This window comes from Gorilla gorilla, chromosome 6 (assembly GCF_029281585.2).
Source record: "Gorilla gorilla gorilla isolate KB3781 chromosome 6, NHGRI_mGorGor1-v2.1_pri, whole genome shotgun sequence".
NCBI classification, from domain to species: domain Eukaryota; kingdom Metazoa; phylum Chordata; class Mammalia; order Primates; family Hominidae; genus Gorilla; species Gorilla gorilla.
In genome coordinates this window covers 81,203,015-82,338,644 of record NC_073230.2, presented here as the reverse complement: position 1 = coordinate 82,338,644, position 1,135,630 = coordinate 81,203,015, and the positions used below count along the sequence as shown (strand labels likewise).

The 1,135,630-nt window shown below is 43.3% G+C and overlaps 3 protein-coding genes and 3 pseudogenes across 5 annotated transcripts; 3 read left to right on the top strand and 3 right to left on the bottom strand.

Annotated features, from left to right (window-relative positions):
* Positions 1–16,063: 16,063 nt before the first annotated feature.
* LOC115935261 (speedy protein E18-like) lies at positions 16,064–25,190 on the top strand. The gene is made up of 8 exons (XM_031012719.3): positions 16,064–16,612; positions 17,550–17,768; positions 19,073–19,303; positions 20,339–20,397; positions 21,625–21,710; positions 23,750–23,993; positions 24,116–24,220; positions 25,074–25,190. The coding sequence occupies exons 1-7, from the start codon at positions 16,453–16,455 to the stop codon at positions 24,173–24,175; spliced, it is 1,059 nt and encodes a 352-aa protein (XP_030868579.1). The 5' UTR covers positions 16,064–16,452; the 3' UTR covers positions 24,176–24,220; positions 25,074–25,190.
* Positions 25,191–50,682: 25,492 nt separating this feature from the next.
* Positions 50,683–58,693, bottom strand: LOC101132313 (ribosome maturation protein SBDS-like; annotated as a pseudogene).
* Positions 58,694–59,827: 1,134 nt separating this feature from the next.
* On the top strand, positions 59,828–329,475 carry LOC129534728 (S-adenosyl-L-methionine-dependent tRNA 4-demethylwyosine synthase TYW1B). The gene is given in 16 exon segments (XM_055392702.2): positions 59,828–59,971; positions 61,047–61,177; positions 63,051–63,188; positions 73,792–73,893; positions 78,609–78,803; positions 81,845–82,135; positions 92,270–92,392; positions 117,342–117,459; positions 151,733–151,782; positions 151,784–151,851; positions 167,388–167,497; positions 182,523–182,700; positions 201,430–201,565; positions 273,318–273,428; positions 285,298–285,465; positions 328,264–329,475. Coding segments are annotated over 16 exon segments (2,145 nt in total). The 5' UTR covers positions 59,828–59,967; the 3' UTR covers positions 328,486–329,475.
* On the bottom strand, positions 125,652–126,044 carry LOC129534729 (DGAT1/2-independent enzyme synthesizing storage lipids-like; annotated as a pseudogene).
* Positions 329,476–495,018: 165,543 nt separating the features above from the next.
* Positions 495,019–1,129,864, top strand: CALN1 (calneuron 1). Of its 3 annotated transcripts, XM_063708594.1 has the most exons (8): positions 495,024–495,308; positions 503,929–504,119; positions 626,956–627,080; positions 800,277–800,420; positions 883,137–883,249; positions 1,064,472–1,064,540; positions 1,098,838–1,098,994; positions 1,121,442–1,129,864. In XM_063708594.1, exons 2-8 carry the CDS (start codon positions 504,001–504,003, stop codon positions 1,121,567–1,121,569), a joined length of 855 nt encoding a protein of 284 aa, XP_063564664.1. In that variant the 5' UTR covers positions 495,024–495,308; positions 503,929–504,000; the 3' UTR covers positions 1,121,570–1,129,864. The 3 variants fall into 3 exon arrangements, with proteins under 3 accessions (XP_055248675.1, XP_063564664.1, XP_018887249.1); XM_055392700.2 differs by lacking the exon at positions 1,064,472–1,064,540 and having other exon boundaries at positions 495,019–495,308; XM_019031704.4 differs by lacking the exons at positions 495,024–495,308; positions 503,929–504,119; positions 1,064,472–1,064,540 and adding an exon at positions 570,435–570,768.
* LOC109027840 (small ribosomal subunit protein eS28-like) lies at positions 964,145–964,356 on the bottom strand (annotated as a pseudogene).
* Positions 1,129,865–1,135,630: the final 5,766 nt, after the last annotated feature.

The window sequence follows — 1,135,630 nt, the reverse complement described above, 5'->3', positions numbered from 1 at the left end:
CATAGTAAGAACTTCATCTCTGCTAAAAATAAAATTTTTTTAAAAAATTGGCTGGGCATCATGGCACATGCCTGTAGTTCCAGCTACTTGGGAGGCTAAGGCAGGAGGATGGCTTGAGCCTGGGAGGTCAAGGCTACAGTGAGCTGTGAATGCAACACTGCACTCCAGCCTAGGCAACAGAGCAAGACCTTGTCTCAAAAAAAAAAAAAGAAAAATGCAAAGCTCCTGGGCTCCAGCAATCCACCTGCCTTGGCCTCCCAAAGTGTTGGGATTACAGGCTTGAGCCAGCATGCCCCGCCCAAACTTGTAGTTTAGAAAAAGGAAGTGCCCAGTAAGCACGTTGCATTATCCTGTTATTTATAAAGAACATATCAACAAGGGGTTCAAACCCAGTGATACAGCTAGGACCATGTAGATCCCAAGAGATAGCAGAGGCAGAGCCGCTAGGCTGGTGGGCTGAGAAACTAAAGCAGAACATCCAAGCTTATCCACAGGCAGGCCAGAGGAGCTGATAAAATCACCGAGAGAGAGTAATAACTTTCTGGGTTAAGTTAGTCCAGAAGGCAAGGAGGTGGTAGGGGTTAGAACACTGATCAGCCAATAAATAACATAAAATTACATGTCAATACCACTTACATCAATACAAATACCCAAAATGAAACATAACCAAACAAAATCCAGTACCAGATTAAAAACATAATATACAACAGACAAATAGGACTTATTCCAATAATATAGACTAGTTTAATATTTGGAAATCTATTAATATGATAAGCCACTATAACACAGCAAAAAAGAAAAATCTTGTATCCATGAAGATACTTGAAAAAGCTTGACAGAAAAAGCTGATTTAAAAAAACAAACTAAAGAAAATAGAAACTGATGGATACTTCATTAACATCAATATTATTATATACACAAATATAAATATTACACCCTAATATGCAATAGTACGTATAACATGTGACGTATGTATTTCAATTACACACAAGCACATATATACAGTTTGCGTGTATACACACACACACACACACACACACACACACACACACACTCTTATGCCTCAGTCTTCTCAGTCCGAAAGTCAGGATTTTACTTAACAGGGAAAAACTACGTATCTTCCCACTAAGATCAAGAACAAGGTATTAATAAAATGCTCATTATCTACAATTAGAGAAGAGAAAACAATTAGAGGAATATAACTAAGAAAAAATAAAAGTGCTTGGGCACAGTGGCTCACGCCTGTAATCCCAACACTTTGGAAGGCCGAGACGGGCAGATCACCTGAGGTCAGGAGTTCAAGACCAGCCTGGTCAACATGGTGAAACCCCATCTCTACTAAAAATCCAAAAACAACAACAACAACAACAACAACAACATTAGTTGTATTATTAAGGTCAACTTAATAATACAGAGATATCAGTTTCCCTAAATTACTTTATAAATATGCAATCCCAATAAAAATACCAAAAAGCTTTTTCCTGGAACTAGATAAGCTGACACTACAGTTCATATGAGGTGGAAGAAAACCAAAAACAGCTCAGGGAAAAAAAACATTTGGACATGGATAAAACTGGATCCAGGCCAGGTGTGGTGGCTCATGCCTATAATCCCAGCACTCTGGAAAGCTGAGGCAGAAGGACTGCTTGAGGCCAGGAGCTTGAGACCAGCCTTGGCAACATAGCAAGACCCTATCTCTACAAAGAAAAAAATATATATATTAGAAAAAACATATAGAGAGAGAGACATGAGGACTTCTGCCCTCAGGTGTGACAAATTAACAGGTACTGGATATACCCTCCAACCTGAAACAGCACACACCAAACAACAACAAAATCAAAAACAGAAAGAAAAATAAAACGGAGAACATATATGAAGCAATGATTTTTTTGTTTGTTTTTTGTTTTTTGAGATGAAGTCTTGCTCTTGTCTTCCAGGCTGGAGTGCAATGGCACAATCTCGGCTCACTGCAACCTCTGTCTCCCGGGTTCTAGCAATTCTTCTGTCTCAGCCTCCCGAATAGCTGGGATTACAGGCGTGCACCAGCACGCCCGGCTAATTTTTATATTTTTAGTAGAGATGGGGTCTCACCATGTTGGCCAGGCTGGTCTTGAACTCCTGACCTCGTGATCCGCCCACTTTAGCCTTGTTGTTGTTGTTGCTGTGATTACAGGTATGAGCCACCACGCCTGGGCTGAAGCAATGGTTTTCAAGGCACTGATTATCAGGCAGTAGAGTTATCTATGAGTGATGGGAAATACACAAGGTGAACCAATCAACTTCTGCCTTGAGCGTTTCCAGGCCACGGCGCATGGAAGAAGAACAGAGGCAGATGTGAGGAGAAAGAGTTGTGAGATGGGAAAATGGGCAGGAAATTACAACCCATAAGGAAGAAAAGAATCAGTCCATCAAAACTGGCCCAGAATTGACACAGAGTTCACAACCGGCACAGAGCACTGAGAGAGTTCATCGTTCTATTCCAAATGTTCAAAAACATCAAGACAGGCAAGATGTAAAAAAGACCCACGCTAACCTTCTACAGATAGTACAATATCTGAGATGAAAATTATACTGGAAAAGATGAACAGCATCGTGGAAAAAAGAGATTAGAGAATACAAAGACAGCAACAGAAGTTACATAAAATGAAACAGAGAAAAAAGAATTAAAAGCAAATAAAGAGCAACAGTGTGTTGTGGGAAAATTTCAAGTGGCCTAATATACAGGCAACAAGAATCAATGGAGGGGAGGTGGTGGGTACTTGAAGAGATAATGATAAAAATGTTCCCCAAGTGATGACACCATAAACCCAAGATCCAAGAAGTTCAATGATCCCCAAAACAGAAACATGAAAAAAATGATACCATGACATACTGCAATCAAATTGTCCAAAACTAGTGACAAAAAGTTTAAAACAGTAAGGGGGGAAGAAAAAAAGATATGTTATATATAGGGGAACAAACATGAGTACGAGATCAGATTTCTCTTAGAAAAAAATGTAAGCAGGAAGACAACAGAGAAACATATTTAAAGCACTGTGGAGAAAAATCCAGCAAAAACACCTTTAAAAGCAAAGACACAATGAAGACATTTGCAGACATATAATAATTCATCATCAACTAGAAGAAATGTTAAAGAAAGTCCTTCAGGCATAAGTAAAATGACAGCAAATAAAAATTTAGATTTACACAAAGGAATGAAGAGTACCAGAAATGGTAACTGTGTATTTTCTCTCATTACTTAAATCTCTTTAAAAGATACCTGGGCCAGGTGTGATGGCTCACACTTGTAATCCCAGCACTTTGGGAGGCTGAGGCAGATGGGTGACCTGAGGTCAGGAGTTCGAGACCAGCCTGACCAACATGGCGAAACCTCGTCTCTACTAAAAATACAAATATTAGCCAGGCGTGATGGTAGGTGTCTGTAATCCCAGCTACCCAGGAGGCTGAGGCAGGAGAATCACTTGAACCCAGGAGGCAGAGGTTGCAGTGGGCCAAGATAGCACCCCTGCACTCCAGCCTGGGGGACAGAGTGAGACTCTGTCTCAAAATAAATAAACAAATAAATAAATAAATAAATGATAACTGTTTAATTAACAACAACGGATAGTGTGTGGCACTGATACCATCTGTAAAAATAAAATGAACAACGGTGTAAAGACCAAGAGGAGAGAAATGGAAGTATCCTATTGTAAGCTTCTCTTACTCTAAGAAAAATGGATATTACTTAAGAATAAACTATGATAATTAAAGTTGCATACTATAAATTCTAACTCACTAAAATAACAAAACAGTGTGATAGCTAAAAACCCAACAAAAGATATAAAGTAGAATCATAAAAAATTCTCAACTAATCAAAAGGAAGGAAGACAAACAGAGACATTTTAAAAAGAAACAAAGAAGATGAGACTAAAAGAAAGCAAAGACAATGAACTATAACCTAACTTGTTTCATCAATAATCACATTACATGTAAACGGTCTATACATCCCCAATTATGAGACAGAAATAGACTGATGAAAACAAGCAAGATCCAAATTTTGCTGCCTATAAGAAATAATACATTAGATATAAAGATGCAAATAGGTTAAAAGTAAAAGGATGGAATAAGATATACCATGCATGCATTACTCAAAAGAATGCTACATAAATAACAAAGTACATTTCACAGCCTGGAATATTAGCAGGGATAAGGAAGGCCATTTTACAAAGTGGTTAATTAATCAACAGGACGTAATAACCTTGAACATTTATGTATCTAATATAACACATAAAGTAAAAAGTGGTAAAATTGCAAAGAGAAACAGAACCACAACTGCAGCAGATTTCAATCCCCTCTCCCCCACAACTGATACAAGTGGGCACACAATCAACAAGGATATAGTACACCTGAACAACACAACCAACCCACTTGATCTCATTAACATTTATCAAACACTCCACTCAACCAAAGCAGAACAAGCCATCTTCTCAAGCATGCGCAGAATTTTCCCAAGACAGATCCTATTCTGAGCCATAAATTTAAGAGGTTCCATGTAGCATTCCACACAAAAATTCACAATCTAAATCTAATCATGAAGAAAGATCAGGAAACCTAAATTTAAAGACTTCTATAAAATCACTGGCCTGTATTCTTCAAATATTTTAATGGCACTGAGGAACAAATCCATATTAAACAGACTTAAAAAGCATGAAAACTAAAGGCAATTAACAGTCCTAGACTGAATCGTCTACCAAAAATTAAAAATTGCTATAAAGGAAATTATTGGGAAATTGGCAAAACTGGAAAATGAACTATAGTTTAGATAAAAGTATTAAATCAATGATAAATTTCCTGAATTCAATTACTGTGCTATGGATATTTAATAGAATGTTCTTGATTTTATGAGCTATAATCTAAAACTTTATAGGGTAAAGAGGCATGACATATTATACCCACTCTCAAATAGTTCAGAAAATATATATATATAAATATATATATACACATATGTATATAGGCATATAAATGATTAATGTGGGAAAATGTTAAGAATGAAGTATCTGAACAAAAGGAAGTATCTGGGATTTCTTTGTAAAATCCTTGCAATTTTTCTGAAAATCTGAAATGATTTCAAAATAAAATGCTAAATAGAAAATAATGCTATCAAATACATGCATATATTTGCTATCAAATATATGCATATATTTGCTATCAAATATATGCATATATTTGCTATCAAATATATGCATATATTTGCTATCAAATATATATGTACATATTTGCTATCATATATATCAAATATATTTCAAAAGGACTCAGAAACCAACTTAAAGGGATTCCGTCTGGCCAAAGATGGAACCACTTAATTTTCAAAAAGAATCACAACTTCTATGTACTGAAATATTTACTATCTGTTTAAACCCATGAGCTCATGATGGTAACAAAACAAAATACCCTCCTGCTTAAAAGCCTACTCAATATTTCAGAAACTGTCTTTCCTGCATGAATTACATAAACAAATAGAGAATAGAAATTTATCTTTAGAAAAGTATTCTAGGCCAGCCGTGGTGGCTCATGCCTATAATCCCAACACTGGGAGGTCAAAGAAGAGGATCACTTGAGCCCAGTTCAAGACCAGCCTGGGCAACATAGAGAAACCTGTCTCTACTAAAAATTAAAAAATCCGCTGGGCATTGTGGCATATGACTATACTCCCAGCTACTTGGGAGGCTGAAGTGGGAGGATCACTTGAGCACAGGAGTTTGAGGCTGCAGTGAGCCATAAACGTGCCAGCCTGGGCGACAGAGTGAGACTCTGTCTCCAAAAAAAAGAAAGGTATTTTGGCTAGTAAATAAAGAAGAAATGGTAGAATTAGCAGATCACCATTTTGCCTCCCCTAATGAAGGCAAATCACAGCAATAGTAAATCACAGCAATCATCAACAGTCAATAGTTCTTAACTTCACAAAAACAAAGAAGGTAACACGTGCCTCCAGAAGTAGACAAATGCCACGTATAGTATACTTGTGTGAAAAGAACTGAACATAAACCTGATTAGACTTCCAGATCAAACTACCAATTTTACCAAGGCATACAAGATATTTTTTAAAAATGTGCTAAAGGTGAAACAAGGGTAACACAATCCAAACTGAGGATAACCAACACAGTTTCTTCAAAACAATGAGCACGCAGGAGACATACTATGGGAACTATTAAAAGATTTAACCCAACTGCCACGTGTATTAAGGAAGAGAGTATTATGGGTTATTCCTAGCCCCTTTTAAAAAGATTCCTTATTGGCCAGGTGTGGTGGCTTACACCTGTAATCCTACCACTTTGGGAGGCTAAAGTGGAAGGACTGCTTGAGGCCAGGAGTTTGAGACCAGCCTGAGCAATACAGTGAGAATACATCCCTAGGCCGGGAGCAGTGGCTCACGCCTGTAATCCTAGCACTTTGGGAGGCTGAGGCGGGCAGACTGCCTGAGCTCAGGAGTTCAACATGCATGACACGGTGAAAACCAGTCTCTACTAAAATACGAAAAAAATTAGCGAGGTGTGGCAGCGTGCACCTGTAGTCCCAGCTACGCGGGAGGCTGAGGCAAGAGGATCATGTGAGCCCAGGAGATTGAGGTTGCAGTGAGTTGTGTTCACGTCTCTACACTCCAGCCTGGGTGACAGAGCAAGACCCTATCTCAAAAAAAGAAAAAAAGAAACAAAACAAAACAGACTTCACCATTTAAAGACAAACAAATACTTACAGATGAATCTTTTTAAAAGCCAAGAAAAGAGAGACTCCATGGAGCAACTATCAGTTTGAAAGTAACGGATGTCAAAGGCAGACAAAGGGTCCTGTGAGGAAGGGGCTAGGAAATGCCCGCTGGATTTGACTGCAATTAAATCACTGGTCATCTTTACTGACTGACTTAGCAAAGTGAAAAGGACAAAACGAAAACACTGAGAACTGAAATGAGAAACAGAAATGAGGAAATCTTCACAAGAGAGTAACTGTTTGTATTGTTTGCTGTGCAACCCGAACAAAAAGACCAACAAATATTTGACGGATGATCACGTCATTCATTCCCCCCATGATCTAGGACTCAACAGTAAAAACAGAATTGTTTACTTGGATCACGGTATTTCGTCCCTGGAAAAATTATATGCACCAAGTTCTCCTTGGGCAGCAGGCCCTCTGCTTACATAAGCACCAAGAATAAGCCATAAGTTACAGTAATTTAATGGTTGTTATTAGGAAAGCTATCCACAATTATATCAACTTGAATGAAGAAATTTTTCCAAGTCCTAGAAAATCTTTTAAATCCACAAGTAACAAAACTGGTTTCTCCTTATAATCAATGCAAACGATGTCATGGATGGTGATATGGTTTCGGTGTGTGTTGCCGCCCAAATCTCACGTTCAACTGTAATCCCCAATGTTCCCTCTTCCTCCTGCTCTGGTGATGGAAGATGCACCCGCTTTCCCTTCACCTTCCACCTGACTGTAAGTTTCCTGAGGCCTCCTCAGCCATGCTTCCTATGATAGAGCCTGCAGACGTGAGCCAATTAAACCTCTTTTCTTTATAAATTACCCAGTCTTGGTTATTTCTCTATAGCAGTGTGAGAATGGACTAATACAGATGGCATTTTCCTTTTGTGATGACTGCCAAGAATATCAGTCCTGGGTGCAGCTCAATTTCAACAGCCTTAAAATATACTACCCATACATACAAGCTTCACAAATCATTTTTGGTGCTGATCTGCCACACTAACTATATTTTACAGGATAATATCTATTTCCACATTCCCATTTTAAAGTATGAATCCTGGCTGGGCTCGGCGGCTCATGCCTGTAATCCCAGCACTTTGGGAGGCTGAGGCGGGAGGATCACCTGAGGTCAGGAGTTTGAGAACAGCCTGGCCAACATAGTGAAACCCCATCTCTTCTAAAAATACAAAAAATTAGCTGGGCATGGTGGCACACGCCTGTAATCCCAGCTACTCGGGAGGCTGAGGCAGGAGAATCACTTGAACCCAGGAGGTGGAGGTTGCAGTGAAGCGAGATCATGCCACTGCACTGCAGCCTGGGCAACAGAGCAAGACTCCATCTCAAAAAAAAAAAAAAAAAAAAGTATGAATCCTTACAAACCTCTTAAAATGCATCATAAAATAAAGTTGAGGAACATATACACAAGCAGGAAAACTCACCTGCAATGTGTTCATTTTCTGCTGCTCTTGAAAACTTGCAGAGACTGTGGCTGATAGACCTAGGGGGGCAGAAGCAGGTCACTGAAGTCATGAGGGCTCCGGCCTGCAAAGGCAGAAATCACCTGCATAAGAACCACAAAAGAAAGCTCAATAGGCTAACACCCTGTGAACACTCAACCTGCAAACACTCAGAAGGGTCTAAAAGAGTGATACAGGGTTTCGCCATGTTGGCCAGGCTGGTCTTAAATTCTGGCCTCAAGTGATCCACCTGCCTGGGCCAACATGGCAAAACCCCGTCTCTACTTAAAAATAACAAAAAAATTAGCCAGGCATAGTGTCACATGCCTGTAGTCCCAGCTACTCAGGAGGCTGAGGCACGAGAACCCTTTGAACCTGGGAGGTGGAAGTTGCAGTGAGCCGAGACCACGCTGTTGCACTCCAGACTGGGTGAGAGACACTGTCTCAAAAAAAAAAAAAAAAAAAAAAAGAGTGATAGGGGAAGCATGGGTCTGTAACTCTAAGATAATCAGGTAGTAATTAGATGAGTTAGACTCTCATGGATAACACGACTCCTTTTACAAATAGTCTGCCATCATCATCAAATACAACGTGCAAAAAGAAAAAAAATTCCCATTATACGGCTCATGTTTTTTGTGGTTTGTTGGTTGAGACAGGGTCTCAATCTGCCACCCAGGCTGGAGTGCAGTGGTGCATTCACGGCTCTCTGCAGCCTCGACCTCCTGGGCTCCATCCATCCTCCCACTTCAGCCTCCTGAGTAGCTGGGACCACAGATGCATCCCAGCATGCCTGGCGACTTTTGTATTTTTTGTAGTCAGGGTCTCCCTATGTTGTCTAGGCTGGTCTCTAACTCCTGGTCTCAAGGGATACTCTTGCCCTAGCCCCGCAAAGTGCTGGGATTACAGGTGTGAGCCACTGCATCCCGCCCGCATTTTCTTATTGTCTCTTTAAACTGCTTAAAATAAAATAAGCCATAGGAATTGAGTATGTGAGCTCTCAGAAATGAAATGAATGTGTATAAAATATGGTTTTGTTTCTAAATTATCTAACTGAACTTGGTTATTGCTGCACCTAATAATCTTCTATTAAGAAAACTAGGATACGGGAGAAAGAACACTGCCCTGGGAGATAAGACTCCTGAGTTCTACTATGAGCAGCTCTACCCACAAAGCCGGTGACCTGGTCAAGTCACCCACCTGCTAAGGCCCAGTCTCTTCCCCTAGCAACTGAGGCAGCAGGAGAGAATCCCTGCAGACTGTTCCTGCATTACTACGATTCTCCCAGGGCAGATCTAAGGGGGGAATCAGCAGACACTTAAATGAGAGAATGGAAGTGCTGACGGACGTTTAGAGGCGGTCGAAATCTGGAGCACGGAGAGGAGGAGGAAGGGCTGTTAGGGGTTAGGGGGAGTGGAGACGACGTCCGCAGCTGAGGCTGGTGACACCCTCCACGCCTCCGTAAGCGTAGTCCTCCCAGATCTTCCCATGCAGCGCCTGTTCGGTGCAGCCCGACCCTGCCCTCAAACCCAACACACGTCTCTCCGGCAAGCAATCGGGACCCTCCCTCTGCCCCACACTCTAAGGTCCCCAACACACGGTGACTTCACCCAGGCCCTTCTCGCTCCGGCCCGAAAACCCAAGACTTACCCTCCTGGGGTTCCGCAGCCTCTGCCCCACGGCTCCCGAGAGGCCGGGGCGGGCTGCTGTCGCTGGCGCGCGCGTCTGCTCGCGAGGTCCCCTCCTGTCCACCTCACCAAGGCTGTTCTGCTCCCGAGGGGCCCGGGCCGGGCCTACGGGGCAAATCCAGGCGGGTGTCCTTCTCGGGGCCCAGATCCGCCTCCCTGGGGCTCACGGTACAGCGACGGCCGGGGCCAGGCCGCCGAGGACACACATGCGGGCCAGGCCCAGGTCCCGCCGCCACCTCCGCCACCTCCCGCCCGGCCCCTCTGGCCCGAGCGCCGCCGGCTCCGGGGTTCACGCTCGGGGGTCCCAGCTCGAGCCTCTACCCGGCCCGCGCGAACCCTGGGCCGCACAGCTCCCGCCCGCCTAGGTGCTGGCTCGGGCCGTCAGCGTCCAGCCCTGCAGACTCGGTGATTCTCGTCCACTAGAGGCCAAAGCCTGGGAACGAGAGCAAGGGATGACCTAAAGACGCGCAGGAAGTGAGGGCAGTGCGGAGGTGGCGCGCATGTACGAGCACGCACGCGCGAACACTCACGCAGGGAGAGGTGCTCACGCGCAGGAGTGCACCGGAAGTCCGCCTCCCAGGACACCCACCGCTGGTCCCGGGACAAGTAACGGACTCTATTTCCCATGAGGCTACGCGCCCTCCCATGTTTAGGGGCCGTCTTAAATGTCTCTACCCTGCCTAAAGGTTAAGAAGCTCCAGCCTACGAGCTTTACGCGCCCTCCAAGTTTAGGGGCCGTTTTAAATGTCTCTACCCCGCTTAAAGGTTAAGAAGCTCCAGGCTATGAGCTTTGGCAGCCCTGAACACCGGACTGAACTTCACCTTTGTCTTTACTCCCTTTTAGGGTCAAGTCCAGGGCTCCGTTACTGGGTCCTGGAGCCCAAGTCCTTTGGGTTAGAACCGAGTTTCCCATAAGGAGAAGGAAAGGAAAGGGTGTATCATGGTCACTGCTCTGAAATGCTGAGAAGTTTCACTCAACTACTAGGACAGGATAAATGCCCAGCGATGCTTTCCAAGGAACAAAAAGAAAATAGAATTTGTAGCCGGGCGTGGTGGATCACGCCTGTAATCCCAGCACTTTGGGAGGCCGAGGCGGGCAGATCGCGAGGTCAAGAGATAGAGATCATCCTGGCCAACATGATGAAACCCTGTCTCTACTAAAAATACAAAAATTAGCTGGGTGTGGTAGCACGTGCCTGTAATCCCAGCTACTCCGGAGGCTAAGGCAGGGGAATCACTTGAACCTGGGAGGTGGAGATTGCAGTGAGCCGAGATCAGGTCACTGCACTCCAGCCTGGGAAACAGAGCAAGACTCCATCTCAAAATAAATAAATAAATAGATTATTTATAAATAGATTATTCTGTTAACCCAGAATATTCTCTCCACAAATTCAGAAAATAAAGAAAACAATTTTATTATTGAATAAGCATTAAACCAGACTGTGATGCCCATCACAGGTGATCCATTAATGAGAAGCAAAGAGAAATAAACCCTCCTTTTTTTTTTTTTTTTTTTTTTTTTGAGACAAAATCTTGCTCTGTCGCCCAGGCTGGAGTGCAGTGGTGCGATCTCGGCTCACTGCAACCTCTGCCTCCCCGGTTTAAGCGAGTCTCCTGCCTCAGCCTCCCAAGTAACTGGGACTACAGGCACGTGCCACCACACCTGGCTAATTTTTTGTACTTTTAGTAGAGATGGGGTTTCGTCATGTTAGCTAGGATGGTCTCGAAATCCTGACCTCGTAATTCGCCCGCCTAGGCCTCCCAAAGTGCTGGGATTATAGGTGTGAGCTATGGCGCCCGGCCAAAGCGTCCTTTTTATATAGCCTGGCAGATACAATCCATTGCATACACGCTCTCAAGATAAATAGTAACTCATCCTCATGCAAAAGGACTTGCTATGCAGTTTTTTTTGTTTTTGTTTTGTTTTTTTTTGAGACAGGATCTCATTCTGTCATCCAGGCTGGAGTGTAGTGGTGTGATCTTCTTGGCTCACTGTAACCTCCACCTCCTGGGTTCAAGTTATTTTCATGCCTAAGCCTCCCGAGTAGCTGGAATTACAGACATGTGCCATCATGCCCAGCTAATATTTGTATTTTAGTAGAGACAGAGTTTCGTCATACTGGCCAGGCTGGACTCAAACTCCTTCTTTCAATTTCTGTGTGGCTTCAAGTGATCCGCCCGTCTCGGCGTCCCCCAGAGTGCTGGGATTACAGGTGTGAGCCACCGCCCCTGGCCTGCTATGCATTCTTAAACACTCATCCTAAATTCACCTGGAGATCAACGTGGCCATCCATGCTAGTTAATTACCTGTATCCAATGAAAAAATAAAACTTCTCACATCTCCTTGACAAGCAGGTAGTAACAGCTCAAGGTGCCTGGGATAAACTCCCTAGGCAACAGGAAGATAGGGACACTACCTTCCTCGAGGTTTACATTTCAAAGACAAGAGTCTTAGGCTCTTAAGAAAAAAATTCCTGGTTTGTGACCAGGCACAGTGGCTCACGCCCATAATCTCAGCACTTTGGGAGGCCGAGGGTGGTGGATCACTTGAGGTCAGGAGTTCAAGACCAGCCAGACCAACAAGGTGAAACCCTGTCTCTACTAAAAATACAAAAATTAGCCAGGTGTGGTGGCAGGCGCCTGTAGTCTCAGCTACTCAGGAGGTTGAGACAGGCGAATTGCTTGAATCCGGGAAGTGGAGGTTGCAGTGAGCCGAGATTGTACCCCTGCACTCCAGCCTGGGTGACAGAGCGAGATTCTGTCTCCAAAAAAAAAAAAAAATTCCTGGGTTGTAATGTTGGCAAGAAGTTCATTTACCTTTTTAAAAGATTTAGATACATATCAAAGGCACAAAAGAAGTTATTTATATTACAAGGTTTATCAAGGAAATACTCTTTAAAAAGGAGAGGAGATAAGGTTAATTTCCCTTTTGGCAAGTAAGACAAATGTAATCTTGTTTTTTTTTTTGAGAAAATCCATACAGTGAGGGCTGGGCATGGTGGCTCACATCTGTAGTCCCAGCACTTTGGGAGGCCAAGGCAGGTGGATTGCTTGAGGCCAGGAGTTCGAGACCAGCCTGGGCAACATGGTGAAACCCCATCTCTACCACAAATACAAAAATTAGCTGGGTGTGGTGGTGTGTGCCTATTGTCCCAGCTACTCTGGAGGCTGAGGCACGAGAAGTGCTTGAACATGGGAGGCAGAGGTTGCAGTGAGCTGAGATTGAGCCATTACAATCCAGTCTGGGCAACAAGAGTGAAGCTCTGTCTCAAAAAATAAAAAAATAAAAATAAAAAACAAAAACAAAGAGCCTCTTTTCCCTCTCCCTGCCAGAGAGTTGTCTTCGGTAATTTCATTCCCTTTTTTCCTGAGGGTTCACTGGGTTTCTGGGTCCCAGAAGGGGAAGTTCTCTTCAAGGTACAGAAACCACGACTCCACAGAGAACCGCAGAGATGGCAGCATGACCAGACCTTGGACAGGTGTGGGGAGGCTGCTGGGCTGAGACTTGGACTGAACTTCCGCTGCAGGTCGACTGATTCCCATCAGCACCAAAGCCACTGGAGGGGGTCATCCACTAAAAAATGAAGAGGGGGCGTGGCTTCGAGGCTGTTTCAGAAGGTCCCACTGAGCCAAGCACTCAAGGCCTGGCCACAGCCCTCCCAAGTGAGGCCCAGATTATATTTCACCATGCTCAGAAAACCTTGTCGGCTCATTTCAGTCCATAGTGATTTTGCTTTCTTTAGGATCTCTCTTGCACTGTCCAACCCAGAGAGTTTCAAATCTGAATGGATTCCAATGACGGAGCTAAATCAGGCCCCACCTCAGTTTTTGAATTACAATCAATAGGGCTGGGTCCCAGCATCTGTATCTTAACGTTCCTCCATGTGATCCTCATGCTGAAAGGCTGGTATTTGCAAATCCCTTTTTTTGGGGAGTGAAGGGTTTTTTTTTTTTTAGAGAGAGGCCTCACTCTGATGCCCAGCCTGGAATGCAGTGGTGGATCACAGCTCACTGCAGCCTTGAACCCCTGGCTGCAAGAAATCCTCCCACCTTAGCCAACCAAAGTGTTGAGATTGCAGGAGTGACCACTGTGTCTGGCCAGGAAAGCCCTTCTGTTTCACTTGAATGATATTTCTGCCGCATACCTACAGTCATTGTTGTATTCAACTGCATCACTGCAGGAAAAGAAAAGGTGAGAGGTGACTGTTTTGCTTTTTTCTGAACATATCAGACCAAATCTGGGCTGTTTAGCCTTTTTTTTTTTTTGCGATGGTGTCTCACTCTGTCACCCAGGCTGGAGTGCAGTGGTGCAATCTCGGCTCACTGCAACCTGTGCCTTCCAGGTTCAAGCAATTCTCCTGCCTCAGCCTCCCAAGTAGCTGGGATTACAGATGTGCACCCCCACGCCCAGCTCATTTTTTCTGTATTTTTAGTAGAGACGGATTTAAACATGTTGGCCAGGCGGGTCTCGAACTTCTGACCTCTGGTGATCTGTCTGCCTCTGCTTCTTAAAGTGGTAGGATTACAGGCATGAGCCACCGCGCCTGGTTTGCCAATTTTTTGACAACGTATCAACATCATTTACGATGGGCACGGCCTCAGTGTAGTGTGTCTAGACAAGGTGGCCAGAAGAGAGAGGAATATGCAAACCAGGCTTGAAGATGGGTTAAATGAGAGCTTTCCATTCCACAAAAGAGAAATTTTAATGGGGTCAGAACATTGATCTTCTAGTATCTGAAAGCCTGTTAACTAGGAGAGAGAGAGCAAACTATTTTGTTGTAGGAGGACCCACCCAGCTCTGACGGTTTAAAGCGTCATGAATGCGAATTTGAACTCCAGAAAAGCAGAGCTTCCTAACAATGGGACTTCCACAGCAATGGGATCGGCTTCCTCTTTCAGTTTGTGCCTTTTCTATGAGCGAGAGACTCCTAGGAAAGCCTCAGCCCATTAGGAAAACTTGTGGGAACTCACTCACAGGTTCTTTATTTTTTTTGAGACGGAGTTTTGCTCTTGTTGCCCAGGCTGGAGCACAATGGTGCGATCTTGGCTCGCTGCAACCTGCGCACCATGAGTTCAAGTGATTCTCCAGCACCCTCTCCTGAGTAGCTGGGATTACAGGCATCCACCACCATGCCTGGCTAATTTTTTGTATTTTTAGTAGAGATGGGGTTTCACCATGTTGTCCAGGCTGGTCTCAAACTCCTGACCTCAAGTGATCCACCCCCTTTGGCCTCCCAAAGTGCTGGGATTACAGGCATGAGCCACTCAGCCAAGCCGGGAACCCACAGGTTTTTTGGATGGTCTCTGAATGTCATGCAACTCTTTTATTTTTTATCAAAAAAATTTTTTTTGACATAATATCTTGCTGTGTTGCCCAGACTGGAGTGCAGTGGCAAGATCATAGCTCACTGCAGCTTCTAACTCCTGGGCTCAAGTGATCTTCCTGTCACATGAGTCTCCCAAGTAGTTGGAACACAGGTGCCAGCCACCACACCTGGCTAATTTGGTTTGGTTTTGTTTTTTTAGAGATGGGCTCTTGCTATGTTGCCTATACTGGTCTTGAACTGCTGGCCTCAGGCAATCTTCCTCCCTTGGCCACCCAAGGTGCTGGGATTACAAGCATGAGCCACTGTGCACAGCTGAAATTTTTCGACTTAGTCTTTTTGTACATGCGATATTTTATTCATAGAATCCATAAATGGAAGGGAAATTTCTGAGTTCAGAGCAATACATATGATACAAAACTTGATATATAGACTAGAGTTTCTTAGCCGAACTGGAGGGGCTGGCTTAGGTAATCCATGGATTCCCTGAAATTGGGAACACCATTGGAAATATGTGTGAGCTCAGGGGCAGTTTCCTGTGATTTTCAGGCCTCAAAATGTCTCTTGGACTCAAAGTTGCCTTAGGGCAGAGGAAGCGTGTACCCCCAGTATAGAATCTCGGACAGTGAATCTTAGTAAACATTTGGCAGAAAAGCTCTGCCAAATTGAGTGCTCTGATGTGACTTTTTCATCAAGTCAATATTCCTGGGATCTCTTGTACATGATAATCTCACTCTTGTACATGATAACCTCACTCTTGTGAGGTTTCATCGTTTCTGCTTACCCTAGTTTTCTTTCCCACCCTGTTCCCTCTCCCACCAGACTGGACTCTGAAATGGGCATGTACAGAGATGAAGAGACCCCAACATGCTTCAGGCTTTGAGTGGAGAGGACACAGCCTCTGCTGGGACAGGGAACAGAGGGATGTGGAGTCCCTGAAGATGCTTTTGGACAATGGTCTGAGGTTGGGACAGTGGCAGGAGATACCATTCACCCAGGATCTCTAGGACAAGAGATCAGCCTGGCAGTTACATGTGTTTTTCTTCAAACTGGTTGCCAGGTTGGCATGAACGATGACATCAGAGATTCCGACCTTCCTGATTGGAGGGACCGGACGGACTCCGTGGGTGCCTGGAGATCAGTTGGACAACAGTATCTTCTCAGAGCTGTTCTCCACTCCTGACTTCTCCTAGGCTTGAGAATTGATAACATACTCTTCTGGATTCTAGCAGTGTCCAGAAGAAGGCCATGGACAGAACAGAGACTAGGTTCCGTAAGAGGGGACAGATTACGGGAAAGATCACGACCAGCCATCAACCGCACCCCCAGGATGAGCAGAGCCCCCAGCGGACCACTTTGGGGTACCCCCTCCAGGAGGTGGTAGATGATGAAGTGTTGGGACCATCAGGTGAGGGGACTGGAGGAAGAAGAGGTGGGATAGGATTGACAAAGACGAAGGAAGGGGGCCGGGTGCCGTGGCTCACGCCTGTTACCCCAGCACTTTGGGAGGCCGAGGCGGGCGGATCACCTGAGGTCAGGAGTTCAAGGGCAGCCTGACCAACATGGTGAAACCTCATCTCTACTAAAAGTATAAAAATTAGCAAAGTGGTAGTGGTGCACACCTGTAATCCCAGCTACTCAGGAGGCTGAGATAGGAGAATCACTTGAGCCTGGGAGGAAGAGGTTGCAGTGAGCTGAGATCACACTACTGCACTCCAAAAAAAAAAGAAGGGTCAGCGGTCAGGAAGGAGAACCTGAGGAGGGTGTGTGGGAAGAATGGAGAAATTCAGGCTGGGTGCAGTGGCTCACACCTGTAATCCCAGAAGTTTGGGAGGTCAAGGCAGGCGGATCACTTGAGGCCAGGAGTTTGAGACCAGCCTGGCCAACATGGTGAAACCCTGTCTCTACTGAAAGTACAAAATTGAGCTGGGCATTATGGCAGGCACCTGTAATCCCAGCTACCTGAGAGGCTGAGGCAGAAGAATAAACGGAATCCGGGAGATGGATGTTGCAGTGAGCTGAGATTGCACCACTACACTCCAGCCTGGGTGACAAAGCAAGATTCTGTGTCAAAACAAAACAAAACAAAGCAAAAAAGGAGGGACTCAGAGAGCCAGGGACCAGGGAAGGACATGAAGCAGTGTTTGGAGGACAGAGAGAGAGAAGAATGGGCAGGGGAAGGGGCGGCACATGGGGTTGAGCAGAGGAGAAAATCAGAAAGATGGCTTAGAGAAGCCAGCAGTCTGCGAGTCTGGGGAGGATGGAGAGTGGTTTGGGGTTTTGGGTCGGGGTCTAAGGTGATCAGATGCAGAAGCATTACACGGTGGCCTGGTTTCTTTACTCAGCCCCTGGGGTAGATCCCAGCCCCCCATGTGGGTCCCTTGGCTGGAAAAGGAAGAAGGAGTGGTCAGATGAATCTGAGGAGGAGCCGGAGAAGGAGCTCGCCCCTGAGCCTGAGGAGACCTGGGTAGTGGAGACGCTGTGTGGGCTCAAGATGAAGCTGAAGAAACAGCGAGTGTCACCCATCCTCCCTGAGCACCACAAGGACTTCAACAGTCAGCTTGGTAGGAGGACACCCCAGAGAGCACCTCCAATCCTGTTCTTTCTAAAAAGAGGAAACTTCCAATAACCACACTTTTCCAAAGGGAAAGATATGCCCCCAGTGGGTGAGCTCTCCACGCAGGAGGACTCAGAAGTGATCATTCATGAGGGACACTTAGGAGACGATAGAGGACTAGGCTAGACTTGATAAAGGTCGGGGCTTGGGATGAGAAAGCTTGGTTTTGGGCCAGGTGCAGTGGCTCACGCCTGAGATCCTAGCACTTTGGGAGGCTGAGGCAAGAGGATTGCTTGAACTCAGGACTTTGAGGCTGCAGTGAGCTATGACTGCACCACTGCACTCCAGCCTGGGTGTCAGAGCAAAACCCTGTGTCAAAAGAAAAACGAAGGCCGGGTGTGGTAGCTCATGCCTGTAATCCCATTACTTTGGGAGGCTGAGATGGGTGGATCACTTGAGGTCAGTTGTTCGAGACCAACCAGACCAATATAGCGAAACCTCATTTATACTAACAATACAAAAATTAGCCAGGCATGCCTGCTATCCCAGCTACTTGGGAGGCTGAGACAGGATAATCGCTTGAACCCAGGAGGCAGAGGTTGCTTTGAGGCAAGATAGTGCCACTGCATTCCATTCTGGGTGAGAGAGTGAGACGCTGTCTCAAAAAAAAAAAAAAAAAAAAAGAAGGAAGGAAGGGCCCAGAAGTCAGGAAGGAGCACGTGAAGAGGGTGTGTGGGAAGAATGGAGGTACTGAGGCAGGGTGCACTGGCTCACACCTGTAATCCCAGCACTTTGGGAGGCCAGGCAGGCAGATCACTGGAGGCCAGGAGTTGGAGACCAGCCTGGCCAACATGGTGAAACCCTGTCTCTTCTCGAAGTACAAAAATGAGCTGGGTGTTCTGGCGGGCACCTGTAATCCCAGCTACTTGGGAGGCTTAGGCAGGAGAATCACTGGAACCCAGGAGGCAGAGGTTGCAGTGAGCCGAGATCGCACCACTACACTCCAGCCTAGGCCACAAAGCAAGACTGTTTCTCAACAACAACAACAACAACAACAAAAAAGGGACTCAGAGAGCCAGGGATGAGGGAAGGATATGAGGAAGTGTTCTGAGGACAGAGAAACGGGAGAATGGGGAGGAGAAGGAGCGGCACATGGAGCTCAGCAGAGGAGACAGACAGAAGGAAAGACGGCTTGGAGAAGCCAGCAGTCTGCGAGGCTGGGGAGGATGGAGAGTGGTTTGGGGTTTTGGGTCGGGCTCTAGTGTGATCAACTGCAGAAGCATTACACCGTGGCCTGGTTTCTTTACTCAGCCCCTGGGGTAGATCCCAGCCCCCCGCGTAGCTCCTTTTGCTGGAAAAGGAAGATGGAGTGGTGGGATGAATCTGAGGAGTCATTGGAGGAGGAGCCACGGAAGGTGCTCGCCCCTGAGCCTGAGGAGATCTGGGTGGCGGAGATGCTGTGTGGCCTCAAGATGAAGCTGAAGCGACGGCGAGTGTCGCTCGTGCTCCCTGAGCACCACGAGGCCTTCAACAGGCTGCTTGGTAGGAGGACACCCCAGAGAGCACCTTCAATCCTGTTCTTTCCAAAAACAGGAAACTTCCAATAACCATACTTTTCCAATGGGAAAAATATGCCCCAGTGGGTGAGCTCTCCATGTGGGAGGAATGTGAAGTGATCACTCATGAGGGACACTTAGGAGATGATAAAGGATTAGGTCAACTTGATAAAGGTCAGCACTTGGGATAAGAAAGCTTGGTTTTGGGCCAGGTGCAGTGGCTCCCGCCTGAGATCCCAGCATGTTGGGAGGCTGAGGCAAGAGGATTGCTTGAACTCAGGACTTTGAGGCTGCAGTGAGCTATGACTACACCACTGCACTCCAGCCTGGGTGACAGAGCAAAACCCTATCTCAAAAGAAAAACCAAGGTTGGGCACAGTAGCTCATGCATGTAATCCCAGCTACTCGGGAGGCTGAGACAGGAGAATTGCTTAAACCCGGGAGGCAGAGGTTGCAGTGAGCCAAGATCAGGCCAATGCATTCCAGCCTGGCCCACAGAGCAAGCCTCTGTCTCAAAATAAATTAATAAATAAATAAAAATAAAAATCAAATAAAGAAAAACAAAACCAATAAACATAGAAAGTGGTTTCAGCTGTGCCCTCTGGAACTTAATGTCTCTTACTGACTTTTCTAAACCTAAGTGTCTCCATCCATAGTGAGGGATACCAAGGCCATGGTCACACCCTGATGTGTGACTGTCTCATGAGGAAATGATGGGAATTCCTTTATGACTCTGCAGTGGTCCCTCCGTGTCTGCTGGAGGGGGTCCTGGCTGATTCCCAGCTCTACATCCTGTAGATTCTCACACCCAGGGCCTCCTTCGGCCTCTTCTCAGGGGAGTCTCAGAGCAGGAGCCTCTCTCCCTTGCCCAGTGAAAGTCATTCTCCCCTCTCCCATCCACCTCACCCGCGGCCACAATCCTGAGACCTCCCCCCGGGAGGCACACTTCTCCTCGCTGCCCTGCTGCTCCCACGGAAACCCTGTCCTGCTTCTCACACTGACATCTGCTCTCTAATCACAGAGGATCCTGTCATTAAAAGATTCCTGGCCTGGGACAAAGATCTGAGGGTGTCAGACAAGGTAAGGTTGTTCTCCATGTAACTGTTCCTGTTCCAACGCATGGCTGGGGGGAGGGTGCAGCTTCCAAACCCACAGTTCTCCCTCCACCACCTCCCACCAGATGCTCCTACAGTCTTTTTTTTTTTTTTTTTTTTTTTTTTTGTGAGACAGAGTCTTGCTCTGTTGTCCAGGCTGGAGGGCAGTGTCTCGATCTTGACTCACTGCAGCCGATGCCTCCCGGGTTCAAGTGATTCTCCTGCCTCAGCCTCCAAGCAGCTGGGATTACAGACATGAACAACCACGCCTGGCTAATTTTTGTGTTTTTAGTAGAAACGGGGTTTTGCCATGTTGGCCAGGTTGGTCCTGAACACCTGACCTCAGGCGATCCACCCACCTTGGCCTCCCAAAGTGCTGAGACTATAGACGTCAGCCACTGTGCCCGACCAGCTCCCATGGTCTTGAGTCTTGGCACCCACAAATTTTTTTTTGTGAGACAGAGTCTAGCTCTGTTCCCCAGGATGGACTGCAGTGGCATGATCATAGCTCATTGCAGCCTCTAATTCCTGGGCTCAAGCAATCTTCTTTCCTCAGCCTCCTGAGGAGCTGGGACTAGGCACATGCCACCATGCTCAACTAATTTTTGAAATGTTTGTAGAAACAGGGTCTCACTAGTTGCCCAGGTTGTTCTCAAACTGTTGGGCTCACGTGATCCTCCTGTCTCCACCTCTCAAAGTAATGGGATCACAGGCTTGAGCCGCCACTCCGAGCTATTCTTGGTCTTTTTATGATTTGCCAGCATCTCCCTCAGGATTCTGCTGGTCTCTTGCAGAGTGAATGAGTGGCCCCTGCCTCTCCTATGGGTCCTTTGGGATCTGAGCTCTGGGCCACAGTCTGGCCGCAGCCCTGAAGCTCCTGGCCCCTCTACTCTCAGCTCTTCGGGACAGTTCTCTGCCTGGCACACAAAAGACCCTCCTGACACCAGCCGACCTAGACACACCCCCTCCAAAGATCCCATCGGAGCCCACCATCCTGGGAGCATCACCCAAAACCCTTCCTCTGGCTTCTCGGATTTGCATCCGACCTTCGAATACCCCTCCATCCAGCAATTTCCAAATGAGTACAGTCACCCCAACACTGAGGTCCCTTCTCTGATGGGCAGCCCCTCCCCAGACCCTCATTCCCCCTCTCCACAATCTTCCTCTTCCAAGATGTGACCTCTCCCTCTCTGTGTTCCTTTCTCTCCATCAGTATCTCCTGGCTATGGTCATAGCGTATTTCAGCCGGGCCGGCCTCCCCTCCTGGCAATACCAACGCATTCATTTCTTCCTGGCTCTGTGAGTGGTTTGCTGCCTCCTATCCATCAATATCCAATGCCCTGGGACAGCGGGGGAAGTGGGACTCCAGCCTTTCATTTATTCTTTCACCTATTTGTCCTCTTTACTCTGTGTACAAAAAAGAGGATTATACTATCATAGACTGTTGTTTCTAAACAGAAACTCAGGCTGGGCACAGTGGGATATGACTGTAATCCCAGCACTTTGGGAGGCCGAGGCAGGTGGATCACCTGAGGTCAGCAGTTCGAGACCAGCCTGGCCAACATGGCCAAACCCCGTCTCTACTAAAACTAGAAAAATTAGCTGGGCATGGTGGTGTGCACCTGTAATCCCAGCTACTCAGGAGGCTGAGGCAAGAGAACCCTTTGAACCCAGGAGGTGGAGGTTGCAGTAAGCTAAGGTCGAGCCACTGCACTCCAGCCTGGGTGACAGAGTGAGACTTTTTCTCAAAAAAAAAAAAAAAAAAGCCAAAAAAACAAACTCCAATGCCAGTGTACAAATAAAAGAATAAAACAAAAGGAACCATAAACCACTCCTAAGGGGAAAAGAAAAGGAGTGGAGGAGCGGACATGCCGCTTCCTCCAGCAAGCAGATGTTTCTGGTTCTTTTCTCTCTCTCCTTCCCACATCAACCACAAACGCCATCGACCTCCTCTGGGTTCCCATGACAGAGGCCACAGTTCAGGTTCCCCTCGCATCACTCGAATCCACTGTCAAATGCTCCCTGCTGGGGTCTCCTGGAGTCTCTCCCCAAGCCAGGGGGCTTCCTAGTGCAGCCTGAACATCTTTCCAAAGCACGACAACCTCACTGCCCACCTGAACAACTTCCTTAGCTGATGCCTTTCTCTATCGAGGCCAGGGTCCACAGTGTCAATTCTACCCTCTCTACAATCTCTACAAGCACACTGGCTCGCCATCTTGGTATTTCCTGGCTCGGCTTCACTGCTCCTTCCAAATGCCCTCCACTCGACTTTGTGTTTGTGTTTTCTGTCTGGGTGTCCCGCACACATGTGGCTCTGAAGGGAAGGACCCATTCCTTGAAGTCAGTTCACCCCACAGCCTCTGTGATGCCTTCCCTCATCTTCCAACTTCTGCATGCCCATAGCTCTCTAGTTACATCCTGGACACTGGGATTAGGTCATCTGCCTTGATTACTCCCAGCCCCATTAGACTAGATGCCTGTAGAAGGCAGGGTCCTGGCAAAATATCAATGTATTCAATTTCTTTCATTTTTTTGAGACAGACTTGCCCTGTCCCCCATGCTGGAGTGCAGTGGTGAGATCATAGCTCACCGCAGCCTCCATATCCTGGGCTCAAGCGATCCTCCCACCTCAGCTTCTTTATTAGCTCCGACTACAGGGCTGTGCCACCACACCTGGACAGTTTGTTTGTTTGTTTGTTTATTGAGACAGAGTCTTGCTCTGCCTCTCAGGCTGGAATGGAGTGGCCCAATCTCAACTCACTGCAACCTCCGCCTCCTGGGTTCACACAATTCTTATGCTTCAGCCTCCTGAGTAGCTAGGCCTAACGGGTGTGCCACCGCACCAGGCTGATTTTTGTATTTTTAGTAGAGATGGGGTTTCTCCGTGTTGACCAGGCTGGTCTCCAACTCCTGGTCTCTAGCGATCCACCTGCTTCAGCCTTCTAAAGTGCTGGGATTACAGGCATGAGCCACCGCGTCTGGCATATTTCTTATATTTTTAATAGAGACGAGGGTCTTGCTATGTTGCCCAGGCCCGTCTCAAACTCCTGGCCTCAAGTGATCCTCCTGCTTTGGCCTCCCAATGTGCTGGGATTCCAGGCGTAAGCCACCACTCTCAGCCACCAGTTGGGTTTTTGTCTCCATCCTGAAGGAGTGGGAGACGCCCTTGATCAGGTCTCTGTCCAGCAGAGCCCTTCTGAGGAAGGCGTGGCTCTCTGCAGGGTGGGTGCCAGTCCTGAGCTAGGGACGGTCCCTTACCTTCCTCTCTGGGAAGCTGACCTCAGCCGGAGGTCTCTCCTGGTGGTGCCCCTGAGCAGCAACCTGATTTCTGTCCTCAGCTACCTGGCCAATGACATGGAGGAGGATGACCAGGACTCCAAACAAAACATCTTCTACTTCCTGTATGGGAAGACCCGCTCCCGCATACCCTTGTTCCATAAGAGTCGGTTCCAGTTATGCCGTCGCATGAACCCGAGGGCCAGGAATAACCGCTCTCAGATAGCCCTGTTCCAGAAACTTCGGTTCCAGTTCTTCTGTTCCATGAGCGGCAGGGCTTGGGTTTCCCCGGAGGAGTTGGAGGAGGTGAGTGGGGCCTGGGGAGGTGGAGGAGGTGGGGAGGAATTGGGTGGGCTGGAGGCTGGATGAGGGGAGAGAGGGGTATCCTGGCGAGTCCCCGTCTTCTCAAAGGGCGTTTGTTTTTCCAGATCCAGGCTTATGACCCAGAGCACTGGGTGTGGGCGCGAGATCGCGCTCACCTTTCCTAGAGCTCCAGGGACCGTGGAGGCCTGAGGTCATCGGCCTGAGAGAAGGTACATCTGCATCCTCCGGGGTAAAGGCAGAATATTGGGGTCTATTTTGGAAATCCGAGGAACCCAATTGCTTGATCCGGCTTCAAGCCTGGGCAACGTGGCGAGATCCCCTCTCCACAAAAATACAAAAATTAGCCAGGCGATGTGGGACGCATCTCTACTCCCAACTACTCAGGAGGCTGAGGCGGGAGGATCGCTGGAGCTTGGAAGGTCAGGGCTGCATGGAGCCCTGATCCTGCCACTGCACTCCAGTCTGGGCGACAGAGTGAGACTCTGCCTCAAAAATAATCATAAATACTGAGTTTGGGGAGGTTCATTATGATTGACGCACTTGAGTTACCGATTTGGGTCGAGGGTTCAGTGAAGCTTTGGTTTACATCTTGTGCAGCTAACCACGTTGAGCACAGAGCATGAGACTTCATCATGAGGAGGTAGGATTAAGGATTAGGCTTCTGGACTCGTGGTTTGTGATGTTGTCACATTAGAAACACATCTAGCATGGTTACAAGTTTAGATCTTAAGTGACACAAAAGGCCCCAGCTGTGATGAAGTCCAAAGCCACATTGTCTGAGGGTGCCCTACTCCCTGGGCAGACCCACCCAAAGTCCTTGCTATGAAGCAGATCACTGGGGCTGACCTTGGGTGTATTCAGTGAGTTTTGGAGTCAGGGTCACCAAAGTGTGAGTATCACAGTTGAACACGATGGTTCAGAAGCAGGGTATAGAATGAAACGCAGGAGATAAAATTGCATTTCTCAATTGCTCTGAACTCTAGACTTGACATGGGATGTGAATAACCTTCCTGTCTAGAGAGCTGCCTCCTTGAAGTGTGACATCGTCTCTCTCACTTCCAGAACACCGGACCCAGGGGAGATGTGGATTTTCAGCAGGAACTTTATTCCAATGCTAATGGCAGACACCAGGAAGAAGGAGAGGAACCATTTTTGCAGATCATCTAGAAGAACCTGGACCATTCTTGATGGAGCTGAATACAGTGATCATGTTGTCCTCCTAGGAGCAGGGGGAGGGGGGTGGGGTCCTTCTAGGAGTCCTTGGAGAAAAGCAAGAAACCAGGAGTATTTCCAGTTCCACCCTTTCCTGCGGCACCACCACCCTTTTTATATTGCTGAATGCCCACCTCCTTGGGGCAGAACCTGGAGGTCCTCTTTCTTACGGACTTGGTTGCCACAGTCCAGGAGCATTTGAAGGCACAATGCAGGGGCTCAGATTGGCACAGAATTCTTTGTGAAATATCAGTGCCACAGATTGTAACAGATAGCTTCATGCACACTCTGCATTTTATTGGTTTGTTTGGAAAATGTTGGCCATTGAATTATTCGTAGATTTATTTCAAATAGTTTGGAAATTGTTGTACTTTTGAAAACATGCTGTTCCTGTAGTTTTTTGGTGAGAGTTATAGCTGTTATATATACATAATTTTCTTTTCATTTTTAAGAGACGATTCTTTTTATCCTAAATATTTTATTATCTTTAAATTTGTTTCTGTATTATTATATGTGCTCCTGAAGCGAGCACTCTTTTTATCTATGATACTTCCATAATAATCTCTTCTATTTATAGCTATTGGTAGTTCCCATAAATTCTGCTGATAGAAATTTTTATTTGCTGTTTAGGTTTGTGACTGAATTGTGAGAATTCAGTTGTGATTTTTAACATGTCTCAGATATATATACTAACATGTCTAATATATACTATCTATTTTATTGGTTTATTTTGAAAAACATGGGCATAGAATTATTTAAATATTATTTTATTTATTTAAATATTTATTAAATATATTTATTTATTTAAATATTATTACTTTAAATATTATTTTAAATATTTTGGAAATACTGGTATTTTTGAATAGATGCTGTTTCTATAAAGCTGTGTGATGGGTGTTATAACTGCTATATACACATACATATAATTTTGTTTTCCTTTTTAAGAGAGGATTCTTTTCATCCTAAATCTTTTACCTTTCAATCTTTGTATCTATTATTACACGTGCTGCTGAAGGGAGCATGGTTTTTATCTATGATACTTAGTTAACATATATATTACATTTATAGCTATGTAGTAGTTCCCCTAAATTCTTGTAAAAATAAATTTTTGATATTTCATGTATGTTTGAAATGTGAGAATTCAGATGTAATTTTTTACCTTGTTTTGGCATGTTTGTATGTTACTTTAAAGAGGATGTGTGTTCTAAAGGAGGACATGAGCTGTGTGTTTTCAAGAGAACAACAGAGTGCGTCTCTTGGGGAAACATAATAAAAATGAACTTTTCTCACCTTCACAGCAATTGTGATCATATTGGTCTGGATTGATTATTTGCTGCCCAGTGATATTTTTCCTTAATCGGGTTGTGGTTATTTGAACGTATTTATTAGCTCTGGAAGATAATCCTGTGCTGTTTTTTATGTAGAAAAAAACATAAGGCTGGGTGCAGTGCTCACACCTACAATCCCTGCAGTTTTGGAGGTCATGGCGGGAGGATCACCTGAGGCCAGGAGTTTGAGGCCAGCCTCAGCAACACAGCATCTACATCTATTTTTAATTTTTATTTTTTAAAGAAAAACAATAGAAGAGAAGGCTGATCCCAAGCTACAGGGCTTTTTTGTTTGTTTGTTTGTTTGTTTGTTTGTTTGTTTGTTTTGGAGACAGAGTCTTGCTCTGTCTCCCAGGCTGGAGTGCAGTGGCACAACCTCGGCTCCCTGCAACTTTCACCTCTGGGTTCAAACAAATTCTCCTGCCTCAGCCTCCCAAGCAGCTGGGACTACAGGCACCAGTCTGTATGTCCGACTAACTTGTAAAAATAGTAGAGACAAGGTTTCACCATGTTGGCCAGGCTGGTCTCGAACTCCTGACTTCAGGTGATCCACCCACCTCGGCCTCCCAAAGTGCTGGGATTACAGGCATGAGCTACCGCGCCCAGATGCCAAGCTAGAGTTTTAAGCCAGGAAATGAGAGAAAGATATTGAGAGAGGAAAACCAGGTGGTAAGAAAACTCTAAAGGTGGCCAGGTGTGGTAGCTCACGCCTATGATCCCAGCAGGAGTTTGAGACCAGCCTGGCCAACATGGTGAAACCCTGTCTCTACTAAAAATACAAAAATTAGGCAGGCGTGGTGGTGCACGCCTATAATCCCAGCTATTTGGGAGGCTGAGGCAGGAGAATCACTAGCAGAGATTGTGTCTCCTCACCCCCTCTCAAAAAAAAAAAAAAAAAGAAAGAAAGTTCCTGCAGCAGTTAAAGCTGTGAAAGACAGGCACTCTGCCATGCAATTCTTTGTGATTTTTCTTTTTTCTTTTTGGAGTTGGGGTCTTGCGCTGTCACCCAGACTGGGGTGCAGTGGTGTGGTCATAGCTCACTGTGGCCTCAGACTCAAGCTCAAGCGATCCTCTTACCTTGCCTTTCAAATTGCTGGGATTATAAGCATGAGCCACTGCATCTGGCCTGTGTGACACAATTCTGTTTTTTTGTCTTTTTTTTTTTTTTTTGGGATGGAGTCTCGCTCCATCACCCAGGCTGGAGTGTGGTGGCGCGATCTTGGCTCACTGCAAGCTCCGCCTCCTGGGTTCACGCCATTCTCCTGCCTCAGACTCCCGAGTAGCTGGGACTACAGGCCCCCGTCACCATGCCCAGCTAATTTTTTGTATTTTTAGTAGAGACGGGGTTTCACTGTGTTAGCCAGGATGGTCTCGATCTCCTGACCTCGTGATCTGCCCGCCTCGGCCTCCCAAAGTGCTAGGATTACAGGCGTGAGCCACCATGCCCAGCCTGTGTGATGCAATTCTGACGTCAACTCCCTGATGTTACCTCAAATGCCACAGGTTAAGGCCACCAGCCCCCACTAGGCTGCCCTCGCTTTAGACACAGCTGCAGGCTTGGGTGTCCTCAGACCACATGTACTTCTCACCAACTGGCTGCAAATTTGGAGGTTCCCACCGTGCCCTCAAGTTTGATAATTCACTAAAACAACTCACAGAACTCAGAAAAGCATGATACTTTCTTTCTTTCTTTCTTTTTTTTTTTCTGAGACGGAGTCTTGCTCTGTTGCCCAGGCTGGAGTACAGTGGCCACCATGCTTGGCTAATTTTTGTATTTGTGTAAGAGACGGGTTTTCGCCATGTTGGCCAGGCTGGTCTAGAACTCCTGACGTCAGGTTATCTGCCTGCCTTGGCATCCCAAAGTGCTGGGATTATAGGCATAGCCACCATGCCCAGTCGACTTCTAGAGTTTCAATAACAGAGATGTGATTCAAGAAGAAAAGGGAGACATGTTTTGTAGATGGCAGGAACTTCATGAAAAGATGCCAATGAAGGGCAAGGATGTGTAGCTGTCTACCTATGGGAAACCAGCCAGGAGCCTCCCTGCAGGGACTTCAGCACAGAAGGCCGGGAAAATCTGCATTAACCTGAGCTCTGGACCTAAGACAGGACAAGGACTTGACCGTTTCTACAGACTCCCAAGATGCAATCTCTGTGGTCCATGCCCGTGGTGTGATCTGGGAAACAGGGGGCCTTCTAAAATGCCAACAACAAGGAAATCAAATGTGCAACAGACAGAAATACTGGCATTGACGTGGGCCATGGAAAGGCCTAAACAGATGACTGCTGTTCACTGCCAAGGTCATCAAAGAGGTGACTCTGAAATAATAAATTTCAGATGCCATGGCCCAAATAGCTGCACAAGGTGGGGAAGTCCTCTACATGCCTCTGCTTCCTTCAGTACCTCTTCACGAAATAAGCCAAGGTACTTCCCTGGGGAATTTACTTTCTCTTTCTTTCTTTCGAGACGGAGTCTTGCTCTGTCACCCAGGCTAGAGTGCAGTGGCGTGATCTCACCTCACTGCAACCTCTCCCTCCTGGATTTTAGCAGTTCTCCTGCATCAGACTTCTGAGTAGCTGAGATTACAGGTGCGTGCCACCATGCCCAGCTAATATTTGTATTTTTAGTAGAGACAGGGTTTCACCATCTAGGCCAGGCTGGTCTTGAACTCCTGACCTCGTGATCCACCCGTCTTGGCCTCCCAAAGTGCTGGGATTACAGGTGTGAGCCATCACGCCCGGACTTCTTTATTTTTCGAGATGATGTTTCGCTCTTGTTGCCCACGCTGGAGTGCAATGGCACGATCTCAGCTCACTGCCACCTCCTCCTCCCAGGTTCAAGCGATTATCGTGCCTCAGCCTCTCGAGTAGCTGAGATTATAGGTGCATACCACTATGCCCGGCTAATTTTTTGTATTTTTAGTAGAGACAGGGTTTCACCATGTTGGCCAGGATGGTCTCGATCTCCCGACCTCTTGATCCGCCTGCCTTGGCCTCCCAAAGTGCTGGGATTATAGGTGTTACAGGCATGAGCCACCATGCCTGGCCTTTTTTTTTTTTTTTTAATAGAGAAAGGGTGTCACTCTGTCACCCAGGCTGGAGTGCAGTGGCGCAATCATAGCTCACTGAAGCCTCCAATTCCTGGGCTCAAGCAATCCTCCCACCTCAGCCTCCTGAGTAACTGGGACTGCAGGTGAACACCACCACACCCAGCTAACTTTTGTAGGCTTTTGTAGAGATGGGGGCCTTGTTATGTTGCCCAGGCTGGTCTTGGCCTCCCAAAAGAGCTGAGATTCCAGGCATGAGCCACTGCACCTGGCCCATATTTCTAGTATTACCATAGCACATGGTATTGCGGTTTACTGCTGTAAACATTTGCTTCACATCCCCAACCCAGATGTGAGTCCCTGAGTCAGGGACGGTGTCATCACCACTTTTTTTTTCTTTCAGTGCCAGATTTGTCACTCAGGCCCTCTGCAAAGCCATCATAACTATCTGCCCAAGAACAAATGTAGGAATTACTTCCTTTGGCAAACTCCCAAAATAACAGATTTCTAACTGCCCTAATTATCCTCCATTCCCTCCTATTCAGCCAGTTCTCAGAGCTCTAATATCTCATGAATACTTTGTAATGGGCTCATTTATAAAATCATTTGCTTTTTTAATAATTCAGAGGTAACTTGCCATGTCTCTCACTAATGGTCTCTTTCAAAATGCCTTGGCACCTCCTTTGGTTTTGAAAGGCCCTAAATGGTTTTCTGAGTTCGAGCAGGATTGATTTATCCTTTTAAGGTATACTAATCTGCCACGAGAACATTTTGGAATGAGTCATAATATCTATATCACAGCTTTCTTCCAGCAGATTCAAATTATTTTTGTATCTTTGATATTTTTGTCTGTGATGTGATGTCAGCAGACAAGGGCCCCCCTTTCAGATGTCTAAGGCTCCCCGGGATCTGCAGTAGTGTAGCTTATTTTTATTTTTATTTTTATTTTTTTGAGACAGGGTCTCACTCTGTCACCCAGGCCGGAGTGCAGTGGTGTGATCTCACCTCATTGCAACCTCCGCCTCCTGATTCAAGTGATTTTCTTGCCTCAGCCTCCTGAGTAGCTGGGATTACAGGGGTGCACCACCATACCTGGCTATTTATTTATTTATTTTTTGAGATGGAGTCTCGCTCTGTTGCCCAAGCTGGAGTGGAGTGGTGCAATCTTGGCTGATTGCAGCCTTTCCCTCCCAGGTTGCAGCAATTCTCCTGCCTCAGCCTCCCGGGTAGCTGGGTTTATAGGCACTCACCACCACACCCAGCTAATTTTTGTATTTGTAGTAGAGACGAGGTTTTGCCATGTTGGCCAGGCTGATCTTGAACTCCTGACCTCAGGTGAGCCTCCTGCCTCGGCCTCCCAAAGGGCTGGGATTACAGGTGTGAGCCACTGTGCCCGGCCTGCAGTAGTGTAGTTTAGATAATTTGTCCCAAACATTCACTGCCCCTCTCTGGACTAATCACTTGTGCCATCCCTGCTGCCTCCCCTAGAATGTGGTGTACTTTCTTCTCATCCCATTGGTGTAAGGGATGGCTTTTTGACTTGCCAATGGCCAATGGCACGTGAGGCGACATGACAGACATCATAACCCAGCACAAATTATCTTTAAAAATTTTTTTTTTTTGAGTTGGAGTCTCACTCTGTCACCCGGGCTGGAGTGCGGTGGCGCAATCTCGGATCACTGCAAGCTCTGGCCTCCCGGGTTCACACTATTCTCCTGCCTCAGCCTCCTGAGTAGCTGGGACTACAGGCACCTACCACGACGCCCGGCTAATTTTTTGTATTTTTAGTAGAGATGGGGTTTCACTGTGTTAGCCAGGATGGTCTCGATCTCCTGAGCTGGTGATCCACCCGCCTTGGCCTCCCAAAGTGCTGGCACTACAGGCGTGAGCCACTGTGCCCGTCTATTTTTTAAAGACAAGGTCTCACTCTATCACCCAGGCTGGAGTGCCGTGGCACAATCATGGTTAACTGCAACCTCCAACTCCTGAGCTCAAGCAATCCTCCTGCCTCCAGCCTTCCAAGAAGCTGGGACAACAGGTGCACGCCACTACCTCTGGCTAATTTATGTTTTATTTTATATTTTTTTTGTAGACATAGGGTCTTGTTTTGTTAACCCAGGCTGGCCTTGAACTCCTGGCCTCAAATGATCCTCCCACCTGGGCCTCCCAAAGTGTTGGGATTACAGGTATCAGCCACGGCACCTGGCCAGCCCCCAGCATTCTGATAAATCACGTGTGCTCTGAGGTTGTTAAATTAAAACCAGTGCAAACAGTCCACGTCTCTGCCAGGGGCTGGCATCTCTCATTCTTCCCTTCTTACATGGAAGACTTGGTTTTGGTTATTGCTTTTGTTTCACTAAAGAGATATACCTGGATATTTTAAAAGAGAAGATTCAGGCCAGGTGTGATGGCTCGCGTCTGTAATCCCAGCGCTTTGGGAATCCGAGGCAGGTGGATCACCTGAGGTCGGGAGTTTGAGACCAGCCTGGCCAACATGGTGAAACCCCGTCTCTACTAAAAATACAAAAATTAGCTGGGCGTGGTGGTGGGCACCTGTAATCCCAGCTACTCAGGAGGCTGAGGCAGGAGAGTCGCTTGAACCCAGGAGGTGCAGGTTGCTGTGAGCCGAGATCGTGTCACTGCACTTCAGCCTGGGCAACAGAGTGAGACTTCCTCTCAAAAACAAATAAATAAGAAAGAAGTTTCAATCCTGGGCTGTGGAAATCAACGGCCTTATAACTTTCCATGCTTGCACCTGATTCTGATGGTTGAAGTGACTTGTGCCTGTGCCATTGCACACGTACCCTATTCTTGCAAGCTTGGCTTTGAGGCACCACAGGAGGGACTCCGTGACATGGGCCTGCAGCTGGGGAGAGAAGCCAGAAGCAGACCCGAGGCTGGCCCCCAGGAGTCTGCAGGCATGGCAGTGCCAGAGCTGGGCCACTCCCTAGCATTGGAGCAGGCCCCACGAGGCAGGGGCACACACAGCTGAGGACGGAAGCCTCAGAGGACAGAGGCCTGGATGTTGTGCACTGAGGGTCATGCATTTTCAGCCAGACTCTCACCAGCAGCTGGAGCAGGAGGAGAGGGTTGGAAAACAAACCCCAAAGAAAGTGGGTGCCTGGGCCAGGCGCGGTGGCTTACGCCTGTAATCCCAGCACTTTGGGAGGCTGAGGCAGGCAGATCATCTGAGGTCAGGAGTTTGAGACCAGCTTGGCCAACATGGTGAAACCCCATCTCTACTAAGAATACAAAAATTAGCTGGGGGTGATGGCAGGTGCCTGTAATCCCAACTACTTGGGAGGCTGAGGCAGGAATAATTGCTTGAACCTGGGAGGCGGAGGTTGCAGTGAGCCAAGATCACACAACTGCACTCCAGCCTGGGAAACAGAGGGAGACTCTGCCTCAAAAAAAAAAAAAGAAAGAAAAAAAAGGGGAAATGGGCGCCAGGAGGTAGGCAGGGGAGGTCCCATTGTAGCAGACAGGGCTGAACTTCCATCACACCTGCCTGGAGTACTCTTCTGCAAGGCAGAATTCTCAGCCTGGTGCAGTGGCTCACATCTGTAATCTCAGTGGAAGGCCAAAGAGGAAGGATTACTTGAGCTCAGGAATTTGAGACCATACTGGGCAACATAGTGAGACCCCATCTCCTAAAAGAAAGAAATAATAAGCCAGGCATGGTGGCACTTTCTTGTGGTCCAAGCTACTAGGGAGGATGCAGTGGGAGGGTCACTTGTGTTTGGGAGGTTGAGGCTTCAGTGAGCCATGATCGTGCTGCTGCACTCCAGCCTGGGTGACAGAGCAAGATTCCATCTCAAAAAGAAACAAAAAACAAACAAACAAAAAACCTTCAAAACACATACAAGTCAAACTTGCATGGCAGATTTGCACTGAACTGTCATGCTAGGCAATGCTGAGGGGAGAGTCCTTTGACTGAGCTTTAGGGGGCACCCAAGAAGTCCACGCACAGAGCTGTTGGTACAACATGCCTATTCCAGCCTCGCCGGTGGCCAGCCAGCTCGCTGCCCCAGCTGTCATGAGGTCCTTGTGGACGGTGGGAGGAGAAGCCCCCAGCCTAGGAGGGCCCTTCCAAGGCCACCCTTAGATTTGGGCAGCCACTCACTTCTCTCTCTGATTCTGGAAACTTCCTCTGATGGTTTCACTCTCTCAGGCTGATAAAATGTTCCGTGTTTGTTCAGGTACAAATGGAAATTAGATGGAATAACATGCCCTAGAATTAGTTCATGTTTTTCTGATTTGAGTCCCGACAGCCTCTCAATCTCATCGTCTCATCATTGCCACAGAACAAAATGTGAAAACATTAATGAGGGATTTGGTCTCTTTCCTTTCTGCACAGAAACCGAAGCACATCCTTGAGAGAGAGCCTCCTCTATTTTGTCATAAATAGATGGATTCTATAAATTAATTGAAAGGCATTGAGTTATTTCTAAAGGAAAACCAAGAGAATTGTGTTCCTTTTTATGATCAACTTTTCTTTTCTTTTTTTTTTTGGAGACAGTCTCACTCTGTCATCCAAGCTGGAGTGCAGTGACTCCATCTGGGCTCACTGCAACCTCCACCTCCTGGGTTCAATTGGTTCTCCTGCCTCAGCCTCCTCAGTAGCTGGGATTATAGGCACGCGCCACCACGCCAGGCTAATTTTTGTATTTTTAGTAGAGATGGGGTTTTGCAATGTTGGCCAGGGTGATCTTGAACTCCTGACCTCAAGTGATCCTCCTCCTGCCTCTGCCTCCCAAAGTGCTGGGATTACAGGCGTGAGCCACCATGCCCGGCCTATCATCAATTTCAATCCATTTCCTCTTGTCTGTTTCTCCAGGGGAAGGTGTCATTCAAGAGTCATAGCAATCGTGGAGGTTTGACCATCCTGAGATGTGCAGGATGCTTTTCTTATCAATCTGAGTGAATATTCCTATCTGTCTTCTATGTAGAACACGGGCCTGGGTTGGGTATCGGATGGTGGTTTGCTTAGTTTCTCATGATAAACTTGGAAAGAGTGTCCTGCTGTACTTTCACCTGGGGTAGGGGTAGCAACTTCTGTCTTAGGCTCAGCAGGCGCCTGGGCCTGGTTGAGGGGCAGGTACATCTTTTCCAAAACAACTTCCCATGTTTCTAATGGAAGGCAGTGCAATGAGGGTTGATAATACCTGAATTTTCTGAAATGGTTTGGAGTGAGGTATTCAGCACATTGAGTAGGGTCATGCATCACTTAACAACGGGATTATGTTCTGAGAAATGGGTCGTTAGGTGATTTCATCATTGTGCAAACATCACAGGGTGCACTTACACAAACCTAGATCATATATATGGCACACTACACACCCAGGCTGCTTAGTACAGCCTCCTGCTCCTAGGCTACAAACCTGTACAGCATGTTACTGTACTGAATACTGGAGGCAATTGTACACGATGGTAAATATTTGTGTATTTAAACATATCTAAACATAGAAAATGTTGTCCAGGCATGGTGGCTCACGCCTGTAATCCCAGCACTTTGGGAGGCAAGGTGGGTGGATCACTTGAGGTCAGGAATTTGAGACCAGCCTGACCAACATGGTGAAACCCCGTCTCTACTAAAAATACAAAATTAGCCAGGTGTGGTGGTGCACGCCTCTAGTCTCAGCTACTCAGGAGGCTGAGGCAGGAGAATCACTTGGACTGGAGAGGCGGAGGTTGCAGTGAGCTGAGATCACACCATTGCACACCAGCCTGGGCAATAAGAGCAAAACTGTCTCAAAAAACAAAAACCAAACCAAACCAAAACAAAAGAAACAAAACAAAAAACAAAACGTAGAAAATGTCCAGTAAAAATTTGGTATAAAAGATTAAAATGGGCCAGGCATGGTGGCTCATGCTTGTAATCCCAGCACTTTGAGATACCCAGGAGTTTGAGACCAGCCTAGGCAACACAGTGAGACCTTGTTTCTACAAAAAAATTTAAAAAAATTAGCTGGGCGTGTTTGTGCATACCTGTAGTCCCAGCTACTGAGGAGGCCGAGGTGGGAGGATCACTTGAACCTGGGAGGCTGAGGCTGCAGTGAGCCATGATTATGCCACTGTACTCAGCCTGGGTGACAGAGTGAGACCTGCTCTCAAAAAAGAAAGAAAGAAAAAAAGATTAAAATGATACACCTGTCTAGGGCACTTGTCATGAATGGAGCTTGTAGGACTGGAAGTTTCTCTGCTGAATCAGTGATTGTCTCCCAAAGGCCCACTATCATATTAGGGAATAGGTTTACAAGATACATTCCTTCCGTCCCAGCTATTTAGGAGGCTGAGGCAGGAGAATCGCTTGAATCTGAGAAGTGGAGGCTGCAGGGAGCTGAGATCGTGCCACTGCACTCCAGCCTGGGAGACAGAGCAAGAGTCTGTCTCAGAAACAACAACAACAACAACAACAACAACAACAACAACAACAATAAAAAGAATATAATTATAATAAATATTTTAATGTCCCCATCTGCTAATTTGAATATATTTGTCAGTTCTGGGTCATTTTCAATTGACTGGCTTTTCTTCTCATGATGGGTTCTGTTTTCCTGCTTCTTTGCAAGCTTTCTATTCTTTGATTGGCTGCAAGACATTGTACATTTTATCTTATTGAATGCCGGGTTTGTTTTTTTCGAGACGGTGTCTTGCTCTGTTGCCCAGGCTGGAGTGCAGTGGCACGATCTCAGCTCACTGTAAGCTCCGCCTCCCAGGTTCACGCCATTCTCCTGCCTCAGCCTCCCGAGTAGCTGGGACTACAGGCGCCCACCACCACGCCCGGCTAACTTCTTGTATTTTTAGTAGAGACGGGGTTTCACTGTGTTAGCCAGGATGGTCTCGATCTCCTGACCTCGTGATCCACCCGCCTGGGCCTCCCAAAGTGCTGGGATTACAAGCGTGAGCCACCGCGCCCAGCCTAAATACCGGATTTTTTGTAATCCTATATTCATGACATTTCTTGTGGAATACAGCTAAGTAACTTGGAAACATTTTGATCCTTGCTTTTATGATTTGTTAGGTGGGGCTGGACACAGTGGCTCACACCTGTAATCCTAGTACTTTGGGAGGCCAAGGTGGGTGGATTGCTTGAGGTCAGGAGTTTGAGACCAGCCTGGGAAACATGGCAAAACCCCATCTCTACTAAAAATACTAAAATTAGGCTGGACGCAGTGGCTCACGCCTGTAATCCCAGCACTTTGGATGGCTAAGGCAGGCGGGTCATCTGAAGTCAGGAGTTTGAGACCAACCAGGCCAACATGGTGAAACCCTGTCTCTACTAAAAATACAAAAATTAGCCAGGCGTGGTGACGGGCCCCTGTAGTCCCAGCTACTCAGGAAGCTGAGGCAGGAGAATTGCTTGAACCGGGTAGGTGGAGACTGCAGTGAGCCGAGATCACGCCATTGCACCCCAGCCTGGGCGACAGAGCAAGACTCTGTCTCAAAATAAATTAAAATAATAATAACAAATAAGAAAAAGAATACAGGTGGGCAGCCAAAGTTAGTTGTAGGCTCTCAGGATATCTCGCTGAATCCAGGGGCTGATTTGCTGCGAGACAGAGGAAGGTGCTGAACCCGGCTCAGGAGCGAGCTGGAAACTCAGGTAACAGACCCCAGAGTCCTCTTTTTCTCCACGTGCAGAATGGGTTCTTTTGGCATCTGTATCCTTGTAGAGAAGCATGGCTGCCCCACAACTCCTGGAGTCACAGAAGACAGGTTCAGCCATCTGCGAAAATCCATGATTATTGTTCTGTCCATATTCTAAACTCCTTAGACAATTGTATCTTCTTAGCAAAGGTTATTCGTTTTATGTGGTTGCATTAAGTGTCTGTCTGTCTCTCTCTCTCTCTCTTTCTTCTCCCTTGTGTTGAGAGACAGAGATTCTAGAGAAGAAATGGAAGAATCGTGGGCTGGGCAAATACCCTAAAATGTGCCTGCTGCATACCAACTTTACACAACTAGTAAGGTTTAAATTCCTGTCTTTCCAACTCTGTTTCAAATACACTCTGGACTGGTCAGCCGCAGTGGCTCACACCTGCAATTGTAGCACTTTGGGAGGCTGAGGCGGGCAGATCACTTGAGGTCAGGAGTTCGAGACCAGCCTGTGCAACAGGGCAAAACACGGTCTCTACTAAACACACAAAAATTAGCTGGGCGTGGTGGCAGGCGCCTGTAATCCCAGCTACTCAGGAGGCTAAGGCGGGAGAATCACTTGAACCCGGGAGGCAGAGGTTGCAGTGAGCAGAGGTCACATCACTGCATTCCAGCCTGGGTGACAGAGCGAGACTACCCCAGCCTGGGCAATAGGGCAAGACTCCGTCTCAAAAAAAAAAAAAAACAACAACAACACTATAACAGGCCAAGCGAGGTGGCTCCCGCCTGTAATCTCAGCACTTTGGGAGGGTGAAGGGGGCGGATCACCTGAGGTCAGGAGTTTGAGACTAGCCTGACTAAAATGGAGAAACCCCGTCTCTACTGAAAACAGAAAATTAGCCAGGCATTGTGGTGCATGCCTGTAATCCCAGCTACTCGGGAGGCTGAGGCAGGAGAATCATTTGAACCTGGGAGGCGGAGGTTGTATTGAGCTGAGATCGCCCCATTGCACTCTAGCCTGGGCACCAAGAGTGAAACTCTGTCTCAAAAACAAAGAAAGAAACAAATGAACGAACAAACACCTCTGGCTGGGCTATTCCCACTTCCATAATATTTTAAAACAAATCTGATACTTTTTTTTCTTCCCGAGATGGAATCTCGCTCTGTCACCCAGGCTGGAGGGCAGTGGGGCAATCTCGGCTCACTGCAAGCTCTTCCTCCCAGGTTCACGCCATTCTCCTGCCTCAGCCTCCTGAGTAGCTGGGACTACAGGCGCCCGCTACCACGCCCGGCTAATTTTTGTATTTTTGGTAGAGACGTGGTTTTACCATGTTAGCCAGGATGGTCTTGATCTCCTGACCTCGTGATCCACCTGCCTCGGCCTCCCAAAGTGCTGGGATTACAGGCGTGAGCCATCGCGCCTGGCCTGATACTTTAAGTCTCTGTCAGCCTCTCAAGAGGGCCATCACATCTATAGCCATATCCCTCTGAAACATCCCATCTCACCAAAAGGACCACCAAGGTTTGAGAAAATCTGCGGCAGATCTTGCTGGGCTGAAGTCTTACGTACGTTTGATCTCTCGGCATTTCTGTTGTGTTCCTCCCTACGCCCCCAGCTCTGAACTGTCTAAATGCCTGTTCTTACCTTAAAATATTGATCTACAAACTAGAATAGTGGTTCTGAAACTTTAGCATGCATCAGAGTCACTTGGAGAGTTTACTGACTTATAGATTTACAGTTTATTGAGTTTAAAAATTGCTGGGCCCCGTCTGTGATTGATTAGGTTTAGAATGAGGTTTAAGATTTTTCTTTTTTTTTTTTTTTTTTGAGACGGAGTCCTGCTCTGTCACCCAGGCTGGAGTGCAATGGTGCGATCTCGGCTCACTGCAACCCCCGCCTCCCAGGTTCAACCAATTCTCCTGCCTCAGCCTCATGAGTAGCTGTGATTGCTGGCGTGAGCCACCACACCCAGCTAATTTTTGTATTTATAGTAGAGATGGGGTTTCGCCATTTTGGCCAGGCTGGTCTCGAACTCCTGACTTCAGGTTATCTGCCTGCCTCGGCCTCCCAAAGTGCTGGGATTACAGGCGTGAGCCAGCATGCCTGGCCAAGACTTTGCCATTTGTAACAAGTTCTTGTTACCTATGCAGTGGATGAGTTCAGTCGCTTGGTGGATTACAGACAGCTCCCAAAACATTGCCACTTGGAGAGTGGGGGCTGGGTTGGCTTTTATAAGCCTAGGCTAATGAGTCATGATATGATTGGATCTTGTAGTCAGGTGATGGCCAGGAGGTGTGATCTGACTGGATGCTGCAATGGGGTGATGCCAGGGCTCAATCTGATTGGATCCTGGATCCTGGTGGGCTGTGTCTGCTTCTTAATTTAGTCCCCATGCCCCGATCCTAGCACTTAGGTTCCCCCTGTGGGTGCAGGCTTGGTTCGTCTGGGCATGCTCAGGTTACATAATCTGAGGGTTCCAGGCAACTGATAAACTAACAACTTTGTTACATAAAAGTTGAACCAGGCAGGGCACGGTGGCTCATGCCTGTAATCCCAGCACTTTGGGAGGCCGAGACGGGCGGATCACGAGGTCAGGAGATCGAGACCATCCTGGCTAACACGGTGAAACCCCGTCTCTACTAAAAATACAAAAAATTAGCCGGCCTGGTGGCGGGCGCCTGTAGTCCCAGCTACTCAGAAGGCTGAGGCAGGAGAATGGCGTGAACCCAGGAGGCGAAGCTTGCAGTGAGTGGAGATTGAGCCACTGCACTCCAGCCTGGGCAACAGAGCGAGATTCTGTCTCAAAAAAAAAAAAAGAAAAAAAAAAGTTGAACCAGATTGGTCTAGTGCAGCTACAGGCGCGGTGGCTCACGCCTGTAATCCCAGCACTTTGGGAGGTGGAGGCAGGCGATCCTAATGGTGTATCCCCACTTTGAGAACTACTTAACTAGAAGAAGCCAAAGTCACGAATACATCCCCTAACGCAAAGCCTCACAACTAGCAGGTGATCAATACATGCTTATTGTATAAACTTCCTAAAGCAGAGAGTCCAATTTTTCTCTATTTCTTCACGTTGATTTAATTACTTAGATTGGAGTCTTTGTCAGCCGGGCGCGGTGGCTCACGCCTGTAATCCCAGCACATCGGGGGGCTGAGGCGGGGGGATCACCTGAGGTCAGGAGTTCGAGACCAGCCTGACCAACATGGAGAAACCCCCATCTCTATTAAAAATACAAAATTTGCCGGGCGTGGTGGTACATGCCTGTAATCCCAGCTCCTCTGGAGGCCGAGGCAGGAGAATCGCTTGAACCTGGGAGGCGGAGGTTGCGGTGAGCTGAGATCACACCATTGCACTCCAGCCTGGGCAACAAGAGCGAAACTCCGTCTCAAAAAAAAAAAAAAAAAGATTGGGGTCTTTGTCCAAAACATTTTAGAATTGGGGCGGCGGGGGGGAATAATTGTAACAAAAAGTTCTGTTTGCCTTTATTATTTATGTATTTATTTATTTTCAGGACAGAATCTCTCTCTGTCACCCAGGCTGGAGTGCAGTGGCCTGATCCTGGCTCACTGCAACCTTCGCCTCAGGGGTTCAAGCGATTCTTCTGCCTCAGCCTCCTGAGTAGCTGGGATTACGTGTATGTTCCACCATGCCTAGCTAATTTTTGTATTTTTAGTAGAGACAGGGTTTCACTGTAACAGGACGAGCCACAGACAAAACCTCTCAGACACCGAGTTGTAGAAGGAAGGGCTTTATTCAGCTGGGAGCATTGGCAAGCTACTGCCTTAAAATCCGAGCTCCCCGAATGCACAATTTCTGTCCCTTTTAAGGGCTCACATCACTAAAGATTTCAATGAAAGGGTCGTGATTGATTTGAGCAAGCAGGCGGTACGTGATGGGGCTGCATGCACCGGTGGTCAGAGAGAAACAGAACAGGGCAGGGAGTGTCACAATGTTCTTCTATACAATGTCTGGAATCTATGAATAACATCGGTTTCTAAGTTATGATTTGATTTTTAACTACTGGGTTTAGACCAGGCAGGCCCAGGCATGGTTTTGGGCATGGTGCTGGGCTGCCTGTCTTTGGTTTTACTTCCTTGTTGTTTTTTCTTAAAACAGGTACTGAGTATAAAACAATATGAGAGGATCTCTCTCTTCCCTCATCACCGTGTTAGCCAGGCTGGTCTCGAACTCCTGACCTCAGGTGATCCATCCACCTTGGCCTCCCAAAGTGCTGGAATTACAGGCGTGAGCCACTGCACCTGGCCCCACGTTTGCCTTTATAAATAAGATTTATTTTAGTTCTTCTTTCTTTCTAATGCAAAGTAACACTTAATTAAAAAAAATTAAGTGTTTCAGTCGGGTGGGTGTGGTCCTCACGCCTGTAATCCCAGCACTTTGGGAGGCTGAGTCAGGAGGATCGCTCGAGCCCAGGAGGTTGAGACTAACCTGAGAAACATTGCGAGACCCCATCTTTATTTTTAAAAATGATTTCAATGCAGAAAATGCCTGTTATTGGCATAAAGAGCTATCTTGATAGCTGGGCCATTGCACTTCAGGAGTAGCTGTTGTATGGCAGCCGTGGAAGTTGTGCAGTGCTCAGCCTGTGCAACCACATGTGGCAGCCTGGTGGAGAGCTTCTCTGCAATAAATAGTAATGAAATATTTCTCTCCCTCCCCGCTTTTCAAAGCTTTTTTTTTCCTTTTGAGACGGAGTTTCACTCTTGTGGCCCAGGCTGGAGTGCAATGGCATGATCTCAGCTCACCGCAACCTCCGTCTCCCGGGTTCAAGCAATTCTCCTGCCTCAGCCTCCCGAGTAGCTGGAATTACAGGCATGCGCCACCATGCCCAGCTAATTTTGTATTTTTGGTAGAGACAGGGTTTCTCCATGTTGGTCAGGCTGGTCTCGAACTCCTGACCTCAGGTGATCCGCCCGCCTTGGCCTCCCAACTTGCTGGGATTACAGGCCTGAGCCACTGCCTGGCCTCAAAGCTTCTTTTGTTAAAAGGTTTGGGCTAATTTTTAGTAACTTTTACGATCTCATTTAATTTTTTCCCTGCTTCTTTTCTTTTTTTAAAAAAAATTATTTTTAAATTTTTTTTTTAAATTGAGACCGAGTCTTTCTTTGTTACCGAGGCTGGAGTGCAGTGATAAAATCTTGGCTCACTCCAACCTCCACCTCTCAGGTTCAAGCGATTCTCTTGCCTCAGCCTCCCAAGTAGCTGGGATTACAGGCGCCTGCCAGCACGCCTGGCTAATTTTTGTATTTTTAGTAGAGACGACATTTCACCATGTTGGCAAGGCTGGTCTCGAACTCCTGACCTCAAGTGATATGCCTGCCTCAGCCTCCCAAGTGCTGAGATTACAGGCATGAGCCACCGCACCCAGTGCTTTCCTTTTCTCTTTATGTGACTTGCTAAACCACTTGACAAAGAAGCTGAGGTTATTAGGTTTTTCTTTTCACAAATAAGGTGAATGAATCATAAGCCCATGTCTGCTGCTTTATTTACTGAATTAGTGTTCTAAAAATAAAACAGCACTCTTTAAGTCCAACATTTATACCTAAATTCTGGGCCCTGAAATGTAATTGTGCACCTGGGCCTGTATTTAACTTCAAATTCTCCATCTGTGTAAGATGCATAATACCAGGTCTACTTTGCAGACAGTTACGGTAAGTCAGATGATGTCTGAAAAACACTTGAGACACACAGTTGCCATGTTCTGTGTACTGACGGAAAGTATGAAATTAGCAAAACATGCAGGGAATATTCAGCTGTATTCATTACTGTGTTTGGGCAAAATACGGTAAAGAAATTGCTCAGCATAGTTTCTCTGAAGATGTTTGGGTATACTTAGCATGCTTTGCAAACCTTGGAATTGAATTTAATTTTTACTTAGAGAATTAAGCATCTAATTATTGCCACAAAAAATAGTAGATTAAGGCCGTGCACAGTGGCTCACGCCTGTAATCCTAGCACTTTGGGAGGCTGAGGGGGGTGGATCACCTGGGTTCAAGGGTTCGAGACCAGCGTGGCCACTGTGGTGAAACCCCGTCTCTACTAAAAAAAAAAAAAAAAATTAGCCGGGCATGGCAGGGGGCGCCTGTAATCTCAGCTACTTGGGAGGCTGAGGCAGGAGAATCGCTTGAACCCAGGAGGCGGAGATTGCAGTGAGGAGAGATCGCCCCACTGCACTCCAGCCTGGGCAACAGAGTGAGACTCTGTCTCAAACAAACAAACAAACAAAATAGTAGATTAAGTTTGGGCAACATAGCAAGACCCTGTCCCTACAAAAAATTAAAATAATTAGCTAGGCGTGGTGGCACAAGCCTGTAGTTCCAGCAACTCTGGAGGCTGAGGCAGGACGATTGATTGAACCTAAGAGTTCTAGGCTGCAGAGAGCTATGATTGCGCCACTGCACTCTGTTACAGATGTATACATGTACTGAGTCATGATGGAAAATGGATTGATTTAGAAATGTTTGGGGATGATGGCTTGCTCATTTGCCCTTCTATGGTTCACTGTAGCCTAGGCTATTTGGAGAAAAGCAAAACATTTGAAAGCTGAAACATTCAAAACATTCAAAGATTCAAAGCTGAAATCTGCGATCCATGCCATGAAACTCAAGGACAAAAAAAAAAATGCGGCAGTTATTTTAGTGGCACGAAGTCCTGGGGCTGCTGGATCCCAGCCTAGGAGGAGAGGGACATGAAGAAAAGTAAGGGCCAACACATTTTGACTGTTCTGGGGAAAAGGAACTGCAGCAAGAAGTAACTGCTCTGCTCAAAACATTCCTATTCTCTCTCTCTCTCTCTCGTCTCACTCTGTCGCTCAGGCTGGAGTGCAGTGGTGCGATCTTGGCTCACTGCAACCTGTGCCTCCTGGGTTCATGTGATTCTCCTGCCTCAGTCTCCCTAGTAGCTGGGATTACAGGTACCTACCACCACTCCCAGCTAATTTTTTGTATTTTTAGTAGAGAAGGGATTTCACCGTTTTGGCCAGGCTGGCCTCGAACTCCTGACCTTGGGTGATCCGCCTGCCTCAGCCTTCGAAAATGCTGGGATTATAGGCATGAGCCACCATGCCCGGCCAGCCTCTCTTTATCGGGAGCTTTCCATCCACTCTCCATCTCTTCTGCCTTTTCTTTTTAAATCTCCTCATCACTTCCTTGCAAACTCTCCGTGCCTCCTAGTGCCTGAGGTAGGTATAAGACAGGTTGAAACCAGTAATCTGCAATTCTTTCCTGGGCTTTCTGTTCTCACAACAGAGTCTGTGTCACCTGCTAAGGTACTGAAACTGACTCAGTTCTTTCATAGAGCAGATGTTTATGGTTTCTTTTGAATAAACATAGAAATTGATCCTTCTAGCCTGGTGTGGTGGAGTGTGCCTGTATTCCCAGCTACTTGGGAGGCTGAGGTGGGAGGATCCCTTGAGCCCAGGAGTTCTGGGCTGTCGTGCGCTATGCCAATCAGGTGTCTGCACTAAGTTTAGCATCCACTTCCTGGGAGTGGGGGACCACCAGGTTGCTTAAGGAGGGGTTAACCAGTTCAGGTCAGAGACTGAGCAGGTCAAAACTCCCATGCTGATGAGTAGTGGCATCACGCCTGTGAACAGCCACTGCACTTCAGCCTGGGCAACATAGTGAGACCCTGTCTCAAAACAAAACAAAAGCAAAAGCAAAAAGAGAAACAAATTGACCTTTCCAGTCTTGAAATTTGAGAAAGTGACATTTGCCTTATCTGAGTTCCTTTCTCAGGAAATCAACCATCAGGCCTCCCAGATGGTATCAAGGAACTGAAACTTACCAGATCACTGCATTCGGACAAGGAGATGCGGGACCCCTCATCTGTCATAATGGCCTAACAGACCACCTGCTGCCTGTTGATCAACTCCTCTTCCTTACCCCTCCCTAATTCCTGTTTTACTGCATGTAGTTACATTTCTTCCTTCCTGTATAAACCTCTAATTTTAGTTGGTCAGGGAGACGAATTTGAAACTGATCTCCCATCTCCTTGGCTGGAGCACCCAATTAAAGCCTTCTTCCCTGGCACTACTGATTGGCTTTCTGTGCAGCAAGCGGCAGGACCTACACCAAACCCCCGGCATTTTGGCAACAGCACTGGTCATGCTAGGGAAAAAGTTCAAGATCTCAACTTCCAAGACCCAGGGAAGCCTCTTACAATTTCTAAAGGGCAGGGCAGAAGAGATCTTTGAAAGTGAATCTGAATGAGTATAAAAATGCAGTTTCACTTTAAATTTTCCAAAAAGCTTATTAAATTAGTATTTTCATATGCTTTTGAAAACTTTATTTATTTATTTATTTATTTAGAGACAGAGTCTCACTCTGTCACCCAGGTTGGAGTGCAGTGGCATGCTCTCGACTCACTGCAACCTCTGCCTTTCAGGCTCAAGCGACTCTCCTGCCTCAGCCTCCTGAGTAGCTGGGATTACAGGTGGCACCACCACCATGCCCAGCTAATTTTTGTATTTTTTTTTTTTTTTTGAGACAGATTTCGCTAGTTTCGCTCTTGTTGCCCAGGCTGGAGTGCGATGGCGCAATCTTGGCTCACTGCAACCTCCACCTCCCTGGTTCAAGTGATTCTCCTGCCTCAGCCTCCCAAGTACCTGGGATTACAGGTGCCCGCCACCACATCCAGCTGATTTTTTGTGTTTTAGTGGATATGGGGTTTCACCATGTTGGCCAGGCTGGTCTTGAACTCCTGTCCTCAAGTGATCCACCAGCCTTGGCATCCCAGAAGGATGGGATTATAGGCATGAGGCACTGCGCCTGGCCTAATTTTTATATTTTCAGTAGAGATGGGGTTTCACCACGTTGGCCAGGCTGGTCTCGAACTCCTGACCTCAGGTGATCTGCCTACCTCTGCCTCCCAAAGTGCTGGGATTGCAGGTGTGAGCCACTGTGACTGGCTGAAAACTTTATTTCAAAACTAATCATGCTGGTTGTAATATGCTTGTGTAGGTTACATGTGTATTTTTCCACAGATTTTTCTATGCTCTTTCAACCGTATATACACCTGTACACACATATTTAGGGTTTTTCCTCCAAAAAAGTGACAAAAATGGGATCACACCATAATACATTCCTCCGTAGTTTTATTCCCTCTTCCATCTCTACCCCTCCTCCACTTATTACCTTGGACATCGCTATAGGACATAAGGGAAGATGTCTCATTTGTTAAAATATACTTAATATTCCACAATAGGCTGGGTGCAGTTGCCCACACCTGTACTCCCAGCACTTTTGGGAGGCTGAGACAGGCGGATCACCTGAGGTCAGGAGTTCAAAACTAGCCTGGCCCAAATAGGGAAACCTTGTCTTTACTAAAAATACAAAAATTAGCCAGGCATGGTGGTGCGCACCTGTAGTCCCTACTATTCAGGAGGCTGAGGCACGAAAATCTCTTGAATTCGGGAGTTGGAGGTTGCAGTGAGCTAAGATTGCACCACTGCACTCCAACCTGGGCAACAGGGCGAGACTCCATCTCAAAAAAAAGAAAAATCCACAATAAGGAGATGTTACAATTCATTTAACTACAGGTTGAGTATCCTTAATCCGAAAAACCCCCAAATTAGAAACATAATGCTCAAAGGAAATGGTCCCTGAGCATTTTGATTTTTGAATTTTTTTTTTTTTTTTTTTTTTGAGGCGGAGTCTCGCTCTGTCGCCCAGGCTGGAGTGCGGTGGCGCAATCTCTGCTCACTGCAAGCTCCACCTCCCGGGCTCACGCCATTCTCCTGCCTCAGCCTCCGGAGTAGCTGGGACTACAGGCACCCGCCACCAGGCCGGCTAATTTTTTGTATTTTTAGTGGAGACGGGGTTTCACCGTGTTAGCCAGGATGGTCTCGATCTCCTGACCTCGTGATCCACCCGCCTCGGCCTCTCAAAGTGCTGGGATTACAGGTGTGAGCCACCGCGCCCGGCCGATTTTTGAGTTTTTGAATTAGGCATGAAAATATGCCAAAATCTGAAAAAATATCTGAAATTTTAAATACTTCTTTCCCAAGCATTTGGAATGAAGTGATACTCAGCCTGTATTTGCTGTTGATGGCCATTTTCAGTTTTTACTAATACAAGCAGAAAATAACATTGTACACATATCCTTAGAATTTAGGTAATTTTATTTCTGGCAGACAGATGCCTAAAGAGCAATCAATTGCTGTATCAAATAGTGCACATGGCCAGGTACAGTGGTTCATGCCTGTAATCTCAGTGCTTTGGGAGGTCGGTGTGGTAGGATTGTTTGAGGCTAGGAGTTCCAGACCAGCCTGAGCAACATAGCAAGGCTCTGCATGTACGAAAAAAAAAAATTAGCCGGGCATGGTGGTGACTGCCTGTAGTCCCAGGTACTCAGGAGGCTGAGGTGGGAGGATCACTTGAGCCCAGGAGGTTGAGGCTTGTAGTGAGCAGTGATCTTGCTACTGCACTCCAGCCTGGGCGGCAGAGCAAGACCCTCCTCCTCAAAAAAAAAGAAAAAAAAAAGTGCACATATTTAAAAATTTTAAGATACCACCAGGCCAGGTGCAGTGGCTCATGCCTTAATCCCAGCACTTTGGGAGGCTGAGGCAGGCGGATCAGGAGGTCAGGAGTTTGAGACCAGCCTGGTCAACACAGTGAAACCCCGTCTCTACTAAAAATACAAAAATTAGCTGGGCATGGAGGCGAGTGCCTGTAATCCCAGCTACTGGGGAGGCTGAGGCATGAGAATTGCTTGAACCTGGGAGGTGGAGGTTGCAATGAGCCGATATCACACCATTGCACTCCAGCCTGGGTGACAGAGCTAGACTCCATTTCAAAAAAAAAAAAAAAAAAACAACAACAAAAAAAACAGAGTTTGAGACCAGCCTGGCCAATATGGTGAAACCTTGTCTCTACTAAAAATACAAAAAAAAAAAAAAAAAAAAAAAAAAAAAAAATCTGGGTGTGGTGGCACACCCCCGTAATCCCAGCTACTTGGGGAGGCTGAGGCAGGAGAATCGCTTGAACCCAGGAGGCAGAGTTTGCAGTGAGCCAAGAACGTGCCACTGTACTCCAGCTTAGGCAACAAAGGGAAACTCCATCACAAAAAAATAAAAAAAAAAAAGATACCACCAAATTACTTTCCTGAAAGGTTAGAGCCAGTTATACTTCTATCAGTAAATGCATGAAAGTGCCTGTTCCTTCACTTACTTGCCAATATCACAATTAATCTTTTGCCTTTTCTTCAATATGATGGGTAGAAAATGATTTCTCATTGTTTAGCATTTCTAAGGGAAGTTGAATATCCTATTTTGCATTTAATTTTAAATTAATGTACCAATTTTCCCCATGCTCAGGGGTGAATATTAGACCTTTTTCTTGGTTGGTCATAAGTTATTGGCATTTTACCTGTCTTACCTGTTGCACATATTTTCTCCTAGCCATTTTTTTTTTTTTTTTTTTGAGACAGTCTTATTCTCTGTCGCATAGGCTGGAGTGCAATGGCACAATCTCAGCTCACTGCATCCTCTGCTTCCCGGGCTCAAGAGATTCTCCTGCCTCAGCTTCCCGAGTAGCTGGGATTACAGGCGCGTGCCACCATGCTCAGATAATTTTTTTTTTTTTTTTGTATTTTTAGTAAAGACAGGGTTTTACCATGTTGCCCAGGCTGGTATTGAACTCCTGACTTAAAGTGATCCACCAGCTTTGGCCTCCCAAAGTGCTGGGATTACAGGCATGAGCCACTGTGCCTGGCCCACATGTTTATTATTTCAGACATTTACTCCACATCTACTAGGTCCAAAGCGTAGTGGGATATACACACACATTGCTAACTCCCTTTCCCTTAAGGAGCTCACAGTCTAGCCTGAAGGCAGATAATTAAGCAGCTCTAATACAAGTTTGAATAAATCTAGACCCATGAAGGAATTTAAGTAGAGTACTGGGTTCCAGCAACTGGAGCAAATACTTCTGTATGGGGTACAAGGGAAGCTTCAGAGAAAAGAACTGTGGTAAAAAAAGAGGCCTAAGTCTGAAATGTCATTGTGACCAAATGCACACACCATCAGCTTGCACTGAAAAAGTCAAATCAATCAATCGTTAAAATAATCCATTATGGCTGTGGTACTGGGAAGATGATCATGAACCAAAAATGTTAAGTTCTTTGATAATGAAATTAGTATAAAATTAAAAAAATAAGTTTAGATGATGACTCAGATGTGATCTACATTTGACATTTCTTGAAGTTCCAGCTTTTTAGAAAAAAATGAATATTCAGAATCAGAAAATCTTTGTTTTGAGATGGGGTCTGGCTCTGTTGCCCAGGTTGGAGTGCAGTGGGGTGATTTTAGCTCACTGCAACCTCCGCCTCCCGGGCTCAAGTGGTCCTCCTGCCTCAGCCTCCCAAGTAGTTGGGACCATAGGTGCACACCACCGTGCCTAATTTTTTGTATTTTTGGTAGAGATGGGGTTTCACCGTGTTGCCCAGGCTGGTCTTGAACTCCTGAGCTCAAGTGATTCACCCGCCTTGGCCTCCCAAAGTGCTGGGATTACCGGTGTGAACCACTGTGCCTGCCCCCAGAAAATCTTAAGGAAATGTTTCATTAAATGTTTATATTTTCTTACTAAGATAGAGCTATTGATATATTGAACAAATAGCTGTATCAAAACAGCAGCCTAGCTTTAGCATTAACAGAAAGAGTTCATTCCCATGTTATCGAACAAGAATATATTTTGTTAACACCGTAAGAAAAAATTTTGACTTTATAATCTCAATTATTTTAAACTAAGGGGACATTTCTGAGAGCTTGTATTAGCAGGGAGTTCTGTGTGCTTATAAACCAATCAGTACCTTTTCAAGTCAAGAAGCCTGTTTTCAGTTAAAATAAAAACTGCTGTCCAGAAATACATCTGTATATTTATTTTGAGTGAATTTGATTTATATTCTAGAATGTATCTCTTTTGAAATAGATTTTTTTTTTTTTTTTTTGGAGCCAAATTTCACTCTGTCACCCAGGCTGGAGTGCAGCGGCACGTTCTCAGCTCATTGCAACCTCTGTCTCCTGGGTTCAAGCGATTCTCCTGCTTCAGCCTCCCGAGTAGCTGGGACTACAGGCATGCACCACTATGCCTGGCTAATTTTTGTATTTTTAGTAGAGACGGGGTTTCACTGTGTTGCCTAGGCTGGTCTCGAACTCCTGACCTCAGGTGATCCGCCTGCCTCAGCCTCCCAAAGTGCTGGGATTACAGGTGTGAGTCACCTCCCTGGCCTTGAAGTAGATTTTTAAAAGCTTGCACACCTTGTCCATTTACGTGTTTAAATACTAAAATAATACTTCAGTTACATCCCAAGTGTTAGCAAAAATTTTTCAGGCGTTTACAAGTACAGGCCCTGTTCTAAGCACTCTTCATATGGACTTATTTAGTTCTCCTAACAACTCCCTAACCCTACCACAGACACAGACAGAGAAAAGAAAGGGAGTTAGGAAGTTGTCTAGAAACACAAGCCATAGTTTAATAAACATAAGAGTGGTTTTATTGATTACATACAATTTTAGCTATATTAATATATATTATAAACTTTAAGAATTAGAAATAAGTGACTTTTATTTTTTAACCAAGAATAATCTAAGTTATGGCAGCATATTCAACGAAAATTATTTAAGTCCTGCACAATTTTTCTATATCTGTTTCTCAGATAATCAGGAACATCATCCAAGCTTTATATTACGATACCATAATGACCCTCAGAACACAAGTTCCATTAAGTAGAAATGAAGCATCATGTTTTCTTTTTTAGGAAAGACCCCCCTTTTGTCATATAGACATACCCCTAATAATCTTACTCTACTGTACAAATAACTTTTCACCCACAAGAGCTGCCTCAAGTAACTTTCATTTTGGAAAGCTATCAAGGCATGAGACAGAGTAGCAAAATGCCACTCTGGACTTTGCATCCTGGAGTTTCAATTTTGCTTTAGGATTTAGACCCCAGTTTATAATTAAAACCAAATCATTCCCACATTATTATACTTATGTAGGAAAGCCTTGCTGTGTCCACTGTTAACACAAAGATAGAAAATGTCAAATAGTTTGAGCAAGTATTTGGCAGACCACAGACATGAAACAGTGCCGTCGGAAACGAAAACACTTTAGTGTTTTAGAGGTGAAGAGACTGATGGGTATCATTCAAATTTCTCATCTCCTTCTTCCAAATCTTTCAGATTGAGTACTTCCAAAGAACCTTTGCCTTTGGTTTCCTTTTTTATTAGCTCATCAATTTCTCGGAAGCAGCCCGGGTCAATCAGACATACCTGAAACATTTAACGTAGCAGTTTACCACATGAGGATGAGCAAGACACAGAATAAACTCAGCCTTAACTTCCTTTGAGGCAAGCACAATGCTGTCCAGATCTCTAATAATACCACAGTTCTATGGTGCAATAGATAAGACAATGGGTAGGGCGGCACACTGGGTTCCAGTTCAGCCTCTGCCCCCAAGTATCCATGTAGCCCCCTGTGACAAGGCATTAATCCCTATGTTTAAACACTTATTCTGATTCTTCAGCTGTAAATGGAAGGGACAAACTAGAAAACTCTGATTCTTCTCATACTAAAATTTAGCATTACATTTTATAGCTCAGTAAAGTCACCTCCACGTATGAAGGAGACAAAGCAATGTGAAGACTTATGTAGACACCATGTGTATGTTTTTTTTTTTATTTTTTTTTGAGATAGAGTGCAGTGGTGTGATCTCGGCTCACTGCAGCCTCCGCCTCCCAGGTTCAAGTGATTCTCCTGCCTCGGCCTCCCAAGACACTGGGATTACAGATGCCCACCACCACACCTGGCTTATTTTTTGTATTTTTAGTAGAGACAGGGTTTCACCGTGTTATCTGCTCGCCTCGGCCTCCCAAAGTGCTGGGATTACAGGTATGAGCCACTGTGCCTGGCCCACGTGTAGTTTTGCAAAGATTTTAGAACTTCAAGTAGTGTCAGATGGGTTAGTTCACATCTACAGTGGATACTCACATACTCAACACTTCTCTACAGCTCATTTACTTTTAAAAAGAAGCTGCAGACAGGGCGCGGTGGCTCATGCCTGTAATCCCAGCACTTTGGGAGGCCGAGGCTGGTGGATCACCTGAGGTCAGGAGTTCGAGACCAGCCTGACCAACATGGAGAAACCCTGTCTCTACCAAAAATACAAAATTAGCTGGGCAAGGTGGCACATGCCTGTAATCCCAGCTACTCGGGAGGCTGAGGCAGGAGAATCGCTTGAACCCGGGAGGCAGAGGTTGCAGTGAGCTGAGATCACACCATTGCACTCTAGCCTGGGCAACGAGAGTGAAACTCTGTCTCAAAAATAAATAAATAAGCTGCAAAGCCTTGAAAACATGAATTTGTAGACAGCTGAATTTACACTGTGTTTGAAGCTGTGGGGTGAGGTCATAAGGACATAATGGTTTTGCTGCTTCTTTAAAATGTTCTGTGTTTAGTGTCACCAGGTTCACACACTAATATCCTCTGGAAACACCCTCACAGACATACCCCAAATAATGCTTTATCAGGCTTCTAGGGATTCCTTTCAAGTTGACACCTAAAATTACATCCACAATTCCACCCCTTATCAACTTGGCACCCAGACTCATCTCTAAACCATTTTTAATTTTCAAATGAAGACAATAACAAGGTCCTAGCTTTTCCTCACATGATGCAATTAACCAGACGCGACTATCCTGCATACAACTCAAAGAGTGCTAATCCTTTTGCCAGAATTCAGCTTTCAGAATTTCATCATTCAGGATTCAATCTTTTTTTTTTTTTTTGAGATGGAGTTTCGCTCTTGTTGCCCAGGCTGGAGTGCAATGGTGCAATCTTGGCTCACCGCAACCTCTGCCTCCCATGTTCAAGTGATTCTTCTGACTCAGCCTCCCAAGTAGCTGGGATTACAGGGATGTGCCACCACGCCTGACTATTTTGTATTTTTAGTAGAGACAGGGTTTCTCCATGTTGGTCAGGCTGGTCTCGAATTCCCGACCTCAGGTGATCCGCCTGCCTCAGCCTCCCAAAGTGCTGGGATTACAGGCGTGAGCCACTGCGCCGAGCCAGGATTCAATCTTTTGGAACTGTGATTTTCAAGATATTAGAAGTTCAGGCTTTGGACTTTAGAGATTTTGATTTTTTTATGATTTCAACATTGGGATTGTGGTATTTGGGATTGCCTTTTAGGATTATGATCAGCACTGGAGTAAAGCACGCAATTGAGCTATCTCTGAAAACTCAATATAAATTCCCATAGTGTGCTTTGTACTAATTTTTGCAAAATTTTTCAGGTAACTGGAATTATCAATCTTCCACTAAAATAGCAATTTTAAGTGGCTTATTTTAAATAGTTGCTAAAGTTGCAAAAATAATGTATCTAAAAGACTATGCATAATATATGACAAAAATAAATGCTGGGAAAAAATAAAAGGATTTGTGGTAAACAAGGCTGACCAACCTTTAGTCTTAAGAGAATATCTGGCTGGGCACAGTGGCTCACGCCCGTAATCCCTACACTTTGGGAGGCCAAGGCAGGTGGATCATGAGGTCAGGAGATCAAAACCATCCTTGCTAACAACGGTGAAACCCCATCTCTACTAAAAAGTACGAAAAATTAGCCAGGCGTGGTGGCGGGCGCCTGTAGTCCCAGCTACACGGGAGGCTGAGTCAGGAGAATGGCATGAACCCGGGAAGCGAAGCTTGCAGTGAGCCGAGATTGCGCCACTGCACTCCAGCCTGGGCAACAGAGCGAGACTCCATCTCAAAAAAAAAAAAAAAGAAAAGAAAAAAAAAAGAAAAGAAAATATCTGACTGTTTACAACGTCTGAATGTTTGCTACAAATTTATTACTAGAGAATACAATATTTAGGTAACATGAAGCAAAGAAAATATTTGACTCTTACGATTTCTAACTGTTGGCCATAATCTTTACTTTCTATGACCTTGATCAGTGGCTTGAGCTTTTCTTTCAGCTTCTTGCCTTCATTCACTGGAAGGATGAACCGAAGCCTCATGTGAGCACGTTCTATCTTCATTTTCTCTTTTAACTGCTTTATCACTTCCAAAGCCTACCAAGACAAAATCGAAAATGCAATTTCTTCTACTATATTATTTCATGAGGTTTTCAAAAACAAAGTGGTTTCCATGTAGTTGGATTAGGTAATTGTTTCTTAGGTATAACATTAAGAACATAAGTGACCATTAAAAAAAAATTAGAAAAATTGGACTTATCAAGAAGAAGAGCTTTTGTGTTTCAAAAAATTATGAAGAAAGCGAAGGCCAGGTGTGGTGGCTCACGCCTGTAATCCCAGCACTTTGGGAGGCCGAGGCGGGTGCATCACAAGGTCAGGAATTCGAGACCAGCCTGGCCAACATGGTGAAACCCCGTCTCTACTAAAAATACAAAAAAAGAAAAATTAGCCGGGTGTGGTAGCACACGCCTGTAGTACCAGCTACTCAAGAGGCTGAGGCAGGAGAATTGCTTGAATCCAGGAGGCAGAGTTTGCAATGAGCCGAGATCGCGCCACTGCACTCTAGTCTGGGTAACAGAGCGAGAAAAAAAAGGGGACAAAGAACCTGAACAGAGATTTCTCAAAAGCAGACAGACGAGGCACCAATAAGCACATGGAAATATGCTCAAATCATTATTAAGGAAATGCAAATCAAAACGACGACAAGATACCACCAGGATGGCCATCATCAAAAAGGCAGACAATGACAAGTATTACTGAGGATGTGGAGAAACTGAACTCTTAAACACTGATGGTGGTAATGTAAAATGGTGCAGCTGTTTTAGAAATAGGTTTGGTAGTCCCCAGGTATACAGAAATGAAAACATATGTCTACACAAAAACATACAAGAAATTTTATAGCAGCATTGCTCATCATAGCTCAAAAGTGAAAGCAACCCAATGTCTATCAACTGATAAATGAATCAACAAAATATGTTTTTTTCCGTACAGTGGGCTATTATTCCGGCATAAAAAAGAAATGACATGCTGATGCAGGTTACAACATGTATGAACCCTGAAAAGGCCACATATTGTATGATTCCATTTATATGAAATGTCCAGAATTGACAAGTCCATAACGACAGGAGATCAGTGGTTGGGAGGGGCCTGTGGGGGGAAAATGGGGGATGGCTACTAATGGATACTGACTTTCTTTTTGTGGTGATGAAAATGTTCTCAAACCAGGTAGCAGGGAAGGTTCCCAAACTTTGTTAATATACCACTTAAAGTGTACACACTTTATGAGTGTGAAATTTATTGTATGTGAATTATATGTAAATTAAAAAATTCAAAAAGAGGTGTTAAAATGACCCTTTAAAAACTCAAGTTTTGTCTTTAAAAGTTTGATTTGGATAGGAAGAAGAAAGTCCTATATACATATTTGTGTTTACTTGAAAAAAAAACTACCTATCTTTACAACTCCGTCCTTTTCCTCCATCCTCTTCCACAAAACTTCTACCCACTTGCTTCCATGCAAACCCATTTTTTTAAATTTAATTTTTTGTATTAAAAAAATTAGAGGTAGGGTACGGTAGCTGATGCCTGTAATCCTAGCACTTTGGGAGGCCAAGGTGGACGGATCACCTGAGGTCAGGAGTTCAAGACCACCCTGGCCAACATGGTGAAACCTCAACTCTACTAAAAATAACAAAATTAGCTGGGTGTGGTGGCGCGTGCCTATAATCCCAGCTACTTGGGAGGCTGAGGCAGGAGACTTGCTTGAACGCGGGAGGCGGAGATTGTAGTGAGCCGAGATCGTGCCACTGCACTCCAGCCTGGGCAACACAGTGCGACTCTGTCTCAAAAAAAAAAAACAATAAATAAATAAAAAAATTTAGAGATGGGGCGTCCCTATGTTTCCCAGGCTGTTTCCAGGCCTCAAGCAATCCTCCCATCTTGGCTCCCAAAGTGCTAGGATTACAGGTATGAACCATTGTGCCTGGCCCCAGACCCACTATTTTAATGATTTCTTCAGAGAAAACTGATTTCCATGGCTATATTTTGATGACATGAGAGACCACTCACCTGCTGTTTTGTACTCCTGTTGGTTTTCACCGAATAGTGGATGTCCTTCATGGCTCTCTCAATAAGGATCACGGTGTATGGTCTCTTTGTTTCAGGAGTCACACATTTGTCTGCCACAATAGTTGCAATGTCCCTAAACATCTGCTCCAGTTGTGTGTGTCTTTATCTGATACTTGAACTTCTCCTTTAGTCAAAATCTAAAAAAATGCCAACACAGTTAAGAAATCACTATCTTTCTCTATCACACACTATTTATTAACTAACGACAAAAAATGAGTAACTGGGGAGAAAATTAAATTTCATCCTCTCCAGCTATTAATATGTAAGTAATGGTTTGAGCTTTGCCCAAAAGATGCAAGAATCTTTTGGCTGGGCGCAGTGGCTCACATCTGTAATCCCAGCACTTTGGGTGGCTAAGGTGGGCATATCACCCAAGGTCAGGAGTTTGAGACCAACCTGGCCAACATGGTGAAACCCCATCTCTACTAAAAATCCAAAAATTAGCCGGGCAGGGTGGTGGGCACCTGTAATCCCAGCTACCCTGGAAGCTGAGGCAAGAGAATCGCTTGAACCCAGGAGGCAGAGGTTGCAGTGAGCTGAGTGCAGTGAAGTGCACTGCACTCCAGCCAAGGGCAACAGAGCAAGACTCTGTCCCCCGCCAAAAAAATAAAAGGGTCTGAAAGATGAAATACTTGAAAACAAATTCAGTTTTCAGGTATACCACATTCTATAAATGAGGTAATTTATAGAAAAATGAGGTAATTTAGTAGAAAATCTGATTTCAGGAGGTTTTGGCCAAAAAAAAAAAAAACACAAAAAAACAAAACCACCAAGTTCTTTATTATTAGAAGTGATATTGTGCAGTTCACATGATTGCTTGGTTAGTCTTTCCTCCAGAAAAACAGCCTTTAATGTTTAATGTATCTACAAATACGTTATAAATGGTTATTAGGGTTAGCTATGCTGCAGCTGTTACCCTCCTGCTTACAGATTTCAGTTTGGTCATCTGTTCCAAACGCACTGATGAGATCTTCCTTCTTGGCAACCTGACCTTAGGAAACATTTACAAACACTGAGTGGGTCTGCAGAACTTCATCAAGGTCTTTTTCCCTTGTGAGGGCAGGAGAGAAAGTCCTATGTGAATATACTTGAAACTTGGACATGCATTTACATTTAAATACGAGATGGCAACAACATGAACGGCAAGACACAACAAATCCCCCTGATGACCTTTAGTGTAGAGGGCAGTTTTCTTTTTCTTCCCCCGCCACCCCCGCCCCTAGATGGAATTTCACTGTTTTTGCCCAGGCTGGAGTGCAATGGCGCCATCTCGGCTCACTGCAACGTCCGCCTCCCGGGTTCAAGTGATTCTCCTGCCTCAGCCTCCTGAGTAGCTGGGATTACAGGCATGCGCCACCACATCCGGCTAATTTTGTATTTTTAGTAGAGATGGTGTTTCATGTTGGCCAGGCTGGCCTCGAACTCCTGGCCTCAAGTGATCTGCCCGCATCGGCCTGAGGGAACATTTTCAAAACTCAGAACTGTATTTGCCCTACCATTTGCTCACTGGAGAAAAATGTCATGGGAGGACGTAAGAAACACAAGGGTGGGGTGCAGACAGCTGCTGCCACGGAATGCCAGTCCCTAGATGGCAGCAGTGAAGACACTACGCACTTTAAACTGCTAGGGCTACTGAGATCTATGACAGTATTCGGAACACTAGGTTCTCAGCCATCATTATTCTAGGAAAAGGACCACAATTATGAGATTTCTTGGCTGCAGCTTTTATGACACCAACAAAACAAAACCCCAAACCAACAACCCAATCGGAACCAACCAAATAAAGAAACTCTTGGCTTAGGCGCCAAGCTCGGACAGCGACGTCTCATGCTCACAGCAGGAATGTTCCATTTCCTCCCCGGCCAACAAACACCCCAGCCTGGCCCATTCACTCGACTTGGGCAGAGACAGGCCGCCTCGGAGGTGACGGCTCAGGCCCAGGCCCAGGCCCGAGGGAGGGGGCTACTCACACGCCGCTCCGCCAGCCGACGACCTTGTTTTTGTAGCAGGCGATTTCGAAGCGCTTCCCGGCGCGCTTCATCCGTACCACGGCCACATTGGTTAGGCGGATCTGGTTGGTGGGGGTGAAGATCGACATCGCGGCTGCTCAAAGACCCAGAAGCCGGCGAACCAGGGCTGACCCGCGCCGCCCAGCCTGAAGGCCACCAGCGCCTCGCGGTAACGACCGAGCGGCGCGCGGCACTGACCCAACCACAAGTGCGCGGCGCCGCGACTCACTAGCTTCAGGCAGTCGCCACAGCGTGTCTAGCAGGCTCACTTACTGCGCAGGTGTCAGGTGGAGCAGAAGCCGGGAGGGGAAAAGTGAGCGATGACGCCTGCGCATTGTGGCTTTTTATGCCATCTTTCCACGCCCAAAAAGGGAGGTGCTTTTCCTTGGCGTTTTACTTTCGCCAATGAGCTGAGAGCTCTGACAGGATGCTCGCGGATGTTTAGTGACCGGGTTGAAACACAGCGTTGGCACCACCTCGTTCCGCGGAATTCAAGGGCCAGACCCACTTTATAATAGAAATTTTTTTATAATAGAATTATTTTATGATAAATATTTTTATTTACTCACCCTTTTATAATAGAAATATTTTAACATAAAATGTAGACAAAAAAGTGTAATGAACCTTCCATGTACCCATCACCGCGCTATCAACATTTTGCCATCCTTGTTTTATTCTTTTTTCATTTTTTTGTTGCTTTTTTATTTACATTTTTTTTTTAAAGTCAGTCTCACTCTGTCACCCAGGCTGGAGTGCAGTGGCAGGGTCATGGCCCCACTGCAGCTTCGACCTCCTGGGTTCGAGCGATCTTCCAGCGTTAGCTTCCCAAGTAGCTGGGACTACAGGTGTGAGCGGCCACGCCAAGCTAATTTAATTAAATAAATAATTTAAAAAATTTTTTGTACAGACGAGGTCTCACTATGTTGCTCAGGCTGGTCTCGAACTCCTGGGCTCAAGCGATCCTCCCGCTTCGGCTTCCCAAAGTGCTGGGATTACAGGTTTGAGTCACAGCGCCCAGCCGGTTGGGGGTATTTTAAAGAAAGCATCATATGGTTTCAGCATTAAATACTTCAGCCTATAGCCCTTAACAGATACACGCGACGAGATTAACTACAATTCCTTAATATCATCTAATAGCAAGTCCATCCTCGGGTTTCCCAAAAATAATGCCTTTCTACAGTCGGTTTATTTCAATTAAGATCCAAACAGGCCCACATAGCATTTCCCCCGCTCCCCACTCCTTTCCTCTTTTAATTTTCCCATGCCAATCATTTCTCTCTGGACCCGCCTTTTCCCAGTCTGAGCCAATCCAAACGGAGGCGGAAGCGCTCCGCCTTCATCGACGGGAACTCCGGGCGGTGCTTATTTCTGGACACGCCTCCTTTCCCCTCTGAGCCAATCGGAGCAGGGCCGAGAGCGCACCGGGCACTGGCTTCCTTTCCCGGAACTCCGGGCTTTCCTCTGGGCCCACCTCTTCTTCCTCTGAACCAATCAGGACCGGCCTGGCAGCGTCATAGCTGCCCACAGCTCTGCAGGCACTCGGTACGCCGCTAACTCGGCGAGGTAGCTCGGTGCGTCTCGCAGTACCAATGCGAACCTTCGGGCTCTCCAGGTCCGAGATCCTAGTCTCCTGTCCGCTCTGAGGAGGATGGGTAAGGGCACTCGGCGGGCAAGGACCCTGGGGCGGCAGGGGAGGTAAACGTTTTACTGAGACCCTCTCCGGGCGGTGTGGCGTCCTCGGTCCCCTTCCTTCGGAGACTGTTGCACTTGACAGCACCGGCTAGTCGCCGCTGAGAGCAAGGAGGACTGATCCCTACTTTTGACCTGGCTTTTGCCTTTTGAGGCTAGGGGGTTAGACAGAAAACTACCCCTCCCACTTTACCCACGTGTATTAGGACTTTTGCACCTGTAAAGCCTAAATTTCAGGCTTCGACTTTTGAAATTGCTCCCAGGTTGAACGTTTGAAGCCAGGTCTTTCCATATCTCTCTTAAAAAAAAATGAGGCGTCAGGTCAGTTACTTGAGAATCTTTTACAAGTTTAACCGTGAGCCTTTGAAAGTACAGTTAGTAAAAAGAGTACTTTTACTACTTAAGCTTTTTTTATGGAGCAAGCACAACAAAACAATTAATTTCACATGAAGTATTTTTACTTTATGTTCCTTCTCTTGCTTCTAAATGCTCATTTCGAAGTGAAGATACAATTTTATATTCTGTTTTTTCTTTGAGTTAGTGTTAACAGTATGATAATTTTATTACGTTACTACATAGTGTGTTATTTTTATTACAGTTGATTCTTCCCCCCCCCGAGATGGAGCCTTGCTCTGTCGCCCAGGCTGGAGTGCGGTGGCGCAATCTTGGCTCACTGCAACCTCTGCCTCCCAGGTGCAAGCAGTTCTCCTGCCTCAGCCTCCCGAGTAGCTGGGATTACAGGCGCGCGCCACCATGCCCGGCTAATTTTTGTATTTTTAGTAGAGGCGGGGTTTCACCATGTTGGCCAGGCTGGTCTCGAACTCCTGACCTCAGGTGATCTGCCCGCCTCAGCCACCCAAAGTGCTGGGATTACAGGCATGAGCCACTGTGCCCGGCCAACAGTTGATTTTTAAATTAGATTTCTTAGCTGGGTTGTTGAATGTAAGGTTGGTTTTATATTCTTCTTAAAATCGGGAAGGATATCTTTGTATATGTAGCTTTAAATGAAATTATCTGTGTGTGTCATTTTAAATTTAGATCCTTCTGCAGATACATGGGACCTCTCCTCACCTTTAATATCATTATGGATAAACAGGTTTTACATTTATTTGGGCTTTGCTGTTAGCATTAGCCTTTGGATTTGTGTCCAGATTGTCATCAAGATGCAGGTAAGTGGAGTTATTTTTTTTAATAGAGTATTTAGGCATCAGATTTTATAGAGGATTTAAACACTAAAAGGAACCTTTAATTACTTTTGTGTTTGGTCTTTAGACATTTTAATGAAATGCCTAAAATAAATTTCTTCTCTAAGTTTTTGGAGACTAAGTTATCTTGGATTAAGTTATTTACTTTTTCTTTGATAGGTGTGTCTCATTTTTAAGATACAGGAAGATTTTTGTAATGAAAAGTGAAGCTTTTTTTTTTTTTTTTTTTTTTTTTTTTGCGTTGTTTTTTTTTTTTTTTTTTTTTTTTTTTTATTGATCATTCTTGGGTGTTTCTCGCAGAGGGGGATTTGGTAGGGTTACAGGACAATAGCGGAGGGAAGGTCAGCAGATAAGCAAGTGAACAAAGTTCTCTGGTTTCCCTAGGCAGAGGACCCTGCGGCCTTCCGCAGTGTTTGTGTCCCTGGGTACTTGAGATTAGGGAGTGGTGATGGCTCTTAACGAGCATGCTGCCTTCAAGCAACTGTTTAACAAAGCACATCTTGCACCGCCCTTAATCCATTCAACCCTGAGTGGATACAGCACATGTTTCAGAGAGCACAGGGTTGGGGGTAGGGTCACAGATCAACAGGATCCCAAGGCAGAAGAATTTTTTCTTAGTACAGAACAAAATGAAAAGTCTCCCATGTCTACCTCTTTCTACACAGACACGGCAACCATCCGATTTCTCAATCTTTTCCCCACCTTTCCCCCCTTTCCATTCCACAAAACCGCCATTGTCATCATGACCCGTTCTCAATGAGCTGTTGGGTACACCTCCAAGCCGGGGTGGTGGCCGGGCAGAGGGGCTCCTCACTTCCCAGTAGGGGCGGCCGGGCAGAGGTGCCCCTCACCTCCCGGACGGGATGGCTGGCCGGGCAGGGGGCTGACCCCCCCTACCTCCCTCCTGGTCGGGGCGGCTGGCCGGGCAGAGGGGCTCCTCACTTCCCAGTAGGGGCGGCCGGGCAGAGGCGCCCCTCACCTCCCGGATGGGGCGGCTGGCCAGGCGGGGGGCCGAACCCCCACCTCCCTCCCGGACAGGGCGGCAGGCTGGGCAGTGGGCTGACCCCCCCACCTCCCTCCCGGACGGGGCGGCTGGCCAGGCGGGGGGCTGACCCCCCACCTCCCTCCTGGACAGGGTGGCAGGCTGGGCGGTGGGCTGACCCCCCCACCTCCCTCCCGGACGGGGCGGCTGGCCGGGCTGAGGGGCTCCTCACTTCCCAGTAGGGGCGGCCGGGCAGAGGCGCCCCTCACCTCCCGGACGGGGCGGCTTGCTTGGCGGGGGGCTGACCCCCCCACCTCCCTCCCGGACGGGGCGGCTGGCCGGGCGGGGGGGGCTCCTCACTTCCCAGTAGGGGCGGCCGGGCAGAGGTGCCCCTCACCTCCCGGACGGGGCGGCTGGCCAGGCGGGGGGTTGACCCCCCCACCTCCCTTCCGGACGGGGTGGCTGGAAAAGTGAAGCTTTTATATGAAAAACAAATTTGTTTTATACCTTAAAGGGTCAGTAGTCCTCTCTCCTTTCCATTAATTAAGGATCAGAAAATAAGTTCCTACTATTATTCTACTAAAATACCTTATAGGATAAAAGTATGTAAAGTTTTTTCTTGGAGGGAAAGGAAATCATGAGCCTTAAAAATCTGGGTCCTGCTTTTTAAAGGACCTTATTATACCAAGGGGCTAATATTTGAGGAATACAACCAGAAAGATTTAAGAGAAAAATACAGGTGTGTCAGATTAAGAGAAAAATAAAGTGTGTCAGTATCTGTGCTAACTTTCATCCCTGCTGAAGTTGGGAAACGATTTAGACTTGATGGATTTTGTGTAATTATTTGTCTTCAAGGGCAGGAACTTACAGGAAAAATCTGTTCCAAAAGCAGCTCAGGATTTGATGACAAATGGTTATGTCTCCCTTCAATTGAAAGACATCTTTGTGTCTGGAGTGAAGATTTTTTATGGTTCTCAGACTGGAACAGCAAAGGTAAGAACTTTATATGATGCTTTTCCTTTGGTTTCCTGACATTTTAAGAAAATCCCTTTAGCAGTGAACTTTAGCAGTGAACTGTCCTTTAGCAGTGAACTGAATTGGTCGTCTAACCTTCTTTATTCTTTCTCCCAGCCTTTTCCCCTCAAATATTTTTCCTTTCTGCGATGGTAGGCGGGTTTCATCTCCTGTGCCCAGTTAGAGCTGACTGGTGGTGTCTGGTGGTCACTGTCTTGAGGGGGCCTTTGTTCTGAAGCTTGCTTCTGCCTCAGCAGGCTAGAGAAAGTTGTGAGTCCATTATCGATGCCCATGGGTATGGAAGTAGGGAATAGGGAAAAAAGGATGGCACTAATAGTTCCAATATGGGCCTGACTTTCACATCACACATCTATGTTTATTTTTTATTTTGTTTTTTGAGACAGAGTCTCACTCTGTCACCCAGGCTGGAGTGCAGTGGCACGATCTTGGCTCACTGCAACCTCCACCTCCACCTCAAGCGATTCTCCTGCCTCAGCCTCCCGAGTAGCTGGGATTATAGGTGCCTGCTACCATGCCTGGCTAATTTTTGTATTTTTAGTAGAGATGGGGTTTTGCCATGTTGGCTAGGCTGCTCTCAAACTCCTGGGCTCAGGTGATCCGCCTGCCTCGGCCTCCCAAAGTGCTGGGATTACAGGCGTGAGCCACTGCACCTGGCCTCACGTCACACATCTATGTAATGAAACTTGTTTTGATTTCTAATAGTGCTAAAAGTGTTAAAGGTAGACACTAAAGTAAATACAGCTGATATCTAGTTGAAAGATGCTTCCCATTCTCTCTCTTTTTTGGGGGGGAACAGTGGCTGTAGTGCCATCTAAGCTTCAGTTGCTTATCTGTGAAATGGTAAATTGCAGATGGTAATAGTATGGTTATCTCAGGGTCACTGTGAGGATTTAGTGAGATTATCTGGTATGTACTTTGATTTCTCGTTTTTGCTTTTTTTTTTTTTTTTTTTTGGAGACAGGGTCTCTCTCTGTTGCCCAGGCTGGAGTGCAGTTGTGCCATCTTCACTCACTACAACCTCTGCCTCTCGGGCTCAAGGCATCCTCCCACCTCAGCCTCCTGAGTATCTGGGACTATAGGTGCATGCCACCATACCCAGCTAATTTTTGTATTTTTTGTAGAGATGGGGTTTTGCCATGTTGCCCAGGCTGGTCTTAAACTCTTGGGCTCAAGCAATCTGCCCACCTGGCCTCCTAAAGTGTTGGGATTATAGTCGTGAGCCACCGTGCCCAGTCCCATTCTCTAATTATATCTAGATGCTACCTGTTTCTGTGTTACAAGGTCACAGCTATTTAAAAAAAATTTATTTTATTTTTGAGATGGTATCTCACTCTGTCCCCCAGCCTGGAGTGCAGTGGTGTGATCTCGGCTCACCACAACTTCCGCCTCCTGGGTTCGAGCAATTCTCCTGCCTCAGCCTCCCTAGTAGCTGGGATTACAGGTGCCTGCCATCACATCTGGTTAATTTTTGTATTTTTAGTAGAGACGAGGTTTCACCATATTGGCCAGGCTGCTCTCGAACTCCTGACCTCAGATGAGTCACCCGCCTCAGCCTCCTAAAGTGCTGGGATTACAGGTGTGAGGCACCGCTCCCAGCCAAAAAATTTATTTTATTTTTTTGTAGAGACAAGATCTTGCAATCTTGTCCAGGCTGGTCTTGAATTCCTGGCTTCAAGATATTCACCCACCTTGGCCCTCAAAGTGCTGAGATGATAGGCGTGAGCCACCAGGCCTAGCCAGGTCACAGGTAGTTAGTGCTTTCTAGAAAAAGATTTTAAGGAAGGCTAGCATGAAAATAAATTAGAGGAAAAATCAAGGTCTGTTATTTTTGTGGACTACTTCAGAGGGTTCTACTGCCCTCTTGTGGAAATTGCGCAGAATAGTACTTCTTAGGTTTTCACTACTTGAGTGCAGATACTTTGCTTCATTTTACAGTCGAAGGTCACTTGTTAAGTTAAACCTTAAGCAATGGAGGTGGGAAACCTGAAAAAAAGCAAAAAGGTGTCTGAGCAGCCAAAGCAAAGTCCTTTTAATGTTACTCATAAAAAACCTTTTTCAGAGCCTCTTTATGTATGTTTTTACGTTTTTTAAAAAAATGATCAAAAAGATCAAACGAATACTTGCAGATGGTAACAAATCCAGGTGTACAGAAAGTTAATAATGAAATGTACTCTCCAGAAACCTTTTAACTATTTCTATTTTTAGTTCCTCTGATGCTTATGCTGTGTTTCTAGATTTATCAACATTACACAAAAGTTATTGACTATATTAATTAGTTTATACAAACAGCCCTCAAGTCTCAGTGGCTTAATGTTGCTGTCCATATCATAGTTGATTTTGGGGTAGATAGCCATCTTCCATCTTAAAGCTGCGCCATCTGAATTTATTTTTATTTCTTTTATTTTATTTCATTTATTTTTTATTTATTTATTTTTTTGAGATGGAGTCTCGCTGTGTCGCCAGGCTGGAGTGCAGTGGCGCGATCTCGGCTCACTGCAACCTCTGCTTCCTGGGTTCAAGCGATTCTTCTGCCTCAGCCTCCTGAGTAGCTGGGACTACAGGCGCCCACCACTACGCCCAGCTAGTTTTTGTATTTTTAGTAGAGATGGGGTTTCACCATGGTGGTCTGACTGGTCTCGAACTCCTGACCTCGTGATCTGCCCGCCTTGGCCTCCCAAAGTGTTGGGATTACAGGCGTGAGCCACCGTGCCCGGCCTTTATTTTTATTTTTTAAGAGACAAGGTCTTGGCCCGGCGTGGTGGCTCACGCCTGTAATCTCAGCACTTTGGGAGGCCGAGGTGGGCAGACCACTTGAGGCCAGGAGTTCAAGATCAGCCTCGGCAACAAAGCAAAACCCCATTTCTACTAAAAATACAAAAAATTAGCTGGGCGTGGTGGTGCACGCCTGTCATTCCAGCTACTTGGGAGGCTGAGGCAGGAGAATTGCTTGAATCTGGGAGGTGGAGGTTGCATTGAGCCTAGATTGCACCACTGCACTCCAGCCTGGGCAGCAGAGTGAGAACCTGTCTCAAACAAAAAAAAAAGGAAAGAAGAAAAAAAGAGATAGGGTCTTGCTCTGTCACCCAAGCTGGAGTGCAGTGGCATGATTTTAGTTCACTGCAGCCTCGACCTCTTGGGCTTCAGCGATTCTCCTGCCTCACCCTCCTGGGTAGATGAGAATATGGGCTTGTGCCACCATGCTGGGCTAATTAAAAAAATTTTTTTGTAGAGATGGGGTCTCCTTATGTTGCCCAGGCTGGTCTTGACTCCTGGCCTCAAGCGATCCTTCTGTCTAGGGTTAGAGGCATGAATCACCATGCCCAGCCCATCTCAATATTGGGCTAGGATTACAGGATAGGATTACAGGTGTGAGCCACTGTGCCCAGTCCATCTCAATATTTCTTCATTCTGCTGTTGGATTTGATTGATTCGGATTTGGTCGTGTATAGAAGACTATTAAAAACTTTTGCCTCAGAAGGCGTAACTTCATTGTCTTCCAGCATGTTAGTATTGCTAATGAGAAGGCAAATTTGTAGATGACTTGATTATTTTGTTTCTGGAAGATTTTCGGATCATTTCTTTGTCCTTGATTTCTGGAAATTTTATGGGAAGGTGACTATTTGGATCTTTTTCAGCTATTGTTCTGTATACTTGAATTTTTTTGTTTTGACGATTTGTATGCATTTTGACGATTTGTGTGCATTAGTTCTGTTAATATTTCTTGGATGAATTTTTTTTCCCTTTTCATTTCTTTTTTTCTGGGATTCCTGTGGGGCGTTCTACCTTTTGGATCGTCTTCTGTGTCTCAGATCTTTTCTCTTATATTTTTGTAACTTTTTCTTTTTCTTCTTCTTTTTTCTTCTTCTTCTTTTTTTTTTTTTTTTTTTTTTGAGACAGGGTCTTACTTTGTCACCCAGGCTGGAGTGCAGTGGCGTTGGCCTCCCAAAGTGCTGGGATTTTTGTATTTTTAGTGGAGACGGGGTTTCTGCATGTTGGCCAGGCTGGTCTCAAACTCCTAGCCTCAAGTGATTCACCCGCCTTGGCCACTGAAAGTGTTAGGATTACAGGCTTCAGCCACGCGCCTGGCCCTAAATTTCTGTTTCTAATCTTAACTGTTTCTCTCAACTCCAGACTTTCATATCGAGTTACTATCTTAGAGCATCATATGAATGTCTAGTAAGCATCTTAACATCAGTGTGCTCAAAACTGAACTCCCAATTTTCTGCCCAAGCCTGCTCTACTTGTAATCCTTACAATTTCAGTAAATGACAACTTTATCCTTCCAATTGCTTGGTCCAAAACACCTTTTGACTTCTTTTTATACAACCCATGTCCAGTCTGTCAGCAGATTCTGTTTGTTCTACTTTAAGAATAGATTCAGTTTCCAATCACTTCTTACCACCTTCACTGCTACTCCCCTGGTCCATGCCATTGTCAACCTAAATACCATAGAGAGGCTCTCCAAAAGAAAAGATGTTTGTTTGGGAATAGCATGTACATTGCAATGGGGATACAATTGCCATAGTAAACTGCATGTATTCAGGGAAGTAAAGGAAGGCAAAGATTTTTAAGGGAAAAAATGAGGATTACAGAATTGTTTTGAAATAATTATTCTTGCCTACAAAGGTTAATAACAAAGGTGACACAATCCAAGGTTGGACATGAAGTTGCTGGGCAGATGTCCTTGCAGTAGTATTTTTTGTGTAAGGTTGCACTGGTCTTTGTGCAAGGTTGTATTTTTTGTAGAATCTTTCTCATTATCAGGAATTTGAGTGTGAGGCCAGGTGTGGTGGCTCATGCCTGTAATCCCAGCAGTTTAGGAGGCTGAGGCAGGTGGGTCACTTGAGGTCAGGAGTTTGAGATTAGCCTGGCCAACATGGCAAAACCCCATTTGTACTAAAAAATACAAAAATTAGCCTGGCGTAGTGGCACATGCCTGTAATCCCAGCTACACGGGAGGCTAAGGCACGAGAATCACTTGAACCCGGGAGGCAGAGGTTGCAGTGAGCCAAGATGGCGCCACTGAACTCCAGCCTGGGGGACAGAGTGAAACCTTGTCTCGAAAAAAAAAAAAAAAAAATCTAAGTGTGCGAATTCTTTGTCTTCCGTAGCTCTTACTGTCAGGGATATTTTCGCATAAGTAACTCCATGTTGTTGATTCTGACAGCTTTGACACTGCCATGATATTTTGTCTGGATTCGGACAGTCATCTCACCATTGACTTCTGCTATAATTTGTTGTTTGTTCCCCCAAAACTGATGTTGAAATTTGATCCCTCGCATTGGTGATGGGCCTAATGGGAGGTGTTTGGGTCCTGGGGGCAGATCCCTCCTGAATAGATGAATCCCTGGGGGAGGGGTGAGTCAGTTCTTGCTGTCTTAGTTCCCAAGAGAGCTTGTTGGTAAGAAGAGCCTGGAACCTCTCCTGCACTCTTGTTTCCTCTCTTGCTATGTGATCTTTGTGCTCGCCAGCTCCCTTTCACTTCTACTCTGCCAGGAGTAGAAGCAGCCTGGAGCCCTCACCAGATGTAGATGTCCAATCTTGGACTTTTTCAGATATCAGAATTGTGAACCAAATAAACCTTTTTATGGTGGCCCATAACAGTTTTTCCTTTGCATAGTTAGCACTTCCTTAAGGACCTCTTGTAAGGCAGGTCTGGTTGTAATAAATTCCCTTAGCATTTGTTTGCCTGAAAGGATCTTGTTTCTCCTTCGCTTATGAAGCTTAATTTGGCTGGATGTGAAATTCTTGGTTGAAATTTCTTGTTTTCTTTTTTGAGACAGCGTCTTTCTCTGTCACCCAGGCTGGAGTGCAGTGGTGCGATCTCAGCTCACTGCAACCTTCGCCTCCCGGGTTCAAGTGATTCTCCTGCCTCAGCCTCCCGAGTAGCTGGGACTACAGGTGTGCGCCACCACATCTGGCTAATTTTTGCATTTTTAGTAGAGATGGGGTTTCACCATGTTGGTCAGGCTGGTCTCTAACTCCTGACCTCAGGTAATCCACCCATCTTGGCCTCCCGAAGTGCTGGGATTACAGATGTGAGCCACCATGCCCTGCTTGAAATTTCTTTTCTTTAAGAATGCTCAATATAGGCCCCAATCTCTTCTGGATTGTAGGGTTTCTGCTGAAAGGTCCACTGTTACCCTGATGGGATTCCCTATGTAGCTGACCTGCCCCTTCTCTCTAGCTGCCTTTAACATTTTTTCTTTCATTTCGACTTTGGAGAATCTGATGATTTTGTGTCTTGGGGATGGCCATCTTATGTAATATCTCACTGGGGTTCTCTGCATTAAACAAACCTTTTTAAAACATAGATTGGGCTAGGCACAGTGGCTCACGCCTATAATCCCAGCACTTTGGGAGGCCAAGGCAGGTGGATCACTTGAGCCCAGGAGTTCGAGACCAACCTGTGCAACATGGCAAAACTCTATCTCTACAAAAAATTCAAAAATTAGTCAGGCATGGTGGCGTGTGCCTGTAGTCTTAGCTACTCGGGCGGCTGAGGTGGGAGGATTGCTTGAGCCCAGGAGGTCAAGGCTGCAGTAAGCTGTGACTGTGCCACTGCACTTCAGCCTGGGCGACAGAGTGAGACCTTCTCTCAAAAAAATAAAAGACATAGATTACCCAGTCTCAGGTACTCCTTTATAGCAAAATGGACTAAGACAGTGTTTCTGATTCAGTACCACTCGGCCCTCTTCTGACTCCAGTATACTCTCAACTCAGCAACCTCAGTGACTGTTGGAAAACTTAGGTGAAATCATGTCATCCCTCTGCTTAAAACCCTGCGCTGACCCCTTCATTCAAGAGTCAATGCTTGAGTCCTCACAGTGGCCCAGAGATCCTACACGTGTGGCTCTTTGTTAACTCTCTTACCCCATCTCCTTGGTTCCCTTTTTTTCAGTCTTAATAACCTCCTCTGGGCCTTTGCAGTTCACTGTTCCTGCCGCCTGGGATAACCTCATGGTTCTCCCAGTTCCTTCAGCTTTGGCTCAAATCTCACTTTATCCTTGTGTTAGTCTGTTTTGCATTGCCATAAAGGAATACCTGCAGCTGGGTAATTGATATGGTTTGGATCTGTGTCCCCACCAAATCTTACGTCGAATCGTAGTCCCCAGTGTTGGAGGTGGGGCTTGGCGGGAGGTGCTTAGATCTTGAGGGCAGATTTCTCATGAGAGGTTTAGCACCATCTCCCTTGTACCGTCCTCGTGACAGTGAGTGAGTTCTCATGAGATCTGGCTGTTTAAAAGTGTGTGGCACCTCCTCCTTCTCTCTCTTGTTCCTGCCATGTCATATGCCTGCCCCTCCTTTGCCTTCCACCAATATTGGAAGCTCCCTGAGGCCTCCTCAGAAGCAGATGCCGTTACACTTCCTGTACAGTCTGCAGAACTGTGAGCCAATTAAACATCTTTTTTTAATAAATTGCCCAGTCTCAAGTATTTCTTTTTTCCTTTTTTTTTTTTTTTTTTGAGATGGAGTCTCGCTCAGTTGCCCAGGCTGGAGTGCAGTGGTGTGGTCTCGGCTCACTGCAGCCTCTGCCTCCCAGGCTTAAGCGATCCTTCCACCTCAGCCTCCCAAGTAGCTGGACCACAGGTATATGCCACCACGCCCAGCTAATTTTTTGTATTTTTGGTAGAGATGGGGTTTCACCATGTTGCCCAGGCTGGTCTCGAACTCCTGACCTCAAGTGATCCACCTGCCTCAGCCTCCCAAAGTGCTGGGATTACAGGCATGAGCCACCATGCCCGGCCGGGTATTTTTTTATAGCAATGCAAGAATGGACTAATACTGTGATTTATAAAGAAAAGAGGTTTATTTGGTTCATGGTTCTGCAGACTGTACAAGCATGGTGCCAACATCCACTTGGCTTCTGGCGAAGCTTCAGGAAGCTTCCACCCATGGGAGGAATAGGTACCACATGGTGAGAGAGGGAGCAAAGGAGTAGGGAGAGATGTGAGGCTTTTTTTTTTTTTTTTAACGGCCAGCTATGAACTAATAGGGCAAGAACTCAACACCAAGGGGAGGGCGGCAAGCTGAGGTAGGAAAGTAGAGTCTGGAGACAGCCTAAGGCCAACCTGTGGCTGACTTACTTGAATTAAACTGAAAGGAAAGCTTTAGCCTCTGATTGGCTGTGGGCTAATTCTTTATTTGCAGAGGGTGTAACTCCACTGCAGCCTCTGATTGGCCATGAGCCAATTCTTTATTTGCATAGGGTGTAACCAGTTGGAAGCCTCCAAAGGGTACCTGGGGGTGTTACCAAATTCTTCTAGCTTAATAAAAACCCAAGGAACATTACAACTGGAGCTCTTGAGCCACTTGCTCAAGCCTGCCTCCTCTCTGTAGAGTGTACCTTCCCATCAATAAATCTGTGTTTTTGTTGCTTCACTTGTGCATTTTTTTCAATTCTTTGTTCAACATGTGAAGAACCTGGACAACTCCTAGTCAAGACCCTCCACTGGTAACAAAGCCACTCATGAGGGACCCACCCCCATGACCCAAACACCTCCTATTCGAGCTCACTTCCAACATTGGAGATTACGTGTTAATGATATTTGGAGGGGACGAATATCCAAACCATATCAGTCCTTGAGGCCTGCTGCAGTACTGTTTTCTGACCCCCAAATACCTTTTTTCTTTTTTTTTGAAATGGAGTCTCGCTCTGTTGTCTAGGCTGGAGTGCAGTGGCATGATCTCGGCTCACTGCAACCTCCGCCTCCTGGGTTCGAGCAGTTCTCCTCCCTCAGCCTCCCAGGTAGCTGGGATTACAGGTGCCCACCACCACTCCCGGCTAATTTTTGTATTTTTAGTAGAGATGGGGTTTCACCATGTTGGTCAGGCCGGTCTCGAACTCCTGACCTCAGGTGATCTGTCTGCCTTGGCTTCCCAAAGTGTTGGGATTACAGGTGTGAGCCACCACGCCCGGCCAACCTGTCCTTTTTCCATACCAGTTCTCATGCTTACTATTGGGAGTTATCATTAGCCCACAAGACTGCCCCCACTTCAGACACCAGTCACAAGTCCCAGCTTTAAATTTAGGGTTCCACACCACTGCCTCCTCAGGTTCTATAGGATGACTCACAGACCTCAGGAAGTTGCTTGACTTATGTTTACTGGTTTATTATAAAGGACGCAACTCAGGAACGGCCGAATGGAAGAGCTGCACAGGGCCAGCTATGGAGGGGTGGGGGTTGAGCAGGGCTTCCAGGCCGTTTCTGGCCGTGTCTTCTCCCCAGCACATTGGTATGTTCACCAACTCAACAGTCTCCATTGTTCAGGGGTTTTTCTTGGAGGCTCCATTACATAGGCATGGTTGATTAAATCATTGGCCTTGGTGATTAAGCTCAATCTCCAGCCCCTCTTCTTTCCTTAGTGTTCCCTGTTGGGGCTGGGGTAGGAGGTGCTGAGTTTAACCTCTCATCAGTTTCTCTGGCAATGAGCCTCTGTCCTGAAGCTACCTGAGGCCTCACCCCAGTAAGTCATCTCATTAGCGTACAAAAGATATTCATTCCATCTTTTGTTGTAGTGGCTGCTCCCAACCCAGAGCTTCTGTGGGGTTCTGACAGCCCTGTGAACTCTTCCCTAGGGCTTTTTCCTGTCTGTCAACCGGCTTCTTTTCATGTTTCCCATTCTTTTCACTCTTCACTTTCTTTTATTTTATTTATTTATTTATTTTGGAGATGGAGTTTTGTTGCCCAGGCTGGAGTGCAATGGTGCCCTCTTGGCTCACTGCAACCTCTGCCTCCTGGATTCAAGTGATTCTCCTGCCTCAGCCTCCCGAGTAGCTGGGATTATAGGTGTGTGCCACCACGCTTGGCTAATTTTGTATTTTTAGTAGAGACGGGGTTTTACCGTGTTGGTCAGGCTGGTCTCGAATTCCTGACCTCAAGTGATCCAACTGCATCGGCCTCCCAAGGTACTGGGATTACAGGTGTGAGCCACTGTGCCCAGCCCATTCTTCACTATTTCTTTTTGCACTTCTCTGTGTTTATTGTTTTTTAATATGTTATTTTCTTTATGAGACAGGATCTCAGTCTGTGGCCCAGGCTAGAGAGCATTGGTGTGATCATAGCTCACTGTATCCTCTAACCCCTGGGCTCAGGGGATCCTTCCGTCTCAGCCTCTTGAGTAGCTGGGACTACAGGTGTGTACCATCACACCTGGCTAATTTTTAAATTTTTTTATAAAGATGAGGTCTCACTTTGTTGCCCAGGCTTGGCCTCAAGTGATCCTCCCACTTCAGCCTCCCAAAGTGCTGGGATTACAGGCATGAGCCTTCTTGCCTGGCTGATATGTTTATTCTAGTAGGACAAGGCAGATTGATCATCCAAAGCCAAATTAGATTCAGTCCTACGTAAACCCTGATTGGGTGAGAACAACACAATTGAATGATCTCGGTAATGGTGCCCAAGAAAATGGTAAGAGTGCGGATAGAATTTGGGTTCATATCAGTCACTGAAAACATTTTTCATGAGGAATGCCACATTCTTGTGCCAACAGGGGTAAATGAGGGCTATATTTGGCTCATTGAAGACTTTATTTGATGTTTTTTTTTTTGTCCTATTAGGGATTTGCAACAGTTCTTGCTGAAGCAGTTACGTCCCTGGATCTGCCTGTGGCCATTATTAATCTAAAAGAATATGATCCAGATGATCATCTGATAGAAGAGGTTGGTAATTGTCTTTTTCTTCAATCAAAACTCTCAAATTTAACTGATCTGCAATCTTCACAGTAAATTTAATTAGATAACTAGAATCTTCAGAATTAATTTAATTTTCGTGTTAAGGGATTTCAGTTAGTTGAATTCCAGTGTGAATCAGAGAACTGAATGTGGGGTGAGGTTCACTGATTCTCACGTGGTGTGGGGCTTGTTCTTCAGGTGTGTTAAATTCTCCTGGGGCAGGGCTAGAGGTGAGAAAGCTTGGGTGGTTGGAAGTTCACTCCTTCCCACAATTTTCTTTTCTTTTTTTTTTTTTTTGAGATGGAGTCTCACTATGTCACCCAGGCTGGAGTGTAGTCATGCAATCTCAGTTCAGTACAGTGTGCGTCTCCAGGTTCAAGTGATTCTCCTGCCTCAGCCTCCCAAGTAGCTGGGATTTACAGGCATGCGCCACCATGCCCAGCTAATTTTTTTTTTTTTTTTTTTTGCTAGAGTTGAGATTTCACCATGTTGGCCAGGCTGATCTCAAATTCCTGGCCTCAAGTGATCCACCTGCCTTGGCCTCCCAAAGTGCTGGGATTATAGGCGTGAGCGACTGTGCCTGACCCCTACTATTTTTATTTTTTTTAAATTTATTTTATTGAGACAGGCTCTCATTCTCTCACCCAGGCTCTGGAGTGCAGTGGTGCAATTTCAACCTCCCGGGCTCAAGTGATCCTCTTTCCTCAGCCTCCTAAAGTAGCTGAGACTATAGGCATGTGCTGCCATGCCCTGCTAATTTTAAAAGATTTTTTTTTTTTTTTTTTTTGAGACGGAGTCTCGCTCTGTCACCCAGGCTGGAGTGCAGTGGCACGATCTCGGCTCACTGCAAGCTCCGCCTCCCGGGTTCACACCATTCTCCTGCCTCAGTCTCCCGAGTAGCTGGGACTACAGGCACACGCCACCACGCCCGGGCTAATTTTTTGTAGTTTTAGTAGAGATGGGGTTTCACCGTGTTAGCCAGGATGGTCTCGATCTCCTGACCTCGTGATCTGCCCGCCTCGGCCTCCCAAAGTGCTAGGATTATAGGCATGAGCCACCGCGCCCGGCCAAAAGATACGGTCTCACTGTGTTGCCCAGGCAGGTCTGGAACTCCTGGCCTCAGTCTCCCAAAGTACTGGGATTACAGATATGCCCAGCCTTCCCCCGTATTTCGAATCTCTTAATCAAGGAAGGGTTGTTATTGATGGCAGTGTGCTATGCTGGTAGACCATGGGCGATCCAACCAAAAGGTCAAGAGCAGAGAGTATGGGTTTCGGAATCAGAGAAATCTCTTATTAGCTGTGTGACCTCAATGCATTGGTTAATATCTTTTTTTTTTTTTTTAATGGAGTTTTGCTCTTGTTGCCCAGGCTGGAGTGCAATGGTGTGATCTTGGCTCACTGCAACCTCCAGCTCCAGGGTTTAAGTGATTCTCCTGCCTCAGCTTCCTGAGTAGCTGGGATTACAGGTGCCCACCACCACACCTGGCTAATTTTTGTATTTTTAATAGACATGGGGTTTCATTATGTTGGCCAGGCTTGTGTCGAACTCCTGACATCAGGTGATTTATTTGCCTCGGCCTCCCATAGTGCTGGGATTACAGGCATGAGCCACTGTGCCTGGGCGCATTACTTAATAGCTATGAAGATTTAATTTCTTCATCTGAAAAATATTCCTCCCCTTTTTTCTCCAGTCATGCCGAGTTAGGGGATTTCACCCTACAGCAGTGGTTCTCAAAGTGTGGCGGCCCCTGAGCCAGCAGCATCAGCATCTCCTGTGAACTTGCTAGAAATGCAGAATCTCAGGTCTTAGCCTAGCTGCACTGTAGAGCTTAAACAATGCTCCTGGTGATGCTGACACAGGTAGAGTTAGAGAAGCAGTTAGAGGCTGGGCGTGGTGGCTCACGCCTGTAATCCCAGCACTTTGGGGGTCCGAGGTAGGTGGATCACCTGTGGTCAGGAGTTCGAGACCAGCCTGGCCAACATGGTGAAACCATGTCTTTACTAAAAATACAAAAATTAGCTGGGCTTGGTGGTGGGCGCCTGTAATCCCAACTACTTGGGAGGCTGAGGCAGGAGAATTGCTTGAACCTGGGAGGTGGAGGTCGCAGTGAGCCGAGATTGCGCCATTGCCCTCTAGCCTGGGCGACAAAAGCAAATCTCTGTCTCAAAAAAAAAAAAAAAAAAAAAAAAAGAAGAAGAAGTATGTAGAGCTGGGGTTGACAAACTTTCACGTAAAGGGCCAGGTAGTATCTTCACCTTTGTGGGCTGGGCAGCTACTCAGTTTTGCCACTGAGGCACAAAACAGCCATAGATAATATGTAAATGAATGAATATGGCTGTGTTCCACTAAAACTTTCTTTAAAAAAACAGAGGCCAGGCGGGGTGGCTCTTGCCTATATAATCCCAGCAAGTTGAGAGGTCAAGGCTGGTGGATCACTTGAGCTCAGGCATATGAGAGCAGCCTGGGCAATGTGGTGAAACCCTGTCTATATTAAAAATAGAAAAATTAGCCATGGTGGTGCACGCCTGTAGTCCCAGCTACTTGGGAGGCTGAGGCATGAGAATTGCTTAAACTCAGGAGGTGGAGGTTGCAGTGAGCTGAGATCATGCCACTGCACTCCAGCCTGGGTGACAGAGTGAGACTCTGTCTCAAAAAAAAAAAAAACCCAAAAAGACAGCAAGCAAGATGTGGCTCGTGGATTGTAGTTTACCGGCCCCGTCTTAGTGGTTAAATATCTAGCTTTAACTCTGTCCATTTGTTTGTCCCCCAAGAAAACGTATTGGTGTGCACATGAGTGAGCTTGAATGTGCTCTAAATTATTTGTGAAAAATTATTAGCAAACTTTGATACTTGTAACTAAGAGATTACTTGTAACTTACCTCATGACTTGGAACTCTTAAGATGAATTCAAACACCAGGCTATCAAGACTAAGGATACACAGGTTGAGAATCCCTGAACCGCAAATTGGAAATGCTTTAAAATCCAAACTTCTGGAGTGCTGACAGGAGGCCACAAGTGGAAAATTTCGCACCTGACCTCCTGTGATGGGTCAAGGTCAAAATGCAGTCGAAACTTTGTTTCATATATGAAGTTGTCAAAAATATTGTATACAGTTATCTACAGGCTATGTGTGTAAGGTGTATATGAAACAAAGGAATTTTGTGTTTAGACTTGATACATCCCCAAGGTACATCATTATGTATATGCAGATTTTAAAAAAAAAACCAAAACAGAAAAAAACCTCTAAAATCCAAAACACTTCCCATCCCAAACATTCTGGATAACGGATACCCAGCCTGTATTTTGTATCCCTGGGATTTGCAACAGTTCTGTTTAGATAATGGTGCCAAGTGTTAAATTACTTTATGTTTAAAAATTTTTATTGCTTTAATTTATTAGGTAATTTTTTAGAGATCTCTCTGTATTTTTTCTTTTCTTTTCGTTTTTTTTTTTTTGAGATAGAGTCTTCGCTTCGTTGCCCAGGCTGGAGTGCAGTGTGCAGTGGTGTGATGGTGGCCCACTGCTGCCTCTGCCTCCTGGGCTAAAGCAGTTTTCCTGCCTCAGCCTCCTGAGTAGCTGGAACTACAGGCACCCACTACCACGCCTGCCTAGTTTTTGTATTTTTAGTAGAGATGGGGTTTCACTCTGTTGCTTAGGCTGGTCTTGAACTCCTGACCTCAAGCGATCCACCCACCTCAGCCTCCCAAAGTCCTGGGATTACAGGTATGAGCCACTGGGCCCAGCCAACATCCACTGCCTTGATATGGATATTCACAGCTTCCTGCCTGAGGAGATGGTAATGAACCGAGAACATGGTTCCCCTATTCTTTGGAGATTTCAGAGATTTAAAACAATCTCAAACACCAAATACAACTCTTATTGGATAAGCAAGGTCACCACATTCCTCGTCTTTCTGACACCACAGAGCAGCTTCCACTCTAAGGAAGCAGGAACATGAGCTGTTGTTTTCTCTTCAGGTTTGAAACTCAGGTGCCTTATTTTCCCCAGGTGTGTTCTTCCATTAGTAGCCACCGTGCCTGGCCATCTCTCTGCATTTTTTCTTTTCTTTTTTCTTTCTTTTTTTTTTTTTTTTTGAGATGGAGTCTTGCTCTGTCGCCCAGGCTGGAGTGCAGTGGCGCGATCTCGGCTCACTACAAGCGCTGCCTCCTGGGTTCATGCCATTCTCTTGCCTCAGCCTCCTGAGTAGCTGGGACTACAGGCGCCCACCACCACGCCTGTCTAATTTTTTGTATTTTTAGTAAAGACGGGGTTTCACCGTGTTAGCCAGGATGGTCTCGATCTCCTGACCTTGTGATCCGCCCGCCTCGGCCTCCCAAAGTGCTGGGATTACAGGCTTGAGCCACCGCACCAGGCCTGTATTTTTTCTTGATTGATTTGGATTTTGTTTCCACTGAGGCAAATCAGCAATGATGAGAATGTATAGTCTGGATAATGGAATGGCGTATATGATGAAATATACCAGGAGGTATATTGGCAGGAGCAAGGGACTGGGTTTTCTCCCCTGTGCAAGCTGTTCTTGCTGTGTTTCTTAGTCATGCCCTTCACTTTCGAAAATGAGCCATGTTTATGAAGGTGCCCTTTGTTCTTTGAGATGAGTATGCTTTTTTTCAAAGGATTTTCTTCATTGAGATAATTTATGCCTTGAATGTTCCACTGAAACAATTACTTTCTTGGTTAGGTGACTAGTAAAAATGTCTGTGTCTTCTTGGTTGTGACATACACTGACGGCCTACCAACCGAAAGTGCAGAGTGGTTCTGCAAATGGTTAGAGGAAGCATCCATTGATTTTCGATTTGGCAAAACTTACCTGAAGGGTGTGAGAGATGCGGTATTTGGCTTGGGAAATTCTGCCTATGCTAGCCACTTCAACAAGGTAGGTCTATATTGAATTATAGGAATAAATTCTCCCCATAAACACACACACACGCACACACACGCACACACAAACACACACACGCACACACACGTACAAACACACAAACACACACGTATGTGAAATAATGCACAAACTTTGGTAGCTTGTAATAAATACATTTCTTCTATTATTTTATTGATTGATTGATTGAGATAGAGTTTTGCTCTGTCGCCCAGGCTGGAGTGCAGTGGCACCATCTCAGCTCACTGCAACTTCTAACTCCCAGGTTCAAGTGATTCTCCTGCCTCAACCTCCAGAGTAGCTGGGATTACAGGCATGTGCCACCACACTTGGCCAATTTTTGTATTTTTACTAGAGACGGGGTTTCACCATGCCGGCCAGGCTAGTTGTGAACTCCTGGCCTCATGTGATCTGCCCAAAGTGAGCCACTGTGCCCGGCCTCTTCTGTGTTTTTTTTTGGAAACAGAGTCTTGCTCTATCCCCCAGCTGGAGTGCAGTGGCGTGATCTCAGCTGACTGCAACCTCCGCCTCCCGCGTTCAAGTGATTCTCATTTATCAGCCTCCTGAGCAGCTGGGATTACAGGCACCCACCACCATGCCTGGCTAATTTTTTTGTATTTTTAGTAGAGACAGGGTTTCACCATGTTGGCCAAGCTGTTTGAACTCATGCCCAGCCTGCCCAAGCTCTTTATGCAGGTGAACTCTTAAAAAAAATTTTTTTTTAAATTATGTTTATTTTTTTCAGGACAGGGTCTTGCTTTGTCATCCAGGCTGGAATGCAGTGACCTGATCAGCATTCTCTGAACCTTGAAGTCCTAGGCTCAAGGGATCCTCCCAAGTCAGCCTCCCTAGTAGCTGGAACTATAGGCGTGCACCACTACCCCTGGCTAATCTTTGAATTTTTTTAGAGATGAGGGTCTCACTGTGTTGCCCAGGCTTGGTTCAAACTCCTGGCCTCAAGCAGTCCTACCCACCTCAGCCTCCCAAATTTCTGGGATTACAGGCATGAATGTGTCCAGCCTGAGCTCAGTTTTAAAAAATGAATTTTTCGGCTGGGCCTGGTGGCTCACGCCTGTAATCCCAGCACTTTGGGAGGCCAAGGCAGGCGGATCACGAGGTCAGGAGATCGAGACCATCGTGGCTAACATGGTGAAACCCCGTCTCTACTAAAAATACAAAAAAATTAGCCAGGTGTGGTGACGGGCGCTGTAGTCCCAGCTACTCGGGAGGCTGAGGCAGGAGAATGGCGTGAACCTGGGAGGCAGAGATTGCAGTGAGCCGAGATCTCACCACTGCACTTTAGCCTGGGCGACAGAGTGAGACTCCATCTCAAAAAAAAAAAAAAAATCATGAATTTTTCAAGGGAAATGGAGGAAAAAATTAACTTGGCTCCTTTTGCATCCTGTTCGCTACACTTGAAAAAATGAAACGATGGAGCCTCTCAGTTTCTTGGTCATTTGCATTGTGTACCTCTTCCTAGGGATGAGCCCTGCCTAGCTGTCTGTCTCTGGTGGAGTGTGAGTGACGGTGGAGGTGGGGAGTTTTCTTTAAAAGCTGTTTATGGCCGGGCGCAGTGGCACACGCCTGTAATGCCAGCACTTTGGGAGGCAGAGGTGGGTGGATCACCTGAGGTCGGGAGTTTGACCCCAGCCTGACCAACATGGAGAAACCCTGTCTGTACTAAAAATACAAAATTAGCCGGGCATGGTGGCGCATGCCTGTAGTCACAACTACTTGGGAGGCTGAGGCAGGAGAATCACTTGAACCCGGGAGGTAGAGGTTGCAGTGAGCCGAGGTCGTGCCTTTGCACTGCAGCCTGGGTAACAAGAGTGAAACTCTGTCTCAAAAAAAAAAAAAAAAAAAAGTAAAATAAATAAAAGCTGTTTCATTCTATTGTTGTGTAGATTTTGCTCCATATTTTCATTAAAAACAGTTTTGATTATGTGTTTTTTGAGACAGGGTCTCACCATGTTGCCTAGGTTGGAGTTCAGTGGCTTGCTGCAGCCTCGACCTCCCTGGGCTCAGGTGATCCTCCCACCTTAGCCTACTGAGTAGCTGGGACCACAGGCGCCCACCACACATCCAGCTAGTTTTTGTATTTTTTGTAGAGATGGGGTTTTACTTTGGTGCCCAGGCTGGTGTTGAACTTGGGCTTGAGCATTCTTCTCACTCTGGTCTCCCAAGGTGCTGGAATTATAGGCGTGAGCCACTGCATCTGGCCTCTCCCCATATTTTCAAATAAATTAGACTATGAATGGGAAAATTCAGATATGTAAATTTTTTTTTTTTTTTTTTTTGAGACAGAGTCACTCTCTTGCCCAGGCTGGAGTGCAATGGCACAATCTCGGCTCATTGCAACTTCTGCCTCCAGGGTTCAAGGAATTCTCTTGAACTCCTGGCCTCAAACAATCTGCCTGCCTCAGCCTCCCAAAGTGCTGGGATTACAGACGTGAGACACTTCGCCTGGCATAGATATGTAAATATTTTGTTTAATGCCTTGCCACTCAGGAAGCTTATTAAGTTTTTGAACTCTTAACTATGCCTCTGATAACCCCTGTTCCTCAGCTTAATTGCTTCATATCACAGTGAAATAAATTACTGAGTTTAGGAAATTATGAATCTTGCCAAATTGATTACATTTTCATTTTATAACAGAATAGGCTTAGGCCCCATAGGCTTTGTTACATTTTTGGAACTCATTTATTTTGTTAACTCCTGTTTTGTTCTTATCATGATATAGAATGGTAAGTTTCAAATTTTTTTTTAGTCATTAACCCTTCATTTGATAAAGGGGGTTTGTTTGTCCTTTTGTTTAAAAAAATAAATCTAAGGCAGAAAAGTAGAATACATTAAATGCAGCTCTTCTGGGTCAAGGCTGGAGCTTGAAGGCTTGAAGGTCATTTTGCCAAGCAATTTCCTCTTTCTTAGCGGCAGCCCATGACCAGGGGCCCCAGAAGGACTTTGGGCTTTTGCAGAGCAGTCTGGAAAACTCTGATTTAGAGAACCGTGCTTTTAGCCTATCTATCTTTTCCTCACAGGTTGGCAAAAATGTTGACAAGTGGCTCTGGATGCTTGGCGCGCATCGTGTGATGAGTCGAGGGGAGGGCGACTGCGACGTGGTTAAAAGCAAGCACGGCAGCATTGAGGCCGACTTCAGAGCATGGAAGACCAAGTTCATCTCCCAGCTGCAGGCACTTCAGAAAGGGGAGAGAAAGAAGTCCTGTGGCGGCCACTGCAAGAAAGGCAAATGTGAATCTCACCAACATGGCTCAGAGGAGAGGGAGGAAGGATCTCAAGAGCAGGACGAATTGCATCACAGAGACACCAAGGTATACCGCCTGTGTGTTCATCTCTTGAGGCTTTCCCCCTCTGCTTGGAGATCTCGAGCTTCAGCTCTTCCTCAATAAACCATCTCGTTGGCTTCTGGTTAGAAGGAAGATCTGGCTGAGTGCAGTGGCTCACACTTGTAATCCCCACACTTTGGGAGGCCAAGGTGGGGGTATTGCTTGAGTCCAGGAGTTCAAGACCAGCCTGGGCAACATAGCAATACCCTATCTTTACCACAATAATTTTAAATTTAGCAAGGCATGGTGGTGCATGCCTGTTGTCTCAGCTACGTAGGAGGTGGAGTTGGGAGGATTGCTTGAGCCCAGGAATTTGAGACTGCAGTGAGCTGTGATCATGCCACTGCCCTCCAGCCTGGGCAACAGAGTGAGACCCTGCCCCAAAAACAAAGACAGAAAAAATAACAAAAAAAGGAAGATGTGAAACTCATGTGGTGGTGTTTCAGAGAGAGAGAGAGGCCTTAGGAATTAAGCCATATCGTGCTAGATGCTTTCCAGAATCTCTTCTTTAGGCCGGGCACGGTGGCTCACGCTTGTAATCCCAGCACTTTTGGGAGGCCAAGGTGGGTGGATCACTTGAAGTCAAGAGTTCGAGACCATTCTGGCCGTCATGGCGAAACCCCACCTCTACTAAAAATACAAAAATTAGCCAGGTGTGGTGGCGGGCACCTGTAATCCCAGCTACTCGGGAGGCTGAGGCATGAGAATCGCTTGAACCCGGGAGGTGGAGGTTACAGTGATCTGAGATCACGTGACTGCACTCCAGCCCAGGTGACAGACTGAGACTCAGTCTCAAAAAAAAAAAAAAAAAACCACACACACACAACCAAAATCTCTTCTTTAATCCTTGCATTGTTAGAGTCAAGTAGATTTTTACCACATTTTGCAAGTTGCGAAACGGAGCCACAGAGAAGTTAAATTTGTCCCAGCCTGAGCTCACGTCTCATTATCCTGAGATCACACATACCTCCTGACTTCAATGACTCCATTAGTCACTCAAACTGAAGGCTGCAAGTCATCCTAGATTCTGCTTTTTCCCTCACATTCTGAGCATTTCTCTTGCTTCGTTCTTTAAATACCCCAATTCCTTTGAAGCTCCTGTCTTCAGGCTGTAACACTCCTGTCATCTTCACAGCTGTTATCTTTTGGCCACCTGGTCAGTTGCATAATTCAGCAGCAACTTTACATTCTGACTCTTTGTTTCTCTCTCCATCCCTGTTCCTATCATTATTCTTTGAGGCTGTGGCATCCTTGCGGATGATCTGTCTAGCACCCTGGCCTGCAGCTTCTTGGCCTTCACACCTCCAGCAACCATTTCTCCACTGACCTTGGTCTCTCCCTTACATAGGCACATCTGAAATTCAAGTTCCTCTCATGCTTACTATGACCTCATTCTGTGGCCTCTACTTTAACAACATTCCTTTTTTTTTTTTGAGACAGGGTCTCATTCTGTCACCCCCAGTCGGAGTACAACGGTATGATCATGGCTCACTGCAGCCTCAACCTCCCCAGGCAGTGGTGATCCTCCCAGTTCAGCCTCCCAAGTAGCTGGGATTATAGGCATGTGCCACCATGCCTAGCTAATTTGTCTATTTTTTGCAGAGATGGAGTTTCACCATGTTGCCCAGGCTGGTTTTGAACACTTGGGCTCAAGCGATCCACCTGGCCCGGCCTCCCAAAATGCTGGGATCATAGGCATGAGCAACTGTGCCTGGCCTTTAAAATTCTTTTGATCTGGCCGGGCGTGGTGGCTCACGCCTGTAATCCCAGCACTTTGGGAGGCTGAGGCAGGTAGATCACCAGGTCAGGAATTCTAGACCAGCCTGGCCAACAATGGTAAACCCCGTCTCTACTGAAAATACAAAAATTAGCTGGGCGTGGTGGCGGGCACCTGTAATCCTAGCTACTCGGGAGGCTGAGGCAGGAGAATCTCTTGAACCCAAGAGGTGGAGTTTGCAGTAAGCCCAGATTGCGCCACTGCACTCTAGCCTGGGCGACAGAGCAAGACTCCATCTCAAAAAAAAAAAAAGCTTTTGATCCCATCTGAACCTATACCTTTTTTATTGAGTAGTAGAAACTACTTACTTTATTTCCCTCCTTAAACTCCATTTTGAGTTTTATCCTCACTCTGTTATAAATCTCTTCAATTTTTTTTTTCTTTTGTTTGAGATGGAGTCTTGCTTTGTTGCCCAGGCTGGAGTCAAGTGGCGCAATCTTGGCTTATTGCAACCTCTGCTTTCTGGGTTCAAGGATTCTCCTGCTTCAGCCTCCTGAGTAACTGGGATTACAGGTGTGTGCCACCATGCCCGGCTAATTTTTGTATTTTTAGTAGAGATGGGGTTTTGCCATGTTGGCCAGGCTGGTCTCAAACTCCTGACCTCAGGTGATCCACCTACCTCGGCCTCCCAAAGTACTGGGATTACAGGCGTGAGCCACCGTGCCCAGCCTTAACCTTTTCAGTTGCTTTACCTCTCACTCACTCTTGTAACCCGATTGGCCAAACCCCAAGCCAGGCTGAAACCATCCCCTTCACATCAGCCTTCCCTGTGTCTGCTGCTGATTGTTTGACTATAGATTCATGACCACAGGCAGAAGTGCTCTACAGGCTCACAGCTTCCCTTGCAGATTCCCCTTCTTACTCTCCAAGTTGACTGTTTCATACTCATTTCCTCCCCACCCCTTCCCCCAGCTCCCATCTGAAGCCATCAGAGGGGAGCTCTCTCAGTGTCTCCCCAGCCCATCTCCAGATCTTTACTACCTCTCCTGGCTCAGAAGACCAAGTATTTGGTTCCTGTCCCAGACTACATCTGTCTATGCTGTGGAATCAAGGACTGGGTTCCTTCATTGATTGCTTCTCTTCTCCTGTATCATTCATTTCTTCTCTCTACTAGATTGTTCCCATAAATTTATAAACACGCCCTGGAATTATATGTGTTTAAACAAACTTAAAAAAAAAACCCAAAAACAAGTTGGGTGCAGTCGCTCACAGCTGTAATCCCGGCACTTTGGGAGGCTGAAGTGAGAGGATTGCTTGAGCCCAGGTGGTCAAGGTTGCTGTGAGCAATGATCTCACCACTGCACTGCAAGCCTGGGTGACAGTGAGATTCTGTATCAAAAAAAAAAAAAAAAAATCAGACTGGGTGCAGTGGCTCACGCCTGTAATCCCAGCACTTTGGGAGGCCGAGGTGGGTGGATCGCTTGAGGTCAGGAGTTCGACACTAACCTGGCCAATATGGTGAAACCCTGTCTCTACTAAAAGTACAAAAATTACCCAGGTGTGGTGGCACGCGCCTGTAGTCCCAGCTACTCCAGAGGCTGAGACAGGAGAATCCTTGAACCGGGGAGGCAGAGGTTGCAGTGAGCCAAGATTGCATCACTGCACTCCAGCCTGGGCAACAGAGCGAGACTCTGTCTCAAAAAACAAAACAAAACAAAACAAAACCCTTATTTAGTTTGTGTTGTTTTCTGCAGGAGAGTTGTTGAAAGTGTGCAGTCTGTTATATGGCTGGGAACAGAAGTCTCTGTCAACTCTCAGCTACTCCAGTTTGGCTTTCTCTCCCCCTGAACTGCTCTTTTCTACACCCAGGGGACTTCATGTCATCAAGCCTGAGGGGGATTTACAAAGGAAAATAGATTTTATTTAAGAGATGAAAGCTTTTTATTTGTATTTTATTATGTTATTTTATACAGGGTCTTACTTTGTTGCCCAGGCCAGAGTGTCATGGAGTGATCATAGCTCACTGCAGCTTTGAACTCCTGAGCTCAAGTGATCCTCCTGCCTCGGCCTCCTGAGTAGCAGGGATTTACAGGCCTGAGCCACCATCCTGTCTACTTTTAATTTTTGTTTTTGTAGAGACAGGGTCTCACTATTTTGCCCAGGCTGATCTTGAACTCCTAGCCTCCAGCGATCCTCCCACCCACCTTGGCCTCCCAAAGTGTTGGGATTAGAGGCATGAGCCTCCACACTGGCTGCAAGCTCTTTAAGTTATGGGACCCATAACCTGAATTGAAATTGATGTTTCATTCCAATTTCATTGCAGTCATAGCTTGGACTGAAATGAAATTGGAATGAAACATCTGTCATATCACTTCCCGTTGAGCTAAATAATTATCTCTTGAAGCCATCTGCTCTGTGGGCTTGACTCAGACTGACTGACTCCAGGTAGCCATAAAATGCTATTTGCATTGCACACCATACCTCATATCCTGTCATTCAACAGTGCATAGCTAATCACTAATCAATATTATCGCTATAAAGCAATGAGAATTTCTGTCCAACAACTTGGTATCGACCTCTCCTTGTTCCCTTTGCTTTTAAAAACCTGCTTGTAAGAAAAGCTAATGGAGCAGTCCCTTCAGCTGCAAAGTGTGTCTGAGGCAGCTGCCCTCATTTTGGCTCAAATAAACCCTTTAAATTATATTTTCGCTAGGTGCAGTGGCTCACCCCTGTGATCCCAATCCCAGTGCTGTCCGAGGCCAAGATGGGAGGATTGCTCGAGGACAGAAGTTAGAGACTAGCCTGGGCAACATAGTGAGACACTGTCTCTAATTTAAAAAAGGGTTTGGGCATGGTGGCTCATGCCTGTAATCCCAGCACTTTGGGAGGCCGAGGCGGGCAGGTCACCTGAGGTCAGGAGTTCGAGACCAGCCTGGCCAACATGGTGAAACCCTGTCTCTACTGAAAATACAAAAAAAATTAGCTGGGTGTGGTGGTGGGTGCCTGTAATCCCAGCTACTGGGGAGGCTGAGGCAGGATAATTGCTTGAACCTGGAAGGTGGAGATTGCAGTGAGCCGAGATTGTGGCACTGCACTATAGCCTGGGTAACAAGAGCAAAAACCGCATCTCAAAAAAAAAAAAAATTAAAAAGAAAATAATGTTTTGTGTCTCACCTTCTTCCTTTTAGATCTACAAGTCTCATGAATATTTCTGTTTTTATTTTACTTCTCAACAGCATTTGTCATAGTTGATTCCTTCTTTGAATCTATCCTCCTGACTTTCATGACGTCATTGTCATGGAGTTTCTCCGTTTTTACTTGGGGTCTTTTCCTTTTCTTTGTTTAGACTCTGCATGTTGGAGTGATTCAGGTTTGGTGCTGGATTATGCATTGACACTTTCTTCCTGGGTGATCTCATCCAGTTTCATGACTTTAAACATTGTCCATGTGCCAGTTATTCCCACATTTGTATTTCCAGATGCAGGGTCAACCCTGAATTCTGTTCTCATATATGCAGCTGCCTTTTTATAATTTATTCTTGTATATCTGATGCTTCACAAATCCAAAATGGAGCTCTTTATCTCCACCCTTCTGTTCTGTTCCGCTGTCGTGTTTCCCATCTCAAGAAACACTCCCACCATCTCAGTGGCTTAAAAAGAAACCTAAGACCTGTACTTGATTCTTTCCTTTTCCTCATTCCTGCATTGAATTCCTAAGTAAGTCTGGTTCCTTCTTTGTCTAAAACAGAGGTAAGCAAACTTTCTATGAAGGGCCAGTTAGTCAATATTTTCAGCATTGTGGGCCACATGGTTTTTGTTGAAACTGTCAAGTCTGCCATTGTGTCAAGACAACAGCCATAGGCGACATGTAAATGAATTGTCATGTTGAGATCTGGCCTGAGGCTGCTTGGATTTGGCCATAGTTTGCAGACCTCTGGCTTAAAATATTTCACATCTGTCCAATTCCCTCCATCTCTACTGCTAACCTGCAAGTTCAAGCCATATTGCTTGACCAGACTACTGCAGCAGCCACCTATCTTGTCCTTCTATCTCTTCTCCATCTATCATTCAGAGTAGTCTTTTTGGGGGGCGAGGGGTGGGGAACAGAGTCTTTCCCAGGCTAGAGTATAGTGGCACACTGTTGGCTCACTGCAGCAGCCTCCTGGGCTCAAGCAATCCTCCCGCATCAGCCTCCTGAGTAGCTGGGACTACAGGTGTGCACCACTGTGCCTGGCTAATTTTTGTATATTTTGTAGAGACAGGGTTTCACTCTGTTGCCCAGGCTGATCTCAAACTCCTGGGCTTAAGCAATCTACCTGCCTTGGCTTTCCAAAGTGCTGGGATTACAGTGGTGACCCGCCACACCCGGCCTCAGAGCAATCTTTTTTTTTTTTTTTTTTTTTTTGAGACAGTCTCGCTCTGTCTCCCAGGCTGGAGTGCAGTTGCGCGATCTCGGCTCACTGCAAGGTCCGCCTTCCAGGTTCACACCATTCTCCTGCCTCAGCCTCCCGAGTAGCTGAGACTACAGATGCCCACTACCATGCCCAGCTAATTTTTTATATTTTTAGTAGATACCGGTTTTCACCACATTAGCCAGGATGGTCTCGATCTCCTGACCTCGTGATCCACCCGCCTCGGCCTCCCAAAGTGCTGGGATTACAGACGTGAGCCATTGTGTCCGGCCAAGTAATCTTAAAAGTACAAATCAGACCATGTTACCCTCCTGTTTAAAAGTGATTTTTCATTGCTGCTTTCATAAAAACTTCATTGCTTAGTGTGACCTTAGCACCTAATCTGACTCTTGAATTTCTCCATCGTCATCCTATTATTCTCTCTCTGCCTCTCCAGCCTCTAGCCATGTGGTCTCCTTGGTTCTAAAAATATTTGTCAAGGCCGGGTGCGGTGGGTCATGCCTGTAATCCCAGCACTTTGGGAGTCCAAGGCGGGCGGATCACGAGGTCAGGAGTTCGAGACCAGCCTGACCAACATGGTGAAACCCTGTCTCTATTAAAAATACAAAAATTAGCTGGGCATGGTGGCAGGCACCTGTAATCCCAGCTACTCGGGAGGCTGAAGCAGGAGAATCGCTTGAACCTGGGAGGTGGAGGTTGCAGTGAGCCGAGATTGCGCCACTGCACTCCAGCCTGGGTGACAGAGCGAGACGCTGTCTCCAAAAAAAATAAAAAACAAATTTGTCAAATGAGTTTGAATATCCAACCTTCTGCTCACCTGTTACTCTTTAGTTCAGGCCAAATCTTTTCTTCCCTAGGGGATTGTCGTACGTTGTTCAGATTTATCCTTGTCTATAGTCTTGTTTCCCTTAAATTACCTTCTGTCTTCCCAGTTGAGTGAGCTATTGAAATGCAGGTCTGTGTTATTTCTCTGTTCAGACCATGTTAGACACTTCTCCTTCTCTCTTTCCAGGACAGGCAAGATCCTTTGCAGTCCAGCCCACATCTTTCTCTGCTACATTTTCTTCCCATGTCGTGTGCTTTATTCTCCATCTGCTGGAACTTTCTGAGTGACTGATAGTAGCTGCATGCCTCCTGGTGCTTGCCTAAGTGACTTCGCCCATCCCCTTCCAACAGCGTTCCCACATGTCTTTCCCTGGCCAGGCCTGTTTACTTGCCCTTCACATTTGACTCAGGTATCGTCTCATTCAGGCAGCCACCTGTGGATTTGGAGCCCACTGCATGGCTCCTTTTCGTATTCCTAAACCCTTTGATTAAAGCATTGCCCCTTTTGATGTAGTATCTGTGTGTCTCTTACTGGATTGGAATCTTTGTGAGGAACCAGGGGAATGTGTCGAATTAATTTTCAAGCACTACTGGCTACCATGAGTATATGCAGTGTTCAAGATAACTTTTGAAGTTTCCCAAGGTCGCAGAACCAAGTTAGTAGTTTTGATTTGATTTGATGTGAAGACGAAATAGGTTCCTTTTGGAAAAAGTAAATTCTCGACATGAGTCTTTCTATTAGGAACTTGAGTCTAAGGAGAAGTTATCAAGGAGAGTCTAGGACAGGGATCAGCAAACAGGCTCACTGGCCAGATCCGGCTTATTGCCTGTTTTTTTTGAGACGGGCTAGTCTGTCCCCCAGGCTGGAGTGCAGTAGTGCATAGCTTACTGCAGCCTCTAATTCCTGGGCTCAAGTGATCCTCCTATCTCAGCTTCCTGAGTAGCTGGGCCTACAGGCATGCACCATCATGCCCAGCTAAGTTTTTTAAATTTTTTGTAGAGATGAGGTCCCACTGTGTTGCCCAGGCTGGTCTCAAACTCCTGAGCTCAAGCGATCTTCCTGCGTTGGCCTCCCAAAGTGTTGGGATTATAAGTGTGACCCACTGCACCCAGCTTGTTTTTTAATTTTTTAAAATAAAAGTTTTGGGAGCATAGCCATGCTCATTCATTTATGTATTGTCATAGCTGTCCGTGATAATCCTATCATCTGGCGCAGGACAGGCGTGACCTTGCCCTAAGAGGGGCTGTTTTATTTTGTATTGAACACTTGATCAGCAGCATCTGATTATATGACATCTCTCTGCTATACTGTGGGGCATATTGGCCAGCATATGGTTATTGACACTTTGTTTGTTTTAATTTAATTTTTTTCTTTTTTTTTTTTGAGATGGAGTCTTGCTCTATTGCCAAGGCTGGAGTGCAGGGTCACGATCTCAGCTCACTGCAACCTCCACCTCCTGGGTTCAAGCAATTCTCCTGTCTCAGCCTTTGGAGTAGCTGGGACTACAGGCGCACGCCACCACACCCGGTTAATTTTTGTATTTTTAGTAGAGACAGAGTTTCACCATGTTGGTCAGGCTGGTCTTGAACTCTTGACCTCAGGTGATCCATCTGCCTCGGCCTCCCAAAGTGCTGGGATTACAGGAGTGAGCCACTGTGTCCAGCCTGTTTCTTTTAAAGTGACCCTTGAGTTACTGAGAAAGTACCTGCTGTTAAAAACAAACAACTACTTCACCTCTTAAAAATCTCTTTATCAGCTGGGCACGGTGGCTCACATTTGTAACCCCAGCAATTTGGGAGGCTGAGGCGGGCGGATCACCTGAGGTCAGGAGTCTGAGACCAGCCTGGCTGACATGGTGAAACCCTGTCTCTACTAAAAATACAAAAATTAGCCGGGTGTGATGGTGCATGCCTGTAGTCCCAGCTACTCTGGAGGCTGAGGCATGAGAATTGCTTGAACCAAGGAGGTAGAGGTTGCAGTGAGCCAAGGTAGAGGTTGCAGTGAGCCAAGATCACGCCACTGCACTCCAGCCTGGGTGACAGAGCGAGACTCAACAACAACAAAGAACAAACAAAAAAATCTCTCTAACGTTTGATTCTGCCTTATCCTCCATTGGAGAAAGGGATGAAGGCTGCCACGTATTAGCCATGATTTCTCAACTTCTCTACCTTTAATTTCCTCATCTATGAGATGATGTTGAACCTGTCTACATCATAAGTAGTTAAGGATGAAATGAATGGGTATATGAACATTGTGTTGGGGTACATAGTAGATACTCAGCAAATGTGTCTTCCCAGTGATGTCACATTTCCTCTACTTCTGCTTCCATGTGTCTCGTTCCCCTGAGCCCAGCTCATGTCACTGTGACGTGAGAGGGCAGGTGAAGTGTTAGTTGTTCCCACTCCGTCATGCCCTTTCACAGTTGTTAGTCTGATGCTAAAGACTTAAGATTTATTTCTTCATTATTGTTGTTGTTTTTGTAGAGATGAGGGTTTCACTATGTTGCCCAGGCTGGTCTTGAACTCCTGGCTTCAAGTGACACTCCTGCGTCAGCCTCCTAAGTAGTTGGGATTATAGGCATGTGCTACCACATCTGGCTAATTGTATACATTTTTTGTAGCAATGTGGTCTTGCTATGTTCCCCAGGCTGGTTTCAAACTCCTGAGGTTTCAAAGTCCTCCCATCTTGGCTTCACAAAGTGCTGGGATTATGGGTGTGAGCCACCATGCCCAGCCTAGATTTTATTTTTAAAGTAAGAATTTATAGACAGCCGAGCGCTGTTGCTCACACCTGTAATCTCAGCACTTTGGGAGGCTGAGGTGGGTGGATTACCTGAGGTCACTGGTTTGAGACCAGCCTGGCCAACATGGTGAAACCCTGTCTCTACTAAAACTACAAAAATTAGCCAGGCGTGGTGGTAGGCGCCTGTGATCCTAGCTACTTGGGAGGCTGAGGCAGGAGAATCACTTGAACCTGAGAGGTGGAAGTTGCAGTGAGCCGAGATGACGCCACTGTGCTCCAGCCTGGGCGACAGAGCGAGACCCTGTCTCAAAGAAAAAAAAAAAGAATTTAGAGACATAGTGAATTCTCAGTGTAGGAGGGAGGGTAAGAGAACTTTGCCTTTGCCCCTTTGAACAATGTATTTCTGAAGCATTTCTCTTCCAGGAGGAAGAACCCTTCGAGAGCTCCAGTGAAGAAGAGTTTGGTGGTGAGGACCATCAGAGCCTAAATTCCATTGTTGATGTTGAAGATTTGGGCAAAATTATGGATCATGTGAAGAAAGAAAAGGTACTGTTACTTTGGGAAATGTTGCACTTGGCTCCCACAGTTGGTTACCATTTAGTATTTCTTTATTGCTGTGTAGTCCATCTGAGTTCACAAGAGGAGTTTCATTTCTCTAGCTTCTGTCTTGAGAGTTTTATAATTTTTTTGCCATTTTTCATGAGTGTGGTGAGCATCTCCCCTCTCAGGCCTGTGAAAGCTCATCAGAGGATAAGCAGGAGATTTGAGAACAAGGACTGAGGACATTGTAGATCGGGGGTGTCCAATCTTTTGGCTTTCCTGGGCCACATTGGTAGAAAAAATGTCTTGGGCCACGCATAAAATACACTAATGATAGCTGATGAGCTAAAAAAAAAAAAATCGCAAAATAAATCTCATAATGTTTTAAGAAAGCTTACAAATTTGTGTTGGGCCAGTGGGCTGTGGGTTGGACAAGCTTGTTTTAGATGGTTAGAAAGATTTTATTCAGGGCTATTTGAAGATGAACAGCATGATAGGATTTATTATGGTTGAGATTCCAAGTGAAACTCCAGTGTAAATTTGCTTCTCTGCTGTATAGACTAAGTGGTGTTGGGGCTTAAGGATGGCAGCCTGGTCTGTGGGTGTGGAGATCAGCATGAGTGGGGCCCCTAGGAATCCAGGAAATACCAATCTGGGATGTGACTGTTTCAGTGACTAGATGAATGTGAGAATGTACGATGCAGTAGGATTTCATGCAGATTCCAGTGATCTAAAATTGAAGTAGTATTGTACATACTATACTATAAAAATAACAGCCTCAATTTAACTGTGAGATTTGGAAAATGAGAATCCCCTAAATTAAAATTGTATGTAATCCATAAGCCTTAAAAAAAAAAGAGCTACTAGAAAATCCAAGAAAATCAATGCTAAAACCTATACAAATTCAAATGAACTCAGTAAGGTTAGCAGGATATCACAATGTAGAAAGTCAATAGACTTTATATTTCCAAACAATAACCAGTTAGAAGCTATAGTAAAAGAGAACACCTCATTTAGACTAGCTACATAAAGGATCAATAATTACCTACCGATTAATTTATTTTTTATTTTTTTGAAATGGAGTCTCATTCTGTCACCCAGGCTGGAGCACAGTGGTGGGATCTCGGCTCACTGCAACCTCTGCCTCCTGGGTTCAAGTGATTCTCCTGCCTCAGCCTCCCGAGTAGCCGGGACTACAGGTGCACACCACCACGCTGAGCTAATTTTTGTATTTTTAGTAGAGACGGGATTTCACCATGTTGGCCAGGCTGGTCTCGAACTCCTGACCTCAGGTGATCTGCCCGCATTGGCCTCCTGTGGTGCTGGGATTACACACATGAGTTACCACACCTGGCCTACCTACAGATTAATTTAAAAAGAAATATCTTAAACCTACATTGGAAAACTTTAAAACATTCCTGAATGATATCAAAGTGGACTCGAACAAATGGAAAGACATTCCTTGTTTTAGGTAGAGTGACTCAATGGTAAACATGTCAGTTCTCTTAATATATAAGTTTGATGGAATCCCAATAAAAATTCTAGTAGATCCTTTGGCCTCCTAGATCTAGATTGATCTAGTCATGTGGAAAAAATAAACATGGAATAATAGTTATGAAAACCCTGGTGAAAGTAGTGATGAGAAGGATGAGCCACCACACCCAGCCAGGTCTGCCTTTTTTTTTTTTTTTTTTTTGAGACTTTTCGAGTCTTGCTCTGTCAAGACTCCCACATATTGAAACATACCACAAGGTATCTCTAATTAAAACTGTAGTACTGGCTCATGATGAGACAAAGACCCTTGCAACAGAATAAAATTCTAAGAATATGTAGGAATTTCATATATATTAAAGGTGGACTCTGAAGACCTGGAGTTTAAAAGGGACTCTAAAAATAAATTATGTTGGCTGAGTGCAGTGGCTCACCCTGTAATCCCAGCACTTTGGGAGGCTGACGTGATGGGAGGATTTCTTGAGGCCAGAAGTTTGGGACCAGGCTCAGCAACATAGTGAAACCCCATCTCTACAAGAAATAAAAAAAATTAGCTAGATGTAGTGGCATGTGCCCGTAGTCACAACTGCTTGGGAGGCTGAGGTGGAAGGATTGCTTGGACCTGGGAGTTTGAGGCTGCAGTGAGCTGTGATCATGTCACTGCACCCCGGCCTGCATGACATTGGGAGACCTTGTTTCAAAAAAAAAAAAAAAAAAGATGTGAAACATCTGTTAGCTTGTATATATGTCAGAATAATTTCCAAATGGATGAGCGAGCTAAATGCTGAATGTTGAAAAAATTATATAGATAGTAGAATCAGATGGATTATTGTATAACCTGGAGAAAGCTTTTCTATATGATTCAAAATCTAGAAGCAATAAAAAATATTAAATTTATGAATGATTTTAAAGTGTTTTACATGGCCATAGTAGAATCAGATGGATTATTGTATAACCTGGAGAAAGCTTTTCTGTATGATTCAAAATCTAGAAGCAATAAAAAAATATTAAATTTATGAATGACTTTAAAGTGTTTTACATGGCCATAAGGAAAATCAAAAGGCAAAACAGGAGGAACTATTTGCCCCTTATATCTCAGACAAGGTGTTAATCTTTTTACTATACAATGAACTCTTTTAAAAAAAGGCAGACCTGCAGGTGCGGTGGCTCATGCCTGTAATCCCAGCACTTTGGGAGGTCGAGGCAGGCAGATCATGAGGTCAGGTGATCGAGATCATCCTGGCTAATACGGTGAAACCCCGTCTCTACTAAAAATACAAAAAATTAGCCAGGTGTGGTGGTGGGCGTCTGTAGTCCCAGCTACTTGGGAGGCTGAGGCAAGAGAATGACGTGAACCTGGGAGGCAGAGCTTGTAGTGAGCCGAGATCGCGCCACTGCACTCCAGCCTTGGTGACAGAGCGAGACTCCGTCTCAAAAAAAAAAGGCAGACCTGACTGGGTGTGGTGGCTCATGCTTGTAATCCCAGCACTTTGGGAGGCCGAGGTGGGTGGATTGCTTGAGGTCAGGAGCTCGAGACCAGCCTGGCCAACATGGTGAAACCCCATCTCTACTAAAAAATACAAAAAAAATTAGCCGGGCATAGTGGCGCAAACCTGTAGTAGTCCTAGCTACTTGGGAGGCTGAGGCACGAGAATCTTTTGAACCCTGGCGGCAGAGGTTGCAGTCAGCCAAGATCATGCCGCTGCATTCAAGCCTGGGCAACAGAGCAAGACTCTGTCTCAAAAAAAAAAAAAAAAAAAAAAAAGGCAGACCCGGCCAGGTGCCGTGGCTCATGCCTGTAATCCCAACCCTTTGAGAGGCCAAGGCAGGTGGATCACTTGAGGTCAGGAGTTCGAGACCAGCCTGACCAACATGGTGAAGCCCCGTCTTTTCTGAAAATGCAAAATTAGCTGGGTGTGGTGGTGCATGCCTGTAATTCCAGCTGACCAAAAACCTAGTAGAAAAAGTTGGCAAAACACATGAATAAGAATTTCTCAGAAATGGCTCTACAGAGAGATTTAAACATGAAAAGATGCTTAACTTTACTCATAATAAGAGAAATACAAATGAAAACTACACTGATAAACATTTCTCACCTTTCAGAATATAATAACAAAACTCCAAAGCTGGATGACATACTCAGTTAGGCGAGGCTCTGAGTAAACAGGCACTCATACCTTGCAGGTGGGAGTCCAGGATGGTCTAGCCTGTATGGAAGGGCTTTTGACAGTTTTTACCAAAATCACATATGCATTTATCCATGATCCAGCAGGCCCAGTTGTATGAATTTGCCTTAAAGATACAGCTTCATTAATGCAAAACAGCATTTCCACAGGCTTATGCATTGCAGCATACATAGCAAACAACTCTGTCGAATACTGGTTGAGAAAAGCATGGTATATCCACACAATGGAATATTGTTGTGTGGCTCTGAATAATACTATGGTGGATTGATATGCATTAATGTGATTTCCAAGTGGTGTTGGATTTTATTTGGAGGCTGATATTGACTTTTTTTTTTTTTTTTGAGACGGAGTCTTGCTCTGTCGCCCAGGCTGGAGTGCAGTGGCGCGATCTCCGCTCACTGCAAGCTCTGCCTCCTGGGTTCACGCCGTTCTCCTGCCTCAGCCTCCCGAGTAGCTGGGACTACAGGCGCCTGCCACTGCGCCCAGCTAATTTTTTGTATTTTTGGTAGAGACGGGGTTTCACCGTGGTCTCGATCTCCTGACCTCGTGATCTGCCTGCCTCGGCCTCCCAAAGTACTGGGATTACAGGCATGAGCCACTGCACCCGGCCGGCTGAGACGGACTTAAGATTTAAAAAAATGTGCATTTATATTTGCAAACTTAGTTTAAATATGCATGTATATATGTGTGTGTGCGTGTGTGTGTGTGTATATATATATAGATAGTATTTTCTAGCTGGGTTCACTGAAAGACTTTGCATGTTCTGACATCGATCTGTGGCACCAAATGGGTATCCTGTAGTTCAATTCAATTCTGATATGTCCTACCCAGAGTTAGTGTCTGACTGGACAGGTTTAGGGCAGAGTCCTATAGAAGACTGCCCTGACTTCAGATACCTGCTGGAAGTCTCACGGCTACCTACTTTTCTGCCGGAATGACTCACAGAACTCCCTAAAAGCACTATAGTTAAGATTGCAGGTTTGTTTTTTGTTTTTTGATGTTTTTGAGACAGGGTCTCACTCCTTCATCCAGACTGAAGTGCAGTGGTGTGATCACAGCTCACTGCAACCTTGAACTCCTGGGCTCAAGGGATCCTCCCATCTTGGCCTCCTGAGTAGCTGGGACTATGGACATACACCACCATGCAAAGGTCATTTTAAATTTCTTTCTAGAGACAAGGTCTCACCATGTTGCCCAGGCTGATCTAGGTTGCAGTTTTATTATAAAGGCCACAGATCAGAAACGGTCAAATGGAAGAGATACTCTCGGGCAAGGAAGAGATACTCTGGGGAGTGGGCATGAGGAAGAGACACAGAGCTTCTGTGTCCTGTCCTCTTGGAATCCAGGCACATCAGTGTGTTCCTCAACCAGGAAGCCCCACTGAGCTTCAGTGTCCAGGGTTTTTATTGGTATCCCAACATGCAAGCACGATTGGTTAAATCATTGGGCAGTTGATTAAGCTCAATCTCCAGTATACTTCTTTTCCTCAAAGGTCAGGCTGGCCCTAAATTCTAATCCTCTAATTACATGGTTTCTTTCTGGTGATCAGCTTTCATCCTGAATCTATTACTTAGGAAATGCCAAGGTTTTTTGAAGCTGTGTACCAAGAACCAGGATCAAAGACCAGATATATATGGCTGGGTGTGGTGGCTCATGCCTGTAATCCCAGCACTTTGGGAGGCTGAGGCAGGCGGATCACCTGGAGGCAGGCGGATCACCTGAAGTCAGGAGTTCGACACCAGCCTAACCAACATGATGAAACCCCATCTCTATTAAAAAAATACAAAAATTAGCTGGGCGTAGTGGTACGTGCCTGTAATCCCAGCTACTCAGGAGGCTGAGGCAGGAGAATCGCTTGACCCCCGGGAGGTGGAGGTTGCAGTGAGCGGAGATTGCACCATTGTACCATGACTGGCCCAGATATATTCTTTATTGTGCCACAGACCCAGAAATAATCAATGTACTAAGCACTCAGATCTTGTTTTTTTGAATAGCATTCCTTATGATAAATGGCTGGTTTCAGGACTGGTGAAAGAAGGGTAACACATGAGCCCTGGGACATCTTATTGAACAAGTGAGGCCTCAGAGACTTATGGAGACCTGCCAAAAAGACATAGGAACCAACTCGAAGGGTTTCTTACAGGCCAAACTTGGAAATTTGAGCTTCAAAAAGATTAATGAACGTAATAGATTATACTACATCAAATTAAAAAAAAAATTAGTTGGCCGGGCGCAGTGGCTCATGCCTGTAATCCCAGCACTTTGGGAGACTGAGGTGGGTGGATCACCTGAGGTCAGGAGTTCAAGACCAACCTGGCCAACATGGTGAAACCCTGTCTCGACTAAAAATTAGCTGGGCGTGGTGGTGCATACCTGTAATCCCAGCTACTTGGGAGGCTGAGGCAGGAGAATCACTTGAACCCGGGAGGCGGAGCTTGCAGTGAGCTGAGATTGCACCATTGCACTCCAGCCTAGGCGACAGAGCGAGACTCCGTCTCAAAAAAAAAAAAAAAATTAGTCTGTGTGCTGCTCAAACAGGAGGCGTGTTGTGTAGGAGAAGGCTTCTAGATATTAACTATGTAAGGCATGAGAGAATTAGAAAATCAGCTGTTTGCAATTCCTAGTGTAATAATTGATTTAAGCAAGGGTTCAGCCGGGTATGGTGGCTCACGCCTGTAATCCCAGTACCTTGGGAGGCTGAGGTGGGTGGATCACCTGTGGTCAGTAGTTCGAGACCAGTCTGGCCAACATAGTGAAACCCCGTCTCTACTAAAAATACAAAAATTAGCCAGGCGTGTTGGCACACACCTGTAGTCCCAGCTACTGGGGAGGCTGAGGCAGGAGAGTTACTTGAACCTGGAAGGCGGAGGGTGCAGTGAGCTGAGATTGCACCATTGCACTCCACCGTAGGCAACAGAGCAAGATTCCTTCTCAAAAACAAAACAAAACAGAACAAATTGATTTAAGCAAGGATTGTGTGAAATGTCTTTGGGGAATAGATATTCAGTGTCTCAAAATATCATCCCACAAACGAAACCAACGAGAAATGAGGAATGAGTGGGGAAAACCCCCCACATACTAGTTTCTAATTACAGAGGGAACAATGTGCCTTTACAAATGGAGAGATCAGGTGATTCCCACCTATACCAAGCAACTAAATTTAGCATCATCATTTCTAGTAAAATTTGACCCATGTTCCTCCCGATATGATGTGTAGCAAGACACACACACATGATCATCTCTGTAGTTTCGCGTCAAAAAATGTTTAGCTTGAATCTCATCATGGGGAAACAATGAGACAAATCCAGTATTTGCCACAAGCCTTTTAGACTTTGTAAATGTCAATATCATAAACAATAACAACAAAAAAACATGGCGAGGCGATAACCATTCTAGGATTAAAAGAGACAATGAAAAAAACCCCAAAAGCATTTTGTAAATTTTAGTCTTGGATCAAAGAGAAAAGACCATTGTCTGGACATTTTGGGAAATTTGCAGTGGATTTTTTTGTTTTATTTTTATTTTATTTTTTTTGGAGACAGGGTCTCACTCTGTCACCCAGCCTATTTGTTAGCTGCTGTTTTGGATCTCCGTAGGGTTTGGGAGCAGCTGGGGGGAGGCAGGACAGATAAACAGAAGTAGGAGGCCGGGCGTGCTGAATTGCACATGTAATCCCAGCACTTTGGGAGGCCGAGACGGGTGGATCACTTAAACCCAGGGGTTTGAGACCAGCCTGGGCAACATGGCAAAACCCTGTCTCTACCAAAAATACAAAAACAAAAATTAGGCAGGTGTGATGGCGCCTGTAATCCCAGCTACTCGGGAGGCTGAGGTAGGAGAATCGCTTGAGCTTGGGATTCAGAGGTTGCAGTGAGCCGAGATCGTGTCACTGCACTCTAGTCTGGGCGACGGGAGTTAGACCCTGTCTCAAAAAAAAAAAAAAAAAAGAAGAAAAAGAAAAGTGGGGAAGTTCTTACTTGATCACTGCTGTCATAGAGGTCTTTGTGCTCACTCTCCTAGTCATGTGTTTTGAGTTGACTCTCTTTCCAGGGAATGTTTTCATGGCTTCTTTGGAGATATCTTCCATGACCATCTCCCTGGCAAGTCCCTTGCGCTGAGCAAAATGTACTCTTGAGAAGCTGAGAAGTGTACTTTGTCTTTCTTTTTCCTTCTTTTTTGAGCCCATTTTCCGGCAGCAGAGAAGTATACCTTTTTTTTTTTTTGAGACAGAATCTCGCTGTCTCATCCAGGCTGGGGTGCAGTGGCACAATCTCAGCTCACTGCAACCTCTGCCTCCCAGGTTCAAGCGATTCTCCTGTGTAAGCCTCCTGAGTAGCTGCGATTACAGGTGCGTACCACCACGCCCGGCTAATTTTTGTAATTTTAGTAGAGATGGGGTTTCACCATGTTGGCCAGGCTGGTCTTGAACTCCTTACCTCAGGCGATCCTCCTGCCTGAGCCTCCCAAAGTGTTGGGATTCCAGGCGTGAGCCACTGCACCTGGCCAAGAAGTATACTGATGGCTGCTTAGTTCCTCCTCTGTGCCCTGTCCCTCTGGTTTCTCTTTTGAAGTCTGTCACCTGCTCTCTGCTCTACTTGACCAATGGGTCAGGATCTGAGATCTCCCTTGCCCCCATCCTGCTGTCAGGGGAACACTCCTGAGTTCTTTATTTGGAGGGGACAGGCCAATTCCTACCCAGCAGCAGTGCTCACTTGCTAATGCAAGTAGCTGATCCGTTTGCTTCTGAATTTCCTAGGCGGCAGCCGTACCTCAATCTGTAATCCTCTGAGGGCGGGGGATACAGCGCAACTTCTTTGAGAGGCTGGACTGGCAGTTTTCTTGTGGGGCTAGAGGTAAGAGGCTGACAGCTCCCTCTAGCCTCTCTCTTTTTGAGGGAGTGGAGAGAACTTAAAGTACCTTACCAACATTCTCTAGAGAAATCTTCAAAAACCCTCTCTCATTACCTCCATGCTCTCTACTCTTTCATCTCTGTGATCCGCGGGAGCATTTTTTTTTTTTTTTTTTTTTGAGACGGAGTCTCGTTCTGTCGCCAAGGCTGGAGTGCAGTGGTGTGATCTTGGCTCAATACGACCTCCGTCTCTGGGATTCAAGCAATTCTCTGCCTCAGCCTCCTGAGTAGCTGGGATTACAGGCGCCTGCAACCATGCCTGGCTAATTTTTGTATGTTTAGTAGAGATTTAGTAGAGACGGGGTTTCACCATCTTGGCCAGGCTGGTCTGGAACTCCTGACCTTGTGATCTGCCCACCTCGGCCTCCCAAAGTGCTGGGATTACAGGTGTGAGCCACCGTTCCCGGCCAGGGGAGCCATTTTTAATGTTGTAAAACTGTTTCTCAGATATTTCTTCGAAAATTTTTAACTTGATCTGATCTTCTCTTTGTAGTTTCATTTAATTAATTAATTTATTTTTATTTTTTATTTTTTTTTGAGATGGAGTCTTGCTCTGTTGCCCAGGCCGGAGTGCAGTGATGCGATCTCAGCTCGCTGCAACCTCCTCCTTCTTGGTTCAAGCAATTCTCCTGCCTCAGCCTCCCGAGTAGCTGGGATTACAGACGTGTGCCACCACACCTGGCTATTTTTTGTATTTTTTTAGTATAGACGGGGTTTTGCCATGTTGGCTGGGCTGATGTCAAATTCCTGGCCTCAAGATATCCACCTGCCTTGGCCTCCCAAAGTGCTGGGATTACAATTGAGAGCCACCGTGCCCGGCCTCCTTCAATTTAAAACCCTGTTGACATGTGTTTTAAAATTTCACAGACAGCAGTCATCTGTTCCTGTTTTTCCTGGATCCGCTTTTCATAGTAACCACAGTTTTCAGTTTCACAATATTCTTGCAGGTATTTTATTGCCTTTTATAAACACATTTGTTTTGGTATAATTTTGTTTTTTGGCTACACAAATGGGATCATTTTGTACTCCTGGTCTACAGACTGCTTTTCTTTCGCTTTAACATGACAGCTTTCTGGTCCTGTCATATTAGATGAATTCAATGTAAGATTCATTTTAAGGTAGTTCGTAATGATGTCCCACAATTTATTTGGCTCTTGTTCATTAACATTCAGGTGTTTTCTCATTTTTGTAATGGATACTCTTGCTCATATTTTTTGTGGCTGATATAAACTTATCTGAAGAATAAATTCCTAAAATTGAAATTCCGGCATCAAAGGGAGTTTGTAGTTTTGATATTTCCAAATCGCCTTGTAAAAGTTGCAAAAAGTTTCCTTCTGTTTCCATTGTAGAAGAGAAATGAGAGTACCTGTTCTCTACATCTGAGATGTTATCAATCTTTCAAATCTTGTCAATCTGAAAAATAGTAGCTTTGTGTTAATTTGCATTTTTAAAATTTTGAGTGAGATTGGATGCATTTTGTGTTTATTGTTCATTTGCATTTTTTCTTTTCCTGTGAAACATTTCTTTCTTTTTTTTTTTTTTGAGATGGAGTCTTGCTCTGTTGCCCAGGCTGGAGTGTAGTAGTGTGATCTCGGCTCACTGCAACTTCCGCCTCCCAGTTTCAAGTGATTCTCCTGCCTCATCCTCCCGAGTAGCTGGGATTACAGGTGCATGCCACCATGCGCAACTAATTTGTATTTTTTGTAGAGATGGGGTTTCACCATGTTGGCCAGGTTGATCTCAAACTCCTGGCCTCAAATGATCACCCGCCTTGGTCTCCCAAAGTGTTGGGATTACAAGCGTGAGCCACTGCACCTGGCCTGAATCATTTCTTTCTGTCTGCCTGAAATTAGACAAACTGCAAGGTCTGAGACCACAGTCTCCAAGACTGCTCCCATTTTTGACACCAGCTACAGATTTGTTGCGGTCCTTAGACCATCCTCAGGTTGATAATTTGCTAGAAAAACGCACAGAGCTCCCTGGAAGCTTTTATACTCAAGGGTATAGTTCATTGTGAGGAAAGGATACAGAAAATCAGCTAAGGGAAGACATGCACAAGGCAATGCCTGGGAAGTTCCATTGTTCTTTTTGTTTGTTTGTTTGAGACGGAGTCTTTCTCTGTTGCCCAGGCCAGAGTGCAGTGGCGCCATCTCGCTCACTGCAACCTCCACCTTCCAGGTTCAAGCGATTCTCCTGCTTTAGCCTCCCGAGTAGCTGGGACTACAGGTGCATGCCACCATGCCCAGCTAATTTTTTGTGTTTTTAGTAGAGACGAGGTTTCACCGTGTTAGCCAGGATGGTCCCGATTTCCTGATCTTATGATCCGCCCACCTTGGCCTCCCAAAGTGCTGGGATTACAGGCGTGAGCCACTGTGCCCGTCCTGTTCTATTGTTCTTAAGTCCAAGTCTCCCATTGTCCTCAGGTCAGAATAGTTTTGATATTTCGTTTTTTTTTTTTTTGAGGTTTAGCATCAGTCTTTAATGCTGTCGCGCTGCATTGACAACTCACACACTTTGGTGTCATGTTGGCAGTGGCAACTTATAATGAGTCTAAAGGTCTGAGCACCAGACTGGGCTCCAGGGAATAGACATTTGTTCCAACTCCCCCTCCCTCCCCAAGGTTTCTTCGGAATCCTATTATGGTCCTATACAGAGAAGAGCGGCTGCTGGGGACTGGTATTATGTGAGTGCATACCAATTATACATGGGATTATAAAAACATGTTTACAGACGTTCCATAGCGCTCCTCTAATCACAAGCAAAGACCCTTTTATCAAAAGAGATTATATCTAGGGCTGTGCAAAATTCAAAAGGATCAGATCCCTTTGAAACAGTCCATAGTCCATGAAACAAAAATTACCTGGGCCACTGGTAAGCCCCAGGTGTGCCAAGATTCTTTACAGAAATGGAAACAGTGTGACCCATAAAGTGAGGACATTCAGCTTCACTAGAGCCAGAGGTCAGGAGGGCCCCTTGCTGGGGCCGGGCTCCCAGACCCTCAAGGGAGAGGTGACCGCACTTGCTGGAGTCACTCACTGGAGGCTGGCTCCCTTGGTCGTGCTGGAACAAGAGGTATTGCTTGTGGGTGCCAGCCAGGCAGTTCTGCAGGAATAGTTTAGGATTTCAATTTGAGATGGCCAAAGAGAAGACAGGATTCTTCAGGGGAAAAGGAAGACATGAGAGACAAATAGAGAATAAACCATGAACTGGTCACACAACAGAAGTTGAGTTGTGTACAGGGTCTGGCAGCCAAGGCAACAGGTTGACATCATTTACCAGCCAGAAGCAAAGAGACTACAGAGGGATCAAGTGCAGCTGCTGGGCAGGGACTGGAGGAGGAGGGTGTGGGCCCATCCTGGGAGGGCTGCCAGACCCAGTGGGGCAGACCAGCAGCTGGTGACAGACGTCAGCCACTGTGCCTGGCCCAGTTTTCATTGAGCTATCATTAGCTAGGCATGATTGATTAATTGATTGCCTCTGTGGTAGGGCTCAGTCTTGAGCACCCCCTCTTCCTCCTGAATTTTGGGCTGATACCACATTGCCCTAGGGGTCTGCCATGAGACACCTAATTAGCATAAAATATCAGATGTAGTCTGAAGGGCTCACCATGAGTAACAAAGATACTCCTGGCCGGGCACAGTGGCTCACACCTGTCATCCCAGCATTTTGGGAGGCCTAGGCAGGTGGATCACCTGAGGTCAGGAGACCAGCCTGACCACCATGGTGAAACCCCGTTTCTACTAAATAAAAAAAAAAAAAAAAATTAGCCAGGGGTGGTGGTGCATGCCTGTAATCCCAGCTACTTGGGAGACTAAGGCAGGAGAATCCCTTGAACCCAGAAGGTGGAGGTTGCAGTGAGCCAAGATTGCACCATTGCACTCCAGCCTGGGCAACAAGAGTGAAACTCCGTCTCAAAAAAAAAAAAAAAAAAAGATAATCCTATCACTTGAGAATGTTCAAGGATTTAGAGGTTAATTTTCCAGGAGCTGGGGACAAAGGCTAGACATCTTATTCTTTACTGTACACTGTGTTTCATCTATTTTTATATTGGATTATTTGGTTTCTTTTGTAAAGCTTATCATAAAAAAATATTCCAGGCTGGGTGTGGTGACTCTGCCTGTAATCCCAGCACTTTGGGAGCCTGAGGTGGGAGGACTGCTTGAGCCCGGGAATTTGAGACCAGCCTCGGCAACATAGCAACACTCCGTCTCTATTAATAAAAAAAATTTAAAAAATACTGTGATGAATATAATACTCTAACTATAACATTATAGTTATTTTCTGAATTTAAAATTAGCATCTTTCTCTTGTTTTAGCATTTTGTTACTTACTTCCTAATACATGTCATGTGTCCTTAATCCAAAAGTCTGAAATCCAAAATGCTTCAAAATATGAAACTTTTTGAGTCCTGATATGACATTCAAAGGAAATACTCGGGCCGGGCTTGGTGGCTCATGCCTATCATCCCAGTACTTTGGGAGGCCGAGGCGGGCAGATCACCTGAGGTCAGGAGTTCGAGACCAGCCTGGCTAACATGGTGAAACCCTGTCTCTACTAAAAAAATATAAAAATTAGCCTGGCATGGTGGCACATGCATGTAGTCCCAACTACTCAGGAGGCTGAGACAGGAGAATCGCTTGAACTCGGGAGGCGGAGGTTGCAGTGAGCCTAGATTACGCCACTACACTCTAGCCTGGGTGACAGAGTGAGACTGTCTCAAAATAAATTCACGTCCACACCAGGCCGGGCTTGGTGGCTCATTCCTGTAATCGCAGCACTTTGGGAGGCTGAGGTGGGTGGATCTCTTGACCCCTGGAGTTTGAGACCAGCCTGGGCAACATAGTGAGACCCTTGTCTCTACAAAACATAAAAAGTTAGCGGGGTGTGGTGGCTGGTACCTGTGGTCCCAGCTACTTGGGAGGCTGAGGTGGGAGGATTGTTTGAGCCTGGGAGGTCAAGGCTGCAGTGAGCTATGATCACACCACTGCACTCCAGCCTGGACAACAGAGTAAAACCTTGTCTCAAAAATACAAACATGTGGCCGGGCATGATGGCTCACGCCTGTAATCCCAGCACTTTGAGAGGCTGAGGCAGGCAGATCACCTGAGGTCAGGAGTTCGAAACTAAACTGGCCAACATGGCGAAACCCCTTCTCTACTAAAAATACAAAAATTAGCCGGGTATGGTGGCGCATGCCTGTAGTCCCAGCCACTTGGGAGGTTGAGACAGGAGAATCGCTTGAACCCCAGAAGCGGAGGTTGCAGTGAGCCAAGATTGTGCCACTGCACTCCAGCCTGGGCAACACAGCAAGACTCCATCTCAAAAACAAAACAAAACAAACAAAACAAAGGAAATACTCATTGGAGCAGTTCAGATTTTAGCTTCGAAGATTTGGGATGCTCAACTGGTAAGCATAATGCAAGTATTTGAAAATCTAAAAAAAATTCTGAAATCTGAAAAACTTCTGATCCCCTAAGCATTTCAGCTAAAGCTACTCAACTTGTACTTCCATGTGGCCATGTGGTCTTTGTCATTTTTAGTAGTTTTTGTATTTTGAAGCCCGGGAAGAGGAGCTATTAAGAATGACAAGGAGGCCGGGTGCAGTGGCTCACTCCTGTAATCCCAGTCCTTTGGGAGGCTGAGATGGGCAGATCATGAGGTCAGGAGATCGAGACCATCCTGGCTAACACAATGAAACCCCATCTCTACTAAAAAATACAAAAATATTGGCCAGGTGTGGTGGCAGGCGCCTATAGTCCCAGCTACTCGGGAGGCTGAGGCAGAAGAATGGCGTGAACCCAGGAGGTGGAGCTTGCAGTGAGCCGAGATCGTGCCACTGCACTCCAGCCTGGGCGACAGTGTGAGACTCCATCTCAAAAAAAAAAAAAAGAATGACAAGTAGATGGAATATGGGTACAAGGTCTGGTCCAGCGAGATTATAACTTGGTTATCTAAAGGTACAGTTTAACCTTCCCTAGCTTTAATCTCCTTTCCTGAGGAACATAGAGTTGTTGTATATGAAAGTGCTTTATAATCTTGAAAAGCCCGACAGACATTGAAATGAGCATTTTATTATTTTTTAATTACTTTTTTTTTTTTTTGAGATGGAGTCTCACTCTGTCATCAGGCTGGGGTGCAGTGGCACGATCTTGGCTCACTGCAGCCTCTACCTCCCTCTTTCAAGTGATTGTTCTGCCTCAGCCTCCCGAGTAGCTGGGACTGCAGGTACGCGCCACCACGCCCAGCTAATTTTTGTATTTTTAGTATAGACAGGGTTTCACCGTGTTGGCCAGGATGGTCTTGATCTATTGACCTTGTGATCCACCGGCCTTGTGATCCACCTGCCTTGGCCTCCCAAAGTCCTGGGATTACAAACGTGAGCCACCATGCCTGGCCTATTTTTTTTTTGAGATGGAGTCTCACTGTGTCGCCCAGGCTGGAGTGCAGTGGTGCAATCTTGGCTCACTGCAACCTCTGCCTCCTGGGTTCAAGCAGTTCTCCCATCCCAGCCTCCCGAGTAGCTAGGATTACAGGCATGTGCTACCATGCCTGCCTAATTTTTTTATTTTTTGTAGAGATGGGGTTTTTACCGTGTTGGCCAGGGTGATTTTGAACTCCTGATCTCAAGTGATCCACCCACCTTGGCCTCCCAAAGTGCTAGGATAGCCACCGGGCCTGGTCTTGCTTAGACATTTTAAATTTGCTTATACATTTTCTTAAGAGTTGGTCATTTGATGTGCTTTCAAGTTTTCTGCTCTTATAATTAACACTGGTCTGAGACCTTTCTTACTTTCGAAAAATGTATGAATGTTTTCCTACATTTACACATTCCCCATATTGATATATTGGGTCAACGTGAATGGGTAATGTTATGACTCTTAATTAAAAATCTGAGTAATTTTCATTTGTGAAATTGTCTGAAAATGATGCATGTGATAGCTGATTGAGAGATTTTTGTATTTTCTACCAGGTTAAGCTTTATTTAAAAGCTTTGTTTGGCAGGGCGCAGTGGCTCATGCCTATAATCCTAGCACTTTGGGAAGCCTAGGCAGGTGGATCGCTTGAGCTCAGGAGTTCGAGACCAGCCTGGGCAACATGACGAAACCCTGTCTCTACAAAAAATACAAAAATTAGCTGGGCGTGATGGTGCATGCCTATAATCCCAGCTACTAGGAGGCTGAGGTGGGAGGATTGCTTGACCCCGGGAGACGGAGGTTGTAGTGAGCCGAGATCACGCCACTGCACTCCAGCCTGGGTGACAGAGCGAGACCCTATCTCAAAAAAAAAAAAAAAAAAAGAAAAAAAGAAAAAAGAATTTAAAAACTTTGTTTATAGTGGGTGAAGAGTTTGGGATAATTTGTGGGTATGTATTTTTCTTTGCTTTTTCATCTTATGGCCATTAGAGGGCACTGGAGAAAACACTAATGAAGATTTCAGACATCCATGTACATTATTTTTTTGAAATGAAATGATTTTGGGCTTTATGAGCTTTAAGCAGCTGGTTTATGATATTTCAGCTTTCTCATAAAAATCTCTCATAAAATCATCAGATCTTTGGGAAAGATACCTATTTTTTCCCAATTTTAGTATGACACAAAAATAAGCTACCAGTTTTCGTTTTTCATGATTGTTAGGTTACAGCAGAGTGTTCAAATAGATCTTGTTTTCAATTTCTAGGGGATATGGGATACTAAACTTGGCAATGAAGGTTTTTACTGCTTGGCTTTTCTTTTTCTTTTTCTGGCATTTTGTTTTTTCTTTTCTTTTTTTTTAGACAGTCTTGCTGTGTCGCCCAGGCTGGAGTGCAGTGGCACAATATCATCTCATGGCAGCCCCCGCCTCCCGGGTTCATGCAATTCTGCCTCAGCCTCCCGAGTAGGTGGGATTATAGCGCCCACCACCATGCCCGGCTAATTTTTGTATTTTTAGTAGAGACAGCACCTCGCCATGTTGGCCAGGCTGGTCTTAAACTCCTGACCTCAGGTGATCCACCTGCCTCAGCCTCCTGAAGTGCTGGGATTACAGGTGCGAGCCACTAAGCCTGGCTTTTTCTGGCATTTTCTTTGGGGCTGGCTCACACATTCCCTGAGTGCTTTCCGCGTGATCATCCATGACACACCACATGAAATTGCCTTAGTTGTTACTGTTGAGGGAAGTAGTATGTGCCAGTGCTTAAGAGTTGGGCCGAAGCACTGTCATTGTAAGACTGGTTTTTGAGTAATATTCACTAACTTTCATGGAGTCATACGTCTCAGCTTGTGTATCTGGACAAATTATTTTACCCCTCTGTGCTTCTGTTTTCTCATTTGGAATGTGAGAGATAACAGTATCTGCCTTATAAAGTTCTTATGTAGATTAAAGAAGTTAATCCAGCCACACTGTATTTTCTTGTATAGTAGTTAATATATTTTTATATAATAATAGTATATTCTAATTCTAATTATATTAGAATTAATATATAATTATATTAGAATTAATTATATAATTATTATATTAGAATTATATAATTAGACTTAGAATATAACTTTAATTAATATAATTATATATTAATATAATATATAATTAGAATTAGAATATATAATATTAACTATTCTAATATAATTAGAATTAAAATATATTAACTATAATAATTAATAATTAACTTATATAAGAATATGTCTTCAAATAGGATAGATTTGGTCCTACCAAAACACCACCTTGGTATTCTACCTCCCTCCCTCTGTAGTACTATCTAAGACTTCTTCTAGGACTGAAGATAATTTGAAGTATGAGAGTGGTTTCTAAGAACTAGAGCACTAAAGTTTGAAACACTGGAATGTTAGGGAGACAGATGGAGATATGGGGGGAATGGGGTGTTAGGGGTGGCATGTTTGTGGAACCCTAAACAGTTTGGTGTGCCTAGAGTTGACTGGGGGGGTAGGGATATTTGGAGCTGTGACAGAGAAGGAAGATGGGGTAGGATCCTAGAGGCTTCTCAAGTCCTGCAGTGGAGGGCTGAGCTTTCTCCTGAAGGCAGTGGGAGGCAATGTGATTTGATTGAATTGGAGAATGGGTTAGGGGGTGTGGGGAGAGAGGAGAGTTCCAGTGTAGGTTTAAAATATTAGGAGGCCGGGCGCAGTGGCTTATGCCTGTAATCCCAGTGCTTTGGGAGGCTGAGGCTGGTGGATCACCTGAGGTCTGGAGTTCAAGATCAGCCTGGCAAACATGGTGAAACCTTATTTCTACTAAAAATACAAAAGTTAGCGGGATGTGGTGGCACATGCCTGTAATCCCAGCTACTCAGGAGACTGAGGCAGGAGAATCGCTTGAGCCTGAGAGATGGAGGTTTCAGTGAGCCGAGATTTCGCCTCTGTACTCCAGCCTAGGCAACAGCCTGAGACAACCCTGTCTCAAAGAATAAAGGAAAAAAGGAGAAATCAAAATACATAACTAGATTATCTCACTCAATCCTCACAGTGACCTTGAGATGATCAAACTATTATCATCTGCAGTTTACCATTTAACAGATAGCAACTGAGGCTTAGTTTAAGCGATTTGTCCATCATCAGATGGCTGGTAAGTTGACAGCCTCAAGCCTGGACTCCCATCTGTCTGTGTCACTCCTCTTGGCTGCTTCCCCAGGGAGGAGTGGTTCTCAGAAGAGAAGCTGTAGTGTTTAGAGAACCATGAGTCAGGAGGAGCCTGATAATTTTTATATTGTTTATTTTCTCTTTCTCTTATGTTGTGATTTGTAAATGTAAAGCCTATTGCTACTTTTTTTTTTTTTTTCCTGCAGTAAATAAATGTTGCTAAATACTCCCCACAGCAATGTTCTGGCTAAGCAGACAAACACTAACATCAGCATCATTAATTTTGGAAATAAATGGCAAATGCTTGACAGTTACTCACTGGAGAAACATTTCCATTTGCCAGCTATTTAAATTGCAGAAGGATCTCAGTATGTCCAGTTCTGATTATAAAGTTCTGTTGGTATTGCAGTGGAATAACAGGAAGCTAGTTTCAGAATTATTTTTAAGGCTTTGGAGTGTTTACTTCACCTAGAAACAAGAGGTGATATACTTTCAACCCCAATACGCTGCCCTTAAACCATCTTGACTCACCATGGTCTCTGTAGCTAGGAGCACTTAACAATGAGTCCCCATGTTATCTTGTTAAGGTAGGTTATCCAAAATAGAATTACTGTGTCAGAGTAAAGCTCTTGACATGCTTGGGCACGCTGCTTTTCCACAAGTTCAAAAGGCATTTTTAGAACTCAGTATATACAAAAGCTTTGAGTAATGGTGAAAATTGGTCATTTTAAAACTGAACCATGACCAGTGAGTGATATCTTGGAGATTCATTTATTAAAGAAATAGGAATCTAAATGTGGGGTTAAATTGCAGCAAAAGTTATTAAATATTAATAATTTACTTAATTTTTTTACCGTGACTCCTTTTCAGTGATATAATTTTTATTAGTTTAGATTAATATTAAAACTCTACTTCATGTATAATTAAACATGAATAAAAGTTGTTTTTTTTTTTTTTTTTTGAGATGAAGTCTTGCTTTGTTGCCCAGGTGTGATCTTGGCTCATTGCAACCTCCGCCTGCTAGGTTCAAGTGATTCTTCTGCCTCAGCCTCCTGAATAGCTGGGACCACAAGCGCATGCCACCACGCCCAGCTAATTTTTGTATTTTCAGAAGAGATGGGTTTCATCATGTTGGCCAGGCTGTTCTCGAACTCCTGACCTCAAGTGATCTGCCCGCCTCAGCCTCCCAAAGTGCTGGGATTACAGGCGTGAGCCACCACGTCCGACCTGAGTTTTTAATATTGAAAGTTACCAGGTTTAGAATTAGTTACTGAAAGAAATGTGGTCTAAATGTCTGGGTCTAGAAATAGCTGTCTGATAGTTTTGAGGCATTTCTTCATTTATTCAGCCAACATTTACTGAATGCCCATCCTGTGCTGGCATGGCTCCAGGCCTAGCCAGGTTAATTGTCTAGAAAAATGACCTCTAGAGAATTTGGGCATTCTATAGCCAATCTTTTTCTTTTCTTTGAGACAGAGTCTGTTGCCCAGGCTGGAGTGCAGTGGCACCATGTCGGCTCACTGCAACCTCTGCCTCCTGGATTCAAGTGATTCTCGTGCCTCAGCCTCCCCAGTAGCTGAAATTATAGGCCTTTGCCACCATGCCTGGCTAATTTTTGTATTTTTAGTAGAAATGGGGTTTCGCCATGTTGGCCAGACTGGTCTCAAACTCCTGACCTCAGGTGATCCACCCACCTCCACCTCCCAAAGTGCTAGGATTACAGACGTGAGCCACCACACCTGGCCTAGTCAACCTTTTCTATAGGAATTGATAAGAAAAGGAATCACCTGATGGTAAAAAAGGATCAATCAGAAAGACTCTTTCCCAGGAGAAATGTATGTTTTGGTAAGAAAAAGCTTGTTTGTTGTAAAACTCCTGTTTATCAGTTTCCGACTGTATAGCATTTTACCTTAAAGTCTTCAGCAAATCAGTTTTCGGCCTTGTTTTTATCCTAGGCAAAATTGGATGGTACTGTGGTTTCTGGGATGATGGTATCAAAATGAATTAAGTGGTATTGTATGATTTTTTTAAATTTTTTTATTTTTAGAGACAGGGTCTTGCTTTGTAACCCAGGCTAGAGTGCAGTGGTGTGATCATAGCTCACCACAGCCTTGAATTCCTGGGCTCAAGTGATTCTGCCACCTCAGCCTCCCAAGTGGCTCGGATGACAGGCACGTGCCACCACACGTGGCAAATTAAAAAAATTTTTTTTTTTGTAGAGCTGGGATCTCACTATGTTGCCCAGGCTGGTTTCCAACTCCTCGGCTCAACCAGTCTTCCTGCCTTGGCCTCCCAAAGTCCTGGGTTTACAGGCGTGAGCCACTGCACCCAACCAGTATTATATGATATTTAAAACAAAAACAAATAAAAAACATTAGTAACACTGCTTTATACCTGTTATTCTATAAGATTCATGTAGTCCTGTCAGTTTATAAAGAATGTTTTGTGTATTCATTGCCATTTTCATAAGTGCTTAGGAAGTTAGCTCATAATTGACTTTCCTGTTTGCATGTCAGACCACTGTAGCTTGGCGAGGATATGAGTTTTCTTTCAAGGCAAGTGTGATGGGTATGGGAGATGGGAGGAGTGGAAGTAGAGGTTGGAGACAGGGAGGCCATTTAGTTTGGCTTTTGCCGTCGTCCCTTAGGAGAAAGCAAGACCGTGGACAAGAACGGTGGCATTGTAGGTGGAGAGAACAGTTATGTTGGGAAATGAAACCCTAGAACTGTTTTACTGGGCAATGGGCTCACTTCTGGATGTATATAGAAGCCAATACTGTGGCACTGGCTTTTGAAAAAAGAAAGGCTTTATTGGGAGTCGACTGGCAAGCAGATAGGAAGAAACACTCAAGTCTGTCTCCCTGAGCTGGAGGCTGGGGCAGGTTTTATAGGCAGAGGGATTACCATGAGGCAATATAATTAGTGAAGTGTGATCTGATTGGATCTTGCAACGAAGTGACGCCAGGAGGTGTGATTTGATTGGAGCATGCCGTGGGGTGATGGCAAGACATGATCTGATTGGCTCATGCCCTGAGGTGATGCCGAGGCTTGCTTCTTAATTCTTTCTTTTCCCTGATCCGAGCCCTTTGGTTCTGCTTGTGGTTGACTTTTTAGTTCTGATTGCCTCTGGTATCACGTGTTGGGCACACTGGGTTCATCTGTGCTCGAGTTACCTGACCTACAACCTGGGGGTTCATGGCAACTGAAATACAACTTACTAGTTTACTGCACATAATTGAACCAGATTGGGCTAGTTATGTGGTTACAGAACTTGGCCACTCATCTTTAAATGGGATGGTACAGGAGAGGAAGAAATCAAGGTTGGCTGATTCTGGGATCTTATTTATTTCTGTTTAGGCCATGTAACAGCTATAAATGAATAAATACACAAAAATATATGGATCTTACATGGTTGTTATATTGTTACATTCTGGGCAGAGAGTAAACAATGTCTGCACCTAGCAGATTAGAGTTAGAATTTGAATGGTGCATTAAACTCCCTTGCGGAGTGTTATAAACCATTACATTTCTTTTCAGAAACGAAATTACTACTGCATATGGAGGTTAGGAGTGAGCTGCCTTAGAGGGAAGGAGTGATGAATTTTGTTTGTCCTGAGTGCTCAAGACCTTTAATCATAGCCCTTATGACTGACTCTGGGGTTGCAACACTCACATTTTATGATAGATACTTTCTCTAGTGAAGGGACAGAGACAGTATTCCATGGCCATCCTTTGGAGTCTGTTCATTTTGTAGGGGCCAGAAGTCTCTGTTTAAAACCCCAAGAGGGTGTCTGTGGAGCTTTGGGCATAGTGGTCAGAGGCCAGTGTCATGGACCTCAGTCCAGTTTTGGATTTATCTGGCCTTTGGGTTAAGCAAATAAGCTGGTGATGTTTTGTGGTGACAAGGCTTTTGAGGGCAAATACTGCCACGTCTTATCAATTTTTCACATGATTTGTAGAGGAATTATAGAGACTCGCTATAGAATTGCTTCAGAGAATTCAAATGCTTTCAAGGTTGAGATTTGTTCATTTTGCTTCACCACAAGCCTTCTTTATCAAGCTCACACCTTTGCTTTTAGATTAAAAAAAACAAAGCAAACTACTTGGGTAGCTGAGGCGGGAGGATCGCTTGAGCCCAGGAGTTTGAGACCAGCCTGGGCGACATAGCGAGACCTCATCTCAGAAAACAAAAGGCAAAGGATTCCTTCTATTTTAAACTATCTTAATAAAATAATAACTGGAGCCTTTTTATTTGTATAAAAGGCCTAGCATTAAGCTAATTACATTTAGTATAAGAACAAATGATTGATGTTTGTTTATGAATTTTTTCAGCTCCATCCAGTAATGTGTAATTAAGAACCCTATTACTGGAAGCAAAAATGTCAATTTGCCTTGCATTTTGATTATATTTAGTAATTTGGAATGCTGACTTTTAGGACAGATAGGACTTAATGCGGCTTTTTTTTTTTTTCCTCATTTGGTACATTTGATTCTCTAAAGTACTTTTTTCACTGATCTCCTATTTCAGAGCAAGTCCCTGAAATAACAGAGAATGTAGAGATATTGACTCCAAATTTCACTTACTTTCTGTGAGTGTTAATTTTTTTTTTTTTTTTTTTTTTTGAGGCAGAGTCTCTGTCACCCAGGCTGGAGTGCAGTGGCACAATCTTGGCTCACCGTAACCTCCGCCTCCTGGGTTCAAGCGATTTTCCTGCCTCAGCCTCCCTGGTAGCTGGGATTATAGGTGCCCGCCACCATGCCTGGCTAATTTTTGTATTTTTAGTAGAGACAGGGTTTCACCATGTTGGCCAGGCTGGTCTCGAACTCCTGACCTCAGGTGATCCACCTGCCTCGGCCTCCCATAGCGCTTGGATTATAGGCGTGAGCCAACGTGCCCGGCCACATGTTAAAATTTTTAATCTGTTTTATATATGGGGGACATCGAATGTTCTCAAAAGTACACAGAGTGATATAGTGAATTCTTATTACCTATTGCCTGGCCTCATCAACCAGCAACTTATGGGCCATCCTCCCCTAGGTACCCTTTGTATACCCCTTTCTGTTTTAGTTTGAAGCAAATCTCGGACCTCATCTGTGAGATATTCTCATGTTAAAGTAGAAATGGTGTTACGGTGAGTCCATTCACTTATTCACCTGGGGGCTGGATGGCTGGACATTTAAAATAGACGGGGACCAAGGGTGCGCTGGGGCTTAGTGGTAGGGCCACTGCCTGGATGAGTTATTGTGAATTTCTGCAGCTGTCAGTAAGATTTGATGAGTATCTCCCCTAAAGTGTAACACAGATCTTGTGTATTGTCTCTGAAATTATTACTCAGCACTCTGCCATTCTCAAAAAGATAGGGAGATATCCTTAAAAATATACACAAACAAACTTTTAAAAAGAGAAGAAGAAATCAGTGGAAAGAGTGAATGAGGGTCATCTTGTCATATCAAGCCAGTTACAATGAATAGAAGACCAGCATGCTGCAAGGTTTTGTAACAGTAATTAAAGGTGTGCTGGTGAAATTTCCTGGTGGCCAAAGTCAACAGGAAACACAATTATTTTTATATTATCCTTTGGATTTCTTAAGTGTTTCTTTTTCTATCACTGAAGAAAAATATCCTGCGTAGGATCTTCTAGAAGTAGACATTGGCCAGGAGTTTCAGACCAGCCTGGCCAACATGGAGAAACCCTGTCTCTACTAAAAATACAAAAAAATTAGCCGGGCATGGTGGTGCACACCTGTAGTCCCAGCTACTTGGGAGGCTGAGGCATGAGAATTGCTTGAACCCGGGAGGTGGTGTTTGCAGTGAGCCAAGATCGTGCCACTGCACTCTGACCTGGGCGACAAAGCGAGACTCTGTTTCAAAAAATAAAATAAGGGAGAGGGAACCATTGGAATGGTTGTTTGTGGTAGTGGGGTAACTTGGTCTCTGAGCTGATGGCTCTCAGGGTGGCTTAGATTACTTTTTTTATTTGTTTTTGGGGTTTAGAGATGTAATACCAGCAGCAGCTATAATTTGTTGAACGCCTATTGTACATCAGGGGTTGTGCTGTGATTTTATTTCATTTAACCTTCAACACATTTCTTCTCTATTGCTATTATTATTTTTCCCCCTTTTCAGGTGAGGAAATTGAAATTCAGAGAAAATAAACAACTTGCTAAAGTTAGGCAGCTATCTGTACTCAGATTGCTGAAAATGTTTGACACTTAGTTAAGTGAATTGTAGATTTACGGTTTTTGGATGTGTATGTTTGAGTATATAGTTACTTAACAAAAGAGCATCCTGGCATGTCTTTAGATTGTTGTCTCATTGGGATTGTGTTCACTTTGCAGAGGATGGGTTTTGTGGGCCATGGTTCATAACAGCCGTTTTTTAAAACAATTTTTTAAAATTATTTAAAATTATTTATTTTTTGAGACAGAGTCTTTCTCTGTTGCCCAGGCTGGAGTATGGTGGTGTGATCTTGGCTCACTGCAACTTTCGCCTTCCGGGTTCAAGTGATTCTCCTGCCTCAGCCTCCTGAGTAGCTGGGATTACAGGTGTGAGCCACCATCCCCGGCTAATTTTTGTATTTTTAGTAGAGATGAGGTTTCGCCATGTTGGCCGGGCTGGTCTCGATCTCCTGACCTCAGGTGATCCGCCTACCCTGGCCTTCTAAAATGCTGGGATTACAGGCGTGAGCCACCATGCCCAACCTCATAATGGACCTTTTTATTGATGCTGGGTGTTCATGATTGTGCTGTTATTTACATTGCACATTGCCAATTCTGGATTTCATTCTTTATTTTAATGCAGAGAGAAAAGGAACAGCAGGAAGAGAAGTCTGGTTTGTTCAGGAACATGGGGAGGAATGAAGATGGTGAAAGAAGAGCTATGATAACTCCTGCTCTCCAAGAAGCCCTTACTAAACAAGGTGAAAATCTTCAAGAATTGTTGCTATATGACTATAGTCTTAGGCATTCTCATTTGATACCTAGAATGAAGTCTCTCTCTAATTAGCTCAGCAGCTGTTCATAGTGGCAGATATAACAGTCTAAAGATTTACCTTCTTACTTCTGTGGATCGCTTCTGTTGGCTGCCTGCACCAGTGAGTTACCTTTTTTCTTGGTTTATTGGGATATTACTATCAGTGTGGGTCAAGTTCACAGATCAAAAGTGCTGTCATTGGGAAAGCTATTTAAAATGCATAGAAAAGCTTATATGATATGAGACTGGGTTAATTAGAAGTGTTTATGTAGAGGTATCATATCTGGATTTTTGTGGTCTTACCTTATTAAGGAGGTTATAGTTGCATGAATGAATAATATTAGTTTCCTGTGGAGGAAAGAGTAGTAAAATGGGAATCAGTAGACCGACCTCCTTTCCTTCTTCCCCCTCCCCACTTCCCCTCTATATTTATGAGAGGCCTTTTACGTGACAGTTCTGGCAATGCAGAGAAACATAGGAAACTATATCTGCTTCAAGAAACTGTCGGTCTGGTACGCTAGACAAATATATATATATTTGTATTTTAATATCTATGTCTATATTTTAATTAGGGTAGATTATATTAATGTGATTTCATTATAGATTTAAATTTATCTTGCTATTTTCTATTTCATCTGCTTTTTGATTTCCCTTTTCCTGTTTTTCTGTGTTCTTTCAAATTAATTCATTTTTAAAAAATGACTCTTTTATATTTTGTTTGCTTACTAGCAATAACATTTTTGTTAATAGTTGCCCAAGGTTTTACACTATACCTCTTTTTTTTTTTTTTTTTTTTTTTTGGAGACAGTCTCTCTCTCACCCAGTCTGGAGTGCAGTGGCATAATCTTGGCTCACTGTAACCTCTGCCTCCTGGGTTCAAGTGATTCTCCTGCCTCAGCCTCCTGAGCAGCTGGGACTAGAGACATATGTCACCATGCTCAGCTAATTTTTTCACCATGTTGGCCATGCTGGTCTTGAACTCCTGGCCTCAAGTGATCTGCCACCTCAGCCTCCCGAAGTGCTGGGATTACAGGTGTAAGCCACTGCACCTGGCCTACACCATACTACTTTATCATTTCATAGTATATCTTTGAGTGATGTTATCTCACTTAATGTGTAGAAGAACTGTACAGTACTATACTTCCATTATTTCTTTCTTAACCTGTATGTAATTTTTATCACACATTTTACTTTTACTTTTGTTTTTTGGTTGAGTCGGGTCTTGCTCTTTTGCCTAGGCTGGAGTGCAGTGGTATGATCATGGCTCACTGTAGCCTTGAACTCCTGGGCTCAAGGAATCCTCCTGCCTCAGCCCCCTGAATAGCTGAGACTACAGGTGTAAGCCACCACACTGAGTGTTTTACGTATGCTCTAAAGCCTACACTTTATTATTATTTTTTCTTCAACAAAAATATCTATTTTTATATCTAACTCAATCAAAACATCTATTTAATTATGTACTAAAGATTTATATACTTAGAATCTTAGAATCTCACATATTTACTTATGTAGTTACCATTTTCAGTACTCATGTAGTTACCATGTTCTATTCATGTAGGTCTGTGTTCCGTCTGGTATCCTTTTCCATCTGCCTGAAGGACTACTTGTTTTTTGTTTTATTTTTTTCTAATTTAAACTTACCTGTGGCGACTCCAAGGACTTTTTGAAGATCTCTCATAGTGCAGGTTTGTTGGTGATGAATTCTTTCAGCTTTCGTATATCTGAAAATGGCTTTACTTTGCCTTCATTTTCTATCACTGTGTCTTCAAGTTCAGTAATTTTTTGCTGGATATAGAATTGTAGGTTGACAGCTGTTTTTTCTTTCAGTACTTTACAGATGTTACTGCACTGTCCTCTTGCTCACATCGCTTCTGATTAGAGTTCAGCAATCAGTCATCCTTTTGTTTGTTCCTTTAAATAGGATCCTCCTTCTCCCAACCTCCTGCTACTTGGAAGATTTTCTCTTAATGCTGATTTTGAGCAATTTAATTATAATGTGCCTTAGTTTAGTTTTCTTCATGTTTCTTTTATTTGGGTTTTGTTGAGTGTCTTGGTTTTGTGGATTTATGGTCTTCATGAAATTCGGACAAATTTTGGCCATTATTTCTTCAAATATTCTCCCCCCCAACCCACTTGCTTCCTAGAAGACTACAGTTATACCTGTAATAGTCTGCTTGAATTTGACCCACAACTCACTCATGTTCTATTCATTTAAAAAAAGTTCTTTCTTCTGTCTCACTTTTCATTTTGGATAGTTTCTATTGCTATGTTTTCAAGTTCAGTTATCTTTTCTTCTGTAATATCTCATCTTCCATTAATCCTATATAATATGTTTTTCAGCTTAGACATTGTAGTTTTCATTTCTAGAAGTTCAGTTTGGGTCTTTTTATATTTTCCACATCTATTACCTTTTTGAGCCTGTAGAATACAGTTATAACTGTTTTAATGTCCTAATCTGCTAATGTCTTTGTCATTTTTGGATCAGTTTGGATCGATGGATTTTTTTCCCTCATTCATCATGTTTTCCTGTCTGTTTGCAGGCTTCATATCTTTGATTGGATGTCAGACCTAATTTTACCTTATTAGGTACTGGGTATTTTTATTTTTATTATTTATTTATTTATTTTGAGACGGAGTCTCACTCTGTTGCCCAGGCCGGAGCGCAGTGGCGTGATCTTGGCTCACTGCAACCTCTGCCTCCCGGGTTCAAGCGATTCTCCTGCCTCAAGTGATTCACCTGCCTCAGCCTCCTGAGTAGCTGGGTGCCACTACCACGCCTGGCTAATTTTTTGTATTTTTAGTAGAGACAGGGTTTTACCGTGTTAGCCAGAATGGTCTCGATCTCCTGACCTCCTGATCTGCCCACCTTGGCCTCCCAAAGTGCTGGGATTACAGGCTTGAGCCACGGTGCCTGGCCTGGATATTTTTATATAAACACTCTTATAAACAGTTTTAAGCTTTTTTTTTTTTTTTTTTTCCCTGGGACAAGGTTAAGTTACTTTGAAATAATATGAGCTTTATATCTCACTTTTATGGCTTCTTAGGTGAGACAAGAGCCGGCTCAGTATAGGGCTAATTATTCTTCACTGTTGAGGCAAAACACTTCTATGTAGTCTACCTGATGCCTTGTGCATCTTTAGATTTCTAGTCTGACTGGCAGAAACAGGTACAATTCTCAGCCTGCTGTAAGCATCAGGCATTACCCCCAGTCCTTCCCTTCCTCTCTCCCTCTTTTCATTTGGGATAGTTTCTTTGTTTCTTTTTTTTTTTTTTTTTTTTTTGAGATGGAGTTTCACTCTTGTTGCCCAGTCTGGGGTGCAGTGGTGTGGTCTTGGCTCACCACCTCCTCCTCCTGAGTTCAAGCGATTCTCCTGCCTCAGCCTCCCGAGTAGCTGGGATTACACGCATGCACCACCATGCCTGGCTAATTTTTGTATTTTTAGTAGAGACAGGGTTTCACCATATTGGTCAGACTGTTCTCGAACTCCTGACCTCAGGTGATCCACCCGCCTTGGCCTCCCAAAGTGCTGGGATTTACAGGTGTGAGCCACCATGCCCGTCCCATTTGGGATAGTTTCTATCACTGTGTCTTCAAGTTCAGTAATTGTTTCTTCTCTAAATGTCTAGTCTTCCAAAAATGGTTCTTTCCCATCCTTGGGTAGTGTTTCTCTTGAGAATGTGCTGAACAGTACTTGGGCAAATACTTGAGAGAAATCCCCTGTAGACTCTTGGAGTCTCTTTGTAGGTTTCATCTCTCTAGCTTTCAATCCTGCAAACTGTAGCCACCTTTGTCTCCCCAGGCTCTGTTGCATTTTCCAAACTCAAGAGTCCACTGGGCTTCGCTTGGGTAGTCTCTCTTTGCTACATGGCCTGGAAGGTTTCAAGACAGTAAGCCGAGGTAATGGGAGGGCTCACCTTAAGTGTTTCCTATCTCTATGGGATCACCATCTTTTGTTGCCTGATGTCTCATGTTCCGAAATCTGTTGTTTCATATATTTTGTCCATTTTTTGGTATTTCAAGTAGGATTGTAAATCCTCTCTGTTACTCCATCTTGGCTAGAAGCAGAATTCCACACTATGATTTTCAGCAACTGTACACTGTTGGCTTATATTTGTGCTGTGGTCAACTACAGATCTCTCCATTCTGTAATGTACAGTTTTTTTCTTTACCTAAATGCAAAATTTATAGAAACCTATGTATCTTGGGAGAGAAAAATATAAAGAGTTAATAGAGGATGATTTCTATGATAGTATGAACAGTATAATATGGAATTCCAAGAGAGGAACTAGAATTTCCTCTGGGGATCTTTTAAATGCATATTTGGTATCAGAGATGAGTTATTCAGTTGGACTCAGTTCCACCTTCGAATACATAAGCAGTCCTTTGTTTATTTATATGCAAGACGTTTACATAAATACAGAAGAGGATACAAGACAAAGCCCTGTAAATGTTACCTCTGGAGACTTGTAATCCAAATTGACATTGCTCCAATAATCATCACAGTGTGAATATGGATGTTTAACCAGCCACTGATCCACTTATGCTGTCATCCAGACTGTATTTCTCCATTTGCCTTATTTGCCTGCAAGAGTCTTTTTGTGAGAGCGACTCATGATAATTGTGGCTTATTACCTGAAGCCTCATGAGAAACGGAATTGAATGCTTTCTGAAATCAGAATGTACTACTTGTTTGTACTACTAGTTTGTTTAAAAAGGAAATGAGATTACTTTGGCCTGGCTTTTTCCATGCTTTTCATGTCCTATGTAGCTCAAAAATTTGAAATGACAGGTTATAGTGCTACTGAGAATTCATGTTTAAGATGTAGTTCCTAGAATTTGATTTTTCTCTCTTTGGGTCAACATTACTTTGTTTTAATCTCCCACTGACATCTGGTTCTTCATCTTCTTTCAAAGATTACTGATGATAGCTCCCCATTCATTCATTTGAAATATATCATTACTTTTGTTTTATGGCCCAGCATACCGTTCGTTTTTATAAATGTTTCACTGGTCCATGAAAAGAATGTAAATTCTGTAGTTGATGAGTGCAGGGCTCTGTGTGTTTTTGGTCAAGTTTATGTGTTGTGTTGCTTACATCTTTTAGAGCTTTACCGAGTTTTTAGCTATGAGATCTGTTAGAGACAGAGAGGTTAAAATCTCCTCGTATAATTTTTGGATTAATTTATTGTTTCATGATTGGGTGTGGTGGCTCACGCTTGTAATCCCAGCACTTTGGGAGGCGGAGGTAGATGGATCACTTGAGGACAGGAGTTCGAGACCAGCCTGGCCAACATGGTGAAACCCCATTCCTACTGAAAATACAAAAAAATCAGCCTGGCAGGGTGAAGCACAACTGTAGTCCCAATTACGCGGGAGTCTGAGGCATGAGAATTGATTAAACCCGGGAGGCAGAGGTTGCAGTGAGCTGAGATCAAGACACTGCACTCCAGCCTGGGTGACAGAGCGGGACTGTCTTTAAAAAGAAAAAAAAAAAAAATCATTTCTTTATGTATTTTGAGTCTATATTATTAGATACATGTAGATTTTAAATTGTTTTCTCATCTTGCTGAATTAAATCTTTAATGTTTCCAGCCATGGGTTGGTTGACTGCAATAATTTAGCAAAAAAAAAAAATTTTGCTAAATTTTAATGTCACTTTTTGATATGACGCTTTGGATCAGTCCAACTTTGTGTTCCCTGCTTTTCCACTCAGGTTATCAGTTGATTGGGAGCCACTCAGGGGTGAAGCTTTGCAGGTTTTTTTTTTTTTTGTTTTTATTCAGTATGTCTATTACATGCAACTTTTAAATAGCTATTATTATACACTGTCAATAAATTTACTATTTAGAGGTATAATTTACATTTAATATGCACAGATTTTTAAATGATTCTTTAAAATGAGTTCAGCAAATTTTGATAGATGTAGAACCTATATTCACCAACTCCAATTAAGATATAAGTTATTATCCCCACCCCAATGAATTTATTGTGCCCATCTCTAGTCAATAACTCCTTTTCCCTAGGGAATTCTTGTTCTAATTGCTATTACTGTTACTTAGTTTTGCCTTTTTAGAATTTTATATGAGTGGCCAGATGCAGTGGCTCACGCTTGTAATCCTAGCACTTTGGGAGGCCAGGTGGGCGGATCATTTGAGGTCAGGAGTTCGAGACCAGCCTGGCCAAAATGGTGAAACCTCGTTTCTACTAAAAATATCAAAATTAGCCAGGTGTGGTGGTGGGCGTCTGTAATCCCAACTATTCGAGAGGCTGAGGCAGGAGAATCACTTGAACCCAGGAGGGAGAGGTTTCAGTGAGCCCAGATCGTGCCACTGCACTCCAGCCTGGGTGATAAGAGTGAGACTCCATCTCAAAAAAAAAAAAAAAAAAAAAAAAAAAGAATTTCATATGAGTGGAATCATGTAATGTGCAGTCTTTTGCAACTGGCTTCTTAGACTCAACATATTTTTGAGATGCATCCGTGTCGTATTATGTAACATGCATCAGTAGTTCATTCACTTTTATTGCTCAGTAGTATGCCATTGTATGAATATACCAGTTTTTAAAGAGCTGTAAATAGACATTTGGTCTGCTTTTAATTTTTGGCTATTATGAAAAAAAGTACTATGTGCATTCTTCACAAGACTTTGTGAATGTACATTTCAGTTTTCCTTGGGTAAATGCCTAGAAGTGCAATTGTTAAGTCATAGGGTAGGTATATATTTAACTTTAGAAGAAACTCCCAAACTGTTGTCAGTGTGGTTGTACTACTTTATACTTGCTCAGCAATTTATGAAAGTTTCATTTGTTACACATTCTCACCATCATGTGGTATTGTCTTTTAGGCATTTTTTATGGTTGTGAAATGGTTGTGAAGTGGTACCTCATTGTGTTTTTTCTTTTTTCTTTTTTTTTGAGACGGAGTCTCACTCTGTTGCCAGCCTGGAGTACAGTGGCATGATCTTGGCTCACTGCAACCTCTGCCTCCTGGGTTCAAGTGATTCTCCTGCCTCAGCCTCCCGAGTAGCTGGGACTACAGGTGCGCACCACCACGCCCAGCTAATTTTTCTATTTTTAGTAGAGATGGGGTTTCACCATGTTAGCCAGGATGGTCTTGATCTCTTGACCTCATGATCTGCCCACCTCGGCCTCCCAAAGTGCTGGGATTACAGGTTTGAGCCACCATGCCTGGCCCTCATTGTGGTTTTAATTTACATTTTGCTGGTGATGGTTGATGATTGGGAACTTTTTTTTTTTTTTTTTTTGTGACAGAGTCTTGCTCTGTCACCCAGGCTGGAGTGCAGTGGTGCAGTCTTGGATCACTGCACCTCCTGGGTTCAAGTGATTATCATGTCTCAGTCTCCTGAGTAAGTGGGATTACAAGCATGTGCCAACACGCCCAGCTAAGTTTTGAATTAATGTATTTTTAGTAGAGACAGGGTTTCACTATGTTGGCCAGGCTGGTCTCAAACTCCTGACCTCAAGTGATCCACGCGCCTCAGCCTCCCAAAGTGCTGGGATTATAGGCGTGAGCGACCATGCCCAGCCAAGTACATCTTGTGTTGTGCGTATTGGCTGTTTATACTTGTGAAATGTCTGTTCACATCTTTGTTCAGACTCAGTTGTTTGACTCTATATTATTGATTTCTAGAAGTTCTTTATATGTTGTGGATGTGAATCTTTTGTTGAATGTGCATTGTGAATATTTCTCTAGACTGTGGCTTTTCTATTTCCATAAAGGTATGTTTTGAAAATTTTAATTTGGATACAGTTCACTATATCATATTTTTCTTTTATGGTTAGTGTTTTTTGTATTTCTGTGGTGCAGGACAGGAATTCTGCCAACCACAAGGTCACAAAGATATTCTAGATTTTCTTCTAGAAGCTTTGTATGTAGTTTTAATTTTTTAAAGCAGTTTTCTATAGTTTTAATTAATCAGTCTCTTACTCTTTTAGATGTGTTAAATATACATTTTCACATGTCAGCTTATAGTCTACAGTGCTGCGTGGTTCTCTGTTTAATGGAAACTAATCTCTGTGGGAAAACTCATTTTAAGGAAGACACATACACATGCACGATGCATGCAAACAGATAACAGGGAATAGTAAATATCACTTCTGTTATATTTTTCAGTATCTTCTCAGTTAATAAAATGGCATGGTAACACAGTTCCAATGCAGCACACATGAACGGCAACACAGAGATGAAAGCATCCTTGCTTACCATGCCAAACTGCTGCATGCCCATCCCACAGACTTGCCTCCGTGTTCCTCGCACCATCCCATAAATTATGAGAGCAGGCTTCTTTTAATACGTTCTTTCTCTTATAAATGTGTAGGAAAATAATAGTAAGGTAGAGAAGAAAGATAGTAAAGTAAGGAAGTATTAGAAGTGTTAATGGTGTAAAAACCCACAAGAGATAGTTTGCAAAATTCAAATAGTCTTCCAACTGCTCCACAGTAAACCATTCTTAGAGTTTGTGAATCAGAGAAATCATATAGGGCACAGGATCCTGTCCTGCACCACAGGTTTGATTTTTTTTTTTTTTTTTTTTGAGATGGAGTCTCACTCTGTTGCCCAGGCTGGAATGCAGTGGCGCAATCTCGGCTCACTGCAATCTCCGCCTCCCGGGTTCACGCCATTCTTCTGCCTCAGCCTCCCAAGTAGCTGGGACTACAGGTGCACGGCACCATGCCTGGCTAATTTTTTGTATTTTTAGTAGAGACGGGGTTTCACCATGTTAGCCAGGATGGTCTCGATCTCCTGACCTCGTGATCCGCCCACCTCGGCCTCCCAAAGTGCTGGGATTACAGGCGTGAGCCACCGCGCCTGGCCTACAGGTTTGATTTTTGTCTGTCGTTTTTCTTTAGGTGAAAATGACAAATTCAGTTTCTTTTTTCACTGCCATAGCAGGTCTTTAGTTTTGATACAGAAATTAGATAAACATATTGTCCCCAAACTTCAATGTCTGTATTCCTAGAGCGGTGGCAGGAGCTCTTCGGGGGGTCAGTGGCCGAGGGGGTGGACAGAGTTGCTTGGGCAGATTCCTCCTAAGCAACCTGTGTGGAAGAAGCCATTTTTTAAAATTGTTTATTTTTTTGAGGTAGGGTCTTGCCCTGTCATCCAGGCTATAGTGTAGTGGTGCAATTTCGGCTCACTGCAGCCTCCCACCTCCTGGGCTGAAGCGATCGTCTCTCCTCAGCCTCCCAAGTAGTGTGCCACCATGCCTGGCAAAAGTTTTTTTTGTATTTTTTGTAGAGACAGGGTTTCATCATGTTGCCCATGCTTGTTTTGAACTCTTGGACTCAAGTGATCTGCCTGCCTTGGCCTCTGAAACTGCTGGGATTATAGGCATGAGCCACTGTGCCTGGCCCCATATGTAGTTTTAACTTTCATGTTTGGGCCTGTGATTCGTCTTGAATTAATTTTTATGAATGGTGTGAGGTAAAGGTTAAGATTTATCCCACCTCTGGCAATATGGATATCCAGTTGTTTTGGCACCATTTGTTGAAGACTTTTGTCAACCTGAATAACAAACAGAGAGGGGCTCTCTAGAAGAAAATGATGGTTATTTTGGAATAGAGCACTGCAATGTGAATATGCAAGCCATAGTAAACTGTGTTTTTGGGGAGGTACAGGAAGACAAAGTTTACTTTTTAATTTTTTATGAGTTACTATAAGTCAATGAAGACAAAGATTTTTTTTATTTTTTTATTTTTTTTTGAGATGGGGTCTTGCTCTGTCACCCAGGCTGGAGTGCAGTGGTGTGATCTCAGCTTACTGCAGGCTCCGCCTCCCAGGTTCGCACCATTCTCCTGCCTCAGCCTCCTGAGTAGCTGGGACTACAGGCGCCCGCCACCACACCCGGCTAATTTTTTTTTTTGTATTTTTAGTAGAGATGGGTTTCACCATGTTAGCCAGGATGGTCTTGATCTCCTGACCTCGTGATCCACCTACCTTGGTCTCCCAAAGTGCTGGGATTACAGATGTGAGCCACCGTGCCTGGCCAAAGACAAAGATTTTTAAAGGAAAAATTGAGGAGGATTATGTAATTGTTTTGAAATAATTATCCTTGGCTGCAAAGATCAATAACGGGTGACGGCAGTCCGAGGGTAGGCTGGCAGTTGCTGGGCAGATGACGTTGGCAGAGAAGCATTTTTTTGTGTAAGGTTGTGGTAGCCTTTGTGCAAGGTTGTGGTTTTTGTAGAGTCTTTTTCATTTCGTAGAGTCTTCAGGCACACAAGATAACTCTCCTCATGGTCTTCCCTGCTTCTGTTTTTCTTAACATTAGTGACTCCATTTTGATTTTGACAACTTTTACATTTCTTCCTTTTGATCAAGATCTTTTTCAGAAAGCATGACTGATCATTCATCCTGTAGTTATTTTTATTTATTTATTTTTTTGAGACAAAGTCTTGTTCTGTCACCCAGGCTGGAGTGCAGTGGTGTGATCTCAGCTCTCTGCAACCTCCGCCTCCTGGGTTCAAGGAATTCTCCTGCCTCAGCCTCCTGAGTAGCTGGGATTACAGGTATGCACCACCACGCCTGGGTAATTTTTGTATTTTTAGTAGAGACAGGGTTTCACCTTGTTGGCCAGGCTGGTCTTGAACTCTTGATCTCAAGTGATCCACCTGCCTTGACCTCCCAAAGTTCTGGGATTACAGGTGTGAGCCACTGCGCCCGGCCCTGTAGTTATTTTATTTTATTTTATTTTTTGAGACTGAATCTCACTCTGTTGCCCAGGCTGGTGTACAGTGGCGTGATCTTGGCTCACGGCAACCTCTGCCTTCTGGGTTCAAGTGATTCTCCTGCCTCAGCCTCCGGAGTAGCTGGGATTACAGGCAAGTGCCACCACTCCCAACTAATTTTTATATTTTCAGTAGAGACAGGGTTTTGCCACGTTGGCCAGGCTGGTCTTGAACTCCTGACCTCAAGTGATCCGCCCGCCTTGGCCTCCCAAAGGTGGGATTATAGGCGTGAGCCACCGCGCCTGGCCCAGATTCAAAGTTTAAAAAGGGAAAATAAAAGGTAAACTTAATATGACAATGTCAGTTTGCATAATGGCTTTGAGTCGTGAATCTAGGCTTAAAGAAAACCAATTGAATAAGTTAAATCACCACAGGGAATTAGGTGAGACCTGCTGTAATGTTATGAGCTGTTTTGTTTTGTGTATATGGGTTTCACCTTTCCCAGAGGAATTTATCCAGGTACAGCTTGTAATATTAGAAATAGCGTAGACATTTTCTTATTTAATGAATCGATACAAAAGTATTTCTTAAGTTAGGTTTTGTTAAGTTACCAGCAGAGGCTATTGATTGTAAAATTTCAATTACAAGTCTGCCAAGTGAGAAAAGTAGCATTAAGAGGAGTAAAAGTCTCATTATGATATGAAGTCTTATTCCAACCTCTTGGAGAAAGTTGTTTACAGTGTGAAAATAGCAACTTTTTCTTCCGGTTTGTAGTTTGAATATCTTTGGTCATGACATTGGGCAGTTGGGTGAACCTTTTTTGTGGTTCATAAATCAGACATGAGGCTTGTTTCTTAAAATTTATCCAGTTTCAGCCAGGTACCAGTTGGTCACACCTGAAATCCCAGCACTTTCAGAGGCCAAGGCTGGCAGATCACTTGAGGTCAGGAGTTCAAGACTAGCCTGGCCAACATTGTGAAACCCCGTCTCTACTAAAAATACAAAAGTTAGATGGGTGTGGTGGTGTGTGCCTGTAGTCTCAGCTACTCGAGAGGCTGAGGCACGAGAATCATTTGAACCTAGGAGGTAGAGGTTGCAGTGAATCATGATCGCACCACTGCACTCCAGCCTAGTCGACAGAGTGAGACTCCATCTCAAAAAAAATTATCTAGTTTCAGCTAATAAAGCTTTTTAAGCCAGCTGGAGAACTGTGACCAAGTATTGGAGGAAATTAGAAGAATTCAGAATCTAGTCCAGTCTACACGTAGATAACAAGAACTTTAAAACAGTGCATGGGGCTACAATCTATAATAAGAATAGGTATATTATAGTTTTTCTATAGAGACATAACTTTTTCTTCCCTCATTGATCACACAGGAATCTCAGATTTAAAAACCTCCTGAGCTAGGAAGCCAAACCAGGGCAGATTTTAGATCTCACGTACAATCTTAAGGTTCGTGAGCCTTCCAGGAAGTGACCATTTTTACTGACTCACTGGAAATCTGGGAACTCTGGAAGCCAGGCATTCAATGCACATTTTCAAATAAGACATTTCAGCCAAAGCCTTGGTGGTATATAACCGATGTTTATATTTCCAATTGTATCCTACTTGAGAGCAGATTTTTATTGAATTTATATAAATAAAAATAAGAATAGTAACGTTTGTGAATTTTGGGAGGAATCCAATAGGAAGGAAAAGCAAATGGTTCCATCTTTGTTCACAAAAGTATACTTTACCAAATTGTTGTATACTATAGATAGCTTATGTGAGAAAAATGTCTTAAATCTGTAAGACAAAATATTTAAGTAAAGAACCAAAAATGAAAAGTCACAAACACATCATCGTCATCAATTACTTAATTTGAAGTCATTAAATTTTAGTTTTGCTTGATCTTGATTAGCAATTTTATGGAGTCAGACGCAGTACCGTTGTACTGTGAGGTTGGCCATTAACAGTTTTATGCACCAATCACTTTTTTTAACATATTAGAGTTCTGGAAGTTGTCATTTAGTCCATTGATCTTAAAATTATCAGAAATGTGTTCAAGAGTACTTGTTGGGCCGGGTGTGGTGGCTCACTCCTGTAATTCCAGCACTTTGGGAGGCCGAGGTGGGCGGATGACGAGGTTAGGAGTTTGAGACCAGCCCGGCCAATATGGTGAAACCCTGTCTGTACTAAAAATACAAAAATTAGCTGGGCGTGGTGGCGGGCGCCTGTAGTCCCAGCTACTCAGGAGGCTGAGGCAGAAGAATCGCTCAAACCCGGGAGGCGGAGGTTGCAGTGAGCCGAGATCGCCCCACTGCACTCCAGTCTGGGCGACAGAGACTCTGTCTTAAAAGAAAAAAAAGTACTTGTTGAAGTCATTTCCATAAAAAGCAGTTTTGGAATGTAGCTGATTGCAGTTGTTTTCAGAGAATAATTCAGAACAGTAACAGTGGTTCACAACAACAACTTAGGAAAGCCATGGTTAAGATCCGATGAAATTTCCCAGTTGACAAGGAATTTAGTTATTTCTTACTTGCAGTATTTTAAGATAACAACCAGGATCATAGGGCCATCAGACTTCTATAAATTTCATATAATCTTTTGAATATTCACATTAATAACATATCCCCATACAAATATAACTTTAAAAAAGAATCAATTATGACTGATAACATATTTTAATGAATTTATATACTTTTTAGAATATTTATATCAATAACATACCCACAAAAATAACTGAAAGAAGATCTAATATCACTTACCATTTGTCAATGCATTCCATATAATTTTCCAAGTAAGACAAATAATTTAATATCTCTATAAGATGTGACATACATTCTTTGAAGCTTTTCAGGGGCCTAACTGGACAGTGCCAAAGTTAATTTTAGGTCAGAAACAATTTTGGATTTTGATTCTGTGGAAACCTGCCAGAGATGCCAAAAGGTTCAAAACACTTGATCAAAACAGAATCATAGGTCACTCATAAATAGTAGTTACTCATTTAATCAGAGTGATAATTAAAAGACTTCAAAAGCAATATGGAAATTTACATACATAGAAAAACCTTAATCTGGCAGGGTGTGGTGGCTTACGCCTGTAATCCCAGCGCTTTGGGAGGCCGAGGCGGGTGGGTCACAAGGTCAGGAGTTTGAGACCAGCCTGGCCAACACGGTGAAACCTCATCTCTACTAAAAATACAAAAAATTAGCCGAGTGTGGTGGTGGGCGCCTGTAATCCCAGCTACTCAGGAGGCTGAGGCAGGAGAATCGCTTGAACCCAGGAGGCGGAGGTTGCAGTGAGCCGAGACCACACCACTGCACTCCAGCCTAGGCGACAAGAGCAAGACTCCATCTCAAAAAAAAAAAAAAAAAAAAAAAAAAGAAAAAAACCTTAACCCTCTAAAGCTCAGTTTTCCCAAGTAATCGAAAATCTAATAAAGATAGCATAGGAAATTATCTTGATAAAACATAAAGTCTTTTGGTTTTTTTTTTAAAGGCCAGTTACCAAAAATGCAAAGAAAACTTTTTGTGGTGTGATTGCCTCTCTTTATGGGAAACCCATTTAGGTAATCTGGAAGACAAACCTGATTAAAAGTGTACTTGAATTTAATCAGAAACAGAAAGAGCATATCGAGGGTCATGAGTGTATACTATATTATAGAGAAATGTAAAAGAAAACTAGTACCTTGTGGCTGGGTGTGGTGGCTCACGCCTGTAATCTCAGCACTTTGGGAGGCCATGGCAGATGGATCACTTGAGGTCAAGAGTTCAAGACCAGCCTGGCCAACATGGTGAAATGCCATCTCTACTAAAAATACAAAAATTAGCCGGGCATGGTGGGGTGCGCCTGTAGTCCCAGCTACTCAGGAGGCTGAGGCAGGAGAATTGCTTGAACCAGGGAGGCGGAGGTTGCAGTGAGCCAAGATCATGCCACTGCACTCCAGCCTGGGTGACAGAGTGAGACACTGTCTAAAAAGAAAAACAAAACAAAAAACACCCTAGTACCTTGAGTAGAGGAATACATGACTCTTAGTAACAACATGGGAAGTTTCCTCATTACAGGGAATAATTCAGACATATCAAGAAAAGCCAAGAGTACAGAATCAAATTATACTGAAGGAAAACATTGCTTTCTAGGCTTTTAAGATAAACATGTTAGTTTCAGGCCCTAACAGCAGAGTTAGAACTAGGAAAAACAAAAGTTACAGGAGTCGACAAAAAGGTTGAAGGAGAGAGTTATCACCTCAGCCAAGCAAAAAGGTATATACCTTTTTAAGAGGAGAAAGAACAGAAGGCAATGATGTGTGACCTGCAAATCATTTGCAGTGAGGTACAGCAAAGGTTGAACTTCTGATATAAATTTGAGAAATTTCAAAAAGAAAGAACTTTTCCTCACAAAGTGAAATGAAAAACACTACATCTCCAACCTGAGAGTAGGAAAATTAATTACATCTCAGGAAGAAATAGAAATAGTTTAGAAGATGAGTGTTAAAGAAACAGATTTCAGAATTAAAAATCAAAACCTCTTGCAATTTTATTAAAAGCAAATACTTTAGGTAAACCATGTTGTTTTAGTATAGGTAACCAAATTTTAAAATTTTTGTATTAGTGTATTTTTAGCATAATAGATCAGTTTTTAGAAAGACTAAATATAAACAATCTCTTTTAATTATAGCCAACTTAATCACGTGCAAAATTCCTTTTATGAATTGTGTTTTCATGAACCTTATCATGACTTTTCTCAGATCATTGTTGATGTGCTGGGACTTTGCTTTATCCTACACTTCCTTAACTTAAATAAGCAGTCATTCTAGTTTAGAACAAAAATGTATCATACGAGATTCTTTCTCATACAAAGTTATTCTTTTCTTTGTAACCTTTCTTAAAAAATATATCTTCATATCCATAACTTTTTTCACATCTCCCTCTCTCCCTTTCAGTATTCTATTTCTTTCCATATCCATATTTTGAAATAGCTTTTAAATAACCTCTACGTTAGACAAAATTATTCTTTAAAAAATTTTTAAATTAAAAAAAACTTTAATTTTTTTTTTTTTGAGACAGGGTCTCACTCTGTCAGCCAGACTGGAGTGCAGTGGCACAATCATAGCTCACTGCAGCCTCAAACTCCTGGCCTCAAGTGATCCTTCTACCTCAGCCTCCCTCGTATGAGCCACTGTGTCTGACTCAAAATCATTCTTTTCTCAATAAGGAACACATTTTTATGCCCATCTTATACTTTTTTCCTATTAAAAACATACCTTATATATTTTAGGCACATTTTATATATAGAATTATACATATTCATTAGAATTTTTAACTGTTCGTAACCTTTACTTTTAGTGAAAACCTAGAAAGCAAGATCTTGAATTGTTTTTCACTTATAACTGTTTTATAGATGAAAACCATTTTATAATTTTTAGAAGTTTCTTTCCCTGTAACATAATTTTAAAAATCTTAGTTGGAAATAACCCAGACATTTAATGAGTATTTATTATTTAATTGAACATAACTTTAAGATTTCAAATTACTTGAAAAATTCATTTATAAGCATTTATCCCATTTACATTGGTGTAATTTATTTATTAACAATTTACCTAGATTTCTTATGAGAATTGAGATATTAGACAAAGCTAGTTGTCATTTCAAGTTATTTCTCTATTAATCATTTTTATAGCCTGTGAATATCCGGTGTCCAATAACTCAGGATATGTACCTGTTTTTTTTTTTTCAACCAACAGTGATAAATTAGTCCTATGTATCAAAACATTACACAAACGAAGATCATTCTGTTGTAGGCTGGGTTTATAGTTTTATAACCTTGTTGTGAAACCCTGATGTCTTAAAATGTCTAGTAGAGACAAATATAAACTGTCTGAGCAGTAAACCTAGGCAAAGATGCCTGCTGACAAATTTGAAGATATTTTAATTTTTATTTTACCAATAACTTTAAAACCAGCTTATTGATTAAAGATTTACATAAGTCATGTGAACTGAAAGGCATTTGGGTTAATTAGTATATATTTTATGTGAGCACTCCTTTCTCTTTAAGGGACTTCTTGCCAACTAACTATGCCAAGTTATACAGTGTAGACACAACATACAATACATGTGCATATGTATAAACACATAAATATGCACACAAATAAAGATCTTATAGTTTTCATTTTTGAATTTTCATCATGAGATTATAATACAAACTCACTGGTTTATAAGACGGTTGGATCCAAATTATATTTCTGGCAAAACTGGAACCTGTTCATATGGCTAAACTTTATTTGCCTCAATAGCTAATCTAATGAAAGCCATGGGCCAAAATTTTGGGTACAGCAGTTTTCATGCACTTTGATTTTTAAAACATCTTTTATACCATCCCCCAACCCCTGCCACTTTTTTGTAGTTTCAGATGAATTTAGGCTTAAATTTTCAACGTTTACATAATAGCTAGGACTGGTTGAATTGTATAAGTAAAATAAAATCTCCAGGTAGCCTTGGATTAGTAACAGATCTATCTTTTGTTTGCCTGTCTGGTTTGCTTAATTAGCAAATATAGGCAGGGAAGAACTTTAGCAGGGTTTTTTTGTTTTGGCTTTTTCTTTTTGCCTCTGTGTGCCAGAAAAAGCAAGATTTTTTTTGTGTGTATATGCTGGACAGACATACCTTTTATTATTGCTCTGAGCTCAAGATTTTGACCTGTTTGACTTGAGTGTCTAGCATTATAAACATCTATCTAGTTCTTTTTCTTTTAGAGATGAATTTTTCAATTAAGTGTTTCATCACCATACACAGTTGCTAGTTAGGCAAACCTAAATTTATATTTCTAAAAGGTGTCAAAGTTGTTGGTTACCATGGAGCTGTTGTAATTCGTAAAGGCATTAATTTGAAAGCCCTTTAAAAGACTTCTCTCTCTCTTTTTAAAAATATCTTGGCTGGAATGCCATAAGCAGTGAGTTTCATCTCAACACCAGTAGAAAAGTCAGCAGATTTAAAGTAGGCAGAAAAACAAACAGAGAGATAGTGAGTTAGAAGACTCAACATGTTAACTCCGTAGTTGCAGGTCTTTTTGAATAACGATCCTTAGTGCTCTGAATTTTCCTTGTAATTTGCCCATCAATTGAAAAATGTGCAGAAGAATGGGCCATAATATATAGCCTTCTATAGTCCCGGGAAACCTGGCATGCCTAAATGTTTGAGAATCTTATTCCATTTCTTATTAATCTCTCGAGAGCAAAGAAAATTCTGTAAATTCCATGAGGAATTCAGACTGTTGTTTTAGATGGTGGCAACCACCCTAGTAGCTTTTTTAAAATTTTGAGATGGAGTCTCATTCTGTCACCCAGGCTGGATTACGGTGGTGCAATCTCACCTCACTGCAGCCTCCACCTCCTGGGCTCAAGCGATCTTCCCACCTGAGCCTCCCGAGTAGTTGGGACTACAGGTGTGCGTGCCACCACGCCTGGCTAATTGTTTGTATTTTTTGGTAGATACGAGGTTTTGCCATGTTGCTCAGGCTGGTCTCGAACTCCTGAGCTCAAGTCATCTGCCTGCCTCGGCCTTGCACGGTGCTGGGATTACAGGCATGAGCTACCGCACCTGGCCGCCTAGTGGCTTTTAATTAGCCATTCTGTGCCCATTATCCAGAACATTTATTTTGGTCTCAGAAAGTTTTCCGAAAGAAGCATGGGAAAAGAGTCAAACCAAATGAAAATAACCCAAGATAAGAGTGTTCAAAAACATTTTAACCTAGGCGTGCAGATCAAATGAGATATTAAATGAGGCACACAAACCAGAGAAGTCATGCCTCCCAGACAGAATGTCGATTTTGTAGAAACCAAGAGTACTTAATCCAGACAGACACTTTTCTTTATACTAGAAAATACTTTCCAGAAAAGGTAAAAAGTCTATCATCCCAAGAAGGATGTGTGATTCATTATTAAGGTGGCCTTATCCAAACCACATTCCAAATAAAGTAAAAAAGCCTCTAGTAAAAGGAAGGAGGCTCAGACTGAGAGAAGACATACCAGGGCAGAAAAGGCGAATCATGGTGGTGGAGAGCTCAAGGGCTCAAGTGAGTACTGCAGTGGTGCCAAGAATCACCAATTCTTAGTGCTCTCTTTCAGGTCCCATTTCTGACACCAATTATGTGAACCAGATAACAAACAGAGAAAAATTTTTTTCTAAGAGAAAAAAATGTTTATTTGGGAATAGAACATAGCAATGGGAACATAATAAATTAGGTCCACTTTCAGGAAGACAATGGGTTTTGTTTGTTTGTTTTTTAAGAGACAGGTTTTGTTACGCTGCACTTGAACTCCTGAGTTCAAGTGATCCTCCTGCCTTGTCCCCTCAAATAGCTGGAACTATTGTACCTACTACACCCAGCTTTTTTGTTGTTATTGTTAGAGAGTCTTCCTCTGTCACCCAGGCTGGAGTACCGTGGCGCAATCTCGGCTCACTGCAACCTCTGCCTCCCGGGTTTAAGGGATTCTCCTGCCTTGGCCTCCCTAGTAGCTGGGATTACAGGTGCACGCCACCACAACTGGCTAATTTTTTTGTATTTTTAGTAGAGATGTGGTTTCGCCATGTTGGCCAGGCTGGTCTTGAACTCCTGACCTCAACTGATCTGCCCACCTCGGCTGCCCAAAGTGCTGGCATGAGCCACCACGCCTGGCCTACACCCAGCTATAAAGGAAAAAATGAGGAGTGTTACAGAATTGTTTTGAAGTCATTATTCTTAGCTACAAAGATCAATAACAAGGGTGATGCTGTTGAAGGTTGGACAGGCAGTTGCTGGGCTGATGTCCTTACAGAAGTATTTCTGTGTAAGGTTGTGATGGCCTTTGTTCAAGGTTGTGGCTTTTGTAGAATCTTTTTTTGTTATCAGGCATACAAGCATGATAGCCCTCTCTTCATGCCCTTCCCCAGCTCTGTTTGTCAGGGCTTTCTTAACATCAGTAACTCCATATTGATTCTGATAACTTCATACTTTCCTTTCTCCATCGAATTGCTTTCTAGGCCATTGTAGACAGTCAGTCCATCATATGGGCAGGCCTTTTTCTGGTCTCTCCAAATTCTGTGCCACTGATGTATTTGTCTATCCTGTGCCAATACCACATTGTCTTGATTATGTGGGCTTTTGTAGTCAGTCTGAAATTATGTAGTATAAGTTCTCCATTGTTTTTTTTATAGCCAAGATTACTTCCACTCTTCTTAATTCTTTGCATTTCTGTTTTTTTTTTTTTTTTTTCGTAGACGGAGTCTCGCTCTGTCACCCAGGCTGTAGTGCAGTGGTGCGATCTCGGCTCACTGCAACCTCCGCCTCCCAGGTTCAAGTGATTCTCCTGCCTCAGCCTCCTGAGTACCTGGGATTACAGGCGCGCGCTACCACGCCTGGCTAATTTTTGTGTTTTTAGTAGAGACAGGGTTTCACCATGTTGGTCAGGCTGGTCTCGAACTCCTGACCTCAGGTGATCTGCCCACCTGAACCTCCCAAAGTGCTAGGATTACAGTCATGAGCCACCATGCCTGGCCGACATTGTTATATGTACATATTTTTGCATGGAGATACGTTTTCATTCATTTCCTACCTGTGTGTATGAGGGTTCCGATTTCTTCTCCACCTTGTCAGCATTTGTTATTGTTCATTTTTTTGATTATTGCCATCCTAGGGCGTGTCAGGTGGTATCTCTTAGAGGTTTGCATCTTCCTAACAACCAGTGATGTTGAGCATCTTTTCACTTGCAAATTGGATGTTTGTAATCTTCCTTAGAGAAACGTCTTTTCAAATCCTTGGCCCATTTTTACATTGGATTATGTGTCTGTTGTTGGATTGTAAAAGTTCTTTATATATTCTGGCTAAGGGCTCTTTATCAGGTACCTGATTTGCATCTCTTGTCACTGTTTGTGGCTGTATCTCCAGGAGCTGAGTGACCGCAGGCTACCAGTAACTCAGTTCCTGGTGACGAAGCACCTCCAGTCCTGTCTGCCAGACCTTTTCTCAGCCTGTTCTGTCCTAGCAAGATTCCCCATACAAAACTCAGTCTCTTTACTGTTATTGGTTAGCTCAAATCTGACGGTACTAGGCCGGGTGTCGTGGCTCACACCTGTAATTCCAGCACTTTGGGAGGCCGAGGCAGGCAGATCACCTGAGGTCAGGAGTTCGAGACCAGCCTGACCAATGTGGTGAAATCCCGTCTCTACTAAAAAAAAAAAAATTAACTGGGCATGGTGGCGCATGCCTGTAATCCCAGCTACTTGGGAGGCTGAGGCGGGAGAATCGCTTGAACCCGGGAGGCGGAGGTTGCAGTGAGCTGAGATTGTGCCACCGCATTCCAGACTGGGCGACAGAGCCAGGATCCTTCTCAAAAAATAAAATAAAATAAAATAAAAAAATAATAAACTGGCAGTTCTAATTAAACCAACTTTTCTTCTCCAACCATGCTTGACTTTTTACATTCTTTATTACTGTTCTTAAACATTTCTATCCTGGGTTGATACTTCTGTTCCCTTCTGCTGACTATGTTTCGCTCTCCATTTCTACATGCTCCTTCCAGTGTGAGCCCTGTCTCTCCCTGTGCCAGCCTTTTCCATTGTGCCCTCTTGGGCTTTGCAGGAAACATCCCTTTGTCTTTATTTTTCTCCTGGACTGCCCCTGCCCATTTTCACAATCCACACCTGATCTTTGCTTGATACTTCATTTACCTTGGTGGTCCTTCCTAATAAAGAACCCGATTCTTAGCCTCTGCCATTGTCAAAATAACATTCTCCAGATTTCTCTGTTGAATCTTTTTAGTACAATCTGCTCCACAGGCCTGTTGCTATTATTTGTGGATATTTGAGAAACTCTTCTTCCTGTTTTTCACTCCTTTTCCTCTGGCTTTATCCTATGGGGCAGGAATATTCTGACAGATGACACTTCCCTTCTTTTTCAGTTTGAGACAGGCTCACTCTGTCGCCCAGGCCGGAGTGCAGTGGCACGATCTCGGCTCATTGCAGCCTCAGCCTCCCAGGCTTAAGTGATCCACCTGGAGTAGCTGCGATTATAGGCATGCACCACCACGCCTGGCTAACATTTGTATTTTTTATAGAGATGGGGGTTTCACCATGTCTCCCAGGCTGGTCTTGAACTCCTGGACTCTCATGATCTGCCCACCTTTGCCTCCCAAAGTGCTGGGATTACAGGCATGAGCCATCACGCCCGGCCAGGCTGGAGTGCAGTAATGCAGTCATGGCTCACTGCAGCCTTGACTTCCCTGGCTCAAGTGATCCTCCCAACTCAGCCTCCTGAGTAGCTGGGACTATAGGTGCACACCACGATGCTTGGCTAATTTTTAAATTTTTCTGTAGACAGGGTCTCCTTATGTTGCCCAGGCTGGTCTTGAACTCCTGCACTCAAGTGATCCACCTGCCTTGGCCTCTCTAAATGCTGAGATTACAGGTGTGAGCCACTGTGCCCCGCCAGATGACACTTCTGTTACTCCATCTACTCTTGATAGCAATGTGCTAAACCCTGTCACTTTATTTTATTTATTTTTAATACTTCGCATATCCCAAGTTTCTTCTTTCCAATATAGTGATTTTCAGTAATATCAGACTCAGTGCCTTTTGTTTATACCATACTCTATACTATTGTTAAAGTAAATTTATGGATAATATAATATCACATACATAATTTTACAAAATTTGTGTTTTGCCCAAACTATAAGATAATGAGAGAAAAAGGGAAGTCCTTTATATTAAATATTATGTATTTCTGTACAAACATAGTCTGGCATTACTACATTAGAAGGTGTCAGGAAGCAGTTAGCTATTTGCACCATCTTATAATGGGTAAGTTTAGCTTTAACAGAGGTAAAGTGGCTGGCTGCAGTGGCTCACACCTGTAGTCCCAGTACTTGGGGAGGCCAAGGCAAGTGGATACATGAGGTCAGGAGTTGGAGACCAGCCTGGCAAACATGATGAAACCCCATCTCTTCAAAAAATATAAAAATTAGCCAGACATGGTGGCATGTGCTTGTAGTCTCGGCTACTTGTTGGGGCTGAGGCATGAGAATTGCTTGAACCTGGGAGACGGAGGTAGCAGTGAGCTAAGATTGCATCACTGCATTCCAGCCTGGGCGACAGAGCAAGATTCTGTCTCAAACAAAAAAAACACGCCTGGTGCAGTGGCTCATGCCTGTAATCCCAGCACTGTGGGAGGCCGAGGTGGGCAGATCCCGAAGTCAGGAGTTCGAGACCAGCCTGGCCAATATGGTAAAACCCTATCTCTATTAAAAATAGAAGAATTAGCCAGACGTGGTGGCGGGGGGCACCTGTAGTCCCAGCCACTCAGGAGGCTGAGGCAGAAGAATTGCTTGAACCCAGGAGGCGGAGGTTGCAGTGAGCCGAGATCGCGCCACCACACTCCAGCCTGGGCAACAGAGTGAGACTCCATCTCAAAACCAAAACAAACAACAAACAAAAAACCAAACAACAGAAGTAGAGGGACTAGCAGTTATTGTTATTATTTTTTTACAAGAATATCAAGACAGGCTTGTTTATATGTGATAAGAGAGGGAAATAACCCTTATTGAAGTAGGGCTAGCATGCCAACAAATGACAGGCGTACCTTGGAGATATTTCAGGTTTTGTTCCAGACCACTGCAATGAAGCAAATATCACAGTAAAGTGAGCCACACAAATGTTTTGGTTTCCCATTGCCTATAAAAGTCAGGTTTACACTATACCATAGTCTGTTAAGTATGCAATAGCATTATGTCTAAAAAAAAATGTAATTTAAAAAATCATAATTAATTAAAATATACTTTATTTCTAAAATTGCTAATGATTGGGCCGGACGCAGTGGCTCACACCTGTAATCTCAGCACTTTGGGAGGCTGAGATGGGTGGATCACGAGGTCAGGAGTTCAAGACCAGCCTGGCCAAGGTGCTGAAACCCCGTCTCTACTAAAAATACAAAAATTAGCCAGGCGTGGTGGCACACACCTGTAATCCCAGCTACTCTGGAGGCTGAGGCAGGAGAATCGCTTGAACGCAGGCGGCAGAGGTTGCAGTGAGCTAAGATTGTGCCACTGCACTCCAGGCTGGGCAACAGAGCAAGACTCTGTCTCAAAAAAAAAAAAAAAATTGCTAATGATCATCTGAGCCTTCAGCGAGTCATAGTCTTTTTGCTGGTCAGCCCACCATTTGCGATGCTAATATTGACAGTTGAAACACGGTAATGATACTCTACTGCTTCCTTTGTTCAGTTATGCTTTCTTCTATGTCTTTAGAACTTTATTATGGAATTATTATAACATCTAGTTTTCTGTCAACCATTAAGCGAATGTTTGTCTTAAAAAAAATCCCACCAGTTGATAATACTAATACTTCCCTGAAATAATATCTAATTAGAGTTTGTAAAATCATATTTTTAATTCTGTCGTTTATTCTGCATTTACTAGCTAGCATTATTCTGTAAAGGCGAGCTCTTCTTTCTTTTTTTTTTAATCAACCAAGAATATTTAGTTACTCTGAAATACAGTTCCTATTGATATGGCATGATAAATGCCTGATTTATTTTCTCTTAAATTACCAATTTTGAAAGTAGGAGTTGTTTTACTTGAAGCTTCAAATGGTGACTTTTTCCCTCATTTTTGAATGTAATGATGCATTTTCATCAACTCCATCCATTACAGTTATTTTCTGTTTTGATCATCAAATTTTCACACTTTGGCTGTGGGACATTTTTCAGCGGATTCCTGTGTCTTATTTTTAAATTTTAAAATGTTTTCAGTTTTATTGCTGTATAATTGACATATGAGAAACTGTACATATTTAAAGTGTACAAGTTGATGAGTTTTTTTTTTTTTTTCTTTTGAGACGGAGTCTCATTCTGTTGCCCAGGCTGGAGTGTGGTGGTGCAATCTTGGCTCACTGCTACCTTTGTCTCCTAGGTTCAAGAGATTCTTCTGCCTCAGCCTCCCGAGTAGTTGGGATTACACGCTTCTGCCACCATGCCCGGCTAATTTTTTAATTTTTATTAGAGACAGGGTTTCACCATGTTGGCCAGAGTGGTCTCGAACTCTTCACCTCAAGTGATCCACCTGCCTCGGGCTCCCAAAGTGTTGGGATTACAGGCTTGAGCCACCCTGCTCTGCCTGATAAGTTTTTATACATGTATATGCCTGTGAAACTATCACCATAGTTAAGATAATATTTCCTTAATACAGAATGTTTTGTATTTCCAAAATACAAAAATTTCCTTGTTCTTACTTTATAATCCAGATTTCTCTTTACTTCCTGGAAACCACTGATTTGCTTTCTGTCACTGTATATTAATTAGAGAGACATGATCCTTCTCCCCAGCCTGCAGCCCCCTCAAGTGGCCTGGCCTGTGAAATGCTGTCGATCCCTGCTGGGCCTGAGACTCTCTTCCCCACCAAGAGATACGATGTTGGCTGGGTGGCACTAGCAAGAGGGACCCCACCACCACAAGTGGCCCAGCTGGGGGACCCTCTTTGTCCTTGTGGGTCTGAGACTTCCCTCTCTACCCAGAGATACTGGGGCTGCCAGAGGGCATAGGCCAGACAAGCTGCCACAAAAGCAGTCTGGCCTTGGAAGTCTCGGCTGGCCTGACATTCTCCTTCTCCACTGAGAGACTCCCAGTGGGCCAGTCTGGAGGAGCCCCTCCCTCCCCCTCAGATAGTTCCAGCAGGGAGCAATGGGACTCTAAGAAAAATTACACTGCAAAGGCTCTGAAAATTAAACTGCCATTGGAGCCATAGCACACAGAAGTAGGCCAGGACTTGCATGCTAAATTGAAATAATGTACTAAAATAAAAGAATGAATGAACCAGGGTCTAGAATTTCCAACATAATAGACAGAATGTCTAGGACACAACAAAACATCTCTTGCCATACCAAGGAACACGAAAATCATACCTTGAATAAGAATAATCAACTGACAGCAACACCAGATAAGTCAAATGATGGAATTAACTGACAAAGATTTTGAAGTAGCTGTCATGAAAATGCTTCAGCCATCAGTTACAAATTGTCTTGAAACAAATGAAAAAGAAATCTCAGCAAAGACATAGAAGTTATAAAAGAAACAAGAGGGAATTTTAAAATTGAGACGTACAGTAAGAGAAATAAAGATATCTCTGATTGATGGGCTCAGTAGTCAAGTGGAGATGACAAGATAGAATCAGTGACCTTAACAGATCAATAGCACGATTGGTGAACAGGACAGAACAAGAGAATTTACCCAATCTGTGCCGAGTGTGATGGCTCATGCATGTAGTCCTAGCACTTTAGGAGGCCGAGGCGGGTGGATCACCTGAGGTCAGGAGTTCAAGACGAGCCTGGCCAACATGGTGAAACCCCATCTCCACTAAAAATACAAAAATTAGCTGGGCGTGCTGACGCACGCCTGTGATCCCAGCTACTTGGGAGGCTGAGGTAGGAGAATTGCTTGAACCCAGGAGGTGGAGGTTTCAGTGAACCAAGATCATACCACTGCATTTCAGCCTGGGTGACAGAGCTAGACTCTGTTTCAAAAAAAAAAAAAAAAAAAAAAAGGAATTTACCCAATCTGAACAACATAGACAAAAGTAGACTGGAAAAGAACATTAAGTACAGCCTTAGAGATTGCATGGCATTTTAGGCTGAGTATCCCTAATTTACACATCTGAAGTCAGAAATGCTTCAGAATTCAAAATGTTTTGAGCACTGACATGATGATCAAAGGAAATACTCATTGGAACGTTTTGGATGTCGGATTTTTGGATTAAAGATGCACAACCAGTAAGTATATTGCAAATATTCAAATATCTGAAAATATTTGAAATCTGAAACACTACTGGTCCCAAGCATTTTGGATAAGGGATGCTTAATTTGTGGTAAGAGATCCAATATTTATGTCATCAGAGTTGCAGAAGGAGAGTGAAATTTCATGAGTGGTGCTGAAAGAGTATTTGAAGAAATAATTGGTTGAAAGTGGCCCAAATTTGATGAAAGACATCAACCTACTGCTTCATGAATTTGAGGGAACCCCAAACAGGATAAAACCAAAAGAATCCATACCAATAGTTTATATAACTAATGATCTAAAAACTGAAAAAGGAAAAAATATGTAAAGCAGCTTGAGTGAAACAATCTATTACCTATAAGGTAGCACCAATTTGAATGACAGCACGTTTCTCATCTGAAACCATGGAAGCAAGAAGGGAGTAGCACAATAGGATTTCAAGTGTTGAAAGAAAAGAACGATGAACTTTGAGTTTCATATGCAGCAAAATATTGTTTAAGGATGAAGGATGAATAATGGCATTATCAGATGAAGGAAAATGGAAAGAATTTTTTGCTAGCAGACATGCCCTTAAATATTGGCTAAAGAAAGTTCTTCGTGCTGAATTCAGGGCTGGGTGCAGTGGCTCACGCCTGTAATCCCAGCACTTTGGGAGGCTGAGGTGGGCCAATTACTTGAGGTCAGGAGTTCGAGACCAGCCAGGCCAACATGGTGAAACCCTGTCTCTACTAAAAATACAAAAATTAACCAGGTGTGGTGGTGCATGCCTGTTATCCCAGCTACTCAGGTGGCTGAGGCAGGAGAATCACTTGAACCCAAGAGGCAGAGGTTGCTGTGAGCCGAGATTGCACCACTGCACTCTAGCCTGGGTGATAGAGCAAGACTCTGCTTCAAAAAACAAAACAGAAACCTGAATTCAATGATAAAAGAAAGAATCTTGGAGCATCCAAAGGGAAAAAGAACAATGGAAAGAGCAGAAATGTGAGGTCATATTATAGATGATCATTTTCCTCAGGAGTTTTATAAATCATATTTGATGATTGAAGCAAAAATTGCAACACTATTTAGTAAGACGATGATATTTAAAAAGAGGAAAATTAAAGGAGCCTAAGTGGAAGTGATATTTCAACACTTCACTTGAAGTGGTGAAATGTTGATCGCAGCAGCCTGATAAGTCATGTATGTATATTGTAATTAATACCCAGAATAAGCACTACAATAACTGTAGAAAGAGATGAATTCAGAAATGCAAGATAAGACGGAATCCTAAAGTTGTTTAAATAACCTGCAGGAAGTCAAGAAAAGGGTAATGAATGAGACACAGAGGAAAGAAACAAAACAACAACAAAAAATTAGACTTATTAAGTGCTAATACATTGGTAAGTACTTTAAATGTAAATATTCCAAATTCTCTAATCAAACGTTAGAGATTGGCAGAGTGGATGAAAAAAATGACCCAAATATATGATGTTTACAAGAACATTCACTTCAAATTCAATGACGTAAGTAGGTTGAGTAAATTGATAGAGAAAATATAACATGCAAACTGTAATCCCGAAAACAGGAGTGCCTGTATTAATATCAGACCAAGTACACTTCAGAGCAAAGATAATTACTAGAAACAAAGAGGGACATTTCATAATGATGAAATGAGTGCACACCAAACATTAAAGCCTCAAAATACCTCAAAGAAAAATGAATAGAGTTGAATAGAGAAATTTAAAACAGAGCCATAGTTATGGTTGTGGGCTTCAAAAGCTCCTCTCAGTAAATGCTAGAACTAGTAGACTGAAAATCATCAAGAATATAGAAAATCTGAACAATAGTTAACAGTATTTATATGACATATTTAGAACATACTTCTCAACAGCAGCAGAATACATGTTTTTTAAGGTGCCTGTAGTGCATTCACTAAGCTAGACTGTGCCTAGGCCAGAGAACAAACCAACCTAAGACATTTAAAATACTCTATATCACATAGTGTGTTCTCTGATTGTAATGGATTCAAGCTAGAAATCAATAACAGAAAGAAAAAAGGAAGGTCTTTAAGCTTGCGTATGTTAAGCACTACATTCCTAAATAAGCCATGGGTCACAGAGAAAGTCTTAAAGGAAACCTTAAAAAATACATAGGGACTGTCCATGGTGGCTCATGCCTGTAATTCCAGCACATTGGGAGCCAGGGCAGGAGGATGACTTGAAGCCAGGAGTTTGAGACCAGCCTGGGCAATATAGCAAGACCCCATCTCAAAAAAAAATTATACACACACCCACCCCCCCACCAGGTGTTCAGGCACGTGTCTTGTAGTCCCAGCTACTTGGGAGGCTGTGGTGGGAGGATCATTTGAGTCCAGGAGTTTGAGGCTACAGTGAGCTATGATGGGTGACAAACTGAGACCTTGTCTCAAAAAAAAAAAAAAAACCAACATAGAATTAATGGAAATGAAAATTAAACGTATGTGTAGGATGCAGCTCAAGCAGTTCTCAGAAGAAAATTTACAACATTAAATTCTTACATTAGAAATGAGGAAAGGTCTCAAATCAGCAATCTAAGTTCCTTCCTACCTCAAGAAACAGAAAAGAAGAGCCAAGTAAAAAAAAAAAAGAAAATGGAAGGAAGTGAAGTAAGAATAGAAATCAATGAAACTGAAAATAGTGTAATAAAAAATCACTATAAAACAGAAAGCTAGTTCTTTGAAAATATCAATAAAATTGATAAATCTTTAGTTAAGACTTGAAAGAGGCTGGGTGCGGTGGCTCACGCCTGTAATCCCAGCACTTTGGGAGGCCAGGTTGGGCGGATCATGAGGTCAGGAGATCGAGACCATCCTGACTAATACAATGAAACCCCATCTCTACTAAAAATACAAAAAATTAGCCGGGCTTGGTGGTGGGTGCCTGTAGTCCCAGCTACTCAGGAGGCTGAGGCAGGAGAATGGCGTGAACCCAAGAGGCAGAGCTTGCAGTGAGCCGAGATCGTGCCACTGCACTCCAGCCTGGGTGACAGAGCGAGACACCATCTCAAAAAAAAGAAAACTCAAGTCATCAATATCAGGAATGAAACAATATTATTACAGGTCCTGCAGCCATTGAAAAGATGATAAGGGAGTGCTGCAAACAATTTTATGTTGATAAATTTGGCAACTTAGGTGAAATACATCTGTTCCTCAAAAACTGTAACTTATCAAAACTCAACCAAAATATATAATCAGAATAATCCTGTAATCATTGAAGAAACTGATTTTGTAATTAAAAGCCCCCCCAAAGTGAAATCTTAGTTTTCAATGGTTTTCCTGAATAATTCTACCAAATATTTAATGAAGAATTAATGCCAGTTTTACTTAATATCTTTCCCAAAATACAAGAGGTGGGGAACATTTCTGAACTCATTTTATGAGGCCAATATTAACCTGATAAAACCTGACAAAGACAATGCACTAAAAGAGGACTAAAGACTAATCTCTCAGGAATTTAGATGTAGAAATCCTCAACAAGATATGAGCAAATAGAATTCAGCCAAGTATAGAAAGAATTATATGCCATAACCAAGTGGAATTTTTCCCAGGTATGCAAGGCAGGTTCAACATTTAAAAACCAAAGCAATCCACCATATCAAACATGCTAAGAAGAAAAATATCAGTCAGTCATATCAATTGATTCTGAAAAAGCATTTGGCAGAGTCTAACCCTTCATCATTAAAAACTCTTAGCAAGTTAGAAATAGGGGAATATTAATAAAGAGTATCTACAAAATTCCTACAGCTAACATCATACCTAATATGAAAGAGTAAATGCTTTTCCCATTAGATTGGGAACAAGACAAGTATGTCTGTGTTCACCACTCCTGTTTTACATAGTATTGTAAATTCTAGCCACTGAAATAAGTCAAGAAAAAGAAAATGCATACAGGTTGCAAAGGCAGAAATAAAGCTGTCTTGTTTTGCAGGTGATGTGATTGTTATGTAGAAAATCTCAAGGAAATGACAAAAAAATAAATTTCCTAGAACTTGAGTTCAGCAAAGTCACAGGATACAATTGCAAAGCACAAAAATCACTTGTATTCTGTATTTTTTTTTTTTTTTGAGGCGGAGTCTCGCTCTGTCGCCCAGGCTGGAGTGCAGTGGTGCAATCTTGGCTCACTGCAAGCTCTGCCTTCCAGGTTCCCACCATTCTCCTGCCTCAGCCTCCCGAGCAGCTGGGACTACAGGCGCCCGCCACCAAGCCCGGCTAATTTTTGTATTTTTAGTAGAGACGGGGGTTTCACCATGTTAGCCAGGATGGTCTCGATCTCCTGACCTTGTGATCCACCTGCCTCGGCCTCCCAAAGTGCTGGGATTACAGGCGTGAGCCACTGCACCCAGCTGTATTCTATATATTAACAATGAACATGTGAAAACCAAAATTAAAAATTTCATTTACAGTCACTCCAATGAAAGTAATATGCTTTGATTTACATTTAACAAAACATACACAGGACTGGATGCTGAAAATTTTAAAAATGCTGATAAAAAAATAAATGAAAATCTAAACAAATAGACATACCATGTTCGTAGATTAGAAAACTCAGTATAATAAACTGTCAATTCTCCTCAAATTGATTCTGTAGGTTGAATGCAGTTCTTACAAAAATACCAATAAGATTTTTGTAGAAATAGGCAAACTTATTCAAGACTTGAAAGACACAGGCCCTAGAATAGCTTAAACAATGTCGACAAAGAAGAAAGAACTGGGAGGAATAGCTCACTCTGATCTTGTAGCTTACTATGCTGTCACAGTTTTCAAGACAGTGTGGTACTACTGGTAGAGAGATAGACATAAATCAAGGGAGAGACTAGAGATCCCAGAAATAGACTCACAAAATATGTTTAACTGTTTTTTTACAAAAATGCAAAAGCAATTCTGTATTAGTCCGTTTTCATGCTGCTGATAAAGACATACCCAAGACTGGGAAGAAAAAGAGATTCAATTGGACTTACAGTTTCACATGACTGGGGAGGCCTCAGAATCATGGCAAGAGGCAAAAGGTACTTTTTACATGGTGGTGGCAAGAGAAAATGAGGAAGCAAAAGTGGAATCCCCTGATAAACCCATTGGATCTTGTGAGACTCATTCACTATCACAAGAATAGTACAGGAAAGACCGGCCCCTGTGATTCAGTTCCTCCCCAGGTCTCTCCCACAACACGTGGGAATTCTGGGAGATAAATTCAAGTTGAGATTTGAGTGGGGACACAGCCAAACCAGATCAAGTTCCATGTTGAAATTTTCAACAAATGCTGCTGGAGCAATTAGATATCCATAGGCCAAAACCAACAGAAAAAAATAAAAGACCCAAATACTGCTCCTCCCAACAAATTACAAAAAAGAGTGTCTTAAACCTCACACCTTATATAAAAATTAATTCAAAATGGATCACAGACTTAAACATTTGGAAAAATCATTTTTTAAAACGAAAAACATTCCGTCCTCTTCTCACATGCTTCTATGCCTGTGTCTTACAGAGTCCTTTTGAAAAATCCTTTTAGTCCTTCAGTATTGGATTTGGACCGCACACCTCTGGGAAGCTCTCACTGGTCCTTTCGCGAAGCTACCTTGGTTGCTCTTCCATCTTATGGGCTCTAGTTCTTACATGATCTGTCCTCTGTGCATGTGCAGAGAGATCTCTGGTCTCTCTTCCTGTTCTTATGAGGACAGTAGTTCTGTCAGATTCTGGTCCCACTCACGTGACCTCACTTAACCTTAAATACCTCATTAAAGAGCCTGTATCCACATGCCGTTGCATTGCATTGAGGTTTAGGACTTCAACCTGAGTGAGACAGGGGAGCATAGGGCAGTTCAGAACAAAGCGTATTAACTTCTTAATCAATAGTGATTGAAGTGTACATTTCTTCAACTTTGTTTCTCTAGTGGCATGAGATTTTGTGGAAATTACTCTGTGACTAGCATTTGTTGGACATTTCAGTTTTCAGTGCTATTTACAAGATTTGAATGTTTTGTTTGCTGCCTTGTACATTTTATTAGGAACTTGGAAGAGGTTTGTAGGCACAGGTTTTCCCTTCACTCCTTTTTTTCAAATGCAGTACTAAGATGGACAGGGAAACTTTTTTTTTTAAAATTAGAACAAAGTAGTTAAAACGCATCATGGTCAACTGACAGTAAATAAGCTAGTAGACTTTTATGTAATGTTCTTTCACTGTGGACAGGCTTATATTAATAACAGTACCTTGGGAAGTCGAGGCGGGCGGAGCACTTGAGGTCAGGAGTTCAAGACCAGCCTGACCAATATGGCAAAACCCTGTATCTACAAAAAATACAAATACTAGCTGGGCGTGGTGCCACATGCCTATAATCCCAGCTACTTGGGAGGCTGAGGCAGGAGAATCACTTGAACTGGCAGGCAGAGGGTGCAGTGAGTTAAGATCACACTACTGCACTCCAGCCTAGGTGACAGAGTGAGACTCTGTCTCAAAAAAAAAAAAAAAAAAAGTAGTACACACATACACCCCCCCCCCCCCCCCCGCCCATACATGTGTAAAGGCTACTCATTCGTGTCTCCACTTTCCTTCTGCTTGTTCATTGTTGATATTGTTAATTCCATATTATTTCAGTCACTTGGCCTCGAAATCAGTTATTTTGGATGACTTCCTCTGTTTTGCCCCTCAGTGGGGAATGACATTGATTTCACTTCTTTAGTACCCTACCCGTTCCACTGATCTTAGGAGAAATCATTACCTGTCTGACATAACCTCCTCCCAGGCTTGACTGCTTTCACTTGTACTGAAATCAAGCTCATCTTACCCAGAGCTCTGGACAGATCTGATTTTACCTTTTAAAGCTTGATATTATCTTGATTCCAACCCTGGTTGATCTAGACATTTTTTTAGATTACCTTCTTACTACATGTACCAACTTATATGACTCGTGATATTTGTTTTTATCCCTTGCATCATCAAATAGTGATCTTTTTGGAAATGGGAATAATGTATTTCTTGTATACCTGCTGCTTGCTTCCACAATGTCTCAAATATGTATGCTCCAGGGCTGGGCACAGTGGCTTGCTCACAACTGTAATCTTAGCATTTGGAGAGGCTGAGGTGGGAGGATTGCCTGAGACCAGGAGTTCAAGACCAGCCTGGGCAACATAGTGAGACCTCATCTCTACAAAAAATTAAAAAATAACCAGGCATGGTGGCTCACACCCATAGTCCCAGCTACTTGAGAGTCTGAGGCAGGAGGATTGCTTGAACCCAGGAGTTGGAGGTTGCAGTGAGCTATGATTGCACCACTGCACTGCAGCCTGAGGAACAGAGCAAGACCCTGTCTCTAAACAAAACAAAGGAACAACACTCCAGGATGCATTCCCTTACCCATCCTTCTTTATTCAGAGCAGGGATACGCTTGCATAGGCAGACAGCCCCCATTTTTTAGGAGTCTGTTTTATCTGTTTCCTAGCATTATATATTATTGTACTAATATTATTTGAAGGAGTCTGATGGATTTGAAAATGAAAGCATTAGTGGTTCTCCCTGTAGAGTTTTCAGAGTTAATGAATCATAGGTTTATTTCACTGGGCTTTAGTAAAAACCCAAAGCACTGCCAAAACACTAAAATGCTCTGATGCAAATTTCCTGTGTCATGCAGATACCAGTAGGAGTATTCACGGTTACGAAACACATGGTTTCTCTTAAAAATGATGCCTTGGTGGTTTGTTTCTGTGCTTTGACGATTTTATTCAAATTGTGATTTGTTTACTTGTCATAGTTGATGCTCCGAGGGAGAGGAGGTTGTTACAAACACACATTCTATGGAATTGAGAGCCATCGCTGCATGGAAACCACCCCGAGCTTGGCGTGTGCTAATAAATGTGTCTTCTGTTGGCGGTAAGTAAAAATGAAAGGTCATGGTGATCGAATATGTAATGAGCTGTGGTAATCAATCTGCCCAGCTCACACTCAGACTTACCCAAGAGCTCAGCTGTCTTGGTGATTAATCTTTTCAACTGTGAATGTTAGTGTATAAAAATTTTGTAGACAAATATTTTTTTTTCTCTTGGACAAACACTGTGAGGAATTGCTGGATTTGTAAACATCCATTTGGACAGTTTGTCTTTTTTAACTGGTGAGTTTAGTTTATCTTATTTATAGTGATTATCGATAAATAGTGATACATTAGTGATAAAAATTTATTTTTATTCTATCCTTTTGTGCTTTCTGTTTATCTTGCTCTCCTACATTGTTTTCTTTTTTTTCTATCTACGACTAGTTTTATGCTAAGGTATCAGCTTGGGTGTCTTGTTATTGGAGGCTTTTCAGTTTATCTTGCTGGAAATACAAGCAGTGAATGTTGTGTTTCAGCTGGTTACAGCCCATTGTATGCAGAATTGAGTCTTTTACAACAATTGGGAATAGTTTAAGTGAAAGAAAATGGCTAAATTGCACAATTCTGTCTCTCTCTTTTTGGGGGCGGTGGTGCTTGCTACTAACCCATTTCTTTTTTTTTCTTTTCTTTTTTTTTTTTTTTGAGATGGAGTTTCGCTCTTGTTGCCCAGGGTGGAGGGCAGTGGCGTCATCTCGGCTCACTGCAACCTCTGCCTCCCGGGTTCAAGTGATTCTCCTGCCTCAGCCTCCCAAGTAGCTAGGACTACAGGTGCACACCACCATGCCCAGCTAATTTTTGTATTTTTAGTAGAGATGGGGTTTCACCATGTTGGCCAGGCTGGTTTTGAACTCCTGACCTCAGGTGATCGCCTGCCTCGGCCTCCCAAAGTTCTGGGATTACAGGCGTGAGCCACTGCACCCAGCCTACTAACCCATTTCTTTGCTTCACTTACAACTGCTTACTCTTCAACTCCTAGTTCTCTATGCCAACTCATGTCTTCATAGCAGCTCATTTTGTTGTGGTCACTAATGACTTCCTTACTATCAGATCTAATAGAAGCTACTTAATTCTTATCTTAGTTGAACTCCAGTGAGGCATGCTAGGAAAGAAGGGGGAGGCCACTCCTTCTGTTGGATTCAGAGATACCAGTCTCTTCTAGTACCCCACCCACCCTTGTCAGTTTCTTTTCAGTTTCCCCTGTTAGCTCTTCTTTCTGCTTCTGTCCTTCAGCCGTCTTTTATGACTCTGTGTTATGATGGTAGGAGAAGTAAACCATTTCCGTGGCTTCATTTACCTGTAGTTTGACATCTTTAAATACTTTATCTCCAGTCTCAGTCTCTTTTCTGAGTTTTCCTTCTCCATTTCCAATTTCCTGTTGCATATCTTCTCTTGGATCATCCGCAGTCATTTCAAGCTTAATGTATTTATCATGGAATTTATTAGGCTTGTGTTAACTTGTTCTGTTTTGGGTAATGGCACTATTAGCCATCTAATGGCCCAGACTGGACATTTCTTCTCTTTTTCTCAAACCCACTCTATCCATTTGCTTATCTAATTCTATTGATTATGTTTCAGATTCTCATTATTTCTCCCTTTAGCAACCAAAATGATTTAATACTTTCTAGTCAATGTCATCTCTTAATTTATCTCCGTATTGGCAGAAGAGTTATAATTCTTTTTTTTCCAGTTATTAAAAATATTGTTTTGATTATTATAAATGCTTATAATAACTTGATTTGGGGGTTATTTTGTTATGATTATTTGGAGATTACGAATAAATTTTAGCAAGTAGACAATGTTACAAATATGAAATCAGTTATTAATGGGATTGACTATTTTGAATTAGTAACACTATTTTGAATTGATATTATTTGACTCAATAATAGTCAAAAACTTTGCCCATAAACAGCTCTGTCCCGCCTCCTTTATGTCATTGTCACAAATTACAACTTTATATACTGTATGCCCATTAACATAGATTTATAATTGCTGTTTTATACATTTGTCTTTTACATCATCAAGAGAAAAAATAGAGGAGTTACAATCCAAAAATACTGGCCGGGTGCAGTGGCTTATGCCTGTAATACTAGCACCTTGGGACTCCAAGGTGGGTGGAGCACTTGAGCCCAGGGGTTCAAGATCTGTCTGGGTAACATGATGAAACCTTGTCTTTACGAAACATGCAAAAATTAGCTGGGCATGGTGGTGCATGTCTGAGGTCCCAGCTACTCCAGAAGGCTGAGGTGGGGGTGATCATAAGCCTGGGAGGTGGAGGTTGCAATGAGCCTTGATTGTGCCACTGCACTCCAGCCTGGGTGGCAGAGCAAGACCCTGTCTCGAAACAAACAGATGAAAAACAAACACAAACAAAAATCCAAAAATACAACAGTGATGACTTTTGTATTTACCTATGTATTTTACCTTTATGTTGTTCTTTGTATATTTGTATGATATGGGTCTATTTAGTGTCCTTTCATTTTTGTCTGAAGGACTCCCTTTAGCATTTATCGTAGGGCAGGTCTGTTAGCAGTGAACTCCCTCAGCCTTTATTTGTCAGTGTCTTAATGTCTCCTTCAGTTTTGAAGAATTGTTTTGCTAGATATAGAAATCTAGACTGACAGTTTTTTTCTTGTAACATTTTAAATATACTCTCCCACTGCCTTCTGGCCTCCATGGTTTCTGCTGAGAAATTGGCTTTTAATTTTACTAAGGATCCCTTATACGTGATGAGTGCCTTCTCTCTCGCTTCTTTCAAGTTACTTTCTTTGTCTTATTCTTCCAGCAGTTTGATTATAACATATCTTGGTATGGATCTCTTTGTGTTTGTACTACTTAGAGTATGTTGAGCTTCTTAGTTCTGTGAATTCAAGTCTTCTACCAAATTTGGGAATTTTTAAATAATTATTTCTTCACATGTTCTTTCTGTTCCTTCTTATCTCCTTCTGGAACTTTTATTATGCATATGTTGGTATGCTTGATGGTGCCCCCAGCTCTTTTCAATTTGATGGTGTGCTAAGGCTCTGTTCAATTTTCTTCACACTTTTTTTTTCTACTTAGGCAAGATAATTCCAAATTGATTTGTCTTCCACTTCACTGAGGTTTTTCTTTTGCCTGTTCAAATCTTCTGTTGAAACCCTCTAGTGAAGTCTTCATTTCAGTTATTATTCTTTCACATCTTCTGTTTGGTTCCTTCTTATCATTTGTATCTCTTCATTGATATTCTGGATTTGTTTAGACATTGTTTTCTTGGTTTCCTTCATCTCTTTGTACATGGTTTCCATTAGCTCTTTGAGCATGTTTAAGATAGTTGGCTTAAAGTATTTTTTTAGTTGGTCTAATGTCTGTGCTTCCTCAGGGAGAGTTTTTGCTAATACATGCTGGGAATGGGCCACACTTGTTTCTTTGCATGGTTTGTATGCAAAGAAATGTTTTGTTGAAAACTGCATATTTTGGCCTGGCATGGTGGTTCATGCCTGTAATTCCAGCACTTTGGGAGGCCGAGGTGGGCAGCTCACGAGATCAGGAGATTGAGACCATCCTGGCTAACACAGTGAAACCCTGTCTCTACTAAAAATACAAAAAATTAGCCGGGTGTGGTGGTGGGCACCTGTAGTCCCAGCTACTCGGGAGGCTGAGGCAGGAGAATGGCGTGAGCTCGGGAGGTGGAGCTTGCAGTGAGCCAAGATCGCGCCACTGCACTCCAGCCTGGGCAACACAGCAAGACTCCGTCTCAAAAAAAAAAAAAAAAGAAAACTGCATATTTTGATTATTAGAATGTGTTAACTCTGGAAGTCAGATTTTTCTCACTCTTCAGGGTTTGTTTTTTATTGCTTGCTCTGGGTTTTGTTTGTTTAGTGAGTTTTCTAAACTATACTTGTAAAGATTTTATTCTTTGTTTTATATTATCTCTGAAGTCTGTATCTTAAGCTTAGGGGTCAGCTAATGATTTGACAGAGATTTCCTTGAGCTCATGGAGCCAAAGAAAAAAATTGGAAAAAAAAAAAAAAAAAAAGCTTCTCCCAGTCTTTGCAGATTGACTCTGTCTTGGAACATTTCTTTCGCTTTTTTTTTTTTCCTTTTGAGACAGGGTCTTGCTCTGTCACCCAGGCTGTAGTACAGTGGTGGAATCTTGGCCCACTGCAACCTCCGCTTCCTGGGTTCAAGCAATTCTCATGCCTCAGCGTCCTGAGTAGCTAGGATTACAGGTGTGTGCTACTACACCTGGCTAATTTTTTTTTCTTTTTTTTGAGACAGAGTCTCGCTCTGTCGCCCAGGCTGGAGTGCAGTGGCGCAATCTCGGCTCACTGCAAGCTCCACCTCCCAGGTTCATGCCATTCTCCTACCTCAGCCTCCTGAGTAGCTGGGATTGCAGGCACCCGCCACCACACCTGGCTAATGTTTTGTATTTTTAGTAGAGACGGGGTTTCACGGTGTTAGCCAGACTGGTCTCAAACTCCTGGCCTCAAGTGATCCACCCTCCTTGGCCTTCCAAAGTGCCTGGATTACAGACTTGAGCCACCACACCCGGCCTGGAACACTCTTTTAATGTTTAGCCAGGCCATTTACGACTCTGCCTTAGCCTTTGCTTCCTGCTTGTGCTGAGCCTAAAGATCAGGCAGAGGTGAAAGTTTAGACTCTTCCTAGGCCGCTTCTTAGCATGTCTCCTGTCCAGTGTGCCTTTCTAAATCCCAGGAGCATGCATGTGCTTTTCAGTGCTCCAGTTCACCACATTAGCCTTGGTGCCTAGCTCTTCTTCCCAGGCATTCAGCTGTGTATTGTTTACCTCAACTATAATTTTTTTCTTAACAGCAAGTTGTTCATGTACCTACTGAGACCTTTGTTAACCCCTCTACCCCCCCTTCTTTTTTTTTTTTTTTTTTGAGATGGAGTCTCACTCTGTCACCCAGGCTGGAGTGCAATGGCACGATCTTGGCTCACTGCAACCTCCGCCTCCCGGGTGCACGCCATTCTCCTTCCTCAGCCTCCTGAATAGCTGGGATTACAGGTGTGTGCCACCATGCCCTGCTAATTTTTTGTATCTTTTACCAGAGACAGGGTTTCACCATTTTGGCCAGGCTGGTCTTGAACTCCTCACCTCGTGATCTGCCCTCTTTGGCCTCCCAAAGTGCTGAGATTACAGGAGTGAGCCACCGCGCCTGACCCCTCTCTACCCACTTTAAAAAAATTCTTATTATAGAGTTTTTTTAACGTAAGCAGAGAGAGAATAGTATATTAAACCTCGGTGAACATTTATCATCATATGGATAATCATATTCCATTTACCTATTTTAATACAAATCCTCGCCATCATATTGTTTTATCTGTACATACTTCAATTGACAGATCATGTAAAATGTAAATAATAAGATCTGTTAAAAAATAATATAGCCACAATACTATCATCCCATATTAAGCCCTGTCACCTAGGCTAGAGTACAGTGGTGCAATCATAGCTCACTGGTACCTTGAACCCATGGGCTCACGTGATCCTCCTGCCTCAGCCACTTGAGTAACTCCAGCTACAGGCTTGTGCCACAATGCCTATCCAGTTTATTATTATTATTATTATTTTTTGATAGAGACAGGGTCTCACTATGTTTCTCAAGCTGGTCTCGAACTCTTGGCCTGAAGCAATCCTCCCCTCTTAGCCTCCCAAAGTGCTGAGATTATAGGCGTGGGCTACTATACCATATTCTTTTACATGTATTTCCTCTTTTAGTTATCTAGAGATGTGGTAAAAACAAACAAAAAACAAAACACTAAAAGTATCTCTTAGGTCATCCTGTTAAATCGGTGGTTCTCAACTGGGGGCAAAATTGCTATTTCTTGTCCCACACAGAGATTTGGAACATTTGACAATGTCTCAAGATATTTTTTATTGTTAGAACCAAGGAGAGTGCTGCTGGTATCTGGTGGGTAGAGGCTGGGGATGTTGCTAAGCATTCCCTAATGCATAGGACAGCGCTCCGCAACAAAGGATTATCTAGTCCAAAATGGCAATTGTGCTGAGGTTGAAATAACCTGTGTGCCATGGTCTACAGTTACTATTTCAGTGAAGGGTATTGCTGGAACATGGCAGCATTGAAATAGAATGTGATCAGGCCGGGCGCAGTGGCTCATGCCTGTAATCCCAGGACTTTGGGAGGCTGAGGCAGGCGGATCACGAGGTCAGGAGTTCAAGACCAGCCTGGCCAACAGAGGGAAACCCCGTCTCTACTTAAAAAAATACAAAAAATTAGCTGGGCATGGTGGCAGGCGCCTGTAATCCCAGCTACTTGGGAGGCTGAGGCAGGAGAACTGCTTGAACCCAGGAGGTGGAGGTTGCAGTGAGCTGAGATCACGCCACTGCACTCCAGGCTGGGTGACTGTGCGAGACTCCTCAAAAAAAAAAAAAAAGAAAGAAATATGGCCAGGCGCGGTGGCTCACGCCTGTAATCCCAGCACTTTGGGAGGCTGAGGCGGGCAGATCACAAGGTCAGGAGATCGAGACCATCCTGGCTAACACGGTGAAACTCCGTCTCCACTAAAAATAGAAAAAATTAGCCGGGCGTGGTGGCGGGTGCCTGTAGTCCCAGCTACTCAGGAGGCTGAGGCAGAATGGTGTGAACCCAGGAGGTGGAGCTTGCAGTGAGCCGAGATCACGCCACTGCACTCCAACCTGGGCTACTCCGTCTCAAAAAAAAAAAAAAAAAAAGAAGTAAAATGTGACCAAACAACCACTTTTTAGGAATAGAGTATGTGCTTACAGAGTTTGAGATATTATAAGGTGAGCGCTTGCAAGACAAAAGTATGTTAGCCATATGATTATGTAGACTGAAGTATTGGGATCACATCATACTGAGGTTGTAGGACAAATAATCAAGTATTTTGTGTTCTAGTTTTTCTTGTTTCACAGTTTACACTAAGTATAAATCCTAATCTCTTCTTAAGATTGTTGGCATAAGTAGTTGGTTTTTTTACAGGTGAAAATTCAAAAGAAATAACAGGATCTAATGGGTAGTGCTCCTCAATCTTAATTTCCTGTTCATAGCCAACAATGCAGTCTTTCAGTTTCTTGAGCAGTACATTTACCCAGAGTTTTGGAAAGCAAACAGTATGATTAACACATTCCTTAATGAGATTTTTAGAAAGGTCTAATTAAATGGAGATATTTCATTTACCATGGCTTCTGGTAAAGAAGGACTAATATATGAGCTTTTAAAATTAGAATTTGCCATCTGTTTCCATGAAATATATAACAAGAATGTCAGAAAAGGTTCATTGAAAATTGATTTAAATGTTACATAAATGCTTTTATTATTGTCCTTTTCTTGCAGTGGATTCTTAAAATAGCCTCTGAGCCTCAGTTTCTCAACTGTAGAATAAAACAACATACCTTCCTTACAGGGTTGCTGTAAGGCTTAATTGCTTGAGTGAGGTTCTGTATATGACAGTGGGTTTTTTTTTATTCTTTTCAGATGGAGTCTCGCTCTGTCACCCAGGCTGGATCGCAGTGGTGTGATCTTGGCTCACTGTAACCTCTGTCTCCTGGGTTCAAGCGATTCTTGTGCCTCAAAAAGATATTCATAATATCCAAAAAGTAGATACACTCCAGATGTCCATTAACTGATGAACAGAGAAACGACATGTGGTGTATCCATTCCAAGGAATGTCATCTGTCAATAAAAAGAAATTAAGTACTGATACATGCTACAGCATGGATTAATGTTGAAAATATTATACTAAGTGAAAGAAGCCGATCACAACAGGCTGCATCTATAGTAAGATTGCATTTCTGTGCATTGCCTAGAATAGACAAATCTGTAGAGACAGAAAGTCGATTAGTGGTTGCCTAGGGCCGGAGGGAATATGGGGGTTGAGGAGCAATACCTGAGGGGATAGGGTTTCTTTTTGGGAATGACAAAACGTTTAAAATGGATTTTGGTCATGGATGCATGTAAAAAGTGAAGTAGAGGCTCCTCTTCAAAGAGACTTTCCTCCCCATCTAATTAAGAATAAATAGTAACTTCTCTTAGAAGCAAAATTTATTTAAAGACCTGTGCTAACATTCTTAGATATCTGCTAGCCGTAATAAAGAAATCAATGTACTTTGTATTCTTAGCTCCCACAATTTAGCCTAAATATTTGCCCTGGCATGCTTATACTGGTCCAAGCAAGCATTAGGTCGTAGCCTATTTCTCTTCCTTTTTTGGAGGTGTTTTTACCTTTCTGAGCATTCCACAAGTTACTTCCTCCTTCCTTTGTTCTCTGCCTTTGCCTCTTTTGAAAAGTTCTAAGTTGCTAGCCAATTGGGACAAATACAGAATGTGAGGTCCCGTTCCAGCCAATGGAAACTGGTAACAGCAGTAGGGTGAATGTGTCAGGTTATAAATGTCCCTGTCTCCTTTGTTCAGTGTATTCTCGTGGCAGAAGTGCTGGCGAGTGTACCCTTTCTGCAGAAAGTAAAAAAATGGCCTTGCTGAGAAAATTAAATTTATGTTCAGTTGCTATTTCTTTGTAGCACTGGGGAGCAAGCATTTCTAACAATGCACAACTCTGTGAATATAGCAAAAGCCAATGATTTATAAACCTTAAATAGGATAATGTTATGGTATGTGAATTTTTTTTTTTTTTTAGACAGAGTCTCGCTCTTTTGCCCAGGCTGGAGTGCAGTGGCCTGATCTCAGCTCACTGCAATCTCTGCCTCCCAGGTTCAAGCGATTCTTGTCCCTCAGCCTCCCAAGTAGCTGGGATTACAGGCACACGCCACCAAGCCCAGATAATTTTTGTATTTTTAGTAGAGGTGGAGTTTTGCCAAGTTGGCCAGACTGATCTTGAACTCCTGACCTCAGGTGATCTGCCTCCCTTGGCCTTCCAAAGTCCTGGGATTACAGGCTTGAGCCACTGCACTCAGCCTTTTTTTTTTTTTTTTAAGGCAGAGTCTTGCTGTTGCCCAGGCTGGAGTGCAGTGACACAATCTTGGCCCACTGCAACCTCCACCTCCCGGGTTCAAGTGATTCTCTTGCCTCAGCCTCCTGAATAAGTGGGATTACAGGCTCGTGCCACCACGCCTGGCTTAATTTTTTATATTTTTAGTAGAGACGGGATTTCACCAAGTTGGCCAGGCTGGCTTCAAACTCCTGACCTCAAGTGATCCACTGGCCTCAGCCTCCCAAAGTGCTGGGATTACAGGCATGACCCACTATGCCCAGCCTCATTCTTTTTTATAGGGCTAAATAATATTCCATTGTGAATATATATCACATTTCCTTTATCCATTTATCTGCTGACGGACACTTAGGTTGGTTCTGTATCTTGGCGATTGTGAATAGTGCTGCAATAAGCATGAGAATGCAGCTGTCTCTTCAACATACTGATTTCCTTTCCTTTGGATGTATATTCAGTAGTGGGGTTGCTGGATCATATGGTAGTTCTAGCTTTAGTTTTTTGAGGAATCTCCATATTGTTTTCCATAATGACTGTGGTAGTTTACATTGCCAACAACAGTGTATAAGAGTTCCCTTTCTCCACATCCTTGTCAGCATTTGTTATTATTTGATAATAGTCATTTTAACTTGGGTGAGATGGAATCTCATTGCGGTTTTGATTTGCATTTCTCTGATGATTAGTGATGTTGAGCATTTAAAAATGTATTTGTTTGCTACTTGTATATGTTCTTTTGAGAAATGTCTATTTACATCATTCGACCTTTTAAAAATCAGATTATTTGTGGGTTTTTTTGCTGTTGGGTTGTTTGAATTTTTTGTATATTCTGGATATTAATCCCTTGTTTGATGAACGGTTTGGAAATATTTTCTGTCATTCTGCAGGTTGTCTCTTCACCCTGTTGATTGTTTCCTTTGCAGTGCAGCAGCTTTTTAGTTTGATATCATCCTATTTATTTGTTTTTACTTTTGTTGCCTGTAATTTTGAAGTTTTATTCATAAAATCATTGCCCAGACCAATGTCCTAAAGTGTTTCCTCTGTGTTTTCACAGTATGTAATTTCACAGTTTCAGGTTTTACGTGTATGTCGTTAATCTGTTTTGAGTTGATTTTTGTATATTGTCTTTCCCCACTGCATGACCTTGGCACCTTTGTCGAAAATTGGTTTCCTGTAAATATTTGGATTTATTTCTGGGTTCTCTATTTTGTTCTGTGAGTCTATGTGTCTGTTCTTATATCAATACCATGCTGCTTTGGTTGAAATAGGTTTATAGTTTTTTTTTTGTTTTTTTTTTTTTTTTTGAGATGGAGTTTTAAACTGTTTCCTGGGCTGGAGCGCAATGATGTGATCTCAGCTCACTGCAACCTCCACCTGCCTGGTTCAAGGGATTCTCCTGCCTCAGCCTCCCGAGTAGCAGGGATTACAGGTGCCTGCCACCACTCCTGGCCAATTTTTTGTATTTTTATTAGAGATGGGGTTTCACTATGTTGGCCAGGCTGGTCTTGAACTCCTGACTTTGTGATCTGCCTGCCTCGGCCTCCCAAAGTGCTGGGATTACAGGTGTGAGCCACCGCCTCTGGCTATAGTATATTTTGAAGTCATGTACTGTGATGCCTTGAGCTGTGTTCATTCTGCATAGGATTTCTTTGGCTATTTGGGGATTTTAGTGGTTCCATGTGATTTTTAGAATTGTTTTCTATTTCTGTGAAAAATGTCTTTGGTGGTTTGATAGGGATTGCATCAAATCTGTAAATTGCTTTGGGTGGTATGATAACTTTAACTATATTTATTCTTCCAACCCATGGACATGGGATGTCTTTCCATTTTTGTGTGTGTGCTCTCTTCAATTTCTTTCCTCAGTGATATGCAGTTTTCTTTTTTTTCTTTCTTATTTCTTTGAGACGGAGTCTCGCTCTGTCCCCCAGGCTGGAGTGCAATGGCACAATCTCGGTTCACTGCAACCTCCACCTCCTGGGTTCAAGCGATTCCCCTGCCTCAGCCTCCTGAGTAGCTGGGATTACAGGTGCCTGCCACCACGCCCGGCTAATTTTTTGTATTTTTTTAGTAGAGACAGGGTTTCACCGTATTAGCCAGGATGGTCTTGATCTCCTGAATTCATGATCCGCCCGCCTTGGCCTCCCAAAGTGCTGGGATTACAGGCGTGAGCCACCGCGCCCGGCCGAGGACTTTTATACCTTTGTTCATCGGGGATATTGGCATGCTATTTTCCTTTTATTTTTTGTTGTGTTTTTGTCCTGTTTTGTTTTCAGGGTAATACTGGCCTCGTATAATACTGAGTTTCTAAGAATTTCTTACCCCTTAATTTTTTGAAATAGTTTGAAAAGTATTAGTGTGAGAGGTGTGTGTGTGTGTGTGTGTGTGTGTGTGTGTGTGTGTGTTTTGGGTTTGGTGGAATTTACCAGGGAAGCCATCTGGCCATGTACTTTTCTTTGTTGGAAGACTTTATAATTGATTTAATCTTGCTAATGATCTGTTCAGGTTTTCTCTTTCTTCCTGGTTTATTCTTGGTAGGTTGTGTGTGTACAGGAATTTCTACGTTTCCTCTAGGTTTTCCAATTTGTTGGTGTACAGTTGGTTATAACAGTCTTTAATGATTCTTTGTATTTCTATGGTATCAGTAGTAATGTCTCTTTTTGTTTCTGATTATATTTATTTGGATCTTTTTTTTCTTGGTTAGTTTAATGGTTTGTCGATGTTTATCTTTTTAACAAATGAACTTTCTGTTTTGTTGATTTTTGTGTTCTTTTAGTCTCAACTTCATTTATTTTTGCTCTGATTATTATTTTTTTCTGTTCTAGTAATTTTGGGTTTGGTTTGTTTTTGCTTTTCTAGTTCCCTGAAGTGCGTTGTTAGATTGATATTTGAAATCATTCTACATTTTTGATATAGTTGTTTATTATTATAAACTTCCCTGTTAGTACTGCTTTTGCTCTGTCCCTTAAGTTTTGACATTTGCTTCTACTTTCATTTGTTTCAGTACATATTTAAATTTTCTTCTTGCTTTCTTCATTGACTCATTGGCTGTTCAAGAGTGTGCTATTTGGTTTCCATTACTTTGTATAGGTTCCAATGTTCCTTTTATGACTGATTTCTTGTTTTATTCCATTGTCCAAAAACATACTTGATAGGATTTTGATTTTTTAACATTTTTTGAGACTAAAATATGGTCTGCCCTGGAGAATATTTTATGTATGGATAAGAAGATTGTGTATTCTGCAGGTGTAGTATGAAATATTTTGTCAGTGTCTGTTAGGTCAGTTTGGCCTATGGTTTAAATCTGGTGTTTCTTTACTGATTTTCTGTCTAGGTGATCTGTCCAATTCTGAGAGTGTGTGATGTTGATGCCCCCGACTATTATGGTAGTAGAGTCTGTCTTTCCCATTAGATCTCATAATGTTTGCTTTATATCTCAGTGCTCCAGTGTTAGGTACATAAATATTTACAGTTGTTAGATCCTCTTGCTGCAGTGATTCCTTTATCGTTACACAATGACCTTTTCCTTGGTGTCATTTTACAGTTTCTGACTTAAAGTCTATTTTATCTTATACAAGGATAGCTACTCTTGCTTGCTTTTTTAAATTTTTTAATTTTTTTATTTGAGGTGGAGTCCTGCTCTGTTGCCCAGGATGGAGTGCAGTGGCACAATCTCGGTTCACTGCAACTTCCGCCTCTCAGGTTCAAGCAATTCTCCTGCCTCAGCCTCCTAAGTAGCTGGGATTACAGGTGCCCACCACCACGCCTGGCTAATTTTTGTATTTTTAGTAGAGACGCGGTTTCGCCATGTTGGCCAGGCTGGTCTCGAACTCCTGACCTCGTGATCCCCCCGCCTCAGCCTCCCAAAGTGGTGGGATTACAGGCGTGAGCCACCACACCCAGCTGCTTTTGGTTTTGGTTTGTGTGGTATGTATTTTTCCATCCCATTCACTTTCAGTCTGTGTATATCTTTACAGGTGAAGTGAGTTTCTTGTAGGCAACAAATAGTTGGGTGTTTTTTTTTAAATTCATTCAGCCAGTTTATATCTTTTAACAAGGGACTTTAATCCATTTACATTCAAGGTTATTCATGGTAGATGATAACTTACTCATGTTGTTTTGTATATTGTTTTTGCTTTCTTACTCTCTTGCTTTTTTTTTTTTTTTTTTGCAGTTTGGTGGTCTTCCATAGTGGTAACATTTGAATACTTTTTTTAATCTCATTTGTATATCAGCCCTACCAGTGAGTTTATACTTTTGCGTATTTTCATGATGGTAATAATCACTTCCTGATGTAGGATTCCCTAAGCTTTTCTTGTAAGGCCAGTCTAGTGTGATGAATTCCCTCAATTTTTACTTGTCTGGGACAGGCTTTATTTCTCCTTCATTTCCAGAGGATAGTTTTGCTTGGTGGTCTTTTTTTTTTTTTTTTTCCAGCCCTTAGAATATATCATCCCATTCTCTCCTGGCCTGTGAGGTTTCTGCTGAGAAATCTGCTGTTATTCTTATGGAGGTTTCCTTACATGTGACGTGATGCTTTTCAATTGCTGTTTTTAGAATTCGCTTTGTCATTGTCTTTTGACAGTTTGACTATAATATGTCTCAAGGAGGCTTTTTTTTTTTTTTGGCATTTAATCCATTTGAGGAATTTTTAGCTTGCTTGATCTGAATGTCCATATCTCTCCCAAAATGTGGGAAGTTTTCAGCTTTTATTTCATTAAAACCTGTTTACTTTTCCATGTCTTTTCCCACCTGTTCTCCTTCTGGAATTCCTAAATGCAAACATTTGTTCATGTAATGGTGTCCCATCATTCCTGTAGGCTTTTTTTCCTACGCCTCCTGCTGCTGCTCCTCCTCCTGCTCTTCTTCCTCCTCTCTCCTCTATCCTTTCTTCCTTCTCCCTTCTCCCTTCTTCTTTTCTTCTTTCTTTTTCTTCTCTTCTTCTCCTCTTCCTCCTCCTTCTTCTTTTCCTTTTCTTTTTCTTTTCTCCTTTTCTTCTTTCTTCTTCCTTCCTTTTTTTTTGGTCTGACTGGGTCATTTCAAAAGTCCTATCTTCAAATTCAGACATTGTTTGTTCTCCTTGATCTAGTATGTTGTTGAAACTCTCAGTTGTATTTATTTCATTCATCGAATTCTTCACCTTCAAGTTTTCTGTTTGGCTCTTTTTTGTGATATCTATCTCTGTTGAATTTCTCATTTAGATCATGAATTCTTTTCCTGATTTCATTGAATTGTCTATGTGTATTCTCTTGTATCTCTCTTGAGTTTCCTTAAGATCATTATTTTAAATTCTGTTACAGGCCTTGATTTTCCTTTCTTTCAGGTCTGTTACTGGAGAATTATCATGTTTCTTTGGGAGTGTCATGTTTTCTTGCTAGTTCATGTTTTTGTTTTTTACTACATTGGTATCTGCACATCTGGTATAACAGTCACCCTTTCCATTTTTATGGAGTAGTTTTCATAGGGAAAGACTTTCCTGGAGAAGTATTTTATAGTGTTGGTTGAATGGGGTGCTTTGACTTGTCCTCTAGACGGGTACAGTAGTGTAGTAGTATAGTAGTGTACATGTGATTTCTTTGGCCATAATCGGTGCCTGTGGTTCCTGTGAGTGCCTCACTGGCCTGGACTGTGGGTGTTTGTGGAGGCAGTGGCATGGCTTTGCTAGGGGCAATATTGCTGGGCTTGCTGGTTCTTAGACCCTAGGGGAGCTTGTGCTATTTCTGGCAGCTCTGCTGCTTATGGGGGTAGTGTCTTCAGTGGTGCTGGTTTCTGGGCAGAATGGTCCTTGGGCCTTGAGGGGCCTGTAGGGCACACGGTAGTTCTGCCTGTTGGGAGGGTGAGATGGTTGACAGTGGTGGATACTGGGGAGCTGGTCCTTGGGCTCTGGCATTGTGTCTGTCTTGGGGGTGGTCTCCTTGCTGTACTGCGCTGCCTGTTTTTTTGGATTACAAGGTTCTGCATGGGCTCAGGTGCTTGGATATGGTTGTACTGCTAGGTATAGCTTGGGTTATGGCATTGTAATCTTTTATATGGCCATGGAGTGATGGCAGTGGAACCTCAGGAATATGGAGATACAGGGGCTTTGGCTCCCAGGGCAGGATACACTCTAGCAGTGGTTTTGGTCTCAAAATGACATTGTGTTGTAGCTGCTTGGGTCCCAGGTGGAGGTTCTTGTCCTTTCCCCAGGCCTGCATCTGGAGAAACTCATTCTCAGGCCCTGTCAGTGTGATTTCCAAGCAAGTGTTCCAGCTGTCCTCACTCACTTTATGAAGTGTCGACGTAGATGACAGTAACATGGTGGTGACAGTTTGCCTTGTTTGTGTACATTCACAGTTAACATGGTTAAAGCAGCAGAGAGCGTTCTGTCAACCTGTAACTGGAATTGAGTGAGTTAGGTGCCCAGCATCTCTGGGAAGAATTGAATGATTTCTCTGTTCACCCCTCTCTGTTGGGTGTCATAATTTAAAATAAGTTGGAAAATACCACTATACGTGGTTGAACTCTTAGGAGGAAACCAGTCCTGATTTTGTGATTTTTAAAAATGGACGACTTCATCATAAATGACTAGCCCAGATCTTATTACAGAAGGGTCTTTTAGAACTTTGCATCTTGTTCCTAGGCACCACACCAACCCCGTGGGCACTGAATGGCGGTGGAAGATGGACCAGCCTGAAATGATCTTGAAGGAAGCCATTGAAAACCATCAGAACATGATTAAGCAGTTTAAAGGTATTTATCTTCCCTCTACAGAGGAATGCTAATACCTGTTAATAGTCTGAATCAGATTGGTAGGATTTTGTCCCCACTGGCAAATTTTCCTCTAAGGAAGTGAAAACTTTGTAGGAATATTATATATTTTTTGCCTTTTTAGCTTTTACTTCCCATATGATGGAAGAACTAAAAATTTAAAATGTAGCAACTTGGCCAGGTGTGCTGGCTCACGCCTGTAATCCCAGCACTTTGGGAGGCCGAGGCGGGTGGATCACCTGAGGTCAGGAGTTCGAGATGAGCCTGGCTAACATGGTGAAACCCCGTCTCTACTAAATATGCAAAAATTAACTGGGCATGATGGTGGTTGCCTGTAATCCCAGCTACTTGGGAGGCTGAGGCAGGATAATTGCTTGAACCTGGGAGGCAGAGGTTGCAGTGAGCCAAGATCTCTCCACTCCACTCCAACCTGGGCAAAAAGAGCGAAACTCCATCTCAGAAATAAATAAATAAATAAAAAGTTTAGCAACTTATAATATGCTGCATTCAACTTGAAAGCTTTACCTGGGAATGTACCATCAATCTTCCTAGAAACCTTTGCTATTGTTCTGTCTCGTTGAGCTGAGCAGCCTTTTGAATGGATTGGAAATTTTAGGTTAGTGGAAAGTCTTAAATAATGTTAGTTAGTAATGGGAAAACAGTTTTGAATGAATTCCTTATTTAAAAAAAAGGAGGGATAATATAAATAACAGTTTCTCCATCTAATGCACAGTAATGTGGTAAAAATTCAGCCACTCCATTTTTTTGAATTTCCTGATTTAATTCTGTCTCATATTAACAAATATTGACTTCACTGGAGGTTACTGGTTCTCAAACTTTATCATGCATAGGAATCATCTGGAGAGCTTGTTAAAACAGAGATTGTTGGTTTCCTTTCCCAGAGATTGGGTCAGTAAGCCCAAGAGTATGCTTTTTTGTCTTTCTTCTTTTTTTTTGGACCGGATCTCGCTCTGTCACCCAGGCTGGAGTATGTGGTGCTATCTTGGCTCACTGCAACCTTCACTTCCCAGGCTCAGGTGATCCTCCCACCTCAGCCTTACCTCCTGAGTAGCTGGGGCTACAGGCGCCGGCCACCACGCCTGGCTAATTTTTTGTGAAGATGGGGTCTAGCCATGTTGCCCAGGCTGGTCTCAAACTCTTGGACTCAAGCCATCTGCCCGCTTTGGCCTCCCAAAGTGCTGGGATTACAGGTGTGAGCCACCTGAGAATGTGCATTTCTAACAGGTTTCTGGTTGGTGTTGATGTTGTTCAACTGGGGACCATGCTTTGAGAACCACTAATGTACATGTGATGGCTTCATAAAGCAACAGCTGTAGGTGATGAATTGGAATTTGTTAGGTTCCCTGTTGAATCTCTATGCTCTGGTCTCTACCTACCACTGGTGACTCCTTCTCTCCTGTATTCTTCTTTTCCGTCATATGCAACCATTAAAAAATAGTCCCAGCCAAGACTGTTTTAATATAGACACTCTTAAGGTATTAATAGCGCATATGGGAGTCTTTAGAAACCTCAGTAATTAGCATTCTGAAGATCAGGTGATTCTTTCATGTAAGGAAATTTGTTCTGTTCTGGCCACTCATTCGTAATATTATAATACTCCTTACCACTTGATATGGTTAGGCTTTGTCCCCCTCACCCAAATCTCATCTTGAATTGTAATCTCCATAATCCCCATAATCCCTATGCGTCAAGAGAGACCAGTGGAGGTAATTGAAACGTGGGGGCCGTTTCCCCCATGGTGTTCTCGTGATAGTGAGTGAGTTCTCACGAGATCTGATGGTTTTATGAGGGGCTCTTCCCCCTTTGCTCTGCACTTCTCCTTCCTGCTGCCTTGTGAAGGAGGTGCCTTGCTTCCCCTTTGCCTTCCGCTGTGATTGTAAATTTCCTGTGGCCTCCCCAGCCATGCTGAACTGCGAGTCAATTAAACCTCTTTTCCTTTATAAATTACCCCGTCTCTGGCAGTTCTTTATAGCAGTATGAAAATGGGCTCATACTTATTTCTCATTCTTATGAGAAATGGAGAAAAGTCATGCAAATAATGGTTCAAGATCAGTAGTAATTTATAAAAGATAATTATTCAGTAGGCTCGGCACGGTGCCTCACGCTTGTAATCCCAGGACTTTGAGAGGCTGAGGTAGGCAGATCACCTGAGGTCAGGAGTTTGAGACCAGCCTGGCCAACATGGTGAAACCCCATCTCTACTAAAAATACAAAAATTAGCCAGGCATGGTGGTGTGTGCCTTTTAATCCCAGCTACTCAGGGGGCTGAGGCAGGATAATCGCTTGAACCAGGGAGGCAGAGGTTGCAGTGAGCTGAGTTCACACGCCACTGGACTCCAGCCTGGGTGACAAAGTGAGACTCCCTCTCAAAAAAAAAAAAAAATTAGTCAATAATTATACTTTTATTCTTTATGAATTTTCTAGGGAAAGTTGACCTGTACATATTTGTGTATATCTGTAGGTAGGCTGACTTTTTTTTGTACATTTACAAAGATGCTAATGATAATTTTAATTTCTCATCTTGATTTTTAGTTTCAAGCATTTTTTGATGGTGGGAGGTAGGGGTACAAATTACATTCTTATACTTGGATAAAGCAGTGTCTCTTACCAGTGTTTTGGAAAATTAAATGAAACTCTTGGTAAAGAACTAGTAAGCCCCACATCTGGAATTTGACTGGCTTTTCCTAGACTCATTGTTGGTTTAGTTAATAATTGATTGTTGATCTTCAAGTAAGCTATGTGTCTTTTTAATTTCAAGGCAAAGTCTTCTTTTCCTTTGGAGAGTGTGTTAGGGTTCTCCAGAAAAACAGAACCAATAGGTGTGTGTGTATGTATGTGTATGTGTATGTGTATGTGTATGTGTGTGCGTGTGTGAGGGGAGAGAGAGAGAGAGAGAGACAGAGAGAGAGACTGAGATTGAGATTCATTTGTTCATTTTTAGGAGTTGGCTCATGTATTTGTGGAGGCTTGGTGAGTTCAACATCTCTTGGGTTGACTGGCAGGTTGGAGACTCAGGGAAGAGTGGGAGTTCAAGTTCAAAGGTATTCTCCTGGCAGAATTCCTTCTTGCTTGGAACAGGTCAATCTTTTTATATTAAAGCCTTCAAATGATTGGATGAGGTCCATCCACATTATGACGGGCAATCTACTTTACTGAAAGCCCAGCAATTTAAATGTTAATCTCATCCAAAACACCTCCACAGAAACATCCAGAATAATGGCTGAACAAATATCTGGACGCCATGACCCAGACAGGTTGACACATAAAATTAACCATCACAGATAGTAATATCAGAAGCAGGAAATGCCAGTACTTTTATTTTTATGTGAAGTTGATTTTTGAGTTAGTGCTTAAGGAGCTAATGGGACGATGACTGAGGATGTGTGTTTCCTGGACATCCTGGAGTCTCCCTGAATGAACTGTGTCTCGGGCAGTTTGTGTGAGGAGGAATCAGCTCTGCCCTGAAGAATAGACACCTTAATTTCTTTATGCTGAAATGTCCTTCCTACAGAATTCCAATCTGAGTTTGGATAGTAATTTTTCTGACAGGAGCGTTTTTGCAAATGCACTTTAAATGGAAATATGTAATGAATAAACCATGAGGTAGACTTTGTTGATTTTAATAAAATGTGTTAGGTGAGTTCCGTGAGCACGTGTTTTTCATTGTCTGCTGGGCCTGTTGAGGGTCCTGTCCTGTGCAGAAAGGGGTGTCCAGTAGTGACCTTAGGCTTAACGTTAATCAGCAGGCATCTCAAATGGTTTGTCTGTGGGTTCTTACGATTTGAGGAAAACAAAAGAGTTTTAAAATTTAGATTCTCTTGAGGGATGATAGGATGCAGGATAGCAGAGAGAAAGAATAGAGCACGTCTATGGATGCATGAATCCTGAGTAGGCATTAGAATGCATAAGACGGAAGGAATGATCCACAGAAATTCAACAACTGCCACCAATTTCATTCTTAAAAATGGTATTTATACAATATCTATTTTACCCTGGTAATTCCTACAGTGGATTTTTTTTTCATATCTAGATGGATTGACTTGATAACATGTTACCATGTCAGGAAAACATCAGTGTATTTAATCAGCAACAAATTTGCTGGAGGGGTTTTCAGAGTGGAACTGGTTGATATTTATGCATTGATGCTCTTCAGGTTAGCAAAGCAGTTTTTCTTGAAGCTAGTAGAAAACAGGTGCATGTTTGAAGGTGTGGAGGGTGTAGACGGGTCAGCACGTAGGCATAAGGGAGCCTCATTTGTTTTATTTTTATTTTATTTTATTTTACTTTATTTATTTACTTGGAGACAGGGTCTCACTCTGTTGCCCAGGCTGGAGTGCAGTGGCACGATCTTGGCTCACTGCAACCTCTGCCTCCTGGGCTCAAGTGATCCTCCCACCTCAGCCTTCCAAGTAGCCGGAACTACAGATGCATGCTACCGCACTTCAGCTAATTTAAAAATTTTTAATAGAGATGGGTTCTCCCTATATTGCCCAGGCTGGTCTTGAACTCCTGGGCTCAAATGATCCTTCTGCCTGGGCCTCTCAAAGTACTGGGATTACAGGCATGAGCCACCGTGCCTGGCTCTCATTTGTTTTACATTTTCACAATGAATGAGAGATCCCTTAATTTGTAATTTTGGAGCCCTGGTGACTATTTGTTTAATGCTTTTTTCTGTGTTCTAAGTTAGGTTAAACAATCCATTATTTTTGAAAATCCATCTTATTGCTGTAATAGTCATAGTAAATCTTGCTGTAAAATTATGATAATAGAAAAGAAAAAAAAACCCTAATTAGTAAAGGGTAAAGTGCATAATTTGTAAGAATCCAGAGCCCTTCTGGAAAACTGGTGGTAGTCTGTAACACTTCAAAGAAAAAAATGTTATGTGATTTCTTTTAAAATGATAACTTTGACAGCATTATAGAATTTTAGTACTTCAGAATATTGATTATATTTTCTGTTCTCTTGGCAGCAAGTAATTTCAACTGAAAAAGACCGTAAAGGGATAGGGTCTTATTCTGTTGCCCAGGCTGGAATGCAATGGCATGATCATAGCTCACTGCAGCCTCAGCCTCCTGGGCTCAAGCAGTCCTCCTGTCTCAGCCTTTCAAATATCTGGGATTACAGGCACATGCTACCAAACTCAGCTAATATTTTAAAAAACATTTTTGTATATATGGGGGGTCTCACTACGTTGCCCAGTCTGATCTCGAACTCCTGGGCTCAAGCAATCCTTCTGCCTCAGTCTCCCAAAGTGCTGGGATTATAGGTGTGAACCACTGCACCTGGCCTTAATTTTCATTTTAATAATATTGTATCTATGGGAATACAAATTTCAGGCTTAAACAGAAATGCTTACGAACAGATTTCTTGTATAAATGGCAATTATAGTCCATTTCAAAGGCTTGAAGGCATTTCCTTCGTAGTTTGTGATATTCCTGGTATCTCCACTTTGGCCTCTTTTTGGAGGTCCACTCTTAGCTCATTAATTATTATTATTTTTAAAATCCTTTTATTACTCTTTTTTAACAAATAGCCCCAGGGACAGGGGACCAGAGGAAAGGGAAGGAGGGGAAGTGAGGCCCCAGCCCCACAACCCCTCCCTCGCCACCCCTTTCCCCCTTATATATTTATAATCTATATACAAGCCCTGGGGGTAGGGGGCAAGAGGAACTCCCTCAGTGGGGTGGGGGCAAACCAGGCTCCTTGTCCCCTCAGGACCCAGGCTCCTCTGCCTTTTGGGAGGGCCCTTCTCAAGGTGGTGGCCCTGTCCATTCCCAAGGCTTAGGTATCCAGTGCAGGGCATCTGGTGGGGAGGCCTGCTGGTAAAGGTCGAAGCGCTGGGTGCGGAAGACTCCACTGCAGGTGGAAGGCGTGGCCTTGAGACAGGAATGCTCATTAATTATTTACCTCACTCTGGCTTGGAGAGTCCTTTGCTTTCTAGTGTGAGTTCCCACCCCATGGCAAAGAACGCCTGCCGTCTGTCCTGGGTCTGGTTCAGTTGTGTGAAAGGTGGAACTGGCTGTGGGGATTGTTGCTTATTGTCTGAGTTCCCCAACTGGAGCTAAGTGGCCAGTCCTGAGCAGCTTTGGAAGATAATTCCTGATGTTTTCAATGCTTGTCTTTTGTGTTCTTAATTCTGAGGGCAATCATTGTCTTTTCAGTTATTTCACTGAGTTATAAAAATATCTTTCTTTTCCTGACCTTTATTAGCTTTCCTTTTATGTACATACAAAATTAACTTTGCATTGATTAAAAGTGGGTCAGAATTTCAGTGCCACTCAGCATCTATTCAAAATGCGGCCTGCCCCCTTCTAAGTACTACCATGGCAGGGAGAAATAGTTCCCAGAAAATGGGGCTGAGGTTTCTTTAGCTCAGTTTTCCACTTGTTCAGCAAACATCAAGTGATTGCACCGTCTTTGTCAGGAACGTCCTCAGTACTAAAGCTGCAAAGATGAAAAAGACATCATTTATTGCTAGGTGTTTTTATCTATACTTTAGGCTAGAAGCAAAGTACTGCAAGAAATAAAAGATCTCCAACAGATGGTTTTCACAAGCTAGGTATGCTAACATACACATCATAAAGAAAATGTGAAGGTGGGGAAGAGAACACCACCTGTTAATTGTTTTCAGAAACTAATTTATGAAAAACCTCAAGTGGAGTATCTATATCAAACAGGTATTATTTATGACTTTTAGTCAGGACAGGTTGTTGGGAAGATTTTTGGCCCGGAACTGCATTGTTATGAGAAGAAAGAAGAGAATGTTTTATTTCTGATCGGCCCAAACTTTAGAAATAGGAATATACTGAGCATTACATCATGTTTATTTGTGTGTTATTTGGTTTATCGCTATGACATTAGAATGAAAATTTTCGGATCTTAAGTTCTGGCTTTGTCATCTTTCAATGAGATGAAGTCCGCTTGTTAGTACTCTGCTGACTGTAATTGTGATTATCCAAGATCAGGAAGGTGTTCAGAATAAGAAAAATGTCAGAAAACTTGCTTAATGAAAAAACCCAAAGAATTAGAATAACAAAGCAGAGTTTAGTTGTGGAAGGGTTAAGATTTGGGCACCATGAAGAGAACAGATTGTGTGTGTGCATGTGCGTGTATGTGTGCCTGTGTGTGTGCGCGTGTGTGTGTGTGCATGTGTGTGTGTGTGTGAGTGTGAGATAATGGGAAACAGCACTATCGATTTGCTGTTGAAATGTCCTCTGTCTCATGTGGACTCTTTCTTTCTTCTCCAGGAATCCTTTCCATTAGAAATTTAGAGGCTATTACCAGAGAAATGCAAATGAAAACCACAATAAGATACCATCTCACACCAGTTGGAATGGTGATCATTAAAAAGTCAGGAAACAACAGGTGCTGGAGAGGATGTGGAGAAATAGGAACACTTTTACACTGTTGATGGGACTGTAAACTAGTTCAACCATTGTGGAAGACGGTATGGCAATTCCTCAAGGATCTAGAACTAGAAATACCATTTGACCCAGCCATCCCATTACTGGGTGTATACCCAAAGGATTATAAATCATGCTGTTATAAAGACACATGTACACGTATGTTTATTGCAGCACTATTCACAATAGCAAAGACTTGGAACCAACCCAAATGTCCGTCAATGATAGACTGGATTAAGAAAATGTGGCACATATACACCATGGAATACTATGCAGCCATAAAAAGGATGAATTCATGTTTTTTTAAGGGACATGGATGAAGCTGGAAACCATCATTCTGAGCAAACTATCGCAAGGACAGAAAACCAAACGCCGCATATTCTCACTCATAGGTGGGAATTGAACAATGAGAACACTTAGACATAAGAAGGGGAACATCACACATCGGGGCCTGTCATGGGTTGGGGGGAGGGGGGAGGGATAGCATTAGGAGATACACCTAATGTAAATGACGAGTTAACGGGTGCAGCACGCCAACATGGCACATGTTTACATATGTAACAAACCTGCACGTTGCTCACATGTACCCTAGAACTTAAAGTATAATAATAATAAAAAAGAAATTTAGAGGCTGTTTCAATTTCTGTCATATTTCCTTGAGGCCAGTGCAAGAAGACATGAAGTGGAGTCCTTGAGGCTTTGTTTTTGGGAGGACCAGTGTAACAGCCTCTGGCAGAGAGCAAGAAATAGAAACATGCTCTTATGAAGGATAGAACCAAGGTTTTACGTAAGCTTCTCAATATCTTACTTGTGAGAGAATCAGGATAACTTTAAAATCTAAGAATCCATTACTTTAAAAAGTTGATCATCAAGAATTTTTTTTGTCTTGTATTTTGTTTGTTTTTGTGATTGTCTAAATGGGGGAATATGATTATGATATTTTTATTTGTAGCTTTCTGGAAAGGATGGCTTTGGTATCTTTGCTTCTAGGTTTCCTCCTGTCCTCCCTGGCTGCTCTGTGGTAGTGCCGTTTGTTGATCCCTCTTCCTCTCCCCAGAACTGTGAGTGTTGTAGGACTCAGTCCGTGGTCCTCCTCCCTGTCCTGTTAGCCCCAATGCTTGCTTTGTCTGAGTTGATGGCAGCCGTGTTGCTGGAGCCAAACACTTTGTAGAAATCATTGAGCCCTCTCACTCTCTCATACCCTACATCCAATCCATTTGAAAATCCCTCTTGATGATACCTTGAAAGTAGAGCCAGCTGATTGCCTTTGCCACCTCCACTACCGTGCCACCTCCAGTGTCACCACCTTGGTCCAAGCCACCATTTCCTTTTTGCATTATATTGTAGTCTGTCGGCAGATTATCCTCTCTCCTTGCCCCTCTGTTCTCAACGGAGAACCCGATGTGATCTACTTAAAACAAAAATTAATTTATGCCACCCTCTTCTCAAAATCCTGCATTGGCTACCCATGTGACTCAGGTTCCCTAGACATAATCAGGCAGGCTCCCACCTTGGGGTCTTTCCTCCGACTGGAATGCTCTTCCGTCTTTGCCCTCTTGGCCTACTCCCTCACCTCCTCCAGCTACACTCCCCTTTTCAGCAAGACTTATCCTGACCAGCCTGATTGACAGGTCAGCCTGCCTCTTTTTCCTCTTGGCACCCCACATCTTCATTATTGCCCTGCTCTTTCTTTTCTTTTCCACGTACCTATCACCTTCTTTTTTTTTTTTTTTTTTTTTTTTTTTGAGACGGAATCTCACCCTGCTGCCAAGGCTGGAGTGCAGTGGTGAGATCTCGGCTCACTGCAACCTCCGCCTCCTGGGTTCAAGCAGTTCTCCTGGCTCAGCCTCCCGAATAGCTGGGATTACAGGCACCTGCCACCATGCCCGGCTAATGTTTTTATATTTTTGGTAGAGATGGGGTTTCACCATGTTGGTCAGGCTGGTCTCGAACCCCTAACCTCATGATCCACCCGCCTCAGCCTCCCAAAGTGCTGAGATTATAGGCGTGAGCCACCACACCCGGCCCAAAACTTCGTCTTTACCAAAAATTTAAAAAAAATTAGCCAAGTGTGGTGGCATATGCCTGTGGTCCTAGCACCTGAGGAGGCAGAGGCGGGAGGGTCACCTGAGCCCGGGAGATTGAGGCTGCAGTCAGCTTGATCACATCACTGCACTCCAGCCTGGGTGACAGAGGCAGACCTTGTCTAAAAAAAAATAAATAATAATAATTGAATTTATTTTTCAGTTCACAAAATAAAAACATTTGCGGCTAGCACGTTTTGAATGTGTATGTGCTGGGCCTGGCACCCCATTAAGTATTTCATATAGCTTATTTCATTTAATTGTTATAATAGCTGTATGTGTGTGTGTAAAATCTCCGTTTTAAAGATCAGGGAATGGGCTTGGAGAGGGTGAGAGAGGCTTGACCAAGGATATAAAACTACCTTCGCGGTGGAGCTAGAGTGTGAACCTGGTGCATCTGAATCCCAGTGGCCAGGGCCTAGCCGATGCTCCTTCCACTTTCTGAGTTTTAGGTTGGTTTTGGAGTTCAGGTTCAACCTGCCTTTCTACTCAGCTGCTCATGGTGGGGATTATAGTTAATGATATGCTTTTTGAAAAGCAAATGTTATGCTTAATGCTGAGTTGTCTTGGCAACATAGAATGAGCTTAAGGATCAAATTTTATTTAAAAACCTTGTTTTACTTGAGTTAAGATCTTAGAGTTCAATAACCTAAAAAATTATTCATCCATCCAAAAATACTGACACGAAATACATTCTTACAATTGCAGTTACATAGTCATAAAAGAAGACATCACCTGTCATGCTTAGATTGTTCTCATTTTGGTCTGTACTCTGTTGCTTTGATCTCTTGGGGATTTACTTGCACTTTGTGTTTTATTTTATTTATTATTTTGTATTAGGGGTACATGTGCATGTTATTTACATTGGTGTATTGTGTACCGCGGGAATTAGGCTTCTTGCATACCCATTACTCAAATAGTGAACATTGTACCTGATAGGCAATTTTTCACCTCTCACCCTGTCCCATCCTCTTTTGGAGTGTCTAGTCTCTATTATTTCCATCTTTAGGTCCGTGTGTACCCATTGGTTAGTTCCCACTTAAAAGTGAGAACGTGTGATATTTGATGTTCTGTTTTTTAGTTCACCTAGGATGATGGCCTCCAGCTTCATCCATGTTCCTGTAAAGGACATGATTTTGTTCGTTTTTATGGCTGCATAGTATTCCATGGTGTATATGTACCATATTTTCTTTATCCAGTCAACTGTTGATGGACACTTAGGTCATGGTTTCATGACTTTTAGCTATTGTGAATAGTGCTGCGATGAACATACGAGTGGGTACAGGTTTTTTTTAATATAATGATTTCTTTTCCTTTGGTTAGATACCCGGTAATGGGATTGCTAGGTTGGATGGTAGTTCTATTTTTAGTTCTTTGAGAAATCTCTCTGTAGAGGTTGAACTAATTTACATCCCCACCAATAGTGTGTAATCCATGCCAATTCTGTTGTTTTGCTCTAATAATAGCCATTCTGACTAGCATAAGATGATATCCCATTGTAATTTTAATTTGCATTTCTCTGCAAATGATTATTAGTAATGCTGAGTGTTTTTTTCACGTAACTTACACTTTCGTATTTCTAAGGTGTGGGAGGAAGAGAGAGAGAGAATTAGAGTGTGTGTGTGTGTGTGTGTGTGTGTGTGTGTGTCAAGCACAGCTGACACCAATACCTTAACTTAAACATACCCGGAGAATGACTGTATGTTCTAAGAAGAATGTGTGTTCTGAGCTCTGAACTAGGAGATCCAGGAGTGGCCAACCCGGGGATTCATTCTCTTTGTTTTTTTATTTTGGACAGATCATTCTCTATCTATGAGGAACATCTGAATCCCTAGCGCTTCCTGTGGAATGCAGGTTGTACAGGGGATCAAGGCCCTTTGTTTTGGGTTAAATAAAGTGGTGCCTGGTGGAGATTGCTGGTGGGGGGGTACTAAGTGAAAATGCTGTATAAACTGCATTATTATTTTTTTTTTTTCCAGACAGGGTCTTGCCCTGTTGCCCAGGCTAGAGTGCAGTGGCGCAGTCTCAGCTCACTGCAACCTCCACCTCCTGGGTTCAAGTGATTATTCTGCCTCAGCCTCCCGAGTAGCTGGGCCTACAAGCATGCACCACCACGCCTGGCTAATTTTTGTATTTTTAGTAGAGATGAGGTTTTGCCATGTTGGCCGAGCTGGTCTTGAACTCCTGACTTCAATTGATGGACCCATCTCGGCCTCACTAAGTGCTGGGATTACAGGCATGAGCTGCCGTGCCCAGCCGAACTGCATGCTTTTTACAAGCAACTGTGGTTCTCCTGCCCAGCCCACTGCCACTGGACTGCCCTGTTTGTGAGTTTGTGAGTCCCTTCAATAAACCCTATGTCTTGGCTGGGCATGGGGGCTCACGCCTGTAATCCCAGCACTTTGGGAGGCTGAGGCAGGCCAACATAGTGAAACCCCATCTCTACTAAAAATACAAAAAAAAAAAAAAAATTAGCCAGACGTGGTGGTGTGCGCCTGTAGTCCCAGATACTGAGGAGGCTGAGGCAGGAGAATTGCTTGAACCCGGGAGGCGGAGGTTGCAGTGAGCTGAGATCATGCCATTGCACTCCTGCCTGGGCAACAGGGCAAGACTCTGTCTCAAAAACAACAACAACAACAACAACAACAACAACAACAGCCACAGCCCCTATGTCTCATTCACTGGCTGTGAATCTCTTTGCCAGCCCCTCACACATGGTGCTATCCCTACTGAAGTCAATCAGGGTCTGGCGGAACAGTGTGTCTAAAATAAAATCGCTTTCTGAAAACTGAGGCACAACTGAGCAGTGAAATTTAACTTTATTTCACCCACGTTCTTTGTTACTGTTGTTAAGGTGACAGTGACTGGGATCGAATCAGTTTCATAAACTAGGATAAAGGTGGTAATAGCAAATTGTTAATGAACGTTTCTTGTGTGCCAGACACTCCGCTAAGGCCTTTACATGCATGCATTATCTCATTTAATCCCAACAAAAATTCTTCAAGGTACTTACCATTCACAGCTAAGAAAGTTATGTTTCAAAGATGGCCAATAATGGCTGGGCATGGTGGCTCACGCCTGTAATCCCAGCACCTTGGGAGGCCGAGGCGGGCAGATCACGAGGTCAGGAGATCGAGACCATCCTGGCCAACATGGTGAAACCCCATCTCTACTAAAAATACAAAAAATTAGCCGGGCATGGTGGTGGGCACCAGCCCGGTGTAGTCCCAGCTACTCGGGAGGCTGAGGCAGGAGAATGGCTTGAACCGAGGAGGTGGAGCTTGCAGTGAGCTGAGATTGTGCCACTGCAATCCAGCCTGGGTGATGGAGCGCAACTCCATCTCAAAAACAAACAAACAAACAAGCAAACAAAACAAAGATGTCCAATAGGAGTCGGTAGAAGACACATGAACACGCTTCTCCCCTAGGCCCAAGCTCCATGAGGAATCCCTATCCTGCAGAGAGAATATATTCTTCAAAAGGAACCTAGAAATCATTGATTTAGAACTATCAGGAGTCAAGGTGATATATATTTTTTCTTTGTTTTTTTTTTTTAACTCCTAAGTTCAGGGGTACAAGTGCAGGTTTGTTACATAGGTGAACTTGTGTCATGGGGGTTTGTTGTACAGATTATTTCATCACCCAGGTATTAAGCCCAGTACCCATTAGTTGTTTTTCCTGATCCTCTCCCTTCTCCCACCCTCCACCCTCTGATAGGCCCCAGTGTGTGTCATTCCCCTCTATGTGTTCATGTGTTCTTAGGATACATATTTTTGCCTATTTACACTCTTTCTGAGTCTTTCGCATTCTCTGTTAGACTGAAGGACTTTTAGGACAGCATATCTCTTAATGCCTTCTACATTGAGTCAAGAGCAGTACCTGACAAACCAAGCTGCATGCTGGAATCACACGGAGAGCCCTTAGAAATCCTGATGCACGAGGCCCCTCCCCAGAGACCGTGATTTAATATGTTTGGGATATGGCCTGGACATTGGGATTCTTAAATGTTTTTTGGGTAATTCCAGTGTCCAGCTAGGATTCAGAACGAGTGGTGTGTGCTAGTGGCTACCAAACTTGTCTACACATTGGAATCACCTGGGGGGCTTCAGAAACTGCGAATTGCCTGCACCCCTCCGCCAGAGATTGGCGTTTAGTTGATCTGAGCTGTGGCCTGGATTGTGGGAATTTTAAGATTCCAAGGTGATTCCAATGTGCAGACAGGTTGGGCCCCTCTGGTTTCATGCAGTGGCTTTTAGCCTTGGCTATACATAACAACCATCTGAGAAGCTTTAACAAAACTTATTGCCCAGCCTTGCACCCACTCTGATGAAACAGACTCTTTAGAGGTGGACCTAGGTGGCAGTATTTTTGTTTTTTTTGGAGACGGAGTCTCACTCTGTTGCCCAGGCTGGAGTGCGGTGGCACCGTCTCCTCTCACTGCAATCTGTGCCTCCTGGGTTCAAGCGATTCTCCTGCCTCAGCCTCCCGAGTAGCTGGGATTACTGGCATCCGCCACCACGCCCAGCTAATTTTTGCATTTTTAGTAGAGACAGGGTTTCACCATGTTGCCAGGCTGGTGTTGAACTCCTGACCTCAAGTGATCTGCCCACCTTGGCCTCCCAAAGTGCTGGGATTACAGGTGTGAGCCACTGCGCCCAGCCTATTTTTGTTTTTTGAGACAGGCCTTGCTCTGTCATCCAGGCTGGAGTGCAGTGGCATGATACTGGTTCACTGCAGCCTCAATCTCCCAGACTCAAGTGATCTTCCCACCTCAGCCTCCCAAGTAGTTGGGACCACAGACATGTGCCACCATGCCCAGCTATTTTTTTTTTTTTTAATTTTTAGTAGAGGCAAGGTCTCACTATATTGCCCAGGCTAGTTTTGAACTCCTTGGCTGAAGCAATCCTCCTGCCTTGGCCTCCCAAAGTGCTGGGAATACAGGTGTGAGCTACTGCACCTGGCCTGTAGAAGTATTTTTTGAAGCTCCTCAGGTGATTCCAGTATGAAGTATGAATTATGAAGTATTCCAGTATGAAGCCAAAGATAAGAACGATTAGGTCTCTTCTTTTTCTCTCCTATACAGCTTTGGACCAACTACATTTACTTTCCCAGTTCAGGATACTTGAGGAATGATTGGTCTAGAAGAAGCTTGTTCTTATGCAGATATACTGAGTTCATTTTCTTAGATCAACATGAAAGAATGCAAAGCTAAGCAAATTATGCAAAGGGACTTATTCTACATTCCAAGTAATTAGCTAACAAAGCTAGTTTTGCCTGCTTGTATTGATGTAGTTTAACTGGTACCAAAACTAAGAATGAGGTTACTGACTGATTTTTCTGATTTAATAATTCTAGTCCTGCCCTGCCCTTTAGCCTTTGTTTTGTATTCTTTGGTATCAAAAATGAGTTTGCTCTATAAAATCAAAGCATCATTAAGAAAAACGTGACATCCTCTATCTGTGCCTTATGTAGCTGGGTCCTTCTCACTGTGTTCTCCAGGAGTACCGGGCGTCAAAGCAGAATGCTTTGAAGAAGGAATGACGGTAAAGCACTGTGCATTGTCCCTCGTGGGAGAACCAGTAATGTACCCAGAGATCAACAGGTTTTTGAAGCTACTCCACCAGTGTAAAATCTCCAGCTTCCTGGTCACAAATGCACAATTTCCTGCGGAAATCAGGTGAGTTCTCCAGCCTATGGAGAGATGCTGCTTGAATCTATGTTTCACTGCAAAGTAAAACTAATAGGCATTAATGCAATCAAATAGGATTTATTGATTACTTACTACATACAAATGTTGGGCTTTGGGAGGTGAAGATGGTCCTGCTCTTCAAAATCTGTTCTATTAGGCACAACAACATTAGTAAAAAGACTAGAGGCACAGATACGTCGCTAGGGGAATTCAAAAGAGAATGAATTTTTTTTTTTCCAAATGGGAGAGGCAGGGTAAAACTTATCAGAGAAGCTGTCATTTGATTTTTTTTTTTGAGTTGGAGTCTCACTCTGTCTCCCCGGCTTGAGTGCAGTGGCGTGATCATGGCTCACTGCTACCTCCGCCTCCCAGGTTCAAGTGATTCTCCTGTCTCAGCCTCCTGAGTAGCTGGGTCTACAGGTGCCTGGCACCATGACCAGCTAATTTTTTTTTTTTTTTAAATAGAGATGGGCTTTCACCATGTTGGCCAAACTGGTCTTGAACTCCTGACCTCAAGTGATCCTCCCGCCTCAGCCTCTGAAAGTGCTAGCATTACAGGTGTGAGCCACTGCGCCTGGCCTAATTTTTATCTTTATGTCTGGGATTGGTACTTGAGAAGGTTGGAAACTATATTGTTGTTAATAAGGAACTTCCTGAGAAAGACGTGGAGTTGGGGTATTTGTGATAACCATTATGTAAGTGTAGTTTATTTAGACCACAGAATGTGTGAGAGTGGCAGGTGGAAGTCAAGTTAGAAAGGTTGGGATTAGATGGTCTAGGACTTCAAATGCGGTCCTTTGGAAAGATCTTGTTTCCTGCAGAGCAGTCTGCTGGCATGGTATGCAACTGGGGAGACAAGAAGCAGCAGGAGCCTAGATAGGAGATTATGATGTTTGCTTAGGTTAGAGTTATAAGGGTGGAAGCAAGTCAATGTGAATGAGGGAGTCTTAAAAAAGATGCTGTTAAGCCAGGCGTGGTGGCTCATGCCTGTCATCCCAGCACTTTTGGAGACTGAGGCCGGTGGATCACCTGAGGTTGAGAGTTCAAGACCAGCCTGACCAACATGGGGAAACTGCATCTCTACTAAAAATACAAAATTAGCTGGGCATGATGGTGCATGCCTGTAATCCCAGCTACTCGGGAGGCTGAGGCAGGAGAATCGCTTGAACCCGGGAGGCGGAGGTTTCAGTGAGCCGAGATCGCACCATTGCACTCCAGCCTGGGCAATAAGAGTGAAACTCTGACTCAAAAAAAAAGATGCTATTGGAGGATTGCTAGGTATGATTGGCAAACTGCTCGTATGGCTCTGAGAGGCTAGCGGAGAAGAGGACTAGGTAATTACACTGAGGGTTCCAGCCATGTTGATTGCTAGGATTATGGGGCCCCATAACAGCAGAGGGCTCTTGTAAGGAAGGGTCAGGTTTAGGTGGTAGGATGATGAGGTTGAGTTGGATGACTTAAGGGAGGGCTCTCCTTATAGGGATGATCAAAGGCATCTCCTGGGGCCTCTGGGGAAATGATCTGTTTTTGTGTCATACTGGGACTAGGCACACGCTGTAACACCAAAAGTATTATTACATTTACTCATCTGTTATGTATTAGTGTTTTCCCCGATTAGACTGCAAGTTCCTTGAGGTCAAGACCTCTGCTTATTTATCTCGGTGCATTTTTTGCCTGGCGCACTAAAGGTGCTCAGTACATGGGTAGTGAAATATTGGGGAAATAGGAAAAAAAAAAAGATCTTTTTGAATTCAAGTTTGTTTCGTAAACACTGGCCAATAAAGTATAAGATTGTAAGAATTAAAGGGGCAGGGTGCGGTGACTCACGCCTGTAAATCCCAGCACTTTGGGAGGCCGAGACGGGTGGATCACGAGGTCAGGAGATTGAGACCATCCTGGCTAACATGGTGAAACCCCGTCTCTACTAAAAATACAAATACAAATAATAATAATAATAATAATAAGCCAGGCATGGTGGCAGTTGTCTGTAGTCCCAGGTAGTCGGGAGGCTGAGGCAGGAGAATGGCGAGAACCTGGGAGGCGGAGCTTGCAGTGAGCCAAGATCATGCCACTGCACTCCAGCCTGGGCTACAGAGCAAAAAAAAAAAAAAAAAAAAAAAAAGAATTAAAGAAAGAGGAGAGAAACACGAAGGGCTGCTTAACAGTTAACAGGTTTATTCTGAACATGGGAGGGACTTCTGACTGAGTTAGGTCAGAAGCCACACTCTGTTACAGACTAAGAGTTTTCAAGGATTCAGGGCGGGAGAGTTTATCAGAAGCCTGGACTGCTTCTGTGTCTCTTTGTGGTGCTTATGCTTATCTGGGAGGGAGAGGTGTGTGTCTGTTCCCATACATCTTTCTGCGCTGCAGGCATAGCCCCGAGTCTGCTTTTAGCCTCCCTATCTTAGTGCACCTGAACGGAAAGGAATGTGCTTATTAAGGCCCACTGTTTTACTGGGGCCCAGTGTATGAGGGTGAAGTTTGGCAGTTACCCAAAAGACTTTTCCCTCACCTGCCTCTGTGCCCCAGGGGTCTTATCTGTGTTTTACTGTCTGCTGTTTCTGGCTGCTTGTAGTTGGAAGTGATTTCCTTGAAATGCATGAAGCTAGAAAGGGAGGTGGAACTTAAAGTGGTGGGGTTTGTCCGAGATGACAGTGCTCCTGCTCTGTCAAAGATGTGAAAAAGGGTGAAAATATTTGCAGAAAATTAAGACCACGGTTATTTCTAGAAAGATTGATCACATACATTCACACACACACAGTCAGCTTGAAATATTTATTTATTTATTTTTGAGACAAAGTCTAGCTTTGTCTCCCAGGCTGGAGTGCAGTGGCATACTCTTGGCTCACTGCAACCTCTGCCTCCCAGGTTCAAACGATTCTCCTGCCTCAGTCTCCCCAGTAGCTGGGACTACGGGCGCATGCCACCACACCAGCTAAAAGACAGGGTTTCACCATGTTGGTTAGGCTGGTTTCAAACTCCTGACCTCAAGTGATACACCCGCCTCGGCCTCCCAAAGTGCTGGGATTACAGGCGTGAACCACCGAGCCCAGGCTGAAATTTAATGTCATAGGAAATGGAAGAGTTGATTAAAATTATTAGCTACCAGGCAATAATATGAAAATCAGTGTATTGTCATAAAGATAACTAAGCTATTACTTTTTGAAGTTGTGTAAAAAGGTGAAGTTAAAATGTTCTTTAAAAGTCAATGTGTCTATTTTACATAGGGTTGCCATTTCTGTTTTTAAACTTTAGTTGGGTTTTAAATTCCTGAATTTTCACATGGCTCATGTGGGGGACATTGGGATAGAGTGGTGTTTGGGGTATATGCATAAAAAAAGGGAGTCTGTCTTAAATTAAAGGCATATATCCCCCAAAAGAATGGAATCTGTTAGTAGTAGGATATAGTAATTTTTTGCAAAATGATAACCAGAGAAGATGATTCATTGTTTGATCATGAATGGAATTGTCTGGGAATGCCATCATGGATTGAGGAAAATTATAGAGTATGATATAAGATATTTACCCAAAAACGTCCAGCAAAATGCCGGGCACATTTGTTAGATGTTAACGAGTCTCTCTTTCCCTCTCTTGCTGGTGAGTCTTCTCAGGCCTGCAAAGGGATCGTGGAATACGACAAGATGTTCGTACTAGCCTTGATTGCCATCTTCAACAAACAAATGAGATAGGATGGCATATGATTCCAAAGAAATAATTCTTCATTTACTAAACCTGACTGGGAAATGAGGAGGGAGACAAAAAGGAAGAAGTAAGGTGGCAGGATTGGGCTAATAGGAAGATTAGCAAATTTCTCCGATCCTGAAAATGAGAGTTTAAAAAGTGGATGGGTTTACTCTATCAGGAATCATCAAGAAAGAAGGAATGCTTAGGAAATAGAGGTTACGCTTTTGGAATTTTTTTTTTTTTTTTTGAGATGGAGTCTCGCTCCATCACCCAGGCTAGAGTGCAGTGGCGCCATCTCTGCTCACTACAAGCTCTGCCTCCAGGGTTCAAGTGATTCTCCTGCCTCAGCCTCCCGAGTAGCTGGGACTACAGGCACCCACCACCACCCCCAGCTAATTTTTTGTATTTTTAGTAGAGACAGGGGTTTCACCGTGTTAGCCAGGATGGTCTCGATCTCCTGACCTCGTGATCCACCCGCCTTGGCCTCCCAAAGTGCTGGGATTACAGGCGTGAGCCACCACGCTCGGCCACGCTTTTGGATTTTTAAAGCATCCTTGAAGCTCCTAATATGAAGGGTGCTGTGCTTCAGGGAATAAGCAGGCAAATTGTGTTGCAGTTTTTAGGGTGTGTCCTTCCCTGGAACAAGACAGAATATGTAGAAAGTAGCCATTCTAGATTTAGATCTCAAAAAGTGGGCATGTCTTTGTTATCCATTGAAATACCTATCTAGAAAGAGAAGAACAAAAGCAAGTCTGAGATCTGCAGATTACTGCTAGGATATGGGAAGAATTTCTGATAATGGAAGTCTGGTAGACATGGGTTGAGGACATAGTCTTTCCGTTTACCTTTTTCTGAAACAGAGCAGTCCTCCTGGCTTGGGAATAATGTGTGTCCAAATGTTAGGAAGTCCTAAGTATAAGACAACCTTCCTAGCCCCACATTTTCCCAATGAAAAATGTGAATTATCTAGAAAAAATTTCAAAAACAAAATGATTAGGATTGCCATGCTAGATATTATGACGTGTCATAAAACCACAAGTTTCAAACACTCTGGGCTATAGAGTAGTGAAACAAGATAGTCTTCAGACAGCCTTTACTTTTAAACTAATTCTTTCAGGACTTGAGGCCTCTCTGAATTAAACTAAGGACGCTCCCTGCCAACCCCAATATCCCAAGAGAAAACAGAAAGAAAAAGTTTTCTAAGAGGAGATAATCTTACTTATTTCTGTGGATAGGAGGAATCAAAATACCAGCTGTCTCTGGTGTCTCAGTTTCTTTCAGAAAAATAAGGCTGTAGATTAACTAATAGAACACAGAGGCCATGTATTTTGGAAGTTTCCTTTAATGTTGATAATGCTAATTCTATACAGCAAGTCAGCTCATACAGCAAGTCAGCAAGTTCAGCTATTTGCTGAGCCTCTTGCAGCCATTTCATCTTTGAGCACACTGTAAGAATTAAAGAAAGAAGAGAGAAACAAGAACGGCAGCTTGACAGTCAATAGGTTTATTTTAAACCTGGGAGGGGCTTTTGACCTTACACACACACTAGGAAGTAATAATGTTCTCTTGTGGTTGGGTGGCTTATTTATTTTTTAGTTTTTTAATTAGAATTTTTTTTTCTAAGTAACTGCAATACCACCTGTACTCTGGTATCTTTTCAGGGGAATCTAGACTTTGTCAATAGTCTGTATTATATTCAGTCTACTGGCTTTTTCAGGGTACTAAACCTTTCCCTAAAAGGGTTTCAGTCTTCCCTCCAGCTCCAAAGCATGTAACTGTGTATTATTAGTCTGTTCTCGCATTGCCATAAGGAACTAACTGAGACTGGGTAATTTGTGAAGAAAAGAGGTTTAATTGGCTCACAGTTCTGCAGGTTGTAGAGGAAGCACAGCAGGGGAGGCCTCAGGAAACTTAAAATCATGGCGGAAGGCAAAGGGGAAAGCAGGCACATCTGCACACAGCAGGAGGAAGAGAATGAAGGGAGAAGGGAAATGTTGCACACTTTTAAACAACCAGATCTCGTGAGAACTTACTCATTATCACGAGAACAGCAAGGGGGAAGTCCCCATCACCCAGCCATCTCCCACCAGGCCCCTCCTCCAACATTGAGGATTATGAATTCAACATGAGATTTGGGTGGGGACAGAGCCAAATTATATCAGACTCTTTACTGACGGTTCTGCCCCTTAGAGGAGTTTTCACAGTGAGTGGTCCACCAGGACTTTTGGGAGAGCCAGATATTGGTTGTGGATGCTGTGTAGAAGCAAACACCTTAGGCAAATGAGAAAGCTTTTGCTCTCTGAGTAGCTTTATGCTTTTGTTTGTCAAAACAGAGGTTAATAAAAGTGACAAGAATGTGTAACACACTTCATGTTAATAGGCCTGGTGGTGATTAGACAAGAAAAAAGCCATTTCTTGATAGGAAGGTACTGATATATTTTAATATGTGTCAGTTCTCTTTTGCTGCAACCACCCACCTCAAACTAACTAACAATCATTTATTTAGCTCATAATTCTTCAGATCAGCCTGGAAGTCTCTTGGTCTTGGGCGACTTTGCTGGTTGATGATGGGCTGGGCTGGGGCCCAGGGGCCTCTATTCACATGACCTCTCATCCCCCAGCAGCTATGCTGCACTTTATCACAGGGTGGCAGGGTTTCAAAGAGCAGCGAGGGGGGCAAGCCCCAATGCACGAGCATCTTTCAAGCCTTTGCTTGTATCACCTTTGCTCACTTCCCATGGACCAAAGCAAGTCACACAGCGGAGCTTCAAGTCAATGAGAAGGCACTCAGATCTACAGGGCAGGGGCACTTGGGTACGGGGACAGGAGGAGTCGATGACCACATTTGCAGTCTACATACAGTACAACAGACCACACTTGTCAAGGAGTATAACCTTGAACCTACTGGAGCTCAGTATTCTTCAGAAACTCAGTTGATGATTGTAATTATGTGAATAGCTCAGATGATATGCAATCCATTTTCTCCTTAAGCCCAGAGGTCTCAAACCCTCAGTTGGTAAGAAGTAGGTTTTGCTTTTTCTACAGCCTGTTTATCACTTTCTTTTGGAGCCAACATTGAAAAACCAAGAGGTTTTACATAAAATCTGGACTTTTGACTTTGAAAAGATGATCTGGCAAAAGTTGTCAAGAGCCAAGGAGTAGTTATTTTTTCCAGGAAGCCCTGTGGTTTTCAGTTTCCCACACTCCTCCCATCTTGCTGTTTCTTCAGCCCTGAGGCTGAGTGTCATCTGCCACTTGTCAGAGGAATTGCACGGTTGATTTTCTTATAGCAGAGAAATTCCTGTCACCATTTCTAAAAAAGTGAAATAATGAAAGGTAGACTGAGAAGCCACATAGTCCCAGAAAAATGGAAGAAAGCATATCACTTTGAGTAAGGAGAGAATATTCTTGTGTGTTTCATATGCAGTCTCCATTTTGGTGCACAAAGAACTTTTTTTTTTTTTTTTTTTTTTTTTTTTTTGAGACGGAGTCTCGCTCTGTCGCCCAGGCTGGAGTGCAGTGGCGCGATCTCGGCTCACCACAACCTCCACTTCCTGGGTTCAAGTGATTCTCCTGCCTCAGCCTCCCAGGTAGCTGGGATTACAGGCATTTGCCACCATGCCCGGCTAATTTTGTATTTTTAGTAGAGATGGGGTTTCTCCATGTTGGTCAGACTGGTATCAAACTCCTGACCTCAGGTGATCTCCCCACCTCGGCCTCCCAAAGTGCTGGGATTACAGGTGTGAGCCACTGTGCCTGGCCGGAGAGAATATTCATGTGTGTTTCATATGCAATCCGCATTTTGATACACAAAGAATTCTTTTCCCTCTTAAAAGTGGCTTACTTGACTCACATTATTTCCTGGTCCCTGTAGACATGTGAGTTTAGAACTTTGTTCCAGAACACTGTACCATCTGTGCATTCAGCTTTGCAGTCCTAGAGAGGTGCATCATAGCTGATGTTATTGCTGCGATGGAAGACTCCATGGAGTCATTTCTTATACATAGCTCAACGCTGTAATGCTGACGGCACCTTGTAAAAGCAGATCTCTGTATGGCATCGTGTTGTAAGGCAAGAAAGTTGTTGAGGAGGATGTTTCCCAACACTGAACAGCTTCTTCCCTCTGAGGAACCTCAGAGAACTGGTTTGTTCTTATCTTGTGGACATTTGAATCCTGTAACAGCATCTCCCACTTCATGAGTGTGCCAGAGTTCAGAGTCAAATTTGTAGTCATTTGTAGACTCACAAACTCTTATCTTCATATTTAGTCCACGTTAACTGTTATGCATCATAATCATCTATTTTACATTATTTTAAAATTTACATTTAGAATCTCATAGCTCTTTTTTGGTGAGTACTGTAAATCTAAAGCTTTTTGGCTGCTAGCAGGTTTATCATAAGAAGACAGAGCTGTGTTCAGCATTTAACTATGACATGATTAACTTCTCAGACTCACCTCCTGCTCCCAAATTTCATCCCTGTGTGTACATTTACTTTCGAACACCTTTTCATTGAAACTATGTAGGAACTTTATTCTCTTTCCTCTGCTGCTTGTGTATTTCTGTTTTGTTTGCTTTGTGTTTTTTCTCTAGTTTTTGCTGAGACATTCACCCCATCTTTTAGAGAACCTCTATAAACTGGATGTCTCTTTACGTATTAGGTGCATAGTATATGTTTGAAGAGATGAGTGAAGTTTAATAAACATGCAGTTTTCTTGTATGTGTTAGCTCAAAATGGTTCCAGAAAACAGCTACAATGAAACGAAGATTGAATACTGCCTGATTCTTTCAATAGAAGTTTCTTTCAATAGAAGTAAATACTGCCTGAGTCTTTCAATAGAAGTTTCTTTCAATAGAAGTAAATACAGCCTGATTCTTTCAATAGAAGTTCCCCGTCCCCCGGCCTATCTTGTTTGCACTAAGCATATGAAGTTTAAAATCTAATTTTCTCTCCTGTCTTTGAATTCATGGAATATTTTTCTGAAACATGCATGTCTGGATGGGCTAAAGAGAGAGAGAGAAAGTGCAGAGAGGTGGCAAAAAGCTTGGGCTCTGGGCTAGAAAAGATCTAGGTTTGAATCTTGACTGGATCTCCTGGTGTCTTTCTGATGTTGGAGGATAACTTTTCAGTGCCCACTTTCCTCATTTGTAAAATGATAATAATAATAATGACTACCTTATGGTGGCATTGCGAGTATGTGAGGTAAGACATGAAACATGGAAGTTTCACCTTTGGCAAGGCAGGCTAAGTAATGTTGGTCAAAATATACTTTAAGGCAAAACCTGTTACTTGAGATAAGATTGACTTTTTTTTTTTTTTTCTTCAGAGACAGGGTCCCATTATGTTGGCCGGGCTGGTCTTGAACTCCTGTGCTCAAGTGATCCTCCCACCCTGGCCTCCCAAAGTGCTGGGATTACAGGTGGGAGCCACCATGCCTGGCCAAGATGGACTTTTTTTTTTTTTTTTTTTTTTTTAAGATAGAGTCTCATTCTGTCTCCTATGCTGGAGTGCAGTGGTGCGATCTGGGCTCACTACAACCTCCACCTCCCAGGTTCAAGCAGTTCTCGTGCCTCAGCCTCCCGAGTATCTGGGATTACAGGCATGCACCGCCATGCCCAGCTAATTTTTGTATTTATAGTAGAGACAGGGTTTCACCATGTTGGCCAGGCTGGTCTTAAATGCCTGACTTCAAGTGATTTGCCTGCCTTGGCCTCCCAGAGTGCTGGGATTACAGGAATGAGCTACTGCGCCCAGACAAGATGGACATTTCTTAATAATAAAACGTTAAGCCCACCAGAAACATAAAATCATATAACAACTCAAAATTTTTAACACTGAATAATATAGTCTCAAGAATGACAGACTACGAAGGGGGAGGAACAGTAGTAGATTTTTAACTGATTTCTCTCAAACTGATAAAATTAGTAGGAGTATTGAAGATTTGAACAATGGAATTAACAAATTTAACCTATATCACAGAAATAGAGCATTCCAACCAGAAACTTTGGAATACAGATTTTTTCTTTTTTCTTTTTCTTTTCTTTTTTTTTTTTTTTTGAGACAGGGTCTCACCCTGTCACCCAGCCTGGAGTGCAGTGGTGAGATCTTGGCTCACTGCAGCCTCTGCCTTTCGAATTCAAGTGATTCTCCTACCTCACCATCCCCAGTAGCTGGGAATACCGGCGCGCGCCACCACACCAGCTAATTTTTTTATTTTCTGAGAGAAACATGGTTTCACCATGTTGGCCAGGCTGGTCTCAAACTCCTGACCTCAGCTGATATGCCCGCCTTGGCCTCCCAAAGTGCTGGGATTACAGGCATGAGCCACCGCGTCTGGTCTGAATACAAATTCTTTTCAAGAGCACAGAACTTGTTCACAGAAAAATTACCAAATGGCCATTTGCTGAACATTATAGACATTTCAAAACAGGGTCGAAATTGTATAGAGCATGGTATCTGAACACAATGGAATTAAACTAGAAACCAATACCAAGAGATAATTAGAATATTCCGGAATTTAAGCAACACACTTCTTGTTTACTTGTGGGTCAAAAAGAAGTTGCAATGGAAATAGAAAATATACTGATAAGCCGGGTGCGGTGGCTCACGCCTGTAATCCCAGCACTTTGGGAGGCCGAGGCGGGTGGATCACGAGGTCAGGAGATCAAGACCATCCTGGCTAACACGGTGAAACCCTGTCTCTACTAAAAATACAAAAAAATTAGCCGGGCGCAGTGGCGGGCACCTGTAGTCCCAGCTACTTGGGAGGCTGAGGCAGGAGAATGGTGTGAACCCGGGAGGCAGAGCTTGCAGTGAGCCGAGATAGTGCCACTGCACTCCGGCCTCGGCAAAAGAGCGAGACTCCGTCTCAAAAAAAAAAAAAAAAAAAAAAAGAAAGAAAATATATTGATGAATGATGATAGATAAGAAAACAAAATATGTGGGTTGGATGTCAGCAGAAATAGCAGAGCACAGACCTTAAAAATCTTGTTTCTCTGTGAAAACAATGAGAATACTGGCAAAAATGATCACAAGCGACTTTTTTTTACCTGTGGAAATTAACCAAAGGCATGCAACAATGTGAGGAGCGTATATTCACGAAAAAATGGTTGCATCTCAGTAAGAAAAAAGAGCTTTGTGATGTTAACTTGTTCTATTCCATTCTCACTTTCCCTAGCCTTGAAAACCAGTGTCTCGGCTGGGAGCAGTGGCTCATGCCTGTAATCCCAGCACTTTGGGAGGCTGAGGTGGGCGGATCATTTGAGGTCAGGAGTTCAAGACCAGCTTGACCTACATAGTGAAACCCCATCTCAACTGAAATATAAAAATTAGCCGGGTGTGGTGGCGGGCACCTGTAATCCCAGCTACTCAGGAGGCTGAGGCAAGAGAATCGCTTGAACCCAGGAGGCAGAGGTTGCAGTGAGCTGAAATCACACCATTCCACCCCAGCCTGGGGGATAGAGCAAGACTCCCTTTCAAAAGAAAATAAAAAAGAAAACCAGTAGCTCACAACCACGGTAAAAACCAGCAGCCCGGCAGCTGTGGGAGGGGGCAAAACAGAGTGGGAACTCCTTCAAAGTCTCATTCCTGGGAAATTGTCATTATGTATGACTTGTATGGCAAACCTGGAAACTTTCTCTCACAGGGGTTGTCTTTATTTGAAGTGACTCAAGTTTGTCTGGTGCAAAAAGCCTTTGGATGTTTCTCCTAAACAATTATAGACGATTGTTTAGCTTCACAAAGCTGCCTCAAGTGGCATTAACAGCTAGGGCAGACAAGAAGCTCACCAATAAATGGAAAAGGAAAAGCTGGGCCATGAGATGTCATAGGGGACTTTGAAAAGCTCCGTTGTATTCCTGGGAATCTCCAACCCCATTCACACGATCAGGGCTGTGGGCATGCCAGAGAAGACTTGAGAAGGCCCTGTGCTCTTGGTTCTTACTGAGTAAGCAGGCAGCGAAAACCAAGGCAGAGTTGCAAACTGCCTGCCTGGGTGATGAAAGCATCCCCTAACAAAAACACAGAGCCCCTTGACAAAGGCTGGGAGGCTTACCAGTTGGAAGCATTTAAGGATATCTCTGTCCATTAATGAGCTGACCACTAAGCTAACCAAACAGAGACTTCAGTGGCCAAACACAACAATGAATATCGAATTTACCAAATTATTTCAGCAAAAATAAACACAACAAACAGCAAAAAAGAAAACCAAGAAATGAATGAAACAATATGCCCAAAACCAAAGTAACCAACCAAACCAAACAAACCTGGGTTGAGAGGTATCTGATTTCCGGAGTTGCCACTAATGATATTTAAAACAATAGCCAGGCGTGGTGGCTCATGTCTGTCATCCCAGCACTTCGGGAGGCTGGGACGGGAGGGTTGTTTGAGGCCAGGAGTTTGAGACTGGCCTGGGCAACATAGTGAGACCCTGTCTCTTCAAAAAATTAAAACATTAGCCAAGTGTTTTGGTGCATGCCTGTAGTCCCAGCTACTGAGGATGCTGAGTCGGGAGGGTTGCTTGAGCTCAGGAGTTCAAGATTGCAGTGAGCCATGATCATGCCACTGCACTCCAGCCTGGGGGACAGAGTGAGACCTTGTCGCAAAAAATAAATAAAAAGAAAATGTCTAGTGTTTAAAGAAACCGACAAGATATACAAAGAAACAAGAATGTGGCCTATACAGTTGAAAGGAAACAGAATAGAATCCATCTACAAGGAAGCCTAGATGTTGGACTTACTAGACAAAGATTTGACATTGGCTATTTTAAATGTGTTCAGAGAACTACAGGAAAGCATTTTCTTTTCTTTTTTTTTTTTTCCGAGACGGAATCTTGCTCTGTCACCCAGGCTAGAGTGCAGTGGCACAATCTCAGCTCACTGCAACCTCCGCCTCCCCGGTTCAAGCAATTCTCCTGCCTCAGCCTCCTGAGCAGCTGGGATTAGAGGCATGTGGCACACCTGGCTAATTTTTGTATTTTTAGAAAAGACAGGATTTCATCTTGTTGGCCAGGATGGTCTTGAACTCCTGACCTCAAGTGATCTGCCCCCTTCGCCCTCCCAAAGTGGTGGGATTACAGGCATGAGCCACCACACCTGGCCAGAAAAACATTTTCAAAGAAACAAAAGTATGAAAATGATGACTGATCAAATAGACTATCACTGAAGTCTCTCAGAGACCCATGGGGCACCTTCAGGCATGCCAACATATTTATAAAGGGAATTCCAGAAGGACAGGAGAGAGAGAAATGAGAAGAAAGAATATTTGAACAAATACTGACCAAGAACTTCATAAACTAGAATTTGGGAAATTCACAAATATGTGGAAATTAAACAACACACTGTTAAATAACCAGGATATCAAAGAGAAATCACAAAGTGCATTCTTTGTAGTTGTTAGAATATCAAAGAAAGGTCCAGGCGTGGTGGCTTACACCCATAATCCCAGCACTTTGGGAGGCTGAGGCAGGTGGATCACCTGCAGTCAATTCAAGAACAGCCTGGCCAACGTGGCGAAACACTGTCTTTACTAAAAATACAAAAAATTAGCTGGGTGTGGTGGTGGGTGCCTATAATCCCACCTACTCCGGAGGCTGAGGCAGGAGAATCGGTTGAACCTGGGAGGCAGAGGTTGCAGTGGGCCAAGATTGTGCCATTGCACTCCAGCCTGGGTGACAGAGCGAGACTCTGTCTCACAAAAAAAAAAAAAAAAAAAAAAAAGTGTAAAAGCTCTTTATGTATTGATATGGGATGATTTCTACAAGTTCACAATCTCTTATCCCATGTGCCCAAAAGTGTTTCAGAATTTTAGAAAGACAATACAGTTTATCCACTGTATTTTATGGAATATCTCCACCACCCTAGAGCCACACACATGTAATTAGTTCTGCGATAAAGTATGCTTAGTCACAGAAATGGAAAAATTTGGCCAGGCACAGTGGCTCACGCCTGTAATCCCAGTACTTTGGGAGGCCGAGGCAGGCAGATCACCTGAGGCCAAGAGTTTAAGACCAGCCTGGCCAACATGGCGAAACCCCATCTCCACTAAAAATACAAAAATTAGGCAGGTGTGGTGGTGCGTGCCTGTAGAATCAGCTACTTGGGAGGCTGAGGTAGGAGAATTGCTTGAACCCGGGAGGTGGAGGTTGTGGTGAGCCGAGATCACGCCCCTGCACTCCAGCCTGGGTGACAGAGCAAGACTCTGTCTTTAAAAAAAAAAAAAAGAAAAGAAAAATTAAGAATACAAACAGCTTTGTAAGTCAGATTCTACTTCGAGGTAAGTATGTCTCCCAACTTAGAAAAGCAACCTTTCGGTTATTAGAGCTTTTTGGATTTTTAAATTGTGGTTAAGAGGTTGTTGGATTGGTGATAAGTGGGAGGCACAGGGGAGCCAGATGCAGAACGGTGCACTGTGCTGGCTTTTTAATCCGTCCATCACACTGGAGCCACGTGACTTTCATCAGCACTGATCTGACTGTGTCACTGGCGACATAAAACTTCAGTAAGCCGAACCTAACCCTGGCAGGACATGAGACCTGGCTGCAGACATCCCCCAATTCCATTTGCCATGTTAGAACCATGGGGGATAGTTTGTGATTCCTTTATCCTGCTGCATCTCACAGCTGCGGGCCTTTGCATTTCTTCTTTGGACATCCCTGGAAATGATCTCATTCTCTTCCTGATGAACTCTGTGTCCTTCAGAGATCAGCTTTGACTTTGACCTTGTTACGTCTTTTGTATGATTTTGCCAAGCAAAATCAACTCACTCCTCCATTTATACCCATTACATTTTCCCCACCTTAGTCATGGCGCTGCGTGGTGGGACTCTCATCCATCTTCTGTTCCCTCCAGAATGTAAATATTAAGGGCTGAGCCTCTTGGCCTCAGTGTCCAGTTCGTAGCAATCCCTGAATAAATGTTGAATGAAGTGCATAAGCCCCTGAAGAGAATTAAGTTCAGAATTTCTTCCTGAGGACTTGTTGTTTTGGCTTCTCTTAGGACTTTGCAGTCAGAATCTGCATTTCACAGATCATCCGTATTCTCTTGGATTTTTCATTTATGGAATACTGTTTGTTACATGTAACCGCTGTGACTTGAACACTGAGCCACACTGTGGATTTTGCCATCATGGTGCAGGGTTAGGAGAAAGGCTCTGGGTTCATCTCTGGACTTGAATCTCCTTGACACTTACTGTTTTTCTTTTCTTTCTTTCTTTTTTTTTTTTGAGATGGAGTCTTGCTCTGTTGCCCAGGCTGGAGTACAGTGGCGTGATCTAGGCTCACTGCAGCCTCCGCCTCCTGGGTTTAAGTGATTTTTGTGCCTCAGCCTCCTGAGTAGCTGGGATTACAGGCGTGCGCCACCATGCCTGGCTAATTTTTGTATTTTTTAGTAGAGATGGGGTTTCACCATGTTGGCCAGGCTGGTCTCAAACTCCTGACTTCAGGTGATCCTCCTGCCTCAGCCTCCCAAAGTGTTGGGATTACAGGCATGAGCCACTGTGCCCGGCCTGATGCTTATTCTTTATAGATCCTTGCACATGTTACTTAACCTTTTGAACCTCAGCTTCATCGTCTCTAAAATGGGCATAAGTAGCAACTACATGGTCATTTTATTGTGAGGATTCAGTGAACTGATCAAGAAGGGTAAAGCACACGGCAGAGTGTGCCAGCTCGGTGAGTGGTAAATAATTCTCTCCTTCTCTTTCACCCTCCTCCTCTCTTCCTCCTGAGCTATTTGGCTTGTTCTGACAGCCCCAGATTGTCTTAGAGATTTAGGTTTTAATATCATTGCTTGTTTGGGTCACTCTGCTTATTTTTTTTATCCCAAGGAGGAGCTTCAAAGTCACTGTTTACTTGAATTTCTTACAAACATAAATCTCTCTCCTTTTTTTTCCTGCAGATATGTCAGGCCTCGTTCTACCTTCTGAGCCTTGGAAGGTAGAAAGAGGCCTGATAATCTCTACAGAAAGGCAACATGGGAGAGGGATTTTTATGTTCATCAGCACATTTTTATGTATGATAATTCTTCACTCAGAGATTTAAAATTAAGATGAAGGGTCCTTACAGTACTCACATCAAGAATCCTGGGGCATTTGTACAGAGGATTGGGCTTAAGGTTGTCTATCTTAAATATGGTCTGTTTTTGGGAGAGCAGAGGATATCCTTTTTAATTACTCCCAGCAGTGCTGTGAGATTCTCAGATACAGGAATTATTATGGTGATTTTGATGATGTAAGACTTTTTTGCTTTTTGGGAACATTTGTTATCCTGTATAGAATAGAGACAGATAAGTGACTCTACTGGAAGCCTCATTATCTCTTCTGGGTGAATAGAGACCAGTGTGAGGCAGAAATAAGATCCCTAAAGCTCAGAAAATATCTCCAAAAGTCTCTTTGCTAATTTTGAGCCCCTTAGAAATGAGCTCTGTAATTCCTGGGGACCTTTTCCTCTTCTCCATTCTTCCTCTGCTCCTTGACGAGAGATCTGTAGACTTCCTTGAGTGCAGCATCTCAGACATCTGGTATTGACTAGAATTCCTTATTGGACTTCCTTGGGTGTAGCATCTCAGACATCTAGTATTGGCTAGAATTCCTTAGTAGTAGTGTCAGTGTCCAGGGCTTCCTATTTTGTAAATGATAGAGGTTTGTAAAAGGAGTATGGCCTTTGGAATGTACTGTTCATAATCTTAAGTAGTTATGGAAGCATAGTGAAAAGGTCAGGGCAGTTCTCATTTTGCATCAGGAAGCTTTTGACAAAGTCCTGTTAGTTATCAGATGATGATAGCCAGCAGTAACCATTAAGACAGTCCTTTTTTTTTTTTTTTTTAAATAGAAATCCAGTTAAGGAAGCATAGCTTGTCTTTTATTAAAGAGGCACTCAGCAAAAGGGTGATGAGACAGAATGCTGTTATTACTGATGCTTTTGTTTTACATTTTCAGTAATTAACGTGCTTTGCTCAGTAGTGACACATTACCTGAACTTTGAAGGATCCCCTTAGTACATCGGTATTGCAGAGGCATTAAAGCAATGAGAGCCTGCCAGGATCTTAATCACCTCTGTCCTACGTTTGGTCAGAGCCTCTCCACTTTTAACAGAAGTGAACAGAAGTCTAGACACTTGTGATTTTTCTGTATATCACTAAGCCACATCATTGCAAGCATCTGTTTGGCCTATATTCCCTTAAAAATTCTGTCTGCTGAAATCAACAATATCTCCTAAAAAGTAGCTTTAATATCTGCCTGTGTGGCTGGATAAAAAGAAAAACAGGATTCTTGCTCTTCAAGATCTTACACTCAAAGATTGATAAGGCTGCTACTGATACGTATATAAAGTACATAAACCATTTTAAAGTGGTGAATTGTATGGAATGTGAATGATATTTTCATTTTTTAAAAATGCATGGACTTTGAAACAAAAAATGCATAAAACTTCTAGGTGGAAATGTGGAATAAATTGTGGAATCCTTATAGAAAAAGAATATTGGGAAAATTTGATCAGAAGATGATTAAGGGGGAATTTGTTTTTTCTAGTTCTAAATTTACTGAAGAGATTGAATTATGAGACCTATTTGAAGAGAGAAGGGGAGAGGCTTTAGAAAAAGTACAGTCTAGGCCAGGCACAGTGGCTCACGCCTGTAATCCCAGCACTTTGGGAGGACAAGGTGCGTGGATCACCTGAGGTCAGGAGTTCAAGACCAGCCTGACCAACATAGTGAAACCCCTTCTCTACTAAAAATACAAAAATTAGCCGGATGTGGCAGGGTACACCTGTAATCCCAGCTACTTAGGAGACTGAGGCAGGAGAATCACTTGAACCCGGAGGCAGAGGTTGCAGTGAGCTGAGATTGCACCACTGTACTCTAGCCTGGGTGGCAGAGGGAGACTCCATCTCAAAAAAAAAGAAAAGAAAAGAAAAGAAAAACAGTATAGTCTAGGTTTAATGTATAACTTGCAAGAAATCTAGTAGGGTCGGGTGCAGTGGCTCACGCCTCTAATTCTAACAGTTTGGGAGGCTGAGGTGGGTGGATCACTTGAGCCCAGGAGTTCCAGACCAGCCTAGGTAATGTAGTGGGACCCCTGTCTCTACAAAAAAATTTTAAAAATTAGCCGGGCGTGGTGGCACATGCATGTGGTCCCAGCTACTTGAGACAGTGAGATAAGAGGGTCCCTTGAACCTGGGAGGTTGAGACTGCGGTGAGCTGTGATTGCGCCACTGCACTCCAGCCTGGATGAGAATGAGATCCTGTCTGGGGACTGGGCCGGGGGAAAAGACCTACTAGGAGAAGGACCTACTAGAAATCTAGTAGGTAGGAATGAAATTATGAAATGAGGCAGTGAATTTGAGAGAAGCGGAGAATGAGTGGTATTCATGGAAACTGATTGTAAAGGCAAGGAAAATAAGAATGCATTTTTTTCTTCTGGGCTGTGCTCCTGTGTAAGTATGAGGTTTCTACTGTTTTTGGTCTGCACTACTTAAAGTTCCCCAAATGGAACATTGTTTGCCCACCCAAGGCTTGACATGAAACCCAGTCCCGCTTATGGAAGCATAGGTGTGACTCTGCGTCCTTTGAATAAGGCCTGAGCTTTTGGGATTGTTTCTTGTTCCTTAGAAGACTTCCGTCAGTGATTGATGGAGGGAGGTGGCCCAGCAGCACAGACCCCATGTGGTTGGCAGAGTGTGTGGGTGGGGAAGTTAGATCAGAGAGCCCCTCTAATTGTGCTGGGCTGATGCTGTCATACCTGAAGTTAGATCACATTTTGTTTAATTTCCATTCAAACTTAGTATTTGAAGAATGGCCAATTTTAAGTAATTCAATATTTTCAATGTATTAGGGATGGTTTCCAGTCATTTAAAAAATAACCAGAGGCCATCCCATTTTGTCACATGATTAAAATCATTAGTTCAGTCTTTTGGGGGAAGTGGAAGTCTCTAGACCCAGTGAAGTGTTTAATCCCCATGTCTGTTACAGGTTTTATATCATGGAAAGCCTGATAGAGGAATAATTTTTCTTTCTTCCTTTAAAAAAAAAAATTACTAAGGAACCTCGAGCCAGTTACTCAGCTGTATGTCAGTGTGGATGCCAGTACCAAAGACAGCCTGAAGAAAATCGACCGCCCACTGTTCAAGGATTTCTGGCAGCGATTCCTTGACAGTTTAAAAGCCTTGGCAGTCAAGGTAAGAATTATGACATCTTAAAAATAAATAAACAACCCTCAGGTGTGTACTGAAGTTAAGAAGAAAGAAAGATGGAAGAAAAGAACAGAGGTACTTTTTCCTCTTTTCTCTTTAAAATAAAAAAAGATGAAATATAGCATTCAACTTTTTAGAGACTTCCTTCTTCAAGGAATTTTGAACATTTACTATTTGTTAAATAATTATTGAGTTCCTCTTAAGTTTGTAGCACAATGCTTTGTATGTATCATTTGCCTTTCATTCATTTAAGGAGAGAGGTATATATACTCCCAAAGTTAATTAATAACAATTGGTCCTGGAACCAATTCCCCATAGATACCCAACCCGGAATCTATGGAAGATTGGTTGTAGGACTCCCCATGGGTACCAAAATCCACAGATGCTCAAGTTTATATAAAATGGCATAGGCCAAGCATGGTGGTTCACGCCTGCCTGCAAACCCAGGACTTTGGGAGGGCGAGGCAGGCGGATCACTTGAGGTCAGGAGTTCAAGACCAGCCTGGCCAACATGGTCAGACCCCATCTCTACTAGAAATACCAAAAAATTAGCCAGTTGTGATGGCATGCACCTGTTATCCCAGCTATTTGGGAGGCTGAGGCAGGAGAATCACTTGAACCTGGGAGGTGGAGGCCGCAGTGAGCCAAGATCATGCCACTGCACTGCAGCCTGGGTGACAGTGAGACTCTGTCTCAAAAAAAAAAAAAATAATAAAAATAAAATGGCATAGTATTTGCACATAATCTACACTTATCTTCCTGTATACTTTAAATCATCTCTACATTACTTATAATATGTAGTACAATGTAAATGCCATGTAAGTGGTTGTTATACTGCATTTTAAATATTTGTGTGATTTTTAATTGTTTTATTTTTTCCAAATATTTTTCATCCATGGTTGGTTGAATGTGTGGAAATGGAGCCCACAGATATGGAAGATCGGCTGTACGTAACCACCTTAAAAGAGGCGTCTGCAGGCCAGGTGTGGTAGCTCACACCTGTAATTCCAGCACTTTGAGAGGCCAACGTGGGCAGATCGCTTGAGGTCAGGAGTTCAAGACCAGCCTGGGCAACATGGCAAAACCCCGTCTCTACCAAAAAACAAAATACAAAAATTACCTGTGGTCCTAGCTACTCAGGAGGCTAAGGTGGGAGAATCACTTGAGCCTGGGAGGCAGAGGTTGTAGTGAGCCGAGATTGCGCCACTGCACTCCAGCGTGGGTGACAGTGAGATCCCTATCTAAAAAAAAAAAAAAAAAAAGATGTCTGCAAATAGTATACGTTTAAATATAAAGTTAATTTTCCTGAATTTCTAGAACCACATTTCCTAAGCCATCAATAGCCTCAGAATGTTCACATTGAATGTCATTTTCTGCAAACATTTGGCCTTTCTTGTGTGTTTTCATATGGCATACTTACCTTCCTTTTCTTTTTCACCTAAAGTAATCATCTGGTTCTGCTTTTCCATTAATCCTCCTTCCTTCCTTCCTTCCTTGCTTCCTTTCTGTCACTTTTCTAAGCGTTCTTTGTGCCTTCTTGACATCTGACTGATAATGAGAATCACCCCAGGAGCTTAAAAAAATGACAGTTTCCTGGTCCTCATGGCATCTGAGATCTGCTTGTTAGACATCCCAGGCGTCATTTGGTATGCAGCCAGATATGGGAGTCACTGTCCCAGAAAACTTGCCTTTCTCTCCTGTGCCCAGCGCTTACTTTGACATTCCTAACCCATCACTGTCTGGCCTCGATGTACATTTCCTGGCTCATTTTTCACCGTATTCCCCAGGAGGGCCATGCTTCCCTGCTTACGTTGCCATTTCTGCACATGTGCCCACCACCTTCTCCCTTCTGAGTCTTCGGTTACTGTCTCCCCAGATTTTGGAAGGAATGTTCTTTGTTTCCATTCTTTGACTTGTAGAAATTCTGTGCACCTCCTAGACCCAGTTTTGTGATTACCATCACTGCAAAGTCTTTTCTGATTACAATTAGCTGCCCCTTTTTCCCTTCCTAAGTTTTATATCTATTAAAAAACACTGTTTTTCTTCTGTTTTGTCTTAGCTGCTCTCTCCTGAGCTGGATTCCTTCCATATGTCTGAATTCTGCACAATGTCTAGCATAGTACACTTTAAGGTATTTGATAAATGCTTCCATTTTTTTCTTGGAGACTGGGTCTTGCTCTGTCACCAAAGCTAGAACACAGTGGCACCATCATAGCTCACTGGAGCCTCCAACTCCTGGGCCCAAATGATCCTCCTGCCTCAGCCTCCCAAGTACTGGGACCACAGGCACATACTGCCATGCCTAGTTAATTTTTTGATTTTTTTTTTTTTGTAGAGACAGTCTCAAACTCCTGGGCTCAGGCAATCTTCCTGCCTTGGAAGTGTTGGGATTATAGGCATGAGCCACTGCTCCAGTCCTGATAAATGTTTCTTTTTTTATTTCTTTCTTCTTCTTCTTTTTTTTTTTTTTTTGAGATGGAGTCTCTTTCTGTTGCCTAGGCTGGTGTGTGGTGGCGTGATCTTGGCTCACTGCAACGTCTGCCTCCCGGGTTCAAGTGATTCTCATGCCTCAGACTCCCCAGTAGCTAGGATTATAGGTGCGTACCACCATGCCCGGCTAGTTTTTGTATTTTTAGTAGAGATGGGGTTTCACCATGTTGGCCAGGCTGGTCTCAAACTCCTGACCTCAAGTGATCCGCCTGCCTCAACCTCCCAAAGTGCTGGGATTACAGGTGTGAGCCACTGCACCCAGCCTGTTTCTTAAAAGAATGAATGGGTGGAAACTCAACAGAGATTTGTAAAGTACTATATGTGTTTTACCAGTTGTCCAGCTGATTAAATCTTTGTGGGTTTCTTTTGCTGTTTTATGCCCGGGAAGTTAAATCCATGCCTTCTTTGGTTATTAATACTGATGTTATTTAAGAAATGCAAAAAGGCCTCTTTACTTTAGTTTCTAAGCGGTCTTGGATTTACATAGCATAAAAATTAGAGTGGATTTAAATGGGAGTAAACAGCAGGAGCTGGCAAAGTCAGGCCCATCTGACATTGTTATCTAGGCTGTGTTCTTTGAGTATGGAAGATGACAAGGAAACATTAACACAATAGCTTAATAGTTTACTTCCTGTCTTTGGTCAAAATGTTCCAAAAACTGAATTCTTACCTCGAAGTCACTAGCCTTTGGGTGATGAATTCAATTGTAATTACTTTGGGTTTGCTCGTGACAGTAATGCAGTAACTTAAAGTTAGAAAATAATTTCAACCCAGGAGCATCTTAAATAGAAGTCATTATTGTCTCTATGTAATTCTTGTTGGAATGTTTCTTTGGGCAATTTAAACTGCCCACACATTAGGGCAGTGACTTTCTGAGCATTTTGTAGCAATTAAGAGTTGTTGTTTCTTGTTCTTGGCATTGTTTTTGTTGCCTTGTAAGAGAAGATCTGTGGCAGGATGCTGCTCTTAAAAATTTTCCTTTAAATTGACTCAAGCTGTTATTTCCTTCTGAATGTCTGATCTTATAAGACATAGTAGATGCTATTAAGAAAGATTTGTTTTACTGTTGTTTAGCACTTAAAACATATATTTTGTAGTTATATGTGTTAGCTAGGGTCAAACATATAAAAACTCAAATGCTGGCTGGGCGCAGTGGCTCACGCCGGTATTCCCAGCACTTTGGGAGGCTGAGGTGGGCAGATCACTTGAGGTCAGGAGTTGAAGACCAGCCCGGCCAATATGGTGAAACCCCGTCTCTACTACAGATACAGAAAAACAATTAGCCAGGAGTGGTGGCAGGTACCTGTAATCCCAGCTACTTGGGAGGCTGAGGCAGGAGAATTGCTTCAACCCGGGAGGCGGAGGTTGTAGTGAGCCGAGATCACACCATTGAACTCCAGTCTGGTCAACAAGAGCAAGAGGGTCTCAAAATAAATATATTACAATAAAAAATAAAAACTCAAATGATACCAGATTACTATAAATAAGAGCGTTATTTCAGATATTTTAATTAGAACATCCATACTGTTATCTTCTGTTATTTGATTAGACTTTTACTATGCCTGAGCAAGGAAAGGCATTTGAAGAGAATTTCTTAAACTTTATAAACAAAAAATTTTGATTTGTCCCAAGATTTTCAGCCTATTTCTGATCTAGTACTACCCAAAGAAGAAGGTAGCATATTTTGTTTTTAACTCTTGGCAAGTACAATGTTTACATTTTCAGATCTTTATCCTTTGTCAAAATATTCCTTTTCAATATGAGGAGAGAAATATATTGGTACTTGAGTATGTGGGTTGAAAACCAATTCCATCAAGATACCAGAGTAAAAAATGTGTTAGCTTCAATTTCCGTCCACGATAGCTACTTGTCAAACAGTCCTTTTTTTAAAAAAAGAGAAATATATCTTATACAAGAAAACACTGCCAGCTTTTAGCAGTAAACTTTTATCAGCAATGTGACCAGATGTGTTTCTGCTGAACTATGATTATGCCAAGGTCAAGATCCAGTAGTAAACTGAACTATTTAATTCTTTTCTCTGTTTAAGTAATAGCATTAACATTCTTGAAACCTCATATTTAAAAAAGAAAAATGACCAACATAATTTCTTGCATTGCACGTTAACAATGACCATTGGCCCTCTCTCTACAGATGTTAGGATACTCTGACCTGACATCATTATTTGAATAATGGTTGTTCCATTGTTACGAAGGGCTTATTGTACATTAATGAGATAGCCCTCTATCTAATATTTAAATAAACCAATTTATGTGTGTGGCCCACAATTTGCAAATTAAAAAACAAACATTTCACATTTGACCTTATATCAGATTATAAAAATATTATGTGCTGCTTATGGAAATTTGGGGGAAGTAAAGAGAAATACAAAGAAGCAAGGAAAGAAATTACCTATAATTCCAGGACCTTAACACAGTAATTAACATTTGAAGTACTTCTACTTAATCCACTGGGGGAGGGCATGCTTTTTTCCAAATTTAATTCCATCTTACATGTTACTTTTGTTTTTGTTTAACATCGTGTCATAAGTATTTTTCCTTGTCATTACACTTCTCTGTGATTGTCATGTTAAAGACAGTGTAGTCATTCATCCTGCTCAGTTTCCTGCTTGTTGGCCAGTAGTAGGGAGCAGCAGGAGTGTGTGATGTCCCGGCATCCTTCTTCCCATCCTAGAGGCCTGACAGTCACATTTTCTGTCCTTAGCACACTGAGGACAAAGTCTCAGCTACTCCCGAGTTGCAGCATGCACATTTTGTCACTTTTGAACATTTTGAAAATTGAATGCAGCCAGAAATGACATGTTACATTTAATTGGTGGCATTGAGACTTTCACAAAGGAGAAGAATAAGATAATGGTACATTAAATCATGGCATGGCCTTTATCCTAGAGTTTCTTGTAGTCGATGAAATATATCTTCTTCTTTCCTTTCCTTTAGGATGAGCTCGTCTCCGTTTCATGGTTCTGACAAGTTTCCCTTCTTATTGACCTATTTGGTTTATTTCCACCTCTCATCATCGGTGCCAAAGTCTATTCTTGAGCCTTAACCCATCTGGCTAATCTGGATATCTGTTTCCTACCACTTTTTTGAAGGCTTTAACTTTCATGTAAACCATGGGACCCCTATCCACAGGCATAGATCCCCCAGGGCTGATTCCATTCAGCTTGGATTTAATGCCATTTTACCCTGCTCTGCTTAGCTAAAATGTTATCCTGCTTTCAGCCACTTCTGAAATCAGACAAGACTGCTGTGCTTGATTTGTGCAAATGTGTTGTCTAAAGCCAGTGTCTGCAAGCTGGCTAACTCCTTAGTAAACTGGTTCCCTCCAGACCTTTTACCTAATATCGTTTTAGAGAAATGTAAGTGTATTGCATCTTAGATTCGTGTTGAGGCATCAGGTAATGTCTAGTGGATAATAGCTTCTATGGGTTTGGAGACTCAGGAGAACATTGGGGAAGGAATACCGGGTGTAGATCTGAAAGTCATCTCTTTAGCAACAGATTGTAGTTAAAGGCAAGTAAGCAGATGGGATGACCCAAGAAGTGCCTAAAGAAGGCAAAGAGGGAGCCTGCGGGAACAAAAGTGTTGAAGCTTTCAACGTGAAGCACATAGAGAGTGAGTCTGGGAAGAATTTGATAAAGATATTGGTTCAATTCCATGCAACTCAAGGAAACAGTGAGTTTCCAGAAAGATTACCAAGTAAAGGTACGACAAAAAAGAAAACAGCTTTACCAGTTGGTCTTTAATTACTATGTCAAAAAGAAAGTATGGTGCAGTGTTTTGTTTGGAAGCCATTGTATGGAGGGATGAATGGGAAAGATGGAAATGGGGAGAGTAAATTATAGATCTGAATGTAATGAATACTGACCTTTTGAACCAAGAGTACCAATAATAAAGAAGTCAAAGGCATTTCCTTTCATCAGCTTAAAGAATTGCATAGCATATCTGCTAAAAACTTTACATTTAGAAAATAAATATTGAAGAAAATGACTCATACTTTACCAGAATTCAAAGGTAAACAGTTACTATATTGTATTACATCTTCTACAGTTTTTATGCATGTTCATACATATGTGTTTATATTTCACTTATAAAATTGAATCATGTACATATTTTTGCAACTATATATATGTTATTAATTATTATTATTTTTGTGGAGATGGTGGTTTCCTTTTGTTGCCCAAGCTGGTCTTGAACTCCTGGACTCAAGCAATCCTCCTGCCTCAGCCTCCCTAGTAATTGGGATAGAGATGTGCTCCACCACACCTGGCTAAAAATTTTTTTTTGAGAGATGGGGTCTTGTTTGTTGCCCAGGCTGGTCTTGAATTCCTGGTTTCAAGTGATCCTCCTACCTTGGCCTCCCAAAATGCTGGGATTACAGGCATGAGCCACTGTGCCTGGCCTTCAACTATATTTTTATATAGTTTATATATTATGAACAATTATGCCAACTTTTATCGTCGTAGATTAATTTTGCCTATTATTGAACTTTTGAATTTATTTTTGTTTTGCTTGTTTTTGAACTTTATATAAATGAAATGATTGTTTATGCCTTTGTGTCTGATTTCTCAACATTATAATATAATAACTCAATTATAATATTGTAATAACATTCAACATTGTGTTCAGAGATTCCTCCATGATTTTGCAAGTAATAGTGGTTCTGAATACAAGTCCAGATACAGGTACTGAATATATCTTCTCCCAGTCTGTCTTTACCAGTTTATTTATTTATTTTATTTTATTTTATTTTTTTGAGGTGGAGTTTCACTCTTGTTGCCCAGGCTGGAGGGCAATGGCGTGATCTTTGCTCACTGCACCCTCCGCCTCCTGGCTTCAAGCGATTCTCCTGCCTCAGCTCCCAAGTAGCTGGAATTACAGGCATGCACCACCATGCCCAGCTAATTTTGTATTTTTAGTAGACATGGGGTTTCACCAGTTTGGTCAGGCTGATCTTGAACTCCTGATTTCAAGTGATCCACCCACCTTACCCTCCCAAAGTTCTGGGATTACAGGCGTGAGCCACTGTGCCTGGCCTGTTTTTGCCAGTTTAAACTCTTAATATTGCTTGATAAACAGAGCTCTTCATTTTAACAAAGTCTAGTTTATCACTTTTAAAAAAGTATATGTTTAGTGCTTTTCCTGTCCTATTTGTGAAATCTTCGCCCACCCCAAAGTCATGAAGATAGTTTCTTATGTTTTCCTCTTTCAGAAATGTTGTTATTATTATTTTTCAATTTGGTCTGTGAATCATCTGTGATTAATTTGGGGGTATTGCATAAGGTAGGGGGTCTGGATTTTTTTTTAATGGACTTTATATTTTAGAGCAGTTTTAGACTCAAAACAAAATTGAGCAGAGGGTCCAGAGATTTTCCATATCCCGCCTATTCCATGCATGCATACATTACCTCCTTATCAACATCACCCACAAGAGTGGCACATTTATTATGACTGATGAACCTACACAGATCCATCATTATCAGCCATAGTCTGTATTTTACATTAGGGTTCATTGTTGTGGTTGTACATTCTGTGGGTGTGGACAAATGTATAGTGACATGTATCCAACATTAGTGTCATATGGGGTAGTTTCACTGCTGTAAGAATCTCCTGTACTCTGCCTGTTTATCTCTCCCTCCCTCATCCCTGGCAACCATGGATGGATCTTTTACTGTCTGCGTAGCTTTGCCTTTTCCAGAATGTCATATAGTTGGAATCATACCGTATGTAGCCTTTTCAGATTTGCTTCTTTCACTTAGCAATATGCATTTAAGGTTCCTTGCATGTGTTTTCACATGGATAGCTCATCTCTTTTTAGAGCTAAACAATATTCCATTGTCTGGATGTACCACAGTTTATTCACCTACTGAAGGACATCCTGGTTTCTTCCAAGTTTTGGCAATTTTGAACACAGCTGCTATAAACATCTGTGTGCAAGTTTGTGTTTGAATATAAATTTTCAACTCCTTGGAGTAAATACCAAAGAGTGTAGTTGCTGGGTAGTTTCATAAGAGTATTGTTTAGTTTTTTAAGAAACTGCCAAACTGTCTTCCAAAGTGGCTGTACCATTCTGTATTCCCATGAGCAATGGATGAGAGTTTCTGTCACTGTTGTTTCATTTTGCATTCCCCTGATGACAGGTGATGTGGAACATTTTTTCATATGCATATATGCCATTCATATATCCTTGATGAGATGTCTGTTATGGTCTTTGGCCCATTTTTAATTGGGTTGTTGATATTCTTATTGTTGAGATTTAAGAGTTCTTTGTATATTTTGGAGTCCTTTATCAGATATGTCTTTTGCAAATATTTTCTCCCAGTCTGTAGCTTGTCTTTTCATCTCTTGGCAGTGTCTTCTGCAGAGCAAAAATGTTTAATACTTACTAATTTTTTCTCTCATGGGTCATGCCTTTGGTTTGCTAAGAAGTTATTACCAAATCCAGGGTCATCTAGACTTTCTCCTGTGTTATCTTCTAGAACTCTTACAGTTTTGCCTTTTACATTTAATTTTGTCATCCAGTTAGAGTTAATTTTTGGGAGAGGTATAAGGTGTTCGTCTAGATTCTTTTTTTTTTTTTTTTTGCATGTGGATTTCTAGTTTCAGCACTATTTGTTGAAAAAAATTATCTTCTCCCCATTGTATTACTTTTTTCTCTTTTGCTAAAGATCAGTTGACTATATTTGTGTGACTCTTTTCCTGGGCTGTGTTCTGTTCCTTTGGTCTAGTTGTCAGTTCTTGCAACAATATCACATACATTTCAGGGGATCTGATATAGTTGGATTAACATCTACTGTATTTGTTAATGTTTTCTATTTGTTGGTCTTGTTCTTTGTTTCTATTTTTGTATTCCACATTTTTTCTTTTGTGGTTTTGAGTATGTTAAATATGATTCCATTTTCTCTCCTTTCTTAGCATATTAATCATACTTCACTTGTTATTTTTTTAGTGTTTTTCCTAGAGTTTGTAATATAGGTCTACCAGTAATTGAAGTCCATTTTCAAAGAACACTATATTTCTTCCTGAGTAGGACAAGTACTTTATGATAACAAAATAATCTTTTTTCTTTTTTTTCAAGATTGAGTCTCACTCTGTCATCCAGGCTGGAGTTCAGTGGCCTGATCTTGGCGCACTGCAACCTCCACCTCCCAGGTTCGAGCAATTTGCCTACCTCAGCCTCCCAAGTAGCAGGGATTACAGGCGCTCGCCATTACACTTGGCTAATGTTTTTAATTTTTAGTAGAGACAGGGTTTTACCATATTGGCCAGGCTGGTCTTGAACTCCTGACCTCAAGTGATCCGCCTTCCTCGGCCTCTCAAAGTGCTGGGATTATAGGCTTGACCCACTGTGCCCGGCCTCCTTACAATAACAAAATAATCCTGATTTTTCTCTCCTGTCCTTGTATCATTGCCATCACTCATTTTACTTATACATAGGCATGCATAATCAATATATTGTTGCTATCTTATTATTTTGGCCAAATTGCTATCTGTTGGATGAATTAAGAATAAGAAAAATAAACATTTTTATTTTACTCCTTCTCTGATGTTCTTCCTTTCTTTTCTTAGATCTGAGTTTCTGACCTATATCATTTTCCTTTTCTCTGAAGAACTTCTTTTAACATTTCTTTCAAGGAAGATCTCCTGGCAACAAATTCCCCCAGTTTCCGGTTGTCTGAAAAAGTATTTCTCCCTCAGTGTTGAAGGACATTTTCATAGGGTGCAGATTCTAGGTGGTGATTTTTTCTTTCAGTGCTTAAATATTTCACCCTGCCGCCTCCTTGCTTGCATGGTTTCTGGATAGAAGTTGAAATCATTCTTTCCTTTTCTATAGATAAGGCTTTTTTCCCTCTGTCTTCTTTCTGGATTTTGTTAAATATGTGATTTTCTATGGTTTGAAACTTACATGCTTATCTATAGTTTTTCTGGCATTTATCCTTCTTGGTGTTCTGGGAGCCTCCTGACTATGGTTTGGGCCTGACATTAACATGGGGAAATCCTGAGTCATTATTCGTTCAAATACTACTTTTGTTCTTTTCTCTCTTTGTTTTCCTCTTGTTATTCCTGTTACACATACATTACACCCTTTGTAGTTATCCCACAGCTCCTGAATATTCCAATCTGGTTTATTTCAGTCTTTTTTCATTTTGCTTTTCAGTTTTAGAGGTTTCTGTTGAGAATCCTTAAACTCAGAGATTCCGTCCTCAGCCATGTCCAGTCTCAAGGCCATTCTTCATTTCCAAAGTTAGAGTGTTTTAGAGCTCCAGCATTTCGGTTTTGTTCTTTCTTAGGATTTCGATCTCTGTTTACATTGTCCATCTGTTCTTGTGTGCTGTGTACTTTATCCACTGGAGCCCTTTGCATCTGGTCGGGTATCCCAACATCCCTGCCGTGTCGGAGCCTGGTTTGGATGCTTGTGCTATCTCTTTAAACTTTGCTTTTTGCCTTTTAGTGTGCCTTGTAACTTCTTGTTACTGAACGTGATATCCTGGGTAAAAGGAACTGCTCTCACTAGACCTTTAATAATGTGATGGTATGGTATATGGGGAAAGGAAGCATTCTGTAGTCTTAGATTAGGTCTCAGTGTTTTGTTTTTTTTTTTTTTTTTTTGAGTCGGAGTCTTGCTCTGTCACTCAGGCTGGAGTGCAGTGGCACGATCTCGGCTCACTGCAACTTCTGCCTCCGAGGTTCAAGCAATTCTCCTGCCTCAGCCTTCCAAGTAGCTAGGATTATAGGCACCTGCCACCATGCTCCACTAATTTTTGTATTTTTACTAGAGACGGGGTTTTACCATGTTGGGCAGGCTAGTCTTGAACTCCTAACCTCAAATGATCCACCTGCCTCGGCCTCCCAAAGTGCTGGGATTACAGGTGTGAGCCACCGCGTCCAGTGTAGGTCTCAGTCTTTTAGTGAGGCTGTACCCCTGGACTGTGAACTTCACAAATACTTCTCAGTTTTTTCTTCCCCCTTGGGACAGGTTGGCTAGAGTGTGCTGCAGTTGGCTATTTCCCTTTTCTTACATGGAAGGCCGGTGCTGGCTGGAGTTGGATATTTCTCTTCCACTTGGTTAGTTAGGCTCTGATAAAACTAATAAGCAAGTTAGGTTCTGGTTAGATCGGTTCTCCTGAGAGCAGACCTTGTTATCAACAGAATGCTCTGACACGTGTCAAATGGTTCCTGTTTCCCTCCCCTTACCAGAAGCACAAGGGATTTCCCCCTGTATATTCACTGTGAGAATCTGGCAGAGCTCCAGTAGGTAAAACTCACAAAAGTGTAGGGCCCCTAATGACTGGGTCTGTCTGGAATTTTTATGTGTCAGACTTGTCCACACTGAGCCTCCAGCACTTTGTCAATTACAGTTCAGTTTCCCTGTGTTAGCACTGGTCTCTGTGGAGGTTTCTGCTCCTGTTAAGTTGTGATTCTCTGTGCCTACCTGTTTTTCCCTCCAATTATGGGGACAGCAGGTTTGCCCTGTGACCTCACTTCTCTGATGGATCTAAGAACAGTTGTTGATTTTTCAATTTGTTCAGCTTTTTACTTGTTAAGACACAGTGATGACGTCCAAGCAACTTTGTTGCTGCATTAGAAACTAGAAGGCTCGTAGGGGTTAATTTTAAGTTTTAAAATCTGATAGTATAAGGCTCACAGCTTTTTTCTTTAAGACCTAGTAATTTTTGTCTTTGTGAATTCTCCTTTTAGTGTCATGCTTAGACCCTTAGGATATAAAAATACTTATGTATATTTTCTGGTTCTTTCCTAGCCCAGTTGTTTAAATCTCAACTCTTTAATCCAGTTGGGATATAACTTAGCATTCATTTTTATGTCGTTCCCAAGTACCATTTATTGATGAACCATCTTTAAAGTACAGATATGATAAGCTATCATTACTACGTATTGAAGCTTGATATATGTGCTGTTCCATTCCCAGAAGATGCTCTGTGTGTTGATTTCTACCTTTTTTTTTTTGTTAACAGAGTGTCATATCTTTCTATAGAAGTAATTATAGGCCATGCGTGGTGGCTCATGCCTCTAATCCCAGCACTTTGGGAGGCTGAGGCGGGTGGATCACCTGAGGTCAGGAGTTTGAGACCAGCCTGGCCAACACAGTGAAACCCCATCTCTACTACAAATACAAAAATCAGGTGGGTGTGGTGGCAGGTACCTGTAATCGCAGCTACTCGGGAGGCTGAGGCAGGAGAATCACCTGAACCCGGGAGGCGGAGGTTGCAGTGAGCCGAGATTGCGTCACTGCACTTCAGCTTGGGAGACAGAGAGAGGCTCCATCTCAAAAAACAGATGGCCGGGTGCGGTGGCTCACTTCTGGAATCCCAGCACTTTGGGAGACTGAGGTGGGTGGATCACGAGTTCAGGAGGTCGAGACCATCCTGGCTAACACGGTGAAACCCCGTCTCTACTAAAAATACAAAAAATTAGCTGATCATGGTGGTGGGTCCCAGCTACTTGGGAGGCTGAGGCAGGAGAATGATGTGAACCTGGGAGGTGGAGCTTGCAGTGAGTGGGGATCGTGCCCCTGCACTCCAGCCTGGGCGACAGAGCGAGACTCTAACTCAAAAAAAAAAAAAAAAATACAAAAAAGAAGTAAATATAACACTCCAACACTCTTCTTACTGTCTGGATAATATTTTTTAATATGGATTTAACAAATAGCCTCAGAAGTCTTGTCTTTGGCAGCCTTCCCTAACTCCTTCCCTCCTCCCAGAGTCTGCATTTGGCACTTCTGGGTGAAGGGTACTTGTGCTTTCTTTTATCACCCAGGACAGCAGGGGTTGGTGTGACTGCTTATTTAATTGTCCTTGCTCTGAATTGAAAGGTCCCCTAGGGAAGGCAAGATGTGTGTTATGCCTTTTTGTTCACTGTGGTATTCAAAGCCCTTAACACGGTGACTGACACATGATTGCCACATAAGTATTTGGTCAATGAGCAAATTGCATTTATCCAGTCTCCTCTTGGTGTATATTCTGTTATTTCCCAACAACCTGCTTGGTTTAGTAATTGAAAGCTTGGGTCTCTGAAACAAGGCTACCAAGGTTTGGATACTGGCTCTGCCACCTATTGTGTGTGTAATTTTGGGCAAGGGACTCACTTTTCTCACCTGTGAAATGGGGTAGATAACAGTGCCTACCTTATAGGGTCTAGACAAAAACACCTAGAAACATTACAGGAGGTAATTTTGTTTGAATTTTACAAAATGATGCCCTCTATTGTCATTTTTGTGTATATGATTAAATATTTTATACATATGAAAAGATACAATGAATAAGATAGTAAGTACCACTATAACTATAGTCTAGCTTAAGAAATAAATATTACAACTTCATTTGCAGTCTCTGTGGACCTCATTTCTATCCTATCATACTTCTTTTCCTTCTCATTCTTTCAGAGGGAATCAGTATCCTGTAATTGGTGTTTATCGTTCCATATTGTCTTCAGTATTTCATGTTTGGTGTTTATCATTCCATATTGTATTAATGAGGGTTCTCTAGAGGGAGAGAACTAATAGGATAGATGTACATATGAAGGGGAGTTTATTGGAGAATTGACTCGCACTATCACAAGGTGAAGTCCCACAATAGGTCGTCTGCAAGCTGAGGCGCCAGGAAGCCGTTCCAAGTCCCAAAACCTCAGAAGTAGGGAAGCTGACAGTGCAGCCTTCAGTCTGTGGCCAAAAGGCCTGAGAGCCCCTGGCAAACCACTGGTGTAAGTCCAAGAGTCCAAAAGCTGAAGAATTTGGAGTTTGATGTTTGAGGGCAGGAAGCATCCAGCACGGGAGAAAGATGAAGGCCAGAAGACTCAGCCAGTCTGGTTTTTCCACGTTCTTCTGCCTGCTTTTATTCCGGCTGCACTGGCAGCTGATTAGATGGTGCCCACGCAGATTGAGGGGTGGATCTGCCTTTCCCAGTCCACTGACTCAAATGTTAACCTCCTTTGGCAACACCCTCACAGACACACCCAGGAGCAATACTTTGCATCCTTTAATACAATCAAGTTGACACTCAGTGTTAACCATCACACAGGGTCTTGCTCTGTTGCCCAGGCTGGAGTGCCACAGTATGATCATGGCTCACCACAGCCTTGAACTCCTGGACTCAAGCAGTCCTTCCACTTCAGCCTCCCAAGTAGCTAGAGACAATAGGTGTCCGCCACTGCGCCCGGCTAATTTTTGCATTTTGTAGAGATATGGTCTCACTGTGTTGCTCAGGTTGGTCTCGAACTCCTGGCGTCAAGTGATCCTCTCGCTTTGGCCTCCCAAAGTGCTGGGATTACAGACGTGATCTACTGCTCCTGGCCTGTCATTCCATATTTATACTTCACTGTTATGTATAACTCCATAAGTAACAGAGCATAGTGTTTTCCATATTTTAAAACTTTATATAATAATGTAACCCTATATGTATCCTTATGCAACTTGATTTAATTTTTGACCATTTTTTTAAAAATAAAAAATTACATTTTTACCATTTTAAAGTATTCAGTTCAGTGGTATCATGTACATTCATATTATATGCAACTATTACCACCATCCATCTCCAGAGCTGTTTCATCTCCCCATTCTTTCCCCCAAACTATGAAACTTCATACCCATTAAATAGTAGCCTCCCTCATTTCTTCCTCCCTGCAACCTGTTTTTCTTTTGTTTGATATTATGCTTGTGACGTATTCATATTGTTATATTTAGCCTTTGAGACTTTGTAACTGCTATGTAGCCTTCTATCCTGTAAATATTCCCTGATGTAGGAGAAATTCATCCTCCTACAGATGGGCATTTGGATTGTTTCACAGTTTCTAACTCTGCAGTGAACATTATTGAGAGTGTCTCTTTGTGCACATGTGCAATAATTTCTTTCGGAACTAACCTGTGGTTGGAAGTTGCTGGATCATAGGATATGTACATCTTAAACTTGAACTTGATTAGATTTTTGTCGCCGTACCCTGTCCTACGTGATTATACTTAGGAGACTACTGCATTAAATTTCTATTTTCTATCCTCACGAATACTTGGTCTTGTTAGTTGTTGATTCTATTTTATTTATTTTTTGAGACAGGATCTTGCTCTATTGGCAGACTGGATGCAGTGGTGCCATCATGGCTCACTGCAGTCTCAACCTCCTGGGCTCAAGTGATCTTCCCACCTCAGTCCCCCAAGAAGCTCAGACTACAGCCATGCACCACCATGCCTGGCTAATTTTTTTGATTCTTTAACTTGTACAGATGGAGTCTCACTATGTTGCCCAGCTTGTCTTAAACTCCTGGACTCAAGTGATCCTCCTACCTTGGCTTTCAAGAGTGCTGGGATTGTCCGGGCACGTTGGCTTATACCTGTAATCCCCAGCACTTTGGGAGGCTGAGGCAGGCAGATCATGAAGTCAAGAGATCGAGACCATCCTGACCAACATGGTGAAACCCCGTGTCTACTAAAAATACAAAAATTAGCTGGGCGTGATGATGCGCGCCTGTTGTCGTCGCAGCTACTTGGCGGCTGAGCGAGTTTCCGTCTCAAAAAAAAAAAAAGGAAAAAAAAAGTGCTGGAATTACAGGTGTGAGCCACCGTGCCTGGCCATTGTCAGGGTTTTAGGTTTTGCCAGTCTGATTTGAGGTTTTATTTTATAATCCTCCCAGGAGTGGGTGAGCATTTTGTTGTGTTTGGCCATGTCTTATAGCCTTTCCATACCTTGCCCATTTCTCCATTGGCTGTTTGCCTTTGTCTAGACTCTTAGAATTCATTCTTTCTGCCTGTAATGGGCTTCTCTATGTTGATATGGTTTGTTTTCTCATTTCCTTCAGGACTCCACTCAAATATCACCTTATCAGAGAGTTAGCCCCTCCTCATCCTGTGGAAAATAATATCCCTCCTCAGCAGCACTGCCCATCCCTCTTCTCTGCTTGTTTTTTTCCATAGCAGCATCAGCACCAGACTTGCATGTTATTGATTTTTATTCCTTTCAACTGTGAAAGCAGAGACATTTTCTCATTCCCTGCAGTATCCTCAGTGCCGTGGATAGTGCTTTGCCTGTAGTATGCATTTAATAAAAATAGAATTAATATAATAATTCATGCATCCTAGTATTCAGGTTCCCAGAAATGATTACCTTCACCTTGGGCTAGGTGGAATAAACAAGTGCTAATAGATAAATAAAAGGGGCTGGGCGCGGTGGCTCACGCCTGTAATCTCAGCACTTTTGGAGACTGAGGTGGGTGGATCACTCGAGGTCAGGAGTTCGAGACCAGCCTGGACAACATGGTGAAACCCTGTCAGTACTAAAAATACAAAAATTAGCCGGGCATGGTGGCAGGCGCCTGTAATTCCAGCTACTCAGAAGCTGAGGCAGGAGAATCGCTTGAACCCGGGAGATGGAGGTTGCAGTGAGCCAAGATCACGCTACTGCACTCCAGCCTGGGTGATAGAGCAAGACTTCATCTCAAAAAAAAAAAAAGATAAATAAAAGGATACCATCTATCCAAACAACTCTGTGAACCTTAGCAGGGTGCATGTCGGAGAACCCAGGGAAAAGCAGAAAAAGTTTCTGCTAGGCCAGGAAGCGGAAGCTGTCAAAGATACAGGTAGCCATTCTTCATTCCGCCAAGGGCTCCCAACCTCCCTCAACTGTATAAAAACTCAGAATCCTGGAAATCAGGAGACAAATGTTCCATGCCCATGTGTTTTTTTTATAATTGAGGTATAATTTACATATCATAAAGTTCAGGATGTGGTGGCTCACGCCTGTAACCCCAGCACTTTGGGAGGCCAAAGTGGGAGGATTGCTTCAGCCCAGGAGTTTGAGACCAGCCTGAGCAACATAGCAAGACCCTTTCTCTACCAAAAAAAAAAAAACCAACCAGGTGTGCTAAGGCATTCTTGTAGTCCCACCTACTTAGGAGGCTGAGGTGGAGGATCAGTTGAGCTCAAGAGGCCGAGGCTGCAGTGAGCTATGATTGTGTCATTGCCCTCCAGTCTAGGTGACAGAGTGACACCCTGTCTCGAATGAATGAATGAATCAATGAATACATGCATACATACATAGAGAGAGAAAGAGGAAGTTCACCCTTCTAAAGTATGATTTTTAGTATATTCACAAGCTTGTGAAATCATCACTACCTAACTCGAGAACATTGTCATCACCCTAACCAAGTTTCTTTTTGAATATGATGTTAAAAGAGTTTTTTGGTTTGTTTGTTTTTTTTTGAGACAGTCTCTCACTCTGTCACCCAGGCTGGAGTACAGTGGCATGATCTTAGCACACTGCAACCTCTGCCTCCTGGGTTCAAGCGATCCTCCCACCTCAGCTTCCCAAGTATCTGAGATTACAGGCACATGCCACCACACTGGCTATGTTTTTGTATTTTAGTAGAGATGGGGTTTCCCCATATTGGCCAGGCTGGTCTTGAACTCCTGGCCTCAAGCAATCCACCGCCTCGGCCTCCCAAAGTGCTGAGATTATAGGCGTGAGCCACCACGTCCAGCCAAAAGTTTTTTTTTTTAAAGCCTTTATGGTTTATGCTGAAGCATCCAACTAACTGGGTTTCTCTGTAAATAAAGGATGTGCTCACTCCCAGGGCTGCTGCTCTTCCAGCACCTGGCCAGCAAATCCACCCTGCCCAGGTATGGCAGCCCCACCACTTCCTGGTGTCTGCCCTGGGAAGCCAGTCACTGTACCACTCAGGGTTTGCTGTTGAAACTCTGTTGTGTTTCATTATTGAACTAAATATAGTGTACAGCAGACATTGGGTCCTGCAGAGAACATTCTTATCATAAGTTCTTTTATTTAATAATCATAGCTCTAATAGCTAACATCTGTTAAACAACCTCTTACTAAATTCTGGTACTGCTAATCCTGAGTATGTATCATCTTATCTTCATACCTTTTATATGAGTCGTAGATATTGTTCACCTTATTTTACAGATGAGGAAATTGAAGGTCACAGAGCTGTTTGGCTTCATGGTATACTTTTATTATCTTTTAGCACTTGTTTATTTGACATAGCCCAAAGTGGAGGTGATCGTGTCTGGGAACTTGAATACCAGCCACTAAAATCAAACTGGTATTTGAACCCCTGTTTAGCCCCAAAGAGCTTCAGTTTGTTAACCATAACCGTTTCCAGAACACAGAAGTTAGTCCTGCTACCTAAAGTTATCATTTTTCCTTCTCTTATTTATTCTTTGAACCAGAACAGCATAGTATGTTTCCATGTTATGTACTGTGATGTTAAGATTTTCATGGGTTAGCGTATGAAACTATTACAGTTATGTAATTCTGTAATGATCTGTTGCCAAGGTATTATTAGTACTAGAGGAAGATTTCATCTGATCTGAATAATCTCTTCTATTGTAAATTGGCTTTTTTTTCACATGAGAAGAAAATTGTTTTGTATTTAATCATTGTAATTAATAATGTGACATTTAAACTGTTAGCTGATGAACTATGATGACTGTGGAGTAGTGTTTGTAATTTGATGAAGTGTAGATCCACATACCATATATTAGTATGTGTGTGTGTTTATACAGTGCGTGTGTGTGTGTGTGTGTGTGTGTGTGTATATATATATGCTGACATCACTATATTAGGGCAACATAAAAATACTAAAATTATTGACTGTCAAAACTAATAATGTGTAGTTGTCCTTTTCCAGTTGACTTAGTGATTGGAAAAAATTGCAAGTTTTCCTGTTTTCTTTTTTTAATTTATTTTATTTTATTTTATTTTATTTATTTATTTATTTATTTTTATTACACTTTAAGTTTTAGGGTACATGTGCACATTGTGCAGGTTAGTTACATATGTATACATGTGCCATGCTGGTGTGCTGCACCCACTAACTCGTCATCTAGCATTAGGTATATCTCCCAATGCTATCCCTCCCCCCACCCCACAACAGTCCCCAGAGTGTGATATTCCCCTTCCTGTGTCCATGTGATCTCATTGTTCAATTCCCACCTATGAGTGAGAATATGCGGTGTTTGGTTTTTTGTTCTTGCGATAGTTTACTGAGAATGATGGTTTCCAATTTCATCCATGTCCCTACAAAGGACATGAACTCATCATTTTTTATGGCTGCATAGTATTCCATGGTGTATATGTGCCACATTTTCTTAATCCAGTCTATCATTGTTGGACATTTGGGTTGGTTCCAAGTCTTTGCTATTGTGAATAATGCCACAATAAACATACGTGTGCATGTGTCTTTATAGCAGCATGATTTATAGTCCTTTGGGTATATACCCAGTAATGGGATGGCTGGGTCAAATGGTATTTCTAGTTCTAGATCCCTGAGGAATCGCCACACTGACTTCCACAATGGTTGAACTAGTTTACAGTCCCACCAACAGTGTAAAAGTGTTCCTATTTCTCCACATCCTCTCCAGCACCTGTTGTTTCCTGACTTTTTAATGATTGCCATTCTAACTGGTGTGAGATGATATCTCATAGTGGTTTTGATTTGCATTTCTCTGATGGCCAGTGATGATGAGCATTTTTTCATGTGTTTTTTGGCTGCATAAATGTCTTCTTTTGAGAAGTGTCTGTTCATGTCCTTCGCCCACTTTTTGATGGGGTTGTTTGTTTTTTTCTTGTAAATTTGTTTGAGTTCATTGTAGATTGTGGATATTAGCCCTTTGTCAGATGAGTAGGTTGTGAAAATTTTCTCCCGTGTTGTAGGTTGCCTGTTCACTCTGATGGTAGTTTCTTTTGCTGTGCAGAAGCTCTTTAGTTTAATTAGATCCCATTTGTCAATTTTGTCTTTTGTTGCCATTGCTTTTGGTGTTTTGGACATGAAGTCCTTGCCCACGCCTATGTCCTGAATGGTAATGCCTAGGTTTTCTTCTAGGGTTTTTATGGTTTTAGGTCTAACGTTTAAATCTTTAATCCATCTTGAATTGATTTTTGTATAAGGTGTAAGGAAGGGATCCAGTTTCAGCTTTCTACATATGGCTAGCCAGTTTTCCCAGCACCATTTATTAAATAGGGAATCCTTTCCCCATTGCTTGTTTTTCTCAGGTTTGTCAAAGATCAGATAGTTGTAGGTATGCGGCGTTATTTCTGAGGGCTCTGTTCTGTTCCATTGATCTATATCTCTGTTTTGGTACCAGTACCATGCTGTTTTGGTTACTGTAGCCTTGTAGTATAGTTTGAAGTCAGGTAGTGTGATGCCTCCAGCTTTGTTATTTTGGCTTAGGATTGACTTGGCGATGCGGGCTCTTTTTTGGTTCCATATGAACTTTAAAGTAGTTTTTTCCATTTCTGTGAAGAAAGTCATTGGTAGCTTGATGGGGATGGCATTGAATCTGTAAATGACCTTGGGCAGTATGGCCATTTTCACGATATTGATTCTTCCTACCCATGAGCATGGAATGTTCTTCCATTTGTTTGTATCCTCTTTTATTTCCTTGAGCAGTGGTTTGTAGTTCTCCTTGAAGAGGTCCTTCACATCCCTTGTAAGTTGGATTCCTAGGTATTTTATTCTCTTTGAAGCAATTGTGAATGGGAGTTCACTCATGATTTGGCTCTCTGTTTGTCTGTTGTTGGTGTATAAGAATGCTTGTGATTTTTGTACATTGATTTTGTATCCTGAGACTTTGCTGAAGTTGCTTATCAGCTTAAGGAGATTTTGGGCTGAGACAATGGGGTTTTCTAGATATACAATCATGTCGTCTGCAAACAGGGACAATTTGACTTCCTCTTTTCCTAATTGAATACCCTTTATTTCCTTCTCCTGCCTGATTGCCCTGGCCAGAACTTCCAACACTATGTTGAATAGGAGCGGTGAGAGAGGGCATCCGTGTCTTGTGCCAGTTTTCAAAGGGAATGCTTCCAGTTTTTGCCCATTCAGTATGATATTGGCTGTGGGTTTGTCATAGATAGCTCTTATTATTTTGAAATACGTCCCATCAATACCTAATTTATTGAGAGTTTTTAGCATGAAGGGTTGTTGAATTTTGTCAAAGGCTTTTTCTGCATCTATTGAGATAATCATGTGGTTTTTGTCTTTGGCTCTGTTTATATGCTGGATTACATTTATTGATTTGCGTATATTGAACCAGCCTTGCATCCCAGGGATGAAGCCCACTTGATCATGGTGGATAAGCTTTTTGATGTGCTGCTGGATTCGGTTTGCCAGTATTTTATTGAGGATTTTTGCATCAATGTTCATCAAGGATATTGGTCTAAAATTCTCTTTTTTGGTTGTGTCTCTGCCCGGCTTTGGTATCAGAATGATGCTGGCCTCATAAAATGAGTTAGGGAGGATTCCCTCTTTTTCTATTGATTGGAATAGTTTCAGAAGGAATGGTACCAGTTCCTCCTTGTACCTCTGGTAGAATTCGGCTGTGAATCCATCTGGTCCTGGACTCTTTTTGGTTGGTAAACTATTGATTATTGCCACAATTTCAGCTCCTGTTATTGGTCTATTCAGAGATTCAACTTCTTCCTGGTTTAGTCTTGGGAGAGTGTATGTGTCGAGGAACGTATCCATTTCTTCTAGATTTTCTAGTTTATTTGCGTAGAGGTGTTTGTAGTATTCTGTGATGGTAGTTTGTATTTCTGTGGGATCGGTGGTGATATCCCCTTTATCATTTTTTATTGTGTCTATTTGATTCTTCTCTCTTTTTTTCTTTATTAGTCTTGCTAGCGGTCTATCAATTTTGTTGATCCTTTCAAAAAACCAGCTCCTGGATTCACTGATTTTTTGAAGGGTTTTTTGTGTCTCTATTTCTTTCAGTTCTGCTCTGATTTTAGTTATTTCTTGCCTTCTGCTAGCTTTTGAATGTGTTTGCTCTTGCTTTTCTAGTTCTTTTAATTGTGATGTTAGGGTGTCAATTTTGGATCTTTCCTGCTTTCTCTTGTGGGCATTTAGTGCTATAAATTTCCCTCTACACACTGCTTTGAATGCATCCCAGAGATTCTGGTATGTTGTGTCTTTGTTCTCGTTGGTTTCAAAGAACATCTTTATTTCTGCCGTCATTTCGTTATGTACCCAGTAGTCATTCAGGAGCAGGTTGTTCAGTTTCCATGTAGTTGAGCGGCTTTGAGTGAGATTTTTAATCCTGAGTTCTAGTTTGATTGCACTGTGGTCTGAGAGATAGTTTGTTATAATTTCTGTTCTTTTACATTTGCTGAGGAGAGCTTTACTTCCAACTATGTGGTCAGTTTTGGAATAGGTGTGGTGTGGTGCTGAAAAAAATGTATATTCTGTTGATTTGGGGTGGAGAGTTCTGTAGATGTCTATTAGGTCCGCTTGGTGCAGAGCTGAGTTCAATTCCTGGGTATCCTTGTTGACTTTCTGTCTCGTTGATCTGTCTAATGTTGACAGTGGGGTGTTAAAGTCTCCCATTATTAATGTGTGGGAGTCTAAGTCTCTTTGTAGGTCACTCAGGACTTGCTTTATGAATCTGGGTGCTCCTGTATTGGGTGCATATATATTTAGGATAGTTAGCTCCTGTTGTTGAATTGATCCCTTTATCATTATGTAATGGCCTTCTTTGTCTCTTTTGATCTTTGTTGGTTTAAAGTCTGTTTTATCAGAGACTAGGATTGCAACCCCTGCCTTTTTTTGTTTTCCATTTGCTTGGTAGATCTTCCTCCATCCTTTTATTTTGAGCCTATGTGTGTCTCTGCACGTGAGATGGGTTTCCTGAATACAGCACACTGATGGGTCTTGACTCTTTATCCAACTTGCCAGTCTGTGTCTTTTAATTGGAGAATTTAGTCCATTTACATTTAAAGTTAATATTGTTATGTGTGAATTTGATCCTGTCATTATGATGTTAGCTGGTTATTTTGCTTATTAGTTGATGCAGTTTCTTCCTAGTCTCGATGGTCTTTACATTTTGGCATGATTTTGCAGCGGCTGGTACCCGTTGTTCCTTTCCATGTTTAGCACTTCCTTCAGGAGCTCTTTTAGGGCAGGCCTGGTGGTGACAAAATCTCTCAGCATTTGCTTGTCTGTAAAGTATTTTATTCCTCCTTCACTTATGAAGCTTAGTTTGGCTGGATATGAAATTCTGGGTTGAAAATTCTTTTCTTTAAGAATGTTGAATATTGGCCCCCACTCTCTTCTGGCTTGTAGGGTTTCTGCCGAGAGATCAGCTGTTAGTCTGATGGGCTTCCCTTTGAGGGTAACCCGACCTTTCTCTCTGGCTGCCCTTAACATTTTTTCCTTCATTTCAACTTTGGTGAATCTGACAATTATGTGTCTTGGAGTTGCTCTTCTCGAGGAGTATCTTTGTGGCGTTCTCTGTATTTCCTGAATCTGAATGTTGGCCTGCCTTGCTAGATTGGGGAAGTTCTCCTGGATAATATCCTGCAGAGTGTTTTCCAACTTGGTTCCATTCTCCGCATCACTTTCAGGTACACCAATCAGTCGTAGATTTGGTCTTTTCACATAGTCCCATATTTCTTGGAGGCTTTGCTCATTTCTTTTTATTCTTTTTTCTCTAGACTTCCCTTCTCGCTTCATTTCATTCATTTCATCTTCCATTGCTGATACCCTTTCTTCCAGTTGATCGCATCGGCTCCTGAGGCTTCTGCATTCTTCACGCAGTTCTCGAGCCTTGGTTTTCAGCTCCATCAGCTCCTTTAAGCACTTCTCTGTATTGGTTATTCTAGTTATACATTCTTCTAAATTTTTTTCAAAGTTTTCAACTTCTTTGCCTTTGGTTTGAATGTCCTCCGGTAGCTCAGAGTAATTTGATCGTCTGAGGCCTTCTTCTCTCAGCTCGTCAAAATCATTCTCCATCCAGCTTTGTTCCGTTGCTGGTGAGGAACTGCGTTCCTTTGGGGGAGGAGAGGTGCTCTGCGTTTTAGAGTTTCCAGTTTTTCTGTTCTGTTTTTTCCCCATCTTTGTGGTTTTATCTACTTTTGGTCTTTGATGATGGTGATGTACAGATGGGTTTTCGGTGTGGATGTCCTTTCTGTTTGTTAGTTTTCCTTCTAACAGACAGGAGCCTCAGCTGCAGGTCTGTTGGAATACCCTGCTGTGTGAGGTGTCAGTGTGCCCCTGCTGGGGGGTGCCTCCCAGTTAGGCTGCTCGGGGGTCAGGGGTCAGGGACCCACTTGAGGAGGCAGTCTGCCCGTTCTCAGATCCCCAGCTGCGTGCTGGGAGAACCACTGCTCTCTTCAAAGCTGTCAGACAGGGACATTTAAGTCTGCAGAGGTTACTGCTGTCTTTTTGTTTGTCTGTGCCCTGCCCCCAGAGGTGGAGCCTACAGAGGCAGGCAGGCCTCCTTGAGCTGTGGTGGGCTCCACCCAGTTCGAGCTTCCTGGCTGCTTTGTTTACCTAAGCAAGCCTGGGCAATGGCAGGCGCCCCTCCCCCAGCCTCGCTGCCGCCTTGTAGTTTGATCTCAGACTGCTGTGCTAGCAATCAGCGAGATTCCGTGGGCGTAGGACCCTCCGAGCCTGGTGTGGGATATAGTCTCGTGGTGCGCCGTTTTTTAAGCTGGTCTGAAAAGCGCAATATTCGGGTGGGAGTGACCCGATTTTCCAGGTGCGTCCGTCACCCCTTTCTTTGACTCGGAAAGGGAACTCCCTGACCCGTTGCGCTTCCCAGGTGAGGCAATGCCTCGCCCTGCTTCGGCTCGCGCACGGTGCGCGCACCCACTGGCCTGCGCCCACTGTCTGGCACTCCCTAGTGAGATGAACCCGGTACCTCAGATGGAAATGCAGAAATCACCCGTCTTCTGCGTCGCTCACGCTGGGAGCTGTAGACCGGAGCTGTTCCTATTCGGCCATCTTGGCTCCTCCCCCTTTTTAATTTTTTTGAGACAGAATTTCACTCTGTCGCCCAGGCTGGAGTGCAGTGGCACAGTCTTGGCTCACTGCAACCTCCACCTCCTGGGTTCAAGCAATTCTCCTGCCTCAGCCTCCTGAGTAGCTGGGATTACAGGTGCCTGCCACCACACCTGGCTAATTTTTGTGTTTTTAGTAGAGACGGGGTTTCACCATGTTGGCCAGGCTGGTCTCAAACTCCTGATCTCAGGTGATCCACCCACCCCGGCCTCCCGAAGTTCTGGGATTACAGGTTTGAGCCACCGCACCTGGCCTTTGTTTTGTCATTTTCCTACAGGTATTTCACTGGGAATCGGTTGTTTCAAGCAAACTCCTTCCTCCAGCACTTCCTAGAAAGAAAGATGCTAGAACTAAAAGTTATTCTAAGCAGGTCCTTGGAATTCCCACTTACTTGCAAGTCATCCCTTATTTTTTGGTACTCTTTTTATTCTAAGGCTAGAAATCCCTTTCTAAGGACAAGTATAGAAAATTTTAAGCCAGCCATGGTGGCTCACACCTGTAATCTCAGCACTTTGGGAGGCCGAGGTGGGAGGAACTCTTGAGCCCAGGAGTTTGAGACTAGCCTGGGCAACATGGCAAGACCCCATCTCTTTAAAAAAAAAAAGAGAGAGAAAAGGAAAATTTGAAACCGTGCTTTTTAAAAGATTATATTTGATAGCCTACCTAACAGGAAACAATTCCATGGGGCAAAATGCTTTTAAGCACAGGAATCAACCTTAGTTGGTGTGGAATGATTCAACACTATGTGGCCAGTTTAAACAAGACTCTGGGAGGTGTGGTTGGGTGACTTGGTCTGCGTGGCTGAGCATTACAGCTTCTCTATGTGGAAAGATTGGTGTGTATGGAGGTGTGGATTAAGACCTAATTAAAAAAAAAATCTTTGAGGTGGAATGGAACCTATAGGAGGAATCTATGAAGACACCCTGCATCAGACATCCTGTCCAAAGGGCCTGGTTTTCTCATCTCTGTGGTGCTTAGTAAGTGTTTCTCTAAGGAGACATCACAGCCACTGCCGAAAACAACCTCATCTTAGCAGCAGAGAGAGGCCCACACTCTCACACCATGCACCTCTTCCTCTTGATCCCAGAGTACCGAAAAAGACTTTTGGACTAAGAAACCTGGGAGGTTGCTGCCGATCTGGACTAGGCCTTGTGCTCTTGTTAATGCTTAAAGTGACTTTCTGAGAATGGGCTGGCCAGCTACCTCCTTGTGTCTAAGGGCTTGCTTTGCTGACACCCCACACTTCACAGAGAGGAGCGAGGGGTTCCATCCCCTGTGAAGCCTAGGCAGTGTCCTAGCAAGCCATCTGTATGATGCCCACAGGGAATAATGCGTATTGAACTGGTAGTCCTCCTGGTTTCTCTGCTTCGGGTGTTTATTCTCTAGACCAGAAATTACCTTTTTAAAAAAATAATAATAACTCTATGAAGGAGGAGGGTTCTAAAAAGAGTTTTGTTTTTAAATTTAAGTTTTGTGGGTACATAGTAGGTGTATATATTTATAAGGTACCTGAGAGACTTTGATACAGGCATATAATATGTAATCATTACGTGATAGAAAATGTGGTATCTATCCCCTCCAGCATTTATCCTTTGTGTTACAAACAATCCAATTATACTCCTTTAGTCACTTTTAAATGTACAATTAAATTAAGTTTGACTATATAGTCAACCCGTTGTGCTATCAAAGACTAGGTCTTATTCATTTTTTCTATTTTTTGTACCCATTAACCATCCCACCTTCCTCCCAACACTCCCACTACCCTTCCCAGCCTCTGGTAACCATCCTTCTACTGTCTATCTCCATGAGTTGAATTGTTTTGATTTTTTGATCCCACAATTAAGTGAGAACATGCGATGTTTGCCTTTCTGTGCCTGGCTAATATCACTTAGCATAATGACCTCCAGTTCCATCCATGTTGCAGATGACAGGACCTCATTCTTTTTTTATGGGTGAATAGTACTCCATTGTATATAAATACCACATTTTCTTTATCCATTCATCTGCCATTGGATACTTAGGTTGCTTCCAAATCTTGGCCATTGTGACTAGTGTTGCAATAAACATGGGAGTGCAGATGTCTCTTCCATGTTCGATATACTGATCTGAAAAGAGTTTTGATACAAATATATGTAGTATATAAACTTCTCTAATGCCTTACTTCAAAACCTGTAGTTATTTGTGGATCATTTTATTTTATTGAGACGGAGTCTTGCTCTGTCGCCCAGGCTGGAGTGCAGTGGCCGATCTCGGCTCACTGCAGCCTCCACCTCCTGGGTTCAAGCAATTCTCCTGCCTCAGCCTTCAAGTAACTGGGACTACAGGTGCACGCCGCCACACCCGGCTAATTTTTGTATTTTTAGTAGAGATGGGGTTTCACTATGTTGGCCAGGCTGGTCTCCAACTCCTGACCTCAAGTGATCCAGTCGCCTTGGCCTCCCAAAGTGCTGGGATTACAGGCATGAGCCACCATGCCTGGCCTATTTGTGGATCTTTTGAAATCTTGAGTTTCTAAAATAGAGCAAGTATTTGTAATCTTTGAAACAAAATGTACACACGTGAATGCACACATACATATGCATGCACACATATGTGTATATATGTACATATATACTGTTGTATCTCAGTATCTGCAGAGGATTGGTTCCAGGACCCCCGTGGATACCAAAATCTACAGTTACCGTCCTGCAGTTCACCCCGCAGAACCCACAGATATGAAAAGTTGGCCTTCTCTATTTGAGGTTCCCACATCCCTTGAGTACTGCCCTTTCTATTTGCAGTTGGTTGAATCTGCAGATGCTGAAGGAACCCAGAAATACAGAGGGCTAACTGCGTATTACATACCTGTGTATACAGGGGTGTGTGTGTGTGTGTGTGTGTGTGTGTATGCCCAAATAAATTCAGGTCCTCAAACTGTAATGATCACCATATTTAAAAAAGATTTCCCTCTTAAAATTATCTTTTTTTGTGAATCATCATTTTGCTTCATGCTCTGTTAATGTAAGAGGAACAGAATCCCTTGGGCATTAGTCCATTTTCATGCTGCTGATAAAGACACACCCGAGACTGAGCAATTCACAAAACAAAGAGGCTTAATGGGACTTACAGTTCCACACAGCTGGAGAAGCCTCGCAATCATGATGGAAGGCAAGGAGGAGCAAGTCACGTCTTATTACGTGGATGGTGGCAGGCAAAAAAATGAGAGAACTTGTGCAGGGGAACCCCACTTTTTCAAACCATCAGCTCTTGTGAGACTTATTCACTATCATGAGAACAGCATGGGAAACACTTGCCCCATGATTCAGTTACCTCCTACCAGGTCCCCCCACAACATGTGGGAATTCAAGATGAGATTTGGGTGGGGACCCAGCCAAACCATATCACCTTGTTCTTTGCCTTTAGACTTTATAAAATATTTATCCAGCCTCCTATTCTTTCCTTGAATTTTTCTCACTTACATAATGGTGTGTTTTGAGATTGAATAGTTCTGAAAAAAAAAAAGACTTTTTAAATACAATTTTAAAATAAAGTTAATAAAGTGAATAAAGTTGGTACACTTTTAAAAAAAGTTTAAAGTTGGTACTAAAATGTCCTAAACATACTGAAAATACTGCTGCCAATCATTAAATAAAGACCTATAAGCCAATAGAAAATAAGAAAATAGAAAAATAAGGAAATCCTTTAATGAAATCCACACAGCCCTTAAATATAGATAAAAATATTAGTGAAGAAGTAAGTACTCTCATACACTTGGTGAGACTATAAATTGCTTCAGCTTCATCTTTGAAGGTCACTTTTTTGGTAGCTGTTAAAATAAAAAATGTGCACTTTGAGTCAACAGTTCATATCTAGTAATTTCCCCTGAGACATACATTCATGTGAAGAAAAATATATACAAGATTATTCATTGTGACATTATTTATAATAGAAGATTAGAAGCAAACTATCCATCAGTCAGGAGCCAGTTAAAATAAGTTATGGTTCAACCACACATTGAATTGGTTTTGACCCAAGTGTCTGGGGGTGGAGGGAGACCTTTGGCTGTATTCTTCCTTGTACCTTTTCTGAGTGTGACTTACTTTTAAAAAGGACAACTGTCAGAAGCCACCCCTAAGAAGATCATTTTTCTAAGGAATAATAACCTAGAAAGCTAGTATTTTCTATTTTGTAGGTTATTTTTCTGGGGAAAAATAGCCTATAAGTGTTTATCTTTATTCATTTATTTTCTGTCTCTCTGACCAGAGAACAGGGCCCTTGTCGGCCTTAGTCACTGGTCCCCAGAAACTAGAAGAATTTTTACCAGATATTAAACGTTCAATAAATATTTGCTGAGTGAATCAGTACAGTTTGTGCAGTTTAGTTCTTTTTAACATTTATTTACAGACTGGAATATTAAGCTTTATGCAAACGTAAGAGGCCATCATAAAAATAAAAATACATCGGCCGGGCGCGGTGGCTCACGCCTGTAATCCCAGCACTTTGGGAGGCCGAGGCGGGCGGATCACGAGGTCAGGAGATCGAGACCATCCTGGCTAACACAGTGAAACCCCGTCTCTACTAAAAAATACAAAAAAATTAGCCGGGCGTGGTGGCGGGCGCCTGTAGTCCCAGCTACGCGGGAGGCTGAGGCAGGAGAATGGCGTGAACCCGGGAGGCGGAGCTTGCAGTGAGCCGAGATCGCGCCACTGCACTCCAGCCTGGGCGACAGAGCGAGACTCCGTCTCAAAAAAAAAAAAAATAAATAAAAATAAAAATACATCATGTATATTTATTTTCCCTAAATATTCTAACCAACACGCAAAATAATTTTCCAAGTCTTAGACTAGTAATTGCTCAACTTGAATATGTTGTTTGAGCACCATTTGGTACAGTGGCTACTGAAAAGCACTGAGTGTTTCCTTTCATACTCCATTTATTCCCCCGCCTTTTGGAAGTGTTCAGACATTTTTAGAGTTCGTGTTTGTCTAGCCAAAATATTTCACTGGAAGCCCATGGGGGTCTTTCTACTCCTCAGAAAGCAAGCAGAGTGCGAGTGTTTGACTCCCAGGGCACCATACTGTAATAGCTATGCAACCTTGGCCAAACCACTGAACCTCTGTGAAGTCTTTGCTTCCTCACTGTAAAGTGGGGTTAAGAGTACTTCCTAATTGGAATTAAATGATAACACATGAGGCCAGACGTGGTGGCTCACACCTGTAATCCCGGCACTTTGGGAGGCCAAGGCGGGTGGATCACTTGAGTTCAAGAGTTCGAGACCAGCCTGACCAACATGGGGAAACCCCCCTCTCTACTAAAAATACAGAATTAGCTGGGCGTGGTGGTAGGCGCCTGTAATCCCAGCTACTCGGGAGGCTGAGGCAGGAGAATCGCTTGAGCCCGGGAGGCGGAGGTTGCAGTGAGCCAAGATCATGCCATTGCATTCCAGCCTGGGCAACAAGAGTGAAACTCAGTCTCAAAAAAAGATAACACATGAAAACTCTGAATACATTGCTTGGCACCTGGGCTCAATAATGTTAGTGCAATTACTATTTAGAGACAGGGATTCGTTCTGTCACCCAGGCTGGAGTGCAGTGGCACAATCATGGTTCGCAGCAGCCTTGAACCCCTGGGCTCAAACAATCCTCCCACCTCAGCTGCCGGAGCAGCTGAGACTACAGGCATGTGCCACCACAGCCAGTTAATCTTTATTTATTTATTTATGTTGTAGAAATGGGGTCTCACTGTGTTGCATACGCTGGTCTTCAGCTCCTGGCCTCAAGTGGTTTTCCTACCTTGGCCTCCCGAGGCACTGGGATTATAGATGTGAATCACCACATCCAGCCAGTGCTATTATTATTGTTATTTATTTATTATTTTTTTTCCGAGACAGAGCCTCGCTCTATCACCCAGTCTGGAGTGCAGTGGCGTGATCTCAGCTCACTGAAGTCTCTGCCTCCTGGGTTCAAGAAATTCTCCTGCCTCAGCTTCCCAAGTAGCTGGGACTACAGGCACAAGCCACCATGCCACCATGCCTGGCTGATTTTTTTTTTTAAGAGGCAGGGTTTCGCCATGTTGGCCAGGCTAGGCTTGAACAACTGGCCTCAAGTGATCTGCCCACCTAGGCCTCCCAAAGTGCTGGGATTATAGGCATGAGCCACTGGGCCTGGCCAGCCAGTGCTATTATTAATAAAATTAGTTCAGAATTAGGCCAGGTGCAGTGGCTTATGCCTGTAATCCCAACATTTTTAGGAGGCTGAGGTGGGTGGATCACCTGAGGTTAGGAATTCAAGAGCAGCCTGGCCAACATGGTGAAACCCCATCTCTACTAAAAACACAAAAAATTAGCTGGGCGTGGTGGCAGGCGCCTGTAATCTGAGCTACTTGGGAGGCTGAGGCAAGAGAATCTCTTGAACCCGGGAGGCGGAAGTTGGAATGAGCCGAGATAGCGCCATTGCACTCCAGCCTGGAACAACAGGAGCAAAACTCCATCTCAAAAAAAAAAAAAAAGTTTAAAATTAAATAGTGGTTTGCTTCTTAGAATAATTTTTGTGTATAAATGACTGTCAATAGTTTGGAGACTTTGTTTATACTATAATCATTTCCACCAACTCTTGCTTTGTGCGTAGTATATTTCAAGTTCTGTGCTAGGCCAGGGCATATAGTTACAACTGGGATGTGGTCTTTGCTTTAGAGGAATTGTTTGTGTGGGAGACAGATAGTTTCAGGACTTGGTGAGAAGTGCTGGGCTACAAGGAGCGTGAGGAGAGATGCTGACATTGACATCAGAAAAGGCATTCTGCAAGAAGTGATAGCGGAACTGAGACTTAAAACCTAGTGTTATTTAATGCATACTTTATTCATCTGGCATAAACTTAAAATGTCACAGACTGATAGGGAGTTAGAAGTAAGCTTTCCCTCCACTCTGACCTGCAGCTGCTCTCTGTTCCTTAAGAGCCACCACTGATTACTAAAGAGCCTTCCCGTTTGTGGAAGCAGGCAGAGTTTGGCGATTTGGGAAAGCACGTGTGGCTTGTGGAGCAGTTCAGTTCCACCAGAGTCCAAGAGCATGGGGTCGGATGGGGAGTGGAATGACAGTGGATAAGCTGGGGTGTTGAGAAGGAGTTTTCTCAGCCTTCATGTTAGAAAACAAATCTACACTACTCCAAAAATGGGAAATGGTCTTAACGATCTAGCTGTCCACAAGCTGATAGTGCCTAGCACGCTGAGAGAGCTTTTAAAAGGCTGTTTAAATAATTCTGTGATTCTAAAAACATTCAAGTAATCATTTGACAGAAGCTGAGAAAGCGTTTTTTGATATATATGCTAATTAGCTAATTTTTTGACTTAAAAACGGTTGAACAAAAACATTTATAATAGTGTATAAGTATTGAGTCATGGATGACATTTTCTCCTGTTTTCCAGTTTCCACTGAAAACAAACAAAATCTATGATAACATTACAGAAAAACAATTTGTATTTTATCTTTAAAAGTTTAATGAAATTTTATATAGGTCATTAATGTAGCAGTGGATCATTAATTCAGTAGACATTTCTAGGACTCCGAGGCCTAGATGACCAAATACACAGGTAGTGTGTGTCATGGGAGGGTGATGTAAAGACTTTTTTCATTTGAGAAAGTATCTTTTATGTGACGCTAGCTGTGTATTAAGGTCAACCTTGAGTAAATTATGGCTTGAATAGTAGTGACACACAACTACCCTAAAAAATAAGAAAAATGGTTTTAAAGATCTGGCAAGCCACAAGGGAATAGAATTTTCTCTACCCTTTGACTTTTGATTCATATATCATCAGATTGTCTGAAGAGTATAGGAACAGACATCTCTTCCAAATACAGGCATACCCTACAGGTCACCTCTTTGTGTTGCTGGTTTTCCACTACAACATCTCTTTGTTTTGTTTTGTTTTTTTGAGCTGGAGTCTTGCTCTGTCACCCAGGCTGGAGTGCAGTGGCATGATCTCAGCTCACTGCCGCCTCCACCTCCCGGCTCAAGCGATCCTCCTGCCTCAGCCTTCTGAGCAGCTGGGACTACAGGCCTGTGTCACCACACCTGGCTAATTTTTGTATTTTTTATAGAGACAGGGTTTCGCCGTGTTGCCCAGCCTCCTCTAGAACTCTGAGCTGAAGCTATCTGCCCGGGTTGACCTCCCAAAGTGCTGAGATTGCAGGCGTGAGCCACCGCGCCTGGCCTCCTCTTTGTTTTTAATATCCAAACTTCCTACAGCACAGCAGTCTTTCAATACAACGTTTTTAATTGATACTTACAAAGGCAACATTTATATTTATTTCCAAAAACTAATACAGCATTTTAAACAAAACCGTATGCAGGAAAAATCCAGAATGCCAGCTCCAAATATAATCAGTCAATGATGAGAGTCAGATGTGGGTGATTTGAAAGGCCTACTAATTTGCTTCTTGCTGGTGCTGGCACTGAGAGAGGCCACTTTCCCATCCTGAGCAGTTGATGTGAATCTTGTTTTTTTGTTTTCAGTTGTTAGCAGTCTTCTACATATTTTACAGACCAATACAATGGTTATTGTACATATGGGCATTTTACCCTGTTTTAGTTTCTTTTTTTTTTTTTTTTTTTTTTTGAGACGGAGTCTCGCTCTCTCTCCCAGTCTGGAGTGCAGTGGCGCGATCTCGGCTCACTGCAAGCTCCGCCTCCCAGGTTCATGCCATTCTCCTGCCTCAGCCTCCCGAGTAGCTGGGACTACAGGTGCCTGCCACCACGCCTGGCTAATTTTTTTGTATTTTTAGTAGAGACGGGGTTTCACTGTGTTAGCCAGGATGGTCTTGATCTCCTGACCTCGTGATCCACCCGCCTCGGTCTCCCAAAGTGCTGGGGTTACAAGTGTGAGCCACCGCGCCCGACTGGTTTCATTTTTAAAAACTGGAGATTTTGAGTTGATGTGTAACACATTTTAATTTTTCCCAATTAAAATAGTGTGAAATGTGCTTCATTTAGCATTTTCAGGAACAGGTTGGTGCTCTCAGCTAGGAGATTCCTGTGTTACTATTGTTTCATCATCTTAGATCAGCCAGTGATATGGTGGTTCTTTAAATGCATTGGGTATATATTTCCTATGGTCATTTTTTTCTGAATGCCTTCCTACTGCCCACTGTATTTCAAGTAGCAGTTTTCAAATTTATAGTATTTAGCTTATCATTTTTATGTTTTGTTTCTTTGGGTTTTTTTTGGATACAGGGTTTTGCTCTGTTGCCCAGGCTGGAGCACAGTTGCACAATCACAGCTCACTGCAGCCTCCGCCTCCTGGGCTTAAGCAATCTTCCCACCTCAGCCTCCCAAATAGCTGGGACTACAGGTGCGTGCCACCATGCTCAGCTAAATTTTTATTTTATTTATTTATTTTTTTTAGAGACAGAGTTTTGCCACGTTGCCCAGGCTGGTCGTGAACTCCTGGGCTCAAGCAATCTGCCCACCTGGACCTCCCAAAGTACTGGGATTATAGGCATGAGCCACCATGCCTGGCCTTTGTTCTTTTTTATTATGTTTATGGTACTTATTTAGATGTAAGTTTAAGTTTGGGGTTCATAGTTATAATCATACTATGTGCATAACTTTATCTCCTTTGTAACATAAGTAGTTTTCCATCCTGTGATAGAATCTTGCTCCATTTCTTTATAGTGATAGATTGCCTTCCTCCAGTACTTACCCATTTTCCCTTGTATTTTTATTTTTATGATGCCTTCTTATGTTTGCATAACATTTAATATACTAGACCATAAACAAATGTTAAAAAGATCTGAACTGTCCAAACTGTATTCATTCACTCAACAAATATTTATTGAGTGCTTAATATCTGGTAAAGATTCTTCTAGCTTCTGAGGACAAGCAAATAGGCAGATAAGGCCCCTGTTTTCTGATAGGAGAGACAAAAAATAAAAATATAACATAGGCTACTGCCACTGAACACAATGGAGCAAGACCAACAAAAGTGTAAACAAAGCCCAACCACTTGGTAATTCAGAAGAGTCACTTTTAATTTTCATTAAGTGAAAGGGAATTCAAAACTACAATTACAGGTACTTGTAAGATAGTGAAAATAAGAATATTATATAACAATATTCAGAATTGGACCAAACATGAATTATATCACTTGGGATTCAGATCAGCTGCATATAACATCCCCAGATAGTGAGTAGGTTAATCAAGTTAGAAATATCTTTTCTTCTAATGTCACAGAAGCCTGATTGTAGGTGAACCAGAGGCTGATACAGTGGCTTCACAGTGTCATCAGAGACTCAGATTCTTGTCTTCTTTGACATTGAACAGATGACTTTCATTCTGCAGTTTACTTCATGGTTCATAATGGTTGCTAGAGCTCCAGCCATCATGTTGGCATTCCAGCCTTCATTTTGAGTAGACAGTACAAAGATGTGTACAAGAAGGGCACATCTTCTTTCTTTTAAAATTATTTGCATAACTCTTCCATTTACATCTTGTTAGCCAGAACTAGGTGTCTTAGCCACCCCTTGCTAGAGGGAGACTGGGAAATAGGTTCTTTTAGCAGAGCAGAGTCGGCCCTCTGTATCCACAGGCTGTGTCCTTGCAGATTCAACCAACCACACATTGAAAATATTCAGAAAAAAATAACAATACAACAATAAAAAAATACAGTGTAAAGACTACCTAGCGTTTACATTGTATTAGCCATTGTAAGTAATCTAGAGATTATTTAAAGTATATTGGAGAATGTGCATAGATTAAATGCAAATATGACATCATTTTATATAAGAAACTGGAGCATCCATGGATTTTGCCGTCCATGAGGTTCCTGGAACCAATCCCCCATAGATTGTATATTGCTGTGACCAAGTAGCTCAAGCATGCTCTGTATTTTTTTTTTTAAACTCTTAAGTTCAAAGGTATATGTGCACATTGGTTACATAGATAAACTTGTGTCATGGGAGTTCGTTGTACAGATTATCTCATCATCCAGGTATTAAGCCTGCTACCCATTTGTTTTTTTCCTGATCCTCTCCTTCCTCCCATTCTCCACTCTGTGATAGGCCCCAGTGTGTGTTGTTCCTCTCTATGTGTCCATGTGTTCTCATCATTTAGCTCCCACTTATAAGTGAGAGCATGTGGTATTTGGTTTTCCATTCTTGTGTTAGTTTGCTAAGGATAATGGCCCTGCAGAGGACATGATCTTGTTCTTTTTTATGTCTGCAAGGTACTCTGCTTATAAGGACAAAGGGGAGAATAGGGATTGGTGGGCAACTAGTCATCTACTAGTTACCTCAGTAAGCTAAGCATTAAATCTAAGCAACAGCAAAATAAGCCTATGGAAATTAGGAAGAAGGAAAGAATCAAGGTAAAGGAAAAAATAATTTGGAAAAAAAAAAGAAACCCAAATATTTGACAAATCGGATATTATTGATGCCTGTTACCAAAGTAATTTCAATGGTTTGGTGGAGATGGACGGCAGACTGTCATAATGTTTGGCAAGAAAGAGAACAGATGGTCATCTTGGGAGGAAGGGTCACAGAAGGCTTTGGGGTTTGTGGGGGTGCTTTGAGGGGAGGGTTGTTGGTCTGTTGGTTTGAAGTGGGGAGACTTGAACATGGACACGTAGGTAGAGAAGAAGATGTAAGAGAGTTGATGTTTATATATCAGTAGAGATATGTTTTATTTCTAATATCTAGAATAATGGTTTCACCTGTTTCTCAGGATTCTTGAGTTATTGTGATATATGTGTAAATGGTTTGTACTTGTTCAACAGTGTCGTAAGATTAAAAAAAAAATTAACATGAGTCCGAGACTCCAAGTTGGAACTAAGGTCACTTAACAAGGTTTACTTGAAAGTGATTTTTTTTTTTTTTTTGAGATGGAGTCTTGCTGTCTCCCAGGCTGGAGTGCAGTGGCGTGATCTCGGCTCACTGCAAGCTCCGCCCCCCGGGTTCACGCCATTCTCCTGCCTCAGCCTCCCGAGTAGCTGGGACTACAGGCGCCTGCCACCACGCCCGGCTAATTTTTTATATATATATTTTTAGTAGAGATGGGGTTTCACTGTGTTAGCCAGGATGGTCTCGATCTCCTGACCTCGTGATCTGCCCGCTTCGGCCTCCCAAAGTGCTGGGATTACAGGCGGGAGCCACCGTGCCCGGCTTTTGAAAGTGATTTTTATTTGTTCCAGGTCACATAAATCATGGATTTTCACCTAGCAGAGAACTGGGGGAGGGGGCACTCCAAGAGCACCCGGGTGGTTAGAACTGACATTTTAAAAAATAACCGTTGCTTTCAATTTGTTTTTAATGATATTTACTTTGAAATTTCAAATAGCATTGAAGGAACATTTTCATGTTTATCAAAAGTGGTTTGGGATTTAAAATGATTGTGACCCATTGCCACAAACAGATAACAAAGAAGTCATCGTGCTGCCCCCCACCACAACCCCCCGCCTTGACTAAGAGACCAGTGGCATTTTACCCCATGACCAAGTAGATTTCATCCTCCTTAATTTCTTCTAAATGGAATCATTCACGGCCATTCATCTCACCACTTGTTTAAAACTTTTTAGCCTGGCTGTTGCCATTTTGGAGATTAGAGTTGAACCTTTTTATGAGAATCATCAGGTTTGATTTATGAAAAAAAGAATTTACAGGAAAGGGAAATAAAATAGAATGATCAGAAGCTAATTTCTTTTGCTCATTGAAACTAGAAAGAAGGAAGCACTTTCTCAAGTTGACATTTGAAAACCTTTATTAGTGCATCTGGGAAATGAAGATAATAGAAACTATATGGGTTCTATTTGATTTATGGCAGTGTGAAGATGGCTTGCTCTTCTGATGTGGGTCCATAAGAAACTCATATACATGGCAAAAACTCACTTGCCACTTTCCTAGGAATAAAAAAAATTATGCCATTAGTTCCTTCATAGTCTGAGATATTGGATTGAAATAAATACCATTTATATTCAGCCATTTGCACCTTCCCTTCCACACACTGGGGGAAAAAAATGTGTTTTGCCTATTAGAAATGTTAAAAATCATGTAAATAAAATTTGAGCAGCTCTTAGAGTTTGTTAGCTTTTTCTCTACCAGTTTTAGAATCTTTCTGATGTGATATTTTTCTAGCTTTGGAGCTTGTGAAAAAAGGAAAAAAATTATCTATCTATCTATCTATCTATCTATCTATCTATCTATCTATCTATCTATCTATCTGTCTATGTTAAAAACCTGAAGGGATATATCATCATTCATTTCTCCTCCTAATACATGAACCACATCACGAGATGTGGGGAGACCCCGACCTGGTCCAGTGGCTGAAGGAACACTTCATTTTATTTTTGTTCACTGTTATCTGTTGACTCCATTGACTTTCAAAGCTAACTATTTAAAGATTTATATCACCAGAAAGCATATTTCCCTTCTTTTCTTCTCCTGGCTTATGAAAGCAAATTACCATCTTTTGCCTTTATGTTCTTTGAAAATATCTGGTAGACCCTGAAAAACACTGGAGAATTCCCAGGTTGTAGGTCCATTTGTCTGTTTATAACCCATTGTGACATGACCATGTCTTCACCATTCCTCCTAGCGTAAAGGCAGTGATTCTTTTTGGACTCCTGGTTGCCATTTTCTGGGTGTGGTAGGACTGAGGACAGGGATTAGAGGAAAGCTAGAGACTGCCTAGTTTTCTAGCACTTCCTCATAATCTCTGAAAGGGAAATAGGGAAGTAGAGAAGCAGAGTCCACAACAAACACAAACCTACCACCTTTGGTGTCATTCTCAGATCAGGAAAACAAAACAAAACCCAAAACAAAAAAACTGCCACCTGCCCATCTCTTAGTGGAGGTGCAGTTTGAATACAGTCATTTCATTATCAAACACAAAGATTATATCCTACAACATCTGTGTGATAGGAGAAGTCAAGTTTGAAGAATTAAGCTCTTTAAAGCAAAATTTAAATCAAAGTTGGGAATTGTAGCAATCAGCGAAAACCCTTCTAAATATGTTCATTTAGTAAAAGGACCAAGGAAATAATGTTGAATAGAGAATATTAGTAACATTTTATACACCTTTAATTAGTAATGAGTACTATTCAATGAATTTCTACTTTTCTGTTTCTTTCTTGCAACTAAAATTTCAGATTCTCCTACAGCATCCACGTGATAATTATAAATTTGTTTTGTCCTGTATTTGTGCATAGTAAATACAGGCCTTGTCTTTTTTTCCCCCCTGTCTGACCCATGACTGAGCTGTTGACTTTCAGGGTCCACTGGGCTCAAGAAACCCAGAGAATTTCGTGCTTGAAATTAAAAACCTGTGGGTAAATTTTATTTAATCCATTTAACGTATCCTATTTCAAACTTACTTTCTAACACATTAGTTACCTATAGTGCCCCCCCACCGCCCATGGTAACTTTACACAAGACCTCCCTAGAATTCAGCAGAGCTGCTCCAATTATTCAGCTGATTCTTTTCCTCCCGTTATATTCTTATTCTTCTTCTTTTTTTTTTTTTTGGAGACAGAGTCTTACTCTGATGTCCAGACTGAAGTATAGTGGCGAGATCTTGGCTCACTGCAACCTCCGCCTCCTGGGTTCAAGCCATTCTCCTGCCTCAGCCTCCCGAATAGCTGGAATTAAAGGTGTGTGCCACCACGCCTGGCTAATCTTTTGTATTTTTAGTACATATGAGGTTTCATGTTGGCCAGGCTGGTCTTGAACTCCTGATCTCAGGTGATCCACCCGCCTCAGCCTCCCAAAGTGTTGGGATTACAGGCATGAGCCACTGTGCCTAGCTCACCATTAGAACCTAATTCTAAAGTGCATTTTTAAGGCCTGGGTTTGTTTTGTCTTTTAATTCTTACTTGTGACTGTAATCCAGAACCTTCCACTGCTCTGCCTTTTATTTTATATCCCTTTCTCTCTTACCAATACCTAGGTCTTTCTTTTTCCTAATGTCTCCTTTAGGAGTGATTCAGAATTCTTATATATTGTCATTTAAATCTTCACAGTTAAGGAAAATACATAGAGGAATATATCTATAAGCAGTAGCAGGATTTTGCAAACAGGAAACTGGTGTTCAAACAAGAATCATTGTGTCGGATGGCAGAATCTGAAAGTTGTTCTTTCTCAACAGAAATGGTAGAGACTGGTGTGAGGGGTCGGGAAACTGCAGCTCAGGGCCCAAATCTGGCGTGACTTGTTTTTATAAATAAAGTTTTATTGGAACAGCCATGCTGCTGCTGCTTTTTTTTGTTTGTTTGTTTGGAGACAGGGACTTGCTCTTTTGACCAGGCTGGAGTGCAATGGCCCAATCACAGCTTACTGCAGCCTCGATCTCCTGGGCTCAAGCGATCCTCCCACCTCAGCCTCCCCAGTAGCTGGGACCACAGGCATGCACCATCACACCTGGCTAATTTTTAAAATTTAATTTTAGTAGAGATGAGGTCTTGCTATGTTGTGCAGGTAGGTCTCGAACTCCTGGCTCAAGTGATCTTCTCACCTTGGCCTCTTAAAGTGCTGGGATTGTAGGCGTGGGCTGCCACACCTGGTCGCCATGATTCTTGTTTACATATTGTCTGTGGTGCTTTCCTGCCACACTGGCAGAGTGGGGTAGCTGCCACAGAGACCATTTGGTTCTCAAAGCCTAAAATATTTACTATGTTCACATGTTATTTATAGAAAAAGTTAACTGACCCCTGGATTAGACTCACCATTAGGATACTCAGAAACTGCTCTGCTAAGACTTTACTCATGAATTGCCATATCTGTAACGGCTTCCTCGTTCATCCTCCTGAATGCAGTGCTATTTCACCTTGCTCACCATCAGTTTCCTCTTGAAACTCTCTCCTTTGGGGGTTTTAGAAGATTTTGCTCTCATTGTTTTTTCTTCTTTGCTGGCATCTTCCCCTCGTCTTTTGACAATCTTGCTTGAGCATATCATTGTATCCTCCCTCACCCCGCCACCCTGTTTGCACACCTAGGTTCTGTTTCCGTATTTTGAACTCAACGTGCCGCTTACACATATTCACAGTTTTTTGTTTTTTTCCTTTCTTTTCTTTGAGACAGAGTCTCCTTCGGTCACTCTAGAGTGCAGTGGCATGATCTCGGCTCACTGTACCCTCAGCCTCCTGGGTTCAAGTGATTCTCCTGCCTCAGCCTCCCGAGTAGCTGGGACTACAGGTGTGGGCCACCATGCCTGGCTCATTTTTGTATTTTTAGTAGAGACAGGTTTCACCATGTTAGCCAGTTTGGTCTTGAACTCCTGACCTCTGGTGATCCACCTGCCTGGGCCTCCCAAAGTGTTGGGATTGCAGGCATGAGCCACCACGCCCTGCCATATTCCCCCGTTTTTTGCTGGCACCTTGGAATCTAAAGGAACACAACTGAGCTTATTGTCTCTGTTCTCAAGCCTGCCTTCCTCCTTGCTAGCTCCAGCTGTGTAGTTCTCCAGTCACACCACACCAGGGGGAGGTCATTTTTCTATTCTTGTCACATTTAGCCCCAGCCTTCACAGTTGCTAGATGATGTTTATATTAGGTTTCTTGGGCTTTCTTCCTAATGATTAAGGTAATACATGCTGAATGCATGCTTTTTAAATCTTATGTTTATGGGTGGGTGTGGTGGCTCATGCCTGTAATCCCGGCACTTTGGGAGGCCAAGGTGGGCAGATCACTTGAGGTCAGGAGTTCAAGACCAGCCTGGCCAACATGGCGAAGCCCCATCTCTACTAAAAATACAAAAATTAGCTGGGTGTTGTGGTGCACGTCTATAATCCCAGCTGCTTGGGAGGCTGAGACAGGAGAATCGCTTGAACACGGGAGGTGGAGGTTGCAGTGAGCCGAGATTGTGCCACTGCACTCCAGCCTGGGTGACAAAGCAAGACACAGTCTCAAAAAACAAAACAATACAAAATAGTCTTATGTTTATATATGTAGATGTATATTTGTACATACATATCCATATTGTTTTAATGTATCATGCTATATGTATAATGTAGTTTCTTTTTAAGGAAAATAATTACTTTATCAAATTTGCTCTCATAAAATATACAGAAATATAAAAATGAAAACCACCCTGGTTGGACCCCCATTTCCTTCCCGCTTAAGTTTCATTTCCTAGAAGGAGTATCTATTTATAATTTAGAAACCATCTTTATTGACGTGTTTAGTTTATACTAACTATACTTGAATTTTTAAAGTACAAATTGGATCATGCTTTGCATACTGCCTACAAGTTGCTTTTTTTGTTTGTTTAACAATATATTTAATGTGTTTTACCTCTTTGTATACAAGCAGTTTTACCTCAGTGTTTAATTAGTTGCATTTTATTCCATGGATATGTCATTCATTTTAACGACTTTCTCTTTTTTTTTTTTTTATTGAGACGGAGTCTCGCTCTGTCACCCAGGCTGGAGCGCAGTGGCGCGATCTCAGCTTACTGCAAGTTCCACCTCATGGGTTCACACCATTCTCAGCCTCCCAAGTAGCTGGGACTACAGGCGCCCGCCACCACACCTGGCTAATTTTTTTGTATTTTTTTAGTAGACATGGGGTTTCACCATGTTAGCCAGGATGGTCTTGATCTCCTGACCTCATGATCCACCTGCCTTGGCCTCCCAAAGTGCTGGGATTACAGGTGTGAGCCACCGCGCCTGGCCCATTTAACGACTTTCTGATGGTTACTTCCATTTGTCTGTGATTATAAACAGTTGAGCATACTTTTATTTTTCAATAAACTTGTATTTTGGAACAGTTTTATGATGGTAGATATTCTTTCATTTCCAGATATAGGACTCCCTTAAACATTTCTTGTACAGTCAGTCTAGTGGTGAAGAATTATCTGTTTTTACTAGTCTGGGAAAGACTTTATTTCTCCTTCATTTCTGAAGGATAGTTTTGCTGGATATAGTATTTTTGATAAGCAGTTTTTTTCTTTCAGTACTTTGATTGTATCATCCCATTCTCTCCTGTTCTATAAGGGTTCTGCTAAGAAATTTGCTCTTAGTCTAATGGAGATTCCCTTATATATGACTTGACACTTGCTGTTTTTAGAATTCTCTTTCACTTTTGACAGCTTGACTATAGTGTGCCTTAGAGAAGACCTTTTTGGATTGAATATATGTGGGGATCTTTGAGCCTACTGTATCTGGTTATCTATATCTCTCTCTCAAGACTTGGAGAAATTTTAAACTATTATTTTATTAAATAGGTTTTTTATACCTTTGTCCATTTCTTCTCTTTCTGGAACTCCTGAAATTCAAATATATGTTTGCTTTATGGTGTCCTGCATGTCACATAGGCTTTCTATATACTTTAAAATTATCTTTTTTAAAAAAAATCTGAGTTGTTTCAAAAGCCTTGTCTTCAAGTTCAGAAGTTCTTTCTTCCACTCTAATCTCTTGTTGAAGCTCTTGATTTTATTTTTTATTTCATTCATTGAATTCTTCTGTTCCAAGATTTCTGATTTGGTTCTATTTTAGGATATCTGTATCTTTGTATTGTTGATCTGTGTTATAATCCACTGAGTTTCCCCAAGATCATTATTTTGAATTCTTTTCAGGCATTTCATAAATTTCCTTTTCTTTGAGATCTTTTACTGGAGAATTACGATTTTCCTTTGGAGGAGATATTGTTTGGTTGCTTGTCCCCTCCAAATCTCATGTTGAAATGTGATCCCCAATGTTGGAGGTAGGGCCTGGTGGAAGGTATTTAGGTCATGGAGACAGATCCCTCAGGAATGAGTTGGTGCTGTCCTTGTGATAGTGAGTGAGTTCTTGCAAGACCTGGTTGTGTAAAAGTGTGTGGCACCTTTCTCCTCTGTCGCTCTTGCTCCCACTCTCACCATGTGATGCACCTGCTCCCCCTTCACCTTCCACCATGAGTGTATGCCTCCTGAGGCCTCACCAGAAGCAGGTCGCAGCACCATGCTTCCTGTACACCCTGCAAAACTGTGAGCTAGTTAAACCTCTTTTCTTCATAAATTACCCAGCTTTAGGTATTCTCTTTTTTTTTTTTTTTTTTGAGACAGAGTTGCTCTGTCACCCAGGTTGGAGTGCAGTGGCGCGATCTCGATATCAGCTCACTGCAGACTCCGCCTCCCAGGTTCAAGCGATTCTCATGCCTCAGCTTCCCAAAGTGCTGGGATTATAGGCGTGAGCCACTGAGCCCGGCTAAGTATTCATTTATAGTGGTGCAAATGGACTAACACAAGAGGTATCATGTTTTCTTGCTTCCTCATCGTTTTTGTGTCCTTATCATTGATATCTTACACCTAGTTTAATGGTCCCTTCTTCCAATTTTATGGATTAGCTTTCAGAGGCAAAGAATTTTTCCTGTAGATGTATTTATACTGTTGATTGGGTAGTAGTTCTGGGTGGGTGCAGCAGTGTAGTCTTTTTATGACTTTTTTGATTGTAATCAATGTCAGTGGTGTGTGAGAGTTCCTCTCAGTGGCATAGGCTGTGGTTGTTAGTGGAGGCTGTGGTAGGGCTTTGCTGGGAAGGGGATATCAGCCTGATCATTTGTAAGGCGCCAGTCAGTGGTGGTGGCAGCATGGCCCTGGATGGCAGACAAAGATGCCAGTGGTGGCTGTGGGGTCCTGGTCGGGCCAGTCTTTGGGCCTCCAGGTGGCATGCTCATGCAATAGTGGTGGCAGTCATGGGCTGGGCCTGTGGGTTCTTAGGCCCCAGGCAGTGTGCCATGGCGCTGGCTCTAGCAGTAGTGGCAGTGGACCAATCCTCAGGCCCCTGGGAGACATGCAGGTGGTGACAGTGGGCGTTGACAGGTGGAGTGGGTTGATCCCCAGGCTCCTGGACAGTGTGTGCAGATGGGCAGACACATCTTCGTGCCCAGAGAAACCACGTTTTCAGGGCACCTGAAGGTGTGTGCAGGTACATTGGCAGCCCTGCCAGGGGTTGCTACTGGTGACTATGGCCCTAGGCAGGTAGCTCCAAGGCTTTGGAGAACACATGTTTTGGCTCTTTTTGTCCTGGGAGTAGTCATCTTGGTGTGTTGGCCATCTGTTTCCCAAGGTATAGGACATGGGGTGGACTAGAGTGCTGGGGACCTGGCCACATCACTGGGTCTGGCTGGCGTTGTGCTGCTACAGCCTTCTGGAAGAACATGGGGGATGCCAGCAGGGCTCCAGGGATGTGGAGATGCAGGGGCTATTGGGCTCCAGGGCAGGATGCAGTCTGGTGGGGGTTGAGCTCAATACGGTGCTGTGATGTAGTTGCTTGGGGCTCCTGGTGTGAGTGGGACCTAGTGTGAATTCTCTCTCTGGAACGGTTAGTCATGTGGATTCCAGAAAGCCTCCTGTACCAGGCTTAGGGCTTGTGAGAGCTGAGGGACTCTTCTGGGGGTAGGGTTGCAGGTGTCAGTGGTGGGGATGTGGGCCACTGGGGACCTCTCACTTACCTTTCCCCTCTCCTTCTGTGTCTTAGACATTCTCAGTCACTTCCCTGCCAAAAATCCCATATTGTCTCTTAGATGCTCTTTTCGAGGTGTGGTTATCTACTTGCTATTCTGGTCCTTCTTTGTGGAGGAGGTGAGTACCAAGCGCCTCTAGTCAACCATCTTGATGACATCTCCTATGACAGTTTTAGATTTACAGAAAAATTACAAAGATAGTACAGAATTCCCATGCACACCCCCTTTCCCAGCACACACCGTTTCTGTTATTGTTAACATCTTACATTACTACGGTTCATTTGTTACAATTTATGAACCAATATTTTTTGTTGTTTATTTTTTGAGATGAAGTCTCTCTCTGTCACCCAGGCTGGAGTGCAATGGCACAATCTCGGCTCACTGCAACCTCTGCCTCCTGGGTTCAAGCAGTTCTCCTGCCTCAGCCTCCCAAGTAGCTGGGATTGCAGGTGTCAACCACCACGCCTGGCTAATGTTTGTATTTTCAGCAGAGACGGGGTTCCACTGTATTGGCCAGGCTGGTCTTGAACTCCTGACCTCAGGTGATCCACTCGCCTCAACCTCCCAAAGTACTGGGATTACAGGCGTGAGCCACCATGCCCGGCCTATAACCAGTATTAATACATAAAATTCATACTTTTATTTAGATTTCTTTAGGTTTGGCTGAAGGGATGTCCCTTTTATATTCCAGGATCCCATTCAGGATAGCACCTTACATTTAATGGACTTACTTCCTTAGGCTTCTCTAGGCTGGACAGTTTCTCAGACTTCCCTTGTCTTTGATACCTTGACAGTTTTGAGCAGGACTGGTCAGGTATTTTGTAGAATGTCCCTTGATTAGGATTTTTCTGATACTTTTCTTATGATTAAATTGTGCTTATGTGTTTTGGGGAGAAGACCAGAGAGCTGTAATAGAATTTGTATATATTAAGGCTCATTCTTTGTGCTATAAAGTTCTGTGATTTTGATTAGTAAAGACTTATGTTTTGGGGGAAAGTATGCAGTTTCTTACTGTTAAGTTTGCTATTAGCTGTAGGTTTTCTGTAGATATTCTTTATTATGTTGGGGAAGTTCCCCTTAATTCCTTGTTTGCTGAGGATTTTTTTTTTTTTTTTTTTGTGATGGAGCCTTGCTCTGTCGCCCAGGCTGGAGTGCAGTGGCATGCTCTTAGCTCACTGCAGCCTCCGCCTCCTGGGTTCATGTGATTCTCCTGCCTCCGCCTCCTGAGTAGCTGAGATTGCAGGTGTGCGCCACCACATGTGGCTAATTTTTGTATTTTTAATAGAGACAGGGTTCAGCTATGTTGATCGGGCTGGTCTCAAACTCCTGACCTTGTGATCCACCCGCTTCGGCCTCCCAAAGTGCTGGGATCACAGGCGTGAGCCACCACGCCTGGCCTGCTAAGGATTTTATCATGAATAGACGTTGGCTTTTGTCAAATGCTTTTCATCGTCAATTGATATGATCATAAATTATTTTTCTGTACTAGCCTGCCAATGTGTGATGTTGAATGAATTTTGAATGTTGAACCAGCCTTGCATACCTCAAATAAATCCCAGCTGGTTAGCAGGTATATTATTATTATTATTATTATTTTTTGAGACGGAGTCTCGCTCTGTCGCCCAGGCCGGAGTGCAGTTGCATGATCTTGGCTCACTGCAAGCTCCGCCTCCCGGGTTCACGCCATTCTCCTGCCTCAGCCTCCCATGTAGCTGGGACTACAGGTGCTCGCCACCACGCCTGGCTAATTTTTTATATTTTTAGAAGAGACGGGGGTTTCACTGTGTTAGCCAGGATGGTCTCGATCTCCTGACCTCGTGATCCACCCACCTCGGCCGCCCAAAGTGCTGGGATTACAGGCGTGAGCCACTGCGCCCACACTCTTTTCATTTTTGATATTGGTAATTTGTGTCTTCTCTCCATTTTTCTTGATTAGCCCGGCTAGAAGTTTGTTAATGTAATTTTATTTTTCCAGAGCCAAATTTTTGTTTTGTTGATTATTCTCTTTTGGTTTTCTCTTACCTATTTTATTGATTTCTGCTCTGACTTTTATAATTTCTTTTCCTCTGCTCGCTTTGGCTTAAATTGCTCTTGTTTTTCTATTTTCCTAAAATGAAGGCTTTGATTACTGATTTTTTTCACTTAGTAATATATCATGATCCTTTGTCTAAGTATTATATTACCTCAAGTTTAAATTGCTGCATATTCATTAGTTGGGTTTGTCATGATTTTCTTAACCCATCTACTATTAAATAGCACTGCAAAAATTTACGTACACCTTTGCACATATTTCTGATCATTTACTTAAATTCTGGAAGGCAAATTCCAGGGATAGGAGGCTACAGTTGTAAAGTTTAACAGATATTTCCGAATTTGCCCTTTAGTAAGGTTATATCTCATGGTCTTGTCATTTTTGCACATTCTTACATGATGAAGTACAACTCCACATGTTAATATTTCATCATTATCAGCTTTATAAACAATAACATATATAAGTCTGATTTTTAATGTTAATGTTTTACAGTATACTATATCACTAAGGTGTATAAAAAGTGTACAGCTGACTTTCTGTAAGTTCAATTCACCAGTATAACTAGCACTCCAAAAGCATTTTTCCTGTTTCTTCCCTGTCATCCCCCACCTCCAAAGGTAGCCACTATTCCCAATCATTCGATATAGTCTTTTATTTTGACTAGCTTCTTTAGTAGCATTATGTCTATCATTTAGCCATGTTGTATGTAGTAATAGTTAATTTTTTTCATTGCTTTGAAGAATTCCATTGTAACAATGTCACAAAAAATTTTTTTTTTTTTTTGAGACAGAGTCTCGCTCTGTCGCCCAGGCTGGAGTGCAGTGGTGCAATCTCGGCTCACTGCAAGCTCTGCCTGCCGGGTTCACGCCATTCTCCTGCCTCAGCCTCCCAAGTAGCTGGGACTACAGGTGCCCACCACCACGCCCAGCTAATGTTTTGTATTTTTTTAGTAGAGACGGGGTTTCACTGTGTTAGCCAGATGGTCTCGATCTCCTGACCTCGTGATCCGCCCGCCTCAGCCTCCCAAAGTGCTGGGATTACAGGCATGAGCCACCATGCCCAGCCCCAAACATTTTTAAGTTGAGCCAGAGGTGGTGGCTGGTGCCTGTAGTCTTACTGGGAGGCTGAGGTGGGCGAATCTCTTGAGCCCAGGAGGTTGAGGCTGCAGTGAGCTGTGATTGCACCACTGCACTCCAGCCTGAGCCACAGAGCAAGACCCTATCTCTTAATTAATTAATTAAAATTGTTTCCAATTTGTGTCTATTATGAACATTGCAACTCTGAATATTTTTATTACATGTGTCTGTTGTAATATGTGTTTAATTATTTGTGATATTGAAATAATTTATATTTTTGTTAACAATTTCTATTCTTTTTGAAGTATCTGTTTTGGTTCCTTGCCAGTTTTTTCTTTTGAGATGTTTGTGATTTTTTATGACTTGCAAACGTGTTTTATTAAGGACTTAAGGTATGTATATACATATACATATACATATACATGTACACACATTTATCTATATATTTTTAAATTTTTTAACTTTTTGGAGTTGGAGTCTCACTCTGTTGGCCAGGCTGGAGTGCAGTGATGCGATTTCGGCTCACTGCCACCCCTGCCTCCCGGGTTCAAGCAATTCTCCTGCCTCAGTCTCCTGTGTAGCTGGGATTATAGGTGCCCGCCACCACGCCCAGCTAATTTTTGTACTTTTAGTAGAGATGGGGTTTCACCATGTTGGCCAGGCTGATTTCGAACTCCTGACCTCAAGTGATCTGCCTACCTCGGCCTCCCAGAGTGCTGGGATTAGAGGCGTGATCCACTGTGCCCGGCCTCTCTATTTCTTTTTTAAGGTATGATAAGACACAGGGATATTTCACCCTCCCCAAGTGGATAAATGATTGAACCAGCATCATTTGTTGGATAATTCATTCTGTACTTCCATGATTTGTAATGGTTGCCTCTCATAATTAAGTTTCCATATATGCATGAATCTATTTCTAAACTTTCTACTGTGTTATATCGGTTAGTTTTTCTCTCTTGTCACATTACCTCACTAAGTTAGCATAGCTTTATAGTAAGCCTTGTTTTCTAGCATAAAATACATGCTATGTTCTTCAAAATTGTTTTTTTCCAGAATGGTGTTGCCTGTGCTTATCCTTTAATTACATTTTCATATTTATTTTAGAATCAGGTTTTGTTTTCACACACATACAACTTTGAGATATTGATTAGAATGCATTGAATTTGTAGGTTAATTTGGAAAAGTTGCCATCTTTATGAAGCCATGTCTTCCATTTATTTTAAAATTGCCTGTCCTGTCACTTTAATTTTCTTTCACTAAAGCTTATGTTCTAATTGTAGATTAGGTTGGCTCTCTTTCTGAAATGTTAGATTACCACGTATCTTTTGGAATTTTGGTTTGCAGGCTCATCTTGAGTAGGTGTTATTTTTGCATGCATGTGTGCTCTAACAGGCAGCTAGGTCCAATTCCTGGCCAGGAGGTTGTTTCATTGTATGTTTTAACCAGCTTTATTTGATTTTCATTTTATCTGTGTTGCAGTGGGGATGTCTCAGGAGATGAATTTATAGCACTTATTTGACCATGTGTCCATTATATACATATTATTTAGTAAATAATGCACATTAGATAAAGAAGGATTTTGCATGGAAGGCTTAATTTTTGGCATCCTAATGTTAGTGTAAGTGTGGTCTACTCTTCTTTCTGGGCTCATCTTCCTATCATTCCAGATTCACTTTCTTGTGTGTCAGACATAAAGTAGAGTGCTGTACCCCCAGGCACATCTTGTCACTAATAAGCTTTCCAGGGAGGAAACTTTATAGGCTTACTTCACGGACTGAGTCACCTTCTAATGAGTCTGGTTTTTGTTTTTGTTGTTTTGCAAGACGAAGCTTCGGCACAGGGAGGTTAATTGATGGGTTAAAAACATTCTGGACCGGGCGCGGTGGCTCACGCCTGTAATCCCAGCACTTTGGGAGGCCAAGGTGGGTGGATCACGAGTTCAGGAGACCGAGACCATCCTGGCTAACACGGTGAAACCCCGTCTCTATTAAAAATACAAAAAAAAAAAAAAAAAACCAACAAAAAAAATTGGCCAGGCATGGTGGCGGGTGCCTGTAGTCCCAGCTACTCATGAGGCTGAGGCAGGAGAATGGCATGAACCCGGCAGGCAGAGCTTGCACTGAGCCAAGATTGCACCGCTGCACTCCAGCCTGGGCGACAGAGCAAGACTCTGTCTCAAAAAAAAAAAAAATTCTGAACATCCCTGGACTGTAGAGTTTTTGCATTTGAATGATTAATTTTCCAGGGAGGGAGTATTTGCTGTAATATTTGGGACTTTGGGAACTTGTAGATTGGTACAAGTAATATTTCTGGAGAAACAGACCTGCTCTAAGGCATATTGATTTTAGAGATGTATAGTTTGGGGCTGCCCTATATTCCTTTAAAATTTACTTTGTCTCAGTCGTTTTGTGAAGCATAATTTGGCTGTCTTAAATATCCTTCTCATACCCTGTCTTCTGCACACATGGAGTCCAATTATTTCTATTCATTTGTATTTGATGCAGGAGTGATGGATAGATTTTGTGTGCAGGAACATTGCCAGAGATTTTACTTTTGTCAGTATCCTCGGACATCCAAGTCAGTATGTTGCTTGAAGTCATGGGAGTCTGAGATGACATCCTGGTTTAGGCAATAACATGATCTTCTGCTGATTGATTTTTATGACATTGTTTCTCTTATTTCTGTTTAGTATTCTGTAGATAGGGCACCTCTCTTGTTCATCTTGTGGTGGTGGTTTTAGATTTTTCAGAAAGCTCTTCTCTCAGATGGAAAGTATATATAGTAGCCCTTAGGATTTTATAGTTGCATCTTTCTTTCTCTAGAAACCTTACCACTTATTTATTCTCTTTCAGCTATTTTGTCTTCAGCTGTTTACATTTTGTATTCCTTACTAGTCATTCGTTCTTTGAGTATTCTCATTTCTTTGTCCTTTTCCATACAATTCCCATGTTGTAAATTTCTGCGTTCTGCTTCTCAGGGCACATGTCATTTTCATACTATGGACTGTCTTGTTCAAAATGTCAGTAAGCACCCTCACCTAATTTCTCCCAACCTCCAAAGGATGAGGAAACATTGCTCCATACTACTCATTTGATTTTCCCAAAGTGTAAATACCACAGCAGTATTTACACTAAAATTCCAGTGGGAATTTTATTTCTGCCATTACATAGTTACTTTGCTTACAGTACCTCTTTTTCACATTCTGCTGCCAGTGCTCTGAGCCTCTTCTGTGTGCATCTTGCGCCTCTCAGCTTTCTTGCACTCATCTCTTCTTGTGGTTTCACCCTCCGCTTACTCCTTCACACAGGTGATATCTTCCTGCACACTAACCAAGTTGCCGGGTGGATGTCAAGCTCTGTTTTTCTCTTTCCTGTTGTAAGTAACCTGTAGAGTACATGACTCTTCAGGCTCTGGCCACACTGTCCTACGATTCAGTTGATGTGCATGATCTTCTTAGGTTCTACTGAACTCAAGGCATGTCTTTTCTACTCTCTACCAAATTTCTGATCTTTAAGCAGGAGAATTTTTTTTTTTTTTTTTTTTTTCTGAGACAGAGTCTTGCTCTGTCGCTCAGGCTGGAGTACAGTGGTGTGATCTCAGCTCTCTGCAACCTCCGCCTCCTGGGTTCAAGTGATTCTCATGCCTCAGCCTTCCGAGTAGCTGAGTTTACAGGCATGAGCTACCAAGTCCAGCTAATTTTTGTATTTTTAGTAGACATGGGGTTTCACCATGTTGGCCAGGCTGGTCTCAAACTCCTGACCTCAGATGATCTGCCCACCTTGGTCCCCCAAAGTGCTGGGATTACAAGCGTAAACCACCACGCCTGGCAGAGCAGGAGAGTTTTAAGTATCTACTGTAATGGATAGCAGAGATCAGGCATATCAAGAGACTGTTAAACCCAATCAATCTCATCTTAAGTATCAATACTATTAAAAAGTGTGTATGTATACATGTTTTCTGATCCCAAAACTTTTGTTGTATTTCTTTCTAAACCTTAATTTTTTTGGTGTAGATATATTTATATTGTTAATGCCATGCTGCATGTATAAGTTTGTTTTCAGCTTTTAAAAAATTCATCATTGTAACATAAAAATTACCCCTTGCAGCCAGGTGTTGTAGCTAAGGCCTGTAATCCCAGCATTTTGGGAGGCCGAGGTGGGTGGATCACTTGAGGTCAGGAGTTCGAGACAAGCCTGGGCAACATAGCGAAACATCTCTACTAAAAAATACAAAAAAAATTGGCTGGATGTGATAGCATGTGCCTGTAGTTCCAGCTACTCAGGAGGCTGAGGTGGTAGGATGGTTTGAGCTTGGGAAGTCAAGGCTGCAGTGAGTTATGATGGCACCATTGCATTCCAGCCTGGGCAACAGAGCAAAACTGTCTCAAAAAAAAAAAAAAAGTTACCCCTTGTCAACAAATACTCCTCTAAAACAGTTATTCTCAATGGGAACGTGGTACAAAAAAATAAGTCTCCCTCTCTTTCTGAGAGTCACATCTAGATTGACCCTGCTATTGTTAGGAGGATGTTCCTCAGATATGTTGGGGTTCGTGACCATTGTTCTGAAATAACATCTTTGGTGTTAGCTAAAGGGTGATATCATAAATCATCTAGCCATTCCTTGGGATTGAACATCTTGTCATCATCTTGAGTTTGTAATGTCTCATTATTATAAAGCTAGAATAAACATGCTTATTCATCAGTCTTTGTTCATAATTTTCATCATGTCCATAGGCTACATTTTTAGAAATGCACTTACTAGGTCAACAGATTTGAATATTTTTCAGATTCTTTAATCATCTTGCCATGTTACTTTTCTAAACGTTGGTACTGAATTACACTCCCACCGTCAATGAACAAATATGCCTGTCGTGCTAAACTCTAGGCAGCACTGAATATTGCTGTTTAAAAAAAAATCTTTGCCAATTTGATAAGCCCAAATAGTACCTCATTACTGCTTCAATTTGCATTTCTTTGATTACCAGTAAGTCAGTACCATATTTTAGGAGACCATTTTATCTTGTTTTGACACAGCCTCAACTACAGTATGTCTTGAATTGCAACTGTCAAGATAAATCATTGAAATTAAAAGCTGTAGTCCTGGGTTATAATAACCTCATCCAGTCTATGTAGCTCTGAAAGCTGCCTAATTAGAAGCAACAGAACTCTAACTCATGACTATATATTTTTAAACTTTTTATTGTGGATTTTTATAATACTCAAGAGGAGAGAGAATAATATAACCAATTCCTTGTAGCCATCATCTTAGCTTTGACAACCATCAGCATTCTACAGTTCTGATTTTGTCTGTCTTCCCAGTTTTGGCAGTAGGGAAGGCATTGGAATATTTAAAATCTAATAACAGACATAATATCATTTGATCCGTGAATACTTCCATATACAACATATAAAGACTTTTTAGGGCCAGGCGTGGTGGCTCACACCTGTAATCCCAGCACTCTGGGAGGCCGAGGCAGGCAGATCGCTTGAGCTCAGGTATTTGAGACCAGCCTGGGCAACATAGCAAAACCTCGTCTCTACAGAAAAATTACAAAAATTAGCCAGGTGCGGTGGCACACACCTGTAGTCCCAGCTGCTTGGGGGGCTGAGGCAGGAGGATCACTTGAGCCAGGGAGGTGAAGGCTGCAGTGAGCCAAGATCGTGCCACTGCACTCCAGCCTGCACAACAGAATGAGACCCTGTCTCAAAAATAAAATAAAATAAAGACTTTTTAGGCCAGGCACAGTGGCTTATGCCTGTAATCCCAACACTTTGGGAGGCCAAGGTGTGCGGATCACTTGAGGCCAGGAGTTTGAGACCAGCCTGGGAATATAGCGACACCCCATCTCTACAAAAAAATTAAAAATAAAAAAATAAGCTGGACATGGTGGTGTGCACCTGTAGTCCCAGCTACTCAGGAGGCTGAGGTAGGAGAATCTTTTGAGGAGCCCAGGAGTTTGAATTCCAGGTACAGTGAGCTATGATTGTGCCACTGCTCTCCAGCCTGTGTGACAGAGTGTGAACCTCTCAACAAAAAACAAACGAAAAGACTTTTAAAATTTGGATGCCTCCTCCCAGTACTTTATATATATAATATATATAATATATAACATATGTAATATTTATAATATATAATTATATATAATACATATATACATGATTTTTAATAAGTTTTTTAATTGGAGTATACCATACACACAGAAAAGGGCACAGATCTTACATGAACTGCTGGATGAATTATTACAAAATGAACACAGCCAGCAAATAGCTCAAGAAATAGAATGTTAATAGCATCTTCAGAGTTCTTTCCTGGTCATCAGCCCCTCCCCTCTCTAAAAATAATTGCTATTTCGATTGCTAACACCGTAAGGTAGATTTGCCTGGTTTCGAACGTTGTGGAATCCTAACAATTTAAATTCTTTTGTGAATATATGTGTTTTTTCTTTATGTATGTTAGATTCATCCATGATGTGTGTAGCTGTAATTCACCCATTTTCATTGCTATATGTCAATATATGAGTATACCACGATTTATTCCTTCCACTATTGAGGGATATTCACATTGCATCCTGGTTGGGGTATGATGAATAATTGCACTAATAACCTTTCTGTACATGTTTTTTGATATACACATGGACTAACTGATGTTCGCTGTGTATTTGGAAGTGCAGTTGCCGCCTCATTGGGTGTTCTGCATTCAGTCATCATTAGTAGATAGTGCCAGACAGTCGCAAGGCCATATAAGAACATTCAAGGCTTTGGTCAATGTTTCTTTTGCATTGTCTTTTTCTTATTGGTTTATAGGATTTTTAAATGTATTCTAGATAGGAGTAAATGTCCCTTTCTGCTCTATATCTTCTCTCTCCATTGCCTCATGACTTTTGATAAGAAGTAGCCAATTTCAATGTAGTCAGTTTGTCAGGTGTCTTTATCTGGTGAGTGCATTTTATCCTGTTTAAGAAAGTCATGGCCGGGCGCGGCGGCTCACGCCTGTAATCCCAGCTCTTTGGGAGGCCGAGGTGGGTGGATCATGAGGTCAGGAGATCAAGACCATCCTGGCTAACACGGTGAAACCGCATCTCTACTAAAAATACAAAAAATTAGCCGGGCCTGGTGGCACACGCCTGTAATCCCAGCTACTTGGGAGGCTGAGGCAGGAGAATCGCTTGAACCCGGGAGGCAGAGGTTGCAGTGAGCCGAGATCGCGGCACTGCACTCCAGCCTGGGTAGCAGAGAGAGACTCTGTCTCAAAAAAAAAAAAAAAAAAAAGGAAAGTCATGAAGAGAGTTTCTTATGTAATTTTCTAGACATTGTGTTGTTTTTCCTTCCTTTCGCATTTTGAAGTCTATAATTTTTTTAAAGTCATTAAAGTGGGGATTTTTTTTCCCACTGCAATGGGTATCCATTTGATTCAATGCTGTTTATTTTTTTAAAAAACAATCCTTTCCTGCCCTGTTCTGCAGTGTCAGTTTTGTCATAAATTAAGTATCCTTACATGTTTGGGTCTGTTTTTATTTGTTTTTATTTATTTATATTTATTGATTGATTGAGACGGAGTCTCACTCTGTCGCCCGGGCTGGAGTGCAGTAGCGCGATCTCAGTTCACTGCAACCTCTGCCTCCTGAGTTCAAGCGATTCTCCTGCCTCAGCCTACCAAGTAGCTGGGATTATAGGTGCCCACCACCACGCCCAGCTCATTTTTGTATTTTCAGTAGAGACAGGGCTTCACCATCTTGGCCAGGCTGGTCTCGAACTCCTGACCTCGTGATCCGCCTACCTCGACCTCCCAAAGTGTTGGGATTATAGGTGTGAGCCCCAGCCCCCTACCTACTGTTGATTTTTTATAAATACTCCACCATACTGAAGAAATTTCCTTTTATTCCTAGCTTTATGTGACTATTATCAATGGCTATTGGGTTTTTATCATATCTTTTTTTGTGTCTATTGAGATTATATGATTTCCTTTATTCTGCTAATATGGTGAATTGCATTGATTTTCAAATAACAAACCAAATTCTATTCATGCAATAAACTCATCTTGGTTACTATGTATTATCTTTTTTGTGTATCTTGGGATTCTTTTGTATACTATTATTTAAAAGATGTTTCCATTTCTGTTCATGAGAGATGCTGAACTGTCATTTTCTTTCTTTTAATGACTTTAAGTTTTAATATCAGTATTATGGTGACCTCATAAAATGAGTAAGGAGAATAGGCCCTCTTTTTCTGTTCTCTGGAAGAGTTTAGTATTTCAAATCAAACACCATAAATAATTATAGGACCATTTAGATTTTCTGTTTATCAATGTTATTAAGTTGTGTTTTCTTTAGGACTTTGTACATTTCATTTAAATTTTCAAAATGACTTTGTGTAACTGCCCGTAATATTCAAATGCCAAATATCAAATATCAAATGCCAATTTGATAAGCCCAAATAGTACCTCATTCCTAATAATAGTATGCATATTTTTATTTCTTATTCTTTTTTTTTTTCTTTTTTTCTTTTAAGATGGAGTCTGGCTCTGTTGCCCAGGCTGGAGTGCAGTGTTGCGATCTTGGCTGACTGCCACCTCCGCCTCCCAGGTTCAAGTGGTTCTCCTGCCTCAGCTTCCCGAGTAGCTGGGACTACAGGCATGCAACACCATGCCTGGCTAATTTTTGAATTTTTAGTAAAGACGAGGTTTCACAGTGTTGATCAGGCTGGTCTCGAACTCCTGACCTTAGGTGATCCGCCCACATCGGCCTCCCAAACTGCTGGGATTACAGGCGTGAGCACTGTGGCCGGCCTGTTTCTTATTCTTTCCATTAATTTGTAACTCTTGTTAAATTATTTTACAAGTAATTTTTGGAATACTTGCCATCCTTATTTTATGGCATTTCTTCTATTAATTTCTGTTCTTTTATTTCCTTTTTTCTTATATTTATATTATTGTCTACTTTTTAACATCTTGTACATAGTAAATTATAGATGCTCATCCTTCCATTTTAAAATTAAGAAATAATTTACTTTGCATAAAAATGACTTTTTAAAGTATATACTTTAGTGGCTTTTAGTTTATTTACAAAACAGTATGACCATGTGGATTATTTAATTTCAGAACTTCCAATAGTGTCTGTCTTCTTACAGTTAGTATAATGTTTTCCAAGTTAGCGCGTGTTATAGCATGAATCAGAACCTCATCTTTTTTTTTTGAGACGGAGTCTCACTCTGTTCCCCAGGCTGGAGTGCAGTGGTGTGGTCTTGGCTCACTGCAACTTCTGTCTCCCGGGTTCACATGATTCTCCTGCCTCAGCCTCTTGAGTAGCTGGGACTACAGGCACCCTCCACCACACCGAGCTAATTTTTGTATTTTTAGTAGAGATGGAGTTTCACCATATTGGCCAGGCTGGTCTCGAACTCCTGACCTTGTGATCCACCTGCCTTGGCCTCCCAAAGTGCTGGGATTACAGGCGTGAGCCACTGCGCCCAGCCTAGAGCTTCATCTTTTTTGCTGAATACTATTCTCTTGGATGGATATGTACTATATTTTCTTTGTCCGTTCTTCAGCTGATGGACGTTGGCATTGTTTCCAGCTTTTGGCTGTTATGAGTAATACTGCTGGGAATATTCATGCACAGGTTTTAGTGTGAATATATGTTTCAGTTCACACTTATGAGTAAAATTGCTGGGTCATATAGTAATTCTATATTTAACTTTTTCAGGAGCTGCCAACTTGAAGCACAAAAAGTTTTAACTTTGAAAAGTCCATTGTATCTTTTTTTTCCTCCTTCTGTTGCTTATGTTTTTGGTGTCATATCTAATTGCCTAATGCAAGGTGACGAGATTTACCTTATGTTTTCTTCCAAGAGTTTTATTGTTTTAGCTCTTTGAGGAGTTTTGAGTTAATTTTGGTGGACAATGTGAGAGGTTCATTTGCCTGTGAATAACTAGTTGTCTCAGTACCATGTGTTGAAAAGACTATTTTTTCCCCATTGAATTGTCTTTGTACCCTTGTCAAAATCAATTGGCCGCTAAGTGTGTGGGTTTTATTTGTGGACTGTCCAGTTCTGTTCCTTTGATCTTCACTTTTATCCTTATGGTGGTACCACATAATCTTGATTAACATAGCTTTGAGTACGTTTTGAAATCACAGTGTTTGAATCTTCTTTCTTCTTTTTCAAATTATTTTGGGTCTTTGGGTTCCTATGCATTTCCATATGCATTTTGGGATCAGCTTTTAAAGCCTGCAAAACAGGCAGCTGGAACTTTAACAGGGATTTAAAATTTTTTATTGAGGTAGCATTCACGTAACATAAAATGAACTGTTTTAACATGAACAACGAAGTGGCATTTCATACATTTACAGTCTTGTGTAATTGTCACCTTTATCTAGTTCCTAAACATTTTTATTACTCCAACATGAAATCCTGTACCCATTAAGCAGTTACTCCCCATACCTCGTAAACCAGTCCCTTATAACCACCAATCTGTTTTCTGTTACTATGGATATAGCTGTTCTGGAAATTTCATATAAATGGATTTGTGTATTATGTGACTTGTTTTCATTCCTGGAATAAATCCCACTTGGTAATAATGTAAAATATTTTAATATGATGTATTTGGTTTGGTAGTATTCTGCTGAGAATTTCTACATCATAAGGGATTGGATTATAGTTTTCTTTTCTGGTGATGTCTTTTTCTGGTTTGTTATGAAGATAATGCTGGCCTCGGAGAAGGAGGTGTGAAGTGTTTCCTCTGCTATTTTTTTTGGAAGAGTTTGAGAATATTCTTCTTGAAATGTTTGGCAATGAAGCCATCTGCTCTTAAGCTTTTATCTGTTGGGAGTTTTTTGATTGTTCAATCTCTTGACTTGTAGGTCTGTTCCGATTGTCCATTTCTCCTTGAATCATTTTTGGTAATTTACATATTTCTAAGAATTTGTCCATTTAATTTAGGTTATCCACTTTTTTTGGTATATAGTTGTTCATAGTATTTTCTTATAATTCCTTTTATTTGTGCGAGGTTAGTAGTATTATATCCACTTTCATTTCTGATTTTAGTTATCTGTGTCTTCTTTTTCTTAGTCTAGCTAAAGGTCCATTTAGTTGATCTTTTCATAGAACATACTTTTGGTTTCTTTGTTCTCCCGAGTTGTTTTTCTGTTCTCTATTTCTTTTACCTCTGTTCTAGGCTTTGTTTCTCTCTCCTAACCCTGTTGGTTTAATTTACTCTTCTTTTGCTAGGTCTTGGAGGAGAGTTAAGTTAATCATGTCGTTCATGTGTTCTGTGCTTTTACTCCTGTCTTTAATTGTTAGTTCCTGAGAAAGTTCTTTTGTCTTATATTATTGGTTACTGAGAGACATGTGTACAAATGTTCCATTGTGACTATGGCTATGTTCATTTTAGTTATGTCAATTGTTACTTCATATTGATGCTATATTGTTAGGTACTAGTATATTGTTTATACTAGTTAAAAATTGTTACATATTTTTGGTGAATCGGCCTTTTTATAATGCCCTTCTCACCTTCTCATCTTAAAGTCTGTCTAATACTAGTAAAGCAACACTAGTTTTTTTTATGGTCAGTGTTTGCATAGTACAACTTTTTTCTTTTTGTTTTTATTTTCAGCCTTTTTTGTATCTTTATATTTAAGTTATATTTCCACAAGACATTACCATTTTTGTGTCATGCAGTCAGTATTCATGATTTACCCAAAAATTTTCTCTCTAGTCTTTCGTGTGTCTCTGCTTCCATCTGAAGGACTTTTTAATAACATGTAATTGGGTTTGTTTTCTTAAACATTTGGAAAATCTTCATCTTTTTGAGTGTTTATCTGTTTGCATGAAATATGACGATTGATATATTTGAATTTAAATTTAGCATCTAATTATTTGCATTATTTTCCTCCCCTTTTCAGCTGTCTTTTTCTCTATTTTTTTGCTTTCTTTTGTTTTTAACTAAGGAATTTTATTATAAGTTTTCCATTCTGTTGGTTTTTAATATTTATTTTTTTATTATTGTTCTTTTAGTTGTTGCCCTCGTGATTGACGCAGGCATGCTTGAGTTATTAAAGTCAATGTAAATTAACGTTTATATCATTTTATAAGCAATAGTCCTTAGAATACTTAACTCCATTAACTTTTATGCTGTTTTTGTTGTACATTTTACTTTTGCATATTTTTTGAACCCCACATGACCTTACCATTCTTTTTTTTTTTTTGAGATGGAGTCTCATTCTGTTGCCCAGGCTGGAGTGCAGCGGCCCAATCTCAGCTCGCTGCAGCCTCTGCCTCCTGAGTTCAAGTGATTCTCCTGCCTGAGCCTCCCGAGTAGCTGGGATTACAGGTGCGTGCCACCACGCCTGGCTATTTTTTTTGTATTTTTAGTAGAAACTGCATTTCACCATGTTGGCCAGGCTGGTCTTGAACTCCTGACCTCAGGGGATCTGCTCACCTCGGCCTCCCAGAGTGCTGGGGTTATAGGCATGAGCCACTGTGCCCAGTTAAGACCGTACCATTCTTGTTTCATACAGTCAGTATTCATGATTTAACCACAGATTTTCTCTTCAGTCTTTCCTATGTCTCTTCTTCCAGCTGAAGGACTTTTTAAAAAACAAACAAGCTGTATGTGGTGGCTCACACCTGTAATCCCAGCACTTTGGGAGTTCAAGGTAGGAGGATCACTTGAGTCCAGGGGTTCCAGACCAGCCTGGGCAACATAATGAGACCCTGTCTCTACAAAAAGTAAAAAAAATTAACTGGGTATGGTGATGCACCAGGGCACTCCAGCCTGAGTGACAGAGTGAAACCCTGTCTCAAAAAACAAAAAATTAAAAAAAATTAAAAAAATATAAACACAATACCATTATCACTCCTAATACAATTAACAATGCATTTTCATGCATTTCCTGAAAATTCAAATGTATCTCATTTTCTCTGATAGTTTCCAAAAGAATGTGTTTTTATAACTTTTTTTCTCAGAGTAATATCTAAACAAGATTCTCACATTGTACTTTGTTTATACTTCTTGTAATGTGATTGCTCCAATCCGGTTTCCCTTTCTTGTGTGCTACTTATTTGTGGAAGAAGGTGGGTCATTTGTCATTAGAATTTGCAACATCCCAAATTTGGCTGATTGAGTCCTTTTGGTATCTTTTAATATAGTCTGTGTTTCTTTGTAATTCCTGTAAAATGGTGGTTACAACTAAAGGCTCGATTGACAATATATTCAGTTTTTGGCAAGAATACTTAATAATTGTTGCTGTACTGTTTCCTAGTGCGTCAATCAAGTGGCACACAACATCTGGTTGTTAAGATTGATTAGTGGATTTTCTACATAGATAATCATGCTATCTCTAAACAAAGACCGTTTTATTTCTTTCTTCCAAATCTGTTTTCTTTGTATTCCCCTGTCTTGTCTTACTGCATTGATTAGGACTTCCAGTACCATATTGAAAAGCAGTGGTGAGAGAAGACATCCTTGCTTTGTTCCTGATATTAATGGGAAAGCTTCCAGGTTCTTGCCATTAAGTATGATGTTAGCTGTAGGTTTTTTGTAGATATCCTTATTAAGTTGAGAAAATTTTCCTAGTTTGCTGAGAGTTTTTATTATGAATGGGTGGTGAATGGTGTGATATGCTTTTTGGCATCTATTGATATAATCATGTGATTTTCCTTCTTTATCTTGTTGATGTGATGGATTACATTAACTGATTTTCAAATGTTGAATCAGCCTTACCTACAGATGGGTTGCAGACAAACAACCCATGTTGTTTGCTTACATACAAATGGCAAATGGTTTTTCTGGGAGTATTTTAGTGGAGAACTGTGAGAAGCTCTATTGCATAGTGCTGGTCTTTTGTTTGAGAACCAAGATGTCTGTAGTTACACTGTTTGGGACATTTGTCACATTACGACCCCCTTCCCCTATGCTCTTGGGATATTCTGAATTTACCATTATGCTGCTTATCAGATTAACATTTCTGCATGTGTTTTTTCCCCCATTACAAAAGTTTTACTCATTTACTGTAGAAATTTGGGGCAATACAGGAAAACATAAACCCAAACGGGATAAATAAAAACATTTTATGAAATTTTTAAAAGCAGGCAGAGATAAAGAGAGATTACTTTCAAAAGAGCAACAATAGGCCAGTACTTGATTGCACAACAGAAATGAGAGCACAAACCATGGAGCCTCAAAGGGCTGAAATTTGCCAAGAGCTGCCAATCTAGAAGTCTGTTCCCAATGAAAATATTTTTCAAGAGTGAAGGAGAAAAAAAAAGTTATGAAGAAGACAAAATGCCTACTTAGTAAAGGAAATAGGTTAAAAATCAATAAGCTAAATGCATATATTAAGAAGTTAATTGGTACTCAACAATGTTTTTTTTTTTTAAAAAAGAAAAGAGCAGTAAATTAAACATAGAGTAAGTACTTGGAAGGAAATAAAAAGAGCAGAAATTAAGGAAATAAAAAACATCCATAAAATAGGATTATAAAAAAGCGAAAGTTGGTTATTCAAAAAATCTTACAAAACTGATTACCTGGCAAGTTTAATCAATAAAATGAGAGATGGTACAAATAAGTAATGTTAGAAATGAAAATGAAACATCACTATAGATCCTATAGACATTAAAAAGATAGGAGGATATTTTGAATTACTTTATGCCAATTAATTTGGGAATTTAGATGAAATACACAAATTCCTAGAAAATGAAGCTTAAGAAAATTAATACTAGATGAAATGATCTACATGGACTTATAATTGTTAAATAAATTGCTTTTTTAAATTTAAAACCTCGTCCAAAGGAAACTCCTGGCCCAGATGATTTCATTGTTGAATTATACCAATTCTTGATGATACCAGTCATCAGGAGAACTAACACCAACCCTACACAACTATTCCAGAGAGGAATAGTAGCACTTTCCTCTCTGAGAAAATGAGATGGAAATCTCATTTTATTAGTTCAGAATATTTTTTTTTTTTTTTTGAGATGGAGTTTTGCTCTTATTGCCCAGGCTGGAGTGCGATGGCATGATCTCAGCTCACCACAACCTCCACCTCCTGGGCTCAAGTGATTCTCGTGCCTCAGCCTCACGAGTAGCTGGGACTACAGGCATGTGCCATCACGCCCAGCTAATTTTGTATTTTTAGTAGAGATGGGGTTTCTCCATGTTGGTGAGGCTGGTCTCGAACTCCCAACCTCAGGTGATCCACCTGCCTCAGCCTCCCAAAGTGCTGGGATTACAGGCATAAGCCACTGCATCCAGCCAATTCAGAATATTTATACCAAATTCTAAGAAGAATAAGACAAAAGCGATTTTTACTCATAAGCATAGAAGCAACTATTTTAAAGAAAAGATCAACAAACTAAATACAGCAGTCTATAAAACCATGAAAAATTGGCTTTATTCTAAGAGAGAGTTTTGTTTAATGTGTAAAAATCAACCTATTTATGATGTCATAATAAAAAGAAAGCTGGTAGGATAAGGTTAATAGATGCATAAAAAGAATTTGACAGAAATCAATATTTATTTATGATTAAAATCTTGTAGCCAATTAGGATTAGAAGGAAACTTCCTAATCTGATATATTTACCCATAAAAGTCATACTTCTTGAGTAAATGTTTAAAATCTTACTGTGCAGAATAAGACAAGCATACCCACTATATTTATCACCGCTTCCATTTAACATGGAATCAAAGTTCTGGCTAGTGCTAAAAGACAAGAAAAAGGGGAAAAAGTTATGATTGGAAAGGAAGATGTCATTTTTAGTAAATAAATGTGTACATAAACAATCCTTTCCAAAATTTGTAATTATTCGCTTTAATAAATGTATTTTACAAGACTGCTATATAGATACACAGTCAGCTTACAAAAATCAGTTATATTTCTGTATACCAGCTATTAAAATATCAGTTAAATATTAGTTAAAAGAGGAAAAATAGAAAAGATACTACCATAACAAAGCATCAAAAGTATATTACCTAGGAATAAATCTATGGAAAGATGTTTTTGACCTTTATATTGAAAACTATAAAATATTATTGAGAGAAATTTTAAAGGATCTAAATAAAGGTAATTATTTTGGCAGATTCAGGGTTGTAAAAGTATCATTTCTCCATACACTGATTATATTTAATTATGGTAGCCACTAGCTACATGTGACCATTGAGTACTTGAAACGTGGCTACCCTGAATTGAGCCGTGCTGTGCATTGGAATTCAAAGACTACACTTGATGTTAGCCAAAAGGCCAAGAAGCGATGGAATTCAAAGACTTAGTCTGGTAAAAAAGAATGTCAGGTATCCCAATATTTAAATATTGATTTCTTCTTGAGTTGATAATTTTGAGGATATGTTAAGTTAAAATACATTTAAAAAAATTTCACCTGTGAACTTATATTTCTATTGAGCAGCACTGGCTTATAGATTCAATGCCATATCAGGCAGAATCATGAAGGGTTGTATATGTTTGTGGAAATTAATAAGCTGATTCTAAAATGTACATGGATATGCAAAGGGCCAAGAATAGCCACCATACTCTTTCAGAAGGATGATATAAGAGGACTTGCTCCACTGTAGGATTTTTCATGTTGGCACCATCGACATTTTAGACTGGATAGTTCTTTTTAGGAAAAGGGTTGGGGAGACTGTCCCGTGCATTGTAGGATATTCAGCAGCAGCCCTGGCCTTTACCCACTAGATGTCAGTAGCAGCCCCCATTTGTGAAAACCAAAAAATTTTCTCAAGATGTTGCTAATTGTCCCCTGCGGTGCAGAATCACTCCTGGTTGAGAACCGTCTCTATTGGATATCAAGTCTTAGTGTAAAGCAACAGTAATTAAAAGTGTGATATTGAGACAATGAGAAACAATTAGATCAGGGGAACAGAATAGAAAAAACCAGAAGCAGACCCTCACATGCATAGACAATGATTCTATCATATTTATTACAGTGGACTATCCATATGTTAAATAAGTTTAATTTCTCAACACCACATGCAAAAGTCAGTTTTGGTGGATTTTTGACACAAATGTGAGTGGCAATATGATAAAACTTTAGAAAAAAATGTAAGAGCTCATCTTCATGCTCTTGATAGCATGGAATGATCCTTTAAAGAGACACAAGAAACACTAATATGAAAGAAACGCTAATAAGGAAAGAAAGTGGAAATGTATGAAAGTTAGGAATTCTTATTGATCAGAAGACATTGTGAAAAAAAGGAAGCCATGAAGTGGATGAAATTATTTCTAATACGTTTATAACAGAGCTTTTCTTTCCAGCAAATGCAAAGAATTTATTGAAAATCAGTTGGAAAAAAGACAAATATTCCAGCAGAGACATATTCAAGACATTTGAACCAGTACTTCACAAAAACAGAGATACAGATAGCCAGAAAACATATGAACTCAGCTTGCTTACATCCGCAGGCAGATGCAAAGCCAAAACAATGCAAAAGTGGTGAAAACTAGCAACACTAAGTGTTGTTGAAGATAACAACCAACCAAAACTCTGATACAACGCGGGTGAAAGTGTGGCAAAATGACTTTGGCAATCAGATTGCCAATATCTGCTAAGGTCGAATGTATACATATCCCCCATGACCCAGCATGTCCATATTTAGGTAGATCCTAGAAAATGTGTGTTCTTGTGCATCAAGAGACAAGTACAGCTGCGCACGTTGGCTCATGCCTGTAATCCTAGCACTTTGGGAGGCCAAGGCAAGAGGATTGCTTGAGCCCAAGAGTTCGAGACCAGCCTGGGCAACAAAGTGAGAGCCTGTCTCTACAGAAAAAAAAGAAAAAAAAAAAAGCTAGGAGTGGCAGCATGTGCCGGTAGTCCCAGCTACTCAGGAGGCTGAGACAGGAGGATCCCTTGAGACTGGGAGGTTGAGGCTGTAGTGGGCCGTGCTTATGCCACTGCACTCCAGCCTGAGTGATGGAGTGAGACCCTATCTCAAGCCAGAAAAAAAAAAGGAGGTGGGGAGAGGGAGAGAGGGATGAGTACAGTAGCACTCATGGCAGCAGTATTTTCTAAGAAACCCAAAGTAGGGGGTTAAAATCATTCACTAGTAGTGTGTTCATACAATGTGGCCATAAAGATGTATCTATGGTGACACATAAGTACCATGCACTCTACTGGGCCACTGGAGCTCCAGTTACATCAACAGCATGAATGAATCTTGCAAACATCGAATTCAGTGGAAGAAGCCAGACACAAAAGAATGTATGTCGCAGTAGCATTTTATAAAATTTCCTTAAACAGGTAAAACTAAACTCTGGTGTTCAAAGAGATAACCACATTGTTTTATAATAGCTAAAACCTGGACATAATCCAAATGTTTAGGGAATGGTTGAATAACTTGTTGTATATTCATGCAACCCAATACTAGATAATGAAAATGAACAAACCTAAACATGGAGCAACATGGGTGAATTTTATAAACACAGTGTTGAGTGATAGACACCAAACACAAAATAATGTATGATTCCACTGACATAAATTCCAAACACAGGCAAAAACTAGACTATTATGTTAAAGTCAGGATATTAGATATTAGGTGAAGGGAGTGGATATTCACTGGGAGGAGCAGAAGGGTGTCTGGGTGATGGGCATTTTGCGATAATCCCTGGAGTTATACATTCGTGTTTTGTATACATTTCTCTTTGTGTTTCATCTCACAGCTTTAGAAGATTTAGCAAAGTGAGAGAGAGCCTATTCTGGTTCCTACTGTTGCATGACAGGTGAGCCCCAAAACCGGGGCTTAGCTTGGGAGGGTTTTTGGCTTTGTCCAGTAAAGAATTCAAGGGCAAGCCGGTGGTGTTAGACGGGAATCTTTTATTGAAGGGTACAGCTCCTTGCAGAGCAGGGCTAACTCATAGGCAGCACACCCAGAATGGGAATTGTATGGGCTCCTGGTAACTGTATTTATGCACATATTTACATGCAAATTAAGGGGCAGGCCAATGCAAATAAAGGGGTGTGTTATTTAGAACTTTCTAGGAAAGGGGCAGTAACTTCTGGGTTGTTGCATGGCATTTGTAAACTGTCATGGCCCTGGTGGGAGTGTCTTATGCTAATGAACAAGAAGGCTATCTTGGGATCACCTTAGTGGCCATCTGCTGGTTCCTGCTGGTTTCTTCACTTCATCCTGTCTGGACCTGTTTTGGTCAGCAGGGTTGTGACCAGAAAACAAGTCCTGCCCATCTCCCACCTCACTACTGCTTGGGTTCACACCCCAGCTTTGCTGCTCTCCAGCTGTGTAACTTCAGGCAATTTACTTAACAGCTGTCAGCCTCACCTTCATATCTGTAAAGTGAAGATAATAATCCAATCTATTTTGTGAGATTTATTGTAAAGATTAGACAAATATTGGAATCTTTGCCAAGCTACAAAGCACTTTATAACAACAGCTGGCACATAGTAAGGGCTGAGTAATTGCAAACTCCTGCTATTATTTTTATGGTTACTGTTGCCAGTTTATTTGATCAGATGAATTGTAAACTCTTATTGGAATTACATTATATTTATAAATCCATCATGGCTGTCCATGTAGATGGGTTTTTGTTTAGGTCTCTTAGAAAAGTTTATTTTACTCACTGTCCTGCATGCTATTTCATAATTTAATCATTAGGAATATATATATATATGTGTGTGTGTGTGTGTGTGTATTTTTTTGGGGGGGGGGACAGGGTCTTGCTCTGTCACCCAGGGTGGAGTGTGTTGGTGTGATCATGGCTCACTGCAGCCTCCACCTCCCAAGCTTAAGCAATCCTCCTGCTTCAGCCATGCCCGGCTATTGTATTTTTTGTAGTGATGGGGTCTCCTTATATTGCCCAGGCTGGTCTCAAATTCCTGGCCTCAAGTAATCCTCCCATCTTGGCCTTCCAATGTGCTGAGATTACAGGCATGAGCCAGTGCACCCAGCTGAAACACTAGGCATTTCATAATTATAAGTAGAATATGCTTTCTCTTGAATTTTGTAATTACTGATTGCTGGCATATAATAGCTGATACTTGGTATGATACGCTGCTGCCAGGCTTGGTTCTAGATTCCACGTGCTTAATGCTACATTCAGGTAGAAACTAAGAACAGAGAGGTAATGATACCTAGTACATGGATTGGGATTCATTCTGGCCCCAGTGTCCACATTTAACTCACTACTGTATCCTTGGAAAGCTGTTGGTTTTTATATATTTTTTTTTTTTTTTGGTAACTGGCCTAATCTCATTTTTAGTTGATTCTCTTAGGTTTCCAAGAAGCCAGTCATATTATTTACAATTAATTATTTTTCGTATATTCTCCAGTAATTCTTATCCTGGCCTTGTTGCTTTGATTATAACTTGTAGAAAAGTGTTTTTTAAGAAAGAGTAGAAATTCTTCTGTTAGTCCAACTAAATAGAAATGCATTTATTTATTTATTTATTTATTTGAGACACAGTCTCACTCTGTTGCCCAGGCTGGAGTGCAGTGGCGCAATCTTGGCTCGTTGCAACCTCTGCCTCCCAGGTTGAAGCAATTCTCTTGCCTCAGCTTCCCAAGTAGCTGGGATTACAGATGCCTGCCACCATGCCCGGCTAATTTTTGTATTTTTTAGTGGAGACGGGGTTTCACCACGTTGACCAGGCTGGCCTCGAACTCTTGACCTCAAGTGAGCCACCCACTTCGGCCTCCCAAAGTGCTGGGATTACAGGCGTGAGCCACCGCATCCGGCCCCTCTATTTTTTTAGCCAGTAAGAATAGTGTTGACTATTGACTGGAGAATGTTGTGGATTTTTTTTTTTTAATGTTAAGGATGTGTTTAATTAACTGAATTTACCAAATGGCGTTTGATTTGCTCATTCTGTTTTGTTTTAAAAGCAGGGATGGCTTTTAAACTATATCAGATAACTTTGGGTATCTATGAAGATGATCATGTGGTTTTTCTGTGTTGAACTACTAGTATAATGAATTGTGTTACTGTATAGCCTAATATTGAATTGTTTTTGCATTCCCGGAATTTTTAACAAAATGCTGAATTTTACTTGCTAAAATTTCTATAAGATTTTTACATATATAAGTATGAGTGAGATAGGTCTGCAGTTTTCTACTGTTTTTGTTAGCTTTTGGCATTGGAAGAATTATAAGTATGTAAAGGGAATCTGGAAGATTTCTGAATTATAAGTATGTAAAGGGAATCTGGAAGATTTCTGTCTTTCCTTGCATGATATACTGCATTTTAGAAGGAACTTTTGAGTACACATGAGTAAATATGCTTGGAAAACATTAATTTCTGGTGTGGCTGCCTAATATTCCTTATTAACGACCTCTTAGTTTTCTTCAATGAAGATTTCAAGTGTTTCTTCTTTTTTATTAATGTTGGAAGTTTTCAAACATAGACTAAAGTAATAAGATTGGTATCATTTTGTGCATCCCTTTCACTTTACTGTTTTTTTTTCTTGAGTATTTTGAGCATTGCTACTTAAGGTGTGGTTAGAGGATTGGCAGCCTGAGTGTTACCTGGGCATTTGCTACAGATGCATGTAATCATGTACATAGAACCACATGCATCCCATCACCTTTGCCATAGTCTGTTGATTATAGGCAAGTCACAGGTCCTGCACCTACTCAAGGGGTGGGTCTCACTTTAGATTTTAAGCCATTCTTCTTCTTATTTTTATTTATTTATTTATTTTGAGACAGTCTTGCTCTGTCTCAGTGCAGTGGTGTGATCTCAGCTCACTGCAACCTTCACCTCCCAGGTTCAAATGATTCTCCTACCTCAGCCTCCCAAGTAGCTGGGATTACGGGTGCACGCCGCCACATCTGGCTCATTTTTGTATTTTTAGTAGAGGTGGGGTTTCACCATGTTGGCCAGGCTGGTCTCAAACTCCTTACCTCAGGTGATCCCCCCGCCTCGGCCTCCCAAAGTGCTGGGATTACAGGCATGAGCCACCATACCTGGCCTTAAGCCATTATTAATAATGTTGTCCTGAGATTTTTTAGTGTTTTTGAATTTTTAATCGTTTGTTTTGGGTTCTAAAAGGGAGCTACAAAGTCAGAGTGTAAGCTTTTTAAAGGCTTTAATGCCTATTGTCTAATTACATTTTCAGAAATCTAGCTTGGCTCAGTGGTGTGCGCCTATAATCCCAGCCCTTCGGAAGCCTCAGGCATGAGGGTCACTTAAGGCCGAGAGTTCGAGACCAGCCTGAATAACATAGCAAGGACCCCATCTCTAAAAAAATTTTTAAACTTAGCTGGGCATGATGATATGTGCCTGTAGTCCCAGCTACTTGGGAAGCTGAGGCAGGAGGATCACTTGAGTCCAGGAGATAGAGGCTGTGGTGAGTTATGATTGCACCACTGCACTCCAGCCTGGACAACAGAGCGAGACTCTGTCTCTAAAAAAATAAAGAAGAAAAGAAAGAAAGCCAGTCCCTCTTGTGGTTATATGGCACACAAATGGCAACATTGATAATCCATCCATGTACCTTTTCTGCCAGCAAGAAATGCCAAGAGATCATTAAATAATGAGGGAGTAGGAAAGAAGACAGGACTTACTAACAATTCTTGTCACTAACAACTTGGGTGATTATTACCTGAAAGCCTAGAGGGCATTTCAATTAATTTTTTATAGCCTAACACTGTTTGGTCAGTTTATCATTCCTTACTAAATGTAATTCAGTGTGTCTGTGTCAGGAAACCTCTGGGTGCCTGGCATAGTGTTAAATGCTGTGGGGCAGAGAAAAGAAATATGTCAGTATCTCATGTGCCTTCCATAAGGCATGTTAGAATCATAGTGTTTATTTTTGTTTCATCTTCCCTCAAAATATAGCTTCAGTTTACAAAAGTTCATGATGAGTTCTGCCTGCCCTGGGTTCTCTGGGTTGAAAAAGCTTGAGAAACCCTCTAGGTTAAGAGGTGACGTCCACCAAGATAACAACGAACTTGGCTTTTCCTTTGTTTTAGCAACAACGAACTGTCTACAGACTGACGCTCGTGAAAGCATGGAACGTGGACGAGCTCCAGGCCTACGCGCAGCTCGTGTCCCTGGGGAATCCTGACTTCATCGAAGTGAAGGTAAGCCCCTGCTGACTCTGGTGGCCGTGGTGGAGTGACAAAGAATCGTGGTGCTTCGTTGGCCATCGTGGAGTTAAAACCAGGAATTTTATTGATGTATTCATTTCATGATCAATATTCATCAAGAACCTGGAATTGTTCTAGGCCTTGGGGATAATAGCAGTCAAGAAGACCAAGCTCTTGCTCTTATAAAGCTAGTATTTTAGTGGGAGGATGGACAGTCCACACAAAGTAAGTCATTAAAAGCCACGTAGTGACATGAATATGCTGAGAAATAAAATAGTATGGTGGTGAGTAATTGGTTGGCTTTTACATAAACCTTTATTTCAGACATATACGGAAGTAGAGAGATTGGTCTAATGAACTCCCATCCACCCATCACTCACCTTCAAAAATGATCAACTCATGACCCAGAGTTGTTTCAATTATACCTTTACCCATTTTCTCTGCTCTTAGCCCAGATTATTTTAAAGCAAACCACCAAAACTAAATCATTTACCCAGAATTATTTCAGCATATATTCCTAAAAGATATCTACTCTTATTTTATTTACTTTATTTCATATTTTATTTTATTTTATTTTATTTTGAGACAAGGACTCGCTGTGTCACCCAGGTTGGAGTGCAGTGCTGTGATCGTAGCTTACTGCAGCCTCCAACTCTTGGGCTCCAGCAGTCCTCCTGCCTCAGCCTCCTGAGTAGCTGGGACTAGAGGTGCACGCCACTATGCCTGGCTATTTTTTGTAGAGAGAAGGTCTCACTGTTTTGCCCAGGCTGGTCTCAAACTCCTGGCCTCAAGCGACCCTCCTGCCTCGGCCTCTCAAAGTGCTGGGATTATAGGTGTGAGCCACTGTGCCCGGCTGATGTGTATTCTTTTGAAACAGTTATTCAGAGTGCTGGGCTCATACCTAAAAATTTTCAACTAAAAATTTTAATTTCCTCTTCTATGTGTTTTGTTTTTCCTCTTAGAAATCACTTTGCTGTAGAAAATGGATCATGCATCTTGGCTGATGCCCTGTGTTTATATTTTGGATTTTGTTGATTGCATGTGCCTGTGCATCCTGTGGATTGGTGCCTATAGTTAGATCAAGAGAAGATTGATTAAATTCAGGGGTGCATGTGTGTGTGGGTTTGTTTTTATTTTAGGAATATTTCACTGGTGGTCTTGTGTACTCCAATCGGGAGTCACATAATGTCTGCTTGCCTCTCATATTTTTGCAAGTGATTCTTTGGGATAGATTCCGATGAGTGTATTGCTGGGTCAAAGGGTAAATGCATATATTATTTTACTAGATATGGTGGTTGACTATTTTAGGGAAGCTTTTCTGAGATGACATTTTATTTTATTTTATTTATGTTATGTTATGTTATGTTACGTTATGTTATGTTATGTTATTGTTTTTTGAGATGAAGTCTCGCTGTGTCACCCAGGCTGGAGTACAGTGGCGTGATCTCGGCTCACTGAAACCTCCGCCTCCCGGGTTCAAGCGATTCTCCTCCCTCAGCCTCCCAAGTAGCTGGTGCTACAGCTGCCCACTACCACACCTGGCTAATTTTTCTATTTTTAGTAGAGACGGGGTTTCACCATGTTGGCCAGGCTGGTCTCGAACTCCTGACCTTGAGTGATCCACCCACCTCAGCCTCCCAAAGTGCTGAGATTACAGGGTTAGAACTACCGCGCCGGGCCTGAGATGACATTTTAAAAACTGATACGTAAATGGTAAGCAGAAGCCTGGGGTAAGGGCGTTCCAGGCAGGTGGTGCTAGTGCATGGAGGTCCTGTGCTATCCTAGTGGAGTGGCTGAGGTTGGCAGTGGCGTAGGATGAATCAGAGCAGTGGGCTGGGGCAGCTTTTATGAGGCCTTTCAAGCAAAGATAAGGGGATTGGATTTTAAACTAAGTTTGATGGTAAGCTTTGTAAATATAGGTGCACTAGGGAAGGGCGTGAAGCTGGGGAGAGATGCAGTCTGATTTGTGATTTTAAAAGATCACCCCACTGCTGCAGCATGGCTTGGTTATAGAGGGCAGTAGAGTAGGCGCAACAGTCACAAAGTGAGTGGTTAGTCCAAGCAAGAGATGGTTTGGGGAAGGTCAGTGGGACTAGGGCTGGAGAGCAGTGGGTACATTTAGGATTCCTTTTGGAAGTAGAACCAATAAAACGTTTTGCTTGATTATAGGTACGGGCTGAACGAAAAAAGAATCAAGAATAGCACCTGGGTTTTTGGCTTAAGCCATTGCGTGGATGGCGAAACTGTTTGCTGAGATACAGGAAACCAGGAGGGAAAAGGGGACATATTTGGGGAGAAATGTTGAGCTCCCTGTTGGCAACATTAAATTTGAGATATCTTTTAAATATCCAAGTAGAAGTTTAAATAGATCATAGGTTTTATAAGCTCAAAGTTTCAGGGATAAGATAGGGCTAGAAATAATGATTGGAAGTAATGGTTTTTTTGGGCAACTAAGAGTCCACAAGACAAGAGAAGTGATGAGAAAATGTACCCTGTCTGGGAAAGCCAACTCTGCTCATTTCCGTTTATGGCTTTGAAACTGAACCCTCTCTGTGTCATATCAGAGGTTTTACAGCTGTCTTTTGGTGAGTTTAGCTTTTGGTGTTACTCTAGAGGGGTGGGGAGGTGGGAACAGATGAAATACTGCTGTCTGAGTACGTAATATTTTATCTCTGGTCAGGCTGAAGACACTCTTGAAATTGCACTTAATTTCAAAAGGCTACTCTTGGCAGGAGCTCTAATGATGCAAAGATACAAACTGCAGCTGAAAATGTATGTATCAGCTTAAGCAAACCTTGCCAACATCAGAGATTAGTGGTGTTTTAATTTATGATTTAGCTATTAAAGAATGCTGCCTCAAATTATGTTGCAGTAAAACCTCTATTATAATAAAGCAGCTTGGCTGGATCTCCCCTTTTTTCATTTCCTTCCTTTCTTCCCCCCCACCCCACCTCTCCCCCCTCCTTTCTTACTTTCGCAGTCATGTTTTTCTGTGAAGAACGGGTATTTTAAATCTGAAAAAAATCAGTCAACATTATTTTTTAAAGAAAGACAGCTACTTGGTAAACAGTATAATTCTCTGATGTGTATTATTTGGTTCACCAAACTATGAACATCACTAGGAAATAGATAAAGCCTTCTGTCTATAGCTGAGATGTTTTGTTTTGTTTTGTTTTTCTGAGACAGTCTTGCTCGGTTGCCCAGACTGGAGTGCAGTGGTGCAATCATGGCTCACAGCAGCCTCCAGCTCCTGGGCTCAAGTGATCCTCCCACCTCAGCCTCCCAAGTAGCTGGACGACAGATGCACACCACCACACCTGGCTAATTTAAAACATTTTTGTATTTATAGAAATGGGGTCTCACTATGTTGCCCAGGCTGGTCTTGAACTCCTGGCCTCAAGCAGTCCTCCTACGTTAGCCTCCCAAAGTGCTGGGATTACAGACATGAGCCACTGCACCCGGCCTAGCTAAGATGCTATTAACAACAAAATTTTCTTTCAAAATTTCCATTTTACTATTTTGTCCTTGCATTCAACAATATTTGTGAGCTCTCTCCATGTGATAGGCCTTGTTAAAGCTCTGGAGATGAAAAATTTTATATGAATGTGCTATTGGGAAATGAATGTTTTATTGAAAATAGGCAAAAATCTATAAAAGTAAAATGACCTACTCTGAGAGATTTTATAATTGAAAACTCTTGGAGAAATGTATAACCACAATTAAATTTTTTTTTTTTTTTTTTTTGAGACAGGGTCTTACTCTGTCTCCCACGCTGGAGTGCAGTGGCACAATCTCGGTTCACTGCAACCTCTGCCTCCTGGGTTCAAGCAGTTCTCATGCCTCCGCCACCCAGATAGCTGGGATTACAGGTGTACACCACCACGCTTGGCCAATTTTTGTACTTTTTGTAGAGACAGGGTCTTGCCATGTTGCCCAGGCTGGTCTTGAACTCCTGAGCTCAGGTGATCCACCCACCTTGGCCTCCCAAAGTGTTGGGATTACAGGCGTGAGCCACCACGCCTGGCTTAAAATAAATATTTTGTTGATAAAATATAATGTAATAAATAACAGTTCATGTTACTTCAGAGGGAGACACATTCAGTCATGTCATATCTTTCATAAAAGACCCCAGGGAGAAATGTCCTGCAATGAATGTCAAATGCCTGGTCACTGGAGGTCAGTCTCATGCTTTGTTAACTTACCTGTCATTTGTCCAGCAAGTTAATGAGATTCTTCCTTTGATGCTGTAGTTGCAAAAGGGATATTTACAGAATATAGCATACTGCTACTAAGAGGCAAAACAAATTCTAGAATAATATTTATTATGCAATTCCATTTTTAAAATTTTAATTTGCATTTTACATCCTTGATTACATTTTCAATGTTGTATGTTCAGATGTATTTATGTAAGAAAAGTATGGAAGGATATCTGTCAGATTGTTTACAGTGACCTATTTGGGAGAAGGGGAGGGAAATGTTTATTAATTTTACTTTTTGTAATTATGTATTGTGTGGATTATTACAATGAGCATGCATTGGTTTGTAATTCAAAAGACAAATGAAATCAGTAAATGGAGAAGGCATGCTTTTCCTGTTCAATAGGATTAAACTACAGAATGTCTGAAAATACATCTTTTTGTCATTGTTGTCTTATTAATTAAAGTTAAAAATTTCTAAAATAGAGGAGTTTTTAAAATCATTGGCTGGGCCTGGTGGCTCATGCCTGTAATCCCAGCACTTTGGGAGGCCGAGTCACGCAGATCACTTGAGGTCAGGAGTTCGAGACCAGCCTGGCCACATGGTGAAACCCTGTCTCTACTAAAAATACAAAAATTAGCTGGGCGTGGTGGCAGGTGCCTATAATCCCAGCTACTCGGGAGGCTGAGGCATGAGAATCACTTGAATCCAGGAGGCAGAGGCTGCAGTGAGCTGAGATCATGCCACTGTACTCCAGCCTGGTCAAAAGAGCGAGACTCTATCTCAAAAAAAAATTAATAAATAACAACAACAATAATAATAAAAAGACCTCTCCATAAAACATTTGATAAGAACTAGCAATATGGTAGGCTATAACCTCAAACCTCTCTAAGGATTAACACTTAGAAGTGAATCTGTTATGAAAACCATACGTTTGGGAAGGTGCATATCTGTCAGGGCTGTAAGGGAGACACTCTTGGAGCTGGAAGAAAAGAGACCATTCTGGAAGTACTCCATGGTCCTAGTAGACAGGACTCGGGTTTAAAGGACAGAAGACTAGGCCCTTTCACCTTCAATGAAAGGATGGATTAGGGAAAAACTTACCCATGGACACAGTAACACTTGGAAGGCTTGTTCCGTACCCGTGCGCTTGGTAAAAAGGAAAAGTCTCTCCAGGGCCTTATCCTCAAATGGCCTTGGAATTCAAATTTAGTATTATGGTACCTCAAGCTCATATAAATGCCCCCAAGATGTGAAATCAATAATACAAATTGGCCCTAGATTCACAGATATGCCTGGAGCTCCCTGCAGATGCAGACACAATGCTGTTCATACCCTTTGTATTTCAATTGAGTTGCTTATCTTTTTGTTATTAAGTTCTTTGATTTTAAAATGCAAACACACACATATGTGTATGTGTGTGCATTCAGAGTACTGTACTGAATTGTTGACAAATTTCTAAATCCAGTGTGAGGAAGGTTTCTAACATGTATGTATCACCCCATTCAACTTCTTTTTCTCATTTTGCTTGCAGCACTAACCTAATTGGATTTAGGAAACTCTACCTTCGTTTTTCTATCTACCCTGTGTGCAGTTTCTCTTTTGTGAGTCAAAGGAAAAATCTTCTTAACTTTGGTCATAGAAGTGGTAGCGTGAACAACCCTTGGGTCAGGAAGGGCGACTGTAAATGCGGGAGTGGCGTCATGGCCAGGCATGCCCTTGGCATCTTTTCTCCCTGACATGTGTGAGTGTGTGGTGTGTTTATGTGTGTGGTGTGTGTGCATGTGTGTTGTGTGTGTTGTGCATGTGTTTTGTGTGTGTGCATGTGTGTGGTGTGTGCACTTGTGTGTGTTGTATGTGTGCATGTATGTGTGTTGTGTGTGTTCGTGTGTGTTGTGTGCATGTGTGTGTGGTATGTGTATGTATATGTGTGTGTTTGTGTGTGTGTGTGTGTTTGTGTGTGTCCGTGTGTGCGTGTCAGATCTGGGGTCTCCCATAGTCTGCACTTACTAGAGTCTTGTGTGGGGTGAGAGGCAGTGCCCAGTTTTGATACCTACCTAAAATGTGCCAGTGTAGCCTAGGACAGGTTATTCATCCTCCTTGAGCCTAAATTCTGTCAATGTTAAAATTAGCATAAGAATATCTCTTTAATAAGTTTGTTTTGAGAATTCAATGGGGTAATGTATGCCCAGATTCAGTAAGTTTTTTGATCACTTTCCATTAAGCATATTTATTTAAACGAAATCAATAGAGGCTATTGCTTTATCATATCGATTTCGTCTTTTCTTTCTTTACCAGTCTTGTAAAATATTTTTCTGCTATATTCCTTGTAAATTAGCATGTATCTTAGCTTCATTAGGCTTAAAGAGGCCTTTATTTGCTAGCCTGAGAATCTTCCTTGTCATTATTTGCTTGCTTGCTTGTGAAAAGGTTTCATGTTACAACCATCTGTCTTGCTGAAAACTTTTGTAACACAATCCATTTGTAAATGAAATACTGTCTGTGTGTTCTCTGCCTAGCATTACACCTTGAGAATAGGACGTGCTCAGTAATTATTTGTTGTCAAATGATTTAAAACTACTTACTGTTGGCACCCTAGCTGTGTGTAGTGCTCAATCCTTGCAGAATGCACCCTGCAAAATGATTGTCTTAGCATAGCCTCACTCTCTCCCACAAAGGTGAGGAATACTGTCAGTTTTTCTTGTACGTAGCAGTCCCTAACCAGCGTTTATCAGCTGGTTCATAACTGTTACAGAGTAGAAAACTCCTGAGTCATGTGAATGAAATTTTGTATTAGATTAGAAAAGAGTTGTGGAGTTTAATGTCATCGGAGAATGTCTGACTTGATTTTTCGTTCATTTAGCATAGATTGATTTGGGGTGCCAAGAAGAGCAAGGCACAGCCCCTGCCCTCAAGGGGCTCAGAGTTTTGATGCTTCTTTATACCAGTTACCTGGTAACAGATAACTACACAGGATGTGATAAGATCAGGGTCAGATAGCGTAGAGGTTCCTGAATGGAGGTTAAAGAAATGATGGGTCGGTTTAGCCAGGTGCAGACAGGATGCTGAGTGGGCAGTCCAGCTCTAGAGTTACCTGTGCATATGGCCAAAGACGGGGGCTTGAATGGCTGATGGTCCATTGTTAGCGCAAGCTACGGAGGCAGGTGAGGAAGGCCTCGTGCCGTGGTGAGAAGCTCGGGCTGGTTTAAAGAGGAGTTATTGAAGCATTTTTAGGATAAAGGAATGAAGTATTTGGGGTATATTATGGGGAAAAAAAGTCATAACGTCATTATTTCTTTTCTCAACAAACTATAGGGGACAAAAACAGTATTAGGAGTCTTTTGACACCCAGTTGGTTTAATTAGAATATCAAATAGTCAAACCAGCAAAATACTGCTTTTCCCACAGACCATGAATCCCAAGGCAAACTCTCCAAACAGCCAGTGAGGAAGACTTTATGGCCCCTTCTTAGTCTGTTTGCATCACTATAAAGGAATACCTGAGGCTGTGTAATTTATAAAGAAAGGAGGTTTGTTTGGCTCATTGTTCTGCAGGCTCTACAAGAAGCATGGTGCCAACAGCTGCTTGTGGTGAGGGCCACAGGCTGCTTTCAGTCATGGCAGAAGGCAGAGAAAGAGAGACAGACGGATGGACAGAGAGACAGACAGATGGACACTGCCCTTGTGACCCAAACACCTCCGACTGGGCTCCACCCCCAACGCTGGGGATCACATTTCAGCATGAGGTTTGAACGCTCAGATAGCCACAGTATAGCAGCCCCCATCTTCTAGGGCAGTGGGGTGGGTCCAAAAGCTACCAGGTTATAAAAGTGTGGGTTATGCTTTTCACTGCAAACTCAAGCATGCATAAATGATCCTGTTCTTCACGAACATTCTTGGGGTCTGCTTGTTACTCCTCAGCCTGCAGATTCTGGTGTGAGTGACTTGGCTTTTCCATCACCACGCTGTACCCATGTATTTTCTTCAGACTGTTCTTTATTCAGAGTTTTGGGTGAAGAACTTGCTGCTTCTGATAAATGGAGTTGGGGGTGAGGGTGAGGGTGAGGGTGAGAGTGGGTGAGAAGGTGGCAGACAGCTGTGATATGAAGGGAAAGTTTTTTAGATAATTCTGTGCTCAGGAATAAAGTCAGGGCAAGCCATCAGTAGACTAGAGGGTAGGATGAAGTGGGGCAGTCGCAGCAGAGAGAAAACCAGACAGAGCCATTGGGCTCTGAGTGAGAGCTCGGGGTCCCTGAGGTGACCCCCCGTCTAAGTCACCAAGAACATTTTCTGCCCAGAGCATTTCTGTCACAGTGCAGCCTCTGGCTTTGCGGTTGACTCAGGAAGTTACCCAGGACTGCTTCCCTCAGAGGGTTGTGTTGTTGTTGTTTGGTTTTTGTTTTGTTTTGTTTTGAGACAGAGTCTTGCTCTGTTGCCCAGGCTGGAGTGGAGAGGCACTATCTCAGCTCGCTGCAATCTCCGCCTACCGGGTTCGAGCGATTCTCCTGCCTCAGCCTCCCAAGTAGCTGGGATTACAGGCGGGCACCACCATGCCCAGCCAATTTTTGTATTTTTAATAGAGACAGGGTTTCACCATGTCGGCAAGGCTGGTCTCGAATTCCTGACCTCAAGTGATCTGCCCGCCTCAGCCTCCCAAAGAGCTGGGATTACAGGCATGAGTCACCGTGCCTAGCCTCCTCAAAGGATTTTGTCTGGCAAAAATGAGAACTTTTATGTGAAAATACCATAAAGCATCATAGAGTCATAAGGAATGGGTGGAGTCATGATAATGAACCGCAGCAGGCATTCTCTCATTCCATTCCCAAACTAAATCTCCCCTCAGTGTTTCATGGCTATTTTTGCTGAGTAATAAAATATTAAAATATTTTCAAAAGCTGTTCTCATGAAGACAAGATCTTATCTAACAACTCTGTGATTCAGTGAACTAACTTTTTAAATATTAAAAAGAAAGTCCTTTGAAGTAGCTACTGCATACATGGTTGTTTGTGTAATCCACACATAAGCAGTATTTAAACTGAGGTAGAGTACACTTTTATGACTAATGCTTATCAATAAATAATTTTCATGTTTTTTATGCACTTGGTAAGGCTAGCAGTTTTTCAGCCATGCTTTCGTAATGATGTCTTGAACCATATCATTATTTGCCTTTTTTATTCACCTTAAGCTCTGTTACTGAGCAAAAGGGGCTCACTGCCTGATGCTCTGGAAGCCAATACTAATTGACACAGGGTTTTTGAGGGGGGAAAAGAAAGCTTTTTTATTGCAAGTTGACTAATAAAGAGACACTAAGTCCAGCTCAAATTTGTCTTCCTGTGCAGGCTTTAAGGCAGTGATTTTATTAGGGGATGGATTCTCAGATTAGTAAGTGATTGGTGGAAGGAAAGGGGAGATCTGGAAAGTCCTTGGACACGTGCAGTTGTCTGTTTGATCATGCTTGCTCTTGGTTTGCATATGCAAATTTAGGGGGAGTTAGTATGAAATGTGGTGGAAATTCGGGCTGTGATGTCAGCAAGCTCTTTCTACTCAGACTCCATTGGCCATGTAGGTTCCAACCAATTTCAGCCAGTTTTTTTAAATCTCACAAGCAGAGGGAGTTTCAGCAGTTTTAGCAAGTTGTTTATTTTCTTACACTGCCATCCTGCAAACACAAGGATTTCTGTTAGTCGTTGGTTTCTTTAACTCTGTGGGGCACAGTTTCAGCTCCAACTCCGTTTAATGAATTCTCTAAATCACTGGGCAAACTGAGAAGATTCTCTTGTTTATCGTAATTAAGCTGGGTGGCTGTGGTTTATATTCCACAAAGGCCATCACAGTTTAGTGCACCAGTCATCTGTTTGAACAGCTGTCTTGAGTCGAGCGTTTGGCAAAGCTCATGTGAGTCTTCATCCAAGTCCCAGCTCTGTCATCAGGGTCAGGGTCACTCTGCTTATTTGTTGGTTTTTAAAAATTAAGTGTTGGCCAGGCGTGTTGGCTCACACCTGTAATCCCAGCACATGGGAGGCCGAGATGGGCAGATCATTTGAGGTCAGGAGTTCAAGACCAGCCTGGCCAACATGGCGAAACTCCATCTCTACTAAAAATACAAAAATTAGCTGGGCATGGTGGCACATGCCTGTATTCCCAGCTACTTGGGAGGCTAAGGCAGGAGAATCGCTTCAACCCAGGAGGCGGAGGCTGCAGTGAGCCGAGATCAGGCCACTGCACTCCAGCCTGGGCAACAAAAAAAAAAAAAAAAAAAAAAAAAAAAAAAAAAAAGATCAGCGTCATTCTGCATTCTCCAATTTGTCCGTGGTGCGTGTGTGTCCTGTCTTTATATGTATTTGTGTGTGTTTGTGTGTGTGTGTGTGAGTGAATGTGTATGAGGGGTGCACATGCCTTTCTCCCCACTCCCTCCCAGTTATTCCCCACTTAGCGGAATCATTTCTGGGATTTTCTCAACAAGTTGTTGAGAAGAGTTTGATTTGTGGGTATTTGAAGAGCCCACAGAGTTAAGATTTATTTCAAGAAATAAGATAAATCTTTTAGTATTAGAAAATTAATCATTTTACCATTATGTAATTTACCAAATAAAGAACTTAGTTATGAAATTCTGGGGTCTTGTGTGCCTTGGCTATTAGGTAGAGTCCAAAAGAGTTAGATAATTTAACTTTCTGCAGTTGTACTTAAGAATTTCTGTGTTGGTGAAATACATGTGTTATGTAGTTGTGTGTAAAGGTATATAGGTACATGCACAAATATATTTCCCTTTTGGCATGATTGTTTATGTAACCACATTCAAAGTGCATTACAAAATGAACTCCTTAAAGAATAATTTTAGGCCAGGTGTAGTGGCTCACACCTGTGATCCCAGCACTTTGGGAGGCCGGGGCAGGTAGATTGCTTGAGGCCAGGAATTCAAGACCAGCCTGGTCAACATGGCGAAACCCCATCTCTACTAAAAATACAAAAATTAGCCAGGCGTGGAGGCAGGCGCCTGTAATCCCAGCTACTCAGAAGGCTGAGGCACGAGACTCTCTTGAACCAGGAAGTGGAGGTTGTGGTGAGCCGCGATTGTGCCACTGCACTCCAGCCTGGGCGACAGAGCAAGACTCTGTCTCAAAAATAATGATAATAATAATAATTTTAAAGGGATCCTTATCTGTCACTTTAAGGAAAAAGTTTGCCAGTTTCAATCTCAATTATACTAGAAAATGGAAGCTCAGCTTATTTTCCCAGTGAATCAATTACTTGGTCAGTGAATTTTTATGACTGTCCACTATGCCCCCATTATTGTCCTAAGGGGTGATAACCCCTTCATAATTCCTCAATTATAGTGCACAGATGAATCTGAATCAAAAGACATGCTATTGATTCAAATACATTATTGTTACCAGACAGCATAGATTGTGACAACGGTAGAAAGCGCAGGTACTTAAGCCCCAGCAATGTCATAGAGTAGCAAGAGCATCAGCCTGCTGTCTTTGTCAGTAGCTACTTGTATGGTCTCCTAGGCAGATTTTATCGTCTCTATATTCACTTCCTTCACTGTAAAATATGGACTGGATTGCATTGGTTGACCTCAAGAAGGCTTTCTGGCTCTGAAAGTCTTCTTCTATGACATGCAGGTAGGTCTGTAGTCATCTCTGATGGTTATACTGTTTCCACAGGGTGTTACCTACTGCGGAGAAAGTACAGCAAGCAGTCTTACCATGGCCCACGTGCCCTGGCATGAGGAAGTGGTACAGTTTGTCCGCGAGTTGGTGGATCTGATCCCCGACTATGAAATTGCATGTGAACACGAACACTCTAATTGCCTCCTGGTAGCACACAGAAAGGTAAGAATAACTCAAACATGTATTCTTCTGTTCCCCGACCCTGCCGTTCTTTCCTTCTCTTCTCTCTTTATTTTCCTCTTACATTGTTATAGGGATTATCTGCTTGCTTGCTACCTTTCCCAAAACAAAAATAAGAAAGCACTGAATTCTGTCTGCTGGGCTCATAAACTCTTTTCCATGTGAAATTTCTTCTTGTTTAGCCCTCCTCTGGACAACTTGAAGTACTTTCTGGTTTGCAATTTTTAGAAGGTGCATGCTAACAAAACAAAAGCAAAATGCCCTTGTAATAACCTCTAGTCCTTTCCTGGAATGACAGGGAAAAGCTAAAATTAGTAAATAGTCCCCATATGAGTTTCTAGCTGTCAGAAGCAATATTGAGGTATCTATCAAATTTTAGATTGCTTGAATCTTGGCATCTGGAGAATTTTGTTTGGGATTTTAGTTTATAACACTATTTCCATTTTCCCCCTTTAGTCCTTTTATTAGATAGAACAAGTATATGAATCTAGTATCTTTCTTAAGTAAATAACTCCTAGCAAAGGAAAAATCCGGTTCTTGATAGAGGTGGGCCACTAAAATAATTTGCTAATTTTCTGGAGAAGTTCTGGAAAATTTCTTAGTCTTTATTTCTTTAAATACTTATTCTTTCTCATTATATGTTCTCCTCTAGGACTCCAATTAAACATATGTTAGACGTCATTATATTTATTTTTTTATATCTCTTGCCTTCTCATTTGTATTTTTTTGTGCTTTTGTCTCTCCATCTCTCCATATTTCATTTTGGGTAGTTTCTATTGATTCATCTTCCAGTTCACTAAGTCTTGCTTCAGCTGTGTCTCCTGTGCTATTAAATTCAACCATTAATTTCTTAATTTTGTGTTTTATGTTTTTTTAATTGTATAATTTCTGCTTGGTTTATTTCAAAAATGCTATTTTGTATAATTTCTATTTCCCTGCCAAAGTTTTCAAGCTTGGGTTTTATCTTCTTGAGTACTGGAAGTGAGTTGTTTTATGGTTTGTATCTGATAATTCCAATGACTAAAGTTCCTGTGGGCGTGTGTCTGTTGTCTGTCATTTCTGCAGGTTCTCATTCATGTTGCCTTGTCTTCTCCAGTGCCTTGTTACCTGTGATTGCATTCTGTACATTGTATTTAGAAGATTATTTCTAGAAATCAAGTCAAGCCTAGGATCAGAAGATCTCTTCTGAGGTGTTTTAGATATGTGATTTAACCCTCTCACTTTTTCCGTATGGAATCTGAGGTCTGAACGGTGAAGAAACTGGCTTAAATGGCTGTGTCAAACTGGAATCACAGCCTTCTCTCCCTCTAGTCCATTGATCTTTTTTATACTACAAGGCATCTTTCAAAACCATTGGCAGTATTCAAAGGAACATTTAAAACAGGACAATTTAATTTTAGTCTAATCCTTTACTTCAGTCTGTAAGATTTCTTCTCTTTTCCCATGAGGATAGAGGAAATAGATAGCAAACCATCTCATTCAAGCGAATTCAGTTCTTCAAGTGTTTATTGAATGCCTGCTGAGTTCTGGACACCAGGGTGTGCAGCAAGGGGCATAGTGCTCAGACGTGAAGAATGGAAAGCCACAGGGTTAATTGAAAAGTAGACTTGGCACAAATCTTACACTGCCACTTGTTGACTAGGTGACTTTGTGCAAGTTCTTTCATCTTTCTGTAGTGTAATGAATGAGAAGAGATTATGCGTGGAGTCAGATTGATTAGAGGGCTTTAATCTTGGCCCCTGTCTCTTTAGCTTTTCATCTGGAAAATGGGTATATTGCTAGCCGAGGCCATTGTTATGAAACACTTAATACAGCACCCGGCTCATAGCATGATTCAGTTATTGCTGCTTCAGTTATTTTTATTTTTATAAAAGCACCTAATTTGGTGAATGCTTAATATGTGACAGACACTGCCAAGTGTATTTTTAAATCCTCACAGCATCCCTACAAGGTAGGTACTATCAAGACCTCTGTGTTTTTTTTTTTGTTTTTTTTTTTTAAGATGGAGTCTTGCTCTGTTGCACAGGCTGGAGTGCGGTGACGCAACCTCGGCTCACTGCAACCTCTGCCTCCTCCCTTCAAGCGATTCTCCTGCCTTAGCCTCCCGAGTAGCTGGGACTACAGGCGTGAGCCACCACACCCAGCTAATTTTTGTGTTTTTAGTAGAGACGGGGTTTCACCCTGTTAGCCAGGCTGGTTTCGACCTCCTGACCTCAAGTGATACACCTGTCTCAGTCTCCCAAAGTGCTGGGATTACAGGCATGGGCCACCATGCCCAGTCTGAGCTCTGTCTTATGGAAGAGAAATTGACACATCAAGGGGTTCAGTAACTTGCCCAAGATGAAACAGCCAGTAAGGAGTAGAAATGGGATTTAAGCCCTGGCATCTGACTCCAGAGCCTGTATTCCCTTCTTTCCTTGCTTCTTTCTTTTTCTTTTGTTTTAAATTTGGAAATTATTTCAAGTTTACAAAAAAGTGCAATGATAAAAATAGAACAAAGGACACAGATTTGCAAAATCACCTGTTACCATTTTTCTGCCATTTGCTTGTTCTCTTGCTGTCTCTCTTTTGCTCCCGTTCTCTCTCGTTCTCTCTCCCTCCCTTCCCCACCCCCGCCCTCCGCCCCCCAGCATACATGTGCACACATCGTCTTTTCTGAACCATTTGAGGAAATGTTGCATTGGTCATGGTCCTTTGCCCTAAATGTTTCAGTGTGAATTTCTTAAGACTAGGAATATTTTCTCTTACAACCACAATACAGTTATCAACTTCAAAATTGTAAACTGATACATGACTTTAATCTACCATCCATATTCAAATTTTGTCAGATCAGCTTGTAATGTCCTTTATAGCATTTCCCCCTCCAGTTCAGGATCTACTCTATAGGAGTCAGCCAACTTTGTTTATAAAGAAAATATGGGCCCGGCGCGGTGGCTCATGCCTGTAATCCCAGCACTTTGGGAGGAAGGCTGAGGTGGGCAGATCACTTGAGGTCAGGAGTTCGAGACCAACCTGGCCAACATAGTGAAACTCCATCTCTAATAAAAATACTAAAATTAGCTGGGTGTGGTGGCGGGGGCCTGTAATCTCAGGTACTCAGGAAGCTGAGGCAGGAGAATCTCTTGAACCCGGGAGGTGGAGGTTGCAGTGAGTCGAGCCTGGGCGACTGCACTCCAGCCTGGGCGAAAGGGTGAGACTCCATCTCAAAAAAAAAAAAAAAAAAAAGAAGATATAAAGTAAATATTTTAATTTTTATATAAAGTAAATATTTGAGGTTTGCAAGGCACATACAGCCTCTGTCAGATATTCTTCTTTGCTTGTTTACTCATTTTACAACCTTTTAAAAATGCAAAGACTGTCCTTAAAACAGGTTTGTGAGCTAAATGTAGCCAGATTGGGCCTACCAGCCACAGTTACCCAACCCCTAATCTAGGCAGATACTATATGTTCTTCTCAAGTCTCTGTAGTCACCTTCAATTTGGAACATTTCCACAGTCTTCCTTTGTCTTTTATGATGTTGCTATTTTAAAAGAATACAGTTCCCCCCCTTCCCTTTCTTTTAGTAGAAATGTTTCTTGGTGAGGTGCAGTGGCTTACACCTGTAATCCTAGAACTTTGGGAGACCGAGGCAGGTGGATCCCTTGACCCCAGGAGTTCAAGACCACTCTGAGCAACATAGTGAGACTCCATCACTATTTAAAAATAGAAAAATTTCCTAGGCGTGATGGCACGAACCTGTAGTCCCAGCTACTTAGGGGGCTAAGGTGGAAGGATCATCTGAGCCCTGGAGGTCAAGGCTGCAGTGACCCGTGATTATGCCATTGCACTTTATTCTGGGCAACAGAGTGACACCATCTCAAAAAAAAAAAAAATAAATAAATAAAAGAAATGGTTTTTGTTTTATATTTGCCTGATTTTTCCTTGTGGCTAGATTGAGGTTGTACGTCCTCAGATGGAATACTGTGTTGGCGACGTGTCCTTTTCAGAGTGTCACACTTGGTACCTGGTGTCCACATCTCCCTCGTTAGTGGTGATGCTTTTGTTCAGCCAACTACTTTGACCCAGTTCTTCTGTTTCTCTCTTTTGCACCTGATAAGCTATCTATGAAAAGGTACCTTAAGACAATGCAGTATCTCGCTTCTTACCAAAATTTCCCCATTGACTTAGCACTTATTGATGGTTCCTGCCTGATAAAATGTTTTATTGATTGTAAAATAGTGATTTTTGTAAGTGTACCACTCCTTCCACATTTGCCTTCAGCATTCTATTGTAAACAAAAGCCCTCCCTTTCCTCCCATTTATATATTTATTTATCAGTATGGACTCAGGAATTCTACTCTTTGTCCCAGTGGGTCATTATTCATTACTGTACCGATTTTAAACCACTCTTCTAGACTCACTGTTCCTCTCTGTCTCTCCGTTCTCTCTAATTAAATCCCTCATATCCTTATTCAAAATTGATACTAATAGTATTGCTTTCAAGGCCATTATCAAGATTAAAAGTAACATATTTAAAGTACCTAGAAGGATTCCAGCCTGGGCGACAGAGCGAGAACCCATCAAGAAAGAAAGAGAGAGAGAAAGAGAAGAAGAGAGGGAGGGAGGATGGAAGGAAAGAAGGAAGGAAAAAGAAGAAAGAAAGAACTTAGAAGGGAACCTGAAGTGAAGTAGGCAGTTAATAAATAGTTGTTACTGCTGCTTTTATTGGTCTTCCCCCACCCACAAGGAGCTCGCGGTTTAGTGGGGAAAACAACTGAAAATCAGTGTGATCAGTGCAAAACCAGACATGGCACCAAGTGTGCGCCAGGACAGAGGAGAGAATCTGAGATAGACCCTCATTATTCTCTATAATGTTTGTTGAATACCCATGTGTGTCAGGCACATGGGTATTCTGAGAATACAGAGGGCTGGGTACTCTGAGAATACAAAGATGAGTAAACAATGGTCCCTGTATTTGTCCGTTTTCACGCTGCTGATAAAGACATACCCGAGACTGGGTAATTTATAAAGGAAAAGAGGTTTAATGGACTCACAGTTCCACATGGCTGGGGAGGCCTCACAATAATGGTAGAAGGCACGTCTTACATGGTGGCAGACGAGAGAAAAGAGGGCCAAGCGAAAGAGGAAACTCCTTATAAAACCATCGGATCTCATGAGCCTTATTCACTACCACAAGAACAGTATGGGGGAAACCACCCCATGATTCGGTTATCTCCCACCAGGTCCTTCCCACAATACGTGGGAATTATGGGAACTGCCATTCAAGGTGAGATTTGGGTGGGGACACAGTCAAACCATATCAGTTCCTGCCTTCAAGAATGGGCTAACAGAAAAAGACAAATATCTCAACAAAAAAAGTGCTGAGAAGTGTAATCAGAGCTATGATGGAAGAATGGAATGGAGCTCAATGGGTGCATTCTGAGGACTACTTGGTCCCATCAGGAGAGGCTTCACAGAGGAGGTGCCATTTAACTGGATCTTAAATGATGGCTGAAGTAGGAAAAACATTTAAGCAGAAACAGTACAAGCAGAGGTCCAAGGAGAAGCACGGAGACATGGCACATTGAGAACCACAAGTAGTTTGGGATGGCTGAAGGTCAAGAGAAGGGTTGCAGGGAAAGGAGATTATTAGGCAGGGTTAAGATCACAGATAGCATTGAATGGCATCCTAAATGTCATTTTCCCTATTTCCCTAAAGGGCATGGGGAGGCACTGAAGAGCTTTAGGTAGGGGAGTGCCACAGTGAAGATTTGTGTTTCAGAAAAAATTGTCTGGCAGCATTACAGGGGATGGATTGAAAAGCTGCAAGACAGAGAAACCAGTTAAAACACTGTTGCGATAGCCAGCTGTGGTGTTGTGTGCCTGTAGTCTTGGCTACTCGGGAGGCTGAGGCAGGAGACTCACTTGAGTCCAGGAATTCTAGCTCAGCCTGGTCGACAGAGTGAGACCCTCCTCCATTTCTAAAACAACAACAACAACAACAACAACAAACCTGTTATAACCCTCAGGTCCAGCAACTGTTTCACCCTCAGGTCTAGCAATCTGAGGGTGAAATGGGGGTCTGAGACAAAAGCTGTGATGAATGAGAGTGGTGAGTGGTAGACCTGGCAAAGTATTAAATGAGGACCATTAACGAGTGTGCAGGTTCAGGCATGACTCCCTGGCCTCTAAGCTGGGAAATAGGTGATTGTGATGGTGTCGTCCATGGAGATGATGTTACTTGCATATTTATTTTTCATGTAGGTAGAGAGTGAATGGGTTGACTCAGTGATGTCAGGAAGAAATTCCAGCAAAGATATAGATATCAAATTATGGAGTCCAGATTATAAGTTGTCCTTAGAATGCCCAGAGTGAGACAGATGGTCAAGCATCCAAAATGCTTGAAATTAATTACTTAAACACCAGATATACCCTAACGTGGAGGTTTCCAACTTGCACATTCATAGTGCTCTAGTGCCTCAATAGCTTTTTCACAAGATGTGTAGGTCAAAAGAGATACCTAGCAGTTCTATTTGTTATGACATCATTGACAGAAGTGTGACACAGCCTTACATTGAAACTGGGAACTATCTCAAGCTAGTAGTTGGTGAAATGCCCAACAGATGTCCAGTGTCACTGCGTTCCTCTTTAAAATTCAAGATACCCTGCAGTGTCCCAGTGAGTACTCTGTTCCCACTGCTTGGGAACCATGGCCATGAGGAAATAATACAGAAACCCATCCAAAAAGTAAAACAAGGCTCATTTAGATTCCTTCCAGTTATGTGTTTTCTGGCGCTTCTTTTCCTTTTCGTTGTTGATCTCAGAGTATGCAGATCTTGTCATTTTCCAGTCATGGCCTCTCTATTCTTATACTAGTGTCTAGTGAAAGAAATGAAAATATGGTACCATTTCTTAGGAAGTAGTCACTTCTCAGGCCTGGTCCATTGGCCCTTTCTTCAAGCTCCTGAGCTGGGTCAGGTGACCTGAAACCAGAGAGGTCCAAATCATCAAATACCTGTTTATCATTCTCAGCTTTCTCAGGAGATCGCTCAATTTATTTTTTTTTTTATTTTGGAGACAGGGTCTCATCTCACTCTGTCACCCAGGCTGGAGTGCAGTGGCGTGAACATGGCTCATTGCAACCTCAACCTCCCAGGCTCAAGCAGTCCTCCTGCTTAAGCCTCTTGAGTAGCTGGGACTATAGGCATGAGCCACCATGCCCAGCTATTTTTTAAATTTGTTATTGAGATGGGGTCCCACTGTGTTGGCCAGGCTGCGTTCAAACTCCTGGGCTCAAGCAGCCCTCCCACCTCGGCCTCCCAAAGTGCTGGGATTACAGACATGAGCCACCGTGCCCAGCATCAATTTCTACTAATAATCCCGGGACTTCTGAAAGAGAGTGCAAGCTGCTGCAGTCATGTTGAATGAAGGACTGCTTTCCTATTGTTATACCAAGACAGCCACAAAAGAAAACTGAATACCAAGTCTTTACTTTAAAACAATTATAGATTCACAGGAAGCTGCAAAATGGTACAGAAAGGTCTCAGGTACCCTTCATGTAGTTTCCCCCAGTGATAACGTCTTATGTGATCATAGTACGTTATCAAAATCAGGAAATAGACGTTGGTACAACCCATAGACCTTATTCAGATTTCACCAATTTTAAATGCATTCACATGTGTGTGTTTAGTTCTGTGCCGTTTTGTGTGTAGATGTATGTAGCCATCACCACGACCCAGATAGAAAACTGTTCTATTACCACAAAGATCTTTCTCATGCTATTCCTTTGTAGTCCGATACCAACTATCCCTAGCCTCTGGCGACCGCTAATCTCCTCTATCTCTGTAATTTTCTCATTGCAAGAAGGATATATAAACAGAAGTTTACTCTATCTGACAATAATAGAGCCACTTCGGCTTTCTTTTGATCAGTGTTTGCATGGTATATGTTTTTCTGTCCTTTGCTCTTCAACCTGCGTGTATCATTGTATTCGAAGTGAGTTTCTTATAGGCAACATACAGTTGTCATACTTTTTTAGTCTACTCTGCCAATCTATTTTAGAATTCCATTTATATTTCTCTGCACTGTTGTTGAGTGCGTCTCTTCGTATAGACTTTTTAGTGGTTGATTTACATATTACATTATGCATATATAATATATCACAGTCTACTGGTGTCAGCATGTTAGCAGTTTGAGTGAAATGTGGAAACTTTACCTCTCTTAAATCTCTTTTCCCTCCCTTACTTAGAATGTCTTAGGTGTTTCCTGCACCCACAGTGAAAATCACATGGCATCATATTACAATTTTTGCTTCAACTATCAAAGGTAACTATCAAAGAAAACTCAAGAGAAGAAGAGTTTATTGTATTTACTCATATTCTTACTCCTTCTGTTGTTCTTTCTTTCTTCCAGATGGTCCAAGTTTCCTTTGGAATCTTCCCCATCTGTTTGAAGAACTTCCTTTAGCAATTCTCTTAGAGCCAGTGTGATAGCAACCAGTCCTCTTAGTTTTCCTTCATCTGCCACTGTCTTGGTTTCCTCTCCATTCCTGAAGGATATTTTTGGTAGGTAAAGTATTCTGGATTGACAGCTCTTTTCTTTCTTTCTGACTTCTCTGGTATCTGCTGAAAAATCCTTTGTCATTTGATTGTTTTTCTCCTTTAGGTAAGACATTTCTCTCTCCCTGCTTTCAAGATTTTTAAAAATATTCAGGTCTTGAGTTTTCAGAAGTTTGATTACAGGTTGCCTTGGCCTGGATTTCTTTGGGTCTGTTGTTTTGGAGGCATGCTCAGCTTCCTGAATCTGCAGGTATATGCCCTTTACAAATTGGGGAAATTTCTAGTTGTTCTCCAGATACTTTTTTCAGCCTCATCTTATTTCTCTTCTCTTTTTAGATCTCTGATGACACAAATGTTAGATTTTTTTTTTATTATGGTCCCACAGGTATCTGAGGCTTTGTTTGTTTCTCTTTTAGTCTCTCTGTTTTTTAGACTCTTGTCCTAACTTTAGATTGATTCATTCTGTCTTTTTACTCTTCCATTCTGTTGAACCATTTATTATTTTAGTTATTGTATTTTTCAGTTCTAAAATTTCCATTTGATTATTTTCCTATTTCTATTTAACTATTTCTCCTTCCTTCCTTCCTTCCTCCCTCTCTCCCTCTCTTCCTTCTTCTCTTTCTTCTTGTTCTTGTTCTTGTTCTTCCTCTTCCTCTTCCTCTTCTTCTTCCTCTTTCTTCTTTCTTCTTCTTTTCTTTTTTTTTTTTTTTTGAGAGACAGAATCTCACTCTGTCATCCAGGCTGGAATCCAGTGGCACAATCTCGGCTCACTGCAACCTCCATCTCTGAGTTCAAGTGATTCTCCTGCCTCAGCCTCCTGAGTAGCTGGGATTACAGGTGTGTACCACCACACCCAGCTAATTTTTTCATTTTTATTAGAGATGGGGTTTCACCATGTTGGCCAGGCTGGTCTTGAACTCTTGGCTTCCAGTGATCCACCCATCTCCACCTCCTTAGGATTACAGGCATGAGCCACCACACCCAGCCAACTTTCTATTTATTGTGTCCATTTTTAATAGCCCATTGAAGCACATTTGTGATGGCTACTTTAAAATCTTAATCAGATAATTCCAACACACATACCACGTTGGCATCTTTTGATTGTCTTTTCTAATTCAAGTTGAGATTTTCCTGTTTCTAGGGGTGATAAGTGATTTTCAGTTGTTTCCCAGACATTTTAGGTGTTATGTTAGGAGACTCTGGATCTTATTTATTAATAAATCTTCTGTCTTAGCCGGCCTCCTTTGACACTGCACTGTGGGGATGGCATGAGAGGGTGTTACCTCCTTACTTCCAGGGAGAGGTAAAAGTCCAGTTCCCCTCTCAGCTTCTATTGACCTATTGTAGGAAGGGTGCCTTGTTACTGCCAAGTAGGGGCAGAAATTCTGGCTCCCGTCAGCCTCCTGTTATACCATTCTGATGAAGAAGGGAGAGCCATCTTGTGACTGTTCCCCCCTTAGACTCCACTGACATTATAGGATGGAGGCGGTGGGGGGGGCCTTATTGCTGCTGGGTGGTGGCAGAAGTCCTGGTTCTCCACTAAGCTTCTTCTGACACCACTAGAGTGTATGGGGGAGAGGTGCCTTGTTACTGCTAGGTGCAGTGAAAGTCCAGGCTTTCTGTGTAGTCTGTATGACATTACAGCTGGAGGGGAGGAGGAGGGCAGGATTCCCCACTCACCTTCTCTGATACCTCCCTGGTAGTAGGAGTCAAGAGGGGTGCCTCGTTATAACCAGGTGAAGGTGGGAATCTAGGTTCCCCACTCAGTATTTGCTGACCGGATGGGAATGAGGCCCGTTTTTCTCATGGCCTAGGCTGGTTATTGTCTAAAAGTTTTCTGTCTTGCTAGGCTGCCCTGTTTCTGCTGTCCTAAGAGAACAGCCTTTACTTGGGACTCTTTTTTTTTCTTAATCCAATAATTGTTTGCAGCCATTGGTGTTTCTGGCTTGCAGCTGAGTCCAGGATATCTGAGCCAAAAATAAAACTCAAGAAACTCACCACCATGTTGTTCCTCAGATCCCAAGGCCCCTAGCCAGTGTGCTTTCTTATCTTTACCTTTGAGAATCTTTTTGCTTGCCTTATATGTAATATCCTCTATTTTTAGCTATACTTAGCAGGCAGAATAGGGAGAGGTACGTCTACTCCATCTTGTCCAGAACCAGACATTATACCACTGTAGAGTTGGGGTTCACATCTCCTAGTGAACAGTAATGCCAATCCAGATGGGACTATTTGATATTGGTAGATTATTTCCAGGTGAACTCATTTTCTTTATTTAATTGAAAGGTGTCATCCAGTCAAGGTTGTATGGCTGCTGTTGCAGTGTTACTGGAAAGAATTTCCTGACACTTACATGAAAACATCTTTTCCTAATCCTAATCAGATCTCATCAGATCCCATTTCATAAATGGCTAGCAATTTACTCTAAGGGTACTAGTGTTGAAAAGCAGAGATGTGGCCAGGCACGGTGGCTCACACCTGTAATCTCAGCACTTTGGGAGGCCAAGGCAGGTGGATCACCTAAGGTCAGGAGTTCGAGACCAGCCTGGCCAACATGGTGAAACCCCATCTTTACTAAAAATACAAAACTTAGCTGAGTGTGGTGCCTGGCGCCTGTAATCACAACTACTTGGGAGGCGGAGGCAGAAGAATTGCTTGAACCTGGGAGGCGGAGGTTGCAGTGAGCCAAGATCGTGCCACTAGGCGACAAAGTGAGACTCTGTCTCAAAAATAAATAAAATAAATAAATAAATAAATAAATAAATAAAATGAAGCAGAGATGTAACTAAAAGACAAAGGAAAGAAGCAGAAAAGGAGCAAAACAAACCCTAAAGACTAGAAGAATCCACTAAAATGATCATACAATCCATACATAACCAAGAGCAGATATCAACTATTCAACATCTTCCTTGTTTATGCCGCTAATTCCAAGCTTATTGTTTCTCTACATTTTGGAACATGTGACATATCACATAACATGCAAGAGAAACACCTAATCATTTTATTGGATTTGTAATGGCCTTCACAATTGGGTCCTTTTTCACTTCATTTCATGCTCCCTCCCTGGGCTTTTAAACGGTACTGCCATATTCCTTCTTTCTTCTGTGCATTTATTTGCTCAAGGTATTTCTTCGGCCAGAAACGCCCTCCTTTCCCTACCCACCCCAATTCACCTTGTGTAGTTCCACTCTTTAAGATTGTAAAACAAACTTCTCTTCCTTTGAGACTACTTCTGTCAGATCTATATGCACATATAACAAGGATGCCTCCTCTAGGAAGCTGTGAGTTACTACAACACCAGGACTGTTACTCCCAGTACTTTCTAGTACCTGGTACATATCAGATTCTCATTGTGCTTAGTGGATCAATAGCCTCCTTTCCTTCATCTGCTTTCCTTTCTCGTTGTCTTCCCTTCTGGAATCAGAAACTTTGTTCCATCTTCTTTGCTAGTTTTGGTACCTGCCGACCTTCTTCCTTATCATTCATTCACTCCATTTATTCAGTAAATATTTACTGGGCTGAGTTTGCTATTTTATATGTCATCAGTGACCTGCTAATTGTTAAATCCAGTGACCTTTTCTCATTCACCATACCTTCCTTTTTCTGCAGCAGGAAGCTGATGCCATCCATGCTTGGTGAAAGTCATCCCTATCTACTGTACTGTACTTTTTTGATTATAGTAAAATTGGCTAGCAGAAATAAGAATACTGTTACAAAGTAGAACATTGAAAATTCCCCAGTTGTGACATTTCTTTATCCACTTCACAAATTTTGTTTGCCTTTTTTTTTGTTTTTGGAGATGGAGTCTTGTTCTGTCTCCCAGGCTGGAGTACAATGGCACAATCTTGGCTCACTGCAACCTCTGCCTCCCAGGTTCAAATGATTCTCCTGCCTCAGCCTCCCCCCAGCACTTTGGGAGGTGGAGGTGGGAGGATCACTTGAGGCCAGGAGTTTGAGACTAGCTTGGGCAACGTAATGAAACCCCATCTCTACAAAAATTAGCCAGACGTGGTGGCGTGTGCCCATATAGTCCCAACTACTTGGGACGCTGAGGCAAGAGGATCGCTTGAGCTTGGGAGGCAGAGGTTGCAGTGAGCAGAGATTGTGCCACCGCACCCCAGCCTGGGGAACAGAGCCAGACCTTGTCTAAATAAAATAAAATAACAAAACATACCATCTGATTCATGATACCATATAATCCAAAATGTAAAGTGATTCTTTAAAAAAAACCCACAGCCACCGGGCGTGGTGGCTCACGCCTGTAATCCCAGCACTTTGGGAGGCTGAGGTGGGCGGATCATGAGGGCAGAAGTTCGAGACCCGCCTGGCCAATATGGTGAAACCCCATCTCTACTATAAATACAAAAATTAGCCAGGCATGGTGGCACGTGCCTGTAGTCCCAGCTATTCAGGAGGCTGAGGCAGGAGAATTGCTTCAACCCGGGAGGCGGAGGTTGCAGTGAGCCGAGATTGCGCCACTGCACTCTAGCCGGGGCAACAGAGTGAGACGCTGTCTCAAAAAAAAAAAAAAAAAAAAGAAAAGAAACAAACAAACAAAAAAAAAACCTCACAACATTACAGAGGGATTCCAGACATCAGTTGAATATTTACATTTACATGACCTTTAAAGATCCCGCATTAAATTTGTAAGATTTTCACAACATGATAAAGCCTCAGGAGAGTGTCTTATGATCTGTATCACCCTATTCATACCTGGAATACTTTCTGGTCGTTTGCAGTGCAGTGATATTGTCATTGTCATATTCTATGCCACATGCAAATCATTTCTTAATTGTAGTGAAATATTTTTGAAAATGGATGATTTATTTAAATATCCTTCTGAGTTTTGTCATGTAGATATAATGTCAGAGTCTAGAGAGTGGAGCTTCTGCATTTGATAAGAGGCAGGCTACTTAGTGGCTAGGACAGTAAGTATGACTTTCAGTGGCAAAGACCACAATTACTTTTGCACCAACGTAATAGAAGGGTGCAGAAAGCTCAATGACCTTGGCTTTGAGCAGCGGAAAGACAAATCCCACTCACATTCAGGTAAATGAGCCTGCATGTTTTAGTTTCAGGGTTAAGCTAGAGGGACAAGGAGATGACCACAGTTGCCTACAGGGGAGGGTGGGCCTCTGTGCTTTGGAGGGGGTGGCTGGGACAAGGTGGTACAGTCAGCTGTTTCCGGGCTTTCAGCCTAGCAGCTTAAATGTAACCTTGGTCCTATCAGTCTAGAAATTAATTAGACCATGAGAATCCAACAAGCTTTAATAATTTTAGTGCAGAAACATTGAAATTCCCTCCACATATTGGCAGCATCCTAGTACAGCGGGTCACAGCCAGTGGAAGCTGAGTGATAAGTGATATATATGGCTTGCGGAATCCACATAGCAGTGTTTCAAAACTTCATTCTTCCTGTAAAATTTTTTTAAATTTTTTTATTTTTTGAGAAGAGTCTCACTCTGTCACCCAGATTGGAGTGCAGTGGTGTGATCTCAGCTCGCTGCAACCTCCATCTCCTGGGTTCAAGCAATTCTCCTGCCTCAGTCTCCTGAGTAGCTGGGATTACAAGCGCACGCCACCATGCCCGGCTACTTTTGTATTTTTAATAGAGACAGGGTTTCACCATGTTGGCTAGTCTGGTCTTGAACTCCTGACCTCAAGTGATCCACCCACCTTGGCCTCTCAAATTGCTGGGATCACAGGCATGAGCACTGCACCTGGCCAATTATTATTATTTTTTCAATAGACTTTATGTTTTACAGAAGTTTTTGACTTATATAAAAATTGAGACTGTATTATAGAGAGTTCCCATATACCCTAGATTTGTCCTATTAGCATCTTACGTTGGTGTGGTACATGTGTTACAATTCGTGAGCCGATATTGATTTGTGATTGTTAACTGAAGTCCACAGTTTATTTAGATTTCCTTAGGTTTTACCTAATGTCCTTTTTCTGTTCTAGGATCCCATTACATTTAGTTGTCAATTCTCTTTAGGCTCCTCTTGGCGTGGCAGTTCTCAGACTTTCCTTATTTTTGATGACCTTGATAGCTTTGAGGGGTACTCGAGGGATTTTGTGGAATGCCCTATTATTGAAATTTGTCTGATGTTTTTCTCATGAGACTTGGGTTATGAATTTTTAGGAGGAAGATCACTGAGGTGAAGTGCGGTTTTCATCACATCATGTCAAGGGCACGCACCTACTGCCAGCATGGCTTATGACTAACAATGCTGACCTCGATCCACCAACTGAGGCAGTATTTGTCAGGTTTCTCCACTGTCAAATTACTGCCTCTGCTCCTGCTTTTCATACTGTGCTCTTTGGGAGGAAATCACCGTGTGTGTTCCATATCCAAGGGGCGCAGTGTTAGGCTCCCCGTCCTTGAGGGCAGAGTATCTATGTAAGTTATTTGGAATTCTTCCATACCAAAGGTTTGTCCCTTCTCACTCATTTATTAATGTATTCAGTCATATATCTGTATCACCATCTCTGTCTTTCCATCGTTCTGTGCATCCATCCATCTGTCATCTGTCTATCCATCCATTCGTCCATCCATCCATCCATCCATCATCTATCTGTCCATCCATCAGTCATCTGTCATCTGTTTGTCGTCTGTCCGTCCGTCCGTCCATCCATCCATCCATCCATCCATCCATCCATCCATCCATCCATCATCTGTCTGTGTCTATCTGTCCAGCTAATCTCTTGTCTATTCATCCATCTATCAATCCATCCATCCACCTTCTGTCATCTATCTATCCATCTGTCCATCCATCTATCCAACCATCCATCCATCCATCCATCCATCCATCCATCCATCCATCCATCATCTGTCTGTCTGTCTTTCTGTGTCTGCCTGCCTGCCTGTCTGTCTATGTGTCTATATCAGTGTGAATGCATGAATATTTATTTTTTACCTAGGGTTATAATCCAGTACTACCTTATTTCTTTTGTTGCTCAAATTGTCCCAGCTTTGGCCATTCGGATCTCTTTCAGTTGGCTCCTGTGTTACTTTGCCATACCCCCATCAACATTGTGTGTTTTTGTGTGTGTGTGTGTGTGTGTGTGTGTGTGTGTGTGTGTGTTTTGAGCACCTTCTTTCTGGCACTACAAGATTCTCCAGGATTATCTCACACACAGATGGTCCCAACTTACAGTGGTTCAACTTACAGTCTTTTGACTTTATGATAGTGTGAAAGTGATACAAATTCAGTGGAAACTGTACGTATGCTGCCATGCTGGGCACCAGCAGTAAGCCGCGGCTGTCAGTCAGCCATGTGTTTTTGACTTATTATGGGTTTATCAGGACATAACCCCATTGTAAGTTGAGGAGCATCTGTATTTCCTGCCTCAGCCATGGTTTATTGGAGAATGGTGTTAGAAATCAAGCTCTGGGGAAGGTATGCTCATTGTTGGGCTGTCCTTTTAGGTCCTCTCAGCTGACAGAGCAGAGAAATACATGTGTGTATCCACATTTCTATATTTCTGTCTATACCTATATTCAAGTGAACACACTGATGTCTCTAATCCATCTCCCCATGGATCATTCTAGCCTCCTCCCCTTGCTCATCTGTAAATTCCCAACCCAACAGTGAGAGACCTGGCTCCCACCCTCAGCCATCCGTTTACTTCACTATTCGACTGCAGTGTATATAGCGGCGTTGGAGTTGTTAACCCTGGAGCACAGCGCTATGTGCAGTTCCTTTTGCCTCTAGTCTTGCAGACTCCACCCATTTCCAAAATGACTTAGGTCAGTGTCTTTCCCCCTCTATGCCCTTCAGCGAGATTATTTCATACATTTGTAATAGAATTCCATTCTCTTATCACAGTCTTCACTCCTTCCTGGGATCTCCTAACTTCTGCATTTAAAAAAATTTGCATACATTAAGATTCAGCATTTCAGCTATAAAATGCTATAGATTTTGACAAGTGCATAATGTCATACATTTACCATGACAGTATCACTTAGAATAATTTTATGCCCTAAAAATGCCCCTGCACTTCCTCTTTTCGTCCCTCCCACCAAACTTGGAATTGCTGGCAGCCACTGATTATTGTTCTATATTTATAGTTGTGCCTTTTCCAAAGGTCATATAATGGGAAGTATATACTATGTAGTTTTATCAAACTGGCTTATTTCTTTTTTTTTTAACCTTTTTTTTTAACTTAGCAATATGCATTTAAGATTCTTTCGTGCATTTTCTTGGCTTGATGGCTCATTTTTTTTTATTGGCAAATAAAACTCCCATTGTGTGGATGTACCACAGTTGGTTTATTCATTCACCTATTGAAGGACATCTTGGTTGCTTCCAGTTTGGGACAATTATGAACAAAGCTGCTATAAACATTAATGCACAGGTTTTTGTGTGAATATGTTTTCAAATTAGTTGGGTAAATATCTAAGTGCAATTGCTGGATCATATGGTAGGATTATGTTAAGTGTTGTAAAAAACTGTCTTCCAAAGTAGCTGTGCCATTTTGCATTCCCACCATTGATGAATGGCTGTTCCTGTTGCTATACATCCTTGCCAAAATTTGGTGTATATCAGGTTTTTTTTTTTTTGAGGTTTAGCTATTCTAATAGATTTGTAGTGGTATATTGCCGTTGCTTTAATTTGAAATTTCCTGATGACAAATAATGATGAGCTTCTTTTCATATGCTTATTTGCCATCTGTGTATTTTGTGTTATGATGTGTCTGCTCAGATCTTGTGCCCATTTTTTAATTAGGTTGGTTTATTTTTTATTTTATTTTTTATGTTTTGAGACAGAGTTTCGCTCTTGTTGCCCAAGCTGGAGTGCAATGGCGAGATCTCAGCTCACTGCAACCTCTGCCCCCAGGGTTCAAACGATTCTTCTGCCTCAGCCTCCCAAGTAGCTGGGATTACAGGTGCCTGCCACCACACCCAGCTAATTTTTTGTATTTTTAGTAGAAACAGGGCTTCACCATGTTAGCCAGGCTGGTCTCGAACTCCTGACCTCAGGTGATTCGCCCTCCTCAGCCTCCAAAGTGCTGGGATTACAGGTGTGAGCCACCATGCCCGGCCCCCTTTTTTTTTAAGAGACAAGGTCTCACTCTGTCACCCAGGCTGGAGTGCCATGACACAGTCACGGCTCACTGCAGCCTCTAATTCCTGGGCTCAGGGGATCCTCCCACCTCAGTCTCTTAAGTAGCTGGGACTACAGGTTCATGCCACTGTTCCTGGCTTATTTTTAGTTGAGACGGGGTTTCATTTTGTTGCCTAGGCTGGTAGTTGGTTATTTTCTTATGGCCGAGTTTAAGAGTTCTTTATATATTTTGGATGCAAATTGTTTAGCAGATATGTATTTTGAAAATATTTTCTCTTAGTCTGTGGTTTGACTCTTCATTCTCTTAATTATGCCCTTCTCAGAGCAAATGTTTTCAATTTTAATAAAGTCCAACTGACTAATTTTTTGCCATGGATCCCACTTTTGATGGTGTATCTAAAAATTCATTGCCACATTCAAGGTCACCTAGATTTCCTCCCATGCTATTTTCTAGAAGTTTTATGTTTTATGGTTAAGTCTGTGATCCATTTTGAAAGACATAAGTTAGATCTGTATCTAGATTTATCTTTCTTGCATGTGGACATCCAATTGTTAAAGTACCATTTGTTGAAAAGGTTATCATTTCTTCATTAAATTACCTTTGCTCCTTTGTCAAAGATGAGTTGACTGTATTTGTGTGAATCTATTTCTGGCCTTTCTATTCCACTGCATTGATCTATATGTCTGTTCTTTCCCCAATACCATGCAGTCTTGATTTCTGTAACTTTATAGTAAGTTTTGAAGCTGAGTAGTGTCACTCTTCTAACTTCTTCTTCTTCACTATTATGTTGGCTATTCTAGATCCTTTCTCTTTCCATATAAACCTCAGAATCAGTTTGTCAATGTCTACAAAATCACTCTCTAGGATATTGATTGGGATTGCCCTGAATCTACAAACCCAGCTGGGAAAAACTGACAGCTGTATTGAGTCTTCTAATCCGTGAACATGGAATATCCTCCCATTTACTGAAATATGCCTGATTTTTTTAATCAGACTTTGTTTTCTACATATATATATCCTGTATATGTTTTGTTAGATTTATATTTCAATTTTTGATGCTAATGTAAACATGATTGTTTTGAATTTCAAATTCCAGTTGTTCCTTGCTAGTATATAGGAAAGCAATTAATTTTATATATATATTAACTTTGTGTCTTACAACCTTGCTATAATCACTTGTTAGTTCCTAGAGGGCTTTGTTTTTCATTGATTCTTTGGGATCTTCTACATGATTCTACATGATTCTACATGATTATACACATCACCTGTACACAGAGAGTTTTATTTCTTCCTTCCTAATCTGTGTATCTTTTATTTCCTTTTCTTGTCTTATTGTATTAGCTAGGACTTCCAGTATAATCTTGAATAGGAATGGTGAGAGGGGACATCCTTGCCTTATTAAGATCTTAATGGGGGAATATCTAGCTTCTCACCATTAAGTATGATGTTAGCGGAAGGCTTTTTGGTATATATTGTTTATTAGGTTGAGAAAGTTCCCTTCTGTTTCTAGTTTGCTGAGGGTTTTTAATCATAAATCAGTTACAATTTTGTCAAATTGATTTTCTTCAACTATTGATAAGATCATGTGATTTTTTTTTTCTTTAGCCTATTGATATGACAGATTACATTAATTGATTTTTGAATGTTGAACTAGTCTTCCATACCTGGAATAAGTCCCACTTGGTCATGGCATATAATTCTTTTGATACATTGTTGGATTTGATTTGCTAACATTTTATTGATTTTACATCTGTGTTTATGGCAATTATTGTTCTGTGGTTTTCCTTTCTTGTAGTATCTTTATCTCATTTTGGTATCAGGGTAATGCCAGTCTCATAGAATGGGTTAGGAAGTGTTTTCTCTGCTTCTGTTTTCATGAAGATACTGCAGAGAATGGATGTTATTCCTTTCTTAAATGTTTGGTAGGATTCACCAGTGAACCCACCTAGGACAAGGAACTAGGAAACTATCAGGCCACTCCTCACCTCCACCTGTCTGTCTGTCTTCCTCCACCTGTTTATCCCTTCCTCCTTCCTCTCTGGGCTCTTTTTGCATTTTATTTTTTCAAATCACCTGCTGTAGCCCCAGATTAGCTCAAGCACCCACCCCCACTTGACTCAGTCACAAGTCCCAAATTCTCAAGATAAAATTAACCTAGTTTAACTCTTAACAGCCCCTTCCCTTTGATCCAGTTGAGTAGCCCACTCTTACTTGTAATAACTCCTCAGGCTATTAAACTTACTAAAGCCATTACTGGACAAAATGAATTTTTCTTCATGTTTCTTCCAGTTCATTTACTTTTTAAAAGTTCTTCTGCATAAACCTGCTTTTCAGCCTCATTGAGAGCTCTGGCCTCAAGACACCTCCACTCTTCCTGTCATCTCTGCCTTTTCTGTACAACTTTTCCTGCATATTTTGGATTTTGTTGTGTAATATTTTACTTGGTATGTGTATTAGTCAGGGTTCTGTTAGAGGGATAGAACTAATAGGGGAGTTTATTAAGTACTAACTTACACGATCACAAGGTCCCCCAATAAGCTGTCTGCAAGCTGATTAGCAAGGAGAGCCAGTATGAGTCCCAAACCTGAAGAACTTGGAGTCCGATGTTCGAGGGCAGGAAGCATCCAGCATGGGAGAGAGATGTAGGCTGGGAGGCTAGGCCCGTCTCTCCTTTTCATGTTTTTCTGCCTGCTTTATATTCACTGGAAACTGATTAAATTGTGCCCACCACATTAAGGGTGGGTCTGCCTTCCCCAGCCCACTGACTCAAATGTTAATCTCTTTTGGCAACACCCATACAGACACACCCAGGATTAATACTTCGTGTCCTTCAATACAATCAAAGTTGACACTCAATATTAACCATCATGTTCGAATCTGTCCTCATGAGATTAATCTGTTCTTTTTCCTTTCTGTATTGTCCTTATCTACCTTGGACTTAAGGTAATATTCAGCTCATAATAGGGGATAGGGAGTGTTTTCTTTCTTTTCCCTGAAGTTGCTTGTTCTTTGAAGTCATCTAGGGCTGCTGCCTTCTATAGATAATTTTTTTCTTTAATGGATATAATATGATGCAAGTTTTTCTCCTTGAATCATTTTTTGTAATGTGTATTTTTCTAGAATATTGTGCATTTCATCTAAGTTCTCAAAATTTTGGCAAAAGTTACTTATGATTTTCTCTGTGATAAAAAATTTCAAATCTGTAATCCTATCATTGTCACTATTGGTCTCATCTCATCTTTTCTTAATTGTCTTGCCCAGAGGTGTGTCTAGTTCAGCCGAGATCGGGTGCGTTCAGGGTGGTACCGCCATAGACGAGGTGTGTCTATTTCAGTGTGTTTATAAAGAACCAGCATTTGGAATTTTTGCTTATTTCTCTTGTTTGCTATTTCACTAGAATGCTGTTTATTTTTATTGTTTCTTTCCTTCCTACTTTCTTTGAAATGACTCTGTTATTTTTCTATCTTGAGTTGATTACGTTGCTCATAATATTTTACTCTACCTCTTTTTCTAAGCTAACATGGGCCTTTGGGGCCATAACTTTCCCTTTAGGTACTACTTTAGCTGCATCCCACAAATTTTGCCCTATAGAACTTTTCTTGTCATTGAGATCTAAGTTTGTTACAGTTTCCGTCATGATTTCTTATTGAATCCATGAATTATTTATTAGTATTTTTTAATCTGTCATATGAATATTTTTCATTATTTTGATTTGAATTTTATTGCATTTTATTCATATATAGTGGTCTGCTTTATATTTATCTGGAGTATTTTTTGAGACTGGTTATGTGGCTTGGTGTGTGGATAATTTTATCAATACTCTGAGTTCTTATTGTAGTTTTGACTTATATTTGCCTAATAAGTGATGCTGAGCACTTTCTTTCTGTGCTTATTGTCCATTTCTATATCTTCTTTGGAAAAGAATTGGGATTTTGTTGTTGTTGTTGTTGTTGTTGAGTTTTAGGCATTCTCTATATATTTTGGGTAGTATCCCTTACCAGATACATCATTTGCAATTTTTTTCCCCATTTTCTGAGTTGCCTTTTTACTCTGTTGATACTGCCTTTTGATGCATGCCTTTTAAAATTTTTCATAAGGTCCAGTTTGTCTATTCTTTCTTTTCTTGCCTATTCTCCATACCCACGAAATCACTGCTATGTTCAATGTCATGAAGCTTTGCCATATGTTTCCTTCTAAGAGTCTTATAGTTTTAAGTCTTATGTTTAGGTCTTTGATCCATTTTGAGTTAATTTTTGCATGTGGTGTTAGATAAGGGTCCAGCTTCATTGCCTTGCATGTAGTGTTTTTCCAACACCATTTGTTAAGGACGCTGTCCTTTCCCCATTGAGTAGTCTTGGCACCCTTGTCAAAGATAATTTGACTGTATTTGTTAGGGTTTATTTCTGGGCTCTCTATTCCCTTGTTCTACATATCTGTCTTTATGCCAGTATCACACTGTTTTGATTATTATAGCTTTGTTGTAAGTTTTGAAATCAGGGAGTGTGAGTCCTCCAGTTTTGTGTTCTTTCTCAAGATTGTTTTGGCTGTTAAGGGTCCCATGAGAATCCATATGAATTTTAGGATAGTTTTCTATTTCTACAAAAAAAGTTTTTGTTATTTTGATAGATACTGTATTGAATATGTAGGTAACTTTGGGTAGTGTTGACGTCTTTTTTTTTTTTTTTTTTTTTTTTTTTTTGAGACAGAGTTTTTCACTCTTGTCGCCCAGGCTGGAGTGCAATGACGTGATCTTGGCTCACTGCAACCTCTGCCTCCCGGGTTCAAGTGATTCTCCTTCCTCAGCCTCCCAAGTAGCTGGGATTACAGGCACCTGCCACCATGCCCGTCTAATTTTTGTGTTTTTAGTAGAGATGGGATTTCACCATGTTGGCCAGGCTGGTCTCGAACTCCTGACCTTAGGTGATCTCCCTGCCTTGGCCTCCCAAAATGCTGGGATTACAGGTGTGAGACACTGTGCCTGGCCAGTGTTGACATCTTAATATTAAATCTTTCAATCCATGAACATGGGATGTATTTCTATTTATTTATGTGTTCTTTACTTTCAGTAATGTTTTATACTTTTCATTGTACAAGTCTTTCTTTGGTTAAATTTAATTTGAAGTATTTTATTATTTTTGATGCTATTGTATTTTTAATTTTGTTTTATTTATATTTATTTATTTATTTTTTGAGATGGAGTCTCGCCCTGTTGCTCAGGCTCTAGTGCAGTGGCACAGTCTCAACTTGGTGCTACTTCCACCTCTGAGACTCAAGAGATCCTCCCACCTCAGCCTCCTGAGTAGCTGGGACTACAAGTGCATGCCATCACACCTGGCTAATTTTTGTATTTTTTTAGAGACAGGGTTTTACCATGTTGACCAGACTTGCCTCAAACTCCTGAGCTCAAGCAATCTGCCCACCTCGGCCTTCCAAAGTGTTGGGATTACAGGCATGAGCCACCACTCACTATGTTTATGAACCTGTTTTTGTTTTTGTTTTTTCTTTTCAGATTGTTCATTATTTGTATGTGGAAATGCAGCTGATTTTTGCATGTTAACTTTGTATCCTGCCACTTTGCTGAATTCCTCTATTAGTTTAAACAGTTTTTTGGTTGAATCTTTATAATTTTCTACATATAACATCATATCATTTAAAAACAAAAATTATTTTACTTTTTCCTCTCCAATTTGGATACCTTGTATTTCTTCTTCTTACCTAATTGCTGTGATGAGAACTTCCATTATTATTTTGAACAAAAGTAGTGAAGATGGTCATCCTTGCCTTGCTCTATTTTAGAGGAAAAGCTTTCAATGTTTTACTATTGAGTATGATATTCACTGTAGGTTTTTTCATATGTGGCTTTTATTATGTTAAGATAGTTTCCAGCTATTCCTTCTTTGTTGAGTGTTTTCATCATGAAAAACGCGAAAGGGTGTTGTTTTGTCAGATGCCTTTCCTGCGTTAATTGAGATGATCATGTGGTTTTTGTCCTTCATTTTATTAATGTGGTATATTACATGGATCCATCCTTGCATTCCAGGGATAAATCCCACTTGTCCAGGGCATATAATTCTTTTAATATGCTGCTGAATTTGGCTTGCTGGTGTTTTGAGGATTTTTGTGTCAGTATTTAAAAGTGATATTCATATACAGTTTTCTTCCAGTACGATCTTTGTCTGGCTTTGATATCAGGATAATGCTGACCTCACTGAATGAGTTGAAAGTATTCCCTCCTCTTCAGTGTTTTGGAAAAGTTTGAGAAAGATTGGTGTTAGTTCTCTTTTAAATGTTTTGTAGAATTCACAAGTGAAGCCATCAGGTCCAGGGCTGTTCTTCGTAGGGAGATCTTAAATTACTGATTTAATCTCCGTAATAGTTATGAGTCTAATCAGATTTTCTATTTCTTTGTGACTTAGTCTTGGTAGATTTCATGTTTCTAGGAATTTGTCTATTTCATCTAGGTTATCCATTTGTTGGCGTACCATTGTTTATAGTGCACTCTTACAGTTTTTTTTTTAAATGCAGAATTGGTAGCAAAATCATTTTTGATTTTGGTAATTCCAGTCTTATTTCTCTCTTTTTAAAAATTCATCCAGCTAAAGGTTTGTCAATTTTATTGATCTTTTAAAAGAACCAGCTTTGGGTTTTGTGGGTTGTTTTTTTTTTTCTATTCTCTGTTTTGTTAATCTCTGCTCTAATCTTTACTATTTCCTTCTGCTAGCTTTTGGTTCAGTTTGTCCTGTTTTTAGTTCCTGAAGTTTTGAAGTTAGGTTGTTGATTTGAGGTCTTCTTTTTTAAAAATCAGTGTTTATAGCTATAAGTTTTTACCTTGGCATTGCTTTCACTGTGTCCCATACGTTTTGATATGTGGTGGTTTCATTTTCATTAGTCTGTAAGCATTTTCTAATTTCCCTTGTGATTTCTTCTGTGATCCATTGGTAATATTTAGGGGTGTGTTGCTTAATCTCTACAAATTTGTGAATTTTTTAGTTTCATTCATTCATTTTTTTTGTTTTGTTTTTTGTTTTTTGTTTTTTTTTGAGACGGAGTCTGGCTCTGTCACCCAGGCTGGAGTGCAGTGGCGCGATCTCAGCTCACTGCAAGCTCTGCCTCCCGGGTTCACGCCATTCTCCTGCCTCAGCCTCCCGAGTAGCTGGGACTACAGTTACCCACCACCATGCCCGGCTAATTTTTTGTATTTTTAGTAAAGATGGGGTTTCACCGTGTTAGCCAGGATGGTCTCGATCTCCTGACCTCGTGATCCGCCCGCCTTGGCTTCCCAAAGTGCTGGTATTACAGGCCTGAGCCACCACACCTGGCCTCATTTATTGATTTTTAACTTCATCCCATTGTTCTTGGAGAATATGCTTTGTATGATATCTGTGTTTTTGAATCTAGGCCTAATTGGTAGCCTAACTTACCGCCTTTCCTGGAAAATGTCCCATGTGTACTTGGGAAGGATGTGTATTCTGTTGTTGTTAGGTACAGTGTTCTGTGTGCCTGTTAAATCAAGTTGGCTTATCGTGCCCTTCAAGTGCTTTATTTTCTTTCTTTCTTTTTCTTTTCTTTCTTTTCTTTTCTTTTTTTTTTTGAGATGGAGTTTTGCTCTTGTTGCCCAGGCTGGAGTGCAATGGCACGATCTCGGCTTGCCACAACCTCCACCTCCCAGGTTCAAGTGATTCTCCTGCCTCAGCCCCCCAAGTAGCTGGGATTACAGGCATGTGCCACCATGCCCAGCTAATTTTGTATTTTTAGTAGAGATGGGGTTGGTCAGGCTGGTCATGTTGGTCAGGCTGGTCTTGAACTCGGGACCTCAGGTGATCCACCTGCCTTGGCCTCCCAAAGGGCTGGGATTACAGGTGTGAGCCACCGCGCCCGTCCAAGTGCTTTATTTTCTTGCTTATCTTTCTCTGGTTGTTGTATCTGTGAATGAGAATGCGGTATTGAAGTCTCTGAGTATTGTTGTAGAATTGTCATTTCTCCTTTCAATTATAGCAATATCTGCTTTGCATATGTTGATTATCTGTTATGAGGTGCCTAAATGTTTATAATAGTTATATGTTCTTGCTCTGTTGAACCTTTTATCAATATGTAATATTTTTCTTTGTTTCATAACCTTTTTAATTCAAAGTCTTATTTTCTTTGATATTAGTAGAGCTGCTCCTGCTGTCTTTGGGTTACTGTTTCCATGGAATACCTTTTTCCATCCTTTCCCTTTCAATCCACTTGTATCTTTGGGTTCAAAGCGAATCTATTGTAGATAGCATAGAATGGGATCATATCTTTTTGTTTATTCTACCAATCTCTGTCTTTGGATGGGAGGGTTTAATTAATATGCATCAAAAGTAATGACTGATATGGAGGGATTTGCTTCTGTCATTTTGTTGTTTCTCATATGCCTTACAGCTTTTTTGTCTCATTTTCTGAATATTGTCTTCTTTTGTGTTGAGTTGATTCTTTGCACTGAAACATTTAAATTACCTTTTCATTTCCTTTTGTGTAGATGCTGTAGCTATTCTCCTTGTGCTTACAAGGGACATTGCATTTAACATTCTAAAGTTTTAATACTCTAATTTTAATTTATACCAGCTTAACTTCAACAGCATACAAAACTATGTTCCTTTACAGCTCTGTCCCCACCCATTTCAGTTGTTGATGTCACAGAATAACACCTTTTTGATACACTGTGTGCCCCAAAACATAAACTAATACTTGTCTTTTTTTTTATTATTAACATATTAGTGTGTTAACATAGAAAACAAAACATAGAGGCTGGGTGTGGTGGCTGACGCCTGTAATCCCAGCACTTTGGGAGGCCGAGGTGGGCAGATCATCTGAGGTCAGGAGTTTGAGACCAGCCTGGCTAAATGGCAAACCCCCATCTGTACTAAAAATACAAAAATTTTCCAGGCATCGTGGCGGGCGCCTGTAATCCCAGCTACCCGGGAGGCTGAGGCACAAGAATTGCTTGAACCTGGGAGGTGGAAGTTGCAGTGAGCTGAGATCGCACCACTACACTCCAGTCTGGGCAACAGAGCGAGACTCCATCTCAAAAAAATAAAAAGAAAAGAAAAAAAATATAGAGTTACAAAACAAAGCTATAACAATCAATTTTATATTTGCCCATATATTTACCTTTACTATGATCTTTACTTCTTCATGCAGCTTCAAATTACTGTCTAGTGCCCTTTCATTTCAACCTGCAGGACTCCATTTAGCATTTCTTACAGGGAAGATCTAGTAGAGTGATGAACTCCCTCAGCTTTTGTTTATTTGGAAATGTCTTATTTCCTTCCTCGTGTTTTGCCAGTATAGGATTCCTGGTTGACATTTTTTTTCTTTTAGCACTTTAAACATTATTAGCCTTCTGAGCTCCAAAATGTCTGATTAGAAATCTTCTATGACCATATTAAGTATCCCTTGTGTGTGTGACAAGTCACTACTCTCTTGCTGCTTTCAAGATTCTCTGTCTTTGACTCTTGACAGTTTGATTATAATGTGTCTTGGTGTGTGTCTTTTTTAGTTCATTATCCTTGGAGTTCCTTGAACTTCTTCAATGTTTATATTTATGTCTTTCATTAAATTTAGGGAAAATTTTGACCATTATTTCTTCAAGCATTCTCTCTGTCGTCTCCTGTCTCTCTCCTTCTGAGATTGCCACGTGCAAATGTCAGTTCACTTGATGGTGTTCATGGTCCCTTAATCTCTGTTCACTTTTTTTCTTTTTTTTTTTTTTTTTGCTATTCGGACGTGATCATTTCCATTGTCCTGTTTTCAGGTTCACTAATCCTTCTGCCTGTAGAAATATGCCTTTGAATTCTTCTAATGAATTTTTCATTTCAGTTATTATACTTTTTAGTTCCAGAATTTCTTTTTGGTTTCTTTTTAGGTTTTCTATGCCTATTGATATTTCTATTTTGTTCATATATCCTTTTCTTGACTTTTCCCACATATTCCTGTAGTTTTTAGAGCATCTTTAAGATCGCTGTTTTAAAGTCTGTTTCTAGTGGATCTGCCATCTACCCTTTCTCAGGGTCAGTTTCTGTTGGATTTGTAGTTTTCTTTTGGATGGGCCATACTTCACTGTTTCTTTGTGTGCCTTGTGATTTTCTTGTTGAAAACTGGACATTTGTATCTTATCATGTGGCCACCGTGGGAATCAGATTCTTTGCCTCTCAGTGTTTTCTGGAGTTTTGTTTTGCTTTGTTTTGTTTTGTTTGATTATTGAAGGCTGTCTCTGTGCCAAGGATCAGCCCGAGGTATGAACTTAGTCTTTTCAGTTCTCTTTGAAGACTGTACCTTTCCCTGGGCATCCATGGTAACTATAATTTCCCTATAAATATGTTTATTTTTTAATGTCTTAGTCTTTAATGTACACCTCCCAAAGGTGGGAAAGAGAAAAGTGAAAGAGTAGGGATGGGGAAAGCACTGGCCCTTGAAGTCCCCAGGGAGTCACTTAAGCTAGATGGGGAGGGGCTTGGCACCCTGACTGGCTGCCTCTATTCTGCCCTTCCATGACAAGAACACAGATCCTTAATATTTTGAAGACAGTGTTCTTATTGCCTGTCCTGGCTCTTAGAAGCTGCATGCAAGCTGCTCCCATATCATGTACACAGCTGCCTGCCATGGGGCTGAGTCGTCGGGGACTGGTAGCGGCTTTGGAGCTAAGAGCGGAGATTGACTGAAAATAACTGCAATTTACTGTCAAGCCTTCCCCTGAATGTTACAAGCCTTCAATAGACTCCAGAGTTCCAAAATAGTTACATCAGACAAATTCTGCCAGTGTAATTTTTGTCTGGGTGGGGTAAAGTATTCCTAGTGCTTTCTACTCCAGCATCTTCCCAGAATCCTCTACCTGGATATTTTTAAAATTTATACTTAGTTGAATTCTGAAGTAAATTAACTTTGCTATTCTCCTTCAGCACAACACAAGGACTTTCCTGTGCTTTTTCCTACAAGTTTCCTTTTAAACAAGTTGATACTTGTTTGTTTATTTATTTTTGAGACAGAGTTTCGCTCTGGTTGCCCAGGCTGGAGTGCAATGGCACGATCTCAGCTCACTGCAACCTCCGCCTCTCGGGTTCAAGTGATTCTCCTGCCTCAGCCTCCCAAGTAGCCGAGATTACAGGTGTACACCACCACACGTGGCTAATTTTGTATTTTTAGTAGAGATGGGGTTTCACCATGTTGCTCAGGCCGGTCTTGAACTCCTGATCTCAAGTGATCCGCCTGCCTTGGCCTCCCAACATGCTGGGATTACAGGCATGAGCCACCATGCCCGGCCGATACTTGTTTAGATGTGTCCTCCTACATACCACTTTCTCAGTTCACCTTCGTTTCTGGCGCTCCCAGCTGTTCCTGCTGGCACAGTTTCCTTCTTACTGAACTCAGTGGTAAACTTAGCCTTCTTTTTTCTCCCCAAAACATCTTTATTTCACTTTCTTGAATAATAGATCATCAGAGTAGAAACTCTAAATCAAGGTATTTCCTATTAGCACTTTGAAGATATTCCTCTATTGCCTTCCCACAAAATTATTTCATTATCTTCTAGTGTCTTTCATCACCACGAAGAAAATGTCTGGTGTCATTCCTTAGTTTCGGAGTCTGCTGATAAATTCAGCAACCAGTAACATTTATTAAGGTTACCGTGGTGAGCACTACACATGCCATAACTCATTTAATCCTTACAAAAGTCTATTGGATCATAGATACTATTTTTTCTCATATTCCAAAGGAGGAAACTGAGGCTTAAATGAGTACAAGTCTAGCCGGGTGCAGTGGCTCATGCCTGTAATCCCAGCACTTTGGGAGGCTGAGGCGGGTGGATCACCTGAGGTCAGGGGTTCAAGACCAGCCTGGCCAACGTGGCAAAACCCCGTCTTTACTGAAAATATAAAAATTAGGTGGGCATGGTGGCACTTGCCTGTAATCCTAGCTACTTGGGAGGCTGAGGCAGGAAAATCACTTGAACCCAGGAGGCAGAGGTTGCAGTGAGCCAAGATTGCACCACTGTACTCCAGCCTGGATAACAGAGCAGGACTCCGTCTCAAAAAAAAAAAAAAAAAGTACAAGTCTTGTCCGAGGGCAAATAGGACACAACTAGAATTCAATCCCAAGTGTTTCCAAATACAAAGTCTACTTTGAAGAAGTACATTGTACAGACAAGGTAGGGAAAGTGAAATGTCCTTTGGAAACAGGAGACAGAGTCCCTGTCCCAGCACAGCCAACAGCAGTCTCCTTGATCTCCATGATCATTAGCTCTGAGAGTCTGGCCATAAGTAAGACCCTGTAGATAATTAGGCACTGATCACAGGGACCTCCTTCTTGGAGATAATAAAACTTGTAGTCTGTGAAGGGAGGGGAAGAAGAGCTATCACCACCCCCACACCCTCCCATCTTGGAATAAGGAGGGACTTGTGTATCTCCATTTAGGTTTTGCACAGTATTCTCTTAGCAAAACCTAGTGACTGTGGTACATGTGGAACTCACCCTCATCAGAGGCCTGATTGCTCCCAGCAGCAGTTGCTTTTAGAGAAATATCAGAGGAAATTGGCATTTTGGTAACACTGCTCAGAGGATTTAGCTCCACTCCAACAAAATTGGAGATTAAAGTTGAAACTTCAGAAAATGAGTTTCCAGGTAAACTTTTAGAATTGCACTTGGCTATGTCAAGAATGTAATCTTATGGTTATAGTTTTGTCTGTGAAAATGGTTCCATGGGCAACTGTTACCATGTGAATCCTACTTATTGCCAGTAAACTCAGAAGAAGGTGGCAACAGCTCTCAGCATTCCACTATTGCAGGCAATCACAAGTCTGCCCTTGTGATCTCTGCCTCTTCTTACCCAAAGAAGAAGCTATACAGTTGTAGCTACAACCGGCAAGAACAAATTTTGGTAAATCTGGGAAGTTCAAAAGATACCACTGTAATGAAACCACCATTGCAAAATTATGACTGAGACAATGAAAGAGATCTCACCTAACCGACTGCATCTTGCTTCTAACCTCCAAGCTGTCCTTCTTCATTCTTGGGTGTAGACTGAACTAACTTTGGGAGGAATTTAGTTTATAGTTTATAATTTAAAACAAAGATGATAATAGCCCTTCCCTAAAACAAACCTCCTTCTTGCTAGGGACCCGATGGCCTTTGTAGGACTAAGAAATTAGCCAAACGATTAGAAATTAGTGTTTAGGAGTCATGCAGCTGGAGGCTACAAGATTCTGACCCTCCCTAAACTGCCCCTAGGATGAGTGCTTGAGAAATTTTGCAGACCTTGCACTTGATGGATCAGCTGGCACCACCCAGCTTGATAAACTGGCTCTTCTGATCTTGTGGCCCCCACCCAGGAACTGACTCAGCTCAAGAGGACATCTTCAGTTCCCAGTGATGTCATCTCTGACCAATCAGCACTCCTGGCTCACTGGCTTCCCCCCACCCACCAAGTTGTCCTTAAAAACTCTGCTCCCTGAATGCTCAGGGACACCGATTTGCGTAATCATAAAACTCCGGTCTCCCGCACAGCTGGCTCTGTGTGAATTACTCTTTCTCCATTGCAGTTCCCCTGTCTTGATTAATTGGCTCTGTCTAGGCAGTGGGCAAGGTGAACCCACTGGGTGGTTTCAGTAACACTCTTTTTTGTAGTCTAAAAATCACCCCTCAGTATTCCAAAATCACTTCTCCCTCAGACGACCCCTGGACTTCCTCTACTCCCACACAGTTAACATTAATTCTGAGTTGTGAGAAGGTCCGGTAGCCTCTCTTCTTTCATCAGTACTCCCCCTGCTGTGTGGCTTGTAAGTATGATTGTATGTTTGGAAGACCCATTTAGAAAATAATAATTGACACTAAGATCACATAAAAGCCCTTGAGTGTAGAAATGAAAATAATATGAATGATTCATTTTGCATTAGTGTTCTTTTTTATTTTTGTTTTATTCCGTTTTGTCTATTATATATGGCCTTTGAAATGCTGATTGTGCAGATAGATGAATTTTACCCAAACAAAGGGCTGACCTTTGCCCTCAGCTTCTAGGAGGTGACCTCTAAGCCCTTGGAATGTCCTGCCTGATAGAGTACCTTTCTTTATTTGTAGGCCTTAGGCCACACCAGATATTCTATTATTATTATTATTATTTTTTGAGATGGGCATCTCACTCTGTCACCCATGCTGGAATGCAGTGGCACGATCTCTGCTCACAGCAACCTCCGCCTCCCAGGTTCAAGTGATTCTCCTGCCTCAGCCTCCTACGTAGCTGGGATTACAGGCATGCACCACCACACCTGGCTAATTTTTGTATTTTTAGTAGAGACGGGGTTTCACCATGTTGGCCAGGCTGGTCTCAAACTCCTGACCTCAGGTGATCCTCCCACCTCAGCTGCCCAAAGTGCTGGGATTACAGGCGTGAGCCACCAAACCCGGCCCCCACACCAGATATTCTCTGCCAACCAAATGATTTCATATGGTTGGGGCTTTGGGCCATGCAGTTATTGGCTCAACCTCTGGAGAGGCTGGAAATTAAGGTCAGACATGTAGCAGTCAACTGTGTCTAGGTGACTGAGCTGCAGTAAAATCTTTGGACACCAAGACTCAGGTGCATTTCCAAGGTTGGCAGCACTCTGTGCATATCATCACACATCCCTGCTGGGAGAAGTTAGCTCTGTCTATAACCCCTCTGCGATAGGACAACTGGAAGCTCCAAGCATGGAATTCTCCTAGACTCGGTCCCATGTGCCTGTTCCCTCAGTTAGCGTTAATGTGTGTCCTTATGCTATAATAAAACATACATGAATATAACAGCTTTCAGAGAGTTCTGTGGGTCCTTCTAGTGAACTGTTAAATCTGGAGGTGGTCTTGGGGGCCCCTGAACTTTGCACTGGTGAATGTGTTTTCCAATCCTCGTTTCACAATTTCTCATTCTTAACTGCAATATGGGAGTAGCTCTGTTTTCTGGGGTGATTGTAATGGCTAAATGAAGTGAAGTATAAAAAGCATCTAGAATTGTGCCTTGCCTATAGCAGTGTATTAGTCTTTTCTCACGCTGCTGATAAAGACATACCCGAGATTGGGTAATTTATAAGAAAAAAGAGGTTTAATGGACTCACAGTTCACGTGGCTGGGGTGACATCACAATCATGGCGGAAGGTGAAAGGCGCGTCTCACATGGAGGCAGACAAGAGAAGAGAACTTGTGCAGGGAAACCCCCCTTCGTAAAACCATCAGATCTTGTGAGATTTGTTCACTATCTCGAGAATAGCACAGGAAAGGCCCTCCTCCATGATTCAATTGCCTCCCACCTGGTCCCTCCCACAACACATGGGAATTGTGGGAACTATAATTCAAGATGAGATTTGGGTGGAGACACAGCCAAACTGTATCAAGCAGTTTCTTAATAAAGGCTTTTTCCTAAAGGTTCTGACCGTTTGCTTTTTAAATAAAGAATGGTAAAGTGTTACGTGGAGGAATAGTCATACAAACCACCTCCAATGTTGATGCTAATAAATGGCTTGTGGGGTACTCTTTTTTCAGCTCATATATAAGATTTCCTTCTCATTTCAACTCTTGAATGTGTAGAACTATGAGACCTTTGTATGATTAGAACTTTTTTCAGTGACTCTGCAGTATTTGTAACAAAAGCTGGAACAACTTTCAGCAGAACCTGGTTTGAGACAGTGGCTGGGGGCCAGCCGAATGATACAAGTTTTTTCTTTGTGACATTTTGAGTTTGAGGTGACTGGATCTCCCGTATAGATGAGTCTCTGGAGAAGTTACAAGGGAAACCGATGGCAAGTCAGTTCTTCATCTGCAACCTCTTGCCTGTAACTGTTAGGAACTAGTTCATGTAATGGGAGGAGAATATACTTCACTGTGGCAGTTTTATTTTTTTGGTTATTATTTTCTGAGAAGGGATGGAAGCTTGTAAATAAAATCAAAGAAATCAAAGGCAGAGCACACTGACTTTAGAGGTCTGCATAAAAAGCTTTCGGCTCCCCTCGTTTGCCTAAGGCCTCTTGTGCTGTACTTGAGTAGAGAAATAATTAACAGATAGTAGGCTTTTCAGTGCACTCATTGTTTAGACTGAATGCCAAGAGAAGTTGAAGTACCTTAAGAATTTGGAATATAGGCCGGGTGCGGTGGCTCATGCCTGTAATCCTAGCACTTCAGGAGGCTGAGGCAGGCAGATCACCTGAGGTCAGGAGTTCGAGACCAGCCAGGCCAACGTGGCGAAACCCCATCTCTACTAAAAATGCAAGAATTAGCTGGGCATGGTTGGGCATGCCTGTAATCCCAGCTACTCGGGAGGCTGAGACAGGAGAATCGCTTGAACCTGGGAGGCAGAGGTTTCAGTGAGCCGAGATTGTGCCACTGCACTCTAGCCTGGGCAACAGAGTGAGACTCCATCTCAAAAAAAAAAAAATTGGAATATACACTGTTTTCTGTAAGTTTTAGATAAGTTAAACAAAGGGAGTTAACTTAGGGATATTGCACACAAATAAGGGGTAAAACAAACAAACAAACAAACAAACAAACAAAAAACAATGCTCTGGCCAGGTGAGGTGGCTCACACCCATATTCCCAGCATTTTAAGAGGCTGAAATGGGAGAATTGCTTGAGCCCTGGAATTCAAGACCATCCTGGGCTGCATAGCAAGACTGTCTCTCTACAAAACATTAAAACATTAGCTGGATATGGTGGCATGCACTGTAGTCCCAGCTCTTCCAGAGACTGAGGAGGGAGGATCCTTGAGCCGAAGAAGTTGAGGCTGCAGTGAGCTATGATTGCACAACTGCACTCCAGTCTGGGTGACAGAGGAAGACCCTGTCTCTAAAACAAAACAAAACAAAACAAAAAGCCTCTCTTTGCAGTTTCCTTGAGAAATATTTGAAAGACATGACTATTAGTTCTGTCATTTTCCGGTTTGAAAGCTACCAGTAGCATGGGATCATGTAATGGCCACGGTCTCTTTAACACCCTCCAATTTGAATCTTGGCCCTTCTACTTCCTGAGGATATGGCCTAAGCACATCTATCACTTAGCTTTTTTTGGACTTTTGCTCTCATTCGAAAGATAGGAATGTGACTACAACATGTTTATTATGTGGATTACACAAGATAGAGAACCAAACATAGCACCTAGTACCCAGTAGGACACTTCACAAGGATTTGTCACTCCTGTTTGCCTGCCAGTCCTCTCCTTTCCTCTGCCCTACATTTTTTGGCTGAGGTTGTTGATGTGCTTTTTCCTTTCTTGGATGGATACAGTCACCACTATTTTAAACCTTATTTTTAGTTTTGTCAAAATTCTACATGGACAGTTAAAAAGTCCAAGTTTATTAAAAAACAAAACAAAAACAAAAAACAGCAGTTCCTTGTACCCTCCTCAAACACAAACACACCTCCATTTCCCCCTCTCAAACAACAACCACTTTCAGATTTTCTAGGTGATTCATTTGGTATTTATCTCCGTATCTCTAAATAGCATACTTATATTGCTGCTCGCCCCTGCACCCCCAACCCGCCATTTTGCTAATTATCGTTCTTTTTTTGAGGCGGAGTCTTGCTCTGTCCCCCAGGCTGGAGTGCAGTGGCACGATCTCGGCTCACTGCAACCTCCACCTCCCGGGTTCAACCAGTTCTCCTGCTTCAGCCTCCCGAGTAGCTGGGACTGCAGGAGGCTGCCAGTTTTTGTATTTTTAGTAGAGATGGGGTTTCACCTTGTTGGCCAGGCTGGTCTTGAACTCCTGACCTCAAATGATCCACCCACCTTGGCCTCCCAAAGTGCTGGGATTACAGGTGTGAGCCACCATGCCTGGCCGCTTATTATCTCTTTATTGTGTACCATGGAAGATGAGGCTCGAGCTTGCTTCTACCTTCTCCTGGAACATCCTTTCCCATTCCCCCACCCTCCTAACATACACATACCAGATTTTTGTTTAGATGATTTTTTTTGCATTATTATAACCACGTGAACACTGTTCACAGTCAAGCCATGCCATCTCCTGCAATTGCTATTTGTTTCCAGTGCCACCTTTGGTTAACTTTTATTATTTTCTTCATCTAGATTTCTGTGTTCTTTTGTTAACAACTCTCAAACTCTCTGCCATCTCAAATATATTGCCTCTCAGACTTTGAGATGCGTTGGATTTGCTATCAGGTTCATCTTTTTGAAGAAGTCTCTGCAGGACACTTACTTACCCACCTACCTTGGACAGTTCACTCTCTACCACCTAGTTCACAGCTGTTATCCTGAGATCACCAGCTCTGTCTTGAGTGAAATGTCTCTGGGATCCCGTGTTTCCTAAAATTACTCCTTCATTCACAGGAAACGCAACTTCTAGGAGATTCCTAAGAAACTGGCATGTAAAAAGTACAACTTTTTGAGACCTTTAATGTCAAAACGTGTTTTCATTCTCCCTACGCATTTGATTTGGATATAGAATTCTTGGCTGGAAACGATTCCCCCTTTGAGGTTGGACCTACTGTCTTTCAGCTTTCCTTGCAGTAATTGAGAACTCAAAAGGCATTCAGATTCTTAATCCTCTGTGTATGACCATGTTTTTCTCATTAGATCTTCTCTTTGTCTCCATTGTTTTGAAATTTCACTATAATGTGCCTCAGACGGTGTGTCTGGTTTTATCCATTGTAGACACCTTTAATGTGGAAACTCATGTCCTTCACTTCTTAACATTTCCAGAATTATTTCAATGAATATATCCTCTCTTCTATTTTTTTTTCTCCTTTCTGTCTAGAACTACTAAAAAGAAAAGTTTTAAATTGGGTCTTATGGACTAGTTCTTTAATATTAAAAAAAAAAAAATCTTTTTTGCCAGGTGCAGTGGCTCACACCTGTTATCCCAGCACTTTGGGAGGCCAAGGCGGGTGAATCATCTGAGGTCAGGAGTTCAAGACCAGCCTGGCTAACATGGTGAAACCCCATCTGTACTAAAAATACAAAACATTAGCCGGGCGTGGTGGCGTGTGCCTGTAGTCCCAGCTACCCTGGAGGCTGAGGCAGGAGAATCTCTTGTACCTGGGATGTAGAGGTTGCAGTGAGCTGAGATCATGCCATTGCACTCCAGCCTGGGTGACAGAGTGTCTGCGCCTGGCCACTGCCCCCAGCCTCTTTTTATTTTTATCCCTCTATCATGTTAGAAGTTTTTCTGAGGTGGCTGATGGTCATTGGTTATATGCTTGTATTTGAGAGTGGGAGACTAAAGACCAGCCTGGCCAACATGGTGCAACCCCATCTCTTCAAAAAATACAAAAATTAGCTGGGTATGGTGGTGCACGCCTGTAATCCCAGCTACTCAGGAGGCTGAGGCAGGAGAATCACTTGAACCCGAGAGCTGGAGGTTGCAGTGAAGCCGAGATTGCGCCACTGCACTCCAGCCTGGGCAACAGAGCACGACTCCGTCTCAAAAATAAATAAATAAAAATGATAATAAAAAATAAAGAGCACCCTTATGGTATGGGGTTGACTCTATCTTGGAGTGATCTGCTGGATCATTTCCTTAGGGAATCCCAACCTCGGTATCTTGTCATCTATCTTCTTGGGCTGGTCAGTAGGGTCTTCTCATTTTCTGCAGCTTGCAATGGTCCCTGGTGGTCCAGAAACAGGAAAGGAAATAGTTTTATTATGGCAGCCCTGCTCTCAGCTATACCTGCTGTCCCACAGACCATAGATCCTTTCTGAATTGTCTTCTGAGAAGAAACCTCTAAGCATCTCTCAGGGCATGGAGTGGGCAGGTGCTCAGCTGTGAATATATGCAGGGGGCTCAGGAACTTGAGATTCTAATCATGTCTTAAACAGAATATAAACCTGCCTTTGGGTTTTTGGTGGGGAGTGGGTTTGGTACCTCCTCAATCCATGCTTCCTGTCGGGGGAACTAGTGCAGCCAATTTCTGAGCCTTTGAGGAATTCTAAAGCATAATTTGGGCTGAATCTTGGATTTCTCTATTTGCTAGCTTAGGATTCAGCTCTCTTGGGTCTGCTAAAGCAGTTTGCTCACCCATCATCTTTTCAGCTTCTAAAAGTCCAATACTGTTTTCTCCTCTCCTGGCAGCTTTATTTTTATGTTATATATCTTTTTTAAATGTTCTTACTGTCATTTTAGTGGGGTTTCAAGAGGAAGTAATAGTAAATGCATGCATTTAACCTACCATCTTTAATTGAATCTTTTTAAACATTTACACTAACAGAGAACCTATGCCATTATTATTGTTTAGCGAAATTCTCCCTGTGTGAAAGATGAGAACATAAGGAGAACAAGGCCCCTTTGTACAGCAGTTTGATTCTTGCAGAGAGTGGGAGCCTGCATTGCCTCATCTAGCCAGCAAGGCCACAGACCCTTAGCAGCCTGGCTTTATTAAGTCAGGCTGTACCTTATTGCGCTTGTGTGTTTTTAAGATCATTTATGACCTTTTGAGTTTATTTGTAATTCTGCATAGATTCCATTCTTCCCTTACTGTTGGATTCGAGGGATTCTTTTAGCAGGGTGACGTCGTGTCTCAGGATACTTAACCTCAGATTTTATGATTTGGGGTTTCATGCCTCTGTTTATGCAGCTGTCTCTCAGCGCTGTTTGTGTGTCAGTCATACCAAATTTTGCTCTTTCAGCTTCTGCCTTTTACATGGAACACTTTGATTTTTTCTGAGCTGTGATTATTCAGTATGATTCGTCTCAGATTGCGCTGAGAGGCGGCACATGTGGTTCAGTTTTGTCTTTTGGGTCTAGTGGTTCTGTTCATTTCAGAATAACTTACTCTTAAGGACTGAATGTTTGTGGCCCCCCTCCCCTCCCAAGTTCATAGGTTGAGGTCCTAATTCCCAGTGTGGCTATATTTGGAGATGGGGTTTCAAAGGAAGCAACTGGGATTAAATGAGGCTATAAGGGTAAGCCCTGATCTAATAGGATCAGTGTCTTTATAAGAAGAGACATCAGGGCTGGGTGCGGTGGCTCATGCCTATGATCCTAGCATTTTGGGAGATCAAGGTGGGAGGATCACTTGAGGCCAGGAGTTCAAGAGCAGCCTGGGCAAAATAGCTAGACCCTTTCTCTACAGAAAATTTAAAAATTAGTTGGGCATGGTGACATGTACCTGTAGTCTCAGCTACGCAGGAGGCTGAGGTGGGAGGATGGCTTGAGCCCACAAGATTGAGGCTGCAATGTGCAATAGTTGCACCACTGCACTCCAGCCTGGGTGACAGAGTGAGAACCTATCTCTTAAGAAAAAGGAAGAAGAAGAGACATGAGAGGGCCCAAGTCACTTGCTCACTCACTTTCCGTGTACTTGTACCAAGAAAAGGCCATGTGGGACAAAGCAAGAAGGCAGCTGCCTGCAAGACAAGAAGAGAGCCCTCACCAGAAACTGAGCCAGAACCTTGGAATTCCAGCCTCCAGAACTGTGAGAAAAGAATTTTCTGTTGTTTCAGTCCCCCACACTATGGCATTTTGTTACGGCAGCCTGAGCTAATACTCCTACTTTGTCCTGCATTTACTTGGTCTTCCAGTTAGTTTTTTTAGACTTTGGGAATCAGAGCAGTCAGTTATCAGATTTTAGCTTACAGTTGTCCTACCTGTGCAACGGAAATTTCTTCCATTTTAAACCAGAGCAGAGTTTTAGAGTCAAAAGAAACCAGATCTTTTAGTGCAGAAGTTTTCAAACTGCATTAGAAGTGAGGAAGTTGGTTTTGTGAGTTGCAGCCAGCAGTTCTCTTATGAAGTGCATTGCCTGCAGTTTTGTGAAAGTTGTATTCCCAGCTTGTGTGTGTATATTTGCGTGTACTAGATTGAGATATAAAGTATATTTTTGACTGTAGGTATGGTAAAAAAAAAAAAAAAATTAAGTCCATTGTATTGCTCAAAGTAATCCTTTACTCTCTCTTAGAACACCCATGGCAAATGATCATGTTAGAGTTTGAGGGTGAAGGAGCATCAGGATTATGAACCAGAGGGGTCAGACTTCAGACCTAGAAATCGAAACACCAAAGGGACACAAATAGGGAAGAAGAGAGTATGGTCCTCTCTGTCTTTCAGCAAGCAACACTGGGATCCCGAAAAAGACTCCTCTACGGGGCCAAGCTTGTGTGATTTATCACACCTGTCCCTGTACTCCCCAAGTGCCTCGTACATAACCTCACCCGCTATACACGCTATGTTGTATTATAATTATTTTCTAAATGTATATAACTGGGCCAAGTCTATAGTTGGCCCAGTTGGCCCATGTTGATGGATGGATCATGATTTTTGGCCTCTTTTGACTGTCATGCATGTTAAATTACATGTTAATGTCATGTCAGTCACCCCAGGCTCAGTCAAGGGTGAGTGTCATGCCTCTGTCATGAATACACAGTGAAGCAGTCCCTTGTATTCTATGGAGCCAGTAGCAGCAAAATCCCATCATGTCTCAAGATGTCAGTAGAACAGGTGGAATTTTGATTCTTTGTATGGTCTTCTAGCTTTGTTAAGAGGTGAGGAAGGGCTGGGTGCAGTGGCTCATGCCTGTTATCCCAGCACTTTGGGAGGCCGAGACATGCGGATCACGAGGTCAGGAGATCGAGACCATCCTGGCTAACACGGTGAAACCCCGTCTCTATTAAAAATACAAAAAAAATTAGCCAGGCGTGGTGGCGGATGCCAGTAGTCCCAGCTACTTGGGAGGCTGAGGCAGGAGAATGGCAAGAACCTGGGAGGCAGAGCTTGTAGTGAGCCGAGATTGCGCCACTGCACTCCAGCCTGGGTGACAGAGCGAGACTCCGTCTCAAAAAAAAAAAAAAAAAATGGTGAGGAAGAAAGGCTGGGCCCTCGCATGTCCTGGGTGATGGCATATGTTGTTAAGTGCATATGTTCACAGAGCCAGCAGGCTTGGTGGGGTGGAATGCAGGAGGAAACTGCAGGGGCCATTATAGTGTCTGTGGAAGTTCAGGACAGTGAGGTCCTGTGGCCAGAAAACTGACAGAAACTGTCTAACACGGGAACTCTCTCACTGCAACCGAACTAACAGGATTTAGGAAGACTTCCCAGAGCAAAGGATGAAGGACATGTGAGTTAGACAGAGGGAACAGCTTGGGCGTCACGTGAGAGGACCACAGCTCACCAAGAGATGCAGATTTGATACTCAGACTTTACATTCAGGATCATAGGAATCAATTCTGCTGTCGGCACAGTCTCAGGCCGTCTGTGGGAAGTTGAGAGAAGCCACAGCTGGAATCAGAAGGTCAATTGGCTGGAAGACAGCGGCTGCGGCCCACAGGAAGGGCCTGCGTGACCAAGTCACGCCACCGGCGGCAGAAGTGCTGCCCAGGGAGAATCGATGGAGGTGTGAGGGGCCAGGGAAAAGGAGGTCACCTTTGACTCTGCAGTTTCGAGGCTCAGTGCCTGGGAATGACAGTGATTGCTTCCACAACAGTAGACAACACTTCAGGGACAGTCTGTCTTGGGAGAGAGAATGATGGTGAGATATAAATTTTACATCTTGGGTTGTAGAGTTCACAGGGCCCTTGAGGCACCATTTCCAAGAATGGTCTTATTACAAGAAAATTTCTTCTAATTCATAGAGTAATTAAACTTTTCCACATATTCAGCATTTTCCCCCTAGAAAGCTCTTAGCTAGTGGGTAAAAAATCAGATGTCATTTAAATTCAACATATTTTAATATTCTAAATTCAGGAACCTATGTATTTTCTTTTCTTTTTTTTTTTGTGGCTAGAACAGGAAATTTTTCCTTAGTTCATCTAGTTAGTCAGAGTTTTCTTATTTTTATTTTTGAGACGGAGTTTCACTCTCATCACTGAGGCTAGAGTGCGGTGGCATGGTCTTGGCTCACTGCAACCTCCACCTCCCAGGTTCAAGTGATTCTCCTGCCTCAGCCTCCCAAGTAGCTGGGATTACATGCACACACCACCACGCCTGGCTAATTTTTGTATTTTTAGTAGCGATGGGGTTTTACCATGTTGGCCAGGCTAGTCTTGAACTCCCGACCTCAGGTGATCCACCTGCCTCGGCCTTTGAAAGTGCTGGGATGACAGGCGTGAGCCACGATGCCCGGCCATTAGTCGAAGTTTTTTAAAAGACAGTGGCATGGGCCGGGCGTGGTGGCTCACGCCTGTAATCCCAGCACTTTGGGAGGCTGAGGCCGGCGGATCACGAGGTTAGGAGATCGAGACCATCCTGGCTAACACGGTGAAACCCCGTCTCTACTAAAAATACAAAAAATTAGCCAGGTGTGCTGGCGGGAGCCAGTAGTCCCAGCTACTCAGGAGGCTGAGGCAGGAGAATGGCGTGAACGCAGGAGGCGGAGCTTGCAGTGAGCCGAGATCAGGCCACTACACTCCAGCCTGGGCTACAGAGCGAGACTCCGTCTCAAAAAAAAAAAAAAAAAAAAAAGACAGTGGCATGACAAGTACTTGTCTGTTTATGAGTCAGGTATCAGCGCATTAGTTAATACATTTACACAAATGAATGCCAAACAAATGCTTTGAATTAAAAGCCTTCACAGTTCAATTAGTATTTCCTTCCAAGCCTCTTCAACTTTCTTTCTGTTTTCTTCATTCCAGGTCATTATTCCACCGTGACTTTTGAGAAGCAATTTTCTTAAGAGAATACAAATTGGATTATCCCCTCTTACTGAACTTAAATTGTTCAGGCTTTCCACTAATGAGATATTGTATCCATGTTAGGCCAGAAAAGCTAGTTTGAGTCATTTAGTTAGCATGTTTGAATTAGAAGTTATTGATGAAACCTTCACTAATAACTCAAGCCAAGTTGAGTCTAAAAAGGATTCCACGAGGTGCTGTTAACACAGCCTTGAAAATTTGTAACCGATCAAAAGCAGCAACAGCAGGAATTAGAATGAGTTTGAATTAGTCACATGGTAACACGGAAACATTTAACCCTGTGTCAGCGGGACTGCTTGAGATAAACTTGACTTGTCTTCCGGGCCCAGCAAAACTGCAGGCCCAAGGGAAAGGAAGCTCTCCTGTGATTGTAGCGCATCTTGCTTTGATAGGAAGTCATGTCTGGAACGTGGAAGAGGTTTTTTTGTGTTTGTTTTTGTTTTTGTTTTCTTGACGTGATAGGGAGAAAAGATCAGACTTGTTCATGATTTTTAAAAACATTCATTTTTTTTTCTAGGGATGTTTTTACTTCTGACTTGACACATTTTTTTCTTTCCAGTTTAAAATTGGTGGTGAATGGTGGACATGGATCGATTATAACTGCTTCCAGGAGCTCATCCAGGAATATGAAGATAGTGTTGGATCAAAAACATTCAGCGCAAAGGATTATATGGCCAGAACTCCTCACTGGGCATTATTTGGTGCCAGTGAAAGAAGCTTTGATCCCAAGGACACAAGACATCAGAGAAAGAACAAATCAAAGGCTATTTCTGGATGTTGAGATTATCTGATTTCAAGGTACTGAAGGACAAAAACTTGGATGGCCTCAAAAGGTTCTTGAACACCACTGTGATTCTCCAAGGACGAATTACGTAAATTATACTTTCATACAAAGGAGACGATAAGGCAGTAAACATGGAGACACGGGGGACAGCGTCCACACTCAGAGGGCCTGGGCCACAGCCCCGATGTTTCTTTTCAGAACTCAGCCCCTTTCCTGATTTTACTTCTAAGAGGAAAATTATTTTGGGGAGGAACTACACAGTCGTGATTAGAATTTAACTGATGGTTTTGTATTATAACTTCTAAGACCTGCCAGAATGCTAGGCCTGAGAGTGTCAGACAAGGAAGAAATCCCTGGGCCTCTTCCCCTTACCAGGCCCTTGGATTTCATGGAGCAGCCACTTAGCATTGAATTGCACTACCCTGAGCTAAACGTGTCTGTGCTTTCTAAGATAAGAGCTTGATCCCTTTCTTCTATCTTAAGACAGCACCTCCTGAAAAGAATCGAAGTTGTCACAACTCTCAATTATTTTTTAAATACTGCATAGATTGAGTTTTGGTTTATTACTAACCCTTCCCAAAATTGCATCGAATCTAAAACTGTACTAGATCTCATCCCATTCCCATGTAAATTACCACAGACCGCAGTACCGGGGCTGGAGCGGAGTGAGGCTGTCTGCTGTAAGAGGAGTGGCCATGTGAGGGCATGGAGTCATTAGTCTCACAAACACACTTTGGACTGAAGAGGATAATTTCTTTTTGTTCGTGAGGTCACTGTCCGGGCCTCTCATATCGTGACCAGACGGCGGGTCTCCATCTTCTTTCATTCCTGTGGCCCTCGCTGCTTTACACCATCTGTTCTATAAGGTTCAGGTGTTTTCAAGTTGGAAAGATCATAAATACTCAAAATTGTTTTCAAGTTAGCAAATTCTTTTAACAGTCTTTTATGCAAAAATTGAATTAATAAAATAATATTTTGTAAAGACTTGCAGCATGAGTTTTTTTAAATTTTTATTCTAATTATTGTGGGTACATATTAGGTATATATATGGGGTACATGGGATGTTTTCATACAAGCATGCAATGCGTAATAATCACATCATGGAGAATGGGGTCTCCATCCCCACGAGCATTTATCCTTTGTGCTAAAACCAATCCAATTATACTCTTTTAGTTATTTTTTATTTTTATTTATATATTTATTTTGAGACAGAGTCTCACTGTCACCCAGGCTGGAGTGCAGTGGTGTAATCTTGGCTCACTGTCACCTCTGCCTCCCGGGTTCAACTGATTCTCCTGCCTCAGCCTCCTGAATAGCTGGGATTACAGGCATGCACCACCACACCTGGCTAATTTTTGCATTTTTAGTAGAGATGGGATTTCACCATGTCGGCCAGGCTGGTCTCGAACTCCTGACCTCAGGTGATCCTCCTGCCTCAACTTCCCAAAGTGCTAGGATTACAGGCATGAGCCACCACTCCCGGCCAGTCCTGCAGTTCTAAACCCTGTTAGACCCACCTTTTGTAACTCTATCCTCTATTCTATGCTGAATTAAAATTCATAGATATATAATCTACCTACCCAGTTGAAAACTGGACACCTTTTTTTTTTCTGTTTTTTTTTTGGCAACAGGGTCTCGCTGTGTTGCTGAAGCCGGAGTGCAGTAGCACAATCACGGCTCACTGCAGCCTCAATCTCCTGGGCCCAAGCAGTCCTCCCACCTCAGCCTCCTGCATAGCTGGGACTGCAGGCGTACACCACTAAGCTCAGCTAAATTTATTTGATGTTTTTTGTAGACACAGGGTCTCACTATGTTGCCCAGGCTGGTCTTGAGCTCCTGAACTTGGGAGATCCTCCCGCCTCAACCTCCCATAGTGGCTAGGATTACAGGCATGAGCCACTACACCTGGCCACCGTACTTATTTCTCTTTGTTTTTTTTTTTTTTTTGAGATGGAGTCTTGCTCTGTCGCCCAGGCTGGAGTGCAGTGGTGTGATCGCGGCTCACTGCAACCTCCACCTCCTAGGTTCAAGCGATTCTCCTGCCTCAGCCTCCCGAGTAGCTGGGACTCCAGGCTCCCGCCACCACGCCTGGCTAATTTTTGTATTTTTAGTAGAGGCGGGGTTTCACCATATTGGCCAGGCTGGTCTCAAACTCCTGACCTTGTGATTCACCCGCCTCAGCCTCCCAAAGTGCTGGGATTACAGCCGGGAGCCACTGCACCCACCCCACCATACTTATTTCTAAATGGTAGAATCAAAATACTTTTCTGTATTGTTACATGGATCAGTGAATACAGGAAAGACCAATCGTTTTTCTCTCTGTACTCACACCACTCAATCCTTCACTTCTGACACCAAATTTGTGGGGCTTTTTGCTATACCAATCAATTCTCTGACACCAGCCGGGCATCCTACTGTTCAGTTCAATTCTGATGCTAATGAATTAACAAAGACTCCCTGAGTTAAGAGCTCAGTCCCAACGCCAGGCACCCTGGCTCACACCTGTAATCCCAGCACTTTGGGAGGCTGAGGCAGGCGGATTACCTGAGGTCAGGAGTTCAAGACCAGCCTGACCAACATGGTGAAACCCCGTCTCTACTAAAATTACCAAAATTAGCCGGACGTGGTGGTGTGCGCCTGTAATCCCAGCTACTCAGGAGGCTGAGGCAGGAGAATGGCTTGAACCCAAGAGGCGGAGGTTGCAGTGAACTGAGATCGCACCGCTGCACTCCAGCCTGGGTGACAAAGCAAGGCTCCGTCTCAAAAAAAAAAAAAAAAAAAAAGCTCAGTCCCACAAGACTGCGCCTCACTTCAGACACTAGTTGCAGGTAGGAGGTCCCCAGGTTAACCACAGCTTGTTTGACATGGCCATAAATCAGAGGTTCTTCGTCTGTAAATCAGAGGAACCCCATTCTTAGGTTCAATAATTTGCTAGAGTAGCCCACAGAACCCAAGAAAACAATTCACTTACTATTGCTGATTTATTAGGATTTTTTTTTTTTTTTGAAACAGTCTTGCTCCATTGCCCATGCAGGAGTGCAGTGGTACAATCTCAGGTCAGTACAACCTCTGCCTCCTGGGTTCAAGGGATTCTTATGCCTCAGCCTCCCAAGTAGCTGGGATTACAGGCAGGAACCACCACGCCTGGCTAATTTTTGTATTTTTAGTACAGACGGGAGTTCACCATGTTGGTCAGGCTGGTCTTGAACTCCTGACCTCAAGTGATCCACCTGCCTCAGCCTTCCAAAGTGCTGGGATTACAGGCTTGAGCCACCGCGCCCAACTTATTAGGATATTTCAAAGGATGCAAATGAACAGGCAGATGAAAAGATACAGAGGGCAAGGTCTGGGAAGATCCTGGGCAGAGAAGCTTCTGTCCCTGGGGAGTTGAGCTGTGCCACCCTCCCAGCATGTTGATGTATTTAGCAGTCTGGAAGCTCCCTATGTGCCATAGTTAGTGGTTGTTACGGAAGCTTCATCATGTAGGCACCCCAGCAGATCGGGGGTGGGGCTGAAAGTTCCAATCTTCTAATCATGTCGGTCCTTCTGGTGGCCAGCCTCCATCCAGGAGCCCACCAAAAAACAAGCCCACTTCATTAGAACAAAAGATGCTCCTGTAACCCAGGACATTCCAAGAGATTTGGAGCTCAATGGCAGGAGCTGGGTCAAAAAGCAAATATGAGGATAAAAGCTGCACCCGTGCTGGGTGCACTCAGGAGATTACAAGGGTTTCAAGAGCTCTGTTCCAGGTACCGAGGACAGAGACTAAATACCAAATGTATATATAAAATTATGTCACAGATGGGATAGTGACAAAGTAGCACAGAAGTGTTATCTTTCTTGAAGTCACTGGGTCTTTTTTTTGAGATGGAGTTTCACTCTGTTGCCCAGGCTGGAGTGTAGTGGTGAGATCTTGGCTCACTGCAACCTCTGCCTTCAGGTTCAAGTGATTCTCCTGCCTCAGCCTCCTGAGTAGCTGGGACTATAGGCATGTGCCACAAACGCCTGGCTAATTTTTGTATTTTTAGTAGAGATCGGGTTTCACCATGTTGGCCAGGCTGGCCTCGAACTCCTGACCTCAAGTGATCCACCCGCCTCGACCTCCCAGAGTGCTGGGATTACAGGTGTGAGCCACTGCGATTGGCCCAAGTCACCAGGTCTTTAAGAACATTTTTTGTTTTTAAATTTAATTTAAATTTAACAGATGGGGTCTCACTCTGTCACCCAGGCTGGAGTGCAGCAGTGCAATCACTGCTCACCGCAGCCTCAAACTCCTGGGCTCAAGCAGTCCTCCCACCTCAGTCTCTTGAGTAGCTGGGACCACCAGCACATGCCACCACGCCTGTCTAATTTTTCAATTTTTTGTAGGGATGGGGTCTTGCTGTGTTACCCAATCTGGTCTTGAACGCCTGGCCTCAAACAATTCTACCATCTTAGACTCCCAAAGCACTGGGACTATAGGTGTGAACCACCATGCCTGGTCCCCGCCACATCTTTCAGCTTCTGTTCAGTCCCCTGTTCTGCTGATTTAATGCAACAGACAGGGCCAGGTGGTCCAAGTCAGTGAAGCAGGGTCTCACTGAGACAGATGTATTAGTGGTCATTGAAGAGAGATGGAAAAAGTCTTTCAAGTAGGATGAAATGTTAGAAAGTAAGAGCTTATGTTAAGGAGCCCACAGATGGGCTCTTATACAGGAGAGTTAACAAAGCATCCAGTTGTTGGAAAGCACCTCGGAGGCTGCCCTAAGGAGCGAGGAAGGAGGCAGAGCATGCAGGACTTTGTGCTACTCCTCAACCTCTTTTCAACCACACAGGTCTGCTTTTCTTTTTTATGAATTGGTGTGCTGCTTAAGATTTTTTTTTGAGACAGTCTCGCTCTGCCACCCAGGCTGGAGTGCAGTGGTGTGATCTCAGCTCACTGCAACCTCTGCATCCCGGGTTCAAGTGATTCTCTGCCTCAGCCTCCTGATTAGCTGGGATTTCAGGCACAAGTCACCATGCCTGGTGAATTTTTGTATTTTTAGTAGAGATGGGGGGGTGGGTGTCTCACCATGTTGGCCAGGCTAGTCTCGAACTCCTGACCTCAAGTGATCCGCCCAACTCAGCCTCCCAAAGTGCTATGATTACAAGTGTGAGCCACCATGCGTGGCCTCAAGATTTAAATTGAACAAAGATATTTTATTGTTTCAAAGAAAAAAAAAAGCAAACCTCTTACCTACAGAATGAACCCTCCTGATTCCATTAATTTTTTTTTTTTTTTTTTTTGAGACAGAGTCTCGCTCTGTCGCCCAGGCTGGAGTGCAGTGGCACGATCTCATCTCACTGCAGGCTCTGCCTCCCAGGTTCACGCCATTGTCCTGCCTCAGCCTCCCCAGTAGCTGGGACCACAGGCGCCCACCACCACGCCTGGCTAATTTTTTGTATTTTTAGTAGAGACGGGGTTTCACCATGTTAGCCAGGATGGTCTTAATCTCCTGACCTCGTGATCTCAATCTCCTGACACTCATCAATAGATGAGTGTTTTTCTTTCATCCCAGAAAATATTGATGTATTGATTCATATTTAAAATAACAGCACTTTAAGCCCAGTTCACAGTCACAACAGAACATTTGAAATGTCTAAGGAAAATACAATGCAATCTACATGAAAACATTCAGTAAGTTTGCTGAACAGTATAAAAGTGGGAGAGAATGGGAAACCTGAATGTTCTAAGAAGGTGATCTGTTTGCAAAATAACATCCCAAGTTCTATCAGAATTTCTTTTTGGAGCTTAAGAAAATGATTCTAACTGAAAAATTAGCCAAACAGACAATAGTTAAGAAATTTTAGAAAAAATAACTATTAAGTGAAAGTTGGTTTATAAGATGTTAAAATATGCTACCTAAATAATTAAAATGAAATGAGATCAGTTCCAAAATGGCAGAGTGGGGGCCTCAGTGAACTCTGTCTCCCTCTAAAACAATGAAAATATGCGCAATACAACTAAAATAAACCAATTTTAGAATTCTGATAATAAACCGGAATTTCACCACAAACTGAAAATCATCTATCGAATGAACTTCAGTAAAATTAGCAGTTGACTTCTCAGCAGAAAACATGGAGGCCAGAAGATAGGATGAAATAGATGGTTAGCCAAAAATGTTCTATCTAGTTAAACCCTTTTTCAGAATTAATGGAGAAATGAAGACATTGCCAGATAAACAAAGAAAGAATTTGTCATTAGCAGACCTTCCCAAACAAGTACTAAAGGGAGTTTTTTCAGGCTTTAATGAAAGGACACCAGATTTTTTTTTTTTTTTTTTTTTGAGACAGAGTCTCACTCTGTCACCCAGGCTGGAGTGCAGTGGTGCGACCTCGGCTCACTGCAACCTCTGCCTACCGGGTTCAAGCGATTCTCCTGCCTCAACCTCCCGAGTAGCTGGGATTACAGGCACGCACCACCACGCCTGGCTAATTTTTGTATTTTTAGTACAGACAGAGTTTCAGCATGTTGGCCAGGCTGGTCTCAAACTGCTGACCTCAGGTGACCCACCTGACTCGGCTTCCCCAAGTGCTGGGATTACAGGCATAAGCCACTGCGCCCGACCAGAACACCAGACATTAACTTGCATCCAGATGAAGAAATAAAGAGCAGAGGTAAGGGTAACTATGTAGGTATGGTGAAAGACAATATAAACAGTTTTGTTTGTAACTTTTCTGTTTTAAAAGACAGCTGCCTAAAGCAATAATTATAAAACTGTGTTGATGGGCTTATAATATATGGAGATGTAATTTGTATGATAATAATAGCACAAGGGAGTGAGGAGAGAATAAAGGTATATTGGAGTGACTCTTGACTGCCACTATTGAAATTAAGTGGATATGAATCCAAAAGAGATTGTTTTAAGATGTTAATTGTAATCCCCAGGCTAACCACTAAGAGAATACATTTAAAATACGTATGGTAAAGGAAATAACAAAGGAATTTTAAAAGATACAATGGAAAATATCTTTTGAATACAAAAGATGACAGTAATGGAGGAATAGAACAGCATAATCATAAGACATTAAAAAAAGAAGTAGCAAAGTTTACAGACATTACTTCTACCTTATAGGTAACTGTACTATGTGGATGGATTAAACACCCCAATCAAAAGACAGAGATGGAAGAATGGATTAACTATGTTCATTGCAGCACTATTTGCCATAGCAAACCACATGGAATTAGCCTAGATGCCCATCAACAGTGGATTGGATAAAGAAAATGTGGTGGCCACGCATGGTAGCTCATGTCTGTAATCCCAGCACTTTGGGAGGCTGAGGCAGGTGGATCACCTGAGGTCAGGAGTTCAAGACCACCTGGCCAACATGGTAAAACCGCATCTCTACTAAAAATACAAAAATTCACCAGGCGTGGTGGTAGGCACCTGTAATCCCAGCTACTCAGGAAGCTAAGGTGGAAAATCGCTTGAACCCGGGAGTGGGAGATTGCAGTGGGCTGAGATCATGCCACTGCACTGCAGCCTGGCTGGCAAGAGCAAAAGTCAGTCTCAAAAAAAAAAAAAAAAAAAGAAAATGTGGCACATATATACCATGGAATATCCCATAGCCATAAAAAAAGAATGGAATCATGTCCTTTGCAGCAACATGAATGAAGCTGGAGGCCATTACTCAGTGAAATGATGCAGAGAGAGAAAACCAATAACTGCATTGTTTTCACTGGTACAAATGGACATAAATATGGGGACAATAGACCCTGGGGACTACAAAATTGGGGAGGGAGGAAGGGAAGCAAGGGTTGAGAAAAACCTGTTGAGTGCTATGCTCACTACTTGGGTGATGGGTTTAATCATACCTCAAACCTGAGCATCATGCTGTATACCCCTGTAACAAACCTGCACATGTACCCACTGAATCTAAAGTTTTAAAAAGACAATAAAATTGTTTAAAAATCCAACCATATGCTGTCTATAAGAGACATACTTTAGATTCAAAGGCAAATAGGTGGAAAGTTAAAGGAAGGAAAAAGATATCCCATGAAAGCAGTAACCAAAAGAGAGCTGGAGTGGCTACAGCAATATTAAAAATATGTAGAGACTTTTTTTTTTTTTGAGATGGAGTCTCATTCTGTCACCCAGGCTAGAGTGCAGTGGCACGATCTTGGCTTACTGCAAACACCACCTCCCGGGTCAAGCAATTCTCCTGCCTTAGCCTCCCAAGTAGCTGGGATTACAGGTGCATGCCACCACACCCAGCCAATTTTTGTATTTTTAGTAGAGACAGGGTTTCACCATCTTGGTCAGATGGTGACCACCATCTTGGTCACCGTTACTCCTGACCTCGTGATCTACCTGCCTTGGGCTCCCAAAGTGCTGAGATTACAGGCGTGAAAAAAATATGTAGAGACTTTAAGATAAAATTGCTACTAAAAACAAAGAACATTTTATAATGATAAGAGGACCAATTTACTAGAAAGATATAATGATTATAAACATACATGCACCTAACAATAGAGCCCCAAAATATATAAAGCGAAACCTGACAGAATGTATATGAGAAAGACCACAATAATACTTACATACCCCAGTTCCAATAATAGATAGAAGGATTAGTCAGAAGACCAGCAAGAAATGGAAGATTGGGGTGACACTATAAACTAACTCCACCTAATAGACATGACAGACCACTCCATTTAGCAATACATTATTCTCAAGGGCACATGGAACATTCCAGGATAGACTATATGTTAGACCATAAAATAAGTCTCAGTAAATTAAAAAAGACTGAAAATATACAAGTTATGTTCTGCAACCAATGGGAGGAAATTAGAAACCAACCACAGAAAAAAATTTAAGAAGTTCACAAATATGTAAACATTTTTAAAAATCCTAAAGAATCGACAGGTCAAAAAAAGAGATCATCCAGGGAAAGTAGGAAATACTTTGAGATGGATGAAAATAAAAACACCAAAATTTATGGAATACTACTAAATCAATGCTTAGAGGGACATTTATAGTTAATGCTTACATTGAAAAGAAGATATATCTCAAATCAATAATCTAACATTCTACCTTAAGAAACTAGAAAAAGAAGAGCAAATGAAACTCAAAGCAAACAGAATGAAGAAAATAATAAACATTAGAGTGGAAATAAATGAAATACAGAAAAGGAAACAGTGGAGAAAAATCTGTGAAATAGTAAGTTCTTTGAAAAGATCAACAAAATTGGCAACCCTTTAGTTAGACTCACCAGGAACAAAAGAGAAGATGCAAATGACTAAAATCAGAATGTGGGAACACTGTGATGTTGGCACGAGTCTGAATACACTGAAAGTCCCCAAATTGTTGTGTACACTTTTTTTTTTTTTTTTTTTTTTTTTGAGATGGAGTCTGGCTCTGTCACCCAGGCTGGAGTGCAGTGGTGAGATCTGGCTCACTACAACCTCCACCTCCCAGGTTCAAACGATTCTCATGACTCAGCCTCCTGAGTAGCTGGGACTATAGGCGTGCGCCACCACACCTGGCTAGTTTTTGTATTTTTGGTAGAGGCAGGGTTTCACCATGTTGGCCAGACTGGTCTTGAACTCCTGAACTCAAGTGATCCACCCTCAGCCTCCCAAAGTGCTGGGATTCACAGGCATGAGCCACCATGCCTGGCTCCCCTTACTGTTGTATACTTTAAATGGGTGAATCTTATGGTATGCGAATTTTATCTCATAAAGCTGTTAAAAAAGAATGAAAGCACAGAGGCAAATCTGAATGTTTGTAAAACTTAAGATAAAGGAAGCATCCTAAATCGGTGGGGGTTTGGGAGAAAAACATTTAGTGCTATTATATACCAAAAGGAATCAGGAGAAACAAAATGCTCAGAAGAAAGCTTATGTAAGGAAGCTGTTTCTTGACTAGTGGCTTCCACAACTTTCCTTTGCATAAGAAATCTCCTGGAGAATTTGTTAATATAGATTACTGGGGTCAGCCCCAGAGTATCTGATATCCTGATATCATAGGTCTTCAGTGAGTAGAATTTGCATTTCTAAAAGGCTCCTAGTGTAACCGCCTAAGGGGTTCACCTTGCCCACTGCCTAGACAGAGCCAATTCATCAAGATGGGGGAATTGCAACAGAGAAAGAGTAATTCACACAGAGCCGGCTGTGCGGGGGACTGGAGTTTTATTATTAAATCAGTCTCCCAGAGCATTTGGGGAGCAGAGTTTTTAAGGACAACTTGATGGGTGGGGGGAAGCTAGTGAGCCAGGAATCCTGATTGGTCAGAGATGAAATCACAGGGAGTCGGAGCTGTCTTCTTGTGCTCAGTCAGTTCCTGGGTGGGAACCACAAGATCAGATGAGCCAGTTTATCAATCTGGGTGGCACCAGCTGATCCATCAAGTGCAGCGTCTGCAAAATATCTCAAGCACTGATCTTAGGAGCAACTTAGGGAGGGTCAGAATCTCGTAGCCTCCAGCAGCATGACTCCTAAACCATAATATCTAATGTTGTGGTTAATGTTAGTCCTACAAAGGCATTCTAGTCCCCAGGCAAGAAGGGTTTTGCTTTGGGAAAGGGCTGTTACCGTCTTTGTTTAAGCTATAAACCAAGTTTCTCCCAAAGTTAGTTCAGCCTATGCCCAGGAATGAACAAGGACAGCAAGCAAGATGGAGTCAGTGAAGTTATATCTCTTTCACTGTCTCAGTCATAATTTTGCAAAGGTGGTTTCATTAGATGCTGCTAATGCTGCTAGCCCAGAGACCACACTTTCAGAACCATTGTTGGTCTAAAGCCAGTGTAAGAACTCATAAAGGAAAGGTCGAAAAATCCTTGACTGTAGAATATGTTTAAGCATTTGATATATCAAACATCACATAAACTCAAAAGGCAAAGATTGGGAGAAATAATTTGTATGAAGTGTGATAGACGAATCCTCAAAAACCTCATATAGTTGAATTTTAAAAATGTTAAGACTTGACTGGCTGAATGAACAAAGGACATGGGACATAAAGTGTTATCAGTGAGGACATACAGATGGCTACAAAATATGAACTGTTCACTTTCTCCAAGGAAATGCAAATTAAAAGAATATTTTATTCATCAAATTGAAACCACCTTTGCAAAAATTATATCAGCAAGAAAATTATGGCAGCAGGGGAGATCTGATCTAGCCATCCCCCCTCTTGACTTTAGCCTTCAAGCTGCCTTAATTATTCTTGGGATTAGACTGGGCTGACTTTGGGAGACATTTAGTTTATAGTTTAAATGGTAATAGCTCTTCCCCAAACTCAACTGCCTTCATAAAGCTAATGAGAGACCATCAGGCGAGGAGGACAGAGAAGGCTGATTTCTACTATCTGTAAATATAAACAATTGCCAGCCATTATTCTGGAGTTCACAAGATATGCAATTTCTCCAATTACTCCTGCAGGTAACATCATTATTGTAGAACCTAAGATTGACCTTTTGAGATATCTTTTCCATACCTGGCTCTGCCTGGACCTGCCAGCTGCTCCTGTGGCCACACCCAGAATTGACTCAGCGCAAGAAGATGGCTTCAGCTCCCTAGGATTTTTTTTTTTTTTTCTTCGAGACAGAGTTTTGCTCTGTCACCCAGGCTACAGTGCAGTGGCACGATCTCCACTCACTGCAAGCTCTGCCTCCCGGGTTCACGCCATTCTCCTGCCTCAGCCTCCTGAGTAGCTAGGACTACAGGTGCCCACCACCATGCCCAGCTAATTTTTGTAGTTTTAGCAGAGGCAGGGTTTCACCATGTTAGCCAGGATGGTCTCGATCTCCTGACCTCATGATCCACCTGCCTCAGCCTCCCACAGTGCTGGGATTACAGACATGAGCCACCATGTCTGGCCGAGCTCCCTAGGATTTTCTCTCTCACCCACCAATCGGCAGCAAGCACCCACTGCCTAGCCACCCTTATCCCTAGCTCACCAAACCATTTTTTTTTTTTTTGAGTTGCAGTCTCTGTCGCCCAGGCTGGAGTGCAGTGGCATGATCTTGGCTCACTGCAACCTCCACCTCCTGGGTTTAAGCAATTCTCCTGCCTCAGCCTCCCAAGTAGCTGGGATTACAGGCTTGCACCACCACGCCCAGCTAATCTTTGTGTTTTTAGTAGAGACAGAGTTTCACCATGTTGGCCAGGCTAGTCTCAAACTCCTGGCCTCAAGTGATCAGCTTGCCTTGACTCCCAAAGTGCTGGGATTACAGGCGTGAGGCACTGCGCCCAGCCTCCACCAAACCATCCTTGAAAAACCCCTAACCTCTAAGCCTTCACGGAGATAGGTTTGAGTAGTAAATTTGTCTCCTACGTGATGTGGCTGGTGTGTCAGTTAAAGTTTTTCTTTATTGCAATTCCATGGTTTATTTTGTTTGTGCAGTGGACAGAAAGAACCTATCAGGCAGTTACAAAATTAGCAAAAGTTTTAAAAATTATTATATTACAATAAAATATAGACTTCTTTTTTGAGACATGGTCTCACTCTGTTGCCCAGGCTCCAGTACAGTGGCATGAGCATGGCTCACTGCAACGCTGACTTCCCAGGCTCAAGCTATGCTCCCACCTCAGCCTCTCAAGTAGCTGGGATTACAGGTGCACACCACCACACCTGGCTAATTTTTGTATTTTTTTTGTAAAGACAGGGTTTCACTTTGTTGCTCAGGCTGGTCTCAAACTCCTGGGCTCAAGCAATTCAACCACTTTGGCCTTCCAAAGTGTTGGGATTATAGGTATGAGCCACCGCACTTGCCCAGATACAGATATTTCAAAAGCAGTTTGGCAATACATACCAAGAACTTTTATCGTTACCTTTGGGTTAAATGATTTAAAGAAAAAAATTACATATATATATGTATACACACACACACACACACACACACATATATATATATATATATTTTTTTTTTTTTTTGAGATGGAGTCTTGCTGTGTTGCCAGGCTGGAGTGCAGTGGCGTGATCTTAGCTCACTGCAACCTCCACCTCCCAGGTTCAAGCCGTTCTCCTGCCTCAGCCTCCTGAGTAGCTGGAACTACAGGTGCACGCTACCACATCCAGCTAATTTTTGTATTTTTAGTAGAGACGAGGTTTCACCATGTAGGCCAGAATGGTCTTGATCTCTTGACCTCATGATCCGCCTGCCTCGGCCTTCCAAAGTGCTGGGATTACAGGTGTGAGCCACCATGCCTGGCCAAAAAATATATATATATATATTTAAATATATTTATGTTAGAAGGAAATGCTTGGTGCCACAAAGTGAAACCAGTACTCTCACTCAGGCAAAAGTTTTCTCAGCAAGGCAATTTACTTCTGCAGAAGGGTGCTGCCTGCGTCAATCATGATTGCAGGAGCACAGGGAACAAAGGAAAACGGGGGTTTTTGTTCTTAACGCAATCCCTACCTCTGTGTTACTTCCCCATGGGCTGGGGTTTGACCACACAATCTAAAGTGACCCAACTGGCTATTTTTGAATAGTTTTCCCAAATAAGGAAGGGGGAAGGAGGATGTGAGTTAGAATGGTGGGATGTGTGGGAGGTGTGGTTTCAAAGGGTGGAATGGGTGCAGAGGGAGTAACCAAGGGAACAGATGTGAGTTATTGATTAGAGCTGACAGAAAAGTTGTTTACAGTAACTAGCGGCAAGGAGGCATGGAGAATAAGAAAGTTAGGTTTGAGAACAAAGAACAAGGAAGTTAACAGGCTGAACTTTTGAAGAGAAATTCATTGTATCTTACAATTATTAAAGCATTTAATAATAGCAAAACCCAGGAAACCTTAATGTAAAATGCAGTAGGCCACTGGGCATGGTGGCCCATGCCTGTAATCCCAGCACTTTGGGAAGTCAAGGCAGGTGGATCACCTGAGGTCAGTAGTTCAAGATCAGCTTGGCCAACATGGTGAAACCCTGTCTCTACTAAAAATATGAAATTAACCAGATATGGTGGCACATGTCTCTAATCCCAGCTACTTGGGAGGCCAAGGCAGGAGAATCACTTTATCCTGGGACATGGAGGTTGCAGTGAGCCGAGATCACACCACTGCACTCCAGCCTGGGCAACAAGAGCGAAACTCCGTCTCAAATAAATAAATAATGAAATAAAATACAGGAGGCATTTAATATTTCTGGAAAGCATGGCAAAATCATTACAGTACACCCTATTGTCTAGATAATTCAAGTCATTCAACAGATGTTTACTGAATACCAATTTTGTTCTAGTTACAGGGGATTTATTGATAAGTAAAAGAAAGGAGGATAGGAAAAAGAAAGGATATTTCTTATCATTATGATGTGCCAGACATTCATCAAAGACAAAGATCCACAGAAATAAATATTTTACATCAAACACAAGTGATGGTAAGAGCCACAAAAGAGAGGGACAGTCTCTGGGTGATTGTGTCATTGGAGAGATGGAGTCAGAGATGTGGGAGGAGGTGTGCACTGATTGTGCTGGTGCCTAAGAGAAGAATTCTTCCAATTCCTGGGGTAGGGGTTGGGGCTGATATGGTTTGGCTGTGTCCCCACCCAAATCTCATCTTGAATGATAGCTCCCATAATTCCCACATGTTTAGGGAGGGACCTGGTGGGAGGTAATTGAATCATGGGGGCTCTTTCTCCCATACTGTCTTCATGGTAGTGAATAAGTCTCATGAGATCGGATGGTTTTAAAAGGGATTTCCCCTTTTGCTTGGCTCTCACTCTCTCTCTTGTCTGCCGCCATGTAAGACATGGCTTTTGCCTTCCACCACGATTGTGAGGCCTCTCCAGCCACGTGGAACTATGAGTCCATTAAACCTCTTTTTCTTTATAAATTACCCAGTCTCGGGTATGTCTTTATCAGCAGCGTGAAAATGGACAAATACTGGAGTGTGACACACCTGGGCAGCTGCAGGAAGGCCACAATGGCTGGAGCTGAAGGATGATGTGGAAAGTGAAGGAAAGAGACAGACCACACGGGGACACCAGGGACACATAATGGGTGATGACTCAGGGAGACAGAGGCCAGACCTCTCCCTCAGAGCAATTATGCAAAGGAACAACATGATTAGATTTGCATTTTAATGAAATCATTTTAGCTGTGGATTGGAATATGGCTTGGAGAGGCCAAAAGGGAAGGAGATGAGTTGGTATTTTCACGGAACAGGTGAGAGGTAATGGCTTGGGTGGTGACCTTTCTGCAGTATGCAACCATCTGTGCCAGCCCTGGTGACACTCTCCTGGATGGAGAACAGTAGATGGATTTGAGAGACCTAGAAGATAACACTTCATGCATTTGGCACCAAATTGATTATGTTACAGGAAAGGGGTTCCGATCCAGACCCCAAGAGAGGGTTCTTGGATCTTGCATAAGAAAGAATTCAGGGCGAGTCCATAGAGTAAAGTGAAAGCAAGTTTATTAAGAGAGTAAAGGAACAAAAGAATGGCTACTCCATAGACAGAGCATCCCTGAGGGCTGCTGGTTGCCTATTTTTATGGTTATTTCTTGATGATATGCTAAAGAAGGGGTGGATTATTCATGCCTCCCCTTTTTAGACCCTATAGGGTAACTTTCTGACATTGCCATGGCATTTGTAAACTGTCATGGTGCTGGTGGGAGGGTAGCAGTGAGGACGACCAGAGGTCACTCTCGTTGCCATCTTGGTTTTAGTGGGTTTTGGCTGGCTTCTTTACTGCAAACTGTTTTATCAGCAAGGTCTTTATGACCTGTGTCTTGTACCGACCTCCTATCTTATCCTGTGGCTAATGCCTTGGCTGTCTGGGAATGCAGCCCAGCAGGTCTCAGCCTCATTTTACCCATCCCCTACTCAAGATGGAGTTGTTGTGGTTCAGATGCGTCTGACAATTAGATGGGGCTAAGATTGACTCCTGGGTGACAGGCCTGAGAACAGGGTGGATGACAGTGCCATATTCCAGGCTGGCTGATCCTGGAAGAGGACCAGGCTTTGGGGAGAGCTTGAGTTCATTTCTGGTCAGTAAGCTTGTAGCTGCCTCAAGACTCCCAAGGGAAAAGTCAACACAGCAGGCAGATGGACATGTCTGGAGGGGCCTGTGGTGGAAACTGAAATGTGTGAATCACAATCCTGTAAGTTATAATCGAAGCCTGGAGGAGGGCTGAGATCACCTAAGGAGAGAGAACAAAATGAGAACAGGAGAGACCCAGCCTTGACGAGCTCCAACAGAGGAGGCGAGTCTACAGCGGGTAGAGATGAGAGTGTAACCGTGTGCAATGAGTTCATTTTGCTGGCTGTCCAGAGAGAGCTGACTTACCAAGACAGGGCAATTGCAATAGAGAAAGAGCTTACTTCACATACAGCTAGCTGAATGAGAGACTGGAGTTTTATTATTACTCAACTTGATCTCCCTGAAAATTCAGAGGTAATGATAATTTGGTGGGCAGGGGGCTAGGGTAGGGGTGCTGCTAATTGGTTGGGGATGCAATCATAGGGGTGTGAAAAATGGTCCTTGTCTGCTGAGTTCACTTCTGGGTGGGGCCAGAGGGAGTTTGGCGGGTCCAAGTGGAGCCGTTAGTTGTCAGAAATGCACAAACCTGAAACTTTATCTCAAAAGGCCAATCTTAGTTTCTGTAATAGTGACGTTATCTGTAGGAGTTATTGGGGGGTTGCAAATCTTGTGACCTCTGGAATAATGGCTGGTAATCATTTATGTCTACATCTCAGCAGAATTCAGGCTCTTCTCATCCTCCTCGCCTGGTGGTCTCTCATTAGCTTTACAAAGGCAGTTGAGTTTTGGAGAAGGGATATTATCATTTAAACTATAAACTAAATGTCTCCCAAAGTTTGCTTGGCCCAAGCCCAGATATGATTAAAGGCAGTTTGGATGTTGAAGGCAAGATGGGGATTGGTGAGATCTAATCTTTCACTGTTGTAATTTCCTTACTGTTATAATTTTTTGCAAAGACAGTTTTAGGAGAGACACCAGGCCGTGGAGTCACAGAAATCCAGTGGGAAGAGTGGATCAAGAAAAGACTAATCAGCCAGGCACGGTGGCTCATATCTGTTATCCCAGCACTTTGAGAGGCCGAGGCAGGCAGATCACTTGAGGCCAGGAGTTTGAGCCTGGCCTAGCTAACATGGTGAAACCTTGTCTCTGCTAAGAATACAAAAAATTAGCTGGAGGTGGTGGCACACACCTGTAGTCCCAGCTACTTGGGAGGCTGAGGAAGGAGAATCGCTTAAGCCTGGGAGGCGGAGGTTGCAGTGAGGTGAGATCGCACCACTGCACTCCAAGCCTGGGCGACAGAGCAAGACTCTATCTCAAAAAAAAAAAAAAAAAAAGAAGAAGAATTGACAGGACCAGATGCCAATGAGAAGTGAATTCTGGGAGGATGACAGAAAAATATCCTTTGATGGGGTCATTGATGACACTTTTAGTGGAGCGCCAGCAGCCAGTGAAAGTTTTTGGAGAAGTTTTAGTCACAGAAGATGTTTATGAAGTATAATTCTAAGTTCGAAACAGAATACAGAGCACAGAATAGCATCATCTTCATGATGTAAAAATCATTTGTAATATGAAGGAGCATATAGGAATGAATATGTATTATTTTAATCAAAAGAACATAATAAAAGTTATGAGGACATGTGTTTCTTAATTCTTTGTGGAGTACACTTCTAAGCTTTTCCTTAAATAATATCCTGAAATTGGAATTAAGCTTATCATTGAAGTTAAAATATACTCAAAATATTCAAAACAACATATTTTTCCCAGCTAAAAGATTATTTCATCTTTTTCGTTGTTCTTCCAGTATGCTGGATTCTTCTCTCATGTTTTGTTTCAGTGCAAACTGATGAACTCCTCTTGGTTACTATTGATTTCATGCAAGTTAGCAGTGACTAATCATGTTGGCCATTAGCCTCCTTAGTGCATTTGTCCTCTACTGATTTAATTTCATTTAATGTAATAAAGCATGTTACTTTCATGACTAGGTTTTGAAGATGTTTGGTACAATGTTTTAAATTCATTGCATTTTCTGGAGAACAAAAAGCCCACCTGTTTGGAAGGCATCCTGGTATGTTTAGAATTTCTCATTGATTTCAGGAACTCTGGCCTTGATATTAAAGAAAGTGATCACAGACCTTTGTTTAAGGCAGGCAGGGATGCATCTGACTGTCAGGAAAACAACACATTTCTGGGGGAACAAAGACAGCGCATCTTTGTAAAAAAAAAAAAAATCGCAGGCCAGGCGCGGTGGCTCATGCCTGTAATCCCAGCACTTTAGGTGGCCGAGGTGGGCGGATCACGAGGTCAGGAGATTGAGACCATCCTGGCTAACACAGTGAAACCCCGTTTCTACTAAAAATACAAAAAATTAGCCGGGCGTGGTGGCAGGCCCTGTAGTCCCAGCTACTTGGGAGGCTGAGGCAGGAGAATGGCGTGAACTTGGGAGGCGGAGCTTGCAACTAGCTGAGATTGCGCCACTGCACTCCAGCCTGGGCGACAGCGCGAGACTCTGTCTGAAAAAAAAAAAAAAAGAAAAAAAAATCGCAGCAGGCAAACGTTCTGCAATTCTCTGGGCTTCTTCTACTTGCAAACACTTATCAAAGACACTGAAGCCTCCGTTAATGTCTTTGCCTCCCCCCTTATTGAGGAAGCTAATTAACTGGGTAGCTAATTAATTGTCTCTTATTGAGGACTACTAGAAATTTATACTCTGATTATTGGCTTAGGAGAAGTTGGATGAAATAACTTGGACTGTTGAAAAATCAAAATAGTTTTTCCAATCAACTGGGGCCTCCCTTCCCCTGCAAGATTTGTGTGCATGCTGATGGGAGAGAGAGGGTCCCTCTACGCACCTGCAGGGAGGAGCCTGCAGTTCCTTTGTGCCTGTGACTCAGTAAATCAGAGGGCTTGCGCTGTCTGCCAACACATTAACCCTTGCTCAGGTAGTGTATTAGTCTGTTCTCACATTGCTATAAAGAAATACCTGAGACTGGGTAATTTTTAAAGGGAAGAGGTTTAATTGGCTCCTGGTTCTGCAGACTGTATAGGAAGCACGGCTGAGGAGGCCTCGGGAAACTTACAATCGTGGCAGAAGGCGAAGAGAAAGGAGAGGCACGTCTTACATGGCAGGAGCAGGAGGAAGAGAGACAGGGGAGGTGCCTCACACTTTTAAACAACCATGTCTTATGAGAACTAACTTACTGTATAGTACCAAGGGGGGATGGTACTAAACCAGGAGAAACTACCCCCATGGTCCAATCACCTCCCACCAGGACCCACCTCCAGCATCAGGGATTACATTTCAACATGAGATTTGGGTGGAGACACATATTCAAACCATATCAGGTGGGGATTAGGAAATGCCATTCTCACCACTACGAAGCATCTTCCTCCCTTAAGGAGGGGATAGAGAGGAGGGCCCAGGAGTGTCAGCATAATCTAATTCACTCCAGAGCAGTGGAGCGGGAAAACATGAGCATAGGGGATAAGAGCCCTGCTTTTGGTTTGAAAGTATCCCCTAGGCCGGGCACGGCAGTTCATGCCTGGAATCCAAGCACTGTGGGAGGCCGAGGCAGGCGGATCACCTGAACTCAGGAGTTCGAGACAGCCTGGCCAACATGGTGAAACCCTGTCTCTATTAAAAATACAAAAACTAGCTGGGCTTGGTGGTGCATGTCTGTAGTCCCAGCTACTCAGGAGGCTGAGGCAGGAGAATCACTCGAAAACGGGAGGCAGAGTTTGCAGTGATCCGAGGTTGTGCCATTGCACTCCAGCCTGGATGTCACAGCAAGACTCCGTCTCAAAAAAAAAAAAAAAGTATCCCCCAAAGAGCATGTGATGGGAACTTAATCCCCAATACAACAGTATTGGTAGGTGGGCCTAATGAGACGTGATTATGAGATAGGAGTTCACCAGGACTGGTTTCACAAGACACAGATCACAAAGACTGCTGATAAAACAGGGTGCAGTAAAGAAGCTTGCCAAGACCAGGTACGGTGGCTCATGCCTGTAATCCCAGCACTTTGGGAGGCCAAACTTGGAGGATTGCTTGAGCTCAGAAGTTCAAGCCCAGCCTGGGCAACATAGCAAGACCTCACCTCTACTAAAAATTCAAAAAATTAGCTGGGTGTGGTGGCATGTGCCTGTAGTCCCAGCTACTTGGGAGGCCAAGGCAGGAGGATTGCTTGAGCCCAGGTGGTCTAGGCTGCAGTGATCTATAGTTACATCACTACACTCCAGCCTGGGCGACAGAGCAAGCAAGAGCTCATCTCAGAAAAAAAAAAAAAAAAAAAGCCAACCAAAACCAAGATGGCGATGGTAGCAACTTCTGGTCATCCTTGCTGCTCTTTACACCCTAATTATAATACATTAGCATACCAAAGGAAAGCCCCACCAGCGCCATGACAATTTACAAATGCCATGGGAGCATCCAAAAGTTATCTTATATGGTCTGAAAGTGAGAGGAACTCTCAGTTCTGGGAATTCCCTGCCTCTTTTCCTGGAAAACTCATGAATAATCCACCCCTTGTTTAGCATATGATCAAGAAATAACCATAAAAATAGCCAGCCAGAAGCCCTCAGGGCTGCTCTGCCTATGGAGTAGCCACCCTTTTCTTCCTTTACTTTCTTAATAAACTTGCTTTCACTTCACTCTGTCGGCTTGCTCTTGAATTCCTTCCTGCACAAAGCCAAAAATCTGTGTGGCCTTCCAAGATGAACCCCAATTTTGGAGTCTGTCCTGTGACAATTAGGCCATGAGGGTGCAGTGAATGATTAATGTTGTTATCACTAGAGTGGGTTTGTTATAAAAGGGCGAGTTCAGCTCTCTTTTACTTTCTCTCTCGCCCTCTCTCCTTCTCTCTTTTTTTTTTTTTTTTTTGAGGTGGGGTCACACTCTGTTGCCCAGGCTGGAGTGCAGTGGTGCAGTGTTGACTCACTGCAGCCTCCTCCTCCTGGGCTCAAGTAATCCTCCCACCTCAGCCTCCTGAGTAGCTGGGACTACAGTTGCATGCCACTATGCCTGGCTAATTTTTTTTTGTATTTTTGGTGGAGACAGGGTTTCACCATATTGTCCAGGCTGGTCTTGAACTCCTGAGCTCAAGTAATCCACCCACCTTGGCCTCCCAAAGTGCTGGGATTACAGGCATGAACCAAAGTGCTGGGATTACAGGCATGAACCACCATGCCCAGCTTCTCACCCTCTCTTGACCCTTCTACCTTCAGCCATGGATGTGGCGACACAGCAAGAAGGCCCTGGCAAAATGCCAGCACCTTGATCTTGGACTTCTCAGCCTGTAGAATGAGAAAATAAATTTCTGTTCATTATAAATCACTCAGTCTCAAGTATCCTGTTACGGCAGCATAAACAGACTAAGGCCCCTAGTGAAGCATGTGCTCGCTTAGACCTGTTACTAATGATTGCCTGGGCACCATGTTGAGGAGGACATTCAGGCACATCTGGTTTAGCAGGAAAGAGTGCAGTGATCGATTTGTGATGTCTGCAGGGGCACAGGATGGTCTGGGAACTCTCACCATTTGTTTGCCACACACAGAATGGTAATTCCTGGTGAAAGGCTCCCATGGCCCCTGAAACATTTCTTCCTAGGGACTTGGGATCCTGTGACTTATCTCTGACCTAGACCCTACCCAAGGGACAAGAAGACAGCACTTTCTCTATAACACAGCCAGCTTCTGACTGCCAGTGTTAGGATGGGGAGAGCTGGGGTTCAGTATGAAAAGTGAGGCCCTAGTGAATCAGGTAGAATGTGGAGTGGTGAAAGACAGGGGCCTACATGGAGCATGAAGGTGCAGTTGAAAGGCTGCCATAGCAGGTCATCAGCAAGTGTGTGTGGCATGTCATTGGGGTTGGTGGTGTTAGGTGTTGCTGATAGAAACAGTATCAGCCAGCGGCACAGTGGCTCACGCCTGTAATCCCAGTACTTTGGGAGGCTGAGGTGGGTGGATTACTTGTCAGGAGTTCGAGACCAACTTGGCCAACATGGTGAAACCCTGTCTCTACAGAAATACAAAAAATTAACTGGGCATCGTGACAGGTGCCTGTAATCCCAGCTACTCAGGAGGCTGAGGCAGGAGAATCACTTGAACCCAGGAGGTGGAGGTTGCCATATCAGCTGAGTTACTCCTCTAGCTGATATGTTTTATTTAGCCATCATTCTGCAGATGGTGGTGGTGGACACATAATCATAGAAATAATAACGGTGGCTATTTATTGAGCCCTTCCTCCTTCCTATATGTCGGGCACTGTGCATGACCCACATGCTTTAGATTCAGGGTTTAAATGGCAGACACTGGTGAGAACTATAACTTAGCCAGGTGCAGTGGCTCATGCCTGTAATCCAAGCACTTTGGGAGGCCAAGGCAGGAGGATTGCTAGAGGCCAGGAGTTTGAGACCAGCCTGGGCAACATGGCAAAACCCTGTCTCTACAAAAAGTTAAAAAGTTAGCAAGGCATGGTGGCACATGCCTGTAGTCGTAGACACTCAGGAGGCGGAGGTGGGAGGATCACTTGAGCCCAGGAGTTTGAGGCTACAGTGAGCTGTGATTGTGTCACTGCACTCCAGCCTGGGTGACAGAGCAAGATCCTGTTTCAAAAAACAAACACACAACAACAAAAAATCCCAAAACAAGCTATAACTCTATGACTAAACCCAAATTCCTCTCCCTCTTTTCTGTCCAGCCACCAGATAGCTTCCAGAGTGATGATCCTAGCATGCATAAATGTGTATGTTGTTTTTGTTTTGTTTTGTTTTGTTTTTTAAGAAACTGGGTCTGCCACCCAGTCTGGAGTTCAGAAGCATGATCATAGCTCACTGTAGCCTCAAACTCGTGAGCTCAAGTGATCCTCCCACCTCAGCCTCCAGAATAACAAGGACTACAGGCACATGCCACCACGCTTGACTAATATTTTGTTTGTTTGTTTTGAGATGGAGTCTTGCTCTGTTGCCCAGGCTGGAGTGCAGTGGGGCAATCTCAGCTCACTGCAACCTCCACCTCCCAGGTTCAAGTGATTCTCCTGCCTCAGCCTCCCGAGTAGCTGGAATTACAGGCATGTGCCACCACACCTGGCTAATTTTTGTATTTTTAGTAGAAACAGGGTTCACCATGTTGGTCAGGCAGGTCTCGAACTCCTGACCTCATGATCCGCCCACCTTGGCCTCCCAGAGTGCTGGGATTACAGACATGAGCCAAATTTTTTTGTAGAAATTGGGTCTCTCTGTGTTGTCCAGGCTGGTCTTGAAGTCCTGCCTCAAGCGGTCCTCCTGCCTTGGCCTCCCACAGTGCTAGTATTAAAGGTGTGCGCCACTGCACCTGGCTTTTAAAATGTGTACTTGACCATGTCTCTTCCACCTAAACCCTCCAATGTCTCCTTCAAGCCCACGGGCAAGTGCAAACTCCTCAGCATGTCGGCTGGCTCCACGTGCTCTGACCTCTTGCTCTGACACATTTCACTCCTGAGTTCTGTGGAATAGCTTATCAGCCTGAGGACAGTTGGCTGTTCCCCACCGCTCACTGTTTCAGTCTATAATACCCATCCCTACCTCCATCCACCTGACCAGCTCCTGCTTAGCTTCTGAACTCAAACTTTTGAGTTGTGATTTGCAAGTAACATTCAGATTATTGCATTGGCTTGATGGTTAAAGTACACATTTGCCTGATTTTCTTTTTTTTCACCTAAGGCAACTCAGCACATAGCTTTTCAGCATATTTGCATAATTCATAGCCTTTGAGTAAATTACTGAGTGAAATATTACCTTTGTGGCACAGCATCCTTATTCATGGTGCCATCTTCAGGGTCAGAGGGTTGGGGAGGGACATGATGCTTCACAAACATGAGGGGAGGTTGTGTGGCTCACGCCTGTAATCCCAGCACTTTGGGAGGCCGAGGCGGGCGGATCGCTTGAGCTCAGGAGTTCGAGACCAGCCTGGCCAACATGGCGAAACCCCATCTCTACTAAAAATACAAAAATTAGCTAGGCATGGTGGCAGGCACCTGTAATCCCAGCTACTCGGGAGGCTGAGGCAGGAGAATCACTTGAACCTGGGAGGTGGAGGTTGCAGTGAGCTAAGATCATGCCACTGCACTCCAGCCTGGGCAACAGAGCGAGACCCCATCTCAAAAAAACAAAACAAAACAAAGCAAAACAAAAACATGAGGGGAAAGACTGAATAGATAGGTGACTTAGACATGTACTCAGGTGACCAACCAGGAGGTCCGATCTTTGAGTTTATGCTCAAGCCACAGAACATTATTATCCACTTAGTGTTTAACTTCAAATAAATTGATAGTTGGAAACAAAACAAGGACAATACCTTCATAATTTTAATTTTTTAAATTATTAAATATTTTTCGTAGAGATAGGGTCTTATGTTGCCCAGGCTGGTCTCAAACTCCTAGCCTCAAGCAATCTTCCTGCCTCAACCTCCAAAAGCATTGGGATTACAGGTATGAGCCATAATACATGACCCATAATTTTAATATATATATATACGTTTTTTGAGACATGATCATAGCTCACTTTGTTGCCCAGGCTGGAGTGCAGTGGTGTGATCTCAACTCACTGCAATCTCCATCTCCTGGGTTCAAGCAATTCTTCTACCTCAACCTCCTGAGTAGCTGGGATTACAGACGTACACCACTGTGCCCGGTTAATTTTTGTATTTTTAGTAAAGACAAGGTTTCACCATGTTGGCCAGGCTGGTCTTGAACTCCTGATCAGAAGTTATCCACCTGACTCGGCCTCCCAAAGTACTGGGATTACAGGCATGAGCCAGTGCTCCTGGCCATAATTTTAATTTTTGAGGTGGTTTTTGGCCCTCCTTTTTCTAAACTGGTGCTAGATGGGAAAAGATGTTTGTACTGTGGAGTCCCTAACTGCTGCCATGGGTGAGAAAGCATATGTCAGTGAGCATGCTCTCTGGTTCCAGTAATGGAATCGCTAACTAAAAATGCCTTTAAACAATAGAGGTTTCTATTTTCTCTTTGAAGCGTTACGGAAGTATGTTACCCACCTTGAATCTAAGGATGAATAATCAAAGACATACTTCCAACCTTTCTACTGCATCATTTTGAACATGTTGGCTTTTGTCTCCAGGCTGTTGCCTCATGGTCTCAAGATGGCCACCACAGCTGTTGCCTCATGGTCTCAAGATGGCCACCACAGCTGTTGCCTCATCATCTCAAGATCACTGCTGCAGCTCCAGGCATCACATCCTCTCACAGTTGTGTTCAGAGACAGGAAGGAAGAGGACAGGCAAGAGAGTTTCTCTCTTTTGAGGTGCTCTTTATATCAAGGAGGGGGAAAAGCCCCTTGGAGACTTCTTAAGTCTTATTCGCCATAAATGAGTCCCTTGTCAACCTCCATTTGCAAGGGAGGCTGGGAGCAGAAGTTGGTGGAATTTACAGCCTCTATTATGGGAGGTGGGTTCTATTAGGAGAAAACCATGTGGTAAATAATACCATCTCTCACAGGAAATATACATCTTGCTGTGTAGTTTAACCACCCACCAAACCGGTCAGGAACACCTGCTGAGGGTTAGGTTTATGCTTGGGATGCTGGAAGAAAAACTTCACATAGTGAAGTACCCAGGAGAGAGGCAGTACCCATGAGCCAGAGATTAAAAACCAGTGAAGAGGCCAGGCGTGGCGGCTCTACCTGTAATCCCAGCACTGTGGGAGGCTGAGATGGGCAGATCACTTGAAGTCAGGTGTTCGAGACCAGCCTGGCCAACATGGCAAAACTCCATCTCTACCAAAAATACAAAAATTAGTCGGGTGTGGTGGTGTGTGCCTGTAACCCCAACTACTTAGGAGGCTGAGGCATGAGGATTGCTTGAATCCAGGAGGTGGAGGTTGCAGTGAGCTGAGATGGTGCCACTGCACTACAGCCTCACTCACAGAGTGAGACCCTGTCTCAAACAAACAAACAAACAAAAAATAAACACCCGTGAAGTAAATGCAAACTACTCTTGGAATCTGGAGCAGCAATGAGACACCAACTTTGCCCTGGAGAACCAAGGCAGGCTTCACGGAGGAGGCGATGGTTGAGCAATGTCTTTTTTTTTTTTTTTTTGAGATGGAGTCTTGCTCTATCACCCACGCTGGAGTGCAGTGGTGCGATCTTGGCTCACTGCAACCTTGACATTCCAGGCTCAAGTGATTCTCCTGCCTCAGTCTCCCGAGTAGCTGGGATTACAGGTGCCCACCACCACACCCATCTAATTTTTGTATATTTTAGTAGAGGTGGGGTTTCACCATGTTGGCCAGGCTGGTCTTGAACTCCTGACCTCAGGTGATCTGCCCACCTTGGCCTCCCAGAGTGCTGGGATTACAGGTGTGAGCCACTGCACCAGGCCTTGAGCAGTGTCTTAACAGATGCATAGGAGATTCCCAGATGAAGAAGACAGGAAAGGCCATTTAAGGCCTAGGGGTAGAAAGAGCATATCCAGAGTTTTTAAAATGCCTTTTGTTTTTGACAATAACCACCACCCCCTTTTGAGTTTTCTCCCGTCTCCATCAGCACACCCACTCTGAATGAAAGCAACGCTTCCTGAAAGCTGAGCTTCACTGCCTATTTTGGCTGTTCTTAGAGTAGTGGAGATGTGCTCATTCCACTTGCGGATTCTTCATTTGGAGGGCAGTCATGTCCTTCAGAATTACAGTGGGACGGATGGGGTGCTGTGCGGGGCATTTGTTTTGTTCAGCCTACAATGGCATCCCCTTTTGTGGGGTACACTCACTCACTGAAGCTGGGGGGCTCAGCCTCCCTAACCTGTCATGGCCCTGAGACTGGCCACATCACTGTGACTTGGGTCAGCTGCTATAGCTGCCCCCTGGAGATGGCGATGGTCTGGATGTGTGCAGGACCCACGCTGCACCAACTGGAGGACCTACCTGGATTTCTGCAAATCACGCTGAAAAAAGGGGCTTTATTTCCTCTTTGGACACACAACGTAAGGATGAAAGGTCAGAACTGCCCATTCCCTTATCCCTGGTATAAACCAAAAATAAAATTCTAAGCCCCCCAACTGACTGATGGACCACCCTCCCCCACCAGCCCTTGGCAAAAGGCTTTCCAAAGTAAACCTGAAAATCTATTTCAGATCTTGATGGAAGTGGGCATACCTCATTATACTCTCAGCCCTTTGAAATTCCGACACAGCTGACCTGCATTAACCATTAAAACAGATCTTCAGACTGACAAAACAGACTTTTTGGAGCAGTAAGATATCACATTCCAACATGACTCTAGTATAGCGTCACATGACAGATAGCAGGCCCCAAAAGAAATTGAAGTATTTTACCATAAAATATATTTCTTTGACATATTTTGAAACGGCCCTGCAAAGCTGTCTCTTGTGGGGAAAATCTACATTCTGTACAGAATCCCCTCCCTTTCCAGGTCTTTTCCCTGATCCAGGAGAGAATTAACTAAGAGTCTGGCACCATTTTTTTTTTTTTTTTTTTGAGATGGAGTCTGGCTCTGTCGCCAGGCTGGAGTGCAGTGGTGCGATCTTGGCTCACTGCAACCTCCACCTCCTGGGTTCAAGCGATTCTCCTGCCTCAGCCTCCTGAGTAGCTGGGACTACAGGTGCGTGCCATCATGCCCAGCTCAGTTTTGTATTCTTAGTAGAGATGGGTTTTCACCATGTTGGCCAGGATGGCCTCGATCTCTTGACCTCGTGATCCGCCCGCCTCGTCCTCCCAAAGTGCTGGGATTACAGGCACAAGCCACTGCACCTGGCCTCTGGCACCTTATTAAGTCTGATAAGAAACAGTTACAATCCATTCTCTCTGAGGCCTGCTACCGGGAGGCTTCATGTACAAATAAGATCCTTGGTCTCTACAGCCCCTTGTCTGGGTTCAATATTGGGAAAAATCAAAGATCTTCCTTCTATTGATTCCAGGTCTTTACATACGGAGTCTCGCTCTGTCGCCCAGGCTGGAGTGCAGTGGCACTATCTCGGCTCACTGCAAGCTCTGCCTCCCGGGTTCACGCCATTCTCCTGCCTCAGCCTCCCGAGTAGCTGGGACTACAGGCGCCCACCACGGCGCCCAGCTAATTTTTTGTATTTTTAGTAGAGACGGGGTTTCACCGTGTTAGCCAGGATGGTCTCGATCTCCTGACCTTGTGATCCGCCCGCCTCGGCCTCCCAAAGTGCTGGGATTACAGGCGTGAGCCACCGTGCCCGGCCTGATAATAACTTAACTCTTTCAACCAATTGCCCGTCAGAAAATCTTTGAATCCACCTATGACCTCAAATCCCCCCACCCCCTTCTCTGGCTTCCCCTGCTTCAGGCTGTCCCACGTTTCCAGGTTGAACCAATGTACACCTTGCATGTATTGACTGATGTCTTGTGTCTCCCTAACTTGTATAAAACCAAGCTGTTGCCTAACACCTTGGGCACTTGTCTGAGAATCTCCTGAGGCTGTATCATGGGCCATGGTCACTCATATTTGGCTCATAATAAATCTCTTCAAATATTTTACAGTGTGACTCTTTTTGTCCACACTGACTGTGTGCAGAGGCTGATCTGGAGATGGAGCCCATATCCCGTCAGGTCTCAATCATTCCAGAGCACAGCTTTGCCCCTATACACCCCAGTCATGGGAAACACAAATCACTTTCTTTTTCACTTGGGTGTATTGGAAGTGGGTTTTATCACCTGCAATAAAGTCTTGACTAATGTAATAGCCCATCATCAGCAAAAGCTGTCTGCTGCCTGGCTGCCACATCATCTGACTGTGTCCCTGTCTGCAGTGAGACTTTCCCTCCATCCTGCTGAGTCCGGAAGGAGGAAGAAAATAATTCCTTGCAAATTCTGCTTTAGTGTGTCTCTTCTCATCTCTCCAAAGACATCCCTCTGGCTCTCTTTCACTTCAAGCCATCACATGGCTCTTCTCGTCCCAGCAGCCTGGCTGTGAGTTTCCTGCCCACAGCTAAGTGGGGGTGTGAATGCCGCCCAGGCCATTACCCCTGGGAGCAGCTGGAGCCTGCAGCAGGTGACAAAACTCCCTCCACCTTTTCACTCTTTTGGGAGGGAGTGTTCACACCTTCCTGCTGTGCTCAGGGTCAGCTCCAGGGAGCTCATTAAGTAGCTGACTCAGAGCCAGAGCACCGAGGCCGGGCAAAATCAGCGCCTCTCCCACCTCTGTGGGATTGATGAGTTTCCTTCCCCAGGCAGCCAACCCCAGATGGGGCTTTTCAGAGCTTTTAACAGTGAAGGAAATGAACATATTTTACCCCAAAATATATATTTTTCACATATTTTGAAATGGCTGCTGTTTGGCTAGTAAACAGAAGTAGCCTTGGGCTGGGCACAGTGGCTGTCACTTGTAATCCCAGCACTTTGGGAAGCCAAGGTGGGAGGATCATTTTAGGCCAGGAGTTCAACATCAGCCTGGACAAAAAGTGAGATCCCATCGCTATTAAAAAAGAAAATTAAAAAATTAGCTGGGTGTGGTATCACATGCCTGTGGTCCCAGCTACTTGGAAGGCTGAGGTGGGAGGATCGCTTGAGCCCAGGAGTTTGAGGCTGCAGTGAATACTGATCGTGCCACAGCACTGCAGCCTGGGCAATGCAGCAAGACCCTGTCTCTAAAAAAAGGTTGTCAGGGGGAGATGTGGGGACCTTGCAAAGTTGTTTTTTGGGGGAAATTTGCATGTGTATTTTTTTTTTTTTTTGAGATAGAATCTTGCTCTGTTGCCGAGGCTGGAGTGCAATGGTGCTATCTTGGCTCACTGCAACCTCTGCCTCCCGGGTTCAAGCAATTCTCCTGCCTCAGCCTCCTGAGTAGCTGGGATTACCGGCGCCCGCTGGGATTACCATGCCCAGTTAATTTTTGTATTTTTAGTAGAGATGGGGTTTCACCATGTTGGCCAGGCTGGTCTTGAACTCCGGACCTCAGGTGATCCACCTGCCTTGGCCTCCCAAAGTGCTGGGATTCCAGACATGAGCCACCGAGCCTGGCTGAGTCTGCATTTTCTACTGTGGCATCAGGATGGTATTTAAGTTTCTGTAACTCCTTGGGAGATTGGGTCTTCCTTTTGAAGGGTCCCCTGTATATACGTTAAATAAATTTGTGTGTCTTTTCTCCTGTTAATCAAACTGCCTCAAGTCAGTGATTTTTAGTGAAACTTTAGGAAGCCAAGAATCTATGCCCCCCATAATAAGATTATCCTATTATCACTCACGCCTGTAATCCCAGCACTTTGGGAGGCCGAGGCAGGTAGATCATGAGCTCAGGAGATCGAGACATCCTGTCCAACATGGTGAAACCTCATCTCTACTAAAATACAAAAAATTAGCCAGGTGTGGTGGCGTGCACCTATAGTCCCAGCTACTTGGGAGGCTGAGGCAGGGGAATCCCTTGAATCCAGGAGGCAGAGGTTGCAGTGAGCCGATATCATGCCACTGTACTCCAGCCTGGCAACAGAGCAAGACTCCATCTCAAATAAATAAATAAATAAATAAATAAATAAATAAATAAATAAATAAATAAATAAAAGATTATCCTAGTATTAGATAAATGATCATTCTACTCCACATTTCTTTCTCCCCTTCCTTCCTTCCTTCCTTCCTTCCTTCCCTCCCTCCCTCCTTCCTCCCTCCCTCTCTTCCTTTTCTTTCTTTCTTCCTTCCTTCCCTCCTTCCTCCCTCCCTCCCTTCCTTTTCTTCCTTCCTTCCTATCTTCTTCTTCTTCTTCTTTTTTTTAATCGAGACAGGGTCTTGTTCCATTAGCCAGGCTGGAGTGCAGTGGCGCAATCATAGCTCACTGAAGCTTTGACCTCCTGGGCTCAAGCAATCCTCCTGCCTCAGCCCCCCAAGTATCTGGGACCACAGGCACAGGTCATCATGCCCAGCTAATTTTAATTGTTAAATTTTTTTCTACAGATGAGAAATCACTGTGTTGCCAAGGCTTGTCTTAAACTCCTGGTCTCAAGTGATCCTCCCACCTCAGCCTTTCAAAGTGTTGGGATTACAGGTGTGTTTCTATCCTGGGGATTGGTAAATTATCATCTATGATTCAGATTCATCCTGCAACCTATTTCCTCGTGACTGTGAGCTAAGAATTGCTTTTACATGTTTAAATGGTTGGAAAAAAATTAGAAACATAGTATTTCCTGACATGTGATAATCACATGAAATTGATTTCAGTGTCTGTAACTGAAGACTTATTGTAACACTGCCACACTCATTTATTTGTGAATTGTCTGTGGTTGTTTTCATGCTGGGATGGCAGAGAGTGAATAGTGGGCCAGAGACCACACAACCCTTTCCAGAAAAGGTTTGGGGACCTTGCCCTATCTTTTCCCTTCAGCTTTCTGGTGACTTCTCTTCCACGCAAATCTTCTAAGGAAACGGAACGCTCATTATGCTGTTCCTTTGTGGGGACTTAGAGTTTAAAGGGGACACAGAAAGAGACCATTGTCTAAAATCAAATAATTTGTTAGTGCTGGAATTTCAGGTTAGGGACTCCCCCCCATTTTTTTTCCTTCTCCCTTCCCTCCCCTTCCCCATCCCCTCCCCTCCCCTCCCCGGGTTTTGGTCTGTCTCCTAGGCTGGAGAGCAGTGGTATGCGTGATCTTAAGTTATTGCAGCCTCAAACTCCTGGGCTCAAGCAATTCTCCCACCCTGGCCTCCTGAGTAGCTGAGACTACACGTGTGTGCTACCATGCCAGGCTAATTTTAAAAATTTTTCATAAAGATGAAGTCTTGCTATGCTGTCCAGGCTGGTCTTGATCTCCTGACCTCCAGCGATCCTCTTGCCTCAGCCTCCCAAACTGTTGGGACTACAGGCATGAGCCACTGCACTGTCCTATGTGGGGCACTTCTTAGGGGTGGAGTGGGCTCCTGAGACCCTTCAAGTCACAACATGCATCACTGTGTGCCTCAGATACAGAGGCTGACCCCATGCCAGCCACGGGGCGGCTGCCACTTCCACAACATTTTTATCACCTGTGCACCTGCTGAGGGCTGCCTTGGGGGCTGTCCCATTGGTCCCTGGCTAGCTCCATAGAAAAGAGCCTGAGTCGGCCGGAAGTGGTGGCTCACGCCTGTAATCCCAGCACTTTGGGAGGCCAAGGCGGGCAGATCATGAGGTCAGGAGATTGACACCATCCTGGTTATGGTGAAACCCCATCTCTACTAAAAATACAAAAAATTAGCCAGGCACGACGGCACGCGCCTGTAGTCCCAGCTACTCGGGAGGCTGAGGCAGGAGAATTGCTTGAACCTGGGAGGCGGAGGTTGCAGTGAGCCAAGATCACGCCATTGCACTCCAGCCTGGGTGACAGAGCGAGACTCTATCTCAAAAGCAAAAAAAAAAAAAAGAAAAGGGCCTGAGTCTCCCCACTTCCCCGGGTTAGCCGATGTTTCTACCTTGCTATGGGGATTCAGGAAATGAATTGAGACTTCGAGCCAGGATGTCTTTGGGCCACCGTGGCAACCTCTCACTAATGTTCTATTTGGAACCCGAAGTCCTAGGGTGCTGTCCCTGCCAGCAGACTCAGCTAGCCTTGCCACGATGTCCGGTTCCTCCCAGTGCCATTCCAGAGTCTGAGTCCTGTTGCAACCGAGCCTGTGTTATAAAAATCATAAGGTGGCCGGACGCATTGGCTCATGCCTGTAATCCCAGCACTTTGGGAGGCTGAGGCGGGCTGATCACCTGAGGCCAGGAGTTTGAGACCAGCCTGGCCAACATGGTGAAACCCGGTCTCTACTAAAAATACAAAAATTAGCTGGGCCTGGTGGTGGATGCCTGTAATCCCAGCTACTCAGGAGGCTGAGACAGGAGAATTGCTTGAACCCAGGAGGCGGAGGTTGCAGTGATGCAAGATCATGCCATTGCATTCTAGCCTGGGCGACAAGAGAGAAACTCCGTGTCAAGAAAACAAAAACAAAAACATTGTTCAGTTCCCACTTGGACACAGGGTGGGGAACATCACACACCAGGGACTGTCAGGGGGTGGGGGAGGGGGGAGGGATAGCATTAGGAGATATACCTAATGTAAATGACGAGTTAACGGGTGCAGCACACCAACATGGCTCATGTACATATATGTAACAAACCTGCATGTTGTGCACATGTACCCTAGAACTTAAAACCAACAAACAAAAAAAATAAGGTGTTTGTTTCACTTATTTTCCTTTTTCTTTGTCCTTTTGTTTCTTTGTGCATGATTCATTTCATAGTCATTTCAGTAGGGGGGAGTCACTAATCATTGATAAATTTTATATCCTGACCCCCAGGGGCTGCATGCATGATTAATGAACTTGTCTTTCTTCTAAAGAACAACGATCTTTAGGTCATGCAGACCTCCCTGATGGCATCCAGAAGTTTGACCGAGGGGTGCAGACAGTGTTGATCATTGGGGATGTCACCTCCCGGATACCCACCTCACTCATGAAAGCCCCCAGTTATGTGAGAGTTCAGATCAGTCGGTTGTGAGAGTTCAGGTCTCCCACCTTCTTGCTTTGGCCAAATTGAATGTATCTTTCTCTGCTCCTGAGCGCTGATGTGTCAATGTTTGCCTTACCGTGAATCGGGTACACAGACCTAAATATTGGGGTTCTACAACGCTGAGACCTGCCGCCACCTGCTTCTTAAAGCAGGTTGATCCAGCACTGTATTAGGGGTTATGGCAACATTATTGAATTTTTTATGTACATAAAGCCATATGTTTAGGGTGGTTTCTGTCTTGTTTTTGACTTATATAACACTGTGAACTTCTAAAGAGAGAGAATAAAAGAAGCATGAATGAAAAGAATGGCACTTCAAAAAAGATGGTTCAGTGAAAAACTATAGCTAAAATATGTAAACCTTTCTAGGTAAACCGCTTGCCTTCATCTTGAGGTGGAATATATTTAAATAAATTGTGTTATCTCTTGGCAAAAAAAAAAAAAGGAGGCTGATCCAGGAGGCATAGGTGGAACCGTCAGGCTGGGGACTCAGTGAGTGCACCCCATCACTGACAAGTCGACACCGATGGAGACCACAAAGGTCTTGGCGTGTGCATTTGGCTACAAGTAACAACCCCATGTCAACAGTGGCTTAAGCACAAAAGACACTGAACCCTCTCACACGGTAACCAGTCTGAGGTGGTTGTTCTGCATTTGTTTTGCTGTTTAGAAATGTCAGCAATGGGCCGGGCGTGGTGGCTCATGCCTGTAATCCCAGCATTTTGGGAGGCTGAGGCGGGCAGATCATGAGGTCAGGAGTTCGAGACCAGCCTGGCCAACATGGAGAAACCCCGTCTCTACTAAAAGTACAAAAATTAGTGGTGGGTGCCTGTGATCGCAGCTACTTAGGAGGCTGAGGCAGGAGAATCACTTGAACCTGGAAGGCAGAGGTTACAGTGAGCCAAGATCATGCCACTGCACTCCAGCCTGGGCAAAAGAGTGAAACTCCATCTCAAAAAAAAAAAAAAAAAAAATGTCAGCAACACTGCAAGCTCCGTTTTTGTTTTGTTTTGTTTTGTTTTGCTTTCAGACAGGATCTTACTCTGTTGCCCAGGCTGGAGTGCAATGGCGTGATCCTAGCTCACTTACTGCAGCCTTGACTTCCTAGGCTCAAATGATCCTCCCACTTCAGCCTCTCAAGTAGCTGGGACCACAGGTGTGTGCTGCCATGCCTGGCTCAGTTTTTATTTTTTGTAGAGATGGGGTCTCACTATGGTGCCCAGGCTGATCTTGAATTCCTGAGCTCAAAAAATCCTCCACCTGGGAGTTGTTTGGAACTCCACCTGGTGCCTGAACAGAATCAGGAGGAAGGGGAGACTCAGCTTCAGTGGCTAACACCCTAGGCCAAGGACTACTGGGCAAGGACTTTTTAGACCAATGAGAAGACAAGAAGACAGCCCCTTCTATTCTTTCTTCTTCCAAAGGTTCATTCTAGAAGTGACAGGTATGGAAAGTTGGCGGGAAGGCAGGGATGCAGCTCAGAGGTGGAGCTCACTTGCACTTTTTTTTTTTTTTTTTTGAGATGGAGTTTCACTCTTGTTGCCCAGGCTGGAGTGCAATGGTGTGATCTCGGCCCACTGCAACCTCCACCTCCCAGGTTCAAGCAATTCTCCTGCGTCAGCCTCCCAAGTAGCTACAGGCATGCGCTGCCACATCTGGCTAATTTTGTATTTTTAGCAGAGACGGGGTTTCACCATGCTGGCCAGGCTGGTCTCGAACTCCTGACCTCAAGTGATCCACCTGCCTCGGCCTCCCAAAGAGCTAGGATTACAGGCATGAGCCACTGCACCCGGCCTCACTTGCACTTTTTAATGCCCTGGGGGGAAGTCCCCTGGGTGGCCAAGAGGAGATGGGTCACCCAGCGTGACTCCTTAGAAAACCGGGTTGGCAAGATCAACCACAGGGCCTATCAAAGGACTTGGATTGTTTAGTGGGGATTTGCATGTGGGCCTAAGAGGCAGGAAGGTTTGACATTACCCCCACCCCCACCCTCCAGCCTGCCTTCTTTTTCTTCCTCTTCTTGGGATATCCAAATATGAAATGCTGATCTTGTGATAAGCTGAGCCAGGGTAGGCTCTTGCAGATGAGGAATGCTGAGTGTGGCTGACCCCACAGGGATCTCCCGATGTCATGGAGAAGTCTGATTTGCAGAGTAGGAAATTTCCCTCACCTCAGCCGTTTCTTTCCTTCCTGAGCCTTCCCACCTCCCGCCAAGGCCTTGTCTTTGCCAGGCCCTGCTGTCACAGATGGATGGTTAGGATTGGGTACTTTGTAATTGCCCTTGAGTAATTGACTTTTTTTCTTTTGGTGGAGCTGGGGTCTTGCTGTGTTGCCCAGGCTGGTCTCGACTCCTAGCTTTAGTCGATCCTCTAACCTTGGCCTCTCAAAGCACTGGGATTACAGGCCTGAGCCAATGCGTTGACCAAGCAATTTACTTTTACTTTGTAGATTCCCTGGGACTCTTTTATTTTTATTTTTATTTTTTTTGGGATGGAGTCTTGCTTCGTCTTCCAGGCTAGATTGCAGTGGCATGATCTTGACTCACTGCAGACTCTGCCTCCCAGGTTCAAGCGATCCTCCCACCTCAGCCTCCTGAGTAGCTGGGATTACAGGCTCACGCCAACACACCAGGCTAATTTTTGTATTTTTGGTAGAGACAGAGTTTCGCCATGTTGGCCAGGCTGATCTCGAACTCCTGACCTCACGTGATCTGCCCGCCTCGGCCTCCCAAAGAGCTGGGATTACAGGTGTGGGCCACCGCGCCCGGCCAAGTGATTTACTTTGTCATTGCAAAGCTGTACTTCTTTAATAGGTCACCCTAATTCCGTAACCCTTGCAGGCAGATTCCCGGGGACTCTTTCCTAGCCTGTTCTAGTGAATAATGAGGGTTCCCTATTTGCTTCTTTGCCCTGGTTGAGGGGTGGGGACCAGTACCAGAGCTGACATTTGAATCTGACCACCGGTCTGTCTGGGTCTGTCTGCAGCGAATGCTCCGTGTGCAGGCCATTAAGTAAAGCCCTGCGTGGTGCTTCTTTTAAAAGCCTATTATTTTAATTCCCAAAGCGTTTTACAGAGAACAGGCAGCAAATACAGCAACAGCCACACACTCTGTCTGCCTTCTAATTATGACAATTTATGACTCAGAATCTCAAATTGGCCATTTCTTTGGCCATTGCATCCTGTCCCACTCTTCCCAGTGTCCCCTCCAAGACAGTCAGCCTATTGTTCCAGGAAGAAGGGGTGCTGATGTCATTCACCGTATTACAGAGATGACCGTGGGAGGTAGAAGCTCAGTGCTGGTTGCAGTGGGCAGAGGGGGGATGAAAGGAAGGATGAAAACCTTTTTCATTAAAACAGCCTCTCATCCCTGCACACTAATTTATCTGTGCTCTGTTTACTAAAGCTAATAAGTCTTCATTTAATTTTACTGGAAAATAAGAAAATGCTATACAGACACACAGAGAGACAGAAACATGCCTACAAATAAAATAAAGGGTGTGTTTATAATGGATGTAGCATTTATCTTCCCCCCCTTTTTTTTTTGAGAGGGAGACTTGCACTGTCACCCAGGCTGGACTGCAGTGGCGCAAGCTCAGCTCACTGCAGCCTCCACCTCCTGGGTTTGAGCGATTCTCCGGCCTCAGCCTCCCAAGTAGCTGGGATTACAGGCGCACACCACCACACCCAGCTAATTTTTGTATTTTAGTATAAACAGGGTTTCACCGTGTTGGCCAGGGTGGCCACTCCTGACCTCAAGTGATCTGCCCTCCTCGGCCTCCCAAAGTGTTGGGATTACTGGTGTGAGCCACTGCACCCGGCCCTGATCACTCTCAAATGGATATTCCCAGCCCGTTTCCCATCTGAACCACAAACCTGTTTATTCAACTGCTGTAGACGCCCACGGGCTCCTCATGCTCAGCAGATCTGATCGGGTAAACTTGTCTGTGACCGCTGCCGCCGCCCCTTCAGGTCAAGCCCTTAGCTCCTCTGTCTGGGTCTTCTCAGGCCTTGCTATTGCTCTTCCTGCCTCTAGGCCGGGGCCTCTGCATGTTTATTGATCATGCCCCCCATCACAAAACAAACAAAAAAATTCTAGGAGGCATTCCCAAGGACATATATGTGTATTTATACATCATATGCATCAACTTTTTACTAGTGTACGCTAAAACATTCACCAAAATAGACATGTAAAATGATGCAAAACGAGGTGGATAAAAATCCATGTTTTTGGCTGGGCGCGATGGCTCATGCCTATAATTCCAGCAATTTGGGAGGCTGACGCGGGCAGATCGCCTGAGGCCAGGAGTCGGAGGCCAGCCTGGGCAACGTGGTGAAACTCCATCTCTACTAAAAATACAAAAATTAGCTGGGTATTGTGGTGGGTACCTGTAGTCCCAGCTACTTGGGAGGCTGAGGCAGGAGAATCGCTTGAACCCGGGAGGCGGAGGTTGCAGTGATACGAGATCTCGCCATTGCACTCTAGCCTGGGCGACAAGAGTGAAACTCTGTCTCAAACAAAAGACAAAAATCAAACAAAAACAAAACAAAAATTTGGCTGGGTGCAGTGTCTCATGCCTGTAATCCCAGCACTTTGGGAGGCCGAGGCTGGTGGATCACCTGAAGTCAGGAGTTTGAGACCAACCTGGCCAACATGGTGAAACCCCATCTCTACTAAAAATACAAAAATTAGCCAGACGTGGTGGTGGGCGCCTGTAATCCCAACTACTTGAGAGGCTGAGGCAGGAGAATTGCTTGAATCTGGGAGGCGGAGGTTGTAGTGAGCCGAGATCGCGCCACTTCACTCCAGCCTGAGTGATAGAGTGAGACTGTCTCAAACAAAACAAAACAAAACAAAACAAAACAAAACAAAAGACAAAAAATTTATCCTCCTACCCTTCTGAAGGTCAGAAGTTGCAAGTGGTTTCCTGGGGCTCAAACCAAGGTATTTCAGGGCCATGCTCCTAGCGGGTCCAGAGGAGAATCCATTTCTTTGCCTTTCTGGTTTCTAGAGCTGCACTCCTTAACTCTGGGCCCTGTCCTCTGTCCTCACAGCCAGCAGCAAAGCATCCTCAAATCTCTCTGCATGCACTGTCATGTCAGCTCCTTCCTCTTCTGTCATGGAATCTCTCTCTACCCCCGTCTCGTAAGAACATGTGTGATTACTTTGGGCCCAGCCAGATAATCTGGGATGATTGCTCCATCTCAAGATCCCTAATGTACTCACATGTGCAAAACCCCTTTGGCAATGTAAGGTGGCATTCACAGGTTTCCAGGATTAGGACCTGGGTGTTTGGGGGGATCATATTCAGCCTCCCACACCCTCCCTGCAGCCAGAGTGACCTGCTTTTTTTTTTTTTTTTTTTTTTTTGAGATGGAGTCTCGCTCTGTTTTCCAGGCTGGAGTGCAGTGGGGTGATCTCAGTTTGCTGCAACCTCCACCTCCTGGGTTCAAGCGATTCTCCTGCCTCAGCCTCCCAAGTAGCTGAGATTATAGGTGCACACCACTATGCCCGGCTAATTTTTTGTATTTTTAGTAGAGACAGGGTTTCACCATGTTGGCCGGGATGGTCTCGATCTCCTGACCTCTTGATCCGACTGCCTTGGCCTCCCAAAGTGCTGGGATTACAGGTGTTACAGGCATGAGCCACCACGCCTGGCCTTTTTTTTTTTTTTTTTTTTTAATAGAGAAATGGTGTCACTCTGTCACCCAGGCTGGAGTGCAGTGGCGCAATTATGGCTAACTGCAGCCTCCAAGTCCTGGGCTCAAGCAATGCTCCCACTTCAGCCTCCCGAGTAACTGGGACTGCAGGTGAACACCACCATGCCCAGCTAACTTTTGTAGGCTTTTGTAGAGATGGGGGCCTTGCTATGTTGCCCAGGCTGGTCTTGGCCTCCCAAAAGAGCTGAGATTCCAGGCATGAGCCACTGCACCTGGCCCATATTTCTAGTATTACCATAGCACATGGTATTGCGGTTTACTGCTGTAAATATTTGCTTCCCCTCCCCAACCCAGATGTGAGTCCCTGAGCCAGGGACGGTGTCATCACCACCTTTTTTTTTTTTTTTTTTTCCAGATTTGTCACTCAGGCCCTCTGCAAAGCCATCGTAACTATCTGCCCAAGAACAAATGTAGGAATTACTTCCTTTGGCAAACTCCCAAAATAACAGATTTCTAACTGCCCTAATTATCCTCCATTCCCTCCTATTCAGCCAGTTCTCAGAGCTCTAATATCTCATGAATACTTTGTAATGGGCTCATTTATAAAATCATTTGCTTTTTTAATAAGTCAGAGGTAACTTGCCATGTCTCTCACTAATGGCCTCTTTCAAAATGCCTTGGCACCTCCTTTGGTTTTGAAAGGCCCTAAATGGTTTTCTGAATTTGAGCAGGATTGATTTATCCTTTTAAGGTATACTAATCTGCCACGAGAACATTTTGGAATGAGTCATAATATCTATATCACAGCTTTCTTCCAGCGGATTCAAAATATTTTTGTATCTTTGATATTTTTGTCTGTGATTTGATGTCAGCAGACCAGGGCCCCCCTTTCAGATGTCTAAGGCTCCCTGGGATCTGCAGTAGTGTAGCTTATTTTTATTTTTATTTTTATTTTTTTGAGACAGGGTCTCACTCTGTCACCCAGGCCGGAGTGCAGTGGTGTGATCTCACCTCATTGCAACCTCCGCCTCCTGATTCAAGTGATTCTCTTGCCTCAGCCTCCTGAGTAGCTGGGATTACAGGGGTGCACCACCATACCTGGCTATTTATTTATTTATCTTTTGAGATGGAGTCTCGCTCTGTTGCCCAAGCTGGAGTGGAGTGGTGCAATCTTGGCTCATTGCAGCCTTTGCCTCCCAGGTTGCAGCAATTCTCCTGCCTCAGCCTCCCGGGTAGCTGGGTTTATAGGCACTCACCACCATGCCTGGTTAATTTTTGTATTTGTAGTAGAGACGAGGTTTTGCCATGTTGGCCAGGCTGATCTCGAACTCCTGACCTCAGGTGAGCCTCCTGCCTCGGCCTTCCAAAGGGCTGGGATTACAGGTGTGACCCACCGTGCCCGGCCTGCAGTAGTGTGGTTTAGATAATTTGTCCCAAATATTCACTGCCCCTCTCTGGACTAATCACTTGTGCCATCCCTGCTGCCTCCCCTAGAACGTGGTGTACTTTCTTCTCATCCCATTGGTATAAGGGATGGCTTTTTGACTTACTGTGGCCAATGACACATGAGGCGACATGACAGACATCATAACCCAGCAAAAGTTATTTTTTAAATTTTTTTTTTTTGAGTTGGAGTCTCGCTCTGTCACCCAGGCTGGAGTGCGGTGGCGCAATCTCGGATCACTGCAAGCTCTGGCCTCCCGGGTTCACACTATTCTCCTGCCTTAGCCTCCTGAGTAGCTGGGACTACAGGCACCTACCACGACGCCCGGCTAATTTTTTGTATTTTTAGTAGAGATGGGGTTTCACTGTGTTAGCCAGGATGGTCTCGATCTCCTGAGCTGGTGATCCACCCGCCTTGGCCTCCCAAAGTGCTGGGACTACAGGCGTGAGCCACTGTGCCCGTCTATTTTTAAAATTTTTTAAAGACAAGGTCTCGCTCTATCACCCAGGCTGGAGTGCCATGGCACAATCATGGTTAACTGCAACCTCCAACTCCTGGGCTCAAGCAATCCTCCTGCCTCCAGCCTTCTAAGTACCTGGGACTACAGGTGCACGCCACTACCCCTGGCTAATTTATGTTTTATTTTATATATTTTTTGTAGACATGGGGTCTTGTTTTGTTAACCCAGGCTGGCCTTGAACTCCTGGCCTCAAATGATCCTCCCACCTCGGCCTCCCAAAGTGTTGGGATTACAGGTATCAGCCACGGCACCTGGCCAGCCCCCAGCATTCTGATGAATCACATGTGCTCTGAGGTTGTTAAATTGAAACCAGTGCAAACAGTCCACGTCTCTGCCAGGGGCTGGCATCTCTCATTCTTTCCTTCTTACATGGAAGTCTTGGTTTTGGTTATTGCTTTTGTTTCACTAAAGAGATACACCTGGATATTTTAAAAGAGAAGATTCAGGCCTGGTGTGGTGGCTCACGTCTGTAATCCCAGCGCTTTGGGAGTCCAAGGCAGGTGGATCACCTGAGGTCGGGAGTTTGAGACCAGCCTGGCCAACATGGTGAAACCCCATCTCTACTAAAAATACAAAAATTAGCTGGGCATGGTGGTGGGCACCTGTAATCCCAGCTACTCAGGAGGCTGAGGCAGGAGAGTCGCTTGAACCTGGGAGGTGCAGGTTGCTGTGAGCCGAGATCGTGTCACTGCACTTCAGCCTGGGCAACAGAGTGAGACTTCCTCTCAAAAACAAATAAATAAGAAAGAAGTTTCAATCCTGGGCTGTGGAAATCAACGGCCTTATAACTTTCCATGCTTGCACCTGATTCTGATGGTTGAAGTGACTTGTGCCTGTGCCATTGCACACGTACCCTATTCTTGCAAGCTTGGCTTTGAGGCACCACAGGAGGGACTCCGTGACATGGGCCTGCAGCTGGGGAGAGAAACCAGAAGCAGACCCGAGGCTGGCCCCCAGGAGTCTGCAGGCATGGCAGTGCCAGAGCTTGGCCACTCCCCAGCATCTGAGCAGGCCCCATGAGGCAGGGGGCACACACAGCTGAGGACGGAAGCCTCAGAGGACAAAGGCCTGGATGTTGTGCACTGAGGGTCGTGCATTTTCAGCCAGACTCTCACCAGCAGCTGGAGCAGGAGGAGAGGGTTGGAAAACAAACCCCAAAGAAAGTGGGGGCCAGGGCCAGGCGTGGTGGCTTACGCCTGTAATCCCAGCACTTTGGGAGGCTGAGGCAGGCAGATCATCTGAGGTCAGGAGTTTGAGACCAGCTTGGCCAACACGGTGAAACCCCATCTCTACTAAGAATACAAAAATTAGCTGGGAGTGGTGGCAGGTGCCTGTAATCCCAACTACTTGGGAGGCCGAGGCAGGAATAATTGCTTGAACCTGGGAGGCGGAGGTTGCAGTGAGCCAAGATCACACAACTGCACTCCAGCCTGGGCAACAGAGCGAGACTCTGCCTCAAAAAAAAAAAAAAAAAAAAAAAAAAGGGGAAATGGGTGCCGGGAGGTGGGCAGGGGAGGTCCCATTCTAGCAGGCAGGGCTGAACTTCCATCGCACCTGCCTGGAGTACTCTTCTGCAAGGCAGAATTCTCAGCCTGGTGCAGTGGCTCACATCTGTAATCCCAGTGGAAGGCCAAGGAGGAAGGATTACTTGAGCTCAGGAATTTGAGACCATACTGGTCAACATAGTGAGACCCCATCTCCTAAAAAAAAAAAAGAAATAATAAGCCAGGCATGGTGGCACTTTCTTGTGGTCCAAGCTACTCGGGAGGATGCAGTGGGAGGGTCACTTGTGTTTGGGAGGCTGAGGCTTCAGTGAGCCATGATCGTGCTGCTGCACTCCAGCCTGGGTGACAGAGCAAGATTCCATCTCAAAAAGAAACAAAAAACAAACAAACAAAAAACCTTCAAAACACATACAAGTCAAACTTGCATGGCAGATTTGCACTGAACTGTCATGCTAGACAATGCTGAGGGGAGAGTCCTTTGACTGTGAGCTTTAGGGGGCACCCAAGAAGTCCACGCACAGAGCTGTTGGTACAACATGCCTATTCCAGCCTCGCCGGTGGCCAGCCAGCTCGCTGCCCCAGCTGTCATGAGGTCCTTGTGGACCATGGGAGGAGAAGCCCCCAGCCTAGGAGGGCCCTTCCACGGCCACCCTTAGATTTGGGCAGCCACTCACTTCTCTCTCTGATTCTGGAAACTTCCTCTGATGGTTTAGCTCTCTCAGGCTGATAAAATGTTCCATGTTCGTTCAGGTACAAATGGAAATTAGATGGAATAACATGCCCTAGAATTAGTTCATGTTTTTCTGATTTGAGTCCCGACAGCCTCTGAATCTCATCGTCTCATCATTGCCACAGAACAAAATGTGAAAACATTAATGAGGGATTTGGTCTCTCCTTTCTGCACAGAAACCGAAGCACATCCTTGAGAGAGAGCCTCCTCTATTTTGTCATAAATAGATGGATTCTATAAATTAATTGAAAGGCATTAAGTTATTTCTAAAGGAAAACCAAGAGAATTGTGTTCCTTTTTATGATCAACTTTTCTTTTCTTTTTTTTTTTTGGAGACAGTCTCACTCTGTCATCCAAGCTGGAGTGCAGTGACTCCATCTGGGCTCACTGCAACCTCCACCTCCTGGGTTCAATCGGTTCTCCTGCCTCAGCCTCCTGAGTAGCTGGGATTATAGGCACGCGCCACCACGCCCGGCTAATTTTTGTATTTTTAGTAGAGATGGGGTTTTGCAATGTTGGCCAGGGTGATCTTGAACTCCTGACCTCAAGTGATCCTCCTCCTGCCCCTGCCTCCCAAAGTGCTGGGATTACAGGCATGAGCCACCATGCTCGGCCTATCATCAATTTCAATCCATTTCCTCTTGTCTGTTTCTCCAGGGGAAGGTGTCATTCAAGAGTCATAGCAATCGTGGAGGTTTGACCATCCTGAGATGTGCAGGATGCTTTTCTCATCAATCTGAGTGAATATTCCTATCTGTCTTCTATGTAGAACAGGGGCCTGGGTTGGGTATCGGATGGTGGTTTGCTTAGTTTCTCATGATAAACTTGGAAAGAGTGTCCTGCTGTACTTTCACCTGGGGTAGGGGTAGCAACTTCTGTCGTAGGCTCAGCAGGCGCCTGGGCCTGGTTGAGGGGCAGGTACATCTTTTCCAAAACAACTTCCCATGTTTCTAATGGAAGGCAGTGCAATGAGGGTTGATAATATCTGAATTTTCTGAAATGGTTTGGAGTGAGGTATTCAGCACATTGAGTAGGGTCATGCATCACTTAACAACCGGATTATGTTCTGAGAAATGGGTCGTTAGGTGATTTCATCATTGTGCAAACATCATAGGGTGCACTTACACAAACCTAGATCATATGTATGGCACACTACACACCCAGGCTGCTTGGTACAGCCTCCTGCTCCTAGGCTACAAACCTGTACAGCATGTTACTGTACTGAATACTGGAGGCAATTGTACACAATGGTAAGTATTTGTGTATTTAAACATATCTAAACATAGAAAATGTTGTCCAGGCATGGTGGCTCACGCCTGTAATCCCAGCACTTTGGGAGGCAAGGTGGGTGGATCACTTGAGGTCAGGAATTTGAGACCAGCCTGACCAACATGGTGAAACCCCATCTCTACTAAAAATACAAAATTAGCCGGGTGTGGTGGTGCACACCTGTAGTCTCAGCTACTCAGGAGGCTGAGGCAGGAGAATCACTTGGACTGGGGAGGCGGAGGTTGCAGTGAGCTGAGATCACACCATTGCACACCAGCCTGGGCAACAAGAGCAAAACTCTGTCTCAAAAAACAGAAACCAAACCAAACCAAACCAAACCAAAACAAAACAAAACAAAAAAACAAAATGTAGAAAATGTCCAGTAAAAATTTGGTATAAAAGATTAAAATGGGCCAGGCATGGTGGCTCACGCTTGTAATCCCAGCACTTTGAGATACCCAGGAGTTTGAGACCAGCCTAGGCAACACAGTGAGACCTTGTTTCTACAAAAAAAATTAAAAAAAAAAAAGCTGGGCGTGTTTGTGCATACCTGTAGTCCCAGCTACTGAGGAGGCCGAGGTGGGAGGATCACTTGAACCTGGGAGGCTGAGGCTGCAGTGAGCCATGATTATGCCACTGTACTCAGCCTGGGTGACAGAGTGAGACCTGCTCTCAAAAAAGAAAGAAAGAAAAAAAGATTAAAATGGTACACCTGTCTAGGGCACTTGCCATGAATGGAGCTTACAGGACTGGAAGTTTCTCTGGTGAATCAGTTTCTCCCAAAGGCCCACTATCATATTAGGGAATAGGTTTACAAGATATATTCCTTCCGTCCTAATAGCCCCAAAAGTCTTATAGGTTGATGCAAAAATAATTGCGGATTTTGCTATTATTTTCAATGGCAAAAACCTCAATTACTTTTGCACCAACCTAATAACTCATTCTAGCATCAACTCAAATGTCTGAAGTCTAAAATCTCATCTCTCCTCTAAATCAGATATGGGGCCGGGTGCGGTGGCTCATGCCTGTAATCCCAGCACTCTGGGAGGCCGAGGCAAGTGGATCACCTAAGGTTAGGGGATCGAGACCAGCCTGGCCAACATGGTAAAACCCCGTCTCTACTAAAAATGCAAAAATTAGCCAGGTGTGGTGGTGCACACCTGTAATCCCAGCTACTCAGGAGGCTGAGGCAGGAGAATCACTTGAACCCAGAAGGCAGAGGTTGCAGTGAGCTGAGATCATACCACTGTACTCCAGCCTGGGTGACAGAGCAAGACTCCATCTCAAAAAAAAAAAAAATCTGATATGGATGAGGCTCAAGGGAGGATTAATTCAGAGGCAAATTCTCCTTCCTCCATGTGAGTAGCCACACGCACACAAACGTGTAGAGGTTTTAAGTAGAAAAGTAAAGACTTCAATGGGTTGAAAAGATTTTCAAAATCCCAGAAATACCCAACCAGTGTTTCAATTATTTCTAAAGAATCCTAACCGGATGGTTGTCCAGTTCATAACTGAATACTTCTAGTGATGAGGACCTTACCACACTCAGGGGAGCACACCTTTACAGAGATGAAATCACTGAAGATTTGAAATAAATCTTTTCCAGTAGTTTCCATCGTTGCTAGGCAATGAATGGGCTTGTTTCCCGATGTGCAGAGTGGCCAATGCCACGGGACAAGCTTTTGAGGAAAGGAAAGCAAGTCGACTGGTAAGGACATAGGAAGAAATGTTCAGATCTGTCTCCCTGAGCTGAGAGCTGGGATAGGTTTTATAAGCCTAGGGTAATGAGGTGTGATCAGATTGGATCTTGAAATGAGGTGATAAGGTGATACCGGGAGGCGTGATCTGACTGGATCCTGCCATGGGGTGATGCCAGGGATTCATCTGATTGGATCCTGACATGTGATGTCCATTTCTTAATTCAGTCCTCATTCCTTGGGCCAGGCACTTAGGTTCTGCTCATGGTTGCACAGTTGGTTCGTCTGAGCATGCTCAGATTATGTGAACTTTAACCCGGAGGTACATGGCAACTGAAAACTCTCCATTTTATTACACAAAGTTGAATTGAATTGGGCTGTTTTGGTGGTTACGGCATGTCCTGGTCCTGGTATGGGGAGCATAGAGTCAGTTAAAACTGCTTACTGAGCTTCTGTTCCCTCTTCTCCAAACCCATATACCAGTTGTTTCCATCATTATCTGTGTGACAAAGGCTCAAATCCCTCGGATTTCTGGCACATTCTGCTTATCAGGTCTAAGGCAAAACCAGGAGCCTAGGTTTTCTGAGCAGGTCTGTCACTCCCTCCACTTTGAGAACATGATGGACAACCTATTTGGAAGCCACAGAACTCTGCACCAATCAAGCAACAACTTCTCTCATGTCTCAATGCAGAAAGAAGCCACTTGCTAATAGCCAAGTGGCTTGCTGAGTACTTCAGACTCCAGGAGAGGACCCCAGACTTTGGACTGAGAACTTTGTTGTTGTTACTAATGAATTTATTGAGATATAACTGGCCTATAATAAATTGCACATATTTAAAATACAAAGTGATACATCTGACATATGCATACACTGATGAAACTATCACCCTAATCAAGATAGTGGACAGGTGCATCACCCCCACCAGTGAAATTTCTTTGTGTTCCTTTATAATTCCTCCTTTCATTCCCCCTCCCCTGCCCTATCCAGTGATCTGCTTTCTTTCACTAAAGATTAATTTGCATTTTCTGGAGTTTTACATAAATGGAATCAATCATACAGTATGTACTCTTGTTTTTTTTGTTTGTTTGTTTTGCCAGGGGGTAGGGGGCCTGGCTTCTTCAACAAATGATGCTGGAACAATTGGATATTTATATGCAGAGGTGATGAGGGAAAGAGAGAAAGAGAAAGGAAAGTGGAGTTTGATCCATACCTAGCCCTATATGTAAAAATTAATTAAAAATGGATCAGAGACCTAAATATAAAACCCAAAACTATAAAACCTCTAAGAGAAAACAAGGAGAAAAACCTCTGTGACCTTGAGTTAGACAAAGATTTCTTAAATACAATACTAGAGGCAAAATACTACAGGTATTTTGTAGATACTCTTGGTCAGGCTGAGGAAGTTTCCTTCTAGGCCTAATTTGCTGTGACTTTTTATCAAGAATAGACGTTAGAATTGTTCACATGCTTTTCTGCATCTGTTGGGATGATGGTATGTTTTTTCTTTTTTAGTCTGTAAATATGGTAATTTCCACTGATTGGCTTTCAAATGTTAAACCAACCCTGCATTCCTGGGCTAAACTTCACTTGGTCATGATATATCCTTTTTATATCACACAATTTTCTAAACTTTGTTAAAAATTTTTGCATCTATATTCATGAGAAATACTGAGCTGTGTTTTATTTTCTTTTAGTGTCTTCATCTAATTTTGGTATTAAAGTAATGCTGAATTCATAGAATGAGTTGACAATTATTCCCTCTTGTTAAATTTTCTGGTTGAGATTGAGTAGAATTGGTTTTATTTCTTCATTAAATTTCTGTAGAATTCAACAGAAAAGCCACCTGGGCCTAGCAGTTTCTTTGTGTAAAGTTTTTGGACTACAAATGTAATTTTTTTGATATAAACAGTTCAGGTTCTCAATTTTTCCTGAGTGAGCTTTGTGATTTTCAAGGAATTTGTCCATTTGATCTAGGTGATTGCATTTATAAGCATGAAGTTGTTAATATTTCTTTATTACCTTTGTAATATCTGTTGAATATGTAGTAGTATAACCTCACTTATTTCTGATACCTTCTCCTCATGACTTCAGTCCCTCTAATTTATTGTGATGTGTTTTTATGGCCCATAATATGGTCTATCTCGATAAATGTTCTCTGTGCCCCTGAAAATAATATGCAGTCTGCTATTGTTGGATGATGTGGTCTACAAATGCCAATCAGATTAAATTAATATTGTTCAACTCTACTATGTCTTTGTTGATTTTCTGTCTACTTCTTCTATCAGTTACTAAGAGAAAGGGCATGGAATTTTCTGACTGTAATTGTGGATTTGCTGATTTCTTTTTGTGATCTCTCAGTTTTTGCTCATGTATTTTAAAGCTCTATGATTAGGTATATTCTCATTTAAGAATTGCTATGTTGACCGGGCGCAGTGGCTCACACCTGTAATCGTAGCATTTTGGGAGGCTGAGGCAGGTGGATCACAAGGTCAGGAGTTTGAGACCAGCCTGGCCAATGTGGTGAAACCCCGTCTCTACTAAAAATACAAAAATAAGCTGGGCATGGTAACATGCGCCTGTAGTCTCAGCTACTTGGGAGGCTGAGGCAGAAGAATTGCTTGAACCCAGGAGGTGGAGGTTGCAGTGAGCCGAGATTGCGCCACTGCACTCCAGAGTGAGACTCTGTCTCAAAAAAAAAAAAAAAAAAAAAAAAAAAGAATTGCTATGTCCTCTTGCTTAATTGATCTTTTTATCATAATGAGACCTTCTTGGTAATCTTTACTCTGAAATCTACTTTGCCAATATTAATAGAGCCATTTTAGATTTTTTTTGCTACTGTTATATGATACATTTTCAAATTGCTTATTAAAAAAAGTATATCTCTTCATTTATTCATATTTAAGTACAATTTAATAGCAGCATATCATTAGGTCTTGTTTTTTGTTTTGTTTTTTTTTTTAGGTTTTGATTTCTTTTTAACCAGTCTAACTACTTCTGCCTTTTGAGATATTTAGAGCAATTTACTTTTTTTTTTTTTTTTTTTTTTTTGAGATGTAGTCTTGCTCTGTGGCTCAGGCTAGAGTACAGTGGTGCAATCTTGGCTCACTGCAAACTTTGCCTTCCTGGTTCAAGCTATTCTCCCACCTCAGCCACCTGAGTAGCTGGGATTACAGGCGTGCACAACCGCACCCAGCTAATTTTTGTATTTTTAGTAAAGACAGGGTTTCACCCTGTTTCCCAGGCTGGTCCTGGACTCCTGACCTCAAGTGATCTGCCCGCCTTGGCCTCCCAAAATGCTGGAATTACAGGCCTGAGCCACCAAACCCGGCTTAGAGCAATTTACATTTAATGTGATAATTCAGTTAGGTTTATATCTATGCTATTGCTATGTGTTGTCTATCTGTCTTATCCACTGTTCATTCCTTTCTTTTTTTTTCATTTTTTTCTGCCTTCTTTTGGCCTAATGAGTATTTTTGAATAATCCTATTTCAGCCTCCTTCATTGACTCATTAGCTCTAAAACTTTAAAAAAGTTCTGGTGGTTGCTTCAGGGTTTATGGAATACATCAAGCGACATTATACAACTTCACATAGAGGATAAGAAGCTTTCAATAGTGTACTTTCATTTCTCCTCCCTCAACTTTGATGTGATTGCTGCCCTATATTTTACTTTTACATATGCTGTAAACTTCACAATACATTGTTTTCAGGTGTTTTTTTGTTTCTGGTTTTGTTTTTTTGAGACAGAGTTTCCCTCTGTCACCCAGGCTGGAGTGCAGTGATAAGATCTTGGTTCATTGCAAGCTCTGCCTCCTGGGTTCAAGCAATTCTCCTGCCTCAGCCTCCCAAGTAGCTGGGACTACAGGCGCCTGCCACCACGCCCGGCTAATTTTTTTGTATTTTTAGTAGAGATGGGGTTTCACCGTGTTAGCCAGGATGGTCTCAATCTCCTGACCTCGTGATCTGCCCACCTTGGCCTCCCAAAGTGCTGGGATTACAGGCGTGAGCCACCGCGCCTGGCCTCGTGTTTGTTTTTTTGAGATGGATTTTCATTCTGTCACCCAGGCTGGAGTGCAGTGGCGCAATCTCGGCTCACTGCAACCTCTGCCTGCCGGGTTTGAGCAATTATCCTGCCTCAGCCTCCCAGGTAGCTGGGATTACACGCACACACCACCACACCTGGCTAATTTTGTACTTTTAGTAGAGATGGGGTTTCACCATGTTGGCCAGGCTGGTCTCAATCTCCTGACCTCAGGTGATCCACCTGCCTCGGCCACCCAAAGTACTGGGATTACAAGCGTGAGCCACCATGCCTGGCCTCTTAGCTTTTTAAAATTCTTTTTTTTTTAATCTGTGTGTTTTATTTTGGATAATTTCTCTTGCTAAATCTTCAAGTGTATGTATTGCTCTTTTCTTCTGCCATGTTTAATCTGCCATTAATCTCATCCATTGTATTTTTCATCTTAAACATTGTAGTTTTCATCTCTAGAGTCTTAAAAAAATATCTCCCATGACTCTACTTCACATTTTGAACTTAAAGAATATAAGTTGGGCATGGTGGCTCATGCCTGTAATCCCAGCACTTTGGGGGGCTCAGGCAGGTGGATCACTTGAGGCCAGGAGTTCAAGACCAGCCTGGGTAACAGGGCAAGACCGCATGTCTACAAAATAATACAAAAAATAACCAGGCATGGTGGCGTGTACCTGTAGTCCCACTGTAGTCCCAGCTACTTGTGGGGCTGAGGTGGGAGGATTGCTTGAGCCCAGGGAGGTGGAGGTTGCAGTGAGCCATAATCATGCCACTGCACTCCAGCCTGGGTAACAGAGTGAGACCCTGTCTCAAAAAAAGGAAAAAAGGAAAAAATGCCAGGTGTGGTGGCTCTTGCCTGAAATCTCAGCACTTTGGGAGACCGAAGCCGGTGGATCACTTGGGACCAGGAGTTTGCAACCAGCCTGGCCAACATGGCAAAACCCCTTCTCTACTGAAAGTAGAAAAAATTAACTGGGTGTGGTGAGGCGCCTGTAGTCCCAGCTATTTAGGAGGCTGAGGCAGGAGAATTGCTTGAACCTGAGAAGTGGAGGCTGTGGGGAGCTGAGATTGTGCCACTGCATTCCAGCCTGGGAGACAGAGCAGGACTCTGTCTCAGAAGCAACGACAACAACAACAACAAAAACAACAACAAACAAAAAAAGAATATAATCATAATAAATATTTTAATGTCCCCATCTGCTAATTTGAATATATTTGTCAGTTCTGGGTCATTTTCAATTGACTGGCTTTTCTTCTCATGATGGGTTCTGTTTTCCTGCTACTTTGCAAGCTTTCTATTCTTTGATTGGCTGCAAGACATTGTACATTTTATCTTATCGAATGCCGGGGTTTTTTTTTTTTTTTTTGAGACGGTGTCTTGCTCTGTCGCCCAGGCTGGAGTGCAGTGGCGCAATCTCAGCTCACTGCAAGCTCCACCTCTCTGGTTCACGCCATTCTCCTGCCTCAGCCTCCCGAGTAGCTGGGACTACAGGTGCCCACCACCACGCCTGGCTAATTTTTTGTACTTTTAGTAGAGATGGGGTTTCACCGTGTTAGCCAGGATGGTCTCGATATCCTGACCTCGTGATCTGCCTGCCTGGGCCTCCCAAAGTGCTGGGATTACAGACGTGAGCCACCGCGCCCGGCCTGAATGCTGGATTTTTTGTAATCCTATATTCATGACATTTCTTGTGGAATACAGCTAAGTAACTTGGAAACATTTTGATCCTTGCTTTTAAGATTTGTTAGGTGGGGCTGGACACAGTGGCTCACACCTGTAATCCCAGTACTTTGGGAGGCCAAGGTGGGTGGATTGCTTGAGGTCAGGAATTTGAGACCAGCCTGGGAAACATGGCAAAACCCCATCTCTACCAAAAATACTAAAATTAGGCCAGACGCAGTGGCTCACGCCTGTAATTCCAGCACTTTGGGAGGCCAAGGCAGGCGGATCACAAGGTCAAGAGATCGAGACCATCCTTGCCAACATGTCTCTACTAAAAATACAAAAATTAGCTGAGCGTGGTGGTGGGCACCTGTAGTCCCAGCTACTCAGGAGGCTGAGGCAGGGGAATTGCTTGAACTCAGGAGGCAGAGGTTGCGGTGAGCAACCTCCTGCACTTCAGCCTGGCGACAGAGTAAGACTCTGTCTCAAACAAAACAAAACAAAAAACAAAAAACAAAAAACAAAAAACAAAAAAACCCATCAAAAACCAAAAAACCAAAAATTAGCCAGGTGTGGTGGCAGGCGTCTGTAATCCCAGCTACTTGGGAGGCTGAGGCAGGGGAATCGCTTGAACCTGGGAGGCTGAGGTTGTAGTCATCCAAGGTTATGCGACAGAGTGAGACTCTGTTTCTGAAAAAACACAGCGATTTCTTAGGTGGAACCAGAGTGGTGTAAGATAAGACCTGTCCAAATACTCTACCCAGTGCCTCATGCATTATGAATTTTTTCCAGCCTGATTAATGGGAACGGACATCCTTCTAGGCCCTATGTTAGTGCTGGGCACTGTTCAATCTATTTCTTTCAGACAGCTTTTCTCCCCTGGCCTTAGGCACTTTTCATCAGGCTGATGTGCTAATCAATATTTGGGTGAATTCTCTAGGGAAATTTTCTTTGGCTCTGTATTAGTCTGTTCTCACGCTGCTAATAAAGACATACACAAGGTTGGGTAATTTATAAAGGAAAGAGATTTAATTGACTCACAGTTCCACAATCATGGCAGAAGGTGAAGGAGGAACAAAACCATGTGTTATGGGGTGACAGGCAAGAGAGCTTGTGTAGGGGAACAACACCATCAGATCTCGTGAGACTTATTCACTATCACGAGAACAGCGGGGAAAGGCTCGCCCCCATGATTCAATTACCTCCCACGGGGTCCCTCCCACAAACATGGGAATTATGGGAGCTACAGTTCAAGATGAGATTTGGGTGGGGACACAACCAAACCATATCAGGCTCTCTGGGGTTCTCTCTCTGTGTAGCTCTCTCCTTTCCTGTATGCTGGTTTGCCTTCATCTCCCCACACTGTCAAGCTGAGGGACTTTCAAGCTGCATGATAAGAAAAACATTAGGGGCTGTGGTTGGTGGCTTATGCCTGTAATCCCAGCACTTTGGGAGGCTGAGGCATGTGGAACACCTGAGGTCAGGAGTTCGAGACCAGCCTGGCCAACATAGTGAAACCCTGTCTCTACTAAAAATACAAAAATCAGCCTGGTGTGGTGGTGCCGCCTGTAGTCCCAGCTACTTGGGAGGCTGAGGCAGGAGAATTGCTTGAACCTGGGAGGCGGGGGTTGCAGTGAGCTGAGATCATGCCACTACACTCCAGCCTGGGGAACAGAATGAGACTCTGTCTCAAAAAACAAAACAAAACAAAACAAAACAAAACAAACAAACAAAAACATTAGGTCCCAACAGGCACTTTATGTCGTCAGAAGGTAAAATAACCATATGACATGACAGAATCTTGGGTTCAGCCCCATCCTACCAGCTTGAGATGTGTGTTTGGGGGGAATGGGAATCAGCACCTGCCCTGGCGTAATCAGTAGGTTGGGATTATTATCTACAGGATTTGCCGCGTAAGAGTTCATAGCGGAAGAAGCACTTCCTCCTTTGTGGCATAATTAGGGGCTTAAGAACCAGGCCTTGTGGCTGAACAGGATGGATTTGTACTGGATTGTAGTTTGTGCACCTTTGCAGGAGAGTGATTCCCTTTCTGCAAAGCTACCATGCAAGGGAAATTGTTACCTCTCAAAAACAACACAGCAAAATAAAGCAAAATCTGTGCAAAATACACGTCAGTGGGAAGTGGCTTAGCAGCAGCAACATGTTAAAAAAAACTAAGAGTACTAGTTGACTCCAAATGAGTTGGAGTTGATGTGGCTGCCAAAAAAGAAAAAAGTGCCAATGTGACTTGAGGCTGAATTAAAAGAAATACTATGTCTAGGACAAAGGAGGTGACATCTTCTCCACTCTGGCAGCTTGCTGAGGATGGCAAGCAGGGTGGTAGTAAGAGGCTAGAGGCTTGCTGTTGGTCTGCTCACCAAATCCAGAACTCTATCCAGCTGTACTTTTTAATTTAATAGACAATTAAATATCTGTAATTTAAAGCTGCCTTTTGGTTGGATATTCTATAACTTGCAGCTGAATACATCTTCACCAATACAACCTCCCCAAGCAAAGCTAATGGCTCCAAACTATGAGCAGATATGCAATTTTCTCCTATAGGAGACCTAATTTTCTCCTATAGTATGACCTAACAGGACTAGACTCATTGCCTGATATATAGTAGTGACTATACATTTGTACTGAGTGATGCATGAAAAAATAAAATTCTCTACATATCTGATTAGCTTTGCCTATTTTCCTCCATTGATGAATAATAGCAGAATATGGAGAAATGATTCTTGGTGTCTAATGCATGTTAGATTTCTTGGTGTGTATTAAAATTCAGATTCCCAGGCTCCGCCACCTGGAGATGCACCTTTGGTAGATCTGAGATGAGGTTCTGGAGTTTGGCATTTTGAACTAACAACACCGGAAGATTCTTTTCTTCTTTTTTTTGAGACAGAGTTTCATTCTTTTTGCCCAGGCTGGAGTGCAGTGGCGCGATCTCGGCTCACTGCAACCTCCGCCTTCCGGGTTCAAGCGATTCTCCTGCCTCAGCATCTCCAGTAGCTGGGATTACAGGCACCTGCCACCACGCCTGGTTAATTTTTTGTGTTTTTAGTAGAGATGGGGTTTCACCATGTTGGGCAGGCTGGTCTCAAACTCCTGACCCTGTGATCTGCCTGCCTTGGCCCCCCAAAGTGATGGAATTATAAGTGTGAGCCACCGCGCCCAGCCCTTTTTTAAAAAAATTATTATTATTTTTTGGACTGAGTCTCTCTCTTACCCAGGCTGGAGCGCAGTGGCATGATCCACGATCGGCTCACTGCAACCTCCATCTCCTGGGTTCAAGCGATTCTCCTGCTTCAGTCTCCTGAATAGCTGGGACTACAGGCATGCACCATCATACCTGGCTAATTTTTGTATTTTTAGTAGAAATGGGTTTTTGCCATGTTGGCCAGGCTGGCCTCAAACTTCTGACCTCAAGTGATCTGCCCGCCTGGGCCTCCCAAAGTGCTGGGATTACAGGCGTGAGCCACCATGCCTGTCCCCCACCCAGAAGATTCTAATGGTTTCTCATACTGGTCGGCAGGCCACTTTGAGCAACACTGATATAAAGAACCAGCAACTATTACTACATATACACAGAAGCTTCCTTGAATATGGAGTGTAGGTTTTGCAGTCACTACCTGAATTGGCCTGTAAAGGCTCCTTATGTGTCTTTAAGGCTCTTTATGTCTCTTTAAGTGGTATATGGCAAAATCTCTTTTCCAGGTTTTCATAAAGACTGAGTCCAGCCCAGCCCCATTCCTGGGACAGCAGTTGTCCTCAGATGGCCCGCTGAGGTCTTGCTCCTGCTTCCTCTTGTTCATTGCTCCGAAAAATTCCTCCCTGCCATTCCCTGGGTGTCCTTGACACTGCTTATTCTTTTCCCCACCAAACAAGTCAACTGGTTACTCTGCCAGGCTTGGCTTTGAGCTTTGTTCCAAGACTGAGACATGGGAGAAAGAAAGGGAGACAGAGCCCACTGAACACAGATGGTCCCCGAAGGCTCTTCTTTGGAGAATTAGTTTAGTTCTTCGGGATTGATCTCCTAAGAACTTTCAAAAACATTTTCTTTTTGGTTCAAAATAAAATCTATGTACTTAATCATTTGCACAGCAGGCAGGCTCCCGAAAGACAGGAACATTGGGACCAAAAGCGTGATACTGAACCAGAAAAACATGTTTCCAGTCCCATAAGCCACATGGAAGTTATGCAGAAATTAGAACTTGTTAAAAGGAAATATTCAGTGTTTTTAAAGTTGTATTTTTGTAGAATATTTAGGTGATATGGAAAAACACAAAAACGTCAGTAAATTCAATTACCTTCAGATAACTATGCTTAGAGTTTCTATGCCTACACAAACATATACTTTTTAACTCTTAAAAAATTGGAATGATAATTTTTAGTCTCTATTTTCCACTTAAATTTATTATGAAATTTTTTATGCCAGCAGACATTCTTTCAAAACCTATTTTTGATGACTGCATGAGATATATATATATAATATATCTAACATCTGCCTGTTGGTGAATATCTAGATTATTTCTGACTTTTTTCTTTTAAATGTAAATTTCCCATTTTCTCTTTTATTCTCATGTTCTCTTTCCTTCCTGTGTTCTCTTTTAATTTGGGGAAGCCAAACAAGGGGAGATGGAGGCACTAGTGGGGTGTCCCCAGTGGCTGTAGCAACAGGCAAGAAAGTTGGGTTGTCACATGGATGATTGGTGGCCGTGTGCTCAGCCACTTTTGCCCAACATTCTGATTAATTCCTGAATATGGCCAAACTCCAGAGCCTCATCTCAGATCTACCAAAGGTGAATCTCTGGGTGGGGGAGCCTGGGGATCTGAATTTTAATACACGCCAAGGGCCAGGCACGGTGGCTCATGCCTGTAATCCCAGCACTTTGGGAGGCCGAGGCAGGCAGATCACCTGAGGTCAGGAGTTCAAGACCAGCCTGGCTAACATGGTTAGCCACTACTAACCATTAGTAGACCAGCTACTAACGGGGTTTAGTAGAAACCCCGTCTCTACTAAAAATACAAAAATTAGCCGGGTGTGGTGGTGTGCACCTATAATCCCAGCTACTCAGGAGGTTGAGGCAGGAGAATCTCTTGAACACGGGAGGCGGGTGTTGCAGTGAGCCGAGATGGCACCACTGCACTCCAGCCTGGGCAACAGAGCGAGACTCTGTCTTGAAAACAACAACAACAACAACAACAACAACAACAACAACAACAACAACAACAAACAGGCCAAGAAATCTGACATGCATTAGACATGGATTAGGGATGCAAGGGGCTGCATTTTTAAGGCTTTTCAGAACAGTTGTGTAACATACTCTCCCCATCAGCGTATGAGGGGACCTGTCTAATGACATCTGACTAGTATTATTTTTAAAATCGTTACCAGTGTGATAGGTTAAATAAATCTTTGAGGACTAGTAAAGGCCCAAAGTTCTTTATGTTCATTAGCCCATTAATAAAGTTTCTTATGTTTTGAGTTATCTATTTATGTCCTTTGCCTATTTTTCTATGGGTGGGTTAACATTTTACGTATTGGCTTTTAAGAACTAATTGATTTAGGCTGTTGATCTTTACGTTCCCTAGATTTATTATTATTTTTTGTCAGTTTGTTAGTTTCTTATTTTTATTTATTTTTTTGAGACAGAGTCTCGCTCTGTCGCCCAGGCTGGAGTGCAGTGGGGCAATCTCGGCTCACTGTAACCTCCACCTCCCAGGTTCAAGCGATTCTTCTGTCTCAGCCTCCCAAGTAGCTGGGATTACAGGCATGTGCCACCACACCCAGCTAATTTTTGTATTTTTAGTAGAGACGGGGTTTTGCCATGTTTGCCAGGCTGGTCTCAAACTCCTGACCTCAGTTGATCCACCTGCCTCGGTCTCCCAAAGTGCTGGGATTACACGTGTGAGCCACTGCACCCGGCCCCTATTTTGTTTTTGCATTTTCAAATAAGTAATTAAATAATTTTTATACAGTCGAAATATAACTCTTCTAAATGCAATATGTCTTGGGTTGGATACGTTAAATCTTGAACAGAAAAGGGGCATTAGCAACAAATCTGGGGAAATTGGGATAAAGTGTGGAATTAGGTTAATAGTAACACACTAATGTTGATTTCTCAGTTTTGATGAAGTTACCATGGTAATGTAAAATGATAACATTGAGGGGAATGGGTGAGGGGTATATGGGAACTCTCTGTACTATCTCTGCAACTTCTATGAAAATCTAAAATTATTCCAAAATAGGAACTTTATTAAAAACAAATTAGTCTTCTAATGTTTTATTTCTACTTCCTTTCATTATTTATACTTAGAAAGTTTTGCCCATATAGGCCAGGTGTGGTGCTCACGCCTGTAATCCCAGCACTTTGGGAGGCCAAGGTGGGCAGATCACTTGAGGTCAGGAGTTCGAGACCTGCCTAGCCAACATGGTGAAACCCCATCTCTACTAAAAATACAAAAAAATTAGCTGGATGTGGTGGTGCAAGCCTGTAATCTCAGCTACTCAGGAGACTGAGGCAGGAGAATTGCTTTAACTTGGGAGGCGGAGGTTGGAGTGAGCCAAGATCGCGCCATTGCACTCCAGCCTGGGTGACAGAGTGAGACTATGCCTCAAAAAAAAAAAAAAAAAAAAGTAAAAAGAAGAAAAGAAATATACCATGCCAATTCTAACTTTAAAGAAAAAGCTGTAGTAGCTATATTTATATCAAACAAAGTAGATTCAGAGCAAAGAATATTATCAGAGAGGATAAAGGTCATTATCATAATGATAAAGAGTTCAATTATTTAGGAGGACACAACAATCCTAAATATTTATGCATCTAGAAAGAGAGCTTCTAGGCCGGGTGCGATGGCTCATGCCTGTAATTCCAGCAGTTTAGGAGGCTGAGGTGGGCGAACAGCTTGAGGTCAGGAGTTCAAGACCAGCCTGGCCAACATGGTGAAACTCTGTCTGCACTAAAAATACAAAAATTAGCCAGACACGGTGGTGCATGTAATCCCAGCTACTTGTGAGGCTGAAGCAGGAGAATTGCTTGAACCTGGGAGGCAGAGGTTGCAGTGAGCCGAGATTGTGCCACTGCACTCCAGCCTGGGCAACAGAGAGAGACTCTGTCTCAAAAAAAAAAAAAAAAAAAAAATATATATATATATATATATATAAAAGAAAGAGAGCTTCCAGATATACGAAGCAAACACTAACAGCAACACAAGCAGAAATGACTATAGCCACAGTTATAGTTGAATATTTCAATAATCTGACTGAAAAAACAAGTAGACAGAAAATCAGTTAAGAATGTAGAAGAGTTTAACATTATCAATCGACTTGATTTAATTGATATTTATTGAGCATTCCATCTCACAACAGAAAAATCATATCCTTTTCAGGATAGACCATATTCTGGGCCAGAAGATTCAATACATTCAAAAAAGATGCAAGTTATTAAAAGAATAGCATCTGATTAAATTGGAATTAAATGAGAAATTTCAGAAAGATGTCTGGAAAACTCCAAATATCTGGAAACTCACATGTTTCTAAATCATCCACAGGTCAAATAAGAAAATTGGAAAGAGAAATTGGAAAATATCTTGAACTGAATTAATAATGAAAATACAATAGATTAGCATTTGTGAATATACATGCAGAGTGTAGAAGGAAATTCATAGCAAGAAATGTTACACCAGGAAAGGTGAAAGATTTCAAACCAATCATCTAAACTTTCACATCAAGAGGGGAAAAACTCCATGATATTGGTCTGGGCAATGAGTTTTTAGATTTGACCTCAAAAGTTCAGGCAACAAAACCAAAAGTAGACAAATGGGATTATAAACTAAAAAGCTTACAAACTAAAAAGTTCAGTTTACAAACGAAAAAGCTTCTGCACAGCAAAAGAAACAACAGAGCGAAAAGGCAACCTACTAAATGGGAGAACATATTTGCAAGTCATATATCTGATAAGAGGTTATTATCTAAAATATATAAAGAACTCAACTCATAAGAAAACAAGTAACCTCTTTAAAAAATGAGCAAAGGACATTTCTCAAAAGAAGACATGTGAATAGCCAACAGATATGAAAAAATGCTCAACATCACTAATCACTAGGCAAATGCACATTAAAACCACAATGAGGTATCACCTCACACTTATTAGAATGGCTATTACATTAAAAGATGAAATTTGGCTGGGCATGGTGGCTCACACCTGTAATCCTAGCACTTTGGGAGGCCGAGACGGGCAGATCACCTGAGGTTGGGAGTCTGAGGCCAGCCTGGCCAACATGGCAAAACCCCAACTCTGCTAAAAAATACAAAAAATTAGCCAGTTGTGGTGGCACACACCTGTAATCCCAGCTACTCAGGAGGCTGAGGCAGGAGAATCACTTGTATCCAGAAGGCAGAGGTTGCAGGGAGCTGAGATCGCACCATTGCACTCCAGCTTAGGCGACAAGAGTGAAACTCTATCTCAAAAAAGAAAAAAAACAACAAAAAAAAGCAAAAACAAAAGATGAAATTTAACAGGTGCTGATGAGGATGTGGAGAAAAGGGAACGCTAGTACACTGTTGGTGAGAATGTAAATGAATGTAACCATTATGGAAAACAGTATAGGGGTTTCTCAAAAAATTAAAAATAGAATTACCATACGATCCAGCAATCCTACTTCTGGGAATATAGCCAAAGGAATTGAAATGAGTATGTTCAAGAGATATCTGCACCTCCATGTTCATTGCCGCACTATTCACAGTCGCGACGATACGGAATCAACCTAAGTGTCTATCAACCGATGAATGAATAAAGAAAATGTGATCTATATTCACAATGGAGTACCATTCAGCCTTGAAAAGGAAGGAGATCTTGTTATTTGTGACAACACGGATGAACCCGGAGGACATTATGCCAAGTGAGATAAGTCAGGCACAGAAAGACAAATACCATATGTTCTCCCTTATACATGGAATCTAAAACAATTGAACAGAATGGTGGTTACCAGAGATAGGAGTGGGGAGAATAGGGTGAGGATGGTCAAAGGGTTCAAAGTCTCAGACGAGAGGAATAAATGATAAGTATTTCAGGTGATGGATACATTGATTAGCTTGATTTAATTATTCCATATCATATTCGACTCTCACAGTATCATTTTGTACTCCATAAATATATCCAATTTGTATTAGTCCATTTTCAGGATGCTGATAAAGACATACCAGAACCTGGGTAATTTATAAAGAAAAAGAGGTTGAATGGACTCACAGTTCCACGTGGCTGAGGAGGCCTCACAATCATGGTGAGAGGTGAAAGGTATGTCTCACATGGTGGCAGACAAGAGAGAATGAGAGCCAAGTGGAAGGGGAAACCCCTTATAAAACCATCAGATCTTGTGAGACTTACTCACTACCATGAGAACTGTATGGGGGGAACCTCCCACCCCCCACATAATTCAATTATCTCCCACTGGGTTTCTCCTACAACACGTGGGAATTATGGGAGCTACAATTCAAGGTGAGATTTGGGTGGGGACACAGCCAAACCATATCGCAATTATAATTTGTCAATATCCACTACTTACTTTAGCAAATTCCATATGAAGTCTAAAATTATGTCAAAATTACAATTAAAACAAATTATAAAGTCAGTGAACACTCAGTTCCTGACTCCCACTCTGCACATCTCACAACTTCCTTCCTCCACCCTGCAGAAGACTAGAGGTGCATTACCTGAAAAGTGGATGTAAGTTGTGGAGGGTGGAGGACACTAGCCCATCTGAAGGCAGGTGAGCTGTATAGAAATAAAACAAGCAGGCCGGGTGCGGTGGCTCACGCCTGTAATCCCAGCACCTTGGGAGGCCGAGGCAGGCGGATCACGAGGTCAGGAGTTCGAGACCAGCCTGGCCAACATGGTGAAACCCCGTCTCTACTAAAAATACAAAAATTAGCTGGGCATGTTGGTGCGCACCTGTAATCTCAGCTACTTGGCAGGAGGATCACTTGAAACCAGAAGGTGGAGGTTGCAGTGAGCTGAGATGGCGCCACTACACTCCAGGCTGAGGTAAAGAGCTTTGTTCTAAAAAAAAAAGAAAGAAAGAAAGAAAGGAAACAAGCATTTAAGTTCTTTTATTTTTAATTAATTAATTTATTTTGAGATAGAGTCTTGCTCTGTCACCCAGGCTGGAGTGCGGTGGTGCAATCTCGGCTCATTGCAACCTCCACCTCCCAGGTTTAAGCAGATCTCCTGCTTCAGCCCCCCAAGTAGCTGGGATTACAGGCGCCCACCACCATGCCCAGCTAATTTTTTGTATTTTTAGTAGAGATGGGGTTTCGCTATGTTGACTAGGCTGGTCTCAAACTCCTGACCTCAGGTGATCCGCCTGCCTCAGCCTCCCAAAGTGCTGGGATTACAGGCACGAGCCACCATGCCTGGCCTCGCATTTATGTTCTGAGAGCAGTGATCCACCCCAGCCCTCTTCTGTTTCTAAACTATTGCAGACGACCTTCTGCCAATGATCCTGACCAGCCCAGAAAAAAGACTTAAGGGTCTTTCCACAAGGGTATTTCCAGTGAAATGACCCAGTCAGACCACCTTCCATTCAAGGCCATAGTCTAAGGGTTTATGTGTGTATATATATATATATATATATATATACACACACACACACACACACACACACACACACACACACATATACACACACACATACACACACACATATATATATATCTATATATATATATATATTTTTTTTTTTTTGAGACAAGAGTCTCACTTTCTCACCCAGGCTGAAGTGCAGTGGCACGATCTTGGCTCACTGCAACCTCCTTCCCCTGGGTTCAAGCGATTCTCCTGCCTCAGCCTCCCGAGTAGCTGGGATTATAGGCACTTGCCATGGCACCTGGCTAATTTTTGTATTTTTGGTAGAGACGGGGTTTTACCATCTTGGCCAGGCTGGTCTTGAACTCCTGACCTTGTGATCCACCTGCCTCGGCCTCCCAAAGTGCTAGGATTACAGGGGTGAGCCACTGTGCCAGGCCGGGTTAATAGATTTCAGATGGCTTCTTAGCCCCTAACTTCTAAACATGACTAGAAAATCAAGGAAAGTTAGATGGGTAAGAAAATGCTGTAGGAAAAATTATGATGCAAATAAACAGCAACCCACCTGGGAGGAAACAGAGATAACTCAGGGAAAATACAACTTTTTGAAATGAACGATCATGAATAACCTCAGAGAAAGAAGAGAGAATAATACGTTCATAAAAAAGAACAAAACAGGATGCTCTTAAATAAAAATGGGCGCTCTCATAGAATAGAAAGGACCTCCTGGAAAATCAAAAGCATGATAGAAGAAATAAATTAAAAGCCTCATAGAAGAAATATAGAACTGAATAGAATGTATGGAAGATAAAATTGAAGACATTTCCCATAACGTCGAGCAAAAAGAGATGATAAGTAAGAGAGAAAAGATAAGAAAATTCAAGAATGACTTGAAGAGGGCCAGCATCCAAACAATGGAAGTTAGGGCCTGGTGCGGTGGCTCCTGCTTGAATCCCAGCACTTTGGGAGGCTGAGGGGGGGTGGATCACCTGAGGTTGGGAGTTTGAGACCAGCCTGGCTGTCACGGTGAAACCCCGTCTCTACTAAAAATACAAAAATTAGCCGGGTGTGGGGGCGCATGCCTGTAGTCCCAGCTACTCGGGAGGCTGAGGCAGGAGAATCACTTGAACCTGGGAGGTGGAGATCACAGTGAGCTGAGATTGTGCCACTGCACTCCAGCCTGGGTGAGACTCAGTCTCCAAACAAACAAACAAACAAATAAACAGTGGAAGTTCTAGAGATAAAGCACAGAGAAAAATAAGGGGGTATATCATAAAAGAAACAATTCCAGAACATTTTCCATAACTGAAGATACGTGGAAATCGACCCACGCCATCACCCTTCATCTATTTCTCTAACTACAGGTGCTCACTGAGTCCTGGCTCTGTAGCAGGCATTGGTTCAGCTGCGAAATACAGCAGCTAAAAAGCAGACCAAAGTTCTCACCCTCATGGAAGACACAGACTAGCCAAGGAGAAAAAACTCAACAAGATAAAATTAGGCTGGGCACGGTGGCTCACGCCTCTAATCCCAGCACTTTGGAAGGCCAAGGCAGGCAAATCACTTGAGGTCAGGAGTTCGAGACCAGCCTGGCCAACATGGCGAAACCCCATCTCTACTAAAAATACAAAAATTAGCCGGGTGTGTTGGTGGGTGCCTGTAATCCCAGCTATTCAGGAGGTTGAGGCAGGAGAATCACTTGAACTCGAGAGAGGGAGGTTGCAGTGAGTTGAGATCGTGCCACTGCACTCCAGCCTGGGCCACAGAGCAAGACTCCATTTCAAAACAAGAAACAACAACAATGACAACAACAAAAAAACAAGTAAAATTAAGCAGGAAAATGAGCTAAAAAAATGGCAAGAAGCGAGTGGCCATTTTAGATGGATGGGTAGGGAAGGCCACCCTTTCACTGTGAAATTTTGGAATGTGGGAAGGTAAAAATAAGATCCTAGAGGTTTTCAGAGAGAGAGAGAAAAAAAACTGACTGTGGATTTTTCTATAGTAAAAGTGGTTACTGGAAGAAAATAGAACAATGCCTTTGAAAAGTGAAAATGTTTCCTGTATTAGTTTGCTTGGGCTGCCATAATAACATACCACAGACCCGATGGCTTAAACAATAGACATCTGTTTTCTCAAAGTTCTGAGGGCTGGAAATCCAAGATCAAGGGGGACCACAAGATTAGTTTCTCCCAAGTCTTCTTTCCTTGACTTGCAAAGGTGACTTTCTCACTGTGTCTCCATATGGCCCTTCCTCTGTGAGTGGAGAGAGAGAGAGAGAGAGAGAGAGAGAGAGAGAGAGAGAGAGAGAGATCTGGTGTCTCTTCCTTTTTTTTTTTTTTTTTTGAGACAGCGTCTTGCCCTGTTGCCCAGGCTGGAGTGCAGTGACATGATCATAGCTCACTGCAGCCTCCAACTCCTGAGCTCAAGTGATGCTCCTGCCTCAGCCTCCTGAGCAGCTGGGACCACAGGGGTGTGCCACCATACCCAGCTAATTTTTTTTATTTTTTGTAGAGTCGGGGTCTTGCTATGTTGCCCAGGCTAGTCTGGAACTTCTGGGCTCCAGCGATCTTCCCATCTCAGCCTCCCAAAGTGCTGGGATTACAGGCATGAGCCACCACGCCTGGCCTCTTCCTCTTTTTTATTTTTTTCGAGATGGAGTCTCACTTTGTTGCCCAGGCTGGAGTACAGTGGCATGATCTCGGCTTGCTGCAACCTCTGCCTGCTGGGTTCAAGCAACTCTCCTGCCTCAGCCTCCCGAGTAGCTGAGACTACAGGCACGCACCACCATGCCTGGCTAATTTTTTGTATTTTTAGTAGAGATGGGTTTCACCATGCTGGCCAGGCTGGTCTTGATCTCCTGACCTCGTGATCTGCCCGCCTCAGCCTCCCAAAGTGCTGGGATTACAGGCGTGAGCCACCGCACCTGGCCCTCTTCCTCTTTTTATAAGGGCACCAGCCCTATGAGATTAGGCTTCATTCTTATATAACCTCATTTAATCTTAATTACCTCCTTAAAGGCTCTATCTCTAAGTAAAGTCACATTGGGAGTTAGAGCTTCAACATATGGATTTTGGGGGAACACAGTTCAGTCCCTAACTCCCAACAGAATTTTGTAGCAAGATTTATTTTGACATACTTGGACTTTAAACAAAATTTTAAAACTTGATACATAACTGCATGTATTTATGGGGCACTGGGTGATGTTTCAATATATGCATACAATGTATAATGCTCAAATTGGGGTAATTAGCATGTCCATCACCTCAAAGAGTTACCATTTCTTGGTGTTGGGAACATTCAAAATCCACTCTTCAAGCTATTTGAAAATATACAATAAATAGTTTTAATTATAGTCACCTGGCTAGGCAATGTGACTTATGCCTGTAATCCCAGCACTTTGGGAGGCTGAGGTGGGCAGATTGCCTGAGCTCAGGAGTTTGAGGCCAGCCTGGGCAACATGGTGAAACTCCATCTCTACAAAAAAATACAAACAGCCGGGCGTGGAGGTGTGCTCTTGTGGTCCCAGCTACTTGGGAGTCTGAGGTGGGAGGATCGCTTGAGCCTGGGAGGTCGAGGCTGCAGTGAGCTGAGATTGTGCCACTGTACTCCAGCCTGGGTGACAGAGCCAGACCCTGTCTCAAAAATAAAATAAAATAAAATAAAATAAAATAATGATAGTCACCCATAGGGCTGTAGAACACTTATTCCTTCTATTTTGCTGTACTTTCATATCCATTAACCAACCTCTGGTCATCCCTCCTTCCTCCCACCCTTTCTAGCCTCTAGTAACCCCTATTATACTCTTTACTTTATGAGATCAACTATTTTAGCTTCCACATAGGAGTGAGACCATGCAGGATTTGTCTTTCTGTGCCTGGCTTATTTCACTTAACACAATGTCCTCCGAGCTCATCCATGGTGCCACAAATGACAGAATTTTGTTATTTTTAATTTCTAAAGAGTGTTTCATTGGAATTTAATCCATTCCCCATTTAGAAAAAAAAAAGTGCAGTTCACTTCCATGTAGTATTCTTGGGGCAGACGGGAAATGGGTTAAAGATATATAATATGTGCAACTATTTATTATTTTATCTACTCCTGTTATATATTTTGAATCTGTGTCAAGCCTTATTTATTTATTTATTTATTTATTTATTTATTTATTTATTTATCTTTAGATGGAGTCTTGCTCTGTCACCCAGGCTGGAGTGCAGTGGTGTGATCTTGGCTCACCGCAGTCTCCACCTCCTGGGCTCAAGCAATTCTCTCGCCTCAGACTCCCGAGTAGCTGAGATTACAGGTGACTGCCACCATACCCAATTCATTTTTTGTGTTTTCAGCAGAGACAGGGTTTCACCATGTTGGCCAGGCTGGTCTTGAACTCCTAGCCTCAAGTGATCTGCCTGCCTCGGCCTCCCAAAGTGCTGGGATTACAGGCGTGAGCCACCGCGCCTGTGTCAAGCCTTTTTGCATGAGTCACAACTTCCACAACACTGTAAAATAGTGATCATGCTTTTCATAAGCAGCCAATTAAAGTGAGAGGATAATAAAAATATTTTCAGACATGCAACTTTTCTTTTCTTCTTTTTCTTTTTCTTTTTTTTTTTTTTTTTGAGATGGAGTCTCCCTCCGTCACCAGGCTGGAGTACAGTGGCAGGATCTCGGGTGACTGCAACCTCCACCTCCTGGGTTCAAGCAATTCCCCTGCCTCAGTCTCCCGAGTAGCTGGGACTACAAGCGTGTGCCACCATGCCCAGCTAATTTTTTTTTGTATTTTAGTAGAGACGGGTTTCACCATGTTGGTCAGGATCGTCTTGATATCCTGACCTCATGACCCTCCTGCCTTGGCCTCCCAAAGTGCTGGGATTACAGGCATAAGCCACTGCACCTGGCTGCAACATTTTTAAAGTACAGGCTCATTCACCCTCTTTTAAGGTGCTACCAGAGAATGCACTTCAACAAAATAGGGGAGAAAATCAAGAAGCAGGAAGCTATGGGACCCAGGAAACAGAGGATCCCACAGGAGAGAGAAAAGACTCTGCAGAAGATGGTTCTGGGAGGTCCGACATTGACAACTGTGCATCAGGTGGGGAGGGAAACCAGTCCAGAGCAGAGCAGTTCACAAAACACTTGGAAAGGGTTTTTCAAGAATCTGAAATTATCCAGCAATCCCCTTACTGGGTATTCACAATAGCAAAGACATGGAGTCAACACAAATGACCATCAATGATAGACTGGATAAGGCCAGGCGCAGTGGTTCACGTATGTAATTGCAGCACTTTGGGAGGCTGATGCGGGCGGATCACCTGAGGTCAGGAGTTTGAGACCAGCCTGGCCAACATGGTGAAACCCCACCACCAGGTGTGGTGGTGTGTGCCTGTAATCCCAGCTACCTGGGAGGTTGAGGCAGGTGAATTGCTTGAACCCAGGAGGCAGAGGTTGCAGTTGAGCCAAGATCGCGCCACTGCACTCCAGCCTGGGTGACACAGCAGGAGTCCGTCTCAAAACAGCAAAACAAAACATGAAAAGAACATGTATGTCAGATTGCTACCTGCTTTTCATTTTTCATCTTTGCCCTATAAATAGACTTTTCTGCAGAGCAGTCCCAGTGAACTTTTTAGGAAGTAAGTGGAACCATATCACTTCCTTGCTCAAGGCCTTCTTTTTACTTATAGATTGTTGCAACCCATGCCTGGAAAAGTGAGATCAGCTTCCTTGATCAAGCAACCCAGTCCTTTCTTTATAAATGTTAATGACTATTAAGAATCTCTACATATTTGAAGAAAATCAATAGCGTAAAAGACAAGGATCAAAATGAATAAATAGAACATGAAAATCCAGAAGAAATAAATAATTGAGTGCAAGGAGAAATTATATAATTCTAATTAATATCATCAGAGAAACTAGAGGAGATGTAATAAGCACATAGAACTAAAACAGTCTGCCAAGAAAAGCGAGGAATGAGAGAATTAAAAACATGAGATGCATTTTACACCTAACGAGGCCATCTAGGAAGTTCAATATCCTTCTATTAGAAATTCTAGAAAGAGAAAGATGCATTTAGGTAACACATTTGTCATTTGTTTGTTTTTCCCTTCACTTTTCTAATTAATCTTATGAAGCGAGTGTAACATTGACACCAAAACATGCTAAAGACAGTACAAATAAGAAAATTGTATACCTGTGTCACTTATGAATATTTATTTAAATACTCTGTAAAATACTTGCAGATGGAATTCAATACTACATTAAGAAAATGATACATCATGACCAAGCATGATTTATTTCAGGAATACAAATTTGAATACAGATTCCAGAAATTTGTAGTCAAAAACTGAATACAAATTCAGTATTTAAAATCCACACGATACTACAAGGCTACAGTAACCAAAACAGCATGGTACTGGTACCAAAACAGAGATATAGATCAATGGAACAGAACAGAGCCCTCAGAAATAACGCCGCATGCCTACAACTATCTGATCTTTGACAAACCTGAGAAAAACAAGCAATGGGGAAAGGATTCCCTATTTAATAAATGGTGCTGGGAAAACTGGCTAGCCATATGTAGAAAGCTGAAACTGGATCCCTTCCTTACACCTTATACAAAAATCAATTCAAGATGGATTAAAGATTTAAACGTTAGACCTAAAACCATAAAAACCCTAGAAGAAAACCTAGGCATTACCATTCAGGACATAGGCGTGGGCAAGGACTTCATGTCCAAAACACCAAAAGCAATGGCAACAAAAGACAAAATTGACAAATGGGATCTAATTAAACTAAAGAGCTTCTGCACAGCAAAAGAAACTACCATCAGAGTGAACAGGCAACCTACAACATGGGAGAAAATTTTCACAACCTACTCATCTGACAAAGGGCTAATATCCACAATCTACAATGAACTCAAACAAATTTACAAGAAAAAAACAAACAACCCCATCAAAAAGTGGGCGAAGGACATGAACAGACACTTCTCAAAAGAAGACATTTATGCAGCCAAAAAACACATGAAAAAATGCTCATCATCACTGGCCATCAGAGAAATGCAAATCAAAACCACTATGAGATATCATCTCACACCAGTTAGAATGGCAATCATTAAAAAGTCAGGAAACAACAGGTGCTGGAGAGGATGTGGAGAAATAGGAACACTTTTACACTGTTGGTGGGACTGTAAACTAGTTCAACCATTGTGGAAGTCAGTGTGGCGATTCCTCAGGGATCTAGAACTAGAAATACCATTTGACCCAGCCATCCCATTACTGGGTATATACCCAAAGGACTATAAATCATGCTTCTATAAAGACACATGCACACGTATGTTTATTGCGGCATTATTCACAATAGCAAAGACTTGGAACCAACCCAAATGTCCAACAATGATAGACTGGATTAAGAAAATGTGGCACATATACACCATGGAATACTATGCAGCCATAAAAAATGATGAGTTCATGTCCTTTGTAGGGACATGGATGAAATTGGAAACCATCATTCTCAGTAAACTATCGCAAGAACAAAAAACCAAACACCGCATATTCTCACTCATAGGTGGGAATTGAACAATGAGATCACATGGACACAGGAAGGGGAACATCACACTCTGGGGACTGTGGTGGGGTGGGGGGAGGGGGGAGGGATAGCATTGGGAGATATACCTAATGCTAGATGACGAGTTAGTGGGTGCAGTGCACCAGCATGGCACATGTATACATATGTAACTAACCTGCACAATGTGCACATGTACCCTAAAACTTAAAGTATAATAAAAAAAATAAATAAATAAAAAAAATAAATAAAAAATAAAATCCACACGAAATATTCCACAAGAAATAGAAGAGGATATATCATATGACTGTCTCCATCCATAGGGGCTGGAAATACTTTCAATAACATTTAACAGCCTTTCCTAATAAATACACTCAAGAAAATAGAAACTGATGGATGCTTTTTTTTTTTTTTTTTCGAGACAGGGTCTTGCTCTGTTGCTCAGGCTGGAGTGCAGTAATACAATTATGGCTCATTGCAGCCTCAACCTCCTGGGCTCAAGTGATCCTCCCACCTCAGCCCTTCAAGTAGCTGGGACAACAGGTGTATGCCACCATGCCCAGCTAATTATAAAAAGTTTTTTGCAGAGACTGAGTCTCACTATGTTGTCCAAGTTGGTCTCAAACTCCTGGGCTCAAGTGATCCTCCTGCCTCGACCTGAAGTGCTAGGATTATAGGTGTGAGCCACTGTAGCTGAACTGAACACTTTCTTAACATGCATATATATGTATACACCCTCACAAATTTAAAAATTCAATACAATCCCAATGAAAAATACCAACAAGCTTTTTAAATGGAGCTAGACAGGTTAAAACTAAATCCCAGATCCATTGGGAATTTATTTTTGTAAATGGTGTGAAGTATGGATCTAATGTTATTTTTCTAAAAGTAGCTAACCAGTTGTTCTAGCACAATTAATTTTAAAAGTTCATTTTTGTCCCAGTGATTTGAGATGTCACCTTTATCATACACTAAAATTACTGGCCGGATGCGGTGGCTCAATCCTGCAATCCTAGCACTTTGGGAGGCTGAGGCTGGTGGATCACTTGAGGCCAGGAATTTGAGACAAGCCTGGCCGACATGGTGAAACCCTGTCTCTACTAAAAATACAAAAAAATTAGCCAGACGTGATGGCATGCAGCTAATTGGGAGATTGAGGCATGAGCCTCTCATTTGAACCCAGGAGGCAGAGGTTGCAGTGAGCCGAGATCATGCCAGTGCACTCCAGCCTAGGTGACAAAGTCCTATTGAAAAAAAAAAAGAGTAAATAAAATACAATTTCATATGTACTTGAATCTGTTTCTGGATGTTCTATTCTATTCCATTGACCTACCTGTCTATTCATGTACCAATACCACACTATTTTAATTATCAAAGCTTTGTAGTATTATCTAATAGGGCTGGTTGTCTCTCATGGGTTTTTGTTGGGAGACAGTCTTGCTCTATTGCCCAGTTTGGAGTGCAGTGCTGCAAGTAGAATCATAGCTCACTCCAGCCTCAACTTCCTGTGCTCAAGGGATCCTCCTGCCCCAGCTTTTTGAGTAGCTGAGACTACAGGCACATGCCATCACACCTGGCAATTTTTTTTTATTGTAGAGATGAGGTCTTTTTATGTTGCCCAGGCTGGACTCAAACTCCTGGCCTCAAGTGATCTTCCTGCCTCGGCCTCCCAAAGTGCTGGGATTACAGGTGTGAACCCCCATGCTGTGTCCCCTTCGTAGTTTTCATTTTGTGCTGGGTTCCTGGCTATTTTGGGATGCTTATTTTTCCACATGAAATTTACTGTCATTTACGGATATTTTCCTTGTGACCTAAAATATGATCAATTCCTGTGAATTTCCCATGTGTGCTTGAGAAGACCAGTTTGCTGTCATTAGGCATGAAGTTCAATGCATATTCATGAGGCCTGTGTCCTTTAAATTATTATGCTGCTCATTTCTTCTATTCTGTACTTATATTTTTGTCCACTTATTCAATGCCATTAAACAGGTGAGACGTGTCCAGGGCACACCTCAATCCTGATGACTTTGAGGTTTAGTCTTTAGCTCCATCAGTGAGAGATTGCCATTGGCACATGCTGTGTTTTGGAGAACTGCACCTGGATACATTGTTCATGCAGCTGGCTATCTGCTATAGTTGCTTTTTTTTTTTTTTTTTTTTGAGATGGAGTCTCACACTGTCTCCCAGGCTGGAATGCAGTGGTGTAATCTTGGCTCACTGCAGCCTCTGCCTCGAGACTCTGTCTCCCAGGCTGGAATGCAGTGGCGTGATCTTGGCTCACTGCAACCTCTGCCTCCTGGGTTCAAGTGATTCTCCTGCCTCAGCCTCCCAAGTAGCTGGGATTACAGGTGTGCACCACCACGCCTGGCTAATTGTTTTGTATTTTTAGTAGAGATGGGGTTTTGTGACGTTGGCTAGGCTGGTCTTAAACTTCTAACCTCAAATAGTCCTTCTGCCTCAGCCTCCCAAATTGCTGGGATTACAGGAGTGAGCCACCACACCCTGCTATATTTGCAGTTTTTCTTAGATTAGCAGTACGAAGCTTGTCTTCTCTTTCCTTTTGCACTCCTATCAATTAGTTGTAAGCTGATTTTTAAACAACAACAACAACAAAAAATCGTGATTCTGAGCAATGGTTTAATGCAATTTTTTTGTTTTATCCTTTTATTTTTATTTTTGGTAGAGACAGGGTCTTGCTGTGCTTCCAATGCTGTCTGGAACTCCTAGGCTCAAGCAATCTTCCTGCCTCAGCCTCTCAAATTGCTGGCATTACAGATGTAAGCCACCAAGTCCATCCAGTTTAATGCAATTTTAAATCATTTCCTGGTGGACACATGGGAAAGACGGAATCTTTTGGAATGTGGTATTGAGACACTGTCTTTTGCTAAGAATCCTGGATGTGGTTTTGGGAAGAAGGAAGGGGTGTATCTCAGAGGCTCTTGGTACACAGTTAGCTTGGTACAGGTTGAACACAGTTCTTTGGGAGCTTGACAAAACTGAGGTTAACTTCATGCCAGCCTCTTTCTGTTTCTCCAGGTTTGCCTTGTGGTACCTCTGGCTCCCAGGGAGACCTCTAGAAGGCAGCCTGGGAAGGGAGGGAGCCCCAGAGTGGCTGATTGAGGGGAGGCCCACCCCCATGCCTCTAGGATCCTTACACAGCCATCAGCAGAGACTGGTAACTGGTGAGACGGGGTCTCACTCTGTTGCCCAGGTTGAAGTGCAGTAGCATGATCATAGCTCACTGCAGCCTGCAGCTGTCAGGCTTAAGCCATCCTCCTGGTTCAGCCTTCCGAGCAGCTGGGACTACAGGTGCAAGCCACCACACCCAGCTAATTAAAAATTTTTTTTAAAATAGAGACCGGGTCTTGGTATGTTATCCAGGCTGGCCTTGAACTTCTGACCTCAAATAGTCCTTCTACCTCAGCCTCCCAAAGTGCTAGAATTATAGGCGTGAGCCACCGCACCCAGCCAGAATACTGACTTTTTTGTTTTTTTGAGATGGAGTTTTGCTCTTATTGCCCAGGCTGGAGTGCAATGGAGCAATCTCAACTCACTGCAACCTCCCAGGTTCAAGCGATTCTCCTGCCTCAGCCTTCCCGGTAGCTGGGATTACAGGCATGCACCACCACGCCCGGCTAATTTTGTATTTTTAGTAGAGACAGAGTTTTGCCATGTTGGTCAGGCTGGTCTCAAACTCCTGACGTCAGGTGATCCACCCGTCTTGGCCTCCCAAAGTGCCGGGATTACAGGCATGAACCACCGCACCCAGCCCAGAATACTGACTTCTAATGCCCCAGAAGACCACAGATGTGGAAGGCATTGGCCTTCATCCCCATTCTCAGCTCCCAACTACTACCTCTTTATTATTATTTTCCTTTTTCAAAAGCTTTGTGAGCCTTTTCCCTGTATTTCCAGGTTGGGATGGCCTAGGGTGAGTGGCCTAGCCACTCCCTCTCTTTCCATGACTTCAGGGCTATGGGGCCAGCCTCTCCCCTCACCCCTGTGTGTGTGGGAAGAGGTAGAGGAAATGAGAGAGCTGTGAGTTACCCTGGAGGGAGCCTGTAATTCATGTTCAGGCCGAGGTAAAGCCATTTGCAGTACCAAGTAGAGACCTACACTTAAGAAAGAAAATTATGCTGCCAACCTTGAAACAGGGAGCCTGGATGACATCCATTTTTACAAAGCCCGTGTTTCAATCCACTTCAAAGGGCTCACCGGAGCTAGTCTTGTATGTTTCATAATCCATCAGCCAGCTGGGCTGTGGAATGGTATTTCATCATGGAAATAGACTCACCGGGGAGAGGGTGGGAAGGATGAAAGACACATGGGATTTATTGCCTATGAAGCCGGGCACAGCAATCCGTTTGCCTTTGTCATCTTAACCTTTATGCGGCGGGATTCTCAGCCTGAGCCTCCACTGTGGTCACTGTGATGTGAGTCTCCCAACTTCGGGACAGGGGCATGTGCATGACAGTCGGGATAGAGCAGTTTGTCTTGTTCCCTTTTCTCTTCGTTATTTTCCTCTCTCTCCCTTCCTCCCACTCACACTCCTCTATGGGGTGATTTGTTGCTACAGCTCTTGAAAATAGGGGCAGTCATACAAAAGATGAATAAACTATGTTTCTGTGAAATTCCCTGGGAGCCATTAAAAAACCAAGGCATTCTCGCCTTGACTGACGGTGTAGGGTAAGCATTAGCATTTCCTGCAGATCCTCCTCTCTGGCCAGAGTGCCCTCAGAGATCTCGGTAGCAAACAGAGGCTGCAAGGATGTATATAAACCAAGGATGCTTTGGGATTTGAGTCCAGGTGCTGGAGAGGAGATCATGGCTGTTTCGTCTAATAGATTAGGAAAACAGACTCAGAGAAGGTTACTGGTACTGGCTTCCTGGGTTTTCAGGAAAAGTTAGGCTAGAAACCAAAATTTGGGAAGCTGGAAATAAGAAGAAAATAGACATGGGATGAATAGCAAATTGGAGAAAAGAGAAACTCAAGCTTGCAGAAGGGAAAAGTGAAAGGCAAGCTGAGCTGCATGTCCGAACCCCGGAAGGCTGCAGGTATTTCTGAAAGTGCAAGATAGCTTGAGTGCCAAATGGGATTGGTGGAAATCCTATGAGAAGCAACTGGACCCCCAAATACCCCCGAGAGCACCACCACCTCAGTGACTGCCCCTGATGGCACAGCATTGAAGGAGTCCTCTCTGAAGGGCTTAATCTACATGGAGTTTGGCTTAGGAACATTGGATGAAGGTGAGGGTCAGGGCACTGCAATGGAAATAGGAGAGTTAAGTAAAAATGATCATCCTGAATAGTGCTAGCGTCCCAGCCCCTGCCCCCATTTGACACGTAGAACAACTCATAGCCAAAGGTTTACAATTATATACATTTTTTTTCCTTTTTTTGAGATGCTGTCTCACTCTGTCGCCCAGGCTGGAGTGCAGTGGCACGATCTCAGCTCACTACAACCACCGCTTCCCAGGTTGAAGCGATTCTCCTGCCTCAGCCTCCTGAATAACTGGGATTATAGCCACCATGTCTGGCTAATTTTTATATTTTTAGTAGAGCTGGGGTTTTGCCATGTTGGCCAGGCTGGTCTCGAACTCCTGACCTCAAGCAATCTGCCTCCTTTGGCTTCCCAAAGTGCCGGGATTACAGGTGTGAGCCACTGCACCCGGCCTACAATTTCTTTTTACAGTTATAGAAAACAAGCAAAGGAAAAAAATGAGACAATTATAAACTCTAAGGAAAATAAAATGCCATATAAGAGAGAAATTGTTTTCCTAGTGTGCCACTCAGTCAGGAATATTTACATAGGCACTGAATATGGATTTAACCAAAAATTATAACTATATTGGGAAGATGAGGGAAGGGGTATAAGAAAGTTGAATCTTCATCTTCCATATTAGGAAGTCAATAGTTACTACCTAAAACTGAAAAATCAAGAAATAGTAGTTTAAATAGAAAATTCTATAATGCGAAGGTAAATACTTGTACCTGCAAAGCTAAAATATGGTGAAAGTGATTACTTTGTGAGAATGGCAGATGGGGAAGTCTATTTAAAATGTTTAAATGCCTGTAACGGTAGTTAATAGAGACATGGTAAGGTTTCTGAATTATATTTATATATAATATATATTGTATATATATGTAATATATTTTAGTAAAGTTGGAGAAGATGTCACAGTTTGAAAGACAGGTCAAAGTGCTCAGATGTTTAAGAAATTATATTTTCAGAATTCAGTTAAAAAATCTGAAGATTTTAAAGCCAATCCCTTCTATTGTCACTGTATTTAAATGAAATAATTCCTCCCCGCCCCACAAGCAATTCAGCAAAATGTAATATTCTGACCTCGTCCCTCCTAAGGTTTTAAGGTTTCTTCTAATATGGCAGCAGGAAAAAAAATTTCAGTTACTTCATAAATGTTCAGTTATGAACATGTAACTCAAATAAATCTTGAGGCCCTTAGCACTGGCAAAGAAACAATAATAATTAAAAAGTCATTCTAATGTTTACTTAGATCATTTAAAGAATATATATATGTGTGTATATATTTACATATATATATTTACACATATATTTACATATATATATTTACATATATATTTACATATATATTTACATATATATATTTACATATATATTTACATATATTTACATATATATATTTACATATATATATTTACATATATATATTTACATATATATATTTACATATATATATTTACATATATATATATATTTTTTTTTTTTTTTTTTTGAGACGAAATCTCGCTCTGTTGCCCAGGCTGGAGTGCAGTGGCGTGATCTCAGCTCACTGCAACTTCCACCTCCTGGTTTCAAGCGATTCTCCTGCTGCAGCCTCCCAAGTAGCTGGGACTACAGGCGCCCACCACCACGCCCAGCTAATTTTTATATTGTTAGTACAGATATGGTTTCACCATATTGGTCACACTGGTCTCGAACTCCTGACTTCATGATCCGCCCGCCTCAGCCTCCCAAAGTGCTGGGATTACAGTAGTGAGCCACTGCGCCCAGCCAAGAATATTATAATCCATTCAATTCATAACTCCTAGCCATGGTTCTTAGAATGTTCTTTCTTCTCCTCCCTCCCTCCCTCTCTCCTTCCTTTCCTTTCCTTCTTTCCTTCTTTACTTCCTTCCTTCCCTCCTTCCTTCTTCCTCCTCCTCCTCCTTCTTCTCCTTTTTCCTCTTCCTCTTTTTTCTTCTTCTTCTTCCTCTTTGTTCTTCTCTTTTTCTTTGTCTTTGTTTTTTTTTTTTTTTTTTTGTTTTTTTAATAGAGACGTGGCCTCACTATGTTGCCCAGGCTAGTTTTGAACTCCTGGTCTCAAGTGATCCTTCCACCTTGGCCTCCCAAAGTGCTAGGATTACAAGCTTGCACCACCACACCTGGACTCCTCTGTGGTTTTCTTACATGTCTAGCTACTCTGAAGCCACTCATCCTTGAAACTATTATTCACTTGTTACCCCAACTTGTCTCTGAGTATTTTGTCTCCAATCCTGGTGTCTTTCTACCCATTCTCCTGATTTTGTATCACTAAAGCTCTTCTTGGAAGATATGGGAAGAGAGGAAAGACAGAATTGTCTTTAGGAGGCAGCAAAAGAGAAGAATCCTGGAAAAGTTTATTAATTAATGAGTTTTATTCTCATTAAAAATGCAAAATTTTATTATTAACTAATTCCTTATTATGATAAATCAATAATTCAACAATTTAGGTACTGTTCTTTTGAATGATTTTATGTAAACATTCTTATACATTATTCATATAATTATTTTGCAAAAAATCAATTTAAGATAAATTGATTAATACACAGTGAATCTGGAATGGAAGTAACTGGACATTGTAAACAAAAAAATTAAAAATAGAAATGCACAAAGAATAAGATAATAACATTAGTGCCTCATCACTCAGAATTTTGAGTGTATGTTTTCATGTCAGTTTTAGGTTTTTTTTTAGATTTTAAGAAACAAAATGTTACTTATTAAATAAATGAATATCAGTAATCACAGGAATTGGACAGGTTATATAAACAGCGGAGAGGGGATGATAAAGAAGAAAAGAGCAAGCTGGGCACGGTGGCTCACGCCTGTAATCCCAGCACTTTGGGAAGCTGAGGCAGGTGGATCACTTGAGGTTAGGAGTTTGAGACCAGCCTGGCCAACAGGTGAAACCCTGTCTCTACTAAAAATACAAAAATTAGCCCAGCGTGGTGGTGCATGCCTACAGTCCCAGCTACTCGGGAGGCTGAGGCAGGAGAATTGCTTGAACCTGGGAGGCGGAAGTTGTAGTGAACCGAGATCGCAACACTGCACTCCAGCCTGGGTGACGGAGTGAGACTGTCTCAAAAAAAAAAAAAAAAGAACGAAAGAACAGAAGTTCATGAGGCCCACAGAAGAGACACAGAAAGTTTCAGCTGAGGCCAGGCGCGGTGGCTCACATCTGTAATCCCAGCACTTTGGGAGGCTGGGGTGGGTGGATAGCCTGAGGTCAGGAGTTTGAGATCAGTCTGGCCAACATGGTGAAACCCTCTCTCTACTAAAAATACAAAAATTAGCCCAACTTGGTGGTGCATGCCTGTAATCCCAACTACTAGGGAGGCGGAGGCAGGAGAATCGCTTGAGCCTGGGAGGCGGAGGTTGTAGTGAGCCAAGATCGTGCCACTGTACTTCAGCCTGGGCAACAGAGCGAGACACTGTCTCAAAAAAAAAGAAAGAAAGAAAGAAAGAAAGAAGGAAAGAAAGAAAGAAAGAAAGGAAGGAACGCAGGAAGGAAGGAAGGAAGGAAAAATTTTAGCTGGAAGTATGCAGCAAAAATTATAATTAATGGCAAATTCTTAAAAAATAATTTTTTATAGATTCTTTTATATTTGCCCAAATATTAACCATCTCCAATACTACTCATTCCTTTTTGTAATAGTATTTTTCCTTTTTCCAAGGAACAATTATTTGCATATGAGTCTGCATGTGAGTCAGTTTATCTTAAACTGATTTTTTGCAAAATAATATGAATAATTTATAGAATGTTTATTTTAAAACATTCAGAAGAATAGTGCCTAAATTATTGCTTTATTTATGTATCATAATGAGGAATTAGTTCATAATAACATTTTGCATTTGTGATGAAAACAAAACTCATGAATCAATTATTAATTAATAATTTGTAGTGTTCCTTTTCCAAATAATATTATTCCTCTTTAGCCTAAAAGATTTCTTTCAGCTGGCCGGGCATAGTGGCTCATGCCTGTAATTCCAGCACTTTGGGAGGCCGAGGCGGGTGGATCGCTTGAAGTCAGGAGTTTGAGACCAGCTTGGCCAACATGGTGAAACCTCGTCTCTACTAAAAATACAAAAATTAGCTAGGTGTGGTGGCAGATTCCTGTAATCCCAGCTACTAGGGAGGCTGAGGTAGGAGAATCACTTGAACCCAGGAGGTGGAGGTTGCAGTGAGCTGAGATTGCGCCACTGCGCTCCAGCCTGGGTTACAGAGTGAGATTCTGTCTCAAAAAAAAATTATTCCTTATAGACAATTATTCTTTTATATTTGCCCAAATATTAACTAATTCCTTTTTATAATAGTATTGTTCCTTTTTCCAAGGAACAATTATTTGCGTATGAGTCTGTGTATGAGTCAATTTATCTTAAATTGATATTTTGCAAAATAAGTATATGAATAATTCATAAGAACGTTTATTTTAAAACATTAAAAAAGTACCTAAATTAGTGCTTTATTTATCATAATGAGGAATGAGTTCATAATGATATTTTGCATTTGTGATAAAAAGAAAACTCATGAATCAATTAACTATTAATTAATAACTTGTAGTATTCCTTTTCCAAATAATATTATTTCCCTTCAGCCTAAAAAATTTCTTTTAGCACTTCTCATGGTAAAGATCTGCTGGCAAAAAATGATCTTAACTGAATTTATCTAAAAATGTCTTGTTTTCTTTGCATTCATTTTTGAAGAATAGTTTTACTGGACATAAACTTCTAAGTTGACAGTTTTTTCTTTTTATACTTTAAAGATGTAATTTCCTTGTCTTCCAGGCTCCATTTATTGAGTACAAAGTTGGCTGTTATTTTTATTATTGCTTCCTTGTATGTAATGTGTCTTTTTTTCCTGACTGCTTTTGAGATTTTCTATTTCTTTTTGGTTTTTATCCATGATGTGGCTAGGTATAAGTTTTTTTTAAAACTAATTTTTTGGAGGCCTGTTAAGCTTCTTATAAATAGGATTTGATGTTTATAACCAAAGTTGGAGAAATTTTGGCCAATATTTCTTGAAATTTTAAAAATTCTCGATTCTATTCCCTCCTCCTGAGATGGCAAATACACATCAGGGAGGTTTGGTATTATGGATCTATTTGGTATTACTTGATATTGAGGCTTTCACCTTTTTTATACATTGGATTACTTTTGGATAATTTATCTATTTATCTGTCTTTAAATCAATAACCTTTCTTCCCCCATGCCCCATATTCAATTTTCTACAAATCTTGTGTAATGGTTTTTAAAAATTTCTCATATTGTATTTTTCAGTTCTAAGATTTCTTCCTGGTACTTTTTAAGGGTTTCCACATCTTTTCTGAGATTCTCTGTCTCTTTATCCATTACATCCAATTTCTCTTCTGTAAAACTTTAATGTATAGTTATGAATTATCTTAAAGTCCTTTTCTCAATACCAGCACATGGGTTGCCTGTGGGGATACTATTTATTAACTGCTTTTTCCCCTCTATTTATTAGTCGTCACATTTTGTTATTTATTCACGTGTCTGGTAATTTTTTTATTGTATAACAACCTTGTGGATGATACATTGTAGAGACTCTGCATTCTGTTATCTTCCTCTGAAGAGTGTTAAATTCTGTTCTAGCAGATCTAGTAGACCCACTGGCAGATCACCTAGAAGTTTAGTTGAAAACTTTGTTTCATGGGTCTGTTTTGATTTTGCTCATTTCTAGGATGTAGCTCTTAACCCTAGCATGTGCTTCCTAATCTCAGGGCATGGCCCTTTGAGGAGTCATTAAAAATCTTGAAGTATTTATCAAACCCCTTTAAGTTGGTGAGATTTTAACTCTAAAGTTTGTCATTGTCATTCCTTTGTTTTTTTTGAGATGGGGTCTTGCTCTGTCACCCAGGCTGGAGTGCAGTGGCATGATCTCAGCTCACTGCAACCTCCGCCTCCCAGGTTCAAGCGATTCTCCTGCCTCAGACTCGTGAGTAGCTGGGATTACAGATGCGTGCCACCACGCCTGGCTAGTTTTGGTATTTTTAGTAGAGACGAGGTTTCACCATATTGTCCAGGCTGGTCTTGAACTCCTGACCTCAGGTGATCCACCTGCTTTGGCCTCCCAAAGTGCTAGGATTACAGGCATGAGCCACTGTGCCCGGCCAAGTCTGTCATTCTATTAATAGCACTGAGCAGCTGCTAAAATCTCTGCTCAGCTTTTTTTCCCTTTCAGCTATTCCTTTCCTCTGGGCTCATTGGAATCTTTCCTCCATGCACGGACGTTAAAATTCAGCCAAGGATTTGAGAGTGTACTTATATAAGGATTTTGTGGCTCCTTCCTTTTCCACATTCCTTGTCTCTCAGTTCCAGTTCTCTGGCAGCTCCAAATTCTCACCTATGATTCTTTGGCCTCATAAGACTATAAGCCCTAATAAAACTTTAGCTTAATAAGTCTTGCTCTGTTGCCCAGGCTGAAATACAGCGGTGCGATCACAGCTCACTGCAGCCTCAACTTCCTGGGCTTAAGGAATCCTCCCACCTCAGTCTCTCTAGTTGCTGACTACAGGGACTACAGGTGCACACCACCACACCTGGCTAATTTTAAAAATTTTTTGTGGAGGTGAGGTCTTGCTTTGTTGCCCAGGTCTTAAACAATCCTCTCATTTCGGTGTCCCAAAGTGCTGGGATTACAGGCGTGAGCCACCACACCCAACCCAACTGTTTGCTTTTTGATTGAATTCTAGTCCCTAGGCCCCAAACAAATTGAAGAGTGCTTTCAGAAGAAAAGCTGGTTAAACTTGAATCTCACATTGTGTACTTCCATTTTTCCAAGGCTGATAGTTCCCTAATTTCTGCCTGGCTTTGGCTACTCTCCAAGGACATGATATAGTTGTTTTAATATTTTGTCCATTGTTTACAGTTGTTATCAACAGATGGTTTTTTCTGATACAAACTATCCCCCATTATCAGAGCTAGAAGAAAAAAGTATTTAAAAATAAAGTAGTGATGTGTACTATCATTACTTTCATTCTCCATTATACTGGAGGTCTTAACAAGTGTAAAAATAAGCAAAAAGGAAAAGGTATAAGAATTGGAATGAGGCCGGGCACGGTGGCTCACACCTGTAATCCCAGCACTTTGGGAGGCCGAGGCAGGTGGATCACCTAAAGTCAGGAGTTCGAGATCAGCCTGGCCAACATGGCAAAAACCCGTTTCTAATAAAAATACAAAAAATTAGCTGGGCATGGTGATGCATGCCTGTAGTCCCAGCTACTTGGGAGACTGAGGCAGGAGAATCTCTTGAACCTGGGAGGTACAGGTTGCAGTGAGCCAATATTGTGCCACTGCACCTTAGCTTTGGCAACAGAGCATCAAAACAAAACAAAAAAAACTGAAAACAATAACAAATTGGAATAGAAGAAACAGAAATAGAATTATCTGCCCATGATATACAAATCTGAAAGAATCTATAGAAGCAATTTTAATTAAAATAAAAGTTCAGGAAGGATGCTAGATATCAGAGCAATATTAAAAATTCTGTGGCTTTCTATCCATCAGCTTCACATCTTTTCAATTGTGTTTCGGAAGCAATAAGGATTTGCCTCAGATTCCAAGCAACTTTACAGCCCACCGTTTGTCCACACTTCTCTGTTTTCTTGAGGCCATTTGAGTTTTGTTCTCTGTTATTTGCTACCAGAAGAGCCTTGACTAACAGAGAGGGGTTTTCTTTGAGGTCAGGCTTAGGGGTCTTTTGCTCATGGGGTGTGGCATGGACCTGCTTGAATGGAGCAAGGGATGCCAAACCAAAATGAGTTCTTGGGACAAAGACTGTGCCTTGTTCCCTGCAATGTCCCTAGCAGCTAGCACAGTGGGTTGAGTGCAGAGTAGGTCTCAATCAATATTTACTGAAGGACTGTGGTTGCTATTTTTAACTAACTGAAGGATTCACACGAGGAGGAACTGACCCAGCCTGCGTAGGAGATCTCCAAGAGTCAGTGCCATCTGAGGACAGACCAGTCAGAGCTGGAGGACCTTGGACTCCTGCCCAAGGAGGATTTGGGTAGAGATTGGATGAACACCTGGCAGAAATTTAAAGGGTGGACTCAAACAACAGTTAGGAATCTGGATTTTGACCTTCAAATGGGAATGGAAAATGGAAGAAAAATGGAATCATCACGCAATGGTCAGACTCCAAGATGGCCCTCGATGATTCTTGCCTCCTAGAATTCATGCACTTGTGTGGGTCCCTCCCTCATTGGATTGAGCTGGCTGTGTGGCTCACAGAAGAAAGTGGAAGTAATGGGGGGTGATTTCCAAGACCAGGTCATGCAGGCATTGCAGCTTACAGGTGTTATTTTGGGGAAGCCAGCCGTCATGCCATAAGGGCACTCACACAGCCCTTGGGGAGGACCATATGGAGAGGAACAATCTTATTATTATTATTATTATTATTATTATTATTATTATTATTTTTGAGACAGGGTCTTTCTCTGTCCCCCAGGCTGGAGTGCAGTGGCACAATCATAGCTCACTGCAGCCTCGAACTCTTGAGCTCCAGCGATCTTTCCTCCTCAGCCTCCTGAGTAGCTGGGACTGCAGGTGTGCCCAACTATACCTGGGTAATTAAAATAATTTTTTTTTTTTGTAGAGATGGGGTCTCGCTATATTGCCCAGACTGGCATCAAGCAATCAGTGTTGGTCTCCCACGGTGCTGGGGCTACAGGCATGGGCCAACGCACCCGGCCTGTGTTGCCTTTGATGTGGTACCCGAGACATGTGTTCTGGGCAAAGTTCGGGTCCAGGGAATTTCCGCAGGTGGGGAGGTGTCCCAGCTTGCGTCAAAAAGAACTTCTCTAACAAGGAGCACTTGGAGGGCAATAGTCACCGCCTATCTTTGCGTTACTACCAGGACAGTGCCTGGCACGGCTTGGGTGCCCTTTAAATGTTCTTTGATTAGTGAACAAATAAAGGTAAGCTTGCTAGCAGGTCCTCTGGACCTTTGGTGCCATTTCTGACCGGTGTATTCTGACTTTTTTAGTCTTCCTGGAACACTGTCCAGCAGAGGGCAGTGTTGTGCATCCCCGAATGCACGAACATCCATCAGGTGAAAGAGAGTTGTTCCAAGTTCCACGGGGCTCTGATTTTTAGAGACAAGGTCTTGCTCTGTTGCCCAGGCTGGAGTTCAGTGGCGCAATCATGGCTCACTGCAGCCTTGAACCCCTGGGCTTAGCGATTCTCCTGCATCAGCCTCCTGAGTAGCTGAGCCTACAGGCATGCACCATCATGCCCAGCTAATTTTTTCATTTTTCTGGGGAGACGAGGTCTCTCTATGTTGCCCAGGCTGGTCTGGAACTCCTAGCCTGAAGCGATTCTCCTGTGTCAGTCTTCCAAAGTGTGTTATTTTGGGAATAATTGCTTCTTGCCACAAGCCCTAGACTTATACATGATGAGAAAACTACACCCACAAAGCACACTAAATATTTTTTAAGCCAAGTATTTAGTGGCTGTTGATACAGATAAATAAATTGATTGACCTTATCTCAGCAATAACACAATGCCACCTGCACTAGCACACTAAAAGCTTGGGTAAATAGAATTTGTTTTCCTTCCAATAGTAACCAAAATGTTTGAGGACATTTCAGAAGGGCTCCAAGATCTAGAAAAGATGCTGTAAGAGTTATGATAAGAATAATTAATCGGGCCAGGTGTAGTGGCTCATGCCTGTAATCCCAGCAATTTGGGAAGCTGAGGCGGGTGGATCACCTGAGGTCAGGAGTTCGAGACCAGCTTGGCCAACATGGTGAAGCCCCGTCTCTACTAAATATACAAAAATTAGTTGGGAGTGGTGGTGCATGCTTGTAGTCCTAGGTACTCGGGAGGCTGAGTCAGGAGAATCACTTGAACTTGGGAGATGGAGGCTGCAGTGAGCCAAGATTGCACCACCGCACTCCAGCCCGGGTGACAGAGTCAGTCTTTGTCTCAAAGGAAAAAAAAAAAGAATAATTGATCACATGGACAAACCTTGAAAACATTATGCTAAATGAAAGAGGCCATTTAGTCATCATAAAAGACTACATATTGTATGATACCATTTCTGTGAAATGTCTGGAATAAGCAAATCTATACAGACAGAGATTAGTGGCTGCCTAGAGATGGTGGGAGACCCGGGGAGATGGCGGGAGACTGGGGAATATCAGCTAAAGGGTGTGGAGTTTCTTTCGGGGGTGATGAAAATGTTTTAAAATTAGGTTGTGGTGATAGTTGCCAAATTCTGTGAGTATTCTAAAAACCACTGGACTGCATACTTTCAATGGGTGAATTCTCTCTCAAAGCTGTAAAAAAGAATACTCGTGTTCAGCTACATTTTTACATTTATCTTGTTGTCCTTGTGATTTAGTCTCTGCAAATGTGTTAGTCATCTGTGATGGAGATGATGATTTTCTGAGGATCGAACATACCATTGTCCATACGTCCTGGATAGCATGTGCCAGCAGGGATGCATTGCAGGAGCACGACTGTTCCGGTGCTCCGCAGCCAGTGTATTTTCTGATCGTTGCCATGGTGCTGTGAGGGGCTCATCTGTTGTCCCCATTCACAGATAATGACCAGGTCCAGATAAGAGTGGGTACTTTCATTCTAATCACTAGTCCAACTATTAGAGCCATGAGGGCTGACCCAGCGGTTGGCATGGTGCCCCCACAGCCCTGCTGGCATTAGCTGGAGGTCTGTGACAGCTTGTGACTGTGAGAAACAGCAGCCGCAGGACTACACAGGTGGCAAGGCCTTGCTTCCAATTCTCACCCAGCTTGCATCCAAGATCTGCGTTTCTCCATCTTGCACAACAGCCCCTGTAGTAAGCACCTCCCAAAGGGTGGAACCAATCAACCCAGCAATGTGGGACAAAGAAAAATCCATCTTTAGAGGAAGCATCTTTGGCTGGCAGTTAGGAGGCTTGGCTTCTAGACCTGGCTTTGCTATTTGAATTGACCAAGATCACGCCACTAACTCTCTGACCTTGGGTATGTCAATAGATTGAGTCTTATATGGGAAACCAAGGCTTAGACATTTAAGTTCATTCTCAGTTTTAAATTCCATGAGCTATTGGCTTAAACACTCTTGAGAACAATGTAGTTCACACTGAAGGCGAAGGTGGCACATTTCTGTTTGTGTCTTACCTGTCGGCCACCTCTGTTGTTTGCAGTAGTTGTAATTTGAAAAGCTGTGGCCTAGCCTAGGTGCCTGATCCTTTGAGCCCGAGGGTAGAGATGAGATTGGGAGCATGATGAGGGCACTGGAGAAACTGCCTTTGAGAGTTGGAGTCCCTTGTTTGGCCTCCATAGTTTGCCCCATATCTTAGTTAAAGGGAAAATTCTATCTGTTATGTAATATTTGCAACAAGAGGACATAACTTATGGCATCCTGAATTACCTTGCTGTTTGGAACAGTGTCTCAGTGTTTGCTACTTGTGCAAAAAATGACCGTTGGTGTGTTCTTTCAGGGCTTCTGGTCACTTAATGAGAGGATAAAAGTGCAGTTGTGAGCAGTGGTCTTCCTCTCTACTCTATGAGTTTTCATTTCCCCACTACCTCACCATTGCAGCTAAGTGCACAGGGCAGAGGCTTGTCCTGAAGAAATGGGCTTTATTTGCACACAGCAGTCCTGAAGGCCCCAGTGAAGTGCCTCACGGAATGAACGTGAAAGAAAAGAACCCTTGTCAGGCTGCAGAACACCATTTTTTTTTCTTTTTGAGACAGAGTCTTACCATGTTGCTCAGGCTGGGCTGCAGTAGTGCAATCATAGCTCACTGCAACCTCAACCTTCTGGGCTCAAGCGATTCTCCTGCCTCAGCTTCTTGAGTAGCTGGGACTACAGGTGCACACCACCATACTTGGCTAATTTTTTAACTTTTTGCAGAAACAGGATCTTGCTCTGTTGCCCAGGCTGCTCTTGAAGGCCTGGCCTCAACTGATCTTCCCACCTCAGTCTCCCGAAGTGCTAGAATTACAGACATGAGCCACTCTGCACCTGGGCAACCACCAATTTTTGAGCATCTTTTTTTTTTTTTTTTTTTCTGAGATGGAGTCTCGCTCTGTCGCCCAGGCTGGTCGGCTCACTGCAAACTCTGCCTTCCGGGTTCACGCCATTCTCCTGCCTCAGCCTCCCGAGTAGCTGGGACTCCAGGCGCCTGCCACCACGCCTGGCTATTTTTTTGTATTTTTAGTAGAGACGGGGTTTCACCGTGTTATCCAGGATGGTCTTGATCTCCTGACCTCGTGATCCGCCCGCCTCGGCCTCCCAAAGTGCTGGGATTACAGGCGTGAGCCACCGCGCCCGGCCTTGAGCATCATTTTAAGCACTAGGCATTACATACATTATATAATGCAATTTTCACAACAACACTGTATTAGTCCATTTTCACACTGCCTAAAGAACTACCTGAGACTGAGTAATTTATGAAGAAAAGAGCTTTAATTGACTCATAGTTCTGCAAGCTGTACAGGAAGCATGGCTGGGAGGCCTCAGGAAGCTTACAATCATGGTGGAAGGGTGAAGGGGAAGCAAGCACTTCTTCACATGGTGACAGGAGAGAAAGTGCAAAGAGGAAGTACTACACACTTTAAAACAACCAGATCTCGTGAGAACTCACTCACTATCAGGAGAACAGCAAGGGGGAAATCTGCCCCCCGTGATCCAGTCACCTCCCACCAGGCCCCTCCTCCAACGCTGAAGATCACAATTCAACATGAGATTTGGGTGGGGACACAGAGCTAAACCATATCAAACACTTTGAGGTAGGTGCTATTATTCCTACTGTAGAGGAGGAAATTGAGGTCAGAGAAGTTAGACAACATGGCCACGGCAGCACAGTGGGTAAATGGCAGAGGAGATGAAAATCCGCGTCTGCCTGACTCCAGAGTCATTGCTCTATATAACCCTCTCCGTCAACATTTTATAGTATTTTCTGCCAGTCTTTTTGTCCACACAGTGTTTTTGTTTATTTTGTTTTATTTTATAATTGCATAATTGAGATCATACTGTATAAGCATTTTCTAAAGGTCTTCTACTTGCTGGAATCCCTAAACCCTTGGGGGTTAGATTGATGTGGAAAGTCACACTATAGACGACCATTTCTGGAGGACTCTTTTGAACTCTACTAATGTGGAAGGTCTTCCTCTATTTGCCAAGGAGAAGCCATGGTCTCTATTTCTTCCCACTTATTTCTTTAGCCTTAATCTCTTCAAGCTTTACTTGCAATTCCTTTGCCTAAGACAGCAAAGACACCAAAGAAAGTAATCTTTATCTGGAATGGTCTCCACTAGGCTGTCTAGAGAGCCCTGGCTAGGAGCCAGGAGACTTGGCTTCATATGAGGATCCAGCCATATGTGGACTTCCTGGTACCTGAAATGTATGAGAAAGACATTGGGGTACATGTCCCAGCAGCCCTGGAATTGGGGAGTGATAAGGAAGTCTTTGAGTGCAGCTAGACTCTGCTATGAGGAAGACGGTGCAACAACTGTCTCTTGCCTGGTCACAGGGTGCTGAAGGTGGGGGCTACCATGGGACCCACCCCTCCACCATAGTGTCTTTCCTTCTTATCTTCATGCAAAGGGTTGGCTTTAGAGGGTGCAATTGCCAACCTTCATACCCACTCCTTTCTTTTTGCTGCTTCCAGTTTTTAAGAACATGAAATAAAGCCTCTTTCAAGAGGTTCCTCTTGAGGCAAACAGTCAAGAAACAACATTGAGTTCTGCGGTTCCAGCTGATGAACAAGCTCAGAGGGATTCAGTCACTTTAATAGAGTGACACTCTTTCTCGAGATTAGACTGTCCTGGGCTTGATCCCTCACACTTCATAGGACATCAGACTTAAGCTACCAGAAAAATTGTACTAAGAAAGTGTAAGTAAAAGATAAGAAAAGCTCCAATTCTGCTTTCTTACTTCTGCTAAGAATATTTACAGATAAGACTGTGCCAGGAGGGCTGGGATCACAGGTACTCAGCAAGGATATGTTGAATTGAAATCAGAAAAGCTATCGTGATTCTTTTTGGTCAAGGGAGAATGATTTTCCCTTGTTCTGCCTGTTTCCAAAGAGGAGATGGCCTTCTGAATCTGTGGCCTGGAGGAGGAGTATTGGAGGGAAAAGCTTCACTTCTGTTCCCATGGTTTCAATACTTCTTCACATGGGTGGAGGGTTGGCGGATGGACTCACAGGGCCCAATAATCCTTGAACCACATAACTGGGGATTGAGTTTAGAGGAAAAAAAATATTTTACCGTATCCATCTTGACTGTCTCATGGTCGATAAGGAGTCTGTAGGCTCTCCTATGCTTCCAGCTTCCATGAGTAAGCTCACCTGGGTCAGAATAAGGATCAGTTTTTAAGAAGTAACTGGAAGCCTGGGCAACATAGTGAGACCCTATCTCTACAAAAAATAAAAAGATTACCTGGGCATGGTGCTATGTGCCTACAGTCCTAGCTTCTTGGGAGGCTGAAGAGGGAGGATGGGTTGATCCCAGGAGATTAAAGCTGTAGTGAGTTATGATTGCACCACTGTACCCAAGCCTGGGCAACAGAGTGAGATCCTATATCTAAAAAAAAAGTGAATGGGTACGTGAGGCAGGCCTGTGATTCTTCCTGAAGCTGGCAGGGTAACAGGAGACACATCGGATATCTGGTCCAAGGCACGTGCTCCAATATAGTTTAGCAGAGAGCCCTATTCTTTGGGGTTAGTAGGTACTCTGTGGCCCATTAATAACAATGATTCTCTGGTATCCATTTGGCCACTCACTGAGTGCTCTCTTATTAGCCGGAATTCTGAAAGAAAGGGAGAGTGAACTTTAGGCCCCCTAACCTCTATCAATTCCCAAAGTATTAGTCCTTTTTAAAACTTATTCTTATTTTTATTTATTTTTTATTCTTTTGAGACAGTATCTTGCTCTATTGCCTAGGCTGGAGTGCAGTGGTGCAGTCATGGCTCACTGCAGCCTCAACTTCCTGGGCTCAAGCAATCCTCCTGGCTCAGCCTCCGAAGTAGCTGAAACTACAGGCACGTGCTACCACGCCTGGCTAATTAAAAAAATTTTTTTTTGTAGAGATAGGGTCTTGTTATGTTGTCCAGGCTGGTCTTAAACACTTGGGCTCAAGTGATCCTCCCAGGCTGCTCTTTAACACCTGGGCTCAAGTGATTCACCTTGGCCTCCCAAAGTGTTGGGATCATAGGTGTGAGCCACCATGCCCAGCATGGTATTTGTCCTTGAGCTCAGGTTAAAACTGCTCATGAAGCACCTCTCTATTTTCTTCTTTCCTTCCTTCCTTCCTTCTTTCCTTCCTCTTTCTTTCTTTCTTTTTCTTTCTCTCTTTCTTTCTTTTTCTCTTTCTCTCTCTCTTTCTCTTTCTCCTTTCTTTCTTTCTCTTTCTCTCTTTCTCCTTCCTTCCTTCATTCCTTCCTTCCTTCTTTCTTTCTCCTTCCTTCCTTCCTTCCTTCCTTCCTTCCTTCCTTCCTTCCTTTCTCTCTCTCTCTCTCTCTCTCTCTCTTTCTTTCTTTCTTTCTTTCTTTCTTTCTTTCTTTCTTTCTTTCTTTCTTTCTTTCTTTCTTTCCTTCTTCTTTCTTTCTTTTGCTCTGTTGCCCAGGCTGGAGTGCACTGGGGCAATCTTGGCTCACTGCAACGTCTGCCTCCTGGGTTCAACCGATTCTTCTGCTTCAGCCTCCCAAGTAGCTAGGATTACAGGTACCTGCCACCACACCCGGCTAATTTTTGTATTTTCAGTAGAGATGGGGTTTCACCATGTTGGCTAGTCTGGTCTCAAACTCCTGACCTCAGGTGATCCACCCATCTCAGTCTCCCAAAGTGCTGGGATTACAGGCATGAGCCACCGCACCTGGCCACCTCTCTATTTTCTCATTCCCCAGCTGGGGAGTTTTCTTTCCTGGTCTCAACACCCACAAGCAGCTTCCCATCCCAGTCTTTTTCACATGTGTTAAACTTTTACAACCCCCTATTTTGGTGCTCTTCTGAGGTCTACTCACCTTGTCTGTTTTCACACCATTCTCGCCAACTGTTTAGCCCCATTGATCCTTGTTCATCCCTCACCCACATCAAAGATGAAGTAGACAGGAGGCTGAGGCAGGAGATCACTTGAGCCCAAAGAGTTTGAGGCTGCAGTGAGCTATGATCACACCACTGTACTCCAGCCAGGGCAACAGAACAAGACCCTATCTCCAGAAAGAAAGAAGAGGAAGGAGAGATACATCCACATCGACGATGATTATAAAGCATGATACACACATGATACATAATAAGAATACTCCCGTGAATGTGGCTGGATTCTGAATCCATTAAAATTTTGTATGGAAGCAAAATAAATGTTGCCCCAGTTGCATTCTATAACTTTATAACTAAAGTACCTGATGAAAATAAATTTGATGTTTTATAAGAAATCTACTAGCTACCATATAGTAGGTAATCAGTGAGTATTTATTGAATGAATGAAGAAAGAAATTGGAGAAAATATAAATGACTTTAATAAAAAATCTTAAAGCTTTAAATTTTTCAAAAACACTTTTTTAGACCTACATACAAGTGAAGAGGTAGTACAACTAAATCTTATTGTATTGTGGCTGGGCTCGGTGGCTCACTCCCGTAATCCCAGCACTTTGGGAGGCCAAGGCAGGCGGATCACTTGAGGTCAGGAGTTTGAGACAAGCCTGGCCAACATGGTGAAACTCAGTCTCTACCAAAAATATAAAAAATTAGCCAGGTGTGGTGGCATGCACCTGTAATCCCAGCTACTCAGGAGGCTGAGGCAGGATAATCGCTTGAACCCAGAAGACAGAGGTTACAGTGAGCTGATATTATGCCACTGTACTCCAGCCTGGGCGACAGAACAAGGCTCCATCTCAAAAAAAAAGTTATTGTATTGTAAAAAAGGGTATGATATAGATGATTTACAGGTTTATATGTATTATTACTACAGCCTTTTTATTGAGAAGTTCATTAAGTCACACGTTGCATAATGACTTTTCTGTCAATGACGGACTACATATACAACGGTGGTCCCATAAGATTATAATATTGGATCTTTACTATACCTTTTCTATGCTTAGATATGTTTAGATACATAAATACTTATTGTTTTACTGTTGCCAGCAGTATTCAGTACAGTCACTTGCTGTACAGGTTTGCAGCTTGGAGCAATAGGCTGTATCATCTAGCCTAGGTGTGTAGCAGGCTATATCATCTAGGTTTCTGTAAGTACGTTCTGTGATACTCATATAATGATGAAATAGCCTAACAATGGCAACAGAGTGAGACTCCGCCTCCAAAAATAAAAATAAAAAAGAACATATGCTCACTGTTAAGCAACATATGACTGTATATCTACATTTAGTCCAGTAACAGTTAACTTTTTTTTTTTGAGACGTAGTTTCGCTCTTGTTGCAAACTGGCTGGAGTGCAGTGGTGCGATCTCGCCTCACTGCAACCTCCACCTCCCAGGTTCAAGTGATTCTCCTGCCTCAGCCTCCCAAGTAGCTGGGATTACAGGTGCATGCCACCATGCCTGGCTAATTTTTGTATTTTTAATAGAGATGGGGTTTCACCATGTTGGCCAGGCTGGTCTCGAACTCCTGATCTCAGGTGATCTGCCGCCTGGGCCTCCCAAAGTGCTGGGATTACAGGTGTGAGCCACCATGCCCAGCCACATTTAACTTTCTGTTAAGCGAAATGTCCACAGATCAATCTAGCTTATGCACAAATGTGTATGTAGACAGCACTACTTAAACTTTCTTCATCCAATTCCTTACTTTAAAATGAAATTTATGCATGGATTTAAAAAATGATTAAGTTAAAATAGCAAAAACTTTCTAGATTCTGTGATTAAAAAAATTTCTTTTGTAGAGACAGGGTCTTGCTATGTTGCTCAGGCTGATCTTAAACACTTGGGCTCAAGTGATCCTCCCACTTTGGCCTCCCAAAGTGTTGGGATTGTAGGTGTGAGCCACCATCCCCAGCACAGTATTAGTTGTTGACTTAATACTTAAGAGTCTTGCTCTGTTGCCCAGGCTGGGGTACAGTGGCGCAATCATAGCTCACTGCAACCTTAATCTCCCGGGCTCAACCCATCTTCTCTCTTCAGCCTCCCAAGAAGCTATGACTGCAGGCACGTACTACCATGCCTAGGTAATTAAAAAAAATTTTTTTTTGTATTTTTAGTAGAGACTGTGCATTATTTAGAGAGGCTGTGCATTATTTGTCTGTCTGCCAAGACAAGTATAAGGCCACCTATTTCTCTCCCATTCAAGAAAGTATAGAGCTTTCACTTTTAGTCAAGGTAAAAGAACAGAGATCAGATTTCCCAAATAGGCTTGGACACACAAAAAAGACAAAATATATAAAAAACAATAAAAAACAGTTGCAAAACGCTGGATATCAGAGAAGAAGGGACCATTATCCCTAAGAGATGAAATGAGACGATAAAGAAATGAGGCAAGCCCTACAATTGCTCAGCTTTCTTCTCTGAGAGTACCCAGGCAGTGTTGTGGGAATGGGAAACCCAGGCAGAGCCAGGAAGCCTTCTTGAGTTGAGAAGAGATAGTTGACATTCTGGGGAGATGAAGGTGGCTAGAATTCAAAGGACTAAGCACCAGACAGAAGCAAGCTGCACAGAGGAATCCTGAGTTACCAGAGGGCGACCCTCAACTATTCAGCTGGATATTGATTAGTGCATGGAAGTCAGGAAACTACGCGGGGGCGGGCGGTGGGGACGGGGGGAAGAACTACCTGAAAGGATTAGCGGTGATGATGCTTGACACACAGGACTGGGAATAGTGCCTGTTCCCACCAGCCAGAATAGAAAACCCCACAATTCATGGGACAGAAGTTAGAGTTCACAGGTCTTTCCTCAACAGGAGAATAATTAACTCTAGATTAATCACAGCTCTTGTCCCACCTAACAAATCTTAAAATCAAGACCCAAATGGATAAACTAGTTCTAAATAGTTGTGTCCCAGAAAAAAAAAATCAAGAATACTTACAAAAATTTAAAAATAGCCAGCATCCAACAAGGTAAAATTCACAACATGAACTCATATCCAATCTAAAATTACCAGGCATGCAAAGATGCAGAAAAATATGACCCATAATGAGAAGAAAAATCAATTGTGAAAACCACCCCAGAACTGACAATGGTGTCAGAATGAGCAGACAGGACATTAAAACAAGTATTGTAATTGTATTACATATGTTCAAAAGTGAAGAAAAGACATGGGGACTGTAATAAAAAATTTGCAGTGAGCCAAGATTGTGTCATTGCACTCCAGCCTGGGCAACAGGGCGAGACTCTGTCTCAAAACAAATTTTAAACCAAATTTTCAGAAATGAAACCCACAATGTCTGAGGCAATAGACAGGAAAATGTTAATAACAAATCAAACATTTCAGAATAAAAGATTAGTGAACTTGAAGATAATTATCCAAAATGAACCACCGAGAGAAAAGAGAGAAAACAAGGAACAGAGCATCAGTGAATTGTTTAGACAACTTCAAGCAACCGAATAAATGTGTAATTGGAGTCTGCAAAGGAGAGAAGGGATTGCAGAAAAAATATTTGAAAACATAATGGCTGAAAATTTAGAAATTTGACGAAAACTATAAACTCACAGATCTAAGAATCTCAATAAACTCAAGGCACAAGAAACATCAGGGGAGGGCCTGGTGTGGTGGCTCACGCCTGTAATCCCAGCACTTGGGGAGGCCAAGGCAGGTGGATCACCTGAGGTCAGGAGTTCAAGACCAGCCTGGCCAACATGGTGAAACTCCGTCTCTACTAAAAATACAAAAATTAGCTGGGCATGGTGGTGGGTGCCTGTAGTCCTAGCTACTCCGGAGGCTGAGACAGGAGAATCACTTGAACCTGGGAGATGGAGGTTGCAGTGAGCTGAGATCGTGCCACTGCACTCTAGCTTCGGCAACAGAGCAAGCCTTTGTCTCAAAAAAAAAAAAAAAAAAAAAAAAAAAAAGAAAAAGAAAAAAACCAAACCAAACCAAACCAAACAAACAAACAAAACCACATCAGGGGAAAATAAGAACAACACCAAAGCATATCATAATCAAACTACTCAAAACCAGTGATTAAAAAAAATCTTAAAAGCAGCCAGAGGAAAAGCAGACATGTTATATATAAATAAACAAGATAAGAATGACAGTGGCTTTCTTGCAAGGAACAAAGTAAGTGAGAGGACAATGGAACATCTCTAAAATATTAAACAAGTAAACAAACAAACAAAATAACCCTTTGCACTAGAAGTCAATGTTCAGCAAGCATATCTTTCAAAAATGAAAGTGAAAGAAAGAGTTCTTTGGACACAGAAAATTGAAAGAATTAATCAAAAAGCATATCTGCAATAAATGAAGTGTTTAAGAAATTTTTTCAGGAGGAAAGAAAATGAGACCAGAAGGAAATATAGATTTACACAAAGGAGTGAAGAGTACTGGGAATGGTAACTACATAAGTATATATATGTATTTTTTCTTATTATTTAAATCTCTTTAAAGGATATTGACTTTTTATACAAAAATATGAATAATGGAATATTGGATTTATAACATATGGAAAAGTGAAGTATATGACAACAATAGTCAAAGGTTAGGAGTGGAGAAATTGAAGAATACTATTATAATGTTCTTATATGTCAAGTGGTATAATATCATTTGAAGGTAGACTGTCATAAAGAAATATTCTGTAACCCTGATCAGCCACTAAAATAGCAAAACAAAGCCAACAAAGGGGGATTAAATGGAATAAAAGAAAAAATTCATTTCATTCAAAAGAAGCTAGAAACAGAGGAAAAAGTGACCAAAGAACAGATGGAACAAATAGAAAACAAATATTATCACGATAGGCTTAGACCTCATTATATCGTAACTACACTAAACAGAAATGGTCTAAACACTCTAATAAAAAGGCACAGCATTTCAGTTTGGATAAAAAAGCAAGAACCCTTTATATATTACCTATAAGAATCAGACTTTAAATATAAAAATCCAAATGGGTCAGAAGCAAATGATGTTAACACTAATGAAAATGAAGTTGAATGGCTCTATTAATATCAGACTAAGTAGATTTCAGAATCAAGAATATTTCCAGATATTAAAAAAGTTGATTTCACAATAACAAAGATATTGATTAATCAATAATTCTAAATGTTTATGTTCCTAATAATAGAGCTTCGAAATACCTGAAGGCAGAAACTGATATAATTGCAAAGAAAAATAGACAAATTCACAATTATAATTGAATATTTTAATACCTCTATGTCAATATTTGAGAAAACAAGTAGACAGAAAATCAATAAAGATCATAAAGATGTGAAAAACACTATCAACCAAGTTATCTAAATGATATTTATAGAACATACAAGTCTCAAATGTCAAAGTATACAAATAATAAAAAGTGTCCTATGACCAAAATGAAGTTAAATTAGACATCAAGTTAAATTCTAAATCAATAACAGAAAAGTTTCCTGAAAATTCCCAAATACGTGGAAATCAAATAACACACTTTTAAAAAACCCACGGGTTAAAGAAGAAATCAAAAGTGAAATTAGAAAGCACTTAGAATTGAATGAAAATCAAAATACAACACATCAAAATGTGTTGCATGCCATGAAAGCGGTATTTAGACATTTATTTACAGCACTAACAAGTATATTAGAGAAGAAAGTTCTTAAATAACCCAAGCTTCCACCTTGAGACACTAGAAAATGAAGAGCAAAATAAACCCAAAATGAGTTTTTAAAAACAGGAATAATAAGATCAGAATGAAAAATCAACGAAATAGAAAACATAAAAGCAACAGAGAATATCAATAAAATCAAAAGTTTGTTCTTTAATAAGATTGGTGAAATCAGCTGGGCGTGGTGGCTCATGCTTATAATCCCAGCACTTTGGGAAGCCTAGGCTGGCAGATTGCTTTGAGTTCAGGAGTTCCAGGCCAGCCTGGCCAACATGAAGAAACCCTGTCTCTACTAAAAATACAAAAATTAGGCCGGGCGCAGTGGCTCCAGCCTGTAATCCCAGCACTTTGGGAGGCCGACGCGGGCGGATCACTTGAGGTCAGGAGTTTGAGACCAGCCTGGACAACATGGCAAAACCCGTCTCTACCAGAAAAACAAAAATTAGCCGTGCCTGGTGGCCTGTGCCTGTAATTCCAGCTACTCAGGAGGCTGAGGCAGGAGAATCGCTTGAACCCGGGAAGCGGAGGTCACAGGGAGCCGAGATCGCACCATTGTACTCCAGCCTGGGCAACAGAGCGAGACTCTCAAAAAACAACAACAAAAAAAGGTAAGTAAAATTGATAGACATCTAGCCAGATTTATCAGGATACACATTACCAATATCAGGAATGAGAGAGGTGACATCGTTAGAGATTCCATATACAGTAAGTGAATTATAAAAAATATGATGAACAATTTCTTTTTTTTGGCCAATGAATTTGACAATGTAAATGAAACAGACAAATTCTTTGGAAGATGTAAGCTATCAAAGTTCACTTAAAGAGAAATCAATAATCTGAAAAACCCTATGTCTAGTGAAGAAATTGAATTTGTAGTTTAAAACATTCACAGAAAGAAAATTCCAAGCCTAAACGGCTTCACTGATGAATTCTGAATTCTACTGATTCAGATGATGAATTCTGAACTTTACGGAATTCTGAATTAATGAAGAAAAAATACCAATACCACACAAACGCTCCTAGAAAATGGAAAGGGAGAGAATATTTCCCAGGTCATTACTCTAATACCAAAACAAGGCAAAGACATGATAAGAAAAAAGGGACAGTCCAATATCCCGCATGTATATAAATGCAAAAATTCTAAACAAATTTTCAGGAAATCAAATCTAACAACATATAAATATAAAGAAGATGAAAGATTAAAAACGTTTATCCCAAGAATGAAGGGTTGGTTTAATATTTGAAAATCAACCAACGTAATCCACTCTCAATAGACACAGTAAAACATATCTGAAAACCCTTCATTGATTCCTGACAAGTACTCTCGGAAAACTAGGAATAGAAGGTAATGTTCTCAATCTGATAAAGAACATCTGTGTTTCCCCTTAAGGAGCCCTCTCACCATTCTAGTTAATATTGCGCTGGAGATTCTCGGCCAGTGCCAGAAAATAAGAATAAGAAATGAAAGGCATCCATACTGGAAGGAAAAACATAAAATTGGAAAATTAATGCTACCTGATTTCAAGAATTATTATAAAGCTACAGCAATTAAGCTAAGGTATTATTGGCATAAAAGTAGACAAAAGTGTCAATGGAATGGAATAGAAAGTTCAGAAATACACCCACACTTATATGGGCAATTAATTTTCAACAAAGATACAGAGTCAATTGAGTGGAGAGAGGCTAGTCTAGTCAATAAATTGTGCTGCAAGCCGGGCTCAGTGGCTCATGCCTGTTATCGCAGCACTTTGGGAAGCCAAGGTGGGTGAATCTTCCGAGGTCAGGAGTTCCAGACCAGCCTGGCCAACATGACGAAACCCCATCTCTACAAAAATACAAAAATTAACTGGGCATGGTGGCATGTGCCTGTAGTCCTAGCTACTCAGGAGGCTGAGGTAGGAGAATCACTTGAACCAGGAGATGGAGGTTGCAGTGAGCCAAGATCACGCCATTGCAATCCAGTCTGGGTGACAGAGCGGGACTCCATCTCAAAAAAAAAAAAAAAAAATTGTGCTATAACAGCTGAATATCCATATGTAAAACCTAAAACTATAACATTTCTAGAAGAAAACATAAGAGAAAACCTTTGTGACCTTATGTTAAGCAAAATTTCTTAAAAACAAAAAGCATGATAAAAAACTACAAATAGACAAATTAGAGTTCATCAAAATAAAAAATCATCTGTCTATAGGATACTGTTAAGGGAATGAAAAGACAAGGCATATAAATATATTTGTGGGAAATAACTTGTAAATCTTGTTATAGAAGTCTTGAATCCAGAATATATAAAGAACTTTCCAAACTTGATAAGAAGAAAACAAACAACCCATTAGAACAGATGAAATATACGTACACACACTTCAACCAAGAAGTGGTTCATGGTCCCGGCGCAGTGGCTCACGCCTGTAATCTCAGCACTTTGGGAGGTTGAGGTGGGCGGATCACGAGGTCAGGAGATCGAGACCAGCCTGGCTAACACGGTGAAACCCCATCTCTACTAAAAATACAAAAATTAGCCAAGTGTGGTGGCACGCGCCTGTAGTCCCAGCTACTCAGGAGGCTGAGGCAGGCAAATCACTTGAACCCAGGAGGTGGAGGTTGCAATTAGCCAAGATCTCGCCAATGCATTCCAGCCTTGGTGACAGAACAAGACTTCATCTCAAAAAAAAAAAAAAAAAAGAAGTGGTTCGTATGCATGGCAAATAAACCTGTGAAGAAACAATCAATACTTTAGTTTTTAGGGACATGCAAATTAAAACTACAGTATACGCCCTATAATGTATTATTTTAATCACATTGTTTGCAAATGTTGACTTTATTTTGGGTACCCAGTTATTTATGATACACTCACAGTTCATTTCTGCGTAACAGTGTCAGGACATGGAGGCAGCAGGGGAAGCAATCATGTACAGACTGATACACCTTACTAGGCCCTGAGATCTCAGGGGCCTTCTCTGGGCTTCATATCCTCATTGGGATGAATATTTTAGGAAGACTGGGATGTTTGTGGCATGTCCTGGTTACCCAGGCTGGAGTGCAGTGGTGTGATCATAGCTTACTGCAGCCTTGACCTCCTGGAGTCAAAAAATCCTTCTGTTTCAGCCTCCTGAGTAGCTGGGACTACAGGAACATGCCACCACACCCATCTAATTAAGAAAAAATATATATATTTCTATATAATATTTATGTATTTATTTATATATTACATTTTATTTATATATTGTATAAATATATAATATAAATATATTTGCATAAAATATAACTATATAAAATATATATAAATATTGCAGTGGCAATATATATAATATATAACATATATATTTATAAAAATACATATGTATATTTTGTAGAGACAAGGTCTTGCTACGTTGCCCACTGGTCCTGAACTTCTAGCCTCAAGCAATCCTCCCTACTCAGCCTCCCAAAGTATTGGAATTACAGGCATGAGCCAATGGCCCTGGCGTCATCATCCATTTTCATTCATTCATTTATTACATGCTTATTCTGATCCAGGCAACGTGCTAGGCTCTGAAGACATGAAGATGAATACCACATGGTTCCTGTCTTAATGCAGCTTAGTCAATAACGGGTAAGGGAGGGATGTCAGAAAAGCATGATACGAATGTAACTGGAACAAAGGAGATTAGATAGAGGAGGTTTTGGAGAATAAAGGCGAGTATTCCTGGGAGAACCCAATGGACACAAAGGTGACTCTTGGCAAGGCAATGAAAAGACAAGGAGAGTCTGAGGCAGGAGGATCCCTTGAGGCTAGGAGTTCGAGACCAGCCTAGGGAACATAGTGAGACCTCGTCTCTACAAAATGAAATGAAAAAATTATCCAGGCATGGTGGCATGTGCCTGTAGACTTAGCACTTTGGGAAGCCAAAGTGGGAGTATTGCTTGAAGCCAGGAGTTTAAGACCAGCCTGGGCAACAAAGCAAGACCCCGTTTCTACAAAACAACAACAAAAAGTTAGCTGAATGTGGTGTTGCTCTTCTGTAGTCCCAGCTACTCAGGAGGCTGAGGTAGGAGGATTGCTTGAGCCCAGGAGTTCAAGGCTGTAGTGAGCTATGATCATGCCACTGAACCTCAGCCTGGGTGACAGAGTCTCAAAAACAAAAAAACAAAAATTAAAAAAGGGGTAAGGAGAAGGTGGCGGCCCTGAGCAATATCAGTTAGATCTCCTTTAACTCTTTTGTGTACTGGGGCCTCACATGCCTTCTCTCTGTCCCTCACCTTCAACTTGTTCTTTGCTCCCCTAATACAATTCTACTCATCAGATCTCAGCTCAATAGTTCCTTTCTCTTTCATGTTCTCAGGACATGCACCTTTTCTTTCCTTTTTTTTTTTTTTTTTGTTGAGACAGTCTTGCTCTGTCACCCAGGCTGGAGTTCAGTGGCACGATCTCAGCTCACTGCAACCTCTGCCACCTGGGTTCATGCAGTTCTCCTGTCTCAACTTCCCAAGTAGCTGGAATTACAGGTACGCGCCACCACGCCCAGCTAGTTTTTATATTTTTAGTAGAGACGGTGTTTCACCATGTGGGCCAGGCTGGTCTTGAACTCCTAACCTCAAATGATCCACCTGCCTTGGCCTCCCAAAGTGCTGGGATTACAGGCGTGAGCCACCGCGCCTGGCAATGCACCTTTTCTTCATAGCACTTTCTCTAACACTGTGGTTTCACATTTATATATTCGTTCTCTCAGTAGCTTTTTCCCTGCAATAGAACATAATCTCCAGCAGGGGACTCTGCCCCTGTCTGATTTGCTAACCTCTGCCTCCTCCAGCACCTTGTACAGTGCCTGGCACGTGGTAGGTGTTCAGTATCATTGTGTGGAATGCATGAATGAATGCATAGTTCGAAGAGAAGCTGGAAAAGCACCCCTGAATGCTATAGGCTGATAGCATTTGAAGGCTGAGGGGGTTGGTTGTACAAAGGCCCCAGGAAGCTAGCAGGCTTGGGTTGAGATATGATGTGGGTATGTCCAGTAGAATTCCACTATTTTGGAGGTCCTGAGAGGTCTCAGTCAGGAAATGACTCATATCACTGCACTATGCTCATAGGCTAGGCTTTGCCAATGGAGGTCACCCCAGAATTCCCAGGGGTTATCAACCATTTACACACTAAATGCTTGTATTAGTCTGTTCTTACGCTGCTAATAAAGACATACCCAAGACTGGGTAATTTATAAAGAAAAGAGGTTTAATGGACTCACAGTTTAGCATGGCTGGGGAGGCCTCACAATCATGGCAGAAAGCAAAGGGAGGCAAAGGAGAAGCAAAGCCACATCTTACTTGGCAGCATGTAAGAGAGCATCTGCTGTCAGGCATGGTGGCTCACGCCTGTAATCCCAGCACTTTGGGAGGCTAAGGCAGGCAGATCACGAGGTCAGGAGTTTGAGACCAGCCTGGCCAACATGGTGAGTCCTCGTCTCTACTAAAAATACAAAAATTAGCTGGGTGTGGTGGTGCATGCCTGTAATCCCAGCTACTTGGGAGGCTGAGGCAGGAGAATCTCTTGAACCCGGGAGGCAGAGGTTGCAGTGAGGTGAGATCACACCACTGCACTCCAGCCTGGGTGACAGGGTAAGACTTTGTGTCAAAAAAAAAAAAAAAAAAAAAAAAAAAAAAAGAGAGAGAGGGAGAGAGAGAGCATGTGCAGGGGAACTCTCCCTTTATAAAACCATCAGATCTCGTGAGACTTATTCATTAGCACGAGAACAGCACAAGAAAGACCGGCCCCTACGATTCAATTACCTCCCACCCGGTTCCTCCCATGACACATGGGAATTATGGGAGCTACAATTAAGATGAGATTTGGGCAATGCTCTTCTACAACATCCCTAATATTCCTTCTTTGCAGCCAAGCTTGTCTAAATTTTCAGATAATCTTGAGCAATCTGTGCAAAAGGCATATGCCATGAAATTCATTTCCTCAGGGGGCTCATGAAAATCTTCACAGAGCAGTGTGAAAAGTAAATCTCTCTAGGGTAGAGGAACAAATAAAATTATGCATCAGAAAGATCTGTGTTCCAGTCCTGCCTTGGCCACTTTCTGGCTGTGTGATTTTTGGAAAGCAACTTCATTTCTCTGAACTTCACTTTCTTTTTTTTGAGACACAGTCTCACTCTGTCGCCCAGGCTGGAGTGCAGTGGCGCGATCTCGGCTCACTGCAACCTCCGTCTGCCTCCTGGGTTCAAGTGATTCTCCTGCCTCAGCCTCCTGAATAGCTGGGACTACGGGCGTGTGCCACCATGCCTGGCTAATTTTTTGTATTTTTAGTAGAGACAGGGTTTCACCATGTTTGCCAGGATGGTCCTGACCTCGTGATCCACCCTCCTCGACCTCCCAAAGTGCTGGGATCACAGGCTTGAGCCACCGCACCCTGCCACTTCACTTTCTTTATAAGGAAAATGGGATAACGTTATCTTTGTTCAATCTTTGCTGAAAGGTTTCCATTGGATAAGACCCATACATGATTCAGGACAAAGCCCGGTGCATGTTAAGAACCCAGTCATTGGGAAGAATGCCATAATTGCTATGTTTGGATACTGTCTTGGGAGGGTTTGATTCCCCAGGCTTGGGGGGGACAAAGTACTGCCTGGGACATGTCACGAAGTAAGCACGGAAGTAATCCAGATGAACGATTGTGGGGAGGGTGTTTCAGGTTCAGGGGGATAATGAAGCCTGGGCAAAGTCAATGATGGAAGAGGCCAGTGTGTTTAGGGACTGCACAGCCCCAAGTGCTGGGCACATGTGCAGAAGTGGCAAGATGCAGGAGGGAGACGGTCTCAACTCATACAGGGCTTTATATGTCCTGCCCAAGAGTTGGGTTTTATCGTTTTAGGGAGCAATGAAGGGTCTCTGCTGGATTTTTTTTTTTTTTTTTTTTGAGACAAGATCTCACTCTTGTCGCCCAGGCTAGAGTACAGTGGTGCAGTCACAGATCACTGCATCCTCAACCTTCCCAGCTCAAGCGATCCTCTGGCCTCAGCCTCCTGAGTAGCTGGGACCACAGGGATTGCCATCACACCTGGTTAATTTTTGTGTTTCATGTAGAGACAGGGCTTGACTATGTTGCCCAGGCTGGTCTTGGACTCTTGGGTTCAAGCGATCCTCCCACCTCAGCCTCCCAAAGTGCTGGGATTACAGGTGTGAGCCTCTGCACCTGGTCCCTGCAGGATTTTAAACACTGCATGCAGGTCCATCTCTTAGTGACATTTCCTTGAGAGCTTGGTTTCGCTATCTGTCCAAGGAGTTAATAAAAAGTAAGAAATAATACAGAGAAAGAACAATGTCTTCTTTCAATGCCACACAGGAGCATTGTTTAACAAGCCCCCTTGGAGTATTTAAATATAGAGGAGTGTACCTTTGTTTAATTCAGTATTGATTAAAAGCCTAGCCATTGCGGAGTTACATGTTAACTTGATGAATGTTTTCCCGGTGGAAATGCAATTGATTTCTGTCTGGTAGAAGTGATATTTCCAAATGTTATGATCTTATTGCCCTGTAAGGACACTAACTAGTTTTGTATCCAACCTAGCAACTTTATTCTAACAATCTTTTCTTTCAAAAACCTGTAAATACTCAGTTCCTCAAATGCTTTTAGAATTGGCTTTACTTATTCACTTTCTTTCTTTCTTTTTTTTTTTTAAACAGAGTCTCGCTTTGTTGCCCAGGCTGGAGGGCAGTGGTGTGATCTCGGCTCACTGCAACCTCCGCCTTCTGGGTTCAGGTGATTCTCCCAGCCTCCCGAGTAGCTGGGATTACAGGTGCCTGCCACCATGCCTGGCTAATTTTTTGTATTTTTGGTAGAGATGGGGTTTCGCCACGTTGGCCAGGCTGGTCTTGAACTCCTGACCTCAGGTGATCCGCCTGCCTTGGCCTCCCAAAGTGCTGGGATTACAGGCATGAGCCACTGCGCCTGGCCCCCAAATGCTTTTTGAACCAGCTTTACTTATTCACTTTTGAAACTGCTTTACCCAACTCTCTTAATGATTTCATTAATAAGTTAAATAAATCTTTGGCATGTGTTCCTTTTACATTTACATGAGAACCATGTTATTAACTTTCTGAAAATTATACTTCGATGGTGATATCAGCCAAAAATCGCGTTGAAGAGGGAGTTATGGAACTGGAAAGACTGGAGCGATTTTTTCATTTTAGTCTCGGGCTTGGGAAGCAAAGCTGGGAGGGGATGAGGGGAACCTGAGATGGAAAGGTTGTCATGAGGATTAAAGGGAGTATCACAGCTCAGATGGGCACCCTGAGACCTCGGTACCTGAGACCTGAGACTTTGTTTGAGGGTGAAGAGTAGCAAGAACAGGCTGGGCCGGGCGCGGTGGCTCATGTTTATAATCCCAGCACTTTGGGAGGCGGAAGTGGGTGGATCGCTTGAATCCAGGAGTTCAAGACCAGCCTAGGCAACATAGTGAGACCCCTGTCTCTTAAAAAAAAAAAACAAAAAGAACAGGTCGCACAGCCTCAAAAACAGGGGAGCTGACCCAGCTAAGCACAGGCACTTGGAGTTTGGTTGGGGCCAGTGTGGACCCTGGCCCAGTAGATGGTACAGGAAGGAGGGCTTCTCTGTAGCAGGTCATTTCAAGGTTAGACTAGCAGCAGCAGCATATCTGCCTCCCACCCCTTGCCCTATATTTCTAGATGTAAATCTGTTGAGGGAAGAATTTAAGCCAAATCCTGGCCAATGTCCAAGGGATAAAGTGAGCAGGCTCTGTCCCTTGTGGGAGGGATAGCAAGGTGTTTGGGCTGAGTGACACACCTTTCTTTTTTCTTTTTTGATGGAGTCTCTCTCCCTCTGTTGCTCAGGCTGGAGTGTAGTGGTGTGATCTAGGCTCACTGCAACCTCTGCCTCCCGGATTCAAGCAGTTCTCCTGCCTCAGCCTCTTGAGTAGCTGAGACTACAGGCGCCTGCCACCACGGCCAGCTAATTTTGTATTTTTAGTAGAGACGGGTTCGCCATGTTGGTCACGCTGGTCTCGAACTCCTGACCTCAGGTGATCCTCCCACCTTGGCCTCTCAAAGTGCTGGGACTACAGGTGTGAGCCACTGTACCAGGCCTCGAGACACACCTTTCATTGCAGAACTGGAAACACAGCAAAAGCTCCACCTTTCAGATCTGGCCAATGGGTGGGGGCAGGTGAGAATGAGAAGTGTTGGGACATGTTGGGAATGTGTTGGGGTCATGGGGTTCGATCCCAGGCATGGCAGATATTGTGCTGGGGGCAACTAAGGTGTGTCTACATTGTCTCCATTGACCGTGCATTCATCCACTTGCTCAACAAGGATGTATGGCCTTGCAAATGCCAGGCTCAGGAATGGAGATGCTGCGGGTGGGAAGGTTTTGGTGACTATGGCTGAGAAAGTGGCACTCTCGCTTTTCAATATCCATGTTCCTGCCTTCACTGTGGTGGATTTGGAAGCGGAGGAGCAGCATTCTGTTTACCAGGCCTTCACAGGACCTCCTTGGCTGGGCGCAGTGGCTCACATCTATAATCCCAGCACTTTGGGAGGTCGAGGTGGGAGGATTTCTTGAGGCCAGGGGTTTGAGACCAGCCTGGGCAACGTAGCAAGACCCCATCTCTACAAAACATAAAAATATTATGAGTCATGTTGGTTGCCTGTAGTTCCAGATACTTGGGAGATTAAGGCAGGAGGATTGCTTGACCCAGGAGTTTAAGGCTGCAGTGAACTATAATCATGCCACTACACTCCAGCCTGGGCCACAGAGCAAGACTCTGCCTCAAAAACAAACAAACAAAAAAGGACCCCATTGTGACGCCCCACGTGGTGGAAAACTGTCTTGCTTGTTAACACTTAGCTCCTTTGAACACCTAACCGATGTTGGGAGAATTTCCCGCTTGATGGGCCAGCTCCTCCCCAAAATAAAGCTCAGGAATAAGCTCTCCCCATCACCCTTGCGGCTGAAGGCAGGCATGTGATTGAGGCTCTGCCCAGTCCCATGGACCTGCATACATTTCAGTTTGGAAGCAAGTGACCCACAGAAGCAAGAACCCCATGGACACCACTTTGGTGAGGGTGGTGCAGAGACACCCTGCCTCCAGCACCAGCACAGAGCAGCATGTGCCCAGTGACAGAGAGAGTGTGTTCCCCCAGGGGAGGTGCATGGCTGAGGACCCATTGACACTGGATAGCCTCTCTTTAGCACCTGGTTCAAGCCATTCACCAGGCAGCACCAATGGGTTTTAGGCCCTTCACGTGCCTTCTCCCCAAAGGAGATCCCAATGAAATACACCTGTCTCAACCTAGGGGTATCCTTGAGCATCTAGAAATGCCTCATGAAAAGGAATTCTGGGGGCTAGTTAGGAAACCCTATAAGCTCCAACTTGCCTGTTCCTTTAATAGAAATGCTGGATGATTGATTATATTGAGACCAGCCTGGGCAAGATAGCAAGACCCCATCTCTGCAAAAAATAAAAAATATTAGCCAGTGTGGTGGTGCTTGCTTGTAGTTCTAGCTACTTGGGAGGCTGAGGTGGGAGGATTGCTTGACCCAGGAGTTCAAGGCTGCAGTGAGCCAAGATTGCGCCACTGCACTCCAGCCTGGGCCACAGAGCAAGACTCTGCCTCAAAAATAAAACAAACAAACAAAGGATCTCATTATGATGCCCCACGTGGGGGTCAACTGTCTTGCTTGTTAACATTTAGCTTCTCTGACCACCCAACCTATGTCGGGGAATTTCTCCCTTCCATCAGGAAGAAGACATTGACTGGCTGTCACTGAAATATACTAATTCTGGATATGGGTTTGCTTCCCCTGCTCACGTGTTCTGCCAACAACACTATTTGTGGACTTAGAGAAAGTCTTATTGGTCTTTATGGTATCCCACACAACATATGACATATTTTATTATTTTATTTTATTGTTTAATTTTAATTTTATATTTTACCAAGGAACTCGTTTTACTGCAAAGAAAGTGAGGACATAGAAAAGAAAAATTGTCTCTTCTACTGCCTGGCTTAGGTCTGCATGTGCCTGTGACTGATGAAAAACAAGAAATCTATCCCCATTTCACACATTTCCAGTGAAGGTATATTTCTGCTCTTGGAGTAGTCAGGATAATCACACACTTCCATGATCATCTCAAAGTGCCATTTGATGCTATTTGTTGGCCAGACGTACACTACTGGGGGTACATCCAGGCTTTAAATTTTTTTTTAGAGTCGGGGGTCTTGCTATCTTGCCCAGGCTGGTCTTGAACTCCTGGACTCACATGATCCTCCTGCCTCAGCATCCTGAGTAGCTGGGATTACAGGTATGAGCCACCACACCTGACTTCATCTGGGCTCTATGCACATTATTGCACATATGTAATTCTCACAATAACCCATTTTCCACATGACAAAGCTGAGGGGTCAGAGAGGATAAGCTGCCCAAGACGATATAGTTGGTAGGCTTCAGAGTGGCCTACCACATTCAGAGCATTGTACATGGCTGGTGGGAATGTAAAATGGTTCAGTCACATGTCTAGTGTCTCATACGTGCCTATGTTCTTTTCACTGCGTTATGCCCCCTCATTTTATGGGAAACTGAAGGGAGTAATTCTACACTGGCTCTGCAGGCTCTATACTGCCCCATCTCCCCTTCTATGCTGACTTCAGAATCAGGACGTGAAGCCACAATTTCAAGGGACAGCTGAAATTTAGGAGGCTGCTTATGAGGCCTCCAGTTAGGAAAAGAACTGATTCGAGTCACCTACCCTTGACTGGGTTCAGGCAAGAGTGAAAAAAATGATTTCACAATTTACTAGAAAGCTATACTAATCAAAACAGTGTGGTACTGGCACAGGATAGATAGTTTTATCAATGGGATAGAATTGAAAGTTCAGAAATAAACCGGCTGGGTGCGGTGGCTCATGCCTGCAATCCCAGCAATTTGGGAGGCCTACGTGGGTGGATCATTTGAGGTCAGGAGTTCGAGACCAGCCTGGCCAACATGGTGAAACCCTGTCTCTACTATAAATACAAAACAATGAGCTGGACGTGGTGGCGTGTGCCTGTAATCCCAGGTACTCAGGAGGCTGAGGTACAAAAATTGCTTGAACCCAGGAGGTGGAGGTTGCAGTGAGCCGAGATGGCAACACTGCTCTCCAGCCTGGGTGACAGAGTGAGACCTTGCTTCAAAAATAAAATAATAAAATAAAATAAATCCATACATCTATGGCCAACTGATTTTTGGCAAGGGTGCCAAGACCATGAAATAGGGAAAGGATAGCCTTTTTAACAACGGTACTGGGACAGCTGGATATTCACATGAAAAAGAATGAAGTTGTATACCTACCCCATATTACATTAAACAAACAAACAAGAAAACTCCAAATGGATTTAAGACCTAAGCTAAGAACTAAAACCCATTAAACCCTTAGAAGAAAATATAGGGGTAAATATTCATGACCAGGTTTTCGTGAACCAGTGGGTTCTTAGATATGACACCAAAAGCACATGTAATAGAAGAAAAATAGAAACATTCAACTTTATCAAAGTTAAAAACTTTTGGGCATTGAAGGTCATTGTCAAGGAAGTGAAAAGGCAACCCACAAAATGGGAAAAGAATTGCAAATCATATATCTGATAAGAGTCTAGTATACAGAATATATTTAAAAAACTCTTACAACTCAACAACAAAAAGACAACTGAATTTAAAAATGGGCAAAGGATTTGAACAGGCATTTCCCCAAAGAAGATATAAAAATTATCAACAAGCACATGAACAGATGCTCAATGCCATTAGTCACTAAAGAAATGCAAATGAAAACCCCAAAGAGATATGACTTCATAGCCGCTATGATGGCTCTTAAAAAAAAATTTAAGTGTTGGCAAGAATGTAGAGAAATTGGAACCCATTGTACATTGCAGGTGGGAGTGGAAAATGGTTCAACCACTGTGGAAAACAGTTGGTTGTGCCTCACGAAGTTGAACACAGGCCAGGCAGGGTGGTTCATGCCTTTAATCCCAGCACTTTGGGAGGCTGAGTCTGGCAGATCACTTCAGCTCAGGAGTTCGAGACTAGCCTGGGCAACACAGCAAAACTCCATCTCTACAAAAAAATACAAAAATTAACCGGGAGTGTTGGCACATGCCTGTAGTCCCGCCTACTCAGTAGGCTGATGTGAGAGGATTGCTTGAGCCCAGGAGGTGGAGGTTGCAGTGAGCCAAGATCACACCTCTGCACTCCAGCCTGTGTGACAGAGTGAGACTCTGTCTGAAAAAAAAAAAAAAAAAAAAAAAAAAGTTGAACACAGAATTACCATATGATCTAGCAATACCCCTCTTAGGAATACGCCCCAAAGAACTGAAAACAAGTACTCAAATAAATACATGTACAGAAGCATTTGTAGCAGTACTATTCACAATGGCTAAAAGGTAGACATAACCCAAATGTCCAACAATGGAAGACTGGATAAACAAATTGTGGTGTTTACATGCAATGGACTATTATGGGATCATAAAAAGGAATGAAGTACTTATACATGCAACAACATGGATGGACCTTGAAAACATGCTAGGTGAAAGAAGCTATGCACAAAACATACTATATGATTCCATTTACAAGAACTACCCAGAATATAGGTAAATCCAAAGAGATATCCAGAATATAGGTAAATCCAGAGAGATATAATACAAATTGGTGGTGGTTGGAGCTAGGGGTAGAGGGGAACGGGAAGTAACTGCCTGATGGGTCAAGGGTTTCCTTTTGTGGCGATGCAATGTTTTGCAACCAGGTAGAGGTGGATGTACTAAATGCACTAAGTTATTCACTTTAAAGATGGTCAATTTCATCATGTGAATTTTAGCTTCATAAAAATATATTTTTTAAAAAGATCCAAGCAAGACAATAGTTGTGTAGCAGAGGACTCTACTTAGGGTGTGTTGCTGGGGCGGGGGTTGGGTCGGGGCTATGGACTCTGATTGAAGTAGCAAGTCAAAGTTAACCAGAGCATTCCAGAGGGCTAGAGTGAGGGAGGTGGACCCCCACCAACCTGGGTGGGGCTCTGCCATGGACCTAGAGACCGCCACCAGCCAGCTGTCTTGGAGGTTTTATCAGGCTCTCTCCGGCTCCTCCTCCACCTGGCTGGCTGGCCCAGGAGTCCTGGCCGAGCTCCAGGGAGCTCGCAACACTCATTCCTCTTACAGCCCGAGCTGACAGCCTAGCTGGGGTCTGGCAGGCCTTCAGTGGGCTCCAAGGACGGGCCAGGGCTGCTCTGGCGTGGGACCCACCTGCCGTGTGGACATTGCAAACTGCCTTCTCAGCCCCACCAGCAGGATTGGGGACCTCTTTGGCAGCTCCAGGGAAAGGGCTTGGAACTGCCCAGGAACGCGGGTAAATGAGAGGGCCTGAGAGCTCTCGGGACTCATATTGGTCATAGGCTGTCTCAGACACATCTGAGGTGTGTGTGACCCAGCACTGGTCTCCTTGTATCTTAGACCTGCTGCAGGGCCTGCCGCTGTTCTCTGGAGGTAATGGAGGGTGTTAGTCCAGGAACAGGCTTCTGATTAACTTCTCTTTGATCCTCAGAGCCCAACACTGACATCACCTCCTCCAGGAAGCCTTCCTATGCCCTAAGTGACCTTCCTCTGCCCTCAAAACATCCTTCACTTCCTACATATCATTTTCTTTCTTTCTTTCTTTTCTTTCTTTCTTTCTCTTTCTTTTCTTTCTCTCTCTTTCTTTCTTTTCTTTCTCTTTCTTTATTTTTCTTTCTTCCTTTCTTCCTTTCCTTCTTTCCCTTCCTTCCCTTCTTTCCTTCCTTTTCTCTTTCTCTCTTTCTTTCTTTCCCGAGTCTCACTCTGTTGCCTAGGCTGGTGTGCAGCGGTGCGATCTTGGCTCACTGCAACCTCCGCCTCCTGGATTCAAGCAATTCTCCTGCCTCAGCCTCCCGAGTAGCTGGGATTACAGGTGCCCACCACCACTTCGGCTACTTTTTGTATTTTTAATAGAGACGGGGTTTCGCCATGTTGGCCAGGATGGTCTCAAACTCCTGACCATAGGTGATTAGCCCTCCTCAGCCTCCCAAAGTGCTGGGATTACAGGTGTGAGCCACTGTGCCTGGCGACCCTACATAGCATTTTCTACTCTATGTTGTAAATACCTTATGATCTCTTGGTTCCCCTGACACACTAGACTGTGGCTGGGGGTCTTTCTCCAGGGGTCTACTTACCGCCACAGTTGTCTTGGGTGCCTGCTAGTGACCCGGGAAGGCAGAACCAGTTCCTTCTCTTTGCCAGGTAATTTTCTGTTCACACCTGTGTGTGTGTACACACACACACACCACACATCTCAAGAAAAGTCTGTTGGGTCTGTTCTCCTGTTCAGGTCCCTGTGATAGAATCTAAACTATACAGAGCTGGAATGGGCAATGGAGGTGGAGTGGTCACTGTGACCTCCACCTAAACAGCTCAAACCCTTGCATCCTTCCAAGCATGGGCTTCTCTGTGCAGAGCTTTAGGGTATCCACCAGCAGAAGCATATATTCTCTTGGCTGGCCAGATCTCCCCCTTGGATCCTGTTTCTCATCTTTGTTCTACTCCGATTTGCTTTTCTCCTTTCCCAAGTCCAGGATTGTCTCGTGGTGGGGGTGTCCCACACCCTCTTCCATATCGGTGTCCCCATTCATTTTACTGTCACACAGAGTCAGGGGAGACCTGGAGCCTGGAAGGCTGAGGAGAGAAGGGTGGGGATTCCGCGCTCTGAGTGGCAGCTTCATTTTCCTTTCTGTTTCTCTTTGATCATTCCGAACTGTTTTAAACAACAAACCAGGCATTTTATACTGCAAGTGTTAATCTCCTACCCGCAGACCTCAATGATCCATGTATATGATTCATGTCTTCCTGCTAGCATAATGTTAGGACTTTATTACGATGGAAGAGTGTCTTGTCTCTTTCCCAATTTTGACTGTGACATTATAAAACCCTCTCCTATTGGTCTGGCCTTGGAGAGCTCCATGGTCAATTTCCACTGCTCATTTCCCCTGGCTGCAGCAGTCAGGGGTGAGTTTGAGTGGAAAAGATGTTAGCCCTGATACAAACACACACAGGCCACGTCTTAAAGCCCCAGTTTGGAGTTGAGGGTATCCAGGATATTGGCAGATGCAGGTCACTGCTAGAGCCTACTATAGGGGCAAGGAAGACAGAGCCCAGAAGCTGAAAAGCACACAACATAGCATGCATTTGGGAGCAGACAGAGCACTGGAAATTTACCATCTGAAGTGATAAATATGTATGGGAGGTGCATGATGCTTTGAGATCACAGGGAGCTAACCTTGGGCATGAAGGAAGACTTCTCGGATGAGGTGATGTCTGCCCAGAGCCATGAAGAGCAAGTAAAATTATCCACGAGCGTGTCCACCTGTACCCTGACCTCTGAATTCTTTCCTCTTTCTCAAGTTCTGGAGAGAGCAGAGAGAGGCATCTGAGATATCGTCCTGTGCTGTGTCCAGGACATTTGGGCTTGGTGGCCTGGGCTCTGAAGTCTGAGCTGGACTGAGCATACCAGTGGGTGTTCCTCTGGGACCCTGAGGCTGGGCCTGAGTACAGTTGGAGACATCAAGAGGACATGGAGGTTCTTGGAATGCCATGAGGGTTGACATAGGTGGCACTGCCTCTGATTTCTGTCTGGGAGATTCTTAGGTTGGGTCAGGTCCCATTCTGGGACAAAGGGCACTGGTGGTTTCTGGTTTCGACATCTTTGCTATGGATGGCATCTGTCCCCAGGACTAAAAAGGAAGGATGTAAGTGAGAACCATTAGCCAACTTATCAGTGCCAGTTCCTCCTGTGGTTGGGAATATTGCTCTAACCTTACTAACTTCCCAAAGCTGGAGCTGCTCCAGTCACTGTTACTTGGGGCAACTGTTAATTTTAGAGTCTGCAGTGGGCTTTGCTCTTGCAGGTTCAATGTATGATCTTAGGTGGGCTTAGCAACTCTAAGAAAGGGTTAACTGCAGGGATTGGTGGGACCTTGACCACACGGAACAGGGAGAAGAGGAATGTGTGGGATTGGCATGAAGGGAAGAGCTAGCAGTGGGTTCCCTTGGGATGCAGGTGGCTAATATGGACATTTGGTCACCATTGGAATATGAATTTCTATTATCCAGAGGCATCGAAGAAAAGATTAACACAGGTTTTGAAGTCAGGTCAGTATTGATACTCAGAGATAGCGCGGTCTAGTTCCACATGAAGGGAGAAACCCTTTTCTCTTCTTTTTAAGAGGCAGGGTTTTGCTTTGTTACCCAGGCTGGAGTGCAGTGGCACTGTCATAGCTCACTGCAGCCTTGAACTCCTGTGCGTGAGCCATCCTCCTGCCTCAGCCTCCTGAGTAGCTGGGGCTACAGGTGCATGCCACCATACTCAGTTAATTAAAATGTCTCTCTCTTTCTTTCTTTCTCTCTCTCTCCCTCCCTCCTTTCTTTCTTCTCTTTCTCTCTCTTTCTTTCTTTCTTTCTTTCTTTCTTTCTTTCTTCTTTCTTTCTTTTCTTTCTTTCTCTTTGTTCTTTCTTTCTTTTCCTTCTTTCTCTGTCTCTCTCTTCCCCTCCCTCCCTCCTTCCATCCCTCCTTCCCTACCTCCTTCCCTCCCTCCCTCCCTCCCTTCCTTCCTTCCTTCCTTCTTTCCTTCCTTCCTTCCTCCCTTCCTTCCTTCCTTCCTTCTCTCGCTTTGTTGTTTAGGCTGATCTTGAACTCCTGGCTTCAAGTGATCCTCCTGCTTCTAAGAAACCCATTCCTTTAAGTAGCCAGGCCAGGCCAGGAAAGGTGGCTCATGCCTGTAATCTTCACACTTTGGGAGGCTGAGGTGGGAGGATTGCTTGAGACCAGGATTTTGAGACCAGACTGGGCAACAGAGCAAGACCCCATCTATACAAAAAAATTTAAAAATTTGCCAGCGGTAGCGATGCTTGCCTGTGGTCTCAGCCACATGGGAGGCTAAGGTGGGAGGGTTGCTTGAGCTCAGGAGTTTGAAGTTGCAGTGGGCTGTGATTGCACTGCTGCACTCCAATCTGGGAGACAGAGTGAGACACTGACTCAAAAAAATAAAATAAAATAAAGTAGGCAGATCTCCACATTGCAAAACTCCAATGCTGGGGGGAGTACCACTGTATTCTGTGTGGATGGTGCTTCCTGAACTCCCAGAAAAATGCAGATATTCAAAATGCAAACCAGGCCATGTGCGGTGGTTGATCCTTATAATCCCAACACTTTGGGAGGCCGAGGCGGGCAGATCACTTGAGGTCAGGAGTTTGAGACCAGCCTGGTGAAACCCCATCTGTACTAAAAGTACCTGGTGAAACCTCATCACTACTAAAAATACAAAAATTAGCTGGGCATGGTGGCAGGTGCCTGTAATCCCAGCTACTGGGGAGGATGAGGCAGGAGAATCACTTGAACCCGGGAGGCGGAGGTTGCAGTGAGCCAAGATCGTGCCAATGCACCCCAGCCTGGGCAACAGAGCAAGACTCTGTCTCAATAAATAAATAAATAAATAAAAATGCAAAGCATTCTGGCTCTGTGAGCCTCAGTTTCCACACCTGAAAAATGGAGATTATAGTAGCTAACCCCACAGCATGGAGGTGAGAATTAAATGCACTTCACCTAGTGCATGTACCAGGTGCTGAACAGTACACATGATTGTTGCAATAGTAATGTTCATTGATGGAAGACATGGGACTTGAGCAGAACTATGTGGATGGTAGAATCTGGGCAGTTGAGAGAGGAGAAGAAGACTTTCTGGTGGAGGCGGTGTGGTCTGGCTAGAGGAAAGTATGTGCCCGGCAAGTTCGGGCAGGCAGTGGCACAATCACGGTTGAACCCAGGGGTGTAACCCATGTGTAAATCTCTCCTCTTCCACAGACACTGTTCTCTAGAATTCTGGGGAAAAAGGGAGTGCGTCTCACATCTGCCCCTGAATCTCCCACTTGGCAGGTGAACCTGCGTGGGGCAAGCTCCTCCCTGCGGTCCAGTCCCGCTGTGAGCCGCACTCCTTTGTCATTGTCCCCCCAGCCCATTTGGACTGCGACCTCCTCGACAGTATTGTGGGATTTTCTCCTTACTGCTGGACCTCATCAGTCATTCCCAGCAGGCACCGCACACCAGCCTTGACTAAAGATACAGGGACAAGCTGGTTGCGGTGGCTCATGCCTGTGATTCTAGCAGTTTGGGAGGCTGAGGTGGGAAGACTGTGGGAGCCCAGGAATTTGAGACCAGCCTGGGCAACACGGTGAGATGCTGGCTTTACCAAAAGATAGAAAAATAAGCTGGGCATGGTGTGCCCACCTGTAGTCCCAGCTACTCAGGAGGCCAAAGCAGGAGGTATTGCTTGAGCAGCCTAGGAGTTTGAGGCTCCAGTGAGCTACAGTTGCATTATTGCACTCCAGCCTAGGTGACAGAGTGAGACTCTGTCTCAAATAAATACATACATACATACATAAATTAAATAAAGGGACCACAGTGAAGGTGTGATGTAGTGAAACATATAGTTGGTCTTTGACCTGTTTCCTGGCATACAACTCCTAAAGTCCTAAGAAACTCCAAAGTGCAAAGTGATGTCCTTTTTTTTTTCTTTCTTTCTTTTTGAGACGAAGTCTGTCTCTGTCACCCAGGCTGGAGTGCGGTGGCGCAATCTTGGCTCAGTGCAACCTCCACCTCCCGGGCTCAAGCAATTCTCCTGCCTCCGCCTCCCTAGTAGCTGGGATTACAGGCGTGCGCCACCATGTTGGGCTAATTTTTGTATTTTTAGTAGAAATGGGGTTTTGCCATGTTGGCCAGGCTGGTCTCGAACTCCTGGCTTCAGGTGATCCACCCACCTCGGCCTCCCAAAGTGCTGGGATTACAGGCCTGAGCTACCACACCCAACCCATATGAATTTTAACTTTCGATCCAGGGATACAAGTACAGGTTTGTTGTTAGAGTAGCAAACTGCTCCCCTCTTTAGTCCTCAGGGTCCATTATTCCCATCTTTGTGTCCACGTGTACCCACTGTTTAACTTCTACTTATAAGTGAGAACATGCAGTTTTTGGTTGTTTGTTTCTGCGTTAATTTGCTTGGGATAATGGCCTCCAGCTGCATCCATGTGGCTGCAAAGGACATGATTTCATTCTTTTTTATGGCTGTGTAGTATTCCATGGTGTATTTATACCACATTTTCTTTATCCAATTCACCACTGATGGGCAACTGGGTTGATTCCATGTCTTTGCTATGGTGCATAGTGTTGCAATGAACATATAAGTGCAGGTGTCTTTTTAGTAGAACAATTTATTTTCCAGGGTAGACAGCCAGCAATGGGATTGGGTTTGGTGGTAGTTCTGTTTCAGTTCTTTGAGAAATCTCCATGCTGTTTTCCACAGGGTCTGAACTAATTTGCACTTCCACCAACAGTGTATAATTGTTCCCTTTTCCCCACAGTCTCACCGATGTGTTACTTTTTGACTTTCGTACCCTTCGTGGGTCCAGTTCATGCTTCGAATCTGTCATGCCCCCTCATGAGGCATTCTATGGCATAGGTGTGCCACCTCACAGCCTAGGGAATGGGATGGAGAGAAGGAAGGAGGAAGGAGAGGGGAAGCTAGAGAGAGAGAAGTGAATCAGGGATGGTTGGAACGTGCTGTTTCTGCTATTAGCAAATCCTTCGAAACCTTGAACTTCAGAGCCATGGAGCTGAACCCAGACTCAGGGTGATTCAAGAAGGAAAAGCTGTCTGTCCTGCCATGGGGAGAAGCAAAACCTCTATGGGGGCACCTCCCAAAGCCACATCCACTGAGTACATGTGGCCACAGAGCTGACCACAGTAGGTCAGAGAATGGGACACAAGGGCTGAGCAACAGGAAATTAGACCTGGTGCTCAAGGGGAGACTTCACTCGAGATGTATACAATGTATCCCATGCGTTCACAGAAATCTCATGTAGCAATAAGGACTTCATTTTCTTTCCTTTTCATTTTCTTTTTTTTGAGACTGAGTCTCAATCTGCTGCCCAGGCTGGAGTGCAGTCATGTGATCTTGGCTCACTGCAACCTCCACCTCCAGGGTTCAAGTGATTCTTGTGCCTCAGTCTCCTGAGTAGCTGGGACTACAGGCACCTGCCACCACGCCCGGCTAATTTTTGTATTTTCAGTAGAGATGGGGTTTCATCAGGTAGGCCAGGCTGGTCTCGAACTCCTGACCTCAGGTTATCCACCCACCTCAGCCTCCCAAAGTGCTGGGATTACAGGCATGAGCCACCACGCCCGGCCAAGGACTTCATTTTCATCTCCATTTACCACCTGTAGAATAAAGTGGATGTCTTTCCACCTTCATAAGTGACATCGTTTGGATGTTTTCCCCCTCTGAATCTCATGCTGAAATGTGATCTCCAGTGTTGGAGGTGGGGCCTGGTGGGAGGTATGTGGGTCATGGGGGCGGATCCCTCATGGATGGCTTGGTGCCATCCCCGTGGTAATGAGTGAGATTTCACTCTATTAGTTCATGTAAGATGTGGTTGTTTAAAGGGTCTGGTTTAAAGGGCCTCCCTCTCTTGCCATGTGATGCTGGCTCCCCTTTTCCTTCCACCACGATTGGAAGCTTTCTGAGGCCTTCCCAGATGCAGACGTTGGCTCCATGCTTCTTATACAGCCTGCAGAACCGTGAACCAAATAAACCCTCTTTCTTTATAAATTACCCAGCCCCAAGTATGCCTTTATATTAACAGCAATGCAAAATGGACTCATACAATGAGAGAAGGCTGTAGGTTGGAGACTGGACTTTGGTGCTATTGGAAGCTGGTGGCTTGGTATCTTGCACGCCTGTATTCCATACACATGGAAGCTGTGTCGTGTTGGGTTGCCTTTTCTTTACATTGGAAAATATACATTTCCTTTGATGCAGCAACTCCTGAGCAAGACTGGAGGGCTAGTTGCATCTGAGGCATTTTATTTCCACATTTAGGTTGGTCTAGCCTTTTTTTTTTTTTTTTTTTTTGAGACAGGGTTTCACCCTGTTGCCCAGGCTGGAGTGCAGTGGCACCATCATAGCTCACTGCAGCCTCGACTTCCTGGGCTGAAGGGATCCTCCTGCCTCAGCCTCCTGAGTAGCTAGGACTATAAGGCCTGCACCACCATGCCCAGCTTAGCTTGCTTCTGCAGGCAGAGATGCAGTGAAACAACTCTAGAAAATTTTGGCAATGTCAGGAAAATGAGAAAAATTAATAAATCATAACTTGTGTATTACTGTAACAAATAAGACAACTATTTACTTATTGGACAGACTGTCCCTTGATTACAGGCCATTAGTGGCTACAGGTTGTTGACATTTTGTTAGAATTTCACAGGTGTGAGGTTGAAAAATCGCGCATTTTACAGAAGGGAGCTAAGATCACTTCGCATGTTAATATAGAAATATACGACCAGGCGCGGTGGCTCACGCCTGTAATCCCAGCACTTTGGGAGGCTGAGGCAGGCGGATCACCTGAGGTTGAGAGTTTGAGACCAGCCTGGCCAACATGGTGAAACCCCGTCTCTACTAAAAATACAAAATTTAGCCAGGAGTGGTGGCACATGCCTGTGATTCCAGCTACTTGGGAGGCTGAGGAAGGAGAATCACTTGAACCCAGGAAATGGAGGTTGCAGTGAGCTGAGATTGTGCCACTGCACTCCACGCTGGGCGACGGAGTAAGACTCTGTCTCAAAACAAAAACAAACAAACAAAAAACCCCAAAAAAACCAAAACAAACAAATATATATATGAATATATAAAAATATATTATATATAATATATTAAATATTATATATTAAATACAATATATTGTGTATTATATAATATGTTATATAAAATATATATTATATATTATATAATATATATTATATAAAATATAATATAATATAATAAATAATATATTATACAATATTAAATAATATATATTATTTAATATATTATATAATATATAAAATAAAATATATTATATATAAATATATAATATATATAATATATAAATATATTAAATATATATATATATATTTATAAAACCAATTTTCATTTTAACCAGAATTTGTTGTGAGGCCACTCTGTACCAGGTACTAAGAATAGGAAGGTGGCTGGGTGCAGTGGCTCATGCCTGTAACCCCAGGATTTTGGGAAGCCAAGGTGGGGAAGATTGCTTGAGCCCAGGAATTTGAGACCAGCCCGGGCAACATGACAAAACCCTATCTCTACAAAAAATACAAAAATTATCGAGACGTGGTGGTGCATGCCTGTAGTCTCAGCTACTCAGGAGGCTGAGGTGGGAGGATCACTTGAGCCTGAGAGGTCGAGGCTGCAGTGAGCTGTGATTGCACCTCTGCACTGCAGCCTGGGTGACAGAGTGAGACCCTGTCTCAAAAAAAAAAAAAAAAAGAATAAGAAGGTAAGGGCCACTTGCCACTTATGGAGGGACACCACCTTTAAAGAGTGGGGGACAGTCCTGTGGAGGGATGAATGGCTATGCAGTGTGGTGACTGTTTCAGGGCAATAGGTACCTCTCTCTCTCTGGGAGAAGGAGGAGGAAGAGGGAAAGGTGATCCTCGGGATAAGGTTTCCCAGTGAATGTGACATCTGAGTAGGGCCTTGATGGATATGTAGGAGTTCACTAGGGCAGCAAGGAAGGGCATTCCAGGCTGGAGGAACAGCACTCACTAAGGCCCCAAGGTGTGTACAGCTGACCTCTTCTGGGAGTTGCAAGTGGTTTCATGTAGCTGGAGACCATGTACTTTCAGCGGGAGCTGGAAGGAGATGAAGGTGGTGAATGGTCATTTGGTGCCAGCAGCTTATGAAAGGGCATTTAAGGCAGATTGTGGAGTTTGATTTTTATTCCAAACACTATGAGAAACAAATGTTTTGCATGTTAAAAAGACTAAGCTGCGGATCACCTGAGGTCAGGAGTTCGAGACCAGACTGGCTAATATGGTGAAACCACATCTCTACTAAAAATGCAAAAAATCAGCTGGGCATAGTGGCACATGCCTGTAATCCCAGCTACTCAGGAGGCTGAGACAGGAGAATCGCTTGAACCCGGGAGGTGGAGGTTGCAGTGAGTCATGATTGTTCCACTGTACTCCAGCCTGGGCAACAAGAAGGAAACTCTGTCTCAAAAAAAAAAAAAAAAAAAGAAAGAAAAAGAAAAAGAAAAAAAAAGACTGAACCAATTATGCATCAATTGTATACCCTTGTTCAAGTTTCCCTCATTACCTACTTGGGCTCTAAGACAGATCCCTTAGATATGCCATATGGTTGAGGGATCTTTTATATTTTTATTTATTTTTATTTTTCTTAGACAGGGTCTCACTCCAGTCTCCTAGGCTGGAGTACAGTGGAACAATCATGACTCACTGCAATCTCAATTTCCTGGCCTCAGGTGCTCCTCCTGCCTCAGCCTCCCAAGTAGCTGGGACTACAAGTGCACGCCACCACTCCTGGCTATTTTTCTGTAGAGATGGGGTTTTACCATATGTTGCCCAGGCTTGTCTTGAGTTCTTGGGCTCAAGCAGTCTGCCAGCCTCGGCCTTCCAAAGTGCTGGGACTACAGGCATGAGCCACCATGCCTGGCTGAGGGATCTTTTATATATTTATTATTATTTTGGAGACAGGGTCTCATTCTGTCTCATGGGCTCGAGTGCAGTGGTGCAGTCATAGTTCACTGCAGTCTTGAACTTCTGGGCTCTAGCAAGCCTCTTGCCTCAGCCTTCTGAGTAGCTGGGATGACAGGCGTGTACCACCATTCTTGGCTTATTTATTTATTTATCTATTTATTTATTTTTGTAGAGACAGGGTCTTACTATGTTGTCCAGGCTGGTCTAGAACTCCTGGCCTCGAGTGATCCTCCCACCTCGACTCCCCAAAGTGCTGGGATTATAGGTGTGACCCACCAAGCCCAGCCATGAAGGATCTCTCTTACGATGGTACATCTCTCTCTCTTTTTTTTTTTTTTTGAGACTGAGTGTCGCTCTGTTGCCAGGCTGGAGTGCAGTGGCACGATCTCGGCTCACTGCAACCTCTGCCTCCCAGGTTCAAGTGATTCTCTTGCCTCATCCTCCCGAGTAGCTGGGACTACATGCGCGTGCCACCACGCCCAGCTAATTTTTGTATTTTTAGTAGAGATGGGGTTTCGCCTTGTTGGCCAGGATGGTCTCGATCTCTTGACCTCGTAATCTGCCCGCCTTGGCCTCCCAAAGTGCTGGGATTACAGGCATGACCTCACCATGTTAAGACACAGCTTAGCCCTATAGTGGCTTCCCCTCTCCCTCACTGTCAAGTTCACAGCCTCATGAATATCTCTTGCTTATTTCTCCTGCCTGACCTTGACTGGTCTCTCCCCTTGATTGATGTTGGCTTTTCCCCCTTGCTTGGAGCCTGGGAACCTTGGAGCTCATTCTGTTGGTCAGGAGCAATCTCTCCTCCATCACCTCATCAACACCTATGATCTTCCAGGTTCCAATGTCACCAACACCCATCTCAGGAGCCTCCTCCATGTCCCCGGAGTAACTCAGTCCTCACGATGAGAACCAGGGGCTGTACTGTACATTTCTTCCTTTAGACACTTGTCCTCCTTTGCAATTGTTTGAAATTTGTCTTTCCTGCGAGCTCCTGAGCTCCAAGAGGGCTTTATCTCCCTCGTTTGTCACTGAGTCATAGGATATGGGGTATGATTTGTGAATGAGTGGAGATAGGGGATTCATTGAGAGAAAAAAATATATATAATATATGTGCATAAATATATATGTGTATTATATATACACACCTATGTACACACACACACACACACACACACACACACACACATATATAGTTTCTAGAAACATGGCCTTCCTCTGTTGCCAGGCTGGAGCACAGTGGTGTGATCATAGCTCACTGCAGCTTCAAACTCCTGGGCTCAAGTGATCTTCCTGCCTCGGCCTCCAGAGTAGCTGAGACTACAGGTGCGCTCCGCCATGCCCAGCCAGAAATTTCTTGTAAGAGAGCAGAGGCCGGGCACGGTGGCTCACACCTATAATCCCAGCACTTTGGGAGGCCAAGGTGGGCAGATAAACTGAGGTCGGGAATTTGAGATCAGCCTGACCAACACGGAGAAACCCTGTCTCTACCAAAAATACAAAATTAGCTGGGCGTGGTGGGGTATGCCTGTAATCCCAGCTATTCAGGAGGCTAAGGCAGGAGAATCACTTGAACCCGGGAGGTGGGGTTTGCAGTGAGTGGATATGGTGCCATTGCACTCCAGCCTGGGCAATAAGAGCGAAACTCCATCTCAAAAAGAAAAAAAAAAAAAAAGAGACCAGAGAAGAGATCAATAGGGCTTAACTGAAGCCAGCAGCAGTGGGAACGGAGAGGAGGAGACAGCTGAGGACCGGATTTCTAAGATAGCACAAATAAATCACATTTGATGTGGTGTGCTGGAAGAGTGGAGAGAGGTGGGACGATGATCTGAAGTGTTGCAAAGACATTTTTCTTCCTCTCCCCACATTTTTGCTCCTTCCTGTAGTGAAGGAATACTTCTGTTTTGTTCTCTGGGCTTTTGCCTTTCTGCCAATCGCTTTCTATAAGGAGGAGAACTTGTGAATCCCTGACCTGAGCTGGGACCTGGATTAGTGGCAGGGTCTGGTGTCTGTGGTCAGAAAGTTCATTGCCATTCACAGCTGGTCACTTTATTGATCTTCCTGTTTTTTGGCAGACAGCCCAGTGGGACAGGGCGTTCATTACTTGAAGCTGGCCTCTTTCAGCTGCCCCTCTCTCTGTGTCTGGTGGGTGTCTGATCAAGCCTGCTCTCCAGGTCTCATCACCCCTAATGGTCTCCCTCCTCCCAGTGGAGACACCACAGTCATCTCTTAGACCTCCTAGCCTAGGGCAGCTTCTCCAGGCACTGCCTGGGGCTCCTCTATTCTTTGCATGGTTCTCAGAGCAGAGATCCCACAGATGACGAATTGAGAGCTGAATTAAGGCCTTCCAATTCCCTAACAACCTACACTAACCAAGTTCTAAAAATATTAGTAAAACGTACGGACATTTACCTAACACACCTAACACAATTAGATAACAAGCTGTGCTGGTATTCCGTTTAATTCTCCCAAAGCAAAGTTTTTTAGTTGTCCATGAATATATATATATATATTTTGGTTGTGAATTCACTACATCTAAAATTAGACTTGGAATATTGTTTCTTCTTGATATACTAATGTGGTTTAATAAATGACAAATACATAATACAAGGATGTGCCAACGGGCTCCAACTTAAGGAATGATCTTAAAACTTCACTCTCTCTTATAATTCCTTTCATGTTTCCATGTTGACATTTATACTCCAAAGTGCATTATATGTGCCCAGCTGTTCAGATTAGGGCTGCACCATGGCTATGAGAACACTCCAATTTGGAATCTCCAAGGAAAATTCTTGTCCGGTCAGGAAAACAAAATCCACATGAGATGTTTCAAACAGATGGCATTTCATACAGATGATTAGTTGCACAGGAACTGGAGAGCTGAAAAAACCCAGAGATTTGTAATTGCAAGAGTAGCTAATGAGATAGGAGGTGGGACTTGACTGTGGACCAGATTGAAGACTGGCTGAAACAGGGAAGAGGCACCTAAAGCATTTTTCCATAAGACATGCCCACCAGCATCATGACTGTTTACCATTGCCATGGCAACATCCAGAAGTTACCACCCCTTTCCAGGGCAATGACCCAGAAGTTACTATCCCTTTTCTAGAAACTTCTGAATAGCCTGCCCCTTAATTTGCATGTAATTAAAAGTGCATATAAATATGACTGCAGCACTGCCCCTGAGCTGCTACTCTCCACACACTGTGGGGTAGCCCTGCTATGCAGGAGCAGTCATGGAGCTATAACACTGCCCCTTCAATAAAGCTGTTTTCTTCTGCCATCAGCTTGCTCTTGAATTCTTTCCTGAGTGAAGCCAAGAAACTTCCCAGCCTAAGCCCCAATTTTGGGGTTCACCTGCCCTGCATTACTACTACCACTAGGGCTGGGGGAAAGAAAAGGAAGATGTGATTTGCCTGGCTTAGGAAGGGCTGGACCTCTGAGGGGTGCAGTGAGGCTGGCATCAGCAGAACCAAGCTTGCTGGAGGCTTGAGCCAACTCTCTGCTGCTTTCCTTTCTCCTTGCCTTCCCATCTCCTGAGTCCTCCTTTGACTGAATCTAACAGGAAGCCGGCAGGTAGGAGCACTAGTAACTGTGGTCTGGAGAGCCTGGCCCCCACATTGCAGAGTCTCTGTGGGTATCCTGGAGCTGAGGGGCAATGGGAAGTAACCAGCACAAAACCAGATTTACATACAGGCCAATTTTGAAGCTCCACAAAAATCACTCCCACCTCAAACAGACATTAGGCCTCCTGGATTCTATTCTGATAAGCTTATCTCTTAGAGGTTCAATAAAGCTAAGCTCCTTGAATTAGTCTGTTTTGCACTGCTGTAAAGGAATACCTGAGGCTGGGTCATTTATAAAGAAAAGGTTTATTTGGCTCACAGTTCCACAGACTGTACAAGAAACATGACACAAACATCTGTTTCTGGTGAGGTGTCAGGAAGCTTCTACTCATGGTGGAAGGTGAAGGGGGAGCAGGCATCACGTGGTGAGAGGGAGGAAGGGAGAGAGAAGGAGGAGGAAGGTGCCAGGCTCTTTTTTTAACAATCAAATCTCTTGTTAACTAATAGAGTGAGAATCCACTCATTATCGCAAGGAGGGTGCCAAGCCATCCATAAGGGATCCACCCCCGTGACCCAAACACCTTACTCCAGGCCCCACCTCTAACATTGGGGGTCACATTTCAACATGAGATTTGGAGGGGACAGATATCCAAACTGTACCACTGCTGCAGATGGGAATGAGATCAGAGCAGAGACCCCACAAGGAGTGAGTTGAGAGCTGAATTAAAGCCCTCCAGTTCTCTAATAATGTCCCCCATCCAAGTTCCAAAATATTCATAAAATATATTAACATTTACCTAACACACCTAACATAACCAGACAACAAGCAGAATATTAATATGTAAATTATCCATAGTCTTTTGCTGTGCTGGCATATTCCATTCAATTCTCCCAAAGTGAAGTTTCTTTTTCTTTAAAAAATTGATTGTAAATAGAGATGGGGGTATCACTTGTTGCCCAGGCTGGTCTTGAACTCCTGGGGCTCAAGTGATCTTCCCATCTCAGCCTCCCGAAGTGCTGGGATTACAGGCATGAACCACTGCACCCAGCCCCAAAATAGAGTTTCTTAGTTGCTCCTGATTTTTTTTTTTTGAATTCACCACATCTAAAATTAGATTTGGAATATTTTTTCTTCTTGATAGGTTAATTTGGTGTAATAAATGACAAATACATAATACAAGGATGTGCCAGGAATAAACAAGGTGGAGCTTCTCATTTGTCCTTGACTTGTCAATCACCAGGGATGGGGTAGATCATCTTGTGGGCCAAAGGGGTGCCAATGGTGAACCTTACGCAGGAGCTGAGGGACCGTCTCTTTCTCTCTGGGTTTTAGTTTCTCCTGTTTGGAGGTTGATAGGTGAAGGTAGACATGAGGGTCCTCCCTGGTGGTGGATGCTGTGGACATCTTACCAGCCCACAGGACCCTAGGGGCCCCAGGAGAGTTGAGTTCTTGTCTTTGGGCAGGTTACCAGCTTCTCTTCTTCTCCTTCTCCTCCTCCCCCTTCCCCAAATCCCCCTCCTACTCCCCCTTCCCCCACTCCTCCTCCTCCTTCTTCTTTCTTATTTTTTCTTCTTTTTCTCTTCTTCCTCCTCCTCCTCTTTCTTTCTCCTGCTCCTCCTCCTTCTTCTTCCTCTTCTCTTCTCTTCCCTTCGCCCCTTCTTCCTCCTCCTCCTCTTCCTCCTCCTCCTCTTCCTCCTCCTCCTCTTCCTCCTCCTCCTCTTCCTCCTCTTCCTCCTTCTCCTCCTCCTTCTCCTCCTCTTCCTCCTCCTTCTCCTCCTCCTCCTTCCTCTTCTCCTCCTTCTCCTTCTCCTCCTCCTCCTCCTCCTCCTCCTCCTTCTTCTTCTTCTTCTTCTTCTTCTTCTTCTTCTTCTTCTTCTTCTTCTTCTTCTTCTTCTTCTTCTCCTCCTCCTCCTCCTCCTCCTCCTTCTCCTTCTTCTCCTTCTCCTTCTTCTTCTCTATCTTCTTCTTCTCCTTCTCCTTTCTTCTCCTCCCCCTCCTCCTTCTTCTGCCTGGTCTAAGTTCTGTTCTGAGGAACTGTGGAGAAAGCTGGGGGAAGATATGAACTGTAGCATCCTGGGGCACAGAGCTTCCACAAGGCCGTCATGGTGGCAACTATGGGGACATGATTGAGAGAACTCTAAGGGACTGGAGAAAGGGCAGAGTTGAGGCCATTGCTCCTGCCCCACATGAGGATCCTCTAATCTCAAAAAAAATTAGGGCTTTATTTTATTTTTATTTTGAAACAGAGTCTCACTCTGTAGCCCAGGCTGCAGTGCAGTGGTATGATTTCTGCCTCAGCCTCCCGAGTAGCTGGGATTACAGGCATGCACCACCATGCCCAGCTAATTTTTGTACTTTTACTAGAGATGGAGTTTTGCCATGTTGCCCAGGCTGGTCTCAAACTCTTGGACTCAAGTGATCTGCCTGCCTCAGCCTCCCAAAGTGCTGGGATTACAGGTGTGATCCACCACGCCTGGCTGGGGCTTGATTTTGTTAATGAAAAAGCAGAAAGAGACCCAAAGATTTGAGGAGGATGTAGTAGGAATAGTGTTTGGAACTCCCCTCCAGACAATTCCTCGTCATGCGGTCCTTGTTGGTCATCTGTGCTGTGCCATCCTCTGTTGACCTGAGTCCACTTTACTTGGAGATGGCCCACTGGGCGCTGGGGGTCGGAGAGCTCTGGGATTGTGAGTCTGTGGACACTGTTTATGCCAGGTGTACATCCTCCACTTACAACCTCATTATTTCCCACACCTTTCTTTAAGGGGAAGAGAAGATGCAATATGCAAATCTCCTCGGAAAATGGAGGACAAGAAATTGCATGTAACTGATGTCTGACTGGGTGATGGCAGATTTTTATTTTTATTTTTAAAGACAAGAGCTTACTCTGTTGCCCAGGCTGGAGTACAGTAGCACCATCATGGCTCACGGTAACCTTGAACTCCTGGGATCAAGTGATCCTCCTGCCTTAGCCTCCCAAGTAGCTGAGGCTATAGGTATGCACAAACATGTTCAGCTAGCTTTTAAATTTTTTGTAAAGATGGGATCTTGCTATGTTGCCTAGTCTGGCCTCAAACGCCTGGCCCCAAGGGATCCTCCCTCATCAGCTGCCCAAAACGTTGGGATTACAGGTATGAGCCACAGTGTCCAGCCTAAATAGCTGACCGAATATTCTTTTTTTTTTTTTTTTGAGACAGAGTCTTGCTCTGTTGCCCAGGCTGGAGTGCAGTGGTGCAATCTTGGCTCACTGCAAGCTCCATCTCCCAGGTTCACGCCATTCTCCTGCCTCAGCTTCCTGAGTAGCTGGGACTACAGGCGCCCGCCACCATGCCCGGCTAATTTTTTTGTGTTTTTTAAGTAGAGACGGGGTTTCACCATGTTAGCCAGGATGGTCTCGATCTCCTGACCTCGTGATCCTCCCACCTTGGCCTCTTAAAATGCTGGGATTACAGGCATGAGCCACCGCGCCCAGCCTGATGGCAGATTCTTTGCTGACAAAGATTTTGCGGCCAGTAGGGGTGAGGGCTGTGGGTATCTGAGGGTGTGAACCAGGCAGGGGTAAAGTGGGCACAGAGGGAGGTTTGCTGGGAAAGCTCAGGGATTTTGCTGAAAGCCTACTCTTTCTGACATTGCCAGTCTGAGCTGGCCCAGTGCAGGATCCATTTCTTAGAGAAGTGGCTAGGATCTGGGAGACTGTGGCCATCCCGCTCCATCCCTCACGGACTCTGAGGTCCTTAGAGATGATCCTGCTCAGATTTTCTCAAGATTTTTAGGGCATGCCCTCTGCAGTGCGCCGTCTGCATCTGCCAAGAAGATTTGGTCAACCTTGGTGCTGAGATAATTGACAAGCTTTCTAAAAGTCCATATATCCCCTTCCTTCCTTTCCCTTTCTGTTAAGAGCATTACTGGCTTAGTTCAACCCTGTCTAATTTTTAAATTATAAACCCAGGCTCAAAAGGGGAAGGGGGTCAAATGCATGCTCTTAGTAGAGCTGAGATGGGATCTGGAGTTCACTCTGACACTACAGCCCACCTCCCTCCTGGACACCCCTGACACTCACTCCAAGGCACGTACCCTGGAGATCTCTGGCTTCTGAGCACCAATTGGCTGGATTTATTTCATGTGCTTATGAGGGGAAAATGGCATTGAAAAGATCATGCGGCCGGGTGCGGTGGCTCACGCCTGTAATCCCAGCACTTTGGGAGGCCGAGGGGGGCAGATCATGAGGTCAGGAGTTTGAGACCCGCCTGGCCAACATGGTGAAACCCTGTCTCTACTAAAAATACAAAAAATTAGCCGGGCATGGTGGTGCACATCTGTAGTCCCAGCTACTCGGGAGGCCGAGGCAGGAGAACTGCTTGAACTCAGGAGATGGAGGTTGCAGTGAGCCGAGACCACGCCACAGCACTCCAGCCTGGGCAACAGAATGAGACTCCGTCAAAAAAAAAAAAAAGATCATGCAAGGTGCCACCATATTGACTAAAGAAATATCTCCAAAAAACCAACTCCATAGTGTGGGATGCCAAGTACAATGAGCTATTGTGAGGATGAGGCGTGGTGGTCTTAGCCAAGACAGGCTCACAAAGGGACCAGCAGCTGCTCAAGCAGGGGCAAGCAAAAAGAGGCAGTGTGGGAAGGGGGTCTCTGAGGCTGACCCTCTATCCCTGACACAGGAACTGTCCTTGACACAGATTCGTGCTCTATCAAAGGCAGCCAGAGATGCCAGGAACTCCCAACACAGGTTTGCTCTTCCCCTCATCCCTGTGGCTACCTTTCTCTGTTCCACTCCTGGCCATGCTGTGTGTCACAACTACTTCTCTTGGTGATCTGCCTGTAATATGCAGGCAGTGTGTCTAGCTGGCTGCAGGCACATGTCTGGAAAAGTGGGCAAGTAGGTGTGTGTGCATGGGAAGATGTGTGTGCATGAACAGGCATCTATGGGTGTACGGGCAGACATGTGTGTACCTGGGCAGGTGTGTGTGTGTGGTATGGGTGGGCATGTGTGTGAGTGTGCATGAGCAGGCATGTGTGAACCTGAGCGGGCATGTGTGTACCTGGGCAGGCATGTGTGTGTGTGTGTGTGTGTGCATGGGCAGGCATGTGTATTCCTAGGCAGGTGTGTGTGTGTGTGTGTGTGTGCATGGGCAGGCATGTGTATTCCTAGGCAGGTGTGTGTGTGTGTGCATGGGCAGGCGTGTGTATACCTGGGCAGGCATGTGTGTGTGCATGGGCAAGCGTGTGTGTATGTGTGTACATGGGCAGGCACGTGTGTGTGGTATGGGCAGGCATGTGTGTGTGCATGGGCAGGAATGTGTGTGTACACGGGTGGGTATGTGTGTACATAGTCAGGAATGTGTATGCATATACACGAGCAGGCATGTGTGTGTACATGGGCAGGTGTGTGTACATGTATGGGTAGGCATGTTTGTGCATGGGCAGGTGTGTGTGCGTGCATGGGCAGGCACGTATGTATAATAGGCAGGCATGGGTGTGTGCATGGCAGGTGTGTGTGTACATGGGTAGGCGTGTGTGCATGCAGCTTACATAAGTGGCAGTGCTCTCAGGAGGGGAGCACACAGTACAGACCAGGTTTCCCACTTTCCCCAGGCAGTGTCCCATGCAGCCCCGTGTCTGAAGAGGGTGTCACCGATGCCCCCTGCCTCCACGGAGCCCAGCTCTTTCCCTCGGTCTGGAAGACAGCGAGCAGGACCTTAGTACTTCCTAGGGTAGGCAGTGCGTGGGTCCACAGCCCTGCGGTTCCGATTCAAACCATGCAGCCCGAGAGACTCCGGTGTTTCTGGCTGCACTTTTCCACCTTCCCAGTCCCGTTTTCTTGCTGGAGTGAGAGGGCTGCAGGAAGCTTTCCCAGCAGCAGGAGCAGCAGCCAGAGCAGACACGGCAGCAGCCACGGCAGCAGCACTGGCACCCGTCAAATTGGGACTCTAGCCCTTTAAATCTGCTCAGTTACCAAAAAAGAAGAGGCATCAGACCCTGTTAATTAAAGCTCGCCCCGGTCCATCATTCTGAGGAGCTGCAGTGCCCTGCTCCTTCCTGATGGCTTAGAGATTCTCCTTAACTCCCAGCCATGGATCTTGGAGAATTTCCCCCGAGATCAGCAGGAGGTATGACCCTTGCCGATGACACTCTGAAGCTTGTGTGTCTCTCAATCAATGATATAACTGACTGCATGGATGCTGCCTGCCTTCCCCCTTCTGCTTTTCCTCTTCCCCTCTTCCTCCTCTCCAATTTCCCAGCTTGTGTTTAGTTAAGACAGAATCAAGTTTTAATGGGTTTCCGAGGAAGGGGAGGGGTAGGGAGATCTGGAGGTGGTGGTGGCTCTTGGCACGTTTGTTTTGGCCCTAGCTTCACCCAGCTGTCAAAGTGGTTTGGAGGAGTGGGGAGACACACTTCTTTCAGCTCTGGCTCACGCAAAACCATTTCCTCCCGGCCGGGTCCCTTCCCCTTGGAGATAATGAAAAGGGCATAACCCTGACTTGACTTGCCTGTCAAATCGGTGCCCTGCCACTCGGTTAGAACATGGCTGTGTGGCTGCCCTCCTACGTTATTGGAAAACTCATTCCATACAACTTTCCCTGTAAGTCGTCCCGGAGGAACATCTTGCCGACACCTGTCCCCCCTCCCCGCCCCTGCCCTCATTCTCCCCTCGTCTTTACTCTCTGAACGCTGCTCCTTTCAAATGCTTGCTGTATGATTTCAGGAATTCCTAACCCTGTCCCTTGTGCCTTTTGAGGAAACTCACTTCTAGCCGAGTCTCAGGTTCTGTGGCAAAGAGTTGTTTTGATTCAGGAATCTGCTCTGGCCTGGCAGAGAGAAGGAGTAGATTTATCTTCTTTGTACATTGCATTGTGTAAATTGTACTTGGGCTCAGAGAACATCTATCTGCAAATCCTTCATTGATTTGTTTTTGACCCTCATGGGGTGACTTCTGGGTGAAATGCTCTTTCCGAGTCACACCCAAAGGAAAGATTTCCTTTCCGTCAGCTTGACATGACTCCACAGACATCCCTGAAAGTCAGACTTGGGCAGAGGGAGGCATTTTCATTGGCCTGAGTGACAGTCATCTCTGGGGGTCCCGGGGGCATGGGTTCTTGTGGCTTAGGGGCAGGGTTCTAAGGACTTCCAATTCCCCACCTGGGAGAGGAGCTTGGGAGGGGAAGTGCTTTTACTGAATTTTCCAGGGGCTTTAAAACACGCTGAATGGTTAACATCCCCGTTCAAGTCTTGAGGGGGATCTGAGCCAAAACACAGCTCACGTGAGTAGAGATTTTCCCCCAAAGTGATTGCCTGCAGAGTTCTGAACCATTTCCATGAACGATTGTTACCGCGTTTGCAGCTAAATCCCTTTGCAATCCCCAAGCCAAGGATGGGCACTTTCTCTGGATGAATGTCCCGGAAGTCAGCCTGTCTGCTTCCCAGACACTGGGGTTGCAATGCATTTTGTATGATCAGAATCATCAAACTCTCCGCTGTGGCAGAAACTCTCTGGTTTAGGAGAGACCATTCAGAACTTATGAGTGAAGCTCTTGATGGAATGAATTCTTATCCCCATGCCCATCGGTGAATCTGTGTGGTTGATTCGAAAGAAGTAACCCCGGGAGAGATGTTTCCTGCAAACAGAAACTCAGCATGGAGGCCTTGGTCATGCTGGTTAAAGGGAGGAGGCTTTGGGGAGGGTGGCGTTGGAGGTTTGAGGTCATTTTTAAAGGTCGTGCTCTCAGCTGGTCTGTGAGGGTCAGATTCTCTCCTGGAGCTGAGGGTAGAAGCGGACTGAGGCCGTGGTTAGCCGGGTGAGTTCCTTGAGCTCACAGACCGTTCAGTGGAGAAGGTTCGTCCACACAGCTATAGTCACCTCTTCCTCTGTTGCCTGGTGGCCCAAAGGTCAACAGCCTTCTTTCACTTTCTAGGGGAAGCCAAGAGAGGCTTGAAATAGATGTCACTAACTGTGTTTTTGTACCAGCTGGGGCCCATTAACAATAAGTAATTAAGTAGACTGTTACTTTGTGTCAAATTTTCTTTTCAACTTAATGTTGTGTGTGTGTGTGTGTGTGTGTGTGTGTGTGTGTGTGTGTTTAATTCACTGATGGCTGCTGGCTTTCAAGAAGCTGTAAGCAGGTCCCAGTGGAGTTTGTTTAGATCTGGCAACTTTGTGTAGTTCTGTGTTTCGTTGACATTTCTTTAATGGCTGTGGTGGGCTCTTAGCTTACAAGGTGATGGGAAAGGCATGGCCTTTGGGGACCAACAGACCTTCACTGGAGTCTCAGCTTTACCACACAAGAGCACGTAGCCTGGGCTGCTGATTAATCTCATTGGGCGGGCATCAGTTTCTCTGTCTGTAACATGGTAGCATTGTCAGGATTAAATGGAGTCATTTAGCTGAAGTCTGTGTATGCAGCTGGTACAAAGGAGTATCTCTTCTTTCAATTGCAGCTGCCTTGAGTTAAGTCAACATTAACACAAAGGATTGGACTGTTTAAATAGTTATAGTGACTCCCGTACTGACTGCTGGACTGTGCCTTTTCTGAGGGCAGGGATGGCCTCCTCCCTGTCACTCTATCTCTCCAAAAAGCTAGCAAAGGGCCTGGCATGGCGTGGAAACAACATAAAAGTTTATTGAATGAATACACACCAGTCTGTGGACACATAACCTTCAACATAGGTGGTTTTTAATGACTAAGCAAAACCAATTCTCACTCAGTTTACTTAAGAAATACAGCTAAGCCAGTTAGATCAAAGAGCCTCGTGACTGTAATAAATTGGGATTAAGATAGATCCATTTGTGGGGAAATTTGAACTGTAATTTGAAAAATGTCTCCTGCGCTGGAACCTGTACCAGGTGCCTGCGGACTCCAGGAGTGCCCTGGGAGCCGTTCTGATTGCTAGCAGCCTTCCCTCTTCCTGTGCTACTTCCTCTTTTTCATGCTTTGAAGAAGAGAAGAGGCTCTGAAAGGGGAGAACCGCTCTGAATGGAAAGAGGAGCTTCAACTGCTACTCTGGTGCGTAGTACGAGTCTATCAATATATCAATCCATTAAAAAAGAGTAAGTTGATTTGTGTGGAGACACTTAGTACCTACTGGGGAGAGTCATTGATTTAATAATTTTTTAATTAATTAATTTAGTTTTTGAGACAGAGTCTCACTCTGTCACCCAGGCTGGAGTGCAGTGGCGTGATCTCTGCTCACTGCATCCTCCACCTCCCGGAGGTTGCAGTGAGCCGAGATCACGCCACTGCACTCCAGCCTGGGCAACAAGAGAGAAACTCTGTCTCAAAAAAATAAAAAAGTTGATCAAAGATAATCATCATCATAAAAGTGAATACCACCACCTAACATTTGCAGAGGGTCTCTCTAGCTAGGGGTTGGAGGAACCCACGTGAGATTGGCTGCCCCCTGTTCTCAAGTAAAGGGATGGGGGCTAAATAGTGTGTGTCATAGGATACATGAGGCATGAGTCTAGTGGATCATGGGAGGATGATGATCTTGGCCTTGGGAAAGGCTTCTTTCAAGTAGATGATCCCCAAACTGAGTCCCGACAGAGGTGGCTATGAAGTATCATCCTAGGCTGAAGAAATTACACATGCAAAGCACAGAGGTGAAAGAAACACTCGAGGGAGTGGCAGCAAATCTGTCTGACCATTATGGGAGGCAATGTGATAAAAGAAGAAGCCGGAGAGGAGACAGGGGTTAGATCCTAAAGGACCCGGGGTGCGTGAAAGGAGGGCACTTCATTTTGAAGGAGATGGAGTCACTGAAGGATTTTAAGCAACGGAATCACTTGGGAAAACTGAATTGAACAAATACGCACTGAGCATTGATCCTTTACCAAACTGTGTCCTACGCACCTGGATGCAGCGGTGAACACAACACCCAAAATCTCCTGTTCTTGCAGAACTTGCAGGCAGAGAAGAAGACAAAAAAAATAAGTCACGAAAGGTAAATTGTACATAGCACGTCAGACAGTGACACACGCTCTGGAGAGAAATACAGCTGAGGAGGAGGACGAGGTCCTGAGACAATGATGAGGCATGGGTGTGTCTGTGCAACCCTTAATAATGCTCAATCCTAAGTGCAATCCTTAACAAAGTGCAATCCTAAATAACTGCAACCCTACATAAAGTGCAATCCTAAATAAGCACAACCCTTAATAAAGTGCAATCCTAAATAAGTGCAACCCTTAATAAAGTGCAATCCTAAATAAGTGCAACCCTTAACAAAGTGCAATCCTAAATAAGCACAACCCTTAATAAAGTGCAATCCTAAATAAGTGCAACCCTACATAAAGTTCAATCCTAAATAATTGCAACCCTGAATAAAGTGCAATCCTAAATAATTGCAACCGTTAATAAAGTGCAATCCTAAATAAGTGCAACCCTACATAAAGTGCAATCCTAAATAATTGCAACCCTTAATAAAATGCAATCCTAAATAAGTGCAACCCTACATAAAGTGCAATCCTAAATAATTGCAACCCTTAATAAAATGCAATCCTAAATAAGTGCAACCCTACATAAAGTGCAATCCTAAATAATTGCAACCCTTAATAAAATGCAATCCTAAATAAGTGCAACCCTACATAAAGTGCAATCCTAAATAAGTGCAACCCTTAATAAAGTCCAATCCTAAACAATTGCAACCTTGAATAAAGTGCAATCTTAAATAAGCGCAACCCTTAATAAAGTCTAATCCTAAATAAGCGCAACCCTTAATAAAGTCCAATCCTAAATAAGTGCAACCCTTAATAAAGTCCAATCCTAAATAAGTGCAACCCTATATAAAGTGCAATCCTAAATAAAATTCAATCCTAAATAAGTGCAACCCTCCTAAATAAGTGCAACCCTAAATAAAATGCAATCCTAAATAAGTACAATCCTAATAAGTGCAACCCTAAAGTGCAATCCTAAATAAGTGCAATCTTTAATAAAGTGCAATCCTAAATAAGTGCAACCCTACATAAAGTACAATCCTAAATAAGTGCAGCCCTTAATAAAGTGCAATCCTAAATAGAATGCAATCCTGAATAAATAAAGGTGGCAGCAGAATGAAAACTCTTGGAGGCGTTGTAAGAACTTTGCCTTTTGCTTTGAGTGAGGCGGGAGCCAGCGCTGGGCTCTGAGCAGAGGAGAAACATTTTTAAATGATCCTCCTCACTGCTGTGTTAAGGAAAGGTTGTGGGTGGGCAAGGTGGGAACAGGAAGGTCAGCTAGGAGGTGAACATTTAATCAAGGTGAGAGGTGATGTTGGCTGGCCAGTGGGGTACCAATGGAGGTCTGCCAAGTGCTAGGATTCTGAACTTCTTGTTTTTTTCAGGATGGAGGCAATGGGATGTGTTGATGGGTTGGTGAGTTGTGTGAGATGAGTCGAGGATGACTCAAGCTTCCTTGGCCTGAGACGGGGACAGCTGTGGGTGGAGCAGGTTTGGGAGGAGAGCAGGAGTCGGGTGTTTCTCATGTTAAATTGGAGACGTCTGTTGAGGCTCCCGGTGGAGATGTTGAGTGGGCAGTCCTGGGTTCACGAGAGAGATTTGGGCTGGAGACAGCCTTGGGAATCATCAGAGTACAGATGGTATTTAAAGCCATCTCAGATGAGATCATCAGGAGATGGAAGAGACGACGAACTAAGTTCTGAGGCATCACAGCTATTTACAGGTTAAAAAGATGACCAGAAACCCAAACCAGGAGATTGAGAGGGAGGTGCTTCCTTCTTCCTTGTTCAAGACGATTCACCCTGTTTGTACATTCTACGTCCTCGTCTCTCCTGGGACCAAGACTTATAGCTCATTCTCCCAACTTTTTTTTTTTTGTTTTTTGTTTTTTGAGATGGAGTGTCACTCTGTTGCTCAGGCTGGAGTGCAATGGTGCAATCTTGGCCCACTGCAAACTCTGCCTCCTGGGTTCAAGAGATTCTCCTGCCTCAGCCTCCCAAGTATCTGGGATTATAGGCGCATGTCACCATGCCCGACTAATTTTTATATTTTTAGTAGAGACGGGGTTTCATCCTGTTGGTCAGGCTGGTCTCGAACTCCTGACCCCAGGTGATCCTCCTATCTCGGCTTCCCAAAGTGCCGGGATTACAGGCATGAGTCACTGTGCCTGGCCCTCATTCTCCCAATTTTTAACTTATTCCTTTCTCCTGGCTTCTTCCCACCTCCCTGTAGGTCTGCTCAGATCTTTCTCATCTTAAAAAGAATCTTCCCTTAGCTCCTACTGACTCCTTTAGCTTTTGCTTTCTTGTTCTCTTTTTCTTCATAGATAAACTTTTATTTCTTTCGGCATTCATCAAACAACTGCTGCATACCAGGGGTAAAGAACATGGAAACAAAAGACAGATTTTACCCTACTTGAAAGAATATTTATTTACACCTTGTCTACTTCCATAAAGCATTTTGGATAGCATTTTTTGACATGTATATATAATGAAATATAAAATATATGATCATAAACTAAACATAAAAAATTTTGTACCAAAAAATTTGTATTTGTATTCTAAAATACAATTTAGAACAGAGGAGCAAGATCAGTACAAAAAACAGAATGCAGAAATAAAGGTCATAAGATTCTATGGCATTATTATTATTGTTTGTTTTTGAGACAGAGTCTCGCTCTGTTGCTGAGGCTGGAGTGCAGTGGTGCGATCTCAGCTCACTGCAACCTCTGCCTCCTGGGTTCAAGCAATTCTCCTGTTTCAGCCTCTGGAGTAGCTGGGATTACAGGCATAAGCCACCACACACAGCTAAGTTTTGTATTTTTAGTAGAGATGGGGTTTCCTCATATTGGCCAGGCTGATCTTGAACTCCTGGCCTCAAGTGATTTGCCTGCCTCAGCCTTCCAAAGTGCTGGGATTACAGGCTTGAGCCACTGTGTCTGGCCAGGTTCTATTTTATTTTAATTTTGAGAGACAAAGTCTCACTATGTTGTCCAGGCTGGTCTTAAACTCCTGGCCTCGAGTGATCCTCCCACTTTGGCCTCCCAAAGTATTGAGATTACAGACATGAGCCCCTGCGCCTGGCTGGTCATAAAACTGTATAAGAATATAATTGAGCCTCTAATCTGATCAGAACTTTCTGGTCAGAAAACAGAAAATGGGGATTTCTTAAAAAAATTTACCAGTGCTCTGAGATCATCATTGTATGGGTGAATACATCTTTGGGTTTTGGGTATTCTGGGTGCTACTTAACCAGGACCCAGACCAAGAAATAGGACATGGTCTGCACCCCAGTGCCACCCCGTGATCATTTCCAGTTGGTTCTCTCTCCGGGGACTGACATTAACCATTTGTCTGTTTTAAACTATTTTGGGAATTGCTTTCTGAGTTTTGTTGTCCGTGAGATGATATGCTAGTTCCTTAAGGAAAACCAAAGCTTTCTGGCATTTAATTCTAAAAGAATACAGTTGATCCTTGAACAATTTGGGTTTGAACCATAAGGGGCTACTTATACATGGATCTCTTTCTGCCGCCACCACCCCTGAGACAGCAAGACCAACCCCTCTTTTTCTTCCTCCTCCTCAGCCTCCTCAATGTGAAAAAGACAAGGAGAGGCCCGGCACAGTGGCTCATGCCTGTAATCCCAGCACTTTGGGAGGCCGAGGTGGGTGGATCATGAGGTCAGGAGTTCAAGACCAGCCTGGCCAAGATGATGAAACCCCATCTCTACTACAAATACAAAAAAATTAACCAGGCATGGTGGCGGGCGCTTGTAATCCCAGCTACTCAGGAGGCTGAGGCAGAGAATTGCTTGAACCCAGGAGGCGGAGGTTGCAGTGAGCCGAGATTGTGCCATTGCACTCCAGCCCGGGCGACAAAGTGAGACTCCATCTCAAAAAAAAAAAAAAAAAAAGAATAAACGACAAGGATAAAGACCTTTATGATGATCCACTTCCATTTAATGAATAGTCAATATATTTTTTCTTCTTCATGATATTTTAATAACATTTCCTCTTCTTTAGCTTACTTTATTGTAAGAATACAGAATATATTACATGTAACACACAACATATGTGTTATCAACTGTTTACGTTATCAGTAAGGCTTCCAGTCAACAGTAGGCTATTAGCGGTCAAGTTTTTGGAGATTCAAAAGTCATATGTGACTGGGCATAGTGGCTCATGCCTGTAATCCCAAGACTTTGGGAGGCTGAGGTAGGAGGATTACATGAGCTCAGGGGTTTGATACCAGCCTGGGCAACATGGTGAAACCCCATTTCTAGAAATAATTTTAAAAATTAACTAGTTATGATGGTGTGTGCCTGTAGTTACAGCTACTCGGGAGGCTAAGGAGGGAGGATCACTTGAGCCCAGGAGGCTGCAGTGAGCTATGATGGCGTCACTGCACTCCAGCCTTAGCAACAGAGTGATGCGCTGTCTCCAGAAAAAAAGAAAAAGTCGTATGCAGATTTTCAACTGCATGGGGTAGGGGGAGCAGCACCCCTAACCCCCACAGGGTTTGAGGGTCAACTGTATTTTCTTCTGAGGTTTCCTTTAAGGAATGTTGAAAAGTTAGGTGGCTTGTACCTTGTCTATTTCCATTACATACTTTGGATAGCATGCAAATTTATATGTGTGTAATGAAACATAAAATATAAACTTATAAGCTAAGGCGAAGAGTGGCAGCTATTTGGCATCGCTTGAAGCCCAACCAGGGGCAGTCAGAAGGTAGAATCTGGAGAGGATGGAGTGTTAAATGCCAACGAGATGAAGTAACATAAGGCCTGGAAGTGTCCCTCGGAGTTAGAAAGTAGGAGGCAGCCAGCCAGGTTCCTGGAGTGATGGAGGTAGAAGCCAGATTGAGGGAGGAGGTCAAGGAAGGAATAAGAGATTTGCTGTGATGTCTCTACGTGGCAGCTACTATTTTAAGATGGTCTATTCTCATGGGAAGGAGAGAAAAGATGGCAGGTAGAAGACCTTGCAAAACATAAGGAAGGATTTTGTTTATTTCTCGATAGAATGAGGGAGACTTAATCGTGTTTTTGGAGAAATAGGGAGTCAAGAAATACAGGCAAGGCTGGGTGCCGTGGCTCACTTCTGTAATCTCAACACTCTGGGAGGCTGAGGTGGGAGGATGGCTTGAGCCTAGGAGTTCAAGGCCAGCCTGGGCAACATAGTGAGACTCCATCTCTACAAAAAATAAAAATAATGAGCCAGGGATAGTGGTGCATGCCTGGAGAACCAGCTACTCAGGAGGCTGAGGCAGGAGGATTGCTTGAGGCCAGGGGTTTAGAACAGCCTGGCACCATAGCGAGACCTCATCTCTACAAAAAATAAAAAGAAAAACGAATTAGCTGGGTGTGGTGGTGCATGCCTATAGAACCAGCTGCTTGGGAGGCTGAGGTGGGAGGATCATTGGAGCTTAGGAGTCAAGGCTGCAGTGAGCCATGATTGAACCACTGCACTCCAACCTGGGCAACAGAGTGAGACTCTATCTCAAAAAGAAAGAAAGAGAAGGGAAGGGAGAAAGAAGGAAGGAAGGGAGAGAGAGAAGGAAGGGAGAGAGGGAAGGGAAGGAAGGAGGGAGGGAGGGAAGGAGGGAGGGAGGGAGGAAGGAAGGAAGGAAAGAAAGAAGGAAGAAAAGAAGGAAGGAAGGAAGAAAAGAAAGAAGGAAGGAAGGAAAGATGGAAGGGAGGGAGGAAGGAAGGAAAGAAGGAAGGAGGGTAGGAAGGAAAGAAGGAAGGAAGGGAGGAAGGAAAGAAAGAAGGAAGGAAAGAAAGGAAGGAAGGGTGGGAGGGAGGAAGGAAAGAAGGAAGGAAAGAAAGAGAGGGAGGGAGGAAGGAAAGAAAAAAGGAAAGAAAGAAAGAAAGAAAGAAAAGAAAGAAAGAGAGAAAGAGAAAGAAAAAGAAAGAGAAAGAAAGAAAGGCAAAAGATATAGAGGAGAGAAAAGATAGTTAAAGCAAGCAAAGACCTAAAAAGATAAATTTGCATGCTGTGGACACACACATACACACACACACACACACTCCACACAACTGGGTTTCTCACCTTCTTTAACTTTTCCTGGTGACAGACCCTTCTCCTTGCCATTGTTCTCTTTTGTTTTGAAGCTAAAACAACCCTTAGCAACCGAACTTGACCCACTCAGGCTTCTCTCTAGTGAAAGGGGCACTGTCTGTAATTTGTCAACTTTATTTCAGCCATCAGTCCCAGAATGTCAGGACTGCCAGGGAGGGGCCTTAGTGAGTGTCCAGCCTGTGTTCTTATTTTCCGAATGAAAAAACTGAGGCCCATGATTTCCTGGCAAGGTAGAGAGAACAGCAGAGCTAAACCCCAGATTGCCAGACTACTTGACTGTATTTCCAGAACTCCCTAGTTCCAGGCATTTTCAAAACTCTCCCTCCTAATCTCTAAAATTTGAGTGTTTCTAAAATTTCAGCAAGCACCAAAATCATCTAGAGGTTCCTTTTTTATTTTGAGACAGGGTCTCATCTGGTCACCAAGCTGGAGTGCAGTGATGCAATCACAGCTCACTGCAGACTTGTCCTCTTTGGCTCAAGCGGCTCAAGCCTCCCTGCTTAGCCTCCCAAGCAGCTGGGACTACAGGTGTGTGCCACCACGCTTGGCTAATTTTTTATTTTCTGCAGAGATGAGCCCTCACTGTGTTGCCCAGGCTCATCTAGAGGTTTTGTCAAGACAGACTTTTTGGGCCCCACCCCTTCTGAATTTCTGATTCAGTAGGGCTGGGAAGAGACTGAGAATTTGCAGCATCAACAACTTTCCCAGGTGATGCTGAGGCTGCTTGTTTGGGCCCACGCTTGGAGAACATTATTTAAGAGGGGGTGTGCCCAGAGCAGGCAGGGAGGGAGTGAGAGCAGCTAGACTGGGGCCTCTAGAAGCAAGCATCTTCTCTGACCTGATCTCATTTCCCTTGGGTCAGGCCTGAATGAGGTGTAGGTGGCCAGCTGCCAGGCCCAAGAAGATCAACACCATTTCACCTCCTAGTCACCAAGAGACTTAAGGAATGCAGTTGTATTAGTCTGTTCTCATGTTGCTGATAAAGACATACCTGAGACTGGGTAATTTATAAAGAAAAAGATGTTTAATGGACTCACAGTTCCACGTGGCTGGAGAGGCCTCACAATCATGGAAGCTGAAAGGCACAAGGCACATCTTACATGGTAGCAGACAAGAGAGAATTTGTGCAGGGCAACTCCCCCTTATAAAACCATCTGACCTCGTGAAACTTAGTCACTATCATGAGAACAGAATGGGGGAAATCACCTCCATGATTCAATTACCTCCCATGGGGTCCCTCCCAGGACACGTGGGGATTATGGCTACAATTCAAGATGAGACTTGGGTGGGGACACAGCCAAACCATATCAGCAGTGTAGCAGGCTGAGCCCTGGGACTAATCCCAGGAACCAGGCTGTCATTAAATACAGCACTGTCTGTGCTTTTACGTCTTTCTGCCTTCTATGGAGAGGGAATCACAGGGAAGCTGGCCATTTAGACCCAGGCTGGGGGGCATCTCATAGCTCACATTTCCCTTGCAGCCACTCTGAGGCCAGCACCCCTTTGTCACTCCCCAAGGGAATGGGTAGTGCCCAGCTGGGTGAGACTCAAGGTTCCTCTTGAGCTTATTCCATTATCTTGGCACTCAGAGCATATGTCAAGTGAATTCTGTGTCTCTGGCAGGTTATTACGCTCTGAATTAGTGTAGTGAAATAAAAACTATAATAAAGCTGTACCACACTCTTAAATTGTTAAAATTTATTAGAAAACGTGCATAGTTATTAACTGATTTTCGCCTGTGTGCATTTGCTTGTGCCGGAGCCAGGGAAGATGAAAAGCGGCTCTGTCAAACGGAGGCTGAGGGTTGGCTCCTGGAATTCTCCAGAGAGCCCTAAATGGGACAGCACATTCACAAATTCACAGAGCGCTGCTGGCCTCTCCGCGCTGGCTGCTGCCTCGCTTCTGTGCTGCCTGAGGCTCTCCGGGGCTGCAACTGTGGTCCCAGGGGAAGGAAACCCATCTGTCCACTTCCAGGAGGCCCCCGCAGGCCGAGGGAGGTGTGGATGAATGGGGCCTTGCGTTTCTCCAGTGTTTACACTTAGGAGGCACAGTTACTCACCGTCTCTAGTCTTCAGACAGAATGTTTGAGCCCAGGAAAGCTATTGTAGATGAGCTTCCACCACATTCTCGTCTGCTCTCTCTGCTGGCCTGTTTCCTATGTCTCTTCCCCCTTCTCTTTCCCCTTCCCCTTCCCCTTCCCTTCCCTTTCTTTTCTTTTTCCTTTTTTTTTTTCCTTAGAGACTGGATTTGGCTCTGTTGCCCAGGCTGGAGTGCAATGGTGCAATCATGGCTCACTGCAGCCTCGAATTCCTAGGCTCAAGTGATCCTCCCACCTCAGCCTTCTGAATAGCTAGGACTACAGGCACATGCCCCCATATCCAGCTAATTTTTTTAAAAAAACCATTTTTTGTAGATACAGGGTCTTGTTATGTTGCTCAGGCTGGTCTCACAACCCTAGCCTCAAGTAATCCTTCCACCTTGGCCTCCCAAAGTGCTTGGATTACAGGTGTGAGCCACCATGCATGGCCCCTACCCTGCCTTTTGAAAACCCAAAGTAGAAGCCAAATTTTTCTTAGCTCAGCTAGGGCCATTTCCGGATTGCTTCATCAGCAAGGAACTGGTTATTGACTGTCCAGGCCTCGCATGAAGTGCAGAAATGCAGCAAGAAAGTTTCTCCTGCTGTTCTGCTCTGTGGGGAGTTGGAGGATGATGTTTACTCGTTTTCAGAGACAGGGAGACATGCTTTTAGTCCTTAGTCCTTCGGATGAAGGGAGCCCTCCATGGTCTTACAGCTAAGAGAGCTCACCTTGCTGCCTCTCCCCCTGGAAAGATCTTTCCAGTAACTAATTCTACCATTCTTTGTAAATTCTCCTTCTCCTTCTTCTTCTCCTTCTTCTTCCTCTTCCTCTTCCTCTTCCCCTCCTTCTCCTTCTCCTTCTTCTGATGGAGTCTCGCACTGTCACCAGGCTGGAGTGCAGTGGCATGATCTTGGCTCACTGCAACCTCTGCCTCCTGGGTTCAACCGATTCTCTTGCCTCAGCCTCTCGAGTAGCTGTGGTTACAGGTGCCCGCCAGTACGCCCAGCTATTTTTGTTTGTTTGTTTTTTTTTTTTTTGGTATTTCAGTAGAGACGGGGTTTTAGCATGTTGGCCAGGCTGGTCTCAAACTCCTGACCTCAGGTGATCCACCCGCCTTGGCCTCCAAAAGTGCTGGGATTACAGGCATGAGCCACTGTGCCTGGCCGGTAAATTATTTTTATCCTAAAAAAAAGAAATGTTATTTTCCTATTTGTTAACTTTAAGCACTCTTCCTTGATTTGGGGGTGAGGTGGCAAGCAGAGAGTGAACTAGAAAACAGGAAGTGATTTGTGCAAATCCAATATGCAGTTTTTTTTTTTTTTCTTTCAGGAACAGGGTCTCACTTTTTCACCCAGGCTGGAGAGCAGTGGCATGATCATAGCTCACTGCAGCTTTGAACTCCTGGGCTCAAGTGATCCTCTGCCTCAGCTTACCGAGTAGCTGAGACTACAGGTGTGTGCCACCACCCTGCCTGGCTAATTATTATTATTATTAGCAGAAATGGGGCCTTGTTATGTTGCCCAGGCTGGTCTGGAACTCCTGGCCTCAAGCGACCTTGTCGTCCCAAAGCTCTGGGATTGCAGTCGTGATCCACTGTGCCCTGCCTCCAACATACATTTTGAATCAGAGCCCATACGACCTATCTTTGAGTTGATAGCAGCATCCGCATTGGTTTACTAGCCCTGGGTCCTTCTTGCTACCCTGAGACCCAGCTAGATTGTAAATTCACCTGAAGCCTGAGACGCTTCTGCTTGAGAAGAAGTAGGGAAGCAGAGCCAAAACTGAGAGTTTTCTGGAGTCTCTGCCACTGTGCTCGGGTGTTTCTCTTGGGGTTTCCATGGATTTCTACTTAGGAGCCGCAAGCACCCAGGATGGGGTAGCAGGGCATTGCTTCCTGATCTTGGGGGGGCTCCCAGGCTTGGCATAATCTGTGGGATCCATGGCGAACTGAAAAACTCAGGGCCAGTGTGGGAGAACTCTTGGGTTTTTTAGTCCCCTGTTTCTTCTAACCAGTTTCTTTTTTGTTCCTGTTTATATAGCACAGCTGATGCATGCTAAGAGTTGGGAGGAGACTGCTCGGTTGAATTCCTGCTGTCTTGTGGATGTGTTCTCTTGTTTGGATAGCAGTTAATCTATTTTTCTGTCCCGGGGACACTTTAGGCTGCTACCTGGTCAGGGGGCTGCTGGAGGGCGATCAATATCTCAAAGACTTCTCCAAGGGGCAGATTCCTTTCCCCCTTGTAGTCAGTGATTCGGAGGAAAATGGAATTATACCAGCAGAAATTTAAGACACCCAAGCTCCAATGAGATTGTCCAACACCCTGAATCTTCCTTTTCTGCCCTTGAGCCTAAAGATAGTCCATAGGGTGTGTAGAAAGAGTAACAAATGTTGGGTTCAAACAGAGCCATGGCCTTGTTCTTTTCCCGCCTCTCCTTGATGTGCTATCTAGAAGATAACGCAATTACATGAATATGTAATGCAGCGAAATCTAGTTAGTTTACCAGCACCGTCTTTTTGCCGAGGCAGATTGATTTCCTGGTTTTAAGACAGTAAAATTGCTGATGTGAGAGCTGGTGCTTGCTGAAGCATGTCATAAAGTAGCCAACTTCAGAGAGCCCTGGTGCACTGCAGAAACCCAACATTTAGGATCCATTTATATACTCTCCACCTTGTTCCAGAAAGGATGCAAGGCGATTTGCAAAGATGAGTATCCAATTACAGGACATAATTAAATGAAAAAATAAATAGACAACGAAAACAAGACAAAGGGAAAAGCAGGCCGGGAAGGCAAGGATGGAGCCAGGAATGAGGTAAGGAGACAAAATTCATGACATCAGATCCTGTGCATTTACTGGAGGCAAAAGTCTAGGGTGGCCCTGAGCTTTCTTTCAGCCAACACAGAGAGGGAAACAGTCCCTTGTTACAGACCCAGCATCTATGTGATGAAAGCAAGCAGCTGCTCAGGAGACGCACAGCTATTTCTGTTCCCGGAGGCAGAGAGAATATTGCCCATGGGTCCTTGTATTAGTCTGTTCTCATGCTGCTAATAAAGACATACCCAAGGCTGGGTAATTTATAAAGAAAAAGAGGTTTAATGGACTCAAAGTTCCACATGGCTGGGGAGGCTTCACAACCATGGCAGAAGACGAAGGAGGAAAAAAGGCATGTCTTACATGGTGGCAGGCAAGAGAACGTAGGCAGGAGAACTGCCCTTTATAGAACCATCAGGTCTCATGAGACTCACTCACTATGACCAGAACAGCACAGGAAAACCCACTCCCATGATTCAGTTACCTCCTACTGGGTCCCTCCCACGACACATGAGGATTATGGGAGCTACAATTCAAGATGAGATTTGGGTGGGGACACAGCCAAATCATATCAATCCTCAAAGGGAAGACATGGTATAATGCAATAATAGTGTCCTGAACAGTCTCACAGTTCATGATGGCAAGGAGTTTAATAGGACTGGCTGCCTGCTCTTATAATATTCCTCAAGATTAGGAGGTGGTTAGGGAGGTAGAGCTGTCCCAAAACATTCTCTGATAGTCTGACTTAGTTTTTTTTTTTTTTGGAGATGAGGTCTCACTCTCTTGCCCCAGCTGGAGTAGTGTAATAGCATGATCATGGCTCCCTGCAGTTTTGAACTCCTGGACTCCAAAGATCCTCTGACCTCAGCCTACCAAGTAGCCAGGACTACAGGCACGCATGACCACACTCGCTAATTTTTAAATATTCTGTAGAGACGAGGTCTCTCTCACTGTGCTACCCAGGCTGGTCTCGAACTGTTGGCCTCGAACGATCTTCCAGCCTTGGCCCCCCAAAGTGCTGGGGTTATAGGCATGAGCCACTGCACCTGACTTAATCTGACTTAGCGCTTAGATTACCTATGGTGGGCTGCCTTCCCTCCAAGTCATTCTCTATGGCAAGTGATTCCACGGAGTGGCAACAGAGGCTGCTGCAGTGTTAAGTTGTGCGTGCATGTGTGCATGTGGGTGTACACATGTGTGCGTGTGTGCTGGAGGAATGCCAAAGGATGGGGGTGCAGAGATCAGGAGGGTTCTGTTTCCCCCAAACCCTCAGTTTTTTTGTAATTTTTATGTTGGAGTTTCTCACAATATTTTACCTGAAGAAAAGGGCCCACCACTACTAATAATAGCTTTATTAGTGGTTGAGAAAAATAGATTGGTGCCCGGCTCAGTGGCTTATGCCCGTAATCCCAGCACTTTGGGAGGCTGAGGCCGGTGGATCATTTGAGGTCAGGAGTTCGAGACGAGCCTGGCCAATATGGTGAAACCCCGTCTTTACTGAAAATACAAAAATTAGCCGGGTGTGGTGGCACAGGCCTGTAATCCCAGCTACTCGAGAGACTGAGGTAGGAGAATCGCTTGAACCCGGGAGGCGGAGGTTGCAGTGAGCCGAGACTCCATCTCAAAAAAAAAAAAAAAAAATAGCTTGGCTTCACTCCATGGGTAGTTATTTTCCCAACACTGTGAGCACTGGGCGAGGAATTTTGAGATAATTCTCCTTGACAAAAACTTGGAGGGCAGTTGCCTTGGGCTGCTGGTTGAGTGCAACCCCATATGCTTTAACAGTTGGTAGAACCGGAGGTGGCACTGAAATCCTCTTAGGAACAGGGAACAGGTGACCAGGACACCTTCCAGAACCGGATACCATGCAGAGCGCAGGTACAGCCAGACCGGTTCATTAGAGCTGGCATTGCTTCTGATTGGTTGGTGCTCGGCTCACCTTCATTTTGATTGGTCAGTGCATGCGCCCTACAGGTGGTTAAATACTGCCATTCACCTGTGTGTGTGAGCAGGCTGAGAAGCCCCTTGAGGGGAATATTTAGGGTCCCATGTGAAGTCCAGGCAAAAGGTGTAACAACATCCCAAGTGTTGACCCTGGTAGAAAAACGTTTATCCAGAAAACACTTAAAGCAGGTGACCTAAACAGCCACCTCAGTAATTAACCTCCCTGTAAAATTTTATGTTTAACCTTAAACATCATAATTTCCTGGTGTATCGTGTTACAAATTGACCACAAATTAAATACCTAGGTCTTAGAATTTATATATATATAATTATTATATCTGTTAAAATATGTATAATTATTATAGATACAAATATATAATTATTATAGATAAATATATATTTTGTATAAATTTATAATTATGTGTAAATATATAATCTATAAATATAATTATTATGTAGAAATATACATTACCTATGTATAAATATACGATTATATATAAATCTATAATAATTACATATATTTGTTAAAATATATAATTACAGGCCGGGCGGTGGCTCACACCTGTAATCCCAGCACTTTGGGAGACCAAGGTGGGCAGATCACCTGAGATCAGGAGTTTGAGACCAGCCTGGCCAACAAGGTGAAACCCTGTCTCTACTAAAAGGACAAAGAATTAGCTGGGCATGGTGGCAGGTGCCTGTAATCCCAGCTACTCGGGAGGCAGAGGCAGGAGAATCACTTGAACCTGGTGGGACAGAGGTTGCAGTGAGCCGAGATCACGCCATTGCACCCCAGCCTGGGTGACAGAGCAAGACTCCATCTCAAATATATATATATAGACACACACACACACATATACACACACACATATACATATAGATGTATATACATATATATACAGATGTGTATATATATATACACAGACATATATAATTACATATAATAATTATATATATTTATGTAATATATATAGAGATATTCTAAGGGAGTTAAATCATGAAGAATGTGAGAGGTTTTTGTTTTTTTGAAATGATGACATTGAGTTTCAGAATAGCTATTCTACATGCTTTCTTTTTGGCAGTAATCTCAGATCAAAGCCACTTGTCTACAACAGCTGCTACTAATTCATAACCATAAAACCATGCCCTCCGTTGAAAAGAGAACGGTGATGATTTTGTTCTTTGTCAGCATTCTGTTCATCTAGGAGGGGCCTCAAGTCCTAAAGGTAGAAAATGAGGGGAAAATCCCCCATTACGCCACATTCATTTTGGGGGGATATTTTCGACGAGCCATTTGCTATTCTAGGTGCTGGAGATGTTGCAAGGAACAAAACCAATAAGGTCCTGCTCTGACGGGACTCATAGTCTAGGGGTGAAACACAAATAATGAAAACTTAGCTAATATTTTCTTTTAGGACCTTGAGCTAATGTCAATATCTGAATCCACTTGAGGTTGGTGTCCATTGATTGACTTTCCTCTTGAAGATGGATTCTATTTTCCTGTTTATGGTATGTCTAGTAATTTTGCATTCTACCCTGGACTTCATGAATATCTATTGGGCAGACTAAGGGTTCTGTTGGGCACATCTGAAGAATATTATTTGTCAGTTTTTGTTTTAGTACCAAGTTAGCCAGGCTGGACAGCAGCTGAAACGTCTATTTGGTTCTCTTAGGCTGAGCTCGGCCGCTTGGAGGTCTGCCCTGTGTGAATGTGTAGTTAGGGGGTCAACCAGAGGTTTGATAGAGCCACTCTCAGAATCTGGGTTCCCCTTCTGTGATTCTCTCTTTTCTGATAGGTCCCTCTAGCATTTGTATTTTTTAAATAGATGGGGTTTCGCCATGTTGGCCAGGCTGGTCTTGAACTCCTGGACTCAAGCAATCTGCCCGCCTTGGACTCTCAAAGTGCTGGTATTACAGGCATGAGCCACTGTCCCAGACCATCCTTCTAGTTTTCTAGCTGCTGGTGTCATCCTGAAAACTCTCTTCTGATTTCTTGTTAGTAAGACTTCAGGTTTCTGGCCTCACGCCAGCAGCAGTGCTGACTGAGACCAGCCTGGGCAACATGGTGATACCCTGTCTCTACAAATAATACAAAAATTAGCTGGACGTGGTGGCATGCGTCTGTAGTTCCAGCAGCTTGGGAGGCTGAGGCAGGAGGATCACTTGAGCCCAGGATGTTCAGGCTGCAGTGAGCTGAGATCAGGCCACTGCACTCCAGCCTGGACCACAGAGCAAGACTGTGTCTCAAAAATAAATAAATAAATAAATAAAATAAAAACAAAAAAAAATCAATCTGTGCCTTTCTCACTTCCAAAAATCGCCTCCCTTTCAGTTTCTTCCTGCTTTGGGCCACTTGCCAGTGCCTTTTGAGCATTCTCTTTTGTATATTGTCCAGAATTTATGATTACTATTTGTAGGAGAGCTGGTCAAATATGAGCTACTCTGTGACTATGAGAAGAACTCTAAAACTTAGCAAGTAAGTAAGTGAACAGATATATGATCATTCCCCACGGTGATCAATGCTATGATGGAAAACAGCATGGCAGGGAGTGTCTCGAGTGTGTCTGTGAAGGGTCACTTCAAATGAACGCAGAAGGGACATTGAGCTGAGGCTGGGATGACATGGGAAAGCTGCATTTGCGTGGTGGGGCAGGAGCACCCTGGACGGAATATCAGGTGTAAAAATGTTCACGCAAGAAGGAGCTAGGCTGCTGGAGAGGCAGGGGTTAGGCAGCGGGGACAAGAGAGAAGGAAGGCAGAGATGCAGGCAGCAGCTGGACCACGCGACAGTCATTGAGATTTTATTCTACATAAAATGATCTACCACTGAGAGAACTTTAAGCAAGACAGTGATGTGATCTGTTTTGCTCATTTAAAAGATCACTCTGCAGCCCAGCGCTGTGGCTCCTACCTGTAACCCCAGCACGTCAGGAGGCCAAGGTGGGAGGATTGTTTGAGGCCAGGAGTTCAAGACCCTGTCTCTACAAAAAAATAGAAATAAAAATAAAAATAAATTGCCATGTGTGGTGGCATGCACCTGTAATCCCAGCTACTCAGGAGTGATGTTTGTGCCACTGTACTCCAGCCTGGATGACAGAGCAAGACCCTGTTTCTAAAGAAGAAAACAAAAGGACATTGGAATCAGGTCCCTTTCATCCTAAGGTGCCTACAGAGTATCTTTCTCTGCAAAGAGTAAACGTCATCCTCCAACTCTGCACAGAGTGGAGCATTAGGAAAATGCCCTCATCTCATTTCTGTGCTGCTTGAGAGGTCTGGACAGCCCAATAACCAGCTCCTTGCTGATGAAACAATTGGGGAAATGGCCCTAGTTGAGCTAAGGAAAATTTGGTTTCTTCTTTTGGTTCTCAAAGGGCAGGGTAGTGGCTGGGTGAGGTGGCTTACACCTGTAATCTCAGCACTTTGGGAGGCCAAGGTGGGAGGGTGGCTTGAGGCCAGGAGTTTGAGACCAGCCTGGCAAAGCCCCATCTCTACAAATAATTTTTTAAAATTAGTCAGGCATGGTGATATGTGCTTACCATCCCAGCTACTTGGGAGGCTGAGGTGGGAGGATCACTTGATCCCAGAAAGTTGAGGCTGCAGTGAGCCACGATCACACCACTGCACTCTAGCCTGGGTGACAGAGTGAGATCTCATCACTTTAAAAATAAAGATTGCTCTGATTCTGCAGACAATAGGCAGGAAGGCCAATGGGGGGCTCCTGTGGGAGGGGGAAGACAGGGGCTTGGGTAAGAATGCCACCACACAGACAGGCCCACCATGGGCAATGAGCATCGCCACACATTGTTGAGTCTATGAACAGCAAACATGAGTGGTCAATGCAAGCCATAGCTGGTCACTGTCCCCAGAACCAAAGACTCAAGTGAGGTTGATAGAAGTGCTTCCTAAGAGACCACTCCTCAGGGGGATAAATACAGCCCAGTGGTTACAGCAGAACAGCCCTGCCTGGCCCTGTCTATCAGTTTTGTGGTGCCTGGCCTGGGATAGTCAGGCTCGTAGTTTTTCAGCTACAGTAGATGTATTATTTCATTTTCACACTGGTTTAAAGATAATGCCTGAGACTGTGTAATTTATAAAGGAAAGAGGTTGAATTGACTCACAGTTCCACATAGCTGAGAAGGCCTCAGGAAACTTACACTCATGGCGGAAGGGGAAGCAAACATGTCCTTCACATGGCAGCAGGAAGAAGAGTGAACAAAGGAAGAACTTCTAAATACTTATAAAACCATCAGATCTTGTGAGAACTCACTCATGATCATGAGAACAGCATGGGAGAAACTCCCCCCATGATCCAGTCACCTCTTACCTGGTCTCTCCCTCAACACCTAAGGATTAAAATTCAAGATGAGATTTGGATGGAGACACACAGCCAAACCATGTCAGTAGAGCACTTGCAGGCATTAGATGGGCCAGCCTCCTTGGGCTGGGCTGGGCCTGGGCCCCTCACCTTCTTCTGGTCCTTCACCCAGGTGAGGCTCATCCACACAGTCCCTGGGGTAAGTGGACTCAAGTCTGGACAATGCATTCTTCCCTTTCCGGAAGACAATGGCAGAAATCCCTCCTGGTTTCCTGGCCTAAGCCTAGGTGCCAGCACACCCCATCAGAGATGCCCCCAATCAGAGGCAGCAGCTTACCCTCGCCCTGAGGCATTTGGCTTCCTCTTAGCTGTGGTTCCTTATGTCTTCGGCTCCCTCCGAGGGCACCCTGGGATGAGGAGGAATTTGATTGTAATTATTGGAATCTCTTTCCCAGAGCCGACAGGTAGCCATCTCCCTAAGGGACAGAGTGGCAGCTTAGACGTGGGACTCTGTATGCAGAGAGGCCTGGATTCAAATCTGCAATCTTAAGAATCTGCAAAGTCAAATTCTGCAAGCTTTATAGCCCCCTTAACGTCATCTATTAGCAGGAATACAAACACCTCATACTTCACAGGATGGCTGTGAGACTCAGATGAGATGGTAATCTGTGAATGGCCTGTTGCATGCTCAACAGAATGTGGCACTAAGGAGCTGTCAATCAACATTAGCTGCAATAGTAACGATGAGGTGTACTATTTTCCATAATTAAGAATGGCCAACCCATCAGGATGGGAATAAATTCAAACAGTTGTGGATGGACTGAAGCTATGCTGGAACTCATGAGTAATGAGGCATGGCACTTATTGGGAGCGTGGTCTCAGCCATGGGCACGTGGGGATGGAGGGCCCCCGGTAGTAACTGGGCAGGAGGCCGAGCGTGGTGGCTTATGCCTGTAATCCCTGCACTTTGGGAGGCTGAGGTGGGTGGATCACTTGAGGTCAGGAGTTTGAGACCAGCCTGGCCAACATGGTGAAACCTTGTCTCTACTAAAAGTACAAAAATTAGCTGGGTGTGGTGGCACGTGCCTGTAATCCTAGGTACTTAGGAGGCTGAGGCAGGAGAATCACTTGAACCAGGAAGGTGGAGGTTGCAGTGAGCCGAGATTGTGCCATTGCACTCCAGCCTGGGCAACAGAGTGAGACTCTGTCTCAAAAAAACAACCCCCCAGCCCCGCAAAAACAAACCCTACCCCTCTCTGAGGTCCTCAGGTCCTTCAGCAACATGGGTGCCAATGGTGGAAATCATGCCAATGAGTCCTAGAGCCTGTGGATTGATTATATCACTGTGTAGCATCCTCAGGCTCAGGAGAGAAACCTTAGAGATGGGCCCAGCCTTACACCTGCTTGAGTGAGTCCTGTGAATCTTGCCATTCATCTAGGATGGGCCCCGACCTACCAAGGTAGAAAATAAAAAAGGAAGCTACTCAGGAGGTTGAGGCAAGAGAATCTTTTGAGGCTAGGGGCTTAAGACCAGTCTGGTCAACATAGCAAAATCCCATCCCTACAAAAAATAAAAAAATTATACGGGAGTGGTGGCATGCATCTGTAGTCCCAGCTACTGGGGAGGCTAAGGTTGAAGGATCTCCCGAGGTCAGAAGTTTGAGGCTGCAGTGAGCTATGATCACGCCACTGCATTCCAACTTGGGTGATACAGTGAGACACGTTCTCTAAAAAAAAAAAATAAATAAATAAATTAAGAGAGAGAATTAAAAGGATGGAAATAAACAATCTTGTTTTATACCAGATTCATATTTTTGCAAGGCGCATGGTTTGGGGTATGAAATGGTCTTGAAATGCTGGGTGGGTTTAGTGTGCCTAAAATTCATTTTTACAATCCAAAAGTGCCATTAGGTTAGGGCACTACACATTTTAGTCCCCAGTTCTAGAAAGTTTAAACTTTAAAATGTAAAAGCCCCAGATGTTATGACTCAACTCAAGTGGGTCCTCTGCCTTAGGACTGTATTGTAAGTGACTGGAAGTCCTCATAACCTGCTGATGGAGGAAGGAAGCCTGGAGGGCTGCCTGGGGGAAGAATCTTCCTACCCAACAAAACAAGGGGGCTCCATTGAGAACTGGACACCTGAGACTGAGGGCAGGGTTGGCCTCTCCCTGTTGCCTTTCCCAGGGGGCTCTTCAGTGCTCTCTGGCTCCTGCTAAGAGATAGGAAGCCTGGGTCCCTAACCCAAGCTGGCAGTAAGGTACAAATTCAGGTGCGTGTATTTTCTTTCTTTCTTTTCCTTCCTTCCTTCCTTCCTTCATTCCTTCCTTCCTTCCTTCCCCTCCTCCCTCCCTCCTTCCTTCCTTCTTTTCCTTCCTTCCTTCCTCCCTCCCTCCTTTCTTTCTTTCTTTCCTTCTTTCTTCTTTTTTTCCTCTTTCTGTCTCCCTCCCTCCCTTCCTTCCTTCTCCCCCTTCCTCCCTCCCTTCCTTCTTTCTTTCTTTTCTTTTTTCTTTATTTCTTTCTCTCTCTCTCTCTTTTTTTGAGACAAGGTCTTGCTCTGTCACCCAGGCTGGAGTGCAGTGGCATGATCACAGCTCACTGCAGCCTCCACCTCCTGGGCTCAAGCCATCCTTCCTCCTTAGCCTCCCAAGTGGCTGGGATTACAGGTGTGAGCCACTGTGCCTGGCCAGATGCATGTATTTTCCAGAGAGGCTGGATTATCTTCTTTGAATTTGCCCAGGTGGTGTGGGGCATCAGATGCCAGACCCTTTTCTTAGAGCAGGTGTGTTACAAGTAGCAAGGTTATTATTACTGCTGTGTCCCAGGGCTGGTATCTCTGGGTCTCCTGGGGGTGAGGTTATCTGGAAAGCCAGCCTTGGATGGTCTGGAGGTCTGTTTGGAGGAGAGACAGCTTTAAGGACAGCTGTGAAGGAGGAAAACCTCCTGCCCTGCCCCTCTGCTGGTCCCTGCCCTGGGGCTAGGCTTTCTATGCTCCTCAGAAAAGCAAAATGAAAAAGGAAAGAGGAAATAAGGGAAATAAAAGAAGCACATTTGTCCAGTGATATAGGACTTGTAGAAAGTAGGAAAATTAAAACTTGAAAGAAAAATCAGAAGGAATAAAGACAAAAGAAAAATACAATAGTACAAGTTCTGAATAATTCCATCCAGTAAAAATTAAAATTAGGTGAAATTGATAAGATGAAATGATAAGATAAAATGAAATATTTTCTTTATCTTTTTCTTTTTCTTTTTTTTTTGAGATGGAGTCTCATTCTGTTGCCCAGGCTAGAGTGTGGCGTGATCTCAGCTCACTGCAACCTCCATCTCCCGGGTTCAAGCAATTCTCATGTCTTAGCCCCTGAGTAGCTGGGACCACGCCTGGCTAATTTTTGTATTTTTATTAGAGATGAGGTTTCGCCGTGTTGGCCAGGCTGGTCTCAAACTGCTGACCTCAAGTGATCTGCCTGCCTCAGCCTCCCAAAGTGCTGGGATTACAGGCGTGAGCCGATGCGCTCAGCCAAAATGAAATCTTTTAATCTGAAATAAGATGAATCTGATAAGATAAAGACAAAATGACACCATGAGAGTTCATGTAAGAGATAAAGCCAAGAAGATAAGATGTTAAAACAGAAAGGTTGACAAAGAGAGAGAAACAATTAGGAAAAGGTGAGGATTTACATGAAGGATGAAGAATAAGAATGAAACAGGTAAATAACAATTTATATAAATGGAATCTCACTGGGAGGGAATATTTTAAGAAGTCAGCTGGAAGCACTTGCAGAGGACGAGGGAAGTGACTTTGTAACTGGTTCTCAGAGTATCCTAAACTAAGCCTCCCCTCTGCAGAAGATGGTGTCACTCAGCAAGAAGAATTAAAAGATGCTGGGGACCCTGCAACTTTATCAGCTGCTGCTGCTACCTTGAAAAGACTTCATCAAAATAAACAGCCAGGGGGGCTTGTGGTTACTCAAGAATCTCAACATCACTAATCATTGGGGAAATGCAAATCAAAACCACAATGTGGTTTTCTTACTCCTGCGAGAATGGTCAAAATTAAAAAGTCAAAAAACAATAGACATTGGCATTGATGTGGTGAAAAGGAAACACTTCTACACTGCTGGCAGGAATGTAAACTAGGACGGCCACTATGGAAAACAGTATGGAGATTCCTTAAAGAACTAAAAGTAGATTTGCCATTCGATCCAGTAATCCCACTACTGGGTATTTACTCAAAAGAAAAGAAGTCATTATATGAAAAAGACACTTGCAGATGTATGTTTATAGCAGCACAATTCACAACTGCAAGATGTGGAACCAGCCTAAGTGCCGGTCGATCCGCAAGTGGATAAAGAAAATGTGGTATATATACACCATGGAATACTACTCAGCCGTGAAAAGGAATGAAATAATGTCTTTTGCAGCAAGTTGGATGGAACTGTAGGCCATTATCCTAAGTGAAGTAACTCAGGAATGGAAAACCAAATGCCATATATTCTCATTAATAAGTGGGATATTGGGAGACTGAGGCTGGCAGATCATGAGGTCAGGAGATCGAGACCAGCCTGGCCAACATGGTGAAACCCTGTCTCTACTAAAAATTACAAAAAAATTAGCTGGGTGTGGTGGCATGTGCCTGTAGTCCCAGCTACTTGGGAGGCTGAGGCGGGAGAACCACTTGAACCTGTGAGGCGGAGGTTGCAGTGAGCTGAGATTGTGCCACTGCACACCAGCCTGGCTGACAGAGCAAGACTTAGTCTTAAAAAAAAAAAAAAAAAAAAGTAGGATAAAATGAAATCTTATAATCTGAAATATGATGAATGTTATAAGATAAAATAGAGACAAAATGACACCACGAGAGTTCATGTAAAAGATAAAGCCAAGAAGATAAGATGTTAAAAGCAGGAAGGTTGATGAAGAGAGAGAAAAACAATTCGGAAAAGGTGAGGATTTACGCTAAGGATGAAGAATAAGAATTATCCTTTTGGTTTTCCATTACTGAGTTATTTCACTCATAGCTAAGCTATGAGGATAGAAAAACATACAGAGCGATCTAATGGACTGTGAGGACTCAGGGTGGGGAGAGGTTGGGAGTGGAGTGACGGATAAAAGACAACATCTTGGGTACAGTGTGAGATGGGTGCACTAAATCTCAAAAATCACTGCTAAAGAACTCACCCATATAACCAAAAACCACCTCTACCCTAAAAACTATTGAAATAAATTACCATTTTTTTTTAAAAAGGAATCTGATCTCTGGAAAGTTCCCAGACAATGCTCACTCTAAAAATGCACTGGACGCAAAGGAAAGTGCAGTAAGAACCTGCCCGAGTTTCTAGACCCAGAACTCCCTGGAAATTGGGAAATTTGGGTATTTACCCAAAAGGAAAGAAGTTATTATATGAAAAAGACCCTTGCAGATGCATGTTTAAGATACATCCAGGCCAGGCGTGGTGGCTCATGCCTGTAATCCCAGCACTTCAGGAGGCCGAGGCGGGTGGATCACGAGGAGATCGAGACCAACCTGGCTAACATAGTGAAACCCTGTCTCTACTAAAAATACAGAAAAATTAGCCGGGCGTAGTGGCGGGCTCCTGTAGTCCCAGCTACTCGGGAGGCTGAGGGAGGAGAAGGGAGGAGAATGGCGTGAACCCGGGAGGCCGAGCTTGCAGTGAGCTGAGATCTCACCACTGCACTCCAGCCTGGGCAACAGAGCGAGGCTCCGTCTCAAAAAAAAAAAAAAAAAAAAAAGATGCATCCAGATCAGCCTGGAGCAGGCCTGGTAAACCTGTCTTCCGCAGAGGCTCTGTTGCCTTTGGGGGAATTTTTTAAAAAGGTGATTTCTCATGACCTGAAACAGGTACCCAGGTGAATGCCAGCTCCTCTCCCTCTCAGTGTAGCCCTGCTTCCCTCCTTAAGGGGAGCCCTAGATTCAGATTTCACTCTGAAGTGAGTGAAGCCTCCCAGCCAGCATCTACTCAGCAAAATCTGCTCCTGTTTGGGGTTGCAAGAGGAAGCGTTGCCTGTGGGGTTTAGAGCCAGGTCATGTAGTTATTTCATGCTGGGCTCCAGCCAAGACAGGATGGACCACTTTAGATCGTGCCTCAATCTTATGAGTCTGGCTACCTCTGTCCTTCTTTTCCCGTTTCTTTCTAGTCATGTCTTCATACAACCCAAGGGTGAGTGTTAGGGTGGGAGTTAGGGTTAGGGTTAACGTGAGCATCTAACTTGCCCCTTCGTGGGCAGGAACTGAAGTGGCTCGTTTCACTTAGCCTGCATACTGTGGACGGCTAAGTGTTAACGGCTCCGTGAAGGGTCAGGGTGACAGTCTTCTGCACCTGTCCTTTTTGACACCGGAGTTCTTGTTCAGTGTCCAGGAAGAATCAGGTCACATGAACTGTGTGAAAGGTGATGAATGCAGAAGACTTTATTGAACAGTGGAGAGGGAGCTGGAAAGGGGATGGTGTGGGGAGAAGGTGATCTTTTCCCTGAAGCTCAGCCATGTCTGGCTGGGCTCCCCTCCAAAACCACACATCTGAAGTTAGCCACGTGTACCTGTAGTCTCCAATGCTCAGTTGTTCCTTCTCTGCTCACTGCTCAGCCACTTGTATCCTTGCCGGTCAGCCACTTGTGTTGCTCTTTTCTCTTTTTATGAGCACAGGATAGGGGTGTGGCAGGCCAATAAGGCAATCATTTGGGCAGAAAAATTGGGCCAGCTGTTTCCACTTAGGGCCGAGGCTCCAAGCTTGAGGGTGGGGTTTAGCCAGGAGCCCAGCCATTCTATATCAGGATGACTCTAAGGCCAACTGGGAGAAGTGGGGTTTTTGGGACACCCGTATTCATGCAGTCAAAGCCAAGAAGGGCAAATCAGTGCCTCCCAAACCCAGCCTTAGGGGATTACCTGAGCCAATCCAGACATGAATCCTGAGGAAAATACCGCAGCCAAATGCCCTGCCCCAAGATTCCATGCATTATCAAAGAAGGAAGACCTGAGGAATCTTCCTTCCCAAAGACGGACTAGGGAGTGACTCTGCCAGTGGATATGAGGTTCCTTTTGGGAATGATGAAAATGATCTAAAATGGGTTGTGGTGATCACAATCCATTTTAGACCATTTGCACAATTATCATGTGCAACACGGAATTTTGGAGCATTAGGGTGAGAACTGTGATGCTTTGAGCAGCGGCAGGGCGTCGTCAGCATGGCATTCGTGTGTTGTTCAGCTCAACTTTGCACCCACTGGGATGGGCATCCATCTTCTTGGCTGCTTGGTGTTTCTGGGAATCTACTTCTAGGCTTTTCAATGGGTAGAGGTCCGCCAAACCAAAAAACAAAGGGATTACTTGGAGTCTTGCTTTGTCACCCAGGCTGGAGTGCAGTGGCATGATCATAGTTCACTGTAGCCTCAACCTCCTGGGCTCAAGCAATCCTCCCGGCACAGTGTCCCAAGTAGCTGGGATAACAGGCATGCATCACTATGCCTGGCTAATTTTTAAAAAGATTTTTTGGTAGAGACAGGGTCTCGCCATGTTGCTCAGGCTGGCCTCAAGCTCCTGGCCTCAAGCAATCCTCCCACCTTGCCCTCTCAAGGGCTGGGGTTATAGGTGCAAGCCACATCACCCAGTGACATAAGAGCTTGAACTACAGGGAGACCCATCCACATGGGGCTGAGCAAAAGACTAAGAATCTCTGTGGAAAGCTCTGGTAAACTCCAGGAGCCCTATGTGAGCCAGGGGGGAAGCTACAGAGGACGATTGTCCAGAAGTGGTGAATATATGGCTGAGGTACTAGGGATACTGTGGTAAATCTGGGGACTACTGTCTTCCAGAGCCCTGGAGGGTGCAGTGCGACAGTCACCCTGGGCAGAGCCCCTTCCCAAACCCAAAGGAAAATAATTTGTTCTACCAAAAAGACACCTGCACTTGTATGTTCATTGCAGCATTATTCACAAGAGCAAAGACATGGAATCAATGTAGGTGCCCATCAGTCGTGGATTGGATAAAGAAAATGTGGTCCATATACACCATGGAATACTACACAGTCATGAAAAAGAATGAGATCATGTCCTTTACAACAACATAGATGCAGCTGGAGGCCATTATCCTAAGCAGATTAATGCAGGAACAGAAAACCAAATACTGCATGTTCTCACTTGTAAGCGGGAAAGAAACATTGGGTAAATGTGGACATCAAGATGGGAAGAACAGACACTGGGGGCTACTAGAGAGGGAAGATGGGGAGGGGGGCAAAGGTTGAAACACTACCTATTGGGTACTATGCTTGCTACCTGGATGATGGGAATGTTTTTACCCCAAACCTCAGCATCACACGATATATCCATTTAACCAACCGGCACATGTACCTTCTGAATGTAAATTAAAGTTGGACATTTTAAAACCCTTAAAACAAACAAACAGATAGAGGAACAGGGAAAAACAGCTCAGCAGAGGGAGGAGCTTCAGATGAAACTTAGAGACCCAGTGATTCCCTGCATGGGGCTCAAAACACAAGGTCTCTGTGATCATGTTTAAGGCCAGGGTGTCCCAGGGTAGCACAGCACCGATTACCTCAAACCCACTGATGAGGCTCCCACAACCATGACTAATGAACATGAAGAGCTAATGGACTCCTCTTCTTTCTCAAAACCTCTGCCAACTCTGCCGCCAAGAATTATAAGCATTTAGAAAATAATTATACATCTGGACAAATCAGTTTCAGTCTATTGGATTGAACATAATCATATTAAAATATAATGAATACATTCAAACACACAGTGCATGATTAAATAGTCACTTAGGAACCACTGCTGGTAAAGCATGCTGGCTGGTAACCAAGAACTATGTGGCAAGTGCCCACGGTAGCGGGGACAGAAGTAGAAAGCCACCCCAGGCTTGCAACTGATTTCTTTGTCACCTTTGGTTTAGGTTCTCATTTACTTCCTCCCACCCTGGCTCAGGCAAATCCACACAAACTGGTTGTGGTTCCTGCAACCTGATTTTGTTGGCTGGTGCTTAATCTTTGTGTCATTTGGGATGGAAAGGTGGAGTGGGGGAGGCAGGATGTTTTTGGCAGGCTGATGGCCAGAGACCGCAACCTTCTGAGCAGTCAGGGGTCTGCCCAAGGTCTCTGCCAATCCCATTGCACGGGGCATCTCACTCATGTCCTCCCTCAGGAGGCGAGGGCACCAAACAGCAGTGGTGCTTCTCAAACCCTTGTTGTCTTATTATCCTTGGCCTCCAGATCACAGCTGGGACTGCCCTCCGACTGTACTCACTGAGCATATCTCCAGGTTTCTGGGCCTGGATGAAGACTCAGGCTCTATGGGAATCCCGGGGAAGCTGAGCCTCCATCTGGCATCTGGCCTGGAGACCTGAAGCGTGCCTTGGCGAAGCACGCCTTTCCCCACTGACTTGCCCTGGACCAAAGACTTGGTCTCAGCTCTCTGTGGCCTCTTTGTGCCCTGCACTTCTCTGCCTCCTGGCCTAGCCCAGCCCAGCCCAGCCCAGCCCAGCCCAGCCCAGCCCAGCCCAGCCCAGCCCAGCCCAGCTCAGCTCAACCCTCGGCTGATAGATGCTGACATTAATGCAGGAGAGGTGGGTCCCCAAATTGGGATGAAGCCCGGGAAGGTTCTTTTTGTTATTTGTTTTTTTTTTTTTTTTGAGACAGTCTCACTTTGCCGCCCAGGCTGGAGTGCAGTGACGCGATCTCGGCTCACTGCAACCTCTGCCTCCCAGGTTCAAGTGATTCTCTTGCCTCAGTCTCTTGAGTAGCTGGGATTACAGGCACACACCACCATGCTCAGCTAAGTTTTGAATTTTTAGTAGAGGCAGGGTTTCACCATGTTGGCCAGGCTGGTCTTGAACACCTGACATTAGGTGGATCTACCTGTCTCAGCCTCGCAAAGTGCTGGGATTACAGCGTGAGCCACCGTGCCCAGCCGGGTTCCTGGCTTCACTCAGGAAACAATTTAAGGCTGAGCCAGTGGCAGAAGAAAACAACTTTATTGAGGTAGCAGCATTATAGCTCTGTGACTACTCCTGCAGAGCAGGGGTACTCCATAGGCAGTGTGTGGAGAGCAGCAGCTCAGGGGCAGTGCTGCAGTCATATTTATACACACTTCTAATTATATGCAAATTAAGGAGCAGGCTATTCAGAAATTTTTAGAAGAGGGGTGGTAACTTCTGGGTGTTGCCATGGCAATGGTAAACTGTCTTGGCACTGGTGGGTGTGTCTCACGGAGAGGTGCTTCCAGGGCCTCTTCCCTATTTTAGCCAGTCTTCAGTCTGGTCTGGAGTCAAGTCCTGCCTCCCACCTCAACATCACAGGTGGTGACTGGAAAATGTCAAGGGTAGGGTGAAGGGAACGGTACAAGCATTGGTGATCAGCTTCAGAAGGAGACCCACAACCTCAAAAGAAATGGAGCCCAGGGCTGGGACTGTTTGTTTTTGTCCTGCCTCTAGATGTGGGATCCTGGTCCCTGGGAACAGATCAGACTCAGGCACCTGGGTGGGCACTGGCCAAAGGAAGCCCTAGGTGAAGGAGCGTGGTGGTACCTGCAGGCGGCGTCACCGTCCAGTAGCGCAGTTCTATGCCCCCCGCACCCCCCCGTACCCTCACGGGCCTCTGCCCACTGCCTGGGACCCTGCTGTCTTAGTCACCGCTCAGGCTTCCAGCATTTTCCCAGGAGGATCGACTAAACTGAGATTGTGAGTTGGTGGCTCGCAGGCCTGGTTCAGCCCACAAACAGGTTTGTTGTTGTTTCTTCTTGTTTACTTGTGTGTTTGTTATGGTTTTCTCCCAAAGTGTTTTGAAACTTAGAAGTCGCTGCCAGTATTTAAAAAATCAGCTGATTTATTAACAATCTGGATTTCCAGCTCCTCTTTAAATCATGACATCCGGCAATGCCGGGCCATACTCACTCATAGCAACAATGGATGGGTGATGAGTCGTGGCTACCGCTTTGCACAAAGGGAGCCACTTCCTCGTGGTCTTTGCCTCTTGGCATGACTGCTGGTCCCTGTAGGCATTTGAGCTGGCATGCCCCGTTTTATAAGAAGGAGAAAATACAGGTGCATCTGGAGTGGATGACACAATAGTATGAATTAGACCCTGGTGCTCCCACAGGGAGAAAGATCTAGGTACCTTGTAGTAGTCTGCTCAGGATGCCATAACAAAATACCATAGACTGGCGGGTGGGGAGCTTAAACTACAGCTTAACAGCTGTTATTTTCTCACAGCTCTGGAGGCTGGAAGTCCAAGATCAAAGTGCCAGCATGGTCAGGTTCTAGGGAGGACTCCTTTCCTGGCTTTCAGACAGCTGCCTTCTTGCTGTGTCCTCACATGGCAGAGATAGAGATCCCTCTCTTCCTCTTATAAAGCCACAGTCCAATTGGATTAGGGTCTCACCCTTAAAACCTCATTTAAAATGACCTCCCCAAACCCCTATCTTCAGATATAGTCACATTGGGGTTGAGGGCTTCAACGTAAGGATTTGGAGGAGGGACACAATTCACTCCATAGCATATCTGGAATTCAGGATGTATATTTGGGGGCTGGGAAGGGAAATTAAATGACCAGTGGAGTCTCGGGCCATCCAAGCATGTCACAAAAATGGAAGGAAACCATTGCCATGAAATGGATGAACTTGGCAACAGAGAGGGGTACAGAGCTCATGTTCCCCTGTCTACAGATACTGCTTCTCAGTCGTCCTGGGAGAAATACAGCTTATGGCAAATTCAGGACATCCTCCCTTCAAACATTTGCTTGAATTATCCAGACTGAGGGCCAACACTGGACTTCCAATCTCTGCTGTTCTGTAACGTCTCTGGGAAGTTCTCTGCTGCCATGCTAGTGTTAGGGTGGAGTGGGGAGTGAGTTCAGGGAGGCTGGTGTGAGGGTCTTGCCACCACCCATCCCAGGACCCCTGGTCTGGCATCAAGAAGGCACTGGCCTGCAAGAGAAGCTGTGTGACCCTGGGAAGGCACTCAGCTTCTCTGTCTCACTCTACCCAATTGTGAACTAGGGGTTGATTAGGTCAGTTTCTTTTGTAGGTCACTCTTCATGTTAGTAGATAATTTTAAGCCCTGGTTAAGGACACTGCTCTGTAGTAGGTGCACAGAACGAAGGATTCGGCCCCAGGACTCAAGGAGGCCCATGGGCCTCTGGCTCCAGCATGGGTCTCTTGAGCTTCCCGCCAAATTCCAGGATCCTGGATCTTCCCGCCAAACTCCAGGATCCTGGATCTTCCCACGGTCTGCCTCCAATGAGTGAATCCGTCTCATACCTCACTGCTCCTGCTTGGCGAGAGTGATGGGAAGATACGGTATTAGTGGGTAATTAAGTTATTAGCTGCCAAAGCTTAATTGCTCTCAGGAGTATTTTAATTGTAGCAGGGGACTCAAAAACAGAAAGCCTTGGAGACAGCAGACATCATGGAAACAGAAGGAAGGGGGAGTATATGTGAGGGTGCGTGTATGGGAGTGCGGTGTGTACGTGTGTATGTATGTAAGAGTGTGTGTGTGCATGTATGTGTATACATGAGTGTGTGTGATGTGTGTGCATGTTTGTGTATGTGCCACGCATGTGAATGCATAAGTGGGAATGTTTGCGAGTGGTGCGTGTGTATGTGTAGTGTGTGTGTTATGTGTATGAGTGTGTGCATATGTGCCGTGCATGTGAGTGTGCATAAGTGTAAGTGTATATGTGTATGTGTAGTGTGAGTGTGAATGTATATGTGTATGAGTGTGTGTGCATAACTGTGAGTTTATATGCGTATGTGTAGTGAGAGTGTATATGTGTATGTGTGCATGTGTTAGTGTGTATATGTATGAATGTGAGTGTGTGTGGTGTGCATATGAGTGCATGCATGTATGAGCTTGTGAGTGTGCATGTGTGTTTAAGAGTGTATCTGATGTGTGAGTTTGTGTCCTTATGTGCGCATGTGTGGTATGAGTATGCACGTGTGTCCATGTGTGGTATGTGAGTCTATGTGAGTGTACGTGTGTGTAAGAATGTGCATGTGTGGTGTGCATGTATGAGTGTGTATGTTCGTGGGTGTGTGTGGATGAGTGTATGTAAATGTATGTGTGGATGTGAGTGTATGATAGTGTGTGTATGAATACGTGTGTGTACATGTGGTGTGTGTGTGCATGTGTGTGAGAGTGTGTGGTGTGTGTGAATGTATATGTGTGTATGTGTGGTGTGTGTGAGTGTATATGTGTGTATGAGTGTGCGTGTGTGTGAGAGTGGGTGGGCACAAGTGTCAGTGTGTATGTATGAGTGTATGTGTAAGTGAGCATATGTGTAAAAGTGTATGTGTGCACATGTGTCTAACAGAACTTGCCTCTGTGATCTCTGCCAGGGCGTCCATCAGTGCAAACCCCAGGGGTGAGCCCAGGTCTGAAGGTGGCCACCAGCCACTGGCCTACTCCAGGTGGGCTTAGCGTGAGCCAGAACAGCCATCAGAGAACCTTCTCGGAGCTAGACCGGCTGCCCCAGGAGAAAGAGGGTAACCCTAAATATTATCCTACCAGGAAAGCCAGGCCTGGGGCTGTGGCCTCCATGGTCTGGGTGCTTCCTTTTGGAGGTGGGAGATGGATTCTCCAGGGAGAGCTGGGCCACCAGATATTTCTCTGTCCTGTGGCTTGACTACTTCTAGAAACTTCCTGGGCTGAAAGCAAGGGACTTTGACAAGGGCTTGATTTGGAATGTGGGGCATTTTTATTGTTCCAGTTTGTTTTTTCCAAAGCAGGTTACATGGGGGAAGGGTGAGGGGACAAGGGCTGGGGCTGCTCCTCCAGCAGTGGCCACTGGGTGTGACAGGTGAAGCCAGCTGGGCTTCTGGGTCAGTGGGGACTTGGAGAACTTTTCGGTCTAGCTAGAGGATTGTAAATGCACCAATCGGTGCTCTGTGTCTAGCTAGAGGATTGTAAATGCACCAGTCAGCATTCTGTAAAAATGGACCAATCAGCACTCTGTAAAATGGACCAATCAGCACTCTGTAAAATGGACCAATCAGCACTCTGTAAAATGGACCAATCAGCACTCTGTAAAATGGACCAATCAGCACTCTGTAAAATGGACCAATCAGCAGGACATGGGCAGGGCGGAATAAGAGAATAAAAGTTGGCTACCCGAGCCAGCTGGGGAAGTTCGCTGGGGTGCTGTTCGCCAGCGTTTGTGTTTTGTTCTTTCCTGCTTCTTAATAAAGCTTACTGCTGCTTAGACTGGGTCCGCGCGACTTTTAACACTCACGGCTGCGGTCTGCGTCTTCGTTCTTGAAGTCAGCAAGACCGCAAGCCCACCGGGAGAAGCAGACAACTCCGGACGCGCCACCTTTAAGAGCTGTAACACTCACCGCGAGGTCCATGGTTTTATTCTTAAAGTCAGCGAGACCAAGAACCCAGCAGAAGGGATAAATTCCGCACACAGGTGGGCACAGAAACTAAAGATCACGGTGGGCTCAGCTGCATGCAGGTCCCAGCTGGGCCAGGTTGGGAGCCATCTGGGTACTTTCATAGTCTGGAGACAAGTTCCGGATTATGGTGGTGTTCTAATCTATGATTTTTTCTTTATCGGTTTATGATACCTCTCTAAAAGAGAGTTGCTTCATTAACTATTTGGTTATCCTATAATACAATCTGTATAGAAAAGGCAGGACAGTTGTTTGGTTATTTTCTTACTTATTACTTTAAAAGAGTAATTACTTTATTTCTTAGCAATTACATTCATGTCAATTTTCAGGATAATGAGTTGTACCATATTTGGTGATTGGCTGTGTCTTCTTCCAGTTAGTTTCTCTGTCATTTGGCGTCATTGAGAACTTATCCACTTTTAGGCCTGACAAGACTTTTCGTATTTCCTCCCATGGAGTTGATTACTTAGCCGGAAATGGTATTTTGAGACTACAATTTGAGTGCTCATTGCTTGAGTTTTATTACCTTGACGTCTTTTCAGTGACACAACGGATACGTCCGTAGTTTTTTAAAGACAAAAATAAATTGAGTTTACAGTGATATTTTTATTCAAACTAGATTTCAGAGGTTTTACTTAACCTTAAAATTGTTTTATTTACAGCTCTTTTCTCTAACATAGAAAATCTTGATTCTTAATGATGTTACATGAATCTCTTATGTATGATTTCTTTGTGGTTCTTTTTGTCCTGAGACTATGTCTCACTTGGAAAGCTCAAAATATTATGTTCTAAAGTAACTTGAAAAAAACGGTTTTCTCTGTAGTTAAGCCATTAACTTGAAATACAGTTGTGTTTGCATGTTTCAGTTCATTTTCTATTTTAAGGAATTGCTTTGCTTTTTCCTTTTGATAGTTTTTTTCAACTCTGTAAAACTTTTATTTATGTTTGCTCTTATAAATAGGCTCTGCTCATACATTATCTTCTGTTTCTACACATGTCCTGTTAAGTTCTGTGTGTTGGTCTTATTCTAATGCTTTACTAAATTCACCTATTATTTGTAATCGTTTTTTTCATGAATTCTTCGGGATTTTCCAGACATATAATCATATCACCTTCAAATAACTTTATTTTTTCCCCGTCTTATGCCTCTAATTGTTTGTCTGATCATGTTGGTTAATGCCCACAATACAGTGTTAATAGCAGAGATAGTGAACATCCTTGTGTTTTTTTCTGATTTTAGCAATAAAGTTTCTAGTGCTTCTTGGAAAGTAAGAAGTAGGGTGCTGGCTCGTGAGCTGATCCGGAGGTGTATTTATGTTCAGGAAATATATATAGTTCCCTATTTTACTCTGATTTTCAATGTTAATTGTGAGCCGTTCATAGGGTCTTGGTTTTCATTTTGAAGAACCAGGGTTTAGGGTGTTTTGCTTATGCGGATCTCTAAGCCAGGACATGAAGGGACATTAGGGCTCCTGAGAAGTCTCACTTGCAGAAGAATTGAGGTGATTTGAAAAGCTCATTTCAGTTTTCAGATGTGGACTTACAATTTTGGCTTTGCCTGTGTATGTATTTTATTTCCGTGATGATATCTAATTGGTTTTGGGCAGAGATAGGGAGAAAACAACTTTGATTTTACATCACGTAGAAGGATTTCGCTTTTGCATCTTTCAAGGAATTCCATGGACATTTTCTACGTCCTAGATTGGCAGTTTTAGGTTTCTTTTTTGTGCTTTTGAATACATCTTAGTAGTAAGATATTCAAAATGATGGCCGACAATCACCTTTGCAGAGTCAGTAAACACAAGTGCAGTGATGAGACTTCATTGCTCGTAAGCAGTTAAGTAGATTTGACAACCTCTCTTACATATTTAAGAGCTCCAGGCTCTCATGTTCCAGCAAATGCAGGGCTTAGATTTGGGGCAGGCTGGAGCTCACACTCTGCCCCGTCCTCTTTTTTGTCAGCAACTGGTACCCCATTACACACCATATGGCATGACCCGCACAATGCAACATTTTGTCCAAAAGATATCTTCAAGAAAGAATTATGTTCAGTTATAACAAAAATAAATAATTCTTGTGGGTTAAATGTGGTGCATCTTTGCAGGGTTTTAGAGGAAAGGACCAAGGGGAAAACCATTATCAAGCATTGCAGGGAAAAAACTGATTATAATGTGGCCCTCAACAACTGTAAAATCTAGCAGAGACCACAAGATGCAAAAGAGTGTAACTTGATGCCCAACGTGGTTAAGAGGGAGGGAACGTTCCTTGGTGATTCTTTGAACTGGGCCTTCGAGTAACAGCCTGGGAACCACTGTTCCATGGGGTCCCAGAGGCTAAATAAAACCATTTAACCCATGCTTATGAGTTATTTATGCCCATAAACAATGCAAGCTCATCCCTCTCCATTCACAAACATTAGATTTTCAGCTCAGTCTTGCTCCCAGTGATTGGAATTTTAGATACTTCCAAAGGGATCAAATCCATGAAAGACTTTGGTGTGCTGAGTCTGCTTGTAACCCATGCACCAGATTGGTTGCTGAAGGCCACAGACGCTGAAATAATGAGGTTGGCCAGTCCACTCAGACTATCCATATGCCTCCTTCCTCAGAGGCTGGCACAGAGATCCGTTTAAGGTTATACTCTGCGCCAGCCTCTCAGGAAGGGAGGTATGTGGATACAGTCTGGACTGGCCAACCTCATCATTTCAGCCTCTGTGGCCTTCAGCAACCAATCTGGTGCATGGGTTACAAGCACAGAGGTCCATTTAAGAGTATGCTGGGCCAGGTGCCGTGGCTTCTGCCTGTAATCCCAGCATTTTGGGAGGCCGAGGTGGGTAGATCATGAGGTCAGGAGTTCGAGACCAGCCTGGCCAAGATGGCGAAACCCTGTCTCTACTAAAAATGCAAAAATTAGCCAGGAGTGGTGGCGGGTGCCTCTAATCCCAGCTACTCGGGAGGCTGAGTCAGGAGAATCTCTTGAACCCGGGAGGCGGAAGTTGCAGTAAGCTGAGATAGTGCCACTGCAGTCTAGTCTGGGCCACAGAGCAAGACTCTGTTCCACCGCTGCCCTCCTGCCCCAAAAAAGTATACTTGGGGCCAGGTGTGGTGGCTCACAACCTGCAATCCCAGCACTTTGGGAGGCTGAGGTGGGCAGATTACTTGAGCCCAGGAGTTTGAGACAAACCTGGGCAACATGGTGAAATTGCATCTCTACAAAAAATACAAAAATTAGCCAGGAGTGATGGTGCCCGCCTGTAGTCGCAGCTACTGAGGGGACTGGAGGTGGCAGGCTCACTTGAGCCCGGGAGGTTGAGGCTGCAGGGAGCTATGATTGCGCCTCTGCACTCCAACCTGGGTGACTGAGTGCAACCCTGTCTCAAAAAAAAAAAAAAAAAAAAAAAGGAAAGATAATAATTGGTGGTCATTTGTATGTCTTTTCATGACCACCATGCAATCCTTGCATGTAACAAAATTGCACTTGTATCCCATAAATTTATACAAAAATTATCCATGATGACCAGGGCTTTGTTGGTTTTGTCACCAACATCACCAACATATTCCAGTTATGCTCTCTGACCTTCACGTCTCTAGAGAGTCTTTGTCTTTATTATCTCTGTGTGTGTGTGTTTAATTTTTTTCTGAGACCGAGTCTGTTGCCCAGGCTGGAGTGCAGTGGCGTGATCTCAGCTCACTGCAACCTCCACCTCCCGGGTTCAAGTGATTCTCTTTCATGCCTTACCCTCCTGAGTAGCTGGGACTACAAGCGTGAGCCACCACGCACTACTATTTTTTTTTTCTTTTTTTAATAGAGATGGGGTTTCACCATGTTGGCCAGGCTGGGCTCAAACTCCTGACCTTGGGTGATCCACCCCCCTTGGCCTCCCAAAGTGCTGGGATTACAGATGTGAGCCTCCATGCCAGGCCTACGGTTTGTTTTTAACGTCAATATGGAACCAAAGGGAACTGACATTGATTAAATGTGTGTTCAATATGTTTATTGAACACCAATTATTTCAAGGTTGCTCCTGCCTGCGCCTAAATGCCATACAGTGCATATTTGCATACCTAGTGCCACAGAAGGGGAGAATCAAAGTCTCCCTTCTTGGATACCCTCAGGAACAAACTGATCCTCCAGACTGAAGGAGTAGGTACAATCTTCCCCGGTTCCGTGTGTTTGTGTCTGAGTTTCCAGCTTGACTCTCTGAGCTCCGTGAGGCTACATCTGTGGTGGATTCACTTCCACACATCCCACCTCCATCCGGCCCTGTGTCCAGTCCAGCACCCATCTGAGCGGAGAAGGAGCTCAGTCACTATTAGTGCAAAAAGAAAAAAATGGAGAATGATAGTGTATTAGTCTGTTACTGCACTGCTATAAAGAAATCCCTGAGACTGGGTAATTTATAAAGAAAAGGGGTTTAATGGGCTCACGGTTCTGCAGGCTATACAGGAAGCATGGCTGGGGAGGCCTCAGAAAACTTACAATTATGGTGGAAGGCCAAGGGGAAACAGGCATGTCTTCACATGGCCAGAGTAGGAGGAGAAGAGAGGACGGAAGCAGCAAAGTTGTTTGCACACACTTGCAACAACCAGATCTCATGAGAACTGTATCACAAGAACAGCATGAAAGTGGGAAAAATACACCCCCGTGATCCAGTCACCTGTTACCAGGCCCCACCTCCAACATTGGGGATTACAGTTTGACATGAGATTTGGGTGGGGACACAAATCCAAACCATATCAGGGGGCTAGCATATGTAGTACCTGCTCTGTGCCTAACACTTCACAATAACTTTAAAAGGTAGGTGTTACCATGAGGTTCATTTTGCAGATCAGGAAAGTGAAGCCCAGAGAGGTTAAGTCACTTGCCCAAGGTCACACAGCCCCTAAGTGGCACAGCGAGGATTTGAACTGGATGGTCTAATTTGATTAGAGATGTTCTTAACAATATTACTTCACCATTCTCTGCATATTATGGGTTGGTAAAAGTGATGGCAGGTGATAGAGTGCTCAAAGCGTAGACCCAGGGCTACATCACTTTTTGGGTGGATAAGAGTGCCTGCTACTGGTCTGAGCCCTGAAAGAGTGACTGGGCAGTGTTCCAGGGACATTTTCAGTGCTAAAGGAAGTGGGTAGGTCACCTATTGGAATGAAAAGCTGACAAGGGGCTGGCACGGTGGCTCATGTCTGTAATCCCAGCACTTTGGGAGGCTGAGGCAGGCAGATCACTTGAGGTCAGAAGTTCAAGACCAGCCTGGCCAACATGGTGAAACCCGTCTCTACTAAAAATACAAAAATTAGCCAGGTCTGGTGGTGTGCACCTGTAATCCCAGTTACTTGGGAGGCTGAGGCAGGAGAATGGCTTGAACCTGGGAGGCAGAGGCTGCAGTGAGCAGGGATCACGCTACTGCACTCCAGCCTGGGTGACAGAACAAGACTCCGTCTAAAAAAAAAAAAAAAAAGCTGACAAGGATCCTCATGTGGGTCTAGGAATTAGCCCAGAGATCTAACTTCAAGACTGGGGCTCAAAAATCCAGCTCCTTCCGGCTGACCTTTCAGATGACAATTGTAAAGGCAATTAGCAAATGGACTTTGGAGGACAAATTCTGGAAATTAATCGCCCTTAGGAATCGCATCAGGAAATGAGGTAACCGGTTAATTTGGGGACAAGGAAGCTCATTGGGGAAATGCACCTTGGGTCCCAAGATGCATAAGGCTGTGAGGACTCAGGAGGTGCCTGTGTCTTGGAGAAGCTTCCAGTTAAATTGGGGGAAGATGGAGGTCTGTCTTCTGTGCAGATGTCAACATGGGGTGCTTCATTAGTTGGCCAACAGTGGTTAGTCCAGCTTGTGCAGGGCAGCTTGGCTTCCCTCGTTACGCCAGCAGGCAGCTGTGACTGGGAGAGGGGAATTCTGGAGAGACGGCTTCTGGCTATGGGAGCCAGCTCCATTTTGGGTCCCCTGGCTTTGTGTTTCTCTGGCACATCGCGAGTGCCGCAGTGAGGGCACCAGAGGCCGGCTGAGCAGCAGGAGCGATTGTTCCTTACGGGGAGCTGCCACCTTCAGTGCCGTGCGCCTGTTGAGCTGTGGGCAGGTTCCAAGTCATTAAGTGTATTGGGCTCAGAAGCCTGGCGACCATCAGCTTGGAACATCCTTGCAGAGAGCTCCCGGCAGTTCTCATCTGGGTGCCCTGCTCTGATGTCCACACTGCCTGGGGGGACCTGACAAGAGAAGGGACTCAACATTTTCAGACGTTTTTGCATATGGGGAGCTAATTACTGCTTTTTGAAATATGCATTTACCACCAATCACAACTTCCATGGTGCTGGGGACTGCCATGGCAACTAAAAGCATATCTGAAAATAAAATGTCATTTTTTTTTTTGCGTTTCTACTGTAATGACACACTTGTTTCTCCTGTTTAACTTAACGAGCTAACTAGGGAAGTCTCCAAGAGTTTCGGCATGTGCCGCGTGTGTGGGGAAGTGGGCGTTGTAGTGTGTGTGAATAGATGAGTCATAGGCATGTGTAAGAGAGTGGCGTACGGGTGTGTGCTGCTGGGGACAGAGTGTGCAGCTGTGTGAAGTTGCGTGGGAGCCATGTGGGTGTGGGGGTGAGTGCTCCTGGGCATATGTCTCAGGAGACAGGCGTGTGAAGACATGCTTGTTTGCCCTTTGCCTTCCACCATAATTGTTAAGTTTCCTGAGACCTCCCAAGCCATGCTAGATGGGTCTAAGATCATCCCTAGGCTATGAGTGTTACAATGCTGGTCTGTGAGCACGCATCTGAAGACCAGTGCTGTTGTGTGTGTGTGCATGTATGTGTTTGAGGCCAAGTGCTGTTGCGTGGGTGGGTTGCACATGTGCTGTTTGGTGAGATGTGGCTTCTTGCTGTGAGACACTTACTCTCTTTAAGGTGTCTTTGAGATCCCAGCCCTTGGGAAGTTCCAGCCCAATCACAGGACATAACACCCTTCCTGTCCTATCTCATCATTCCTGTGGGATGGAGGGCTTAACTCCATCCCACAACCGTTGGGGAACCAGAGACCTCGGACGTTGGGGCACCCAGACACCATCTGGTCCAGCTCTGAGCTAAGACCATGGGGGTTTCTGGTTCAGATGGAAATTACAAAGCGTCCAGTTGGTTTATGTGTCTGTCCGTCATTCATTCAGACCAGTAGCTGATGAGTTACTCACAGGGCTTTGGGCTGAGCCTGTTTCATTTGAGCCGAATGAGGCTGACTTTCAGTGGGTACTGTGTGTGCAGATTTACAACAACAACCTGCAACAATAATGTCCACCATCCACATAGAGCTCTTCAAGCCTTCTTTCTGCTTTCTACAGTCATTTTCTGAGCCTGATCCCCTAAGAGCTGACTTTGATAGGAGACCACTTCCCAGGCATGAGCATGCACCTCTCACCAGAATCGAGAGTAGAAAGAGGGTGGAGGGACTCTTCCCAGGATACAGTGTTCAGGGGCCAAGTAGTGAGAAATGGAGACTCATCTGTGTGTTTCTGCGAGAAGCCATTGCCTGCTGCAATGTGTAGACGTTCTTATGGGTACAACTTTCTCAGATGGGGCCCTGATCCATGGTGGCCGGGGTTTGTTGGTTTCATCACCAACTCTCTGAACTTCACATCTCAAGAGAGTCTTTGTTTGTCTTTATTATTGTTTGTTTTTAACTTCAATGGAACCAGAGAACTGACATTGATTAACTGTGTGTTCAATACGTATTTATTGAGCACCAATTATTTTAAGGTTGTCCCTGTCTGGGCCTAAATGCCACACAGTGTGCATCTGAGCTCTTCCCTGCCTGGGGTTTTTCTCAACACAATGTTGGGAGGAGGGGACGGAGATTGTGGACAAATGACAGTAGAAGTAGGCAGAGATGAGGGGTGCGTTAACCCAACCAAGGGAGAGGGCCAGGTCAAGGACAACTTTTCAGAAGAGGTGACACCTGAGCTGAGTTGTAAGGGACAAGTAGGTGGTAACGATACCAGAGAGAGGTAGAAAGAGGATGTTGCCACTTGGTGACATCAGGTGGACCTAGAGATTCCATATGCATAGGTTGTAGGTCTGCCCTGGAGCTGGTAATGGGATGCCATCTTGGATGCTGTATGCTTTAAGGAAGTTAGGAGGGTATTGCCCTGGGATTGCGACAGCATGAGTAAGTTTGGGAGGCTGGGCCAGAGTCCTTCACCGTTAGATGGTGATTTCCAGCTCAGTCCCCCATTTTGTTTCTGTGGCTTTCCTGGTGTCAGCAGCAAGGAAACAAATGATGCTGGCAAGGTGTTTTGCTTCCTTGCAAGTTGCAATCACGTTGGCGGCTATAGCTCTCTCCACACTGCACATACTCCGGCAATGCCCACGGGGGTACGAATGGAAAAATACCTGTAAATATTAAGGTTGGCTCCAAAAGCCCATTATTGGCTTATTGTACAGTACCCTCTGGTGACATTGAGGCCTTATTAATAACTAAACATCTGTCTCAACTGTAATTATATTTCTTGTGCCAGGATTGTGTTTCTACCATTGTCCTGTGTAAACACGGAAGGGAGGGTGTGAATTATTTAGGCGGCAGGCTTTGAGAAGAATAATCGCTCAGCACTGTGCAGGCTGTAAGTTTCTGTCAACTCCTTTCAGAGTCTCAGTGCCTTCGCTGACGTTCCTTTGATGCGCTTCTAACTCTCTCTGAGAACATCGCCCTGGACCCCGATGCGGCTGCCAGAGCAACCCGGAGAGGGGAAGCCCGAGAATGAGAAAAAGGGGGACGGAGGAGCCCTCGGAGGGGGAGAGGAGCCGCCGAGGAGCCAGGCCCCCGACTTCCCCACCTGGCAAGTCTTCTCCCAAACCCCAGGACCTAGATTGTTTGGCAGCCCTCAGGTAGGGGGTGGCGCGGGGTCCAGGAGGCTTTGCCGCTGCTGCGTGTCTAGGCTGGAGAGGAGAATCTATGAAATGGACGCCTGGGAGAGCTGTCCTGGCTGGGTACAGAGATTCTATCCCCTTTCTTGAGCCTATTTGAGATGTGTGGATGGGATGAAGGGATGGGTTTGGAAACTGACTCTTGGGGAGGGACATGCTTGTTTTCAGGTGAACAATGACAAATACAGCTTACAGGGTGTGGACTATGTACTAGCATAAAAATGGGAGCTTTGCATAGACAATTTCAACCAATTCTCAAATAATTTCTTAAGAGTATTGTTAATCTTGTTTCGACAGGAGGAAAGTAACACAAACAGGCATCTTGACTGAGATCACAGCCAAAGGCAAACCTGGGATTCCTACCCAAGTCTCTCTGAATCTCACCCCATCCCCCCAAAAAATTATGCTCCTAACCACTAGGCTACCCTGTCTCTCTCTGGTCATTGATGCGGTCAGTTTGGGGTGAGGAGTTTTCTATGCTACCAAGCCACAGGCCTCCCTGGGTTTTTGATCTTGCTCTTTTTCTTCTCCTCGGAGACCCTCATGGCTATACAAACCCAAGAGGAATTTCAACTCTGGGTGTGGTTTGGTGTAGAACACAATTTTGATCTGTGTGGATGCTGGCATCAAGGAATTGGTCTGTGGTGAGTCCTATAAATGGGTACATTCTGAAATCGTCTCCCTAAGGCTGTTCAGAATGGGATCTCCAGCTTTAGCCACCAGCTTCCAGTGGCGACTGTTAAGTGTATATGGTGGGGGCAGAGAGTTTAGAGTTAGGCTTGTGGGGAAGAAAAGGAAGTGGATGTGTTTTTAGTGACTAGAGCTCCTGATGTTCAGCAATTTCTCCCATGAGCAGGGAGCTAGGCTGTGGGACCCAGGAACAGGATGCTTACAAGACTCTGTTCAGAACCTTCTCCAATACAACTTGACATTTGAGAAGTCAAGGGCAGGAGCTGATGAGACCTCTGGCCAAGGGAACGCTTACCTACTGGGGAAGCCACTCTCTTAGCCTCTGAGGAAGCATCTGGAATAGGGCAATGTAAAGCTGGAAATGACAAACGCTGAAGGGCAGGCTCAGAGCAAGGAAGGTTGGCTAGAGTCAGAGATCATCTTGGGATGGTCTCCCCATCCCAGCTCATCCCTTCCAGGAGAGGAGCTTCCACCAAAGGCAGGCATGGTTGGACTTTTACCAGCCTAGGATAAATGAAAGGATGTTGAACACTTCCCCTGGAAAAGGGGGTGGGGCATGTTGAGAAAAGGAGGTAAGAATTGAGTAAGAGAAACATTTTGGTAAGTCCTAGGAGGGCTGCCTTACAGAAAGCTGGTGTGACGGAGGAAAGGGATATTTGCCTGCCTCTAGATCTGAGGATATCACACAGCAAACAGACAAATCTTTTTGCTCAACACACTGTCACATTAAAAATGTTCCCTCATTTGTTCCTGAATTTTGGGAATTTGGAATTTTTTGGCAAGAGTTGCAAGCAGCGTGAATTAGGCAGTTGAGTGTCACCTGTCTCTGGGGGACAGTGATGACCCAAGGAGGCAGTTTCTCCCAAGGCATGTGCTTCTCCTTTGGGGGTGAACATGAACTCCCTTTAGACCCTGGGGCTAAGGGTCTCTACACCTCCTGGCTTGTTGCAGTCACACATTTGTGTGCGCACACACACACGCACTGAACATGTTTCTGTTTGTTATTCCTTCCTTGGGGACGTATCCACACATTCCTCAAAGATTTCTTTGTGCAGTGGGCTGAGAGAGAAAGCCAAAAAGCAGGGCATCGGGTGGGGCCAGAGGAGGAAGATCTGTGGTCAAGGTCTTGGCTCCAGGGAGTTGGATGTGGAGGGGAGTGAGAACACAGCCCATCAGGAACGTGTTCTCCCCTTAGGTTCAGCAGTAATGTTATCTCTCAGAGTGCATTGCCTCCTGCCCTTCAGTTCTTTGGTTGGGAACCTCCTTCAGGTAAAGCACTGCCTGGGTATTGTGAGACCCTTGAGAGAAAGGAGTAGAAGAGAATGCAGTCCCCATGTATAGGTCATCTTTTCCAGGCGCATTGAGAGAAGCATGTTGACACCTTAGCAAAAACAGGGGCACCAGGGCCCTCCTCTGACCCCAAAGCATGCTCACAAAAGAGCCACCACTGTTTCCTCGCTGTAGTGGCCTGAGTGGTTATGCACAGTGTGGGCAGGGCAGGCGAAGTTAGAAAGCAGAGAGGAGTCTCCTTGATGTGTCTCGTCTTCCATCTCCAGATCACTTTCACACCTCCCAGAGCCATATTGGTTGCAAGGGACAGAAGTCCAGGAGAGTTATCAGAAGTAAAAAGGGAAACATGTTAGGGAGATTTCCATGGGGGTGGGCAGAGGGTGGGTCTCATGAAATCTAAGGCCAGAGGTGCAGCTCTGGGATTACAGGCGGCCGCCACCAAACCCAGCTAATTTTATATTTTTAGTAGAGATGGGGTTTCACCATGTTGATTAGGCTGGTCTCAAACCCCTGACCTCAAGTGATACACCTGCCTTGGCCTCCCAAAGTGCTGGGATTATAGGCTTGAACCATCATGCCTGGCCTTGATTCCTTCTTAATCTCGCCTCATGTAATGTAGCCTCTGCTTCCATCAGTTTACTGATCAGATTCTGGAGAGAACAAGAGCTAGTGTCAGAGAAGAAGGAGCAATGCCAAGCAATGGCCGGTTCAAAATTTAGCTCATCATCAAGGACCTGGAAGGATGTGGAAAATCTGAGAAAGCTAAGTGTCTTGGGTTTCTTTGTCCATATGAAGATGATTCCTGTCAAACAGCTATCTGTTTGACAGTGATCAAATGGAGGAATCAGTGTGGTCTCAATTCCAAATCCCCTGGGAAACAAGCTCATTGCTGTCCACTCCAGATCAAATCAGTAGTGCCCAAGAGAAGAGGGTCAGATGCATGAACGTAGCTGCTGCCAGTATAAATGGGTGGACAGAAGATGGGGAGGGGGAATGACTAGAGAAGCGGGGTGCCTCCTCACCCCCATATATTAGTCCGTTTTGTGCTGCTATAAAGGAATACCTGAGATTGGGTGATTGATTTAAAAAAAAGGTTTATTTGGCTCATGGTTCTGCAGATTGTACAAGAAGGATGGCCTAATCTGCTTCTGCTGAGGACCTCAGGAAGGTTCCAATCATAGTGGAAGGCAAAGGGGGAGCAGGCATGTCACATGGAGAGAGAGGGAACAAGAGAGATGCCAGGCTGTTTTTAACAACTAGCTCTTGCATGAACTAATAGAGTGAGAACTCACTCATTATCACAGGAAGGGTGCCCAGGCATTCATGAGGCATCCGCCTGCATGACCTAAACACCTCCCACTAGGCCCCATCTCCAACATGGAATCACATTCCAACATGAGATTTGGAGGGGACAAATACCCAAGCTATATCACTCCAGTTCCTTGAGCTATTAGATGTATGTCTTATTCTTGGAGTTAGTTGACTCTCCATGAAGTGCTGGGAAAGTATTTGCTATTAAGGCTTTCAGTTGGAGCTTTTTAAGAAGGTGATCCCTACAAGACTCAAGTTAGTGAGCTGTGACTTACGGAACAAAAGCAATAGGTTAGGTCAGGCACGGTGGCTCATGCCTGTAATCCCAGTACTTTGGGAGGCCGAGGTGGGTGGATCACGAGGTCAAGAGATCGAGACCATCTTGGCCAACATGGTGAAGCCCTATCTCTACTAAAAATACAAAAATTAGCTGGGGGTGCTGGTGTGCGCTTACAGTCCCAGCTACTCGGGAGGCTGAGGCAGGAGAATCGCTTGAACCTGGGAGGCGGATGTTGCAGTGAGCCAAGATCGCGCCACTGCACTCCAGCCTGGTGACAGAGTGAGACTCCATCTCAAAAAAAAAAAAAAAAAAAAAAAAAAAGCAATAGGTTAGACAAAACCGGCTGGGGACTGTAGAGGTAGGGACACCACCCTTCCCACAGCCAGCCAGCCTTGCAGCCCATTGTCCTCCCATTTGTCAGCCTGCATTACTGCAGAAGATCCTAGATTGTCCACTCCTGTCTTTGCTAAGGTGTCAGCATGCTTCTCTCAATGCATCTGGAGGAGGTGACCTGTAGATGGTGACCTCCTTCTCTTCTACTCCTTTCTCTCAAAGTTCTCACAAGGGAGTGAAGCAAGGAAGCCCTGACCTTTTTTCTAGCCTGTCAAGGTGACTCCTTGGCATGGAGGTCTGAAAGGACACTCTAGCAGGAGGAAGCAGTGGGTACCTCCCTCAATTCACTGTGTGGTCTTGAGCTCATCTTTGGCTTATAATGGAAGGGTTGGGTGTGATCGATGGTGTTTAATTTTTTTGTTTTTGTTTATAGAAACTTTTCTAAAATAAGTCATATGGGGAATGCTAATAGAAAGAGGACCCACTTTGGTTGGAGCAAGGTGTGTGCGTATGTATTTGGAATAATGGGGTGTCCCCCAGGACCCCTAAGAGGAGCAGTGAAATCCTTCACTTCTTTACTTTTTGTCCAGACTATGAGATTGGGAGCTCTGTGGACCAGGTCTAGAGCTGACTCATCCATGATGCCACCTAGAAGACAGATTCCAGGGACTAGAGTGATGCCCAGGTAGCTTCAACAAATGCCAGCTAAATAACCCTACCACTATGGTGTGGCTTCAGCCCAATCCAAAGGAAGCTTTTTTATTCATGTGGGGAGAAGTGGATGTGCACTATTGATATATGATCTAAAAATAACTCATGTTCCAAACAAAGTGTTTTTTCATATTTTGAAATGAAAACGTGTAGACAAAGCAAGGAATTTAGAATGCCTGACTCATTAAATTGCCGACTCTGAAAGCAATGGAAATTCAAAGGGAACTTTTCTCTCTCGTTTTACCTCCCACCCCTGCTCTGAATAGCTTATAAAAAGTCTACACATAAACAAGACCCGTAAACTTCCTTTTGACGGAAGGTCCTGCACAGTGAGAGGCTGAAGGAACTCAGCCTTTGTTGCCTGGATGCTGAGCTGCTCTTCCTTGCTAGATTGGAATCATCAGCTGGACTCCTCTTTGCTTGCCATCTTTATTTCTCCTCTTCTTGCCTCTCTTCCCTGTCCCTAACAGGTGTCCAAGGGCTTCCATCATGGCCCTTCTCTGGCCAATGGTCCTACTTCCCCACAATGCTTGGCTCTTCTGGACTTCAGTGGTGCCGAACTCATCGGCCCTAAAAGGATGCATCATCCAGGAGCTGTGTCTTAGGGGAGTGTGTATCTCACGTGGCATGTTAGCAGGATGCAGCAGTGGGTACCTTCATCAAGCTCATCCTTGGCTTATAATGGAAGGGCTAGGCATGATCAATGGTGTTTAATTTTTTTTTGTTTTGCTCATACAAGCTTTTCTAAAGTAAGTCCTAAGGGGAAGGCTAATACTTAGAGGACCTACTTTGGTTGGAGCAAGGTGTGTGCGTGCGCACGCGTGTGTGTGTGTGTGTGTGTGTGTGTGTGTGTGTGTGTGTGTGTGTGTGTATGTGGGAGAATGGGTGCTCTCCAAGACCCCCAAGAGGAGCAGTGAGATCCTTCACTTGAAGAGGCTACTGGTAGACCTTCATATGCTTGTTCCTAACCATTGTGTAAAAATCTCTGCTCCATTGAGGAACACATTTCCTGACTCCCTTTTCCTCATTGCTATCACCTGCTTTTCTTCTAGTCACCCCTTCACTCCTGGAATTCCCTAGCAGCTTGTTCATTCTTATATCTGCTGCAAGTCCTGATCATACTGGGGAGATGAATGAGCATGGAGATGACCAGGCAACATTCTCACCTCTTGTTGCCTCAACTTCAACTCCTGTGACCTTCTATCCTCTTGAATTTGACTCCTGTGGCCTCAACCTTGATCTTGTCATTCTCTAGAATGTGGACCCTCTGGGTGCTTACACTGCAACCTGCCTCTCTCTGGCATCCTCCCTGACAGCTGTTTTGTATTGTTACGTCTGCTTCAGTATGTGGAGTGCTCCGGGGTAAAATCCAACATCAGTTGAGTATGATGGCTTATGGTTGTAGTCCGAGCACTTTGGATGGCTGAGGCAGGAGGATTGCTTGAGGCCAGGAGCTCGAGACCAGCCTGGGCAACATAGTGAGACCCCCATCTCTGCAAAACTAAAAAAAATTAACCAGGCACGGTGGTGCATGCCTGTAGTCCTAGCCACTTGGGAGGCTGAGGGGGGAGGATTGCTTGAGCCCAGGATTTGGAGGCTGCAGTGAATTATGATCATGCCACTGCACTCCAGCCTGGGCAACACAGACAGACCCTGTCTTACTAGTCCTACTACTACTTTTACTACTATTACTAAAAGATTCTACAAGGATATGGGACACAGATGGATGATCCTATATACTTCTAACCTTCAACCTCAACGAAGTTCTTAGTGTGAGTCATGGTTCTAGTGGTCAGGTCTCCATGACTATTTCAACCCCAACTCACTTGTCTTAAGAATGGTGTCACCTTCTCACTCACAATTAAAACAAAGACCCCAGGCAGAAACATCTTCAACTCCCTACCCACCCAACTGTCACCTTTTCTACATTCAGCTCTGTCTTTGCCCCTCTCTGCCCATTATAGTAGAGGACGGTCCTTTCCCAAGTCCAAGGACCACCTGCCACATGTGCTCAGATATCTCTTCCCCACCACACTGTCTTTAGAGACCTTATTCCATCAATTATACCTCCTCCATCCTATTCACCAATGTTTTCTTTCTTCCCCCAAGAAAAATTGCATACATTGCTCTATTTCTCCACTTTTTGTTTCCTTTTTTTTTTTTTTTTGAGACAGAGTCTCCTTTTGTCACCCAAGCTGGAGTGCAGTGGCATGATCTTGGCTCACCGCAACCTCTGTCTCCCAGGTCCAAGCGATTCTCCTGCCTTAGCATTCCGAGTAGCTGGGATTACAGTTGCCTGCCAGCAAACCCAGCTAATTTTTCTTTTTCTTTTTCTTTTTTTTTTTTTTTAGTAGAGACAAGAGTTTCACCATGCTGACCAGGCTGGTCTCGAACTCCTGACTTTAAGTGATCTGCCTGCCTTGGCTTCCCAAGTGCTAGGATTACAGGCTTGAGACACTGTGCCCGGCCTGACTTCCTTCTTAATCTCGCCTCATGTAATGTAGTCTCTGCTCCCATCAGTTTGCTGATAAGATTCTGGAGGGAACAAGAGCTAGTGTCAGAGTAGAAGGAGCGATGTCAAGCAATGGCCAGTTCAAAATTTAGCTCAACGTCAAAATGTATCTGGTGAGTTAAAATATATATATTTGGAGGTCCTACCTCCTAAATCAGAAGCTTTTCAGGAAGCTCCTGGAATTCTGATCGCTGGGCTCCTTCCCTGACATCCCTGCCTGGGTCCCAGAAGTCCCCAGGGGGAGGATTTTTGCCACCCTGCTGTCAGCTCAACAAGCATGCTTTGCTCGCTCTTGTTCCATTGACCAAATCTTTTCCTTCTCGGTTTTCGACATCCAATGGGAGTTTCAAATGATCTTACCTAAGAAACTTTTCATCACTCTTTCACCCTCCTGGAGATTCTTGGACTCCATCTCTTGGCAATCTGACTTTCACCTGGGATCCATTGACTTCCTTTGTGATTCTTGTAATGCAGCCTGTTACAGATGAATGATCCTCAGAACATCAATGTAAATAAATATTCCTCTAAAGGTGCTTCATGGTCAGTAAAATTCGGATGATACTCCATACTGTATCTGCCCCTTGGAGAGTATCAATGCAAATTAAAATCTTAGTGATGCCCTACAGCCAAGAAAATGGTTTATCTTTGTTTATCTCAGTTTTTCCAAATACAGTTTCAGCCTGGAACCCTGGATATGTGTGTGTGTGTGTGTGTGTGTGTGTGTGCACGTGCAGCGTGTGTGTGTATGTGTTTGCTAAAGCGTGGAAACCACCTATTAAGTGTTTATTTTCTCTCCCGGGGACATGCCTAGTTCTTAGATCAATGCAAATAATAGATAACTGACATATTCTGGGGCCCATGAATGCTCACACACTTATTTATTCAAGTGCCATTGGTGTGCCAGGTACAGTGCTGCATGTTGGAGATAAAAAGGTGAATAATCCTTTCCTCATGCAGTTTACAGGGTCTTGGGGAGGTAGGTTAGTACTTACCATAGAGTTTTTGTGTTAGGATACGTGCAAGCTCAGGGCGTTCCTGGGGCACATCAAGTGACACACATACGCAGATGTGCAGTTCCCATGTGTACCATTCATTCACTTACAAGACAAGAATAGAATGTAGGCTGGGCACGGTGGTTCATGCGTGTAATCCCGGCACTTTGGGAGGCTGAGGTGGGAGGATCACTTGAGTCCAGCAGTTTGAGACCAGCCCGGGCAATATAGTGAGACTCCATCTCTACAAAAAATAAAATAAAACGGGCATGGTGGTACCCTTGTAGTCTCAGCTACTCAGCAGGCTGAGGTGGGAGGATTGCTTGATCCCAGGAATTTAAGGCTGCAGTGAGCTACGATTGCGCCACTGCACTTCAGCCTGGGCAACATAGTGAGACTGTGTCTCAAAAAAAAAAAAAAAAAAGTCAATGGTACCCCTGAAGTTGTGCCATACACTCCGATTAAATAAGCATATATACATCAAAATATGCAGTTTATTATTATGAATGTGATCACATTGCTATGCAACTTTTTTTTCACTCAACAGTTGATTACCAGCATCCTTTTCTATTGTACTGCAATGTACTGGACCAGTCCCGTAATGATGTCTGTTCAGGTCATGCTCTGTTCTTGTTCTCACAGGCAATGCTTTGGAGAGCATCTGTGTATGAGCAACATTTATCCTTACAAACTTGTGCAAGCATAGCTAAAGCTACATTTTCTAGAAGTGAAACATCTGGGTCAAAACATGTACATTTTTTCTTCTGCTAGGTTTTGTCAAATTGCTCTCCAGAATTACCATACCAAATCACCTAAGGGAAGGGCTTTTGAGGACGAGGACACCAGAGTGGAGGGGAAGGAGGTGACAGGAAGTGCTTGAGTCATGTCCCTGAGGAAGTGAGAGGGTGCAGGATCAAGAGAAGTGTCTTCATGATGAAAAAAATTCTATATGCACAAAGTGTAAATTCTGCACTCTACCATACATATTACCAATGATCTTAGCTAAGAAATTCTGATCACTTTTTCATCTTCCTGGAGATTTGCTGACCCCATCTCTTGGAAATCTGTTCACTCAGGATCCATTTACTTCCTATGTGATTCTTTTAATAAAACATGCCACAACTTGATGATTAACATCAATGCTGATAAATATTTAAGAGTGCTCTGAGGCCAGGCACGGTGGCCCATGCGTGTAATCCTAGCTACTCAGGATGCTGAGGCAGAAGGATTGCTTGGGCCCGGGAAGTGGAGATTGCAGTGAGCTGAGCTCGTGCCACTGCGCTGCAGCCTGGGTGACAGAGCGAGACTCTGTCTCAAAATAGAAAAAAAAAAAAAAGCTCTATGGTCAATAAGCTAAATGGCCGACCCCTAGGCACCTGATTCCTTCAAAAGGGCTTTGGAGCATCAGAATTCTGTATACCTATTCTTTTGGCATTTGCCTGGGGGGGGGCTCAGCTGTGGGGCAGAGTACATCTGACATCTGATGATCAACAGAGTACATGTTCATGCAGTGTCCTTCTTGCTTTATGACAGGTAGTTTAAGACATTGTACTGTTAAAAACATACTTCATATGTTATGGTGCAGAATGCTAGTTTTTTTGTTTGTTTGTTTTGTTTTTTGAGACGGAGTCTTGCTCTCTCTCCCAGTCTGGAGTGCAGTGGCGTGATCTCGGCTCACTGCAAGCTCCGCCTCCCGGGTTCACGCCATTCTCCTGCCTCAGCGTCCCGAGTAGCTGGGACTACAGGTGCCAGCCACCACGCCCAGCTAATTTCTTGTATTTTTAGTAGAGATGGGGTTTCACCGTGTTAGCCAGGATGGTCTTGATCTCCTGGCCTCATGATCCACCCGCCTCGGCCTCCCAATGTGCTGGGATTACAGGCGTGAGCCACTGCGCCTTGCCGGAATGCTAGTTTTTAAGACAAAAATATTGGACTTTAAAGATGGTTCTTGCTTGTGGCTGGGCTGTTTTGGGCTATGACCCTGTAATTGTCCTTCATTAGAAGCCCTTTCATGGAAAAAATTGGAATCACTAAGAGAGACTGAATTCATCTAACACAATCCTGGTGTTTGTATTAATTTTTTTTTAAGTGACAGAGTCTTGCTGTATTGCCCAGGTGGAGTGTAGTGGTGAGATCACAGCTCATTGCAGCCTTGAACTTCTGGGCTCAAACAGTTCTCCCACCTCAGCCTCTGAAGTAGCTGGGACAGCAGGTACATGCCAACATGTCTGGCTAATTAATTTTTTTTTAATGAAACAGGGTCTTTTTTAATTTAAACAGGGTCTTGCTATGTTGCCCAGGCTGGTCTTGAACTCTTCTGGCCTCAAGCAATCCTCCCACCTTGGCTTCCCAAACTGCTGGGATTACAGACATGTGCCACTGCATTGACCTGTACCAAATTTTAATTTGAGGATTTTGCTCCTATTGAGAAAGTGGGGTAAGGGAGAGGATTAGTCAATAGAGTTCATGCCCTAAATAGTCTTGCTGTTAGCAGACCGTATGAGACAGTACCACTCTGGGTACAAGTCATTTCTACTCATCACAGTGCAAAGGGCACTGGAGAGACACAAGTTGACCTTCAGTCCTGTTTCGCTATGTGCCCCTTCCCCAGTCTCTCCCATCAGCACTGTTCAGCTCTCCATCCATGAACCATGTGGCTGTCACAGGAGCCTCTTCCTGAACTTCTTGTCTCTGAGTCCAGTTACTATTGCTTTGTAATAAACCGCCCCAAACTTGGGGATAAACCAACAACCATCCTGCGCTTGTGGAATCTCGAGGTCAGGAATTCAGTAGAGACAGCTTGTGTCTGCTCCGGGATGTCTGGTACCTCTGTTGGAGAAACGCAGATGGCTGGGGGCTGACATCATTTGATCACTTCCATGTCAGGTGCCTGGGATGGGATGGCTGAAGGACTAGCTCAGCTGGGAGCATCTACATATGGTTTTGCCATGTGGCTTGTGTTCTGACAGCTTGGTATCTGGGTTGTAAGAAGAGCATCCTAAAAGGGAGCATCTCAGTGAGCTTTCCAAGAGAAACAGATGGAACGCGGTTGGCATTTTAGGCCTTAACCTTGCAAGCTATTGCTTCTGCCATACTCTAGGGGTCAAAGCAGTGCAAATCCTCTTAGATTCAGGGAGTGGAGGCATAGACACCACATCTCAACAGAAGGAGGCTGAATGAATTTGTGGACTGTATTAGTCTGTTTTCATGCTGCTGATAAAGACATACCTGAGACTGGGTAATTTGTACAGCAAAAGAGGTTTCATGGACCCACAGTTCCATGTGGCTGGGGGTTGTGGCTCACAATCATGGCAGAAGGTGAAAGGCATGTCTTACATGGTGGCAGGCAAAAACAAAAACAAAAAACAAAAAAACTTGTGCAGGGGAACTCCCATTTATTAAACCATCAGATCTGTTGAGACCTACTCACTACCACGAGAACAGTATGAGGGAAACCCCCTGCATGATTCAATTATCTCCCACTGGGTCTCTCCCACAGCATGTGGGAATTATGGGAGCTACAATTCAACATGAGATTTGGGTGGGGACATAGCCAAATTATATCAGGGGCCATATTTTAAAACTACCACACTTCTTCATCATGCTGGGTCCTTTTGCTGCCTGGTCCTAGCAGTGCACCTCTTTGGGATCTTCTGGTGTCTTGCTGGGTGAAATGGAAAAGTAGGATTCTAGGGGAAGTCAAGATAAGATGCCTTCCAGCAATCTGAGGATCCTGTGGATACCTCTGATCATTATTGGGTTTGAAGAGTGTTTATATCTTAACATTTTTCCTAAACTAACTGGGCTTTGTACCATCTTAGCTCTCTGCAGCTTCACTTTGGGTCTACATCTGGGACTCTGGATCTACCATCTTCTTTCAATATGTGGCTGCTACCAAGTCACCAGCCTCTGCGGTTGGGAGGTGGGTAGGGAGGGTGAAATTTGTTTTACTCCATCCTCTCTCAATTCTCCACAAGCCCATTAACACACAGCAGATGTATATAAATCAGATTTTACCGAAGGCTTGGGAGTAACTGGAGAATTTCAATGTCAGGAAAAATTACAATGTACAAAGAAATCTTCTTAGAGTCAGAAAAAAAAATATTTTAAGGGTACTTTTGGTGCATGGATCCCTTTGGCAGTCTGGTGAGGCCTGTGAATTACGTTTCTAAATGCATAAAATAGAATACTTGAGGTAACAACAAAGGGAAATGTATTATACATAAGCATGGTATCAAAAATACTAAACAGAACAAATGTGTTGATATAATAACACGTGCTTCTTTGTCGATGTATTAAATAATAAGGGCTATTGGTAGATATAATAATCATAATTTTGAAGTGCTGTTAGGGTAAGCATAAACAACATTTCAAAGTAATTGGGACAGTGGGAACATGATAGTAAAATACTAGTGGCACAGTCAGGCATTGCTAATTCCACGGTGCCTTGTGGTTTGCATTCCTAATTGAAGAAAATGCTAGATTTCATTTATAGGATAATGGAAATAAAGGTATATTCTTTCCCATCCAAATTTGTGGACCTCTTGAATTCTATTCTTGGGCCCCCTGGCTGGTGAGTTTCTCAGCCACGTTTCACTGTCTCAGGGCAGCCAATCTCTCATTTATTTTTTTATTTTTATTTTTTTAGATGGAGTATCGCACTGTCACCCAGGCTAGAGTGCAGTGGCATGATCTCGGCTCACTACAATCTCTGCCTCCCAGGTTCAAGTGATTCTCCTGCCTCAGCCTCCTGGGTAGCTGGGATTACAGGTGCCTGCCACCATGCCCCGCTAATTTTTTTGTATTTTTAGTAGAGGTGGTGTTTCACGACGTTGGCCAGGCTGGTCTGGAACTCCTGACCTCATGATTCACCCGCCTCGGCCTCCCAAAGTGCTGGGATTACAGGGGTGAGTCGCTGTGCCCGGCCCCAATCCCCCTTATTTCTTAGAGCCAGTGCTTCTTTTTTCAGGTCTTCTCAGGGCAAAGGTCCCACCCCTCCTTAGCCAACCTGGTCTCCCACCCAGCCAGCCCATAGAACTCATCATACTACCCCAGCAGTAAGCCATGGGAATAATATTTTGGCAAATACCAAACTAGTGCTTGTTAATTCTTCCCTTTTTTTTGTTTTCTTTCTTTTTTCTTTTTTTTTTTTTTAGATGGGGTTTTGCTCTTGTTGCCCAGGCTGGAGTGCAATGGCTGCAATGGCGTGATCTTGGCTCACTGCAACCTCTGCCTCCCGGGTTCAAGGGATTCTCCTGTCTCAGCCTCCCGAGTAGCTGGGATTACAGGCATGCACCACTATGCCTAGCTAATTTTGTATTTTTAGTAGAGACAGGGTTTCACCATGTTGGCCAGGCTAGTCTCAAACTGCTGACCTCAGGTGATCCACTTGCCTCAGCCTCCCAAAGTGCTGGGATTACAGGCACAAGCCATCAAGCTCGGCCCATTGGTATTTGATTGCAACTGAGCTTAAGTCAAGAGACTTTTTACCGCAGGGCAAGATAACAACAGTCATTTGACTTCTTAAGGAGACGTTACACTTTAAAACCATGCTTCACGGGCAGTGAAAGCTTGCAAAATTAAAGCCTAACAGGGAAAAGACTCAGATTTTTGAATTCTTTTCATAGTTTAAAGAAGATGCCTCTGACACTTTTAAGGCTTAAAAATTATTTTCCTAATGTAAAGACGATGCCTCGGACACTTTTAAGGCTTAATTTTGAGGATGGAGCCAGAAAGAAGGAGGCTATGAAACAGAAGTAAAGGAAACTTCTACTTTCTGATTCAAAGTTGGAGAAGAGAAGGGCAAAATGAGAAAGAGGCAGGAGAACTGGAAGAATTCCTGCATCCTTCTCTCTGGGATTGGTCCCCAGGGGGTGTTTGATGTGAATACCAGGGACAGGGGCTCCTGCGTTGCCCCTCCATGGAGACCTTGGGAGCCCACCGGACAGAGAACCTGCTTAGAATGCTGCTTGCAAGTTAAATGAGTAGAGAGCGCAATAAGGTAGCTTTCCTGAGTCTCACTCAATAGCTTTGTGGTAACTGAAGGAAGCGCTGGATGCCAGGGTGTTTCCAGAACAGAGGATGGACGTAGCCTACTGGGCCAGGTCTAGAGAGAGGGCAAAATAGAGACCCAGCAATCTGCAGCCACACAGAGCTGAGAGGAAGCCCAAACACTTAGGGCAGATACCAGGAATCCTGAAAGCATTGCACGAACTAGAAGGAGCCCCAAATGCACCAGTTCTGAACTTCAGGATTATTGGCCAGCCAGTGCACACCTGCGACCGGGTGACAAGACACATCCCCCTGGAGACCAACAGGTGTCTGTGGTCATGTATGTGGGATCAGCAAGCAGGATGCTTAAGCCATGATTCTTTCTCTATATGCATTTTTAGGCCATCTTTTAGGGAGAGGGCACAGATGGGGGAGACAATATGAGACTAAATTTTTTAAAAATAAAGTTTTTTTTAGAACGGTTTTGAATTTGCAGAAACATTGCAAAGATAGCACAGAGTGCCCATATCCCTAACACACAGTATCGCCCATTAGCATTTTACTTAAGTATGGTACATGTGCTGCGGTTAATGAACCAGTTTGATACATTATTATTAAGGCTCATGATTTAGGCAAATTTCCTCAGGTTTTTACTTAATGTCTTTTTTCTGTGCTTGGATCTCATTATAGGATATAACGGTACCTTTTTTTGTTTGTTTTTTTGCATTTTTCCTTGCTCTCCAAGACTCCTGAGACCATGTCCAGGCAGGACAGGAGGTAGGAAGTACCTCTTGGGAAGATGGAAGGACGTGCCCCTTTTTAAAACATTGTATTTTATTTTTTAATGGATACAACAACTGTCATATTTATGGGTTACAATGTAATGTTACACATTTGTGGATTGTGTATTGATCAAATCAGGGTAATTAGCATATTCATCACTTCAAACATTTATCATTTCTTTGTTGGAAGAACATTTTAAAAAGTCCTTTCTTCTACTAGGTTGGTGCAAAAGCAATTTTGCGTTTCACCATTAAAAGTCAATGGCAAAACCCACAATTACTTTTGCACCAACCTAGTAACTATTTGGAAATATACAACATATTATTGTTAATTACAGTCACCTTACTGTGCAATAGAACACAACTTATTCCTCTCATCTCACTGTGACTATACCAACCAGCCTCTCCCTACCCCCATCCCCCAATTCTCCCCAACCTCTGGTAACCACTGTTCTACTTTCAACTTCTATGGGATCAACCTTTTCAGATCACCTGTGGGTGAGATCATGTGGTGTTTGTCCTTCTGTGCCTGGCAATGGTGCATTTACTTGTCCTGTCTCCTTAGTTCCCCTTGGCTGTGACAGTTTCTCAGACTTTTCTTATTTTCGATGACCCTGACAGCTTTGAAAAGTATTGGGTATGTATATTGTAGACTGTCTCAAGTGGGATTCATCCGACGGTTTTCTCATGATTAGACTGGGGTGATGGGTGTAGGGGAGGAAGATCACAGAGGGGAAGGGCCATTTTCATCACATTGTATCAAAGGCTTACACTGTCAACATGACTATCACCGTTGATGTTGACCTTGATCACCCGGCGGAGGGAGTGTGTGTTTCTCAGGTTTCTCTACTGTGAAGTTACAACTTTACCCTCTTTCCATACTGTACCCTTTGGGAGAAAGTCACTGCACAGACTACACTTAAGAAACAGGAGGTATGCTCCTGCTCCATGAGAGCAGATTACCTATAAATTATGGAATTCTTGTGTATGGGAGATGCCTGCCTTCCTTCCTTCCTTCCTCCCTTCCTTCCTCCCTTCCTCCCTCTCCTCCCTTCCTTTCCTTCCCTTCCTTCCCTTCTCTTCTTCCTTCCTTCCTTCCCTTCTTCCTTCCTTCCTTCCCTCCCTCCCTCCTTTCCTTCCTTAGTTTGATCATGTGTTTTCATAAGTATGGAGTTATGGATACTTATTTTATACTTTGGTTATGATCCAGTACAAATTTTTTTCTTTTATTGCTCAAAGTGTTGCACCCTTGGCCATTGGGAGCTGTTGCCTCCTGTGTTTTGAGAACTAACTTTCTGGCACTGAAAGATGTTCCAGGCTCATCTTGTGTATTGCTACTGAGGCATTGTTATTTCTAGGTCCCCTCAGCTGACAGAATAATGAAATATATGTATATATACTAAACTATGTATGTACACATATCTATACTTCTATATGTAACCATCTGTATCTATATTGAACTAAACATGGGATTAAGGCCAGCCAGGGCAAGGTGACAAGACCCCTTAGATTTATTTTTTTAAATTAGCTAGGTGTGGTGGCATGCCCCTGTAGCCCCAGCTACTCAGAATGCTGAGGTAGGAGGATCTCTTGAGCCCAGGAGTTCAGGGTTGCAGTGAGCTATGATTACACCACTGTACTCCAGATTGGGTGAAAGAGTGATACCCCATCTCTAAAAAACACTAACAACACATAGGTTTACACTGATGTCTCCAACTGTAAGCTATTATTACATGGTCATCCTAGAATTCTCCCCGTGTTTACTGGAAACCACCCCCACTTCAGTACTGCAATCTGGCTTCTACCATCCACCGTTTATTTGCTTGTTTAGGTCTAGTTTACGCGTACAGTAATATCAGAATTGTTAACCAATTTACCCATAGGAGACAACCTTATCAACTAAAACGCTTATGTATAGTTTCTTTGCAGTGAGTTTTCTAGAACCCAGCCATTTCCAAAGTTACTTAAGTCAGCACTTTTCTCCTAACCCCTTCAGTGAGTTTGTGTCATACCATTTGTAACACAGATTGATTTGTCACATTCTGTATTCCATCCTGGGATTCCATGGACCTCCTAGATCATTTTTTAAAATTTGCATGCATTAAGATTCATTCTTTGTGCCAAAGTTCGATGGGTTTTGACAAATACATATTGTCATGTATCCACAATTACAGTTCCATACAAAGTAGTTTCACTGCCCTGAAAAATGCCTCTGCTCCACCTCTTCAACCTTTCCCTTTATCCCTGATAGTTTTGCCATTTCCAGAATATTGTGTGATTGGAAGCATACAGTAGGTAGCCTTTTCAAACTGGCTTCTCTCACTTACATATATGAATTTAAGATCAATCCGTGTCTTTGTGGTTTGATGATTTGTTTTAGTTGTTTTTACACTGCTATAAAGAACTACCCAAGACTGGGTAATGTATAAATAAAAAAGGTTAAGTTGACTCACAGTTCTGCATGGTCAGGAAGGCCTCAGGAAAGTTACAGTCATGGTGGAAGGTGAAGGGGAAGCAAGGACTTTCTTGACATGGCAGCAGGAGAGAGAGCGTGTAATGAGGAAACTGCCACACACTTTTTAAACCATTCGATCTCATGAGAACTCAGTCACTATCACAAGAACAGCAGGGGGGAAACCACCCCCATGATCCAATCATCACCACCAAGTTACTCCCTTGACAGCTTGGGATAAGAATTCCAGATGAGATTTGGGTGGGGACACAGAGCCAAACCATATCAATATGGCATTTCTTTTTTATAACTGAATAGTATTCCATTTTCCTGTGGTACCTGGGGATGAGAATTCGAGATGAGGTTTGGGTGGGGACATGAAGCCAAACCATATCAATATGGCATTTCTTTTTATAACTGAATAATATTCCATTTCATAGATGCACCACAGTTTGTTATCCATTCACTTATTAAAGGACACCTTAATTGCTTCCACCTTTCTGTGATTCTGAATAAAGCTGCTGTAAACATTTGCGTGTAGATTTTTGTGTGGACGTAATGTTTTCAAATGAGTTGAGTAAATACCTGAGACCCTGATTGCTGAGTCATGTGATAACATTACGTTTAGTCTTGTAAGAAACTCGTAAATGGTCTCCCAAAGTGACTATACCATTTTGTATTCCCATCATCAAAGAAGAAAGTTCTTGTTGCTTCACATTTCTGCTAGCAGTTATTATTGTCTTTTAAAACATGTTCTAGTCGTTCTAATATGTGTGCAGTGGTATCTTGTTTTAATTTTCAATTCTCTATGACGAGCGATGTTGAGCATCTTTTCATATGTTTACTTGCCATCCGTGTATTTTTTCTTGCGGAGGAGTATGTTCAAATTTTTTGACCACTTTTCCCATGAGATTCTTTGTTTTTTTCATTTTTGAGTTTTAAGATTTCTTAGTATATTTTGACGACAAGTCCTTTATCAGATATGCGTTCTTCAAATATTTTTGTCCCAATTTGTGGTTCATCTTTTCATTCTCTTAAAAGTATCTTTTTAAATATTAATAATGTCCAAACTAGTAACTTTTTCTTTTAGGGATAATGCTTTTGGTGTTTTATCTGAAAGCCCGCCACCAAACACAAGGTCACCTCTACTTTCTCCTGTGTTTTCTTCTAGAAGTTTTATAGTTCTGTGTTTTGCATTAAGGCCTGTGATCCATTTTGCTTTTACTTTTTTTTTTCTTGAGATGGGGTCTCACTATGTTGCCCAGGCTGGAGTGCAGTAGCTGATCACAGGTGCAACATAGCATACTGCAGCTTTGAACTCCCAGGCTCAAGCAATCCTCCCCCGTCAACCTCTTGAGTAGCTGGGATTACAGGCACACAACACCAAGCCCCATTTTGAATTAATTTTCATTAACCCAAATTAATAAAAATGTATAAGTTCTATATTTAGGTTTATTTTCTTCCTCTCTTCTTTACCTTTTTTAAGGTTCATTTCTTTATGTATGATCATTCAGTTGTTCCAGCAGAATTTGTTGAAATCAACATACGTTTTTTATTCTCTCTGTGTTCCTCTACTAATCCCCCAGGAGTAGATCTTGGAGAGAATATGCACACACTTGCAGACATTCACTCACCTCCCAAGGAAAAATTATACTTCTCAGACAGTTTTATGTAAGTCCACATAATGGAAAAAAACTATTTTATTAAAGGCAACATAATCTGCAAAAATGTCCCCTGCCAGTAATGGAGAAAGCATTTTGCCTCCTCCTTCCTCCAAGTCATATCCAGGAATGCATTTATGCATAAGAAATGGGGATTATTATTGATGGGCATTTGGGTTGGTTCCAAGTCTTTGCCTATTGTAAATAGTGCTGCAATAAACATATGGGTGCATGTGTCTTTATAGTAGAATGATTTATAATCCTTTGGGTATATACCCAGTAATGGGATTGCTGGGTCAACATGTATCCCTATGTAACAAACCTGCATGTTCTGCACAGATCTCCTAGAACTTAAAGTAAAATTTTAAAAAGGGGGATTATTGTGATGCTAATGGCACAACAGGGCCAACTCATCTATGCCTCCACCCTTAGCTGCACTATGGATTGGAAAATAAGCTGTGAAATCATTGCTTATTCTCTCTACTGGGTAGGAACAAATTTTCAGACAGGACGTTTCTCCTCCTCATTGTAAAGACTCCCTGCTCTGTCCCTTCCCAGAACACTTCCTTAGAGGTAAGATGGGGTCCTATACTTGTAGTTTTACAAGGACCATCTGCGCCAGCTGCTAGGGACAGAAGTGAAGACGGCATCCCATAGGGCGTGCTCTCTGGGGATCACATCCTAGACATGCAGGCAGCCAACAAACATGAAAAAATGCTCCACATCACTAACCACCAGAGAGAGGCAAATCAAAACCATAATGAGATACCTCCTCACACTAGTTAAAAAGTCAAAAAATAACATGCTGATGAGGCTGCAGAGAAAAGGGAATGCTCATACACTGTTGGTGGGAATGCAAGTTAGTTCAACCACTGTGGAAAGCAGTTTGGAGATTTCTCAAAGAACTAAAAGCAGAAGTGTCCTTTCACCCCGCAGTCTCATTACAGAATATAGACCCGAGGGAAAATAAATTGTTCTGCCACGAAGACACATGTACCGTTACGTTCATTGCAGCATTATTCACAATAGCAAAGACATGGAATCAACCTAGCTGCTCATCAGCGGTGGATTTGGATAAAGAAAATGTGGTACACATACACCATGGAATACTATGCAGCCGCAAAAAAAGAACAAAATCCTGGCTGGGCAGGGTGGCTCATGCCCGTAATTCCAGCACTTTGGGAGGCCGAGGAGGGTGGATCATGAGGTCAAGAGATGGAGACCATCCCGGCCAATATGGTGAAACCCCATCTCTAGAAAAATACAAAAATTAGCTGGGCGTAGAGGTGTGCACCTGTAGTCCCAGCTGCTTGGGAGGCTGAGGCAGGAGAATTGCTTGAACCCGGGAGGTGGAGGTTGCAGTGAGCCAAGATCGCACTCCTGCACTCCAGCCTGGCAATGGCGAGACTCCATCTCAAAAAACAAAAAACAAAAAAATGAAATCCTGTCCTTTGCAGCAACATGGGTGCAGCTGGAGACTATCATGCTAAGTTGAACTAATACAGAAGCAGAAATCCAAACACTGCATGTTCTCATTTATAAGTGGGAGCTAAACATTGGGTACACGTGTACATAAAAACCGAAGAAACAGACACTGGGGACTGCTAGAGGAGAAAGGGAGGGAGGTGGGGAAGGGTTGAGGAAGTACCTATTGGGTACTATGCTCACTACGTGGGTGATGGATAAAATTGTACCTCAAACCTCAGCATTACACAATATACCCATGTAACCTGCGCATGTATCCTCTGAATCTAAAAAAATTGAAATAAAAAAATGCAATTCTAATAACAGTCACCAGGAAGCATTTTTCTGACAGTCTGTCACTCACTCTTTGGGAACTTAAGCCTCCCAGACTCTGCAGAGGTGTTTCTCCCATGTCTGTGAGCCCAGATTCTCTTTATTTCTTGCCTGATGGCTGTCATTTTTCTCCCTTTCTCATCGTTCATCATCAAGACGGCCCTTTCCTATGAACGTCTTGCACTGATAGAAAAATTCCTATTGCTTATCTCCCTGGATATAGCCATTACTGGGTCACAGCTGGAAATGCCCACGGACAGTGCTCCCATCAGCTGAAGGACTTGACTCCAACACTTGCAGCTTTGATTTCTCTTAGGGTCCATCCAAGGGGCTTGCATTTTTGTTTTGTTTTGCTTGTACATTGCAGTGATTTTATCCCCTCCACCCATAAATTTCAAAAATGTTAACTATTACCTGTGAGTCTCTTCTCATTGATTTCGCCAAGTTGTGATCCACTTTGAACTTCATACTTTTTAATCAGTTCAGGAAAAAACTTCTTAAGCATTTTTCTTATGATATCCTCTCTTCTATGGGTTTGGCTTATTTCTTGGAGCATCTATAATTCTTTTTCTAAAATTTTACTTTAAGTTCTGGGATACATGTGCAGAACGTGCAGGTTACATAGGTATATATGTGCCATGGTGGTTTGCTGCACCTATCAACCCGTCATCTAGGTTTTAAGCCCTGCATGCATTAGGTATTTGTCCTAATGCTCTCCCTCCCCTTGCCCCCATGCCCCTGACAGGCCCCGGTGTGTGATGTTCCTCTCCCTGTTTCCATATGTTCTCATTATTCAGCTCCCGCTTTTGAGTGAGAACACGGGGTGTTCGGGTTTCTGTTCCTGTTAGTTTGCTGAAAATGATGGCTTCCAGCTCAACTGTGCCCTTGCGAAGGACTCATATGCCCCTGCAAATGAACTCATTCTTTTTTATGGCTGCATGGTATTCGTGGTATATATGTGCCACATTTTCTTTATCCAGTCTATCATTCATGGGCATTTGGGTTGGTTCCAACTCTTTGCTAATGTAAATAGTGCTGCAGTAAACATACATGTGCATGTATCTTTATAGTAGAATGATTTATAATCCTTTGGGTATATATCCAGTAATAGGATTGCTGGGTCAAATGGTATTTCTGGTTCTCGATCCTTGAGGAATCGCCACACTGTCTTCCATAATGGTTGAACTAATTTACACTCTCACCAACAGTGTAAAAGCAAGGAACACCTATAATTCTTAGGTTGCATCTTCATTCTTTGCTCTGCATAATTTAATACACATTTATCAACATGTTTATGTCTTTGTGCTTTCCGTCTGCATTCTGGGAGAGCTCTTCTAGTTTTTCTCTTATATCAAAACTTTGGTTTATTTTTCAGGAAAACATCTAGTCTTTATTGCCTCTGATATGCATTTTTATTCAGCTGCTGGATGTTTCATTGCTCTCTCCTTATTTTCTTGTTTGTGGCTTCCCTGTCACTATGCTGTGCTCTCTTTGCAGTGATCTGCCCCAGTCTCACAAAGGCCATGTCTTCCTGCATCCTTTTAGGGTGACCCCATCGACATGGTTTCTAAAATTTACTTGTTTCTTATCTTTTTGAGACAGAGTCTTGCTCTGTTGCCGAGACTGGAGTGCCATGGCTTTATAGCTCACTGCAGCCTTGGGTGAGGCTCAGGGCTCAAGCAAACTTTAACACTATGTATCTATGTATCTATCTATCTAATCTAATGTATGTATCCATCCATCCATCCATCCACCCAGCCACTGAGCGGCCGTCTAGCTGGTTTATCTCTTAATATGGCTCTGATGCTAGGACATGAAACTTGCAGGGAACTGAAAACAGACACGGTCACCGCCCAGGTAAATGAGAAGTCATGGGCTCAAGCGATCCTCCTGCCTCAGCCTGCTGAGCAGCTGGAACTACAGATGCGCACCACCATGCTCAGCTAATTTTTATATTTTTCGTAGAGACGGGGTCTTGCTATGTTGTCCGGGCAGGTCTGGAACTCCTGGCTTCAAATGATCCTCTCAAAGTGTTGGGATTATAGGTATGAGCCACCGCACCCAGCCTACCTCTGTTTCTTAAGATGGAATAGGCTCTTTCTTTGAGAATTGGGACAATGTTTTCCTTCCTGCATGTTGCAGTGTCTTCTCATAGGCCCCATGTTTTCTCTTTCATTTTCATTGAAGCTTGGCATTTGCTGATTTGTGGGGTTTGACTGGTATCCAGCTGGCATGGGGCTGTGGAACCTAAGTGGAATCTTCTCTTTGTCTGACTATTGGATTTTCTGACTCTGTTGGAGAACTCATCAAATTAATAAAAAACAATGTGCACTATTTCTAACTATCTGCACTGCTCTTCACATACTATGTTTCAGTAGCAAATACCGTATTTATAATACTTCTCCTTCTATAGCATAGACTGACAGGCATACTTGGTTTTTTGCATGGTAAGAGTTGTAGTGAATTAAAACACAGAGAAGCTGAGTGAAGTTGAGTGAGTGGGAGAAGGTTGCATGTGATGCCAGCAGTCTCCAAAAATATTCTCATGCACCTGGGAGGTGGCCGTGTCGTTTTCAGGTCCCTGCAGGCTTTAAGTCCTAACATCAGAGTCATATTAAGAGATGAACCAGCTACACAGCTTCTTAGAGGTGGATGGATGGATTAGACAGATAGAATGCTAAAACATGACTGAAATAAACGAGAAACGTGCAATAAATAAGGAATGCTTTCAAGCAGTGTGAAGAAAACTCCTCATTGAGTGTCCTGTCTCTGTTGGACATTTTTGTGAACGTGTTTGCTTGAGTTTTCAAGGTGAAATTTGACCTGGGTCATGAACACTGTGACCAGGGAATGGCTGATAATTGCTTGAAATTGCCGGCTGTAGTCAGTTGGAATTTTGAAACGACATAATGAATAGTGTAGTGCTGCTTGTAGAGGTTGAGTGACTTTTCTGGTATATCTGTTGTATTAATTGAGATAATTCATGAAGAGCATTTAGTCTAGTGTCTGGTATGCACCCTATAACTGTTAGCTATTACCATTGCCATTAATTGGATATACTTTATTTAGGGTTTAACCCTTTAATGTATCCTTTAAAAATTACTGTATTATCAGAGAAAATGAGAATAAATTGGCCAGGTGTGGTGCTTCACACCTCTAATCCCAGCACTTTGGGAGGGTGTGGTGGGAGGATCGCTTAAGCACAGGAGTTAGAGGTTGCAGTGAGCTGTGATCACACCACTGTAATCCAGTTTGTGTGACAGAGCAAGACTCTGTCTCAAAAAAATACAAACACTTATGAACACAGCCACAAATATTCTTTACAAAATTTTGACAAATGAAAAAATATTATATAAAAAGGATAATCCAACACAACCAAGTGAACGTTTATCTCAGAAATGGAAAGTTGGTTTAACATTCTAAAATCAAACAACATAATTCACCATAACAGACTACGGAAACCCACATGATCATCTTGTTAGATGCGGAAAAAGCATTTAACAAAATCCAACATTCATTCCTGGCTTAAAAAGAAAAACTTTCAGAAAAGTAGGATACAGGCTGGGCGCAGTGGCTCATGCCTGTAATTGCAGCACTTTGGGAGGCGGAGGCAGGCAGATCACTTGAGGTCAGGAGTTCAAGACCAGCCTGGCCAACATGGTGAAACTTCGTCTCTACTACAAATACAGAAAAAGATGTTATATTTGTATTTTGAGATTCCGTCTCAAAAAAAAAAAAAAAACTTGGCAGATGGAAGTAAAAATTATAACATTACCTTATGGAGATTCTAAGGTATATGAAAGTAATGTGTAAGACGACTACAATATAAAAGAAGAGAATAAAAGGACTTATGTGCCGGTAAGATTTTTACATTCTACTTGAAGTGATTAACTAGAGAGTGACATCAGTGAAAGTGGCAGATCGGGAACTCTAAATTTCTGTGTTTCCATAAAAGCCATTAAAAAATCCTGAAAAAATGGTCAGAATCAACTTGTTGGAACTCTGGAAACTAGTCAAAAGCTGGCAGCAACCCAGGAAGTACTTATTCAAGAAAAATGGCTGAATTTTGGTGAGAACAGAACAAGCAGCTTTGTGGAATGTTAATTTTCCCTATTCTCTGCTCCCCAGATAAGTGATAGCCTTGAAATGATAGCCCACATGTCCAGTACTGGTAATAGAATAAACCTCATTCACAAAAAAAATGTAAGTATTTGTTTTAGCTTGTCTGATGGCTCCCTTGAAAAAAATAACTCAAAAGGCTTGACTTTTTCTCATCTAACTTGGAAATCATCCAGTGCTGAAACCACTACCAGGGGTTGTTAGATGAAAACATTTGCAGGCAAATGACTTAGTTCCTGCTGTTTAAGCTAATGGATAACAGTTGAAGCAAACAGCAGACTAATCAAAAAGTTTAGGACAAATGGCTGGGAAATAAAATGCTTTGGGGGAAATGGGGGCAGGGGGAGGGGCAGGCTTTGAAAAACTCCAATATATTCCTGGGAATTTAGAAGTTAACACTCAATTCCCAGAGCTGTGAGTATGCCCAGGAAGGACCTGAGGAGGCCCTAAGTGCTCACCTCTGCTGACCTTCAGCTTCTACGCAGGTAGAAAGTGAAGACTATGTCACACTTGTCAACTTCTTGGCTGAGTGTTGGAGAAACCTAACAGAGCTCTTCTGGAAAGACTGGGAAATTTGGGGTTTCATAAGTTTAAGGAAATTTCAGTCCACTCATTAGCTGACCAGTAAGCTAACTGAACAAAGTTGTCAATGCCCACATATGACAAATAATACAGACTTTACAAAATTAGGTCAGAGAAGTTGCTAAACAAACAAACAATAACTAAAATAAGCATCAACAACAAACCCCTAAGCAAGGGCGATCTAATTTCCATAATTATTCCTTTATAATAGTCAAAAAAATGTCCAGCATTCAATAAAAAATTACAATACATGCAAACACACACTCACACACACACACACACACACACACACACACAAGAAAGTGTGGCCCATATTACCCAAAGAGTAAAAAAGCAATCAACAGAAATTACCCTTGAGGAAGTCCAGATGGTGAACTTACTAGACCTAGACAAAGACTTTAATCAGCTATGTGTAAAATGTTTAAAAAGCTGAAGGAAAATATATCTAAAAAAACTAAAGACGAGATTCCCCAAATTGACCTGCAGACTCAATGCAACTCCTGTCAAAATTCTAACTGCCTTTGTGCAAAAATAAACAAGCTAATCTTAATATTCATATGGAAATTCAGGGAACCATGACTAGACAATCTTAAAAAGGAGAAAAATGTTGGAGGACTCACTTTCTGATTTCAAAACTTACTACAAGGCTACAGTAGTCAAAACAGTGTGGCACTGGCATAAGTATAAAAATATATGCCATGGAATAGAATTGAGAGTCCAAAAAGAAAACCTATATACATTTTAGTCAATTGATTTTTGACAAGGGTGCCAAGGCCATTCAATGGAGGAAAGAACAGTCTTTTCAACAAATAATGTTGAGACAACTGAATGTCCACATGCAAAAATACAGAAAGTTGGATACCTACTTTATAACATATACAGAAATTAACTTCAGATGCCAGAGCTAAAGTTAAAATTGTTAGAGGGAAACAGGTGTAAATCTCATGACTTGGGTTAGGCAGCAATTTCCTAAATGTGAATCAGAAAGTCCAAGCAACAAAATAAGAAATAGATAAATTGGATTTCATCAAAATCTAAAACGTATGTGAATCAAATGACACCATCAAGAAAGTGAAAAGATAACCCACAGAATGGGATAAAATATTTGCAAGTAAAGTACATTATAATGGTCAAATGTAGAGAGTATAAAGAACTTGCACAATTCAACAAAAAGACAAATAGCTAAATTAAAAAACGACAAATAATTAGAGTAGATATTTCTCCAAAGAAGATACACAAGTAGTCAGTAAGCACATGAAAGATGCTCAAAGTCATCTGTCATTAGAGAAATACAAATCAAAACCACAATAAGATCAAAACCCACTAGGTAGGTGATAACAGCAACAAGAAGTTTCAGAAAGGATGTGGAGACATTGTAAACCTTTTGCATTGTACTGTAAAATGATGTCACTTGGGAAAACAACTTGGCATTCCTCAAAGGGTAAACATAGAGTTACCATAGGATCCAGCAATTCCACTCCTAGATATATACACAAAAGAATTGAAAACACATGTTCACACAAAAACTTGTATATAAATGCTTGTAGCAGAATTATTGACAATAGTTGAAAATTGAATACAACCCAAATGTCCATCAACTGATGAATGGATAAACAAAAGATGATATAATCCGTAAAGTGGATATTAACCAGCCAACTAAAGGAACAAAATACAAATATGGCTAAACCTTAAAAACATTATGCTAGGCAAAGAAACTGGACACAGAAGGCTGTATATGGTATGATTCCAATTATGAGATATATCCAGAATAGGCAAAAACCCATCAAGATGAAATGTAGATAAGTGGTTGGGATGGGCAGAAGGGGAAAATGGGAAGAATGAGGTTTCTGTTTGGGGTGGTGGAAATGTTCTAGTATCAGATAGTTGTAATAGTTATACAACATGGTAAATATACTAACAAACTGAATTATATACTTAAAAAGAAGTAAAATTATATATTTTAGACCAGGCACAGTGACTCACGCTTGTAATCTCAGTGCTTTGGGAGGCCAAGGCAGGAGGGATGGCTTGAGGCCAGGAGTTCAAGACCAGCCTGGGCAACATAGCAAGATCCTGCCTCAAAATGTTTAAAGTCTATATTTTTATATGTGCTTAATTTTATATTATGCTTTGAAAGCAGATTCTTTTATTTTTTCCTTTTCTTTTTTTTTTTTTTTTTTTTTGGAGGCAGGGTTTTGCTGTTTTGCCAGGGTGGAGTACAGTGGTGCAGTCACAGCTCACTGCAGCCTCGACCTCCAGAACTCAAGTAATTCTCCCCACCTCAGCCTCATGAGTAGCTGGAACTACAGGTGTGCGCCACCACACTTGACTAATCTGTTTTATTTTTTTGCAGAGCCAGGGTCTTACTATGTTGCCCAGGCTGTTCTCAAACTCCTGGGCTCAAGCAATCTTCCTGCCTTGGACTCCCAAAGTGCTGGAATTACAGGTGTGAGCCACCACATTGAAAGCAGATTCTTTTTTCTGGTCAAGCCTCCAGATGAGAATAGAGCTCACTGAACATTTTTATTTCAGCTTTTTGAGACCGTGAGAAAAGAGCCCAGCTGGGCCACACCAAGACTTTTGCCCTAAGAAACTGCGAGACAATGGGTGTTTAAGCCACTGATGGTGGTAATTTTTTATGCAGCAGTAACAAATTAATACAACTACCATGTCATCTGTAAATAGAATCTTTTTTTCCAATCTGGATGCCTTTTTTATATTTTTAAAGTTTTTGTAAGTATAAATAACTAATTTTTATTGATTTTTTAACATACGGGGAAAATTAGATCCATATTTATATGTAAAAAGTGCTTGAATGTATAAAAATCACTGTTTACAGATGATCCCAGTAGTATTCAGGTAAAATTGAAATTCAGAGGTTGAGCTATTTACAGGTTTTCATTTGAGCAAAATATGTGATAATAATTTCAAACAAAACGTTAAATAACCTCATGCTTAGGAGAGGGTGATACATGGGGAAATTTATCGCACTGGCTTGAATATCCAGAACAATTTTGGATATAATTGGAAAGGGGATACCATTTCCTTGTTCCTGATCTTAGGGGTAAAGCATTCATCTTTCATTAAAATGATGCTAGCTCTAAGTTTGTTTGAAGTTTGGTGCAGATGTCCTTTATAAGGTTGAGAAAGTGCCTTTGTATTTCTAGTTTTGTTTTTTTTTTCTTTTTCTTTTTTCCTTTTTTTTTGGAGACAGAGTGTCTCTCTGTCACCCAGACTGGAGTGCTGTGGCACAATCTTGGCTCACTGCATCCTCTGCCTCCGCCAGGTTCAAGCTATTCTCCTACCTCAGCCTCCTGAATAGCTGAGATTGCAGGCGCCCGCCACCACACCCGGTTAACTTTTGTATTTTCAGTAGAGACGGGGTTTTGCCCTGTTGGCCAGGCTGGGCTTGAGATCCTGACCTCAGGTGACCTGTCTGCCTCGTCCTCCCAAAGTGCTGGGATTATAGGCGTGAGCCACTGCACCCAGCCTGCTAAACATTTCAGTAGAAGAATAGTCTATTACATTCACCTAGATATTTCCTTTTATGTTGTTTTTCTTCATTCCCCAAGGTTTCGGGTTTCCTTTCTCTATCATTCACCTTCTGTCTGAAAAACCTCGTTTAGCGATTGTTTTACAGCAGGTCCACTGGCAAGAAATTCTCTTTGTTTTCTTGCATGTGAGAATGTCTTTATTTCACCTTCATTCCTGAAGGATATTTCCAGTGGATATAGAATTCTTGGTTTAATATTCTTTCCTTTCAGCACTTTCAAAATATTTTTCCACTTCCATCTGGCCTTCATGATTCCACGTGAGAAATCCACAGTTCTGTGAATCATTGCTTTTCTATAAGCAATGCATCATTTTTCTGTTTACTTTCAAGATGTTTTTCTATCTTAGTTCTCATAAGTTTATGGTGTATCTTCATGTGAGTTTCTTGGGACTTACTCTGTTTCTGATTCTGTGAGCTTTACTGAATCCATACATTTACATACAGACGCTTCTTGACTTATGATGGAGTTACATCCTGATAAACCAACCCTAAGTTGAAAGGATCTTTAGGTTGAAAATGCATGTAATATACCTAACCTACCAAACATCATAACTTTGCCTAGTTTACCTAAAATATCTTCAGAAAACTTACATTAGCCTATAGTTGGGAAAAATCACCTAACACAAGCCTATTTTATAATAAAGTGTTGAATATCTCATGTAGTTTATTGGATACTGTCCTGAAAGTGAAAAACAGAATGGTTGTATGGGTACTGAAAGTGTGGTTTCTATTGACTGAGTATTGATTTTGCACCATTGTAAAGTCAAAAAATCCTAAGTCAGACCATTTTAATTTGGAGACTGTCTGCATTTTGCAAAATTTGAAAAGTTTTCAGCCATTATGTCTTAAAATATTTTTTCTGCATCATATGTTTTTTCTGTCCTTTGGGACTGTAATTACACAAATAGTATTGGAATTTTTCCACAGGCCCCTGAGGCTCTGTGCACATTTTTTCCCCAAACTTCCTTTTTTTCCTGTGTTGTTCAGATTGCGTGATTTGTATAGGTCTATGTTCACATTCTCTGGCTCTTTCTTTGGTTATGTCATGCAAAGCTGGTTAAGTGTGTTTTTTAAATTTTGATTATTGTATTTTTAAGTTCTAAAATTTCCACATGGTCATTCTTCGTATCTTCTACTTCTTTGCTGAGACTTTCTGTTTTCCTGTTCTTTTCAAAAGTGTTCTCCATTGCTTTTTGGAACATTTTATGGTAGCTACCTTTTTGCCAGATAATTTGCCAGATAATTCCAACATCCATGTCATTTTGGCATTCCATGTGTTGGTTACCTTCACCCAAACATATTTGGATTTTCTTGGTTCATTGTATTTTGGGAATTTAGAGTTGTATCCTTGACATTTTGAGTATTTTGTTACGTGATTCAGGGTCATGGATAATGTAGAATTTTTTTGGTTTCATTTTAGTAGGTGATCAGTCTGGTTGGATCCAGGCCTCAAGTTCTGACCAATTTTATGTTGGTTATGGTTCCAATTTCAGTTCATTTCCAAAGCTTTTGCATTGCTATTCAGATCTGTCCCCTGTGTGTGACCAGTGACTAGTTTGGCACCAAAGCTATTGTCTACTCCATTGTTCAGTTCTCAAAGTTTATAGATTGATTAGGATTGAATCAATATACTTATATGAAATTGAGCCCAAATATTTATAAACAACTCAAAGTAGTTACTTTAGCAAACTTTTCCCTATCCATGATCTTATCAGTACTTTCCATTTTCTTGGTACTCCCTTCGTTGGCCCTCCAGCTAGAAAGTTGCAGCTTTAGTTAACCCCAATCTGCTGCATGCTTTCTGCAACTACAGTTGTGTTGGGGCCAAGCAAACAGAGGGCAGAAACACAGAAAAAGCAACAGAAGTTTTTCCCATCCTTTTGGGACCACATATCTTATTGGAGAGTAAGGCTCTCCTTCCTCAGAGTTTGAGGTTCCTACTGTCCCCACTGCCATGACTGCTTCGCTGTTACGAATTATTTGGGGGCTGAGGTGCAAGACGATAGAGAAAAGGAAAAGAAAGAAATAATCATAGGGGATTTTCACATTCTGAGTATTAGGAAACCATGTATCCTTTCATCAAGCCAGAATGAGAGGTGTCTCCTGGAGCCTTCCCTGTTTTGCTAATACCTACGTTCAACTTTCAGGCGATATTGAATTCAATCTCAGAAATGCCAGGAGGAGGAAATGGTAAACTCACTACCATTTTGGTTGTTTAGTGAATTTTCATCTTCTTTCCCAATCTGCCTGTTAGTGTATATGTTCAGAGTTCTTGAATAGCTGCTCAATGCATTCTGCCCTGATTTTATCACTGCATTCATGGGGAGAGCAAGGGTGGAACATGCTTACTTTATCTTACCCAGAAATGGAAGACTACTGAATTGATTCCTGGACTAAGATGCAAAGGCAATTCAGTGGAGAAAGCATAGTTTTATCAGTGAAACCTGGTGAAACTATTAGTTATCCATATGGAATACATGCATGCATAATACATAACACATACATGCATACATACATGCTACATTAGTCCATTCTTATGCTGCTATAAACAACTGCCCAAGACTGGGTAATTTATAAAGTAAAGAGGTTAACTGACTCACAGTTCCACATGGCTGGGGAGGCCTCAGGAAACAATCATTGTGGAAGGGGAAGCAAACACGTCCTTCTTCACATGATGGCAGGAAGGAGAAGTGACAAGCAAAAGGGGGAAAATCCTTTTATAAAACCATCAGATCTCATGAGAACTCACTATCATGGGAACAGCATGAGGGTAAGTGCTCCCATGATTTAATTACCTCCCACCTGGTCCCTTCCACAACATGTTTAGGGGATTAAGGGCACTACAATTCAAGATGAGATTTGGGTAGGGACACAGCCTGACCATGTCATATGCATACATGCAAACATACATACTTCAATCCTTAGATCTCACAAAACTTAATTCAAAATGGATCATAGACTTAAATGTAAAGCATGATATCATAAAAACTCTGGAAGGAAATACAGAAGAAAACCTTTGCAACCCTAGGTTAGGCACATTTTTAAAAATAGGACACCAAAAGCATTATTAATAAGAGAACAAATTAATATACCAGACTTTATCAAAATTAAGAGCCCTCTCTTTTTTTTTTTTTTTTTGAGGCTTAATTTTGCTCTGTCGCCAAAGCTGGAGTTCTGTGGGGTGATCTTGGCTTACTGCAACCTCCACGTCCCAGGTTCAAGTGATTCTCATGCCTCAGCCTCTCAAGTGGCTGGAATTACAGGCACATGCCACCACACCCCGCTAATTTTTTTGTATTTTTAGTAGAGATGCGGCTTCACCATGTTGGCCTGGCTGGTCTCAAACTCCTGACCTCAAGTAATCCACTGCCTTGGCCTCCCAAAGTGCTGGGATTATAGACGTGAGCCCACGCCCAGCCAAGAGCTCTCTCTTTGAAAGACACTGTTAAGAGAATGAAAAGAAAAGCCATGAACTCAGAAAAAAATATTTGTCAATTGCATATATTAACTTTCCTTTTTTTTTTTATTTGAGACGGAGTCTCGCTCTGTCACCCAAGCTGGAGTGCAGTGGCGTGATCTCGGCTCACCCTTCCAAGCTCCACCTTCCGGGTTCACACCGTTCTCCTGCCTCTGTCTCCCAAGTAGCTGGGACTAAAGGCATGTGCCACCACACCTGGCTAATTTTTTGTGTTTTTATTAGAGACGGGGTTTTACCGTGTTAGCCAGGACGGTCTCGATCTCCTGACCTCGTGATCCGCCCTTCTCAGCCTCCCAAAGTCAATCACATGTCTCATAAAGGACTTATATCTAAAGCATATGAAGAGCTTTGGATATTTAATAATAAGGAAACAGACTACCAATTTAAAGATGGGTAAAAGACATGCGCCCAAGATAAAAAATAGGTAAAATATATACAGCAAAAAAGATATACAGATGGCAAATAAGCATCTGAGAAGATATTCAACATCATTGATCATTAGGGACATGTAAATGAGAACTACAATGAGATGTCATTACATACCTTTTAAAATGTCTGAAGTTAAAATGACTGTACCAAGTTCTGGTGACAATGTAGAGTCATTGGAACTCTCATGCATGACTGATGGGAATGTAAAATGGTACAATTATTTTGTATTAACAGTGTTTGGCGGTTTTAAAAATAACACATACATTTTTTGTATGATGTACATTACACTTCTAGGTATTTAACCAAAATAAAAGCATATATTCATAGAAAGACTCAAACATGACTACTAATTGCAGCTTTATTTATGATAGTGAGAAACTGAAAGCATGTTAAATGTCCATCAATAGGTTAGTGGATTAACAAATTGTGGTGTATTCATACAATGGAATACGACTCAGAAAACCATTCCTAGACACAACATGGGTGAATTTCAGAATAATTATGCTGAGATAAAGAAGCCAGACAACAAAAGTACATATAGGACAGTTCTACTTCTATAAACTTGTAGGAAATGCAAACTATGGTAATTCTTACGAGTGAAAGGAGAGAATGAGGAAATGGAAGGGAGGGATTACGCTTGTAATCCCAGCACTTTGGGAGGCCGAGGTGGGTGGATCACCTGAGGTCAGCAGTTGAAGACAAGCCTGACCAACATGGAGAATCCCCGTCTCTACTAAAAATACAAAATTAGCCAGTCGTCGTGGTGCATGCCTGTAATCCCAGCTACTCGGGAGGCTGAGGCAGGAGAATTGCTTGCACCTGGGAGGCAGAGGCTGAGGTGAGCAGGGATTGCCACTGCACTCCAGCCTGGGCAACAAGAGCGAAACTCCATCTCAAAAACAACAACAAAAATATATATAAATATTTATGTATATTTATAAATTATATATATTATAAATATTTGTAAATATATTATATAAATATATATATTTTATATGTATATAACATTTTGGGTAATGTACGTGTTTACCATGTTGATTGTGTTGATGGTTTCACAGGTGTATACAGGTATAAAACTTATCAACTTACGAATTGTACACTTTACGTGAACCTTATTGTGTGTCAATAAGATTTCAATACATCTGTTTTTAAAATGAGTTTTCAGGCTGGGTGCAGTGGCTCATGCCTGTAATCACAGCACTTTAGGAGGCAGAGGTGGGCGGATCACTTGAGGTCAGGAGTTCGAGATCAGCCTGGCCAACATGGTGAAACCCCGTCTCTACTAAAAATACAAAAATTAGCTGGGCGTGGTGGTGGGTGCCTGTAATCCCAGCTACTTGGGAGGCTGAGGCGGGAGAATCGCTTGAACCCAGTAGGTGGAGGTTGCAGTGAATTGAGACTGTGTCGCTGCACTCCAGCCTGGGCAACAGTGTGAGATTCTGTCTCAAAAAAAAAAAAAAAAAAAAAAAGGGTTTCAAACCATTGTCTGTGATGGTGAAATCAGCAGAAATTTCCCTAGGACTTTGGGTTTGGCTTATGGTTGAAGTGTCATTTTTCACTTTGTCTTCTTGTGTAAATTCATGAGTTCTTTAATGGTCATTTGGGAGAAAGCATATCAATCACTTTCAGGTGACCTCCGTATGATCTGATGATTTTGTAGCTCATATCTTTGTTACTTTATTCATTCTCCTTTTTCATTTTTGATGATTTTTCTAATTTCTTGAGTTGAATGTTCAGTAGACATTTTCATTTCTCCTTTGTATTTTCTTGTATGTAAACTTATCACACACTCAGTTGGGAAAATTTGAATGATACACACAAAAAGAAGCCAAAGTCGTGCAGAATCCCATTTCTATATGGCACCAAGATTAATATTTCTGCCGACATCCTTCCTGCCATCTTATGTGCTTTCTATGCATGTGTGCCCTTTGTGTATATATGTAAAAAGTGCACAAATCACAAGTGTACAGCTTTCCGCAAACTGAATATATCTACGTTACCAGCACTAAATCAGTTAACAGTTAACAGAACATTACTAGCATCCTAGATATATATATCACGCACATAGATATATATACACATAGATATATATATATACAGATACATATATATACACATATCTATATCATAGATATAGATACAGATATGTATTCTTTTTTGAGACAGAGTCTCGCTTTGTCGCCCATGCTGGAGTGCAGTGGCGCAGTCTCGGCTCACTGCAAGCTCTGCCTCCCGGGTTCATGCCATTCTTCTGCCTCAGCCTCCCGAGTAGCTGCCTGCCACCATGCCCAGATAATTTTTTGTATTTTTAGTAGAGACGGGGTTTTACTGTGCTAGCCAGGATGGTCTCAATCTCCTGGCCTGATGATCCATCTGCCTTGGCCTCCCAAAGTGTTGTGATTACAGGTGTGAGCCACTGGACCCGGCCTATATATATATTTTTAAGAGACAAGGTCTTGCTCTGTCACCTGGGCTGGAGTGCAGTGGTGCAATCGGAGCTTCTTCCAGCCTGGAACTCCTGGGCTCAAGCGATCCCCTTGCCTCAGCCTCCTGAATAGCTGGGACCACAGGCGTGTGCCACCAAACCTGGCTAATTTTTATTTTTATTTTTATTTGTAGAGACCTGGCTAATTTTTATTTTTATTTTTATTTGTAGAGACCTGGCTAATTTTTATTTTTATTTTTATTTGTAGAGACAGGGTCTTGCTCTGCCATCCAGGCTGGAGTGCAGCAGTGCAGTCATAGGCTTCTGTAACCTTGAAATACTGTGCCCAAGCCATCCTCCTGTCTCAGCCTTCCAAGTAGCTGGGATCACAGGCAAGCACCACCACACCGTTAATTTTTTAATTTATTTTTGCAGAGACAGGAGCTCACTTTGTTGCCCAGGCTGGTCTCAAATTCCTGGGCTGAAGCAATCCTCCCACCTCAGCCTTCTGAGTGAGTAGCTGGGAGTACAGGTGCATGCCAACACTCCCAGCTAATTTTTTATTTTTGTAGAGACAGGGCCTCGCTGTGTTGCCCAGGTTATTCTCGAACTCCTGGCCTCAAGCAGTCCTCCTGCCTCAGCCTCCCAAAGTGTTTGGATTACAGGTGTGACCCCAGATGCTATCATTGTATCTGCTTCTAGTCCCAACCTGCTTCCACCAACCCAAGTTACCTAGTATTCTGGCTTCTAATGACATAGGTTACTTTTGCCTGTTGTTTTTTAATTATTAAAATATAAGCATGAAGCATGCTTTCTGCCTTATCTGTCGTCTTTGACTCAACATTATATTTGAGAGGTTCATCCATGTGGTTGTAGGAGGTTGTCATTTAGTCACTATTGTTGTGGTATATTCTTTCCCTTTGTGTAAATATATCATAATTTATTTATCCATTTTATTGTTGATGGGCTTTTGTGTGGTTTCCAGCTTGGGGCTATTCTGGATAGTGCTGCTATAAATATTCTAGTGCATGTCTTTTGTGAGCATGTCAACACCTTTTTTTTTGTTGGTTATATCCCTGAGAAAGAAACTGCCAGGTCATATACATGCAGTGTAGATGCAACTTTGAATAAATGGTTATCATAATGGACAAACTATTTTGAAACCTGCTTTAGTCATTAAACAAGTGAGACTTTTTTCATGTCAATTAATAATATTCATTATATGTGAACTTCAGAGACTCAGAAGTGGGAGGATGGAAGGGGGCCAGGGCTAAAAAACTACATATTAGGTACAATGTACATTGCTCAGATGACTGGTGTGCTAAAATCTCAGAATTCAGCACTACAAAATTCATCCATGCAGCCAAAAACCACTTGTACCCCAATAGCTATTGAAATTTTTGGAAAGAAAAAAATAGATCAGGCGCTGTAGCTCATGCCTGTAATGCCAGCACTTTGGGAGGCCGAGGCAGGTGGATCACCTGAGGTCAGGAGTTCGAGACCAGCTTGGCCAACATGGTGAAACCCCATCTCTACTAAAAATATAAAAATTAGCTGGGCATGGTGGTGTGTGCACCTGTAATCTCGGCTACTTGGGAGGCTGAGGCAGGAGAATCACTTGAACCTGGGAGGTGGAGGTTGCATTGAGCTGAGATGGCGCCACTGCACTCCAGCCTGGGTGAAAGAGTGGGACTCTGTCTCAAAAATAAATAAAATAAAATAAACAAAAATAAAGTAAAAAAGATAAAAAATAGTATTCATTATAGGAATGTACCATACTTTAGTCACTCATCAATAGACATTTCTCATACTTCTCATTTTTCATAATATGAGCAATGCTTTATTCCACATCCTTATAAACATGTCTTTATGCAATTGACTGATTATCATTTTAGGATAAATACTTAGAATTGGATTTAGTGAATCCAAGGGTATGCCCATGTGCATTTAAAACTTTGATACTTGTCCAATTTTCTTCTTGAAATGATGAAGTATAATTTAGAATTTAACCAACTGAGCGAGAGGGTACGTTTTCATATACTCTCACTCACACTGAATTTTCCCTATATTTTTAAGCTTTGCCAATATGGTAGAATAATTTCACATCTTTGCATTAGATAATGTTTCTTTGATTATTTGTGATCTTACACACCTTTTAGGTCAGGCATAGTGGCTCACAACTGTAATCCCAGCACTTTGGGAGGCTGATGTGGGATGATCCCTTGGGCTCAGAAGTTGGGACCAGCCTGGGCAACATGTCTAGACCCTCTGTCTACAAAAAAACTTAAAAAATTTGCAGGGAGTGGTGGCATGCACCTATAGTCCCAGCTACATAGGAGTGTAAGGTAGGAGGATCGCTTGGGCCCAGGAGGTTGAGGCTACACTACTGCACTCCAGCCTGGGTGACAAGAGCCAGACCCTATTCAAAAAATAAACATTTTTTAGAAAATGTATTTGTCATTTTATGCACTTTGCTAGTTGTTTATTGTTGTTTTTTCCCACTGATTTATAATTTCTGTACATACTGAAGATATAATTATTATTTTTTTCTTCTTTTGAGACAAGGTCTTGCTCTGTCACCCAGGCTGGAGTGCAGTGGCACAACTTTTTATCATATGTATATGTAATTTTGTAAAGATGGGGTCTTGCTGAACCCTCCTGGGTTCAGGTGATTTTCCTGCCTCAGCCTCCCGAGTAGCTGGGATTACAGTCATATGCCACCAGGCCTGGCTAATTTTTGTATTTTTAGTAGAGACTGGGTTTCACCATGCTGGCCAGGCTGATCTCGAACTCCTGACCTCAGGTGATCCACCTGCCCTGGCCTCCCAAAGTCCTGGGATTGCAGGTGTGTGCCACCACGCCCGGCTAATTTTTATATTTTTAGTAGAGACTGGGTTTCACCATGCTGGCCAGGCTGATCTCGAACTCCTGACCTCAGGTGATCCGCCTGCCTTGGCCTCCCAAAGTGCTGGGATTGCAGGTGTGTGCCACCATGCCCAGCTAATTTTTGTATTTTTAGTAGAGATGAGGTTTCACTATGTTGGCAAGGCTGATCTCGAATACTAATACTACTATTGAATAACAAATCAATTTTATATATTTATGGGGCACAGTGTGATGTTTTGATATATGAATACAACGCGGGATGATTAAATCAAGCTAATTAACACAACTTAACTATCACTGTTGTTTCTTTTCTAATTTGAAATACACTTTATCAATATTCAGAATTCCTGAGGATCTATGTTTGTCTATTTCCGTACTGAGAATATAATTCTGTGTTTTGTTCATCTATTTATCCAACAAATACTTTGCCAGGCACTTTTCTAAGAATTTGTGCTATATTAGTTAAAAGAGAGAGACAGACAAAACTCCTTTCCTTATGAAGCTTCCCACATTTCAAAAGGAGGTATAGAGCCAAAAAGTAAATCATAAACATTTTTATTTCTTCTCCAGAATTAGTATGACAATTACAGATACATCTATAGTTGTGATTCCTGTAGATATATGGTGTATTTAAGCTTAGGTAGAGCTAGTTCTTCCCCATTAATTATTTTGACTCTGTAAATATTGAATCTTACAGACAAGTTTTAGAATTGTTTGATCAAATTCTAATCTAAATCTCACTGGGATTTCTGTTGTGATTGCCTAGAATTTTGAAATTAATTTAGAGAGATCTGACATCTTTACAAAAGTCTTTTCTTATCTGGTAATGAGGTATGCTTCTCTACTGAAGTTTTCTTTTGTTCAAGTGTCTTTTCATGTCCCTTAGAAGAATTTTCAAATTTTCTCCATTATAGTCAAGTATTTTTTTTTTACTGCAATTTTGAATTAAAAAAACATTTTGTGCCGGGCACTGTGGCTCACGCCTGTAATCCCAACACTTTGGGAGGCTGAGACAGACAGATCACCTGAGGTCAGGGGTTTGAGACCAGCCTGGCCAATGTGGTGAAAACCCTTCTCTACTGAAAATACAAAAATTAGCTGGGCATGGTGGTTCCTGCCTGTAATCGCAGCTACTTGGGAGGCTGAGGCAAGAGAATCGCGAATCACTTGAACCCAGGAGGCGGGGGTTGCAGTAAGCCGAGATTGTGCCACTGCACTCCAGCCTGGGTGACAGAGCAAGACTCCCTCTCAAAAAAAAAAAAAAAAAAAAAAAAAAAAAAAAATTTTTAACCATATGTTGCAAGTAGCCTGTTACAGACATTTAGCTACTACATATTCCCACCAATGAATACCTGCTGTCAATACTTTTACTTTCAACATTTTGTGTCTATTAAGTATAAAACCTAGACTGATACTTTTTTCTGTAAAAAAAAGTAAGTTTATGTGCATTTGTCTTTTTAAAATTAGGCTGGGTGCAGTGGCTCACGCCTGTAATCCCAACACTATGGGCAGCCAAGGCAGGCAGATCACCTGAGGTCAGGGGTTTGAGACCAGCCTGGCCAACGTGGCGAAACCCCTTCTCTACTAAAAATACAAAAATTAGCCATACGTGGTGGTGCCTGCCTGTAATCCCAGCTACTTGGGAGGCTGAGGCTGGAGAATTGCTTGAACCCGGGAGGCGGAGGTTGCAATGAGCCGAGATCACGCCACTGCACTCCAGCCTAGGCGACAGAGTGAGACTTCGTCTCAAAAATAAAATAATAAAATAAAATAATGTGTCATAATCTCACAGAAGGGAACAACACACACTGGGGCCTATCAGAGGGTGGAGGATGGGAGGAGGGAGAGGATCAGCAAAAATAACTAATATTTTTAATACCTGGGTGATGAAATAATCTGTACGACAGACCCCCATGACATAAGTTTGCCTGTATAACAAATCTTCACAGGTACCCCCTGAACTTAAAAGTTAAATTAAAAAAAAGAACATTCTTAAAACCAGGTGCTTCTACCTTGTCTATAATTGCCTGCAATGAAGTAATATCTGGGCCAGGCTGCTGGCCTGTGACGGGACAGGTGCCTGGGCAAACACGGAACCAGGATTCTGCTCATTAGAAGTCTGCTTCATTTACCGGAATATGGTAAATGTATATGAGCTGCTCGGGGCAGACACCAGGAAATGGATGCTGGCCCAAGGAGGTGATGGCTGGGCTGGGATGAAGAGGATGAGTACGATTTCTTCCTTGAAGAAAGGAAGAAAGGCTGCAGGAGGGGGAGAGTCCCCAGGACAACGGGCCACAGAGGAATATCCTGGGGGTGGCAGGGACTGGGCACACAGGCAGGACAGAATGACAGCCAGCTGTGTGGAGGGGTAGAGAGAACTTGCGGTAAAAGAGTGTGAGATGAGAGGTCCCTGGAACCAGGCCACCATGGAGAATCATTATCCGTGAAAGAATCTGCATCTTTACCTGGAGAGCAAAAGGAAGTGAAGGAAGTGTATTTTATAGATAGCGTGGTACCCAGACCAGATGAGGCTTTGAGATCACACTCCTAGGGTGATGCCTAGTAAGCCACCAGAGAAGCTGGTAGAGAGAGGACGGAGACTTAGAGTGCTCTGTTGGCCATGGAGAGAAGTCAACAGACTTGAGAAATGTGTAAGCTACAAAACTCTTGCGACTGTACATGGTGGAAATCTTCTATATCTTCACTGGGAGGTGGCCATGTGGGCATATCACTTATCAAAAGTCATCAAATTGGTAGACATAAGATCCAGACATAAGATCCATAATGCTTCCACAGTTGGCAACGAACGAAGCTGTGAACATCTTTAATTGTGCTAACCCTGGACGTGGATATTTTATTCATTTGGACCTCAAAATTAACATACTTAAGAAAGTGTCATATACTGTATTCTGTTAATGACAAAAACCTGTCCAAGGAAGAAATGGCACTATGGTTACACAATACATGCTATTTACCAAGATAATGAGGAAATTTTCTCTCCTGGTTTTATCCTGTTCTATCTAGAACTTGCATTAAAAAAATTATGAATAAAACTGCGTAAGAAAAAAATGTGTCATATGATCTTAAAATCTTTTTTGTCTTTGGTGATTTGTAATGGATATTACATGTATAATGTCCACTAATTTATAACTTTACGTGCTTAAGCTGATGTTTTCCACTTAAACTTAACCTTGAAATCAAACAGTTTCTATTTGAAATCAAGCAGTTTCTATTGAACCTTTGCTCTGAAAGATCAAGAAATAGACTATTCCTTTCAATTCTTTTTACTACTTTCTCCTTGTTTTCCCCACTACTCAGTTGGCATTTCCTGAGTCCAGAGTGTGGCAACCCGGTAAACTTCTGATAAATGATACGATCATGCGGATGTAAATGTATCATTTGGTCCAGTGTATGATATGGTAAACTTTTATAAAACATTTACATGTACAAATTAATCTCTGGAGTTAAAGATGAATTCTTTGTTTTTTAGAGACAGGAACTTGTTCTGTCACCCAGGCTGGAGTGCAGTGGTGCCATCATAGCTCACTGTAGCCTCAAACTCCTGGGTTCAAGCAATCCTCCTGCCTCAGCCTCCTGAGTAGCTGGGACTACAGGCGCACATCATCACGCCTGGTCTGAACTCGTTTTTATTTAACATCAATTTTACTTATTAATGGATTTCATAGTAGGTGGTATTCAAAATACTTAGCATCCAGCCCCAGGGACCAAGGCTCTGGAGGCTTGGCCTTTGGATCTGGGGAAATCCAGGGGGTCTCCAGGCGTGGGGCTGGAGAGTTCGGGATATTTGGAGATATTTGATGCTTCATCTTTATTTGTGCATGAATAACCTGTGGAGAATTTAAATTACAAAATGTAAGCTTATTTTTTTGGTACAAAAAATGAAAAGTAGTACATTCTCATTGCAACAAATGCCAACAAGGCAGAATGAAATAGAATAAGAAACGTTAGGCTGTGCACAGTGGCTCATGCCTGTAATCCCAGCACTTTTGGAGCCCAAGGCAGGCAGATCACTTGAGGTCAGGAGTTCGAGACCAGCCTGGCCAACAGGATGAAACCTTGTCTCTAATAAAAACAGAAATTAACCCGGCATGGTGGTGTGCACCTGTAATCTCAGCTATGTAGGAAGCTGAGGCATGAGAATTGCTTGAATCTGGGAGGCGGAGGTTGCAGTGAGCTGAGATGATGCCATTGCACTTCAGCCTGGGTGACAGAGGGGAGACTCTGTCTCAAAATTATACTTTTAAGTTCTAGGGTACATGTGCACAACATGCAGGTTTGTTACATGTTACATATGTATACATGTGCCATGTATACATATGTAACAAATCTGCACGTTGTGCACGTGTACCCTAGAACTTAAAGTATAATTAAAAAAATAGAAAAGAAAAAGTGTTAGAGTATTTATTTCTCTATCTAATGCTATCGTTTCATTCCACCCTCCAAGGTGATCGACATCCAGTGTTGCCAGTTTGGCTTTTATGAAACCCATTTTTTTGTATGCATCTATAAACATGTATGATGTCTTCATTCTTTCTCTGATTTTTTTAAATAAAAAAATTTCAAAACTAGAGACATCGTAAAAATAGTACCAAAAACAGCCGTATATCCTGCACATTTGTTTCTTCTTTTCCTTTTCTCTACTCTCTCTTGAACCATTTGAATATTAGGTAGAAATAAATGGAAAACATCACAACAGACTTCACCATTAAATATTTAGCAGATATTTCACAAAGACAATTACATTTTCCTGTGTGACCACAATATACTTATCGTATCCAGGAAGCTTAACACTAATAAAGTAAATGCAGGCCAAAATCAAATTTCCCAGTTTGTTGCAATAATGTCCTTTATAGTTTGTTTTAAAACCAAGATTCGACCACGAGTTGGACATTCTATTTCGCTGCCAGGTCTTTAAGCTGTAAGAATTTCTTAGCTTCTTTTTATGTATTTTGGGACATTCACATTTTTGCAGAATCCAGGTCAACTTTCTGTTTTTTTTTTTTTTTTTTTGAGATGGAGTCTCACTGTCACCCAAGCTGGAGTGCGGTGGCGTGATTTTGGCTCACTGCAAGCTCCGCCTCCTGGGTTCATGCCGTTCTCCTGCCTCAGCCTCCTGAGTAGCTGGGACTACAGGCGCCCGCCACCACGTCTGGCTAATTTTTTTTTGTATTTTTAGTAGAGACGGGGATTCACCGTGTTCAGCAGGATGGTCTTGAACTCCTGACCTTGTGATCCGCTCGCCTCAGCCTCCCAAAGTACTGGGATTACAGGCGTGAGCCACCTTTCCCGGCCCCAATCCAGGTCAACTTTCACAAGGTTCCTCCACTTGATTGAGTTTGTATGAGGTTTTCTCATGATTGGAATCAGGTTATTCTTTTTTGTCAGGAATAATGCATACATGTGTTATCTTCACTGTGTCATACCAGGAGGCACGTGGTGCCTGCATATCCTATACCTCACTATATGTACATGTGACCTAAAAGTAGTACCTTGTCAAGTGAAAAAGAAAGAGAACAATGTGTACAGTGTGTTAGCATTTGTATAAAGAAGCAGCAGATATATGGAAAATGTCTCTGGAAAGAAACGCAAGAAAGTTACAATGCTTGCCCTGTAGGAGATCGGAGGATCTGGAAGACGAAACGGGGAGGGAGATGTGTTACTGAATATTGTTTTACACATTGGAATATTGAACCATGTGATGGGACTCAGAAATGGATTGAGAACGCGGTCGGGGAGGAGGAAGGTGCCAAGAGTGACTCTGACATGGTCTGGCTTCTAAAATAGAGCGTTATGCTAATTAGCAAAGTAAAATCCACAGATAAAGGGTATGAGATCTAGTGTAGGGTTGCTAGAAAATGGGGAGGAATAGTATCCTACGAAGCACAGCGGAGGGCCTGGCCTTTGGCAGGAAGAGATGCAGGGCCTCTTCATGGGGAAGAAGAAAAAAGGGTGCACTGTGATGAGGTGGCAGGTTTGTGGCGTTGGTAGCACCCAATGTAATTTTTTTTTTTTTTTTTTTGAGATAGAGTCTCACCTTGTCACCCAGGCTGGAGCTGGAGTGCAGTGACACGACCTCACCTCACTGCAACCTCCGCCTCCTGGGTTCAAACGATTCCCCTGCCTCAGCCTACCGAGTAGCTGGGATTACAGGCGTTATAGGTGCCCTCCACCATGCCCAGCTAATTTTTGTATTTTTAGTAGAGACGGAGTTTCACCATGTTGGCCAGGCTTGTCTCGAACTCCTAACCTCGTGATCTGCTTGCCTCCGCCTCCCAAAGTGCTGGAATTACAGGTGTGAGCCACCGCGCCTGGCCGCCAATGTTATTTTTACATCTATCTTTGTTGACTTTGCCCCGATGGGCTTGACGGGAATTCACAAATTGCGCTTTTCTTCTCTCTCCGAAGTTGGGGTCAGGTTGACGGGGATCACAGTGCCAGTTCTGGTATGTTGCACCCAGAATTAGGACATGTACCACTTGGCCAGCCACAGGGAGTGATGGCTAAGTACAATGTCAAAGTCAGTGCTCTCTGCGGGAAGGGAGAGCTGAGGAGAGAGAACAAGAGGATTGTATCTAACAGTCCTTTTCCTTTCTCCATTTACTAATCAGAGAAGTGAGCGAGGAAATACAGAGATCCAGGGTGTTACACTAGTGGATATCACTCCACGTGAAAATTTGTGATCCAAGGCTAGGCGTGGTAGTGGCTCACACCTATAATCCTAGCACTTTGGGAGGCCAAGGCTCAAGGATCACGTGAGGCCAGGCATTTGAGACCAGTGCCTGGGCAACATAGTGAGACACTGTCTCCAGAAAAAGATTAAAAAATTAGTTGGGCATGGTGGTGCACACCTATAACCCCGGCACTTTGGGATGCTGAGGTGGGAGGATCACTTGAGCTCAGGAGTTTGAGGCTGCAGTGAGTTATGATTGCATCATTGCACTCCCGCCTGGGAGACAGTGAGATTCTGCCTCTTAAATACAAAACCCCGTCTCTGCTAAAAATACAAAAAAATTAGCCAGGCATGGTGGTGTGTGCCAGTAATCCTAGCTACTCAGGAGGCTGAGGCAAGAGAATCCCTTGAGCCTGGGAGCTGGGGACTCCATCTAAAAAAAAAATACGTATATATAAAAATATAAACATATATAAAAATATAAATATATAAAAATATATATAAATATATAAAATAAAAGAAAAAAGTTTTTTACCCCATGACCATTTTCTTCAGAATTCCTATAAACATGTTTATTTCTTTTTACCTCTGCCAACATTGGGTTGTTATAAATATTTTTAAATTTTGCCTATTGATTAGGCTAAACATGTTATCTCGTAATGGGGAGTTTTTTCAACTACTGTTGTCTGGGCCTCGCTTTTGTAGATTCTGATTCCGTTGATTTGACGTGAGTCTCATTTGTGTATTTAAAAGCATTCAAAAACCTCATTCATGATGCTCATGGTAAGAGCAAGGCAGCCCTGAGATTTGATTAGGGATGGGGTGGGGTGGTGTCAGCGCATACTTTTCTCTACCTTTAATTTTCTTCTTTGATAAGAAATTTGCTTTATTTCCAATCGAATCCCTTTGTTTCACCATAAAAAAGCTGGGACTCATTAACATTGGCAGTACCTGGTCCCACGAGGCCTCTCCACTGGAGCTGATCTGTGGTGCAGGAGGAACCTTTCTCATTCTGAGTCCAACCACATCGCCAGATCTCAGCTTGGGGTGGGCGGGGGGATGTGTTAGCAAGGCTCTTGGGCCCACAGCACTGCGTTGGTTCCGAAGCACAGGAATTGTGGCCAAACTCCAGCATCATATTTCATTTTGGTTGAAGTTGTGTTGTATCTGGCAAGTATTCCTTGGCATTTGTAGGGCAAGGTTAAGGCTGTCTCTAAGTTTCAGTTTGGTTTTCATTTTAATCATTAGTTCCTTTATTGGTTTTTGTAGGTTTCAGGGAGGAGGTTTTAAAAATGTCCAATTAACACCGTCATGTTTCCTGGAAGTGTCCACTTCTTGCCCTGAATTAAAAACAAAACAAAACAAAACAAAACAAAACAAAAAAGCAAAACCAAAGCTTAGAAGTGTTGGTTTTAGAGCAAGACATATGTTGACAAGCACTAATATATTGCTCTAAGCTTTCTCACTGCCCTGAAGCAGCTATGTTTAATCAGATCCGTTTCAACATGCCGAGACTAAATAATATACTCATTTTCCTAATTTACAGTTTTTAGCTAATATATTTTGATTTTCTTCTCTTATGTTGTAATTTGCGTTCTTCTAGTTCTTTGATTATTTACTATATCAATCAGATTGAGCAAATAATACACAATAATAATTGTTTTTAATTTTGTAGGTTTTGCTTTATATATTTTGAGCCTATATTATTAGGTGTATCCAATTTTTGAAATGTAACATCTTTCAGGGAGATTGGCACTTACTATACAATTTTAGTCATCCTTGTTAGTTTTACATTCTTTTATTATTATTTTAGTGATATCCCTAGAGACCGCAGTGTGTATCCTTGACCCACTGGTATATATCCTAAATTAGTACATTTATCACTTTAATACAAGTTGTATCTAAAGTTGCAAGGACCTTAGAACACTTTAACTCTGTTTACCCCATTCCTACATTTTGTGCAATTGTTTTCATGTATTTTATTTCTTCGTGGATTTAAGAAACTACCAAACATTATTAGCATTTATTATTAGATTAAAATACAATAGTTATTCAGATTTACCTACATATTTGCTATTTCCAGTGCTCCTTATTCTTTCATCTCTGTTCCTCCATTTGAAACCATATTTTTTTCTGTCTGAATAGCTCACTATAGCAATTCTTTCCTTTCACAAAATTTTAACCACAATCTTTAACTTTTAAATTATCATTTTAAATGAACACATAATAATTGTGCATATTTATGGGGTACAGTGTAATATTTTGATACATGTATACAATGTGTAATGATCAAATCAGAGTAACTAGCAAATCAGTCACCTCAAACATTTATCTTTTGTACAACCATAATTTTTTTTTAAGGCTTCATTTTCTTCTTTCTTTTCAAATCAACTTTATTGAGGATAATTTACATATAATAAAATGCACCCATTTAAAATATACACTTTGATGAGTTTTGACAAAATGTATAAACCTTTGTAACCATCACCATAATTAAGACATAAACATTTCCTTCAACCTGAACTGTTCCCTTGTACTCTGATGGAGTCAACCACTCAGCCCCAGGAATCCACGGATTTAATTTCTGTCACTACAGATTGTTTTTTTCTGTTCTAGAATTTCATAAGAATGAAATAATGGATATGTATTGTGAATAGTTTTTGCCTGCCTGTGACTCGTCTATTCATTTTATCAAAAATGAGTTTTTCAGAAACATAAGATTTAAACTTTGATGAAATCAAAATGATCAAATTTTTCTTTTATGACTTGGGCTTTCTGTTGTTTTTTGTTTTGTTTTTGTTCCATTTTGTTTTTGAGACAGTCTCACTCTGTTGCCCAGGCTGGAGTGCAGTGGTGTAATCCCGGCTCACTGCCACCTCTGTCTCCTGGGTTCAAGCAATTCTCCTGTCTCAGCCTCCCGAGTAGCTGGGATTACAGGCGTGCGCCACCACGCCTAGCTAATTTTTGTATTTTTAGTAGAGATGGGTTTTCACCATGTTGGCCAGGCTGGTCTTGAACTCCTGGCCTCAAGTGATCCGCCCGCTTTGGCCTCCCCAAGTGCTGAGATTATAGGTGTTAGCCACAGCGGCCGGCCAATTTGTGCCTTTTGTATCCTCATTAAGCAGTTTTTGGCTGAGCACGGTGGCTCACGCCTGTAATCCCAGCACTTTGGGAGACCGAGGTGGGCGGATCACTTGAGCATGGGAGTTTGAGACCAGCCTGGGCAAATGCTGAGACTCTGTCTCTATAAAAAATACAAAAATTAGCCGGGCATGGTGCAAGCCTGTAGTCCCAGCTATTCCGGGGCTGAGTGAGAGGATGGCTTGAGCCTGGGAGGTGGAGGGTGCAGTGAGCTGTGATTGTGCCACTGCACTCCAGCTTTGGCGACAAAGCGACACCCTGTCTCAAGGGAAATTAAAAAAAAAAGAAAAGAAAAAAAAAAGTTTTGCTTACTCAAGTTCTCAAAAATTTTCTCCTGGGTTTTCTTTAAAAGTTTTGCGGCTTTATCTTTTAATTTAGGTCTACGATCCATTCGGAGTTAATCTTTGCCTATAGGGTAAATACAGTATCAAAGTTCATTTATTTCCACATGAATATCCAGTTATTCCAGCAGAACTGGATGAAAAGACTATCCTCATTAAATTAATTAATTTGAATTAATTTGGCACCTTTGTGAAAAACTAATTGGTCACACGCAAGTGAGTCTATTCCTAATCTTTTCTGTTCCTTTGCTCTATACATCTATCCTTGTGCCAAAACCACACTCTCTTGATTAGCTTTATAGTTAAGTCTTGAAATCAGTTGGAAAGAAAGTCTTTCCAATTTCTCTGAAAAAATTGTTTTGGCTAGTGTATGTCCTTTGCATACATATATAAATTTTTAAACCAGCTTGTCAAATTTTGCAAAACAGCTTGTTAGGATATTGATGATGCTGAACCTGTAGATCAATTTGGAGAGAATTGACATCTTAAAATTATCAGACCTCTAATCCATTAACATGGTATAGGTCTCCATTTATTTTTGGTCTCCTTTAATCTCTCTCAGCAATGTTTTGAGGTTTTTAGTATACAGAACTTACACTTATTTTGTTAAGCTTATCCATAATATTTCATGGTTTTGATATTATTGTGAATGGCACTTTTTCTTGAGACGGAGTCTTGCTCTGTCACCCAGGCTGGAGTGCAGTGGCACGATTTCGGTTCACTGCAACCTCCTCCTCTTGGGTTCAAGTGATTCTCTTGCCTCAGCCTCCCGAGTAGCTGGGATTAGAGGGGCTCACCACCACGCCTGGCTAATTTTTGTATTTTTAGTAGAGACGGGATTTCACCATGTTGGCCAGGCTGGTCTCGAACTCCTGACTTCAGGTGATCCACCCACTTTGGCCTCCCAAAGTGCTGGGATTGCAGGTGTGAGCCACTACGCCCGGCCTGAATGGAGCTATTTTTAAAATTTCATTTTTCAGTTGTTTATTGTTGGCATTGACCTTGTATTCTGTGACCTTGTTAAGGTCACTTTCATTCAAATACCCTTATTTTTTAATATACACAATCATGTTGCTTTTCAATAAAAACAATTTTACTTCTTACTTACCAATCGGGATGCATTTTCTGTCTTTTTATTGACTTATTTCACTGGCTGGAGCCTCCAAGAAATGTTCAATAGAAGCCCTTTTCCTGATTTTACAGGGAAAGCATTCAGTTTTTAACCATTTTGTGTGATGTTAGCTGTAGGTTTTTTTGTAGTACCCCTTAGCAGGATGAAAAACTTCCCTTTTATTCCTAATTTTCTAAGTTTTCATGGAGAATAGGTGTTGAATTTTGTCAAACACTCTTCATGAATGCATTAGGATGATTGTAATTTTTTCTTCTATAAATAGGATAAATTAAATTGATTCCTCTTTTAGAATTTAAGATTTAGACTAATTTTGTATGACTTAAAAAAACTCCACCTTGTCAAGATGTCTTATCCTTTTTATATATTGCTGGATTTAGCTTGCTAATATATGTTAAGGCTTATTTTGCATTTATTTTCATTTTCTGTTTTGGTATTGCCTGTATTTGATTTTGATAACAGAGAGACAGTAGCCTCATAAAATGAGTTGAGCTGTGTTCCCGCTCTCTATTTTATGAAAGCATTTTATGAGATTGGTATTAGCGCTTCATTAAATGTTAGAATTCACCAGAGAAACCATCTGGGCACAGAGGGATTTGTTTGTTTTGAGGGCATAGGAGGTTAATTATGAATTCAGTTTCTTTAAAAGATATAGGAATATTCAGATTTTTTATATCTCCTTGGGTCTATTTCGGTAATTTGTGTTTTTTAAAAAAATTTTTCTCTTTTGTTTAAATTGTCCATTTTTTGTCATAACATTGCTTTATAATATTCCCTTGTTATTCTTTTTTATATCGTTAGGATCTATAGTGATTCCTGATCTTGGTACTTTGTGTTTTTGCCATATTTTCAAATCCAGTTAGCTACAGATTTATTAATTTTATGATGTTTTATTTCATTTTTCTGTCCATTTTTAAATTTGATTTCCCCATCCTTTTTCCTTTCTTGTATTTTTTTTCAACTTAATTTGTTCTTCTCTTTTTAGCTTTTTAAGTTAGAATCTTAAAACATTGGCTTTAAACCTTTCATCTTTTTGTAAACATTTTAAGCTATAATTTTCCTTGTAAGCACTGTTTTAGCTGATCTCACCAATTTCAATACCTTGTGCTTTCGTTTCATTTAGTTCAAAATATTTTTAAACTTCCTTTGTGATTATTCTTTGACATACGCATTATGCAAAACTGTTTTTTACTTGTAAAATCTTGGGGAATTTTTAAGGTGTCTTCTTATTACTGATTTCTAATTTAATTCCGTTATGGTTATAGAATGTTTTCTGTATGATTTTGATAACTTTAAAATCTCAAAGTTTTTTTTTTTTTTTTTTTTGAGGCAGAGTCTCACTCTGTCACCCAGGCTGGAGTGCAATGGCACAATAGTGGCTCACTGCAACCTCTGCCTCCCAGGTTCAAGCGATTCTCCTGCCTCAGCCTCCCAAGTAGCTGGGACTACAGGCATGCGCCACCACGCCTGGCTAATTTTGGTATTCTTAGTAGAGATGGGATAACTTTAAAATCTCAAAGTGGTTTTTTTTTGTTTGTTTTTTTTGAGACGGAGTCTCGCTGTGTCACCCAGGCTGAAGTGCAGTGGTGCAATCCCAGCTCACTGCAACCTCCACCTCCTGGGTTCAAACGATTCTCCTGCCTGACCTCAAGTGATCTGCCTGCCTTGGCTTCCCAAAGTGCTGGGATTACAGGCATGAGCCACCACACCTGGCTTAAAATACCAAAGTACTGAGAATTATTTTGTGGCACAAGATATAGAGTCTATCTTTTATGAACATTTAAAAGGCACTTGAAAAGATTATGTTATATAGTGCTCTATAAATTTAATATGGCCAAATTTGGTAATGGTTCACACTCTTTAAATTAAATGCAATTCACAATATATTTAGGTGTAAATGTACCGTCTTGCTATTTCTTTTTTGTTTCATCTGTTCTTTGTTCGTTTTTCCCTTTTCATGACTTTTCTGGTGTTGATTATTTTTCAAATATTGTATTTATTCTCTATTGGCTTATTTGCTGTATCTCTTTGTGTTCTGGGGTTTAACAATGTGCACCTTCAAATATAACAGTGTGATATCAAATGATACTATACCACTTCATGGATAAATTGACTATCTTTTAATAGTATATTTCCATTTCCTTACTCCCTTTGTGCTGTAGCTGTCGTACATGTTTTACTTATACATGTCTTATAAATCCCATAAATGCATTGGGTAATATTTTTGTCTTAAACAGTAAACTACCTTTTAAAGAAAGTTAAAAATAATGACAAACTTTTTATTTTCATTCACATATTTTCCATTCCCAGGACTTATCATTACTAAGTTTCTGTTGTTACTTACTTCAGCCTGATGGCTATAAATTCTTGAATAGAAACAGGGTCTTGCTAGGCTGCCAAGGCTGGTCTTGAACTCCTGGGCTCAAGCGATCCTCCTGCCTCAGCCTCCCAAAGGGCTAGGATTACAGGCATGAACCACTGTTCCTGGCCTATAAATTATTTTACTGTTTATCTGAAAAACTCTTTATTTCACCTTTATTTTTTAAAATTAAAAAACTTATTATTTATTTATTTATTTATTTTTTTGAGACAGTCTCACTTTGTCGCCCAGTGCAATGGCGTGATCTCGGCTCACTGCCACCTCCACCTCCCAGGTTCAAGTGATTCTCCTGCTTCAGCCTCCCGAGTAGCTGGATTTATAGGTGCCTGTCACCACGCCCAGCTCATTTTTGTGTTTTTAGTAGAGATGGGGTTTCACCATGTTGGTCAGGCTGGTCTTGAACTCCTGACCTCAGGTGATCCACCCACCTTGGCCTCCCAAAGTGCTGGGATTACAGGCGTGAGCCACCTCACCCAGCCATCACCTTTAAATTCAGAGGATATTTTTGCTGATTAGGAAATTCTCAGTATTTTATTTATTTATTTTAACTTTTGTTTCAGGGGTACATGTACAAGTTTGTTATATAGGTAAATTGAGTCTTGCAGGGATTTAGTGTACAGATTATTTCATTACCCAGGTAATAAGCATAGTATCTGGTAGGTAGTTTTCCGATCCTCAACTTCCTCCTGCTCCACCCTCAAATAGATCCTGGTGTCTGTTGTTCTCTTCCTCGTGTCCATGTGTACTCAATGTTTAGCTCCCACTTATAAGTGAAAACATGCAGTATTTGGTTTTCTGTTCTGCATTAAATTGCTTACGATAATGGCCTCCAGCTCTATCCCTGTTGCGCAAAAGACATGATCTCATTCTTTTTTATGGCTGAGTAGTATTCCATGGTGTGTATGTGCCACGTTTTCTTTATCCAGTCTAGCATTGCTGGGTACTTAGGTTCATTCCATATCTTTACTATTGTGAATAGTGCTGTGATGAACACATGTATGCAAAGGACTTTATGGTAGAACGATTCATATTCCTTTGGGTATATACCCAGTGGATTGCTAGGCAAAGTGCTTGTTCTGTTCTAAGTTCTTTGAGTAATCTCCAAACTGCTTTCCACAGTTGAAGGAGTCCCTTTTCAATAAGTATTACTGGCATAACTGGCTAGCCAAAGCAGTAGATTGAAACCGGACCCCTTCCTTTTAACATATGCAAAAATCAATTCTAGATGGATTGAAGGCTTAAACACAAAACCTAAAGGGTTTATGGGCCTATAAAAACCCTTGAAGGAAACCTAGAAGATACCATTCTGGACGTAGATCCTGACAAAGATTTAATGACAAAGATGCCAAAAGCAATAACAAAAACAAATATTGACAAATGGGACCTAATTCAACTAAAGAGCATCTGCAAAGGAAGAGAAACTAACAAAGTAAACAGACAACCAACATAATTGGGAGAAAATATTTGTAAAATACGCATCTATCAAAGGGCTAATATCCAGAATCTATAAGGTGCTTAAATTAACAAGCAAAAAGCAGACAACCCCATAACAAAGTGGGCAAAGGACACAAACAGGCAGTTTTCAAAAGAAGACATATACATGGCCAATAAGCATTTGAAAATAAGCTCAGCATCACTAATTGTTAGAGACATGCAAGTCAAAACCGTGATGACAATTCTCAGTATTTTTGTTTCTGTTTTCAATTTTAGCACATTAAAAATGTTCCATTGTCTTTTGGCTTGTATTGTTCCTTAAAAGAAGTTAGTATTACATCTTCTCTTTGTTCTCCTGCTATAATGTTTTTTTCTTCTGGATACTTTAAGATTTTTCTCTATCGTTGGTTTTCAGCAATTTGATTATAAGGTACCTTGGTGTGCATTTTTTGTATTTATCTTTCTTGCAGTAAATTCTGTCATGTGGAGCTGTATATTTAGGCTTTTATCAAATTGGGAAATATTAGCCACTATTTATTCAAATACTTTTTTCTGTTTAACCTTCCCAACACACACATACACACACACACACAGAAGCACGCGTGTGTACAGTCTCTCTCTCTTTCTCGCTTTAGGTATTAAAATCGAACATATGTTAGGTAGCTTGATATTGTCCCACCTGCCATCAAAGATTTTAAGATTTTTTTAGCCAGCATTCTTTCTCTGCTTCAGTTTCTATTTTTTCAAACTCACTTATTTTTCTACAATACCTAATGTTATGTTAAGCCCTCAAATAGCTTTTTCACATTAAGTATACATTTTTCAGCACTACAGTTTTATTTGCTTCTTTTTTTAGTTTGCATGCCTTCCTCTATTGTTCACAATTTCCTTTAAATCCTTGAACATCCTAATAGCTGCTCGAAAGCCCCTTTCTGCAGATTCCATTGCCATTGTTATTTTTCCTTCTGTTTCCATGGACACTGTGGGTGTTATGTTTCTGAATTTTGCTTTTGTCCTTTGAAGAGTTTTGAAGTTTCTTTGCTAGGCATTGGATTAGTAACTTGGGAATCACCTTGATCCATTTGATGTTTGCTCTTAAGCTTTGTTAGGTCAAGTCTTAAATAGCTGTTATTCTAGAGCTAGTTTATTCCTGCTACCAGGAAGGGGCAATCCATATGGGCTGTATTGTACCCGCCAGGTGTTCAATGAGTTTTCTCACTCAGGATCATCAGAACTTGCCTATTTTCCAGTTCTTTCTTACGTCTAGAAATTGTTCGACTTAACAACTCTCCACTATAACTGTTCTCTGCCTAGCGGCATGGGATTTGTCTCTTTATGCACATCTTAGTTGTCAGCTAGGAACTTAAATCCTTATAAAAAATTTCCACCTTTCTATCTGTGTTGCCTTCTTCTCTCCAGTTCTCTGCCCCCCAAAATCTAGCTACCTAAGCCTTCATGAACTCTGATCCCTCAGTTTAGTGAGACCCCTGTGTTCTGTTTGGCTTCCTTTTCCTCTGCAGCAATACAGAAACGATCTCCAGGTAGAAAGCTGTGCAGTTGCAGGACACACGTAATTTGTACCTCTTCTCACATGGATCACAGCCCTGTACTATCTGCTGTCCAATTACAGAAAACAATTTGTACATTTGTTTAGTTTCTAATTGTTAATAGTGGGAAGGAAACTAACTTACTATGTTGATGCAAAGATAATTGAGGTTTTTGCCATTAGTTTCTTTTTTTTCTTTGAGACAGAATCTCGCTCTGTTGTCCAGGCTGGAGTGATCTCAGCTCACTGCAACCTGCGCCTCCTAGGTTCAAGCAATTTTCTTGCCTCAGTCTCCCAAGTAGCTGGGATTATGGGCACCTGCTACCATGCCCGGATAATTTTTGCATTTTTAGTAGAGACAGGGTCTCAGCATGTTGGCCAGGCTGGTCTCAAACTCCTGACCACTCAAGTGATCCACCCTCCTCGGCCTCCCAAAGTGCTGGGATTATAGGCGTGAGCCACCTCGCCCTACTGCCATTACGTTCAATGGCAAAAACTGCAATTACTTTTCCACCAACCTAGTAACATAGAAGCAAAAATTGGTCCGTTTTCTTTTTAGTGGGCATGTTCACTGCATTCAGAATGTAGTGGATAGCTATTTTCTTTTAGTGCAGCAAAGATGATACCAATGATTGTAAGTTGTACTAGCTTTTATTACGTTTGTTAACAAGTCATCTGTCCAGCAAATTGTTGTTTGAAAGGTGTGTGTGTGTGTGAAGTGGGGGGGGGGGCCTGGCTGCTTTTACTATTTTGTCTTGGCCGGGCTAGGTGGCTCACCCCTGTAATCCCAGCACTTTGGGAGGCCGAGGCTGGCGCATCACCTGAGGTCGGGAGTTCGAGACCAGCCTGACCAACATAGAGAAACCCCGTCTCTACTAAAAATACAAAATTAGCCAGGCATGGTGGTGCATGCCTGTAATCCCAGCTACTCAGGAGGCTGAGGCAGGAGAATCGCTTGAACGCGGGAGGCAGAGGCTGCAGTGAGCTGAGATCGCTGCAGTAAGCTGAGATCACGGCATTGCATTCCAGCCTGGTCAAAAAGAGAGGAACTCCGTCTCAAAAAAAAGAAAAAAGGAAAAAAAATTGTCTTTGGGTTTTAGAAATGTAATGATGATTGCTTTCATGTGGATTTCATTGCACGTATCCTATTCGGAGTTTATAGGACTTCCTGAATCTGTGGCTTAATGTCTTTATTGGTTTTGGAAAATTCTCAGCCAGCATTGCATCCACCCCATTCTTTCTCCCCTTTCCTTTTCAAACTTCAGTTACATGTTTGACAATTCACTGTGCTCTAATTCTCTCTTACTCTCTTTTCTCTATTCCCACCTTTCCTTCTCACACATTAGCAGGATATTTTTTACTGACTTCTTTAAAGTTCGCTAATCTCTTCTACTGTGTCCAATTTGCTTTAACCACATCTATTGAGTGCATTTTCTTTATTTTTTGGTGGGTTCCAGAATTGCTACTTTATTCTGTGTTAAAAACAAACAAATTTTGGCTGGGCGCTGCAGCTCACACCTGTAATCCCACACTTTGGGAGGCCAAGGCGGGTGGATCACTTGAGGTCAGGAGTTCGAGACCAGCCTGTCCAACATGTGAAGCCCTGTCTCTACTAAAAATACACAAAATTAGCCGGGCTTGGTGGCGGGCACCTGTAACCCCAACTACTCGGGAGGCTGAGGCAGGAGAATCGCTTGAACCTGGGAGGTGGAGGTTGCAGTGAGCCGAGATTGTGCCACTGGACTCCAGCCTGGGCGACAGAGCGAGACTCCGTCTCAAAAAAAAAAAAAAAAAAAAAAATTATACATGGGAGAATCAGGACAGAATGTATATGTGTGGATTGGAGAAACAAGTAAGAGTATTACATCTTCATCCTTCAGTTAGGTGTTTTAATCAGAAAAGAAAATAAATATTTTTTAAAAAATCACTTATTTAGAAATATGGATATAATTATCCAAAGAGGTAACTGACTAGTTGAAAGTGGTTATCTTTGGGAAAAAGGAATGGAGGAGGAGGAAAGAGAGAACACCATTTTGCACAATTGACCTTTTGGAACTGTTTAATGTTTATTTTTAAATTCTATTTCTGCATAACAAATTACCATTTGACCTTTAAAAATTATAGATCACTTTAATAAAAAGTAAAAGTTAAATTACTGAATTAGAAAGAAATTAAGAATAAATAAATAGACTTTAGCTATTCACCGATGAATTTATCTTGTCATTCATTTTCTTAAACATCTATACAATTGTTTTAATGTCTGTTTTATATAAATCCAGTATCTGAATTTCCTATGTTTGATTTTCCTATTGTCTGCTGTTTCTCTTTATTTTTTCTTAATTCGGTTCTTTTTCCGGACATGCCTGTTGATTTTTGATTAAATGCCACGTTATATTTAAAAAATTATAGTGGCTATACATTTGTTCTCTCTCAGAGAGATTGAACTTTTCATCCGGCAGGCGTTTAGGGTACGTAAAGATCATTTTTGGCTAATCAATTATTGAGATAATTTAAGGCCGAACTTGATTCTCCAAAGGCTTTTGGTTTGCCCTTAATCTTAATGCATGTAGTATTTCAAAAGGTTCAACTGAAACCCTGGGGTGTTTATCAGTGCCCCTCCTCCTAGGGAGGTTATAGACTCCAATTTCCCAAGAATTCTCCTTCCTGCTGCTTGGTTCCTTCCTCCCTTGCTTTTTCTGCCTTTCCTTCCCTTCCCTCCCTCCCCCCCTTTCTTCTTTCTTTCCTCCTTCCCTCCCTTCCTCATTTCCTTCCTCCCTTCCTCCCTCCCTTCCTCTGTCCCTCTCTCCCTTCCCTTCCCTTCCCTCTTTCTTTTGTCTTTTTGTCTTTCTCTTTCCCTCCTTCCTTTCTTTCCTTTCTTTCTCTTCTTTCCTTCCTTCCTTCCCTTTTCCTTTTTTCTTTCTCCTTCCTTCCTTCCTTCTCTTTCTTTCCTTCCACTTCTTTCTTTCTCTTGCTATTTTTTTTTTTTAACCATTCACCATGTGCAGTTTCAAACACAGGTGAATGAATGCCTTTAAGGGGACAATGGAGCACAATGACGCCTCCACTTTCCAAGGTTTCCTTTTCCTTCTATGCCTGTGATGCTCTTAAGATCTGTAAGATGTTCTTTTCTTTTGGCATTATATAATAGTATCTAATACATATATTATGTAATTTTGTATAACATAATTATAATTATATAATATGTATAATTATACATAACATTATGCATGAATATAACAGTACATACGATATAATATATAACATGTGCCATTATATTGTACATATATAATGTATTATATATTATTATTTTTATAAATATTTATATATAAATATAAAGACTACATAAAATAATTCATATATGAATAAATATATGTTCACATATACATTTATATATGCTATAAATATATGCTATTTATATATTTATATGTTATATAAATATATGCTATATATACTTATATTTTTAATGTATAATATTTAACCTAGATTTCATTTTTTTGGCTGGTTAATACACGTTTTGAAAATTTTTTCGAAAAAGCAAAAAGCTATTTATATTCCATTTATAAAAAGCCGTTTATATAATAAGCATATATAAAAATGTAAATAATTATATACATAAATAAAATATATATTTATATAAATAAAATATATAAATATATATTTAAATTTATGTATACATAAAATACATAAATATATTTACATATAAATAGAATATATAAATAAATATATATATATCCCCTCAATACTTGTTCTCCAGAGTTAGTTAACAGAAAGCATTGGAATTATATTCTGTGCACATATGTGTACACGGATCCCATATACAAAGTTTTCTTTTTCAAAAGTGGCACCATACATGTTATTTTGCCATTAAATTTTTTCACTTTACAACATATTTTTTGACATTTTTCTAATTTAGTAAATTTAATTTTTCTGGTTATTTATTGCTGCATAACAAAAATTCATCCCCAAACGAAGTTACTTAAAACAAAAATTTATGACTGCCTCTTGTGGTTCTGTGGATTGGGAATTCAGATAGCCCATGGTGGGGGTGGCTTGTCTGTCTCCAACAGAATCTGTAGCCTTCTCTGGGAAGATGCTCACAGCAGGGGCTTGAGTAGCTGCAGACAGGCCCGGAACCTCTCTTTTTCTCCCTGTCTCTCTTTTCCTCTCTGAAATCATGCCACTGCACTCAAGCCGGGATAACAGAGTGAGACTCTATCTCTAAATAAATACATAAATAAATGAAATTTAAAAATAAAAAAAAAATAGACCTTTCTTTATCTTTAGTCTCCTGCAAAGCTGCTGAGTGAGGCAGTGTCTTTAAGACATGTAGAAGCCCTTTTGGGCATCCCCTTAAATATGTCTGAGGCCTTAACAAAGGATCTTACAGCCCCATCCTTGAGTCCATCTTTCCCAGAAACCAGATTTTACTGCCCTACATTTGAAAGGTTTTGCCTGGAGACACCACAATGAGAAACAGTAGTCCTTTCTAACCCAGCAGAGAAACAGTAATCCTTTCTAACTCAGCAAACCCTGGTTCCTTGCTATTCCATCTCAATTCTGCTAAAAAACTGGAATAGCTTCTTCCTCAATTAACCTGTCTCTGCTTACCTTTTCTCATAGGCATCTGGAAAAATCCAGCTGGCATTTTCTGTTTTTCCACTTGGAAATCACCCTAGTCAGATCCATGAGGTCATTAGGTATCCTTGCCATTGGTTATATTGATTTTTTTTTTTTTTTTTTGAGACAGAATCTCGCTCTGTCACCCATGCTGGAGTGCAGTGGCTGATCTCAGCTCATTGCAACCTCTGCCTCCTGGGTTCAGGCAATTCTCCTGCCTCAGCCTTCCGAGTAGCTGGGGTTACAGGCATGCGCCACCATGCCTGGCTAATTTTTTGTATTTACAGTAGAAACAGAGTTTCACCATGTTGACCAGGCTAGTCTCAAAGTCCTGACTTCAAGTGATCCACCCGCGTCGGCCTCCCAAAGTGCTGGGATTACAGGCGTGAGCCACCGCACCCAGCTGACCATTGACAGGCAGCAATTTTGCTAACTGTTCTGCTGGGACGTGACTCAGGCATTCTTTTCTCCAGCTTCCAATAAGCACTTTCTGTGCCTTCATGTTTCCTCCAAGAGTTTTCCAAAAGGTCCTTGCAACTCTCATTAATAGTCTTTCGAGGTGGTTATAGCTTTTTCCCATTGCTCAATCCCAAAGCCAGTATTTTAAGTTATTGTTACAGCAGCACTCTCCTTCCAGATACCAAATTTTGTCCTGGTTATCGATTACTGCAAAGCAAACCACTGCAAAGTTTGTGGCAAACCCCTAGCCAGACAGGAGAGAATGTGTGTTGTAAAGAATTCAGTGAATCCTGGATTCCATACTTTGATGGAAGACAGGAAAAATTTTACCTTCCAACATATATTTCTTGAATGATTTTTTTTTCTACTTCTACCTATTTCTATTCAGGGTGCAATGAATCTTTTCATCACCCTCTACCCTTGGGTGTCTTGGGCACTTGAAGTAGATATATTTACTGATGGTGAAATAAAAGAAGATAAAGGAAGGGGATATTTACCAGAGGATTATCACTGGTAAGGTAGCACTTGTCTTGGTGTCTGATTTGTGTAACTCTGAATCCCAAAGCTAGAGGCAGGTGGTAGAAGGAAGTTGAAATTGACTCCTCACTGTTTCCAGGAGGGCTGTACTATTCTAGGTTAGAGAGAGAACTTATGCTAAATCCAGCTACAAATGCACGATAAGGAGAAGTCCTTCCTGTTCATTTTGTTCCATGTTGAGTTTAGCCTCCATCCCGGTAATTGGTAAAAGATTTTCTTTGGTATTTTCATAGGAAGGAGCTGACACATTTTGACCACATACACTGAATAAAAGTTGGAGCAAAAGTGCCAGGGCCTGTAAACCTGCAACCACCTTAACATGGAGGTCTCAAAATGGTCATAGCTGGGGAAGACCAAGAAACTGCAGAATTCTGCCATCCAGCTTCTCTAGTTCTTTGTGTTTCTGATTTTTTTTTTTTGAGTCAAATCTTGGTCTTTCACCCAAGTTGGAGTGCAGTGGTGTGACCACAGTTCACTGTAATCTCGAACTCCTGGGCTCAAACCATCCTCTGCCTTAGCCTCCTGAGTAGCTAGGACTACAGGCACATGCTACCACACCTGGCTAATTTTGCAAATCATTTTTTGTAGAGATGGGGTCTCCCTATGTTGCCCAGGCTGGCTGGTCTCAAACTCCCAACCTCCAGTAATGCTCCCACCTAGACCTTCCAAAGTATCGGTATTACAAGTGTAAGCCACTGCCTAGCCTTCTCTAGTTCTGAGGCTCGCTGAGCTTAGTGTCCTAAGGCAAGAGATCCTTGATTTTTTTTTTCCTCCCAAAGTAAGGTCTTTGATATGTGTTTGTGTTGAGTATTCACTTGTAACAACAGCCAACATTTATTGAAAGCTTACTCTATGCCTGGAGCCAGGTTAACTGAGTGAACTGCTATTTCACATAGTCACATTTCATTTTCTCAAAACCTTATGGAATAGATACTCTGATTATCCCCATTTTATAGATGAGGGCAATGAGATTTAGAGAGAATAAACAACTTGCCCAAATTTACGCAGGCAGGAAGGGAGGGCAGAATGAGAGCTTTGGCCAAATGCTTCCCACTCTGATTATGTGGGAGGCCCCCACATTTTACCAGGAACTTCATGTGTGTATCTCTACACTTATCAAGGCATTTGTTTGTTTGTCTGTTTTTTTGTTTTTTTGAGACTGAGTCTCGCTCTGTTGCCCAGACTGGAGTGCATTAGCACAATCTCGGCTCACTGCAACCTCTGCCTCCCAGGTTCAAGCGATTCTTGTGCCTCAGCCTCCAAAGTAGCTGGGATTACAGGCATCCACCACCATGCCTAGCTAATTTTTGTATTTTTAGTAGAGGCGGGGTTTCACCATGTTGGCCAGGCTGGTGTCGAACCCCTGACCTCAAGTGATCCACCCGCCTCGGCCTCCCAAAGTGCTGGGATTACAGGCTTCAGCCACTGTGCTTGGCCCTACCAAGGCACTTTGGTGACATGGTTGTCATCTAGAAAGTGTCAGAATAATTGCTTACAGAGGCAACAGATTGTTAGATGATGCAGCATTCATCCAAACTAAGGGATCAAAGGGAAAGATCTTATGGAGATCCTTTCAAGTCTCTTCATCTGCCTGCGACCCATTGTGGAAACCCCTGTAAATATAATACCTTCTGTATGAATTCGTTTTCACATTGCTGATAAAGACATAGCTGAGACTGGGTAATTTACAAAAGAAAGAGATTTAATGGACTCACAGTTCCACATGGCTGGGGAGGCCTCACAATCATGGTGGAAGGCCAAAGGCACAGACACATCTCACATGGCAGCAGACAAGAGACAGAGTGAGAGAGCCAAGTAAAAGGGGTTTCCCCTTATAAAACCATCAGATCTTGTGAGACTTATTCACTACCATGAAAACCGGAATGGGAGAAACCACCCCCATGGTTCAGTTATCTCCCACCAGGTCCCTCCCACAACATGTGGGAATTATGGGAATACAGTATGTGATTTGGGAGGGGACACAGCCAAACCATATCACCTTCTATGCACATTTCTGAACTAGGTACATAAAACTCAACCAGTGGCTCAAGCATGTCAAATGGAATGTCAATAACATTCCATTCAATGTTATTGAGTGGAACTGGGCTGCTCACCCAGTGCAGTAAGACCAGCTATCCGCATCAAGGTTTTGCAGCAGGAGAAAGGAAGGCATTTATTTGCAGGGCACCAACCAAAAGGAATCAGGCAGCTCATGCTTAAGTCCCAACCACCCAGTTGGCTTACAGGAAAGGATTTTTAAAGGTGGGAGGCAGAGGCTACAGGCAAAGCCATAAATCAATCCATGAAAGCTCTACATTTGGTTTGACTTAAAAAAGCAGACATCTGGGAGCAGAGGCCCACATGGGCTCACATTGGGACTAGTAATCCCAATACTTTGGAAGGTGGGGGTGGGAGGATTACTTGAGGCCAGGAGTTTGAGACCAGCCTGGGCAACATAGGGAGATCCCATCTCTACAAATGTCATAGGTGATTTCAAAGATTTTCTGATTTGTGATTAGTTAAGGAGGTAAAGCTTTGTCTAAAAATACGGGGTTTGCAGAAAAGAATGTTCACTCTGGCCTGTAGGTGTGGCTTCCTCCAGACCCTTCAGGAAGAAATTTAGAACAAGAACCACAGTTAGAGTTTAGTCTTCAGTTCCCTCTTATCCGAGGTCTATGTGCTAGTCGATCAGTTTAATGGGGGTCCAGGTTTCTGAAAAACAATTCAAGGACACTAAGGTGTTATGTTTAGATTCTATAGGGAATGATATGGTTTGACTGTGTCCCCACCCAAATCTCATCTTGACTTGTAGCTCCCAGAATTCCCATGTGTTGTGGGAGGGATCTGTTGGGAGGAAATTGAATCATGGGCACAGGTCTCCCCCATACTGCTCTCATGATAGTGAATAAGTCTCACGAGATCTGATGGTTTTATCAATGGGAGTTCCCCCTGCACAAGCTCTCTTGCTTGCTGCCATGTAAGATGTGCCTTTGCTTCTCCTTTACCTTCTGCCATGATTGTGAGGCCTCCCCAGCCATGTGGAACTGTGAGTCCATTAAACCTCTTTCCTTTGTATGTTACCCAGTCTTAGGTATGTCTTTATTAGCAGCATAACAACAGACTGATACAGGGAATAAAAACATTTCCTGACTCTTAACTTCCTTGGCTATTGTTTTAAGCTAAAATTACCTTCTCGCTTATCAAGTTGCTGGTTTACTTCTCAGGGCTAGCTAGGTACCTGGAGTGTCTTTGAAGGAACTCAAGATTTTTCTGTGTTTTCATGCTGCGGTAGGGGAGGGGTACTCAGCAAGTCCTTAAGAGTGGTACCTGTTACATCTCAGTTATAAGATTGCTAGGGAGCATATGATCCAGCAATCCCACTGCTGAGTATATACCCCAAATAAAAGAAATTAGTATATCAAAGAGGTATCTGCATTCTGATGTTTGTTGCAGCACTGTTTATAATAGTTAAGATTTGGAAGCAAACCATGTGTCCATTAACAAATGAATAAAGAAAATGTGGGACATGTACACAATGGAGCACTATTCAGCCATAAAAAAGAATGAGATCCAGTGATTTGTAACTACATGGATGGAAGTGGAGATCATTATGATAAGTAAAATAAACCAGACACAGAAAGACAAACATCACATGTTTTCACTTATTTATGGGATCTAAAAATCAAAACAATTGAACTTATGGACATAGAGAATCTACCAGTGGTTACCAGAGGTTGGGAAGGGTGAGGGGGGTTGGGTGGGGGGTGAGGAGGTTGGGTAGGTAGGGATGGTTAATAGGTTAAAAAAAACCAACAAGTTAGAATGAATAAGACCTATTAGTTGATAGCACAACACAGTGACTATAGTCAATAACTCATATTTTACAATAACTTAAAGAGTGTAATTGGACTGTTTGTAACTCAAAGGATGAATGTTTGAGGGAATGCTACCCTGTTCTCCATGATGATCTTATTTCACATTGCATGCCTGTAACAAAACATCTCATGTACCCCATAAATATGTACACCTACCATGTACCTATAAAAATAACAAAAACATATTTAAAAAAGATTACTAGGGAAGTAGGGTCTATACAAGATAGTAATAATACAGGTTAGGAAATGCTAAAGGCGTGGCACCCACAATGAGTGCCTCAGGGACTCTGAAACCACACCCAGGTGACACACACACACACATACACACACACATACACACGAGATTGTGCTGCTGGCTGACAAAAACACCCAAACTTCCCTGGCAGTTGAACCAAACAGTGGAGAGGTGATTGCTGAGTTGTTTGGATGAGAGGCTTAGAGCAGCATTGTCTGCTTTTGTTGTGATTGGTGTGAAAATTTTCACACGTATCTTTTCTCTGGTTCTGGGAATTGGAGACATCTGAGCTGGTGAGCAGTCTTTCTGCCACCAAGAGGGGACAAGAAACTGGGGACCCGGGAGAGGAGGGTGCTGTAAGGAAGGACTAGCCTGCTTCAGCCAGGTTTGTTGTTCTTTCTTTATTGGCACAACCTTGGGGGCAGCAGAAAGGAACTGGCAAGCGTCTAATCTGTCTACGGGACAGTCTGAGACCCACCTTGCTGCTTGCTTTCTTTTTCTTGCCAAGACAAACCTTGGTTGCACTGTGTATTCCGTCAGTTCTTGGGAGGCAGACAGGTGGGGACTGGGAAAGGTGACTGCTGACTCCAAGCACATGCGTTGCCCTTGAGACCTGGGGCAGGGGTCTGTCTGGGCGTAGACTCAGTAGAGGTCAGCGCATGGGCAGGTTGCAGTCAGTCTGCGAATTTGTAGCTCACACCTGTGCCCAAGCGCCCTCTCCCTCCCATCGGATCCCACCCTATGACCTTGGAAGAAGTGGGGGCCACACCACATGTTCTCAGGCCCTGGAGGAGTGGGATCCCTGGTGGGTGGGCGATGCCCTGCGGCAGTCGTGCCTCCCTGGATGTCTCCAGGGGCGGTCATGCGGAATGCTGGTCCCCGCAGTTTCGGCCATCGGCCCCTCCACCTCGGTGCCCCGCCTTCCCCCTGGGCTCAGGTGTAATCGTGGACCTAGGGTGTGGGCACCTGGGATGAAGTAGTGAAGGCGGCGGGCGCTAGGGTGAGTTGTCCTGTGCTGAGGAGCAGCAGTTTGCCGGAGTTAACGTGGGCAGTCTCTTTGGGAAGGGAAGGAAGGAGCACCGTCTGCCAAGCGCCTGCTCGCCCCCCGCGTGTCTGCCTGTGTGTGCCGTGCATGTGCATGCGTGTGTGTGTGTGTGCGCGCGAGTGTGAGTGCGCGCGCGCCGAGGCGTTCCTCAGGTTGCGCTGCTTGGAAACCGAGGGAGCCATTGGAGAGGCGGAGGTTGGGGGGTGGGGGCTCCCCGACCCTCGGAGGAGCTGGGGCGCAGGCGGCCGAGGCGAGCCCAGAAGCCCGGCTCCTGAACGCGGGCGCCGGCAGAGCGAGGAGTGTGGTGCTGGCGGCCGCAAGGCCCCGGGGGATCTGCTGGGGAGGAGCTGGGGAGGAGGCCGGAGCTGCATGGAGTTTCTAGGGCGCGCAACTCCGGCGGGGCCTCGGCCACTGGGCTCCGGGGCGCAGCGAGGCAGCCGCGCACATGGGCTGAACCCGCGCGGCCAGCGGGAGCGGGAGGGGTAGAGGAGCGCGCGGTGCAGGGGGTGCGGGGCACACGTCCCCAGACGGGAGCAGAGGACAAGGACAGGGAGGCACGCGCCCAGATCGCGCTCCGAGTCGACGAGGGGGCTCGTGCAGGTCCCGGCGCGCGCGTGGGGAGCGGCCCGGGGGCGCCGAGGGAGCCGGCGGCAGCGAGGATGCCGGCCCGGGGACGCGGCTGCCGGCTGGGGGTGTGAGCGAGAGGCTGAGCGCTGCCCGCTCGGCGCCTCCATTCCGCACCGCCCCCTCCCTGCGGGCCTCGGAGGAAGCCCCCCGCGCGGTGCGGAGGAAGCCCCCCGCGCGGTGCGGAGGTGCCTCGGCTGCCGGGCTGCGGAGCCCCGGCCCAGCAAGAGGTGAGTGCCGCCGCCGCCGGTTCCCCAGCTTACCCGCGCGCTCTCTCTCTTTTCCTCTTCCCTCGGTCCTCGCTTCTCTCTAGGGTGTCCAAACCCCCGGGCTGTCGCGGGCCCTGGTGCTCAGAGTGGGCGGATGGTTGGCAGACAGCGCCTCCCGTACCTGTTGGCTCCGACACTGGGGCACCCACCCCGCGGGCTGGGGGCCGCGCCGGCCACCTTGCCTTCCGTGGAGCTGGCTCCTGGCCGCCTGCCTGGGGGCGTGGGGTAGGGAAGGGCCGCGGCGGACTCGGCTGTCCCGGCACCGTGCGGGCTGGAGGCTGGGAGCCGCTCTTCTAGCCCCCAAGCGCCAGTGGCCACCAGGCTGCGCGCCCCCGACCGCAGGCGCCCGGGCGGTGGGGAGGGAGGACAGGGGACCCGGAGCCGCACCGCAGCCCAGGTGGGAGCGCCCGGCGGCAACCAGGTCTCTTCGGGAAGCCGGAGTCATGGCGATAGGGGGAGGCGGGAGGCAGGGTTCTCTCCACCTCCGGCCCCTAGCGCTGACTGCTTGCCTTTCTGGGCGCACGCTCCTCGCCGCCACCCACCCCGAGTCCGGGGGCGCCAGGGTGCAAGGGGTAACCAGAGAGGCCGCTGCAGTCCGGCTGGGACCTAGTCTCTGAGCTCCAAGCAGCTGGATGGGTCTGGCGCCCAGGCGGGGGTGGGCTCCGTCTTCCCCGGACAGTCTGGGTTTACTCGGGTTCTTAGTCTCTCCGGACTAGCGCAGCGCGGAGTGAACTTCCCGAGACTTGGTCCGAGGGCGCCTAGGCAGCAGCAGGTAGTTCTGGGCCACCCTTGGGGCGAGGGCGAGCGGGGGACGCCCCATCCAGACGGGCTGGGGGTACAGAGCGTGCACCGAGGGGATCGGCTTGCGTCTTAGCCTTGGGCCACGTGCGCCCGGGCCACCAGCCCACCATCGTTTCCCACTACTCTTTTTTCTTGGTCGAGGCTTGTGTGAGGAAGGCGCCTTTCTTCCATTTGGGTCGAAGCCCTTAGCTCCTGGGTGAAGCGGTGCCTGCAGTTCCTTGAGTGCCAAGACTGGGGCGCCAGCCATCCCCAGGCCCTGAGCCGGTTTTCTGCAAAAAAGGAGACTTTCTTGGGCTCAGGGAATAGCAGCTTAGCGCCGGCTGTGTGTGGCTGGGAAGTCTGTTTAGTGGTGATAATAACTACATTATAGAGTGACCCACAGTAGCCTCTGCGACAGAGTTGGGATGACCTTCCCAGAAAGAATGGGTAGATTTCTGCGCTGCGTGTGTTGAGACACACGCAACATTTGTGCACATAGGAGAACAAATGAGCTCCTAGGATTTTCAGGTTCTGCTTCTTTGATGAGTTTTGCTCAAAAAGGGAAATTATTTTTCAATTCGGGCATCAGAGCTTTGGAAAGGAATTTAAAGCCATTTGGTGTGAAATTGTCTTGAGGCTAGAACAGGACGTGTTTTTCATAGAAGCCCCATTCCAGCTCTCCTTCTTGGCTTGTTCGTGGTTTTATTTCATTTTTTTGTGGGGTGGGAGAGGTGTTGGAAGAAGAAGAATGTGGAGTTTTGATTTTTTTCTGCTACCTGTACTCATGTCCAGGTGTCACCTCAGACCTCTTGGCCTTGTGGTTCTGTCACCACGCCCAGTTTAGGATTCATTCCAGGGCTCCAGGAACGGCATAACTTTGCTAGTTCCCCGGACAATCGGTGGGGTCTTCTACCAAAGCCCCAAGGATGCCCTGAGCTGTGTTTCCAGAGTAGCCTGCCCTGGTGGAAGACCAGTGGAATGGCTCTGTTTGTTGAGTTCACTGCAGACGTGTGGGTTTTTCATGGCAATAGCTGCATGAAGCTGTTTACTGAGAAGCTGTTCTACGATGGTGAAGTTGGTTACTGGGTGTATCCAAGTGGAGTAATGAAAACAAAATTCTTTGGAAATACAATCCTCACGATATTTTATTGGAGGAGAGCCAAATCCTCTTAGAATTGTTCACCAAGATGTCACCTTTCCCTGAACTCTGAAAGCAACTATTGCCAGTAATCAGGCCTTCGGCTAGGGTGCTGGATTAGGGCTTTTTAGAAAGAAAATAATTTAATTCAGCTGCTTCTGTTGAGAAACGATGGGCAAGACTTGACTGACACACATGATGTGCTCTCCTCTGTAAGGGGGGGGGGTACAGGTTGAGGGGTGGATGACAACTGTTCATTGTTGAGTTTTACATTTCTCTCTCCAATGGGTAGCTTCTGATCCCTTCATAAATATTGGGCAGGGCTGGGGTCGCATTTAGAAATTTCTTTTTCATAGAAACTGGTCTCTTGAGGGTCACCAGCCGGGGTGGGATATCTGTGGCTGGTCCTTCCTTCTGTTGTGGTGTGTGCAGTGGTGTCTTTTACCACATTCTTGTACTGACAACCTATGCAGTGTTTGCTGGTTGTCAGAAGGGGGCACTGGTTCTCATTACGAGAGAAATTCCAATTGATAGACTTTGGACGTTTAAAGCCTTCGGAGACCCTCTTAATTCAGATTTCTGAGACCCTACTTGTGTGCCAGACCCTTTCACAACTTTGAGCTCATGTCATCCTCATTTTTCCTGTTTGGAAACTGATGCAAAGGGAAGTGAAATCACTTTTCCTGGGGCTGTGAAGCTTGCAGGTCAGAAGCAGAGTTACGGTTTGAGGCTAACAGGCTGGGTTTTAACGATCCTATGTGCGGGGCACTTTCCACATTGCTTCCTTAGGAAAAGTATTTTGGGAACCTTTGACCTGCAGTAATTTGTTTAGAGTCAGACACAGAGTGGGTGCCCTATGTTCGTTGAGTGAATCTAGGTCAGCAGCTCATTCCTCATTCCTGGTGAGGAAACTGAGGCACAGGAGGAGCTGTGTCTGTGCAGTTGGTCTGGGGTGGAAGGAGAATCCCACAGCAAAACCCTTTCTTTGTCACGTGTGCCTGTACTGGTTTGAGCCCAGACTGGTTTGATGATTGATGGTAAGCTTTTTTTTTTTTGGTTTTTTTTTTTTTTTTTTTCATATTCCCTTTCTGTACCCATGTTGGTATAGGCTTCACTTGGGACTTCAGCTGGTGTAGTCAGAGTGTCTGAAATGTCCTTTCATGATTGAGAACCATTAAGCAGTGCAACCAGCAACGGCCTCTGATGCTCGTTAAAACAGTGTGAGTTCTGACTCTTAAGCTATGAAACCATCCTTCAAGATTAGCAGAACATTGGCAGATTTCTCAGAACGCTCAATTTGAGGATAATTCCAAATGTGGTTCGGAAGGAGGAAAAGGAAAACACCATTGTTGCATCCAACCTGGGGTTTTTCAATGTGAATTAAGTTTTTAATCATTTAACATTCAACAAACATTTATTCAGTGCCTATTAATGTGGTACGGATAAAGTTGACACAGTGCCTGTCATCGAAAAATTCACAGATTAGTGGGGAGGCCAGACCATGTGTTAGGGTTGAACATTTGTGAGCAGAGATGGATGGTAGCTAGGCAAGGGTGGAGGTGATGTCTGAGTTGAGTTTAAAGGATGATTAGGACGTGGTTAGCTTTTCACGGGTATTCTGGTGCAGAGGAAAGGGTGGGAAAGTCTGAGAAATTAGAACACATGTGGAGAATATGAGGAAGCAGCTGGTAGTTTGGAGTTCTTGGTGCTTAAAGGTTGAGACAGGGAGGTACAAAAGAAGTGACCAGAATGATAGATGGGGGCCTTTGGTCAGGACCAGGGACTCAGCATTTCTCCATTAGGATGGCATGGTCAGATTTGGCTGGAGACTTCGTGGTGAATGGATTTGGCACTGAGAAGACCAGAAACATGGATACCAAGGGAGGAAGCTGGCTCTGAAAGCCAGGCAAGGCTGATGAGGCCATGGTAGGGAGGATGGAGAAGATGGGATGGATTTGGCAAACAGGAGAGTTGTCAGTTAGGATCCTTGGGTTGCAAGCAACAGAAACTAAGTCTGGCTAACAATGTCAACAAAGATCGCATTAGGAATACTGATGGAAACTCAGGATTAAGAACATCCCTGAAGAACCAGGCATGGAATACTCAGGCATTAGGCAGTCCAGGGGATCTCAGTGGCAGGAATTGACTTGTGGTCTCTCCCAGGGGATGCTATGGAAGTAAATGATCACCAACCTTTTCTATTATTATTGAGGTAGGAGGTGGGACTCAACTTTGGAGGTGGGACTCAATTTGGTCCAAGTAGCTGGACCAAATTGAGGACCAGCTAAAACAGGGCTGGGGTGGAAGCAGCTTTCCATAAGACGTACCCACACATGTGCCATGTCAGTTTACCATTGCCATGGCAACAACGAGAAGTATTCACCCCTTTCCATGGCACTGACCCAACCACCCAGAAGTTACCACCCTATTTCTAGAAATTTCTGCATAAACTGTCGTTAATTTGCCTGTAACTAAAAGTGGGTGAAAATATGACTGCAGCACTGCTTCTGGGGTGCTACCTTGCACACATTGCCTAGGGAATAGCCCTGCTCTACAAGGAGTATCTCTGCTGCTGCTGTACACTGCTGCTTCAATAAAAGTTGCTGTCTCCCATTGACAATAGCAAAGACATGGAATCATCTTACATGCCCATCAGTGATAGACTGGATAAAGAAAATGTGGTACATATACACCATGGAATACTATGCAGCCATAAAAAATGATGAGTTCATGTCCTTTGCAGGGACATGGATGGAGCTGGAGGCCATTATTCTTAGCAAACGCAGGAACTGAAAATCAAATACCATGTGTTCTCACTTATAAGTGGAAGCTAAGTGATGAGAACATATGGACCATGGGGATGCACAAACACACACTGGGGCCTGTTAGAGGGTGGAGGGTGGGAGGAGGAAGAGCATCAGGAAGAATACCTAATGGATTCTGGGCTTAATACCTGGGTGATGGGATGATCTGTGCAGAAAACCACCATGGTACACATTTACCTGTGTAACAAACCTGCACATCCTGCACACGTACCCCTGAACTTAAGATAAAATTTGGAAAAAAAACAAGGTAACAGTTGGAAAAAAATAAAATGAATAAGTAAATAAATAAATAGATATTCTGTGACTATTAGAAAAAAAAGTTGCTGTCTCACACCCCTGGATTGCCCTTGAATTCTTTCCTGGGCAAAGCCAAGAACCCTCCCAGGCTAAGCCCCAATTTTGGGCTCACCTGTTCTCCATTATTGTTACTGTATCATTCTGCTGCATTGAAGATGCTCAGAGGACATATCTGATTGGCATAGTTTTGGGTCCCTGTATCTAGGGGTAGGTTTCTGAAAAGTCACTGGGATTGGGAGAGACTGTTTTCCTCCTTCTTTTTCTTTTTCTTTTCTTTCTTTCTGTTTTTTTTTTTTTTTTTTGATGGAGTCTCACTCTGTTGCCCAGGTTGGAGTGCAATGGCGTGATCTCGGCTCACTGCAACTTCTGCCTCCTGGGTTCAAGCGATTCTTCTGCCCCAGCCTGTTGAGTAGCTGGGATTATGGGCTCCTGCCACCATGCCCAGCTAATTTTTGTATTTTTAGTAGAGACGGGGTTTCACCCTATTGGCCAGGCTGGTCTCGAACTCCTGACTTCAGGTAATCTACCTGCCTCGGCCTCCCAAAGTGCTGGGATTACAGGTATGAGCCACCGTGCCCAGCCAGGAGAGATTGTTTTCTGAAAGGAAACTGGAATGATTCTGCTAAAAGGCAGTGACAGTGATGTTGAGCTTGTCTTCCATAGGAGGGAAAATTGGCAGGATTATTAATTGGTGGGGAAGTGGGAGAAAGGGAAGGTGTCACTGTTGGGTTTCTGGTTTAGGTAACAGGGTGGAGAAGTAAAATCGAAGTCCAAGCAAGACTAAATAACTGGTTTGCTTTCCCACTGGCAGGGCTGTGGGCAGCTCTCCATGACCAGGCTATTGGAGAGGGTGACAGTCTATTTTAAAAAGCCTCATTAAGGGACTGTGCTGCTGTGAATAAGACCTATTTAAGTAGGTTACTTTATCTCATGCACCACAAATCTGGATTCTTTGAAAATGCTTTCATTCATCCAACCAGAATGTATTGAGCATCTCTGGTTCAGGTACTGGGGAAAATGATGAATTCGTCAGACAGAGATGGTACCCTTATAGTCTAGTGGTGTAAGACACAATAAAAAATATAGAAATAAAATTGGAGGATATAATTGAGACAGATGCAAGGGCTACTTCAGATTGGATGGCCAACAAAGGTCTCTCTTTTTTTTTTTTTTTTTTTTTTTGAGACAGTCTTGCTCTGTTGCCCAGGCTGGAGTGCAGTGGCGCGATCTTGGCTCCCTGCAGCCTCTGCTTATCGGATTCAAATGATTCTTCTGCCTCAGCCTTCCGGGAAGCTGGGATTACAGACATGCACCACCACACCCAGCTAATTTTTGTGTTATTTTTCTTATTTTTTGAGATGGAGTCTCACTGGGTCACCCAGGCTGGAGTGCAGTGGCGTGGTCTCAACTCACTGCAACCTCCACCTCTGAGGTTCAAGAAATTCTCCTGCCTCAGCATCCGGAGTAGCTGGGATTACAGGCGCCCGCCACCATGCCCAGATAAATTTTGTATTTTTAGTAGAGACGGGGTTTCACCATGTTGGCCAGGCTGCTCTTGAACTCCTGACCTCAGGTGATCCGCCTGCCTCAGCCTCCCAAAGTGCTGGGATTACAGGCATAAGCCACTGCACCCAACCTAATTTTTGTATTTTTATTTTTATTTGTTTATGTATTTATATTTGTTTATTTATTTTTTGAGATGGAGTCTTGCTCTGTTGCCCAGGCTGGAATGCAGTGGCGCGATCTCGGCTCACTGCAAGCTCCGCCTCCAGGGTTCAAGCGATTCTCCTGCCTCAGTCTCCTGAATAGCTGGAATTACAGGTGCGTTGCACCACGTCCAGCTAATTTGTGGATTTTTAGTAGTGACGGGGTCTCACCATGTTGGCCGCACTGGTCTCGAACTCCTGACCTCAAGTGATCCACCTGCCTCAGCCTCCCAAAGTGCTGGGATTATAGGCATGAGCCACCGCGCCCAACCAAGAAAGGTCTCACTGATGAGCTCTATTTAGGCTGATACCAGAATGACATGAAGGGATAAAGTGGGGAAATATCTGCGGAAGAACTTCCAGGGTGTGGGAACAGCCAGTGCAAAAGTCTCAAAGCAGGAATGAACTGTGTTCATTAGAGGAGAAGGAAGGAGACTGGTGTGGCAGGAGATGAGTTCAGAGAGATGGGGGCTAGCTCATATAGGGTCACCCTGTGGAGTTTGGGTTTGATACTGAGTTCAGAAGAAGCCACTGAGGGGTTTTAAACAGGTGAATGATATGACTTAGTCTATATTTTCCAAAGATCATCCTGTCTCAAGCTGTCCATTCTGTCTGCACTACTGTGGTACAATAGAGTGAGTCTTTATCCATCAGAGTGTAAAATAAAATGTAGTGTTTAAGAGTAACAGATGGAGAGAAAATGCTTTGGTGACCTTAATTTGGTGATTTCTAACGTACCAGTTAAGTGTGGATACAAACAAAACTGCAATTATAGTATGATTTCAGTTTTGTTTAAAGACGTGGTACAGAAAAACAATGGAAATAAATGGACCAAAAATGTTAACAATGCTTGTCCAAAGCTGTTGGCATTATGAATGATTTTATGGTTTTGCAAATGAGCACACATTTATAATCGGAAAAATGTTTGTTTTAAAATGTAGACACCGGGCTGGGTGCATTGGCTTACGCCTGTAATCCCAGCACTTTGGGAGGCCGAGATGGTTGGATCAGCTGAGGTCAGGAGTTCAAGACCAGCCTGGCCAACCTGGCGAAACCCCGTCTCTACTAAAAATACAAAAAAACTAGCTGGGCATGGTGGTGGGTGCCTGTAATCCCAGCTCCTTGGGAGGCTGAGGCAGGAGAATTGCTTGAACCCAGGAGGCGGAGGTTGCAGTGAGCTGAGATTGTGCCACTGCATTCCAGCCTGGGCGACAGAGCGAGACTCTGTCTCAACAAAAGTAAATAAATAAAATGTAGACACCGATGATCACCAACGCCTTGAATAGAATGTTGGGAGACTATATCTACTAAACACTTTCCCCTACCATCTTATTTTGGGAGTTTTAATCTCAAAAACCCATGGTCCTGGTTGGGACAAAACATAGGATGCTCATTGTATTAGTTTGTTCTCACACTGCTAATACATACCTGAGACTGGGTAATTTATAAAGGAAAGAGGCTTAATGCACTCACAGTAGTACCACATGCCTGGGAGGCCTCACAATCATGGCGGAAGATGAAGGAAGAGCAAGATGATGTCTTCCATGATGGCAGGAAAGAGTTTGTGTAGGGGAGCTCCCATTTGTAAAACCATGAAATCTCATGAGACTTATTCACTACCATGAGAACAGTATGGGGGAAACCACCCCCATGATTCAATTATCTCCACCTGGCTCCACCCTTGACGCGTGAGGATTATTGCAATTCAAGGTGAGATTTGGGTGGGGACACAGCCAAACTGTATTAGATGTTTTGACAAGGTGCCCAATAAGTGGCTCTGTTTTGTGCTTAAGACATTTTTTAGCGATGAAAGTAAACATTTTTTTTTAAAAAGAAATTAAAAGCTATACAGAAATGTTACATAGAACTTGGAACGCACCTTTCTTCACTCTCATTCTCAATACCATTAACATTTCAAGTACATATATTGTTAGATTTTTTTGTATGCATTTCAAATACATACATCTAAATTTTGTTGAATTTGAGGTATTGCTGTAAGAAGTTACTTTGCTTCTAAATTACTCTCCAAGTTTCTTCTCATAGAGGTTGAAACCAAGATGAGCTTTTTTCCCCCTTTTTAAACAAATTATTAGGAAATTTGAACACATAACCAGGAAGAACTGAACCTTGCCTTTTTAGTATTCAGAGTGTTACTGAAAGCATAATTTATACTTATGAAGAATAGAGCAATTAAATATTCATTAAAAGCTTATTTCTGAACATTTAAACAAACAATTTAAACATTATTGCTTTCCCAAACATCATTGGATCCCAAAAGTTTGTATCACGATTACAAATTGCGTGCACTTTTTCATTATCAAAAGTTAGGCAATCGGAAAATTTAGAAGTGCAAATTCGACAGCTTGGCTAATTATTTTGGTGTCATATTTGTTACAACTAAGTATTCTTTGAAAACAGAAAAAGAAAAACGTTCAATGAAGTGTTCGTTTATTTATTTATTTTTGAGACAGAGTCTTGCTCTGTTGCCCAGGCTGGAGCGCAGTGCCATGATCTCAGCTCACTGCAACCTCCACCTGCTGGATTCAAGGGATTCCCCTGCCTCAGCCTCCTGAGTAGCTGGGACTAAAGGCACGTGTCACCACACCTAATTTTCGTATTTTTAGTAGAGACGGGTTTCACCATACTGGCCAGGCTGGTGTCAAACTCCTGACCTCAAGTGATTCTCCCGCCTCAGCCTCCCAAAGTGCTGGGATTACAGGCGTGAGCCACTGCACCCAGCCTCAATCAAGTGTTACTCAGAACCGTTGATGTGTTCTGGAAGAGCTGGATGTTCACATAAAGCCCAAGTTGACCTTGTGGTCTCATCCTACAGACTGGGCTTGGGGGCTTCATTGTCAGGAATTAACTGCCACAAACTCAGTCTCAATATGACTGAATAGTGTTGGATTGGAGTCTCGTGATTCAGCAGAATTACTACCTTAAAAATCATTAATTAAACATATCCTTTTGTGGTGAAAAGAATGAATATGTGTTTAGAAGACATTGACTGCAAAGTAATAGAACCATGGAATTTAAAGGAGAAGAGGAACCTTGGTTAGCTCATTTGACAGATGGGGAGACTCAGTCAGAGAGACTGAGTGACATGTGCACTGTCAAACAGAGTTCATTTCACACCCCAGAGCCCTTTCCCCTACACTCAGCCGTGGCTCCTTGTTATTTGAAACCGAATTTATTTTTGTAAACCCAAGAATTAGGAAAATGCTCCGAACCTCATGAAAACCGAGAGGGTTTTTGAGCCGTTCATTCATTCTGCAAAGTGTAATCTGTTTGTGTACTGATAACAGGCCTAATTACTGTGTAAACATTTTTATAGCCTGGTAAGAAAACCTCAAACATCTGTACTGAACACTGATGTGGCGTCTCAGCCTCCAGCATTCCTACTGCTGGTTTGGAAAACCAGTTGCTCTGCTTTTTAATCTGATCTGTGGCTGATGATTCATTTTATATGCATACACATAAACACATATTCCATCTCAGCAGGCAAACTAGCTTAGTGCTTAGTAGGTGTCATCTGCTTTATTTCTCCCATTTTACAGATGAAGAAACAGAGATGTAGCCAGGTCACAGAGATGTTGCACAGGGTCACGGCTTAGTACTTGCAAACCCAGAGGTATGTAACCCACTAGCTAAAGCCTTCATCCTGTCTGTGCCTATCCAAGACAAGCAACCTTTGTGCAAGGACAATCAGGATCTGAGTTTGTGAAACCAGTTTCAATAGTTAAATTAAGGCCAGGCATGATGGCTCATGCCTGTAATCCCAGCACTTTGGGAGGCCCAGGCAGGTGGACCTCGGGAGGCCGGGAGTTCAAGACCAGCCTGGCCAACATGGCGAAACTGCGTCTCTACTAAAAATACAAAATTTAGCCAGGCGTGGTGGCGGGCACCGGTAATCCTGGCTACTCAGAAGGCTTGAGGCAGGAGAATCGCTTGAACCCGGGAGGTGGAGGTTGCAGTGAGCCAAGATTGTGCCACTGCATTCCAGCCTGGGTGACAGAACAAGACCCTGTCTTCTAAGAAAGCCCACCAAGAAACAGTTAAATCACATTTTTTGCCCAGATGTCAAGCGGCAGAGAGGTCTCTGTGAGGTTATTGCATTTTCAAGCCTGTTTTGTGGGTTGCCATCAATCCGTTCCCTTCATGAGTCACTTGGTGGGAGCAGGTCACCAATAGATCATCTGCCCTCAGCTGAGATGGGTGGTTTTCTTTTCCTGCCAAGACCCAAGCCTCAAGTTAGTTACCTAGGCAACTAACTGACTTGGTTCCTGCATTATTTTTATTTTATTTATTTTTGAGACAGAGTTTCACTCTTGTTTTACTTATTTATTTTCGAGACAGAGTTTCAATCTCGTTGTCCAGGCTGGAGTGCAATGGTGTGATCTTGGCTCACTGTAACCTCTGCCTCCTGGGTTCAAGCGATTCTTGTGCCTCAGCCTCCCAAGTAGCTGGGATTACTGGTGCTCACCACCACGCCCGGCTCAGTTTTGCATTTTTAGTAGAGACAGGGTTTCCCTATGTTGGCCAGGCTGGTCTCGAACTCTTGACCTCAGGTGATCCACCTACCTTGGCCTCCCAAAGTGCTGGAATTACAGGCATGAGCCACTGCACCCGGACAGCATTATTTTCATTTATTTATTCAGAGACAGAGTCTCTATCACCCAGACTAGAGTGCAGAGTCACAGTCATGGCTCACTGCAGCCTCAACTTCCTGGGCTCAAATGATTTTCCCACCTCAGCTTCCTGAGTAGCTGGGACCAAAGTTTGCCACCAAGCTCAGCTACTTTTTAAATTTTTTTGTAGGGACGGGGTTTCACCGTGTTGCCCAGGCTGGTCTTGAACTCCTGCCCTTAAGCAATTCTCCTGCCTTGGCCTCTCAAAGTGCTGGGATTACAGGTAGGAGCCAGTGCACCCAGCAATCTTTAAGTAAACGCTGAAATTCTCTAATTCTCGACACCCAAAGAGATAAATGCATCTGTCGAGCTTCCGAAAACCCAGCACAGAACTCCCTGGAACCCCCAAAGGGTAGTAGGCAACAGGGAAAAATTTGAGACTGGGAGCAGTGGCTCATGCCTGTAATCCCAGCTCTTTGGGAGGCTGAAGCGGGTGGATCACTTGAGGTCACGAGTTCAAGACCAGCCTGGCCAACAGGGTGAAACCTTGTCTCTACCAAAAAAATACAAAAATTAGCTGGGTGTGGTGGTACACATCTGTAGTTCCAGCTACTCGGGAGGCTGAGGCAGGAGAATCACTTGAACCCGGGAGGCAGAGGTTGCAGTGAGCCAAGTTACCCCATTGTGCTCCAGCCTGGACAACAGAGGGAGACTCTGTCTCTAAATAAATAAATAAATAAATTACATCATTTAAAAGGAGGGAAAAAGAGAGAGCCAGAGCTGAAAATGAGCTTTCCACTCCTAGGGAAAGAGTTTGGAGGTTATTGGGGAATAATATTAGGAGGGAAGGTAAATGCAAGGGGCAGATATGATTGGGACGGTGACCCCGTCATAAATGATAACTCCAGAGATGGGATGACCCTGCTGTGGTCTTGGAAAAGGATGGTTATCAGTGATGCTTTTTCAGGAAACAGACCTTTCTGGAGGAGGTGAAATCTCTCCAGACCTTGGATTTGAGTGATAGAATCTGAAGCAGAGATTTTAATTCAGTGGTTCTCAAACTTTGCTGCACATTAAAATTCTCTGGGGAGGCTTAAAAATTCCAATGCTCTAATCACATCCCAGGAGTCTTGTGGGGCCTGGGAGGCGGTGGTGATTCCACTGTACAGCCAACTTTGCGAACCAGGGCACTCGGACACCATTTCTCCAAGGGATGTGCCAACCAGGGGATCTTGTTGAACTGCATTTAAAAAAACAAAACAAAAAAAAACCCCCAGAGTCTCACTCTGTCACCCAGGCTGGAGTGCAGTGGCACAGCCTCGACCTCCTGGGCTTAAGTGATCCTCCTGCCTCAGCCTCCCGAGTAGCTGGGCCTATAGACGTGTGCCACAGCACCCGGCTAATTTTTGTGTTTTTTGTACAGATGGAGTTTCGCTATGTTTCCCAGGCTGGTCTCAAAGTCTTGGACTCAAGCAGTCCGCCCACCTCAGCCTCCCAAAGTGCTGGGATTATAGGCATGAGCCACCATGCTCAGCCTAAACTGCAAATTATGATCGTTGAGTTTGGGAAAGGCATCTCTTTTCTTTCTTTTATTCTTTTTCTTTCTTTTTTTTTTTTTTTTTTTGAGATGGAGTCTCGCTCTGGCACCCAGGCTGGAGTGCAGTGGCATGATCTCAGCACACTGCAACCTCTGCCTCCCAGGTTGAAGCTATTCCCCTGCCTTGGCCTCCTGAGTAGCTGGGATTACAGGCACGTGCCACCATGCCCGGCTGATTTTTGAAATATTTTTAGTAGAGGCGGAATTTCACCATGTTGGCCAGGCTGGTCTCAAACTCCTGACCTCAGGCAATCGCCCGTGGAGCAGGCATTTCTAACAAGCTGCAGCCACCACTGCTATAGGGTGGACCACAGTGGGACTACCAAGATGCTAGTTAAGAGAAGCATTTTCCTGACATCCTTAGCTTCACATGAAGGGCTTCTAGCATCACTGCCTTTTCATGAGATGCCTGGTAGCGTGGGTTCATCCAGGGCAGGGTTAGAGAACAAAGGACTGGGTTCGTGCCTTTCCCACCCCTCAGAACAAGACAGACTCACTGCAAGGGCTCACAGCACACTCCAAGTCCTCTCTACAGGGTCACTCTCAGAACCAGTTGTCAGGATGAAACTTATTTATCTTTCAAGATTTAGCACATTTGCCTGTCCCTGGTCAGGAATTTTTTTTTCTTTTTGTGGTTTGAATTACAAATTTGTTTTTTTGCCTGCCTTCCCCTCCCCTCCCCTCTCCTTTTTCTGTTCCCACTCCACCAGAATATTTATTTATTTAAAAAATTTTTTGATTTTTGTGGGTACATATTTATAGGGTACATGAGATATTTTGATACAGGCATGCAATGTGTAATAATGATGTCAGGGTAAGTGGGGTATCCATCCCCTCAAACATTTATCCCTTGTTATGAACAATCCAATTATACCCTTTTAGTTATTTTTAAATTTAAAATTAAATTATTTTTGACTATAGTTACCCTGTTGTCCTAGCAAGTACTAGGGTCTTATTCATTCTCCTTATTTTTTTGTACCCATTAACCATCCCCACATCCCCCACATTCCCCCACTACCCTTCCTAGCCTCTGGAAACCAACCTTCTACTCTCTATCTCTGTGAGCTCAATTGTTTTAATTTTTAGTTCCCACAAATAGGTGGGAACATGCAAAGTTTGTCTTTCTGTGCCTGGTTTATTTCACTCCTGGTCAGAATTTATAGTGTCAGAATTGGAGACTTGGAGAAATGGAAAGGAACTTAGGAATTATCTAGTCTAAACAAGGGATCCCCAACCCCTTGGCCATGGATGGGTACTGACTGGTCCATGGCCTGTTAGGAACCAGGCTACACAGCAGGAGGTGAGCGGTGGGCAAGGAAGCGATGCTGCTTCTGTATTTACAGCCGCTCCCCATTGCTTACATTACCGTAAACCTGAGCTCCGCCTCCTGTCAGATCAGCGGCAGTGTTAGATTCTCATAGGAACCCTATTGTGAACTGTGCATGCGAGGGATCTAGGTTGTGATGCTCCTTATGAGAGTCTAATGCCTGATGATCTGTCACTGTCTCCCAGCACCCCCGGATGGGACCATCTAGTTGCAGAAAAATAAGCTCAGGGCTCCCACTGATTCTACATGATGGTGAGTTGTAGAATTATTTCATTATATATTACAATCTAATAATAATAGAAATAAAGTGCACGATAAATGGAATGTGCTTGAATCATCCCCAAACCATCCCCTCCTGTCCCCGGTCCATGGGAAAAATTGTCTTCCACGAAACTGGTCCTCGGTGCCAAAAATGTTGGGGACAGCTGGTCTAAACCACTGTGTTTTGTGGTGGAGGAAGCTGGGACCCAGGGTGATTTGTTTAGAGTCACAGACCGCTAGAACAGGAGGTCTGCTCAGGAGGACAGACGTGGCAGGAAGATGCCAAGAGAGATGACACTTTGTGCTGTTCTTGGTAAGGGAGAATCAGGAGACAGAGCTATCCAGAAAGACTGCGGGTAGAGTCACGTTAAAGGCACCTGTGACTCCAGCGATGTCACAGTTAATTATACCTGTGATTTTCCGTCCCCTCCCTCCAGGCACCTCACCAACTTTAGTTAACTACACAGAAGCTTAATGAAATTCTTTGCTTCTGCAGTTGGAGTTGACACCTTGACAGATGTTCAACAGCTTGTTTCCAGGTGGGACGCTGATGTAGGCTGCCCCACTTCATGCAAAACAATTACGTTTACGATTTTCGCCCAAAATATTGTCTCCTGTCGTTGAAACCCATAGAGAACACTTGTAACCTATAGATTTCTTGGTGTCGTGGTGAATATGTTCAGCTTGTTGTAAGAATAGTTCATAATTGATGCTCTTGGCATTTATCACCCAGCCGTGATGTGCTCAATGCGTGATGACTAATAAGTTGTATTTCGTTGGATCCTTTTTTCTTGCTTTCTCAACCCAAGTCACCTGTCTCAGCATGTCAGTGTCGACAGGGACGGTTTCCTGCCCGGCTCTTTGTGAGCTGCCTTGAGATGAAGACAATAAATGCGAAACTCAAGGACTCAAATAGCCAGTGCTTTTTCAGGGTGTGTGTATTATGTCCTAGAAGAGCAAGTGTTTAAATTGAATAGGTGAAGTCTTAGGGGGCACCTGAAAGTGAGCATAAAGATTGAGGCAGCATAATTACAGCTTATGGTTATATAAGTGCTGCTTTCTAAGTACTTGGCATAGGTTAACTCATTTAATCTTTTCAATAACGTTTTTATGGATGAGGGCACCTAACCCCAGAGAAGTTAAGTACCTGGCTGAAAGTCACACAGCTGTGGACTAGTGAGATTGGACTCATGACTTTGAAATCCATGCTCTTAACCTGCTAGGTTAGGCTGCCTCTGTGATTCTTTTTTTTTTTTTTTTTTTTTTTTTTGAGATGGAGTCTCGCTCTGTCGCCCAGGCTAGAGTGCAGTGGTGTGATCTCGGCTCACTGCAACCTCCGCCTCCCTGGCTCAAGCAATTCTCCTGTCTCAGGCTCCCAAGTAGCTGGAATTACAGGTAAATGCCACCATGCCTGGGTAATTTTTGTATTTTTAGTAGAGATGGGGTTTTGCAATGTTGGCCGGGCTGGTCTGGAACTCCTGACCTCAATTGATCTGACCACCGTGGCCTCCCAAAGTGTTGGGATTACAGGCGTGAGCCATCACTTCCAGCTGCCTCTGTAATTCTAATTGCTCAACTTGTACAAGTGTCTGCAGAGTACTTCTTTGCTTATGTCGTCCTAGGTCCCAGGACCGTGGCTCTTTTCTGCTTCCATCCCGAAACTTGTTACCTCATTCTTGCTTCCCCAATAAGAGCCACTCCTGGAGCATGTGCACCTGGGGAACAGATAGAGCTCCCCGAATCCTCCCGCACTTCAGGCTCAACTCACTGGACTGGATTTCCTGGGACTTACCTTGCCTGAATGGTACTGGATTGCTCTATCGTTTTGCAAGGTCGTAGGCTGGGGTCCTAGCCCGGGGTCCTAGCCCTGGTCAGCAGCTTGGCTTGATCTTGGCCCTCCCTCTCTGCCTGCTTGCCTGGTATTACAGCCTGATTTTTAGAGGACCACAGTCTGCTCTTTGTTTTTTTATGAGATGGAGTCTCGCTGTGTCATCTTGATCTGTCGTCCAGGCTGGAGTGCAACAGCACGATCTCAGCTCACTGCAGTCTCTGCCTCCTGGGTTCAAGTGATTCTCCTGTCTCATGCCGCCGGCTAATTTGTTTTTGTATTTTTAGTAGAGTCTGGGTTTCACCATGTTGGCCAAGCTGTGCCTAGTGATGAAGTCTGGGCTGTTAGTGTAACCATCTCCCGAATAGTGTACATTGTATCCATTAAGTAATTTCTTATCTCTCATCCCCTCCCACCCTCCTACCTTTCTGAGTCTCCAGTGTCTATGTTTCCACTCTCTGTGTCCGTGTGTACACATTATTTAGCTCCCAAGGCCCACCCCCCTTGCCTTCAGTGGACATCTCACCCCAGCCTCACCACAGATTTACCTCTGTGTTCTTTTACAAATTAAAAAATATATGTATTTGTTAACATAGTATATTGTGCAGAGCTTGGAAACCAAATAGTATTCTGACTTATTTCACTTAAAGATAATGGCCTCCTGTTCCATCTATGGTGCTACTGCATTCTTTTTCATGGCTAAGTAGTATTCCACTGTGTGTATGTGTATATGATATGGTTTGGCTGTGTCCCCACCCAAATCTCATTTTGAATTCCCACATGTTGTGGGAGGGACCCAGTGGGAGGTAATTTAATCATGGGGTAATTGAATCTTTTCCATGCTGTTCTCGTGATTGCGAATAAGTCTCATGAGGTCTCTTGGTTTTAAAAGAGGGAGTTTCCCTACACAAGCTCTCTGTCTTTGCCTGCCGCCATTCATGTAAGATGTGACTTGCTCCTCCTTGCCCTCAGCCATGATTGTGAGGCCTCCCCAGCCATGTGGAACTGTGAATCTGTGGAACCTCTTTCTTTTGTAAATTGTCCAGTCTCGGGTATGTGTTTATCAGCAGCATGAAAACGAAATAATACAAAATATATATGTCTATACCACATTTTCTTCATCCAGTCCTCGATTGATGGACACTTAAGTTGATTCTTTATCTTTGCTGTTGCGAATAGTGCTTGGATAAACATATGGGTGCAGATCTCTTTTTGATAAAATGATTTCTTTTCCTTTGGGTAGATACCCAGTAGTGGGATTGTTGGATCAAATGTAGTTCTCTTTTCAGTTCTTTGAGAAATCTTCATATTGTTTTCCATAGAGGTTGTGCTCATTTGCATTCACACTAACAGACTAATAGTGTATAAACATTCTTTTTCTCCACATCCTTGCCAGCATCTTTTTTTTTCTTTTGACTTTTTAATAATAGCCATTCTGACACATGCCTGAAATCCCAGCTACTCCAGAGGCTGAGGTAGGAGGACTGCTTGAGTCCAAGAGGTTGAGACTAGTCTTGGCAACATAGCGAGACCCTGTCTCTACAAAAAAAAAAAAAAAAAAAAAAAAAAAGCTACACATGGTGGTGCATGCCTGTGGTTCTAGCTACTCAGGAGACTGAGGCAGGAGGATTGCTTGAACCCAGGAGTTCGAGGCTGCAGTGAGCTATGATCACACCACTGCACTCCAGCCTGGGTAATAGAGCAAGACACCATCTCAAAAGAAAAATGAAGTTTAATTGGAGGACTGACTATACTGTGGAGAGCTAGCTGTACATTTGATCCTCTGTCATCATAAGTCCTGGACACCAATGTGGAAAGAATAAGCTTGTGTCTGTTTGCAAGGTGGTTCTTCTGCAAGGAATCCTGATCTTCTGTCCCTTGCTCTGTGATTTTTTTGCTCCAGAGTAAGAGGGAGATAATAGTTGAGACACTATTGGAGAGGTTGGTAGTAGGAGAAGAATGAAAGTGTGTCACATGAGCGACTTCTTTCAGTCCCTTGAATTCTTCAGAGAATTAGCAGAAGAGAAAATAATGTAAAATCAAGGTGTTTCTTAATGGGACCCTTTAAGAATATCTGAACAGATGTATAAGACTTGAGTATCATTTGCATTGAAACCAAATAATTCACTGTTGTAGGGTCCTTTGAAATAGGGATGCCCCTTATGAATTTGAGTGAAGTTTCCAGATCAGGTTATTGACAGAGGGAGGTGAGACCAGAGAAGAAGGGTCCCTGTGAGCAGCCATAGAAGCTCAATCAGAAATAACACTCAGGTCCCATACTGTTTTGCAAATCACTGGGAAGTAGAATTTGATCTATTGCACAGAGTAAAATATTTTTCCTAAAGGGTGGGGTGGTTTGACATTCTTTTTTTCTGTATTTCCAGTTCATTCATGTCCTTACTTTTTCATCTGTTGTGAGGACATTCTTTGGATTCCCGGTGTTTACCAGGGCTGGAGCCTCCAATTCTGGGGCTGGTATCATGCTGGTGTCTCTTGGAGGGAGACATTGAGTTCTTTTTCTTAGAAAGACTGGAAGTAATGCTCTCCTCAAATCCCTAATCTCAGCACTTTCTTTCCTCTCAGCCTAGCACTCCTTTCTGAGTCTGTGGGGGACTTCCTAGGCCAGGTCTGTCCAGGTGCCACACAGGTTCTTCTCTGAGTGGCAGCAGCCCAGTTCGCCCTGTGGTCACAGTTCTGTCTCCAGCGTTTGCAGCCCAGCTGTCCCATCCTACCAGATGCTGGCTGTCATCAGTTCTCTGGTGGGGCCAGCCAGGCAGAGCAAACAGAGTTGTGGGAACAGTTGTGGTACCAAACTGCAACATTAGATCCTCTCAGCCTTCATTGTAGAAGTGTTTAGGAATAAATCCTCTGTGGGATGATGGCTTGTAAGACTCACCAACCTAACAGGGATTTCCCCAGGAGAAAAGTGCTGCTGTCTCATTTTTGCTTTCTCATTTGGAAACACCTTCCTTCCTTCCCTTCCTCCCTCCCTCCGTCCCCCCCTTCTCTCTCCTTCCTTCTTTCCTTCTCTTTTCTTCCTCTCTTCCTCCCTCCCTCCTTACCTCCCCTCCTCCCTCCTTCCCTCCCTCCCTCCCCTGCTCCCTTCTTCCCTGCCTTCTCCTTCACTTTCTTTCTCTTTCTCCCTCCCTCCCTTCCTCCCTCTCTCTTTCTTTCTCTTTCTGTGTCTCTCTTTCTCTCTCTCTCTTCCCTCCTCCTCTCCTTTCCTTCCTTCTTCCTTTCCTTTCCTTTCCTTTTTTTTCCTTTCCTTTCCTTTCGTTTATTTGTTTCTTTTTCTTTTGAGAGGCAGTCTTGCTCTGTCGCCCAGGCTGGAGTGCAGTGGTGCCATCATAGTTGACTGTAGCCTTGAACTCCTGAGCTCAAGGGATCCTCCTGCCTCAGCCTCCAAAATAGCTGGGACTGCACGCATGTGACACCATGCACAGCTGATTTCTAAGTTTTTTATAGAAACAGGGTCTCACTATGCTGTTACAGGCTGGTCTTGAACTCCTGGACTCAAGCAATCCTCCCTTTCTTCCACCTCGGCGTCCCAAAATGCTGGGGTTTCAGGCACGAGACACTGCCCCCAGCCTAAAATATTCTTTTAAGTGCATAAGTAAAAGGTTTGTGGTTAAACTTTTAAAGATAAGCAAATAGAAGAAAATTAAATTCACTCGTAATCCCACTGACCCCAGAGGTAATCATTGATGACAGTTTCAGGCTAAAATGTCCCAGAGTCTGCATTTGTGTGGATGTTGTGTGTCTTTACTCTGTATTCCCCTCTTTATTATCTGAAGGGGTTGCAGCGTCCATTGCTAAATGAACTGTTTTTTCACTTAATATCCTGTGAATGTTTCTGTGTTATTAAGTTGGTGCAAAAGTAATTGCGGTTTTTGCCGTTACTTTCAATGGCAAAAACCGTAATTACTTTTGCACCAACCTAATATTACATATTCTCTCACTTCAACATTTTCAATGAATTCATCATAGTCCACAGATGGGTGTGCCACGTGTTGTTTTCGATTTCACTATTGAAAAATATTGCACATCTGTAAGTATTTTTTTAAGGACAAATTCTTTTCTTTCTTTTTTTTTTTTAAAGACATAATCTGTCATCCGGGCTGGAGTGCAGTGGTGCAATCTCAGCTCATTGCAAACTCCACCTCCTGGGTTCAAGCGATTCTCCTGCCTCAGCCTCCTGAGGAGCTGGAATTACAGGTGCCTGCCACCATGCCTGGCTAGTTTTTGTATTTTTTTTCAGTAGAGACGGGGTTTCACCATGTTGGCCAGGCTGGTCTTGAGCTCTTGACCTCAAGTGATCCTCCTGCCTCAGCCTCCCAAAGTGCTCGGATTACAGGCATGATTCGCACCCGGCCGGAGAAATTCTTAGAAGAGGAATTATCAGGTCCACAATTTGCAGACTTTCTTCAAGCTTTTTCCTATTTTCATTTCCAGCAGCAATGAAAAGAGGCTTTATTTCTATCCGTCCTTACCAATGTCTGCTATTGGCGTTGTTTTTTGAAAAAAATTTTTTTTTTTAGAGACAGGGTCTCACTGTGTCACACAGGCTGGAATACAGTGGTATGGTCATGGCTCACTGCAGCTTCGAACTCCTGGGCTGAAGCAATCCTCCCTTCTCAGCCTCCCGAGTAGCTGGGACTACAGGCATCCACCACCACACCATCTAATTTTTTTATTTTTGTAGAGACAGGATCTTGCTGTGTTTTCCAGGCTGGTCCCGAACTCCCGGGTTCAAGTGATCTTCCCGCCTCGGCCTCTGTTTTTCAAAATTTGACAGCTAAAGTGGTTTTGTGTTGCTGTTTTAGCTTGGATTTCTGAGATTATAAGCGAGCACATGCGTTTTGTTTTCATATACTTATTGGCTGCTTGATTTTTCCTTTTGTGAATTGCACATTGATGTTTTATGTCTGTTCATTGGTCAAGGTTTTTTAAAAAATGTTTCTTAAAGAATTGTAGTGGAAAGAATTGTAGCCTTTATTACATGTTGCAAAATTTTCTATGTTTGCTCTTTATCCCTTTATTTCTTTAGTGTTACTTTTTAACTTTGTGTTTATTATTAAAAATTATTTTTATAGTTACAGGGTCTCACTCTGTCACCTAGGCTGGGGTGCAGTGGTGCGATCATAGCTCACTGCCACCTTGAACCCCTGGCTTAAGTGATCCTCCTGCCTCAGCCTGCCAAGTAGCTGGGACCACAGGTGTGTGCCATCATGTCCAGCTAATTAATTTTTTTTTTTTTTTTTGTAGAGATGGGTCTCACTGTGTGCTGAGGCAGGTCTTGAACTCCGGCCTCAAGTGATCCTCTAGCCTTGGCCTCCCAAAGTGCTGGGATTACAGGTGTGAGCCACTGTGCCCAGCCTAGAGTTTTTTTTTTTTTTTTTAACAAAATGTTTTATTATTTCTTTTAAAATATTTAAGTTTTGGAATCATGTTTAGAAAATTCCTCCCCATCCCTGAGATTACCCAAATGCTTACCTCTGCGTTCTTTTAAAAATTAAAAAATACGGCCGGGCACGGTGGCTCACGCCTGTAATCCCAGCACTTTGGGCAGACAAGGCGGGCAGATCACCGGAGGTCAGGAGTTTGAGCCTGGCCAATATGGTGAAACCCTGTCTCTACTAATACAAAAATTAGCCAGGTGTGGTGGTGGGCACTTGTGTTCCAGCTACTTGGGAGGCTGAGGTAGGAGTATGACTTGAACTCGGGAGGCAGAGATTGCAGTGAGCCAAAATTGTGCCACTGCACTACAGCCTGGGTGACAGAATGAGACTCTGTCTCAAAAAAAAAAAAAATCTATGTGTGTATATATATGTGTGTGTGTATATATATAAGTATATATGTATATATATGTATATATGTATATGTATATATATGTATATATGTATATGTATATATGTATATGTATATATATGTATATATGTATATATATGTGTATATATGTGTGTATATATGTGTATATATGTGTGTATATGTGTGTATATGTGTGTATATATGTATGTATATGTGTATATATATATGTTAACATAGTGTATTGCACATAGCTTAGAAATCGAATAGTATTAAATGGCTCTTTACACAAAGTGGCTGTCCCTTGCTGCCCTGGGAAAGTGTGCTGGAAAGCAGGAATCAGGCGTAGGCTCAGCTGCTGGAATTCTGCCGTCAGGGAGGGGGATGGTGGCAGAGGGCCCCTTGATTCTATGCACAGACTGGCTCCCCCTCCTTGCCCTCAGTCGACCGACACCTCACTCCAGCCCTGTGCTGGGCCTGGTGTGTCCTCTTATTCATTGCTGCCAAGGCTGGCCCGCAGGCTTCCAGGAACACAGGCATAGGGGCAATGTGCTGACTCCATGGGTGAGGGACGGGGCTCTGTCTGTCTGCCCTGTTGTCTGGCTCATTCCTGGTGTAGACCCACAGTAGGCACAGAATTTGTCCACCCTGTGGTTACCATTCCCTCTTCTTTGTGCCTTCCACATCTCCTTTGAAATCTCTCCCTTCCCTTCCTCTGTTTCCTTGTAGTTTACAGGGGAGTATCTCCCTTGCCTCTCTGTTCTTTGTTCTTATTTTAGCAGTGTTTAGGTAAAGAGAGGGGAAAATGAGTTCAGTTTGTCAATTATTAGCCAGAAGTCTCATATATAGTCCCATCAGTAAATTTTTTAATCCAGGCTGGGCACAGTGCCTCATGCCTGTAATCCCAGCACTTTAGGAGGCCAAGGTGGGAGGATTGCTTGAGCCCAGGAGTTTGAGACCAGCCTGGGCAACACAGTGAGACCCCATCTCTACAAAAAATACAAAACAATGAGCCAGGCATGGTGGTACGCACCTGTAGTCCCAGCTACTCCGGAGGCTGAGTTGGGAGCTGTCCCTTGAGCCCTGGAGCCATAGGTTGCAGTGAGCTGAGATTGTATCACTCCAGTTCAGCCTGGGTGACACAGTGATACTCTGTCAAAGAATTTTTTTTTTTCTTAATACAACTAGTATTAATTTGGCTATGGTAGGATATAGGGATGTAACTTTATTGTTATTTTTTTCCAAATGTTTTTTCGATTTTCCCAGTAATGCTTACTAAATAGTCCATTCACTGATTTAGAAATGTCGGTTTTGTTATGTACCGAATTACCATACTCATCTGGGTTGACCTCTGAATCTTTTGTTTCTTCTCCATTCTCCCATCCATTCTTTTTCCAGTGCCACCCTGGTTTAATTTTAGTAACTTTAAAGTTTATGATTGGCAAGGTGCAGTGGCTCATACCTGTAATCCCAGCACTTTGGGAGGCTGAGGTGGGCGGATCACCTGAGGTCAGGAGTTCGAGACCAGCCTGGCCAACATGGTGAAACCCTGTCTCTACTAAAAACACAAAAATTAGCCGGGTATGGTGGTGTATGCCTGTAGTCCCAGCTACTTGGGAGGCTGAGGCAGGAGAATCATTTGAACCCGGGAGGTGGAGGTTGCAGTGAGCCGAGATTGTACCACTGCACTCCAGTCTGGGCGACAGAATGAGACTGTGTATCTCAAAAAAAAAAAATTATGATAGGGCAAATGTTTCCTTATTCTCTCTTCTATTTTAAAATTATCCATATTTTTTTCAATAGGAAAATAATCATGATCTTTGTGGTCACTATTTTTCTAGTTGTCCCAAATCTTTCAACTTGTCATAACTGTTTGTTTTCCTTTTCAATGATGCCATTGTCCTTCTTTCTTTGACTTACTTGTCCTTTCTGAATTTTCTAAACCTGAGGCATCTTTTCCAAAGTTACATTTTGAATTTGCAAAAGAAAAAATATCTCCTAGCACGAGGATCTCTTGGTATACATGGCTCACCTGCAACCCAATTTTCTGCCCCCTCAACTGCAAAGTGGCCCAGCGCTGTCTGTCCTGGGGCACACGGCTTATAGGTATAACATGGGGTGAACAACAAAATCCAAAATATTATAGGGAAGTGACTTACTTTTTTTTTTTCTGAGATGAAGTCTCACTCTGTTGTCTAGGCTGGATTGCAATGGCTCACTGCAACCTCTGCCTGCTGCGTTCAAGTGATTCTCCTGCCTCAGCCTCCCGAGTAGCTGGGATTACAGATATGCACCACCACACCCTGCTAATTCTTATATTTTTAGTAGAGACAGGGTTTCACCATGTTGGCTAGGCTGGTCTCGAACTCCTGACCTCAAGTGATACTCTGGCTTCAGCCTCTCAAAAGTGCTGGGATTACAGGTGTGAGCCACTGCGCCCAGCCTGGGAGTGACTTGTTGAAACCAGAATGCTTCTTGTAGTCTAGGTCAGGTGGCTTTTAGCAATGTCCAGAAATGTCGACAGTATCCCTTGGGGACGTGGATCTTACTCAGCTGGAAGTGGCGCCTGTGGCAGGTTGCTTCTGCCACTGGGTCTTGGAAGCCACTGTTGTTTTCCTCTTCCGTCTTTCCCATCACTCTCCTATGCTCATTTCTTGGATCTTTCATGTTTCTTTGGATCATTCCTATTTTTCTTCAAAGTCTGAGCCTTGTTTGGGCATTCAAACCCTTCACAGATCACCTTACTCTGCTTGAAATACAGGTGATGGCCAGGCGCGGTGGTGGCTCACGCCTGTAATCTCAGCAGTTTGGGAGGCTGAGGCAGGTGGATCGCTTGAGCTCAGGAGTTTGAGACCAGCCTGGGCAACATAGCAAAACCCCATCTCTACAAAAAAAAAAAAAAAAAAAAAAAAAAATTTAGCCGGGCGTCGTGGTGACATGTGCCTGTAGTCCCAGCTACTTGGGAGGCTGAGGTGGGAGGATTGCTCGACCCTGGGAGGTCGAGGCTGCAGTGAGCCGAGATCAAGCCACTGGACTCTAGCATGGGCAACAGAGTGAGACCTTGTCTCACACACAAAAAAAAAAAAAAAAGAAAAAAGAAATACAGTTGATCCTTCCACAATGCAAGGTTGGGGTGTTGACCCTCTGCACAGTAAAAAATTCACATAACTTTTGACTCCCCCCAAAACTTAACTACTAATAGCCTACTGTTGACTGGAAGCCTTACCAATAATGTAAACAGGTAATTAACACGTATTTTGTGTATTTGATGTATTATATATTGTGTTCTTACAGTAAAGTAAAATGAAATGTTATTGGTAAAAAAATGTTATTAAGGAAACCATATAGAAGAGAAAATCTATTTATTACTATTTGTTAAATGGAAGTAGGTCATCATAGAGGTCTTCATCCTCATCATCTTTGCGTTGAGTAGACTGAAGAGGAGGAGGAGGGGCTGGTCTTGTTCCCCAAGGGGTGGCAGAGTCGGAAGAGGTGGAGGAGGTGGGAAGGGATGCAGGAGAGAAAGGCACACTTGGCATAACTTGAAAAAAATCCATGCGTAAGTAGACCCGTGCCTTTCAATGTCATATTGTTTAGGGATCCACCGTATATATATTTTTTCTTCTTCTTTATTTTTGGTTTATTTTTTTTTTTTTTGAGACGGAGTCTTGCTCTGTCGCCAGGCTGGAGTGCAGTGGCGTGATCTCGGCTCACTGCAATCTCCACCTCCCGGGTTCAAGTGATTCTCCTGCCTCAGCCTCCTGAGTTGCTGGGATTACAGGTGCCCACCACCATGCCCGGCTAATTTTGTATTTTTAGTAGAGATAGGGTTTCATCATGTTGACCAGGCTGGTCTCGAACTCCTGGCCTCAGGTGATCCACTCATCTTGGCCTCCCAAAGTGCTGGGATTATAGGCATGAGCCACCATGCCTGGCCTGCTCTTATGTTTTGATGTAGATGTCACCAGACGCATCAAGTGTCCACCGCCACACCATGCCAGCACATGGCTGAGAGCTGGCACTACCCAAGGTATTGTCTAAATGGCACTAGGGTGATGTCAATATTATAACCACAGAAGCCAAGACTCCTTTTGTTCTGCCCTCTGTTCCTTGTCTACTGATACTAGCACTGCTGCATCTAGGCCATTGCCATTGTTATTAAGCAGTCATTGTTATTAGGTAGTATCTCGAATGCCAAGAGCTGGATGCATTATCTTCTGACCACATATCAGCCTCTGTGATAAGTATCTTCTGGATCATATCGATTAACCCTCACAATGGCTCCATGAGGTAGATACCTTACAACTCCGATTTGATCCATGGCAAAACTAAGATTTAGTGGCATTGCGCTGTCTAGGGTTCTTCAGAGCCAGGACTAGGTCAGGGGGCTTTTTGGCTTGAAAACCAGACCAATCTACTAGGCTGCCTCTCTTTGTATATCTAGAGACTTAAGGGTTGCAGAAATCCTCCTTCCTGAGCAAGTCCTTTATCAGGATGTTATAACAGTCAGCTAGTAGCCATGAGTAGTCAGAGAATGAAGACATGGAGGGCAGTGTGGGGGCATCCCTGGGGGATGCTGGCGGACCGATGTGACAGGGCGCAGTGCTCAGGGAAGAGAATGCTGGCAGGGGCCTCTTGGAGGGCATCGGAATTTGTCCAGGCTTGCCCCTGGCCCTGGATAGCCTTGAAGTGGGAAGCGCAGGTAAAGTTTCTCATTGAAAGTCAGCAAATCTCCCTGGACCTGGTGATGAAGGAAGGTCGTTTCAGGAGAGAGTAGAGAGATGACTAAATGAGGTTGGCTTTTGGACCTCTTTGGCTTGGAGCAGAATGTGGGAAGTGCTCCAGCGCTGTCTTTCTTGGCCGGCTGTGGGACAGGAGACGACAGTGCACAGCGGGGGACCTTGCACTTGTGCTTGTTTTGCCTCTCCCTGCCCTTCCCTGCTTGCCACTTCTGATTCATCAGCTTCCCTCCCATGCCCTCCGCCAAGGGCTCTTGAAGGTGGCTTCCCTCCCTTGGTCACGCATGTTGCCGTTCCTTGAGTCCCTTGTAACCCTTGTGAGCCCCCCTCCCCTATTCTTTTCTGTAGCACCTTTGACACCTGCTAGGGCTGTGTTTCCGGGCCACAGGACCTTGCACGGGACATGTGCTCCGTCAGAAGAGAGGGGTCCATTCCTGACTTCCTTGGGACCCTTTTGAGTCCCTTCTTGGGTGCCAGTGGATTTATTTGCACACAGACTGATGTGTATGTTTCAAAGAGTGGAGGCCCTGGCTCAGAATGTGACTTCAGAAAGATGAACAGGACCGGCATGGATTTCTAGGATAAATGAATGCCTTTAGTTGTGTCTTCTCCATCTGGCTCAGGGTGAGTTCTGAATAGTCTCCCTCCCGTAGAGCCTCCCTCCAGGTTCCTGGCTTAGGTGAGAAAATGAAAAAGGCAGGCTATAGAGCTTGTGCAAGCTGTTGCCTCTGGAGCTAAACTGCCTGGTCTACCACTTACTAACTCTGCAGTTTTGAACCAGTTATTTAATTGGCTTGTGCTCCATTTCCCCATCTCTAAAATGGGGATAAGGTATAACTGAGACATTACTTAACATTGCCTAGAATTGCCTAGCACATAGTGAGCCCTCTAAAAATGTTTACTATTTTCCTGCGTGAGTTAGTTGCATGGAATTTCATGCAAAATTTTCCTTTGGTACTTGCATACATGCCAGATGGGAATGATCCCCAGGGAAGCTTCTAGAATCATTATGACTCCATGAAAGTTCTTCATCCAAGTTTTTATTGTTCTGCCCCCACCGACTTCAAGGTTGTGTTTTGTTCCGGGAAGGAACTAAGAGGAGGGTCCCAGCTGACAGGAGAACCAAAAAGGCAGAGACCAAAAAAAATGAGCACAACCTAACCCAAGAGAGTGAGTTCATCAGAAGGACATGGGAGGATGGTAGCTCTGGGGGACTGATCATTTTATGTCATCTGCAATGTTTTCATTGCAGTTCCCAGGGGGACAGGATCCCTCATATTGTTCATTCATTTATTCATTCGTGCATTCAGCAAACATTTTCAAATATTCCTTGTACATCTGACATTGGGCTTGACACTGGGAGGGCATTGCATCCAAGCAGCTCAAGGTTTGGTGGTACTTTGTGGATTTCTTCTTTCTTTCTTTCTTCCTTTCCTTTCTTTCGTTTCTCTCTCTCTCTCTCTGTCTCTCTCAGACAGAGTCTCACTCTGTGGCCCAGGCTGGAGTGCAGTGGTGCTATCTCAGCCCACTGCAACCTCCTTCTCCCTGGTTCAAATGATCTTTGTGCCTTGGCCTCCCAAATAGCTGAAATTACAGGTGTGTACCACCATGCCTGGCTATTTTTGTATTTTTAGTAGAGGTGAGGTTTTGCCATGTTGGCCGGGATGGCCTCAAACCCCTGACCTCAAGCAAATCCACCTGCCTCGGCCCCCCAAAGTCCTAGGATTACAGGTGTGAGCCACTGCACCCAGCCCTAGTTTGTGGATTTCTGTCGTTTTGTTTATTACACATCTTGAGCAAAGAAAAGTTCTGATTTCTTGTAGCAGATTTCTGTCCATCACCATGTCTTTGTGAAGGTTAGTGAGTGAGAGGACTCACGAAATGTCCTTCTGGTGAACTCACCCTCTTGGGTTAGGTTGTGTTCATTTTTTTTTTTTGTCTCTGCCTTTTGCTTCTCCTGTCATCTGGGACCCTCCTCTTGCCAGCAGGGACCCTCCTCTTGCCAGCAGATGTCCTGAGGCAACAGCCGTCTTTCATTCATTGTCCTCTGCCCGGCTGTTGGGATGATCTTGTGTCCTGCTGGTGACATCCCTGTTGCCGGCTGCTCTCTGCAGGGCACTAGTGTCTGTGTCTGCATTGGGAAGTCTGTGACCAGAGTCACCTCCTCACGGCACCTGCACCAGAGGCGCAGCCAGGAGGTTGCTTCTAGTCCCCACTCTGCTGTCTTTGAATATGCGTAGCTCTCAGGCAGTCGCATTGCCCAGATGATATCATATCATAGCTATTCTGCAAGCTTTGTGAGGCCACAGGCTGTGACTTCTGCTGTGATACCATCCGAGGATCACAGCCCATTAGATGCGTTAAATGCCCACTGCACGAGCGACCGAGTGAATGAGCTGACCTCTCTTGCGGCCAGACGGGCTTCAGCCTTCATAGGGCGTGCCCTCGGTTTTATGGCAGAATGAGAAGAAACCTCAGGAAAAAATAATGCAATCTTTGTCCTCTGTGCTGTAGTCTTATTTCCAAACATTCTCATGCTGTCAACTCAAAAATAACATGTAAGTTTCAAATGGCTTTCCATCGGAATGATGGATTGAATGAATCTAATTTACATACTATTCATTTTATGTTAATTGGCCAAAATGAAGCCAATCTCCAGAGGTCCTGTACCTTTCTGCTTGAATCTCTTAAAAGCCTCTTCTGCTGAGATAGGGCTAATTTGAGTTTAAAAAAAATTACAAAAAGCAAAAACCAAAAACAGAAGTCTGGCTAGGGCCCCTGCCTGACTTTGTCTTCAATCATATTTGCTGTCGACCTGGTTAGTGCTGTGGACTGAACTGTGTCCCCCAACCCCAAATTCACATGTTGAGGCTCTTCCTCTCTTCCGTGTGATGCTATCTGGAGATGGGGTTTTGGGAGTGTCAACGAAGAGTCAGACTCTGTAAAATACCTGAAAAGATTTATTCTGAGCCAAATAGGAGTGACCATGGCCCGAGACAAAGCCCTCAAGAGGTCCTGAGAACAGGTGCCCACGGTGGTCAGGGCACAGCTTAGTTTTACACATTTTAGGGAGGGATGAGACATCAATCAAATACATTTAGGAAACATAATAGTTTGGTCCAGAAAGAGGGGATAACTCAAAATGGGGGCTTCTAGGCTATAGGTAAATTTAAACATTTTCTTTTTTATTTTTCTTTTTCTTCTTCTTCTGTTTTTTTTTTTTTGGAGCAGGAATGAGAATTTATTTAAAAGCTTTAGAACAGTAGGAAAAGAAAAGAAGGAAAGTACATATTGGAAGGCCAGGTGGGTGACTGGAGAAACCAAGTACACCATAAATTTAAACATCTTCTGATTGACAATTGGTTGAGTTTGTCTAAAGACCTGGGTTCCATAGAAAGGAAATGTTTAGGTTAAGATGAAAGACTGTGGAGACCAGGGTTCTTCTGAAGGCTTATAGTGGCTGCCGTTAGAGACAGATAGATAGATGACAAATGTTTTCTATTCAGACCTTTAAAAAATTGCTAGACTCTTACTTAATCTCTTCAGGATTGGGAGGGCCTGGAAGAAAAAGATCTAGCTATGTGAATAGAGATTCTTTACAGATGTACATTTTCCCCCACAAAGGACAGCTTTGCAGGACCATTTCAAAATATGGCAAAGAAACATGTTTTGGGGTAAAATTTTTTGATTTTCTTCCTTGTCTTGTCATGTTATACCAGTGTCAGTTTGGAAAGTAAGTCATGATATACAAGGTTAGATAAAACCCATCTGATGAGTGTTTATGGTTTGTAGGGCATGACTCCCTAGACCCCTTAGATAGGAATTTGGGCAAGGTAACTTTAGTCTTCAGGAGGTAATTAAGTTTAGATGATGTCTTGAGGGTGGGTCCCTCATAATGGAATTTAGTGCCCTTATAAGTAGAGATACCAGAGAGCTTGCTCTCTCTCCCTCTTTCTGTCTCTCCCCCACCATGTGAGGACAGAGCGAGAAGGTGGCCGTTTGTAAGCCAGGAAGAGAGTCCTCATCAGAACCTAACCATGTTGACCTCTTGATCTTAGACTTCCAGCCTTCAGGCTATAAGAAAATTAATTTCTGTTGTTTAAGCCACCCAGTCTGTAGTCTTTTGTTATGGTAACCTGAGCAAACTAAGCTACTAAAGTCTTTAAAGTGCTGTTCTAGAGAACTCTCAACAATCAATGTTGGGTACAGTGTGCAGTTATTTCCCGTAGATCAAATAATCCCTGACCTCTCACTGTCTTGGGAGAGGCCTCAGCCAGCAGGATTCTCTCAAACTTTGCGGAAAGCTATCTAAGGCTCTCCGTTTGATACAGGTGTCTGAGCAGCTAGAAGTGTATGGTGGACTTAGCAGGACCACTTTACGTGGGGATCTTGAAGGAAGTTACATAGAAATTCATCACAATTAAATCCTTCCATATTCAACTTATTAATTAAAAGAGATCAAAACAGCCTTAAGAAGGAGCCTTAACAAGCAGTGGAACTTTTTGTGTAATTACTTTCAGAAAGAACAACTCGAAGTCATCTGCCAAAAGCATTCCTGTCGGCAGGCCAGCGCTGGCATCCTTGTGAAGCTGGTGCAGGATTTCTTCCAGCAGGAGTGTTCATCTAATTACCTGAAGGTTTGCAATCCTCCGCAATTCTCTGGGGGCCAGTCCCAATCAAAATCAAAATTGGGATGGGAGGCACATGTCTGTCCTGGCTGACACAGCCAGTTGTTAACACGGGCCCTTAAAGGGTTACAACCCAGGCTCTCTTTGGAGGCCTGGGCTGCAGACAGCAGGTCACATGTGAGGCTGCAGGTCACTGTAGCCGTGGCCATCAGACAGCCTTGGTCCTGTCTGAGGGCTTCCTGGGGCCTTACTCCCACGTGGAGGAAATTCCAGCCAGGCTCTTTCATTTGTAAAATCATTTTAATTTCTCTCTAGCTGTAAAAATGAAATAGACCCATGGCACTAAGTGTGGAGAGGTTAAACAACTAAGTATACAACGACAGTAAGTTCATTACTCAGCAATAACTAGTATTTACATTTTGGTTTATATCCTTTGAAGAACTTTACATATCTCTATAAATATATATGTATGTGGCTAGGTAGGCCAGGCAATTATATTTATATAGTTGTGATTATGCCCTACATAGGATTTTATGGCCTGACCTAATGAAAGTAATATAAGAATAGGATAATAAAAAAAATATAAGTAGATAGACGTAAAAGAGACGCTGGCAGCTATACCCCCCCCCCCCCCCCCCATGTCAGAGGCAAGCATTTTAAACCATTTCTCATCTCAGTGATTCTGGTGGATGAAATCACTCCAAGTAAAGCGCTTACTTGATTTTTTAAAAAATTCATTTTAATTTTGTAGAGATGGGGCCTTCCTGTTGTTGCCCAGGCTGGCCTGGAACTCCTGGGCTCAAGAAATCCCCTCTTCCTGGCCCCCGAACACCTTGGCCTCCCAAAGTGCTGGGAATACAGGCATGAGCCACTGTGCCCAACCTTATGTGGTTTTGAGCATCCACTTGAAATGGGATCTCTCCATCCTCTCCTTTGAAAGACAGGAAGAACGTGGAGTCTTTCCCCTTTCCCATCTGAGTCTCTGCCAGTCACATTTTTATTTTTCCAATCTGAATTGAATAGCTTTATTGCTTTAGCTCATAAACTTAAGTCTTTCTTTATTAACTTGAAACCATACCTTTGGACCTCCCAGTCTGAAAGACGGTGGTTTGGGGGGAGGGCTTAGCACCTCTCCATTTCTTTCTTCTTTTTTGCAACTTGTCTTCTGTATTACTGACTCTTAGAGTGGCAGGCACTTACATTTGTTCTCTATCTGAAATTTCCATGATTCTCCTATTTCAAATTCAAAACCAAAGATTTTGTGAATATGATTACTATGATTATGTAAATAATTACTCACTGCAGAAACAAATATGATATAAGCAATCCCATAACATTTACTTTTAATTTTCTCGAGACAGAGTCTTGCTCTGTCACCCAGATGAGAGTACAGTGGCATGATCAGAGCTCACTAAGCCTTGATCTCCTGGGCTCAAGGGATCCTCCTGCCTCGGCCTCCCAAAGTGTTGGCTTTACAGATGTGAGCCAGCACACCCCACCTAGTGCTGTAACATTTATAGGAAAAAGGATAAATAAATTGGAAAAGAGAGTGAAGGAGGGAGGGCGAGCCCACTCTCATTGTATTTATTTGATATTTGATATTGATGCTGGCTTCTCCTTCTCACTAAGCGTATGCAGTTTCTTTTTTTTTTTTTTTCTTTTTCTTTTTTTTGAGACGGAGTTTCGCTCTTGTTGCCCAGGCTGGAGTGCAATGGCGCGATCTTGGCTCACCGCAGCCTCTGCGTCCCAGGTTTAAGCGATTGTCCTGTCTCAGCCTCCCAAGTAGCTGGGATTACAGGCATGCCCCACCACGCCTGGTTTGTATTTTTAGTAGAGACAGGGTTTCTCCATGTTGGTCAGGCTGGTCTTGAACTCCCGACCTCAGATGATCTGGCCACCTGGTATGCAGTTTCTTTAATGCACTGATGCTGGAAGTTCACTTCTTCCTGTCCTCCTTGGCACTGATTTACAACACCTGCCCCCACTGTGGTCTCCTGGGCTCTCACCTCATTGTTAGAATCCATCTCATGAATTAGATCTCATTTTCTCTCATTTCTTGGATTCCTTTTGCATGTTGCTGAAATAATTCACTGAGTGATTTCTTTTTAGGTGATGTTTATGAATTGTAAACTTCCTTTTCTTTTTTTTGAGACAGGGTCTCGCTCTGTCACCAGGTTAGAGTGCAATGGCACAATCATAGCTCACTAGCCTTGAACTCCTGAACTCCTGGGCTCAAGGGATCCTTCTGCCTCAGTCTCTGTGGTAACTGGGACTACAGATGCATGCCACTAGGCCCAGATTCTTTTCGTTTTTTTTTTTTTTTCTTTTGAGACCCTCACTCTCTCTCCAAGCCTGGAGTGCAGTGGCGTGATCTCAGCTCACTGCAACATCTGCCGCCTCCTGGGCTCAAGCAATTCTCGTGCCTCAGTCTCCCTAGTAGCTGGGACTACAGGTGCCCACCATCACACCTGACTAATTTTTTGTATTTTTAGTAGAGACGGGGTTTCACCATGTTGGCCAGGCTGGTCATGAACTCCTGACCTCAAGTGATCCACGTGCCTTGGCCTCCCAAAGTGCTGGGATTACAGGTGTGAGCCACTGCGCTCATCCTGTTTTCGTATTTTTTGTAGAGATGGGGGCTTGGTATGCTGGCTAATCTGGAATGCCTGCGCCTCCCAAAGTACGGGGATGACGGGCCTGAGCCACCACGCCCAGCCAAATTGTAAACTTTTAAGCCTCTGTCTTGATTGGATTTTGACTGGGTGTAAATTAGTTTTTCCTGTGATGTCCAGACCACTTGCTCCACTGTTATCTCGTGTCTGATGATGCTGATGTGCAGTTTAATGTCAGCATGATCGCCATTCATTAAAACGTTGTCCGTTCCTTCCTCTAGGGCTTTAGGTGCTTTCTTTAATTCTGATGTTCTGAAATTTTATGAGGTTTGGCTCTTTGTGGGTCTTTTCATTTATCCCATATAGCAGCTGACAGGCATTTTCAGTCTCAAGCTTCATCTCATCCGCTCTGGGAATTTCTCTTGTATTATTTCCTCTCCGTGGTCTCTGTTCTCTTGTTCTGAAACGCATCTGCAGTAATTCACTGTGTATACAATTTGAATTTTCTCTCCTATTTCATCAGTTTTTTAAACTTTCTTAAATTCCTCATCTCAGACTGTTTTTTTAGCAGCCTCTCAGCTCTCCCTGAAGCATTACATTAAAATTCTTCCAAAGTCTCTTCTTTTTTCCAGAATCATCCTTGCTGTGTCTGGGGTCACCTTTTCTGTCCTGCTTGTCGGTGACACTGGTTTTCTTGAAGTGTCTGGCAATCCTTGTTTGGTCATTGCCATTCCTGGCGTTTCTGAATGTGATGGGCTGTGATAAGAGGCAGGTTTTAGTAGCAGCCTTTCTCTCTGAATGAGACCAATGGCTGCAAACCCTTTTATAGCAGTGGGGCATGTTGACCAGTAGGCTTCATTGTAGGGTTCAAGACTGGGAAGGGGTGAACAGGATGCCCCATGTAAATGCCGGGGGATGAAGGCCTTACTCTGGGGGATCAACCTCAGATCTACTCCTCAGGCAGATCACTGCTTGCTTTTTTTTTTTTTTTTGAGAGACAAAGTCTTTGCTCTGTCGCCTAGGCTGGAGTACAGTGGCGTGATCTCAGCACACTGCAACCTCTGCCTCCTGGGTTAGAGCGATTCTCCCTCCCGAGTAGCTGGGACTACAGGCACACGCCACCAAGCCAGGCTAATTTTTGTATTTTTAGTAGAGACAGGGTTTCACCATGTTGGCTAGGCTGGTCTCAAACTCTTGACCTCAAGTGATACACCTGCCTCGGCCTCCCAAAGTGGTGGGATTACAGGTGTGAGCCACCCCTCCCGGTCTGCTTGCTTTTAAGAGGATCTTTTTCTAGGGGTGGGAAACCCAGCAAGCAGATCTAAGTGAAGGACTTAAATCAGTCACCCCCTGTCCACCCTGTCTCCAATCCAGATCTTAGCAACTGCCGACTGGGACTATACTCTGTGTACTCTCAGCGCTTCTCCCTCCTCCACTTTCTTTCCAGTTTGCATGCTTTCAGCCTGGCTTCTGTCTGCCCAATTACATCTGTAAAGATGGATGAATTCATCCTGCCCTCCAGGGATCTGCCAAAGTTTTTGGGCCAATGATGGTCTTTCCCTGATATTCTGTGCTTATTTACATTTTTATTTATTTATTTGAGACAGAGTCTCACTCTGTCACCCAGGCTGGAGTGTGGTGGCATGATCTCTGCTCACTGCAACCTCCAACCTCGGGGGTTCAAACGATTCTCCTGCCTCAGCCTCCAGAGTAGCTGGGATTACAGGCGCGTGCCACCATGCCCAGCTAATTTTTGTATTTTGGGTAGAGACGGGGTTTCGCCATGTTGGCCAGGCTGGTCTCGAACTCCTGACCTCAAGTGATCTGCCCCCTCTTGGCCTGCCAAAGTGCTGGGATTACAGGCATTAGCCACCGTGACTGGCTATAAATGTAATTAAACAAATACAATTTATACTTAAATACATACATCTGTGTTTATGCATTTATTCTATTTTGTTCCCTATATCATGATTGTAATAGAATTTTAGGAGAGAAGTGTGTTCGTTTTTCTCAGTTGAAACACTTTTTAGAGTTAGTGGTACATTATAAAGATGTTTGGATGTCATTAAAATTTTAGTAAGCATCTTTGATCCACAACATACTCTGATATGAATGCACTTTGCTTATTGATTTCTGTATTTTTAACTGTTTTTTTTCTTGTTTATATCTTTTTTGTTGTTGTTCATTTAAAATACAACGCAGTGCCTTTTCTTGATACACAAATCTTTGGCTACATCTCAGGACAGACTGGAAAAAAAATAGAGTTACAGGGTCAAAGGGCCAGAACTATTTTTTTCAGACTTGTGATGCAAAATGGACAAATTACTTTCTCTGAACTGTTGTTTCAATTGCTATGAAGTATCAGTCCCATTACATTCTCACCAGTATGTTAAAAACAACTTGAAAAAGGGCTGGGCATGGTGGCTCATGCCTGTAATCCCAGCACTTTGGGAGGACGAGGTGGGTGGATCATGAGGTCAGGAGTTCGAGACCAGCCTGGCCAACATGGTGAAACCCTATCTCTGTTAAAAATACAAAAAATTAGCTGGGCATGGTGGCATGCACCTGTAATCCCAGCTACTTCAGAGGCTGAGGCAGGAGAATGCTTAAACCGGGGAGACAGAGATTGCAGTGAGCCGAGATCATGCCACTGCCCTCCAGCCTGGGCGACAGAGCAAGACTCCGTCTCAGAAAAAACAACAACAAAAAAAAACAAAACAAAAATTGAAACAAAAACTCTCCCCCATTGAAAAAGCAGATAACATGGTCAGGCATGGTGGCTCAGGCCTGTAATGCTAGCACTTTGGGAGGTCGAGGCAGGAGGATCCCTTGAACCCAGGAGTTTGAAACCAGTCTGGGCAACACAGCAGGACCTCAGTCTCTCTTTTTTTTTTTTTTAAAAAAAAAACAAGATAAGAGCATCTTTTAAAAAATTGTATTTCTTTCGTTACTTGTGAGATAAACTGTTGTTTTTGCATACTTTATTAGTTCTTTGTCTTTCCAGTTTTGTGAATTGTCTGATCATACAGTCTTTGCATTCCCTGTTTTCCTATTACCTTTATTTATATCGTTTATAATGTTTAGAAGTTTGTATTTTTATACTGGCAAGGCTATTCATCTTTTCCTTTGTAATTTCTTTTGTTTTACGTAAACTCTGCCTCTTAACTATGAAAGATGAGTTAAATATTTACATGTATTTCACTCTAGGCTTTTCATTTTTATTTTTTAGTTTTTCTCCTCTTAAATAGTCTCTTATTTTGTTCATGCTTTACTGCATTAAGTAGAATTTCTAGGATAGTGTTATTTAATAGTGGACATAATGGGCTTCTTGTCTTTTTCCTTGTTTCATGGTAATTTCTCTGCCTGATTTTCAAAGGGGAGGGCATGTAAGGGTTTTTTTTGGAGTATCAGAATAAAAGGAGGAAATTATACTTTACTGATTATCTACAGTAGAGAATGACACTGCCGCCTTCAGTTGCCCATGTGCCGTCTGGTCTGGTGTGAAGTGTTTAGGAAAAGGAGAGCATCTCACACTGGGAGGTATTGTGGTACCTTCCAGTGACTTGTGACACAAGTGCCTGGTTAGGGGGATTGTATTAGTTCGTTTTCAAGCTGCTGATAAAGACATACCAGAGACTGGACAATTTACAAAAGAAAGAGGTTTAATTGGGCTTACAGTTCTACATGGCTGGGGAGGCCTCACAATCATGGAGGAAAGCAAGGAGGAGCAAGTCACGTCTTACGTGGATGGCGGCAGGCAAAAGCAGAGTTTGTGCAGGGAAACTCCGCACCCCTCCCCTCTTTTTTTTTAAAACCATCAGATCTCTTGAGACTCAGTCACTATCACAAGAACAGTGCAGGAAAGACCCGCCCCCATAATTCAATCACCTCCCACCAGGCCCCTCCCACAACATTTGGGAATTCAAGATGAGATTTGGCTTGGGATGAAGCCAAACCATATCAGGGATTTACAGATTATATTAATTTGCTTCAACTAGACTAATAGATAATGGGCAAGAGGCTTTACAAAACGTCTACCAAGAAACCTCAGCTTTTGATCATGCTGATCTAACAGGCCCAAGTAGACCCCAAGACAGTGACCAAGCTGACATTTCCTTTGCTCCCAAAAGGAGCCCTTCATTAGTTACTCTATGAGTTAGAGCACTGAGGAGTTCATCAGATTGGACAGAAGTTGGCCAAAACGATTAACAAACTTCCAAAAGACAATTTAAAATGTAGATCTCTATTGACTGTCACTGGCCTACATCTTTGAAATGAGATGGGAGATGGCTGCAGGTGGCTTTTGTGCCACAACAAAGTGTGCGTCTTATTTCGGGGCAAAGTTCTTAAGTGAATTGCCAAACACAAATAAGAGTCGCACGCTTTCTGTCATAAACAGTCAAATGATCCACATTTTCTGGTCTTTTCTGAGATGGTGGGATGTTGTTGGCCATACACAGGTAAAGATGACATTTTAACAAAGATTGAGGAAATCACCGCTTCTCAAAGGAGCCTTACGCTGTGGAAAGAACATTTTTGAAAATAGATGTTTTTGGAAATGTCTCAAGTATTATGTGATTTTGTAGCTAAAAAAAAAAGATGGTGAGTGCACTATCTACAAACTCTACTCTGTAAAGTTCAAAAATCTGGAAACAGAACTTTGTCAGCTGTGTGAGAAACTTCCAAATGAAGAGATCAAGGGAGTTTCAGACTCATTTGTTAAAAATATGAAAATGCAACTGCTTTCAGTTTGCAAAATCATCTGTTGATGTTAGGGAAGATGAAACTTTACCAGCCAAATGTCAGCAAAAACCTTGGCACGCTTGTCAGATGGAATTGAAGAATGAATATTATGACTTCGTAAATACTGCCAATGACATTTTTCTTCCATTTGGATCTGTGTCTCTTACGGAGGTGTATTTTTGGTTATGGCAGACATGAAAATAAAGTCTGGAAATAAACTCAACCCAAAACCAGATCTTCAAATTACTGTATAACAAAGTGTTATGTCAAGGTTTTCAATAAGTGTGAATAATATTAAATCAACTTGTTTTCACTAAAAAAATCCAATTTCTGTATCTTGAGAGCAAAGTTATTCATTTAACCAGTGTTTTAAAATTTATTAGTCTGAAGTTGCATGTAGAATTCCCATATTTCAGGATGTTATCTATTTCTGCTTTCTATATTTGTTTTAATAAACCTGTCAGCGATTTGTTGTTTATTGGTTTTGTTTTGGAGAAGTAGCTTTTTCAAATTATCTGTTTTCTAATTCACTGCTTTCATTATTTCCTTTTTTTCCTATTTTCTTAATTTATTTTGTTGTTATTTTTTAACTAAGAAGTTAGCATTGAGGACTTAGTTTTTTTTCCTCTTTAAGATAAAGAGAACATTTGAATAACAAAACTCTTTTTCTGAATGCTCCTTTGCTACACTCCGTGATTTAAAAAAATAAGTATTATTTTTGTTATTTTTAAAAATAAGTATTGTTGCCATTTTCATTACTTTAAAGATAGCCCATAATTATAACTTTAATTTAAACATTGACCTAGGAAATATTTAGGGGAATATAATAAAATTTTCAATTTTGGCTTCTATTTTATTTTAAAAAAATTTTATTCCCATAGGTTTTTAGGAAAGAGGTGGTGTTTGGTTACATACATTCTTTAGTGGTGATTTGTGAGATTTGGGTGCACCCATCACCTGCCCAGTATACACTGAAAGTATTGACTTTCATTATTGTCTCTACTTAAATTCACTGTGGTAAACCAACTTTTTAAATACGTATGCTGAAGTTTGCTCTGTGGTCTTATATTTGATAATTTGACGGATCTGTGGGGGACACACACACTCAGAAACGCACACATTAAATTAGCCTTCATAGCCTAATACCCACTTTTCTTCATATCCTTTTTGTGTTTATTTTTTGTCCAGGTAGTTTATCAGAGGCTTAGAGGGTATCTTTAAAGACTTCAACCATTTTTAAAAATCTGTATTTATTTATTACTTTTTTAGAGACAGTCTTTGCTTTGTTGTCCCAGCTGGAGTGCAGTGGCAACATTATGCTCAACTGCAGCCTTGACTTCTTGGGCTCAAACGATCCTCCCACCTCAGTCTCCCAAGTAGCTGAGACTACAGGTGCGCACCACCACGCCAGGCTATTTCTAAATTTTTCATAGAGATGAGGTTTCGCTGTGTTGCCCAGGCTGGTCTCGAACTCCTGGCCTCAAGTTATCGTCCTGTTTCAACCTCCCAAAGTGTGGGGATTGTAAGTATGAGCCACTGTGCCCAGCCAGTTTTTCTTTATATTTATTTTTACTTTACAGTGCTATGATATGGTACATAGAAGTTTATGACTAATATGCTATCATTTTGAATTTTACCCTCAAACATAGAATGACCTTCATCATCTTTCACTTGGACTTCACTGTACTTCAGTGTTTTTTGGTTTGAATTGTTTGAAGTGAGAACTTTATTTTCTATTACATTTGACTTACAATATTTCCTCATGGTTTATTTCATAAACTTCTCTACTTATTTTAAGTGACCCATTCAAGGTGGCAGGAGGTGGAGATAGTGTTGTTTTTGTGGCTGCTTCTGGAGGAATCTTCAGAAGCCATTATTATTCTGAAGGAAACTGAATCTCATTTTGTTTTTTTGTGGGTATGCTCTGTCGCCCAGGCTGGAGTGCAGTGGTGTGGTCTCGGCTTACCACAGCTTCCGCCTCCCAGGTTCAAGTGATCCTCCTGCCTCAGCCTCCCGAGTAGCTGGGATTACAGGTGTGCACCATGATGCCTGGCTAATTTTTGTATTTTTAAGGAGAGGCGGGGTTTCACCATGTTGGCCAGGCTGGTCTGAAACTCCTGATCTCAAGTGATCTGCCTGCCTTGGCCTCCCAAAGTGCTGGGATTACAGGTGTGAGCCACCGTGCCTGGCTGGTAACCTGTATTTTCTACCTGAATGCTCAGAGCATTTTTTCTTATCCTTGAAGTTCAAAAATGTCACCTGGAGATCTACCTCTGTCAGTGTCCTAAGCTAACATGGGTGCTTTTTCTGCTATCAACATAGAAATGCAGAATAAAATAGAAAAAAATATCAAACGTGTCGCTTTGCTGGTCATCTGCCTGCTTTCTTATGGATTTATCTGCCTTTTTATTCTGCTACCCTGCATGGTAGGGCTTGATGTTTGCAAACTACATTTCCGGATTCCCTAGCAATAGGCTGCTGGCTGATTTGGCCAAAAGGAGACACCAGCAGGAAATGAAAAGGCGGGAAAAAGAGAGAGGCTGGGGTATTTTTCCCCATCTCGATCTGCTTTTGATAATTGTGTCCAGCAGTGGCTGTCTCTTTTTAGTGGTTCTTGCTTTGAATCTTGGCAGAGCAAAGCCTTTCCATCTCTCCTTTTAGTTCCTATTGGGCAGCCCCTAACACGGTGCTAGATCCTTTTGGGAAACTCAACTTTGAGGTTCCGATAGTACCACCCTCTCCCTACGTCCTTCCAGACTAGGGGTGGGAATACGTTGCTGCCATCTCTAATCTCTGCTAAGTATCTCTGGCTTTTCCACCCTTCCAACAACTTAGTAGATAGCTGTTTTAAATCCTCTTGTTGAACTGCCTGATACAGGCTCTGTTTTCCTGGCTAAGCTCTGACGAATAAAGTCAGTTAGAAAGAAAGGAAGGAAGGGGAAACTCAGAGCCCAGGGAGATAAGCATAGGAGTGGGCGCTACTGAACAACAGGAACCTCCCTGCCCCCCAGAAAGCTCTGGTGATGGGGTTTTAATGTTCTTGCAGAGACAAAAGATGTGGTCTTGGACTGGCACAGGCAGGAAATAGGAAACGAGACTCCGGTTTCCCAGCCCCCTGTAATTCATGGACTAAATGTGTTTCTCCAAAAGTCATATGTTGAAATTCTTTTTTTTTTTTAGACAGAGTATTGTTCTGTTGCCCAAGCTGGAGTGCAGTGGCGCAATTTTGGCTCACTGTAACCTTCACCTCCCAGGTTCAGGTTCAAGTGATTCTCCTGCCTCAGCCTCCCAAGTAGCTGGGATTACAGGCATGCGCCACCATGCCTGGCTAATTTTTGTATTTTTAGTAGAGACAGGATTTCACCATGTTGGCCAGGCTGGTCTCGAATTCCTGACCTCAAGTGATCCACCTGCCTTGGCCTCCCAAAGTCCTGGGATTACAGGCATGAGCCACTGCACCCGACTATATGTTGAAATTCTTATTGCCAATGTGATGGTATTAGCAGATATGGCCTTTGAGAGGTGATTAGGTCATGATATAGTGACCCAATCACCTCTCAAAGGCCCTATCTGCTAATGAGTGGGAGATGGAGGCCTCATTCACTAATGAGGTGGAATCCTCACGAATGTCCTCTTATAAGGGGACAAAGAGACCAGAGCGCTCTCTGCTGTCCACCTGATGGGGACACAATGAGAAGAGGGCCACCTGTAGACCAGGAAGAGGGTCTTCCTCAAGAATTTGATCAAGCTGGCACCCTGATTTTGGCCTTCCAGGCTTGAGAACCATGAGAAATAAATGTTTGTTGTTTAAGCCACATATTCTGTTATATTGGGTTGGTGCAAGAGTAATTGCGGTTTTTGCCATTAAAAGTAATGGTTGGTGCAAGAGTAATGGCAATAACTGCAATTACTCTTGTATAACCTAGTAGCAACTTAACTATTCATGGACTAAATGTTTGTGTTTCCCCAAAAGTCATATGTTGAAATTCTTTTTTTTTTTTTTTTTTGAGATGGAGTATTGTTCTGTCACCCAGGCTGAAGTGCAGTGGCCCCTATCTGCTAATACCATCACATTGGCAATAAGAATTTCAACATATGGTCGGGCTCAGTCGCTCATGTCTGTAATCCCAGCACTTTGGGAGGCCAAGGCAGGTGCATCACTTGAGGTGTCGGGAGTTTGAGACCAGCCTGGCCAATGTGAAGAAATCTTGTCTCTACCAAAAATACAAAAATTAGCCGGGCATGGTGGTGCATGCCTGTCATCCCAGCTACTTGGGAGGCTGAGGCAGGAGAATCACTTGAACCCGGGAGGTGGAGGTTACAGTTTTCACTTACAGGTGGGAGCTAGACTCAGTCTCCCCACTGGCCCAGCAAAGTAGCAGTGATGCTTATTTTCTTCCCAGATCAATGGCTACAAAAGAGAAAGGCTACAGTGACAAATCAAAACTCTAAGCCAGTGTTCCAGGGGATGTGCAGTCCAAATGTACACTACCTGTGGGGTGCAGGCTTCTAAGTTAAGGAATTAATGTAATGACTGGTTCTGAACTGGTGAGATGCCCTGTGTGATGGATGGGGATCTCTGTGAACTTGGAACTCCAGTGGGAAAAGCGTCACCTGTTGCAAAGGCTGCTGGGGTTCCTCCCCTCAACAAATGACAGGACATACTGGGAAACAGCTTGTCACTGGGAAAATCAGAGTAGTACAAAAAGAGGATTAGTGCCTTCAGAAATGGAAATTATAAAATGACATTCTGAAGAAAAATATGAAATAAGTCAGAAATGGTTAAAAGGGCTAGGCGCGGTGGCTCACATCTGTAATCCCAGCACTTTGGGATGCTAAGGTGGGCAGATCACTTGAGGCAGGAGTTCGAAACCAGCCTGGCCAACATGGTGAGATTGTGTCTCTACTAAAAATACAAAAATTAGCCAGGCATGGTGGTGCACAACTGTGATCCCAGCTACTTGGGATGCTGAGGCAGGAGAATTGCTTGAACCCGGGAGGCAGAGGTTGCAGTGAGCCCAAATTGCACCACTACACTCCAGCCTGGGCGACAGAGTGAGATCTCTGTCTCAAAAAAAAAAAAAAAAAAAATGGTTAAAAGGTGAAAGTAAGTATAGGAATCAGAATGAAAGATTGATACTCAGTGAAAAATAAGAGGTGTGTTTATAAAAGAACCAAAGTAAACTTCTGGAAATGGAAAATATAGTCATTTAAATGAAAAATTCAGTAGACAGGTTCAACCACCATTCAGTAAAAACTGAAAAGAGAAAGTACAAATTTGCAAATAATTTGAGGAGATTACTTCTAAGATACACAGAGAGGTAAAAATGTGAACAATTAAAAAGAGTTTAAAGAATATGGGCAATACTATGATGTATCAGTGAAGACTTAGTTCAAGAACCAGTAACCACTCTGGGTATTTTAAGCAGGAGGGGATTTAGTATAAGGGATTTGATGCTTGCATAACTGTTCAAGGGTTGAAGGAGTGGATTTTAGGTGGTTGTCCAGAATGACTTCCAGAATAACTCAAAGTCAACTCTCCAGGAGAGTTGCTACCACTGAGGCTGCCACTGCTGTATATTGTCCCTGCAACATTCTCTTGACTTCCCAGCATTTGGAGAATGGTCCCCTAGAGCTGTGATCTGGGGATTCAGAAGCCATTGCTGCCACCACCATAGCTGCTTTGTCACAGCCAGGAAACTGGAGAGTGAACAATGGAATGTTGCTGCAGGAAAATGTCATGTTTTCATGTCTTCTTTTCTGTAGAAAGTCAAAACATGGCAAGGAAACAGCCAGTGACATGCTGGAGCTAGCTCATAAGCTCATACTGGCTTGTGAGAGCCCACTTTTAAATTTTAAGGGATTTTGTGAGGTGATTATTAAATGCATCCATTTTTTTTTTTTTTTTAGACAGGGTCTCGTTCTCTGTTACCCAGGCTGGAGTACAGGGGTTTAATCATAGCTCACTGCAGCCTTGAACTTCTGGGCTCAAGCGATTCTCCAGCCTCAGCCTCCTGAGTAGCTAAGACTACAGGCACATACCACTATGCCCGGCTAATTGTTTTATTTTTTGTAGAAATGAGGTCTTGCTATGTTGCCCAGCTGGTCTTGAACTCCGGGCTCCCACCTTGGCATCCCGAAGTGCTGGGATTACAGATGTGAGCCACCACACTCAGCCTATGCATTCATTCTTAAAAATGGAATATAAACTTACAATGAAATAAGTGAAAAATGAAGGTAATAAATATTTAAAATTCATCACTTCCTAAACATTTGGCTACGTTTTACTATTATTTGTGATTTTGTGGTTAATTTAGTCTATTGTGTGTGTGTGGTGGAGATACTTCATGGTGGTATGCTGGTATACTGCTGCACATTTCTTTCCAAATCCATGTTTAGTGGTACCATGTTGGGAGCTTGGAATTGGTCCTTGTGGGAATATTTTCCCCATGAAAATGGAAAATGCTACACATCAAGAGTGTTTCTTTTTGAGACCAAGTGCTAAACATTTACCAGTATATCACTGTCTTCACCTGATGTCTATATTGCAAATTTTGTGTAAGAGCTTTTGAATATTAGAACTAACTTTCATCCAGAAGCTTAGTAGCAAGAAAGTCTGGAAAATAGTTATTGGCTTCCCAGCTTCCTCAGTCAGATGCACTGTGAATAGCTTTTCGGTGAACCAGTCAAGAGAATCCAGCTTGAACAAAGAGGTCCAATGTACATCTAATAAGAGCTTACCAAAAAGAGAATAAAGAGATTTGGAGAGCACCTATATCTGAAAACATAATGACTTAGAATTGTCCAGAATGAGTATGAATAGGTGAACAGCAAGTATACCTATAGATTCTCATCAGCAACAAAACATTTTTTAAGAGCTAAGGAAATCATTAATTTATAATTCTCTACTAGGTTAACCTTCATAATTCAAATGAAGTTGAAATAAAGACTTTTTAAGACAAAGACTTAGAAAGCTTGCCATTTATAGCCCCTTATTTACATTTACACTTCATTCAAAAAGAAATTTAATCTGGAACAAAGGGAGTAGCCTGCAAGAACCAATGATGAGCAGAAAATTGGCAAACTTGTGGAAAAGTTTACATAAGTATCGATTTTAAGAAACAATAATTCTGACTAATTTTTGGGGAAAAGGGGTTAAAAATAAGATTGAAATTGGACACTGGACAATAACATAGAAGGGCAAAGCAGTGCAAAAATCATACACAATCCGATACATAAAGATGAAAAGCAAACTTGTAGCAGAAGAAATTGAATGAGCAAAAGCCATATAAAAAGATGCTTAAGCTAGCAGTGAAGGAAATCCAATTAAAAATGAAACAATCTGCTACTACCAAGTTTTGGCAAGGCTATCGGGGAAATTGACACACTCCTAGACTAATGGTGGATCTGTAAATTGTCACAATCACTAATGTGTTTTTAAAATATATCTAAAAATTATCCGATATTCCGTTTTTCAAAAGGTGGAGTCTAATTCCTTTCCCCGTAAGTGTTGGCTGTATTCAGTGACACAGTTCTAATGAAAACAATGTGGCAGAAGTGATGATGTGTGATTTCCAAGACCAAGTCATAACAGCCCCTGCCCCCATGTCTTTGATCACTTGCTTGGGGTGATCCAGCTCCCATGTCATAAGGACACTTCAGAAGCCCTATGGAGAGACCCACAAGAAAGTGAGACCTTTTATGAACATCTCTTTCCAAATCCATGTTTAATGGCATCATGTTGGGAGCCATGTGAGTGCTCCCAACTCACATGAACAAAGCTGTGTGAGTGCACCATCTTCGAAATAGATCCTCCAGCCCCGGTCAGGCCTTCTGATGATGGTGGCCCCAGTCAGTGTCTTGACCACAATCAGAGGAGACTCCTTGAGCCAGAACCACCCAGCTTAAGCAGCTCCTGATTCTGACCCCCAGAACCTGAGATAATAAATATTTATTTTAAGCCACAAAGTTCAGGGGTAATTTATTATATACCAATAAATAACTATTATATACCAATAAATAACCCAATCACTTTGGAGTGCAATTTCACTAAATCCAATAAAGGTAAAGATTCGCATACTCAATAACTAGGTAGTATTTTATCTAGGTATGCAGTTCAGAGAAATTCCTGCAAATATATATGAAGAGACACACATGGGGATATTCATTGCAGCACACTTTTCCATCGATTGTGTAATTTATATACAATGGAAAACTGTTGAGCAGTTAAAAATTAATTAAGTAGGCCGGGCGTAGTGGCTCACGCCTGTAATCCCAGCACTTTGGGAGGCTGAGGCAGGTGGATCACGAGGTCAGGAGATCAAGACCATCCTGGCTAACACGGTGAAACCCCATCTCTACTAAAAATACAAAAAATTAGCTGTGCGTCGTGGCGGGCCCCTGTAGTCCCAGCTACTCGGGAGGCTGAGGCAGGAGAATGGCATGAACCCAGGAGGCGGAGCTTGCAGTGAGCCAAGATCGCGCCACTGCACTCCAGCCTGGGTGACAGAGCGAGACTCCGTCTCAAAAAAAAAAAAAAAAAAAAAAAATTAATTTGGTGTATGTGTATGGATTTAGATAGATCTCAGAAATCCAATATAGAGTGAACCATGCAGGTTGCAAAAGCATATGGATGGTGTAATATCATTTATGTAAATTTAAAGATAGACACAGCAATGATACAATATATTCTATGTAGTTACATCAAAATCTGGACAAATTTAAAAGCATGGACAGGAAGGATAATAGAGTTGTCACTGTGGAGGGAGGTAAGTGAAAGAATAGAGTAGGTGGTAAGGGTTTCAGTGTAATATGTTATTTCTTTAAAAAATAAGCAAAGAAGGCAAAATATCATTAAATCTGGGTGGTGGGTACATGGGTGCATTATGTTATGTGCTAAAATTTGTTTCTTTGAAATATTCTTCATTGCCTTTAATGCAGATTTTCATTCTGCTGCTGTTTTTGGATTTCTCCTTTGTTTGCAAATGCTTGCACCTTTTCCAAACCGGCTTAACCTCTCAGCTTACTGCCTTTTCTTTTTGTCTTGATATCTCTTCTTCTCACTCTGATATTTCTTTATGAATTTGCATTCCTATGTCATAGACACCTTGTTAAAGTTTGTAAAATTGTCCTTTCTTGTATTATATCATTATTGGCAATAGGCTTTTGCTGTACTTCTTCTTGAAAGTTCTTCCTTCTCTAATGATGCAGAACTTTTACACAGACCACTACATTAGTGTTTTTGCTTACTCATTCTTGTCTGATTTGAGATCTGTCCAAACCAAGTGTTTGCCAACTGGCATGCCCCTGCATGATTTTAACAGGGGAACAAAACTTTCATAAGCGCTTAGCCAAATGTCCAGGGCCTAGCTGGCCTTTGTTGAGAGCATCTTTGCTGGAGTAAGATGAGATCTTCTTGTCCCCACCATGTAGCTGTTGAACAGAGAGGAAGAGATATATATTTCTGGGTTACTTGAGGTCTTCTGCAGTTTTTTCTTAATCAGAAGCAATGCATGAAAAATCATAATCTCCATAGGTCGTTACTCCTGGGATCCTTCTCACCAACACCTGTGCCTTGCAGCTAATTTCTCATCTTCATGTGCAGGGTCCATGTCTCAGACCTTCCATTCCTAGCCACCTTGCATACTGGGAGTTACGATCCATGAGTAGCTAGAGGAAGAAAAGTTGTTGCTTCACAGTGGTGGAAGGAGACGGTGGTGGGATTTGACCTTGGCTGCTTTAATAAAGCAATTCCAGTCAGAAGGGTGATTGCCTGCTGTTATGGTTGGTCATCCCTAAGTCCCTGAAACAGAAGAGAATTTGGGTAGATAACAATCTCTTCTTATCCCTGTACTCTCTGACTCTGTTATTCCGTCTCTGACTTCAAGGCTGCACCACTGATTATTCATCATTCTAATCCTAACTGCACTGATTTTATGAAAGCTTCTTCCATACCGTGGCATTGGTGGTGTTGAGAATATCATTATTTTGGTGTGCTTTCGTGGTTGTTTTTACAGGAATTTGGCAAAGGCTGTGTCAGGGCTGGTTAGGCTCTTTAACCTTTAGCATGCAAGATCAATATTGCCCCTTGTATGTCTGGTAATTGGAGGACACGGATTGCTGTCAAGTCTGCAAGAGATGCCTTGTACTTCTCTAGCACTCTATAGAGAGCTCAGGAATCAATTGAAGTCTTTCAGCTTCTTTCAAAAGTCCATCTAAGACTTTTAAGAAATCTTAAGCTCTTTGAAAAAGTTTCAGGGACAAGTTAAGATGCATTTCTCCAAATGTTTTTCTTGTTTTCTCTGCGGTTCGTTAGCACAAATCTATACAACATAAATACTTTAGAGCTGTGCTTCTCAAACTATTTGTGAGGAAGGACCAGTTTTAATTTTTTTTAGTTTCGGTCATTTGTGGACTGATACTTTAAAAAAGTACAGTAAGAGCTGGGCGCTGTGGTTCACGCCTGTAATCCCAGCACTTTAGGAGGCTGAGGCGGGCAGATCACAAGGTCAGGAGATCAAGACCATCCTGGCCAACACGGTGAAACCCCATCTCTACTAAAAATACAAAAAATTAGCCAGACGTGGTGGCAGGCGCCTGTAATCCCAGCTACTTGGGAGGCTGAGGCAGGAGAATGGCATGAACCCGGGAGGCGGAGCTTGCAGTGGCTGAGATCGCGCCACTGCACTCCAGCCTGGGCAACACAGCAAGACTCCGTCTCAAAAACAGACAAAACAAAACAAAACAAAAACCAGTAAGAAAGAATTACCAGGAAAAATAAAAGAAGCAAAAATATACAAAAATCAAGTCCACTGGTCAAGTGCTTAGAAGTTGGGGCAATGCTCTAAATTGCTATTTCAGTGCTTTCTCTCAATTCTTGTACTTATCTCACTGCAGACCAGCAACAAATGCTATGCAATTGGCAGTGGTCTATAGACCACACTTTGAGTAGCACTGCTTTAGAAGCCCTGCAGAAAACACAGGGCTTTGCTCAGAATAATAATAATACCCTACTGCAATGTGCCTGGGTCCTTGGTACTGTAGAGGAAAAAAAAGGAAGGTACATTAATGTGGGTTCTCCAAAGAAACAGAATCTATCTATCTATCTATCTGTCTATCTATCTATCTATCTATCTATCTATCTATCTATCTATCTATCTATCTACCTACTTACCTATCCATCCATAATCTATCATATATCTCTATCTATCTATCTATCTATCTAATCTTTATCTATCTGTACAACTTTAAAGAGATTTATCATAAGGAAGTAGCTCATGCAGTTACAGACTGAAAATTCCACAGTCTGCTGTCAGCAAGCTGAAGACCCAAGAGAAATGATGGTATAGTTCCAGTCTGGTTTGAAGACCTGAGAATCAGATAGTGAAAAGCTCCAGTCCAAGTCTGAGTTCAATGGCAGAATAAGACTGATGTACCAGCTTGAAGACAGTTTGAAGAGCAAATTCTTTCTTAGTGTGTTCATTCCATGTAGGCCTATTCATTCTATTCACTGTTGGATGAGACCCACCCCACACTGGGGAGGAGAATCTGCTTTACTCAGGCTACCAGTTCAAAAGTTAACCTAATCCAGCAACACCCTCACAGACACATCACGGAGAATAATGTTCAACCAAATATCTGGGCAACCCATGGCCCAGTCAAGTTGACACATAAAATTGACCATCACAAAAGGGCATCATTTCAAGTTAATGTGAATGAGGCTCTTTAGTTTATTTATTTAATTAACTTTATTAAAGACAAGGTCTCCCTCTGTTGCCCAGGCTGGAGGGCAGTGGCAAGATCACAGTTCACTGCAGCCTCAAACTCCTGGGCTCAAGTGATCTTCCTACCTCAGCCTCCTGAGTAGCAGGGACTACAGTCATGCACCACCATGCCTGACTAAAATTTTTAAAATTTTTCTCTGGAGACACAGTCTCACCATGTTGCCCAGACTGGTCTTGAACTCCTAGCCTCAAGTAATCTTGCAGCATCAGCCTCCCAAAATGCTGAGATTACAGGTGTTAGGCACCATACATAGCCTCTTCAGTATATTACTCTGTCAAGAAATGTACCAGTTCCTTGACCCTATTAACAGGAACCATCCCTTTTGGTTTTAACCTCACAAGATCTTTTCTTTGATATAACAATTCAGCCAGCCTCCCTGGTACCCAGGAAATGGACTCTTCTTTGGCTCTGGCACTTTGCATTCAAGTAGCCCCTTCTGCATGCTGACACCATTCAGCACTGGAACCTGCTGGTGCTTTGCTGCTCACACCTGATCCCTCAGCACAGTGGTTTACATGCCAGCCTCTCCCTGAAGCTTGCCCTTTGTCAGGTCTCACTGACCCTCTTTTGTAATCCAGCATGTAATCCAGGCATCAGTCTAATTCATCCATGACTTCTTGTTGTCCCTGCATCTTGCTTCATATAATCCTTAGCAAATAATGACTGGTGTTACTCACTGAGCAGATGCCTGGTGCTAAGTACAGTGCTTTCCTTATCTTATCTTTTTAGAGTCAGAGTCTTGCTCTGTCACTCAGGCTGGAGTACAGTGGTGGGATCATAGGTCTCTGAAGTCTCAAATTACTGTGCTCACATGATCCTCTCACTTCAGCCTCCGGAGTAGCTATGACTACATGTGTGTGCCACCATGCCTAGCTAAATTTTTTTACTTTTTGGTCTGTGTGAAGAGACAGGGTCTTGCTCTGTTGCCCAGGCTGGTCTGGAAATCCTGACATCAAGTGATCCTCCCTCCTTGGCCTCCCAAAGTGCTGAGATTATAGATGTGAGCCACCATGCCTGGCCGTTTATCTTATTTAATATTTACAACAGTACTATTCTCTTCAGTATGTATTAAAACCCATTTTACAGAAGAGGAGACAGGCTTACAGAGGTCAAACTACTTATTTACCTGGCTAATAAGGGCAGAGGTAGGATTCAAATCTAACACTGTTTTTGACTAGAAAGTGCTGATTCTTTTTTTTTTTTTTTTCTGAGATGGAGTCTCCCTCTATCACCCAGGCTGGAGTGCAGTGGCACGATCTCGGCTCATTGCAACCTCCACTCCTGGGTTCAAGTGATCCTTGTGCCTCAGCCTCCCAAGTAGAGCTGGGATTACAGGCACCCACCACCATGCCTGGCTAATATTTGTATTTTTAGTAGAGACGGGGTTTCACCATGTTGTCCAGGCTGGTCTCCAACTCCTGACCTTGGGTGATCTGCCTGCCTTAACCTCCCAAAGTGCTGGGTTTACAGGCATGAGCCACCACACCCAGCCAATTCTTAACCATGAAACCACTCTGCCTTAGTTTGTAGTGCTGTAACAAATACCTTAGACTAGCTAATTTATAAAAAACAGACCTTCATTGCCTACAGTTCTATGGGTTGGGAAGTCCAAGATTGAGACATCTATAGATTTTGTGTCTGGTGAGAGCTGCTCTCTGCTTCCAAGATGCTGCCTTGTTGCTGCATTTTCACATGGTGGAAGGCAGAAAGACAAAAGAGCCTTGCTAGTTCCTTCCAGCCCTTTTATAAGGGTATTAATCCCGTCAGTGAGGGAGGAGCCCTCATGGACCTAATCAGCTTCTAAAGGCTCCATCTCTTAATACTACCACATTAGAGTCTTAGATTCCAGTGTATGAATTATTGGGGGACACATTCATTCAGACCATATCACTGGCTTACATAAAACACAGAAAGATTGTTTTCATGACAGTCGCTTAAATATTTCACAGTGAGTGAAACTGCTGTTGAAAATATTTATTTAGTTTTGTTTGTTGCCCTCTATAGAAAGATCCATCTTTAAGTTTTAGTTTCAGGACAAGGTTTATCTTTGCTTGAACTTGTGTATTTCTCTTCCCTTAGCCAAGGAGAGAATCTTAAAGCTTGGGTTTCCCTAGGCAGCTTGGAGTGAAATTTAGTCCTTAATTGCAGCAGCTGTTTTTAGCTTACTTAGGATAATGTTCTTCCCTTTCTTGAACATGACTTTATATATCTATATGGATCGTTCCATTGCACATGGTTTCTTCCCCACTAGACTTTGAGCTTTTTGAATGCAGAGACTAAATGAACTGAATGTGTACCTAATTTTGTAAGCTGCCTTTTTTTTCAGAAGCAAATTATGTTGGTATATCAAGTAGGATTCAGTTGTGACCAGTTTTCTCTGCAAAGTACTCAACATTTATTCTGTGGCTGAACTGGGGCGTGGGTTGGAGATGCTTGCTTGAGTATAACATCCTTATTATGACTGTAAAAATTTGTGTAGTGAATCCAAAGCTGCAGACAACCAGGTAAAAGGTGACAATAGGAAGATATTTATAAAATGGTGAGAAACTAGAGTGATGCATGGTGGAATGGAAGGAATGCTTTTTGTACTGACCTTAGTGGGTCTTGTTCCAAGAAGCGAATTAGATAAGAACAGAGCAGGTGTCTTTCCATGCTTGTGAAGACTTAAACGTTGGTTAAGATAGCAGCTGGTGAGGCTCATCTAGTCAGGCTTAGCTAACAAATTAGATAATATCAGAGCAGGTGTCTTCCCATGTTTATGAAGACTTAAACATGTTAAGATAACAGCTGGTGAGGCTCACTGTGTGTGGGACTGGTACTGAGGGTGAAGTTGAAATCACATAAGAAGTGTTAGCCAGGGTTGACATCTCATTTTCTGGACCATGGATGTCTCAGTCTGTTTTGTGCTGCTATAACAGAATACCTGAGACTGGGTTGTTCACAAAGAGCCAAGATTTGTTTCTTATAGCTCTGCAGGCTGGGAAGTCCAAGGGCAAGGGTCCTACATCTTTCAGGGGCCTTCTTGCTGTGTCGTCCTGTAGCAGAAGAGGAAGAGAGCATGAGTGTTAGAGAGAGAATGAAAGAGGCAGAGAAGGGAAAGGGGCTGAATTCACCTTTTTTTTTTTTTAGACGCTCTTGTTGCCCAGGCTGGAGAGCAATGGCATGGTTTCAGTTCACTGCAACCTCTGCCTCCTGGGTTCAAGCAATTCTTCTGCCTCAGTCTCCCGAGTAGCTGGGATTACAGGTGTGCACTACCATGTCCAGCTAATTTTTTGTATTTTTAGTAGAAATGGGGTTTCACCATGTTGGCCAGGCTGGTCTCGAACTCCTGACCTCAGGTAATCCACCTGCCTAGGTCTCCCAAAGTGCTGGGATTACAGGTGTGAGCCACGGCACCCAACTGAACTCATCCTTTTATCAGGAACTCATCCTTGTGATAGGTAACCTACGCAATAACAGCATTAATTCTGTCCTCATGACCTAATCAGCTCTTAAAGGTCCCACCTCTCAATACTGTTGCGTTGGGGATTAAGTTTCTGACACACAGAATTTTGGGGAGACATTCACATTATGGCAGTGGGTATCAGTCCGTACTCAAATGACCATGACACACAGTCCCAAGAAATCAGGATTGGCCTTAAGGAAAAGATAGAGTAGTCCTAATTCACACATGCGATTCTTCCTTTTAAAGCTTTTTGGTCTGGAAATTAACTTGGAGAAAAAAGGAGGTGGTCATTGAAGTGTTCTTCTGGAGAAAGATTCTTGTATTCTGTTTAAATATAAGGATGGATTTGGAAACATCTCACTTGTAACTAGCTGAAGATGTACCTCTTATAATTGGCAAATGCATGTACCGTTTGTAATCAGCATCCTGCCATTTGCAATTGTCCTGTGGATGTACATGCTGTTAGCTATGGAAAGAGTTAAGGGCGAGGGGATGGGTTGCAAGCTGACAGTTGACTCTTGCCTCAACCATGTGTCTGTTTTACTTTTTGGGGCCCTGAGCATTTGGGAGAGTTGTCCCAGTTGTTGTGATGAGCGAAAAGCACCTTTGATAGAAATAGAGAAACCAGAAAGTGTAGCCTACTTTGTAGGAAGATAATTAATTCATTTTTAGACATTTTGAGTTTGAAATGAGGGTTTGACATCCGGGTGGAAATGTCTGGCACTTAGCTGGGGCTGCTTAATGGAAATAGCATGTAGGATGCTGGAGTTCTAGAACAACTTCTGTCACTAACTGGCTTTGTGCTCCTGGTTAAACCTTTTAATTTTCAGGGGTTTCACAGGTTGAGTGCTGCCCAGTTCACTTTCCAGAAGCTCTGATACAAAGATGTTCTCTACCCACTCCTTGTGATTGACTCCCTGTGCTTCCTGCCTGTTGGCCCTAATTCTGCTCAGAGGTTTATCCATCCTCTTAGTCCCCTTTGCTAGATGGGGAAGCAGAATGTGAAGCATTCGGCGTCTTGTTCAAAGTCACGGAGAGCATCATTAGACAAGTTGGGCCAGGACCTATGCTCTTTCTGCTTTGGAGAAGATAATCTTCCCATCTGCCTTTCCTCTTTCTTGTCTTTGCTCATTCTTCCATTCTCTTCCATTGTCTTTGCTGTCCTTTTATCTCACATCTCTTTTTTTCCGTAGCCTGGAGCCTCCAGTCAGCCTTGCATTAGTGGAAACTTCTAAGCCCCATTGATGACCATCTGGGTTCAGGAGCTTTTTTCTGTTGGTCTAGAAGGATGCTTTAACTTTGTGTGAGAGTGCTGGAAGTAGCTTCATTGTGGGACACCTGAAGGCGTGACTCCTGTTTCCAGCAGGGCAGGTGTGATTAGCATTTCAGAATGTGTGTGCTCACACACCACTCATGTAAGCAGCATCTGCATCTCAACCAGGTTTGGCAGCTGCTGCTTGAGATGCAGAGCATTGCATGTACTTACTTAGAGCTTGGGCATTTCCTACCTGTTTTGAGTGCTGTGTGAGTGCAACGCCTATATTATCTGGGAGAAATGAGACATTTGGATCTCTGCTTGATCACAGACAAGACATCTAGTCCCTGGGCATCCCTCCACTTCTGGGATTCTCAGTCCTTCCTTACAAGCATCAAGTGAGAATTTATCGGGCCAAGGAAAGGAGTCAAGGATATTGCCATTTGCAAAGAGATAGTTCGATGGTGATGTGGTGTGCCATGATTAACAAGGACAACATCGTTCAAATTCATAATTAAATGGGGAAAATGAAGTAAGATGTACAGTGAAGGAATGGGAAAAACCTGAATTCCTTTGGAAATTGCTCAGGTAATTGGGACCCTGGAAATATCTTGACTTTCCCACTAGAAATATTACTGCTATTTTTAAAATGACACTGGCCATCTGAAAATCAGATGGTCCTTTAAGAAAGGAAAGGAAGAATGAATGATGATGTCTTTCTTTTCCCCTCCCCTGTTCTCTCTTGGGCAGGGAAAAGATGCCGTTCCACCATGTGACCGCCGGCTTGTTGTACAAGGGGAATTACCTCAACCGATCGCTCTCTGCTGGCAGTGACAGCGAACAGCTGGCTAATATCTCCGTGGAGGAGCTTGATGGTAAGGAGCCTACCCTGTTTGGGGGGTTGGCCCCCTTCCCAGGGAGGTGTTTCTGGCTATTGTGAAGCTCAATTGAAAGCCCTGGACTTTGGCCACTCATTGGCAGTTGTGGCCAAGTGTAGCCATGGCATAATGGGAAAGAGTTCAGAGACAAAATTTTGCCCAAGTGACTAGTGTGTGTGTGTGCGTGGGGACAGACCTGATAGCCTGAGCAATCTATGGTGGATATTTCGGTTTCCTTGGATAGTGACTGGGGGGATAGCCTTCACCTCTCTTAAAATGTGTTTTCCAATTTCCGGAGTCTTTATCACCAATGGAACTGTCTTGTTTCTGTGTTGTCACTGACAATGGAGTCCATCTGCAGGGGAGGTTTAAGCCCTGTTAATGGCTGTCTCTTCGCTTCTGGCCGTGGTGCTTTGAATCCTGTCCAGATCAGAATCATCTGGAAGCTCTGTCTAGGTGACAGTGGATAGCAATTATTTTAATTGCCTCTGTTTCTTTGTAACACAGCACAGCCCTGGGTGCTCAAGGCAGGGGTTAGGGATGGACATAAACCTGGGAATGTGATGACTAAATTCATCCTAGGACTGTGTCTCATTGTATCTTGGATAAACCAATCCTCTAATTAAAAATAGGAAAAACAAGTTTTTTTTTCACCCCTGGAATAGAGGATTAGGTTGATTTGGCCTGATGTTTTTACCTAGGTACTACATCAGCTGAGGTCAAACCAGAATCCGTTTTCCCTCGTGTTTTTGAATACTTTGTTGTTTGTAATAATGCCATTTTAAGGCACAAAGTTTAAATTTACTTTCTCAAGTAGAGAAGTCAAAATTACCCCAGTTGGCCCACATATTTGCTTTTAAGTGTAATGGTTCAAATCAGTGTGCTTTGTATGTGCACATTAGGGAGCCTCATTTCTCCCAGAAGGAAGATGGAGGACATTTGGCTCTGAGACAGTGAAGCCAAACTTGCTTCACAACAGGCAGGAAGTGAGGGAGGTGAAGAGGAGAGGCCATTGAATAGCTTCTCCTTCTCTCATCCATTTTGCTTGTGTGCTTATTTAAATGCTTGCTTATTTACATGAATGAGCAGGGAGGCAGCAGAGGATGTGGCCCCGGTGGGCTGGGTCCAAAGAGAGTCTGGGGGATGTTTGAAGAAGTGTAGTGATTGGGGCAGACTCAAGATTCCTAGGGATAGTGGCTGCTCACTGTGGTCTGGACAAAGACTGGTGGCCTGAGAGGAGAGCAGGAACCCTTACATCTTCTGGTCTTCAGTTGAGCAAAAGGTGTGCTGGTGCGGGGCACAGAAGCAGGAAATTGAGCTCTGACCTCCTCCAAAGTGAGCCCATACAGGCGACCACAAATTCAGGCTAAGGCTGCCCTTGGGTGGTGTCTTGGTCTGTTCAGGCTGCTGTAACAAAACACCATAGACTAGGTGGCTCATAAAGAACAGAAATTTATTTCTCACAGTTTGGGAGGCTTGGAAGTCTAAGATAAAGATGCCAGCAGATTTGATGTCTGGGGAGGGCCACTTTCTGATTCATAGATGTCACTTGGGTGGCATCTTGGTCTGTTCAGGCTGCTATAACAAAACACCATAGACTAGGTGGCTCATAAAGAACAGAAATTTATTTCGCACAGTTCAGGAGGCTTGGAAGTCTAAGATCAAGGTGCCAGCAGATTTGATGTCTGGGGAGGGCCACTTTCTGATTCATAGATGTCACTTTCTTGCTGTGTCCTCATATGGTGGAGAGAGTGAATAAGTTCTTTTGTGCCTTGAGTATGTAAGGGCACTGTCTTAGTCTGCTTTGTGTTGCTATAACAACATAGTACATTCTGGGTAATTGATACAGAAAAGAAGTATATTTGGCTGATGGTTCTGAAGACTGGGAAGTCCAAGTGCATAGCACTGGTATCTTGTGAGGGCCTTCATGCTGTTTCATCCCATAACAGAAGGTGGAAAGGCGAGAGAGGGTAAGAACAAGAGAGCAAGAGAGGACTAAACTCACTTTTATAATAGTCCACGCTCTGGATAATGAACTCCCCCCTGAGATAATGACATTAATCCATTCATGAGGGCAGATCTTTCATAGTCCAATCACATCTTAACCATCCCACCTGTTAGCACTGTCATAATGCTAATCAAATGTCAATGTGAGGGACATTCAAACCATAGCAGGCACTAATCCCATTCATGAGGGCTGTTCCCTCCTAATCACCTCCTGAAAGACCTCACTTCTTAATGACATCACGTTGGTGGTTGGGTTTCCACATAGGCATTTTGGGGGGACCCAAACATTCAGCTCATAGCAGGTGTGTTTGGGAGGTGAAGTGAGGCCCAGCCTTTTCCTACCTATGGGAGTCTTCACTGTGAATGGACATTAGGGCAGGTGGTGCATTAATGTGGGGTGGATGTTTGCTTGTGTTTATTTGAGTAGATCCTCCAGGCTCAGTCATCAGCAAGAGGGACTGGGAGTCCCCCATGCGTGCAGGACCCACTGAGTGGCCCTGGCTGAGAACTGGGCAACACTATCTATATGTTTTGGGCAATTCTTTAAGAGGTTAAAAATCACTAACCAAATGGAGTTTGGAATCATCTGTGGCTTTCCATATTCTCCCCCCTTCCTCCTTCCCAACTTTGCCATGAATGATCAGGAGATGATTTCTCTGTGACTTCTCAGTGCAATGGCTTTTTTCACTGTTAAATTCAAGCTCTGCTAAGGCAACTGTTCAGGGCCACTGTGGGGGTGCATGGCTTTTCAAGAGGGCTGCTGGCTGGATTTCAACCCTCCTCTCCCTACTTGGGTGCCCTGGTGAAATGCCCTCCACTTTCTTGGACAAACAGAAAAGCATATAAACTTGCTATTTTAATCAGGCAAAGGCAGCTTGAGAAGCACTGAAATGCACTTTTTCTGTATGTAGATTAGCGAGAGTAATTCTAAGAGCCCTCCAAGCCCAGGCTGGCAACCTGAGCATTGGCAGCCTTGGGGTAGTTTATTGAGTGAAGTGGGGGCTTTATAAAGTCCCGAGATTGGCTGGTGAAGATGCTGTGTTTGTCCTTCAGGAGGGTAATCCAGGCTCTCAGCCTGGGGAAGGGCCATTTATTTTCTGACGGAAGATTCGTTCTACTTATTTATTTAGTTTTTGCCAAGGCGAACACTGAGTTATGACTGTTCCTGGTTTATTACAAGCATCTCGGGGCTCCGGGCAGGACAGTGCGGACGTGTTCTGATTTTAGAGCAGGCACGCAGGGTCTGGAAACCAACTGGCTTGAATCAATTCAGATGACTATGGATTGGTGTTGGGGAAGCCAGTTTCCAGGGCATAGTTTGCTTGCTGTTCTCTTGGGCTGCTGCATGGCAAGGTGACCCTAAAGTTCTGCTGGTTGGGGGCACTCATTTACCCTCAGAGGACAGGTGGTGCTGCACTGGGAGTTGATGTGTTGGACACTGATGGACATTGCAGCATCCTTTGTGGTCTGGCTGCCTTGAGCATAGGCATTAGTTGGGTGCTATCCTTATCTGCTGTCTAGCTCCCCACCCTGCAGCCACTGCAGCCTTCTGCTTGTGAATGGCTACAGGTTTCCCCACTTGTTCGTGTTTATCACCGATGATGGAAAATCCCTTTCCTCCAGTGTAAGGGCCAAAGGTGTGCACTTCATGAATGGTTACCCTCTGAAAACAGGCATGAAAAGGACCACTTGCCACGCAGGTCATTTTCAGCTGCAATTCCCTTCTGGGAAGTCTCTATTTCTTCTCTTTACACAAAGCTCAGGAGGGAAACATGCAAAGCTGCTTCAAAATGATCAGATTAAAGTTGGGAATCACCCAGCCAAACTCAGTGAAGGTGGATTGATGGAGACAGTCATTCATTCATTCATCCATTTTTATTCATTCATTAAACGGATATTTACTAGGTGGAGGAGGAAATGCCTTCTAGGTAGTAGAGGAAAATCAAATAAGCATAATATTCATTGCCTCTTTCCAAGGAGCTTACGTCTATCCAGGAAGTTTATGCATATACCAGATTTATTAGCAATATCTTATACTTTTAGAGTGCATTATATGGAATTCTATTAGATATGTGCAGTATGATTGTTGAAGAATAGTTTTCTTAATGCTATTTATTGAACAATCTCATGATACTATATATTTTTTTTTTTGAGACAGTCTCACTCTGTCACCCAGGCTGGAGTGCAGTGGCGCGATCTTTGCTCACTGCAACCTCCACCTCCCAGGTTCAAGCTATTCTCGTGCCTCAGCCTCCCAAGTAGCTAGGATTACAGTCATGTGCCACCACACCTGACTAATTTTTGTGTTTTTAGTAGAGACAGGGTTTCACCATGTTGGCCAGGCTGGTATTGAACTCCTGACCTTAGGTGATCTACCCACCTTGGCCTCCCAAAGTGCTGGAATTATAGTCGTGAGACCCTGTGCTTGACCTTGTAATGCTATCTTAATCTTAAACTAAATTCACCTCCATCTGAAGTTTACCTGTTTTCTTTAATATATAATGTTCCATTGTATATAAATATATCTTAATTTATTTTCCTATTTTATTCTCAATGGATATTTGGGTTGTTTCCAGTTTGGAGCTATTAGGAAATAGCTATTAGCTATTTTCCAGTTTGTGAAAATCTCTTCTGTTTCTGGTCATAAATTATTTGTATATATATTCATAATAAAAGTCTTTTTCTCTACGTCTTCCAGATGATGGTAACTTTCTTTTGCATGAACCTTTTTTTTGTGTAATTTATATTGCTTTTTTCTATTATGCTTTGTAACTCAACATTATGAAGTTTTTTTGTAGGCTCAGTATTTGTCAGTAAACAAGGTTTGTAAGGAGTCTAACTTTGGCCAGGCACAGTGGCTCATGCCTGTGTAATCCCAGCACTTTGGGAGGCTGAGGCAGGAAGATCACTTGAGCCTAGGAGTTGGAGACCAGCCTGGGCAACATAGGGAGATCCTGTCTCTACAAAAAATTAGCTGGATGTGTTGGTGCATGCCTGTAGTCCCCACCACTTGTGAGGCTGAGGTGGGAAGATCGCCTGAGCCCAGGAGTTTGAGGCTACTGTAAGCTATGATTGTACTACTGCACTTGCACTTGAGCCTTGGTGAGAAAGACCCTGTCTCTAGGGAAAAAAAAAAAGAATCTTGCCTTCTTCACTTTATCCCAAACCTGAGATAATATTCCCTACCCCCCCCCTTTTTTTTTTGAGATGGAGTCTCGCTCTGTTGCCCAGGCTGGAGTGCAGTGGTGCAATCTTGGCTCACTGCAACCTCTGCCTCCTGGGTTCAAGTGATTCTCCTGCCTCAGCCTCCTGAGTAGCTGGGATTACAGGCGTGCACCACCACGCCCGGCGAATTTTTGTATTTTTAGTAGAGACAGGGTAGTCAGGCTGGTCTCGAACTCCTGACCTTATGATCTGCCCACCTTGGCCTCCCAAAGTGTTGGGATTACAAGTGTGAGCCACCGTGCCTGGCCTAACCCTTTTTATCCTTAGACTGGTGAGAGATTGATATGCATGCCGTCTCCAGTTTCCAGAAGACATTCATGTAGCCCATGGCTCTGGGCAGAGGTGGGGGTCTCGGTGGTTGTTCCTGCTGTCTTTGCTCCCTTTGCCACAGAATTCTCCATCTCTGTTGTTTGTTCTTCCTCTCTCCTTCTCTCCTTCCCATTCCCAAACTACTCTTGTACGTTTGGTCATCTTAGGAACATTTTGGCTTTCACCTGTGCTGTATAGATAACCCAGGATGGGACATACCAACCCATGGCTGCGGTTAAGTTGTGTTCCCCAAGTGAGCTTAAAAAAGGGTGCTGCTGAAGTGGGTTTGGGTTGAGGAATAGATTCCCATGGAAAACAGTGGCTGTGAAGTAGGGAGTGACTGCATGATTTCCTGTCAATGTATTGTGGTGAGTCAGTCTTCCTTATGTGCCACTGTAGTTCCAAGTGTGGGTGGAAATTGTGTCTCTCCAATTTCATTGGCGGGGCAATTAGCAAAAATTCCCAGCCTCTCACATGTGTGCATGTCTCAAAATTAATATTTCTTTTTCTTTCTTTCTTTCTTTTTTTTCTTGAGACAGAGTCTGGCTCTGTCACCTAGGCTGGAGTGCAGTGGTGCGATTTCGGCTCACTGCAGCCTCCACCTCCTGGGTTCAAGCGATTCTCTGGCTTTAGCCTCCCAAGTAGCTGGGACTACAGGCGTGCACCACCACACCCAGCTAATTTTTGTATTTTTGGTAGAGATGGGTTTTTGCCATGTTGGCCAGGTTGGTCTCGAACTTCTGACCTCAGGTGGAAGTTCGACCTGCCTCGACCTCCCAAAGTGCTGAAATTACAGGCACGAGCCAACACACCTGGCCTCAAAATTAATATTTATACTGATATACTCTTCTGTATATCGTAGGGGGTATTTTGAGTATGGGAATAGACATACCAGACTGCCATCCTTTGAACCTGGGGTTCCATTTTAGTAGTTGACCGGTGTCACTTTGACTATTCCAGAGTCACTGCTCTCCTGCAGCTCAGTTTTCTCTAGGAGCCCCTATTTGCCTCCTCTAGATGACTTTTTTTTTTTTTTTTGACAGAATCTTGCTGTGTCACCCAGGGTGGAGTGCGGTGGCACGATCTCAGCTCACTGCAACCTCTGCCTCCTGGGTTCAAGCGATTCTTCTGCCTCAGCCTCCTGAGTAGCTGGGATTACAGGTGCCCACCATCACGCCCGCCTAAACTTTGTATTTTTAGTAGAAATGGGGTTTCACCATGTTGGCCAGGCTAGTCTTGAATTCCTGACCTCAGGTGATCTGCCTGCCTCAGCCTCCAAAGTGCCGGGATTATAGGCATGAACCACCATGACTGGCCTAGATGACTTTTAATGTTTATTCAGGACTTTCTGCAGCATCTGGCACTGTTGTTCACACCTTAGTTTTTGCAGTCCATCACTGCCTTGGTACCCATGTCATTACCTAGATCTCCTCCTTCCTCTTTTGTACATATTTGTCATCTCTGCATTCATTGTGTACCCCTCATCTCCTGCCTGCTGAAAACTGTATATATATATATATAATTTTTTTTTTTTTAAAGGCAGGCACAGTGGCTCATGCTTATAATCCTAACTACTCATGAGGCCGAGGAGGGAGGATTGCTTGAGCCCAGGAAGTCAAGGCTGCAGTGAGCTATGATTGTGCCATGGCACTCCCTCAGAAAAAAGAAAACAAAAAGAAATATTATAAGAATGGAAGATAGATATTCGCCATGCATTCCTAAACCTCTGTAGATTTGAAATTTTTAAAAAAGATTAAAGAAATATGAGGCACACTCTTGTCTCCTGGGGTTGGTTTTTGTTGCCTTCTGCCCGAGCATCTACATGCTGATGACCTCAAGATACGTATCTCCAGTCCTGCCTCCCTCTTGGATTTTAGACCTAGTGCCTGTAGTCCTGTGCAGGTGTCTCACAAGTCCCTTAAACTCCAAATATCTAAAGCTGAAATGGATTTTCTTTATTCTTGAAAACTGCCTCTCCTCTGGGATTTTTCCCAGGAAATTATATTGCCAGTCAGCCACAGCAGTCATCTGGGAATCATCCCTGTTATCTCTTGGTCCTTACATACAATCTTTAGTCCCATATATCTTGACCTCTCTTCGTATTCTGTAAGTCTTCCTTCCTCTCTGACCACATTGGTATTGCCTTGGGTCAGGTTTCCATTTCCTAGACAACAGCATTCACTGGAGCTGATCTTATTGGGTTTCATCTATGATCCACCCACATGTCAGTTCAGTTCGATACCATTGGAGGGATGCTACTCAAATGCACACTTAGTTAGGTTATTTCTTGGCTTATAACTTCTTTTTTTGTTTATTTTTAAGACAGTGTCTTGCTCTGTTGCCCAGGCTGCAGTGCAGTGGCACAAACATGGCTCACTGTAGCATTGACCTCCTGATCTCAAGTGATGCTCCTGCCTCAGCCTCCCAAGGAGCTGGGACTACAGGTGTGTGTCACCACACCTGCTAAATTAAAAAAAATTTTTTTTTAGAGATGGGGTCTCACTATGTTGCCCAGGCTGGTCTTGAACTCCAGGGCTCACGTAATCCTCCCACCTCAGTCTCCCAAAGTACTGGGATTACAGGCATGAGCCACCACACCCAGCCTTGGCTTATTAAAACTTTTATCTTCTGTTTTTGTGTATATACAAATAAAAATACATTTTTAAAAATATTTCTTTAGTCTTAAAAAATTCAAATCCACAGAGGTTTTTGGAAAGTAAAAGTGAATATCTGTATATCCTTCATTTATTTAGAATTTATTTATTTAGTTTTTTGAGGCAGGGTCTTGCATTGTCACCCTGGTGAGTGTAGTGGTGCCATCAGAATTCACTATAGTCTTGATCTCCTGGGCTCAAGTGATCCTCCTGCCTCAGCCTCCTAAGTAGTTGGGATTATAGGCATGATCCATTGTGCCTGGCTTACTTTTTAACATTTTTCAGCATTTAGGGTTTTTTTCCTCTCTCTCAACACACACACACACATACATACACACACAAACACACACACGGAAACACACAAATTTTTTTCAGATCTAGAATTTTCATTTGGTTCTTTTTTATAGTTTCCATTTCTTTGGTGAGATACCCTATCTGTTTAATCATTAAGACAATAGTTTTCTTTAATTCTCTGAATATACTTTTCTATGTTTATAATAGCTCTTTAAAGTTGTATGTGCTAAATCCAACATCAAGGCTCTAGGCCATCCTGGGATTGGTTTTTATGGACTTTTTAAAAAGACTGTGGTCAGATTTTCTTTTTTCTTTGCATGCCTGTGAATATTTGACTGTAGACTGAACATTGTGAATCCTATGTTAGAGTGATTATGTGTTATCTTTCTTTGAAGAGTGCTGATTTTTGTTCTAGTAGGTAATTCAATTACTGGCTGACCACCTTAAATTTGTGTAGGTTCATTTTTATGCTCTGTTGGGGCAAATCAGTGGAAACTGACCATCTCTTAAGAGGTGGTGTTTCTAGTGTATTAGCTGGATGCCTGGAGTACTAATGAGGTTTTTCCACTATCTGCTGCTTCAGTTATAGTATTTGTTTTCTGTTCTCAACCTCATAGCAGCTGCTTCCTGGTAAGTCTTATTTAAAATCTCACCTTGCATGTTCTCACTCATAGGTGGGAATTGAACAATGAGAACACATGGATACAGGAAGAGGAACATCACACACTGGGGCCTGTTGTGGAGTGGGGGCAGGGGGGAGGGATAGCATTAGGAGATATACCTAATGTTAAATGACGAGTTAATGGGTGCAGCACACCAACATGGCACATGTATACATATGTAACAAACCTGCAAGTTGTGCACATGTACCCTAAAACTTAAAGTATAATAAAATAAAATCTCACCTTGCATCTGGATAACATAGGCTTCAACCAAATATTCATGGGGAACCCACACGTGGGCTTCTGATGTTCCCTCTCTGCATAGTGTTCTTCTCTCTCCTGTCCTACCCTGCAGATTCTAGTTCCTGCAGCTACTACGTGAATTGAGGTTGGGAAATGGTCCCCAAGTGGAGAGCCAGGGTGAGCATGGGGCTTGTCATGTGAATTTCCCTTCTTCTTGCAATTGCAATCTTGTGCTGCCTGTTGTCATTTGCCTGAAAACCGTTGCCTCATATATTTGGTTCAGTTTTATTGTGCCCGGCTTATGGCACATGGTGGGAGGGTTATTCTTGCACAAGTTTCTTTGTCATACCCAGAGGTATGTTACAATTAGTTCTGTGTGTGTGTGTGTGTGTGTGTGTGAGAGAGGCAGGGTCTTGCTCTGTTGCCCAGGCTGGAGTGCAGTGGTGTGATCTCAGCTTACTTTATCCTCCACCTTCTGGGCTGAAGTGATTCTCCTGCCTCGGCCTCCCGAATAGCTAGGACTACAGGTGCATGTCACCACGCCTGGATAATTTTTTGTATTTTTTGTAGAGACAGGGTTTGCCATGTTGCCCATGCTGGTCTTGAACGCCTGGGCTCAAGGGATCTGCCTGCCTCATCCTCCCAAAGTGTTGGGATTATAGGCATGAGCCACCATGCTCAGCCTGTTACAATTAAATTAATTTTATTTTGTTTACATGAATTAGTTAAAATTGTCAACCATTATAGCACTTTTAACATTTTGCTTCTGCTTTTCATTCTTAAATAGCTCTCTACAGCCTACAGCCATGTTACCGGTATATAGACTTGGTGACAAAGCATATGAAGTCCTGTGTGGCTGAATCCCTTCTTTTTTTTGTCTGCTTCAACTCCCTGCTTACCCTCCACACGATCCCCTGCTGCCTTAAGCTCCCTCCTCCTTCTCCACTTTTGTTTAAGCTTCTTGGGCCAGACATACTCTTTGTCTGCCTGGGAAATCCCTACCTATTCATTCAACTTTTTAGTTTCAATATTGTCACTGTTGTCATCATCATAATCATCATCACAGCTAAAGCTTACTGAGTGCTTACTATGTGCTAGGCACTGTTCAAAGTGTTTTATGTGGATTAACTCATTTAACCTTTTCAATCATCCTATTATGCATATACTATTAATTTTTATTTATTTATTTATTTAAAAAATTTTAAAGACAGGCTGTCATTCTGTTGCCCAGGCTGGAGTGCAGTGGCACGATCATAGCTCACTGCAGCCTCAAACTTCTGGGCTCAAGCAATCCTGCCATCTCAGCCTCCCGAGTAGCTGAGGCTACAAGTGCACACCACCACACCTAGCTAATTTTTAAATTTTTAGCAAAGACGAGGTCTTGCTGTGTTGCCCAGGCTGATCTCAAACTCCTGGCCTCAAGCAATCCTCCTTCCTCAGCCTGCCAAAGTGCTGGGATTACAGATGTGAGTCAACACACCCGGCCCAGGTACTGTTACTAACTACATTTTTGCAAACGTGAAAAATCCAGAAGTTATATAACCTTGTCCAAGGTCACATAACTAGCATCTGCTGGACCTGGGATTCAAGCTGCCACCTGGCTGCACAGCCCATGCCATTCACTTTTATGTACTGAATCCTGCTCCCTGTGAGATGAGATCTTGTGTGCTTCCCTTGTACCCGTCATGTCACCATCACATATATCTCTGCCACCACTGTGACACATGGGTGAGCACTTGGCTGATTAATCAAATTTCAGTGGGTGGAGAGATATTTTTAAAGCTCTGTGTGAGCCCAGAGTGCTCCTTACTGAGAGGAGAGGTGCCCTGCAGCCCAGGAAAGGCTGGCCATGAGCATGACTTTATGCCAGGAGGGGGGCTGGTTTCTGTGCAGTAAGCTCTGGAGGGCCCTCTCCACCTGCCACCCATCTGGTCCATCCTACGTTTTCTTGTAATGAAGGTCCCCCCGTACCCTGCTGTTTTCTCCCCTGTTTTTGCCGGTTGATTTCAGGATCCCAGAGGCAAACTCAACTTGCCTTTTTTGGAGACACTTCTCTCTACAGGCTTTCTAACAGGAGGTTTGAAGGAGGCAGAAACATTCCTGTTACAAGAAGAGAAGCTCACAACCCTTATCTGATGGCTCAAAGTTCTCTCCTCCAGAGGAAGCCTAAAACCTACGCAATGAATGAGCCACATCATCATCCCAATAACAGGGGGAGTGTCAGATATACAGCTCTGCCCTGAGCTGGGAATTAGCTTTACAACTTACGTCTTTTATCTGCCTGGGTACCTTCCTCCTGGAGGCTTGACCTGCCCTTTGAGCCTTGAGAGAGATATCTTTTGTGGAGAGTTGTGAGGCTTTGTTAGCAGGGCAGAGCAGGGATTTCTCTGATGGTAGCTGCTTCCAAGGGCCCATTCCTTAAAGGGGCACTTGCTAAGTCTTCTAGTAGTTTCCTCCATGTTGTTCTGAAAATGCATTTTGATAGCTGTGGCCAAGAAAGAAACCCGAGTACCTACCTTCCCTGCCAGCTTCATGCTATTAATTTGTAATTTATATTCTGCCTGTTTCCAAAAGCGATCAAGACATCATAAGATAAAAGAAAAAACATAACTGCAAAGGCTGTCAGAATAGAAATAGAAAATAGAAATCCACACACAGGGAGGAAGGAAAAAAATATGACAGCCCCTTAAAGGAACACATTGGCTCAGAATGTGCATGACATTAGCTGCAAATTTCCAATTGGTTGAGGCAAAAAGTTAAACACCGGTTACCTGATTCCAATGATGGCCTTAAAGTGTCTATTGGAAGAATGGTTTTCTCAACTATATTTTAAGCAGGAACTCTTTGCCCCATATTCAAATTATCTAATATACAAGTATTTTGTATTATTTCAGACACGTTGGTGGCTTTCAACCTTACCTCACTATCAAATTTCTGTGGACTTTTTCAAAACATACTTCTTCTAGTAATAGTAAGCTATCATGATGGTGATTTTCAATGAGGAAAGAGGTGCTCATACTAGACTTTCTAGATGCAAGGAGATGGGGGTACATTGTAGTTTATTTTTTTTTTTTCTTCCTGAGATAGGATCTCGGTCTGTTGTCCAGGCTGGAGTGCAGTGGTGCCTTCACTGCTCACTGTAGCTTTAACCTCTCAGGTTCAAGCGATCCTCCCACCTCAGCCTCCCAATGGCACAGGTACGTGCCATTACACCTGGCTAATTTTGTTTTGTTTTTTATTTTTGGAGAGATAGGGCCTCACTGTGTTTCCCAGGCTGGTCTGGAACTCCTAGGCTCAAATGATCCTCCCTCCTTGGCCTCCCAAAATGCTGGGATTACAGGTATGAGCCACTGCGCCCAGCCTTTGTAGTTTAGAAAGCCTTCCCAACAGGTGATCTAAATACTGGCTTTAGAAAAATGTGTCCTAGGTTCTTATTTCTAAGAACCCTGCATGAGATAGCAAGCAGAGGGTGGTATCTTGTTATGCAAAAGAACCTGCTGCATCTTAAAGCATGAGTTTGACTTGAGCTATTTGAGGAACAGGAGTAACCAAGTGTTTATCTCAGTCATAAAATCACCTTTATCTTGTTCCTGGGGAACCTTTCATTTTCAACAGAAATGCATCATAACAGATCTAGTAAGCCAATTAAGCCCCATCGTGCTCCCCCAGATAACTAAATGAGTTAACCTGTTGAGTAGAGTTGTTCAACATTATCCATCTGGATGCTGAAGGGAGTTTGCCAAAACCCATCATTCCGATGTTGACTTCACTGACACTGAGTTGTTTCTCCTTGCAGTAATTGGCCAGCAGCAGGTTCAACCGTTCCCTGGGACTACTCAAGAATGTGATATTAGCAACATGTTCTAGCAGCAATGACTCACTGGTCTTCTCTCTTCACAGTGGCATCCAGGGCATCTAAACGTTGCTCCACTCATCGCAGGTGATGAGTTAGGACACACCCATTTAAAATACAAATTTGCTCTATCAACATGGTCATTAATATTTACTTCTGAAGAAGGAAGAGTGTTGAATTTACATCCAGACCTGTATTGCCGTATTACTGTGTAACAAATGACTCAACAACTTCCTGGTTTAGGTTGGGCGTGGTGGCTCATGCCTGTCATCCCAGCACTTTGGGAGGTGAGGCAGGAGGATAACTGGAGGCCAGGAGTTCGAGACAAAACCTTGTCTCTACAAATACTACAAAAATTAGCAGTACATGGATGGAGCTGAAGGCCATTATCCTTACCAAACTAACGCAGGAACAGGAAACCAAATACTGCATGTTCCCACTTGTAATCCGGAGCTAAATGATGAGAATACATGGTCACATAGAGGGGAACAATACACACTGGGGCCTATCAGATGGTGGAGGCAGGTAGGAGGAGGGAGAGGATCAGGAAAAAATAACTAATGGGTACTAGGATTAATACCTGGGTGACGAAATAACCCTGTACAGCAAACCCCTATGACACAAGTTTACCTATGGAACAAACCTGCACGTGTACCCCTAAACTTAAAAGTTGTTAACAACAACCACAAAAAATTAGCTGGGTGTGGTGCTTGCACGCCTGTGGTCTTGGATACTCAGGAGGCTGAGGCTGGAGAATTGCCTGAGCCTAAGAGTTCCAGGTTCCAGGATGCAATGAGTTACGATCGCACCACTGCACTCCAGCCAGGGCAACAGAGCGAGACCCTGTCTCAAAAAAAAAAAAAATCATGCTTATTATTTTTGAGCAGGAAGTGTTGTAGCAGATCAGGATCTACAGACAGATCTATAATTTTAAAGTGTTGGAGATTTGTCCTTTTTTGAAGATATATTTTGTTCAAAGATCTTAACTGGCTTTTATATGCAGTTCTGGAGTTGGGCAACACCTCATTCTATAAAGTGAGTGTTCTTATGAGCTGAGCAGAGAAGTTTGGTTTTATTGACAGAAAAGGGCTGAGGAAAGCAGAAACAGAAAACAAAAAAAGCAGATTGATTGTTTCAGAGCGACTTTTCCTTGTAAAGGTTAGAGCAGAGGGACTACTTTCACATGCTGGCTAAAATGGGCTTGCTTAGGGTTTGGCTACCAGCTCTCAGTCTCCTGACTTCTCAGAAGGTCATATAAACCAATTAGTTTTGGCTCGGTCGTGTGGAACTTTTAGCATGAGGGACTCCATTTTGGTTTGGTTTATTGGGCCGCGTGCAGGAGCTCAGTCCAAACCAATGGCCCTCATCAATTTCACTTAATATTTATGCAAAACAGTTCAGCAAGGTAAAAGGAGGGGAGTCAACAGGGAAGGCTGGATGGCCTAGACCCTTGAAGCCTGCAGGAGGACATTAATTTGGGGGGAATTTGCTTCATCCTTGAGGCAGTGCCTAAATATATCATGCTTATCCCTGGGAACAAACACAGTGAAATGATAGGCACATAGTGACTGCTCAAAAATACTTGTTGACTTATCAGAGGAACACTAGTTCCTCTGATAAGAGAACTTTGTCAAAAAATGAGCTCATTAGGCTGGGCATGGTGGCTCGCGCCTGTAATCCCAACACTGTGGGAGGCGGAGGAGGGAGGATTGCGTGAGGCCAGGAGTTCAAGACCAGCCTGGGCAACATAGTGGGCAACATAGCACAGGCTGGGCAACCAGCTTATACAAAAAAGTAAAAAGTTAGCCAGGCATGGTGGTGGGTACCTATAGTCCAAGTTGCCCAGCAAGCTGAGGGAGAAGGTTTGTGTGAGCCCAGGAATTTGAGGCTGCAGAGAGCCACGATCATGTCATTGAACTCCAGCTTGGATGACAGAGTGAGTCCCTGCTTAAAAAAAATAAAATAAAAAATAAAATAAAAAAGCATGGTTGAAGATGCATGGCATTTGACCTACTTCACCACCCCACAAGTTTTGATTTTCTCACCTGTACCATGTGGATAATAAAATATACTTTATAGGGATAATAAGAGATAATACATGCAAAGTGAGGAATTACTATTCCTGTTATTGTTCCTATCTGTTGGGCACTTACTGCATGCCAAATACACACAGTATGGGAACAATAGCAGGAATAGTAATTATTGTTATTGTTATGATGATGATGCTTATTATGATGGAACAAACCCAGACAAAGGACCACCACCCCAACACTGGGGCAAATAGTAGCTCTTTAGAGGAGAAGCAAAACACTGGACAGGGTCCAATGCAATTGTTCTGCCAGGACAGGCCCACTTCACAATGTAAATGCCTCTAACTGGAGAGGCCTGTCAGTAAATGGAAGAATCTGGACAACCCATTGTGATTCTTTGTGTCTTAGCTCTAAGCGCATAAGGATACCTTTCCTACTCCCCCACTTCAACCTCAGCACTTTGTATCGCAGTGGCTGTCCTCATTGGTTTGGAGGTAAGAGACTTAAATTGCCAGAGAGAGGAGAGGGAAGAGGAACCAATAATAGTTTCCAAACCTTGAATTGTCCTGAGGGATAGAACCAGGATCCTCTTAAAGAAAACATAGTACATATACAACATGGAATACTGTGCAGCCATAAAAAGTGAAATCATGTCCTTTGCAGCAACATGGATGCAGCTGGAGGCCATTATCCTAAGTGAATTAATACAGAAACAGAAAACCAAATACTCCATGTTTTCACTTATAAGTGAGACATAAACATTGGGTACGCGGGAACATAATAATGGAAACAATAGACACTGAGGACTTCAAAACAGAGGAGAGAGGAAAAGGGCACTTTGAAAAACTGCCTATTTGAGTAGTACTATTATGTTAACTGTTTGGGTGATGGGTTCCATCAAAGCCCAAACCTCAGCATCATGCAGTATATCCATGTAACTAACCTGCACAGGTTACCCCCTGAATTTAAAAAGAAAAAAGAAACAAAAAAGATTCAGGATCCTCTAAGACCTGGGTTTCAATGTGGGAAACATCTGCAGATGGCTGCATATGCAGGCCTTCCAAGTCCTCCGTGTGATGCTCCCAAGGATCAGGAGGGAACGTGTCCATAGATCTCCTTTTAAAGTTAACAGATGTGTCCTATAATACTTATTCCTTGGGTTGGATCTGTGGTGGTGACGGGACATGGGGAGGCTGAAAGCAAGACCGGTTGACCAGAACTCACTCCCCTATGGAGGGTGACACTGGCCTCTCTTTGAGTTCAGCACACTGGAAATATTTCTCTGCCTTCCTCTCTAAAGCGGGAGGTGGTGTTTGAAGAGCGAAGCTTTCTGAAAATGGAAGAGCCCAACCATCCGTGTTGCTGGTGGTGGATGTTAGCATGCCTATTTTCAGGAGTGTTCCTTTTCCCTGATTATTCTCACTCCTCTTGCGGTTTCCCTAACCTCATCTGGTTAACATTCAAGGCCATTTTTGTTTCAATGGTGCTTCCAAACTCTACTCATCAACTTCAATATTAAGAGTTTGTTTGTTACACTAAAGTTTTATGGTGATGGTGAAAAAAGTATGTGGTGGTGGTGTTTTTTCCTGTAAAGCTGCTAAAATAGGCTGGGCGTGGTGATTCATGCCTATAATCCCAGCACTTCTGGAGGCCGAGGCAGGAGGATTAATTGAGTCCAGGAATTTGAGACTTGCCTGGGCAACATAGGAAGATCCCATCTCTACAGAAAATCATTGAAAAAGTTATCCAAGCATGATGTGCACACCTGTAGTCCCAGCTATTTGTGATGCTGAGGCAGGAGGATCGCTTAAGCCCAGGACTTTGAGGCTGCAGTGAGCTATGATCGCACTCCAGCCACTGCACTCCAGCCTTGGCAACAGAGTGATACTCCAAGAAAAAAAAAAAAAAAAGCTGCTGAAATAAATGGTTTCAGGACTGCAGGTGATGCTGGCCTCAGGAGTGTGCCACCATTTACATGCTCATGTGTACAGATAGATTTTTTGTGTTCTTGTTCTTGTTTTTGTTTTTTTGAGACAGAGTCTCGCGCTGTCACCCAGGCTGGAATGCAGTGGCGTGATCTCCGCTCACTGCAACCTCTGCCTCCCAGGTTCAAGCAATTCTCCTGCCTCAGCCTCCCGAGTAGCTGAGATCACAGGTGCGTGCCACCACGCCCGGCGAATTTTTGTATTTTTAGTAGAGATGGGTTTCACTATGTTGGCCCAGCTGGTCTCGAACTCCTGACCTCAGGTGATCTACCCTCCTCGGCCTCTCAAAGTGCTGGGATTACAGGCGAGAGCCACCGTGCCCAGCCTACTGATAGTTTTTAAGCTGGTGCCAGTTGGTGTGGGCTTTGCTGCTGTTACTCTGCTCGTATCCAGTGAAATGAGCCTCAGGGTATGTTGCAGACCTCAACCATCTGGGTGGCAATTTAACATCTCTGAGCCTAGAAGCACCGTAGGGATGATAGATCATAAAATTTGGTCTGGTACCCCTATGCAATTTGTAGGGGACTTTGGAGAGCTTGCTTCTCTGCCATCTGGTGCTGTGGTGGGGGGAAGTGGGAAAAGGGGTGTCATGGAGACAAATCTGAGAACTTAGTGTTTCTTACATCTGTGTGGGGGGCTCCTCAGATAGCCAAGTGCAATGGCTTAGCCAGAACCCAGTGGGAGTGTAAAACTTGAGGGTTTCAGGTGCATGATTGATCATGGTTTTGTGCTACTCCCTTTAAGATCCCTTCAGAGGTGCCACTCTTTCTGGGGAAAGTGCCCTGAGCTGCTGCCGAAGTCTCTTGCCAGATTTTGAAGATCGTCAGTATGCAAGTTAAGAAAAATGTTTCAGATTTTGAATCTCCATGACTGTGGTTGATCAGCCTAGCAGCCTAACTCTGAAGTTTTAACCTGGGGTCTGTGCACCTGTGGAGCTTAACAATATTGTGTGTGTTTATGAGTAGTGATGTTTTTTCTGGAGAGAAGACAGATCTGTAAGTTTTGTCATATGGAGTTCAACAAACGGAGTTTGTCAAAGGAGTTCAACGAAAAGGGTAACATCAGTTGCTAATCCATGCTTCATGAACTGGACTTCTCTTATTCTTATCACTGCACAGGGCTTTTGCTTTGTTTTTTATTTTATTCTTTCCAGAAACAGAGTCTTGCTCTGTCTCCCAGGCTGAAGTGCAGTGGTACAATCATAGCTCATTGCAGCCTCACACTCCTGGCCTCTAGAACTACAGGTGTGTGCCATCACACTCGGCTAATTTTTACATTTTTTGTAGAGATGGTATCTCACTATGTTGTCCAGGTTGGTCTCAAATCCAAGGCTTCAAGCTGTCCTCCCACTTTGGCCTCCCAAAGCACTGGAGTGTTTTGCTTTTGGTGGGAAGACTGGACAAGGTATATTGATGCTTGCTGATGAGATCCTTTTTGCATTTTAAAAGGTTGCATTGGTTGTGGTTTGCAGAATGGATTTGAGAGAAGTGGGCCTTGAGGCTGGGGCAACAACCAGAAGCCCTTTTGCATAGTTAGGGGAGAAAGGAAAAGAAAGGAAAGGGCTTAGACTGAGGAAGGAGCAATGAGTTGGGGAGAAGTTGGCATGGGAATTTAAAAATACAGACCCTTGCTGTGTTTATGTTATTCTATTTGACGTTTGCAATAACTGGGAGGCATTGGTGTCCCCATTATACAGATGAGGGAAATTAATGTGAAAGGGATTAAAAGTCACTTGGCCGAGTCACACAACTCATAATTGGTGGGAGTGGGATTCCCGCTTAGCTTAATTGGACTCCAAAGCCCATACTCGTAATTAACTACCATGTTCAATTGTCTCTACTGTAATTCATCTTGATGAGATATGGATGTGGGGGTGAGGAGTGAGGTGTGTGGCCGCTTAACTAGGTAATGAGGTACAGGTGGTGACAACCGCTGAGACCAGGGACAGGGAGTCTGGATAGGGTGGGATGGTGATGAGAACTGAAGGTCATCTTACTGGAGATGTCCAGTGGGTTCTTGCATATTGATTTCTGGGACTCAAAGTGTTTATCCCAGATATACAGATTTTGGAGTCTTCATTATACTTAAGTGATGATAATGAGAGGACAGCCAAAGACCCATCCCCAAGGCCCAGTAGTCTTAATCATGCTTAATCACAAGGTGGTCAGTGGTGGCTGGAGAACTGGGAGTCACTGCCTCTCCAGCTAAGTTTCTTCATATCTTTTTTTGATATGTACATATATATATATATATATATATATAATATATTTTAAATTGAAATGGAGTCTCGCTCTGTCGCCCAGGCTGGAGTGCAGTGATGCGATCTTGGCTCACTGCAACCTCCGCCTCCCAGGTTCAAGCAATTCTCCTGCCTCAGCCTTCCTAGTAACTGGAATTATAGGTGTGTGCCACCATGCCTGGCTAATTTTCTTTCTTTCTTTTTTTTTTTTTTTTAAATTTTTAGTAGAGACAGGGTTTCACCATGTTGGCCAGGCTGCTCTCGAACTCCTGACCTTGGGTGATCTGCCTGTCTCAGCCTCCCAAAGTGCTGGGATTACAGGCACCCACCACCACACCCAGCTAATTTTTGTATTTTTAGTAGAGACAGGGTTTCACCATGTTGGCCAGGCTGGTCTCGAACTCCTGACCTCGGGTGATCTGCCCACCTCAGCCTCTCAGAGTGCAGAGATTTCAGGCGTGAGCCACCACACCTGGCTTCTTCATATCTTTTGGCTGTGTTTAACATGCCTTGCTTAGTCCTCTAGTTTCCCATAGTATTCTGAAAGCCAAAATCCCGTATCAGAAAGATGAACATGTTGAGTTCAAAAAGTCACCTATTTGTGCCCAATTAATCTGGTTTATTGATTGACAGTGCCCTTGGGTTATGGATTGATGGAGTTCTTCTCTTTCAAACTGCTTGTTTGAATCAGAAACCGGTCTAAACCCAGTAGCTGTCTCTGATTTTAAAGGAAGTTCACTCTGGCTCCTGGCCACACAAATCTCTTTTTCAGGGTATCAGAAATATGCTGTAGTTTCCTCTGCTAAATGGAACCATAAAGAGACTGCAGGAAATCAAAGATTGCGTGCCTATAATTAGGGCTGCCCCATGGATAAGGAGCTTGACTTCTTGCCGGTGAAGGAGCAAATTCCAGGGATTGTGAAATCACACTGAACTTGGGTCAAATCCTGGATGTTTTATATCTCTGTGCTCTTAGGCAAGTTTGTTTTTAAAAAAATTCATTTCAGTAGTTATTGAGGTACAGGTGGGTTTTGGTTACATGGGTAAGTTCTTCAGTGGTGATATCTGAGATTTTGTTGCACCCATCACCCAAGCAGAGTGCACCATACTCAATATGTAGTCTTTTATCCCTCACTCCCCTCCCACTCTTCCCCCTCGAGTCCCCAGAGTTCATTATATCATTCTTAAGCATTTGCATCCTCGTAGCTTAGCTCCCACTTATAAGTGAGAAAACACAATATTTGCTTTCCCTTCCTGAGTTACTTCACTTAGTATAATGGCCTCCAACTCCATCTAAGTTGCTGCAAAGGCCATTGTTTCATTCCTTTTTATGGCTGAGTAGTATTCCATGGTGCACATAACATATACTACATTTTCTTTATCCACTCGTTGGTTGATGGGCATTGAGGTCGGTTCCACATTTTTGCAGTTGCGAACTGTGCTGCTATAAACGTGTGTGCTTGTGTCTTTTTCATAGAATGACTTCTTTTCCTTTGGGTAGGAACCCCATAGTGGGATTGCTGGATCAAGTGGTAGATCTACTTTTAGTTCTTTAAGGAATCTCCACACTGTTTTCCATAGTGGTTGTACTAGTTTACATTCTCACCAGCAGCGTGGAAGTGTTCCTTTTCACCACAACCATGCCAACATCTATTTTTTTTATTTTTAAAATTGTGGCCATTCTTACAAGAGTAAGGTGGCATCTCATTGTGGTTTTAATTTTCATTTCCCTTGGGCAAGTTTTAAACAGTCGCACATCTCAGTGTCCTCATCTGTCAAATGGGGTGATATGGTTTGGCTGTAGCCCCACCCAAACCTCATCAACAATTGTAATCCAAATTGCAATATGCATGTGTCTAGCGAGGGACCTGGTGGGAGGTGATTGGATCATGGGGGCGGATTCCCCCATGCTGTTCTCATGGTAGTGAGTTCTCACGAGATTTGATGGTTTTATAAGTGGCAGTTTCCCCTGCGCATGCTCTCTCTCTTGCCGCCATGTAAGATGTGCCTTGCTTCTCTTTCTGCCATGATTGTAAGTTTCTTGAGGCCTCCCCAGCCATATGGAAGTGTGAGTCAATTAAACCTATTTTCTTTATAAATTACCAAGTCTTGGGTAGTATCTTTATAGCAGTGTGAAAATGAACTAATACAGTGGGGAATATAATCACCCACCTCCTGGGAGGAGGATGTGGCATGATACCTGGCACATGGCAGGGTACTTGGCAATAGCTGAGTATTAGTACTATTGCTTGGCATGTCAGAGGGAAGGAGTAAGGGAATAGGGCAATAATGAATTTCCTTTATCTTTTCCCAGTCTGTCCAATTAAAAATGAGTTAACTGGGTCAGGCATGGTTATGCATGCCTGTAATCCCAGCACTTTGGAAGGCTGAGGCAGGAGGATTGCTTGAGCCCAGGAGTTTGAGGCTGCAGTGAGCTATGATGGTGCCATTGTGTTCCAGCTTGGGTGACAGACCAAAACCTGGTCTCAAATTTGAAAGAAAAAAAATAATTGATTGAACAAAACTGGAAAGTGTGAAGGATATTTTAATGTGAAAGGGAAAAACCAAGTCTTATCTGTGAATCCAGAATTTTGGTCATCTTTTTTAGAAGTATGTGTATGTGTGTGTGCTTGTGCTTCTTTTTTCTTTTTTAGAGATGGGGTCTTGCTCTTCACCCAGGCTGGAGTGCAGTGGCATGATCATAGTTCACAGCAGCCGTGAACTCCTGGGCTCAAGTGATCCTCCTACCTCAGCCTCCCAAGTAGCTGGGATCACAAGCCCATGCCACAACACCCGGCTAATTTTTAAAACTTCTTGTAGCGATGAGGTCTAACTCTATTGCTCAGGCTTGTCTCAGACTCCTGACCTCCAGCGACCCTCCCACGTAGGCCTCCTAAACAGCTGGGATCATAGGTGTGAGCCACTGTGTCAGGCCAGGCAAGAATTCTTCGAGATGGAATTTCTTGAAGTGTAGGGGCAGAAGAGCCCCCATCTAATAGGACACTAATAATGTCCCCACAAGTTGTGAAATCTTGAAAAGTGCCCATCGCTTCAGTATATCTCTCCTTAAAGAATATTTATTTAGGCCGGGCACGGTGACTCACGCCTGTAATCCCAGCACCTTGGGAGGCCGAGGCGGGTGGATCACGAGGTCAGGAGTTTGAGACCAGCCTGGCCAACATGGTGAAACCTCATTTCTACTAAAAATACAAAAATTAGCCAGTGTGCTGGTGCGCATCTGTAATCCCAGCTACTCAGGAGGCTGAGGCAGGAGAGTGGCTTGAACCCGGGAGACGGAGGTTGCAGTGAGCCGAGATTGTGCCACTGCACTCCAGCCTGGGTGACAGGGCGAGACTTTGTCTCAAAAAAAAAAAAAAATTATTTAAGTGAGCTAGGCTGGGTGTGGTGGCTCACAGCTGTAATCCCAGCACTTTTGGAGGCTGAGGCCGGTGGGTCACTTGAGGTCAGGAGCTCAAGACCAGCCTGGCCTATGTGGCAAAACCCTGTTTCTACTAAAAATATAAAAATACTAGCCAAGCTTGGTAGGGGCACCTGTAGTCCCAGCTACTCGGGAACCTGAAGCATGAGAATCACTTGAACCCAGGAAGCAGAGGTTGCAGTGAGCCGAAATCATGCCACTGCACTCCAGCCTGGGTGACAAAGCGAGATTCCATCTCAAAAAAAATAACAATAATAATGAAAAAAGAAAAAAGGCTGGGTGTGGTGGCTCACCCCTGTAATCCCAGCACTTTGGGAGGCTGAGGGTGGATCATGAGATCAGGAGTTCGAGACCAGCTTGGCTAACGTGGTGAAACCCTGTCTCTACTAAAAATATAAACAAACAAACAAACAGAATTAGCCAGGTGTGGTGGCAGGCGCCCGTAATCCCTGCTACTGGGGAAGCTGAAGCATGAGAATCGCTGGAGCCCAGGAGGCAGAGGTTGCAGTGAACTGAGATCATGCCACTGCACTCCAGGCTGGGTGACAGAGAGAGATTCCGTCTCAGAAAAGAAAAGAAAGGCCGGGCATGGTGGCTTATGCCTGTAATTCCAGCACTTTGAGAGGCCAAGGTGGGTGGATCATGAGGTCAAGAGTTCAAGACCAGCCTGACCAACATGGAGAAACCCCATCTCTACTAAAAATACAAAAAATAAATAATAAATAAATGAATAAAAAATAATTAGCCAGGCGTGGTCGCGCAAGCCTGTAATCCCAGCTTCTTGGGAGGCTGAGGCAGGAGGATTGCTTGAACCTGGGAGGCAGAGGTTGCAGTGAGCCGAGATGGCACCACTGCACTCCAGTCTGGGCGACAGGGCAAGCAAGACTCTGTCTCAGCAGGGAAAAAAAAAAGAATATTTATGTAAGTGAGCTAAGACGTGAAGGTAAGTGCTAATGGCTTCAGGTTGACTTGTGCTGCATGTTATGACGTAAGAGCTCATAAACAGATTCTGTCCCCTCAGCAAAAAAAAAAAAACAAAAAACAAAAAACAAAAAAAAAACGGAGTGAGGAAGTGCCCTCTGAGCCTCTGATCACTGTTTTTGATTATAATGTGTTTTTTGCCCTAAAGCATTGCCCTCTCACAGTAAAACACATTTGTCTTCATAGAGACAGTGGCTCTGTGTGTGTGCTCGAGATAGCTACAAGTCACTTGGGAGGCTGATGAGTGAGGACAGCAGACGATGGATCCAGGCAGGGGACTCATGCATCACGTTGTTCTTTCATGGCCTTAACAAATTACCAGGCAGAGACAAATCAAGTACACTCAAACAATCATGTTCTCTGCATTCTCCCCAAATTTGATGCAGTCCTGAGCAAATTCTGTGCAACAAAACCAGGGCATCTGTAGAGAAGGCAGCTATAAAATTGTTCATTGCCAGCCTAAGGAAATCCAACAGGAAAGACTTCATCACAAGATTCTATAGTGCACTACACAAGAGAGACAGCGCAACACCGAGAAAGGTTCCTGTGTATTCTGTGCAGTAGTTGTTCTAGTTTGCTGACAGGCAGTGCTACCCAATGGTCAGAGCCACCAAGAAGAGCAGAAATGGAGCCTCAGTTTGCCTTCTGGTAAAATGGGGATATGAGGCTGGGCACAGTTGCTAATGCCTGTAATCTCAGCACTTTGGTAGGCTGAAGCGGGCAGATCACTTGAGGCCAGGAGTTCGAGGCCAGCCTAGCCAACGTGGTGAAACCCCATCTCTATTAAAAATATAAAAATTAACCAGGTGTAGTGGCAGACCCCTGTAGTCCCAGCTCCTCCGGAGGCGGAGGCAGGAGAATCGCTTGAACCTGGGAGGCGGAGGTCGCAGTGAGCTGGGATCACGCTACTGCACTCCAGCCTGGGCAACAGAGTGAGACTTTGTCTATAAAAAAAAATGGAGATATGGTGTGGCTTTGTGTCCCCACCCAAATCTCATTTTGAATTGTAATCCCCACATGTCCAGGGAGAGATCTGGTGGGAGATGATTGGATCATGGGGGTAGTTCCCCCGTGAGTTTTCATGAGATCTGATGATTTTATAAATGACAGTTTCTCCTGCACGTGCTCTGTTTCTCCTGCTTCGCCATGGTAAGATGTGCTTGTTTCCCTTTCAACTTCCGCCATGATTGTAAGTTTTCTGAGGCCCCCTCAGCCATGCAGAACTGTGAGTCAATTAAACTGCTTTCCTTTATAAATTACCCAGTCTCAGGTATGTCTTTATAGCAGTCCTTAAAACAAACTAACACAAATGGGAATTGTTATCTCAGAATCACACCTTGACTCACAGAAGAAAGTTGTAAGGATGAAGGCATCAGTTCCGTAGAGGTAATAAATAAATGAGAAATAAACTCATAACTGAATTTGGTACATTTTCATAAAATGATCAAAAATTTGCATTAGTTCTTCAAGTTTTTATTGCATTTCTGCAATATCTAAGCAGTATTCCCAGATGCTGAAAACCAAAATGATCAATCAGACACAGGTCCAGCCTCTGAGGACCCAGCCAAGAGACTAAGTCCAGGTAGAACAGGGTGGATGGAATGTCAGTCTCAGAATAGGAGAACTTCAGCTCTCATCCCTTCCAGAGCCTTGACCTTCTCTGACCCTCAGTTTCCCCACTTGTAAAAATGAGACAATAATAAGTAACTTCGTGAAGTTTTTTAAATACCGAAGGCATAATATTCATTGATTTGCTCATTCATTCACAAATGTTGATTGAGTGCCTACAATGTTTGAAGCACAGTTTTAAGCTCCAGGATGCAGCAATAAGCAAAGTAGAATTCCCATAGAGCTTCTGCTCTTGTGGCAGGAGGCATAGTATATTATATTATAAAAATTACAGAAAATAAAATAAGCAGGAACAGGAGTTAGGAGTAGCGTGGAGGCTTTGTAATAATCCAGACGAGATATAGTGGTGGCTAGGACAAGGGTGGTGGCCCTGGAGGTTGGAAGGAGCAGTGGGATTCTGGGTCTCCATCCCTCCCTCCCTTCCTTCCTCTTTCTTTTTTTTTTTTTTTTGAGACAGGGTCTTGCTCTGTCATTCAGGCTGGAGTGCAGTGGTGTGATCACAGCCCACTGCAACCTCCACCCACCCTGGGCTCAAGCAGTCCTCCCACCTCAGCCTCCTGAGTAGTAGCTGGGACCACAGGCATGCACCACCACACATGGCTAATTTTTTATTGTATTTTTAGTAGAGAAGAGGTCTCACCATGTTGCCCAGGTTGGCCTCAAGCTCCTGAGCTCAAGCGATCCGCCTGCCTTGGCCTCCCTAAGTGCTAGGAATATAGATGTGAGTCACTGTGCCTGGACCGATTCTGGATCTATTTCAAAGGTGGACTTACCAAGATTTGCTGATTGGGGTGCGGGGTAGGTGTAGAGTGCAAGAGGAAGAAAGAAGTGAGGGATGACTAGCAAGATTGTTGCTCAATCAACTAGAAGAATAGAGGTGAGATTAAGTGAGAGGGGAGAAAGAAAGTCCAGGAGCTCAGTATTGAACGTGTTGAGTCCAATACTTATTAGCTATCCAGGTGGATATTCTGAATAGGCCATTACAAAACTGAGTCTGGACTTTGGGGAAGCATTAATATTTACATAAGTAAAATATCTTGTGTGGTGTGTGGCAAAATTGGGTGCTGAATAACCTTAATGATTGATCAATTAATTATAATTCTTAATCTATATTTTTAAAATTAAACTTCCTATTGTGAGATGTGTGTAGAGTCACATGCAATTGTAAGAAATAATGCAGGAAGGTGCCTCTACCCTTTGTCCAGTGTCCCCCAGTGGTAATGTCTTGCAAATCTATGGTACTGTATTACAACCAGGATATTGACATTGATACAGTTAATATATAGAACCTTTCCATCACCACAACTCACTCATATTCACGTAATCTATTAGATGCCATAAACACTACAGAAAATAAGCTATGGCATGGTGGCTTATGCCTGTAATCCTAGCACTTTGGGAGGCTGAGGTAGGAGGATTGTGTGATCCCAGAAGTTTGAGACTAGCCTGGACAACAGAGTGAGGCCTTGTCTGTACAAAAAATAAACAAAATGAGCCAGGCATGGTGATGTGTACCTATAGTCTTAGCTGCTTGGAAGGCTGGTGTGGGAGGACTGCTTAAGCCCAGGGAGGTTGAGGCTGCAGTGAGCTATGATCACACCACTGCAGTCTGATCTGGGCAACAGAGCAACACTCCGTTTCAAGAAAAAAGGAAAAAAAAAAGTAGTTCAGAGGAAAGAGAAAGAATGTCCTGGTGTAACTGCTCAGACAGAGGGAGGCACTTGAGATGGGCCCTGAAGGATGAGAACAACTGAGATAGATAGTATAATAAAGGGCAGAATGAAAAAAATCCTGTGATGTGGAAGTTCGGTGTGTGTTGGACCTTGGAGGCTGTTGGGCTTTGACCAGAGTGGAAGGTGAGAGGTGGGCACATCAGAAGCAGAATTGAAGGGCTGATTAGGTCTGGGGGCTTAAGGTACCAGGTCAAAAGATGGGACTGTAGTAGGGAGGTAGCTGGGGGATCTTGGAAGTTTTCTGAGCTTGAAAGGGTGCAGCCTCAGCTCCAAGATGATTGGTCTGGTCTCTATGTCTTTAATGGAATGGAGCAGGGGGAACATTGGGGTGACCAGAGAGACCCTGCCCAACAGCCAAGGATAAAGGAAAGCCAGGCCCTTAACCTCACAGAGGTTGGAAAAGGATGGTGTATGAGATCATTTTGCATTGCTATATAGGGATACCTGAGACTGGGTAATTTATGAAGAAAAGAGGTTTATTTGGCTTATGGTTCTGCAGGCTGTACGACCGTGGTGCCTGCATCTGCTTGACTTCTGGTGAGGCCTCAGGGAGCTTTTACTCATGGTGGGAAGAGGAAGGGGACTGGGCATCACATCGCAAGACGGGGAGTAAGCGAGATGCCAGCCTCTTTTAAACAACCAGCTCCCACATGAACTAATAGAGCAAGAACTCACTCATTACCGCAGGGAGGGCACCAAACCATTCATGAGGGATCCGCCCCATGACCCAAACACTTCCCACCAGACCCCACCTCCAACACCAGGGATCACATTTCAACATGAGTTTTGGAGGGGACAGACATCTGAACTATATGTCAGATGGCCCCCAAAATGAGTCTGTACCACATGTGAGTGGTTAAGAGTACGGGTGCAGGAGCCAGGCTATCCATGTGCCTGATATCACTCTGATTTAGTATTCACAACTGCTCTGCCAGGTCCTATGCTGTCATTATTCTGATTTCCAGATGAGAATGCTAAGGCACGGAGAGGTTAAGTGACTGCCTCAAGGTCACACAGCTAGCAAGGCAAAGCCAGGTGGCAGACCCAGGCTGTCTGACTTCCAGGCTCCTTGTTTGAACCTCTCACAGTTCAGCCTCTCCTAATCATCTTATTTAGATCCCAGGCTTATTTTTAAGGGGAGGAGCCAGTGGCTAGAAAAGATGAACACTGCATTAAGATAGAATTTTTCAGATAAGTTTGGGGAGGGACTCTGAGAAAGAGTGGTGTTGGGTGAAGAAGGATAATAAAGATTTGGAATGAAGACTGCAGGGAATTATGGAATTGTGAAAGAGCCCATCTGAGTTAAAGGAGCGGTCTTAGCAGGATCAGCATGGTTCACTGAGGGTCTATTTCTCTCTCTCTCTTTTTTTTTTTTTTTGGTTTGTTTTGAGATAGGGTCTCACTCTGTCACCCAGGCTGGAGTGCAGTGGTGTGATCTCGGCTCACTGCAACCTCCACCTCCTGGGTTCAAGCGATTCTCCTGCCTCAGCCTCCCAAGTAGCTGCGATTACAGGTGCCCACCACCACACCCAGCTAATTTTTTGTGTTTTTTGTAGAGACAGGCTTTAGCCATGTTGGCAAGGCTGGTCTTGAACTCCTGACCTCAAGTGCTCTGCCTGCCTCAGCCTCCCGAGTAGCTGGGATTACAGTCACCTGCCACCACACCCAGCTACTTTTTGTATTTTTTTGTAGAGACAGGGTTTTGCCATGTTGGCAAGGCTGGTCTCAAACTCCTGAACTCAAGTGATCTGCCTGCCTCAGCCTCCCAAAGTGCTGTGATTACAGGCATGAGCCACCGTGCCCTGCTGAAGGTCTGTTTCTTGTTGAAGATCCTGTGGATAGATCTGGGGGAAAAGTGTGCCTTCTTGCCTGGGCTAGTCCTGCCTCCACCAGCCATTAAACATGTGATCTTGGGCAAGTCTCTTGACTTCCTTGAGCCCTGACTTCTTGACCCGACACAGGAGAGTGGAAATGCTTGCCTGGCTTCCTGGTGGTGTTGCGATGATGGGTTCATGAGCTGTGTATGGGCAGGTGTCTGGTGCTTTGTACAGGAAGATGACACCTCTGTTGCTCACGACTGGAGTGGAGGGGCTGGTGAATCTGTCTGATTTTTTTCATCAGTGATACTGAGCCAGGCAGGGGTGGCCTGAGCTTGTCCTCACTCAGGGCAGAATGATGAATCTGCGTGTCTGTGTCTAATCAGGTCAGTCGGAACTCTGCGATGTCTAGTTGCCTTTTAGCACAACCCATGTGGTTTTTCAGTGTTTCTGTAATGAAGGAATTCGTGATCCATCACTGCTTATGTGATTTTTTAAATTAATTTGCCTCGCTTTCCTTTTGTCTTCTTGATTAAAAATACTTCTTTTAAGCCTTTCTCTTATATCTTGGAACATTCTAAAACTTAAAATGTCCTTTTGAAATGTTTCCCATAGCAACAAAACATGATCGATTATAGACTATCCTGATTCTCAAAATGGGATTGAGATTATATTTTTGAAAAAAAAAATTTAGATCGAAATTTAATAGATGTTGTGGTTGGCTGAACAATGTCCCCCAAAAGATGTACCCCCAAAGATATCCCCCTAAAGATGTGCGTGTCCTAATTCCTGACACTTGTGAGCATGTTACTTTATATGGAAAAAAGTACATTGCAGATGTGACTACATTAGGATGTTGAGATGGAGAGATTATTTGGGGTTATCTGGGTGGGAATAATAATGTAATGATAAGTGTCCTTATAAGAGGGAGGCTGGAGGGTCAGAGTCAGAAAGCCATATGATGATGGAAGAAGAGAGAATGGAAGAGAGAAAGAAGGAGAAAGAGAGAGAGAGATTGGCTGGAAGTTGCTGCATTGCTGACTTTGAAGACGGTGGAAGGGGCCATGAGCCAAGGAATGCAGGCAACCTCTGGAAGTGAGAAAAGGCAAAGAGGCCGGGCGTGGTGGTTCACGACTGTAATCCCAGCCCTTTGGGAGGCCAAGGTGGGTGGAGTTCTAGACCAGCCGGGCCTATATGGTGAAACCCCATTGCTACTAAAAATACAAAAATTAGCTGAGTGTGGTGGCGAGCACTTGTAATCCCAGCTACTTGGGAGGCTGAGGCAGGAGAATTGCTTGAACCTGTGAGGTGGAAGTTGCAGTGAGCCAAGATCGTGCCATTGCACTCCAGCCTGGGTGACAAAAGCAAAACTCCATCTAAAAAAAAAAAAGGCAAATAGATTATCCGCTAGAGCCTCCAGAAGGAATACAGCCCTCCCAGTATCTTGACTTCAGGACTTCTGACTTCCAGAACTATAAGATGATACATTTGTGTTTTTCTTTGTTTTTGTTTAAAGACAGAGCCTCACTGTGTTGCTCAGGCTGGAGTGCAGTAGTGTGATTGTAGCTCACTGCAACCTGGAACTCCTGGCTCAAGCCATCCTCCTGTCTCAGCCTTCCAAGTAGCTGGGACTACAGGCATGCATTACCTACCATGCCTGGCTAATTTTTAAATTTTTTGTAGAGATGGGGTCTTGCTGTATTGCCCAGGCTGGTCATCTCCAACTCCAGGCCTCAAGCAATCCTGTTGCCTTGGCTTCCCGAAGTGTTGGGATTGCAGGCATGAACCTCCATGCCTGGCCACATTTGTATAGTTCTAAGCCACTAACTTTGTGATCACTGGTTGCAGCAACCACAGGAAACAAATACAGATGTCTACCAGGGGACTGTGTTACCACTTCTGTAAAGTGGGCATGATAATCATAATTTATCTTTAATAAGAAAATGGTCTATTGAGGCCGGGCACGGTGGCTCATGCCTGTAATCCCAGCACTTTGGGAGGCCGAGGCGGGCAGATCACAAAGTCCACAAGGTCAGGAGATTGAGACCATCCTGGCTAACATGGTGAAACCCGTCTCTACTAAAAATACAAAAAATTAGTTGGGCGTGGTGGCAGGCACCTGTAGTCCCAGCTATTCTGGAGGGTGTGAGGCAGGAGAATGGCGTGAACCGGGAGGCGGAACTTGCAGTGAGCCGAGGTTGCGCCACTGCACTCCAGCCTGGGTGACAGAGTGAGATTCCATCTCAAAAAAAAAAAAAAAAAAAAAAGAAAAAAGAAAATGGTCTGTTGAAAACCCTTGCCAGACCAAGGACCCACGAAGTTCATGAAATACCTTGTAGCTTTCTCCATGACTATCTGGGTGGGGATAGGGTGAGTAGAGGAAGGTGGCCGCAGGGCATACACTGGGCTGTCTGTGATTATGTAAAAATTGTTCTGGTAGGGCCGGCCGGGCGCAGTGTCTCTTGCCTGTAATCCCAGCACTTCGGGAGGCCGAGGCGGGCAGATCACCTGAGGTCGGGAGTTCGAGACTAGCCTGACCAACATGGAGAAACCCTGTCTCTACTAAAAATATGAAATTAGCCGGGCATGGTGGCGCATGCCTGTAATTCCTGCGACTTGGGAGGCTGAGGCATGAGAACTGCTTGAACCTGGGAGGCGGAGGTTGCAGTGAGCTGAGATTGCGCCACAGCACCCCAGCCTGGGCAAGAAAAGTGAAACTCCATCTCAAAAAAAAAAAAAAAAAAAAAAAAAAAAATTGTTCTGGTAGGAATGAGGATCATTGGCCTAACTGTGAGGATGGGGTATTGGATAGTCCTGGACAAAACAAGAAGATGGTCAAAGGACCGTGTCCTTATTTCTATGTCTTTTTTTCTGTGTTTTTTTCTCCTGTCCACTTTGAGGCATTTGGTAGTATTCTCCTTTTTTTCATCACTTTCTTAGCAAAACATTCTCTCAAAAGAGAATCTGGTAATACTAATTTATACCTTGGATGAGTTTTGATCACGGAATTATAGAGTTAGCCTGGCAGGTGACACTGGGGGCAGGACAGGGCAGCTCCTGGGGCTTCCCAGGGAGGACGCCACTCTCCAAGGGACATCACCAAGCCACCGTGTGTCCCTTAGACCGCAGAGCCTGAGTCTTCTGAGTTGGAGTCAGTCCAGAGGTGTCTGCAGGAGCCCTCACCCCTCACAATGGTGTCAGCATTTTAAGGCCAGTCCCTAATTTTGAAATGAGAGCTTTTATCCTCTGCCAAAGAAAGAAACCTCAGGTCTATCTGAGAGAGGAAAGGGGGTGTTTCTGAGGTAAGGGTTTGATGGTCCAGAGGTCCCATTGCATAAGGAGTTGATTCCTTCATCCCAAGACCCAGACAGGAAGTAGAACTGGAAAGATATTATCATAATAAAGTGTCTGGAAATTACTTTTGTCAGATAAGAGGGCACGCTGGAACTAGAGAAGAGAGAGGGAATCCCATAGGGAGAAAAGAAAGGAGGCTGGGTACATCTTAGGTCTGAGTTTTGTTTCATAGTAACCTTTTTTCAATTCAAAAATGTGGAGGACGCCTTGCAGTGTAAGCATTGCTGCCAGGGCAGTGAGACCTTGTGGCCAGCTACATTTCTTTGCTGGTGGAATGGAAACACATCTAGAAATGGTGGCACCAGAACACTGGTGCACAGTCGCTATTGAAAGAAGAACTGGTCTTTTGAGTTTTGCTGAGGCATCAGCCTAGCAAAGAAAGACCATGGGCTTTGGAGTCACAGATACCTGGATGAAAATCCCAGCATTGCCTCTAGCCAATGGTGTGATGTCTGGGAAGTGAATTCTGTCTCTGATCTTGTTTTACTCAACTTTATTTATTTATTTATTTATTTATTTATTTATTTATTTATTTATTTAGAGATGGAGTTTCATTCTTGTTGCCCAGGCTGGAGTGCAGTGGTGCAGTCTCGGCTCACTGCAACCTCTGCCTCCCAGGTCAAGTGATTCTCATGCTTCAGCCTCCTGAGTAGCTGGGATTACAGGTGCTCATCACCATGCCCAGCTAATTTTGTATTTTTAGTAGAGACGGGGTTTCACCATGTTGGTCAGGCTGGTCTCGAACTCCTGACCTCAGGTGCTCCACCCGCCTCAGCCTCCCAAAGTGCTGGGATTATAGGCGTGAGTCACTGTGCCCAGGCCCACTTTACACAGCTTTAAAATGAGTCACATCACAGTACTGCACATAGGGTTGCAGGAAAAGTCAGCACGTTCCTGGTGCCTAGGAATTGGTGGCTCAGGTGATATTGTCCTTACCAGGGCGGGGTGGGCTGCCTGCGCAGATGATTCATGAAAACTTGAACAGTTCAGAGGGAGGAGGGAAAACCCTACATAGCACCTCCAGCGGGGATTGTTCTGTCTATGTTACCTCATTTGAATATTTTCCTCCAAGAGAACTCATGACCTACGATGTTTTGGGATGGAGCAAGGTGATGAGGATGCTGAATAATGGTCCTGTTCTGTTTTCCTCATGTGAGATGTAGGATGCCTGGTGATGTCATCCATCTCTCCACACCACGATTTAGAGGAGTTGGAATAAAAGTCAGAGGGAGTCAGAGGGTAGGGCCGTCTTAGTATTTGGGACAATTTAGGTAATTGGAATTTGCTTTTCCTCTCTCTTTGAAGTTGAGCGCCAAGTTATGTAAGTTATTGCTAACTGTGGAGTTGAGAAAGGGAATAGTCATTCTTTCTGTCCATTGATAGTGCCATGAAACCACATTTTTCTGCCTGCAAGCTACTTATAAATATATTTTCTCTGTCTGGGAAGCCCTTTCTGCTTGTTCTTCACCTGCTGAGTTCCTACTCAACCCCCATTTTAATTGCCACATCCTTTATGGAACCTTCTAAAATCACCCTACAGCTAGATGAAATTCATTCTCTTCAACCTGAGAAAGTTGATTAAAAAAAAAAAGAAAAGGAATTCATTCTCTGTGGTTTAACTTGGTTTATTCCTCATTTATATCCCAATAATAAATTGTGGAACTTTTCTGTTTTCTTGTTTATATATTTTAGTTCCTCTACTGGATTACATCCCAGAGAGCAGGAACACGCTTATCTTTCAATCCTGTTTACAGCAGTCTTGTACATTGTAGGAACTTAATACGGTATTTGTGGACTTGTTGAATAGCTTTGCATTGAAATAATTGAAACCAAATACCCAGAATTCTGAAATAATCAGAGTTTGAGGGATCTTTACCCTATCATTTTATTGGAATCTAGTAAAGGTTTCCTGAACATCTGCTATATGCGAGGCACTGGGAATGCAGTGATGAAAAAGTTGAGGTCTCTGTGCCTAAAATCAGAGATTTCTTCAAAAACTTAACTTTAGGTTCTTTTCTGGAGTTCCTTGCAGGGTCAGCCCATGCATTGTACCTTCTATGTGTATGGTCTTGAGCAAGGAGATTTAGCCTTCAGCAAGGAGATTCAGCCTTCAGAAAAGTCCTCATTCCATTCAGCAGGATGGGAGAATTCAATATACAGACTTGACAGTAGCTCCTGGAAAGACCATTGTATGGTAGATAGAGGTAGAACAGTCAGCATTCATGGTGACCTTGAGCTAGCAAATAAAAACTAAAAAGAAGGAATAGAAGTATGTCATATGTTTCAGCAGTATTTCCATTCAAACTTACCAAGTGGACTTTGTCTCTGGACTTTAGTTAGGTAGAGAAATTCACTTAGGTAGAATGAGTTCTTTCCTTCGGGCCAGTGAGGACTCACAGTTAGTTCTATGGCCCACTTTGCTGTCCACATACAGAATCTCATTAGATCAGCCTAGCAGCTTGATTGGCTCAGAAGGGCCAGGGGTTTTGTCTAAGGTCACTCACTCCAGACAGGAGAACCACTAAGTCCTGACAGTGAGTGCTGGGGGCAGGGGCGGAGGAGTGGGGAGCGCTGGTTCATGCGCTCTTTCCACCGCCTTGTGCCTGGGGCTGTTTCTCTGAGTCCCCAACACTGCATCCCCGCATGCAGCTAAGGTTTGCTAGGTCAGCACTTAGCACCGAAAGAAGCTCACCAATTTAGAAAACAAACAAACGTTAGACAGTTGGGAGTAGGAAAATAATCAAAATTACTTCTTATCATGGTCAGTTTGGGCTGCTATAGAAATGCCATCAATTGGGTGGCTTAAATAACAAAAGTTTGTTTCTCATAGTTCTAAAGGGCTAGGAAGTCTAGATTAAAGATGGCAGCTGATTCAGTTCTTGAGGGCTCTCTTCCTGGTTTGCAGATGGCCGCCTTCTTGCTGTGTCCTCACATGGAGAGAGAGAGAGCTCAGTCCTTTCTTTTCCTAATAAGGGTGCTGATACCATCACGGGGGCTCCTCCCTCATGACCTCATCTAAACCTAATTACCTCTCAGAGGTCCCACTTCCAAATATCATCACATTGGGAATTAAGGCTTCAAGCATTCACTCCACATCACTTCCCTTTATCTGGATTACTGGTTAGGTTCAGATCATTGAGTGAAATTGGGTTTTGGGAATATCTACGTCCATATCTATAATATCAAATGTCTTTGCTAACTTTAGTATTATTTTTCTGGCAATAATTGAAAGCCAGTTAATTTTTATTTTTTAATTTTAATTTTATTTTTGAGTTGGATTCTTGCTCTGTCACCCAGGCTGAAGTGCAGTGGTGTAATATTGGCTTACTGCAATCTCTGCCTCCCAGGTTGAAGCAATTCTCCTGCCTCAGCCTCCTGAGTAGCTGGGATTACAGACGCATGCCACCACGCCTGTATAATTTTTGTATTTTTAGCAGAAATGGGGTTTCACCATGTTGGACAGGCTGGTCTCAAACTCCTGACCTCAAGTGATCTGCCCACCTCAGCCTCCTAAAGTGTTAGGATTACATGTTTGAGCCACTGCGCCTGGCCTTAATTTTAATATTTCAACCATATTTAGCCAATGCTTTTAGGAGTCCCTGAAGGTATGATCATTTACTTTTTTTGAATTGTTTGAGTAGGTAAAAACCTGACATTTCCAGATCCTCCACTAGAGTGGATTTTATTTTCCCAACCAAGTACAAAAAATAATGAGTTGTTCTTTCTTACTCCCAAAGGTTAAAAATAATTTAAGATTTTTAAACCCAAACATAAAGTTACCATATTATCCATCAATTTATGCCTATACCCCAAAGGATGGAAAGCAGGGACTCAAACAGATATATGCACATCTACGTTCATAGCAGCATTATTCACAATAGCCAAAAGGTGGAAAGAATGTGGTATAGCCATTGAATGGAATATTATTCAGCCTTAAAAAGGAAGGACATTCTGACACACACTACAGCGTCGGTGCACCTTGAAGATAGCATGGTAAGTGAAATAAGCCAGACACAAAAGGACAAATATTGTATGATTACATTTCTATGAGGTCCCTAGAATAGCTAAATTCATAGAAAGTAGAAGCGTGGTTGCCAGGGGCTCAGAAGAAGAGGAATAGGGTTGTTTAACAAGTGCAGAATTATTTAATAGGTAGAGTTTCACTTTGGGATAATGAAAAAGTCCTGAGGATGGATGGTGGTGGTTGCCCAATAATGAAAATGTGCTTAATGCCACTGAACTGTATACTCAAAAGCTTAAATGATTAAAAAGAGAGAGAGAGAAATTTTAAATGCATAAACTTTCATCCTAGTGGCCTATACTTTTTAGATAGCATGGGCTCCTTTTTTTGGAGACAAACTAAAGAGGCATGGCTGAGTTATGGTATCTGTTGTTTTAGACATGAGTGTGTTGCATCAGATATATTTGAACCTTTTTTTTTTTGAGACGGAGTTTCACTCTTGTTGCCCAGGCTGGAGTGCAATGGCGTGATCTTGGCTCACTGCAACCTCTGCCTCCTGGATTCAAGCGATTTTCCTGCCTCAGCCTCCCAAGTAGCTGGGATTACAGGCATGTGCCACCAAGCCTGGCTAATTTTGTATTTTTAGTAGAGACAGGGTTTGTCTATGTTGGTCAGGCTGCTCTCGAACTCCTGACCTCAGGTGATCTGCCTGCCTTGGCCTCCAAAAGTGCTGGGATTACAGGTGTGAGCCCCTGCACCCGGTCTGAACCTTTTTTGTTTAAGTAAATGTGTGGGGGAAAACAGAATGTGCTCGTACCATTCTTGACTTTTAAAAATTACTAAAAACAGAACAAAATAAAGACACCCCAAAAATGCAGTGCACAAGTCTGAGAAAAGACACTAAGAAACGACTCTTCCTTCCCCTAGTCCATGGCTGGCATAAGTTTAGTGACCAATAAATGCCTGTTGAATGGTGAATACTTTCATTGTGCAAAACAGACTCTAACATGAGTGATTCTCAAGCCAACTTACTTGAACTAAAACTATCCAAATTCAGCAAATATTAACTAAGAATCTACCATGTGCCAGAGAATGTAGTAAATGCTAGATTGGAATTGAAATGGTTCGAAGATAGTTTGATTCCACTCCAGTCTATTGAGAGGGGCAGATATAGACTCTGATAATGCGGGGAGTAAGTAATGCTTTTAGAGGAGGTGGCTGGGAGCACTCAAGGAAGGTTCCAGAAGGCCAAATAATGCTTTTAAAAACCAAATATTTGTCCAGTGTAAACAGGCATGGGACTGGCCTTCCAGGTAGAGAGAACAGCGGGAAAGCATGATACACTCTGATTTGTATAAGTCACTTGGAAACATAATTCAGACCAGTGGAAGTGATGGACCCTACACATTAGTGATTCTTTCTCCAAGAACACTGCCCACACTCAGTGAATGACTGGATTTCTTTGCCAGCTGACTATAGGTCCTTGAGACATCCTCAGGAATAAACTTAACAGCAACGAATCCTTCTCTTCTGAAGATGAGGATAGTTTTAGCAACAGAGAATGGCAGTTTAGAGTCAAATCATGTGGAGCAGTTGATTGATCAAACTGGCAATAATGTTTGTATGAACACGCAGTAACAAGTTGATCTGTGTTCATTAGACACTGGCTTTGGAAGCTATTCAGCAAATCTTCCCCAGTCGCAGCAGCTCATACCTGTAACACCAGCGCTTTGGGAGGCCAAGGCTGGAGGATTGCTTGAGGTCAGGAGTTCAAGATCAGCATGGACAACAGAGCAAGACTCCAACTCTACAGAAAGTTAAAAAAACTAGCCTGGCACGGTGGCATGTCCTTATAGTCCCAGATACTCAGAAGGCTGAGGTGGGAGGATAGCTTGAGCCCAGGAATTCAAGGGTGCAGTGAGCTATGATCACTCTACTGCGCTCCAGCTTGGGCTACAAAGCAAGACCCCATCTTTATTTAAAAAAAAAAAAAAAAAGAAATTTCACCAAATGTTTCCAGAACTATAGGACTGGTGGATCCTATGAGACTTCCCAAAGTAGCCCCCACACTCCTGGAGTCTCTCTTCAAAACATTAGTCTGAAGTCATTACAGCTAGAACTTGAAGCTAGGATTCTCTCCAGGATTGTTGAGTTATTTACCCAGCAAAATGAGCTGGTTGTAAGAATGTCACTCATATTTAAACTTAAAGCTTGGTTTCAGCATTGTCGAATAGAAATCCTTAAGCCCTTCCACCCTTGGCTTGTGTTGTCTCTGCTGGCATGCAATGTACAAGACTATCCTACTTTCAGGAGGGGAGGCACTTTGACAGTGGTTCTGTTGGTTTTAGTAAGGGAATGCACAGTCGAAGCTGTGCATTGTGTACTAAGTGGTGCACATTCTCTCTTCTGAACCCTGTTGGGATTGAGGGCACATGTAGGAGCTACCTGGCAGAGGCTGGGCATTCTGTGTCATTAGAAAATCCACATTTTCTTTTTCTATAGCATCCCATGTTATTCTGTTGAGTTAACTTGATCTACAAACCCATGCACCTTGGGGATTTAGGAAATTAACACCTTAGAAAAGTTATACCCAGAGAATTTAGGAAGATTTTGCTGTTTACATTTAAATACAGGAATATACTAAACTTTTATTATATGTTGATATTTCTGCTGTGTCACATGTGCAGAATACAATAGAAATAAAAATCTCTGCACGTCAAGAGGGTTTAGAAGCTAAGACAGCAGAGCGTCACAGAATCTTTTGTTTATTTATTTATTTATTTTTAGGGACAAGGTCTTGTTCTGTTGTCCAGGCTGGAGTGCGGTGGTGCAATCATAGCTTATTATAGCCTCACTCCTGAGCTCAAGTGATCCTCCTGCTTCAGCCTCCTGCGTAGCTGAGAATACAAGGACGTGCCACCACTCCTGGCTAATTTATTTATTTTTTTGGAAAGGTGGGGTCTTGGTGTGCTTCCCAGGCTGGTCTCAAGCTCCTGGCCTCTAGTGATCCTCCTGTCTTGGCCTCCCAAATTGTTGGGATTACAGGCATGAGCCACTTTTCCCAGCCATCACAGAATATTTGAATAGAAAGCACCAGGAGGTATTTTAGAAGTCACGGAGTACAACATCTTACTGGCTGTAAAGGCACAGATTAGTGTGAAGAGTCAGGCTGTTTAAGGTGGGGCAAGAGTCTGAGGGCCCTCTCTCCTGCTTCCTAGCTTTGTCCACATTAGTGGGGGATGTCTGATCATGAGAGGTCTGGGTCTCTGTCTTGTCACAATCTTTTCTTTTTCTATGACACTGTATTAGCCTGTTCTCATGCTGCTAATAAAGACGTACCTGAGACTGGGTAATTTACAAAGGAAAGAGGTTTAATTGACTTACAGTTCTACAGGGCTGAGGAGGTCTCAGGAAACTTACAATCATGGTGGAAGGGGAAGCAAACATGCCCTTCTTCACATGGCGGCAGCAAATAGAGGTGCAGAGCAAAGAGGGGAAAAGCCCCTTAAAAAACCATCAGAACTTGTGAGAACTCACTCACTATCATGAGAACAACATGGAGCTAACCCCCCCTGTGATTCAATTACCTCCCACTGGGTCCCTCCCATGACACGTAGGGATTACAAGAACTACAGTTCAAGATGAGATTTGGGTGGGGACACAGTCAAACCATATCAGACATTCATTATTCCATGAATTTCTAGGGAATAAAGTGTTGCTAGGGAATAAATTCATTAAATAAAAAAATTCATTAAATAATAAATTATACTCATTAAATTCATTCAATAAATTTCTAGGAAATAAATTCATTATACCATGAATTTCTAGGGAATAAAGCCAGCAGCTCAGTCTCTTTGCAACTCATTCTCATAGACATTTGTTTCTCTGGATGGAGAAGACTCCAGTTAAAATTTTAAAATCAAAGAAAAAAATGGAAATATTAAAACTTAATTTTGATGTGCTCTTGTAACTATGATAGAATACTGATTTCCTTTTGTGAATTTTTCATTTAAGAGTATTATTCCTGAGCAACAATTTCAATGTTTCCCAAGGTGAACACCTGCAGACCCTAAACAATTAGCTGTCACCTGGAGCTTTGGTGAACCCGGTTGTCTTCTGTAGGGCTTCCTTGTTTTGTGGGTCATTACCTTCACAAGCTTCTGAACGCCACCTCTGTTTTTGGAGTCCTTCAAGATGCTAGATTTATACATTCATCAACTTGCCAAAAGCCTTGTCCTTTATGCATTTGCTGTCAACAATGCCAGGCAGAAAGAGCCATGATGTTGCAGGCACTTCCATTTTCCATGGTAACATTTCTGGGGCACTCCTCGTTAAACATTCCTCATTCCCTTGATGTCTGCAATCTCACCTTATAGATTTCCTCTTGAGTAGCCGGAGAAACTCTGGATTTGTGAAGGGGCTTGAAGAAGGAAGGGTTTCTCTCTGTCTTGCTTTTGTGTTGGTCATTTTGGGGAACTCCTAAGAGAGGGAGGACTCAGTAAGGCCTGATGGTTCTTGAGTGAAACCAGCCCTCCCAGAACTCAGCCCCAAGAACCTAAAAAAGCCAACCTGAAATGCTCTAACAGGCAGTGAAGACTCTCCTTGGTCTAATGCATTTTTCTGCTTCTGTCTCCTGGTCCTCGCTGTGGCTTCTGTGCCTGTCTCTGCCTCTCCTGGTCTGCTGCTCTCTCTAGTCCTCTGCTCAGTGACAGGTGCAGTCTACTTCTTTGGCCCTGTCCTCTCTCCCTGTCTCCCTTATCTGGAATAAGGACCTCCCAATTTCAGCTTCTGGCCATGGGGGTGGGATTCAGAGCAGCAGATGTTTGTGATGTTGCAGTTTAGTGATGCCTCAAATCCATTTGATCTTCCCTTACCAGTATAATAAGAAATCCCCAGGGCCGGGTGTAGTGGCTCATGCCTGTAATCCTAGCACTTTGGGAGGCCGAGCCGGGCGGATCACCTGAGGTCAGGAGTTTGAGACCAGCCTGGCTAACATGGTGAAATGCCGTCTCTACTAAAAATAGAAAATTAGCCAGGTGTGGTGGCACATGCCTGTAATCTCAGCTACTCGGGAGGCTGAGGCAGGACAATTGCTTGAACCCAGGAGGCAGAGGTTGCAGTGAGCCGAGATTGCACCATTGCATTCCAACTTGGGCAACAAGAGGGAAACTCCATCTCAAAAAAAAAAAAAAAAAAAAGTTCACAACTAGGTCAGACTTCACCTCCCACTGCAGGCTCCTTCAACACATCAATTAAATTCTGCAGACTCCCAGTATGGGGAGGTGTCCTAGGACACAAATCTATCCCTTGGCCAAAGACCATGAACATTGCTTATGAAATAATAGTAACGAACATGTCTTGAGTCTTTTCCATGTGACAGATAGTCACAAATACCTGTACTATATCATTAAAGCTGAAAATCAATGACACATTTATTTCCTCCTCCCAACAGTTAGCACAGTTTGCTCTGGGATGTCATTTGGTTCAGATAATCCAATCATTAATTATCAGATATTGTAGGGATAATTTGATTTTTGCGATGAGACTGGCGTTTTCCACCACGATGCAAGAGGAAAAAAATTCTGCAACCCTGAACTTTTTCAGGCATGCCGATGAATGGCAGGACTTGAGGTTCTCCTTGGGTCTTTGCTGCTATCTCTATGGGCAGGTTTTTCTCACTGATTTCCTGGTTTAACGAACATATTTGAGCCTCCATATTGACTATTGTCAGTAGAACTTGTTGGATGAGAGACCATCCCATTTTACTGGTTTCTTCTGCAGTTGATTCGGAGGGCGGGTGGGCTTGATGAGTGGCTCTGAACACTGAGAATTTCGACTTTGAGTATTTTATATGTCCTCTTTCAGCCTTACAAGCCAAGTCAACTCTTCCTTGAACACTTAATGATAATACCCAACCTTAATGAGCCTTTACGTAAGTGAGAGACGTTGCGTGCAGAACAAGGTTGGGATGGTCACTATCCCAATAATTAGGTGATTTTTCTGAGGGTTTGCAGCTTGTAAGGAATTGGACTGGAATGTGAAATCAGGTTCTTTTTCTTTCTTCTTTTCTTTCTTTCTTTTTTTTTTTTTTTTTTGTGGAGAATGGGCTCATTATATTGCCCAGGCAGGTCTCGAACTCCTGGGCTCAAAACTATCCTCCCTGCTCTGCCTCCCTAAGAGCTGGGATTACAGGTGTGAGCCACTGTGCCTGGCCCAGAATGTGAAATCAGGTTATTTGGACCCCAGGGCTGGTTCTTGGTCAGGTAGCAGTTCTGTGCTACCTTGGAGCTTGGGGTATTTGCTTTGCAGAGGGTGCAAGTACAGGTATATAAGGATGGGGTACCGGGTGGGCAAGAATCAAAGGGACAGTGGTTGTAACTTGGCCTTCCAGGGCTACATGGCCAAGGGGTGATGGGACAGAGATTTGATTGACAGGCTTAATAACAACATAAGACAGCAGAGGGAGAGATGTCATGGAGTCCAAGGTTAGGGGGGCAGGGGTGGGGGATGCTGGAGAGTTTTCCCACATGTTTAGAAATGTGCCAGGTCCCCGGAGTGGAATTCTGAGCCCTTTACAGTCTAATCAACACGGGCTGCTTTGACATCCTTCTCTGCTGCACAGCAGAGTGTGTGGGACTCTTTCTGCTGGGGCTGTGAAGGATTTCATTTGCAAGCCTGTCTGTGCTAGCGTTAAATGATTTTTACACTGTGGAGCTATTTCTTTAGGAGTTGCCTTCAATGTAGATTTCCCTGTAGCAAATTCTTTTTAAAATGCACCCAGGACAATACTAATGCAGTATTTAAAGGAATTCTATAAGGCGTGGACACACTCTAATTGATCTGCTTGAACTTTTTGGAAAATTATTTATTTTTCTTATTTATTTATTTATTTATTTATTTATTTATTTATTTATTTATTTTTGAGACAGAGTCTCACTGTGTCATCCAGGCTGGAGTGCGGTGATGTGATCATAGCTCACTGTGGCCTCCAACTCCTGGGCTCATGTGATCCTCCCACCTCAGCCTGCCTAGTAGCTGGGACTACAGGAGCATGCTACCATGACTGGCTAATTTTTAGTTTTTTTGGCAGAGACAGGGTCTCGCTATATTGCTCAGGGTGGTCTCAAACTTCTGAACTTCCAGAAGTGATTCTCTCACCTTGGCCTCCCAAAGTGGTAGGATTACAGGCATGAGCCACCGCACCAGGTCTGTGTTATAAGTTTTTATCTGTTGTGTTTCTTTAAAGCAAGTTTTAATCAATATGTTGGGAAATTATAGCAATAGCAACTAGAAGCATTTGCTATTATTGCTTCTCTTCCACTGCTTTCCACCCATAATTAAGTACTTAGGGGATATCTACTGAGATCCAGCATCTGGAGAATATACCAAATTAAATTAGAGATGGCCTCTGTTCTCCAGAAGTTAGGAAGATAAGACAAGTGGACTTCATGTCCGGACACGGTGGCTCACGCCTGTAATCCCACCACTTTAGGAGACCGAGGCGGGTGGATCACTTGCAGTCAGGAGTTCGAGACCAGCCTGGCCAACATAGTAAAACCCCATCTGTACTAAAATACAAAAATTAGCTGCGTGTGGTGGTGCACACCTGTAATCCCAGCTACTTGGGAGGCTGAGGCAGAAGAATCACTTGAACCTGGGAGGCAGAGGTTGCAGTGAGCCGAGATTGCGCCATGGCATTCCAGCCTCGGTGACAGAGCGAGACTCCATCTCAAAAAAAAAAAAAAAAAAAAAAAAAAGACAAGTGGACTTCAGATAACAAATAACAAAGCCAACAATATTCAGGAGATGTCAGAGGCCACCCTAACTAATGGCCTCATATGTGCTAGACTGTGGGAGGTACTTTGCTGGCTGGAGGAATCTAGGCAGAGTCTAATCTTGGCTGGGCTCCCGGGGAAGTTTCTTGTCTTCTCTTGTTGACATCCAAAGCAGAGATCGCAGCTTTTCGCTGTGCTCTGTAAGGTTCTAATCCTGCTTTACCTTGTAATTCCCTGCAAACTGCCTCTATCTTTGTGGTAAAAGATTGAAACTGTCCATGGCAAACTCTTCTCAACCTTACTGTTTCCTTGTAAACATCAGTGTGTCTTTCTATTGTTATGTTTCCTCTTTCTTTCTCTTTCTAGCTTAATTTAGTTTGTTTGTTTATTTATTTATTTATTTATTTTGAGACAACATCTTGCTCTGTTGCCCAGGCTGGAGTACAATGGCGTGATCTTGACTCACTGCAACCTCTGTCTCCCAGGCTCAAGCGATTCTCCTGTCTCAGCCTCCTGAGTAGCTGGGACTACAGGTGTGCACCACTGTGCCTGGCTAATTTTTGTATTTTTAGTAGAAATGTGGTTTTGCTGTGTTGCCCAGGCTGGTCTTGAACTCCTGACCTCAGATTATCCGCCTGCCTCGACCTTTCAAAGTGTTGGGATTACAGATGTGAGCCAGCACGCCTGGCCTAATTTAGTTTTTAAAAGAAAGGGCCTTGCTCTGTTGCCCAGTGGTGTGACCATAGCTCACTGCACCCTCCAACTCCTGGGCTCAAACAATCCTCCTGCCTCAGCCCTCCAAGTAGCTGACACTATAAGTGCTCACCACCACTCCTGGCTAATGTTTCTGTTTTTTTTTTTTGTAGAAATGGGGTCTCACTATGTTGCCGATGCTGATCTCAAACTCCTGGCCTCAAGTGATCCTCCTGCCTTGGCCTCCTGAGTTATTGGGATTCCAGGCATGAGCCATTGTACCCAGCCTTTTTCTATCTCTTGAAAGGAAACATCTCTTTGTGAACACTGCCTTCTCTTCTCCCCTTAGCCCCTTAACTCTCCATCCCACTGAGGGTCACAGGCAACTCCCCGAGACCATCTTCTCCTTTGGCTCTTATTCTGTCCTTGGGGTTGCTTTTTTTCCTCCTTCCAACCCTGCAGTGGGTCCTTTACTCAAATGATCTTCTCCATGCCTTTCTCCACAGTGCCTTCTTCTTTTTTTTCCTTTTTACAGAATGATCTTTATTGTATCAAGAAGTCAAACAGTAAAAATAGTGATGAAAAACAGTCCCTTGTGACCAAAATAAAGGAACTAAACTTTTTCATCAACAATCAGAGAAAGAACTTAATAAAGCCAAAGCTTTTAAACAGGTGCAATAAAATTGTATGCATATTATTGAAAACCGTGTTTCCATGTTATGGAAACATGCTAAACATTTTACATGCTAAACATGCTAATATATGCTAAATTAAAAATATAGCAAATTATGAAGAAGAAAGTGTCACTATCATCACTATACCCAATATAGATACTGTTAAAGTCTGTTGTTTCCTTCCAGTCTTTTAAAGGAATTTGGCTTTTTATGTTGTATTAAAAAAATTTCAATATATCATATGTTTCCTAAACCATTAACTATTCTTTAAAAAATATTTTTTAAGCCAGATGTGGTGGCTCATGCCTGTAATCACAGCACTTTGGGAGGCCAAGACGGGCAGATCACCTGAGGCCAGGAGTTCAAGACCAGCCTGGCCAACATGGCAAAACCCTGTCTGTACTAAAAATATAATAATTAGCCAGGCATGGTGGCAGGTGCTTGTAATCCCAGCTGAGGCAGGAGAATCGCTTGTACCTGGGAAGCGGAGGTTGTAGTGAGCCAAGATGGTGCCACTGCACTACAGCCTGGGCAACAGAGTGAGACTCCGTCTCAAAAAATAAATTAAAAAAAAATTTTTTTGAAAGCTTTCTACGAGTCCATTGCATGAAGTTACAATTACTTATTTAACCATCTCTTATTTGTTGGATTTTTGTTTCTCTCCAATGCTTGGCTATTGTAAATAGTATTATCACATACAATGCAGTTGTTCAATTAGTTGTCTTCTTCCCGGACCTGGATTACTTTTGGCTTTCACCTCTGCGATGACGGTTCTACAATGGGATCTTTAGTTCTTTCTGACTGCAATTCTAAGCTCTTGGCCCAAATCTAAACCCCTTGCCGGAGCTGATGCATGCTCCTACATCCTCTCTGCTCCCCCTGCTGAGGCAGTTTCTTCTGGCCCCTAGAATGGTGTCACTGTGATTCCCATGAGCCAGCCTCTTGTCTTCTTTGACCCTTCTCCTTTGGCCCCAGCCTGTAGGGGATCTCCAAGTCGCATATGTTTTATGCATCCAATATCCCAACACACATTTCACACCTGTCAGGCTCCTTGTCAATGCACTGTCTTGTCCAAGACAACAGCATCTTTTCTAACACTTGCTGCCTCTCTCCTGCCCCCCCAGTGCAACTTACATGCTGCTAAACAAATTGATTTTACAAAAAATATAGCTCTAGTTGATCACTCTTTCCCTTAGTCTACTCTTACCCTGACAGCCCAGGCGTTCCACAGCATGGTACAGTAAGGGTGGGGTTTTCAGCAAGGGAGGAGTTCCAAGAGCCCCAGTGGATGCCTGAAATCGCGGATAGCACTGAGCTGTGTACCTAGTACATCTTTTCCTATAGGTACCTACCTATGAGAAAGTTTCATTTATAAATTAGGCACAGTGAGAGACTAACAACAATAACAATAAAATATCATTCTGTTACAAAGATACATGCATGTGTATGTTCATCGCAGCACTATTCACAACAGCAAAGACATGGAATCAACCCAAATGCCCATCAGTGATAGACTAAAGAAAATGTGGTACATACACCATGGAATACTATGAAGCTATAAAAAAGAATGAGATCCTGTCCTTTGCAGAGACATGGATGGAGCTGGAAGCTGTTATCCTCAGCAGTCTAATGCAGTAACAGAAAACCAAACACTGCATGTTCTCACTTGTAAGTGGAAGCCGAACAATGAGAACACATGGGCACAAGAAAGGGAACAACACACACTGGGGCCTGTTGGACAGGGGCGTTGGGGGAAGGAGAGCATTAGGAAAAATAGCTAATGCCTACTGGGCTTAATACCTAAGTGGTGGGTTGATAGATGCAGCAAACCACCATGGTGCATGTTTACCTATGTAACAAACCTGCACATCCTGCGCATGTACTCCAGCACTTAAAATAAAAATTAAAAAAATAGCGTGTACTGCAACAGTCAGTCTGATAGCTGAGTCAGCTGCTGAGTGACTGACAGACTGGTAGTGTAGACAGTGTGGCTATGCTACACAAAGGCACGATTCATGCCCCCAGGCGGGGCAGTTTGGGATGGTATAAGATTTCATCACGCTCCTTGGAATGGCATGCACATGAAAACTGATGAATTTTTTATTTCTGGAATTTTCCATCTGATATTTTTGGAATGTGGTTGAACTCAGGTAACTGAAACTGCAGAAAGTGACGGTGTGGGTGATGGGGAAACGACTGTGCCTATATTAGTTTTCTGTGGTTGCTGTAACCAATTATCGCTAACTTAGCAGCTTAACAGAATACGAATTTATTATCTTTAAATTCTGGAGGTCGGAGTTCGGAATGCATCTTACTGGGATAAAATAGGGATATTATCAGGGCTACATTCCTTTGGAGATGCTGGGGCAGAATCTTTCCTTGCTTTGTCGAACTTCTATAGAGGCTGCCTGCATTCCTTAGCTCACATCTCCTCTTCCATCTTCAAAGGCAGCAGTGGAGCATCTTCAGATCTCTCTCTCTGACTCTCCTACTGTCCTCTTCCATCTTTTTTTTTTTTTTTTCTCAAGACAGGGCCTCACTCTTTTGCCCAGCCTGGGGTGCAGCGGCGTGATCATGACTCACTGCAGCCTTGACCTACCTGGGCTCAGGTGATCCTCCCACTTCAACCTCCCAAGTAGGTGGAACTGCAGGTGTATGCTACCACACCCAGCTAATTTTTTTTTTTTTAATATCTATTGTAGAGACAGAGTTTCGCCATGTTGCCCAGGCTGATCTGTTTTTAAAATACTTTTAAAATTTTACTTTAAGTTCTGGGATACATGTGCAGAACGTGCAGGTTTGTTACCTAGGTATACCTGTGTCATGGTGGTTTGCTGCACCTATCAACCTGTCATCTAGGTTTTGTTTTTTGTTTTTGTTTTTTGAGATGGAGTCTTGCTCTGTTGCCCAGGCTGGAGTGCAGTGGTGCAGTCTCGGCTCACTGCAAGCTCCGCCTCCTGGGTTCACGCCATTACCCTGCCTCAGCCTCCTGAGTAGCTGGGACTACAGGCGCCCGCCACCACGCCCGGCTAATTTTTTGTATTTTTGTAGAGACGGGGTTTCACCCTGTTAGCCAGGATGGTCTCGATCTCCTGACCTCATGATCCGTGCGGCTCAGCCTCCCAAAGTGCTGGGATTACAGGTGTGAGCCACTGTGCCCGGCCCCTGTCATCTAGGTTTTAAGCCCTGCAAATGCATTATGTATTTGTCCTAATGCTCTCTTTCCCCTTGCTCCCCACCCCCCGACAGGCCCCGGTGTGTGATGTTCCCCTCCCTGTGTCCATGTGTTCTCATTGTTCATCTTTCACTTATGAGTGAGAACATGCGGTGTTTGGTTTTCTGTTCCTGTGTTAGTTGGCTGAGAATGATGGTTTCCAGCTTCATCTGTGTCCCTGCAAAGGACATGAACTCATTCTTCTTTACGGCTGCATAGTATTCCGTGGTGTATATATGCCATATTTTCTTTTTCCAGTTTATCATTGATGGGCATTTGGATTGGTTCCAAGTCTTTCCCATTGTAAATAGTGCTGCAATAAACATACGTGTGCATGTGTCTTTATAGTAGAATGATTTATAATCCTTTGGGTACACACCCAGTAATAGGATTGTTGGGTCAAATGGTAAGCGATCCTCTTGCCTCAGCCTCCCAAGTACTGGGATTACAGGCATGAGCCACCATGCTCGGCTTTCCTCTTCCATCTTTTTAAGAGCCTTTGTGATTACACTGGGCTCACCCAGATAAAACAGGATAATACCCCCATCTCAAGATCTCTTTTTACCTCTGCAAAGTCTCTTTGTCGTCTGAGGTAACAGACTCACAGGTTCTGGGGAGCAGGGCATGGTTATCTTTGGAGAGGCTTTTTTCTGCCTCCCACAGCACCCAGCTTTTCTTCCGTGTTCGTTTTTCCCTTTTCCCTGATTGTATCTTTAGTGCTGGACAAATAATAATAATTAAAAATGGGCTGGGTGTGGTGGCCCATACCTGTAATTCTAGCACTTCAGGAGGATCACTTGAGCCCAGGAGTTCAAGACCAGCCTGGACAACATAGTGAGATCCCCGCCCCCCCCACCACCAACATCTCTACAAAAAAAAAAAAAATTGCCAGGCATGGTGGCATGTGCCTGTAGTCCCAGCTACTCAGGAGGCTGAGGTGGGAGGATCATGTAAACCCAGGAGGTTGAGGCTGCAGTGAGCTATGATTGCACCAGTGCACTCCAGCCTGGACTACAGAGCAAGACCCTGTCTCAATCAATCAATCAATCAGTCAATCAATCAATCAATCAATAAGGCAGCCAACACTTGTGGAGTGCTTGCTATATTCCAGGCCCTGCATTAAGCACCTTCTTTCCATTGTCACCTTTACTTAAACCTTGCGACTATTGGACAACATCAGTTATTGTTGTTCCAGTTTACAGATAAGGAAACTGAGGCTCAGAGAGTAATTTGCCCACAGCCATGCACCAATGAATGCTGGAGTATTTTTAATAATAACTTTATTGAGGAATAGTTTATATACCATCAAATTACCTGCATTAAGTGTACAGTTCAATGATTTTTCATAATCTTACGGAGCTGTGCACACATCACTGTGATTCAGTTTTAGAACACATTTTATCACCCCAGAGAAACCCGGTGAGGAGCTCTCAACCCAGTGGGGAAGCCAGACATTTAAACTAATTGTTATGTGATATGCTAAGCTCAGGAGTGGAGTTACATGCATTCTAGGCAAGCAGAGGACAGAATGTTGAGTGAAGGGAAGATTAAGGTAAGTCTTCTAGTCCCTGGAAACACTACATTCTCTCTTTGACCAAACTAATTAGATGAGAGAAACACATTGGGATCACAGGCATCTCATTGAGAAGCCCAGTCCCCATTAAGCAGCTGTGTGTGGATGGAAGTTCCCATGACAAAGAAAGAAGAGCTGCATTGATAGGCACAGACAGCAGCACTTGGTTCAGTATTCCCAAACCTGTTCAGAACCGTTCTGCTTTGCCGTGAACCTGAAATCGACATTGGAGGAGCTTAGCAGAAATGAGAGTAGGGATCGTGGAGCTGGAAGTTGCTTGGAGAAGGCATGGGTCCTGGGACAGAGTACTGCTAGCTGGTGGAAGACCTTCGGGATGGTGTCTACAGTGTAGCTTGGGGAACGCCCTCCTGGGTTTCTGGTGCCTCTACTTCTCATCTTCATAATGATTCAGAGTGCAGTGGTGCAGTCTCGGCTCACTGCAACCCCCGCCTCCCAGGTTTGAGTGATTCTCCTTTTTTTTTAACTTTTTTTTTTTTAGATTCAAGAGGGTACTTGTGCAGATTTGTTGCAAGGGTATATTGCATGATGCTGAAGCTTGGGATGTGATTGGACCTCTCACTCAGGTAGTGAGCATAGTACCCAACAGGTAGTTTTTTAACCTTTGCCCACCCCCCAGAACCCAATGTCTATTGTTCCCACCTTTTTTCTTTTTTCTTTTTTTTTTTTGAGACGGAGTCTTTCTATGTCACCCAGGCTGGAGTGCGGTGGTGCCATCTCGGCTCACTGCAATCTTTACCTCCCAGGTTCAAGCAATTCTCCTGCCTCAGCCTCCCAAGTAGCTGGGATTACAGGCGCCCGTCACCACGCCCAGCTAATTTTTGTATTTTTAATAGAGACAGGGTTTTGCCATGTTGGCCAGGTTGGTCTTGAACTCCTGACCTCTAGTGATCTGCTTACCTTGGCCTCTCAAAGTTCTGAGATTACAGACGTGGGCCACCACTCCCAGCTGCCCTCTTTTTTTTTTTTTTTTAAGCTTTTAATTTTAGATTCAGAGGGTACTGTGCAGATTTGTTACAAAGGTATATTGCATGATGCTGAAGTTTGAGATACGATTGAACCTGTCGCCCAGGTAGTGAGCACAGTACCCAATAGGTAGTCTTTCAACCCTTGCCGTCCATCCCTGTTTCCCCAATGTCTATTGTTCCCATCTTTACTTTTCTGTCTTGTTTTTGAGATGGAGTCTCGCTCTGTGGCCCAGCCTGGAGTGCAGTGGTGTAATCTCAGCTCATTGCAGTCTCTGTCTTCCGGGTTCAAGTGATTCTCCTGCCTTACCTCCCAGGTAGCTGGAACTATAGACATGTGCCATCATGCGTGGCTAATTTTTTTTTGTAGAGATGGGTGTCACCATGTTGGCCAGGCTGGTCTTGAACTCCTGACCTCAAGGCGTCTGCCCACCTCGGCCTCCCAAAGTGCTGGAATTACAGGTGTGAGCCACTGTGGCCAGCCTTATGGTTCCCATTTTCCTGTCCATGTGAACCCAATGCTCCCATCTGTAAATGAGAACGTGCAGTATTTGATTTTGTTTCTGCATCAGTTTGCCTAGGATACTGTCAGCCGTTTTTCTTATCTCTACAGTGTAGGAAGATGTGTTTGGGGATCATAACTTTTATCCTGTCCATGTAACCCTCGAAAGCACTGGGATAGCGAAAGCTGACCTTCAGTGGTATGTCTTAGAGGAAGTCCTAACAATGTGGGGTGTTGAAGCTGGGTCATCTTATGAAGTTGCCTACTTTCTTGACCCTTCCCTGCTGCTTTCTAGGTGAAGAAACTGAGGCCCAAAGAGGGGAAGAGCAAGGACTCCTATGGGCTAGTCTATGCATTGGGTCATTATGTCACCCCTGCCAGGTAGGCAGAGTTAGCCTCATTTTGCAGTTGGGGAAATCATGGTTCAGAGAAGCATCTCGGTGGCATGAACAGTTTTCCATTGCTAATTCTTTCTTTCTGTTTTTAATTATTATTTTGAGACGGATTTTCACTCTTGTCACCCAGGTTGGAGTGCAATGCTGTGATCTTAGCTCACTGCAACCTCCATCTCCCGGATTCAAGCGATTCTCCTGCCTCAGCCTTCTTAGTAGCGTGCACCACCATGCCCGGCTAATTTTTTTTTTTTGGGTGGAGTCTCGCTCTGTCGCCAGGCTGGAGTGCAGTGGCGCAATCTCGGCTCACTGCAACCCCTGCCTCCCGGGTTCAAGTGATTCTCCTGCCTCAGCCTCCGGAGTAGCTGGGACTACAGGTGTGCGCCACCACACCCGGCTAATTTTTGTATTTTTAGTAGAGACGGAGTTTCACCATGTTGGCCAGGATGGTTTTGATCTCTTGACCTCATGATCTGCCTGCCTTGGCCTCCCAAAGTGCTGGGATTACAGGCCTGATCCACTGCTATTTCTTTCCCTGCACCCTTTTGCCTTGCAGAAGATATGCACAGTTGAAATTGTAAGCCTTAGACATTGTGGGTACTCGCTAGGAGCTCAGAAACAGCCGAGTTTGATTTTCTTGCAAAGAGCACATGGAAGTGAGGAACACACAAGATGGCGTGACATTTTATGCCCTTTCAGTGTAAATTCTACAAAATCATCAAGGTAGCGCCGAGGGCTTCGCTTTAAAATAGAATACACGTGGAATTATCAGTCTTCAGAGACCGAGCTGTGTGTGATCTTCCCGTCTAGCTGCTTGTCTTTGGCACAGAAAACTGAAAATGACCTCTTTTCCCCATTGGCCGCTGCTTTTGAAGCTTGACCAACACGGCGGAAAGCCCTGCTCACTTCTTTGTAAGTGGCCCTTTTTGGGGTATCGTTTGCCCCTCCCCTGTGCCAGGGAATGGTAATTGGCACTTAAGGATCGGGTCAGTTGGAAAAAGAACCGAAGCAGGGTGCTTACAGAATTGGGGACACACAGGAGGACACCCTGCCAAGGTGTGTCCTGCTGTCTCAGACAGGAACCTGGTGCTCAGTGAAGGAAGCTTCCCTGAGGAAGAGACGTGAAAGCCGAGCCCGGCCTCTTTTGGTAAAATGCCTTCGTTCCTGTGGGCCTGTGAGGCACCACATTGGGCCTATGAGAGACCAAGTGCAGGGAAAATGCTGGAATATCGTGCTTTTTTTTTTTGAGATGGAGTCTCGCTGTGTCACCCAGGCTAGAGTGCAGTGGCATGATCTCTGCTCACTGCAAGCTCCACCTCCTGGGTTCACGCCGTTCTCCTGCTTCAGCCTCCCAAGTAGCTGGGACTACAGGTGCCCACCACCACACCCAGCTGATTTTTGTGTGTGTGTGTGTGTGTGTGTGTGTGTGTATTTAGTAGAGACGGGGTTTCACTGTGTTAGCCAGGATGGCCTCGATCTCCTGACCTCGTGATTCACCTGCCTCAACTTCCCAAAGTGCTGGGATTACAGGTGTGAGCCACTGTGCCCGGCCTTATCCTGCTCTTTTTTAAAATTTTTTGACAGGGTCTCACGGTGTTGCCTAGGCTGGAGTGCAGTGGTGCAATCTTGGCTCACTGCAACCTCCGCCTCCGGGGTTTAAGCGATTCTCGTGTCTCAGCCTCCCGAGTAGCTGGGATTACAGGCACCGGCCACCACTCCCAGCTAATTTTGTATTTTTAGTAAAGACAGGTTACACCATGTTGCAAGGCTGGTCTCAAACTCCTGATCTAAAATAATTCACCTGCCTTGGCCTCCCAAAGTGCTGAGATTACAGATGTGAGCCACCATGTCTGGCCATATCCTGCTCTTTTTAAACAGCACGGCTGGGTCTTCCTTTAGTTCACGGGTTTTAATTCTGAACATGAGTAACAGCATTAAAAGAAGTCACTTGTTTCCTTTTTGACCCTGTAATATCCATCCAAAAAAAAATTTGCCTTCCATATGACTTAGGAACTGAAGGAATGCTATTTCCTTGTGCTGGCGTTGCCCTGTCTTTGGTATATAGATGATGTTTCCTTTGCATTTTACCTCCTCTAGTGAATGAAAAAGTCGTATCTTCCAATTTTAATTCTCCTAGAAGATTTTATTTTTTAATTTAAAAAATAATTTCAACTTTTATTTTAGATTCAAGGGGGTACATACGCCAGTTTGTTACAAGGGTATATTGTGTGATAATGAGTATATATTACAAGGGTATATTGTGTGATATTGGGGTACGATTGATCCTGTCACCCAGGTAATGAGCATAGCACCCAATAGGTAGCTTTTTAACCCTTGCCCTCCTCCCTACATCCTCCCTCTAGTAGTCCCCAGTGTCTGTTGTTCCCATCTTCATGTCTGCATGTACCTAATACTTGAGCTCCATGTATACATCAGAACATGCAGTATTTGGTTTTCTGTTTCTGCATCAACTTGCTTAGGATGACAGCCTCCAGCTGCTTCCATGTTGCTGCCGAGGACACGATGTCCTTCTTTTTTATGGCTGCATAGTATTCCATGGTGTCTATGCACCACATTTTCTTTACCCAATCCACTGTTGATTTCATCTGTCTGGATTTCATGTCTTCGTTACGGTGAATAGTGCTGCAATAAACATGCTAGTGCGGGTGGCTTTTCAATAGAACAATTGGGTAGAAAAATTTATTTTTTTGCTGGGTCAAATGGTAGTCCTGCTTTTGGTAATGACTTCCTTTTGTGGGGGCCTGTGAGGGACCACATCAGGCCTATGAGAGACCAAGTTCAGGGAAAGTGCAGGGAATGTCCTGCTCTTTTTAAGCAGTGGCTGCTGGGTCTTCCTCCAGTTCACTAGCATTGAGAGAAGCCACTTGGTTCCTTTTTTACCCTGTAAGCCATATCCATCAAAAAATGAATCACCTTCCATACTAGTTAGAAGCTGAAGGAGCACGATTTCCTCATGCTGGTTGGGCCCTGTTTTTGGTTTAGAAATGATGTTTCCTGTGTATTTTCCCTCCTCCAGTGACTTGGAAGTCATTCCTTCAGACTTTAATTCTCCTGGGAGATTTTATTTCTCCCGTGTGCCCAGCTCCACCTCAATTTCAGATTAAGCTCAGCTCTGTTGTCAGAAGAATGGGAACCCCTCTTCTCCTCTGCCTGACTGCCACCCGTTAAGTAAATAGTAAGGAAAGCCCATCATTCTGATTGTGTTTTGTTGCCACCACCCCCTTGCCTGTGTCCCAGTGCCAACTGCTTTAACAGGAGCCTGTGGCTCACCCTAAGCAGGGGCTACCCTCTCCTTTTCTTTTTTCATTGATTTTTAGAGACAAGGTCTTGCTTTGTCACCCAGACTGGATTGCAGTGGTGCAATCATAACTCACTGCAGCCTCTAACTCCTGGGCTCAAGCGATCCTCCTGCCTCAACCTCCCGAGTAGCTGGGACTACAGGTGCACACCACCGTGCCTGATTAATTTGTATGTTTTTGATCAAGATAGGATCTCACTATGTTGGTCAGGCTTGTCTTGAACTCCTGGGCTTAAGCAGTCCTTGCCCTTTGGCCTCCTAAAGCACTGGGATTACAGGTATGAGCCACCACGCCTGGCCTTCTCCCTTTCTTTTTAGCTTGTGATTTCTGGCCATGGGGGTCTCTGATTGTGTCAAGCAAGATCCTGAGAGGTGGGTGAAAAACCAGCACTGACTCCTCCAAATGAGACACCTGATATGGTTTGGATCTGTGTCCCCCACCCAAATCTCATGTTCAATTGTAATCCCCAGTGTTGGAGGGGGGCCTGGTAGGATGTGATTGGATCATGGGGGAAAACTTCTTGTGAATGGTTTAGCACCATCCTCCTTGGTACTGTCCTTATGACAGTGAGTGAGTTCTCGTGAGATCTGGTAGTTTAAAAGTGTGTGGTATCCCCCCTCTCTCTTGCTCCTGCTTTTGCCATGTGACATACCAGCTTTCCCTCTTGCCTTCTGCCATGATTCCAAGTTTCCTGAGGCCTGGCCAGAAGCCAAGCAGATGCCAGCATCACACTTCCAGTATAGGCTCCAGAATTGCCAGCCAATTAAACCTTCTTTCCTTTTTTCTTTCTTTCTTTTTTTTTCTTTTTTTGAGACGGAGTCTCGCTCTGTTACCCAGACTGGAGCGCAGGGGCACAGTCTCGGCTCACTGCAATCTCTGCCTCTCAGGTTTAAGCGATGCTCCTGCCTCAGCCTCCCAAGTAGCTGGGACTACAGGCTTGTGCCCCCATACCTGGCTAATTTTTGCACTTTTAGTAGAGACGGGGTTTCACCATGTTGGCCAGGCTGCTCTCAAACACCTGAGCCCAAATGATCTGCCCGCCTTGGCCTCCCAAAGTGCTGGGATTACAGGCGTGAGCCACTGCACCTGACCTAAAACTCTTTTCTTTATAGGTTACCCAGTCTCAGGTATTTCTTCTTTTTTTTTTTTTTTGAGATGGAGGCTCTCTCTGTCACCCAGGCTGGAGTGCAGTGGCACGATCTCAGCTCACTGCAACCTCCGCCTCCCGGGTTTAAGCAATTCTCTGCCTCAACCTCCTGAGTTGCTGGGATTACAGGCACATGTCACCATGCCCAGCTAATTTTTGTAGTTTTAGTAGAGACTGGGTTTCACCATGTTGGCCAGGCTGGTCTTGAACTCCTAACCTCATGATCCGCCTGCCTTGGCCTCCCAAAGTGTCAGGTATTTCTTCATAGCAATATAGGAATGGACTAATACAGCACCCCTGTGATAGAGCACAGCTTCTTAAGGGAAGGGCACCACAGCATTACCTGGGGGAGCATTTCCTAATCTGAGGGCCTGGCTGCATGTCTAAGATCTTGATTCAGAGTCTCTGATGAAGCAGAAGCATAGGAATGGGCATAAAGTCCACACACACAGATAACCAGCCAAACAAAAAGTTTACTTTGCACCTTGGTAATGAAGCATTCTTCTTCAGAAAGGCCTGCTTGGCATTTTGGTGGGTACGGTGGTGTATCAATCTGTTCTCATGCTGCTGATAAAGACATACTTGAGACTGGGTAATTTATAAAGAAAAAGAGGTTTAATGGACTCAGTTCCACGTGGCTGGGCAGGCCTCACAATCATAGCTGAAGGTGAAAGGCACATCTTACATGGTGGCAGGCAAAGAAAAAAGAGCTTGTGCAGGGGAACTCCCATTTGTAAAACCATCAGATCTCCGGAGACTTACTCACTTTCATGAGAACAGCATGGGAAAGACCCGCCCTCATGATTCGATTACCTCCCACCGGGTCCCTCCCACTACATATGGGAATTGTGGGAGGTACAATTCAGCATGAGATTTGGGTGGGGACACAGCCAAACCATATCAGGTGGTAATGGTTCTTCACTGTGGGAGGTGTCGGGGAGGGGTGGAGATGAAGGTGTCATTAGGGAGAGTTTGGTGGAGGTGACCCTAGTGGAGGCCCTGTTTGTCATTCTGGTACCATTGTGCCCCAGCTCTGTCTTTCAATATATGTCCACCTGACATGCAGGAAGCAGAAATTCCTGTTTCCTAGGAGCCTTGGTCTTTGTTTTTTTTGTTTGTTTGTTTTTTGTTTTTTTTTGAGATGGAGTTTTGTTCTGTTGCTCAGGCTGGAGTGCAGTAGCACGATCTCGGCTCACGGCAACCTCTATCTCCCTGGTTCAAGTGATTCTCCTGCCTTAGCCTCCCTAGTAGCTGGGAGTACAGGCACCCGCCACCACACCTGGCTAATTTTTGTATTTTTAGTTGAGACGAGCTTTTACCATGTTGGCCAGGCTGGTCTCAAACTCCTGACCTCATGTGGTCTGCCTGCCTCTGCCTCCCAAAGTGCTGGGATTACAGGCGTGAGCCACCATACCCAGCCAGGAGCCTTGGTCTTTGATTGTTTCTTTATTAGCACTTCATGGGAAGTAGAGAGATGCTGTCTCAGGAGCAGTAACGAGGTTCCATTTTAACTTGGAACAAACTTGCATTGAGGACCAGTATGTGCCTGGAGTTCCTCAACTGTGCTTTTAGGCAGGAGGTGTAGGATGGGATTGAGAAGGCACAGGGAGCTGGGCGCGGTGGCTTATACCTGTAATCCCAGCACTTTGGGAGGCCGAGGTGGGCAGATCACTTGAGGTCAGGAGTTCGAGACCAGCCTGGCCAACATGGTGAAACCCCATCTGTACTAAAAATACAAAAATTAGCTGGGCGTGGTGGTGTGTGCCTGTAATCCCAGCTACTTGGGAGGCTGAGGCAGGAAAATAGCTTGAACCCAGGAGGCAGAGGTTGCAGTGAGCTGAGATCACACCATTGCACTCCAGCCTGGGCGAGACTCCATCCCACCCCTCCCCCCCCACCCCCCCAAAAAAAAAAGAGAGAGAGAAGGCACAGGGATGAGAAGTGCACTCAGACAGTTCCTGCCCTTTGAGGGCTTTCTGTTTAATAGAAGAGATACATGAACACTGAGAAGGTGCAAGGAATGAGTCTTCACATCAGAGGAGGCTCAGAGAGTGCTTGGTCCATTGCATTTCTGTCTCTGAGGTGGAAGGATCACCTGAGGCCAGGAGTTTGAAATTAGCATGGGTAAGATAGTGAAACCACATCTCTGCAAAAAATTTAAAAGGTTAGCTGGGCATAGTGGCGTGCACCTGTATTCCCATCTACTCAGGAGGCTGAGGCAGAAGGCTGCCTGAGTCTAGGAATCTGAGGCTGCAGTGAGCTATGATTGCACCTCTGCACTCCAGCCAGGGCAACAGAGCAAGACCCTGTCTCAACAAAACAAAAAACCATGTATGACAGAAGCGTGAAATCACTATTTTGTTTCCATACCGGATAATAATCTCTCCAACAGAACCATTCTTTTGTTTTTGACAATTAGACAAGAAGGACTTTATTACCCAAGCATTTCCTGTGCTGCCGAAGCTGTCATGAATTGTATTGCTGAATTCAGTCCTCGGTTATAATAATTAAATTCCTGTCTGGCGGCTGGTGGCAAGTATTTTTCTTCCCCTTTTCTCCCTTCCCCACTTCCATTCTTATTTTCTTTTATCCTTTTGGGTGAGTTTAGTTTTGCGGGGGAAATCTAGGCTTTCATAAGAACGTAAAGGTAAAAACTTAAGTAAATAAGATGTATGGGCCAACTCAATAGCCTGCTTCATCATGTTCCTTCCTATCTTCATTTCTCCTTGGATATTTCGCTCCAGGTTACATAATTCTTATTACATTCGGAAAATAAACTCCTTGTCCTGGTTGGACTCACTGCAGGACTGAGCAGGACGCAGGAAGATGATTTGGGTCAGGTTCTGCTTAGTGGGGCAGGCACGGGTTAATGGCAGGTCTAAGTGAAGGAGAACTCACTCTGAAAACACTAGCTACTGGAGAACCACCTTCCCCTTCATTTACTTAGTCTTTCTCCTGTTGTCAGCCACCCAGCTTTTTTTTTTTTCCCTTTTTTTTGTAGATAAGAGTCTCGCTCTGTTCCCCAGGCTGGAGTACACTGGTGTGATCTTGGTTCACTGCAACCTCTGCCTCCCGGGTTCAAGTGATTCTCCTGCCTCAGCCTCCTGAGTAGCTGGGATTACAGACACGCGCCACCACACCAGGCTAATTTTTTTTGTATTTTTAGTAGAGATGGGGTTTCACCATGGTGGCCAGGCTGGTCTCGAACTCCTGACCTCAGGTGATCTGCCCTCCTCGCCTTCCAAAGTACTGCGATTACAGGCATGAGCCACTGCGTCCAGCCTCAGCCACTCAGCTTTATTTCCAGTTTTTCCCGGTCCTAAGTAGTGCTGTAGCGAACTATGGAAAAACAAATCTTTGCTTGTCTTTGTGGATTGTTTTTTAAAGCTGCGACCTAACACAAAAAAATTAGCCAGGCGTGATGATGGGTGCCTGTAATCCCAACTACTCGGGAGGCTGAGGCAGGAGAGTTGCTTGAACCCAGGAGGCGGAGCTTGCAGTGAGCCGAGAACACGCCACTGCACTCCAGCCTGGGCAACAGGTAGATACCCCGTCTCAAAAAAAAAAAAAAAAAAAAAAAGCCAAGACTTGTGCAAGTGAAAACACTGGGGCATCGTGTCTCCACGTTTTCGGGGCTTTTATAACAGATTGTCCAGTTGCTTCCCTGATAGGTTAGTTCTGTTTCCACTCCTACTAACCATGTGTGAAAAATACTCCCCTTTCACCACCCTTTCGCCAACATCATGTTTATGGTTTTAGAAATTGTTGCCAATTTGTTTGCTTCAAATAAGACTGGAGTTTTGTTTTACTTTGACTACAGCGAGGTTGAATTTTTTTTTATGAGGAGTCTAATCAATGTGTTTTTCTGCATCCTTTGATATCATCGATGCAGTTCTGGTTTAGAAGGTAGCTCTTGTTCATTCCAGGATTTTGTCTCTCGAACTGACCCTATTGACAGTTCAGCCATTGAAATGTCTCCCATTTGCATAGGAAATTCTATTATATGCAGTTTCCTATTCTGCTGCCTCTGTGTGTGTGTGTGCGCGCGCATGCTTGTGTGTATGTATGCATGTGTGTGTGTGTGCATTGCATGTGTGCATGTGTGTCCAAGGGTGTGTGTGCGTGTGTGTGTGTGCACGCATGTGTATCTTCATGGATTTTAATGGGAAATTGTATCAAGGAGTACTACATGTTGCACCTCTGATTGATTCTGAAATTCAGTTGACTCTTAAATGAAGAGCATCTTACCAGGTGCAGTGGTTCATGCCTGTAATCCCAGCACTTTGAGAGGCTGGGGCAGGAGGATCACTTGAGGCCAGGAGTTTGAGATCAGCCTGGACAACACAGCAAGACCCCATCTCTACAAAAAATAAAAAGAAAAATTAGCCAGTTGTGGTGGAATGCACCTGTAGTCCTAGCTGCTCATTAGGCTGAAGTTGGAGGATCACTTTAGCCCAGGATTTCAAGGTTACAGTGAGATATGATCGTGCCACTGCACTCCAGCCTTGGGCAACAGAGCAAGACCCTGTCTCTTAAGAAAATGAAGAAAAAATGACGGGCATTTGACTTAGTTACAGCTGGCTGTCACTAGGGAAGAATTTTTCCTCTTCTATGCTAATGGTCAGATCTTAGGGTCACTAGAGGTAATTGAGAAATAGAATGGCTGAGTGCTTATTTAATGAATACATATTCCCAAAAAATGCATGTTGTTAGTTGTCAGAGTCAAGAGTGGGGTAATTCAGGTAGGGTGCAGTTTCCTGTTTCAGGGGTGTGCTTCTCATGGCATCTGCAGTTCCCTGCACTCTGTCGCTCTTGGGACTACACAATTTGCATCTCTCCTACCCAGCCCCTTCCTGAACTCCATGACTTTTTACCTGCCGGCCAGATCAGATTAGATGAAGATAGCCTAAATGCTACAGAATGGGTAATGAGGCACTTCTCCTTCAGAGGAAAATCGTGCTTTGGACATAGTGCTTTACCAGTCATTGTTTTATAGGGTCACATTCATTAATGTCCATAAGAAGGTCTTAATGACCACCCAGTCCCTACTCTCCCAGGGTTCCCCTTGAGTGGATTAATGGTTTTCTCTTCTTTGAAGGACAATTATGTTTACTTAGACGCTGTATACTAAAGCAAAGTGACGTTTCGGTTTTGGAAACATCTTCAAGCATGGCGTTCTCTACATGGTCAGGTTAGAGATTCTCACTCAATTCCTCACCCCACAGAACAGAAAAACCAACAAATCACAATAACAACAGGCTACTGAGCTGGGCACCTCATTGTTGCTTTGGGACACCAAAGCAACAACGTGCAGTTATTTTATTTTATTTTTTTGAGACGGAGTCTCGCTCTATTGCCCAGGCTGGAGTGCGGTGGCACGATCTCAGCTCACTGCAACCTCCTCCTCCTGGGTTCAGGTGATTCTCCTGCCTTAGCTTCCTGAGTAGCGGGGACTACAGGTGCATGCCACCATGCCCAGATAATTTTTTGTATTTTTAGTAGAGATGGGGCTTCACCATGTTAGCCAGGATTGGCTCGATCTCCTGACGTTGTGATCCACCCACCTCGTCCTCTCAAAGTGCTGGGATTACAAGCATGAACCGCTGCGCCTGGCCTGCACAGTTACTTAAAAAAAAAATTTTTTTTTTGTAGAGGTGGCGGGGGTGGGGTCTCACTGTATTGCCTCAGCTGGTCTCGAACTCCTGGCCTTAAGCAATCCTCCCGCCTCAGCCTCCCATAGAATTAGGATTATAGGTGTGAGCCACCACGCCCAGCCCCAGTGATATTTAAGGTCATCTAGTTTGTCAGTTGGGTCTTTCTGGTTTGGACCCTAGAGATGCCTGTGAAATCGTCCTTCTTCCCCTAGACCTTCTCTGATGACGACCTCTGAACTCTGTTGTAGCTTTCTGGCCCGTTTCTTCATCTGGCACGACTTAGTGTCTTCAGTTTTGACTCTGTTTTGCAGTCTCCCACACTTTGCTCTTTGAAGAGCAACTGGTTGCTATAGAAGCGGTGATGTCAGGGCCAGGGAGAGCGCTTTATTGGCGTGGACCAGGGCTTTATAGAGCTGTTTTCTATAATCATGTTTGGGGCTGGTGTTAGTCATACTCCAAGAGGCAAGATGCCCAGGCCCAGACCTGTCTCCACCCTGAGGCTCCTGAGTCCTGTTACTCACTGGGGCACAGTGCTGTGCTACCTAGGACAGGGGAGCGGCTGGGGTATGCTTGGTCTCCAGGAACCCTCTTGTCCATTTAGCCACGTCCTAGAGCAGAGACTAGAGCCCTTAGGGGGAGTTTGGGGGTGGGACAATGCCTGCACCTTGGTCTGTGGGGAAGCAGACCCCCAAAAAGGCACTTTTCTTAATCCTTTCTTGTATTCACTCTATTGCCTCTAACATCGTGTCACATTCACACATGGGTTTAAAAATGCTGAAGGCCAGATGTAATGGCTCACACCTGTAATTCCAGCACTTTGGGAGGTGGGAGGATCACTTGAGCCCAGGAGTTTGAAACCAGTCTGGACAACATAGCAAGATCCCATCTTTTAAAAAAATCAGCGGGTGTGGTGGCATGTGCCTGTACTCCCAGCTACTCAGGAGGCTGAGGCAGGAGGATCACTTCAGGTGGAGAAGTTGAGTCTGCTGTGAGCCGTGATTGTGCTACTGCACTCCAGCCTGGGTGACAGAGCAAGACCCTGTCTCCCCCACCAAAAAACAATGCTGCGAAGTTGTCTCCTTTGGAGAAAGAGCTCAGGAGACCACTCAGCTTCACTGTCCCCTGCTTTATTTTGGGATCAGAGGTGTATCTGGTTCAATAACTGTTCTCTATGTCTAGACCTCAGGAGTGAGAAGGCTGGTGAAGGGGACAGAAGGTGACGAGCTTAGAGAGCCACTGGCCCCACACTGACTCTTCTCCACCTCCCTAGGGTCAGGGTACTTTCTGCTTGGGATGCGCCCTATGATACGCAGAATTATGGCTTCTCCAAAGATGCCACCTCCTAATCCCCAGACCTATGAAAGATATATGTATTCATTTATCTTTAGTGATTTTTTTTAGACATAGGGACTTGTGTCATCCAGGCTGGAGTGCAGTGGTACAATCATAGCTCAGACTTCTGGGCTCCAGTGATCCTCCTGCTTAGGCCTCCCGAGTATCTGGGACTACAGGTGCACACCACCACGCTCAGTTATGTTAATTTTTTTTTTTTTTTTTGTAGAGTCAGAGTCTCACTGTATTGCCCAAGCTGGTCTCGAACTCCTGGCCTCAAGCAGTCCTCCCCCATCAGCCTCCTAATGCATTAAGATTATAGATGTGAGCTACCCCGCCCAGCCCCAGTGATATTTAAGGTCAACAAGTTTGTTAGTTGGGTCTTTCTGGAGACAGATGTTGAGATCAAGTGTGCAAGGTTTATTGGTGGGGAGGGAGGAAGTATTATAATAATGGCTGTGAAATTGAACAGCCTGGAAGTAGAACTGAGCAGGAGGAGTCTCAGATTCCCATGCAGATCTGACAAAGCCTTGGTCTGACCCATGCTCACCTCTGCAGCAAAGACTGCCCATTAGAGGAATCCTGTGTTGGGTAGAAATGGCCGGGACCAAGTCCCATGGCCAGCCCAGTCACTGGCTGGGGGCTGCCTGGGGAGGGCGTGGCTGTGGCTCAACACTGAGTGAATCCCGAAGGCCTCGTGCAGCAGGGAATTCTTTTTTGCAGGGAGATCCTAGCTGGGTCCATCCACAGCTGCTGTACGAAGGCAGTAGCTCCGTGTGGAGCTGTCTTGATTTCAGGTCTTTTGCAGTATTATGGGATAGAGATTGATTAAAATTGGGACTTCACTGCCTTTTTTCTCCTTTGCCTTTTTTTTTTTTTTTGAGCAGGAGTTTCGCTCTTGTCACCCAGGCTAGAGTGCAGTGGCGTGATCTCAGCTCACTGTAACCTCTGCCTCTTGGGTTCAAGTGATTCTCATGCCTTAGCCTCCCGAGTAGCTGGGATTACAGGCATGCGCCACCACACCTGGCTAATTTTTGTATTTCTGGTAGAGACGGGGTTTCACCATGTTGACCAGGCTGGTCTCGAACTCCTGACCTCAGGTGATCTGCCCACCTCGGCCTCCCAAAGTGCTGGGATTACAGGCGTGAGCCACTGCCTCTGGCCTCTCCTTTGTCTTTAATGTTCAACAGAGGTGGTGAGGCAAGTTTGCATTTCTGCCTGGGTCAGGCTTCTGGAGAGGTGACATGGTGTGGTGACGAAGCCACATCTGCAATCCTCATCTTCAGTCATGCATTGATGTTAGCATGTAGACCAGTGGTCCCCAGCCCTTTTGCCACCAGGGACTGGTTTCATGGAAGACACTTTTTCCCATGGGGCAGTGGGGGATGTTGGATGGTTTTGGGATGATTCATGTGCATTCCATTTATTGTGCACTTTATTTCTATTATGATTACATTGTAATAATATATAATGAAATAATTATACAACTCATCATCATGTAGAATCAGTGGGAGCCCTGAGCTTGTTTTCCTGCAACTAGATAGTCCCATCTCGGGGTGATGGGAGACGGTGACAGATCATCAGGCATTAGATTCTCATAAGGAGCGTGCAACCTAGATCCCTCGCATGCACAGTTCACAATAGGATTTGTGCTCCTATGAGAATCTAATGCTGCCACTGATCTGACAGGAGGTGGAGCTCAGGCGGGAATGCGAGCGACGGGGAGTGGCTGTAAATACAGATATGAAGCTTCTCTTCTGCACCCCTCACTCACCTCCTGCTGTGCAGCTCGGCTCCTAATAGGCCACTGCCTGGTGGTTGGGGACCCCTGATTGTAGAACCTGTTTTTTTTTCTTTTTCTTGAGACAAGATATCACTCTGTCACCCAGGCTGGAGTGCAGTGGTGCAATCATAGCTCACTGCAGCCTCAGAGTCCTCAAAAGACCTATCTTAATATGCAAATATTTCTTTTTTGTTTCTTTTCCTTTTTATGAGATGGAGTTCTGCTCTGTCTCCCAGGCTGGAGTGCAGCGGAGTGATCTCGGCTCACTGCAACCTCCACCTCCTGGTTGAAGTGATTCTCCTGCCTCAGCCTCCTGAGTAGCTGGGACTACAGGCGTGTGCCACCACACCCAGCTAATTCTTATATTTTTAGTAGAGACAGGGTTTCATCATGTTGGCCAGGCTGGTGTCAAACTCCTGACCTCAGGCAATCCGTCTGCCTAGGCCTCCCAAAGTGCTGGGATTACAGGCGTGAGCCACTGCACCCAGCCTAATATACAAATATTTATAAAGAAGGTAGCACATTAACTAGTCAATAGTTATGGTGCTAAACACCTTGTCACCAAACTGTTTGTGCATCGTTCATTGCATAGTGCACAGGGTTGAGCTGGGGAATCTGCCCAGATTGGTGCACTTGCTGGGGTGGAGCTAGCGAGGCCTGTGCTCCTCCTGTGGCTGTCGTGTTGGGTACCCCCTGCCTAGACCAAGGGCTCACTGCAGGGGTCTCTACTCCACCCTCAGCTTGCTGAGCAAATGCCACAACAGTGCCTTCGCTTCGTAGCCCTGGTCTCTCACTTTAAGGTTGCCCCTGAAATGCAAGAAGCTACGGAGCTCTCTCTGGGCTCACGCATAACCCAATAATGCAGGGGGACCTGAGGGTGGTGGGTGCATCCTTCTCCCTCCCTGTTTGGAGCACACAGCGCTGGAGTGGAGTGCATTGTTGAGTAGACGCAGCTGGTCACAGAGCCTTGTGGCAACACTTCTCAGAGCTGCCATCCCCTCTGTCCCCAACTCAACCCTATACCATCACTCTTGCCTTTCTGCAATGCTATTCCCCAAATAAACATTAGCTCATACACTTTTCTTTTTTTCCCCCAACAGCTTTATTGAAGTGTAATTTATTAAGTATCATTTACATACCATAAAATCTACAGCAATGCGCATCCCTCACTGAAATCCAATTTGAGTAGATTTCCATCACCCCAAAAACACATCCTCAAGCCCATTTGCAGTCATTTCCCGTTCTCACTCCCAGCCCCAGGCAACCACTAATCTATTTTCTGCTTCTGTAGATGTGCCTTCTCTGACCCATAAAGTTTTGCCTCAGGCTTCTTTGTTTAGGGAACCCAGGTTAAGACACACAGCAAATAATTCAGAAAATTCCTTGATGTCCAAGAACTGCCACTTCCTGTCTCCGACTTTGAGGCCAGAGTGGACCGTCCCGGACAACTTGCTAGAGCGGAGAACAAGGATAACGTCTGAACAAATGTTTAGTTATTTTTAATTAGGACACGCAATGCATTAGCAATTATAAGAGGCAGGATGGAATGTGTCTTAGTGGTAGCAGGGTTACTGCCAGAAACGGACCCACGTCTTCAGAGTGATTTTCATTCTGAGCAGAAATTCATCAGCAGGTTGATCACAAGCCCTGTGAAATGAGGGCAGAGCCCACAGCAAGGAGGGTCCTGAGAGTGAGGCTTTCTTGAGCGTTTCTGTTTTGTGGACTCCACAATCAAAAGTTTCTCTCAAGGATTTTCTCCATGTGGAAGGTGGCCCACAAGCAGTTTTGTGTTAAGGTATTTTGCATCATCACTACTGACTGGTTATTTAGAAATACCTTTATTTTTATGTTTTCTTAGGAGTCAGAGTCTTGCTGTGTTGCCCAGGCTGGAGTGCAGTGGTATAATCATAACTCATTGAGGCCTCCAACTCTTGGGTTCAAGTGATCCTCCAGCCTCAGCTTCCTGAGTAGCTGGAACTATAGGTGTGTGCCACCAGGCCTGGCTCATTTTTTATTCTTTGTAGTGATGGAGTCTCGCTTTGCTGCCCCTACTGGTCTTGAGTTCCTGGCCTCAAGCAATCCTCCTGTCAGCCTCCTAAAGCACTGGGATTGCAGGCGTGAGCTACTATGCCAGGCCTAGAAATATCTGAATATTAAGATAGGTCGTCTTCTATGGTACCCCCAATGCATGATTGAAGATGAAGATATTTTGGAATAGTTTCAATGGGGGCTGGGACTCTCCTTAGTCATAGTCCTTCAGTTCTCCCATGTCATATCTATTGGGTAGATTCATCCCCTCTCTGGTATTTTTTTTTTTTTTTGAGATGGTGTCTCGCTCTGTTGCCCAGGCTGGAGTGCAGTGCCACAGTCTCCGCTCACTGCAGCCTCCACCTCGTGGGTTCAGGCGATTCCCCTGCCTCAGCCTCCCGAGTAGCTGGGATTACAGGCGCCTGCCACCATGCCTGGCTAATTTTTTGTATTTTTAGTAGCGATGGGTTTCACTGTTAGCCAGGATGGTCTCCATCTCCTGACCTCCTGATCTGCCTGCCTTGGCCTCCCAAAGTGCTGGGATTACAGGCATGAGTCACCGTGCCCGGCCCCTCTCTGGTATTTAAGAGCAAAGGAAACATGGATTTGAAGTGGAAAATAATCAGATATCTAGGAGCCATAAAAAACGGTTATTCATCAAGCATCTATTACGAGTCAGGTCTTAAGTCTTACATGAAACAGTTTATTGTGCTTTTAATGTGGGCCACAAAACGTGCCAAGAGCTCTCTATCATCATCTTCTTTAATTCTCTGCACAACACTATCATATTTCCATTTGAGAGATGTAGAAACTGGCCCAGCTAATAGGTGGAAGAATGTTAATTCAAACCCAGGCCTGACCCCATCACCGGCTGTCACCTCATCTGCCGGCAAGTTAGATGAATAAGCCAGAACTCAAGGACTCCTATTTTAGCAGCAGGAACCGTCAATAGGAACAAGCACATGCAATGATATTTTGCAGTGATAGCTAACATTCATCGAACATTCGTGATGTACCGGGCCTTGTTTTTCGTGCTCTAGGTGTGTTATCTAATTTAATTCTTGCTACAGACCTATTGAGTCGTTTCTTGGATCATCATCATTTTACAGATGGGTACCCTGAATTATGATAGGAGTAAGTTCATTTGCCCAAAGTCAGGAGACACAGGAGAGATGGTTTGCATGTAGTCTCTCCTTTCTTGCTGAAATAAATGGCAAAATGGAGCTCCATCTGAGAGTCAGCAGTATGTATTTTAGCTGAGTCACACATTGCTAATAGGAAGGGAATGGGCGGGAAAAGTGTTTTAGGCTGAAGGAAGAGTTACAGCAAAAGCAGTGGTGTGTGCAACAGAGTAATGGGTTTGAGGAACTCTACCTGACCCAGCTTCTCTGGAGCCTGGAAAGGAAGGGAAAAGAGGTGCAGAGACTGAGGTCTGGAGAGGTGGGAAAGGGTCAGGTTGGGGCCAGCCTGGAGAATTAGGCTATAGGGAGCCTAAGTTAATTTTGTTGGCAATACAAACCCTTTGAATGATTTCATTAGGAGTGTCACAATCAAATTTTTCATTTCAGTTCATTTTTCTTATTTTTTTAGAGACAGGGTCTTGCTCTGTCATCCAGGCTAGAGTGCAGTGGTACAATCATAGCTCACTACAGCCTTGAACTCCTGGGCTAAAAGATCCTCCTGCCTCAGCCTCCCAAGTAGCTGGGACCACAAGCTTGTACCACCATCCCAGCTAATTTTTTTTTAAATTTTTTTCTGGAGACAGGGGCTCATCATCTTTCCCAGGCTGGTCTTGAACTCCTGGGCTCAAGGGATCCTCCCACCTCAGCATCTGATATGGTTTGGCTCTGTCCCTATCCCAAATCTCATCTTGCATTGTAATCCCCATAATCACGACGTGTCAAGGGAGAGAGACCAGGTGGAGGTATTAAATAATTGAAGCATGGGGGTGGTTTCCTCCATACTTTTCTTGTGATAGTGAGTTCTTATGAGATCTGCTGTTTTTTTAAGTGTTTAGTAGTTCCTCCTGAGTTTGTTCTTTTTCCTGCCTCCTTGTGAATAAGGTGCCTGCTCCCCCTTCACCTTCCCCCATGATTGTAAGTTTCCTGAGGCCTCCCCAGCCATGCTGAACCGTGAGGCAATGAAACCTCTTTCCTTTATAAATTACCAGTCTTGGGCAGTTCTTTATAGCAGTATGAAAACGAACCAATGCAGCCTCCCAAAGTGCTGGGGTTACAGGTTTGAGCCACCACACCCAGCCTAAATGTTCACTTTAGAAAGATTGCTCTGACAGCACAAAATCTTAGCACAAAATAATTTATTCTTCACATTCACCAGCACTCCCGAGGGATGGAGTACACCAAAGAGAAGCTTGATTAGGGTGGGGTGGGGAAGAACAGGAAAAATGGAACTGCAGGCATGCCTCAAGGGGAGGCCGTTCTGGAGAAGCCCCAGCAGCCTGGTAAGAGGCAGGAGGTGGATGGCTGGAAGGGGGAGACGGAAGAAGATGAGAAAAGCAAACTGTGTCCCTGCAGTTGTCCTTCTCAATAGGACAAAAGGGGATAGGTGATGGGAAGCCTGGGAAGGGCCTGGAAGGGTGGAGAAGGGAGACCACCGTCAGAAACGAGGGCTTCGGGGGATGCTGCTGGAACACCCTCTTATGACTTTGTTTTAATTTTTATTATCTAGAACTTTTGATTGAAGTATCCCATAGGTACAGAAACGTGTACCAAGGATATTGTACAGCTCAGAGAATTTTCATCAAGTGGGATAACCAGCCCCTAGGTCAAGAAACAGAACCTAAGCCTTGAAAACATGCTTGCTTGAGAGAGAATCCAGAGACAAAAGGCCATGTAGGATTCCATTTCTCTGAAATGCCCAGAATAGACAAGTCTATAGAGACAGCTGGTAGAGTAATGGATGCTTAGGGCTGGGGAATAAAGAGCCCGATAGCCAAAGTGTAGAGAGGGTTTTTTGTTTTCTTTTTTTCTGAGGTGGTGAAAATGTTCTAATATTGACTGCAGTGATGCACATGTCTGTGAATATACTAAAAACCATTGATTGTTTGCAAAGAGAAAGAGAGGGAGAGAGGGAGGAACCGAGGGCGGAGAGAGGGAGGGAAGGAAGAAAGGGAAGGGAAAAAAGCAAGGAAGCAGGGAAGGAAGGGAGAAGGGAAGAGAGGAAGGGAGGAAGAAAGGATGTAAGGAAGGAAGGAGAGAAGGAAGGAGGGAAGGGAAGAGGGAAGGAGGGAAGGAAGAAGTCAAGGGAGAAGGGGGGAAGGAATGAAAGGGAGAGAAGGAAGGAATAAAAAAAGAGAAATGACACAAGAAAGGAGGGAAGGAAGGAGAGAGGACAGGATGGAGGGAAGGAGAAAAAGGAAAGAGGGAGAGAAGGAAGGAGGGAAGGAAGGAAGTAGGGAAAGGAAGGAAAGGGAGGGAGGGAGGAAGAAAGAAACAGAACATGACTGGAATTTCTGAGTCCTGGAAATGGTGATGTGTGATGCCTTTCAAATCCCCAGCCTTCCTGGAGAGCAGCCACTACCTTTACTTCTAACACTGTGTATTCACTTCTCCTGCTTTTGCATTTTGGGTAAAAGGAACAAAATGGTCTATTGTGTCTGGTCTCTTTAGCTCAACATTACATTTGTGACATTCCTGTGTATCGAGCATGGCTTCTGGCTTTTAAAAAAATAGTTGTTTTCCCATTACAAATTAACATACATCCATTAAAAAAAAGTCCCTGGAAAACACGGAAAAGCAAGAAGAAGGAATAAAAGTCTCCAGGCATTCTGCCACCCAGGTGGAACCACTGTTAATATATTCGTGTATTTTTTTACTCTTTTTTTCTCTGCCTATGAAGTGTTAAACTGTTGTAGTAGCAGGCATATCCCTGTGGTTTTCAAAATATCATCCATGCAACTGCAGTCTTCCATGGACATGCCTGAGTGGCTGTGCAAGTGTTTTATTCATATTTAGCATTTTAAATACATTCTGCTCTATTTAGAGCTATGATAAAAATGATACCCAAATGTATTAGAAACCAAACTTATTAGAAACCACCAGTGTGAAAATTTGTGTATCTTGGTTAACTTGTGATTGTGTAAACTTAAAAATAACTTTTCTCTTGTAAGTCCTATTCAATGTAAGAATATCATAAAACCAGGTGACTTATTAAAGTACATTTGCAGCTACCCATCTATGTGAATCAGGATTTTCCTCAATATTAAATAGCTAAGTTAAAATAAGTGAATGCCATCTGAGGCTTTTATTAAATAAAAACTTTCCTATTTCTCAATTTAAAATGTGAATTTTTCATTTAAAAAGCCTCTCTGTTTATTGGTTGATTGTATAAGAGGCAACTGTCATGATCTTCTGAGTTTAACAATACATTGATAAGACAATACTGGCTTTATGTCTGTTATACTGGAGTTTCACAGAGATTTCGTAAAAAAGTTTTGCTGTTAAAAACTTTGAAAACCAATACCATAGATAAATTTGTATAGATTTTTTGTCTTAAAATGCACTTTTTTTACTATAAAAGTAATATATATGCATTGCAAAGTATGAAGAATAAAGAATAATAAGAGAAAAATAAAAGTCGCCCAGAGTTCCACCTGTCATATGTAACCATTATCCACTTAACAAACATGCATTGTGTGTCTGTTAATTATACGAAACTGTTGTCAATTATGGGGTTATAGCAATGTAAAGACAGAGAATGTCCTTCTTACAAGGCTTATATTTTTGGCAGGGGAGACATATAAGAAAGTAAGCAGGAGGGGTGCAGTGGCTCATGCCTGTAATCCCAGCACTACCAGGAGGCGGATCTTGCAGTGAGCCGAGATTGCGCCACTGCACTCCAGCCTGGGTGACAGAGCGAGACTGTCTCAAATACTACTACTACTACTACTACTACTACTACTGCTACTAAATAAGCAAACTGGCTCAATTTAGCTACTTGTAAGTGCTCTCAAGAAAATAAAACAGGCTGGCAGGTTGGGAACCACATAGGAGTTGGCCAATGAGGGTGTTCAAGGGAGGGACATTTGAAGGGAGACTTGAAAAACAAAAAGTCGTTTGCCATGGGAAGATCCAGGGGCAGAGCATTCCCTTCAACCCAAAACTCAAGATAAGAATAAGTTTTTCCCTCCCGCCAACAAAGAGACAGAGGGCCAGAGTGGTTGGAGCCTAGTGAATCAGGGAGAGAGTGGGAGGATGAGTAAATGTAGAAAGACCAGCTCAAATGAGCCCTTGCTAGTCATGTCATGAAATGCAGATTTTACCAACATTTTGAGTCGTTCATTAGCATCTTTTTCTTTCTGGCAAATTGTAATAGTTGATATTTTATCATTGATATTGATGTTAGATAGAGATGATATAGAGACTGTTTCAACAGCTTTACAGCAAAGATAGAGGAGCTCAGTGACAGATAATGTCTATATTTGGGAAGATTACTAGTCTTTGGTTCTTATAAAAATACAGGGACCTACCTCATTCAATGAGATTCCCATGTTGCAGCTGTCCCAGCTTCCAGGTGGCCAGGTGGGACGAATCTCATCAAGGGATAAATCCATTCTTATTAAAGACTGAATAAGCAGGAAAAACCAAATCTTCAATATGGGATATATAAACAAATCTGCAATGTGAAAGGAGATAAACATATTCTTCAAGAAGTAAAGAAAGGGCATAGTTAAAAACAGATTTTTTTTCTTTGAAAACAAAAACAAATTTTAGCCTGCATCTGTTCTAGTCTTAAGGGATTTTAGGCAATGAAACAAGAAAAGAAATAAATAAAAGAATAAACACAATAAAGGGAAACAGACTCTAAAACAAGAGCAAAATACAAAAAAAGATAAGCTTGTAGGATAAGGCACTGACTAAGATGAAAATTAATTTGGCAAAATTTCAAAGAGTAGAAGCAAATCATGCAATTGCAAGTCACATATAGTATTAGAAGCAGTAAGAGGCAGAAGTAATATTACAGCGAATCTATGCAGTCATAAAGAAGAGGAGTTTGAGAGAAGCTCTAGAATGTATAGGATGAGGACAAGAAACTAAAAGTTATTTGAGACATCATAAGTACAGAGAACAGACAGCAAAGATCCAACAGAGGGACCATTTATATTTTTGAAGAAGAGGCCAAAACAAATCCAATGACAGATGCTGCATTTCAAATATAACAATAACAAAATTCCTACTGAACATTTTTTGGGGAATGTGACAAAATGATTCTAAAATTCGTCTGAAGAATAAATGGCGGTGAAGAGCCCATTACGTTATTCAAAAAACAAAAACAAAATGGTGAGTGAGCCCTTGATCTTCCAGATATTGAGGATTCACTTTAAAAACTCTAATAATGAAAAGTGGTGCTGCTATGAAAGCAGGGAGACCAGTAAAGCACAGTGGAGAAGCTGGTGATATATTTGAGTTTATTTGGCTAGTATATGGCAAAAGTCCAAAATCAGCGAGAAAAGGATTCAGTAAACATGGTTGGGGAAGTGTATTAATATTTTGGAAGATAATTGTTGGGTTCTTTCCTTATGCTAAAGCATACAATTAATTGAATTTGGATTAAAGAGTTAAATATAAAATATGAAATCACAAAAAACTGTTAGAGATTGCACTGTAGGTTAAATACATATAAACTTGAATTTGGGAATGCTTTTTCAAGTTTAACCCCAAAGTCATAAGGTATAAAGGAAAAATTGGTAAATTTGATGTTACAAAACTTAAAGCATTAAAAAAGAAAATGTTATAAACCAGCCTGACAAATTGAGATAAAATATTTCCAATATATATTATAAATGTTTCTCCTGAATATATATATATATATATATATATATATATATATATATTTGCAATCAGGAGAAAAATACTTCTGACAAAAACTGGGGAAAGGCTGGGTGTGGTGGCTCATGCCTGTAATCCCAGCAGTCTGAAAGGCCAAGGCGGGTGGATCAACTTGAGGTCAGGAGTTAGAGACCAGCCTGGTTAACAGGGTGAAACCCTGTCTCTACTAAAAATACAAAAAATTAGCCATGTGTGGTGGTACATGCCTGTAATCCCAGCTACTAGGGAGGCTGAGGCAGAAGATGCTTGAGCCTGGGAGGCAGAGGTTGCGGTGAGCTGAGATCACACTACTGCACTCCAACCTGGGTGACAGAGCAAGACTCTATCTCAAAAACAAAACAAAAGCAAAGCAAAAATAAAAACAAAAAAAGTGGGGAAAGAATGTGAACAGGTTTTGCACAAAAGGAAAAAAAAATCAAATTGATCAATAAGCCTACAGAGAAGAATCCCCAACTTTTAGTAATAGAAATTGAAAAGAAAGCAAGAAAATGTCAATTTCTATCCACTATCTTAGCAGAGTTGGACAGAAAAAGTAGATATCCAGTGTTGGCAATGCTGTGTGAAAATGGACATTTTCATTCTTTATTGTTGGGATTATAAAATTGTAGAATTTTTTGGTATGGAATTTAGACAATATGTATAGCAGTTTAAAAACGTGAATTGCCTTGGGACCCAGCAATTTCATTTTTAAGAATTTTATATTTAAAATAACTGTATTAGTTTAAAAAACTACATGTAGAAGGATGCTCATTCCACACTGTAGCAAAAAACTGGAAACAAGCTAAATATATGCTGTTTACCATGTTGCAGGGATTGTTCTAAAGTCTTTACATGTATAATTCATTTAATCCACACAGCTCTGTGAGTTAAAAGTACTGTTGTGATTCCCATTATGCTCATGAGGAAACAGGCACAGATTGTTTAATTTGCCCAACATTGCATGACTAATAAATGGCGGAAAAGTGATTTGATCTCAGGAAATTTTACCTTGTGAACTAAGTTTTTAATTGCCACATTACATAGTATATTGTATAATGTGTAGTATAATTTTTATAATGTTAAAAAATTCAGTGATCAGGTTGGTTGTGTTAATCATGAGTCAATTATTCATGGACTGGAATGCAATATGGTCATTGAAAATAATATTGTTGGAGATTTTTTTTCACATGGAAATTTGATACATTATGAACAAAGGCAACAACGAACTGTGTATAGTTGAATACAATTGACATTAAAAAAGAGTCCTCTTGGCTTTGGCTGGGCGCGGTGGCTCATGCCTGTAATCCCAGCACTTTGGGAGGCTGAGGCGGGAGGATCACGAGGTCAGGAGATGGAGACCATCCTGGCTAACACGGTGAAACCCCATCTCTAATAAAAATACAAAAAAAAAAAAAAAATTAGCCAGGCGTGGTGACAGGTGCTGTAGTCCCAGCTACTTGGGAGGCTAAGGCAGAATGGCGTAGACCCGGGAGGTGGAGTTTGCAGTGAGCTGAGATTGCGCCAACTGCACTCCAGCCTGGGCGACAGAGCGAGACTCTGTCTCAAAAAAAAAAAAAAAAAAAAAAAAGAGAGGCCTCTTATATGAAGGCTATGCATGGGAAATGCTACAAGAACATTATGAAAGGTAACAATGTTTTTCTTTAGTAATTGGGATAATGGGTATATTTTACCCCTTGGCTTTTGTATTTCTTCTGCATTGGGCTAGTATGACTTTTGCACTTAGAAAAAAAAATGTTATTAAATAATAAACAGAAAATTCAGATCTCAAATTACTTGGCAACAGAGACACCTTTTAAATGATGTTTCCTTGTTTGGGAAGGAGGAATAAAGCTCTTTGTATTAATTTTCATACAGCATCCAGCAGTGTACATAATTTAGCCCTTGCTAATTAGAGTGAAATAGAGAAGCACCAGGGATTGTTTTAACTGGTTGGAAAACTTGGTGTGGACTGTAGTAGTCAGGATGTGATCCAGGGAGCACGGTTCCTGGTTTCTGGAAGTTGGCAGAAACCAGGGAGAAGGGGAGTTATCAAGGGAAGTATTGCAGGTCCCCAGAAACATCCTGGCAGTCCTTAACCCACCCCAAACCTGCCGGAGTTTGGGAACTAAATTTTTAAAGGAAAACCCACAGATAGCATGACCTATGACCTACTCATTGTTTCGCGTAAATTTAAGGTGATTTTTTTATTTTTTATCTTACTTTAAGTTCTGGGATACATGTGCAGAACGTGCAGGTTTGTTACATAGGTATACATATGCCATGGTGGTTTGCTGCACTCATCAACCCATGATCTAGGTTTTAAGCCCCGCATGCATTAGGTATTTGTCCTAATGCTCTCCCTCCCCTTGCCCTCACCCCCCGACAGGCCCTGGTGTGTGGTGTTCCCCTCCCTGTGTCCATGTGTTCTCATTGTTCAACTCCCACTTATGAGTGAGAACATGCGGTGTTTGGTTTTCTGTTCCTGTGTTAGTTGGCTGAGAATGATGGTTTTCAGTTTTATCCATGTCCCTGCAAAAGACATGAACTCATTCTTTTTTATGGCTGCATAGTATTCCATGGTGTATATGTGCCACATTTTCTTTATCCAGTTTATCATCGACGGGCATTTGGGTTGGTTCCAAGTCTTTGCTATTGTAAATAGTGCTGCAATAAACGTGTGCATGTGTCTTTATAGTAGAATGATTTATAACCCTTTGGGTATGCTGGGTAAAATAGTATTTCTGGTTCTAGATCCTTGAGGAATCACCACACTGTCTTCTATAATGGTGGAACTAAGGTGATATTTTTCTTAAGCTGCTTATTGGTGATATGTACTCTCAAAGCAAAAACAGCCAAGCATGTTATTTTCACAGATGTCAGACTACACAAGTGTGTTTTCAAAGTCTCTGGTTACTCCTTGGGTTTCTAACCCTTCCCCTCAACTGTGTAGATGGTATTCTGGTGTTTTTTCCTGAACTTTCTATCACAGAGGAAAAGCCAGGGTCAGTCTGATTTTCATTCAGTTCTAAGTACTTTTCTCAGATCCAGGAATGGTTTAAAGTTTTCCAGCATTTCAATACGTATTCTGCCAGGATATGTCTATGTGAGGATCTCTTTTTATAGAACATGATTTTTCTAAAGGTCAAGAAAAGATGTTTTCTATTTCTTTTTTTCATTAGTTTGTTATTTTTGTTCTACTCTATTCTGAAAAATTTATTATGTTTATATTGGAGTTTTAAAATTGGATTTCACAGAGCTATCATTCTCATTACTTTCATTCTTTTATCCTTTTCCTCTACATTCTTGGAGAACTTCTCAAGTGTATTCTTAATATCACTGATTTGATTTTCCTGCGGTATCAGTCTTGCTGATAAATATCTCAATGTGGATATTTAAATGCTTTTTGGTTTCTTGCAAATCTTATGTTACTTGTATCCCTTTTTATCTCCTTCCATTTCATTTTTCCTTTAGGAGGTTCTCTCACTATAGATGTTTACTCACATTTCATGAAGTCCACGTGTCCTTGAATTGTTTTGAGGCTTGCTCCTCCCACTGAGACTTTGGGATATGGTTCTGAAAGGGTTTTACGCATCTCCATGTCAGTTTCCCGCTTTATTTCAAAGCAAGGTCTGTCCGGACGTAGTTCTTGCCAACAGATAGGGAGTGTGGGTTGCTCCAGGCTGCGTCTTCTGTCCTCTTGGGTGATGTATGGTGAGTTCCACTTCTAAGGCTAGAGGGGAGTTTGATGTATGATGTTCCAAATTTAGGTTCCAGGTTCTAGCTGGCTTTTGCTTACTACAGTTACTGCTTTTTTTTTTTTTAATCAGATTCAAGGGGGTACATGGGTATGTTTGTTACATGGATATATTCGTGATGCTGAGGTTTGGGGTACAATTGATCTGTCACCCAGGTAGTGAGCATAGTACCCAATAAATAGTTTTTCTTTTTCTTTCTTTCTTTTTTTTTCCGAAATGGAGTCTCACTCTGTCACCCAGGCTGGAGTGGCACAATCTCAGCTCACTGCAGCCTTTGCCTACCAGGTTCAAGCGATCCTCCTGCCTCAGCCTCCTGAGTAGCTGGGATTATAGGTGCGCACCACCACGCCTGGCTAAGTTTTGTATATTTTAAATAGAGATGGGGTTTCACTATTTTGACCAGGCTGGTCTTGAATGTCTGACCTCAAGTGATCCACCCGCCTCGGCCTCCCAAAGTGCTGAGATTACAGACGTGAGCCACCGTGCCCTGCACAATAGTTTTTCAAGCCTTCCCCCAACTCCTCCAGTAGTCTCCAGTATCTCTTGTTCCCATCTTTGTGTCTGTGAGTACCTAATATTTAGTTCTTACTTATAAGTGAGAATATGCAGCATTTGGTTTTCTGTTCCTGAGTTAATTCACTTAGGATAATGGCCTCCAGCTGCACTCATGTTGCCTGCAAAGGACATGATTTCATTCTTTTTTACAGCTGCATAGTATTTCATGGTGTATATATACTACATCATCCAATCCACTGTTGATGGGCACCTAGGTTGATTCCATGTCTTTGCTATTGTGAATAGTGCTGCAATAAACATGTGAGTAACAGGCGTCTTTTTGGTAGAATGATTTATTTTCCTTTGGGTATATGCCAGTAATGAGATTGCTGGATGGAATGATAATTCTACTTTTAGCTCTTTGAGAAATCTCCAAGTTGCTTTCCTCAGGGAGAAACAAATTCACAAGCCCAGTGTATAATATAGCTACAGCTTTGACATGTGACATCCTGTTCTTTTCCCACTGTCTGGTTCTTCCTTGCTTTAAACCAACAGAGCACTTGAAAAACAGCCATCATCATTGTTTGCTGCTGCCAGGGTTGGTGTTTTCTTTGTCTCCATGTGTAGTTTTTTTTTTCATGGAGACTGCATCCCCCAGGGGCATAGCATGGTGCACTGGTAGAACCTGGGCTTTGATGGCAGATCTCAACTCAAGCCCCAGCTCCACCCCACCAGCTCCATTACCTTGAGCTAGTTATGGAGCTACTCTAAGTCTCAGTTTGTTCATCCACACAGTGGAGCTCAAAGCATCTTTGGGATGATTAAATGAAATAATATGAGACACTATTTGTAAGGTGCTTGAAACCTGAAATAATAAACTGAGTGCTCACTATGGTTAAGCATTCTTCCAAGGACTTCACATGTTTTAAAATATGAGGTAGGCACTATTAACATTTCTAGTTCACAGAGAGGAAGGAGGCTTGGAGAGGTTAAGGTATTTGCCCATCGTTGCACAGCTAGTAGGTGGTAATGCTGGGATTCACCCCTGGCTGTCTGACTTCAGAGACTGGGCTCTTCACCATCATGTCACCATACATGCTGTCTCAAAAATGTGTCATTGCCACTCCCTCTACTCCCCCCAATTTCCTATTAATTTGGCTTTTTTTGAGTTGATTTGTCGGGACATCAACATTTATGAAGAAAGGTGAGATATAGTGGAGAGGGGCGGTAGGATAAGGGGAATTGCAGACTGCCATAGAAGCTGCAAAGTCCATTTGTTCTTTGAAGATTGAAGGGGGCATAGTAGAGGTCGCTTGAGAATTCTGCTAACCTTGCAGGCTGCCTGTCATTGTTTCATGAGGTGGAACCAGCACAAGCCTTATAGTTTGGGCTGCAGTATAGGGATTCCATCTAGAGTTAGGCTGTAGTTTGACCGTTGGCTCAGTTGTGGATTTTGTTGTTGTTGTTGTTTTGTTTGTTGGGACTCTGTCTCCCAGGCTGGAGTATAGTGGCGCAATCACAGCTCACTGCAGCTGTGATCTTGACCTCCTGGGCTCCAGAGATCCTCCCAAGTAGCTAGGACTACAGGTTTGCACCACTACGCCTGGCTAATTTTTAAAATATTTTGTAGAGATAGCTTCTTGCTATGTTGCCCATGCTCGAACTCCTAGGCTCAAGTGATTCTTCTGCTTCAGCCTCCTGAATAGCTGGGATTACAGACAGGCACCACTGTGGCTAACTTTTTAACTGTTTGTAGAGATGGGGTCTCACTATGTTGCCCAAGCTGGTCTTGAACTCCTTGTCTCGAACTCCTGGTCTCAAGCAATGCTCAGCCTGCCAAGCACTGGGATTACAGGTGTGAGCTACTGTGCTTGGCCAGTTCCTTCTAGATTTAGGCTGTTTGACCATTGGCTTAATTTTGGAGAGAGAGCTGAGGTTCTGTATTTTTGGATTTTAGCCTTTCATGGGAAACTGGGAGAGTGGGCATTAGAACTTATTGATTGATTGATTGTTGTGTTGTTTGAGACAGGGTCTCGCTCTGTCATCCAGGCTGGAGTGCAGTGGCGCAATCTCAGCTCACTGCAACCTTCACCTCTCAGGTTCAAACAATTCTCCTGCTTCCGCCTCCCGAGTAACTTGGATTACAGGCGCCCACCACCACGCCCAGCTAGTTTTTGTATTTTTAGTAGAGATGGGCTTTCACCATGTTGGCCAAGCTGATCTCGAACTGCTGACCTCAAGTGATCTGCCTGCCTCTGCCTCCCAACGTGCTGGGATTACAGGCATGAGCCACTGCACCCAGCCAGAATTTACCATTTTAAACCTCTACTCATTCTTCAGATGGTTCTGGACAGATCCTTTCTTAAGGGTGCCTTTGAGAGCACAGAGATAAGTACAGGGATTAGTGAGAGCTTGATGACCTCCTCAGTGTTTTTCTCTGACTGTAGCCATCTTAGCCTTTCCCCAGTGTTAAAAATCTTCCCATCCCAAATGAAAGCAAGCCTGTGGTCCTAGGGCACCCATCTGCCTTTCAGTATTGATCATATAGTGTGCAAAGTGACACAGTTGGTGCCTGAGAGCGCTTCTCTTTTCTGGCCCAGTTTTGATGATGAATCCTTTAGTAATCGCTTTTTCTTTTTTAGGTTGGTCCCATGCTATAAATGTCACAGTTGGTAGAAGGTAGAATTGCTGGGAGTGGGTTATTTTAAAGGGTGGGGGGTGGTTATAGCAGACGGGAAAGAGAAGGGAGGGAGGGAGGAGAATGTGGCTTCTATGTATAATATACTTGGAAATCCTGTTTGGGAGACTTCGATGTCAGGACAAAGTGATCCTTACTTGAAAAATTGCACATGATTTTAGGAAGAAGCCTGGTATGGCTTGTTAACAGTGATGTTTTTATCTAATCTCAGGTAATAAATAAAGCAAGGTACCTGCGATCCTTTGCCAAAATTCAAATGTCAAATTGATTATGTAAAGAGCAGAGGAAGCCAACATCTTTTACATGAAGGTGTATAGTTTTTTATGGTCATTCATCATGCCAAAGTAAAAAGCCTTGCAAGTATTGAAATATCTGATTACAAATGACTGAGCTCTTTCTGGCCTTTTGAATTACTCAGACACATTCTTCCTCCTCTTCCTTCTAAGCATGTTGCTTGCATTAAACATTTAACTATTGAGAAGGCCATTCTGTTTTTAAAAATAATTTAAGAAGAAATTGGAATTTCCTTTTATGAAAGTCTTATATTTAATATATCAGGAAGCGCTAGGCACTTCCCCTCCAAAGAGGGAATGAACCTTTTTTTTTCAGGAGTTCTGCAGTTTTACAAAATCTGATTCTAGATTAGACCACGAAGAAAAGTGTCTTAAATCCCTCAATGCAGAAACTCTGCAGGCCACGTTCTTTTTTACATTTATTTTTATGTATTTTTAATTTGTATTTATCTGTTTTTCAGAGACAGGATCTTTCTGTATTGTCCAGGCTAGAGTGCAGTGGCATGATCATACCTCACTGCAGTGCTGAACTCCTGGGCTCAAGTGATCCTCCAGCCTCAGCCTCCCAGGTAGCCAAAACTACAGGTGTGCACCATCTTGCCTGGCTAATTTTCCATCTTTATTTGTTTATTTATTTATTTATTTATTTATTTTGTAGGGACAGGATCTCACATTGTTGTCCAGGCTGGTCTTGAACTCCTGGCTTCAAGCCATCCTTTCACCTCAGCCTCCCAAAGTGCTCGATTACAGGCATGAGCCACTATGTCCAGCCAGGCCACATTCTTCGGCCATAATGTAACACCAGTCTAAAGAAGCAAACCGGCCAGGTGTGGTGGCTCAGTTCTGTAATCCCAGCACTTTGGGAGGCCAAGGCAGGTGGATCACGAGGTCAGGAGTTCGAGACCAGCTGGACCAACATGGCAAAACCCTGTCTCTACTAAAAATACAAAAATTAGCCATGCGTGGTGGTGTGCGCCTGTAATCCCAGCTACTCAGAAGGCTAAGGCAGAAGAATCACTTGAACCTGGGAGGCGGAGGTTGCAGTGAGCCAGAGATTGCAGTGAGCTGAGATCGTGCCACTGCACTCTAGTCTGGGTGACAGAGTGAGACTCTGTCTCAAAACAAAACAAAACAAACCTTCCATTTGACAATGAAAATCAAACAACAGGAAATTAAATATAGGAAAACAAATTAAGCAATAAGAAATTAGGGCAATCCAAATGACTTCTGGCCAAACTCACTCAAAATTACCCAGAGGTAAAATTTCATAGTTTTAAGTGCATCCATTCTTAAAGAAAATAAACTCATTTCTCTAGAGAGTTTTTCAGACTTTCCCTCATTTAAAGAAACAAAAAAGGAAAAATCTTAATGTACCCTCCAAGTTCATAAGCAAAGCCAAGGTCAAGAGTGTGGATTTTGGAGCTAGTTGTCTTGGGTTCAAGTGCTGGTTTCATGATACTAACTGTGGGCTGCTGGGCAAATGACCCAGTTTTCTCATCAGGAATAAAAATATCTAACTCATGAGGATGAAATAATTACATAGGTAAGGTGTTTGATATAGTGGCAAGCACATTAGAAGAATTTGATATATGTGAACACGTACTTGCATTCCGATTTCTCCCTGCTGCCTTGGATAAATGTCCACCATCAGTTGGGCCTATCTCCCAGTGTGCTTCTCTAGATCTTTCTTTTTCTTCCTTAAAGAATTATATTTGAATCTACATATGACATCTTTTTTGGTAACAGCTTGATTGAGCTGTTCACATACTATACAATTCACCCACTTAATGTATGAAATTCCATGACTTTTTGTACAATCCCGTAGCTGTGTGTCCATCAGGGTAATCACTTTTAGAACATTTTTGTTGCTCCATAAAGAAACTCAAGGCCAGGAGCGGTGGCTCATGCCTGTAATTCTAGCACTTTGGGAGGCCAAAGAGGGTGGGTTGCTTGAGCTCAGGAGTTTGAGACCAGCCTGGGCAACATGGCGAAACCGCATTTCTAGCAAAAATACAAAAAGTTACCCAGGCATGGCAGTGTGCGCCTGTAGCCCCAGCTACCTGGGGGGCTGAGGCAGGAGAACCGCTTGAGTCGAGGAGGCAGAGGTCACAGTGAGCCGAGATCTCGCCACTGTGCTCCACTGGAGCCTGGGTGACAAAGCGAGACCCTGTCTAAAAAAAAAAAAAAAGAGAAGAAAAAGAAACTTAATACCCCTTAGCATTCACTCCTCCAATCTCGCCATATCTCCCAACCCTAGGCAGCCACTAATCTACTTTCTGTCTCTCTCTGTTTGCTTATTTTGGACATTTCATATAAATGGAATAATATCAAATATTCTTTCATTGAGTGTAATGTTTTCAAGTTTCATTCATGTTGTAGCATGTATCAGTACCTCATTTCTTTTTATGGCTGAATCATATTCCATTGGATAGATATACCAATATTTTGTTTATCCATTTTTCAATTTGTGGACTAAATAATTTCACCTTGTAACTTCTAATGACTTCATTTTATTTTTCATCATTCTCCACTGATTAATTCCTTCACCAAACATTTATTTAGAAGCTAGAAAATGTTAAGTGCTGTGTTAGCCACCAAGAATGGGTTGATGAATAAGGTATTGTTCTTGGCTGGGCACAATGGCTCATGCCTGTAATCCCAGTGCTTTGGGAGGCTAAGTTGGGAGGATCACCTGAGGCCAGGAGTTAGAGAGCAGCCTGGACAACATAGTGAGACCCCATCCTTAAAAAAAAATTTTTTAAAATTAGCCAGGAATGTTAGCACTTGCCTATAGTCCCAGCTACTCAGGAGGCTGAAGCAGGAGGATAGCTTGAGCAAAGGAAGTCAAGGCTGCAGTGAACTAATTGCATCACCGCACTCCAGCCGGGGTGGCAGAGCAAGATCTAGTCTCTTAAAAAAAGAGAGAGATTGTAATTGACATCAGAATACTTATTTTCCAGCTGTGGGAAAGTTATGCACTTAAATATGTGCCTGAATTTAAATAATGGAAGCCCATACCTGTCCACTGGTAGGAGAAGACAGTGATTATTCTATCTGGCAGGGACATCAAAGAATGCACAGAGGAGCAAGGGCTCAAAAGATGAGTGTGTCTGCACAGATACTAGGTGAGTGGAGTGTCTGTAAGACAGACGCTTCAGGCAGTGGTGAGTCTGAGCTGATGCATGAAGGCACTTGGCAATGTGCTGCTTCACATGACAGGAACTGTAAAGTGACTTGAAGTTGCTCATGTTGAGGATTGAGGATGGGACGAGAGGCAAGGAATACAGCTGGAGACAGGGGGAGGGGTCAGGCCATAAAGTGTCTTGTATATTAGAATGAGGAGTTGATCTTAACCTAAACCATATGGGACTATGGAAGAGTGAGGGAGAATTGTGGAGGACAGAATAGAGGGGAGGAATAAAAGGCAAGAGGCTCACACCTGTAATCCCAGTACTTTGGGAGGCCGAGACAGGTGGATCATGAGGTCAAGAGATTGAGACCATCCTGGCCAACATGGTGAAACCCCGCCTCTACTAAAAATACAAAAATCAGCTGGGCATGGTGGCTGGCACCTGTAATCCCAGCTACTTGGGAGGCCGAGGCAGGAGAATCGCTTGAACCCAGGAGGCAGAGGTTGCAGTGAGCCGAGATCGTGCCACTGCACTCCAGCCTGGCGACAGAGTAAGACTCTGTCCAAAAAAAAAAAAAAAAGGCCGGTTAGGAGATCCCCTTCTGCCCAAACCCGTTTTTGTTTCTGTTTTTGTTTTTGTTTGAGACAGGGTCTTAACTCTGTTGCCCAGGCTGAAGTGCAGTGGTGAAATCCTGGCTCACTGCAACCTCCCTCTCCCAGGCTAAAGTGATTCTCCTGCCTCAGCCTCCCGAGTAGCTGGGATTACAAGCATGTACCACCACACCTGGCTAATTTTGTATTTTTAGTAGACACAGGGTTTCACCGTGTTGGCCAGGCTGACCTCCCAACTCCTGAACTCAGATGATCCACCTGCCTTGGCCTCCCGAAGTGCTGGGATTACAGGCATGAGCTACCACACTGCACTGAGTTTTAGCCTTGGTTAATGGCATAGCCATCTACCCAGTCAAAGAGATGCCATTGTACACTGTGGAATGACATTTTAGTTAGGGATGGACTGCATAAACAATGGTGGTTCTGCAAGATTATAATACTTTTTATTTATTTATTTCAATAGTTTTTGGGGAACAGGTGGGTTTTGGTTAGATGAGTAAGTTCTTGAGTGGTGATTTCTGAGATTTTGGTGCACCCATCACCTGAGCAGTGTACACTGTACCCAATGTGTAGTCTTATCTCTCACCCCCTCCCACCCTTTCCCCCAAGTCCTCAGTTTATTGTATTATTCTTATGCCTTTGCATCCTCATAGCTTAGCTTTCACTTACGAGTGAGAACGTACGATGTATCATTTTCCATCCTTGAGTTGCTTCTCTTAGAATAATGGTCTCCAATTCCATCCAGGTTGCTGCAAATGCCACTATTTTGTTCATTTTTATGGCTGAACAGTATAGACAATTTCTTTATCCACTCATTGACTGATACAAAAGGTTCAGTAAAAATATTCTATGTTTAGATATATTGAGATACATAGATGCTTACCACTGTGCTACAGTTGCCTACAGTATTCAGTCCAGTAGCATGTTGAACAGGTTTGTAACCTAGGAGCAATAGCATATATCGTCTAGCCCAGATGTGTAGTGGGCTAGGCCATCTAGGTTTCTGTAAGTAGACTATGATATTTGCATGATCACAAAATCCCCTAATGACACATTTCTCAGGATGTGTCCCCATTGTTAAGTGATGCATGTCTGTGTCTTCCTACAATGGCATCTGGACCTGATGGGTTCCCTAGTGAATTCTTTATTATTTTCAAGCTTGGATAATGGCTTAATTTTCTACAGAAATGTCTGAGTCTTCTACCCTTCTCTGTTGCCCAGGCTGGAGTACAGTGGTACAATCATGGCTCACTGCAGGCTTGATCTCCCAGGCTTAAACAATCCTCCCACCTCAGCTTCCCAAGTAGCTGGGACCACAGTTGTGCACCACCACACCTGGCTATTTTTTTTTTTTTTTTTTTTGAGATGGAGTCTCACTCTGTCACCCAGGCTGGAGTATAGTGGCACAATCTTGATTCACTGCAACCTCTGCTTCCTGTGTTGAAGCGGTTCTCCTGCTTCAGCCTCCCGAGTAGCTGGGACTAGAGGCATGTGCTACCACTCCCGGCTAATTTTTGTATTTTTAGCAGAGATGGGATTTTGCCATGTTGGCCAGACTGGTCTCGAACTCCTGACCTCAAGTGATCCGCCTCTTTCAGCATCCCAGAGTGCTGGGATTACAGGCGTGAGCCACTGTTCCTGGCCCTGGCAAAATTTTTTTAAAGTTTTTGGTAGAAATGGGATCTCCCAATGTTGCCTAGGGTATTTTAGCGGGTCCTAAAACCAGTCTGCCCCTGCTCCAGGCTGTTCTTTGCATTCCTGTCAGAGTTCCCTATCACAATCCATCGTGATAACTTTCTTGCATAAACATCTTTCAGTGCTCTTTATTGCTGGTGGTATAAAATCCAGCCTCTAGGCAGATTGACAGAACAATGCCCGCCCCATCCACAGATTCCCACGTCCTAATTCTCAGAACAGAACCTGTGAATATATTACTGTGTTTTGACAAGTCTTCTAAGACCGAGGCAGGAGGAGCAGAGTGAGAGAAGGAAACGTGATGATGGAAGCAGAGGGACACAGATGCTTACCATTGTGTTACAGTTGCCTACTGTATTCAGTCCAGTAACATGTTATACAGGTTTGTACCCTAGGAGCAATAGCATATACTATCTAGCCTAGATGTGTAGTGGGCTTAGACCATCTAGGTTTATGTAAATAACGCTATATGATGTTCGACCTTCTGCAGAGGTCAGAGGAAAAAGAAGATGCAACATGACTGGCTTTGAATGTGGAGGAAGGGGCCGTACACCAAGAAATTCAGGTGCACTCTGGAAGCTCTCAGATTGGTGCAAAAGTAACTGTGGTTTTTGCTGTTAAAGGTAATTGCCGTCGAGGTTTTTTGCCATTAAAGGTAATGGCAAAAAATGCAGTTACTTTTGCACCAACCTAATAGAAAAGGCAAGGAAACGGGTGCTTGCCTAGCGGGGAGCGTGCGGCTCTGCTGACACCTTGATTTCATCCAGCGAAACCCACTTCAGACTTCAACTTCTAGAACAGCCAGATAATGAAACCCATTTCAGACTTTGACTTCTAGAACAGTCAGATAATGAACTTGTGTCGTTTTAAGCCACTAGGTCTGTGGGAATTTGTGATGGCAGCCCTGGGAACCTAACACATACTCAAACCTGTGGTTCAACCTGATTTGACCAGCCTCATGTCCTGCTTTCCTCCATTCCATGTTCTCTCTGCACTCTCTTCCTCTGGCATTCTTTTTTTTTTTTTTTTGAGACAGAGTCTCACCTCTGCCTCCTGGGTACCCGCAATTCTGCTGCTTCAGCCTCCCATGTAGTTGAGATTATAGGCATGTGCCACCACACCCATCTAATTTTTGTATTTTTACTACAGACAGGGTTTCACTGTGTTGGCCAGGCTGGTCTCGAGCTCCTGACCTCAAGTGATCCACCTGCCTCGGCCTCCCAAAGTGTGGAAATTACAGTCGTGAGCCACCACATGGGTGGCCTCCTCTGCCATTCTTCATTTCTCCTTCCTCTTACACAGTCTGTAGCTTCCGCCTAAATTGCTACGTTGTTCTCTATTCATCTTGTAGGATCCAAAGGCTTTGAAGTTGCCAATTCCTCTAGGCTGTCAATCGCATTCTTCTTGTCTTCCCAGCCTGCTCGCATGACTTTATTCCATCCTTCATTACAGCGGGTTGTAATTATTTGTTGGCGCATCTGTCTCTCACACTAGACCATGACTTGCACAAAAGCAGTAACTACGTCTTGGCCATTTTTCATGCCTGGTTCCTGCCGTACAATAGTTGCTTTGAGTTTCTTGGTCAATGAATGAATGCCAAAGATATAACAGAATTAGAAATGGGAATGTGTATTTGACAATAGCTATGAAGGAAATGTAAACATGAAAACATACCATTGAATGCCAATCAGGTTTTGAGCTTTAAATAAAGAAACACATTTTTTAACTGAAAAAAAAAAATCGATGTACAGATGTAGGCACTTGAGTAGGGCAGAGCAAGTTGGGACTGAGAAAGAATTTACAAAATGTATCCGATGCTAACCTCTCCCAGGAGGCATCTGATAAAATGCCAGCTAAGTCTTTCAAATATTCAAGGTACAAAGGACTCAAAGGATTCTTGTATTAAAAAATAATTTTTCTGAAACATGCACACATTAATGTATTAAATTTGTTTTAGGCAATCATGATCTTGAACTCAAACCTCAATAAAGGTATTTCAGAAATAAACAAGACTCACTTTTGTATTAACTAGCATTTGGAAGCTGGTGATTTGCAGAATGGTGTGCTGGGAAATGTGAATAGATGTGCCGGGGGAAAGGTCCACAGTCAAGTAAGTCTGGGAAATGCTGCTGTCACTTCCCTCATCTTGAAATTTACAATGCACATCAGCTGGTTACAGCTTCTCAGTGTTCATGCAGCAGAGACCTGCTGAAGCTTTTTCTTGTTGTTATTTGAGACGGAGTCTTGCTCTGTCACCCAGGCTGGAGTGCAGCGGTGCAATCTCGGCTCGGCTCACTGCAACCTCTCCCTCCTGGGTTCAGGCGATTCTCCTGGCTCAGCCTCCTAAGTAGCTGGATGTGCCACCGTGCCCAGCTAATTTTTATGTTTTTAGTAGAGACGGGGTTTTGCCATGTTGGCCAGGCTGATCTCGAACTCCTGACCTTAGGTGATCTGCCCACCTTGGCCTCCCAAAATGCTGGGATTACAGGCATGAACCACTGCACCCGGCAGTTTGTTTTGTTTTGTTTGTTTGTTTACCCACCATTTTACTTCTCAGGTTGGAGAATAAACCCTTTTTTAAACATTGGTACATGCTAACATCTTGCTGGGCAGTAAAAAATGCTGATACAGGCACAAAAGTCTAAAATAATCTACTAGCAGACAGAATTCGGCTATATACATTCAAAGTATTGTATCCTACGCCCCAGTAAAGAAGCTAGGGAAGGAATTCATTAGCATGGTACATAGTATGACTAGTTTAAGGAAAAGATGAAAAATCACCTCCATACATAGTAAATTTTTTTTTTTTTTTTTTTTTTTTGAGACAAAGTCTGGCGCTGTCGCCTAGGCTAGAGTGCAGTGGCAGGATCTTGGCTCATTGCAGCCTCTGCCTCCTGGATTCAAGTGATTCTCCTGCCTCAGCCTCTGGAGTAGCTGGGATTATAGGTGCAGGCCACCATGCTAATTTTTATGTCTTTAGTAGAGACGGAGTTTCACCACAATGGCCAGACTGGTCTCGAACTCAGGGCCTCAAGTGATGGAATGGAATTGGAGACTACTAGTCTTGGCCTCCCAAAGTGCTGGGATTACAGGCGTGAGCCACCATGCCCAGCTTGCAGTAACTTGATTTGATAATGTCCAACACTTATTCCTAACTAAAGCTTTATAATTCTAATATAATAAAGTCGTCTTTGACACCAGAGACCAAATGTTTTGTTGCTTGAGAAACAAAATTCTTTTCTGTAAAAGTAGGAGTGAAGCAAAAAAGTCCGCTCTCCAAACAATACACGGATATTACTTTAGAAATTCTGACACACAGCAGAAATAGTGCAACCACTTGGCTCCCTGACATCAACCCCAAAGGACAGAACACCCATAAGCATGTCAATTTCCTATCATGATAATCCACAACGATTCTCAGCTATGGCTATGTTCACCCTTTCTGAAGCTGACGTATGTTTTTAACCTGGATAATTTTGTGGGGGTTAAGATTCTCTTAATTTTGGCTCTGATTTTGGATAGCAGCATCCAAGGATCCACTTTGCAGTTCCTTCTGCTTCTCTCTTTTCTTTTTCCTCACTGGAGGAGCCACAGTTCTGAAGGCAGGGAGAGTCCTGGTCGGAGGAAGGCTTAGTTGTCCCTCTTAGACCAAGATGGGGAGAGCTTTGTGTGTGTGCGGTATAGGGAGTGGGGGCCTGAGGATACCTCTCGGATACCTGGCCTTGCTGCATCACTGTGGTACCTGAGTCAGCTCCTGAGAAGGTGGGAGAAAGACGGACACACACGGTTTCAGACTATATTAGCTACACAACGGCTCTATCCTAATAAAATATTGCAGGATGGGTTTTCTTTTTTGCTTTTTAATTTATATGATGATTTTTAAATTTTCTATTTCCATACATTTTTGAGGAATGGATGGTATTTGGTTATGTGAGTAAGTTCTTTAGTGGTGATCTGTGGGATTTTGGTGCACCCATCACCTGAGCAGTGTACACTGAACCCAATTTGTAATCTTTTATTCCTCACCCCCCTCCCACCCTTTCCCCCAAGTTCCCAGAGTTCATTGTATCATTCTTATGCCTTTCAATCCTCATAGCTTAGCTCCCACTTATGAGTGAGAACATACGATGTTTGGTTTTCCATTCCTGAGTTACTTCACTTAGACTAGTAGTCTCCAATTCCATCCATGTTGCTGCAAATGCTATTAATTCATTCCTTTTTATGGCTGAGTAGTATTCCATCATATATATGTGTATATAAAGAATATATATACATAAACTGAGGTATATATACATGTACATATGTGTGTATATATGTACATGTATATATATCTCAGTTTCTTTATCCACTCGTTGATTGATGGGCATTTGGGCTGGTTCCACATTTTTGTAATTGCAAATCGTGCTGCTGTAAACATGCGTGTGCCAGTATCCTTTTTGTATAATGATTTCTTTTCCTCCGAGCAGGTGCGCAGTAGTGGGATTGCTGGATTAAATGGTAGTTCTACGTTCAGTTCTTTAAGAAATCTCCACACTGTTTTCCATAGTGGCCGTCCTAGTTTACATTCCCACCAGCAGTGTAGAAGTGTTTCCTTTTCACCACATCCACACCAACATCTATTGTTTTTTGATTTTTTGATAATGGCCATTCTTGTGGGAGTAAGGTGGTATTACATTGTGGTTTTGATTTGCATTTCCTGCAGGATAAATTTTTGAAAATGAGAAATTGTGACTCCCATACAGATACAGGATGAACATATATCACAAATTTTATATAAGGCATTCACTGAGAGAGCCAGTAAGGTGATATGACTTGTTCCAAGGAAAAGACTAAGAATCACACGCATACACGAAAAGAGCGAATGCTGACATGGATTTACAAGTGGGTGCAAAATGGGTCTATCACCTAGACCAGCAGTCTCCAACCCTTTTGGCAGCAGGGACCAGTTTCATGGAAGACAATTTTTCCATGGACTTGAGGCGGGGATGGTTTTGGGATAAAACTATTCCACCTCAGATCATTAGGCATTAGATTCTCATAAGGAGCATGCAACCTAGATCCCTTGCATGTGCAGTTCACAAAAGGGCTGATGCTCCTATGAGAATCTAATGCCACCACTGATCTTACAGGAGGCAGAGCTCAGGAGGTAATGTTCCCTCACCTCCTGCTGTGTGGCCCGGTTCCTCACAGGCTGTGGACCTGTACCCATCTTAGATCATCCGTCCTAGACAATGATTGCATTCCACCAGATGCTACTCATCTGCATCTCTATGGACAAGAATTCCTTGCATTCTTAGTAGTTTTCTACCACTTACAGATTATGTAATAGGATGAAAGGCTGAGATAACCTGGAAAAACGTGTCAGACAAGACACCCAGGAATCTTTTTCATCCATTTCAAATCTCACCTGTTTTTCCCACAAAAAGCAGAAGAGTCATAATAATAGTAATGGTTACAATAATAATAATGATAATACCTTTCTTGCAACTTTTAACTGGCTAAAGCAATCATATTCTTTTACCAAATTCCCATCAGTCTCAGATTGTCAAATTGGTTCCACTCTCATCTTCTTCTGAACTCTCCTACTTGCCCTGTCCCTTTCTGGGGACTCATAATATCATCTTACAGAACAGTTTAGAAAATGCTGATATAACCCAAAGGAAAAGAAATCATTCTATCAAAAAAAAAAAAAAGCTCTGCACTCATATGTTTATTGCAGCACTATTCACAATAGCAAAGTCAGAGAATTAACACAGGTGTCCATCAGTGGTGGACTGCATAAAGAAAAGGTGGTACATGTGCACCATAGAATATTACACAACTGTAAAAAAGGACAAAATCATGTCCTTTGCAGCCATCCAAATGCACCTGGAGGCCATTATCCTAAGTAACACAGAAACAGAAAACCAAATACTGGATGTTCTCACTTGTAAGTGAGAGCTAAACATTGGGTACTCATGGGCATAAAGATGGAGACACTGGAGACTACCAGAGTGGGGAAGGAGGAAGGAGGCAAGGGCTGGAAAACTACCTGTTGGGTCGTGTGTTCACTGCTTGTGTAAGGGGTTCAGTTCACCAAATCTCAGCATCATGCGATGTCGTCAGGTAACAAACCTGCACATGTACCCCCGAATCTACAGTTTAAAAAAATTCAAAGGAAAATGCTGATATAGGCACTAATTTGTTTGCTTTGCCACTTCCATTCTTGCTGTCTTCTCCTTGCCTATCTGAGGGAGGGCACGTGGATTTTCTCCCAGACTCCTCCCTTTTCCCACCTGTCCATTCGGTTCCTATTGCTGCTGTAACTACAATCACCATTTGAGCGGCTTAAAATAACAGGAATTCATTATCTTTTAGTTCTGAAAGTCAGAAGTGATGGGTGGGGCAGCAGGGCTGCATTCCTTCTGGAAGCTCTAGTGGAGAATCCTTTCCTTGCCTTTTCCTGCTTTTGGAGGTGACCAGCACTCCATGGTTCATGGCCGTGCATCACTGTGGCTATGCCTGTGCCCTCACCTCTCCTTCTCTCACCCTCCGGCTTTCCTCTTAGTAGGGACTCTTGTAATGACATTGCACCCCCCCAGATAATTCAGGATAATCCCTCTGCATTAGTTGGTTTTCATGCTGCTGATAAAGACACACCTGAGACTGGGCAATTTACAGGAGAAAGAGATTTAATGGAAATTACAGTTCCACATGGCTGGGAAAGCCTCGCAATCATGGGGGAAGGCAAAGAGGAGCAAATCATGTCTTCCATGCTTGGCAGCAGGCAAAGAGAGAATGAGGAAGGCGCAAAAGCAGAACCCCTTGATAAAACCATCAGATCTTGTGAGACTTATTCACTACCACAAGAACAGCATGGGGAAAACCGCCCCCATGATTCAATTATCTCCCACTGGGTCCCTCCCACAACACGTGGGAATTATGGGAGTACAATTCAAGATGAGATTTGGGTGGGGGACACAGAGCTAAACTATATCACTCTCTATCTCAAAATCCTTAACTTGACCACACCTGCAAAGTCCCATTTGTCATGTAAGGTGACATATTTATAGACATGGACATCTTTGGAGGGCCATTACTCTGCTTACCACAACCTGGTTGGCTGGCCTTGAGAAGGGAAGTTCTGTGCCTTCCTCTGCGAATCCCAGGGCCTTGTCCACGAAAGCTTCCTGCACAATCTGTGTTTTCAGGTCTATCTCTGGTTTTTCTCCACCTACCTGTTGGTTATAAGCTCATTCATCTTTTTCTTTTCCTGTCTTGTTGAGACTGCCTTCAGCATCTCCCAGCAAATGCTCCTTCCTTTCGTGGGGATGCACATGGGAAAGAGATTGGATCTCTTTCCCATGTACATTTTTCCCATGTACATTTTCTACGCTTGGACTCTTTGGGTGAGCTGATTGGCCCAGAGGAAGGACCTTCAAGCCAACTGCACACAAATTGCAAATTTCTCACACTAATTTAACAGAGACGCCTAAGCTGGGTGTGGTGGCTCAAGCCTGTAATCCCAGCACTTTGGGAGGCCAAGGCGGGATGATCGCATGAGCCCAGGAATTTGAGACCAGCCTGGACAACACAGTGAGACCTTCATCTCTACAAAAAAAATTAAAATAAAATAAAAATTAGCCAGGCTTGTTGATGTGCACCTGTAGTCCCAGCTACTCAAGAGGCTGAGATGGGGGATCACTTGAGTCCAGGAGTTCAAGGCTGCAGCGAGCTATGGATTGCACCACTGCATTCCAGCCTGGGTGACAGAGTAAGGCTGTCTCTAAAAAAAATAAGAAAAAGAAAAAAAAAAGATGTCTTGGTTGGGTGATTCCTCCCTAAGTACCTGCAGAATACTCAGGTAATTCCTGAGGCCCCTTTGGAGCTCTGAGATAAATTCGAGTGTTTTCCTGCAAAATGGAACATTAAAGTAGGAAGCAGTGGATAAAGAACCAGAAAATCACCCATCACTTTTAAAATAAATGCGATGTGTTTACCTTTCCAGCTATGACAGAGGATGCAAGGTAACATGATGTAATACTATTCAGAGCCAACCACTACTGAGTGCTTCCTATGTGCCAGAACTGTGTCAAGCACCTTCACTATGTTAACTCCTATATTGCTCACATATCATAAATTATACACATAAAAATATGAACTCATAAATAGGAAAATACAAATTCGTGTATCACACATAGAATGCTTACAACATGAGAGAGGGTAGTATTACTGCCTGCATTTAAAGATAGGGAAACTGAGGCATGGAGGCATTACACAATTGCTCAAGGCCACAGAGGTAGTAAGGGCTAGAGTCACGATTCAAACTTAGGCTGTCCGGGTCCACAGTCAATAAATGACGTAAAAGATAATGGCTCCAGATATGTCAACATATTCGAAGACGACGATTGAAAAATTAACCATCATGCCAGGCTGTGCCTTCAGGGTCATCCCAGTGAAGTAAGAGTTTAGAGGAAGGAGAGATTATCATTTGCTGAGATTGGTCAAGGATGGGAAATAACCTGTATGGAGAACTTTAGCAAAGGTTCTTGGAGAAGGTGGGATGCCCCCTGCTGGTTGAGTAAATTCAATTTTCTTTAACTGAACTGTCGTCATAAGGTCAATTTTTAATGATCATTTCTCCCTACTCCTGCTTTGGATCCATGAAGCGACTTTACTAGAAAAAAAAAAAGTCAGTTTTTCTTTGTTCGAGGGGACTTTAGTTGCTAGGCAACCTATACCTCAAATTTGGGACTCATCTTTGATGCTAAGGACGGCATCCTGGCATACTGGACGTTCATAATTTACTTTCCAGAGAACATTAACATTTAAAAATGGAGAGGCTATAAATGTGAGTTGCCCTGCATGTGTTTTTAAAATGGAAATCCTGATGAGTTTATTTCTCCAAGATGTCTTTTGCAACTTGCCTGTTTTGCAAATACACTCTGTCATGTATTAATTCTTAATCAATTTGCACTGTGATTTGGCTAGTTAGCAAATGGAATTGCATTTCAGCGACTTCCTGTTTACACTCAGAAACCTGAGAGTCATCCTTCATTCCTCTTCTTCATGACTTCTCGCATTTTAGCAGTCACCAAGTCCTGTAAATTTCACCTGTGAAAAGCTTTGCGAATGAATTTCTGCCTCCTTTTTTTCTACCTGGCAGATTTAAGGTATACTTCTAGACTCTCATAATTTTTCATCTCCGCCACTGTAGATTTCTAACTCGTCTTTTTGTTTTGACTTTTTCTCTCTTTTGGTCCATCTATCCTCTCCCCCTCCTTGTCTTCTTCTGTTATCTTTTAAAAAACATAGATCTCCAGCCTGGCCAACGTGGTGAAACCCTGTCTCTACTAAAAATACAAAAAATTAGCTGGGCGTGGTGGCGCATGCCTGTAATCCCAGCTACTTGGGAGACTGAGGCATGAAAATCGCTTGAACCACGGAGGCAGAGGTTGCAGTGAGCCGAGATCGCACCACTGCATTCCAGCCTGGGTGATAGAGTGAGGCTCTGTCTGAAACAAGCAGACAAACAACAAACACCCCAAAAACAAATAAAAAAGCCCCATAGAGCTGACCATATTACTCTTGCTTGACAGCTGGATGGTTCCTTCTGGTGTTGAACACACGTAGACTCCTTTTCATAGCGTTCAATGCCTTTACCACCTGGTCCCGTTCGACCTTCCTCTGCTACCTCTCAAGCATACTCTGTCTTCCGGCCACACAAAACCTGTCACTGTTGTCCATATAATTGTCACAGCTTTGTGCCTTTACAGAAGCTAGTCTTCCTATCTAGAACGTCTTTTCTGTTTTTGTTTTTTTTTTTACAACATTGGTAGAATTTTTTTCTTTTTTTTTTCATTTTTTGTTTTGTTGGAGACAGAGTCTCACTCTGTAATTCAGGCTGGAGTGCAGTGGCACGATCTCGGCTCACTGCAACCTCCACCTCCCAGGTTCAAGCCATTCTCCCGCCTCAGCCTCCCAAGTAGCTGGGACTACAGGTGTGTGCCACCACGTCTAACTAATTTTTGTATTTTTTGTAGAGACAGGGTTTCACCATGTTGCCCAGGCTGGTCTCGAACTCCTGGCCTCAAGTAATCTGCCCTTCTCGGCCTCCTAAAGTGGTTGGATTATAGGTTTGAACTACTGCATCTGGAAAAATGAATTTCAGTCATCTTTTAAAAGCCCAACTGATATTTCCCTTCCTACAGATTTTTTTTCAACCACATGCTCATCTCTATTCTGATGGCATTGTGAGAACACATCCCACTGTGTTATAGTTTTCTGGTAACACATTGCTCTTCCTAGACCAGCTTTTTTTTTCAGAGCATGACACACTTGATCAATGATGCACAGATACAGGACACGCTACGGTGTGCAATGCTGAGCGATCCAGCTGCGTCTGCTCCCTGGTTTTCTGAATATTGAGATACACTGAGACCAGCGGCATTCTAGGGCCCACCTTGAATCTCTTCTCATTTATTTCTTTAAGAAGCCTGTCATTTGCAATTATCCCTAGTCTTCTCTAAGGCAAGCTATAAATGATTCATGACTAACTTCTCACCTAACCCTGAAGTGCAGGTGCACTAGAATGCTGTGTCTATAAACAGCTGCTCGAGTCTGTAATCCCATAATCACTGAACATGCTATACCTGTCTTTGTAGTCCAGTTACTTTGGATAGTGCTGGTACATAGTATGGACCCAGTAAATGCTCGTGATAGAGATATGTTGGATAGGCTGAATACTTGTGTTCTTATGGTCATTGTTATGTGGAAGTAAGTTTCGCTTTCATATAGTAATAGATAAAAGTTATCGAAGTCGGCTGGGTGTGGTGGCTCATGCCCGTAATCCCAGCACTTTGGGAGGCCAAGATGGACGGATCACGAGGTCAGGAGTTCGAGACCAGCCTGGCCAACATGGCGAAACCATGACTCTACTAAAAATACAAAAATTAGCTGGCATGGTGGCTCACACCTAAATCCCAGCTACTCAGGAGGCTGAGGGAGGAGAATCGCTTGAACCTGGGGGTGAAGGTTGCAATGAGCCGAGACCATGCCATAGCACTCCAGCCTGGGCGACAGAGCAAGACTCCGTCTCAAGAAAAAAAAAAAAAGTTATGGAAGTCCTTACTATGAGCTAGGCAGTGTGTGTTAAGTCCAAAGACTAATAGGTTATCTAAGAACTGGAGGCCACTGAAAGGATTTCCACTGCCCAAAATGGAATGATTTAAGCAGTAAAAAAATAATAAATGCAATTGGTAGCAACACATTAAAAATATATTCATATAACATATATAAACATTTTACATATTTTATGTATTGTATATTTGTAATATATACTAAAAACTATATGTTTATAATATATATTTTATATATTATATATATTCCAATGAGTTTCTAACAATACATACATATATAGACTTACTTCCATGGTACTTTAACATGGTAGGGGTAAAAGCTTATAGGGTACCAAAATTTTTTTTTTTTTTTTTTGGGGGGGGTGGGGGGGGGTTATGGAGTTTTGCTCTGTTGCCCAGGCTGGAGTGCAGTGGCGTGATCGTGGCTCACTGCAACTTCCGCCTCCCGGGTTCAAGTGATTCTCCTGCCCCAGCCTCCCAAGTAGCTGGGATTACAGGCACCTGCAACATGTCTGGATAATTTTTTGTGTTTTTAGAAGAGATGGGGTTTCACTGCGTTGGCCAGGCTGGTCTTGAGTGCCTGATCTCAGGTGATCCGCCCTCCTTGGCCTCCCAAAGTGCTTGGATTATAGGTGTGAGCCACCGTGCTTGGCCAGGTACCAAATCTTTACTCCAAAGATTGGCACTTAAAAAGCATAAACAAGCCCGGCATGGTAGGTGGTAGGTGGTAGCCTTCAGCTACGTGGGAGGCTGAGGCTGGAGGATCACTTGAGCCTGGGAGTTTGATATTGCGGTGAGCTATGATGGTGGCAGCACTCCAGCATGACCCACACTGTGAGATCCTGTCTCTAAAAAAAAAAAAAAAAGAAAAAAAGCATAAACAGTATTTCAAATAGCCCAAGTAACAGTAACCAAATAGCCCAAGTTGATTAAAAAAAAAAAAAGGACACCTGTATGAAGATGTCAATGAATAATTGTGGAAGAAATTAATTGCACTTGGAAATCACCAGTTTGCCACCAAGAATGAAATACAGTGTTTGCATCAAGCAAGGCTCTGTGATGAAAGAAACCATGAGATGAAAGGTTTATGGAGAACTTGACAATGCACATTTTGGGCTGTCACCCCCTGAACCTGCTAGTTGTCACTATAGTTGGCATATCTAGGTAGGGTGGAGTCCCAATGTAGTACAACCTGAAGCTCACAGCATCCCACATGAAGTTGTCTTCATGAAAAGCTGAATATGAATTTATTCAAAGCTCTAGGGCCAACTTCCATTTGCAGGAAATATGAGGGACAGAGGAACAAATTAAATGATACCCCAAGGGCTTCTGGAATGTGGGACAGTCTTCAGGACAGCTGGCATGGTTTCTGCGACAAGTCAATGACTTGAAAAGAATGAGCAGCTGGGGAGGGTGGGGCACATTAGAGATAAGCAACATGTGTGCCTTGTTTGTATCCTGATGCGGAGGGATCATGTAAAATGACCTTTGTGAGACAATTAGGGAGGTGGGATCATGGATGACTATCAGATGAGATTTTTTTAATCCTGAGAATTATTATGTCTTTTGTTAATAAGTGAACAGTATATGTCCTTTGTTAATATGAGTCAGTATATAACTTTTTTACATAAGAAAATGTAATTTTTTTAATAGATGTGCATTGCAGTGCGTAGGGGTGAAATGACATGATGTCTGAGAAGTGCTTTAAAATATTTTAGCAAGAAAGGGGGAAAAAGATGAAGCAAATGTGGCAAAATATTGCTAATTGTTGAAGCTGAGTTATGGTTATATGGCGATTCATTTAGTTATTATCTGTCATTTTGAGCAAGTTTGAAAATTAGGTGGATATATGAAGTTACACATATATATGTACACACATGCGCTTATATTCATATATATTTATTTATTATTTTCTTCTTCAGTTTTAATTTTCATGATGATAAGTTAAATAGTCTACCAATGTATAATGAGACAAGATTCTCCATTAGAGAAAACTTGCTGGTTTTAGCTGATGGAAACTCCAGTGCAGACTTAAGTGTTTAGTGACACTTGCCTTAACCTGTTTGGTCTTTGGGGGCAGATGTATTTGCCAGCGCTAGCTATTACTCTAAGTCAAGATGGGAACAGTCAAAAAAATTGTATGACATTTAAAAAAGAACTTTTAATCTCAAGCATATTAGTCCTCATGCAAATGATGTTAATTACCCGTGAAACTTATTGAGCCTCTCAGAGCTGTCCTGGTTAGACGTATAAATAGAATGTTTTTCTTATCTACTTCCTTTTGTTACTGAATGCCCTTGAAAGTCATAATACTGAATTTAAAGCATCTCTAATTTAGATCAACTTTTCACCCAATTAGTGTGAGATATGAGTTCAACTAAAAACTTGCTTGCATGTGAGAAAATATCTTAAGTTTTACCTTTGCTAATTTTAGTCCAAAAAAATCACCAGTTTTCATTTAATATCTCGCTTGTTACAAAGGAAACCAAATATTATTGGGGGTTAGCCTTTTAAAGTAAGCCATGATGCCTAAAGACCAAAAATATTGAAAACACGGAAAACCCAGACTTCAGACTTTATCAAATAAACTTGATATAAAATACAAGAACAAAGCATTTCAAAATTTGCTGTTTTTCAATGGGGTCTAAATCTGACAAAATGACGTTTGTAGTTCCTAATTGAAATAGACATCTACAATACGCGTAAAAATATTATCCAAGTGAAAAGTAAAGCGGGACTTTGTCAAAGAACCTTTTCTTTTTTTTTTTTTTTTTTTTTGGACACGGAGTCTCTCTGTCGCCTGGGCTGGAGTGCATTAGTGCGATCTCGGCTCACTGCAACCTCCGCCTCCCGAGTTCAAATGATTCTCCTGCCTCAGTCTCCTGAGTAGCTGGGATTACAGGTGCATGCCACCACGCCTGGCTAATTTTTGTCTTTTCAGTAGAGAGGGTTTCACCATATTGGTCAGGCTGGTCTCGAACTCTTGACCTCGTGATTCACCTACCTCAGCCTCCCAAAGTGCTGGGATTACAGGCATGAGCCACCGCTCCTGGCCCAAAGAACCCATTTTTAAGTTAGCAGTTACAGTGATTATGTATTGGATGTTACTCCATTCGATCTCTTGCACAAGTGCAGCCTTTTCCAACAGTTATACTTCCCATTGCCTTTTCTTTCTCAGAGTTTCCCTTTAATGTCAAGCTGAAATAATTCTCCTTGCTGAATTAGTTTCATCTGGATTTGTGGAAAGAGGTCTTCCTTTCTGTTTCTGACAGCACTATTGTTCAGTTTTATTCCTTTATGCAATACACATTGGGCCTTATTCTCCTTCTGAATTGCTTACAGATTTTTTCCCCCATTTTTCAGGATGTGATTTGAGTTGAATGCAAACACACCTTCCTCATCCTTTCAAATTGGGACAGGTTAGATTAATGGTAATAAAAGGCCTCAGATTCAACTTCTACCAAATGAGCTTCTGCCTTGGCTCTTTGAGCAAGAGCACTTGGCAAGGTGGTTGGACCAGAGTGAGTTCTTTTATTGTTGCCCTGGGTCAGCACTGGGTGGAGGTGCTAAGGGACGCGAACGTGTCACAAAGGAGAATGCTAGAAGGAAAATAAAGAGCAAATAGCGTGGTTGCCATGGTCCCTGGAGCCTGTGGAATGACTCTTCAGAAGGGCCAAATCACCACCAAATGTCCTTTTTTTTTTTTTTGAGATGGAGTCTCCCTCTGTCGCCCAGGCTGGAGTGAAGTGGTGCAATTTCAGCTCACTGCAGCTTCTGCCTCTCAGGTTCAAGTGATCCTCCTGCCTCTGCCTCCCAAGTAGCTGGGATTACAGTCATGCACCACCACGCCCAGCTAATTTTTGTATTTTTGGTAGAGATGAGGTTTCACCATGTTGGCCAGGCTGGTCTCGAACTCCTGACTTCAAGTGATCCACCCTTCTCAGCCTCCCCAAGTGCTGGGATTACAGGCATGAACCACATTGCCCCGCCCAAATGTCCTATTGTAATATAAAGCTTGGTGTAGAAAATAAGAACCCTGAGCTCTTTGAGAATAATCAAAAATTAACAAAAACCCTGAGCTGTTGATCAGTCTTACATAGACCCTCTGGCCAGGCCTGCTTAAGAGTCATGACATAGCCCGGGATGTCTTATTTCTGTTTACCTTCCTTAAATCTGTCTCCTCCTCCAAGTGTCCTCCTCTCTAAGTCAGGGTAAGCACTTGAAATAACAATAAGAAGGGGCTACACAGTCGAAGCAGGGGAGACAGTGTTCTGGTGCATCAGAATGCTCATGTGCTCATTGAATTAATGCACAGATGAATGAGTGAATGAGCTCTTGTAGCTCAACTGGTTTGTCATCACGTTTAAGGATTACACCCACGCATCCTGCCTCCTCACTGTTTCAGCAGGAGATGAAGGCTATGAGTTAGATGTAATATGAGGATGGCTTTGGGAGCCAGCACACCAGAAATTACAATAGGTGTTTCCACTCAGCCGCTACTGTTTGTGCTAACTTCAGACTAATTAGTCATTACAGGATGAGGTTTTGGAAGGGAGCAAGCCTAAAAATCATCCATCTTCAGTGTAAGTGTTCTTGGGCCAACAGAAAGAAGGGGATCTGGCACCAAATAAGACAGGGTGGAAAATTCCTCTCCATTTCCATCCTGACATTTGAATTTTCTTTAGAGAAAATTGTCTGGGAAAGGGAGACTCTACTGAACTTTGGGCTTTCCTATGCTGTAGTAGGCTGTTCCTGCATCACTAGGAAGAAAGGCCTGAAGTTTGGTAATTTATAAAGAAGTTTAATTGGCTTATGGTTCTACAGGCTGTACATGAAGTGTGATGCCTGCATCTGCTTCTGGTGAGGCCTCAGGAAGCTTCCAGTCATGGAGGGAAGGTGATGAGGAGCCAGCATGTTACATGGCGAGAGTGGGAGAAAGAGAGGGAGGAGGTGCCACAGACTTTTTAATAACCAGATCTCATTATCAAGGCCAGCACTAAGACATTCATGAGAGATCCGTCCCCATGACCCAAACACCTCCAAGCAGGCCTCACCTCCAACACTGGGAATCATATTTCAACAAGAGATTTGGAGGGGGCAGACATCCAAACTCTATCATGTGCCAACAGCAAACAGCAGGGAATGCCTAGTCTTGCAGAATTCTAGCATCTTCAGGCTGGAAGAGGCCTTACCTTTCCCACAAAGTTCTTCCAAAGCCCTGGTCTGCCTGTAAGAATTAAAGAAAGAGGAAAGAAACACGAAAAGTAGCTTAACAGTCAAAGACAGGTTTATTTTGGAGAATAAACCTGAGAGGAGCGTCTGGCCAAGCTAGGTCAGAGGTGCTCTCTCTTACAGATTAAGAGTTTTTAAGGGTTCAGGGTGGAAGAGCTTATCACAGACTCAGAATGTTTCTGTGTGTCTTTGTCTTGCTTATCTGGGAGGGAGAGTTTTGTGTCTGTTCCCATACATTTTTTTTTTTTTTTTTTTTTGCAGTTGCAGGCATACCCTCTGAGTTTGCATTTAGTTTTCTTTTATTTTAATGCACTTAAAGGGAAAGGAATATGCTTATTAGGGCCCACTGTTTTACTGGGGCCCATTGTATGAGTGTGAAGTTTGGTGGTTACCTAAGAGACTTTCCCTCTTCCTCTGTGCCTGAGCTGTTTTATTTGTGATTTACTGTCTGTTCTTTCAGGCTGCTTGTTGTTAGAAGAGAAGTAATTTCCTTGAAATGTATGAGGTTAGAAAGGGAGCTGGAACTTAAAGTGGCGGTGTTTGTTCTCACAAAGTTCCTCCAAAGCCCTGGTCTGCCTACTTCTCCATGAATACCTCCAGTACCAAGGAATACCGTCTCCAGCGTGGCGGCCAGTTTTAGCAGTGGATTATTCTTCCTGGTTAGGAAATTGTTCTCTATCCCCAGATGAAGTTTGCCATCTCCAAATGCCACCAGTATATCCTGGTCCTTGCAGTGAGGTTGTCCAGAAGCTGACTCTTGTATGTGATGGACATTTGAGGACAGTCATGATGCTCCTCAAGAATCTTCACTCGTGTCTCAGATTGCATGCTTTCTTACCCCACTTACTGTATTCTGAATTTGCTCTGGTTTATTCTTATTTAAAAAATGATTTGGCTCACTCCTCTAATCCCAGCACTTTGGGAGGCTGAGGCGGGCAGATCATGAGGTCAGGAGATTGAGACCATCCTGGCTAACACGGTGAAACCCTGTCACTACTAAAAATACAAAAAGTTAGCTGGGTGTGGTGGCAGGCGCCTGTAGTCTCAGCTACTCGGGAGGCTGAGGCAGGAGAATGGCGTGAACCTGGGAGGCGGAGCTTGCAGTGAGCCGAGATTGCGCCACTGCACTCCAGCCTGGGTGACAGAGTGAGACTCCATCTCAAAAAAAACAAATTGATTATATTGAGGTATAGTTTACATGCAGTACACTGCACATATTTAAATTGTGCAATTTGTTGAGTTTTGACTAAGTATATACCTATAATACTACCACCCAATAAAGAGACCAAAGACAGAGCGAGACTCCGTCTCAAAAAAAAAAATTGATTATATTGAGATATAGTTTACATACAGTACACTGCACATATTTAAAGTGTGCAATTTGTTGAATTTTGACTAAGTATATACCTACAATACTACCACCCAATAAAGAGACCAAAGATTTCCATCACACCCCAAAATTCCATGATGGTCCTTGCAATTCCTTCCTTCCTCCATGTTGTCACCTCCCTGTCCCAAACTGATCTGCATTCTATCACTACAGTTCAGTTTTTGTTTTCTGAAATTTTATAGAAATGTGATAATACAATATATACTCTTGTGTCTGGCTTCTTTCTCTTAGCATATTATTTTGAGATTCATCTGTGTTGTTATTATCTGTAGTTTGTTTTTTATTGTTAGGTGATATTCTATGGTGTGGATATTCCACAATTTATCCATCCACCTGTTGATGGACGTTTGTGTTTTTTGTTTAGCTAGTTTTTGACTATTATAAGTAATAGTCAAAAATGTAATAAAGCTTCTTTGAATGTTTTTATACAAATCTTCCTGTGGACATATGTTTCCATTTCTCTTGGGCAAATAGCTAAGAGTGGAGTGGGTGGGTTGCATGATAGATGGATATTTGACTTTTTAAGAAATTGCCAAACTGTGTTTCAAAGTAGTTGTACTGTTTTGCACTCCCACCATTGGTGTATGAGAGTTCCAGTTCCTCTACATCCTTGCCAATCCTGATACTATGTCTAATTTTAACCATTCTGCTGAAGTGTGGTGGTATATAATTGTTGTTTCTATTTGCCTTTTCCTAATGACTAATGATGTGTATCTTTTCCTGTGTTTATTGGCTATTTGTATTTCTTCATTTTTGAAGCCTCTTGTATTTTTTAGCTATATAAATTCTTTATATATACTAGATATAAGTTCTTTGTTTGCATGCATGTTGCAAATATATTCTCCCAGTCTGTGGTTTGACTTTTTATTTTCTCAACAGTGGCCTTTAAAGACCAGACATTTTTATTTTTTATAAAGTTAGATGTATCAGTATTTTGTGTTATGATTCATACTTTTTGTGTGCTATCTAGATAATCTTTATTTCACGCTCACAGAGATTTCTCTTGTCTTTTGTTCCCAATGTTTTATAGTTTTTGTTTTTCTATTTAGATCTATTATCAATTTTGAGTTCATTTTTATATACAAGATGAAAAAATGGTTGTTTATTTTTTTCTCGTGGATATTTAGGCATTCCAGCATCATTTATTAAAAACAAACAAACAAAACCACCTTTCTTTTGCCACTGAATTACCTTAGCACCTTTGTAAAATATCCATTTATGTGTATCTCTATTTCTTGACTCTGTATTCTGTTCAATTATCTGGAAGTCTATCCTTTTGACTGGGCCTTCAGAATAAGTCTTGAGATCAGCTGCAGTTACGTCCTTTTAACTTTGTTCTTTTAAACCATTGCTTTGGCTTTTTATAGCATTTAGCCTTTGTATGTAAATTTTAGAATCCAAATTGTCAATGTCTGCATAAGTCTGGTTAAATTTTGATAGTAATTGCATTAACTCTATAATCAATTGGGGAAATCTCTTAATATGGAATATTTTAACCCATAAACATGATATATATATGTTCATTTAGGTCTTCCTTAAGGACCAAATAACATTAAATTATAACCTTCAACTTCAAGATTTTGTATAACTTTTGATTAGTTTTATTCATATGTACTTTATTTTTCTTTTTTTAATACTACTGCAGATGGAATTGATTTTTATAGCTTCATTTTTGTTCTGCTCCTATATAGAAATACAGCAATTGTTTTCATATAAACCTTGTATCCTATGACCTTGTTAAATTTATTTATTCTTTTTAGAAATTGTTTTGTAGATATCTTGTACATTTCTATACAAACATTCATCTGCAAGTAAGAGATCATTTTACTTATTTTAAGATCTTCAAAAAAAAAAGATATTTATCTCTTTTTTTTCTTGCCTTATTGCAATGGCTAAGACCTAGGATACAGTACAGTGGTAAATAGAAGTGGTAACAGTGGACATCTTTGCTTTGTGCTTTGTCCCCAATTTTAGGGGGGAAGTCTTCAGTCTTTCACTGTCAAGGATGATGTGAGATACAGGTCTTTCATATATAACAGATTTTATCAGACTGAGGAAATTACCCACTATTTCTAATTTGCTGAGAGATTATACCATGAATAGTTGTTAAATTTTGTCAAGTATTTTTTTCTACAGTCATTGAAATGGTCATAAGAATTTTCAACTTATTCAGTTGAAGTAGTGAATTATCTCTTTTTAAAGAAATGTTGAACCAGGCTTGCATTCCTGGAATAAACCCTACTTAGTCATGATGTGTTATATACCTTTTGATATATTTCTGTAGATTACTGGTTTAATTTGCTAATACTGTAATAAGGATTTCGGCATCTTTGTTCACTAGAATTATTGGTCTGGAGTTTTCTTATCATTGTTTTGTCTGCTTTTTGGTCCATTTCACTCTTGAACACAAAGCACCAGGGCTATGCAAGACTGACTAGTGAGCCTTCTGGCTCTAAGTCTTCTCCATCACTGGTTGCTGTGAAGGAGGGACAAATGGTCTGAATGTGACTGAGAAAGTATCAAAGCACTCCCTGGTAGACATCTCATGCATCTTTATGGCATCTTCTCAGGCAAGGATGACTTCATTTTTACTCTTGAAAAACTAAGAGGTGGACAGGGAGTCTGAACAATGGCTGTTAAAAACTCAGACTCTTTGGTTCAACTTTTCCACAGGTTCCATGGCTCTTGCTTAGTCACAATCAGGCTGGACCCCATGGGTCTGTTCCCTGGTGGATTACTCTTTTGTTGATGAGCCTGTTTGTGACAATGGCAAAGACAGATAATTGCAAAACGACCAGCAGATGTAGATGCTGCTGGGATGTTTCCTGCTTTCATCAATTCTCATTATGGTTCTGGCTGTGCTACTTGATCGCTACATGACCTGTGATCTTTCTGGACCCCAGTTTCTTTGCCTTTACAATGGGATGGCGACACATTACTTGAAAGGTTGTAAGAATCAAAGATGGGTGTGTGTGTGGACCTGTGTGTGTGTGTAAATGGTAAACATTATTACTATTTCAATATTTAAATGCTCTGATCTTAGTTTACTGATCTCTAAAATAAATATAATAATACGTAAAATGAGGAGGATCCCACAGTATTATTTTCAAGCTAAAAATAAATGAACAGGACCTGGTACAAAGATCTTCAAAAACCTCTTTTTTTCTCCTGTCTCCTACTTCACATGTTAGTCCTGGATGTGGGCCTCTTTTTTGCAGGTGAACAAGTTTGTACTGAGAACATACGAGGCTAAATAATACAGGTTTTCAGATGTTTTTCCTTCATTGATTTATTTGTTCATTTGTCAGCCATTTATTACAAATTATCTCTATATCAGTCACCATGCATTTTAGGAATTTTTAATTTTTTTTAAGAAAAATGGGGTCTCACTATGTTGGCCAGGCTGGTCTCAAACTCCTGCCTCAAGCAGTCCTCCTCTCTGAGCCTGTCAAGACGCTGGAATTATAGGTGTGTACCACCACACCTGGCTACACATTTTAGGAATGTATTTTAAAAGACTTTGATTATTTGCAGGTGTAGAGCTCTAGTTAATACCCAAGTCCTTGGCTTTCAAGTTGGATTTGATTGGAAGTCAGCTTATCTTTTAGGCGTGAAAAGTTTAAACCAGCCAATACCGAATTTTGACTCTGTGAAATCTTTTTTTTGTTTTGTTTTGAGACTGAATCTCACTCTGTCACCCAGGCTGGAGTGCAGTGGTGCAGTCTGGCTCACTGCAACCTCGAACTCTCAAGGGCTCAAGCTATCCTCCCACCTCAGCCCCCTGAGTAGTTGAGACTATAGGGATACACCACCATGCCCAGCTAATTTTTGTATATTTTGTAACACAGAGTCTTGCCATGTTGCCCACACTGATCTTAAACTCCTGGACTCAACGCGATCCACCCGCCTTGGCCTCCCAAATTGTTGGAATTACAGGCGTGAGCCACCATGCCTGGCTGACTCTGAAATCATATTCATTGTTCAGCATCCTGTTTAAAAGTATCCACAAGTATGAGTTTCTAGTGCTTAATTCAGTTCATCTCAAATCTATGGTAGAATATACCAAATAACTGGTCTCTCTCTCTGAATGACTTTGCTAAAAAAATCTGGTTTCTTAGTTGTTTTGAAACTTTGATAAAGACATGACAATGACAGATGACCTAAATTAGGCAGAGAATGACTCAGGAACCCCATCTTAGAGCTTAGGATGTAGGACTCTCTTTATGTGTGTGCCTGATGTTCTCTGTTCTCTGGAAGAAGGTAGGGGCAATGCCACTGGCCCTAACATCCAGGTTGAAATTCCTGCGACTTTAACCAAGTTATGTAAAAATGGTCATTCACTTCTTTTTTATCTTTTTGAAGATTGTTTTGCAAGTGGTTGCAGCTGCTGCTCATCTGGTCGACTTATATAGGACCTTGTCACGATCGAAGACTGAATGGTGATTGCTAAAAATGAATAGGAAATGCTTTCTAAAGTAGCATCAGAGTTATTAAGGCCATAAATAGACAAGAGAGTAGAACTAAATGCCAGCAAAATAAAGAGTTAGAGAGGTAGCCAGGCACGATGGCACATACCTCTAGTCCCAGCCACTGGAAGGGTTGAGCAGGACCACATGAGGCTAGGAGCTTGAGATCAGCCTGGACAACATAGTAAGATCCTGTCTCTACAAAATGTAAAAAGAAAAAAAAATTAGCTGAGGCATGTCCTAGTTACTTGGGAGGGAGGATTGCTTGAGCCTAGGAGTTCCAGGCTGCAGTGAGCTGTGATTATGCACCATTGCACTCCAGCCTGGGTGACAGAGTGTGATCCTGTCCCTAAGAAAATAACAATAAAAATTGGCCAGGTGTGGTGTCTCACGCCTGTAATCCCAGCACTTCGGGAGGCCGAGGCAGGTGGATCACCTGAGGTCAGGAGTTCAAGACCAGCCTGGCCAACATGGCAAAACCCTGTCTCTACTAAAAAGATACAAAAACTAGCCAGATGTGGTGCTGGGCACCTGTAATCCTAGCTACTGGGGAGGCTGAGGCAGGGAGAATTGCTTGAACCCGGGAGGTGGAAGTTGCAGTGAGCCGAGATCGCGCGATTGTACTCCAGCCTGGGTGACACAGCAAGACTTTGTCCTGGGAAAAAAAAAAAAGGAAAAAAGAAAATAACAATAAAAATTAAAGCCTTAGAGGGAGAACGAGGGTATAAGCAAGAGGCAAGGCTGCGCGGTGGCTTAAGCCTGTAACCCCAGCACTTTGAGAGGCTGAGGCAAAAAAATCACATGAGGCTAGGAGTTCAGGACCAGCCTGGGCAACATAGAAAGACTCTGTAACTGAAAAAAAAAAATATTAATAATAAAGAAATTAGCTGGGTGTGGTGGCATGCACCTGTAGTCCTAGCTACTTGGGAAGCTGAGACAGGAGAATCACTTGACCCCAGGAGCTCAAGGCTGCAGTGAGGTATGATCACACCACTGTACTCCAGCTTGGATGACAGAGTGAGACTCTGTCTCCAAACCAAAAACAAAACCATAAAAACTAACAAAGCAAAAAGGTAAAAACAAGAGGCAAGTGAGGGCCAAGGAGAGTGCATGAAAAATTTTACTTTTTTGGAGCTTTTTTTTTTTCTCTTTTAAGTTCTTTTTATGTGGTGCAGTGAGAGTTCTGGTCCTTCATTCAGTACTTATTTATCTCCTGCCACATCAAGTATGCGTAAATGTAGGGAAGAAGGTGATAAAGAAATAAATAGGGCTAGATGTGGTGGCTCATGCCTGAAGTCCCAGCACTTTGGGAGGCCAAGGCGGGTGGATCACCTGAGGTCAGGAGTTGGAGACCAGCCTGGTCAACATGGTAAAATCCCGTCTCTACTAAAAATACAAAAATTAGCTGAGCGTGGTGGGGGGCACCTGTAATCCCAGCTACTCGGGAGGCTGAGGCAGGAGAATCACTTGAACCTGGGAGGCGGAGGTTGCAATGAGCCGCAGTGTCATCACTGCACTCCAGCCTGGTTGAGAAGAGTGAAACTCCATCTCAAAAAAAAAAAAAAAAAAGAATAAGCAGGCATCCTTGAAGTGTTTCTCAGAAAGGGGACACAAAACTTACTGCCATGAAACTGGCAGAGGAAGGGTAGTATGGCAAATTGTATGGACAGCTTATAACAAATAAAATTATGATAATAGACTGAATTAGACTACACAGGAGTCAGAACACTGTCTCTTTTGCTTTTTTAGTTACAGTCTATAAATCCAGTTGTGAAAATATATTGGAAGAGACAGATGGGTGCCATGTCTAGCTTCACACAAACATTATAAATAAAACATTTCTTGTAATGCTTGGAATTTTGCTTGGTGCATTTTAAAAGATCCACATTTTAAAGCCCTGAGCTGTAGATTCATTAGAAAATGTAATTTTACTACTGATGCCAAACATAAATACGTATCCATGCAATTTTCTGCATCTTGAATAACTTTTTAAAAAATTTATTCACAGTCTAGTTCACAAATAATCAACCTTTGATTCTCCACCCTACAGATTATAGATCGTTGGACTGTCCATGTGAATATTTCAAACTCAGATCCTCTTCCCAAGTTGTTTATTTTATTTCTTTTTTATTTTTGCTTGTTTGCAAAAATTAAGTATGTGTTGAGAAAATGTAAATGAATTTTAATGCTAGCTTCAGGGGAGAAATAATTTTGAAGGGAAATTTTGCTTTTAGAGAAAACCCAAAATAAGCCATCACTGTATCCCTGAGTCAGTTAAACATAGTTTCTGGCCATTAACATAGATTGCATAAATTTGGCAACAAATTCACATCTTGCCCAGGCAATAATTCCTTTATTAAGTTCACAGCTACTGTATAAGCTTGTTGAGAGTGCTTAGGAAGTTATCTTTATTAGCAGAATTCTATCTTCTGTATCCTGCTTTGACTATTTCTGCCAAGTCTTTGGAGCTTGGGATAATCAATTGCTGTTGCTCTCTTGACATGACTGTGATGTTTCATAAATATTCCATGAATTGTTACAAATCCAGCCAGATTACTTCAGCCAAACTAAGTAGGTTGGAAATTAGGATGTTTGATGTCAAGTGCATCCTACAAATAATTTTCTCCAACGTCTGTCTTTAAGGGAAGAAAAACCATCTCAGAGATATTAAGTGATTCTTCAAATTCACAGAGCATGTGACTAGCAGTGTGAAAAGTAGAATGTAGCTGCGCACGGTGGCTCATGCCTGTAATCCCAGCACTTTGGGAGGCTGAGGAGGGTGGATCACTTGAGGTCAGGAGTTCAAGACCAGCCTGGCCAACATGGTGAAACCTCGTCTCTACTAAAATTACGAAAATTAGCTGAGCATGGTGGCGGGCTCCTGTAGTCCCAGCTACTGGGAAGGCTGACGCAGGAGAATTGCTTGAATCTGGGAGGCAGAGGTTGTAGTGAGCCTAGATCGCACCACTGTATTCCAAGCTGGGCAACAGAGAAAGACGCTGTCTCAAAAAAACAAAAACAAAACCAACAACAAAAAAGAAACTAGAATGTTAGTCTACTGATTCTCAGTCTACTATTGTTTTCTCATTACACAGTTTGGGTAGCAGCCCCACGTACTTGGTTGACCCAACATGCCTACTGGTATTGTTTCTCAGCAGCATCATGGTGCAAGGGTTTCCATCTGAATTAATAACACAATGCATGTAAATTACTTAGAACCTAGAAAGCCGTCAATGAATGTTAACAATTCTTATTTTACTTCTTCTCTTTCTTTTATTATTAACTGCTTTATTTTTGCCTTGGTATTTTCTTTTTCTTTTTCTTTTTTTTTCCTTGAGACAGGGTCTTGCTCTGTCACCCAGGCTGGAGTGCAGTGGCATGATCTCGGCTCACTACAACCTTCACCTTCCCAGTTTAAGCAATTCTAATTCCTCAACTTCCAAAGTAGCTGAGACTACAGGTGCATGCCACCAACACGCCAGGCTAATTTTTGTATTTGTAGTAGAGATGGGGTTTCACCATGTTGCCCAAGCTGGTCTTGAACTCCTGGCCTCAAATGATCCACCCACCTTGGCTTCCCAAAGTGCTGGGATTACTGGCGTGAGCCACCACCTGCGCCTGGACTACCTTGGTATTTTTATGCTAGAGGTAGCCAACAAGTAAACTCTGATCTATTCATAGCCTTTGAAGAATGCTTAGTGTATTTACATAATCCGTTTGCCACTCCACTCTGTTTCCCATATTTTGCTCTTGTTTGTTAGGACTGTTAGGTAGGAGGGAGGTAGTTGTTAGTTTTATCAATTGGGAATGCATTTTGTAGCAAGTAATAGAAATATTGATGAACAGTGGCTTGTCACAAAGACAATCATTGCTCACTTAATAAGAAATTTCACCTTGGTGTGTTGGCTCATGCCTGTGATCCCAGCACTTTGAGGGGGCTGAGGTAGAAGGATCACTTGAGACCAGGAGTTCAAGACCAGCCTGGGCAACACCGTTGCAAGACACGTGCAAGACTGTGATAGGCATGGTGGCTCATAGGAGGCCAGGAGTTCAAGACCAGCCTGGGCAACACCGTTGCAAGACACAGCAAGACCGTGATAGGCATGATGGCTCATACTTGTAGTCCCAGATACTCCAGAGGCTGAAGTAGGAGGATTGCTTGAGCCTAGGAGTTAGAGGCTGAAGTGAGCTATGATCATGCCACTGTACTCCAGCTTGGGTAACAGCGAGAACCTGTCTCAAAAACAAACAAACAAACAAACAAAAAACAGAAACCTGAACCAGGGCAAAACACCTTCACCTCCTGAGACACCTTTGTTTGAAAATATAACCTTTCTTCTAATGTTTTTATTAGCCAGGACTGTAATACATGGCTAGTGCTCACTGCAAGTGAGGCTGGAACAGTAAATGTTTCGTCTTCTAGCCTCTGTAGCAAAGCATGAGAAAGGAGAAGGGGGTTCGGAAAATTGCTGGGTCAGCCACCTAAAAAGGTCTATTACACAGTTTGGGTAGCAGCCCCACATATTTGGTTGATCCTAACATGCCTACTGGTGCAGTTTCTTGGCAACATCATTGTTCAAGGGTTTCCATCTGAATTGATAAAATGCAGTGCAATGCATATAAATTGTTTAACCTGGCTACCTGGCATTACAAACACAATTCATTTCTTTCTTCCCTGCATTTTATCTAGTATACACTCAACCTTCCTCAAGGAGATAGCCCTCATGGCTTAAGTTTTACTTATTTCTGGGCAATTTTAAATGTTAGTACCATGGATGAAGATATTATTTAGGCTCCATTTTTAAAATTTGATAATTCTTTTCCCTTCCCATTTTCACTTTTCTTTGTTTGTTTGTTTGTTGTTGTTGGAGACAGAGTTTGGCCCTGTTGGCCAGGCTGGAGTGTAGTGGTGTGATCTCAACTTGCTGCATCCTCTGCCTCCTGGGTTTAAGCGATCCTCCTGGGTTTAAGCGATTCTCCTGTCTCAGCCTCCTGAGTAGCTGGGGTGCTGGGATTAGAGGCATGCACCACCATGCCTGGCTAATTTATTGTATTTTTAGTAGGAACACAGTCTCACCCTGTTGGCCAGGCTGGTCTCAAACTCATGACCTCAAGTGATCTGCCCGCCTCGGCTTCTCAAAGTGCTGAGATTACAGAAGCCAGTCACCATGCCCGGCCGCCACTTCTAGTTTCTACCATCCTTCTTACACCTAAATGTATGGGCAGTTGCCTTGAAGAAATTTGAAACGGTAGGTTCTGGGTTCTGGTGGGCAGATACCATGGTGAACTTGTTCTTTGCTACCAGGGTCTTTAATCTTATATCTTGGTAAAACATCTGCTTCCTTGTTTACACTTTAAAATTTACAATTTAGAAACAGTGAAATGCATAGGCCTTTGGTGCACAATTTGATGAATTTGCTAAATGTATATGCCTATGTAACCACTTAAAAGTATATACTTGGCTGGGTGCAGTGGCTTATCCCTGTAATCCCAGGACTTTGGAAGACTGAGGCAGGAGGATCCCTTGAGGCCAGGAGTCTGAGGTCAGTTTGGGCAACATAGCGAGACCCTGTCTCTACAAAAAACAAACAAAAACCCTAAAAAATACCACCCAAATTAACAAATTAGCCAGGCATGGTGGTATGCACCTGTATTCCTAGCTGCTCAGGAGGCTGAGGTGGGAGGAGAAATTCAAGGTTACAATGAACCATGATCATGCCACTGCCCTCCAGCCTGGGTGACAGAGGGAAACCCTATCTCTGAAACAAATACACAAAAAATGTATATGCTCATGTAACCATGTTTCTGGGCTGCCATCACAAAGTGTACTATGAACTGAGTGGCTTAAAACAGTGTCAGTTTATTTTCTCACAATTCTAAAGGATGGATGTTCGAAATGAAGGTGTCAGCTGGGCTGTGGTTCCTCTAACACCTGTAGGGAGAACGTTCTACTTTCTTGCCTCTTTCTGTCTTCTAGTGGTTTTCAGCAATCTTTGCCATTCATTGGCATATAAGAGTATAATTCCAATTTCTGCCCTTATTATCACATGGCATTCTTCCTATGTGTCTCTGTCTTCTTCTTCTTTTTTTTGACGGAGTTTTGCTCTTGTCACCCAGGCTGGCGTGCAATGGCGTGATCTTGGCTCCCAGGTTCAAGTGATTCTCCTGCTTCAGCCTCCAGAGTGGCTAGGATTATAGGCATGTGCCACCATGCCCAGCTAATTTTTGCATTTTTAGTAGAGATGAGGTTTAGCCATGTTGGCCAAGCTGGTCTTGAACTCCTCACCTCAGATGGCCTGCCCACCTTGGCCTCCCTGAGTGCTGGGATTACAGGCGTGAGCCACTGCACCTGGTCCATATGGCCATCTTCTTAAAAGGATACCAGTTGTTGGATTAGAGTCCATCCTACTCCGTTTTTTCTCTCTCTTTAATGTGTATAGGTTTCTTCTTACTTGATCTTTTATCTCCTTTCTTTACATTTTTTCTTTCTTTCTTCTTTCTTTTTGCCTTTATCTTGTTTGTGGTAGTCTGATCATGGATTCATCAGGAAGCCTGGGAAATCTTCACTTGTTATATATTCAAATATTTCTTCTTTTATGTTGTCTTCCCTTTTGGATTTTCATTACATGTATGTTAAATCTCTCATTGTCTCACAGGTCACTGAATCTCCATCAATATGTTTCTGTATCTTTTTCTTTCTGTTCTTCAGATTGGATGATTTCTATTGATCTGTCTTCAAATTCGTTGATTCTTCTGCCATCTCTAATCTTCTGTTAAGCCCATCCAGTGAACTTTTTATTACTGATATCGTACTGTTTAGTTCTAGAATTTTTATTCGGTTCATTGTAATAGTTTTTGTTTCTCTGCAGAGGTTCTCCATCTAGTCACCTATTAGGACATATTTTCCTCTGAGTCTTTGAACTTCATTTTAATTCCTCTTTTAAAGTCCTTATCTGCCAATTTCAATATTGAGTCATCTTGGGGTCTGTTTCTATTGACTGTGTTTTCCACTATGTGACATGTTTTTCTGTTTTTTTTTTAATCTCCAATAAATTTTTTTCTTGTAGTACATTGTGGATAATGCCTTGTAAAGAATCTTAATTATGCTCTTTTTCTTGAATAATGTTTTTATTCTCAAAAGCAGTTATTGTCCAAACACCTTGACTTTATAGAAATTTGTTCTTATGCTCTTTTACGGCATTTTTCAATTTTGTCCTTGATTCTAGGATGAACCCCTCAGTTTTGGGACTTAGTTTTTATTTCAAGGGACTAGCCCTTCTAGTTTCAATTGAAATTCCAAACGTTTTACCAATCTCTGTAATTTGACAAGATTTGAACCCCAAACTCTGTCTCTCCAGCCTCTATGGAGGGCGGCAGCTGAAATCTCTGCTCAGCACTTTCAGCATTCTGGCAATTCTGTCGCCTTGTGCTCCTGTGCCTGAGCAGTTCAGAGGTCAGCTGTGGATTTGAAAGGCTTTGCCCTGTGCAGCTCTCTCCTTTCTGGAATATTTCCTTTCTATTTTTAACTCTTCTGGCAGCCCCAAACTTTGTATCTGACACCTTGATCCATTAAGACTTTAAGTTATCCTTAAGTTCTAACCACCTCATGGCTCATACAGACAGAGGAGTATCTTCAGAAGAAAAGCCATATAAACATGTATGTATCCTCTTTGTTTTTGTTTTTTTTGTTTTGAGATAGAGTCTTGTTCTGTTGCCCAAGGTGGAGTATAGTGGCATGATCTTGGCTCACTGCAGTCTCTGCCTCCCAGGCTCAAGTGATTCTCTTGCCTCGGCCTCCTGAGTAGCTAGGATTACAGGCATGCACCACCATGCCTGGCTAATTTTTTTTTTGTATTTGTAGTAGAAACTGGGTTAAACCATGTTGCCCAGGCTGATCTCGAACTCCTGTCCTCAAGTGATCTGCCCACCTTGGTCTCCCAAAGTGCCAAGACCACAGCTATGAGCCACCATGCCTGGCCCATATATCCTCTTTGTTTTTTAACCCCTGAGATTCTGATCCCCTTCACTTTCTATCTGCTTTTGGCCACCATCCTATGCCTTCAAATATTTATTTTCCATATTTTGTTTAGAATTTATTGCTGTTATCTGTAGGAGGGTTAGTCTGATAAGAGCTACTCTGCCATTACTGAAACCAATACTTTCTGCCAACAATTTTTATATATTTAATTTAGGGCACAGAAATTGGCTCTTAAGACTCAAGGTAATAGATTATGTGACTCTCAGTGAATTTTGTTTCCAAGTAGAAGGCAGAGAGAGCCTCTAGTAGCAAAGATGTAATTTATTCTTTCTGTGCTATAATATCAGTTACCTCTATTCTAAGTTTGTCTCTGTCTTATAGAATGTTGTTGAAAACTTCTAGAAGGAACTGATGTATACCAAAATCCTAATATATATATATAATATATATATAAAGTATTATATCATTCAGTTCCTAGATTTGCCTCCATGACATTACAAGAATCACCAACTTTTTTTTCTTTTTTCTTCAAGTTTTGTTTTAAGCTCAGGGCTACATGTGCAGGATATGCAGGTTTGTTACGTAGGTTAGCATGTGTTATGGTGGTTTGCTGCACCTAGATATTAAGCCCAGCATCCATCAGCTATTCTTCTGGATGCTCTCCCTCTTCGTACCCGCCACTGCCCCCTACAGGCCCCCGTGTGTGTTGCTCCCCTCCCTGTGTCCCTGTCTTCTCATCATTTGGCTCCCACTTACAAGTGAGAACATGCGGTACAAGAATCGCCAACTTTCTAGCTCAAAATAGTTGAGTCTTCTTTGCCCAGCATTCTACCTCCTTCAGGCAGAGAGTTCCACATTTTAGGGTCTGTTGCCTCCAGCCACCATTTTAGGTACCAAATTCTAGATAATTTAGGATATATTTAGCTGTAAGTAAACAAATTGAGTGCCTTAAGCAAATAGAATTTTTTTGCCATTGTTTTATATGAGAAATCTGGGGTAGAAAGCCACTACCTTGGATTCAACTGATTCATGACATTATTTAGGCCTCTTTCCATCCTTCTCCACCTTATTCTTCTTTAGAAAGGAGAATTGACAGGGCTGGGTGATTATTACTGAAGGTGAAAGAGGTAGATATTTCTGAAGTCCATGACCACCAGCTCAACAGGTAGACGATTAATCACCGTGTCAGGGAATACAGAAAGAAAGAAAGATGTGGACAATTTGGAGGTTCCCTTGAGATTTCCCAAGTGAAGGCAGGGAATCCTCCTTATGTCATCCTTTTATTTATTGAGTTAGTTAGTTTGCGTTTCTCCTCATGGTCACAAAATGGCTGTTGAAGCTCCTGCCGTGGTGACCTGACTCTGTAGAAGGGGGAGGGAGAAGGGACATGGAGGGACCCAGCTCTGTCTGCCGTTTTCATCAGAAAAGCACAAGATATCCCAGAAGCTCCCTGCCAGCTTCTGTTTAACTTGGTTAGGTTTCATTGACCAAGATTGAGTTCCGTGGTCATCCCTTCAAACAAAGGAGGCTGGGAAGTGAGTATTTGACTTCTCCTAGCTTTCTATCCGGTATGGAAGGGAGATGTTGGGAATGGTTGCAGGGCTAGCTTGGGGACAGTGCTGCAGCAGCCATGGTGCTGGTAACCTTTCTCCATGCAGGGGCTTGCCATCAGTGGCGTGCCCCTCCCAGTCCTCAGAATCTCAGGCTGGAGGGAGCTGAGATTCTAAGATAAGCTGAGATAATAAGTAGCTCCTTACTATAGCAGAGCTTTGAATTCATGAACCCACTGTTATTTATCAGGGTTGCAATGGATCCACAAATATCCATGTTGTGCAAATACTAAGTGTTAGAGGCTTACTTTAGTGTTGCATAAAAATAAAGTGTTCTGGCTGGGCATGGTAGCTCATGCCTGTAATCCCAGCACTTTGAGGGGTCGAGGTGGGCAGATCACTTGAGATCAAGAGTTTGAGACCAGCCTGGCCAATATGGTGAAACCCCATCTCTACTAAAAATACGAAAGTTAGCTGGGCATGGTGGCGCATGCCTGTAATCCCAGCTACTCGGGTGGCTGAGGCAGGGGCATCGCTTGAACCCGGGAGCTGGAGGTTGCAGTGGCACTAGATTGCACTACTGCACTCCAGCCTGGGTGGCAGAGCGAGACTCTGTTTAAAAAAAAAAAAAAAACTAAAAAGAAAATAAATAAAGTGTTCTTTAATGCTGATGATTATGACGGATGTCTCTTCTTCCTGTGGCCATCATGAGAACTCATCAGGGAGTCATATTTTATGGCAATCTAATCTCTCCCTAGCATCTCAGTAGAATAACCATGTTATTCTCTGTGTTACTACGTAACTTAGTGTGCAGACCCACAGGATAGGGGAATACCAGATGGACTTGTTTGGGTTGGTTGCCCAGACAAGCCCTTGCCTTTCTGTCTGTTCTCACCTGCCTTCACTTTGGAAGTTGCAAGGGAACCTCCAAGTTGTCCACATCTGCTCTTCTTTTTGTGTTCCCTGACACAGTGATTAATGGTCTGTCTGTTGGGCTGCTGGTCACAGACTTCAGAGATATCTGTTTCTTTCACCTTCAGTGATAATCACTCAACTCTGTCAATGCTTCTTTCTAAATATTTTTTGCACCTACCCACTTTTTATTTTATTATTATTTTTTAAATGAAGTCTCACTCTGCCACCCAGGCTGGAGTGCAGTGGCGTGATCTTGGTTCACTGCAACCTTTGCCTCCCAGGTTCAAGCCATCCTCCTGCCTCAGCCTCCCTAGTAACTGGGATCACAGGCGCCCACCACCATGCCTAGCTAATTTTTGTATTTTTAGTAGAGGTGGGGTTTCACCATGTTGGCCAGGCGGTTCTCAAACTCCTGACCTCAGGTGATCCACCTGCCTTGGCCTCCCAAAGTGCTGGGATTACAGGCATAAGCCACTATGCCTGGCTGTGTTATTTTATTTTAGAGACAGGGTCTCGCTCTGTTGCCCAGGCTGGAGTACAATGGCATGGTCATAGTTATCTGCAGCCTCAGCCTTCTGGGTTCAAGTGATCCTCCCTGCCTCAGCCTCTGAAGTAGCTGGATTACAGGCACACACCACATGCCTGGCTAATTTTTAAAAAATGATTTTGAGATGGGGTCTTGCTGTATTGCCCAGGCTCTAGTTCTTTAAATCTCTACCACAAGTGTCCTAGCATTGCACAGCATATCACTGAAGCCATTATTGATTGCAATAAACAGAATACCCAACCAAAAGTGCCTTCATCAGTGAGAGGCTTTTGTTTGTTTCTTTAAAAATCTCACATAATAACAGCCAGGCTCAGTGGCTCATGCCTGTAATCCCAGCACTTTGAGAGGTTGAGGCGGGTGGAAATCTGAGGTCAGGAGTTTGAGGCCAGCCTGGCCAACATGGAGAAACCCCATCTCTACTAAAAATATAAAAATTAGCCAGGCATAGTGGCTCATGCCTGTAATCCCAGCTACTCAGGAGGCTGAGGCAGGAGAATTGCTTGAACCTGGGAGGCAGAGGTTGCAGTGAGTCGAGACCACTGTACTCGGATCTGGGCGACAGAACGAGACTCCATCTCAAAAACAAACAAACAAATAAATAAATAAATCTCACATAATAAGAGGTAAGAGATAGGGCAGCTACAGGGCTGATTTAGTGAGTCAAAAATGGCATCAAGACTCGGGTACTTTCAAACTACTCGCTCCACTACTCTTAATGCCTCAGTCCTCAGCATCACAAGATGCCAGCAGCAGTTCTCAGCACGACTTGCAGATACACATCAAGCAAAGAAGAGGGATGTGTCTTGCTGTGTCATGTCACTCTTTACGGGGAAGGAAAGCCTACCCATGAGGGCCCTCTGTAGCCTTACTCTCAGGTCTCAGTGGCCATGATTGGGTCACTTCTCCACGCTGTAGCTAAACAAGGCTGTGAAAGTGAGTTTCTGGCATTTTCAGCTGTTGGTGTGGGAAGCAGGTTCTGCTGGCCAGGATGAAGGTTGGGTTGGAGAGGTGGAGTGGGGAAGGAATATTTTGGGGGAGGCATTCAATATGATCTGCCTCATGCAAACTCATCTCCTGCCTGGACTACGGCCAGGGCCTCCTACTCTTTCTCTTTGTTTCTGGTCTTGCTTCCTTTCAATCCATTCTCCCCACATTGCTGCTGCCAGGGGGATGTTTCCAAAGTGTTTAATTATTGTATTAATTTATGTGCTTAGTTATTTATTGTCAGCATCTCTCATGATAATGTAAACTGCATGAGGGAAGAGACCTTGTCTGTTCTGTTCCTGCTTTTATCCCCTAGAGCAGAGCCTCTCACATCAAAGGTACTTACTAAATATGTCTTGGCTGGCTGAATGAGTGAAATATAAATCTGATTCTGTGAATCCTCTCTTAAAACCTTCAAATGGGCTGGGCGCAGTGGCTCACACCTGTAATCACAGCACTTTGGGAGGCCGAGGTGGGTGGATCACCTGAGGTCAGGAGTTCAAGACCAGCCTGGCCAACATTGTGAAACCCTGTCTCTACTAAAAATAAAAAATATTAGCCAGGCATGGTGGCGGGTGCCTGTAATCCCAGCTACTCTGGAGGCTGAGGCAAGAGAATCGCTTGAATGGGGGAGGCAGAGGTTGCAGTGAGCCGAGATTGTGCCACGGCACTCCTGCCTGGGCAGCAAGAGCAAAACTCTTTCAAAAACAAACAAACAAACAAACTAACTGACTAACTTTCAAATGGTTTTCCTTTGCCCCTGAGGTGAATTCATATCTTCTGGAAATTGGAAAGCCAATTGAAATGGTCTGTCCCTCCATTTCCACTTCTCCTTCCTCCTCTCCTCCAGTTTTCTGGAACTTTCTTCAGTTTTTCAAAAATACCCTGTTTTTTTTTTCCCCTGTGTTCCTAAAACTCTTTTTGTTTCTCAGTTTACATGATTAAGTCCTTCTCTGGAAGCACATTTCAGTGGAAATGTCACCTTCTCTGGGAAACTTTCCGGACCTTTCACTCACTAGGCATTGTTGGAAGCCCCTGAGTCCTGCCGTAGCACAGGTTGGTCTCAAACTCCTGGGTTCAAGTGCTCCTCCTGTCTTGGCCTCTTAAAGTGCTGGGATTACAGGTGTGAGCCACTGCACCCAGCCAACGTATTTTAAGGTACTTGTCTATCTTCCTAGATCAGGAATTTTTGAGGACATGGACCATGTCTTATTCATCTTTGCATATCGTTGTTGTGTGCAGTACTTGGCATGCAACGCATTCAACAAATATTTGCCAAATGGGTAAATGAATGAATGAATGAATGAGCTCTGACCAGTAGTTCCCATGTCATCGATCAAGATCTCCCACTAGGACAGATGGGCTCAACCAATTGGTTTGTACATTCTGCTGGTATTTGTTAATAAATTAGTACATTGTTTTATACTTCCATCAATTTGACTGGCGTTTATGTCATTTCATGAGCATCTGTCTCAACCATGGCAATCACAGCTCTCTGTAGGCAGAGGTTATGTCTTGGTAGTAATCCTGGCATCCTCTCAACACTCAGCATCACCACTCACAGAGACTTACAAGTGCATGAAGTGCTTTGTGATTTGAAGTCTGTGCCTCTGAGGTTTTTGCAGGTGGGGTTGTGATATTCAGCCCCATCATCCTGAAGCAGCTTTGGAAGGAACTGGTGGCTTCTGTGTCTCTGTCCCCCAGAGCACTCCCACCATGGGAGGTGCATCCCTCAGAGTGAGGAGATTATGATACAAACAGAACACTTTGCCCCAGTAGGGCACTTATGTCTGGATGGTGGTGAGCATGGCCCAATGTGTTGGGATGCCCAGCTTGAGCTGCACCAAGCTCTGCCTGTAGGTCGCTACGGTGGTGACATGGGGACTCATGGGGCCCTTCCCCAAGGGATGGCTCTGTGCTGGCTTCCAGGCACAGAGGCAGTGATGGAGTCTTGCCTCCAGGCCAGTCAGTGTGAGCATTAGTCAAGCTTTGTGGCTTGGGTCCTAGTGTTGTGGACCCGACTGCCTACTCTCCATCAGGTGCCCACATTTGGGCAGATGCTGCTGGAGAGTGCCTCTTTGCACCATGGTCTGAAGATACAGGGGGCTCTTCACAGCATTCTGTATTCAGGGGTCCTTTCTGAGCAGCTGGTCCTGTCCTATCCAAGCAGTTTTGCCTATAATCCTTCTATTGCTTGGTTTCCTTAGGAAAACAATCTTCCATTATTTGGTAAGCCCATGCCATTTTTTTGCTTAAACATGGAAGTCCATTGCTGGACCCTGATGGCCTTCCAGGTTCTCCTTGGTTTGTGCTCTTCTAGAGAATCTCATTGGGTGATTTTGGACCACTAGTTGCGTATGTTAGCTGAATGATGGCCCCTGCAAAGATGTTCATGTCCTAACCTTGGAACCTCTGAATATGTTACCTTCTATGGCAAAAGGGACTTTGCAGATGTGATTAAGAGATTCTCCTGGAGTATCTGAGTGGGTTTAATGTAACCACAAGGGTCCTTATAAGAGTGAGGCAGGAGATTAGAGAGAGGAAAAAATGCTATTCAGCTGGCATTGAAGGTGGAGGAGGGAGCCATGGTTGGTGTCAGGGAGCTGGAAGAGGCAAGGAATGGATTATTTGCTGAGCTTCCAGAGGGAACCATCCCGGCTACCACCTTGCTTTTAGCCCCATGAGACTCACTTTGGACCTCTGACATCCAGAGCTATAGGATAACAAATTTGTGTGGTTTTAAGCCGTAGAGTTAGGGTAATTTGTTACAGCAGAAATGGGAAACTAATATATTGCCCCTCGGTTGGCATTATAGCCCTCCCTAGTACAAAGGGTCTCTGTCTGGCCAAATGGGATCACTCACTTTTGGAACTCCAAATGAAGCTCTATTCGTCTGCTCAGGCTGCCATAACGAAGTATCACAGAATGGGTGGCTTAAACAACACACATTTTCTTTTTCTTTTTTTTTCTCTTTTTTTTTTTTTTTTTTTTTGAGACAGAGTCTTGCTCTGTCGTCCAAGCTGGAGTGCAGTGGCGTGATCTCGGCTCATTGCAAGCTCCGCCTCCCAGGTTCAAGCCATTCTCCTGCCTCAGCCTCCCGAGTAGCTGGGACTACAGGCACCTGCCACCACGCCCGGCTAATTTTTTGTATTTTTAGTAGAGATAGGATTTCACCGTGTTAGCCAGGAAGGTCTCGATCTCCTGACCTTGTTAAACAACACATATTTTCTAACTGTTCTGGAGGCTGGAAGCCCAAGGTGTTGGCAAGATTGGTTTCTGATGAAGCCTCTCTTTCTGGCTTGCAGATGGTCATTTCTCACTGTGCCCTCAAATGTCCTTCCCTCTGGGCATGCAGGGAGAGAAAGTGAGATCCCTGGTGTTTCTTCCTTTTCTTTTTAAAAATTAATTAATTATCATTATTTTTTTAGAGACATGATCATGCCCTGTTGTCCAAACTGGAGTGCAGTGGTGCGATCATAGCTCACTGCAGCCTCCAACTCCTGGGCTCAAGCAATCCTCCCACCTCAGCCTCCTGAGTAGCTGGGACTAAAAGCACACACCACCATGCCCAGCTAATTAAAAAAAAAAATTGTAGAGACAGGATCTCATTATGTTGCTCTCATTATGTTGAGTTGGTCTCCAACTCCTAGGCTCAAGTAATCCTCCTTTCTCTTCAGCCTCCCAAAGCATTGGGATTACAGGCGTGAGACACTGGGCCTGGCTCTCTTCCTCTTCTTATAAGGACACCAGCCTTATCGGATTAAGCCTTACCCTATGACCTTAGTTAACCCCATAACCTCCTTAAAAGCCCTGCTGGAGGTTAGGACTTCAACATCTGAGTTTTAGTAGAGGGAGACACAGAGGCCCTCTGTGGTTATATCAGGTCAAAAGGGGGTAAAGGTTTCTCAGGCCATTTACATCTCGGGTGTTCAGTGCCCTTTGCAAATAAGAGTGTTGTGTAGAGACACTGCTGACACATTGGTATCCTCAAGACGGTACCCATGTGAGTTTACCTTCTGCTTCTATAATCCAGAGCTTCAGAGGCTAATTCGGGATATTTGAGGACTTTTCATCAAGCATGTTAGGCCAGTCTTTCACTGACGGCAAATGAATTCTTCTGGGCCAGTCGTCAGACATGTAGATGGCGAGCTTTGAGAGTTAAGTTCAAGTTCAAGTTTGGCTTGGCCAAGGCATTTTGCATGACGCTGGACAAGGTGTCAATAATCCCGTAGTATGCGCCTATTTTTTTTTTTTTAATTTTACTTCCCTCCTTAGTAAAAGAAGCAGTTTGTCTGGCCCTAGGTCATTATTTTATCTTTCTAGGAGTTGAAGCCATTTCTATTTTCCCAGTCCCAGCCTTCTGTGATCTAGCCTGAGGCTTTCCTGGTAAAAGGGATGCTTCCAACACCATTGCAAGGACATCTCATCATGAGATCCAGTCTTGGAGACCTCCCTCCTAGTGTCCAATTCACAGAGAAGTTACTCTGGGCCAATGTCCACTCCACTGCCCCGAAATGCGAATTGTTAGTGGTTCAGGCTGCCTTGGAAACATGAAAGTCTCATGTCAAGAGCACTGGGCACACTTAAAAATCATTCTAACCACCAAAGCCCAGGTTAGCCAGGACCAGCTCCCAGGCTGATACTAGGCAGAGTGTTTCAAAGCATCCTTCAAGTACCCAGTGGCAGAAACTACCCAGTGGATGTCCTGGGATGAAAGGCCAGGGCGCCATACAGACCTCCCCTTACTCAGAGAGGAGCTTTTTCTAACAACTTTCTTTTTCTTTTTTCTTTTTATTTTTCTAGAGACAGGTTCTCACTCTGTTGGCCAGACGAGGGTGCAGTGACGAATCATGGCTCACTGCAGCCTTGAACTCCTGGGCTCAAGTGATCCTTCTGCTTCAGCCTCCCGAGTAGCTGGGACTGTAGGCACATACCACCATCCTTGGCTATTTTTTTTTTTTTTGATTTTGTAAAGACAAGGTCTCGTTATATTACCCAGGCTGGACTTGAACTCATTGCCTCAAGCAGTCCTCCCACCTCGACCTCCCAAAGTGCTGGGATTACGGGAGTGAGCCAGTGCACCTGGGTGACAACTTTCTAGAAATCCAGTACTGGCAGCAGGTAGACAATTTCTGACCAAGATCCTGCCACCACGTCTGCCCTAGAGGTTCCCCAAGGGCAGAGAGAGGCAGGATCTCTCCTACTGGAACAGTGGGCATATTTTTTGGTGGAGCAGCCCACGCTTAGGTATGATCTCGCTGTAATAATGTCCCCTGGCAGGTAAGATTGCTGCAGCCAAGGGGTGTTAGAGGAAGATCCTTAAATACTCTTCTTGGAACAGAATTTGGGTCTCTAAGCAAGAAGTGCCAGTCTTAACATTCACTGTTTATGACTGATTTATAGGAAAAGTGGCTTGATTCTGGTAGCCAGGGGAGCCCAGTGTGAACACTGAGGTTCTACCCTGTTCTAGTGGTTGCTTTGATTGATACTCAGCCATGAAAGGGACATAGCTCAGATACTGACAAAACAGCTTTGTATTTGAGTGTGTTTGTCCAACTGGCCAGGAACAGTCTGGGGACAAACAGTGCCTTATTTGGAGTTGTTTATTCTTCTCCCCCATGGAGTGACCTCAGATAACCTTTCCCAGCTTGGAAAGACCTGAATCAGATTTTGTACAGCCTAGAGGAACAAGTCTGTAGCCTGGGGAATGCTTCCTGTCACGTTTAGAACCTAAGAAAAACTAGGAAAAACTCTAATCCTCTCTGGTGCCTCTCTCTCGGCTGGTAGCTGGGAATTGAAGTCTGAGGACCTGAATTTTCCTGGAGGGCAATGTGCACCAGCTTTGGCCGGGAAACATCTCAAGTTTCTGCCTCTAGGACCATAACCATGGATTCCTCAGTGTTGTTCCTATTGCTGGGCTTCTGGACTGCTGAGACCTGTGGTTCCTGACAGGTAGATAGGTTGTATCAAACTGGTAACTAGTCATCAGATGCTAATGGACTGAAGAAGCCCTAGAAAGATCTCTTTCATGTGTTGCTCTCTCGCACCATGCAAACTCCAGCTATGTGAAGATCGTAGCTCTCTAGGGCTCTCACAGGAAATCAGACACCAACAGAAATGGGTGCAGATGTGAGAGGGAAGGCCTTGAAGCCACAGTCATCTTGGCATAAACAGAACATCCTGTTTTGTTTTGTTTTCACAGAGAACCCTGGTCTCCCCATAGGGGAGGCAGTAACCTATGAAATGTCTTCATAGCTTTGGGTTTGGAAAGAATGTATAGACCAGGGATGGTGGCTCACACCTGTAATCCCAGCACTTTGGGAGGCCAAGGCAGGCGTCTCACTTGAGGTCAGGCATTTGAGACCAGCCTGGCCAACATGGTGAAACCCCATCTGTACTAAAATACAAAACTTAGCTGGGCGGTAGTGGGTGCCTGTAATCCGAGCTACCCGGGAGGCTGAGGCAGGAGAATCACTTGAACTCAGGAGATGGAGGTTACAGTGAGCCGAAATCACGCCACTGCACTCCAGCCTGGGCGACAGAGCGAGATTCTGTCTTGAAAAGAAAAGGAAAAGAAAAGAAAAGAAAAGAAAAGAAAAGAAAAGAATAAAAATAAAAATAAAAAATAAAAATAGCCAGGTGTGGTGATATCCACCTGTAGTCCCAGCTACTCGGGAGGCTGAGATCAAAGGATCTCTTGAGCTCAGGAGTTTAAGGCTGCAGTGAGCTATGACTGTGCTACTGAACTCCAGCCTACACCACGGAGTGAGACCCTGTCTCTAACAACAACAACAACAACAAAAACGATATCTGCTGGGCAGGCACATGGGTGGAAGGTAGCTGGTTAGTCTTGCAGGCACATTCAGAACCTACCCTGGCTGAGAGCAGGATGTGGGAGAAGGTAGCACATTGGAAAGGGTCCCCCAAGTGGGAGGCAGCACTGATGATAGACTCCTGAATGTGACGTGTGGCTCTATTACGGGGTTGAATTGTGTCCTCCCAAAAAATAATATGTTGGCGCCCCAACCCTCAAGTACATCAGAATGTGGCCTCATTTAGAGATAGGATCTTTACTGAGATAATCGAGGTAAAATGAGGCTATTAGGATGGCTCTAGTCTAATACTAGTGTCCTTGTAAAAGGGGAAATTGGGACAGAGACACACACAGGAAGAACATTAGAAGATTGCGTGAAGATGAAGGCAGAGATCTACAAGCCAAGGAACGCTAAAGATTGCCAGCAGACTCCAAGAAGCGAGCAGAGAGAGGCATGGAACAGATTCTTGCCCAAGGCCCTTGGAGGGCACCAAGCCTACATATAACCTTGATGGCAAATTCTAGCCCCCAGAACAGTGAGACAATAGACTTCTGTTGTCGAAGCCACCTGGCCTGTGGTCCTTTGTTATGGCAGCCCTAACAAATGGATACAGGGTCGTCTTACAGGCAATGATGAGCTTGTGAGAATCTAACCAGGGAGATAGCAAGGACGGGAAGGCAGCATGAGGGCCAAGGGTGATAATATGGCCAGCTGGTAGATAGTGCCTAAGGCTTTTGTCATTGTGAACAACAGCCTCATGATGCAGGCTCATGACAACAGTGTCATCGTCACCATCATCATCATCATCATCATATCATCACAGCAAATAGTTATTGAGCATCTACTCTATGCTGGACAAGTATACTTTGCATGTTTTACATTAGTGAGTCCTTAAACTTACACGGTTGATGTTAGTAACATTCCCATTTTACAAATGAAAAAACAGACACACAGAAGGAAGAAACTTGCCCAAGAGTATATATGGCTGGTAGGTGGAGAGGCCCAATGTAGCCTTTCTCAGCCCCTCTCATGTTCTCTCTGCTCTGCCAATATCAAGCTCACCCTCTCAAGATCTTTGCATTGGTTGTTCCCTGCCTAGGCAGCTCTGCCACTCCATTCCACATGGCTGGCTCCCTTTTCTATATGAGTCTCAGCCCTGATGTTTATCTCAAGGGAGAGCCTCTTACCCTCCCGGTCATCTCAGCACACTGCCTGCTTTATCAATGTTTTTTTTTAATAGCACTTGCTGCCATCTGAAACATTCTTCTTGTTTACTTGTGAGTAAACCCGCTAGAACATAAGTTTTGGGAGAACAGGGACCTTGCCTGGCTTCTTCAATCCTCTATCCCAGGCACTGGATCCATTCCTAAAACATACAAAGTATTTTATAACTCAGTTTCCTTCTTATTTATTGATTCAAATAATTTAGGCCCCCTCAAGCAAATTGGAACTTGGGCTCCATCTTGCATATGTAAAAGATTCGTGAAGATCTTCTGCTCAACAGAAGGCAGCTACTGTCTGTCCTGGTAACTTTTATCTGTTTTTTTTTTTTTTTGAGATGGAGTTTTACTCTTGTTGCCTAGGCTGGAGTGTAGTGTGGCACGATCTCGGCTCATTGCAACCTCTTGCCTCCTGGGTTCAACCGATTCTCCTGACCTCAGCCTCCTGAGTAGCTTGGATTATAGGCATCTGCCACTATGCCTGGCTAATTTTTTTTTTTCTGTATTTTTAGTAGAGACAAGAGTTTCACCATGTTGACCAGGCTGGTCTCGAACTCCTGACCTCAGGTGATCTGCCCGCCTCCATGTCTCAAAGTGCTGGGATTACAGGCATGAGCCACGGTGCCCGGCCTGTCCTGGTAACTCCTATAGCAGTGCCTGTTAGTGACCAGGTCCTTTCTGCCCATGTGCAAGAAGCCAATCACTGTGTTAATGAGTTTCTGCAAAAGAGAAAAGATTTCACAATGTAGTGCTGTGTGAGGAGATAGGAGAACAAATCTCAAATCTGCGTCCCTGAAAATAGGGAATGGGAGTATTATGGGATAGAAGGCAGCATGGTCTAAAGTGTGGGGAACGGTGAGGGGAGGGTGGGAAAGGTGAGCTAATCAGGGTTTCTGTGTGTGTTAATCTGTTTTTGTGTTGCTATAAAGAAATATCTGAGGCTGGGTAATTTATAGAGAATAGAGGGGTTTTTTAATTTTAATTTTATTTATTTTGGAGACACAGTCTCACTCTGTCACCCAGCCTGGAGTGCAGTGGCGTCATCTCAGCTCACTGCATCTTCCACCTCTGGGTTCAAATGATTCTCCTGCCTCAGCTTCTCTAGTAGGTGGGATTATAGGCGACTGCCACCACGCCCAGCTAATTTTTGTATTTTTAGTAGAGACGGGGTTTACCACATTGGCCAGGCTGGTTTGGTATTCCTGACCTCTCAAGTGATCCACCCGCCTCGGTCTCCCAAAGTGCTGGGATTACAGATGTGAGCCGCTGTGCCTGGCCAAGAATAGAGGTTTATTTGGCTCATGGTTCTGCAGGCTGTACGGGAAGCATAGTGTCAGCATCTGCTTCTGGAGAGGACTCAGGGAGCTTATACTTATGGCAGAAGGTGAAGGGAAACCAGCATATCACAGAGCAAGAGAGGGAACAAGAGAAAGAGCAGGAGATGCTAGGCTCATTTTAATTATTATTTCCTTCCTTCCTTCCTCCCTCCCTCCCTCCCTCCCTTCTTTCCTTCCTTCCTTTCTTCTTTTTTTTCTTTCTTTCTTTCTTTCTTTTTTTTTTTTGGTGGTGTCTTACTCTGTCACCCAGCCTGGAGTGCAGTGGTATGATCTTGGCTCACTGCAACCTCCATCTCAGGGTTCCAATGATTCTCCTGCCTCAGCCTCCTGAGTAACTGGGATTACAGGTGCCTGTCACCATTGCTGGCTAATTTTTGTATTTTTAATAGAGATGGGGTTTTGCCATGTTGGCCTGGCTGGTCTCGAACACCTGACCTCAGGTGATCTGCCTGCCGCAGCCTCCCAAAGTGCTGGGATTACAGGCGTGAGCCACCATGCCCAGCCTCTTTTTTCTTTTCTTTGAGACAGGTCCTCACATTGTCACCCAGGCTGCAAGGTGGAGTGCAGTGGCACAGTGATGGCTCACTGCAGACCCAAACTCCTGGGCTCAAGCAATCTTCCTGCCTCAACCTCGCAAGTAGTAGCTGGGACTACAGACACCAGAGCTGGCTATTTTTTTTTCTTTCTTTCTTTTTTCTTTTTTTTCCTTTTTTCTACTTTTTTGTAGAGATGGGGTCTTGCTATGTTGCCTAGGCTGGCCTCGAATTCCTGGGCTCAAGTGATCCTCCCACCTCGGCCTCCCAAAGTGCTGGGATTACAAGTGAGCCACTGCACCTGGCCCAGACTTTTTTTTTTTTGAACAACCACATTTGATGTAAACTCATTACTGTGGGATGGGCACCAATCCATTCATGATCCAAACATCATCTACCAAGCCCCATCTCTAACACTGTGGATCATATTTCTTTTTTTTTTTTCTGTTTGTTTGTTTGTTTGGTTGGTTGGGTTTTTTTTTAAATTTTTTTATTATACTTTTAAGTTCTAGGGTACATGTGCACAACATGCAGGTTTGTTACATATGTATACATGTGCCATGTTGGTGTGCTGCACCTATTAACTCGTCATTTACATTAGTATATCTCCTAATGCTATCCCTCCCCCGCCCACCCCACAACAGGCCCCGGTGTGTGATGTCCCCTTCCTGTGTCCAAGTGTTGTCATTGTTCAATTCACACCTGTGAGTGAGAACATGCGATGTTTGGTTTTTTGTCCTTGCGATAGTTTACTGAGAGTGATGGTTTCCAGCTTCATCCATGTCCCTACAAAGGAGATGAACTCATTATTTTTTATGGCTGCATAGTATTCCATGGTGTGTATGTGCCACATTTTCTTAATCCAGTCTATCATTGTTGGACATTTGGGTTGGTTCCAGGTCTTTGCTATTGTGAATAGTGCCACAATAAACATATGTGTGCATGTGTTTTTATAGTAGCATGTTTTATAATCCTTTGGGTATATACCCAGTAATGGGATGGCTGGGTCAAATGGTATTTCTAGTTGTAGATCCCTGAGGAATCGCCACACTGTCTTCCACAATGGTTGAACCAGTTTACAGTCCCACCAACAGTGTAAAAGTGTTCCTATTTCTCCACATCCTCTCCAACACCTGTTGTTTCCTGACTTTTTAATGATCGCCATTCTAACTGGTGTGAGATGGTATCTCATTGTGGTTTTGATTTGCATTTCTCTGACGGCCAGTGATGAAGAGCATTTTTTTCATATGTCTGTTGGCTGCATAAATGTCTTCTTTTGAGAAGTGTCTGTTCATATGCTTTGCCCACTTGTTGATGGGGTTGTGTTTTTCTTGTAAATTTGTTTGAGTTCTTTGTAGATTCTGGATATTAGCCCTTTGTCAGATGAGTAGATTGCAAAAATTTTCTCCCATTTTGTAGGTTGCCTGTTCACTCTGATGGTAGTTTCTTTGGCTGTGCAGAAGCTCTTTAGTTTAATTAGATCCCATTTGTCAATTTTGGCTTTTGTTGCCATTGCTTTTGGTGTTTTAGACATGAAGTCCTTGCCCATGCCTATGTCCTGAATGGTATTGCCTAGGTTTTCTTCTAGGGTTTTTATGGTTTTAGGTCTAACATGTAAGTCTTTAATCCATCTTGAATTAATTTTTGTATAAGGTGTAAGGAAGGGATCCAGTTTCAGCTTTCTACATATGGTTAGCCAGTTTTCCCAGCACCATTTGTTAAATAGGGAATCCTTTCCCCGTTTCTTGTTTTTGTCAGGTTTGTCAAAGATCAGATAGTTGTAGATGTGTGGATTATTTCTGAGGGCTCTGTTCTGTTCCATTGGTCTATAGCTCTGTTTTGGTACCAGTACCATGCTGTTTTGGTTACTGTAGCCTTGTAGTATAGTTTGAAGTCAGGTAGCATGATGCCTCCATCTTTGTTCTTTTGACTTAGGATTGACTTGGCAATGTGGGCTCTTTTTTGGTTCCATATGAACTTTAAAGTAGCTTTTTCCAATTCTGTGAAGAAAGTCATTAGTAGCTTGATGGGGATGGCATAGAATCTATAAATTACCTTAGGCTGTATGGCCATTTTCACGATATTGATTCTTCCTATCCATGAGCATGGAATGTTCTTCCATTTGTTTGTATCCTCTTTTATTTTGTTGAGTAGTGGTTTGTAGTTCTCCTTGAAGAGGTCTTCACATCCCTTGTAAGTTGGATTCCTAGGTATTTTATTCTCTTTGAAGCAATTGTGAATGGGAGTTCACTCATGATTTGGCTCTCTGTTTGTCTGTTATTGGTGTATAAGCATGCTTGTGATTTTTGCACATTGATTTTGTATCCTGGGACTTTGCTGAAGTTGCTTATCAGATTAAGGAGATTTTGGGCTGAGACAATGGGATCTTCTAGATATACAATCATGTCATCTGCAAAGAGGGACAATTTGACTTCCTCTTTTCCTAATTGAATACTCTTTATTTCTTTCTCCTGCCTGATTGCCCTGGCCAGAACTTCCAATGCTATGTTGAATAGGAGTGGTGAGAGAGGGCATCCCTGTCTTGTGCCAGTTTTCAAAGGGAATGCTTCCAGTTTTTGCCCATTCAGTATGATACTGGCTGTGGGTTTGTCATAGATAGCTCTTATTATTTTGAGATACGTCCCATCAATACCTAATTTATTGAGAGTTTTTAGCATGAAGGGCTGTTGAATTTTGTCAAAGGCCTTTTCTGCATCTATTGAGATAATCATGTGGTTTTTGTCCTTCATTCTGTTTATATGCTGGATTACATTTATTGATTTGCATATGTTGAACGAGCCTTGCATCCCAGGGACGAAGCCCACTTGATCATGGTGGATAAGCTTTTTGATGTGCTGCTGGATTTGGTTTGCAAGTATTTTATTGAGGATTTTTGCATCGATGTTCATCAGGGATATTGGTCTAAAATTCTCTTTTTTCGTTGTGTCTCTGCCAGGCTTTGGTATCAGGATGGTGCTGGCTTCATAAAATGAGTTAGGGAGGATTCCCTCTTTTTCTATTGATTGGAATACTTTCAGAAGGAATGGTACCAGCTCCTCCTTGTACCTCTGGTAGAATTCGGCTGTGAATCTGTCTGGTCCTGGACTTTTTTTGGTTGGTAGGCTATTATTGCCTCAAATTCAGAGCCTGTTATTGGTCTATTCAGAGATTCAACTTCTTCCTGGTTTAGTCTTGGGAGAGTGTATGTGTCAAGGAATTTATCCATTTCTTCTAGATTTTCTAGTTTATTTGTGTAGAGGTGTTTATAGTATTCTCTGATGGTAGTTTGTATTTCTGTGGGATTGGTGGTGATATCCCCTTTATCATTTTTTATTGTGTCTATTTGATTCTTCTCTCTTTTCTTCTTTATTAGTCTTGCTAGCAGTCTATCAATTTTGTTGATCTTTTCAAAAAACCAGCTCCTGGATTCATTGATTTTTTTGAAGGGTTTTTTTGTCTCTGTCTCCTTCAGTTCTGCTCTGATCTTAGTTATTTCTTGCCTTCTGCTAGCTTTTGAATGTGTTTGCTCTTGCTTCTCTAGTTCTTTTAATTGTGATGTTAGGGTGTCATTTTTAGAACTTCCCTGCTTTCTCTTGTGGGCATTTAGTGCTATAAATTTCCCTCTACACACTGCTTTAAATGTGTCCCAGAGATTCTGGTATGTTGTGTCTTTGTTCTCATTGGTTTCAAAGAACATCTTTATTTCTGCCTTCATTCCATTATGAACCCAGTAGTCATTCAGGAGCAGGTAGTTGTTTCCATGTAGTTGAGCGGTTTTGAGTGAGTTTCTTAATCCTGAGTTCTAATTTGATTGCACTGTGGTCTGAGAGACAGTTTGTTATAATTTCTGTTCTTTTACATTTGCTGAGGAGTGCTTTACTTCCAATTTTGGAGTAAGTGCAGTGTGGTGCTGAGAAGAATGTATAGTCTGTTGATTTTGGGTGGAGAGTTCTGTAGATGTCTATTAGATCTGTTTGGTGCAGAGCTGAGTTCAATTCCTGGATATCCTTGTTAACTTTCTGTCTTGTTGATCTGTCTGATGTTGACAGTGGGGTGTTAAATTCTCCCATTATTATTATGTGGGAGTCTAAATCTCTTTGTAGGTCTCTAAGGACTTGCTTTATGAATCTGGGTGCTCCTGTATTGGGTGCATATATATTTAAGATAGCTCTTCTTGTTGAATTGATCCCTTTACCATTATGTAATGGCCTTCTTTGTCTCTTTTAATCTTTTTTGGTTTAAAGTCTGTTTTATCAGAGACTAGGATTGCAACCCCTGCCTTTTTTTGTTTTCCATTTGCTTGGTAGATCTTCCTCCATCCCTTTATTTTGAGCCTATGTGTGTCTCTGCACATGAGATGGGTTTCCTGAATACAGCACACTGATGGGTCTTGACTCTTTATCGAATTTGCCAGTCTGTGTCTTTTAATTGGAGCATTTAGTCCATTTACATTTAAGGTTAATATTGTTATGTGTGAATTTGATCCTGTCATTATGATGTTAGCTGGTGATTTTGCTCATTAGTTGATGCAGTTTCTTCCTAGCCTTGATGGTCTTTACAGTTTGGCATGTTTTTGCAGTGGCTAGTACCAGTTGTTCCTTTCCATGTTTAGTGCTTCCTTCAGGAGCTCTTGTAGGGCAGGCCTGGTGGTGATAAAATCTCTCAGCATTTGCTTGTCTGTAAAGTATTTTATTTCTCCTTCACTTATGAAGCTTAGTTTGGCTGGATATGAAATTCTGGGTTGAAAATTCTTTTCTTTAAGAATGTTGAATATTGGTCCCCACTCTCTTCTGGCTTGTAGAGTTTCTGCCGAGAGATCAGCTGTTAGTCTGATGGGCTTCCCTTTGTGGGTAACCCGACCTTTCTCTCTGGCTGCCCTTAACATTTTTTTCTTCATTTCAACTTTGGTGAATCTGACAATTATGTGTCTTGGAGTTGCTCTTCTCGAGGAGTATCTTTGTAGCGTTCTCTGTATTTCCTGAATTTGAATGTTGGCCTGCCTTGCTAGATTGGGGAAGTTCTCCTGGATAATATCCTGCAGAGTGTTTTCCAACTTGGTTCCATTCTCCCCGTCACTTTCAGGTACACCAATCAGTCGTAGATTTGGTCTTTTCACATAGTCCCATATTTCTTGGAGGCTTTGTTCATTTCTTTTTATTCTTTTTTCTCTAAACTTCTCTTCTAGCTTCATTTCATTCATTTGATCTTCCTTCACTGATACCCTTTCTTCCCATTGATCGAATCAGCTACTGAAGCTTGTGCATTCTTCATGTAGTTCTCGTGCCGTGGTTTTCAGCTCCATCAGGTCCTTTAAGGACTTCTCTGCATTGGTTATTCTAGTAAGCCATTCGTCTAATCTTTTTTCAAGGTTTTTAACTTCTTTGCGTTGGGTTCAAACTTCCTCCTTTAGCTCGGAGAAGTTTGATCGTCTGTAGCCTTCTTCTCTCAACTTGTCAAAGTCATTCTCTGTCCAGCTTTGTTCCGTTGCTGTTGAGGAGCTGCATTCCTTTGGAGGAGGAGAGGCACTTTGATTTTTAGAATTTTCAGTTTTTCTGCTCTGTTTTTTCCCCATCTTTGTGGTTTTATCTACCTTTGGTCTTTGATGATGGTGACATACAGATAGGGTTTTGGTGTGGATGTCCTTTCTGTTTGTTAGTTTTCCTTCTGAGAGTCAGGACCCTCAGCTGCAGGTCAGTTGGAGTTTGCTGGAGGTCCACTCCAGACCTTGTTTGCCTGGGTATCAGCAGTGGAGGCTGCAGAACAGCGAATATTGGTGAACAGCAAATGTTGCTGCCTGATCGTTCCTCTGGAAGTTTCATCTCAGAGGGGTACCCAGCCGTGTGAGGTGTCAGTCTGCCCCTACTGGGGGATGCCTCCCAGGTAGGCTACTTGGGGGTCAAGGACCCACTTGAGGAGGCAGTCTGTTCATTCTCAGATCTCAAGCTCTGTGTTGGGAGAACCACTACTCTCTTCTAAGATGTCAGACTGGAACATTTAAGTCTGCAGAAGTTTCTGCTGCGTTTTGTTCAGCTATGCCCTGCCCCCAGAGGTGGAGTCTACAGAGGCAGGCAGGCAGGCCTGCTTGAGCTGCAGTGGGATCCACCCAGTTCGAGCTTCCTGGCCACTGTTTTTACCTACTCAAGCCTCAGCAATGGCGGGTGCCCCTCCCCCAGCCTCACTGCCGTGTTGTAGTTCGATCTCAGACTGCTGTGCTAGCAATGAGTGAGGCTCCATGGGTGTAGGACCCTCTGAGCCATGCACGGAATATAATCTCCTGGTGTGCCGTTTGCTAAGACCATCAGAAAAGCGCAGTATTAGGGTGGGAGTCACCCGATTTTCCAGGTGCCGTTTGTCCCCTCTTCCCTTGGCTAGGAAGGGGAATTCCCTGACCCCTTGCGCTTCCCAGGTCAGGTGATGCCTCACCCTGCTTCAGCTCATGCTCGGTGTGCTGCACCCACTGTCCTGCATCCACTGTCCGACAATCCCCAGTGAGATGAACCCGGTACCTCAGTTGGAAATGCAGAAAACACCTGTCTTCTGCGTCGCTCACGCTGGGAGCTGTAAACTGGAGCTGTTCCTATTCAGCCATCTTGGAACCGCCCCTGCAGATCATATTTCAACCTGAAATGTGGAGGGGACAAGCATCCAAAACAGATCACTGTGCAGGTGTAATCAAGCCTCATGTTTTGTCATAGGGCCCATCTGTAGAAAGTGGTGATGTTGGCCCGGCACAGTGACTCACACCTGTAATCCCAGCACTTTGGGAGGCCAAGGTGGGAGGATCACCTGAGGTCAGGAGTTTGAGACCAGCCTGACCAACATGGTGAAACCCTGTCTCTACTAAAAATACAAAAATTGGCCAGGCATGGTGATGCATGCCTGTAATCCTAGCTCCTCAGGAGGCTGAAGCAGGAGAATCGCTTGAACCCAGGAGATGGAGGTTGCAGTGAGCTGAGATCACACCATTGCACTCCTACCTGAGTGACAAGATCGAAACTCCATCTTGAAAAAAAAATGGTGATGTTAGCATCATCTGAGGGTGGAGTTTTGAGCCCTCGGACACAAAAGGTTGTTTTGGGACACGTGCATAGGCCCAGCCGAAGGGTCGGTGGTCTCAAAGTGCCATCACACCCAGGTAGTTTTTGTATTTTTAGTACAGACTGGGTTTCACCACGTTGCCAGGGCTGGTCTCGAACTCTTGACCTCAGGTGATCCACTTGCTTCAGCCTAGCCAAAGTGCTAGGATTGCAGGTGTGAGCCACTGCACCTGGCCTTTTTTTCTTTTTCTTTTATTTTTTTAAGACAGGATCATGCCCTGTCACTTAGGCTGGAGTACAGTGGTGCAATCATGGCTCACTGCAACCTCCTGGGCTCAAGTGATCCTCCCACCTCAGCCTCCCAAATTTCTGGAATTACAGGTATGAGCTACTGCATCCAGTGAGATTAATTTTTCTATTGGATAATTGTTGCTACTCTTCTCAGGACGCAGAGAGGATGGAGCCAGTGACCTTGGCCTTGGGTTGAGGGACAACGCAGCACCAGTTCATGCTTAGCCCATGGAGTTGCTATAGGTTGAGTCTGCCATGGTCCACACTGGGAGGCTAGTATCTTCTACCTTTTGTTTTAGAGACATTCAGAATGGGGCTGTCTTCCTCCTCCCAGGTGGGGAACCAGCTGCCACAGGACTGCAGAGCAAGGCCCTAGCGCCCTGGGCTGGACAGGCAGGCACAGCCCTGATGTACTTGCCAGCTTTCCCCCCAGGACTGTGCATGAGAGAGGCAGTGACACGTTCTCTCCTGTCCTGGAAGTTGATGAGCTCCAATAGGAGGTTGTCTTGAACACTCATTTGGTTCCAGGGCCCTGCCAAGGCCACCCCAGTATCTGGGTACAGGACCAGCTCACACCACTCAAGAGCCGACCAGGGTTGCCTCTGTTCATTCATTTATCCTACCATTCAACAGACATAGGCCAGATAGGCCCAGACTGGCCACACCCTGCCTGCCAAGGTTGGGGTGTAATCCCCGAGGGGGCTTCTGCTCTTGTCTTCCTTTGATAGGAGGGAGAGGGAAATACTTTCAGCAAGATTTCCTCTGAGTGGGTCTCACTGTAGAGCTGCGTGTGCTAAAACTGTCTGGGCAGGTCCACAGAAGCAGCAGAAGGAGGTGGGACTCTGGTTCCGGCTGCTTGCTTCCTTCGTTCCCTTCTTCCATCCTCCCTCCCTCCCTCCCTTTCTTCCTTCCTTCCTTCTCCCTTTCTCTGTTCCTCTCTTTCTTCTCTCTCTCTCTCTCTTATTTTGAGACAAGGTCTCACTCTGTCACCCAGGCTGGAGTGAAGTGCAATCATGACTCACTGCAGCCTTGAACTCCTGGGCTCAAGTGATCCTCCTGCCTCAGTCTCCCTAGTAGCTGGGGCTGTAAGTGTTCAGCACCATTCCCAGTTAATTTTTAAATTTATTGCAGAGACAGGGTGTTACTTTGTTGCCCAGGCTGGTTTCAAACTCCTGGCCTGAAGCTATCCTCCCACCTCAGTCTCCCAAATTGCTGAGATTACAGGACACTTCTGAGCATGCTTTCCTGACCTCCCCCAACAGTGGTGAAATATTCCAACGAGATTACAGAGGAGAGGGGCCTCTTCTCCCTCTTCCTAAAGAGGGCTTCGTAGGAGACCTGACTCAGTAAATCTGAAAGAATAAATAGGTATTTGTCATTTGCAAAGAGAGATAAGGGAAGTAGCAACATAGTATATAGTCCTGAAAGTGAAGGCCTGCTCCAAATACAGCCATCAGCTCTGTAGGGTGGGTTAAGGAGGGGCAGAGCACTGAGGTTCCTAGAGGGTGGAGGTGACCGAGGAGCTTAGAAGAGGATGGACATGGCTGAGGAGTTTAGAAGAGGGTGGACATGGCCGAGGTACTTAGAAGAAGGTGGGCGTGGATGAGAGGCTTAGAAGAGGGTAGACTTGACTGAGGTGCTTAGAAAGGGGCGTGGCCGATGTGGGTAGAGGAGGGTGGGCATGGCTGAGGGGGTGGACATGGCCAAGGTGCTTAGAAGAGGGTGGGCATGGCTGAGGTGGGTAGAAGAGGGGTGGGTGTGGCTGAAGTTGGTAGAAGAGGGTGGGCATGGCTGAGGTGGGTAGAAGAGGGTGGGCGTGGCTGAGATGCTTAGAAGAGGGTGGGTGTGGCTGAGGTGGGTAGAAGAGGGTGGGCGTGGCTGAGGTGCTTAGAAGAGGGTGGGCGTGGCTGAGATGAGTAGAAGACCCAGGGTGGGCATGGTGGAGGTGGGCAGAAGAGGTTGGGCGTGGCTGAGGTGGGTAGAAGAGGGTGGGTGTGGCCGAGGTGCTTAGAAGATGGTAGGCATGGGGCTGAGGTGCTTAGAAGAAGGTGTACATGGGCCAGTTCTGGAAGCGCCTGGGACATCAAAGAGGGGATGGATGTGACCTTGCCGGATGCCCATGGGCTCTGGCCTGGTGTGGAATAGCAACCTGCTTGTTGAATGAATGAGTGAATGGGAGCCAGTGAGAAATTTGAAGCTGAAGCGAAGCATGATTAGACGTGATGTCTTTGACACACCACTCTGGATGCTGGAGGTACCATCAACAAGAAGGGAAGGAGTCAAGGATGAATTTTTGAGGTTGAACGCTAGATGATGGCATTGCAAGCTTTCGAATGCGTTCGGGTAGAAGGAGCAGAATGACCAAATATTTTGTTTTTCATTGAATGCGTGGGCAGTCCTGGTCCATTACTCCAGAGGTAAAATGTGTTCCAGCATGTTTTTCCGTTGAGATAACTTCCTTTTCCATTATGGTGACAGTTCCGAAAGAAAGGGTAAGGGCGGGGGTTGTGGAGGGACCCAGGGGAGAGAGGCCGACCAATGGTTCTTTCATGTGCCGTTTTATCAGGCATATTGTCGTGAAACCAATTTTCATGTTGAAATGGCTTTTCTCCCCGTAAACAAATTGCTTTTTATGTTGTTCAATGGGATGGCAGGTAGCCTCTTTGAAGATTAGCTAACTCAGTTCTCAGCCGGTGCTAAAATACGCACCTTCAGAGCCCAGCTAAGGGCAGAGTCCCCATCTCCTTTGCTCCTCACAGCTGAATTGGTTAATACAAGTAGGAGAAAAGAGTTTCCCGAGGAATCAGGTGTAAGAACAGAAGCTTTGAATTTTGTGAAACAAGATTTCTACTCTGAGGCTTCAGATGGCGTCAGGAAAATGCTCCCCAGCATGGAGAGAACACTTGTATTCAAGCCTCCAGTTTACTCATTGTTGGTTTCATTTTGTAGAATAACATTTTGTTCTTCTTAAAAGAGCCAGACACCTGGAGACGTTTATTAAAAAAAAAAAAAAAAAATCCAAAATAAAAATACAAGAACTTCCCATGATCATCTAGAATTAGCATCATTTGATGATAATTCCATCTTTACACGTCATATATTTCCTTTATGTCTTTTTCCCTTAGGCACATGTTTTGACAGGTTAAGCCATATTACGCATATAGTTTTATATACTGATTTCTTAAGAAAACGTATTTGCTCATGTCATTTACTAAATGTGGTTTTTGAATGTGTGTAATATTTCACAACATGGATATAATTAAGTTGCCATCCCATAGTCTATTTTCATTTTACTATTTTACTTTAATTTCAAAAATAGCAGAAAGTTGCATGAACAGTACAAAGAAATCCTATATATCTTTCACCCAGATATCCTGATTGTAGACGTTGGAGCACATTTCCGTATCATTCTCTCTCTCTCTCAAATAGATATGCTATATTTATATCATTTATACTAAAATTTGTTCTTTTTCTAAACTTTTTTACAGTAAGCAGCAGGCGTGATGTCCTCCACTGTTAATATGCTAGAGTATATTTTTCACAAAGATGCTACAGCATAAGCATACTATAACCATCAGAATAAGAAAACTTAACATCATATACCACCACCTAATCCACAGACTCTATTCAAATTTCCCCAGTTATCCAAATAATTTCTTTTACAGCTAAATCATTCAATCCAGGATCATACTGGCATACCACATTTTATACTTCACTTTATTGCACCTTGCAGATACTGTGTTTGTTTTGTTTTGTTTGTTTGTTTTTTACAAATTAAAGGTTTGTGGCAATCCCGTGGTTGGGCAAGTCTGTCAGTATCATTTTTCTAAGAGCATGTGCTCACTTCGTGCCTCTGGGTCACATTTTGGTGATTCCAACAAATATTTCAATCTTTTTCATTATTTGCTTTCATTATTATATCTGTTAGGATGATCTGTGTGACAGAGCAGGAGCATCACCATCTTGAACAAAACACCACCGTTGTAAGTTCTCTTTAAAAACCACCTAAATCCAGCCCCAAAACATCAGCCTAATGGCTAATGTCAGCATAACTAGAAACATCCCAACCATAAGATAAACCCCTCTCTGACCAGAAACATATCAACCCTGAGATAGCCTCCCCTCCGACCAGAGACACTTCCAACCCTGCAATAAACTTTCCTTCACATAGAAATATTCCAAACCTATGACAAGCCCCCCTTTCCAAAACCCTTAAATATCCTTAGTCTGTAAGAGAGAAGGGCTCTCTGACCTAACTTGGCCAGAAGCCCCTCTCAGGTTTGTTTTCTCTAAAATAAACCTGTCCTTCACTGTTGAGCCACATTTCATGTTTCTCTCCTCTTTCTTTAATTCTTACATTGTGATCAGTGATCTTTGATGTTACTATTGTGATTATTTTGAGGCCACAAACTACATCTATATAAAATGGTGAACTTAATAAATGTTGTGTGTGTTCTGACTACTCCACCAACCAGCCCTTCCCTATCTGTCTCCCTCTCCTTGGGGATCCCTATTTCCTGAGATACAATAACATCAAAATTAGGCCAATTAGTAATGCTACAATAGCCTCTAAGTGTTCAAGTGAAAAGAAGAGTCTCATGTCTCTCACTTTAAATCAAAAACTGGAAATGATTAAGCATAGTGAGGAAGGCATGACAAAAGCTGAGATAAGCTGAAAGCTAGCCTCCTGAGCCAAAGAGTTAGCCAAGTTGCAAATGCAAAGGAAAAGTACTTGAAGGAAATTAAAAGTGCCACTCTAGTGGACACACAAATGATAAGAAAGCAAAGCAGCCTTATTGCTGATATGGAGAAAGTTTTAGAGGTCTGGATAGAAGATTAAACCAGCCACAACATTCCCTTAAGCCAAAACCTAATCCAGAGTGAGCAAGGCCCCAACTCTTTTCAATTCTGTGAAGGCTAAGAGAGGAAAGGAAGCTGCAGAAAAAAAGTTTGATGCTAGCAAAGGTTGGTTCATGAGGTTTAAGAAGTCATCTCCGTAATATAAAAGTACAAGGTGAAGCAACAAGTGCTCATGTAGAAGCTGCAGCAGCAAGTGATCAAGAAGATCCAGTTAAGAAAATTGATGAAGGTGGCTACACTCAACAACAGATTTTTCAATGCAGAAAAAACCAGCCTTTTTTTTTTTTTTTTTTTTTTTTGAGACAGAGTCTTGCTCTGTTGCCCAGGCTGGAATGCAGTGGTGCAATCTTGGCTCACTGCAACCTCTGCCCTCCTGGATTCAAGCAATTCTCCCTGCCTCAGCCTCCCGAGTAGCTGGGATTACAGGCATCTACCACCACGCCCAGCTTATTTTTGTAGTTTTAGTAGAGATGGGGTTTTACTATGTTGACCAGGCTGGTCTTGAACTCCTGACATAAGGTGGTCCACCCACCTCGGCCTCCCAAAGTGCTGGGATTACAGGCATGAGCCACTGCACCCAGCCTAAAACAACCTTCTATTGGAATAAGATGCCATCTAGGACTTTCATAGCTGGGTAGGAGAAGTCAATGCCAGGCTTCAAAACTTCAAAGGATAGGTTGACTCTTGTGAGGGGCCAGTCCAGCTGGTGACTGTAAGCTGAAGCCAGTGTTCATTTACCATCCCCCAAATCTTAAGGACCTTCAGAATGATAGTAAATCTGTTCTGCCTCTGCTCTAGACATGAAACAACAAAGCCTGGATGACAGCACATCTGTTTATAGCATGGTTTATTGAATATTTTAAGCTCACTGTTGAGAAATACTGCTCAGAAGAAAAGACTCCTTTCAAAATATTCCTGCTCATTGACAATGCACCTGGTCACCCAAGAGCTCTAATGGAGATGTACAAGGAGATGAATGTTGTTTTCATGCCTTCTAACACAGCATCCGTTCTGCAGCCCATACATCAAGGAGTTAAAATTTAAACTTTCAAGTCTTATTATTTAAGAAACGCATTTCGTAAGGCGATAGCTGCCATACATAGTGATTCCTCTGATAGATCTGGGCAATGTAAATTTAAAGCCTTCTGGAAAGGTTTCACTGTTCTCAGTACCATTAAGAACATTTGTGATTCATGGGAGGAGGCCAAAATATCAACATTTAACAGGAGTTTGGAAGAAGTAGATTCCAGCCTTCATGGATGATGTTGAGGGGTTCGAGACTTCAGTGGAGGAAGTCACTGCAGATGTGGTGGAAATAGCAAGAGAAGGAGAGTTAAAAGTGGATCCTAAAGGTGGAACTGAATTTCTGCAATCTCATGATCAAACTTGAATGGATGCGGAGTTGCTTCTTACGGATGAGCTAAGAAAGTAGTTTCTTGAAATAGAATCTACTTGTGGTAAAGATGATTTGTAAACATTGTTGAAATGGCATTGTGAACGTTGTAGAATATTCCATCAGCATATTCTTTACATAATAAAACAGTGACAAGGCTTAAAAGGATTGACTCCAATTCTGAAATAAGTTCTACTGTGGGTAAAATGCTGTCAAACAGCATTGCATGCTACAGATTAATTTTTTTATGAAACGAGTCCATCTATGTGCAGCCAAATTCATTGTTGTCTTATTTTAAGAAATTGCCACAGGCACCTACCTCAAACTTCAGCAACCACCACCTTGATCAGTCAGCAGCAATCAGCATTTAGACAAGACCTTCTACCAGTAAAAGATTATGAACTGCTGAATGCTCAGATGATTGTTCATATATTTTAGCAATAAAATAAGTTTAAATAAAAGTCAGTACATTTTTAAAGATATAATGCTGCTGCACACTTAATAGACAAAAGTATAATGTAAATTTAACTTTTATATGCACTGGGAAACCAAGAAATTGGTGTGACTTGCTTTATTGTGGTAGTCCAGAACCAAACCTGCAATATCTTTGAGGTATGTCTGAATTTAGCATCCATCTATGATGTCTCTTCTGTTTTCTCCAATCTGAAAAGGTAAGGTTCCTTAGGTTTTGTGTTTTGTTTAGTGTCTCAGTCCTTTGGAGCTGCTATAACAAAATACCTTGGATTACTGGGTAATTTATAAAGAAGAGAAATTTATTTCCCACAATTCTGGAAGTTGAGAAGTCTAAGATTAAGGTGCCAGCAGGAATGGTGTCTGGCAAGGGCTGTTCTCTGCTTCCAAGATGGCGCCCTGTTGCTGCATTCTCTGGAGGGAAGGAATGCCATGTCCTCATATGGCATAAGAACAGAAGAGCAAAAAGGGCCTAAGCTAGGTCCTTCCAGCCTTCTCAGAAGGCACTAATCCATTCATGAGGGCAGAGCCCTCATCACTTAACCGCTTCCCCAAAGGCCTTTTAATGCCTTTTAATGCCACCACAATGGGGATTAAATTTCAGCATGAATTTTGAAGAATTTTGAAGAGAACATACTCAAACTGTAGCATTCAGCTTTTCACTTTCACCACTTGGATATTTTTTAAGGTTACAGGCCAGTTATTTTGTAACATATTCCTCATTTTGGATTTGTCTGATGTTCCTTCATAGTTACATTAAATTATACAGCTTTTGCGGAAATATCACAGGAGTAATAATGATGTATCCTTGTCCTGGAACCCAATCAGGTGATATGTAGGGGTGATTTGACCCATTACTGTTCATGTTGACTTTGATCGTTGAATTCAGGTGGAGTCCGCCAGGCTTTTCCACTCTAAAGTGGCTCTTTCCCCCTTTGTAATTAGTGTTCAGTGGGAAAATACTTTGAAACTATATGAATATCCATAATCGTCAAACTTTTACCCACTAGGTTTAGCATCCATTAGTGATTTTTGCCTGAATCAGTTATTACTAAAGTGGTTACCATGTGTAACCATATGATAATCATACAATGGTTTTTCTAAGTCCACCATCTTTACAACATTTTTTGGCATTATTCTGTAAGTAAGAGCCTTGTCTTATTCATTCATTCATTCATTCATTCATTCATTCATTCATATCAGTATGGACTCTTTAATTCCTATTTTATTCAACAGATTATAAGCTACTGCTGTTATTGTTTATTTTAATATAGTAGTAGCCTCTTCAAGCTGGTTCTTAAATCCTTTTGGCATAATCTCATTATTCAAAATGATGGTCACATGACTCTATATTTCCGCTTGTTCATAAATTATGAACATTTCTCGTGTCATTAGGAGTCTAAGCATTATTTTTAGTCATTGTGTAGTGTCCATCAAATGAACTTAATGCTTGAACTCAGTGATCTCCACCCTTTTTGGCACCAGGGTCTGGTGTCATGGAAGACCATTTTTTCCATGGATAGTTGTGGGTGGATGGTTTCAGGATGAAACTGTTCCACCTCAGATCATCAGGCATTAGATTCTCATAAAGAGTGCCCAACCTAGATCCCTAGCTTGTGTAGTTTGCAATAGGGTACCCGCTCCTATGAGAATCCAATGATGCTGCTGATCTGATAGGAGATGGAGCTCAGGCAGTAATGTTCACTCGCCCGCTGCTCACCTCCTGCTCTGCAGCCCAGTTCCTAACAGGCTACAGACCGAAATTGGTCTGTAGCCTGGGGGTTGGGGACCCCTACTTTAACTTTTCTGATGGGCTACATTGTCTTGGAGAGAGTCGTCTTGCATGCTAATACCCTCATTTGATTAGCCGGGGACATACAATATTGTCAGAAATGGAGTTAACACACTCCAGTAGCATACAAGTGCAGATTCAGCATATGTTGATATAGTTTTTTCTGGGCCCCCACCTGGTAGACTGGCTGTACAGCTGCCGGAGAGAAACACTGCCTGTGCAAGATGCAAACATATATTTATTGTGGTGACATCCTTCATATAATTTTTTTAAGCAACCTATATATCAGTTAACTGGAGATGGAATGTTCTATAGTAATGAAAACGAACTAACTTCAAATGGTCCCCAATGGCTTGACTTACACATTTTTGACTTCATGATGGTGTGAGAGCGACACACACCCAGTAGAAACCATACTTTGAGTACCCATAGAACTATTCTGTTTTTCACTTTCAGTACGGTATTGCAGAAATTACATGAGATATTCAACACTTTATTATAAAATTGGCCTTATGTTAGATGGTTTTGCCCAACGGTAGGCTGATGGAAGTGTCCTAAGCATGTTTAAGAGAGGCTAGACTAAGTGATGATGTTCAGTAGGTTAGGTGTATTAAATGCATTTTGGACTTGTGATGTTTTCAACTTATAATGAGCTTACTGAGACATAGCCTTATCCTAAGTTGAGGGGGCATCTATAGAGCTGTATTGATCAATATGTTTTTGTGTAGATTGAGTTATTTGTATATATCAATAAACATATGTTGCATGTACATTGAGCGACTGGAGGACTTCATTATTCACTGAGAGTTTGGGGATGGATTTGGGAAATGGGATTGAGGATTTGAAGAGGATAATGCAGATCTTGAACAACAATCATGTGGGATGGGGAAAGAATTGTGTCTGGCCACAGGAGTGGAAAGACTCCTTAGAGGCACAGAACAGATTCACAGAGCGCTAGGAGGTAATGGAGTTAGGGTTTTGGAAAGAGAGTGGTTCCAGGCAACTTAACTAGTTGGGTTGAGTGGGAAGGGACAATGAAGGCTGACAATCCAGAGAAATGCTGAAGAGTCAAAGTCTTGGATTGTTGATGAGCAGATGGTGGGAGTGGCAGGGTTGGGCAAATATGAGGTCATGGGATGAGAGTGAAATTTTAGAGTTAAAAATTTTAGAGTGTGAACAATGTTAGGTCAGGGCAAGATCCAGAATTTGCCCATGTGTCGGGTTTCTTGAATGGAGTGGAGGTAAAGCTGTTAGAGAATCAGTTCGGGTATTGAATTCACTTAGAACAGTAACCGAAATCTGGGAATGGAGCAAGATTTTTGTTCTGATACCTGGTAAAAGTTTAAAAGCATGAGGAGCAGCGATAAATAAATTTAGCTGAGCTCCCCACTGGAGGACCATGCAAATTATTAGGCACCGTTTCAGTGCTGAATCATCAGGGGAGTTCAGTTCACAAATGGAGTCAGCCATTTTATCATTGACACTAAACAGAATCATCACCATAGCATCTTGAATCCAATTACCATTCATCTTTAAGGATCTTGTACATCCCCGCTGAAAAATCAGTTTCCTCCCATGACCCCCTCCCACCTCCATCTTCAGATTTCTTCAGTTATGGATATTATAGTACTTATCTCCTCGTGCTGTAATGGCCTGCTGGCTTTTCTGCCTCTCTCTCCACTCTGCCCCTTCATGAGTGCTTTAAGGGCAGAAACAGATCTCACTCAGCATCATGTCCTTACCTACGCCGTCCTTGATGACCCATGGGTGCTTAGTACACCAAGGGGTGTGATTGTCAAAGGAAGAGGGCTGTGGCAATGTCCTGTAACTGGGAATTAGTGGGTTACTTTCTGTTTGCTGATTGAGACAAGCTCTTTGATTAAGTCATTTCCTGATTTTTGCCTCTTCAAAAATAACCTTCTGTTTATTCAAATTACCTAAGAAAAATATGTGCTTTGTGGAATACTGGGTAAATAAGAATCACCCACAATCCCATCCTTCAGCAGTAACCACCATTAATGATTTAGTGTATACTTTTACAATCACAAATTTTACTTGTGTGGATAGATAATGCATTAATGGTACAAATTTCAACAGGTAGAAAAGCATATACTGAAAGTGTCCCTCATAACACCTGTCCGTCCTCCTTCTTATCACCATCACCTGGTTTCCCTCTGCAGAGGCAACCAGGAATATCTGTTTCTTATGTATTATCCAGACATACTCTACATGTTAGGTTGGTGCAAAAGCAATTGCAGTTTTGTCCATACTTTTAATGGCAAAAACCACCATTAGTTTTGCACCAACCTAATATTTACAAGCACATTGGAAGGTAGCTATGCTCCCCACTATACCACTGACCCATCTTACAAGCACATTGGTCTAGTCTTTCTTCTTTTTTTCATAAGTAAATGGTAAACATTTGGTGCACAGTGTTTGCATCTGGCTTCTTCATTTAACAATACATCTTGCAGGTCATTCCACATCAGGATATAAAATCCGCTTACTCTTTTAACAGCTCTTAGTCCATTTTGTGTTGCTATAGCAAAATACCTGAGACTAGGTAGCTTATAAACAAAACAGGTTTATATGGCTCATGATTCTGGTGGCTGTAAAGTTCAAAATTGGGCATCAGCCTCTGGTGAGAGCCTCAGGCTGTGTCAAATCAGGGCAAGAAGCAGAAGGGGAGCGGATGTGTGCAAAGAGATCACATGGTGAGAGAGGAAGCCTGGTGGGGGAGTGTTGGTGCCAGGTTCTTTTTAACAACCAGCTGTTGAGAGAACTAATAAAGCAAGAACTCATTCACCCCTGAGGGAGGGCATTAATCTATTCATGAAGGATCTGCCCTCGTGACCCAGACCCCTCCCACCAGGCCCCACCTTCCAATATTGACACACTGGGGATGAAATTTCAACATGAGGTTTGGAGGAGACAAATCATGAACCGTATTCAAACCATAACAATACTCTTCCATTGTTTGGGTGTATCATAGTTTATTTAACTTTTCTATTAATGGCTATTTGAGTTGATTCTGAGCTTTTTAATATTTGAGGTTTTATTATGGAAGATTTGAGTGTCATGAATGCTAAGGGGGCCATCACTGAGCTTTAACTTGAACCAAGCATTTTTATTTACACTCCTAGCTACCAACCCTCCTTCTTCCTATATTATTTGAGAGCAAATCCCAGACATTATATCATTTCATCTGTAATTATTTTAGCATATATCTCCAAAAATATGAGGACTTAAGAAACCCCACAAAACCAATATCACTCCTAACAGGTGTAACAGTAATTCCTTAGTATCATTAAATATGATCTTTAAAATGTATCTATCTGTCTATCTGTAACCCACACACACACCGCACAATATTACAGCCACTAGCCTGGTTCATATATTATTCTATGTGTTTGTATGCCTGAATAATACATTTCTAGAGGTGGAATCATTGAGTTAAAGTATGCATTTATAACCAGTATAAATTGCCAAATTGCACGTCAAAGAGTTTATAGTAACACACACTCCCATCACTAATGTTTGAGAGGGCCTGTTTTCACACAGTCTTATCCACACTGTGTGTTATCAAACCATTTGATCTTTATCTGCCTTCTAGGTGAAATATAAGTATACAAATGTACTTTTAATTTGCATTTCTCTGATTATGAGTTGGGCTGAACTTGGTGTTATACGTTTAAAAGCCATATGTAATTCTGACTTTGGGAACTGTCTGCTCTTGTTCTTTGACCATTTTTATTTTGGCTTGTTGACCTTTTTTCTTATTGATCCTGTATATGTAAATTTTTTAATGTGAGGGAAATTAGCTCCTCTTTTGTAACATAAATTACAAACATGTTTACTTTGTTTCTGATTTTTCACTTAGCTTATCCTGATTTTTGCCCTGACAAATGTTTTAAGTTTTATTTATCTTGAGACAGAGTTTTGCTCTTGTTGCCCAGGCTGAAGTGCAGCGGCCCGATCTCGGCTCACTGAAACCTCTGCCTCCTGGGTTCAAGTGATCCTCCTGCCTCAGCCTCCTGAGTAGCTGGGATTATAGATGCCTGCCACCACACCTGGCTAATTTTTTGTATTTTTAGTAGAGATGGGGCTTCGCCATGTTGGGCAGGCTGGTCTCGAACTCCTGACCTCAGGTGATCCGCCCACCTCGGCCTTTCAAAGTGCTGGGATTACAGGCATGAGCCACTGCACCTGGCCCATTTTAAGATTTATATAGAACTTATTGTCTTTTATTTTATGGCTTTTGGTTCGTGTTTCCTCCCTTATTCACTCTTAAAATTATTTAAAAATTCTCGTGTTTTTGTAATAGCAATTATGAGTTTGTTTTAATATACTTAATCTTTGATTGTTTTGGGATGTATTTTGGTATAAATTGTGGAGTGCAGTTTCATTCTTACTTTTTTCCAGGTATCTACTTAGTTGTTCCCACGTTATTTTTTGGATTCATCTTTCCCCATTATTTGAAGTGTCACTCTTGTTATATACTAAATTTCTGCATGCATACAGACCAATTTCTAATCTTTCTACTATTTTTCAGCTAAATGGCTTCATATTATTTATTTAGCTAATCGCCTGTTGCTTGTGGTTTCCTATTTTCATTATTACAAATGAGGCTGTAATAAATATCTTTTAATATGTATCTCTTATTTTTTAGGATGAATTCCTACAATGGAATTGCTGGGTCCAGGGTATGCACACTTAAGAAATATTTTTATTATTGATATTGTCAAACATACCCAAAGACTGAGTTTCAACAGTTTTCAACATTTTGCCGATTGTATTTCGTCGATGACTCCTGCCCCCACCATTTTTTTTCATGGAATATTGTGAAGCAAAACCCATATGTCATATCATTTCATTTATAAAATACTTCAGTCTATCTCTCTAGCTTAAATCAGCGTATTTCTCATAATTAAATTTCTCTAGTTATCTCAAAAATGTGCATTTAAGATTTGTTCTGAATAAACAAGGTCAGTATTTTTGAAGGCTGTTATTAGTTACTGTTCAATTGTACCAATTTACACTCCCACTAGCACAGGGCAAATGTTGCCATCACCCTACACCATACCAGGCACATCATCAAACAAGCCTTCTGGATTTTCCTTTCAGTTGCTGGAGTCAGAAACCTTGGAGCCCTCCTGATGTCCCTCCTTTTCTTTCATCCCAAACCCCAGTTTTCAGAACACCCTGCTGGCTGTACCTTAAAACCCATATATACGTTGACCACTTTTCCCTCCTCCGCTGCTGTCATCCTCTGGACCTCAGAAGCAGCCTCTCTCTGCTCTCAGGATAGTCCAGTAGCCAGAGGCATCTTTTTAATACACAAGTCAGATCCCGTGACTCCTCTGCTCTGTAACCTGCCAGAGCTCCCACCTCATTCACAGTAAAAACACAAAATGTGCATAATCTGCCTTCCCACCCATTCCCTCTTGGGTCTTCTCACCTATTTTTCTCTCCCTGCCTGACTCACTCCACCCCAACTCAGTGACTCAGTATCCTTGCTGTTCCTCCAACACATCAGGCACACATCTAGCTAGGTATTTAGCACTGACTGTTTCCTCTGCCTGGAACACTCTTCTCTAGACAGCCCATGGCTACCACCCTTACCTCAAGTCTTTGCTCAAATGTCCCCTCAATACCCTAACCTCTGTATTTAAATGGTACCATTCCATCCAGCAATCTACTGGATGGAATGATTGCTGGATGGAATGGTACCACTTAAATACACTACTTCCTCTCCTTTGGGTTTTTACCCTTGGAGGCCCAAGGAGCGGGTTACGATTTTTTAAAATTTTATTTATATATTTATTTCAATAGTTCTTGGGGAACAGGTGGTTTTGGGTTACATGGATACATTCTTTAGTGGTGATTTAATTCTTTATGGGTGATTTCTGAGATCTTGGTGCATCTGTCACCCAAGCAGTGTACACTGTACCCAATATGTATTATAGTCTTTCGTCCCTCAACCCCTCCCACCCTCCCAGCCATAAAAGAGAATGAAATAATGGCCTTTGCAGCAAATTGGATGGAGCTGGAGACCATTATTCTAAGTGAAGCAACTCAGGAATGGAAAACCAAATATCATATGTTCTCACTTCTAAGTGTGAGCTAAGCTATGAGGATGCAAAGGCATAAACATGATATAATGGACTTTGGGGATTCAGGAGAAAGGTAGGGGGAAGGGGTGAGGGGTAAAAGACTACAAACTGGGTACAGCGTACATTGCTTAGTTGACAGGTGCACCAGAATCTCAGAAATCACCACTTTTCTTTTGGGTATCTATCCAAAGGAAAAGAAGTACCTACCCAAAGGAAAAGAAGTCATTGTATGAGAAAGACACATGCGCACACATGTTTATAGCAGCCAACAAGCCTTGTGGATCTTTCTTCCAGTTGCTGGAGTCAGGAACTGGAAGAAATTTTAGCAGCAGAAGTCACAATTGCAAAATTATGGAACCAACCTAAAAGCCCATCAACCAATGAGTGGATAAAGAAAATGTGGTATGTATACACCATGGAATAATACTCAGCCATAAAGTGGAATGAAATAATGGCCTTTGCAGCAACTTTTATGGAGTTGGAGACCATTATTCTAAGTGAAGCAACTCAGGAATGGAAAACCAAACATTGTATGTTCTCACTTATAAGTGGGAGCTAAGCTATGAGGATGCAGAGGCATAAGAATGATACAGTGAGCTGGGCGCGGTGGCTCACGCCTGTAATCCCAGCACTTTGGGAGGCCGAGGTGGGCGGATCATGAGGCCAGGAGTTTGAGGCCACCCTGGCTAACATGGTGAAACCTCATCTCTACTAAAGATACAAAAAATTAGCTGGGCGTGGTGTCACGTGCCTATAATCCCTACTTGGGAGGCTGAGGGAGGAGAATCGCTTGAACCCAGGAGGTGGAGGTTTTCAGTGAGCTGAGATCACACCACTGCACTCTAGCCTGGGCGACAGGGCAAGACTCCGTCTCAAAAAAAAAAAAAAAAAAAAAAAAAGTGATACAGTGGACTTGGGACTTGGGGAGGACAGGAAGGTGGGGGCGGCAGGGGTAAAAGACTACATATTGAGTACAGTGTACACTGTTTGGGTGATAGGTACACCGGAGATCTCAGAAATCACCACTAAAGAACTTATCCATGTAACAAAACCCACCTGTTCCCCAAAAACTGTTGAAATAAAATTTTAAAACACTGTAACCTGTTCCTTAGTCCACCCTATAATTCTGTACCGCTGTCTACTTTACTCTTCCATTTTTTTAAAAAAAATTTCTGTAGCATTTATCACTTTTCTATACACCATGTTATTTACTTTACAAAGTGCCCATCGTCTGTCTTCCCCCAGTGGATGGCAAGCACGCAGGCCAGGGATCCTTGCTTTGTTCACTGCCATATCCTGCTCCTAGAACAGTGCCTGGCACATAGGAGACAATCAGCAAGTATTTATTGGCTGCATTTGCATCTGATAGATAAAACATGGTGGGCCGGGCGTGGCACCTGTAATCCCAGCATTTTGGGAGGCGGAGGCAGGCGGATCACTTGAGGCCAGGAGTTTGAGACCAGCCTGGTCAACATGATGAAACCCCGTCGCTACCAAAAAAATACACAGATTAGCTGGGAGTAGTCCCAGGTATTTAGGACGCTGAGGCACAGGAATCGCTTGAACCTGGGAGGCAGAGGTTGCAGTGAGCCAAGGTTGCACCATTGCACGCCAGCCCAGGTGACAAAGTGAGACTCCGTTTCAAAACAAAATAACAAAGCAAAACAAAAACCATGGTATATTATGGTGATATTCACTTGAACTAGAAAATTAATAGTAAAAAAATACCGTGAGTTTAAAAAAAAATAATGAGTTGTAATTCTTTTTTTATGTAATTTTTGCATATCTATGTTTTTCCTTTTGGGGAAAATCTGTCTGTCTTTTGCATTGCTCTGGTGGGACATTCTGGTAAAACTTTTCACATATCAAAGACTATTTCCTTGCCTGCTGTAGGTCAGTTCATTTGTTTTTTTTTCTTCAGGTTGTCTTTTTATCTTCATGTTTTTTTTTCTTTGTTTCTTTTTTATTTTTTGATATATCAATCTGCCTTCAATTCTTGTTTACAAAGATCTTTTGTCATCTAATTACATTATTATTACTATTTAGAGAAAGGTTCTTGCTCTGTCTCCCAGGTTAGAGTGCAGTGGTAGGGTCATACCTCACTGCAGCCTCAAACTTCTGGGCTTAAGCAATCCTCCCACTTCAGCCTCCCAAGTAGCTGGGACTACAGGCACGCAGTTATGTGCCTGGTGTATGCCCAGTTAATTTTAAAAATTCTTTATGGAAACGGGGTCTGGCTGTGTTACCCAAGCTGGTCTCAAACTCCTGGCCTCAAAGTGATTCTCCCACCTTGGCCTCCCGAAGTGTCATCTAATTATTATTGTTTTAATTCCCTCTGCTTTTTAATTTTCCAAAAGTGAACTTGGGTTTATGGTGTGATGCACAGTTGTAACTTAATTTTTTCCAAGTTCTTAACTGTTCATTGTAGTCTATGTATTGAGTACTTCCTGTTTTCTCCAATAGATTGCAGTGTTACCTTTACCACACTATTTACCTTCAGAATCCCCAAATCCACACGGACATGAGCCGCTCAGCTTCCTCCTGGACTCTGAGCCAGGTCGCTGTCTCTTTAGGGGAAATACGGAATGATTTGTGTGTGTGTGTGTGCACGTGTGTTCTGAAATAGTTGGTCTACTGTCTTGTAACTTGCTTAGGATTACATTTCTGGTAGATAGAATTCCTAAAGCAATTTTTCCACTTTTCTGAGCTGCCCTTTTGATATCAGAGGGCTGGGATGAGGTCATTCTGCCTCAGCTGATTTCAGATTTATTTTTCAAGCCGGAGCCAGTGTGAGGCTTTGGAGATAGCCTTTTCAAAGGTGTAGACTTATTTCGATAGAGAAACAGTGTGTTAAAACAAAATGAGAGAGTCGGCAATTTTAAGCAAGTAAATTGCTTCCTATTGATAATGGGATATTTATGCACCTTGCAGTGGAGAACAATTTCCTTCATAGTCAGCCCTTTATCAATTATCAGGAAGGCCAAATGGACTGAGAAATAATGTGGCAGAGAACAAATGGGAGTGCTGGTGTGCAGGGATTTGATGAGCTACAGAGGGGAGCGGTTCCCTGGGCTTCCCCTGAGCTTCCGTGAGCCAGTCTCAATCCTTTCCACGATTTACCCTCAAGTTGTCTCGCATTCTCTCTGGCTACCTTTTTACAGATAGCGATTCCAGGGCCTCTCGTATTTGCAAGCAAATTAGAAACAAGACATGGCTCGGTGTTTACGTGTGCCCTTGCCCATGATGACAGGAAGGACAAGGTTGATATGAGTTAAAATGGGAAAAAAATCACACAACAGAAGAGGAGTTCTTGTCTAGATTAGAACCAGTTCCTCCAACTCCCACCATTTATCGTTTTGTTCCACACCTAAGTGCCATGAGTTAATTGACAGATGGCTTTAGGAGAATTTTTTGTTTCATGGGCTGAGCTACACAAGCAAAAAGTTTTCTGCTCACTTTTAGCAGGCAGCTAGAAGTCTTTGGACCCTGTTGTAGGCACCTGAGCTGTCTTGGTTTAAGACACTACAAAATGGATGAATTAGGAGTGAGAAGTCAAGCGAATGTGTGACCATCGCTGTCCTCTTGTTCTATCGGGGTCACTGCAACAGTGGTAAATAGCTGTGACCCCCAGTCTGCTCCCTGGCTCTGAATTCTCCCTTGGCTATGCAGTATTCAGAGTTGAGCCCAGTCTCTCTCCCCCGTAACAAAATCCCATTGCCGTGGTCTCTATAGCTATTGGAGTGGTGCTGATTTAAAGGCTGCCTGATTGTGCTTTCACAAGTATCATTGAACAATTATTTTCTTTAGTACTGCTTAGATGTCTTGTTGCTATTTATACCTTGGTTTTCTGGGACCTGGTCTTAGCACCTAGAATGCTGCCTGACATACAGTAGGTGCTTAAGAAACGTTTGTTGAATTGAGTTGAATTGGATGATCCGAAAATAAACTTAGCTTTGTTTGTTTGTTTGTTTCTTAGAGGCGGTGTCTTGCTCTGTCATCCAGGCTGGAGTGCAGCGGCATGATCACAGTTGACTGTAGCCTCAAACTTCTGGGCTCAAGTGATTCCCCCCACCTCAGTCTCCCCAGTAGCTTGGACTTCAGGCATGTGCCACCATGCCCGACTAATTTTTTAAATTTCTCATAGAGATAGTTGCCCAGGCTAGTCTCGAACTCCTGGCCTCAAGTCATCCTCACACCTTGGCCTCCCAAATCACTGGGATTACAGGTGTGAGCCACCATGCCCAGCCAAACGTAGCTTCTTGAAAGGATTCCCAAGACCCTGGGGGCAGGGGAGGTGGTGCCATACCTGAGAGAGCTGCTCCCTTCTCTCCATTCACGCTTTCTCTAGTTTCTTTCTGGAACTTGGATTTTGTTCTTCTGGCCTGCATATCTATGCTAAATCCACAAAATGATTTTGTTTCCTCAGATGCCAAGGAGTCTCTAATCTCTGTATATTAACGTTTGCAGCTTAGGAACAGTGTGATCTAATGACAAATTAACTGTATTGATTATTGCCATGTTGTTCACGGATACATTCCACTCAATTTGCCACTTGGAGACACATCCAATATTGCCGTATGGGCCAAATGATGCAGTTCCTACTTTCTGTCTTCGGCAGGCAGTTGGTCTAATTTTCCCTGAGAAGATGACTGTGGCTGTGTGACGAATGACTGTTTTGTGGAGGGGTGCCAGGCTTCTCTCCTGCTGCTGTGCAGTTTGCTGGAACATGGGAAAAGGTCGATCTTTCTGTAGAACAAACTATTATATATTACATGTAATATAATATATATTTATATATAAAATATATATTATATATAATTTATAATTAATATTATATAATTATATAATAGATATTATAATGATAAACAGGTTTATAATAACCGACCATGTTTACAATAATCAAAACACATAATATGCTTATTTATAATAATCATTATGATAAAACCTTTATAGTAATCAAAACATTTTTATTATAATAAACATTTGATGTCTGTAATAATCAAACATGTTTCTGGGTAGATAGATAATTCTGTCTACCCAGAAATGTAATTCTAAGCGAATCACAAGAGCAAGCCAACTATTCCAGAACACATGTGCACACACGCAAATCATATTGTATTTCCTCTAAAGAGACAGTGATCTGGCTCAGAGTCCAGGAGGAAGCTGAGAGACTCATGTCCGTGTTGATTTTTGATTTTTATATATTATAAATAACATATAATTATATATCTATATTATATATGTATACTATATATAATTATATAACATGATATCTATATTATACATAGTACGTATTATATAACATCTATATTATATAATACATATTATATAACATCTATATTATATAATACATAATTTATATATCATATTGCATAATTATATAATATAGAATTTATATATTAATATTTAATTTATATATTCATTTAATTTATAAATTATATAATTTATATATTAATGATATAATATAGATATATAATAGATATGTATTATAATATATTAATTATATAGATATATAATACATAATATGGAATTATATAATACATAATATATAATATAGATTTTATATATAATATATAATTCATATATAAATTATATATAATAGATATAGATTTTATATATAATATATAATTCATATATAAGTTATAATATAGATATATAATAGATAATATGTATATAATATAAAGCGTTCCACCCCCAAAACAGTCCTGGTCCTTGAGTTAGGAGAGTAGCTTTCTCCCCACTCAAACCTCACCTTCTCCCTTCTCAGAGGAGCCCTTTTCCCCTCACTGGTCCCCTCCTGGTCCACTCACCTGGATTCAGATGCTCGTGTGTCTTTCTTGGGGACCTCCTTTGGGCCAGGCCCTGTGCTGCATGTGAGGTTCACTCACCATCCCACGATCACCCTGCAGGCCTTTTTCAGACATAATCTGAATTGCCTCCTTTTCCTTGAAGCGTAGCCTTGTAATCCTCTGGATCTTGAATGTCAAGAACTAAAACCTAAGAGATAGTTGGATGAAAGGTGTGTTTCCAAGGGTACTATATTTCTGTGCCTGAAATTGATGGGAAGCAGAGGGTGGTGTAATTGATACTGCCTTTTTGAGGGCAACTTGGCAATGTGTATTAAGTGACTGAAAAGTGTTTCTGCCCTTGGACCCAGTGATTGTATTCCTAGGAAGTCATCTTAAGGAAATGGCCATGAAAATGCATGACAATTTGTGTACAAAGATTTCCATTGCAACATTATGTAAAATTGGGAATTATCTAAATATCCCACAATAGGAGTTTGGTGAAATCAATTTTGCTATGGCCATAGGATGGAATACTGATCAACCATCAAAAATGCTGTTTTGCAGACTAGTTACGAATATGGAAGATTGAAAATTGAGTGTGTTAAGTGAAAAAAATGATATAAAGCTATATAGAGAGCATGATCCTAGTTGAATTAAGAACATTTGCTTATTAAAAAGTATGGAATGAAATGTGCTAATGTGTTAGTAATGGTTATTGCTGACCAGTGAAATATAGATAATTTTTTTTTCTATATACATTTTGGGGACATTTTTCATTGAAAAATATGTGTTGGACATAAAGATGGGAACAATAGACACTGGGGACTACTGGGGGGCAAAGGCTGGAAAATTACCTATTAGACACTATGCTCACTACCTGGGTGACAGCGTCATTCTTGCCCCAAGCCTCAGCATCACACAATATACCCATGGAACCAATGTGCACATGTACCCCCTGAATCTAAAGTAAAAGTTGAAATTACTTTTAAAAAACTACATGTAATCTGGAAAATGTAGCATATCTCATATGATTTGGCTGTGTCCTCACCCAAATCTCATCTTGAATTTTAGCTCCCACAATTCCCACATCTCATGGGAGGGACCTGGTGAGAAGTAATTGAATCATGGGGATGGGTCTTTCCCATGCTCTTCTTGTGGTGGTGAACAAGTCTCACAAGATTTGATGGCTTTATAAAGGGGAGTTTCCCTACACAAGTTCTCTCTTGCCTGCCGCCACCATGTAAGACATGCCTTTCACCTTCCACCACGACTGTAAGGCCTCCCCAGCCATGTGGATCTGTGAGTCCATTAAACCTCTTTTTCTTTATAAATTACCCAGTCTCGGGTATGTCTTTATCAGCAGTGTAAAAACAGACTAATACAATATCCTATGTAGGGTTAGCTCTGTTTTTTTTTTTTCCTTTTTTTACCATATAATGCAAGTGTTATGGTTTGGTTTTGTCCTCACTCAAATCTCATCTTGAATTCCAATGTGTTATGGGAGGGACCCAGTGGGAGGTTAATGAATCATATGGGGTCAGGTCTTTCCTGCGCTGTTCTCATGATAGTTAATATGCCTCATGAGATCCGACAGTTTTTAAATGGAGAGTTTCCCTGCATAAGTCCTCTCTCTTCTCTTTTCTGCCACCATGTAAGACATGCCTTTCACCTTCTACCATGATTGTGAGGCCTCCCCAGCCATGTGGAACTGTAAGTCCATTAAACCTCTTTCTGTTGTAAATTGCTCAGTCTTGGGTATGTCTTTATCAGCAGCGTGAAAATGGACTAATACAGCACGTTTACAATAGAGACTTTGAAAATACCCATGAGCAAAGAAAATAAACATCAGCTGTAATCTCACCACACAGAAAGTTCACTGTTAATATCTTGATGTCTATTCTTACAGTCTTCCAAAATATATATCATTTTTATTTTACTAAAATAAGATCACCACATAGATACTGCTTGAAATCTGTCTTTTGATTTTTAAAACCCATTCTGAACAGTTTTTCATGCTTTTTTGGAGGAGCAGTTGCCTTGTTGATCCTCTGGACTTGCAGCTGTTGATGACCTAGCAGTGGAGTCTAGAACCATTCCAGACAAATGGAACTGATGTGTTCCAGCAATGCGAGATCCCTTCCTTCTGACTTGACATCTTCCCAGAGGGGTCAGCCCTGAGAATTTTGTCATTTGTCATTTTGTATGGAGACCCTCCAGTGATTATCACTCTCATACATATTTAAATCTCATCCACTCATTTTCCTTTTGGCCCTGCCTGGAGCTTTCAGTATCTCTGGCTGGGCTGGGCTTTCCTTGTTTGTTTCTGTTCTAATTTGCTTTGTTCTATCACTGTTGAGGAATTTTCCATTAGCTTTAACCTACCTGGCATGCTAAAATCGATTCAGCTTAATCTGTCCAGGTGTAACGTTTGGGGACAGATTAACTTTATGCTCTAGTTCTTAAACCCTTAGAAATGCCTCTAACTTTCTGACTATCTTGTGCCATTCTAGCTTAAGAAAGAAATACTTTTCATGACCTGAGTAGTAGAATTTCACCACCTCATAAAGTTACCAAAATGCTCTGCTTTCAGAATGATAGCTAGGGAAGGAGTTGACTTAATTATTCCATTAAAGATGTGATTTTGACCATGAAAGAAATTATTATTTTTCATAACCTGAGATAGTGTTTGTTGGTATAATTTCACCACTTAATAAGTTACAAAAATGCCCTTCTTTAAGAATGATAGCTAGGGAAGGAGTCAGATTCACGTTTTAATTAAAAAATGTGGTTTTGGCCATGAGGTAATGAGAAAGGCCAGGAGTGTGACATGCAGGGACATCTGAGATGCATAGTAGGTTCATCCTATCAATGGCCCACCAGCCCTGAGCACTGGGCCTGTGCACCTTTTTCCCCAACACTGCCTTCTGTCTGTTCCCAGGGTCAACAGTGATTCTTTTTTTTTTTCTTTTTTTTTTTTTTGAGACAGTGTCTCGCACTGTCACCCAGGCTGGAGTACAGTGGCGCAATCTCGGCTCACTGCAACCTCCACCTCCTGGGTTCAAGCAATTCTCCTGCCTCAGCCTCCTGAGTATCTGGGATTACAGGCACCCACCACCAGGCCTGGCTAATTTTTGTATTTTTAGTAAAGATGGAGTTTCGCCATGTTGGCCAGGCTGGTCTCAAACTCCTGACCTCAAGTGATCTGCCCAGCTTGGCCTCCCAAAGTGCTGAGATTACAGGTGGGAGCCACCGTGTCTGGCCAACAGTGACTCATTCTTAAGCAATGTAAACCAAAAATAAAATCCTAGGCCCCCAACCAACTGAACAGACCCCAGTTTGGGCCAAAGGGACCCCCAAGCACCCTGAAAAACTGAATTCTGGCCATGATGGGAAGGGAGGTCACACACACCTTGTTATATCCCTTCCCTTTCAGAGTTTAGGCATAACTGACCAGCATTAAGATTAAAATGCAGATCGTAAGACTGACCAAAAAGTGTCTTAAGGTAGTAACATACCAAATCCAGCCTGACCGGTATAGCATCACATGCTCTCTAAGGGCTGCCATCTATGAGACTTCATCTATGTAACAAAAACCTTGGCTTTGACAGTCCCCTTATTTTAACTCAAGCATTCCTTTCTTCTGACTTCTTAAGTGTGGTATGATCATAGCTCACTTTAGCTTCAAACTCTTGGGTTCAAGCAATCCTCCCTCCTCAGCCTCCTTAGTAGCTGGGACTACAGGTGTGCACCCATACACCTGGTTAATTTGGTTTTTAATTTTTTGTAGAGATGGGGTCTCACTATGTTGCCCAGGTTAGTCTTGAATTCCTGGTCTCAAATGATCCTCCTGTCTTGGCCTCCCAAAGTGCTGGGATTACAGGCATGAGCCACTGCACTCAGCCTCAGAAAATCTTTTAATCCCCCTATGACCTGTAAGCACCCCCACTTGAAGATATCTGGCTGAATTAATGTTCGCCTTCCATGTATTAATTTATGTCTTCGCTTATAATTCCTATCTCCCTAAAATGTATAAAATTAAACTATAACTTGACCACCTCGGGCACTTTCTCAGGACCTCTTGAGACTGTACCTGAGCCATGGTTATTCATATTGGCTCAGAATAAACCTCTTTAAATATTTTACAGAGTTTGGCTCCTTTGGTCAATAGCTGGGTGGTAGCTGGCCAAGGTGAATCTGGGCTGGGGAATTTACTGATTTACAGGAGTCCTGTTCAACACTGGATTCTCATCTTAACAGCACAGATGCAGTGACTAGTTCCAGATTAATACTTGCAGCTAACTTGGAGGTATGGCTGGCCGCTAGTGCTAGCTGTGCCCTTTTGCATGGCGCCACCCAGGAGAAGCCCAAAGCCCCAGCTCAGTCCCCTCCTGCTTCCGTACCCTGTTGTGCCCTCTTTGAAGGGCCTCTCTGCCATGCTTCCTCCAAGCCTCAGCCTCTCTCAGCCTCTAAATCTCACCTCCTCCCTGTATACTTCCTCAGAGATTTCTATTTCATCTTTCTCACCTCCAGCTCCCGTGCATGTTTTTCCCTTAGGTAAATCTTAAGCCTTTTTTTAAAAAGACAGGGACAAGGTCTTGCTATGTTGTCCAGGCTAGTCTCATTTAAGTCCTTGAAACTGCCTAAAATGCTTTGTGAAATAAGGTTCCATTTCAACAAACAAAAGCAGGAAGTGCCTTCAGGACTGGGCTCGGCTCAGGTGTGCCTCTGCCATGTCTCAGTTGAGCCTTCTTTTCAAGTCTGAGCCTGGAGTAGAGGCACGTTCAATGAGTATTTATTGAAATAGATGCAGTCACACCTCAAATAGCAAATCACCTAAGGAGTCACAATCCCTTTTTAAAAGTGTGCCCAGAAAAAATAAAAACTAGGATGTAGTCCATATACACAATGGACTGTTGTTCAGCCATAAAAAAGAATGAGATCCTGTCATTTGCAGCACCATGGATGGAACTGGAGGTCATCATGTTAAATAAAATAAGTAAAGCACAGAAAGAAAAATATTGCATTTTCTCATTCATATATGGGAGCTAAAAAAAGAGGATCTCATGAAAATAGAGAGTAGGTTGCTGGTTACCAGAGGTAAGGAAGGAGGGGAGAGAAGGTGGGGGATGGAAATAAAAAAGAATGTATATGGCCGGGCGCGGTGACTCACGCCTGTAATCCTAGCACTTTGGGAGGCTGAGGCGGGCAGATCACAAGGCCAGGAGTTTGAGACCAGCCTGGCCAACGTGGCGAAACCCGGCTGTACTAAAAATACAAAAATTAGCCAGGTGTGATGGCACACACCTGTTATCCCAGCTACTTAGGAGACTGAGGCATGAGAATTGCTTGAACCCAGGAGATGGAGGTTGCAGTGAGTCGAGATCGCACCACTGTGCTCCAGCCTGGGCGACAGTCACTCTGTCTCAAAAAAAAAAAAAGAATGTATATGTATAATGTATTTATCATTACTGAACTGAACGCTTAACAGTGGCGAAAATGGTAAATTATATTTTTGACCTTAATTAAAAATATTAAAAAATAAATTAAAATAGATCTTTCCATGAAAAAGTAAAAAAAAAAAATCCGGGTGGAGATGATGGTGCTAAAAAAAGTGAGTTATACAAAGCAGCAGTGTATCCACCCCTCCATCTAAGTGGCTTGTTTCTGTGGCCCATGTTATTATTATACACTGTATATTATATATAGTATATATTATATATTATACATTAATATATATAATTGTATATTATGTATAATATATACTATACAGTATATAATGTGGGACATGGACATTATACTATATATAGTGTAATGTCCGTATATAATGTAATGTCCATAATGTCCCACATTACTAAAAATGGGAACACTTCTGAGCTCCTGTTGCATTGCCCAGCCTCCTTTTTCTCTTGTTGCCCAGGCTGGAGTGCAGTGGTATGATCTTGGCTCACTGCAACCCCTGCCTCCCAGGTTCAAGTGATTCTCCTGTCTCAGCCTCCCAAGTAGCTGGGATTACAGGCATGTGCCACTACGCCCAGCAAATTTTTGTATTTTTAGTAGAGACGGGGTTTTGCCATGTTGGCTAGGCTGGTCTTGAAGTCCTGACCTCAGGTGATCTGCCCACCTCGGCCTCCCAAAGTGTGGGGATTACAGGCATGAGCCGCCATGCCTGGCCCCAGCCTCCTTTTTCTAGCACACTTCCCTCTGCCTTCATAGCTCTATCCCTTTCACCTCTGTGTTTCCTAATTTCTGAAGTCAGTTGGTCATTATTTGCAGACTGATAGGTTGTAATTAAATCAGAACTCATTCACACTAAAGCCCTCCCTGGGATTAAACCAGCATTTTCTATGCAGCGATCATCATTCTATCCCCATTTTCCATTCTTGTCATATTTTCAGCATCACCTGTCTCCAAACTCTTGCCAAGTATTTGCAGCTGCTCGCTAGAAGCAATCACCAGGGTATCACTCATACACCTATCCTCAGTGTGGCCAAACCTCACTTCCCTCCAAGACAGCCTGCAGTCCCTCCTGAATTGTTTGTTGTTAATGCCATCACGTAAACTACAGTGTTGCCTTCCCTTCCCTTCCCTTCAACTTTTATTTTTACTTTTACTTTACTTCTTTCTTGGGTTTTACCATGTTGGCCAAGGTGGACTCAAACTCCTGACCTCAAGTGTTCCACCCACCTCAGCCTCCCAAAATGCTGGGATTACAGGCGTGAGCCACTGTGCCCAGCCCTCCAGCATTGTCTTTCAAATCATCCCTCTCCCAGACTCTGACATCTGAGCTCTCCTTGAGCACCATCCACTCTATCTCTGAAAAAGTCTCTGAAACTCTTCTTTCCACAGTGTCCTCTGCCACCATGCTGGCTTAGCTCTGAGTTCCTCATCTTCCCCTTAGACTCTGTGACAGCCTCTTATCTCTTGTCACTCCAGCTATAGCCACCCTGATGCCTGAGCTCTTGGTCTAGAAATCTCACCCTTAAAAAATATTTATTTTAAAACCACTGGGAGCTCCCTGTGGCCTACATGAAAGGGTCACACACTTTAAAAAGAAAAGTCCGGAGTATAAATATTTTAGTCTTTGTGGGCCCCACAGTTCCTGTCACAATTATTCCATTCTGCTGGTGTAGCACAAAAACAGGAGAAAATAGACAACCAGTGGAGACATATAGAAACAAATGTGCATGGTTGTGTTCCAGTAAAACTTTATTTGTGAAAGAAGGTGGTGAGCTAGGCTTGGCTACAGGCCATCCTTTGCCAACCCCTGGCCTGCGGGGTAGAGCCCAGATGGCTCTGAAGGCCCATTGCTATATTGCCTGTCGTAGTCTGTTTTGCGTTGCTATAAAGGAAAACCTGAAGCTAGATAATTTATATAGAAAATATATATTTGGCTCATGGTTTGTGGACTGTATAAGAAGCATGGCACCAGCAATTGCTTGGCTGCTGGTGAGGACCTCAGGATGCTTCTACCCATGGACAAAGGCAAAGGGGAGCCAGTGTGTGCAAAGATCCCATGGTAAGAGAGGAAGCAAGAGAGAGAGAGGGAGGTGCCAGGTTCTTTTCTTTTAACCAACTCTTGCAGGAACTAATTGAGGACTCATGCAACCCTTCCTCCTCCTCCCAGAGAGAGTATTGATCTGTTCATGCAGGATCTGGCCCCATGGCTCATAGGCCTCCCATTAGGCTCCACCTCCAACACTGGAGATCAAATTTCAACATGAGATTTTGGGGAAAAAACATCCAAACTATAGCATCGCCCTAGTGCAATTCTCCATTTTCATCTCTCAGTGTTTCTCGTTTCTCCACCCACCGGGCAGCCAGAATTGTAGACATGCCCGTGTCTTGCCACATTTTCCCACCCCTGCCTGTTTACCCTTCTCTTGATAGACTTGAGATTTAAAAGATTCAAGCGTAACCCCAACAGCCCTTCCTCAGAGTTGTCCCTTCAACATCTCGACCTCCGTGGGATTTTGTGTAGACTTGTATTATAGCACTTGTCATTCTTGCTTATGAACATCTGGTCACCTCTCTGTCTCTTCAACTGTAATACAGATTTCTTGCAGCCTGGAAAGTTTCTTTTGCTACTTATCTATCCTAGCACAGCCCCTGACATATAAGTAAACAGCAACTTTTTGCAGAATGAATGGCTTATTAATCATCGGTAAATATTCATTTTTTGCCTTTCTTAGAGAAGGTGAAAACCTTTCTAAATCTCTTTGTCATAGGCTCAGTCCCTGCCCAATTTCTTCCTTTGCATAAATAACTCTAGGTTTGTTTCTTGCATTTTCCGGTGCATTTCCATTGCTTTTAAATAACTGCCTTGCCTCGCCTCGCTGAACCGCATCTTTCTCCAGTTTTGCAATGTCTCAATGCCATCTAGCCTCACAACGCATCTTCTTTGTTAATAAAGCCATCACTTTATGCAATGAAGACCCACATTCTTCCTGAAGATATATTTCTGTGAAGAATAAGCAGATTTTGCATCGTACACATACTGAGATAGGAGAAATTGTTGTTCTTCATTACAAATTTGAGGTGGCAAATTAGTACTGTAAATTTCACCTGATTCTTCAAAGCTAGAACATCAGCCAACTAATATCGATGCTGGCTGGTGTGTGGACTTTATCTGATGCCTGAGAAATGAGTCTCCTCCCTGCGATAGCTGTGCTTTTGCTGTTGTTCCTGCCTGGAATTGGCTGTGTCATTAGGAAGCATCATGGAGCTGAGGCCTCATTCTCAGAGGGCACTAGGTCCCAATGCAGACTTTTTTTTAAGAAAAAAGAGGGCCTGGCACGGTGGCTCATGCCTGTTATCCTAGCACTTTGGGAGGCAGAGGGGGGTGGATCACCTGAGGTCAGGAGTTCAAGACCAGCCTGGCCGACATAGTGAAACATCGTCTCTACTGAAAATAAAAAAAATTAGCTGTCGTGGTGGTGGGCGCCTGTAATCCCAGCTACTCATGAGGCTGAGGCAGGAAAATTGCTTGAACCAGGGAGGCGGAGGTTGCAGTGAGCTGAGCTCATGCCACTGCACTCCAGCCTGGGTGACAGAGCGAGACCCCATCTCCAACAAAAAAAAAGAAAGAAAGAAAAAAGAGTTACCAGCTCATGCCTGTAATCCCAGCACTTTGGGAGGCTGAGGCAGAAGGATTGCTTGAGGCTGGGTGTTTGAGACCAGCCTGGGCAACACGGCGAGACCCTGTTTCTACAAAAAATGAAAAATAAAAAATTAGTCGAGCATGGTGGTGTGTACTCAAGAGGCCAAGGCAGGAGGATCTCTTGAGCCCAGGAGCTCAAGGCTGCAGTGAGCTATCATGGTGCCACTGCACTTCAGCCTGGGCAACAGAGCAAGACTGTCTCAGAAAAAAAAAAAAATAAGTTACCAGCATAATGAGAAGTAAATCTCTTGGGCTGAATAACAGGATTATTTCTTTCCAAGTCCTTGCTTGGCTCCTTGCTTCCCTTTAGGGAGGAGGGGCTCAGATCCCTGTGGGAACGCCGACTTTGATTCTGGGCGACTCCATATGCTTGCGGAGACTGGAGTCCTTTCAGACGATGCGTGTTGCCACATGTCCTTTCATACACCACACAATGACAGTTGGACAGGTTCCTATCACCATTGCAGAGAGCGTTTCTGTGGCCCGCAAAGACATCTTGGAGGTGGTTAAAATTGGCATACTAGTGTCTAACGTGCACGTGTTGCATGAGATGGAGGAGTAAAGTTTAATTAAAGACCAAAGATACAGCGTGCTCACGTAGCCCTGGTGCACCAGAGACTTTAGGCCAAAGAAGGAGTACGTTTCAGTGAAAAGCACACAACATTACTGGCTGTTCTTGAAAACTTGATCTGTGGTCCCTAGTTCCCAAGGATGGGAAAGTGGCCAAAGCCCACTCAATGCTGGGAGCCGTCCTCCTAGAGCCAGAGGGATCCTGCCTGTTCCAATGTCTCCGTGGGTTTTACGGGCATATTTTTCACACCCTGTTTTGCTATTAAAAATAAAATGAGGCACACATCACATGTCTTTCCCAGACTGCAAGACCCATTTCCTTCTAATAAGCCTCTGGTTCGCCTGGGCTTTCCTTACCCTAGAAACATTAAATCTCCAGAGGTGCCTATTATGGATTTCTAGTTTTGTATTTTTTTTTTTCCTGTTTCTGCTATTTTGAAAAAAAAAGTTAGTGAGGTTTGTCTGCTTCTGCAGACAGACAGACAGACACACACACTCACATAGACACACACACGAATTCTCTACGTGGGAGCCAGGAGCTCCCTATGCAAATAGAGAATAAAGAAGGACAGCTTTGCCCTACTTACCTGCATGCCACAGAAAATAGAACCCTGAGCTGATGTGTGGCCTGCCCTGTCTTGGGCTTGGTTGGAGGAGGCCAGCCTTGCTACAGACTACAGATTAAGCCACAGGCATTCAAGGCTTCGAAGGAGCAGGTCCCTTTAGAGGAGGGAAGTTCTGGAGTGACCTCCATCTGTGGTCTGACTTGCTAAATCCAGTAGCCCCAAAGGTGGGGCAACTCGGAGGTCCAAAGGCTCAGCTGTCTGGGTCCTCATTTCCAGGCCATGTTCTCAAACACCCCCAGCTAGGGCCCGCTGGGGTGTCGCCCAGTGTAAGGATGTAGGTTGATGCTTACCCGTAAGGTCTAGGGCATACAGGAAGACCACAGGAACAAAGGTCTGTCAATGGAAGGGACCCACCCTGTCCAGCCATATCAGTAACCCAGAGAGTTCAGGATTGAGTCAGAAGGAATGGGAAGTGGAGATGATGCCTTGGGAAGGAGCCTTCTGGAGAACTAAGAGCAAGACTTAGCTTACAACTGGCTATCCAGTAACTGCAGCCGCAGACCTTGTCATCCTCTGACACTTCCTACTGTTGCATCGTATGTCCTGGCCCCAGTGTAAAACCCTGCTATAGAGGCTGGAAGGACATCACACCTAACCCATTTTTTCAGATGGGGAAATTGAGGCTGAGGGGGAAGGCTGCACCAGCTTGCAGAGCAGAGCTGGCGCTTGGCGCTGGCTGCCTCATGGGCTGACTCTCACGTCGGGAGGCCTGGCCTCTGCGTCCTCCCATCCTTGGCAATTGGGGATCTGAGCTCAGGCCACATGAGGCTATGTCCTCCACCCCAGTGTCCTTGAGCACAGTGTGCCATGACCTCAAGCTGAGTAGTGGCTCCAAGCTCCTTCCAGGCCAGTCGGGACTTGGTAGGAAAACATATGGCTGTTTTAGGTAACCTTGGGCATATTTCATTGATGGGAAAAGCTCAAAATGCAGACAAACGCCTTGATTCAGAATTTGGGTTGGACTAAAATTTGTTTCTATACCATTGATGGAAAGAAAGGGGAGGAGGTGTTGAACAGCAGATTAATAGGGTGTGTAAGAGAACACAGGCTTCCTGTTCTTCACTTAAACACTTTAATAATGTCCACGGATCCACAGAAAGAAGGGCTGGAGGACCTGAGGGATCCTTGCAGCCAGCACAGCTCATTTTTCGCATGAACAAACTGGGGCCTCCAGGGTTTGGCCGCGGACCTAATTAGCTAATACGCCTGGCTGGGAGCCTAGGGTCCTGGTGCACAGGCTGGTCTTCTCTCTGCTGGGGCCCACAATTCGTCCCAGAAAGAATTCAGCATGCTGGATTAGTATTGATAATGAATTTACTACTAATATATGATCCTTATCCATTCAGACTCATCATCCCTTGAACAGCTATCTGTCTAGCGCCTCCTACAGTTTGGGCGGGGAACACATAAGATGAAAGAAGGGTAGGAGGTGCTTACCGCTCAGAAAAGAAGCCAATGATAGTATTTCTAGGTGGAGTATGCTGGATGTCACAAGAAAGGAATGAATGACCTACTGTGAACAGTCAGCAGAAAGGGAGATAACTTGGCTATGGTGAGCAAAGACAGTTTTGCGGAATCCATCACCCCTGGTTTGGTGTTTTGCAATGGGCAAGTCCATGCAAACTTACTCCCAAAGTCCAAGGAAGCTGAGAGGCTGAAAAAAGAGGCTGATATATCTAGCTTGTCAGAAAGAAACATTTAATAGGGACTTGGGTTATGTCTGTGTCTTGCGGCATGGCGAGACAAGATGGTGGATGCCCCCAGCCATCACCTACCAGACCCAGGACTTATATATCATAGGGAAGGAATGTATAGACGATTGTAGGGAAAGGCAGGAGTCTGCCTAAGGGCAGGATGTATGGTAAGAACAAGGTCTTACACAAGGAACAGTAGATAACATAGAAATCCGGGAGGCATTCCCAGAATTAGAGTTTGTCAGAAGTCAACATGGCAGATTAGCATCCAAGATGGAGTCACTTTAGCATCCACACTTGACCTTGAAGGATGGATGTAATTTTGGGCAGGGAGAAGAAGAAGGGAAGATATTTTAGGCAGAAGCACTGGATACAATAGTGTAGCAATCTGAAAACCAGCCCCCAAAGATATCAAATCCTAATCTCTGAGATTTATAAATGTTATCTCACAGAAAAGTCTTTGAAGATGTGATGAAGTTAAGAATCTTGAGATGGGGAGATTATCTTGGATTATCTGAGTGGTCCCTAATGCAAACAGAAGTGTCCTTATAAGAGCAGGGCAGAGGGAGATTTACAGACAGAAGAGGAGAAGATGGAGATTGGAGTGATGGGGCCGCAAGCCAAGGAATGCTGGCAGCCTCTGGCAGCTGGAAGAGACAAATGGATTTTCCCTTAGAACCTTCACGGGGAGCACAGCTCTGCTGACATCATGATTGTGATCTAATGATGCTGATTTTGGAATTTTGGCCTCCAGACTGTGAGAGAATAGATTTCTATTGTCTTAAATCACCACATTTGTGGTAATGATCATGCCAGGGCATGGTCAGATATTCAGTGAGGTAGTAAGTAAATGAGTCAGAACCGAGGGGCTTGTATGCGTTTGAAGAGTGATAGAAGGTTTCCGCATGCATCTCACCATCCTGAGTGGAGTCGAGCTGAGTGGGAGAACCCCAATGCCTGGTGGATAATTTTTATTTTTCCGTATTTATTAATACTGTGCTTCTCACGGAATAGAAAGTCAATACTAGTTGACTTTCTATCAACTAGCGTGGCATGGTGAATAATGGCAGCTGACATATCTGGGCTTGCACTGGGTTTATTGATGAAAAGTCAAAGCTATTCTAGGTCTGGTGTGCTCAGAAACAATTAACGAACCTTTCATCTTCACACTGTGACCTCCAATTCCTTGTGTTGTACATCCAATCCAGGACTGACAGCTGCAGTGGCTCTGGAGAAGGGGACTCTGGGTGGAATTTAGAGCAACTCTGGTTTAGGGGAAGAGGAGAGATTGCCTGCCAAGTGAAACAGCCCTTACTGACCGCAGAGTCAAGTTCTCTGCTAGCCCAGGGGCAAAGTGATTAAAGGCATCTTTTGAGTTTTCACGATGCTCTTATTGATCTGAGGTTGTTTATGTCTACAAAACACCTGTAAATTAGGAGAATGAGACAAAAACAGCCGGATACTTAACTCTTCTCCTCCTATGAGGCTGGAAGAGCTTTCTGCACAGCTCCTACAGCAGCAGGGATCTGAAATATGCCTGCAGAGGGGAGCTGCATTCTCCTTTCCTCCTGAGGACTGCAGTTAAGAGGCAGCTTTCTCCTCACAGCTGAAACCAAATCCTCATCTTTGCTCAGAAAGTGTCCTTGGTTAACATGATTCTCTGCTGGGACCACCATCTAATTGTGTGCCTCCTACAGAGTTGGAGGATGCTCAGGTCGAGCTGCCTCCTCCCTCCCTTCCTCTTTCTTTCTTTCTTTCTTTTTTTCTTTCTCTTTCTTTCTCTTTTTTTCTTTCCTTTCTTTCTTTCTCTCTTTCTTCGTTTCTTTTTCTTTTTTTCCTTTTGTCTGCCTGCGTTCGTTTCTTCCCTCCTTCCTTCCTTTATCTTTCTTCTTTCCTTTTTTCATTCCTTCCTTCCTCCTTCCTTCCCTCCTCCTTCCCTCCCTCCCTTCCTCCGTCTCTCCCTTCCTTCCTCCCTCCCTCCCTTCCTTTCTTCTTTCTCTTTTTTCCTCCCTTCATTCCTCTCTTCCACTCTCCCTTCCACCTTCCTCTTTTTCTCTCTCCCTTTCTCCCTTTCCTTTTCTTTCTCTTCCTCTCTCATTTTCCCTTCTCCTCTCCTCCCTTCCATTTCCTTTTTTCTCTTTCGTTTTTCTTTTCTTCGTTTCTTTTCTTATGTTCTTCTTCTGTCCTCCCTTTTATCTGATTAAAGAGTTTTAACAAATCACTGTTTTTAAAGCAGTTAGGAGTTCTCAGTAGGCAATCACCAATAACTGCAATGCAATAAAGCCAGCCGTGTGACCACTGGACTTTCTTTGCTTTTCCATTGTAGAAATCCGAGAGGCCTTTCGGGTTCTGGACCGGGATGGGAACGGCTTCATCTCCAAGCAGGAGCTGGGCATGGCCATGCGCTCTTTGGGGTACATGCCAAGCGAGGTGGAGCTGGCCATCATCATGCAGCGCTTGGACATGGACGGTAAGACCCGGACAAGCAGCTTCTCCCCTGAGACATGCCGCGGTCTCATCAGTGAGACCTTCGGTTTATGCAGGGCCTTGCGCTTTTAAATCCAGAGACTTGGTTTACATTTGAGAAGCAGAAACTTGGACTAGAACAGGCTTTTTCAGTAGTTTTCCATAGAGTTCTAGGGGCCTGTAGAGATGGTTTCAGGGCCACTATAGGATGGGGTAAGGAAAGAGGCCTGGCTGGTGGAACAGTTACAGCGTCTTGTTTTTTCCCTTCTCGTCCCCTCCCCCCTCCCCATCCCCCTCTTCCCCCTCCCTCATCCCCATCCCTATCCCCCTCTCCCTCCCCCCTCCTCCCTCCTCCCTCCTCCCTCCCTCACTCCCTCCCCCACTCCCTCCTCCCTCCTCCTCCTCCTCCTTCTTCTTCCTCTTCTCCCTGCCCCTCTTCCTCCTCCTCCTCTTCTAAATAACAGCTTTGTTGAGATAGAATTCACATACTCTAAAATTCACACATTTAAAGTGCACGATTCAGTGGTGCTTAGTGGATGCGCAGGGTTTTGTTTGTTTGTTTCCTCTTTCTTTATTGGATGCTTTGTAGATGTCACACAGATCTACAAGTTACATTGTTGAGAAATTATTTAAAAATTGACCAAGACCAGGGTCTTGGTCCAGAGCTCCAAACTAGAAGCAAAAAGGAATGGGGGCAGTGAGTTGGGGAATGTTCCTCCAACATCACCAAAACCCCTCAAACAAGAATCCTAAGCTCCTGCATGGGCTAGAGCCTGGCCTTGGGCTCCTGGGCTAACCCTCAGTGTCTCTGGCTGCATCACACTCAGGAAAAGTTCACCAGCAAGAGGCTGCAGGGAACAGCCAGTCAAGTCCAGACATGGACAAATATAAGTGGAAGGAGGACATGAAACAGGTAACTGTCCCGCTGTAGTTAAGAGTGCAGCTAAGGCAGTTGCAGGGGCAGGGGAGGAGCCAGGGGAGCAGTGCTGCAGCAGTGCCGGGGTGTAGCCCCAGTGTAGCCAGACGAGAGTCACAGATTTGTAAAACCAGCGCCACAATGGATTTTAGTTGGAAGCCATTATCCTCGGCAAACTAACGCAGGAGCAGAACGCCAAGCACCACATGTTCTCACCTTTTTTTTTTCATGACAGGTCTATTTTAACATTTTTATCTTATTTTAATTTTTTTAATTGTATTTTATTTATTATTTATTTTAGAGACGGAGTCTCTCTCTGTCGCCCAGGCTGGAGTACAGTGATGCAATCTCGACTCACTGCAGCCTCCGCCTCCCAGGTTCAAGTGATTCTCCTGCCTCAGCCTTTCAGAGTAGCTGGGACTAGAGGCATGCACCACCACAACTGACTAATTTTTGTGTTTTTAGTAGAGACGGAGTTTCGCCATGTTGGCCAGGATGGTCTCAATCTCCTGATCTCGTGATCTGCCCACCTCGGCCTCCCAAAGTACTGGGATTACAGGTGTGAGCCAGTGCGCCCGGCCTAAATTGTGTGTTATTTTAGGTTCCAAGATACCTGTGCTTTTTCTCACTTGTAAGTGGGAGTTAAATGATGAGAACACATAAACACATAGTGGGGAACAACACACTGGGGCCTGTTGGGGGTGGGGAGGGAGAGCATTGGGAAGAATAGCTAATGGGTGCTGGGCTGAATACCAAGGTGATGGGTTGATCTGTGCAGCAAACCACCATGGCACACGTTTATCTATGTAACAAACCTGCACATCCTGCACATGGACCCCAGAACTTAAAATAAAAGTTGAAGGAAAATAAAAGAACACCTTCATCACTCCAAAAAGGAATTCCACATCTCTTAGCCATCACCTCCCAATCCGCCTGTCCCCGCAAGCCCTAGGCAACCACTTTTCTATGTTGTCTGAGAGACTGGTCAATGGGTAGCAGCTGTTGGTCTCCAGACGGAGGTCCTAACCCAAGACCAGAGGGCTCATGTGTTGTATGTCCTTCTGGTGAGCTGGGGATTCTCATCTACCAGCTTGGACTTGAGGTGTTCCCTGTGGGCCAGGGTGTCTCCAGGCCATTCAGTGATTCTCTGCTTCCCACAGACACACATTTCCTAGGCAACCTGGAAAACAAATCCTAGACTTAATCCTGGCCCAGTCACTGTCCCCATTCTTGCCCAGCAGACTGGTGGAAGGGGATTCTAAGGAAGAAAATGGCATTATCTTCCTGCCCTACCCCACAAGCCCATATCCTGCACACTGCCTCACTACCTCTAAGTTTTTTGGGATGGTCTATCCCAAGGACACCATAACCCGCAGGCTTTGGAGCCTTCTAAGCTGGAGCTACTGTGTCATTCCCATTGTCACTTCCTTCTGTCTGGACGTTCCCATTGTCCAGATCTGTTCAGAGGCTTCACTCTCAGCCTCCTTCCCCTCCCCACCCCCCCCCCCCCCCCCGCCCAATTTCCATCTTCTCCAAAGCTTCAGAGAAATGACCTGCAGCTTATTCTCCAGTGACTGTGGCGGTCCCCTGTCTAGTCCACGCCCTTCGTAGTAGAATCCTGTTTTTGGATTGAAGAATCTTGGGACCAGTAGCAAAAGCACCCTGTTTTCTACCCAACTCTCTGCCCCATTTGGCTCAACAATCCCAAGTTGGTTAACATCTCCAAGTAGCTACTGAAGAAATGAAGTGTTTCATTTAACACTTTCAAAGTAGCCCCATAAGTAGAGCCGTAAGATCTGGTCCTCGCCACCTGTGTCTACAGTCTGAGCCTCTTTTCTTAATTCAGTAAGCAAGTACTACGCCCCTTCATATGCCATGACTGCTCCACCCAACCACCTAGACACTCTCTGCTGTACCTCACACCTGGCCAGGACCTCACTTGCTGAATGAGTCCAGAGTCATAGCTGACTAGCTTCATACCACCCTCAAACTTATTGATGGTGTCTGCCAGGGTATCGATGGTCTCAATATCCAGGTGATTGGTGGGCTTATCCAGGAGAGGAGTATGTAGGGGTTCTGCCAGGTCAGCCAGGCCAGGCTAGATTCAGAGATTTGTGCAACGCATACCACAGTCGATTTTAGAACATTTTCATTGCTCCAAAAAGAAACCTTGCACTTCCTTTTTTTTTTTTTTTTTTGATGGAGTCTCGCTCTGTCACCAGGCTGGAGTGCAGTGGCACAATCTCTGCTCACTGCAACCTCCACTTCCCGGGTTTAAGCAATTCTCCTGCCTCAGCCTCCCAAGTAGCTGGGCCTACAGGCGCCCACCACCATGCCCAGCTAATTTTCATGTTTTTAGTACAGACAGGGTTTCACCATGGTGGCCAGGATGGTCTCGATCTCTTGACCTTGTGATCCGCCCGCCTTGGCCTCCCAAAGTGCTGGAATTACAGATGTGAGCCACCACACCCAGACAAAACCTTGTACCTCTTAGCCATCACCTCTCAATCCCCGTATTTCCCCAAGCCCTACACAAGCACTTCTCTATTTTCTGTCTCTATAGTTGCTTCTGCTGGACATTTTCTATTAATGGAATCATATAATTTGCCTTCCTTTGTGAGTGGCTTCTTGCACTTACTATAGTGTTTCCAGGGTTCACCTGTGTTGTAGCATTTATCATGACTTCGTTTCTTTTGATGGCCATATTCCTATTCCACTGTATGGACATAACAGCTTGTTTTATGTCTATTTTCTATGTACTGAGTTTCTGCATACAACCTCACTGGAAAAAATACAACCTTGTAGTGTTTTTTAAATGTGCGACAGAGTCTCACTCTGTCTTACACCCAGGCTGCAGTGCAGTGGCATGATCTTGGCTCACTGCAGCCTCCATCTCCCAGATTGAAGCAATTCTCCTGCCTCAGCCTCCTGAGTAGCTGGGGTTACAGACGTGCGCCACCACGCCCAGCTAATTTTTGTATTTTTAGTAGAGATGGGGTTTCACCATGTTGGCCAGTCTGGTCTCGAACTCCTGAGCTCAAGTGATCCGCCTGCCTCAGCCTCCCAAAGTGCTGGGATTACAGGCGTGAGCTAATGCACCCAGCCCTCGTAATGTTTCAAAAGCTTTGAAAAATGAACTGGGCACAGGAGGCGGAGGTTGCGGTGAGCTGAGATCGTGCCATTGTACTCCAGCCTGGGTGACAAAGAGCGAAACTCCATCTTAAAAATAAAATAAGCTTTGAAAAATGACTGCATTTGATAATCTTTAAGTTTCTTCCCTAGTCTAAAACCCTAGGTTTTATCCCAAACCAGCTAGATCCTGCCTTAGATAAAGGTCCAGGAAGGAGGCCTCTTTGTTTTGTTTTGTTAACACACACCCTTTCCCTCTGAAAAGCAGCTTAATTCTAGGCATCAGGCACCAGAGGACTGGGCTTTTGGCGTGCCCAGGTTGAGCATTAGATATACACCAAGAAGCAAGGACAGAGGAGATGGGCAGGAAGTCTCTTTGGAAGAACAGACCAAGGTTATGATAAGGAGATGTTTGCTTGGCCTGCAGGCCAGTTGCAAGAGCATGGTTTTAGCCTGTTATCTTGCCGGACTTGTTGGGAGGATGATAATAAGGGTGACCATATGGTGAATGGACCCTAGGGCCAACCGCCAAGTGCAGCTGTAGACATTTATTTTCTGGTTCAGGATAGAGATGTTTTATCCAGGGTATTCAGTTGTATGAGCGGTTCTCAGTTTGTTCTCCCAATTCTGATTGATGGTGACTCACCATGTCTTTGTAGGCCTGATTTGACGTTGCTTTACATTTTAGAGATATTTCTGAAAAGCTGGAGCAAAGCACACCTTTTACAGCAAGATCTCACTTCCAGTGACTTCCATCATTATTTCAGAGATACATTTGCAGGAAAAAAAGTTTCCTCCTTGAAATAAGAAAAGTCTTAATCTATACGTCTGTTTCTGGAACTAAGAAGGCTTTGGGTCTTTGATTCTGCTCACACAACTCTTGTAATAAAACCTAGTCAATCGCACCTGTTATCGGAGGCCGAGGCGGGCGGATCATCTGAGGTCAGGAGTTTGAGACCAGCCTCACCAACATAGTGAAATCCTGTCTCTACTAAAAATACAAAACAATTAGCCAGGCGTGGTACCACGTGCCTGTAATCTCAGCTACTCGGGAGGCTAAGGCACGAGAATCACTTGAACCCAGGAGGCAGAGGTTGCAGCAAGCTGAGATCGCGCCACTGCACTCCAGCCTGGGTGACAAAGCAAGACTCCGTCTCAAAAAACAAACAAAACAAACAAAAATCCTAGTCAAATGGACTAAATGTGAATGGAATTAGCAATTAGCAACTTCTTTACACATAGGTTGGGCTCATTTTTCTTGTAGAGTGTTATTCCTAGTTATGTCCAGAAGTTCTTCTTTTTTTTTTTTTTTTTTTTTGTGAGACGGAATCTCGCTCTGTTGCCCAGGCTGGAGTGCAGTGGCACGATCTTGGCTCACTGCAAGCTCCGCCTCCCAGGTTCATGCCATTCTCCTGCCTCAGCCTCCCAAGTAGCTGGGACTACAGGCGCCCGCCACCACGCCCGGCTAGTTTTCTTTGTATTTTCAGTAGAGATGGGGTTTCACTGTGTTAGCCAGGATGGTCTTGATCTCCTGACCTCGTGATCTGCCTGTCTCGGCCTCCCAAAGTGCTAGGATTACAGGCGTGAGCCACTGCGACCGGCCCAGAAATTATTCTTATAATTGTGGGAGAGTTATTCCTATAAGATTTAAGGATCTTGCTGGGTACCGTGGCCCACATTTTGTAATCCCAGCACTTCGGGAGGCCAAGGTAGGATGACTGCTTAAGGCCAGGAATTTGAGACCGGTCTGGGCAACATAGTGAGAACCCATCTCTGCAAAAACAGAAAAAATTAGCTGGGCATAGTGGTACACGTCTGTAATCCCAGCTACTTGGGAGGCTGAGGCAGGAGGATTGTTGACACTGATGCAGGAGGATTGCTGGAGCTTAGGAGTTCAAGACTGCAGTAAGCCATGATTGTATCACTGCACTCCAGCCCGGGTAACAGAGCTAGACCCTTATCTCTAAAAAAAAAAAACAAAAAAATTAAAAAAAGATTTAAGCGTCTTTGGCCCCAAGTTCATGCTTGTTTGTATATTCTGTCATTGGACCCCAGCTTGTGGGGAAATTTTTAGATTATTGCAGATCCTCCCTGATTTCATGAGAGCTTGGAGTCCCTTGGGGCTTTATGTGATGATATTGTTCAAAGAGCTCATCAGGGCTCAGGCATCTGGTATGCGGTTTAAGAGACTACAAGTTTCACCAATTTATTTGCAACTCATCATACTCAGCTACCAACACTGAAAGCAGAACTTCTGAGCAAATCTTGCAGCGAATTTCTGTTTGTTCCTTTAACAAAAACTCAAGTCATCAACTATTTCACGGTGACCCATCAGGTAAAAGCACATTTATTTATTTTTGAAGCTCAGCTTCCTTGAAGTTTTGTTTTGTTGCCTACAAAAGATTTAGTACAAAATCCGTGAAAATAGCGCATCAGTGTAGGCTACGGGTATTGCCGCCACAAAAATTTATACAGTCCCTAAGTGTGAAAAGAGCTAAATGAAAAATGCCCAGTCTGAGGTTGAAGTGCGTGTCTTGAAGGTATTTTGCAAATTTCACGTTGCCAATGAGTAAACTTCTCAGGTACCAGGTTCTCGTTATGGATGGTATGGCTGCATTTAATTGTCCTTAGTGGGGCCTTTTCATCTGTTCTGTTAAGGAAAAAAAAAAAAGATTCTAATTATATCCTTCTTTCCTCGCTTCTGTAACTGGGAATCCTCCAGAGATTCGAGCCTACCTAATTAAGTTTCTCTTTGGTGTGGAACATGTGGAATGGCAGCGATGTTTATTAGGTTGATACAAAAGTAATTGCACCAAACTAGTATGTGGATGACGCCAAAAAAAAAAAAAAAAAAAAGGAGTGTTTGGGGCAAAGCTTAGGATTCTTCGCTGTAGGATGACCATGCCTCCTGGTCCGTACACCCCGGTATCGGGCGGGCAGGATGGCAGTGGTGCCTCCATCCGTCCCATCTGGCTGTGATTAGAAGCAGGTCTGGCCCACACACCAGTCTTCTTTCTCTGGGGTCCCTGCCGCTTTGCCCGACAGTGAGGTCATACCTTCGGCACGAGGCCCGGCTGGAATTCGCCTGGGTTTGTCTGTGCAACTTAAGTTGACACATGAGATTTTCATTAGGTGGTTCCGTGGGATGGGGGTGCCTTGCCGGCTGCACATGGAACAGTCATCTCCCTGGATTAGGGATCTCGCCTGGATTTCCTGGACACGGATCCAGCCAGACATTTCCAGAGGACAGAATGGAAGGCAGGCAGGAGGGTCTGGGATTGCTCACCTGGCCTGGAGCCAGTTTGCCCTCAGTGGTGGGACTGGCTCTGTGTGTGTGTGTGTGTGTGTGCGCGCGCGCGCCAAATGGGCTGAACTGCTCAGAGTTATTTTATTTTATTTTATTTTTTATAGAGGCAGGGTCTTACTGTGTTACCCAAGCTGGAGTGCAGTAGTATGCAATCATTGATCAGTGCAGCCTCAAACTCCTGGTTTCAAGCTATCCTCCCACCTCAGCCTCCCAAATGGCTGGGACTACAGGTGTGTGCAACCCCACCCAGCTAAGTTTTTTTATTATTCTTTGCAGAGATGAAGTCTCACTCTGTTGCCCAGGTTGGTCTCAAGTTCCTGGCCTCAAGGGATCCTCCCGCCTTAGCCTCGCTAAGTGGTGGGATTACAGATGTGAGCCACTGGGCACAGCCTGAACTATTCAGAGTTAAATAAACAAAAACCCCAAACTTCTGCTCAGTGCCTGGGGTCTCCTCCTTGGCTCATCACTGCAAAAGTTATTTCTTGGAACTTTAACTCAGTTCTTTGTTCTCTTGTGGTCACTCTTCCATTTCTCTTTCATCAGCCTCTGCAGCTAAAGTGACTTTTACCAAGCACCAGTTGGGGACCAAGATTCACCTTTCCTGGATGCCTTTTTTGGGGGCCAGGATCCCTCCATCAGCCCTGATTCTGGAAGCCTGCAGCTCTTTTCCACCAGGCTCCTTGAGACCTTTAAGCCCAATTCCCAAGGTGTCCTTTGCATGTCAGGAATCGACTTCCCTCCTGTGCATCATATTAGTTCTGTATCATCCTTGGATTCGTTGACAAAATAGTCACTTAAAGGCCAGGCGTGGTGGCTCACGCCTGTAATCCCAGCACTTTGTGAGGCCAAGGCGGGTGGATCACTTGAGGTCAGGAGTTTGAGACCGGCCTGGCCAATATGGTGAAACCCCATCTCTAATAAAAATACAAAAATTAGCTGGGCATGGTGGCAGGCACCTGTAATCCCAGCTGCTCAGCAGGTTGAGGCAGGAGAATTGCTTGAACCTGGGAGTCAGAGGTTGTGGTGAGCCGAGATTGTGCCATTGCACTCCAGCCTGGGTGTCCTAGTGAGACTCTGTCTCAAAAAAAATATATAAAAGAAAAAAAAAATAGTCACTCAAAAAATTGTCTCCAAAGCTGTATTCTGTTTAATTTTTTTTTTTTTTTTTTGGTAGACACAGGGGGTCTCACTTTGTTGCTCAGGCTGTCTTGAACTTCTGGCTTCAAGTGATTCTCCCACCTCCGCTTCCCAAAGTGCTGGGATTACAGGCTTGAGCCACCACACCCAGCCAAAGCTGAATTATAGAAGCAGGTTGAGAAGAATGGCCTCTTGAAGTCACTGTGGGCTGTGCTACACCCTGTGTGTTCCCCTTAGCTCTGTGGTCCCCACAGCAGCTGTTTGGGTGATCTCAGAGCTTCCTGCATCATTCACTGGGGAATAAAGGCTTGGTATCCTCAAGACCTAAGGGATGTATTTGACTGATTTCTGCATTTTCAGTGTTCTTTTTTTTACACTTTAAGTTCTAGGGTACATGTGCACAATGTGCAGGTTTGTTACGTATGTGTACATGTGCCATGTTGGTGTGCTGCACCTATTAATTCGTCATTTACATTAGATGTATCTCCTAATGCTATCCCTCCCCTCTCCCCCCACCCCACGACAGGCCCCGGTGTGTGATATTCCCCTTCCTGTGTCCAGGTGTTCTCATTGTTCAATTCCCGCCTATGAGTGAGAACATATGGTGTTTGATTTTCTGTCCTTGTGATAGTTTGCTGAGAATGATGGTTTCCAGCTTCATCCATGTCCCTACGAAGGACATGAACTCATCCTTTTTTATGGCTGCATAGTATTTCGTGGTATATGTGTGCCACATGTTCTTAATCCAGTCTATCATTGATGGACATTTGGGTTGGTTCCAGGTCTTTGCTGTTGTGAATAGTGCCACAATAAACATATGTGTGCATGTGTCTTTATAGCAGCATGATTTATAATCCTTTGGGTATATACCCAGTAATGGGATTGCTGGGTCAAATGGTATTTCTGGTTCTAGATCCTTGAGGAATCGCCACACTGTCTTCCACAATGGTTGAACTAGTTTACAGTCCCACCATCAGTGTAAAACTTTTCCTATTTCTCCACAACCACACTACTAGGTCATCTGGAGTGAATCCATCTAGCTTTGCAAATGCTTTCCTGAAACAGTCGAACCAGGAAGCGTTCTCGGCAGCTCAAGGGCCCTCATCGGTCTCCCAAAGGGCTGGGATTACAGGTGTGAGCCATCATGCCTGGCCATGAGCCTGATCCTTTAACAGTCACATCAGGTTATTGTGCAGCAATCTGTCCATTGACACAATTGGGCGGGGGCAGGGGGACCCTTGGTTAAAAGAAAACTCTTTGGCTACAGAGAAGTCATCGAGCTTGTGGATATTTGCAGGAGCAAGAAGGTCTGAGTGGAAGATACATGTGAGACGATGAGGAGTTTTTCCCTTGGGAACCTGATGAAGGAAGTAAAGTCTGTCCTTAGGGGTTCAGTCACACCTGTCTGAATGCAGGTGGCCCTCAAAGTGCTTGCATGTGCAGAGACCTGGTGTCCTTTCTCCTCCATGTGTGGTCCAGGGACAGGCAGAGTCAGCATCACTTGGAAGCATGTTTAAGATGCTCCAACTCAGGCCCTACGCCTGACTTGCTGAATCAGAATTTTCCTTCTATCTGTCTGTCTGTCTGTCTGTCTGTCTGTCTGTCTGTCTGTCTGTCTGTCTATCTATCTATCTATCTATCTATCTATCTATCTATCTATCTATCTTTTAGAGACAAGGTCTCGCTCTGTTGCCCATCTATCTATCTATCTTTTAGAGACAAGGTCTCGCTCTGTTGCCCAGGCTGGAATGCAGTGGTGTCATCATAGCTCACTGCAGCCTTGCCCCCTGGGCTCAAGCCATCCGCCTGCCTCAGCCTCCCAAGTTGCTGGGACTACAGGCATGCGTCGTCACCATGCCTGGCTAATTTTTATTTTTTATTATTTGTAGCAATGAAGTTTTGCTATGTTGCCCAGGCTGGTGTAGAACTCCTGGCCTCAAGCAGTCTCCCACCTTGGCCTCCCAAGGTGCTTGGGTTACTGGCGTGAGCTACCAGGCTTGGCCCAGAATTTTCCTTTTACCAAGATTCCCAGATGTTTCATATGCACATTGAAGTTGGAGATACCCTAGTCTGAGGCACACTTTGACAAATGGAAAGCAAACCCAATTATGTTTCCTTCTTTGAGAGTCTCTCTAGGGAGTGAAGCCCCTCCCTAGTCTCCTGCAGGGAGCTCAGTGCCTGGAGATTTGTAAGTTTACAAACGGTATAATTCACAAAGCCACTAGTGTTGGTGAAGAACAACTAAAGAAAAATGTCTCTGCAAATGCTTGCATTTGTGAATAAGCATAATTAGCATTAAACTCTTTTGTATTTCACTCTGTGTTAGTGAATTATGGCTTGTGTGCTTTTGATCTTACTGTGGCAAGTTTTAACTGGGTGATTAATGATAAATAACACTTGTGTAATGCTCACCAGGACCCCAATAATAACCCTGGATAACAATAATACTAGCTAACGCATGCAGAGTTTTCATCATGGGCCAAAGACTGTTCTAAGCACTTTATTTATTAACTTACTTAGTCCTCACAAAAGCCATAGGTGCTAACTATTATGATTCTCATTTTGTGGATGAGAAAAATGAAGTACCGAGGTTTCTAGAAACTTGCACAGGTCATGCCACTAGTAAGAGCCATATGACTCTGATATCTTAACCAGATAGCTTTTAGATATAGTATTCTTTTTGCAATTTTAGTGGATATAGGTCACTGAGGGTGACAACAGGACATTGAAACTCTGAAACACACACACACACACACACGCCCCTGAGTCATAAATACCTTGGTATTTCAAACCTATATGTGAATGTTTTGGCTTCCAATTGCTTTCCAAAATAGTCTCTAGAAACATGGGGTTCTCATGAGGTTACCTTTGGTTGGGCGAAAGACCCTAGCCACTCCCCAAAATATCCTTGTATGAGAGCAGAGGATGTGAATTGAAGACAGTCTTTAGGTTTCTCATTGTTTTGGTGAAGGGAGAATTCTTCAGACTTGCTTGGGACATGGAATGGTAGTGGATGATCATGGCAGTTCCTCTCCAACATTCCTATCTCCCTAAGCAAGTCTGTCTTCTACAGTATGCCCAGGAAGGTATGCCATCTCCATCTTATTAACATTGACCGTGTTGAATTCAAGTTTCAGCCAATGACTAACTAGACAGTTTGAGTCCCTTCTAGCTATTCAAGCCAATATATTAAAAAAAATTCTGGGCCAGACATGGTGGCTCACGCCTGTAATCCCAGCACTTTGGGAGGCTGAGGCAGGCAGATCACCTGAGGTCAGGAGTTCGAGACCAGCCTGACCAACAGGGAAAAACCTCATCTCTACTAAAAATACAAAATTAGCTGGGCGTTGTGGTGTGCGCCTGTATTCCCAGCTACTCGGGAGGTGGAGGCAGGAGAATCACTTGAACCCAGGAGGCAGAGGTTGCAGTGAGCTGAGATTGCGCCATTGCACTCCCACCTGGGCAACAAGAGTTAAAAAAAAAAAAAAATTCTGGTATGTGCACCTATTTCAATAAGAGCAGCCTCATCCAATGATTACAGTGTATCTTCTTTGATTTAACACCTAGAGTCCATTGTTACACCTATTCCCCAGATGTAAGCTGATTGCAATTCTCTGTTCATTCACATCAGACCTAGAATGTTTCCTCTTGGGATATGCCAATCTGATTCTAGCCATGGGCTTAGAGACAAACCTGGTAGGGGTAGACCTTGAAGAAATAGGCATCCCCTATCAAGGCAACTGCCTTAGTTGTGTTTATTACAGGTCTTCATGGTCTTCAAGTTGATCTTGTCTGAGCTGTAAGAGAGGACATAAGGGAGACCTTGGGAATCAGTTTTCTAAATCCACCTAAAAATTCCTGTTCTGAATCTCAGGTCCCACTCCTTTTCCATCAGGACCTGAAATTTCACATAAGAGATTTGATGAGTCTGTGATTTCAACTGATGATTCTACAGAGCACACAGTTAAATTTGGCATCTTTCCTGCAGGATTATAAGAAACAAGTGATTATTTTAGAACCACCACAGAAGCCGTCTAGTTCTCTGTGACTTGAGCTGAGAGTTTAAAGGTCTGAGCTTGTTTGCTCTTACAAGGGTGTTCAGAAGCAGCCATCCCAGCTGGCAGTCCTGGTAGTCATCATCGTTACCATAAAGGTCAAACCTTGGAGCCACTTAGGTCTTCCAAAGCCTTACTTTAAATAATTATTGTATCCCAAGAAACCGCAGATGACAGTTAATTAATCATAATGCTAATGCATGCAGTAGATACTAGTATCCCCTTTTCAGTGGGCAAGGAGGTCAGCACTTCATTTAAGGTTAGAGGCAAGCATACCAATCTCAGAATCCCACTTCGGAAGTTTGTTTTCTCCCTGGTGTGAATGTAAGGTGCCATCTTCAATGCAGAAACCGTGCTGGATTCCTAGAAGTGAGATTACTATGTGAAATATAGGAAATTGCTAAAATTCTTCATGCTAAGTAACATTTTCTTTGGCAGTGTTTACCAAAAGGAATGTATGAGAATGCCTGTCTTAGAACATTTTGACCAATATTAAGTATTATCATTTTTAAAAATCACGAGTAACATGATGGTGAAAAGTGGCAATTCATTTTGCTTTAACTAGTATGTGAGAGGAAGAATTTTTTAAATATATTGATTGGTTACCCATTTTTTTCCCCTTTGCAGGCTGCCTACTTTGTTTTCAGAGCTGTTTCAGTAAGGATAGGCTAAGTTATGCTGCAGCAATAAATATACCCCCAAATAGCAGTGGGTTAAAACCACAAAATTAAAGCTGTCACTCAGACTGTGTGTCATCGCGAGTTGGTTGGGTCTTTTCTCTGTGACATCCTCACTCAAGAGTTGTGGCAGAAAGAGACTCCAGCCCGTCTCTCCTTCCATGTTAGCTAAGGCAGGGGAAAGAGACCCGGGGAATCACATAGTGATTCTTAAGGGTTTTGTCACTTCTATTCACATTTCACTGGCTAAAGCAAGTCACATGGCCATGATTATTATCAAAGGGTGTTGAGGAGTACAACCCAACTATATGCCCAGAAGGGAACAAAGTGGAAATACTTGGTGAACAACGCTAATGATAACTTTAGAATTTTAGGCTTCTCCTTTTTTTTTTTTTACTAGAATACGATATTCATTGCAAAAGTTTTATTACAGGGCAAGTTCTTAGAAGTACCATGAAGAAGGGCAAAACACAATTATTATGGGAGACTTTACACATTCCTTTCCATTTGATCAAGTGGATAAAGCAAAGTGGCAGAATTTGAATGACACGGAATGTGTGTATATATGTGTGTGTGTGTGTGTGTTATAAATTTTGTACCCTTAAAAAGAGAACAGCTTACTTTTTAAGTGATTCTGGAACATTAAATAAAACATGACTATGTATTAGGCTACAAAGACAACCTAATTAAATCGTAAAGAACAAGTAATATAGGCACATTCTTTGACTACAATACAGTAAACCAGAAATTAATAACAAAAGTTTGAATAAGAATCCCACCCACTTGGAAATTTAAAAATTAAAAACCAAAAACCTTTCAATCTCATGAACAGATCCAGGCACTGATTCTTTGGAAAAGAAAAGCAACAAATTCACAAAGATAGCATATTTAATTAAGAAGGAAAGCATTACCACTAAAGTAAACTAGATATGAAAAGTAAATATGGGAGATTTTTAAAAAGAATACTTGATACAGTTTCATATTACTGCACTTGAATATCTACATGAAATGGAGATTTTTCTGGAAAAATGTAAATTATTGAAATTGGTTCAAGCTGAAGTCAATAGTCTAAATCAGAAGTTGCATACTTGTAGCCTACCAGCCAAATACAGCTCATAGCCATGTTATATTTGGCCGTACACCATTTTATAAAGCAGAAAATCTCACATTAAAAATATACATTTCTCCTGTTAAAATATTGGAGAATTTGGCAAGACTAGACCTGCATTCCTTCACTGCAATAATTTGGTGGAGTTGAGTGGCCATCCCCTCTGGGTACGGCATCTGCCACAGTCTCCACTGTTCGTTAGTGTTCTATGCCTGCCTACTGATGGACTGGCTTGGTCTCTATAGGCTTTAGAGTTTGCGACCCTACCTATACAGACCAGCAATAAGGGAATATTTTACCATTCTATTTTAATTCCTCATTTCCCTTAATTATAGGGAATTAATTTTTCTAGTTTTTAATTTTTATTTTTTATGGATATGTTATACATATTTATGGGGTACATGTGATATTTTGATACAAGCATATGATGTGTGATGATCAAATCAGGGTGATTGAGGTTATCCATCGCCTAAAGTGCTCACGATTTCTTTGTGTTAGGAACATAGCAGTTGCACTCTTTTAGTTATTTGGAAATATACAATAAATTACTGGGGTGTTTGTTTGTTTGTCTGTTTGAGACGGAGTCTCACTCTGTCACCCAGACTGGAGTGCAGTGGTGAGATCTTGACTCACTGCTACCTTTGCCTACCAGTTCCAGCGATTCTCCTGCCTCAGCCTCCCAAGTAGCTAGGATTACAGGTGTGCACCACCAGGCCTGGCTAATTTTTGTATTTTTAGTAGAAAGGGAGTCTCACCACGTTGGCCAGTCTGGCCTCAAATTCCAGACCTGAGGTGATCCGCCCACCCTCTGCCTCCCAAAATGCTGGGATTACAGGCATGAGCCACTGCACCCTGCCAGTAAATTACTGTTAATAATAATCACCCTATTGTGCCCCTGAACACTAGGTCTCATTCCTTCTAAATAACGTATTTTTATACCCATTAGCCATCTCTTCTTATCCCCACACCCACTACCCATCCTAGCCCCTATAACCATCATTCTACTCTCTTTCTCCATGAGTTCAATATTTTTTTTAAGCTACCATAGATCAGTGAGAACATGAGATATTTGTCTTTCTGCACTTGGCTTGTTTCACTTAACATAGTGTCTTCCAGTTCAACCCATGTTGTTGCAAGTAAAAGGATTTCCTTCCATTTATGGCTAATATTCCACTGTGTAAATGTGCCACATTTTTAAAAATCCATTCATCCATCGGTGGACACTTGGATAGATTTCATATTTTAGCTATTGTGAATAATGCTGTTGTAAACATGAAAGTGCAGATAAGGGAATTGATGTTTTTGTGGGTTTTTGTTGTGTATTTGTTACCATTTCTAGCTACTTCAATAGATTACTTATTTAAATTCTTTATTATTTAATAATTAAGGCAACTAGGATGGGAAATTGGACACTGAGAAAAGTCTCAGTAATATCTCTCAAATTTTAATAGATGGTTTTGATGTTTTCATTATAATATTTTATTGTATTTTTAAAATTCCCTCTGCTACTTCATAAATTTTATAGAAAACCATCTTACAATTTAATTTCTGAGTCACTGGGATTTTTAAGTTTCTAGTTGACATTTTACTTTTCTCCTTTCTTTTTGGATGGAGCTCTGTCACCCAGGCTGGAGTGCAGTGGCGCGATGTCAGCTCACTGCAATCTCTGCCTCCCAGGTTCAAGCAATTCTCCTGCCTCAGCCTCCCAAGTGGCTGGGACTACAGGCATGCGCCACCAGGTCTGGCTGATTTTTGTACTTTTTTTAGTAGACATGGGGTTTCACCATGTTGGCCGGGCTAGTCTCGAACTCCTGACCTCCAGCGATCTGCCCACCTTGGCCTCCCAAACTGCTGGGATTACAGGCGTGAGCCAATTTTCTATTTTCATTGCATTATGCAAAGTAAGTATAACCTGATATTTGCTAAGATTTTTCTCTGTAACCAAGAATAAGATGAACTTTCATGAAGGTATTGGCTCTATGCTGCAAGGCTTTTTGTATGTGCATAGAAGTTATCTTCGCGTTACCCATGTGCCTTGTAGCCCTATTTTTGGTTGTTTTGTCCAAGATAAATTATTGTGATGTATTGATGTTATGTTACTTCCTGGATTTACTTCCAACAGTTTTTATTTTAATTTTCAATGCTCTGTCCTCATAGTGGATTTCACCTTTTATCAGTGCAAATGTTCTTTAAATGCTTTTGAGTCCTGTTGATTTTTGCCACATAACCTTTTTGCTTGTGTTTGCATAACATTTATCTTTATGCGCAGTGGTCACTGGGACCGTTCACAATTATTCAGTTTCTTCTCCTTCCAGGAATACGGTACATGATGCCCTACCTTTTTCTGTGATTTTGTTAGGGGTGAAACTTTTACCCAATATGTGTGATTATGTTGTCATTTTTAATTATTCTGAGAACCCTTTTATTGGTACACTTAGCCTTTTATATTTATTTCATATTAAGGCTGAGTCTTAATTCCGTCATTTTGTTTTGTGGGGGTTCTCCTGTGTATCTACTATGAAGTTATTATTTTGTGACTATGGTTGTGTTTTTCTTTTTTATATTATCCACCCAACTGTGTGGAAGGTAGATATTTTACTTTTACCCTCTTTAGTGATGGCCGTAAAATTTTTTATGAGATTATCTCTAACAGCTAACATCAGTTACAAATGATTAATACCTTTTTTATGGAAGATAAGAAATTAAATGTTATCTCTTTCTCTTTTCTGTTCTTTGTTAATTTTAATGTAATGTGGTTATAAATGTTCCTCCCATTTTTTACAACTTTTATTATTTTCAATTTAAAAAATATCAGTTTTATAATAATATTAGAAACACTTATCTTGTCTCTATATCTGTCTTTAGTGCTTACTCTCAGCTATACTTAACTCGTTTTCTGTTTCTTATTTTTAATTAATATATATTTGTTCTGACATAAAGTTTCCCAAATTTCATTTTATTTTTCAGGAAGTTTACTTCAAGCATTAATCCTCTTGGTATTAAATCTGAGAATATCTTTCACACATATTCATACAGATCTGAGAATATCTTAACACACGTAAACAAATTGGGTTAGATAAAAAATTCTTGGGCTGTAACCTCCTTCCTTCCTTCCTTCCTTCCCTTCCTTCTCTTACTTCTCTTCCTTCCTTCCCTTCCTTCCTTCTTCTTTCTTCTTTCTTTCTTTTTTTTTTTCTTGAGATGGAGTCTCACTCTGTCTCCCAGGCTGGAGTGCAGTGGTGTGATCTTGGTTCACTGCAAACTCCACCTCCTGGGTTCAAGTGATTCTTGTGCCTCAGCCTCCCGAGTAGGTGGGATTACAGGCGCGCGTCACCATGCCTGGCTAATTTTTGTATTCTTAGTACAGATGGGGTTTCAACATGTTGGCCAGGCTGGTCTCCAACTCCTGACCTCAGGTGATCCGCCTGCCTGGGCCTCTCTAAGTGCTGGGATTACAGGCGTGAGCCACCGCGCCCGGCCCATAACCCTTTTCTTTTGAAGGTCTACGAGTGCTCCTTCATTATTGTTAGGGTTTAATATTGTTAAGTTTGTGATAACCTGCTTTTCCTTCCTTGTGAATAATCTAATTTGGCTTAGGATGTAATCATTATCCAGGAAGTTTGAAAATGTCACCAGTTCATATTCATCTGTGTGTTCTAGTAGTGGTGGTGCCTGGTGTTATGTTGTTGTTGTGGTTCCTTGGAATATGATTCACACTCTCAGTTTTTAGAGACAGGGTCTGACTCTGTGTCCCAGGCTGGAGCGCAGTGGTGCAATCAAAGCTCGCTGTAACCTCAAACTCCTGGGCTCAAGCGATCTTCCTGCCTCAGCCTCTAGAGTAGCTGGGACTACAGACGCGTGCAACCACACCTGGCAAATTTTTTCAATTTCTTTTTGGTAGAGGCGGGGTCTCACTGTGTTTTCCAGGCTGTTTCCAAACTCCTGGTTTCAAGTGATCCTCCTGTCTCTGCCTCCCAAAGTGCTGGGATTACAGGCGTGCACCATCACGCCCAGCCTACACTCTCAATTTTTAGACCGAGTTTTCTTTCTGGAAAACATTTGTTCAACCCTTTTTTGTTTTTTGCTTTTGCTCCGCATATTTCAATCTCTCTTACTAGCCTTATCCACAGCTTAGATCCTGGGCTGTGGCCTTCCAATACCCCTCATAGCTGTTCTTTCTCTATGTTTTTCCTCAGCCTTTTATATTCTCATACATGTATTTTCTGCTTCACTACTTGGAGGTTTTCCAGTGAGTAGTCTACTGATCACTGGATTTCATTTTTGTAACAATGCTTTCTCCTCTCTGTGGAATTATCTCTTGTTGCTTTTCTAATCTGGTTGATGTGACATCTTTTAGTTAGTTGTCGAGGACATAAACTAGATACTTTTCTAACACTCTTTGGTGGATCTGTTTTAGAGCTGGGCAGTTGCTGAGTCAGACGATTGATTGGTGGTGGCTGCCTCAGCCTCCCAAGTAGCTGGGATTATAGGAGCACACCAGCGTGCCCGGCTAATTTTTGTACTTTTAGTAGAGACAGGGTTTCACCATGTTGGCAAGGCTGGTCTCAAACCCCTGACCTCGTGATCCACCCGCCTTGGCCTCCCAAAGGCATTTCTTGTAGTAACAAAATGCTCCCTGAGGTTCTGGGTCTGTGCTATGAGAGGTACTTCTTATTTTTCATTTCTGGCCTATTTCAGTGGGTGAAACATTTAGATCAAAACAATAGTAATAATTGTTATTTCAGACGCTCTTTTGTTTCTGACTTTAATAGTACTGTTCCCCAGAGTTCTGAGTTTAAACTTGAAAATTACATCGATTGTTGTCTGAGATGGACATTATTTATTATGGTTAGGGTAATATCTTACTTGTAGTTTACCCTTTTTTTCTTTTTAAGTCAGTAACAACTTTGAGTAACTTTTTGACGTCTAGTGAGATAATCATGTAATTTTTATTATTTGACTTCATGATGAAATCAGGTCTTTTTATTATTTGACTTTTATTATTTGACCTTTATTTAATTGAATTTACAATAATTGAAAAACTGCTACAGTTCATGGATTACTTCTCTTTAGCTGAGCTTCTCTCTTTATATCCTGTTAAGTTTGACTATTTTTATTTTTTAATTTAGGTTTTGCAAATATATCCATAAAAATAGTTGGGCCAGGCGCAGTGGCTCATGCCTGTGTAAAAATCCCAGCACTTTGGGAGGCTGAGGCAGGTGGATCACTTGAGGTCAGGAGTTTGAGACCAGCCTGACCAACGTGTTGAAACCTCATCTCTACCAAAAAAAATACAATGTAGCCAGGCATGGTGGCACGGGCCGGTAGTCCCAGCTACTTGGGAGGCAGAGGTGGGAGAATCGCTTGAACTCCAGAGGCAGAGGTTGCTGTGAGCCGAGATCATGCCATTGCACTCCAGCCTGGGCAACAGAGCAAGACTCCTCTCTAATAATAACAATAATAATAATAACAACAACTACAATAATTGATCCATTTCATTTTCTTTCCATTTTCAGGTTTTTAATACCAGGGTTAGGCGAAATATATAGGGTATTTGGGACTTTTCCATCTTTTTTGCACTGGAAGAGATTACGTAATAACCATTTTCGAGTATTTGAACACATATTTCTGTGAAATCACATGAAACTTAAAACAGTTTAGGACTGTTCTTTAACAATATTTAGTTTATGTCACGTTCATTAATGTACACAAGTGATCATTTTCTTTAGTGGATCCAATTATCTATTCATTTCAGAAATCACTGATTTCTTTTGGATTTCATATGTATTAACATAAATGTATACTTGCCATTCTTTTATATTTTAATGTTCTTTAATCCTGTAAATATATCATCTTTGAGATTTCTAACTTTATATATTTTTTTATCTCTTTTTTCGTAACCTGACTTTCAGATGATTTTCCTTATACATCTATTTTTACCCAGAGAATTATATCACTGTCTTGATTAATAGTGGTGTTAGGTCAATTTTTGGAGGGAAGATTTGCGTAGTGGATTTTAATTCTGCTAGGAGTTATTCTAGTTTGTTGTATTTTTTCTTTGTTTTCTTCAGCCTCTTTTTCATCTCAGCCTGTACCACCTGATTTTTTACTTTTTAAGTGAGACATAATTCAAATACCGTAAAATGTAAAGCTCTTGAGTTCAGTTTGATGAATTTTGACAATTATAAACAGCAGTAAAACACATATTCCAATACAAAGTATAAAACATTTCTATTACCCCAAGTAGTCCCTTGACAAATAATTTTTCCCACTCTGTGGCTTACATTTCATTTCTTAATATAATAACCCCTCCTTATCCAAAGGGCATATGCCCTATGACCTTCATTAGATGCCTTAAACTGTGCATAATACCAAACCCTGTATATACTATGCTTTTTCCTATACATAAATAGTTATAATAAAGTTAAATTTATAAATCAGGTGCAGTAAGAGATTACAATAACTAATGATAAAATAGAACAATCTTAACAATATACTGTAAAAAAAGGATGTGAATGTGATTTCCCTTTCTGTCAACATATCTTATTATACTGTACTCCCCCTTTTAAAATATTTTTAAAAAATTTGTAGAGATGGGGTCTTGCAGTGTTGCTCGGGCTGGTCTGAAACTCCTGGTCTCAAGCAATCCTTGCACCTCAGCCTCCCAAAATGCTGGGATCACAGGCTTGAGCTGCCATGTTCTTCTTGTGATAATGTCAGATGATAAAGTGCCTGTGTGATGAGATGGAGGTGAATGGTGTGGGCATAATGACATAGCGTTTGGTTGCTATTGACCTTCTGACCGTAAGTCAGAAAGAGGATCATGTGCTTCGGTGATCCTGGTCATCATGGAGCCATGACAGTGTCAAAAGTGGATGGCAGCCGTGACTGACGGGCAAGTAGTATAGACAGCTTGGATATGGTGGACAAAGGAGTGATTCACGTCTCTGGCAAGTTGGAGTGGGATGGCATGAGATTTTATCACGCTACTCAGAACAGTGTGCAGTTGAAGACTTATGAATTGTTTATATCTGGAATTTTCCATTTAATATTTTCCAACCGCAGTTGACCAGTTAACCAAGGGGTAACTGAAGCCGCAGAAAGTGAATCCACAGGTGAGGGGGAACTACTGTGGTATCTTTTGATGAGCAGACATTTGAAACTTTGATTAAATCCAGTTTATCACTTTTTTCTTTCATGTTCAGTACTCTTTGGTTCCTGTCGAAAAAAATCTCTGCCTGCATCAATGTTACAAAAGTATCGTAATCCCAGCACATTGGGAGGCCGAGGCGGGTGGATCACTTGAGGTCAGAAGTTTGAGACCAGCCTGGCCAACATGGTGAAACCCCATCTCTACTAAAAATACAAAAAAATGAGCTGGGCGTGGTGGTGGGTGCCTGTAATCCCAGGTACTTGGGAGGCCGAGGCAAGAGAATTGCTTGAACCTGGGAGGCGCAGGTTGCAGTGTGAGCCAAGATCATCCCACTGCATGCCAGGAAAAAAAAAAAAGAAAAAAATATTTTACTACATTTTCTGCTGGAAGATTTATGGTTTTAGCTTTTACTTTTAGGTCTGTGAGCCATGAGAAATTAGTTTTCATATGTGGAGTGTGGTAGAAGTTGAGGTTTGGTTTGCCCTGTACAAAGTTTTAGCTATTCTAAGTGTAATCTGTTTTGTTTTGTTTTGTTTTGCTTTTTGAGATGGAGTCTCACTCTGTTACCCAGGCTGGAGTGCAATGGCATGATCTTGGCTCACTGCAACCTCTGCCTCCCAGGTTCAAGCGATTCTCCTGCCCCAGCCTCCTGAGTAGCTGGGACTACAGGCACCATGCCCGGCTAATTTTTTGTATATTTAGTAGAGATAGGGTTTCACCATGTTGGCCAGGATGGTCTGAATCTCCTGACCTCGTGATCTGCCCACCTCGGTCTCCCAAAGTGCTGGGATTACAGGCGTGATGAGCCACTGCGCCCAGCCAGTGTAATCTGTTAAAACTACTTTTCTTTCCTCACTGAATTGACTTAGAAGCTTGATTGGATATCAGTTGACCATAAATGTGACAGGTCATTTTTGGATTCTCTATTCTATGTTTTGGATCTCCTTGCTCTCTTTTGTACACTAATAGCACACTGTCTTGAAGATAGTACTTTTATGATAGTACTTTTATACTTCCATGTATCTCTTAAAGAAAATGTCTTTATTTTGCCCTTATTTTTTAAGGTGCAGATGGAAGATTCTAGGTAACAGATTTTTCGTTGGGTACCTTAAAGATATTTTATCTTCTGGCCTTCATTAGTTCTGATGAGGCATTCACAAATATTTTTAATGTTACAATTATATAGTATGTTTTTTAATTTTTTATTTTTTTTTCAAGACTGAGTCTTACTCTGTCGCCCAGACTGGAGTGCAGTGGCATGATCTTGGCCCACTGCAACCTCTGCCTCCCAAGTTCAAACAATTCTCCTGCCTCAGCCTCCTGAGTAGCAGGGACTACAGGTGCACACCACCACGCCCAGCTAATTTTTGTATTTTTAGTAGAGACAGGGTTTCACTATGTTAGCCAGGCTGGTCTTGAGCTCCAGACCTTAAGTGATCCACCCACCTTGGTCTCTCAAAGTACTGGGATTACAGGCGTGAGCCACCACACCCAGTGATTGTTATGTAGTATGTCTTTCCCATTGACTGTCTTTAAGGTTTTTTTTGCAAGTTTTTGGCAGTCTGTGCTGTACTTAGGTATGGTTCAAGCGATTCTCGTGCCTCAGCCTTCCAAGTAGCTGGGACTACAGGCATATGCCACCATGCCCAGCTAATTTTTGTATTTTTAGTAGAGAGGGGGTTTCACCATGTTGGCCAGGATGGTCTCGATCTCTTGGCCTCGTGAACTGCCTGCCTCGGCCTCCCAAAGTGCTGGGATTACAGGTGTGAGCCACTGTGCCTGGCCTATATGTATTTTTTATTCCTTGCATTTTCATTTATGTTTATTTTTATTTTTTTTAGAGATGAGGTCTTGCTCAGCCACCGAGGCTGAAGTGCAGTGGCATGATCATAGCTCGATGCAGCCTCAAGCTCCTGGGCTCAAGTGATCCTCCTGTCTCGGCCTTACAAAGCACTAGCATTACAGGCACATGCCACCTCACCTGGCTGATTTTTAAACACAATTTTTTTAGAGATGGGGGTCTCACTATTTCTTTTTAAATAATTTCCATATCTCTGCTCAAACCCCCAATTTGTTTACATTTTCTATTTCACCATGAGATCTTTGGCACATTTATCATACTTATTTTAAATTCTGATCATTGCAACATCTGGACCATCTTTTAAGTCTGCTTCTGTGAAATTTTCTCTTGCATATCAGTCACACTTTCTTGCATCTTTTTTTGAGACAGAGTCTCTGTCTGTTTCTCAGGCTGGAGTGCAGTGGTGCGATCTTGGCTCACTGCAGCCTCCGCCTCCCAGGCTGAAGCAATTCTCCCACCTCAGTCTCCCGAGTAGCTGGGATTACAGGCGCCCGCCACCACACCTGGTTAATTTTTGTATTTTTAATAGAGACAGGGTTTCACCAAGTTGGCCAGGCTGGTCTCGAACTCCTGACCTCAGGTGACTGCCCTCCTCAGCCTCCCAAAGTGCTGGGATTACAGGCATGAGCCACCACACCTGGCCTGCTTTCTTGTATCTTCTCATAATTCCTGATCGAATGCCAGATACCGCATGTAAAAAAACCCTGCAAGTCTAAAATAAAGAAAATCTACGCACCAAAGAATGGCAGAACCCTCCTGCCAGGCACTGGAGTCAGGCTTTCACGCAATGTAATCCGTAGTTGAGTTGGATAGGAGTTCTGTTACAGCTTTAGTTGAAGTTGGTTCACAGCAACTTCAAAGATTTCGAGGGTAGCATCAGGACTTTCTGTTTTGCAGAGCTTGTGATGAGAGCAATGAGAAGACTCTGCAGATGTCTTTATGCTTTATAGTGGAGCTGCCAAGCTTTCTGAACCATGCTGACATTTTGCTCACTGTCTTTTTCTGTCCAGTTCCACCATGGTTTTCTGGGTTTTCAGGAGGTCTCCTTCCATTCTGTTTCTAGTCCTCAAAGAGCAGGTGCAGGAGGGACCTCAGCCATGGAGGGAGGGTCTCAGAGGGATTTCCCTCAGCTCTCCTGCCCTATCCAACCTTCACCGTACTAACTGCCTGCACCCAGTTAAGGTCTAAGGACTAAAGTAGTGGTGGGTACAGCGTGCTGTTCCGCTGTGGCATTTTGGAATGTGACTCTGTCACAGCAGCTGTTAAAAGTTTGTTCCGGCGGAGTGAGGTGGCTCACACCTGTAATCCCAGCACTTTGGGAGGGTGAGGTGGGCAGATCACCTGAGGTCAGGAGTTCGAGATAAGCCTGGCCAACGTGGTGAAACCCTGTCTCTACTAAAAATACAAAAATTAGCCGGCCTGGTGGCACATGCCTGTAATCCCAGCTACTCGGGTGGCTGAGGCTGGAGAATCACTTGAACCCAGGAGGCAGAGGTTGCAGTGAGCCGAGATTGCACCACTGCACTCCAGCCTGGGCAACAGAGCAAGACTCTGTCTCAAAAGAAAAAAAAAAGTTTGTTCCAGGTTAGGCAGCCTCCTCCTGAAGCCCATGTCTACCATGAATGAAAACCTCTGGGAGCCTCTTCTCTGCTAGGAAGGACTCATCACTTTGCAGAATTTATCTCTTTTAGATTTCTTTATTTCTTAGCTCTTTGATGGATTAGAAAGATAAATCAGGCTCGGCAGAGGTATCTGGGGTAGGAGAGATGCCCGCTCCAATTAGGAAGCCATCTGGATGAGTTCTGGCTAGTCCAGGGAGGAGCTAACGGCTGTTCTCAGTGGGTTTCTTAGCAGGGCTCATACCTGTAATCCCAGCACTTTAGGAGGCTGAGGCAGGAGGATCACGTGAGCCTAGGAATTTGAAACCAGCCTGGGCAACCTGGTGAGACCTCGTCAAAAAGATAAAAAAAAAACTAGCTGGGCATGGTGGTGCACACCTGTAGCCCCAGTTACTCAGGAGGTTGAGGAGGGAGGATTGCTTAATCCCAGGAGTTGGAGGCTGTAGTGAGCTATGATTGCATTTGGGCAACAGAGCAAGATTCTGTCTCAAAGAAAAAAACACACACACCAAAAACAAACACACACACACACACACACACACACACACACACACACAAACCCTATGATTTTGTGTCTTATGCCAACTGTTCTCATTGTTGGGGTGAGGGAGATAGGGTCTTGTGACTTCCTGCAATTCTAACCATAATTGAATTTCCCCTAGTTTCTTTAGGCTTGTCTTTCACAGTTCATGTTTTCTAGAAGTTTCTGCTAACATAACCTAGACCCTTTCTACTATGTTTCTTTTGATTTATATGGTACAGTTTGTGTCAAGAGTATGATGTTTCTGAAGACGGTTTTTTCCATAGCAAAATCCTTCACACACCCTACAGATAGAATGCTCTCACTGCTGTACATCAGTCCTTAAATGAGGAACAAATGTCCAGGCCTGACATGATCAATTGTGAAAAGTGAGCGTGGGTGCGTTGTCCTCAGCTATCCCTCGGAAAGTTCTCATTTGCAAATCTGAAACCAATTCCAGATTAGGTGAAGGGAGCTTTAAGAAGGTCACTGGATTGGGCCAGGATACTAGACCAGCAACAAACAGGGACAAGTTGAAAATGCACCTAAGTGTCTCCAGTATCCTTTCTCTGTAATACACACACTAACACAATCTCAAACCTGCTGAGAACAGCCATCAGCTTCCCCGTGGGCTAGTAAAAGAGTGGTTTGCTGATTTTTAGCAGGCGTCTTTCCCATTCCAGGTACCTCTACCCAGTTCTCTGACCTATCAGAGCATACAGGGTGCGTGGTGCCTTCCTGCCTGGAGTCTGTGTGGAAACCCACCCCTCCTAGCATGCCTTGTTCAGCAGGCACTTCCTCATTCTTGTGCTGACAGCTTTTCTTTTCTGTCAAATACCCCAGGGCACAGTACACTAGGGACTCTCTTATCCTGCTTCTACCCTCTACGCCCCACATTCACAATTAACAACCAGCTTGTTCATTCCACAGACATTAGTTGAACACCCTCTATGTGCCATCCCAGGCACTTGGCATAGATCCACAAATGAAACAAACAAAATCCCTGCCTCTGTGTGTTACCTTCCAGGTCCGGGTCTGTTCTGCCTGCACGTAGTAAATCAATCCCTGTGACACGGGTTTTGCAAAAGAGAAAAGATTTATTTGCAAGGGCACGGAGCGAGGAGGCAGGAGAACAGCTCCCAAATCCACTTCCCCAAAGATAAGGCTAAAGGATTATTTGTGAATTAGGCAAGTGGGGTGGTTTTAAGGCATAGGGAAAAGTGATTAGTGGTGGGGAAAAAATGAAGTAACAGGTTCATTCTGCACAGGTGTAGTTGGGTTCATGGCATTTCATAGGACATGTTTACAGTAAATGTGGCATTAGTATGATCTGAGGGTGGGGTTTTTCACCCACTGATGTCAAAAGGCAACCTCTTGGGCCAGGTGCGGTGGCTTACGCCTGTAATCCCAGCACTTTGGGAGGCCGAGGCAAGCAGAACACCTGAGGTTAGGAGTTCGAGACCAGCCTGGCCAAAATGGCGAAACCCCATCTCTACTAAAAATACAAAAATTAGCTGGGCATCGTGGCAGATGCCTGTAATCCCAGCTACTCGGGAGGCTGAGGCAGGAGAATCATTTGAACCCGGGAGGTGGAGGCTGCAGTGAGCCGCGATCGCGCCACAGCACTCCAGCCTGGGCGACGGAGTGAGGCCTCGTCTCAAAAAAAAGGAAAAAGGCAACCTTTTGGGCATTTGCACAGGCCTAGTTGAAGGGCCAGTGGTTTCAGTGAGTCTGAACTGGTCAGGAGCTGGCCCAAGTTCCTAAAAAACAACAGAAGCAACTATGACCATGGTGACCTAGAAATGTAGGAATGACCTGTACAGTAGCCAGCCTTCACTTAACCTTCATTAAGATTCAGCATTTATTAGGTTGGTGCGAGAGTAATTGCAGTTTTTGCCATTACTTTCAAAATGGCAAACACCAATTACTCTCGTACCAACTTAATAGCTGCGTGGCCATGAGCTACGTGGCAAAAGGAAAAGTAACAAAAATAATAAAAAGCAAGTGGCCAAAAGCAAGCAGGTCAGGAAGACCTGGTCAAATTAATACCTTGGTTTTATATGGAGTTTATATTCTAGTGGGAATAGACTCCTCTTACGTATCTTAACTCGATGTTATCCACACAGTAACCCTAGGAAGTAGGTTCTTTTATTGTTCTCATTTCCAGATGAGAACACGGAAGCACAGAGAAATTAAGTCGATTGCCCGAGGTCTTCCAGTATGATCTGAACAATGATGTCTTTGCTTTACTCGGCTTTGCATCCTTGAAGGTCCTCAGCCATTGTGAGCTTTGCATCCTTGAAGAATTCACTGAGCTTGGTTCTCTATTAGCCTAGAATAGAGCCTGGCATTTCATAAGGACCTCATTTCAAAATGTGAAACTGCAGCAGCCGAGTAAAGCAAGTGCTCAACAGGACTGACTTCCAGTACAGACGGGCAGCTTCCTTTCTCATCTTCGTCTCCCTGGCTGTTTTTTGTTTGTTTGTTTTGTTTTTTGAGACGGAGTCTCACTCTATCACCCAGGCTGGAGTTCAATGGCGTGATCACGGCAACCTCCATCTCCCAGGTTCAGGCGATTCTCCTGCCTCAGCCTCCCAAGTAGCTGGGATTACAGGTGCCTGCCACCACGCTCAACTAATTTTTGTATTTTTTGTAGAGGTGGGGTTTCACCATGTTGGCCAGGCTGGTCTTCATCTCCTGACGTCAGGTGGTCTGCCTGCCTTGGTGACCTCCCAAAGTGCAGAGATTACAGGCACAAGCCACTGCGCCCGGCCCTCCCTGACAGTGTTCTTACTCAGAAGGCGGAGGGGCCCTTCTCGGTTCCTCTCCTGGGCAGTAGAGTTGCTTGACAGTCTGGGAATCTGGGCTTCAGTGTTTGGTTGTCTCCAGTATCAGTTACTGTTGCCAGTTTTTGTCTGTTTATGGATTTTCATGGGCATTTTAATTAGGAATCAGGGGAGGAGAAGTCAGATACTGCTCATCTGCTGCCAGGGACAGCTTGCGAGTCTCTGAGGCCTTACTTAAGACTCCCAACTACCCGGGAGGACCAAAAACCCACTGCTTGTGATAGAAGTGATGGCTGCAGTTTTCCCAGAGGGACCCAGAGTACAGGTGGGATCGTCGTGTTTTTGGTTAATCCTCATTCCCTTCTCGGGGTAGCTGCAGAGTAAACCACTCTATGAGGATACCACCCAAAATAATCATTTCTCATGGGGAGCTCTGAAAGCAAACATCTATTCAAAAATTTTACCAAACATATGCTTTTCTAACACACCACTCCTCACTCCCCTAAGCTTCCAAAAGGGCAAACACTTAGAACAACTGGCAAATGATGAATAGATTCTTCCCTCATTTACATACCTAGTCATTAGCCAGGATTGCTATGGCAACTGTACCTTCCAGACATAGACCTGTGGGCCCAGCACAACTTCATTTTGGAAACTGTCTAGAAGCCTTGTGCTCCTCTCTCAGCGTTTGACAGGTGAGGAGAATTTCAGGGGGCAGGAGGAGCCTCGATGTTTCCAACAGTCTGTAAGTGACAATTATCAGGTACCTGGCATAGAAAGGAAGGAAAGCATCTTGCTGGAAAATAGTCTGCAAAGTGATGGCTTTGGTTTGCTGACTGCCTCTCTTGTCCCTGGGAGCACGATGATCAAATGCAAACACAATGGGTGTGGTCTTATTTCACCAGTGTCATTTGTCCCCTTGGACACACACCTATCTCTGTGAGATCCTGGTTTGTAAACACATATACACACATTCCTATAGATTTTGTCCAAGGAAAACAAGACTCCTTTGAAGAGAGACAGGGGTTGGGAAAAGGAAGAGAATAAAAAAGAGAGAAAAGAGCTGGGCACAGTGGCTCATGCCTGTAATCTTAGCACTTTGGGAGGCCGAGGCGGGCAGATCACTTGAGGTCAGAAGTTCGAGACCAGCCTGGCCAACATGGAGAAACCCTGCCTCTACTAAAAATACAAAAATTAGCTGGGCGTGATGGTGTACGCCTGTAATCCCAGCTACTCGGGAGGCTGAGGCAGGAGAATCACTTGAACCCAGGAGGCAGAGATTCCAGTGAGCCAAGATTGTGCCACTGCACTCCAGCCTGGGCGACAGAGCGAGACTCTGTCTCAAAATAAATAAAATAAAATAAAATAAATATTCCTTGTTTGCCCCAGCTAGTGTCCTCCTGTTTGATTTCAGAACTGTGAATTCCAATTTTATTTTTTATGGATACATAATATTTGCAAATACGTATGGAGTCCTGGTGATATTTTGTTACATGCATACAAGGTGTAACGGTCAGAACTACCATACCACTCACCAATGCCACAACTACTGGGTATTTATCCAAAGAAAGAAATTTGTGTATCAAAGAAATACTTCTCCCTTGGTTTTGATTCTTGGTTTTGCTGTAGCAAGAGGCAGAGAAAGAGGTACCACTGCACTTCAGCCAGGGTGACAGAGCAAGAATCTGTCTCAAAAAAAATAAAAAATAAAAAACAAAACAAATAAATAAATAAGAGAGAGAGAAAGGATACTGGAGACACTTAGAAAGATGTGTTTTCAACTTGTTTCTGTTCCTTGCTGGTCTAGTATCCTGGCCCAATCCAGTAACCTTCTCAGATTCCCTTCACCCAACCTGGAATTGGTTTTAGATTTGCAAATGAGAATTTTCCAAAGGATAGGAGATAGCCTCTGAGGAGTGGCTGCCCACTACTGTTTTCATTCTGGAGAAGTGGGTGTCAACTGGACAGACAGCAGGAGGGCATGTCTTTGCTTTTTTTTTTTTTTTTTGCTTTTTTTTTTCTAGACGGAGTTTCACTCTTGTTCCCCAGGCCAGAGTGCAGTGGCGTGATCTCGGCTGACTGCAACCTCCGCCTCTCGGGTTCAAGCAGTTCTCCTGCCTCAGCCTCCCAGGTAGCTGGGATTACAGGCATGCGCCACCACACCTGGCTAATTTTGTATTTTTAGTAGAGACAGGGTTTCTCCATGTTAGTCAGGCTGGTCTCGAACTCCCGACCTCAAGTGATCTGCTCGCCTTGGCCTCCCAAAGTGCTGAGATTACAGGAGTGAGCCACCGCACCTGGCCTGCTTTTTTTTTTTTTTTTTTTTTTTAATTTTTAATTTTTTAAGTTCCGGGGTCCATGTGCAGGATGTGCAGGTTTGTTACCTAGGTAAACGTGTGCCATGGTGGTTTGCTGCATCTATCAACCCATCATCTAGGTATTAAGTCCAGCATGCATTAGCTCTTTTAGGCTGTTGCAGTTTCACATTTTGAAATGAGGTCCTCGGCCACTGTGAGCTTTGCACCCCTGAAGATTTTCACTGAGCTTGCTTTTCTATTAGCCTAGGACGGAGCTTGGCATTTCATAGGTGCTCAAGAAGTATTTATGGAATAAATGAATTGGCCTCATCTGTCCTGGGCCTTATCCTTCCTCTCCTCCTGACACCCCCTCTCCCCCATGCCCATGAGTGCCTATGCCCTGTGCCCCAGAGAGACATCCACTCTCAGATCCTTGAGAACTTTTACCCTTCCTCCCCAGCACATTTGTTCTCTCTGCTGTTTAGCTTCCCCTGACACCCAGATGTCTCTATTTGTTGAAACCTAGCCTCCCATGGCCTGAGGGCTTTGAAGATAGGGCAGGGGGCCAGATGCAGCTATCAGACAAAAGGAGCAAACTTGACAGTGAGAAGCCACCAGTGTCACAGGGAATCTGAATATGTTGGTGCAGGGATGGAGCTGAGCAGGGCCAGGGTTGGGCTTGAGCATTGTCACCCAGGCCAAGACAGGGACAAAGCTGGTCAACACAGGCTGGAAGAGGAGCATTAATTTCCCACCAAGTGTTTACTGAGCACTTTCTCTGTGGCCATCACCCTTCAGGGTAGGCTGTAGAGTAAGGCACAGGTTCAACCGGTAGACAGAAAACTACAGTAAACTAGGTAAGTTCCAAAATTCTCTAAAGATAGAGACTTTGTTTCAGCTGAACTAAAAGGTGAGATGTTCCAGCCTATGCATTTTAACTTTCAGCCTGGTTGTCTTTATTCCTGCTTGAGGTGGTTAATCTTATGTGTCAACTTGACTGGGCCACAGGGTTCCCAGATATTTGGTCAAACATTATTCTAGATGTTGCTGTGAGGGTGCTTTAGGATGAGATTAACAGTTAAATAGGTAGATTGTGTGAAGCAGATTATCTTCCCACTAGTGGGTGGGCCTCATCTTACCAGTTGAAGATCTGAACTGAACAAAGGGCTGACTGTCCCCTGACTTAGAGCTCCTCCTGCCTGACTGCTTGAGCTGGGACCTCGGTCTTTTCTTGACTTTGGACTCAAGCTGAAATCTTGGCTTTTCTTGGGCCTCAACCCTCCTGAGACTTTTGGACTGGAATGACACCATCAGCTCTCCTGGGTCTCCAGTGTGGCTAGAAGTAACGCTTCCATTCTTTGTTTTCATAGCATTTAATTAATACGTTTTTGACTTCTGTTTGTTTATAGATCTTATCTCATGAGACTATTAACTTCTTCGAAGTGTGATCTACTCCAATTTATGTTTGGTTCCCCAGGTTCCCAGCCTAAATGTCCTACACATGGTAGACATCTCATGAGTATTTGTTGATTAGTGGAGTAAGTGAATGTTTGTGGGCTTGGCAAGTAGGTTGTCAGGGCACTGAATCTGATGCCAGGTTTCCTGTAAAAGGGGTAGATTTGGGGCCAGGTGCAGTGGCTCAAGCCTGTAATCCCAACACTTTGGGAGGCCAAGGTGGGCGGATCATCTGAGGTCAAGAGTTCGAGACCAGCCTGGCCAACACGGCAAAACCCCATCTCTACTAAAAATACAAAAATTAGCCTGGAGTGGTGGTGGGTGCCTGTAATCCCAGCTACTCAGGAGGCTGAGGCGGGAGAATCACTTGAACCTGGGAGGCAGAGGTTGCAGTGAGCCAAGATTGCACCACTGTACTCTAGCCTGGTTGACAGAGCGAGACTCTGTCTCAAAAAAAAAAAAAAATGGTATATTTGCTCATCTGTTAATGGCAGAGGGGAACTAGTCACAAAGAGTCATTGAGGTGGCCCTGAGAGGTCCTGCCGCTATGACTAGGGCACTGTGTTTCCTCTGAGACCTATATCAGACTGCGTCTTCTCTCTGGAAACATTTTCGTTCATGGGTCCAATATGATATTTTTCTTCTCTGAACCCAAAACACGATCTTTTATATCTCCTCACTGGTTCACTTTCTCAATTAATCAACTGAAGGCTGGTTTTGACTGTCTGATCTAGAAAGACTAATACAGTAGTTTTGTTCATGTTTTAACCCGCTATACGATGGTTAGTTTCTTCAGGGCAGAGACCTGACACTTGATTCTCCCCAGTTCTTAACCAACTCCTTGCACCTAGTAGGTGCTGATCAAATATTTATTGAAAGAGGGACCAGGCCAGGCATGGTGGCTTTTCCCTGCAATCCCAGCACTTTGTGAGGCCAAGGCAGGAGGATTGCTTGAGCTGGGGAATTCAAGACTGACCTGGACAACATGGTAAGACCTCGTTTCTAGAAAACAATTAAAAAATTAGCCAGGCATGGTGGCATACACAGGTAGTCCCAGCTACTCAGGAGGTTGAGGTGACAGGATCACTTAAGTCCAGAAAGTTGAAACTGCAGTGAGCCATGTTTGTGCTGCTGCACTCCAGCCTGGGTGACAGAATGAGATCCTGTCCTGAAAAGGAAGGAAAGGAAAGGAAAGGAGAGGAGAGGAGAAGGGAGGGGAGGGGAGGGGAGAAGGAAGACAGGAAGGAAAAAGACAGAGAGAAAGAAAGAAAGGACTAAATGCAGCCCTAATTCCACACAGATAAATACTTTTATTATTCCCCTCCCCTTTTTCACCAGGCTGGTGTTTAATAACCACACTTGCAGTCTGAAATTGTAGGTTTTTGAAGCCACAAAAAAGCAAAACGAAAGCAGATCTTACTGGAGGCACTACAACTGTTTTTGTTTTCCATTTGTTTATTGTGTAAAATAAACATAATATAAATTTTACCATTGTAACCATTTCAAAGTATATAGTTCGGTGGAAATAAGCAAGTAAATATTGTTTAATAAGCATCACTACTGTCCATCTTCATAACGTTTTTCTTCTTGGAAAATTGAAACTGTACTCATTAAGCAATAACCCCATTCTCCCTTCCTCCCAGTTCCTGTCAACCATAGGCACTTTCTGTCTCTATGCATTTGACTACTCTGTAAGTATCTCATATAAATGGAATCATGCAATATTTGTCTTTTTATGACTGGCTTATTTCACTTATCATAAAATCCTCAAGTTTCTCCCATATTGTAGCACATGTCAGAATTTCCTTCCTTTTTTAGATTGACTGATAAGTAGTAATTACTTCTGTCATTCACCTATTTGTTTCCCATGTGTCTTAAAGCTTTTTGTCCATCATTTCCTGAATTGCTGTCTTCTTTTGTGTGTAGTGATCTTTTTGTAGTGAAATATTTAAATTACTTTCTCATTTCCCTTTTGTATATATTTTATGTCTATTTTCTTTGTAGTTACCATGGGGATTACATTTAACATACTAAAGTTATACATTCTAATTTGGATTTATACCAGCTTAACTCCAATAGCATATAAAAAATGCTGCTTTATAACTTCATCCCCACTTTTACTTGTTGATGTCACAAAATTACCGCTTTATACATTATATGGGCAAAACTATAAATTGATAATTTCTTTTAAAAAATTATTAACCTCTTAAATTGTGTAGAAAACAAAATGTAGAGTTACAAACCAATGTTACAATAATACTAGATTTTATAGTTGCCCACATAATTGCACCATTTTTTTGTGATCTTTATTTCTTCATATCGCTTCAAGTTACTGTCTAGTGTCCTTAAATTTCACCCTGAAGGACTCCCTTTAGTATCTGTTGCAGGGCAAGTCTAGTGATAACAAACTGCCTCAGCTTTTGTTTAGGAATGTCTTAATTTCTCCCTCACTTTTGAAGGACAGTTTTGCTGGATATTGGATTCTTGGTTGACAGGCTTTTTTTCTTATAGCACATTGGCTATATTAGCCCACTGCCTTCTGGCCTCTAAAGTTTTTGGTGAGAAATCTGCTTATACTCATATTGGGGAATTTGTGTGGAAATATGCTTCTCTCTCACCACTTTCAAGATTTTCTCTTTGTCTTTTGAAAGTTTGACTATAGTATGTCTTGATGTGGATCTCTTTGAGTTCATCTTAGATGAAGTTCATTGAGCTTCTTGGATGTTGATATTAATATCTTTCATCAGATTGGGGGAGTTTCCAGCCACTATATCTTCAGATATTCCACTACCCTTTTCTCTTTCTCAGGTTTCCATAATGTATATGTTGGCCCACTTGATGGTGTCCCACACATACTTTATGTTCTGTTTGCTTTTCTTCAGTCTTTTTTTCCTTCTGCTCTGAAGAAGTGATAATTTCCTTTAAGCTAGCTTCAAGTTCACTGATCTTTTTTTCCTTCTGCCTGCTCAAATCACCCATCTTCTTTATAACATTGTTTTCTTGACTTTCTCTATGTCTTCCTTCTTTGAGCATGTTTAAGACGGTTGTTTTAAAGTATTTGTCTATTAATTCCACCAGTAGGTCTTTTTGAAAGACAATTTTTGTTGATTTATTATTTTTTCCTTTGAATGGACCATACTTTCCTGTTTCTTTGTATGTCTTGTGACTTTTTGTTAGAAAACTAGACATTTGAAGCTAATAATGTAGTACCTCTGGAAATTCAATTCTCCCCATTCTCCAGCATTTGTTGTTGTTTTTGTTTGTTTTTTAATTGTCATAGGCTGTCTTTGGGCCAACGATCAGTTTGAGGTGTAAATGTAAGGTCTTCTCAGGTCTTTTCTGAGCCTGCACCTTTTCATGGATATGCATGATTTTTTTTTCTTATTTCTCCTGTATGTGTGATTGCTTTTAAATATCTTAGTCTTTGATGTCTGACTTCCAAAAGACAGAAAGAGAAAAATGAAACGGGGGAAAATAGTGCTGACTCTAAATCCTCTGGAAATCATTTCAGCTGCAAGGCAGGGTTGGGGGTGGGGTGGAGCTTATACAATGGGCAGAGGTGTAGCAACAGTGGCCCCTGCGTCTTTGTCTGCACCTCTGTGGTCAGAGCACGGAACCCCTATATTTGGAGGACAGGGTGCTTTTTTGCCCAACCTGATTCCTGCTGGCTGCATACAAGCTGCTCCAGGAACATGTGCACATCTCCCTGCCATGGGATTGGGAGTAGGGGATGGGTAGCAGCTACTGTGCTAAGAGCTGAAATTGATGGAAATTAACTGCAATTTACCAACCAAGCCTTCCCCTGGAAGTTGCAAGCCTTCAATAGCCTGGAGTTTCAAAATAGTCACACAGGACAAATTCTGCCAGCGTGATTGTTGTCCAGGTGGGGAAACAGATTCCTAGTGCTCTCTGCTTTGCCATCTTCTCCATCCAGTTTTGTTTTGACTTTCTGGGTGAACTCAATTAAGCCTTTGCATTGGAAGCTCTTCTACGTTATTTCACAGCAGGCCTCATGAACCAAATGTCCAATAGGATTTAAGAAATTGAATTATAGACAGGGGAGGAGACCTTATAAAAGCTGCAAAGTTTGGTCCCTTCAGACTGAAGTGGCAAAGTCTAACGGGGGACAAGATTAAAATCTATAATGTTGTAACTACAGAGCATTCGCCCAGAATCATATGTCAGATTTGGAAATTGATACCTTGTGGTCCCTTTTGCCTTGAATGAGAAGTTTTGGATACAAAATTAAATCCTAATTCATAAAGCCACAATAAAGTCAGGGAACTCTTCATATCCCTTGAAGAAGAACGAAGTGGGAGAAATAAATAAATTCTAAAAGGGCCCAAGCAGATTCATGAATCACCAATAATTATGAAGAGCAGGTGGAATATATTTAATATTTGAGGTTGCCATCAGGAAGGAGAACCTAGCTGAGTCTCTGAGGTTTCCGTAAACAACAGAATGCTGGGCAAGGCAGAGCCTCACGGACCTGCAGCAGTTGGACAAATTCTCTGACTCAGGACATACCTCATATATTCTGCCTTGCTCCTGAGGAAGCAATGTAAAAGCGAGGACCTAGTGCAACTTTTCTTCTAGTGCAAGTTTTTACGTTTTGGGAGAGAGAAAGATGAGAATGCCATAATGATTCTGCATTCCCAAAGGCATTTCACCTTCCTCTGCCTTCCCTTTTCATATGTGTTGTTATAGTTGACTGACCAAACTAGTTTTGACAGAGAGGCTGTTTTCTTTGCAGTGACAAGGATTTTTCCTAAAGCAATTAGAAAATATTAGGTAGAATAGAGAATAGGATGGATCAAGGCTAGAGGGAGTTGCCTGGGGACTGTCAGGCTCTGGGAATCTCTCTCTTCTGTGCCCCATAGAGTTTGGGGACAGATGTTGTTCTTGGGAAGGGACACTCCTGGTGAGGACCTCAGGACATCTCCAAGAGGTCATAGTTGGGCTCTCCCTCCCTTTTCTGACTGCTTTTGCACTCATTATGCCACTTATGTAACACTTTACTTTATTCGTACCAAATACTGTTGTTTATGCATAAACCATAGAATCCTAGTATCTCAAGATAGAGGGAGATTGGGGAGGGGTATGGTAGGCTGAAAAATGGCCTCCCAAAGATATCAAGCTCTCCCTCTTTGAACTTGTAAATGTTACCTTATTTGGAAAAGAGGTTTTTGCAATCCTTTTTAAGTTAAGGATTTGGGGGGAGATTATCCTGGATAATCAGGGTGGGTTCTAATTGCCATCCTGTATCCCTCTGCAAGGGAGGCACAGGGAGATTTGACACACAGAGAAAAGAAGGCCTTGTGAAGATGGAGCAGAGATTGGAGTGGTGTAGCCACAAACCAAAGGATACTGGAGACACCACAAGCCGGAAGAGGCAAAGAATTTATGCTCCCTAGAGCCTCCAGAGGGAGTGCTTTAGATTTGGCCCCAGTGATACTGATTTCAGACTTCTGGCCTCCAGAACTGTGAGATCATTCATTTAGGTCATGTTTTGTTTTTTTAAAGCCACCAGGTGGGTGATGCTTGGCTACAACTGCCTCAGGAAACTAATCCAAGATGTCACCTCATTACACCCATCCACCAAGGCCAATGTCCCATTAGGTTGGTCCCTGACAGGTGTCTGCCTGAGCAGCGGGGACCCATTACCTGGCTGTGACATCTCATCCTGAGGTCAGAGTTCTGACAGTTGCAGTGGTTCTCCTGAAGTCTGCGATTCCGCACGGATGTCTCCAGCCACTTTGCAGTGTCACTTGCCCTCTCTGTGTGCGCTGGCATCTGCTCCTCTGGATGACCATCCAAATTGTTCTTGATGGGAAAGCAATTTTCATTGTACTCAAAAGCAGTTCTGAACTCTCCTGCAACTTAGAATCAGTCTATATCTACTTCCAAGTGTTTTCAGTGTACCTATTTCCTCCAGTTTTTCCACCGTCCTCAATCAATAAGATAAATCACAATAATAAAAATGGCATTATTTTACATCTATGTGATGGTTTAACCATTTGGGAGATTTTTTCTTTAATCATCTTGTGTCAGGTAGCTAAGTGAGTATTATTAATCCAACAAAAAATATGCAAAATGAGGCCCAGGTCCAGTGCGGTGGCTCATGCCTGTAATCCCAGCACTTTGGGAGGCCAAGGCAGGCAGATCACTTGAGGCCAGGAGTTCGAGACCAGCCTCGCTAGCCTGGTGAAACCCCATGTCTACTAAAAATAATTAAAAAATTAGCTGGGCATGGTGGCGGGCATCTGTTATCCTAGCTACTTGAGAGGCTGAGACAGAATTGCTTGAACCCATGAAGTGGAGGTTGCAGTGAGCTGAGATCTTGCCACTGCACTCCACCTTGGGTAACAGAGTAAGACTCCATCTCAAACAAACAAACAAACAAACAAAACAGGAGGCCCAAAAAAAGAGGCCCAAAGAGGAGGAATGACTTGGTTTAGGTCAATAAGCCATGATTACAATCTAGGATTTGTTTAACTTCATCATGATTGATACCACTGGGATTCAAAGTGGTGTGCGTGTAGTTAAAGGGTTGTGGGAAAAATCCATTGGGGTATAAAAAGAAAATATTAGAACCTTCTCGTATCTATTTCTCATCTAAAATTAAGAATAGATCTCTGTTAATATTTGATGAGTAAATAGTGTATGTGTATAATTTGCGAATAAATGAATGTCATGTATATTTTAAAATCTTTTGCTGGTGGAGGTGCTTGCATTTAAAAAGTAGGGAAATTGCTCTCCCCTCACCCTGCCCCATCGTTGTTCGTTTTAGCCAAGATTGATTATTTAAGCTTTAATTGAGGATGATATTTATGCATGAACACGTGGGCACAAATTGGTTGGTGATAATGAGATTGCTGAATTAGTTTAGTTTACCTCATTATCTGGTAGCCAAGCCAGACTTGTAAATAATGACTAAGATACAAAGCACACAGAAGCAGATACAGAGGGAATAACTTTGAAAAATTAAAACATTCTGCAAAGTTGCAAGGCTGTGTAGAATCAGCTGACTTTCCTTGCCTGTGACTCCTTCCTGGTCTGTATCTGCCACCAAATGCAGATGAAGAGGACAGCAGAAGGTGGTCTGAGGTCAGCCCTTGCTGGACCTGGGGCCCAAGCATACCAAGTGCCGCTGCCCAGGTACATGACAGAGGCACGCCATTCAGTGGATCAGCAGTCAGCTCACTGGACTCCTCCTTAGCATAGCGATTGGTTGTAACTTATTGACAGATTCCCCTATAACTTTTTATTGAGAGATAGCTGATATATTTTTTTTTATTTTTCTTTATAAGGTATTGCTTTCCAGAGTGCTCTGGAGGCTTGAGAGAGTCATAGAAAGATTGTGGAGTGGCTGAGAGTGGTGGCTCATGCCTGTAATTCCAACACTTCCGGAGGCTGAGGCAGGAGGATCATTTGAGGCCAGGAGTTTGAGACCAGCCTGGGCAACATAGCAAAACCTCATCTGTATTAAAAATAATAATAGAAAAAATTGGCTGGGCATGGTAATATGGCATCTGTAGTCCCAGTTGCTCTGGAGGCTGATGCAGGAGGATAGCTTGAGCCTGGAAGGTGGAGGCTGCAGTGAGCCATGATCACACCACTGCACTCCAGCCTGGGTGACAGAGAGGGACCTTGTGTCTAAGAAAAGGTATGGAGAAACCTATTTTGGCTCTGTAGATGTCAGGCTCTACCTAAATTTCTGCCTCTATTTTCCCATCTCTGCGTCACTTGACCAAAACATGGAAGAAGCCTCTCCTTTGATTTCAGACCCATCCTACTTGGGGAGTAAGTACTTAAGAATTACAGTTCCAGCCGGGCGTGGTGGCTCACGCCTGTAATCCCAACACTTTGGGAGGCCGAGGTGGGTGGATTGCCTGAGCTCAGGAGTTCAAAACCACCCTGGGCAACATGGTAAAACCCCATCTCTACTAAAATACAAAAAAAAAAAAAAAATTAGCTGGGCATGGTGGCACGTGCCTGTAATCCCAGCTGCTGGGGAGGCTGAGGCGAGAGAATATCTTGAGCCCAGGAGGCAGAGGTTGCAGTGAGCCAAGGTCGTGCCACTGTATTCTAGCTTGGGCAAGAGAGTGAGACTCTGTCTCAAAAAAAAAAAAAAAAAAAATAGCTGGGCCTGGTGGTGCATGCCTGCAGTCTCAGCTACTCAGAGGCTGAGGCAGGAGGATCACTTGAGCCAAGGAGTTCAAGGCTGCAGTGAGCCGTGATGGCGCCACTGTACTCCAGCCTGATTGACAGAAAGAGACCCTGTCTCTTAAAAAAGAGTCATACATAAAGTAGCTGTCTACAAAGGCAGATCAAAGCAGGTACGGTTGCATTTGGTTGTAAAGCAGTAAGCAGAAAGGGACAGATGGTTCCTGGAAACATTCACTTTTATCAAAAAAAAAAAAAAAGTACTGAAAAAAAGGAAAATGAGTGCCTTAGACAGAGTGAATCTGGATTTCACCAAAGCATTTGACAAGTTTAGATTGACGAATTTGGTATGTGTGTGGTTAAGATAGAAAAATATGAGCTGGATGCTACTGCAATTAGGTAGAATTAGGACTGGGTGAATAATTATGCCTAAAGGAAGACTCCCAGTAACGTGCCCCAGGGCTCTGTCCCCCACTTTATTGTGTTGAAAAGTTTTAGCAGTGCTTCCCTGAAGCCAGTGCCTGATGGAATTAAGATCCAAAAAGGTCTTGACAGGCTGAGACAATTAGGCCGAATCCAACACGATGAGATTTAGCAGAAACAATTGTAAGGTCCTGCATTTGCATCCAAACAATCAACTATACAAAAACAAGAGAAGAAAAGTGTGACAAGAGCAGGACCAGTTTCCAGCACAGGTGCAGGTGACGGACTTGAGCTTGGATGTGGATCCACAGAATGATGGGACTATCAATAATGCGAATTTTACTTGGAGTCTGCACTGTTAGAGGTATTGCATCATATTAAAATAAGTAATGATCCTTCTATCCTTGCTGTTTCCTTTTTACTTTTCTTTTCTTTTCTTTTTTTCTTTTTTTGAGATGGAGTTTTGCTCTTGTTGCCCAGGCTGGAGTGCAATGGTGTGATCTTGGCTCACTGCAACCTCTGCCTCCCAGGTTCAAGTGATTCTCCTGCCTCAGCCTCCTGAGTAGCTGGGATTACAGGCACCCGCCTCCACGCCTGGCTAATTTTTTGTATTTTTAGTGGAGATGGGGTTTCACCACATTGGCCAGGCTGGTCTTGAACTCCTGACTTCCACACAGATGAAGCGTGGGGTTCGGTCCTGCTTTCCTCACCTTGAGATCCCACAGAGGACATTTGGAGGCAAGAACCGGGATCTCAATGGGACTCCAGAATACATTCTGTAATGAATCCGAGATGGGATTGGGAATGCTTGCTTTATAGAGAAGAATAGGTGAAGATATGGTAGTTGTCTTTAAACAGTTTAGGTTGCCACTTGGTATTTGAAGGGTTGTCATGCAAAAGAAGAATGAGTCTGTTTCTGGGGTGGCTCTCAAGACTATAACAAGGACCAGCTGGGGCGGGGGCGGGGGGGCGGGGAGGCCACTGCTGTGAAGGCAAGAGTTTGATGGAAAGTAGAGTTATGTGGCTACTAAAACTTCCAGCAGTCAACAGATTGGGCTGTAGTATGAACAAAGAGTACAACTAATAGTTGAGATTGCTGGCCATGATGCATTGTTGATTTAAAGGTAGCCCATGTTTTGTTAGATTTCAAATGTCTAGGTGACAAAGGTCATTAAAATATTAATATTTTAATATTAATATTTTAAAATATAAATATATTTTACATATATTAACATAAATATATTTTACATATATTAATATTAACATATAAATATATTTTACATATATTAACATATAAATATATTTTACATGTATATTACTATTTCAAAATATTAATATATTTTACAAATAGCCTGATGTCTGTTTGTGCCCAAGTGCACTGCAGCTATGTTTCTGCACAGAAGTGGTCCTAGAGCCACGTAATAACAGAGCTCAGATTTTTTTTTTTTTTTTAAAAGATCAGCCTAGGATCAGCTTAAATGCCTGAGCAAGCACCAATACATCCATAAAAGCTATGCAAGTTGAGTGTCCCTTATCTGAAATGCCTGGGACCAGAAGTATTTTGGATTTTTGAAGGGGGATGGATTTTGGAATATATGTATTATACTTACTGGTTGTGCATCCCTAATCAAAAAATCCAAAATCAGAAATCTGGAAGGCTAGGAGTCTTGCATCATGGATCATGAAAGAGATGACCTTGAGTTAGAAGATTCTATGTCAGGATTTAACAACCATCCCTGTCTATGTTAAGATAATAGTTGTTGCAAAATAGATGATTTTTCCTGGGGTTATATCAGGAAGCTTGTCAGGATTTGCTGGCTACAAAACCCTTCCCCACCTAACTGGATCAGTTACCCAGTCTAATAGAGCTGTTTAGAATTGTCCATCTGGCTAACAAAGAGCACCTGCCGAAAGTGATTAGTTTTGCCTTACCTTAATTGATTTTCAGTAATTTTCTCCTCAGAAAGTTCAATTGCACCTTGAGGGGGTCATAGAATCTTTATAGAGAAAAACGAGTTTTCATTTTTATTTTTACTTATTTTTAATTAATTAATTTTTTTTTTGAGACAGAGTCTCACTCTGTCACCCAGGCTGGAGTGCAGTGGCATGATCTCAGCTCACTGCAACCACTGCCTCCTGGGTTCAAGTGATTCTCCTGCCTCAGCCTCCTGAGTAGCTGGGATTACAGGAGCTTACCACCATGACCAGCTAATTTTTGTATTTGTAGTAGAGACGGGGTTTCACCATGTTGAACAGGCTGGTCTCGAACTCCTAACCTCAGGTGATCTGCCTGCCTTGGCCTCCCAAAGTGCTGGGATTACAGGCATGAGCCACCGTGCCTGGCCAGAAAAAGAAGTTTTTAAATTTGCTATTACAAGAAGGCATATGTCCAATTCATCCATAAAAGCTATGCAGGTTGAGTATTCCTTATCTGAAATTCCTGGGACCAGAAGTCTTTGGATTTTGGATTTTATTTTGGGGGTGGGGGTGTGGATTTGAGAATATTTGTATTATACTTACTGATTGGGCATCCACAATCCCAAAATCCAAAATCTGAAATGCCCCCATGAGCATTTCTTTTCCACGTCAGGTTGTCACTCAAAATGTTTCAGATTGTTTAGCATTTCTGATTTCAGATTTTAGGATTAGGGATACTCAACCTGTATAAAGTAATTCAAATATATATTCAGGTATACTATCCAAGTTATGCTTTTTTCAGCTGCCAGTACGTGGAATGATTTGGTTTTGTTGGCTCTCATGGCAAGTCTGGAGATAAGATGAGCTCTTGGCTGGTGAATGCAGCCACTTAAGATGCCAGGCCTCTATCTAGCTCAGCAACTCTGCAGTTCTCTTGGCTTCTCCCTGTGGATACAGGACGGCTGCTATATATTGCATCTTCACAGGACAATATGCAAAGCCAGGGCTGTCCCCTTTTAAGAGAGAGGAAAACTTTCCCAAAGAGACTTATGGCATTGCATGTCATACCATTTTGAAAGATTATTGTATGGCTTTGCAGATGTTGAAACTGGCTTCTTAATGCAATCTGAGAGTTATGGCCCTAAAACATTTTTATATTTAAAATTTAAATTTTGAATTAACATACAATTGACATTTGAGGGTGTACCGTTCTGTGAATTTTAACACGTGTAAATTCATATACATGTACAGGTCAACACATTCAAGATACAGCTCAAGAACAGCTTGATCCTTTTTTTTGATCAGGTTTTGACACCAAAGAAAACCTTATGTCTTTGTGTCTTAAGTTCATGAGAGGTATTAGACTCTAGGTGTTTTTTTGTTTGTTTTTTCTTGTAATGTCTTTGGTTTTGGTATCAGGACAATGTTAACCTTATCAAATAAACTGAGATGTGTTCCTTCCTCTTTTATTTTCTGGAAGGGATTGTGTAAAATTGGCATTATTTATCCATAAAGAAAAAAATTCTTTAAATGTTTTGGTGGAATTTGCCAAGGAAGCCATCTGGGCCTCAAGATTTCTTTTTTGGGAAGTTTTAAACTGTGAATGCAATTTCTTTAATAGGACTATTTAGGATGTGTCTTTCTTCGTTGGTGAGTTTTGTATTATCTGAAGAATCAATCCATTTCCTTTGTCATTCTAGTTAAAGGTTTAGATGTTATATCAACCTACGTTGAAAACCACACGAGACAATGTTATAATTTTTGTTTTCAACCATAGAACATTTTTAAAGAACCAAACAGGGTAAGAATAATCTTATATTTACCCATATATTTGCCATTTCTTATGTTCTAAGTTCCCTTCTGGTATCATTTTATTTATTTTTCTTTTTTCTTTTTTCTTTCTTTTTTTTTTTTTTTTTGAGGTAGAGTCTCACTCTGTCGCCCAGGCTTGAGTGCAGTGGCATGATCTTGGCTCACTGCGACCTCCACTTCCCTGGTTCAAGAGATTCTCCTGCCTCAGCCTCCCAAGTAGCTGGGACTACAGGCATACACCACCACACCCAGCTAATTTTCGTATTTTTTAGTAGAGATGAGGTTTCACCATGTTGGCCAGACTGGTCTCAAACTCCTAACCTCAAGTGATCCACCCACCTTGGCCAAAGTGCTGGGATCACAGGCATGAGCCACTGTGCCCAGCCCTGGTATCATTTTATTTCTTTCTGAAGAATATCCTTTAAAATTTTTTTTAGAGCAGGTGTGCTGACAATGAATTTCTTTACTTTTCTTCATCGGAAAATGTCTTCATTTTGACTGCATTCCTGAAGGATGTTTCCACTGGATGTAGAATTCTGGGTTGACAGTTTTTTATCTCTTGGCTCTTTAACAATGTTGTTCCACTTCCTTCTGGTCTCAATGTTTTATGATGAGAAGTCTATAGTCATTGGAATCATTGCTTTCTGTTGGTAATGCGTCATTTATTTGTCTGATTGCAAGATGTTTGTCTTTATTCTTCAGCAATTTGATTATGATATGTTTGAGGATGTATTATTTTAGATTCATCCCATTTGGGGCTTTAGGGGCTTGGTGAATCTGTTGGTTTATTTCTTTTTTTTTTTTTTTGAGACGGAGTCTTGCTCTGTCACCCAGGCCGTTTTATTTCTATTGAGAAATTTAGAAAGTTTTTGGCTATTATTTCTTTAAATATTTTTTCTTCTCTGCAGCCTTTCTCATCTCCTTTTATGACTCTGATAGTAGGAACATTAATCATAGAAGAAGAGGAGAAAGACTCACATTTTTTATTGACCTATCTTCAAATTCACTAGCTCTTCTATCACCTCCATTTCTACATTGAGCCCCTCTATAGAGCTTCTTTGCTGCTACTGTTTTTTTTTTTTTAGTTCTGAAATTTTCATTGTAGTCTTGTTTATATCATTTATTTCTTTGTCTAGACTTTCTATTTTCCCATTCCTCTCGAGAGGATTTGGAAATGAGAGGAGTGGAAAGATAGAAAAAGATAAAAACCTCTTAACAAAGAAATAAGTGATATAAATAAGAACACAGTGTTAATGGTTTCATTAACATCTTTTTCAGATAATTCCAACAACTGTGTCAGTAGCGTCTGGTGGTTGTGTTTTCTTATACAGGTCAAATTTTCCTGCTTCTTCATATGCTGATTAATTTTGTATTATAGTCTGGACATTTTGAATATTACGTTATGAGACCCTGGCTCTTGTTTAAATCCTCCAGAGAATGTTGATATTTTTGTTTGAGCAGGCAGATGGAGTTGGTTGGGTGTAGGCTGAAAATTCTGACCAGCTTTCTTTGGATTGTGGTCTGTTCAGTTTTCCAAGGCTTTGCAACACTATTCAGATCTGTTCTGCTCGTGCTCTACCCGTTGGCCATTCTGGGAGCTGTGTAGTACTTTGTCCCATTGAGTTAGTTGTTGCTATGGAGGAGTTTGCCTTGGTTTGGAGAAATACCTGAAACTGAGTAATTTATAAAGAAAACAGGTTTATTTGGCTCACAGTTCTGTAGGCTATACAAGAAGCGTGACACCCACATCTGCTCAGCTTCTGGTGAGGCCTCAGGAAGCTTTCAGTCATGGCAGAAGGGAAGTAGAGCTGGTGTGTCACAAAGCATGAGAGACGGGGGAGATCCCAGACTCTTCTAAACAGCCGGATCTTGCGTGAACTCACTACCATGCATCACGGTGGGGAGGGCACCAAGCCATTTATGAAGGATCTATCACCATGGTCCAACATCTCCGACAGGCCCCAAGTTCAACATTGGGGCTCACATTCCAACATGAGATTTGAAGGGGACAAATATCCAAACCATCTCACATGTTTTCTAGTTTCCAGAGTCTAGGGCAGACTGTTTAGGGTTAGACAGGCATGAACAACTTACAGGTGAGCCCAGGATTTCATACACAAAATGGCGGGGTAGCTTTGCAAACCTCTTCACTCTCCAAGACCTCCTTGGTACTACCATTTATTTAGGACTCTACTTTTCATTCCTATGTCCAGCAAGCTGAGGCTTTGTTTGTCCTACTCTTATGCATACTTTCCTTGGCTGTATCAGCTTCCTGATCCAAGCTACAAGAGAACAGAAAGAGAAAAAGGCATCAGGCATTTGTTCCTACTCGAGACAATGGTTCCACTGATCAGAAGGAAAGGTTCTCCTTCAGAGCATGTAAGTACCTGCAGGTTACCATGGGTTGAGGCATGAAGAAATGGTGAAATGAAAAGGCAGGAAGTATTTCCCCCACTCTCTCTGAATGTTAGAGACCCTTTTCCTACCCCTCAAGCCAAAACTAGAGGCTTCCTGGAGCTCTCACCACCCACACCAATGCCCTCTGCCAGGGGTCTTTAGCATTGCATCTAGCTGGGGGTACTCGAGGAAAAACTGCAGCAAACTCTTTGCTGGTTTGATGGTACTTTAAATTCAGGTCTTCTCCAAATCACCTGCTACTACGAATTACTTCTCAGAATCCCCAAATAGCTGTTCCGTGCGTTCTCTGCATGTTCCACAGCTGCCAGCAGTGGAAAGAAGCAGGGTGGAGTGTTGCTTCCTCTACCCATCATCAGAAACTCTTAGAAATTTTTCACAGTTTTTTTTCAACCTAAGTGGTTAATTGAATGTTTCATCATAAATGAGTTCACTATAACTAAGTTATGGGAAATTACAGGAGGACTGGGATTATAAAATACTGAGTGAATGCTGTAAGGACTCACCAAAAATAGGGATATCAGCTGTCATGAGTCTTTTGCTGTGGGTACCCTGAGTTCACAATTGACGGTCATTTGCAACCTTGAAATCTAAGCTCTGAAACCTATTATAGTTCAATTTCTTTTTGGAAATATTGTGCTTCTAACAAGATTACAGAGCAAGGTAATTTCCAAGTAGTTTCCTTTAAATTTAGCCTGAAGTATTGACTTATTGGCTTTTTTTCAGAAAACTTTTGCCAAGGCAAGAATGAGGGTTGGGAGTTCCTAAGTATGAGGGATTGTCAGGGTTTGCTTCAATCTGCCCATATTTTCTTGACATGGGTTATTGAAGAAATCTTCATCCCTACTGTTGTCATTTGAGCATTCCTTTAATATACCATCCCTATCATACCATTGCTAATGAAGACCAGGTAAGTGGCAGGAAAAAGTAATCCTTCTGACCTACTTTTAGGAGGTCTAGATCTTGGAAAGATGGAGAAAGATTTTGAAGACCATAGATGGAATGACATTCCTAAGAGTGGTTTGTAAAAGGAGTATATTCTGTACATCTCTTGTGAATCCCAGAAGTTTTCAACTGCTTAATCCATTTCTAAAGTTTTAGTTTAAAAATATAAATGAAATTGGATGTTCACAATCCAGGAAGCATAACATTTAGGTTTAAGTCCAAGTTTAAAACCTTGAATCTTCAACGAAACGGAAACATGTCAAAATGATTACACTTCCCCCTGTTGACAGCTGGGTTTTAAAGCCAGACAGCGTTCTTCATTTTCGACTTTTGTTTTTTTAATGCAGAATACCGTGGCTTCTTTTGCACATCACTGTCCTTTTGCACTGCATTGCAACTCAGCATCCCCAGTGTCTGTGATCTATATGGGGCAAAGGCGTATTTTTCATAGAGAGCTTTGTGAAGTTATTCTTCTCCACTATTTTAGTTCAGAGCTTACCATCTTCCAAAGTCCTGCCCCCTTGGCCCTCTGCCCAGGGTGTGGACAGACACTCTTGGGTGTTCCCTAAAGATTCCGGCTTGTTGGCCAGGCATGGTCGCTTGTGCCTGTAATCCCAGCACTTTGGGAGGCCGAGGCAGGCAGATCACCTGAGGTCAGGAGTTTGAGATCAGCCTGACCAACATGGTGAAACCCCATCTCTACTAAAAATACAAAAAAATAGCTGAGTGCGGTGGTGGGCACCTGTAATCCCAGCTACTTGGGAGGCTGAGGCAGGAGAATCTCTTGAACCCGGGAGGTGGAGGTTGCAGTGAGCCGAGATGGCGCCACTGCACTCCAGCCTGGGCAACAGTGCAAGACTCCGTCTCAAAAAAAAAAAAAAAAAAAGATTCCAGCTTGTTGCAGCTTGTAGCAACCCCCAGCAGCCACTAAGAGATATTTACTCCCACTTTTTACTCAAGCAAGTTAATTTCTGGAGGTGAAACAATTGCACTTACGATCATCCAGGGTCTCATCTGGATAAGACTTGGTAGCACGTGTAGGTGTTTAACGTGGCGTGATTATTTAATATATGTGGTATAGTGGTGGGGCCCTAGAAGAGCAATTTTCTATACAATTCTAATTTTGCGTGAAATGATCCGGATGGTGGTTGTATAACATTCTGGATTATATGGGCTGGTGCCAAGTGACATTTTAACTTCTGCACGACTTAGAAAACTGTGCTACGTGTTCCACAGAGGAAATTATCAGCATTCAGCTGCAGTATTCGCTTGCCAGAACCATTACCCCTCAAGAACGCTTTCATGTAGGCGCTTGAAGACATGAAAAAGAGAAACAACTTCCTGTTCTATTACAAACATATTTCATGCCAATACAGAAACGATAAGACCACACCAAAATAGGGGATCAATGGAGAAATCTATGGCTTTCTGTAAGATGTCATACAACTAATTTTATTATGAAGAGGTTTTTTTTTCCCCAATAAGTCTTCTACACTCATTATTGTAAAGAGTTTTAATAACATGTGTAATATTCACAATACAATATCAAGTAAAAAGGACTGGAAAACATAATTTTAATTATTTTGTTTATTTGCTTAGAAGAAAATGAAGAAAAAATACATGTATGTTACTTCTGGGCGATGGGTTGATTTTTCATTTCCTATTTATATTCCTTATTCTTTTCCATTTCTCACTGTTACAAATAATGTTATGATAAACAGCATGATGCAGAAATCTTTGACCAAATTTCTGAATACTTCATTGGGACAGATTCCAGAAAAGGAATTAATGAATCCAAAAAAAAAAAAAAAAAAAAAAACATTTAAAAAGGAACTTTTTATCTAAATGCCATTGCCAAATTAGTATCCAGAAAGTCTATGCGCATGTCTGTTACCATCAGTATTAGTGAGAAGACTCAGCAAACTGTGTACTCTCAGTCTTTTCACTTAAAATCTGGCCAGGCTTCATGGCTCAAGCTTGTAATACCAGCATTTTGGGAGGCCAAACTGGGAGGATTACTTCAGGCCAGGCGTTCAAGACTAGTCTGGGCAACATGGTGAGACCCCATCTCTACAAACTTTTTTTTTTTTAAAAAACAGGTGGGCTTGGTGGCATGTGCTTGTAATCCCAGCTACTGGGGAGGCTGAGGCAGGAGGGGCACTTGAGGCCAGAAATTTGAGGCTGTAATGATCTATGATCATGCCGCTGCACTCCGGCCTAAGCAACAGAGTGAGACCTTGTTTTTAAAACAAACAAAACAACAACAACAAAAATGAAATAACATTGCATACTGGGGATGTGGAAAATGCTAGCTCACTATTGCTTTAATTTGCATTTATTTTCATATTATTGAAGTTGAACATTTTCTACGTTTAATATTTGTATTTGTCTTTTGTGGATTATCTGTTTTTATCTTTTAGTATTCATCTTTTAATGAATTTCTTCGTATTTGAAGAATGCTATTCTTTGGCCATATTCATTGCATAGAGTTTTCCTAGATTATTGCTAAATATTTAATTTAGTCCCTGATGATTGTAACATGCAGAGTATGTTAGCAAGTCTGTGAATCTCTATTTTTTTGTTATTCCTTTATTGATTTTAAGCTTAGATAGGATTTTCTTCATTTTACCTATATATTTCTCGAATTTTTTATCCTCTAATTTATGTTCTAGAGTAAAATGCCAAGTGAGGAATAAAATCGATTTTTCCTTTCAAATTCTTAACCTGTCTTTTCAGCACCATTTGTTAACTAAGCCTCCTTTTTTCCATTTGATTTTTTATGTTTATTATCTTTATTTACTAGGGCTTATTTCTGAATTGCCCTGTTTTGTTTATCTCCTACTTAGCCTTCATCAGTACTTTTTTATTGTGGTTTTATAATAGATTTTATTACTAGATATAAGATTACTGTCCTTAATTACTTTTAGAGGTTTTCTTTCCTGCTCATTCTTCCAAATGACCTATTATTCACTGGGACATTTCCAAAAAAATTCCATAGGGATTTATCCTGAAATTGCATTAAACATATCCATTAATTTAAGAAGAATAAAAATTGTTAGAGTAATCCTTCTACCAGGAAGCATGGTATTCTTTTATGTTTTCTTTTAAAGGCTTTAAAAATATATCACTAAAGTTGTATAGGTTTCTTCATATGGGTCCTAAATGTCTTTTTTTTTTATAATTGAGACAGGGTCTTGCTCTGTTGCCCCAGCTGGGTTACAGTGGTACGATCATAGCTCACTGCAGCCTCAGCTGCTGAGCTCAAGCAATCCTCCTGCCTCAGCCTCCTGAGTAGTTGGGACTATGGGTGTGTGCCACCAAGACTGGCTACTTTTTTTTATTTTTTTGTTATTTGTGGAAATGAGGTCTTGCTATGTTGCCTAGGCTGGTTTCAAACTTCTAGCCTCAAGCAATCCTCACTCCTCAGCCCCCCAGAGTGTTAGCATTACAGATGTGAGCCACTGAGCTTGGTGCTAAATGTCATAAACTAGTAATTTTTCAATAAAATTACTCATTTCACAAAAGTTTTAAAAGGTATTTGCTTTCAGTTATATAAAGTACAGTATTTCATAATTTTTATCTCCTCTGTATTTGTTGCCACATAGTTTTTGTCTGTTGCAATTTTATTTGAATCTTTCTGGGTTAGATTTGTTAATTATTCATATGTTTTATAGTTTTCTCAAAGAATCGTCTTTTTTTTTGCAACGGTGATTACCATATCTATTTGTGTATTTCCCAGTTAACTAATTCTGCCTTTCCCCTAATTCTATCATTACCCCTATTACCATATTTATGTTTAACTTTTCTAAGTTTTAATTTCCTGGCTATTTATGTCTTTATTTGCCTTGGGGCTACTTTTTCTATTATTTGTTTAATCAGCCTCTGTTAATCTTTACCAGCTTGGTTAAAATGATGGACTCTGGAGTTAGACTGCCAAATTCAGAACCCCCACCTCACCCTGCCCCACCCAGCCCCAGGCCTGGCCCATGCAAATTGAGCATAAGCTCTTCTGATTTCCACTTCCTGATTTAGGACATGAAATAGTAATAATATCTACCTCGTTAGTGTGGTGTGAGGATTAAATGAGTTAACTCATGTACTATGATGCCTGGCAGATAAAAAATGCTCTGAGGATGTCAGCGATCATGAACAGCATTTCTCTTCCATCTGTTCTTTTGTTCTTTCTTTGGAATTCCTGTCATCATCAGGTTAGACCTCAGGGATCTTAGTCTCCAGGTCTCTCAGCTTTTACCTCCCAGTCTCTAGCTCTGTGTGTTTTGTTTGGTTTGGTTTGGTTTTTATTTTAGGTTCCAGAGCACATGTGCAGGTTTGTTATAATAGGGAAACTCCTATCACAGGGGTTTGTCATACAGATTATTTTGTCACCCATGTACTAAGCCTAGTACCCAGTAGTTATTTGGGGTACTGTCCCTCCTTCACCTTCAAGTAGGCCCCAGTATCTGTTGTTCCCCTCTTCGCATCCATGTGTTCTCATCATTTAGCTCCCACATAGAAGTAAGAACATGCAGTATTTGGTTTTCTATTCCTGCATTAGTTTGCTAAGGATAACAGCTTCCAGCTCCATTCATGTTCCTGCAAAAGACGTGATCTCATTCTTTTTTATGGCTGCATAGTATTCCATTATATATATATGTATATATATGTACATACATGCAGCCAACGAGCATATAGAAAAAGCTCAGTATCACTGACCATTAGAAAAATGTAAATCAAAACCACAATGAGATATCATCTCACACCAGTAAGAATGGCTGCTATGAAAAAGTCAAAAATAACTACACTGCTGGTGGGAATGTAAACTAGTACAGCCGCTATGGAAAACAGTGTGGAGATTCCTTAAAGAACTGAAAGTAGAACTACCATTCAATCCAGCAATCCCACTGCTGGGTATCTACCCAGAGGAAAAGAAGTCATTATACAAAAAAGATACTTGCACATGAGTGTTTATAGCAGCACAATTCGCAATAGCAAAATCATGGCACCAACCCAAATGCCCATCAATCAATGAGTGGATAAAGAAATTGTGGTATATATCTATATATACGATGGAATACTACTCAGCCAAAAAAAGGAATGAGCAAAATCATCGCACCAACCCAAATGCCCATCAATCAATGAGTGGATAAAGAAATTGTGGTATATATCTATATATACGCTGGAATACTACTCAGCCAAAAAAGGAATGGATTAACAGCATTTGCAATGACCTGGATGAGATTAGAGACTATTATTCTAAGTGAAGTAACTCAGGAATGGAAGACTAAGCATCGTATGTTCTCACCGATACGTAAGAGCTAAGCTATGAGGACGCAATGGCATAAGAATGATACGATGGACTTTGGGGACCTGGGGGGAAGGGTGGGAGGGGGGTGAGGGATAAAAGACAACAAATATGGTGCAGTGTATACTGCTCGGGTGACGGGTACACCATGTTCTCACAAATCTCTAAAAAGCTTACTCGTAATCAAATACCACCTGTACCCCAATAACTTATGGAAAAATAAAATAAAAAAATAAATAAACTTTGATAAAGATTGCGAAAGAAAACCAAAGTTGCTACATAGATTTAAAAAAAAAAATGACACATGCTGGTAAGGTTGGGGAGTAAAGGGAACACTCATATACTGTCGGTGGGAGTGTAAATCAGTTCAGCCCTTGCGAAAGGCAGTGTGGCAATTCCTCAAAGAGCTAAAAACAGAACTGCCATTCAACCCAGCACTCCCATTACTGGGTATATACTCTGAGTTGTTGTTCTGTGCAGTGGTTCTAGGCTGCTGTCTCAGTTCCTAACACCTACCAGCCGGTAATTTCAGAGTGTCTATGAATCTGCATATTTGAAAATCATGCTTTTTACTTTCTGGGAGTCTTTGGTGTACTCTGATTCCACTCTTTGGGAGCACATATTCCTTTGTTTGTTTGTTTTTTGAGACAGAGTCTCGCTCTGTCACCCAGGCTGGAGTGCAGTGGTGAGATCTTGGCTCACTGCAAACTCCACCTCCTGGGCTCAAGCGATTCTCCTGCCTCAGCCTCCCGAGTAGCTGGGATTACAGGCTCCCGTCACCACGTCTGGCCAATTTTTGTATTTTTAGTAGAGACTGGGTTTCACCATATTGGCCAGGCTGGTCTTGAATTCCTGTCCTCGGGTGATCCTCCCTCCTTGGCCTCTCAAAGTGCTTGGATTACAGGCGTGAGCCACCGCACCTGGCCTTGGCCTCTCAGAGTGCTGGGATTACAGGCATGAGCCACCACACCTGGCCTTGGCCTCCCAAAGTGCTGGCATTACAGGCGTGAGCCACCACATCTGGCCACCCTCTAAGTTCTTACCTATGTCTTCTTTCTTTAGTTGTAGTCAGTGGGAACCAAGTGCTTCAAAGGCTCATTGAGTCACCCTGTCTCTGGTCACTGAGACGGGGTGAGTTGTCATTTCTGAGACTGAAGTGAGTTGTCATTTCTCTGCCTGGCTGTAGATTTCCATCCGCCTTCTCTGCCAAGTCAGGGCAAAGGCACACCAACAGGTTAGGGGAAGCCCGGTGGTTTTCATGTTCGCCTGACCAGAAACAAGTGTGCCTCCTTCCTGAGGTCAAGGAGGAAGCCCCCTCTCTTTAGGGTACATCCCACCCAGGAGCAGGAGACACGGGCTATAGAGCAGATTTTCTTCGGGTGGTCAGTAGTCAGTGAGGTCAAGACCATCACCTCCAAGCCTGAATCCCCCCAGAGCCTGCTGGAGTAAACAGGTGTGGCCCTTTCTCAGGGAGCTTCCTGGGGAAGGGGCAGATCCTCTGTATCTTCTCTCTACCTTCCCTCCAGAGACCTGCCTTCCCTGGCCAGTGTCTACTCCAGAGGCGACTTGTCGAGACAGCAGATCAGGAGTTCTTGCTGTTATATATTCACAGCCCCTTAACTCCGCATTTGCTCCATTTTCTAAATGGTTATTGCTGCCACACAAGGAAACGATTCGATTGATTTTTTAAATGTTTGTCCAGGACCCAGCCACTGTTAGTAAATTCCCAGAATTACGATGGAGTCATTTCTTTTTTTCTAGATAGACAATCATACCATCCCCTGAATAGTGATCATCTTGTCTCATGAATTCCTTTAGTCATCTTTCTCACTTGTATCTCAAGTCATAATATTGGCCAGAACACAGAGAACAACATTGAATAAAAATGATAACAAGCGTCCTTGGGGCATTGCTTATGTTAATGGAAATTCCTCTGGTGTAGGAGAATATGCTTCTGCCTTGAGATAGATCACTCTTACTTTGTCGAGAAAGGATTATTCTTGTCCTTGTTCTAAAAAGTCCTGAAGGAATCTTATATTTTCCCCAGCACTGTTTGCAGCTTCCATAGAGACCACCACACTTTTTATTGTGTCTATTGATTTGATTTCATATATGGATTGATTTTTCTAGTATTAAATTGTACTCAAGTTCTGGAATGATCTGTACTTGGCCGTGGTCAGCTATGTTTGGAGCATATTTTAAATTAGATTTTCCAGTTCCAGCTTTAGAGTTTTTGCATGTGAGATGTGTTGGTTGGTTTTCTTTTGTGTATTTTTGTATGAGAGTTATATTAGCTTTTCCACTTTTTCTTCATCCTGGAACAGTTAATATAACATGAGGAGTGTCTATTTCTCAACAACAGGAAAAAACTCAGATATAATTTTTCCTAATTTGAGAAGCTTTTCAGGTATTTTTTAAAAATAGGTTATCAGTTTTAGAAATCTGATTTTGTTTTTCTGCATTTTCTTAAATCTATAATCTTTTTTAATAAAGTCAGTAGTTTCACAAAAAATTTGAAATAGATTAGCTTTTGGTTATACAAAGTACAGTATTTCATAATTTTTATCTCTTCTATATTTGTGGCTGCATAGCTTTTCTCAGTTGTAATTATATTTTCTTCTTTCTGGATTAGATTTGTCAATCATTCATATATTTTATAGTTTTCTCAAATAATTTTTGATACAATGCATATCATAACTATTTGTGAATTTCCCAATTAACTAATTCTACCATCACCCTAATTATATCATTACCCATATTACCTTTAAGTCTAACTTTTCTAAAGTTTTAAAAATGTTTTATTTTTTCCTTTCCAAATAACAAAATGTTTATTTATTTGTTTATTTATTGTGGTGGAGTGTTGCTCTGTCACCCAGGCTGGAATGCAGTAGTGGTACAACCGTGGCTCGCTGCAACCTCCACCTCCTGGGTTCATGGGATTCTCCTGTCTCAGCCTCCCAAGTAGCTGGGATTACACCATGCTTGGCTAATTTTTGTACTTTTGTAGTAGAAATGAGGTTTCACCATGTTAGCCCGGCTGGTCTCAAACTCCTGACCTCAAATGAACCTCCCACCTTGGCCTCCCAAAGTGCTGGGATTACAGGCATGAGCCACCAAACCCAGCCCAAAATAATGAAATTATTTTAATGTTATGAATTACACCTGAAAACAACTTTGATTAATACCTACATATTTGAGTTATGTAATTTTCTCACTGTCATTTTCTTTAAAAGATACTATCTTGCATTTGTATTCTTCATTGATCAGGAGAGCGTTTTCCATTTCAGAGTGATCTAGGGCTCTGCTTCAATGTTTACTATTAATATTAAATCCTAGTTTCTTTGGGTTTGAATAGGAGAATGAGGTCTGCTTATTTCAGCTTTGAAAAATTAGTTGATTTTTTGTGATCTACCATATAATCCTGTTTTTATAAATGTTTCATGAATGTTTTAAGAGGTACAGCTTTTTTTTCCTACAGCATTCTGTATATTATCTGTTATTTTCTGTGTGTATGGCTAATAATCTAGTAATCGCAATTGTACTACTGAAATTTTCATCTTGAAAGACAACATGGCATAATGGAAAGAATGTTTTAGAGTGAAGGTAAATCGGGGTTCAAAACTGAATTTTATTACAATTAGTGGCATAATCTTACAGAGGTCACCTAATATCTGAACCTCCCTTATGCCTTATTAAAACAGGGACATCAGTTAATACCTACCTTCGGCTGGGCGAGGGGGCTCATGCCTGAAATCCCAGCACTTTGGGAGGCCGAGGCAGGAGGATCGTTTGTGGTCAGGAGTTCAAGACCAGCCTGACCAACATGGTGAAACCCCGTCTCCACTAAACATACCAAAAAAAAAAAGTATACCAGGAGTGGTAGTGCGAGCCCCTAGTCCCAGCTACTCAGGAGCCTGAGGCAGGAGAATCACTCGAACTTGGGAGGCAGAGGTTGCAGTGAGCCGAGATTGCACCACTGCACTCTATCCTGGGTGACAGAGTGAGACTGCATCTCAAAAAAAATAAAAAATAAAATAGACTTGGCCCGGGTGCTCACACCTGTAATCCCAGCACTTTGGGAGACCGAGGCAGGTGGATCACCTGAGGTCAGGAGTTCGAGACCAGCCTGACCAACGTGGTGAAACCCCATCTCTACTAAAAACACAAAAAATAGCTGGGCGTGGTGGCGCATGCCTGTAATCCCAGCTACTCAGGAGGCTGAGGCAGGAGAATCGCTTGAACCTGGGAAGCAGGGGTTGCAGTGAGCCAAGATGGTGCCACTGCACTCCAGACTGGGCAACAAGAGTGAAATTTCATCTCTAAATAAATAAATCCTACCTTTCATTGCTATCATAAGTAAAATAGCTTAACAATGTGCCTGCCCTATAGTTCATCACAGTGAGTGATGTTATTAATATTTGCTTATTTGATCTGCTAGTGATTGATAGCACATGAAAGTCTTCCCTTTCTTAGCTCTAAAAAAAAAAAATGTCTCATTACTATACCTTCTAGTATTCTCGGATCCTTTTGTCTTTCTCTCTTGTAAAGTTCAAGTCTCCAATTTCTGTGTTTCATGTATTATCTTTCTCTCTCATCATTTTACTTCTTTTTTATTTTCCCTATCTAGACTAGGTTGGGGCTGTAGGTTATTCATGTGATTATCTGTGCTGTGGCTGTTGCTATTTATTATGCTTCTGGAATTGTTCTCCGCTCCCCCTGCCCCAGGTAATATGATATCATATTTTCTGGCTGGGTGCGGTGGCTCACACCGATAATCCCAGCACTTGGGAGGCCAAGGTGGGAGGATTGCTTGAACCTGGAAGTTCTAGAGCAGCCTGAGTAACATAGCAAGACCCTGTATCTACAAAAAAATAAAAGTAGCTGGGCGTGGTGGTGTGCACCTGTAGTTCTAGCTACTTGGGAGGCTGAAGTGGGAGGATTGCTTGGGCCGAGAAGGTTGAGGTGGCTGCAGAGAGCTATAATCATGGCATGGCACTGCACTCCAGCCTGGGCAACACAGCGAGACCCTGTCGAAAGAAAGAGAAGGAAGGAAGGAAAAAAGGAAGGAGGAAGGAAGGGAGGAAGGGAGGGAAAAAGGCAGGGAGGAAAGGAAGGAAGGAGGCAGAGAAGAAAGGAAGGAAAGGAGGGAAAAAGGAAAGAAGAGAGGGAGGAAGAAGGGGAGGCAGACAAGGAGGGAAGGGAGGGAGGGAGGGGAGGAAAAGGAAGGAAATTATATTTTTCAGAAAGCACTTATATTTACCTCTATAAAATTAATATACTAATATGCTATTTTAAGTAACATAACAGAGGAGTATATGAAGTCTAAGTGTATAAGTAAAAAGTTCATACCATGCAGATTTCAACTTTTCCATTACACAATGGCTTCTCTTTCTGCCCTTCCCAGGTCCTGTGTCCTACCCCTTCCCTGTTATTTCTTTATCATGTCACATGCAGGTGCTGCTCTGCTCACACATGGCGGCCCTTATAACGCATACCCAAAGAACAAATTGAAAAGGATGATTAAGAAGAGATACGGGCTGGGTGTGGTGGCTCACACCTGTAATCCCAGCATTTTGGGAGGCCGAGGCGGGTGGATCACTTGAGCTCAAGAGTTCAAGTCCCGCCTGGCCAACAGGGTGAAACCTGGTCTCTACTAAAATACAAAAATTAGCCGGGTGCGATGGCATACACCTGTACTCCCAGCTACTTGGGAGGTTGAGGCAGGGGAATCGCTTGAACCTGGGGAGGCGGAGGTTGCAGTGAGCCAAGATCATGCCACTGCACTCCAGCCTGGGCGACTGAGCAAGACTCTGTCTCAAAAAAAAAAAAAAAAAAGAAGAAGAAGAAGCAATATGAATGAATGAAGCCTCCGATATCTGTGCCCACACTGTGTTAGATGCTTATGAGCATCTCTTACTTTGCTCACATCATGGAGACCACTGTCCCAGACAATATCCAATTTCCCTGCATTTTCCTCCTGCAGCACTTTCCCGTTTTTAACACACACACCCTTGTGAGTCCTTGGTTGTCTCTGTTCCCAGCTGAACTCTTAATTTCCTAGAGGGCAGTGCCCACGTGCCCCCTGTTCACTGCAGTATCCCCAAGGCCGAGCACGATGGCTGCCACGTCATGGGTTTGGGTAAATATTTATTGACGTGAGTTAGAAGTTGCAGTTCCCTGCCAGCGCGTCCCAGGTAGGCTTTGACTTCGCTGGTGCGTTGTCATTGTTCTTGTTTGTTCTCCTCACTGATGCCAGGCTCATTTTCTTTTCTATTTTATCTTATTGAGACAAGGTTTTGCTCTGTTACTCTGACTGCGGTGCAGTGGTGTGATCATAGCTCAGTGCAGTCTCTAAGTCCTGGGCTCAAGCAATCCTCTTGCCTCAACCTCCCAAGTAGCTGGGACTACAGGCACTCACCACCACACCCAGCTAATTTTTTATTTGTTTTGTAGAGATGGGGTCTTGCTATGTTGTTAAGGCTGGTCTCAAACTCCCAGCCTCTCACCTCGATCTCCCAAAGTGCTGAAATTACAGGTAGCCACGACTCTCAGCCTCCTTCCGTTCCTGTTTCAGCCTCTTGTCTTTTCATTTTCATATGTCTATTTGTGGACAAATCTTTGTGGAAGGCTTTCGTTGGCCATATCTAACACAAAGCAGGTGTTTCTTAACCTTTCTTCTGTCTCTGATAGTGAATAATTTGGAGGAGTTAATTTTGTTTTTGTACATTAAAGGGCAGTGCTTCCCTTCTCTGCTGGATTAAACCTTACGTTTCCCCACTAGTTTTCATTTTTATTTATTTATTTTTTTGAGACAGAGTTTCACTCTGTTGTCCAGGCTAGAGTGTAGCAGCACAATCTTGGCTCACTGCAGCCTTGACTTCCCTGGGCTCAGGTGATTTTGCCACCTCAGCTTTCTGAGTACCTGTGACTATAGGCACGTGCCACCATGCCCAGCTAATGTTTGCATTTCTTGTAGAGACAGGGTTTTGCTAGATTTTTGTATTTCTTGTAGAGATAGGGTTTTGCTAGGTTGCCCAGACTGGTCTCAGACTCCTGGGTTCATGCGATTCTCAGCCTCCCAGAGTGCTGGCATTATAGGTGTGAGCTACCGCACCTGGCCTTAGTTTTCAATCCTTTTTTTTTTTTTTTTTTTAAGAGGCAGTCTCGCTCTGTTGCCCAGGCTGGAGTACAATGGCGTGATCTTGGCTCACTGCAATCTCTGCCTCCTGGGTTCAAGTGATACTTCTGCCTCAGCCTCCCGAGTAGCTGAGATTACAGGCACCTGCCAACACCCAGCTAATGTTTGTATTTTTAGTAGAGACGGGGTTTCACCATGTTGGCCAGGCTGGTCTCAAACTCCTGACCTCAGGTGATCCACCCGCCTCCGCCTCCCAAAGTGTTGGGATTACAGGCATGAGCCACCACACCCCAGCCTCTCTACAAAAAAATTAAAAAATGAATTAGGCATGGTGGTGTGTGCCTGTACTCTCAGCTACTCAGGAGGTTGAGGCAGGAGAATTGCCTTAGCCTCGGAATTGGAAGCTGCAGCTGCAGTGAGCTATGACTGTGCCACTGCACTCCGGCCTGGGCAAGAGAAAGAGACCTTGTCTCCAAAAAAAGAAGGAAACTGGAGCCTGAGGCTTCCACCTCAGCTTTCTGAGTACCTGTGACTGTTGGCATGTACCACCATGCCCAGCTAATTTTTGTATTTCTTATAGAGACAGGGTTTTGCTAGGTTGCCCAGGCTGGTCTCAAACTCCTGGGCTCAAGCAATTCTCCTGCCTCAGCCTCCCAAAGTGCTGGGATTATAGGGGTGAGCTCCTGCACCTGGCCTTAGTTCTCAATCCTTTTTTTTTTTTTTTTTTGAGAGGGAGTCTCACTGTTGCCCAGGCTGGAGTGCAATGGCGCGATCTCAGCTCACTGCAACCTCTGCCTCCCGGGTTCAAGTGATGCTTCTGCCTCAGCCTCCCGAGTAGCAGGATTACAGGCACCTGCCACCACACCCAGCTAATTTTTATATTTTTAGTAGAGATGGGGTTTCACCATGTTGGCCATGCTGGTATCAAACTCCTGACCTCAGGTGATCCGCCCACCTCTGCCTCCCAAAGTGTTGGGATTACAGGCGTGAGCCACCGCACCTGGTCTCTCTACGAAAAAATTAAAAAATGAATCAGGCATGGTGTTGTGTGCCTGTAGTCCCAGCTACTTAGGAGGCTGAGGCAGGAGAATTGTCTTAGCCTTGGAATTGGAAGCTTCAGTCAGCTGTGATTGTGTCACTGCACTCCAGCCTGGGCAACAGAAAGAGACCCTGTCTCCAAAAAAAGAAAAGGAAGAAAACGGGAGAGCCTGTGGAGGGAGCTGCCTGTGGCTCTCACTCATTGCATTACTTGTAGGTGCTGAAACTTCTCCCCATGTAATATGCTGGGGTTGTTCCTGCAATTCAAGATCAAAACAGAGGCACCAGGAAGGGAGAGGAAATGGATAAAAGGGAAGGGGGACAAGATGCTAGACTTCCTAGTAATCCAAGCACACATAGTCAGGAGCTGGTTGTCTGGGTGCCTGGATTTTGCAGACCTGGGTCTCCCAGCTTGGAGCAGGCAGCACATGCTGTTCACGACTTTTCCTACCCTTTCCTGGCAGGTGCTTTCTAGTAGTGCCTGCAGAGGCCACCAGCTTTATTTCTCCATCCGCTTCACTGGAGCCATGGTGAGTGTACGTTTCCCCAGATTCATTCAAATGGATGACTATCTTCAGCTTCTAGGACCGCTGTGACTTTGTGTCTTTTTCTAGTTGCATGGAGACTTCCGTGAGAAGTTGAGCAAAAACGCTTCAGAAATTGGTATCTCTGTGCCTCTTAATCCTGAAGTCAAGATTATTCTGCAGTCATTGCATCCATATTCTCAAAATGCCTAACATATTTCAGATCAGAAGTTTTAGGCTGTAGCTGGGTGCAGTGGCTCACGCCTCTAATCCCATTGCTTTGGGAGGCTGAGGTGGGAGGATTGCTTGAGGCCAGGAGGTGGAGATCGTCCTGGGAAGCATAGCGAGACCCCATCTCTTCGAATAATTAAATAAATAAAAAATTAGCCAGGCATGGTGGCGCACACCTGTAGTCCTGGCTACTCAGGAACCTGAAGCAGGAGGTTCGCTTGAACCCAGGAGTTTGAGCCTGCAATGAGCTGTGATTGTATCACTGCATTCTAGCCTGGGTGACAGAGCAACACTCTGCCCCCCCCCCCCCCCGAAAAAAAAAGAAGTTTTAAGCGGAAATTATTCTCTGAAGGTTAAAAAATACCCTGCAACCATCGGAGTAGATAGAAGGCGAGGTTTGATGCAATTGAGAGGCCTGTTTCTGTCTTGCCTGGATAATTTCTCTTCCATATGGATCCCTGAGAGGGGTGTGTGTATAGGAGAAGTTGGAATGGGAAATAGAGTCCCCCTTTATATCTGCCTTGCTCATCCCCCATCTCCCCATGCAGAAAAGAAGACAGGGGTGAGCTGGCTTGGCCTACTCTGAGGAGGCCGGCTCTGGATGAACCTACCACATAGATGAGAAACATGACCAGAAATGGGCTTCAGCTCTGAGCACAAACTTTGAGCACATCCTGGGAGCCAACCCAATCTGATTTGCTCCTGCTGTTCTGCTGTTTGGAGGAGAGGAGAGAGAGAGGGGACAATAGCAGCATTAGGAACTGCCATCAGCCTACCCCAACTCTCATATTCACCCCTGATGTGGTTTGGTTGTGTCCCCACCCAAATCTCATCTTGAATTTCCGCGTGTTGTGGGAGGGACCCGGTGGGAGGTAATTGAATCATGGTGGGGGTGGGGGGACTTTCCTGTGCTGTTCTTGTGATAGTGAAGAAGTCTCACAAGATCTGATGGTTTTAAAAAGAGGTGTTCCTCTACACAAGCCCTCTCCTTTGCCTGCCAACATCCATGTAACTTGCTCCTCCTTTGCCTTCCACCATGATTGTGAGGCTTCCCCAGCCATGTGGAACTGTAAGTCCAATTAAACTTCTTTCTTTTGTAAATTGCCCAGTCTCATGTGTGTCTTTATCAGCAGCATGAAAACGAACTAATACAACCCCTTTACCTCTTTTTTATTTAAGAGACAGGGTCTCACTCTGTTGTCTAGACCGGACAACTGCAGCCTGAAACTCCTGGGCTCAAGCGATCCTTCTGCCTCGACCTCCAGAGTGGCTGGGACCAAAGCATAGTGACATCATGCCTGGCCAAGTTTTTTTTATTTTTTGTAAAGATGAGGTCTGGCTATGTTGTCCAAGCTGGTTTCAAACTCCTGGCCTCAAGTGATCCTCCCAGCTCAGCCTCACAACTTATTGGGATTATAGGCATGAGCCACCATGCCTGGCTTGATTTTCCTACTCTGCTATGGTTAACTGATATTTTTCATTCTAATGTAAAGTGTGCATAAAAGCATTTTTTTCTATTTTTATTGTTCTGCATTATGTAATACATATACAAACTTTGTGCTTGTTGTTCTGCTCCCCTGGGAAATGGGCTTCCTGGGGGTTCTGGACTGCTGAAGGCAATGAACCTCTCTGGGTTGTCCAGACCTTTGTTTTACTTTGACCAGCTGTGTGAGGATAAGGTAGTTCAGGAACTGGGAGAGCCTGCTGAATGTAAAATTCCATGAACAGAAGCAAGAGAATGACGAGACTGTGCTAGTTCTTTCAGAATAACAGCAGCACCCTTGCACTGCACAGAGTTAAACATCCCAGATCTGGAAGGACCCTACCTTGTGTCACCAGCAGCTGCAAGATCTATATTAGGGCCTCTGAACCACGAGAAGCCATGCATCTATTCCTGCTCTAGGTCGAAATGTTTATTTCTATAAATTGTTGTGGCCTTGGCTGAATGACTCAGGAACTGAGAGTGAGAGTGGGGGTGTGTGCAGAAGTGTTGGCCTAGCAAGATATCCTTAGGATGGCACACTTGCAAGGTTGGCCCTTAGCTGGTTTCTGGAAAATTGGAGTTTTGGAGGGGTCCCACCATTCCTAAAACTTTTAAGAGTGGTTCATCAAGGCCAAACTGTTTGTTCAAACAATATGGTTTATGCTAAGCACCTTTTTCCTTTTGGGAGTCTTATTTATTTATTTTTAAGTGGTAAAGTCTCACTCTGGTGCCCAGGCTGGAGTGCAGTGACACAATCAGAGTTCACTGCAGCCTCAATCTGTTGGCCTCAAGCAATCCTGCAGCCTCAGCCTCCCAAAGTGCTGGGGTTATACGTGTGATCCACTGCTCCTGCCCCTGTTTGAGAGTCTTGAATTTGAGTACATGCCAGGCAGAGAGTGCCTGCATGACCAGCCCCCAATGAAAACCTTGGACATTCATTCTCAAATGAACTTGCCTGGTGAGCAGCATTTCACATCTATTGCCGCTACTCGTTGTTAGGGGAGTGAAGCATGTCCTGTGGATGCCACTGGGAGAGGATTCTGAAATCTTGAGCCTGGTTTCTTCTAGATTTTGCCCCACACTCTGGATCCTTCAGAAGATTGTGTGTTGTATTCTTTCTCCATGGTAAATCATAGCTACACATACAACTGTATGCTCAGTCTTGGGAGGACTTGTACCAAACTATTGAACATGGTAATGGGTCTTGGGGGTTCCTCCAACACATGGCCCACCCACCTAACGTGGGTTAGGTGGGTTACATTGGACAATTTAACCTTAATTTCTCCAATGCATAACCCATCTGAAAGCCTTCAGTCCCCTTCAAACCAAGTTGCTACTCCTAAGTCCCTTTTATAAAAATTCTGGTGCTGCTGTCAGGACAAGAACATGGTTTTTGCCACCTTGCTACTCTATTAATTTGTTCTCATGCTGCTAATAAAGACATACCCGAGACTAGATAATTTATAAAAGAAATAGCTTTAATGGACTCATAGTTCCACATGGCTGGGGAGGCCTCACAATCATGGCAGAAGGCAAGGAGGAGCAAAGCCACGTCTTACATGGTGGCAGGCAAAGAAGGAGAGGCCATGTGCAGGGGAACTCCCCTTTATCGGATCATCAGATCTCATGAGACTTATTCACTGTTTTGAGAACAGCAAGAGAAAGACCCGCCCCCATGATCCAATTACCTCCCACTGGGTCCCTCCCATGACATGTGGGAATTACGGGAGCTACAATTCAAGATGAGATTTGCGCCAGGTGTGGTGGCTTACACCTGTAATCCCAGCACTTTGGGAGGCTGAGGTGGGCAGATCACCTGAGGTCAGGAGTTTGAGACCAGCCTGGCCAACATGACGAAACCCTGTCTCTACTAAAAATACAAAAATTAGCCGAGCATGGTGGTGTGCACCTGTTATCCCAGCTACTTGGGAGGCTGAGGCAGGAGAATTGCTTGAACCCAGGAGGCAGAGGGTGCAGTGAGCCGAGATCGTACCACTGCACTCTAGCCTGGGCAACGGAGCCAGATGCTGTCTCAAAAGTAAAAAAGAAAAATTTGGGTGGGGACAGGGACACAGCCAAAATATATCACACCCCCATCCCCTCACTCCAGTTATCAGCCCCACAGTGTCCCTTTCTCAGTCTTCATCCTACTTGGCCCTCTGTGGCATTGAACATTACTGGAGACTAACCACCTGCCCTTGATTGGAGGTGTCCCTTGATCTCTCAGGCACATGCCTCCCTCTTGGTTCTCTTCTCAGACTATTTTGTTCCCATTGTCCTTCGTCTCCTGCCTCTTACGTAGAGTGTACAGGATATCAAAAGGGCGCTCTTTTGCCTCAATTTTAGGCCGTAAAGCTGAAGAATAATACAGTAGATGCCAAGTTTTCCTCCTAGAAGTACATGCTGGACCACCCCCAAGCTAAGATGGCATCAGCTCTGCTGCCATTATCCCATTGTTCTTCTCTATGGATCAGTGTGCTTGGGCTGCTACACCAAGATACCACAGACCTGGTGGCTTCATCAGCAGAAATTTGTTTATTTTTTTGTAGTTCTGAAGGCTGAAAGCCCAACCTCAAGATGCTGGTTGGGTTGGTTTCTACTGAAGCCTCTCTTCCTGTCTTGCACATGGCCACTTTTCGCAGTTCTGAAGGCTGGAAGCCCAACCTCAAGATGCTGGTTGGGTTGGTTTCTACTGAGGCCTCTCTCTTTGGTTTGCACATGGCCACGTTTTATCAGTGCCCTCACTTGGACATTTTCTCTGTGCATGTGTGCATATGGATTAGGGCTCCATAGTTATGAGACAATTTAACCTTAATTTCTTCCTTACAGGCCTTGTCTCCAAATACAACCATATTGGGAATTAACCTATCAACTTTGATGGGACCCAATTCAGTCCATAACACTTTTTAAATTTAATTCAACTGTATTTAATTAATTTATTTTTTGAGACAGGGTCTTGCTCTGTTGCCCATACTGGGGTGCAGTGGCATGATCATAGCCCACTACAGCCACGACTTCCCAGGATCAAGTGATCTTCCTGTCTCAGCCTTCTGAGTAGCTGGGACTAAAAGCACACACCATCACGGCTGGCTATTTTTTTTTTTATTGTAATTTTTGTAGGGATGAGCTCTCACTATGTTGCCCAGGCAGGTCTCAAACTCCTGGGCTCAAGGGATCCTCCTGCCTCAGCCTCTGAAAGTGCTGAGATTACAAGCATGAACCACCCATGCCCAGCCTCATAACACTTTTTAAGAGGTTGACATTAAAGGATTAGGCAAAAGAATTTCCTTGGGAAATAGTTGAATTTTTTCCTAACCTTCTCAGGGTGGGGAAGGGGTGTTTTCTCATTCAATTTGAGCTAAAGGTGTTTCCTAAGAGCCCTTTGTAGAGATTGACTTGTGATTGCTTCAGTATAAAGCATAAAGGCAGCTTATGTTTCAGCCACCTGCAAAAAGTTTAAAGGCCTGGGCTGGAGCTGGAGCTGCTGTTGAGTTTAGTAACCAAGCAGAGCAGGAGAGGGCTGGCTTTGGAAGAGCTGCCATCTCAATGACACATGGGGCAATGGAGGAGCCTGCTTGGGGGTGTCTTCAGGACCTCCTGGAGTGCGAATGTTGCCCCAGAGGAGGGAGAGACCTTCAGAAGCCCAGAGGTTTGGGGAGGACATTTTCAGTAGCCAAAAGGGTGAGAGGCCTGGGCCCCCTTTTCCCTTACTCCTCCTTCTAAGCCTATCCAACTATGGTGTGGCTAGAAACCACAGCTGCACAGTGGGGAAGGAGGTGGACTCAAGAAGAGTGGTGGTGGTGGGGGAAGACCCTGGTCTATTCCTCTTCCCCACTCTAGGTTTACTAGCCTGGGTCAAACCCAAGTCAAAAGAGGGAAGGTGTTTTCTTTCAAAGGAGGGAAGTCTGTAGTTATGTGATTAGTAGCCTGCACGGAATCTTTTATTATCTAAAAGTTACTGGATGACTTTTGATTCCTTAAGAGTCTATAACAAAGCAATGGGACCAGCCCAGTACTCTCTCCAGGGAAAGATATGAGACAGGGAAGCTCGAACAGGGAGTTGTGAGAAAGAGCAAAGTGTTTCTGCTTGCATCCTATGGAGTCTAGCTCATCCAACATGCCACCTACATAGCTGCTCATCAAGCCCTTTGCTTAGTCCTCTTCTCTCCCCTGCCTTGGTCCTTTCCTTCCTTTGCTCTTGATGAGTTCATCTGGCGAGATACAAACAACTGAATTCACTGTTTAGTTTTTAAATTTTATTTACTTTTTGAACAGGTAAAAAGTCATATGGTTCAAATATCCAAAATTGTGAAAAGATATTTAAGGCTAGGCAGGGTGGCTCACACCTGTAGTTCTAGCTCATAGTGTTACAGGAAAGGGGTCCTGATCCAGACCCCAAGAGATGGTTCTTGGATCTCACGTAAGAAAGATTGTGGGGTGAGTCCATAGAGTAAAGTGAAAGCAAGTTTATTAGGAAAGTAAAGGAATAAAAGAACGGCTACTCCATAGGCAGAGCAGCCATGAGGGCTGCTGGTTGCCCATTTTTATGGTTATTTCTTGATGATACGCTAAACCAGGGGTGGATTATTTATGCCTCCCCTTTTTAGACCCTATAGGGTAACTTCTTGATGTTGCCATGGCATTTGTAAACTGTCATGGCGCTGGTGGGAGTGTAGCAGTGAGGACGACCAGAGGTCACTCTCGTTGCCATCTTGGTTTTGGTGGGCTTTGGCTGGTTTCTTTACTGCAATCTGTTTTATCAGCGAGGTCTTTATGACCTGTATCTTGTGCCGACCTCCTGTTTCATCCTGTGACTTAGAATGCCTAACCATCTGGAAATGCAGCACAGAGGATTTCAGCCTTATTTTACCCAGCTCCTATTCAAGATGGAGTTGCTCTGGTTCAAACACCTCTGACACTAGCACTCTGGGAGACTGAGGTGGGAGGGTGGCTTGAGGTCAGGAGTTCAAAGTTACAGTGAGCTGTGATCACACCACTGCACTCCAGCCTGGGTGACAGTACAAGGCCCTATCTCAAAAAAGAAAAAAAAACATAGATACTAGGTTGGTGCAAAAGTAATCGCAGTTTTTGCCATGCTGATGGAATGGGAATTCTGGAGTCCATGGAGACTTGAAACTTCCAGGAGAAGCTTTGGGGGTGGGGTAAAGGCAGCTCCCCATTCCCCACCTACAACACTGTACTTGTGTTCCAGGAAGCTGTGTATGAATTCCAGGAGTAGCTTGCACACAATTTGCGAGACTCGGTTAAATAAAAACATCCTGTTCTCCAAATATCAGGGACCTGTGTTCTGACCACTGATCAGTCGTTCTGACTACAGAGGTGCAGACAAAGAGGCTGGAAGCCATTGGTGGTGCACCTGGCCCCCTATTGCAAGCCCCTTCCCCTCTGGTTGAAGTTGCTTTCAGGGGATTTTAAGGTCCAGTATCCTGTCCCTCCATCTCGCCTTCCCCCCTTCTCCACTTTTATTTTCCCCCTGTGAGGAGCCAGACATTAAGGAGTGGGACATTCAAAAGCAATTGCCTCTACAAGGAACGCTAGAAAGTGACTACACAGGCCCAGGGAAATGTACAGGCACAGAAAAGACCTGAGAAGACATTCAGTTTAGTCAGATTGATCATTGGCATAGAGACAAGATATTCAGGCTTGGGTGGTAAAGGCAGCTCCCCATTCCCCACCCACAACCCTGTACTAGTGTTTCAGGAAGCTGTGTATGCATTCCAGGAGTAGCTTGCACACAGTTTCCAAGAACTAGGTTAAATAAAAACATCCTGTCCTCGAAATATCAGGGATCTGTGTTCTGGTCACTGATGATTGCAGTGTTTCCTTCCTCTGAACCTTGATGAGTTCATCTGGCTGGATACAAACAACTGAATTCATTGTTTAGTCTTTACATTTTATTTATTTTTTAAACAGGTAATAAATGATATGGTTCAAATATAAAAAATTATCAAAAGAGGCTGGGCGCGGTAGCTCATGCCTGTAATCCCAGCACTTTGGGAGGCCGAGGCGGATGGATCACAAGGTCAGGAGATCGAGACCATCCTAGCTAACACAGTGAAACCCCATCTCTACTAAAAATACAAAAAAATTAGCTGCGGTGGTAGCAGGCACCTGTGGTCCCAGCTACTTGGGAGGCTGAGGCAGGATAATGGTGTGAACCCAGGAGGTGGGGCTTGCAGTGAGCCGAGATTGCACCATTGCACTCCAGCCTGGGTGACAGTGCGAGACTGTGTCTCAAAAAAAAAAAAAAATTATGAAAAGATATTTAAGGCTAGGCAGGGTGGCTCACACCTATAGTCCTAGCTCCTAGCACTTTGGGAGGATGGCTTGAGGCCAGGAGTTTGAGTTTACAGTGAGCTGTGATCACACCACTGCACTCCAGCCTGGGCAACAACCAAAACAGTAAACAAAAACTAAAACAATACAAGTAAATGAAAACAAATAAAAATGACAAAAATAATAACAAAAAATAAATCCTTGGGAGAGGGGAGAATCTGATTTCCAGAGATACCACTTATTACATTAACATATCCAGTTTTCAGCAAAAAAAATCACAAAGCATAAAAGAAACAAGAAAGAATGGCCCATTCAAAGGAAAAAAAATAAGCTGTTCCTGAAAAACACCTGATAGCAGATCGAATACACAAAGAATAAAGAAAGACATTGAGAAAGTCAAGAAAATAATTTTGAAGTAAGTTTATATCAGTAAAGAGATAGAAAACCTAAAATGAAACATAAGAGAAATTCTAAAGCCCAAAAGTATAATAATGGAAATGAAAAATTCACTAGAGGGGTTCAAACAGGCAGAAGGAACAATCAGTAAACTTGAAGATAGGACAAAGGAAATTACCAAGACTGGGGAAATGAAAGAAAAAAGATTGAAGGAACATGAACAAAACCTAAGGAATCGTGTCCACCAAGTGGACCAATTGACCTATTGTGGGAGTCCCAGAGGAAGAGAAGATAGAGGAGGGAACAGAGGGAATATTTGAAGAAAGAATGGTTGAACACTTCCTAAATTTGATGAAAAACATTACAATAAACATTCAAGGAGATTGACAATATTCAGGTAAGATGAACTCAAAGAGACCCACAGCAAGACACATTATCAGCTTTCAAAAGACAAAGACAAAGAGAATCTTTGTAGCCGTAAGAGAGAGGTGTCTCATCACATATGAGATTGTCAATAAGATTGTCAGCATGTTTCTCACCAGAAACTTTGGATGCCAGAAGGCAGTGGGCTGATATATTCAAAATGATAAAAGAAAAAAATACCTGTCAATCAAGAATGGAATATCCAGCAAAACTGTCCTTCAAAGGTGAGGGAGTAATTAAGACATTTTTAGATAAACAAAAATCTGAGGGAGTTTGTTATGACTAGACTTGCCCTGCAACAGAGGCTAAGGAGAGTCCTTCAGGCTGAAATTTACGGACACTAGACAGTAACTTGAAGCCATATGAAGCAATAAAGATCACAATAAAGGTGCAATTATGTGGGCAATTATAAAAGCTAATATTATTCTAACGTTGGTTTGTAACTCTACATTTTGTTTTCTACATAATTTAAGACATTAATGCGTTTTCAAAAATTACTAGTTTGTGGTTTTGGCCATGTAATGTATAAAGAGGTAATTTTGTGACATCAACAATTGAAAGGAGTGGGAATGGAAATGTAAAGGAGTAGTATTTTTGTGTGTTATTGCAGTTAAGCTGGTATAAATCCAAATTAGAGTGTATAATTTTAGTATATTAAATGTAATCCCCATGGTAACTACAAAGAAAATAGATATAAAGTATACACAAAAGGGAAATGAGAAAGGAATTTATTTCACTACAAAAAGATCAACTACACACAAAAGAAGACAGCAATGCAGAAAATGAGGGAGCAAAAGCCTTAAGGCATGTGGAAACAAATAGGAAAATGACAGAAGTAAGTTCCTCCTTATTAGTCTAAAAAAGGAAGGAAATGCTGGCGTATGCTACAACATGGATGAACCTTGAGGACTTTATGCATAAAATAAGCCAGACACAAAAAGGACATGATTCTACTTGCATGAGATACTTGGAGTAGTCAAAATCCGAGAGAGAAAGTAGAATGGTGGTCATCAGGGGCTGGAGGGTAGGGGGAATGAGGAGCTATGGTTTCATGGGTGGGAGTTTGAGTTTTGCAAGAAGAAAAGAATTCAGAGGATGGATGGTGGTGGTAATGGTTACACAACATTACGAATGCATTTAATACTAGACCTGCACACCTAAAAATGGTTGTGATGGTAAATTTTATATTATGTATATTTTACTAAAAGAAAAAAAAAGCCATCATGAGAACATGCTCTACTATTCCTATGCCCCACCTGCCAGACCTGCCAATGAATAAATTGCTATTATTAGTTTTTGGGGAGCGAGTATATGTCTGGATATTTTTATATAAATACTTATGCAGAGAAATCAGACTATATATTCTCCTTGACCTCCCCATTTTTTTAACCAAATTGTAGCATACTAAAATACAGTTCTGTACCTTGCTTCTTCAACTTGAGAAGCTATCTTGAAGATCTTAGGGATCTTCCCATAGATCCTGGAGACTTTTTTTTTTTTTTTTTGAGACAGAGTCTCACTCTGTCATTCTGTCGCCCAGGCTGAAGTGCATTGGCATGATCACAGCTCACCACAATCTCCGCCTCCCAGGTTCAAGCGATTCTCATGCCTCAGCCTCCTGAGTAGCTGGAATTACAGGCAAGCACCACCACGCCTGGCTAATTTTTGTGTTTTAGTAGATGGAGTTTGCCATCTTGGCCAGGCTGGTCTCGAGCTCCTAGCCTCAAGTGATCTGTCTGATTGGCCTCCCAAAGTGTTGAGATTACAGGGGTGAGCCACCGTTCCCGGGCACATCCTGGAGACTTTCAAATCCACATTTTTTAGCTGTCAGGCACTCCTTGACACCATCCTGCCTGCACCTCGAAACCAGCATTTCCCCAGTACGTCCTCCTCTTGACTTGTTTGTTGTTCCTAGTTTCTTTTTTTTTTTTTTTTTTTTTTTTTGAGACAGAGTCTTGCTCTGTCACCCAGGCTGGAGTGCAGTGGCACAATCTCGGCTCACTGCAAGCTCCGCCTCCTGGGTTCACGCTATTCTCCTGCCTCAGCCTCCCCAGTAGCTGGGACTACAGGCGCCCGCCACCACGCCCAGCTAATTTTTTTGTATTTTTAGTAGAGACGGGGTTCCACCGTGTTAGCCAGGATGGTCTCAATCTCCTGACCTCGTGATATGCCCACCTCAGCCTCCCAAAGTGCTGGGATTACAGGCGTGAGCCACCGCACCTGGCCTGTTGTTCCTAATTAGTTTCATGGTCCCTTTGGTGTCGCAAACCAGACACCTCAGCATCACTCTTGCCTCCTGCCCTTCCAGTCAGTTGCCATGTCTCGTTAGTTCCATCTGAAATGCCCTTTTCTTTTATCCAGACTTCTCCAATCCCCATCCTCCACACTGGCTGCCTTCCCTATTGTCTTAACTAAGACCCTTTCCCCAGTCAGCTCTGCCCCACCAAGTCCAACCTTCATACTGTCCCCAGATTGATCTTTGGTGAGCAAAGTTCTGGCACTCTCATACCCAAGCCTGGGCAGGTTCTACTGACTCTGCATCGAAGATGAGCCCCTCAGCCTGCCTTGACCTTCTGGGCCCAGCTTGTCTTGCTCTCTTCCTATGGGGATCCTCTATCCAGCATGAAGGGTGGTCGGTCACCTTCCCTCCTTCCTAGCATCCTCACCATTGCTCAGGCCACTCAGCTTATCTCCCTTTGCAATTCATTAGAATCCTTCCCTCTTTTAAAGGCTCACTGCAAAATCATGGAAAATGACCTGTCTGGACCCTGCGTTCCTGACTTTGTCCTGCCTTAACACAATGCTTTTAGGTCGATTATAGCACTCCCTTCATTCTGCCTTGGGTAATGGATTGCAAGCCCCTGGAAGCTAAGCTGCGCCTTATGCTTTGGAGATTTCATCAACTAATTTGAATGGAGTCTCAGACATTTTTTCTTGTCTTCTTGTTACCCTTCGAAGCCCACCCACTTTTCCTGTATATTTCTCTCCTCCCTTTTATTTTGCAGTGATTTTTTTAAGGATTATTTTACCTCCTTATGAGAATTTCGGCTGGTTGGTCTTAATGAATGTTGTACAGTCCTGGCACTCCTGCAGCTTCCTGCCCTAGTTCAAGTTCATTACTTTGACTCACATAGCAGTGGGAAACCACGAGACACAGTCCTTGGCAGGTTAGCTTTCTGTGCTTCTTGCTAAGTGGATCATGATATTTGGAAGCTAGAGAAGGGAAAATGAGGCCTGGTCAGAGTGAATTACATTCTTTCTTCCTGCAGCTACTTGCTCATTCAAGAGTGATAAAAGAATTTAATCAAAGCTTTTGCATTTAGGACCTCCTGCATTCCATGAAAGGTTGCAGATCTGGGAAGAGAGTCACCATTGTCTTTTGGGGGCATGTGATTCTGTAATGGCAGTTTGATGGGACCCTGCAGGGCCTGAACAGGTTTTGTTCATCAGACCAATTCTTTTCTGGTGGAAGAGACTTCAGACATGTGCAGGGTTCTGTGTGAACGACCTGTATCCCCTCCCTGGGAATGGAGCACCCATAGAGAATTACTAAGATCCTGACTGCAGACAAAGAGGCGATTTGAGGAGCATCTGTTTTGACAATTGCCATTTGCATTAAAGCTCCTGATAGCCATCTCTCCCAATTTCCCACTAACTTCCTTCCTAAACACCCAGATAGGAAAACATACTATAACTCTCAAACTTTGAAAAGAGCTTGAGATCCTGTGATCCTATGCCAGGACAAAGAGCTGGGGTCTCTGATATCAAGGGAAGGCAGTACAATATGGGGGTTAATACCAGGGTTCTTGTCGGGTGCAGTGGATCACGCTTGTAATCCCAGTGCTTTGGGAAGCTGAGGTGGGAGGATCACATGAGGCCAGGAGTTCAAGACTAGCCTGGGCAACATAGTGAGACCCTGTCTCTACAAAAAATTTAAAAATTAGCCAGGAGCAGCTGGGCGCAGTGGCTCATGCCTGTAATCCCAGCACTTTGGGAGGCCAAGGCCGGCGAATCATGAGGTCAGGAGATTGAGACCACGGTGAAACCCCATCTCTGCTAAAAATACAAAAAATTAGCCGGGCGCAGTGGTGGGCGCCTGTAGTCCCAGCTACTCGGGAGGCTGAGGCAGGAGAATGGCGTGAACCCGGGAGGCAGAGCTTGCAGTGAGCTGAGATTGTGCCACTGCACTACAGCCTGGGTGACAGAGTGAGACTCTGTCTCAAAAAAAAAAAAAAGCCAGGAGCCAGGTGTGGTGGCTCACGCCTGTAATCCCAGCACTTTGGGAGGCCGAGGAGGGCAGACGGATCACCTGAAGTCAGGAGTTTGAGAACAGCCTGGCCAACATGGCGAAACCCTGTCTCTACTAAAAATACAAAAAATGAGCCGGGCATGGTGGCGGGTGCCTGTAATCACAGCTACTTGGGAGGCTGAGGCAGGAGAATCACTTGAACCCGGAAGGCGGAGGTTGCGATCAGCCAAGATCATGCCATTGCACTTCAGCCTGGATGACAGAGCGAGTTTCTGTCTCAAAAAAAAAAAAAAAAAAAAAAAGCCAGGCGTGGTGGCACATAACTGTGGTCCTAGCTACTCGTGAGGCTGAGGTGGGAGGATCACTCGAACCCAGGAGTTCAAAGCTGCAATGAGCTATGATTGCACCACTGCACTTCTGGGTGACAGAGTGAGATCCTGTCTCTAGCAAAACAGAAAACAAAACAATTAAGATTCTGAGCTGAGCCCCCACTCTGCCTCATGGTAGCTGCATGGCCTTGATACAGTTATTCTTAACCTCTTGTTTTCTAAGTTATCTCATTGATAAAATGTGGAAGGGGAGAACCTATTTATAGTGTTGGCATGGAATTCAACAAGGGAATACATGTAAAGCCCTGAGCTCAGTGCCTGGCACATAGCAAGTGTTAAATAAGTAGTTCCTATTATTTATTATTACTCTCTGAAATGATGAAGAATGGCCTCTGGTGGCTGACCTGAGATGCAAGAGCTAGACCACAGGGAGCCATTTAGATTTCAGTTTGACTCTGTGTACCTGGTCACCACAGCACTCGCTTGGTAAGAAAAGCTGGGATCAGGAGACAGTGATCCAGACAGACCATGTCAGTGAGTGACCTTTTGAAAGGTCACAAAAAGCACAGGCAGACTGCTGGGGCTGGAATCTCGGCTCTACTCCCTGCGTAAGCTTCTGCAAGCTACTGAACCTCTTTGAGCCTCAGTTTTCTCATTTGTCAAATGAGCAGCAGGAAGATGTAAATGAATTAGTATATGTCCCAGCACTTTGGGAGGCGGTGGCAGGTAGATTGCTTGAGGCCAGCCTGGGCAACATAGCAAGACCTTGTCTCTGAAAAAATTTTAAAAGATTGGCCAAGTGTGATGGCATGCTCCTGTAGTTCCAGGTACTCCAGAAGCTGAGGCAGGAGGATCCCTTGAGCCCAGGAGTTTGGGGCTGCAGTGAGCTATGATGGCACCACTGCACTCCAGCCTAGGTGACAGAGCAAGACCCTGCCTCTAAGAAAAAAAAAAAAATCGTGTCTGTATTTTAAAAAACCATGTCTACCGCATTGTGCGTGCCTAGTAAATGTTAGATGATATTATGATTATCAGGTTTCCTGGACCTTGCTTCAGCCTGGCAGCTTGGGAGTGGTTTTTAGGGACTTAGTGTAAAACCTACCTCTGAGATTCTATTTGTCTCCATTCCCCTAAGGTTGAGGGAGTGGGGGCATAGGGATCAGACTTCTGGGTACAATGCTGATAACTTTTGGGGGGTATTCCCAGCCCTGTTTGTCTGTTAAATTAAAATCTGGTAAAGAGGTCATTTCTGTAGTCTAAATCTGAATAGAACGTTTATGTTACCAGTAGGGTTGGTATAGAATTGTAGGTTAGAGGGAAGAGTCTTCATTTACTGAAGGTCTGCAGAAAATGTGCTGTGTCCTTACATACTTAGGAACCAGAGCTGAGAAATATCGGGAGACAGCTAGAGATATGGGGGACCTATCCTGATTATTCCTCCAACCATGGGCCTGGAGACATCCCCCTTTGCTCATTAAGTAACAAAGAGAGTGTATGAGAAAAGGAGACTGTTTTCCCAATACTCTCACGTTCAAGACCAAATAGACCAAAGTGTGGGTTTTTCTCCCTCACCAAGAAATTCCCCAATTATCTGCAAACACTGGACTGGATGTCCTACAATTAAATTGAATTCCGTTATTATCTGTTACTATCTATCTGGAGTTAGCGTTATTTGAGGAGCACCTGTTTAGACAATTGCCATTTGCATCAGGTCCCTCAGGTCAAGGGCTCAGTCCCACAAGATTGCTCCCACTTAGGACACCATTTCAAAGTCCACGTGGCCACCTGTGCTTCTGACCATAAATCAGAGGTTCCCTCCTTGGGTTCATTCATTTACTAGAGCAGTTCACAGAACTCAGGAAAGCACTTTACTAATTATTACCCATTTATTAGAAAAGAATACAACTCAGGGAAAGCCAGAGAGGCGTAAGGTAATGGGAGTGGTACATGCAGCTTCCACGCCCTCTCTGAGAGCTCCATCCTCCCAGCATCTCCGTGTGTTCACCAACCTGAAAACTGTCTGAACATCATACATTAGGGATTTTTATGCAGATTTCATCATGTGCGCATGATTGATTATGAACCCAGTCTTCAGCTCCTTTTTCCTCTCTGGAGGTTGGGGAGATGGCGCTGAAACTTCCAAGGTTCTAATCATGGTTTGGTGTTTCTGGTGATCATCTCCCACTGGAAGCCCACCAAGAAGTGCTTCATTAGAGCAAAAGACATTCCTATCATCCAGGAAATTCCAGAGGATTTAGGAGTTCTGGCCAGGAACTGGGGTCAAAGATCAAATATTGGCCAGGCGCGGTGGCTCACACCTGTAATCCCAGCACTTTGGGAGGCTGAGGCGGGCGGATCATGAGGTCAGAAGATTGGCTAATCTTCACTGGCTAATACAGTGAAACTCCGTCTCTACCAAAAATACAAACAATTAGCTGGGCGTGGTGGTGGGCTACTCAGGAGGCTGAGGCAGGAGAATGGCGTGAACCCAGGAGGCGGAACTTGCAGTGAGCTGAGATCGTGCCACTGCATTCCAGCCTGGGCGACAGAGTGAGACTCTGTCTCAAAAAGAAAAAAAAAGACCAAATATTAGAACAAAAGATGCTCTTTGCACCTCTATTACTTAGGGAATTATCAGTGTTTTATGAGCTGTGTAGCAGGAAACAGAGACAAAAATTTCTATATCTGTCTATCTGTATGTATATATTTGAGATGGAGTCTTGCTCTTTCACCCAGGCTGGAGGCCAATGGCATGATTTCAGCTCACTGCAACCTCCACCTCCCAGACTTAAGCGATTCTCCTGCCTCAGCCTACCAAGTAGCTGGGATTACAGGTGTGCACCACCACACCCAGCTAATTTTTGTATTTTTGGTAGACATGGGGTTTCACCATGTTGGCCAGGCTGGTCTCAAACTCCTGACCTCAAGTGACCCACCCATCTCGTTCTCCCAAAGTGTTGGGATTACAGGCATGAGCCACTGGGCCTGGCCAATATGCATTTCTTATTATAAATCACAGTATCACAAGCGAAAAACATATATTGGCCAATCTGGAATTCCAAATGTCCTCTCCTAAATGACTAGAAGCAAATATTTCCATGATCTGTACCTCTTCTGCCAAGTCACGTGTACTCCACGCCATAGTTGGCCCTGCCCATAGGATCCTGAGTGCCCTTCTCCATCGCTTCTTCTCTGGCCAACAATTTGGAATAGCAAATGAGCTGCTTCCTTTGCCAGGACCAAGATGTGTTTCAGAAGCATCGTTTCTGCTTGTCAGCTTTTGGTCTGTAGTTCCCAGCCAAGTGCACCATCTGTGTGCACTGCCTGGTACTGTGATGATTTGGCCCAGAGCTCCATGTGGACCTGTGAAATGCACCAGTTCCAAACTGCTGCGCTCCCTGCACCCTGAGGCGAGGTTTCGGAGAGGTGGGTGGTCTTGCTCCTCTTGCTACCTTGAAGGTGCACTGTTCAAAGACAGCCTCGTTCTCCTGGTGCTGGCAAGCATGGGTTTTGCCACATCTTGTAAACTATGAGGTTCCCAAGTGGGAGAGAATGGTGCCCATTATATCACGGTCAGGAGCTTAAGTGGCCCAGCCTGGTGGGCATATCTTAGATCAGGTCTCATGTGTTTGTGTGTGTGTGTGTGTTTTTGTTTGTTTGTTTGTTTTGAGACAGGGTCTCGCTCTGTCAACCCAGGCTGGAGTGCAGTGGTGCCATCTTAGCTCACTGCAACCTCCACCTCCCAAGCTCAAGTGATTTTCCTGCCTCTGCGTCCCACGTAGCTGGGACTACAGGTGCCTGCCACCACACCTGGCTAATTTTTGTATTTTTAGTAGAGGTGGGGTTTCACCATGTTGCCCAAGCTGGTCTCAAACTCCTGGCCTTAAGTGATCCACCCTCCTCGGCCTCCCAAAGTGCTAGGATTACAGGCGTGAGCCACCGCACCCGGCGCTCATGACGTCTTTGCAAAAATAGATTCATGTCCTTGAGCTTCTAAGCCTCTATGAATAGTTAGACCTCACTGTGGGTGCAGATAGTGAGATGATGCCCACTGCTGATAGACCGACATTCCAGAGGGAGTACCTGGGAAAAAGAACCACAGTACTTGGGGCGTCTGCTAGTCCAGTGCTTCTTAACCTTCCTCTTCTTTTTTTAAATAAGCACCTCCCAAGAGCCTTTTCAGATATGCATTTTTCTAGTTGTCCCACCCTCTTGAAATTTTGTACAGATACACTGTGTATTATGTACTGTAGCCCTAGAAGAGCCGCAAGCCATTGTAATATCTAACGTTGGCTAATGTTATTTTGTTCCCTAAGAAGCCATTTTCACTCCATTGTGGGTGATACTGTCTCTCTTGAGAATGCATAGTTTAGTTCAAGACTGTTTGGCCATCCAGCCCCACCTGTGACCAGTGGAGGTGATTTGGGGTGAGCAGAGAGTTACTGCACAAATGTAACAAGCATGTCTATCCAAGACGTGGAGCCACCTGGAGTTAGCTTTCAGAGGTGTCAAATTCTAGGTAGACTGGCCCATTCTCCTTTCCCTCTAGCTTTCTACTTTTCACTTTTACAAATACCAGTTGAGTATCTATCTGTAGGCAAATATCTTGTTCTATATTCAAGATAAATGTTGTTTTGTTTTTTCTTTAAAAATGAAGTTATTAAGGTCAGGTATGGTGGCTCATGCCTGTAATCCCAGCACTTTGGGAGGCTGAGGAAGGAGGATCGCTTGAGCCCAGGAGATCAAGACCAGCCTGGGCAACATAGCAAGACCCCCTCTCTGTTTTTTTTTCCCCCAGACAGAGTCTTGCTCTGTCGCCCAGGCTGGAGTGCAGTGGTCTTACCTTGGCTCACTGCAACCTCTGCCTCCTGGGTTCAGCGATTCTCCTGCCTCAGCCTCCCGAATCGCTGGGATTACAGGCACCTGCCGCCAGACCCAGCTAATTTTTGTATTTTTTGTAGAGATGGGGTTTCACCATGTTGGCCAGACTGGTCTCGAACTCCTGACCTCAGGTGATCCACCTGCCTCGGCCTCCCAAAGTGTTGGGATTACAGATGTGAGCCACCTCACCCAACCCCCCTCTATTTTGTTAAGTGCATTGTTAGATCCAAAGGAAACAGCACTTTACAGGATCTTGATTGGTACTTCCTGTCTATATCTGGGACAAGTACACCAGGAATGCATTATAGAGGTGATCTCTCTGTATTTCTGGCAGCATCAACTAGTGTGCTTTTGGAAGTATTTGATAATTTTGAAGGCAAGATGGTAACTCGTTGCTTGAATTAGCTTTCTTACGATTACCAGCAAGAGTGAAATTTTAGATTTATCTTGTTGGATGATAAGATAAATCAATTTCTTCTCCAGAGGCCACTGACTGCCCCTCTTCATTTGGTGGTTAAATCCTCCCTTTCCCATTGACTTGCCACGCCTCCCTAATCCTTTAGGAAGTTTTACCTCTGCTGGGATCTGTTCCTGGACAATCTGTTCCTGGACAATCTGTTCTGAATTATTGGCATCTTGATGCTCACATCTGCTTGGCATTGTGAAATAGGTTTTGAATGAATATTCTTTGAAGGTGAATGCACTCTGAGAGGGCATTGATTTATGTGTGGGCATTTGGACAAACTCTTGAGTGCAGACACCTGGCTGTCTGTGCTGGCTGCAGCCGAGATAGGGATGTGGTGAACTTTTGATGGAGTTGCCCTTTTGAGCAGTTCAGAGGGTGCAGAATGCTACACTGATGACTCCTGGAGGACCCAACAATGCCTTGAAGGTTCGCTTTTGTCTGTTGAGTTGGCTCAAGTCCACCTTCTGGTTACTGTCAGCTCTAGCATGAAAGATCCAACAGATGCTGAATTGAACAAAGAAAGAACGAGCAAGAGACATCATTCATTCATTGTACAAGTACATACTGAATGCCTGCTTTGGTGTTCAATATACAAAGATGTTTCAGACCAAGTCCTTGACCTTGCAGAACTCACAATCTTTTGCTTGTGAGATAGGCATGCAAATCAGTGACTGGGATATAAGGTTTTATTTTATTTTATTGTTTTATTATTATTATTATTTTAGATGGAGTCTTGCTCTTATTGCCCAGGCTGGAGTGCAGCGGTGCGATCTTGGCTCACTGCAACCTCCGCCTCCCAGATTCAAGCGATTCTCCTGCCTCAGCCTCCCAAGTAGCTGGGATTACAGGCATGGACCACCACATCCAGCTAATTTTGTACTTTCAGTAGAGACAGGGTTTCACCATGTTGGTCAGGCTGGTCATGAACTCCTGACCTCAGGTCATCCACCCACCTCGGCCTTCCAAAGTGCTGGGGTTACAGGCATGAGCCACCACGCCTGGCCAGGATACAAGGTTTTCAATTCTACAGTAGGTACACATGGAGTTAGTAGGAGAGAGAGAAAAAAAGTTCGACCAGTGCTGCCTAATGAGATCAGGAACAATACAAAAAGAGAACATGACATTTCAGCTCCGTCTTAGAGAAAGAGAATTCACCAGATAGACAAGTGAGGGAAGGCATCCCGGACAGAGGGACAGGCATACACATGCACGCAGAGGTGTAAAGGAGCTTGTATTTTATGCAAAGGTTGGGGACAAATTGATGCAAAAGAGATAGTGAGGCTTGAACGCTATGCTGAGGTGGTATCCCTATTTTCAGTCAAAGGTGCTGTTCAGGCCGGGCATGGTGGCTCACTCCTGTAATCCCAGCACTTCGGGAGGCCAAGGCAGGCGGATCGCTTGAGGTCAGGAGTTTGAGGCCAGCCTGGGCAACATGGTGAAAGCCCGTCTCTACTAAAAATACAAAAATTAGCCAGGCTTGGTGGCTTGCTCCTGTAATCCCAGCTACTCTGGAGGCTGAGGCATGAGAATCACTTGAACCCAGGAGGCAGAGGTTGCAGTGAGCCGAGATCACGTCATTGCACTCCAGCCTGGGCAACAGAGCAAGACACCATCTCAAAAACAAAAAAAAAAAAGTGCTGTTCAAATATAGAAAGCATGATGAGATTTGGTCTTGGGGAATTAAACTCAGAACTGCGTAGAAGAGACTGCGAAGGTAAGAGTGTAAAAGCCATGCTACTCATAACAGAATCGTAGCTAGGAACATTAATTCTTAGAAGGATTTTCTCACCTTCATCGTTGAAAAGAGAACTAGCCATTGAGTAATGAGGAAGATACAGCAACCACAGATACTTAAGAGGTGAAATCAAGAAGGCTTGATGACTACATGTATATGTGGGTGACAAGGATGGTGGAAGAGATGGGGTGAAGCTGCCACTTCCATCATGTACAACTGGGCAATTCGGAGTAAAAGGAGAAGCAGGGGTGAGGTATAGCCATGTTAAGTGGGAAGTGATGGTTGGACATTTAGCTAGAAATACTGTCAAATGTTTAGGAATATGTGGTTTTGGATGTACTAATAATTGCCAGTTTCTTGTGGTACTTTCAGTCATTTAAGAACATTGAACAGTTTTAAGTAATGTTACCAGCTCTTCTTCATTGATTGAGGTCATGCCAAGAAGAAAAGCATAGAGGTGTTTATTGCATCAGGTACGGTAGGTCAAGTTCAGCTTGTTTGCAACTCATATTTACATCTTCTCCTTGCAGGGGATGGCCAGGTGGATTTTGATGAATTCATGACCATTCTTGGCCCCAAACTGGTGTCTTCAGAAGGTCGCGATGGTTTTCTTGGGAACACGATAGACAGCATATTCTGGCAGGTGAGTAAGAATATTTTTTTTCAGACTAAGTTTGACAGTAAATGTGTCTGAGACTAACTTTTGACTGAATTCTTGAACTTCTATTTGGCACGTGAAGATCTCTTCTGGGCTGAATGACGTATGTTCCAGAACAAAGAATCAAAACAACTACTTTTTTAGGGTTTGGAGGAGTGAAATATCTCCCCATTTTTTTCTCATAGCAATTTTTTTTTGCATTTGGGAAAAATGAAATTATTCTACTGCACATTCACAAAAGTCTTTTTCCTGGGGACACTTCAAAGGGGCACACTGATATTATCTGAACCGGTTCTGTGTTTGACCCCAGTTCCGGGATATCTTTGCTGAGAGAATGGCATGGTTGCCTGGTACATTTGGATCCCGTCAATATCCTTGCACTTAATGAGAGAGAATGGTTTTGTCTAAGAATGTGTATTCAGTGCTTCTCAATTAGCTCCTGTTTCTATCTTGTAAAATCTCTTAGGAAATTCCAAACATCTAACATTGTAATTATTAAAGTATGATGAAATCATTTTTATATTAGTTCTCTACTCTTAAAATGTGACAATTATTTTATGATTATAAAATTTAGGGAGTGGGTTATCAATCATTATTTTAAAAAATTTGAATCACGTAAGTTGTCTGTCAAATTAAATTAAATTACCGGTTAGACACGTAAAACGCCATTCAGACACAGCATGATTTTTCTTTTTTTTAAATTTCTTAATACTGTTTTTTCCCTTCACCAAGAGATTTCTCTAACCTAGATAAGGGTTGCAGTTGGTGTGTCTTTCTAGTCTTATTCAGTACCCATCTTGCATAGAACCAACAAGTATTTAGTAAGAACTTACGTATGCTATAATCTATCAGTGTTTGTGGGTTTTACAAAAGGCATTTAAGACTCGGACCTAGCTATTTCAGAATTTGGCTGGGGAAGCTGAATTTGGTGGCTCATGCCTGTAGTTCCAGCGCTTTGGGAGGCCAAGACAGGAGGATCGCTTGAGGCCAGGAGTTCAAGACCAGTCTGGATAACATAGCGAGATCCCGTCTCTGCAAACAATTTTTAAAATTAGCCAAATGTGATGGCACATGCCTGTAGTCCCAGCTACTCTTGAGGCTGAGGGAGGAAGATCGCTTGAGCCCAGGAGTTCAAAGCTGCAGTGAGCTATGATCACACCACTGCACTCTAGCGTGGGCAACAGAGCAAGACCCTGTCTCAAACAAACAAACAAAAATAATAATTTGGCTAGGGAAACACAATTAAGAGAGGGAAAACAAACAAGTGATTAATTAGTGTGATGGTCACTAGACTGTAACTCCTTGAAGCACAGGACTTCAGAGTTGTAGCTCACTCTGTGCATGCTGTACACAGCAAGCCCTCAATAACTATTTGTTTCAATAGATGAATGGAAGGGCAAGAAAGGAGGAAAATACAGTCTTGAAGGGTCAGAAAAGAATTTAGGGAATGTGACACTTGCTTTGAACCTTGAAGTATGGGTGGAATTAAATGCAAAGAAAGAAAAGAGGGCATTTCAGATCTGCCGTGATGAGAGTTTGAAAAGGGGTTGGCATGGGGAAGTCATTGACCATGACTAAGATACCGTTTGAAGGGCAAGACCTCAAAACCTGCTGGCAGAATGGATTTAGGGCCTGAAGAAACAGAAGAGGTGAGGCTGATTCCAGAGTTCCCAACTTGCTGTTATTGGCAGGGGTCAGATCATGGAGCAACAGAGAAGTCTTGTGGGGTTGAATCCTCAATTGGACATGCTGAGTAGAAGGTGAGGGTCAAGCAGCCAAGTAAAGGGAGGAAGTCTATGCACAGCTGAAATCAGTTGGGGCTGGAACACCGGATTGAGATTCATGAGAGCTGGTGGGTAAAATTATAGGCAAGGATGAGCTCACCGAGGGAAGGTGCATAAAAGAGGATGAGCAGAGAGATGGGACCTGGTCCCAGAGGACATCCAGGGTCAGGGGAGAGTGAGACAGGGGCTCGTGAATCCCCCACTGCTGACAGGAAAACGCCATCTCCCTGAACTGTTGTTAGGATCCGGAACATCTCCAGGACCCTACTCACCATGCAAGGAGAATATTGCAGTGCTCATGGAACCTTCAGTTATGACTTGATACTTGCAAGGACCAATAGGTAGAGTCCCCTGGTGGAAATAAGAAATGACCCCAGAGTTCAGAAGATGAAGGAATATTGTTTCCCATCTGGCCATCTTTTGACCCATGGAGGTCCACTCTGATGATGGGCCTTGGCGAGTTGCTTCTCCCCTGGGTGTTTCTCCTTCTTCTTTCTCTCATTCTCCATCTATTCTCCTGAATGCCTTTTTGCTTGTTTTTTGTGTATTTTAGAGATAGGGTTTCATTCCGTCACCCAGGCTGGAGTGTAGTGATGCAACCATAGCTCACTGCAGCCTTGAACTCCTGGACTCAAGTGATCCTCCCACTTCAGCCTTCCAAGTGGCTGGGACCACAGGTGCAAGCCACCATACCCTGCTATATTTTTGTGTGTTTTTTGGTAGAGATGGTGTCTTGCTATGTTGCCCAGGCTGGTCTCAAATTCCTAGCCTCAAGCAATCTTCCTGCCTTGGCCTCCTAAAGTGCTGAGTTTACAGGAGTGAGCCATGGCACCTGAGCCCCTGAATGCTTCCTACTCTTTACCTCCATCCTTAGGGCCAACTCTAGCCTAGGAGAATGTTCCAAGGCCTTGTGAGTTCTAAGCATTCTTCTTTCTGGCCCTCATCTGGATGAGAAGGAGCTATGGCTACTTAATCTACACTCCTACTCCTCCTGTCTTCCAGGTTCATCACAGTAGAGCATGTACACTGCAAGGAAATATATCTCTTACAATATATGGACTGCCTGTAGCTTAATTCAGACATGCTATAATGCTCACAAAGTCTCCATGTTTTTGTCTTACTCAAGATTTTCTTCCCCACTCAGGGTGAAAAGATAGGCTGGAGAAAGGAGGGAAAATTCCATCTTGAAATATTTAAATCAATGCTGGAAGGCACAGACTTAGTGGCTGTGGCTTTCCTCTCCTGCTAGTGCTCACCCAGCTCAGAATTTTACGACTAGCAAGCAAGAACAAAAACATCCATCAATTCTCAGTAATCAGCCTCCCCGTCTTCCCCCTGCGACTGCCTGCCCCTTCAGAGACAGCATGAAAAAATGGTACTTAAAACTTCTACAGCATTGGCTTGTTTCTGGAAAAGAGTTCAGGTTCCCAGTGCTTGGGTGGTTTTTCAGGTTTAGAAGAAAGCTGAGTGTGTGCATGTGTGTGTGTGCACATATATATACGTGTGTGTTTCCTTCCTTGAAGTGATTGAAGATAATATACAAAAAAGAAACAGAAAGGTTGCTTTCCCAACACAGTGAGACCCTGTCTCTAAAGCAAATTGAAAAATTAGCTGGGCATGGTTGTATGCACCTGTAGTCCTAGCTACTCTGGAGCTGAGGCAGGAGGATTGCTTGAGGCCAGGAGTTTGAGGCTGCAGTGAGCTGTGATTGTGCCACTGCACTCCATCCTGGGTGACAGACTGAGACCCTGTCTCAAAAAATAAAACAAAAATAAAAAATAGGAAAAGTAGCTTTTCACCTCCAGATATCCAGGCAGAAGATATTGATCTTAGGAGGTACTGATATCCTTGAAAGAAGACCATCCTACTTAAGAGACTCTAGCAAGGCTTCCCATCAGTGACATAGTCAGTTTTCCATGGAAACAGACCTGAGACTACTTCTAGAAGGGTATATATTTGTGATCTTTGGCTGCATAATACATTACACCAAAATCTAGGGCCAGAAAACAACACTAAATATTTTCTATCTCACTTAGTTTCTGTGGGTTGGGAATTTGAAAGCTGGCTAAGCTGGGTGGTTCTAGCTCAGGGTCTCTAATCCAGTTGCAGCCAAGATGCTGGCTGGAGCTGTGACCAGCCTTGGGCTTGACTGGACTGGAAGATGTGCTTCCTGGTGGCTCACTCACCTGGCTGGCAAGGTGACGCTGGTGGTTGACGGGAGCCCTCAGGTCCCTACTGCACAGACCTTGCCACAATGCTGCTTGAGTGTCCTCCTGACATGGCAGCCAGTTTCCCTCAAAGCCAGTGATCCAGGACAGTGCTAGGCAAGAGCAATGATATCTTTTATGCCCTAGCTATCAAGTTGGACACCATCATTTCTACAATATTCTCTTGGTTACACAGGTCATCCCTATTAAGTGTGGGAGAGAACAGCCTCCCGGTGAATGCCAGGAGGCAGGAGCTATTGTGGATCACTTTGGAGGCTAGCTACCATAAAGGGTAAAGATTCTGTCATTGGACTTCAACTTCTGATCTGACATTGCTGCCCCAAGCCTTCCATTTTCCCCAGGCTTGGGTTTCTTCCTACCTTAGAGGAAACCTATAACCAAGGCTATTCTCTGTATCACTGAGAAGCAATCCTATCAAGCACTAGGTGCCTTTTCCTAATAAAATCCTTCTTCCAGGCCAGACAGGGTGGCTTATGCCTGTAATCCCAGCACTTAGGGAGGCCGAGGTGGGTGGATCAGTTGAGGCGGGGAGTTTGAGACCAGCCTGGCCAACATGGTGAAACCTCATCTCTACTGAAAAAAAAATACAAAAAAAAAAAAATTAGCTGGATATGGTGGTAATCGCCTGTAATCCCAGCTACTCAGGAGGCTGAAGCATGAGAATCATCTGATTCTGGGAGGTGGAGGTTGCAGTGAGCTGAGATCGAGCCACTGCACTCCAGCCTGGGTGACAGAGCAAGACCCTGTCTCAAAAATAAATAAATAAATAAAATAATTTTTTTCCAGTGCTTTCCTTACTGGTGTTCTAGCCTATAGTGCCAAGGGTAGAATAAAATCAAATGGGATTCAGCAAAAACAGCTATTTATTGGTTGGCACTAGTCGCAAAAGGTATGAGCCCCTGGCTCTTTGCAGGAAATTGATTATCAGTGAAGGGGGAATATAGTTGACTACAAATGTGGCTTCCTTTCCGGGGAGGATGGTCTGAGAGTCATGCCCCAGGGTCTCCAGTCCTCCTGGCATACGCTCAGCCCTCTGGGTGTGAGACTCTTGGCAGCCAGTTCAGAACCGCTTTCCTATGCATAAGTTGTAAAGCTGTGATTGTGTTCTTAGTCTTCGTTCATCAAGCTTCTGTGTGTTTGCTGTTACTGCAGTGGTATATTTGCTGAGGAAATGTGAAACTGTGTTTGGAGTCAGCCTTAAGATATGGTATATGGGAATGGCAGAGAGGAGAGGAGGGAAGGAAGGGACTGAGCGGGGCTGAGACTTGGGACTGGGGGGTAGCCTTCCTGCTCAATGCTGCAGGTTAATTGCAACTGCCAAGAAGTCAAGCACGGTCCTCAGGGTCCCTGCTTTTCCACCATTTATTTATGCCACACATCATGTGCCTACTTGTATCCAAGAATAAGAGGCTTATGATACAGTAGATGTCCCCAAGTGGCAGAGGAAAGAGCCCTGCTATTTTATCATGGTGTTTTCATGAATTCACCCCAGCAGCCTTTTTCATTTTCTTCTGCTTGACCTCAAGCCCCGTGCAACCGTGTTCTGCCGTGAATTTGCAGACAGCAAGCTATAGAGAGCATATGTGAAAGGATCATGGGAGATTAAACAGGTCTGCCAGTCCCGGGGGCCAGCCAACACTTCTGTTAACCTCTTTTCCCTCTGAAGAAACAGAGAAATGAGTCCTGCACTTGGTGAGGAGAGCTGAGCTGTTTGTGTGTCTTACTTTTGCAACCGTGAGGTTCAAGAACACCTCGGCCAGAGTGATGCCAAAAACATCTCATGTAGAACTGGGTTCCCTTGCTCACATTTTTAATCTTATTCACAATCAAACCTTATTCATGAAGACTTCACTAATTTAGACTTTCTGTTTTAAGAAATGAAATATTCACAGTTTGTGAGCAAATAGATCTGCTCATTGGATGGTGCTGGTCGTGTTGGAATGAGTCCGGGGCTAAAGGTCGGGAGACAAGAAGCCCGTAATAGCTCCCTGGTCTTTTTACATGCTCAGGACTTTTGGGCAATACTCCCGAGCACACACGAAGTCCAGGGAGCCATTCTGCAAGCTGGTCTTTAGAATAGCTTGTTTATCCCACAGCTGTGTGCAATGTGCAAGACATTGTAAATTACCCTAGCCTGAAAGTGCATAGGGTACTTGTTCCCCAATTTGGTTGGGATGAAAGTCTGTTTGCCACGCTGACTTGCTTTGCCTCTCCCTGGTTATCAATCATAGGTCTGCTGCTGTCCAATCCTCATTCATCTGGTGGGAGAATACGCAGCAGGTGCAGTAAAATACCTGCATCTACTCCCCAGAAACCTTTCCGGAAAGGCTTTACCTTTTGTCTCTCCATCCCAGTTCTTGCTGTGGTCTCGTGTCTCCTGTGGCTTTCCATTTCTGCTTTGGTCCTGGACTCTTTTTTTTTTTTTTTTTTTTTTTTAATTTTTGAGACAGAGTCTCTCTCTGTTGCCCAGGCAGGAGTGCAGTTGCATCATCTCGGCTCACTGCAGCCTCCACCTCCCGGGTTCAAGTGATTCTCATGCTTCAGCCTCCCAAGTAGCTGGGACTACAGGTGTGTGCCACCATACCCAGGTTTTGTGTGTGTGTGTGTATTTTTAGTAAACACGGGGTTTTGCTACCTTGGCCAGGCTGGTCTTGAGCTCCTGGCCTCAAGTAATCCACTCACCTTGGCCTCCCAAAGTGTTGAGATTACAGGCATGAGCCACCGTGCCCAGCCTGGTCTAGGAATCTTGATCTCTGTCTCAGGTCCTGATGCAAAACCTAGTTCTTCCCAGCCCAGGCCCAGGCTTTTGTCTGGGACAGTTTATAAGCTGGTCCCACGGTGATGGCAGAGATGGGCAGGTGGTTTGGTTTTAAAATTACTGACTTTAGGCCTGGCACAGTGGCTCATACCTATAATCCCAGCACTTCAGGAGGCCAAAGCAGGAGTTTAAGAACAGCCCAGGCAATGAGTGACACGCTTTCTTTACAAAAAATTCAAAAATTAGCAAGGCATGGTGGTACATACCTGTAGTTCCAGCTACTCGGGAGGCTGAGGCAGGAGGATTGCCTGAACCCAGGAGGTTGAGGCTGCAGTGAGCTATAATCATGCCACTGCACTCTTGCCTGGTCAACAGAGGGAGATTCTGTCTCAAAAAATAATAATAATAATAATAATAAAATAAATAAAATTCTTGACCCATGGACAGTTGAGAGCATTTGCATTTCATGGTTGTGACATGTGAAGGAAATATTACATACAAAAAGCTACAATACAATGTGACTGCAAATCTGTTATACATAAAAAGACTGGAAGGAAATATATTCAATCGTTGACAGTGACTTTTTTTTTTTTTTTTGAGACAGAGTCTCACTCCGTTGCCCAGGCTGGAGTGCAGGGGCGCAATCTCAGCTCACTGCAACCTCCACCTCCTGGGTTCAAGCAATTCTCCTGCCTCTGCCTCCCAAGTAGCTGGGATTACAGACGCCCACCACCATACCCAGCTAATTTTTGTGTTTTTATTAGAGACGGGGTTTCACCGTGTTGGCCAGGCTGGTCTGGAACTCCTGACCTCAGGTGATGTGCCGGCCTCAGCCTCCCAAAGTTCTGGGATTACAGGCGTGAGCCACCGTGCCTGGCCTCTCTTCCATTCTTAATCATCTAATGGAACCTTAATAGTTTTCAGCAGTGATGTCTATATCAAGGCCTGCTAGACTGACAGCAAGCCTTCAGTCCCCACAGGGATCTTACCAAGTGTGGAAAAATGGAATACAGGAAGCATTCATGTCAACAGTGGTTCTCAAAGTGTGGTTCCTGGACCAGCAGCATTAGTAATACCTGGAACTTGTTAGAAATGGGAATTCTGGCCCGGCAAGTGACTCACACCTATAATCCCAGCACTTTAGGAGGCAGAGGTGGGAGGCTCTCTTGAGCACAGGGGTTCAAGACCAGTATGGGCAACATAGCAAAACCCCATCTCTAGAAATAATAATTTAAAAAATTAGACTGGCGTGGTGGCACATGCCTGTAGTCCCAGTTATTCTGGAGGCTGAGGTGAGGACATTGTCGGAATCCAGGCAGTTGAGGCTGCAGTGAGCCGTGATTGCACCACTTCACTCCAGCCTGGGCGACAAGAGTGAGAGCCTGTCTCAAAAAGAAAAAAAAAAAAAAAAAAAGAAATGCAAACTCCTGGGCCCCACCTATTAAATTGAATATTCAATACTGACCTATTGAATCGATTATTCAATACTGACCTGTTGAATCAGAAACTCCAGGCCTATGGCCCAGCAATCTGTTTCTATTAGCCCTCTGGGTGACGTCGACACTGGCTTGAGTTTGAGATCCACTTAGTTACAGGATTTTAATGAGCCTGACATTTGGGACAAGGCAGCGAGTTAGTTTTACTGATCTGGTTCTGACCCTGGCTTCCTTCCAGGCTTGGTAATTTGGGTTTTTCTTTTAGTTGTCCTTATTCATAAGTGTAATTGATCTTTAGTCTATTTAACACTATCGTTTTAAACTGTTTTGAAAAGGTGGAGAAATTACCTATCAATATGTAGCTAATTTCTAAGTAGGAAATAATTTTCTAAGCATTGGAGGCAATGGAACAATCAAATAATACTAACTTATGCTATTAAATTATAAGAATATTTAAAAAGCTAACAAAGGCTGGACACAGTGCCTCACGCCTGTAATCCCAGCACTTTGGGAGGCTGAGGCGGAGGATCGCTTCAGCCTGGGAGTTTGAGACCAGCCTGGGTAACAAAGCAAGATCCTGACTCTACAAACAAATACAAAAATTAGCCAGACATGGTGGGACATGCCTGTAGTCCCAGGTACTAGGGAGGCTGAGGTGGGAGGATCAATTTAGCCTGGGAGGTCGAGGCTGCAGGGAGCCATGATCATGCCACTGCACTCCAGCCTAGACAACAGAGTGAGACCGTGTCTCAGAAAGTAAACAAACAGAAAAGCTAACAAACTGGCAAAAATATGGCAATTTATAGAATAAAACACAGGTACAGAATATTTCTAAAGCTATGTGAAACCTCTTGACAATAAATGGGATAAAGAGCAATAGACAACTGATAGACATTTGAAATAAACATTGAAACAGCTCGACCTCACCGGAAATCTTAGAAATGTTAATTAAAATAGGGATTGGTTAACAGTTATCTTCTCAGAATGGAAAATAAATCATGTAATACTTAAAGTTGTCAGGAGCAAGATAAAATAGGCAAACTCAGCTGGGTGCAGTGGCTCACGCCTGTAATCCCAGCACTTTGGGAAGCTGAGGTGGGCGGATCACCTGAGGTCAGGAGTTTGAGACCAGCCTGGCCAACATGGTGAAACCCTGTATCTACTAAAAATACAAAAATTAGCTGGGTGTGGTGGCACACATCTGTAGTCCCAGCTACCTGGGATGCTGAGGCAGGGGAATCACTGGAGCCCAGGGGACGGAGGCTGCAGTGAGCCGCGACCAAGCCACTGTACTCCAGCCTAGGCAACAGAGTGAAACTCCATCTTAAAAAAAAAAAAAAAAAAGGGCCAACTCATATAACACTGATAGAAATGTAAATAGAAAGAAATGTATTTACAATTTCTTTGTAGAAATGTGAATTTGTAAATCGTACAACTTTTCAGAAAACTATTTGGTGACACTTGGCCATAATTTTTAAAGCCCTATAATTTAAAATATGTTCAAACCCTGTGATTTAAAATAATTCTACATTTAGTAATCTACCATATAAAATCAGTCAGAGATGTAGGAAAATGCAATTATAAAGATAAAATATTATATAATTGTTAGAAATAATATTTTCACTTTATACTAAATGGAAAAGCCAAGATAGAGATGGAATTTACAGTATAATTACATTACCATCCTACATCTATTATATGCCCATTATATTAATCTATTATGCATCCATTTATAGTCAGAGAAAAAAATGGAAAAAATTCTGATTGTACTTATTTTGACTGGCACAAAAGTGAATAATTTTTTCTTTATACTTGTTTTATTAGGCTATATGGTCTATTCTGTTATTATTCAGTAAAGTTAACAAAATCTCAAATTAGTCTGGGCGTGGTATCTCATGTCTGTAATTCCAACACTTTGGGAGGCTAAGACAGGAGGATCACTTGAGCCCAGGAGTTTGACAGGAGCCTAGGCGACATAGTGAGACTCTGTCTCTACCAAAAATAAAAAAATTAGCTGGGTGTGGTGACATGCACCTGTGGTCCCAACTACTGGGGAGGTTGAGGCAGGAGGATCACTTGAGCCAAGGAGGTTGAGGCTGCAGTGAGCCATGATCACGTCACTGCACTCCAGCCTGGGTGACAGCCAGATCCTGTCTCAAAAAAAAAAAAAAAAAAAAACTCAAATTAGCAAAATTACATTATCCAACAATTGTTTTCAGGGGCAAAAACAAAAAGGGGAGAAGTGATTGGAATTTAAAGCATTTCTAGTTCACACACCCATGGTTATGGTAAATGGAGCATAAAGTTGATATGAGAGTATAAAAGCCGGCTGGGTACAGTGGCTCATGCCTGTAATCCCAGTACTTTGGGAGGCCAAGGCAGGTGGATCGCCTGAGGTCAGGAGTTAGAGACCAGCCTGACCATTATGGTAAAACCCTGTCTCTACTAAAAATCCAAAAAAATCAGCCAAGCGTGATGGCGTGCACCTGTAATCCCAGCAACTCAGGAGGCTGAGACAGGAGAATTGCTTGAACCCTGGAGGCGGAGGTTACAGTGAGCCAAGATCAAGCCTTTGCACTCCAGCCTGGGTGATGGAACGGGACTCTGTCTCAAAATCAATCAATAAATAAATAAAGCCTAAAATCAAAATTAATGCAGCTGCCAGCTGCCAGGAGGAAAAGAACTCACTGGAGACCACTGAGTGGCAGCTGTCACCCAAAGCCACTGTATGACCCTCTGCTGCAGAGGCTGCAGGAGGCGCAAGGTAGGACTGTCACAGACGCTGCTCTCCACATACCAGCCTTATGTCCAGTTAATATGCTGAAAACTCATATTTTGGGAAAAAGTCTGAAATGATTTTATGATCACAAAAAATAAATTGATTAAATGTAATTTTTGTTTTGTTTTGTTTTTTGAGACGGAGTCTCACTCTGTTGCCAGGCTGGAGTGCAGTGGCACGACCTCGGCTCACTGCACCCTCCGCCTCCTGGGTCAAGTGATTCTCCTGCCTCAGCCTCCTGAGTAGCTGGCACTACAGGCGCCCACCACCACACCCAGCTAATTTTTGTATTTTTAGTAGAAATGGGATTTCACCATGTTGGCCAGGATGGTCTCAAGAGGACCTCATGATCCGCCTGCCTCGGCCTCCCAAAGTGCTGGGATTATAGGTTTGAGCCACCGTGCCTGGCCGATTAAAAGTAATTTTAAAAAATTGCTTCAAAATAACCTCATGGCTGGTACTTCAGCCTGTAGCTGAGATGAGCTGACCAGCGGCTGTAGGTGGGGAGAAGAGAAAAATCACTGGTCACATTATCGGGAAAGTCCTGGCACCGCTGGTTTCATATCTCTGTTCCATAGAACCTTCCCAAATTATATTTAAAAGTATTTTTTTATTTAATCTACTTATCCTGAAGTGTTTAACCCATAGGGTATGATGTGAACTGTAGACGCCCAGGAAGGTGCAGAATTTTCATTGAAAGTTATCTAAATGGGCTGAGTATGGTGACTCATGCCTGTAATCCCAGCATTTTGAGAGGCTGAGAACTGTTTGAGTTCAGAGTTCAAGACCAGTGTGGGCAACATTTTTTTGTCTCTACAAAAAAAACCTAAAAATTAGCTGGGTTTGGTGGTGCATACCTGTGGTCCCAGCTACTTGGGAGGCTGAGGTGGGAGGATCACTAGGATCGTGCCACTGCACTCCAGCCTGGGTGTCAGAGTGAGACTCTCTCTCAATGAAGCAAACAGGAGAGAAAGGAAAGATGATTAGGATGGATGCTATCAGAAGTAGAATCTTGGCCCTGAACTTGTTAAACTTCAGAGGAAGCAGAGAAAGGAGCGAGACGGGCATGGAAGCTGATGGGGACCTCTCAGGGTCAGTCAGGTAAATCCCTTCAAACCCCAAACCAGAAGTGATCAAAGGCAGGTTCAGGAGAGGGAACAAGGGTCTTGCTGTGCTTCAGGGATGGTGTCCTGGAGGAGCCTCTGACCACGGCTCCAATGCTCTTGACCCACAGCGTAGAGTTCAGAGGTTCAACGGTGCAGCCAAGAGACCAGGGAGGTGGCTACAGCCACCTGACTCTCTGGTCAGTGGGCCCTGATCCCCACACTCCTGACCCCCTCCCAGCCAGACACTGGGGAGCAGGCCCTATACTGTCTTGTCGAGGTACTGCTGTCTGGTTTTTTGTTTTTTGTTTGTTTGTTTTTTCCTATATTGCCATGGTGAATAGGATTTTAATTTTCTTTCTTTCTTTTTTTTTTTTGACGGAATCTCACTCTGTTGCCAGGCTGGAGTGCAGTGGCGCCATCTCGGCTGACTGCAACCTCCACCTCCCGGGTTCAAGCAGTTCTCCTGCCTCAGCCTCCCAAGTAGCTGGGACTACAGGTGCGTGCCAACATGCCCAGCTAATTTTTGTATTTTTAGAAGAGACAGGGTTTCACTGTGTTGGCCAGGATGGTCTTGATCTCTTGACCCCATGATCCACCCACCTCAGCCTCCCAAAGTGCTGGGATTACAGGCATTAGCCACCACGCCTGGCTAATTTTCCTTTCCTTTTCTTTTCTTTTCCTTTCTTTTTCTTTTTCTTTTCTTTTGTTTTCTTTTTTTTTTTGAGACAGGGTCTCCTCTGTGGCTGGAGTGCAGTGACGCGATCTTGGCTCACTGCAACCTCCGCCTCCCGGGTTCAAGCAATTTTTCCACCTCAGCTTCCTGAGTAGCTGGGATTACAGACACGCGCCACCACATGCTGGCTAATTTTTGTATTTTTAGTAGAGATGGAGTTTCACCATATTGATCAGGCTGGTCTTCAACTCCTGAACACAGGTGATTCGCCCACCTCGGCCTCCCAAAGTGCTGAGATTACAGATGTGAGCCACCGCACCTGATTTTAATTTTTCATTAAATGTTTCTAACCCCTTTCTGCCTGTATGGTGGAAAATGGCTTTGGAATTTTGGGCTTCATGTGGCTGCCTTACTGAATTCTCTCATTAGCAAGAGTCTAGGTGGTTTAGGCTGCAGTAACTAAATACCACAGACCAGGTAGCTTATAAACAAGAGAAATGCATTGCTTACAGTTCTAGAAGGTTCTGGTGAAGGTCCTCTCCCAGATTGCAGAATATCAACTGATTTCCTTGGGTCCTTTTATCCCTTCATCCCTTGGGATAAGGGGATTAATCCTTTTTATGAATCTCTACTTTCAGGATCTAATCACCTCTCAAAGGGCCCGCTTCCTAATACCATCACAATGGGGGTTAGGATTTCAGTATATGAATTTTGGGAAAACACAGACAGCAGTCATGGATTTTCCCAGCGATTTTCTTAGGCTCCTTATCCCGGCAATGACTTTGTCTACAAATTGCAGCAATTTTGTTACCTTCTTTTCAGCAGTGTATATTTTATCCCATTTGTGTTGACTGACACCTATTTATTACTAATAAACTGTAAGGGTGATAGTTGATTTTAGGAAATTAACCTCTTACTTACTGTATTAGTCTGTTTTCACGCTGCTGATAAAGACATACCGGAGACTGGGTAATTTATAAAGCAAAAGAGGTTTAATGGACTTACGTTTCCACGTGGCTGGGGAGGCCTCACAATCATGGCAGAAGGTAAAAGGCATGTCTTACATGGTGGCAGACAAGAGAGAATGAGAGCCAAATGAAAGGGAAACCCGTTATAAAACCATCAGATCTTGTAAGACTTGTTCACTATCATGAGAACAGTATGGGGGAACCACCCCTATGATTCAATGATCTCCCCCAGGGATGGTCCCTCCCACAACATGTGGGAATGATGGGAGCTTCAATTCAAGATGAGATTTGGGTGGGGACACAGCCAAACCATATCTAACTTACCAACATTTTTAAAACCATGAATATATGATAGCTTTTTCTCAAATGGCCTTTGAATCTCTAATAATAGGATCATGTGATTATTCTTGTTTGGACAAGATGTGATAATAGATTTCCTATTATTAAATCATTTTTGTATTCTTAGGGTTAATATTAGTTGTCATGGTAGCCCATTTTCTTAATGCAATTTGAATTTGTAGTGTAAGTTTTGAATTTGATTTGCCATTTTTATTTTTTATTCATATTTATAAATAAAAGTGACCTATAGTTTATACAAAATTACAAGTGTCATTGTTAGTTCTTGAAACATAGTTAACCTAGCATGATGAAATTAATTTGTTTGCTTTCTATTATTTTCTGTGATGTATAATAAATTCTGTACAGTATGGAATTGATTTATAACTTTGACTTTAGGTTTGTTCATAAACTGCTTTTTTGTTTTGTTTTCATTTTTTTGAGGTGATTATTTGATAAACATTAGAAGTTAATTGTTCTTCAGTCTATTTTGAAAACTTATATTATCTTCAGGTTACCAATTCCTCAAAACTACTTAGTTTATTAGCATTTACTTACATATAACATTGTTTAAAAATTTATTTGAGGCCGGGCACAGTGGCTCACGCCTGTAATCCTGGCACGTTGGGAGGCAGAGGTGGGTGGATCACCTGAGGTCAGTTGTTTGAGACCAGCCTGGCCAACATGATGAAACCCCGTCTCCACTAAAAATACAAAAATTAGATGGGCGTGGTGGCGGGCACCTGTAATCCCAGCTACATAGGAGGCTGAGGCAGGAGAATCACTTGAACCTGGGAGGCGGAGGTTGCGGTGAGCCGAAATCACGCTGCCTCACCCCAGCCTGGGCAAAAGCGTGAAACTCTGTCTCAAAAAAAAAATCGAAAGTGTTCTCATACCATTGTTTTAGCTTCTCAATTATAATTTTTGTTTTTCTCATTTTTAATTAATTTGATATGCCAGATGATTGTCTATTTTAGTGATTTTGGGGAAAATCTATGCTTCTATTTAATGAATAATCCTTTTTTCTTTGTTTTCATTCCAGTATTTTCAGCTTTTCTCTTCATTTCCTTTCTCTTGCTTCTTGTTCTGATCATTTATTATCATTTATAATAATAATTTGTGTAAATTATTTTATTTAGTTTTCTCTTTTTTATTAATGAAATAATTTAGATATAAATTTTCTTCTTCGTATAGCTTTGTCACCATTCTGGAGATTTTTATATGTATTGTGATCACTTACTATATGGTCTATAATTGTAGATAATATTTTCATTCACTCAATAGTTATTTGGGAGAATGTTACTGAATACCTTGTTTAAATACTTGTTATTGGTTTTTCATATTTTTGCATAATAATCATAGAATGTCAGATATATAACATCTTCATACTACTTATTGTATCCATTTATTGTGTCTCAATATGTGTTTGATTTCTGCAAACGTAATATGGTAATTGAATTAGATTGCTTGCACAATTTATAAGAAATAGAGCTATTGATCCATGACCCCTTTCCACTAAAAATTACATTAAAATCATGAATGTCCTCATTTATTTTTTATCTACTCACTGGCTTAGACTGATAGTGTTAACATTTGTCTCAATTCTGTTTCTGACACTTTCTCTTTGTGTGTGTCTGTGTGTATTTGATATTGCCAGCCATTATTTGATTGATTCATTCATTCATTCAACAGAGGCTTATTGAAAGTCTTTTGAGGTTGGGCCCAGTGACTCATGGCTATACTCCCAGCACTCTGGGAGGCCCAGGCAGTAGGATCACTTGTGGCCAGGAGCTCAAGACTAGCCTGGGTAACATAGCAAAACCCCATCTCTATTGTTTTTTAATAAAATAATTTTTAAAAAGTCTCTTGGATAGAGCACAGATGTTGTGGTGATCAATAAACAAGGCTCTCACACTCATGGAATTTACATTTTAGTGTAAGGGGTAGGAGAAAGATAGGCATTAAATAAATTGATAATGAATAAGGAAATTTCAGATAATATTAAGTTGTTTTGTTTGTTTTGTTTTGTGTTGTGAGACAGAGTCTCGCTCTCTTGCCCAGGCTAGAGTGCAGTTATGCCATCCAGGCTCATTGCAATCTCTGCCTCCTGGGTTCAAGTGATTCTCCTGCTTCAGCCTCCCAAGTGCTGGGGCTACAGGTGCCCGCCACCATACCCAGCTAATTTTTGTATGTTTAGTAGAGACAGGGTTTCTCCATGTTTGCCAGGCTAGCCTTGAACTCCTAACCTCAGGTGATCTGCCCGCTTCGGCCTACCAAAGTGCTGGGATTGCAAGCGCAAGCCACTTCACCTGGACACAAGTTCTTTAAGAAGTTGCAAGCATCACTTCTACTTATGTTCCCCGGCCAGATGTTAGTCACGTGGCTGGTGGAAGTCAGTCACGTGCCATACGTGGCAGCAAGGGAAGCTGGGAAATGTCGTCTTTATTCCAAACAGTCCTGGTCCAAGAATTTTAAAAATTGGGGATTTGGTTGCCATTAAGAAAGGGTGAATTGACACGTGAGGAAGAACTGTCTCTCATCTCATCAAGGTGTGGAGTTTGGATATGATTTCACATACAAGCAGTTCTCATTGGAGTGTTTTAAGAACTTGAGTGGATTGATTTAATTTGTATGCAAAGTACATCATTGGTTGCTGTGTGAAGGAGTGTAGGGGCTAGAATGGAAATGGGGACCCAGTTATGAAGTTATTTTAGGAGTCTGGGAGGCATGCGGATGACTCGGACTAGGGTTGGAGGAGCTGAGATGGTGTGTAAGGAACAGACATGAGCTTTATATTTGAATTACAGCTATTCATTAAATTAATATATGGCACTTCCATTATGCATCCATGATTACCATTTATACCTATAAATAGCCTTCGTGGTCCATCCATTATTTTTTTCTTGAATCCTCCTTTTCTAGTATTAATACTAACCTCATCTCATTTTCTCTTTATTTGTTTTGACTGGGTATAACCTCATTCATCCTTTTTCTTTAAAAAAATCTACTGTTTTAGATGTCCCTCTCAATAAAAATCATCGTGTCAGAATTATTTTTATAAGCCGGTCTGAGAGAATTTGTCTTTTAATAGAGTGGTTTAATCCATTGGCAATCCTGTTATAACTGTTGCTTGTTCACAGTTCAGTGGCCCCATATTATTCTTTTTGCTTTTAAGCTATTTTATTTTCCATCTTTTGCTCTATTGATTGTTTTGTATATTTTATCTCCTAAATTAAATGGAACAATAGCTCTTCTTGTTAGAAGCCTTTTACTGATTTTCTTTACCTTCATGAAATATGTATTTAAAATTATATTTGTCTGAATATTAAATTCAAAGGAAAAACTAACCTCTTACTTTTCCTGGAAGAAAATTTGGCTTATATTTACTTTCCCCATTTACTTCCCAATGTCTGTTAAATCTGGCACTATGCAAGCTGGATTTTTTTAAGTTATTGAAATGGCTGTAGACTCACATGCAGATGTAGGAAATCATTCAGAAAGATCCCATGTACACTCCACCCAATTTTCTCCTAATGGTAACATTTTCCAAAACCATAATACAATATCATAACTGAGATTTTGATATTGATACAAACTGCTAATAGTCTTCGGAGTTCCCCAGTTTTGCTTGTACTCACATGTGAAAGTGTGTTGATTTCCATACAGTTTTATCACGTGTGTAGGTTTCTGTGTCTACCACCACAATCAAGCTATTGAACAATTCCATCACCCCTGTTGCCCTTTAATGACAACATCTCCGCATCCCCACCCCCACCCCTAACTCTGTCAACTAGGTCTTGGTTTTCTAAAAAGTCTAAAATTTTGCCATTGCAAAAATTGTATATAAATGGAGTCATATACTATGTAATTTTGGATTGGGCATTTTTCTTCCATCATAATATGCTTGAGATTCATTCAAATTGTTGTATCAATAATTTGCTCTGGGCCAGGCGTGGGTGGCTCATGTCCATAAGCCTAGCACTTGGGAGGCTAAGGTGGGAGGATTGCTTGAGCCAGGAGTTTGAGACCAGCCTGGGCAACATGGCGGAAACCCCATCTCTATTAAAACAATGCATAAGTTAGCTGGGCATGGTGGTGTGTGCCTGTAGTCCTAGCTACCTGGGAAGCTGAGGTGGGAGGGTGGCTTCAGCCTGGGAGTTCCAGGCTGTAGTGAGCCGTGATCACGCCACTGAACTCCAGCCTGGGTGAAAGAGCGAGACCCTGTCTCAAAACAGAAAAAAACAGTTTGCTTCTTTTTACTGCTGAGTAGTATTTTACAGGATGAACTATTTCATGGTATGAAACTTATTTAACCCACTCACGTGTTGATGGACACCTAGGCTGTCTCAAGTTTTTGGTTTTTATGAATAAAGCTGCTGCGACCATTTGTATGCAGGTTTTTGTGTAAACATGTTTTCATTTCTCCAGGATAAAAGAGCTCAAATGCACTTGCAGGGTGGTATCATAACTGCATGTTTTGTTTTATAAGAAACTGCTATTTTTTTTCCACAGTGGTGGTAACATTTTACATTCTCACCAGCGATGTGTGAGTGATTCAGTTTTTCCGATTCTCACCAGCTTTGGTATGTCACTATTTTATATTTTCGCCATTCTGGTAGGTGTGGAGTGATCTCTCAACTGCGGTTTTGCATTTCTCTGATGGCTAATCTTTAACAGTGATCATTTACCATCTGTATGTCCTCTTCTGTGAAATGTCTGTTGATGTCTTTTGCCCATATTCTAATTGGTTAGTTGTTTTTGTGTTTTGTTTTGTTTTGCTCTTGAGTTTTGAGAAGTCTTTATATATTTTGTATACTACTCCTTGGCCAGATATGTTGTTTGCAAATTGGTTAGTTGTTTTTGTTTTGTTTTGTTTTATTTTGCTCTTGAGTTTTGAGAATTCTTTATATATTTTGTATACTACTCCTTGGTCAGATATATTGTTTGCAAATGTCTTCTGCAAGTGTGTAGTTTATCTTTTCATTCTCTTCTTACAACCTTTGGAAGAACAAAAGCTTTTCATTTTGATGTGGTCTAGCTTTTCGATTTTTCCCAGTATGGACTGTGATTTTAGTGTCAAGTCTAAGAACTCTGCCTAGCCCTAGATACTGAAGATTTTCTCCTATTTTTTTCTTCTAAAAGTTTTATAGTTTTATGTTTTACATTTAAGTCCATGATCCAGAATTTAGTTAATTTTTGGATAAGGTTCACACCTTTAGGTCAAGATTCGTTTTCTTACCTACAAATATCCACTTACCCCAGCATCATTTGTTGAAAGGGCTGTCCTTTGTCCATTGAATTACTTTGACGACTTTGCCAAAAATCAATTGGGCATATTTATGTGGGTGCATTTCTGGGTTCTCTGTTCTGTTTCATTGATCCATGTGTCTGTCCTGCTGCCAATTCTACACTATTTTGATTACTGTAACTATATAGTAAGACTTAATATCAGTTAAGTGATTTCTTATACTTTATTCTTTCCTGTCAAGATTGTTTTAACTCTTCTAAGATCTGTGTATTTCCATGTAAATTATAGAATAAGCTTGTCTGTGCCTACTAAAATTCACCAGGATATTAATAAGAATTGCCTTAAACCTATAAGTCAACTTGGGAGAATTGGCATCTTTATTATGTTGAGTCTTCTAGTCCAGTGGTCTAGGAATAGCGTCATCAACCTTTCTGGCACCAGAGACTGATTTCGTGGAAGACAATTTTTCCATGGACCAAGGTGGGGGATGGTTTCGGGATCATTCAAGCACATCACATTGATTATGCTCTTTATTTCTATTATTATTACATTGTAATGTATAATGAAATAATTATACGACTCACCATAATGTGGAATCAGTGGGAACCCTGAGCTTGTTTTCCTGCAACTAGATAGTCCCATCTAAGGGTGATGGGAGACAGTGACAGATCATCAGGCATTAGATTCTCCTAAGGAGCATACAACCTAGATCCCTCACATGTGTAGTTCACAATAGCATTCACACTTCTGTGAGAATCTAATGCTACTGCTGATCTGACAGGAGGTGGAGCTCAGGGGGTAATGCGAGCAATGGGAAGCAGCTGTAAACACAGATGAAGCTTCTCTCTCTAGCCTGCCGTTCTCCCTCTGTTGTGCAGTCCAGTTCCTAACCACCGCTCACCTCTTGCTATCTGGTACCGGTCCATGGCCCGGGAGTTGGGGACACCTGTTTTCGTCCATGAAAGCAATATGTCTCTCCTTTCATTAAGTCACTGATTTCTTTCACCCACATTTTGTAATTTTAAGAATAAAGATCCTATACTTGTCTTGACAAGGGTATACCTAAGTATTTCATCTTCTTTGGAGTGAATGTAACATGTTTATTGTTAGTAAATAGAAATGTGATTTTTTTGTGTTAATTAATAGGATTAATTTTTCAAATAGGCAAATAAAAATTGTATAGATTTATGGTTACATGATGTTTTGATATCTGTATACATTGTGGAATGGCTAAATCAAGCTAATTAACATATCAATTACTTCACATACTTACTGAGATCATTTAAAATCTAATCTCTCAGGAATTTCAAGTGTACAATAGACTGTTAGCTATAGCCACCATATTATATAATAGATCTCCTGAACTTTCTCCTACTGCATAACTGAAATTGTGTATCCTTTCCTCAATATCTCCCCACCTCACAACTCCTCAGTCCCTGATAACCATAATTTTATTCTCTGTTTCTGTGATTTCAACTTTTTTAGATTCTACATATAAGTGAGATCATGGAGTGCTTGCCTGGTTTATTTTTCATTTAGCATAATGTCCTCCAAGTTCATCCATATTGTCAGAGATGACAGGATTTCCTTCTTTTTAAAAGCTGAATATAATAGTGTCTCGTAACCTTACTGATCTCACTTAGTTCTAGGAGGGATTCGTTTGTAGATTTCTTGGGATTTTCTACATCAAAGTTGATGTCATCTTCAAATAAAGACCATTTAATTCCTTCTTTTCCAATCCGTATACCTTTTATTTTTCTTATTTTATTGAGCTGGCTAGCACTTCTGGTACAAACATTTCCTGACTTATGGTTGTTCAACTTACAATTTTTCAACTTTATAATGATGCAAAAGTGATATGTATTCACTAGAAACTGTACTTCAATTACCCATATATCTGCTTTGCTTTTTAACTTTCAGTATAGTATTTAATAAATTATATGAGATGGTCAACATTTTATTATAAAATAGGCTTTGTGTTAGATGATTTTTGTCCAACTGTATGCTAACATAAATGTTCTGAGCATGTTTAAGGTAGGTTAGGCTAAACTAGGATGTTCAGTATATTAGGTGTATTAAATGCATTTTCCACTTAACCATATTTGCAATTTACAGTGGTTTTTCAGGATCAAATCCCATCATAACTCAAGGAGCATCTGTATGATGTTGACTAGCAGTGGTGGGAGTAAATATTCTTGGCTCCTTCCCAATCTTATAGAGAAAGCATTCAATTTTTTCAGTCCTTCACATTAGCTGTAGAATTTTTGTAGTTGTTCTTTACCAAGTTCAGGTAATTCTTCTCTTCTTTAATTTCTGAAAGTTTTTATCACGAATGGGTGTTGTATTTTGTCAGGTGTTTTTTCTGTTTCACTTGATATGGTTATATGATTTTCTTCTTTAGTTTGTTGATATGGTGGATTATGTTGATTGACTTTTAAAATGTTAAACATGACTAAATTGATTGATTTTTGGCTGTTGAACCAGACATGCTTACCTGACATGAATCTGACTTTGTCATGTTACCAGTGGCCAATCTGTATGGGTCTGCAGCAACCACAGTTCTTGCCTTCTCAGAAGAAAGAATTCAACCAAGGGGCATAAGGCAGAGTGAGAGACTGAGGCAAATTTTAAGGCAGGAGTGAAAGTTTATTAAACAGCTTTAGAACAGGAACAAAAGGAAGTAAAGTACACTTGGAAGAAGGCCAAGTGGGCAGTGTGAGCTATCAAGTGTGTGGTTTGACCTTTGACTTAGGGTTTTATATGTTGGCATACTTCCGGGGTCTTGTGTCCCTCCTCCCCTTACTCTTCCCTTGGGGTGGGCTGTCCACATGCACAGTGGCCTGCCAGCACCTAGGAGAGGCCACATGTGTATACAGTGTACAGTACACATGTGTGTACTGGAGTTGCACTCATGCTCTATTGAGTTGGATGTTCCTAGAAGGTCATGCACCTGTTAAACTCTGCCACTTTGCCACGTAGTGCACATACACGAGCCCATTCACCCAACTCCTGAGATCTTATTGAGAAGCTGATCACCAGTTTCGGGTTTTTCTACCTGTTTAGAGACTGCCTTTCCCTGATGCTGGCTACAACCAATTACTGTTACTTAGTGCATATACGTGAGTCCATTCACCCAACTCCTGAGATCTTATTGAGAAGTTGATCACCTGCTTCAGGTTTTTCTACCTATTGGGAGACTGCCTTTCCCTGGTGCTAGCTATGACCAATTACTATTTTAGAGAGACAACTTAACAACTACCTGCCCATCACCTGATGGTCTTCTGACATTCCTGGTCGAGAGGGAACCCTCTCCGGCCCTGCTGATGTCTGCCTGACTACCTACTGTAACAGTCATGGTGTATGATTCTTTTTATACATTACTGGATTCAGTTTGCTAGTATTTTGTTAGGATTCTTACATCTAAGTTCATGAGAGATATGGTCTGCAATTTTTGTTTGTTTTGTGCTGTCTGGTTTTGTTATGAGGCCTTGTAAAATGAATTAGTAAGTGTTTCTATTTCTTTTATTTTGTGGGGAGTTGTGTAAAACTGTTTATGGGAGAGATGGTATAAAATGGTTTTTAATTCATATTTAAATGGTAGAATTTTCCAATGTAACTATTTAGGCTTGGAGATTTTTTCTTTTTTTCAAAATCTTTTAAATTATGAAATCAATTTCTTTAATGGTGTAGCATCATTCAAATTATCTATTTCATCTGTTTTAGGGGTTTGTGGTTTTCCAGGAATTGGTCCAATTCTTCTAAGTTGTTGAATTTATGAGTATAAAATTATTCATAGTATTCCCCTATTCTCTTCTTAGTGGTTGCAGGATATATAATAATATTCCCTGTTTCATTTCTGATATTGGTGATTTGTGTTTTCTGTGGCTGTTTTCTGTCACTGTTGCTAGAGGTGTGTCAATTTTATTCTTTTTTTTTTTTGAAAAATATGCTTTTGTTTCAATGATTTTTCTCTTATTTTTCTATATCCAATTTCATTGTTTTCTGCTCTTAGCTTACTATTTGCTTCTTTCCGCCTGCTTTGTAGCTTTTCATTTTGTATTGTTCTTTTTTTAGTTTCTTGAGATAGGAACTTCGATTATTGATTGACATTCCACGCTCACTTTCTTTCAGTTCTCTGTATTTTTATTTACTTTGAGACTTCTTTGAACCTTGAGTTCAGCAGCGTGTTGTTAATTTTCCAGGTATTTAGAGGTTTTCCTGGTGTCTTTCTGTTGCTAGTTTCTAGTTTGATTTCATTATGGCCAGGTAACATATTCTGTTTGATTTCAGTTATTTATATCTTTGTGGTTTGTTTTATAGCCTTTATATTATCTGTCTTGGTGAATGTTCCATAGTCATTTAAAAAAAATGCATATGGCTGGGTACAGTGTCTCATGCCTGTAATCTCAGCACTTTGGGAGGCTGAGGCTGGTGGATCACTTGAGGTCAGAAGTTTGCGACCAGCCTGGCCGACGGCAAAACCTGTCTCTACTAAAAATAGAAAAATTAGCAGGGTGTGGTGGTGTATGCCTGTAATCCCAGCTACTTGGGAGGCTGAGGCAGGAGAGTAACTTGGGAGGCAGAATGCAGAGGTTGCAGTGAGCCAAGATTATGCCACTGCACTCCAGCCTGGGTGACAGAGTGAGAGTCCAACTCAAAAAAAAAAAATGCATATGCTGCTGTTGGATGGAGTGTTCTGTGTATATCAGCTAGATCCTGCTGGTTGATTCTGCTATGTAGTTCTCTGTATACATACTGATTGTTCTCCCTAGTAGTTCTGTCCTTTGCTGAGAGGTGGCTGTTCAGGTTTCCAACTATAATTGTGGATTTGTCTGTTTTCCCTGTTAACTCTGTTTTTGCTTCATGTATTGTGAAGCTTTTTGATGTGCCCATATTTAAGATTGCATATCATCCTGGTGGATTGATCCTTTGACTATTATATAATGTCCCTCTTTGCTTCTATTAGTGATTTTCTTTGCTCTGAAGTTGACTTTATTTGTATTGATGTAGCCACTGCTGCTTCTTAAAATTAATATTTTCAGGTTATATAATTTTCCATTCTGCCTATGTTGTTGAATTTGAAGTCAGGTTCTTGTAAACAGCATAAAATTGGATTGTGTCTCTGTCCACTTTGCCAATCTGTTTTTTTATTGGTGTACTTAGACCATTTACATTTAAGTTAATTATCTATGTAAGTCTACCATTTTATTAATTTTTTTCTGTTTGGTTCCTTGGATTCTTGTTCCTCTGTTTTTCTTTTCATGTAGGGTACTTGAACAGCTTTTAGGATTCCATCTTGATTTTTTCATTGCATTTTAAAGTATATCTCTTTGGCTGGGTGCAGTGGCTCACACCTGCAATCCCAGCACTTTGGGAGACCAAGGCAGGCGATTGCTTGAGTCCAGGAGTTCAAGACCAGTCTGGGCAACATGGTGAAACCTCATCTCTACTAAAAATACAAAAATTAGCTGGTCATGTTGGTGTACGCTACTTGGGAGGCTGAGGCATGATAATTGCTTGAACTGGGGAGGTAGAGGTTGCAGTGAGCCAAGATCATGCCACTGCACTCCAGCCTGGGGAACAGAGTGAGACTGTCTCAAAAAAAAAAAAAAAAAAAGTATATCTCTTTGTATAGTTTTTGTAGTGGTTGCTCTGTGACATCAAACTTTACTGGTATCGACATTTTGCCTCTTCAAGTGGAACATGAAAACCGCATTTCCTTTTAGAACCATTACCTTCCCTGCTCTTAAATATCATTGTCTTGAGTACAAGAGGTTGTTAAGAATTTGTGTCTCAATCATTAAATATAATTTACACAATTTAGAAGGAAAAGGATAGTCTATTGTATGTACCCAGATTGCTACTGTTCCTCTTATTTCTTCCTCCTCCTTGATGCCCCAAGCTTGATTCTCTTCCCATTTCTTTTCTGTTTGAAGAACTTCTTTTAGGGCAGTTTTAAAGGGTAAATCTGATCATGGTAAATTTTTTTGGTTTTTCTTTATCCAAGAATGTTTTTATTTCCCCTCATTTCTAGAGAATAATTTTGCCAGTTGTAAAATTCATAGATGGGCTGGGCACCGTGGCTGACGACTATAATCCCAGCACTTTGGGAGGCTGAGGCAGGTGGAGGCACCTAGGGAGGTCAGGAATTTCAGACCAGCCTGGCCAAGATGGTGAAACTCCATCTTTACTAAAAATACAAAAATAAGCCAAGCACAGTGGCGTGCACCTGTAATTCCAGCTACTTGGGAGGCTGAGGCACAAGAGTCACTTGAACCCTGGAGGCAGAGTTTGCAGTGAGCTGAGATCACACCATTGCACTCCAGCCGGGGGGACAAGAGCGAAACTCCATCTCAAAACTAAATAAATAATAAAATTAAGTTCATAAATAAAAATTATTTTTATTTTTCACAACTTGAAGAATGTTGTGCCACTTACTTCTGGCCTCCATAATTTCAGATAGGGACATTGTTGTCATTTGAATTTTTTTTGCCTACAAGTAATGCGTCATTTCTTTCTGGATGCTTTCTAGAATTTTTCTGGGTTTTTAGTTATCGGAAGTTCAATTTTAACATGTTTTTGCATAGGCTTATTTGGATTTTTTCTGTACGAGGTTTGATCAGCTTGTTGCATCTTTGGTTTGTGGTTTTCACCAAATTTGGAGATTTTTGGCTATTCCTTCTTTGAATACTCTTTAGCACCATTTTGTGTCTCCTCTCCTTCTGGGACTCTGATGAGCGTTGAATTTTTTAATTGACCCTGAGGATCTGTTTATATCATTTCATCTATTTTCTTCCTGGTGTTCATAATGAGTGAATTTTATTGATCTGTCCTCACAATCACTGATTTTGACATCTGTCATCTGTCCTCTACTCTCCTATCCAGTACATTTTGATTTTTTTCAGTTTTGTAATTTCCATTTGGTTCCATTTGATTCTTTCTTTCTTCTTTTTTTTTTAGAGACAGGATCTTGCTCTGTAGCCCAGGCTGGAGAGCAGTGGTGCAGTCATAGTTCACTGCAACCCCCAAATCCTGGGCTCAAGCCATCCTCCTGCCTCAGTCACTCGCGTGAGTAGCTGGGACTATCAGTGCATGCCACCACAACCAGCTAATTTAAATTTGTTTTTGTAGAAATAAAGTCTCATTGTGTTTTTCAGGCTGGTCTTGAACTCCTGGCCTCAAGCAATCCTCCCACCTTGGCCTCCCCAAAGTGCTGGGATTATAGATGTGAGCCACCAAGCCCAGCTGGTTCTTTTTTATAACTCCTATTTACTTGCACCACCAAGCCCAACTGGTTCTTTTTTATAACTCTTATTTACTTGTTGAGATTTTCTTATGTTTCATTTGTTTCAGTAGACTTTTTAATTGATTGTTGAAACATCATGGTGACTTCTTTTTTTAATTTAATTTTATTTTAAGGATACATCTGCAGGACAGTGCAGGTTTGTTACATAGGTAAACATGTGCCATGGTGGCTATATCAACCCATCATCCAGGGTAAAAAGCCCCGCATGCATTAGCTATTTATCGTGATGCTCTCCCTCCCCCTTGCTCTGCTGACAGACTGGATAAAGAAAGTGGTACATATACACCACGGAATACTATACAGCCATAAAACAGAATGAGATCATGTCCTTTGCAGGGGCATAGCTGGAGCTGGAAGCCATTATCCTCAGCTAACTAACTGAGGTACAGAAAACCAAACACCACATGTTCTCACTTATAAGCAGGAGCTGAACAATGAGAACACATGGACACAGGGAGGGGAACAACACTCACTGGGGCATGATGGTTTCTTTAAAATCCTTTGTGGATGATTTCAATGTCTGACTCATCTCGGTATTGAAGTCAGTTAAGTGTCTTTTCTCATTCAAGTTGTGAGTTTCTTGGTTCTTGATGTGATGAGTGATTTTCTATTATTATCGCAGATATTTCATCTGGTAGCTTAGTGGACTCTGGATTCTATTTAAATCTTTTCTTTTAGTAGGCAGTTATCTTGTTTAGGTTTAGTCATGTTTAGGTTTAGTCACCTCGTTTAGGTTTAGATTCTGGTATACTTTTGCGGACTATGGTTGCAGTGAGAACTTGTTTGCAGTGCCTTTATGGTGCTCTATTAGCCAGCCTGGTTTATACAGGGCTGCTGGGGTCCCAGTGGTTCCTCCTGGTGCTGCTTGACGGGGCAGAAAAGATTTTCTTAGGCAAAGATGGCAGGTGTATCTCTTTGCGGGAGGAGATTCTTAAGCAGGAACAAGGAGGCTTCCTAAGCCAAGTGCTTTTTATGACGAGATTCTCCTCTGCTGTGGGGAACAGAGCATTCCCCAGGCCAGGCACTTGTGGTTGAATCCACTATACTGTTGCCTCCAATCTCTGGGCAACAGTATAGTGGATTCAACCACAAGGATCAGGCTGTTTGTTTTGGTGGAGATCTACCTTGCTGGGGCTGCCGTGTTATATTTTGGTGAGAGAGGGAGATTTCAGGCCTGCCAGGGAAGGAAAGCACCTCCCTTAGCTTTTTACTGTTAGTGGTGTTCCAATAGATCCTCCTTGCCTGTCATGTGGGGTTTGTCTGGGGCTGCTCTCGAACTCCTGACCTCAGGTGATTCACCCACCTCGGCCTCTCAAAGTGCTGGGATTATAGGTGTGAGCCACGGCAGCCGGCCTTGTGTTTAGTTTTGTATCATATTTACAACAGTTAATTTTGATACAGGAGCTAGAAAGAAATTACTTAGGCAGATAGTGAGGCTAAAGGAATTCTCAGCAAGGTTTCCCTTTTAACAAAAAGCAGCCCCAAAATAATTTCTTTTCTAACAAAGAGCAGCCTAAAAACTCCAGCTGCAAACATAAATCAGCAGGCTAAAGCTTGCACGGGTGAATGACGGCAGCTGTGCTAATAAAGGAGGGACCTGGAAGCCAGGTGCGTTCAGCACGGAGGCTCTGTCTTCCCTTCTCTCTTCATCACGTGTACAGTAAGGACCAGGCAACATGGCCCTGGCCAGGTAGAGAACTCATGTGCGTAATAAAAAATTAGGAAGGGGCGCCAGGCGCAGTGGCTCATACCTGTAATACCAGCACTTTGGGAGGCCGAGGCAGGCGGATCATGAGGTCAGGAGATCAAGACCATCCTGGCTAACACGGTGAAACCCCGTCTCTACTGAAAATATAAAAAATTAGCCAGGCGTGGTAGCGGGCGCCTGTAGTCCCAGCTTCTCGGGAGGCTGAGGCAGGAGAATGGCGTGAACCTGGGAGGCGGAGCTTGCAGTGAGCTGAGATCGCGCCACTGCACTCCAGCCTGGGAGACAGAGCCAGACTCCGTCTCGAAAAAAAAAAAAAAAATTAGGAAGGGGCAGCCAGGTTCTTCGTGAGCTATGCAGATGGCACACCTGGTCCAACCAATCTTTCGTCCCCTATGTAAATCAGACACCACCTCCTTAAGCTACTCTATGAAACCTTCTGCATTTCAGCACAGAACTGGCAACCCATCTTTCTCCAGGACCCCTCTCTGTACAGAGGGCTCTCCTCTTTCTTTCGCCTATTAAACTTTTGCTCTTAACCTCACTCCGGTGTGTTGGTATCCTGAATTTCCTTAGCATGAGGCAACGAATCTCATGTATTACTCCAGATGAATAACACCACTTCAATTTTACTATCCCTTTTTTTTTTTTTTTGAGATGAAGTCTCACTCTGTCGCCCAGGGTGGAGTGCAGTGGCACGATCTCGGCTCACGGCAACCTCTGCCTCCCAGGTTCAAATGATTCTCCTGCCTCAGCCTCCCAAGTAGCTGGGATTACAGGTGCCCACCACCGTGCCCAGCTAATTTTTGTATTTTTAGTAGAGACGGAGTTTTGCCATGTTGGCCAGGCTGGCCTTGAACTCCTGACCTCAGGTGATCCGCCTGCCTCAGTCTCCCAAAGTGCTGGGATTATAGGCATGGGCCACCGTGCCTGGCCCAATTTTACTATCTGTAAACAGTTTTTATTTACATTGTCATTCCTTTGTACTTTAAATTTTTTATATCTGAATTGTTAATTATAATTAATCTCATAAAATTTTTAAAAATTTAAACATTTCTTAAAAATTTTTATAGTAGGGGTTGGGTATTACTCAAGAGACATATTTTTCCAGGCCTTTGCAGATCTGAAAATATTATTCCATTAACTTTATGAATAAAATTAAAATAGGACTGAATATAGAGTTTGGGGTCACAACATTTAAATTTCAGTCTTATAATTCAACATGTTTTGTAGTAAAAGTGCTTCATATCAGTTCATCTCTTGCAGGTTCATAATGTACATTAGTTTAATTAAGGCCTTCATTTGAGAAGGTTGTTTAATTTTGTTTAGCGTATCGTGTCTCAAGTGATAAAATGATGATGATGGAATTTTTGTGTGGTGTGCTTTTCCTGTTAATATTTATATCCTCAGGCTGGGCACAGTGGCTCACGCCTGTAATCCCAGCACTTTGGGAGGCGAAGGCAGGTGGATTACTTGAGCCCAGGAGTTCGAGACCAGCCTGCCCAACATGGTGAAACGCCATCTCTACTAAAAATACAAAAATTAGCTGGGTGTGTTGACACACACCTGTAATTCCAGCTGCTCAGGAGGCGGAGGCAGGAGAATCGCTTGAACCCGGGAGGCAGAGGTTGCAGTGAGCCGAGATTGTACCCACTGCACTCCAGCCTGGGTGACAGAGTGAGACTCTGTGACAGACAAAAAAAAAAAAAAAGCCTCATTGTTGCCCAGGCTGGGGTGCAGCGGTGCAATCATAGCTCACTGCAGCCTCAAACTCCTTGGCTTGAGTGATCCTCCCACCTCAGCCTCCCAAGTAGCTAGGACTACAGGCACACACCATCCACTAAGAGATATAATAAGTGAGCACTTACTTATATCTAAAAGGGAACTTGACAATGACTTAAATACTAAAGACACGGACCTAACAAAAATGGGCAGTCAAGGTGGCAACAGAGGCTGGTGATATGTCTTCCTGGGCCTCTGCACCTCCGTCTTCCACTTTACATCCTCAGCCTGTAGGAAGTACATCCTCATCCATGTTGCCTTCTGGCTACAAAAGGGCTGCTACAGCCTCAGACATCAGAACTATATTTGGAATGGGGTGGGGGTGGTAGCAAAAAAAGCCTTTTTTCTCCAATGGTTCTCTTTCTTATGAGCAAAGGGAACTCTTTCTCAGAAATCTCCTAGCAGCTTTTCCCTGTAAGTTTCATCAGCAAGATCAGAATGGGATGCCTACTCTTAGCAGCAAGAGAAGCTGAAAAAATAGGAAAAGAGGCCAGTGATCGTGATTGGCTTAGATCTGCTATGATCCACCCTTGGTGCTGGAGTCTGTCAACCTTAAGTAACGAGATTTAGTAACGATATTTAGGCTGGTCTCGAAAATATGATTAAGTATAGAGTTTATTGCAGCCCAAAGGTAAGAATAGCCATTCAGGAAACACAAACTCCAGAGAAATGGGGTCAGTGCTCTCATGTTTAAAGTTAAGGTCTTTGCTGGGTGCGATGACTTACACATATAATCCCATTGGTTTGGAAGGTCAAGGCTGGAGGATTGCTTGAAGCCAGGAGTTTGAGACAAACCTGGGCAACATAGAGAGACCCCATCTCTACAAGAAAAATTTAAAACTTAGCTGGGCATGGTGATGTGCACCTGTAGTCCCAGCTACTCAGGAGGCTGAGGTGGGAGGATGGCTCAAGCCAAGGAGTTTGAGGCTGCAGTGAGCCATGATTGCACCACTGCATCCCAGCCTGGGCAACAATGAGGCTCTTTCTCTAAGAAAAAAATAGTAAAAAAAAATGTGAAAGTCTTGCTTATATAGGCAGTAAACAAAGGAATTTAGTAGAATTATAACATTTTCTTATACAAGGCTAGTTTATGAGCTGCAGCAATTTAGTTAGTTACAGTTTATTTTCTTTTCTATGCAGCTTGTTTTCATTTCCTTTCCAATTTAAACAAGTGTATTTAACATTCCATCTTAGACAATGTGATAGTCATAATGTCTTTGTGTTAGAAAGGTAAGTGGGAAGTTAATCTATAATGAAGATAAACAGTGAACAGAGAAGGGGTCTTCCCTGATGTGCTTTCATCATTTACAATTTCTAAAACAATGTATTAACAGGTAAGGAAGAAGAATAATCTATAATCATACAAACAAAGGTTATAGCTGCCTAGGTTACAGCTGCCTGTTTATGTGACTCAGTTCCCATAATCACATGCCCTTAAGGGTCAAAGTATTTTAAAGTTCCAACAGCTTAGATTTTGAATTACTTATTTTTGCAACTCATTATTATCAAATCAAATCAGTTTTTTGTTTTGTTTTGTTTTTTAAGAAAGGAAGAGGGGAAGTGAGTGGCTTCTGGCCATACCACAAATGGCACCAGCCACAACCTTCCTCTAAGTAAAATTGTAGGCAGAATGCCTCACTGGAACTGCTTTTAAGTATCTGTCCCTTGTTTTCTTGATCTTTGTAAAAAATAAGTTTGAACTTGGCTTGATTATATTCCTTGTAGAGAATCTGTTTTGTACAACCTGCCTGGTGCTTATGATTTTTTTTTCTTATTTGTTTAAAATCATGTTATAGATTGATTGGTCAGAATGGTTCATCTTTATTACTTTGCTTTGCACTTCTAAAATGTAGGCACAGGCCTTCCATCCAGTGCAGTTTTCTGCTATTCTCTTTTTTTTTTTTTTTTTTTTTTGAGACAGAATCTCACTCTGTTGCCCAGGCTGCAGTGCAGTAGCATGATCTTAGCTCATCGAAACCTCTGCCTCCTGGGTTCAAGTGATTCTCCTGTCACAGCCTCCCGAGTAGCTGGGATTACAGGCACCCACCACCACATCTGGCTAATTTTTGTATTTTTAGTAGAGACGGGGTTTCACCACGCTGGCCAAGCTGGTCTCAAACTCCTGACTGCAGATGATCCGCCTGCCTTGGCCTCCCAAATTGCTGGTATTACAGGTGTGAGCCAGCTTGCCTGGCCTATTATTTTCTTTTTTAATTCTTGCTTATGCTTTCATTTTGTTCTTATTCAGCCTTATGGTTTTCTCCTGTGCAACACATCGAATTCTTACTTCTGTTCTCTTCCTTCATATTTGTCGACCCCCCTCACTGTTTCATACCTTTTCCATCTGAATTCAGAGAGATTCTGATGTTGGTCCTCTGCGTTAGTACTCCTTGATTTCTGGAGTGTATGTTGTGCTGTATGAAACTGTTAACCAGAAACGGGTCCCAATCCAGACCCCAAAGAGATGGTTCTTGGACCTCGCACAAGAAAGAATTTGGTGCGAGTCCTTAGAGTAAAGTAAGAGCAAGTTTATTAACAAAGTAAAATAATGTTATTAAGAAAGTAAGGGAATAGGCTGGGCGTGGTGGTGCACACCTGTAATCCCATCACTTTGGGAGGCCAAGACTGGTGGATCACTTGAGGTCAGGAGTTTGAGACCAGTCTGGCCAACATGGTGAAACCCCATCTCTACTAAAAATACAAAACTTAGCCGGGCGTGGTGGTGCATACCTGTAATCGCAGTTACTGAGGAGGCTGAGGCAGGAGAATTGCTTGAACCTGGGAGGCAGAGGTTATAGTGAGCGGAGATTATGCCACTGGACTCCAGCCTAGGTGACAGAATGGAGAAAAAAAAAAAAAAGTAAATGAATTAAAGAATGGCTACACCACAGGCAGAGCAGTGGCATGGGCTGCTCGATTGAGTATTCTTATAGTTATTTCTTGATGATATGCTAAACGACGGATGGATTATTCATGAGTTTTCCAGGAAAGGGGTGGGCAATTCCTGGAACTGAGGGTTCCTCCCCTTTTTAGGCCATATGACATTGCCATGGCATTTGTAAACTGTCGTGGTGCTGGTGGGAGTGTCGTTTAGCATGCTTATCTATTATAATTAGCATATGATGAGCAGTGAGGACGACCAGGGGTCACTTTCATCACCATTTTGGTTTTAGTGGGTTTTGGCCAGCTTCTTCATGGCATCCTGTTTTATCAGCAACATCTTTGTGACCTGTATTTTGTGCCAAACTCCAATCTCATCCTGTGACTTAGAATGACTTAACCTCCTGGGAATGCAGCCCAGTAGGTCTCAGCCTCATTTTATCCAGCCCCTATTCAAGATGGAGTCACCCTGGTTTCAAAGCCTATACAACCTACAACATAATTTTCATTTTGCTCTTGGTTTTTTATTTTCCTAATATCCTCTTCTGTCTTTCTTGAATCCCTTTCAGCTTCATCCCCTTTTCAATTTCTTCTCCTGCTTCTGTTCCATAGTGTGCCTGGATTTTTTTTTAAGACAGTAAGCTGTGTTAAAGCACCATCTTTGTTTGCTAACAGTGATTTTTAGAGTTGTTTTTCTCCTCTAATCAGGATAATGTTTATTTTCCTTCATTTCCTTTTCAAAAGTATTGTGCTAACTCCCCTCCAACCCTCGCCCTGGATCCATATTTTTCCAGTATCCTGCGATTTGTCGCAAAGTGCAAAGGTTATCTATCTTGGTTTCCCAATTTCTTTGGGGCTGTTTGTCTTCTTGTGGCTCAGAGAGTGTACTTGGTGGTTTCTTTCTACATCGTTTCTCAGACACGGCTGAATTAGACACATAGCTGAATTAGTGGAAATTCCTCCCAGATATTGGCCTTGTGATCATCTTTTTTTTTTTTTTAATAGATGGAATCTCACTCCGTTGCCCAGGCTGGAGTACAGTGATGTGACCTCTGCTCACTGCAAACCTCCACCTCCTGGCTTCAGGCAGTTCTCTTGCCTCAGCCTCCTGAGTAGCTGGGACTACAGGCACATGCCACCACACCCAGCTAATTTTTCTGTTTTTAGTAGAGACGGGGTTTCACCATGTTGGCCAGGCTCCTCTCGAACTCGTGACCTCAGGTGATCCACCCACCTCAGCCTCCCAAAGTGTTGGGAATAGAGGTATGAGCCACCGTGCCCAGCCAGTCATCTCTTATCTATAGTTCACAGTTGGCACTATCATTTTTATTTCTTTGTGTATTCTTCTGGGAAATTAGCAAGGAAATCTGGTTTGACTCTGGGCCAGCATGCAATTGGCTGATACTTGCAATATTCCCAGTGAGGAGTAATAGAAAAAAGCACAGGGCTTTGAGGCAAATAATCTTACTCCCAGCTGTGCCTCCTGTTTGCTGTGGGACTGTGAGCCTGTTGTTGTGCCCCTCTGAGCCTGCTTCCTTAGCTCTCATAGGAATGTCTGCATGACAAGGTCATTGTGAGGATGAAATGAGAGACCACATCTGAGATGCTGGACACACTGTCACTCACTGTGTGTCCAGTCCCCTCCCTCCTATTCCCAGTGCTCTACATGGAAACAGCAAGCATCAGACTTCCTGTGAACCAGCTCTGATCGATGGCCCGGGTCAGCGTCTGTGCCTGGATCTCATTCTCATAGCTAGGGCCCTGCGTTTAGCGTCTCATATGTGGAGACTTCTCCTAATTTCCCAGAAGAATACACACAGAAATAAATTAAAAATATAGTCAGTGCCAACTGTGACCTGGAGATAAAAGATGACCACAGGCCTATATCTGGGAGGAATTTCCACTAATTCAGCCACGTGTCGGAGAAAGGATGTAGAAAGAAACCAACAAGTATGCTCTCTGAGTCTATTCCACATGACTGTGGGCTTGGGGCACCGGCTATGCCTTCCTGAGAGCCTCCTCTGCCGCAGTTTCTGTGCCTGGCAGGATGCGCGCACACACCTTTGGAGATACGATATGGTGTTGTGGTTAGGCTCATAGATGCTGGAGCCAACTGGCTGCTTCTGAGTGCCAGATGCCCCTTACAAGCTGTGGAAGGAAGCACAGTCAACTTCTTCTCCTTATTTTTGCTTCATTTCCTTCATCTTTAAAGTGGGGATATGATTTACGCACCTCTTAGGGTTGATGGAACTGTGCAAAGCATTAAACACTTCCTGACACATGACAAGTACTGTATCAGTGTCTGCTGTGATGACGACGATGATGGTGGTGATGATGATGATGATGATGAAGATGGCCATCCTTGTCGTTGTCATCAGACATTGTCTCTTGCTGCAGACTGTTTGCTGACACCTGTTGTCACACCTGGGCACTCTGTGCCCTGCTGCCTGACTGACACGGCCTCCCTTCCCCCACTGCTCTCTGGTCTGTGTCCCTGGACCCGCTGGATTCCAGGAGTGAGGTCTCATTCCCTTCCCCATCTGTCCTGCACTGTGCAGTCACCTTCTCCACTCCCAGCTATATATGCCCAACACTAAAAAAGATAAAGGATGGAGTCTCTAGAGCCTGTCCTTAGAGACAATAAAAAAGAGAGGAGCCTGCTATCCGGAAAGATTTAGACATTTATCTGCCTGCAGGCAAGAGACTGAACTGCATGATCCTTCAAGGTCACGCCTCTGCTCAAAATCTTTCAAAGACTCCACTTCTCCCTGAGGACAGTGCAAATTCCGAAACCCTTCATGATCTGCCTCCTAAGCCCAGTCCCCTCTCATGGGGGTTGCGTAACACTTTCACAAGCCTACCCTGAAAACCTCCCAAATTACTCATGGTCCCAACACATGTCCTCGCACCTCCACACTTGCCCAGTGGCTCTTCCCTGTGCCCATGGGCCCCTCCCTTTCTGCTCTCCTCCCTGAAGCTAATGCCCCCATCATGCATTCACAGGCTGCTTAGTAGTCAGGGCTCGCTGGGGAAGCAGACTGCCTGGCCCACCCCTGGGGACCCTGCTCCTGTGTCCTCACAGCCCCCGCATGGACTCGTGCAATAGCACACGGGCCTCTGTCCTGAAGCCAGTGGTTCCTCATGTTCACAGACGCTGAATGAGCACAACTCGTGACATAATGAAAGCACAACTTTTATATTTGTTTCCTTCTGTTGCCCCTTTAAAATGTATCCCATCAGAGAAATGTCACTTTGTCCCTAGGTGAAAATTCTGGCAGGCCTGTGACTTGAGTGTGGAGGAGGTTTTTTTTGTTTTTTTTTTTGTTTGTTTGTTTGTTTGTTTTTTGACACGAAGCTTCGCTCTGTCACCGAGGCTGGAGTGCAGTAGCGGGATCTCGGCTCACTGCAACCTCTGCCTCCCAGGTTCAAGTGATTCTCTTGCCTCCACCTCCCGAGTAGCTGGGATTACAGGTATATACTACCGCCTGGCTAATTTTTGTAATTTTAATAGAGACGGGTTTTTGTTATATTGGCCAGGCTGGTCTCAAACCCCTGGTCTCAAGCGATCTGCCCGCCTCAGTCTCCCAAAGTGCTGGGATTACAGGCATGAGCCATCGTGCCTGGCCCCACAAGACTTTTAAGAATTAAATATTTTACTCCTACAACACAGTACAGAGCAAATATAGGAAACACCGTGTTATATAACAAGTCACCTGTACTGAACAAATGTTAAACTATGCAGCATTTGCTTCAGAATTTCTAAAGAGGTGAAATATTGTAGATCTGTGTCCTCTTAGCTTTCTTCCCGGTTTTAAGTTCTTCTCTTTTTCCCACTGGGCCACATTGGCTTTTATCTTTTCTAACCACATTTTTCTGGTTTTCTATGTAGGTGTGTAGTGTAAACAGTAATGTGCTTTACATAAAAGGCATCAGTGAAAGGTGATGTCTGCAGCTGAAGATCAAGACCTTTATTCTGCTCAGTCAGTTTCTGTTCACCCACACGGTGCGTGTTGAGAATATCTTGTATAATTTTATCTAAATGGTGTAAGACTGCAATGAGCTGGGTTTATATTTTTAAGCATCAAGATGCTTTTAAAGATTTATCTGGCCAGGCACAGTGGCTCACACCTGTAATCCTCAGGTTTGAGGCCTGAGGCAGGCCTTGGGAGGCCAAGTCAGGTGGATCACCTGAGATCAGGAGTTTGAGACCAGCATGACCAACATGGTGAAACCCCATCTCTACTACAAATACAAAAATTAGTTGGGTGTGGTGGCACATGCCTGTAGTCCCAGCTGCTCGGGAGGCTGACGCAGGAGAATTGTTTGAACCAGGGAGGAGGAGGTTGCAGTGAGCTGAGATAGTGCCACTGCACTCCAGCCTAGGTGCAGAGCAAGACTCTGTCTCAAAAAAAAAAAAAAGAAAGATTTATCCATGTTGATGCGTGTCAATATAGATGATTTTAAATGCTGCAGAATATTTCATTATACCATCATCAATACATCCAGTCTCATAGCATGGATCATTTAGGTTGCTTCCAAATTTTTATTATTACAAGTCATGTTGCTATTGAAATCATAACTACTGGCCAGGTACAGTGGCTCACACCTGTAATCCCAGCACTTTGGGAGGCCAGGGTGGGCAGATCATCTGAGATCAGGAGTTCAAGACCAGCCTGGCCAACATAGAGAAATCCTGTCTCTATCAAAAATACAGAAATTAGCAGGGCATAGTGGTGTGCACCTGTAATCCCAGCTACTCGGGAGGCTGAGGCAGGAGAATCGCTTGAACCTGGGAGGCAGGGGTTACAGTGAGCTGATACTGAGCCACTGCACTCCAGCCTGGGCAACAGAGCAATACTCCATCTCAAAAAAAAGAAAGAAAAAGAAAGAAAGAAAACTACCTGTACAGCATGAGTTTCTTTAGGACTGTGTTATTGGGAATACATGTCTTTAGTTCCATTAAGAATTGGTAAGTTGTTCTCTCTTTGTTTTTAAAGTAGAGATGGGGTCTTGCTGTGTTGTCCAGGCTAGTCTTCAACTGCTGGGCTCATGCAATCCTTCCACCTCGGCTTCCCAAATTACTGGGATTACAGGCATGAACTACTGTGCCCAGCCTGCTGTGTTGCTTTCTAAAGAGCTTTGTTTCAATGCACAATCTCATCAATACCTTATAAAAGCTCCCACTTATCTGCATCCTTGGTAGCTTAATCTTTGCCAATAAGCAGAGTGTGAAGTGATATTTCATAGTCGTTTTGATTTGCTCTGCTTTTCACTTCAGAGAGGGTGAACATTTCCCCGTCTTTATTGGCCAGTTGGGTTCTCTCTTTTGTAGCTTGCCTGTTCATCGTCTTTGCCAAGTTTTTCAATTTGGTGGTGTGTCTTTTTCTTCTTTGTTTTGATTCATTGTGTACTCTTACTTGGAGTAACTCAGTGCTCCTGGGCAGTAGCAAGCAGAGAAATAATAGCTCAAGCTACAGTCTGCCTGGACGGCTCCAAACTCAAGCCAACTTGCCACGTCCCCAGGAGAGAGAAAGAACTTCCATCTTTGCCAAGTAGAAGAATCTGGGCAGTAATGAATGAGGATAACAGCCAACCATGTGTGGATACTTAATTGCATGAATCTGCAACTCCATGGTTCATTTCCTACATAAGCTTAGCCAGAGTCATTCAGGTGTGTTTGCCATACAGGGTTACTCTAAGGGTATGCTAAAGTTATTGCTGTCAGGTGCATTTACTCTGCAGCTGGTCTGGGATGGCCTTGGGTGGCAAGACCCAACTCCTGCCATGGGTCTCCCATATCTCTCCAGAAGGGTACCAGCCCCTGCCATGGGTCTCCTGTACCCCTCCAGTGATGTTCACATGGTGGGGCAGGATTGAAGAGGGAGAGAATAAGCACCTCCACATGTTCATGAGTCACTGGAGGCTGGAACCAGTCAGCATGGTCCAAATGTTCTCTCCAGTGCGTGGGGGCAAGTTAACCCTTCTATACTTCACTCAAATTCTTCACCTGGATAACATCATTCTTGCTATTTTGGTTATTGTGACTTTGAAGGATGATCCACTACATCTCTCTTCAAATTACCGTTTATTTCATGAGATGAGTAGATTCTGATTCTAAAGCAACCAGGAGTGGCTTACACACCTTGCGACTTTGATCAAGCCTTTAATTCTACTTGGCTGGCTTCCTACTACTTTCTTGGCCTTCTCATTTAAATGGTCAAAGGCTCCCAATCATTTCACACTTCTGCCTGTTCCCCCCTCACTCTCTCTCTTCCACCCTCCACTATGCAAAGAGAAAGAGTGTTTTTTTGGCTCATCTGTGCTGTTTCACCTGAATTAACCTCACTAGCTAGAAAGCCATCATCTTTTCTTTCCTCCTTTGTAAGAGAGTATTCTTTTGATTAATTATTTACACTTAAGAGTTTATATATATTTTTTAGATTAGCTAGAGGTCCATCTATATTATTAGTCTTTACAAACTGGTATCTTTTGGCGCGGTTATCATCTCCTCTGTTTTTTTCGATCATAATTTATTAATGTCTCCTCTTTAATATAGTTTGATTATATTTATTTTCAACATTTCTGTGTGTTTTTACTTGGGTTTGTCTTTGTAAGTAGCATATAGCTGGATTTAAAAGCATCCAATCAGCTGAGTGTGGTGGCTCATGCCTGTAATCCCAGCACTTTGGGAGGCCGAGGTGGGTGGATCACCTGAGGTCAGGAGTGCGAGACCAGCCTGGCCAACATGGCGAAACCCCATTTCTACTAAAAATACAAAAATTAGCCAGGCATGGTGGCGGGCACCTGTAATCCCAGCTACTCAGGAGGCTGAGGCAGGAGAATTGCTTGGACCCAGGAGGCAGAGGCTGCAGTGAGCCAAGATCACAGCATTGCACTCCCGCCTCGGCAACACTCGCAAAATTCCGTCTCAAAAAAAGAAAAAAAAGCATCCAATCAGATAGTCTTTGTCTTTAAAGAGATCAGTTTAATCCACTTCCTCTGTGTGTATGTGTGTGCACATATGTGGGTGTGTGTATGTGTGAATAGAGACACTGTTGGACTCATTTGTACTATCCTTATTTTGTGTTTTCTATATCATTGGTTAGGTTGCATTCTTTACCTATTGAGTAGATTAACCCTCTTCTCATTTTGTTTCCTTCTGAATTGGCATCATTGTCCGAGGTAAATACCTGAGGTTCATGCCTCATGCCAAGGAAATCAAGGACACGGACACACACAAGAAGTGAGTTTAAGAGTGAAGGTTTAATAGGCAAAAGAAAGAGAAAGGAGAATAGCTTGCTCTTCTCGAGAGAGAAGGGTGCCTGAGTGGGACTCCCAGCTGGCAGCAGACTGCACTGGATTTTATAGACAGGCTTGAGGAGGCAGTGCATGATTTACATAGGGCCCACAGATTGGACCAGGTGTGATGTTTATATAGTGTGAGGGGAAGCTGGCTGCCCCACCCTAATCTTATTATGCAAATGGGCTTTCACTTGGCCTGCACCAGGTTGTCTGCTCCTTACTGCACACGTGGTTGGCAAAGAGAAGGGAAGATGGAGCCGCCATGTTGGACATGCCTAGTCCCAGGTAGCCCCTTTCCTACTGGTACAACTGCCGGCATTCACCCATGCAAGCTTCTGGCCTGCCTTTCTATATCTGCAGCTCAATTTTATAGGCTGCTGTTTGTTAGAAAAGGAAATGATTTGGGGGCTGCTTTCCACTGAAAGGAAGACTTTACTGAGGTCTTCCTTACCCTCACTATCTGCCCAAATCATTTCTTCTTAAGTCCTATTTCACTTCCTTGGTTTGGAAGCTATGAATTGTATTTCTGTTAATTTAGAGGTTACCCTTGCATTTATTTTTTATTTTGTTTTGTTTTGCGACAGAGTTTCACTCCTATGGCCCAGGCTGGAGTGCAATGGCGTGATCTTGACTCACTGCAACCTCTGCCTCCCCGGTTCAAGTGATTCTCCTGCCTCAGCCTCCAGAGTAGCTGGGATTACAGGCACCTACTGCCAGGCCCAGCTAATTTTGTATTTTTAGTAGAGACAGGGTTTTGCCATGTTGGCCAGGCTGGTCTTGAACTCCTGACCTCAGGTGATCCACCTGCCTCCGCCTCCCAAATTGCTGGGATTACAGGCGTGAGCCACTGTGCCCGGCCAACCCTTGCATTTTAATATCTTTTAAAATGTTTTAATGAAGTTCAAAATTAATTATTCAGCATCTCTGTGGCCACCGCCACCTTCATTTTTTCTTGATTTTTTGGGTGACCCTGATAATATCACAGAGGCAGGGAGACAGAGGGGCTTCACGTTGGCTGACCAGAGGCATCTGGTACTCACCTCCTTCACAAAGAAGAACCGAAACAGCCAGTTGATAATCACATACTGAATAGATCACCTAAGAGAGAAAGCTAGAAGTCAACTAAAAAGTGAGAAAACACCAAAGGCAAGGCGAGGGAAGCCAGGCAGCGTGCCTGGCTGGGATGAGCTGGGAACCTGCAGTGTTTCCTATTGCAGGAAAGGAGTGAGTGTTTCAGAAAAACTCTTCAGCTGTGTTTTTCCTCGACTCTCGTACCACCACCACCACAACTGTCAACACGGAAGAAGACTTCTGTGACCAGATGCACAGGGGTTTTCCTCCCACACCAAGCAGCAGACACAAGCCGGAAGTCCTTCAATTCCATTCTGACACTATCTACCTAGAGAGGGGTAGGTAGTTCCACTCTCCAGGAACTTCCACGTGTTCAGCTATCCAGAAGCTCCCCAAACTGAACCCTGTCCTCTTGTTTTTTTTTTTTGGTTTTGTTTTTTTATTTGAGACAGGGTCTCGCTCTGTCGCTCAAGCTGTAGTGCAGTGGTGTGATGTCTGCTCACTGTAACCTCCTCTGCCTCCCAGGTTCAAGTGATTCTTGTGCCTCATCCTCCTGAGTAGTTGGGACTACAGGTGTGCCTGGCTAATTTTTGTATTTTTAGTAGAGGCGGAGTTTCACCATGCCGGTCTCGAACTCTTGACCTCAGGTGATCCTTCCGCCTCAGCCTCCCAAAGTGCTGGGATTGCAGGCATGAACCACCACCCCCAGCCCCTCTTGGGTTTTTATGGACGCCTCACGATGTCAGCATTTTGTCCCCCAGGGTATAGGGGAGGACCCTCTCTGGAAAGGGTCTTAAGACCCACAATCAGAAAGGCAGGGGAAGATTAGAGTTCTGCCTTTGGGCAGATGAAAGGGGGGCAGGGGAAAATCAGAGAGATTCTGTCTCCTGAGACTTGTTCCTAAGATCTAACACACTAAATATTATAACAAAAGACTGTAACGAGGGCTAAGGGAGTTATGGACCAGGAACCATGGACAAAAACTAATATATATCATAGCACTGCGGTGAATGATTCCCGGTGTCCACATTCCCGCTGTAGACTCCTGTAGTCTTAGCCAGGGAGCCAGGGGCAGTGTGGCGGGTGTCCTGGTGTATGGTTTTTCTGCTTCCTGTGGCCTTCTTAAGATCAGCTCCATGTCAGCCCCAGGGTTGGAAAGAACCCTGTGGCCTTTTTTCCTGAGTCGAGGAGCCTGCTCTCAGCACCTGCTTTCAAGGAGTGAGCTGAGCCCAGGTGTCTCATTTTGTAGGAGGCAATTTTAGACATCTTTCCACAGGAGGGGAGGAGCACCCCGCTACCTCTCTCTGTTTCTGTACCCGAAGTCAGCAGGCCTTCAGTTTCAGGGCAATTTTCTGCATTACGTTTGGGTTCCATTTTTGGCCTATAGAAATGATTACTTTGTTCTTTAAATGGACAGTGTCTTTCCCTTATTTATGTTGCAGAGGGCATGGAAGTGGTGCTCAGAGCAGGCCCTTCTATCGCCCACTGGACTGGTGCACTGCTGCTAGATCCTGAGTTACTTGAGGATAAGAACCATTTAAAGTATTTCATTTCTATATCCCTATGAGGAACACTATGCCATTGTAAAGTGGTGTCAAGAATTCTGATGTGTTGGCTGGGCGTGGTGGCTCACACCTGTAATCCCAGCACTTGTGGGAGTCCGAGACAGGAGAATCACCTGAGGTCAGGAGTTTGAGACCAGCCTGGCCAACATGGTAAAACCCTGTCTCTACTAAAAATACAAAAATTAACTGGACGTGGTGGTGCACACCTGTAATCCCAGCTACACGGGAGGCTGAGGCAGAAGAATCACTTGAACCTGGGAGGTGAAGGTTGCAGTGAGCAGAAATCGTACCACTGTGCTCCAGCCTGGGCAAGAGAGTGAGACTCTGTCTCAAAAAAAAAAAAAGAAAGAAAAAGAAGAGGCCAGGCACGGTGGCTCACGCCCGTAATCCCAGCACTTTGGGAGTCTGAGACAAGAGAATCACCTGAGGTCAAGAGTTTGAGACCAGCCTGGCCAACATGGTAAAACCCTGTCTCTTCTAAAAATACAAAAAGTAACTGGATGTGGTGGTGCACACCTGTAATCCCAGCTATATGGGAGGCTGAGGCAGAAGAATCCCTTGAACCTGAGAGGTAAACGTTGCAGTGAGCAGAGATTGTACCACTGCACTCCAGCTTGGGCAACAGAGTGAGACTCTGTCTCAAAAAAAAAAAAAAAAAAAAAAAGAATCCTGATGTGTCTGAGATTTTATACTACTTGCATGCTAACCAGTGACCTGCCATGGTTTTCTGGATGCTAGCAGAAGACATGAGACACCTAAATTATACAAAGAACTTTATTCCTCAAGCCATAGCAGTAGGCAGAGTATCATTATTTTTAGTTGGTCCCCCTGAGCCCCAGTTCCCATAGAGCAGGGGTCCCCAACCCCCTGGCCGTGGAGCAGTAATGGTCCATGACCTGTTAGGAAGCAGGCTGCACAGCAAGAGGTGAGAGGCGGGTGAGTCAGCGAAGATTCATCTGTATTTACAGCCGCTCCCTATCACTCTCATTCCTGCCTGAGCTCTGCCTCCTGCCAGATCAGCGGCAGCGTTAGAGTCTCATAGAAGCATAAACCCTATTGTGAACTGCACATGTGAGGGATCTAGGTTGCACACTCCTTATGAGAATCTAATGCCTGATGATCTGTCACTGTCTCCCATCACCCCCAGATGAGACTGTCTAGTTACAGGGAAACAAGCCCAGGTCTCCCACTGATTTTACATTATGATGAGATGTATAATTGTTTCATTATATATTACAATCTAATAATAATAGAAGTAAAGTGCACAATAAATATAATGTGCTTGAATCATCCCCAAAACCATCCCCTCTCCCCAGTCCTAGGAAAAATTGTCTTCCATGAAACCAGTCCCTGGTGCCAAGTTGGGGACCACTACCATAGAGTGATGCTCAGAGGACACAGTGTCATCTGCATAAAATTATAGGGGAGGACCCCTTAGCTAAGAGGCAGTAGGCTTGCCTGACCTCAGTCCTGGAGGGAGACGTCATCTCTACCATACTGGGCAGTAATTAAATTTGCACTTTCTCTGGAGGGAGACACTGTGGCTTCAAAGGCTGTTCTCTCTGCAAACATCCTTGAAAAGACAGTACTGAACAAAAGCATTTGGTGCCTGTGCTTACAAGACATACAGAAATGTAAGAGATCCACAGAGAATTGTCTTCCAACAAATAGTTGCTCAATAAGTCTTTTCCGCAGTTCCATTATGTGCATAAATGTATTACAGTGATAGGATATAGTGAAAGCATAATAGTCACCAGAGATGGAGGATGGATCTCTAGTGTTGCCTGTGACTCTGGGAATAAACTGCAGTCAATTCAGGGAAGTTTGGTCTCTCTCTATATGCACAATGGGAAGCAATAGGACCAGGCAAAAGCCTGTCAACAATAGGTCTCGTGACAACACCTGGAGCCACAGCTGGCGCTGCCCCTGCCCTCAGTGCTAAGGCTGCTACTATTCTTCTGCCAGCACCGTAAAGAATTCATGCCTGTAATCCCAGCACTTTGGGAGGCTGAGGTGGGCGGATCACGAGGTCAGGAGATCAAGACCATCCTGGCTAACACGGTGAAACCCCGTCTCTACTAAAAATCCAAAAAAAAATTAGCCGGGCGTGGTGGGGGGTGCCTGTAGTCCCAGCTACTCGGGAGGCTGAGGCAGGAGAATGGCGTGAACCTGGGAGGCGGAGCTTGCAGTGAGCCGAGATAGCGCCATTGCCCTCCAGCCTGGACGACAGAGCAAGACTCCCCCTCAAAAAAAAAAAAAAAAAAAAAAAAAGAATTCTCTAGAGTCCCTGAGTTTTTGCAATACTGACTCAAGATTCAGCATCCTGATTGCCTGCATCTGGTTGCATGATCCTTAGGCATAGAAGCTGACTTGTTTGAGGGTTTATTCTCAGAAGTGGCTCAAATTCCCACCAAGACTCTTATGGTGGGGAAGCTTCCAGACGTAAGAAAGGAATGCAGATCTTGAGCCTACACTTTGCTTGGACACGTATCTTTGGCAGCTGCTGAGATGTGTGTTAGTCTGCTTTTGCTTCAGGAGCTGGTGGGCATGAAGAGGGATGATTTTGGTTTTCTTTGCATTGCTTTTTTCTTTCTTTCTTTCTTTCTTTCTTTCTTTTTTTTAAGACAGAGTCTCACTCTGTCTCCCAGGCTGGAGTGCAGTGGCACAATCTCAGCTCACGGCAACCTCTGCTTCCCAGGTTCAAGCGATTCTCCTTCCTCAACCTCCCGACTAGCTGGGATTACAGGTGCCCGCCACCATGCACAGTTAATTTTTATATTTTTAGTAGAGATGGGGTTTCACCATGTTGGCCAGGCTGGTCTTGAACTCCTGACCTCAGGTGATCCACTGGCCTCAGTCTCTCAAAGTGCTGGGATTACAGGTGTGAGCCACCACACCTGGCTCTTTGCATTGCTTTTTGTAAGCACTGTGGAGACATGTGTCTCAGGTAAACTCCCAGCAGGTGTCCATAGCCCATGAGACAGACCTATGTGGCTGAGTGCCGGGCACTAGCCCCTCTGATTGTAAAATCTGATGAGAGGAAGCAGGTGCAACACTGTCTGGTCTAAATTCTCATCAAGCTCACGTTTTCATTTTTATTTATTTAAAAATTTTGAAACAGGGTCTTGCTGTGTTGCCCAGACTGGAGTGCAGTGGTGCCATCAAAGCTCACTGCAGCCTTGAACTCCTTGGCTTAAGTGATCCTCCCACCTCAGCCTCCCAAGTTCCTGGGACTATACAGGTGCATGCCGCTGTGCCAGCTGATTTTTTTCTTTTTCTTGGTAGAGATAGGGTCTCACTATGTTGCCGAGGCTGGTTTCAGACTCTTCCCTTGGCCTCCCAAAGCACTGAGATTAGAGACATTGTTATCAAGCAAAAGGGGCTTGGTGCCCAATGCACTAGAATTGATTTTGGTTTTTGACCAAAATCAGTTCTATGACATCAGGTTTTTTAGAAAAGAAAAGCTTTATATGGAAAGTCAACTCATAAGCAGACAGAAGTGTCAAGATCAAATTCGTCTGTTTGTGGTTGGCTTCAAGGCAGTATTTTTATTAGAAAAGATTCGGGTGGATTTTGAGATTAGGTGATTGGTGGAAAGAAAGAAGTGCTCTGGAAAGTCCTTGGGCATGCGCAGTTATCTCTTCATGTTAGATCACGGGTTGCACGTGCAAATTGCAGGGGGAGTTAGTCTGAAACAGGCAGGGGAAATTCAGGTTGTGACATCAGCAGGCTCCTTCTGTGCAAACTCCAGCCAGCCATCTTGGTTCCGATCGATTTCAGTCAGTTCTTTTATCTCATAAGCAGAGGGAGTTTCAGCCAGTTGTTTCTTTTTCTATCTGCCATCCTGCAGACTCAAGAATTTCCATTCACTTTTCGTTTCTTTTAACTCTTTGGGGGCACAGTTTCAGCGTGAGTCACTGCACACAGGCTCTCAAGCAGCCTATCCATTTTCAATAGAATAAGGATCAAAGGGAGGACCTCGTTCATTTCCCATCTCTGGGAACATCTCAGCCATCCCTGTGCCCAGCACTCCTGTCTCTGGACAGAACCTAGGCTAGGGTTCCGTGCAAGAGTCTGTAGAGGCCATCTATGCTCCAGGACACAGGCTGCTCCCATTTCTGCATCTGGGGAGGGAGAATCTCTGGGAGAAGGAGCCAGGCTCAGTGCTGGGAATGTGTGGCCCAAGACCATCCCCATGACCTAGCTCCACAAAGGAAGGGTCCCTGGAAGGTCACGTCCAGCTATCATATTTGCCTTTCTCTCTGGTTCTCAGTCCACCCTGCTTGGGGATGTTACGTGATTCATCACCTTTCAGTCATTGCCGTGACCAGATGGCCAGCCTTGGGATCTACCCCCATGTGTTTTACATCAGTGTATCCTCTGAAGTTCTTTGGTTCTTGACCGAAATCGTTGTTCAAAGAAAGTCAATGGTGGACCCAAGACCAGTGACCAGAAATAAATGTTTGTCTTGAGAATCCTCTCAGTCTGGTGCGAATGGTTGGAAATTGTCTCTTGTGGAGACCGGAGTCTGGCATAATTAGAGTGTACTCGAGATCTCAAATTTTAAAAGCCTTAATATAGCTGGTAATACTATTAGGTTGGTGCCAAAGTAATTGCAGTTTTTGCCATCAAAAGTAATGGCAAAAGCTGTCATTACTTTGGCACCAACCTAACCTAATGTGTTTTGTACTGAAACTGGTATCATGAAAAGAGGATGGAAGAGCAAGAGAGTGAAAGTTAGTGCATAGAGGGAGGATTAAGGGGCATGGATCTTCAAGGTTAAAAATAATTATTGGTATGATCTCATTAAAAAACTAAATAAAAAAGAGGCCGGGTGTGGTGGCTCACACCTATCATCCCAGCGCTTTTGGAAGCTGAGGCAAGAGGATCGCTTGAGGCCAGAAATCAAGACCAGCCTGGGTCACAAAGCAAGATCCTATCTCTAGAAAAATAAAAATAAAAAATTAGCTGGTTGTGGTGGTGCATGTCTGTAGTCCCAGCTACTGTGGAGGTTGAGGCAGGAGGATTGCCTGAGCCCAGGAGTTGGAGGCTGCAGTGAGCTATGATTGCACTGCTGCACTCTAGCCCGGGCAACAGAACAAGACCCCCTTCTTTAAAAAAATATAAAAATAAAAATGAAAGAGCACAGGTATGTTCCATGAAGCACATGGAAGATATTGGATATGGATTGTGCCAGGAAAATTAACAAGGGAGGTGGTGGATGGGTTAGAGACTACAAATATTGATTGTGCCATTGGATTGAAACTTTATTGTTTTTTATGACTGAGGACACAGATGCCACCCACCAGAGGAGTGAATGTCAAATTGGTGGAACAAGAGGCTAGCATGGGGCTCACATCCCTCCCTAAATGTGCCTCTGTTGCAGGACCTGTCTCTGGGCTTGTTTGCTGGGATGGGTTTGCCCAGAGAAGAGTATCTGTCCCTGCACAGCACCCTTCTTGCTGATGAGAAGAAACACAGCCAGTGACTAATTGGATTTGGTGAAAGCCCCAGCTGGTTGGGTGGGATTTGGTGACTGATGTGCCGCCCTGCTGTGGGTTCCTGGCTTAAGGACAGGACCTTCTTTCCCCAGACAGAAGGTTAATGAGAACAGAGAGCAAAACATCTCAGGGGCCTTCATCTCATCTCCCAGAACTATTGCCCAAATGGAGCCTGTGCTGGCTTCCAACCTAATTGCTAATCCGAGCGGAATTGCACCAGTCCAACCTCGGAGCTGCAGAGCCCTAGGCCAGGTGGTGACCGTCTTCCTTCCCAGAGTGCCAGAAAGTTTGTTCCAACTGACAGCAGGGCCAGGGGAAAAGAACATCTGTGGCTGCACTTTCCAAGTCACAGACATCTCTGCGGATGGTTTGTTCCCCAGAACTTGCCGATACCTGCCCACTTAATGCTTGTCAATTCATCCAGGTCACAGATTGTCACTGTAGTCTACTGCATTCTGCCCAGAATCTTCAAGGACAGAATGGTCAGTAAGCATCGTAGCAGAAGAAAACACCTCAAGGGGTGGTGGAACAGGCACCTAGCCTGTGTATTCTTTTCTAAAAAGGACTAGGTAGCAATATAAGCTGTGTGGGTTTTTTTTTTCTTTTTCTTTTTCCTTTTTTTTTTTTTTTTTTTTTTTTTGAGATGGAGTCTTGCTCTGTTACCCAAGCTGGAGTGCAGTGGCATGATGTCAGCTCACTGCAACTTCCCCCTCCCGGGTTCAAGCAATTCTCCTGCCTCAATCTCCTGAGTAGCTTGGATCACAGGCACGCACCACCACACCTGGCTAAGTTTTGTAGTTTTAGTAAACACAGGGTTTTGCCATGTTGGCCAGGCTGGTCTCGAACTCCTGACCTCAGGTGATCCACCTGCCTCAGCCTCCCAAAGTGCTGGGATTACAGGCGTGAACCACCATGCCCAGCCAAGCTGTGTCTTTATTGCAAGGATGATCCAAGTTAATAAAGATCATCATTTTGTTTACCATATATTTGGTTGAATTACATCAATTCAGACTATGCAGGGAAGGCCAGCCTGGACTACTTAGAGATACCTCATTATTTAGACATTTTGAAGAAATGGGGCTTTATTACAGCACATCCCCACATTTTTGTATATCGAAGGTAATTGAAACTAACTGCTACTTTTAAAAAGTATTTTTAAATGGAAGCTCTGAGACACATTGATAATTAGAGCATCCTTTTATACCCTCAATTAAAACGCCAAAGTCTCTGGCAGTTTTCTTTTTACTTAAGTCACTTAAACATAGCTGCGTCATTTTATTTACCCTTTGTTTGGCCAGGGAGCTCATTTTCAGTGATAATGGAGATGAAGACTTAGGCCCTCCCCTCATCAAATTATCATACATCTTAAATGTGCCAAATCTAAAATTCTTAATGAGGGTTTACAGTTCATAAACACGTCTCTGGTTTTAAAAGCCTAATCTTAAGCAAGGAGAAGACACATTTCTGCTCTCGCCACGCGGTGAGATAACCATATATTGGCTCACAGATACGTATCTTCTGGCTTAGCCATTATTTCTATGGTGCAAACATCAGAAGCAAGGAATACTCAAACCAGAATTCAGGCTGGGCGAGGTGGCTCACGTTTCTAATCCCAGTGCTTTGGGAGGCTGAGACGGATGGAACACCTGAGGTCAGGAGTTTGAGACCAGCCTGGCCAACATGGCAAAACCCCGTCTCTACTAAAAATACAAAAATTAGCTGGGCGTGATGGTGTGCACATGTAATCCCAGCTACTCGGGAGGCTGAGGCAGGAGAATCACTTGAACCCGGGAGGCAGAGGTTGCAGTGAGCCGAGATTGTGCCACTGCACTCCAGCCAGGGCAACAGAGTGAGACTGTGTCTTAAAAAAAGGGGGAAAAAAAAAACAAAACAGAATTCAATTTTCAGGGAATGTGCCTGTTAAGTAGTGCAGGATTATTTTTTCAAAAATAGAGAGCACCTACTTGTGTTGCTGTTATGAGACCATCAGCTGGAATAGATCAGCGTTTGCCCTCAAAGAACCCACCCTCCAGTGAGGGGATGGTGTGAGGGCTTTGGAGGACAATTCTCTCACCTGGCTGGCAATTCCTGGGGCTCAATGTTTATAGAACTGTTCCTCTTTTCATGAGTGAACATCAGGTGACTGTTCCAAGCTGCAAAATATGGGGAACAAACAAAAGATCGCAAGAGATCACACTCTGCCCACACGCCTTGCAGGTCTCAACATCAGCCTCTCCTGGTTACAGCTGAGACAGCCTTGATTGCTATACAGGAATCAAATTAGGGGAGCTTAACGGCCCATCAATCACTGCCAAGCACACGTGTGAATGAAGCACGCACGAAGCTGAAAGCTGCATGGTAATCAACAGAGAGTGGCTCATTAAAATCCATTAAATTTCCTAAGTTGGAAATTGATTGCTGTCTCTCTGCACACCGTCTAAATCTCATCTGACAGCTTTGTCTGACATCATTTATCACTTGCGACAAAATACCAAAGGAAAAGAGGATACACCTTTGGCCAAATTATCCCACTTTAGGTCTGTTCTTTCTGCCTGTGTGGAAGTATTGCACACTCTCTTAGCAGATTAACATAAAAGAGAAGGTAAAAATATTCTCCTTTCAGATATAAACTAAAACAAAAAATGGATCAGACCTCCAAAGGATCATTTCTCACAAAGGCCGCCATTCTATAACCAGAAGTCTTTTGGCCCACACAATTTTCGAGTCAGATATACACGAAGTTTCTTCTCCCTGAGCGTGCAACAAAATGCAAACGCCCACTATTGAAAAATCCTGTGGGGTGTTCAGAACGAATTGAATGTCATCATTAAGCTTTGGGCCTGTGGACCCCAGGAGGCTGAAGGTTTCAGAGAGAGATGCAAATTTAAACATATCAGGGTCCAGATGTCTGGAGGGTATTGTGTATTCATTTACTCGTCTATTCGTGGGTACTAAGTCCGTATTCACCTCTTTTTAGTTGGGTTGAACTTGGGCAAATTGCGTCAACTCTGAGTGTGTCTTTCTTTCTTTCTTTCTTTCTTTTTCTTTCCTTCCTTCCTTCTTTCCTTCCTTCCTTTCTTTCTTTCTTTTCTTTCTTTCTTTTTTTTTTTTTTTGAGACAGGGTCCCACTCTGTTGCTCAGGCTGGAGTGCAGTGGTTCCAGTTTGGAGTGACTATGAATGGAGCTATGAGCAATCACAGCTCAATGCAGCCTCAGCCTCCCGGGCTCTGGTGATCCTCCCATCTCAGCCTCCTGAGTAGCTGGGACCAGAGGTGTATGCTACCATACTTGGCTAATTTTTTACTTTTTTGTAGAGATGGGGTTTTACCATGTTGCCCAGGCTGTTCTCAAAGTCCCAGGCTCAAGTGATCCACCTGCGTTGGCCTCTCAAAACGGTGAGATTACAGGTGTGAGCCATCATACACGGCCCTGTATTTCTTCACCTGTGTAATGAGAATAATAATATGACCTTGCTTCTTGCAGATGTGACAATCAAATGAGATAATGCATATAGAATACTTAGTTTCATACTTTGCACATACAAGGGTCTCAGTAAATATTCGGGGTTTTTTGTTTGTTTGTTTTTGAGGCAGAGTTTCGCTCTTGTTGCCCAGGCTAGAGTGCAGTGGCACTATCTCGGCTCACTTCAACCTCTGCCTCCCAGGTTCAAGCGATTCTCCTGTCTCAGCCTCCCGAGTAGCTGGGATTACAGGCACCTGCCACCATGCCCAGCTAATTTTTTGTATTTTTAGTAGAGACAGGGTTTCACCATGTTGGCCAGGCTGGTCTTGAACTCCTGACGTCAGGTGATTTGCCCACCTTGGCCTCCCAAAGTGCTGGGATTACAGGCATGAGCCACCGCACCTGGCCTCATCTCCTTTCTTTGGCCTCTTTTTGTAGCGTGCCTTCCAGCAGACACACTCATTACTCCCTATTTACCAGTCCTCTTTTGTGGCTGTGTGCCTGTAATTCTCAGTCGTATTGCAGTATTGCTTTTGCTCTTTCCTTTACTGGTTCCTAGTGTCATAATCACACCTAAGATGCCTTCAGGATCTTTCTTGCCTCCGCTGGGAATGCCGAGTGAACCCGCACAGGCTTGGAATCTAGGTGTTCAAGCCAGCCTGAAATTGGCTCTCAATTTTGCTGAACCTATCAGCCTCAGATCCCTGGTGCTGATCAAAGTGGTTTTTAAATTGTAGGTCTTGCCATTTGGCAGTAACTGGGCCTTGTCAAATAGGAAAACGCTGGGATGGTGATGACTTGAGCCCTTTTGTGAATAAGGAGCACTTCCCTTCTCTGCTCCTTATTGAAAATGTCATGAGCTTTATTGCCTAAGTGTTAAAGCACGGGGACGAAGTGGGAAATCACTTTAACTTCCATTCAGAGAATGTTGTATTGCCTGCCTATTTCTGGAGGGCATAAAAGGGCAGCTGGCTGCACAAAAAAAAGGTATATTTTGCAAATACAAGTCCCAAAAAGCCTAGTTGCCATTTTGCATTGGATTTCTTAATGGCCAAAGCCTAAAATGAGTATAAGAACGTCTTCTTGGTATAGCCTTTTCATTGCTACTTGGTCAAATATGCTGGGATTGTGATATAACTTAATATAATAACGTAAGTTGATAAGTAAGAAAATGAGGGTGTTTGCTTAGTCAGAATAAGTTAGTTTCATATCAGAAGGGTACTGTTTTCTCACAGGATTAAGTAACTATTAAGTCTTGGGATTGGAAGGAAGCAATCATTTATCTAAATGAATCTTTATAGGAGATCCTTCTCAAGTGACTATCCAACCTGTGTATAGTGATAACCACTGCCTAGAAATTCTGTCTTTTCTCGGACAGTACATTGTATCTGTTCTGTGCCCCATTAGGAATGGGTTACTGGGCCGGGCGTGGTGGCTCATGCCTGTAATCCTAGCACTTTCGGAGGCCAAGGCAGGAGGATCAGTTGAGTCCAAGAGTTCAGGATCAGTTGAGTCCAAGAGTTTGAGACCAGTCTAGGCAACATGGTGAGACCCTGTCTCTACCAAAAATCAAAAAATTAGCTGGGAGTGGTGGCATGAGCCTGTCGTCTCAGCTACTTGGAAGGCTGAGGTGGGAGGATCACTTGAGCCCAGGAGGCAGAGGTTGCAGTGAGCCAAGATCGTACCACTGCACTCCAGCCTGGGTGACAGAGTGAGACCCTGTCTCAAAAAAAAAAAAAAAAGGTCCTACAGTAGCCTGTACCCATTGGCCCCACACCTAATTCAATGGGACAAGTCAGAATTAATTTACTTCCCTTCTACCTGACAACTCATAAAATATTTAAAGACAGCTTTTGTGTTTTCACTGTCTTTCTCTTTCTCTTCTCCAGGATAAACTTCCCTGTTCCCTAAGTACCATCCTGTTTACCTTTTTCTGATAATGCTATGTTCAGATCCTTATTCCTCATAAAAAGAAACATCCCAAATTGAATAAAGCATGGTAGATTCTGCATGATAGTAAGCCTTAATGAATTATGTTTTTATGACTTGAACGTTTATTAATATGTGTCAGGAGGAGACACTGTCATGATTTATTTATGTATGTATTTATTCGGTTATGTACACTGTACCTTGATTAAAAAAATACTTAGTCTCTGACAAGTATCTAGACCACATTAAGATAAAACAGTTTGTTAGAAACAAATCAGGACAAAAGGCAAATGAAAGTAGGAAAGTAAGATGATGCTGAGGAGAAGGTTAATACCGAGAATGCATGTCAGACTCCCAGTGCCCTGCTTGCTAAGAGCCTGGGCAAAGGGTAACACTAATTAGTTACAGGGTTCACAGGCTGCAAAAGATAAAAACAACTCTAGTACTCAAGAGAAGTGCTGTATAACCATTTCTGGTGCTGAAACATTTCTTCTTTGACTCCACATGAAGGAGAGACTGAATGAAGTATTTGGAGATATAATTTCCAAAATTCATCCTTTAGGTGTGCAGTTCTATGATTTTTTTTTCTTTTTTGAGATAGAGGTTCACTCTGTCACCCAGACTGGAATGTAGTGGTACAATCATAGCTCACTGCAACCTCAACCTCCTGGGCTCAAGCAATCCCCCTGCCTTAGCCTCCCAAGTAGCTGGGACTACAGGTGAGTGCCACTGTAACTGGCTAATTAAAAAAAAAAAAAAAAGTCGTAGAGGTGTGGTCTTGCTGTGTTGCCTAGGCTGGTCTTGAACTCCTGGACTCAAGCAATCCTCTCACCTAAGCCTCCCAAAGTGCTGGGATTACAGGTGTGAGCCACCACAGCCAGCCACTTCTATGAATTTTGATAAAACTTATGCACTCATCTAACTAGCACTACATTAAAGATAGAGAATATTTCCATCACCCCGGGTCCCGGCACGGTGGCTCACACCTGTAATCCCAGCACTTTGGGAGGCGGAGATGGGCAGATCACTTGAGGTCAGGAGTTCAATACCAGCCTGGCCAGCATGGTGAAACCTGTAATCCCAGCCTCTTGGGAAACTGAGGCACGAGAATTGCTGGAACCCGGGAGGCGGAGGGTGCAGTGAGCCAACATTGCACCATTGCACTCCAGCCTGGGAGACAGAGCAAGACTTCATCTCAAAAATAAAAGAAAGTATTTCTGTCACTCCAAAGAAGGCCTCATGTACCTATGGAGTCAGTAGCCCTAGTCCCAGCCCCTAGGAACTGCTGGTCTGATCTCACTTCTTGTAGTTTTGCATTTTTCAAAATGCCACAGAAATAGAATGAAACAGTATATAACCTTTTGGCCTGGCTTTTTTTCATTCAGTATAATGCTTTCAAGATTCATCAGTGTGGATGTGTGTATTACGAGTCTATTTCTTTTTTTTGTTCAGGAGTGTCCTACCATAGCTTACACTCTGTGCATTTATCCCTTCACTAGTTAGTAGACATTTGACTTGTTTCCAGTGTGGAGTAACTATGAATAGAGTCGCTATAAATATTCATGTACAGGCATTTGTGTGGGCATATATTTTCATTTCTCTCAAGTAAATACCTAGGTGTGGGATTACTGAATAAAATGGGAAATGTATGTTTAACTTCATACAGAGATGCCAAAATGTTTTCCAAAGTGGTGATACCATTTTTAATTCCTACCAGCAATATATGAGAGTTCCAGTTGCTTTACATCTTTGCTAGCAATAGATATTCTTAGCTTCTTTTGTTTGCTTTTAAATTTTAGCCTCTTTAATAAGTCTACAGTGGCGTCTCATTGGGGTTTTTGTTTGCTTTCTTTTCATTTACTTTAGCAAATTCTTTAGTAATATGTATGCTCAAATCTTCCCCTTTTTAAATTGTATTGATTGCTTTCTTATTATTGAGTTTGAAAGTTCTTTATATTCTTTATTCTGGGCACAGACTTTTTTCTTTTCTTTTCTTTTTTTTTTTTTTTTTTTTTTTTTTTTTGAAACAGGGTCTCACTCTGTCGCCCAGGCTGGAGTGCAGTGACACGATCATGGGTCACTGCAGCCTTGACTCGGGCTCAAGCGATTTTTCCACCTCAGCCTCCTGAGTAACTGGGACTGCAGGCATGCACCACTGAGCTCAGTTAATTTGTTTGATTTTTAGTAGAGACAAGGTCTTGCTATGTTTCCCAGGCTGGTCTGGAACTCCTGAGTTCAAGCCATCCTGACTTGGTTTCCCAAAGCCCTAGGATTATAGGCATGAGTCATCACACCTAGTCAGGTTTCTTTAACAGGTATTTGTTTTATGATATTTTCTGCCATATTATATCTCATGAGTTCATTATCTTAACAGTGATTTTTGAAAATAAAAGTTTTCAGTTATTGTGAAGTTCAGTTTGCTATTTTTCTCCTTCATTATTCATGCTTTATGCATCTTATCTAAAAAATCTTTGCCTAGATAAAGGCTTTCTCTGTTTTCTTCTGTACATTTTATAGTTTTAGGTTTAATATTTAAGTTGTTTCCATTTTGAACTGTTTATCCACTACATTATTGGAATAAACAAGTGAATGGGTTTCAAAGATATGTTTCCTAAACAGTTCTCAATAAAAACCAATGACATCATGGCAAAGAATATTCCAGAAACAGCTTCTGTTGGGGAAGCTGAACCAAGGACATATCTTTCTGTTGTTCTGACAGAATTCAATGGTAAATTTTAGAGTGTCTAGAGAAAGCCTCTTCATTTGGGGGGATTTACAACTTACAAAGTTGCATGTAAAATTAATCTAGTTTTAAATTTTTTGGAAGAGAAGAACTATAATTTTCATTAGGCTTTCAATGGGGGCAATGACCACCACTTGCTCCCCAAAATGTTAAGAACCATGGTATTACTCTGTTCTTGTATTGCTGTAAATACCTGAGACTGGGTAATATATAAAGAAGAGAGGTTTAATTGGCTCATGATTCTGCAGGCTGTATGGGAAGCATGATGCTGGAATCTGCTGAGCTTCTGAAAAAGCCTCAGGAAACTTACAATAATGGCAGAAGGCAAAGAGGAAGCAAGTGCATCTTACATGGCAGGATCAGGAGCAGGAGACAGAGAGAGAGGAGGGAGGTGCCACACACTTTTAAATGACCGGATCTCATGAGAACTCACTATCAAGAGGACAGTACCAGAAGGATGATGCTAAATCATTGATAAGAAATCCACCCCCATGATCCAACCACCTCCCACCACCCCACCTCCATCACTGAGGATTACAATTGAACATGAGATTTGGGTAGGGACACAGATCCAAACCATATCAACCCTTGACCTAGGGCAGGATTCCACAGACCAAGGTTCACAGGCCATGTCCAGCTTGCCACCTGTTTTGCAAGTAAAGTTTTACTGCAACATAGCCACACTAATTTGTATTGTCCATGGCTGCTTGCTTTATGGTAACAGAGTTGACTGTAGAGTTGAACTGTTGGGATAGAAACTACAAGGAGCACCAGAACTATTTGTTATCTGGTCTTGCATAGGAGCATAGATAAACTGTATATCCTTCAGGTTAACCTGCAAAATAGAAATTGTCTCAGCTGATTTTTCTATTGAGTATTGTTTAGATTGAATGCAAGATTATACTCCCTGGTAGTACTTGGAGGGCAGAAGTGTGGTGTTGATGGTTTTGCAAAACTCCATATTTCAACAGTGAAAAGCTCTAAGAAGCACTGCTACTGTCCTTTTTTACAGGAAGAAGACCAAGAAAGATCCTCTAGGCTTTTAAATACTAAGTTATCTTTGTAAATTATTTAGGGATCACTCAATTGAGTGATACTGGGGCATCTTTTTATGTCCCAGAACATAGCTGCAATAATTTTAAATTGTGAAATATTTTAAGTGGTCACTACCATATGCCTAACTTTGAACTTTCACCAATATATCTTTTGGTTGTGCATATACCATGTCAGTTGAAAAATGGATCTCTTTTAAATGAATAAGGTAAGTCCCTATGTAGGAATTTAGCTATACACCATTTAAGTGCATTTAATGTTTGTTTGTTTGTTTGTTTGTTTGTTGTTACTGTTTTTCAAATAGCAGCTCTGAAGCCCTTCTTTGTAGAATGATTGAGATACCTATTAAAGTCACTCCTGGCTCATGAGTATAAAATTATGTCATCTGCAAGTGAGAGGAAGCTTTTAGTTTTCCTTACAGAAGGTTGGCACCTTCTTTCTAGGACTCACACTAAAGATTGTGCTTTTCCAAAAGTAGTATCTTAGTATCTAAACAATTAAAGGGATACTTTTTAAAAAGTGGGGCTGGGCATGGTGGCTCACACCTGTCATCTTAGTACTTTGGGAGGCTGAGGCGGGAGGATCACCTGAGCCCAGGAGTTTGAGACCAGCCTGGGCAACATAACAAGACTGTTTCTATAAAGAATAATAATAAGTTTAGCTGGGTGGGGTGACATGTGCCTGTGTTCTCAGCTACTTGGAAGGTGGAGGCAGGAGGATGACTTGAACGCAAGAGGTAGAGGCTGCAGTGAGCTACGATGGCACCACTGCACTCTAGCCTGGGGGACAGAGTGAGACCATGTCTCCAAAATTAAAAAGTTAAAAATAAAACGTGAGCCAGAAAACATTCTTATTTCAGCCTGAATCCTCAAAAATGGTCTCTACTAACTCAAAGTCTGGCAGTGTTTTTAAGGTGCTGATTGTGAGCTCAACCCAAGTCAGTGAAACCATCTATTCCTTACAGATTTCTTCATGGACTGATAGAACATTACATTGGTCAATATTGGAAGACTCTTACCCAAAGCCCATCTCATTCCCAACATTTCTTGCAAAGCCCAGACTTATCATTTATACAGAGGGAAACAGGCATGCATTTTTAATGAAGTGTTCAATAAGTTAAATATATCTATACTTTGGAATGAAATAAAGTGTTGTTCTTTTTTTTGTTTTGTTTTGTTTTGAGACAGAGTCTCGCTCTGTTGCCAGGCTGGAGTGCAGTGGCGTGATCTCAGCGTGAGCCACTGCGCCCAGCCGGTTGTTCTTTTGAAAATGATATTAATGATCTTGCTGAGAGCTATCTCCACCACTCAATAAAACCTTACACTCATTCTCCAAGCCCACATGTGATCCAAGTTTTCCAGTACACTAGGGCAAGAACCCAGGATACAGAAAGCCCTCTGTCCTTGCGATAAGCAGAGGGTCTAATTGAGCTCATTAACACAAGCTGTCTGCAGACGGCAAAGCTGAAAGAGCACACTGTAACAGACGCCCACCAAGGCTTCAGCAGCTGTAAACACTCACCCTTAGACACTGCTGTGGGGTCAGAGCCCAAAAATGCTCCCCATGACCTCTACACCTGCCCATCTGCATGCTTCCTTAGGAGTTTGAGCAGCAGGGCAGCAAAGAAGAGTCACAACGCTGTCGCACATCCTGTGACGGGGGATAAAGGAACACTCCCATTTCAGCGTCCATCCCTAGGGGAATGCGTAAGCCAAAGTGTATGATATGACATACTTAGCAACGATTCAGATGTGCATACATAGCAATGTGGATAAACCTTAACAATGCTCTCTCTAGTCAAAAAAGAAACAATGAGATTCATAGCAGGAAACATTTATGTTTAAATACATGGACATTGAAAACAACACATATTTTTGGGACAGTGTATCAGAGGGGATAAGAATATGAATTCCTCAGCCAAACTTCATAGGTCCTAATCCCAGCTCCACTATTTACCTCTTATGTTAGATGAGTTACTTAATTTTTGTGCCTCAGTTTTCACATTTGCAAAATGGTGATAATCTCATTGCATTGCTATCCAGATTTGATGAGTTAATGTATGTATAGCATTTAAAATACAGAATAAGTGCTAAAAAGTGTAATCTATTATTATAGTACATGTATCAGTATTACATATAAAACATATAAAGGGGTGACCAAGGGGGTAAGGAAAAAAAAAAGTGGAATTTGGGGACCAAGGAGAGACGATAAGAAAAAAAGAAGAGAAAAAGTTTCCTAGGTTGGACACGGTGGCTCATACCTGTAATCCCAGCACTTTGGGAGGCCAAGGTGGGCGGATCATTTGAGGTCAGGAGTTCAAGACCAGCCTGGCCAACATGGCAAAACCCTGTCTCTACTAAAAATGCAAACATTAGCTGACTGGGCTGGGCACAGTGGCTCACACCTGTAATCCCAGCACTTTGGGAGGCCGAGGCAGGCGGATCACGAGGTAAGGAGATCAAGACCATCCTGGCCAACATGGTGAAACCCTGTCTCTACTAAAAATACAAAAATTAGCCGGGCATGGTGGCGTGCACCTGTAATCCCAGCTACTCTGGAGGCTGAGGCAGGAGAATCGCTTGAACCAGGGAGTCGGAGGTTGCAGTGAGCCGAGATCACACCGCCGCACTCCAGCCTGCGTGACAGAGCGAGACTCTGTCTCAAAAATAATAGTAATACTAAAAATAATAAAGTTTCTTAGAGCTTACTGTTTAGTACAGGTGACCCTAATTTGTGACACTAGCAAGAGTAAACTTTCCAGGTTTACCTGGTAACTGAGATTCCAAAACTTAAATACCAGTTACAAATCTTGGATACCTATGTTTAAACCTGTCCTCTTTGTAGTATTTGAAGGCCAAACTCAGATCCTTATATATGAGAATTTATTATACTTGAATCTTTCAAGGTTACTAGAATTTGAGTAAGCGTTGAATTGATGAGATCCCGCTGATCTCTTCTGATTTCGTTTTTCCTTGTTACTTTGTTCATCTCACCAGGGATTGTCTTTTTTCTTTTTGGCCTGGCAATTCCTGACAGATCAGGCACTAGAAGGAAAAAAGACCCACATTTGCTGTGACATACTATAGATAAAACTGGTTTAAAGCTTTCAGCAATTTGTAGAAAAGATGTGGAAGAGAAATCTCCTCACGGCACCCAAAGTGGAATTTTAAAAGGTATTGGATAATGAAAGGTTTTTAGGGGAATTTGAAATCTTCTTAGTCTCACACTTTCTAGCCCCCTGAGCTCACCAGTGTGAAAGGTTGAGATGAGGGGAAATATTCACTCTCTATATAGTCCAGAATGTCCATTCAAACGGTAGCAAATGCAGAGGGCTCAAATATGGCATGGCTTTTGCCAGCAGTTCGCAGCATGGACTCGGTATTGGTATTTGTTACAGGTAATTGGCTTCTGCTCACATTAATTAATTTATTGGAGGCTGGGTCTCTCTCTTTCACCCAGGCTGCAGTGCAGTGGTGCCATCATAGCTCACTGCAGCCTCAAACTCCTGGGCTCAAGTGATCCTCCTGCCTCAGCCTCTCAAGTAGCTGGAACAACAGGTGCATGCCACCAGGCATGACTGATTTTTTTAACTTTTTTTTTTTTTAGAGATGGGGTCTTGCTATGTTGCCCAGGCTGGTCTCCAACTCCTGGCCTCAAGTGATCCTCCAGCCTTGGCCTCTCAAAATGCTGGGATTGCAGGTGTGAGCCATTGTGCCTGGCCACAAGGTTATTCTTATAATAACTTTCCTATCTTTCACTTGCATCTTGTTTTATGAGAAAACGGAATACGCAGGTACAAATGAAGAGATGATGGACATAGGGTAGGCAGGTGAAAGGAACAAACAACATATAATGAGGCTCCCTGAGGCTACAATAGCTGGAAAATGTTCCCACTCCAAGGGCTGAAGGGAAAGGGTTACTGGAACCTCACGAGGGCTGGAAGAGGTGCCACTCAGCGGGAAATAGGCTTGTGAAGAGACATAGCTACTGCCAGAGTAGCTGAGTTTTGTCAGAAAGTACGCAGGGGAGGAGGACCCTGCCCTCTCTCTTCTGCTGCCCTTGGATTTCTTGCCATTGTCTGAATTGGCCTAACCCAAACAGAAGCTAGCAGCAAGTTTGTCTAGGAGATGCAATCTACAGAGATCAGTTTCCAAGGGCCCAGGGCAGAGAGGTGCAGGGAGGGAATGGCTTGTGGAGATGGCAAATGGAGAATTGCCCACACACATTTTCTTATTCCTTTTTGTTTGTTTTAATAGTGAGAGAAAGAAGTTTGCAAATTTCATGTAACAGTACCCATGGGAGTACAGTACACAAGTGAATGTAATCTATTATGGGTTTTATGGCAGAAAAGAGATTGGTAATTACTGGTCTATGGGGCTGACTCCCAAGGGGGAAATACAGGTAACATTTTCATCAGCTAGATCTCATGTGCTAACATTAAAACAGAACTGGGTTTTATGTATAAATACATTTGGTAGGGAAATTTCTATTAGGATGTAAATATCTGTCTTTAGAAGAGGGGATGTAAGTTCGGTTTGATTCCTTGTCTGTCTTGTTTGCTATTGTATACCCAGTATCTGGCACAGTTCCTGGCATTGTGAATAAATGAATGAGAAGTAATCTTTCAGATACCTTATGTATTATAGGTATAGACTCATTGGACTGACAATGATAGTAACTTTGCTGATTATGTGAAATTCATTTAAGATAAAAAGTCTTATGAGCAGTGGCTCATGCCTGTAATTCCAGAACTTTGGGAGGCCAAGGCAAACAGATCACCTGAGGTCAGGAGTACAAGACCAGCCTGGGAAACATGGTGAAACCCCGTCTCTACTAAAAATACAAAAATTAGCCAGGTATGGTGGCACAAGCCTGTGATCCCAGCTACTCAGGAGGCTGAGGCACGAGAATCGCTTGAACCTGGGAGGTGGAGGTTGCAGTGAGCTGAGATTGAGCCACTGCACTCCACCTGGGCAACAGAGTAAGACTCTGTCTCAAAAAACAATTAAATTAGAATAAAATAAAAAGTCTTAATATCACGACCAGGTAATGGTGTAGGAGTTTGCACCTGCATGGAGGTAGAGTGGAAGAATATAACTATTAAAAAAAGATCTAAAATTAGAACTGCCATTCAATCCAGCAATCCCACTACCAGGAAAGAAATCATTATATCAAAAAGATACTTGCACTGGTATGTTTGTTGCAGCACTATTCACAATAGCAAAGATATGGAATCAACCTAAATATCCATCAGTGGAGGAATGGATAAAGAAAATGTGGTACATAGACACCACGGAATACTACTCAGCCATAAAAAAGAATGCAATCATTATCTTCTGCAGCAACATGGATGGAAGTGGAAGCTACTATCCTCAGTGAAATAGCTCAGAAACAGAAAGTCAAATACCACATGTTCTCACTTATAAATGAGAGCTAAACAATGGGTACAGATGGACGTACAGAGGGAATGATAGATACTGGGGACTCCATAAAGGGAGAGGCTGGGACGGAAGTAAGATTTGAAAAATTCCCTATTGGGTACAGTGTACACTGTCCAGATGATGGGTTCATGATGCAATATATACATGTAAGAAACCTGCATTTGTATCCTCTAAATATGCTTTTATTTTTTATTTTATTTATTTATTTATTTATTTTTGAGATGGAGTCTCTCTCTGTTGCCCAGGCTGGAGTGCAGTGGTGCCATCCTGACTCACTGCAACCACCACCTCCTGGGTTCAATGATTCTCCTGCCTCAGCCTCTAGAGCAGCTGGGATTACAGGTGCCCGCCACCACGCCCAGCTAATTTTTGTATTTTTAGTAGAGACGGGGTTTCACCATGTTGACCAGACTGATCTCAAACTCCTGACCTCAGGTGATCTGCCCGCCTCGACCTCCCAAAGTGCTGGGATTACAGGCCTGAGCCACTGTGCCCGGCCTAAATATGCATTTTTAAAAAAGAATACAACTGTGAAGAGACATCACATTTGGTTTGCCCAGGAATTGAAAGAGACTAGAACTAGAAGTAGATTCTAGTCCTTTGAGCACCATGGAGTCTGACCACTGTCCTCTTGTGCTGATGGAGTTGGGACTGGGTGACCATCGTGTCTCACCTTTGCTGAAAGTATCCACCAGACATACCCTTCCCCCACTTAAAAAAAAAAAGCTGGAAAGGTAAAAAAGTCAAAACCCTGGAATATGTAGAGATGTCCTAAACTCCAAGTCTCTTCTATCTATATCATGTTAAAACTCATCAGGAGAACTGGTATACCCCTATTCTGTATGCTCTGGGAAAGGAACATAGTCGTTTTGGTAGATGTTCCTGGGAGAAGGGGAAGCCCATTTTCCTTTCCTCAAAAGGACTTGCCTCTCACCCATCTTAGGAAAGTTTTCCAAATATAGAAAAACAACCAAGTCTGGATTCTCCAATCCTGTGTTTGCGATCTCCAAGAAAGAACAGAACACACTTCTGGACAACTTGTCCAAACTTCAGAACTGATCACAATGGTGCTAGCCACATTATGTGAATATTAGATTTCATGTTAGCTTATCATTTAAGACCAGGCAGAAGGGAAGCTCCTCCTGAACCATGAGACCTGACCCATCACTCCCTACCATGACAGGTGCTTCGCTGCTACTAAGTCTGATGAAAAGGAGAGGGGCAAGCCATTCAGTTTGCTTTCTCTCCTAGCCTTTGATAGTGCCACAGCTTCCAGAACATTCTTGCTTTAATTGAGCAGCCTATGCCTATCTTTTATAACTAACAAGTGACCCAAAGTACAGGCATGTGAAAGCCTGATACTCCAGGTCTCCCGTCATAAGGAAAGCCACTCGGAGAAGTCAGGCAGCATGTTGGCAAGTGATCTGAGGGTCTGATCTGTCAGTCAAGAAAGAACTCTGGGCAATGTCTATTGTGAGGCTGGGTGGGAGACTCAGTCTGTTAAGGTAGCAGTGATGGGTCAGGTCTCACAGTGCAGGAGGAGCTGCCTTTCTGCCTGATTTTGAACAAGCAGCTAACATGAAATCTAACAGAAGAGACCACATAATGTGGCCAGCACCATTGTGGTCAGCTCTGAAGGATGGCAATGCAAGTTGTCTGGAAGTGTGTCCTGTTCTTTCTTGGAGATCGCAAACATAGGATTGGAGAATCCAGACTTTGCTGTTTTTATATATTTGGAAAACTTTCCTAAGATGGGTGGAGAGGCAAGTCCTTTTGAGGAAAGCAAAATGAACTTCCCCTTCTCCCAGGAACTGTATATACCACATGTGCCTGGGCAAACTTGGTAGTCTATTGGTACTTTGTCAAGGACCAGTAAGGTCTTTGACAGATAGGAAGACTACACAAAGGGGCCTCCCTGAGTTGTCTGTTGTGTCTTACAATGAAGACAGGGAACTGGAGGAAGCCAAGAGTCTCATGAGACAGAGAATGGATCAAACTAATAATAAGCTCATTTTAACAAGACCAGTATGAGAATAGGGCAAGAAACCTGACAAACAGAGGGGAACAATAGATACTGGGGACTCCATAAAGGGGGAGGTTGGGAGAGAGGTGAGATTTGAAAAATTACCTGTTGGGTACAATGTACGCTATTAAGATGATCGATCCATTAAAATCTCAGACTTCACCATGATGGAATATACCATGTAAGAGATTGGTAATTACTGCACTTTCTTTTTTTTCTTTCTTTTTTTTTTTTTTTTTTTTTTTTTTGAGATGGAGTTTCACTCTTGTCACCCAGGCTGGAGTGCAATGGCACAATCTGGGCTCACTGCAACTTCTGCCTCCCAGGTTCAAGAGATTCTCCTGCCTCAGCCTCCCAAGTAGCTGGGATTACAGGTGCATGCCACCACGCCTGGCTAATTTTTGTATTTTTAATAGAGATGGGGTTTCATCATGTTGGCCAGGTTGGTCTCGAACTCCTGACCCCAGGTGATCTGCCTGCTTCGGCCTCCCAAAATGCTGGGATTAGAAGCATGAGCCACCATGCCCAGCAGAAACCTGCACTTTCTTAGTGCGAGGTGTGAGCCACAGCACCCAGCCTAAATTTTTCAGTCTTAAAATGAGAACATTCCTAGTTTCTTCTCCTTCTTCAAAAACAAAACAAAAAAATCCAGAGAATCACCTCACTTCATTTCTGTCTAACTCACCGGAAAATTGCATTAATCTGTCTGAGAACTGAAGTTACTTAAGAGATTTGCCATTTGTAAGTTAAGGAAGGCATTTTAGGTTTGCAGTGATCAGTACAGGCGACAGATCGTAATGGGGTAGAGAAAGAGTGTCAAGGTTTGAGAGTGTTGTCTTTTTGGGGGTTTGATTTTTTGCAGAGTGAAATATTTCATCTCTGAGTTGCTTACTACAAAAAGAGTGTCTTTGTTTTATTTTTTTAAACCTCTTTATTTCCTTTTTAGGCTTTTGTATCAGATTTCATCACGTTTTTGTCTTTCCAGAATCATCAATGATAAATTCTTACAGTCAAGAAAAATATTAGATTTAACCAAAAATTTAAAAGTCACAGTCCCACCCACCTCCTATCAATCTTTCTGAAAGAAGTAAATCAAAATTCTCTCACAGAAGATGAAAGTGAATTGTCCATCAAAGCTGAGAGTGGCTGCTTGATTACTTCAGCATCCAGACCATGTCTTCAGCTGAGATAGAAACAAGATGATTAATTTCAGAGCTTCTCTTGGTGTCTCATTTCCCTTTCACCACCTCCCCACCAATTCATAAAGCTCTCGTGAAGGGAGATGAAGGGATTGACTATCAAAAAAAATAAAGTATAGGGCTGGGTGTGGTGGCTCACACCTGTAATCCCAGCACTTTGGGAGGCCAAGGTGGGTGGATCACCTGAGGTCTCGAGTTTTGAGACCAGCCTGGCCAACATGGTGAAACCTCACCTCCACTAAAAATACATAAATTAGCCAGGCGTGATGGTGGGTGCCTATAATTCCAGATTCTCAGGAGGCTGAGACAGGAGAATCGCTTGAACCTGGGAGGCAGAGATTGCAGTGAGCTGAGATTGTGCCACTGCACTCCAACTTGGGTGACAGAGTGAAACTCTGTCTCAAATAATAAAATAATAAAATAAAATGTAAATGCTTCTGGCTTGCTGTGTGCCTACACTGCTACATACAATCAAAACTTTAAATTGGGACTGGACACAGTCAGCCCCTATAATCCCAGCACTTTGGGAGGCTGAGGCTGGAGGATAACTTGGGGCCAGGAGTTTGAGATCAGCCTGGGCAACATAACGAGACCCTACCTCTGTTAAAAAAAAAAAAAAAAAGTTATCAGAACAAAAATAATAATAATTTTTAAAAAAATACTTAAATTGAAATAATGCCCAATAGTAAAATTTCCGAGCACTCTTATTTGCAGTCTTTCTGTAGCTCCCAAGTCCTCCCCTACAGCATACATATGTGCCCTCAATCATCCTACCCATCACAAAAGGAAACAAAGTTCCTTTCTGCTATTAAAATTCTAGAACGGGCTGGGCACAGTGGCTCATGCCTATAATCCCAGCACTTTGGGAGGCTGAGGAGTGAGGATCGCTTGAGGTCAGGAGTTCGAGACCAGCCTGGCCAACATGATGATGCTCTGTGTCTCTACTAAAAATACAAAAATTAGCTGGACATGGTGGCACATGTCTGTAATCCTAGCTACTTGGGAGGCTGAGGCAGGAGAATTGCTTGAACCCAGGAGGCAGAGGTGGCAGTGAACCGAGATAGTGCCATTGCTCTCCAGCCTGGGTGACAGAGTGAGACTCCATCTCAAAAAAAAAAAAAAATCCAGAACATAGATGGCCCAGTCTATACTATCTCGGTTGGGGGCTTTCAGTGAAACTGCCGGCTCTGAGATCACCAGGTATTACCCAGGTGCCAGACTGAATAGCGGCTTTTCAATCTTCAGCCCCCAAGCCCTCTTAGAGTACATTCTACTTCTGACTTTCCTCCCAGAGGAGGTTGTCTGTCTGCTTGGTCTGAAATAAGTGCATCATAGTCAGGTCATGTTGGAATCTGACTCCTTCCAGGACGGATCTCCTGAGTTCCAGAACATCAGGGGCTTATTGAGCCAGGGCATGCTCAAAATTTAAGGTCTGTACCCTATATTACCTCTATGTTGATTAGTTTTTTAATCTAAGGAAAGCAATGCAGTATGTTCTGTAATATTTTCCACTTAGACCAGTGGGGAAGGCGTTCATTTTGGGGTTCAACAGACTTGGATTTGAACCCCTGCTGTGCCATTGACTAAGTGTGGAATCTCTAAATTCACTGATTCTTGCAGTTCTCACTTATGGGATAGGGGTCATGTTGACCTCAAAGAGCATTTTGAGATTTAAATAAAGGAACGTATGCAAAAAGTTGATCAGCTTTTCAACCTCTCCGCTGTGTCATTCCCATTAGAATACTGATACAGTTTGGCTGTGTCTCCACCCAAATCTCATCTTGAATTGTAGCTCCCATAATTGCCATGTGTGGTGGGAGGGACCTGGTGGGAGATCACTGAATCACAGGGACAGTTTCTTCCATACTGTTCTCGTGGTAGTGAATAAGTCTCACGAGATCTGATGGTTTTATCAGGGGTTTTCCGTTTCGCTTGGTTCTCACTCTCTCCTGCCTGCCACCATGTACAATGTCCCTTTGCTTTTCCTTCGTCTTCTGCCATGATTGTGAGGTCTCCCCAGCCATGTGGGACTGTGAATCCATTAAAGCTCTTTCCTTTACAAATTACCCAGACTTAGGTATATCTTTATTAGCAGTATGAGAAGGGACTAATACAGATACAAACATACTTAGACAACTCTCATCCTAAAAAACAACATTCCACGCCTTGTAAGATGTGGGTAAAATAAATAAGAATAATAATAGTCAAATGAAACTGTCTGTTCCCCTGTAGAGAAGAGTTAAACCTCACTCCTCTTCACTGCTCTGAATCAACCCCCCAGGTAGTAGTCTGTACTCACTGCTGCCAATTCTCTTCTCCCACTGACTCCTGAATCTACTCTGTCTTGATTTTCATTCTTACCATTCCATAAAACAAAACAGCTCTGGTGGAGGTCACTGATGACCACCATGTTGCTAAATCCCACAGTCAATTCTCAATCCGTATCTTCTTTTTAATGTTTGAGACAGGGTCTTACTCTGTCACCCAAGCTGGAGTACAGTGGCGTGATCACAGCTCACTGCAGCCATGGCCTCCCAGGCTCATGCAATCCTCCTGCCTCAGCCTCCTGAGAAGGTGGGGCTACACATGCACACCACTATGCCCAGCTAATTTTTATTATTATTTTTAAATTTTTTTTAATTTTAAGTTTTTGAGATGGAGTCTCACTCTGTTGCCCAGGCTGGGCACAGTGGCACGATCTCAGCTCACTGCAACCTCCATCTCCCTGGGTCAAATGATTTTCCTGCCTCAACCTCACTAGCAGCTGGGAATACAGGTGTGTGCCACCACACCCAGCTAATTTTTTTGTATTTTTGGTAGAGACAGGGTTTCAAGACGTTAGCCAGGCTGGTCTTGAACTCCTGACCTCACATGATCAGCCCCTCGGCCTCCCAGAGCGCTGTGATTACAGGCATGAGCCACAGTGCTTGGCCCCATTTTAAAATTTCTCATAGAGATGATGTCTTGCTGCGTTGCCCACATTGGCCTCAAATTCCTAGCCTCAAGCAGTCCTCCTGCCTCAGCCTCCCAAAGTGCTGGGATTACAGGCTTGGGCCACTGTGCCCAGCCTTTACCCCTGATTCTCTAGCAATAGTGAATTCATTGCAGTTGTTCCAGTAAGCCAGATTCTCAGGTTCTCTTTTCTTTGAGAGACTGAGATCGTGTTGTTTTGTCCACACTGCCAACCACCAACCCCACCTTGCCTGGCTAGCTCTCCCTGTCTATGAAGACATTTCCTAGCTGCCTCCCTCACCCCCCCAGGAGACAGGTGCCTCCTATGTTCCCCTGTAGAAACATCAGCCCAGCCCCATCAGAGCTTCTGCCCCATAACATGGAAATTGGTCCTCTGCTTGTCAGTCTCTGCAAAGCCCTGCCAGCCCTTGGGTCCCCACTCCCAGCACAATGCCTAACACATAAATGGCACTCAGTAAATATTTATTTCTCAGGAAACTTTATCAACAATTATTCAAAACACTTTTACACACATCTCAAAAGAGCTATTATGAAGATAAAATGCCGTTAATAGGCGTGAAAGCACCTTAGAATGTGGAAAACATCAGAAAGAGAATATATATATTAAAGCAGAAAACTGGCTTTTCTCCAAAGCCTTGACAGTACATAAAGGAGAAGAAGAGGTAACTATATCTTTCTCCTGCCAATTATACAGCAATTTTAGTGGCCCGGAGTGGTCATTTAAGATGATAAATCCATTCTTTTACCACAAGTGTGTGTTGATACGCATCTACTTAAATAGTGCAGGGAACAAGGCCATATGGAAAATATTAAGATGAAGAACAGGATGGAGGAGAGAAGCCGTGGGCACCAACAGATTAAGATAAAGTGTGGAGAACTGAGGCAGCTGTGGTGGCTCATGCCCGTAGTCCCAGCTACTTGGGAGGCCAAAGTGGAAGGCTTGCTTGAGGCCAGGAGTTCAAGACCACCCTGGGCAACATAACGAGATCCCGTTCCTGCAAAAAATTAAAAACAGCAGCTGGGTGTAGTGGTGTGTGCCTGTAGTCCCAGCTACTCAAGAGGTTGAGGAAGGAGGATTGCTCGAGCCCAGGAGTTTGAAGCTGCAGTGAGCTGTGGTCACGCCACTGCACTCTAAACTGGATGACAGGGCAAGACTTTATCTCCAAATAATAAATAAATTATGGAGGACTGAGTCACGAAAGCCATGCAAAAGGCATTTATGACAAGCTAAAGAGGAAGACACTTTCTCCTATTAGAGGAATTGAAGAAGACCTTCTGGGGATTAGAAAAAGCTGGACAGGTATTGATGAGCTTTGAATGTGAAGGCAGGAAGGATGCAGGGATCCTACAGGGGCCGAGCCAACAAGAGCATGGTGGGACTTGGTTTTAGAAAAAAAAATTCAGCAGATTGTGCAAGAGGGAACAGCTCAGCACCTGAGGCGTCGGTACGGCCGTACTTGTAATAGTCCAGGAATGAGTTGAGATCGCTAGCGATCTACACTAGCTTTCTTGGGTCATGGAAGTAATGCAGCCATGGCTTCCTTGGGTCACGGAAGTGATGCAGAGATTGAGCGTTTGGAGGACCCATCAAATCAGCTTTCATTTGCCGCTAGCCTCAAAAAGGGAGCATTGCCGCCTGGCCAAGGGACAAGCCTATGTGGGCCCCTTCCCCTCACCCAGAGCCGAGTCCTTGTGGCAGAGCAGCTCCTTCTCTGCTGACATGCACGCCTTCCCTGGACCAACTGTGGAGTTATTATCATATTAATACCAACGTCTTCCTCAGGCAAGGAGGTGAGGGGGGGTGCACTTGGCAAAGGAAGAAATGACTGGGAGCCACTGAGCCGCTGTTGAGGCGTCAGGGTGGAGCCAAGAATGGGAGGACCCTGAGCATGAAAGTTTCATGATTTAGGAAGATCCTGCCAGGTGACCTGTGGTATCTTCGGTTTAGCAGTTGCAGGTCGCATATACAATTCAACAGATCAGTGATTTGATAGAGATGCAAGAAGGAAGCTGCTGGGCAGACTCTTCGTTTTTCATACTTCAGCTAGCAACTGTTTCTCTTGAAGATGTCCCAGAAAGCAGACTCACTCACGTTCTGGAGCGGTCCTGCCTGGTTCTCCCTCCACCATCAGCAGCCGCGTCTGGTGGTTTGGGCAAGTGATGGATTGGTTGGGTCTGACTCCCAGGAGGGGAATAGAAAAAAAAAGGCTGCAGCAGTTTGACAAACTAGAGCACAGAAAAAGCGCAAGACATAAGAAGATCCACCATTCTGCAAGTTGCTTGTATGAATTTCAAAGTCAAAGACTTTGATTTCAAATCCTGGCTCAGGGTGAGCCAATCAGAACCAGCCACTGAGCCATAGATGCCAGGTTTCTGGCTGTGATCAGTTTTGTCTTAGTAGGGTATGTGATATCTGCCAATCCAAAAAGTATATTTAGAGATGCTATAGCAGACCAGACTCCTCACTGAGTTCTTGCAGAAGCTGGAAAAACTTGTTTCTGTTATTCGTTTGTTGTTGTTGTTGTTTTGTTTTTGTTTGTTTTTGAGATGGAGTACTGCTCTGTTGCCCAGGCTGGAATGCAGTGGCATGATCTTGACTCACTGCCACCTCCGCCTCCTGGGTTCAAGCGATTCTCTTGCCTCGGCCTCCCAAGTAGCTGGGATTACGGGCACGCACCATCATGCCCAGCTAATTTTTGTATTTTTAGTAGAGACGGGGTTTCACCATGTTGGCCAGGCTAGTCTTGAACTCCTGACCTCAGGTGCTGCAGCTGCCTCGGCCTCCCAAAGTGCTGGGATTACAGGCATGAGCCATGCGCCCGGCCGTTTCTGCTATTCTTTACTGTAAGTAAAAGCATTTCTTTACTGAGTGTTTTCTGGAGAGTACATGGTGCTAGAGAGCTCTTTGATCAAAGTCCCTTATGCCATATAAAAAGAAAAGGGTGTTGTGCCCTAGAGGCAGCTATGCTGTCATCTTTTGACTGAGTAATTAAACTGATATTTACTAAGAGCCTACTATGTGCCCAGCAGGTTTCAGGCACTGGCCGTGAATGAGAGAGACGGGGGAGACAGACAATAAATGAACAAACAAGGAAATGTCATTTATGGATAAATGTTATGGTAGAAATAAAACGTGGATAGACAGGGACCTATTCAGGAGTGCCTGGTTAGGGCAGGCTTCTCAGAGAGGGTGAAATGGCTAGGAAAGGAATGACAGGGTGGAGCCGGCTTTATGAAGAACTGTGGGAATGGCATTCTGTGTAGAAGGAACAACAGATACAGAGTCCTAAGGTGGGAGCAGCTTGGCATGTTCCCAGAGCATTACGAAAGCCAGTCTGGCTGGAGCAGACTGAGGGAGACTGGCTGGTACCAGATGCGCAGTGGGCAGGGCTGATCAGGTAGGAGTCTGGATGTGATTCCCTGTGTGGTCTGAAGCAGCTTTAAGTTTAAACAGGTGTGTTCTGACTGGATTTACAGTTTCAAAGTCTGACTCCGGTGGCTCTGTGGATCGGGGGTGTTAGGGACAAAAGAAGGACTTGACTACTCTGGGTCAGGGAGTAACCCAGTATGAGCTGATTTGGGCCAGAGTGGTGGGGAGAGGATCAATTCGGGCTATGCTTGCAAGTCTTTAAGAGGACCGTGGTGATGGATTGGTCGTAGGGATGGGGTGTTGAAGGAAGACGCAGAATCAAAGATGATGCCTAGGTTTTTTGGCAAGTACTCTGCAATATCCAAAAATGTGTGGTAGTGATTGTCAGAGACCTAGATCCTATTCTCAACCCTTCCATGTATCTATGGGTGACCTTGAATGAGTCCCTCTGCCTCAGTTTCCTCACCTGTAAAATGATGGAGTTGGAATAGATTACATGAAAGACCCCTTTCCGCCCTGCCCATACTTGTGCTGTGGCTAAAACAACTGTGAGCAATTCTCCTCCCATAAGGGGCTCACTCTCCAGGTGTTACCAGGGGAGGGTGTCCAGGTTCTTGGCATCTCGAACAAAGAATTGGACAAAACGCACAAATGAAGCAAGGAAGGAATGAAGCAACAAAAGCAGAGATTTATTAAAAATCAAAGTGGCCAGGCGCGGTGGCTCACACCTGTAATCCCGACGCTTTGGGAGGCTGAGGCGGGCAGATCACGAGGTCAGGAGATTGAGACCATCCTGGCTAACACGATGAAACCCCGTCTCTACTAAAAATACAAAAAAATTAGCCGGGCGTGTCAGCAGGCGCCTGTAGTCCCAGCTACTCGGGAGGCTGAGGCGGGAGAATGGCGTGAACCCGGGAGGCGCAGCTTGCAGTGAGCCAAGATCGTGCCACTGCACTCCAGCCTGGGCGACAAAGCGAGACTCCATCTCAAAAAAAAAAAGAGTACACTCCACAGGTTGGGAGCAGGCCCAGGCATAGGGGCTCGAGAGCCCTGTTACAGAATTTTTTGGGGTTTAAATACCCTCTAAGGCTGGGTTTGGTGGCTCATGCCTGTAAGCTCAGCACTTTGGGAGGCTGGGGTGGGTGAATCACTTGAGGTCAGGAGTTCGAGACCAGCCTGGCCAACATGGTGAAACCCCATCTCTACTACAAACAAAAATTAGCCAGGCACAGTGATGCATGCCTGTAATCCCAGCTACTCAGGAGGCTGAGGCAGGAGAATCGCTTGAACCTCAGGGAGAGGTTGCAGTGAGCCGAGCTCACACCACTGCACTCCAGTCTGGGCAACAGAGTGAGACTCCATCTCAAACAAACAAACAAAAAACCCTCTCGAGGTTTCCATTGGTTACTTGGTATACGCCTTATGTAAATTAAGAAGATGAAGTAAAGTTACAGTCATTTACTCGACGTACACCCTTTGTAAATGGAGAGGATAGTTCCTGTCATAGCTGAAGTGTTTCCATTTGATTTAGCTCTAGGAAGTCCTTACGTTCCCTGTCTCCAAACCCTATTCTCCTGCCTCACAGCCTGTCAGGGATTTGCTTCCTTCCTCTGAATGTCCACAATATTTATGGCCAGTCCTTCAGTCCAGACCACACTGTCATAGTGACAAACTGGCAGCATGGAAAACAAATTTTTTTTTTTTTTAAGAGACAGAGTCTTGCTGTGTGACTCAGGCTGGAGTGCAGTGGTGCCATCACAGCTCACTGCAGCCTGGAACTCCTGGGCTCAAGTGATCCTCCCACCTTAGCCTCCCAAGTAACTGGGACTACAGGCACATGCTACCATGCCTGGCTATTTTTTAAATTTGTTTGTAAAGACAGGGTCTCACTATGTTGCCCAGGCTGGTGTGGAACTCCTGGGTTCAAGCAGTCATCCCATCTTGGCCTCCAAAAACATTGGGATTGCATGCATGAGCCACTGCACCTGGCTGAAAACAAATTCTTTTTTTTTCTTTTTTCTTTGAGACAGAGTCTCTCTCTGTCACCCAGGCTGGAGTGCAGTGGCATGATCTTGGCTCACTGCAACCTCTACCTCCTGTGTTCAAGTGATTCTCATGCCTCAGCCTCCCAAGTAGCTAGGATTACAGGCAATGCACCACCATGCCTGGCTAATTTTTTATTTTTAGTAGAGACGGGGATCTCACCATGTTGGCCAGGCTGGTCTGGAATTCCTGACCTCAGGTGATCTGCCCGCCTCAGCCTCCCAAAGTGCTGGGATTACAGGCATAAGCCAATCGTGCCCGGCCTGAAACTAAATTCTAATGGAGCTCAGTGTCACATGTATGATGACTCTCTCTTAGAAAGCCGTGGCTTCCTTGGGTCATGGGAGTAATAGAGAAACTGAGCATTTGGAAGACCCATCAAATCAGCTTTTATTTGCTGATTTGATTTGCTGATCAAAAAGGGACCTTTGCTGCCTGGGCAAGGGAAGAGACTATGTGGTCCTCTTCCCCCCACTCAGAACAGAGTCCTTGTGGCGGTGCGGCTCCTTCTCTGCTGACATCCACACCTACCCCAGACCGATTGTGAGTCCTCATAATACAAACATCTTCCTCAGGGGTGCTGGCTCAAGGTACCTTTTCCTTACATGCACTATCGCCCTTTCGATGAGAAGTCTGGCAGATAATTATCACCTGAACAAAATCTGGGCATCAGTCCCCCAAAAATGCACTGCCCCTCTATGGATCTTCCTACATACCTACCTCCCTGGAAAAGAGAAGAAAAAAGCATGTCCACATGTTTCTTTTCTTTTCTTTTTTTGAGACGGAGTCTTCCTCTGTCGCCCAAGCTAGAGTGCAGTGCAACCAGCTCACTGCAACCTCTGCCTCCCAGGTTCAAGTAATTCTCCTTCCTCAGCCTCCCGAGTAGCTGGGATTATAGGCACCCACCACCACAACCGGCTAGTTTTGTATTTTTAATAGAGGCGGGGTTTCACCATGTTGGCCAGGCTGGTCTCAAACTCCTGACCTCAGGTGATCCACCTGCCAGGGGCTCTCAAAGTGCTGGGATTACAGGTGTGAGCCTCCATGCCCGGCAGCAATTTTTTAAAATCGTAACTGCATTATGAGAACAGTATTTCAAGGTGACCCATTTATGTGGAGATTTTTAGAAGAAGAAAAAACCTCCAGTATAATTTTCTTCACTTTTAAGCCCAGTGATATTTTCAGAAATTCAAGACATACCATAGCATAGGAAAAGGGTGTGTCTAGAGAGTCTCTGGCTTCCATGTCTGATCTCATTCTCACTATCAGTATCATATCTTCATTGTACTGGATTTTAACTCAAGCTGAAAGATGCCCTCTGATTCTCTGTCCATTTCTGTAAAATTGCCTTAGTTCATGATGTGGTTGCATTGCCTGAGATAATGTACATAAAACTCCCACTGGCGGGGCGCAGTGGCTCAAGCCTGTAATCTCGGCAGTTCGGGAGGCTGAGGTGGGCAGATCGCCTGAGGTCAGGAGTTTGAGACCAGCCTGGGCAACATGATGAAACCCCGTCTCTACTAAAAATACAAAAATTAGCCAGGCGTGGTGGTGGGTGCCTGTAATCCTAGCTACTCGGGAGGCTGTGGCACGAGAATGGCTTGAACCTGGGAGTCAGAGGTTGCAGTGAGCTGAAATCATGCCACTGCACTCCAGCCTAGGTGGCAGAGCGAGACTGTGTCTCAAAAAAACAAACAAACAACAACAACAACAAAAAACACAACTCCCACCAAACGTGGCTTCTGCATGGTGGTTCATGCCTATAATCCCAGTGCTTTGGGTCAAGGTAGGAAGATTGCTTGAGCCCAGGAGTTCATGAGAAGCCTGGGCAACACAGCAACTCACCTAAAGTTTCAGGTGACTGAAAAACAGCAGTTTCCTTGCCATCACTCACGGCACCGAATTCAAAGTCAGGAAATCCTGATTCTAGACCATGTCAGGTACCATCCAATGCCTTACAGTTTATTTTCCATCTCAAGGAGGAAAAAAGGCCTTGTCATGCTTGCCTCATGACAGATGTGGGAAAATGATGTATGTGTATGCAACGTTGTTGGCTGTCTAGGCATGGTGGCTCACACCTGTAATCCGAGCATTTTCAGAGGCAGACGCAGGAGGATTGCTTGAGCCCAGGAGTTCAAGACCGGCCTAGGCAATACAGCAAGACTTTGTCTATTAAAAAGAAATTAGCTGAGTCTGTTGGCGTGCACCTGTAGTCCTAGCTACTCGAGAGGCTGAGGCAGGAGGATCACTTGAGCCCCGGAGGTCAAGGCTGCAGTGAGCTATGATTGCACCACTGCACTCCACTCTGGGTGACAGAGCAAGACCCTGTCTCAAAAAAAAAAAAAAAAAATGGAACCCACTAGATGTAAGGCAACATAAATTTAGGCTACCATTATCATTGTCACTATTTCTATAAGAATTAGATTTTTTTACTCAAGGTCTTGGGAAACAGACAAAAATAGAAATGTATGAAGATATTCTGATTTCCCTTCTTTGGAGAAACTTTTTTTCTTGTTATGTTCTTCAGCTAATTAAAACAAAATGAGCCCAACATCTACCATTTCCCTAAGATCCACAATTTCCAAAAATCCTTTTGGAACTTGAATTGCCTAGCTAATCGACAAAGTCTGCATTTGAGCTTCCACCATATGCAATCCCTAAAGTGGCCCTCACCCCATGCCTCTGCTGAGCAGAATTCCGTTCATGGGGAAGTCCTTCGGAAGCCTGCCCAGGTTGTCTCTGCCCTAACTTCTCTGAACTCTGGAGCAGCGGTCCCCAACCTTTTTGGCACCAGGGACCTGTTTTGTGGAAGACAATTTTTCCACAGACCGGTGAGGAAGGATGGTTTTCAGATAATGCAACCACATTACATTTATTATGTACTTTATTTCTATTATTATTACATTGTAATATATAATGAAATAATTACACAACGTGTAATTACACATCATGTAGAATCAGTGGAAGCCCTGAGCCTGTTTTCCTGCAGCTAGACGATCTCATCTGGGGGTGATGGGAGACAGTGACAGATCATCAGGCATTAGATTCTCACAAGGAGTGCACAATCTAGATCCCTCGCGTGCGCAGTTTACAATAGGATTTGAGCACCTATGAGAGTCTGATGCTGCTGCTGATCTGACAGGAGGTGGAGTTCAGGCAGCAATGCTTGCTCACCTGCCACTCACCTCCTGCTGTGTAGCCTGGTTCCTAACAGGCCACAGACTGGTGCTGGTCCACAGCCCGGGCGTTGGGGAGCCCTGCTCTCGAGCACTGGCACTCTGTAATGCCTATTTCATTCTCATTGGGTTGTGCCTTGTGTTGGTACTTAACTGTGTTATTTTGTGTATCTTGTTGACTTAATGTCTTAGCCCATTTTGTGTTGCTATAAAGGAATACCCAAAACTGGGTCATTTAGAAAGAAAAGAGGTTTACTTGGCCCCTGGTTCCTGCAGGCTGTACAAGAATCATGGCACCCACATCTGATTGGCTTCTGGTGAGGCCTTGGGAAGCTTTTATTCATGGTGGAAGGGAAGGGGGAGCAGGTACATCAGATGGTGAGAGAGAAAGCAAGAGATGCCATGCTCTTTTAAACAGCCATCTCTCCTTTGAGCTAATAGAGTGAGAACCTACTTATTACTGTGGGGAGGGCCTCAAGACATTCATGAGGGATCCGCCCCTATGACCCATGCCCCTCCCACCAGACCCCACTTCCAGTATTGGGGATCACATTTCAAAATGAGATTTGGAGGGTACAAACATCCAAACTATATCGCTTAGCTAGATTTCAGTGTAGTCACCTCTAGGGAAAGACGTACATGTGTTTTCTCCTGCCTCCTAACTCTTCTTCAAGGATGCTGGGAGACTGGTACCACATAGGTAGCCAATTTCTTCATGAGCACAAATTCAAAGATTAGACAGAGGGTAGCAATTGTTTGTAAACATAACAGATTTTTGACTTGGGATGTATTAATTCACTGATTTATAATTAGTAATTGACTTATTAAGCATTTTGATAGCAATTAGTTTTTTAAAGAACAGCTTAGACACAACAGGTAAATTATCACATAAATTCAGAAATGTTTTCTTTCTTTTTTTTTTTTGGGGGGATGGAGTTTTACTCTTATTGCCCAGGCTGGAGTGCAATGGCACGATTTCAGCTCACTGCAACCTCTGCCTCCCAGGTTCAAGCGATTCTCCTGCCTTAGCCTCCCAAGTAGCTGGGATTACAGGCATGTGCCACCATGCCTGGCTAATTTTGCATTTTTAGTAAAGACAGGGTTTCACCATGTTGACCAGGTTGGTTTCAAACCTCTGACCTCAGATGATCCACCCACCTCGGCCTTCCAAAGTGCTGGGATTACAGGTGTGAGCCACCACCCCCAGCCATTGTTTTCTTATTTTTTATTTTTTAAAATAGAGATGGGGTCCCACTATGTTGCCCAGGTTGATCTTGAACTCCTGGGCTCAAGTGATCTGCCTACCTCGGCCTCCCAAAGTGCTCGGATTACAGGCTTGAGCCACTGCACCCGGCCTAGCAGCATTGTTTAACACTACAAAAACATCATATAACCACTGAGCTCCTTCTCAGAAGGAAGATGGCGAAAGCTCACTGCTCAACAGTGACTAGATTCATAACCTGGGGCTTTGGTCTGTTTGTTTTAGGCTTAACTCTTGCAGATTTGGGGAATGTCAGGTTCTAAAACTTGAGTTCATTATTCCTGTCAATTCAGGGCACACCCTTACCATAAGCCCATGAAAGACACCCTGTTGGGTTATTTTATTATTTTTTTCTTTATCTCCATGCTCACTCCCCATTTTCATCCTGCCTATACATAGATGTCTTTGAAAATAAATATTATTGCCGACTCCAATTTAATTTTCCAAGGTCCTGTTCCAAGCACTTTTATACACGTTATCTTCTTTCATCCTCCCAACAGCACTATGAGAAACATTGTTTTGGCCTGGCCTGGTGGCTCACTCCTGTAATTCCAACACTTTGGGAGTCCGAGATGGGTGGATGACCTGAGTTCATGAGTTCGAGACCAACCTGGCCAACGTGGTGAAGCCCCATCTCTATTAAAAATAAAGAAATTAGCCCATGTGATAACACATGCCTGTAGTCTCAGCTACTCGGGAGGCTGAGGCATGAGAATCACTTGAACCCCAGAGGCAGAGGTTGCCATGAGCTGATATCGTGCCACTATGCTCCAGCCTGGGTGACAGAGTGAGATCCTGTCTCAAAAAAAGGAAAATTCTTTTGTTGTTCCCATTTAACAGAAGAGGAAACAGAGGCATGGATACGTGAAGTAATTTTCCCAAGATCATGCATTTAGCATATGGCAGCGTGAGGACTCGAATCCAGGCTACATAAAACCTGAGCTCTATCACTCTGCAGTACTGTATCTACTCTATATTTTGAAATATACTGTGTTGTTTCGTGTGTGTGTTTTAAAATGTATTTGAATGTTATTGTGCAACTACTGTGAAACCAGAAAATGTGAGACAGGTCTCAGTTAATTTAGAAAGTTTATTTTGCCAAGGTTGAGGATGCACCCATGACACAGCCTCAGGAGGTCCTGGCAACATGTGCCCGAGGTGGTTGGGGCATAGCTTGCTTTTATCCATTTAGGGAGACATGAGACATCAATCAATGTATGTAAGAAGTACATCGTTCAGTCTGGAAGGGTGGGACAACTTGAATCAAAGGCGGAAGATTGGAACGGGGGAAGGGATTCCAGGTCACAGACAAGTGATACACAAACAGTTACATTCTTTTGAGTTTCTGGTTAGCCCTTCCAAAGGAGGCAAATCAGATATGCGTCTATCTCAGTGGGCAGAGAGGGGTGACTTTGAATAGAATGGGAGGCAGGTTTGCCCTAAGCAGTTTTCCTTTAATTTTCCTTAGTGATATCGGGGGCCCAAGATATTTTCCTTTCATACTACAGATATCCTTCTATATCATACTTTCTTCATTCTACATTATGCTTTTAAGATCTAATCACCTGCTAAAGATATCACTAGTTGATGGATTGCCACAGAGCATTCCATCACATCCATCCATCTCAGCTTACTCTTTTTAATTTGAAGCACAAATGCTTTAAAGGCGCATCTCAATTCCCGTGTGGTGGGCAAAAAATAAAGGAGAAGATCGTGGCACCCCATTCCCACCAGCCAAGTGGTCGAACCCCACATCCAAGACCCAGTGAGCAGCCAAGCTCAGCGCAACTTCCAGGCCTCTCACTCTGACTCCAACAGGGTGAGCATGTCCCCCTCACACACGGGGCCTTTTACATTGCAGATGCTGGAGCAGCTCGTGTTGTCCATAAATTCCACGTGTGCCTGCGTGTGCAGTGTCCCTGAGAGCCGGTCCTGCCCAGGACTTTGGTGACCCTGGCCAGCTTGATAGGCTGCACATGGCTGGTGTCCATGACGGTGGCGTGGCGGTCTGGCAGAGTCAGTTGACTGTTTTGTTTTTTGTTTTTGAGACAGAGACTTGCTCTGTCTCCCAGGCTGGAGTGCAAAGATGTGATCTGGGCTCACTGCAACCTTGGCCTCATGGGTTCAAGCAATTCTTCTGCCTCAGCCTCCGAGTAGCTGGGACTACAGGTGTGCACCACCACGCCCGGCTACTTTTTGTATTTTTAGTAGAGTTAGGGTTTCACTATGTTGGCGAGGCTGGTCTGGAACTCCTGACCTCAGATGATCTGCCTACCTCAGCCTCCCAAAGTGCTGGGATTACAGGCGTGAGCCACTGGGCCCGGCCCAGTTGACTTTTTTATGTCCCTAACGAGGGGCAGTCAGAATGTCTCCCAATCCCTAATCCCCAAACATTCTAATAAACATTCTCACTCATGGCCCCTTACATACCTGTGTGAATTTTTCTAGAATATATCATTTGGAATGGGATTGCTGGCATATAAAGTACACACTGCCTGTTAGATTGATTTCTGGCATGATGATGCTAACTAACCCTCTTCCCAGCAGCACAAAAGATTCTTTTTTCTCTAATTTCTCATGAACATTTATCTGACTTTATAATTTTTACCAATTTGATGGTTGTCAAGTATATACCATTGTTGTTTTTCATTTGCATTTCTCTAAGCACGAATGAAATTGAACCTCTCTTCATAAACTTGGAGGCTGTTGGGTTTACCTTTCTGTGAATTTCTTATTCATGTATTTTGTTCATTTTTTATACTGGGTCTGCTGTCTTGTTATCTAGGTACTATCAATTTTAGAGGCTTCAAATATTGCCTCTCAGTCTTCCCCCCATCAGTTAACTTCATTTATGGTGTCCTTATTGAACAGAAATTCTTTTTTTTTTTTTTTTTTTTTTTTTGAGATGCAGTCTCACTCTGTCGCCCAGGCTGGAGTGGAGTGGTGTGATCCAGGCTCACTGCAACCTCTGCCTCCCGGGTTCAAGCAATTCTCCCTGCCTCAGCCTCCCAAGTAGCTGGGATTACAGGCACCTGCCACCACACCCAGCTAATTTTTGTATTTTTTTAGTAGAGATAGGTTTTCACCATGTTGGCCAGGCTGGTTTTGAGCTCTTGACCTCAGGTGATCCGCCCACCTTGGCCTCCCAAAGTGCTGGGATTACAGTCGCAAGCCACCATGCCTGGCCAGAAATTCTAAATATTGATATAATTATATCCACTGATTTTGGGGGGCTTTTATTAAACCTTGGAGTCTTGTTTGGAAAATAATTTCCTTAGACATCGACTGGATATAGTGGAGTAATTTGTATAAAACTAAGCTTCTATAACAAAGAACTATAGGCTGGGTTCAGTGGCTCATGCCTGTAATCTCAGCACTTTGGGAGGCTGAAGCGGGTGGATTGCCTAGCTCAGGAGTTTGAGATCAGCCTGGGCACCATGGCAAAATCCTGCCTCTACCAAAATTACAAAAAATTAGCTGGACGTGGTGGTCCGTGTCTGTGGTTTCAGCTACTCGGGAGGCTGAGGTGGGAGGATTGCTTGAGCCCTGGAGGTGGAGGTTGCAGTGAGCTGAGATCATGCCACTACACCACCCCGGCCTGGGTGACAGATTGAGGCCCCCTCTGGAAAAAAAAAAAATAGAACTGTAAAAACTGAATAGCAAGCAACAAAACAGCTGTTTCATGGTATTGGAAAGTAAACAAGACAAATAAGACTTGAGGGTTCAAAAAGTCAGAGAGAAGAGTGCATTGATGTAAGCCGGATGTTTTCCACAGCATTCTACTCTCAGGAAATTTGCTAAAACAAGTTTAAAGGTAGAAGAGAAAGCAGTGGCACTGAGATCATGGTACTCACTGGGATGAGTCTACAGGATTGAGGTTAACGGCTAGTAAGTCAGCCTGAACTTGAAGGGCTCCATCCCAGAAGAATAGATTGCATGAAATTTCACCTCAAGGCATTCACCAACTCATAAACTATAAAATACAAGTTCAATACATCTTTGTTTCTAGGTGCTCAAAGCATAAAAAATTAATCAGAGATTTTTGTCAGTCTCACAGTGCTGAGGAGAAAAAAAGTGGAGATCAGAGCCTGGAAAAAGGGAGGAACCCTGGTAAACATCCAGGTTTCCAGTTGAGACCCTTGAAGGGATATACCCTTGAAGAGAGGGAAAACTGCAAAACAACAACAACAGCAAAGGTTTAGGAGGATACACAGTTTTTGTGCAGCCTCTATAAGCTGGCTGAAACTGGCTTAAGGTCCGCAGTTGCTTATGTTGTTTGTAAGGCGTATCCTCTGTCCATTGGAGTTGACATGGTCTGGGTTGTAAATCAGCTGATAACATCCCTGGTAGCTCCCATTGTTAGGGAGTTTGGCAAGAGTTTGGCAAGAAATTCCTAGTAGCCTGAGGAATTTAGAAATGTGCCATGCTAGCCAGGCCCTGACCTCTACCCCTAGGTATCCTTTGTGTCCTTAATGTTAGGGTCTGTCTTAGTTGATATAAGGAGATGTCTCAGATCACAGTGTGAATCCCAATCCCAGCTCCACCACTTCCGAGCAGTGTATTCAGACAAATTACCTTTGTTTCTTGCCTCATTTTGTTGTCTAGGGAATGTGGGGTGGAGAGGATGATCATAACTACCATCCATAAACTTTTTTTTTTTTTTGAGACAGCGTCTTGCTCTATAACCCAGGCTGAAGTGCAATGGCACGATCTCAGCTTGCTGCAACCTCTGCCTCCCAGGTTCAAGTGATTCTCCTGCCTCAGCCTCCCAAGTAGCTGTGATTACAGGTGCCTGCCACCATGCCTGGCCAACTTTTTTTTTTTTTTTTTTGGTATTTTTAGTAGAGGTGGGGTTTCACCATGTTGCCCAGGCTGGTCTGGAACTCCTAGTATCAAGTGACCCATCCACCTCAGCCTCCCAAACTGCTGGGATTACAGGCATGAGCCACCACGCCTGACCACATCCATACACATTAAGTGTATTGAGACTGTGGTCACTGCTGTACTTTGGCACATGTTAAACACGGAATAAGTAGTATCCAGTATCACAAAAGATATGACCTAGTATTCCTAATTCCTGACCTGATTTTCCCTTGCCTATCCTTTGTGTTGCAAGAAGCTTAAAATGCATGCTGTCTTTAGTCTGCCCTCTTATTCTTTTATTAGAACATTGCTGAAAAGCTTTGGTTTCCTTGTGTCTTGTTTTCTTCCAGCATTCCATTTTGGATTCATTCATTCATTCATTCAATCATTCAATCATCCTGATGACTGAATGCATTGAATTGATGATGAAAGCATTGACAAGCATTGATTTATTGCAGATGTTTGTCCGTCTCCTGCTCTTGCAAGCCTCATGGCCCCCTCCTGCTATCCCACCATGGCACTCTCTGTTCTCAGTGAGTCTGTGGGGTCTGTGTATGGTTTTTTGTTCATTTGTTTGTTTTTTTGAGACAGAGTTTCGTTCTATCGCCCAGGCTGGAGTGGCGCCATCTCGGCTCACTGCAACCTCTGCCTTCCAGTTTCAAGTGATTCTCCTGCCTCAGGCTCCCAAGTAGCTGGGATTATAGGTGCCCGCCACCACGCCCAGCTAATTTTTGTATTTTTAGTAGAGACGGGGTTTCACCATGTTGGTCAGGCTGGTCTCGAACTCCTGATCTCGTGATCTGCCCGCCTCGGCCTCCCAGAGTACTGGGATTACAAGCATGAGCCACCGTGCCTGGCCCTGTGTACATTTTTATAATGCTCCCCTCAGTTCTTCTTTCCCCCGCCCCACTCTCAGACACACATTATGGCTATAATGTCCTTTATGGGAATCTCTTGGAAGCCCCATTAACTGACCTTTCCCTGATCTTCCTACTGACTTCACTTTATTCATTTGTTGATTTATTTACCCAATGTTTTTTGAGCACCTTCTGTGTTCCAGGTATGATTTCAGTCACTGGGGATAGAGCACCAAATAAGCAAAAAAAAGTCTCTGTCGTCATTGTATCACAACTTTCTCACTGTCTTTCTGGGCAGGGTAGGCACAGCTATGTGTCCCCATCTGGAAATGATGGCTATGGAATGAAAGTTTCACCCCAGGGAAGAATGTAGCCCCCATCTGTATGATATTTCCTGATTAGCTCTGTGCGAATCTCTCTGATACTCTTGGGGACATTACCCATTCTTTGTCTGGTAAACTCTTTCTCTTTCTACAAGCCCCAACCCAGATGTTGCGTAAAACGTCAGTCTTTCCCTAACCCTCCCAAAGGACCTCCCTGAGTGCTGCATAAATCTGTGTTGAATAAATAGTGACAGAGATAAAAATGATGTGGTTCTGAAAAAGGTCAGTCAGATTGGTGAAAGCGCAGGCTGCATTTCACTTGGGTGCTGCTGGGTGATGGAACATAGATGGCTTCCCCCCCCCCCCCCCTTAAAGCAGACCAGGTAGGAAGAAGGTATGACTACAGCCTTCAAATATTTAAAGAGTTGGCAGGCGCAGTGGCTCATGCCTGTAATCCCATCAGTTTGGGAGGCTGAGGTGGGAGGATTGTTTGAGCCCAGGAGTTTGAGGTCAGCCTGGCAACACAGCGAGACCCTGTCTTTACAAAAACATTTTAAAATTAGCTGGATGTAATGGTAGACACTTGTAGCCCTAACAGCTTAAGAGGCTGAGGTGGGAGGATCCCTTGAGCCTAGGAATGTGAGGCTTCAGTGAGCTATGACTGCACCACCGGACTCCCGTCTGGTCCACAGGGAAAGTTTTATACATATATACCTGCATATATACACGTGAAATTATACATTTATATATATATATATTACATGTATATACATATACATACCTATTTATATGTGTCTGTATATGTAAATGCATATATACATATTTATATGTGTGTATATATGTAGATACACACATATAAATATGTATGGGGTTTTTTTGGTGGTGTTTTGTTTTGAGACAAAGTTTCACTCTTGTTGCCCAGGCTGGAGTGCAATGGTACGATCTCAGCTCACTGCAACCTCTGTCTCCCGAGTTCAAGCAATTCCCCTGTCTCAGCCTCCCAAGGAGCTGGGATTACAGGCATGCACCACCATGCCCAGCTACTTTTGTATTTTTAGTAGAGACAGGGTTTCCTACGTGTGATATATAGATTAGAAAGATAGATATTTAAAGAGCTGCCTAATTGTATTAGTCCATTTTCATGCTGTGGATACAGACATACCTGAGACTGGGAAGAAAAAGGTTTAATTGGACTTACAGTTCCACATGGCTGGGGAGGCCTCAGAATCATGGCTGGAGATGAAAGGCACTTCTTATATGGTGGCAGCAAGAGAAAATGAGGGAGATACAAAAGCAGAAACCCCTGATAAAACCATCAGATCTCGTGAGACTTACTCACTACCACGAGAACAGTATGGGGGAAACTGCCTCCATGGTTCAAATTGTCTTCCTCCAGGCTCTCCGATAACACATGGGAATTACGGGAGCTACAATTCAAGATGAGATTTGGGTGGGGACACAGAGCCAGACCATATCACTAATGGAGTTTGGAAGTGGGGATCAAATTGAAAAAAGCTTTCAGGAGGGTAGATAACAGGGGTTGGGGAAGAATACCTTAGAAACAAGGGCAGTTCAGCAGATGAGACCCAAATACCCACCTTCCAGCCTTTGCTGCAGCCCCATACCAGACAAATGGAATCTTCACGCCCTAGAGCTCAGTGTCCGTGTTGACCTCCCCCAGAATTTCCCAGGGGCCTAGAAGATGGTTCCAGTATCATCAGTGGCCCTTCCAGCTTGGTGTACAATGCCAGAGGAGTGAAGCAAGGCTCTACGCTCATCTATTTTTTTTTTTTTTTTGAGACGGAGTCTCGCTCAGTCGCCCAGGCGCCTGCCACTACACCCAGCTAATTTTTTGTATTTTTAGTAGAGATGGGGTTTCACCTTGTTAGCCAGCATGGTCTCAATCTCCTGACCTCGTGATCCACCCGTCTCAGCCTCCCAAAGTGCTGGGATTGCAGGCGTGAGCCACCGCGCCCAGTCCACTCATCTATTTTTAAGCAGTCAGATTTATGTAGCCATGCCGAAGAGGCCCTGAGAAGCTGTTTATTATGAAATCAAACTTGTGGTTTCTGGAAACTTTTTTCTAACTCAGCAGGTGATGCCATTAGAGTTCTGACATGGCTTCTGGTCACGCAGAGAAGAACTTCCAGGGTATTATTTTAAGAACATCCCAAATGCTCTGTACAACTTCACCCAGCACACCTGGGAGTCTCTACTACACTGACAGGTCAACACTCCCTCCTTGCCTGCACTGCCAAAATGAGGTTACAGAAAAAGCTTTAGCTAAAAGCAAAAGCTGCAGAAGGTACATGTAACCTGTAGATTGCATTTTGTGGTCAAGCATCCTGCAACCTCAACTACCATTGGGCAGATGGGTGTCTTCATTTCACTCACAGCTGAAAGATCGAAAATGGAAAGCAGTGCCCTGGCAGTACAGGAGGAGGGGTGTTTTTTGTTTTTTGTTTCTGTTTTTTGAGACAGAGTTTCACTCTTGTTGCCCAGGCGGAGTGCAAGGGTGCGATCTCCGCTCACCGCAACTTCTCCTCCCGGGTTCAAGCGATTCTCCTGCCTCAGCCTCCAGAATAGCTGGAATTACAGGCATGTGCCAACCATGCCTAGCTAATTTGGTATTTTTAGTAGAGACAGGGTTTCACCATGTTGGCCAGCCTGGTCTCGAACTCCTGACCTCAGGTGATCCACCCGCCTCGGCCTCCCAAAGTGCTGGGATTGAAACACCGCGCCTGGCCTAGAGGGATGCCTTTTAATGAATCCATCTACCACTGCTAATTCACTCTGCAGACAGTCTCATTCCTGGCAGAAAGACCTCCCATTTTTTCCTTCCTAGGGCCAGAAGCACTTTTTCCCTCTTTCACTTGTTTAACCCACTGCTATCCTGCACCCTGCTTGCTCTCTGCTCTGGGAACAGCTGAAACAACTCCTTTGCCAGATTCACACCAATGTTAGCAGCCTTCTGTCTAGTTCGTCTTCAGTAAAGCCTCATCATTGCCTTGGCCTGGACCCCTCAAGCTTTTTCATCTACTCTAGATCCTGAGACAACAACATCTACACCAGTGCTACAGTTTGGATATGTGTCCCCTCCAAATCTCATATGGAAAGGTGACCCTGATATGGTTTGGCTGTTTGCCCACCCAAATCTCATCTTGAATTATAGCTCCCATAATTTCCATGTGTTGTGGGAGGGACCTGGCGGAAGGTAATTGAATCATGGGGGTGGGTCTTTACTGTGCTGTTCTCGTGTTAGTGAATAAGTGCCACAAGATCTGATGGTTTTATAAACAGGAGTTCTCCTGCACAAGTTCTCTCTCTTCTCTGCCACCATGTAAGATGTGACTTGCTCCTCCTTGCCTTCCACCATGATTGCGTGGTCTCCCCAGCCATGTGGAACTGGGAGTCCATTAAACATCTTTTTCTTTATAAATTACCCAGCCTTGGGTATGTCTTTATTAGCAACATGAGAACAGACTATTACAACCCTCAGTGTTGGAGGTGGGGCCTGGTGGGAGGTGTTTGGGTCATAGGGACAGATCCCTCATGAATGGCTTGGTGCCCTCCCCATGGTAATGAGTGAGTTCTCATTCTGTTAGTTCATTCAAGAGCTGGTTGCTTAAAAAGAGCCTGGCATCTCTCTTGCTCCCTTTCTTGTCACGTGGCACACCTGTTCCCCCTTTGCCTTCTACCATGAGTAAAAGCTTCCTGAGGTCTCACCAGAAGCCAAGTAGATACAGGCACCATGCTTGTACGTCCTGCAGAACCATGAGCCAAGTAAACCTCTTTTCTTTATAAATTACCCAGCCTCAGGTATTCCTTATACAATGCAAAATAGACTAAGATAATCAGTGACTATACCAGTGACTTCACACATCCCATAAGTACTAACAATCTTCCACAGTTTTCTCTATTCCACTTAACAGAACACCTTCAGATATGGGATGTAAGAAAGAACAATTCTCATTGAATATTATCTTTCTTTGAGAATTCACAATCTTTTGAGGTGTCGGGAGAACTATTTTAGCTAGAAGTTGCATGAGCCAGTTCCAGCCTGCAGCCCTCTTTTGTCTGGCAAATATAAGTCACATTTAAAAAAAATGGATATCAGCATTTTCAAATAGGGAGATTCAATGCAAAAACTCAGATTGGCTGTTCTGTAAAGAGTGAACCTACATTCCCATATGGCAGCCCCCGACTGAAGCTGCTTCCTTTGCACGTACATACATTTGAGGTTTCCTTGATCTTTGCCACCCCTTTTGTGTTGCGGTCATCCCATGTCACTCACTTACGTCACCTGCCTGGCCCTGGTGTTGATAATCCCTTGACCCTACTAAGGCCAATAATTATCAATACTGCTCCGAACCTAGCACGGCAGGACCGTGTGACTTACAATACCTTATGTTAAAGTCTCTCTGCATAAAATAACTTACATTCTCACTGGGAGATAAGCTAAGATTTATATAGAGAATTAATTCTAGAACATAAAAACCTAGAAATGCACATTTTGTGAAGCTTCTACTGATTGCCTGGCACCAAGGATTCAGAGGTGAGTAAGACAAAGTGCCTGCCCACACAAAATTGTGACTTGATGACTGTTAAGCAAAGCAACAATTTCTTTCACGATGTTGAAGCGGTGTGGTTGTCTAGGGTAAATACCCAGGGCTCGTCATCTTGCGCCAAGAAAATTTAGGACATGGACACACATGAGGAGTTTAGGAGCGGAGGTTTAATAGGCAAAAGAAAGAGAAAGGAGAACAGCTCCCTCTCTAGTGAGAGGGGCTTCCGAAAGGAAAGACCAGCCGGCGGCGGAGTTCACCAGATTTTATAAGCAGGCTTGAGGAGGCAGTGTCTTATTTATGTAGGACCCACAGATTGGTTCCATCAGGTGTGACATTTACATACCATGCCGGGAAGCCTGGCCACCTCACCCTACTCTTATTATGCAAATGGGTTTCCCAATTGACTGGCGCCATCTTGTCTTCTTACTGTACACACGGCTGGCAAAGAGGAGGGAAGATGGGGCCACCATTTTGGACATGCCTAGTCCCAGGTAGCTTTTTTCTTGATGGCATTCACCCGTGCAGGCTTCTAGCTTGCATGTCTATGTCTGTAGCTCGATTTTGCAGGCTGCTCTTTGGTAGAATATGATTTGGGGGCTGCTTTTCGTTAAAAAGGGAAACCTTACCAAGGACTGCTGTACCCTCACTAGCTGCCTAAGTAGTTTCTTCTTAACTCCTACATCAATGTGACATGCGCACTATCTGGAATTGTCAAAAGTAGTGATTATGGATGGGGAGAAGCGTATCAGAATAAAAATCTTCCCATACCTCCCTAGATTCTAACATACACTTCTTTTTTTTTTTTTTTTTTTGAGACGGGGTCTCGCTCTGTCACCCAGGCTGGAGTTCAGTGATGCGATCTCGGCTCACTGTAAGCTCCGCCTCCCGGGTTCATGCCATTCTCCTGCCTCAGCCTCCCAAGTAGCTGGACTACAGGCGCCCGCCACCACGCCCGGCTAATTTTTTTTTTTGTATTTTTAGTAGAGACGGGGTTTCACCGTGTTAGCCAGGATGGTCTCGATCTCCTGACGTTGTGATCCGCCCGCCTCGGCCTCCGAAAGTGCTGGGATTACAGGCGTGAGCCACCCTGCCCGGCACATATACTTCTTATAGTCAGGTTGTAGACAAAAGATTCAAGTTAAGATAGTTTAAAACATTTTACCACCAGGCACGATAGGTCATGCTTGTAACCACAGCACTTTGGGAGGCCGAGGCAGGAGGATCACTTCAGACCAGGAGTTCAAGTCCAGCCTAGACAACATAGTGAGACCTCATCTCTATGAAAAATAGCTGGGCATGGTGGTGTGTGCCTGTAGTCCCAGCTACTCAGGAGGTTGAGGTGGGAAGATCGCTTCAGCACAAGAGTTGGGGGTTGCAGTGAGCTATGATCATGCCACTGTACTCCAGCCTGGGTGACAGAGAAATGAAATAAATAAATAAAACATTTATTAGGGGTCTTGGGTCACAGCATTGTTGGAAAGTCTTCGTTTCCCAGAGCCACTCTCCAAAGCACACTGACAACCTGGGACTCCAAGGCGGCTACCTCCGGTGGCACAACAGAAAAGCTGGTGATTCAGTGAGCCGTTTGCTGAATCCAGAAGCTACCACCTTAATTGCCAGTTCCAGAATCACACCAGCAGTGTCATCATTCACACTGGCAAACTGCATGCCAACTGCCCTGATTCTCTGCTCATGTGTCTCACTTCCAAATCAAGGTTTAATGTAAAGTGTGCTAGGCTGGCAGACCCCTTGCTGCAAAGAAGTCTAAGAAATGAGTTTTGGGCTCCTCTACACTTTGGGAAGACAAATCAGAAGAATGATTATTGATTAAGATAATCTGTAATTCCTGCCACCGTAAGCCTCCCGTCATCACCCTCCTCAAAGAGAATCCCTGTCTAACCATCCACAATTATGACTGGGATTGAACTGTATCCCTCAGTAGCAACGGCTTTGAAAGAAAGGGTTAGAACTACTGACCTACTACCATGTCGTGAAATTACAGTCCATCAGCCAAATCTAACTCACTACCTGTTTTCGTAGGGCCCAAGAAAACCATGGTTTTCAGCTGGGCGCAGTGGCTCACGCTTGTAATTCCAGCACTTTGGGAGGCCAAAGTAGGCGGATCACTTGAGCTCAGGAGTTCAAGAACAGCCTGGGCAACGTGGTGAAACCCCGTCTCTACTAAAAATACAAAAATTAACTGGGTGTTGTGGCACATGCCTGTAATCCCAGCTACTCCAGAGACTGAGGCAAAGAGAATCACTTGAAGCCAGGAGACGGAGGTTGCAGTGAGCCGAGATCACTCCACTGCACTCTAGCCTGGGTGACAGAGTGAGACTCCATCTCAAACAAAAAAAAAGAGAATGGTTTTCACAGATGAACATATGCTACCAATTTGATGATAGGAAGAACTAACTTTAAATCCCAATTAAGCAAAATGTTATCCCCTCTAAAAAAAGAATTCAATTTTTCTTATTCATGTACCCACATTTCAAAAAGAAAAACCTCTATTGTTATTTGTTAATTTCATTAATACAGGTATTTTTGGAAATTTGTTTTCTCTCTTATTAAGTACCTCCACAGTTTCCTTGATTTTTCCTTCTGGCACACAAAGCCTAAATATTTGTAATCTGTCGCTTTGCCAGAAAAAAAAAGTTTGCAGACCTCTGTCTAGAAACATGTACAGTGTTATAAAAGTACCAAAAGGGACATCTAAATTAGACAAAGAAGTCAGAGAAGACTTTGGCATGGGTTATGCTGCACTTGAAAAGCAATTAAGCATTTTAAAGATGGAGAAGAGAAGGGAAGGAGTTTCGAGACCCAGAAAACAGCATGTGAGAAGCGCAGAAGAGTTTCTGGAACTGGGACACCAGAATACACACACGCGAGAGAATGAAGTTGGACTGCTTCATTACACCAAACACAACAATTAACTCAAAATGGATCAAAGACCTAAATTCCAGATCTGAAACGATAAAACTCTTAGAAGTAAATATAGGAGCAAATGTTCATAAAGCACAAGGGACCAAAGATAAAATAGGCAAATTGGACTTCATCAAAATTAAAAAGTGTATTAAAAATTTAAAAAGACACCATCAAGAAGCTAAAAAGACAACTCATACCATGGAGTGCATATATTTGCAAATCATATAGCTTTATAAAGGACTTGTGTCTAGAATGTATAAAGAACTCTTTCAGTGATAGAAAGACAACATACAGAAAGGATGGACAAACGATCTAAAAAATACAGTTTTCCTAAGAAGATACACAAAAGGCCAGTAATCACATGAAAAGGTGTTCGACATTGTGTATTTAAGGAAACGCAAATCAAAGCCATAATGAGTCACCACACCATCCTGCTAGGATGGCTATATTGAAAAAGACAGATACCAGTAAGTACAGTTGGCACCCTGTATCCGTGGGTTCTGCATCTGTGGATTCAAATAACTATAGGTCAAAAATAGTCTGGGAAAAAAATTGTGTCTGTCCAAAACATGTACAGATTTTTTTCTTTAGTCACTATTCCCTAAACCATACAATATAACAACTATTTACATAACATTTACATTGCATTCGGTATTGTAAGTAATCTAGAGGTGATTTAAAGTATACAGGAACATGTGCGTAGGTTGTATGCAAATACGACATCATTTTATATAAGATGCTTGAGCATCCGTGGATTTTGGTATCCATGAGATGTCCTGAAACCAATTCCCACAGATACCGAGGGACAGCTGTACTAAAAAGGATGTGGAAAAATTGGAACCCTCATCCATTGCTGCTGTGAATGCAAATTTTGCAGCCAATTGGGAAGACAGTCTGGCATCCCTCAAACGGCTGAACAATTACCATATACTCCATCAATTTCACTCCTGGGTAATACTGAGAAATAAAAACATACACCCACAAAAACCATATACAAGAATATTCATAGCTGCATTGTTCACAATAGCCGAAAAGTGGATATAACCCAAATATCCTTCAGCTGATGAATAAACAAAAGTGGCATATGCATACAATGGAATATTATTTATCAATAAAAAGAAATGATTCACAATAGCAAGGACATGGAATCAACCTACATGCCCATCAATGGTAGACTGGATAAAGAAAATGTGGTACATATACACCATGGAATACAATGCAGCCATAAAAAGGAATGAGATCATGTCCTTTGCAGAGGCATGGATGAAGCTGGAAGCCATTATCCTCAGCAAACTAATGCAAGAACAGAAAACCAAATACCAGTACTGCATGTTCTCACTTGTAAGTGGGAGCTGAATGATGAGAACACATGGAAACATCAGGGGGAGCAACACACACTGGGGCCTGTCAGAGGGTGGGGAGTGGGAGGAGGGAGGGCATCAGGAAGAATAGCTAATGGATTCTGGGCTGAATATCTAGGTGATGGGATGATCTGAGGTAAACCAGCATGGCACGTGTTTAACTATGTAACAAACCTGCACATCCTGCACATGTACCCTTGAACTTAAAAGTTGGAAAAATAAATATTAAAAAAATGAAATTCCGTTACATGCTACAATGTGAATAAAACATTATGCTAAGTGGAAGTAGCCAGACACAAAATGTCACATATCATATAATTCCATTTACATGACACATCAAAAATCGGTGAATCCATTGAATCAGAAAGCAGGGAAGTGGGTCCCTGGTAGGAGAGCAGCAGGGGTTGCTGGTGGATTTGGGTGGGGGGCGGGTAGGTGAAAATCAAGAATATTTCTCTTTTTTTTTTTTGTATTTTTGTATTTTTAGTAGAGGCGGGGTTTCGCCATGTTGGCTGGTCTGGAGCTCCTGACCTCAAGTGATCTGCCCACCTCAGCCTCCCAAAATGGTGATATTATAGGCATGAGCCACTGCGCCAGGCCTAGAATATTTCTTTTTGCAGCGATAAAAGTGTTCTAAGATCAGTTGTAGAATCTGTTGTTGTGATGATGGCGTAACTCTGTGACTGTACAAAAAACCATTGACTTGTATACTTTAAGCGAAAGATACGGTATGTGAACTATTACATTAGTGCAAAAGTAATTGCATTTTTTGACATTAAAAGTAATGGTATTCTGTATCCACGGGTTCTGCATCCATGGATTCAAATAACCGTGGATCAAAAATATTCGGGGTAAAATTGTGTCTGTACAAAACACGTACAGACCTTTTTTTTTTTTTTTGCCATTAAAAGTAATGGCAAACCTCTCAGAGAATTGAAGCCCCAGGGCAATTGGGTGGCCTGAAATCAATGGAAAGATAGGCATTCCCAAGGAGAGATTGGACACAACCATTGAGTCATCTATGGGAAACCAAGGAGGAAGAGATGCCAGGTGCCATATAGTGGGAGAGAATCATTCAGTGAAATTTTTAAACAAATTTCTAAAGTCATGGGGTGGACTTGCATGAGAATATAGGCTTGCGCCCACTTACAGGGTCTTCTCCATGGACCTCCGTTGTGCACTCACAAGAAAGATTGGTGATGGGGCAGGAGGTGAGAGAAAGCCTTCCTCCATATTGAAGACACAGGAGAGATGAGTGTCACTTCTGTGGCAAAGCACAGATTCTCACCAAGGTCGGTCCTCTAAGGATCAAAAGCCTTAGGATGCTGGAGAAGGGTAGCAAACCTTGTGGTCACGAGGACACAGGTAAAGACCATTGCAGCAAGGAAGCAGAAAGAAAAGGGAAAAGTCTTCCATTCCTGGGTGTTTGACCCAGGCCATTAAAGATCTCCTACCACTGGGGGAAGAGCAAGAAACTCTCCCATTCACAAGGGTCACCAAAGATTCAAGACATCATTTGGCTGCTACAGGGAGGAGGATCAGAATTACAGAGAAAGCCTGATCTGCAAGACTTAGGGACACAGGGCCTTCCTAAGACCAAGGCTGGACTAGGAAAACAGAGACCTGTCTTCTCCTAGACACCACTAGTAGACCAGAAGGCATCAAGTAACAGTAGCAATCTATCACTGAGAGAAGAGGAAGAGCATAAAAAAGGGACCTTCTCTGAGGTACAGACACACAGAGAAAGACAAAAGCTAAGGGATAAACAGGAATATTAGAAACAGCTTACATGCAACACATACCCCATCCAAAGGACTAGATTACATTAAAAACATTTGAGGCTGGGCACAGTGGCTCATGCTTGTAATCCCAGCACTTTGGAAGGCTGAGGTGGGTGGATCACCTGACGTCAGTAGTTCAAGACCAGCCTGGCCAACATGGTGAAACCCCATCTGTACTGAAAATACAAAAATTAGCCAGGCATGGTGGTGCACACCTGTAGTCTCAGCTACTCAGGAGGCTGAGGCAGGAGAATCACTTGAGTCCAGGAGGCAGAGGTTGCAGTGAGCCGAGATTGCACCACTGCACTCCAGCCTGGGCAACAGAGTGAGACTCTGTCTCAAAAAAACACATACAAAAAATTTGAGACTGGTAGTACACTGAAGGTAACCATAGCAACAACAAAGACTAAACCCAGATCAATTCCAGTAGACTCTTCTTTATGTTGGCAGACCAAGCAAAAGTACTGTTTACTTTATTCTCTACTATCATACCTCACAGTGTTCATGTGCAATAAAAAGTTACAAGACAAATAAAAATGCAAGACAGAACAACTCACTGTCAAGAGTCAAAGTAATCAACAGAACCAGACTCAAAGATGACAAAGACGTTTGAACTCTCGGGAAATTTAAAATACCTATGATTAATATATTAAAGGCTCTCGTGGAAAAAGTAGGCAATATGCATGGTGGAGAATTTCAACAGAAGTTATAAGACAGTCTAATGAAAATCTTAGAAATAAAAAATATAATAACAGAGATGAAAAATGACTCTGATGGACTTATCACTGGACTTAACACAGCCAAGGAAAAAATTTATGAACTTAAAAGTGAATCAATAGAAATTGACCAAATGAAACACAAAGAGGTAAAAAGAATAAACTTTAAAAAATATAGAGCATCCAAGATCAACGGGCTAATATCAGATAGTCTGAAATTTGTACAATTGGAAGGCCAGAAGGATTAGAAAGAGATAGGGACAGACAACCTACTTGAAGAGATAATAGCAGAACACTATCTACAAATAATATAAGACATCAAATCACAGATCCAAGATGCTCAGAGAACCCTGTAACAGAATGGGTCTAATCAGCAGAACAAGCATGGATAGGGTTTGCTATCCAGTAGGCCTATTGGAGATGGTATGTTCCAATGACTGGGTAGTGGAGAAGCTCATTGGTTTGATCAGAAGAGATCTGGTCTGGAGTTGCTGGGCAAACAGTAGGTAACTTTCTGGAGTGCTGGCTGTGAAGCAGCATACAGTGGGAATCTGGATGATGGCAGGGGCCAAAGGCTTTCAGTGCTGAAGGAGCAACCTTGGGTATCTGGAGACTTGCAAAATGCTCATCGGGGACACATGGAGCTGTGTGCAGGCTGTGGTGGTTAGGGGGTTGGGGAGAGGAGGAAGCTTGCTTAGGGAGCCCGAGCATGTGGGGAGTTAGCTTCTGTGTTGAGAGGGCTGCAGAAAGATTATTGCCAAACTCAGGCTTCAAGGCCACAGAGGGACCACAATCTGAGTTGTGACAGTTGTCCTCAAAACTACACCACCTTAGCCAGGCATGGCGGCAGGTGCCTGTAATCCCAGCTACTCGGGAAGCTGAGGCAGGAGAATCACTTAAACCCGGGAGGCAGAGGTTGCAGTTAGCTGAGATTGCACCACTGCACTCCAGCCTGGGCAACAGAGAGAGACTCCATTTCAAACAACAACAAACTACACCACTGACCCCTCTTGCATGACACCAGGAATTGCAGAACGCCTCTTTCTCCAGTTTGGCTTCAGCACCCTCTACCGAGAAAGCTCAACATCCTGCTGACTTTAAAGGAGAAATGCTCAAAGGGATTCCATTGCTTCTCACACAGCCTGTATTGGAGGATGCATTCAGAGCTGAGAGGCAATATGGATAACTGATGCAAACCCAATCCGTCAACCCAGAAGTCTATATTTTTAAAATTAAAGGAAAATATTTTAAAAATGAATTATTTTTAAAATTAAAAGAAAATATTTTTTAAAACTAAAGACAAATAATGACTTTCCAGATCAAACAACAACCAAAAAAAACCCCCCCCCAAAAAAAACCAAAAAAAAAAAAACCAAAAAATAGGAGGAGGAGGGTTTTGAGAACACAATAGCAGCAGACCTTTACTATAAAAAATAGTGAAGGACATTCTTAAAGCAGAACAATTATGATAATGGGAGGAACTTAACATCTTCATAAAGAATAAGAATTTCTAGGAATAGTTGAAAGGCAAATCAATATAAATCAATCTTTCTTCTTTCTTTCTTTTCTTGCTTGCTTGCTTGCTTGCTTGCTTCTCTTTCTCTCTCTCTCTCTCCCCCTCAGAGTCTCACTGTGTTGCCCAGACTGTAGTACAGTGGCACAATCTCAGCTCACTGCAGCCTCCACCTTCCAGGTTCAAGCAATCCTCCTGCTTCAGCTTCCCGAGTAGCTAGGATTACAAGCATGTGCCACCATGCCCAGCCTAATTTTTGTATTTTTAGTAGAGACAGGGTTTCACCATGTTGGTCAGGCTGCTCTCGAACTCCTGACCTCAAGTAGTCTGCCCACCTCGGCCTCCCAAAGTGCTGGGATTAAAGGCGTGAGCCACTGCACCCGGCCAAATTTATTTCATTGTAAATCTAAAGGTTGATTTTATTTTAAATCAATTTCTATTGATTCACCCTAAAAATAATTGATCCTTTAAAGCAATTATTTAAAGCAATTAATCGTTTTAAGACATAATGTATTTGTAGCACATGTCAAAGTTAAATGATTGACAACAATAGAACAAAAGATTGGAGACAAAAAAATCAGGAGAATACTGTTTTCAGGCTCTTATGTGTAATGAGCATTGTATTCTTTGAAGATAGACATCATAGTCAAACCACTGAAAACCAAAGGTAAAGAGATATCGTGAAGGCAGATAGAGTAAAAAAAAAAAAAAATACAGAGAAAAACAGATTAAGGTAGAGCTATTTAAAAACAAGGAATTAGGAACACAAACCTCAGATATTGTTTTATCTGAGATAGCATGGATTGGAAAGACCACATCTATAACTTCAGGAGTATTGGGTGTGTTCTGGTTCTTAAGATGGATAAGAATTTCATAGGTGTTTTATTTATTATGATCATTGCCTTGAAAGTAATATATAAACATTCTTTTGTATATATTAAGTATTATGTTAAAAATGTAAAGGTTAATTTTATACCTCTCACTAAGGAAATATATTCTATATCTGGAAAGGCTGGTCTGAAGTGCAGAGGTGGGTTCCACCAGTCACTGCAAAAAGATCTGAAATCCTAATCTTTTTAAAAAAGATCTGAAATCCTAATTTTTTTTTTTTTTTTTTTTTTTTTTTTTGAGACTGAGTTTCACTCTTGTCGCCTAGGCTGGAGTGAAATGGCGCAATCTCGGCTCACTGCAACCTTCGCCTCCTGGGTTCAAGCGATTCTCCTGCATCAGCCCCACGAGTAGCTGGGATTACAGGTGGCCGTCACCATGCCTGGCTAATTTTTGTATTTTTAGTTCAGACGGGGTTTCACCATGTTGGCCAGGATGGTCTTGAACTCCTGACCTCAAGTGATCCACCCATGTTGGCCTCCCAAAGTGCTGGGATTACAAGTGTGAGCCACTGTGCCCAGCCCTGAAATCCTAATCTTGGACCGCAAACTTCTGGTTGCAGAGCCTTCAAAGGCCATGCTGACATGGGTGACATTTTAAAAATCAAATGTTAGTGGGGGCCACAGGGAGGGGACACTGTGGTCTGTTGTGATGCTCTAAAAAAAGTGCATCTGTGGCTAGCTGTCTCCAGGAAGGATATGAGCATCCTTAAGTGTACTTTCTAACTTTTTGTAAATTCTGAAAATTACATGAGAATGTTATCCCTGCTCCAGGTCATTGCTCTAAATCTTCCTGGCACCCAGGAAAAACAATAAACTAGCTCTTTATTTAAATTAGGTAATCACAAGAATGCACCGGGAAAACAGGAAAGTGCCAGTTGCAGATGGAATTGGTTTAATGAAAGATTCGGAATAATAGAGTGAGACTCCTGTCTGGACCTTGCTTGAATGACATACTATTGAGGTTAATTGGATGAATCACAAATGTTTTCTTCCCCCTTTAATCACAAGTGCATAGGGGAGCCACCATTTCCCAAATAAAATGCATTCTTCCTTCAAGCTAGCTAGTTCTCCTTTGAAGCCGTTGATTATATCTGTGTTTTTATAGGGCCTGGCAGAACCAAACAGCCAAATGAAAGCAAGCATCAACAGAGCACAGAAGTAATCATTCTGAGGTTGGCTGTAGGCTTTTTCTGTCAGAAAGAACAAATGAGCATAAAGGGTGCCTTCTCTACATTGCGTGGTGTAAAGTCCACTTTGAAGCTACTCACTTGTTTACCAACAAAGAACAGCAGCCAGGGCTGGGCCAAAAATAAATTTTGAGTACCCAAAATTACCCATTTCTTAGGCCTGGAAATTAAGAGGTTGTTTGGATGTGCTGGCTGTATAGTATAGTATAGAATAGTATAGTATAGTGTAGTTAGATAGATACATAGAGATAGGTGGATACATAGATCTATATATGTACATATCTTATATATCTATAAGCACACATTGTATATGCTTATATACAAATATATACATATGTTTATATATTAATATACATTGTGTATATTATATATTTATATGTAATATATTCTGTATATTATATATAATATATTCTGTATATTATATATTATATATTTGTATAATCTGTATATTGTATATTTATATATAATATATTCTGTATAGTGTATATTTATATATAATATATTCTGTATAGTGTATATTTATATATAATATATTCTGTATAGTGTATATTTATATATAATATATTCTGTATAGTGTATATTTATATATAATATATTCTGTATAGTGTATATTTATATATAATATATTCTGTATAGTGTATATTTATATAATATATTCTGTATATTATATATTGTGTATTTATATATTATATTATATTAATATATATTTATATTTATATGTAAATATAAATAAATATAATTATATATACTCACTTTAAATGAAGGGGACTTTAAATTGTCACTAACTAGTTGTCACTGTAGGCTAGTCCTATGGGTCTCAGCTTTGTCGTTGAATTCATTCATTCTTTCGTTTATTCATGAGGCAGTTAATTCTTGCTCAATGTATACAGGCACATTGCCATGCCAAGTTATGCAAATGTGAACCAGATATTACACTCAAATCCTTCATAGCCTGCCGAAGAGACAAGATAAATAATTAAAAGAGAATCCATTTTACTTTCAATTATAACGTCTCTTTTATTTGCTCATAGTGCTTGTCTCCATTTGTGACCATACCTGACTCACCTGTTTACCTGTTTGGTATGTGCTGCCTGCATCAGATAGTAAGCTCCCTGAGGGCAGGCTCACCTCTGTTTGGCCAACAATTGCATCTGCAGCTCCCTGGCCATAACGGCCACTCAGTAAGAACGCACTCATTGTTGCCTAATGGAAATGTGTGCACAGGAGGCTATGGGAACCAAAGGTTGTTACCTGCCTCAACCTGGGGAGTCAGGGACAACTTTTTGAAGAAAATAATGGCTGAGTTGAGTTGGCCAGGATGTATCTGGGAAGGGGGCAGGATGGCGGCGGGGGGGATGGTGCGGAGGTACAGTGCAAAAGGGTTTTCAAAGCCAAGGACCAAGGAGAGATTATGTGTCCCAGGCTAGACATGGAAGAGAGCACTTCCTCACCTACTTTTAAAAATCTGCAGATTAAGATTTCTTCTACACTAAATGCCATAATTTTAATCCTAACGTGGTAGATATTTCTTTTTTATATAGTTTATTTTTCAACCACTAAGGGACATTGGGGTTATTCTGAATATTATGGCACCTCACTTAGGAAAATCAGTCCATCCTGATAATATATGTATTAAGGTGGTTTTTTGTCTTCTTCTTTCTCTTCTCATTTATATAATTGCAATATCTCAGGGAATCCTTTTGTGCCAAGGTTTAAGTATCAGTAAATAAGAATCACTGGTGAGCCATTGGAAAGAATTCTACTAGAATGCTAAAAGAGGAACAAATCTATATAACTTACTTACAAGGTTCTTTTTTTATTATTATACTTTAAGTCTTGGGGTACATGTGCAGAACATGCAGGTTTGTTACATAGGTATACACGTGCCATGGTGGTTTGCTGCACCCATCAACCTGTCATCTACATTAGGTATTTCTCCTAATGCTCTCCCTTCCCTAGACCCCCACTCCCCGAGAGGCCGCGGTGTGTGTGTGTGAGATGTATCTCTCCCTCTGTCCGTATGTTCTCATTGTTCAACTCCCATTTATGAGTGAGAGTATGTGGTGTTTGGTCTTCTGTTCTTGTGCTGGTTTGCTAGAACGATGGTTTCCAGCTTCATCCATATCCCTGCAAAGGACATGAACACATCCCTTTTTTATGGCTGCATAGTATTCCATGGTGTATATGTGCCACATTTTCTTTATCCAGTCTATCACTGATAGGCATTTGGATTGGTTCCAAGTCTTTGCTGTTGTGAACAGTGCCACAATAAACATATGTATGCATGTGTATTTATTGTAGAATGATTTATAATCTTTTGGGTAATGGGATTGCTGGGTCAAATGGTATTTCTAGTTCTAGATCCTTGAGAAATTGCTGCAAGGTTCTTATACCTAGTTCAGCTTATATGTTTGCCACTAATAATGAAAAGAAAATGTTTAATCAGGTATGTGTCAGGCATATGTGCTCAATAAAACTACACATGGAGAAAGTACATATTATGCCCATTTTACAACTGAGGAAACTGTCCATAAAAAAACTAATTTGTCGGCTGGGTGCTGTGGCTCACGCCTGTAATCCCAGTACTTTGGGAGGCTGAGGCAGTCGGATCATGAGGTCAGGAGATCAAGACCATCCTGGCTAACACGGTGAAACCCCATCTCTACTAAAAGTACAAAAAATTAGCTGGGCGTGGTGGCGGGCGCTTGCAGTCTCAGCTACTCAGGAAGCTGAGGCGAGAGAATGGTGTGAATCTGGGAGGCAGAGCTTGCAGTGAGCCGAGATCGCACCACTACACTCCAGCCTAGGTGACAGAGCAAGACTCCATCTCAAAAAAAAAAAAAAAAAAAAAAAAAAAAAACTAATTTGTCCAAGGTCAAACAGTAACTAAGTGATGCAGACAAGCTTTAAAATCAAGTGTGTTTGTCCTTGAAGCCTGTGCCTTCATAAACTATTTACAGGCCAGTACAGGTGCATCTAAAGAGCAGGGTACAGGTACAGACCAGTGTTTCCAAAACTCTTTCTTGGATCTCATTCTGCAGGAAGTACATAGTGGCATGATACGCTATAGATAAACATGTCTGCAACGCTTTAAACAGCTTGTTTTATTGCAAGACTTAGCAGAAGCTTTCATATGCTTTTGAACATTGTACCTTCCCAAGAAGGAGAAAAGCATGTGTTTACTCTGCAGACATTTTATGACCACAGAATGATATTTTTTTCTTTCCGTCATGGTGAGCTACTTACTGTGCCTCTCAGAACCAGGCTCAGGAACACTTCGGGAAATACTGGCATTAGATAATAAATACCACTTACAGACACGAGAAATCCCTTTTAGTTTGAGTTCAGCTTCAACTAGGTCCTCCCGGACCACTGGTAACTTTATACCAGATTCTCGTAGCATCATTGTAGGGTTTTTTTGTGTGTGTGTATGTGTAGGGGGCATATTATTTTCTCTCTGTTTCAAATGCAGTCTCTTTACTCCACCATAGCGTTTTCCTGGAAAACCAGTCTTCCTTTTGTTCTTCTTTTACTAACACTCCCCTGACTCCCTTAGGCCAGTTTGGGCCCCAGCTTTTCCATACTCACAGTGTCTCTTGTACATTGTTCTGCTATAGCTACTATCACTTACAATTGTAATATTCTCTTTACTTCCCGCCAACTCAGTGGATGATAACTGCATTGAGATCAGGGACTATGTCTTTTTCTATAGATATCTCTACCACCTAACACAATGACTATGAAAATGACTGGGACATTCAATCCATGCTGAATGAAATGCACGAATGAATGAATGAATGAAGTCAGCCCACTGCTTTGGGAATATGGGGGTTAAATGAGTTTAAATAGCTGGATTGGAGCCAGCTGGTGGACAGTCCTACATTCAAGGCTTTGACGTTTTTACCTTATCATGTAGGCAGTGTGAAGCCTTTACAAGATTTTGAGTGGGAAATTTGAATACGGAGTTTTAAAATAGCATTTACAGATGATGAATCTGGGAGGCCAGTCTGAAATCAAGATGCCTGTTAAGAAGCGTGGCAGCATCGGGCATTAGGTGGTGATGGCAAAGACAGCCCTCATTGCTTATTTATAGAATTGGCTTTAAATGAATGATGAGGTGAGCATTTCAAACACATTTCATTCAAAAGCAGACATCATTATGGAGCAGTATAAGGGACATAAAGATGAAAAATACATGCTCCTTGCTCTCCAAAGTCTCTTAAAAAGATTAAGATGCCCACGAATAATAAAATACGGCAAACTATAAAGCATGTTATATAATGCAACCAAAGAAAGTAGAACTAGGAAAACAATGGAAATTCCAAATGAGGAGGTCTGGGAGTGTCTCACAAAGGAAGGAAGACTTGAACATGGCTTTAAGAGATGGATAGAATTCCAAGGAGCTGGGGGCTGGATTAAGCATTTGGTGGACAGTAGGAATGACCTTTCCCTAGTGACTCTCAGCAAATGTCCTTGGTCTAGGCTGCTTTAGGTTGACCTTCTTCCTTCTGGGAACATGCATTTCGTGCCTGAGAAGGTGAAGGGGGTCTTTGCTTCCCACATTGTCTTCCAGAATTTCAGGCCTAGTGCCAGCAATTTCTCCCTCCAGATTTTCTCATTCTTGTGCTTGCAGGCAAAAACAAACAAGCAAAAACCTTGGCATGCCTCAGTTCTCCCAGTAGGAAAGCAGTCTACATACCCCACCTCCTAAATCATCAGAAACCCTACAAGGGCTGAGTTATCGTTCCCATTTTACAGTTGGAATAAGTTGAGGCCCAGAGCTGTTAGCATATTTGCTGAATTTCAGTCTTAGATCAGCTCATTATTGAGAAATCCTGATTCACACAGATGCATTGTTTCAAAGGAAGCAATTTTGTCAGTAACCTGCCTCACGACTCTGAGAGTCTTCAGGTGGATAAAAATGGCAAGAGACACTTTGTTCTCAGGTCCTCATGAAAGTAATTCAGCCAGGCAGCACACACGTGTGTGTACAGTGTTTTAATGTTCCTAAGAATGGTGATAAGCAAGTATAGCTGTGTGTTTTACATAGCACTCAGTTGTGCATGATTTAATTTGATCCTTATGCAATTCCTATCTTCTAGGCAAGTCAGGGGTTATTATCCAAATTTTATAGATGAGGAAACTGGAGCAAAATAAAAAATTGAAGAGAATCATTTTATAATGCATGCCATCGACCCTAAACACATTTGGTCGTGAGTCTGGATTTTCATATCTGAGGTTTCTTTCTTTTTCCGGTTTCACCGAGACATAGTTAACAAATAAAAATTGTGCATATTCAATGTGTACAACGTGATGATTGATATATGCATACTTTGTGTAAGAATAATCACAATTGATACGGTTTGGCTCTGTGTCCCCCACCTAAATCTTACCTTGAATTTTAATGATCCCCACACGTCAAGGGTGGGACCAGGTGGAGGTAATTGAATCATCCCCATGCTGTTCTCATAAAAATGAGTGAGTCTCATGATCCGATGGTTTTTTAAGCATCTGGCATTTCCTCCCCCTACTTGCACTCATTCTGTCTTCTGCTGCCCCATGGAGAGGTGCCTTCCGCCATGATTGTAAGTTTCCTGAGGCCTCCCCAGCCATGCAGAACTGTGAGTCAATTAAACCTCTTTTATTTATAAATTACCCAGCCTCAGGTATTTCTTTATAGCAGTGTGAGAATGGACTAATACAGCAATCAATTAATTAGCATATTCATCACCATTTATAGTTACCATTCCGTATGCATGTAGGGCGAGGATACTTAACAATCTGCTCTCATCAAGTTTCAATTATATAATAGTGTTATTAACAATAATCGCCATTCTGTATATTAGACCTCTAGAACATACTCATCTTCCAACTGAACATTTGTACCTTTTCACCAACATCTATCTCCCCATTTCTACCACCCTGTGACCTCTGGCAACCTGCCTCATCCTGTTGTTTCTGAAAGTTCCTCAGCCTTTGATGGCATTTCCAAATGTATCAATGGGCCATGAGACAATTCCAGTGAAATCTCCTGGAAGAAGCAGCACTGTGCTTTTGCTGCTCTGAGCTCAAGGTTTCCACATCTCAGAAAAGCACCTTCTCAACTAGCTCATTACCATTTCTTAGGCTGTTAAATCCATTATCTTTAGAGGAAATATGTTGGTGTTTGTCTTCTCTGTGAGCTATAAGGTGGAAAATGGGACCTTTTGTCCCTAACTCCTTGTGGAATGCCCTCACAGTCTGATAAAAACCCCAGCTGTCCTCAGACAACATGATGGTACCACGTCAGAAGACTGTGGCCCAGGGAAAGAAACTCAGTGGATGTTCAGAACCTATGCTACTTATATCGCAAGACTGTTTTTTTTTTTCTTGCTTCTTCAACTTTTATTTTAAGTTCCAGGATACATGTGCAGGATGTGCAGTTTGTTACACAGGTAAACATCTGCCATGGTGGTTTGCTGCACAGATCATCCCAGCATCCATTAGCTATTCTTCCTGATGTTTTTCCTCCTCCCCCAGCACAGGTGCCCAGTGTGTGTTGTTCCCCTCCCTATGTCCAAGTGTTCTTATTATTCAGCTCCCACTTATAAGTGGGAACATGTGGTATTTGGTTTTCTGTTCCTGCATTAGTTTGCTGAGGATAGTGGCCTCCAGCTCCATCCATGTTCCTGGCAAGGACATGATCTCATTTCCTTTTTATGGTTGCATAGTATTCTATGGTGTATGTGTACCACATTTTCTTTATCCAGAAAATCATTGATGCCTTTCTTCTCCTCTGCCCACTCTTTGCCTGACTCTTTTCATTAAAAAAAAAATCACATTTGTATCAAACCTGTCCTCTGCTTGGTTTCAGGCGATTGATTCACCATCTTCTCTGAGGAAGGAGTCTACATTTTACCTCCCAAGTCTTCTCTCTCTTCCTGGACTAAGAATGTTTGATTGACTAACAGATATGTTTATATCGCTAGTATATACCCAAGATCCTCTTTCTTATACTACTATCCTAGGCAACCTTGATGGGAACATCCCTTTGTGTTTCTAGAACCCACCTCCAATCTTCGCTCAAGTGTCACATCCCACATTAAAAACAAATAATCCTTACCATTGATTTCTAGGGAAATTCACTATTTTAAGACTTGCTGGATTGGAGGTGGAAGTGGAGGGACAGGACAGGGAGGAAGAATGCTATTGTCTTATTGCCCTGTTGCTCTAAGTCATTTCCAGAAACGGTGGGGCTTGGGTTGTGACATTTTAGCTACTAGACGCATGTTGCTGCAGATTTGCAGTGACAGTGGTGCCCCTAATTCTGGCAGTTGGGAGGATGGGTTAGAGGGATGGGTTTTCTTTCTCAAGAAATTGTAAACTGGGTCCACTAAAGGTAGTTCCTTATCCTCAGGGCCCTGCTCTACCTCTTGGGCAGATTGGGTTTTTTTTTGTTTGGTTGGTTTTTGTTTTGAGACGGAGTCTCGCTCTGTTGCCAGGCTGGAGTGCAATGCAGTGATCTTGGCTCACTGCAACCTCCGCCTCCCCTGCAAGTGATTCTCCTGCCTCAGCCTCCTGAGTAGCGGGAACTACAGGCATGCACCACCATGCCCAACTAATTTTTTAGTATTTTTAATAGAGGCAAGGTTTCACCATGTTGGCCAGGATGGTCTCCATCTCTTGACTTTGCGATCTGCCCGCCTCGGCCTCCCAAAGTGCTGGGATTACAGGCATGAGCCACTGTGCCTGGCCCAGATTGGTATTTTAATACATAGTTGCTTGACATCAGCAGGCCGTGTCTTCATTCCTAGATATTTGGTTTCAGAGCCTGATGTGAGGAAGAAGTGAGAAAGAAGAAAGGGGTTGTCAAAAACTTAATTGGTTCGCCTCTTTTCGAAAGAAAGTCCCACTGAGATGACCTCATTGCTTTTCTCATTTCTAAGGCAGTCATTGCAAGTGTGGTTGAGAGTTAATCCTCTCTTGGGCTTTTGTTGCACTGGAGACCTTGGCCCCCTAAGGGGGTGAGATTAGGCCTATAATAGAGAATTCAGGTTGCAAAAGGAGAAAATTTAGCCTTCTTGAACGTTGATCTGGAGAGACCCAGGGCAGTGGAGAGACTAATCCCTTTGTGATGTTGCCTTAAACAAAACACAGGAAGTGTTTGTGTACCAGCATCCTGTTGCCACCATTGTTTAGTTGTAGGGTATATATCCTTCAATAAGAGTTAAAACCATTTTGCAAACTTTATTTTTTTTCTTGTAAACTTGTTTAAGTTCCTTATAGATACTGGATACTAGACTTTTGTCGGATGCATAATAAAAAAGTGGGCAAACGACATGAACAGACACTTTTCAAGAGAAGGCATACATGCGGCCAACAATCATAGGAAAAAGAAGTTCAGCATCACTGATCATTAGAGAAATGCAGATCAAAACTACAATGAGACACCATCTCACACCAGTCAGAATGGCTATTACTAAAAAGTCAGAAAATAACAGATGCTGGCAAGTTTGTGTAGTAAAAGGGATATTTATACTCTTGGTGGGAGTATAAATTAGTTCGATCATTGTGGGAGACAGTGTGGTGATTCCTCAAAGACCTAAAGACAGAAATATCATTTGACCCAGTAATCCCATTACTGGGTATATACCAAAGGAATATAAATCATTCTATTATAAAGACATATGCACGAATATGTTCACTGCAGCACTATTCACAATGGCCAAGACACAGACTCAGTCTAAATGTTCATCAATGACTGGATAAAGAAAATGTGGTACATCTACACCATGGAATACTATACAGCCATGAAAAGGATGAGATCATGTCCTTCGCAAGGACAAGGATGGAGCTGGAGGTCATTATCCTTAGCAAACTAACGCAGGAACAGAAAACCAAATACTACATGTTCTCACTTATAAGTGGGAGCTAAATGATGAGAACACGTGGACACACAGTGGAGAACAATACACACTGGGGCCTTTTGGAGGGTGGAGGTTAAGAGGAGGGAGAGGATCAGGAAAAATAATGTATACTAGGCTTAATATCTGGGTGATGAAATCTGTACTACAAACCCCCATGACACAAGCTTACCTACGTAACAAACCTGCACTTTTACCCCTGAATTTAAAAGTTAAAAAACAAAACCTTTGCTTTTGGAGAAATGGTGTGAAAGAATTTCAATTCTGCTGCTTACTAGCTCATAAACTTGGACTGGCTATTTCACCTCAGTCAATCATTTCTGTCATCCATAAACCAGGGACAATGATTCCTAACTCACTCCTTGTACAGGCTTGTGATGAAGCTCGAATGGATAATGTGTATTAAAACCTTTTGTAGCATCTGCAGATGTACCACTGTGAACATGACTGATCTTTTCTGATCTCAGAAGCTAAGCAGGGTCAGACCTGGTTAGTGCATGGATGGGAGACCACCTGTGAATACCAGGTGCTGTATCCCTTAGCTAGGTGTGATGGTGCATGCCTGTAGTCCAAGCTACTCAGGAGGCTGAGGCAGGAGGATCACTTGAGCCCAGGAGTTTGAGGCTGCAGTGAGCTATGATTGCACCTCTGCATTCCAGCCTGGGCAACAGAGGGAGAGCCTGTCTCTAAAACATTAAGTACATTTTAAAAAACAATAAAACCTTTTGCAACTTGTATTGTACTATGGGAGTGGGAAGGCTTTTGCCACCAACATCCTTCTTTCTTATACATAGAGAGAAGCCTGGCCCTGAATTCTATAGTTAGTACCTACAATGAGCACTGTTCATCTCCTCGGCTGAAATATTATCCTCAGGGGTTGCTGCCCCTCTGATCTTTTGAAGAATTTGCCACTAAAGGAGGTTTCAGAAGCCAGCTCATAGAATCCTAACAGTGGCTATAAGGCTTTCTGTGGCAAAGTGCAGAGAACTCACCTAATGCACAGTGGAAGTGACTTACTGCTAGAATTTGGAAATTGATGAAAGCCATCTTCCATGCCCTGGCCTGGCCAGCTCCTCATTTCTCTTTACTTTTCACTTTTCCTCTTTCTGGTGAAAGTCATCAGCTGCAACCAGATGGGACGAGGTAACCCTGAGTGGATCATGCACATCCTGGTCTTGTTCTTTTCCTATTAAAGTTGACGAAGTAGATAAACACTCGCAGCTCATCACCTGCAAGTGCTTATCCTGAATGCTCTTCTCAGCCTCCACTTGATGGGTGCTGCTTCACAATCAGCACCCCAAGCTTCCCCTCCAAGGAATTCTGGCTCAATCACAGCCCTGGCTCAGTCCGTCAAGTCGGTAGTGGCAGAAACTGCTGAGTCTGAGAATCTCATTTGTGGATTGTTTTTACAAGTGGATGCCCTGGAACTGAATACTGAAAACCAAACTCAGGGCTGCCAGATCAATAGTTCAGGCCATAAGGGAATCATTGGACATGGATTCTTGGGATCTGGAGAATAATCCCAACCCCCAAACCCATGGCATCCTGAGTCAGACGTGTAGCTTCTCAGGTTGTGCAGTCATAACTTACTTCCTGCCAAATTCCTGGGTTCGCTCTCTACTGCCAAGTTCAGCGGGAACTCAGTTATATCTACTGGGTGAGTCCTACCTGAGAAAGAGCCAAAGCTGGAAGCAGTGGATTGTTTTAAAAATTCCCTACCTTGTATTAAAGACAGAAAAGTTACAAGCCACATTTCTGGTACTAAACACAAACATGCATGAATTGTGTGTGTGGCCGGTTTCTGTGTTTTTAAGTTGCTGCAAGTTATCACATTTGTAACTGTGTTCAACAGGAAAACTGCATTGGAAACACTTGAGATCCATCCTAGAGCAACTACACCTTCCAGTTGCCAGGAACTTTGGTTTGGCAGGGCACTGTCTGTTATCATCAACTGGGACCACCGAGAATTTGCTGAGGAACTGAACAAGGGCTTTGGCGCAGCAGAAAGTCTCAGGTTCCATAAGACATAGCTTGTCAGGATCTTCTGAAATCACTAGGCAGCTGGACCTCCCTTCTGTTTGGCTGGCCACTTAAGCCTTTCTCTTCTCATCTCACACAGAAGACTAACGTTCACTGAGGTCCGCTTTAAAGTGCAGTCCTACTTAGTCCTGGATTGAAGAGGTCCAGATCTTAGGATTGAGCCCGTTTCACCCAGTTAGCTTTGCAGAGAGGAAAAAATTATCCACAAGCAGAGACTGCCCCCTGACCATAGCCCATGGAATCAATGACCCCTGAAATTCCTCTGACCGTGGTGTTCTGGGATTTGGTGAAGCCCCTTCATGTGTATGAAAGACGAGGATCACCCATGCTCCTGATGGAAACTCATCTTCATCGTTACTTTGTCGGGGCAGGATATCCTGAAAACCTCCATTTTTATCCATGTAAGAATGAGAGAGAGTTTATTGCAGCTAAAGGCAGGAAGAATAATGTGTACAGAGAGGCCCTTCTGATTTAGTGAGTCATTCATATCTTAGCACATCGCCCTTTCATTCTAGGCAGAATTTTAATCAGAGGTGAAACTTATTCACAGGGAAAGTCATCTCATTTTTCATCTGTACACCCACCTGCACAGACATACTTAGGATTTTTCTCTCTGCCCAGCTCCTGAAGTTCTAATCAGAGATGGAGAGCTGAGGTTTTATAATAATAACTTACTTTTATTGATATTAGTACGTCACAATGTTCTAGAAATGTCAGGTCCTTCTGCCTCTCGAGTACTAAGCTGACGGGCAAATAAAGGACCCCAACTGGTCTCAAACAAACTAAAGGACATACTACACAGTAAATAGGCATCCAATGAGTACCGAGCGTGGTTGCTTGCACTGAATACCAGCCCTGCTGCTGAGACGAATCCCCAGGGTGATGGCATACCCTCAGATCGATGCCAAGATCTCTACACATTTGAAATGTAAAATATAAGCAATCCGTGATTTCCTAGGCTAATGTGATTCTCAGCAAATGTGGAGACTTGACAGGTTATTTGTCAAAGTGTGGGGCCTGGTTTGGGTTTCAATCAGCTACCAAAATACAGGGTTTGTGCTTGTTTCAGCAATCCCAAAATGGCACAGTCATTGTCTGCTGGCGCCAGTAAGGACTTTGAAGATTAACTGGTCCCAGACTTTCATTTTACTGATGAATTTGGGGGTTTGTTGAAGTTCACACAGCAAGACAGGTGATAGACCTGAGACAGGAACCGAATTTTCCTACCTCCCCCTACAAGTTCATACCTGTGTGTATATCTCAGAGCACCTAGCAAATTGCTTCTGTTGGGCGTTTATTTTCTCTTTGGCTTTTGCTTTCTGTTTGGCAAAATGTTTGGCACAAATAACAGAAACTGAGTCTTAATACTAAGCACAAAAGCAATACATTGGGAGGGTATTGGTAGTGCTCAGGTTCATAGGACAGTTCGAGAAACAAGCTGAGAAAAAAAGGTGCAGGAAACAAGGGTAGCTTCAGGGTGACTGGACAAGAGGAAATTAACTGACAGGATTAGCAAGATGAGGCTGCTAGAATCTGCTAGAATGAGTGAGCCCTTTTTTTCTGTGTTCTTACATAACTCTACTCAAGAACAAAAGTCTCTAGAGAGACTTTCGTCTCTAGACTCAGTTTCTTGGTATTGCAGGTAAATGAACATGGCTTCAGTGGCTTTGATACCCTGGAGAGAGGGTGCAGTTGGCCCAACTTGGTTCATCTGTCTGTTAGGTGTGGATGCAGGACAGCCAGAACAAACAAACGTTCGGTGCACGGACATTACTGGTGTTCACCAATATTTCCTGATCTCCTCGCCTTCTGGCACGTAAGAGGAATGTCCTCCCCAACCCTTGGAAGTTAGATGTGGATGTATGGCTTGATTTGGCTAATGAAACTTGGGCAGAAGTGATGTGGGTTGGTTTGGGGATGGAAGCCTTTAAGAGCTGCTGTGTGGTTCTCCATATCTTTCCCCACCATGGCAAACTCTCAGGTCTGGCATTGACATGGCAGCAGCATAAGATGATAGAATCTCTGTCTTCCTGGGTGATACAGTTTGTCTGTGTGCCCATCCAAATCTCACCTTGAATTGTAGTAATTCCCATGTGTCAAGGGTGGGGGGCCAGGTGGAGATAACTGAATCATACTGTTATTGTGATAGTGAATAAGTCTCTTGAGATCTGATGGTTTTATAAATGGAAGTTCCCTTGCAAAGCTCTCTTGCCTGCTGCCTTGTAAGATGTGCCTTTGCTTCTCCTTTACCTTACACCATGATTGGGAGGCCTCCCCAGCCATGCTGAACTGTGAGTCCATTAAACTTCTTTTCTTTATAAATTACCCAGTCTTAGGTAGTATCTTTGCAGCAATGTGAGAACTGACTAATACACTGGGTCTCTAAGGGGTTATCATCACCTGAGACTTCGGGGTAGTTAGAACCAATGGCATAACTCAACAGTCCTGACAAATGCATCCCCTTTGGACAGTGTTCTATAGAGTATTCAGAGAATGGAAACCAAGTGATACCAAACGTCCCCTGTGTAACTTGGGGAGAAATCTGCCTTGCAACTTGAAACACCACAAACATGACAAAAAGGTGTGGAAGCCTGTCATTGTACGCCAGACCTGTTCAGATGAGTGTCTGCCTAATTTCATTCTCTCAATCTGAGATGCCCAGACTTAGAATATTATTATTGGATAATAACAATCTAATATTCCAAGGCTCATTGGCTTCCAATCCATTGGAATCCATGTGAAGTACAGAAAGCCTTTATTAGCAGTCTACTTTTTTTTTAACCAGTAAGTGTTTGTATAAGGAGGAATAAATGGTGTGCTTGCATGAGAAACATAGGTGAATCCTTGCATACCTGATTTTATCTCAAGGAAATACATTCGACAAATAAAGATGGCTTGCCGCAATGAGAAACTCAAAATTAAACATCATACAGGCTGGGCACAGTGGCTCATGCCTGTAATACCAGCACTTCCGGAGGCCAGAAGTTCAAGGCCAACCTGGGCAACACAGCAAGACCCTATCTCTAAAAAATAAAAATCAGCTGAGCGTGTTGGTGCCTGCCTATTGTCCCAGCTACTCAGGAGTCTGAGGTGGGAAGATCGCTTGAGTCTAGGAGGTTGAGGCTGAAGTCAGCTATGACTGCACCACTGCACTCCAGCCTGGGCGACAGAGCAAGACCTTGTCTGCCTGTCAGTCAATCAATCAATCAATAAAATGTCACGGAGAAGTCATTAAGGTTATATTTCCAGACATGAAACATGAACAAACATTGAAGTGCTCAATAAGATGTTGCTGGATCCCTGAAAGGACGTCCCTGGATCCCTGAAAGGACGTCCCTGGATCCCTGAAAGGACGTCCCTGGATAGAAGGTTAAGAACACCCTGACTTGCCCTGAATCAATGGACCAAGTTGACTCATTGGAACTGGGGGTGGACACACTGACTTGGCTTTGTCCAGCTTAAGCTTTTAGTGAGTTGACCACTGTAGGAGGCTCTACCTCAGTTCCCTTTCTCAATAAGGAGGACACTTCAGTCCTTGCCTGTCCTTACTTTTTGGAGGATATGGTAGAGATACCATGTCAGGCACAGGAGAGAGGGTGTTGAATTAAAACAGCTAGTTATGCATCGTTGTGTTTATTTTTTTTGGTGCATTTCCGTGTCCTTTTAAGATATCTACTTTTCTCGTGAATCAGCGAACTTTGGAAATTAAAGAAAGGAATTTTTATCTTCTATTCCCAGCCAGACTTCCAGGGTCACCTTTGGGTTTGATCTTTCTCCAGGCTTCTCAGAAACCTTTCGACGTTAACTTTGTGATTTATGTTCTGTCTTCACTTCGCATTGAAAGTAGCTTTCCTTGACCAAACTCCAGGTTTTGCAATTGAGCCTAAATTGGAAGAAAAATAATTCCAAATTTTTTTTAAAGCCCATGATTTTAAAAAGAATTATATAGTGTAAGCATAGGGGAAAATTCAAGTTTTGCAATACCAGGAGTTCAGATTTTTGGGAGATGAGGACCAAAAGTTGGTTGACTTTGGGTGGAGGCCTGCAACAAAGGGGGCCACCAAAGGGTTCAGGAGGTCAGACAGAGAAAAGAGGATTTGATCTGAGCTCACTGGAGGTGTGAAGTGAGAAGCCTAGAAGAAAATCATTTGTCTGATGGGTAACAGAACCAAGTAAAAATGATTGGAACAATAACCCGAAAGCTAGACCTAAAATCCACAATAATCTGGTATAGGAAACATTTCTGATTCAAAAGAGCAGTTGTTTCAACGTTGCCCCCATGTCCACGCGCACACACGCATATGCATACACATTTTTTGTTAATCCTTTGTCCCTGGGGACAGGATATCATCAAATCTAACACCTTTGAATACAAAATAAGCGCATGACAAGTCATTTTGTAGACCAATGGAAGAACTAGAAGTGTGTGCTCTGCACGTTACAAATACCAGCTGCATAATGGGAATTGAATTGTTTTCATCTCCTAAGGATATCTACGTCTGAGAATTCACAGATAGGGCACTATGCATTGTTCCTGGAACATAATAAGTGCTCCATACAGGTTGGCAACTATCGTTATTATAAAGTCATTTAATTCTCAGCAAGACCTAGCAAAGTAGGTATTATCGCTTTTAAACCATGAAGAGACTTCAGGGCCCAGAAGTTAAATAGTTTGCTCCAAAATCACATAGGGGAAGGACTGAAATTGGAATCCAGGTCTTTTTCTAGCTCCAAACCCGGTTCTGACTCACAGCTTTATTCTGCTGATGCTGAGGTGCTGTGTGGTGTGCTTCATAGTTGATGCATGGAGAATCACTGACCTTTGCAAACGAGAAAAATAATGCGGCTGTGCACATTGCCCCCAATTTGTCCTTCTGGTTTGCAGCCCAGGAATGTGTAATATTGACTTCACAGGGAGAGCAGTGCAGCATTCTGGAGACGCTTGCAATAGAACACATCAAGCCTTCCTTAAGTTGTGTGTGTGTGTGTGTGTGTGTGTGTGTGTGTGTGTTTAAACCTCATTTCTGTTTAAAAGTAAATTGATTTAGCAATTTGCACAGTGCCTCCCTGGACCATACTTTATGAAGTGGAACAATCACTTAAATGTTCAATTATCCAAAGCTGAAAAGGCCAGAGGAAGCACACACAAACCACATGCAGAGAATGGCTCCCCCATGTTCAGTCAGCTTTACCTGGCCCAGGGTGGATGCAAGCAAGCTGCAAAAAGGCAGGATGGCACCAGGCCCTGCCCCCTCCCTCTGTCACCTGAACCGGGTGGGGAAACCTCCTCATCTAGATGCCCAGATGTGTAAAACAGAGCTGCAGACCTGAACATTACATGCAGCCTTTTTGTTTTTAATTTTGCAAAAACAGACATCGTGAACCTATTTGCCACCTGGGCAACCCAACTGCAAAATCCTTGGCTGCTGCCAGTCTTACTCCTCGCTTTCTGTTTTGTTCTGGAAATGAGGGTCCCTGCCCTAACTCTGTCTGGATGCCAGATCTATTTCCTTCATCATTCTCATGAAAACTTGCATTATTTTGAAGTTTGCTCGTTTGCTTGGTTTTTAAAATCTGGTTGTCCAATTTGCCCCGCTACAGTGTAAGCTTGTTGGTGCTTGACTACATCAAGCTTGTCACCATCAGTAACAAGTGGTACCACCATCAGTGATACCCAGTGCCTGGTCTGTCATGCCTGCTCCATTTTTGTCAATGAATGAGCCCGTCCAAGCTTTCTGCCTGGCTCCTAACCAAGGTTTCTGACCTGACTTTTACCTGTCCCTATTGCCCTGGATTTTGCAACTCTAGTGACTACTATATTTCTCCCTAAATTATGAATTCCATCTGCATCTCCCCACCCATTTGGAGTCTCTGGATCAATATCTAAGCTCCTCCTCACTGCCTGCTGGCTCATGGCCCGGGAAATACGTGGTCTATCTCTAAATTGCACTTCCCAAAGCCTGGAAAATGGAAAGTTCCGCCCGGCTGCTGCCAGATTCCACAACGTCTCACATTTATAGGAATGATCACCAGAGCGTGCCAGAAAGATGGCACCAAGCACACTGCTTCCGGCAATGATTGGGAGTGTCCATTTATTATATGGTTAGGCTTGTGTCCCTACCCAAATCTCATCTTGAATTGTAATCCCCAGATATTGAGGGAGGAACTTGGTGGGAGGTGACTCGATCATGGGGTCAGTTTCCCCCATGCTGTTCTTGTGGTAGTGAGTTCGTTCTCATGAGATTGAATGGTTTTATAAGTGTTTGGCAAGTTCCTCTTTTGCTTCCTCTTCTCTCTCCTGCCACCATGTGAAGAAGGTGCTTGCTTCTTCACCTTCTGCCATAATTGTAAGTTTCCTGAGGCCTCCCCAGCCATGTGGAACTGTGAGTCAATTAAACCTCTTTCCTTTATAAATTACCCAGTCTTGGGTAGTATCTTTATGGCAGTGTGAGAACAGACTAATACAATTTCACAGCGTTAAACCCTAGATTTTTTTTATAATGATGCATTTTTCACTTTAGAGGACATATTTCAGGTACCTCTGGTGACTGGATTCCTAAACATTTTACTGACATGTCAGGCCCTGGAATCTTTATAGAGTTTATCTCCCACTCTATGAAGTACGTATGTCTTGCCAAGGTCTCCAGAGGACTAATCCATTTCTTGCTTATCCAGCTCAGTAAGCTTAGCATGCTACTGATGTAGAGGATCAATGAGATGTTCCATAGGATGTCCAAAAAGCCCTGATCTTTTTGGACTACATTATGACAGAAGGCAGAAAAGTTAATATAATCCTGAGTTGAGTGATATAATGGACTTCAGAGACTTTAGAGGGTAGGAGGGGGGCTAGAGATAAAAAAAAAAAACTACACATTAGGTTCAATGTAAACTACTCAGGTGATGGGTACACTGAAGTCTCAGAATTCACCACTGTATAATTCATCCATATAACAAAAAGCCACTTGTACCCCAAAAGCTATTGAAATATAATTTTAAAAAATAAATAGGCCAGGCACGATGGCTCACACCTGTAATCCTAGCACTTTGGGAGCCTGAGGCAGGCGGATCACCTTCAAAGTCAGGAGTTCGAGACCAGCCTGGCCAACATGTTAAAACCCCGTCTCTACTGAAAATACAAAAATTAGCTGGGCATGGTCACAGGCACCTGTAATTCCAGCTACTCAGGAGGCTGAGGCAGGAGAATTGCTTGAACCTGGGAGGCGGAGGTTGCAGTGAGCTGAGATCACGCCACTGCACTCCAGCCTGGGAGAAAAAGCAAGACCCCGTCTCAATAAATAAATAAAGAAAGAAATTAAGAACAAAAACAACAAAATATAATTCTAAGCCAAAACCATAAATGTATATTGTTATACATTCCACAGAAATGTGAACTCTTCTCATTTTTACATTTAAAAGAAAGTGACAGGTAACGTTGTATGTATTTACCATGAGCAACATAATGTTTTGAAGTATACGTACATTGTGGGATAAATTAAATGTAGCTACTTAGCAAATGCATGACCTCAAATAGTTATCATTTTTGTGGAGAATGCATTTGTCCACTCAGCATTTTTTGAGAATACTATCGTCACTGACTATAGTCAGCTTGCTGTACGATAGAGCTCTTGAGTTTATTTCTCTTTTCAAACTGTAATTATGTGTTCTTTCACCAGTATCTCCCCATCTCCTTCTCCCCACTACCCACCCCAGTCTCTGATAACCACCGTTCTATTCTCAACTTCTATGAGATAAACATTTTTAGATTTCACATGTGAGATTATTTGGTATTTGTCTTTCTATGCCTGGCTTATTTCCCTTCATGTTGTCCTCTAGTTCCATCCATGTTGTTGCAAATAACAAGATTTTATTCTTTTTCATGGCTGAATAGTATTCCATTGGGAATATATACTACATTTTCTTTACCCATTCATCCTTTGATAGACAGATTAATTCCATATTTTGGCAATTGTGAATACTGCTGTAACAAACAAGGGAGTGCAGATTCTCTTCAGTGTACTGATTTCATTTCCTCTGGACATGTACCCAGTAGTGGGATTGCTGGATCTTAGGGCAGATGTATTTTTAGTTTTTTGAGGAACCTCCATAATGTTTGCCATAATGGCTGCACTAATGTACATTCCCACAAACAGTTTATAAGGGTTTCCTTTTTTTCCCCATCTTCCCAACATTTGTTATCTTTTGTCCTTTTGATCATAGCCATTCTAACTGGGGTGAGAGGATATCTCATTACAGTTTTGATTTGCATGTCCCTGATGATAAGGGATGTTGAGCATTTTTTCATATACCTATTGGCTATTCATATGTCTTATTTCGAAAAAATCATCTATTCAGGTATTTTGCCTATTTTTGAATCTAGTTTTTTGTTTTCTTCCAATGGAGTTAAATTCATTATATGTTTTGGGATATTAACCCCTTATCAGATGCATAGTTTGCAAATATTTTCCTCCATTCTGTAGGTTGTCTCGTCACTCTGTTGTTTCCTTTCCTGTATAAAACTTTTTAGTTTGATATAATCCTATTTGTCTGTTTTTGCTTTTGCTGCCTGTGCTTTTGAGGTCTTACCCAAAAGAATCTTTGCCCAGACCAATGTCATGAAGCTTTTCATTTATGTTTTCATACAGTAAATTCATAGTTTTGGGTCTTACATTTAAGTCTCTAATCCATTTTGAGTTGATTTTTGTATAAGATGTGAGATAAAGTTCTAATTTCGTTCTTCTGCATTTAGATATCCAGTTTTCCCAACACCATTCATTGAAGAGACTATTCTTTCCCCATTGTGTGTTCTTGGCACCCTTGTCAAAAATCAGTTGGCTGTAAATATGTGGATTTATTTCTGGGCTTTTTATTCTGTTCCTTGGGTCTGTGTGTCTGTTTTTATGCCAATAACATACTGCTTTGTTTACTATAGCTTCATAGTATTTTTTTGAAGTTAGGTAATGTGATGCCTGCAACTTTAAACACTAGAATTTATTTTAAATCTTGCCAGTTGGATGATTTCAAAAAATGGTTTCTCATTTAAGTTAGCCCTTTTTAAATATTTTATTATAGATCTAGAGGGTAAAAGTGCAGTTTTATTGTATAGTGGTGAAGTCTGAGCTTTTTAATGTAGCAATCTGAAGAGAGTATACTGTACCCATTAAGTAATTTTTTTACTTTTTTAAAAAAAAAGTAAAAATGTTTAAAAAATTTTTACTTAAAAAAATTTTAAGTAATTTTTCATCCCTCACCTTCCTCTCACCCTCCTACCCTTCCAAGCTTCCAATGTCTACTATTCTACTCTTTATGTCCATGTGTATACACTGTTTAGCTCTTATAAATTAGAACATGTAGTATTTGACTTTCTGAGTTATTTCACTTAGGATAATGGCCTCCAGTTCCACCAATATGGCTGTAAAAGACATTATTTCATTCTTTTTTATGGCTGAGTAGTATTCCGTAATATATATACAGCACATTTTCCTTATGCAATACTTCTTTATGAATTGTACATCTTTGCTATTGTGAATAGTGCTGCAATAAACATACAAGAATATAACTTATACATATCGTTTGGTATAATGATTTATTTTCCTTCGGGTAGATACCCAGTAGTAGGATTGCTGGATTGAATGGTAGTTCTATTTTTAGTTATTTGATAAATCTCCATACTGTTTTCCATAAAAGTTGTATGAATTTAGATTCCCACCAACAGTCAAAGCTCAGTTGACTTTAGGTATGTTGCTTTATTTTTGGGTTCTCTATTCTGTTCCATTGGTCTATCCATCTATTTGCTTTTCTTCACATCCTCTCCAATACCTGTTATTTTTTACTGTTATTTATTACTAATAATAGTTACTCTGACTGGTGTAAGATAGTATCTCATTGTAGTTATAATTTGCATTTCTCTGATGATTAGTGATGTTGAACAGTTTTTCCATAAGAGTTTTGGCCATTTATATGTTTTTTTTTTGGTTGGTTGGTTGGTTGGTTGGTTGGTTGGTTGGTTGGTTGGTTTTGAGATGGAGTCTCGCACTGTCACCCAGGCTGGAGTGCAGTGGCTCCATCTCGGCTCACTGCAAGCTCCGCCTCCCAGGTTCACACCATTCTCCTGCCTCAGCCTGTTCATGTCCTTTGTTCACTTTTTAATGGGGTTACTTTTTATCTTCTTGTTGAATTGTTTGAGTTCCCTGTAGATTCTGGATACTAGGCCTTTGTTGGATGCAGAGTTTGCAGATATTTTCTCCCATTCTTCAGGCTGCCTGTTCACTCTGTTAATTATTTCTTTTGCTGTGCAAAAGCTCTTTAGAAATAATTAAGTCCCATTGTCCCGTTTGTTGGTTTTTGTTTTTGTTGCATTTGAGGTCTTAGTCATGAATTCTTTGCCAAAGTCAACATCCAGATGAGGTTTTTGAAGGTTTTCTTCTAGTATTTAAATAGTTTTGGGTCTTATATTTAAGTCTTTAATCTATCTTGAGTTAATTTTTGTATATGGTGAGAGAGAGGGTCATTTCATTCTTCTGCATATGGCTCTCCAGTTTTTCCAGAACCATTTATTGAATAGGGTGTCCCTTCCCCAGCATATGTTTTTGTTGACTTTGTCAAAAATCAGTTGGCTTTAGGTATGTTACTTTATTTCCGGGTTCTCTATTCTGTTCCATTGGTCTGTGTATCTATTTTTATACTAGTACCATTCTGTTTTGGTTACTGCAGCCTTGTAGTATAATTTGAAGTTAGGTAATGTTGATGCCTCCAGCTTTGTTCCTTTTACTTTGAATTGCTTTGGCTATTCTGGCTCTATTTTTTTTTTTTTGGTTCCGTATGAATTTTAGGATTGTTTTTTATTAATTCTGTGAAAAATGATATTAATTCTTTGATAGGGATTGTATTGAATCTGTGGATTGCTTTGGGCAGCATTCCAATGATACAGATTCTTTTGATCCATGAGCCTGGAATATTTTTCTATTTGTTCGTGTTATCTAAAATTTCTTTTATTAGTGTTTTTCTTGTAAGGATCTTCCATCTCCTTTGTTAAATGCATTTCTAGGTATTTTATTGTTATTATTTTTGTAATTATAGTGTTTTCAGAGGACTGGTTCAGGGTCTTGACTTCACCACCCAAAATAATTTGAGAGCAAGTCCAAAGTAAGAGTAGGCAAAGAAGTTTATTGCAAAGCAAAAGTACACTCTGATAGCTGGGTCCGGTGGGCTGCTCAAGAATGAGACAGTGCTGACTGGCACTGGGGAAACTCCTTTTATGTGATTCTTACATGATTATTCATGAAAGGGCTGGAATGGGCATTGTTGCTCAGCATGTTGTGGATGGTCTCTTGGGCCCACGTGCGCAGTTATTGTACATGCTACTACATACATCGGATGTCTCATTAGCATTTTAAATCTCCACCCAGTGGTGTGTTTTTTACTATTAAAATGAGCAAAGTTCAGCATAACGACACAGTCCTTTGCCAGTATGCATGCTCAGCCTTTGGGACTTTCCCTCCAACAGTCATTCCTCCTTCAGCAAGGAAGTTGCCAACCACAGGTGACCACAGACATCTGCCCTAGCCCCCTTCTGGAACATCTGTTACTGACTGGGGTCCTTGTGCTAACCTGTTTGGCCCCATTTGTGTTGCTCTTAGCCACCTGCAAGTAATTGTGCCCCATTCCTTCACTAACTGCCTGCCTTAATGGAATAACTTCTTGATTTGGTTCTCAGCTTGATTGTTAGTGGTGTATAGAACTGTTACTAATTCTTCTACATTGACTTTGTATCCTGAAACCTTACTGAATTCATTTATCAAATCTAGGAGTCTTTTGGCAGAGTCTTTAGGGTTTTCTAGGTATAAGATCATATCATCAGCAAACAGAGATAATTTGACTTTGTCTTTTCCAATTTGAGTCTCTTTCTTTCTCTTGATAGATAGCTCTCGCTAAGACTTCCAGTACCCTGTTGAATAGGAGTGGTGAAAGTGGACATCTTTGTCTTAAATTAGCCATTTAAAGAAATAACCATAGTTATTTGCATTTGCTTTTTCTATGACCTTAACTGCTTTTGTTATTGATCTATAAAAGCCATACTTTTCAGGATGTTAAAAATTCGTCTGTCACAATTATGGAAACTATTTTGCAAGTTTTCCTTTGTATTTTCATCTTCGTTCTCCTATTTTTGACATGATAAAGTTTAAAAAATTTAAAGTAGACAAGTCTAGCAAGTTTTTATTTTATTTACTCCATGGGTTTTATGATTTAAAAGGCTTTGCCCTTATAGTGATGGGTTAAATAGTTGCCTATTCTAAATTTTATGGTGTATAGTTTGATTTAGTAACATTAAATTCTTCAGTCCTTCTAGAGCTTACATTTATTTATGTGATGAGAATTTCACCTGATTTTTTTTCCAGAGAATCAAACGTCTTAATGTGCCTAATATATGTATGGACATATTCTATGCCATGCATCCATATGGTGACATTTTGTTGTTACGACATGGTATCAGTTATTCTGAAGTATGTTATATGCTTTAATACCTGGAGACCTGGCCCTCTCACATTATTCTTTCCTGTTTATTTATTCATATGAACTTTAGAGTGATTTTTTTTCTAATTCCAAAATAAATGTCATCAAGATGTTTATTAAATTACTTTAAGGACCTTTAAGATATAGGCTGTTGCCATTCAGGAACATGAAATGCCTGTCTAAATATTTATTTTTCCTTTATAAATTTCAGTGGTGATGCTTACTGTTTTTCATAAGCATCCCATAAATTTCTTGTTAGCATTTCTTGGCATTTTATAGAAGGTGTCTCAGCCGGGCGTGGTGGCTCACGTCTGTAATCCCAGCACTTTGGGAGGCCGAGGTGGGCGTATCACCTGAGGTCGGCAGTTCGAGACCAGCCTGACCAACATGGAGAAACTCCATCTCTACTAAAAATACAAAATTCACCAGGCACGGTGGCACATGCCTGTAATCCCAGCTGCTGGGGAGGCTGCGGCAGGAGAATCGCTTAAACCCAGGAGGTGGAGGTTGCAGTGAGCCGAGATCGCGCCATTACACTCCAGCCTGGGCGACGAGTGAAACTCCATCTCGAAAAAAAAAAAAGATGTCTCTGCAGGGGCCTGGGAGGGAGAGTGAGAGAGAGAGAGAAGTTGTGTATTTGTGGTGAATGGAATTTTTCTTTATATTTTAGTATTTTGGCTTACAGAAGCCATTGGGTTTTGCTGAATTTTATTCACCCTATTGAACCTTAGTCTCTTAGCTTCTATGGATATATGATTCTATACAGTTCAATAACTGTAATTTTGTCTTCTAATTTCTAAGTTATGCCCCTTATTTCTAAGCAAGCAGTCACTTTCTCATTCAAATGAGATTATATTATTCCAGTGTCTTCTTGTATCCATTGTTGTTGAGATGAGTCTTCTCTATCTGGATGCTATTTCTTGAGGGCAATCTGTCAGCCATCAGTCTCTCTATTGCTTCTTTAAGAGTAACTTCTTATTTTTTCTGTGGCCTCTTTGGAGGTTTTTGCTATGTCTTTGCATTTTTCAAGTTTTACTATGACGTGTCCAGTTGTGGATTTCATTTTATGTGTCTTCCTTGGGCTTTGTTGGGCTTCTTCAAACCATGGCTTGTATATTTTAGCCTTTAAGCCCCCACAAATTGCTTCTGCCTCATTCTCTATCTCCTCTCCTTGTGAAACTCTGGAATAAACCTTATGTCAGATCTTCTCATAGTATGCTTTATGTCTCTTGTACTCTCTGTCCTCTACTGGTATCATTCAGGAGTATTCATTTTGACCTACATTTCAGTTCCTAAATCCTTTTATCAGCTATGTCCCATCTTCTGTTACACCCAACTATTGAGTTTTAAATTTTGGGATCTTTTCTTTTCTTTCTTTCTTTCTTTTTTTAGATGGAGTCTCACTCTGTTGCCCAAGCTGGAGTGCAGTAGTGCAATCTCGGCTCACTGCAACCTCCGCCTCCTGGGTTCAAGCGATTCTACTGTCTCAGGCTCCTGAGTAGCTGGGACTACAGGCAAGTGCCACCATGCCCAGCTAATTTTTGTATTTTTAGTAGAGACGGGGTTTCACCATGTTGGCCAGGCTGGTCTCGAACTCCTGACCTCAGGTGGTCCGACTATTTTTCTTTATTTGCAATGCCTGTGTTCTTTCTGATAGTTTCCAATTGATTGCCAACATTCTCTCTCTCTCTCTCCCCCTCCCTCTCTCTCTCTTTTTTTTTTTTTTGTTTTTTTTTTTTGTTTGTTTTGTTTTTTTCCAACACTACTCCTTGGCTAGATTGACAGCATTCTCAAGCTTGGTTTTTTCTTCCATGAACATTGTAAACCACATTGCTTTACAGTCTGTGTCTGATAGCCTCAATATTGGAATTCCCTCCAAGTCTGTTTCTGTTCTCTGCTGTTTTTGCTTGTTTGGGTTCATAATGTGTTGTCTCTTCATAGGCCACACTATTTTTTATTATTTGTGGGATACTAGATTTGAACACTAACAGAAATATTTTGAGGCCTGGGTTGATATTATCTTCCCCCCAGCCCCTCTCCTCATTTCCCATTGCAGGATCTTTCTGCATCCTGTTAATAAGAAGAAGGAAATGCTCAATTTCCTTCCTTTTCATTAGAAAATAAATTTCAAAGATGGTATATTTAATCTGAGCAGTCACAATTATCTTCCCTTTACCTTGTGTTTCCAGAGGCTCAAGGTGAAATTTTTGTTTTCTGTTCTTTTATCCTTGGACAGGAAGAAATGTGTGCTGCACTGGTGTTTACCAACAGAATAGCAAGTGCTTGGTTCTTCCAACCGGACCTTTTGTAGAATCCCCCTTCTTTCTCTCTTACAAGCTCAGCACTTAATATTATGTTTAATAAAAGATTACATTTCCAAGAAATAGCTGAGCAGGTTAAAATGAAATTATGCTTACAAGTCCCGGTGCAACAGTTCCCAAATTCTCACTAAAATACTTTTGAAATAACAAAAAACAATAAACGCCAAAATTAAATGTGAATCTTACAGGAATTCACAACGAAAGGCCTGTGATGCTGGACTCACAGATATTACAGGAGGCCTTTTGTATGTAGGTCCATAAAGCTTTCTCTTGTGTTGGTGGATGAACACATTTCCAGGGCTGCCTGCAAGTTTCCAGGGATTTTTGTTTTGCTTTGTTTTTAGCAAATGACCCTCCAATAAGTTTCTGCTAGACTGAGATGGGGGTCTTCTCATAGCCTTATTTCCTGGCTCGTTGAAACACAAAAATGTAGAATATAGGGAAAACCTCTGCCACAGCGCGTTTCTTTTTCCTCCTTGGCAAACATGCAATGCTCTGCAGAAGAGACCCCTCCTCCCAGGAAGCTCGCCATTCTCCTCTGTTTGGGAGCAGAATGCTATCAGGGAACTGCAGCTCTGTATGGACAGAGAAGGAAGTTAAAATGAGAGTGGAGGTGGAGAGGAGCTAAGAGCTCTCTGGCTGCCTCAGAACAAAGACGTGTGCCCAGCTTTGCTGTTGGTTCAGTCTGAGGCTCTCAGGGCCTATGTGAGACGGACACACACTGAGAGTTTCTCAAAGCCTGGTCCTCCTTCCTTTCATACTCAAGAGCAGGAAGCTTGATGGACCTACACAAGGCCCTCCTATCCTGTCTGTGAATCCAGCATCACAGGCCTTTCATTGTGAATTCCTATAAGATTCTCATCTAATTTTGGTGTTTATTGTTTTTTGTTCTTTCGCAAGTATTTTAGTGAGAAACTGGGAACTGTTGCATCAGGCCTTGTAAGCATGATTCCATTTTAACCTGCTCAGCTATTTTTTGGGAAACCTAATCTTTTATTAAACATGAGGAAGTGCTGAGCTTGTAAGAAAGAAAGAAGTTCTCTAGAGACACACTGAATTAGTAAAGAGAGATGATATTTAGTGACAAATCAGCCCTCAATTGTCGAGTTTATGTAGTCACGGATAGTCAGATATTTGTATTATGTATGAGGCTTGGTGCCCTGCAAAGAAATGTGACATTACCAATCAAATCACATCCCTCCTCATCTGGGCAACAACTGCAAATGAATGGACGGTTAAAAAACATTAAAGCGTATATTATTAAAATGGAAAGGTATTGTGAGTGTCATTTTCAGAATAATTGGTGCCCTTTGTAGAATTCAGTTGGCTTCTGGGCACAGCAGGCGCTATACAGGGCAGCCCACTCCTATTTTAGGGAGCCTACTGAGATCATTATTTTCAGGAAATAAGCACATTAAGATACTTCTGTGGCCAGTGTGGTTCCAAGTTTATTAACAATTGACATTTGGAGCCTCCCTCCTATTAGTTTAGAATCTAAGGTAATGATGGGATGGAACTATTAGATTGGTGTAAAAGTCACTGCGGTTTTTGCCATTAAAAGTGATAGTTCCACATTACTTTCATTCTCAGCTAGAGTCAAGCACGAACTCTAATGAATGACTGGAAGGAATCCATGCCTTAGTAGGTACATCTCTAGCAGGAGTCATTTTTCTTCTCAGATTTCTTCCTTAAAAGGTCATTTTTGTTCTTCTGTATATTACCTTGTCATTCTATCATAACTCTTACAGAGAATTTTGTTGGGCACCTGGCATGAATGTAATATTTATATCAGAATTTAGACCCCATAATAGAGAATTGGAAATTTCACCAGGCAGTGGGGAAAGTCAGCCCAGCCAAAGGTGATACATGAGAGGTGCTTCTACCAAAAGCAGAAACAAAATGAGTCATGTCACTCTTGTCGAATGAATGAGAACTACGATCATCTTATTTAACATTTTCTGAAAGTTGTAGACAATTCTATGAAATCAAAACAAGAGGAACAATTAAAATGAGATAAAGTTATCATGCCACTGCACTCCAGCCTGAGCAACAGAGCGAGACTCTGTCTCAAAAAAAAGAAAAGAAAAGAGAGAAAATTGTCAAGAGAATCACTTAAAATTACACACAAATTGAAAATGAAATTCAAGGCCGGGCACAATGGTTCATGTATGTAATCCCAACATTTTGGGAGGTCAAGGAAGGTGGATTGCTTGAGCCCAGGAGTTTGAGACCAGCCTGGGCAACATAGGAAAACCTTGTCTGTACAAAAAATACAAATATTAGCTGGACGTGGTGATGTACCCTTGTGGTCTCAGCTACTGGGGAGGCTGAGATGAGAGGCTTGCTTGAGCCCAGGAGGCAGAGGTTGCTGTGAGCCAAGACCGCACCACTGCACTCCAGACTGGGCAATAGAGCAAGACCCTGTCTCCAAAAAAAGAAAATGAAATTCAAGGTAGCTGAATGCAACACAAACATTACAGAGTCTGTTTTTCTTATCAATAACCAGTCAGAAATATGGAAAAAGACTTCATTTCTAGTAACAACAAAAATATAAAGCACACAGGAATAACCTTAATAAGAAATATACAGAATTGATACAAATTAAACTACTGAAAACTAAACTAAGAGTTAAGTGAAAAAACATATCATGCTCTCAGAAAGCAAAATAAATAAAGATACGGGTTTTTCTTTTATGTCCTTCAGATTAATGCATAGATCATTGTGCTCTGAATCAAAATTCCAATGGAACTTTTATTGAAATGGCAGATAAATTCTAATCTCATCTGGAATACAGAATGAAAACTTAAGACCGTGAAGAAAACAATTGATTGAGCTGGGTACGGTGGCTCATGCCTGTAATCCCACCACTCTGGGAGGTCGAGGTGGGAGGATCACCTGAGGCCAGGAGTTTGAGAACAACCTGGGCAACATAACGAGACTCCGTCTCTACAAAAAAAATTTAAAAATTAGCCAGGCATAGTAGCGTGTGCCTGTAGTCCCAGCAATTCAGAAGGCTGAGGTGACAGCCTGGTTGGCGTGATCATGCCACTGCACTCCAGCCTAGGCAATAGAGCAAGATCCTGTCTTTCTGGTTGAGTGGGGATAGAAGGAATAAGTGAGACTTGGCCAATGGGATATTAAAACATAGTATAAAGTTACAGTATTTAAATCAGTGAAATCAACAATATAATAGGTCCAGAATTAAACCCGTTTATAAATAAAGACATCAGATGGGACAAAGGAAGCACTAAAAATCACTAAGGGTCACTCCACAAGTAGGGCTCTGGCTGTGCTAGGATATCAGGCACAAGGGCATCAGAACCCAGTTTCAGTAGCTATAGGAGTTTGAGTCCTGAAGAACGTGACAGAATATAAAAAACGAGTCTTGCCAAGCTTTTTAAATCCTGGGAGATTTTATCAACTTGTGTGATGTCTAGGTGGGAAGCATCATGGGAAGGAGTACAAGCCTGATTCACAGAGAAAACATACACAGATCTCTAAGAGATGATCTTTGGACCAATATTATTTCCTTAGCCTTCATGTCTCATGTCAGCTCCTCTGTTCCCAGAGAGGCCCAAATCTTGCAATGGGCAGAACTAAAGAGGCTCGGAGGAAACCTTAATGGTTCATCTCACGGTATTTTCTTCTTGACATCCCGAGAATAGCCTCAGAGTTTGCAGAAGCACCTTATTCTTTTTTTTTTTTTCTTTGTATTCAAGACAGAGTCTTGCTCTGTCGCCCAGGCTAGAGTGCAGTGATGTGATCTCGGCTCACTGCAATCTGTACCTCTCAGGTTCAAGTGAATCTCCATCCTCAGCCTCCCAATTAGCTGCGATTACATGTGTACGCCACCACACCCAGCTAATTTTTGTATTTTTAGTAGAGACAGGGTTTCCCCATGTTGGCCAGGCTGGTCTCAATTCCTGGGCTCAAGTGATCCGCTCACCTCGCCTCGGCCCCCCAAAGTGCTGGGATTACAGGCATGAGCCACCACGCCTGGCCAAAAGCATTTCAAATAGATTGTACACTTCAGTTTAAAATAGGGTTTGTCCACCTCAGCATCATTGACATTTTGGGCCAGACAATTCTTTGTAGGGGGAGGCCTTCTTGTACATCACAGGGTGTTTAGCAGCATCCCTGGCCTCTACCCACTAAACGCCAGTAGGATCTCCCCCGCCCCTCGCCCAGCCAAGTTGTAAACAACCAAAAATATCTCTAGACATGGCTAAATGTCCCCTGAGGGTGCAGGATCTTCCCAGTGGTGAACCACCAGGATAAGATAGCTTATTGAGAAAATGTGGGCTGTTAACAGTGGTATCTAACGTAATGAACCAGGAAAGGAAAATGAAAAAAAGAGTTATTAAACAGAACCTTTTTATTGGCTTTTCAGAGTCAATTTCAAAGCCTTGCAAGTTGTAATTTACTTGGACACAGCACACCTCAATGATCATTTTAAGCTTCCTAAAAGCTAGGACATGCAGACAAAAATAAGTTTGTCTCCAAAAAAATAAATGACGTGGTTCCCACGTCATTCATTAGTTAGAGAGTTAGCTGTTTTGTTAATTCTCTAACTATTAGAAACATACAAAACTCAGAACATACGAAACGTGAAAGGAGACAGAAGTAGATATTTCTCAAGCCTGTGAATGAGGAGGGCTTTGTAAGCCCCTCTGTTTACTCTGCTGTCAAAGCCCAGCATACATGAAATTGAAAGTCACACAAGAAACCAGGAAAAATATCTATAATAATTATTGAAAAGAATTTGGATTTTTTTTGGGGGGGGGAAATGGAGTTTCACTCTGTCATCCAGGATTGCAATAGCATGATCTCGGCTTACTGAAACCTCTGCCTCCCAGGCTCAAGCGATTCTCCTGAGTAGCGGGGATTACAGGTGGGCACCACCACGCCTGGCTAATTTTTGCATTTTTAGTAGAGACGGGGTTTTGCCATGTTGCGCAAGGCTGGTCTCGAACTCCTGGCCTCAAGTAATCCGCCCACCTCGGCCTCCCAAAGTGCTGGGATTACAGGCGTGAGCCACTGCGCCTGGCTCTGGATCTTTGTTTTATGAGAAAAATACTAGAATCTCAATAGTTAAGTAAGCAAAAAGCAGGAACAGATGAATGAAAGCAGAAAAATAGATGGCCAATAATCATTTTTAAAAAATCTATCAAACTTCATTCATGGTAAAAGAAATATAAATTAGCACAAGATACAATGTCAGACTATCAAATCAGCAAATATTAAATAGTGATGAAAATATTCAATGTGGCCAAGGTTCTGTGCACTTCAGTAAACATTTATTTATTGAGTACCTGTGTGCCAGTCACCAAGCTGGGAGCTCTGAATACCGAGACAGGCATGATATAGTCTCTGCCCTCAAGCTTCTAGTCTATATAATCAATTTAATTTAACAAACACATACATAGCACTTGTTATTTTTTTTTATTTATTTATTTTTGAGACAGAGTCTCACTCTGTTGCCCAGGCTGGAGTGCAGTGGGGCAGTCTTGGTTCACTGCAACCTCTGCCTCCCAGGTTCAAGCGATTCTTCTGCCTCAGACTCCAGAGTAGCTGGGATTACAGGCGTGAGCCACCATGCCCAGCTAATTTTTGTATTTTTAGTAGAGACGGGGCTTCACCATGTTAGCCAGGCTGGTCTCGAACTCCTGACTTCAAGTGATCTGCCCACTTTGGCTTCCCGAAGTGCTGGGATTACAGGCGTGAGCCATCACGCCCGGCATATAGCACTTGTTATATGCTAGGAAAGCACTTTACAAATTCTGATACTTTTAGTTCTCTTAAGAACCCTATGCAATAGGCACTGTCATTATCCTCCCATTTTATTGATGGGAAAATGCAGGCACCAAAAAGCTAAGTAGCTCCCTTAAAGACAACAGCCGTGGCAGAGGTGGGAGTCTAGGATAAATAAGTCTGCTCCAGAGTCCCTGCTCTTAACCAGTTTGATAGGCAGCTTCTGGAGAAAGCACCATGGAAGTTGGAACAGGGCTCCCTTGAACATGACTTGTGTCAAGTAAGTCCAGAAGAATAATGAGCCTTCTGAAAAGCAATTGGGAAGCAGGTATCAAGAATCTTTAAAATATTTATGGTGACTTGAACTAATAGTTCGATTTCTAGGAAGCAAGAGCTGTGGACAAAAATTAGAGTTCCTTTGCTTTTGTCGCATTTTTAATACAATAAAAATCGAAACAAACTAAGAACACAAGAATGTTCCTATGTTATGGTATATCTGTATGTCGAATATTATACAGCCATGAAAATTGTGTTTATAATTAGATTTAATAACTAGGAGAAGGTTTTTAAAGGGTAGACATTTAGGTTGAAAGTTAGGAAACAAGGCCAGGCATGGTGGCTCACACCTGTAATCCCAGCACTTTGGGTGGCTGAGGTGGGTGGATTGCTTGAGCCCAGGAGTTCGCAACTAGGCTGAACAAAATAGCAAAGCCCTGTCTCTACCAAACATACAAAAATGAGCTGGGCATGGTGGTGCATGCCTGTAGTCTCAGCTACTCAGGAGGCTGAAGTGGGAGGATCATCTGAACCTGGGGAGTTTGCGGCTGCAGTGAGCCGTAACTGCACCACTGCACTCCAGTCTGGGCAACAGAGTGAGACACCATCTCAAAAAAAAAAAAAAAAAGCTAGAAAACAAAATTGCACATTTGACCTTAACAATGTTAAAACATAGGTGCATGTAGGTATAGGTATATAGGTATAGGTGCATGGAAAGATATTGGAAAGAGATATACCAAATACTATCAGTAGATATGTCTAGATAAAATATTATGGATAATTTTTTTCTTAATAATTTTTTCTATTTTATATGAGCAGGTGTTGCTACTGTAATGAAAGGTCTTTAAAGACTTTAACAAAGTATTGCTAGAATAACGGAGGAACACAGTATGGAGAGAGAAAGAGGGAATCAGAAGCCCAGGAACTGTTTGGAAAGGAGGGAAGGGAAGATGAGTGTTTTATGTCACAGTCTGGTTGGAGAAGGCAGAACATGGACTAGTCCCACACCTTATAAACAAGTAATGGCTCCAGAGCATAGCAACTTCCAAGGCACCATTTGTCATGGCTGATGTGCCCGTCTTGGGTTCTGTTCCTAAAAATTCTGTTCTCAGCTGGGTGCAGTAGCATACCTGTAGTCCCAGCTACTTGGGAGACTGAGGCGGGAGGATCGCCTGAGTCCAGGAGTTTGAGGCTGCAGAGAGCTATGATTGTGCCACTGCACTTCAGCCTGAGTGACATAGTGAGACTTTGTCTCCAAATAAATAAATAAATAAAAGCTCTGTTCTCATTCTCATCGCTCTCATTCAGGGAATGGAAGGGGATTCAACTCAAATAACCTCAACATCAGCCACTGTTGTGTTTCTCTGAGAATTTACACTCTAAAGTGACTCATTTTTTTTTTTTTTTTTCCCGAGACGGAGTCCAGATCTGTCACCCAGGCTGGTGTGCAGTAGTGCGATCTCGGCACACTGCACCCTCTGCCTCCCAGGTTCAAATGATTCTCCTGCCTCAGCCTCCAGAGTAGCTAGGATTACAGGCGTGTGCCATTACATATGGCTAAGTTTTGTATTTTTAGTAGAGACAGGGTTTCGCCATGTTGGCCAGGCTGGTCTTGAACTCCTGACCTCAGGTGATCTGCGCACCTCAGCCTCCCAAAGTGCTGGGATTACAGGCTTGAGCCACCGTGCCCAGCCAAGTGACTCAAATTCTTTTCAACACAATCACAAATCCATGGTGTGGGGTTGGAATATCCGTGTCCCCCCTTATTCATAGGTTGAGACCCTAACTTCCTTCAAGGTCATGATTTGGAGGCGGGGCCTTTCGGGATGTGGTTAGGTCATGAAGGTGGAGTCCTCATGAATGAGACTGGTGTTTTTATGAAAGAGCCCCAGTGATTTGCAAATGGGGGGAAGCTACTGTGAGCATGTGTTTTATTTTTTAATTTACACTATAGAGTGATTTTTTTTTTTGCCCCAACGTCAAGTTTTTACCTTGCAGGTACTGGAGTATTTATTTCATCTATTAAAATGTTATGTTTCTTAAAATAAATAAATAAAAGAGCCCCAAGAGAGCTTGCCTTCCACCACATGAAGACGCAGGAAGAAGGTGCCATCTAGGAACCAGGTCATCAGACACCAAATCTGCTGATGCCTTGATCTTGGACTTCCCAGTCTCCAGAGCTGTGAGAAGTAAATGTCAGTTGTTTAGAATCTACCCAGTTTATGATATTTTGTTGTAGCAGCCAGAAGGAACTAAGACACCTGATCTCACATCGCACCTGGGTCCTGGGCACTGGGGTGCAGTTCCTGCACCTGTCCCCAGCCTGTACTTTTTCTATTCTGTGTAGCTGGTACCCCAAGTTGTTCCTACCTTTCCTGATCTCCTCACCACACTGCGGCTTCCCTCCTCCTCAGCAGTGGCCTGGATTCCTACATTATGAACAAAAGGGAACATCGAAGGTGAACATTGTTCATTCTTTTGCCTCATTTGCCGAACTCAATGGCATCATGGTGTCTCCTTCTACCCAAAGCACCCCACCCCAAGCTCTGGGTCCCCTGCCCTCCTCCCCTTTCTCCTCTAGGCATGGGCCCCATCATGTCACCCCTCTTGCCACCACCTCCTTTCCAATTCCTCACTACCAGCTCCAAACTCTGCCTGTGATTGTTAACCACTGACCTACCCTAGAAACGACTAACTCCCTTCTCACCCAACCTATTGCCATATGCTTTCTGTTCCCTTCACTTTATTGATGCCTCCTTCCCTGAGATCAACACTACTGTCCTAATTAGCAACATCAAAGACTACTTTTTAGCCCTTTCTTTATTGACCTTTGGCTGTATTGGACATAGGTATTCATTGCTTTTTTGTTTTGTTTTGTTTTTTGTTTTTTTGCTTTTTTTTTTAAGAAAAAATGCCTTTCTCTCTCTCTCTCTCGATAATGGCTTCATTGAGATACAATCCACAAACCATACAATCCCCCATTTTTAGTGCACAAGTCAGCGGTTTTCAGTATATTCATAGAGTTCTGCAGTCATCCCTACAGTCGATTTTAGAACATTTTCATCTCCCCCCAAAATAAACCCATGCCCATTAGCAGCCCGTTGGTTTTTCAGATGCTTTTTGTTCCCAGTTAGCCAAAATTGTTTGACTGTTCTTTCTCAGCCTTCTCTTCTTCTTCCAGCATCTTAAGCATTTTTGTTCCCCAGACCCTACTCCTTAGCCCTCTTCTTATATTACATTGCCCCCAAACTCTGGGAGGTCTTATTCCAGCCTATGCTTTTATCCCAGACTTCCCTATGATCCTCGCAGCTCTCTTTCTACGCCCAGACTCATTTCAAAACTTTAGTGCCATGGTTGCAAGTTTAATGCACGTATGCACCAGTTGCCCTACAGACATGTCAAACTCCGCGGGTCCCAGGTTGAACGAATCATGCCCTCCAAGCCTGCAACACCCATGCCGCCATCATTTATTGCAACACATTTTGCACACGCATTCTCGGTAGCAGCATTCACTGTGTAATTCAAAGTAAGCCTTATCCACCTGCTCTCCTCCTTCTCACCCTCCATCTCCAGCCTTCGCCAGACTCTGCTAACTCTACATCCCTGAGCATGTTTTACTTGCATTGCCTCCTCTCTCCTGCACTGTGGCTGCCTCAGTTCACACCTTGATTACCTCTTGCTTTGGCTTTTGCAGAGACCCCCGCTCTAATCTCTCTCTCCCTATGTTTGCTACCAGAGCTCTTTTCCAAAACTATAAACATAATCATGGGCTGGGTGCAGTGGCTCATGCCTGTAATCCCAGCACTTTGGGAGGCCGAGGCGGGTGGATCACCTGGAGTGGGCGGGTTCAAGACTAGCCTGACCACCAACATGGAGAAACCCCATCTCTACTAAAAATACAAAATTAGCCAGGCGTGGTGACGCATGCCTGTAATTCCAGATACTTGGGAGGCTGAGGCAGGAGAATTGCTTGAACCCAGGAAGTGGAGGTTGCGGTAAGCCGAGATTGTACCATTGCATGCCAGCCTGGGCAACAAGAGCGAAACTCCATCTCAAAAAACAAAAGCATAATTATGGACTTGCCCGCTAAAACCATCCGTGGTGTGTGCCTGGTGCACTTGACTTTACAGATCAAGCCCAAACACTTGAGTACGAGTTTCAAGATCCTGATGAGCAGAACTGTATCTGTCTTGCCAACCTCACAGATCTCCTCCTGACACCCCCACCCCTACCGCACAAAATCCCTCGACGCTCCCCAACCGTGCCATCCTTCTTACACCTTCACACATTTGCAACATTATTTAGAATTTCCTCCGTTCAGAATTTTCCCTTAGCAAAATCTCACCCTCTACGATGCAGCTCATGGTTCCTTCAACTAAGGTAGGCACTCTCTCCCCTAAGTTCTCACAGCACTTTGTACCTAATCCTATTTTGCTATGCCCCCATTTTTATGGTTTCAGGGCGTGTCTCTGTGCCCCAGTAGAATGTGAATTCTTCAGCAGCAAACACCATTTCTCAGCTTGGATCCTCATTGCAGAATGCTACCCCATAACATAGAAGGCATGCAATATATATATATATATATATATATATATATATTTTTTTTTTTTTTTTTTTTTTTTTTTTTTTGGAGACGGAGTCTCACTTTTGTTGTCCAGGCTGGAGTGCAGTGGTGCGATCTCTGCTCACTGCAACCTCTGCCTCCCAGATTCAAATGATTCTTATGCCTCAGCCTCCCAAGTAGCTGGGATTACAGGCGCCCACCACCAAGCCTGGCTAATTTTTGTATTTCTAGTAGAGACAGGATTTCATCATGTTAACCATGCTGGTTTCGAACTCCTGACCTCAAGGTGATCTGCCTGTCTTCGCCTCCCAAAGTGCTGGGATTACAGGCATGAGTCACCATGCCCAGCCAGAAGGCTTGCAATAATTGACCGCAGACTCTTGCATGAATGAAAGAGCACATGAAGCTTTATCCTGATTCCTTTCAACACAAAGATGTGAGTGACATGCTAAGGGGGCGTGGCAGTGGCTGAAGCGTTGGAAACTGAAGGGAAAGGCAGGATCTGCCGAAAATCCCTTCCAGGGCACTTCAGGCCAGCCTATTCCAACTTGGGCTGCTGTGACTTTGAGCTGTCCTAAGGACCCTGCTGGATTTAACAGTGAAGCTTTCAAAGGAGACGTTCGCCTTGCAGCGGTGGGGCAAGGGCTTTGTATGTCACTGTGAAATGATGAATCACTCCTTTCAAAGCAGAGAAAACTTACAACTTTCTTTTGGATTTGTGTTAACAGTGTGCTGGATTCTTCGCTGGGACTTGGAACCTACCCTGAATTTTTCAGCCAGCTATCTTCTCTAGACCCCTCAGATTAACTTTTTTCTGCCATTCACATGTTAAAATGGTGGATATGTTTGTTGGGAAGGAATTAAACCGGCTCGTTGTACTGGCAGCCGGGATGGTCCTGAGCCTGTTACTACGGAAATGAATTTGTTACTTTTGTGGTTCCTTCCTGATTTGCAGGCTGTGCAGCAAGGTTTGCAAGACTCCTGTGAATTTCTCCCCAAAGGGGAAAGGATGAAAATAGAACCACAGGAAGAGAGAGCTGGGGATGTGTAATAGTCAGAAACATGTGGCAAATCTGTCTGCTCGTGGTCAGCGCGTCTCACTCTTGTTTATTTGTTTGGTTTGTAGTTTATGTGCTAATCTCAGCAATTCTGTTTGCTCATTCTGTCCCAACAGAACTCACTCCCAAAAGAAAGACAATATTGTGGATGAAAAGAGTCAAACTCTGTAAAATATTAGAAGAGATTTATTCTGAGCCAAATATGAGTGAACCCAGCTTTCAGGAGGTCCTGAGAACATGTGCCCAAGGTGGTCCGGGTGCAGCTTTGTTTTATACATCTTAAAGGGGCAGGAGACATCAATCAAATACATTTAAGAAATAACATTGGTGGCTGGGGGCGGTGGCTCACGCCTGTAATCCCAGCACTTCGGGAGGCCGAGGTGGGCAGATCACGATATCAGGAGATCAAGACCATCCTGGCTAACATGGTGAAACCCCATCTCTACTAAAAATACAAAAAAATTAGCCAGGTGTGGTGGCGGGCACCTGTAGTCCCAGCTACTCGGGAGGCTGAGGCAAGACAATGGTGTGAACCTGGGAGGCAGAGGTTGCAGTGAGCCGAGATCACGCCACTGCACAGCAGCCTGGGCGACAGAGCAAGACTCTGTCTCAAAAAAAAGAAATAACATTGGTTTGGTCCAGAAAGGCAGGACAACTCAAAGTGGAGGGGGCAGGGAGCTTCCAGGCTATAGGTGAAGTTTTAACATTTTCTGGTTGACAATTTGTTGAGTTTGTCTAAAGACCTGGAATTGATAGAAAGGGAATGTTCAGGTTAAGATAAAGATTGCAGAGACCAAAGTTCTTTTGAAGTCTTACAGTGGCTGCCCTTGGAGACAATAGTTGACAAGTTTTCCTATTCAAATTTTAGTTAGTCTTTTTAGGATTGGGAAGGTCTGGAAGAAAAAGATCTAGCTACGTTAATAGAGATTATTATAGATGCAGATTTTCCCCCACAAAGAACAACTTTGCAGGAACGTTTCAAAATACGGCAAAGAAACAGGTTTCAGGGTAAAATATTTTGATTCCTTGTTGTGTAATGTTATGTATGCCAGAGTCGGGTTGGAAAGTAAATCACGATATATAAGGTTAAATAAAACCCATCTGATTAGAATTTATGATTTGTAGGGCATGAATCCCCAGACCCCTTAACTAGGAATTTGCGCAAGATTTAAAAGAATCAGAGTTTAGTCCTCAGTATTATTTTTAAAAGGTGACTGTTCCCAGTGTAAACCATCACCACCACCGAGAGATCGATCTGGCCCAAGCTGGAATATGGTGACCTCATGGTTCAGTGATCATCGCCCCCAGCCTCAGGGTCTGTGGCTTCTGTTGGGTTTCATATTCCATTGATTTTCATAGTATTCAGATAGGATGATGTGTCCGCCCTGTCCAGTGTTTTGATGGAAGGAAGGGAAGCAGGCAGCTTACACCCCCCAAGATTCTGGACCTCCTCCAGGACTGCATGTGGAAGTTGCTTAAGGCATATATTTCAAGGTGGGTGGGTCTATGCAAACCCATCCCCAAAAGTCCCAGGAAGCTGAGAGGCTAACCAAAGAGGCTGATATGGCCGGGCACAGTGGCTGACACCTGTAATCCCAGCACTTTGGGAGGCCGAGGGGGGCAGATCATGAGGTCAGGAGATCAAGACCATCCTGGCCAACATGGTGAAACCTCGTCTTTATTAAAAATACAAAAAATTAGCTGGGCGTGGTGGCGCACACCTGTAGTCCCAGCTACTCAGGAGGCTGAGGCAGGAGAATTGCTTGAACCTGGGAGGCGGAGATTGCAGTGAGATCCCGCCACTTCACTCCAACCTGGCAACAGAGGGACTCTGTCAAAGAAAGAAAGGAAGGAAGGAAAGAGGCTGATATATCCAGTTTCTCAGGAGGAAACATTTAATGGAGACATATAAATAGAAGCCATGTATGTGTCTTGGGCAGCGGTGAAACAAGATGGTAAATCTCATGCCAATACCCTCAAGACCCAGGGATCATATACCACAGGGAAAGGACAGTTCAGAAGGGATGGGTAAGGTAATTGAAATACGATCACATCAAGGTTGTTTGACCTAAGGGCGGGATTTACAGTAAGCACCTGCTCTTACACAAGGAGCAGTAGATACACTGGAAGTCTTAGAGGCATTCCAGGAACAGGGTTAACCGTGAGTCAGTATGGTGGATTAGCATGCAAGGTGGAGTTGCCCTTCTCCTCCACACTTCCTGCTCATTATGTTCCTAACTCCTTATTCCTGCTCATTATTATTTCCTGCTCATTATGTTCTTAACAAGAAGTGGGAAGAAGAGAAACAGAGTGACTTACAACTTAGGAGCTTAAAATGCTACTGAGTTCTGAGGCTCTGAAGACATCCCCCAGCATTTTTGGTTTTTGTAAAGATGGGATCTCATTATGTTGTTTACACTGGTCTCAAACCCCTGGCCTCAAGCGATCCTCCCACCTAGACCTTCCAAAGCTAGAATAATGAATAATTGTTCATTCAGTTATTCATACAGCACCAAATACTTCTGAGTACCTGTTTTGTGCCACAAACTCTTCTGGATACTGATGACACGACAGTGAACAAACAAAATGTGTGTGTGTGCATGTGTGTATATGTGTATAGATGGATAGATTTATATAGATATAGAGCTATAGATATATATATATATCACTATCCTCATAGTATTTCATGTGATAGAGGGAAAATGCACAAATAAATATATAGTAGGTCAATAATAAGTGCTATGAAAGGTAAAGTAAGATGAGGCTGGGTGTGGCGGCTCATGCCTGTAATCCTGGAAACTTTGGAGGTGGAGGTGGAGGGATTGGTTGAAGCCAGTAGTTTGAGACCAGCCTGGGCAACATAGTGAGACACTGTCTTTACAAACACACACACACACACACACAGACACACAAATTAGATGGGCATGGTGGCATGCCCATAGTCCCAGCTACTCCAGAGGCTGAGGCAGGAGGATCACTTGAGCCCAGGAGTTGGAGGCTGAAGTGAGCTATGATTGTGCCATTGTACTCCAGCCTGGGCAACATAGCAAGACCCCATCTCTTAAAAAGTTTTTTTTTTTTTTTAAGTAGGACAAGGGAATAAAGTATTGGGGGAAGACTATTCTAAATTGGATGCAAAGGGGAAGGCCTCTCTGAGAGGATAGCAGTTATCTAGAACAAACTTCATGTATCCAGGATTTGCAAGATGGCTAGTGTGGCTAAAGCCACAGTGCTAACGCAGGTATTCAGAGACAAGGTTAGAGCTAATTTAAGCAGGTGTGGTGGGCTGAATCATGGCCCTTCAAAGATGTCCATGTCCTAACCCCTGGACCTGAGACTATGCTGTCTTACACAGTTGAGGAAATTTGCCGATGTGATTAAAGGCCTTGAGAAGGAGAGATTCTTCTAGATTACCAAAGTGGCCCCAGTGTAATCACAAGGGTCTTCATAAGAAGAAGGCAGGAGAGCCAGGTAGATAGAGAGAAGACTTGAGAACAAAAGCAGAGGTCAGAGAGAACAGGAGATGCAACACTGCTGGCTTTGAAGATAGAGGGATGGGCCCATGAGTCAAGGGATGCAGGCAGCCTCAAGATGCTGAAAGAAGCGAGGAAATGGATTCTGCCTTAGAGCCTCCAGAAGAAACGTGATCCTGCTGATGCCTTGATTTTATACTTCTAACCTCCAATTTTTGTTTTAAGAGACAGGGTCTGACTCTGTCAGGCTGGAGTCCAGTAGCACAATCAGCTCACTGTAGCCTCTAACTCCTGGGATCAAGTGATCCTCCTATCCCAGCCTCCCAAGTAGCTGGGACTACAGGCATATACCACCACACGTGGCTAATTTTTTTTTTTTTGTAAATATAGGGTATTGCTACAAAAAATCAGGCTGACCTCAAACTCCTGGCCTCAAGCAATCCTCCCACCTACGTCTCCCAAAGTGCTGGGATTACAGGCATGAGCCACTGTGCTCAGCTATGGCCTCCAAAGCTATGAAAGAATAAATTTGTGTTGTAAGCCACTAAGTGTATGGTAATTTGGAGTAGCAGCACTGGGACTCTGATACAAAGGTCAAATCATGGAGAGCCCGGGATAGCCTTGCGGAGCCTTACCCTAGGTAAGGCTATTGAGCTCTAATCGGAGCGTGAATCAATGCCTTGGAAACATTTTGAGCAAAGGACAACCGTGATCCAATTTGCATGTTTATATCAACATTGTGGCTTCTGGGTAGAAGATAACCCAAAGAGGGAGAAGTTGGGGAATGGAGACCAGTTAGAGAGAAGTGATGATGGGACAATGAGAAGGTGCCAGGACTGGGCTATTTCAAAGGTGAAGACCATAGAACTTGCTGATAAGCTAGTGTATGTGTTGGGGTTTTCTAGATGGACAGAACTAATAGGATAGATGTATATATGAAGGGGAGCTTATTAAGGAGAATTGACCCAGACAATTACAAGGTGAAGTCCCACAATAGGCCATCTGTAAGCTGAGGAGCAAGGAAGCCAGTCCCAGTCCCAAAACCTCAAAAGTAGAGAAGTCAACAGTGCAGCCTTCAGTCTGTGGCCAAAAGGCCTGAGAGTCCCTGGCAAACCACTGGTGTAAGTCCAAGAGTCCAAAAGCTGAAGAATTTGGAGTCTGATGTTCAAGGGCAGGAAGCATCCAGCACGGGAGAAAGATGAATTCCGGAAGACTCAACAAGTCAAGTCCTTCCATGTCCTTCTGGCTGTGCAGGTAGCTGATTAGATGGTGCCCACCCAGATTGAGGGTGGATCTGCCTCTCCCAGTCCACTGACCCAAATGTTAATCTCCTTTGGCAACATCCTCACAGACACAGCCAGGAATAATACTTTGCATGCTTCAATCCAAACAAGTTGGCACTCAATATTCACCATCACAACTAGATGGAAGGAATGCGAGGGAAAGTGGTAGGGAAGATAACTCCTGACAAATAGCAAGTAACTTGAGCAACTGTGGAATTCCCATTACTGAAATACAAAGGGAGGGAAGAGTCTGGGGATTTTATTGTTAGTTATTTAACTTAATTAATTTTTCTATTTTTAGAGAGGGAGAGGGCTTAAGAATTACATTTTGAACTTAAGTTTGAAATGGTCCTTAGATGCCCAAATGGAGATGTTTCGTAAGCAGTTGTATATAAAAGTCTAGAATTCGGGGGAGAGATTGGATTAAAGAAATAAATGCAAAGGTCATCAGCATAGAACCAGATAGGATCCCCTAAACATAGAAGAAAAGAGAAGGGGGAAAGAAAAGGCAAGAGAGAGGAAGGGAAGGAAGCCAGTAGAGGTGGGCTAAGCCTTGGGCAATTCTTGGATTTCGAGGGCAGCCTGAGACACACAGCCACAGAGAGCAAGGGAAAGTTCATGCAAGAGGTAGTGATGTTGTAATTATAGTCTTCCTGAAGCAAAATGCAAGCTGGAAGAGGACATAGCTTCAACCCTGGGAGAATGCTATCACATGGAGAATTAGCACTGTGTCAAGTTAATTTCTTTCCCTCTTTCACTTTAGGTTGATGAGCTCAATTGAAGGATCAAACTAATCAACCTTGAGCAATTGTTTAAGAATGTGAAAATCTCTAACCTCCATTTTTGTTTTTGTTTTTTGAGACAGTATCCTGCTCCATCACCCAGGCTGGAGGGTAGTGGCACAGTCGTAGCTCACTATAGCCTCAAACTCCTGGGCTTTAATGATCTTCCTGCCTCAGCCTCCAAAAGTTGCTGGGATTACAGGCATGAGCCACCATGCCCAGCCTAACCTCTGTTTTTTCAAGGATTTGGCTTACAGTACCTAGATGTCTATCCAGAGCATAGATGGATATACTCCAAATATTTTGTGTTCCAGAGTGGCTTATTAATTCAGAGTTAATCTAGCTCACAATCTCCCTCACCACAGTGGTGAGAAACTCCTTCTCAGTCATGTTTGAGGAGCCTCTTTCCATCTCTGTGAGGCATGTAAGCATCAGAGTGGTACCTGGAACCCAGGAGGGTCCTTTTGGTCCTTCTTTGTAGGTTGCCATGGTTACCCTCTTGCCCTTTGCTTTAGAAAGATGCTGATAGTTTTCCTCTCTGCCATCCCTTGGACCCTGGAGCTCTTCAGAGTATCTTTTCCATTTAGTCTCTAAGCCTGAGAAAAAACTGGTCTGCCAGACAGCTATCCTGCACTCAGCCCAGCTGGGGAAGTAACAGCAGGAGGGGACAGGTCTCTACAACTTTCAGAAACCCCACAATCTCTGCTCTTTCTCAGCCTCTGGAAGGGAAGCCTCCACCTCACAGGAGACCATTTCTGCCTTTCCACTCTCAGCAAGAGTTTATCTCCCCTCCTTTAAACAAGCCTTCGCCTCTTGCACAAAATCTTTTGGAGGGAGATGTGAGTAGGCTTATCTTCTAGGTGCCAGACCATTCTATCTAGGGTGTTGAAACTCTGCAGCTGTTAGTAGCCCCCAAAATCTGGAGTTCCCTACTCAGAGGACAGAGATAATCATCTTCTCATGGGGAGAAAAAAACACATCTCAGTTGTTTTTCAATGGCAATTTATTTAAATATTTTATGGTCTTATGTAACTCTTAAATTGAAGAAATACACTCTTGGAATAAAGCAACTCTGTTTTTGTCTGTCCATGTCCCTTAATTTTATTCTTTCTCTGCCATCAGGTAAAAACACAGGCAGATTTTTCTACTCACTCTTAGACAATAAAAATGTTCTGTGCTATGGTCACTTGAGGTCCCATAAGTCCTCAGTTCACTGCCATCATCGAAACTGCAAGTTCCATTGAAAGTCACTGTCCCAGCACCCCATCCCTGACCCAGGTTGTGGGAAGGGTCTTGGTTGATTTGGTTCTCTCTTCTCACCTGATTCTTCTGCTCCTCTTGGAGCTCCACGGCTGTGGTCTCTGGGTCACCAGGAATTCAGGCTTGGCATGGAGGGAAGGACAGCAGGGGTCATTCCTTTTGACTGGCACAGTTGTAATCATTACTATTGTGATGATCTAGTGTCTCAGCTGTCTGGACGTGGCAGATGGTTAAAGCCACCTCTTTCTCACGTTTCATGGGCATTTTTGTGTTTTCAAGGACCTCCCACACTGTACATTGGTCAATATCACTCACCTGTGGTGTTCATGTCAGGTAAAATCCACTTCCATTTCAGCTGTTCACTTCCTTCTCCTCCGGCTTTTAGGGATTCTGTCATACCTGTAGCTCCTTTGCACTGGGGTCTGGTCTGATGTTCCCTCTTAAGTGGTCCTTCAGACAGCCCTGTACCAGCTGTCTCATAGGGCCCAGCTGGTCCATGAGAAACTAATTTTGCATTTCCTATGAAACCACATTACACATTTTTTTTTTTGAGACAGGGTCTCACTCTGTTGCCCAGGCTGGAGTGCAATGGCATGATCTCAGCTCACTGCAACCTCTGCCTCCTGGGTTCAAGCAATTCTCCTGCCTCCACCTCCCAAGTAGCTGGGATTACAGGCATGCACCGCTGTGCCTGGCCCACATTATACAGACTTTTATACATCTTACTTTTCTTACCCAGTGGCACCTCATGGACATCCTTTGTCATTTCTTAAATACTTATTTATACTAGGCTAATTCCTGGCTTTTCTAGTCTAGTCTACTGGTTTGTCTTCTTTTTGGTCAACACTGTATTGATTTGAGAGTATTCCTTAGCCCAGCAGCCACCATCAGCGTCACCTGGGAACTTGTTAGAAATGCAAAATCTTGGGCTCCACTCCAGACTTACTGAAACAGAAATTCTGGGTGAGGCCTGGTCTTCTGTGTTTTAACAAGTCCTCCAGCAAATTCTGATGCATGCTGACATTTGACAACCACTATGGCAAAATGGCTTTCTACTAGATGCTTGTATATTGACTGTCATAAAATCAATGCCCCTCATCAGTGTTTTATTTCAGACTTTCTTGTCTATTCATAGGCATGTATTTGTTCTTTCAAATGAACATAAATTCCATTCCATAAAACAGTCTGTGGTTCCAATGGGGCATTGCAATAAATTATATATTAACATTAGGATAACTGGCATTTTTGTAACATTAAGTGTTTGTATCTGATAATACAAAATGTCTTTTTATTTCTCCATCAATTTGTTTTTTTTTATAAAGGTCTTCTGACTTTCTCGCCAAATGTATTCATAAATAATTTATAGTTTGAGGTCATTATATTAAGTACTTTTTCTATTCCATTTCTAGATTTTTATTACCCAATTAGAGAAAAAAGCTATTATATAAACTAAATATTTATCTTATATGTAGCCACTTTATTAAATTATCTTATTTATTCAAGTGGTTTGTAATTTTTTGCAGTGACATTTTTAATGAGAAGATAATTTTCTTCTTTCTTTGTTTATACTCTCTTTTGTTTTGCTGCATTCACTAGAACCTGCAAACAATGTGGAAAAATAATAGCAAAAGCAAATGCACCAGTCTAGTTCCTGACTCAATTCAAAACAGCTTTACTTTTTCTTTTTTTTTTTCATTTTAAAAACTTTTTATTGAAGTAAATATAATATAGAAAAGTACAGCTCAATGAATTTTTACTAACTGAAGACAGCTGTGTAATCATCACCCAGCTCAACCTGGAAGATTACCAACAACCCTGGAAGCCCCTCTTTTGCTCTCTCCCGGTTACTCCCTCCCTCTAAGGAGTAGGGACTTCTGAAAATCTAGATACATCTCCCTTGGCTTTTGTATTTTACATGGATATAATTATATATTTTTTCTGGCTTCTTCCATTATACATTATGTTTGTGAGTTTCATCTGTATTATCATTTTATGAAATTACAGAGCATTCATTCTCATTGTTATGTAATATTCCATTGTGTGAATATACCACATTTTTTCCTCCAGTGGCATTTTTATTTTTATTTTTATTTTATTTTATTTTTTTTATTATACTTTAAGTTTTAGGGTACATGTGCATATTGTGCAGGTTAGTTACATATGTATACATGTGCCATGCTGGTGTGCTGCACCCACTAAATCGTCATCTAGCATTAGGTATATCTCCCAATGCTATCCCTCCCCCCTCCCCCCACCCCACCACAGTCCCCAGAGTGTGGTATTCCCCTTCCTGTGTCCATGTGATCTCATTGTTCAATTCCCACCTATGAGTGAGAATATGCGGTGTTTGGTTTTTTGTTCTTGCGATCGTTTACTGAGAATGATGGTTTCCAATTTCATCCATGTCCCTACAAAGGACATGAACTCATCATTTTTTATGGCTGCATAGTATTCCATGGTGTATATGTGCCACATTTTCTTAATCCAGTCTATCATTGTTGGACATTTGGGTTGGTTCCAAGTCTTTGCTATTGTGAATAATGCTGCAATAAACATACGTGTGCATGTGTCTTTATAGCAGCATGATTTATAGCTCAAGGAAATAAAAGAGGATACAAACAAATGGAAGAACATTCCATGCTCATGGGTAGGAAGAATCAATATCGTGAAAATGGCCATACTGCCCAAGGTCATTTACAGATTCAATGCCATCCCCATAAAGCTACCAATGACTTTCTTCACAGAATTGGAAAAAACTACTTTAACGTTCATATGGAACCAAAAAAGAGCCCGCATCACCAAGTCAATCCTAAGCCAAAAGAACAAAGCTGGAGGCATCACACTACCTGACTTCAAACTATACTACAAGGCTACAGTAACCAAAACAGCATGGTACTGGTACCAAAACAGAGATATAGATCAATGGAACAGAACAGAGCCCTCAGAAATAACGCCACATATCTACAACTATCTGATCTTTGACAAACCTGAGAAAAACAAGCAATGGGGAAAGGATTCCCTATTTAATAAATGGTGCTGGGAAAACTGGCTAGCCATATGTAGAAAGCTGAAACTGGATCCCTTCCTTACACCTTATACAAAAATCAATTCAAGATGGATTAAAGATTTAAACGTTAGACCTAAAACCATAAAAACCCTAGAAGAAAACCTAGGCATTACCATTCAGGACAAGGCATGGGCATGGGCAAGGACTTCATGTCTAAAACACCAAAAGCAATGGCAACAAAAGCCAAAATTGACAAATGGGATCTAATTAAACTAAAGAGCTTCTGCACAGCAAAAGAAACTACCATCAGAGTGAACAGGCAACCTACAAAATGGGAGAAAATTTTTGCAATCTACTCATCTGACAAAGGGCTAATATCCAGAATCTACAATGAAGTCAAACAAATTTACAAGAAAAAAACAAACAACCCCATCAAAAAGTGGGCAAAGGACATGAACAGTCACTTCTCAAAAGAAGACATTTATGCAGCCAAAAAACACATGAAAAAATGCTCATCATCACTGGCCATCAGAGAAATGCAAATCAAAACCACAATGAGATACCATCTCACACCAGTTAGAATGGCAATCATTGAAAAGTCAGGAAACAACAGGTGCTGGAGAGGATGTGGAGAAATAGGAACACTTTTACACTGTTGGTGGGACTGTAAACTAGTTCAACCATTGTGGAAGTCAGTGTGGCGATTCCTCAGGGATCTAGAACTAGAAATACCATTTGACCCAGCCATCCCATTACTGGGTATATACCCAAATGACTATAAAACAGCTTTACTTTTTCAACATTTAGAATAACATTTACTATTGGGCTTGGTGGTCTTTAATACATTTAAGTGGTTTCCTTCTAGCCCTGTTATAATTAAGATTTTTATTAGGAATGGCTGTTGATTTTTACCATATGTCTTTCCAGCGTCTATTGATATTTATATGGTTTTTTCTTTAATGTGTTGCTCTTATGCTGTAGCAAGAAGAAACACAAATTCCTATCGCAATCAATTTTCTGGTTTCATCAGTTTTCTTTAAAAAACAAAAACAAAGAAACAAGGGTTCTAATTGATTGCTTAGGTAAGTTATCTGAACCTATTAGGCTAGGGTATAACACAACGTAAGTCTGATAAGCTAAAACACAAATGCCTGCACACCTAATTATTGGAGCTCTTTCATCTTTTACCATCCCAACTAAACCAAACGACAGGTAAAAGATAATCATTGATAACAGTAATAATGTGGTGGGTCGGAGCGTGAGTTTCTGTCTCAGAGAAGTCTGGGTCCCAATATTTGTTCTGCCACTTGCAACCTGGGCAACTTTGGGTAAGAAAAATGGCTAGCATTTATTGAACTTTTACTGTGTTTTTCTGAACACATTATGTAGATTCGTTTAGGTTAGTTGGAGTGGAGGGGAGGACACCCGGGGTCATTCCTCTCTAAATCACATTCTCCCCCCCTTACCAAGTAAGAGATCATGTATTACAAAGACTCAATAAAAGTTAGCTCTATACCCTCATTTATGGAATTTTTTATAAAAAGACTTGTCCTAGTCTGTTTTCTGTTGCTATAACAGAATAGCTGAGACTGGATAATTTATCAAGAAAAGAAGTTTATTTGGCTCATGGTTCTGGAGGGTGGGAAGTCCAAAAGCTTGGTGGCAGCTTCTGGCACAAAGTTTTGTAACATGATGGAAAAATGCAAGTGAGTGCATGTGAAAGGGCCAACACACGAGGAGTGACCTTGCTTTATAACAACCCACTCTAAAGGCAACTAATCCAATCCTGCAAGAGCAAGAACTCACTCACTCCCACGAGAACTAACCCAGTGTCACAAGAGTGGCATATGCCCTTCATGATGGCGCCATCATGACCCAAACATCTCTTAAAGTTCTACTACCTGTCAACACCATTACTTTAGGAATCAAATTCTAACATGACTTTTGGTGGAGACAAACCATTTTCACACCATAGCAAGGCTATTTTTTTTTCTTTCCCTGTTAACTGTCAAAACATAACCTACCATGAAGCAGAGGGAGTCACTTGTGTGGTTTCTTGGCCAAATGCCCCAAACCTCTCATCTGATAAATAGGTTTCTGTGGAGGTTGGGGTGAGGTCTCCTCTTGACTGCTAGCCTTGAACTTGTGCTCATGGTCAGGGACACTTTGCTACTGACCATGGTCTGTGAGCACTACCTTTTTCTCACCATGGTGGACTGAGCAGGAAATAACAAAAGTGCCAACAGACCACTTTTAAAGTTCTCCCCATGGAGTCTCCCAATAACACAGACCAATATGGAGTTCCTGGAATTTGAGTCTGTCTAGTGTGTAGTATAAGAACCTAGCTGGGCCCCCTTACCCCACCTCTTTTTCACTTTAGAGAGACAGTGACAGGTGGCTTCTTATTCACCTATTCTCCAGATACATAGCTCCTGATGGTAGATGATGGCTGAGCAGAGGATCTGGGGCATGTTATTCTACCACAGTCCCCAGTATCAGGGTCCTAGGGTCTGGCTTCCTGCCATGACCTCCTGCCACAGACTCATAATTGATGACTATGCTCCATGACCCAGACCCTCAATTACTGGCTTCATTATATCATAGTTAAGCACACACAGTGCCATCAAAAGTTGGCATTCTACCATGTTTTCCCAATCTGCAAAATGATTTACTGCTCTTCGCCCCACGGCTTTCCTGGACTGCAGTTCCTGCCTAGAAATCCAGGTTTCCCTGTAAACTGATCCCTGGTATCTGGTGGCAAACTTGGGTGTGACCCATACTTCAGCGTGGTTTGTCCCAGTTCTGTCAGGTCTCTGGTCTCCTGCATGGCTCCTTGCATTTGCCCATCTGCTGACACAGCTGGTGACACCATTCACTAGGGAGCTCATCTTACTGATTCTTTTTTTTTTTTTTTTTTTTTTGAGACAGAGTCTCCTTTACCCAGGCTGGAGTACAGTGGTATGATCTCAACTCACTGCAACCACTGCCTCCCAGGCTCAAGTGATTCTGGTGCTTCAGCCCCCTGATGATCTGGGATTACAAGCATGCACCGCCACACTCAGCTGATTTTTGTATTTTTAGTAGAGACGGGGTTTTGCCATATTGGCCAGGCTCGTCTTGAACTCATGACCTCAAGTGATCCGCCCACCTCGGCCTCCCAAAGTGCTGGGATTACAGGCATGGATCACAGTACCCAGCCATTTTACTGATCCTTTACCCACCCCAAGACACATAAAGCCCTTCCAACTATGTGCTCGGCCCTGCTGGACTCAGCTCCTGAGTTCCCACTCTGGCCGTTTCTCTCGTTGGCCTACCCTTTGTACCCTTATTTGCCCTAGACCGGTCTTGTCTCACTCGAAGTCCCTGGAATGACTGCAGAAGCAAAAGCTCTGCCAGAATTTCTTCTTGCCAGAACTAGCCCCGGGGAATCACAGAAAAATAAAGTTGTTCTCTTGTATTCTAGACCCAATTACTGTAGTGGCTGGTGAGTATACACAACACTAATATTCAAAGCCAGTCCCAGTCCACGCTGCAAGTGTGGCTTTAAATCACAAAGTCATTCCGTGCTCTGGAACCGAAACTAGAGAATGAAGAATGTGAACCTAGCAAAAGGACACGTGCATTTGCTTTTGCTGCAAATGACCTTCTTTATTGCATAGAATAATCACCTTTTAGATTTTCTGAGATTAGCCCTACATTGTAGCAATGGTATCCTCTTAGGTCTTAATACTTGATGGATGAATCTTTCTGTTCCTAAGACATGGTGAGGGAATCTAGATTTTTTTTTTTTTTTTTTATGTTTGAGACAGAGTCTCGCTGTCACCCAGGCTGGAGTGCAGTGGTGAGATCTCGGCTCACTGCAACCTCTACCTCCCAAGTTCTAGCGATTCTCATATCTCAGCCTTCCAAATAGCTGGTACTACAGGCGCCCACCACCACGCCCAGCTAATTTTTGTATTTTTAGTAGAGATGGGATGTCACCATGTTGGCTGGGCTGTTCTCAAACTCCCGACCTCAAGTGATCCACCTGCCTCAGCCTCCCAAAGTGCTGGGATTACAGGCGTGAGCCACTGCACCTGGCCAAATCTAGAAGTATTTTTTGACCTATAATCTATTACTGAAATACATTTTTTACTGATCATATCTCTACTTATGGTCAGGTTAGTTGAATGTATATATCAAGGCTTAAAATCCTCATTTGGTTTGCAACAGAATAGTTGTTACAAGTTTATGATTTGGGAGCCAATGAAAATAGTGTCATTTTTCCCCTATAGAATAAAAGCTCAAGGTAGTGTCAAGTCTTCAGAAAGTAAACTTAGCACAGTGGGTCTCAAACTCTGCAGTGCGTTAAAACTACAGATTTTTGGGGCCTGGCCCCAAGATTCTGCCCACGTAGGTCTGGTGGGTAGCCCAGGGATGTTTGTTTTAAACAAGCACTGCAGGTGATTTTTTTGTTTTTACTTTTATTTTTTTCTTGAGCAACTTTGAGTCGAAAGCAGATGAGTTTTAGTAAATGATTTATGCACTACACTTTTGAGAAGAACTGGGTTAGATGAGAACATTGGACTCAGAGGAAAACACTGGGTTTTAATTCTAGCTCAATGGCTTTAGGTTTCAAACCTTTTATTTTCGTGGTCCAATTTATAAAGGGAAATAGCAATAACTGCCTTCTTTATTATTTCTGATATTATTTTCATGATGACTATGTATAGGCAACCAATCTCTCTGAACAGACCATGAATGTGTCCACAAAAAAAAATTTTCGGCTGGGCGTGGTGGCTCACACCTGTAATCCCAGCACTTTGGGAGGCTGAGACAGACAGATTACCTGAGGTCAGTAGTTCGAGACCTGCCTGGCTGGCCAACATGGTGAAACCCTGTCTCTACTAAAAATACAAAAATTAGCCAGGGGTGGTGGTGGGTGCCTGTAATCCTAGCTACTCAAGAGGCTGAGGCAGGAGAATTGCTTGAATCCGGGAGGCAAAGGCTGCAATGAGCCAAGATCGCGCCACTGCACTCCAGACTGGGTGACAGGGTGAGACTCCATCTCAAAAAAAAAAAAAAAAAAAAAAAAAAAATTGTCACAAACTTTGTGTGTTTAACTATGTGGGAGAATGGAAGTACCTTCAAACCTTACCCAGTCATTTCCAGGGAAAAATAAAGCACGGCCGGGCGCCGTGGCTCATGCTTATAATCTCAGCACTTTGGAAGGCTAAGGCGGGAGGATGGCTTGAGCTCAGGAGTTCGAGGTCAGCCTGGCCAACATGGTGAAACCCTGTCTCTACTAAAAATAGTAAAATTAGCTGGGCATGGTGGCACATGCCTGTAGTCACAGCTCCTCAGGAGGCTGAGGTAGGAGAATCGCTTGAACCCGGGAGGCAGAGGTTGCAGTGACCTAAGATCACACCACTGCACTCCAGCCTGGGCAACAGAATGAGACTCTATCTCAAAAAAAAAAAAAAGAAAGAAAGAAAAGTAAATAAAGCATATAATAGAGACAGACATAAGGAAAAGTTAATGATAAACAGTCATTTAGTAGACAATAAAAACCCAGCAATCTGTGCAGTTGTTGAAGGAATGACATTAACCGTCTCTGAGGACACAATTTATTACAACATAACAAGTTATGTACAGAAAAGCGACATTGAAATTGCAAGGAAACAATACATTCTGGTACTAAGTTAAAATAAGGACAGATTCTGCAGAGCTTAGAATAATTTCTGAAAATGTTTAGAATGAAAACACTCTGGCTCTTAAAATGATAAACTTGAGGTAAAGGGCATTGACTCACTTACTGAACACCTATTATGTGTCAGGTGCAGGAAAAACATCTGCGCTTATGGAGGGTGCATGCTAGTGATGGGGATAAGTCAATCATGGGTATTATTTTCAGGAAGATCAAATGTGCAAACAATCAACCTCTGACTAAACTAGCAAGGGGATAAATCAATGATAGACCTACTATGTCCAACACAGTAGCCCTGAGCTACATATGGTTATTTAAACTGAACTTAAATTCATTAAAACTAAATAACATTAAAAGTTATCTTATTGCGTTAGCCATTTTCAAGTGCCTAGTAGACACATGTAGCCAGTGGCTACCGTGTTGGACAGTACGGAATAATCATTTCCATCATGGCAGAAAGTTCTGTGGATGGTCCTGATCGAGACCATGGTAGAAGATGAAATATATTATGGTAAAAAGCAGATCTGGGAAGGACAACAGGCCATGTGGAGAACAGGGGAGCTGACATTTATATAAATCTGAGAATCTCTCTGAAAAGGTGATATTTGAAAAAAAACATAAGAGTGGAGAGTGAGTGATGGGAAACCAGAGGAGAGTGACTCATGGGAAACCAGGGAAGAGTAAATGATGGAAGAGCATTCCAGGAGTGGGAACAGAAGGTGAGATGTCCTGAGGAGGAGCCGTCTGGTGGTGGGAGTGGGGGCAGGCAGGAGGCAGTCCAGGAACAGCAAGGAGTTTTTATATTTTGTAGAGATGGGGTCTCACTCGGTTGTACAAGCTGGTCACAAACTTTCCTGGCCTCGAGTGATCCTCGTGACTCAGCCTCCCAAAGCACTGGGATTACACGAATGAGCCATGGTGCCCGGCCTGGAGGTGGCAACTTGATGCTTTTTCCCAGTCACATTCAGCTGTGTGGGTGCAGGTCTGGAGTAGGTGGAGGGCTGGTTGTGTCCAGTTTTTGTTTGAGAAAGCCCTATAGGCTACAGATACCGGGGAAATGAGGCTCGATGACAATTCACGCTAATTGGAAAAAGGTCAGCCAGTGTTAGCAAAAACATAGGTTTTTTTTAAAGCTCTTTTATTCATTAAAAATGTATCTTGTATAATTTATGTTCAGCTGGGTCTTGCCAAAACGAATAAATAAAGCTGTATTTAATTAGCTACAATATTTACATTTCAACACTTAATGAGCTAACACCTGTTAAAAGAGTTTGTTCTCTTAAGTAGATTGAGACTCTCTCTGCCTCCCTGCAATTTGGCTTACCTTTTTTTCTTTTTTCTTTTTTTTTGCTTAATCATTCCTTCAACAGGTGCATGTTGTCAGACAGTTGAGGGCCCAGAAATCCCCAAAACGGAAGGAGAAACTGAATACGTAGAAAACACGTCCCTTGCCTATAGGAAGTGTATGGTGGGACTCCAGAATAGAATAAGCATTAAAAGTACAATCCCACCTAGTGCTAAGCAGTCTTTTCTCTCCACCAACCATGCAAGGCCAACCCAACTGCCCACTAACCAATTCAGAATAAGTAAAATACAAAGTAATGAGACTTAACCACATTTTATGCTTCGTCATTTGCCATTTTATCAGCATCATCCTTGATCCATTTTCCTCCTCAGTACGTTTCTATTGATCTTGGCTGATTGGTGATATGCCTAATTCAAATGGCTTCGTCATTTGCCATTTTATCAGCATCATCCTTGATCCATTTTCCTCCTCAGTACGTTTCTATTGATCTTGGCTGATTGGTGATATGCCTAATTCAAATGGAGCTTGTTGTTCTCCTAATTATAAAAGTAACAGAGACTCAATATCAAAATTTTGGAAAATATTGAAAATTTGGAAGGAGGGAAAAAAACAATTCTACTATTCAAAGACAGCCACTAATTGTAATATATTATCTTTCTTTTTAGCCTTTTCTCTTAAAAATTAATATTCAATTATGAGTCATTTCAAACATACAGACAGGTATAAAAGATAATTTACAAACAACCCAAATGAACAGGTGTCAACATGTTGCTATATTTGCTTTAGAGCACTCATTTTTTTTTTTTAGATGGAGTTTCTCTGTTGTTGCCCAGCTGGAGTGCAATGGTGCCATCTTGGCTCACTGCAACCTCCACCTCCCAGGTTCAAGGAATTCTCCTGCCTCAGCCTCCCTAGTAGCTGAGATTACAGGCACATGCCACCATGCCTAGCTAATTTTTGTATTCTTAGTAGAGACGGGCTTTCACCGTGTTGGCCAGGTTGGTCTCGAACTCCTGACCTCAGGTGATCGGCCCACCTCGGACTCCCAAAGTGCTGGGATTACAGGCGTGAGCCACTGCGCCAGCCACTCTTTGTTTTTTAACAAATAAAATATTATAGGTGCAGGTAAAGCCCATCCCAACTCATCATCGTTCCTTTTCTCCCCAGAGGTAACTACGGCCGTTGGGGATTTCCTGCGATGTGCTAATCAGTGCCCACCTGGGTTGGTGTCTTGGTTTTGGTAATTCCAGGAAACCTGAGGAATCTGGTCTGCAAAGCTGAGGCCCACCCCAAGGAGGTGGTGACCTCTCTGCTCTACTCCCAAAACACGATCCTGCGGCAACTCGCAGTCTCACTCACTTACCTTTCTGGGGCATCTTCCAATTGTATTACACGATTCCATTGTCTCCTTCAAACAACCCGATCACCCCAGAGAGTAGAGTGTAAAATGTACTACTTCATGAATATTCAGATATATACATTATGTTCCAAGAATGAAATTAATCCCAGGTTAACAGGGTGGCAGAGTAGTACTGTTTGCCCATTCTAGACTTCAAATTCACATTAAAAAATATTGATTACCTGTTAGGTTTTACATGAAGAAATACCAAAGGGCAAATATAACAGTATTAGAAACCAAGGCTGAAAGTTGACCATAAGCCAGTATTTAAAGGAGTGTTTGGCCAGGCACGGTGGCTCAAGCCTGTAATCCCAACACTTTGGGAGGCCGAGGCAGGCAGATCACCTGAGGTCAGGAGTTCGAGACCAGCCTGGCTAATATGGTGAAACCCCGTTTCTACTAAAAATACAAAAAATTAGCCAGGCATGGTGGTGCATGCTTGTAATCCCAGCTACTCGGGAGGCTGAGGCAGGAGAATCCCTTGAACCTGGGAGGCAGAGGTTGCAATGAGCCAATATCGTGCCATTGCACTCCAGCTTGGGCAAGAAGAGTGAAACTCCATCTCAAAAAAAAAAGTGTTTTTTCCAGGTCTTGAAAAAGTTGAATGTATTCTCTGCTATACAGATCTCCAGCAGCTGTATATATAGACCCTTATGGGAGAGTTTCTCATCTCCCATTTTAGGAGAGGAGAAGCACTCTGTCCCTGCCCCCATTGTGGTAGTGACTCACTGAGGTTGTTAAAGTGAACATAGCTACCTCACCCAACTTGTTCTTAAAAAGGAGACCATGGAAGCTAAGAGGAAATGAGTCAGATGACAGTTTGGTCAGCTGAGCCAGCCTCTCCTGGTCTCCTTCCTGGAGTCAGCGTATATTTCAGTAGGAACCTCTATTCTTAGGCTACAAACACAGTGATTGAACTCTTATTATCACTTTATATCCTCTTTTACTATTAATAGGGCAAACAGATCCTTCCCAGATGTGGTTTCAATCTGTGTCCTCGAGCAAATCTCACGTTGAGTTATCATCCCCAATGTTGGAGGTAGGACCTGGGGGGAGGTGATTGGATCATGGGGGTGGCCCTTCATGAATGCTTTAGCCCCATCTCCTTGGTGCTAGTCTTGAGATAGTGAGTGAATGAGTTCTTATCCCAGCACTCTGGGAGGCTGAGGCAGCTGGATAACCTGAGGTCAGGAGTTCGAGACCAACCCAGCTAACGTGGCGAAACCCTGTCTGTACTAAAACTACAAAAATTAGCCGGGCGTGGTGGCGGACATCTGTAATCCTAGCTACTTAGGAGGCAGAGGTAGGAGAATTGCTTGAACCCGGGAGGCGGAGGTTGCAGTGGGCCGAGATAGCACCACCGCAGTCCAGCCTGGGTGACAGAGCGAAACTCCGTCTCAAAAAAAAAAAAAAAAAAAAGTGTGTAGCACCTCCTCCCCTCTCGCTGTTCCTGCCATGTGAGACGTCTCGCTTGCCCTTTGCCTTCTGCCATGATTGGAAGCTTTCTGCAGCCTCTCCAGGAGCAGAAGCCTCCATGCTTCCTATATAGCCCATGGAACTGTGAGCCAATGAAACCTCTTTTCTTTATAAATTACCCAGTCTCAGGTATTTCTTTATAGCCATGCAAGAACAGGCTAATACATTGCCCCTCTTCCGAATTATACTGATTCTAGGATGGGGATAGATTTTGTAAGCATAAATATTTGAAAGCATAAATAAAGCAAAATATAAATGGTAATAGATTTGAAAACAAAAAAAGAATACTTTTATACATGAAAAGACCGTACATTAAAATAAATAATGAAAAAGGAGATATGTCTATCATAGATGTTTAAAAACATAAGTGGACTGTTTCTAATATGTAAATAGTCCTCATAAATAAGTAAGAGCTGAGTCAGAGAAGCCTTCAGCTACCTGTAACCAGCAAGCCTGCCTTTGGCATGGCTCTGTTCACTCTCACAGCCCTGACATAGCTGTCAACAAATACTGTGGGTCTTTGATGGTTAAAAAGAAAACCAAACAAATGAACAAAAGGAGTATTCTAAAAGGCAGTCCCCAGCCGGGCACGGTAGCTCACGCCTGTGATCCCAGCACTTTGGGAGGCCAAAGTGGGCAGATCATGAGGTCGAAAGATCGAGACCATCCTGGCCAACATGGTGAAACCTCGTCTCTACTAAAAATACCAAAATTAGCTGGGCATGGTGGCGCATCCCTGTAATCCCAGCTACTTGGGAGGCTGAGACAGGAGAATCACTTGAATCCGGGAGGTGGAGGTTGCAATGAGCTGAGATTGCACCACTGCACTCCAGCCTGGAGACAGAGCTAGACTCTATCTCAAAATAAATAAATAAATAAATAAATAAGTAAAAAGGCAGTCCCCATCTCTCCCCACAACACACCACCAAATGCATTCAAACCTACATGTGGTGAAATTCTGGTGGGTTGATGTTCCTGTCATTCCCCCACGGACATTTTGATGTATTTTATAGTTTACATGTTATTGTGACTGGCCTCTTTTTTCCCTCATATTTCCTGACAGACTCCTTCTGGTGTATAAGATAGCTGTTGATTTTTATGTTTATTTCCATTCCAGATCATACTCTATCAATTTGAGTAATGCTACTGTAAATGTCCTTAGTTTTTTTTCTGAGACAGAGTCTCGCTCTGTCACCCAGGCTGGAGTGCAGTGGTGTGACCTTGGCTCACTGCAACCTCTGCCTCCCGGATTCAAGTGATTCCCCTGCCTCCGCTTCCTGAGTAGCTGGGATTACAGGCATGCACCACCACCCCTGGCTAATTTTTGTATTTTTAGTAGAGACAGGGTTTCGCTATGTTGGCCAGACTGGTCTCGAACTCCTGACGTCAAGTGATCCACTCATTTCGGCCTCCCAAAGTGCTGGGATTACAGGTGTGAGCCACCACACTCGGCCTGCCCTTAAATTTTCTAGTAGACAAATTATCTGCCAAATTTTCTCCTTTTTCAAATAACAGACCTTTCTCCCCCTATTTCATACCTCTACTATATTGGTTTGAAATTCTAGAATCATGCTAAATTATTTTGAGGTTGAAAAGCATCCTGTATCATCCCCTGAGTTTACCTGGACCATCTTTAGGTTTGGGGGTTCGGTAGGATGTTGACTGGTGGTTTCAGTTAAATGTTCTCAAGCATGTGGAGTACTCAATTCATTCCATTATTAGCTTGCTAAAAGGCTTACAATTCAAAACCAAATATTGCATTTTATAAAATCTCTTTCCAATATCTATCAATGATCTATATGGTTTTTACCGATAACATATGGATCATATGCTACTTACTTTACAGTTCCATGTAAAACAAATAGCAAAAATGGGGAAATGTCTATAAGATTTATTACATATATAATATGTATATTGCATAATATACATAATATAGCATATGGAACAGATAATAAATATATAATATTGCATGTGTAATATATAATAAACATATAAAACTGGCCTGGTATTGGCTGGGCGTGGTGCCTCATGCCTGTAATCCCAGCACTTTGGGAGGCTGAGGCGGGTGGATCACGAGGTCAGGAGATCTAGACCATCCTGGCTAACATGGTGAAACCCCATCTCTACTAAAAATACAAAAAAAATTAGCCGGGCGTGGTGGCACGTGCCTGCAGTCCCAGCTACTCGGGAGGCTGAGGCAGGAGAATGGCATGAACCCGGGAGGCAGAGCTTGCAGTGAGCCGAGATCATGCCACTGCACTCCAACCTGGGCGACAGAGCGAGACTCTGTCTCAAAAAAAAAGAAAAAAAATGTGCCTTGTATTTAACAATTTTTGCATTTCTCAGAAAGCTGCTATTCGTATACTTTTGTGTTTTATTTACTACTCTTTCTAAAATTGGTAATTTTTATTTGACTTGTTTCACATAAATATTAACTTAGGAGCATTTGTCACATCATTAAATATTATTCTGCAAAACTAACTTTAAACTCTTTATTGACTCTAATGTATAATACATAAATAAAAATGCACAAATTCAAATGTATAGTTAAATGAATTTTAACTATAAATAAACTCAATACCCTTGACTAAACAGCACCTAGGTGAGATGTGAAATATTACCAGTACTCCAGAAGCCACCATGTGTCCTCCCAATTAACAACCCCCTCCAAGGTCAGCCATTGTGACAAAGCTATGTTTTAATGTTCCATGATGAGTGAAGGAGAAGATTAATAGCAAATAAAGCCAACGAGGCAGGGAAGAACCAGATAAGGCTTTGAGAACTGTATTAGTCTGTTCTCACATTGCTATAAGGAAATATCTGAGACTGGGTAATTTATAAAGAAAAGAGGTTTCATTGGTTCATGGTTCTGTAGGCTGTATGGGAAGCATGGCGGCATCACCTTCTGAGGAGGCCCCAGGAAACGTACAATCATGGCGGAAGGCCATGCCTCCGCCTCCTGGAGAAGCAGGCACTTCTTACGTGGCCAGAGCTGGAGGAAGAGATAGAGAGGGGAGGTGTCACACATTGTTAAAACAATCAGATCTTGCAATAACTCACTCTTGACAGGGCAGCACCAAGGGGGTGTTGTTAAACCATGAGAAACCACCCCCACGATCCAATTATCTCCTCCAGACCCCACCTCCGACACTGGGGATTACAGTTCACCATGAGAATTGGGCAGGGACACAGAGCCAAACCATATCAAAAATCAGATTTTATTGGTGCATTTATTTTCTTGCTTGCTTGCTTTATTTCTTGCTTTCTGTCTTGCTTGCTTGCTTGCTTTTTTTTCTTTCTTTCTTTTTTTTCCTTTTTTTGAGACAGGTTCTCACTCTGTCATCCAGGCTGGAGTGCAGTGGCGTGATCTCGGCTCACTGCAACACCCACCTCCCAGGCTCAAGAGATTCTCCCACCTCAACTTCCCAAGTAACTAGTACTACCAGGTGTGTTCCACCATGCCTGGCTAATTTATAAATTTTTTGTAGAGACAGAGTTTCACCATGTTGGCCAGGCTGGTCTCAAACTCCTGACCTCAAGTGGTCCTCCTGCCTTGGCCTCCCAAATTTCTGGGATTACAGGCATGAGCTACCACACCTGGCCAGTGCATTTATTTTCTATTGTTGTATAATAGATTGCCACAAACTTAGTGATTTAAAACAACTCAAATATATCATCTCTCAGTCTCCGTGGGTCAGGAGGCTTAGGTGGGTCCTCTGCCTGGGAAGCTATTTGAAGGCTGCAGTCAAGGTGTTAGCTACATTGGGATGCTTATTTGGAGCTCAGGATTCTAGTCCAGGTTCATTCTAATTCACGGTCAGAATTCAGTTCCTTGTGGCTCCAGGATGGAAGTCCCTGTTTTGTACTGGCTTTGGGCCAGGAACTACTCTTAGCTCTTACAGGCTGCCCATGAATCCTTGCTGTGTGGCTCACACAGGCATTTCACAGCATGCACATTTGCTGTCTTCCAGGCCAACCAGAGCCTGGTTCACAGAATTCACCTGATTTGGGCAGGCCCACCCAGTGTACTATCCATTTCCATCAACTCAAACGCAACTGATTTTTAAGCTAATCATGGGAGTGATATCCCATCCTCAAGTGAAGGAGGTTATAAAAGCTGTGGGTAATTGAAGATTATCTTAAAATTCTGTCTACCACAGCGGGAAGGAAAAATATATTTTTTTTCTATTTGCAATAAGAAGCTATTTGAAGAATTGTAATCGGGGGGAGGATCTTATTTAAACATTAAAAATCACTAACCTCAATAGAGAATCTGTAAAGAACAAAGCTAACTGGATGCTTTGCAGAGAATAGGGGAATAGGACTTTGACTTTAGTAATTAGTAGAAGTGGAATTAAAGAGCTCAGCTTGGGCCATGCTAACTTTTAGATTCCTATTCGATACAGACATCCAGTGGAGAATTCACAGTTAGCTATGCATGCATGGAGCTCAAGAAAGAGAGAGAGCTGGAAACATAGATTGAGGCATCATCAGTCAGGATGGAATGTCAACTTCCCAGACTTCATGAGAACACAGGGAAGAGATGTAGACAGGCTGCAGGATTGCTGCAGGTGCCATGATTGCTGGCCTTATACTTCTTAATCTTACAGTCAGTTGTGTAGACAGACTCCTGCGTGGAGCCTTCCCAATAGTAATTCCGTTGTTTTGCAGTGTGTTTTCTATGGCATCAAGCTAGTTGCTTGTATGGGTGTTTTGTTGTTATTTCTTTCTTACTTACTTTTTTTTTTTTTTTTTTTTTTAGATGGAGTTTAGTTCTGTTGCCCAGGCTGGAGTGCAGTGGCATGAGCTCAGCTCACCGCCATCCCTGCCTCCCAGGTTCAAGCAATTCTCCTGCCTCAGCCTCTGGAGTAGCTGGGACTACAGGCGTGTGTGACCATGCCCTGCTAATTTTTGTATTTTTAGTAGAGACGAGGTTTCATCATGTTGGCCTGGCTGGTCTCAAACTCCTCACCTTGGGTGATCCGCCTGCCTTGGCCTCCCAAAGTGCTGGGATTACAGATGTGAGCCACTGTGCCTGGCCTTTTTTTTCTGAGAGAGAGAGAGAGGGTCTCACTCAGTTGCCCAGGCTGGAATGCAGTGGTGCGATCATGGCCCACTGCCGCCTCCATCTCCCAGGCCCAAGCAATCTCCCACCTCAGCCTCCTAAGTAGCTGGGACACAGTTGTTCACCACTATGCCTGGCTAACTTTTTAATTTTTGTAGATATAGGGGTCTCCCTGTGTTGCCCAGACTGGTCTCAAACTCCTAGCCTCAAGTGATCCACTCATTTCGGCCTCCCAAAGTGCTGGGATTATAGGCGTGAGCCACCACGCCCAGCCGTTGTTGTTTCATAATAGTTCCCCTATTGAAGTTCATTCATGCCACATTCAACTAACTTGGATTATCTTGTCATTACATGGGATTTCCTCTTCTCTGTCCACTTGCTGGAACTGGAGGGCGCCCTATCTCCTGAATTTCTGCCCACTAGTAGATTGTTATCTTGAGCTGATCCACTGGAATAGTAAGTAACCATATTGCCTTACTTAGAAGAAACGCTGAACAAAATCTGGGAATTTAAATCCTGGTCAGGATAATGTATCTAAAGATGTGAGCTTATCAAGATTGCATGAATCTTCCTAGCAATTACAAGAGTGGTTTTGTCTTTCCATTCTAACTCAGCATGTGTATTAAACTGTTCTCATGCTGCTAATGAAGACATACCCGAGACTGGGTAATTCATAAAAGAAAGAGGTGTGGCCGGGCACGGTGGCTCACGCCTGTAATCCCAGCACTTTGGGAGGCCAAGGTGGGCAGATCACGAGGTCAGGAGATCGAGACCATCCTGGCTAACATGGTGAAACCCCGTCTCTACTAAAAATACAAAAAATTATCCGGGCGTGGTGGCGGGCGCCTGTAGTCCCAGCTACTCAGGAGGCTGAGGCAGGAGAATGGCGTGAACCTGGGAGGCGGAGCTTGCAGTGAGCTGAGATGGCGCCACTGCACTCCAGCCTGGGCGACAGAGCCAGACTCCGTCTCAAAAAAAAAAAAAAAAAAAAGAAAGAGGTGTAATAGACTCACAGTTCCACATGGCTGGGGAGGCCTCACGATTATGGCAGAAGGCAACAGAGAAGCAAATTCACGTCTTACATGGCAACAGGCAAGAGGGCGTGTGCAGGGGCCCCTTTTATAAAACCATCAGGTCTCGTGAGACTTATTCACTATCACGAGAACAGCACGGGAAAGACCTGCCTCCATGATTCAGTTACCTTCCACTGGGTCCCTCCTATGACACGTGGGAATTATGGGAGCTACAATTCAAGATGAGATTTGGGTAGGGACACAGCCAAATCGTATCAGCATTCTTGGGCCTTAACAGCATACGCTAGTGTCTCCAGCATGTGCTGATCTTAATTTCAGCCACACCCTAGATTTTTCAAAGGGGCGTAAGCCTTGAATCCCAGCTGCTTACAGCAGGTACCTTTGCAGATTTATGAGAGGCTAGTTGTTCCTGAGAATTAGGCTCGGGATTCTCTGTCCAGCACAAAAGGATCAAGGAAAGATGAGATGGCCACGTCTTAGAGAAAGTTAGTTGCTAACCTTTGAGGAACCAAGCACAGCTCACAAGCTAGCAGCTTAAGGTGAAGCTTCCCATTCCCTGCTTCTGCCTGTCTTGGATGGTCAAGGATTTTCATCTAAGTAGACAGGCAGCCCTGGAATTCTCTAAGGAAAATGAAAAGGACCTGAAAAGGTCTACACCAGGCTAAAGTAAAGTCCTTAAAGCAGGAAGCCCAATCAACGTGTTTTGGACATTACTCTCTCTCTCTCTTTTTTTTTTTTTGGATAGAGTTGCACTCTTTCACCCATGCTAGAGTGTAGTGGTGTGATCTGGGCTGACTGCAGCTTCAGCCTCTCAGGGTCCAGCAATCCTCCCACCTCAGCCTCCCGAGTAGCTGGGACTAGGTGCACACCACAATGCCTGGCTAATTTTTGTAATTTTTTTTTTCGTAGTCACAGGGTCTCACTATGTTACCATGTTGGTCTTGAATTCCTGGTCTCAAGGGATCCCCTTGCCTCGGCCACCCAACGTGTTGGGATTACAGGTGTGAGCCACCACATCTTGCCTGGACATTACTCTTGAACACAGATTTGATAACCTATGAGATCTTTCTGAGGGTGGGGTCCAAATGTGAGTTTCCCCTGACGCTATTAAATAACACCAGAAGGGATTAAAAAAGAGATTTTGTAAGGACAAGAAAATTAAGTGAAGAGACCAGTTCGAAATGAGGGGTAGAGTAATACATTACTTGAAGTCAGGGAAGGTGTCTCTCTTTTTTGCACACTCAGTTTGGTGCCCAAAACAAGTAGATGCTCAATTAATGTTTATCGGTCAGCTTATACTTGCATAAGCATAACACACACACACGCACGCACACACACACACCCCACACCACACCACACCAGTTTGCTTTATGCATGCAAAATGGCATTCAGGGTTCAGTGTTAAGCATGCATGTCTCCATGCATCTCTTGGAGACATGAGGAAGGAGTGTCTTCTCTTCTTTCCTTGTTCTGCCTCTCTGTATCTGACCTAAATGGTCCTCTTTGAAGATCCACACATGTTAAGTTAATAATGTGGGTTACTTTGAACTAGATGGTTCTCTTTGTCATTGCTGGTCTCCTGATCACAGAGAGTTCTCCGTGGGATCATCCTCTGCCTATAAATGTCCCCTCAGCAAATGCTCTGTGTAGCTTTGGTGAGAGTAGCACCACCCAGGGAGGATTCAGGCATTAATCATCCCTGGCAGAGTGCTTCCTGGAAGTTTACTCTGAAGACTCTTCCTCGCTGCCTGTTTTCTGTCTTTCGCTTTCAACCTCTCCTGGCAGTGGTACGTGACCTTAAAGGCTTGCAATGTGACATTGACCTGGTGTTTCTTTGCTGTGTAACAATGTCATGTCATTTTTTATGGGGCATGTCATAACTATTAGTGTTGTTGTTACCGAAAAGGGGTCCTGATTCAGCCCCCAAGAGAGGGTTCCTGGATCTCACCCAAGAAAGAATTCAGGGCAAGTCCATAGAGTAAAGTGAAAGAAAGTTTATTAAAAAAGTAAAGGAATAAAAGAATGCTCAAGGCTGGCTGCAGTGGCTCATGCCTGTAATCCCAGCACTTTGGGAGGCCAAGGCGGGAGGATCACGAGGTCAGGAGTTCAAGACCAGCCTGGCCAGCATGGTGAAACCCCATTTCTACTAAAAGTAAAAAAGTTAGCTGGGCATGGTGGCATGTGCCTGCAGTCCCAGCTACTCAGGAGGCTGAGGCAGGAGAATCACTTGAGCCCAGGAGGCAGAGGTTGCAGTGAGCTGAGATCACTCCACTGCACTCCAACCTGGGTGACAGAGCGAGACTGCTTCTCAAAAAAAAAAAAAAAAGAAAAGAAAGTAAAGAATGCTCAATAAAGGCAGAGCAGGGCTTTCCCGAAAGGAGGAATGCACCCACCCTAGGTACAATGCACCCACCCTAGGTACAATGCTTGTTTATACAGGGTAGCAAAAATATCCTGGGAGATATGCTCTACTACAAGGGTTTGTGATAAAGGGTTAATTTTCTTAATTACTATATTTTCAAGAATTGATATTATTATCTTTAAAGCAAGACTAGGAATGCTCCTGTTCTCAAGATATCGAGATATTAGGACATTCCTGAGTCTGGGTCTGTTTAGTAAATGTTATCAATCTGTTCCCTTAGTCATACACCTCTGGAGGCTAAGAATACCTAATCTCCTGGGAATGCAGCCAAGTGGGTCTCAGCCTTATTTTACCCAGCCCCTATTCAAGATGGAGTCACTCTGGCTCACACGCCTCTGACACCATGTCCGCATGGGCTCAGTTAAAAAGAACTAACAATGATGGATTTTCCATCCTACAGCTTATTCATATACACCATGCAGCAGGGCCACATTGCCAGGAAGGGCAACTTTTAATTTAGTCTCTGGTTTGATATCCTTCATTGCTATAGATTCTTTCAAGTTTGGAATGAGCAGAGGAGACAGGAGATCAAATGAATTTGGAGTGTACCTGGATACAGGAGTCCACACTTACAGTCTCAAACTCATATAGCCAAGGGTCATGATGTCAACTGGAGGTTGAAGGAGAAACAGAAGTTCCTAGAGGCCTCTGACGGGAACAACCCATACACGTTCCTTTCAAAGACAGCATAAAGTGATAGAAACACATCAACATGAAGAGTGGCTTAGCCTGACTTGGTGTCTGGAGGTCAACAGACAAATAAAAAATGATGCCCCACAGTGGCTGTAATCCCAGCACTTTGGGAGGCTGAGGCGGGCAGATTGCTTGAGGTCAGGAGTTCAAGACCAGCCTGGCCAACATGATGAAACCCTGTCTCTACTGAAAATACAAAAGTTAGCCAGATGTGGTGGTACATGCCTGTAATCCCAGCTACTTGGGAGGCTGAGGCCTGAGAATTGCTTAAACCCAGGAGGCAGAGGTTGCAGTGAGCCGAGATCATGCCGCTGCACTCCAGCTTGGGGGATAGAGCAAAACTCTGTCTCCAAAAACAAACAAAAAGAAAAAAGAAAAAAGACAAAAAGAAAAATGATTACCCAGCAGAGGACCCCTTCTACTCTGAACTTGTTCAGTTTACATCTGTGAACTCAAAATATCCGAGACAGGTCTCAGTCAATTTAGAAAGTTTATTTTGCCAAGGTTAAGGACGTGCCCGTGACACAGCCTCAGCAGGTCCTGATGATGACATGTGCCCAAAGTGGTCGGGGCACAGCTTGGTTTTATACATTTTAGGGAGACACGAGGCATCAATCAATATGTGTAAAATGTACATTGGTTAGGTCGGGAAAGGCAAGACAACTTGAGGTGGGGAGGGGGCTTCCAGGTCATAGGTAGATTCACTCTTTTGAATCTCTGATTGGCCTTTCACTGAACACACAATTTACATGTGAGAGGAGGGCAGAGTCACTTATCTCTTAGTCTGGCTTAGTGAAATATTAGGGCGGGGGAAGCAATCAGATATATATTTGTCTCACATAAGCAGAAGGATGACTTTGAGTTCTGTCTGTCCTCTGTCCATAAGGAATTTCCTTGTGGGCAAGGTGGGCAAATTGTGAGGGAGGTCTGTAGCTTTTTTTTTTTTTTTTCTTTACTCTTTGTAGCTATCTTGTATAGGAACAGAATGGGAGGCAGGTTTGCCTGACATAGTTCCCAGCTCAACTCTTCCCTTTGACTTAGTGATTTGGGAGTTGCATTAGTCTGTTCTCACACTGCTAATAAAGACATACCCGAGATTGGGTGATTTATAAAGGAAAGAGGTTTAATTGACTCAGAGTTCAGCATGGCTGGGGAGGCCTCAGGAAACTTACAATCACGGCAGGAGATGAAGCAAACACGTCCTTCTTCACGTGATGGCAGGAAGGAGAAGAATGAGTGAAGTCAGGGGAAAGCCATTTACGAAACCATCCGATCTAATGAGAGCTCACTATCATGAGGACAGCATGGAGGTAACCACCCCCATGATTTAATTACTTCCCACAGGGTCCCTCCCATGACACGTGGGGATTATGGGAACTACAATTCAAGATGAGATTTGGGTGAGGACACAGCCAAACCATATCAGGGGTCCTGAGATTTATTTGCCTTTTGCACATCTTTTGTGACATTTTTATCATCACCTGATTTCTTAAGTGCCAGCATTCTGCAGTTCTTTGACCCACTTCCTTGATAATAGAAATACAGAATATGCAGCATTCCCAGGAACGTGATGTGGCCTTTGGAGTCTCTGAACCATGAAGGACTCAGCTATTTCTCATTATGCCTTTTTTCCTTTTCTAATTATTGTTTTATATTTTCATCAGACATCTTGGTTTAAGATACCTTGGTCCTTGGGCCCTCTCCCATGGAAGGAATAAATTGAACAATTTAATTTACACTAAAATTAATGAAGGATCGCAGAGCCCTTGCCTGGGGCAATTGGCCAGTGCCACCTCTGCAGTCTCAGCGCTGGCCTGATTAAGTGAGCGTGGGCAACTCCACCAAGAGAACAGGGGGAGGAGAGGGAAGAGGAGTAGGTGAGACAGCCAGTTGTCTGGAGACAGGATGAAGGGTGGATGTGGGTAAATCTCCCCTGATGATTTTCTAAAGGAGCAATCCTTTGAAACGCCCAAGGCAGCAGTTCTCAGCCAGAATGGGTGAGAGCCCTGACAGCACTTCCAGCCCCTCCATTTAAACTCCTTTGACTCACAGGGTGAATTCCCACTTCACAAGGGTCTGACACATTCCCTATATTGAATTCTTAACTCTGAGCAATATGACAGTGCCAGAGGCAGGAAGATGCAGAATGAACCTTTCTTCAAAAATCTAATATTTAATAGCCATGTAAGATTGCAGAATATGGAGGCACCAAAATTCACTTAGCCCATTTGTGAGATTATTTAACTCATGTCCTTTGTATTAATTACAAATAATTGTGATAGATATTTTTGACCTACATCTTTGTTTGAATTTCTGATTCTTTTTTAAAAGAAGCATGGTCCATTTGAATAACACATAGTTTCTACACTTAGGCCTGGACAAATTTAGTTTGCAACACACACACACACACACACACATACATATACACACCATGAGGTTGTCTACAGTTATTATTATTTCATTTTATTTTATTTTTGAGACAAAATCTCACTCTGTCACCCAGGCTGGAGTGCAATGGCACGATCTCAGCTCACTGCAACCTCCGCCTCCCAGGTTGAAGCGACCCTTCCACCTGAGCCTCCTGAGTAGCTGGGATTATAGGCATGCACCACCAAACCCAGCTAATTTTTGTATTTCTAGTAGAGATGGGGTTTCACCACATTGGCCAGCCTGGTCTTGAACTCCTGACCTCAAGTGATCTGCCCACCTCAGCTTCCCAAAATGCTGGGATTATAGGCATGAGCCACCACACCCGGCCAGTTATTATTTTTTATTTGGACATACATGTATAGTCTTGGGAAAACAAATATAAAAATACAGAACAGTGGAAAATGAAGCAGTTAAACAGTATGATCTATTTTTTCCAGATGTTTTACCTCCACATCCAGATGTATATGTTCATATATATATAAAATAAGTAATGTTTTTAAATTCTAAAAACATCTTTGACTCTAAAATATAACATCAAAGATATTGACCAGGTGTGGTGGTGCACACCTGTAGTTCCAGCTACTGGAGAGGCTGTGGCAGAAGGATTGCTTGAGCCCTGGAGGTGAAGACTCCAGTGAGCTGTAATTGTACCACTGTACTCCAACCTGGGCCACAGAGTAAGACCCTGTCTCAAAATATATACATACAAAATATTTACATTAAAATTAATGAAGGATTGCAGAATGAACAGCTCAGGAGTTTAAATATATGTATATGTATATTTACATAAGTATCACCCCAGGCAGGGCTGTATATATGTATGTATGCATGTACATATTTGAGAGTTCCAAATATATATATGAAAACTCTCAAATATATACATGCATATCTTTAATATATTCATATATATTTGAAACTCTCAAATATATACATATCTACATATACAAAATACATACATACATAGAGACCCTGTCTCAATATGTATATATATGTGTGTGTATATAATGTGCATGCACACACACATAATATCAGTTGAAAAAGTGCCTTTGGAGCAAAACCAAAATAAAATAAATGAAAAAGCACTGCATTCAATGCACATGTAGTCAGGACTCTTAACGCCCACTACAGAAATCAACTCTGACCAATTTAAGCTGAAAAGAAATGTATTCTAAAGCACTGGGTAGCTCACAGAGTTGACAGGAGGGCTGGTGGGTCAGGCTTGGAGAAGGCATAGGAAATAAGTGAGGTATAGGGTAGCCAGCACCACAGTCCAAATGCCATCACCAACAGCTACAGCAAGACCCTCACTGCCACTAGGGGACTGAGAGTGCTCACTAGGGACCACAACACTTTGGGTGCTGCCTAGGGTCAGACGGAACCTCCAAAACAGCTTCTTCGCAGGCCTAGCTCCAGATTGAAAGGCTGGGGTGCTGCATTTGAATTGCCAAGCCTGGGTCACATGCCCAAATCTCAGTTGCATGGGGGATGGTGACATTTATGGCCTTTGGGGCTTCTAAGTTGAGGTGGGGGATACTTACCAAGGCTCCTAAGATGAAGCACCGCCCAATGTAGAAAGGAAATTTGGGTGCTGTGTGCCTAAAACTGAATGTCACATTTCCACTAAAGCGGTCATTGTCCAGCGTCAGCCAGAGCATCCCCTGGAAAGCTTCACGAAACATGGACTCTTGAGCTACTCCCCTTGATTTAGTAAGTCAGACTTGAGACATGCAAGTTTGCATCTGTAATCAGCACTCGGGTAATGCTGCCAGCCCATAGACCACACTTGGAGAACGACGCTAGAATGCATATTTATTTTTCAATTCACCTTAGCATGCATTGATGCATACAATTCCATATCCCTTTCTTCTTTATTAACTCGAAGTTTGAGTTTAAGCTGTGTTCACAGTTAGTATGAAGCATGTTCTAAATCACTTTCAGCCATCGGCAGTTCTTTACACAGAACCTCAGAACAGCACAGGGCTTTTCACAGTTCATAGCCCTTGTCCAGACAGGGTTAGCATCGTTTTGAATTGCAGCATGGTTTTGAGATGTATCAAAGAACTGTGAGATTTTCTGCTTCTTAATGTTTAAGGGAAGCCGTGATTTATTTTCTTTGTTTAATTGAATTAAGCTTGGCTTCACATTATATAGTTTTTCTTGGGAAATGAGCCCGAAGCTTCTGACAGTTATCACCCACTGAGTGACAGACATTCACAGTGAATGAATCAGCTATGTGGCTTCTCCAAATCTGAAAATTTCTGTGATCTTTCGAGAGAGTTTGGCAACTTCAACTGCATCTAATTGCACTGTCTAGCATGAAACTGCCAATCTTCAAAGTAACTTTTTATTGCTACTTTGTAGTGTACACTTTTTCTTGGTTTTACTTAGGAAAATTATTTGCAATAGGAAAAAGAACCGGGTCCTTACAACAAACATGCATGTAACCACAATGCAGAATGAACAAACATCACCAGCTTGCTATAATTGCTTCTGACCTTTTCTTTCCTCTTAAAATAAATAGCACATTCCTGATTTCATTGATATCTCTTTTATATGCCATTTCTGTTTCTTTTTTTCTTTCCTTCTTTCTTTCTTTTTCTTTCTTTCTTTCTTTCTCTGTCTGTCTTGTCTGTCTGTCTGTTTTTTATTGTTATTTTTTTAGAGGGAGTCTTGCTCTGTCACCAAGGCTGGAGTGCAGTGGCATGGTCTTAGCTCACTGCAACCTCTGCCTCCCAGGTTCAAGAGATTCTCCTGCCTCAGCCTCCCGAGTAACTGGGATTACAGGCGCCTGCCACCATGCTCGGCTAATTTTTGTATTTTTAGTAAAGACAGGGTTTTACCACATTGGCCAGACTGATCTGGAACTCCCGACCTCAGGTGATCCACCTGCCTTGGCCTCCCAAAGTGCTGGGATTACAGGCATGAGCGACCATGCCCGGCCTGTTTCTTTCTCTCCATTCATTTTCAGAAACACACACTGTCAATGGTTTGGGGTGTTTTCTTCTAGCCCATGTTGTGTAAAGACTTTTTAAAGCAAATATCAAGGATCCATATTTAAGTTAAAATTCTACTATCTGTTTGGCCTGTACCTCAAACCCTACACACACACACACAAATTAATTTAGGCTGATTAGCATAGAAATATGTGGATTGTGGAAGAAAACAGAGTATCTTCACAACTGGAGGTAGACAAAGGTTTCCTGGACAGAACATGAAAATCACGAACCATTAAAAAATGGACTCATGGACTTAATCAAAATTTAAAACTTCAGGCTGGGCTCAGTTGCTCACTCCTGTAATCCCAGCACTTTGGAAGGCCGAGGCGGGTGGATTACCTGAGATCGGGAGTTCGAGACCAGCCTGGCCAACATGGTGAAACCCCGTCTCTACTAAAAATACAAAAATTAGCCGGGTGTGGTGGCACACACCTGTAATCCCAGCTACTCGAGAGGCTGAGGCAGGAGAATTGCTTGAGCCTGGGAGGCAGAGGTTGCAGTGAGCTGAGATCATGCCACTGCACTCCAGCCTGGCTGACAGAGCAAGACCCTGTCTCAAATAAAAAAAAAAAATTAAAATTTCAGAATGACAGAAGATTTCAGTTAAACAGGAAAAATAATTTCAAAAGATCTATCATGCATTGTGAAGACTCTCAATAAAGATATATTATATACTTTAAAATTGCAGAGAGATTTTAAATGTTCTCATCACAAAAACTGATAAGCATATGAGATAATGTATATGTTAAATAGATTGATTTAGCCATTGCATAATGTATACATATATCAAAACATCAAATTAGATGCCATAAATAATAATATATACAATTTTTAATTGCCAATTATATAAATAAAGTTTTATAAAATATTTTCAAATTTATTTTTAAATCCAATTTTAAAAATAACTTTTTAGACTGAGTGCAGTGGCTCATGCCTGTAATCCCAGCACTTTGGGAGGCTCAGCCAGGAGGATTTCTTGAGCCCAGAAATTAGAAGCTGCTGTGAGCTATGACTGCACCACTGCACTCCAGCCTGGGTGACAGAGTGAGATGCCGTCTCAAAAAAAAAAGCAAATAATAATAAGTGTTTAAACTTCAGCTCTCTAACAGGAACCACTACGAATAGGGAAAGGCAAGGCACAGGTTAGGAAAAAAATATTTTCAACATATCTATCTGAGAAAAGAGTCGTAAGCAGAATATATTAAATATATTTTAGAAGTCTCACAACTCAATACTATAAAAGACAAACAATCCTGTAAAGGTTGTGCTCAACATCTAGTTATTTCACAAGAGAAAATATACAAATGGCTAATAAGCACAATCAATATAAAGATGTACAACATCATTTGTCTAGATAAATTGCAAATTAAAACAGCCGTGAGTTACCCACTTCTTGCCCAGAAAAAAAGTTAAGCTGAAAAGACTGAAAATACCGAATGTTGGCAAGGATGTGGAGTAAATGAGATTCTCAGACATTACTGAGAGGAGTGTAAAATGTTACGATCACTTTGGAAAACTGTTTGGCAGTTTCTGTATTCTTTTTTTTTCTTTTGAGGCAGAGTCTCTTGTTCTGTCACCCAGGCTGAAGTGCAGTGGTGCGATCATGGTTCACCGCAGCCTCAAACTCCTGAGCTCAAGGGATCCTCCCACTTCAGCTAAGATTTTTTTTTTTTTTTTTTTTTAGAGACAGGGTCTCACTATAATGCCCAGGCTGGTCTCAAACTCTTGAGCTCAATCTGTCTTCCCCACTTAGCTCCTGGAAGTGCTAGGATTATAGGTGTGAGTCACTGTGCCCAGTCGGCAGTTTCTTATAAAGCTAAATACATACTTGTTCTTTAACCCAAACATTCTTCTCCTAGGTATTTTCCCAAGAGAAGTGAAAACATATGTCCGTAAAATGATGTGTACAAGATTGTTCGTGGAGTCTTGATCGTAATAGCCACAAACTAGACACAACCAAATGTCAATCAACCAGAGAACAGATAAACAAAATTGTGGTGAACGTGTGCAATGAAATGCTGTTCGATGACAAAATGGAATGAACTAATCATGTTCTAATGACATGGATGAATATCGAAACCATTCCACCTGGCTCTGAGGATTCTGCCTTCTTGCAGAACCTCCTTTAGATCCTCCTCTTATGTGGTCCATAGACTCTGCCTCCTGTCCCTCGGGTTCTGCAGGGTCATTAAACCACAGCTTCTAGGCACCAGGCTTGGGCAGATCCTCTCAGGAAAAAAGCCAGCTCTGAGCTCTCCCTTAATTAACTGCTTGTTCTTAATGTCTGCCCTCTGGAGTTTTCTTCCTTTCTTGTCAGTTCACAGACACATTTGTTTGTTTGTGCACTTTTCTGCATCAGGGGCAGAGAGTTGCATCTATTATATTTCTCCATTTAGGGTAGGACACCATCTTAGATCCATGCAAAGCCTCTCTCTTACTTGTTTGTTTGTTCATTTGTTTATTTCCTTTTCTCTCTGTTTCCCTCCTATTCCACCTCTATTCCTATGGGCAGTTATCCAAAGGATTTTAATGTGTGGCTGTTGGTGCAAAATTCGCATTTTTGCTTTTAGTGAATATATATATATGTGTGTGTATATATTCATATATATATGTATATATATACTTTTTTTTTCTTTTTTGAGACACGGCCTCACCTGTTACCTAGGCTGGAGTGCAGTGACATGATCAAAGCTCACTGCAACCTCCGCCTCCTAGATTCAAGCAATTCTGGTGCCTCAGCCTCCCGAATAGCTGGGATCACAAGCACCCACCACCATGCCTGGCTAATTTTTGTATTTTTTTTTAGTAGAGATGGGGTTTTGGCATGTTGACCAGGTTGATCTGGAACTCCTGACCTCAAGTGGTCATCTCGGCCTCCTACTGCACCCAGCTGTATATGTGTGATGTGTGTGTGTGCGTGTGTGTGTGTGTGTGTGTGTGTGTGTGAGACAAGGTCTCTCTCTGTCGCCCAGGCTGGAGTGCAGTGATGCAGTCACAGGTCACCGTAACTTGGGTTCATGCAACCCTCACATCTTAGCCTCCCAAGTAGCTAGGACTGCAGGTGTGCACCACCGTGCCTAGCTAATCCATTTTTTAATTTTTTTAGAAAAGAGGTCTGGCTATGTTGCCAAGGCTGGTCTTGACCTCCTGGCTTCAAGCAATCCTCCCACCTTAGTCTCCCAATGCTCTGGGATTAGAGGCATGAGCCACTGCACCAGGCCAATATTGCATGCATATTTAATGTACATAAATGGTATTCTGTTTTTTCATTCATTTATCAAATGTGTATTGAGTACTCACTATGTGTCAACCACTACTTTCTGCCTAGGGATAGTAGTAAACAAAATTCATAACATATATTTTATTCTGTTCTTTATTTTATTCACTAATCTATGCTTTTAAGAGCTAATTGTATTGTTCTGTGTGCTTTCACCTCATTACCACTACCTGCCTGCCAAATATTGAACTCTGCAGAGCTAACTAGCCACTGTTATTACTTTAGTATAGATCCCTCCAGAATCTATAACCTCCCCGCTACAAAAAGTGTACTATTTTGTTGAGTGATTTTTTCTTTTTCCACAAATAATATCATAGTCATTTAGTATTCTTGCTTTTCATTTCACTCGAGAGAATGTCAGGCTGGCACAGTGGCCCATGCCTGTAATCCCAGCACTTTGGGAAGCCAAGGCAGGTGAATCATCTGAGGTCAGAAGTTCGAGACAAGCATGGACTACATGGCAAAACCCCATCTCTACAAAAAAAATACAAAAATTAGCTGGGTGTGGTGGTATGTGCCTGTAATCCCAGCTACTCTTGAGGATGAGGCAGGAGAATCGCTTGAACCCGGGAGGCGGAGGTTGCAGTGAGCCGAGAATGTGCCACTGCACTGCAGCCTGGGTGACAGACCAAGATTCCATCTCCAAGAAAAAACAACAACAAAAACAGTATGTCAGTATATTACGCACTCAGATCTCTTGATATATGGCATAGATTCCATGTAAGGATATTTTCCTTAGTTTTTCTAATGATGGACATTTGATTCCAGTACTTTTTCCTTTCACAAGAATCCTTCGGGCAACATATGTGTTCTTGCCTCCATGCACACAGGTGTGAGGATTTTTCTAGGAGAGATTCTAGGAAGCAGAATTGCCAAGTTGTAGGCCATGCACATTTTCAGCTTTGATAGACATTGTCATATCACCTTTAAAAGTTGCTAGTACGGGCTGAGTGCGATGGCTCAATTCTCTAATCCCAGTGCTTTGGAAGGCCTGGGCAGGAGGATTGCTTGAGGCTAGGAGTCTGAGACTAACCTGGGCATCATAGACCCTATCCCTACAGAACAATGACAAAGGTGTGGTGGCATGCGCCTATAGCCCCAGCCACTTAGGAGGCTGAAGTGGGAGGATCCATTGAGCCTAGGAGTTCGAGGATGCAGTAAGCTGTGACTGCACCACTGTACTCCAGCCTGGGCAACTGAATAACATCCTGTCTTTTAAAAGAAAAAGTTACTATAATAATGTAGAAGACCTTTTCTTACTAAATTCTCTCCAACCCTCAATACCATCAAATGTGAATATTTTGCCAACTAGATAGATTTAAAATAGCATCCTATAGTTTTAAGTTGCATTTCCCTGATTACTAATAAACAAATCCTAACAAGATTCTCATGGAATTGCTAAATTGATCCTAAAATACATGTGGCAAAAAAAAAAAAATAGGAAGATCCAAGATTGAAAAAGAACAAAGAGTTACCAAATATCAAGACACACATATACCTATGCAGTGCTAGCCATAAATAGAATAGAGTCTAGATCAATGGAATGGACTGGGAGTCCATATATATGCCCAGGTCTACATGGGAATTTAGCGTGAAACTTGTGCTAAATCACTTGGACTAAGGATGGGATATTCAATACAATTGGGGCAACTGCCTCTCTATTGGAGATGTAAAAAAGCTACATGCTCACCCAGCAGCACTTATAAAAATAAGCCACACATAGATTAAACACACATAAGAATTCTAAAATGGTTAGATGTAAATAGAGTGGACTATATTTATCGCATTGAGTTAAACACCTTAAGACACCCGTGGCCAGAAGGAAAAAACAAACAGCTTTGACTAAATGCAAATTTAAAAACCCCCACATGGGGAAAGCCACCATAAAAAATTAAAAAAGAAACTACAGACCAGGAGAAAATGTTTGCGGCATTCACAATAAACAAAAGATTAGCATGCAAAATATATAAAAGGAGTAAAAATTTAAAAAGTAAAGGTGAACAACCCAAGGGTAAACTGAATAGTTGACTGATGAGCTTTCCAAGTTTGTTTTCTGTAACCTGAGTTAGAGTTTCAGCATCATCGACATTGGACTTTACAACTACCAATGTCATTTTTTTCTATTATGTTTTAATATTATTAAATTTTTTCTTTTCTTGAATTCCCTTTTTTCTCAACTTAAAATAATTCTATCCCAGTCTTCAATTATCAAGCTCTTGTTTCATAGGTTATATTATGTGTGTGTATGTGTGTGTGTGTTTCATTGAGAACACAAAACAGATGGCTTTTAAGCTTTTTTTCTGTAATAACCCCTTTAGTGTTATTCTGTACGTTTACAAAGTATCCCTCCTTTTACAGTGCAGACATTTTCTTTGCAATATTCTACGGGGTTTTATTTTCCTGTTTATCCTTCAAAGAAGAAAGGTCTACCCTAGTTTACAAATACCAGGACACAGAATGGCTGGTGCTTCTTGGTCTTCCTCTTTGGTCTTCTGGATGTCAGTAGAATTCCATACTTGGTTCTTGAACAGAAGGGGCCATTCAGTATAAATACGGGTGTGAGCATCAAATTTGATTAGCAAGCACAGATGTGATGCAGTTCTGAGGGGGATACTTTATCATCCCATCTTCTGACTGTGGGATTGTTGCTCACATCTGGCTAATCTGACACAGTCTGAACAGTTCTTTACAATTCTTTAAAATTGGCATTCCCAAAGTACCATTCTCCCACGGTGCTTTCTTATAACCAGTTTCACTTCTGCAATGGTGAATTTTATGTGTTACCTTGACTAGACCACAGGGTGCCCAGATATTTGGTCTAACACTATTGCGGGTATTTCTGTTCAGGTGTTTTTGGATGAGACTGGGTAATTTATAAAGAAAAGGAGATTTAATGGACTCACAGTTCCACATGGCTGGGGAGGCCTCACAATCGTGGCAGAAGAAAAAAGGCACTTCTTACATGGTGGTGGCAAGACAGAATGAGAGAGCCAAGCAAAAAGGGAAAACTTTCTTCTTCTTCTTCTTCTTCTTTTTTTTTTTTTTTTTTTTTTTGACAGAGTCTCACTCTGTTGCCCAGGCTGGCGTGCAGTGGTGCAATCTTGGCTCACTGCAACCTCTGCCCCCTGGCTTCAAGAGATTCTTCTGCCTCAGCCTCCTGAGTAGCTGGGATTACAGGCATGCACCACCACATCTGGATAATTTTTTTTTGTTTTTGTTTTTGTTTTAGTAGAGATGGGGTTTCACCATGTTGGCCAGGCTGGTCTTGAACTCCTGACCTCAGGTGATCCACCCACCTTGGCCTCCCAAACAACTGCTAGGATTACAAGTGTGAGCCACTGCACCCAGCCAGGAAACCCTTTATATAACCATCAGGTCTCATGAGACTTATTCACTACCACAAGAATTGTGGGGAAACCACCCCCATGATTCAATTATCTCCCACCAGGTCCCTCCCACAACACATGGGAATTATGGGAGCTACAATTCAAGATGAGATTTGAGTGGGGGACACAGTTAAACCATATCACCTGCCTTCAGGTTTCCTCTCCCTTTAAAGGGAATTCACCAAGAGAAGAGACTGAAACATGGGCTCTTCCTGGTCTTGAGCCTGCCACCCTTTGGGCTGGAACTACACCATCAGTTCTCTTGGGTCTCTAGCTTGCCACCTCACCCTGCAGATCTTGGGGCTTATTAGCCTCCATGACATAAGCAATATATATATATATGTGTGTGTATATGTGTATATATGTGTGTATATATAATATATATGTATATATACATATATGTATATATGTATATGTATATGTATATATGTATGTATATGTATATATGTATATGTATATATGTATATATGTATATATACGTATATGTATATATGTATATATACGTATATGTATATATGTATATATACGTATATATACATATATACATATACGTATATGTATATATGTATATATGTATGTATATATACGTATATGTATATATACGTATATGTATATTATATATGTATATATAATATATATATAATGTGTATATATTATATATATACATGCATATATACATATATAATATATACACACATATATGTATATACAAATATTTATGTATATATTGCTCATATATATGTATATACACATATATATTTATATATGTGTATATATATATATGTATGGATTTTGTTTACTACTATCGCTAGTAGGCTATATATATATATAGCCTCCAAGTAGACAGGTAGATAAATAAAACCCCACAGAATATTGCACAGAAAATTTCTGCACAATAGAAGGAGGGGTACCCTGTAGAAGTAAAGAATAGCACTGTAAATGGGGGAAAACAAAAAGCTTGATATATATGCATATCTATATCTATCTATACACACACACGCACGCACACACATACACACACATATTTTTATCCTATTAGTTCTGTTTCTCTGGGGAACCCGACTAGTACAGCTTCCCAAGGAGCAGTGTTTGGTGCCTTTCCTGCTCAGCAGAAAACTGCGGGCTCCTTTCTTCCTCCTGAAGAATCTGTGTCATTATTTCATGACCATGGACAGCGCCTTAGCCTGGGCATAACCTCTGCCTGGCATCTCCCAAGTCTCTGCTGATCTCTGTGAAATAAGAGAATCAGAATGGCAACAATTACATCACTTAAGGGGTTTCAGCTTTCCCAAACTTTGGCATCAATATATATTCAATGAGAAGTGTGTTTCGCTTCACACGGCGATTCTTTGTTGGTGTATCCTAAATGCTGCACTCAGTCAGGTGCTGAATGTTCAACCCTCCTTTGCTGTTGTTTTGTTATGCAAAGTGGGCAGAAGAAGATGAAATCCAGGAGGAGAGTGTTAATCTTTTATTTTTTTGGAGACTGAGTTTCGCTCTGTCCCCCAGGCTAGAGTGCAGTAGTGGAATCTCGGCTCACTGCAACCTCCGCCTCCCAGGTTCAAGTGATTCTCCTGCTTCAGCCTCCCTACTAGCTGGGATTACAGGTGTGCACCCCATGTCCAGCTAATTTTTGTATTTTTAGTAAAGACAGGGTTTCACCATGTTGGCCAAGCTGGTCTCAAACTCCTGACCTCAAGTGATCCACCTGCCTCAGCCTCCCAAAGTGCTGGGATACAGGCATGAGCCACTGTGCCCGGATGAGAGTGTTAATCTTAACCCAGCAGGAAATCCCAGGTCAGCCCTAGAAGTGATGACCAGAATCAGCTGAATTCTGGGTGCTGGCTGACACCCCACAGTCTCTGGACGGGGCCTGAGTGTATCTATTTCTAACAAGTTCCCCAGCCATGCTGATGAACCTCTGCATTAGGGTTCAGGGCTATGGGGAAAGGGCTAAAGGCAGAAAATCATAAAGCAGGAAGTCAGGACCCTTGCAATAAGGCCAAACAGCAGAGGGCAAAGTAGAAGAGGAGAGACCAGGGCTTGGGCTGTGAACAAAGCCAAGCTGCCAGGAGCTGTTGGACTTAGAGCCAGCCTCTAGAAGTGGAGGTGGGTGAGTTATTGAAACACACAGACCACACCTAAACTAAACACAGGCATGAAGGAAACCCTGCCTAGGCCTCCTCCTCAGTTCTTGCTTTCTGGCAGAGTGTTTGCCAAATTGGAAAGATGAATGGAATTCGTCAGTATAGATGTTCCATATGAAATTCTTACCTGACATTGTTTTTCAGGCTTAGCTTGTTTTATCAAGATACAGGAACCAGGTGAAACTGAACAAGTAAGACACATTCTGCCAGGTGCAGTGGCTCACACCTGTAATTCCAGCACTTTGGGAGGCCGAGGCAGGAGGATCGCTTGAGGTCAGGAGTTCGAGACCAGCCTGGCCAATATGGTGAAACCCTGTCTGTACTAAAAATAGAAAAATTAGCCTGGTGTGGTGGCACATGCCTGTAATCCCAGCTAGTTGGGAGGCTGAGGTACTGCTTGAACCCGGGTGGCAGAGGTTGCAGTGAGCCAAGATCATGCCACGGTACTCCAGCCTGGGCAATGGAGCAAGATTCTGTCTCAAAAAATGTAAAAAATTGAAAAAAGACATTAAAGAACTCAGATGGAGGAGTATGTTGTTTCCAATTTAAAACATGTGATGTTTCCAATAAATTACAGATCCTTAGGTTAAGGCAGAATTCGGTAGAAGATGTGATTTCTTCCCTGCTTTCGACATTTGTCTCAGGGGTAAGTCCATTTCACAATCATTTCTCAGTTTAGCCAGGATTTCTTCCTTTTCTCTTCTGCCCTTTCCACTAAGTGTTACAGTTCCCTCTTTTGGTCCAACCCATTTAATATTAATTCCTTTCCATCATCTTAAAAGCTTTAATTAGTTATTGTGATATGTTCCCTAAGAACTCTGGAGTCTGATTCATCAAAGTGATAACAAGAAGATATTTTGGGAATTTGTTCCAATTGAAATGACTAAATTATTTCCCCATTTGTTATTTATCTGCTTAAGGATATTGTAATGCTTGGTACCAAATTTATGCTCAAGAAACTGGCTATGCATAAAGCTGTTGTTTTTCCAGGGTGAGTGTCGCATAAACTTAGAACTTTGGTTTTGTCCTGTAGCAACACATTTTTGAGTCATTATAAAGGAGGCAGGTAAGATTAAATCAGAAAAAATTGGGCCTTGCTCCAAGCTATTTCTGGGAGGAGCAAATATTGTCTGGGGTGATGGCAGGGGCATCTGATGGAATGACATAGATCACCATCATAAGAGGAATTCCCAAGAATGAGGCTTCAGAAAGATAGCTTTGCCACCCTATGACAATCAGCTCTCCTGTCTTTGTAGCCTGCTCTATGGAGAAAGGAAAATCATATCGCAGTGTGCTCCTTGTGCAAAAGTGACATGACTCTCCCAACTCCAGGGTCCATCTCTATAAACGCCAGAATGCCCAGTGCAGGAAATCAACCAAAAAGTCACCAAGATCAATTCCTGAGTAACGTGCATTTAGCTGCTTCTCTGATGCTGTTACCCCACTTCCTCTCCCTTAAATACCAATCCAGAAAATCAAGCACACTATGTAGAATCTCTAACGCCATCTGTGTGCAGATTTCAGTCACTGTCAGAGAAGAAAGAGGACACGGGAGGAAATTAACATTTATAGAGGGCTGGTGGCTGCTGGCATTTAGCATACCTCATGCGTGCCCATGAGCATAAGTATGGTGTAAGTATAATGTATTAATTAGATCCATTCTAGTCCCATTTTACAAATGAGGAAACTGAGGGTTATCTTTGCCATAAGGAGCTTAGCTTAGCTCTCTGGTTTTGTTTGTTTGTTTGTTTGTTTGTTTGTTTTTTAGAGACAGTGTCTTGCTCTGTCACCCAGTCTGGGGTGCAGTAGTACAATCATAGCTCACAGCAGCCTCGATTTCCTGGGCTCAAGCAATCCTCCTGCTTCAGCCTTTCAAGTAGCTGCGACTCCAGGTGCACACTACCATGCCTGGCTATTTTTCTAAATAGTTTTTGTTAGAGATAGGGTCTCACTATGTTGCCTAGGCTAGTCTTGAAGTCCTGAGCTCAAGCAATTCATCCCCCTCAGCCTCCCAAGGCGCTAGGATTACAGGCATGAGCTCCCATGCCTGGCCTAAAATTTTTTACTCTTAGTTGCAATGAGTGCATTGATGTAGTTGGCTGGTTCGTTCTTTATTTGTGAATTCAAGATGGTGCTCCATTGCGTTTATGGGCCAACCCAGCTTCTAAGAGGTCTTCAAGAAGCATAGGAAAGAAATTTAAAGAGGGGAAAAGAGAAGTGTCTTCTTAGGGAGAATAAGAAGATGTAGAAATTATGGTGGATCCAGCTTCTATCAATTATGTGTTTCACCTACATTTCTTATTTGGAGGCCGTCCAATACCCATCCTCACATCTCTTCCTTTATTAGTTAATGCCTAGCAGAGAAAAAAATGAAATAACAACCTCTCACTACCCTGGAATGCTGGAGGTCTAGGATTTTCCTTCACTGATTTTCCAAGAATCCTTGTAAATCAGATTTACAGTCATGTAAAGTATTTAGAGTATTGTTAGGATAAAATGCAATATGACAGTCTAATGTAGTTATGTTACAGTCTAAATATAGTTACAGGAGGTATAACCCCGAAGATAGGCAGTGCTGAGGGTACAGGAACGGACCTGTAAGCTTTTGGGAATAATTACTTATGGAAGTACTAATAGTTATGGGGTTCAAAGCCAGGCAAGCTTGAAGAGGCCCTATTATTTATTTTTGCCTCACTAAGTGTATTAGCATGTTATCAAAGTGCTCTAACAAGCACAGCTTGCAGGCATCGGTGAACATTGCAAATGGAAGCAGAGAAGCTAATGTACCGGTGTATTTCTCTGGCTGGATTCCAGGCTGCGCTGAGGTTTTCTTAATTCAGAATTCACTGTAAACGTGGATGTCTTGCTCTTGTGCCACCAACCCTGCTGCCAGAATCCAAGGAAGAAATCAGCTAAGCCACAGGGGCAAAATCCCAACAGCTCAGACTCATCCCTTGATCTTAGGTGAGAATGGATTCTGTCTCTAAGAACCCAGACAAAACGGCAGCGATCAACATCAGGGAGAAATTTGGGAGGAGCATCCAGTGAATCGGAGTAAGCTTTCAGGACAAAGCAGGGTCCCCACTTTTATGCTCCCGCAGGGCAGGATAGTATTGCTTGCTTCAGTCATTTGAGGACTCACACTCAAGCTGCAATTCTCCATTGTCACATTGGGTGAATCCTGCTTGTCAAAGAGTTTGCTCGGGACTAGACTTTGTTTTTAGGACAGAGGCAGACACGTGAGTTGCTGCCTAGTATCTAGCTATCTCCAGCCTCCCTATGTGAGATATGAGCCATATGTCTCTCTCTCCTAATCAGTAACAAACTGGCACGGACACTTGACCAAGAAGGGCTGGGAGATTTGTTTTTTGTCTTATTTTTTTTTCTTTTTTAGATTCAGGAGGTACATGTACAGGTTTGTTACATGGATATATTGTACAATGCTGGGGTTTGGGTATCTATTGAACCCATCACCCAAATGGTGAACATAACGCTCAATAGGTAGTCTTTAAGCCCTTGTCCCCCTCCCTCTGTCCCTAATCTAGTAGTCCCTAGTGTTTACTGCTGGCATTTTTATGTCCATATGGACCCAATGTTCAGCTCCCACTCAATTGAGAACATGCAGTGTTTGGTTTTCTGTTTCTGTGTTAATTCACTTAAAATAATGACCCCCAGCTGCATCCATGTGGCTGCAGAGGCCATGACTGCACTCTTTCTACGGCTGCATAGTATTCCACAGTGTATATCTACCACATTTTCTTTATCCAGTCCACCATCTAGGGCACCTAGGTTGATTCCATGTCTTTGCTGTTGTGAATAGTGCTGCAATGAACATACAAGTGTGGGTGTCTTAGGTAGAATGATTTATTTTCCTTTGTGTAGATATCCAGTAAAAATCAGATTGCTGGGCTGAGTGGTAGTTCTGTTTTGAATTCTCTGGGAAATCTCCATACTGCTTTGAGATTTGTTGATCTTGTTGGAATTGGCCCATGATGATTCCATCCAGTCTTTGCAGGCATGAACGGACGGAACCATCATACAGTCATGCAGGCTCCTTCCTGCCACATGAACAGAGAAGAAGAAAGAGCTGAGGGTCTTACAGTCCCAGAGAGAGGGAGGGCAGAGAGGCAGCAGCCTGCCTTCCCGGGGTGAGAGTCTGGGGAGGGTAGTGCATTCTACTTTCAATGATCCTGTGGAACACAGCTACCCTTGTTACACTTGGAGAACCGTTGTTGCATCCTTCATCTTCTCTCCTAGGATTCTATGGCACTTCCTTTTGTCCTTCCGACATAGCCTCTGTTTGTTACCTAACTCAGTTTGGAAGGATTTCTGGTTGTTTGCAAAATGTCTCCACTAAGATAATGAAGAGCTCTAGGCTATCATTCTGTGACAGATGCTTCCCTGACTCTTCACCTTTAAAAAGGTATTTTTTTTCAAAGAAAAAGGGAAAATGACTTCAATACATTCTTAAAACACACACACACACATATCTTAGTAAAATATAGAAAGGATATATCCAAAATGTGGTTTTCTCTCCAAAATGCTATCATATATTACCATGAAATAGTCATGGTCAAACAGTGCTAATGAAGGCTACCATTTATTGACTGTTTCCTCCGTGCCAACAATAAAAATTGCGTAAGTGCTGCTTCATTTCAGCCTCACAACTGTCCTATTCATTAGTATCATTATCCCCATTTTATATATAAGGAAACTGAGGTTTTGCTCTGAGCGGTTCAATCAGTGCCTAAGAGAGCCCAGCCATACAGTCACAGGTCTCTCCGAATTTAATGTCTAAAGAGAAGCACTGTCTGGACAATTTCTTCCACACACTTGGCCCTGCAGGATGTTAAGAAGGGGTTTGTTTCTTTTTCTTTTTCTCTCTCTTTTTTTTTTTTTTTTTTAAAGAGAGCAACTTACTGTGTCACCCAGGCTGGAGTGCCATGGTACAATCATAGCTCATTGCAGCTGTAAACTCCTGGGCTCAAATGATCCTCCAGACTCAGCTTCCCAAGTAGCTGGGACTACGGGTGCACACCACAGTGCTCGGCTAATTTTTAAATTTTTTGTGGAGACGGGTCTTGTGGTGTCACACAGGCTATGATGCAGCCATAGCTCATTGCAGCATTGAACTCCTGGGCTCAAGCAATGCTCCTGCTTCAGCCTCCCAAAGTGTTGGGATTACAGGTGTGAGCCACTGCCCCTTGCCTGTTTGCTTCTGATAGAACACTTTTGCAACAAGTCAAAAACAAAAACAAAACACACCAATTCTAAATAGCTTAAAGGATAGGAAAATATCTCAGAAAACAGAAAAACAGAGTCAGGGAAAACTTCAGGGTTGGTTGAATCTGTGGCCCAACAGTAACCCAGATTCTTTGAGCCCCTCTCCCTGCCTTAGTGCTGACTTCCATGCAGACTGCATTCTCCAAAGACAGCCGTGGCACTGCATGTGACCTGGGCAGCCCTCCATAGAGAGAGGGGTCCACCTTCCCACCCTTTGAATCTGGGTGGGCATGTGACTTTTTTGTAACCCAGAGAATACAGCAAGAGTGATGCTAGGTCAGGGAAGGGAATGCAGTATCTGTCTTGTTTCCTGGATCGTTTGTAGTTAGTGCCTTGAGATGCCACCATAAGAAGTCCAGGCAGCCTGAGGCTTCCATGCTAGGTAGAAGCTGAGCCATTTGGAGAGGCCATGGAGAGGGGCTGAGCTGGCGCTCCTGGTCTCAGACTCCTTCCGGCTCTGGCACCGTGAACAAGGCTTCAGCAGATAACCCAATCCAGCATTTGATTCTTTCCTGACCCACAGAATCCATAAAATGATTAAGCTGTTATACAGCAGTGATAACCAGAAAAGTGTCATTTTCTTAGCTTCACTCTGTCACCCAGGCTGGAGTGCAGTGGTGCAATCTCGGCTCACTATAACTGCCACCTCCTGGGTTCAGGTGAATCTCCTGCCTCAGCCTCCTGACTAGCTGGGATTACAGGTGTGTGCCACCATGCCGAGCTACTTTTTGTATTTATAGTAGAGATGGGGTTTCATCATGTTGGCCAGGCTGGTCTCGAACTCCTGACATCAAGTGATGTGCCTGCCTCAACTCCCAAAGTGCTGGAATTACAGGCATGAGCACCTGGCCCAAAAGTGTCATTTTCATGACGGTTACAAGATGGTTACAGCAGTTCCAGACATCACATCTAGACATGACAATACCTAGAGTTTAAAGAGGGAGTATCTCTTTTATGGGTCTCTCTTTCTCTCTCTCTCAAGAATGATAAAATGGGCCAGGTTCAGTGGCTCATATCTGTAATCCAAGCACTTTAGAAGGTCAAGGTGGGAAGATTGCTTGATGCCAGGAGTTTGAGACCAGCCTGAGCAACATGGTGAGACCCTCTCTCTAAAGAAAATTTTAAAAATCAGGCAAGTTGTATTAGTCAGTTCTCATGCTGCTAATAAAGACATACCCAAGAGTGGGTAATTTATAAGGGAAAGAGGTTTAATTGACTCACAGTTCAGTATGGCTGGGGAGGCCTCAGGAAACTTACAATCATGGCAGAAGGAGAAGAAAACATGTCCTTCTTCACATGGCTACAGCAAAGAGAAGTGGCAAGCAAAAGAGGGAAAAGCCCCTTATAAAACCATCAGATGCCCTGAGAACTCACTCACTATCACCAGAACTGCAGAATGGGGGTAACCTCCCCCATGATTCAATTACCTCCCACTGGGCTCCTCCCACAACACATAGGGATTATGGGAACTACAATTCAAGATGAGAATTGGGTGGGGACACAGCCAAACCATACCACAGGTGTGGTGGTACATGCCTGTAGCCCCAGCTACTCAGGAGGCTGAGACAAAAGGATCACTTGAGCCCAGGAGTTCAAGACTGGGCTCAAGCTATGATTGTGCCACTCCACTCCAGCCTGGGGGATAGACCGAGACCCTGTCTCTATAAAGCGGGCATCAAAGAGTATCTCTTTGGTCAAAATTGGGTCACATGCTCATCTGGGACAGAATGGATGTTAGAGGACAATGCCAAATGTTTACGACAATAGTCCATGAGAAAAGATTTTCCTGCTTTAATTACTGGCAAACACTAGACTTAAAAAATGATCTCTTAACTACAAGCCTGCTTAAAAAGATTTATACTAACAGGCATTTTTCATTTTTTCATTTCCGGTTGGGGAAATCATATGCTATATTTCCATTCATATTAACCATGGCAGAGTTTTTCCTTTTTTTGAAGAGCACTTTACTTCCTGGAACTCTTTTCCACAGAACAAAATCTGGAAAAATACACGGCAATTTTATGCAGCCTCTAAAGCCATGTCCATTAAAATCTGTAACATGATAAATATGCCTGTTACCACAACTACCACTTAACGTTAATCTACTAATCAGTGTAATTAAATAAGAACTCTGCCCCCATTTAAATAATAAAATTAGTACTTCTCCCACCCCCCTCCTTTTCATCCCTCCTGTTCTGGCGTTTTGATCTTTGCTTATGTAATACGGGATTTAGATCCAATTCGTTATGGTAAAATTATTGGTTTTTCATATTATGTCTTTCCTTTCAACCCATCACCACGTCATTTCCATTTTGTTCTATAGCTGTGTTTAAGGCCTTTATTTTAAATTAAATTTTAGATGTGGATGGTTTCAGTTCTCAGAAACAGAACCTTGAGACCCTGTTTTACCCCCATTCTTGAACCCCTTGTTTTGATTCATGTCTCAGGGCCTATGTGCACTTTCAGTATTTCTTTAGGAAGGGTGATAGATTTTATGCTTTTGAGCTCTCGCATAACTGATTTATATTCTGTTGCCTTGTAGATGGATCATAACCTTCCCAGGTGTCAAATTCTTAAGTAAAAGCCCTTTGCCCTAAAAACTCAGTGATATCTCTCCATTGTGTCCTGGAATCTCTCTGTTGTATCCAAGGATTGTCCCAGAAGGGTTTTCTTCCCTTATAGTTAATTCACGTTTTATGCCAAGATATTTGCACAATGTTTTCTTTATTCTTGCATTTCAAACACATCAGCCATCAAGGTACGTCTAAGGCTAGACATCTATTAAATTATGTTACCTGGTTAACAATAAGCCCAACAGATCTGGAGAGCTAACTTTGTGGCTTTTTTTTTTTTTTTTTTTTGGTCTTTTTTTTTGAGATGGAGTTTCGCTCTGTCACCCGGGCTGGAGTGCAGTGGCGTGATCTCAGCTCACTGCAACCTCTGCCTTCTGGATTCAAGTGATTCTCGTGCCTCAGCCTCCTGAGTAGCTGGGATTACAGGCCCGTGCTACCATGCCTGGCTAACTTTTGTAATTTTAGTAGAGACAGGGTTTCACCATGTTGGCCGGGCGGAACTCGAACTCCTGACATTAAGTGATTTATCCGCCTCGGCCTCCCAAAGTGCTGGGATTACAGGCAGGAGCCACCTTGCCTGGCCAGTGGCTCATGTTTACAAATAACAATTTTCTGGCTGGGCACCAGTGGCTCACGCCTGTAATCCCAGCACTTTGGGAGGCCGAGGTGGGCAGATGACTTGAGGTTGGGAGTTTGAGACCAACCTGGCCAACATAGTGAAACCCCATCTCTACTAAAAATACAAAAATTAGCTGGGTATGTTGGTGGGCGCCTGTAATCCCAGCTAATCAGGAGGCTGAGGCACAAGAATTGCTTGAACCTGGGAGGCGGAGGTTGCAGTGAGCCGAGATCCGCAACTGCACTCCAGCCTGGGTGACAGAACTCTGTCTCAGAAAAAAAAAAAAAAGAGACAGAGAGAAATAATGGGACAGAATTTGCCATAAAATAGAATGAGTCTCAGTGAGCCAGAAACAGTTCCTGAATGTGCAGAGAGCATGGAATACAGATAAGTCCCTTAAGGGCGGTTCATCTCTGCATGGCTGTTTCTCTATGAAGGTGAAAGTCACTGAACCTGGAGTCAGCACCACTGCAGAGATGCGACTGCACCACTGCAGAGATGCAAGGTCTTTTCCTCCCTTTTATTCATTGGACCTGACCTCCACTCCAGATCCAGGTCCACCTGTGCAGCCTTTTCCCTGGAGCTGCTCCCTGCCCCCATCGTGTTGTTACTCTTGCCCTTGGAAATTGCAAGGGTGGCAGTTAATGTTGCACAATGAGGTTGCAGCCACCCCCAAATTCAGTGACATATCACAAGAAGCCTTGACCCTGATGTTCCGGGAACCGCAGGTGGGTGGAGACCCGGTTGATCCAGGCTGGGCTCAGCTGGGAGGCTCTGCTTCTAGAGGAAGTTGGGTCAGGTCTGTCTCATGTATTCATTCTGGGTCCAGGCAGCAGAAACTCAAGGCAAGTTTTTCTCATTGAGATGTCTTTGGTGCAAGAGGTCATGACCGATTGCCTCTGCTCATTCCACAGCTGCTAACACCTCATTGCCCAAAGCAAGTCACCTAGCCGAGTCTAACACCAACAGGCAGGAATATACCCCAAAGTGAGAGAAGTACATATTTGCTTTGCAATATTCCAAATTATAACTCCCAGCTGTCCCCACATATGATGATTCACGAGGACAAAAGAGCTTCACAAGGAAAGGTCCTTGGTCTACCCCATGGCTGCTCGGTTGCCCTCACAGTGCCAACTCTAGTGGGGTCGGTGTGTTTCTTCCGCAGTTTTCTCTGCCTTGACTCCGTAACTTCCTAGATGTGATCTCTACCTATCTTTTTAAGTGCTTCTATGGGGCTGGTGGTTTATGTGCTTTATGGCCTCTGTTACCTTGTGTCTATAAAGTGTTTGTTTTTCTTAGCTAATTAAAATTTCATAAGCAACAAATAAATTTAAAAAGATGAGGCCAGGATGTATAATTGAATCTAACAAATGTCACATTGCACAGCTTAGCCGTGTGCTCAATTTGTGATCTGAGAGGCAATGCCACTTGCCATATTTGTGATCTGTTTATTAAAAGGGAGAGGCTACAGCTTAAACACAGGCTAAGTTCGTGATATGGTTCCTAAATATAATAGATATTTCTACCACTTACCCCGTGCCGCCGTGTTTCCCTGTGGTTACTAAAACAGAGGGTTGTAATTCCTAACCGCATGCCTTATGTATGATTTGGTAAGACAAACAGAAGGAAGTGTGACTTATCCAAGTGCCATATTAGTGATCTGGTTACCGGAGGATTATAAGCTCAGCCATGTTACCTTTGTGATCAGTTACCAAAACAAAAGGCCAGGGGCTTAGGCAAGTGCCGTGTTTGTGAGCTGGTTATGAAAACAAAGTCTTGGCCGGGCACAGTGGCTCATTCCTGTAATCCCAGCACATTGGGAGAGCAAGGCAGGAGGATCCCTTGAAGCCAGGAGTTTGAGACCAACCTTGACAACATAGTGAGACCTCATCCCTATGAAAATTTTTTTCTTAAATTACCTGAGCGTGGTGACGTGCACCCGTGGTCCCAGCTACTCGAAAGGCTGAGGTGGGAGGATTGCCTGAGCCCAGGAGTTTGAGGCTGCAGTGAGCTGTGAACAAGCCACTGTACTGCAGCCTGGGTGACAGAGTAAGACGCCGTCTCAAAGAAATGAAAAAGCTAAAACAGAGTCCTGTACCGCATTCCCATACACCATATATGTGCCCCAGTGACTAAGGCTTAAACGCAGTCTGCATTTGTCATCTAGTTAATGAACAGAGGGCCCTGGGCCTAACCTTGGAATCCTGTCTGGTTGTTTCCTGGAAGAAGAAGGAGGTCTCCAAATTGCATAGGGCTTCCCCTGGGAACTAAAACTGGTGCAAGGATATTCTGAGTATTTTGGGCTTCTAAGAAAAAAATCATAATAACCCCCTTAGTTTCACTTTTCCATCTCAGAACACTTTTACATCTCAGAACACAATAGCTTAGTTTTCCCAGTGTTTTTAACAATTGATGCTAATATTTGTACGGCATGAAAGGGACACATTCCTTACCTTGCTGTTCCTCTCAACCACTTCTATGTACGTATTTCTTTTCTACTCTCCACTCAGCCTGGGCTCAATTGACTTAAGTCTTCTGATTTTTTTTTTTTTTTTTTTTTTTTTTAGGGTGGATCGTAATTACCTTTAAAACGGAGACTGAGATAGCAGGTGGCCACTTCCTTTTTACTCTGTGTCATTTATGTAATTTAATTTAACTAGTTTTTTGTTGTTGTTGGTTTTTTTTGTTTTTTTTTTTGAGATGGAGTCTCGCTCTGTCACCAGGCTGGAGTGCAGTGGCATGACGGCTCACTGCAACCTTCGCCTCTGGGGTTCAAGAGATTCTCCTGCCTCGGCCTCCTGAGTAGCTGGGACTATAGGCACGCACTACCATGCCCAGCTAATTTTTGTATTTTTAGTAGAGATGGGGTTTCACCGTGTTGACCAGGATGGTCTCGATCTCCTGACCTTGTGATCCACCCGCCACGGCCTCCCAAAGTGTTGGGATTACAGGCGTGAGCCACTGCGCCGGGCCAATTTAACTTTTAAGATTTTTTTTTGTTTTTTAAGAGACAGGATCTCACTTTGCTGCCCAGGCTAGAGTACAGTAGCACAATCATAGCTCAGCCTTGAACTCCTGGGCTCAAGTGATCCTCCCACCTCAGCTTCCCAAGTAGCTGTTATGACAGGCCTGTACCACTAAACCCAGCTAATTCTTTTTAGAGGGGCACAGGGGTGTAGAAACAGGGTCTTGCTATGGTACCCAGTCTGGCCCCAAATGCCTGGCCTCAAGCAGTCCTCCTGCTTTGGCTTCCCAAAGTGCTGGGATTCCAGGCATTCATCACTGTGCCTCGCCTGGTCTTCTGATTCTTCATCCTCTATTTGGTCTTTTTTTTTTTTTCTTTACCCTGTTGTATCCTGTATTTTCCATTCCTTAAGTCTCGTGGCTGTCACTAGATTTTATTCCACCCCTCTCCTTGCTTTAATGCTTCTATAGAATCATGGCTTATTTTGTTGAACATCTCCATTTGCCACATATTTTTCTTCATAAGTGAGGATTTTCCTCCATGCATTGGTAGTTTTACCCGTTTCTTAGGATAATGTACACTCATCCTTGTATTCAACCAATATTGATCTAGGGCTCACGTGTGCTAAGTAGTATGGAGATAAAACCACCAACAGGGCATGGTTGCTATCCCGTAGGAATTCACAGTCTCGTGGACAGAACAAAAATGTCAGCAGGCGATTCTCACACACCGTTGCAAGTGCTCTATTAAGGTTGTATAGAATAACATGGATCACATGTAATAGAAAACACATCCAACCCCTAGAACTCTAGAAGGCTTGCCAGAGAATGTCAGAGAAGTTGAGGCCTAAAGGAGGAATCACTTTGGAGGGGACACGTCAGAGAATGGTGTTCCAGACAGAAAGACTAGGCAAAAACCCGTGGATGAAAGAAAGCCTGTTGCATAGAGCAGCCACTAAGTAGAATGGTTGGCATACGGAGGATCAAGACATCGCGGGCAGGACACAATGACAAGGCTGGGTGATATTATAGAAACACTTGGAAGTGGGCAAGCATGGCAGCTCACGCCTGTAATCCCAGCACTTTGGGAGGCCAATGCGGGTGGATCACCAGAGCTCAGGAGTTCGAGACCAGCCCGGCCAAGATGGCGAAACCCCTTCTTTACCAAAAAAAAAAAAAAAATTAGCCTGGCGTGATAGTGCTGTCCTGTAGTCTCAGCTACTCGGGAGGCTGAGGTGGGAGGATCGCTTAAGCCTGGGAGGCAGAGGTTGCAGTGAGCCGAGATTGTGCCACTGCACTCCAGCTTGGGCGACAGAGCAAGACTGTCTCAAAAAACAAAAAAGGAAACACTTAGGAGCTGTGTTTCTGAACTTGGACTCAATGATGAAAGAACTAAGAGTCATTGAAGGGTTTTCAGCGGTCACCTTGGCTTCTGGGAACTTGTTTCTGAATAAGTGCCCATATCTACAAAAGTCACAGTCCCTGCGTACAGAATCAAGGTAAGTCCACACTTCATTCATTTGCTAAGCACAAGCAAAAATGCATCTCCTTATTTAGATTGCACTTTGTTGCTGTTTGACTCTTTTCCCCCCCCTTCAAAACCCCATCAGAAATGGCTTTCTTCTCTATCTGAAGATATTCAATAAGAATTACTTGCCTAGGGTCATTGGTGTGGTAAAAGGAACTGTCCAGAACGAGACAAGTCATAGCACTGTCATCTCATCCTCTTGCTTTGCTGAATGCCAGATGGAAGCTGTTGAGGGAAGCCTAAAAGCCTACGTGACATTCTTTAAATGAGAACAAAAAGCAGGGGTGTTTTAGCCACAAGGAACTTAAATTTCACCGTTCTCAGGGAGAATTATGAATTGGGCAACATCAACCTCCCGCCTGGAGCAGAGATGGACATTCTGAGCCTAAATACAGAGATGAAATTGGCATCACATCATTAACGGGCCTATCAACAGTATGTCTTATATTTGTATTACTTTGCATTTTTTTGTGGAAGAAAATTAACATTTCTTATTTACTTATTTAGTTGTTTTTTTTTTTTGTTTGTTTGTTTTTTTTTTGAGGTAGGGTTTCACTCCCTTCACCCACACTGGAGTGCAATGGAGCAATCTCAGCTCACTGCAAGCTCCACCTTCCGGGCTCATGCGATTCTTCTGACTCAGCTTCCCGAGTAGCTGCGACTACAGGTGCGTGCCGCCACACTGCACCCGGCTTGTTTTTGTATTTTTTTGTAGAGACGGGGTTTTCCCATGTTGCCTAGACTGGTCTCGAACTCCTGAGCTCAAGTGATCCGCCCACCTCCTCCTCCCAAAGTGCTGGGCTTATAGATGCGAACCACAACACCCAGCCTCTTACTTTATTTAATCCTCACAAAAACCTCTATAAGGTGGACAAGGAAGGGATTTTCATTATTATGGTTATTCTTATCATATTATTGCTATTCATATTATTCTTTTAATTAATTAATTATTTTGAGACAGGGTCTTGCTCTGTCACCCAGGCTGGAGTGCAGTGGCACGATCTTGGCTCACTGCAACGTCTGCCTCCTGGGTTCAAGCAATTCTCCTACCTCAGCCTCCTGAGTAGCTGTGATTACAGGCGTACGCCACTGCACCCGGCTAATTTTTTGTATTTTTAGTAGAGACGGGGTTTCACCATCTTGGCCAGGCTGATTTTGAACTCCTGACCTCATGATCCACCTGCCTCGGCCTTCCAAAGTGCTGGGATTACAGGTCTGAGCCACTGCGCCTGGCCCTATTCTTTTTATCATTAGGATTATCTATTAAATGTATGAGGAAACAGATTCCAAGTCATTAAATGACCTGCTTCAGGGTACGCAACTAGTTAGTGGCAGAATCCATCCTAGATTATGAGTCCATTAGCTCCTGAACTCGGGGTCTGCATTTATGTGCATGAGGAGGCAGAGAACTTAGCTGATTCATTTTATTTTCTGGAACAGCTGCAGCTGCCAATAAAAGTGACACAAAGGAGCTTTGGATGGGGAATCAGGGTGTCAATGAGTTCTTACCTCTGCGATAACAAACTGAATGACTTTGTTTCTCCTTAACTTTTTATGTGTGGGCCACAGCAAAATGAAGATGTGTGATTTGGGAATAAAAAGAGTTCTATCCATATAACAACCACATGTTGTAAACAACATCATCTCTATTTTTCACAGGGAAGCTAAGGAACAGAGAAGTTTAGTAACTTTCAGTGAGTCACACAGCCCCTATGTGATGGTATCTGAGTAAGAACCAAGTTCGAGGACTTTTTCTCAGTTTATTCCTACTAAGAACTTACTCATTGGCTGGGCATGGTGGCTCACTCTTGTAATCCCCACACTTTGGGAGGCCGAGGCAGGTGGATCACTTGAGGTCAGGAGTTCAAGACCAGCCTGGACAACATAGTGAAACCCCATCTCTACTAAAAGTACAAAAATTAGCCAGGCATGGTGGTGGGCACCTGTACTTCCAGCCATTCAGGAGGCTGAGGCAGGAAAATCACTTGAACCTGGGCGGCAGAGGTTGCAGTGAGCCGAGATCGCACCACCGCACTCCAGCCTGGGCAACAGAGCCAGTCTCTGTCTCAAAAAAAGAAAAAAAGAACTTATGGCCGGACACGGTGGCTCATGCCTGTAATCCCAGCATTTTGGGAGGCCGAGGCGGGTGGATCACCTGAGGTCAGGAGTTGGAGACCAGCCTGACCAACATGAAGAAAACCCATCTCTACTAAAAATGCAAAATTAGCCAGCCATGGTGGCGCATGGCTGTAATCCCAGCTATTCGGGAGGCTGAAGCAGGAGAATCACTTGAACCTGGGAGGCAGAGGTTGCAGTGAGCCAAGATCGTGCCATTGCACCCCAGCCTGGGCAACAAGAGCAAAACTCCATCTCCAAAAAAGAAAAAAGAAAAAAAAAAAAGGAACTTACTCATGCACACATACACACATAGAAAAAGACGGAGAGAGAGACAGACAACAAACAATGGCTTCTTCAGTTAAGTCCTCATCTTCACTCAGATCTGTAATACATGCTTGTCTGTTTCACATAAAGTGAACCACTTGAGAACACGGGCACATCCTCTTCAATGTGCAATGGGGAATTTTCTCTGTTGTTTATTCTCAGGAGTGCTGTGAGGTTATGAATGTTTTTCCTTTGCCCTGATTGTTTCCCATTTCATCATCCCCAGACAGTGCAGACTGCAAACAGCTCCCAGGTATTGAATAGAGTGGGCTCCCTGTTGAGAACTCCACCTGCATCCCACTTTACTCTAGAGGCTATTCACAGCTTACCCTCAGGGCCCGACCCAGGCAATCCAATAGCTGTGTGGCCGCCACTAGCAAACCACAGCCTACCCTCTGTCCAGATTTCTGATGATGAGTTACTTCCAGACAGAGTGAGCTCTTGGCATAAAAGCCCTTTACAGACAACAACCAAAATAAATCTCTATTCATTCCCTGTTGCTCTTATAACAAATTATCATACACTTTGTGGCTTAAAGCAACACAAATGTATTCTACATTTCTGGAGGTCAGAAGTCTGTAATCAATTCCCTTGGGCTGACACCAAGGTGTCTTCCTGGAGGCTCCAAGGGAAGAATCCATTTCCATGCCCTTTGGTGGCTTTTGGTGACAAGGTGGGTGGCCACTTGCCCCATCTTCCTTCCCCACAGGGCCTTTTCCTCTTTAGTGAAATCTCTCTCTCCCCCAGTCTTACATGATTACATTTAGGGTTGTGAACCCCGATTTGAGACAGGTCTCAGTTAATTTAGAAAGTTTATTTTGCCAAGGTTAAGGAAGCGTACCTGTGACAGCCTCAGGGAGTCCTGACATGTGCACTAGGTGGTTGGGGCACAGCTTGGTTTTATACACTTTAGGGAGGTGAGATATCAATCAATATATGTGGCCAGGCGAGGTGGCTCACACCTGTAATCCCAGCACTTTGGGAGGCCGAGATGGCAGGATCACCTGAGGTCAGGAGTTCGAGACCAGCCTGGCCAACACGGGGAAACCCCATCTCTACTAAAAATACAAAAATTAGCTGGGTGTGGTGGTGTGTGCCTGTAATCCCAGCTACTTGGGAGGCTGAGGCAGGAGACTCACTTGAACCTGGAAGGCGGAGGTTGCCGTGAGTCAAGATCACGCCACTGCACACCAGCCTGGGTGACAGAGCGAGATTCCGTCTCAAAAAAACACACAAAACCCCAAATTACACACACACACACACACACACACACACACACACATATATATATATATATGTAAGAAGTTCATTGGTTCTGTTCAGAAAGGCAGGGACAACTCAAAACAGGGAGGGAGCTTCTAGGTCACTGGAAGATGAGAGACAGATGGTTGCATTCTTTTTTCTGATAAGTCTTTCCAAAATAGAATGGGAGGCAGATTTGCCCTGACCAGTTCCAAGCTTGAATTTTCCCTTTAGCTCAGTAATTTTGGGGTCCCAAGGTATTTTCCTTTCACAGGGTCTATCCGCATAATCCAGGTGAATCTTTGCACCTGTAAAGGCCCTTTTACCATGTAAGGTAACCCATTTATAGGTTCTCGGGATTAGGATGTGGATATCTTTGGGGCCACCAATTGGCTTATCACAAAACCCATTTCTTTGAGGGCAGAGTGAACTCTATTCTCTGGAGTTCTCACACATTCTGCACTCCAGCGGGTCAGATCAAGCTGGTGTGAAGGGCTGAGACACCAGTGAATTATTATTTGGGGTCAAGGCTCCCATCAGGATAGTGGTGGAAATTGGGAGCAGAGAGCTACTAATGGGCTTCTCCTTTGACCTGTCCTCCAAAACCATACCTATAATTTTACCCGAGGAAATGCACTTCAGCATGGTGATTATCTCCATTTTAAAAGGAGAAACGTTTATCTGGTTCTTCCAGTGATACATATTCATTGTGGAAACACATGCCCTCATCTCCCTTCCAGCCCCAGCACACAGAGCAGGTTCTAGCCTCATGGTCTTTGCTCTTGCTGGTCCCTGTACCTGGAATGTCCGTCCCCCAAATATCCACATGGACCCACCCTTGCCTCCTCTATGTTCCTCCTCAAATATCACCTTCTCAATATGACTTTCCCTGGAGTCCTTATTTATTTATTTATTTTTTTTATTTTTTTATTTTTATTTTTTTTTTAAGATGGAGTCTCACTCTGTCACCCAGGCTGGAGTGCAGTGGTGCAATCTCGGCTCACTGCAACCTCTGCCTCCCAGGTTCAAGCAATTCTCCTGCCTCAGCCTCCTACAGTCCAGTAGCTGGACTGCCTCAGTGCAATCTCGGCTCACTGCAACCTCTGCCTCCCAGGTTCAAGCAATTCTCCTGCCTCAGCCTCCTGTAGTCCAGTAGCTGGGACTACAGGCACCCACCACCATGCCCAGCTAATTTTTTGTATTTTTAGTAGAGATGGGGTTTCACTGTGTTGGCCAGGCTTGTCTCGAACTCCCGACCTCCAGTGATCTGCCCACCTCGGCCTCCCCAAGTACTGGGATTACAGGCGTGAGCCACCATGCCCGGCCTCACTCTTTTGTTTCTTATCTTTGACTACGTTATTTAACCTCTTTGAACTCCACTGTGTTTATCTGTAAAATAGGCATCATGTAGCCTTTGCTTCCTCCATGAGACTTAAATGAGGCCACATCTGCTGTGCTCCTGGCTCAGAGGAAGCTCTCCCTGCATCTAGCCTCTCTGACCTGCCATCAGACAGCCTAGGTGGGGACCAGACACTTGGCATGCCGACAGCCCAGTCCTGTGGCCATCCCTTCTCAGATTTGCCGCCGGAGGACCCACCAATGGGCTTAGCTCCCAGACAAGCTGTCTGTATTCACAGGTCTTCATTTAAGTGACACGCCAAGTTGAAATGCAGCCTCCTCTCACCCATGATGTAGGGGAATGCCATCTTCCACAGAGCCCAGGCTCTGTGACAAGCCCAGGCTCTGCGACGTGACCTGGACTCCAGCTGCACCCTATCCCTACATGCATCCGGCCGGCATTTCCTCCAGGCTGCAAGAGATCGATTTCTTCATCTGAGCCCTTGTTGATGTTGACTTGTGTTCAGGGCTGTGCTTTATAAGAAATAGACATTTCCAGGCACCATAGCAACCTAGTTGGAGACCAGCCTGGGCAACATAGCAAGACCACCCGTCTCTATAAAAAATACAAAAATTATGTGGACATGGTGGCATGCACCTGTAGTCCCAGCTACTCAGGAGGCTGAGACTGGGGATTGCTGGAGCCTGGGAGGCAGAGGTTGCAATGATGAGACCCCCACATTGGGCGAGACCTGTAGGAAATGAGATCAGAGGTGGGAACAACAGATTCACACCTCACTTCATCCGATGCTGGGCAGGCAAGCAGCAAGGCCACGTCAAGGTCCCCTGTCCCCTCCAACATGGTCTGTGGTTGATTGCCTTTGAAGAGGAGTGGAGGGAGGACTGCTGGTACAAGAGGCTAGGGTTGGGGTCGGAGCTGCTTCAGGAGCAGAGACTGGGGACACCCTAGCCCGAGGTATTCAAGGGCAGGTCAAAGCACCTTCCTGGCTTCACTCAGAATGATCTTGTGCTCTTTTTCAGAGAGCAAAGCTTTTCAAAGTCAACCACAATGTCTGAGTCACATGTCTGCTCCATAGCTCTTGCTGTTAGTGGAAAATTTCTTCTAGACTGTGGGAGTCAATAGGTGCTCAATCTTCGTTTGGGTGTTACTGGGCATTTTCATCTTTTTCTAAGCCGCCAGTGCATTCTGGGGGTCGACTGCAGAGGCTTAGTCACGTGCCCTGGCCCCATCCCCTTGCTCCCTTGAGCTGATTCCTTGTGGGCCAAAGAAGGCAGGGAGTCACTTTTCTCTCTGTCCTCCTGTCTCTCCATACCAATGAGGCAAGATATGCAGGAGTCCAAATGGATTTATCCGTAGTCTGGCACCTACTGTTTTGGGTTTTTTGTTGTTTTCTGCCTTTTTTTTTTTTTTTTTTTTTGAGACAGAGTCTCGCTCTGTCCTCCAGGCTGGAGTGCAGTGGTACAGTCTTGGCTCACTGCAACCTCCACCACCCAGGTTCAAGCTATTCTCCTGCCTCAGCCTCCCAAGTAGCTGGGATCACAGGCACCTGCCACCACACCTGGCTAATTTTTGTATTTTTAGTAGAAACAGGGTTTCACCGTGTTGGTCAGGCTGGTCTTGAACTCCTGACCTCGAGTGAACAGCCTGCCTCGGCCTCTCAGAGTGATGGGATTACAGACATGAGCCACCATGCCCAGCCCTGCTTTCTGCTTTGAACGTTGCATTTTCTCAATACCTTTACCAGTCTTCCATTTCTTTGCCCAAACTACTCATCTTCCCAAGCAGTCTTGTCCAAGGTACGTCTGTCTCTTTGTTCTTGGCAGGGAGGAGTCTGTCTCAGGATACCTTTCATTTCGGTCCCGCTGTTTAATTCCTCATATAGGGAAAAATCTCAAAGGCCTCCCCAGCCATGTGGAACTGTGAGTCCATTAAACCTCTTCTTTATAAATTACCCAGTCTCAGGTATGTCTTCATTAGAAGAACATGAAAACGGACTAATACAATGATAAAAGCCACACTCTGTGCATTCAGGCAAAAAAGAATGAGAGACAAGCAAAAGGGGGAAACCCTTATAAAACTTATCAGATCTCATGAGACTTATTCACTACCACGAGAACAGTATGGGGGAAACTGCCCCCATGATTCAGTTATCTCCTACTGGGTCCCTCCTACAACACACAGGAATTATGGGAACTACAATTCAAGATGAGATTTGGGTGGGGACACAGCCAAACCATACCAGTCAGACTCTAGACGTCTCTCTGGTTACATTGGTGTCTCCTGCCCTTCACATCTGGACCCCCCTGGGAGGTTGATGGTTGGACCCATCCTTTAGGAAGGGGGTCTGCTTATTTGATAGAAGAGGCTGCATTGTTTGCGCTGTGGGGACCAAGGAGGAAGGAGAAGGCCCTGGAAGGAAGTTATGCAGATCTACTGACCTCGCTTGGCCTGGTCACGTTGGCGCTCAAGGCAGACTTAAAACATGACTGTATTTTTATACTGTGTACCAAGATAAATGGGTGAGATCACTCAACTGTGTAGGTAGGACTCCAGCTGTTCAAGACCCCATCAGGAGACCCCAGACAACAGGAGTTACTATTGTGGTGAACTGCAACCAATTCTGCTCCCTGGTTAAGAAGTTCTGACCCATTGATCGTCCAGGCAGCTCTCTCTCGGCAGGAAAATGCCTTTTGCAGATGGGCAGAGAAAGGAATAGAGGTGTGAAATATTTTGGAGTTTATTCCACCTGTCTTTTTCTCCAGAGGAGAAAGAACTGTGTCATCAAATTCATTCCAGACATTCAGTGAAAGTTGACATGAGATTGGACTCGCTCACAAATCTGGGCAGGAAAGATGTTGGCCCCTAGCTGTGCAGGTCCCAGTATGAGTCAGGGATGAAAAATGGAGCAAAGGCCTCACAAGGCAGCCGGCAGCCAGCAGCGAGCTCTGGCCTTTTGGCAGCCTGGCATTTCATCTTATCGGGAATTCAGACTTCACTGGGGACTCAGGCACCCCTGAGGTTCCTTTCACAGCAGGAAAACAAGTTCAGTTAGTCTGCTTTTTCCATGCAACACGGTAGAGAAGCTGAACATGGGAAGTCCACCTGTAGAGAGTGCTCCTCCTGGCCTTCTCCTGGATTTTGGGGGGACAATGATTGAGGAGGGGGAAACAGGCAGGAAAGACTGGGCTGTGGAGCAAATAGAAGATTCAGGTTTAGTCATTCAGAAAACATGTATTCTGCATATATTATCCAACCTCTTGGCTCTTTCCCCACACTAAACAACAGAGAGGCCTGGCACCTGGGCAGGAGGATTGCTTGAGTCCAGGAGTTTGAGATCAGCCTGGGTAACATAGTGAGACACCCATGATATGGTGTGGCTGTGTCCCCACCCAAATCTCATCTTGAATTGTAGCTCCCACAATTCCCATGTGTCATGGGAGGGAGCTGATGGGAGGTAATTGGATCATGAAGGCGGGTCTTTCCCATACTGTTCTTATGCTAGTGAATAAGTCTCACGCGATCTGATGGATTTATAAAGATGAGTCCCTTTGCACAAGTTCTCTCTCTTGCCTGCCACCATATAAGAAGTCCCTTTGTTCTTCCTTCGTCTTCTGCCACGATTGTGAGGCCTCCGTAGCCATGTGGAACTGTGAGTCCATTAAGCCTCTTTTTCCTTTTCTTTTCTTTTCTTTTTCTTTTTCTTTTCTTTTTATTAATTTTTTTTATTTTTCTTTTTTGAGATGGAGTCTCGCTCTGTCATCCAGGCTGGAGTGCAGTGGTGCAATCTCAGCTCACTGCAACTTCCACCTCCTGGGTTCAAGCAATTCTTCTGCCTCAGTCTCCCAAGTAGGTGGGACTACAGGCACCTGCCACCACGCCCGGCTAATTTTTATATTTTTAGTAGAGACGGGGTTTCACCATATTGGCCAGGCTGGTCTCGAACTCCTGACCTTGTGATCCGTCTGCCTCGGCCACCCAAAGTGCTGGGATTACAGGCGTGAGCCACTGCTCCCGGCCCAAGCCTCTGTTTCTTTATAAATTACCCAGGGTCGGTTATGTCTTTATTTGCAGCGTGAGAACAGACTCACACATCCCGTCTCTACAAAAAATATAAAAATTTATCCAGGCTTGTTAACATGCACCTGTAATCCCAGCTACACAGGAGGATCACTTTAGCCCAGGAGGTCAAGGCTACAGTGAGCTCTGATCTTACTACTGCACTCCAGCCTGGGACACAGAGTAAGATCCTATCTCTAAAAAAAAAAAAAAAAAAAAACGAGAGGGAGAGAGAGAGAAGAAACTGGAGAAGCTTCAACAACTTTGAGGGGGAGATTTGTATGATTCTAGAATTTTATGTCAAAATAAATTGTCTGTCATGAGAGAAGGGGAGAAAGGTATTATCAGAATTCCAAGAATGCAGAAAATGTAATATTCACAAATGTTTCATTGTCAAATAGTTTTAAATGTTCTCTAGCAGATATTTGGATGACAATCAGGCACTTAGGGTAGGGACAGTTATTAAAAAATGGAAGTAAGCATTGGAATCACTTAAATATAATGAAGTAGCAGGAGCTGTTGTAAATTTTGTTACAAAATTAAATGCAGACTCCAAATACTATTCTAGAAAAAGATGCAAATAGTAGAAAATGTGTCATCATAAATCTCAAACTTACAAAGACTGAAAAGCATGAGGCAAAAGGTAGGAAAATAAAAGGTCTATTAATCTTATTACATACAAGAAAAAATGACAGGATGCCATTTAGTTTCTTGAATTTGATAATTTAAGAAATGGTGGCTTAAGTCATGCATTACACAAATGGAAAAACATCCAGCAGCATAACCAAAACTAAAATGTCTACAGGTTTCTTATGTAAAAGAGAAAACAAACCATAAGAACCAGAAGCGGGCCAGGCACGGTGACTCACGCCTGCAATCCCAGCACTTTGGGAGGCCAAGACGGGCAGATCACCTGAGGTCGGGAGTTCGAGACCAGCCTGACCAACATGGAGAAATCCCGTCTCTACTAAAAATTCAAAATTAGCTGGGCATGATGGCACACGCCTGTAATCCCAGCTACTCGGGAGGCTGAGGCTGGAGAATCACTTGAACCCGGGAGGCGGAGGTTGCGGTGAGCCGAGATCGCACCATTGCACTCCAGCCTGGGTAACAAGAGTGAAACGCCATCTCAAAAGAACCAGAAGCAGGAAATAAAATAACAACAGTACAGCCAAATATGTTTATAACAATATATAAAAATGGAATTAGACTCTACCATTGGAAAGCAAAGAATCTCAAATTAGATTTCTTTAGAATCCAATTCTAGCCTCCTTGTAAGAGACATACCTCTAAAATATAACATTAAAAAGTTTAAAAACCAAAAGAAAGGCCAGGTGTGGTAGCTCACACCTGTGGTCACAGAACTTTGGGAGGCTGAGGCGGGCAGATTACTTGAGCTCAGGAGTTCAAGACCAGCCTGGGCCAACATGGCCAGACTGCATCTCTACAAAAAATGCAAAAATCAGCCGTAGTCCCAGCTACTCAGGAGGCTGAGGTGGGAGAATTGCTTGAGCCCAGGAGGTCAAGGCTGCAGTAAGCCATGATCACACCACTGTACTCCAGCGTGGGTGACACAGCGAGACCCTGACTCAAAAAAAAAAAAAAAAAAAAAGAAAAAGAAACATTTAGCAGAATTCACACCAAAGGAATTAAGCATAGCTGTACTGATACAAAAATAGATTTTTTTCCAAAAGACATTAACAAAGCACTGAAATATTTTTTAAAGACTGTGTATAATGATTGGTATGGTTTGGCTGTGTCCCCACACAAATCTCATCTTGAATTGTGGCTCCCATAGTTCCCACGTGTTGTAGGAGGGACCTAGTGGGAGATAATAGAATCATGGAGGCAGTTTCCCCCATACCGTTCTGGTGGTAGTGAGTAAGTCTCATGAGATCTAATGGTTTTATAAGGGGTTTCCCTCTTTTGCTTGGTTCTCATTCTTTTTTGCCTGCTGCCATGTAAGACATGACTTTCACCTTCCACCATGATTGTGAGCCCTCCCCAGCCATGTGGAGCGGTGAGTCCTTTAAACCTCTTCTTCTTCATAAATTACCCAGTCTCGGGTATGTCTTCATTAGAAGAATATGAAAACGGATTAATATGAAGATAAGTCACACTCTGTGCATTCAGTAACGAGGGCCACCCACTTGTTCATCTTGATGTCCTCTGAATGCATCCCTCGGGGCTTTCATAGCCCACACTCTCTTCTTGGGTGGTGTCATCGTTTCTGATGACTTTATCGTCATCTGTATGCAAATGAATGCTAAATCTGTATCATTAACCTGTATCTATACGTTCTACTGCATCCTAGGCTATTCTACTGGGCTGTCCCTCAGGAACCTTCAAAGAATGCATCCAAAATTTAACGTGTAGCCTTTCTTTCTAAGCCTATCCATTCAGCTGAACGTAAAACCCAGGTGTCTCCCTGGATGGCCCATTCTCCTTCACACACCACACACAGTGATCCATCAAGTCTTATCAACCTCTCGTTTACACAGCTCTTAAATTCTCCCTATCTCCACAGCCTACTTCAGTCTCAGAATCTGTAACTTCAATAGCCTCCTCTCTGGTTGTTGGGACCCTTGTATCAGCAAAGGGTAATTTTTCTCAAGCTCAAACCTGATCAAGTAATTTCTCTGATGAAAATGTTTTAGTGGATAAAAATACAACTCAAAGATACTCAACAGATAAAACCAAGCTCTGTTCCTGAAAAATTTAAACATAGAATTACCGTATGATTCAGCAATTCTGCTTCTAGGTGTATACCCCAAAGAGTTAAAAGCAGTGACTGGAACAGATATTTGTACACCTACATCCATAGCAGACACTTGGGCTGCTTCTACTTTATGTCTATTGTGAATGTGGTATGTCCACACAATGGAATGGCTAATGAAAAGACTCAGGCTCTAAACAATATGTGAAGATATTTATTCTGAGCCAAATACAAATGACCAATGGCCTATGACACAGCCCTCAGGAGGTCCTGAGAATATGTGCCCAAGGTGGTCAGCCTACACCTGAGTTTTGTACATTCTAGGGAGATGTAAGATGTCAATACATGTAAGATGACATTGGTTCAGTCTAAAAAGGCTGGACAGCTGGAGGTTGGTGGGTGGGGAGCTTCCAGGTCATAGATGGATTGGTCATTGGTGGGTTCTGATTGGCAGTTGGTTGAGGTATTATCTAAAGACTTGGAATCAATCAAAAGGAATGTCTGGCTTATGATAAGGATTGTAGAGATCAAGGTTTTATTATGCAGATGAAGCCTCCAGGTTGCAGGCTGCAGAGAGAATAGATTGTAAGTGTTCTTTGTCCTATCAGTCTTACTCTGTTTTAATGTTAGTTAATTGAAACATTAATTAACTTTAATATTTGGGCCTGAATTCCAAAAGGGAGGAGGGTATAATGAGTCATGTTCAATTCTTCCTTCCCATCATAGCCTGAAGTCATTTTTCAGGTTAACTTTGGAATGCCCTTGGCTGAGAAGTGGGGTCCATTCAGATGGTTGTGGAGCTTAGAATTCTATTTTGGGTTTACAGAAAATGGTCCAGCCTTAAAAACGAAGGGAATTCTGACACATGACACAACATGGATGAACCTTGAGGGCATTATCTAAGTGAAATAAACCAGTCACAAAAAGACAAATATCATATGATTCCACTTAACATAAGGTACCTAAAAAAGTCAAAGACACAGAGAAACAAAAAATAGAATGGTGGTTGTTGGGTTTGCAGTGAGGGAGGAATGGGGAGATAGTGTTTAATGATAATTAATAATAGTGTACAAAGTTTCAGTCTGGGAAGATGAAGGACTTCTGGAGAGAAGTAATTGTGGTGGTTGTATGACACTGTGAAAGTACTTAATGCCACAGAACTGTACACTTGAATAAAGTAGGCCAGGAACGGTGGCTCACGCCTGCAATCCCAACACTTTGGGAGGCCAAGGCGGGCAGATCACTTGAGGTCGGGAGTTCGAGACCAGCCTGGCCAACATGGTGAAACCCTGTCTCTACTAAAAATACAAGAATTAGCTGGGTGTGGTGGCAGATGCCTGTAATCTCAGCTACTCAGGAGGCTGAGGCAGGAGAATTGCTTGAAACCGAAAGGTGGAGGTTGCAGTGAGCCAAGATCGCACCACTGCACTCCAGCCTGGGGAGCAAGAGTGAAACCCTGTCTCAAAAAAAAAAAAAAGAATAAAATAGTACATTTTTAGTTATTATATTTTACCACAATAAAAATAAATAAATAAAAACAAGTGGTGGTGCATGTCTGTAGTCCCAGCTACTCAGGAGGCTGAAGTGGTAAGATTGCTTGAGCCTGGGAGTTTGCGACGAGCCTGGGCGACATAGCAAGACCCTGTCTTTACAAAACTATTTTTTAAAAATAAGCTGGTCGGCTGGGTGCTGTGGCTCATGCCTGTAATCCCAGCACTTTGGGAGGCTGAGGCGGGCAGATCACGAGGTCAGGAGTTCGAGACCAGCCTGGCCAATATGGTGAAACCCCATCTCTACTGAAAATACAAAAATTAGCCAGACATGGTGGTGCACACCTGTAATACCAGCTACTCAGGAGGCTGAGGCAGGAGAATCACTTGAACCCAGGAGGTGGAGGTTGCAGTGAGCTGAGACCGCGCCACTGCACTCCAGCCTGGGTGACAGAGTGAGACTCCAGCTCAAAAAAATAAATAAATAAATAAATAAAATAAGCTGGTCATGGTGGCAAGTGCCTGTAATCTCAGCATTTTGGGAAGTTGAGGCAGTAGGATCACTTGAGCACAGGAATTCAAGTCCAGCCTGGGCAACATAGTGAGACCCTATCTCTACAAAATGAATAAGAATTAAAAAATAAAAACAAACAAAATACAATTAAGTTTTTCACCATGTCATACAAGGCCTTTACTGAGTAGTGCCCCACCCGTATCCCTCACCTCATTCCTTCCCACCTTCTCCTGGTTACTCGAAGGCTCAGAAGAACTGAACATATTGTTAGTTAATGAACATGTCAAGCTTTTGCAACTCTGTGCCTTGGTACGGCTGCCCCCTACCCTACCTGGCCTTCTCCTCTTCCCTCCTTATCCTTTTCCCACCCTCCCCTCACTCACCTGGCAAAGTCAGCTTCTTTTTCCTTTAGGTCTTTGATAGTAGGCATGTTCTCCAGAAAGCCCCCTCTGACCCACCCTTCACCCCCAACCAGGTGGTGCCAAGACATCCTGGCTTCCCTCCCACAGCATGTACCACATTGAATTCAAATGACTCGTTTGCTTGGTTTCAAGAACAGGATTTATGTCTTGTTCGCTTTTGTATTCCCGTCACAGTATCTGGCAGAGTCATTCCCAATAACCATTTGTTGGATTAGTAAATAAATCTTTTTGCACTAAAGAATAGCCTCATTTAACAAATATTTGAACTATAAGAATAATTTATGGAGAACAAGTTTTCTTCACAGACTTCAATATGCTACTCATGGTCCTTGACTCCAGTAGTCCAAAAAAAAAAAAGTAAGTTTATAGAAAAAGATTATAATTATAAGGTTACGTAATGTAATTAATAAATATAAATATGGCCGGGTGCGGTGGCTCACACCTGTAATCCCAGCTCTTTGGGAGGCCAAGGCAGGTGGATTACAAGGTCAGGAGATCGAGACCATCCTGGCCAACATGGTGAAACCCCATCTCTACTAAAAATGCAAAAATTATCTGGGCATGGTGGCGGGTGCCTGTAATCCCATCTACTCGGGAGGCTGAAGCAGAAGAACCACTTGAACCTGGGAGGCAGAGATTGTAGTGAGCTGAGATCGCACCACTGCACTCCAGCCTGGGCGACAGAGTGAGACTCCGTCTCAAAAAAATAAATAAATGAATAAGCAAATAAATGTAAATATATTTGTATAACTGACCTTACAGAGATTCTACTATAGTGGAAAATTCCTTAGGTTTCCAAAAATTGCAGATGTATGGGCCACGTTCTCTTCCCTGTGATCCATTAACAACAGAAAAAGGTGATGAAAATCAACTAGAAGAGAGAAACCAATAAAAGTACAAAGGAGAACTGGGATGTAATAATGATTGGGAGGAATTTAAAATTGCAGGACTAGGGTCCATAGTTGCATACTAATAATAATGAAAATTTTCTCTCTGGTTTTCCAAAAAACTACAACATTCCAAAATTGACTGAAGAAAAACTGAAAAGTAAAATGGACCGACAATCACAGAAGAAAGGCTTGTTGGCATGGGGTACACATTGTTTTACAGTGATTTTTTTCAAACTTTTGAAAGACAGATATTGACAATATAGGAGATATATGGAATGCTACGCAACTTATTTTGTTTAGATGTCCTAATACTAAATATATAGCGTAATACTAAAACATGACCCAGATCTCCAAAACTATAGATTTTTTTTTTTTTGGAGACAGAGTCTCGCTCTGTCGCCCAGGCTGGAGTGCAGTGGTGCAATCTCGGCTCACTGCAACCTCCACCTCCCAGGTTCAAGCGATTCTCCTGCCTCAGCCTCCTGAGTAGCTGGGATTACAGGCATGCGTCACCACGCCTGGCTAATCTTTGTATTTTTAGTAGAGACAGGGTTTCCCCATGTTGGTCAGGCTAGTCTCGAACTCCTGACCTCGTGATCGAACTCCTGACCTCGTGATCTGCCCACCTTAGCCTCCCAAAGTGCTGGGATTACAGGCATAAGCCACCACACCTGGCCCAAAACTATAGATTTTGGAGTCTGTATCTTTCCTTCTCTTCTCATTGCTCCTGACCAATCTTTTGGCCTGATTTCTGAATGACAGCAACCTCTCAACAGGTTAGAGGTTTTCCAGGCACCACACTCTTCAAGTGTTAGGAAATGGTTACTCATTTTCTGAGTCTTGTTGACCTTGATCTTGCCACTCTTCATCTCTGATCATGGCAGGGGGTCTTGGTGTTCTCATCTGTAAATCATCCTCTTCATGCATTCTGCCAGGTTTTTCCCCAAAGCCAAATGAACAATACCTTGCTCCCTTACCCAATATAAAGAGACAGGGTCCCATGAGTTTTCTCTGAGTGTATGTCAAAATTCCTGTCTAGGATCGTTAAACTCTAATGCAGAAAACAAGTTTGTTTTACACCTCCCCTTCAGTTGCTCTGAAGTGTATAAATGGCTTTGAACTTGAATCATTTAGATTTTACAGCAAGATTCAATATCCCAATTTAATTTTTTAGAACAGAGGTGCACAGTTAAAGCAAGGTACAAATTGTTTAACAAGCAAGCAAGGCAGGAGGATGGCTTGAGGCCAGGAGTTTGAGACCAGCTTGGGCAACATAGCAAGACTCTCTCTGTAAAGAAAAAAGAAAATTAAAAAAAAAATTAGCCAGGTCTGGTGTCATGCACCTGTAGTTCCAGCTAGAAGATTGCTTGAGCCCAGGAGTTTGAGGCTGTGGTAAGCTATGATCGCACTACTGCACTCTAGCCTGGGTGACAAAGCAAGAAACAAGAAAGTAAAAGAGAGAGGAAGGAGGAAAGGAAGGGAGGAAGGAAAGAAGGAAGGAAGGAGGGAGGGAGGGAGGAAGAAAGGAAGAAAGGAAGGGAGGGCGGGAGGGTGGGAAGGGAGGAAAGGGGGAGGGGGAGAGAGGGAGGCAAAGAAGGAGGAAGGGAATGGAAGGAAGGATGGAAGGGAGGGAGGGAGAGAGAGAGGGAAAAAAGAGTCTAAAACTTCCTTCCTCATAGTGCAGAGTAACTGAAAACACTGAGTTTTGTGTTCATCCTTGACTAAGTTACACTGCAGAAACCACAGAGTCTTAGCAGTTAGCAGCAAGCATTTATTTCTCACTCAGATCCCACGTCCTTTGTGGGATGGTTGAGGATCTGCTCAGGTTGAATTCCTAGGTCATTCCAGAACCTAGAATGAAGCAGCAGCCCCTCTTTCGTGTAAATGTTATGTGAAAGAAGAGAAAGGGAAATGGCAGAAAACACAATGGCTTTGAAGCTTCTCCTTGGACTTTCATACTTCTATCACTTTGGCTCTCAGTTGATTGGCCAAAGCTTGACATCAACAGGCAAGGAGATATCATCCTCTCCTACAAGGGGAAACAAATATAGTAGACCCTTAGGCAAAGCAAAGATGAGGGGCACTGACCCACGTGCAGTCAAAAATCCAAGTATAATTTTTGAATCCCCAAAAACTTAACTGCTAATAGCCTACTGTTGACTGGAAGCCTTACCAATAATATAAAAAGTTGATTAACTCAAGGCTGGTTGTGTTGATTCACGCCTGTAATCCCAGCACTTTGGGAGGCCGAGGCGGGCAGATCACAAGGTCAGGAGATCGAGACCATCCTGGCTAACACGGTGAAACTCCGTCTCTACTAAAAATACAAAAAATCAGTTCGGCGTGGTGGCAGGCACCTGTAGTCCCAGCCACTCGGGAGGCTGAGGCAGGAGAATGGCGTGAACCCGGGAGGCGGAGATTACAGTGAGCCAAGATTGCGTCACTGCACTCCAGGGTGGGGGACAGAGCGAGACTTTGTCTCAAAAAAAAAAAAAAAGTTGATTAACTCATATGTTGTATGTTATATGTATTGTACACTGCATTCTTACAATAAAGTAAGCTAGGGAGAAGAAAATGCTATTATGAAAATCATAAAGAGGAGGAAGTAAGTTCATTAACTGGAAATGGATCATCATAAAGGTCTTCATCCTCATGGTCTTCACCTTGAGTAGGTGGAGGAGGAGGAAGAGGAGGGGTTGGTCTTGCTGTCTCAGGAATGGCAGAGGGAGAAGGAAATCCACATATAGGTGGACCCACACAGTTCAAACCCATGTTTTTCAAGGCTCAATTATAGCTGGAAATAATAGACCCTGTTACAGTCCACACTCTTGCTCATCAATATTCATTTCCCTCTCTTCAGCTGCAAAATATACTCCTCCCCTCCCCAGGGGAGACTTCCCAACAGTCCCATCCAGTTGTAACACCAGACTCAAGCTCTAGAATCTCATGATGCTCATCAAATCTGGATGTGGCTCTTCTTGGTATGGAAACATAAAAACTAAAAAGACAAATTACCCGTCACCCTCGCCTGACACAAACACACACTTGACATATGGTGGTGGACCAGGGTCAGGCCAACCACCAAAAACATTCCGATCTGGAAAGCAAAACATGGGATACCCATAGCGGTTAGAGGCTCAGAGCAGTTCTGAAACACTGTTGGACAAAAACCTTGGGGTGAGGAATTTTCCCTCAATTAGCTGCTTCTGCTTCCTAGAAGTGACCCTGGATGACATTGTTCTCCAAGATTCCCAGGAAAGCTGTCCTTTTCCACTATTCTTGTACTTACTCTATGAGGGCATTGTGTAATACACCCTTCCTGGGACCCGTGTAGCTTATCCTCTTAATTGCTTGAGCCCATAGGTTGGGAAGTCCAAAGATCTTTTTTTTTTTTTTTTTTTTTTTTGCGACAGAGTCTCGCTCTGTCACCCAGGCTGGAGTGCAGTGACACAATCTCGGCTCACTGCAAGCTCCGCCTCCCATGTTCACACCATTCTCCTGCCTCAGCCTCCTGAGTAGCTGGGACTACAGGTGCCCGCCACCATGCCCGGCTAATTTTTTTGTATTTTTTAGTAGAGACGGGGTTTCACCATGTTAGCCAGGATGGTCTCAATCTCCTGACCTTGTGATCCGCCAGCCTCGGCCTCCCAAAGTGCTGGGATTACAGTAGTGAGCCACCGCGCCCGGCCCCAAAGATCTTTTAAAGTTTGGAACAGTTATAGTGTCTTTTAATCCAAGATTGTTGGCTCTTGGCCAGTATAGCTCTCAAGGACTTAGTTATATTTTTATCTGGCTCCAATCAGTTATGCTAATAAACACATCCACAATTATTTTTGAGACATACCTCTCTCTAAACTTAATAACAGGCTTCCTAGGAGAGTCACTTAACACATTCAGAGGTTTTTTTAAAGAGGCATTGATTTGTTTTAATAGGGCTGTATTATTACTTAAAGCATTTCTTTATTTTATCTCTTACTAGTTGGAGATGAGAAACAATTGCTCTTGGTGCAGTGCCTGTAATCTCAGCACTTTGGGAGGCTGAAGCCAGAGTATTGCTTGAGGCCAGGAGTTCGAAACCAGCCTGGCCAACATGGTGAAACCCTGTCTCCACTAAAAATACAAAAATTAGCCAGGTGTGGTGGCACATGCCTATAATCCCAGCTTCTTGGGAGTCTGAGGCAGGCAACATAGCCAGACCCTGTCTCTACTAAAAATACAAAGATTAGCTAGGTGTGGTGGTGTGTGCCTATAATCCCAGCTTCTTGGGAGGGTGAGACAGGAGGATCACTTGAACTCGGGAGGTGGAGGTTGCAGTGAGCCAAGATTGCGCCACTGTACTCCAGCCTGGGTGACAGAGCAAGACTCCATCTCAAATAATAATAATAATAATAATAATAATAATAATAATAATAATAATGATAAATAAAATAGCTGGACATGGTGGTGCATGTCTCTCATCCTAACTACTTAGGAGGATGAGGCAGGAGGATCACTTGAGCCCAGATGTTTGAAGTTGCAGTGAGCTGTGATCACACCACAGCATATCAGCCTGGACCACCAAGCAAGACCTTGTCTCTAAAAAAATAGAACTAGAAATAGAAAAGGGGGCTTTGAGAAATGTGGGGATAGGAAGATAACAAGATCATTACGAGAAAAAAAAAGAAACAATTGCTTCTTTCAATGCTGCAACGCCAGGAATTTCTGAGTGGTTTTTATTTTTGGCTTGCAAATCAACCAGTTCTTTCCTGAGCTCATCTCTTTCTTGTAGTGCTCTGTTAGATGCAACTAATTTCAATTGTGAATCACGGCATTCTGTTTCACAGACTTTTTACCTAAAGCCACTGGACTCGGATTCAATATCTACCTGTCCTCCAAGGTATCACAGGCAACAGTTTTACCAAATGTTTTGCTATCGTATTACAGGGATCTGTGTCTTTCCAGCCTCCAGTCACGGTTTTCTCATTTTTCACTGCCTGGCTCCGGAACCAGTACATTGTATTTTAGAATTTTGGTTATGGTAGCCTCTTAGTTTTATGTACCAATTTCTCTATTTTTGACATAGACCAACAATGGTCTAAGTTATGCTGCCGTAGCAAACAAGCCCCAAATCTCAATGGTTCATAGCAACACGGGGTATTCCTGACGTGAGCTGTCCATTGTGATTCAGCTGTAGGTGTTCCCCACTTTATCCTCATTCTGAGACCCAGCCCGAAGGAACAGCCTCTATCTGGGGCATGTAATTCTCATAGCAGAGGGAAAGAACAAATGTTAGAACCACACAATGATTCATAAAGCTGTGAATTAGATGTGGTAGGTGTGACTTCTACTCACATTTTATTGGCCAAGAAAGTGACACTACTGGCCAGGCGCAGTGGCTCACACCTGTAATCCCAGCACTTTGGGAGGCCGAGGCGGGTGGATCACCTGAGGTCAGGAGTTCGAGACCAGCTTGACCAACATGGCGAAACCCCGTCTCTACTAAAAATACAAAAATTAGCTGGGCGTGGTGGTGCACACCTGTAATCCCAGCTACTCTGGAGGCTAAGGAAGGAGAATTGCTTGAACCCGGGAGGTAGAGTTTGCAGTCAGCCGAGATCACGCCACTGCACTCCAGCCTGCGAGATGGAAGCGAGACTCCATTTCGGAAAAAAAAAAAAAAAAAAGAAAGCGACACTATCAAACCTAATATAAATGGAGTGGAAAAGTACAATCCTCTCTCGGGGAGGGGCAGGATGTAATCAGGAACTCTGCACCTCTCCTTCAGCAGCTTTTCTTCATGAACATGACTTTGAACTTGTGTTTTTATCTTGTTAGAACAAGATTCATGGCCAGGCACAGTGGCTTACACCTGTAATCCCAGCACTTTCAGGAGGCCAAGGCAGGAGGAGTACTTGAGGCCAGGAGTTCGAGACCAGCCTGGGAAACATAGCAAGACCTTGTCCCTACAAAAAATTATAAATGTTAGACAGGCGCAGTGGCTCATGCCTGTAATCCCAGCTACTTGGGAGGCTGAGGCAGGAGGATGGCTTCAGCCCAGGAGTTCAAGGCTGCAGGGAGCTATGATCACACCACTGGACTCCAGCCTGGATGACAGGGCAAGACCCTGTCTCTAAATTTTTTTTTAAACGATACATAATTAGGCCGGGCGTGGTGGCTCAGGCCTGTAATCCTAGCACTTTGGGAGGCCGAGGCGGGCGGATCACTTGAGGTCAGGAGTTCAAAACCAGCATGGCCAACATGGTGAAACCCCGTCTCTACTAAGCATACAAAAAAATTAGCCGGGCGTGGTGGCGGGCGCCTGTAATTCCAGCTACTGCGGAGGCTGAGGCAGGAGAATCGCTTGAACTCGGGAGGCGAGGTTGCAGTGAGCCGAGATCTCGCCGCTGCACTCCAGCCTGGGCGAAAGAGCAAGGTTCCATCTCAAAAAAAAAAAAAAAAAAGATACATACTTAAACCAATATGGGGATTGCCAGAGTGTTGGTAAATTATAAAATTTTTAGAGACGTATGCATTATATAAAGGGTTTCACCATTCTAAAGTACACGAAGTACGCAGGGTTGACAGCAGATGGCTGGATGAATGGGAAACCAGACTGGCGGGTGGCATTTTTTTTCTCCAGGAATCTAAAGCGAAGGGAATATGTTCCACTCTCTATCATTCCAGTAAGTCCCTGCAAGTTCACGAGTATACTTGGAGCTGAACAGGATGGAAAACTGTTCACCTGATATCCTGAAATGCTGAGACAAGTTTCTGCAGAGCAGCTGTGGGTCTGGCCTGTCATGGCCCAAGCCGACTTCCCATCTCCGCATGCTTCTGACCATCTCACTACTCTTTATCTCCACAGTTTGACATGCAAAGGATAACTCTGGAAGAGTTGAAGCACATTCTCTATCATGCCTTCCGAGACCACCTAACGATGAAGGACATTGAGAACATCATTATCAATGAGGAAGAGAGCCTGAACGAGACCTCGGGGAACTGCCAAACAGAGTTTGAAGGAGGTAGGTGCCCCTGCTGCCATCCCCTCCCCGGTCCGGGACAGGCCAATGCACCACACTCTCTATATGAAAAATGCATTCACACACAGGCTCCTGGGCTGATGTGGCCTTGTACTGAAGCCAAAAATCCAGGACTGAGGTTAAAAATCTTTTTTGCTAAGATGCGGTGGGTTTCATTTTCTCCATCTTTCTCCTCCAAATTCTGCATTTTTTGCAGAATCTCCACTGACCCTGTCCCTTCTCTCAAGGCTCTCTGAGGTCTGCGTGTGATTGGATGTGTGGTTTTGTGCTGTTTGCCTTCTCTTGGTTGTGGCTGCATGGGGTGGTGCAAAGAGCCTATTTTGGCTGTCCAGCAAACTTGGGTCGAGTCCATTGTGTGACCTTGGGCAAAGGATGGACCTTCTCTGTGTTTCCTCATCTATAAACATCAGGATAATTACACCTACTTCGCAGAATTCTCAGGAATGGATGACCTCTGTGTTCCCAAATGCACTGGCCAAAAAAAAGAAAAAAAAAGGGACAGAGTCCTCTGATGAACTTAACCAAGTAGTTATAGAAGAAATAAGGTTCTCTGGAGGCCAAAAAAGAGACCCATGAAAGGTTAATTTTTTTTATTCATGAAAGCAAATTTAAAGAAAAAAGAGAGCCTACTGAATCTCCTAATCAGTAGAGAATTCCTGAGAAGCTAAAGGATGTAATCCTTCTTTCCAACTTTGAAAATCAGAGTGGCTTTAATAGCCCTGTTGTATAGAAAAAAATCTTTTAATTACATTAAAACATCATATAGCAGGCTATCGGCGACTTTTCTGTTCAATGCTGACATTTCTTAAGGAGGTCAAATTTTTTTTCTTTTCTTTTTTTTTTTTTTTTTTGAACATTTAAATAAGTCAGTATACATAGTTGGGAAGCTGTCACATAGACACTAGAAGGATATATTTGGTTGCCTGGTCTCGTAGCTGTCTCCCTTAGAGCCAGAGAGTGCTATGGAGGGAGGCTAGTGTGCTTGGAGCTGAGCTGGTCCCAGGCACCAGAACTGTCCATGCAAACCCAGGCTCCCATCAGCCCTGTCTTGGCTGAACTGCTGCATCATGGACCCAGCATTAAAGGCCACGACAGGAGGGAACAGGAGATGGCCTATACTCTGAGGTTGCAAACAGTGGGAGAGAGGGAGTAGTGGAGTCTGTTGCAAAGCAGAAAGCAATGATCTCTTCTGAAGTCACTCAAATTTAAACACTGCAAAACTGCCATGCGCATCAAACAAAACCCAGCTGTGGTCCTGAAGTTGCCTTGGTCTCCTTGCTGTGACAATGGGGTGATAGCATCAATGACTGTATTTGGAGTGGGAGTCACACTGATCTTATAAGGGCAGGATGGGGTGGTCACAGCCAAGGCCATTTCCAGCAGGACATGCGAGGGTGAGGAGGGGTGAGGAGCGAAGGGATTGAGAACTGAAACTTGGGAAAACAGCAGACCTGGCCTTCCCAATCCATCTCGCTTGGGGCTGACAGATGATGTGAGCCCCACACAATGAAAGCATGTGGGGCTCAAGCGCTCTACTGCTAGTGAGCACTCTTGAGATGGGTGGAGAAGGGTATTTTTGGGTATCATCTCATTTTCCACAACAGCCTTTGTTGGTGGATCAGTGTTTGGTTCAGGGAAATGTCATAGATCTTAGTAATTTGGGAAAGGTCAGGCTATACTGGGAAATAATCTAAATTCGAAGTAAGGCCTTTTTATTTCTCAAAACCTTATACATTAATAAGTGCCTGACAAAGGGGCTACCAAATAGAAGCCTTGCTGGGTTTGCTTTAATGATTTGTCAATAGCTTATTTATAATTAATGTAATATGATTAATATATAATGATCATTAATAGCAATTATATTTATTAATAACCATAATGCAAGTATTAATTATGTTTATTAAAAAGTATTAATGCTTATTGTTATAAAATAATTATTAATGTTTATTAATAATTATTACCATAATGGTTAATTAATAATTTTAAGTCAGTGCAGTGCCTGGACTAATAATTGTTACCATTATTAATTGCCATTAATAACTATTAGCCCAGGCACTGCACTAAGTGGCTTAACATTAACCATTATGGTAATAATTATCACAATAATATTTAATAAATATCATAATTAATAATTATGGTAATAATTATGGTATTATCTAACCATGGTTAGGTACCTAACCATTACCTAACCAATAACTATAGTAGTATTTTTGTTTTGTTTTGTTTTGTTTTGTTTGTTTTTGAGACAGAGTCTCACTGTGTCACCCAGGCTGGAGTGCAGTGGCGCAATCTCTGCTCACTGCAACCTCTGCTTCCCAGGTTCAAGCAATCTTCCTGCCGCAGCCTCCCGAATAGCTGGGACTACAGGCGCCCACCCCCATGCCTGGCTAATTTTCGTATTTTTAGTAGAGACGGGGTTTCACTGTGTTAGTGAGGATGGTCTCAATCTCCTGACCTCGTAATCCGCCCACCTCGGCCTCCCAAAATGCTGGGATTACAGGCGTGAGCCATCACACTCGGCCTAATTTTTGTATTTTTAGTAGAGATGGGGTTTTACCATGTTAGCCAGGCTGGTCTTGAACTCCCGACCTCAAGTGATTCCCCCTCCTCAGCCTCCCAAAGTGCTGGGATTACAGGTGTGAGCCTGTTAGTCCAGGCACTGCACTAAGTGGTTTAAAATTCATTATCTTATTTCATTTAAAAAAGCTGTTATTTTGTAATTTGCACGTTGCATTCTTGTATGACCTCTGGGACCGTCATTACATAATCCCTTTTGCATACTTTTATCTCAGAGAAACTTTGCAAAAACATTATGTCAGGGTTGTTTGTCCCCCAGACACAAGCTCGTTGATTTGTGTTTAGGTTTAAGAATTTTTCAAGCGTGATCAAAGTGATGGGTGAATATATTTAATGCTCACAGGCCTTTCCACATGCAAGAAAGAGCCTCCCTGGTTGCATTTTGGGCAGAGGTGTCTAGGAAGAGAATACTGAGTTCCTGAGTCTACCTGCTTAGCATCCTAGGACTAGAGGAGTTTGTCTGAGACCCTGTGGCTCACCTTAGACCCTTTGCTTCCATATTGCTCCCATATCCACAAACGGGGGCCCGTTGGCATTTTGAACCTTTCCCTTCTTCTATCAAGACCTGATTGCACAGCTGCATTGCTTCCACCTCCTAAATCTCCCTCTCCTCCTCCCAGCCTTGAGCCCTTTGGGGCCTCCCCATCTCTCCCAAATTGTCAACTCCTCCCTATCCTCTTTTGCCCTTGGCCTAAGCTGCGTGCCTTGTCCAGCCACGTCAACCATGCCCTTGCTGACGTCCTGTTACAGGACCACCAGGTTCTTATGCCCACTGTTCAGTAATAGACCAATACACTGAGACAGCAGGGTTTGCAGCAGAGAAACAGTTTAATGACAGTAGGGTAGCTGAGCAAGGAGACAGGAGGAACCCTCAAATCCATTCCCTGAGGAGTGTTGAGCTAGGGTTTTTAAGGGGATTGTGGAGGGCAAGAGACTGAAAAATTGAGGTTGTTGATTTGATGAAACCATCAGGATGTGGAAACTGCATTCTTTGGTAAGTCAGCTCCCTGGGGGGGTCCTTCAGACCAGCTGACATCAGTAGTCTCACTGACATGCAGAACCTAAAGAATATCTCAAAGGGAAAACTTAATGTGTTATACTGTTCAAATTGTTATCAATAGGGCAATTAAGGGGAACTATAATGGCTCACGCCTGTAATCCCATCCCTTTGGGAGGGCAAGGTGGGTAGATAAACTGAGGTCAGGAGTTCGAGACCAGCCTGACCAATACGATGAAACCCCGTCTCTACTAAAAATACAAAAATTAGTCAGGTGTGGTGGCATGTGCGTGGAATCCCAGCTACTCGGGAGGCTGAGACAGGAGAATTGCTTGAGCCCAGGAGGTGGAGGTTGCAGTGAACCAAGATCGCGCCATTGCACTCCAGCCTGGGCAGCAAGAGTTAAAACTCCATCTCAAAAAAAAAAAAAAAAAGGGGGAAACTATAATCGTGTGTGTGTGTGTGTGCGTGTGTGTTTGTGTGTGTGCATGCGTGCGCATGTGCACACCTGGCTTTCTTCTTCATTAATTTTAATTTTTAAGTTTTGAGGTACATGTGCAGGACGTGCAGGTTTGTTACATTTAAATGTGTGCCATGGTGGTTTGCAGCACCTATCAACCCATTACCTAGGCATTAAGCCAGCATGCATTAGCTATTTTCCCTGATGCTCTCCTCTTCATCCCCCACCCCCCAACATGTGTTCTCATTGTTCAGCTCCCACTTATGAGTGAGAACATGCAGTGTTTGGTTTTCTGCTCCTGTGTTAGTTTGCTGAGGATGATGGCTTCCAGCTCCATCTATGTCCCTGCAAGGACATAATCTCATTCCTTTTTATGGCTGCATAGTATTCCATTGTGTATATGTACACACTTTCTTTATCCAGTCTATCAGAAAATGGTGTGGCAATTCCTCAAAGATCTAGGACCAGCAATACCATTTGACCTAGAAATCACATTACTAGGTATATTCCCAAAGGAATATAAATCATTATATTATAAAGAACTATAATCTTATAATAGGGTCTGTGTGATTCTGGGGCAATAGGCAGCAAACGCCTATGAGGAAGCAAGTTGGAAAACGAGCTGACCTCACGATCAACACTGAGTGTGTGTCAAATTTGGTTTATTTTTGTTTCTCTCCTGCCCTTCTTCCTTGATTAATTTTCTAAGGTGTATCGGGGCAGAACAGTTCAATCTCAGATCCCTGACTCACTCTGTCTGCTCCCTCCATCCCAAGTCTTGATCAATCTAGCACCTAACTGTGAAGGGCCAAGATGGTTTCCTTTATTTCTTCCAAGTGATGAAATTATTTTCTCATTAAACTGAATCCTCCTCGCAACCCCACATGACCAATGAGAGGGAAAGGAACGGGCTGGGCCTCTTCCCTCAGCCCCAGAGCCCCCACTCAGGTCTTCTCTACTCTTGCTAACCCACCCCTCATCCCTAGGAATTTCTTTCTTGCTGCTCTCATTAGAGCAAACAGGCAATCACACCAATTAGGAAGGTCTTTGCCATCAGAAGGTGGAAGAGCCCATCTGCCTCTTCACCAGAAACTAAGAGATGGGCAAAGAAACAGACATTTTGTGGCAGAGATGGAACTTAAAGAATCCCACATCAGAGGGCTGGGAGCTCAGCAGAGCTGGAGGTGGGACTGAGATCTGGAGCATGGAAAAGATTTCAAAATGCTGCTGTGGGCAGCACAAGGGACAAGGACTCTATTAGAAATTAATGGGAGGACTTGAAAATGCCATCAGCATCCTTTTATTTTTTATTTTATTTATAGTTTTTTTATATGGAGTTTCGCTCTTGTTGCCTAGTGCAATGGCACGGTCTTGGCTCACTGCAACCTCTGCCTCCTGGGTTAAAGCAATTCTCCTGCCTCATCCTTCTGAGTAGCTGGGATTACAAGCATGTGCCACCACGTCCTGCTAATTTTTGTATTTTTAGTAGAGACAGGGTTTTGCCATGTTGGCCAGGCTGGTCTCGAACTCCTGACCTCAAGTGATCTGCCCATCTGCCCACCTCAGCCTCCCAAAGTGCTGGGATTACAGGCATGTGCCACCGCACCCGGCTCATTTTTGTATTTTTAGTAGAGACGGGGTTTTGCCATGTTGTCCAGGCTGATCTCGAACTCCTGACATCAAGTGATCCTCCCACCCTGGCCTCCCAAAGTGCTGGAAATACAGGCATGAGCCACGGCACCCAGTCAGTTTATCTATTTATTTATTTTAATAACATAAAGAGAGTCCTGCTGTGTCACCCAGGCTGGAATGCAGTGGCACAACCACAGCTCACTAAAGCCTGGAATTCCCAGGCTCACACAATCCTCCTGCTTCAGCCTCCTGAGTAGCTGGGACTAGAGGCATGTGCCACCATGCCAGGCTAACTTTTTTACTTTTGTAGAAACAGGGTCTTGCTGTGTCACCCAGCCTGTTCTTGAACTCATAGCTTCAAGTGATCCTCACACCTCAGCCTCCCAAAGGACTGAGATTACAGGTGTGAGCCACAGTGGCGGGCCCATGTTATAGCAATGATTCTATTTTTCATTTGTCTGAATTTTGGGTCTGATAATTTTACTAAGAGGTGTTCAGATGGTCTTCATTAAGTGAGCAATATTGACTATTCCTTCTACATGAATGGAAGAATAAAGAATAAAGAAAAAAAATAAGACCCCAAAGATTGTGGCACTTTTGATGGGAAAGGTTTGTTTTTGGTTTGATTTTGTTATCTTGTTTAATTTTTAGGTCAACACAAACAACAGACACATGCACGCACACACACACACACACGCACACACGCACACACATACACAAATACACAGCCCCTCCAGTTAGCCAGTCTGCCTTATCTTTGTGGTAGGAGCACCCTGCAGTCATATGGAAGCATCACCCTTTTCATTTTCTCCCAAGGAAGGGACAAGAATAAATGGGATGAAACTCCAAGCTGGATAGTGGGCAAGCCTGGCTGGGTGCAGTGGTTCCTGCCTGCACCCAGGCAGGAACCCAGCACTTTGGGAGGCCGAGGTGGGAGGATCACCTGAGGTCAGGAGTTCGAGACCAGCCTGGCCAACATGGCAAAACCCTGTCTCTACTAAAAATACAAAAATTAGCTGCGTGTGGTGGCAGGAGCCTGTAATCCCAGCTACTCAGGAGGCTGAGGCAGGAGAATCACTTGAACCCGGGAGGCAGGAGAATCACTTGAACCCGGGAGGCAGAGGTTGCGGTGAGCCGAGATTGTGCCACTGCACTCCAGCCTGGGCAACAGAGCAAGACTCTGCCAAAAAAAGAAAAAAGAAGGCAAGTCTTCCTGACTGCTCCAGGAAACCCTGTATCAGGGGCTCACATTGCATATAGAATTCATTTTCCTACAGCACCAAAAGGAATTCCCTACAGAAACCCTTTTGAAGGCAGGGAGGAGGCTAGAAGACCCTAGCTCAGGGGTCTGCAGTCGACCTTTCCATCAATCACACCTGGCTTCCCGATGGAAAATCACTCAAACTGAGTCAGGTGCTGACCACATTCCACCCGCGGTGCTGGGTGCTTTGTGCATATGAATTCATTTCACCCCTCTGAATTCAGGAACTCTCTGGCATTACATAGTATTAGAACTTTATATGTCCCCAGTATCATGAGAATATTTGGTTAAAAGCATGGCTTTCAGGCACTCCCAGTCTCTCAGATATCTCTGAATCCCGTAATTATGATAAAATATGCTTGCTATACTTTTTTCTTTTTTTTTTTTTTTTTTGAAACAGGGTCTTTTTCTGTCATCCAGGCTAGAGTGCAGTGGCGCGATCTCAGCTCACTGCAACCTCCACCTCCTGGGTTCAAGCAATTCTCCTGCCTCAGCCTTCTGAGCAACTGGAATTAACAGGCATGCGCCACCATGCCCGGCTAATTTTTGTATTTTTAGTACAGACAAGGTTTCACCATGTTGGCCAGGCTGGTCTCCAACTCCTGACCTCAAGTGATTCCCCATCCTCGGCCTCCCAAAGTGCTGGGATTACAGGCGTGAGCCCCCGTACCCAGCTTGATATACTTTTGTGTTACTTGTCAATCTTTGCGTCCTAATTTTTTGGAAAAATTACCATAGCCTGGCAACATAGCAAGACCTCTTCCTTACAAAAAGAAAAATTTTTAAATTAGCCAGGCATGGTGGTGCATGCCTGTAGTCTCAGCTATTCGGGAGGCTGAGGTGGAGGGATCACTTGAGCCCAGGGGTTCGAGGCTGCAGTGAGCTATGATTGCACCAGTGCACTTCAGCCTGGGCAACAGAGCAAGACCCCAACTCTGAATAAAAAACTTACCAAGCCCATATCCCCATAACAGGTTGGACATTTAAGTATGTGTCTACTGAAAGTACCCATTCACCATTCATACTGAATAAGGGAGTTTTTAAGGATGTTTTGCCTCAGTTCCACCCATTTTAGGCACCAGACATTCTTGGTTTTAGAGATCATAAGCTCAATGACACTGAGATGAATGTATATCTTATTATTTGGTTCCAGTTGCTGGCATCTATGGAATTCAGTGGTCTTTGTGGTTGAATCATCTATTTGCCGGTCACCAGATTCTTATTAAGTGCTCCCATGACACATTATACTATCTATTAAGGTTGATGGTGCTTGCTTCCAGGATGTTTACTGTTTAATCCATATGGATGCAGTCCAGAAGGAAGAGGGTGGAAGGGAACTGTCCCGCATGCCTGCCAAGTGCTGGTCATTTATTAGGTTAGTGCACAAGTAATTGCGGGTTTTGCCATTAAAGGGAATGGCAATTTTTTCTTTCTTTTTTTTTTTTTTGAACACAGTCTTGCTCTGTTGCCCGGGCTGGAGTGAAGTGATATGATCTCAACTCCCTGCAACCTCCACCTCCTGGGTTCAAGCAATTCTCATGCCTCAGTCTCCTGAGTAGCTGGGATTACAGGCGTGCACCACCACGCCCAGCTAATTTTTTGTATTTTTAGTAGAGACGGGGTTTCACCATGTTGGCCAGGCTGGTCTCGAACTCCTGACCTCAGGTGATCCACCCACCTCAGCCTCCCAAAGTGCTGGGATTACAGGCATGAGCCACTGTGCCCAGCAATGGCAAGTGTTTTAACGGCAAAAACCGCAATTACTTTTGCACCAACCTAATATGACCACATTGCGTTGACCCCTCTGCATGGCCCTGAGAGACAAGTTCTGTTACCATTTTCATGTAGATTAGGAAACCGAGGCTCCACAAAGTGAAGTCATTTTTCCCAAGTCAAATAGTGGCTAAGAATTTTAACCTGCAACCTGGGCAACATGGCAAAACCCTGTCTCGATTGATAGATAGATAGATAGATAGATTAGATAGATAGATAGATAGATAGATAGATAGATAGATAGATAGATAGATAGATAGATACATACATACATACATACATACATACATACATACATACATACATACATACATAACCAGGCATGGTGGCAGGCACCTGTAGTCCCAGCTACTCAGGAGGCTGAGGTGGGAGGATCACTTGAGCCTGGGAGGTTGAGGCTGCAGTAAGCCACAGTCGCACCACTTCACTCCAGCCTGGGTGACAGAACGAAACCCTGTCTCAATGTTTTTATAAAAAGAATTTTAACTGGATGAAGAAAATGTGGTACATATACACCGTGGAATACTATGCAGCCATAAAAAGGAATGAGATCATGTCTTTTGCAGGGGCATGGATGAAGCTGGAAGCCATTATCCTCAGCAAACTAACACAGGAACAGGAAACCAAACACCGCATGTTCTCACTCATAAGTGGGAGTTGAATAATGAGAACACATGGACACAGGGAGGGGAACATCACATACCGGGGCCTGTCGGGGCAATGGGAGGGAGAGCATCAGGATAAATAGCTAATGCATGCGGGGCTGAATACCTACCTAATGGGTTGATAGGTGCAGCAAACCACCATGGCACACGTTTACCTATGTAACAAACCTGCACATTCTGCACATGTATCATGGAACTTAAAATAAATTTTTTAAAAAAATTGCTGAGTCAAAACAAAGAAAATACTTTTAACCTGGGTCTACCTGTCAATGCCCAGCCCTGGCCTCTTCATTGGTCACCCTGGGTCATTTACCTGGGCTTTGGCATTTCAAAGTCTTCATATGAAACGGTGCTTCATCACCCATGCTCATTTTCCATTTCATTGCCGACGAAAGCATATTATATTTGGAAGTTGAGTAGAAGCACAGCAAGATCTGTGTGTGCGCCCTCTTAAGACACATCCCCCAAGTGTTGTCCCTAAATGGAATACCAGCTGTCAGATTTTTCTAGACATTCTGACAACCGGCACGGGAGAGGCAAGTAAAGCGAAATCACCAACTGGGGAATAAATAGTTTCTGTGAAAGACAAGACAGAGCTGCTCTGAATCACTCAGCGCTTCCATATGAGGGACAAAAGAAACAAGTGCCAAGGATGGTGACACAAGCCAGGCAGCCCCAGGAAGCCCCCTGGGAAAGAGGTGTGGATTCTGTGCCAACTAGCTGTGTGACCCTGGGAATGTTGGTTAACTTCTCTGAGCCTTATTTTCCTCATCCATCCCATGAAAAGGCTGGATGATGATGGTCATATTTAAATACAGAAACTTCTGGGCTCAGTGGAAGGTCAGAAGGAATTCTGCAGCCAAATCCAAGGTTCCCAGCTCAGTCCTCCCCGCTGAAGTCACAGCGTTCCTGTCGGGCTGTCAGGTTCACACCTGGATGGGGAGACCTGCCCCATCACCTGGCCATGCACGATGGTTCTCTCATGCCCATCTAAATAAAAAGGGCACAATATGTCATCAACACCATCTGTTCGCAGTTCTCCTGTGCTGTGACTTTCCTGAAATAAAACCTTTCTCCTTGGGTAGACATAGGAGGTTAAGGAGCTGAGGTCAGTAGCCAGTGGTGAGACAGAGGACAGTTTTCAAAGAGATTTGGGACTTCAGACAAAAAGGAATTTTTCTTCTGTTTGGGGACCCTTCACAGCACACCTGTAGGAAGCAATGAGATTCTGAAACAGAAAATAGAGACCCAGCTGGGCACGGCGGCTCATGCCTGTAGTCCCAGCACTTTGGGAGGTTGAGGCCGGTGGATCACTTGAGGTCAGGAGTTCGAGACCAGCCTGACCAACTTGGTGAACCCCCCATCTCTACTAAAAATACAAAAAAAAAATTAGCTGGGTATGGTGGCGGGCACCTGTAATCGCAGCTACTAGGGAGGCTGAGGCAGGAGAATCGCTTGAATCCAGGAGGTGGAGGTTGCAGTGAACTGGGATTGCACCATTGCACTCCAGCCTGGGCCACAGAGTGAGACTCTGTCTCAAAAACTAACTAACTAAATAAATAAATAAATAAAAAGACCCAGAGAGCTGTTTTGTATAAATAACACTGAAACAGAGCTGGTTAAGAGCTCCAGCTCTGCACCCAGGACGAGCCTGGCTTAAAATCCTTCCCCAGCATGCCCTCACTTGAGTGAGGCACTTGGGTAAACATCGAGAGCCTCATTTTCTCCATCTGTGAAAGGGGAATCATGATACAATCTTCCTCATGCAGTTGTTTTGAGGATTAAACAACATCATCCATGACAATATTCAGTACAAAACTCAACATATTAGTAAGCACTGGAAGTGAATGAATGAAAGGCAAGGCTAACCAGTCCCTAGCCCCAGTTATCTTCTTCTAGTTATTTTTTTTACCTGGAGACATTGCTGAACATGTGCTGCTGCTGGAGCTCCACGTCTTCATGGGGCAGGAACCAAATGCAGGGGGTGGGAGCCTTGCTGTTGACACATTCGTACCCGGAGTCAAATCACTACCCACATTGGGGGTATCAAGGATATTCATCAAGACTCTCAGCTGGGCGTGGTGGCTCATGCCTGTAATCCCAACACTTTGGGAGGCCAAGGCAGGTGGATCACGAGGTCAGGAGTTGGAGACCAGCCTGGCCAACGTGGTGAAACCCCGTCTCTACTAAAAATACAAAAAGAAGGTAGTCGGTCATGGTGGTGCATGCCTGTAATCCAGCTACTTGGGGGGCTGAGGCAGGAGAATTGCTTGAACTCCGGAGGCAGAGGTTGCAGTGAGCTGAGATCACACCACTGCACTCAAGCCTGGGTGACAGAGCAAAACTCCATCTGAGAAGGAAAAAAAAAAAAAAAGACTGTTACCAGCCAGGCGTGGTGGCTCACACCTGTAATCCAAACACTTTGGGAGGCAAAGGTTGGAGGATCACTTGAGCCCAGGAGTTCGAGACCAGCCTGGGCAGCATAGTGAGACCCATTTTACAAAAAGTTTTTTAAAAAATTAGCCAAGCATCGTGCAGTCCCAGCTACACAGGAGACTGAGACAGGGGGATTGCTCGAGCCTAAGAGATCGAGGCTGCAGTGAGCTATGATCATACCACTGCTCTGCCCCCAGAAGACAGAGTGAAACCCAGTTTCTATAAATAAATAAATAAATAAATAAATAAATAAAATATAGTTTGGGTTGCAAATAAAAGAAAGCCAACCAAGATTCTTTTAAACCAAAAAGCACTGGCTCAAATAATGGGGGAAGTCAAGTGCATGAACTTTGGGTGGCCTGGACTCAAGGAGCTCAAGCAACATCTCTCTCTCTCTCTCTCTCTCTCTCTCTCTGTCTCTCTCTCTCTCTTTCTCTCTCTCTCTCTCTCTGTCTGTCTCTCTCTCTGTCTCTCTCTCTCTTGCCTGCTCTCCGCCTCTCCCTCTCTCTGTCCTTTTTAACTCCCTGTTAGCTACATTCCTGGGCAGACTCTCTCTTCACAAAGTATCAAGATTTTCTCTCTCAGTATCTGTCTTCATCCAAAAAGGAGCTCCAATCAAACCTGATTAACTCAGGTGCCTACTGCAGAACAATCTTTGGGTACGACACCTGGCCAAACTGGTTTGCGATGGTGGAAAAGGTGAAGTCAGGGACTAAGTTCCACTAGATGGAGTGGTGCAGGTCCCAAGCACAAAAGATGAATTTTGTCATTAGAACAAGGGGTAGGGCTTCCAGAGAGACAAAAACAATGCCTGGCTACTGCACCAGAGTTCATTGTAGGGCCCTCAAAGCAAAACACAGCTGTCTGGGGTCTAGCAAACCTGAGATGTGGGGCATGAGATTTTGTAGAGGAGAAGGGACCAGCTCCCAGCCCCACAAGTCAGCATGACTTATCTTCCTCTTAACAAAAGCATCATGAAACATACCAGTCTCACTCTTATTCCATAGAAGCCACATCCTCCAGCTCTTCCTTTGAGTTTTGGGTACCTGGGCATTTCTGATATCATTGGTGTATACAAAATTCTCTTTGAAAAGCTCTTAATTAGTTCCATTTTAGGGTGCATAAATAGCCAATTTCATAGAATCATAAAATATCAGAACTGGAAGGATCACAGAGCAAAAATAGCTCCCAGACCTGGTGGCTCTGGTTATCCTAAGAATCACCTGAGTTGAGATTGCTACTGTTTTATTTTTTAACATCCCTGCACCCCCAGCTCCCTGCCAGAAATAATATGACTTCTTTTGGTCTGTCGCGGAGCAGGGAATCAGAATTTTCGTGGCTCTGATTTGCCTCATTTGGAAGCCGGTGTCTCTGAAAACGTGCAGCCCAGCTCCCAAATGTGGAGATTGAAGGCAGAGGGATTATGAACCTGTTGTCTCCAGGGCCATGGGCTGATGAGTGGCAGAGTCTCTGCAGATGACTGTCTCCAGGAGAAAAGCCAAGAACCACTGCCTGTCATTTGCTGAGTGGAGCAGTGTGAATGGCTGTTAAAATAAGAGAGGGAAAGAAACAGTCAAACAGTCTGTCGCTAGAGCTTGCACACCCAGGTCTCACTGAGGCAGCCACCAGTCTGTCGTGCATGGAGCCTGTGAACAAGCTTGCAGGAAAACAGGAAACTCTGCCTCTGTGTCCTCCCGCGGCAGCCTCCTCAACTCACGTTTCATTCCCAAATACTTTCTGAGCTTCCACTGTGCCAAGGACTGTGCTGAAAAAGAGCCCAAGGTTTAGTAGGAAGATAGAAAAGATCACCAGCAGCATGACATATTCAGTAAGACCCCAAAAGGTCGGTTCCTTGAAAAAACAAAACATAAGCTGGACGCGGTGGCTCACGCCTGTAATCTTAGCACTTTGGGAGGCCGAGGCAGGTGGATCATGAGGTCAGTAGTTCGAGATCAGCCTGGCCAACGTAGTGGAACCCATCTCTACTAAAAATACAAAAAATTAGCCGGGCGTGGTGGCGGGAGCCTGTAATCTTAGCTACTCGGGAGGCTGAGGCAGGAGAATCACTTGAATTTGGGAGGCGGAGGTTGCAGTGAGCCAAGAACATGCCACTGCACACCAGCCCGGGCGACAGTGTGAGACTCTGTCTCAAAAAAAAAAAAAAAAGAAAGAAAGAAACATAGAGTTACTATATAACCCAGTAATTCAACTTCTAGGTTTGCACCCAAGAGAATTTAAGACATATATTGACATGTAAACATGTGCATGGATGTTCACAGCGGCATGACTCATAGTACCCAAAAGGTGGAAGGAACCCAAATGTTTATAGCTTACGAATGGATAAACAAAGCGTGACATATTCATACAATAAAATATCCGGTCATAAAAAGGAATGAAATGGCCGGGCGCGGTGGCTCATGCCTGTAATCCCAGCACTTTGGGAGGCCAAGGCAGGTGGATCACGAGGTCAGGAGATTGAGACCACCCTGGCTAACACAGTGAAATCTCATCTCTACTAAAAAAAATGCAAAAAATTAGCCGGGTGTGGTGGCGGGCACCTGTAGTCCCAGCTACTCGGGAGGCTGAGGCAGGAGAATGGCGTGAACCCGGGAGGCGGAGCTTGCAGTGAGCCGAGATGGTGCCTCTGCACTCCAGCCTGGGGGACAGAGCAAGACTCTGTCTCAGAAAAAAAAAAAAAAGAATGAAGTACTGGTAAATGCTACATACAGCTGGAGGAACCTTGAAAAATTATGCTAAAAGAAGCCAGACACGAAAGGTCACCTACTGTATGATCGTATTTATTTGAAAGATTCAGAGCAGGCAAATCCTTAGAGACAGACGGTAGATTAGTGTTTGCCTGGGGCTGCAGAGCGAGCGGAATGAGCAGCGACTGTTAATGTGCCTGGGATTTATTTTTAGGGTGAAAAAATGCTCTGGAATTAGGTAGTGGTGATGGTTGCGCAATCTCGCGAATGTGTTAAACGCTGCTGAATTGGACGTAATTTTAGAACACGGGCCAATTTTATGGTATGTGAACTATATCTTAATTAAAAATAAATAAATATTGAAAGCTAGATCATTACAACAAATAAACACAAGGAGCAGGCCCTTTTATAGAGCAGGGTGTTCAGAAGAAACCTCAGAGGAAAGAAAAGTTTGGGCTGGGCCCCAGAGAAAAAGAGGGAAGATGGCCGGGCACGCACGGTGGCTCATGTCTATAATCCCAGCACTTTGGGAGGCCGAGATGGATGGATCACAAGGTCGAGAGATCGAGACCATCTTGGCCAACGTGATGAAACCCCGTCTCTACTAAAAATACAAAAATTATCTGAGTGTGGTGGTGTGTGCCTGTAATCCCCTCTCCGCTACTCGGGAGGCTGAGGCAGGAGAATTGCTAGGGAGTTGGAGGTTGCAGTGAGCCGATATCATGCCATTGCACTCCAGCCTGGCAACAGAGTGAGACTCCATCTCAAAAAAGAAAAAAAGAAAAGAAAAAGAGGCAAGATCAGAAGGCACCACTGATCTACACTGAAGAAAATGAGGAGACCTGCTTGGCTGGAACAGAAGTGGCCAAGGCTGGAACAGAGCCAGGAAGCAGGGAAGAGTGAGCTATGGTCTTATGTGCTGAGCTTAGGGGCTGGAACAGGCTTCTCCCATCAGCGGGGGCCTTTGCAGGAAGCCTGCAGGGAAAGGTGAGTCTAGCTGCAGTTCTGAATGACTTGATGAAGGAAGAGATGAAAACAAAGATTTGGGAGCATCTGAGGTAGTCTCAGCCTCATGCTGTAGGCTGCAGGGAATAGGATGAAAAACCAGCAGGGGTTTCCGTCTGTCCTCAGGGGATGCAAGAATGAAATTTTGTATTTCTCTGGCAATTTACAGTTGGATGTAGCTTTCACTTTGATTAGCTCATTGATCTTTGAAATAATTCTTGAGATGAGCAGAGCAATTATTAGCTCCTTTTACAGAGAGAGAAACTGACGCTCGCAGAAGTTCCTTCACTTGTCTGGGGCTTCTAAGTGGCAATTAGGAGAAGAAGTCAGATCTTGGACTCACAGTTTTTCCCAGACTGACCTATAGTCTTCTATTATAGAATTCTAAATAATAGACAGCAAGAGTAAATAAATATGCCAAAATATAGTACAATGCAAATGTATGATAACCGTCAATAATTACCAAGAAATGCATAAATTAGTATCAGGTCGCAGTTCTGTCCACCACACTCGGTGTTTGAAGTGCATTTTCTTTGGGCCTGTTTATTGCTATGCAGGAGACCAAAAAGAATTTGTACACAAGTTTTGAACCTGGGCATAACAGTAAGCCCTCAGCTCAAATCCCACCTCTGCCATTTCCCAAATGACCTTGAACTTCACTTATTGGAATTGAGGCTCCTCACGCAATAAATGAAGACAACACACCCATCACACATGGTATCTGCCACTATGCAACCTCTGCACATAAAAAAAAGCACTTAACACAGTACCCAGCCCGCTGAGGCTGGTGTTCAATAAGGAAATAGGAGCATTTAAAAGGTTTATGCAAGGGAGCTCGCATGCATTGGGCACAAACAATTTTCCAGTTCCTTCCTATATGCATAATCTCCACCAGAAGATAGATCTTTTTTGTGTGTGTTTCTTTTTGTTTTTTTGGCTTTTTTAGACAGAGTCTTGCTCTGTCACCCAGGCTAGAGTGCAGTGGCGTGATCAACCTCTGCCTCCTGGGTTCAAGTGATCCTCCTGCATCAGCCTCCCGAGTAGCTGGGATTACAGGCACACAACACCATGCTCAGTTAATTTTTTTGTGTATTTTTAGTAGAGATGGGGTTTTGCCATGTTGGCCAGGCTGGTCTCAAACTCCTAACCTCAGGTGATCCACCCACCTCAACCTCCCAAAGTGCTGGGATTACAGGTGTGAGTCACCACACCCAGCCCAACAAAGATAGATCTTATTATCCCATTTTATAGATGAGAAAATTGAGGCCTAGGGAAATTTGCTTGCTCAAGGTCACACAGAGAATCATGATCCAGATTTTGGTCTGGCTCCAAAGTCATTCCTCTTTGCTTAGCCACACTATTCGTGATGATGTCAGAATGTGGTGTAAAATGATTCTCTTCAAAGCACAGGGTACTGACTCAGACTAAGGTCTATTTCAGAGCTGCTACAATCCACTAATGATCTAGAAGCTCCTCTCTGCTTTTTTTTTGTTTTGTTTTGAGATGGAGTTTCGCTCTTGTTGCCCAGGCTGCAGTGCAATGGCACAGTTTCGGCTCACTGCAACCTCTGCCTCTTGGGTTCAAGCAATTCTCCTGCCTCAGCCTCCCTAGTAGCTGGTATTACAGGCACCCGCCACCATGCCCAGCAAATTTTTTGTGTTTTTAGTAGAGACAGAGTTTCACTATGTTGGCCAAGCTGGTCTCGAACTCCTGACCTCAGGTGATCCACCCACCTCAGCCTCCCAAAGTGCTGGGATTACAGGCGTGAGCCACCGCACCCGGCTCTGCTCCTCTCCGCTTATAGGACATTGGTGTGAATTCTCCAGGCGATTGCTCAGTCCTTATCTCTCCCTTCCTACTGCTTGGATGGATTTTTAGATCAAACTTGCAGCCCCGCTCTCCTGGGGGATAATCCCTGTTGCTGGTAACCTTGTTTCCTGGTTGACCTTCACGAAGAAGGGCTTCAGCAAAAACTTTCTCCCTCAGCCCAGTCATGCAATGTTTCTCTTCCTAACGCTTTCGCAGGCCCTCAAGATGGAATGGAAAAGGGCTGCCTTCGGAAACATTTCCAGGAGAAGAAGCTACTCTGAATAAATTAGCCAGAAAGCGTTAGGATATGCTACTTCCACATTCTCGTCTTATTGTCTTCTTTGGCCCTTTCCTTCTTAAATGCTACCTCCTTTTTCCTTCCTGGGACTTGGTATCTTTGTACGTTTGCCTACTGATGGGATAAAGCCCATCTCTACCCCAAGGATATTGTCTTCCTCCAGGTAAGAACTTGTAAGATTCTGAGACCCACACCTAAACAGCATTATTTGTAGTAGCCAGAAGGTGGAAGCTTGAATTGGCAAGAAGAAAGCTGAGCCACATATACTTTAAATCGCCCCAGGGAAGCAGAAATCAGTGGATTCAGAAGGAATAAAGATAACGAGATGAGACCTAAGAGACCATGGCGAAATAATTCACAAGTATCATGCTGGTGAGGGGGTTGGGGGCTGCGGCTGGCTCACTGGGGTCACTGTAAGTCAGATCTTAGACTTACAGTTTATCCCAGGCTGACCTATAGTCTTCTATTACAGACTTCTAAATAATAGACAGCAAGAGGCAAGAGTAAATAAATATACAAAAATATAGTACAATGCAAATGCATGATAATCTTCAATAATTATCAGGAAACACATGAATTAGTGCCAGGTCGCATCTCTGTCCACCACACCCAGCATTTGAAGTGCATTTTCTTAAAGCCTGGCTTTCTGGAGAAACCTTCCTTCTCAATGCCATTTTTTTTTTCTTTTTTTGAGACGGAGTCTCGCTGTCTCCCAGACTGGAGTGCAGTGGCGCGATCTCGGCTCACTGCAAGCTCCACCTCCCGGGTTCACACCATTCTCCTGCCTCAGCCTCCCCAGTAGCTGGGACTGCAGGCGCCCGCCAACATGCCTGGCTAATTTTTTTCTATTTTTTAGTAGAGACAGGGTTTCACCGTGTTAGCCAGGATGGTCTCAATCTCCTGACCTCGTGATCCGCCCGCCTCGGCCTCCCAAAGTGCTGGGATTACAGGCGTGAGCCACCGTGCCCAGCCTCAATGCCATTTTTTTAACTTTTAGTTTAGGTTCAGGGATACATGTGCAGGTTTGTTCTGTAGGTAAACTCGTGTCACAGGCGTTTGTTGTACAGATTATTTCACCACCCAGGCACTAAGCCTAGAACCCAATAGTGATTTTTTTCTGCTTGTCTCCCTCCTCCCACCCTCCATCCTCAAGTGGGCCCCAGTGTCTGTGGTTCCCTTCTTTGCATCCATGTGTTCTGATCATTCAGCTCCCACTTGTAAGTAAGAACATGCGGTATTTGATTTTCTCTTCCTGCGTTAGTTTGCCAAGGATCATGGCCTCCAGCACCATTAATGTTCCTGTAAAGGATGTAGAAAGCAGTGTGGCGATTCCTTGAAGAGCTAGAAACAGAACTACCATTCGATCCAGCAATCCCATTATTGGGTATATATCTAAAGGAACATAAATTGTTCTACCATAAAGACACATGCATGGAATCAACCTAAATGGCCATCAGTGGTAGATTGGATAAAGGAAATGTGGTACATAAACACCATGGAATACTACACAGCCATAAAAAAGATCGATGCCATTTTTAGAGATCCTTTGACAAGCCCTTGGGACCCTTTCTCTTGGAGAAAATTCTGTTTGCCTTTGGAAATATGGCCAGCTTCCTACTTCTTACCTGGTATTTTAATACCAGGAGTTTGGATGAGCCACTTCACATCAAGGGAGAGAGGCAGTTGAGCTTGAGTGATTTTTATATTCTCTAAAGGCACGTGAACACAACCTTGACCTTTTTCTTTTGCTACGCAGTCTTCTTTAACAGCTGAATGTAAAGAGCCATCTTCTTCAACACCCCTGATTTAATGTCCCCAACAACACACACACACACCCCAACACACACACACACACACACACCCCTCCTGTCCCCGGCAGCTCCATCCTACTCTGGGCCTACTGAATCAGAAACTCCGGAGTGGGTGTCTAGCAATTGCTTAATTGCCTGGAGAGCTTATTAAAACACAAATTCCCAACCTCCACCCCAGAGATCTGATTCAGTAATTCTGCAATAGGGCTGAGAATCTCATTTGTATCAAACTCTCAGCTGGCGCTGGTGCTGCTGTTTCAGCCAGTTGCTCTGGAGTAGGTGGCTTCCTGCCGACCTCAAGGGCACAGATGTCTCCTCTAAGCTATCTGGGGAACCGTGCACAACTGCAGGACAGAGAGCAAGGGAGAAAATGTAGAGGAAAAGGAGGAGGAGATGGAAAAGACATTCTGACATCCACTCAGTTTCCCCTTAGGTAATGCAATGCCTGGGATCCTTGATGCACTTCATCAAAGCCCACTTGCTTGCTTGCTTCTTTCTTTCTTTCTTTTTCTTTTCTTTTCTTTCTTTCTTTCCTTCTTTCTTTCCTTCTTTCTTTCTTTCTTCTTTCTTTCTCCTTCCTTCCTTCGTTTCTTTCTTGCTTGCTTTCTTGCTTTCTTTCTTGCTTTCTTTTTTGCTTTCTTTCTCCTTCCTTCCTTTCTTTCATTCTTTCTTTCGCCTGCCTTTCTTTCTTTGTTTCTTTCTCTCTTTCTCTTTCTTTGATTCTTTCTTTTTCTTTCTCTTTCTTCTTTCTTTCTTCTTTCTTCTTTCTTCTCTCTCTCTCTCTCTCTCTCTCTTCTGCAGGGTCTCACTCCTCTGTGACTCAGGCTGGAATACAGTGGTGTGACCACAGCTCACCACAACCCTGAGCTCTTGGGCTCAAGTGATCCTTCTGCCTCAGCCTCCCAACTAGCTGGGACTATAGGCATGCAGCAACGACACCCAGCTAAATTTTTTTATTATTATTTTTTGTAGGGACGGGGTCTTTCTATGTTACCCAGGCTAGTCTCAAACTCCTGGCTTCAAGCAGTCCTCCTGCCTTGACCTCCCAAAGTGCTGCAATGACAGGCTAATGCTTTTTCTTGTTATTTCCATTTATCTGTTTCTGGCCCATATTAATATCCACTAATTCATGCCTTTTGATTGAGACCTATACATGGTTTCTCATGGGCGTTATAAAAATGAAAGTGCAAGACCTGGCACAACAGAAAGATTAAGAGAACGAAACCCCTAGACCCAAAGTAAACCCCGTGGGGCCATGGTATCTGGAGGCAGGACACCCTGCCTCTGGCGTGTCTAAGAGAGTTTGGTGCCCCCCCCCATCTTCACATTGGTGCTACCCAGAGCAAGCAATCCCCACTTCCCCAACTTCAGCAGCATCCAAGATCTCACGGAGGGCTTGTTAAACACAGATGGGGACCCCCACTCCCAGAGCCTCTGATGCAGCAGATCTGGGGTGGGGGCTGGACAAGAATCTGCATGTTTTTTTGAGACAGAGTCTCACTCTGTCTCCCAGGCTGGAGTGCAGTAGCCTGATCTCAGCTCACTGCAACCTCTGCCTCCCGGGTTCAAGCGATTCTCCTACCTCAGCCTCCCAAGTAGCTGAGATTACAGGCATGTGCCACCATACCCAGCTAATTTTTGTATTTTTAGTAGAGATGGGGTTTCACCATGTCGGCCAGGCTGGTCTCAAACTCCTGACCTCAGGTGATCTGCCCACCCCAGCCTCCCAAAATGCTGGGATTACAGGCGTGAGAGCCACCAAACCTGGCCAAGAATCTGCATTTTCAAAAACCTCCCAGTGGCCAAGCATGGTGGCTCATGCCTGTAATCCCAACACTTTGGGAGGCAGAGGCAGGAGGGTGGCTTGAGCTCAGGAGTTCGAGATTATACTGGGCAACATAGCAAGACCCCATCTCTACAAAAATGAAAATTAAAAAAATTAGTCGGCCGGGCACAGTGGCTTACGCCTGTAATCCCAGCACTTTGGGAGGCCAAGGCGGGTAGATCACAAGGTCAGGAGATCGAGATCATCCTGGCTAACGTGGTGAAACCCCATCTCTACTAAAAAATACAAAAAATTAGCCGGGCATGGTGGCGGGCGCCTGTAGTCCCAGCTACTCGGGAGGCTGAGACAGGAGAATGGCATGAACCTGGGAGGTGGAGCTTGTAGTGAGCCAAGATCATGCCACTGCACTCCAGCCTGGGGGACAGAGAGAGACTCCAGTATCAAAAAAAAAAAAAAAAAATTAGGCACGGTGGCACACACTTGTAGTTCCAGCTACTCAGGAGGCTGAAGTGGGAGGACAGCTTGAGCCCAGGAGGTTAAGAAGGCTGCAGTGAGCTACAATAGTACCACTGCACTCCAGCCTGGGAGACAGAGCAAGACACTGTCTCTAAAAAAAAAAAAAAAAAAAAAAAAAAAAAGCTCTTAGTAATGGGGATGCTGCTTGTCCAACGACCCCACTGTAGAACCACTACGTGTATGTCTAAAATAATGCAAGAAGTCACTTATGGTGATTAGCAAAACCCAAGAAAATGTCCAGGAAAGGTAAGTTGCACCCAGCTGATCACAGAGGTGTAGGGAAGCATCTGAACTTCCACTCTGTTCGTATCAGCTGCAGAAATGGATACAGCAGTCACTGGATGATGTCTTTTATGAAACTCACCCTGGAATGTCCCATATTTCCAGGCTCTGAAAGTCACTCTGGCTCTATTCTATCAGAAAATTTAGGCCTTACTCTGATCATCACATCCATCATGGTTCTTGTTATAGAAGTTTTCTCATTTCATACCTTTCACCAGAAGGCATTTTGTATTATGCAGTCTCCATGGCAGTGGTCCCATAAGTGCCTGTCAACTTGATTTGACCAGTCTCATCCTATAGGACTCACTGCTGGCCTGTTGAGGAAGAGTTGCAACCTATCTCACTGTGTTATTTCTCTCTTCTCTCTTCTCCCAACCCCTCTTCCTTCTTCCCACACCTGCTTCTCCCACCACCAGTGCATTCCCAGAAGCAGAACAGACAGACCTGCGTCCGGAAGAGCCTCATATGCGCCTTTGCTATGGCCTTCATCATCAGTGTCATGCTGATTGCAGCCAACCAGATACTCCGGAGCGGCATGGAGTAGCAGCCTCCCGCCAGCCACACTGTGTTGCAGCTCACCACGCATGTGCATGCCGTGCGGGCAGACTCTTCCTCCACACAGCAGACACGGACCTATGGACTATGGATGGATGCGGACGATGGAACCGTTCAGTAAAGAACCCAAGGTTGAGTGCAACTGGGGTTGCACTTCAGCTTCATCTCCTTGGCAGGGACACTAAAGGGCTGTCTTCAGTGCTTTAATGGTTTTGTTTTCTAATGCAATAAATCGCCAGGATTTCCAAATTATTGCTTCAACCATCAGTCATAACTCTAGAGAAAAACTTCATCTTCATCTCGGAATTCCAGCGGCCATCCAGGTATAATGGTGAGAGAGCAAGAGAGAGGCATGAACACACAGTCACCTCCACTCCCCATTCTTTCAACCCAAGGATCAACAGGAGACTCTCTGCTGAGGTCAACCCTCAGTTCCAAGAGGCTGACTTCAGGGTTGCCACAGAAGAGGGGGCTTTCCATCCCACCCTGGCTTCCTTCCTCCACCCAGTGGAGACCCCCCCCAAGGCATGAGGGGAAAGCCATTAAGTGGGGTGCAGCCCCTGGCGGTCTTCAGCTGCACCCCTCACCGCTTCCGTTCTTACTGCCTTTTCTAGAGGACTGCCATTGGTAGAGCTGGGGTGCTCTCAGTTTCCGTCGGCACTTGGCTTTCTGTTCCTAGAGCCCATCCCGCACCAGCATTTTGGAACCTGCAGAGAGCCTTTCTCCCAGCTTTGCCGCCTGTGCTGCCATTAGAGAAAAAAAGAAGCATAATCGTGGGCATCTCTATAACATAGACAGATATATATATTTGGCTTCTTCGTGTGTGATGTCATTCTTCCCTAATTGCTTACACCTAATATAAGCTTGTCCTCCCTCCCACACTCATCCCTGCTTCTTTGGGGCAGGGGTGAGGCAGGTTGAGGGGGGAGGGGACTGGGACTGGCGGTGAGGTTTTGACACCCACACCCAGCCATCTGGAGTCATGGAGACCCACCACGTCTCTATGCTGGATAGAGACCTTTGTAAGTTAAGGTCCTTGTGCATCTTACCTTTCCCTTACCTTGGAGTTTGCTTTGTTAGTCTTCCCCAGCTAAAAAGAGAAATGCAATCCAAAATGGAAAGATGGAGAGATCAAACGACTGTATTTTCACATAAGATCTTCTGGCCTTCAGATTCTGCAACTGACTCATTTTCAGGAGTTTGGGGGAAAAGATGTTTATGAGTTTAGCCAACAGAACAGGTTATTTACTCCTGCCTGCAGAATACTTTTTGTTGGGGAAGAGAACTGAATCCAAGGATCTGTTTTCAACACCATTCCAAGTCTGTAATTTCCTGACTTTTCCTAGATGTCAGCCACTACTATGAATTCAAGCTTGTGTAGTCAGATTAGCCAGTAATCTCTAGATGTAATAGTTCCCTTTGTACTTTTCCAAGCTCAGGTCTTTATTTTGTAATGGAATTACCTTGCTCCTACTTCTTTTGATTACATCCTAAAACTACATGCTTCCCCCCTTCCAGTAGCGAGCCACCAGAAGCTTTCTTGTCTCAATGCAGTGGGTAGGGTTTTTTGGTGCGTTGTGTGTTCCTGATCTCCCTCCCTGTCTTCCTGCTCAGCTTTCTCCCTACTGCCTTTTCAGACTTGGAGCACCCAAGGTCTCCAATGAAAGTTTTCTCATTCACCTCTGCAAGTGCTACTGGCAACAGCCTGAGGGCAGCTGTAGAAACTTTCCCTCTGTGGGAGACTATGAATATTCCTGATGAGCACAAGTAAAACTAAGGCTTCAGCCATAATATGGAGGAGGGAGCAGATGTAAGCTCCCAAGAGCCTGGGGGATCGCAGGTCCCTCTGCAAAACTTCCTGGAGTTCAGCCCAGCAAGGCCAGACCAAGGAGGCAGCAACCTGCCTTTCCCCCTTACCTGCCCTGCTACCTGCACACTGCATGCCTGCCCCTTCTGCTGCTCCCATTGGCTGACTCACCACTGTCCCCTTAGGACTGGAATTCTCAACTAGAACAGGTCCAAATGCAGAATATTAATACATCGAACGACTTCATCCTTAATCTCTGCCCTGGGCAGTTTGCCCTCTCCCATCTGGACTTGGATGGGAGGGCATAGCAGATCTTGAAGGGATATACTTTCCTGTTTTTCCCTGACCCCCGAACCACCAAACCACATCCATAGGGGTGCAGGACCCTAAGTAGACTGGGTAGAAACCCCAGGGATGATTCTTCAAAGCCCCCTCCTCCATGAGAGGGGACTGAAATGCTGCAGCTGAGGCTGGTCTTCAGGGCAGAAAATGAGTACTTCTTTGAAGGTGGCTTTTCTGCGAGTTCTTCTGCCTCCTGCTGGAGAACAGAGACCCTTCAAGAGGTGAGGGTTAGATTTCATTGGCAGAGAGATTAGCCACTGTGCAGGAGTAGGGAGGAAAAGGAGTTCTGGAGAGGCACCGTCATCCTGTTTTCTGCAAAGGCTGCAGGATTCCTTTCCTAACGGTGACCTTCTTCTTGCTCCCAGTGACCTGGAAGCAAGCCCACCCTCCCCAGGGGAAAATCTAGGAGAATGCATTCCTCTGCAGACTGCTAGAGAGAGATGGCAAGAAGGAAGACACAGAATTCTTTCTGACAGCCTAGGAGTTATCTTCCCACCGTGGTAACCCCCCATGTGGCACCCAGGGACTGAAGGACACAGTGCATGGAGACGGCCCTGAGCTAGCGGCATTGCTTAGACTTCAGGAGCTCAGAGTTTGTCCCGGTGACTTGCACCCTGGCTGCTTTGCTTGGACAGTTTGTCTTGGGTATAGGGAAGCCTTCCTTGTCAGGTAGCCAACTCCCAGCCCTGTTCACACAAATTTTATGCTAGGGCCCTATGCCAGTCAGTGTCCCCATCATGGTGGCTATGAAGCTCACGGCTGAAGGTTCCAGAAGGTCCTGGTCTCCCATGCCCAAGGGATGCCATGTAACCCCAGCTGGAAGTGACTTCCGCAGGAATTGAGAGGGAAGAGCTCACCCCTCACTCTGTCCTCCAGACTTAGGAACCAGTGACCTTGGCTGCCCAACTGTGTGGAGGCTGAGCGATTGACAAACACAGGTTGGCTCATTCTTGCTGCAAGAGCAGGTACCCCCCGCCGCCCCCCCCCCCCCCCGGAAAGCACAAGTGATGAGCAAGAAGGCATTTTCCTTGGGAGAGAAGGGGAAATGGACCCTGACCCCCTTGATCCCCAAAGAAGCTGTGCCCCACCTTTCCAGATACCCACAAAGCCCCCAGACAGAATCTAGCATCGGGACTATTAGCAGTGGCTTCCAGAATGTGCTTGGGTCCCACGTGACTGATCTGACAAAAAAAAAAAAGAGGGATATTACCATGGCAACCCTTGCATTCCACCCTGAGTTTGCCAAGGCACACAAAAATAGGGAACATTTTCTTAAAGAACACTCCAATTCAGCCTGAGTGCAACCTGACTCTGCATCTGTATCCTTCTGGGAGAGGCAATTACCCTTAAAGAATCTGGGTGGTATCTCTGCCTTTTTGTCTTGCATTTGAACTTGTCCTTCTATTTACTCAGGAGAGCAGGAGCTACCTGTAAGCCCTGGTATCTCCCCATCCCTACTCCCAGCCCCTTCTCCCAGGGTCCAGAGCCAGGACCCCTTAATCTAGGTAAATAGAAATATCATCTTGGAAGGCAAACAAGATATTAAGCCTCCAATCTTTAAAAGTATCGGTTTGCCTGTTGAGCACACTCCTGCAAGCCAGACATGTGAACTTTGGTGAACTGAGGTTTAGGTGTGGTCTTAGGCAAACCCAGTGGTTTCAGAAATGTCTGGGTGTTTTATTTGCAGAGAACAAGATGTGTCTTATGAGTCTTCTTTCTCAATACCTGCCCTGTCTCAAATCTCACTTGACAAATGGTCTATGATCTTGCAGTTATCCAAAACAGCCTATGAAAAATGGACAGCTGCTTTTGACAATAATGCCCCTCCCAACTTCCCATTCATAGAATCATAAAGCGATATGTTTCAGAACTGAGAGAGAAAAGTTTACCTTTTATTCCAAATGCCTCCTACTCGGTTTAAGTCCAGACTCAGGTCATAAATCAAAGACAGTTTTGCACGTTGCTCTTCACCTAAATCTAGCAGTTTCCCTGAGGCCCTATGAGGGCATGGACAGAAAATGAAGGATGCAACCACCCAGGACAGCTCCCTGGTTTGGGCTTGGCTGGCCACGTGTGGTCACATGTCCTGGGATCCGTGTTTACTGTGTCCTTGCTCTCCTTCCTTGCAGAAGCTGCTAAGCTCTGCTCCTCCTAACTGCAGGTCTCAAACCCTATTGGGTCATTTTGCCACACTATTTCTCCAAAGGCCCATAGTCATTACATTTCTTACCATTTCACCAAGATAACAGGGGGGGTCTGGAATTCCCCTGCTAGGAAGGGCCCCTTTTCCTATATCACCGTGATGGTACAGATGAACTGAGATTAAACTTTTAGACTTCAGCACGTCGCACATCCTGGTTGTATAACCAGGAGGTCTGCAGAGCTGCAACCCCTGAAGAACATCTGTCTTAAAAGACCTCAAATCAGAACATTGTCATTGGCCTCTTCAGTGATCCCCATGGAGCTAAGAGTCCGTATCCTAAAGGCCTTACCATAGCCATCTTCCCTCCACACCTGATTGCTCAGCTGCCCCAGAAGGGGAGAATCTATCTGAAATAGAAAAGAAGCATTAAGGACCAGGTGCGGTGGCTCACACCTATAATCCCAGCACTTTGGGAGGCCAAGGCAGGTGGATCACTTGAGATCAGGAGTTCAAGACCAGCCTGGCCAACGTGGTGAAACCCCATCTCTACTAAAAAAAAAAAAAATACAAAAATTAGCCAAGCATGGTGTCGGGCACCTGTAATCCTAGCTACTCTGGAGGCTGAGGAGGGAGAATCACTTGAACCCTGGAGGCGGAGGCTGCAGTGAGCTGAGATCGTGCGACTGCACTCCAGCCTGGGCAACAGAGCAAAACTTCATCTCAAAAAATAATTTTAAAAAAGAAACATTATTCACCAGCTAAGACTTTTCCATTTAAATTATTTAAAGTGACAGCAACATAGAGGAGAATTTGGGCTGCCTCTTACCGACCCAGTCTCCATGATAATTTGAGTGTCACAACTGTTCAGCTTCACTTCATGCTTGCTTTGACTAAGTCACTCGGGATTGTCCTCAATTTTTTGGCCCTGCCATAAATAGGTGTATGTTAGTCCGTTTTGCATTGCTATAAAGGAATACCTTAACACTGGGTAATTTATAAAGAAAAGAGGTTTATTTGGCTCGCAGTTCTGCAGGCTGTTTGAGCAAGGTATCAACATCTGCTTGGCTTCTGGTGAGACCTCAGAAAGCTTTGACCCATGGTGGAAGGTGAAGGGGGAGCAGGCACGTCACACAGCAAGAACAGGAGCAAGAGAGAGGAGAAGAGGTGCCAGTCTCCTTTTCTTAACAACCAGCAATTGCATGAACTAATAAAGTAAGAATTCACTCATTACTACAGGGAGGGCACCAAGTCATTCATGAGGAATCTGTCCCTATGACCCAAATATCTCCCAGCAGGCCCCACCTCCAGCACTGGAGATCAACATGAAATTTGGGGGGAACAAATATCCAACCTCTATGATTGGTTTGGAGGAATGAGATCAATTACACCAACAAGCCAAGCATTTCTCTTAGTATCCTATGGTCATTGCTAATGCATATGGTCATTTTGACAGCTGTGGTTTCTCCTTCATATTCATTTGGGACTCTTCATAGGGTCTCGAGAGACATGACAATACTGTTCAAAATGTCTCCAAGGCAAAATTAATTTTATTCCGTTGACTGGAAATATATCACAAAGAATGAGGTTTTTCCAGTCCCACCCACAAGACAGTCCTCTGAAAGTGGAAAAGCTTGCCCGGCCATCTGCCCCTACCCTGACCTTGGGGTAGTTCATTAGTTGAGCACAACCCCCATGCCGGGCATAGACTCACCCATCTCTTTTCCTCAGGTGTGATGGGTTGGCTTTCAAACTAGTGTTTCTCGCACTGTTAGAAGTTATTGTCCAAGTGGAAAGGATGCAGAGGCTGGAATTTTCCAGTGGGATAGAAGAGCAGGCTAATTAGGAAGGAATATTCCAGGGAATGCAAGGTGCAACTGTGATATTGCTCCATCCCTGGACCTGAGGGAGACAAAGTTCTTAAAGGGCTGCAGATGCTGTCCTCTGAAGGTCTTCTCCGGATCGCTGGCCTACTTTGGAAACATGCAGGCCATTGAGTGTCACGGGGCTGCCCATCAGTCTGATCCACACGAAAGGCTCTGTGAATTTCAAGAGCAGGCTGGTAGCTCGCCATTCCTGGGAGGATGCTGACATCTGTCAAGCCCAGAATGCCTCTCTCAGGGCTCTCAGACCTGTTAAACTGAGGCCAGGAGAGCAGAAGAAAGAACTCAAAGTGTGGTCGGTACTACCAGCTGGAGAAAGCCCAGGAGCCAGGACTCTTCCACCCACTATCTAGGTTATGTTGAGTGACATTCCTCCCTGGCTTCAGGTTTCTCTAAAGCCAGAGGAAAAGTAAACCAGACAAGCCCTCCCATCTGTTTTGTCTGAAACAAGATGGAGTGAATGCTCCCTACTGAGAGGGTCTGGATTTCACCCATGAATTGCACTAGGAACTGGGAGCTCCTTTTTGAACACAAGTCCCAAGAGGCAGTTGTGATAAAGTCTCTCTTTTGGTGTCCGCTGTCTGTAAATGAAACAATGCAAATTGGTGTATGTTAAATGTGTCACAGCTTGCAGGCAAGAGGTTTTGTTTATTCTCTAAGGACTTGCTGACTCGAGGGAGCATCAAAGATGAGCTTTCTGTCTTTGTCTTGGCAAGTGTGAAAATAAAGGGAGTCAGTCACCTCCCCAAAGGTCACGTGAATCAGAATTCAGGAGAAAGTTGGAGGAAACAATGGCAGATTCCAAGAAGAGATGCTTGTTTCTCCATTTGAGAAAGCCTTACTGAAAGCTACTGAATAAAGAGCACAATTTCCAGTTATTTCTTTGCTTTTTTTTTTTTTCTGGCCACTATAACAGCACTTCCAGTATATGTTGATAGTAGCTTGTAATTATTCCTAATACCGCAGAAAGAAGAGAGTCGTGATCTTTGGTGATTGTGAGGAATTAGATTAACAGTTGTTGGGGACCGGCTACCTGCGATAGCCCTTTAAATGGCTAATGAGGGATGCTGAGTGCTGAGCGATGCCTGCTTTTGATGTGGCCCACCCATGATCAGGGAGAGAAGGCAGGAAGAGAGCAGCTGCAGGATCCACAAGTCTCTAGCCCTTCTGCCCCAGGCAACATAAAACCCTAGATTCTTGTTCTTTTTCCCTCTTCCTAAAGTAGACTGAGGTCCCAGTAATTGTTTTTCTAACAAGCCCTGTCGTTCTCCCTGGGAAAGACCTAGATTGGCCAAGAAAGGATCCTGTCAGCTCCTGGTGGAGATTTGCACAAGCCAGTGGCTCTCAACTCTCTCCAAGGAAAATTAAAGCATATTTTCTCTTTCTTAGCTCAAAATCAGCTTTCAGGGGTCCTTATTGGGGTCTAATTTTCTTCCCCAGTTCGGAATCCAGGAAGAAGCTTTTTCTCCAAGGTCTAACCAAAAACAATGACTTTGGAGAAAAATTAGACTCAGAAAGTCTGTCCAGGCATTGGGTTGGTGAACTGTCAACTGTTGGGTGGGGAGCAGGGGTCGCTGTGATCGTAGCGGTCATTAGACTTGGGACATGAGTTGTCTCTCAAAGCACAGTAGTAAATGACTGTATTTTGTATATTGCCCCCAATATGTTGGGTGTAAATAGAAGCACAGCTGGGGATTGATCATGGCCAGGACGATTGGAGCTTGGCAGCTCTCATATCCAGAATAAGCCACTAAGACGGAACTCATCAATCACCATCTTCCCATTTACCTCATTAGCATCCCATTTTCTCTCATTCAGTATTAGTTGATGATTTCTGCTATTAAGTGATGAGAAAGTCAGCAGACTAGTCAAAAAAGAATCTTTATATAAAATGTACATATTAATATAAATTAACTTAGCATGCAACTTACCGATCAAATGAAGTATATATTATTAATATGTTATCTTAGTGTATAAAGGAAAACTGCCATATTTACCAGATGTTTTCTTTAACCGAACTTGTCTGTAAATATATAATCTGTATAAAAAGAGTCTAATTTACCATTATTTATGCAATAGAAAAAATAAAAGTTTTTTTTTCTTTTGACAAGAGATTCCATTCATTATGTGTGGTTTGATTTACAAATGGGTCAGGAGACTCATTCCTGGGACCCCAAAGGGCAACCAGTTCTGTTCAATGACAGCCTGGCATCACCAAGAAGCCACAGGTGAGAAAGCGGCCTTGGGATCTCACTGTCTGCTGGGATGCTAAAGAGAGATGACTGGCGTTAGGGCAAGTAAGTGGACTGTGGAACATATGGTGAGAATTATGAAGTGTCTTCTGGCTAGGGAGCAGACATTATAATTTTTAAAACTTTGTAGACACCCAAGCTAATGGTGTCATCCTTTTGGGATTCTGTTTGCCAGATTCTTCTCAACATTACGTTAAGGCATTGCATAGCTTTTACTTAAGCTTTTGGAATTTTTAATGCTATCTGAGCTTCTTGGAAATAGAAAAAGACACCTATTTCCTTAAATAAGGAAACACAGGGTATGACAAAGTTAAGTGACTTGATTAAGGGCACTAGCTGAGATCATGCCCAAAATTTCTTTTCTTTTTTTAGAGACAGGGTCTCCCTCTGTCACCCAGGCTGGAGTACAGTGGTGTAATCATAGCTCACTGCAGCCTCGAACACCTGGGTTCAAGCGATCCTCTCACCTCGGCTTCCTGGGTAGCTGAAACTACAAGTGGGCACCATTATGAATGGTTAATTAAAAAAATTTTTTTAGAGATGGGGTCTCAGTATGTTGCCCAGGCTGGTCTTGAACTCCTGAGCTCAAGTGATCCTCCTGCCTTGGCCTTCTGAATAGCTGAGACTGCAGGCTCATCCCATAGCACCCAGCTTATTTTTATTTTTAATTTTTGGCAGAGACAAGGTCTCACTCTATTGCCCAGACTGGTGTCAAACTCCTGGGCTCCAGTGATCTTCCCACCTCAGCCTCCCGACTAGCTGTGACTACGGGTTCACTGCCCAAATTTGGACCAGAACTCGGCCTCCTGTTTCCAAGAACCATGAAGCATCTCATATTTTCTTCACTTCTCAAAAATGTTATCTCACATTTTTCCAGATGCCTTGTTTTAGCCAAAAAACTGAGTTTCCCATTGGGTTGGATCTTCCAGGGTCCTCTCGGGCACCCTGTTTTAAATATTCCATTTTATATACCTTCTCAGGGGTCGCTTATGAGGTGAATTCACTAAGCATCTGTTATTGTTTTAAATATCCTAAAAATAGAATGTTTCAGGCATAAAGCACACTTTTCTTTATGCTTTTCACTCCATTAAAGGCCTCTGGAAAATTCCAGGGAGATGATGACTTAGAGGTTATCCTCTCTGATCTGCCATTTTTCATTTTTGTTATTATAATCTAGCACCTAGTTATGAATATTCTTTTTCCCCGGCAACTCACCCCAGGAGTTTCCTGTATAACAAACTGCTCACCAGAGCACTGACCACAGAACTCAGTGTCTCCGAGCCCTGACACACTGAGATGAGGACAGTGAACCCCAAAGACTCATTGTCCAATGTGGGCCCAAACTGGATAACGTCCAAAGAAAAACAAAATTCTCCTTTAAGATGTGAACCTACCTTTCAGTCCCATTGAAATTTTTTTCTTTTTTCTTTTTTCTTTTTTTTGAGATGGAATTTCAGTCTTGTTGCCCAGGCTGGAGTGCAATGGTGCGATCTCAGCTCACCGCAACCTCTGCCTCCTGGGTTCAAGCTATTCTCCTGCCTCGGCCTCCCGAGTAGCTGGGGTTACAGGCATGCACCACCACGCCCGGCTAATTTTGTATTTTTAGTAGAGACAGGGTTTCTCCATGTTGGTCAGGCTGGTCTCGAACTCCCGACCTCAGGTGATCTGTCTGCCTCGGCCTCCCAAAGTGCTGGGATTACAGGTGTCAGCCACCACACCCAGCCGAAATTTTTCCATGATTTCGTAGCAAAATGAAATTCAAAGGCTTTTCTTTCACATAAAGGTTTGTGGTTCAGCCACATTCGCAGTTAGAAAGCTGTGCCCGTGGATTCTCTGCTGAATCCAGAAGGTCTACCTGTAGCAAGGAGCTTTGTTTTGAGTGACAAAAGGATCGGTGCAGTGGCTGCCGCAGACCTGAGGCCAAGTTCTGTCTTGCACTCCCTGGTTTTAGGACACAGGACACCTGAGTTTCTTTTCCTTTTCTTTCTTTTTTTTTTTTTTTTTTAAGACAGAGTCTTGCTCTGTCTCCCAGGCTAGAGTGCAGTGGCGTGATCTCAGCTCACTGCAACCTCCGCCTCCTGGGTTCAAGTGATACTTGTGCCTCAGCCTCCCCAGTAGCTGGGATTACAGGCGCACACCACCACTACTGCCTAGCTAATTTTTTTGCATTTTTCATAGAGACGGGGTTTTCGCCATGTTGCCCAGGCTGGTCTCGAACTCCTGACCTCAGGTGATCCATCCACCTCGGCCTCCCAAAGTGCTGGGATTACAGGCATGAGCCACCGTACCCGGCCCAGAACACCCAGGTTTCAATCACGAGGCCATGCCCTGAGCAGAGGAAACAGCTATGTTCTAGCCTCCCAGGTACACACCTGTAGCTCCTGGTTCTCTGCACCTGGGGCGATGCTCCACATCCCAAGCATAGGTCAGTGTGTGGCCAGAGGGCTCCTTTGGTTTCAGTGGTCTTTGGTAATCCGTGCTGCAGCTGTGCTTGGACCTGGCTGCCTGCACCAGGCAAGAACCCTGCTCTCATTTCTGAGTTTCCTAAGACCAAGAAGAAAGACGCAGGTACCAACCACCAGGAATCTCCGGAGCCGTATTAAGATGACATGCTGTCTCAGATTCTCTGGGGTTCATAGCCCCACTTTGGCTCTTGGGACCTCGGCTTCTCACTTTTTCCCCATCTTTCTTCTCTGCTCTCAGGGTAGCTCGAAGTTAGCTGAGCTTCAAAGACCTCTCCCAGGCAGTGGTCCTCAACCATGCTTACACATGACAGTTGCCTGGGGAGCTTTTAAAAAATATCACTGTTGACCAGGTACAGTGTCTCATGCCTGTAATCCTAGCACTCTGGGACGCTGAGGCGGGAAGATCACTTGAGCCCAGGAGTTCAAGATCAGCCTGGACAGTACAGCAAGACCTCCTCCCTCCTCCAAAAATGTTTTAAAAATAGTAGGCCGGGCGCGGTGGCTCACGCCTGTAATCCCAGCACTTTGGGAGGCCGAGGCAGGCGGATCACGAGGTCAAGAGATCAAGACCATCCTGGCCAACATGGTGAAACCCTGTCTCTACTAAAAATACAAAAATTAGCCAGGCGTGGTGGCATGCGCCTGTAGTCCCAGTTACTCAGGAGGCTGAGGCAGGAGAATCGCTTGAACCCGGGAGGCGGAGGTTGCAGAGAGCTGAGATCATGCCACTGCACTCTAGCCTGGCAACAGAGCGAGCCTCCATCTCAAAAAAAAAAAAAAAGTTGTACAGGCATGCACCTGTAGTCCCAGCTACTCTGTAGGCTGAGGCAGGAGGATCTCTGAGCCCAGGAGTTCCAGGCTGTAGTGAGCTATGATCGCAGCACCACGCTCCAGCCTGGATAATGGAATGAGACTCTTTCTAAAATAAAATAAATAAAATAAAATAAAATCTGACACTGTCTTGGCCCCGCCCCCAGATATTCCATTGTTCTGGGTGACTTCATTGTTCTGGGATGCAGCCTGGACCTCAGGGATTTTAAAAGCTCACCCAGTGATTCTAGCTGCACAGAGTGAAGAACTAGGGCAGTGAGTTCCTCCTACTCTTTCTGACTCATGTGCTTCCCAGGGAAGCAGAACCTGGAACGTGTTAGAAGTTAATCTTCTCAGGCCACATCACAGCCTATGCAATCAGAAATTCTGGCGATGCCCAAAACCACAAGCCCCTGGTAATTCTGATGCCCCCTCAAGTTTAAGGACCATTGTCTTAGTAACACTTTTGCACAGTGATGGACATTGAGATCAATACATAATTGCAATTATTATAAGAATCACCAGGTACCTTATACATGTAAAGATGCCTAGAGCTCACCTCAAACCTACTGAATTTGAATGTCAGAGGAAGGGCTGCCTGGTGGGGATCTTTTGAGAAAGCCGTGAAGGATCATCAGAAAGGAGGCATAGCCTGGCATGGTGGCTTATGCCTGTAATCCCAACATTTTAGGAGGCCGAGGTGGGACGATTGCCTGAGGTCAGGAGTACCAGACCAGCCTGGCCAACATAGTGAGACCCTGTCTTCAAAAAATAAAAAATAGGCATAGTGGCTCACGCCTGTAGTCCCAGCTACTCAGGAGGTTGAGGCAGGAGAATCACTTGAACCTGGGAGGTGGAGGTTACAGTGAGCCAAGATTGCGCCACTGTACTCCAGCCTGGGTGACAGAGCAAACTCCATCTAAATGAATAAATAAATAGAGTTGTAGTGGCACACCCCTATAGTCCCAGCTACTTGAGAGGCTGAGGCAAGAGAATTGCTTGAGCCCGGGAGTTTGAGGCTGCAATGAGCTATGATCACACCACTGCCCTCCAGCTTGGGTGACAGACCAAGGCCCCATAAGAAAAAAAAAAAAAAGTCCCAAACAGCAGCTTCAATAAGGAAAGGAAAAGCAGCAAGATTCCCCAAGAGGTGGAGGGATGGAGATGCTGAGCTTCCTGTGCATATGTGAACCTCGAGTTGTGATGGGGCAGCTGGCAGAGCCCTGCTATTTCCCGGGTATCTTGAGCAGAAAGTCCTGCATCCCAGAAGGCAGTGCCGGGCAAGGCATGAGTGCACCCTCCCAGAGAAGGGCTCAGTATGTGTCTCCTTCAGCCTCAACTCTTCCCAGCCTTCTGGAATAAAGAGAACCCAACCTGACCCTCCATGTATTTGAACCTCTGACGTACAGGAACCACATGGAATGGTTTGCACATTTGATCCTCCGTCTGTACAAGCCTCTATGCACCGATAACCCCATGGAATAGCTTCTTCTTGGCTGGCGTCTCTTCAGTACCAGCCTCTGGTCTCTCCACTAGCCTTCTCCTAGGAGGATGAAGTGTCCAGAATGTGGGGCCAGGTGCGATGGCTCACGCCTGTAATCTCAGCACTTTGGGAGGCTGAGGCAGGTGGATCACTGGGTCTGGAGTTTGAGACCAGCCTGGACAACATGGTGAAACCCTGTCTCTACTAAAAATACAAAAATTAGCCAGGCATGGTGGCAGGCACCTGTAATCCCAGCTACTCAGGAGGCTGACGCAGGAGAATCGCTTGAACCTAGGCAGCAGAGGTTGTAGTGAGCTGACATCACACTATTGCACTCCAGCCTGGGCAACACAGTGAGACTCCATCTCAAAACAAAACAAAACAAAACAAAAAAAACCAAAATGTGAGGATTAGGGGGCACTGGAGGTGTCTACCGTGCTGTCACATAAGGGAGGACATGGGGTCATGCTGTGTGGGGCGGAGAGAGGTTGTGCACAGACTCCATCTCATCTGTGACCTTGGATGGACAAATGGCCTCAGCTCCGTGGCTGAAATAATCTTCCTTAGCCACACGACAGCTTATTTTGCACATCACTTTATTCCCAGCATCTAACACTGTGCCGAGCACAGTGTTCAGAAAATATTTGCTAAAGAAATAATTGAACAAACCAAATGACATCCCATGGCTCAGATATACAAATTGTCTGGGGGTGCAGAATTCTCGTGCTTTCCCATCTCTCCTCTCTGGGACAGGTGCTTTATAAATATAAAAGTATATTTTATATTTTATTTTTAAAATATAAAATTTCCTCCACCTCCCATCCTCCTTCCCCTGGTTCTCATGCCTTTGGCAAAATCGGGGATGCTC

What these genes read in the sequence shown, in the direction of transcription:
- LOC115935261 (XM_031012719.3), top strand. Translation starts at nt 16,453, where the DNA reads ATGGACAGAACAGAGACTAGGTTCCGTAAGAGGGGACAGATTACGGGA. An exon ending in GGACTTCAACAGTCAGCTTG is followed by an intron (nt 17,769 to 19,072) that starts GTAGGAGGACAC and finishes TTCTTTACTCAG; the next exon opens with CCCCTGGGGTAGATCCCAGC. An exon ending in ATTCATTTCTTCCTGGCTCT is followed by an intron (nt 21,711 to 23,749) that starts GTGAGTGGTTTG and finishes TTCTGTCCTCAG; the next exon opens with CTACCTGGCCAATGACATGG.
- CALN1 (XM_063708594.1), top strand. Translation starts at nt 504,001, where the DNA reads ATGCGGCTGCCAGAGCAACCCGGAGAGGGGAAGCCCGAGAATGAGAAA. An exon ending in GCAGCGCTTGGACATGGACG is followed by an intron (nt 800,421 to 883,136) that starts GTAAGACCCGGA and finishes TTCTCCTTGCAG; the next exon opens with GGGATGGCCAGGTGGATTTT. An exon ending in TTTCGACATTTGTCTCAGGG is followed by an intron (nt 1,064,541 to 1,098,837) that starts GTAAGTCCATTT and finishes TTATCTCCACAG; the next exon opens with TTTGACATGCAAAGGATAAC.